This window comes from Trichomycterus rosablanca, chromosome 19 (genome assembly GCF_030014385.1).
Source record: "Trichomycterus rosablanca isolate fTriRos1 chromosome 19, fTriRos1.hap1, whole genome shotgun sequence".
Lineage (NCBI taxonomy): Eukaryota > Metazoa > Chordata > Actinopteri > Siluriformes > Trichomycteridae > Trichomycterus > Trichomycterus rosablanca.
The window spans coordinates 5,215,137-6,323,524 of NC_086006.1; the positions used below are offsets into that span (position 1 = coordinate 5,215,137).

At 38.9% G+C, this 1,108,388-nt stretch overlaps 38 protein-coding genes across 62 annotated transcripts; 21 read left to right on the forward strand and 17 right to left on the reverse strand.

Annotated features, from left to right (window-relative positions):
- Window positions 1-6,506: 6,506 nt before the first annotated feature.
- Window positions 6,507-40,012, reverse strand: clstn1 (calsyntenin 1). 5 transcript variants are annotated; one of them, XM_063015682.1, is made up of 19 exons: window positions 39,788-40,012; window positions 21,665-21,787; window positions 19,686-19,715; window positions 18,085-18,280; window positions 17,258-17,466; window positions 16,486-16,635; window positions 16,010-16,195; window positions 15,573-15,821; window positions 15,246-15,367; window positions 14,095-14,257; window positions 13,307-13,357; window positions 11,813-11,970; window positions 11,468-11,616; window positions 10,835-11,079; window positions 10,287-10,457; window positions 9,281-9,426; window positions 8,469-8,604; window positions 7,552-7,736; window positions 6,507-7,168 (listed from the first exon to the last, which is right to left on the reverse strand). In XM_063015682.1, the coding sequence occupies exons 1-19, from the start codon at window positions 39,876-39,878 to the stop codon at window positions 6,974-6,976; spliced, it is 2,955 nt and encodes a 984-aa protein (XP_062871752.1). In that variant the 5' UTR covers window positions 39,879-40,012; the 3' UTR covers window positions 6,507-6,973. The 5 variants fall into 5 exon arrangements, with proteins under 5 accessions (XP_062871752.1, XP_062871753.1, XP_062871755.1 ...); XM_063015683.1 differs by lacking the exon at window positions 39,788-40,012 and adding an exon at window positions 27,101-27,176; XM_063015685.1 differs by lacking the exon at window positions 13,307-13,357.
- Window positions 40,013-57,586: 17,574 nt separating this feature from the next.
- ctnnbip1 (catenin, beta interacting protein 1) lies at window positions 57,587-77,159 on the reverse strand. The gene is made up of 4 exons (XM_063015930.1): window positions 77,062-77,159; window positions 69,453-69,567; window positions 69,212-69,302; window positions 57,587-57,854 (listed from the first exon to the last, which is right to left on the reverse strand). The coding sequence occupies exons 2-4, from the start codon at window positions 69,543-69,545 to the stop codon at window positions 57,796-57,798; spliced, it is 243 nt and encodes an 80-aa protein (XP_062872000.1). The 5' UTR covers window positions 69,546-69,567; window positions 77,062-77,159; the 3' UTR covers window positions 57,587-57,795.
- A 1,146-nt stretch (window positions 77,160-78,305) lies between these two features.
- Window positions 78,306-103,242, reverse strand: pik3cd (phosphatidylinositol-4,5-bisphosphate 3-kinase, catalytic subunit delta). The gene is made up of 22 exons (XM_063016017.1): window positions 103,099-103,242; window positions 102,299-102,527; window positions 101,221-101,447; window positions 97,312-97,491; window positions 95,712-95,867; window positions 92,439-92,528; window positions 89,769-89,990; window positions 89,046-89,142; window positions 88,195-88,325; window positions 88,055-88,099; window positions 87,262-87,429; window positions 86,764-86,885; window positions 85,737-85,880; window positions 85,560-85,659; window positions 85,204-85,385; window positions 84,986-85,095; window positions 84,810-84,888; window positions 84,347-84,514; window positions 81,986-82,109; window positions 81,461-81,606; window positions 81,215-81,347; window positions 78,306-80,854 (listed from the first exon to the last, which is right to left on the reverse strand). The coding sequence occupies exons 1-22, from the start codon at window positions 103,240-103,242 to the stop codon at window positions 80,720-80,722; spliced, it is 3,132 nt and encodes a 1,043-aa protein (XP_062872087.1). The 3' UTR covers window positions 78,306-80,719.
- A 12,106-nt stretch (window positions 103,243-115,348) lies between these two features.
- foxl2l (forkhead box L2-like) lies at window positions 115,349-116,146 on the reverse strand. The gene has a single exon (XM_063016018.1). It carries the CDS (start codon window positions 116,144-116,146, stop codon window positions 115,349-115,351), a length of 798 nt encoding a protein of 265 aa, XP_062872088.1.
- Window positions 116,147-118,014: 1,868 nt separating this feature from the next.
- Window positions 118,015-134,034, reverse strand: tmem201 (transmembrane protein 201). Its single transcript, XM_063015239.1, has 11 exons — window positions 133,918-134,034; window positions 130,595-130,715; window positions 130,289-130,483; window positions 129,959-130,138; window positions 128,339-128,703; window positions 127,986-128,189; window positions 123,730-123,944; window positions 121,473-121,535; window positions 120,462-120,740; window positions 119,556-119,690; window positions 118,015-119,057 (listed from the first exon to the last, which is right to left on the reverse strand). Exons 1-11 carry the CDS (start codon window positions 134,028-134,030, stop codon window positions 118,960-118,962), a joined length of 1,968 nt encoding a protein of 655 aa, XP_062871309.1. The 5' UTR covers window positions 134,031-134,034; the 3' UTR covers window positions 118,015-118,959.
- Window positions 134,035-137,938: 3,904 nt separating this feature from the next.
- On the reverse strand, window positions 137,939-149,623 carry slc25a33 (solute carrier family 25 member 33). The gene is made up of 7 exons (XM_063015573.1): window positions 149,464-149,623; window positions 143,887-144,060; window positions 142,556-142,633; window positions 141,176-141,276; window positions 140,458-140,524; window positions 139,645-139,925; window positions 137,939-138,797 (listed from the first exon to the last, which is right to left on the reverse strand). The coding sequence occupies exons 1-7, from the start codon at window positions 149,502-149,504 to the stop codon at window positions 138,595-138,597; spliced, it is 945 nt and encodes a 314-aa protein (XP_062871643.1). The 5' UTR covers window positions 149,505-149,623; the 3' UTR covers window positions 137,939-138,594.
- Window positions 149,624-154,028: 4,405 nt separating this feature from the next.
- Window positions 154,029-157,283, forward strand: aurkaip1 (aurora kinase A interacting protein 1). Of its 2 annotated transcripts, none has more exons than XM_063015688.1 (4): window positions 154,029-154,110; window positions 155,876-155,973; window positions 156,053-156,519; window positions 157,028-157,283. In XM_063015688.1, the coding sequence occupies exons 2-4, from the start codon at window positions 155,925-155,927 to the stop codon at window positions 157,139-157,141; spliced, it is 630 nt and encodes a 209-aa protein (XP_062871758.1). In that variant the 5' UTR covers window positions 154,029-154,110; window positions 155,876-155,924; the 3' UTR covers window positions 157,142-157,283. The 2 variants fall into 2 exon arrangements, with proteins under 2 accessions (XP_062871758.1, XP_062871759.1); XM_063015689.1 differs by having other exon boundaries at window positions 156,056-156,519.
- A 2,025-nt stretch (window positions 157,284-159,308) lies between these two features.
- On the forward strand, window positions 159,309-168,880 carry mxra8b (matrix-remodelling associated 8b). Its single transcript, XM_063015532.1, has 10 exons — window positions 159,309-159,380; window positions 161,268-161,294; window positions 161,376-161,678; window positions 162,009-162,110; window positions 162,715-163,215; window positions 164,985-165,143; window positions 166,262-166,292; window positions 166,435-166,505; window positions 166,599-166,667; window positions 167,323-168,880. The coding sequence occupies exons 1-10, from the start codon at window positions 159,362-159,364 to the stop codon at window positions 167,346-167,348; spliced, it is 1,308 nt and encodes a 435-aa protein (XP_062871602.1). The 5' UTR covers window positions 159,309-159,361; the 3' UTR covers window positions 167,349-168,880.
- A 6,106-nt stretch (window positions 168,881-174,986) lies between these two features.
- dvl1a (dishevelled segment polarity protein 1a) lies at window positions 174,987-213,916 on the forward strand. Its single transcript, XM_063014974.1, has 15 exons — window positions 174,987-175,262; window positions 183,317-183,386; window positions 185,333-185,454; window positions 191,907-192,016; window positions 199,362-199,500; window positions 199,621-199,714; window positions 199,974-200,043; window positions 200,189-200,328; window positions 201,877-201,953; window positions 202,034-202,101; window positions 202,290-202,367; window positions 202,452-202,586; window positions 203,997-204,164; window positions 204,404-204,625; window positions 210,378-213,916. Exons 1-15 carry the CDS (start codon window positions 175,093-175,095, stop codon window positions 210,902-210,904), a joined length of 2,190 nt encoding a protein of 729 aa, XP_062871044.1. The 5' UTR covers window positions 174,987-175,092; the 3' UTR covers window positions 210,905-213,916.
- Window positions 213,917-218,756: 4,840 nt separating this feature from the next.
- Window positions 218,757-225,872, forward strand: tnfrsf9a (tumor necrosis factor receptor superfamily, member 9a). Its single transcript, XM_063016019.1, has 8 exons — window positions 218,757-218,895; window positions 220,905-221,024; window positions 221,293-221,430; window positions 221,522-221,594; window positions 221,674-221,762; window positions 222,431-222,475; window positions 222,560-222,691; window positions 223,833-225,872. Exons 1-8 carry the CDS (start codon window positions 218,757-218,759, stop codon window positions 223,952-223,954), a joined length of 858 nt encoding a protein of 285 aa, XP_062872089.1. The 3' UTR covers window positions 223,955-225,872.
- Window positions 225,873-227,001: 1,129 nt separating this feature from the next.
- On the reverse strand, window positions 227,002-251,584 carry ccdc187 (coiled-coil domain containing 187). 2 transcript variants are annotated; one of them, XM_063015453.1, is made up of 12 exons: window positions 251,382-251,584; window positions 249,928-250,042; window positions 243,487-243,549; window positions 242,587-242,713; window positions 241,625-241,715; window positions 234,070-234,148; window positions 229,742-229,851; window positions 229,072-229,149; window positions 228,861-228,995; window positions 227,682-227,776; window positions 227,498-227,589; window positions 227,002-227,401 (listed from the first exon to the last, which is right to left on the reverse strand). In XM_063015453.1, the coding sequence occupies exons 2-12, from the start codon at window positions 249,974-249,976 to the stop codon at window positions 227,247-227,249; spliced, it is 1,074 nt and encodes a 357-aa protein (XP_062871523.1). In that variant the 5' UTR covers window positions 249,977-250,042; window positions 251,382-251,584; the 3' UTR covers window positions 227,002-227,246. The 2 variants fall into 2 exon arrangements, with proteins under 2 accessions (XP_062871523.1, XP_062871522.1); XM_063015452.1 differs by lacking the exons at window positions 234,070-234,148; window positions 241,625-241,715; window positions 242,587-242,713; ... (1 more) ...; window positions 249,928-250,042; window positions 251,382-251,584 and adding an exon at window positions 230,348-231,624.
- On the forward strand, window positions 250,986-254,219 carry uts2a (urotensin 2, alpha). Of its 2 annotated transcripts, XM_063015455.1 has the most exons (5): window positions 250,986-251,092; window positions 253,376-253,402; window positions 253,581-253,685; window positions 253,777-253,820; window positions 253,907-254,219. In XM_063015455.1, exons 1-5 carry the CDS (start codon window positions 251,023-251,025, stop codon window positions 254,018-254,020), a joined length of 360 nt encoding a protein of 119 aa, XP_062871525.1. In that variant the 5' UTR covers window positions 250,986-251,022; the 3' UTR covers window positions 254,021-254,219. The 2 variants fall into 2 exon arrangements, with proteins under 2 accessions (XP_062871525.1, XP_062871524.1); XM_063015454.1 differs by lacking the exon at window positions 250,986-251,092 and having other exon boundaries at window positions 253,300-253,402.
- Window positions 254,220-254,844: 625 nt separating this feature from the next.
- camta1a (calmodulin binding transcription activator 1a) lies at window positions 254,845-718,737 on the reverse strand. Of its 11 annotated transcripts, none has more exons than XM_063015717.1 (24): window positions 718,707-718,737; window positions 704,772-704,873; window positions 678,717-678,820; window positions 510,642-510,709; window positions 449,604-449,739; window positions 349,425-349,496; window positions 306,360-306,513; window positions 299,205-299,345; window positions 293,872-296,108; window positions 291,076-291,202; window positions 290,224-290,358; window positions 269,079-269,248; window positions 268,593-268,789; window positions 267,680-267,758; window positions 267,209-267,551; window positions 266,284-266,789; window positions 264,131-264,309; window positions 263,752-263,989; window positions 263,198-263,269; window positions 262,486-262,506; window positions 262,181-262,380; window positions 261,772-261,846; window positions 261,377-261,407; window positions 254,845-259,655 (listed from the first exon to the last, which is right to left on the reverse strand). In XM_063015717.1, exons 2-24 carry the CDS (start codon window positions 704,842-704,844, stop codon window positions 259,623-259,625), a joined length of 5,391 nt encoding a protein of 1,796 aa, XP_062871787.1. In that variant the 5' UTR covers window positions 704,845-704,873; window positions 718,707-718,737; the 3' UTR covers window positions 254,845-259,622. The 11 variants fall into 11 exon arrangements, with proteins under 11 accessions (XP_062871787.1, XP_062871781.1, XP_062871780.1 ...); XM_063015711.1 differs by lacking the exon at window positions 718,707-718,737 and adding an exon at window positions 709,389-709,432 and having other exon boundaries at window positions 261,772-261,843; XM_063015710.1 differs by lacking the exon at window positions 718,707-718,737 and adding an exon at window positions 709,389-709,432.
- dnajc11a (DnaJ (Hsp40) homolog, subfamily C, member 11a) lies at window positions 716,781-729,367 on the forward strand. The gene is made up of 16 exons (XM_063015722.1): window positions 716,781-716,861; window positions 719,908-720,037; window positions 720,177-720,250; window positions 720,353-720,454; window positions 720,533-720,661; window positions 720,761-720,883; window positions 720,964-721,037; window positions 721,844-722,033; window positions 722,421-722,506; window positions 722,599-722,715; window positions 722,817-722,972; window positions 725,516-725,585; window positions 725,705-725,762; window positions 726,387-726,529; window positions 727,971-728,100; window positions 728,227-729,367. Exons 1-16 carry the CDS (start codon window positions 716,790-716,792, stop codon window positions 728,250-728,252), a joined length of 1,680 nt encoding a protein of 559 aa, XP_062871792.1. The 5' UTR covers window positions 716,781-716,789; the 3' UTR covers window positions 728,253-729,367.
- Window positions 729,368-730,209: 842 nt separating this feature from the next.
- Window positions 730,210-731,550, reverse strand: thap3 (THAP domain containing, apoptosis associated protein 3). The gene is made up of 3 exons (XM_063015723.1): window positions 731,311-731,550; window positions 730,997-731,210; window positions 730,210-730,920 (listed from the first exon to the last, which is right to left on the reverse strand). Exons 1-3 carry the CDS (start codon window positions 731,382-731,384, stop codon window positions 730,510-730,512), a joined length of 699 nt encoding a protein of 232 aa, XP_062871793.1. The 5' UTR covers window positions 731,385-731,550; the 3' UTR covers window positions 730,210-730,509.
- A 1,842-nt stretch (window positions 731,551-733,392) lies between these two features.
- asxl1 (ASXL transcriptional regulator 1) lies at window positions 733,393-753,640 on the forward strand. Its single transcript, XM_063015310.1, has 12 exons — window positions 733,393-733,919; window positions 741,238-741,707; window positions 741,829-741,946; window positions 742,076-742,220; window positions 744,479-744,552; window positions 745,815-745,899; window positions 746,452-746,571; window positions 747,699-747,865; window positions 747,995-748,091; window positions 748,656-748,761; window positions 748,864-749,794; window positions 749,921-753,640. Exons 3-12 carry the CDS (start codon window positions 741,860-741,862, stop codon window positions 752,981-752,983), a joined length of 4,875 nt encoding a protein of 1,624 aa, XP_062871380.1. The 5' UTR covers window positions 733,393-733,919; window positions 741,238-741,707; window positions 741,829-741,859; the 3' UTR covers window positions 752,984-753,640.
- A 464-nt stretch (window positions 753,641-754,104) lies between these two features.
- On the reverse strand, window positions 754,105-761,599 carry pcmtd2a (protein-L-isoaspartate (D-aspartate) O-methyltransferase domain containing 2a). The gene is made up of 6 exons (XM_063015793.1): window positions 761,405-761,599; window positions 758,683-759,002; window positions 758,008-758,110; window positions 757,691-757,862; window positions 757,301-757,424; window positions 754,105-757,137 (listed from the first exon to the last, which is right to left on the reverse strand). The coding sequence occupies exons 2-6, from the start codon at window positions 758,987-758,989 to the stop codon at window positions 756,707-756,709; spliced, it is 1,137 nt and encodes a 378-aa protein (XP_062871863.1). The 5' UTR covers window positions 758,990-759,002; window positions 761,405-761,599; the 3' UTR covers window positions 754,105-756,706.
- A 1,126-nt stretch (window positions 761,600-762,725) lies between these two features.
- myt1a (myelin transcription factor 1a) lies at window positions 762,726-778,000 on the reverse strand. 2 transcript variants are annotated; one of them, XM_063014874.1, is made up of 22 exons: window positions 777,944-778,000; window positions 772,648-772,739; window positions 772,106-772,160; window positions 771,851-771,881; window positions 771,680-771,742; window positions 771,355-771,590; window positions 769,925-770,896; window positions 769,599-769,733; window positions 769,389-769,479; window positions 769,131-769,253; window positions 768,836-769,050; window positions 768,456-768,664; window positions 768,069-768,293; window positions 767,681-767,835; window positions 767,525-767,587; window positions 765,979-766,041; window positions 765,770-765,853; window positions 765,359-765,580; window positions 765,064-765,155; window positions 764,871-764,974; window positions 764,524-764,667; window positions 762,726-764,086 (listed from the first exon to the last, which is right to left on the reverse strand). In XM_063014874.1, exons 1-22 carry the CDS (start codon window positions 777,966-777,968, stop codon window positions 763,946-763,948), a joined length of 3,540 nt encoding a protein of 1,179 aa, XP_062870944.1. In that variant the 5' UTR covers window positions 777,969-778,000; the 3' UTR covers window positions 762,726-763,945. The 2 variants fall into 2 exon arrangements, with proteins under 2 accessions (XP_062870944.1, XP_062870946.1); XM_063014876.1 differs by lacking the exon at window positions 777,944-778,000 and adding an exon at window positions 775,141-775,209.
- Window positions 778,001-795,722: 17,722 nt separating this feature from the next.
- Window positions 795,723-805,912, forward strand: xkr7a (XK related 7a). Its single transcript, XM_063015690.1, has 3 exons — window positions 795,723-796,180; window positions 802,678-802,877; window positions 804,921-805,912. Exons 1-3 carry the CDS (start codon window positions 795,723-795,725, stop codon window positions 805,883-805,885), a joined length of 1,623 nt encoding a protein of 540 aa, XP_062871760.1. The 3' UTR covers window positions 805,886-805,912.
- A 6,610-nt stretch (window positions 805,913-812,522) lies between these two features.
- Window positions 812,523-822,737, forward strand: cables2a (Cdk5 and Abl enzyme substrate 2a). 2 transcript variants are annotated; one of them, XM_063015830.1, is made up of 9 exons: window positions 812,523-813,022; window positions 814,633-814,725; window positions 816,284-816,361; window positions 817,168-817,267; window positions 817,859-818,021; window positions 818,122-818,219; window positions 818,993-819,099; window positions 819,591-819,795; window positions 820,609-822,737. In XM_063015830.1, the coding sequence occupies exons 1-9, from the start codon at window positions 812,523-812,525 to the stop codon at window positions 820,747-820,749; spliced, it is 1,485 nt and encodes a 494-aa protein (XP_062871900.1). In that variant the 3' UTR covers window positions 820,750-822,737. The 2 variants fall into 2 exon arrangements, with proteins under 2 accessions (XP_062871900.1, XP_062871901.1); XM_063015831.1 differs by lacking the exon at window positions 816,284-816,361.
- Window positions 822,738-822,783: 46 nt separating this feature from the next.
- On the reverse strand, window positions 822,784-827,126 carry LOC134333257 (proteasomal ubiquitin receptor ADRM1-like). The gene is made up of 10 exons (XM_063015144.1): window positions 827,079-827,126; window positions 825,869-826,078; window positions 825,514-825,630; window positions 825,294-825,417; window positions 825,069-825,155; window positions 824,834-824,915; window positions 824,429-824,676; window positions 823,749-823,906; window positions 823,559-823,661; window positions 822,784-823,047 (listed from the first exon to the last, which is right to left on the reverse strand). The coding sequence occupies exons 2-10, from the start codon at window positions 826,076-826,078 to the stop codon at window positions 822,944-822,946; spliced, it is 1,233 nt and encodes a 410-aa protein (XP_062871214.1). The 5' UTR covers window positions 827,079-827,126; the 3' UTR covers window positions 822,784-822,943.
- A 1,722-nt stretch (window positions 827,127-828,848) lies between these two features.
- On the reverse strand, window positions 828,849-837,601 carry osbpl2a (oxysterol binding protein-like 2a). 3 transcript variants are annotated; one of them, XM_063015221.1, is made up of 14 exons: window positions 837,517-837,601; window positions 836,066-836,172; window positions 835,870-835,981; window positions 835,711-835,786; window positions 835,383-835,517; window positions 834,888-834,985; window positions 834,576-834,758; window positions 834,345-834,452; window positions 833,992-834,081; window positions 833,706-833,829; window positions 833,404-833,529; window positions 831,963-832,086; window positions 831,789-831,879; window positions 828,849-830,962 (listed from the first exon to the last, which is right to left on the reverse strand). In XM_063015221.1, the coding sequence occupies exons 2-14, from the start codon at window positions 836,100-836,102 to the stop codon at window positions 830,860-830,862; spliced, it is 1,407 nt and encodes a 468-aa protein (XP_062871291.1). In that variant the 5' UTR covers window positions 836,103-836,172; window positions 837,517-837,601; the 3' UTR covers window positions 828,849-830,859. The 3 variants fall into 3 exon arrangements, with proteins under 3 accessions (XP_062871291.1, XP_062871293.1, XP_062871290.1); XM_063015223.1 differs by having other exon boundaries at window positions 837,501-837,518; XM_063015220.1 differs by lacking the exon at window positions 837,517-837,601 and adding an exon at window positions 837,291-837,463.
- Window positions 837,602-839,926: 2,325 nt separating this feature from the next.
- Window positions 839,927-850,480, forward strand: si:ch211-197l9.2 (microtubule cross-linking factor 2). Its single transcript, XM_063016020.1, has 8 exons — window positions 839,927-840,505; window positions 842,066-842,290; window positions 844,120-844,278; window positions 845,671-845,748; window positions 845,852-846,961; window positions 847,607-847,650; window positions 847,758-849,144; window positions 850,104-850,480. The coding sequence occupies exons 1-8, from the start codon at window positions 839,927-839,929 to the stop codon at window positions 850,242-850,244; spliced, it is 3,723 nt and encodes a 1,240-aa protein (XP_062872090.1). The 3' UTR covers window positions 850,245-850,480.
- Window positions 850,481-854,040: 3,560 nt separating this feature from the next.
- On the forward strand, window positions 854,041-857,875 carry sike1 (suppressor of IKBKE 1). The gene is made up of 5 exons (XM_063015704.1): window positions 854,041-854,492; window positions 855,457-855,562; window positions 855,651-855,793; window positions 856,255-856,368; window positions 856,698-857,875. The coding sequence occupies exons 1-5, from the start codon at window positions 854,334-854,336 to the stop codon at window positions 856,815-856,817; spliced, it is 642 nt and encodes a 213-aa protein (XP_062871774.1). The 5' UTR covers window positions 854,041-854,333; the 3' UTR covers window positions 856,818-857,875.
- Window positions 857,876-858,521: 646 nt separating this feature from the next.
- Window positions 858,522-861,356, forward strand: micos10 (mitochondrial contact site and cristae organizing system subunit 10). 2 transcript variants are annotated; one of them, XM_063015705.1, is made up of 4 exons: window positions 858,522-858,676; window positions 860,447-860,494; window positions 860,573-860,682; window positions 861,126-861,356. In XM_063015705.1, exons 1-4 carry the CDS (start codon window positions 858,613-858,615, stop codon window positions 861,132-861,134), a joined length of 231 nt encoding a protein of 76 aa, XP_062871775.1. In that variant the 5' UTR covers window positions 858,522-858,612; the 3' UTR covers window positions 861,135-861,356. The 2 variants fall into 2 exon arrangements, with proteins under 2 accessions (XP_062871775.1, XP_062871776.1); XM_063015706.1 differs by having other exon boundaries at window positions 861,179-861,356.
- Window positions 861,357-863,505: 2,149 nt separating this feature from the next.
- On the forward strand, window positions 863,506-866,498 carry htr6 (5-hydroxytryptamine (serotonin) receptor 6). Its single transcript, XM_063016022.1, has 3 exons — window positions 863,506-864,417; window positions 864,942-865,076; window positions 866,100-866,498. Exons 1-3 carry the CDS (start codon window positions 863,506-863,508, stop codon window positions 866,496-866,498), a joined length of 1,446 nt encoding a protein of 481 aa, XP_062872092.1.
- A 383-nt stretch (window positions 866,499-866,881) lies between these two features.
- Window positions 866,882-875,913, reverse strand: tmco4 (transmembrane and coiled-coil domains 4). Its single transcript, XM_063015911.1, has 14 exons — window positions 875,789-875,913; window positions 874,626-874,776; window positions 874,256-874,430; window positions 873,959-873,986; window positions 873,716-873,845; window positions 872,960-873,057; window positions 872,496-872,639; window positions 872,150-872,269; window positions 871,822-871,986; window positions 871,223-871,359; window positions 871,011-871,095; window positions 870,772-870,889; window positions 869,722-869,839; window positions 866,882-868,668 (listed from the first exon to the last, which is right to left on the reverse strand). Exons 1-14 carry the CDS (start codon window positions 875,823-875,825, stop codon window positions 868,057-868,059), a joined length of 2,118 nt encoding a protein of 705 aa, XP_062871981.1. The 5' UTR covers window positions 875,826-875,913; the 3' UTR covers window positions 866,882-868,056.
- Window positions 875,914-888,321: 12,408 nt separating this feature from the next.
- Window positions 888,322-901,337, forward strand: vwa1 (von Willebrand factor A domain containing 1). The gene is made up of 6 exons (XM_063015792.1): window positions 888,322-888,598; window positions 891,991-892,548; window positions 894,941-895,267; window positions 896,158-896,445; window positions 896,602-896,877; window positions 897,923-901,337. The coding sequence occupies exons 1-6, from the start codon at window positions 888,535-888,537 to the stop codon at window positions 897,949-897,951; spliced, it is 1,542 nt and encodes a 513-aa protein (XP_062871862.1). The 5' UTR covers window positions 888,322-888,534; the 3' UTR covers window positions 897,952-901,337.
- A 56-nt stretch (window positions 901,338-901,393) lies between these two features.
- On the reverse strand, window positions 901,394-912,015 carry otud3 (OTU deubiquitinase 3). The gene is made up of 8 exons (XM_063015592.1): window positions 911,931-912,015; window positions 905,353-905,630; window positions 905,021-905,169; window positions 904,451-904,563; window positions 904,232-904,354; window positions 903,951-904,068; window positions 903,060-903,241; window positions 901,394-902,315 (listed from the first exon to the last, which is right to left on the reverse strand). Exons 2-8 carry the CDS (start codon window positions 905,556-905,558, stop codon window positions 902,151-902,153), a joined length of 1,056 nt encoding a protein of 351 aa, XP_062871662.1. The 5' UTR covers window positions 905,559-905,630; window positions 911,931-912,015; the 3' UTR covers window positions 901,394-902,150.
- Window positions 908,704-910,950, forward strand: LOC134333854 (zinc finger BED domain-containing protein 4-like). The gene is made up of 5 exons (XM_063016023.1): window positions 908,704-908,836; window positions 908,938-909,061; window positions 909,147-909,286; window positions 909,377-910,442; window positions 910,628-910,950. Exons 1-5 carry the CDS (start codon window positions 908,768-908,770, stop codon window positions 910,948-910,950), a joined length of 1,722 nt encoding a protein of 573 aa, XP_062872093.1. The 5' UTR covers window positions 908,704-908,767.
- A 2,351-nt stretch (window positions 912,016-914,366) lies between the features above and the next one.
- Window positions 914,367-925,115, forward strand: tmem240a (transmembrane protein 240a). The gene is made up of 4 exons (XM_063015692.1): window positions 914,367-914,423; window positions 914,724-914,830; window positions 917,373-917,581; window positions 924,008-925,115. Exons 1-4 carry the CDS (start codon window positions 914,367-914,369, stop codon window positions 924,160-924,162), a joined length of 528 nt encoding a protein of 175 aa, XP_062871762.1. The 3' UTR covers window positions 924,163-925,115.
- Window positions 925,116-927,590: 2,475 nt separating this feature from the next.
- atp13a2 (ATPase cation transporting 13A2) lies at window positions 927,591-948,934 on the forward strand. Of its 2 annotated transcripts, XM_063014952.1 has the most exons (29): window positions 927,591-927,673; window positions 932,898-932,986; window positions 933,757-933,924; window positions 934,130-934,188; window positions 935,372-935,441; window positions 935,996-936,075; window positions 936,504-936,581; window positions 936,669-936,738; window positions 937,265-937,399; window positions 937,476-937,542; window positions 938,002-938,133; window positions 938,691-938,834; window positions 939,502-939,612; window positions 939,708-939,754; window positions 940,172-940,360; window positions 940,958-941,170; window positions 942,371-942,478; window positions 942,829-942,985; window positions 943,160-943,271; window positions 943,808-943,932; window positions 944,177-944,361; window positions 944,582-944,674; window positions 945,068-945,147; window positions 945,487-945,639; window positions 945,916-946,012; window positions 946,223-946,446; window positions 946,532-946,683; window positions 946,818-946,990; window positions 948,283-948,934. In XM_063014952.1, the coding sequence occupies exons 2-29, from the start codon at window positions 932,942-932,944 to the stop codon at window positions 948,448-948,450; spliced, it is 3,435 nt and encodes a 1,144-aa protein (XP_062871022.1). In that variant the 5' UTR covers window positions 927,591-927,673; window positions 932,898-932,941; the 3' UTR covers window positions 948,451-948,934. The 2 variants fall into 2 exon arrangements, 1 of the variants encoding a protein (XP_062871022.1); XR_010015342.1 differs by lacking the exon at window positions 946,532-946,683 and having other exon boundaries at window positions 948,283-948,370.
- On the reverse strand, window positions 945,062-955,969 carry szrd1 (SUZ RNA binding domain containing 1). Of its 2 annotated transcripts, XM_063014954.1 has the most exons (5): window positions 955,878-955,969; window positions 953,817-953,866; window positions 953,470-953,733; window positions 952,818-952,900; window positions 945,062-945,142 (listed from the first exon to the last, which is right to left on the reverse strand). In XM_063014954.1, the coding sequence occupies exons 1-5, from the start codon at window positions 955,926-955,928 to the stop codon at window positions 945,126-945,128; spliced, it is 465 nt and encodes a 154-aa protein (XP_062871024.1). In that variant the 5' UTR covers window positions 955,929-955,969; the 3' UTR covers window positions 945,062-945,125. The 2 variants fall into 2 exon arrangements, with proteins under 2 accessions (XP_062871024.1, XP_062871023.1); XM_063014953.1 differs by lacking the exon at window positions 945,062-945,142 and having other exon boundaries at window positions 949,559-952,900.
- Window positions 955,970-957,388: 1,419 nt separating this feature from the next.
- On the forward strand, window positions 957,389-960,367 carry tmem82 (transmembrane protein 82). Its single transcript, XM_063015894.1, has 7 exons — window positions 957,389-957,492; window positions 957,592-957,691; window positions 957,833-957,905; window positions 958,328-958,505; window positions 958,609-959,026; window positions 959,669-959,853; window positions 960,003-960,367. Exons 2-7 carry the CDS (start codon window positions 957,607-957,609, stop codon window positions 960,078-960,080), a joined length of 1,017 nt encoding a protein of 338 aa, XP_062871964.1. The 5' UTR covers window positions 957,389-957,492; window positions 957,592-957,606; the 3' UTR covers window positions 960,081-960,367.
- Window positions 960,368-965,502: 5,135 nt separating this feature from the next.
- spen (spen family transcriptional repressor) lies at window positions 965,503-991,688 on the forward strand. Its single transcript, XM_063015519.1, has 15 exons — window positions 965,503-965,599; window positions 968,582-968,902; window positions 972,790-973,419; window positions 978,623-978,780; window positions 978,887-979,087; window positions 979,385-979,536; window positions 979,626-979,751; window positions 979,849-979,962; window positions 980,058-980,171; window positions 980,280-980,380; window positions 980,474-987,797; window positions 988,165-988,473; window positions 988,590-988,784; window positions 989,595-989,753; window positions 989,989-991,688. The coding sequence occupies exons 1-15, from the start codon at window positions 965,517-965,519 to the stop codon at window positions 990,118-990,120; spliced, it is 10,119 nt and encodes a 3,372-aa protein (XP_062871589.1). The 5' UTR covers window positions 965,503-965,516; the 3' UTR covers window positions 990,121-991,688.
- Window positions 991,689-1,024,342: 32,654 nt separating this feature from the next.
- Window positions 1,024,343-1,051,933, forward strand: epha2b (eph receptor A2 b). The gene is made up of 17 exons (XM_063015984.1): window positions 1,024,343-1,024,424; window positions 1,025,429-1,025,496; window positions 1,026,381-1,027,029; window positions 1,041,332-1,041,487; window positions 1,042,503-1,042,838; window positions 1,042,929-1,043,053; window positions 1,043,520-1,043,706; window positions 1,043,925-1,044,024; window positions 1,044,518-1,044,573; window positions 1,044,684-1,044,809; window positions 1,045,906-1,046,091; window positions 1,046,217-1,046,278; window positions 1,046,370-1,046,579; window positions 1,046,752-1,046,901; window positions 1,047,024-1,047,217; window positions 1,048,334-1,048,489; window positions 1,051,754-1,051,933. The coding sequence occupies exons 1-17, from the start codon at window positions 1,024,343-1,024,345 to the stop codon at window positions 1,051,860-1,051,862; spliced, it is 2,952 nt and encodes a 983-aa protein (XP_062872054.1). The 3' UTR covers window positions 1,051,863-1,051,933.
- An 18,481-nt stretch (window positions 1,051,934-1,070,414) lies between these two features.
- Window positions 1,070,415-1,080,333, forward strand: fam131c (family with sequence similarity 131 member C). The gene is made up of 6 exons (XM_063015955.1): window positions 1,070,415-1,070,489; window positions 1,074,083-1,074,153; window positions 1,075,757-1,075,847; window positions 1,076,946-1,077,176; window positions 1,077,955-1,078,050; window positions 1,079,851-1,080,333. Exons 1-6 carry the CDS (start codon window positions 1,070,450-1,070,452, stop codon window positions 1,080,108-1,080,110), a joined length of 789 nt encoding a protein of 262 aa, XP_062872025.1. The 5' UTR covers window positions 1,070,415-1,070,449; the 3' UTR covers window positions 1,080,111-1,080,333.
- An 8,650-nt stretch (window positions 1,080,334-1,088,983) lies between these two features.
- clcnk (chloride channel K) lies at window positions 1,088,984-1,102,968 on the reverse strand. The gene is made up of 19 exons (XM_063016024.1): window positions 1,102,866-1,102,968; window positions 1,102,571-1,102,702; window positions 1,101,272-1,101,400; window positions 1,100,990-1,101,129; window positions 1,100,813-1,100,890; window positions 1,099,272-1,099,347; window positions 1,099,018-1,099,143; window positions 1,098,693-1,098,777; window positions 1,096,521-1,096,622; window positions 1,096,176-1,096,260; window positions 1,094,805-1,094,960; window positions 1,092,639-1,092,708; window positions 1,092,383-1,092,487; window positions 1,092,038-1,092,254; window positions 1,091,531-1,091,664; window positions 1,091,188-1,091,258; window positions 1,089,541-1,089,621; window positions 1,089,268-1,089,354; window positions 1,088,984-1,089,117 (listed from the first exon to the last, which is right to left on the reverse strand). Exons 1-19 carry the CDS (start codon window positions 1,102,966-1,102,968, stop codon window positions 1,089,079-1,089,081), a joined length of 2,016 nt encoding a protein of 671 aa, XP_062872094.1. The 3' UTR covers window positions 1,088,984-1,089,078.
- Window positions 1,102,969-1,108,388: the final 5,420 nt, after the last annotated feature.

The window sequence follows — 1,108,388 nt, forward strand, 5'->3', positions numbered from 1 at the left end:
TGGAAATAAGAAGAAGATATACTTTATTTGTCATATATACATGATACACCTTGTACTGTTTATACAGATGTACAGTACAATGAAATTCTTTCTTCGCATATTCCAGCTTGTTTTGGGAGCTAGGGTCAGAGCACAGGGTCAGCCATCGTACGGCGCCCCGGAGCAGACAGGGTTAAGGGTCTTGCTCAAGGGCCCAACAGTGGCTGCATAGCAGAGCCTGGGTTTGAACCGCCAATCTTCCAGTTGATAGCCCAAAGCCCTACCCACTAGGCTACCACTGTCCCCTTAACAAACAGCAAATCTGAAATTATTCAGGGGTCGCAGTCTTTAAAAATAAATAAAAATGCTTCCTAAATAAAAACAAAACAAAACAAAACATTGGCTTGCTGTGGCACCGCGACCCTAACCAGGATAGATCGGTCGATGAAAGTAAATGCTCACATTTAATTTTATGATTTTTTATTCACTGTCACATCACACAGGGTATTTATTGATGTGTTTTTAAGTTTATTTCAGTCCCTGTTATATTTGTGTTCTATATGAATAAAATATATACAAATGTATAATAATAAAAAAGAACTTAATAAATAAAAGCAAAAATGCTTACCGTTAGTACTATCAGACCCGTGAGTACAGATATCAGGACATTGTCTCGCACTCGTTACCCAGGACACCACCGCTAAACGGTAGTGGGCGCTCGTGAGTTTCGAACCCACGCCATGCCGGTCCTTGTCGTCGACAATGTCCTGACACTTAACCCACTGTACTAAACGGTGAGCCTAACTGTAATGCATTCTAACTGCCTTATAAGCTTGTAACTACGGCGACTGCGTTGTCATGACTGCGATCATCATAGCCTTATATAAAGCAGTGACAGTGATTGTGGGCGGGGCTTCCCGTTAGCTCAGTGGTCAGGTGCTGCACTGTTAGTAAAGACTGAAGGACGTGAACTAACACGTTGCCAAGTGAAGCGATTAAACACTTAATGTACTCAATTTTAAAACTACAAACATTTCAAACATTAGAAAATATCCTTTAAAAGCTGCTCGTTTTCCCCTGAATTTCATATAAAGTTGCACAAGTTTCCTGAACCCAAAGATATCAATTCAAAACCAAACCAATATTTTCCCCAACACTGTCATTACAGACCAGGCAATGATCCAATAAAATGTGATTAGGCCACATAAACTTAGGCTTAGTTACTTAATTGTAAAGTCTGTTTGGCGTGGTGGCTCGGTGGGTAGCACTGTCGCCTCACAGCAAGAACGTCCTGGGTTCGATCCCCAGGCGAGGTGCTCCGGGTCCTTTCTGTGTGGAGTTTGCATGTTCTCCCCGTGTCTGTGTGGGTTTCCTCTGGAAGCTCCAGTTTCATCCCACAGTCCAAAGACATGCAGTTAGGTTAACTGGAGATACAAAATTGTCCATGACTGTTGGACATTGAACTTGTGAACTGATGAATCTTGTGTAACGAGTAACTACCATTTCTGTCATGAATGTAACCAAAGTGTGTAAAACATGACGTTAAAACCCTAATAAATAATAAATAAATAATTGTCTAGTCTTAGATGTTTTCAGTACAAAAAATTTGACTTACATGTAGAGGAGCGAAATTGCCCCTTGGGGTGTGTAACATGAGTTCTGTACCCCTGTGACAACCAGCTTGCCCCCCCCCCTACGGCCCCCCTAGGAATACAGTATATGTAACTCAAACTGAATATGAAAGAGAAAAGGACTGAAAAAATGACATTTAAGCAGAGCAAATGCCTTAAATTATGATTCTTTGTTTATCTGTTTACATCCAACTCAAGAAAATGTAGACTGAAAACTGCATAAATAAAATGTTGAATTCTATTGAATATCGACTGTTTCCTCTTAATGCCCACAATGCACATTTGGGCAGAAAGTAATTGGCCCCTCTAACATAGCCTCTGGCCCCTGCCTCCCCCCCACCTCACATGGTCTATTGATGAGCTATGAATATGAATTGCAAGTAAATTGCTGTCTTGTATTGTGTCAGGGTTCTAGTCCATACTAAACTTCTACTCTACAGAGACTAGGATAAAATGCTGGTATTACATATTAAATGTATTTATTTGTGTCAGGTAAAGCCACAGTAACTCCAAAAATGACCTTAATATAGCATAACTGGAAAATTAGGAGGAAAAATCACTAGGAGTCTGAAACTTAATTCCATCATCCTTTATTTTGTTTATGAGCAAGCATCAACTTCACCAAACTTCACCTTTTATTGTAGAAAAGTGAATGAGCATTAGGACAGCATCCAACATTTTCAACTCTTACATTTTTAGTTTTAAGAGCAAAAATAAAAGGAATCTGAAAGCAAGCAATGAGATTTAAAAATGTGTGAATGTGTGAAACACTGGCCATCAGATCAGATTCAGTAGTATAGGCTGTATTACTCCCATACTAAGTATCTGTGTGTAAATATGCTTCCTAAATAAAAACACTGGCTTGCTGTGGCACCGCGACCCTAACCAGGATAGATCGGTCAATGAAAGTAAATGCTCACATTTACTTTTAGTATTTTTTTTTTTACTTACTGTTATATAACTGTGTATTTATTCATCGTTTAGGTTTCTATTTATTTCAGTCCCTATTTCTTTCCACACGAACTAAAATGAATTATTTAAAACTAAATAATAATAATAATAATTAAACTATGTCAATAATTAAAAATGCTTACCGTTAGTACTATCAGACCCGTGAGTAAAGAGATCAGGACATTACAGCCACCCTTCTTGCCTGTGGACACCACCGGTAGTCGGTAGTTGGCGCTCGTGAGTTTCGAACCCACGCCATGCCGGTCCGCCCCGTCTGTAATGTCCTGACACTTAACCCACTGTACCAAACGGTGAGCCTAACTATAATGCATTCTAACTGCCTTATAAGCTTATAACTACGGTGACAGCGGTGGCAGGCGTCATGACGACGCCTGCTAATCATCATAGCCTTATATAAAGCAGTGACAGTGACTGTGGGCGGGGCTTCTCGTGGTGCTGGAATTACAAGACTTGGAGTGAATTTACACGATATTGTATTACGAATAAAAGTCTTTTTTAAGATTATACATAAGATTTATCCTGCTAAGGTTACTTTTGAAAGATTCAGACTGGATATACAGTAGATTATAGCTGTTCTTTCTGTAATGGAGGCAGAGAAACTATTGAGCATCTTTTTTTTGCATGTCCCATTGTATCTACTGTATGTTTTGGCATGAGATGGTTCAGTTTTTGAATGAAAAACTTAAAATGAATTTGTCTTTGGATATGCAAGTTGTGTTATTACATTTCTACAGAGATGGTACCCCTACAAATAGAAAACGTGATTGATTTATTGTTGATACCTGGTAAATATCATCTACATTAATTAATTTAATGAATAAGTTTTTTTTTCTTTTTTAAATATTTGTTGGGTTGTCATAGCCATCTTTGTTTTAGTGATTTTATTTGATTTATATGTTGGTGTGTATGTATGTTATTTTGTATGTATGTTAATGATTGTTAAATGTTGCGTAGTAGAGTAGTACTTGATTTTAATGTACAGCACTTTGGTTGACACACGTTGTCTTTTAAATAAGAAATAAAGGTGACTTGACTTGACATCAAGCTAAATGATGTAGTTTTAATCCCTGTTTCAGTGTATTTAATATAGCCCTTCTTAACTACATTGACTGTATCAAATTTTCCAAGAACAAGAAAGCTAGAAAAACTTTGGTATTACTGGAAGAGCTTGGAATTATTTCTGTGCAATGCCCACTGTGTAATGTAATGTATGTAATGTATGTTTATGTTTAATGATGTAAAAAAAAAAATTACAAGACCCGTGACCAAAACCTGAAGCCCACAGGCACCCGGTGCTGATAAATCTGGAAAATTAACAATAAAAATCACTGAGAGTCTGAAACTTAATTCCATCATCCTTTATTTTGTTCATTAGCAAGCGTCAACTTCACCAAAATTAGCCTTTCATTGTAGAAAAGTGAATGAGCATAAGGGCAGCATCCAACATTTTCAACTCTTTCATTTTCAGATTTCAAAGCAAAAATAAAACGAAACTAAAAGTAAACAATGCGATTTAAAACAATGAGATTTAAAATGTGTGAATGTGTGAAACACAATCAGATTCAGTAGTATACGCTGTATTACTCCCAAACACTGCAAAATGCCACAATCCCCTGTAATACAGAATAAATCCAGCTGAATGGCCCATGACATTCCCACCTACTCACAATCAAGCTTACAACCTATCAGGCTTTCTCTGTACACATCAGTATAACTGGTGATGAATAGAAACACCTGTTCATTAAATAAACATAGCCGTAAATAGATGCTTCTGCTAAAAATGAACCATTATTTTATTATTTTTATTCATTCAAATATGGAATGGTATGCATTGTTGACGTTATTTAAACAAAGTTTCAAGTTCTTGACGTTGCAGAAAAGTATTGAATAAAAAACATGAATAAAAGTTTATGTAACAAATCGTACAATTTGTGCAAAATGATGTGAAGGGGAAAATGATATTGGTTGTTTAAAAATAATGTGCTGCCGTCTAGATTTTGTTCAGACAATCAATCAATACACTTCAATATTCACAGATGATTAAATTTGCACCCACATATGCTGCCCAAACAATTTGAATAGTAATATACATCTCGAGGTGGATTTCCTCACACATGATTTAGAACGATTTTTAGTGATGATACAATATGGATCTACTTGCTCTACACATCAACATGAACACAAGACACATACATAGGACAATTAAAACAATCACTTCTGAGAAAACTAGCTATCTGCCCCTACAACAAAAAATCTATTCTCTACAGCTGTACAAACCCTAGTATTGAGGAATTACAAAAGAGAATGGTCATAGCCAAAATGACAGAAATGGTAGATGGGGATTGTGTTAGTTGTGTTAATGCTCAATGACAGGCAAAAGGCACTCCCCACTCCATTAGATCAGTTATTTCAGACCTAAGCTGTTCACATAGGAATCATCTACCTGAACATACTAAGAACAATAAAATAAAACAATTTTTGGTGACACTTTGGAGCTGTTTACACTTTCTAAGTGCCCTTAAAGTAGGTTTTCATATTCTACGATACCAGACAAATTCTGACCTTAAACAGCACTCAAAGAAAGCTTTAACATTTTAGCACTTAACTGAAAGTACTTACACAAAGACACCAGAATTTTAATCAAGTCCAGTATTTGTCTATCCCATTCTAATATACAAGTTAAACATTCTTTTTCTAACTTTACTAACTGGCTGTAAGTATAACAAGTGAAATTTAGTCAGGACTTCTTTTTTACAGAAAAGTTTAATAACAAAACACATGAAATGTTTTAAAGTGATTTAGGAGCTGTGTCGCTTTAGCTAGCTGTTTTGAAATTCAAAATCCAAACAAACAGAATTGTTCTTTAGTGTTTAAAGTTTATGATTGGTCAGTTCTTTGTGATCCACTACAGTTTTTTAACTCTGAAACTTTGTGATTATTGTGAATTTTTTATGTTCACAACTGCTAGATATTATAAGAAAATTATGGAACATCACAAAAACTGTTCTAAATAAAAAATCACTCACCCTAGCTTTAAATAATTGCGACCTGAATAAAGAGTGTACCATACAGTAATTATTGTTAAACAGGTCTATAATACAGTTTCATGTATGACAGATCCAAGCAGTACCATCAAACTACACTTACTTCTGAATGCCTGAATCACATAAAGTTTGTTTGTATTACTGTAATAATGAAACGTTATTAGACACCAAAGAATAAATACCCTATAAATATATCTGCAGCATAATCGATCGATTATTATTTACTATTTTTTAAAACAGTGACCATCTTATAAAGCTCACGCTACCACCAAATTTTAAACTGGCCTGTTTAGAATATTTCTAACAGATTAGACACAGTTACAGGAAAAATACCACTACCACTTGAAGATGGCTTAAAAGCCTGCAGTGTGCCTAAAGTATATGACATACAGTACCAACCACATATCATCACCTGAATGTAGTTATTTAGAGTGTCCAAAATATATTCCGTTTAATAAGATTTCACAGAAATGAAAACTACAATGCCATTGCACCTGTGCAAGCCTCAAGTTAGCAGACTTCATGCCCATACACTCCATTAAATAATAACCATAACAATTAAAAGCTTCTAAAAGTAAAAAAAATGCAAAACAGAAACCCTCAGCCTTTGTTAGAGTTTCTCTCTAAAGCAGACATCTCACAGAGGCATGATGAAAGCATTTTGCCTAATTGTATTAAACTAAAACATGCTAGAGCTTCTGAGACAAAAATATTCTACAGCAGGTACTGAGATTACTGGACACCATGGTTTAACGTATTTACAAAACATTAAAAAAGCAACTTTCATTTTCTACGCATCCTGCATGACTACAATTTTTCATGCATTATCAAGAGGAAATGTGGACCAAGAAGCAAAGAAGCAAAACTTTAAATTTTGTAGCAAACATTTTTCAAATTCATGTGCAATATACATAAAATCATTCCCAATCTGAACGCCATAACACAAGGTTGTGAATAAAAAAGTAGGCCAGGAATATCCCTTGAATAAAAAAAAAAATACAGAAGAGAAATAAATACAAAAACTCGCATTCAGCTAATATGTGATAGTTTTACTACACTGAACATCACCACTAAGCTGACAACCAGGGAGCCTTGGCCAGTGGATAATAAGCTGATCCCGCAACATCTGTCACCACAGACACTATATACATATATATATATATATTTGTAGTTATTCATATATGCATTTAGCTTCAAGAACTTTTGATTTTATTCATGGCTCTGTAAGGAAATTTGGGGAGGGTAAGTGGGACTCCCCACTGGTGTGTGAGTGAAACAGTGAGTGTGTGTATGTGCATTTGTTGGTGTGCATGTGTATGAGAAGTGTGTGTTATCCGATAGGGTAAGTCAGTAGGTAAGAGTAGAGTCGTCCCACTCGAGCTGCTGCTGTCGGTTACCGGCCTGCTGGTCCTCCTGCTCGGCTCCATCCTCGTCCTCGCTGCTCTCAGACTCTGCACTGGTGATATCGTCTTCCTCCTCACCTTCCTCACTCTCCTCCTCCTCTTCCTCCTCCTCCTCACTGCTGTGCTGGTCCTCATAAGTCTGCTCATGGGAGGCAGAAAGACAATAAAAGAATAAGATTTTGGGAATATAGGGACTTAAGGACTTAGAAATCAACATCAACTACAAATAAAAAAAATCATATTTGTTTGAAGAGTCAAATTAAAGCAAAAAGCTACACAATTTAATTAATAAAGTTTTCAACCCCCTTGATTTCTTGTACTCTTTTTGCACACTTTATTGTATTGTGGATCTGATTTTTAATTGGCATAATGTGCAAAATTGGAATTTGATTAATTTCTTATACATTCATCTATTTAGACATTTTGCTGTGGCACTTTAAATGGTGATGAGATGCATCCTGTCTGCACAGATCTGACCAAAGATAACGTAACTACAAGCTATAAGCATTTACTGGTCTGTACCTCCATTGGGTTGACGGTGATGGTGAGGGCAGAGTCATCCCAGTCCATTTCATTCTCTTTTCCATTCTCCTGGTCTTTCATGGTGTGCTGATGAGCGGCACGAATACGGAAAACTCCCAGAACAATCATAAACACCAGGAAGCTTACACACACCACTATGACAATGGTGGCGGCACTGGGTACAACTGTGAGCAAACAGACAGACACTATTAAAAAGGGCACAGAAGAACATGTTTAAACACATTTCACATATCAGCACCATTATTGCCAGCTGAGGTCGGTATTTGTACATTAAATCCTAGCTGGCCATTCAAATGTTGCTGCAACACAAAAGCATATTTCATAAAGTTACACCATTAAATAAAGTATAATCTATCCCAATTTTTGTTGGTTTTGAGCGCAACAGCGGTAAAAGAGCTGACATCTCAAACCTACGAGTTAAAATCTCAGCTCTGCAACCGGCAGGCTGGGTGCCTACACAGACAATAATTGGCTTATCTGACGGGTTGGAAGCCGGAGAGGATCTCTCATAACTGATGCAATTACGGTCTCTGCTCGCTGATTGATGGTGCCTGCACAGAGGCAGGGGATAATGGATACTGGTGTGCGAGTCTGCAGTCGATGCAGTTGACTACTGCACACGTGTCAGAATAAAAGTCAGCAACAGTAGAGACGAAGAAAAATGCAATAGGGTATTTGGATACGACTAGATTGGAAGGCAAATTGGGGAAAATGCAACAAAAGCCTAAAAGAAAGACGTTTTCAAGATTATTTTACTAATCTCAATAATGTTACTCCAATTACTTGTAATTAGTGACTGACATTATGAGTAAAGGTGATATTCATAGGCATTTTGAATACCTACAGTAAACAGAATAGAGGACAAAGAACAGAATGCAGGAATAATAGAGCCCTACCTGAAGCCTGATGTGTGTTGGCCAGGTTGTGACCAGACAGATCCACTGAGGCATGCTTGACTTGGTTGATGAACTGAGGCTGATACATGGCATTATTAGCATGTTCAACTGGGTTAGCTGTGTGGATGACGTTGACCTGGGAAAACACACAGAAAAACACAAATGCATTAGAAACTACTGAACTTTATTCTGGTTTAGAAGCTATTTTTTTATAGACATGAAATTGTGTACCATGGACATTCTGTTAGAAATACTGTGCGTTGTAAGTATTTATCTCCACCCACCTCTTACATAAGTAAAAGTTACAATGTGGGACTTTTAATTAAACCTGGATTCTACTGAATTATGCCTTCCTATTTTGGCAGGTAATACAGCCAAGGTCTGTCAGGTTAATGAGAGGTGGTGTAGCAGTTTTGAGGTTTGACCACTTATGTTTGCTATGGTTAAAAGAATAATTTTGACAGGGCCTCAAAAGAACATCCTAATTTAAAACACTCTAGTTTTAAATCTGGCATTGCACACTGGGTTCTTGTGGAAAGCTTTTTAGTACAGAGAAACAGGCTTTTATCTAAAACCTCACCAAATTATTTATTGTCCTAAAAATTCTGCTCTTAAAAGACTGGGGGGGAAGAATAGGGGAGGTTTAGGTGGGTGAGCGAAAGGAAAGCTTAATTTTAAGCTAAACTTCAGTACAGTGCTACACAGCGGTATTTATTTGCTCAGCCATGCGTCTAACACATAAAATAAAATAAACTTAATTGCATTCTTTACTGTATAAGTTAATGTGACCAATACTGAGTAGTCGGTCATACCTCAACCTTGAAGTCGTTGCTGATGTAGCGACCGTTAAGTTCGGAGCAGACCAGCTTGAATTTCCTGTCAAATAAAGCCTCGGTGTGCCAGTTTCTGTAGCGGATAAGATGCAGCACCTGCTCATAGTTGGTCATGGTGTTCACACCTGTGTGTTGACAAAGACAATTTATTACGTTCTCTCTACATACACTGTGCTAAATGTTACACTCAAAACACATTAGATTTTATGCCTTTTTCAATGTAAATAATCATGATTATTTGATGGTCTGAAGTTAATCGTTGGCTTTCACAATCTGACATTTTCATGTAATAATAAACACAAGGCATATTATTATTTACATAACTGATAGCAAATCATTGTAATGTGTGTGTGTGTGTGTGTGTGTGTGTGTGTGTGTTTATACCGTGGATTCCTAGACTCCTATGTGTTCCTGGATACACTCACTAGCCATTTCATTAAAAGTACCTGTATCTATTTCTATTTTTCACAATCACACTTACAGTCAGATCATAGATAGATGCAGAACAGTGACGTTAGTTTACTACAATGTCTCTAGGTGGAGCTAGTAAACCAACTTCAGCACAATCTTAAGATTTCTGTTTATTCAGGCATTATGCATTTTGTATTGTGGTAAGTGAAAGCAATTGTGCAAAAGTAATCCAAAAAAAGGTTTAACAGACAAGCAAAAAGGCTTTTACTTTCTCAGGAAGAAAACCAAGGTTTACAATAGATGAGCATAATAACAGCACTAATAAAAGCACTAATAATATTTAATGTTTTATGTTTATTAATGCTTTATGTTTATGAGAATATATTATTATTATTAGTGTAGGCTAGGATTAACTAGGAAAACATACATTTTCTCATAGCAAATAATGGGAACTAGGCTGTTGATTACCTCTAAAAATCTTTATATATACAGAAAGGGTTGTAAGGATTGTATCTAAAAGGCGCATGTTTAGATATTTTTTAAACACACTACAACAGACTTTATAGATACTCACCAGTGACAACCATGCCGACATTAGATGAGCTGATATCCAGGCCTCTCTGCTGAACCTGAGCCAAATCAACCTCCAGACTCTCATGATCTCCATTCAGTTCATCCCCCACTACAGTCACTTCACATGTGTCTAGGTTGTGCATGATCTCTTCAGAAACCACAGACTCTTGCACTGCACAAAAAACAAGGCACAACAGATGTTGGTCAATGTCAATTAGCTGTTTGTGATTCACTTTTATTTTTACTTAACTGATTTATTCTGGTCATGGTCGCAGTAAACAAGAAACTCAGTAAACAAAGCAGGTATATAATCATATAAATGAATATAAATAATCATATTCATTCCTTCATTTGTTTATTTTTATTTATTTATGTTCTTTGGAAATGTGTGTTAAATCTTCTTCTGTTTTTTGTAGAAGCCTTAGTAGAACTTTTGCCAGTAGCACTGTTTATGATAATACACTAAAAGGTCAAGGCTGACAACATAACTTAACGTTTGACATTTGACTGCCATACTACCATACTCAGTTGTCACTTAAAGCATTTTACCTGTTGGCTCATCCTCTCCCTCAGTTTCAGACTCAGGCTCAGTCTCAGTCTCCACCTCACGTGTGATGGTGCTCACAACACGCAGCTCTGGGAACAGAGTCACACCCTCAACGCTCTCAAAGTCAGCTGCTCCACGTGCAAAGTGGTCTATACCGCTCAGGCTGATTTTGGGCTCCTCTGGCTGAAGTACCATGACGTAGCCTTCAGCGTCAGGCACCGAGATGCATGTCTCCTCATTGAAGCACCTTAGCATCACAGAACGACAAAGCAAAACATAAACATCGTCGGCTTGCAAGAGTGATAGCCTACTGCAAACCGTCAAGTACTTTGTCACCATTATCAACTGACAGCATGTTTAGTTAGTTATGTTATGATAGTTCTGATTAAACCAGGGTCATTATCTGTAGTTCTTGGTTGAAAGTAGCAGTAATAAAGTATTGCTCTTATATTTCTGAAGAAGTCATTCGGATTGAGTGACGAAACGTATCTCTACAACAAACTTGTGTCCAGATGAACTGATTCAACTTTGTGGATTTGTGTACCTGGATTATTGAGCATGCATCAACAGATTGCTCTTATATTGTTAACACTGATCACTAGAAGACAGGAGGAGAATAGCTGTTGTATACTGACTTGACTGTGGTGGTGATGCGTAAGTGCCTTATTCCCGGTGTGGGAAATTGCCTGGAGTTCAAGTAAGAGATGTGCTGCATGACCTTTTCAAAGCTCTCAATATCATCTCCTTCCAGAGTCAGAGAAGACTGATTGGGGTTAAAGTCCACCTGCACCACACGTAATAATTCAGAGTAAAAAACAACTCTGCCATTTCAGTGACATTTTTACACTCATAACTGTTCAGCTGTAAAATATCTAATGTTTAACATTTTAAAAAGCCCTATTAGAGCACTACAAACATTCTGCAAAACCAATAACAGTAAATGTAAAAATCTGCAATGTAAGTTAAAAGCTGGCTCACACCTTTACAGAAGAAGCAACCTCCTCTGGAAGCTGCACATCCAGTCCCTCCTTACATGTGTACAGACAGTCAATCACTTTCTTGTTCTCCAGTTTTCCTGTGCGAATCATCAGACCTGCCAAATTACCCCGGAAGTACTGAGTCATGCGGCCGACGCCTCCTGGACAAACCCAGAAAGATAAAGTGAGCGAGGCAGGAAAAACACTGCATTCCGTGTTGTTCCTAATGACCAGCATGCGCTGTAACTTTGTGCATACAACAAATATGATTCATGCAAGTTAGTATGGTCACTCTGCTCTGCTGGCCAGGAGCAGCTTTAGCTACGGCTCCAGAATGAGTGATGAATGGACAGATATGCAACTCCACCTTTGCTTCTGGTGAATTACGGTGATTTGTGGATATGAAGTAATGGAAAATGACAAAAAATGAATATTAGATGGAATAGACAAATAATGGAATAAAAAACACTTATTTTTTAGCTTATGTCACTGAAATTAAACAGCTGTGTATACATTTCCAAAACAGAATACTACTAATCACATTGAGTATAGATTTTAAATGTGAAATTATAGTAGAAAAATAACCAACAATCTTTTTTGCTAAATGTAAAACTAATTATTCATCACAGTTTCGCCTAATATCCATTTATTCTAAACCATAATTAGAATAAATGAGTAAATACAGAATTAATGCCACTACAGAAAGCAATTAACACTGACTTACCAAATTCTGCAAATATATAAAAGATTCTTTTAAAATTACAAATAAAACAACAGCATATCATATAGCCATATGCCAAAATTCACCCTACAAATATGAGCCTCCACAAGTACAATAATATATTAAAACACACATTTACTAGTCACAATTATTTCAGCCAATTACAATTTATTAAGGAGGTCAGCAATTATAATCATGAATAAAATATAATTGTCTTGTTAAAACTATCCAGTAACTTCACTAAAGCATAATTAGTATTATAATTCATAGCAAAACCGAAGCATTTGATGCTTGTGATCTTGTATCCAGTTCAGGTACACATAAAGACTGCTGATGCAAGAACCAAGCTCTGTAATTGTAGATGTTGCAATGTACCAACGACCTGTTTAAATAAAGCCATTCTATAGGCCACAAAGCATATAGAGCAACATAGCCCAAAACTGTAGGTAATATAAAATACAGCAGACTTTACATGCAAGATAAATTAATTTTAAACACTTGAGCAGCCAGAAAAACGTAAAAAGAAAATGGATGGTGGATAAAGGTAGAAAAGAAAATGAATAGTAAATGAAAGCAGGCAGGATGTGTGCGGCTGCATCTGGTCTGGTCAGGATTGACTCATGCTGTAAATGTTATGCAAATAGAAGCAGAGTGCACATCCAATCCACTCACAGCTGAAGTCATGCTATTTTCAGATGTGTATGGATTGCATGTACGATGTGTTAATTCATGAACAAACTGTCATATTCAAGTGATTAGTGAAAGACTACGGCAACCTGTCACAGGCTCTGAGACTGTCTCAGTGTCATTGTCATGTCCTGTGAGGTCTGTGGAGGCAAGACAGAAAAGTGGGAAAAGACGAGGTCTTGATTTGGTTAGGAAAAGGTCAACTTGATAATAAAATACCATGCATTAGTATACATTTCAATACATAATTGCATATTATATTATAAATACAACTACTACAATATATTACCTAATTTACAGATGGTCATTTCATGCATTTTGAACATCAGGATTATTATAAATAATGATGGATAATGATAATCTCCGGATCTTACTATACTGAGTTTTTATTTATATCAAGCTTATTTATCTGATCTTACAATGAACATGACTTATTTTTATTCTAGTCAATTATAATTGAAAATAAGTGATATAACATTTATTTATTTGATAAGATCACTCTAAATTATTAGAAAATGGCCAAAAATAGGTCAAACAATAATAATGTAATTATAGACAAATCTTAGACTATAGTAGAAAAATGTCTTAAGATTCGAATCTTTTGCATAGAACATAAACATAGTGGCTGTTATTACAAGCCTGTTAGCCAATTAAGCATTTGTCTTTAATGATATAATCAAAATACTAGACACATGAAACAAACAGGTATACACATCTATCTGACAAACACAAAGCCAACAGGAGAACATTTACGTGTTAAAGTTGTAAGTTATGCCTTTAAGATTCATACGTTTGCAACTTAAGAGACAGAAGTGTTGCACTTTAAAAAGTACGGTTGCATCATGTTGAGAGAGAAGAGATATTAAAACCAGCATACCTTGCCAGCAAGCACCAATAGTGAGCTGGGTTTCAATCTTAGAGGCATGGAGTGGGTAATCCTCTGTGACTAGGAAAGGCTCAAAGGAGGCTCCATCCACAAACAGAGTCACTGCCGGGAACTCGATGTTTAGCACATAGTGGTGCCACTCTTTATCACAGATCTAACGAGAGACACCACAAATTTCTTACAAATAGAACATGTAATTGTTACTAATATGAAGAGGATTAGTTGGGATTGTCATTATTTATTTGTAGTTACTTACATTTTAAATTACTATTTTTATTAATTATAAATCATTTTGCCTTCTTGCCAGTGGTAGCTTAGTGGTTAGGGTACTGGATTAGTGATTACAGATCACTGGTTCAAGCCCACCACCATCAGGTTGCCACTGTTGGTCGTCCAAGCAAGGCCCTTAACCCTTAATTGCTTGCATTGTATTCAGTCACAATTGTAAGTCGCTTTGGAGAAAAGGTTCTACTAAATGCCCGCTAAAATTTCGCTGAATTAATCAGACCCACCATCCGACCAGCATATAGTCATAGTAAAACATATTGAATGAATAAATGCCGTAAAAGCAACTGTAAAAAAATTATATTTTTACATATATAATTTATTCATTTTATTGGTTTATCCTGGTCAGGGTTGCAGTGGGTCTAATTTATCCAGAATCACTGGGGAACAGGATGCTATTCTATCACGGGGCCTCGGCCCAACATACCAAACAGCAAAGTTAATCAAGTCTGTATGTAGACATCATTACATGAACAACTTTTCAACTCTGTCAGTGTCTACAGATTACTAAAATTAAATTACTATTTTAATCCCACCTTCAATAACTCTTGACGTGTTTTTAATAACCAGTAAGCCACAACATTCTAAATCATTTACTAATTAAACACTGAAAAAAATTATTAAAGTTCATGTGGCCTGCAGAGCAAATAACCTGTTTGTTTTGACTGGCATATGTAATTTAAGGGTGGGGTGGAGGCCCTACAAGCACAGCTTCTATATTTGGTCTAAGTGTATATCTACATTCTGCACAAAACATCCATTTATTATTAGCACTGAGAATTTTATATGCATCTGTATGTAGGCAGGCAAACTTCTTGCAAAATGAACAGCTTGTAAAAGCATCTTTGTTGACTCACTTGGTCAAGTTTCCAGTGGAACTCAGCTGGTTTATAGTTCTCTGCCTCACTCGGGTCCTGACGCAGGAGCAACACCAGGCGACAATTATGTACATACAGGGAGTAATGATGTCTGTTCATCTCTGCAATAAAACAGCAGAAGAGGAAACATGTTCTTAGCACTTATTTGCACACTTAGCAATTAGGTTTTACATTTGAACAACTGTTGGATTAACACTGTCCTTATTAACAACTCTGTGGTCAGCAGGGTGTAAAACTATTCAGCACTGTGGCCTTTTTTATCTAATACCATACCATAAACTGTATATAATTATAATTAACACTTACCTGTCTTATCAGAGTTGCAGAGAATGGTTTCTTTCTCGCGGCTACCAGGCCCATGTCTCATCCACACCGAGATGGTAAAGGGTTCCTTCAGGTTGGTACTGATCACACCATCAGGCACTTTTACAGCTTGAGTGCCATTAAACTCAAAAACTTGGTCACTGTCATGCCCATTATCAGTGGGGAGTCCTGCAGTCCAGTTGGTGGCACTGCTGGGAGCAGGAAGCAGCTCCATTGTGCCTGCACTGGCACCTGAACACAAAATCATACTAAGATAAGTTTTTCAGTACAGGCAGATACAGTGCATGAATAGGTACAAAGATAGTATCACAAAGTGTTTAAAAGTAAGCAGTTAAAGTTGCAACAACCCTACAAATTCAGGTCCAGTTTGAATACTGCACTGTTAGAGTCCCATTGCTGTTGTGTCTACCATGACTTACCACACAGGCGGTGCAGGGATTTTTCGGAGTATGTGTCTCTGTCACAGCCTTTGCCAATGTGGTTGGTCTCCAGCTCAATGCTGGCCCGGATGGAGGTAATCGGCTCCTCGCAGGTCTCTAGATGAATGCTAGGGAACAGGGCTAGACTTCCTGTGCCGGGCTCATACTCAGTTCTCTTATTAAAGCCTTAGGAAACAAGATACACACCAGAGAGTTGAGCTCCTCAGACAAAAAGTCCAATATATTAAATGTGTGGTGCATTAAGACATCAATTAAGGTAGATCTATTATAACATGGCACCATTGTGCAACAGACCAAACAGACACAGAAGTGGCACTCACTTTTAAAGCAACACAAATCTACCAGAGACAATTAATTGTTGACTAAATTTAAACACTCACTGAATAAGTGTGTATTTAACAAAGTGTCACTAAAGTCTCAGATTAGTTCATGCATGACACAGCAGCCTTTCATACCTTGCCAGCTTGGTTTGCAGGTTGGTTTGACGTTGATTCTGACGAGGACATCCTCAGAGGCTCGGTTCTTTCCACAGTCAAATGCAGTCACCGTTAGCTTGTAAACACGCTCCTTACTGTAGTTCAGCTTTTCCGTGTTCTTGATGTTGCCTGTGCAAGAGAGGAAGATAACAGCTTTAACCTAAAGCACAATTAAACAAGCGTATTTAAGTTTAAGAAAACATGAAATACAATTAAATATGTGTTTAAAAAGTCATAGAAAGATGTCTATTCTGTTATGTGCTGACACAATCACTATTGTATTCTTTAAATAACTAGATAAAAATCCCCTTTTTGGCTCTCCCTGCTAAACATGTTCTGTTACTTGATATGTTCTTAGACCTGCTATACTAATGAGGTAATAGCACAAATATACATTCAGGATGAATTACAATAACTGTTTTTGTTTTTTGTTATTTGTTTTTGTTCCATGCAACCAAAACATAGAACCAGGTAATAAACACTCCTAATCTTAAAAATAAATGTTTTACTGTTGGCTGAAATGCAAAATGTAAAATCACAAACAGTCATGGCCATCACAGTTATTTTTAATGTTAATTCAATAAATCAAAAGTCTGACCTAAAGCAGAGAGCATCTAATAATTCAGCCCAAATGCAAAATTGATGCAGAAATGAATGACCTTGTGCTTTAAGCTCTGTGTTCTGCAAATAGCCTGGTTTGAAACTGGATATTTATTTCAGCCAACCGGATCCCACACCCCACTCATCTTACCGTCCTTGTCAATAGTGAAGGGCACATCAGGGGTGACGATATCATAGCTGCAAATCTGACTGTACTGGAAAGAGCAGTCAGCATCCACTGCCTCAACCTTTAGGATGCTGTCATATGATTTGCCCTCGATGACCGTGGCTTTGTATGATTTCTCCTTGAACACGGGTGAATACTCATTCACATCGTTCACTTGAATATGGACTGTCGCCCTGGAAAAAAACAAAGAGTCAGTGCCAAGCTGCCAATAGAGAACAGGACCAGTAATGACACACGTTTAATTTATCAGTATATAAGTAAGTGTTGGTTGAAAGCTGAATGGCTCTAAGCAAGATGTAGGCAATACCTGGATTTTGTATGTCGCATTAAATAAATTAATTTGAGGGCATGTTTAAAACTCTTTTATAGCACACCCCCTTCGGGTAGCTGCTGGCTTTTAGCATACCCTTCTTTTCTTTAGTTTGATAGCATGTTTAAACTTTGGGGTGCATCAGTGCGAGGGTGTTTTGTGGTTGTGCCGACAGGGATGTCATATAATTTTTTTATTTTTCATTGTGAGGTTTAAAAATGTCACCTTCACAAATTCTTATTTTTATTTGCCTAATTACAGAAAAGGAAAGGGTGCTGGGAAAATATAGCGATCAATTTACAGAATCAGTAGCACAATGTTAAATAACAGTCTACGAGCTCAGCCAAAATTTCTCATAGAAATCAAAACTTTAGAAAAGCAATTAAGATAAATTTCTTATTATATGTAAATCAACAGTAAATAACTATAATTTAGATAAGTGTAGGTCAGTGTAGTGTTGGCTACATTTACAGATACACACTTGTGAGATTTCTTCATGTTGTCCCCATCAGGACCCTCTCCACAGTCATAGGCCTGGATGGTGAAGGTGTGCTCTTTTCTAAGCTCACAGTCCAGTTTCTCCTTTGCCCGGATCACTGCTTCACCTGAAGACTTATCCAGCATCACAGCCTCGAATGGCACATCTTGTCCATGAATGCGGAAGCCACAAATCTCCCCTGAACACGATGAAAAAGGGCACAAACCAGTGTCTCAGTCAAGACTGTAATCCAGACAAACAAGGACTGATGCTCATTGCATAAAAGAAACCAAATGACAAAAACAAATAGCACGCCACACTAAAATAGGAACAGCCAAAATCATTTTGGCAGCCAAAGGGGTTGGTACTTTGGGGTCTGTGGAAGAAGCCAAAAGCGCTGTAGAATGGGTGAGTAGTTTGAAGGAATAAGGGGGTTGAGGTGGGTTAAAGGGAAGGGCTGAGTATCTCGTCCAAGCCACTCGGTCACATTGCATCCAGTCATGCACAGTAAGAAACCCAGAGTGTTGACAGGCATTTCACAGGAACACTTGTTATAAAAGAACTAAGGACAGAAAGGAAATGAAATGAAACAGTGAAATAATAATTGTGTCTCTACACTTAAAATCACATTGATATGATTAATCTGCTAGCTGGTAAAGTAAAAAAAAATTACATAACGTTAAACAGTTACAACACTGGATATAATAAAGAGTTGACGACTTAAAGGTCCAGCACAATTCTGTTAAAACCAGTCGCAGATCTTCAAACAAACATAAAAAACATATTTTAATTAGTTATTTTACTACATCTGCATTTCAGTACATTTAATGTAAAAGAAGTCTTCCTGTGCAATGTTGTCTCTCTCGTAGCCTTATGAAAAAAAAACTAAAAATAAATAAATAAATAAAAGAAAACACAAGTGTTGAAACTACTGGATGAGAGCTGGGTTAAAAAATATCAACTTGCATGACATCCACAAACAACAGCTGATGCCATGCTGTAATTCAGTCTAAAAGTGTGGAGAAGAAATGAGAAAATCTTGCCATCATTGAGTTTGCAACATTTAACAATTTTAGCGATGCAACTTTCATCTGGCATCAAGAACAGAATTGTTTTTGTGTAACACACCCTAGTTAATGTAGTTTGTTTAGGGTTTTATCTAATATCATTTTCCAAGAGATGAATAGCCTATGCATATACAGTACTATACTTAAGAAAGTACATTTACTTGTTAATTACATGTTAATTACATCACTGATCATCAAAAGCATCAATAACGATCTTCAAAAGGTATCAGGTTACCTGTCATATGTGCCAATTGCTTAAATATTCACTCCAAGCACTTTTAGGATCTGCAATGGATGTCTCATGCACAGATATTTCGTGATTCATTTAACCCCACAATAAGCCTTTCATCCAGGTATTATACTTGTATTATCAAATAACTCAGGGGTGAGAAAAAGTAAACCAAACCATAAAGAAGAGTGAAAGATTACAGAGCATGACATTGTCTGTATAAACTGCCAGTGCTTTTGCGTTAGTGGGTTAATAAAATGCAAAATAAAACAAAATAATTTGATGCATTACAAGGAGCCTGTCGTCACCTTCTTTTGTAAGGGTCACCTCAAAACTCTCTACAGAAAGGAAGAAGAGATAAAGCTCAGAGTCATAGTAAGTCAGAGAGTAGGAAATGTAATGGGAAAAAGAGAGAGGTAGAAGATTATCACATTTCTATACACAGGGCTACAAGCATTAAAAACTCCACCAGGTATCTGCTGTAGGAGAAAGCTCCTGACTCTGGAGGTATCTGTATGTGTAGGGTATTTACATATGTCATAAGGCACCACCAACCATGTTTTATTCGATAATTCTGTTTCCCTTGTGAAAAGAAAGGTTTAAAAGGCACGAAAAAAACTTTGTACCAACAGTGAAACAGTGTTAGGTAGTATGATGGTGTGGGGGTGCTTTGGTGCTGTGGGGTTTGAGTAACTTGCCATAATTGAGACATTGTGATGCTGTGACAGTACGTTCAGTTAGACAGTTCATGCTTGAATGCCCGCAATTAAATCAATTCTGGGACACAGAACCATTCCTCTATATCAATGTAAAAGACTTCTCTCCAGTTAAGGCAAGCATATGGGTACAGCTAAAAGTGGCACAACCAGATATTTGGGGACAATTGGGGTGATATTGATGTCACATGAGTGGTAAGCGTTGTGCCATTTAAAAAAACAAACTACTGAATTACATAAAATTATTTAGATATGGGTTATTCTATGAGTCCATTTAGTGAATACAGTGGTAACAACAATTCAAAAGGCTCTATGAGGTCTAGAATTTTTTACTTATTATTATTATCTTGCTGTTTATTCTGTGTCTGTTTATTGATTCTGACAGGCAAAGGTCAGAATGTGAGACTTCTGCCTACGCAAATGAAAACTTTTAATAAAAAGATTTCTTTCTTTTAGCTGCTCCTGTATTTTTTACGGGTCGCCACAGTAGAGCGTTCTGGTCCGCATACCTGATTTGGCACAGTTTTTTTTAAGCAGAAAGGTCCTTACTAATGTAACCTTCCCTATTTTTAATCAGGCTTAGGAAATTAAAACACTGATTAAAAGTGCAAGCTGGTTTTAAAAATAAATGCACTATTTAGGTGTTATGCATTAAATATTGAACCCAGAACTACAACTGTTGGTCTTCCACAATAAATAGCTACTAGTTATTATTATAGTTACAGCAGCTAGACGTTTAGATTACACCAGGAGAACTGCTACTGTTACCTGGGAGAGCTATGAGCCTGGCACTGGTTCTGACAAAGCCTCCAGTGCATGAAGAGCTTTGAAATGAGGCCAAATTAAACCTCTCCATGATTAGAAGAGGCCCAGCTAAAGCCAGTAAAGTAAGTTTTCTTTCACTGTGCCTCACACATACATGAATTGAAAAACTGCTTTCACAAACTATATTGAGCTTACACCTTCTGTACAACATTATTAAACCCCAACATAATATTGCTGATCCTATCTGTATGACTTAAAGTCGGGTTAAAACATGATTATGAACTCATGAACTCAATAATGATCCTTATGTTGCTTTATCTATGATGTGTTATATAAGCACCACCCAGAGATGTGTTCACGGTTTGGAAGGAGGGGTACCAGAGTAAAGCACAGGGAAACTGGATAAGCCTGCAAAGCTCTGAAACGCATAAAGTGACGAATCAGAACTGTAAAAGTTTTCTGTTAATTTTGGAACTGCACTTTTCCAAGTCAACCAGAGCTTGGTTAAGGAATTACTCCTGGAATATCCTAAAGTGGCCTTTTTAGTCTGCAGATTTAAATCCCAGAGAAAATCTTTGATGGAATTTAAAGAAAGCAGTTTCCTCACAAAAGCCATCAAATCTCAATGAGCTGGAAGCCTTTGCACAAAAAGAACTGGCGAGGATACATAAGGGAGGTGTCAGAGACTTATTAGAGGTAATCAACATTTGTCTAGACTACTAGATATTTATTAACACTTACAATTATGTCAAATTGTGTTAGGAGGTTCAGAAATGATCATTACACAAGAAAGAACTTCCTCTTACCAGCGTAACGTAGCGGAGCATCTTTATCCAGGGCTATTAGTGGAGGGTCCAAAAGAACTTTGTCATCATTTTCTGTCACAATTCCATGAAATGTGGTCTCAATCCATGGCTTGTGCTTGTTAACTGTAATAACAACAGGGAGAAGGTCAGAGCCAGCAACACACAGCAAGGCTTAACATAAAATATTATAAAGACAATAGAGATGGAAGATCATTAAAATCTTTACGAAATAATTACATTTCATGCATTTTACACATACATTACTTTTGCAAATTAAATAGAGTTTTAGTGTTGAGTAGAGTATGGCTGAGGGTCAAGAAACTATTGTGCTTTTTTATGTAAGCAAACTAAACGCTCACACTTGTGATTGGTTAACCAAGGTCACCAGTGAACCTTGTTAAAATGGCCCCAATATCAATAATTGAATTACATGCTTTGGCCTCTAATCCCAGTCAGCAGATTCATTTCCAATCACGAGGTTGTGTGAATTCAGTCTAATCGCTTGTTAAGGTTGACTGAAGGTATTGTGCTGAAATTCAGACAGGTCTATGCTTTAACTGTACAGTTCTGGCAAAACACTGTCAGGACCCACAGAGCACTGAGGGGGAGGTGATGGGCAGGCCGGTCGCATACACAGCTAATGGGCATTCATGCCTAAATGTGAATGCCTCAACAGCTCCTGGGAGGAATGCAAAACCCTCACAGTGCTGAGCCAATTGTGCACAGGCAGCCCTGACAGCAGGACAGTGGCAGGAAACAGGAGGCTGCTGGGTAACAAGTGGAGCTGTCCACACAACATACTAACATATTACTGAATACAGCTCAATTAGGAACAGGGGCATCGCCAGAACTGTAGAAAAAATAATTTTCAACCACTTAAAATAACATATCAAGGTGTTTACAGATATAATCATTTAAATCATTTAAAGACTAGTTCCCATTTGCCAAATCTAAAAAAAACATTTTCTTATCTCCTACAATAATTCATATTACAACACCAAAAACCATCTCAACAGCTTTTTTACACTGTAGTGTTTATGATAAAAACACAGCTTTTCAAAAACACAGACACACATGCTTACATTTCCATAACATATTAAGTATTTGGTCAATATACTGTTGAGCTAGGTTCCTTTGGTTCAGCTTTAGGTTAAGCTTAGACCCTAACAATTATAAATATGCACTTATTATAATGTCAATAAACAATTAGAGAAAAATAAAGAATCTAACTTCATGGGCAATCAGTAGTGATAATGAGATCTACATGGTAATAATACCCTAAACCATTGCAATTGTTGATTGATTACTATTGTTTTTATCTGATTAAGTGCATATTTTTAGATTAAATGCATATTTGGAAAGTGGTAGCTCTGTGGGTACAGCTCTGTGTTATCAATCGCAACGTTATGGGTTTAAATTTTGGAACTGAAGTTTGCAATAAAGCCTAAGGCCTTAAGGACAAAAACTGATATTTTGAGTCTCTCTATGATTGTTGGTTCATAGTTTACAATCCAGTAATGATGGTCAGTTATATGCTTTATCCCAGTCAGGCTTGCGTAAGGTCCATTCTGATGGAAAACACAGGGCACAAGGCAGAAATATCCTGGACAGAACACCAATCCTCTGCAGGGCTCTGGCCATCCTGTCCGCAGTCACAGCCAATCATGCCTGTAGATGCCCTGCCATTAAACCCCTATCTCAGTGGTAGAGGGCTAGTGCAACTGGAAAATATCTTTATTTTGAACCCACATGAGCCAGCATTTTAGGCCAGTATCAGCCATGATCAGGGCCGGCGCTAGGGGGGGGCTGAGGGGGGCATTGCCCCCCCAAATTGTGTCTTTGCCCCCCCAAGCACAATGCAAGCAACGGCTATTTTTAAAATTATCTCTGAACCAATCACAAAAATGCATTTTGTTTTACAGTGTGAAGATATTTCCTTGCTTATTCCTGATTGGCTCTTTGAGTCATATAAAAATCGGCAGACTGCCCCAAACAGTTCAGTTCGGCAGTATATGTTCTGTTAGTGTGAGCGAGAGGCAGGTATACTGGTAAACACTTTTTTTTTACAGAATTAGTATTCTTTTGTTTTCTTTATATTTTAATTTCCCAATAATATAAATATTCTCACTCATTCCTATTTCCACGTTTGAATATTCTCAGTCTGTGTGTAGGTACATTTGTCAGCTTTGACTTAAATTTGTATTAAAGCCTTTCAAGAAATAGAGTTGTTCTATTAGTAATGGCAATTTAATTAAGAAATGATGTTATTTTCATTTTATTAAAATGAAATACAATTAGATAATCTTTTTTCTCCATTTACATAATCAACATGTATTTTTTAATCATTGGGTTTTAAGTTTAAGTTCGAAAACATGCATTTTTATACATCACTTTAAGCCAGTATCAATAGCTTGGCTGTCATCATTCATGCACAAATCAAGCCTTGAATATATTTCTGGCTTCAAAAACATGACTATCAACATGCCCCCTCATTAGGTTTTACTGCCCCCCCAAGCAAAGCAGTCCAGAACCGGGGCTGGCCATGATACAGACACAGAGTATCAGATAATTGCATGTCTCACACATTATAATCTCTGTAATGCTTGTCAGCTACACTTCTACACTTATTCTTAGTAAAATATGCCTGGTACATTAATAAACTGACTTTAACAATTCTAGATCTAAAATCTACAAGTTCACAAAAAAAACCCAACACAGACCAGTAATGGCCCAATAACTTCAAGACATATCCGCTTGATATACACCTACTGTATATTTCTGCACACATGGGATGCAGACAATGTCAGAAGAAGATATCTATTTCTTCTGCAGCAGCTGCAGTCAGCATGTATAAACAGATTTAGGAGCCTGGTGATTTATGAGCAAAGCTCTTCTCCAGGGAGTTTTGATTAAACCTCAGTAGAAACTGTCAAGGCTACAGTCTTATCAATCATTAATAATGTGGAATACACTATTTTTGAATTATAATACAGGAATAACAAGCATTGTGTAAACTGCAGTTTTGATGTAACAAACACTTTTAAAATAAATTTGTTGAGCTTTAATACACCTCATATTAATGCAAATCTACACACACAATTATATATGCAAGTATACTCAGTGAAATTACCATACAGGAAATTCTGAGCTGCACAGTATGTTAATTGTAGTGGTTTGGCAAAGGCTTGTTTATAAGTCAGTCATGATCTGTCAAATCAATAGTATTAACAATAAAGCCTACATGAGCTTAGTACCGCTACAGTCAGTTGCTGTTGAACAGACGGACAGACCAAATTGCCCAGACAATCCTTTTAAGATCTCCAGGTGCCAACATACAGTAAACACCTCTTCTAATTTTCCCAAATGATAGAACAGTACTGTCAGGAACGTAACTGTCTTAACACTGTGGTAATACTATGTATTAACATAAAATGGATGCATACACTGATCAGCCACAACATTAAAACCACCTCCTTGTTTCTACACTCACTGTCCGTTTTATCAGCTTCACTTACCATATAGGAGCACTTTGTAGTTCTACAATTACTGACTGTAGTCCATCTATCTGCATGCTTTGTTAGCCCCCTTTAATGCTGTTCTTCAATGGTCAGGACCCCCACAGGACCACCACAGAGCAGGTATTATTTGGGTGGTGGATCATTCTCAGCACTGCAGTGACACTGACATGGTGGTGGTGTGTTAGTGTGTGTTGTGCTGGTATGAGTGGATCAGACACAGCAATGCTGATGGAGTTTTTAAACACCTCACTGTCACTGCTGGACTGAGAATAGTCCACTACCCAAAAATATCCAGCCAACAGCGTCCCATGGGCAGCATCCTGTGACCGCTGATGACGGTCTAGAACAGGGGTGCACAACATACGGCCAGCGGGCAAGACACGGCCCGGCAAAACTCTCGATCCGGCCCGCCAAATGAAGTGCTGATGCATTTTTAAATGCTGTCACTTTAAATTCACCGGGTAATTCCATGAACTTGTGAATGAAAAGTAAATTATGTAAATACAAGTTACTTCAGCGGTACCATGTGTTTGTCCAAACCAAGTACGAGTAAAAAAAGAAAAGTGGATCTCGAGCATATGAAATTTAACCCTGAATGGACATACAAGTATTTTTTTTATTAAACGGGCCATGGCGTTTTCTCATGTCTGGTGTGCTTGCGACCACATTAATCAGTTGGTGTCAGAAAGACGCTGCAATATCTTCCACTGACCAAGACATTTCTTGTAACTACCTGATTTTATGTAACTGTATTTAGGACTGGGCGATTTTCACGATTAATTCGGTTAATTCGCATGAACGTTTTCACCCGATGTTAGAAATGTGACAATCGCAATTTTTTAATTAAAATACCAACATGTCACGAGGCAGAAACTGACCAGACGCTCGCGGAATATAAATCAAGGAAAGTTTAATATTAAAAGGGCAAAAACAGTAAACGGAAGACAACAAGGATCATACACGGTAATGGTTAGATTCAGAAATAAGGAGCGCAAACACGATCGGCAAAACTTCACAACGAGACTCACAAACAGAAGAGTTTAAATAAGATGCGCATGGAACTGAACACAGCTGGACTGAATCAGAACTCCGGAGACGGTGAGCGCGATCAGGATTGGCTGACCGGGGATATGTGATAGTCACGTGAGAGTCCGTGGGAGCATGGGAATCGTAGTCCATATTGTTAGACGCAGAATGTGCCCCCTTCATCCACCCCCAAGTCACAAGAGGCCAAAATCAAAGCTGACCAGACTGCTTACTCAATGTCCCCCAGTGTGGATACTGATACAGACTCATTTATATGGTGGAAACAGTAAACAGGCTTGTGTTCCTTTTAAAAAACCTGTAAAGAACTATTTGTGGTTTTGCACTTTTCTTATGCTGCACATTATTTAAAGTGAGTTGTTTGTGAGCTATTTATATAAAGAATATAGCTAATTAAGATGTCTATTTTGTTTAAATTATTGTTAATTATTGTTATATTGTTATTGTCATAAAGTTTGAGTTCCTTGAAAGGATAATTATAGGTGGTGTTGTTACTATTTTTGCACTTCTGCAGTCTTTTAAATTAAAAATGTTCAATTGCATTATACAAAAACAAAAAAAATTGCAATTGTAATCGAGAATCGATAATACATTTGAAAATAATCGAGATTTTTTTTTTTTTTTGCAATATCACCCTGTGCTCTGTGGTGGTCCTGTGGGGGTCCTGACCATTGAAGAACAGGGTGAAAGCAGGTTAAAAAGTATGTAGAGAAACAGATGGACTACAGTCAGTAATTGTAGAACTACAAAGTGCTTCTATATGGTGAGTGGAGCTGATAAAATGGACAGTGAGTGTAAAAACAAGGAGGTGGTTTTAATGTTATGGCTGATGTGTGTATATATGCTCACAAGTCCTATAACTATATATACACACCTTTATTTATGTATATATTCACCCAATGCCAATGCTGGCTGGAGTTCTCCAACCAAGAATACATTACCAGAAACTGCCCACTGAGAAAAGTACAGGAAAGGACATTTATGTCACATGGTTATGAATCACCCATCATTAACCACTGCCAATTATTATACTGACAGACATTTAGTGTTGCACTTGTACGCAAAGTACCAATAAACTTTCTTAATAAGAACAAAACACTAAAAATATATCAATTTATGTTTCAGCAAATAGACAAAGTAACATACCGATGAAGGAAAGTGGAAACTCACCTCAACTAAAGCAGGTATTTACACTGTAAATGACATTTTGATGCATGAAGTGTTTAAAAGCAACACAAATGCCTTCAGTGGGCGACTAAATAAGCTCTAATGTGGTCTAAAAAATTTTGCAGGCTTCTGTTGCCCATGCAGTGGGTTGATATGGCTCCCCACCAGCATCTCCCACTCCGTCATGCATACAGACTCATTTGAGAATGTTATTACCATGACCACAAAGCACATTTATCTGAAGCCACATAAGCCACATAAGGAGCGTGCACACACCAGGCACATGGATGTCTCATAAACAGACCACAACAGAAGAGTTAATAAAACATTTAAGAGGCATGATTCCCTGCTCATTAGGTGAGTCAATGCACATAAAGAACATCTGACAATGATAACATTTGATCCATGTACCTCTATGTATAATTATTCATAAAAAAAACAGCCATGTGTACCACTATGAAGGATAAGGGAGGAAAAATCACAGTTAGGTTTTCATTATTATTGCTCTTACTATCACAACGCCATAAATGAATTAAACTTAATAAGGGATCAAAGCTTTTACATAGGATTGGCTCTTGTTGACCTATCAAAAAGAAAACATCCGTCTAAGGAACCATTTCTTTTGAGATTTTGGTCGATGCTGACATGATTGCATCACATAATTGTAGCAGATTTGTCAGCCTGCACATTAATGCTCCAAATCTCCTGTTCTACCACATCCCAAAGGTGCTCTATTGGATTCAGATCTGGTGACAAAGAGGCCATTAAGGTATACTAGTCTGAACTGAACTATATGAGATTACTTGTGCTCTGTGACACTGTAAATAATCATGCTGGAAACACCATTATATTAAGGGTAAATTATGGCCATAAAGGGATTAAAATGGTCAGCCACAATCCTTAGACATGCTATGGCAATAGAAAACAGTCAGCCTGAACTGTTCTCACGAATGCTGACCCTACCATTTGCATTGTGCTATGTCCAGTTTTTGTAATCCTGTGCCCATTTTACCCTCAAATTTCTGTTTTGGCTTTTATATCATTGTGTAAGAACTTAACTTGTTATGATCACTTGCTGACTAGAGCAACAAGAACCTGTGGCTGCTGAGATTGCTTATCCAACCTGAAAAAGCAACACACTGCAGTTCCCAAATGCCTGTATGTTATTAGGATTTTTTCTAGGATTTTTATTAGGCCAAGCCATTAAAAAGTAAATATGTTTTGTAATGTAATAAGCCAATGAATGTCACAATCATCCTGTGGTACAGATTGCAGCTGTTTAAACATTTGAATTTTATTTTTTACATTTAAATGCATTGTTTTATAGTATTAGCAACAAGTATTATTATTAGCAAAAAGGGTGTTTCAAAATTAGGTTCAATCCGACAAGAATAAACAAAATCATTTCCTTCAAGAACTTCTGGAAATGTTCCTGCAGTGTGATTAGAGTGTAAAATTGTTTAATTTAATTTCCAGATTGCCCTAATACATCTTAAATGTACAAAATTGCACCATTTATTCCTCATCAAATCTTAATGAAGGCCTGCAGACTGAAATTAACAGCTAATGATGGAGCACAAATAACAGAGACATGCATGGCTGGGAGCGATGTACGATTGTAAAGCGGAAATTGGAAACAAAATCACAGACAGACCCTCGTGGGCTCCCGGATATCCCGAACAAGCCATTGTGTGTGTACGTGTATTTGTGTATTGGCATGTGGGTGTGCATTTGATAGCAGCAGAAAAATAAACCCCGTTCTTCAATTAGGAAGTGAAGGCATCCGGAACAAACCTGCGCTACAGCAGCCGCTAACTGCTAAGCTCAGCGTTCAAGGCTTCGAATGGGTGCTAGTGGGAGAGAAATGTCCCGACACAGTCTGTTCCACACATTATCCAGCTCAGACAGACTCAGCCCACCGCATTCTGTCAGATCTGAGCTCCTACTGTGAGCAGATACTGCAGTGTTATACAATCAATGAGCAGCATTAATCCAAAGCTTGCAGCCAGCGTCTGATTTGGGGTGAGAGGGTGTCTAGTTTGTGGATCAGGGGTGTTATGCAAATTAGTTTCACGACCATGTAAACCCCAAAACATCTAGTTCTATAATGGGAGGCTCCTGTTTCGTTCACCAACAAGGTCCTGCCTCAAGTACTGTATTAATTAACTAAAGTACAGTGTCAGACATGGGCAGAGCCTAGGGCATGGACCCCGGCACTGCTGTACAAACACAATACCAAGCATTAATCAAAACTATACAGGTGCAGCTTGTCCAGGAAAAAGTATCAAATCTACTGGACTTATGTAGGTTAAAATTCAGCTTAGCATTTCCCGGATAACAGAACTTACCCAGACATAAAATAAACGTACCCTGCATGTTTGTAAAACTGACTACAAGCTGTAACATTTTCAGACAGAATTCAAATTAGAACCTATAATAATTTACAATAATCATTAATATGTACCAACCGCATTTGCGTATTGGTCTCATGGACATGGTCAGTTGTTTAACAACAATTTCACACGTACAGCCACTTAGAGCAGAGCATAAAATAACCCTGAATGAAACAGTAGGGCAACCAAATTATTGTTTAAATTGCAATACTAGTGGTTAAAAGCAATGACATTTAGAAAAGTCTATCATTAAGTTAATACAACATGCTATCAAAATCACATCTTTATATCAACTGGTCTTAATCAGTCCTACCCTCCTATAATTAGGGGTGAAACAGCTAAAGCGGAGCTATCTACAATCGCCCACAATAGGAAATGTCCACAATTACTGCACTTCTAGAGACGTCTGAGCATCTTCAACCAAGCATGAAACAATTTAGCATGTTGTATAAATGAACCAATCGTCTGCAAGTAACTACTCTCATGCCGTCTTTTATGTCTCAGGGTGTGTGTGTGGTGTGTGTGTGTGTGTGTGTGTCTAGCACGTATGTATTAACAATGACTTTGACTAATGAAGTAAGAGGCAAAGGTTACAATGTCAGGTCTACTCTACTGCCTAATCTTAAAAGCCACATCATGAAAGAACTACGCCACGGTGCATCTGTGTGGTTGGCCTGAAACATACTAATAAAATACTTCGTTCTATAAAACTGAAAATCAGTACGCCATTGAAACTATGTTTACCCACATGATCTAGCACTATTAGGGTTCGTTCTGTAATTTCTTTACATTTTGTTTCAGAAGACTCTGTATAACATTAGCATATTTAATGACAATGAGTTTGAAATGGAATTCTTTTAACTGATAACTGATAATGTAGAACAATAATATAAACATGCATGCTATGACCACTAGTTTAGCATTCAGAATGTAAAAAGAACCTAGTAGTTCTTTATAACTAAAACTAAACAAACAACAGAGATGCAATCAGTCTCTCAAAGCATTGCTAACAAAATTAGTTAATATAAGATGTTTAGCTGTGTCCTACCTTTATGTTGAGGTATGAAGTTATATATTGTTTTTGTTTAGTAACAACAACACTTACACTGTGTTGAGTTTAATAAACTATATGACACCTGTTTATCATTATGCATCAAATGCATAATAGATTTCATGTTTTTAAATCAAATTTGTACTAGTGTACCTGTTTGACTTATAATCTTTGCTGCTCCTTAAAGATGGGACGCATCGGACAGGCAGGGGTGCATTTTTGCATAACACTGTTTTGGGTAAGGCGTGCTGTGGTGGACTGACACATATGCGTGGGGGGTCAAAGTTCAGCCCAACACCAGATTTCTCTCTGTGGTGCTGCTTTGTGTAAAATCCACAGCTTTAGCCTTAATTCAAACATTAAGTGGTGCTACTCCGTTGTACCTAGTGAATGTAGTCAAACTATTAACTTCATTACATGTGGAGTTCCTATCTACAGAAATGTAACTGCTGATTTAATGTTGTTCACCATATTACTGATAGCATTTAATAGTGCAGTGTAGTGACCCTTCAGCTGTTATCATTCAAATGTACTAAATAGTTTTAGCCCCATCCCCCATGTGAATGCCCTTTGTTATAGGACAACTCCTAAAGCACATCAGCGTCACATTTCCTTTTAGTGTGGAAGCTTTGCATTCAGAAAAGTCTGTATAATGCAGATTTCACTTGTCCAGTTCAGATCAGCGTAACACGGGCACAGAGCCACAGCAATTATCTCATAGTATAACCTCCAGAAGTCACTGCCAATTAACATGATCAACACCTTCTCGTTTACACCTCCAGTGCAAGCGAGCTGTGAGATCTCGCCGAGCATAGAGTGCAATCACAACTCCATTTCAGTCTACAGTAGGACAAAAAACACCTGCTTATCTACACCTATGCATACTTGGCAAACAACCTATATTTGCAAGGGCAAAGGGTTTGACTAGGAAACCTGCTATTCAAGGCATCATATAAAATTTGTAAGTGAGGTCCAATGACTTTACTGGGGAGAAATCCTTCACCGTGAGAATAAGCCAAGAACAATAAAACACTGTGATCCAGTATTACAATAGGCTACTCACAAACAAAGCACCTGAGGAGACCCGATGACAACTCATCTTCACAAGTACACTGTGAGTCAAAAAAGGACCTCTGTACCTCTGCCTATAATTTTGGCAAATGCTGATCATTTTTCTAAATTCTTTTACAAGATATTGTAGCTACGCGTTTAAGGTGTGACAGGCAATGTAATAGTTTTTTGTTGCAAATTTAATTCTTTTTTTAAGCATTTTCTCCCCATTTTCCTCCCGATTTAGCACACTCAATTTTGTCTTCCGCTGCTGAGAGATACCAGATTGCATCCAAGGAGAGCACGTCGCTGTACACGCCTCTTCCGACACGAGTACAGCCCTCCTCTTCTCGCCTCTGCTTTGTGCACAGGCGTCTCTTCCGCCTTACACAGCGTATGGAGACCCACCCACCCACACACAGTCCGGCCCCCACCCTGCAGATACGGTGGCCAATTATTATCTGCTGCAGGCACTACCAATTATGCCCGCCAGATGGCACCCAGCCAACCGGTGGCAACACCGAGTTTCGAACTGAGGAGTTTACATTTACATTTTCAGCATTTAGCAGACGCTTTTATCCAAAGCGACTTACACAATGAGCAATTGAGGGTTAAGGGCCTTGCTCAGGGACCCAACAGTGGCAACTTGGTGGTGGCGGGGCTTGAACCTTCTGTTTACTAGTCCAGTACCTTAACCACTGAGCTATCACTGGTTTAGAAACTCGGTGCTGGTGTGCTAGCAGAATATCCCGCTGCGCCACCTCGGCACCAGCAAATTTAATTCTGAATGCAACAGTGAAAGTATAAAATTTGAATCATGAACATTGATCAACATTTGCCAAAGTTATGGGCAAAGGTAAAGAGGTCCCTTTTTGACTCACATTGTAGACCTCTTAATTATCCAAAAAAAACCATGAGAGCACAAAATCCAGCAATTACTACAGACGACAAACATCAACCCTATTCATTACAAAATCACACATGCAGAATTGGACAAAAACACATTATCAAATGAGCTACTTGTTTTACACGGTTTAACACCCACACAAAAGCATCTGCTTTGTAATTTCAAGACTACATCTGCAACATGGTGTAATGGTCAGGCACAGCGGTTTTTGGGAAAGAAGGCATTGTTAGTGTATTTGTATAGTTTTAAAAAAGCAGGCTGATTTAATATAAATCACACTGTAGAGACCAGACAGTAGGAGTGGTTGTTGGAGCAACAACAATGTGATATCCAATTGGGGTATTTAAGACACATGCAGCGGAATGTTACAATATTAAATTCCTAAATTCTCATATAGAAATCTCATACCACTAGTTCACATATTGACTAGTATTTTTCCCCAAATACTTGTAATTATCAAACGTGATTTAATTATTATATATGTACTACAGCCTTCCAGGGCGGCACGGTGCCTCTGTGGGTAGCACTGACGCCTCACAACAAGACGGTCCTGGGTTTGATCCCCAGGCAGGGCGGTCAGGGTCCTTTCTGTGCGGAGTTTGCATGTTCTCCCTGTGTCTGCGTGGGTTTCCTCCGGGAGCTCCGGTTTCCTCCCACAGTCCAAAAATATGCAGTCAGGTTAACTGGAGACACTGAATTGCCCAATAGGAGAATGAATGTGTGTATGTGTGTGTGTGTTTGTGTGTGTGTGTGTGTGTGTATCTGCCTTGTGATGGACTGGCGCCCCGTCCAGGGTGTTACTGTGTGCCTTGCGCCCATTGAAAAGCTGGGATAGGCTTCAGCACCCCCCCGTGACCCTGATTGGATAAGCGGTAAAGAAAGTGAGTGAGTGAGTACAACCTTCCAATGTATGTTACAATTTTATAAGCAATACAAATGTTCCGATTTATAAAATAGTAATGGGCCTATTGTGCATCATGCCAGGATCCATAATGCCCGGATACAACAGTCTACTGTCTACATAGCGCTGACTTTTTAGAGGTTTTATACCCTACAGGCAAACCCAAACCTAGAGTCTTTTGCCACAACTCTCTACTTAACACAGCAGGAGCTGTTGGGCTCAAACAGCCAGACAGTGTCTCCCTATGTACTCAAGAAAACGTCTGTTTGTCCACTACGGCAATCAAAACATAGACAACTAGGAAAGGATGCTTTCTTAAGGCGAGCAGTGGGAGGAGGTGGGTTAAGGCGGCAGTGAATGGGGCTCAATCTGGGCTCCTCAAGAGTCAAACAAAGAGCCAGTGAGAGAGAAGTGCAAGAGAGGAGACCACACAGCACAATGCTGACTTTGAGCCCACCTGTGACTGAAACACACAGTTCCTAGCTGCACTTAATGGCCTCTCTGGTTACCTGTTCCCATGGAGTCAGTGCATTTGACGCACTCAGAGGTACACTGGGAAGGGACAGTTTTCCTTAATCAAAGATACAACTCTGCTACAACACACTGGTCAGAACATACACAGTGAAAAGTCTTCATACTTAAAGAGGAATGCATAGTATTGTATTTTTGAATATGTCACTGATATCAGAACACTGGCTGTTACTGATCTGATACTGACATACATGCTGGAGATGTTAATGATTACCCAATAACCAACACATAAGCCACTGTTTATTTAATACAGCTTAAAAGGTCATTAAAATCCATTTCCAACAACCGATGGTCCATCAAGTGACAAATCTCACACACACAATGAGTGCTGAAGCTGTTCTGACTCACCATCCCTCAATCCCAATACGACAGCTGTTTCATTGTTCATCTATTTCACTTCTTTTTTGCATTTGTAATCCACTCAATAAATAAAAAATATAAAATAATTTGAACAAAGCCTGGCATTTTATTTATATAAGACTTGATAAGCTGAACCGAGTTTGTCAAAAAAAGCATATGAGCCCTGTCACAGAAATATGGTTAAATTTCAAGATCTTACACTGAGAAGAAAACATTAGTCACTATATAGTGATGAGATTATCATTCGAAGTCTCTAACTACAAACAGCACATTGTGCATTATGATCAGCATTGTAGAAGTAAAAAGCTGTTCGCAGCCGAGGGTCAGCACTGCATGTCAAGGGTACGGTGGATATTCTATTGTAAAGAGAAAAATCATTTTGTAAACTGCCTTTAAATGTGTATTTAACAGACTTGTTTTTTCTTTAAACACAGACTTTGTGTAGCCTAAGAAATAGGTTTCTGTGACAAGAAATCATTACTGTGTTTAAGGAAAAAAGAACAAAACAAAGTTGATACTGAAACTGTATTGCCACCTTGACAATAACACCTAACGTAACACATAAATCCTACTTAAATTTATAGTGTTGTCAGCACGTAAAAACAGCAAACAAATATGCTAGAAAAACATAAAAAGGCATTATATTCTGTAGATTTATTGTCTCAAAGATAGCACAACCAGATGACCTTCAAGTGGTTGGACTATTGAACACAACTCAAAGCGAAAATAAAACTGGGCCAAAAGACCAAAGTCGATTGTCTCAAGGACATTTATACACAGTTCAAGCTCAGCACAGAAAAGATAAAGAAAATTGTTAATAAAACAGCTGATTAGTGTTGCATACTTTACTGGCCAGTACTGTGGAATTTAGGACTTGATTAAGAAGGCAGACAAAATACTTGAATAACATGCCATGTACAGTGGGCGAATAATGACATATTCATTTCGGCACGCTGCCCTGAAGTGTAGGCCGAGAAAGCTTTTGTTCCAAAGATTTTCAGTGCAGTGAACAAATGGCAAAATAACAAGTATTTGTAATAAACAATATATTATTCACCAGTTGAATGTTTGTAGAGGAAAAGAAGTATAATCAACAGTATAATACGTATCTAGATGAAAACATTTTAGAGTTATCTGGGACAGTTAAATACTTATATTTAAAGACATTTTATACATCTGTAAAACAAATCCTATAAAATCCTATAAAATCGCATGCCTAGACAGTGCCAGTCTATTTCAGGACACCACATTTACTCAATTACAACTGACCAATTGAGTGTAACAGCATTTTACATTTGAAAGGCAGAGAGTAAACAGAGTACCTGAAGGAAACCCATGCTGACATGGGGGAACATGCCCAACTTTACACAGAAACAGGCCACAATCTATGATGCTGTGCCCCACCAATAAGACACCCAGAGAAACTGTATGACCTTCCCCATCAGGTTAAAAAAATATTCTTGCCTTTAAAGCATTTTCAAACAGTAGAGATTTTGCCTATAGAACATTATATTTTTCCTGAGAACAAGCCAGCTATTTACACCTGGCACCAAATCAGAATTTATTCTCCTGGCATTGTTCAATGAGCCCTAATGAAGCCCTTTAGCTTACATTCAAAGAATGATCAACCACAGTAAGGTGTTATAATTAAAGATAGTCTCAGAAACACATAACCTAATTATAAATACTTGATTGGCACTCGAGCTGTTGATTTCATTGAGTGAATGTTTTAAGATTATTTATCATGCTGTGTAAAAGTGAAGCCACATCAATTCAGGAATCCCACTGAGTCGTTGCTGCTGAGACAGGCAAAGCGTCTGTCCTGGGGGCTCAAACACCGAGCATGCAGCTGTTTAAACTAAATTTGTTCTGATCTGAAATGTTCTGCAAAGCTTTAGGGTTGTGAAAGCAGTCAAGAAAAATGGTAGCTGCAGACTACCAAGATATTTCTATGAGTGGTCAAGCAGTGCATCATCAGCTGACATTTTCTGACCACCTCACAATTAAAACACATATTTTACACAAGGGAACCCTTTACATAGTATGTGTTTTTTTTAAATACTTAATAGTATGTGATTTGCATATTATAACAAGTATGATGAAGTTATGAAGCTAAATATATAAAGCATGAAGCAGGATGTATCTTTCAAAATAAAGTTAATAAACCTAAATTAATTGTCATTGCTACTTTAGATAATAACATTGTTTTAGTTATCTAATAAAACAAAGAACATCTGCAATGCTTTCTTTTTTTAAGAAAAACACATGTATTTCTCTATCTATCTATCTATCTATCTATCTATCTATCTATCTGTCTGTCTGTCTGTCTGTCTGTCTGTCTGTCTGTCTGTCTGTCTGTCTGTCTATCTAAAACCCCTTTCAGCCAATCATCTGTATTTCTACGCCTAATGTTTGTGACACTGACCTGTTTATTAGCCCAGTGTAAAGGAGAATGAGCCCATAAAAGCTTTAATTCAACTAGCATCTGCCACAGCATGGTAACCATACTGGAGAAACAACTCATTGTCATACCCACTACTAAGAGGGGATTTTCAGTTGACAGTAGGGTAAAATTGAGTTTTTCTCCAGAAACCACCTAACAATTTACCCCTTATTACTTTATAAAATAACTAACACTAGCTGAAAACAGGATGCTGGATTTAACAAGCAAATAAACACACATATTTTTTATCAGCATGTTGTTTACTTTGTTACTCCTCAGTAGCTGATGATCCTGGGCATGAACAATAGTCTTTTGAGATTCTCCTTCTATGAGCTGAGAGGTGTATGAATAATGCAGTAAAGCGCTCTTTTGTGCCCAGTCAAAATGTTTTATTTGTATCTACACAGAAAGGCGAAGAATAAAATACAAAAGCATAACCCAGGCACAGGCCTGGTTTAGAATTCACATGTTCCTCTACAGTTGATAACAGTTGGTGTTACAGGTGCAGTAAACACACTAGGTCAAACACCAGTCTGTTAAAACCATTAGAGAAAGTAAAACCAAGTTAGGTTTCAAAGGCTGAACTTAGAAAGATGATGACTAATTATTGTATAAAAACATTACAAGGTGGGAGTTACTTTTGCTTTAATATCATGACGCAAACCATCATTGTTGATCCATGTTCTCAGTTCTTGTTGTACGATTATGACTCTTAAAGAGTCGTGATATTAAAGTAGAAAGATCTCTCATCTTGTCAGGAACAAATTCCACACACTTTAATGCAATATTGTTTAGGTTTTTTTTCAAAATAAAACAAATACAAATGAAAACATCTAAATATCATTAATCAATGACCTGTTTTGAAACCTACAAATCACTCATACCAGAACAACGCTACCGTTATTTAATTATCTAATATGCTGACTGTTGGCGTTTGGTTGTGCATTCCCAGCTGTCTCACATAGCAACTATATTACATTTGACAATTATTGCAGACCTTCAGCCCAAGCTCACTCAGGCCATGTCAAAAGGTCCTGTCCAGGATCTCATGCTCAGTTTTTTTGCATGGCTAATGTGAAACATTGCACATGTAGCCTATATATCAAACTAATCTGACTTGCAGAACCCATACATAAACTTAACCTGACAAGCATAACATTTCCAGTTAAACATTTAATGTACTGCACACATTCTTACCATTATTCTAAAACAGTACTTTCTCTACCTAAAGCTTTATTTCAATACTTGCTTCTAAGGAACATATTTTCATATTATTATTAAGTTTAAATCTTTGTTTTACCTGTGGAGGGCTCGCGTGATAGACTGCTGTGTCACCTAATTGAAGTATCTATTACCATTTACTACCATGTACTTCTTACTTCTTATTTTGCTCTGTTTGTTTGTATATCGCCTGCCTTAAATATGGGGAGCACAACAACATAATGGATAATCCATTATGTACCCAATGTCTATGCATCAGTATTGTTTGGAGATTATCATAGTCAATAATTTCAAATTTATTGAGAAAAAAAACAACATATTTACTTAATCTTGGTGCAGTCCTCACAATATTTTTTTTCAATTTTGTCTGATTGAAAGTCTGTGACCAACCAAGCTGACCCCTTGCAATCAATGAATGTGAAATGTCAATCCTATCTGATACCAGGAGCATTTTAAGTGAGTCTAATGAAAATGTTTAACGTTAATAAATATTTATAAGGATATGATGTATTTCAAAAATGTTTATATGAATAAATATTTACAATTATTTGTAAAACTGGTATGGATTTCTATTATAAGCGGAAAATGCCTATCTTCCTTTACACGTTTAATAGTGGCCACCAAAGAGTGTTTAATTTCTTGCATATTATATATGTCTTATATATATATATATATATATATATATATATATATATATATATAGAGAGAGAGAGAGAGAGAGAGAGAGAGAGAGAGAGAGAAATAGATATAGATATATAGATAGATATGAACTTATTGCTTAAGACTTCCAGTTTCATATAAGCACCCCTGCTTTGACATTGCTGTAATCTTGTTGCCTGTTAGTGCACCTGCAGCAATAATCTCCTGCACATGAAATTACCACTGTGCCCACCTTCACAATCAATATCATCTCTACCATCACCAGCAAAATCATCATCACAATCATCATGATCACATTTGGAGAATTTCCTTTTATAATGAGGCTCTCTAAGGGACCTGCAATGCGCACATATCACAGGGTGCACAATGTAATTTGCTTATTTAAATCATTGCGGCCCCACCACTGTTGATAAGAGAAAAAAAATAACTCCAATCAGATATTTACAAATAATAAATAATAATAATGGGGGGGTCGCTTTTGGGTATATAAAGAGCTAAAGGCTCGAAAATCCCGGCTGCAGGGTGTTGGCACACTGGTGTCACACTCATTATACATAAATAGGCTGTGGCTGTCCGGGAAACGGGAAAAGAGGGATAAAAACAGGCAAACATTTACAAAAAGAAAGCAGAATAAAATATATTGCATTGTATTCTATATTACTGATTATAAATAGGCCGGTATATACAAAAGCGTAAACCATTCAAAGGGCAAATCGTGATGCACCATCAATGCGTGCTGCTGTCGGCTTTACTGGAATAACCAAAACTCAGCGGAGTGATGGTGCATCACGCTGAAACATAACGACACCAGGAACATCTCACTGAAACCCTTAAATAAAGCGCAGAACTAAAGATAAACAGATAAATCTCGGCTCACCTTTAGCTGCCTCCACTGCGCACAGCAATCCGAGCAGCAACAGCGGCAGACCGCCTGCTCTACACACAGGTCCGGACCTGCCGTTCCGCATCCCGACTGTATTCAAAACCACAACAAAATGGTTCAGAATAAACGCGTTTAAAACCCCGTCTGATATTCTTCAGTATGGGAAGAAATATCCAGAAGATGTTTATCGACTGAGGAGGATGGTAATAAGATGGCTGCCGCTCAGCCCGTCTCTTCTCTCCCCCTCTCGCTCTCCTGCGCTCGAGCGCTCTCTCTCTTCCACTCGCCCACTCTCTCGTGCGCCAATGACGTCAGAGCTGTTATTAGCAAAGCTCGAGCTCAGAAACCGATTTTTATTTGGTTACATAAAAATAACTTATAAAGATGAGTTATATTAATAGTTCATCTAATAATTAAAATAGGTAAATAAATCTTTAAGCTTTTTAATTAGACAACTGAGGCCTAAGGGCCTTGCTCATAAGCCCAATAATGGCAGTAGTGGAACCACTTTGATTAACAGTCCAAACCTTACTAAACAAAAACCTTATAAATTATATATATATATATATATATATATATATACATATATATATATATACAGTGTATCACAAAAGTGAGTACACCCCTCACATTTCTGCAGATATTTAAGTATATCTTTTCATGGGACAACACTGACAAAATGACACTTTGACACAATGAAAAGTAGTCTGTGTGCAGCTTATATAACAGTGTAAATTTATTCTTCCCTCAAAATAACTCAATATACAGCCGTTAATGTCTAAACCACCGGCAACAAAAGTGAGTACACCCCTTAGTGAAAGTTCTTGAAGTGTCAATATTTTGTGTGGCCATCATTATTTCCCAGAACTGCCTTAACTCTCCTGGGCATGGAGTTTACCAGAGCTTCACAGGTTGCCACTGGAATGCTTTTCCACTCCTCCATGACGACATCACGGAGCTGGCGGATATTCGAGACTTTGCGCTCCTCCACCTTCCGCTTGAGGATGCCCCAAAGATGTTCTATTGGGTTTAGGTCTGGAGACATGCTTGGCCAGTCCATCACCTTTACCCTCAGCCTCTTCAATAAAGCAGTGGTCGTCTTAGAGGTGTGTTTGGGGTCATTATCATGCTGGAACACTGCCCTGCGACCCAGTTTCCGGAGGGAGGGGATCATGCTCTGCTTCAGTATTTCACAGTACATATTGGAGTTCATGTGTCCCTCAATGAAATGTAACTCCCCAACACCTGCTGCACTCATGCAGCCCCAGACCATGGCATTCCCACCACCATGCTTGACTGTAGGCATGACACACTTATCTTTGTACTCCTCACCTGATTGCCGCCACACATGCTTGAGACCATCTGAACCAAACAAATGAATCTTGGTCTCATCAGACCATAGGACATGGTTCCAGTAATCCATGTCCTTTGTTGACATGTCTTCAGCAAACTGTTTGCGGGCTTTCTTGTGTAGAGACTTCAGAAGAGGCTTCCTTCTGGGGTGACAGCCATGAAGACCAATTTGATGTAGTGTGCGGCGTATGGTCTGAGCACTGACAGGCTGACCCCCCACCTTTTCAATCTCTGCAGCAATGCTGACAGCACTCCTGCGCCCATCTTTTAAAGACAGCAGTTGGATGTGACGCTGAGCACGTGCACTCAGCTTCTTTGGACGACCAACACGAGGTCTGTTCTGAGTGGACCCTGCTCTTTTAAAACGCTGGATGATCTTGGCCACTGTGCTGCAGCCCAGTTTCAGGGTGTTGGCAATCTTCTTGTAGCCTTGGCCATCTTCATGTAGCGCAACAATTCGTCTTTTAGGATCCTCAGAGAGTTCTTTGCCATGAGGTGCCATGTTGGAACTTTCAGTGACCAGTATGAGAGAGTGTGAGAGCTGTACTACTAAATTGAACACACCTGCTCCCTATGCACACCTGAGACCTAGTAACACTAACAAATCACATGACATTTTGGAGGGAAAATGACAAGCAGTGCTCAATTTGGACATTTAGGGGTGTAGTCTCTTAGGGGTGTACTCACTTTTGTTGCCGGTGGTTTAGACATTAATGGCTGTATATTGAGTTATTTTGAGGGAAGAATAAATTTACACTGTTATATAAGCTGCACACAGACTACTTTTCATTGTGTCAAAGTGTCATTTTGTCAGTGTTGTCCCATGAAAAGATATACTTAAATATCTGCAGAAATGTGAGGGGTGTACTCACTTTTGTGATACACTGTATATACAGTGTATCACAAAAGTGAGTACACCCCTCACATTTCTGCAAATATTTCATTATATCTTTTCATGGGACAACACTATAGACATGAAACTTGGATATAACTTAGAGTAGTCAGTGTACAGCTTGTATAGCAGTGTAGATTTACTGTCTTCTGAAAATAACTCAACACACAGCCATTAATGTCTAAATAGCTGGCAACATAAGTGAGTACACCCCACAGTGAACATGTCCAAATTGTGCCCAAATGTGTCGTTGTCCCTCCCTGGTGTCATGTGTCAAGGTCCCAGGTGTAAATGGGGAGCAGGGCTGTTAAATTTGGTGTTTTGGGTACAATTCTCTCATACTGGCCACTGGATATTCAACATGGCACCTCATGGCAAAGAACTCTCTGAGGATGTGAGAAATAGAATTGTTGCTCTCCACAAAGATGGCCTGGGCTATAAGAAGATTGCTAGCACCCTGAAACTGAGCTACAGCATGGTGGCCAAGGTCATACAGCGGTTTTCCAGGACAGGTTCCACTCGGAACAGGCTTCGCCAGGGTCGACCAAAGAAGTTGAGTCCACGTGTTCGGCGTCATATCCAGAGGTTGGCTTTAAAAAATAGACACATGAGTGCTGCCAGCATTGCTGCAGAGGTTGAAGACGTGGGAGGTCAGCCTGTCAGTGCTCAGACCATACGCCACACACTGCATCAACTCGGTCTGCATGGTCGTCATCCCAGAAGGAAGCTGACGCACAAGAAAGCCAGCAAACAGTTTGCTGAAGACAAGCAGTCCAAGAACATGGATTACTGGAATGCCCTGTGGTCTGACGAGACCAAGATAAACTTGTTTGGCTCAGATGGTGTCCAGCATGTGTGGCGGCGCCCTGGTGAGAAGTACCAAGACAACTGTATCTTGCCTACAGTCAAGCATGGTGGTGGTAGCATCATGGTCTTGGGCTGCATGAGTGTTGCTGGCACTGGGGAGCTGCAGTTCATTGAGGGAAACATGAATTCCAACATGTACTGTGACATTCTGAAACAGAGCATGATCCCCTCCCTTCGAAAACTGGGCCTCATGGCAGTTTTCCAACAGGATAACGACCCCAAACACAACCTCCAAGATGACAACTGCCTTGCTGAGGAAGCTGAAGGTAAAGGTGATGGACTAAACCCAATTGAGCACCTGTGGCGCATCCTCAAGTGGAAGGTGGAGGAGTTCAAGGTGTCTAACATCCACCAGCTCCGTGATGTCATCATGGAGGAGTGGAAGAGGATTCCAGTAGCAACCTGTGCAGCTCTGGTGAATTCCATGCCCAGGAGGGTTAAGGCAGTGCTGGATAATAATGGTGGTCACACAAAATATTGACACTTTGGGCACAATTTGGACATGTTCACTGTGGGGTGTACTCACTTATGTTGCCAGCCATTTAGACATTAATGGCTGTGTGTTGAGTTATTTTCAGAAGACAGTAAATCTACACTGCTATACAAGTTGTACACTGACTACTCTAAGTTATATCCAAGTTTCATGTCTATAGTGTTGTCCCATGAAAAGATATAATGAAATATTTGCAGAAATGTGAGGGGTGTACTCACTTTTGTGATACACTGTATATATATATCAGTGGCGATTTCTCTAAGACTGCAAGCTTCCCCTAAAATGTCCAAATTTAATGGTCAAATATGTACAGTTGTGTTAACATCATTGTGTGTTCCGATCCAACAGACGAGCTACTGTAGCTCAAATTATGAAGAAGTTAATGCTGGTTCTGACAGAAAGGGGTCAGACTCCATGCCTCGATGGGTCAGGGCTGTTTTGGCAGCAAAAGGGGGACCAACACAATAGTAGGAAGGTGGTCATAATGTTATGCCTTATCGGTGTATATTATATTAATAATATTAAGTTTCAAGTTGATATAACATCTTTGCTTACCAGAGTTTTTAGAATACTTTTTAAGAGCCCATCCAATTTTTAGTTTCTTAAAATACCCTGATACTTCATGGCAGGTGTCAAAAATCTATGATTATTATTATTATTATTATTATATTACAAGTCATAAGATGCATTATGTTGGTCATCAAGCCTATTAAGTACAAATCAAGTAAACATTTGTGTTGTGTTTCTTGAATCAGATAAATACTTGTATTAAAACAAGTATTTGTTGTGGAGGCATGCATATTAGTGCAGTGTATGCTGCAAGTTTACCACATCTTTCATGAATCTGTAAAAAATTACAAAGATGTCCTTGCTTAGTAGAGCCATTGATAAAAGATATAACTTCAGTCTGTGCAAATATTATTTTTGCTGTTTCTATAATAGCATATAAGCAATTCTCAGTTAATGGTGTAGATTTAGCGAAGGGTCTTACTGCTTTTTTAGACAAAATATTTATGTAGAAGACAAAAATGTCCTGTTTATTAATGTGGTTTTGTCATTTTGTAATTAATGAAGTACATGCAAAATGCAAAATAATACGAGCAGCAAATGGCAGTGATATTGATAACACCTAAACATCTATTTTTAAAATTGCTATGAGATATTGCCTCAGGTGTGACTGAATGAGTGATAACCTGTAATAGATTGCTGTCATGGTAAAGATGTATTTTAAGGTGACCTTGATCAGAATTAAGGTGCTGAAGGTACTAAAGATGACTAGGTAAATATAGGTCTATAATTACACCATTTTAAACACAACAGAGAGTATAAAGCTCATCAATAATTAAAAAAACTGACTTAGTGAGAAAGAAGCTATTCTTCCAGAGGAAAAAGCTATTGGTCCAGAGGTGTTGTTCGAACACGACCAGACATGGTGGCTAGTTTAGAATTTCTCTATTCACTCATTTTCAATAACATTGTCTGTGTCAGGGTGGATCCTTAACCTATCCAGGAAATACTTTGTGTTTAGCGTACACAAAGCACATGGCTTATGGGTTTAATCCTTGTCTACATTTACTGTCTGTGTGCTTTCATCTGCCTTATAATGGACTGGTGCCCATTTGCACCCTGTACCCAGTGTACCATAAATATTAATACTTTCGCAAAGAAATAGGCTTGACTGTAATTAGTCACGCAAGTCAGTGTCACACATGTTTTAGCAGCTTCTAATTAATGGCAAAAATAACTTAATCCCATGAAAAAAAAAATGTAAGTAAGTGTGCCACTGAAACAGTTGCATAAATAATTCAAACTTTAAGACTAACAGATCCTTAAACTGAATGAATGCAACACTGTTAGGACCAATTAGTAGGGGCAGATGCATGGCATGTTTCCATTGTAATAATTCAAAAGTAAAAGTAAGGGAATTCAATAAAAACTGATAGAAATATAACTGTTATAAATGTGAGGCGGAACTTATTTGTCAAAGTGATGCACAATAAGTGGATGGCTTGATGAACTAGGACTGTCTTTGGTTAGAGCCGGGACTTAACACAAAGGACATTTGTTTCCCTCTGGCAATACATGAACTGGCTCAGAGTGAGTGCAACATACCCAATCCCCCCACCCCACACACACACATGCCTTTTCAGATACCCAGTCAGAATAGTAAACTCATTGTGAATACTTCATATAAGACGAATAGACAATATTAGCGGCAACCGCACATATTAAATAGAAGATTTCCCAAACATTGTCTACCTTTTTAGGCTTGTTGCTACATGATCTACAGGTCCTAACGGACAATGTTCATGCCATTTTCTTTTAAAACTAAATTTCATATGATTTTAAGACTCCAAAACTATCTTTTTAAGCACATTTTCACACTTTATGTAAGTCCTTGAAATCATTGGTTATTTTGCTATGGTCCTCATCTGTATCATTATCTTCACTAGGGGTGTGGAGTTTAGTGCCTCTTGGAAACACTGGACAAAAGGCATGAATACACTCAGAGCTTAAATCTTTCATACTTTTCAGATTATTTTAAGTCCTCTGTATAGACATTTAGACGGTCAGTTGAGGATTTGGTTACAGGATGATCTCTCCCTGTCTTTAACATTTATTTTCTTTCTTCTGTAGTAAGTCTTGTTCAGGATAAACGTTTTTCTGCACACGACCTAAAATAGTGGGCATACCACTGGCTTCACCTTGTGTATCAAAACAGCAGACTTTAAAGAGATGCTTTTAGTGTTAAAATCACTCACCACTCTGAGTGTGTAAGAACCAAAACTCTTATGTGAAAAGTGGCTTCTAAAAAAAGCAACAGGAATTACAAATTGGGTTTATCATGTTTTTTATCATGTTAGTGGATGAGCAGGGCAAGCTAGAGTTTTACTTCTGCTTCTCTGAGGCCACTGTGCTTCACCTTCATTCTGTGAATACAGGATTTTTTTGACTGGCTTTGCTCGCAGCAACAGACTTCAAAATAGTCTGGTTATTTTGGTCCTGGTGCATGTGTTTGTGTTTATGTGTAAAAGGTTGACACTGAAAGAGAGTAAAGAAAAACAATTAAAGAAATCATTAAAATCCTTATATATTAAGTATGTTTTACCCAAGTAAAACGTATAAAATACAGAAGTGTATAAATGTGTGTAATTTACCCAAAGTAGAAAAAGTTAATGTATTTATCTACATTTGTTTTTATGTTTTAACATGGTTATAAAACACAAGTTACAGTTAAGGTTACTCAAGGTTACTTATTAAAGCATTCATTACCATGCATTCATCCCTAAGTACAGCTACATATTTGTAGGGTTAAGTGTGTGTTCTGAAAACCTGAAGATTAGATTATGCACTTTTTACTTAACTCAATTTGCTTGAACATCCTGCACCTGTAGAATACAAGGCAAAGCACATCTAGCCCACCACTTTAATTATTCCACTTCTGATATATAAATAATGTTAAAAATAGTGTTTAGTGCTTGTCAGTGAAACAGCTTGAAGCTGACTGAGGTTCTGTAAAGCAAAACAGTGAAAAATGAGCATGCCAAAAATGCAGCAATTACTGAGCTGTTCTCTTGTGTGCTGTTGTTACTCTGCCGTGGAGAATGTCTTCATGCTGCTTGGCAAAGAGTCTAGAGAGACAGCCAGGTTTAACTATGTTTTGAAAGCACCTGAAACACCTAAATCAGTTCAGCACAAAAATTATGGTAATACAACCCCCCAGACCCCCCCCCCCCCCCCCATATTTTATTGGCAGCTCCAATAATGTGACCATATACTTATAAGAAAAAAAGTGACTCCCCTTTTAAGTCATAATGTTTCATATTTATTGAACTGATCTACCAATAAAATGATAAAAAATTGTATATGGCTAAATCTGAGACTGCTTAAACAATGAATTTGCTGGATAATTAAGTATTCTCCTTTTAACAGAAACAAACAAATGACCTTTTTGTTTTAGATGCTGAGTTTCTAGTTTTATTAAGCTGAAGTGTTTTATTTAATTCTACAGGATTACTATATTTTAGCTTTCAAAAAATGTATTTTTCTGTTTTCTTCTGTTTAATTTTACTATAATGACCCTCTAGGAATTTCTCTGTAAGAGCAGTGTGCTAAAGAGGAGTTTTAAATTTAAAAGGCATTGATCCTTGACCTCCTTAAAAGCCACTTCTGTCATTCCAGCTCACACATTTGCAGTGGAGCTTCCTCTCACATCTTTCTTCTCTGTCACAGCACTGAGAAGTCAGGAACAAGTCTTCCACTATCGATACCTTATACACAACAAAACACACTTCTGCAAGCAGCAATCCCATGAGACATTTCTCTCTTGATCCTTACCTCCCTCCCCCATCTGGCCCATAGAGATTAAGGCACTTAAGGTTAGACCTCTTTTTGGCTCTGTATAGGCAGCACAGTTGCATGGGTCATTGCTACTCTGGCATGTGACTAAAGTGAAATGCACACAATGAGAGCAAAGTATACACCCTCAGCCTCTTCACCACAAACTGGCAAATATAAAGACACAAAGAAATGTGTATGCTAGCCAAATGGTCACATAAAGAAACAGAGAATGTAGGAGCGGAAGTAGGAAAATCTGCTATCCAGACACAGGAAAAAATGGATCATTTACCAGATAATCAAATAATCCAGTCATATGGTGAGTGGGTGAACTTAACAAGAGGAAGTCAAGCAAAACCTCCTCCAGCATTCATCTACACCTGTGTAAAAGTTGCACAAAGTACAGTAGTGTTTAATATTTCCCACCTGAAATGGCATAAACATTCATCTTAATTTTTTTTTTTCACTCTGACAGGAACTAAAATAGCAGCAATTTCAAGGTAAAACCTTCTAAAAAATAAAGACAATTAATTAAGAGATGAGAAAAGTAACAGCCACCTAACAGCATATTCCCCTGCCTCTCCCTCACAAAACAACCTGTAAACAAAAGCTTTCCAAAATACAGTAAAATCTGCATTATATATCAGCATCATACAGTGGGTTCGGAAATTATCCAGACACCTTGACTTTTTGCACACTTTATTATATAGTGGATTTGATTTTGAATAGATAGAATTGCTATTTTCTGCCCACCAATATATGCTTAATCACACATAATGATGCAGTAAAAACATGTTACAGATAAGTGGAAGAGATGTCAATGGATGCTGGAGCCAAGACAAGTGGAGGAGATCATTAAAAAGGTAAATGAAGGAGTAAGAGTCTGTTATGATGATAATGATGACGTTCTATGTCTATCTATTTCTGGTAAAGAGGGCTACACTATACGTTGTATTCTCTGTGCCAATATCTCTGCAGCCTGTCCTGTCCACTGCAAATGACCTTTTTATTATTGATTCTCTCTTCCAGCAACAGCTCTTCTCTTTCAGATCCTTCATATTGAATTCCAACAATGTGGTACCTGCGGCGTCAGCGCTATAACCCGGGTGGTAATTTATACAAGACTGTCAGTACAGAGCAAAGTGAATAAAAATTTCCCAGCTTCTGGTAGACAAAAAACATTAGTCTATGCTGAAGTGGGACAGGGATAGTCTAATAGATCTTCATCCATCTCCACCTGCCAAATACACAACTGCCATTTTGCTCAGCTCCTTAAATCTCTTTATCGCTTATACAGTGTCTTTCAACATTTTGAGCCCCTTAAATATTTTATATTTCACTATTTGATGCAAATTTAAAATGGTACTTTTTCTAGTTAAACTATAACATTTTGTCAACAAGCAAACTTGCCACTTGCTTAAGGACTTTATGGCATAAAATAAAGAAATAATTCTACTGTGCTGACAAACGCTTCTTCATTCTGTTGCGCTTCTGATGTCACTTCTACACCCACAGAAAACTGTCAGTGAATCACACACAGTACTCAAAATAGTCAGCTTTCGAAAAGATGTCGTCTGTCTTAGCCCACTCGCATTTCTCCATGTCAGTGGAACCACTCTCAAGATGAGCCGTTGGTGTCACTTCTCTGCCCAGCATTGGGGTATTTTAAGAGTGAGTCTCGGAATAAAGACAGCTGCTCTCTTATTTTAAGTTCAGGGTACAAAGATATGGACACTATGAAAAACTACCCAACAGCCAGAGAAGTTATAGCATAACATAACATGAAAGCTTGTACATAAAACTACACAGAGGACTGGTCTGAGTATTTCCAGTGTTGCTAGTCCTTTGTAATAAAAAAACAGAGAAGTGTCAGTTTAAGTTGGTTTTAAATGTAACTTAATTTGGTACCTTCAGTTTATGTTTGATTATGATTTTAATATTTCAAAGTTCATGATAACTACAGTCAGGGGTGCTGTAGGAGATTTTGTCAGACACAAATTGTCTTAACTTCCCCCCATACTGCGCACACCTCCAAACAAGCATCCCATTTTAATATCCGGACTTGTGTGTTATTGTTGATGATGCTTTTGTAGCCTTTTCTTCTTTTAGTTTCAACTGTATCTACAATTCCCTTTCTCTTCTGATTGTACAATGGACCATACTATGTCCTTGACTATCCTTGTTGCTGTCTCAAAAAGACATGGAGCAGGAGGAAAACCCCTATTCACTCACTCAAACACAGCAGGGCTTGTTTTGAGTTATCCAAGCTATAAATGCTAATCAAACTAAATGCTAATGTAATGTCTTGTTATCCAAAGTTTGAAAGTTGTTCTAATCTTTCACCTGTAGACCAATGCTTGGCTGAAAAATCACACTCTCCTAATCCTAATAAATGATGTGAAAGAAGAAATCACTAATTACTCACACAAGGACTGTGTTTAGGCAAAAACTCAATAATTGGAAGGACTTGTGTTGTCATTGGCTTTCCATTGTCTTCAAACTACATCAGTGATGCTGCAGTATTGCAAAGCTGTCAAATTTAATTCAGCTGCTCTCTCTGCTCTCTTTGCACAGTGGGGGATCATCAGCCAGAAGTCAAGAGAACAGCAGGATTTTGTGCACTAGCTGCCAGGAGTGTGATGGATGCTCTGCCATGCCATGCGGATTCTGCTGAGTCTGGCTCAATGTCACAAAAGGGACAGAGATTTACTCAGCCACTTGTTAGAGCTCTAGAATAAAATATATCTGGTCATGAATAATTCTGTGAATTCAGATTTAATTTATTAAATCTAATAATATTTATAGCCATATTTTACCATGAGTACTCACGGCATGTCTAAACATTCATTTTAATAAATTATCTATGTGAGAGACCATGCATATTTGAAACCAGTGCATAATCAGAGTACAGTTATGATGTAGCTTAGTAATGACAAAAAGAACAGTGAAGTCATGGGTATTTTAACATTCCTCCTCCATGTTTGTTTTGTGTTCACATGTTTTCTCTTTTAATTGAACAAGTTAAACTGTTATGACCAAAGACCTGACAAAAAGTCAGTGTTCCCTTTCTCAGGTGGGTCAAAGAACAAGCAACGTGATCCATACACCTTGCAAAAGGAATCAGCAAAGGAGAAAGGGCTTAATATTTATGGTTTTGGAATGGGGCAACAAGCTCATTGGAGATACCCACATAAGTTTGAATCATTTTGTCTTTATTTTTGGATTTAATATTACCACTACATTTACATTTTATTTACAATTATTTTATTCATTTAATGTAGGTTTTGGATATTCTATCAACGTTCTGGCAATCTCATTAATTTATATTCATTTTACATTTTAAAAGCCATTTAATATTTGGATTACTTTGACCTAAAAAAAACCTAATTATTTAGTTTTCAATTCTTAAGAATTCAGTACATTAAGAGACATTAAGTCATGTGTCATAAGTTTCAGTATCTGACTTTTTCTGGACTGGTTTTCTAGACTTGCCAAGTCATTTCTTCTTATTGCTTCAGAGTAAAATGCCCCAGAGTTGTCCTTGAGCTGAGGTTACAGCCAAGCACAAATGTCCAATGAGAATATCTCAAATTCTCATGCAGTTCTCGTCTGTCCTCTGACTTCACCTTTGTTTCTTCCATATACTGATCTCTCTTGGGAAGTTTTAATAACAGAGCTTATTTTAGAGTCAATTTTATATATTAACTTCTGTGACAACTGCATACTATCAGTCATTTTTCCTAAGGTGAAATAAGTATTTACGATTTTCTTATTTAAATAGTAACTACAGATAGATAAAACCTTAGTGCACAAAAAGAGATGTTTACTTAATGTGGATATAAGAAAGATGAGAAAAAGTTTTGTAATAACTGATTTGGTAAGGGTGTAACAATACATACAGTGGGGTCAAAAGTCTAAGATCACTAATGAACGTGCTTCTATTTTGCATTTTTATTCTGAAACAATGTTATTCGGTTCGCACAAGATTTTAAGTACAAGAGTGTCTGGCGGAATTTGTGTCTATTAAGGTAATATAGCTTTTATGAGTGAGACAAACCTGTTCCTAGGAATGTTTATTCACATTCAAATAGCAAATGGTTAAAATATTTTATACCAGTCTGTCATCTTGACAAATGATGCAGCTATCCAAACATAAACTACAGTTGTCTCCTGTGTCCACTGGTAGTTACGCATCAGGCTTTAAAAGTTCAAGGCTGTAAATGATAGTCTAGAAACACATGCTTATGTATAGCAGTAACTGCATTTATACGCAGTAAATGGAAACAAGTAACCAATGAGAAAAGTTCTTGAGCAGATTGCACCTGGTTTTATAACAAAAATGCCATTAGTTAAGAAGTTTTAATTAAGCAATTAAGTTGAAAAAAATAGAAGAAGCTAGAAGATTTTATTGATATTAATATAAAAAACCCCAACAAACCAGAACCAAAAAAATAATGTTGTTAAATTAGATCTGAGAATCAGACCTGGTCTAGTGCTTAACCACAAGCTGAGGGATCCAGAATGATCATTTAACGGATGTTGTAGGCAGTATAGACTATATAAACAGAAGGACTTTTAAGAGAGGAAATAGTATCTCCTCCCCCACATTAGCCATCAAAACCAGTCAGTCATGTGGTTTAATCATAAAGTTAATACTGATCTAGGCCGAGACAGGAAGGTAGAATACACTTTTACCACAAAGAGAAAACATGCTTAACACATTAGACAAAAAATAAGCCAAAGTTTTCATACCCTCCCAAAATATGAACACTGGTGATGCAGTAGTAAACATGCCTCTTTTTTAAGTGTGATGAAGGCATCAAGTTATAAATGTTTTCATATTTACAAAATACAATAAAGTTTGGTGTGTGAAAATGTAAAAAAAAAATCTTGAAAATTAAAAACCACAGACTCTTGTTTTTATTCTGGAAATGAGGTTTGTACATCAAAACAGCAACATCAATAAAGTCTTACGGTTGTACTCATTATTGGCCAGCACACTTTGTAAGTGCTTGCCTGATTACAGCCGGCTAAACAGGCAGTTATTGGGATATAAGAGGTCTGTGATCATTTTAATCAAGGACACCATCCATCTCAGTAACTGCCTATTTAGCTGCATTGTTGAATGAAGTGCAGTTATCACGGTCAGAAGATGACAAAACCACTGATACAACATATCAGCACTTTATACACAGTCCCTTAGACTCCTGCTCAACATGTGGCCACACACAAATTAGTATAATTAGCATAATTAGCATAATTATAAAATGATTCATGTATTAACCTGGGAGTTCTAGTTTTATTATTTTAATTTAAAACGTACCCTGGACTCAAAGAAATTAGTGTTTTACAAATTAGTGTAAAAGATTTTGTACAGATTAAACTCCATTGCATGGTACACTATAGCATAATTAATTTATAATTAATTAAACACATTTTTGAATTAATGCATTTCAGCCACATCTATTGCTAACAGGTGTAATAAATAAACTATATAAAGAACATTATATGCTTCTAACTTTGCAGCAACAGTTTGGGGACAGCACTTTCCTGTTCCAGCATGACTGTATCCCTGTGCACAAAGCAAGCTCTATAAAGACATGAAGAAAAGCATGGTTTAAAGAAACTTCATTGACCTGCACAGAGCCCTAATCTCAGCCCCAGTGAACAGCTTTGGAATGAACTGACACATTAACTGAGGCTTTCTTGACCAACATCAGTGCCCATCATATGTTCCTTTGAGTGCATTGACACAAATTCCCACAGAAACACTTCAAAATCTTGTAAAAAGCCTTCTCAAAAGAGTGGATGTTGTTACTGCTGGCATCCTTTAAACAGATTTTCAACAATCTCATGGTCAAGGGTCCAAATACTTTTGGCCATACAATGTATGTCCAGTTTATTATGGGGCAAAATGGTGATACATTTTCTTTTTATCATGACTCATTCTGGGTGTATCGTATTGATTGGTGTTGGATGACCTTCTGCAAGTCTTTAACAGAAAAGAAAGAAATGCAGCAACATGCCTGTACTTGCAAAGTGGCTTTCGGCAGTTCTGGAACTGTTATATAACGTGAAGTGCTAAGGTGGCACAGAAGAACATCACAATCTTCTGCCTTTCTGCAGCTCGAGGTACCTGCTGTTTGAAGCTTGTGCTACATAGAGACAAAAGAGTACTTCATGCTTCCTGCCTTTGATCCAGCCGAAACACAGTTATGGGCTACCGAAAGTGCAGTGGATAGGAGTTATTAATGCCAGTGTAATAGTCTCAGGATCAGATGCAGCTGTAGCGATGGCTGCAGAAGTGGAAAACACATGTTGGTCATTATAAGAGGAAATAAGCTCTTTTGGGTGCAATTAAGATAAGGCCAACATAGATGGTGGATGTAATTGCAAGATTACATAATAACCACATATGAAAAAGTGGTTTAATCACTGGGTTTAACTTAGAGCTCCTGGAGGTGGTGTAAAAAAAAGCGTGAGGTTCTGATTTAGGACCAGCATGGATCAATGATAGTCCAGTGGCTTCTGCCCCCATAATTATAACCCAGCCACAACCTTTAGAGAGGTAGGATATCAGTCCTCCTGTTTATAGCTGCTCCAGTGTCTGGACTTGACAATATTGAGTTTGCAGATTAAACCCCAAAAGCATCTGTCTAAAAAATTGCCAATTAACAGCACATATGCTAATACTTACAACTTTTATATGTTCCAAAGGAGGCAAAATTGTTTTTAGGCTCAGTGATGTAATTTAAGCACCTTTCTGGTCTCCTAATCAGCAAATAGAAGACACCTTCATTAAAAATTTAAGTTTTGTAAGACTTGCATGATTGCACTCCAAGAGTAAAGCACAGTGTGAGAAATAATAATGACTAAGCCAGAAATCCTGTCTTAAAAACCTTATTACAGGTTTAGCACAGTTGTAAACCTTTGTGAAACTCAGGCAGCATCTGCAGATCCGTCAGAAGAGACTGACTAGTCTCAGATTTGAGATAAAAATAAATGTGAAACAACACAATCAGTAGCCTCAACTCCTTTAATGGGTCAGGTTTGGGAAGCATTAAATTGAAGGACAATAAAGCAGCCATTAAAAAAAATAAAGTAACAGTTCATCACAATGTGGCTTAATTGGGACATTTATAAATTAAAACAATAGATATAAAGGCAAACGTTATACTGACATGACTGCAGTAAGACATTTATAAGAAATTTGTTAGCATTTAGTGGAGAAATTCCATTTAGTGATCAATTCAACATGTGTAAGAATGATCACACAAACTAAATTAAGTGATTAAGTATTTAAATAGTGCGGGATCTACGTGTTTGAACAAAACTGCATAGACGAATGATTGTAAAAACAACAGTAAACACAGATGTAGATCAGTGATACAAAGCAGTGTAAACATGTAGATATGAGTGCTGAGGACATTCGGTTAAGAAATTATTGCCAAAAGGATACAGAAGACATAATTTTTGCAGAACAATTAATAGGACTAGCTTGCACAGACACCAAAAATAATAAATGATAGCAAAACTTTAAAGAATCCACTTGAATGTACATACACCATAAACTGCAAAGCAGGCATGCGCCAATTGAAAACATCAAGTTACACAAATGAATGCACATAAATATTAAAGCACAAATTTATACCACTAAATGTCCGTCAGTAATGAAAATCTATTTAATTCAGCATTCCAGCAATCCAAAGTACAAAAAGATCGGGTTCGAATGTAGAAAGACTCATTTTTCCTAATAAAAACATTAAAAACCCTATGAACAAATGGGAAAGTATTTTATGAAGCTGTTAACAATAATTTAAGGAATAAATCTACCCTGAACGACTTGCACAATATTTTCTAAATAATCTGTAGCGTTTAAACAGACAAAAAAAAAGCTGACCTGGACTTATTTAACTATCTTTTATCAAAATTATTGTAATTAAAGGGCATTGTGGGTAAAGTAGAAAACCATTCACTGACATCAGTTACCAGCTCGCTATACCCATTTATTCCAAAAAGGATCCTTAGAGACAAGCTTCATAGCTATTCATTGAAAAGTATGCCAGTTCCAGCCTGTGTAAAAGGGAAACAAATCCCCCACTCACATTCGCCTAAAGCTTGACACCTCACACTGGCAGTTCTCGCTAGGCTTTAAATTGTAGCAGCTTGATCAAAGTTGTGTTTTTAAAAATTGCCAGTTATCGCACATGGATCACGTTTGTGGTCTTCTGTGAAATCTGGTGATCTTATAACTGGAATGACTAAAACTTGAGATCACACAGGTCTGCATTAACCATTCATGATGTGCAAGCAGAAACTGAATTGATTCTGCTGGTTTGATCTTATTCTAAATCAGCCTCTCTGAAACAGCTGTTGTGTTATGGCTGCATCACACTCTCGGACTGGTTTTATTCATCCCCCATCCTTCTACACTGGATTTCCTGTGGTTATAATGTTGCACTTTGCTAAGAAAGTAAAGCCCTGCATTTTTTAGGAGCTAGGAGTAAACATGACCTGTCTGAGATCTCCTTTAAAACAGCACTGAACTGCATCCTAAATTTCTAACTAAAGCCATATATTAACATGAATAAGTTTTGGGGTGAATACTTCCTTTAATACTGATCTAATGTTCTGTTTTTAGTTTAGGTTTGGTATTTTCTAATTAAATTCTTATTGGAGGAGCTGTAAAATACTCTAGCCCATTACAGCTAGAGATCCAGGGTTTGAATCTGCTACTGGCAGGCCCGATGTCCACACAGAGCCGATAGGCTATGTCTTTGTGCTCTCAGTCCCGGGTCCAAACCTGAATAAAATATGGAGGGATGAATCAGGACAGGCATCAGGAATAAAACTGCCAAATCAGGTATGTGGACCAAAATGATCAGCTACCCTTAATAACAGGGGAGTGTTTGTTTGTTTATTAGGATTTTAACGTCATGTTTTACACTTTGGTTACATTCATGACAGGATCGGTAGTTACTCATTACACAAGGTTCATCAGTTCACAAGGTTATATCAAACACAGTCATGGACAATTTAGTATCTCCAATTCTATTCACTTACACGTCTTTGGACTGTGGGAGGAAACCGGAGCACCCGGAGGAAACCCACACGGACACGGGGAGAACATGCAAACTCCACACAGAAAGGACCCGTACCGCCCCACCTGGGGATCGAACCCAGGACCTTCTTGCTGTGAGGCGACAGTGCTACCCACTTAGCCACCCAACAGGGGAGTAAAGGAAAAAGAATAAAAATTGTTTAAATGCCTGTTTTTTAAAATTCTGGTGAATATTTTAGTATTTTAACAGAAAAATAAATTAAGACTCAAGACAATCATTAGAATCTTTAAAACTTTACAATAAAAATGTTGGCACGACTGTTCACTAGTATTTTTGTACTGTTGTTAAAATGAAGAATTCTGAAATACCATTACTCTGAACGTAAATGATAAATGTCATTGTTGTACACACATTCACACACCGTGTAGTCTTTGATGTAGTGCAGTGGCATCCTCAACATCTTGCACATTAATGAAAAGGTGATGATGAGAGGACATTCCAACATGAATCAAACACATTTGTCATCACTTTTCAACACCTCATACATGAATGCAACAACACACACAAAATCAGATGCATCCCAAAAAATAACCCTGAAGTCCTTTTTATCTCCGCTTATCAAGCTTTGCTGTTGGTTTGACCAGACAAATGAAGCTCTTGGTCCATTCAGCCTCTTACTGATACATTCAGCACGCGCACACGCACACACACACAAAAACACTGGGGAGTGAAGTACAATGCTTAAAAAAAAAAAAAAAAAAAAAAAAAAAAAAAAAAAAAAAGGCTAAACAAACCAGTCACTCTTTAGGATGTTTTTTACAACCTGATCTGACAGCCAGGCACCACTAGCTGTGTGACGATTAGTGTGAGGAAGAAAAGGGAATGAGGAAGATTTCAGGGGATTAGGACAGGCGACTTGATAAAGACCTGCTCCTCTCCCATCTGTCTCACTCTCAGTCATTCAGCAGTGTTGGGTTTAGATAAAGCATGGTTTAGGTCACTGCCTTCTGTCCTCCGTCTCTGATCTGGAGAAGGCCATCACCACATCCTCAGCACCTGACCGGGGCAGACACATGGTGGTAAGTTAGGAGATTGGCATTCTAAAAATCACTGTGATTGAGAAAAATTTTTTTAAATTAGGCATACATGATCTAATAAACAGTCGAACGGTGATTAGAAATAATGACTGGTAGTAGAATAGTCATATTTAAAAGCTCAATGACTTTCTTGTGGCATTGTCTGAGAATCTCACATCTACAACATTTCCAATAATCATATATGTAACTCAGTACTGTTTCTGCAAAGTGTAAATAACTAGGAGCATCATTACTACGTCAACCACTAAGCAGTAGCCAACTGCCTCGGCAAGTCTAAAATCAACATGTGCAAGGGCAAGCATTGACTGAAGAGGAGTAAAGCAGTGGAAATGTATTCTGGAATCATGCTTGATCATCCGGCAGACAGAAAGAGGTGTCCATGATTTCCATATTAGTTTCAGAAAAGGAAAATGTAATGCTACAGCTTAAAAACTACTTTTAGAGAATTGTTCAGGCTTTTTATTGACCTCATTTTGTGTTACAATTAGGCCCTTCTGCACCAGAGCAGAATAGGATAAAAAACTTTAGGAGTAACCCAGGTATAAATTACCCATCATCAGTGTGCACCATCACTCATGTTCTATGGTTGGATGGAAAAAAAAGGATAGTTCTAAAGTAAAAATCATGTTTTTATTGTCCTATATTATATTTGTATGATGATATCAAACCATTTAGTGTAAGTGCAAAACCAGGGGACCACAAGAGGGGGAAATACTTTGTCATGGCACTGTAACTCACAAACAAGGGTTAAGACTAGGATCTATGTATCTAGGCTGTTTATACAAGCTATGTATGCTGTACTAGATCAGAAAGAGTCACCTTAATAATGTACTAGAATAGCTTGCAATTGCTTTTGACTTGTATGATGTCTTGCTGTACAGCACTCTGGAAGGATCCATTTATAAGCAAGTATATATAAAGAGTTCACACAAAGCACTGAGCAGCCAGCCTGATACGTCTGCAGCACAAAAAAAAACAGAGGTAACAAAGAATCACTTTAAATAATGATTAAAAAGCCCAGCTGTAAAATTCATTTCTTGAGGAGAGTATAATTAAATCATTTCTGCTTGTTCTTATGAAGTCAGGAAAAAAGTTGAAAGATATCACTTATGATTTCAGTCAGGTATCAGCCTAGACATACAGATGGGACTGCTAATCAATTTCAATCCAACATTTTGGATTTAGTCAGAAAACAAACTCAGATGCGCAGATAAACAGGATTTGAAGATCCAGCTGTTGTAAGATACACACGGATTATTACACAGTTTCATCACAACAGTAAATAATCAGTACAAACTCTCAAGACCACTTGAGCCGCCGAACATTATTCAAGACCAGGCTGATGTCTGAAGTTTACGAAAGATGTTTATTTTGAAGGGCTCCCATGTAATTGCTTGTAATCTTAACGGACCTGATTGAAGCTGCCTTGTGTTTCTAAGCAGCTTGTAAAGTGACTGCACTCTTAACTATAGACCAGGCAAAAAAACTGATCCCTCTGATGCAAGTGATGCTGCCCCCGAGACACAGCTGTTAGTAATTTTTAATTAACATGTCTGCCTTGCATTTGCCAATTCAATTTATCCGCAAGGTGTTAGATAAGGTTAAGGTCAGAACTTTGTGCCACCATGTTGTTCCACGCCATTTTTTTTTTTTTACATTAAGATAAATAATGCAGCTGTTTTGTGTCAACATTATTGGAACATTTTTAAGTTTTTCTTTAGAGAAACAAAGGGTCCTTGCACAACATATTAAAAACAACCCTATCATTCATCCTTTATCATTCTGTACAGTTGGAACTGTGTACATAACCCTTCTCTTTTTCTCCACAATATGAACAGCAATAATAGTAAAGCACTAACCAGAGAAGTACTTATCAAATGAACTATTTTCCAAGTCCAATGGTGGCGTCCTAAACACTAAATCAGCCGATTTTTTGCATTTTTCAGCTTGTCAGAGGCTGTTCAGTTAAGGACTTACTTTTTCTATCTTTTAGCGCCGTGTTTACTCTTGTAAGTTATATTCACGGCAGAAAAGGTTTATGTGGGTGCTTGTATCCGTTACGTAGTAATTGATATACTGATATTATATGTATATTCCTAATTTAGTCATTGAAATGAAATTCTAAAGTTTTTCTGTTTTTCCAAGGTTAAAAATGTAAGAGGTCGTGTGCTTCGCACTTCACAGCTGATCTGTTGTTGCTCCGTTACACAGTAACAGCACTTAAGATTGAGTTTTAACCAAGCAGAAATTTTACACACTGACTTGTTAGGTTGCTCTTCAGCATGACCAATTCAATCACCAGAGTTTATCTATGTAGATTTTTTGCACCAGTTAGCGATGGTTAAATTGAGCAATCAAGTTTGAAGACACAATGGGACAAACATTTTAGCTATTTTGTACCAAATAAAAGATCATGTCAGAACAGAATTAGTCAAAACCTTCGTAAACTCACTCAGAATTTAAAAAGAAGCCTTAGATTTGGAAGCCCACCTTTGTTTCTCTGCACCTCAGCTATAAAAAGCTCTTGTTGCTTCCCATACCACTGTCTCATTTGAAAAATTAGATAAAAGTAGGGCAAACTGTTCAAACCACAAGCATTCGCCTGCCTGCATTTGTGTGCATGTTTAAAACTATTTCCTTTCAAGGTCATGATGGCACACTCTGTGCCTGTTAGAGCAAGTTAGGATTGGTTGTTTCCACAGTCCACATCAGAACCAGTCATTAGGACGTCTCTATATTGGGTTCTGCTTGACCTAAGCCTAATAAGCAGGGAGACTGGCAGAAAGAAGATCCTTTCATGTACGCTCATGCTTTGCTTTCATGCCTCTGATCCATTCAGATCACACAGACCTACCTTATGAGGTAAGACAGGCCTTGGTTCATTGCCCAGAAGCCTTTGTTTAAACTCCTTTAGCTCTGAGCTGATATGAAATGGGGCAGAGACACAACCACGAGGATGCTTTTTAGAGCACAGTTGAGCAGTGTGTTTTAATCATGTCAAAATTATTATTTATTTAAATTTAAATGATATGCTTGAATTAACTCAAAGTATGGCCTGACAAAATATTAATGTTCTCATTCAGAGAGATACAGCTTGTCTCTTTTGAAATTAGAGATACCAGGCTGAGGGTTGAAGCTCAATTTACAAATCTCAAATGTGAACCTTTTGCTTCAACATTCACCCTGGTAAAATACATGTTGCTTAAACGTGTCGTTTTAATAAATGTAATTTGTTTTGCAAAGACAAAACTTTATTTTGGATTTAGCTCACAGGATATAAATTGAAGCAGATGTGGAAACACACTTTTCGACAACTATTTAACTATGACTAAGAGTGGCCAAACCAGTCTACTCTGGTCACAGCTCTGTACACTCAAGATGATGTCATGCAATCAAACATCGCCTGTCACATCAAGGTTGACCATGACTGAGACCAGCCCCGGTTCTGGACTGCTTTGCTTGGGGGGGGGGCAGTAAAACCTAATGAGGGGGCATGTTGATAGTCATGTTTTTGAAGCCAGAAATATATTCAAGGCTTGATTTGTGCATGAATGATGACAGCCAAGCTATTGATACTGGCTTAAAGTGATGTATGAGGTAAAGAAATAAAAATGCATGTTTTCGAACTTAAACTTAAAACCCAATAATTAAAAAATACATGTTGATTATGTAAATGGAGAAAAAAGATTATCTAATTGTATTTCATTTTAATAAAATGAAAATAACATCATTTCTTAATTAAATTGCCATTACTAATAGAACAACTCTATTTCTTGAAAGGCTTTAATACAAATTTAAGTCAAAGCTGACAAATGTACCTACACACAGACTGAGAATATTCAAACGTGGAAATAGGAATGAGTGAGAATATTTATATTATTGGGAAACTAAAATATAAAGAAAACAAAAGAATACTAATTCTGTAAAAAAAAAGTGTTTACCAGTATACCTGCCTCTCGCTCACACGAACAGAACATATACTGCCGAACTGAACTGTTTGGGGCAGTCTGCCGATTTTTATATGACTCAAAGAGCCAATCAGGAATAAGCAAGGAAATATCTTCACACTGTAAAACAAAATGCATTTTTGTGATTGGTTCAGAGATCATTTTAAAAATAGCCGTTGCTTGCATTGTGCTTGGGGGGGCAAAGACACAATTTGGGGGGGCAATGCCCCCCTCAGCCCCCCCCTAGCGCCGGCCCTGACTGAGACTGATGAATCTATAAATAAAGCAGTGATTCAGTGATGGTAAGTTATCCATGTGCCCATAGTAAAAAGTGATATTAATTGCTGCCTTATATTCTGAAACATGCAAATGTTAGTTTAGTGTGTATGTGATAAAGGCACCTTTCTACAAATAAACCATAAAAGCAGTATTCCATTCAGCATTCTAGATTATGGTCTATCCCCTTTAAATGCTCCATCCTTTTTAGTCTTAAAAGTAAGAGCTATGTGAAATTCTTTACAATGAAGTGCCAGTTGAAGTGTGCTAGCGTACTTAACCGCTGTGCCACCCGAATGCCCAGATCTAATTAAATAATATGGCAACATATGGTGCGGTGAAAAAAACATCCCCCCTCCTGATTGTACTTATTTCTGCATGTGCCACACTAAATGCTTTCACATCCACACAGATGTAATAAATGTAATATATGACCTGAAAAACAAGTGTTTTTTTAATAAATGATGACTTCATTTATTAAAGAATAGGGGTTTTGTATAGTCTTGTGAACACCCATTTTCGTGTGTTTAAGCCACACTTACCGCTACGTAAACAGGTGTATAAAATCATTTACATGAAGTACATCATATCCCGACACTTTGTGCAAGGTCCTGTCCTGTTCCCGCATGATTGTGCCCATGCACAAAAGCAAAGACATGGTCTGATGAGCTTAACGTGGAGGAACTCCAGTGGCCTGCAGAGCTCTGACCTCAACCTTACTGAGCACCTTACCAAGCTTCCCAAAGAAGTGAAAGCTCTTTTGGTGCAACAAGGGTACCTGGTAAAACCCACACTGACACAGGGAAACATGCAAAACTCCTTGCAAACAATGCAGACCAAAGACAAAGATCACACCCAAGCCAACCGAAGTTAAAACAGAGTAGCATTAGGTATAAAATCCTTCTTACATTAGTATATTAATAACAAACCTTTTTGTCCCAAATGAGATCAATTTTATTTACTGCGGCTTACTGCCATTAACCCTGTCTAATTATAGGTTGTGTAAGACCTAATGCTTACATAAGGGCTTGTTGGAGGGCATTAAAAGGTCAGACAAGAGTGTGCACACATTACATTCTGCCATTGACGCTGATGGGTGTGAAGGGCATATGAATAAAATCGAGTGTGGTCTTGGCTAAGCCTACGGGTGCCCCTCCCTGTAAAATATGGCAAGTCACACATAGCAGCCAGCGCAATGTGGATGCGAGGGCCCTGCAGAGTTGTTGCCTAGCAACAACACAGGATCTGACTGCATCATCACCCGGCAGGTTGCAAGCTCCTATGAACAAACAGCATCTATCTGCTCCTTGTCTTATTCACTATCCATTTATTTATCTGCTACCTCTGTCCATATTAGCCCTTTCTCATTCTCATTTATCTGCCGCCTCTCTGGCTGTATCTGACCTCTCTTATTATATCTTATCTACAGGTCCTTTCTCTCCACCAGCTTTATTTCTATTCACGGTCTGCCTTGTTCTGTATTTAGCTATCTATTTTCCAATAATATAGCCTCTATCTCTTTAGTTCTCCCCCATCGTTGTCGAATTGCTTGCCTATTTCTCCCTTCTCATTTCCCATTTCAACAAGATGCTTAACCATCACCCTCTCCATTCATTCACAGCACCACAGTTGATTACATTCAATTATAAAAGCATATGTTACAAGCTATTAGACATTGTAGCTATTTATGCAGCACAAATGTTACTAGCATTACTGTTGCATTACTGTGTAAAGAAAAACAGCTTCCGTCTCTCATGGCTGATAAAAAAAATGTATAGTACACACTGTTGCTCTTGTCTAATCACTTAAGCACAGAATGTTCCTTAAAGGCATGCATGGAAGGTACAGTACAGCAATGATAACTAAAGTGTAATAAAAGACCAGTGCATTGTTATGGTACAAGATAGAAACAGGGTGGGAAATGGCTGTGAGTAAATGTAGCAGAGTCAGAATTAGACAGCCATTTCGAGAAGGGTAGTGGAGTGATGCAAGGAGTAATAAATCATGGTAAGGAGTGTGCTGAGTGGAGAAGACAATCACGCACACACACACACACACACCAGTGCATTAATACTTATAAGTGATCGCAGCTGCCAGACGTGGCTCATGATTAAGGGTGGTCAGAAGCACACAGATGTAAATCATGATAAAAGCCACAATAATAAATATACCAGATTTCCAAAATATCACAAAGAGAATGCTGACATTTAGCACGCAAGTTGTTTATGGTCTACTTCAAGTCACATACAGAATTATGAGGTATTATGTTTTTTGTAAAACACAACGATCTTAAGGGTTTGTATTACTATTGAACAAATTTAGCATTAGCATGTCCATTCCTAATGTATTACAATGGAACCACAACTAGCTAACCAGTAAGTGCAAGTATAATAAACAGGGTGTTAATTACATATTGGATTCTTTGTGCAGAGAAGGATAAGGCTGTCTGCAAGCATTCTACAGATCAGCAAAATAACAAAGGAGTGTTTTGCTTACCATTGTGTCGGATGGTCATTATACACTTTTTAAAAAATAATATTTATTTTAAATGTGGCTCTTTAAAAAGCATAAAAACAAAATAGTTTCACGGTAAAGCTTAAACAGCTTTGGTAAAAGTAAAAATCATTTATCATATTCTGTACTGGATAGACACAGAATGTATGAAGTATGTGTACAACAGCTGCTATTCGCCATTATATTAGGTATACAAATCTTGTACATACATACTAGTTTCACCTATCCATACATATGCACTTTGTGGGCATACAGTTACTGACTTAAAATATATAAAGCAATCAGCCTGTATTGCTAAAGGTCTGGAGACGGATTAACACACACTGTGCATAAAATATTTTAAGGCTTAAACTGCATTTAATACCCCCAGTTATGCAGCTGCACCTAATATAACATTACAAGTAAAAACTACCAAATCACTACCATGTTAGTGTCATTGCAAGGCACAAAAAAAAAAAAAAAAACATCGGGTCAATGGTGGTCCTATGGAGTTAATTTTGATTAATGGATAGAGTAAATAGGTAGTACAATATGTATGAAGTGATGAACACACATATACACGACTAAAAGTAAGTGGACACTTGATCAAAAACTTGTTGGATATTCCATTCCAAAACTACAGGCAGGCATTAATATGGAGTCGCCCGTCTTTAGTGGCTATTACCGCCTTCATACTTCTGGGGAGTATAAAAAGGCCCAAGTCTGAGGAAACTGTGCCCATTCAAGCAGAAGAGCATTTGTGAGCTTGTGCACTGAAGTTGGATGAGAAGATCTGACCTTTAATGAACATTTCAGTAGCTCTAAAATGTGTTTAGTCAGGTTGAGGTCAGCTATGAGGTCAAACTAAGTCTTTATGGACCTCCCAATTCACGTTACACAGTTATTTGTAAACCCCTCTTAGCAGTATGTATAACTAAAACACATGAACGCATGGGTGTCAACATACTTTTGGCCTAATATCGAAAATTTCTAGCATGGGTACAGTACACGGGTTTGGTATTTGTGTAAAATACATTCAAATACTGCATTGCTAAAGGGCACTGAACTGACAAGCAGTCAATGTTGAAAAGTGTCTATTGTTTTTAGGCTGGATAAACCACTTTATGCCATCACACGCTACGAAAGCCTGTGCGCGGGTGGTCATTCAGAGTTTTTTTTTGCAGAGGGTGGAGTGTTTTAGGTCTGATGAATCAGCATGATGTGATTCACACCATGTGCCCATAATTAATGCCTCAGCTTGCCCTCGGCCCTAACAAGACCCGCTCCTCTCCTCCAGTCACACGGCTCCATGGTAGCCGGTCCTGCGGGAGCCCCGCCTCCTGTGCAGTAGTCATGGAAACCCCACTCCGCTCTCCGTTGTTCTGTTACTGGGCCCCAGAAGCCACAGAGCTCACAAACCTAACACTCGTTTCAAAAGCTTTGTGCTGTTCTCAGAGTGCTGCAGAGCCATTCTAGGACAGCGCCACACCCTCAGCTCATTCTTAGCAGCCTGAAATTTTATATGTGTTTGTTCCGGTATACCTAAAAAAAAAAAAACAGTAACTGTTTTTATTTTGCAAAACAACGATGTGTGCATTAATCTTTTATGGAACATTACAAAAGCTGACCAGCTAGTATAATCAAAAGCTTGTTAATGAGCCTTTTCCACACAGATCTCCACCCACAGTCGTCCTGTCTAAATCTCTAGACTGGTTTAATCCCAAAGACAAAAGAGCAAGCACAAATTAAAAATGCATTCCAAAAATACATAATTCACATGTATGCTAATTAGCCAATTAAATGCCCTAGAAAGCAGTAACCCATTTAATTGTAAACAAGCCAAATTGGCAGCTTTTGGAATGGTTCAAGCCAGTAGAAATCTTATCCAGATAATATTTTCCAAATTTCACACTTGTCAACATGTGAATATAAAAAGTGACCACTACAAAAGCAAGAGCAGGGGAAGGATGGAAACCTAATTTCCGATTCACATAATAAAGTATGTCACAACTGTTGTTCACATGAGAGAACAATAGCTGAACAGAGGCTGAATGAGGTGGCCCCAGAGGCCTGTCCCTAGTGTCCTGGCTTGTTACACACACACACACACACACACACACACACACACACACACACACACACACACACACACACACACAGCAAGTACATCTCCTTAGTTTTTTCTCTTAACATTTTTTTCTTCCAGTTCCCAAATGCATCTCCTCTGCCACTGGCCTCACCCTGTCCTGACCTGACCTGATCTGACCAAGGAGAGCTGCAGACTAGCACACAACCCTTCTGACAAGCATGTAGTCGCCTGCAACTTGTTTTCACCTGGCATAGGTGGAGTCCCACAAAGAACTGTGTCGCTTATAGAGATTTACACTAGTACAGGTGCATGTAGGAACCCTGTTAACCTCCCTCACTCAGGCAAAGCCAACTGTTAGGCGTTATCCAATCTGCCCTTCCTGTTAGACCTCCCAGGTTCTGAGATTTGAACTCAAGAGCTCAACACCTCAGTGGTGGTGGGCTAGTGCACAAGACTGCTGTGCCAGGTTTTAGTTTTTGTAGGGGTCTCATCAACCTGAGACATTTGTGATATAAAACAGTGATTAAATTATTCAAGTCTCAAGAGATGATTTATACTGCACAATAAAAATAATAACGGTCGGTAAACTTATGTCTACCACGTGTATTCAAGTGAACTAAAACATTATAAACAGACAACCTGTATCAAATTATTCTACAATACCTTCTGTGTGTGCATATTTAATGCATCAAAACAAAAATCCATTTGGATCTTTCTCACTTATTATTAGTTTTATAAAGATCATGTATGCATGCAGTTTTTCTTTTTGTTTTCTTTTGTAGAACTGTCAAATGGAAACCAAAGAAACCTCAAACACCTTTGTTGTTACATAGCGGAGTAAAGCAAAGCGCATTTTACACCAGCTTATTCATAACACTGCATTATTTATGAAGATGTTTCTATAGTAAGCACAGCAGTGATACATTCTTTACAAACAGCTAAGATACAAGTATGCTTTACTGACAAAACACTTTGGAAAAAAATTTGAGAATTGTATGAGATCTACCATAGATACAGGACTTTCTGCAGACGGGAGGAATCTTGTCATGTTATATTCAGTTTGATCATCGATGCTACTGTTTTATTCATTATATAATGAAGAAACCACCAGCACTGCTGATCCCTGCAGTAAGCCGCATTTTTGCAGCCACCCTTCATACTGAAAGCTACATGCAAATCCTATTGTATGGTGCCCTCTGGTGGAGAATAAGAACCACGACTGTTGGTAAAAACAGGCACACTAATCACACGTTCATTTACAGATTTTGGCAGAAATCTTATAACCAACTAGTCATTGTGTCATTTGGTGCATACAGCACAAATGGTTAATTATTTGGCTTGAAAGCCTGTGCATATGCAGAAACACAGTGGGGAGAAAACGTATCGCTGTCAGTGAGGGTTTTACTGCATTTACTAACAATCCTGTTGGGACAGTAGATAAATGCTCCTAAAATTTTACACCTAACTTTTACAGGTATTTTTCACAGCACTAAAAGATACTTAATGTTTTACTAAATTAAATGTATTTTTTAATACACACCAGTCCCTAATGTGATGCTTTTTTTAAGTTGGGACAGGGGAAAATTCAGGACTAGGAATTTTGTAAAATTATCAAGTTAATTGTTATCAAGTTAATTTTAGTAATTTTACCAGCTACAATTTATGAAATGAATAAAAACAAAATTAGAGAATGCCAATGCCAAGATAAATTCTGCTTGTGTTACAACAGCAGGGCTGCTTGATGTGTTTCATTGTACAAATCTGCCAAATCATTTATTCTTTTAATTTTATTTATGCATTTTTCCCCTTTTTTCTCCCGACTTTTAGCGCGTTCAATTGCTTCCTCTCCACTAATGCCGGCCCCGGCTCCGATTGAGGAGAACAAAGCTAACCCACGTCCCCTCCGACACGTGGGCAGCAGTCGTATGCATCTTGTCACCTACACCAGACAAGATCAGCCGAGGACCAGCCATGCACACGGAGAGACACACCCTGATCCGCACTCTCTCCCAGTCTCTGTGCAAGCACCATCAATAAGCCAGCAGAGGTCGTAGTTGCATCAGTCATGAGAGAGTCCCTATCCGGCTCAATATCCCACCCCCATATGAACAACAGGCCAATCGTTGTTCATGTGGTTGCTCAGCCCAGCCGGCAGGCAGAGCTGAGACTCAATACGATGTATTCGAGATCCCAGCTCTGGTTCCGGCGTGTGTTTTTACCGCTGCGCCACCTGAGCGGCAATCTGCCACATTATTAAGCAACATAATAAAGCAAACTTTGTGGCTGTATAAGTGAATGAGTGGGGGGGAAGGGGGGGTTAATGCAGCATTGCCAAAGACCTGTGATGGATTGGCACGGTACCATATTCAGGCTGTTCCTGGCTTAGCTTATGACCCATAACTAAGTTAACATAATAAACATTTGTGCTCTAAATGCTGAGTCTGTCGAATAAGGATAGCTGGTGTGCAACTGTGGCATAAGCAGCTGGTCTCTGAATGCTACCATGCTTACCCTGGTCTATGTTGTGCTGTGGGAGTTGGCTCAACTGACTGTGCACCACGCCTGCATAGTTTCGCAGGAACGCTTCCTCACTGGGCGTCAGCTGCAAGAGTGAGAGGAAAATCACACAAACCAAATTAATAACCAACCACAGAGTGGCATAAGATTCTTAGAAAACACAAGAAAAATAAGTAAAGTCAAGTGAATGTGCAGATTACATATGATATTTGCTGTATGTGTTAATAGGACTTACATTTGATCCCATCTTCTTCAACATAAGAAGCACCCGCACCTTCTGCTGAACGTACATCTCCTCAGGAGACTTGCCAGGGGCCTCACGGTTCATCCCCCCTGCTCCTGAAGCACCACTGACAGAAATATACAGACAAGCAAATCATATTTACAACAGAGAATAAACAATAGTCAACCTGGAGGTATTTTTTAATAATTCAACCATAATTCATTTTACCAAAAATTTGTTCCCTAACACTGTTCACAATTTCAGATTCATTAGTGAAGAAGCCATTTCGTTGAAAGTCCTATATGCTTGAAGTCAGGTGCAGGCTGGCAGTCTAAATAGTGCTCATCCATATTTTATGGAAGGTTTTCTTTGTACTGTCACTCGTGGCCTAGTTCGGCAGTCAGGTTCACTGTGCAGTGCTATAAATGCCAAATACAGCAAAAAGTAGAGGAACAAATGCAAACTATAAAATGAGTTGTTTCTGACACTGATAAGTCCTTGTCAGCTTTTAATCTCAAGATTTACCAAACAAAACAACCTTGGGTTAATGCAGTAACACACCACACTCAAAACCAAGAATATTAATAGAGTTTGTTCATTATTGCTGCTATACCAGCCTCCATATATCTGGTAAAGCTTTTCACTACATGAAACAGGACTGCTGGAATTTGCCTCCACAACATTGACAAACCTTTTGATTAACCTTGCAAATATCTTTACTTTCATTTTACAGTAGCAGTAGCATAAATTTAGCCTAATTTACTTGGTAATAAAAAGATGATAATCATCATAATCAAAAACAAGCTTATGTAATCTTAAGACATTTTTTCATACATGAAGTCGGTCTATACCACTAGGTGGCGATATGCACCTCAACAGAAGCCATGTACTACATGTACACAGAGAACTTAAGTCATCCTCAGCAGGGTAGAAATGCCTTGGTTTTCAATAGTTGGATGTCTTTAAAAGAACATTGTTTGCTGACGGTGTGTGCCAACCAAAACATGTAACACACCAAATGTTCCTTAATAATTATCTAAAGAACAATCACACACTTTCAGGATGTATTAACAGAAATTTATACCTGCTAATGGGGATTGTGCAGCTTGATTTTATAATAATAATAATAATAATATATTTTTATAATAATATATTTTATTTATATAGCGCTTTCCAAGATACTTAAAGACGCTTTACATTTTACATAAAAAGCAAATAATCATAAAAACAACACAAACCGTACAAATTGTAGTACAAAATTCACACAACACATTAATCAGCATCAAGATAATAATTAAAACATACCAGGAGGAAGAAGAGAAAACAGCATTAAGACATTTCATTAAAACATAAGCAAGAATATGAGAGGTATAGACAGAAGTGGGGGAGAGCAGGAAAAACAAACAGCACTAAAACATATCAAAAAGAACAAAAAAATGTATAAATAAAAACAATAAAAACTATAATAAAAACAATAAAAAGAAGGGTAAATGAACTAGTTAGTCCACGTTGTGCTCCAGCCTTTAGTCACGCTTCTGTCAACTCTGATGTATAAGTGCAAGCAATAATCTGATGAGTTATTGGAGGAGGGGTGTAACAAAGAAATAAATAAATAAAAACTCAGTGAACGGCAACCAGTCCATACTGTCTGTTCAAACACACTATAATGCATACTGACAGCCTGTTTATTGGGGGTTATGTTTAACTGAGAAAAAGACAAACACACTTCTTCAAAATTCATGACACAAAGCACAGACACAAACACATAATGTCTTAACTGAGCGACTTGTTTCTTCTAAACAAAAGGTGCTGTAACCATAAAAGAATTAGATAGCATCAATTTTGGAACTTCCACATATTTGACAGCTTTTTCGGATCAACCTACTTGTGTGAATCAACCTTTTCCCACATGAAAATAATGAATGTGATAAGACCTGAACTCTCACAAATCATGTTTTTGGCACAGATTCAACTCTATCTTTTTTGCAAAGTGTTTGCAAAATGTATTTGATTTTTTTATATTTGAAATAGCAGACTGATTGAAGGAGCAGATTAGTGATATGTCAAAAAGTGGTTTGATAAAGTACAACCGAAATGACTGGAATAAAGGTGAAAGGAACATTCATGATCTTTGAAGTTATTTCAACAAAGTTAAACGTAACCTATTTTGTTGGCATTTTGTTGGGGGGGGCATGAAAATTTTTCATCTTCCAAAGGGGGGCGTGACAGAAAAAGTTTGAGAACCACCGATCTAATCTGTGGGCTCTGCATCCAGAAGTCACCAAAGGGCACAATGTCAAAGGGTTTCATCACATTAAAATTCTCTGGCATTTGATAGGCAGGAGTGGGGGGGATGATGAATGCTGGTGAGGAGAGCAAGTGCAGAAGAGAGAGAGAGAAAGATGAAAGGAGGAGAGGGACTGAAGTGTCAGCTCTGCAGCACTGTGACACTGGGCACACCTTCAGGCAGAGGCAGCTCTTCAGAGACTTTCTCCCTCCACTCCTTTAGCTCATTTGATTATGTCTGGGCTCAGTGTGAATAACACGACAACCCCCGAGACAGACTGTGTGCTGAAAACCAAATGAGGATGTATCACTGTTTCACAGTGTGTTAATTTGGAGCCAGTCATCTAAAAACAAAAATGATGTACGATACTAACACACTAACGCAATGTGCAAAGTTAGGCAGGAAATACGAAATTCTCTATCTATCTATCTATCTATCTATCTATCTATCTATCTATCTATCTATCTATCTATCTATCTATCTATCTATCTATCTATCTATCTATCTATCTATCTATCTATCTATCTATCTCCGCCCGTCCGTCCGTCCGCCCATCCATCTATCTATCAACGCCATGTTTACTCTTGTAAGTTCACGGCAGGAAAGGTTTATGTGGGTGCTTTGTATCCATTACCTAGTCTCTGATATTATATGTGTATTCCTAATTTAGTAATTGTAATGAAGTTCAAAAGTATTTCTGTTTTTCCAAGGTTTAAAATGTCTTTCATTGTTCCAGCTATTGAGATTTTTTGTCTTTCCCTTAGGTATTTAGGGCACTCAATTAGTATGTGTTTAATAGTGATGGGTAATTGGCAGGATTCGCATTGCAGGGCAATATGAAATTCACCAAGTAGGTCTTCAAGTTTATACATCTATTTATAGGCAAGAGTGTTTATGTAACACTTGTCTAGGAATGAAGCTACAGACTTCATAAAAACGTTCTTTTTTAAGTTCTTTATTGCAAAAGCAACGGATGCAATGGATGAATGTAATCATCTTATCAAGCTCTCTTAGAACAAATCCCATGGCCTTGGGGTGTGACACCCTTCAAAATGTTTGGTCTTCAGCCAGTGGAAAATGTCTCTGCAAAAACATGTTTATGTCAAAAGCAGCAATAAAAAAAACTTCAATGTGCATCTTAGGAAAGCCCCTTCATATGGCATCAGTAGAAAGTCTGATTAAATCCCAGCCTACCTTAGGCTCCTTGGTTTCTAATCTCAGGGATGAAACATCCATTAGACAAGCCAGGATGAAGTCGATATCTATCAGCACCAACCTTAGAGCCAGTGGAGTTTAATCTCTGTTTGTCCTCCCGGTGTTAATCTAAATCCCTGTTTACAAGAACTGCTGGACTTAAATTAAGAAATAGAGGAATTGAGGGTGCAGAAGCTTTCCACCCTTTTACAATTTTGCATTCTTTTCAGTTAACCTCTGCAAGCTACACAACATCATTAAAGGCTGAAAAGGCCACAGGGTAGCACACAACTCAGTGGACAAGTGTGAAGCTACAGTCCTCATCTTTACACTGGCTAGAAGGTAATTATCACACAGAGCTTCAGCACATAAAGAGGATCACTCTACCCTCTCTGTATACCTTCCTTAAGAATTGAGGGATTTATGAACACAATCAAAAATAAAAACATCCCTAACAATCTAATTCAGGTGAGAGTTGACTTTTAAAAATGAGAATGATCTAAAGAATACAGCCAAAATAACTATGGATTGACATCTGGGCAAGTCTTTAAATGTCCTTGAGTGGCAACCCACACAACTTACAGGTTGTTGGGCGGCCAAGACTCTTAAAGCCAATAGAAGAGTTACTGTGGTTAAACAGCATATCATTTTAATACTGATAATGAGGTGAATGTGCCACAACACAGGGCATCGAACCTTTCTGAATCAGAAAGGAAGAGGGTCGACTCGTTGAAACATGAACTGTTTCCACTTGAAGTAGGCTGGTGATGAACACTCAGCTATTTATATTATATATTTTGACACAAAACATTTATTATAATTTTTAATGGATGTTCTCCTAGCAAGGTAAAATATTAAATTGCAAATTAATTTATAGCTCTACAATTTGCAATTATTGTTTTAGGTGTAATAATCAACATTTTTAATATACAGCATTAAACTTAAAAAAAACTAATGATAATATGGGATTCAGTGACACAAAATCAACATCAAAAATGCATTTCTGCTACAAAGAGTCTTGGTAAAAAGAGAAGTGCCCTAACATACTGAACTGAACCATTGGGAATACAGTGCAATGTGATAGCACCTGGCATGTGGCAGGGTCACAGAGGCCACACATCAGTCCTACAGCCCAGTAACACCATCAGTCCTACAGCCCAATAACCCAATCATTTCTGCAAATGACAAAAAAACCCAAACTGATTCTTAAAGTCCCTTAAAACGTGTTTTCTTATTTTAAATAACTTATGGCATGACAACAAAAAGCCAGTTAATTCTACCAGTACTGATCACACAAAACACATTCTTTGAATTTGTCCCAGACACGTCCCTCTTTAAATGGATGAAATTATTTGTAGGAACCAAAACAAACCAACAGGTTAGCATACATACCTACGCTACCATCTTCTTGATTAGAAATGTTAGAAAGTCATTAATAGCAATAGTACAGACCCTAGGAAATTTTTTAGTTGTGACCCCACTCTGTAGTGGGTAATATTCACATCAGGTATACGTAACAGACACATGAAAAGAAAGATGCATACAAATTGTATTGTAAAAATTATGAGGCAAAAAAAACAACACAAATTTCAATTGTGTTCATAAGGAATGGCTAAGTACTAATGACAGCTACATAAAGCAAGCAGTAGCAAGTGAAAGCTGACTTGGTATTTTTGTTACTGGATTTTAATGCATTTACAACTATATATGTGCAGTATGGAAACAATGGTTTCTGTATCTGGAAACAATAGTGATGAAGTCCATGGTGAAGGTTTGGCTGTGAATTAGGTCATGGCTTGACAGCAGTGAGTGAAACCCTACCCACTAGAGAAACATTTCGAAATGCCAAATGTCAAGCCTGGCACTGCTTAAAAATTCCTACTGTCTTTTGTTTAATGGTATAATTACTACCACATTATATAAAACATGTTAGATGTACATGATGAGACAATCATTTTCTATTAAAAGCTTTTTACTGCAAAACTGCTAAATAGACAAAGCAGTGCAAGTCCTGACATAGTAAAGTGCATAATTTGGTTTTTTAAACCCATATTTAATATTTATTAATGCTATCTGATATAACTGTGTCTGGCACTTGTGTGCACACCATGAATTACAATAGAAAAGCTACTGCACTGCATTGGTTCCACTGGGAATTCACTGCCAGAACTGAGGAAGCTACAGTTGCACCCCATGAAAAGGCTGTGCTGTGCAGGGTTCTTGCAAAGACCGACTAAACGCAAATGCTTTTTTTCTACTTACCAGGAGCCCACGCTAACAAACTAGAAACAGAAAGACGTACAAATATAAACCATGCTAAAATCCTTATGGTAAGTGATAGTTAGCTTCTGATCATCAGTGCTCATCCTTACAAATACTTTTTGAGTGGATGGATACTGATACCCACAGACACTGCACAAAATTTAATGGAAAGACTCTACAGAAAAGTAAAGGCTATTGGGGGCACAACAGGATCTCTAACAGGCTAATGTTTAGGCATCAACAGGCTTTTGGCCATACAGTGTTTTTGGCACTCAAGTCTGTAAAACGGTTTATTTCTTTAAAAGTACAAAATGTTCCATTATTGCACAGAAAACTGGATCTTCCAATACAACTTGACAATCATGGCCTTATTTCAGACCCCAGTTGGGATTTACTCATTACAGTAGCAGGTGGTGGCATACCACTGACATTCTGCATATGCTGTTTTAGATCTAGCCTCTTTCTGAATTATGTAATTAATGCCATACTGAAGGCAATCCAAGTGCACAAATGGATCACTTGACCTCGTCAGCCCTGCGCCTGTCAACACCTTAAGCATCCCTAATAGGCAAGCTGCTTGCTAGTATCAACTTCATATCAGAATCTGAGCTTTGCAGTTCAGCTGACAGCTGGAGATCTAAATCATGGTGTATATACAATGGGTTTAAGGGTGTGGGGACACAAAAATAGACCCTCAATAACACTGTGTTGAGATACTAGAAGTGTTGCACTATGCCAATACATTCCTGTTACTTACAGATCGGCCTGATGAGTAATCACAATATAATCACAGTGGCATTACCCAACCTGTGTGAGGCAGGGAATATGACTAACCCAACCTGCAGAAATAACAATACTGCGAGGTTTAGTCAAATGAAAACAAAAACTACATTCAGGAGTCGGTAACACATCTGTGTTAAGACTGTTGAAACTGCTGTGTTCACAGACAACTGATTACCATCAAACTCTGAAATATTATTCATTGTTTACTTGTAAAAACACTGTAAATCAACAGGACTATGTCTTGAACCTCACACTACAAAAACTAAGTGTGTGTCTAATTAGTACACTAGCAGTGCTGTCAAATCTAGTAAATAGCAGGGATTCTCAATTTTTTTCCATAAAGGCCCACTTTTCCATTACTATCATGCATAAGGGCCCACAAATAAATATAAATCAATCAACAAATAGTAATATGATTGATTTAAAACAGTTCAATTAAAATACTGTACTGTAATATTGAAAAAAAAGTCAACTAATTATTACATTTTAGGGGCTTGGGGGACAAAGTGGTAAGTAAATATATCCATCTATCCATCTATCTATAAAATGAGAGAGTATATTTTTATATTTTGAACAACCCTGTTGCCACACATATGGTGGCACTCCAATGTTACTCACAGAAACAGGTTATGAAGAAGACATAAAAACATAATTTACCGCTTTTTAAATCTATTTATATGTTAGGGCAGGTTCTGCAATACAAAATATCGCGATACTCATCATTCACAGTGAAACTGCCTGTAAGTATCGCGGTATGATATTCTTGCAATATTGCTCAGCTCTAGTCCTGATAAAAGCTTTGTTAAAATAAAACATACGAACTATGACAGTTATTAAACTTGATTTATTACAACAGACACTTGTTTTAGGAGGAATAATATATAAGCACGTTGTTTAAGAACTGTAGTTTATAGAACTGTATGAATCTATGGAGATCACTCTGCTGTGGTTCCTAACAAAGCCCTGAATGAAGTTCCCATACACTCCACTAAGCTAAGCTAAGCTAACCAGCTAACAAGAGCCTGAATGCTAACAAACCGCTGAAATGTAACATTTTAATACACTTGCACAAATATGTAAGCTGCTATCGCTCACCTCTCCTGGTCCAGGGTTTTTCTTAGTATGTTATTAAAGTTGTTAATGAGAAAGGTTTCCGTTGCTGGCTCACATCCCCGACAGTCGATAGAAGCTAAGTGGAGCCAAAGAAGGAGCGGAGACGGTTTGTTTTCTCACCCGTTTTTCGAAAAGACACGCCCACTGCGCGAGGATTGGCCACGCAAAGTCAGCCGTTGATTGGACGCTGTGAGACACGATTTTAAGCTTCTGGCCAATCATAACAAAAGGCGGGTTTATATAAATATGGGTGGGATAAAAATTTACCTCTGAAGGCAAAGCGTCTGCGGCATTTCTAAAGGCTAATAAAGGCTCTTACCGGCAGAGGGCGCTAATACTCCACACATTCAAGAAGAACCACTACTGTACATGTGATAAAACTACTGTATAATTGTTGTTTTACTTATTTTTATTTTACTTTATTTTTATCATATTTCCTAAATACGTTACTAAGCTTTGACAATACGAACGTCCATATTATGTCATGCCAATAAAGCTTAGTTTGAGTGAAATATAGTTTACAGTGTACGTTACAAAGTACAGATCAAGGGTTGACCCTCACCTCTGGTCAGGGTTTGTGAGCTATTTAACATGTTCTTCCGTGTCCCTGTGGGTTTTCTCCAGGTACCAAAAAGATAGCTTGCAGAAGGTGTATTGGTTACTACAAATTGCCTATGCTAATTGTAAAGATTGTTTGTTTGTTCGGATTTTAACGTAATGTTTTACACTTTTGATTACATTCATGACAGGAACAGTAGTCACTCATTACACAAGGTTCATCACTTCTCAAGGTTATATCGAACACAGTCATGGACAATTCAGTGTCTCCAATTCACCTCACTTGCATGTCTTTGGACAGTGAAAGGAAACCGGAGCTCCCGGAGGAAACCCACGCGGACACGGGGAGAACATGCAAACTCCACACAGAAAGGACCCGAACCGCCCCACCTGGGGATCGAACCCAAGACCTTGCTACCCACTTAGCCACCGTGCCGCCCACTAATTGTAAGGTGAGGGGATGAATGTGTGAGATGCCCTGTCAAGTAGGTTTTTTCTTTAGTTTCTCTGTTCCTGGCAACCCTGAAATACTTTAATGTTTATAAAATAAATGAAAGAATAAATTAATGAATTAATATCAATATTAAACAAACACCACACACACTCACTGGACCATTTAAATGAGTCATTTATGACATTCGAAGCATTTGTGTAACAAACTATGCAATGTACAATTAGCAAAAAGAAAAAGAAAAAAGAAACAAGGACTGCAGAGAATGTTTACATTTTAATGCCAAATAACATTGGACACATAAAGAAGAGGTGACAGCAGACCCCATTTACTATTACTATTATTGTTGTTATTATTAATAATCAATGTTCCTGGGCTGAAAAAGGTTCACATTGGTCATGGTTAAGAAGTTGCTTTAATTCTGACAACAATAGATCTTAAATCCAAACTGTCTGAATTCCAGTACTGTCTGTAACATACTCTTTTTGCCTTCTACTGTTTCCAAACTCATAAATTCAACCATTAAAAAGAAATTCCCAATACTATATAGTAGAGTAAATATTCTGTAGCAGTGGGTCATTTAAAATTTAAAACATTTAGTAAAAGAGAGCTTAACAATGATCAGTGTAATAAAATCACAAGCTATAAAAAACATATCACACTTGTTTCACACTGTATTGACCGAAATTAATGTGTAATTATAATGCTTTGGTGTATACAGCAGTATTCAGCTCTGATTCTAATGGGTCTAAAATGGGTGAAAACTTTGACATAAGTTCTTCTTACAATAGTTCTAATGAATGGTTCAGTGTGTAAAAAATGTATTTAAGTCACATGAAGCTGTTTCAGGCTTTTGGAGCCTGTTTGCACTTAAAGAAAGTCGGCCTCTGACCAGAAATACACAACATTGTTAACAACAAGTATAGCCATCTATACTAACCAAGCACTGCATGCTATTGGTGAGGATTTCATTCACTTTTAGTAAGAAGACTTATCACAGTTGCATTGTGGGCCTGTGTGAATGTCATTAAGAAGCATTAAGTCAACAAGGGTGTGTTAAAATGGTACTGGAATGCAATTCTGCTTCAGGAACCTTTTTTCTACATGTCCAATTGAATAAACACTAAAAATAATTAAATGGCATCCAAATTTGTATGTAGCAAACATATCTACTTCAATGCTAGAGAAAAGGCCAGATTTATTTGAAAAATAATCAAACAATACAAATATAGTACACATAGCTGCAATTAAATTAGAAAATGACTGATGTCCAACAATATAAAATGAGTAGAAAGTGTATGAGTGCAGCAATCTTCAACATAGGCACAAAAAGTTTCCAGGTGCATTCCGTTATAAAAAAAAAAATATCACAGGACAAAACACTTTTCACTAGCATTCACCTGAAGATTACCAAAGAGGTAGATCAATTAAACTGATCTGTCTTTGTGAAGTGCACACATTGCTAGTAATTCATGAAAAAGTATGGGCCAACTTAAGCCTGCACAATGTACCCAAAAGTGTTTAAATCTTAATAAATACCCCATTATACAGCACAGGCAAGGAAATTCAACACACACACATTTCAGCCTTGACTAAAACACTGCCATTTATCCAAAAACCATCTCTCATTTCATGATTATCTTTTGTCCACAACTACAGATAGTCCAAAATACTGCTCAAAACTTTAAATACAAAATACAATTCACAAAAAGGAATATTTACAACCAAAACATTCAAGTACAAACAGATAGAAATGTAAACTCTAAGAAACACTAAATGTGTTCCTTCTCCTGGCAAGTAGTCAATCTGTTCTGTACAATTACAAATCAGAAATACATACACTTTCAGATCAGACACGTTCAGAGCATTTCCAATGCCTTACACAGTAATACAGCATCAGGTCAGTGATTGTGGAGAAATAAGCTGCACCAATGATTGAGCTTGTTTCTAAATTAAATTAAAATGTAAGCAACTAATGTATCAGTATATTTCAATACAGCATTTGGTTTTCTGCAAAAATGACAAAACTTTCCATGGTATTAAGATTTCATTACAGAATCAGGTGTACAGAGCTGTGAAGTTAATACAGATTTGTAATAGGGAGTGCAATTTCACCACTTCACCACCAGATGTCAGTAATCACATTGCATAGTACTTCATCGGTCTGTCCTAGAATTTAGCATATGAGAATATCATAGCATGCCACAATATTGTTCCAATTGTTCATTCACATTAGAAAAACAGTTGCAGAAATTGTATTTAAATAAAAAGAATGCCATGACATGCCTCTCTTTCAAGTGTACGTAAATGTTTTACCTCCACTGTATGTACTACATTTTGTCAATTTTTTATGTCAACTGTTTGTTTGCTTTGCAAAGGCAACATCAGGTGTTTTCTGCGAAAATAAAGGAACTTTGTCCACATAACTCCATATGCTCTTATGCATATCTTATTTAGTAGTTATGCACAATCACTAAACTGGTAGTGAAAACATTGATCAAACAAAGCAAAATACAGAGACGACAGATGAATTTCCAGTCTTTAGGAAATTGCAGGAGTTTAAGCTCTGACTTTAAAATGATTTAGGCTTTTTCGATTAGCATGCAAAGCATCTGCTGAACATGCCACTATTTATCTGTTATCTTTGGCAAAAGTGTGCACCATCCAGTTCACCTTGGTCTTCCAGCTCTCACGCAGAGCTTCATTGAACTTCACTTTAAAATTCTTCAGAGCTTCATCCTCAGATTTGCCCAGTGCTAAAGTGTCCTTTAAAAATAATAAGAAAAAAGTTATAGTTACATTGATACCAGTTCATTTGTAAACACAACTGGTTATTCAGTAAATAGTTATTTGGATGTTAATTTATTATTGTTAATTTATTTATTAATTTAGAAATGTTAAAGTTCTGGTTAGTATCCAGTAATCTTTAATGCAGAGTCTTTGATGCAGAGTCATTTATGAGTGAACTAGCAGAGAGAAGTACAATTAGTGAACAATTCAATATTTTTAATTTAAATTCCACTAGATGTGTAAATACATCTGGGATTGTTCTCTGTCACAGTCTGTGTACATATTTAACTCCCCTTTCTTCTGAATACACATTTACAGGCCATTAACAGGTCTTACTTTCAGATATTGGATATCTTTTGAGGAACTCAGCTCAGGAAGTCCTGCAGCTCTCATCAAGGCAAACAGGTTCACGAACAGAGTTCCATTTCGACACAGGATCTTATAGGCCTGTTCACAGCACTCACGAAACCTGTAAAACATACACACGCGTTTAAACATGCAAGTGTGTCAGTAGCAGTGTGTACTGTATTGTTGTTGTTTTTATTATTGTTATTAATATTATAAGTATGTTCATGTACTGACCGTTCAAACTTCTCACTGTTGTTGGTCCGGCCCTGCTGAATGACGTGGACAAAGTCATAGGTGAGAATAAAAGGCACACGTTCTCGGTTGATCCCAAACTTTGCCTTAAAGTTCCCCAAGAAATGCCCGAAATCTATGTGAAAAAGCTGAAAATGACAAAACATTCAAAGGTATAAATTTACCAGGAATTTACCATGGCCATGTATACAAACAGATGTAAACAAATCAATAGTCTAGACACCATGGACAAGCAGATTAGACAATGCCATAATAAGGTTATTATCTTCTTTATGCTATGACTATTAAACAAAAAGAACTTGTGATTGGCTTGAAATTTCATTAAGTATCTTGTTTAAACACCAACATTTCTGTATTATTAGAATTAACCAGCCCAAAGGTTTTAGCCCACTGATCTCTTCATAGAATATTGCACTATAGTGTCTTCTTGTGTTGTGTTAAAGAAAACCATTACCACTTAAATATGTCTCATGTCAGGAACAGAGGAGGTGTTTACTTTTGTCCTACCTGGCCATTTTCACGGATCATGATGTTGTCACTGTGACGATCTCCTATTCCCAGAACATATGTAGCTACACAGTAACCTGCACAGGACAGAGTAAACTCCTCGATAGCCAGGTCCAGTTTATCCCTGAAAACACAAAGATTACTTCAGTTCAAAGGCATACTGATAAAAATATGATCCAGCATGCACTCATGCTGAGTCACAGGAAGTATGTCATCTCTTATCAGAAACGCATTTCACACAAAGCTGAGGTGGAGCTGCTCACTTAAGTAAAGACACTCGACGGTTCACCTGAGAAACATGTTTTATAAAGCTGCTGTATAAAATATTTCTTTATATTACTTTAAATTTAATGAATCTGCTCAATGTTCCCAAGCCCATCTCATTCCAGATTCGTTTAGAGATGTTTTCCACAAAATATGGAAAAATGTTATGTCTGGGAATTTGTGTTTATTTAGAAAAAAAGAGCATTTGTGAAGTCTGGTACTGAAGTTAGATAAGACAATCTGGCTCCAATTCAAGCACAGACAGACAGTCATACAGGAACTGAAAAGATTCTTCTACAAAGCGCTGACACGAAGTTTAAAGCATATCATTTATTTTATATACCATAGTTGTTTTTATATAGCAATGTCCACATTTTTTGCCAAATAGTGTAGTTTAGTTAATCATTAGCTTGTTTATTTAAAGAAAAGTGATTATATATCCTTCCTTTAAAAAAAAAAAAAAAGAAATGAAACATCTTCACTAATACAGTTGTAGTTAATTGGTCATTCTGCATCAATTCATTTTAATGCATTTATTGACTCACATGCCAGAAGAAGCAAAGCATTTACAACAGTGGTGATGCATCATAGCTAGGATGACATCATTTAACTATTTAATGTGCCCCATGTGCCACATTTATTTCTTAGACTATCGACAAATGCACATTAAATAAGACACTTAGGACCAACATTTAAGGGCAGCAGAGAGAGCAATTTAGAGCTACAGATTGCTGCATACAGTTTACAGAAAGCTGTCAAACGTTCACCCCATCAGCCCAGGCTCTGGGGAGCAGATTGGATACTTCTATAATGGGAAGTCATCTCGTGTTTCACAGAATCAAATCAATGGACTTCCCGTTTAACATCCACTAGCAACAGGAAAAAACACTGAAATAAGATATACTTAAGCAAAATTTTAAAAAAGATAAGCACAGTGTGCTAAGTCAACAGGGAACTGACACTAAAAAAGCACGGCTATATAATAACATTTAAATGAAGAAAGCATCACATCCAATAACATGGTCATTGATTTGGATGTGGTCCCCTGCTGTTGCTATAACATCCTCCTCTCTAATGGGAAGTCTTTCCACTAGAATATGAAATAGGACAACAGGAATTTTACCACAAGAGCAGCAGTATGTACTAATGTTGAGTGGTAGGGCTTGAATTCCAATTTTAATTCATTAAGTGTTATACAGGGTTCATTTATTTCTTTATTGGCCTTACTTATGGGGCATTATTGCTACAATACTTGAAATTTGCCATTCTCTAGAGTATCATTTTATGTAGATTATACCTAATTTTTCCTTTACTGAAGCTTGGGGACCAGCCCAGACCAATTTAAAAAAGCCCCCAGACCATCATTCTTTAAATCTGGCAATTTGGTAGTCAAGCACTCTCCAGGCAATGTTCGAACCCAGATTTGTCCATCAAACCAACATACTGAAAAAGGTTTTTTTTATCACTCCAGAGAACATGTTTCCAATTCTCCATGATCTAATGGTGTGTAAAAGTGTGTTTAATTATTCTTCGAATAACCAACAGATAGCAAGGCACAGAACTTGCAAGCATGTAACAGCTCGTCAGCACATGTAACCAAGCTGGTTTTATCACCATGTGAGGTGTCAGTAGTAGCAGTATGGGTAAAGGTAAAAAGGGCTCTGGGTGGCAGCCTCAGAGACCTTTGATTTGCTTTAAATGGTTTGCATTTTAATGATAAATTGCCTGACTTTAATAGGCAATTTGTTTGTTTACATTTAAGCATTTAGTAGTTGGTTTTATCACAAGTGACATAAAACTCAAAGATTATACAATCCAAGAAACCGATGGTTAAGGGCATTGACAGTGAACGTGGTGGGGCTTAAACCCCCTAATCAATTGTCCAATACCTAATACCAACACCCAAGCCCACATTAAATACCCTGTTACAGACATGATGCATATTCCCAGTTATTTATATCAGCTGCAACATAAATAATTTTTATTAGGCCAAATTAACTTTTTAAATGACATAAAAACAAACAAACAGCTAAATCACAAAGTGGTACAGAGTGGTATATGCCATAAACTGAAATAGGTGGATTGTGATGTGCTCACCCTGGGTTCTTGGACTTGAGCCAGTCGAGAAGAGCATCTTTATTAAAGGCAGCAGTGGCTGCACTGTTGCTCTTGTTCCTCTGGATGTTGGCGATGGTATCAGAGTTTTTCACCACCTCAATGAGACCAGTCTTATTCCCAGTGGACAAACAGCCATATGGAATCATTCTATCCACACAAAAAAATGTACAAAAAGAGAAAGAGATAAGAAGCACGTTTAAACTCCCTCAAAACTCTATTTTGTACATGCTTTAAAATATTAGAACTATGGTACCTTTATTTCTAAAACTAATTTTTTAATTAACAACAATTTCAACAATTAAAAAATATCCCAATAAATACAGCCTATCCCATTTTGTTTGACCTGATTAGGACCTGATTTGTTTGGCATGGTTATGATTCCTTAAAGTGTTCTGCAGTGACTACAGGTCATTAAAAAGAAAGAAATTCTGCTTATACAAACCTAAGATCCAGCCCTTCCATCTTCCACAGGACATCCATAAGCTGGATCATTTGAAGAGTTAACATATCCTGTCTTAGATCTGAAAGAAGAAACAAAAAAAGATCATTCTAGTATTTAAGTAAATGGCATGTGTACAAGATGGTTGGTTAATTGGGTAACAAGTTGGCCCTTCGTACCATCTCCATTTTTGAAGATAATGCCCGCAGTGTCCATCTGTACACACTTGTTCTTGTACATCAGCCAGAGTGGCTTCATTTTGGAGTCCATGAATTTACACTTGTCTGTGCTGAAGAAAAATACAAATATTTTTAATGGCTTGATTAGGCTTAATGAGGATTTGTTTTACCATAGTGCTTTTTTTTATCAGTAATTAAGGGTATAATATAAGCTGTACCAGATTTCGGAGAGAATGATGCTGGGGTTGAGGGGGGACACAATACCAGACAGTGCCTCCATGTATGTGTCCTGTTTAATGCACAGTTGCATATCTTCTGTAATCTGTAATCTGGATGCAGACTTCTGAGAGCCTGACTTCACGAAATCATTCAGAGCCTTCATCTTATTCAGAGCTTCAGTCTGTAGAGAGAACATACACACTATTAATAACAAGCTAACATAAATTACTTAACTCACAACTGACTAATATCTTTTGTTTCATTATTAGAGAACCCATCAATGGTCAGACCTTTGTACTCTGATCTTAGTGTTAGTCTTACTATCAAATAAAGATAATAAATGAAATGTACTGACCTGTTTCATGAGGCTCTTCATGTGGTAGATGCTCCCTCTGCAGTATGCCTCCAGGATCAGGCCAAATTTCAGGCTGACAGAGGACACATGCATTTCTGACCTTCATTAAAAAAATTATGTTATTCACATGAATTGCCTGATGAAAGAAACGTGATGAATTCTGAAGCAAGAACTTACCTGAGATGCCAAAACAAGAAGTGACCTATCCTTTTGTTGGACAGAGCTCGCTCCAAGAGAAAGCTGGTTAAATCACAGTCCAGGTATGGTTCATATTTTAGAACCTGGGCCAACTGTAAAAGGTACTGAGAGAGTTCCTCATCACTGTTGGCAAAGATAAACAGTATATGTCAGAATATTAACAATATAATCAACACTTTATTAATAAAACCCATTATTTAATACTGTGGCATCTTACTATACTAAAACCAATAGATCAACCAAACAATTACATGTGTGTGACATGTAACACATAAACATTACTGTCATTTCTCTTATTAGTACCATCCAATCTTTGGGTCATTCACATTTGCTGCATTCACTCTGATGTACATAGACTGTTTAAGTAATGTTTATGTGATTTCTCACAGTACGCCACAAATCGACAAAAAAAATACCATTTCGTTACCAATGATAAACATGCAAATTACCAAATCCACAAATGTGGAATCCAAGAATATTGAATGATGGCTGTGTAAGTCTTACATTTCTTTATTACTCCAGTTTGCAGCCATTCAAGTAATCTAAAAGTAAAGTTTTAAATCAGCTTCCCTCATAAGTGTCAGAACATCTTACTTAGTAAAATATCAAATTTTTTTCAAATGACCCTTTCTACTACCTGCCTAAAATTAGATCATGGCCAGACGAATTTCTGTGGCTTGCAGTGGTGTGTATACACATATAAACCCTACCTGCTAACAAAAAAAGTAAGCACTGACGATGGACTGACTAGAAATGGCTTGGGTATGAAAAGCAGTTAGCATTTCTATCAGTATTACCAGTGACTGCATATTAGTGCAAATATAAAGCTGCAGTTCAGCGAAGCCACACATGATAAAGTTATTTAAAAACTTTATTTAGTGTATACATTAACAAATAATATTACAGCTTATAAACTTTGTATTTCAATACTTCTAAAAGCTCTGTGAGACCATAGCTGAATGTACACCTAAGATACACCTAAGCCATATGGTTTTAGGGCACCTACCTCAACTTCCTGAGGCAGCGAATGGTAAAAGAGCGGACGTGAGGGTCAGGAAAACTGTAGTCAAGCAGCTCCAGAGCATGCAGGGCTGGCAGTTCTGGCCATTTTCGTAATAAAGCCACTACCTGAAACACACATCAAGTCAGCGGCTGAGAGACTGCTTAAAAAAAACTATTAGGAATTTCAATTAGCTGATACCGCTTGCCTGTGTTGTTAATTTACAGAGAAAATCAAGTCAAATAATTTGCAGCTTTTGTGCAGGATCATGCAGTGGAATATTTGGGGTAGGCTGTTTTGATTGATTGATTTTCAATTAAAGAGTACAAACACATTTATGCCCTGCACCCAGTGTTTCAGGGGAAACTGGGCCCACCACAACACTGACCAGGATAAAGCAGTGTTAAAATGAAATGAAAAAAAAAATAAAACAACAGGATATTAATACACAAGGATATCATAAATAATGGATCACTTATGCTTGCTATTATGTATTTGTAGTACCTGTGCTACATCTTCATGTTTATTCCACTTGGTGATGAGAAGCAGTTTGGCGAGGCTCTCCGGGTAAAGTGTTCTCACGTCCCCATGCAACTTCCAAAGAAGCTCTTTTTCATCCTCAAAGAACTCTGTGTGGTTTTTATTGTCCACTATCTCTTTGAGTTTCAGGTGCTGGGACAAACAACAGATTTTTTAGAATATAAAACACCAAATGTTGTATGCTTTTATGTATCATTAAATCAAAATAGTCTGAAAGAAATTAGATTTTGCCAGTAATTAAATTTTCAGGATTTCATGCACTTCAGTAATCTGATGATAAGAATCCTTTGAGTCTACTTGAGTTTCTCAATAATCCAATTTCTTTTGGTGATGTCTCTACAAGTAAAGCATAGTTTAAATACATTTCCCAGTACTTTTAAAATTAACTGGTAATAACTAAATTGTAAAGTCACGCATATAAGTTCTACAATATTTATTTTCCTCACATACTGAATGACCACAAGTATGTGAACACCTGACTATAAGTTTGACATTCTATTTTAAAACAAATAAAATGAATTAATAAAAAGTTAGCCACACTTTGTTCATATTACAGCCACAACTCTTCCAGAAAGACCTTCCAGAATGACCCATTGTTCGAAATAAAGCTAGTAAAAAAAGAAATACATGAATGATATTGCCCCTATTCTAATTTAAATGCTGTTTACATGTACTTGACTAATCAGATGAGTGCTGAAATCCAGTAATAATTATTGTGCATATAATCTCACATGTATTTAGATAATTTGCTTCATACCTCCTCTTTCGTAGCAACAATCTTCTCTCCATTTATTTCAAACAACTGAAAAATTAAATGAAAAAAAGCTGAAATAACACGCACAAAAATACTAAATGTCATGTAATCACAGAGGTGCTTTAAAACCCTAAAGGATTTACTTTATCAAGGGGCGGATAGTAGAGCGGATGAGGTCTAAAACTGGGAAAGTGAATGTTGAGACCAGCAGAGCCGTCAGTGTTGGGGTTCCTTTCAACTGTCCCCATCGGATTCAGCAGATCCCCTTTGTCATCTACAAAAAACAAAATGATCACAGAAACCTGGTTATTTACAATTCATGATCTAAAAGCTACCTCACTGTCGGCTTTTCCCAATTACTAAAAAGTGCATTTCAGTCTGTAACTGTGGATTGATTTGTTTTCTAGGTTCCTTAAACCAAAAACAATTATAAACAAAAGTAGGTGGACACCAATACTAAAATAATGACTTTACTAGTGTAAGCAACACCAAATGCATACAGGTGTATAAAATCAATTATATAACATAAATTATATGCCTTTATCTTTTATTCACGCTGCTGGTAACAGCAATAGTTTGGTGGGTTCAATTCCAAGGCTGGGCTCACAAATACAGAAGGTGCATGCTGTTACATAAACATAGACATTGGGGGACACATGCATGCATGATTGGTCTCAAGCCAGATAAATAGGAGGGTTGCTGGCCAAACCTTTAAACCTCAGTTTATTTATTGCCATCTTCCATACACAACCTCAAATATGCCTAATAATACAGATGAATGGATGGAACAATATCCCTGCCTTCAACATCAATCAAGAGAGCAGAACCAACGCTGCTTTCTTTGGCTCCTGGCCACAGTGGCTATGGCTTTTTAGGGAATTAAAACTCGAGCCACAAATACATGGTTTCAGGTTGTGTGACAAAAGCTTAGGCAGCTGATAAATACTTGAGCCATTTACTAATCTAAGCATTGTAGAAACAAAGCAGATCAGACCTGGAGCTGAAGGCCATGTAGATAGAAAGCACTCTCCAGTCTTCAACTGGTCCTTGTAATCAAAGACCATGGTGTTCACCCAGGCCAAAGGGCAGTCCTGAAAGACAAAATTACATTAGCAGCATTTGCATATACATTACTTATGAGAACTTTAACTGTAGATGCTCACTGTACTCCCCTACAGTAAAATAAAATGTATTTATGGATAATATGTATTTATGGACCTAACTTTACACTTTTGACCATGTGGTGATTTAAAAAACAGGAGCGGCAGATTTACATTCTGTGGCCAGTTACGATGCACTAAGATATCGGATCACAATGCATTAACCCAGTCCAACACATTGTAGCCGTGTCAGACCCTGTCAAGCTTAAAATAAACATATAGTGAGGGCCAGACAGAGAGGCAATTCTCGTTTCCTCTCTCACCCCTGTAGACTTCTCTACCAGTTCTATGAAAGGGAAGTGGCAGATAAAGCAGAAGTAAAGGTGGTTGGTTTGAGCCCTGATAAACAAATGCACACAGGCACCTGGAGACTAACCAAATGACTGTGTGTCTGTGTAGTGAGGAGTAAAGAGGTTTTGATTTGACTCTTGTAACATATTATATGCAAACTTGGCTAATAAAGTTAAAAACAGCTGCAACATTTTGTAGTGACTAAATTCACTTTTTAGCTGTTTTAATCAAATGCACATGTTTTTTTCCTCCTATGTGAGACTTACAGCTTTTTTGTTTTTCTTCTTGGTGGAGCGCTGCTTCTTAGTCTTCTCAAGGACACCGTAAAGGGCAAAGCAGAGGCGAGTCATGCGAGGAAGGTCACACAGGTTGATGTCGAACAAGAGCTTTTGGTCCCACACTGGATCTGAACACACATTGACTTCAGTGCTGGTTATCACCTTGCAGAGAAGCTCGCTGCCATGGAAAAGACCTGCCTTAACCACTAGCTGAGAGGAAAAACAAAAGCACTTTCTTTACAATGTCACTGCTACTAAAAGTGGTGCAAACAGTTATTAGTTTAACCAGCAATTTAACAATCGAGGCTAATGTGGGTGTTAAATTAATGACCAATAATTGTCCCTCAGGTTTAGTTTATCTTTGTTTGTTTCATTGTGAATAACATGCCATAAGAGACACAATCAGAAAGAGTACAATTACTTTCTTTATAGCACATTCATTATTTTCCAATTCTTAAAAACATTTTAAATCAAAATAAATTGCATTTGAGAAATTCCACTTCCCCATGGAATTCCAAATTACGTCAGTTAAACTATCCAACCATGTAGGCATGCATATATTTATTTATTTATTTTTTAATTAAGACTCTGATCTGGGTCAAGGTCTCTTTAATTCCCGTAAATACTGATGGCAAGGCAAGAAAACAACCTAAACAGGGCGCCAGTTGATAACAGGGACACCCACATTCACACATCACCCACATACTTACACTCACACTCGCGTACAAACCCACACACATTCACTTACTTACTTACTTACACACACACACACACATACATACATACATACATTTACGCACCCCCAAATTCAATTAAAATAAAACTGTTTGGGACACTAGGAAAGTGTAAATTATTATAGCATGTAGCAAACAGACAACCTTTACTTTGGTATGCTGAAATGACTGAAATCCCAAAACTACTATGTTATAATGACTGACGTGTTGATTTTGACAAATAAAAACATGAACATGGGGATGGGGATGAAGCCCAGAACAAAACTTGGCAAACCTTTGGCCACATGCCACCGTTTTATCATTAACCCAGCAAGAAAATCTGCCACAATGAAAAAGAGGAAATATTTGAAGTGTGTGAATGCTTTCCTTTAGGCTATTATGAAGAAGACAGCAGCAGCTACAGACAAGACTTGTAATTGTTTGACAGGACAAATCACAGGGGTGTAAACAAACAAGCATTCGACGTTTAATAAGGCCAAATTACTCTTGTCCTCCTAGCACAATCTTTATCCCTTTCTCATCAGGTTTTATTAGATGTATTTGCACAATCTGCACATATAAAATAACGCTAGCTTTTATACTGTGATCTGTTTCAACACATTTCATTACAATAAAATTTGATATAGACTATACTATAGTATTTTTTACAGTTTATAGATAAAGACCTACACTTTGACGAGTGCAATGCGGCTCAGCACTGTGTACGGAGAGACACACCCTGACAGCACTCTTTTCCCGTCTCTGTGCAGGCGCCATCAATCAGCCAGCAGAGGTCGTAATTGCATCAGTTACGAGGAGTCCCTATCCGGCTTTTAATATCCCACCCCTATCTGAACAACAGGCCAATCGCTGTTCATGTGGCCACTCAGCCCAGCCGGCCAGCAGAGCTGAGACTCAATACGTGTATTCGAGATCCCAGCTCGGGTTCCAGCGTGTGTTTTTACCGCTGCACCACCTGAGGGGCTTTTAGAGAATTTTAAAGGGTGTTATAGCAAGCAAAAATGGTTAAAACAAAAAAGATTATAAACCAACTGTTTTCTAAATGTATCTAAATGTATGGACATCTCATTCCAAAACAATGGGCTTTCATATGGGCCCAATTTTTCTGGAACGGCTTTCCAAAAGGCGTCGGAGTGGGAATTTGAGCCTATTCAGCCCAATGAACATTTGCAAGGCTAAGCACTAATGTTGGATGAGAAAGCCTGGCTCGCAATCGACTTTGCAACTAATCCCAAATGATTAGTGGAATTAATGTCAAGGCTTTGTGCAAGACAGTGGAGTTCCTCCATGTGAGAGTTGACCAACCCTCACTTCGTGCACAAGGGCACAGTCCAGTTTGAACAAAAAGGGTTTTCGCCCAAACTTTAGCCACAAATAAAAAAAATTAAATGTATATCAGTAGTTTCACACACCTCTTAGCAATGGCTGTGGCTAAAACACCTGAACTAAATAATTGTGAGGGCTGTCCGAATACTTTTGTCCATAAAGCGTATATCTAGTTTTGAATTCTGAACGGATATTCCTTATATTTGCTTTCCACTTCTGTCCGATACTCTAGATAAAATAGCTGAATAACACTGACAGCTTTTTTACAATTGAGTCAAATAACCTCACATGGCTTTTCACTTCTGTGACATGTTAAAAAAAAAAAGTGCGATGCAAGTGGCGATTGCAAACAACACTGCTGTCCTTTTCTAAGAATCTAGGCCCAAGAGAGCGCTGAAAGCCAGATAGTCACTCCCCACTTCCTGTTTTGATGTTTTACTCAACCGCTTCTGATGAATTATGGGAAATATGTGGTCAGGGTCACATGACCACACTTCATGATTTCACCCCTAGCTGTTTGCTGCAGTTAAAAGAACGGTAAACAACCACAACAGAATCCTATTAACAACAAATAAACAAGAAGAACCGAGAGGCCTACCTTCATGCTCTCATCAGCGTTGACCCGCATGCCCTGCAGCAGGTGGATATGAAACGGCTCACGAATGGACCACAGTGATGATGTGTTTTGCTGGTGAACATACAGAGAAAAAAACCCCAAAAAAACCTAGGGTTAAAACATCAGAGCTTGTTTAACATAGAAAAAAATTCTGAAATTGGAACGTTTTGGTTTACAAGAGTCTTTTAATCAACTCGAGTAAGTTAGCTATGAAGCTGACAGCAGTATGTGTTTGAGTTAGCATGGTATTTATGGACTACTGTCCATAACATCTAGTATGTTCTCATATACTGAGGTTATATTTGTTATAAATGTTGGTGAAATATGCTGAGTCATTTTCAAATAAATGTTTGCTTGTCAGATAAAAGTCTAAACTAAGTGTACACACACTTCAGCTTGTAGCTAAAAAGCTTGTTTAATTCATATGCATTTACCAAAATATTGTTGACTGGGTGCTTGTTAGCATAACACACTGGTTACAGGTAGAAATTAGCCTATTCAAATTAATACAGTATAATTATTAGAAGCAAAAATATTTCCAAATATAGAATTTAAGTATGCAACATGAGCAAAAACCAAGCCGGCTGACTAGCGAGCCAGTTTTAGAATTTGCAGGGAGTTCTATAGACTGTGCAGTATCATTAATGAACTCACATTTGTAATATGTATAAAAAAACTAATTTAATTTGCATAACTGTCATTGATTATTTAGTAAACGCATGTAAAAATATAATGTAATAGTGATTTTAGGTGAAAGACATTAAAACATGGATAACGAGCTGGTTAATTGGTCAAAAGTTTTATTTAAAAAGGCTGAAAAGCTTCACAGTTTTGGGGGATTTTTGTCATACTCTAAGATTCATTTCAATACTGAATGTAAATTAGTTATGGGGCTTATTTAGTGATGCAGATGTTACAGCACACTAATTTAGTTTAGTCAGTACATCCCAGTTTTAAGCACATAAGCGTTTTTTATGAGAACCAGTAGAGAACAAAACACTAACGTAAAAAAAGTGCTGTTTTTCTTTAGAGACAAAAAAAAAAAAACAGAACTAAAAAGGCACAAATAGGAACTAACACATGATGAAACCAGCACTGATAACCAAACTTACAAAGTAAAAATGCTCACAGTTTTACCAAAAAACAGTTTAGGTGCAATAAAAAATTTAAATGACTAATGCAGGTAACCAGCAACAATAACGAACATTCACAGCAACTGGAAGCACGCATTGATTTTTATAATGACTAACAAAGGTATGATATGATGTCACTATATTAATGTACTGGGGGCGTGCAGAGTGATTTTTAGTCAGAAAGGTTTTTTCCTCCTCACAACAGTCTCTCTACATCTACATGGCTTTTCAGGGTACTCTGCTTTTGTACCACCTCATAAAACAATAACAATACAAAAAAAACAAAAAATATGCATAACCAGTGGCACTGTAAAAATGAGAATAAAACACACAAACAATAATGGGAAGCAACATTCAGCCTTATCAACATGAGGAAGTGTTTAACTTGCTTGTCAGTTACGCTTAAATGTGTATGAACTACGAGTGTGTTTGGCGTGTGGCTTTAGAGGGACACACCAAAAAAGGAGATGAATTTGATTCATAGGTCTTACATCCGTTAGATCCAACTTAAAACCGTTCCTCAAAATCATTAATCATTCATTTAAGCATGATTTCAGTTATCTAACATTGAACAGGTAGTTAAAAATAAATAACAATTATTATTTGATCAGATGTGATTTGATAACGGCCTAATTTCATATTCATAGCGATGTTATCATTTTTCAAGTAAATTCACTATTATGATACCCTATTATCAAAAATGACTTAAATAAAATCAACATGACACTTATTTATCTCACATTAACATGGATATCGCAGTCAGACCTAACAACTTTGTACCTTCTGTTAAGCATGATGAATGTTAGGTCAGTATTGTAAATCAGTATTTAAAGTATGTAAAGCACTCAGAGATTCTGCCCTTGAAATGAAAAATCTGTTATTTCTACTTTAATCAAACACATTAAAAGTTAGATTTAATACTTCCAGCAACCTTAGAATTGCATAAACTGACAGCTTTCATCAAGAACCAAATCTCAAGCACCAGGTTCCTAGCAAAGTTAAGGCTGCGTTCACAACCACTTTTTGGCACTCATAAGAAAACACATTAATGTACTCTGCTGGTTTATAGTAACCATGTTTTTGTGGGTAGAGATCATTTTCTTTCAAGACTGGGAAATTCACATTGTAAACCACAAACTACAGTTTCTGCTTCCTTGGTTAAATTACAAGTTCTATACATTTTACAATTTTAGCAAACTAAAATGATATATCTTTACATTTTAAGCATGAAATTAAGCTTATATTCTGTAAGGTGTACTTGACAAAATTATTTGGAGTTAACACAGTGAACCTAAGAAAAACTATTGTTAATTGGTCACATAAACCAAATTCATTTTGCTTTTACAATGTAGCAACATAAGCAATAATTGTTGTGCTATATTCTAAATGCTTTTTTAAAAAAATGAAAGTTTAACATGGTATAATGTACTGCAAAAAGGCACTAAAATAGCTATTTGGTTTATACTTTAATATACCGTCTACTATTAACAAAATTTTAATTTGTAAATTCAGTACTGTCCATTCTGTTGTCTTAATGTTGCAAAATAGGGTAGTTGTAGCCTAGCGGTTAAGGTACTGGACTAGTAAGCAGAAGCTTGCTGGTTCAAACCCCACCACTGCCAGGTTGCCCTTGAGCAAGGCCCTTAACCCTCAGTTGCTTAGACTGTATACTGTAAGTCGCTTTGGATAAAGGCGTCTGCTAAATGCAGAAAATGTAAAAAAAAAAAAGACACTTCACACAACTCCAGCCTAGTGACAGAGCTACAATGCAATCTGAGGTGCAGAAGAATAAGTACTTGCTTAAAATCTAATCAAGAAAGCCCCCTGCTAAATAAAATGTGTATACTTTTTCATTACCTTAAAAGCATGCACTTTTAAACTTAAAAAAGAAAAGTCAGATTTTTTAAAGAATATGTACATTTCTGCCACCTCTACTGACTAAACCTTACAATTATTAAAATAAAAGCACAAAATCTAAGTAAGATATTGTTCTGGGTATAATTCTGGGTATTAGGTACGGTGAAGTGACTTCCTGCGATGTGAAGTGTTTTTTAAACAGTTCTATGAGGAATATGAAGTACAGATATCATTAATAACAGCAGATGGGATAATCCTGTCTTACCTTTTTTAAAGGCAACGGAGGAGGTTTTGACACTGAGCGGCTTTTGCAGACCTGGTTGCTCAAACAACCCTGTTCCTCCTGGTACTTAGAGATAGTGGAGTAATGCACCATGGTTAAGTGGGGAGCCAGGCCTCCATGGAAGCATGAGAAAATGTACTGCAAAAGACAAACAAGAAGAGAACAAGTGAAACTGAGCAGCACTACAAGTGAGATGTATGTGAAATCCATACATTACTTATTACAAACATGCACCTAGATAGACTGTGTGATGAGTAATTGAAATAACTGCACAAAGACCACTGGAGTTATTAGGTGTCATAGTAAATCAGATCCTTAGACTAAGAAAAATACTTCTGATTAATCATTTTCATTTCAGTGAGCTGTATGACGTTAGAAAGGGGTTCTGTGAGAGCAACGACAGAGGGGACTACATAAATCCTTTCTCATACACAGATAGTGAGCAGGGCCAGGACCATGGTCATTAGCATTATATCCTGAAGCTTGGTCATTTATGTAGTCTAATGCAGCTTAAATTGCATTAGACTCTTTGTAGTTGACTTTTAAAAGCCTACTAGAGGTGGATGACTCATCTCTGCAGGTACTGGCAGTTTCAGAATCAACACTACCAGATTAGGGAACACAAGCATAAGCTTAAAGAACTGCACTGTTGTATCATTTTAATTAGAGTGAGTTTTTTTGTGACATTGCAGAAAACACAGACACAGGGAACGGTGCAAATTTGCAGAACCTGAACCACTAACTCAAACATCAGGTGAATGGGGCTAGGTCTAAAAGGACAGGCATTTAAATAAAAATATAATTTAGTACATATGTATACTTTACAATCAAATTTAGTATTTTGTTAAATAAGTACATTTAATTAAAATGAAGATCAAGGTTCTCTTAGTACAAAAAAAAAAGATTGAATGCAACCAAGTTCTATTAGTAATAATGCTGTCATAGTTTTATGATGCAAGCCAGTAGGGCACTAAATGACTAAGTGCACTATCAATTTGTAAGTTCTCACAGTAGACACAAAAATAAAAGACAGAAATAAAATCTGTGCATTTTCATTATGCTCTTTTCTATCATTTTCAGGTTTTAGGATGAACTCGAAATGTTTGGAGGAAAACAACAACACAAAAAAGTGTGTAAAACATTAATTATTGAAGAATGTGATTAATTACCACAAACTAAATGTGTTTTACTTGTTTCACCAATGTAATAAAGTAAACAACAAAACTGAATCAAACTGTAAAAATCTTACTGCTTACCACATTACAATATGATAAAATCCATATTATACAACATTTTACCAGCTTTCCCGTTCATTCCAGGTTTATGTTGTTAAGCTAAAAATTCATTTGACAAATGCAATGCTTAAATCTAAAAGCATTATTACTCAGTAATGAATAAATCAGGAACATTAAACTCTGCACTTCCAATTCCAAGTAGTAAAAACTTTTTTAAAACTCGTCTATGGTTTAACAGCTCTGCAACAGAGCTTCCCTTTTTTCATGCACCGTCGTTTCTCCACAACAATCTCACCCAAGATCCCCATTCTGTAAAGCTTTGAACTGAAAGTGGCATGTGTACTTACTTTAAAGCGACACAGTGGGTATTTCCCATAGATGAACTCACTCCTCCCGTTGACCTGAAGGGTGTAGTCCTCTGTCCTCTCCTGTTTTGATGACCGAAAGACTGTAGCTTTTTTCTTAAGTGCACTGCGCATCAGAACCACTGGCAAGTCCTGCAGGTCCAACTGCAGCATGAAGCTCTCCTAACAGAGCAATAGTAACCAGATGCATTAGTGAACACTGATTCTATAAGAACAGAGAAAGATTGCTGCATGATAAATCATAATATGAGCAAAATCCTCATGTTTATCAACATGTATTAACAAAAAACAGCTTTTTGATTCCAGAGATGGCTTACAATCAGTGCATCAAAGCATGTTGCCAGCATTGAATTTAAAATTTGTTTATATTTTCAAATCAAATCAACTTGGTCAGTCAAAACATTGAAGTAATTTATTTGTATTTTTCTCAGTTAAATTAAGGTTTAAGCAAATTAACAGATCACAGATTCTTGTTTTACTGCGTTTTACGAAATGTCCAAACTTTTGGAAAGAGAGTTTGTAATGGCCCAATCTTTCATGCAAAACCAACCCCAGAAAGTGAATAATAAAATTGCATTATGAATATGATGATTTATTAGTGTATCACATATTTTTTGTTCGGCAGTTTTTGTTAACCATGTTAAGCTCTTACATAAGAGAAAGTAAACATAATAAACTAGTAAAAGGGAGCTACCAGTAAAATCAGGGTCGGTCAAAGTCACAAAGAAACACATTTCAGAAGATAATTTTATGGGAACTCATTTGCAAAGCACGTACACTGTTTTTTTGCAAAATTTTTACACAAAGAGAAGTGAAATACTCTGCTATTGTTATTAGTTGGCATGTAAAGCAGCAGGAACGTGTTTTGTAATTTTCCTTTGACAAACACACTCACTCAATCTCTCAGTCTTATTGTACAGAAAGGCTACAAAGTTTGGGGTGCATGTAGTGTAGGTGGGGGATTCACAGAAAACGTGCTGTTGTATAAATATACTACCTTACACAATCCTTTACTCAGGAAATTTGGGTCACCGAATGTTAGTGCAGATGTTGCAACACCTCACGTCTTTTAAGTTCAAAATATTGTATGCCGTTCCAAAAATAGATATGATAATCACTTAAAGAATCTTCATACACGTGCTACAAGCTACAGGTAGACAGAAGTTAGATGTAACAATGCATAAGTACTTTGTTACTGTAGTTACAGTCAAAGTTTACATACACTTGTTAAGGTTGTGTATAGCATGGCAGTCTTTGGATGTCATTGGTTTTAGTAGCTGTTCTTTTTCTGTGGTCAAATTACTGTAGCACATAATTCTTGAGAAACACAATTTTAATTACTTTCATTTTGGCAAGATATACAGGGTGGGCCATTTATATGGATACACCTAAATAAAATGGGAATGGTTGGTGATATTAACTTCCTGTTTGTGGCACATTAGTATATGGGAGGGGGAAAACTTTTCAAGATGGGTGGGGACCATGTCGGCCATTTTGAAGTCGGCCATTTTGGATCCAACTTTAGTTTTTTTCAATGGGAAGAGGGTCATGTGACACATCAAACTTATTGAGAATTTCACAAGAAAAACAATGGTGTGCTTGGTTTTAACGTAACTTTATTCTTTCATGAGTTATTTACAAGCTTCTCTTTGTTTACAGCCATTGACATGTCGCAGAGGTTAACACGTGAGGAGCGGATAGAAATTGTGTTGATGTCTGGTGAACGCAGTACCCGAGTCATTGCAGCAGATTTCAATGCAAGACACCCTACGAGACCACCCATCTCCCATGCTACAGTTAGCAAACTGCTTGCCAAGTTTCGTGAAACTGGTTCAGTGTTGGATTTGCCAAAATGTGGACGCATGAAAACTGTCACTAATGAAGAAACATCAGTGGCTGTCCTAGCTTCATTCAGCAAGAGCCCACAGCGTAGCACTCGCCGCATGTCACTGGAGAGTGGCATCAGTCGAACATCCCTTCGGCGGATATTAGCTACTCACAAATGGCACCCTTACAAACTCCAGCTGCTGCAGCATCTCAACGAGGATGACCCAGATCGGCGCACTGAATTTGCAGAATGGGCAAAACAAAAATTGGAACAGGACCCTCAGTTTACACAGAACATTTTGTTCAGTGATGAGGCAAACTTTTATGTGAATGGTGAAGTTAACAAACAAAACCACCGCTATTGGTCTGACACTAACCCACATTGGATAGATCCCTCCAAGACTGTTGGAACACAAAAATTGATGGTATGGTGTGGTATATGGGGTACAAAGATAGTGGGGCCATTCTTCATCAATGGAAACCTCAAGGCCACTGGATATTTGAAATTGCTACATGATGATGTGTTTCCCTCTTTATGCACTGAAGCTGGCACGTTCCCTGAGTTTTTCCAGCAAGATGGTGCACCACCACATTATGGGTGTCAGGTCCGCGCATTCCTAGATGAACAGTTTCCTGGAAAGTGGATTGGTCGTCGTGGGCCAGTTGAACGGCCCCCAAGGTCTCCCGATCTGACCCCCTTAGACTTTTATCTTTGGGGTCATCTGAAGGCAATTGTCTATGCTGTGAAGATACGAGATGTGCAGCACCTGAAACTACGGATACTGGAAGCCTGTGCTAGCATTTCTTCTGCGGTGTTGCTATCAGTGTGTGAAGAGTGGGAGAAGAGGGTTGCATTGACAATCCAACACAATGGGCAGCACTTTGAACAAATTTTATAAGTGGTCAGAAACTTGTAAATAACTCATGAAAGAATAAAGTTACGTTAAAACCAAGCACACCAGCCGCTCAGGTGGCGCAGCGGTAAAAAGAAACGCGCTGCAACCAGGGCTGGATTCTGAGAAGCGTGGTATCGAATCCAGCCTTGCTTTACCGGTTCGAAGCTGAGTGGCTATATGAGCAACGATTGGCCGGTTGCTCATGTGGGGGGTGGGACAAAGAACCGGATGTGGGTCTCTCTCTGTCAGAATGCGATTGCGTTCTCTGCCGGCTGATTGGAGGCGCTTACACAGAGATGGGAGGGGGTGCCCTTAGGGTGTGTCTCTCCGCATGCAATGCTAGGTGGCGCCAAACTCGTCAATGTGTGGGTGGCAAAGATGCATCTGGCTGCTGCTCGTGTTTCGGAGGGGATACGGGTTAGCTTCAATCACCTCCGTCAGGGCAGGGTTCGGCATAGACAGAGAGGAAGCACGATGCTAATTGAACAATTGGATGTGCTAAAAGGGGAGAAAAATGGGTGTAAAAAAAAAAACAAATAAAAATAAATAAAAATAAATAAAATAAAAAAAACAAGCACACCATTGTTTTTCTTGTGAAATTCTCAATAAGTTTGATGTGTCACATGACCCTCTTCCCATTGAAAAAACTAAAGTTGGATCCAAAATGGCCGACTTCAAAATGGCCGCCATGGTCACCACCCATCTTGAAAAGTTTTCCCCCTCCCATATACTAATGTGCCACAAACAGGAAGTTAATATCACCAACCATTCCCATTTTATTTAGGTGTATCCATATAAATGGCCCACCCTGTAGAATAAAACTGTCATGTTATGTTTAGAGCAAATTTGCCAAAATAGTCAGTAATCCATGAGCAATCATGTACAGGATGCAAGAACAAAAAATTTAATGACAAAGGAATTAAATGACATGACTATCCCATAATGATGCACAACTTTATGTAAAATAATTTAAACCAAATTTTCTAATAGAAACTAAATTGTACTGAGCTTATGATTTGAGATGCAGAATCATGTGATTATTTTCCCTTATCTGATTAACTCTAAACAAAAACAACAACAAAAATAAATAAAAGAAATACAGAAGAAAAGTTTTCTACTTCATGTGAATCTATACAGGTAACGGTTTTATGGGTGACCACAAACTTACCTCGCTGGCCTCAAATTTGACGTTGATAAAAATCTTTTTAGCACTGCGACTCTTCGTACACTGAGCCACCACAGAAATTGGCTCCAAGTCACAGGGGAAGTTGTACTCCATCCACTGGTACCATGGTAACCGCTGCCGCTCTTGAGCTTTCTCCTCACAAAAGGCACACATTTTTGTCCGAAACTCGTTCACTTCATGGTTCTTCTGAGCATCAAACTCATGGAGACCTACAGGACATAATGCAAACAGCAGAAATAAGTTTTCTGAAAGCAGCAGGACAGCTTTATTACCATATTTATTCTACATCCTTCAGAGAAAATCATCTTTTACTTTTGGTCCTTGTGTTGGGTGCATAAGCTGTAATGATTATATTTGTTATATATTAAGGACCTTACATAAATGTCTTGCTTTGACATATTAATTAATTAATCAAATGAAATAGTTATAATTCGGAATAATATTGCACATAATAAGTCATGTGATGGATTGGCACTCTGTTCCTGGTATTCCTGCCAAGTGTTCGTGAAACGTCAGACACATTAATTTACTCACCTTTTTAAGCAGCCAATTCATTCTTTGCATGTGTTCAGAAGGTGAAATCAATCTGCAGTACTTTCTGCAGTACCTGGAGCTCAAACTTCTTACAGACAGGAGGTTAGGACTAAAATGATGAAGCTGTGTGGCACCCACATTATAAGCTGCAGCACCAAGCTACCCTAAAGCCAGGAAGCACAACGGCTTTCAACCTGGGAGGGTGAGTATTAATACCCACTGCCTCCTTTTAAATCATAAGACTCTTTTAAGCACGTTGATCTGTCCAAAGACATTAAGCCACAATATTAACTCTTTCTTATGTGTGGTTGGCTTAAAAATTCTTACTTGTTTCCTCTTAATGCTTCTAAAACACCTTAAAGAGTTTTCTTTCTGCCACTATTGGCTCAGACTTTCTTGGGCTCTAATTTGTTCTCTGGAAAGCTGCTTTGTTAGAATGTGTACTGTTAACAGTGCTACAAAATTTTAGAAAAGTTAAAGAAAACAGCAGGTATTATAAGCAGGTGCCTATAAATGGAGAACAAACCTTTTCCTATGAGCAGGCTAATCTGGGTGTTGATGAGCTTCTCAACGCGGTTTCCCTCACGTGCTATCAGCCTCAGGACAAGCATGAAAGGTTGCACATCACACAGACGTCGCTGCTCATCCTCCACGTCCTCCCGCTCGGCCGTCCGATTGATGCAGGTAAACACATATGCGTCTGGATCACCCAGGACGTTAAAGAGAGGCTCGCTGCAGGCGTTCTTCCACACATTCTAAAACACACGTAGCCATTTAGGTTTAATTAGATTGTATTCAGCTTGCTAAATAAGTAAAACTGCCACATATTTTTGAAACTATCTTAAAATTACAAATTAAAGAAATTTCTTGTGGTTTGTGGTTACATACACAACAGCTACCAGGCTAGAACTATACACCTGTAAGCAACATGTACAGCATTCCTTAAAAGAAATACCATCACAACAGCAAAACATGCTGGTGCTATTGGCGCTATTGGTTGCTTTGTTTAGCCCACCAATGCCAAGCTGCCACTGTTGGACCCTTGAGCAAAGCCCTAATTCTTTAATTGACTGGATAATATTCTTTTCCAAATGAGTCACTTTGGATAAACTCATCGGCCCAGTAAGTGAATGTAATGGTAGTGCATGTTTTTTTTTTTATTATTTACTTATTAGAATCCCCTGTTTTGGATGTAGACAACTCAAAAAGTGATATAAAATATTTACATTTTCACATAAACATTTTCACATAAAACACATTTTACATCAGCACATCTAAATGCACAACTTAAATCAGCATGACACAGTAGCATAACACCTTTCATACCTTTTTAATATTGGCAATGGTGTCACTGAGCAGTACGGGAAAGCTGAGGTAGATGCCTGTTGGCAGGAGAAACTCCATGGTGACCTCTTCCCGACCCTCCCTCTCCCAGACATCCTGCAATTCGTAGCAAAGCCCCGGCGGCATGGCACAGGTCGCTCATCTACAGGCTGCCCCACTGTTTGACACAAACAAGCACAACACACGGTTCAGTGATGGCAGCATGCACAAAATGAAAGAAACATCTGTCAACCTGCTACAAACCAGTGAACCAAAAATCCACATTTCATGAGGAGCGATTCAAAAGACGATTCACAAGTTTGAATAATTCTTTTTACATAGAGTAAGCAGACCAAGACCTATGCGTAGCAGGAAAAGTGATGTGCAGGTTATATCTTAATCCTTTATTAATCACCTGGGAGAATGAACACAGTGCAGCTTTACACTCATTTAATGTACAGTTGAAGTCATTAAGGTTATTTACACCTGTGAAGGACATGTATTTCAGTATTACATGATTTTAATAATCTTTGTCAAATATTGTACCTTTGTGTACAGTCACATTAGTCTTGGGACATTCTAACAGTATTCAAACCCTTTTAGTAACCACTTCTCTTTAACAGGGCACGAAACTGAAACCTGCCCTGAACAGGTGACAATCTACTATAGGGCATCACACACTTGACCACTTGCCTCTTTACCTACACCTGGGACAATTTAAAGTTACAGCTGATGTTCTGCCAGTTTTTGGAAGGTGGAAGAAAACCAGAGTAGCTGGACAGTGAAATAAGGACCCTGGTGCTTGGTTATGTACAAATAAGTAACTGTTTAAAGAGCAGTTACAAAGTGGATTTTGGATGCAGTGGATTGCATACACAGTGGATTGCATCTAGTGGATTTTTGGATGCAGTCCCTATCAAACACACCTATTGATGTGCACCAGGCTCTTTAAAAATATTTAATAATTATGTGATTAAAGTCCAGTTTACTTCAATTAGGTGTATTGTGCAGAATTTGTTCTCAAATAAACTGTAGAACTAAAAAAATTATTTCCTTGAAGGTACCAAAATCTTCCGGTAAATCTGAAACCATAAAACTTTAAAATAAAAGTCTAAAAATAAACCGAAGCCAAAGCATATGAAAGTTTTATAAGTAATGATATGATATTTCATTTAATAGTTTTTAAGTAAAAATGTGTGAGCTAAGTTCTAGTTTAGCACAGCTGTAAGAGGAAAGTAAAAGTAATTCCAGGGCTGTTACGTTCTGCGTGTCTTCATACATTCCTATCAAAAGATCAGATTAAAAACTGTAGACCCATGACTTGTAGGCCCAGATGTACTAGAAGTTAAGAGTGTGAAAACATGCAACATGATAACACCTGAAAAAATTTGCTGATTTACAAACAGCGGTGGAAATAGAAAATAGCACATTTAATCTGTTTTGTAGATTTGCATTAAAGTTTAAAAGAGTAATGCTAAGAGTGGACAACAGAACATAGCTTAATGTATCTAACTGTAAAATATTGTAAACTACTACGACTATTTTAAGTGCTTAATCTTATCTTCAGTAAAAAAAAAAAAAAAAAAAAAAAAAAAATTAAAGTTGCACAACTCTTATGATCTTATATTTTCAGAGCAATCTGTTAGAACAATATTTAAGAGTATGTCTGTAGGAATTTATGCAAATTAAAATATGTTGATGAATTAGATATCACCAGATCGAATCAAGATGAATATAGATCAGTGACACCAATCAGCAAAAAGTTTATGACATGTTTTAGGTTTAACAGTATAAAATAATCGGCAATGTGGTGTGATGGTTAACAGCCACGCTGCTGGTAACAGCAATGCTTGACTTCCAGGCTTTGAATCCCAAGCTGGGCTCACAAACACAGAAGGTGCAAGGCGTTGTGTAAACATAGCCTTTGATGTGCTGACATATATCAGGGCACCGTTGGTGCTGGTCCCATGACCAGATAAATAGAGGGGCTGTGTCAAGAAAAGCATCTGGCTTAAAAATAAATAAATAAACAAATAAAATGTTCAGATCAAATATGTGGATTAGTAATTATGATAATCCTAAAAGTTGATAGATGATCACAGGTCCTGCACATGAATGAAATTGTTAAACATCAAACATCAACTATTGCTACTATAGTAACATTAAAACTTTTGAACACTGCCTGAACTTTACCTTACACTAGAATTGCAGAATTTTGTATTGGATTCCAAAACCAGGCAAAACAAAAGTATTGCTTAAAGTTGTGCTTAAGTATTTTATATGGAAATGATGTGCACATAAGAAGTAGGTAACTAACTAAACAAATGCCTCATTTAGTGTAAGAGAAGCTGCATAAACAGTACACTGCCTGCCAAGCACTCATTTCTCTGTGTAATTCCAAACTTCCTCTTACATTTTGTGCCCTGAAAAAGTATTTAGTCTATAAACTATTTTAATCAGTATCCTACTACATAATTCAAATACAGTCCTTTAAAGGAGTTTGTATTATACATTAAAACGTAAATGAAATTCTGATATTTGCATTTAAAAGCTATTAAAAGCCCTTGTAATTGTAAGATTACACCTTGTGCAACAAAACACCTTGCCAACGAACTAAATGTATTGAGTCAACACCTATGAAGGAAATGTGTAGATCAAGTGTTTTCAGTTAATTTACGTAAATAAACATTATATCTATTTTAGGACTGTCAGTATTGCAGAGACTGTCCACAAAATGAAACAATATAAAGTCAAATAAGCATTTAAAAAACAAGTAGTATGGATCTGGAAAAAATACAAGTGACACTAAAGAAAGCTTGGAGCTTGGATCAATCCCTCAAAGACGTAAAGAATGAAAATTTTACTCTTGCAGAAATGCCCAAATCAAGACAGCCATCTCAAGTGACATTAACTGTCACTCAAACTAAGATGAAGCCAGTGGATGTGATGGCAAGTGATGTTTATAGATTAGCTGTATGAAAGGTGCTTAACCAATGGGATGAATATAAAAGAGTTACAATGAAGAAGCCAAACATCATCAGAATAATGTAAAACCTAACAAGTCATACAATTAGGTAACACCATCCACAAAGTTACATACATTGGTAGCATCATGCTATATGTACAGTTTAGTAAGAATTTGAATAAAAAACTTCACTCAGCCAGAAAGCTCAAACGGATACTCTCAATATATCAGCATGGGTTTCTTCCCAACTCCCAAAAACATGGAGGAAAACTGGCTGGACTAAACTGATCTTAGGTGTAAGTGTAGGGGTTACTGTGTGTCAGTCTGAAATAAGCTTGTCCAGAGCATGTGGCTGCTTTGCTCTGTGTATGGGTGATATCAGGCCCACTGCAACCCTGACCAGAATAAAGCGTTTATGAAAATAAATGTTGGCATTTTATATAATGTTTGTATCTGAAGGCCACTACACACACATTCCCCAGTGTCATTCAGTGCTGCAATTTGATAAACAATTGACATACAACCTTAGAGCCATCATGCACATGTTCCCTGTGTGGGTCTGTGCTGGACGTTTCTACTGGCTGAAGATCACAGCCAGCATACACAAATTAATTAAAGTAATTATTTGCTGTTTTTTGGTCATACTGATTGTATACATTGTATATATTTAGCCACCATTCACACTTTGCCATGTGCATCTGACTGCTGTAATGTTTGTAATGTTTGTGTATCATGATGCACACTTCTCCCTGAGACTTACTGCTGGACTTTTTTTAACTTGGATTTGCTTGTATAAAAGGTTACAGCCATGATACACACTTTTACCTGTGAGACCTACGGCTGGACATTCGTTCATAACGTTACACCCATCAAACAAACATTTCAAGTGCGACTGACTGCTGGATGTTTTGTAATGTTTGTGTATCACGATGTAGCCATTATACAAACATTTCCTATGCTCCTGTGCGACTGACTGCTTGACTTTTTTGTACCGTTTGTGTTTGTTACAATAATAGCACTAAGCTGCTCAGGTATCACTCACATGTGGCGCATTTTGTGCATCACAACAGAAGATCAATAGAAGAGCATCATCATGGTGCATATATATATATATACCATGATGATGCTCTACTATTGATCTTCTGTATATGATCTTCTATATATATATATATATATATATATATATATATATATATTAGTTTGTCTGCAGATAAAATCGATTTTCTAAATCCCATTCATCGTGCTACAGGGACAAGGACAAAATCCGGCCTGGTTCTGTCACAGTGATCAGAAAAAGCAGGACACAGAAATGAGAATGAAAAGCGGGTTAACTTGCCTGTACGAGCCTCGCCGCTTGTTTAATCAGTCCATAGTGTAGATGTTTCCGCAATCAGACTAAAAACGGAAAATTTAGCCCCTCGATTGCCTTACTGTCTGACTGGCCGAAGTTAATCCACCCTAGTTGTACAGATTCCTTCGATTTTTACTCCTGCGTGTGTCTGACACGCGTCTTTCTGTGCTGTAGTTAATCTTTCTGATTTAAAAGTGGGGAAGTGACAGCCTGCCTGCGCAGTGCCCGAGGAACCCGGTACATGCGTGCTTCACATGTTAGGGATCATCTAAAAATGTACGAAATAAACCAGAAAACACTCACGCTTTAACTTTCTTTTCTCTTTCTTGAGCCCTTTGACACACTTTATTAACAAATTTCAATTGATTAAAATGTAACTAAAGAGAATTACGCTTTAATAAGACCTTAAAATAAACAAACAACTTTAATGTAAAGTGTTTACGTTTTTTCTTAGATCAGCTCAATGATGACAGTTCCTAAACTCTCCTGGCTAGTGACTGCAAACGTACAGCTTGAAGTGAAGTTGAGCCTGGTGAAATATTTCAAGTATCATTTTAGAAAGTCTGATTTGCATTTGTTTAGTAACGACTGAAATAAAAAGTTATTTATTAATTAATATGTATCAAAGACAAAATGCTTAACTTGGATCATTCCAAATGAACAATATTTTTCCAATAAAAACATTCATATTTTAAAATTTGTTCATTTTGTTAATTATTATTTTGCCCATTATACTTTAAATATAAATAAGTCTTAAAGTATATAAATAAGTAAACTTTACATAAGTTATATCTGGAAGACAAAAAAATGGCCAGAATACACAATGACATAAGTATATCTGTATCATGCAGATGCAGAACTCCAGTATATTTGGTTGTTATTCTTGCTATGTTTTGTTTTCCAAATAAGTGTGTTTAGAAAAGCTATGATATTACCCACCTCTTCATAATATTAGCAATAGCCAAACTCAAACTCAATACCTAACTTATACTCACGTCTAGCAGGTGAAAGTTTTGACTGTTTACATATACATTAAAAAAATGCATAAAAAAGACAGGATCATATCCAGATCAAGTGTCACAATCATTATAAAAAAAGGTTTATTTAGTAATATAAAATTCTAAATAAATAAATGACAATTTTATGTCTGATTTCCAAGGTAAATGTGACAGCTTACAGAGTATCTTAACTGACAAACGTTTGTGCACAGATACAGCACAACCACAAAACAAAACCAAAGGAAACTTTTATTTTGTGTGATATAAATAAAAATGAGGGCAAGGTATTCTATCCTTACAAAGACCAACAGTAACTTCTGCAATAGTGTCAATGTCGGTAGTCCTTCCACAAATATGAAGAGAAGATTTTGAAAATTAAGTGGAGTACCTGGAAAAAACCCATGTGGACACTGTAAAACATTTCAGTAACAGGTACATGTATACTTATAAAACAATGTACACATGCAGGACTTGTGGAAAGGTTTGCTAATAACCCAGCAGTGTCATGCTATCACACATTTCCTCTATCTGACAAATTAGACAAAAAGTGTGTTTCTGTGGGAGTAGAAAGGAAGTTCTATTTCTGGATATCTCAGGCTGCAGTTTTATGATTATTAGCACATAAGGAGGTCAGACTAGTTCAACTTGCCATTCAGAAAAAACAAACAAACAGACAGACGTTTGCTGCTGTGGTTGGATTTCAGTAGAGTAACTGCTGATGCAAGCTATGATTTTCTAAGTTTGCATGAACATGTGATGCAGAAGTTGGCAACCCAGGCGAGGGTTAAATAATGTGACTACATAATGATAATATATTTGGCTATCATCAGATGTAAGTGTTTTATAAGCTTACTCGTTTCTCATATCTGATTTTGTACCTTTGTTCATTTCTGAGAACTTTATTACACTGACACAACCAATCTTTGCCTGCTAAGACTGAGCAAGTGGTGAATCCTTCTTTTATATATGCCCCTTCCTTTATTATGTGAAGATGTGGTACATTCTCCACATCTTCTTTCCTCCAGATGATAGTTTTCTCTCACCTCCCAAAATATGTGAAACCCTGAATTTTACTGATCCCCTGTCCGTGATTGTTGCATTATGTCAGGCATTTGTGAGAGGTGCTGTGGAATTACTGTGAAATTTTAGGCTAAACAGCTTGCCATAGCGTTGCATTTTTTAAATTTACTCTATGTTCTGCGATCAAACCCATCCTTCCCTTAGTTGTCACATAATAGCTATGCATATAAAGACATCTCTGATACAGTGCAAGAGGAAGACCCTACTGATCACTGTTGAGCAAGCATCAAATCGCAGATGGTAAAAACAGGAAGTGTGTGTGCAGAACAGAAACTCCAAGTCAAATAAAGCTCCCTCATTCCCGTCCCCCACCCCCTCACCCTCGGTCATGTCCCACCCCCTCATCTCATCCGCCACTGCAGGCCATAGAGACAAATGAACAAAGAGCACGACACAGCCGAGAAAAGTCAATGACAACAGGAAACACAAAATGCACCGTAATGCTTTCTGCTGATGCTCATTTACATAAAATAACTTTTCCAAAACTATTGTATCTGCAATTAATCTATTTGACATATACACAATATTACCAAGTAATGTGGGCATTCCTCCTAATTACTGAGCTGTTTTAAAAACTCTAATTTCTAACACGTGTTTAAAATAACAAAGTCAGGTCCATAAACATAGTTTGACAGATTTGGTGTGCCTGAACTCCAGGGCCTGCACAGAGCTCTGACCTTAACCCTGTTGAACATCTTCTTTATCTTGTTTACAGCCATCTGAAAAAACTGAGTACCAACCTTTTTTTCCCCAACATCAGTGTCTGACTTTACCAAAGCTCTTCTGTCTGCTTAGGCACAAATTTCCATAGAAATACTCAAAAATCTTATGGAGAACCTTTGAAGAAGAGTGGAGGCCGGTATAGACACACAGAGGGCACACTTCATTGTAAAGCTCATGTAAGTTTGGACACTTGTGGAAAGTATTTATTGACAATTAAAGGCTGTTCTGGCCACAGGTAAACGGGGAGTGTTAATTGCATAAAAATGCAGTGTGTAATAAGCTATATAAATTAAGGTAGGTTGACATTTGATGACTGCAAAAAAATATATATAAGCGTTATTCCGAAGTTTCAGCAACCCCTTGTGCTGCCCTTGGATGGGAGCACTGGTATACTGGTATACCTAAAAAACAAACCCATCAGGATCGAAATATTAGAAATATATCAGCTGAACAACATGATGGAAAATTTCTATGGCGTACAGCTGTCTGCTGTCAGAAATCATAGTTGTGTTTGTTTACTTTGGGATTAATGTAGGATGTTTAATTTAGGATACAACTTATGCTGACCCACACTTTTAAAAGAATAATACCACTAAATAAGAATAATAAAGAATAATGTTTGTAAGATGTAATCATTTTATTTCAATCCTGGTTTTCAGCACATTCATGCATGTTGTTCTTCTAATCCATATCCAGCCTCCACTCACCATGGCAACAATTTCAGCGCCTTGTCTGTCCTTGTCTGTCTGAGTAACACATCATCTCTGATCTGTTTTTGTCACCAGGCTGGCTGTTGTAAACCTATTTTATGTCCAAGCCTGAAATAAATTTAAAAAATCATATAGTAAAAATTTATTTTAAGGCACTTTAGTTTATTTTTATAAGCTGTATTCTGAGAGCATCTAACTTATTTATTTACACTAAAAAAGGGGAAAAATTAAAAACTTTACAGTATAGTGAAAATGTTTTCCCGGAAATCTCCACTTATTGAGAAGTTAGGGTCAGAAGACAGGCACCACTGTACTACACCCCTGGGGCAGATAAAGTTATGGGCCTTGCTTAAGACTCGACAATGGCTAGAGCCCTGACCACTTAGAAAGAAAGAAAGATAGAAAAGAAAGATATCCTTTATTTGTCATATATACATATACAGGTGTACAGTACAATGAAATTCTTTCTTCGCATATCCCAGCTGGTGTTGGAAGCTGGGGTCAGAGCGCAGGGTCAGCCAACTTACGGCGCCCCTGGAGCAGACAGGGTTAAGGGCCTTGCTCAAGGACCCAGCAGTGGCTACATAGCAGAGCCTGGATTTGAACCGCCAATCTTCCGGTTGATAGCCCAAAGCTCTACCCACTAGGCTACCCCATAGCTACACTATGTAGGCAAAAGTATGTCAATATTCTGCCTAATAGTTGAGTTTAGGTATTGGTGTATAAAATCAATGATATGGTTCATTAATTATATGGTGACAACTTTCTGGGGTAGAACTTTTCCTCTTTCTTCATGACTATAGCGTTGGGCACTCCAGTCGACTCCTGGCCTTAAGTCTAATGCTTTGAGGATGAACTGGAATGTCAATTGTGAGCCAGTTCTAGTCATCCATCATTAAAAACTGACCTTAACAATACCCTTTGACTGAACGGGAAAAAAACCTTACACTTACCTTCTGGTCACTATCATGTAATCCTAGACACAAAACTACTACTCTTGGATTTCAGTGTACAAATTCCATTATGTTCTGTTATATAGTGGATCTTAACCATTGGTCTGGTGACCACACACCTCTTCTCAGGTGAAGAGAAGAGGCCACATATTAAACTACTATGTGATTACAGGTTTATTATAAAGTAGAAGTCTAAGACTGGCTGGGCGTCTACACAGAAATGATTGGCTTTGTCTACAAGGTGCATTTTTGAAGCCCTGATGGATTAGCTCTCTGTCCAGTGTAGTCATTTCCTGGCAAAACTCAACCTGCTGCGACCCTGACCAGGATGAAAATTAAAGACATAAAGAAAATGTTGAACATGTAAAATAGTACAGAAAATACAGTTGAAGCTGGCAGGTTTTTCTACTGTCAACAGTTCTGCACACATACAATGTTGAAGTGGAGAATGTCTTCCTCTAGTGGTAAGAAATTATATATTCATTAAAGTTCAGTATTTAAACATGGTTCAAACTCGAACTTCAGTTTAAGAAACAGATTTAAGCTACAACCTTGCAGAAAAAACCTCGTGAAAGGCAAAGATAAAATACAAATCTGGTACACAAAACAGTGAAGACATTAAATAAATATATTACCCTTTATCAATCAAAGACTTATCCTGTACCCATATAAAAAGAGCTAGTTTGACAGAAGGGTGTATGCCAAGGTTGGACAGTACACCCAAACTGGCACCTCATAAGTACTGATGATTTGTCTGGATGGCCAGATAAAATTAAATAATTTCTTTAAAATCCCATATGAATTAAAAGCTGCTGGAAAATGAGTGACTCTGTCCAGGGTCAAGTGAGTTTCACATTAACACTGGCTTAAAGTCTGTCATGCAAAAAAAGAAGACCCTGATGCTGCTGTTTTTCCACAGCAGTTTCTGTAGAGCTTATAGTGAAATAAAGCTTGCTTGACTGTCTTACTTATTTTCCAGCTCCTATCAGACATAGGGTTAACCTTTGGGTTAACTTCACAAATTTGGCAAGAGAACACTGTCTTATGTACTTTTAATAGGTTTAGTCAAACTAACTTAAAATCAAACTACTGTACTTCAAAGGTCGGGTGTGTTGCCCTCTAGTTGTCAGACCCAAAAAGTAGGTTTACTATTAAAATGGGTCTGATTTATCGGTACTTATTGAGTATGACGACTAGAGGGCAACATCCCCCACTTTTAAAAATATTTAGCTCTTTAAGTGCTGCTTGAGGTTAAAGAGGAACAATTAATTTTGGCTATACATGTTCATGAATTATAGTAAAAATGATAGTCTATGCAATAGATGAGTTTTTTCCTTGCTCATATCTGATATAAATAACAGTTCTGATAGTAATAAACGATTTGAAAGTGCTGAATTTAAACAGACTTTTTTTTGCTATGCTATGTAAAAACATCTGTTCCCCTGTAATAACAGTCATTTAAGTTACCAAGACTTTTCATTTAAATCTTTTGGTAAATTAATGTATTACAGAGGAAAAAACCTTTTGTATTTATTTATTCTTAATGCATTAAACCCGTTTTCCTAATCAGCAGACTAAGCACCGACAACACAGTTTAATCCAACTCTTTATTACAAACCTTTACAAACAACTTGTAATGTTTGAACAATTAAATACAAATCAAATACGTGTAAGAACAAGGTCTTTTCTCCAACTAAAAACAGTTTAAAAGTCCAAAGCCAGAAAAACTACATTTTTCAAATATTTCTACAAACCTCATGTAAAGATGAACAAACAAAAACTTCAAATAAATTATAATAGGAAAAATAAGAGCAAGTTAAACCAGCAAGGCAACAAACCTAAAAAAAAAAAAGTATGCTGAAAGACAGCTATGCCAACCACTAATATAGTATTAATCATTGTTAAAGTCCACTGGATACTTTAATGTAACAGTTAAAAAAGGGATACCTTAAATGTATTTAAATGTATAATTAAAATGTGTAAACACACACAGTATGGTTACAGCAGCACAGTTGTAGGGTTTTAGTTTATTTTTCTTTTCATTATAACTTCATTTAATAAAATAATAAAATAAAATACACTTAATAAATTTAGCCTAATTTATTTCATTTGAATGTGTACATCACAACATGGCATAACATTTTATATTATCAAAATGCTTTCCTGCAGATCACTTTTTACAAATGTGTCCAGCTGAAAAAATAAAATAAAATAAATAATAATAAGGCCTCATTTAAAGTGGTATGCAACTGCCGCATAAATAAATATATATTTCACATCAACAGTTCTTTTTCATTTTACCTATTTTTTGTACCAATTGTGTTTTTGTTATATATTTTGTTAAGGATATAGATATTAAAATAAAATGAATTTAAAATAACACTTCTGTTCATTGTTAAGTAAACAATATTATTTAGGGTAATACTTTATTTGAAGGAGATCCACACTGGGACTTCTTAACACATGATGATCACTGCATGATCACTAAGCACTTCTACAGTCATTTTGAAACTGGAGGTTTTGTTGCAGTATGAGACAAAAATGTACAAGAAAAGCCACTTTTCTAATGAGTAAAATAGCTAAAAGGATCTTAAACACTGACCATCATTTTTGAAAGATACAAAACTTATGAACCACCATTCGTACGTTATACATGTTTTCAACAAACTAACTAAATGAATGATTTTATCATCCTGAAATTTACAAAAGGCTCAATTTTCTATTCACTGTAGTGTTTTAGGTTATGACATTATTATTAGTGGTAGTAGTAGTATATTTGTGTTAAAATAATGTACATTTAGTATTTTTCCACTGCAGGTGGGTGGCATGTAATGTTATAAAAATCATATTTACTTCAATTAAGAGAAAATCAGGGAAAATCTGACAACTGTTTACAGCCATAATTACAAAGAAAAACAAGACCTCTGTACTTTTGCCCAAAACCTTGGCAAAAATTGATCAACTTTCAAAATATGTCCACTGTTGGACACAACAACGAGGTCATTTTACTTATTTAAAATATTGGTTACTATGACAACCCTTTGTATTACATCAGCAGGTGATAATATTGTAGTACAAAATGTGGACACAATTTTAATTAAGAACTTGTATCTGTCTAAAGGTTATAAAGTGTATAAAATTACTGGCTAATTTTCCAGAGAAATGGGAAAGATCTGAGAAACTGGTACATACGAAAGACGAAACCGAAGCGGCCGACTGAAAGCGCGCAAACCTCTGACTGCAGAGTGCAAGTTCAAGAACTGGTGCTTAACCAAGAGGACAAAGCTCAGACCCACCGGTCAACACATGTAAACACAATTTTACTTGAACTCGAAATGTTACTCTTGTGAACAGAATAATAAAGAACCCGAGTCACATTCCACTTTCATTCAAGTATAAGTGCGTAAAACAAACGCAAACCAACTTAAAAAAAAAACTATGCAGACATGAAGATCCAAATTTCTTATTTCCAGTTAAACTTGATTTGTATCAAAGCCATGGTCCAGATCTGACTGATTGAACAGAAGATGCGGTGCGTAATTACCGACAGGAGGCGTGCTGCCACCAGGACTCTCCGGAGCGCTCATGCCGCCCAGTGGGTGCCACCTGTGGGGAGCCATAGCATGCTGGGACCGCTGGTATGATCCGTACGATGAATTGGCATTGGGGTAATAAGTAACAGGAGAACTGGCATAGCTGTTAGGGGATGTCGGACGCACGTTCCCGCTTCCCTGTGCGTGCTGGTAGCCGTAAACCACGCTCCATGCACCCAGAGGACTTTGCCAGTACACCGGCTCCGGGAAATAAAACTGATCGGGGAGGTTCATGTGAGATGGTAGGTAGGTCGCCTGTGATCTGTAGGGTCTCCTCACTCGCCTCCTGCGCCGGTAGTTTCCCTTATCAAACATGTTATCAAAAGCTGGGTCGAGGGTCCAGAAGTTGCCCTTCTTCTCCCCGCTGTTCTCTGCGCGGTCCCGGGGCACTTTAATAAAGCACTCGTTTAGGCTGAGGTTGTGCCGTATGCTGTTCTGCCATCCTTTTTTATTCTTTTCGTAGTAGGGAAACTTGGACATGATAAACTGGTAGATTCCGTTCAGAGTGAGTTTTTTCTCCTCGCTTTCTCGGATGGCCATTGCGATCAGAGCCACGTAGGAATACGGAGGTTTCTCAGCGGCTTTCTGCTCCATGTCGCCGCTATCCAAACTGCGGTTTTCGTCCCATCCAGTGGTGGACACCGCATCCAGAGAGATGTGAACAGCTCCGTCCTCCATCACTGCAGTGTGTTAATCAGATCGGGGTGCAGCGTGGAACTAGGAGGGTTAGGAGCAGACGGAGCAGGTGTGTTAAGTCCCTCCTCCAAAAAAACGCGCACAATTCACCTTTAGACGCGATCGTGGGAATTTTGCGCGTTATTTGAAGAAGAGACTTCAGACACCTGCGCGGCTCGCTCAGAGTTGATACCGAGGTCAGAGGCGTATTTTGTCTATGTAACAGATATTTAACAAAACACATTTGATAAACCCGCCGTTTGCATGGATACATGCAGTTAGAATTTATCTTTTATCAAACCGCTTCTCTATTTGATGTTTTCTTTGAAGATTTACTCTTTGATCTAATTAGTATACGCGCCACTTGACATCTGTGATTTTAAAATATTTATTTTTTAAACGGCTTACTTATTTATTGATTAGCAATACACTTTAGTTGTGGATGAATCTTGCCTTAGTGTCGTATAAATATTAAAGCAAGTAAATAATATTTTATAAAATGGTTAAATTAATACTTCCAATATTTTCATTATTATTACTTATACTTATATTGCCATTAATAATATTTAATATCAATAAAAACTAATTATAATTTATAAGAATGGTTATTTTATTGCTATTGACATTAATCATACATTATTTTAATTTATATATAAATAATTTAAAATGAATTACAAAATTATAACTACTATTTATAACAGCAGAAATAAAAAAACATGAAAACTAATCTGCTTATATATACACTTATGCATTGTTTTCACCACATTGATGTGGCCTTGAAATGTATGTACTATCTACTTGTAATATAATTCATGCAACATGTTTTCAATTACCAGTAGGTAAACCAGTAGGTAGCAGGAATATTAGATAAGCAACGTTCTGCTTTACTTTCTTATTAAATAACATTGCAAAGTTTCATATGCAGAAAACATTTTCAGCTTTCTGGCATCTTTATCTCATTTGTCCATATCAATTTTTATACATAGTTTAAAGACAAGGCTGAAAGGTTAAACGTTTATTCAGAACTGGGGCAACATTTGCTTATTTTTGAGACACTGGCCTGTGCATGCAAATCTGACAGCAGTAAAATGTTTATCTGACAGGTGAAACACTGCTGATTGAATGATATCCAGGCTGATCATACTTTCCACAGTTTACCTGTCAGCACTCACTGTTCTTCCTTTTCAACACAACAAACAATGAAACAATGAAAAAGCGAGGCTTCTCATCTTACTATTTTTAAATAACTACCTTTTTTTGGAGAGCAGCCAACATCCTACTTTTAATGTCTTTAAATGTTGGGTGACAGGTGATGTTTTGAATCGGATCACAGGTTAACTAGATGTTTGCAGGGTTTGTCTTATGTCAAACTGATCAAACTGATCTAAACCCCAGCTTAATTGGACACCCTCTGGGATAGCATGCTTGATGCAAATGGATAAATGAATTTATTGGGGCAGTAAAGAGGCAGTGCATCAAGTAACGTGTAAATATGCTTGGTCACAAGTTTGAAATATAACCAATCCAGTTTTTTTCTTTATTGCCCCAATAACAGTACAATAATTATTCACAAAGTTGCATACTGTAGGTTTAAAAAAAGAAAATTTAAGTGAATGCACAAAGTGGCCTTCCAAAGGTCATCTAAAAATTTTAAATAGTTAAAGAAGTAATTACTCAATACAGCAGATCATTGCAAAGTTTTTATTTATTATATACAAACAGCAAATATGCAATCAGTTCAATAAGCTACTGTAAGTCTACTGTAATAATATAATAATACTGTTTTATTAACACAAGTGCAATTTTTAAACCCCTGAAAAGTCATTTGTCTTTTTGTTATCATTTGTAATAAATACACAGACATATTTAAATTCTTGCCATAAGTTTTTATTGAACATATTGAACATGAAAGAAAATGCTAGATTTAAACAAGCACGCATTTCTTTTATGAAAGCGTCTCTGCAGTGAATTCTCTGAGTTTGACCCTTAAATGTTAATGTGTCCAAAAATAAAATGTTCAAGTTCTGTTTTTAAAAGATAAGTTAAAACCTGATTTTTTCAGGGATGTTTTATTTGGATGTTTAGTTGCATAATTGTTTAACAAAGTTTTCTGTTCAAAATATTATTCTTGCACTGAGAAACTACATGCAAAAATCAAACCACTTATGATCTATACACTACTTATATAAACCAAAACATTTAAGCATGTGTTTCATAGAAACAATAGGGACTGAACTTACAGAAGGCCACTAACACAGTGTCTGGTTAATGACGAATACTGTAGCCTTTTACAGTTAGTTCTTCTGTAAACCAGGCCATTAGTGTAAATTTATTCTAGTGTATAAATTGTACAGGTACAACAAGATGTGAAATAATCTAAATGATAAGACTTAAAGCACAGTTACACTGGATGTTGATGAAAATCTATTAAGAACATTACAGGCCACAGCACCATGACATTCACATTATAGCACTACTCTAATTTACAAACTAGCACCTCATGAAGAAAGAAATTAGATGGGCTAATTCTCTTCAATAAATCACAACACACTCCTTTATTTTAGAGACAGCTCAACAAACAGCAACACTTCCAAAATCTTGGTTGAGCTCGACTGGATGCTCTCCTGTTTGCAAGCAGACCGAAAGTGGTACTGGACATCAAAAAGTGACCCAAAACAACCTTTTGGACCACAAAAACAGCCGACAGTAGCACACCATATGTCTTTTAAACCTAAGGAGGGTCAAAAGTATGTAATACCAGTGTACATCCCATTAGGGAACATTAAATAACTTACTGACCGTTGGATACTATATTCTCATGTCCAACTGTAATATACGTACAAAGAAATAAAGGTTAGGTTGGCAGTCAAGCTGGCAACCAGAAGACCAGGCCAAACGGAACGGCCAATGCAACCTGCAAAACAGAAAAAACAGTTGGTAGTTAAATTCACATTTAAAGTGTTATTCACCCTTGGCTCTAGGGTTGGGCATAAATACTTAGGTAACCAAATATAAGTAGATGTTATAATATATGTTAGACATTTTGAGCTGTACACCTACTAGTATTCAAGTGTTCCTTGCCATAATATATAATATTTATATTTAGGATTTGAAAATACCACCCTAACCCTCAGACATTTTGTGAAATGTGCACACCAAACTGAAAGCAACTGTAACATGCAGATGACTGTACTAACAACCACATTGAATATTTACACACACAATTGTGTGCTACTTTTGATAACTGGATAAACAGAGATTTTGATGTGCCTCCTTCATACAAGCACTCTATATTCTACATATAATTTTAATCATTTTATAGCCACTTCACTGCAGTGGTAAAAACATAAAATAAAACAAACTACCAGAAACAACTACATCACCAGCACTGTTTACAGTAATTGGTTCCTACCTTTCCATTTAAATTTGCTGTCAGTTTCATTTCCTGTGGTCGTGTCCACATTGCAGTTTGAGGACCCTGAAGAGCCGTCCATTTTCCTTTCCACATGATCAAACACACTGCAGTTATCAAACAGCGATCCCAAGTCTGACAAGACAAAATGACAAATACGAGTCAGCACTTAACCAGTTATATACAAGCATCCTGTCACAGATTAAAAGAACAGGGCTGTAGTTTAAAAAATATTTAAAAGTTTAAATATGAAGGCATTGATTACTGTAAAGTTATTTATAATACAAGTACTGTTTTTCTATGCGTTCTGAATAAATGACAATTTATTTATATGTAAATTAGGCCTGTGGAATCTGATAAATAATTACAATAGTTTAAAATCAAGACAATTAGCAATAATAATTAATAATCAAGACAATAAGTACAAATATGGCCAAAAGACCACATGCTTGTTGGACAGCCCACATTCTAAAACCATGGGCATTAACATCAATTTGACAGGTATTCACACTGAATGGGTCTAAAACACCTGAATCAGTAATGAAGAGGACTGTTAGGAGGGAGAAGGAACTGTAGTAGCATAGTTAATGTTGATTTGCTAGTGGAGATGGTAATAGAGAAGGATCCATCTGTGTGATGTGTTGCAACAGTGCACAACAAAATTAACATACAGCCAACGTAGGTGAAAGACAGTTAAAAAAAAAAGTAAGTGGACTAGAAAACATAAATAAGTTAGTCTGTGTGACTTTTTTTTTGAATAATTACCTTTCCCCATTATTTTTGTAAGACAGAATCTTAGTCACTATCATCAAAATGGGTGTGTGTATTACGTCTAATATAATGTAAAATTACAGAATGTTCTATAACCTTTAAAATGATAACGTTTCTGAAGAGAATACTACCTACCATTATTGTGTGAAGAGAAGTGAGGCACATTAAGTGAAAAAGCTCTGCTGTGGAAGTGAGTTGGTTCAGATAAACATGATGAGGGAGGACAAAAGTTTGTAGTGTCTAAAGGAGAGGAGAAAAGCAGCTTCTGGCCACTAATGTTGAGCCGCGCAGGACTGATCAGCGGCCGACGCTGCCTGGCTGAGCTGGAGGAGGATGTGACCGAACCTGCCACCGACGGTGTTGGGGAGGGAGCCGGGGATGAGGGCCGACTTCCCGACTTCAGAGAGAAATAGTCTAAGTGAATCAAAATAACAAATCAGATCACGCACCAAGAAATATTTAGGTACAAATTGAATGAATACATTGTGATACTGTCCCCAGTTCCAAGGTAAAGTAGAAGTAAAAAATTTGATGCATCCTTATTATCTTGCAACAAAAAATTGAGGGTTTTAAATAAAATGTTTCTCACATTAACATGATACTGAGCGAAAGCACTTTTTAAAATTCTGTATGCACCCAAAATCATTGAGAATAAAATGGGTATCAATATACTATATTGTCAACCTGCATCAAGAAAACCCAACACTAGGGTAAATCCAGTAGAGTAAATTACCTTTGCTTTATCTTATTGGGGTACATTTTAAAAGATTGGTGGCTAATAGGACCTATTTATTACTGTGGCACACTATAAAATTAGTTAAAGCAGGACATTTTCGGGGTAAAGAACTTGAACTGATTTGAAGGTAGCTTATTGGGAACACTGCCCATCAAAGATCTAAATATTATCATCTTAATATTAAACGTTTTCAATGTGATAGCAAGTGTAACCATTGCAAACTAAATTTCATTCTACACTAAAAAGGTATCACTTTTTTATTAGCGTCTTTTTTGTGTGTGTTAAACGTCTAATGTCCTGACACTTTTCATTTGCTATTAAAACATAAGAGTACGTTCAGCAGTGTACAGCATTAGCATTTTAGTGACAAAATGTAAATAGATGTTGTATTGTCCAACACTGCTGCTTACCTGAAGGTGGCGAGTCTTTGCATTGTGAAGACGGCCGACTCCCGCTGAATAGAAACCCAGAATCTAAGTATCGAAGTAAACAAACGATAAACCTTAAAAAATGTGATTTTCCATAGATATTGATCATGATATGCTTTGAGAATTTCATTTGGTTATTGAGAAAGAATAGGAGCATGACTGGTATGTTCACGGCATGAATGAATGAATGTGTATTATTGTTTCACTGGAGCTTGACTGTAAAGGCCTGAGACAAGACATGAGACAGATCATAGTGCTGATAAGAATTGTCGGGTGCTAATGGCACAGAAATTAATCTACTTCAACACCTGGACAGCTGCAAATCACTACCAGAACAATAGCACTAGAAGGTGAGTAGTGGAACAGAGCAGTGTTCCTAATGTTTGCATAGAAAATAATAGGAAAAAAGATAATACTTTTAAAATACTTAGAATTACAAGGGCTAAATAACTGTGGAATATGGGATATATTAAATGTTGGGCTCATAGTAGCTTTATGTAGTACAAATGTTAAATGTATCATATAAAGGCAGGCATAAATACCTGAGGGACAGATAATAATGGTCAGATGACTTGCTTGAAATATCATCAAAACAGCAAGGGATGCTCAGGCAACTATGGCGAATACCCAGGTCCAAGGAGGGACAGGCCATGAACCACCAAACAAATAGCTGGGTGGCCAAGACTCATTGATGCCAAAGTCCATAAATGCTATCAGTCAAAATTTGAATGCAACAGCTTCATAAAGCAGATTTTACCGGTGATCTGATCTTTTATACGTCCTAACTGCAAAAATAAATATAAACATAATGGATTTAAAATCAGATATTGTACATTAAGAAATGTACAATACCTAATTCAACACCTAATAAGCAAACGTGCTTCCTGTTGTCTTAAATTTTTCTTAGAAATATACATTTAATTTTTAAACATATTTATTAAACTAATTATTAACCTGGATAAGAATAATATAGAACGAAAAGAATATTTTACAGATTAAACAAGCCAACTCAAATACTGCCAAGAAAATGCTACCACTGTCAATTAAGGACTTCAACTATATCCTGTCTGATTGTTAATTAAAAGCTCCGAGAGCCTAAGCTTGGAACGTTTGCTGCTCCTTCAAAACACCTGCCCTGCCTGTATCTGATTACAGGAGACTGAAGTGCAGCACACTCTCATCTGAGGATTCCAACATGAAACAAACCCTTCTCTATCAGCTAAGGCACAACAGCTATTTCAATACCACTTCTTAAGATCAGTCATATCCCAAGGATTATATGACTTAAAATGGCTTTAAACTGCCAGAGTGGAAAGATTTTCTGCTCATGAGAAGCAAAGCCACTTGCAATTGGGCAGAAAATTGCAAACAAAGGTCAAACAAAAGTAGTCGAGCAAGGCAAGACAAGAAAACCACATTATCTTCTGTAAAACTCAACAAAAGAAAGTGACTTCCTCTAACCTTAAGCCCTTACTAGCAGGAAAATCCTATTGTGATACAGGTAACAGAAAAAAGTTCAGGTTCTTTTTAGCAGACGGCAGAATTCCTCAGTAAGGTGCGGCCACATCTGCAGTGATGAGTGAGCCGTGTACCCTGTTCCGTTTAAACAGACATTTACCCATAACCTTCTCATCATCCCTTTACAGGTTCTGCATGACAGCACGTTCACACTTTGGCCCAAAGCCTGAAGCCTACATATAAAACACAGTGCAAAATCCCCTTGATAGACTACTAATGTCGTATGCTGCCTGTAAGTCAGTCAAAATTCAGTCTCTAATTTACTGTTTGTGTGTCTCAAGCAACAAATTACCATTATGCACTATCAAAACTCCTGTTCATTATTCACAGACAGGATTCTGTCAGCTGAAGTCACATGTATGGCTTTCAGTAAATGGGCACACCAGATAGGTGTACCTAATAAACCCATGACGAAAGGTTCAGGTCGATTTAGATGTTTGTTGAAGCTCAATATTGGCTGATGTTTTACTTAGTAACTTGTTTTACTTACTCAGCACAGGAAGAATTGATTTTAAGAAAATTAGGCTGAGATTATTTAATACTACAACTATAAACATTAAGTGTTTAATTAAATGCCCAAACTTGTCTTAGTAAAGAAAATCACTTTTTTAAATTAAATACTTACGTGCAAACTAATATTACAGCCTTTAAAAAGAATTTAAAAAAAAGAAATGAAAAAGAAGAAATGAAAAAGAAGAAATGAAAAAGAAGGCACTCTGACCTGTTTGGGTAAAAGAAGGTATGGTGCCCAGCGAAAGAGCTCTGTTGAGCCGACCTGGCAGCGAGGAGGGTGAGGCTTTGCGGGATTTCCGGCTTTGCTGGTGGGCAAGGAGCTGTGCCAGGTTGGGTGGGGGAGTGGGAATAAAAGAAGATGATCCAGACACCAACAAGGACTGATCACCGCAGTACATCCCAAACGAACTGCCCGATAGATACCTGAAACAGACGGGCAGGTAAGTGGTGGCCACTCTACCTCCATGACTTCATCTCTGCATCTTTTGTCTAATGCTTAAGACTGAAGGGATTCCATACAGTTGTGTGTACAGCAGTCCAAACTATTTCTTTTGCACCAACATTGCTCAATCCCTAGCTGTTTGCCAAAAAAATGATTAAAAAAAGTAGGCAGAAGACAACCCTCTAACCACAAATTATTTACAGGGACTATCTAAAAATCAAAGCTTCTTCATGCTTTACACTTTGAAATCTTTTACAACAAATGTAAAAATGTCTAGGCTGTCCAACTTGCACAGTACAGTATATACAAAATATCAAGGATAAAGCTTAAATTATAAATAAAATACACAGCTTACATTTTATAGTGCTTTATTTTAAACATCAGTAAATGTTACAAGAGCATTAGTTAAACAATTAGTATAAATACTTAATTCCAACATGCTTATAACTCACAAAACTTAAACTTAACCATATAAAATAATAATACAAATAAAAACATAATTTAATAATTATTTATCTTGGTATGCTGTTTTTTTTTTCATGATTCTTCACAATCATTTCTTCACATTACACAAAACTGGTTAGACATTTAAGTCTCAGTGTCAACCTGTATCTCACATTCTTCTTTAGCTTATGTGCACTGACTTTTTTTTTTTTTTTTTTTTTTTAAATCAATACCAGCTTATTGGGTTAACAGTGAAGTCAAAGTTAAATAACTGTATGTTTGTAGAATATGTATTATATGTTGTTTTTCTTATCTCTATAATAAATACACAAACACGATCAAATGTAAGAACCATAAAAACACAGTTGGCTTGCACATAACTACAAAGTTATTGAAACAATAATAGATAATATGAACCTAAACCAAAGAACTTGGAAGAAAAAGGGTGGAACAAGTAGGGCTGTGAGAAAAATACTGCAGTATCACAGCCACAAGCGATTTTAATTTAACTGTTTTAATACTGTATTTAATCAGTTGTACTAACTGATCATATTATATTGTACGTACAGTTTGACCTGTCTAAAGAAATCTAGTTATTATGGTTACCATGAAAGCCCTAGAAACTACACAATTATTTTAATAATATGCTAGTAAAAGCATTTAGAAAATGCAGTTGCTGTCTTTCAAGTTACCTAGCAAGAGCTTTAAAAGATACACACTTGATTTCACTCCCAAGGTGTTACATTAACAATAAAAATGATAGTCAACTATATATAGCAGTTGTATACTGAATGTGTATAGGAATATTGAGAACAATACTTTTACAGAGCTTTTTCTCACAAGGACCATCTAAAGCAGAGCTGGGCGATATGACAAAAATCCATATCTCAATTTTTTAAACACTTTTGTGCACATTTGGATGTGTTCATCATTTAACAGGGTGGTAAGCAGCTGAGGCCAAATTATTGTAGAATCTGCTGCCATTCTAAGTTTTTTTCATCACAGAATAGACTGCATGTGATCATGAGTGCAACTCAGAACACAGAATGCAGCAGGATATGCTAGCCTGTTTAATTAAGGAGAAAAAAAAGTTTCTCCTTCTTCTAATGCTGCATTCCACTAAAGCTCATAACTAATTTCAAAACTTCCACAAAAAATCCTCCTTTTATCAGTTTGTGCTCTTCAGTTCCAAGGTTAAGTCAAAACAGCACATTCTCAGCAAACTGTAAAAGCAGTCCCATGAATTTAGTTTAATCTCTCTCCACATGCATTTTAAGGCAAATAAAAAGCCACTAGTTACTATACATCGCCCAGCCCTAGTATAAAGTGACAGATTCTACAACATCTGCACATAATGTTTAGAAAATGGAGGGGAAGGGGGTGTTTGCAATTTTTACTTACTTAAAAAATACTCCCCAAAACAGGACATCACAGCTTAAACAACAAAAGGCCCAATTAATAACACATTGTAACATCTATAAGGACCAGTGCTGAATTATTACCACATAATGTATGTGTCTAGCTAAAAAGGTAGTAACTAAAAGTTTAAGTTACTAAATGGACCATCAGTAAAGTTCACATTCTCAACTCTTTTTCTTTTTTTTTTCATCTTATTGAACCTTAACCTTCACAGCAACACTACAAACACAGCAATATAAAGACTTCACAAACCTACAGCACACATACTGTTTTCAAACACAGATTCAAGTCTAAAGTCAGGAAATAAAATCATTAATACAATTAAAATAAAGGGTACATAGGTTCGATTTATCTTAAAATCTTCAAGCAAATAAATCAAGTTGTCATTTTAAACTAAATAAAAAATACTGATTGGGTTTTATAAAAGAAATGTAATGGCTTTCTATAATCCTGGTACATTTTAATGATGTTGGTGTAAAAGAATTAACTTGGACAACTGGGGAATATTACAAAGGTTTACAGTATTATAAAGGCTGAAAAGCACCCCATAGCATTATGCTGCCACCACCAGGTAAAGCAAATTAGCCAGGTGAAGTGCAGTGTCGATCTGGCAACAGACATAGTGCTTGGAGTTCAATTTTTGTCTTAACAGACCAAAGTATCTTTTTCTACTTGTTGTCAGTGCTTTACATGGTGTTTTGAACTTCACATGAATGGAAGCCAGTCGCCTTTTACTCAACAGTGGCTTCCGTCTTGTCTCTCTGCCATTAAGGCCTAATTTAAGGAGAGATTCGGAGATGTTTTTTCTTTCCAACAGCTTCCCATCTCTGGTCAAATAATTTGGAGTTCAGCACAATCAGCCAACACAGAGTATTTATTATTTGATTAGAGCAATCTAACCATTCTACAATGCTTTGTATAATTTTAAAGTTGTAAAGGCTTTCATTTATTCACTTTATCCAGCTTCACATTATAAGGACTGGTGTACTTCCGAAATCATTCAGAAAATTGCTTAGGTTGCCTTATCGCAAGTATTTTAAACACACTTCAATACTAAAGTTAACTAGTGTTTTGAAGTAGTGTTTAAGGAATATTTGCTACATTTTTTTCCTACTAGCAAGACATTAAAATGCTTAATAAATATATGTGATATAGTATATGCGAGTTACATACTAGTTAAGTGCAAGTTATCTATTAAATGGTTTATTAATTTTATTCATTAATACTGCATTAGTAATGTCCTAATACTTTAGGCCATATAGTGTATCTATGATAAAACATTTTAGAAAGTGGCACCGTACTTTCAATTTACCATTTAAATGATCATTTCAGGTTATTAATATTGGCAAATGATTCATTAGGAAATAAAACAAAACATGATTGATGCACTTTTAGTTGTGATGTTTGTTGATGAATGTATTAAATATGAATGAACTACTCTATTTACTGAAATAAAAGCACCTATTATCCGTGAGGCTAAAGCCAAATTTGTTTATTTATACAATTTATTTTTACTGGAGATCAAAAAAATCTTATGGATTTGTATTTTTAAAATACACATTAAATAAAATAAATAAGTGTTGGTTAACTACTGATAATAATATTATTATAAAAGCTTGATATACTTTTATACTTAAAACCAAAGTGCTGCTATCGTGGAAATTAGCATCATCATAGTTGTAGTGACTGATAAAAGAAAAGCAATTTATAAATGCAGGATTAAATGCAGTAACATTAAATGGACAGATTTTTTTTCTACACTTTGTCATTGATCTTAATGTCTGAAAAACATGATTCTTACTTTTACACTGTATTTTAGCTACACTGCAGTTGAAGGACCAACCTTGTCATACCATTAATGTATTATTAAACAAAGTTAAGCAGATTCTCTAAAATTTCCTCTGTACTTCAGTCACACTCACCCAAATGTCAGGTATCTTATAGTAAAAAAAAATTTCTGTCAAAGATGTCAAATGATGACGAACACAAGAAAGGTGGAAATAGTAATGGTAACAGACATATGCAAAAAGGACAAAAAGTAGGTGAATGCAAATGCAGTAATCCAAATACATGTCACTCATAAATAAGGTCCTAAACTGCAACCTGCTTAATTATTGCTTTAAAATGGCTTAGTAAAGTGTCACTGTTCGAATTCTGACCTGCGGCCTCTGGTTCTTCTCTGACTTGAAGGCTTGTGTGTTGCCACTGCTGCAGCAAATCCAACCAAGCAACACAGGGAGGTGGAGGCGAGCTTGATTGTGTCTAGCCAATCAGGGGTGTCCGTCTTAAGGTAAAATTCAACCACATGCAGGCACAACACCAGGACCCAGAGGCAAGAAGCAACAGCATCAATTCTTCTCAACCTGTAACAATGAAAACATAGTTAAAAAAAAAAAAAAAGACACGGTCATTGTAGTATATCTAAAACAAATGCTATTTATGTGGCTGCCTTCAAAATGGAATACAATTGCATTACAGCATGAGAAACTGTACTGAGAACTGTGTGTTTCACCTGACAGGTCCAGCCATTAAGACACCAGTAATGCAGGTCAAAAGGCCAACAGAAGCCACAGCAATCTGGTGGTTACTTCCAGACTCCCAAAGCAGCTTGGCATTCTCCACAGCCTTCGCGGGAAAAAGGTCTATCAGATCGCTCCACATTTGGCCAGCTTTGGTGCCATTCCACTTGGCTTCAGTGTCATTTTGAACAGGACGTTTGGGTGGTGTGACCCCTCCACTGAGCGTCTGGGAGCCACTGGAGGAAGAAGAGAAGTCTCCAGGTCCATAAATGGTCAGTGCGACCAGGAAAGCACAGATGAGAAATGCCAGGGCACGTAGTGTTATCAGCCAGACAGGAGTGGAAGAAGAGTAGGTGCTCTGTACCAAAAAGAAAGTGCATTAGTTGGTATGCAAGAGACTGGAATATTTACAAGAGGCACAACAAAGAGACAAACAGCAAGGAGGAATCTTGGATATCATAATCACTCATATACACTTAAAAATTAGATAAAACAAGGATTGGTAACTAGAGAAAACAGCAGAATTACATGAATGGGTTAAATAAGACAATTACCAGGGCAAGTTTAAACAAATACGATGTGCTTAATAGTGAGTCAGTGATGTCTGCTAGCCTTTTATTAGCTTTTATACACCTAAGGGGTTTTGAGTATTGCTACATTGCGAGACGGGGTTTTTTAAATCCCAGAACAAAACAGCTGTAGATCGCATGGGCACAGCTGACTGTAATATTCCATACCTACTACCACTGTTTTGTTTTGGGTTTAAAGCCTCTTATCTCACAAAGCAGCAATACTTTTGCTGCTGGCACTGTTTAATTAGCATTAGAATCTTGTGTGATTTTTCTTTGCAAAAGCAGAAATGTTACAACAATATTTGTAGCACTAAATAAGCAAAAATAAGCTTACATAAGTATGTTGTGCTTATTAGGGCCTGACCAATGAACGAATGATCTCGGCTGCTCCCGTTAAGGGTTACCACAGTGATTCATTCATATGCATATTTGATTTAGCACAGTTTTTACAAAATATGCCCCTACTGGTGCAACCCTCCTGTTTATCCTGGCTTAGGACTGGCACTAAGAGTACACTGACGTGTCTATCCAGTGGCTGGGTAATGCCATGCACCTTCTGTATATTTAAACCCCAGAACTCATTCTCTTACTATTTCACCACACAAGCTCACTAGGGCCTGACCAATATATTGATTTGATAAGTAACTTCAGATGATATAAGAGTTTAACCAGAGTTAAACCAGTCTGATAGATTTCTAGTATACCTTAAGTTTAATCCAGTCAGGACTGAAATATCCATTAAAAGTAGGAGGAAAATGATCACAGCTATGACTCATATCCTCCAGAGGCAAAAAATTGTTTGGTTTAATGCAGTTATGTTAACCTTGGCCTTCTACAGTTTCACACAATTAACTAAGTGACAACATGAAGGATGTACAATGCAAACTGTTGTTGAGGGGGGAAAACTAATTATTTGAGTAGGCATTGTCTGAGTTATCAGATTAGAACAAACTTTATTTTGCAGATCTACACTTCACCATACTGCATATTATTTAATTAAAATTAAGCTGCAATGTTGCAAATCCATTAAACAACACTTACCTTAATAAGGGCTTTGTCTTCATCCCGGGTGCGTCTTAATTGATGATTAAGAAGCAAAGCTCTCAGCTGGCGGTTCTGGTGTTTAATGTAGTACTCTACTGCAGTCTGACACGGCCTGCACAACTTGTAGGTTTGCTCAAGGTGATGCTTGTACACCTCAATCTCATCATCATATTTACCCTGTAATGAAGCAATGAAAAAAGTTGTTATATATTAAGATGCTAAAACACATGCTGCAGCAAACAATTTAATTAGAACTAGAGTATTGTAGAAGAAAAAATTAAAAATTATACCTTACTAGCTACAACTAAAAGATGAAAGTAAACCTACTTCTTCTCTGGGAGTGAACGAAGCCAGCTGTTTAATCTTCACCGTCTGGTTGGTGTTGCACTTCTTGCACAGCAGCATCTGACAGTTCACCCACTGCAGAGTCTTAGACTTTTCAGACACAGGGACGTCAGCCGACACTCCGTGGTTGAGGTGTTCCATGTATTGTGCAGGAATCGGCTTGTTATAGTCGCCATTCTGCAATTTTTTTTAAATAATAATAATTAAAAACAATACATGTCAGGGCTGATTTAGAAACAGTTCATGTATTTTTAATTATTAACATAGTTTCTAAAATAATAACATTACCTCTTGGAAGCCATTGTACTGGTCGCAATTCGGACAATCCCAGCAGTTTCTGTTTCCATAGGGAACATCGGTGTCTTGATTACAGAACCAGCAGTTTACCTTGACATATGATGGTTTCTTTCTAAAACGAAAAAGCATTTCCAAATATTCTAAATTCAATGCCTTTTAATGTTATATAATCGACATTACCACATATTATTACTAGCCAGAAAAGACTGACATTAGTGAGAAGGCATAAACCACATGATTGGAAGAATGATGCCTTACGGCAAAAACATACATACAAAGCTTTAAAATCAGAGTTACGGTACAACAAGTTCACCACATTTTGCCTAAGATGTTTTGTAAATTAGCACAAAAAGATGTTTTTAAAACATCTGTGATTTTTCCTTAAAAATCTAAATGAAAGTCTGAAGTGAGGAAGGAGGAAGGAAAATAACATTCTAAAAGATTAGTAGTGGAGTTAAGTGTAACGTTCTAAGCTGAGGCCTTGTTTTTATCTTCCTTTATAAATATTATCTTTGTACCTTGTGCCAGGCAAGAATTCCTAAAATTCAGAGACTTTTTTTTTTTTTTAATTATCTATTTTTTCCCCACTTTTTCCCCCCCAATTTTTATCCCCATTCTAGTCATATCCAATTACCCTGATTATGTCCTCTATACTGGTTCAACCCCTTGCCACTGACTGAGGACGCCACTCAACCGAATTGCGCCCCCTCCGGCACGCAATCGGTACAGACTTGCATTTTACACCCGCACGAGGCGAGTTCATACACCGAGAGACACTGCGCACGGAGGGTCACACTCCCCTCAATGTTATTCCTCAGCCCTGTGCAGGCGCCATCAGTCAACCAGCAGGGGCCGCAGTTGCACCAGTTATGAGAACCAATGCTCCGACTCTACCCGCTAAACCCATGAACAACAGCCAAACGTTGTTCATGCTGCCGCCCAACCCAGCCGGAAAGGCAGAGCCGAGTTTCAATACGATGTGTCTAGAAACCCAACTCTGGTGCACTAGCGTACTTTACCGCTGCGCCACCTGAGCGGCTAAAAAATTCAGAGACTTTTAACAATTTTTCAAATGTGTGCAGCATGAATTTATATATATTTATATTTTAGTCTGCAGTGATTCTACATTTCTTGTATTCACTTGTAATCAGTGTTGTTTGTAACGAAGGCCGATTCATGAATGCCTAAAAACCATGAATGCCTAAACCCTTGAGAACTGCTCTAACTCGATTTGAATGTGGCTGTTGTAAGAGTGTACTTAGGCTGACGCGGCTTATGATGAAATCACGTGCATATTTTTTAACAAAAATATATTAGTTCACTGATCAGATAGTATCCGAAATGACATTCCAGTTGATTTTCATTTTTTTAACCATAATATTAATGTAAAAGTCGGTGGCATCTGCTTACAAATTAATTTACATACAAATATGATAAGATTATGACCTTGGATATCATGGTAAGCCAATCTGTCTATTCTACACAGACACATGACTTGATGTGTCTGCAGGGGAGAAAGAAATGGGTCAAACAGGGATTCCTTATTGCCGCTTATGGTTCCGTTGGCCAGTCAAGGCGCCTGCACAAGGGGTGGCTGATGACAGATAGCAGTGCGTGACTGGCAGTTTGTGATACTGTGGTCTGAGAGGCCCTACCTCTAGCAGAAGTCAGTGGTTGTGTGCATGTCGGTGTGTGACAGTTCATGGCCCTCCTTGGTTGGAGGTGGGGATAAATATAAAATAAAGTAATATTTAAATATTTAAATTATTTACCTTTAAGTCATAGTGGCCATAAATATAACAATATCTGTTTGACTGGTCACATGAATTAAAGAAATCGTTGATGTTAAATACACATTGCTCACATCTCCCTTTCACCTGCTAAACATGAGTAAGTAACTGGATTACAAGTTGGAGGTGATACCATGTGGTGATACACATAAAATGTTTTGATTAAAAGCATAAAAAATAAATGAATAAAAGGTTCAAACAAATTATTTTAAACATATCTCTGGTAATGTATTAGGAGTGGATTTTTGCCCCTCACACACTGCCCTGGTGTCAGAACTTCTCTTGCCCGAACAAGTCGCTTTTGGATTTGCTTCCTCACACTGTTTCTTCTTGATCATATTTTCAGTTTCCCTCACCACTGTCCTTATTGGTTTGCTCATTAGAGGTTTTTAGGCCACTGTTTATTTTAATATCAGGCGCTGTTTCATTTTGAAAAGCAAAATCGTCTAAACACTTGTTTTCCTGCTGGACATTTAGATCAATAAAGCAAATGATTTGTAAATAAAACAGTTTTTTCCCCAAAAGAAAACTGTTGCTACTGTGTGTACTGTTCTATTTATTTATTTATTAGGATTTTAATGTCATGTTGTACACTTTGGTTACATTCATGACAGGACAGGTAGTTACTCATTACACAAGATTCATCAGTTCACAAGGTTATATCAAACACAGTCATGGACAATTTAGTATCTCTGTAGCCACAATAGTAAACAATTAACCTCTTTTGTCTGATTTAGATTTAAACTGAACCTCATGTTTTTTTTAAAAGCACAGGAGAAAAAGCTTCAATGTAACATGTTTTTTATTGACCTGGATATAAATAATAACAATATTATTTTACTGACCTAGATATAAATAATAACGTTACAATCTGTATTCCTCAAGATGATCTTGATTAACTGTCAAAGGTGCATCAAACCACAACTAACAATAATTTGTAAATAGGTCAGACAAGCAGACTTTACCACAAATTATCTGAATATCACTATTTGGCCAAAGTTAATAAACTATGTATAGTGCACAGTCATGGACAATTCTGTATCTCCAATTCACCTCACTTGCACGTCTTTGGACTGTGGGAGGAAACCGGAGCCCCCGGAGGAAACTCCTCACAGAAAGGACCTGAAGTGTGTACGGTTCCGTTTCGTAATTTATATTGTTTTTTACTATTTGCACTTTATTTGATTAAACCTAAAATTTCGTTATACATACAGAATATCGTGGAAATGACATTATCTGGAACTTAACAGCAGTGTGGATTTGTGTACGCTAGCGGTTCTGATTAGTATAAACCAAACAATACGGTTCAGTTGGCTAAGCTAGCTATTTGAATACAACGTTAGCTCGATTCAAATACACCAACTAAACAAAAACACGCTTTTAATACGATGTATATAACTTATTGAAATGGAAGACATAGATACAGTAATGTCAGATATGGTAAATAATGAAATATACAGTAATGCAGAGCTAAATTGACCATGTATGTGTGAGTTAGCATTAGCAGGCGGGTTGTAACGGTACCTGAGAGCAGTTAGTTTATAAATGAGAGCACCGCCCGTGAGAAGCGCTGTAGTTCCGACCCCACCGTACAGCAGCGCCTGGTTCTGCAACAACATCTCGCTTATAAACTCCATCACGGTCTCATTCACTGCACTTACATTTACTAACCTGCTGTTTAACAGCACATCTGATCATACACGCGGTACCAGGAGCGCGCGTCAATCAATAAGATTAGAAAGAACCACTCCCTTCATCTGAGCCAGCTGTCATAATAAAAGTCTACCTTACTCTACCATTCACTCAGCATTTAATACTGCAAATACAGTAGACTGACACTTAGGTTTTATACTAGTCAGGGTTCTGTCCACCAGGGCAATTAGCAAATGCATCCAAGCATCTGGGGGTTAAGGGCCCAATACTACCAGTTCCTGTGTGGCACGGTGGCTAAGTGGGTAGCACTGTCGCCTCACAGCAAGAGGGTCCTGGGTTTGATCCCCAGGTGGGGAGGTCCAGGTCCTTTCTGTGTGGAGTTTGCATGTTCTCCCCATGTCCGCGTGGGTTTTCTCCCACAGTCCAAAGACATGCAAGTGAGGTGAATTGGAGACACTAAATTGTCCATGGCTGTGTTCAATATAACCTTGGGAAGTGATGAATCTTCTGTAACTACCGGTCCTGTCATGAATGTAACCAGTGTGTATAAAACATGAAAAATCCAAACAAACAAACCAGTTCTTTAACTAGTAAGCCACCACTGGCCTGTCTACATCTTATTATACCTAGGGACCATTTATAGCCAAATTATCTTGCTTTTGGGTGTGTATGTGTGTGTGTGTGTGTGTGTATGTGTGTATGTGTGTGTGTGTGTGTGTGTGTGTGTGTGTGTGTGTGTGTGTGTGTGTTGGAACCATCAAAACAAGAGTGACCCCCAATCATATCATTATAAAGCCATGAAACACCAATAGCTGAGCAAAGACCCCAGTCCCCTCATCCAGCTGGTCCTGAGTCACTGCACCGATACACCACTAACACACACTAACACAATAAAAACTCAGGAACAGGAGAAATCTACAAACCCAATTAGAATGAACCAAATTACACAAAAACTCAGAACTAAATATCTGTATTATTGGGAAACTGAAACTAAAGTCCAGAGTAAAATGCAGTGTTATTTGACCCTAAACAGACACTATCGTGCAGCATATTTTATATTTTTGTTTATATTTTAAAGTTTTGTATATATTTGTTCTTATTGTTATTTTTATTATTTCTCTGTAACTGAGCTTTGGCAATACTAATGTCCTTATTTGTCATGCCAGTAAAGCTTCTTTTGAGTTTGAGTTTGAGTGTATATGTGTGTTGGGAGGGGGGGCTTTAGAATGGAAGGAAAACCAATCTTCCTTGGTAAGAACATGCAAAATCCTTGTATACGTGACCAGAAGCAAGTGTTAAATTCAGGACCTATGTGCCACACCAACTCTACTTAATTAAATTGAACCCACAGGAAGTCTGCACCAAAAAGTGCTGTTGTATTAGTACTGTAGAGCTCAGTGGTTAAAGTAATTGACTGTTGACTGGAAAATTAAGTGTTTAAGTGCCACTGTTGGACACTTGGGTAAGGCCCTTTGATTAGAGAGTTGAGGGTCTAAGCCCCCACCACCATGCACAATTGTTGGGCCCTTGAACAAGGCCCTGTAGTTGTTTGGATGACTTCATCAAGTCAGCATCCTCTTAACCCAGATTTATCCTTTAGGCTCCAGATGCTCCAGATGATGTAGCATGATTACTATTACATCAGAAAATGCTCCAGAGGCTGGGGACAATGTACTTTACACCACTCCAATTAATGTTTGCAACTGTACAAAACAGCTTAGGTTCATTAACTCTGTTTACTCAAGAATACTCTGGCAACAGCTGAAAACATTGCATGAATCGTATCTATCGCAGGGCACCATGCATGCACCCATTTGCTCCTACATAAAATTCATTAATTAATTTGAAGGTGAAAGGAAACCAAAGTACTCCCAGAACACCCAGAGTGGACATGGCTAGAACATGCCAAACTCCTCAGGGTATTTCTTAAAATCACATGAATAAAGAAAGAAAAAAGGAACTATGAACTTGAACAGTCCAATCTTGAGGAATATAAATTTCAAAATCTCTGTCCTGCAAGGGTTTAAAATGTGTCCACTTCTTCAGTTTATTTTAGAAACTGGGCAACCAAGCATAACCGCTCCAGTAGAGTAAAAATTGTTTGTAGCCTAGTGGTTAAGGTACTGGACCAGTGAACAGAGGGTTCCTGGTTCAAGCCCCACCACTGCCAGGTTGCTGCTGTTGGGCCCTTGAGCAAGGCCCTTAACCCTCACTTGCTCAAACTGTATACTGTAACTGCAATGTAAGTCGCTTTGGATAAAGGAGTCTGCTAAATGCTGAAAATGTAATGTAATGTAAAAATATTGAGTTGTGCCATCTTGTGGCGATAACGGGAAACACAGTACACTGATCAGTATGTAATGACCTTCCTTATTCACCGCCAGTAAGGAGTACTGTATGTTCTGAATGTACATGGGTTTCTTCCCACCTCCCAAAATAAGACTGAAGATAGATTAACTACTTTGAATTGCCCCTAGGCGCACGAGTGGCACAGCAGTTCCATATGCTAGCCCAACACGACAGAGATCCAGGTTTGAATTGCAGGATAGCTATTGGCTGGCTAGAGAGGCATGACTGGCTTTGTCAAAAGCTGAAGAGACTTCAGTATTAAGCACCCCCTTCAACAAGCGAGTAGTCACCAACCACTTTTTTTCATCTGCCAAAGGTGGAGTCTAACAGAGAGCTACAAAGAGACACACTAGGCCTTTCTGGCAGATGCCTCAACCAGCCAGCAGAGTTTGCATTTGCGCCAGCAATACAAAATAATATTAGCCAGTTTTGTCTGACCTGGCTAGGTCGATAGCACAACTATGCTTCAGGTATGTAGCTTGGGTGTAATAGGAAGCCTGGCAAAATACAGTAAGCAAGAATAGTAAACAATTAACCTCTTTTGTCTGAATTAGATTTAAACTGAACTTCATGTTTTTTTTAAAAGCACAAATAGGAGACAAAGCTTCAATGTAACATGTTTTTTTTTATTGACCTGGATATAAATAATAACAATATTATTTTACTGACCTAGATATAAATAATAACGTTACAATCTGTATTCCTCAAGATGATCTTGCAGGGCAAAATGCATTCAATATTACTGATTAAGGATACTTTGTGTTTAAAATTAACTGTCAAAGGTGCATCAAACCACAAGTGACAATGATTTGTAAATAGGTCAGACAAGCAGACTTGATCACAAATTATCTGAATATCACTACTTGGCCAAAGTTAATAAACTATGTATAGTGCAAAATATTATATTTGGGCCACATTCTGTTTAATAGTGCAATAATCAATAATCCACTGGAAGGGGGGCAGGGGACAAAACAAACTAATCAAGATCCTCATAATGTTCAGACCTGGTTCAAAAAAAGTATTTTGAAGGATTATGAAATATCAATAATAACCATATTAAAATAATTGCTTCTTATAAATTAAAACAAAAAATGCATTCAAGTAAGAGAGATGAGTTAATGTTTGCATTCACATTCAAATGTTGTGGGTGGCACAGTAGTGCAGCTGGAAAAGTGGTTTTAGCACAGTGACGAGGGTAATAGTGGCTTGTTCTCGATCCTTTTTTCTAATAACTGTGTGTTACATTTATAGCATTTAGCAAATGCTTTTATGCAATGCAGTTGTGACCAATACTATGCAATTGAGGGGTAAGGACATTGCTCAGGAGCCCAACGATCACAACTTGAAGCCTGGTATCATCTCTACACACATCTTCTCTCAAACCATACAAACCATACAAACCATACAAAAAGCATCACAGCGAGTGCTGCTTTGTTCAGAGTAAATTCCTGTTTTGTGTTTTCAGGTAGCATTGGACCCATTAGTACTCTGAAAAGATTACCTTCACAGAAAAGGGCAATCCTTGTTAAAGTACAACAGCAAGTTATTTCACTATTTATTCGATTGATCCATTGCTTGCGAATGTATTCAACTTTCATTTTCTGTAAAACATGACAAACATACCAGAACAGAACATACAATAAACAGACATGAGTAGTAACCGAGCACATAGACCTGATCAGATCCTCAATCACTGCATAACAAACAGAAAATCCTGTGGTAGAACAGTGAGTGAGTACACATTAGGCACCAGTGAGCAATCCTTCATCTTTATGACAGAATTCACTGGAAAGACAGCTTCTTCATCTTCAGGTGGCTACAGTATTGCAGAGTGGACATATGCCTGACAAAGTAAAAACAAAACTACAATAAAAATAATAATTTAGTTAACTTAACAGCACTATGAACTTGATGACCTCTTTCTGTACAGCAATGCATTATTACCACCTCGATTTAACCTCAGTTTTGTACCACATCTTTACATATTTAATATGAAACAGTGACAGTTAGGAGGCAGTATAAACTTAAATTGAATTCTTACATCTGATGGTGGACATTCACCTAAATAAAAAAATAAGCCTTATTAAAGTCTTTGGAAACTACTGCGTACCAGTGTCCTATTCCTCAAGCACAGTCTGCATTGGGTTTTTTAAACTGTAACCGCAGTTCTGCAAGTCCATTGTGCACATTATAGTGGGTTTATTTGGAGGGCTGACCCAGCAGATAGACGATGAGCTCGTACGTGGAGAGCACGATTGCTGTGTTAGGAATTTGCCTAATGAGCTGTGGAATTAGTCCTCTATAAAAAGCAGCGTAACCCTCCTCCACTGCTATGAGCCGTGCCGTCTGAAAGAAGTACTTGTATTTGCTGCCCACTTCTCTCAGCCTGGTCCGAATGACCTCTACAGAAAGACAATAAGAGAAAGATTAGACAGAATAGTTGGGGGTGTTCAGAAAAACATGACAGTTACATAAGCACCGTTTATAAGCTGGAATACAGCTTAACACATTAACTGTGGTGAGGCAGACGACTCATTACATGTATGTATAAATGTTATATATTATATATATTATATATATATTTATTTATTTATTTATTTTTAAACAAAGATCGCACATTCATGAACCATACTTTATAAGTTACACTGCACTTTTTATAATGCCCATGAAAATAATTAAAACAGGGTCTAAAGCTAAACTATTAAATCCAGCTTTTTAAAGCCTTGTAACTTGATATGCTTTTTAAAGAAAGAGTAGGGCATTGCATCATGAAGGTGACTCAAAGGAACCTTTGTGACCCTGGGACAATGTCGTTAGCCCTATATAATTTCCAACAGTATTGAATTAATGTTAAAGGTTTAAAAGTTAATATCTTATGAATAACTGATGATGCCATATACAATATAGATTCCACAAAGATTGCTAAAACATGGTTTATTATGGTAAAAATGTAAAGATTATTATACTCTTAATTACTGTGTGGCAGCTGAGCCTGAATTTGTTCTGGGTGGTAAGACTAATGCTATCTTGCTCCTAAAACTAGTGCTATTTTGATCCTAAATAAACATTGATGCATCAGATTACAATAAAGTAATTAGATTTAAAATGTTTTAGTATATATTATTATTTTAAAACTCTTAAGACATTGATCTAAGTATAAGATAAATGCAGACTACAAATGCTCTGTCAAATAAAAAGGTTTTAGGCACACAGACTACCTATACTCTAGACTAAATTAAAGGCTCGTACCATGTGGATATGCTATGCAGGAGGCACAGCCTTTGGCAAAGGCTGCTGCTACCATTAGGCTCAGGAAGTCAGAGGCTCCTTTTTCACCATCACTGTTGGCTGAGGTGAGTCTGCTTTCAGCTATGTGCTTCTTCAGAGTCTCATAGATGACGAAGCAGATCATGGTCTCCGAGATTCCAGCGTATGATGCAGTGAGGCCCCGGTAAAAGCCTCGTACCCCTTCTGTCCTGTACACGTACCGGGCACATTGTAACGCATTCATTTTCTTTTCTCCTCGAGCCCTGCAAGAGAAGCAATAAAGTCAATGAATTACTGAGCTTACAAGAGATGAATTTTCACTTAATTGTAAAAATTGAAAATTGGCCATTTTGTCTTGTTACACATTAGTTACTATTGTGTAATGTCCCTGAGGTACTAAGTGGGAACAGGTTTTTATTGCTGGACTAAATTCAGAACATAACTGCCAGCATAGTCTGATCGAGACTGGTCTGCACTGGCCCTGAGACTGATCTACGCTGGTCTGTGCCAGGATAAATATAGAGCCAGCCTTTTAAGTCATTGGTGGCACATTGAGATGGATATTAATACTGCAGACTCTCGGGTCACATGCTTCTTACTGTGACCGTTACGACCACATATTACTAGCGATAGGTTTAAAATGCCCCTCACATAGGACACATTTATGGAAAGAGTCCACACGCACACATACAGTGAAAGAGTCAACTGAGTTTTGACAAGTAATTACTGTAGCTTGTTTGGTTTTGCCTGCATAGATAAATGTGTTTAAATGTTTCTGTAGCAATATCAACATACTTCTTTTCAAGCTGCATTCTTGTTTTGACCAGCCATATGGGGTTCATCAAGGAGTTTGTGACAAAAGCTGAAAAAAGTAATACATAAGGGTTTAAACATATTAAAAGGTCAAGCAAACCAGATAAACGCACTGTACTAATGGCATGCACAAGGGTGTCCAAATTGATTAATAGGCAGACACTGCATGTATGGGTTCTAGTTATATTCCCTTATTACAACTGATGTTTCACAATATTCTACATGTTATGTTGGGTGGTGTTTAACCAGCCCACTACTGCTACCAGGGTGTGAATTCCCGATCAGTCTGTCTATGTCTATGAAGAGAGGGGGGTCTTGGGGGCGGTCTTGGGGGCAGTCTAGGCTGCATTGCATTACTGCATTGCACCCAGTGATTCTGGGGAAACCAGACCCACCATGTTCCTGACTGGGATAAAGCAGCAGTAAAACATGAAAATTAATAAACATTAAATATAGCAAGTATTCCAATAATCTGCAGATGCTGTGCATTGTTTAGTGTTTTGTTTACTCCTAAACACTCTCATGTCAGGCCTATTCAGCTGACAGAAAAAGTGGGAAGATTCTTGCTAGCTGCTGAATCCTGTTTTAACACAGAGGCTTCAATCTTAGTTCAAGTTAACGTCACTAAAATGGTGGCAGGCTACAAATAACCCAAAAGCTATAGTTTAATGACCATCTTTTCAGCAACTATGATTCTCACCTGCAAACCCTGCTGAAGACATGTGTACTGCTCCACTGTTGGGCACAAAAATGCCATTTAAAGTTGCTTTTGCCTTGGAGTATGCTGCAAAATATATGGCCCTATAACAAGAAAAAAAAAGCACATTCAGGATACGGAAAACAGTGTATTGTAGATCACTTTGTCAGCGCAGTGTGAACAACACAGGATGGTTGAAACGCTGCCATGCTTAGACACAAAGCCTTTGCTACAGGTTTCCAACAGTCTTTGTACGTTCTGTTCCTTACTGGTTGTTGTTTGTTACATTTGGGGAACAGGCTAAGCTAAATTCCCTAGGCAGAATAAATAAGCAGTTGATGCTTAAGGCACCCATTTAAAATAACCGAGCCATGAAAACACTGGACTGACAAACAAAATTCCAGAATAAACTCTACATAGGGCAGATTGTTATCTAAGTACAGATAGATTTAATGCATGATTGTATTCAGCACTAAAAGCTAAAAGCTGAAAAACTGGTTTTATTACACACTGTAATAACTGTTGACATAAATGTTTTGGTTTTGTTTTATATAATGAAATGTAACCACACAGGAATACTTTTCTATAAGCAACACAAAGGTTTTTTCCAAGGCACATGTATGTCATTTATGTTGAGAATCACAATTTAGGGTAGGGGCTGAGCATGTAATAGTGATAATCCTGATGTGCTTTGTGTGGTATAAAATCAGAAAAAGCTGTATTTACAAGAAAGTATTAGTGTGCAGATCATGTTCAGTTGGCGTGACTAACAACTTTACCAAATTAATTTAATAATTAATTAATTCTTATATTTTTATTAAAAATTTCATTCTGCTCAGAGTCACATTCAAGTTCAAAAGACTTGCAATAAACACAAGGGAATTTCTTTGGACCTAAACAGTAAAGGGACAGGACCAAAGAAACCCAATCACTGTGCAAAACATCTCACAAAAACATGCACAAGGTGAACCGGCTACTCTATATTACCCCTAGGTGTGAGTAAGAGGAACCCCACAGAGACAAGAAGAACATGCAAAAACAACAAAAGACAGGTCCTCAGCAGCCATTGTACTTCACTTTCTTTTAAACATATTTCAGTTTGATTGTAAATTGAGTGTGAACGACAATCAAATCAGGAATATAATGTAACAGGAATATAATGAGAAAGAAAATTTGTGTCATTTTCTTGTTTGGTCCGGTCCAATGGAACTACATAATTAAGTCACACAGCTGCTGAAGAGAATTCTAAAGAACCAGTGGATTTGGACTAAATGGTTTTGGTGAGACATTGTCAGCCTATTTGCACATTAATGGGGATTTAACAATAGTATTTTAATATAAAAGCCATGCACCAGATGTGGGTAGGCCTGAATTATTTATTACCTTGAAGGTGCAACGCCAACCAGATTTGGACCCAACCCTCGAAAGAGCGAACTTGGTCCCTCTTTTTCCAGAATTGACCTGGTCAAGGAAAAAGAAATGTTTAGAGAGGAAAAGAAACTTCCATTGTTCAGCAGACAAACAAGCAATTGATTCAAATTAAATTACATATTATTAAAAAAATATTTTCAGGTCGACTGTCAAGATGGTCAGTGTGCTCTGGTTCCAGAGTACACAGTTTAGATTCATGAACTCAAATTGCCTTAAATGCTCATCCTTCCTTTAATGAATCATTGTGTATTTGAAGGTGATCTTTACCCTAGGGGCTAAACAGTGTTTTTGTTCCTGAGTTTTACGCCAAGTCTCATTGACTAATAAACATGCAGTAGCCTTTTAGTTCTAGTTTTGTAGTAACAGTCTAATATTTACTGCAAAACAGAGTTTATAGCTGGAATTGCTAAGGTCAATGGCAAGAGACTTTTTAAATAGTACTTCCAGGAGAAATCTGCATTTGCAAAAGTGCCTTGTTAAGGTAATGGCTAGATTAATTTAATTACAGAACATTCAATTGGCTAAACAGTGACTAACAACAACAAAGTCCCTAACAGTTGTCCCACACACAAGGTTTAAATGAACCAGGTTTACCCAGAATTTGTTAATATTTTACCATATATTACATAAGACATTATCTTATATGTTCTGACCATAAACATGTTGTTCAACCTCTAGATTTTACTTTAAACAGGACAAGATAAAGAAAAGTGCACTAAACAAAATACACCACTCCCACCTAGTTTCATAAAGTACAGTCTGTGCAGGCAGTGTGTAATATGAGCTAGTGAGGAGACATCATGTGACAGAACTTTTTTCAATACGTTTGCCAGGCCACCTCAGGCGCAATGGCTGCCCTCCCAGAAAAGGGCACAGACACTCAGCGGTTTTGCCTTTCATAAGCTGTTCTATAACAGTACAAAAATTGGCAGCAATGCATTAAAAACGAGCCAGTACTGACATTCAACCAGCAAAACTAAACTTAAATAAATTACAGGTCAACAGTAAATCAAAGATTAGAGTCTAGGCGGCTTATTGAAGTCCTGAGATCCAGGACTGTCTGGGTACCACTTTTCCTTCTTTAGTTCTTATCCTTGTTTAAATTGTATTTTGTTCACTTGCAATTTATGATACATCAACATTAATTATAAAATCAACACTTAATGAACACATGTAATATGCCTCACTGGCCAAAGCACATTAGCATACTGACCACACAGTGTTATAAATTAAAGACACATTTTTTAAAATTATTCTACAAAGGTTTTAAACCTCTAGCTTACCGTAGTATCTGCAATAGGCTTGGTGTAACCGTTCCTGGTCTAATAACACTAGCTCCATTAACTGTGCCCAGCTGCACTTGAAACACCGGTCTGAGGGTGAGACCTGATGACTGTAGCCTTGTTTTTAACACCTCCAAGGGACAGGTCATGATGGCACCAACTGTACCACCACATCTGAAAAAAGGCAAAATCAGAAATCATTAGAGAATTTTCTATTAGAGCTTTTACATCGAAATGCATTTTTGAACTTTAAGAACTTAGAAGTACAAATATTTCAATAATAATCAACATACATCTGTAATGTCCACACACTTGGCAGGAGCATCAGTGTACATTTTGGCACATACTATCAAATGCTGATTTGAGTCATAGAGGCAAGGCAAGTTTATTTGTATAGCACCTTTCATACACAGTTGCAATTCAAAGTGCTTTACATAAGGAGTTAAAAGTTAATCAAAAGCATTAAAACATTCCTGAGATCTAGAACCTCAGAAAGACTTCTTGCAAACATTTAGTTACAATTAAGAGAGCATGAAATTCAAAGAGAGATAAAAAAATTAAAAGAAAATATTGTAAAATATACCCTACAATTTGGGAAATACAGAATTAAAACAAGATAGATAAGCAATTAAAACATGAAAACTAAAAGAAAATATAGTAAAATATACCCTACAATTTAGAATGTACACTACTCTATAAAAGGAATTATTAAGAGCATGAAAAACTAAAAGAAATATGGTAAAGGTCACGGAGAGCAAACTGAACCCTTGCAAAAGCATAAGATGACGTTGGTAGTATCGATCACAAACAAACCTAAACACTACAGCAGAACTTGGGACAAAAAAAAAAAAATTGATTTTATATACAACAAAATATCCTCATTAAAACAAAGGCAAACGGCACAGAGGGGTAATCAGTTTTAAATGAAATTTGCATAAAATTAAGAAAACTGAGGCTTTATCTTTCAAAGTACATAATCTTACCTAAGTTTGCATCACCTCTTTGCACTACAGATAAAAGGGCATAGGTTACACTACTGACGTAACAGAGGTTAGATGAATTGATGAACTGACTCGTGCAATGCAACGTAATGAGCTCAACCTACTTTGTCTATTAACACAACAAGCACCATAGTTTTAAACAACTCAAATGAAAGATATACAACCATTTCTAGGTTCACACATTAAATGCATTTAACCTTAAGAGGAAAACAGATTCAACATGTGTACACAATTCTTTTGGACAGACTCTGATTTTATAATTGTTTGTTTGTTTTCCTAATGCTATGTTGTCATATCTATGACATTCACGGCAGGGATCTGTGTTTGTTAGTTTTATTCGTTTTGCATTATACAGTATATATTTTTTCCTCTAATTTTATTAATGTATTCATATTTTAAATTAAGAAGCATTGCTCAAAAGCATAGTTTTCAATGCTCAAAAAGTATCCCTGATAAAAATATGAGTCAGTGATGCACCGAATTATCAATACCATTACATAATGACACACCCACACCTGGATTTACAAAACAATGATAGCCATGACATAATAATGCTCACATTTCCTTTGGAATGTTAAACAAAGCCAATAACAGGTTCGTTTGTTTGGATTTTAACGCCATGTTTAACACATTTGTGTCATTTAATGGCAAACAATAGGTATTATGTATTTGTCTTTATATTTTGGTCCATTTTATATTTTCATCTTTATTTTTATGGCTGCAAGGTAAGTTAAGTTCTTGTCACAGGTTTCAGGTGAAAGACAAACACAAACCAGTCTAAGGGAAACAAATATTACTGAATCACCCACCTTAGATCAAAGGACTATTACATTAACATTAGTAATGATATTGCTGCATGCCTATTATATTTAACCCTAAAAAATAGGATCACACTTAGTAGCAGGAAAATATTAGGTTTACATGGACTATAAATTAAAGAGATTTAAAATGCGTTTTGCCAATGAAATTATGCATGCCAGCACAACCACTATGAGTCTAATTATGAGTGTAATTTATAGTGTACACATCTTTGAACCATTTACATACATGAAAACATTAGGAAACGTAACATAAAACGAATGTGTAAATCGGGGTGTGGCCTTGCAGGAGAGTGTATCTACACACACCAGATCAGGATGTCAGCAATGACATTTAAATCTAGGTCACATTTATAAAATTAACAAGTCAGCTTTAGTCTAATGCTAAATTGGCTGCTTTTTGCTTTATTAGACTTTTTTTACAAACAGATCCATCCTAGCTCTTTTTTTAGATAGATAGATACTTTATTAATCCCAAAGAAAATTAAAACCTCAGTAGCTAGTAGTTAGTGTTAAGCTTAAACAGTCGTGACATTTTAGATTTAAATGTCTAAACCACGTCTGTACAGAATATGCACTAAAACTTGCAACGGCCTAATTTCATTTCACTTAAAAACAATATAATGGATGCCAAACAAATGTGTCATCTCATGGCTAGCTAGCTAGCTCAGAAAATGTCACAATAGGATACGAATTAATTCTGCCTTTATGTTTTATATTTAGATTGGACTTGAAAGCCTGTTTATCAAGCATCAGATGAAAGGTGGACTGAACACTTAATCTCTCTGGAAAAAAAATATTACAGCATGAGACACCTTTGCAAAAGATTAAGGCCAAGCTTATAGAGCAAGTGCAACAGAAACAGTTTAAGTAGCTAAAGCTTTTTTTAAGCAAGCATGGTGCATATTCAAATGGGCCACCATGTAAAAAAACAATAGTAAAACATGATGTAAAACTTGGTAGCTTATGGTTACAGCTCATGTTTTTGTCAGGCCGCTCTATTGGGATTGAACTTGAAGGAGCCTATAGCAACATCACTATGTGACCCAACATGCTAATGGATTTCTGGGTTGCTAGTAAATATTGATTAAAGACCAACAACAGCTTTGTGCAAGGAAAAACTAAGATGTATGTGTAAATTTGTCAAGCACTAGCTCCCACTTAAACAAACACAGATTGTTTAGTAGAAGTTATATAATAAAGACAACATATAATTCTGCTCAAGAGAAAAACTGATAAAAGAAATAAAATTGTAATTTTTGTGTGTAATTTAAAGAAAACACATTATAGTCCTGTTAACGTCAAAGGCAAACACAAACCAATACAGGTTACATTTGTATTAAATGTTGACATTTTTTTTATTCATATATGTATTGCACACCATTTATCCTCACATGACACAGGCAGTAACATATGTGGTCTCAGGTTAAATTAGTTCTCTAAATCAGTTTTAATAACAAAATTTGCACAAATAGCCGAGTTAGCTAGGCAACTGCTTTTGCAACTTTAATTCTGGGACTCCCTTCAAATATTTTATTTTTAAAATGAAATCTACAGTCGATAAGGAATAAAGTCTACCCATGTTCGTGTGAGATTTCCCTAGGCACTCTAATTTTCACCCACCTCCAAAACATGCAGATGGTAAACTGACCATGTATTGTCCCATGTGAGAAAGATAATGTGTTCTAGGTGTCACAAAACCCATTGTAAACCTGGTCAGGATTACGTTCTTTTCCTTCTATATAAATAGATAACCATTAAACACCCTTTTAACATCCTGAGTCCAACCACCTGACATTGTAAACTGATCCATCCTATCCATGACTCAATGGGTGTTGGACTACTGACCTTGTTACTGCACTACAAAGGTCAAAAAAAATTCACAAATGCAGTTAAGTGGGTTGTTCTACTTTAAATTCAATTTTTCATAATTGAAATACATCCAAAAGCCATCTTTGTTTAAGTTTTAAACAAAGAAACAATTTAATTCACAATTTTATACCAGCATATATCATGCACTACCTTTTAGAAAATACTCCAAATCAACTTTATTATTTGAGAACCATGTGAGATGTAATAATCTAGCACAATGTGTGTTAGACATGTTCACTACTCATGACGTACTGATAGTTTTGCTTTCTTTAAAACAATGAAAAAGCTGCAGTATGCAATTTATCTTAAATAAACGTAGCATTATTTGCTCAACTGAAAAAATAATATTAAACAGAGTTTAAGCTGCTGTGGATTTGCCAGGAAAACAGAGGTGGGTAACATAGCCAAAACCCTCCACCAGTTACACATCATAAAAACTAAACCATACTAACAGAAGTGATTTGAAGTCCTGTATGAAAAAATGAAATTTGTTTCATGTCATGTTTCATCAGTTCTGTAAAATGGAAAGCGTTACAGAATAGTGGATTGCACATGTAAATCTGTTCTAGTCGACATATTAAGCAGTAGAGTTTTTAGACTTAAACATCAGGTTTATCATTAACTGACATAATATTATACACAAATAAAAAGGTAGAGATGCATATCAAAATTCGTTTGTAAAGTTCATGGCCAAAGTATGAGTACATGCTTTGTTATGGGCAGGTGTTTTTACCCACACCCGTTGCTAAAAGGTGTATGGAATCTATTAAATAAAATTAATGATATACTTCCACACAAGTTAGGGAAGAAACTTTCATCTCCAGCATAACTGTACCATTGTGCACAACGTAAGGTCCATAAAGACATCATGGTTTGGCCTAAATAGACCCCTGACCTATATAAATACCTTTGGGATTAATTAAATGTGTGATGTGAGCCAGGTCCCCCATCCAACATCGGTGCCTGACCTCACAAACCTTCCGTCACTCTGCAAAAGCCTTCTTTAAGCCTTCTTAAAAGAGGGGAGACTGTTACAGACGGACAGTCAAGCAAAGCCATATTAGTCCTATAAAAACTCATGGGCAGGTATCCACAGTTTTGTCCACATAGAACATTTCTAGCAAAGTAGTCTATACATGAGCAAAAGTTTCATATGGTTGCTTAGAATACGTTCTAGTCTTCATACAAGTACAGAAGTTTAGTTTAAATGTGGAAAACGTGGCTCTGAGTTTCATCAGCTGTTGGGTGGCACAGGAGCCAAGAACTGAGCATGAGACAGAAGGTCGTGCTAGGACAGCGCTAACTAGCTTAGCAACTCAATTATGTAATTACAGCAAACAAACAGACTAAAACAATTATTAGGTATATAAATAATATCAAGCATTATGTATGTTTAGAATCGTTTTAACATTCGCTTGTCTTATGAACATCGACGAAAAGGTTTATTTACAAGCGCAATAGCTAAAGGACATGGTCGTGTCCTAAATCTTGAGCACTGGCACTAACTTGTATGCGAGAATTGTGCCGCACTGACGGCAGCGCTAATTTGTTTGAACCTACTACTTAGCAAGCTAGGTAGAACGGCAGACGCGAATTGAGACGCAGCCCAGAAGAGGTTACTGTACTTTTACATTTTGTTCCGCAAACTAGCAGGATAAACGCCGAGTTACCACAATGTCATTGCTTAAAACAGTTTTTTAAAAGTCAAATAATATTCAATTTGATAAAAAAACCGAAGAACATACTAAAATAACCCATTTAAATATCAGAAATCACATGACCCGATACTTAACCACAGCATTACAAAACGTACAATCAGCCATTTCACACGTAGGATTGATACGCAACACAAAGTCAAAACAAAACAAATAAATAAACACACGTACCCCCCGGCGAAGAGATGCACCAGCGTGTCTTTCTGTGCCATTCTAAATTATCATCATACAATTCAGTTCCAAGATGGTAATACAGGATTAAAAACCCACTCCGTAACCGCACTGAACCAGCCGGCTTCTTCTTTATAGCTCAGTGAAACGTGCGCAGAATCCTAAACGGTAACGTGGTTGGTTTGGTTCTAAATAATCGCTTTGTGACTACAGAGTGCACTATATAGGGCGTACAGAGTATTTTGTCACGCCCTACGTAGGGTTTAAAGGAAGCTTATTGAAACGTACAGCTGACGTCAGGGAGAGGGTGGGTCTCTGACGAGCAGCACACACGCACAGAGGCGCTAGGATTTCTCTGGGCCGGACAGAGGTGTTGTCCATGACGTCAAAAAGGACACCCAATCCTCCAGAAGCACAGGGGCCCAATCCCCCTCTTTCACCTGACATTTATCATAAACTCAGAACATTAACGGGTACAATCACGCGCTACACGTGGTTGATTTTAGTGTCTATTTATGGATCGGTAAATGACCAACCTGGTTGCATCAGTGTAATAATATAACGCTGCCTATACAGGATGGAGGGCAAAATTACACTGGGACCTGTAGAATATGGATGTGATAAGATGATCAGATAAGATAAGATAAGACTTTATTGATCCCCTTCGGGAAATTAACTTGTTACAGCAGTATGAAGACAGGAAAAACAGAAAGAAATACAACTAGGTTAAAATATTGAACACATAGGGTTGGTTTCCCAGACAGGGATTAAGGCTAGTCCAGGACTACATTTTGCTTTAAATGGAGAATCTCCATTCAAAATGCTGTGTAGTCTAGGACTAGACTTAATCCCTGTCTGTGAAACCAACCCATAGTGTGTAGTTATTTAGATATTTAAAAAATATCTAAAAAATAATATACACATTCAGATATGCAAAATACAGTATATTACGTATTGCACTTATTGTAAATGAACATGAACATGTAAGATTAGGTATGAGTGACATTATTACACATTATTACTGTTGTAAGCCCTGATGGCTGCTGGAATGAAGGACCTGCGGTAGCGCTATAATATGGATGTGAATATGAATGTGATTGGGGCAGTTGTAGCCTAGTGGCTAGGGTACTGGACTAGTAATCAAAAAGTAACTGGTTCAAGTCTCATTACTGCCAGGTTGCCACTGTTGGGCCCTTGAGCAAGGTCCCTAACCTTCAATTGCTTAGACAGTATACTGTCAAAGTATTGTAAGTCGCTCTGGATAAAAATGTAAAAAATGTAAATGTAGAATAAGGTGACCCCTGGCTATCTGGACCACTAACATGTACATTATTTCCCTCATATAGACAGGCACTTATTTCAATTTGAATCCATAGATTCTGCTTTGTTTTACAATATGTGACTGCTGTTGCTGTGATTTATCCACTAATGATATTGATTTTTCAAATTATATCTTTTGTTCAAATGATAGGGACAGTGGTAGCCTAATGGGTATGGCTCTGAGCTATCAACTGAAAGGTTGAGAGTTCGAATCCCAGTTCTGCCATGCAGCCACAGTTCTGCCATGCAGCCATGAGCAAGGCCCTTAACCGTCTCTACTCCAGGGGTGCTATACAATGACTTTCAAACAAGCTGGGATATACGAAGAAAGAATTTCGTTGTACTGTACACCTGTATATGTATAAATGACAAATAAAGGCATTCTATTCTCTATATTCAAAGTATGTCTTATTAGCAAAGCGATGCTGTAATGGGGTGACAGTAATAACACTTGATGACAGTAACAAGTTTAACGATGCAAACATTTACAATATATTATGTTACTCATTTGTATTTAACTGTACATCACACCACCATTTATTTATTTAATTATTCATTCATTTGTTTTCATTAAACACTCTACTAGATTTATTTACATTGTAGGCTAATTATAAAATAGCTTAAGAGGGCATATTTTACAAGTGTGTTTACAAACGTACAACCATGTTGTCTATAATTGTACACTAAGTGATCAGACCACATCTTTTGAGCACCTTAAAGGAACATCAGTATTTTTTTTTTTTAAACGCTAACTGTTTTTACCCTAAATCAAATTAAGCAATTTCTTTTGTCATTCTCTGCAATGCCATGCTTAAAATAGTAATGCACATGAGCTGCTTTTGCATGTTTGCTGTGATCTGTTTAAAAAAAAAAATCTATTTTATTATTATTTTTATAACTCCAGGTTCCCAGTTAATCTGTAAAACAATTGTCTAAAAGTTTAAAATTGCTGTCTAATTACTATTTACATGTTCCTTACAACTGTGTGTAAACTTAGTCATCTCCCAATATGTAGGGAGAACATTCAGGTTTGTTAGCTCATCTTATATTTATATTTTAAACGTAATGCAGAAAAAAACATTACCAAGCAGGTGTGTGCTGATAAACATGAGATGCACGTAATACTATTGGCAGTAATTCAGGAATGCAAACATACAACTGACAATAAGGTATGAAGAAAGCAGCCTATAGGGAGAGGGGTGTGTGTAGAGGGAAGGATGAAAGGTGATATACAGGCCACATTAACCATTAAGTGTCCAGTCATATATTTGAATATGGTTTGTTTTTATAAATGTCAGTTGTTCTGGCTTAAAAAGAAAGACGTAAAAATCAAGATAAAATCTGAATAAGAGATATAGGTGTTGAATAATTAATCCTACAGAAGTGGTGGTGGGTTGAGGTCAAGGCTGTGTACAAAACTTAAGTCTTTAACTCAGAAAGCAATTATTTTCTTAAACTCTGCTTTAGGAATATTCAGTGTCATGCTGCCAAACAACTTACTGTTGGCACTTTGGTAGCCTGTAGTGCTCCCTTGGCATGCATCAAACTCAAATTCCTCAAATGGCCAATGGGTAGATCTGGATTCAGACAGTTTGAGGGGTACATTAAAACAATGGTTTTTAAACTGTGGTACAAGGACTACTGGTAGTATGCACACTTATTACGCTAGATGACTTTCGAAAACTGCACTTAAATAAAAAAATAAAAATAAAAAAAAACCTACAAAAGATTTACATGACATAATGGCTAAAGGAAACAAACACCAGGAAGAATAATTCAGCGGCTGGTTCAGACGCATCTGTTAAAAAAAGGAGTTTTATACATCATCTGAAATTATTTTGTCATAACACTGCAACTGTTAAAAAGTGCAAAAAGTGTACATGGTGGCACAGTTTGATTTATCCAGTTTGGGGATTTACTTTTTCAAGGATGAGGATAGAACCAAGATTACAATGCACCTACTTTTTTGGTGATAAAAAGTCCACACTGTGCACTGTACAGCATATTTTTCCTTTCATTATGGTTGAGTGCAGTAGCATATTCTTGCAGGGATCATGTTTTATACAACACACCAAACTAGAACATCCAAACTGCTCCAGTAAACAAGTACATAATAAAGCAATGACAAAATACATTCATTTTCAATAATCTTGAGATTATAAAATGTTCCTGAATTTCTATGAGGTGTGAATGAAATCTTGACAGGGTATAATCAGACAGTCCTACTTGTTATATAACAGCAGTTGGTTCAGATAAATAGGCATTGAACACAACAAATAAACTCCCTGCAAGACTTGGCAAGCATGGTGAACTGCAGAGCAATTGTGCAGTGCCACTTGCACGCTAACATGAATGCTGTGCAATGTTTGGTAATGCTGGGTGCATTTATGGGATCTGGCTAGGTAATAATAAGTGTCTTGTATGTCTCCAAGTGTGGGAACCATTTCAAGTTTCACAACTGGTCAAATAAAAAAAGAGGTATACATACCTTTGTATAAAAATAAAAAAATCAAGTATTTCATAAGTTCAGAATTCTTTGGAAGAGGAAACAACTAACTGCCATTTAAAACACAGATGCTATGATGCTATGAAAATACAGTAAGAGGAAACACATATACAACCATAAGTATATATATATATTTCTACTGTATACAGTATATATACCCAGTTCAAATGTGCACACAATGTCTTTTGATATTGATCTTTTTTACATGTAAACAACAACTTTGATGGTGACTAAACAATAAACCTTACAAACATGAGTTTAATTACTTACTAGTTTTATTTTTATTTGATTAAAAAGTGGTTGAATTCGTGTTTTTCCTTTTGTATAGTATATATCATAAAACAAGCAGCGACGAACATAATGTTCAGTTTGTACATAATGTTCACTCAACAGACTGTTGTAAGAAATCTGTAAGAAAATGTAAGTTTTTAATGCTGTATTTATTAACTTTAAGCTAATAATTTAATTAATTTGTGGCATTTTTGTAGTGCTCTACATAATACACACATATTTATGTGTTTAGTGTAAAAAAAGTTTATTATGTTTAATAAGTTATTCATACCTATTATAACAGCAATTGCATTAAAATACATTAATAATGCCCTGCATTCACTTCGATGATCAACACTCGAATAAATCAATTTCAAAGCCGGAGATCAATATTAATTTATGAATTCAATGCATTTACAGGGTGTGATTGTAGTTTGCATAACGGAACCAGCGACAGGCAGATTACAAACAAGAAGGAAGAATGTAGACGGCGGACCGGTAGTGTGTGGAGTCACATTGGAGTATTTAGGATTCGCCGGTTCTCTATTTTGGTAATAAATTTGTATTTTAAACATTTTATATTTATCAAATTTATCGCACGTACAGTGTTGCACTATTTTAATTATTATATGGTAGAGTGTTTGACAGTTAAGGCTTGTTAGCATTTAAGGTAAGCTAGCGAATAGCTCTCGGTACTGTGCACTGTGCGTAAGGTCACCATGTTCCGTACATTTGTGGTTTGTTTAATAAAATCTTCTCGCTTAATTTTTGCAAAAGGAGACATCAGCTAGGATAATAAGTTTTAAAGACCTGATTAGCAAGGACGGATTAAGGATAGTCTGGGCCCCTGGGCAAAGAGTTGTTCAAACTGCTTGAAATTGCTTGTCTTTAAATTTAAATAATTGCAAAATTGCAAAATTAATTTGTGTCTCTGCGCTTAAGAGAAATTGAACATAATAATTTTGAAACAATACAAATTCAGAAACATTAAGTAAGGGCCTGAATCGCATATTTGCAACAAAACGTCTGTTATGAAATATGGTAGCTTGCCTGGCAATTTGTAGGTCCCTAGAAAGTCAAGGAGCCATGGTAAACGACTTCTATGGAAGTCAAGGGCCCCATAGCAGGGGCCCTCGTGATCAAGGGCCCTCTAATGGTATGCCCTGCTCTTCTCTAGGGCCCCCTGGTAGGGGCTCTCATAACCAGGGCCCTCTAAAAATATGCCCCCCTCTTTCCTAGGACCCCTAATAGCCAGAAGTCGAAGTCAGAGCAGTGCCACAACGCCTCATCCATTTTCATAAGGGGCCCAAAAGCATGGCTAGGGCCCCCAAGAGGCCCTGGGGTCAAAGTCCCTAATAGTCAGAGGATCCTTAAAATGGAGGGCCCTCGGAAATAAAAATATATTGTATCATAAATGTTGATGGGCATCGCAAAATGTTTTGGGCCAGGGCCCCCCCCGGGGCCCCCTGACCTCAAGGGCCCCTGGGCACTGGCCCCACTGGCCCGGTCAGTAATCCAGCCATGCTGATTAGTTAGATTTTAAACGGTGAAATAAGTTAAAAGCCCAATATTAACTGACTGACTCTGTACGTAACACTGTTAGTGCTAACAGTGCTGATGAAGGGTTAATAGGATATAATTTTGGCCCCACTGGTTACGAGGTGAACGGCAGACTCTGCTCCAGCCTAACACGCACTACTACAATATGATAACATGCTTGCGATTTAGCAAGGGAGTCATGTTTCCATTTGTGAGCTGCACAGATGTGGTGAAATGAAGGCTATAACAAGTCAGCCTGGCTTTGTGTTTTTCATGTGTTTCACGTGCGGCTCGGTGGGTAGCACTGTTGCCTCATAGCAAGGAGGTCCTGGGTTCGATCCCCAGGTGGGGTTACGTACAGGGTCCGGGTCCTTGCTGTGTGCATGTTCTCCGGGAGCTCGAGTTTCATCCCACAGTCTAAAGACGTGCAAGTGAGGTGAACTAGAAATACTAAAATTGACATTAAACTTGTGAACTGATGAATCTTGTGTAACCAGTAACTACCAGTCCTGTAATAAGTGTAAGCAAAGTGTGTACAACATGATGTTAAAATCCTAATAAATAATAATATAATATAAGATAATACATAATAATAATATAACTAACACTGACTTATGATGATTAATATTATAATGTACTACATGGCCAAATTTGTCTGGTCAGTCACATTGAACTGATTGTGCAACTGCCAGACAATAAACTCTTCACTACACTTTATTTACTAATTTAAAAGTGTATATCACTTTGTATTTTGCTTAATATGTATGTATATTTTAGGAGAACGTCCACAATTCACATGAGAGTACACCAGCAATAGGACCTAGTCATGATTGTCTCCAGGGTGATTCCACGTCTAAATGTGCTCTTCAGATCTGGTAAGTATAATAACTGCTATTTGTTCCCCTATTCAGTTAATGTCATGTTTTACTTTTAAATAATGAATACTTTTTCTAGCAGGTTCACAACAGTACCAGTGTAAGGGTGTGTGCAGTGCTGTACAGCTGTGCCATTCATCCAGATTTCCAACTATTAAAACACAACAATACTCCACGTCAGCTGCTGACAACATGCAGCCCCCTAAACTATGGACAGTGTTAGAGCCAGAACTAGAGGAGGTCCTCATTCCACGAAAACTCGCAGTTTCTCCTCTGGAAAGCTGGCTCTCGCTGCGGTATTCTTTACCTCCTCTTCTTGAGGCTCCTATGCCTCTGGAGGAAGGCGAACTGATAGAAAAGGCAGTGGTGTTGCCCCCTTCGGCCATGCCCATATTGGAAGATGGTGAAAGCTCCACACCGCTGAGTTGTAAAAATGTACTTGAGATCAGACGAAGAAAGATGAACAGACACAAATACAAGAAGCTGATGAAACGAACCAAGTTTCTGAGGAGAAGGATCATGGAACGCAGACAAAAGAGAAAGCAGGTCAGTCGTTGAATGGAATATTTGCAAAAACTAGATTAGGGGTAAAAGAATGTACATACATTAGGAGAAGAAATGTCTTCGTTCATAGGCTGTTCTAAAGCACACTCTGCACTTTAAGTAAACAAGTAATGTAAATGTAAAACAGGTTTTACAGGGCTAATACTAGTTTGCATGTACACCATCCTTGTGGCTTGATTGTAAAATGTGTCAGTCAATAAAGATTTGGCTTTACTATTAGTATAGCTACATTATTTTATGAATTATTTACATTTATTTTTCAGTTATTTACATTAATTTCATTTACAGCACACTGAAGGCAGTTGCCCACTTTACTTGTGCCAAGCTCTGGCAAAAGTGGCAGTGCATGATTAAGTACAGCTTTGACTGTCTTTTTTTGCAAAACAGAACTGATTTAGCATCTGTTTATTTTATCTGTTTGATTTAGCATCTGACACACTTGATTATTCTTTTCTATAGATAAAAAAGCTTCTTGACTTATTACTTTCAGGCAAAGTTTGAGAAGGATCTAAAGAGAATCTGGAGACGAGCAGGACTGAGAAGTGCTCCAGAGGGATGGACCACACCTAAAATCTATGTCAGACATCAAGTAAAGCGACGTTAGTCACCGGCACCATGGAACTTGACTCTAAAAATAATATATTTGTTCATGCTTGTACATCTTTCAGAAAGCCTGTAACTGGATTCATTATCAGTTTTACTGACTTCATAAAATGTTGTACCAGAAGTAAACAGGTCTTTTACCACTTTGTTTTGTTCGCATGCTTGACCTATTTAATGACTTTTCCTTGCTATGTGAGTACATACATTTGACTCTTTGAACAGCCCCAAGACAGACCAGAAGCCGTTACATTTCTTTTAAAATATTACCAAAATAATAATTGTACTGTGGTCACAACTGTGGAAAACTAAACAGTCAAACATTGCATTAGATGATAGTCTTTTAATTAATCGACTTAATATACCATAGAAAACACCTAGTACCACTAATATCTTAGCAGCCACATGGGGTACCATGGCATACACTTTTACAATTTACCAAACACCACAGATACTGTAGCAAACACATAGTAGCAATGTTACACCCATTTGAAACACCCCAGCAAAACCCTTTAAAATACATTAATAACCACACATAATTACTGCTCAATAAACTACCTGGAATACCATAGCAACAAAGACAGGGGATTGTTTAACCTTTACAACATTTTTTATAGAGAAAGCACTTTAGTCGTTTTTGTTAATAATGTCCATCGATGGGATTGACTTGTTTATTAAAAGACTAACTCTACACCCTCTACCACCACTAGAGAGCGCCAGACAACCATTTTTATTCATCAGCTAACCCCTTTGTTTTAATACTGTATTACTAAAAGGGTTAGGTCTAAGTCTTGTGATATTCTGTTAGATTTGTATTATTTAGGAGTTTACTGAAAAGTAGTGGTAAATGTTTAGTCTCATGAGAAAAAGTAGCTAAGGTAAACAGACCAGAAAATTTACAACGTGGTTGTCGAACGATTTATACAATATACCTTCAAACACATGATGTAGTGCACTAGGTAGGCTGTAAGAGATAGTATCTATTATAGCAATGTTGTGCACTGATAAAGTGAATACGGAACAATTTGGAACGGAGTTGGTGTCTCGATCTGGGGGCGGGGCTTCGTTGGTCCAGTCACTCAAACGCAGGAATTTAACAAAAAGGTTTGTTGTCGTAAGTGAGGTATGAGTCGATTCTGAATCAATTTTATGGTACTGAGTTGATTACAAGAGTCGACTCACCAGGGTGATTTCGGGACTTGCAAGCAACATACATATGTATTATCAAAAGTGCCACATTAGTTTAGGAGAATATTATAGTTGTAATATAATCTCGGCTCCACAGGCTCTGATCCCAGCTTCCAAGGAAGAAATACTTCATCATTCATGTTCATTTAATTAATGAAGACTTTATTTTAAACAAAATGTAGTTCTGAAGAAAGCTTTAGAGTTCTATAATGATGCACAGCAACATTAAAACTGATGATTCCCCATATGCACAAAGTGCTCAATTTTGTGGGAATTAATAACTATCATATCCATTGCTCCTGTCAGTTAGTCTTCAGTAATGATCACTGTTTTTCTTTGCTGAGGGCGGCAAGGTGGCTCTGTGGGTAACACTGTCGCCTTACAGCAAGAAGGTCTTGGGTTTGATCCCCTGGGTCTTTTCTGTGTCGAGTTTGCATGTTCTCCCCGTGTCTGCGTGGGTTTCCTCTGGGAGCTCCGGTTTCCTCCCTCTATCCAAAGACATGCAAGTGAGGTGAACTGGAGCTACAAAAATTGTCCATGATTGTGTTTGACATTAAACTTGTGAACTGATGAATCCTGTGTAACGAGTAACCACCGTTTTTGTCATTAATGTAACCAAAGTCTGTAAAACATGACGTTAAAATCCTAATAAATAAATAAAGTCCTCTTTGCTGATGTCTTCTGTCCATGACTGACTTACCATGACTTTAAAGTTCTTGAAACAATAAATCCTTTTCTAATTTTTTGTGGCTGGTGCATCTGTCTGTGTGAATGATATTTAGTCAACATTTTTATCTGTCTCTTTGTTACTTTCTTCACCATTAGTATTTGTCATTGCAAACCAAATAAGTAAAGTTGTACGGACATTCGACTCACAATTCTTAAAGCCTGGAATCGTGGAATCGACTCTTGGGATCGACTCCCAGTCCGAGTTGTAGTTTGTCGACAAAGTTTCCAGGTGATGCTGTCCGTCCAGCAGTCTACTTGAACTCCACCGCCTGGATGAACACGAAGGATTCAGAAGCTTTTGTCCGAAATGTTCCTGGGATTATACAGTAAGTCGCTGATTCAACTTCTTTTATCTTTTGTAACTTTTTGTCAGGCAGTGTTACTTTCAATACTAACGCAGATTGTGAGACCTAAAACTTTTTGTTTTTCTTCAGTTTAGTGTGCATCTGTTTTTTGTTTTTATTTTTTCTTAGAAAGTTTGTTGTTTCAAATCTGTCCTCTTATTGCAATAGTATTAGTATCACTTAAAAGACTACAAATAAGTCATTATATGTTATATTTTCAGGTCACAGTTTCTTTGTTGTTGTCTAAATGTTAGTAATAGAATCATGCACAAGAAAATATGACTAAACCAGCTGGGTCAAGAACTACACACATTAACTTATTTTATTATTATTTTTTCTACTCTGCATAATACTGGTAACTTAGCTTTTAATAACATTACAAGTGAGTTTGTAAAAAAAGTATTGCAACTTTACACTGTTCCTTGCCTTGGCAGAAATGTAGTTTTGTTTATGGGTCAGCCACACATGGCATGCATTTGAGTGTCCAGTGTTATTGTTGTTCTTTAAGATGAAAAATATATCTTTAAAAACAGATTAGGTCCCTAAAATGTGAAGGAATCCCTACCCAAAGTAAAAAAAAATCTAAAGAATCTAATATGTACTCTTCATGAAATTGATTTGCTTATTACAGTAATTCATTTACATTTTCAGCATTTAGCAGACCCTTTTATCCAAAGCGACTTACATTATACAGTCTAAGCAATTGAGGGTTAAGGGCCTTGCTCAAGGGCCCAACAGTGGCAACTTGGCGGTGGTGGGTTTGAACCAGCAATCTTCTGCTTACTAGTCCAGTACTTTAACCACTAGGCTACAACTGCCCTTAGTAATTCACTGCAAAAAGTAATTAGCAGAAAAACACAGCTTAAGGCACTTTGGTAAGAAGAAGCTACATTAGCTTGTTTAATTAATATTCCTATCTTGTGTTTGTCTTTGACCTCTGAATGTTATTATAAACTGAAAAATAATAAATACGATACTGACTTATTATACTTGGGGAAAGATGGTGGTTATAACTGAAGCCTGTTATTATATCTGTGCATGAGTCTGCTGCTGGATCTCATATCAATCATTTAGATAGTCGACAGTCTGCAGAATACCAGGCTGTGTTTGGGAAGTTGTATATATTAGTTTATCATTGTTGGTGAAAAGTTCATGCAACTGTTTTGTTAGAAAAGGTGCATGTGGTTCAGCTGGTTACAAGGAATAAAATACAAAGATCTTTTTTTAGTCTCATCACACTACAAGAAGTCTTCTTTTAAAAATGGGGTTAGTTGTTAAACCCTATCAGAAAAAAGCTGTGGATAATGTTGACTTAACGCATTGGTTTAAGTAGTGCTTGTTAAAAAATTGTTCACAATGGCAAAATGCTGTTGTTTAACAGTAATTTTGAATAGCAGCATTTAACCTCCAGTTTTCTGACTCACCAGAGTTAATTCCATGCTTCTACGTGACAATTTTCAGACACATTGTTTAGTGATTAATGTCAAGCCAGGCTCCGTTACAAGCCATAGTTTTAGTGTGGCACACTAATTACAGAGAGAAAATTACAGAGTTTGGTGGTGTATTTTCCTTTCTTCAGTGGCCACACTGTACATTTAAATCCAAACCTCAGGGTCAGTGTGACCTAGATTCTCAATTTTTTCATACTTTTATTCTCCTAAAATGCAGCATGGCACAGTTTAGTGGGAGATTTTTCGTCCAGAATTACTGTCCTTATTTCTGAGTATGTATGTGGTTTACTCTTTGTATGGAAAATCTTAATGTGAGACAGATTGTTCATCAAAGAAATATTTTAAGTATAAATTACATCAGGTAACTGAAACATAAATTGCTATAAAATGCTAATAATCCGTTTTTATTGACTTTTAGTTGCTGCAGCACTTCTTACACCACATGGTAAGTAAATCAAATCATGAATTTGTGTATTAGTTGACATAATACACGTATGCTGACTGTGAGTGTGTGTGTGTTTTGTAGTGTGGGCGCAGGGCAGCATGCCAGGCCTAGTGGTGGAGGCACGGAACATCACAGTTGCAGCAGGGTCAAAAGTTGTCCTGCCTTGCCATAACCAGAAAATAGTCTGGAGGCAGGACAATCTTCGGGACCGGCAGCGTGTGGTGCACTGGGACCTGAACCGAAACCGACCTGATTATACAGTAGAGCGAGTTCTTGACATGTTCTCAGCAGGAAGGGAGCGTGTCTACAATGCGTACAACAAGGGCCGGGTCACCATCTCCAAAGATGCCTTCAGCGACGGCAACTTCTCTCTTACCATCCACAGTAAGATTTTTCTAATTCTGCACTGTGTTTAACCGATACTTTATAAGATGCCTTTTCGTCCAAGAGCGCTTGGGTAGTGCAGCAGTCTTATGCACTAGCCCACCCCAATGAGATCATGAGCTTTCAATTTCAAGTTGTAAGTCGAGGCATCTGCATGAGAGATGGTAGTCCGAGACACTCATTGGCCAGGCAAGGTTGCTTTAGTGGTGGAGGAAGTTAACATCGGGGAATTGGATGTGACTAGATTATGAGGAAAAAAGAGAAAATGCTAAATAGAATTAAAAACAACCCTTTTCTCCCAATTGATTTGCTGCTGTTTTGTTTGTGTAGATGTGGACATGAATGATAAAGGCATCTACTCCTGCAACCTTCATCACCATTACTGCAAGATTGACCAGTCTATTCAAATCCAGCTTAACGTCACTAAGTCACGTAAGAAAACACCTGTTATCCTCTCACTATGTTTTGCAGTGCTAAATGTGTACATTTAACTTTTAATGTATTTTGAACACTCATGCCATAACCAGTGGTTTTAGGGGATCAACAGATCTATTAAGATTTACTGGGTTTTTTTTATATATAATTTTTAACATTACACATTGACTGTCTTTGTAATAATAATGCAGCTTATAGAAACTTTATAAATAATCATACATAAAAAGGAAGTGATAATATTTTGTGCATTTCTGTAGGGAACTGTTGTTAATCAGTTACTACTACCTATAGATTTGACTGCATCTGAACACTTTTTTTTACCAAATTTGTATCACTTCACTGCCAACTAGTTTCTAAATAACAATATGTAATTATCATTATCATTTTAACAGTTATCTTAAAGTTAAATAATGAAATAATTGTTTGAACAGTAAAACTCAACTGATTTGCTGCACATACCTTGAACAGCAGCTGGATGTGGACTAGGCAATAGTTGCAAATCATACTATATAAAATAGTTTATGTAAACAATGCTATAATGATGATATAATATTAAAATAGCAGTATGTGCTTAAATAAACTCATTTATTCTTTGCTGCAGAGCGAAAGGAGAGGCGTGTATGGGATGGAGAGAAGTCTGTGTTTGTGGTGCTGGAAGGCAGCAGCATTGTCTTGCCCTGCATAAACCGTCGCCCTCTATGGAGAGAAGGTGCTATAGAGGAGGGTCAGCAGCAGGTAGTGCACTGGGACTTTCAGGCTCCCGGGGTGAGACGTGATCAAGCAGAACGTCTCATTGATTTTTATGCTTCTGGAGAAAAACGGAATAATGGACCTCACTCCCTCCTTAGCAAGATACACATGTCAAACAATGCATTTAGCATGGGTGATTTCTCCCTAACCATAAGTGACATCCAGCCATCTGATAAAGGCCTGTACTCCTGCCATCTGCACCACCACTACTGTGGCCTGCAGGAGAGACGCATCTACCGGGTGATTGTCGAGCCTCCTGTGTCTCCTGCAGCCTTACCTCCTGAGTTACTGACTACTCAGCCATTTAATTTTGAAACCACACAACATCCAGGACCTGTCATCAATAACCCTGGTAATGTATTAGTTCTTTTTTTCTTGTCTCACTATAGGTCTAGATAATATTTGCAAAAAATACTGACGTACAAGTACAATCTGAAGTAGGAGGAAGATAAAGGGACAGCTACAATGTTTATTTATTTAAATAAATAAATAATTTCTCATTACAGAGATTTAGAGGGTTTCCTGTCACTGTTTCTGCTTAATTATTTACTGTTTTTATGTCTTAGTACCCCTGACCCTGCAGGAGTATTGTTGCATGTTTAATTGCAACAGTCCTCACTGTTTTACTGCCCTAATTAATTAATTAAGGACTTTTAATGTTTAATTTTAAATATTAATTTCTCATTTATGAAGTGTGTTAGGAGGCTCCACAACAAAGGTTTGTATGGTAAATAAATTAAGTGACGTTTTAGTTAAATAAGCTGGACTGAGCTGACTAACTGACTCAACTAAGGGGGGGGCATAAACTTTCAACTAAGTGAGTAATGCAAGTTTAGCCTATGACTGCATTGCTGACTCGTGTGTTAGTTAGTATGAACTGTTTTTTAATGCTTACAAGGAAGTTTGCTACATCTGTAAAACATCTGGCTAGTGGTGCCATCAAAGCAGGCTGGTTGTTTCTCTGAGATTTCACATCTCTTCATGTCTGTTAAACATTTTCCTGCATTCCTCTTTAAGTAAAACAAGCTGAACAGTTTAGTTTTTCAACCATTTGGAATTACTTTTAACTTCGCATTAGGTATTCATAAAAAATAAATCTTTATCCAATTAAAGATAGGATCAAGCTGAAAAAGGCTACAAAAACATTTACTAAGACACAAATAAATTTGGCTACAAAGATAATAGTGCTGTACCTAGGAGTGGGTGCCCTGAGATCACACCAAGAATACAACAATTTAATGCAATAAAAAACTCAAAATTATGGACTCACTAGTTGGTTTATTTATTTAATATTTGAAAAACAAGATTTTTTACTTGAACTGTAAATACTTAGTTTAGAGGGCTGAATATGTTTTAAGGCACTGTGTAAAAAGTCTGATATGTTGAAGGTAAAAGTGTGTTTCATCAGTAAAGAATTACACATAATGATGGAGGTAAATCCTTCCAAAAGCTGACTTTTTGTGACTCACCGATGAACACAATTTACCGCTTAAGAATACTCGCTGACATGGCACCATGACCCTTTTAGAGTGGATTTGCTTATTTGTGTGTTGCAATTGTATCTGTATGGCTGCATTAGCTCAGGAAATTGCAATACATCTAAAAAAATCAGTATATAATCAACTGGATGTCTCAAAATGTACTAGATTTATTTGAGTGGCAAGTTTGTGGAAAAGAAATGGCATCATGATCATGACAAAATATTTGACTCTTCTATTTTTTGTGTGGCACTAAATAAATAGAGAGCAGACATACAGACAAGCTAACCACAAACAACACAATCCTCCTCCTCATCCTGTCTTTCCTCTCTGCTGCTCTGAGTGTTTTTTTCATTGCAGCTGCATGAGATCAGGTCTGGAACTCATTACATTCGAGTCGTTTTGACATTGAGCCCAGCTCCTCCTGCTCTCTTCTCACTCATACAAATGTGGAGGAAGAAAAATAAACTGCCTGAGCTTTGTAGTTGTTAAAGTAACAAGATAATTTTATGTTATTTGTGAGAATGTACTGTACCATGGCCAAATTTGTACTTAAGATCAAAGGTTTTCTGAGGTTACTTGGCTTGGTAACTTTTTTTTTTCATGGTAAAAGTGATAAATGTTGTATTTCTTCTTGTTGCAGATAAAAATTTGGTGGAGGCTTCACGTGTATTAAATGTTATTGTGCCTGAGAGCCAAACTCACCTACTGCACCAAGCAGGCTACATCCTGGCTTTCTTTCTGCTGCTACTGCTCATTCTAATAGGAATCATAATGACCACAAGACACTGCAAAAATAAAGGTAAAATGTGATGTGATTTTGTTTGATTTGCGCTGTTTTACCACTCCTTTTCATATATCAAAATTTTGCCATGATATACAGCGCTTGTGCAATGAATTAATAATTATTAATGAATAAATGAATATTAATAAATAAATGGTGATTAATCAATCACCTGAACAATAATAAAACACTGATGTGGGCATCACTATCCTCTTGTAATACAATCAGCTGAAAGTGCAAAAATAGGCCGAATAGATTGAGACTAGAATAAAGTCATTTTCTAGTTTTCAGCTTGACCCAACACTTGATCATCTAAAAAAGACCTGGAAAACACAATCACAGTGTCTCACACCCACAGTGAAATTTGTGGAGGATTGGTGATTATCTGAGGATGCTTTAGTAAGGCTGGAATTGGGCAGCCCAACTCTGAGGATTAGTTTTTTCCATTTGGACAGCTCTTCCTGTCACATAGCCAGGTCAACCAAGGTGTGGATGGAGGACCACCAGATCAAGACACTGTCATGGCCAGCCCAATCTCCCTAAATGAACCTTATTAAATAACCTCTGAAATGTGATTAAGATGGATGGTCACAAGCCATCAAACAAAGCCGTGCTGCTTAATTTTTTGTGCCAGGAATGACATAAAGTCACCCAACATTAATGTGAAAGACCAGTGGAGGGCAAACAAAGTATTAAATGAAAGTCACAAAAACATCCACAGCTTGCAATGGAAAAAGCAGATAAGGGATAGGGCAGAACTGAGAACTGGTTGTCACAATCTCACAGGCTGTGTCTGCCATCTATCTGTGACTCAGTTCTCTGGGAAAAAAGGAAAAATAAGGAACCCTCAGAACCAGCTGCAATTGGCAATGCATGAGTGGCACCTCAATCCCACCAACTGGCGCTGCTGGCATATAACATGGATTTCGAAACTGTTTGGAGTAGATTACATGCAGTCTTGGAAAAGTAGAGTTGTTTATCTCCACAAGTAAGGCATATATTTGTCCTTCATAGAGAGAGGTATATAAGAAGATGCATCATGGTGAGACACATTGATTTTAATACTAACATGTCTTTACATGTCTTAAATGTCATGACAAGATAAATTTTTTACGAGATGTTAATGTGTGTTGCAGGGTTGGAGTATGATACACGCAGGAGTGTTCGGTAAGGATTGAAAGGCTAAATTATTTTACTAAATTCTACTTAATTTTGGGAGAAGCTCTCATAACACACCAACTGCATCATTAATTATGTTTTATATATAATGTAACATGCACACCTCTGATGCTCTTTCTGTGCTAAACAGAAGTCAAATGACAGAAATTGAATTGCAACCCACTGAACTGAGACACTATAATCAGGAAGATCTCCGACTTGGTAAAAAGAACATCTTCACGTTTCCAGAATGTCTCAGATGTGGGAACTTAGTGCTTACTTTGACATTTTGCTTATCCTTCTATTTTTTCTCAGACTACAAGAACAACATAATGAAAGAGATGAACAACTACCATGCTCCAAAAGAGATTGATCTTAACAGAGGTGATTATGTGGTCTATTAAAGTGCATGTAGGATACCCGCTAAAACTGTGAATTGAATACTGTGAAGATTTATATATATATATATAGGACTTTGATTGGCGGACAGAGGCGCCTGTGCAGAGTTCATGGGTGGAGGCTGCGTGTGGGTTGGAGGAGGCGTGAGCAGCAATATACCCTCCTCAACTGCAAAAAATTGGGGATCCCCAGCAGTGGAAGACAAATTGTATACACTAAATTGGGAGAAAATGGGAGAAAAAATGCATAAAATATAATAAAAAAAGAAGACATTAAACACTGTATGGAAGCTTAAACTGTTGCATTACAGACAAAGAAAATAATTGAAAATACTTACACATTGAGCCAGTGCCATAACCACCACTCGTTCTTTCGACTGAGTTCTCCTACAGCACCACAGTAGCCATTTCACACAGTTGTTACACTCTCTTACAGTAATATGAATTTTGTTTGTAGTAGTTAATGATAATAGTAAAATGATTTTTACTAATTGCAACCTGGCTATTTATGAAAAATGCAAAAACTTTAATGTTGTGCTCTTTACAGCATTTGTATATGTAACCACCGCTTTTTTGTTAGTATTTTTACTTTACAACTGTCTCTTTATGCCTGTACCATGTTTTGTCTCTTTTATTGACAGAAATGGAGAAATACTTGCAGAAGTGAGGGATGGTGGGCTGCTGGCTGGTCCAGGGCTTGCTCCATGGGATTAAGGAAGACTGTGGACATCATCTACAAAAGTTTTTACTGTACTCTCAATAAGACAAAAAGTGCTTGTTGTGGACTTTTATTGGTGTAAAGAAATGCAATAACTGGTGCAAAACCTTTTTAGTCTGTTGTCCTTGAAGTAAATGTGTTGTTGTTGTCATTTGGTGGTCAGTATAAATGTTGTTTGCTGTAAATCTAATCTGTTCGTACAAGTACGTTGAAATTGTAACAAACAAGGCAAAACAAGACGTATGTCAAATTAATTTTAAAAAAATATATAATGAAGCTATGTTAGTGTAACAAAGTATTATAAGTTTTAGAATGCAGTTTTGTTGAATCAGGTCCTGCTAACCTGAGCTTACCAGACAGTGCTTTCTACTAGAAATGTGTCGACTACATTTACTGAAACACAATGCATTCAAGCATTCAGGACGTTTAGAAGATATTCATGGTTCCAGGACAGTCAGCCTCAGCAGCCTATTATTAATATGGTATTACGAAAATGGTATGGACAACTTATGTTTCATAATATACGGTGGTTTTCAGACCTTCTTGCCTGGATGTCCAACTGGCCATATGGCCAACTTTGAAAAAGTTCATGATTTTGCCAAGTTTCTTTTAGTTTAAAACTTTATGGCCACTGTTACCATGGGAACACTAATAGTCTTAGATATTGTTTTATTTTCTTGCCTTGATATATGCCTTGCCACAATTTGATAGCAGACAAATCTAAAGACAGTTACTTATGTTTAATTGCTTGGTTTTCATCCTGGCAGTGCAGTGTAAATGTAAGGGCCTTTAAAGACCCAGGTACGTGCCATTGCAAACTATAATTCCAGTAATTTCAATTCCAATAAGTTCTAGACACATTTCAATCAGAAAGTAAATAGTATGCACCTGACCACAATTTGGAGTACTACAGCAAAGTTTTTATTTTAGTTTTTGAACTGTAGATTGAGGGGTAAAATGAACAAATATGTGCATCCACAATAAAGTGCACAAAAATCAAGGGGTCTGAATACTTTCCACTGTACACAAAATGGTATTTCTAAAAGATTTTTTGGAATTCTGTCTTTATTTAGTCTGTTTTTATACTCTTTGCTCACAGCAACCAGCAGTTTATTTATCTTTTTCCATATAAGCTAGATGCACAGAAATAATTTGCGCTGCCTAATGTATATTCTGTCTAAAAGGCCTAGCAATGTGCTTTGCATTGGCTGGGAAAAAAGTTATGCGTATCTTTTATTGCATACATTTATCTTGCCTATTATGATTCACTTTTGCAAAAACAACGATTTCCTGTGATTACAGGACAGTGCCTGATAAACATGATGGTGACTGACAATGACTGTTAGTGACAATGCAGTTTTAAGTATTGCTTTTAGAGAATGTTTGGCTGTGTAGAAGCAGAGCATATTCTACTGGTATGAATAATTTCCTTTTTGTTTTCAAAAAGCGGCATATAGTCAAATAAAGTATATTTTAAAATATTAAGTTATTGTGTGTAATTGTGTCATTCACCTAATATGGCCTTTCTAATCAGTTTATTTCCTGGTATTCCTTGTGTGTCTCATTCATTGGTACTTAACCTCACAAATATTTCAAACTCAATGGGCACAACATGCCACAGATCATTAAAAAATTTGTTGAAAGCCTTGCCTGAAGATTGGAGGCTGTTATGGTTGTAAATTGGGGCCAAATCCTTATTAATGCCCATGGTTTTGCACTAGGATATCCAACAAGCATATGACCATGTATGTAGAATGTGATATTAGTATTTATGTGACAGTATTTGTGTGCAATAAATACAATTAAAAGATGGAGTTTTAACTTACAAGCTAAGGTCTCAGCAGAGGTACTAGTCCTTAAATTCAATTGCTGTCAGAGGAGGTGGGTGCTAGTTTGCGGCCCTCCTCAGCCAGCGAGGGACTGGTGTAAATAACAGAGTAACAGGGAACGGAAAATTTCTAAATTGGGAGAAAAGTGGGAAATGGAAAGAGAAAATGAAAACAAATGACACATGGATTTAGGCTTAAGTAGAATACTTGATTTAATCTTTGTTTTGATTGCAATTAAGTCTCAATATACACTCATTCGGTTCATGGAACCTCAGCAGCCTACGACAAATAATGTCAAATCTAGCTCAGATTGTTGGATTACCAAATCAAGTATTTTAGTAGTGCTTGTTATATGATTTTTGAAGTAACATTTATACAAAGTGATTTGTTTAGGCTCCTATTACTGGAGCTTGTCACACACCACCATCATTTCAAGATGAATAACCAATCTACAACTGTTGACTTTTTTGTGCCTATACAGATAGTGGATTTGGTGTGGGAAAAATGCCACGATTGGACAAAATATTGCGAGGATTAGTAAAATATGCAAATTCCAGAAGAGACTGTCCCAGAACTAAATAATGAATGTGTGATAAATGTGTAAAAAAGCCTATAATGTAAAAGAGTCGCCACCTGCTGTTTAAACCTGACTATAGCTGCCCAAACACCAGTAGAAAAAACTAAATTATTAGCACCCTTTGTAAAGTTAGATAAGAGTTAGTGTATGTACAGTGTATCACAAAAGTGAGTACACCCCTCACATTTCTGCAGATATTTAAGTATATCTTTTCATGGGACAACACTGACAAAATGACACTTTGACACAATGAAAAGTAGTCTGTGTGCAGCTTATATAACAGTGTAAATTTATTCTTCCCTCAAAATAACTCAATATACAGCCATTAATGTCTAAACCACCGGCAACAAAAGTGAGTACACCCCTTAGTGAAAGTTCCTGAAGTGTCAATATTTTGTGTGGCCACCATTATTTCCCAGAACTGCCTTAACTCTCCTGGGCATGGAGTTTACCAGAGCTTCACAGGTTGCCACTGGAATGCTTTTCCACTCCTCCATGACGACATCACGGAGCTGGCGGATATTCGAGACTTTGCGCTCCTCCACCTTCCGCTTGAGGATGCCCCAAAGATGTTCTGTTGGGTTTAGGTCTGGAGACATGCTTGGCCAGTCCATCACCTTTACCCTCAGCCTCTTCAATAAAGCAGTGGTCGTCTTAGAGGTGTGTTTGGGGTCATTATCATGCTGGAACACTGCCCTGCGACCCAGTTTCCGGAGGGAGGGGATCATGCTCTGCTTCAGTATTTCACAGTACATATTGGAGTTCATGTGTCCCTCAATGAAATGTAACTCCCCAACACCTGCTGCACTCATGCAGCCCCAGACCATGGCATTCCCACCACCATGCTTGACTGTAGGCATGACACACTTATCTTTGTACTCCTCACCTGATTGCCGCCACACATGCTTGAGACCATCTGAACCAAACAAATTAATCTTGGTCTCATCAGACCATAGGACATGGTTCCAGTAATCCATGTCCTTTGTTGACATGTCTTCAGCAAACTGTTTGCGGGCTTTCTTGTGTAGAGACTTCAGAAGAGGCTTCCTTCTGGGGTGACAGCCATGCAGACCAATTTGATGTAGTGTGCGGCGTATGGTCTGAGCACTGACAGGCTGACCCCCCACCTTTTCAATCTCTGCAGCAATGCTGACAGCACTCCTGTGCCTATCTTTCAAAGACAGCAGTTGGATGTGACGCTGAGCACGTGCACTCAGCTTCTTTGGACGACCAACGCGAGGTCTGTTCTGAGTGGACCCTGCTCTTTTAAAACACTGGATGATCTTGGCCACTGTGCTGCAGCTCAGTTTCAGGGTGTTGGCAATCTTCTTGTAGCCTTGGCCATCTTCATGTAGCGCAACAATTTGTCTTTTAAGATCCTCAGAGAGTTCTTTGCCATGAGGTGCCATGTTGGAACTTTCAGTGACCAGTATGAGAGAGTGTGAGAGCTGTACTACTAAATTGAACACACCTGCTCCCTATGCACACCTGAGACCTAGTAACACTAACAAATCACATGACATTTTGGAGGGAAAATGACAAGCAGTGCTCAATTTGGACATTTAGGGGTGTAGTCTCTTAGGGGTGTACTCACTTTTGTTGCCGGTGGTTTAGACATTAATGGCTGTATATTGAGTTATTTTGAGGGAAGAATAAATTTACACTGTTATATAAGCTGCACACAGACTACTTTTCATTGTGTCAAAGTGTCATTTTGTCAGTGTTGTCCCATGAAAAGATATACTTAAATATCTGCAGAAATGTGAGGGGTGTACTCACTTTTGTGATACACTGTATGTATGTGTGATTAATCAGCTCAGTTTTACAAATTTTGTTTTACAGTTAAACTTATAAGATTATAAATTCAAATATTCTCTAATGATAATGCTTGATGTATTGGATCAATACAAAGCAATGAATCTAAAAGCATTCCTTAATACAAATCTCTCCAGATCCTCCAGGATCCATTATATCTACTTCTGGTAACTCCTCGTGTTACCCCAAAGCTTTTTCATTGGGATTTAGGTCAGGTTTTTGGAAGCGTAATGACAAAAGCAGCCTGATTTTCCAGAAAGCTATTTTTGCTCGTTTGACCATATAACCTGGCTGCACTCAAAGTTCCAATAATGCCAACATTACATCTGTGGCTTTCTGCTAGCATGACTTAAAATAGTTTGTTTGAAATTATATCTGTATATGAACCTAAAGAAAGCCTCAAAGACATTAGTATCCCCAAATGCAACAGTATCCTCCTGCTATAGGCCCTGGCCTGGTTTTCCTCTACACATATATACACAGTCTTAGTAGTTACACCACTGAATTATACTACTAAAATTAATGTGACTGGTTTGGAAAGAATGCTGATGAATTTCTGCTTCTTATCCTCTGAAATTGCAGAGATCAGACGGGGAAAACGTTTTTAGGTATGCAGTAATGGAAAATCTCTGATTGCAATTGTGGGTTTAATTCTCTATTGAAAAAACGTTATAAAGATTACTATAGCAAGTGAACACTAGAGGGCAGCACGATCCCTTTCAAAAATATGTGAGTGTAACCAATCAATGAGGATTGAATGAATAAGCAAAATTACTACCTTAAAGCTTAAATGAAGTTTTTTGCTAACTAAATAAAGAAAGAAAAACAGTAGCAGGGGTCTATCTTGCACAGTAGCCTCTTAGCTCATGCCAGACCTGTATTGGTGGTTCTTGAATTACATCTGACCATCTAGACAATTTTTTTCTCTCAGCACAAGGTGACAGTGTGGGCTTCCCTTTCAACCCTGGCAAAGAGAACACTGTTTGGAGTATTTTTACATCATAGATCAGCAATAGCACTCTAATCTATAAAACAAGACTCTATGAGACCATGTCGAAATGACATTTCATCCACGTAATTTATTCACATTAAACAACTTTTTAATTTTTTAAAAAACTGTTTAGAAGTATGTGGACACCTGATTGTGAGTTTGCTGGACATCCCATTCCCAACTCTGCATACACTAAGAAATAGGCATATTGTTCCCTAGAATTGAGGCTAAAGGGACTTATTCATAAAACATATTAATGAATGTATACGTTTTTATTAGCTGTTTTTTGGTTTAATATAAGGGTCATGGGTGGGTCAACCGCTTATAAAAACTATTTTTGTATGGGGCCAGTAGTGGTGCAGCTGAAAGAGTGTGTGAAAGAAAGGTGGCACCAGACCTAACACAACACTGACCAAAATGAAGGCATTAGTGACAATAAATAAATGAATATAACCTCCTGTATATTTTTTCATGCTTTGCTGGTAGAAAAGGTGCCGCACAGCAGCATGGGTTCTTAAGACCTTGGTGTAAAAGAGTAACTATGTGTCTGAGATGTATAGACAGTCTGTCTAGGGTGTATTTTTGCCTTGCGCCAAGAGTAGCCTTGACCCAAATTGACCCTGAACAGGATTAAGTAGTTGGTAAATTCAAATCAATATACTTATTATTACTTGCTTTATTAATTTATTTTTAAAAATGCCACTCCGTATAGATAATTACCTCTTTATTAACATTTCATAAGCCAGTATGCATGTGTTATGGTTTGTGTTGGAGATCATCTAAAAAGAGACAATTTGCTGAAAATAATGAGTCATTAAATAATTAATAATAATTAAAAAATATTAATTTAATATAAACAATATGTAATTCCTTATGTTGCTTTTTAAGCTAGGGGCGGCACGGTGGCTCAGTGGGTAGCACTGTTTCCTCACAGCAAGAAGGTCCTGGGTTCGATCCCCAGGTGGAGCGGTCCGGGCCCTTTCTGTGTGGAGTTTGCATGTTCTCTGGTTTCCTCCGGGCGCTCCGGTTTCCTCCCACAGTCCAGAGACATGCAAGTGAGGTGAATTGGAGATACTAAATTGTCCATGACTGTGTTTGACATTAAACTTGTGAACGGGGCGGCACGGTGGCTAAGTGGGTAGCACTGTCGCCTCACAGCAAGCAGGTCCTGGGTTCGATCCCCAGGTGGGGAGGTCCGGGTCCTTTCTGTGTGGAGTTTGCATGTTCTCCCCGTGTCTGCGTGGGTTTACTCCGGGTGCTCCGGTTTCCTCCCACAGTCCAAAGACATGCAAGTGAGATGAATTGGAGATACTAAATTGTCCATGACTGTGTTCGATATAACCTTGTGTGAACTAATGAACCTTGTGTAATGAGTAACTACCGTTCCTGTCAAGTCTGTAACCAAAAAGTGTAAAACATGATGTTAAAATCCTAATAAACAAACAAACAAACTAAACTTGTGAACTGATGAATCTTGTGTAACGAGCACACTACCTGTCCTGTCATGAATGTAACCAAAGTGTGTAAAACATGATGTTACAATCCTAATAAAATAAAAAAAATGCCACACTGTATAGATAATCACCCATTTATTAACATTATTTATTAATATTATTCATTATTAACATTAGTTTGTTATTCATGTGTTACATTTACATTTTCGGCATTTAGCAGACGCCTTCATCCAAAGCGACTTACAGTAGTGACAGTATACAGTCTGAGCAACTGAGGGTTAAGGGCCTTGCTCAAGGGCCCAACAGCAGCAACCTAGCAGTGGTGTGGCTTGAACCAGCAACCTTTGGATTACTAGTCCTGTGCCTTAACCACTAGGCTACGGCTTGTTACTGTTTTATGCTGGAGATCATTTAAAAAGAGACACAGCTTGCTAATAATAATGAGTAAATAATGAATAATAATAAAAATATTATAATTTAATATAAACAATATGTAATTCCTTACGTTGCTTTTTAATCTAGTAAATCTATTAGACATGGCTGTGGTGGGGAAGTCCCTAATTGAGGTTTTAATTCGCTATTATAAGTCAGATGTGATTAGATAAATTTACCACTAGATGACAGCAAGGTCCCTGTATCAGCAGCTCTGTCCTAGATTCAGGTCGTGTCCAAAACCGCATACTACGCTACTAAATAGTATATCAAACACGCCGCCTATGGTAACTATGGTAACCTGTGGCTATTTTCTATATGGACACAGTGCTTAGTGAGCGAGTGTGCGGTTTGGGACGCGGCCCTTCCTGTTCCACTGAGTCGCACTGACGCCGCAGTAACGGACGCGCAGGGTTCGAGCATGTCTGTGAGCGTCCAGTCCGATCCTGGCAAGCTTATTAGCTTTCCTACATGAATTAGCCGTCGTGCCATGTCGCCATTGTAGCAGCGCACTTGTTTATCGCTCGTTTCTACACCTTCCTGACGGTTATTTTCCAGCTGCAGGACTGTCAATGATTGTCGTAGACGGGCGCTCATGGCGGAGACCAAGATCATCTATCACATCGATGAGGAAGAAACTCCTTATTTAGTGAAGCTCGCCGTTTCTCCCGATAAAGTCACACTAGCCGATTTCAAAAATGTCCTCAGCAATCGACCTGTCAATAGCTACAAGTTCTTCTTCAAGTCTATGGATCAGGATTTCGGGTAAGATCTGGATTATTCAGTTTCTCTCTCTCTGTGTGTGTGTATGTTGTTAGAGATATCACACCCAGCTCAGCATACGCTGCTAAATTCACTCAAACACTGACAATGTCTGCACATTAAACGCTTTGGTTAACAATAGCTGACAGCTGCTTTAAAGCCTGTAAAATCTATGTTTAAGCTTCGTGGGTTTTATTGTGCACTTGGGGAAACAACACACACTGTTCATTTTGGCATTCAGGTCACACTACAAGTTGACACAAATATGGTGGCTGTGTCCTATCCTATACCTGATCAAATCAAATCAAATCTGCTTTTCGCAGTATAGTCCTCCTGTTTGGATAGAGTCTTGTGAAACAGAAGTACACGATTCACATAGATTTATGCTGATTTTACAAGTGCAACAGCATTATTTCATGTACCACCACAGAAACACTCACCGAGCACTTTATTAGGTACACCTTGCTGCTTTGACATTCAGTCCAGGTAGGGCTGGGCGGTATGACGGTACATTCGGTATACCGTCTTTGATTCCTCATACCATATGGATTTTTCAAATACCGCCATACCGTAGCATAGTTAATACAACAGCTGTAGGCTTTAGTAGGCAGCAAATCATTTAATATTCCTCTATAGACAGTTGAGAAAGAAGCTTTAATTAAGCAATAATTAAAACAGTGGATTCCAGGTATGTCTTACGGAGCGAAATTACTTCAGGTCAGTTGCTAAACCAACGTTATAATCGAACCTTAAGCTGAGATATTTAAAGTCGTCCACTTTTCTACAACAGACCAGTGGTCTAGTTGTACAGTGGAGTTTGCAAACTTTGTTTTATTTGTTGAAGGCAGAGCTAAGGGTAATTGTACAATACAATAAAAATTGTATTTATTGCACCAGTTTCACGTGTAGTGATTCCATCATATATTGTGTCATTCTGTGGGGCCAAGCAAACTTTCAGAATCTTAAAACATACCATGATACAAATTTTTGGTCATACCGCCCAGCCCTAAGTCCAGGTATTCTTTATCCTCCCGTATCTTTGAGATTCTGGCATTCCAAACAGCTGGCAGACACTAAAGCAATGGTGGGGACATGATAATAAAAATAGCTTGTTATATAAAATTATTTACCCACTACTTTGAGTTCTATGGCACTAACATGGTAATAACATGTTAATGTGTGTTGTTCTGGTATGAGTGTGTGACAGTGTCCTGGTATGGTAGGTTTAGTTTACAGGGTAATCAATAAATGGATGATGAATGTAACAGATAAATGTAGTTAATAACAACCACAATAATAATAATAATAATAATAATAATACACTCAGACACAATCATTCATTTATTCATTAATTTTCATATTTTACCACTGCTTTATCCTGGTCCAGTTTAAGGTGGGTATGGTTTCCCCCGAATCACTGGATGCAGTGGAAGAGGTCCCATCACTTAATCCTCAGTTGCTTGAAATGTATATATTATAGTTTTAAGTTGCTTTGAGGAACAAAGTGTCTGTTAAATGATATTAAATGATATTATATATTCTGTGTGTGTGTGTGTGTGTGTGTGTGTGTGTGTTTGTGTGTGTGTGTGTGTGTGTAATGAGGCGGATTGCACCTCGGCACTAGGTATAGCCCTGCACCTGCAGGAATTAAAAATAAACCCAGTTCGCAGGATGCCTAACCAAGGTAGAACTATACTGTGGCTAATAATGATACTAATAATAGTAGTAATAATAAAATAAAAATAATAATCTCAGTTTTAAATAACACTTTAGTATTATCTGTAAAACTGCATGTTTCCATCTTCAGAAAATCTTAAAGGTTTGGGGCATTCTCACCCCTGCTGATAGCAAAAACTTACATATGTCTTTGTCACATTGAGACTTATCGAATGCTCTGTTGTCTATTGTAAAGCACTCTGAACTACTGCTGTATAAAATGTATTATTTAAAGATTATTATAAAGATTATTGTTATCATTAAAGCTACAAACAAAAGATAAAAGGAAAATAAAAACAGTGGCCAAAATGCGGAAACAAATTAACAAATGAAAAACATGAAACATTTCCCGCCTGCAATAAAGAATGTGAATAGAAAAGGGATGGAGCAGAGATGAAAACAAGTTGTCACAATATGACAAGCTGCTTAGAGCACCCTCAACAACCAAAGTCTCTGAGAAAGAGAAAAGAAAGGAAACCCAGAACAAGCTGGGGACAGTAATGCATCAGCAGCACCCTACCAAACCAATGAGTGCAGCCTGTGCCCGGGGTCTGCACCCAGCCCACATGGGTCTCACTCTGGAAAAGGGCTTTCATGCTGCCTTTATGGCAGCTCACTCTTCCAGCGCAATTCTCTCATGATGCCCGAAAAAGAAAGAGATGCTAATGGTTTCCTAACAGTGGAACTGGAACTGTGAGGAAGAAACCATGATTAATAAAAACATTTTTACCTAAAGTAAATTAATGCCACTGACTGGAAAAAGTCATTCAAAGTCATTCAAGTTGGTATAGAAACCCTAATTATAAGAAAATTATTGAACAAACTTAAGTTACTGACCAATTTAAATAGAATTGCCGATTCTTTTATTTATTAAGTAGATCAAAATCTCTGATCAGATCTTTTTTATCATCAGACGTGGAAACCTTGTTAAAGTGATGAAATTGTTATGACAGAAGCTGTGGGAGAAAATACACATGACACCACAATGAATTGAAGCTTTCCAGACATTGATTTTTGGCTCTGATTACATCATGGTAATAAATAGATCTAATAACAGACATCAGTCTCCTACAAATATAGTAAAACAAAAGTGTTATTTCTGTTATTTATTGTTTGTTATTTGCTGTAGTATAAATAACAAATAGCCTGAAATGTATTAATTTCAGTGGCTAAAATAAGCAATGTTTCGGTTTTACTTTCTCTCTGGTGGTGCTATTACGCTAGTCCATTACCGCTGAGATCTGGTGTTCGAATCTTAGTGGTGTTATCAGGTGATCGGGCATCTACACAAACATAATTTGCTATAGCCGAAGCCCTGAGATGGATTGACGCTCTGTCCATTGGTATTTCTACCTTGTGCCCAGTGTTTTCTGGTAGAACCGGACCGTCACGTCCTGACCAGGATAAAGCAGTTGAAATAACAGTAGCTAAACCTGTCAAAGTATTACAATCACCTAATCACATGCATGTGTGTATGTTACTAGATTACTATATTCATTTATTTTTATTTAGTTTTAATCACAGCTTCATTCTGATCAAGGTCACAGTGGGTCTGGAGCCCACTTATTAATGACTCTCATTTATTTAATCACTCAGTCACTCATGTGTAGGGAAAATTTAGCGCAGCCAATCTGCACTGTGTGTTTTAGGCAGGTGGGAAAAACTGGGATACTCCGAGAAAACCTGATAAAGGCAAGGTTCATACCCAGTGTGCAGTACCCATTCTATCTACTATTCACCTGTGCTGCACCGTAATTTATAATATATTACAGAGATTAATCATTGCCTCTCTGCAAAGGACATTTATTTATCTCCCTTGTACCTGCTGCATTAATTTTTTGCACCTGCAACCTTATTTTGTTGTAATTACGCACAGCTCATGCCCAGAGCCAAAAACAGGAACAAACTGCCCACAGAACTGTTGCTGCTAATACAAGGTCCTGAGGCTTTTTCACACCAGGAAAGATTTTGGTCGTAATAAGGGGAGAGTCCGAACCCCCAGTTCCAATTTTAATTTTTTAATATTGTGTTTAATGTGCATAGAAAATAAAAAATAAAAAGGTTTACTTATTACTAATTAGTTACATTTAGCTAAAATGTCAGAATTATGGCAGGCTTAATTCAAAACAAATGTTAGTATTGTTGGTGTTATTTTTACGCTCAGAGCGGTCAGAAAAGAACAGATGTGCAGTGGAGGTGTGAAAAATTTAAGTGTCACATGTATTAGCATCAGTAATAGAGCTGTCTGTGTTTATATGCTCGGAAATTCATCAGACGTGATTTGTGTTTAGAGAGCTCTTATTCAAGATCACCAGTGTTTACGCTCTGCGGTTTTCGGGACATGCTTGTGATCTACGACTTTCATCAGAACCTTTTTAACATCAGAGACACAACATGCGCTTACACGTCATACTGCTATTCCAGCATTAGCTTGCTGAGGGAAACAGTACTGTTGACTCTCAACGTTCATTACTGTGTCCCTTCCAGTACTGGCTGCACATTAAGACCTGAGAGCAAAAACATGATTGCATAAACAAACACTGTGTTTGTCCTTCAAAGTTTAACTGTCTGGGTTCTATTGGGTGGCTAAGCTAGTGTTGCTGGATTGCTTTAGATTTAAATAAAATTGTGCTATTGAAGTCAAAGTTTACATACACTTGTTGGAGGAAATAAGGGTATGCCATGGCTAAATGATTGTAACTTTAATGTCTCATTTTTTCTTTTCAAAATATGCATACAGCAATACCACAAAATGTTAATCTAGTGGTATAGAAAGTTTTAGAATGAACATGGTCTCCTAATTTCTGGTTAGGATTGACTATAGCTGGTGACTTGACTATTCGGATATTTTGGCTTTTTTGGCTGCTGGATATTGGACTAGTTTGACTGCACAAATGATCTAACAACAAGCAATACAGCAAGAAAGGCTAAGGATCTCTGCTACAATGTAGACTATATAGCTCTGAACAGATCTCAAAAAGCAAATCATTGTTTTTAAACAGCTATGTGCCAAGATCATCAAAGCAAACATACCTGGGGTTTCAGCAGAACAAAAACCCAAATACACAATGAAAAGCGGTTTGGTTAAAATGGTTAAATCGGGCTTAAAGTAAGCTTTTGAAATAGCTTTTCCAAAGTTTTTTGTTTAACTGTGTAAAGAGCACAGTGTTCAAAGATGGAATCAGTGTAGTATCAGAAGCTACTCGATGGCATTTAACTAGGGATGTAACGATACACTCTACCCACGATACGATGCGATTTTTGATACTGGGTTCACGATACAATTTTTCCCCGATTTTTTTTTTTATTGAAGACAAATTATGACAAAGTTTCCTTTTATTATTTCTCCTAAAAAAAAAAAAATACTGTATTTGTGATTATCTTTTATTTATCTAAATAATGAATGCCCTTTTATTTCTGAGGTAGGTACAAACTATGCAAAACAATATTGAATTAAGCCCAATTTGGCTGAAAAACCCCGAATTTGGCAACCAGGCGTATGGCGCCAGTGTCGTCATCAAGGCGAGGTGTGTAGCGCCAGCGCCCCCTGCTGTTTAAAGTGAATATCGATTCACTTTACATGTGAAATCGATTTGAATCGTGAAGTTTTTGAATCGGTTATTAACTGTATTGTGGTGAATCGTTACATCCCTACATTTAACAGATGCTTTTATCCGAAGTGATTTACAATTGTGACTAAATACAATGCAAGCAACTTTGCAGAGGTGGGGGCTTGAACCAGTAACCTTCTTATCTCTAGTCTAGTACTGCTGAGATTCAGGGATTGAATCACCAGCAGTGCTATCGGCCGGTTGGGCGTCTACGTACAGACATAAGTGGCTATGTTTGAGGGTGGAATGGCTGAGGCTTACCCACCGCTACCCTTGCCAGCATAAAGCAGTGGTTCTCCAGTCTCATGTCGAGATGTCATCTAGACTGCATGGTGTGTATGTTGTAAATTGTGACAGGATCTCGTGTGGCTTGTTCAGCATCTGGTTTAGATCTGGAGATTTCCTATCACAGAAAAGTCCTGAAAACAGATAAGCAAGCACGTCATCTAAAAGCAGCAATACCTCTGATTAACATCCTAACGTGGGTTAATTCCATGTTTTTGTCATAATTTGGCTAGTGGTTAGGGCTTTAAACAAATTTTTTTTGCAAACAGGCCATGGAGTTGTTTTTGGATTGAACTTACAAATCATTTTCTCAGTTCATGACATGGGTTACTTATTATGTAAGTCTTTATTCCTCTTTATAAAATGTTCGGCCGAGAGTCCCGCTGGTTAATCTGGGAGCCTGGATTAAAGATGGAATAAAGCTGCTCTATGCACTGAAAAGTTCATGTGTATGAAATTGGTGCGTCAGCCTACTTACATTGTTTACTCCTTTGTCCTTTTCTCATGCATGCAATAGATTTAAAAAGTATTCAGACCCCTTAAGTTTTTGCCCACTTTGTGTCGTTGATTTAATTTGAATGTACTGTATATAGTTGCCATTTTTACCCCATAATTTTGTATCACTTTATTTTTTTACCACTTTATCCTAGTCAGGGTTTGTGGCTGGTCTAGTATCATTCTGTCCCCCAATTCTTACCAGTCTGCCTGTCCCTGCTGCTGAAAAGCACCCCATAACATGATGTCCCTGCCATCATGTTTCAACATAGTGATGGTATTAGCCAGTCGATGCACAGTGTCTGTTTCTCAGCAGACATAATGTTCTGAACTAAGAGATAAACGTTGTCATAACCAACAGCATTTTTGAACTCTATACGCATTTACACTTCTTTGTTGTTTATTTGATCACTTAATTTTTGACATACCCAGTAAATACATTTATTAAGGAATGTATTACGATACTATGGTGGTGTAAATTTTACAAAAGAACCCGCAATACAAATGATTTATTCTGCATTTAATTAATCCTTTAAACAATTAATTGTTCTTTGGTCTGTTCTGACCAAGTCAGGACATGAACAGAAACATGGCAATAATACGACTTGCATCAACAGTGTGACATTAATTATGTGCATATGTACATTAGCCTTTTCCTTTGCCAATAAACTATGGCAGCCACACCAAATTCATGTTGTTTTGAGGTACACTCAATGACCCAAAGTGTCTACTTAAATGTTTTTGTTTGTCTTTGTATACATGTTTGCTTAGACAGCATTTTCTTAAGCTTCCCGACTAGCAGCTGGATATTATGAAGCTCTCTTGAGAGGAGCAGAACATTTCCTATGCATGACTAGAGTTCCTGGCCGGCTTCCTCTGTTGGGCTTGGACAGAAACAGGCCACAGACCACCGTTTTTTTTTTGCCAACACTTCCTACAAGCCATGTTCATCATCTTTAGTTATAATGTCACATGACTCTGAGTCTAGAGGAAGGAAAGAGCTGGAATTTCAGCAGACATTTCTCATGGCGTGGTGCTTTACGTTACATGCTTTCTTACATGCTTACAAATGTGCTTTTTACTCCCAGGTAGTTCAGCAGTCCTGGTGTGTCTGATCATAAAGTATAATTAAAATACAATCTAATGCACACAGAGTAGATCAGTACGTTTTAACACTGGTTAAGCTCAGGATCTCACAAGGTTATCACAGGTCTCAGAGGAAGAATATTAGCAGTAATGCTAGTAAGACTGGTTGTTGTGACAAAAATCAGTTTGTGAGTGTGATATGGCAACGAGTGATTAAGAAAAAAAATCACAACTTGTGTATGTCATAATTTTGTGTTAATGCACCTACATTAAAGTTGATGCACCCACAGTATGACCCGAATGGTGTGACAGGAGGCTAGCAGGTGTGTGATCACTGAACCATGTAACACAGGGTTAAAGGCTAACAGTGTGGTATTTCTGTGGAGAATTTACAGCCTGGCATGAGCACCAAGTACCCATGCTTATTCTTTTGATCATCCTATTAATAACCCATCCTGTGCCCTGACACCCTTGCTGCAACTTTACACACACACACACACACACACACACACACACACACAAACACACACAGCACATTCTCAAAACTACAGGGCTGCATTTTTTACTCTTGTACGACATGTGTAGCTCTCAACAGCTGGAGTTTAAGCGGATAAACTGGACTGAGCATTAAGTAATCCTCAAGACAGACTGTAAAATAAAGAAGATTTTAAACTCCTGCTCAACAGGGCCGTTCGACAAACCCATCGTGAGCTGCTAGCATTTATGGAAAATTCCAGCGTTTGAGCATGACATGCTTGTAGTATGCATCAGCTTTTGCAAATAGATGGGAATATGGGCTGAGTCCAGGTGCATAATTCTCACAACAGTCCCTAACTGTGATTCTGTTTATTGTCCTCCATACAGGGTGGTCAAAGAGGAGATATCAGACGATAACGCCAAGCTGCCTTGCTTCAACGGAAGAGTGGTTTCATGGGTAAGTGACATGGATGGTTTCCTGACCCCTTGTGACAGATGTGGAAATTGATATAATGCAGTGTACGGTTATACTACCAATCTCTGTTTCCTGTATCCCAGGCTGGCACACCAGGGATGCCGTGTTCCATTTTTTACAAATAAACAACAAATAAACAACCCAAAAAAATCTAACAAATGTAGATGTGAATACCAGCTCTAATAAGGGTGGTGGTGCTGGTGGGGATGGTTGCACAGAGGACAGAATCGTTCATGACACTAAATTTGTCTTCCCAAGGCTGATGTCAAATCTGCAAAAGCATATTTGAAATCTCAAGACTGTTTTGACACGCATGACCGTTTCAAGTGTCTGTAAACTTAAGCTGTAGATACAATTGACAGTGAAGATGTATAAACATTCATATAATTGTTTGTCATTTGTGTAAATAAATTAAAAAATAATGAGTTATTACACCATAATCATACACCAGCTCCAAAACTATGGGCATTAATATGGACCCCACTTCTCTGGCAAGGTTTTCTACAATATTGTGGAGTGAGTCTGTGGAAATAGCATTCAATCAACATCCCAGTGTTTAGTGGCTAGGGCTTTGTGCAGGCCACTAGATATTTTCCACACCAAACTCATCAACCCATGCCTTTACATTATTGCCATGAAGTTATAAGCATACAATTTCATCATCATCATTTTTATGTTTCACCATCTCTTCATCCTGACCAGAGTTGTGGCGGGTCTATTTTCCCGAATCACTGGGCTCATTCCAGTAACACACTTCAAACAGTGTTCTATCCATTCTGACATAGCCAATATTAAGACACATTGCTTAAAATTCGAACCATTAGCAATGTGTGTGTCTGAATAATTAACTGATAGCGTCCACATACTTACTGTCATATAGTGAATGTTATTCCAGTGGCGTAAAACTGCCAGCTTAAATTTAATTATTGGAATTTATTAAACGGCTGTTTGCTGGTTAATAAGTAATCCATAGTAATTTATGTCTCTACAACACAAACACATGGGCACTTTGCTGCACGTGAAAAACACATGTACTGGAGAGAGCTGCACTGACATGCTGGCCTGCATTACACTGTCATGTTGGCTTACACTGGAATGCAGCTTAAATACTGTTACACCCCAGTCTAGGTCAGCTTTTAACATTCAAAAATAGGTTTATTTGGTCACTGTTATGTTATTAGTAACATTTATAAAGATTGAAACCAGGAGCAGTGTTTATATACAATATAGTCAAAGACATTATGTTTAAATTTGATGTAAATAAATGAACTGAAATTATATTTAATAACTGAAACAAAAGTGGTGGAATACCTCCTGCCATGCTGGTCTTCCACACACCCCCACTGCATGTACATATAGTTTTAAGTTAAATACTTGTACCAGCAACTAAGATTGAAGGTTGCGGTGTGTCCAGTTCCACTGGAAACACTGGGTGCAAGGCAGGAACACATCTGTACTGGGCTTCAATCCAATCAATATGTTAAAACATCAAGTATCAGTTTTTAATTAAGCACTGTTTGAAAAAGAGTTGCAAATCATTGCTGTCTGTTTTTCTTCCATTTCCTTCCCTTTTGTCCTCATTTTTTTAAATTAGGTTTGTAGCAAGTTACTTTCCACCTCTGTAAGCTACCAAGTAAAATTTAAGAATTTTGGCAAAAAGAAATAATAGTTCATCGTTAGCGTTTACAATATTTGTAAATTGTTTTCTCTGGATCTAGCCAGCCCACTTAACTCTCATTAAATGGCTCATTATGAAGCACATAACAGCTCCTATGTGTAGGTGATTTTGTATGAGCCTTTAGGGTCCATGCTGTTCCCAGTTCAGTAAATGCATTCTGTTGTATTCGCTCTTCCTGCATTACTTATTTATACACGGCCACTAGTCACTGTGGAGCTTTGTTTTTACATGTGTGTGTTTTTGGCTGTAGTTGGTGCTGACTGAAGGCTCACACTCAGATGGCGGATCTCATTGCCCGGAGAGCCACAGTGAGCTGCCACCCCCGCTGGAGCGAACAGGAGGCATCGGAGACTCCAGACCTCCCTCCTTTCAGTAAGTGCTCTGTAAAAGTACAGCAAATTCAGCCTCAGTTGGTGAAGTTTTATTGTGGTCTTAATTCGTGTATAGTGCAGATATTGTTTCGTGCCAATAAACTTGTGTTATGCTGTAAACACAGCAGGAGATAAATGCACACTAGCGCTCTAATTAAATCCACAACCCTCAAGACCCAGACCATAACAGGAAGTAATGGCTCCACAGCAGATTGGGTTAATGGTGCTGGAGTTCAGAGTAATGAAAACTGACTGGGAATTTTAACATTTCTTGTTTCCTTTAACAAGAAATAAAAACCATGAATATGAAATAAGATTTCTCTTTGCTGCAATAACAGTCAGTGGGGATTTACTTCTATTCAGTCCTAAAAGCTATAGTGAGGACAGACTTAGATGTTGGGTGATAAGACGTGGGCTAGTGGTAGCTGAGTGGATAAGATACTGGACTAGTCATCAGAAGGTCTTTGGTTAAAGCTCCACCACCACCACCAAGACCACTAAATTGCCACTGTTGTGCTCCTCATGCCTTAATTGCTCTGTAAGTCACTTAATTAAATAAAAAGCATCTGCTAAACACCATAAATGTAACTGAAAAAGTTAGACCTGGCTTTAAGTGGCACTTCATTTTTATTCAAAGGATGGTCATGTGGTCAGGGTTCTGTGCAGACTAGTCAAGTTCTTTCACAGCAAAATCAGCTAAGCATTTTTTCATCCTCTTGCTTTGTGGACTTGGGAACTGGCACGATGAAATGGAAAATAGCCTTCTTCAAACTGTTGCCACAGTGTTAGAAGAACACAGTACTCTAGAAGGTCAGTGTTTGCTGTTACATTTCAAAGGAGGTTCAGCTCAAACCATCAAAAACTGCCCTAAGACATTATTTCACCTCGACCAGACTTTACAGTTGGCACAGACAGCCGACTTATTTATGCACTTTTCAATTTCTGATTTATCCATGAGGATGTTTGAAGGATTTTCACATGACGATACTAGGCTTAGGCACCTCGGTGGCAATGCGGACTGTTATGCTAGCTCACCACATTATTTGCCAGCAGTTTCTAAAGGGAGAAGCTGTCGTCTGCAGTCGTGTTGTGGCATTAGCTGTCGTTTTGAGTGCGCAGTTCCCCCAGCACTCTTGCCTCCGTAACTGAAGTTAGGGTTTTTGTTCATGAACCAGTCGGCCTTATCGAAGAGCAAATCTTTTTTTGCTGCCCCTCCGGTTAGCTCACCCTGTGGAGCATTTGCCTCTGACACTCTACATTCCATCATCAAATCCTGCCTTGGGTGATTGGATTTCTTTTCCATTTTTTTTCCTAGTCAGTTACATTCTTTTGTGTCATTTACAGTGCTGTAAAAAAGCAATTCTCAATTTCCTCTATTTTTGCATGTTTGTCACACATATGTTTCAGATACTTTTAATACTAGACATAGATAACCCATGCAAACACAAAATGCTGGGGAAAAAGACAAAGAAAAATTCTATTCAGCCCTTACTGACCCTATGTGGAAAAAAGTAACGACCTCTTTAGCTACTTAATCAACCAGTTACCCATATTCATGTAACAGTTGGGTTCATTTTCACAAGCCACACCCAGGTATGATTACTGCCAGACCCGTTAAATCTAAACATAACTGAAATAAACCTGTTTGGCAATGTGATGCAGGCTAGAATGTCTCAAAAAAGCAGCCAGTGATAAGATAAGATAAGATAAGATAATCCTTTATTAGTCCCACAATGGGGATGCCAATGGGGATGCCATGGGGATGCCATAAAACGAAGTCACTGAAATCTACGTCTGGAAAGGGTTGCAAAGCCATTGCTACGACATGGGTCCCGTTATGTCTAGCAGAAAGCTAACAGCACATTGCACTATAAGAACAGCATACCAACAGTTAAACATGGTGTTTATAGCGTGATGGTCTGGGGCTGCCTTGCTCTTGCAGCACCCAGACAACTTGTCATAAGTGATGAATTCATGAATTCTGCTCTCTATCAATAAATCCTCAAGGGGAATGTCAACCCGTCAGTTTATGCTACAGGACAATAATCTGAAGCACTCAAGCAAGTCCTCTTCTGGATGGCTCAAAAGAAAAAAAAGAAAACCTAAACACACAAGCAAGTCCATTCATTTCTGTGTGGCTCAAAAGAAAAAAAAAGACCTGACATGAATCCCATTGAGATGCTGTGGCAAGACCTTAAACTGGCAGTTCATGCTCGAAAGCTCTTCAGTGTAGCTGAATGAAACCAGTTCTGCATAGAAGAGTGGGCTAAAGTTTCTTCACAGCGATGTAAAAGACTCATTGCAAGTTATCACAAATGTTTGCAGTTGTTACTGCCAAGGGTGGCACAACCAGTTATCAGGTATAGGGGCAGTTACATTTCCACATGGGTGGTATATATTTTGAATAAATCTTTATTGTCAATAAATGGAACAATCATTTTGTGTTTACTTTTGTTGTTTTCATGTTCAATTTATTTGGAAGATCTGAAACATTTAAATGTGAGAAATGAGTAAAAACAGAGAAAATCAGCTGAGAGATAAATACTCTTTCACAGCATTGTATTCCTTTTTTGTTTCTGATTCTGTTCAGCCACTGCACTTGGGTCCAGAATCAGTTAGTTAGTGTTGTTGCACCCCTCCTCATTATCTCCTTCCAAGTATTAACACTTACATACCACTTTATTAGATTTTTTCTATTTTGGGCATACATTTATTGTCCATTTTATGAGCTACACCTACCATATACACTACCATTCACATTCACATTGGCTGCTGGAAACTAAGTTTGATTTGCATTTTCCTTTGCCAGCATTTCACAAATTCACTTAAAATTTGTATCTAATTTGGATAAAAGCTAGTGAAGCATTACAAAACAGCTGAGTTAACTCATCTCTTAAATCCTGACACTGTAACAGATGTCTATTGGCCAGCTGGAGGGGAGATCTGTTTATCGTCCAGCTGAAAGCCATATTCATAAATCAGAGCCAAAACCCTTTGCTCATCTCCAGGGTTTTCATTCATAGAGTTGGGCAGTGCTTGCCTTTTCGGAACGTGAATGCATTCATGAAAAATTAGGTCGGTTACAAGCCACAAGAGGTAAATAAAGTAGGGGGACCAGGTGCTATTCTTTGGCTGGTCAGGTGTACTGGACTAGCCCAAGTGGGCTAAAGTTTGGCATTAACCAAACAGTTGACTATTACTTGGTTAATGGCTGAAAGGTTAATCATTACCATTCTGAGCAAAGATCAAAAACTTTTATTTTTTATTGTCGTCATTAAGAACACAGTGATTGACTGGTTTGGTTTCATACTTGGAGAGATGATACAAAGTGTGTGTGTTAACATTTACCATAAGGACATCTAGTAATATATTAAATAGTTAGTTATATTAGTTAAAATAATCTAAAAGCACAATCTTCCAGACAAACATAATATTGTACTTGGTGGAATTTCAAACTGTAGAGCTTATCTGTTACTAAATACCTATCTCACACATCATGTAAAACTAATCTGGAACTAGAGAACAGTCTGCAAATTGCAGTTTTGTTTAAAAATGGTAAATGAACATAAATTACAATAAATTATTTTTTATTTATCATCCAGTGGCGGGTTCTCTCTCAGAGTTTTATTTCTTACAGAGAGCCTCACTATGCTCCAGATTTCTATGATGCCCAGCCAGGTCAGTCACATTGCTGAATTCAAACTCAAAAATTCGAACACACAGCGGTGAGCTTGTGTATTAGACCACTGCGCCACCATGGCCCCCTAGCTGGGTATTTTAATGTGATGGAGCTTGTTTTACTCTTGACATGCACCAACCACAGAAATACAGTTGAATTATTTATTTCAAGTTTTACTACTTAAAAGTGTTCAGCTGAGTCAGATAAAGAAGCTTTTTACTCCAGGGTCTAAACTGAATCCATGCAGTCTGTTCTGTCTTGCTGTCTCCTTTAGCCAAGTTTAACGGCCTTCTTTGTGTTCCCTGCTGGTCAGCAGTGTGGCTACTGGGCTCATTCTCATGCTGAAAGTGTTCTAAACATCTTCCGTGGTATACACTGCCATCTGGAGGACAGTCTGCATGTGTCTGTGCTCACTTCTCCTCCCTTTTGTCATCTCTCTTTGCTCTCGTCACCTTTCCAACAGGCCAATTTTCCTGCTGATTAATTCAGCAGATTCCCAGTTGTGTGCTCCTCTCACTGCAGATCTCCCTTATTTCCATTACAAAGCTACACTGTAACCACAGTAAATAACCAAGTGTTATCTCTGGCCTATTCCTTTGTGTTGTATTATTCAGCAGGACTGGTGAATATATTTGCAGTGATGAGGAGAATAGGTGTTTTCCAGTCCCTGTGCAGCTAAACCGGATTAGTAGACATTTAAAGCGCCCAGTTCCATTACCCTAAGGACTTGGTAGGGTGCTACATCTGCCTTAATCTTTAATTCCAAGCTTGCTGTTCTCCCCAGCCTTCCTGCTGCTGCCCCCTTCCTTTTTCGGGATCAGCAGCTTTAGAAGCACAATAACATGAATAGAGGGTATACACAGTATGACCAATGAGCCTTAAAGCAGGGAGGATTATGTCACAGGCTTTTATGTATGGAAGGCCTTGTGTTGCTCATTCTGCTTCGGTGATGAGGATGGTATATTTTCTGTTAGGGATGCGAAATAGTCACAATACTTATATTTAAGTAGGTTTAAATATTAGTAAAATTTGACAATTATCAGTACCAAATTGCAGGTGTGCATTTATGTATTTTTGCGGTGGGATTGTGGTAAAAATTAATGTTAATATTACTACTTTACAGAAAACTGGGCACAAGGCAGGAGTACCCTAGACTGGGCGCCAAACCATTGCATGCACATAGCCGAACATGTCTGTGTATACACCTGGCTGGAATCTCAAACTGGGTTTGATTCTTCATGGTACCACAACCTGACCAGGATAAAGCAGCTGATGTAAATGAAATGGAAAAAAGATAAATGCATGGATAACTGAATATATAAATGAATATAAGTTGATTGACCTTGACCAGGATAAATCTGTGGTAAAACATGACAATGAAATGAATCATGATTAAATGAGTAAGAGTTTAGTCATAGCACTTTATCTGGCAGGTGAAATTACAGCTTTTATCCACCAGGGAGAGACATCAACACTGTTTACTTTAGTAAGGTAAATTAGTCAGATTAAGGGAGGAGAAGACAAATTAGGTTGTTTAAACACTTTTGTTTTGTTGTTATTATTTAGTTCTGAGCATTAGTGAAATGTACAATATGAATTTTAACTATCTGTTTAGTCAGAGTCATAATGACTGACATACAAAGTCACATCTGTAAGAAGTTACCACTCCATTAAATTTTCCAATTCATTTTTATTTTTATTTAGCATTTTCTGCACTGTTGTTTGCACCACACCCACGCTGAGTGAGAAGAGCTGCAGAAAAATTCCTTTATAAAATAAAAAGACTGTTTTTGTTTGTAACCCTGATGACATTTGACTGCTTGATACTGTATCAGAAGCTTTTCTGATTTATTTAGACTTGGGCGCAGTTCTCACCAGCTTCAGGTTTCTGTCCTGCCCAAGCAACAGCATTCCATACGCTCTGATAGAATAACCAGCCCCACGGCACATCCTCACACATCCTCACACACACACACACACACACACACACACACACAGCCACACACACACACACAGCTCTCTCAGCTTGGTGCTGGAGGGCTCAAGGCTGATTTACTGTTCAAGAGCAGTGATTCACACACACACACACCAGGTAGAGAAATGCTCTACACAAATGCTATATGATGGAATACATCAGGGTTTTTTTTTCCAGACTTATTTCTTTGTGCCACATCTGCACATTAAAGGAATTTCAAATTATGACTATCTGATTAATCAATTACAATCAAATAAAGTAATGTATTGATTTATGTTGTAGGTTTGCCCCTTTTTTGCCTAATCCAGTCATAGCCAACAGAAACTTATCTCTCTCTCATCAAGGCAGCAGAAGTTGTATTTGCCCAATAACACTGAACCCTGATTCAGCTATTGACCCTTCCCCAGCAGACAAACAACAAACTGTGTGTCTGTGTAGGCGCCTGGTCAACTGATAGCAGAGAAATTTTACATATTTACAGTACATTTGACAGAGAATAGACCAGAAAGCTTGTAGACTGAACATATAAGTAGAATTGTTGTATAGGGTCAGGTTTAAATTTTTACATTTTCCATTTGGGCATATGGCAGATGCGTTTTAATTCAAGTGGAATTTAAGAAGGTTATACAGGTAAACTTGCTTTTATTAATGTCCATAACAGTTTTACATCAGATGTAGTATATAGAGATTAAATCTATATCTATTTTGACCATAGCTGTGGGAATCTAACAAATATTTGAACTGCTACATAACTAAGATCCATGCCATTGTGTGTGTGTGTGTGTGTGTGTGTGTTTAGTGCCAATGCCGTGAGCAGTCGGGATGGACTGGACACAGAAACAGGAACAGAGTCCCTTGTGAGCCAGCGCAGGGAGCGGGAGCGAAGCCGCAGGGCACGAGACAACAAATGTAAGTATAATACGCTGTTATTAATAATCTGTGCAAATTATCTATTTACCTGTCAGGATTTGTGCTTACCACAAACCTAATAAACATTTAGGCAGGGACATGGACAGGTATATTTTAAAAACAGGACAAAAACCAAAGGTTTGACTAGACTTAAGGTGGTAGTGTCTGATGGTACTTACACAGTGTTTTTTTTTGCATCATTCCTTCGTTAAGCAGTGTTTGGTGCAAGGAAGGAAGAAAAACTTATAATTTCAGTCTTGTTTTTTGTGTTTAGTAAAGTATACACGTGTTGTTAAGTGTAGCGTTTTTGCTGGTATTAGACAAACCTTAAGCAACATCAGATACCTGCTTGTGTAAATGCTGGATAAGATTGCCAACCATCCATCTGTTTTGCTAACTGGGTTTCTAAATTCCCCAAATTTCTATTTGTCTGGCTAAAACGTTAAGATGTTTTTATTTATTTGTTTAATAAATGTTTGTTTTGTTTTTTAACCCTAAATGTTGCTGCGCCACCCGAGCTCCCACAGCAAAATATTACTTCAAAATACTTAAAATACCAAGACACTTTTTACAATATTAAGGATTGCTCACATAATGTAAAACTGTCATATGCAAAAAATAAATAAAGAAAGAATAAAGAAAGATTATGATTTCAATCATCTACTTGTTCTGGTACTGCAGACAAAATTCCAATATTTTTTAAATTAAATTGATATAGATGTTGTTGTTTTACCCAGACATAATTATAGTTTATGTGAGCACTAAAACCAGTACAAGTTCAGGTAATTTTCCAGTCAGGCTTCAGGACATTTAGTGCTCAGTACTGAATTTGTTTGTGTGTTTTAACTGCACACTTTCGAAAGGTCAAATGAAAATATATTGTTCCCTAGTGAGGGAAACGTTTTCTCATTAGTAAAGTATGTCTGGCTTCTCTCTTCTCATGTGAACACATGGTAGAAAGATTTGTTTTGCTTGCAAAACAGAATATCTAAATCTTTTTTATCGGATTCATTAACTACCAGTTTATGTTTTTTGTTTCACACACAGCTCCTTTAATCACCTTTACACGTTGCTCTTTTTTTCCTGGGCTCTTAGGTGGTACAGCAGTAAATTACGCCAACCCACTATATATTATATTATATTATATTTCATAATGTAACAGTATGTGCATGTGTGTGTGACTGTATTAGTGTATATGCTTATACAGATTTCTGTGTATGTGTTAATGTGTGTGTATTAGTGTATATGCCTGTATGTCTGTGTGTGTGTGTGTGTGTGTGTGTGTGTGTGTTGGTGTGGCTGGTTGTGTGTGTGTGTGCATGTGTGTTCAAGTGTATATGCCTGTGTGTGTCTGTGTTTGTATGTGTTAATGTGTGTGTGTGAGAGAGAAAGAAACAAGAGTGAGAGATATGTCACTGTTACATTTTTGCACTGTTTTTCTTACATTTCTTACATTTTAAATGTATATCTGTAACTTATATATATATATATATATATATATATATATATATATATATATATATATATATATATATATATATATATATATAGTATATTTTGTATTACTATTATTATTGTTGTTGTTTTTTTTATCTAATTTTTGTTTTACTTTTTTATTATATTTGTAATATACAGTGTATCACAAAAGTGAGTACACCCCTCACATTTCTGCAAATATTTCATTATATCTTTTCATGAGACAACACTATAGACATGAAACTTGGATATAACTTAGAGTAGTCAGTGTACAGCTTGTATAGCAGTGTAGATTTACTGTCTTCTGAAAATAACTCAACACACAGCCATTAATGTCTAAATAGCTGGCAACATAAGTGAGTACACCCCACAGTGAACATGTCCAAATTGTGCCCAAATGTGTCGTTGTCCCTCCCTGGTGTCATGTGTCAAGGTCCCAGGTATAAATGAGGAGCAGGGCTGTTAAATTTGGTGTTTTGGGTACAATTCTCTCATACTGGCCACTGGATATTCAACATGGCACCTCATGGCAAAGAACTCTCTGAGGATGTGAGAAATAGAATTGTTGCTCTCCACAAAGATGGCCTGGGCTATAAGAAGATTTCTAACACCCTGAAACTGAGCTACAGCATGGTGGCCAAGGTCATACAGCGGTTTTCCAGGACAGGTTCCACTCGGAACAGGCTTCGCCAGGGTCGACCAAAGAAGTCGAGTCCACGTGTTCGGCGTCATATCCAGAGGTTGGCTTTAAAAAATAGACACATGAGTGCTGCCAGCATTGCTGCAGAGGTTGAAGACGTGGGAGGTCAGCCTGTCAGTGCTCAGACCATACGCCGCACACTGCATCAACTCGGTCTGCTTGGTCGTCATCCCAGAAGGAAGCTGACGCACGAGAAAGTTCACTAACAGTTTGCTGAAAACAAGCAGTCCAAGAACATGGATTACTGGAATGCCCTGTGGTCTGACGAGACCAAGATAAACTTGTTTGGCTCAGATGGTGTCCAGCATGTGTGGCGGCGCCCTGGTGAGAAGTACCAAGACAACTGTATCTTGCCTACAGTCAAGCATGGTGGTGGTAGCATCATGGTCTTGGGCTGCATGAGTGTTGCTGGCACTGGGGAGCTGCAGTTCATTGAGGGAAACATGAATTCCAACATGTACTGTGACATTCTGAAACAGAGCATGATCCCCTCCCTTCGAAAACTGGGCCTCATGGCAGTTTTCCAACAGGATAACGACCCCAAACACAACCTCCAAGATGACAACTGCCTTGCTGAGGAAGCTGAAGGTAAAGGTGATGGACTAAACCCAATTGAGCACCTGTGGCGCATCCTCATGTGGAAGGTGGAGGAGTTCAAGGTGTCTAACATCCACCAGCTCCGTGATGTCATCATGGAGGAGTGGAAGAGGATTCCAGTAGCAACCTGTGCAGCTCTGGTGAATTCCATGCCCAGGAGGGTTAAGGCAGTGCTGGATAATAATGGTGGTCACACAAAATATTGACACTTTTGGCACAATTTGGACATGTTCACTGTGGGGTATACTCACTTATGTTGCCAGCCATTTAGACATTAATGGCTGTGTGTTGAGTTATTTTCAGAAGACAGTAAATCTACACTGCTATACAAGTTGTACACTGACTACTCTAAGTTATATCCAAGTTTTATTTCTATAGTGTTGTCCCATGAAAAGATATAATAAAATATTTGCAGAAATGTGAGGGGTGTACTCACTTTTGTGATACACTGTATGTTACCAAGCTTTGGCAATACGAATGTCCATGTTTTGTCATGCCAGTAAAGTTACATTAGAGTTAGAGTTAGCGAGAGAAAGAGACAGTGAGATGGTAGGAGACAGAATAAGAGAGATAGTGAGAGTGAGACTCAGTGAGAGATACAGTGAGAGAAAGAGACAGATCGAGAGAGTAAATTGATAAAACAAAGTGAGATGATGTGAGAGTTCATGGTGTGCACATGGACAGGTGTGAAGCTCAGGGGCAGCAGGATTGTGTGTGTGTGTGTGTGTGTGTGTGTGTGTGTGTGTGTGTGTGTGTGTGTATCTGTTTCATGCCTCAGGCACTCATATATTACGTGCTGAACCATGGTGGATGTTTGGGAACCAGTAAAAAAGACGAGTGAACATTTCAATTGTGTTACAGACGACTGACAGTTTTATTGCTTTGACTTCAAGGATGATTAGTAGAAAACCATTTTTTGCTTTTTTCCCTAACATTTGTGATCACATTGACTCCAGGATTAGCAAGTAATGAGAAATTCATGTTATATAAATCTTTACTCTTGGCTTTATTTTATTAATGGAATTTATTCTAAATAAACCAGTATGTTTTGGACTGTAAAATGTGTTTTTGCCCACTTACAAGAATCAGTCTTGGGGGTGTGAAGTTTAATGTTTCAGCTTATTAATAATTAAAGGTTAGCAAGGTTCTAGCTAACATTCTAGCTACATTTGTAAGGACAGGCACTAATGTTGGGCAAGAGGAACTGGCTCGCAATCACAATCCACATTTAATTCATACCAAAAGTGTTTGATAGGTTTGATGTCATGGCTCTGTGTTTGTGTATTCTGTATAGACCACGCTTTGTGCATAAAATCAGTCATGCTGAAACAGGAAAGGGCCTTTCCCAACTTTTGAAAGCATTATTTAGCAAGTGGTGTGTCTAAACACCTCAAATCAGTAATCAGAAGCATGTTTAACATTTTGCAGTTTTGAATCACTGATCACAATGCAATAACACACCCCAGACAGGACACCAGTCCACCGTGGGGCACTGGCCACCCTTCTCAGACATATCTAATCATGTCTGTATTTAGATGCCTGACTGGCTAATAGCACTGCAGGGGATTCAAACCCTGTGTCAACCATATCTTAATTGCCACTGTTGGGCCCCTGAGCAAGGCCCTTAACACTCAATTTCTCTAGTTGTATTCAGTCACTTGAAGCTGAAATGGAATGTATTAATCTGCTGCATTTTGTCATGTCTTTGTGTCAGAAATGTGTATATAGAGATTTAAACTCAATTGTACAAGTCAGCATAATTGTTACAGTTACTGAGTACTAAACGGAAGGCCTGGGCTTGTCTTTTAGCTTCTGAGATAATGTTAGCAAGGGGGCTATCACAACATCATCAGCCTAAGAGCCACAAAAGCACTTCAGAGAGTGAATAACTAGCAATCAACGCAAGCCATTATTTGTGTTTTAGCTTGCTGGCCTGTTAGCTGTTTTCTTTATTTAATACATCACTGGCTGGCTTTCATCTCTGACTTAAGGCATGTTATCCTGCTAGCAGTAGCTTACTGTCTAAAACATGCAAATTGTCTCTTCGTCTGCTCTGATTTTAGCATATGCTTTGGTGAATTTCTTAAATTTAAGTTGACTTGATCCTGCAGTACTATGTGCCACGCTAAGGGCAATGAATGTGCTCTAGCAACCTGACTAACATTAGCTTGTCAGCTATTTAATCCGACCTATTGTGAAGAAAAAGTTGTTCTATTTTTAGAAACCGGAAATCATCTTTATATTAATGCCAGTGGTTAATGGGATGTCCAACAAGCTCATGGTCAGGATTCCATATACTTTTGGCTAAACAGTATATATTGTTTCAATAATGTCATACTTTACTTTTCTATGGAGTGGAAGTGGAGGTGTAATCAGGATATGTAGGTTATATGAAAAGACATTAATTTCTCATGTTCTTGTGAAGTGCTTCACCGCAGGCGAACCTCACTTCATAAATCACCTGTCTTGCAGCACACCTGGCTCAGAGGGTCAGATTGAGTAGCATGTCATTGCATCTCTAGTCTGGGCGGGGTACATCCTTACAGAGCTATTTATTTGGTCTGTTTCTGCTTGGGTTTGGAGCACATGTGTAATGTGAGCATACAGAGTAGAGATCTAGATTCTGCTCACTCTGGCTTACATTTCAAAGTACTTTGTATTTGTTACACGTGGGCAGATCAGTGCCAGACTTGCAGCTGTAGAGGTAAGATATCTTGCCTTTAATTTATATAGCTTTGTGAAAAACTAAATGTTAAATTAATACCAGACTGAACAGCAGTCATAGATTGTGGCAAACAGACCTTTGTCCGGACTCACCAGGGTGGGAGATGCAGCACAGCGCAAATTCAGAAATGTTTCTCTACATGTCGCTTGCAGTAATTTCTAAGAGAATTGTCTCTAAGCACGTCTTTGTGCTGTATGATTATGGAGCTATGTGCATTATAGCCAAATTGTTTTAAAAAGATTTATCTTGTAGCAAAAGTTACTGAAGTCAGTTAATCACCTTCATTTCCTGCGATTTTTGGAGATGTGCCACCTTATTTTTTGTAGATACATTTGAGACATTTGCTACATTATTTGATAATACATATAATTGTTCTTTGAAATTCTTTAAAGGCTTCTAGCTGATCATTTTAATGAAACCCCTGTCCCACTGTTTTGCTGTTGCATATATAATTGTTGACATAGTCATCCAAGGCCAGTAGTCGAGAGGAATTCTATTTCTTGCTTTCATATTTTAATTGAAATCATGGCCACCTGGGAGCTTTTCATTATCTCACAGTTTCACTCAGTTATGATTTTGTGTGCCATAATGCTATATGAAAATTATTTTTCTATAAGATGCTTTATTACTCTTTGAACACTTTGATAATTAATCAGTTCTGTATACTGTATTTAGTGTGTGGATGCAGATTGATGTGTAGCTATTTCTTTTAACTAGAAAAAGAAAAAAGAAAATGATGCTCCTGAGAATTTTTTGTAGAATTGAAGGGTCCTCGACCAAGTGCATTAATTTACTCGATGGCGTTGCATTAACCTGTGACCCAGAAAGACGTTTTGTCTGGCAGAAGGCAGGTGTTAGCCTGCACCCTCCCAGGCTAGACGCTGTAGTCACACCTTCTCGTCTGCACAGTTGTATGGGGGTTTAATTACATCTGCTTTCTTTGCATCTGTTTCTCCCTTGTTTCAGCATCTCCTCTGCAGATAAGAAGTGGATCGAACTGCTTGGTGCTGCTCAGTTAAAATCAGTTGCTGAAGAAGCAAGGACGATGACAATGAATGGATTTTATAGAAGCTGCATTTAACCGAAATATTAGTGCAGGGCCTTGATTTGAAGAGTGTCCTTTTGAAATCCATTACAGGTGTTTGTGAAGAGTACCTTCTAGACTTGGATGGTTGCCTGGGCAGTACAGTCTAGAATGAAATGGTTTTTATAAAAAAGGTGGAGTGTAAATGATTGAAATGAGTAGAGCTGCAGCACTTTTGTGCATTTTAGCGGGGGTTTGTGTTGGTGTGTGTTAGCACACTAGAGAGACCCTGATGAACATGACTACACTACAGTGTTTTGGTCGAATTCAGTGTTGTCTAAGACCCTTCCAGAGCATACGATGCCATCCTGAGCCACAACCACAAGCCTGTGTGTGTATGTATGCTTAACCTTTAATAATCTCATTGTAACTCATTATTGAAGAATTGCCTTTGGTGTTGTAGTGAGGTAGATAGCACAGGCAGTATTGACTCAGCAATAATAATATATTTTTACATATACTGCTTGGTGTGTTTAACTTTAAACTTTCCCTATTGCTCCTTTAAATAGTGAGCTCTTTTACAAAAAGTCACAAAGCTTTGTTCTTTTTTCAATATACCTGTCCTTGCCTCTTATAACATTTAAAATCATTAAATAATCAAAATTATTGTAATTGTTTTTAATTACAGTTGTTCAATTTAAGTTATTTGTGTTTCATTTGCTGGGTATTTACTGGTATTGGTTCTACAGCTCATATCTTGTATGTGATTGTGTCTCAGCCTCATTTGCGTTGTATGTGAATAAATATTTGTCTCTGTCTCAAGTCGCTCGGGTGAACGGACATACGAAAGCCGAGCGTGCCAATCGGGACTCGGCAATGGGTTACGACAGCACCTCCATGATGAGCAGCGAGCTGGAGTCCAGCTCCTTTATCGACAGTGAGGATGATGAGGATGCCAGCAGGTGAGGTCCTTCTCATATCTCAGAAAGCCTTATATATATGATATAATTAGGTAAATTATCCCTCTTATGCAAAGTAATGATCATGTTTTGAATAAAACTCATTTTATTGTTGTTGTGCAGACTCAGCAGTTCTACTGAACAGAGCACTTCATCCCACCTCATGCGCAGACACAAGCGCCGACGAAGGAGACAGAAAGTGGCTAAAATGGACAGGGTGAGTTTATTAACTGAGTTTGCTGATATCCAAACAATGCTAGCTTGGAATTATACATGTTAAGTGGATGTTCACAATTTGGGATGTTGCTTGTACACTGACACTGCTGTACATGCAATACATGCAAGCCACTATAAAGTCCTCTTTTAATTTTTGTTAGGCAATACAGAGGTAGACTCTGCATGAACATACACTGATGCAGCAAGTATAAACAATACAGACATTATGCCAATTTAATGTTTTTGTTTTCTCTCAATAGTCTTCGTCTTTCAGCAGCATCACAGACTCCACCATGAGCCTGAACATTATCACGGTCACACTTAACATGGGTAAGAACTTGTTACCTCTTGTTTACACCTTTCCACTCACCTCAGGTATAACCTGATGCAGCTATTACTCTCAAAAAAGCAGATCTTTCTGGTCTTTTACAATATTGTGTTTAGACCAAAGTTTTTCTATTCCACTTTTGTACAGAGAAGTATAACTTCCTCGGCATCAGCATAGTGGGACAGAGTAATGACCGGGGAGATGGAGGCATCTATATCGGCTCTATAATGAAAGGTGGTGCCGTAGCAGCTGATGGACGGATTGAACCGGGAGACATGCTGTTACAGGTATTAGATTACCTATAGTGCACGGAAGTCTTGAATTCAAATAATCTACCATGTCAAATTATTTAAGTTATTAAGTTAAGTAGTTGAAACCTAAAACACACTGAGTGCTTTTGTCTTTTTAAATGCTTTCAAATCTGTACAAGCATTTATGAATGGTAAAAACTATTAACAAAAAATGAGTCAGTCCACAGTCCAAAGACGTGCAAGTGAGGTGAACTGAAGATACCAAATTGTCCATGACTGTGTTCGATATAAACTTGTGAAATGAGTAACTACCGTTTCTGTCGTGGATGTAATCGAAGGGTGTAAAACATGATGTTAAAAATCCAAATAAACAAACAAACTCTCTTCCCCCAAACCTTACATCATTCACTGTACCAAAAATCTTTAATTCTATTTAAAGTTCTTTATTATACCCAAAAGTGTAATTGAAAGCTTGTGTAAACATACCTTCAACTGCTGGATCAGCTTGTTTGTTTACATTTTTGGTAAATAAAAGAAACAGGAAGCATTATTAAGGTTTTATAGAAGGGGTGAGTGAAATCACTGGAAAAAAATAATGTCATTTGAAGGAAAGACCATTAAAGTAAAAAATATAGATAGTAAGTACCTCATTCTCTAAAAGTTTTGGTAAAGTACTCACTCTAGCTCAGATACATAGACTTTTTTCATCCCTGTTTTGCTTTTCGTTTGTGTTCACCCAAACCCCCCCCCCCCCATCCCCCATGCTGTGTGTTATTTTCTGCCTCTCCTTTTCCTTCCTGCCACAGGACCTCGTAACTTGGTTTTGTAGCGTAGACGTATAAATCACGTTATTTTAAAGTGTTTGAGTTTTTTTTTGCTTCACTATATGTTGTATTAAAGCAAAGATTCAGTTTATGGTATCAGCTCATTCTTCTAAGAAAAAGACTTGGAAACAACCACATGATTATGACACATAAACCACAACCTTATGATTGATAAACCACAACCTTATGATTGATAAACCACAACCTTATGATTGTGGAAGCGTCACAGTGGCACTACAGTACATCTCTTTTTATGTCTTTTAGAGGAAAGAGATGGAATTCTTGTATGCTCTGAAGGAACGCTAGCCAATTTATAAATGTGTGAGGTTGTGTTTTTTAAAAATAGAATTTGCTGCCCCATGACAATTCAGGATTTGCAGTTTAAAAATTCGTAGTGGCTGGTTCTAAGGTTTTCTTTTTTTTTTTTAATGAAAGCATGTGCCTGGCACTCCAAATAAACAGCTGTGTAGATAATAAACCAAACAGCATTTGTACTGTATTGCTTGTATTTTGATTATTTGATTTTTAAGCGATTATGACCATACTGCCAATGTATACTGTACTGATATGACTGTATCAAGGGCAGCAGTGTTGTTGGGATTTTTAAACATTTATTGTCAATGCTGGGAAGGGAACAGCAGTGTGTGTAGAGTTGGTTCAACCAGTTACTTGTAGGGAACAATAAATAAAAGCATCGATAACTGAGGTAACAGGATGTTCTTTTATTGAACTCACTGAATCTGCGGTGTCATCTCCGCAGGTGAACGATGTGAATTTTGAGAACATGAGCAACGATGATGCAGTGAGGATTCTGCGGGAAATTGTATCTAAACCAGGGTAAGAAAGCACAGCATTAAACCCTGAAATGAGCTTGATTTAATAATGACACAGAGTGACTGATTATTCCTGCTTCATAGACCTATAAGTCTGACTGTGGCTAAGTGCTGGGACCCGTCTCCTCGGAGCTACTTCACGATTCCCAGAGGTACAACATTTCACATTACCATCATTTCATAGCTACTGAACAGCAATAATACCAGCAGTTATTCTCTTTTCAAAAGGTCTTCTGGGTCCTCTTTGTTGCTAATGCAAAATCTTTAGCATTTAATGTATGGGCTAAGAGATTTCAAACCAAAAGTACCAAGACTTTTTTACTGTCTTTTCATTTCCCAGCTGAACCTGTCAGACCCATTGATCCAGCTGCCTGGATTTCTCACACTACAGCGATGACTGGGACATTTCCACACTACGGTACACTGGAATCGTTTTTTGTGTTTTTAACCATCTCATGTTTTTGCCCCAACCCTTGCTAATTGTCTTCTTATTATTCATTAGAGCTGGACGACTTGCCTTTATCCGTCAGTAAGACAGAAATGTCCACCGTCGTGAAGGTGATGCAGTTGCCTGATTCAGGGCTTGAGATTAGAGACAGAATGTGGCTGAAGATCACCATAGCAAATGCTGTCATTGGTGAGTGATGTAATAACTTGGAATGCTTAGTTCACAACTTGCAACTTTTGGCACATACCCATGACAAGACCTTATATAGTGTGTAGCTGATTAGCTCTAGAGCCAGCATAAAATGATCAGCAAACAGAAAACGTCACAATGTATTTAGTCTCATATTATGATCAAAAGTTACCAAATTCAGCACTCGTGAATGGAATAGGCCACTGCTAATTTGGATTTCAGACAAAATCCAGTAGGGGGGCTGTGAAAGTAAATAAATGGGGTTGTAATGGGCATTAGGCTTAAGGAGAAATAAAAATATGTTCTTTTTAATGCATTTGGGCTTTTGGCTCGTTGGGACAGTAATCAGAATGACCCTGTAATATGTGCACTAAACGTTACTAACACTAGAGAGAGTAGTTTGGTCGTTTGTTTTTTTCAATACAATGGGTTTAAACCTGGTCCACTAGAGGGGTTTAGTGAGTCTCCAAGTGACTTCAAAGATGATGCCAAACAAATGAAAAAAAAGAAACTGATTAAATAACCAAATTAAACACAGTTACATTTACAAATGCAAATGTAATAATAACCTCCATCACAATTCTTAATGTAGCCTACTTTTAAAAAGTATTAGCTTCTCTTGACACAAATCCTTTAATTAATTGTACTAGTTATTATATATTAACAAATTCTTTAATTTATTCATCCATTTATTTATTCACCCATTCATGCTCTTTAATAACCACAATATTCTGGCCATAGTCATGGTTGCTCTGGAATCCAGCAACACACATATGGGTCAAACCCCACACTGATCAAACTTTGGGCTCAGTTAACATTTTAGCCATGACTAAACATTCTAACAATGTCTAACATGTAATTTGCAATTTTATTTTGCTGTGCAAACTTTACACATTTGTTCATTCAGTCAGGGTTGTGGTGGTTCTGGTTTTCCTGGAAACATCACTAATAATAGAGGTCTATGTTTTAGGCCATTTGAAATGTATTTTATAAGAGAAGCTGCTGTGCAGATAAAATCCACATTTGCCCCCAGGCCCCCGTTGGACATGCCTGCTGTACAGGATCAATATAAAGAACCGTCCCCTAGAAATGGGAAAGCACTTCTATTCATACAAACTTGTGGTTTTGTTTGATTAATCATCATTCATAAGTTGGGTGATCCCTAGTAATGATTGTGTAACCACTTTTTTCGTGATCCCTAGTAATGATTGTGTAAACACTTTTTTCGTGATCCCTAGTAATGATTGTGTAAACACTTTTTTTCAGCTGACACATGTAATTCCTTCTTTGTGATCTTTTAATACCTTAAAAGTTTTCTATCAAAGCAATGTAACCAAAGCTTAAGGATTTAAACTGTAATAAATACAGTATCTCTATTAGCCTAAATGTCATGATGTGTGTTTTTGTTAGGTGCTGATGTGGTGGACTGGCTGTATTCACGGGTGGAGGGCTTTAAGGACCGGCGCGATGCTCGGAAATACGCCAGCAATTTGCTAAAACACGGCTACCTAAGACACACCGTCAATAAAATAACCTTCTCTGAACAGTGCTACTACACTTTTGGAGATCTGTGCCAAAGTAAGTCCGTGTTTAGTTCTGTTTAATTTATCTTGTTTACTCTGTGAGCTACAGACGGGTGACAAGGTATAACCAACATAATGTTGATGCAGTGTAGACAGTGTAGATGCGTAACACAGCCAAGATTCGAACTCTCGGCAGTGGTGGGCTTGTGTAATAAACCACTTCACCACCCATATCACACTTTAAATCAGCTAGTTATAACAATTTTAAAACAGTATAAAATGTTTCTCCTGCAGACATGGCCTCTCTGAACCTCAATGAGGGTGGATCTAGTGGTGGTGGTTCGGAGCAGGACGCTCTCGCCCCTCTGCCTCCAGCGGGCACCAACCCATGGCCCACCGGTGGACAGCCGTACCCGTATCCAGGCTACCCAAACCCACCGCCAGGCTTTCCTCCAGGATACTCAGAGCCCTGCCACAGTTTTCACAGTGGCAGTGCCGGCAGCCAGCAAAGTGAAGGTAGGATTTAATGTGTGTGCATGTGTGTGAGTGTGCGTCTGTATGTGTGTTAGGGAAAAAGAAAGTGAAAGAAAGAAGCTGAACTTTCCTGAATTGGGAAGTTGTATGAAGCAACTGTGTTGAATAAAATATGTCAGTAGTGAAGCAGGGGGAGCCCCTTTGTCCCACATTTCACAGACATGCTGTTTTACTTTTGGTTTTGGCTTGCTAATGCAAAAGGATAATACTTTATTGAAAGGAAGTGAATAATCAGTTTGAAAGGTTTCCTCATAGATCATTACCAGTACATGGCGTATTTATTCTTTAGGAAGCACAAAGGAAATGAATAACACAGGAAATTTTCTGGTTATGGTAACTGAGTACTGCATAAAATATTGAACAGCGCTTATAAAAAATAATTATCATTTAGTTGTCCTTTAAGGAGTGTATTGTAGCAATCTTTTTATTTATATTTTGTGAATAACATAGTTGAAAATGTTCTCTACATGCCAAACGTTGGTGCGCACTTCTCCTAATTATTATTATATTTTTATGTAATTATTATATTATGAATTTGTGTATTTCAGCCACATTCATTGGAAAGATGTATAAAATCAGTTATATAAAATAAATTGTTTCCAATATTGTGGCAACAGTTTGGGAAGTTCTTTCCTTTTCTGACATGACTCTGACATGCTTGTGAACGAAGGAAGGTCCATACAGACTTCAACCCAATTAAACATTTTAGGGATTAATATGAATGTTAATTGTGAGTCAAAATCAGTTGACACGAATTTTCACAGCTCTGATAAAAGCTCTTGATAAAAGGCTTGCCAGAAGAGTGGGGGCTGTTATATCTGTAAAGCAAAGAAGGGTTTTTATTAATGCCGCTGGTTTTAAAGCAGAATGTCCTAAAACTGTGTGATTCTTGCAACTGTTTTTTTCTGTGACTGAATGTTTGGAACACATACTTCTTTACTTCGTCAAAAATCCCCACGTTTAACAAGTTGATCATGGGTTTTCTGAAAAAGATTTAGCAAGCTACACAAAGCAACTCTGTGTCCTGGCCTCCTGCTTCATCAGTGGTGATGATGACTGACTACATCTGGTGATGCATTTGTGCTATAAATAGGACTTGTTTGACAGCAGACATTACAAAGTACAAAGAACACGTTTTGTCCAGACAGGAGAAGAAACCCCCAAAATTAAGATTAAATTGTCTGGATGTACAGATGTAATCCAGTATGACTACCAAAAAACACATGATACACTGGTGACACAGCCCACTGTCATGTGAGCTTGACATTGTCATGGGTTTAAAAGTCCCTGTCTCACCTTGTATTTTATTTGTGATCAGCAACCAACCTTAGTTAAGTTTTAAAAGGTCGACTGTGGAACCAGAGTTTCTTTTGTGCACAGCAACATAAAATGTTACTGGGGTATGTTGTACATTGGACTCTGCAGACTTTACCAGGTTAAAGTGGTGGTAAAACATAAAAATAAATGAATGAATATAAAGTAACTGTATAGCAAAAAAAACAATAGTGGTTGAATACTTGTTCCCCCTCAGTGTAATAGTGCTTATATTCCACAGCACAAATGTAGTTAAAAAAATGATGGCTACTTTATTTTTTATTAGAAACCTGATTAAAACTATATTTGAGTTCTTATTTTAAAGGAATGATTAGGAATGGTCCGGTGGTTCTGAAACTGTCTTACTGCTGGGGCTGTTTGTGTTTAATAAAAATACTGCGTAGGCTACACAGACGCTACAACCATATGTCTCACACACTGTTTACAATCTCAAGTTTTGTAAGTGACTCTAAATTCTAAATATTTGCTGATATAGGAATAAACAGATAGCATGGTGGTGATGCAAATGTACTGGTACTGATAGATACAGAGACCCAGGATTAATTTGTTTCTCTAGTTTGCATGAGGATTTGGTTTAGATTATGTAGTTATCTTTTAACTTTAACACCAAATGGCATTGTATAGGAAAGTGATTGTTCACTTAAATATTCAATCAACCTATTAACTATAAGCACTGTACTCTATTTTAGGTTTTATATAATGTTTATTCCCCATATTTTACAAGTTAGTATGTAATAAAGTAAATCATTGCTGCAAAACGTGTTTAATAGTAACCAATTGTTTCCTTTACCTTTGTCCCAGTTTGTGTGTATATTCCCTGTGTGGTAGGACCAGTTTTACATACTTGCTGATTATCTTCCACTACCACTGGGAACTTCCATTGGAATTTCACATAAGGGTTCTGAATGGCTGCCTCGAGCTGCCCCACTGGCAGGAACATGATTCTCTGATTCTGTTTCTTGTGGGGTTTACACTGCATTAAAGAGTAGCTCCCAATGATTTTGACATACAGATGTTTGTTTGTGAAATTCTATGAACAGCCCATTGATGACAGAATTGAATGGCTGGCAAAATGAACATGATAAACATACTCAGATCCACTGTAGTTTCTATATACAGTGGATTTAGAAAGTATTTAGACCCCTTGACTTTACTGTGTTGTGGATTTGTCACTGAATGGATTCAGCTGCCATCAACTGCTACTATTGAATGCTTAAGCTCGGGGTCAGGGTCCAGGGAACCGCCTCCAGCAGTAGCTTCACAAGCGACTTCCGTAGTATGACTGTATTTATTTACTTATTTATTTTGGGGTTAAGTCTAAGACATGAGATTTTTCATTCCTCTCATTGTGCTTAGGTTTAGTCGTCTGATTATTTTTGCACACAGAAGCTCCTGTGCGCTGTGTTCCTGCTTCGTCCGTCTGGCTACTGCTGTGGTGCTGAGGAGAATAACTAAGAATTGGCTTAGTGGTTGCATGTTGGGTGTGTCCACAATTGACCAGTCATGAAGTGTGAAATGATGGGACCTACAGAGGAGGGCTAAAGCAATACAAATATGCATACACAGTGTATTATGACTGTAGAAAGCAAATTAAAAAGAGGACATGTCTGGAGGAAAAGAGGACCTGTAGTCACCCTTGTATTAAAGGACCACATCTAAGGCAGTCACTCTGTAATGTCACTTAGACCATGTACTACAATACAAACCCACAAGACAAATTTGGGGACAAGAAACATGACGATAATAATAATGCACCATTGTAATAAAAATACATGATAAAATGTATTGAAATTGTCCTAATAACTGTAAGGAGAACAGTTAAAAAACCTTTTTTTCTGCTTGTGCACTTTGTTTTGTGCACTATGTGGCGAGATACATAGGGAACATGAAGGTGTATCAGATTTGACCATTGTGGTTGCACACAAGAAGTGATACCCTGATCTGTGCTAATTCAACTTTAACTCAAAATGTGTATGTGTGTGTGTCTGTGTGTGTGTTAGCATTTGAGGATTCACAGTACAGAAGTTTTGCCACTGGATGTGTAGGGTGAGTGAGAGGTGTTTGTATAAAGTGGGCTGGGCTCATGGCTTGGCTGCTTTGCAGGCTTGTGTATGGTAACTCTGTTGTTCCCTTTGTTTCTGCTGGGCAATGATAGACTGAAGGAGGAATGCTAACAGGACTGGGGGATCTGGTAAGCTTGCCATCCACCCATCACCCCTGCTTCCTGTCTTCTTTTTCTTTGTTTCAAACCCTTCTTCTTTCTGCCCATCCTTTTCTCAGTTCCATTGATTCATCAGCCCATGTGACTGGGATTTCAGCTAGTCTGTGTTTTACTGTGCAGTGTGGGCATGTGTTGCGTTGCTGTATTTTATAATGGTATTATTTGTGCATGCCAGTTGCACAGTGGAAGGTGTTTTTTATTTAAAATGTCAACAGTCACATGAGTGCAAGCTTTGCCAAAGAGGAAGCTTAAGTGCATCAGGAAATTAAGGAAACAAAAAAGCATTGTGTCTGTCATGTGTTAATGTGCAAAAAGAGTACAGAGGGGCTTGGGCCAGAGCTATTAAAAAGCAGACTTAACAAATCTGTAGTAATAAATGTTTTAACCCTTTTGTTCTGTTTACCTTATGATCTTGGTCATTTCTAAGGATTGTGTTTTAGTGATTAGTGTTAATGTCATAAAAATTATTGTTAAGTGTGCTTGTTGACAAATAGTTTTTAATTATATTAGTGATAAAGCTGATGAGACAAAAACAAATCCAAACTGACATAAATGATCTTAAAATGATTGTTTGTACGTCTTTTTTATCACAAGTGCATCAAAAACCTTTCAGAAATTTGTGCTATGTTAGATAGTTTAATTGAATAAAATTATTTATTATGACCTAACTATTAATAAATGTAAAGTTAAATTTCAACCAAAAAATGTGATTCTTAAAATAAAGAGTTGTACAGTCATTCATTCATTGTGTGTTTTACCACCAGGATTCTTTGGGCGAAAGGTAGGAAACACTCTAGACAGGTCGCCGCTCGCCAGTCCTTTAAAGGGCAGACACACACACAACACACATTTACACTTAGGGCAATTTAAGTAGCTCTAATTGGTCTGACTGCATGTATTTGGACTTGTGGGAGGAAAACAGAGCACACAATGAAAAACCACAAAGAACGGACCCCACCCACCTGACTGGGGAATCAAACCCAGGATGTTCTTGCTGTGAGGTGACGACCAATATGGCCCTTTTGTGGCTAAGCGGGTTTGAATCTCAGCCGAGCCACCAACTTGGCTGGACAGTGTGTTTAAAGGAGAAAAGTGTGTTAGTTATATGTTGAGGGGGGGGCGAGAAGCGGCCGCAGATTGGACACATGTCGTTGGGTTAATCCGACTCTCCTTGATCAGATCAAGGAGATTGATTGAGTAACATTGAGTGACTAGACTGGTACTAAAGGCTGGTACACTAGTTCCACACTGTGTAGTACATGGGGGCGTTTTAAGGCATTTCTAGTAAAATACCTTTATTTACATTTACTGTTGATCACTACTGAGAGTGCACAGTCTGAGTAAATAAGGAAATTATAACCATAGTCCTGAAGCAAGAGGGGGTTGTATTAGATCTTAGTGATATGTTGTTATAAATAGTTTTGTTTTCGGTCGGCATAGTCTGCACAAGTTTCCAGAACCCCTTATATCTAATTTTTTCCCTTGTGATGTACCCCCCTTTTTTACTTGCAACCTCCGCTGCATGTATAACACCCACACTAGATAAAAAGAGGTCGACTAGGCAGAACACTTTGCTGTTGCAGCCTTTCCTTTCTCAAAGATGACTTATAGTGTCCGTTACTCAAACCGGGGTCTCTGCAGTGGTGGGCCTGACATGCTCACACTTCCTTGTATCAAACTGAAACACTGGTACACTACCTTGTATCAACCCGGAAGTAGGTACAGTCATATGCGAAACAGAAAGTCACATGCTAATCACATTTGGGAATTACCTTGCTGGCAGCTGTTAATAATGTGCATGACTGTAAATAAGTGGCAGCTGATCATTTAGGTACAAGACTGTATATAAGAAATGGAAGAAATTGGAGACATTGCCACAGTTTTGCATGTTCTTCTTGTGTCCACATGGTTTTCCTCCATATTCTGCCTGAGTGAACGTGTGATTGTGCTGCCCTGCAATGACACCTTGTGCAGGATGTTTGCATTTTTAGCAGTTCCACCATATGTATTGTTTTATTTTTATTTTTTATTTAAATTAGAATAGAACACAAGGGTTAAATCTTAAAACTGGCATAACAAAATTCTATGCTGGTATGTGGCTGTGTTGGTTTCTCCTGCTTTATTGATCATTTAAACTTTTCGTAACCTTTACCATTGTTTCTTCTCTTCTTTCATCAGGCAGTAAAAGTAGTGGCTCAAACCCCAGTGCGGGTAAAGGACGAAGGGCTTCCCCTAGAGAGAAGGACCCTAGGTCGACATGCTGCGCGGTCACAGAGTCAGAACAAGGCACATGGCCTGGCATTTCAGGCCAGAGAGCAGCCAGTCAGTTGAGTCATCACAGCCACAACCATTCTTGTGTCAGTCACACTTGCTCCGGGCACAGCAGAGCTACATCCCACAGGAGTCACAGTGTATCCCAAAAGAGCCATGCCTCTTTCTCCTACACCCATGCCCCCTTCACTCAGCCTGGTCATGCATCCTGTGCTCACAGCGAGAGGAGCCACGCATCCTCGTACGGCCCCCCAGGCCTTCCCCCTCCCTACTGCCTGGCACGGTTAGCACCAAGAACCACTGTAAGCAGCGGCCCTCCCGGAGCTCCACCAGTGCGCGAGTTAGCAAATGTTCCTCCAGAGCTCACAGCTAGTCGGCAATCCTTTCAGCACGCTATGGGCAATCCATGTGAGTTTTTTGTTGATATTATGTGACAGGACAGTGCCTTCCAGTTTCAGAGCACAAAACCCTAAACTCCCCCTGCTCCTTTAAAATTCTTGCTACTGACTATCCCAGCACTGAGAATGTAAGTAAATGTATCCACCATCATCCCTCCAACATGGTAAAGATCAATAAAAGACACTAAAAACAGCACAGCACTCTCCACTGGCACTACAAATGCTTAGATATAAGTAATTGTGGAGGTTCAGCCTACAGGTGGGCGATATGACAATATATCATTATTAAAGCAAATTAAATCAGCTGTATTAGAGCAATTATATACTTTAAATATGCATTTTCATTCATCGTTCCCACTTAACTTCCTTATTGTTAAATCTTCAGATGTATTTTGTTGGGTTTATACCAGGAGCCACAAAAAAAGTATAGTTTGTCTGTTGTGAGAAACAAAATATAACCTGAACTAAAACCTCTTCAAGAAAAAATAAATTATTTGTTTGTGGCTTTACAAAGTGCTGTATTATGTATAATATTTAGTAGTACAAACAAAATCCCTTTTTTAACTTTCAAAGGATGACAACAGTTATCCAAAGATAACATAAATATACAAGATCCATGTATTATTTTCTAAAAAATGAACATGTAGACACAACATGTAGAATATGCAGACACAACAAAGTAGAATGCAACATAACAAATGCTTTATGAGTAAACGAGAATAATTAAAAATATATATAGTTTTATTGCCCTTTGAGTGCATTGTTATGTGAATGTTTTTGCCATATCGCCCACCTCTGCTACAGCCTGGTGTGTAGCTCCATTAATGTATACTGAGTATAGATAATCATTAGGGCTAAAAGCCCAGGTTCAAACTCACAGCTGGACATTGGTGACTAATCTGCTTAGAAATAACATGAGAAAGATTAAAAAAAGATACAAGCCAATTTTACTAAAAATAATTGCCAAACTATGGGGCACATTGTGTCTCTGTTTTTTAACCTGCCTCTCTGTGTTATATTGGCACTTAATGTAAGAGCTAAAACTGCATGACTAGAAAGTTTCCTTTTAAAAGTCTTTGTAAATGTCTGACAGTAATGATCCATGAGTGAGAAATTAGATTTTTGTTAATTGAATTTGAAATGTTCATTGCGTATTTTCCACTGACAATCAGTCTGACTGTTGTAATTAATGCCGAATGTAGAGGTGATGTGAGTCAGTGAATGCAAAGTGAGAAGAGAAGGCTGATCACAACTCAGTTCTGTCAAATCCCTTAGTACACCCCTAACACTAATGACTGGGCCTGTGTGAATTTCTTTTCAGTTTTGGGTGGTTTACTGATTTCATTTGGGTTCCCTGCACAGCTCTGGACGTGTGTCCAAAATATACCTTTGGGTGGCGAGCAGATATGCTTGACGTATAAAGTGCAACCTTTTCATCTATCCACTACAGTTCAAGGCACATGTATGAAGGACATGTTTGCATAACAATGCTGCTGAGCAATTATTCATATTAGGATCATTATGTAAGAAAGTAAACTTTAAAATGAGTGTTCATATTTCTACCATTAGGGTAGTACTAACCGAATGATTTATAGTATTATGTCTTTTCTGTTTCACCTTAAGAGTGTTCAGAATGAAAATGAAATGAAACATGTTGGGGAGGGTCCTGCTCCATCAAGCTTAAAGTTAACACTGTATTTCACCAAAAGAACATCAAAGCGAAGTCAAGCATTTTGGTATTTTATTAATGGTGTGTGAATGCTTTGCTGCTTTAATGCCTGGGCAACTTGGCAAAATTAATGGAACCGTCATCAATTGCTGATCCAAATATCAGGCACAATTTTGTTATGCAACAACACAATTATCCAAATCACCAGAGAAAGAAAAATCACTTCTAATTGGTTCAAAAGAAACATAAGTGAGGTTTGAAGAAACAAGTATGCATAATTTTGTTATTAATAAGTCTAGTTTAAAACATTTTAGGGAGATAATTAGAAATATTTGCATGTATTATTTTATATGGGATTCATTGTAATTTTTTATACATAAGACCCCAGCACTAAAAGTGAAATCCTAACAGGGTAAAAACGAAGTAGGAGCAAGGCGAAAACAAGAACCAAATCAAAAAAGATTTACACTTTTATTTTATTTTATTTTATTTTATTCATCCACTTTACATGTCACCAGTATTTCAGTTATTACCATTAAGTTTTTTTTTTTATCGAATAATACATTCATGCATAATTATGCTTTTATCTGCTTTTGTTTTATAAATGGCTTTGGAGATAAATCTGTTTTTGTTACATTTAGTAACATAAAAAAGCAGGTACTGGTCAGTGCTGAAATCTCACTGGCTCAAAGTAAACTACATGAAGATTTGCTTCTGAAATTTACACTGAAAATTTGCAATACTATTCATTTGATTTTACATGCGATGTTTTGCTTATTAAAACCTGGTGTGACTGAGGCTTGAGACTCGACAGGGAGCATAAATGTAAAATGACTGATGACATTTTCTCTTTTGTACTATCAACCAGTCTTTAATTTCATAAAATGCATGAACAATAATGCATTACTTAAATGACTAGTAATGAAACTGGAAACACTGACTCCTGTATTATAACTAACTACTGTTTTATGTAATTACACCCATTTAAATTAAATAAATAAAACAAATCAGTTGTACAGAATGAGAAGGACTTTGGCAGACATTGAGCTGTGTTGAGCTTTTTTAGGAGATTGTTTTAACATGGAGGAAAGGACTTTTGTTATTGTGGTGATGTTTTCTGGTAAAGTGGTGAAATGTTAAACAGGCGTTGTGTTTGTTATAAGTGTTGTCCCCACTGCAGCAGTAAACCGGCTCAGCATTTTTATTTCAAATCTTAAAGCACTTTTGAAGTAATTTCTGGCCCTTTAGTATCAAACACTGTTTATGATGGAAGCTGTTGGCTTTATTTCTTCGAAGAGAGAGGAAGAACAAATTGTACATATGAAAAATTATATATTATATAACATTGAAAAAAATAAATAAAAAATATATGACTCAAAGTTGTGGTCTGTGATTCATTATAATGCATATTTGTGTTTATTTGGAAAAGGGTTTTATTCACTTATCTTCTGTAACAGCTTCATCCTGATACGCTTTTATTGCAGGGCATGTCCCAATAACCAAATTCAACTAATTACACTTAAGGTCAGTTTAGAATAGCCAATCATTATTTTGCATGCTCGTTGTGAAGCTAGAAAAACAGACTACTTAGTAATTCATAACTCCCATTGTCCTCCAGTGACAGAATTAATTAAAAGTTAATAAATATTAACATTTTCATTAATATAGTTCATAAATAGGATTGTACTTAATGGCATTTCTGCATTTGTTGCCATGAGAGTTCATATTGTTAATTGTGACATTTACTTCTTTTGTAGTAAAATAATCTGTCTACTTTTGACAAATGACAAAGATTATTTTACATGTAGACAAGTTTTTATTAAAAAAAAAATGAATTACTTGCACCGTACAGCTTATTTGATGTATCAGTGTTTACTTCTACTGAGAGTAATATTTTTATTAGTCTTTAGTCAGTGTAAACAGTTGCATTACTTCTTGCTCAAAATATCTTTTGACTTTGTAGTTATAAATAAGAAAAAAGGATGATCAGACACTTCATATAAATAACATTGGTACTTTGTTGCACAGTACTTTGTTTTGGCGTTGTGTTTGTGGTTGTTGTTTTGTTTGATTTACAAATCCCATAAAATCTGTTTATTTGTTGATTCTCTTGAACCTTTATTTAACTAACAACAGTACAAAGTAAAGATTTTCTCTGTTTTCTTATCTTAGTTAATGTATGTAAATTAAATATGTCAAAGCATTGAATATTAGATATACTTACTATATTAAATAATAAAAAACAGAAGTGGTTGAATATTTGTTTCCCCCACTATATTATACAGTAATACTGTGTGAATCAGCAGTTGTATTTTTATTTGATTTAAATAGTGAATGTGCTTTCTGGTAAGTCAAACCCACTGTCTTTTACTAGCAAACAGTGTTTGTCCAGTTCATGTGTAGGGTGTGATGCTGTTTTAGATGACTTCTGCTACCACTAACAAGAGAGTGAGCTTTCACAAGCACAACACTGGGGTTCAGCTTGTAAAAATAAGACCACCAGAATGAAATAGGGAAATACAGTAAGTTTGAAGTTCACAGAAAGATGTAGATTAAATATGTCTAATATCATGTATGTTCTAAAAATGAGCTGCTCAATGAGGTGATTTTAACAGCAACTATCTTTTTGACACTCACACTGCTCACTGACGTCAGCCGTGGGTAGATGAGCTCATTTCACCTTGCTGTATAAATGTCAGTATAAGGGTTGCTCTGTGGGAGTATTTGGCACATAGCACGGGGTGATAACCACAACATGAGCAAGTATTTTCTAACATGACAGTTAAAAACTACTGAGCACAGAAGAGTCTACAATAAAAAGAAAATCCACACTAACATTAATACGTTTTATTTTTCAAGTTTCCCATCCACATTAAAAAAAATAATAAAAAATAAAAAAATCAATTTTAGAGTGGAGAAGTTTATGTCTGTGTTGTGTATATAATACAAAATGACATGCTGGGCAAGTACAGATGTCGCAAATCATGTTAATTGTGGATGAAAAAAACATTTATCTTGCCCATTATCTTGCCCATTAACATGTCAGGAGTACATTTGTAATGACAATTTCACTATTTTTGTTTTAATGTTAGTTAGAAGATAACTAGTGTGATAGTGTGTCCAGACTTGCAATTAATGAAAATAAAAAAATAATATGAAAAAGGGGAAAAATAGTATGCAGATATTCCAGCAGCAAAATGACTGTCTGCTGTTTTCAAATCTTTCCTAATTTACAAGCTCACTGTTGCAAGTTTGATCCACATTATATGTTAAACAAAGCAATTAAAGAATTTGCTTTGTTTTACTTAAACAAGATGGACAAGAAATGATTAAATAAATGTTCAATTTGTTAGACAAGGGTCCAACAGTGGCTCTTAAATACAGAGATTTACAGAGTTTTTCCTGTGGACCTGGCCTTGTTACCAGAGAGTCAGGAAGGTACCAGCTACACTTCCATAATATTGGCTTTTCATTTCTGTAGATTCATGCATGTGTTTAGCATGTGAGAGTTGCTTTTGGCAACTGTTTTGGGCAATTGTAGTAGCTGATAAAATAATTTCGAAATGCTGCTTTAAGACCATAAAGCTTATTGCTTATTGCAGACCTGTTTAGGCTTACTGTTTACTCACTTTCATGTGATCTCAGTAAGTGGAAAGTCTGGTTATTACCAATATGTCTGGTGATTACCAAATACATTTTTGCCTTTAAAAAAAACACAAATAGGAGGAAGGATGACAAAGCATGACACAACTGGATTATAATTTCTACACAATACACACTTAGTGAATGTTGAAAAGTCCCTGCATGAGGCATGGCATATAAACATCATAAGAATGTTGTTTTTAAAAGTGTGCCACAGGACATGTTTATCATTAAGAATATAAACATTCGGATCATTCATTTAAATTTGAATTTGAAGTTTAATACTAAAAAAAATACTAAAAGGATATAAGTGATAAAGATATAAAAACAAAGAAGACATAAGCTATTTACCACAGTGAGTCATGTGAGCATTCAAATGCAACTGGAGTTCACCACTTAACTGGGAAAGGAGTCGGTTCTGGGAAGCAACAAGCTATGTGCTAAATGTATGCATAGTGAAGAACAGTGTTAATGTTCCCCACATTGTAGTTTTACAATTATTGTTTAACAATTTCAACATTTTTCAGCTGTGCTAAATTTTATAGTTTTACAGTTTACTTTAACAGTTGAATGATTGCCAAAGAAAATGAAAGATTGTATGATGTATTTTTGTGGAATAGCAGAATATGTTAATACTGCCATGTCACAATCATCCAACCCTTACATAATGTTGCTGATTTTAAAAACCTACTGCCAGTTACTATGAACTAAAGTTTGGCTACAACATGATTAAACCATTGGAAACCTTATTAATACCCTTATTTTGCTTCTGCTGTTATGTGTTATATAAAGAGAGAGACTGAAGTGTTCATTGTCTGTTGCAGACATGATGAAAAGAGACAGCAAACTCCAAAAGAAAAGCCTAAGTGTAAATTATGTGTTTAAAATGGATTTTGCTTAGGAATTTGTGTTGTATTATTATAATGCTGTGATTATTATTCTTTAGATTATAATGCTGTGAGGTAAAGAATTGTTCTTCTTTGAATTACACAAATTGAAAGTGAGCCACACACACGTGACTAATACTATAAAGGGTTTATTTGACTAAAATCGTGATTCTGACTTTCGATTAAATGTTTTTGTTATTGTTTTTATAGCCTTACATGATTAATTAGTTTAGTTCTAATCCCCTTTTTTTATTGTGTAGATAAAAAAAAAATTTTTAATGAAAAAAACCATTCAAATAAATACAATAACAGCATAATGCTATTGTACATATTGCCTATAACAACCTATACATCAAATAATTGATACTAGATATTTAATAACTGTATTGCACTGTGGCTAAGTGGGTAGCAATGTCACCTCACAGCAAGAAGGTCCTGGGTTCGATCCCCAGGTGGGACGGTCCGGGTCCTTTCTGTGTGGAGTTTGCATGTTCTCCCTGTGTCCGCGTGGGTTTCCTCTGGGTGCTCCGGTTTCCTCCCACAGTCCAAAGACATGCAAGTGAGGTGAATTGAAGATTGTCCATGACTGTGTTCAATATAACCCTGTGAACTGATGAACCTTGTGTAATGAGTAACTACCGTTCCTGTCTTGAATGTAACCAAAGTGTAAAACATGACGTTAAAAATCCTAATAAACAAACAAACAATAATAACTGTATTTTGTTAATTTAATAAATACAGTAAGTAAGAAAGTAAGTAAGTAATATGTTTATAAACAATTGTAGATAATGAGTAATGGGATTTCCATGTTTCTACAACTGTTCTTTTTTAAACATGGAATGATTGGAACACATACATACTTTTTTTGTGATATCTTTTAACTAAGTGGGATTAACTTCTAACTCCACACTAGTTTTATTAATTTTTTTAAAATATTTTTTTGTAAGTAACTACAGCCAATGACTATTCTAAAGCCATAAAGTGCCTTCCACAAATCATGGAACCCCCATAATGGAACAGTAATTGTGGTACCTTCAGATTTAACATTTTTTATTGTTCATTTAATGCTTGCACTTCTATGTTTTTTTGGTAATAGCTTTTTGAATGAAAGATCTAAAGGATAAGCACTAAAGTTCCATATCTTTTAGAGGTGCTAATGTTGTAAGTACACTTTTAACATGTATTTAAAGTGTAAAAATAAAGTGGGTGTTTGCAATTGCAGTAATGTAATGGTAGGGCATATTTTCAAGAAAACTTTAAAAAATGTTAAGCTACTAAGAGATCATTAAAGTACAGAATTTAATAGTCAGATTTGCTGATAATTAAATAAAGCTGAATAAGTGTACTAGCCTACTACTGTAGAGCTACAGAGCTAGGTAAGTTTTTACTGTGTTTTACAGTCAGTTAAGGTAAAGTACAATTAATGTGAAGCTGTGATGTTTTTGTTAAATATTTGGTTTTATTGTCATTTCTCATGACACCATGATACATTTTTAGCTGTGACTGAGGTTGATTGATTGGCGTCATTTTTCTTAGCTCAGCAGTACCAGAGAGGAACTATGCTCTATCTGGCAACCCACTGGAACACGCCCCTCCTTGATTTAAGCTGAAGTCACTTCACACGTTTCACTCTAGTTCCACTGATCAGTCACTGCAGATCCAGCTCACAGACCGACGGTTTAAAGCAGCTATGCAGCCCGTGGTGGTGGGACTGTATCTTGCTCTGTTTACCAGCAGTTTGTTACTCAGCGCTGAGGAAATAAGCGCAGGCTGCCAGGACTGGATTCTGGGACAAAACCGTTCAGTCTGCTGTCGACGGTGCAAGCCAGGTAAGTCCAGCACTACTGTATTATCTGCACTACAGGGTCAATCAGGGGTCTGCAGAGACTTTAGGTGCACTGAACACAGTGGCTGGAAATTCTTCATGATAAACGTTAGTCTGTCATCAGCTGAACATGTTTAATATAAAATATTATATATATGTTGCTTTAACATACAGGTTTGCATGAAATGCATTTGTATGTTTGGTTTTGCTGTTGTTTTGTCTTTGTCACAAGCAACAGAAATGCTTAAACAATGTATAGTAGAAAACTAAGGGAATAAAATTACTCATTTGAATGTAAAGCCATTGAAAATACATTATAGTGTACGATATGTACGATAGCCCTGCGATGGTTTATCGCCCTGTCCGGACTAGTTCTGCCTCGCATCCAGTGTTCCCAGTGGAACCGGACCCGCCGCGACCCCGACTAGGACCAAGCGGTTTATGAAAATTGAATCTAGATCTTCTGTTATAATGTATCCACTATTTTACAGCACTGTGTATGCTCTGAACAGCTTTATGGATCCTCTGCACCAAATTTCATGTATCTGTTCTCTACCTGCCAGCTGCAGGATGTTACTTTCGGGTATTTAAGGATTTAAAGATCTATTTTTAGTACATTAATTGTCACTTGCCGCTTTATCCTGGACAGAGATGCGGTGAGTCCAGTGCCTTTTCTTAAAAAAAACAAAAAAAACACTGGACAGATTTTGGGATTCATTTCCCAGGTTAACTGCCTTTTGTCCCCTATTTAAAACATATACAACAAACTGTTGAAGAGATGTTACTAGTATTGAGATGTGACTTTTGAAGACCATGTATTTGAAATGTTTTACTTTTTAAATATCTTTATATTCAATATCATGCAAAGTGTCATAGTGTCCCTTTGAATTCTTGGTCCAGTTACGTTGTCTTCCTGATCACATTTGGGAAACATTTTCCTGACAGTGTCTCTTGCCCATTAAAGGGTTTGGACATAGATCTTACTAGTATTTTGAGAAGCTGCACACAATTACTGATTATATTCCAAGAACATAATCAGCCGTCTTTGATTGAAGTAATTAAAATGTGTTGGAACTTGGATAATGAGATGATTGTCCATATTAAATGGGCTAGTCTTGCTGAGCCACGAACGTTACAGTGAAAGAGTCTGTATCACCACTGGCTTAGAGACTGTCAATCAAGAAAAAGCCCTTTCTTTAAAATTGGTCCCTCAAAACTTCACATTTACAAAGACAAGACCTTGTGAATGAAGTTTTGTGGTCAGATAAAACAAAAATGGAGGCATTAATTATACCACAATGATCAGAAGTATGCCCGGAGGAGAAAAGGTGAAGTATTAAAACCCAACAACACTTTACCTTTGCTACTTAACATGGTGCTGATGTTTCTATTTATTATCTGTTATCTAAGACATAATGCAGTGTGTCAGACCGCACACTCACATGTGTCTGTTTATTCATTCATTTACCCACCCATACACTAACTCACTCAGGTAGTTTTGGGAGGTGGGAGGAAACCAGACAGCCCAGGGAAAACCCATACTACACACAGACAGTAAATGAAGGCGGGGACCTAACCTTGGATGAGAGAACGCTATAGCTGTTCAGCAAAATACTTGTATAAAGTGAACCCTAATAATATGTATTGCCTGTTTTAAATAATATTAGCTCAATGCTTAAGCAACCAAGTTTCATTTGGTAAACCTCAGGTTACTGTCTGTAATGTTTGATTTGTCCTCATCCCAGCTGTGTGGTGTAATTCTATACTGTGCTCAGTGTTTGTAGGATAGGCTCCAGACCAGCAATGAAGACCCCAGGATGAAATGACTAATGAGATGATTGATTGAATTAACACAATGAGAAAATGTGTCATAAGATGTTTTTTAGAAAGACTTGTTTTTTTTAGACTGACTGTATTTTAAATATAAAGTACACCCTATAATGTAGGTTAGATAAAGATTTGTATGTGAGAATATATACATATATGTATATTTGTGTGTGTGTGTGTGTATAGGCAACCGTTTGGTGATGGAGTGTGGACCAGACCCTGAGAAGCTTTGTGCTCCGTGTCATCCTAATACTTACACAGTCAAGCCGATGAGCATGGCATGCTCCAGATGTACTCAGTGTTCAGGTATTCAGCTAATCTTAGCAATTAATTCAAAATTCTAGATTATTGCTTAGATATAGATTGGTGACAAAAAAGACATGAATAAGTTAGTAATGAAGCATAATGAGTTTACTATGTTGTTTTTTTTACTGTCACCTTTCTTTATAATGTTAAATGCAATAATGAACAGACTCTTGACAATGTAAAATGCAATAATTAACACAATCTAAAGAAACAGTAAGGCTAGTGTTTAGCGTATTTATGTTAATTGTAAACTTGTCCCTTTGAACAGATCCACAGTTTGAACTGAAGGCCTGCAATACCTCCACTGACACTGTATGTGGATGCAAGCCTGGCCTCCGATGTGGAGATAATCAGTGCAAATTCTGTGTTGATGAGTGTGGAAAGGGGGAAGAGCCAACACCAAAACGTAAGTATTTATTATTATAATAATTATTATTTGATTCTTTTATTATTGGTATGGAATGGATCATCATTTTTATTTTTGTGCATGTGTATAGGGTCTTGCAGAAAATGCCCAGAGGGAACGTTCAATGATAAAATCCACAGCTCATGTAAACCTTGGACAAAAAGGTACAGATTTATAAGAACATTCTGTTTTAAAACAATTAAAGGCAATTTAAATAACCATATTTTTATCGTCCTGTTTCAGTTGTCCCGAAGGACAGATCCTTATTGCCAAAGGTGATGCATTTAGTGACATAAAGTGCAGCCGTGAGGTAACAACCTACGCACCAAGTGGTAAGAAAAATAAGACACAAAGACATGAATGTTCATGAATTTTAGTTATTTCAATAGTTTATTATGTTTTTCTAAAAAAAGGTGACAAACATACATACAAAATATACATACAGCAACTTGGATGATTAATGTGGTATTGTAGAAATATATAACCAGTAACTTATCTTTGTCTATATTAAATGGGCTAGTCTTGCCGAGCCATGAACGTTCAGAGACTGTCAGTCAAGTAAAAGCCCTTTCTTTAAAATTGGTCCCTCAAAACTTATCGCTTATCACATTCACAAAGAAAAGACCTTGTGAATGAAAGTTTTTGGTCAGATAAAACAAAAATGGAGGTATTAACTATACCACAATGATCAGAAGTATGATCGGAACGGAAAGGTGAAGCAATAAAACCCAACAACACTTTACCTTTGCTACTTAACATGGTGCTAGTGTTTGTTTTTTTGCCAGTGGACCAAGCGCCTTGTTTAAAATTTAGCAAAACACACACCAAAGGAGGTTTTGCAATGGTTCAGTAAGGCCAAAGTCAAGCTTTATGAATGGCCTTTCTGAAGAACTTACCGTATTTAGAATATGAATGGTATTTACAAAGTCAAGCATGTGTCAATTTAAGAATTCAGCTTTGTAGGTAATCCAACTTGTGTATGTTTAACTGTGTGTTACAGAAGTCAACACAGTGGAGCTACTACCAGTAGGAAAAAAAACAAATGGTAAGAAACAGTAAATGATTGTGGATATCCGCTGAACATTGTCACATTAAAATACTAAAGAAAAAATTTTATGTTTCTTTCCAGATCAATCCATTTGGCCACTAGTTGGAATTTTTGGAGGTGCCTCCGCATTTATCGCTGTGATCATCTTATCTCTGTGGCTCATTTCACGAAGAACTGGAAAATCTGAAAACAAAACTCAAAGCAAGAACCAAGGTAAAATGTCCTATTCCAACATTCCTTAATACAGATTAAATAATCTAAAAAGTAAGCATATGCTTTGTTATTAGATTCTATAATTCAATAAGTTTTAATATCTCTATTAATATATGCACATGACTGTGCAGGGTATAGACAGAAAAATCTGTATCTATCAGTATACCAGCATAAAAGGAAAATAATGCATAGTACCAGTCTTTTCATCCAGAACACTTTTAATTCTTCTTGAAATGCTGTTCTGAATAGTTTGTGGTCAAATAGTGCACTGTTTTATGCAAAAAATTACAATAATCTTACAGTTTCCACTCCAAAACTTGCTTCAGTGAAAAACCTGGTGATTGGAGGGTGCTTGATTTTATCCTGGTGTTCATCAAACCAATTTAAATCAATTTAGGCAGTATGTAATATCACACTAAAATATTGTGACATCAGAAGAAGAATGTTTGCACCCTCGGATACTTTTAATTTAGTAAAATTGGCCCATTTTCTTTGGTTGTAGGACCAAGTAAGGAAGTTACCTTTAAACACTATCTGCTAGATACAGTAACTGGCCATTATGAACTTAACATTTTATAGCTCGTAACACACTTTATGGGCAGAAGGCATGCTTTGGATTTTTACAAACATAAATTCATTCATCTGTTGAAAATTTGGTCCCTATACAAAGTTATGTGTCTTCACCTATTGGCCTTTGATAAAAGAGGGTTTCGAATGGAAGTACAGCCTTGAACTAATTAATTTGCTTACTTAATTAGCTGGTTAATTTTTTGTCTGCACTCGGGTGGTTAACATTTATCCTGTAAAATAAGTTTCTACTTGCCACTGTTTCTCTTTATGATATTCATCTACACACTGCCACTATGTTTAACACGGTTTAAAACCTAAAATTTTAAACTTTTTGTGACATTTGTCAGTTAGCTAAAGTTAATGACATTGACACCAATCTTTTAGAACCTACTAGTGATGCTGTGTTGGTAATTTTGACATGGTTACTTCAGGTTTTACTTCAGTGTATTGCCACTATCTGTACTTCACATAACGTTTAACATTCAGCTTTTAGCAAATGAACATGACCTATTTTTTTGCTAGAAATGTAGAGATGTACATGCTGATGTCCCATCTGTTCTGTTCTCATTAGAGTTCACTGTTATGATGGTGGATCATGAGGAACCCTGCAGCTTTCACCAACCAGAACAGGAGAAAGGAGGCAGCTCAGAGTCCCTCAGCACACAGAATTCAGAGTCTAAACTCATTCTTTGAGACCTGCAGATACGTACTGCATTATTTCTACACACTGAATGGATGAAGAGCTTGATCCTAAGCTGAAGCTGTCTCATATTCAGAGACCAACTGTCTCTCTGTCCAGATTAAAGAAAGCTGAAGCCTTGGAAATGGTGTTTTCAGGCTCCTTTCATGGTTGTGCTGTTCATAAATACTTACATGAAGGGACGAAATGTGTTGACTTTGTAAGTGCTGTTTATTTGACTCCTGTCAATCATATGGATAGTGTTCCTCCAGAACATCCTGTTTTCTGCTCAAGTCTTTGGGTTTTTTTAAATGGCTTTTTCATTATTGCTCTAATTGTATCCATCCATTTTATTGCTGGCTGTCCTTTTCTTTTTGATTTGAATGAGGCTGTTTTTCTGCTTTTTACTATATTTGAAATCGGAAGCATGCTAATACAGTAGATTGCCATCAGACTCTGAATGTTTCAAACTGCCTATGGTTAATCATTGTTATTGTTGATCTCCGTTACTGCAATTCCAATTACGTCTAGTTGTGCAAAAAGTGAGCCAGCCTGCTGTTACATGATGACACATTAGTGGGACATTTTCTTGTCACATCTGGGAGTATAGGTGTAGAGATGATATTTTGCTGGCAATAGTAATTATATTTAAACAATACTGCATTAATTTTAAAATGAATAAAATTGTTTAAAAATGCTACTAAAATTACAGTCATAATATTCTGAGTTGAAACACAAACCTGACAACGTAGGAGTGCTGAATGTGAACCACTGACACTTCTTATAGACGTGGGCGTCTCCCACAGTCTACTGTGTCAGTCACAGGCTTGTTAAAATACCCTGGTGGGCTTTCCCTGGTTTTCTGTTTTATTAATCACTCTTTTAAATGTCTCGTTTTAGAGACATGGACCAGCTTAGGAAGTAATGATTAAACATGGCTTTCACAGTGTAAAATAGCTGGAACTACACTAGCAAGGAGTGCCAAGCCCTGTTATTTTATTAGGGGTCATTTTGCAGGCAATTAAAACCAACTTATTATGTGACTAATGATTTGTACAGTTGTAAATGTGATAGTATGTTCTAATATTTAGTAATTTTTTAATATTTCCAATAGTAAACTTTGTGTAAATAATCTCAGAGAACCTCAGGAAAGTGTACATATTGTAAACAGGATTTGCACTTCACTGCCTTTTAAATCTGACAGTTCATTCTGAAAGAATGAAACCAGATAAACTACCTCTGATCTTAAAAAGCTTGTACAGACAAGACTGGTTACCAAAAACAAATGCAGAAATTATCCCTGATAAACAGTTTGGGTTATGATATTTGGCAGTTTATTGACATTTAAACACCCCTATGACTCATGGGGTGCTCACAGATATCCCCACCTACTAAGTCATTAAACTTTTGAAGAATGAACGTGACTCATATACTATCAAAGGTTTTATCCAACATGTTTTTTTGCCTCATTTAACAGCAAAGGATTAAAGAATTAAAATTCCTTCTGCATTTACTGCACTGTGAATCACCGGACGTTACATTCTTTTATAATTTAGGTTTCATTTTCCCAATGCCTGATAATCTTCAGCTACAATCAATCTGTTAAAGGAATATTATGAAGGACTGTCTATGTATAAGTTGTATCACCTCACATCAGCAGTCTGGAAAAACCCTGTGAGAATAGTTTAGTGAGAATGTGGATTGTGTGGGCAGAAACATCTACAGGTCAATGTGATGGTCAGATTCAGGCATGCTGCCGGATTACGCTAACGCTGACCGTCACAGTAGTGTGGCATAAATGAGTCAAATGAATTATTTTCTTTTTTTTTTATCTTCCTTTTTATCCTATGCTATGACTATTGTGTATTTGTAAGAATTTGTACAGTTCATGCTTTTTTAACTTCTAAATAAAATGTTAAATTTTTCATTTTGGATTTTTGCTTGTTCTCACAATTTAGTACATTCCAATGTCTATCTACTAGCTGTGTCTCTTATTTCTAGAGGTTTCCAATTGAGATAGCTGGCATATGCTTCCCTAGAGACGTGAGTCAGCAGGAACTGTCTACAATCAAAACCATCAAAATGTTATGACCATAATTGTTTTTGTATAATAAATTTGTTTAATTATCACATTGGGGATAGCTGTTGTATTTTTGGGACCTAATGCAGTGCTTTACACCAATGACACTGTCTTTTTTAAAAATGGACAGCATTTGCACAAATTAAATAAAAGGGGTTTAATAATGCTTTTCAACTGATATACACTGAGCTGTATAAAATGTAAAAGCCACCAAAGAGCTCCATACACAACAATAATCTGTGTGTAAGCAACAGGAAGTAATAGAAGTGAACTGACAAAGCTCTGAGCTTTCTAATGAAGTTTAAAGGCAGACCTAACTATTTTTAAAGAGGGTGCAATTGTCTGCATTGGATAACCACAGCCGAAAGAAAGAAGAAACATTTATACACTATTTACTGTAAATAGCACTTGGTTCCATTTGATACTATTAACAAAGAACTAAATGAAATACAGCCTGTATATTTTACAAACCAAAAGTCAAAAGATAATTCATATTGTGTATACTAATGTGTATACACAGGACACAAATTGCTTTTAAAGACTTAAAACAGCATGATGTTTTTAGTTACAATATGAAGTATAAAAGAAAGCCAGTAGCTTATTACAAGTATCTCTGACTGTGTCCTAATCTACATCATATGACAAATTACTAAACCATCATAAGTGACATTACCATTTTCATACTATTAACACATTGTATGTGACTGAGGATGCAAGTTTCCAAGTGCTGTGTAATAAATTAAGTTCACAAACACACCAGCAACAACGACGAATGTCAAAAAATGTTAATGTGAATGCAGACTAATACATAATTTTCTGAAATTGTTATGTAGATTAAAAGTCATTTGTTTAGTACACATTTTAACATTAGTGTCAGTTCGACATCTCAAATGTAATGTAAAAAATAGCTAGCAGAAATAAATAGAACACTCCCAGAGGTGCCATGATCCCCCCCGTAACAAAAATGACTATTGCAAAAAGTACATTGGAGTCTTTTTATTTTCCCCTAAAAATAAAAGTTAAATAAACTGTAAAGAAACCCATTTGCATTATTATGGCCAGCGAAGCTTGAGGATGAACTGACCCCAACCTTCCAGAGAAATCAAAAGTAAAACCTGGGAAATCCCTTAAAGTTCTGGTAAATGCCCTGTTGTCTGTTGTTCAAGTGCCAGTGCTCATGATTAATAATACATCAGTACTGTAAAGGTACATGACCCTTGCCAACATCACTGCTGCTTACAGCTTCCTTTCCGTTTAGTGCTCTCTTTTTTCTCTTTGGACTTTATTCTTAAAGACTTTGGTAGGTGCCGTTTGGTAGGTGTCACAAACGCAGGTTCCAGGTTTGATGCTGTCTGTGAAGTGCTTTGCATTTGTAAGGTTCCTGGAAGAACAGAATAACCTGATTACTTCAGGTGGTATTTAAAAAAGTTTAACAAAAATATACAAGGAAGTGTAAAAAAAAAAAAACCCAACCTACCGCCAGTGTCCTGCTCTGCTGGCCCACTGTCATTCCTTGGAAAGGTTGGATCCAGATCTTCAACAACATTCCTGGTGTGCTGCTGCGGCTGCCTACATCATCATTAACAATTAGAGAACAACATTAACAAGTAGAATAAGCAGGTTTAGTTTAGTATGATCAGACAGGAGAGCAAGGGACTTACACTGCTATAGTGGTGTGACTGGAAGGTTGGCGCTCTGGAGAGCTCTCATAACCAGGAGAAACAAACCCCTCTGAGTCAAGTCTCTCCCTCTGCATCTGTTATTAGGATTAGGTAACAGGACACTTAGTTGTCATACTAAACAGATGTAAAATTTATAATACATTTACAATACAATAGATTGCTTACTCTCACACCACATACCACAGGATGAATTTACAGTCACACTCTTTGTTTCAGACCTGAGTTTATGTGGACTCTGATTTCGGCAGGTGTAAAAGCCGCTTTTAAGTGGTTGAGCTACCAGGTACTGATCAGAAAATGTAGGTCTGTAATTCACTTCTAGTGAACTTGAGTGAGGACTGCCCTGTGTCATGTGAATTATCTCATGAAGCTGGGCACAAAGTAATATGATGGGCAAAATATGTCATGTGACATCCTACTTCAAGTTTCACAATGATGTGAGACAAGATCTGTGATGTGCAGATTAATAGCAGTGAATGTATATACTTTATTTATGATCTTTCGAAGACTAGCCCACATAAATGTAATGATAAGAATGGGTGTGTTTTTATTGTGTTTTTGTTTTTTTTCAACCTGGTTTAAGCAAATCCCAAGTTTAAATCATTTTCTAACAGTAACAGTGTAGTTTATGGCAAAATTAATGTATAATCCAAATGTATAATATTTCTCATTGTCTTCTTGGATATGTCACCACAGGCTGTGTACCACTGGATTTTCATTGTAGTTACTAAACTATAAATACATTTCAGAATGAAGAATAAAAAGAGTTTTTATGGGGTTAGCAGGTCATTTCTGAGTCAGCATGTGAGGGTGTGATAGAGCACGGAAAGCACTTAGTGTGCAAGGCAGGGGTAGTTCAGAACAAGGGCAGGGACAAGTCTATTATGGGAAATATAAAACCTAAATGTCCCATATTATGTAATAAACCAATTTTTACTTCACTTTTTAAGTTTGTTATTCAAAACAATTATACGTTTTATAGTACAGTATAATAATAATGATAATAATAGACACAATGGGTTGGTCATAGAGATTGGTCATAATCCAAGACTAAACAGATCTTTCATGGTGAATCATCACTTATATTTCATTTTAGTCTATCACTATGCTTTATGCATGTATTTGAAAGATAAAGATGTAGAAAGAAATGCTCTTAACCTGTCGGTCATAGACCCCGTTGTGGTCATAAACATGACTCATTTCTCTGTACCCCCGCACTGGCCCACAGTGCTCCAGCTGTCCAGACCGCATCTGAGCCTCTAACTCCTCCTTCTGTATGAAGCGAGCAATCTCCTGCAAAAGACACCATGTTGAGTAACAAAATGTTAACTGTCAATATTTCTGTAGAAGAGATGCTAGATTTGCCTACCTCATCTTGAGCGACTTGTGCTACTCTGAAGTCACCTGCTGGGTACTGTGTCTGTGAAGGAGTGGCTAGTGAAGAATTCTGAGGATAAAACAAATAAAACAGCATAATGAAGCATATATAAGTATTGTGCAGTTAAAAAACAGCTAAATCAACTTAGTTAAATTATTTAGACAGCTTAGATAAATCAAAGAATTATCCACAGATTATTCATGTTAATCTCAACATAGACAGCACTGCTAATGTTGAAAAGTGTTTACAAAAGGTTAAAAGATGGTACAATGCAATTCATTAATGCAAGTCCAGATTTGCTTATTTCAGGAGGTAAACCACAATGCTAGTCAGGTTCACGCCTTTTAGTGAAATGGGAAGTGCTCATAAAAGTTATCATGCTGAAGTTTACATGTGGTGTGCATGTTCCTTTAAGAGGACCTATAGGTGGACCTTAAATACTTTGGAGAATCACTGTACTAGGGCAAGTCCACTAAAACACTGATTATCCCTTTAAAAACAAAAGGAGATCATTACTGTGACTAACTTCCGTAAATATTCAATAAATGCTGACATTTTGAATTACATTTATAGTGGGTGATGTCTGTAATACAATCAATAACTTGTTAGATAGATCCAGGTATATGAAGCTGATTATAGCAGTCATGTGGAGATCTCTTACCTGCCTGTGTATTTTCTCCTCTAATTCTTGGAGTCTGTGGGCGAGTTCTTCATCCCGCAGGACCTGCTCAAGTTCACCCAGGTCTAGACAAGTTCTGTCTCTTACTATCCCTATGTGGGAAGAGAACTGAGTCAGAGGGAGAATGAATGGTAGATGATAGGGGGAACTTTCACAACCAACAACTACCTGCAGCAAGTCTGCTGAAAACACACTCAAAGCTCAAAGCTTTCACTCTGCCCACATCATTCACAGTTCTAATTACAACTTTACAACTTAAATGTCATGCAAAAACCCCTCTAATAAATTAAAGAAATTTACTGGTCACCAAGACGTTGAATAAAATAAAAAGGGCACAGGATATAGAGAAGAACACCAACAAGCATTGGCATCCAGAAAAAAGACAGAATGAAGTAAAGAATTCAGCGATTGGAGCCTATTAGTCCCACTGCAAATCAAAGAAAGAATTAAGTTATAGTCAATGACCACCCCCAAAACACACAGAGGGGCTAAAGGAGTAGGTTGAGCTTGTTTATTGAATGATGATGATTTGGAAGCAAGAGCATTGCAGACTTCGGGTGCACATCAGTGGGGGCAGAACTCGGTTACCTGCTTTAGGTGAGTTTCCTTTGCCGGACACACTGAGGCTGCAATTGGAGGGTCTTGGATCTTGTCTCTCCTCCCTCCTCCATACCCTCTCCCTCTCCTCTTCTTCATCTTCAGAGCTCGACCTTTCCTCGGGATAACCCTGCCGTCGACCGTGCCTCCTGCCATGCTCTCCACGGTACTGTCTACTTTCTCTTCCCTCCCGCCTCCACTCATCTCTGCAGGAGTGTGCACTCTCCCGGGACTCTCTTTGAACCCTGCAGCTGTGTCCTTCCCAACCCCCACGCTCCCTGAACCTGCAGGGTCCTTGCTCTTTCTGCAAGGGGAAGCTCCTCACCCTGCTGGCTTGCTGAAAATCACCTGTGCTGTAAGTTCTGCTGACCTCATGCAGGGATCCTGGTCTGCCTATCTGGACATTTCTCCCTGCTTGGATACTTTCATGTCTGCCTTCAGATGTCCTTTGACGGTCACTGTTAACATTATTCCATTGATCATCATCCTGAAAGCGTACATGTCTTTGTCCATCACCTGATCTTGACTTGCTGCTGTTTAACCTTCTTACTAGCCTGCCGTCCGATCTTCTGCCCACACACTCTTCTTGCCATGCTCTACTATGTCCTACTCTCATGCTGCTGTGACGGGTCAGTATTTTCTCAGGCTGCTCTGTGGCCTGATGGCGCCTACTTAAGATTGTTTCAAGTTCATAGACAGGCTCAAACAGTTTATCATCACAGCTGTACCTGAGGTAGCCCTGCTCACTTAGGTCATTCTTTATCAGTTGGACAACATTGCTCCATCCATTTAGAACGGGTCTGGTCATGCCATTCTGGTTGGCAGAGGTCCTGTGGTTTTGTCCTGAATGGCTCCCGAGGGGTAGCTCATGGTCTGACCGGTTTCTCTGCTTGACTGTGTCTCTGCGGTCTTTAAAACCAGGTCTTACATCTGTCCAGTGGTCCTCCTCATAGTCAGAAGTGGATGGGGAGAAAGAGCGCACCCTATTATGCCTAGCATGGTCCTGACACTCTTCCTGAGCAGTAAAAAGGGGCCTACTAGGCCAAGGTGTGTGTGGCGAGTTGTGGACACTGCTGTTATCTTTTGGCAAATACAACATGCAAACACAAGGTGGGAAAGTGGGGAACAGAAGTGGGTTAGTAGTTAAGCAAGTGCTGTTAGTCACGCCAAGCAAAAACAGTTCAGTACATTAAAATGTTTGCATTTTAAGAGACATAAGGATCCATAAAAAAACAATTTACGAACAAATCAGAGTGTTAAGAAATAAATCTCGGCATTTTTAACCTCACTGAGGAAAAGTGGATAATTCTTGCTTGTTACAAAACACCTGTATATTATTTTAGGGATGCAGCAGATAAAAAATAAAACTGGAAGCTCCAACAATTCTAGCTCAACAATGAAAGGTCAGCTTCACATGTGAAACACAGTTCATTTGGGCTGGATTCAGGAACAAAGTAAAAGAAAAATGAGAACTGTGCAAATGTCAGCAGATAAAAAAGCAATAGAACAGCTTAAAGAAACTAAAAAATGTGCGTGCCAATAAAGCACTTTTCATTTTTTGGAAATTAGTACCGAATAAGCCACAATATTAGTGGTGGGGGGAAGTAAAGCAAATAGCATGCATAAATAAAATGCTTACATGGAAGAGTGAACTGAAAAAGTGGCTATTAAATTCACTAAACTATTTAAATTAAAGGATAGAGGAAATGGTAATAATATTGTGGGTATTTAAAGCTGCCAATGGTTTCATAACTTATATTGTTATGCACTTTAATACATAAATAAGATTGAAATGGTCATTAAACTATATTTATTTTAAATGTATAAGAAATGCTGTTTTTAGAGCTGCAGTAATCTATTCAATGTATTAATTTTAATTCAAATATTTTAAATATTCTTCTTTAAACATAAAATCCTTTACCACCCAAAAAAAGTCAGTCAACCTATCTTGTATATAAAAAATGTATATGTACAGGGGTTGGACAAAATAACTGAAACACCTGGTTTTAGACCACAATAATTTATTAGTATGGTGTAGGGCCTCCTTTTGCGGCCAATACAGCGTCAATTCGTCTTGGAAATGACATATACAAGTCCTGCACAGTGGTCAGAGGGATTTTAAGCCATTCTTCTTGCAGGATAGTGGCCAGGTCACTACGTGATGCTGGTGGAGGAAAACGTTTCCTGACTCGCTTCTCCAAAACACCCCAAAGTGGCTCAATAATATTTAGATCTGGTGACTGTGCAGGCCATGGGAGATGTTCAACTTCACTTTCATGTTCATCAAACTAATCTTTCACCAGTCTTGCTGTGTGTATTGGTGCATTGTCATCCTGATACACGGCACCGCCATTGGATGCACATGGTCCTCCAGAATGGTTCGGTAGTCCTTGGCAGTGACGCGCCCATTTAGCACAAGTATTGGGCCAAGGGAATGCCATGATATGGCAGCCCAAACCATCACTGATCCACCCCCATGCTTCACTCTGGGCATGCAACAGTCTGGGTGGTACGCTTCTTTGGGGCTTCTCCACACCGTAACTCTCCCGGATGTGGGGAAAACAGTAAAGGTGGACTCATCAGAGAACAATACATGTTTCACATTGTCCACAGCCCAAGATTTGCGCTCCTTGCACCATTGAAACCGACGTTTGGCATTGGCACGAGTGACCAAAGGTTTGGCTATAGCAGCCCGGCCGTGTATATTGACCCTGTGGAGCTCCCGACGGACAGTTCTGGTGGAAACAGGAGAGTTGAGGTGCACATTTAATTCTGCCGTGATTTGGGCAGCCGTGGTTTTATGTTTTTTGGATACAATCCGGGTTAGCACCCGAACATCCCTTTCAGACAGCTTCCTCTTGCGTCCACAGTTAATCCTGTTGGATGTGGTTTGTCCTTCTTGGTGGTATGCTGACATTACCCTGGATACCGTGGCTCTTGATACATCACAAAGACTTGCTGTCTTGGTCACAGATGCGCCAGCAAGACGTGCACCAACAATTTGTCCTCTTTTGAACTCTGGTATGTCACCCATAATGTTGTGTGCATTGCAATATTTTGAGCAAAACTGTGCTCTTACCCTGCTAATTGAACCTTCACACTCTGCTCTTACTGGTGCAATGTGCAATTAATGAAGATTGGCCACCAGACTGGTCCAATTTAGCCATGAAACCTCCCACACTAAAATGACAGGTGTTTCAGTTATTTTGCCCAACCCCTGTATATACATGCTTACTTTTTAACAAAAAAATAAAAAATGCAGAGCAAAAGTAATTTTTATTGCTTGTGCTATCCTAGTCCAGTCACATGGTAAATAATTCTGTAATTAATGAAAAGGTGATTCATTATTTGTTTCAAATCATAGTTTTGTCCTTTCACATGTAAACGTTTGGGGTTTTTTTTAAAGAAAGGGGCAGATGTAGGAGAGCATTGAAATTCCAGTGTTGTGTGGGTTTGGGCCATTTATTATGCAGGACAATGTAAGTGTATCTACACACATCTCATCCCACATCAGATCAGATAGTGAGTTGATGTAATTGCCACATCAAAGGGTTCCTGGCATATTGTGTAAGAGAGGGCAGGCTGCCATGTCTCACAAGCTGACTCAATGGGGTTAAAAAGTGACGGAATGACGGAATTTCATCAGACACGTATATGACAAATGACATTTAAACAGAAATAGATGAAATTACATTAAAGGTTAGAAGTTATACCTCTATCGTCTGTCCTTCGGCCGCTGTTGATCTGTCTGAGGCGCAACTCTTCCTCTTCCTGGATTCGTTTTGCTATTTCCTGTTAAAGGGGGAAAATAACAACTAAAATTAACTCTTGCCTCTTTAAGTGCATATTAATAACCAAACCAGTAAAAGTCTATAAAATATATGACATTATAAAAAAATATATAAAGTGTTACATAACTTTTAAAAATCTAATACAATTTTGTATGTTGTATTGCAATGTTGAAATGGTCAACCTCACTAATGGGGGAAACAAACAAACAATAAATTTACACAGAAAAACAAAAAGGGAGGAGGTGTATTTAATTTTATTTTATTAATCTTTATAGTGACATCACACAGACTTACAGTTTTAATCCAAATGAATGATGACTCCCTGAAAATGATGTTAGCATTGTTTTTCTGAACTAAAAAGTGCAACTTTTACTATACATCCATTTAGTTAACAGAGTGAAAGTTACTAAACATGCAGGTATGCTGTTAATCTTAAATCCCATTTAAGACACCTTGTGTCAAAGTAGTAATGACACCATTGCTAGTATACTGATTTTAAATATTATTTAGAACAGTTGTGTGGGATTTGAGACAGAGCCAAAACTTTGTCCAACCTCAGAGAGGTTGACGGTCCAAAAAGCTCTGCAGTAACTGCTCCTATTTTTAATTAATGGTCAGAATGAACACACTTTTTGAAGATGTAGAAGTGTACCAAAACTCTACATTCATATTAGTAATGGCATCTGTTCAGAAAGACTTTAGTGTAAAGAATTACCAAAGGTAACCTTTTCTGTAGAGGTATGAATAAAGTAAAGAAGACACATTGTAATTCACTAACCAAGCAAAATGCAAAATGTGACGTTGAAACGTTTATTTTTCCAGTGACGGTGAGTAGAGGTCAGGTCAAAACAGAACCATCTTAAAAGACCTAATGATAAGAACTGTGGTTTTGCTACTGTAAAAAGTGTCTACAGCTAACCCACGCACCCTCTTACACACACACACACACACACACACACACACACACACACACACCACATCTCACAGCCTCCACAAGTACGCTACGCATGTCAGGCTGTTGACGTCAGCAGCGGAATTTCCATGCATAATCATGAAAGAGCTGAAGTCTTTGCTAGCCTTGCACTTCAAGCCCACCATGCTGAACCATCTAAAACATTGTGTGGTACTGCAAAACAGGTTTTGTACCACTACAACGGGCAGCTTGCAGGCATGGGGGAGTTAAATGTACAACTGAACGGTTAGGAGTTCCCCTAGAGTTTCCATCAATGTTACATTTACAGTCAAATTTTGCAAAAATACAAAATAACCTACATTGGGAAATGCTGGTATGTAAATGACCCTAAATGCAAATTAAATTATGTAATAAGTTTTTGCAAATACAAGAAAAGCATATATGTGCCTGTACAAAACATCTATTTATAAAACTTCCATAATGTTAGTAAAGTCAGAGTACTTTAACATTACTTATTTATATTAATATTTATATTATAAATATTAATATTAATATTTATTTTATTCATCTTTACTAACTTGTCAGGGTTTGCTTAGTATCTACAGTCTATTCTGGCTGAAAAGCAGAAATACACCCTGGGAAAGGCACTGAATTATATTAGGACCTCACAATCACTCATTGATCCTTATGGCAACTCACGGGAGGAAATGTTGGGATATACAGGGGTTGGACAAAATAACTGAAATACCTGTCATTTTAGTGTGGGAGGTTTCATGGCTAAATTGGACCAGTCTGGTGGCCAATCTTCATTAATTGCACATTGCACCAGTAAGAGCAGAGTGTGAAGGTTCAATTAGCAGGGTAAGAGCACAGTTTTGCTCAAAATATTGCAATGCACACAACATTATGGGTGACATACCAGAGTTCAAAAGAGGACAAATTGTTGGTGCACGTCTTGCTGGCGCATCTGTGACCAAGACAGCAAGTCTTTGTGATGTATCAAGAGCCACGGTATCCAGGGTAATGTCAGCATACCACCAAGAAGGACAAACCACATCCAACAGGATTAACTGTGGACGCAAGAGGAAGCTGTCTGAAAGGGATGTTCGGGTGCTAACCCGGATTGTATCCAAAAAACATAAAACCACGGCTGCCCAAATCACGGCAGAATTAAATGTGCACCTCAACTCTCCTGTTTCCACCAGAACTGTCCGTCGGGAGCTCCACAGGGTCAATATACACGGCCGGGCTGCTATAGCCAAACCTTTGGTCACTCGTGCCAATGCCAAACATCGGTTTCAATGGTGCAAGGAGCGCAAATCTTGGGCTGTGGACAATGTGAAACATGTATTGTTCTCTGATGAGTCCACCTTTACTGTTTTCCCCACATCCGGGAGAGTTACGGTGTGGAGAAGCCCCAAAGAAGCGTACCACCCAGACTGTTGCATGCCCAGAGTGAAGCATGGGGGTGGATCAGTGATGGTTTGGGCTGCCATATCATGGCATTCCCTTGGCCCAATACTTGTGCTAGATGGGCGCGTCACTGCCAAGGACTACCGAACCATTCTGGAGGACCATGTGCATCCAATGGCGGTGCCGTGTATCAGGATGACAATGCACCAATACACACAGCAAGACTGGTGAAAGATTGGTTTGATGAACATGAAAGTGAAGTTGAACATCTCCCATGGCCTGCACAGTCACCAGATCTAAATATTATTGAGCCACTTTGGGGTGTTTTGGAGAAGCGAGTCAGGAAACGTTTTCCTCCACCAGCATCACGTAGTGACCTGGCCACTATCCTGCAAGAAGAATGGCTTAAAATCCCTCTGACCACTGTGCAGGACTTGTATATGTCATTTCCAAGACGAATTGACGCTGTATTGGCCGCAAAAGGAGGCCCTACACCATACTAATAAATTATTGTGGTCTAAAACCAGGTGTTTCAGTTATTTTGTCCAACCCCTGTAGATGGAAATCTGTTAGGATATAAATACAAAAAGAGTCAGTGTAGACATAAAAAACATTTGAATGACCTTCATATGAGGGATTCCGCAGGTAGGTACAAATGTATATGCTACACCATCCTTTTTCCAGCAGTCAGTGGATATTTCACGTAATATAAATAATCTATTATTGATAACACTGGATCATTTTGGGATTGTTTTTTGGCCAGCTTGATCACTTGTAAATTAAAAGACTATACAGCATGCCATCTAAACTGTTACTCTGAAATACTACACTGCCATCTTGTGGCCATGTATTGAGTATTACCACTAATGTCAAAAGGTTTAAACATTTAACTTGTGTGTATTTTGTGGTCTCGTTATTTGTTATTAACAGCCTGTAATCAGAACTGCTATGCATTTAAACGTGTGTGTATTGGGCCTCGACCTGACCACGCCCACTAAATACTTTCAAAACCAAGCAATATTTAGCAAATGCATATTAAACATTAGAGGTACTCTACTGTATCTTTAGAAACAGTAGAGGTAAATTAAGTAAAATGTCCACAAGATGGCAGTGTAGCATTGGAGAGTAACAGCTTAGAAGGCGCTCTGTAATGGATTTTTATGCGCCCTTTCCATTGCATGGTACAATACAGTGCAATACAATGTGCATTCAGATCCAGAATTATCCAGACCGTAACTACCGTGCTATTGTCTGTTTATGACTGCACAAGTCTACCAGTGAAAGTAGGAGTAGTTTTCTGTATTTCAGGCTGTAATGGCATTCTGAACTAGTTACTGAGAGAAAATCTGCAACAGTAACAGTAAACAATCAAAGTACCAACAGGACGATTTTCAGTTTGTGCTGCTGAGCTTATCATGGTCTTGAATTTTTTGTAGCGCTGTTTAAGTTGTGTTTTTATATTTTGAATGTTTTCCACAGTGGCACCACAATATACTCGAATGCAGTTGGATTTTGAATATGGTTATCGCATTCTCTCACTCCTGGACGACTACATTTGACCAATCTAGGGTGGCCATATTCATAGTCACAAAAAGGAGGACGTCATATTAGGAACAGGGGGACACGATACTACAACACACAGAATGAAACCATAACCCATATAACAGAGTTTTTGACCAATTTAAGCAATAATTCTACAACCCCTGGCAAAAATTATGGAATCACCACTCTTGGAAGATGTTCTTTCAAATGTTTAATTTTGTAGAAAAAAAATAAATCAGACATGCCACAAACCAATGAAATACAAAGCATTTGTTTTGATGTGTACCCGAGCCAATGACAGATAATATTGATCAAAAATGAAACCAGTTCACTCCAAAAGGAGGATTTTTAAGTGTCCGTCCAAGCGTTACGTGGATGGAGGACTGTCCGACCTAAAACCGGACGTCTGGCCACCCTAGACCAATCGGTGGTTTCTAGCTGCAGAAAGGTGACCAAATTCAGCATGTGTATCTGTTTGTTTGTTTATTAGGATTTTAACGTCATGTTTTGCACTCTGGTTACATTCATGACAGAAACAGTAGTTGCTCATTACACAAGGTTCATCATTTCACAAGGTTATATCGAACACAGTCATGGACAATGTTGTATCTCCAATTCACCTCACTTGTGCGTCTTTGGACTGTGGGAGGAAACTGGAGCACCCAGAGGAAACCCACAAGGACACGGGGAGAACATGCAAACTCCACACAGAAAGGATCCAGACAGCCCCACCTGGGGATCGAACCCAGGACCTTCTTGCTGTGAGGTGACAGTGCTACCCACTTAGCCACTGTGCCACCCAGCATGTGTATCTAGGTACTGTACGGGATACTTGGGAATGAAAACAACCGTTAAATTTGGGATCACAGATTTAAAAAAGTGTGTGACATAGCATACTGTGAAAAAAAATCATTACTTCACAACTGCTACCACATTTTTATCACACTGTTTACTATAAAGCTTATGCTTTACTAATCCAAATCCTAATTTACTCTATTCAAATTTGAGACGGTACAATAAAAATAGCTTTGATCATATTACTTTTTCAGGGCACAAAATAAGGTCAAGAATATAGATTATTTTAACTTGTAAACAACGTCTTAAGAAAAATCCAAAATCAGTGCATTTATGACAGTGCATAATTGTCCTTGCGCACTTACAAAAAAGGATTTTATTTAGTAAGACAGATTTAGCAGATTTGACAGCCCTGCTGTGCTTTGTGAACAAGGCTGTCTACTGCAGGGAGCCTGGTGAGCTGTTTATGATGTGGTCTATCTGGGCCGACACAATGGAAAAGTGAAGTAAAGAGCAGTGAGCCAGCCAAACCTTTATTATTTGGCATAAAAAATGCCCAGATTTATTGGAGTAGCTGACTTGCTTTCAGCAAAACACTGTAGAAATTCCAATTAAGACTGCTTCTTTAACCTGTTCTTTATTTACTCATTGTATTTGCAGCATATGTGTGATTACCACATTCAATAGTGTCAGTTTACATTTTTTGTCTGGATTTTTTGCATATTCAGGGTAAAGCTGGCATGTTGAAACAGCAACGTTTCTCTCTGCTCATGAAACATCACTGGATAACCATGGTGTTTAGGTAACACAATCAGTTCACACAGAAGCCTTAATTACCAAAACACAGCACGGGTGTAAATATCTATAATTATTGAATCATACAGAACAGAATTATAATCAGACATACCATATGCAATTACTTTCAATTATAAACATTCTCATTATGCATTCCAATGAAAATGCAGTAATAAAAAGCAGACAGAAAAAAACCTGACCATTTTATATATTAGAGAGATCAGTACCCGACAAAAAAAAAACACCGGAATGTGCAGAACAAATACAAATTCAAACCACATTATGAAACACAAAAACTTTGTTACTGAATGATAGGGTGGGTCGTAATAGTGGGCCACACCAATTATTCATCCGAAGGTGTGCTAACCACGCCAACTGCTGACAGCTATGACACTCTATGACATGTGAGGCATCTTCTAGATACTCCCAAATGACCAAACCCATTGACTTCACAAGCTGTTTTTCTAGGATGCTGTTGAAAGATGACTGTTTGATGAATAAATAGAATTTGCCTTCGCGGCCTGCTTCCAAGATTGAAATGTAGCTTATTCAGAAATATCCACTCACCTACACAATGGAAAAATAATCCTTCCTTTCATGGCAAAATATAAACAAACAAAAAATGCTGATCTTATACTAAACAGATGAAAAAATATATAATTTGCAATAGGATTGGAGAATAACTTATCAAGTGCAGATAAACGACAGCATTGGATGTTGTATAGATATTTTAAGGTTCTGTGATCAGTCATCATTAATTGGCAATACTGTAAGGCAAGGCAAGTTTATTTGTATAGCACCTTTCATACACAGTGGCAATTCAAAGTGCTTTACATAAAGAAAAAAATTAATTAAAAGCATTAAAACATTCCTGAGATCTAGAACCTCAGAAAGACTTCTTGCAAACATTTAGTTACAATTAAGAGAGCATGAAATTCAAACAAGAGAGATAAAAAATTAAGAACATGAAAAATTAAAAGAAAATATTGTAAAATATACCCTACAATTTGGGAAATACGAAATTAAAACAAGAGAGATAAGCAATTAAAACATGAAAACTAAAAGAAAATAGAGTAAAATATACCCTACAATTTAGAATATACACTACTCTATAAAAAGAATTATTAAGAGCATGAAAAACTAAAAGAAATATGGTAAAATGAGGGTAATAGCAAAAATTTTGAGCTCAATCATAGGCACAAGCTTCACTTCGGGCGGAACGGTGGCTTAGTGAGTTTGCATGTACTCCCCGTGTCCGCGTGGGTTTCCTCCGGGTGCTCCGGTTTCCTCCCACAGTCCAAAAACATGCCACCAGGCTAATTGGAAACACTGAATTGTCCTATAGATACCTAGCCGCTAGATGCACAAACCAGTGCATTGTAGTGCCGGTCCCAAGCCCGGATAAAATAGGGAGGGTTGTGTCAGGAAGGGCATCCGGCGTAAAAATTGTGCCAAATCGATGCGCGGATCATGATCCGCCGAGAGCCGACCCCGCAACCAAACGGGACAAAGGCCAAGGAAAAGAAGAAGACTGTAAGCTTCACTTCTTTTTGTTCTTTCAGCTACTCTCATATTTAAGTGCCACAGTAGATCATTCTGGTGTGTATAACTGACTTGGCACAGTTTTATGTTAGATGCTCTTCCTGACACAACCCTCCTTACTTTTATCTAGGTTTGGAATGGCACTGAGAGTGCACCAATCGTCTGATCTCTACGTAAAGCTACCAAACAGATCAACATGTACAATGTCTTGATTACAGTACAAAAGTACAAAGTCAATTTAACTGTTTAGTATAATGGCATGGCATCATTAATAAATGCAACACTTGGTGCTCTTCAGTCAAACAATAACTGGCTGTTAAAATCACTTTCAGTTAATTTGTCCCTGGAACTCTTAGTCCTGGTTTTTGCCTCTGAATAGTCAGATAGGTGCAATAACTTGTCAAAGTCTGCAAACTTGTTGCCGTCATTTGATATACTCATCCAGAAAAAAAACTTAAAGTGTAGACTTTGACATACCTTGTCCTCTTCCTCCGTCCTCCATGCCGCCTCAGCCGCTTGCTGGATCTCACCCTGAATCCTGCGGGCATACTCGGAGTCCTGCTCCTCCCTTTGCATACAAAATATATATAATTATTATTATATTTTGTGGGAAACATGCTTAATCTACCACCTGGATTAGATTAATATTTAATAATTTTCTTTAAAAATAACTTTAGAATGTAATATGCATGAGTCAGGATAACTATAAATAATTTTTACGTTAAATCACTGCAGCTCATAACCACAAAGTCGCACACTCTGGGGGCTCAACATTTCAAAACTGATGTCTAAAGCAATTCCTGAGCATTTCTACAAAAGACTAAACATGTGTGGCATTGTGGAATAACATACAGTAGGTACTGTCAATACTTTACATCTTCAAACCTGGGAATCTGTCTTTGGTTACTGTACGTGTGGTGTTTGGTTTTCTTCCACCTTCCAGAATCATGCCACTAGGTGGATACACCTTGGACAGGGCACCAATCTATTGGTCACCAATCAATTGCTGTAGATCACATCTTGTAGCAGCAAGTATGTTTTGGGAGATCGGCCATCTGACATGTTTTTGGAGCTGAAATCAAACTGGTATATTCAATGAAAACCCATACAAACTCCTCACAGACAGTGACCAGAGGTATAAGGCACTTACACTACTACTGCACTACCACACCCATTTTTAGGCAACAATGTGTGGAATTTAACAGAAACCTGAATGCAAAAATAAAAGTCACTGATGCATAACCATACATGACAGTTTCTATAAAAGAGACTATAATCTGTAAATGAACTATTACTACTTATTATATTATTTATTTGGCCTCCGTTTTAAATGCTGGGAAGTGGTCATCTCATAACAGCACCAGGGTTTTAAACAGGAATTGATGTAGTATAAATTATGTTCAGGGATTTTATTATGGAAATGGCATAAATATACTTACAGTTGGTGAGTTGCTTGACGAAGTGTGTGAGCTCTTTCTTTCTCTTCATTTTGAAGTCTTTTGGCTACTCTGATGTCTTTCTGAACCAGCTGATTTCTCTGTACATTGTTACTGTAGAATGATTCAACTATAACAGCACAGATTAATTTTCCATAATCAGCCACAATTTTATTATTTAACATGTTACACAAATAAGGATTTAAAATGCAAACTAAAAACTCTTGGCCTTGCTACACCTTAACTACATTAAGTATGCACTTCTAGGATGTAAGGTGCAATCTGTAACAGGGCCTTTGTATATGTGGGAAAATTACAATGTCTATGCAGTCATACAATTTGGCTGGACAGTGATTTTAAACAGTCTGTGTACACTGAAAGAGACAGGAAGTTAAATGTCTGGAAGCCTAACAAAGAACAGATTTAGCAACCTATGCCTAAAAGGACTGGTGACACCTATGACGCCAGTGCAGTTCATTTATCAAACACATTGAAATTCCTGTACAGATAAATGCAGTTTTCACTTTCTAGCTACAAAGGTCAACATGTGTGTGGATTAGTGTTGTTTTAGTGGAGATTAGTGGGGAACAGATGACAGTAATAGGAAAAGTTCTCAGCTTCTTTTCTAGTCAGATATTCACTTGATGTATTAGAATATATGTAATTTGTTATTTAAGTTATTTACTGGATGTGTGAACTGTGTTGTCAATAATAATGTGCCAATTATTAAAGGCTTCAAATAGTGAATCAGGTTTATTGTTAAAACAGGAAAGATGTTTTATTGGATTTGGATTTTAATAGTAATTAATTCATATTACAGATGAGCACATTGATTATTTTAGTAAGAAGTAGTTGAAGTAAACAGTGTAAATGTGTGAGGACAGGGTGGGTTATTACACTTACTTTCTTGCTCCTGTAGATTATAAGCTAGTGCTCCATCCTCCAGCAGTGAAAAGTACTGGGACACTGTGGCAACACAAACACACTTCTTAATACAACAGCACAAAGTGATAGAAAATCAATAAAAACAACTAGAAAGAGCTGCTCAAACAAAATGTTAAAGGGGTAAAAGGTTTAAGAGTGGAGTAAATTGAAACAGAGCAAGTTTATCTTATTACTTTTAAGAGCTTTTGCACTGACCTTCCACTACATGCTACGTGTTGTGTTTCTAAATCATGACAATATATGCTGGTTCACAAGTCTACATTCCCAAGAGTAGGTTTGGGGGTGTAGAAAGTTTAATTTCCTTCAGGATTGATAAAGTATCTATCTATCTATTTGTGTGGCATGGCCTTCTAATTCCTTATAAGAGATTATTACTGATTATACTTGAAGACTTTGATATGAATAGGTCTAGTTTGAATGCAACAATCAGAAAGTACATACAACAGCAGTGTTTTGCCAAGGTCAGAAAGTAAACAGTCATTACACTCTGAGATGAGATTTGTTGATCCTGACAGATGGTCGGCTGTAATCCAAGAAGGTGGTAGTAACTTTGCATCAGGGCTGCATCACATACCCCATCTATTATTACTTACTAATAAGAGTGTACTTTATTAAACAGAATGTATCTTTAATACACCCAATTAGCAAATTTACAGTACTAACAACACGCTGCAATTTTGAGTTTTCAAATAACTGACCCAGATCTAGAATTAGCTTGAACCTAGAATAAGTTTCCTCTACAACACCATCCAGTATCAGCGAGTTCAGACGTTTAGTCTCTCTGACAGTAAACACCTGGCAGTAACATTTATAAACATAAATGTTCTTAGATGTACACATACTACAGACAAAACACAACACAGCTGTATTCACCCTATTCTAAATTTAACAACCTAGAAGGCAAAGAACTAAACCTAACATAAACTAACAGTATCACATGACAACAACTGAGGTTTTAAATTTAAACATTGTGGAATTCACATCCTTCTGTGCTCTTAACCATAAGACAGACACTCAAACAACAGCGTTTACTTTGAAATTGTAAGACACACTTTAGTCAAACCTTTGCAATAAGAGAGAATATTTTAAGTAATCAGACATGCCCAATAAATCAAAATTACCTGAAGAATTGTTCGATACGGACTGCTTTTAAAATTACTGTTTTTTTAAAATGATTAAAACAGCACTGGGCCAGTGTTAGCAAGTCTCTGAGAGTAATGCTTAAAAACATTTGCCTCCTGCAAGTAAAAGCAAGTTATGAAGATACGTAACACACAACAGCGGGGCTGGGTGGTATTTAATGTGTGATGTAAGAAATGTCTTTAAATGTTAGAGATGTGGCTGTTTCTACTGCGATATCTATAAACCATTAGAGCTGTGCTCTAAACTTTCACCATCTCATTAGGCTCTGCTAACCTGAAACTGTCTGGGCAGATCTGCTTTCCAAATCCCCCACAGGAATATGCAATCTGATTCATTATAATTAACCATTTGCTGCACAACTTCTACACTAAACCTGCACTTTGGGCTCATTATCCTTTACACTTATTTTAGGCAGCAGTTAAGCAGTTGGTAAAGCAGAGAAAGGTTCATATTCACCTACACATTTTACAGATGAATTCATTTTGTTATAGTATTTTACTACAAACTGGCATAAATTGTTTTGTACACATTGTTGTGGACCACAAACAACAATTGAGTTCTGCTGTTCCACCACAAAACACATAATAAATGTGGTCATGATGAGAAAAATCAGTTTTGGGGTTTGGGTCTTGAGTTTATAATTGAACATTATAGAGAGTTTAGAACTGTGCAGATGGTTGGAATAAACAAAACTCATAAAAATGTTAATTTTACTTTCTTTTTCTCATAGAGTGTGAAGATAAAAAAAACTATCACTGAACACTGTTTAGATATGTGGTTTATGGTTGTGTATTCACAAGTATCATGTCCTTAATTTTTTTGTAAAATAAAATAGTAAAATGTTTAGTTCGTTTGTTCTTGTTTTAACTTCCCATTTGTTTCAACCATTATTTTTTATTTCACATAAAGTGAGATAGATACCAAACATTATTAATATTATTAATGTTGATTCTCTTCTGTGCGTTTGGTTGCATGGATACGGTTTCATCAGGTATGCTGCTCTACTAGAAATGATTGACACCTCTAAAATACGCATTATCCAAACTCCTAAAGAAAAGGACTGTCGTATTTATGAGGATATATTACCCTCATACCGAGCTTTTTCTCAGATTCAAAAGCATATAAACAGCTGTTTGACTGTCCCACATGCCTGCCACAAATCAACTTCCCCAACATCCAATTCTGCCCTTCTATATGCAGCAAGTTTCAACAGACTCAGTGATTTAGCACATGCTTGCTTATACAGGCACATACACACCCTGTAATCGAGACCGCAGCTACAGCCTGAGTCTTGAATAGCTGTGGGTGCTTCAGTGCTGGTCTTGTATTTAGGTCTCAGGATTGTGCCTCCATATGCAAACAATTCCTATCAATCTGTGTTTTTTACTCTGCACTTTGTAATTAGACAGTGACAATTTTTGAGTTTGTTGTTGTTTTGTTGCTGTTGCAACTCTCTGTACGAAGGATTGCTCTTTGTGAGACCCCATGTCTGGCAGTTGAAAAGAAGTGGTTGACATAAAATAAAGATGACCTCAAACAGCAAATTAAAAAAAGTTTTTAACAAATGAACACAGACCAGCTTTCAATCATTTAGATTTTTTTAATTACATGTCATCTACACTAAAACACGACAGTGAGAGAATTCACTCTTCATTAATGCTGTTGGTACCTCATGTATAATTTGTCCCTGGTTTATATCAGTCTAACATTTGGTCAGATATACCTGATCTAATGCTAAAGCCACCTTTTTATTCCAAATCGTTCTGCTGAGAAAACCTTGATTTTCTTTCTCAGTCTCCCAAACTCCCTGTTTTTATCTACGTTTTGTCTAGACTTTTGTTTTTCTGATGGAAGAACACTGTAATAAGTATTCATGGACACTATTTTCTAAAACATAGTGCAATGAATGTCAGTAAGACAAAACCTGATTAGACTGAGAGGCTTTAAATGACTGATATGGGAAATATGCAAAAAGAAAGATGTATTAGCACACTCCTGCTGTAAAGAAAACACTTTACTGAATACAATTAAATGTTTATTTTAGCATATACACCCATAAAATGCTAGAAAAGTATCTGTTGCAGGTGGGGTGTGGTTTCAGTGAAGGCTGCAATCAGAGGGGTTAAATAAAGAGTGATGGGTGCTCAGGTGTTGTGGCAGACCAATACTTTAGCCCACCCCTGCGCAGAGCTCAAGTTCAAATTCCTGCACTGCTATTAAATTAAATGCTGCATAAGTGGTGCAGCTCTCTGTGGGAATAAACCGCTGACAGGTGAAACAGGTAAGGGATGGTGCTAATCAGGTAATCAAGAAAACCGATCCAATAATTACCTTGCCCCAAACCAGGTCTTTGTGACGACCATATTTTGTAAGCAGATAATTTACACAACAAACATGACTCAAAGTACAGGAATCCTGTTTAGTTTGATCCAATAATGCGACATTACTTAGCTAACCGGACACACCACTTCTAAAGACAACAGATCTTGACACATTTTTACCTGATTAGATCAAGATGCACGCAGGATCAGCTCCTTTTCTAAAATGCTACGGCAGGTAGGAGGTAGACAGTCTAGATGGATTATAACCCAGGGTGTGCCTCACGAGTAGAAAAACTAGTTTTTACATGGTTCTTGCACAGTGACGCTTACATTTCACTGAAACGAGTCACCTATCTTACACATTCCTTCAGGCCAGGCCCAAAAAACATACACATGCTGCAAAAAGTGTCAACAAACAGGATAATACTGACTTCAAAAGCAACGAAAGAGCAAAGGACCAGCTGGTGCTGTTTGAAAGGAACATTTTAAAAACGTCTAAAATTTGTTTGAATTTGCATGGTAAAGAAATAAAATACTGAATAGCAAGTAGAGATGAATTCATGACTAAACCAGTAGAGCTTATTCGATTAGTCTATTCCCTTTTTCAATATGAATTAAATAAAAACACTAAGTATCAATCAATTCCTAAAACTGATCTGACTTGGATCTTCACAGTATGTGAAGATGTGAATGTATGTGACACTGCAACCAAGTTATGCAAAACGTCACCGGGATGATGGTGGCAGCTTCGAGCTAGTTTTTGTCCTTTGTTCACCTGCATAAATTAGCAAAGACCAATAAGCCATAATTAATACAAATGTTTGCTTGTATAAATGATTTAGGCAAATAACTGTGTGTTCCAGTCATTCAGTTAAAGAAAAAGAAAAGTTGTAGAAATCATTACAATCTCAGGACTGCCATGAGATAAGTCCAAGTGAATGTAAGCTTTTGTAAGATAACTACATGTCTTGTCTAGTTAAATTTTTAGCTTGAGATAAAAGTTCTGAAACGGTTCTCACGCAAACCTAACAATATACCAGCTTAAAACATTTGTCCTTTAGAAACTGTAGCAGTCATAATAAAACTGGAAAGTGAGAACACATAGATAGCAAAAGTAAAATAGTGTCTAATTAACATCAAATCTCTGCTTACATACGCACACTGCACTACTATTACACCACCTCACCACCATCTGTTGTTTAATGCTAAGAACCGTTAGGTTAGTTTCAGCAGACGGATATAAATAAATCAGACTAGATTTAGGAGTCTGGGCGGATAGAGGATGCGGGTAAGCGACAGGGGACGGGTCAGAGATCAGAAGGAAGAGAGCTGCTTTTCTTCTGAGATCCAAATTCCCCTCCCCAATGTCATTCTATATCAGGACAGCCGTCGGAAAGAAAAGCAACTGATAAGCTGGCAGTGAACTGTGCAAGAATGAAAACAAAGGAGACAGACACAGTAAAGATATAATGGGAAGGCCACACTTGAGGAAATCACACATGTAAATAAAAAGTGAAGGCCAAAAATTATCAGTGGTTGTTTTATAGAACTAACACTTTTATAATGCATTACGGCTAATCTTATACATGTGTTTTACTTATCACAATGGCGCATTGCAAACAAAAGCTTTTAGGTAATAAGTTTCACTGGCTATTATTTATACTACACTATACTACACTACATGTGGATAACTCTCTCACCTGACTGCTAGTGAGTGTTGTACTTACTTAAATATATAAATTGGTTGTAGGAAGTCATCTATGTTCATATATAATCAATCAAAAACATGCAATTATGTATTTATTATGTATTTCAATTATCTTATCTTTGATATGATTAAATATTTGCACTGTACCTTATCTTGAAATTGTTAAACAAACACTTACAGATAATGTCACTTATTTCAACATAATTGTGAGGTTAACAGATTTTCTATTTCAAAATGCCAAAACACAGTGCCCTCAAAAGCTATTCAACCTAGTAAATACATGCTGAGATGAATCTGCAGCAGTAAGTTAACCAGTTAACCGACAGACTATTAGTGTTGTTTAAAGACTGTTAGTAACAATAGTGACCTAGTTGCTGGTATATTATATAATTACAACCTGCAATGTGACAACTCTTTGCTAAAAGACAGATTAAAGACAGCAAATAGCTTTTCCACTTTTCCAGCTGGTCTGGGGCATTTGTCAGGCTATCCAAGCTCAAAATTACCAATATGTTAGCTATTAACCAAGTAGTTTAGCTGACTGGGTTCCTCTACCTTTTGTCGGTTTAAGATGGCTTTGTGGTAAACAATATTAAATTCTTTTTAAAACTCATTCATAATTTCCCACAATTAAAAACAGACAAACATAAAAATGTGTGTTAAGTGTGAAGGTCAATTGATGTAACTGATGTACCTAACAGTGGCCAAGTCAGTGTTTGTTTAACTGGGAAAAAAAAGTAAACCCCCTACAATGAGGTCATTGTATGAAGGAGGAGCGGAAAGGGAAGTCCTTTCCCATATGTCTTCTTAAAAAGTTATATTTAGGAACATCATTATTTAAAAGAAGACACAAATGTACAATTTTACAAACAATTTTTTTTTACAAACAATTTTACAAAACTATCTATTTTAGTCCAGCAAAACGCAGGCATGTGTAAGTGTTTACCAAAAACTATAAAAGATTTGGCAGGCTTTAGGGGAATCCTACATTTATACACTCCCACAATGGTAGTTTAACAGAAATGCACCTGGAATGTCCATAAGATTTAACACTTCAGGACTGCACCTCATGACATGATAGAAAACAGTTGACTACTCCACCTGACACAAAACTAATCTTAAATCCAGAGTTAAATAATGCATATGGTATAAAAGGAGAAGCAGTGAGTCTACCTGCTGAGTCTTATTTGTGGCAAAAGTGTCAGAAAAGCATTTTGTGAGTCTTACCTTCCTGAACTGGTGCTAAGTTAGATGAATCCACCTCCAGCTCCGCCATGACTACTCATGGCCATGGAAAAGCAACTTGCTTAAAGTATTTAGTGTGTTGGCCAACAGGGACGAGCTATGAGACAAAGGAAACATTAAGGAATTTATTAAATAGCATTTAGATTTGTCTAATATAAATGCTTAGTTGTAACATACACTCTGATTTCCTCTCCTCTGAAGAAATCCTCTAGAGTTCAAGGCAAGTGATACAAAGTATGACGAAACATGTTTTTTTAACCCTTAATAAACTTCAAACAAAACTGACAAACAAATTATCAACGTAAAATGTAATATATAATATTAACCATGCCAATGGCACACAATATGTTGGTGTAATGGTAAGCCAATAGTTCTTTGTCCTTTCAATAAACAAAAGTAGGTCATGACGCTATGTGCATTTTACTGATTCCACACACAGGTGGAACTGGAAACCTGAGTGATTGGGTGTGTAAATATGAATCTATACAATGCCATTAAAATGAAACCATACACAAACATTCCATCATTAAAATCAGCTCCCATTTTTACTGCTTCTTCAGTATCTACTAACCTTGCAATGCCAAAAAAGTATGAACAGTTGATTAAGTGGTACAAAGCAAAAAATATGACAGTCTGCATGCTTTTGTCATTTATTTAAAACTGCACTAAAACACAAAGAATAATAATAAACCGTATACTCGATCCGTGCTTTACTCTGGTGCCACTTGGAAAGACTAATCAGAAGGCAAAGACACAACCTGGGTACCACGAATGAATGTAATTTATTTGTTTTGTATTTATTTAATAGGATTTTAACGTCATGTTTTACACTTTGATTACATTCTTGACAGAACAGGCAGTTGCTCGTTACACAAGATTCATCAGTACACAAGTTTAAATCAACTCTACACGCAGAGTTAATGTGTGTGAGGATTAAAGTCCCCAGGAGCCTGGTGCTTCAGCCCTTGTCATAACAATAAACAAATTTCAGTTTTAAAGAGTTTGGATTATAAGATTTCGGTATATCGAAATTTCGGTTTTCGATATACAATATCGAATCGGTCGACACAATGGTAAATGTTGAATAGAACAGCAGCACTTGTGAGTTGGTTCTCTGAGGTGAATTTCGCGTGGAAACAAAACAAAGGTTTGACAAAATTAGCAAACTAACATAAAACAATAAAAGTGCTTAAAATCAAGTACAAAGTCAAAACTTTACGAGGGTCGGTCTGTCCAACACACACACACCTACACACACACACACACACACACACACACACACACACACACACACACACACAAAGGTAAATTCCACACCGACAAAAAGTGAAACGCATTAATTAAAGCTTCACTAACTATCTGTTTAGTTTAAGTTGAACACAGTTTAGTTGGTAACTGTTCTGAGGTGAAGATGGTTTTATTTAAGCGGATCTTACCTGACCGTTGTTGTTGTTGTATTGCTGCTACTTGTTGAATAAAGTGTCTTATGCTAAGCTAATACGCAGCTTGTAAGTGGACATTAGACTGTCCTGTGTTCATGTATGTATATAATCAGTAGTATAAATACAACACACACATTACAGCCCTGTGTGTATGTGTGTGTGTTACATCTGCTGCTGTGTGTAGGTGTGAGGAGAAACTCTTCCCTGTTTGTGAACCTGAGCTCACTGGGAAGCCAATGAGGACAAACTTCAGCAGTTGTGTTACTACAGCCGCCCTAGTGTATGAAAAACGAAAGCTCCTGAAATAAACTAGTCTTTATTCTTTCAGAAAACCCACAGTAAACTTATATATAAACTTTTTTTGTGTGTTTATATGTGTTTAAACCATTTAGTTTCTAAATAGATGAAACCATGTCTGTAGAACTAAAATAACTTAAAAACTGAAATGCACAACAATCTAACAAAAATAATTATAAAAGCTTGTAAAAACTTACAAATCACAGTCAAATTAATGAGATTATGTAATCTAAGCTGACAAGGCATCAAAGTCCAAACAAAAAACAATCAAACTTGTAGGTGCTTCATCAGTCCTGTTTCAAGCTTTAGCTTAATATAGTCCAAATACATCCCCAATAATATACCTTAAATCTTTTTATTGGTCAAAATCCTTTTGGGAATGTAAATTGTGGCTACATTTGGGTTTCTTTACGAGCATTTATGTTACATGTGTATGTGTAAACATTCTTTAAATGGTTAATGTATTTATTAAATCCTAAATTATTAAACACTCTCGTGCTTTACATTAAAGTAAATGATGTCAGGGCTAATAACACACTTTCTTTAAACAAAATCTACATCAGCATCTTGGCTCATAGATTCAGAAAGTCTGATGTGTAGTTCTGAGATGAAGTAGCTCTAGAGCTGCCATCTACTGGTGTTATGGAAAGCAGCTCTCAGGGTCAGACCCATATGCTTAATCACTCTTAAGAAAATGCATTCACAAAACTTTGGAGTGTGCCTATGGGAATTTGTGCCTGGTTAGTAAAAAATCATTTGTGAGGTCATACACTGATGTTAGACATGAATTAATGTTTCACATAAGCTCTAAGCGGTTCTCTCGGGTTGAGGTCAGGGCTCTGTGCAGGTCACTTTAGTTCACATTTATGCTGGGACACTGAGACAATGATTATAATGAAGCAGTTATTAAAGCTAAATGCATAAACAAATAATTAACTAAAACAAGACTGTTATCACAATATATATGTATATTGGAGGACACCTAAAATATTATTTTTTACAAAGCTCTTCTTAGAATATTCTACTAATTTTAAAAACAAATTATATGGCAACTTGGTTTTTGGTCTGATAATGAGTTAGCAGGGCACAACAGACTTAGCCCACGAGTAAGGACACTATTGTAATCACCAAATTAAATCATTTTTTAAATCCTTTCAAATGAATTATTTTACATGGTTTTGCTGACAAACCCAAAGTGTTCTATAAAATATAAATGTTTGCTTATATTAGTTTATAAGTACCTATCATAAAAGTCACCAAAGATAGGTGGGTCATTTTCTGACTAAGACAGACTTTTATGAGGGGGAATAGAGGGACATTTGGACACCTGTGTCCCCCAGTTTATGCATCTAGTAAAAAAAAAGTGGTAATAAACCATAGCGACAGACCTGATACACGGGGCACCTGGCCTGATACCTAGCCTGATTTTATAGCCCTGTTCTTTGACGCAAGTGTAGTTCAAAATGCAAAATGTTCAATAAAACAGCAGTCATGTACTCATTCAACCTGAGGCTTTTGGGGAACAGGGAAGTATAAAAGCTCAGAGTTCATCTGATTTGCCACACTTTCACTGACTTTGCTCGGTTCTGAGAAGCAGCAGTGCGTTTCTGTAGAGATGATCTTTAACTTTTTTCTCTCCTGGGCTCTTCTGCTGCTCTCCATCGGCTCTCTGCTGGCACATCCTGTCTCAGAAACAGCTGACATGTCTTACTTACCCGGTGAGTAAAATTCTGGTGTCTGGGACAACCACAATTAGTGGACTTGTGGCGACGACTGTGTATTTAAAGTAAAAATGGTTTGTCAGGATTTAACTGCAAAAAACAGAAATAATCAGGAATGTTAAAGATAAAAAATAGTGGACTTTATTTGTGTAAGTACTGTATGTTGTTGTTATAGATTTGACAGAGGAGGCTGAAGCAGTCAGTCCAGAAGAACTGTATCTTAATAGCCTCCTTCAAAGGACAGCAGGTCTCGATTACTCTCCACTGCTCTCCAGAGATGGTGAGACTCATTTTTGTAAAATATGTGCACCACCTTACCTCCAACTACATATATTTTTTGCTCCGGCATTAACAATAGCTATCTTTATTAGATCTAAAAGTGTCCGGACAGCTACCTAAAGCTGCTCTAAAAGAGGTGAGATAAACTTAAACTGTGCTGTTAAACATTTTACATTTATTTTATTGTTGGATTGAATGGATTAACTAATGTGTCGGTCACAGGTTTTGCTGGACAAACCAGGCCATGTAACATCACTCAGTCAGATACTTGGTATTAAAAGGCCTTACAGAAAGAGAGGCAGTGGAGCTGATTGCTTCTGGAAGTACTGTGTCTAACTGTGGCAGAGGAAAAAAACATCCAGCTCTAAGAACTATACATATAGTGTGCACATGTATTAAAATTCTTTCAGACACCAGTACTGTATGGATTAATGTCCAGTAATAATTAAACACTCAATATTCCTTTGTTCAAGTACTGTATTACTGTATTTACTTAAATGTTCTTTTGGAAAAATAAATATATTTGGACACTTTATCTCTAACATTGAATCATTTCTTCATTTAGGGAATGCTATATCATGTGAATGTAAAATTCACAAATAAATTGTAGCATTTTAAATAGCTACAGTAATTTGTGTATTTGTTCTTTTTCTGGCACAAATCAATAAGACTATACACATAAGGACAAAACACTGACCTTTGCAACAATATAACACAGAAGCATTGCGTTGAGGACAGTTAGTTTGCATTTAACTGTGTTTAACTGGATAGGTCTTAGATCAAATCCCTTTTAAAATAACGCATAAACACTACTTACTTCCTGACTCTAGTCTTAAATCATCTTGTCTACTAAATAAAAAAGAAATAAACTAAATATTATGGAAAGAAAAATCCTCCCAGCAACCACATTGATTGTTGGAAGGGGACATTAAATCGTTCTCAAACTTGTTCAGGTGACTTACTGGCCTTTTTTATGATAAACCCCGCTGACATGTGTTCAAGTACAAAATGACAAAGACTGCTGTCTGGGCCAGTATGAGGTACTGCACTGTTTAAATTGGCCAGCAGGTGGCGCAGTTGTTTATGTGCCAAACAATCACAAAAACCTTAAACACTCCTCGGAGTAAATAGTTCTACATGATGTCAATCACGAAAACCCATTGTTCATTCATTTTCTCCCGTTTTATTATTTTACAGCAGAATATAAAGCATTCAGAAAACATCTTTCATATTTTAGGGCAATTCAAAACATTTTGCATGGCTTCAGCAGCTGAGTTCTCTTTTTTAACATACCCATCAATTCAGTGATGGTTTTACATGCACAAATACAAAAACAAAACTTAAATACTTAAATAGGGAGGGAAGAAACAAAATGTAACAGCTTTATTACACAAATACTAAAATAAATATACAAGTAAACAGGTCTGGGAAAGGGAAGGACGAGGGCTACATAGCAGGGAAAGACAGCTAGAGAGGAAAAAAAAGCTCTAACACTAGTTGTACATGCAAAGTGTCAAGGGCCCCAGGGGCCTGGAATAAAAGCAGGGCTGCTGTTTTTCTATTTTTTTTAAATTGGGAGTGATGAAAACGTGCAGGTTGGTGAGGGGTATCCTATAAGTGCTGTCCTTATCTTGGCCTACTAAACACTGATCTCACACCAGCCTACTGGCGTTTGCATAAGCGTAAGTCAACTGCATGAGTCCAATTGTTTTGATCACCATTAGATCTGCATCTCGACTTCATAAAACACGTTTATTGCTCTGTGAGACGGGTTTTCAGGTCAGTGACCTCTATATACTCTCCTTTGAGTGCAGCTAACGGATGCGGAGGGAAGGTAGTCTCAGAAATGAATAGAATAAAAAGCTTATTTTGGCTGGATGTCCATGAGCTAAACTTTCATTCATTTTTTATGAAAAACTTTAAACAATCTTTTTTACATTTCAGATTGAACTGTTTGCCCTGTGTGCCCACGGTCATGCTAACATTTTCCAAGCACCCTTGCCCTACAAAGTAAATAAAAAGGTCAGAGAAAAGAAAACGCAGTACATAAAAATAAGGTCAATGCTGTTTTTTAAAAAATAATCTACATCTATCAATGGCAGTGTGTCAGTCTGAAATGTCAGCACATACAGGATTGTTGCTAATACAGAACTAATTAGCTTTCTTCTTAATCAGATTTCACCCCCTCTACTGTGGATTAGAGAACTGAATCGCCATTGTTTCTGGGTTTGAGGACAGAGGTAATTTCTGTGGTACAATAAATCAACTCATGGTAAATATGTTGAACAGCATGTAACAATCAAAATCACAGTAATTGATCAAGATCAAGCATGGACTCATTTTCCCAGCAGCTAATTTTCCAGTGACCTGCTCCACTTTCCACCTCCCAGTTTTTGCACCCTGAGTAAAAATACAAAAGCTCTTCACTCTGCAAGAAGATTTACTTAAGAGGTTGTGGGTTTTAACTGCCTGCAAGTACAACGGACACTCAAAATGTTTCATGTAGAAACATTACTGCTGTGCGTTGGGTGAATGTGTTGAGTTTGCCCATTTATGTCACGGAAAGTTACACAAAGTGAGACTGAACTGAACTTAACAAAAACTAAACCTCGTTTGAGAATGTGTGCCATCTTCCTTGTAGGTCTCTTATTTATCTGCCATTTATTTTAAGTTCTATGAGGTACTAAACCAACAATGCTTTACTTTATTACTTCTTCACCAAGTCAGCCAGACTGACAAATCTACAAAAATAAGCATGCTGTGGGCGCTTATGCACCCGGTTATCTATGTTTCCCATGCAGGCATTATAAGAAGCTTGAGTTGCTTAGTGCTGACAACCTAAACCACTTCCAGACTGAATAAGAATGTCAGAACAATAAACAATGTCAAAACAATATCCATGGGACCAAGTGTGCAATCCATACAGTTTCAACTGGCAGTTCTAAAAGACTTTAGATATACAAACTGTGAATTCTAAACTCCTTGGGTTTAACAAAGGCTAACAAATATCTGGAAAAAAAACAGTAGCACAAATGAACCCTAGTACAGTGGAGACAGAGTCAGCCTTACAGGACTTATCTGCTTTTACACTGCATGTGGTGCAAAATTTGATGATATTACAATATTAGGCACTTTCCACATAAACACTGAAACAAAATAAAAACACAAAATAAAAAATGCACATAAATCTGTAAAAAAAACCACATCCCAAATGTTATAACACTTAATGCATTTACAGAAAAAAATGCATAGCAATGCATTTAATAACATTAATTAAATATATTTGTGTGCCATTATTCTAGTATTGAATTCTACCTTTGGGTATGCACTGATCCAGTTCGTCCAACTTAGATCACATTACCAATATGAAAGCCCTCAGTACTGGTCAATAACTAACTGCAGTAGCTATCACAGTAGATGTTACACTAGGATGGTTTCATATTAGCCATTATAAATATTTTTACTATTAGTTAATTATGATATTTTGTCTAAAAAGAAAAACTGTCACACACCCACGAATGTAAAATACAGATCCAGGCTGTCAGGTGAGTTCGGCCCCCCGTGTTTAGTGTTCTGGCCATAAGGCATGTAATTACAACACTTGGCCACCAGATGGCAGCAGACCTACATACTGTACTTTATTGGGCCTATATTTATTATTGCGTGTCCATTATGAATTGAGCATGAGGCTCACTAATTTAATTCATTTAAACAACGTTTTAAAAGAATTACTTTAAAATTCAGAACTTTTAAAATTCATGTGCTTACATGAGGCAGTGTTGGTCAACTCAGACTAAACGCATTGTCCCAGTTTGTTGTATAGTAGCCAAAGTTTGAAACAGGAATTTTAAAATGCTTTATATTTATTTTTGTAATCTCAAGAATTAAGCTTTCTTACTTTTCTAAATACAGACTCAGCAGTGCGTACTGTGTAGTGGAAAGCCTAGATGTGCAAACAGCTGGTTTAGTCCCAAAGTACAAAATAGCTTTTACAATCTGGGTGTTTCTTAAGATCCTGTTACATTTGTTATAGCACCAAAATGACCATCATCATCATCAGAAAAAAACCTACTTCTCTTCAGTGTGCATTTTAGATTTAAAGAGGTCATAGTTAACATAATAATCAAACAGAAACACTGTAGTTTTACTATTCTGTGGAAGAATATGGTCTACTATTTTCATTTTGTCAAGATGAAAATCTAAAAGTAAAAAAAGCAATAAAGAGTAGACAGGAAATCTGAAAAACTACTTATTAGTTACTTCACTTTCTGTGGCACTATTTTGTATTTTCCAAGATGTGGGAATAAAATGTAATGAATTAATGTTATTCCGTTTTAATGTCCAGCTAAAATGAATAAAATGTTCATGGTTAGCAGTAGTATCATTCACATTACTTGGCACCAATGGCAAAAAACACTTGGTGGCCCGAAAAACAAAGAAATGTAAACAAAACCTTTCTGTCTCATGATAATGCTATTTTCTTCTACCTTAAACATACAGTATTTTTCATATTTGCAATAAGTTCATGCTTCAGCAAAACGTTCTTCTCGAGAACATTTAAAGTAAAATAAAATACTCGTATAGTGAAATTGTTTTACAGAGCATAGCCACTAATGCGTTTTTAAATCGTCTTTTTTGTTTCCTTGATTTTCATGCACATAGCTTATCCCAGGTATTTACAATATATACAAACAATACAACCATACTTGTTAGGCATTCAAACAAAACTATACAAATATTCAGATTTTAACTTCAACCTGTTTTGACCCATTAGAATGAATAAAATAATATATTTCTAAAATACAGTCCTGTTCAGATAAACGTTTTAACTCACATACTGTCCCATCAACCCTCTTTATGTACAGAAACCAATCAATCCTCAAAAATATGAATTTTTCTAACCCGTGCTACAGGGCTAGCTTAGCTTAGGGACCCTTTAGAGAGTCTCTAAGATATCAAGGCAATGTATGTGAGCTTTTTTCAGCTGGCTAATGAGCCAATGAACATTTATAAATTAAAATAAAATAATAGCATCAATGACTATCACGACACTAACCAAAATGTCCAGAACACATTTACACAACAAAAAACAACATGGCCAGTAAAAATGCATGGTAATCATGATCTGCGTTATGTTGAGGGGGTTAAAAACAAATTGCATAAACAGACATAAACAATGTTTTGCCCAGACATGATGGTTTCACACTTGCATTGATTTTGCTTATTAGAATTGAACTATTTAGACCAGTGTAACGTCCAGTCAGCCAGCAAATTAAGCATACAAAAGAAAAAAAGAAAAGGATGAACAACATTCATTTTAATGTTGAACATCCTTCTACTGGACTAACACCCCTTCCCGTACATTCATTGTCTGCTTCATATCCTCCTAATATGATGGGGTGCAGCTAAATGATGTGCAAAAATGGATCAATACATTATTAAAATAACAAAACATGGCTTACAAGGTTTCTACACACAAATTTGATACACAATGCAGATTTTTTCCTTCTCCATCCCTTCATTTATCCTTCAGTGGGTCTTCAGTGAATAATAGAACAATGTAAGTCTGTGTTCTAATTCATTTTTTAACCAGCAGCAAAGGTTTGATGCTCTCTCTCAAAAAAAACAAACAAACATTCATTAAAAAGTGCAAAGAAATGCCATAAAGCACGTTCTTTCTTCAATCATCCACTTCAGTTTTTAATCCATAAAAGTCAGTTCTTTCCCTCATAAAAGAAAGACAGAAGGAATAAAGAGATATGAAAAGTGGACTTGAATAGTAGCAGAGGTCAGTAGCACTGCAGAGTTAAGAGGTTTATGCTTTCCACTAAATTCTTCCTTCATCCTTGTAAAAAGTCTGGCAGAAAAAAAAAAAAAAAAACTGGAAAAATAATCCGGACTGGGGTGTCACATTGTGAGGGGGCTCTTCTAGATCCTCTCATGTTCCTTGGCCTTTCTCAATTCTCTCACTCTAAAAGAAAAAAAGCAAAGGGTTAATTGTTGTGTTAAAAAGTAGAAACCCAAACAGGTACAAGTGTCAGTGGGAGATTCTGCATCCAACACAACATTATTACTGATTTATTTCAGCTCACAATGCAAAGATGCAGCAGAACTCAAACTCCACATGCCTGGAAATCGGTTTTATATAGACTGGTGTACGTGTAAGGGGCTGGGGGAAATCTTTTTGGTTATTAGAGGCACAATCACATAAAACTTGTTAGAAATACTTCCAGGATTTTCACCTAATAAACTTGTTTTGAAGTCTGGGGTCAGAATGCAGGTCAGCCATTGTATGGCACTCCTGCGATCAAGATGGTTAAGGGCCTTGCTCAAGGGCCCAACAATGGCTGATTGGCAGAGCTGGGATTCAAACCCACAACCATTTGACTGACAGCCCAGAGTCACCACTGTCCCATGTACAAAATCTAATCAATGTGCTCCTGTATACAAAAATAAAAGCTGTTAACTAATATATATTTTGCATCTATTTACAAGGATATAATGGAGGTCTGATGGAAATCATTGGAGCAGTCAGTAATTGTTTATACAAAGTGTGTATTATTGTACAACATTATATGCTTCTAACTTTGCAGTAACAGTTTAGGGAAGGTCCTTTCCTGTTCCAGCCTGACTGTGCCCTTGTGCACAAAGCAAAGTCTATAAAGACATGAGGAAAAGTCAGTGTGCTCTCAATGGCGTAAAAGTTCTGCCAACCAGATCCACTATGATGACCCTTATGTACAGAGTAACATACAACTAGGCCCATTATTGGGGTAAAAAAGCTCTACCATTCCTCTGAATAACTGTCATATCCAGGATTTGAAATGTATTCTCTGATTTAAGTTTTGCATTCCACATGATATCTGAGAGTGTGTCCTGTTTCCTTACAGTGCCAACGCAAAGGTAAACTTGAACACGAGATAAACAGTAAACAACTTATATTAAATGTTCTGCGTATTTTCCTTGATTCAGATACATTTTGTAAAAGTGAAAGTCTTTTCCTCCTGTCATTCACACTATCTGCTTAGTCTGGAGTTTACAGTACTCTGTCGAAGCCAATTCCCCTCAGGTATTATGAACTCTTTAAATAAACTGCATCATTTACTCCGTCACTGAGGGCTTGGCACAGAGCAGCTCTTCTGATCTTGTTAATGGCCAGATGATTTTTCACAATCTATTGATCATAAGGGGAACGTCAGTTCCCACCGGCACTAACTGTAATAATGCCAGGATTTTATGAGTTACTCATTAGAAATACGCATGTTGGCAGAACAGCCAGCTACAGAGAGGAAGCTTTCCATGCCCCTCTTTAACAACACATCACTTTAAGCATGCCTGTAATTTAGAGAGCAAGGCCCATAGCCATCATCATCATGCAAAACAAGTAACTGTTCACGTTGTATTTATCTATTTGTCATTAGACAAAAAAGGCAGTCACATTTCTGAATTAGACACAGAGGTGCTTGTTAAGTAAAATGCTGTCACAGTGGTTTACGTATAGTTGAGATTTTTCCTTATTCTGAGCCTTTCAGGCCACAGCAGCTGTCATGCAAGCAGGCATCAGGCAACACCGATAAAGGGATAAATTACAAAGAAGGAACAAGCATGAGAGATGAAAGAGAGAGATATCAAGACATCAAGAAAGTGAGAATCCTAGAAAGGGACAAGCTAGGATGCTGAGGCTGCACTCACCCGTTGAAACAGTCTATGGTCCATCAAGGGGCTTCGCATTAACAGCAAAACAATACCACACAGCTATTAGCACACATTATGTAGCATGAGGGAGATGGAGAAAGAGAAGGAGCCAAATGGAGGGAGGGAATGGAGCCTTACTTACACCATCATGACAGAAAATCTAACACCATTAATAGCATTAAATGTGATCATGCGTTATTATTAATTATGCCTGTTCTCTTAAATTGATTAGTAAATGAATGCTTTAAGCAGCAGTGTTTGTAATTTTCCTGTTGTGCTGGTGATTAAAGTGATGTTACATTGAGAACAGCTAAGATAAGTGCCAGTGTGTGTTAATATGTGCACAGTTCAGGTTTTGGTTACTAGATGACAGAGTGACAGAGGCAGCTCACCTGTGGCGGCAGCGGCGGAGAAATCGCATGATTTTACGGGCAGCCTGGTCCTGCCGCTTGGTGAGAAAACTACTGCTGGAACAAAGAAACAGAAACATTAAGCACTATCTACTCAACTGGCTAAGGACCTGGACACACCAGAATCTTACAAATGTATTTATTTATTAGTTTCAGGCTAGATTAGTGCTGAAGGTTAGTTTGGAACAAAAAATTCTACAAGTCACGTGTTTTTATACTGTCAATACGTTAATACAATAACCAGGATTAGAATAGGAAACTGGAAGGACTTAAGATAATCCACATTACATATTATTATATATTAGTGGCAAATTCTTTGAAACAAATAAGGACTTGTAGTTTTGCTGCTTGGGAGTATGAATGCACGGCAAGCTTGAATTTGTGTGGCTACCTGAGCTTGTGCTGCACCAGGACCGAGGTGGCGGTGCGTCTGTAAGGCCGGAGCTGACGGAACTCTCTGTAGCTACGGTAGTATTGCTGGATCAGCACGGCCGCCCTCCGACTCTGCTGGAACTTCTTCTGCTCGTGGTAGCTCCGGAACTTACTCTGGATAAGGATGGCGGCCTGCGTCATCTTCTTATAAAGTGCATACTGTCACAGAGGAGAGAGACATACGTTCAGAGAGACACAGGAGAGAAATATTTTCAGAGAAACAGCAGTACGGTTGCCTAATGTTCTTCGGAATAGGTTAGTTACCTTTAAGGCTATCCATGTTAGCTTGAAAAAAGAGAAAATCAGTCTAACATTAGATATAGATGAACAGCTAATGGTTCAAGGTTAAGAATGGGTAGGAAAGTTCTTAAAAATGTCAACAAATAAGAGAATCAGAGAGACTGTAGATATTAAAACAAGCATAAAAAAATAAATGTTGGCTTATCTATTTTGTTAGTTCTGTCTGCCAGCCAGTTATTTCTATCAATAAATAACTGCACTAAGTTTAAAAGCAAACATTATATTAAAGCTTGCAAAGACCTTTAATAAATAGATGAATAATATGATCTACTAAGATAATAATATAACCTGTGTAATAACACTGAACCGTTAGTTGAATCAACTTATCTACATTGAAATAAGTTGACAAAGTATGGACATCCATAAAACCAGGATATACTGTATATATAACCATATAGTATGTGGGACTGGACATTTAAGGCTTTGCCTGGACCTTGCTGCTGTGCAAAAAATAAAATCTCCCCCAATCCTTATATGCCTTATACCCAATCAAATTAGATGCCATTACAACGTAGATGTGTCATCACCACTAATCTATGTTTGTATCTGCATAAAAATAAAGCCCATGGCCAACAGTTCATCAGATACTAATAATAATGAGTAATACTGTGCAGGACTCTTTATAAAAATCAGACCAGACAGGAATAATAAGCTGTCAATATTATGAACAGCCTACCTGCTTGTATTTCTTGTAACAGCGCTGAATGACAGCGGCTGCTACTTCCTGTTGTTCGCGCAGTGGGCGTTCCTGCAGGAAAGAAGAGCATTAGATTAGAACACAAACAGGTACAGACAGAGCCGGCTGCACCACCAACTGAGAAACAGGCAAGAGGAAAAAAAAGAGGGAGCAGCGGGAAGGAAGCAGGTGCACTGGACATGTTTGAGCTGAATTAGCCACGACCCTTATGCTACGTTTCAGCTGCCAAACTGTGGAGGCAGCATGTGCGTGCCAGGAACATATGTGTACAGTAGAATAGCGCACTGCATGGAAGTGGAAATAAAGAGCAGTGCATTTACTTTTCATTTTTCCATGATTAAGTCACAGGGTCTTTGCTAAGTGTGTTGGTTTTGTGTACATTTCTTTAGAAAAAAAAGAAAAGGAGGTAGAGGAGAGAGGAGATCCAGGGATTGGACTTTTAATTAATCAAGTCTTAGCACAGTCACACAATACGAGTAACAGCTATACTTGTTTTTATATTCCATCACAAGTTCCTGAATCCTAGCTTGTACCTTGTACTTTCGGAAGGCGCTCTGCACCAGCCGAGCAGCCTCATACAGCTCTCTCTGCTCCACGTCAGTGAGGGTTAGCTGGGAAAGTTCACGCTCCATCTTGCTGTTGGAGGCATTCAGGAACTCTGTCCAGTCAGCTGGAGAGGGCAGGGAGGCCTTTTCAAATGGACCATTACTCACGGGGGATCCATCTGGGCTCAGGCCAGGGTTATGGGTCAGGGGTTCACTATAAAGGGACCTACACACACAAACAGAAAAGCAGAGTATGTATGTGTTATATATATATATTTATATACTCTATCTGTCTATATATCTATCTGAGACAGAGAGAGCGAAACAGACTTGACAGAGGTTCACAGAGGTACACAAAGCTTCTCACCTTAGATGGATGATGCTGGGAAGCTGCTCAACATCTCCCAGGTAAGTAGCCAGCCAGCTCATAGTGCTGCTTAGCCCACTGCTATCCAGAGGCACAGACTCCACAGCTGCATAATTCTCCCTCTTAATGCGCTCTGGTGTCGCCTCTATGATGTGCTCCGCCAAAGTCATCATATTCGCCTGTTAGCAACAAACACCCAGTGAGATTCAGCCTAGGGTTTAAAAGTCTGTACCCATTTTCTTTTCAGAAATAATACAGGAAAAAATCTTTCTGCGAGTCTCACTGGACTGTATGAGCTGCTGTGGATATGTGACGAGCAAGCGTTATCGCATCATAACATTTAAGAGCTTCTAGTCTTGGAGTACACAGATGTAGGGCATGCAGCCGAAGGAAAATGTCATGGTTCTCAAAACAAGTTCTGGGTGTCTTCAATTATTGTAAAACCACATTAGTGTAAATTAAACTCCAGTATATACACAACGTTTTTATTCTAATCGTTTCTTTACATTAAGCACCTGGTACTTTTGTTTCTACCGTCCTTTATATTTATGTGCAGCAGTGTCACAGAAGTAAAGGACTCTATATTAGCCTACACTAAAATGTTTGCATTTTTAATCAGTGTCCCCACAGACGCTGCATTTGCACAAACCATACACACCATAAACCATACACAAATTATTCTTAATTCCACTGGCAGCCAGTGGTGGGCGTGTTATCTCAATGTGGCTGCCCTTTTCCCTCCTCCTCCTCTTTCCAGCTCACAGTGACAGAGATGAATGGAGTTGAAGGAGCTCTTGGCCCTGAGGGCAGATCAATCGCTAGAGTTTATTATGTGGTGATGCAGGCCTGAGCCAGTGTGCAGGGCCAGACTGACTACGCTCTAATGCCGCCTTACACACATTAAAACGACGGATGGCCACTCCATCTAGTTCCTTTTCGATGTGTGAAGCTTCATTTATAAAGACCGCTCGGGGGCCAGATACACTACTCTGAAGGTGTGAAAGGGACAGGAGGAAGGAGTGGCTGTACTCAGAGCACAAAACAGATAAAGGAAAAAGACTTAAAGGAGCATTCAGGCTCCAACAAGACTGCATGTTTACATACTGAACAGGTATCAACAGTAATTAAAAAAGACAAATTAAAACACTAAAACTGTGCATATGAACAACATTCATGCCTGTAACAAAAAGAGGAATGATCAACTCAAATGTTTTTGATGTTATTGCTATAAAATGACAATGACAGCATCTTCTACAAAGTAAGACAAAAACTAAATGTTTCATTTATCAATGTGGTTATTTTCAATAGTAAAATGCTTTAGTGACAATGTTAAAAGAGTTTTACTGGTTAGAATAAAATGGTTAATTAAGTTGAATAAGCAAAAAGTAATAATAATAATTAATGTTTACAGTGCTCTTCATAGAAACTCAAAAGATGCTTACAATACACTACTGGATTACTTAACCTAAATGATGCTAGATGTTTTAACTATAGCTGACAGGCTAGATTAGCCAAGCTTTTGAAATATGATGTTAATGTGAGCTTTCTACAGTACTTTAGTTTGTGTCTAAAAACTTGTGGTCCTTCATGTGAATAATTACGTGGTTAGGTACTAATACTGGATGACAAGCCCAGTTTACAATCAACATTAAACTTTGGATATGTTCATTAGGGTTAAGGGCTCTGTGGAGGCCACTGGATTTCATCCACACCAAACTGGTTGTTGTGGACCCTGTGCTACCCATCTGATATTTTTCACACAGTTTTTCATGGGTAGTCTCCCAATTTTTGCCATTATGCTTTGTCATGGAAGTGGCACATTACCACGACTGGGTATAGGTAAGTATATATTTCGCAAGCTCAAATATACAACAGCCCATGTGGTACTGTTTCGGTGCCTCTAAAAGTCAATTCAAACTTTTATTATGTGATTTGTAACCAAGCCAGCTTACATCCATGGTTATGCCAGGTTATGCCAAGCCGCATTGTGTTGTGCTACATTGTACGTAACTATGTTATTGTTATTCATTGCATTTTTTTCTGTTTCACCTTCATGAAGCATAAACTGACCTTTAGTCCCACCAAAGACTTCATTCTCATCCACTTTTAAGCCAAAATCTCTCATGTGCCATATAAAACAATGAACAGTTTACCTGAAGATCTTCCATGTGTGAGAGGCAGTCTTGGTTCTCCAAATCCTCCTTATATGACAGCAGCTCAGTGTCCACCATTTCTCTGTCTGTCATGGTCATCATGCTGAGGTTCTCGCCTCGTTGACGCAGCCTGCCTGCCAGTTTCTCCTTCCCCATGCTGCTTCCTCCACCTCCTCCTAATACCTTCCTGTACACCTCTCTGGAACCCCACTTATGCCCCCCTCCGCGAAAGGAGCCAAGCTTGGTCTGTGAGATGCTGCCGATTTTGGTGCCTTCAACACTGGCTTTGTTTTGCTCAGTGTAGGGTGTTTCTGTTGGGAGGGTGTTTGGGCTGGTGGAGATCTTGTGGAGCTGCTGGTGCTCCAGACTCAGAGGAACTGAGATGGCTTTATTTGGCCGTGTCTGAGCCGTCTCTGGATTGGGTTTGTGTTTTTTAGCGGCGGGGAGATCCTGTGAACACTCACTGCTGTAGTAATTGGAGGGCTCAGATCTGGGTCGTCTCAAATCTACACACAAAACATGAGTTCTGTTAGGAGTGGATCAACATCTGGCAGAGAACTGATATTAAATATTGGCTGTTCTTACAAAGTATTTAATTAGCAACAGAGGCATAAAGTGTAAAGTACTTACCATTCCAATGTGTATTTAAAGTCAGTATGTAAATTCAACAACAGCTAAGCTAGCGTTAATGTAACATTTGTATATAGTTTAACATAATGTAATTACAACCAATAGCTAAGACTTACTTTGCTATTAAGATAGCTTATGTTAAAAATGTTAAACATGTTAAAAAACATATTTGCTATAAACCTCGCTAGCCGTTTTGTGTAATTCCAACAAAGTTTAAGTAAAGAGATTGACATTAGGTTGACATAAAAATGCTTGCCACTCAGCATTATGTCAGCAGATCATTGTCCATTCTCACCAGAAGTGATGTTGCCTGAGGTGTTGGTTGTAGCAGTATTGGCTGTGCCACTCTTGTGCACATTGGGAGCCACTATGCTCTCACTGGTCCAGTTAACCATCCAGTTGTCAGAGCTGGGAGCGTCTGAGTTAGAGGTAAAGCCCATGCGTGAGGAAGGGGGCTGCTGCTGATGCTGCTCCTCTCTCTGGAGCTGCTCAAGACACTCCGCCAGTTTGGTGTGGCCTCGGGAGCGAGCGATGGACAAGGGCAGGCGGCCCAGAGAGTCTGGGATGGCCAGAGCTCTTCGGTCCCATTTGTACAGAACTACTGCTGCTTCGAGGTGACCCAGAGCACATGCCCACATCTACGGAAGCAGAGGAAATCACAGAGAGAGGGATAACATGGAAAACATGAAACAAGATACATGCTAATTTAATTGAGCGTTATATATATTATATAAGTATAAAAGTAAAAGCTAGATGATAAATTTACCAAGGGTGTACAGGAAAAGTGGTCGACATTAAGTGGATCCACCTCTAACTCCAGATCAATGCTGTCAGCATGCTTAGTGCTACAGAGGCCAGAAAGTCAGTAGTTTAACTCACAAATCGATGAATCATAATACAGCTTATATTGTGTAAACAAATGACAAGAAATAAAAAAAAACATGTTATTGCATGTTCTCTGTGTGTAAGAATGTGAAAATGATTTTGTATTTAAATGTTGCTCATGTAAAACACATTAACGTTTCACGATTTATGAACAAGAGATCTTGGACAACCCTCCTAATTACTGAGTTCAGATGTTTCAGCTATACCTGTTGCTAACATATAAAACCAATTATATAAAGTAAATAATATGCTACCAACTTTGTCGCAACAGTGTGGGGAAGGCCCATTCCTTTTCCAGCTTGATTGTGCACCTGTGCACAAAACAAGGTTAATAAAGACAAGGTTTGACAAGCTTGGTGTGGAGGAACATAAGTGGTCCGGCTAAAGCCCCAATATCAACTCCACTGAACACCAATGGAATAAATTTGATCGTCTACTGCTTACCACATGAGTGGGGCCTGCAGTAGCCACAAGGATGGGTGGGGGCAACTTTATATTAATGCACGAGGTTTTGGAATATGGTCAGATGTTTACATACATTTGGCCATACAGTGTACATACAGAGTAAGTGACCAACATACCAATTTTGCTTTACCAGTTATAGCTGGGGAATATAACAGATAAGTGTATCAACTAGGTACGTTTAGATTATTTTCCCACTGTATATAAATTAACTAAGTGCACTATATTTAGATTCTAATAAACTAGCAACTCTACAGTGCACATCAGACACACAGCACATCAAATCTCATTCTGACACCTGCTTTCCACCCTGAGGGGAAGATGTGACTCACCGCCATTTGATAAGCGTCTTGATGAGTGTGGCATAGCCTTGGCCGGCAGCGAGGTGGAGCAGGGTCATTCCCCGAAAAGTCTTGGAGTGGATCAGGTGTTTGGATTTTGCCCAGCAGGCACGGTTCATCATCTTCTCACACACAACCACCACACGGCTCTCAAAAGAGCTGCCCGCCTGGCTCTGGCCTGACAGACACTGCGCACACAAGACATCCATCCATTTGTAAGGCACATTTACGAATGTGTTCCAAACCACAACATATGTGCCAGAACACTAGTAATAGTGCACAAATTGTCAAATTGACTGTTGACCTCTTGTAGAAGGTATAGATTGTCTACTTTTGTACCTATTCAACAGTTTTCCCCTTATCAGAGATCACATCTGGCATGTGAGATTAGCTAAGATTAGCTTGACTCGAGTTATCCATAATATTACAATCTAGGATTGTGCTAAAGTATGTCTCTCAAATTAAAGTTGCACTTACTTGAGACTGGCTGCTACTACTGTTTGCTCCATTTCCACCTCCCCCTGTTCCTCCTCCCCCGGCTCCTGCACCTCCAGTTGCTCCATTGCCCTGCTGCTGGCCAGCCATCTCAGCCATCCTTCGCTCCATCTGCTCTAGTCGTTCCAGGATGGACATTCTGAACTGGTTATCTACAACACATCCAAGTTCACAATCAATTAGGTACATTTGTGCATACGACAGAGGTATATACCACAACATAAAATAACAGCATAGTCACACATGGTTTTTATTTGAGCATTTGAGCATTAGACGTAAGCAAAGCAACACAGGTTAAGATTAAAAGACGTGTTTCTATCAGTAAAAACAGTTGGGCAGTATAATTTCCTTTTTATTTGTGTTTGTCCAACTAGGTTTCTGTCAACTTACAAACTGCATAGTCTGCAGCAAAAGTAACATGTTTCTGGAACTACAGCTTTTGAACTAAAATTGGTCTCTCTGATGGAAACACATCTATTACTGCAGTGAAAATACCCTTAAACATCAGCACTTCAACAAATGGTTTAACCACAATGGAGACAGTGTACAACACAATAATAGTTTACCAGGAACTGACAACCACAAACTCACCCATTAAAGTACACCACAAAGGTTAAAAGCAGGAAAAACAGTTCAATTATTTGACACACAGCATTAAAATTAGCCAGAGATCTTGGTGCTAAATGGATTTAGCTTTCAGAAGACCTCACGTAAAAGCAGTCAGTCATAGTGCACATGCTCATAAAGTGAATTCGGCTAAAATTGTATCTTTAACCTTCATTTTACAGCAATTTAATAGTGACTGACAACTCTGAAGAGGTAACCAAAATGTCCTGTTCTTATCAAAAAGGACAACAAACCATCTGTCCAATGTTTAATTCAAAGCTAAGCTCTTGCTCATACTGCTTCTAAAAAACATCATTATACTTTGAAAATATCTGTCTTTACTCCAGTGATCTGATCTTTCATTTATTCCAAACTCTATTGATTTTATTTAGTTGTTACACTAATTGCAGGCTGTTGGGAAACGAGTACCAAGCTGACACTTTTTACCCAATCATACCTATTAGCAAGCTGAATAAAACATTTATGATGCATAATAAAGAACAACACATTTTTTATTATCACACCATCTGCAAATAAAAAATGCATATACAGCAGTGTACCACATATGGACGACATCATGATATATTTCATTGTTCTGTGGCAGAGCATTCATTGGCATGTATTGGTTACTTCTGGACCATTCTGTTTTTTGCTAATGGGTCACACACTTAAGCACATGAGCACCCCACAATCTGACTTATCTCTAGATATAAATCACACATAGATCCAGACTGGCTACTGTTTACAAATGTAAAGGTGCCAACACATCTGTCCACTTAGCCCTCCTGCACGGCTGCCAGGGCCAGTAAAGGGCAGAAGTGTGTGACCGTAACGTTTAACAGGCACAGACTGCAGCACCGCTGGCCAACGCCGCCTAATCTTTAGCATCTCTCACTGAGGTGCTACTGCCAGGATCCGTTTCTGTGGCAACCTGCTGCTGAGTGGTAACTAGGCGACAGGAGCATGCCTGTGCATGGCTCGTCGCAGTGTTAGCATCATTATGTCTGTAAATTGGCAGAGGAGAACGAACGCAGAACCCAACGAGAAATAACAGGAGAAAGGCCACAACATGTCGCACAGCGTGAGTCACTTCAGAAACTTTGAGTCCAGTTCAAAGGAAGGTTCCAGCATTTTTTAGTCCAGTTTAAAGATTTTTAATCATAAATGAGAGACTCCAAAACTCATTTATGATCAAAAATCTAAGGTCAGTTGTTGCAGTTAGAATGTAACATTCAAAAAATTATTTTTGTCAAATGATAAAGGTTTTATAAGAACCCCATGAAATCCATGATCAGAAAAAAAATGAAATCACAGATCTGACATTTTAAAATGTATTTCAGAAATAAGCATTGTTGTGTATGGAATGTCCTGATGAATGTTCTGAGTAATGTAAAATCATGTGTTACATTTTTTGTGAGCTTTTGAGAAATCCTGTCATACCTTTAAGTCCTCAGTATTCTAAACACAGGTGCACACTAGTTCATTCGCTCTCTTTGTGTTAGAAACAGTGCTCAAGGGGCTGTTTGGAACACAGGGGTCTCTGTATACACGTGAATCACAGTGTACAACACACACATGCACACAGGTTTTATTATACCAATTACATGATACTGTAGTAATTTATTTCGATAAACCCTAAATGCTTATGACATAAAACTAATAAAAATGGAAAATGAGAATTACAAATGAATAGAACAGATTTTACAGGGTTTTGTTTAATTACTTCTATGCAGCTACTAAAGTCTGTAATGACACACTAAAGACGACACTCATTAATGTTAGTTTTGTTGACCAAATTCTATGATTTCAATGCACCATTAGGTAAAAACACTTGATCACAAATTCTTCTTTCTAAAAAAGCAGTCACATTTCTTACAAAACAAAACCATGCTAATCTCACGTCTTTATAAACCTTACTATTTTCCCCCCTTTTTCTCCCACTTTAGCGCATCCAATTTCTGCCCGTCAATCATCCTCTCACTAATGCTGGTCCCTGCTCCTGATTGGGGAGGACGAGGCTGCTCCACGCAACCTCCGACACGTACACAGCAATCGAACATCTTATCACCTACACTTGACGAGTGCAGTGCAGTACAGCGCTGTGTACGGAGAGCCACACCCTCTACCGCACTCCTTTCCCATCCCCTTGCAGGCGCCACCAACCAGCCCACAGAGGTCGTATTCGCACTAGTCTGAGAGAGTCCCCATCCGGCTTAATCCCGCCCCTATCTGAACAACAGGCCAATCGTTGTTCACGTGGCCGCTCAGCCTCAGCCGGCAGGCAGAGCCAAGATTCGATACGATGTATTTGAGATCTCAGCTCTAGTGAACAGCGTGTGTTTTTACCGCTGTGCTACCTGAGCGGCAAACCTTACTTTTTTGTGCACATGTTGGAAAAGGAAAGAGCTTTTAAAACAGCTGCCACAAATTTGTTAGTGTATCCATTTTAGAACATTTTATATACCCCCTTAGCTACATGTGTGCCTAAAACACATAAACTTAATAATTAAAAGTGGTGTGCACATACTTTTGGCCCTACACATTTACCCTTTATATAAAATGTAAATAAAAAAATGTATCTTACCACCAGTGGCGTAGGAGCTCATGGGCCCCAGTGCAAAACATTTTTTGGGCCCCCCTCAACAAATTTCATATATATATATATATATATATATAGCACATATATAAACCGGGTGCTGCATTCTGATTGGCTGAGCTGAATGTCACTCACATATCGCCGCTACAATATTGTAATATAATAATAACAACCTGGCGAATGCAGCCAATGGGGAGGCAGTGCGGTGCGGGGTTGAGTTCATGTTGTGGAGGGCCCCCCCCAGCCATGGGCCCCAGTGCACCTGCCCCCCCTGTAGTTACGCCCTGCTTACCACTGGTTGTCCTTAGATGTTTATTATATATGATTTTATAGTAAAGATGTTTTTAGCACTAAGAGAAACAGCATTATTATTGTCTGTACTTATATTGCATGTGTGAAACTTAAGAACATGGAGTATTTCTTAGAACTAAACTAATACCAAAACTCCAAGCGGAGTGTTTAGTTAGCTGGTGATGGCGTGAGGAGTGGCTGTACAATTATTCACCACTTAGAGGTCGTGTAGGCTGTAACTGTTCAACAACACAGTAAAGTGCCTGACTGGGAAATTGCAGCAATCACTTAGGTTAAGCTCTGAATCACTCCACTGATATAAGATGGATTGCTATTCTGGGCACAGGCTTAACAAAGGTGAAGGGCATGGAGTCAACAAAGCCCTTTTTCCCCCAGAAAGTCTTATAGGTGTTGAGATGAGCCTCTGTCTGAGTGTGTTACATCATACTTACACTCCACTGACAGAAAACTGTGCACCACTAGGTAGGGGGAGGTTATAATTCGTGCAAAACTATAAAATCCATCATCAGCCTTCCAAAAAGGCCTGGGGGATGAAAGTGTGTGTGTGTGTGTGAGTGAGTGAGGCTAACAGTTGCAGCAAAAGCTGCAGTACTCCCAACAAGACAAGATAGGTTAGCAAGCCTAGCGTAGCAAGTTAGGGCTTCACCTCTAGAAGTGGGAGGTACGGAATCATAGAAAATAAAAAGTGAGCCACCAAAGGCTTAAGAGACCGCATGGTACAGAGAGACACCATGAAAGAGAGACATTGAGAAACGGAAAGTAGACATAGCACAGAAATGAAGAGACCGTCAGCATGGCAGCAGCACTCAGGAAGAGTTTGACATGTCTTTGTTCAGACCCAGTGCTGCAGTCTGCTGCAGTGCAGATGATGTCATCTCCACCTGCTGCTGCGAGCACGCTCAGAAAGCCCCGCACGTCTACTGCAGAGGGAGAGGGGTTAGTAGGCGGGGCTAAACGTATACGGGAAAGAGCATAGAGCAACCTTCCAATCGCAACACGGGCCACAGTGTCATGTCATCAGGACCCTCCCATGCCGGTCTAGTAGAGTAGTTCAGTTACAGCCTGTGATCATGCACTGTGTACACATTTAAAACAACAACAGGCAGATCTTTGTTTGTATTGACTGAAGCATGGCTGGAGATTTAATTCTAATAATTCTTTGACAGTTAGATCATTCTGCACTAAACCAGCAGCTTTGAAACTTTGCTTTCTTTCATGCAGCCGTAGCACTTTCATATTTTTACACATTTTTTAATAGTCCATACAACAGCACGAAAAAGCAAAGTTTAAATCTGCTGGTTTGGCGCAGAGTGTCAGTGTATCTGCCATTTAGATTCAGGCTTTAAGTGCTGCGGAATGCCCTGATTGTCAAAGAATTATTATAATTAAATCTTCAGCCGTGCTTCATTCAATACAAAATATGATCACATATGAATTTTGCACACAAAGCCAGGGCTATATTACAGTATATACTGTCTAAAAATAGATATGTGACTACTACTAAAGACTCTACTATTTACACTACAGCACAAACAAATCATTAGTTCTGTGCTATAAACTGTGCCAAATCAGTTCAGCTGACTTTAACTCAATAGAATAATTAAATAAGTCTTTGGTCAACACGGGTCTTATTTTGGGTGAAAAACAAACACAGCATGTTAGAGTTACAACATGACACCAACAGTAAACATGGTAGCAGTAGTGTAATAGTACAGTAGTGCTTTGCTGCATTACAACCTGTATTAATAACCTTTACTGAGAGAATAATTCAACAAAATCAGAAGATTACTGAGGAGAATGTAAGGTCATCTGTCTGTAAGGTGAAGCTGAGATGTAATTTAGGTACACATTGAGACAATAATTCAAAATATAATAGTGAGTTCACTTCTGATTGGTCTAGCAATTTATACTACGTGCATTAGCAGTGTGTCAGATTAAAAGCAATTTTTAATATTTCTTCACAGTGGTGATAAGGACTAATAACCCATTACAAAAGCTGCTAATAAAGGTGGTTTGTAATAGAAGAACGACATTTGTAATATGAATTGTTTAATGATCCAAAATGATAGTGTGACAATTGTGTAATAACAGAGTCAATCAAAAGAAGGATTATTTTTAGTAAAATTAATATTTTTTAACCTAATTAGTAGGTAGAGAACATGCTCGTGCATGCATTTTTCTTGTATGAAATTATTCTCCACACATCAAAAACTGTGAGCAGTGGAACTGAAAATCCCACTTTGTCTCTCTCTTCCAAACATCTTAACCGTGCGCTTTACTTTAAGTGTCATTCCCCGTCTATCTCCTGAGATTCAGCACTTGTCTGTGCTGATATGCGCTGGCACATCAACACTTTCTCCAAATCCCATTCCATTGCCTCCCACCATCTGCCGCAGCCACCGAGGTGCACATCAGATCCTATCGCTTCCTTCTATCGTTCCTGAAACCGACTCATAAGACTGACTCACTTCTGCAGGGCTGGAGTACAGGCACGTGAGGAGCTTAGGTCATGAAGAATAATGACCTCAACCCTGCAGATGCTCCCAGTGTGAGGTGTTTTATTAAGATCGGCTTTGATGTTTGGTCAGGTGTGAGGGCCGATGAGCCAGCATGCTGCAGCACATTCTTCAGGTTTCAGACAGTCTGTGTGTATAGTTTCAGTATTGAGAAGACAGAGGAGAAAATAAATCAGTGTGTAGAATAAAAGAAAATCTACATACGCTAGTGTAGGACACGTAGATTATGGTGATGATGAATGATTTGTGTAATGCTTTTTTCTGTTACTAAATGGTTGAATTACATTACAAAATAAACTGTGTGACATGGCCTTCTTGTTACTTTCTATAATTGACTACAGAAAGCAATGTCTCTTTGGCCACATAAATAAGGATTGTTTTAATGCAGTCAATAAAAATTACCTGATACATAAGGTTACATTGCCAAGGCTGGCATGTTAAAAAGCTCCTTTGTCCATGTAAACAGCAGTAACTGTTCATAAAACCCATTAGATGCTTACAACACAACAAAAACTATGAAATCACAGTGTTTTTTCGTTCCCCCCATTGGCTCACAATCTAGTCATCTTCATTTCCTTCCCTTTGGCATCATGCTGCTAGCACTGCCCCAGCACTGGATGAGGAGGGCACTGCATCCGGATAGACACTCTAAGCTCTCTGGATCATCCATTGCGAGTGCAGGCACCTCAACCACACAGAACAGGCCACGGCAGCAATTAGTTCACAACCTTTTCCTGCCCTTACAGGCACAACCTATGAAGCCTGTGTGACCCCAAGGGCAGTTGAAAATCAATGCTGCATGTAAATCAGCTGCAGATGCAATTGACATACCAAGACTGCCACAGTATACTGCAAAAGTATTTTGTTTTCAGATTTCTGTATTAATTAAATATACTGGACTCATTTAGGTATTTATGCTGCCCATATCTGCTGCATTTAACGTGCACTACGAATAACTACAATCAGCCCAACATTTATCATTACTGTAATCTATCACAAAGGAGAATACTACAAAGATGGTGCAAATCCATCTCAGCGCATCTCAAAAACTCCCTCACTTCACTATTCTCACTGACAGGGTGTGTTAACACTATCTACCGAGCCACCACAATAGAATAAGTTTTGTGTACATTGGTAGAAAAATACTAATAAAAAAATATAACTGCAATATTAGGCAACTCTGCAGGCTGCACTACAAGTACCTCATATTTTTTAATGCCAGTTCACTTGATGTTTGCCCTTTGTGTTTATTCTTGTGGCTTGACACAGGCTGGTATTTAGAGGAAGTGCATAGAAGTGGTTGTGTCCTCTTGGCAAAGCTTTTGACAGCTGAGTCGACCATCTGCATTTACCCTTTCATCTGCAGCACAGTGGCTGCAGCAGTGAGCACCAGTCATGAATTAATACCGCTTACACAACACAGAGTTCAATATCTAAGGAATATAAATCAATAAAATCATTTTTCCTACCTAAACTGGGTATATTAAGATGGAAGTGACTTAAAAAATGAGGTTAGCAGTTGTCAGTTCAGAAAACAAGTTCAGAGGATGAAGTGTGGCCAAAATCATGTTGACATACCTCCTAAATGATATTCTTCCAGCTTTGAGGCAACAGTTAACTGTGCCAATGTGCACAAAGCTAGGGCCATAAGGACAAGGTCTGACAAGTTTGAAATTTTATCCAAAAAAACCCCAGTAGGATAATAGGAATAGTTCTCGACCAATGTTTAATTAAAAACAGTACAAGTTTTTAAATGTTCACTTTACTACCTATTTTGCTTCAATTAATTAACTTTGTTTTCTTGAATACACTGTATGTTCATTTTTAAATGTGATGTTTGCAGTGGCATGTTTTCCCCTTTGTTACCACAGCGTTACCAACTAAACATAAAGAGACATTAATGTGCTTATAACTAAAGAGTTTCCGGGCATTCTAAACATTAAACTGGGCATTAACTTGCCTGGCTGAACATCTAATATATTTATGATCTGTTTACCCATATTGTTTTCTTCAGTGTCCCAACAGTTTTCTCAGTTTCCCTTTGCACCAGCTTTCATAGACCATCTTGCCCCAGGACAGACCTGATTAAACCTTCAAGTCTAGACATCAAATGCGCCCCCAAGCTAGGATTGTCAGCCAGTTCTGCAAAGAGAATTACACCAACACCAAGTAGACATGCACACACAAACACATGGCCCCGCTCTTATCATTAGCCCTTACAGCAACCCTGAAGCACTGAATCCACCAAGTCCTGATGCTTAGACTCCTACTCAGGTCTTAACCTAGATCACTGAAACCTTAAGCCACCTGACATGATGTGGGAAAAAGCCAACAGCTTCCCACGGCTGTATTTGGTGTGATATTAGTGCCAAGCTGATGTGGATATGTCCTCTGTAGGCTGGGTGAGAAGCAACAGAAACAAGTCAGTGCGCATGTAGCTTCTGATACAAAATCATAAACAGGAGTGTTCACAAATTCATGTTCCACAGGCCAAGCGTGTCAGAAGACAAAAAGCAGGGACAATGTGTAACAGGAGCTATCACAGCCAGACAGCAGCAGGCCACTTACACTCATTTATCTGATTGCAGGGCCACTTTAACTTCCAGGAAAGATGCAAAACCCTAGAGAGGAGCATCCTCATTAAGAAGAGCCAAACTCATCAGTTAAAAGTAATTAAGCACAATAAATCAGTAAAACCGCTCAGATAAGCATACAGTTCAGTTTGACTAATAGTTATCTAGTTGTACTTTTGAGTACACTACCTTGTGAGGTCATGTGGGGTAATCGTAGGAGCAGTGCCTGAGTTCCAGGGGGTTCAAATTTTGGTTGGCTCACAAATACAGAAGGTGCATGGCTTTACATAAACTGTACCCTTAGTGTCTGTCCTAAGTGCACCCTTAGTGTCTGTCCCAATAAATAGGAGGGTTACGTCAGGAAGGGCATATAGCGTCAAAACTGTGCCAAATCAAATACACGAAAAATAATGCATCTCCGGCAGCGTCTCAAACATACCACATATATAAAAGATGATACACCATCACTGACGTAATCCTAAATACTTTAACAAGCACTTTATCAACCAGAGGTGTACATTTACTGATTATCTTATAAGCTATTCCAACCACACAGATGAATGTTGTGGGTGTACGATTACTGACTCTGGCCCATCTGATGCACTGAACATTTTGTCAACTCTCTGTATTTTAGTTATCACTCGTGAGGAGTCCAATGAAGGTCCCTTTCAATTGAAAAATGGGGTACTGGGGGTGACAAAGTGCACAGAGCAACAGTCAGTAATTGTATACCCACTAAGTTCATCTGTATAGCAGATGCACTAAAAATTATCAAGAAATGCACAGATCAGATAGTATCACATGTACCTAATAAAGTGCTCGGTGAGTGTACTGTGTGCTTTGAGATGCACATTACTCAGTAATATGAGAAAAATGATCTTCCGCTACAATAATGCCTGCAAGAAATCAGATAAGCACATTGCTGCATTTTCTGATGATCAGGATGCCAAAAACCTGAGGACATTTTACACAATTAGACCTAAAATTGTTTCTGAGTTCAAAGAGTTGACATCTCTCTACCAATACTGGAAAACTTGATGTTTTAAAAAAACTTTATTCACTCACATTTACTGACACTGTTAGCAGCTACTGTACAACTGTGCTGTGCTGTCCTGCACTGCACATAACAATCAAATTTAGCTAGACAAGTCTAGAACTGCTAATGAAATCATACATGCATTTATCCCGGTGTTAATAACCAAACATGTCCAAATGTACCATAAAATCATGACTCCATGATTTCATGTCATGTCTAATTCATTATAGTAATATTACTGACATTACTAGTAGTAGATAAATTGTTCTAGTTACCTTAAAATCCTTTATTAAAGCTTATTTTATGAGATCACAAACCAGTTTTGGAGTAGTTAAACCTTGTGTTCACACTAGGAAAGAACATAGCAATAGGTAATTAATCATTTTCAGTGTTAGTAAATGACACCACACCAAAGTTATTATAATTTACAAGTTAATATTAAGTACAGCCTGTATTGAGTTAAGCTCAATCCAATAGAATAACAGTTGTTATAGAGAACATGATAAATGACATCGATTTCCTATTCTATAATCATTACAGTGTTTTTTAACTAATTACTTGTAATCTCTATAAATCTCAAGCTGGACCAGAAAAGCAGCTTTTCCCAAACTCTTGTTGGCAGCATTTAATTTATATCAAATAATTGCAATAAACTCTTAGCAATGGTTGTGACTGAAACACCAGAACTTAATTAGGAAGGGTGTCAAACAACTTTATGATAATTGCTGGGCTTTAATTGTGCAAAGAGAAGGACTGTTGAATAAAATTGCTTTTGTTAAAAAAAGAAACAAAGTTAAACAAAGCATTAAGAATTAGCCATGTGTTTTCCATATTAAGCTAGCAAATTGTTACATAGTACATTTTTGCAGCCAATCAGTCTGAAATATTACTACTACTACTACTACTAATGAAAAAGCCCTGTGTTGTATGGCTGTTCTGACCAGGGTATTCCTGTCTTGCGGCCAGTGCTTCCAGGTGGAAATTGACCCGCTGCGACCCCGATAAGGATAAAGCAGTTGATTAAAAAAAATTTATTACTGTACTGGGTCACGACCTCACAACTCCACTGCTGTCTTTTAATAAAATAAACAATAACCTTTCACTTTCACAATATATTTGATGACATTAGTTCTCATTAAAAGACTCATTTACATACTGAACTATAAACCTTAAAACAATTATTCTGTTTTATTTTACTACATTAGACTCTCTAGAAATGTAGAACAAAGACTGATGACAGTTTGTTGATGGTTTTGCTCTCCAGTGTACAATGAACCTCTGCTGAATTTAATGACCCTCGGCTTTCTGCTTGAGCGCATCCCTACAATTTAGCATCCACATAAACAAGAGCGAAACATTAACTCGATGCTGGGCACGTCTATGATAAACTGTTGTTCCTATCCTTTCCGACATGTCCTGATTAAATCTCTGGCTTAACGTCTCATAATATGACACACTTTACTGATGCACAAACTAATGCATTACTGAAAAGAACAACAGGCCAACCTGGTTTCAAAAGTAATTAGTAAAGTGGTCTGAATGTCTTGACAGATAAAGCAACACTGAAAACTATACATCTTGAAAGGAAGTACCATATATAGATAATCCCAAATTTCAATACAGATTGGTTTAATTACATCTTCGTTTCCACAGACATTTCTCATAACTTAAGTACCAAGATTCCTGTTTTTGATGGGGAATAAATGTGGCTCAATTTTAACTGATTTGTATAAACCTTCTTTAAATTCCATTCTGTCTTCCAAGGATCCTTGAAAACGTTTGGTCTAAAAGGAATGTACAGTTTAGAATTACACTAACTGAATATTTAATCAATCCCAGCATGTCACTTACATTAGAAATTCAGTTGACTTCCTTCATTACTCGCCCTATTTATAAAAATGAAATATTGGACTTCAGGCACTCAGTACCTGAAAGTAATTAATGTTCACTTACTCAACAGCGCTCAAAGGATTATGAGACAGATTTTATACATTAGGGGGAAATTTGTGACTGTGCCTATAAAACAATATTCCCAATTAATATTTAATTACACAAAGGATGAATGAGAGATTTTAATGACTTTAGCAACTGCAGCAATATGGCTATGATTAACAAAGTAAACGTTCTGATGCATTGATGGTGTTGGTCATGTTGGTGTTTAGTCTTCACAGTGCATAATAATATGCTGTTTTTAACAATCCATTCATAGGAATGCATTTCACTACACCACACATGCAGGTAAAAAGTCAGCATACACTTGTAAGAAATGTATGGAAATTGTGCAACTGTTTTTTTTTTTATCTAGATACATTATAATACAAAATGTGGGTTTTCTGCTAGCAAATACATATAGCAAATTAGAATATAAATTTATTTATGTGCAAAGTTCCATAATGTCATTTACCTTTGTGTCTTGGCCTGTTAATACCTTATCAGTAGCTATGACTGACCACTGCTAAGTTGAGCTAGTTTGAATGCATTAGACAGAATTACAGGCTTTACAGTGATGAAGCCTACTTCAAACTTGGCAACCTAAAGCCTGTGATGTGTTTTATATTTTTACAATCAGTAATATTTACATCCCAACATCCCTAACGCCTGCTGTCAACCATGGAGGTGGTGGTGTTATACTCTTAAACTAATTTGCTGTCACTGGAACAGGTGCACAGCAAAATGTAAACGTAAAATTACAGAAGTAAGTTTATCACAAAATTCTTATACTTGATTACAACTTTGTGTTCTAGCTTCACAATGACCCAAAACACATCTAAACTCGACTAAACTGAAGTTTTTATAATGGCCTTTTCAAAGTATTAATTTCAGCCTTATCTGACAAAATGGACTGTGGACTGTACTGAAAAGTGAAATATGTGCCAGAAAACCAACAAATCTGGTTAAACTCTCCTAATTCTGCCAAGATGATTGGTCAATAATTCAACCATAGTTGTGCCAGAGGCTTGCTGGTCAAATGAGGCTGATCAAGGTGAAAATAGCAAAGAGACTTATAACCAAGTTTATGTTCAACCCAACAGTGCCATATTTTATATAAAACCCACAATATTCTTAGGAAAGAATTTGTCACATAAATAAATGTAGAAAAAATAAGTGAAACCCCAAGACTGTTATTACAAACATGCCCCTCTTACAAGTAAAGGTAAACTTTTAACTTTAATTGCAACAGTGTAATAGACATAGTAGATTGCATGGTAAAACAATCCACTGTAGATAAACCACACTACCCCAGTGTACACAAGCTGAACATCTCTGAATGATCAACTGTTTGGTTGCAGAATCTCAGTGCTGTGAGCTACACCAGCATTCAATCACAAATAAACTAAGCAATAATTGTAGACAGATAAATAAAATTTTAGAGTCTGCCACAAACAGTGTAATGACTGGCAGTAAAAAAGCCTCTTCTCAAACAACCTCTCTTAAGCATTTTACTTTTACAGACACCAAGATCCAGCCAGACTACTGGGTAGCTCTCGGCTTTTCTTGAGAAATGGTCTCTATGGGAGGTGTATCTTAACAGTATTCCTTTTAGACTGTTAAGAAAAGACTCAAGTAAGCTTGAACTGAGCATGGGCAAAAAAACTGTTAAAAGCATAAAATAATATTAATGTAGGTATTAAATTGTCCTATTCATTTACTTACAATTTATTTGTTTTTATTTAAAAAGCATGCATTTGGCCTTAGTAATTCCTTTATTCTGAGGGTCAGAGTGGGTCGGGTACAATCCATAAACCCTGGGTGTAAGGCAGGACATCAGTTGATCACAGCGCAACACACACTCATTCAGTTAGAATGCATACTGGCAGGACCATTGGTGCTGTATGGCACCCATACTGGCTGCATGAAACCCTGAAGTTATAATTTTTGCAATACTATTGGGAAAAAAGACCAGTTTATGCAAGCCATAAGATTAAAATGGCTTTAGTGGGAGTAATAAAGTTTCTAAAAACGTTTAAATCTTCACATATTAGAATCCCACCCTAAACAAAGTGTTCAAAGGCTTAACAGCTTTGTAATCTAAATTCTTAGCATATCAACAAGTCGTTGGGTAACAATAGGCGGCGTGTGTCTTTATAAGAAACGTCATCTGCATAGTAGCTTCACTACAGCTCAGTTTCGTAAAACATAAAAGCTAAAAAGGTCTGGGCTGTCCACGTTGCTGAACTCATTCTGCACTGCTGCCTTCATACAGGCTCCATTCCAAACTACACTTCTGCACTACTGAGTAGGGCACAGCAGTATGTCACTAGAGTAACCATAGTTACTATATGCAGTGTGTCATTAGACTGTTTAGGCATCGGTTTGGGACACAGCCACAAACTCTGGTCGTGACCACTGATCATTGTGATTAAGCACTGCAGAAAAACTACACTGAACAAACCTTGTATGAGCACAGCAAACTGGTCAGTGTTAATCAACTTTAGATTTTCTAAGGAAAATGACAGTAAAATGTTACTGGTGGCCTTTAATACGGAAAAAAATAATTATAGAGTAACTCAGTTAATTAGAACTGCATAATCAGAATTAGCCAAGCTCAGAACTGGTAGATTTTTTTAAACACAGAACATGCAAACTGCATAAACTTCATTTATTATTTATATATCTTATTTTGGCTGATCTGTAATAAGTGATTTGACTATGTGGAAAAATGTGTATTGCATTGTCACTGAAGGGGAGGGGGGCTCAATACTCCTGATATTACAAAATGCCCCCCATCCAGCACAAGTTACTTATATTTAAGTTATAAATTCTTACAAGAAAGGGCTCCAAAACATTTATTTAGGGCTTTAACATTTATTTTTGTGAGCCATGTGCTGAAGCATACATGATTAATTGTGCTAACCTTAAGTGTTGTTCATAGTGGGGAGTAGTGGGGGGGATCAGCTTTATGCACTTAAATGTTTTCACGAGTTTTTTTTCCACCAAACAAACAACATATTTGTTTTTTGAACTGTTGTATAGATTTAAACCACGTGTTTGGTTTAAAGTTCAAGAGATTCTTCTAATCTTTAAAACTTTTCTACAATACATGCCAAAAAGCGCCCCCAAACCAACAGCACACAGAGTAGATACACAAGTCCTGGTTAATAACAAATGGACATCATCATCAACAATAATAAAATCATTCCACAGTGACACAAAACAGCTCTGATGCTGTGATCAGAACTTACTACAGTCAGGTACAGATCAGGTACTACAACAGAGTAACTGCGCGCAACTTCCACAGACTGAACAAACAATGCACACAAACACAACAGCAGCTTTACTCAAACGCATCCGACCTTCTGTTTTATTGGCCATGGAAGAGTCCCCTGAAATGAACACGGTTTCCTTAGGAGAAGCAGGTGTCAGTCATGTCAGTCACGGGCATCCTGACCAAATGTCCCCCAGGCCAGCGAACTGCGGTGTGCCAGTTTTTGGGAAATGTTGACGCGCAAAAGAAATCCTGTTCGGCAAGGAACGGTGGTGCATGTGCACATCAGAGTGAAAACAGAGCAGAAAGCCCGCTTAGTGCAAGCGATCCCATCACTCCTTTCTCATTTTCACCCCTCCCTAAATCCCTCCCCCTCCATCTCGCTTGCACTATGTGCCCCTGTTAGCCCGCAGTTACGCGCCCGCTCGCCCCGCCGTCTGTATTTCACTGCGGGCTAACAGGGGCACGTAGCACAGGAGAACCCCCCACCAACCCGTCCACCAACCTACCTACTCACACAAACACGCAAGTTTCGTTTGGGGTGGAGGTTTAAAATCTAAATCTTACTTAAATCCTATTTATTTGATCAACCAAAATATGCCTATAATTATGTCTAAATAGCCGAGTATTTTTTTCTATCATAACACCATATAGTGCACGCATGCGCTCTTACATGTGCTTGTCACAGCACGACATAAAGCACAATGTGTCTAAAACACGTGTTGTTCATTCAGTGTTGTAGACACACACCCACTATTACACAAAGCGCGCACCAGGAACCGCGCATTTCCGATGAGAAACGACTGAACTGCGAGTAATAAAGCGTGGATGACACCAGTGCAGACAATGAACAACACGTAATGCATTGTAATATTGTGCACATTTAAGCACAAGGTGGCAAAAACAACAAGGACCGACAGAAAGAACGTGCGCCGTGTTTCCGTTAGATCTCTGTGTGTGTTTGTCCTGCGCGCGTCTCTCTACTAGTGATGTACCGTTCGGTACGAGTCGGTTCTTTTAGATGCGAGTCGACTCACAATAAAGAGCCGTTTTTGTTTCAGACAACCCAAAAGTATATTTGGGTTAAAGACTGACCTACGTTACAGTTTAAAAAAGAGTATTTTAATGCTTAAAGTTAGTTTTATTAGTTTTTCTGCAAATGTAGAGCAATACTCACAAATTAAACATGACATATTAAATGTGCCATTATGCCCATAAATTCTCCCAGTGTTAAAATAAACAAATAAAGAGTTATTATTTATTTATTAGGATTTTAACGTTATGTGTTACACACTTTGGTTACATTCATGACAGAAACGGTAGTACCTCGTTACAAGATTTATCAGTTAACAAGTTTTTTATATCAAACACAGTCATGGACAATTTTGTATCTCCAATTCACCTCACTTGCACATCTTTGGACTGTGGGAGAAAACTGGAGCTTGTGGAGGAAACACGCACAGACATGGGGAGAACATGCAAACTCCACACAGAACGGACCCAGACAACTCCACCTGGGGATCAAACCCAGAACCTTCTTGCTGTGAGGCGATAGTGCTACCCACCAAGACACCGTGCCACCCCAAATAAAAATAACCTTTGCTTAAGACTGTTTTCACACCTAATAAGTGTATAATGCAAAATGATTTAATGATTAGGCACAGACAAATGTAGTTATTAAATTATTGAGATAGTTATCTATTTTGGTAGTAAAAATTTAAATATGTTTGTTCTGTTTATTTTAATCAGACAGTAGATACAGTGTCCCTGTATCTGGAAAAAGAGACCAAAAAAACCCCCCCAAAACCTGTTACTAATCGAATACAGGCCTAAAGAACCGACTCAATTTGGTGAGCCGAGTCAATATATATGGTTCACTAAAATGAGCCGGAATGTTTATCACTACTCCGTACCTGCAATACTGCAGAGGGAAAAAAGCCCCGCCCCCTTTCTGCATTATGACAAATCAAGGCATGCAGCTGTGTTTATCAGTGCTTCTCTCTCTCTCTCTCTCGCTCGCTCTCTCTCTCTCTCTCTCTCTCTCTCTCTCACACACACACACACACACACACTTGTTAAACGGACATGTAAGTCATTACAGTTTTGAAATCTTGATTTTTGCAACCCTTTTCTTTCAAGTTCAGCATGAGTCTTCTAAAATAATCTCAGAGTAATAGTTAAAAGCTATTATAAAAGCTATTTAATAACATTTACCTTTGTGGAGTTATACACTTCCTTGTTAGCGATCATGATTTAGAGTTTGCTGACCTTTCTTACATTGCTAATTTTGATGCACCTATTAAAAATACAAAAGTAAGTGGTCTTTTGCCAAGGACAGTAAGAAAACCCAATGTCACCTTATGCAGAGGGTAAAATGGTCTGGACGTTTAGGTGTAATTGAAAAACTACCTACAAGGTTATGTAAACCTAGCCATTGGTGGGACATAATTATCAGTGCACTCAATTGCAAAAGACTACATTAAAAGATCAGACGCTTGAGTCATGCAGTGAGCTGTTGCGTTAGCTTACCACCGCTGAGATTTGAATCCGGTTATCAGCTGGCTGGGCATCTACACAGACATGATGTATGAGGAGGGGTGGGATGGCCAAAGCCTTATGCTAGATTGGCGCCCTGTCCAGGGTATTCCTGCCTTGTTCCCCATGTCTGTTTGTGTTTCCTCTGGGGCTCCAGTTTCCTCTCACAGTCCAAAGACATGTAAATTAGGTAAACTGGAGATAAAAAAATGTCTCCTGAAAGTGTTTGACAAGAAACTTGAATTGATGAATCATGTGTTACCCGTCATGAATGGAATCAAAGTGTAAAACATGGCGTTAAAATTCTAATACACAAAGAAACAAACAATTCCTGCCTTGTGCTCAGTGTTTCCTGGTAAAATTGGACCGGAGTGGTGACCAGGATACAGCACTTTGTCTAGTGTTTTGTGAGTACTCTTTTCGACGATGTTTAATGTTGAAAAGCAAGTAATCATGTGTTACTGGTTATTAGCAACATAGGTAAACAACACAAACACAACACACTAAGACATCTACACTATTAGAAAAACACTAATAATGATATCACATGGCAGACACAGCTGACATTAACATAAATATATTGCAGAAAACAATTCAATCTACATTGTATAACATCTTTTGAACCTCATACTAAACTCCCCAGTTGCTATGGATGCCATACATTTTCTAACCGCCATAAATCTCTGAACTCGCTACAGTGTTGAGCGTGTGGTACATGCTCAGTACTTTGGCAGGTTTGGTATGTGTAAAGTAAATGGTGCCTGTCATACAGCTCTGTGAATGGAAAGGGGCTGTTGAGTGGAGGCGCCAGCTTGCTGTTACTCTTTTACCCTCAAGAGCTGTCTGCATTGCAGTTGTCCCTTTCCCCCACACTCATCCAGCCTGTGCCCTACTTTATTCCTTCAGAGCTCACTGCAGCACCAACCTTCAATCCAGCCTTGAACATAAACTGCACAGCACACCACACATAAACTGAGAATGTTCTTAACATTTAACCTTCCAATAGACAGAAGGACACACTGGTACTGCTCCATGCTGTCTACTTGCATATGCATGCTTGTGCATTCACATTTATATTCTGTTCTACTACTGTGCTGTTCAGCTACGTTGTTGAGCTGTCACTGCCAGCTTCTCAGAGCCGACTTTAAAGGAACATTCTAAAAAATACAGGGACCCAGCAGAACAACTAAGGCTTTACCTAATTCACGGCTGTGAAACAAGCTGTTTCCTGTGTAATATGCAATTTTCTGTGAAATTCAAACGCTAAGGTTTGTTTTTAGCGATTTAACATTTTTCATTCACGTAGCGTTCCAGTGCCTCACGTTTACTGAATAGTTTGTACTATAAGGCGGTCCTAGCAATTCTACGGCAATTCAGTTAGCAATCGCATAGTCAAAGTAAAGCAGCCAAAAACACGACTCTGGTTTGTAACTGAGTTTGGAAAACTCCCAACTAATTGTGTGGACGTTGGGTGTCAAAACTCAGACAAGGATTTTCCAAAATGAAGCCTCGCATTGTCGCTAGATGTTGTAGCTTTACATTTAACCATTAGTGGCAGTGCTGTGTATTGTAGCTTCCATTTATTCTAGCATTCAATTTATGAGTGTTATTTAATGACTGCCGTAAATTAAGCACATTTTCCTGTGAATTTAGTAGGGCTCTAAATATAACATAAGCAACCTATTCTAACACCTTATAATAAAACATGCTTGGCATTGGGGTGGGCCAGTATGGTGTAGGCCTGTGGGTCCATTTTATAAATCCAAATTTCCTATTAGAAATGTAAGATTTGGATTGAAAAGCTTTGTATTACATTTAGAAAAAATGCTAAACAGAAGCATTTTACTAGTGTTCTCAGACTGGGCCCCTTTGGTATGGTAGCCATTTGCTGCACTATTCAGACGGAATGAATGTATGTCTTCGGTTAAACCTTAATCAGCTGATCAGTGAGTGCCTAGGACGTCAGACTGGCGAACACAAGGTGTTGTCCATATGCTGAGATATTTTAAGGAGCTCTTTGATGTCACAGCTCTGATCTGATTCGGGATGACCAGTAGGAAGTATGTGTGCTGGAGCAGTTATTTAGCCCGGCTTTATGAGGGCTTGTGTCCCACAGTGATGGGATTATCTGGAGGTTATTTGACTGTGGAAACATACATCCTGTGCCGGGAGGACTTACTGAGCAACAGATGGGCTACAGTCAGTAGCTGTATACCCACAATCATCATCTGCATGATAGGTGTAACTTATAAAATAATCAGTGATAATCAGGTTGTACCAAATAGATGTACCTAATAAAATGCTCGAGAGTGTACATTCAGTTAACTCGAACAATTTGAACACTTAATCTAAGATATGATCTTTATGTTACAGATGAGTCATTAAGCTTTACTGACGACAAATTAAGCTTCTTAGCCTTGACCTTAATTCCTTTACCCTCTTAATACAAATCAGCCTATTGCACATAATCTCTGGCTCTCCGTCTCTGAAGCAGATTAACCAACTATCAGCCTTGTCTTAAGTGTTCTAAAGATTCATTATGTTTGACATTTATGTGACCCTGAGAGAACACAAAGTAACAATTATTTAAGTCATTTGGTTCTTTACAAGCATCTTGACACCTTTTGGCAATTAGTATGACTGCATTGTTGGAAACGTGCTCTTGCTCCCCTCTAGTGGTTCCAAACTCTTCTGGATGCCAGCTACATTTACATTAACAGCTAAATGACTCTAAATATAACAGAACAATCTGTTCTCAATCATACTCTATTTCTATTAGAAAATATAATCAGTCCGTGTAAATGCAGGGTAATTAGAAAAGCCCCAGGCTTAGAAACAATATTATACCAGGAACTCATTTTTCCAACTAGCCTGTCCAACTGAGCTATAAACCAACAAATGACCATACAAGCAGTCATTAAAGTTCATGTGAAGTACCATGCCACAATATTTTGAACGTAGTACTGGTCAGTTTTTCTAAATACAATGCACTGGGACTCTTCAGTAAACCAGGGTGGCCATACATCCCCTTTTCCTGGACATGTGCTCTTTTTTTGGGCCTAAAAATGCGTCCGGCTGGGATTTCTAAATCACCAAAACATTTTTTGTTATTATTGTTTAGGGCTGTATGCTGATTAGAAAGTAATAAGATAAAGATCCGACCATAAATGTATTTGTTGGTTGTCTTGTTAAAAAGCAGCTGTTTATGTATTAAAGTTAAATAACATAATTGCATGGTTATTGATGCATTTGTCAAATATTTAAACCCCTACTTTTTGCACATTGTCATGGTGCCACCAATTACATTACATTACTTTACCAATCCAACACCCCCCACCAAGTGTCCCTTTTTTTTAAGAACCACAATATGGTCACCCTAAGTAAACCTCACTGGCTGGTGTCATTCACAGAAGCATGGGTTCCCTTTCTAAATGTGCTTCCTTCATATTTCTGCTTTATGTGTTTCTTATGTTTGCATATTTGACATCTCTGTTTAATTGAGGACGTTGGTCAATGTAAACTGAATTATGCACACAAAGCATATTTTTTATTACCAGCACAAATTATTAGGTTTCAGTGTCAGTTTCTTAATCACGACCCAAACAATAAGCTCAGACTGTATAATTCTCTACTCCAGAGTAAAACTACAAACAACGTATTGCCATAATAAAAATCTCTGGACGGGAACAATTTCTGCAGCAGCAGTAAACCAAGAGCACAGCAGCATTTTAAAAGGGTAAGCCTTACCGTCCAGAGAGAGCCAGTCGTGCTGGGATGAAGGCAGCGAGGGCAGAGCACGGGCCTTGTACTCAAACACCACAGAGTTGGAGATGATCTGATTACTGACAACCACCTGCAGAGTCACCAGGCCTGTGTCATGAGCTGCAGAGTCACAGAGAGCAACACACTCGTTAGTCATTAGAGCTTCAGAGATAGAAAATCAAGTCAGTTCCCGGGAGAGTTCAGCCAGCACCTTTCATACTTGGCTTGACTGAAGGAGTCCCAAGAGGTTGCACCAACTCCGCTCAATTAAAATACAATCCAGTTGGGGAACACAACAGCTTTTTTTAAGTTTGCGCATCACTCTTTAGCAGCAGACACAAATTACTTTGACATGGTTGAAGTTAAAACATTCGTATTAGACTTGGCATCATAATGTCATATTGGTAACAGTAAAGCTTTGGACACTGTTAAAAATATAAAGGAGTGGTTTTTAAAGCACACAGAGTCCACACACAGAGTCACTTAGTGCCTTAGCACAGATTCGTTTAAAGACACAGTACTTTTTAGCAAGTTTTGATATGGTACTATATTTTGTAGTGCTTATATAGGTATAACTGTTATAACACAACTTTAACCTACATTGTAGATGTTGTGCATACCGTCCTCCTGTGTGCAATATATATATATATATATATATATATATATTAATCAAAAAACTCTATGAGATGTAAAATAAAGTCTATTCTCCTAAATAATTAGCTGATAAGTTGGATCAGTTGTGCTGGACGTAAGGAAACCCTGGGCTAAAAAAAACCCTGTGTCCCCATTACTGATAATCCATGTAAGTGTCTTTACTGTAAGTGGGCGAGATTTTACCTGGACAGTAACAGCGCAGGACTCCAGGCTGAATGAGGGAGGCAGGAACAGAGATCTGATCAAACAGACAGCTGTACTGGTTGCTGGCCTCCTGCCATGGTCCTGTAATCAAAACCTTCACCCCACCCTGCATCAGACACACACACAAAAGCAGTTAGCATACTTACATTGATTATTCATTTAAATCATTGCTCCTTGAGATGTAACATCTCATTTTGCACAAAATATCTTTCCCTTATCTATCAACCGCTCTAGCCTGGTCAGGTTCATGGTGGGTCTGGCTCCACTTAGAAACACTGAGTGAAGGGCATGATCAGGCGCCAATCTAATCTCCCTCTCCGTCAGACATAGCCAATCACATCTGTGTATAGACGCGCCCCTTCACAAAATACAAAGTATGGACAAAAATATTGATATACTCTTACATTTTTTTAATTAGAAGGAAACTATATGCTTTCTGCTTTGCAGCAACAGTTTCAGCATGACTGTAGCCCTGTGCACAAAGCAAGGTCCATAAAGATATTGTGGTGCCGGCAAGTATGGAGGAAGGGGCGTCGGGGCCGCAAGATGGTTATTTTAGACATTCATTCATACATACACATAGACATTCACACAACAGACAGACAGACAAATAGCTGCTTATCCAGCTCTCACCGTAGCCGTGTAGCCCAGTGTTGGGGATGGTGTGGCTACGGTGAGAGCTGGATAAGCAGCTATTTGTCTGTCTGTCTGTTGTGTGAATGTCTATGTGTATGTATGTAAGTCTGGACACCACGGCCGCGAGGCTTTCTGGGTAAAGCCCGTTCCGGCCCCCAGTGGCAGACGCTACACAATGAAGAACATCTTGAAGAAAGTCCAGTGGCCTTCACAGAGCCCTGACCTCAGCCACCACTGTACTTTGGAATTAACTGGAAAATCAACTGAGGCGTTCCTGACCAACATTGGTACCCAGCCATACAAATGCTCTTTTGACTGAATGGCTGGAATGGGCACAAATTCCCACAGACATACAGTACTTTACAGTCTTGTGAGAAGCATTCTCAGAGGAGTGGCTGTTGTTATAGCTGAAAAAAAATCACGTAGAGGTCACCGTTTTAATATTTAATACCATTTGTTTTTGAAATTGGATGTCCAACAAGCCCGTGGTCAGGTGTCCAAATACTTTTGGCCATATAGTAAATTTCCAAGTAAAAGGTTTCACTGCCATCATGTGGAAGAATTTGGTTCCAACACTGAAAGTGAATGTGGGTGTAATATATTGAGCTAGTGCCTCCATCTTGTGGACTTTCAGTGTAAAAACCGTTTAACAAACAAGACAATGTTGTGCTAGTCAGAGGAAACAACGGCTAAAAACCAAACACTGTAAACAAGCTCTGCTGGGATTTTTTTATGGTTCTGGATAAATGATATTTGAGAACTAAACAGTATAAAATATAAATACTAAGTTTTAGTTATATGGTCAAATCTATAAAGTGCTAAGAGCAAAAATATGACAAACATCTAGCTAGCATGTATTGTACCAAATAACGATTTACTTATTACATTAACATCAACTTAAAATACAATATAACTACTTATTTAGAAAGCTGGTCAATCACAGCAATCATGCATGATGAGTTTTGTTTCATACTGCAATTTTTTAACTTTTAGTTGGGAGTAAAGCACAAAAACTTTATTCCTTAATGTTAAGATGTTCATTTTAGAAATCTTCAATAGCTCAGACATGATCAGATGGGATGGGAGACAAGTACACCTGGGAAAGTAAGACTGGAATAAGCAGAAACAAATGCCATCATCACTGGCTTACGTTTCTCTGGGGATTTCTTTCTTTCTTTTTTCTCTTTTTCTCCAATTTTCCCCCCCTAATCTTTCCCCTGATCTAGTCGTATCCAATTACCCTGATTGCGTTACGCTTCACATCTACTGATATAACCCTCCACTGCTGACTGAGGAGCTTCGCAACTGACACACGCCCCCTTCAACACATGCACAGTACCGACTGCATCTTTTCACCTGCACGAGGCGAGTTCATATGCAGATCAGACTTGTGCACGGAGAGCCACACCCTGATCAGCATTATTCCCCAACTCTGTGCAGGCGCCATCAATCAGCCAGCAGAGGTCGTAATTGACCAGTTATGAGGAACCTGGTCCGGCTCATCTCACCCTGAACAACAGCCAATCGTTATTCATGTGGCCACCCAGCCCAGCCAGATGGCAGAGCTGAGATTTCGATACAATGTATTCGAAATCCCAGCTCTGGTGCGCACTTTCTTTTATTTTTAATTGATTTATTTTTAAATATCTTTGGTGATAATTAGTTCCTCTCAGGTTTCTTTGTGTCTCACTTTTTGTTTGTTTTTTAACAATTGTGTATGGCAGGAAGACAGTGGGTGTGCAGTATCAAACTTTATTTTAAACAACCGTGGATGGCAGGAAGACAGTGGGTGAGCTTTCGAAAACTTTACCCTAACTCTCTGTTAGGTAATGAGTGTCTGTTTTATGATGACATACAGTGCAATGCATAAAAAACTTTTCAACTGCACTGTACTCTTACTAAATATAAATTAAAATACACTTTAAATGAAATAAAATAAAATAATTTTAAAAGTAAAAACTAGAATAACTGGTATAATGAGTTCTTACTGAAACCCAGACTCAGGCAGGTAATATGAACTAGGAAGTTTGAAGGTTGGTTTGGGTTTCCTACTGTTTATATTCTACCTGTTATTGTAAGTTGAACTGAGAGTGAATATAATGCCAGTGAAAAGGTTCAAGCACAGTTAAATGAACTCACCTCTGGGTAGGACCACTCTGGGGAGTAGTCAGTCACCATGAAGAGCCTGCCCGTGGCCTGCAGCATATTTAGTGTGCCCTGGGCCACTGCTGCTGACACAACATCAGCTACATGCATGTAGGACAGTGAGCCTGTATCACCTGATGCTCCTGCACCAGCACTTCCTCCACCTAGACCCTGGGGACTGCAGCAGGGCTGGAGGCAGAGCTCAGAGCCACTATAGCCTGCAGCACTGTTGGTTCCGTCCTCCTGACCCTGCTGCTGGTTGCCTCCTGAGGCCACCTGCCCATCCGAGCCAGGTGGCGCCACCAGCTGGTGGGCATAAAGTGCCCCACCAGATCCCACAGCTGTGACTCCCCCATCGACTGAGATAAAGTCATTAATAAGGTCTGAGAATTGGTTGCCAAAGGATATGTCAAAGTGATCCAGACTGATTTCCATACTTGTGCCTCCAGTGCTAGTAGCTCCAGTTCCGCTCAAAGCCTGATGGTTGTAAAGGCCCTGTACCAGTCCAGCCCCCTGAAGAAGAGGCTGCAACTGTTGCTGACTATTTCCATTGGTGCCGTCATTTGTATTCCCATTTCTGAGAGCTTCACCCCCTGTTCTGTTCTCGGAGGATGGCTGCATATAGTGCTCTGAAGCTCCGCCCTGTACATTACCCCGTGCACAAGCCTGCAGGTGATCCCCGGCCTTGAGTAAACTCTCTGCCCTGGCCTCAGCAGTACCAGCCTGACTAGAACTTGTATTCCCATTTTGATTATGACCCACCATATCCTCATGGTCTTGGCCCAAGCTGGAGAAACCCCCTGAATACTGCAGCAGCTGGAGAGAGTTGTTTTGTCCTGGGTTCTCTGTGGTTGAGTTTCCATTGCAGTTGGGTCTGTGCTGGCTGTGCTGGTGGTTGTGGTGGTGGTGGTGTAGGTGGCCATTGGTGCCAGTTGAATCTGTTTTGACAACCTGTAAGCCCATATAGGCTCGGTCATGGGAGTTGTGCTCAAGCAGGTGGCTCTTCTGGCTTGAATTCTGCCTACCCTGCTGGTTCTGGCCTGTCTGTGGTGCCTCCTGGAGGAAGAACCTGGGGGAGTGGCTTTGGTGGGTCAGATGGGCATTGCTTATTGCCTGCTCATAACCCACTGACGTACTAGAGGAAAAGTTGGGCTTTGAGTCAATAGCACTAAAATCCATCTGCTCCAGGGTGGTGCTGGGACTTAGCCCCCCTCCAGAGGACAGCAGTGAGCCTGCGGGGGTCAGTGTGAGCGAGTTCTGAGTTCCTGAACCATTGGATACACTACAGCTTACTACTGCCCCAACCTGGTAGCCACTTTCATTAGCTAGCTGCTGTTCAAAGGAAGTGTCTTCAGTCTTGATGTTCTTGATGAGGTCAGAGCTAAAAGCAAAGCTTGAGTTGGACATGGGCGGAGAGTGCTGCAGGCCATTCGTGCTGGGCACAGAGGATGCACATGAGGTGCCATTCTCCTGCTTCAGCCCACTGCCCCCATATGTTTGGCCCTGCTTCGGGTTATTCAGGAAGCAGTCTGGGTCAAAGTTGATGGCTGTCTCTGGTAGCTTGATGCTGCTCGAGTCTAGACTGCTGGAGAGAACGAGTTCATCTGAAACTCCAGCTGCGGATAGCATGGCGAGTCCATCTGTGGCACCTGGCGTGCCCGCCTCTGGTCCTGCGCTGCCAGGGTAGGCAAACTTGTGGCTGTCAGAGTTCACAGCAAGCACCAGACCATGGGAGGTGGCATCGGGGCCCATAATATGAGCATTGGCTCCTCCAGTGGGAGACATGCTGTACACAGGATCTCCTGCTACCTCTGACATGAAGACACTCTGTGACAGGCTGCTCATAACAGATGCCATTTGACTCATGCCTGTTACAGCAGGGCTGTCGGCCATATCCGGGTCAGAATTCAGCCCGCTGCTGATGGACACAGGCGAGCTCTGTGTGGTGTCCGGGACTTCCACCTGGTTAGTAGAAGAGACCTCTGTGCTGTTCTGGTGTAGCAGTACCGGCTTGTGAACTTTTCCATTGCGCTTTTCCCGTCCTGTTCCCCCTCCTGTGGCCGACGTGCCCATTTTGGCCCCACCGTGGTTGTGTTCTGTTTTGCCCTCTGAAACATCATTATTCTGCAGCTCAGAATGGCCGCTGCTGTAGCCGGTGCGGGGGTCGACTTTAGGAGAGATGATACGATGTTTGGCACTGTTACACTTGTGGTGCACACTGCTCCCGGCGCCTGTAAAAGATTCAGACAGAACAAGAGTAAAACTGCTGTTAAAAAAGTTATTGTCATCTTAAACTCTTTATTTTACACTTTAACACTTTATTTTAATACTCACACTAAAACAGCAATGCTCGTTATGTTATGTTAGCAAAACTATGCTCAATAAAGGAACTCATACAAAACTGTTTAATTTAAAAGTGGACAATAAAGAATATGTAAATATGCTTATAAAAGAGTATAAATTTCATCTCTAAGGTTCAAATATTGCCTTCAAATCCTCATATAAAGCTCATATGAAGCTCCCACATGTGAGTTTAAAGTCCGAGATATGACCTTGAACCCTCCTCAGAAAGTACTTGACCTTGAGGACAGTGGTAGCCTAGTTGGTAGAGCTTTGGACATTTAACTGAAAGACTAAGAGTTCGAATCCCAGCCCTGCCATGCAGCCACTGTCGGGCCCCTGAGCAAGGCCTTTAACCCCCTCTGCTCCAGAGGCGCCATACGTAGAATTTCGTTGTACTGTACACCTAAACATATATATTTACATTTTCATTTACATTTTCGGCATTTAGCAGATGCTTTCATCCAAAGCGACTTACAGTTGTGACTATACAATCAAAGCAATTGAGGGTTAAGGGCCCAACAGCTGCAACCTGGCAGTGGTGAGGCTTGAACCGGCCAAAAATCTAACATAATGTCATGGCTGAAAGTATTAGATGCCAGGGAAAATTATGCCAGCTCCAATAAATCACACACCCGATGAGAATGAGAAGAACTGGCTGGCCATGCAACATCTGATGGTAATCTCAGCACCAACTGCACTGCTATTGATTGCAAGTTTTGAAAAATTGCTACGTCGCTACATGATGGCACAACACAATTTATACAAGTTTGGGATTTACTTATACTGGGACTGATGAAGAACCAAGACCAGGAAGAAAAAAGTAAAATGTGTGTGTAATAATATCCTAGCCCACCACTGCATAGACCCAGTTTATAGTCTCAGCTGTGCCAACAGCCTGGTCAGGTATGCAACAGACACAACTGGCCATGTCTGAAGGAGGGAAGGCCGGATGAGGAACCACTTGGTCAGGGGCATGCAATTGCTCCTTTACCACCCACTCTGCCCAGTCTTATCTTTAGTTATCCTGACTGTATTGGTACTGGAATCACATGAGGAAGAAAAGACGGGTCCACATGACTTTTTTTCTTATTTCCTATTGTCTTTTCTGTGATTTTTTGTGGATGTGAAAGCTGGACACTTAAAAAGCAGGAAAGAAGACTTTCAATGTCTTTGAACTTTGGTGCTGGTGAAGACTTTTAAAAGTATCTCAGACAGCAAAAAAGACAAACAAATACATTCTTGACCAAATCAAAGCTAACCTCTTAATCAAAGCCCAGATAACCAAACTGAAGCTCTCTTATTTTGGACACATTCTGAAAAGAACCAATTAATTGAAAAATACAATTATGCTTGGAAAAAATGAAGGTAAAAAGGTAAGGGATGGTCAGCAAGAACATGTAAGGATACAGTTAGAGGCACAATAAACAGCCATTAAGAATACTAAAAACCCAAACAGAAGAAAGGATGGATTAGAGAAACACTATCCATGGCTTCCAGGGGTTTGAAACAACTTAATGGCACAATAATAATAATAATAATAATAATAATAATAATAATAATAAATAATAAATAATAATAATAATAATAATAATAATAATAATAGTTAGTACTTACACGATTAGTAATTACAAATAACTAACACCTAAAGTCAATGTTCAAACTTGACTCTCCCTTATATACCTGTCAGATTTCCTGCCCTCCTACAGTCTCTCAGACACCCTAATAACCTCTGTTACTGAAACCTTACCACTCATTATGTTAAAAAGTAAACCTTTCATATGAAAAGGCAGAATGTTCAGTCAGTACTATGAAAACGTGCTGGACATTTTAATGGTTTTGCATGAAACACTGCAAATCATTCATATCAATTATATGCTAATGAGAAGTTCTGCTCATGTTGTCAGCATGGAGCATTTTAAGCTGTTCAAAACTATGTTTATAAATGATCATACACACAGCATTAATGTCTGGAATAATGCTGAATTTTGTGATGTTATTTGTAGACGTAATGAGATTTAGTAGAAACAAATACAATTAAAATCATGTCAAAATCATAAAAACAATGTAGCTATAGAAACACTTTTTATTCTAGACAGGTTTTCACCCTTCTAGTGGCATCATGAATACAGAGTGGGCTGTAAGTCAAACTACACAGTAAGTAAGCAAAAGTCAAAAGTGTCTCTGAACTGGTTATGTCAGATCATTAGAATAAAACATTCAAATAAAAAACAAAGTTTGTTAATAAACTGTTTATTTATTGTTTTATATTCAATTACTGCTTTGCCCTGGTCAGGGTTGAACTGGGTCTGGTGCCACGGGATGTGAGGGGTAAATACACAAATTACTCTAATCATAGAGGTAATCTGATCCACCCACCCACCCACCCAATCCATCCATCCAATTTATCCATCCATCCAATTTATCCATCCATCCATCCATCCATCCATCCACTCATCTATCATTCTTTCATCCATCCATCCATCCATCCATCCATCCACTCATCTATCAATCTTTCATCCATCCATCCAATTTATCCATCCAATTTATCCATCCATCCATCCATCCATCCATCCAATCCAATCCAATCAACCCACCCACCCACCCATCCATCCCTCCCTTTTTAAATGTCAAAACATTCCATAATGTGATTTTCTGAAAGCAAATCCAGTTTAGCCAAGCTTTTATTTGATTATGGGTGGAAGCATTTTCTGGGAACCTCATTATTCTCTAACAACAATTTAAGCATTGGTTGTGATTAATGTATGTTGTGGTGCATGTAGAATAATGCCACTGTTAGAATGATGTAACACCTCTTAGACATACTCAGTCTTGGTTTAAAGCAGAGAGATGTGATGATTATTTTGTCTTAAACACGGCTATCCATTAGGAATTACTTGTTACAAAGCGATGCTATATCATCACCTTCCTTTATTTATTAGTCATCCCTTTCTGGCCTGTCTCTGTTTCTGCATTCTGGCACTTACCCAGCGTGCCCGTGCAGAGGCAGTTGTGTGTCCGAGGAGGAGGCTTGGTCTGGTGGCTGTCCAATATCTGCTGCACAAGCTGCTCCACTGAGAAACCCGAGCTGCTGTTCCCATTGCTGCAGGTCCACTTGATGCCATGAACTGCCAAAGAAAAAACGTAAACATGTCAGAGGCCACAAACAATACTTGCTTGTTTAATTGACTATCGTTAAAGTTTAAGAACAGCCGTTGGGACCCTGAATAAACTTGCAGAGTGCTTTCATTAATTTTTTATTAATGGGTATTTTTAACTAAGTTGTAAGTCGGGGTGTTTTCTTTTTAGTACTGGAAGAAGGAAAATTATGGCTTAATTTTTACTGTTTTTTGGAAGATAGGTTGTAAATCTGAAACAAAACAAATATTTATGTAAATATAACTTGGGTCAAACTGAGTGGAAGAAAACATGCCAAGAGTAAGAAATGTTCGAGGAGAGAACATAATAAACGTCTACTAGTCTTTCTTTACCTCTGTCATTTATTCTCTATCACATATCTCTTTAGCTTGATCTGCTATAAACAGTTCACCTGGACGTCTAAATAATCCTGCTATCACTAAACCTGGGTTCAGTATTTCTGGATAAAAATGAATTTAGAATACGAAACATCAAACATCATTTAACATGAGCGGGGCTGCGTCTACACCTCTGCTAATAAAACAAGGTGAAGAGGCAGGGGGTCAAAGCAAACAGGGGCAGAGAGGAGAAAATGCACCAATAACAGATTCATACAGCAACCGAGAGAAAAAAATCATGCTGCTGACACTTATAGGCTGTATGAACAGCAATGAAGAGAAAGCACGGCGTCTGTTGTGCACAAATCAAGTGACTCTGCCCCAGCGAGCTGTAGTGCTGCCTGTAAGGCCACAAGAACCACAATGTGCCGTAACATATTTAACACGCTCTGCTTTAAATTCCTGAACAAATCAGCTGAACTCAGTGAGGGTTCAAATCCAAGCCGAAGCTAGGAGGCATTAGGAAGCAGCAACAGTTTAAGGAGGTCAGGAGTTTCTGCTAAAAATCATTTAGGATTTAGATGGCACTGCATAGACAGTGCAACCCGTCAGCTTATCAAACCCTGCCATGCTCAGTGGCTATAAAAGGCATTTTAACTCCAGCATGCCATTTTTTGCTCAATACTTCACGCATGTATGCTAAGCTCATCCTGACTGCTTTAATGGAGCAGCAGTAATGTATAATCCTAGCATTACTGCCGCTGTCATTCAGCATCATGTTGTCATTCAGCACCAGTGCCAGCCAATGTAAAAACAACACAAAACACAACAAAAGGCTTGTGGTTTTAAATGAATCCTGCCGCATATAAATTGTATGAGCAATTTCCTCCAACATGAATCTGAACATGAATGTTTTCCTGGGCTGGATAATTGAAAAGCAGGGGTTTAAAATAATTCAGTGATTATTTATAATGAGAGTGCAGGGCATTAACAAACATGAATAATTCTATGTGACTGTACACACATTTAAAAAAACAGTAAGTAAAAATACGTATGTGTCAGATTTAATAGTTTTATCCAGTTTAATACCGGTTGAATTCTTTATTTTGATGGACAAAATGTTTTAATGAATTGACTATAACAGGACGGCTGCATCCTAAATCAATCATTATTAAGTACACTTTTTCCATCCACCAATCAGCAGCATAGAAAAAAAACCAATTTTATATTCCCCAGTTTTATATTGGGTGTTGCTAGTCAGAATTCACATCTCGCTCTCAAACACTGAGTGATTTATTTAAGGAAACATTGCTCCAGACATCTAATACAGTTTTAGAGGCACTCAAATGAAATGTTAGGTTTTACAGTTGCACTTAAAACAGATCTGAGTTCAAGTCTTAGTGGTACTACTGGCCGGGCAGGCGCGTACGCAAACATAAATGGCCGGGTGGTTGAGCTGCGATTAGATTGGATTGGTATTTCTGCCTTGTGCCCAGTATTTCCAAATGAAACCAGACCCATTGAGACCCTGACCAGGATAGAGTGGTTGAGAAAAAATTAATATCAGACTGAAATAAGAGATTAAGATTTAGTCATTTATGTTAGTGAAGATGAGACAGAAAAAAGCCACCCAAAGACTCCCTAAAATACAAATTTTTCCTCTGTGCAACATCCATCCATGTCTAAAATGTATAACATATTATTTGTATATTTTTTGAGTATATTTAAAGATAATTACCATGCCTAAATAGCATGTTGTACTTAGTTCTTCCTTTAAGTATACTAAATAAATTTTAGATCATTTGCATTTGATTAAGCAATATTAACATGTAATTTAATTTGATTTTGATGCTTTATAAGTAGCTTTATTTAAATTAAGTATGTATATATTTTAACTGGAATGTGCAATTCATTTTTTAATGTTGGAGGAAACCAAAGCACATGAAGAAAGCCAGTGCAGACATGCAGCAAAAACACAGCTCACATAAACTTCACACATACTGTATCCAGAGACAAGGATCAAACCAGAGACCCCGGGGCTGTGTGGTACCAATACTACATGCCGTTTCACCCTGCCACCCTTGAAAGTTTCACACTGTTTTGTATTGTCAGTAACTCTCGTCTCATTGCTGTCTTCACAGTTCTCAGTTTTGTTCCACATCTGCCTACATGACATGAGTTTGGCCTTGTGGACCCACACCCTCCCCTAGAGGCGTGTCCAGATTAATCAAGTACTGGCATGCACTTCTGAGAGACAGGGCTGACAGTTAAGTCACAAATGGCCATAGTAGTAAATGTAAAAATAAATGATTGCTCGTTCAGGGACAGATAATTACAAATATAAATGCAAAGTAGGAAATAAATAACATCTATTGCTGAGATTGCAACTTCTTAATAACCTAATCCAACCACATCAGAATTTACTGGAACTGTTTTGGGATTGATCTACACTCCGGACACTATCGTAATGATAAAACCTCAATGTATCACGCAGTATCAAAGTAATGAGGCATTTTATCGGGCATGATGTGAAAGCATAAAATCATAGATTATGTGGGAAAACATTTGTAGGCTTCCTTAGAGAAATTAGAGATTCAAAGTCACAAAAACTAATAAAGTAAATAATTAAAATGAATAATTTTTAATGTATTTACATAAGAAAATGCAAATATATTTTATATCAGATCGATTTCATTTCCACCAAGCACGTTCATCCACCATGCTTTTACATAAATGTGCTTTATGGGTATACAATTACAGACTGTAGACTATCTTCTGGGTCAAAATGGACCCCCATTCAACCCCTAATTGTATTATATTTGGGTGATGGATTATTCTCAGTCATACTGCAATGACACTATCAAAACTAAATTCTGAGTGTTGTACTGGTATGAGGTGCAGCGGTCAGTTAAATACTGTTTTTACTTACTGGCCTGTTATTAGAAACACATAGTCCATTAGCATGCGCTGTATGTGTGCAATTAGAGACTAAAGCTATTATTTTGTCATCATTCACAATGTGTGTTGGTCTGTGTTGGGGGTAGAGGGGGATCCATAGAAGCTACATTTTGTGGCCAAAAGCATACTGACACTGACAGTTCATACATTGTAGGGAAGTTCCTTTCCTGTTTCAACATGACTGTGATCCTTATACACAAAAGAAAGGTCCATTAAGACATGGGGTCTGTCTGAAAACCTAGTGATGAAAACCTGCCTTATAAGTTTGATGTCTTATTAGAATCCTCTCTACTGCCTAGGTAGGCAGTGGACAGCAAGGCAGCTTACTAGGTTTTCGAACAGACCCATGGTTTGACAAATGGGTGTGACAGAACTCCAGTAGCCCTGACTTCTACTCCATTCAGCACCTTTGGGATGAGTTGGAATGTCGATTATAAATCAGACAAGCATTCAGCATCAGTACCAGACCTCACAAAAGCTTTTAGCATAATGGGCACAAATTCCCACACACAAACTGCACCTTCCAGAATAGCTGCTAAGAAGGGGATAGAGGTTTTGAATTATATATTCATTTATATGTCAAACAAGCACATGATCAGGTGTCAAAACACTTCAGTCTTATAATATATTTGTGTAACATATACGCCGCTTATAGGAAGATATTGTGATTGAAGATCTGATGTATAATGGACACATAAATTATACATGGTTAATGGTGTGTTCAATTTATCTCCTGGAATCATTTGAACCTGACAAGAAGCTGCACATTGAAAGAACCACCACTAGGTGGTAGTGTTGCTCTTTTGTGAACACACAGTGTCCTCTGGTCATCTGATGCTAGGAACAGAGAGGGGTTAGTAGGAATGTCATTGGACTCTCAGCGTAGCATGGCCGATAGAATATGTCTGACCCTTGTGCCAATGTCAGCACCATTCCCAAACTTAATGACTTTATGCATTGTTGCCCTTTGTTTAAATGCAGCTCAGACAGCAGGTGTAATAATCTTCTTTACACGTCTGTCCTGAAGTCAATGTGAGCAAGGGGCACTTAATTAATTACCACAGAAGGCAACAGCAACACACGCAGCCGATTAAGATGCTGTCTGCATTCGAGCGTCTGCCTTCGGCCTGCGGAAAGTGCTGACAGCAAAGAGGTGGATTCATATATTCGTTACATTGACAGACCCGTCCTGGAATAAACGATCTGTGCAGCTATGAAGACGTGCCTTTACAAGACGCCATTCGAACAGGATCATGTGCCTGCTGTTCGTGCTCGGGCCCCATCGCAGTCGCGCCCTCAGATAAAAACACTCTGTGAGCAGGACCACTTGCGTATGGGCACACACCCTGGGCCTTGTTCTATATAAAGTTTCAAGCATATGTGTGAAGGATTTCTGGTGAGTCAGACACTCTTCCTCCTACACACTCGCATCAATCAATACCAGCACTGCCCTCCTCCACCGAATGCCAGGAAGCCAGCACGCGCTCGCTCTGTTAGCTCAGGAAGAAAGGAGGCTCCGATGAGTGGCGCCCACAGATCCGGCAATAGTGGGACGTCTCAGAGAACGCACCCAGTGCAAAGCCTAGAGGGCTTTTTATTCGTTACATCTTTAAAATGATGCACATCTTTAAAGCTGAGTATTCTTTTGGCCGCCATCAACCTTTAGCTCCGTAATAAACACTACATGGGCAGAGCAGCAGCACGCCTGCAGGCGAGACTGTTTACTGTTGCAAAGGCCGCTTTTCATGCAAAAAGAGAGTCTGGATGCTTTTAGATCTGGATTATTTGGTGTGGACCAATTAAACTTTTCATTTACTTCAGTTTGTTTGAACACTCAACAACAATGGAACCACGTCCAGGCAAAAATCATGGGTCAGTGTTGTGTTCTAAATAAACTACAGTTCACTGCTGGTGAGTTTCATGGTGAACCACAATGGAATGGTTTCCAGACCAAGATCAGATTCTGGGTTATAAGTAAATCCTAGAGCGCACTACATACAACAGCCTGAAATTATTATTAATTATTATTATTTATCAGCAATAAGAGGTCACAAACTTCATGATTTATCAGTTGCCAAAATCAAAAATACATGTGAAAACTCTAGTATATGTATATGCTAAAATAATATATGTATATGTAACAAAACAGAAAAGAATTAATGCAGAGTGAAAGCATTTTGCACTGCATTTAATTAAGGCTGCAATGTGAAGGCTGAGTGAACAAAAGTTTGCATAATCAAAAACGTAAAGTATGAACTACTACAATAGAACCATAAAATATTGGGTAAGACCGTCAAAACTCTGTACCAGGCTGTACACGAACTTGCACAGATGTGGGGAGAACATGCAAACTCCACCCAGCAAGGACCCAGACTGCTCCACCTGGGAATCAAACCCTGGCCCTTCTTGCTGTGAAGCTGTGACTGTGAACAAAACTATTAAAATGTTTAATATGGAAATAAGTAGGGAGATTTCTGTGAGCTGCTAAACTAAACTGCAATCAGGCAAAAAAAGCTACATTAAAAGTATGTTAAAGTGTATAGAGCTCTCAGTAAAGTGGTATCTTTGGTGCCTTAAATGACCTCTGGTAATGATGACCAATCAATAATTTATTTAAAAATTTCTTTAGGGTTTTTTTTCTTAAATTAAAATCAATACTTATAAAATGGATAGTTCCGGTCCTAAAATCTGATTGGCTGAGCCGCGTTCGAAGCCGTTGTAAAATCCCCGATAAACGCACACTATGACCACCTCACATCATTCAATATTAATACGCCACTGAAAAGAAAAAGTGAATGTTATGTTCGCCCTCATGTTGCCTAGTAACCCTGTTAACGGACTATGTGATTTCGCGGAAGAATGCTTTTTGTAAGTGTTTTTGTAAATAAAAACATTTATTTATTGAACATTGTTGTATTTTATTATATTTTATGTTGACCGCCGTTTTATAAAAGCATTAAGCCACTCGAGACCATGCGTTACTGCTATGATTTTATCACGGGGAAAGACGTTTTAGGCACTTCGCTTCGCGTTGTGCCAAAACATCATTCCCCGTGATAAAATCGCAGTAACGCACGGTCTCGAGTGGCTTAATGCTTTATTTTATACTTGTGTTTTGTGTGATATCGTTTCACAGAGAACAAATTTTGGAGAACCAGAAAAACACACATTTCTTTCATTTGATTCTGTCAAGGTGTGTCAGTTTCCAGTTCTGATAAATAAAAGCATATAATATGTATGAATACATTTCTCATTTCTTTTTAGTGAGTGATTCATCCTGGGTCAGGGGTGTGTTTGGTCTTATCTGTGCTGTAGGATAAAGATTTATTAGCCTTCTACTGTAAAGAGTTGTAATTTTCTGTCAAATGTAGACCAAAAGAAATTAATTCCAAATTGATTTTGGAATGGGATGTCCAACAAGCTCAAGGTCAGGTGTCCACATACTTTAGGCCATATAGACTATACGTGCTGGCTGTAGAAAGACACATGAAATAAGGTCTTAATATAAATGACCAAGGTTGACTGTAGCCCCACATCAGTTGACATCCAATTAGTGTTAAATCATGTTCCAATTAAACTAGAAAAGAGTTCATTTAAAAGCAGACGGAGCCCCACCCAGGCAGAAAATGCCATAAGGTTTCCTTAATACAGCGCATGTGTAACAGCACTCGTTCTTTTAGTAAAGAAAAGGACTTAGGCAACACTTACACATGGGTTTGAGCTGTCCGACGAGTTCCTCCTTCGTCCACTTGGCCCACTCTTTTTTGTCTGTGTTGATGGAGCACAGGATGGGTCCGCATGGTTTCCCACAGTCCTCTATAGCCGGTACATTCAAGTAGTGCACTAACACAATGTCTGGGTTCTGGGGAAAGTCAAAACAGATCATATGAGAAAAGTTGAGGTAATTCATAAATCATTTTAGAAACATACTGATACTGAATCGATGCCAACCTGAAACTATTGTGCATTTAACATAACTATTATTATTATTTACATTTTTTAACTATTTATAACAGTGTTTGTCTGAAAATGACATTTATATTGCTATGCTTTTGAAGAGAGAGTAGAAAGACAAGGTCAGTAGCCTTCAGTAGGTCAGTAGACTTGTTCAATTAATTATATTGGTTGGTACAACCCAAAAAACATGAAAATATTAAAGAGAAATATACTGTATGTACAAAAAAGCAAGAAATATGATGTGAGAAAACTAAAGACAATTTTGCAAGAAATAATCAATTTGTTAGCAATTGCAACAAACCAAAGTAATAATTCATTTCTGAATCATTTTGAAAACACATTAAAATGAATCTGAGCTTTACGTAGGGTTGTCAGGTGCATACTATTGCTACACTTCCCACCTAGTTAATATTCTAAACATTAGGTATGAACTTTATTTAAGTGTGTTGGGGGTATTTTTTCTACTCACTTTTATAGCTAATTTGAGCGTACTTAAGAACCTTGGTAAAATAATAACTTGAATTAACTGCATAATTATTTAAAGCCTCTCCACTGGTTTCATTTATTTGACAACTGACCTGCATTTTGTGCTGGAAAATAACTATACGCACCATGTATTTTATTTTACTTTTTAAACAACCACAAGTATTTGTTTTTGTCTTATTTTTGGGTCTATGTAACATTAAATTAGCATCCCATGGTTCTATGTATGTGTATTAAATGTTGATTATATTACCTAATACATTGAGGACAGTGTATTTAGTATTCAGGGATAATACTTTATCTCCCCTTTTAGCGCATCCAATTGTTCAATTAGCATCGTGCTTCCTCTCTGTCTATGCCGAACCCTGCCCTGACGGAGGTGATTGAAGCTAACCCGTATCCCCTCCGAAACACGAGCAGCAGCCAGATGCATCTTTGCCACCCACACATTGACGAGTTTGGCGCCACCTAGCGTTGCATGCGGAGAGACACACCCTAAGGGCACCCTCTCCCATCTCTGTGTAAGCGCCTCCAATCAGCCGGCAGAGAACGCAATCGCATTCTGACAGAGAGAGACCCACATCCGGTTCTTTGTCCCACCCCCCACATGAGCAACCGGCCAATCGTTGCTCATATAGCCACTCAGCTTCGAACCGGTAAAGCAAGGCTGGATTCGATACCACGCTTCTCAGAATCCAGCCCTGGTTGCAGCGCGTTTCTTTTTACCGCTGCGCCACCTGAGCGGCCTAGATGATTTGTTTTTAATGCAAAAAGTACTGAAATCCTGAACTGAAAGGATGTTATTATTCTTACACTGTGCATGAAGCAGCAGCAGTGCTGTATCTGTAAAAAAGAAGTATTAGCAGATACGGTAGGTCAGCGCTGGCATCACAAATAGGACATCAGCGCTGTAAACTGGCGAGGCTTCTAGAGCCAGTCTTACAGACACACATACCACAGTGTTCAGCTACAGAGACAGACAGCAAACCTGATACAATGAGAAATCATTATTTGTATGTGGATATAGTTTTAACCAAACTGCACACAGCACCTCTGGCCTTCTCTAATGAGGTCATCTTCACCTTCACAAGGGGCGACACAGTTCAATGCATTCTCATATTAATGAAGTCTCAGCGTGGCCACGCTCAGACGGCAATGCTAGCTGGATAAATTTCTTAAATTGGCAGCTTATGACTAAGAGGTGCAGTTTGAAAGCACATCAAGCCCCTGTGAATAACATCAATTTCATTCCGTAATCATAGCTTTGCTATATGGCGGTGTAAACAACTGCGTTAAAAAAACAGTCCCACATTGGCAGCCTGATTCATTACACACATACACACACACTCTCTCTCTCTCTCTCTCTCTCTCTCTCTCTCTCTCTCTCTCTCTCTTTTTCTAACACACACATACACACATACACACACACCTACTCTTTCACACGCACACACACTTTCTCACACACTGTTGTCTGTGTTGTATATAATGTATACATTTAGTTTGATGTTTTATTTAAAATGTTTCATAATCAAGCATAAATATGTGCTCAACATCGCTGAGATCCTGAGTTCTTAACTGCCCAGGTGCCCACACAGACATGACTGTGTCTGAGGGGAGGATGGTCAAACAAGTTCCTCATTGCTGTAACTGTGGCCTCTGCTGGCTGGTCGAGGCATCTGCACAAGAGATGGTGGATCTACAGATTCACAGTAGTGATCAAGTCTCCAGACAAGATACTGCTCTCTGTGAGACCCTGTCTCTAGCAGTAGGTAAAAAAAGAGGTCTGAAGGGGGCGTTTGATAGTTTGAAGATTGAGTGGAAGTTAAAATTAGGGAACTGGATACGACTAGATTGTGAGGACAAAGGAAGAACGTAAAAACGTTTTTTTCCCCTGAATACATGACATGTGTCCACACGTTTAAAATGAAAGCCTTTTTTGGCCACTGTGTACACTTACACAGTTCTGGGTTTTCATAGCCATGTGATAAAGAAAAATGTGCTGCCAACATGGGAGTCTGTGCTGTTGGAAGCTTCATCAGTGTTAAGTGGTGAATAAATCAAGGTAGTGCTGGGCTGGACTGCCTCTCAGCTCAGACCATTAATCTAAGCAGAGGCCACTGACTGGACTGGACCATCACTACTGTACACACACTCATATATACCCATGTACCCACCCACCCACCCACCCACCCACACCTCACACATACAGATCACCCCTTATTTTAAACTTACCAACCCCCCAGTGAAACACCCATGGTCACATGTTAGAGATAATATATATTACATATAGGAATTGGGATGGATAATACGGCAAAATGAACTCATTGTAATTCCTGAACCAATCCTCTCTATGGAAGCCGCTCAGATTCTTGTAAAGTCACTTGTCATCTCGAGACTGGGCTACTTCAACTCCCTTCTGGCAGGTCTATCCATGTCCCCATCAGACCCCTGCAATTGACTCAAAACGCACCTCCATGGCTGGAATTTAATCTACCCAAGTGCTGCCATATTACCCACTGCTGTTCTCTTTTTACAGGGTTCCTAAACTCCCCCCTCCCCCATTCAATTTAAAACAGTCATTCTTGCCTGTGAGGCCAAAAATGGACTGTCCCTGGTTTACCTTAAAACGCTTATCAAACCTCGTTCTGTACCTTGCACTCATCAAACCACAAGTCTTGTCTTGATTCACCTTTCAGAACTCAAGGAACACAGGCATCAAGACTCTCAATACCTCACCCAGGTTAAAAAAAAAAGAAAAACCCGAACAGCTGACTCTTTTGATTTTTGCAAGTGACTGCCAAACACCCACCTTATCACTAAGTGCTAATAATAATCTTTCTCGAATAAAATAAAATAATAATAAATAAATCATATGCTTTCAACTCCAACATGACTGTTCCACAAAGCAAGTTCCATGAAAACATAGATTTCAAAGTTTGCTTTGAAGGACTTACAACCTTATTAAACATGTTTATACTAAATACAATGTCTTGTGCACGCCTGACCTCACAAGGGCTTGTTAAAAAAACAAAAAAGTGTGTGACTATAGTAAAGCTGCCGAGGTATAATCGGAATAATGCACTCTGGGAGGTGCAACTGTTGGAAAAGTTGTGTGTGGATTGGAGCACATCTCACCACACCATGGAAAATGTCTTTTAAATTACCTAAGGTACAGTAAACAGGGCACAGCATAAATGTGATTTAAATGTAAAACTGAGTAAAACTGATGATCACTGTATTTGAGCCAATCACACCTCTTAAAATATTGTACTATGCAGCTACATTTGAGTTACAGTAAGACATACAATGACAGAGCCATGGCAACCACACCTTCCTCTGTGTGCAGTTACTTACGTTAGATACAATAACCTTAACAACCTCGAGTTTGTTCATTAATCTAATCACAGAATCCTTTCCAGCATATAACTGTACTGTGACGTAGTGTCCATGTCTTTCCTACAGGTCTCATTTACTTTTTACATCTCAAAAAAACTTGTCAAAAGTCTAAAATGTCTAAAAGGACCCAGTGTGACCCTGAACTAAATGATGCAGTCAGGTTTGCAAACAGTTTTAAATCTATCTATCTATCTATCTATCTATCTATCTATCTATCTATCTATCTATCTATCTATCTATCTATCTATCTGTCTATCTGTCTGTCTGTCTGTCTGTCTGTCTGTCTGTCTGTCTGTCTGTCCGTCCGTCCGTCCGTCCGTCCATCCAATCCATCCATCCATCCATCCATCCATCTATCCATCCATCCATCCATCTATCTAATCCATCCATCCATCTTGTATTTCTGGTCTTTGTCCGATTATGAATGAATAAATAAAGCCAACATTAACCAAACACTTTGATTTTTATTGTTTTTTTGTGTTTTATTGTCTTTGTGTTTTAGGGTGGATAGGAATCTTTCTTTATTAAGAATATAAGTGCCATCTAAGAGTGTTATTGACGAGATGCCATATAGTCTGGACAGTGTCTTAGTGCATTTGAAACTGGCAGTGCAAAGAGAACTTTTAACTTGCACTGGATTTAACACATGTGGAGTCACCTCTGGGCTGATTTGGGCAACAGTGCAAGTTAAAAGCTGAACTTGCAGTTCTTAATATCAAGCATTCCTTTGATTTACCACATAGACTCATAAATAAGTGTTTCGACTTATATTCACAGAGAAAGTGTCAAGATGTTAGAGCAGCACCTACAATAGATTAAAGGGAAAAGATTTGATCTTAAATTTAAATCCGAAGGTAATCCGAAAAAGCCTTTTCTCTTCAAACGTAGCATTAATAGCAGACTTTAGTGAAGCCATGCTCTTTCATGTAGCCGGTGGGGAAGTCAGTCGAGGTTAGTCTGCTCTCAGTTTTTAGGCACCATGCATGAAGAAGCTTACCCCCATATGACATGACCAGCTGTGCAATCTTTAACCAGCATGAGAGGAGCGGCCAAAGCCCTCTGGGTCTATATGTAAGTGGGTACAAACATACACACCCAGATGGAGGCTGCCATGATACAAAGATCTTAATGCATGGCTGCTTACTTATGTGCATGAAAGCATAATATGCTCTCAGGAAAAATATCCAGAAGACCTGTAATTTATCCACGAACACTCACAAGTTACTCATGCGGGCAAAGCGGGAACAGATTGTCCTCTCTAAAAACAGGCAGACACACTCGGGTGCACACATACACCTAACCTCCCACACACCCTTGCATACCTGCATACTGATTCACCTTCTTCACCTAACACACACACACGCACAGATGTGCAAGCACACACACTCGCTCTCCAATTTATTCCCCTCCTGTGCATATTTGGCCCTGTTTTACAATGCATATATGGTAAAATTATAACCCATCTGAATACGAGTAATCGGTGGGAGCCACACATGAATGTATTAACTGTTATAAACCCGAGAGAGACAAAAGCACGCGGTGTCTAGTACTCCTGCCGCTGGCTTCTCGTTCTCTTTCTCAGAAGCACTTTCATACTCACACTTAACCTTTACTTTCCTCTCAGCTGAAGCAAAACAACACCCCAAACTGTAGAGCGTCATATAAATCAGACTGCTAATATAATTCAATTTCCTGTAAGCCACTATCTTTTACTCAGTGTGTATTATCCGGAGAGTTTTACCCAAAATAAAGCAACACACTCCAGGGGAAACAATTGACTGGGTATTATTTTGTGAGTAGAATAAGATCTAATTAAGGTATTGATTAATAGCTGAGTGCAGCCTTCGGCTCGGGTCGGTGGTGACTCCCCCGACGAGGGCCATTGCCCGCTTTCCGTTCTGGAGGGGGTTCGAGGTCGGGATAGAATTGCAGCGTGAGCAGGCTCCAGGTATTGTGCAAAAGACATTTTCCATTATTAAGGACATTCATTAGAAATCAGCACCTCGTGCTAAGTGCCTCATGGGAGGGTGAAAAAGCGCATGGCAGCCATTGCTCCCCTGGAGCTTCTGAATAACTGTAATGCAAATTAGATTAAAAACTGATGCAGCTAAAGTGAGACAAAGTTGCTGTATTTGTGTGACAAAAGCAGCTCAATTACCAATTTAAACCAGTTCAAAAACCACCTAAAATGACTAATACTTGACTAAAACATTTTTCACCTGAATGTTCGGATACTGAATGTGCACCAATATAAAAAGAAACTCCAGCTTGTCTTCACACTTAATGCTTATTCAATAAGTAAGAGCAATGAACGGTGCGCTCTCAGTGCTGGTCCAAAGCCCGGAACTGTGCCAAAACAGGCAAGCGGACCAGCAGCCGAAAGGAAAAAAGAAAAATTGAACAATATGGGTGTGTTCGAAAACCTAGGGAGCTCCCTTGCTGTCTTACTGTCTACATAGGCAGCTGCCTTAGTAGAGAGGATTCTAATAAGTCAGTGACTTATAAGGCAGGTTATTCGAACGCGCTACTTAGACAGCGATTCCATCGGGTTTCGCATTTCGCATTTAGCATATTTCCATTAAAACCAATAAACTGAGGTAGCACAGCACGCTAACGTCAATATAACATCTTCCTTCATGTACCGATAACGGTTAAATTTCCTGACAAGCCCGAACTTGCAAATAAAAACACTCAGTACAAGTTTATACAAGTTAAAAATCAGTAATATTTTATTTACGTTTAAAAAGAACTCGTCCATTCGTTTCTCCGCCCCGTCAGCCATGTTTATTTTTCTGTGAGAGAAGAGCACCCGACCCGCAATGAATTCTGGGATTGCCTTGATCACTAAGGCAGCGTCGGATGCTCACTCGTTCTTGAGCCAAAATAACATTGAAATGCTAAGATGCCTCAGAAGTGAGGATTTTAAGGCGTCTAGGATTTCGAACAGCCTCATTCTCGGGAGCGCGCACAGGATGACGTCAAATGCTGTCTACTGTATGTAGAGAGCGCACTAGCTTTTCGAACACACCCTAAATGTTCCTACAGTTGGGAAATGCTCATGGAGAACATCCGGTGACTTGGTAGTATCCTGGTAACAGCTCATTAATGTGTGCTCACAGTTAGCCCACTGTGCTAGCAAAAACCCTATTAATTAGATTTAGGTTATTTAGTTTAATCCAAAATGATCAGTGTTTGCTGTGATACTGAAATATTTCCAAGCAGTTTGCAACATCTGTATAATAATAATACAATAATGTTCTGAAACCTGCACTTCATTAAAATGTTTAGAACCACAATAGAAACTCAACTACTGCACACCTACACATCATACAGCAGAAAAATCTAATGATCTCAGGTCCATATCTGCTTCAACAACCCGAGCAGCTGAGCAGAGGTTGGATTTACCCAGCACACATTACCCGTCACAGATGACAAAAGCGCCGCTGTTAACAGTCTGTGCTCAGCACGCACAGGAATGATAAGAACATCATTACCCAGTGTGCATGGTCATATAGCCGGACCAGTGCACAGATGAGCAGAGAGGGAAGGAGGAGCACATCAGTGAGTAAAAGGCATGAAGGAAGCCATGCTTAGTTCAGATAACTGTCAGTCATGAGCTTTAAGCAGGGAAAAACACAGGACTGGAGCAACCAGAGAAATACTGGAAGCACCGAGACGTTTTTATGGCCAGTAGCTGCACACACCCGCCTGTCTTTCCACAGAATAGATGCCATTTGAGTGTAGTAACTCGATTAAATTAAACTTCACTTTTTATCTATTCAGTGTTTAACACTGAATCTAACACTGAACACACACCAAACTACTCAGAATGTGTTTTGGTTAATCTCAGGCAACTTTGTTTCATTTTTACAAGGTTGCCAAGTGGAAGACGGTTGTAAATGAGTAACAGGACTGAAAGTAACAGGACAGAGTTTTTAACATAGAATTAGTAAATACATGAAATAGAGCAGCATGGAGTTCATTTTAAGAGCACGAGAACACTGAGCACTGGCACCGATTCAGCGGAATGGCCCATATACACAGATAATTCAAAATATTAGGAACACCCCCTAAAATGCAATGTGCGTATCTAGAATGTTCAGCTGATGATTGTTACTTGTAGTAGATGTGTTAAATAGAGTAGATATAGGCAGCATAAAACCCAGAGTGACTTTGATTGGGGCCAAATTGTAGTAAGTAAGTAAGTAAGCAAGTAATTTATTTATAAAGCACATTTACACCCAAAGTGCTGTACATATTGAAACATAAAACACATGAAAAACACAACACAAAGTTTAAACAGTAAAACAACAAAACACAGACCATCACAATCATTCAGAGAAAGCTAACTGGTACAAATGTGTTTTTAATCCAGATTTAAAAACAGAAATGGAAGAAGCGGCCCTAATGTCCAGGGGTAGACTGTTTCACAACCTCAGCGCTGGAACTGCAAAGGCTCGATCACCTTTGAGCTTCAGCCGTGACCGTGGCACAGCCAAGAGCAATTGATCAGATGACCTCAAAGATCTGGAAGAAGGAAACGGGTGGAGCAAATCTCCTATGTAAGAAGGCGCCGATCCATAGGACTTAAAAACAAACAGAAGGACTTTAAACTGGATCCTGTAACTTACAGGAAGCCAGTGAAGAGATACCAAGACCGTATTATCGCAGACTTGTAGTATCTCTGAGGTATCTCTGGTTTGTGTTGTATTCTAAATAAATCAGTGTAAATTGGCACAGGCTTTATATAAATGAAGATACAGTGTGTATATGCATGTATGTTTGTATATGTGAGAATGTGTCTATACTGTATGTGTGTAGATGTGTGAGTGGTGATTAAGGCCCTGGCCTGGCATGTGCCCTGGCTGTGATGGATGATGGTTTGTATCTGTCATTAGGCAGCAACCTGGCCCCTGGCACTAGGGCATGGCTCTTAAATGTACTCATACAGAGCTGTCCCCCAATGCTGCTGTTCATTTCAAGGTCAATTGCCTCAGTGTTGCACAGGGCACAAAACTTTCGCCCAAAACCAAAAACCTCTCATTACAAGTTTGTGTGAGATGGGGCGTACGTGTGTTTGTAATTTTATGAGGTGGTGTTCGGCCCATTATTCAAACTTTACCTCTCATACCACACGACAAATACTCTCACGCCTACCACCGTGAGGGCATTTTTGTGTCTATGAGTGGTAAATAAAGTTTGAATAATGGCTAAACGGCACCTTATTCAGAAGCTAGAGGCTTCACACACATACACATACCCCCCACACACAAACCCACACACACATACATCACATCAGTATGGAGGAGAGAAGAAAACAGCCTGTGGCTCCTGTCTAAAATGCAGAAAGGCCTCAGTATGAACCTGCAGTAGAGTGGAATAGTAACCGAATGTCTTTGTGTGTGTCACTAAGAATGTGGATTCAGGTTTTGTGCATTCACTGTGCAAAGAGTAGTGAAGGGTTTGATGTCATGCCCCTAAATTTTTATTCCACTACTGTATTCTACCACTCTGTCAATCCCACAACACACACACAGACTCATTCGCGGAGCCCTGCTGTGAGATGCCCTGTTTAACCAACACATTAATAAACATGCAGACTTGCAGTCAGGTCCAGAAGTCAACTTTTAGAAATAGATATTGCACTCTGCTGATTTTTGATATTTAAACTGTGAGGAATATTTATTTTAAAAAATTTGAAAATTTATCTCAATATCCTGTTTGCACAAAAATAGTTTAGTTTTGTATGTAACAATGTAATTCTAATGAATATACATCATTCTAATGGTGTAATTTAGGCTGCTAACAAACACAGTTAGGGTCAGAAGTTTAGAAGTATCGGACACAACGGATGTAAGTCATGAAAGTCTTGGTATTTTTAATAATATCCAAAACTTATGTTCTTTTCATGTGACAATAAATTGTAAATTTTTTACATTTTATTCTCATCAGCTGCTCATCATCATATACTGTTCGGGGTCACAGCGGGTTGGTTCGGTTACACCAGAAAAAAATGAACAAGAGGTCAGAATAACTTAAAGAGGGCGCCAACCCATCGAAGGGTTTTGGCCACCCATCTCAGACATAATCTCTCATGTCTGTATAGACTGGCCGATAACAAGGCTAGGATTCAAACCCAGATCTCATGCCATCTCAAACAATTCTATAATAAAAAAATAAAAACAGATGCTAAAATTTCACTAAACAATGCAGTTTTTGCCAAAATAGGGGTTGACTGCGCGAACTAGCTGGATACGCCTGCTGAGCAAAATCCTTTTACCTTTTCCTTTGCGTTTACATAACATTTATAGTAAAAGAGTCCCTGCAAATAGATTCCACTCTATAGATGTAACTGTAGCTTTACTTGTGTTTCTTAACATTTCCAATAATGCTGTAGGCAACAGAAAAGCTCTGTACATGTGTGGTTTTATTCATTCAGGGACTCTCACTTGGAGGTGGGTATATCTCGCTGTATAGAACCTTTCTTTATGTTTTTGTGGACTAAACCAGCTTTGATTTGACCCATTTACCTTTCCACCTAAATGCTTTTTCAGCATTTTCCTTCCTTTCTTCCTTTAGAGTCCTTTGTTCCAAACCTTCTGCCCCCTCTTTCTTCAGATGAGTGAGCGGGATGTGGAGTGCAGCTTTGAGGAACGGGACAGGGAGTGAACACAGCAGTGCACTACTAAAATACTGAAGCCTGTGATGTTTAATTCAACGGCACATAATCGCTCAGATGAAATCCAAAGTTTAGTTTAAAATAACTCGGCTACCAGGGAGAGTTTTGTGCAAGGGACACAAAAGCAAGGGCCAAAGTTTAACTGTGACCAGCGCATGATGACTGATAAACATGGGGTAAAATGTTACTCTGATTGTTTTACTAAAGTGTTGGGAGTAAGAGTATTTCTGAAGATCACTAAAAAGTCGAGGGGGGGGGGGGGGGGTACCCGGCTTGCCCCACCTAGGGGTCAAACCCAGGACTTTCTTGCTGTGAGGCGACAGTGCTACCCACTTAGCCACCGTGCCGACCATCACTTCATTTAAAATTCAGAACCTCTGGTCACTTTACTAAAACATCAGGGGTAAATGATATTTTTCAACAGTTTCCAGAGTAAGAAAGAAAGAGTGAGGAGCAAAATTGACCTCTTCTGAGTACACTGCCATGACAGGGTGAGGTGTATTTTTGATCAGTTTACTGAAAAGTCAGGAGTAAAGGGCACAGGGCACCTGGGCACCAGATGCACCACTATTTACTTACGCCTAGAGGCAATGTAAAGCAGCCAAATTATTGTATGCAGGTTTTTTAGGGTGGCAAAAAATTAAGTACTTGGATGAACTCCACATAGGCAATAGGAGAACATGCCAAGCCCTCGTACAGACCATGACTGAAGGCAATGTTTGAATCAGGGTCCACAGGACTCTGCTGCGCAAAGTTCAATACCTGTTAATGCACTGATGCACTGCCTATTTAATTTTTCTGAATAAATTCTACCAGTCAGAAAAAACTTTTTTGCAGTGTCCATATATTTCTGGCAGCTGCAGTAATGTCAGATGAAATTCACCAAATGTTACAAAAAGTATTTAAATATAAATATGTAAATGTGACTAAAATGTAGAAAGTCATGAAAACATGCTGTGCTAACCCTATTTTACCAAAATCAAACCTAACAAAATGCTAAACAACCAATCAGAAAAAGACAAAAAACACACACACACCTAGCACCTCCATTAACTCGTATACTACCACCCATGGGAGACAGTAGAAGGCCGCAGTTGCCTAGCGACTAGCAGGGTGAGTTGGGTCTTAGAGTCAAAAGTAAAAGATGGGTAGAGCAATCAAGGTGCTGAGGGAAGTGTGATAAACCAGAAACAAACACAACAGAGCAAAGAGGGCTGGGAAAATTCTAGAATCTAAAACAACAAAACAAAATACCACACATGACACTAATCAGCAGCCCTGACATTTACCGCTAACAGCTAATGTCAATTAGAGGACACCTGTCAGAGGACAGTCATAAAGCCAATGTAAGGTCAGCAGCATAAAAGGGAAGCGAGATATAATTTCGTTGATATTAAGGCCAAGTGAACACTACATAATCACAGTTTCGATTTTCCTGTCACAGACAAATTCCGAACATCTGCAAGAAAAACCCCAGATCGAAGCCGAGTGAGTGTATGCGCTCGTTGGGCGAGAGTGCTTCAGAGACCTGTTCTGACCCACTTTTGGATTTGTCCCAGGCAAGCTGACATTTTGTAAGTGGGCTTCTAATGATTGTTGCACAATTTTGTAGTGCGAGAAATGAAGGGCAAATGGTGGGAGGGACAGTGAACAAGAGCATTAAAGAAAACTAGTATGAGGTGGGAGGAAGTAAGCACTTATGCCCCATTTCCACTGCACAGTACCCTACAGTACAATACAGAACGCATCCAGATACAGAACTATTTATACTGTACCTAGAGTCATACTGCCAAATTTAGCATGGGTACTTGGGCACAGAATGGGTATACTTTGCAAAGGTAACAACCACTAAATGTGAGATCATAGATTTAAAAATCTATTGTACCACAGGGTATCATGCAATCATGTCAGTGTAGACACCCGGTCGGTCTGATAGCACTGCCTGGATCTCAGTGGTGGTGGGCTAGTGTAACAGACCACTGCACCACCAGAAAGCCTTATACATGTACATGTGTACTGGTATAAATGGATCAGACACAGCAGCGCTGCTGGAGTTTTTAAATACCATGTCCACTCACTGTCCACTCTATTAGACACTCCTACCTAGTTGGTCCTCCTTGTAGATGTAAAGTCAGAAACGGTCGCTCATCTATTGCTGCTGTTTGAGTTGGTCATCTTCTAGACCTTCATCAGTGGTCACAGGACGCTGCCCACGGGGCGCTGTTGGCTGGATAATTTTGGTTGGTGGACTATTCTCAGTCCAGCAGTGACAGTGAGGTGTTTAAAAATTCCATCAGTGCTGCTGTGTCTGATCCACTCATACCAGCACAACACACACTAACACACCACCACCATGTCAGTGTTACTGCAGTGCTGAGAATGATCCACCACCCAAATAATACCTGCTCTGTAGTGGTCCTGGGAGAGGCCTGACCATTGAAGAACAGCATGAAAGAGAGCTACAAAGCATGCAGAGAAACAGATGGACTACAGTCAGTAATTGTAGAACTACAAAGCGCTTCTATATGATAAGTGAAGCCAATAAAATGGACAGTGAGTGTAGAAACAAGGAGGTGATTTTAATGTTATGGCTGATCGGTGTATATACATATGTATATACAGTATGTATTTTAACTTCTCTCCACTTCTCTGTTTTGGAACTGATATAATTTGTTATGGGTAAAAAAGTTGATACCAGACTTTGTTCAAATTTTTTCCACATTTGAGCATTTAAGACTTTACAAAAAAGGTTGAGCTTCTATGGATGTAATGGCTATTGATGTAGGCATTGCTCGTCTTTAATTCTCTGCATCTCCTGCATGAAGATAAGTGACAGTGAGCGTCTCTTTCATACCTCCATACGCTGTAAAGTTAGCTTGAAACCAAGCACATTAGCATGTCTGAGAAAACACGTTGCAGCGCGGCTCATATCTCCTTAAGCCAGGAAATCTCTCCCAGCCAAGAGCGCAGCTAGGACGGAAACTGAGACTGTTCAGGCCTTCTGCTGTGTAATAGCAAATTAATTGAGACCATCAATGAGGAATTAATCATTAAGGCACAGGTGCTGAGATGGCACTTTTGCCTGAGTGCACCCGTTAGCAATGTTTGCATTTAAAAAGTTTGACCCGATGCTGTAGAAGAGAGTGAATAAAAAAAAACTGAAAGTGGAAAAGAGAGAGAGAAATAAATATAAAGCCACAGTTTAAAGACAGACTCGATGTGATCATTGTCCAAGAGTGCTTAACCCTCTGGGCATTTGTATAGAATCAGTACCTGAGAATCAGCACAATAAAAACCTCAGTTCTGTCCACACTATAATGAGCCAAGGCTCAGAGGAGATGCACTCAGCATTAAACAGACAAACAGGACACAAATTGCAGGGAATACATTAAGCAGTTAGAAGTGCCACGTCTTCAAACAGTCCGAGGCGTCCAACTGGGCAGGCGCTCCACCAGATGAATTAAACATTGCGTGTCCTCACGACACACGCTGCCAAGTCACTGAAGAGCGAGGCGGCGAAACAGTGTGCAGAGCGGCACAGAGAGGACGTGTGGAGAGCTCTGGAATGGTACCGCGTGAGCTTCAGCACTGTATGTAGACATCACGGTATCAAACTGTGTACAAGGCACACGCAGGGGAGCCCTGAAGAGCAACATCACATGGCTGTCATGACTGATCTGATCAAATGTTTATGAATTCTGCTGAAAGAAAGATTGATCTGAAGTTAAGCTCAATTTTATGTCAGCAAACTGTCAAGTCAGCTGAAAGCAGAAAGTGAGAGAGAGTCAAAGCACTGAGTGAGTGAGAGGCAGAGTCAGCAGTAGAGACACAGAAAGATGGATGTGGCTTTTCTATCATAAAAGACTTATTTAACCTAATAAAGACTGTCCTCCCTCCGGGAAAATGCTACAAAGGCAGAGCTAGATGTACCAACCAAGAATGTACACAGAGAAACAGAGGGCTAGATGTACCTGTGCTGGAAGGTACACAGTGCAGAGTGCGCCCTAATGCGTCCAAAATGAACGTCCAGTTTACAAAGGCTTTACCATCTAAACTGCACCTGATTGCTGACAAATTTGCAGTAGAAGGTAAACACCAACAACACCATCTTTTTTTCTATTTTATTTATGCATTTTCTCCAATTTCTCCCAATTTAGTGTGGTCAATTTGTCTTCTGCTGCTGGGGGATCCCTGATTGCAGTCGAGGTGGGTATATTGCTGCTCACGCCTCCTCCGACCCACTCGCAGCCCGTAGTGGAACCCTTTTTTACCCATGCACTCTGCACGGGTGCCTCTCTATCTGCTAATCAGGGTCCTTACACAGCGTTTAAAGACACCCCCCCCCCATTCATTAGCATTCAATAGTTAGATAAATAAAAGATAAGCACAAATACAATATTTTATTTTATTTTTTAAGAGAAATAATAAAAGGAAACTTTGTTATAATTTGTCTTCAATTTCATTTTGTTTAAAAAATCAAGAAAAAATCGTATTGTGAACCCAGTATTGTAAATCCCACCGTGGGTAGAGTATATCGTTAAATCCCTACGAGATACTGTTGGCCCAAAACTACATGTTTTGTTGATATCTAAAGAAAAAATATATAGCCACTTTTGATTGCAGAATCAACAACCAGTTGATTGGTCCTGTTAAACCTGTAGAAGTTCCATTGGTATTGGAACTGGAATCGTTGGTACTGGATTAATGGCCAGGTTCTGGAAATTTAGAGGCAGGTTCTGGTATCCAGTATTTTCAGGAGTGCAAAAGTGACATTTATGTTTAAACATACATGCACACAGAAATGCAGTGTCACTCAAATATACAGACACACACATCTGTGGAATACACTGAGCTCATCTATAGTCCAGTGTGTTTTTATATTCTCTTTCGTATGTGACAGAACAGCAAGGGTGCAGGCTGTGCATACTCTTACTCACAGAAAACAAAAAACAAACAAAAACAGCCTGAGCCTGTGTGTGTTACTTTTCCATCTTTAATTCACACTGTCCACGACTGGGACATCAGGGGAGTGATGTCATCAAAAGCTGTGTACTTCGCCGCTCAGGTGGCGCAGCGGTAAAAAGAAACGCGCTGCAACCAGGGCTGGATTCTGAGAAGCGTGGTATCGAATCCAGCCTTGCTTTACCGGTTCGAAGCTGAGTGGCTATATGAGCAACGATTGGCCGGTTGCTCATGTGGGGGGTGGGACAAAGAACCGGATGTGGGTCTCTCTCTGTCAGAATGCGATTGCGTTCTCTGCCGGCTGATTGGAGGCGCTTACACAGAGATGGGAGGGGGTGCCCTTAGGGTGTGTCTCTCCGCATGCAACGCTAGGTGGCGCCAAACTCGTCAATGTGTGGGTGGCAAAGATGCATCTGGCTGCTGCTCGTGTTTCGGAGGGGATACGGGTTAGCTTCAATCACCTCCGTCAGGGCAGGGTTCGGCATAGACAGAGAGGAAGCACGATGCTAATTGAACAATTGGATGCGCTAAAAGGGGAGAAAAAGGGGTAAAAAAAAATAAATAAATAAATAAATAAGCTGTGTACTTCAAATCCTGGACTGGTAAAAAAAAGCTCAGTCTGGTAGAGAGGAACCCAGCCACTATCATTGGAGAGCTGGCCCGGAGTCCCTCATCTTCAACCCCCAACCTCCTTCCCCCAACATTCACACACAGTGATCAATACATGGTCTTAATCAATCAGTACAGAGCTATCTCTCCTCGTCTGCACACAGCTCCATATTCTAACCTCTCCCCAGCACACCGGCATGAGAGATAGAGATAAAAAAAAAAGCCTGAATTGAATTAAATCGGGGGAGAGAGAAAGCGAGAGGACGGGCCATATCTGTGGGACAGAAAAAAGGAAAGAAAATGTGGAAGAATGTGATAGCTATATGAGCTAATGAAATACAATAAAACATAACCCACACACAGATCACACACATTCCCCGCTGTAGCTTTTAATTGGGTGAGTGCTCTTTTTATGAATTGATGAGATGAGTAAGGGCTCAGTAGAGGGCATTAGAGAGGCTACATTAGGCTGTGTTATATTACCTGCATCACTAAAGTGTGAATCAGTTCCTGTTAAAATAATTAAGAAGCAGAAGAGCAGGCATCAATCTTAAAGTAGCCACTAAGCAAACGCAGGAAAAGGACCTCATATCCATTCCATATTGTCTGTGGTCTACAGGCTACAACGCTTGCATCAATAATGTATTTAAAGAATGGATCTTACTTGCAAATGAGCATTTATTTAATGGTTCAAGATGCATGGAGAAGGACAGGGTATAAAAGTTGAAGGGTGGAAAGTATGTAGGGGTGAGCAATAGAGCCGAAACTCTCTATTGAGTGTAACATTACAGAGGGGGAAGACAAGAATCCACCAGTGATTTTATTTAACACACTTCCTGTCCATTTATCCACTTATAATTTACACACATAATATTTTGACTTTGTTCTAATAAATGATCAGTGGTGGCTCAGTGATTAATATACTTGGCTACAGAGATGAAGATGGCTGGTTCAAGCCCCATCACTGCCAGGTTGCCTCTGTTGGGCCCATGAGCGAGGCTCTTAACCCTCAATTGCTTGGACTGTATTCTGTTACTCTGTACATCTGCCAAACGCCATAAAAGTATGCAAATAAAGCCCAAAAAGTATAGAGTACATGCATAAACAAAGCGCTTAAATTATTTTGATACAGATATAAATATGCAGACAATATATTATGAATGTATATACTGTATATAGTTAGACAGATGTAGCCTAGTGGTTAAGGTACTGGACTAGTAACTAAGAAATCACTGGTTTAAGCCCCACCACTGCCACGTTGTCACTGTTGGGTCCTTGAGCAAGGCCCCTCAGTTGCTTAGACAATATACTGTTACAGTACTGTAAGCTGCTTTGGATAACAGCGTCTGCTAAATGCAGAAAATGTAAATGTAAATTAAAAGATGCTGCCATTGCTGGAATAGATTCTAAGCAATGACTAGGAGCATCCGAAAATTCTCAGGAACAATAATATTATTCAATTCTTGCATGGAAAAAGCAACAGTGTGGATTACGGAAGAACATATCACCCCTTGGACATGTGAACCTAGCAAGATTTCACAACCTGCTTTCAGACTAACTATAAGGAATTTAAAGGCAAAAAAGCCTGCATTTACTTAAAAAAGTTGCAGGGTGATATAAAAACAGCAGGAAGAACAATTCCTCTGTGAGAAATGAGCAATATACTGCACTTCTGATGCAAAGCAAATCAGAACAACGGTCAGTTGAAACAAAAATGAAACATTTTGACCGATGACCAAAGCTGTGAGATGGGCTATCGTCCTGTCCAGGGTGTCCTGCCTTGCACCCAGCGTTTCCCAGTGAAACTGTGCTGCTGCAACCCTGACCAGGATAAAGCAGTTGATGAAAATGAGTAAATGAATGAATAATAACAAAAATGTTGGTTGAACATTTTGAATTCAATGAGAGAGAGAGCAAGCATGAGAGAGAGAGAGAGAGAGAGAGAGAGAGAGAGAGGAAGATCAATACTATTTCTGAGCACTAAGCACAAGCTTGGCTGAAGCAGCTGGAGTGTGCAGCTCGCTACATAAACCAGACAGCTTTATCAGGATTTTCCATCGCTGCAAACACACTCATAACACACATTTTAAACACACTTATGACACACACACACACTCATAATTTTCGTCTACATTTGCCAGTAAAGCAGTGTGTATATGCCTGCTGTGAATGAAGTTGTAGGCACTTGATAGGCTTAGAGAATGAGCTGTCTGTCCTAATGATGGGCCTACATCTCACATGCACTCACCTGTCTTTCTTACACAAACACACACACACACACGAACACACACACACACACACACACACACACACACACACACACAGCCCTGAAAAACTGCACTAAAAATAGCTGGTGGGAAGGCGGCAGCACGGCTATTATTAGTAGACACACGTCCTGCACATTCCCACCATGGAAAGCAAAGAGACTAATGATTTTGCCAGTGCAGGCAATTAAAAAACTATTTGTCACCCGACAGGCACCGCTGTTCAGGCCCAAGGCTCAGGAGAGAAGGCCGCCACCGGTCAGCCAGCAATCGGGCAGGGATGGACAGATGAAGGAGGCCCGGGAGCGCATCCTGATTTATAATAGCATATACTGATTAATACTGGAGCCACAGACGATCAATGTCATCAGGAAGCACCAATGACATCAATATTTAGGAATAGCTGAACTGAGAAGCTGCTGCTGGATCTGGATTGAAATTTGGTATGTATCTTTTTTTAATATATTTTGTTTATGCATTTTCTCCAAGTCCAATTACCCAATTGCATTATGCTTCCTCCCCACGGATGCCGATCCCCGCCCTGATTGAGGAGAACGAAACTGACACACGCCCCCTCCGACACATGTGCAGTAGCCGACTGCATCTTTTCACCTGCACGAGGAGAGGTCATGAAGTGGATAGCTTTGTGTATGGACAGTCACACCCTGATCAACACATTATCCATTGACTCTGTGCAGGCATCATCAATCAGCCAGCAGAGGTTGTAATTGCATCAGTTATGAGATCCCTATCCTACTCCCACCCTGTATGAACAACAGCCAGTCGTTGATCATGTAGCCACCCAGCCCAGCCGGATGGCAGAGCTGAGCCACCTAAGTGTCTGAAATTTGGTATGTATCTAACCCGCCAAAGAACCGTCTCTTCTGATTCTAATACATATACACATAACAGCCAACTGTGTGATCCAGCATAAAAGAAGAGTCTGACAGAGGAAAGAAACATGTATGCAGTCTGTGTGTGTACATGTGTGTACAGAAAACAAAGAAAAAGACTGCTGCCCACATTATTAAATGCTCTCACTCGTCACAAAAAGTTTTGAGTGGAAACACTGCAGCCCCAAAACAGAGTGACAGGTTTTTTCAAGGACTTTTTGCCAGGCAGAAGTTGGAAGCAGGACCCTGGCATTTTTCTTATTGATTTGCTTTCTATATAATTAGCATTGCACAGTGCCAGTGTTTTCCAAAATGCTTCTGCTAGAAAGGCAGCAGCCACTCCCCAAATCTCCCAAATCTATCACTGGATTTATCTGAAAATGAGTCACTGCGAGCAAACGAAGCCTCTGTCTTTTTTCATCTTAATGTAGACAGTAAAAATAAAGCAGTTTGGCAAAATTTCTCACAAATATTATTTACCTCAAATGTAATTGCTCAAGAAAACAACCTGTTTGTGTCAGATGTACGATGTAAGATGTAAGATGACATTTGAGGTACGCTTAAATAAGTTATTTATTTATTTATTAGGATTTTAACGTCAAGTTTTACACACTTTGGTTACATTCATGACAGGACAAGTAGTTACTGGTTACACAAGGTTCATTAGTTTACAAGTTCAATGTCAAACAGTCATGGACAATTTTGTATCTCCAATTCACCTTACCTGCATGACTTTGGACTGTGGGAGGAAACCGGAGCTCGCGGAGGAAACCCACGCAGACACGAGGAGAACATGCAAACTCCACACAGAAAAGACCAGGACCACTCCACCTGGGAATCGAACCCAGGAACTTCATGCTGTAAGGCGACAGTGCTACCCACTGAGCCACCGTACCCTTAAGTAAGTTAACTCATGTATTGTATTTTATTTATTACACTCAGCTCCATTTAATTTATATTTAATATTAATATTTTAATATTATTTATATAAAAACTTAATAATTTTTTATTCCATTGTGTAATTTTTTTTTTTTTACTTAACTCAACAATTATCCATTTTATTCTACTGAAATTCTTGTAATTATATTCTATTTTATTGAACTATATTGTAATAAATTCCACTTAACTAAACTCATTTCATTCAATTTATTTAAATCTACTTATTTAAATCCCTATTTAACTAATTCATTCATTCACTTAATATACTTCATATTTAATTTCATTTAAATCAACTAAACTTCCATTCAACTCTATTTTTAAATTCATTTTACTCAACTGTATTTAGTTTTTACACCTAACTATTTCAGTCCCCTTTTTTTTACATTTAGTTGAACTATATTCCACTATATTGTGATTCACTGGGTATAAAGCAACACACCTTGGACAGGATGCCAATCTATTGTGGGGTCTCACAAAGATAATACTGCAAATTTGTAAATCCATTTCTTTTGAATGGAACTATTTACTACATGTATTTACTACATAACTTCTAATTTGTTATATAATAAAGACATCAAGTGTAATTTAACTATTAAAAATTTTTCAACACTTTTTGCACCTGAAAGTGACTCATCACCTGATTTCAACAGTCTGAATATGTCTAAATTTACATCATGTACTAGTGAGTGTTAAACTGTACTAAAGCTTTTACAATCTCTGCAATAAGGTGCAATCTGTTATTCCAAAAAGTAAATGAGTGTAGTTTACCCTGCCCAGTGTTTACTGGTTGTACCATATCCACTGTGATCCTGACCAGGCTGAAGTGGTTAAGTAAAAGAATGAAATGTTGCTCTTTAGAGGTAATAAATGACAAGAGGAGCTAAAGCAGGTGAAAGTCTTTCGATCACTTCGGATCCATCATGAGGGGACAGATTTACAGTAAAATGAGCTAAAACTTCCCTCGGAGGGGTGGAACCATCACCCCATGAGTGAGTGCAGGCGGCAGGCCGGAGGAGATGGGGTGATGGTGGCAGTAAATCCCCCTGTAGAGCTTTATGTGTTGGCCCTCAGAGGCCTCAGAGTACCACGCCCCAAGTCCTCAGCCCCTCCGAGCAGACTCATTTATGTGGCAGCTCATTAACGGTGTGTGATTTGCAGTGCTCGCTTGCTCTCCCTGATCTCTGTGTGATGATATCATCTTCCCTTAGCGAGAGCACCACCCTGCTCGCATTCTAATGCTCTGCATGCTCTTCTTCTTCTTTCTAATTTCTAGTGGTGGCAACAAGCCAACTTCAGTAGAGTTTAATATATACAAACATATTCCTCACATATACACTTTATTTCAAAAGTATTTGGACACCTTACAATGAGCTTGTCGAACATCCCGTTTCAAGAACAAATGGTATTAAAATAGAGCGACTTCTATAAGATCTTTGAAGCTATAACCCACCAGAATTTGAAGTATGTTTGTGGGATTTTGTGCCCATTCAGTCAAAGGAGCATTTGCATGGCTGGGTGCTGATTTTGATCATGAAAGCCTCAATTGATGTTTCAGTTCATTTCAAAGCTGTTCATTGGGGCTGAGGTCAGGACTCTGTGCAGGCTCTTTTTGCATTTACCCTCAATTTTCCTCCCAATCTAGTCGTATCCAATTACCTGTTTGCATTACGCTTCCTCTCTACTGATGTTGATCCCCACTTTGACTGAGAAGAGCCCTGACTTACACACGCCCCCTCCGACACTTTCACCTGCATGAGGCGAGTTCATATACAGATCAGCTTTGTGTACAGAGAGACACACCCTGATCTCCATTATCCCTCGTCTCTATGCAGGTGCCATCAATCAGCCAGCAGAGGTCATAATTGCATCAGTTATGAGGAATCCCCCTCCGGCACCCGACGAGTTTGAGATGTCAGCTCTGGTGTGCTAGAGTGTGTTTCTTCAAACAAAGCTTTTCTTCATGTCTTGGCACAGTCATGCTGGAACATAAAAGGGCCTTAGCTAAAGTTAGAAGCATACAATTTCACTTATATCACTGATTTATATCAATTGTAGAGGTTGTCTCAGAAAGGGTGTCCTAATATCATATATTATACACCCATGTAGTGTATGGCATACAAAGTTATTGTCAGATATGCAGACCAGAATGATCAGCTGTAGCAACTCCTACAAAATATGGGAGCAGCCGAAAGAAAAAAAGAGTTAATTTAGTTATTAGATAAAGTTATTCAACATTAATATCAGTGTTATAGAAAAGTAATTTCTTACTTAATTTAATAATGTCTGCACCACCTTAATAGCAATGTCCGCTTAAAAGAATTTTAGTCCACTCTTTTTCTGATCTGAAATTATTCTGTGTGGCAAATATGATGTAACAAAGCCAACCTGAAAACAGACAAATACTGTATTTTTTATATCAAAATATATTTTGAACCAGCTAATATTGCTTTTAAACACAGTTGTACGAAACAAACCACTAATAAACCACTGCATCCCAAATCATATTAAACCAGGACCTTCCACAATTAGCTGTTATTTGCTTCATTTCAGCAAAGCAAATACCTGGTGTGCCCTCTCATGTATGTGCACCGGACCTATAAATAATTATAACTATTAAATATTACAAACTGTGTAAATGGAAGAAAAAGAGGGAGAAGAGAGAATAACGACAAAGGAAGGAGGAAAAGAAAAATGGAATTATGAGAGAGAAATGAGTCCGCTGAGGTTGGAGTGAGAGAGGCATTTGGAGGCATGCAGAACGAGGGAATTAGGAGCACGGGGCTGAAAACGGAGATTTAGGAACAACGTCATAAATCTAGAGGCTGACAGTCAGCATAAGGGACACCAGAATCCAGAATATACTGTAAGCTGGTATGGGGGAAGTCTCAAAAGCAGAACACAAGCCTGTACTTACAGGGATACCTCATTGTTTTACAACCTTGTTTATTTATTTATTTTTAATGCATTTTCTACCCATTTTCCTCCTGATTTAGTGCACAGAATTTGTCTTCCGCTGCTGAGGGATACCCAGTTGCATCTGAGGAGAGCACGTTGCTGTACACGCCTCTTCCGACATGTGCACAGCCCTCCTCTTCTCGCCCCTGCATTGCACAGGCGTCTCTTTCGCCAATCAGGGTCCTTACACAGCGTATGAAGATCCCACCCAACACACAGTCCGGCCCCCACCCTGCAAATACGTTGGCCAATTAGTATCTGCTGCAGGCACTGCCAATTGTGCCCACCAGATGGCGTCCAGCCGACCGGTGGCAACACCGAGTTTCAAACCGAGGAGTTTAGAATAGAATAGAATAGAATAGATTTTTACTGTCGTTGTTCAACACAACCAAAAACCATTTAGCAGCTCTAGATTGGCAGCAGGTGCATGTATACATTAAGTCACAAGGACACACATAGGGAAGGCAGTTAATAAATAAAGCCGACAATAAGTACACAAGTACATAAATAAATAAATAACCCCAGTCTCATGTGTGAGGTAGAGGGGCTATGCATTTGATTGCTTGTGGGTAAAAGCTATGTTTTAATCTTTTCGTTTCTCGGAATCTCTGTGTTGGTGTGCTAGGGGAATATCCCGCTGCGCCACCTGAGTGTTTTTCAACCTAATTTTAATCCACACATTAATGAGGTGGGATTATTGCAGAGAAAAAATAATTTAATTATTAATGAACAAAAAAATTAATGGAAGATTTGAACTGTGATCAGGAATGCTACAGTGTAAGGTAGGTTTAGCAGCAATCATTCATTTAAAGTCGATATAATATTCAATTTTCGTTCCACTTCAGATCACTTATTAAATTTATTAGGGTACGGCGCTGGATGATTCCTTTAAAGAGCTGCAGCTAATTCTTTAGCATTAGCATCAGTGTTGCTATCTCGCTGCAAACAAATCTCCCCCTCGCAGATGCAGGCAGGGGCGTTTACAATCCTATCAGTCTGGTTTTGCACACACACACACACACTCTGCCAATTGATGGAAGCGATTTCCATGATGAAATTGCCAATTATAGAAATTGGAATGTGAATATTGATTGGGAAGCTGATGAGCTCACATTGGTTGTGAGGAAATGGAGATCGATGGGACAGTGAATAAAGGAGGAGAGAAGAGATAAAACTCTCTCTCTCTCACACACACACACACTCTCTCTCTCTTTCACTTTCTTTCACTTCCGCTCCTGTCTGTGATTTCTTTCCATGACTCTCCCAGATGAGTGCATCAGAATGCCAGGACGCGCCAAAGCTAATTGGGCCTCTGATGTGCAATCAGTGCCAGACAAATGCGACAGTTCTGGTCATTAGCCGGGGTGGCATGCGGGAACAAGGCAAGCCACATCACGGCGCTCTACATTCCAGAGCAGCGCACACACATATAAGGATGAGTGACAAATTGAAGGAAAGAAAAAAACTGGATGAAGTATCCTGGTCTGGTCTTGGGCCACTTGAGCCACTAAAACAGCTTTAATGCATTTTTGGAATAGACTCTACAAGTCTATTCCAAAAAAAAAACCTGTACTAGAGGGGTGGTGGTGAAGAGCACTCTCAGACACATCATTACAATAATAGATGTTTGGTTGGGCTGAGATTTGATGATTATGAAGGTCAGAGGATTTGGTTTACATCATGTTTATACTCATAACATTCAGTGAGCATTCATGTGCTGTGTTTAGTCTGGATCTTTCAGTTTGATGGATCCAAGTTTGGGAAAAATATATCAAGCAAACAAAAATGTGATTAATATTGACCCTTGCATCTACGAGGACCAATACTATGCCAGCAAGATGACCTGCACAGCATCACAAAGCCAAAGGACTCCATCACATTAAGGGCTAACTTGAGTTGAGAAGTTGAGAAGTCTTTTTAAAGCTTCTGCCAATGGTGCCCCAATAATGAGACCTTTTAACGTCAGCTAGATCTTCCTACTTGCTCCAAGATTAAGATCAACAGAGCCTCCTCAGGATTTTTCTACATACAGTACCACAGAGCATGGTAGGATGTTGACTAATCCTACTCTTCCAATTCCTTACAATAACATTCAGTCCAACTAATATCTGCATCTCCTTATCTGAGGTTAGTGTAGAATCTAACTTCTGAGCCATACACAGCCAATTCTCACTGCTAGCTGACCTGCACAACAGCTGTCAACTTGGTAAAATGAAAGCAAAAATGCCAAAGTGAGCCGCTCAGGTGGCGCAGCGGTAAAAAACGCTAGCGCACCAGAGCTGGGATTTTGAATACATCGTATCAGGCTGGGCGGCTACATGAACAACGATTGGCTGTTGTTGATAGGGTGGGATGAGCCGGACCAGGGTTCCTCATAACTGGTACAATTACGACCTCTGCTGGCTGATTGATGGCACCTGCGCAGAGTTGGGGAATAATGCTGATCAGGGTGTGACTCTCTGTGCACAAGGCTGATCTGCATATGAACTCATGCAGTCGGTACTGCACACGTGTCGGAGGGGGCGTGTGTCAGTTGCGAAGCTCCTCAGTCAGCAGTGGAGGGTTGTATCAGTAGAGGTAAAGCGTAACACAATCAGGGTAATTGGATACGACTAGATTAGGGGAGAAAATTGGGGAAAAAATTTGAGAAAAAGAGAAAAAAAAAATGCCAAAGTGATATCAAGAACAAAACATGGACGTGTCATGTATCAGAGGAACAGAACAGACAACACTCCTTTGGTAGGTAATCAGGAGATCAGGACCAAATACTAACTCCTGCTAGCCAGCTAACTAAGACTAAGCCCGGACGTACTGGAGCCAAACGTGTAAATCAGTGTTTCTATTCTAGCTTACTGTTTCCAAACACTGTAAACTAAGCCTCACTTTTATGTCCTACAGCAGCATGTAGGAGAAGCGAGCGTTCTGCCCAGTGCCCTTAGCTGTGCTGGTTAATCTTATTCCGTCTCATTTACACAAGCAGTCATTTAAATTGTAATTTATTAGTTGCTCTGGGTGCTAGGTCGTAACACTTGCCAGTTCACCTTCATGTTTGTAAGTGATGCATATCTCTCATTAGTATGAACAGACCGCCGCTCTGAAACTACCCACACGGGCCTTTTTTAAATCAATAACATGCACGATCCACATGCATCATGAACAACAACATCACAGTCATATTTGTGAAACAATCGATCAGTAGCTCTAAAATGAATTAAGCCTTCATCTTATAGATCGTTTGTTTCGTTGCTTGTTCCTGGTTAGTTTTTTTTTTAGATTAGTTCGCTTTTATTTCAGCTATTATTAAAGTGCCTACCAATATCCGTGTACCCAAGAGCCAGCAGTTATGTGGTCATGTGCTGTAAATAAAAGTATATGAATTTATTCTGACTGTTTTCATTACATGGTAACATGGCCACTTTATCAAAGATGTAGTCCATGCAGGACCATCTATTCAAGATGCTTAAATCAAATCTGATTTGGATAAAAATGAGATGACCAATCCCAACTCCCGACACATCTAATAACTAGTACATAGCCCCTCTGTCACACTCTGTCCACTTTTGGTGAACTCCTAGATAGAGGCATGACATGCACAGAAGAACATGATCCACCTCACCCGCACAAAGACACTGGTAGCAACGCCGAGTTTTGAGCCAGGGAGTTCAGAATCTCGGCACTGGTGTGCTAGTGGAATATCCAGGGTCTGGGTTAAAATTGATTTTTAATATGCCACAGAGCATGGTAGGATTTTCACTAATTCTATTATGATGGAAACCTGCATCTGCACTTTTGGATAAAAATAAGATGACCAATCTCAACTCCCAACTCATCTAATGACTAGTACATACCCCCTCTGTTACACTCTGTCCACTTCTGGTGGACTCCTATATAGAGGCATGACATGCACAGAGGAACATGATCTACCTCACGTATTTGTTTGCTGCTGCAGTGTGAAATGATAACCAGCTAAAATTTCTATGACCTCTTAAATGAATTAATCCCATGGTTTCAACAAAAGTGCTGCCGCTGTGTGTAAAACTAAATCTAATTTATTGAATTCGAATTAGCAATGAGTAAAAATTGATCAAATTTTCACTTGTTCAACTGTAGTATTTAGCATTATATCAGAGGTATACTGATGAAGTATGTACTGCTCCAGTTCCTGTCCTCATGGGTTTCCATTGGGGTTTTTGCCTCTATCCCCTCTGAGACAGAACCTGGACAAGCACTGACCCGTTTCACTACAGCCTTCTAGAGCAAGACGTTGGGGAGTGTATCTTCCTCCCTCAGACCTTTTCTCAGGGCCGCTGCTTTCCTTACACCGCTCAACCGATTATCCCCAATCCCCGAGCACATCTCTTGTTATGGGAGATGTAAAATCATCTCCCATAACAAACTCGTTTGAAGTTCTTATCTCTGACATAACCAATAAATGTTCATCTGATAAAAATAGTATGTTTAAGCTGGTTACTGTTTATCGACCCCCTGGTCCTTACTCAGAATTTCTTAACGAATTTGCCGATTTTCTTTCTAAATTAGTTTTATCAACTAAGAAAGCTTTAATTGTTGGTGACTTTAATATTCATTATGAGGATAAGTGTAATCCACTCAAAATTGCGTTTGACTCTATTTTAGAATCCTTAGGCATCACCCAAAATGTAACAGGACCCACTCACCGCTGTAAACATACCTTAGATTTAATACTTACTTATGGTATAAACATAGACAACCTGGAAATTATACCACAGAATGACTTAATCTCTGATCACTCTCTACTAATTTATGAAGTGTCCCTGTCCAATAATATACAGCAACCAAATCGTTTTAAATGTAAGCGCACTATTACATCTGCAACTGCAGCAGCGTTCATAAACTGCCTACCAGAATTACCAAATATATCAGCATCAGAACCTAAAGAACTAGATCAGGCAACTCAAAACCTAGAGACCGTACTGCGCACAACCTTAGATAACGTAGCCCCACTCAAAACTAAACTGATTAGGGAGAAAAAACTTGCTCCTTGGTACAATGACCACACATGCGCACTTAAACAAGCAGCACGAAAATTAGAACGCAAGTGGCGTCACACTACACTAGAAGTGTATAAGATTGCTTGGAAAGATGCTCTAACTGAGTATAAACATGCACTTATAAAAGCTAAATCTTTATATTATTCATCCCTAATAGAGAAAAATAAAAACAATCCCAGATTCCTTTTTGAGACAGTGTCCAAATTAACTAAAAACGTTAATGAAACTGAATCTAATATACCGCCTGACTGTACCAGCGATGATTTTTTAAAATTCTTTAATGACAAGATAGAAAAAATACGACTTCAGAGTCAGATTGTGTCACTTGCCAATGTTAAGTATGGACTCACTCCGAGCAGCATTGGTGATAACAGTGGTGATAATAGTAACGAGTTAATCCAACTAAATTCCTTTAATCCAATCTCCCAAAATGAACTAACTGTGTTGATTAAATCATCGAAGTCATCATCGTGTATACTCGATCCTGTTCCAACTCGTTTACTTAAAGATTTACTCCCAGCTATTGTAGAGCCCCTGCTTACATTAATCAATGCATCCCTTAGCCTTGGGTACGTACCTAAATTGTTTAAAAGTGCTGTTATTAAACCCCTGATTAAAAAACCTAATCTTGATCCACATGTACTAGCTAATTATAGGCCAATTTCAAACCTTCCTTTTGTCTCAAAGATATTAGAAAAAGTCGTTTCCAAACAGTTATGTTCTTATTTGAATGAAAATTGTATTCATGAAAAATTTCAATCAGGATTTAGACCCAATCATAGTACCGAAACCGCATTAATTAGAGTAGTTAACGAGTTGTTAATGTCTTCTGATAATGGATGTGTCTCTTTTCTTGTTCTATTAGATCTTAGTGCAGCGTTTGATACGGTCGATCATAACATTTTACTGGAGAGGCTAGAAAATACAGTAGGTGTTAAAGGACTCGCACTCTCTTGGTTTAAATCATATCTGACTGACCGCTCTCAATTCGTTTATGTAAATAATAAATGCTCGGAAACTACAAAAGTAAAGTATGGTGTTCCACAGGGGTCGGTACTGGGACCGCTATTATTTACACTCTATATGCTTCCACTAGGTGAAATTATTCATAAACATGGCATAAACTTTCACTGCTATGCAGATGACACACAGCTGTATATATCAGCCAAACCAAATGATACTGACACAATCAGTAAGATAGAAGATTGTGTAAACGACATAAAAAACTGGATGTCGTGTAATTTTCTTTTACTTAATTCAGATAAAACAGAGGTTTTACTTGTTGGCTCTAAAGCTGCAAGAGACAAATTGTCTAACCTGGTGCTAAACTTAAACACGTTCTCTGTTACTCCCAGCCCAGATGTAAAAAACTTAGGTGTCACAATAGATTCAGATCTCTCATTTGATACACACGTTAATAATATTACTAGAGTTGCTTTCTATCATTTGCGTAACATTTCTAAAATAAGAAATATACTATCTGTTAATGACGCCGAAAAACTGATCCATGCGTTTATAACTTCTCGGTTAGATTATTGTAATGCTCTTCTAACTGGATGCTCTGGTAGATCCTTAAACAAACTCCAGTTAGTTCAAAATGCAGCAGCTCGAGTGCTAACTAGAACTAAAAAATTTGACCATATTACTCCTGTTCTATCATCTCTACACTGGCTGCCAGTTAAATTTCGCATTGATTACAAAATACTTTTACTAACTTATAAAGCGCTACATGGTCTGGCTCCACAGTATCTGAGTGAACTTATTAATCACTACAGCCCAGCGCGTCCACTTCGTTCACAAGATGCAGGGTTACTTATAGTTCCTAAAATTAAAAAGATCACGGCTGGTGGAAGAGCGTTTTCCTACAAAGCTCCACAACTCTGGAATAATCTTCCTGCCTCTATTCGGGATTCGGACACAGTCTCAATGTTTAAGTCTAGACTGAAAACATATTTATTTTCTCAGGCTTTTGATTAGTATAGACAAAGGCGCAGAGCTTGGGGGTTCTTGGTCATAGAAACTTGTGGTGATCAGGGATGTTGGGTTGCTGTCGTTCTGCCTCTCTTGTCCGATCACTCAGGTTTGGTGACGGTGGGGAGATGGGCGCTGATGTCCTGTGAAAGCCTTCATGACCTTGTTACCTGCTTGCTCTCCCTTTTAGTTATGCTGTAATAATTAGGGCTGCCGGAGTCTAAAACTCTCTGTAAAACTGTTTGTCAACTAGCATTGTACATTATTAACTACATTCTGTTGTTTTACCCCGAGGGCATTCTGATGGAAACCTGTTTACCCGCCGAGGTTAAGGATTGAAGTCGAGACTGCCGGGACAACGATGCTGCTCCTGTCAGATGTGACTGGTCTGGAGTAATTGCAACGACAAGAAATCACTACAGACTTTATTGAAGACTAGAGTGGATAACAACTCTATTATTATTTAATTGTTTATTTATCTATTTATTACCAGTTATGACTTTTAGATCATTTAATTCTGTGTTTGTATGATTTGTGTAAATCGTGTATTTATTTAAAGTATCCTCCAGGCCACCCATGAAGGATGGGCCCTGCTGAGTCTGGTTCCTCTCAAGGTTTCTTCCTGTAATTTTCAGGGAGTTTTTCCTTGCCACAGTTGCCCTCGGCTTGCTCAACAGGGGTTTTTGTATCTGTTGGTCCTGGATTTTGTAAAGTTGCTTTGAGACAATGTCTATTGTAAAAAGCGCTATATAAATAAAGTTGACTTGACTTGACTTGACATTCGCCATGCCATTTTCACTCCCACATTGGAATTGTGTGCAGGATACAAAGAAGAGAGAAGGAGACACATGCAACAAGATGGCTGCTTAATAATGCAAAGCTTAGCAAAAGGGCAGGACACTGCTGGCGAGCTACACTGACATTCAGACGATTATTGAGCGCTGGCCCATCGCATCCATGTGAGTCCAGCTGGATGACTCGGAGCAGTTGGGCTTTTTAGAGCTTTTTTAGGGCTTTTTTACCTGTAGAGTCAGCGGTCCAGAACTACACTGTCCAAGCTTTCCTCATGTGTGTGGAGACCAGTAGGAAGCTAAGTGCCCTATTAATAAGTACAATTTATGTTTACACAGTGAGCTTTAGAATGATTGCACCCCACACCTTAATAAAGAAGGAAAAATATAAAATCTATTAAGTCTAACATTAAATTCTGGTCAGGGGTGCAGTTGCTTCGGAGTCACCAAGAATCACAGGGTAGAAGGCAGGAACACGAGCATGTGAGCATGTCACGTTTACATCTTACACCTAGTGCAAATTAAGAGCAGCCAGACTACCTGCTAACCAGCCAGTATAATTTATTATTTACTATTTATGATAAATGTATTGCAATAGAAGGTTAAATTTTACTTATATATTTAGGGTGAAATCACGCCATTTATCTATAAAGACACTTTTACATCCTATTTACCAAAGGGTGCCAAGAATTCTGGAACTGGGACTGACAGTGTATCGATAATGAATTACTTTTTAAAAAAGCTTTACACACAAATAGTTTTTACCCATGCTGGTGACGTATAGAGGGATGATTTGGACATTTTTGACTCTGACATGTTTTATCAGCTCAGATATGACATCACAGTTAATGAAAGTGTCATAGTCTGTTAGGTTCTGAGATTTTTGACGTTGAACACACACATATACACACATATTTAAAAAATGTGGTTTTAAAATAGAATGACCTCTACATGATCTTTTTAGCAACAGCTACTCTTCTGGAGAAGGTTTTTTACAAGACGGTCTGTGAGAATTAGTGCACTAAGTCAAGAAAACCTTAATTGAAGTCCAGTTTATTCCAGAGCTGTTCAGTGGGGTTAAGATCTTTCTTTAAACCTGAGCTTTTCTCAATGTCTTCAGAGATCTTGCTTTGAGCACAGGGGAACAGTAATGCTGGAACAATACAGGAACTTCCCTAAACTGTTGCTGCAAAATTGGAAGCATATAATTCCCTTAATATAACTGACTTATTACATGTAATTGTCATGGCTGAAACACATTTTCAAAAATTACAATTACAGTCCATACAATGGAGGCGGCACGGTGGCTCAGTGGGTAGCACTGTTGCCTCACAGCAATAAGGTCCTAATTTTGATCCCCAGGTGGGGCGGTCTGGGTCCGTTCTGTGTGGAGTTTGCATGTTCTCCCCGTGTCTGTGTGGGTTTCCTCCGGGAGCTCCGGTTTCCTCCCACAGTCCAAAAACAAGCAGGTGAGGTGAACTGGAGATACAAAATTGTCCATGACAATGTGTTTGACATGAAAATCCTGATAATTAAAAACTATCTAACTAGTCCATATAGTGTGTGTGTGTGTGTGTGTGTGTGTGTAGACAATCAGTAGCACAAATATTTTATTGTATTCATAAATAAATGATCAGGTTTGCAGAGCTCATACTAAATCCATGCTAGTTTTAAAGCCAAATAAAAATCCAGATCATTACCAGAACTGCTGAATAGATTTCAGCTAATTTATCACACACTCTGAATGTTTAACACTGATTACTGACCTCCCTTTATTTATTATTATTCTTGGACACCTGCAGCGAGTTGCACTGAATGTAATATAGCAGACGAGACCCAAAAAGTTACAAAGTAATGCTGTAATCGTTACTGGGTGCAAAAAATGCTCTGTTAAAGTACTGGATCTGACAAAAAAAGATCTGGTTCTGCTTCAGGGCTTTTAATATCAACACTTCTCACATGCTAAAATCCAAGCATTTAGTTTTCACTGACAAAATGCCTTTGCTTGTTTATCTCAAATCCACCTCATTAACTTCAACACTTCTGTTGTTCCAGCTTTATATCAAACTCACTCGTACTTTTACTCAGCATAAAAAATATGGACGCTTACTCAAAATGTCTAACAGAAGCGCCACAATATTAGAACCATTTTTAAACCCATTTATGTCAAGGTTTATCTTTACTACATGTGAAGGCCAAAAAGAAGGGGGGGGGGGGGGGGGGGGGGTTTGGATTGATGGTCAAAATAGTCTGACTATCAATGACTCTTAGTGCTGCTCCCATGCCCGGATAAAAACACGAGGGTTGTGTTAGGAAGGGCATCTGGTGTAAAAACTATGGTAAGTCCGTAGACCAGATCCACTGTGGCAACCACTAAATACAGAAGACGCCAAAAGATATTAAATTTAGTTATTAGGTTAATAATTGTAACTTTTATTCTTTACATTAAATTATATTCAGTTTTATTAACTGTTATTAGCGTTTGTTCCTTTGTTGAGGTTCTGATATTATTTCTGATATGGTTACAGTCTATGTACAAAGTGGGCTTGGTAAGAAACAACGCCCCCTATTGGCTATTTATGCTACTTTCTCTTATAAACATGAGCAAAAACACTCACCTAACCCTAACCCTCACTTACTCTCTTAACCGCTGATACAATTAGTGTCGTTTGCTGGGGAGGTGCTGGAGCCTATCCCAGCTTTTCAATGGGCCAGTCCATTGCAGGGCAAACACACATACACACACGCATTCAGTTATAGGGCAATTCAGTGTCTTCAATTAACCTGACTGTTTTTGGACTGTGGGAGGAAACCAGAGCTCCCAAAGGAAACCCAAGCAGACACAGGGAGAACATGCAAACTCTGCACAGAAAGGACCAGGACCCGTTTTTTTATTCTTGCTGTGAGGCGACAGTGCTACCCACCGAGTCACTGTGCTGCTGAGCAAAAACAACATAAAATTAATCATCAGTTTAACCATTTAATTAACAAAAGTTTTTTTTTCACCTCCCAAAATTAAGCAAAATAATGAAGGTGGATTGGCTGCTCCTATTTGACTCTAGATGTGAGTAAGTGAGCAAATGTGTATGTTAGATTGACACCCCCTATAGGATGTATTTCTGTTTTCCACCAGAGTTTCTAGGTGGCATTTAATCTATTATGGATTACACATGGTAAGGATCAATAAAAATACAGAGTAGCGTGAACACATATAAGAGCGTGTCAGTCAGGACACGGCATTCCTGAGGTTTGTTTATTATTTATTTGGATTGCTCTTTTTGAGCTGGTTTAAGCACGTTTCAGGAATGTACCCACCTGAGTAGCACAGAGTCTGAAAACAGCTAAAGTTTTATGTAAGGCCAAAGACCTCTGATATCAGATCTGGGAACTCACAGATGCACATGGACATTCACACCATCACACACGGACCAGTGGACAGACGGATGAGGAGGGCTCCCATCTCACACATCAAACATCTGCTCATCTGTACTGCCAACATCACTGACAATCCCAGCTTCCCACAAACACACACACACACACACACACACACACTGGTCCTCTGAACCCTTCCCTCTCTAATATGAGGATTATGAGTGTACTCTCAATGCACTGGCTCTTTACTCATTCAGTCAGTGTGTATCCAGGCTGCATCCAACCGTTCTTATTTTAGTCCACAGATACCTTTTGATTGATACCCAGAATCCAAAGAACTGAAATGTCAGCCAGTCAAAACAGAATTTAAAATTTAGCAGCTTGGAAAAAATACAACAACAAACAATCAATCACTGACCGGTCAGAATCCATTTCACATCTGCAAAAAACATCAACATTTCAAAACTCACAGATTGAAATCCAGAGATGCCCAGTCAGTTAGAAACAGCTCTACGAACGGTGCTGCTCCAGCTACTTTAAAATGTAATTAACTATAATATGTAATAAATAATGTAATATTATATTATAATGCACTATGTAATAAATAATAATACAGTAATTTATAGTAATACAGTCAAATATAATACAGGGACAGTGGTAGCCTGTTGGGTAGAGCTTTGGGATATCAGTCAAAAGGTTGAGAATCCCAGCTCTGCCGTGCTACCACTGTTGGGCCCTTGAGCAAGGCCCTTAACCCTCTTGCTACAAACAACCTGGGATATGCGAAGAAAGAATTTAATTTTACTGTAAATCTGTATATGTATATATGACAAATAAAGGCATTCTGTTCTATTCTATTCTGTTCTATAAAGCTTTACAGCCAGACATACTATATACAGACTCTGGACCCTGGAGCTGAGGTAATAACACTACCTACTGTCCCAACACTGGCTACTGAACATCATTTTTTACTAACTGCTTAATTACAGTCAAGGTCACAGTGGAAGCAAGGCAAGAAAACACCCTGGACAGAGTCCCAATCTATCACAAGACCAACACTTACACCTTCACTTACTCACACCTAGGGACAATTAAACAATTTTGCTCATCTACCTTCTGCATTGTGTTGGAAGGTGGATGAAAACCGGACTGTTCAAATGAAACCCATGTGGACACAAAACATGCAAAAGTCCATACAGATAGTAATTGAAGGCAAGGTGTTTAGGACCCTTGCTAGCAAAAAGCAATTTTTCAATCAAAAAACGTCTACACTATATGGCCAAAAGTACAGAGATGCCTGACCATAAGGTTGTTGGATGTCCCACTTCGAAACCATAAGCAATATTATGATGTTGCCCGCTCCTCTTGCAGCTATAACTGTTTCTATTTCTCTGGTAAGGCTTTCCACTAGACTTCAGTGTGTCTGCGGAGATTCAGGCAGTGATTGGACGAAAAGGCCTGGCTGGGAATCACAGTTGCTATTAACTTTAAAAGAGTTCAGTGGGGTTGACGTCAGGGCTCTGTACAGACCAGTGAGCTTACAGTATCAATTTTTTTTACATTTACAGCATTTAGCAGATGCTTTTATCCAATGCGACTTACAGTACTGTGTACAGTATCTAAGCAACTGAGGGTTAAGGGCCTTGCTCAAGGGCCCAACAGAACTCACTTAAGCACAATGCCACAGTTTAGGCTGGAACAATTCAGCCTGTTCCTACACTGTTGCCACAAAGTTAGAAGCATATCAGTTAGAACCTGATAATGAAGGGTTGTCCACATACTTTTCGTTAAATAGTGTACTTTAAAATGTACATCTGTTAATTGTCCTGTACAGTTACTATATAACTGAATTTACATCCTGCTGATACATTATACAGCTGATCCAGCTGTTCATTTGGCAACCTAATGTTGCAATCAAATGTAAAATTAGTACTCAAGCAGAACATTTGATGGACAGTAATTCTGTAGCTGGACACTGCTGTGCTAGAGAATGTCAAAAGACATTAAAAGTTAAACAGTTCACCGTTTTTCCATCTTCTCGCTTGCAGTCAGGACTCTTAATCAATACAATACACTCCAATCTGAGCTTAACATCAGCATCGCGAATCTTAAATCATCCTGCCATAACTGCTCCTTTGGAGTAACTTAAACCCAACCTGACGGGAAAAAGGAAGCCTGTTCGGCCACTTTACGCCTCCCATTCCAGCGGTCAAATCAGTGTAATGGAGGTTAAGCTCATACATGATTCAGTGGTGCAACGTAAGCGCTGTTAAATATACATCACCTTCCTCCTACAGGGGCTAGAAATTCTGCACAGGCTCTGCTTTGGGTGGTCAGTGGCAGGCCTGGATAAACAAAATATGCCAATGAATAAATAAAAGAAATAGAAGAACCAGCAATACAAAGAAAGAAGAAGTTTTAGCATCGGGCTATTTCTGGACAGCGCAGCAGCTATGAGGTGCTAACCAAGTACCAACTCCTTCTCATCGATTAGCCTGGAAATGGCAATCTCACATTCGTTGGAGGTTCATTCTGTAAAACTGATCTTCAGAGAACACTGAAGGAGTCGTAATGAGGGGTAGGTAGGTGTAGCGAGACTTAAAACGCACAGCGATACTAATATAAGCTGTAAAATGTGCTTTTATGCGAGTATGAAATTGCGCTAATAGTTTAACAAGTTTTTAGCCCCAAGTTTTTAGCCTTCTCACTGTCAAACTCCATCATGTCTAATTGTCAAAGTGGGAGCAAGAGGGAGCGTGGGTGTGAGAGAGAGGAAAAGAGAGAGTTCATTTCTCTGGATTAGCATGCATGTATGTGCTAATGAGCTTAAAGAAATACTTCTGTTTTTATGGTATCTATAAGCAATTAGCATAGACGAGACTCCTAACACAATTCTCTTTACTGAGGAAGGAAACTAAGCTGTTTATGCAAAACCTAATTAAAGGGAACTTAAAAACATGACTTTATATATGTGACTTTAACTACAACGATGCAGTAACATCACATAATCTGTACTAAAACTAAGACTAAAAATATGATATAATATTACTGGCAGATAATTGTACTTATTTCAAGCATCTAATTCTAGAAGTGTGTTCTAGAAAGAATGTTTATTATTTATTAGGATTTTAATGTCATGTTTTACACTTTGGTTACATTCATGACAGGACAGGTGTCAGACACAGTCCTGGACAATTTTATCTCTTTAATTCACCTCACTTGCATGTCTTTGGACTGTGGGAAGAAACCGGAGCTCCCGGAGGAAACCCAGACACAGGGAGAACATGCAAACTCCACACAGAAAGGTCCCAGATTGCTCCACCTGGGAATCAAACCCAGGACCTTCTTGCTGTGAGACAACAGTGCTACCCACCGAGCCACCAAGTCACCAATTTCTAGCACAGGTTTGATCCTCCCCTCCTTTCACTGTCTGTCTGTGTTGGACATGATTCCTATGGGTTTTCTATGTATACAGTTTTTGCCTACATGCCAAGACATGAAGATTTGTTTATATTTATTTATTAGGATTTTAACGTCATGTTTTACACTCTTTGGTTACATTCATGACAGAACAGGTAGTTACTGGTTACACATGATCCATCAGTTCAAGTTTAAAGTCAAACACTGTCATGGACAATTTAGTATCTCCAGTTCACCCCACTTGCACGTCTTTGGACTGTGGGAGGAAACCCATACAGAACATGCAAACTCCACACAGAAAGGACCCATACCACTCCACCTGGGAAACAAACCCAAGACCTTCTTGCTGTGAGGCGACAGTGCTACCCACCGAGCCACCGTGCCGCCCCAAAGACATAAAGAAGAAGAATATAGGTGTGGGTGAGTGGGTAAATGTGTAAGTAGGTAATTTACTGGAATGGACTGAGACCCTCTGCCTACCTCACATACCAGAATAAACAATAAAGCAGTTAGTGAGAATAAATAAGTAAATGAAAGAGAGAGAGAGAGAGAGAGAGAGAGAGAGAGAGAGAGAGAGAGAGAGAGAGAGAGAGAGTTAGGGAACTTCTGTAACAGCGTGATTAATGAAAAGACTCTCTGGACTTGAGTCATTTCATTATCTGATACAGTGTGACACACACACACACACACACAAGCAAAGTTCCAGTGCAGACTATTGACCCTGAGCAGGGCTCTGCCAGACGGTAGGACAAATGAGCTGGGATTTCAGGCCCTGATAAATTAAAATCATAATTATCTGTAACTTTCTGGCCTCCGCCGCTACACCTCAGTTCTTTAATGTGGGATCTGATGAGGAAGGAGAACCAACGAATTACTTTTAATAAGTGTTAAAACAGGAGACGTGGACTGATCGAATCAGTTAACAGAGCTGTGGAGTGTGTGTGTGTGTGTGGGGGAGTCGGTGTACTCTACCTGTTGAACATAAAACGAGGACTGTTGATGTAAACTAATAATAGGCCTTTAATATCTCCCCTCCCTGGACGGTCATCCCCACATCCACACCGTCTATTCTCTCTGAGTGAGAATATTAGTGGTGGGCCTGTTAGCTGCTGAGCATGCTGGGTAATAGTGCTAATGCTTCCCCTAAGCCCTCACCAGGCCTGTGTAGAATGAGGCTCTGCTGAGAGCGTGGACATGCCGCAGAGACCCGTGGTGAGGAATGAGACGCTATCTAACGGACTAGCGAGAAGAAGTGGGAAGATTCCTCACAGGCCTCCTGTTTTATTACCGTGTCCCCTCCTTCCTGCTCTTATTACATTCAAGCTTCTCATCAAAGCACATCTAGTCGGGTTATAAAGGCGGCCGAGCTCTCACACTGATCTTCTCAAGTCTGATAGCCCTTATCTTTCTGCCACTTGAACTGTTTCAAGCGAACGAAAATTGAAGTTATGTCATTTTTTTCGTTCTGAATGTGCAATAAAGCTGCCGATTTGCTCAGCTACGCACCCATATACACAGCCGGCCAGTCATCCTTTTAATGATCTTATCTGGAGCAGATGAAATTGATGCTAATTTTAAATGTTTCGCTGCTATTTATGAGCATTAAAACATCTCGATATGAATAAAATGAGCCGCTGGTATAAAAAAAAAGATGAAATGGGAAACACAAAAATAATAAAAAGAAAAGCCTTATTAACATTACGAAACGGCTTCTGTGTGGCAGTAAAGCGTCGCTCTATTGTCAGATAATTGTAAGTTCAAACCCAGATAATGCCACTGTCCAAGAGAACTTTACTGGCTCTGCTTCCTGACTGGGATGGATGCCATTTCTTTCCATCAATGCAAAAAGAGCCAATTTTCGGGTGTCAGTAATTTGTCTCCAGGTGTCTTTTACCATCCTATACTGCATGAGCAGCAGTTTAAAATGAGCGTGTTAGTCCTGAAACTAAAAAAAACACAACTGGGGGAAAAATGTAGAGGTGAAATATTTAAATATGCAGTATAAAGCCAACTATTATCAGACCATCATTAATTAAATATTATTAATGCCGTGGACCTTTCTCAACACAATAGTGCCATAGACCATTATCGGACCACCACTTATCACATATTATTAATGTTGTGGACCATCCTTATCACAAAAGATATTATTAATATTGTGGACCATCTTCATCACAATAGTGCCATGAACCATCATTAGCTCACAACTAATCAGATATTATTAATGCTGTAGACCATTCTTATCACAATAGTGCCATGGACCATCATCTGACCACCATTAATCAGATAGTATTAATGTTGTAGACCATTCTCATCACAATAAAATCATTAACCATCATCAGACCACCATTAATTAAATATTATTACTGTCAAGGACTATCCTCATCACAATAATGCCATGGATCATTATTGGACCACCACTATTCACATACTATTAATGTGGTGGACAATCCTCATCCCCATAGTGCCATGAACCATCAACAGACCACCACTGATCACATATGATTAATGTTGTAGACCATTCTTATCACAATAGTGCCACTAGGGACAGTGGTAGCCTAGTGGGTAGAGCTTTGGGCTATCAATTGAAAGATTGTCGGTTCAAATCTAGCCTCTGCTATGCAGCCACTGTTGGGCCCTTGAGCCAGGCTCTTTACCCTGTCTGCTCCATGGGCACTGTACTACGGCTGACCCTGCGCTCTGACCCCAGCTTCCAAACATGCTAGAATATGCAGAAAAAGAATATTATTGTACTGTACACATCTATATGTATTTCGGACAAATAAAGGCGTTCTTCTTCTTCTTCTAAAATAGTAGTGATATGGTAGCGTGCCTTGCAATGGCATGACTGTATTAAGTGCATCAGTGTTTCTATTCTTTATAAGGTCTGAAAACATCTGGTTTTAGCCTTTTGGTATGAATGATTTCTGACCACAGGGCTCTATAGGGTGGGTATTTTTGCTTAGCGTAGCAATAACTTCCCAGCAATGAGCAAAAACTTCAGCTAAGCTGTCGTACATGATACACTCGTACCCTACCACCGTCATGTCAGACAATCCCAATGGTGCATGTGGTACATCAGATGGATCCAGTTAGTCCCTGTATTGTTGGTAAGACAGAAGGTACCTAAAAGAAGTGTAAACCATTGATGTAACATTATAATTATGATAAATAAACATATTTGTTCTGATCACATCACATCACTTCGTTTCCAAAGGCGTCATCTTAGAAAATGTGTTTTGGTCACTTTTTTGCTTGGACACGCTTGGTGGACTTTAAGTATCGGATGCACAGTGAATGTGGACTCTGTATTAAAGGAAAAACTGCAGTACTGCCTGCACAAAGCGGGAAGCTTTGATTTCAGTGTGAAAGCTGATGTCTTTTTAATTTATTCCTGGATTACTTGGCTTCCTTGTTCGTTTTTCTTTTTCTCATTATATTTCACTTTAATTTAATCATGGTTTATGCAAAACTGTACCGGTGATAACTGGCCCAGCAGAACAATGGCATATAAAGCTGGCCTTGATGTTCGTTCTGTTATCAGTAAGTATTAAACCTACATTTGAAATAAAATGTGAGCCTCCCAGTGCTGATGGGAAGAGTATGCAAAACATTAAATAGAACTAAGTTATGAACAAATTCAGGCTTACGAACCCTTCATTCATTCATACATTCATCTGCAGTTACACTTTATCCAGGGTCGCTGTGGATTCTGAGCCTGGATTCACAAGAACACTCAGCAGAAGGTGAGAGCACAACCTCACAAGGGCACCGATCCAAGGCTGGGCATCAGACAGTCATTCAATTATTTACACCCACACCTCCAGGCAGGTTTCAAAAGGTGGGAAACAGTGGAGTACATGGAGGAACCCCTTGATAACGCCCAAAAAACATTCCACACTCCACACAGTCAGGTAAACTACACATATAAGAAGCCAGGCACCAACAGCTTAATGTCACATTGATGTGTTCTGTTTTTGTAAGACAACAGGATTATTTTGATTACGCTCTTGCTGAACAATTACATGATATGTGGATACTTAGATAATACCACATTCTTGGTACACTACATAGTATTGGGACACCCCTTCTAATTACTAAATGTACAGTATGTATTTTAGCTGCAACAACATGTGTAAAATATCAATTATATTTAGGAAATTATATGCTTCCAACTTTGCAGCAACTGCAGTCTATCCCAGCTTTTCAATGGCCGCAAGGCACACAGTAACACCCTGGACAGGGCGCCAGTCCATCGCAGGACAGACACACACACACACACATAGGGCAATTCCGTGTCTCCAGTTACCCTGACTGCATGTTTTTGCAGCTCCCGGAGGAAACCCACGCAGTCACGGGGAGATATGCAATCTCCGCACAGAAAGGACCCGGACAAAAATTGGAGGTGAGGTTTAAACCCAGGTCTCCAGAAACCTTCTGCTTTGTGGTACCCTAAATCCAAATGGCCCCACTGTGCTGCCCTAAAATGTCCAATAAAGGCAATTGATTGGCATTTTCTCAAATGCCAGAGGTGTTAGTGTTTAACTATAGGTAAAGGCATGTGATTCCTCTAAGATCAGGAAAGCCCATACATTTATAATTAATTCAGATGAACCCACATAGAACACAAATAACATGTGAACAGACTGAAGGACATAAACTGGAGCATCACCTCTACCTTCAAGGAGACTTCTCACCCACTTAATAAAACCTGTAATTTCTAGAAAAGATGCCATGCTTAAAAAATAGGCATGTATACCCGACATCTTATTCTTGACTATATATGAGACTAGAGAGAACTGGGGCGGCTGTCTATATGTGGCTCAGTCCTGATAGTTACGTAAAAAACATTCACGCTGCTGCAGCAGGTGTGTGAAGTAGGATGGATGTGCAAAAATACACAGCAGGAAGCTCACAGAGGGTTCAAAAAGTTGAGCAAAATGTTACAGAATAGAAAACTGTCTCTGACACATACGAGTCAGAACAGATACACAGATCCAGCACACACACACACGCATCCAGAAATACATGCAAACACAGCAAAGCCTTTACCTGCAGCAGCCAGTAGCACCTGCGGTGGAAGGTGGGGATGATGGAGGAGTGAACGTAACAGCCATATAGACACTGTGGAACACAAAGAGGAACACATCGTTAGTTCAGTGCTCAGAATATGACCCATCAACCTATCCCACACAATCTTCAGCAGAGGTGTAGTGAGGAATTCAGTGCACCCCCCTCAGGAACACTGCTCATGTCCACCCACCTATATAAACGATACATTTAAATACATTACACATTATACAACCATAAATCACCTCATTCTGTGTACCTAGGAAACTTATATAAACTTTACAGTCAACACAGAAAGACCATTTCAAGATGTGCACATGTGTATTTTATTTACTGAGATCTTATAGAACAAAAGTATGTGGACACCTGGCCATGAACAGCACTCGTCTGTAAAGGCTTTTAATATTATTTTGGAGCTCGTGTGGGAAAAATTTCTGCCCAGTTTGCTTAATGGGTTGTTTGGATAAGAAGTGCTTGCAATCAGTGATCCAATTCATCCTAAAGTTGCTGGGGCTGAAGTCCCACTGGAGTTCCTATACCAACCTTTAAGAATGGTGCTTTGTGCAATGGGCACTAGTGTTGTAAGCTGTGTTGTGTTGCAATGTGGGGTATATTTACTTACTTTTGGCTATATAGTGACTCTCCAGCGTGGTTGTATCTAATGGATGTATATATTGTTGATTTGTGTAGTTACAGTGGTATGGTGCTTTGAGTTGTGTGCTCAAAAAGCCACTGTTCTCGAATAAACTGACATTATACCCTGATATATAAAGTGTTCAGGAGAGTAAATATTATGTAGGGTGGAGAAACTAATGGTGCCAGTGCTCGTCGCCAAATTTCACCCCATTAGCAAAGGCCTGGATATCTATCCTGCAAATCTATTAGATGTCTGGCAAACACACCACAGCCCACAAAAGAGACAAATGAAGTCATTGGGTCTAATTAAAGAAACTAGAGGTGATTTTCTCACTTCTGTTTGCAACCAGTTAAGTTTTAACTCCTGCCCCGGCCCAGTGAGTGTGAATTAGTATTTTAAACACTGTCATCAAGTGATTATGCAATAGCAGATTATGCAGCCCCTCACCAGCACACAGTACAGCTCTATAAATGTGCCACTCACACAAACAGATGCTATTTACCCCAGTGCCCTTGGAAACAAGAGCACTTTTCTGGGCTGTGGAGAAGCTGCAGGAGCAGCAGACTGATACAGAATACATGTGCATAATTCAGGCTTGTTATTAGGATTGGTGGTTTTCTCTTCAACTCATACGCAGTTTGGAAGCACTTAAGCTGGGGAGCTTTGGCCTTTCAGGAATAAATCAAATCTCCAATTCTGTGGTTGCAGCACCTGCACAATGCACCCTGGGAATAACTATTTATCTGAGGAGAATAGCAAAACAAATCTGTTTGAATACGAGCCCTTACGAGTACACACGCACACACACACGAACACACGCACACACACACACATACTGACAAAAGGGGTATGTTCCAAAAAAGGAGAGAGGTTGGGAGAACCTTTATGTTGCTTCATACAATTGAAAGCATCATGCTAACCCTTCTAGCCAAACAGAAGTGTGAAACCATTACACACTGGGAGGGTGAAAGCTGCTTCTCTGTTGCCTATTAATCATAACAACGCTAGCCAGACATGAGCATCTGCTAGCACATGTGCAAAGAATATGACATTACTGGGTGTTCCTCTATATTTCCTAAAAGCAAGAAACCCAAGATGACACCAAACTTAAAAATGTAAGCCTCTAAATGCAAAAAATCAGCTTATTAAACATTATTTAAGGTTTAAAACAGCGTCTTGGGACAGCCAACTTTGGACAACACTTTCACTAACTCTCTCTGCACAGCTCAGCTAACATTTGTTGATGTCATTAATGTCCGGTGAATGTATTGACTAGTTCAACTTAACAAACCATTTACACAGATCTGACCTTGTTTAACAACTTATATAAAAACTTAACAAAATCTGGATGAAACAGTTTGTGTGGATTTTGCATAATTATAGTAGAGCCAAGTCCAGTACCACTCTACACACTACCCCTAGGGGGACTACTAAGATAAAATATGGGACCTGGCAATAACCAGTAAGTTTGGACTGCACTTAGTTCAACAGGTCTTTGTAAATTTGGATGTGACCCATTGCTTATAGACCTGTTAACCTATCTGTTGCAACAAACCAGCTAATCCAGAGATCATGCAAAGTCCTTTTTCAGCCTATTTTACACAACACTAACTGTGTTTATATGGCTCTTATTAGTTTTGCCCAAAACCTGACCATTTAACACCTGACAATAATGATCCATGTGGGTAACTTGATAATATTGAGTAATAAAGTGCTTCTAATGATAGATTTGACAAAAGGCTTCTAATGGAGGGATCACCTAAGTTGGAATACTACAGCCAAAATGGTGTTGCTGACTGGGGTAAAAAAAAAAAAGCTTTTGGGAATTTCTGTTACCAATGTGATTAAAGCAACAATAGATTGTTTTTTCACCAAGTCGTAATTTATTTGTCATTAGTGCTTGATGTTCTGGGTTATTAAGTTTAGAGTTTTATAGAATGTCAAATATTACTCATGTGATTATAATAATTAAAGAAGGTCCTTTTCCTACGCTTGTCAAACTTAAAATACTCCATGACATTTCTTACAATTCAACAGATCATTAGAAAAAACATGAGTATGGATAGAAGCACTAAAACAAATTTATATCAGAATCTGAAGTATAACAGAATGCCACTGTCCTGACATGTGGCAGAAATACCAGCTCAAAATTGTGATAACTGGTTATAAGCATGACAGAGGAATGGCTTTTGCCCTCCTAAATCGGTAGCTGCCACGCCACATAAAGACCTAACAGACGATGGAACTGAGTACTTTTAAACGATGGAAGTGCAGTAGGAATGTTTAAATAATCAGGGATTTGCCAACATTAAGCAGCCCTGATTAATTATACCAAGCACAGCAAGTCAGCCAGAGCCAGCAAGACACGGCCAGTGCAGATTAAGTCTGCAGGCACACACACACACACACACACACACACACACACACACTGGCTCTTTCTTTTACACACTCTCTCTTTTTTATCCTTATACAAACAAGTTTGTTTGCTGGTGGCACAGAGGTTAAAGATGCAGAGTCTCAGCAGAAACAAAGCTATAGCAAAAATGGCTAAAAAAGCCAACACTGGCTATGGTGAACAGACTTAAAGACTCTACTGATTGTCTTAAGGGATGCAAATATGCATCAGTGTATCAAAACAATCTGCAAATGTCCAGTCAGCTGCCGGTAAGGAGTCCTTGATTTATAATAACTATTTGAATGTATAATCAAGGTGCATGACATGCACGCTCTGCATTTATTTGCACATCACATTTGGCTCATCGTGTTTAGTCACTGTAGGTGTTGGTGGCTAGCCTATCACCACTGAGACAAATTAATGAGCTTTAGACATATAGTCACGATTGGCTTTGTATGGGGAGGGGGGGGGGGGGGGGGGGTTATTGAAGCCCTGTGATGGACTGGCACTGGTATTGCTGTTTGCATCCGGAATTTCGTGGTGGCACCAGATGAACAAAACAGAATGAAAATGAAAGTGACAGCATGTTGAGATGATGGTGTGATCTTATTGTAGACTTCACTGTGGGGTTAAATATTTAGGCCCGTACCCTTTTTTTGGTGTATGCCACGCATCCAATCACTGATGTGAATCTTCAGGAACATAAAATACTATTGAAACACCAGCAATCTGGATCATCTGGACTTGGTCAGCATTTTATACCAGGCACAGATTATAGCAGGATGTAATCAGGTAATATGAAAGATGAAAACATCCACATTCATTAGGTTTCTTTAATTATTTATTTTTACCAAAAGAGTTCATCTATCAGACAGCAGAGACTGGTCTGCATAAATACTCCTGGTGCACTTGCCCAGTATGTCTGGTGCATTTCAGGAACGGCATGATGTCCTTTCTCCTCAGATTGACAGGTGTGGATGGATTCATGCCGCTTCGCCCACTGTGAGGACTGGAGAGTGAATAAATTAGCCCCAGGCAGCTTGTGTTTACCCAATTTATGAAATACACAAAGTGTTCTCACAAAGTCCAGGCACTCCGCTGCACCTGTCAGAGCCGATACAGAAATATCAGCAAGTCCTGTGCAGGTCCAAACTCTGCCAACAAATACAAACTCAGGCAATGCGCCACAAGGAAAGGTTTCATGTTAAATATAGTATTAGTCAAATTGTGTCTGGATTTTAAGCTGGTTGGTGGGTTCAAAGTAGGGGCAGGGGATATACGGGAGCACAGATTTAAATCCATGTGAAATATAGCTAGCTAGTCTGCTGAGCTAACAGGCTGATTAATGTGACATTATAGCTAAATATGTAAAAATCCAAAGAGAAAATAAAAAAATACTGATATGACAGTATGGCGTGTAACTCCAATGACTCAGGTTTGATCTTTGCCTTCCGTGACTGGCGTCTTTCATTGGAATAGACCAACCCAGAGAGAACCTCATTTACATTTTTGGCATTTAGCTGACACTTTTATCCAAAGTCCTGTGACAGTATGCTGTCTAAGCAATTAAGGGTTAAGGGCCTTGCTCAAGGGCCCAACAGTGGCAACCTGGCAGTGGTGGGGCTTGAACCAGCAACCTTTCCATTACTAGTCCAGTACCTTAACCGCTAGGCTACAACTGCCATTGACTCAGACAAGGGTGCGGTCACTGAAAATAAATAAATAATTCAGTAAATTAATTAGTGACACCCATGAGACATTGTACACAGGGTTTCCAGATTTTGCCTTTTTTAAAAGCTTGGAAAGCGGCATTCCATTTCAGTTTGGGCTCTGATGTACACCTCTCCATTTCTGTGGAAACCCTGGGCAGACGCAGGTACAAATCCACAGGCACGCAACTTTGTACTGGCACAAAGGACATGCAAATGAGAGACCAGACAAAGGCAGTGCAAAGCTAATCAGTAATTCAATATGCATATCATTCAGCTGGTTTCTGATGCTCTCTCATGACTGCATGGAAATGTGACAAAGTGACAGAGACAGAAGCCATTATTTGCTGTCTGTGGGCTGTGACAAATGACAGCACATCAAATGGCGAGCAATTAAAGTGTAATTATATTCACACTATAACGCGGGCCTTCTCTCCATTACTCAGTCTGCACTCGCCGTCCCATCACGGGGTTTCACGCAACAGGAGAATAGAAACTACAGTCCCATAAAGAGTCATGTCCTACTGCTATCACAGGGGACAGAGGAGACAGTGGCTAAGATGGCCCAGCACAGGAGACACAACTCAAGCATGCAACAGGCTGGCATGACTCACTGCCCATAGTTTCAGGGTTCAGTAGAGAAGCAAGGGCTATAAATGGCCACAGAAAAGTCACACGGTTCAGGCTTGACACCAGCTGACGGAGACTGCCAATCGCAGACATCTCAACGGGACGCATCCCGTCGTGCCATCCATCAGAGCAGACAGGCAGTGACAGCAAGGCGACCAACCTGCCCGGGATGGGACATTCTCTCATTAGTTCATAATGATGTGTGAAGGCACTCTTAATCAGATGCTCGCACATTATTTATGTTGCCAATTTGTCGTTTTGTGCCCCAACAATGCTGTCTCACTGTCAGAGCTGACTTGTGTTAGGAGGTTGGATATGTGTGTTTGGAAGAGCATTAGGTATGACAAAGTAACAGGACTATTACAGGTTAGATGGCACAGTAATGCTGCAAGTAGTCAAGGGTATCAAGGGTGTAAAGCTTTAGAGAACCAAGTTCTTTTAGGTATGCAAATTTCTTCCAATCTCCCCAAAATACCAGTGGGTAAATTGTTTTTTCCCCCCCTTAAATTGCCCCTAGGTGTTATTGCTGTTGAGAGTGGCTTAACCTAAGCTGAGATGTTTGCATCATGACGAGTAGGGTTAGCTGTAAGGACTGTTTGGGGCTTTTTTGGACTATCAATTGAAAGGTTGAGAGTTTGAATCCCAGCTCTGCCTTGCAGCCACTGTTTGGCCCTTGAGCAAGGCCCTTAACCCTGTTGGCTCCAGAGGTGCTGTACAATGGCTCCCATGCTCTGACCCCAGCTTCCAAACAAGCTAGGATATGTGAAGAAAGAATTCTCTAGTACTGTACACCGGCATATGTACACTAACTAGGCATAACATTATGACCACTGACAGGGGAAGTGAATAACACTGTTTATCTCTTCATCACGGCACCTGTTAGTGGGTGGGATATATTAGGCAGCAGGTGAACGTTTTATCCTCAGAGTTGATGTTAGAAGCAGGAAAAATGGGCGAGCGTGAGGATCTGAGCGAGTTTGACAAGGGCCAAATTGTGATGGCTAGACGACTGGGTCAGAGCATCTCCAAAACTGCAGCTCTTGTGGGGTGTTCCCGGGCTGCAGTGGTCAGTATCTATCAAACGTGGTCCAAGGAAGGAACAGTGGTAAACTGGCGACAGAGTCATGGGCGGCCAAGGCTCACTGATGCACGTGGGGAGCGAAGGCTGGCCTGTGTGGTCCGATCCAACAGACGAGCTACTGTAGCTCAAACTGCTGAAGAGGTTAATGCTGGTTCTGATAGAAAGGTGTCAGAATACACAGTGCATCACAGTTGCAGGTTTGGCAGCAAAAGGGGACCAACACAATATTAGGAAGGTGGTCATAATTTTATGCCTGATTGATGTATGTATGACAAATAAAGCCATTCTATTAATAGATACTGACTGTTTAAAATTACATTATAAATGAGCTGAACTAGCTCTGATCTACTATATATACTGTATATACTGTATATATACAGTGTATCACAAAAGTGAGTACACCCCTCACATTTCTGCAGATATTTAAGTATATCTTTTCATGGGACAACACTGACAAAATGACACTTTGACACAATGAAAAGTAGTCTGTGTGCAGCTTATATAACAGTGTAAATTTATTCTTCCCTCAAAATAACTCAATATACAGCCATTAATGTCTAAACCACCGGCAACAAAAGTGAGTACACCCCTAAGAGACTACACCCCTAAATGTCCAAATTGAGCACTGCTTGTCATTTTCCCTCCAAAATGTCATGTGACTCGTTAGTGTTACTAGGTCTCAGGTGTGCATAGGGAGCAGGTGTGTTCAATTTAGTAGTACAGCTCTCACACTCTCTCATACTGGTCACTGAAAGTTCCAACATGGCACCTCATGGCAAAGAACTCTCTGAGGATCTTAAAAGACGAATTGTTGCGCTACATGAAGATGGCCAAGGCTACAAGAAGATTGCCAACACCCTGAAACTGAGCTGCAGCACAGTGGCCAAGATCATCCAGCGTTTTAAAAGAGCAGGGTGCACTCAGAACAGACTCAGTTGGTCGTCCAAAGAAGCTGAGCGCACGTGCTCAGCGTCACATCCAACTGCTGTCTTTGAAAGATAGGCGCAGGAGTGCTGTCAGCATTGCTGCAGAGATTGAAAAGGTGGGGGGTCAGCCTGTCAGTGCTCAGACCATACGCCGCACACTACATCAAATTGGTCTGCATGGCTGTCACCCCAGAAGGAAGCCTCTTCTGAAGTCTCTACACAAGAAAGCCCGCAAACAGTTTGCTGAAGACATGTCAACAAAGGACATGGATTACTGGAACCATGTCCTATGGTCTGATGAGACCAAGATTAATTTGTTTGGTTCGGATGGTCTCAAGCATGTGTGGCGGCAATCAGGTGAGGAGTACAAAGATAAGTGTGTCATGCCTACAGTCAAGCATGGTGGTGGGAATGCCATGGTCTGGGGCTGCATGAGTGCAGCAGGTGTTGGGGAGTTACATTTCATTGAGGGACACATGAACTCCAATATGTACTGTGAAATACTGAAGCAGAGCATGATCCCCTCCCTCCGGAAACTAGGTCGCAGGGCAGTGTTCCAGCATGATAATGACCCCAAACACACCTCTAAGACGACCACTGCTTTATTGAAGAGGCTGAGGGTAAAGGTGATGGACTGGCCAAGCATGTCTCCAGACCTAAACCCAATAGAACATCTTTGGGGCATCCTCAAGCGGAAGGTGGAGGAGCGCAAAGTCTCGAATATCCGCCAGCTCCGTGATGTCGTCATGGAGGAGTGGAAAAGCATTCCAGTGGCAACCTGTGAAGCTCTGGTAAACTCCATGCCCAGGAGAGTTAAGGCAGTTCTGGGAAATAATGGTGGCCACACAAAATATTGACACTTCAGGAACTTTCACTAAGGGGTGTACTCACTTTTGTTGCCGGTGGTTTAGACATTAATGGCTGTATATTGAGTTATTTTGAGGGAAGAATAAATTTACACTGTTATATAAGCTGCACACAGACTACTTTTCATTGTGTCAAAGTGTCATTTTGTCAGTGTTGTCCCATGAAAAGATATACTTAAATATCTGCAGAAATGTGAGTGGTGTACTCACTTTTGTGATACACTGTATATATATATATAAATGTTACTGTTTCACATTAATGCTAACATTAGTCTGTTTCTGGTTACATGAAAATCAGGAACGTGTTTAATATTTTAATGCTATTGAGTTGCTATTAGCTTGAATCCCAGAATAAACAAATAGAAGGAAAGTGACAGAGCCACCAAATCTTACTAAATTTTCATTTATTTAAATGAATAAAGTAAAAAAATAAAACTGTGGTAGGAAGAAATGTCACACTGTGATGAATCTCTTCTTTAGCTACACAGACTCACGTTAACCTTGGTACCTGGAATAATGCATTAGACAATGAATCCTTTAGGGAACACTCCATCACACAATTTGAAAAATCCTCTGTGGCAAATTGATGAATCACCTCAGCGACTGATAAAGTGAGTCGAGAACTTGTAGATAATCAAGACAAATCTATTACCAATCAGTTAGATGAGCACATTTTTCATGTCTTCCTCATGTTCCTCCAGCATGGTGAACTCTTACCTGTGTGTGAACGAAGCCCCTGTCATTAACTGCTCATATCCTGGCTGTAATCTCATCTGGGCAGTAACGTTTCCTGACTTTGTTAGCATGCTGCTTTGATGTCACGGCTTCATTAACAGTGGACTCAGAACTGCAGTTCTAGTATCAGTGAAGCATCGATATGCAGACCTGCCTGAGGGGTTGCTCATTCGGCCCCAGGCGAAGCCTGACTAATATAGTGCCAGCCTCACAGCCAGCCGGTGCTCAAAGCCGGCGCTCCCTCGCTGGGTGAGCCGATCTATAACTCCCGTACACTCTCCAGGTCTGCCTGGACTCACTCTGTTAGCTTTAGCTTGTTGGTGCTCTTTACTATCGACCCGCTCTAGCAATGCTATAGACTGTGAAAGGAACAGAGGTTTCCGAATGAGAATCCATGATCCTTCTCTTCAGTAATGACACATTTTGCAGATAATAACCTTTATTTTATATGTTATTTTAATTATTCCGGAGTTTGACCAGGGTTACAAACTTCATAAAGCAGTTCTATAGAGCAAAACAACATGAAATATCCATGCATTATTAATGTGCAAGTGTAGTTTAGTGTAGTTTACTGGTTTTACATTGGTTTACTGCTAATTCAGTTGGTTGATTTTTTACATTCTTAATGTTTTAACTACTTTATGCTAGCAAAGAAAAGAACAGTGGCATTCCCACTTCAACCAAGTTTAACCTTTGTAGAGTTTGTAGTGTCTTGGTAAAGCAGTACTGCAAATGCAAGACCAAAAGTCTGTTTTCTGATTTCAAGCAGAGCATTAAAAGTGGTGTTGCATGACTTACAACACCATTTTGAGAATGTACATTATTTACACTATGTGGCCAATAGTATGTGGTCACCCCTCTTAGTTACTGTGTTCAAGTGTTACAGCCATTAGCATTGCTAACAGGTGTATAATATATGCATCCAATGTTGAGGCAATAGCTGGCTAGCCATGTTGACCTGCCAGTGCACACACAAGAAATAAATAAAGCTGATTTAAATTATCATGGCAGCAACACACCTAAGCACACATTTTACAAATGCATACCAGGTTACTGCTGAAATTAATTTATTCATTTTAGTACCTGCTTTATTATAATCATGTACATTGTGGGTCTGAAACCTACGTTGGACATACAGGGCACAAGGCCAAAATACAACTTTAACATGATCCCAATTTATTACAGTGCATCTACCATACACCCACAGCAAAATACAATTTTACACAGCCATTTAACATCCTGGCATGTGTTTTGGTTGAAAAAAGATCAAAGTACCTGGAGAAAACCCAAACACAGGACTATACAAACATACAAATACAAAACCATGTCATAAATGGGATCTTGAGGATATTATGGTCCTAAAGTTTGGATGATTGGGGTTATGGTGAGGAGAAGTAAGTTTGGGTTTGAAAATCAGGACTGTTACAACAAAACTTTTGCAGTACCCAGTTAAGCATGTTTAGCCCAGGAAATGAGGTATGGAAATGAGTGGAGGGTAAACAAACTTCAATCAAATCTATCAAACGCACAAAACCATCTAAACAAAACAGAAACAAATGAAGCGCTATGAAATGGTAATTTTTCTTATGCAAAAAAATAAAAATCCCCCACACAATGAAACAATCAAAAACAGGCCCTGAAGACGTGAATTAATTACTTGAAGTGGACCAGTAAACATAGCCATACATCACACTCACAGTAACAGAAATCTGGCACTCAGAGGGAGCACTGGTGCTTTTCTATGCTCATACCTTGCCTATGATGATACTGCAAGTTTGTGGTGGGTGTGTAGGTGGGCGTGGTGCTCTAGTAACGGGCCTGTATGCGCCATGTCACCCAGCAGAGACAAATAATCTGTTGATTATAATGCCTGGCCACTTGGTTCTGTGCCAAAGGCATTAAGCGGAATTGAGTTCCACAAAACTAGCTTTTATCAGCAGGTTTTTAAGGTTAGAATTACTCACTCTCCTTCAGCCCGCTGGCCAAGGTCAAAGGCTCACACAGGCAGCCTGAGGGGAGAGGATGGGAGGGTAAAAGAGGGCAGTTTTCCTCCAAATTTAGCCATCGAGCTCCTCTATGCACCTGATAACACGGTGGCTCAGACTATAGATTACTCCCAAAGTGCTCTCGCCAGCCTGGTGTCTATGTGTGGGTGATATACTAAGAAAGAGCAAGAAGAGAGCGATGTGAGCGTGCCTGTACCTCTATTGATTCCTGCTAAGTATGACATCATTTTTAGAGTACAGAGTATAAAAAGGCTGGCCTGCAGACAGTGACTTCAGATGCTGTTTTAAACACAATTTTGGGTCGCAAAACACACAAACACTTAAAACCATGTATATATACACTGATCAGGCATAACATTATGACCACTTTCCTAATATTGTGTTGGTTTGTGTATTCTGACACCTTTCTATCAGAACCAGCAATAAGTTCTTCAGCAGTTTGAGCTACAGTAGTTCGTCTGTTGGATCGGACCACATGGGCCAGCCTTCGCTCCCCACGTGCATCATCGAGCCTTGGCCGCATATGACCCTGTCGCCGGTTTACCACTGTTCCTTCCTTGGACCACGTTTGATAGATACTGACCACTGCAGACCAGTGATAGCTCAGTGGTTAAGGTACTAGACTAGTAAACAGAAGGTTGCCGGTTCAAGCCCCGCCACCACCAAGTTGCCACTGTTGGGTCCCTGAGCAAGGCCCTTAACCCTCAATTGCTCATTGTGTAAGTCGCTTTGGATAAAAGCATCTACTAAATGCTGAAAATGTAAAATGCAGACCGGAAACACCCCACATGAGCTGCAGTTTTGGAGATGCTAAACTAGATGGTAAACTAGTCCTTTACAGGGAATCAAACACACACAAACATTCAAACGTATTTCACATTTGGTAAAAATGTAGACAAAACAATTCACTTATAGGCAAATCTACATCCAGTGGTAATTCAGTCCAAATAGCTAATGTGTATTTTGTCATAGTGCAATCTGTTCATCCTGCACATCTACCACATAGATTTAAAACATTACTAACACTCGAATCATTTGTACCAGAGAGCTACAAAATGTCCCAGGAATGTACTCAACACTGACCGGTACCCTTCTGTTCCCTGGCAAGCAGTAGACCAGGAGCTCATGGCAATTTAACCAGCACCCCTATTTGTTATTCTGATTCAGCATGCTTAGAGAAGCCACTCGATATGGCTGCCTGACAAAGCGACTCCAGGGCTAAGCCTAGCTGATCTAAAGCCTGAGGAGAAGAGCTTAGTACTGAGATATTAATACTCAAAGCTTCTGATCTCTGCACGGCCTGGTGCAATTACAGCACCGTCAGATAAAAAAGTGAGAAAGGGTGTAGTGGTGCAGGTGACGCTACGTGTCCCGTCCTTTGCTCCCGTCTCCTTCTCTGTGCTTTCCACTATTAGACTGCTATAAAAATAAGTGGCATATTTCTGTCTGTCAGAGCACTGGTGATATATGGGTTCCTAACACAAAGGGCAAGCTCCTCTGGGATTGCTCTGTCCACTGACTGAATTATTAACATCTGAGAAGGCCAGTGCATTTTTCTATTGTAAAACAAGGGGAGACAGAGAGGGGCAAAAGTGGCCGAGGAGGAACAAACATGTAGGTATATAGGACAAAAAGTGGAAAATCAAAATTATAACCTGTTCAAATGTTGAACTTTTATTAAATACAAATAATATCTAGGATTTCTTTAGATAAACTTTGAGAAACTGCTGAACAACAAACTGGTGACTTTCATTCAGCGAAGACATACATAATAAATACATACATAAATACATAAATTATATGTAAATACGTGGGATTTTTTCTACCCAACTTTTCAAGTTCCACTGTGTTAATCATTATATATGATGTACTGTGGCCCTTTAGGCCCTCAGAGAGGTAGCATGAATAAAATAAGCTAAAATTATTTACATTGCTGAAAAGTAGTCTCAGGTGAGTGGGGGTGGGTGATCTCGGGTGGGTGTCCGGGGTGTTTTCTGCCTTTCGTGCAATTAATCGGACCTACCGTGACACCGACCAGGATAAAGCAGTGGCAAAGTAGACAATAGATAAATGAATTAATTAACAATTTAAATGGCAATTAAAAAAGGAAAGACTGGACAACCAAAGTTTTAAATGCGTCCTTAATACCAGTTTATATAATCAGAATCGGCCATCCAAAATGAGTTAAGCACTAAAAAATCTTTAGGATAAAGTATTCCAATAAAAAACAAGGACCTTTTAAACAGCCTCACCTTCGTCAGCGAATTCTGGCAAGTTGAATAATGTACATATATCTTCATGAGAAAACCATTACTGATATATTTCTTCATTCCATTACAATCATTAACGGCAAGTTAATAAAAAGCCTACGTTTGAGACAGAGCCACTCACGGTTGTGGTGCTTCGGTCACTTCCTGTGGAACAGCTGAGTCATGTTTAAAAGCTCAAGCACTCGATGAGGATTAAAAATGCTCAGTCAGAGCTGCAGGAGGTTGATATTAAGGGGCAATTAAGATATAAGTGTGAGCAGAGAGATCTGTTATCATGAAATAAACGCGGCTGATGTCGCCGGCGGGAAACAAAAAAACAGCTCGGCTGTGTAAAAGCCCTCTCAGGATATTTAGTTTGTGTGTGTGTGTGTGTGTGTGTGTGTGCAATTTCTTTCATCATGCTAACTGCTATTTCATGCATTTTGCAATGCCTGAAACATTGGGGAAAATATCAAGCATAGAAGCATGACCTGTAAAACACAAACACAGGCAGAGCAGAGCAGACCTGAACGTCCCTTAACCAAACCGCCTCAGTATGAAAGCCAGGGGAAATTACAGCATGCCACAGTTGTGGAGGGTTACAGAAATATCATGATTCATATGTACTCTACTGTAGACTGGGAGACTGTATATACTGTATACTGTATATGTTTTTATAGAAAAACACACAATAAATGTCGTTTAAATGAATGAGTGGGGAAAACATAGAAATTATAGATTACAAGTAAAGAAATAAAGAAAATTCACCAGGTCAGAGGAATAAAAATACACAGAGCTTGTTCTGTACACAGGCGCAGGACGAATTCTTTAAATTGTTAATTTCTGCTTTATCTTTTATGAAATAAGGTCTAATCTAAGGTCTCTCCAAGTCATACAAATATACAAACACATTCTGTATGAACTATTACCATGACTAAATATAACATGGTAATTACTTATTCATACACCAGCATGTACAAGAACAATGTAAATGAACCTCTGTGATCCAGTTAACAAATTGTAGGAATGACCTGTTTCAGAGTAAAAAAATCTGTCATATTTTCTGCTTCAAATTGGGTGTCACCCACAGATACCAAAGTATCTCAAACATAGCAACACTGTGTTTGGCAGAGAGTCAGTTTGGTTACATTAAGGATGTCAGTTTCATATACTCAGTGTTCTGATATTAGAAATAGTTCAGATGAAATGAAAGAAATCAGATCAGGACACTAATTATGAGAATTAAAAAGAATTAAAAATGTAAGTTTGCTAAAAAAAAAAATTAACATTGCTGGCAAAGTGTACAAGAGGAAAAGGGAACTGTACACATACAAAACATTATCCCTGCTGTGAAGCATAGTGGAGGGAGCATTATGATTTGGGTGTTGCTTCGCTGTCTCAGGACCTAAACAAGTTGCCATAAATGAATTCCAAATTGTATAAAGTATTATACAGTAAAAAGTCAATGGTTTATTCCTTTTAAGATAAGATTCCTTTATTGATCCCCATTGAGGTAATTTGAGTGTTAGAGCAGCTCCAGCACAGTGTAAGTACAGTAAATAGAGTAAATAAAAATTGACTATGTAATGCAATTACTATTATACAGCAGTATGACAGTTACAACTGTACAGGAATCTTACTGATTGCTATATATGTTAATTTTTATCACTTTAATGTAATGAAAGAAGCCAAATAGCATGATGTAGCATAACCTTAAGATCCTAGATAAGTCCTAGAATGACCGAACATTTTGGCAGAACATGTTTACCTGTTCTTATGACTGGGATAAAAATCAGACCACATTCTATAAACACTAAATGGAGTCCAAATGCTTCTAAAGGATTTTAAAAATCAAAAATGATTTTCATAACTGCATGTGTGAGAGAGCTACCGATGCAACAGTAGAGATTAATAGAAAAGAAACGAGAAGTAAGGAGAATAAACATTAGACCTTTCCAGAGCAATATGTGCACACTGTCCTCACACCCATTCACACGGTGTAGCACATTCCTCCCACTCACTGCTGCCTCTGCCTCTGTAGCTCAAGGGCAGCATGAGACTAATATGAGGAGTGGCACATGGCTGTACAGGCTGTACACATGCTTCAGGACAAAAGAGACTCGGGCTGGAAGGTTGTCTACAGCAATAAGGCAATAAGCTACCTCACTGTGTGCCTACTGTAAAAACGTGCTGTACAGCCAGCATGAGTGTGAATAGCTGAAAATGTAATTGTTAAATACGAGTGCTGCTTGTATGAATGAATACAGACAGAGGTTTCTTTTTCCCTATGGCCAATATATCACTGTGGGATGACAACAACATACTTATATGAGTAGGACTGGCAGGAATCAGATAAATAAAACAACACAGACCAATATTAAAAAATATATAGCCACCCAATGCAAGGAACTAGATCAGATCAGATCCAACATTCTTCTATACTGAATGACATTTCCTTAGGTGTCTTCTAAATATACTCATGTATTTATGTATTCATTCATTCATTCATTTATTTTGAGTAATTATTCATCCTGATTTGGATGACAGGACAGAATGCTGAATACATACAGTACTACCAACCAATCAGAGGGCATTACCAACCATACCTAGTAGTAGCCAAGCTGGTGCATACATTAACAAAAAATAATGCTAATATAGTCGCCTTAATCTGACTAATAGAAAACAACAATGAAGGAACAACATGGATCAGTTTGAGCCTCAAATAAATTCCCACATATATAATCAGTTGTGCTTTTGAGAGAAGCGCAGTGGACTATTACACTATTCCAACACCGCTGACATCCAGGTTTGAATAGTGGTGTTATCAGTCGGCTGAGCGTCTACACAAACATAACTGGCTATGTCTGATGAAGGGGCTGATTGAGGGATGCCCTGTCTAGGGAATTCCTGCCTTGTGCCCAGTGTTTCCCAGTGGAACCAGACCCTTGTTTTCAGGTTTCTTTGAACCAGGCTCTCTGTATTTATCCGACACTAGTCCTTACACTTTGACCAGACAGTAGACACTGCTGTTAAAGCAGCACGATTGTGACTCCCGATTCCGACATCCCCTCCCTCAGACACAATTTGTTGCCTCTGTAAAGAAATTGACCAAGCTGATTGCACCACAGAGACCTGAACTGTCTTCAGCATTTTTCTCACAATAATGATAATAAAATATAGTTTATTGAGTAATCAGCATAGCACGTGGGGGCTTAAACTGCAGTGAGCACTAACGCCTGATTCATTGACTGCACTAATTTACACAGCTTGTCTATTTTCGAGTGCATTACACATCACTGATCTCAGACATAGCTGTAGGCGTTAACACCACTGACTGCACTGTCTGTTTGCAAAACAATCAAATCAATGTCAGGGATCAGCGCCACACTGGCTTCCAGACAGCGCTGCCATATATTTTAGGTTCGTTTATAAAAAGGATTCTATCATAACCACGTTTGTATTGTGCTAGTGTCGTATACAAAAACGGCACAACATCAGAAATGACATGGAAAATATTTGGGCTTTCATATAGTTTTGCTTTCTTTGAGAAACTGAGCATCACAGACAAGCCACGGCTCTTTCTGCTGTGCTGCTTTCGGGGAAGAGGGGGCGGAGGGCAGGCGGTTGACAGAAGGGAGGGAGAATGAGAAGTGACACTTTAATTCTGGGCCCTCATCTGCCTGACTTATTATGAGATGTTTGTAAGCTGGCTTGTTGGAGCATCTGCTCTGGCCTCAGGCCTGATCCTATCTGATGGACGCTGGTGGCACCAACGTGCCCTTATCTGCAATGAGCAGTAGGTAAAACATTAACGTCGGCGGCTCTGACTCACCACTTACCCCTCACTTGTTAGTTTACATGGTTGGAAAATGATTCAGATATGTAGCCGTGTTTAGTGGCAATCACTCGATCCTATATTACATTTGTAATAAAGTGGTGTGTATTATATCATTCCAAACACCTGAGCTTAGTGTCAGATAATGGTTATTCAGTAAAGCACTTTTAAATCCAGCAGCTCTAGATTAAACTATCCAGTAACACCTGTTATGCTTTAGTCCTGAAAATAATGATTATATAAAATATGACAGAAAAGCTTCAATCAGTTTGAAATGCTCATCTGCCCGTAACTGGTCTGATTATAAAACGGCTTTGGCCAGCTAGCAGAAGTAAGCCATTAGCTGCTCCTAACAAATGTTGGCACTGTACAGACGTGCCCGCTTAATAATTTATATAAATTTACTTCACTTACAAATAAGAGTCGAGAGTTTTCAACTACCAAATGCCTTTGAGTTTTTCCAGATGTAGCCAAACTACAGTGCAGGAAATAAATCTACATCACATTCTTGACAATAAGTCACATTAAGCTTTAAGCTTTCCAGCACACTCCATAGGAAATAACAGCTGGGTTTTTCTGAGCTCGCTGAGGAATATGGTATTCCAAGATCAAGCAGCTCCACGATTAAGAAGCAAAAGGAAACAATAAAGAAGGAAAGTGCAGGTTTTATTGTATTTTTATATTGATTTTTCAGTTGTACTTCAGTGTTTTTTATATTACACTTGTATTATAAGTATTATAAGTATTAGTAGTATTAGTAATATTAGTATAAGTAGTAGTATAAGTATTATTATATTATACTATTATTTATTTATAGTGTATAAGTGTCAAAAACAACCCCATTATTTCACATTAGCCTAAAATTTGAATTTAAAAGGACCATGGAACGCATTAACAGGTTTCCCATTCATCCTTATGGGAAAAAATACCTTGAAACTCAACGCCTTTTAAACTCAATGCCACTCCCAGAACCAATTGATGTCGAGTTTCAAGGTACCACTGTATATATATATATTAATCTGTCCTAGAGTGTAAAAAGAGCGAGAAAGAAAGACAGTCATAAAGAACAAAACGGCAGAGAGTGAGGTAAAGTGAACGATGTTCAGTCCCATCACTGTAATGCTCTTTGCAATATCAGTCCCACAGGAGTGAAGCAGTAAGCCTTTAGCGGTTCGCAACAATTGCTGATGCCGTACAGACCAGATTCGACCGGCCCAGGTGTCAGTTTTAGTCTTAGTTTTTTGTTTTTACAAAAAGGTAAAAAGTCAGAGGTACAAATAACTTTTAGTGACAAACTCCACCATATCACCTCTACCAGGATTTACAGCTGAGACGAGGGTTATGAAGTTCATTGGTTTGATGTGCAGTGCCTTTATATCGTGTATTTTTGTCATCTGCCAAAAACATTTTCTGGGTGGGTGTTTGGTTTGGGTTGAGGTATCCATACAGTCCTATAAACATTTTTACCTTGTTTTTATTTTCCCTATCTGTCCAAAGGCATCTATTTTTTCTAGTCTATGATACGTGGTGTAGGAGTGTTAGGGATGAAAGTAAAAGAGTTATATATTGAACTCTGGAGATGCAACCAGCATTTCCAGACGTAAACACACTTCATAGTTTCCTTTCCTAAATTACAGATATTGTCTTTCATCTTTATGCCCTTGTTCAAGACCGATACGGCTCCTCTGTCCTACAGTCTATATGTGATATAGTAATATGACATACGATATGACAGAATCGCAGTGTTAGTTATCAGCCTCCCTCTCTCTGAAGATCAAGAATTGTATTTGTAGCTCTGAATGTATGTAACATCCCTGGCTGCCCAACCATCTCAAGGTTAAGAATGGTGCTTTGGAGAAAAGAAATGCTTGTTTTAATGCTTTTTCCTGCATGTATTTTCTCTCTCCTGTATTGGTTCAGCACTGTTGCCTGATTTATGTGCCACAAGCGTCATTAATTCACCAACCATGCATGGCTCCATTGAATAATTGATTTCGATGCTACTGTAACTAAATCCGTCAAAACACTGACGTCGACCCACCCACCCAAACCAATCACCCGCCGGTGATTTCTACAGGTTTAGAGATGTCAACCCAGAAATGGAGAATGTGTGATGATGAGGTGTGTGTAGGTGGGTGGATGGGTTGTGATAGACTCTTTTAAAGCACAAGAGAGATATTCTGATGTGAAGAATTGACACAGACAAACCCTCAGCTTAGGAAAATGAAAAACTGGCCACTTTTCACTTCGCAGGCATCGACGCTGCAAAACGAGCACAGTCAAGTGGATTGAATGGCTTTGGCTTAGTGGTTTTGAGAAAAATAGTGTCACGATGCCCACTACTGTGCGATGAAAGAGATGTCATCTTCACAAACACTGCACGCTGCCAACTATCATTAAAAACAAGAGCTCCTGCATTCAGAATACCAATAAGCTACAACCAGAGACTGAGATGCATCAGCTCCTCATAAATTATGTGCAGAATATCTCTGCATCATTTGTCAGTACAGAGGATTGTCCATAGGAGACGCTTGCACCAGGTCCAGCCGCACATAATCACGATTATCTATCTAGCAGCACAAGCATTGCCCAACCCAAGACAAATAGAGTCAGTGAAAATAAATGCCCCTGTCCCCAAATACTGTTCCCTAGTCTGAGGTTCAGGCAGTCACATGGAAATCCCAAAGCATCCTGCACCATTTCTGCACCACTTTATTGGCCTTGGGCCTCCCAAAGCTCAGCAGTTAAGGCTGTCGCACATCTGTATGCATGACCACCATGCCTATTTACATTCAGGCTTCTATGGGGAGAAATAAAGTATTTCTGCACCCTCTTTCTCATTCCTGCTTTCTCGGTGCTGCCAGGACAGTGAGGTTGGAGGCAGGCAGTGGGTGGTGAGATGACCTTAGTGGCGTTTGGTTTGGTTCTCTGGGGCAAGGTTCTGTGCTAATAACCACCGAGGAGGTCTACAGGGTCCACAGACTCAGGCAATGCAGTCTGAGAAGGCAAGTGCTGAACCAATTCTCACAGAATTACACACAATCCAGTGCATGAAAGTAAAAAAGATTGATGGAATGAATTGTAGACTTTGCTAAGTTGAGAGTTCTGCATTTGGTAAGCTGGCTTCATTAGATAATATAATAATATATGATATGATAAATTAAACCATGCTAATTAATAAATGTTTAAGTAATGTCCACAGCCCCTTTCAACAGAACTGCATGAGAGTTGTCTATTTTAACAATGTATTTCATACACAAACTAGTCTTACACTCTATAAAGCCAAGACCAAGCAAAACACGGGGGGGGTTGGTCACATGCTGGAGCCTATCCCACGTGCTGGAGCCTATCCCAGCTTTTCAATGGGCGCAAAGCACACAGTAACACCCTGGATGGGGCGCCAGACCATCGCAGGGCAGACACATACACACACACGTATACACAGCCATTCACCTATAGGGCAATTCAGTGTCTCCAATTAACCTGACTGCATATTTTTGGACTGTGGGAGGAAACCGGAGCTCCTGGAAGAAACCCACGCAGACACAGGGAGAACATGCAAACTCCACACAGAAAGGACCCAGACTGGCCCGCCTGGGGATCAAGCACAGGACCTTCTTGCTGTGAGGCGACAGTGCTACCCACTGAGCCACCCATACATAAAACAATACAAATCAAATAGTAACAATCCAATTATCAGGCTTGAAAGATAGAAAACCACCTAGCGGTTAAGGTACTGGACTAGTGAGCAGAAGGTTCCTGGTTCAAACACCACCACTGCCAGGTTGCCACTGTTGGGCCCTTGAGCAAGGCCCTTAACCCTCAATTGCTTAGACTGTAAGTCGCTTTGGATAAAAGCGTCTACTAAATGCTGAAAATGTAAATGTATCTCAGTGGTGCTGTCGGACAGCCGGGTGTCTACACAGACATGATTATGTCTGGCGGAGGTGGTCAAAGCCCTGTGGTGGATTGGGGTTTTGTCCAAGGTATTCCTGCCTTGTGCTAAGATTATATTTAAAACTATTTTAATAAGCAGGTTTAACAATAAAGCAAAGTTCCTGCATCAAGCTGCTTAAATATGTACTATTCAGACAAAGTTTGTTTGATTCCAGTCTGGCACAAATGGCACTTTCATTAGTGAAGAGCGTGCTGGCTCTTATTTATATGACTCTTATAAATTAATTAAACGAGTAGTATAAATTAATTGCCCTTACAAATAAGAGCAGTCTTTTCATCTACCAAAAGCCTTTGTGTTTAGTAGCATTTCCAGATGTAGCCAAACTTCAGTGCCTTTTTATGGCTACATTACTTTCTTAATGTATCTTAAGGCATCAGGATCTATCTGATTATCTTAAAGAAACAGCTCTTCACCGCTAGTTGAGTCTGAAAGTTTACTTAAAGCAGTCGGCCTCAAGAGCCAGAAACAATTATCATGTCATATACCTGTGAGTCTTTGATAAAACTAAAACTCGTTATTTATTAACAAGGTCAGACGGCCATTACTATGCATTACTATGTAGAATTTTTAATATGTCCCAGAGTGCAAAAAGGGACAAAAAGACATGTTGGAGAAAACGGCAGAAAGCGAGGCAGAAAGCGAGGCAAAGGGAATGATGTTCCTTCCCATCAGTGTAATGCTCTTTTCTATATCTGTCCCACAGGCGTGGAGCCTTCCAGCATCATTAACATCCACCCACCAGTGACTCTAACTAGCTGTCCTTTCACTGACACACACACGCGTCTAAACATATAGGAACACACACACACACACACACACACACACACACACACACAGTTCGTGGACAGCGGTGAATGCTGTATTCCTATCAGTGTCAGTAGAGCGTAAGACAGGCAGTGTGTCACAGACGCTATGTTCCAGCCCCCTCCGTTTCTGTCACCCGGTGACCTGGCGTGTCCCTACAGGCCTGGCCCTTATTATTGGGGTGTTTCTGTTTGGGCTACATGGTCCTACAACACTGACAGGCAGTAAAATGCCTCAGTGTGGTGTTCTTTTTGTGCCTGTTTGTGTAGGTGTGTGGCTTTATCACTCAGTGTGTACGTCTGCCACAGGTTCCCATACACAGCGGGTGAACCTTTACTCACCGCCAATAGCGAGCAGGGGGCCTATTTATGCACAGGAGGCAGGCCACGCTAATGCCCACTTGAAATGTCACTCATGGCAAAATACCCATTGCCAGCCCACCATTTGTGCAGCTTTAGTGGTTCTATTTATGCCACTCGGTCAGATGTGTCTGCCACAGCTTTACTGGAGCTAGTGTGGATCAGAGGGACAGATGAGACAGATAATACTGAAAGAACAAATGTAAAAGAACAGATGATTAAAAAAAACGGATAAAAAAGAAACAAGGCCAAAGAAAGCAGCTTTTAATACATTTATTAGCCTTTCTGCCTAAATATAAACAGAATTTGACACGAGGGAAGCTGGGAACAGTGAATACAATATCGGTGACTGCTCTAACGGTCATGAGCAATGACGGCTCTCTCCAGATTGAAGTAGCAGATTGAATTTCATGTTCTTGGAAATGGAGTTTGAGGCGTGAGCTATTTATTCGTACAAAGCCTTATTTTCTTCCCGCACCAATCAAGGGCGGACGTGAAGTGTGAACTGCGCCGTTCCGTCTCTTGATGAAAGGTCGGACCACTGCTGGGAAGCAAAGTGGGATCCTTTCATGTGTTTGATTCTAAAAATGAATCAAACACACGAGTCGTGTCTTCAGATTGATATTGATTGATCACCAATATGAGGCGTGTATGGTTCCTTTTTTTTTTAATCGGCTCTATTACAGGAGCAAGGAGAACAAAATGTAGAATAAATAAAAACTCTTTTACTGTTAGGTCAAACTGAGGTCAAAGGCAGATAGAGCGTTTGTTGTGGCACCCGAGGTAACAGCGATGCTTACGTTGTTGAACAGCGTCTGTAGGAACAGATGTTGAACCCAAACAAAGGCTGTGAAAAGACAAACCAGTGACACAAAAGGACACGCAGAATGAAGCAAACAGCCCGTGATTAAAAGTGTGTGTGCAGCTCCACGAGCGATCAACGCTCTCATAAAGCACAGCAAAATTAGCCTTTGTTGTGAAACACAACGCCATAGCAGATCTCGACAACCGCAGGTGGGTGATAAAGACTAATTGTGTAATTACACCAAATGTGTTCATAAACAGAACAGAGGGAATCAAACTCGGCGGCATCGGCACGCTCGGTTACTATCGACACGTCACAAACCGCTACGCCGAAGCCTTCAGCTGTCGGCCCAGCCCAGACTGCACCAGCTCTCCATAATGGCCGATAAAATCAGTGCTAACTCGCAGCAAAACGCTGACAAAGAAAGATAGGGTCCCTAAAACGGCACATAAGCCACTAATGCCCTAATGCCCACGAGCAAAGCTTCTCCTTTAAAGTTACTCTTATTCATCAGACTTGTGTGTAAGTTTGTGTAATGTGTGCACACACAGAGTGATGTGTGTGTGTGTTCTTTTGAGAGACCAGTCCAGTCATCAGCACGTTATGTGATTTAAATATTAACAGCATGTACTGTCTGTGAGGAGTTTTGGCATGTTCCTTCCAGCTTGCAGACATGCAGATGGTGGATTAAGTGCAGCTGAATCTACACAACTGCGCATCTCTCATTTACTGGCCATATTTTGTTGTCTGAAAACTTTAATGATACATTTATTTCTGCACAGCAATGCACAAATAATACCTTGTAGCAACATTCATTCATTCATTATCTGTTTTACCACTGCTTCATCCTTTTCAGGGTCGCAGTGGGTACAATTCACTGGGCGAAAGGTAGGAAACACCCCACACAGGTCCAGTCCATCACAGAACACACACACACAGATTCACACCTAGGGGCAAGTTTTGTATCTCCAATTAACCCCCCTGCACGTCTTTAGACAGTCGAGGTAAGCAGATAAGAAACAACAGTCAGCACAGAATGGAGGTTCCAAAGTCCAACACACAATGTGATGTTACTAAAGCAGTATAAAGAGAGGCCCACAGTTCTGTTCCTTGTTCTTCAGTTTATACACTCCTGTAAGACTCCATGATCGTGCCAATAAATTCTCCAATCCAGTCAACTGTAATCTTGTTTTCTTTTATCATCTGACCTTATTTTTCCACAACACAGTACAAACTGTAACTGAAAACTTCTGTGTTTATAAATAACTTCAATAGATTCATTCAGAACCGCATAAAAATGTCCATATATTTTCAATAGCCTAAACACTACCACCCTTACTGAAATGTATACATATGTGTGTAAGACCATAGCGTGGGTGGGCTGAAGAAGGAAAGCAGGAAAGCGTGTGAGAAGTCGTGCAGAAGGCAGTCGTAAATGCTGAGTGAGCATCACAGCAGGACAGAAGTCAAAAAAGAGAAAGCGATGAAAAGAATGAAAAAGTGGAGAAAAGTGAAGGAGATGCCAGGGATGACATGGGGCGAGAGCCGACGATAATTACCGCTAATAAAAGCTAATGGAATTTAGTCCGCTTGTCAGGTGTTAGATGACGTGATTATGGGCCGGCGGGCCGAGGGGAAATTGGGTACTGATCCGTTAATCCTTCCATCCTCCTGATCTGTGGACGAGTGCAAGACACCAGGCTGCGATTCAAGTGAAAAGTTAAGAATGAGATCGGATGTGTGAGCAGAGGGAATGAGACGACTGAATTAAGCAAAGTCTCTCAGCTAGCGGGCTGTATGAAGAAGGGTCAGCCTGTCCACTGAGTTACCACCAATTCCAGCTTTGCACACTGTCACATGACATGATTTTTCTTAAAACCCGAATAAGATTGTAAAACTTATTCAGTTACTTTGAGTGAAGGAGATTCACTCAGCCAATCCACCATCCAGTGTTTTTCCTCAGTGTTTTCGTTTACTGCAGCTGTTTACTTCATTTCCTGCTTTGACAGGCTGTAATTTCTGTAATCAGACGTCGGCTCAGATGTGATCTGACCCTGACAGCTTTTTGCTGTCTCAATTCTTTTGCAGCACCTTTGAAATGTTATATTTTCTTTATTTAACACAGCTTTCTGGTGTTTTGTGTTCTACAGGCACATTACGGGCATATCGGTGACTTAAATGTAATATGGGACCTGGTAGTGTGGGTGCCAAACAGCAACAGTGGACCTGGTACATAGATTTGATTCTCACCTCCAGAGTTTCTCATGTTCTCCCAGTGCCTGTTTTGGTTTTATTTGGGTGCTTTGGTTTGCTCCTGCCTTTGTAATTACAGAAGCTGGACTGGCTGCTTTAAATTACCCCTTGGTGTGAGTGAATAACTACGTATATGTAAGTACATATGAGTGTGAGTTGCCCTGTGATGATTTGGCACCCTGTCCAAAAATAAAAGACAGGGCAGTATCTCACTGGTTAAGTTACTCTGCCAGGTTGCCACTGTTGCCACTGAGCAAGGACTTTACCCTTAGTTGCGTGGCTTGCTTTTGGACACAATTGTAAGTCACTTTGGATAAGCATCTGATAAATGAATGAATCATAAATAAATAAAGAAGTGAAAAAGGTTGTAAGACAAACAATCTGCTGTCTTTAGAACTTGCAATGTTATACAAAAGGGGTTTAATACAAGACTTACGTTTCACATTTAAAAATGTACGCTGCAATAACCCATCAAAATCTAGGGGTTATTTTTAAATAATTATCTTTGTTTGTTAATGGTCACATTGATGCAGTTTGAGTTTCTTTAAAAAAAAGAAAAGCCCAACAAATGTTGATTTTTTTCGGCTGCTCCAGTTAAGGGTCACCACAGTGGATCACTTGTCCACATTTTTATTTGGATTTTACATGCCAGATGGCCTTTCTGACACAACCCTCTTGTTTACCGGGCCTGGGACCTGCACTGAACTGATTTGTGTCCCCCCAATGGTTAGGTTCATGTACACCATGGGCCAAGAGAAGCCCAACAAGTAAATTGCTTAAATTCTTCCTGACTGCTGGGTAAAAATTGTAGGGTTTCTTATGAAGCTGACTGAGAGAATGCCAAGTGTGTGCACAGCTGTCATCAAGCCTACTGTGAAGAAGCTAAAACACAAGACAAGTCTGTCTTACTTAACACGTTTATATCATACAGCAGGCCATTAAGAGAAGATACTGACAAATATTTGAGCAAAGTAATTAGATTATCAAAGGTAATGCTGCCTTGTGATCACCTACATATTACATATCATCACATACAGCTGGATTAAATAGTTGCAGGCAAATGTACACTATTAGCAGTCTAGAAAAGACAGTGTGCATTTAACCCCCTAAAATTCTGCCTAAAATGACATTAACAAAAATCACTACTGCCTAAACAAACATAAAATAAACTAGAAAACAACAAGTCACGTGGTAGCGAATACATAATATATATAAGATGGATTTCGGACTGATTTTAAATGTTCTTGTTCTCTAAACGGCAAATAGTGAGTAATCCTGGAGGCTCTTTTACCTGAAGCTGTGCTCACTCAATCTTTACCCAACCGCCCCCTATCGGCCCCTCAGCACCTAATGTATCTCACCGCCTCATCGAGCTTCAGTATCACAGCTCAGCAGGTTAAAACGACCGAGTGGGCGTGTTGGGCTTCCTTTTCTTTGCACTTTTAGTGTAACAGAATGAACGAGCACTATTAAGCATATCAACCACACTATTTTTGTGTGTGTGTGTGTGTGTGTGTATAGTTATATGTAGACATAAGAAGATGATGAGGAGATCAGCAAAGTTTGGGTTATTAGCCAGAAATGTTGGCTTTCTCTCTCTCTCTTCTCTCTGTATCTCTGTGAAGCACCTGCTCGAGCTGCTGATGAGATCAGTTCATGGGCTAAAGGTGAGCGAGAAGGAGACGAGGGAGAGAGGAGCAGAGGCGGCTGATAAGAAAAGAGTGCTGAGCATTCCATGCACAGGTAAATGCAAAATAAATAACAATAAACTTTCTATGAAAGCTCTAATATCAGCGAGTTTCGGTGAACTCGGGTTTGATTTTGTATAACAATGCTCGCCTGTACACATACAAAAAAACACGTCTATGGAGTCTCTATGATGGAATTTGAAAAAAATCCTGGAAAGGGCGAAAAAAGGGCATCACACGCTTACTAATTTATTCACACTTAAGCACAATCAGGAGTAATAAAAATACTCAGATGTTCACATCACCTATTTATGTTTTAAGTTGTGAAAGGAAAACCAGAGAATCTAAAAGAACCCTAAGAGAAAACATGCTAAACACTCTAGACACTAATAAAGCTGTTCAGAAACATGCCCTTCCTAATGGTTCACTGTGGGTCTGTCTGAAAACCTAGTGATCTCTCTACATAGATGCATTTTACATCATCCTAAGCGCTCCTGAGAAGAAGGCATGTCTAAATTCTTAGATTCCTTAAAATGCTCCTACTAAGGTGCCTTAATTAAAAGCAATAATCTGACTGAATAACGAGGGCGCCTACATGAACAACGATTGGCTGTTGTTTATACAGGGTGGGAGCCAAACGGGGATTTCAAATGCAAATACGACCTCTGCTGGCTGACTGATGGTGCCTGCACAAATTCGAGGGATAATGCGTTGATCAGGGTGTGTCTCTCCGTACACAAAGCTGAACCGCATATGAACTCACCTCGTACGGATGAAAAGATGCAGTCGGCTACTGCACACTTGTCGGAGGGGGCGTGTGTCGGTCTCGCTCTCCTCAACCAGGGCGGAGATCAACATCAGTAGAGAGGAAGAGTAATGTAATTGGGTAATTGGATATGCTAAAAAAACAAATATGGCGGACAAATGTGAACAGCTTCTCAAAGACAGTGACAGGAAGCAAGTATGAAGTACAAAGTAAAATTAATAAATTTTATTTATGTGCACATCGTCATAAAATCCACGGAAAGTCTTATCTCATTGTTTACAGATGTTAGCACACACCCCAGAGTGTGTTGGTCAATAAGACCTGTTTACTGTCATGTAACACACACTTAGCTGTGGAGGAGGACTAAATACTACGGATGCTGGGTAAATTTGAGCAGGATGTGTACGGGTGTTTACAGAGTACAGGGGTCTGTTTGTGTGTACTTTACAAGACCCCGAGACTAGCATGTGACTGTTAGGTGTCGGCAAGCTGTGGATTTACGGGCACGGTGGTCAATGCTCTGGGCTTTACACTGCAATATTTATGTGAACACACACACACACACACACACACACAGTAGTAGTAGAGGCACTTTTATTTAAAGCATCTACTTACTGGAAGAGGATACGATGCAGGCAGCTGAGATTAGCGCTGTTTAAAACCTCAACCTTCCTATCAACAGTCCAGTACTGGAATGTTTTTGGATTTGATCATTTTTTTGCATTGTCCCAGTCTGAATATATTTAACTACCCTGTTTACTATGGTAAACGATGCCTGAGGAGAGCCACAGACTACCAAACACCTCATCTGACATGTGTGAATCTGCTGGCTGCATGTTTATCCAGTGCTGAATTCGTACAGAGATCCTCTCTCTGTATTCTTCAGCTGTTCATACCGGACCTTCGACCAGTCAGACCAGGGAACAGGAATCCCTGTTTTAGTGGCAAGATGATTCCCTATCCGGCCTTTACTCCCTCAGGTGGTGTAGGATTGATGCACTTCTCTTGTTTCCCTTTTTTATTTACTTAGAGCCATTAACTCGAGTTTGTAATGCGACTGTGGATGCACTGGGAATGTTTTTAGATCATACTATGGGTTTTAGCCTTCTTACTACCAAACCAATACATTATTAAACATGCTAATAACACTGTTAGCTGTTAAAGCTAATGTTGATCTGAAGGCAAGCTAATAGTGTTCAGGTTAGCACTGTATTCAGCATGTTTACCTCAAACCAACATATATTTGTGTATTTAAGGGCACATAGATTTGTATTTCTTTATTTTCATCAAACACACACACATACACACTGCCTGTACTGCTTCACCACCAAACCCTACCCCCCACCCCCACCCCCCAGCCAGCTCAAGTTCAAAGCTCTTGCTGATCTTATTTTTGGCCTCTCTTGAATATTTCAGTGCCAGAACACATTCCTGAAGCACTTTTGCCTCTCTAAGCCGGCGATGAGATGAGAGGTGGCCTCTGCCTGGCCAGCATTACCAAGCCGGGCAGGTAAGCTCAGTGAGGGCTGCCATACACTGACCTTCATAAATACCTTCTATTTCATTTCATTTTGTTTCATAAAAAGTTTTTATCCCTTGAGGGAAATTGTCCAGTGAAATAGTAGCACAAGGCTGGATTCACACAATACACGCAAAACCGCTTTCCTGCGTAGTGAGACGGTGCCGCAAAGAGTCGAGCATCACATGGATTCACCGTTTTGCTGCTGGGTTTTTATAGCCTGCCACTGTGCTTCAAGTTCGATCTTTAACCAAGCTGATTTCTTTAAAGCACCACCAATGAGACAATGTGCTGATTTCACAAAACCCTAAACTGTTTAGTTTAACTTTAAAATAGCAGCATGATAAGCTATATAAACTGTCAAACAGCCCAAAGTATCTATAGAATAACTCAATGAGGCTTCAAAGCTCATTAGTAATACTAAACTCATAACAATAAAGTTACAGCAACTCACTTTCTTCTACACCATCCCTCATCTCACTTCTCCAGATAACCATAAGCAAAGCTTTAATTATATTTTTTAAACTGAAATACATTTTATACAAAAATACATGGGAATAAACGGTCAATTGTTTAAGCTTACCACCTATCGAGCTGCGTTAAGTAGCAATATGTGCCTAGCCTCGTGGTAAATGAAGCACAAAATGCTAATCATATGAATGCAGCCTAAGGCATGAAATTATTACAGAAACACACAGGGGCATTAAATACACTGCAGATTAATCAACAATTTAACTCCAACATCTGCCATTTCTTTCTTTAGTTTTGCACTGGAGCTACACGGCTTCTGAGAAGGCAAAAACTTTTATAAATTGTTAGCATAACCCTTTCTAACATAGCTCCATGTTACAACATGGGAATATTGTTTTTTTCCATTTACAAGTTGCATTTATTATGTCTACTTGAACCCAATTCCAGATCTAGCGGTGATCAATGGGGTATCAATGGGCTTTATAGGTACAGGGTAAAAATTTAGAGTCAATGAAGAACTCAGAATGCAGAAAGTTTTACATGAATAATTCAGAATAATTTTAAATCTTTTTATTTCCCTTTTTTTATTTAATGTCAATTTATTGATTAAGCTAGTCAATTTGTCTTCCTCTGCTGGGGATCCCTGATCGCATTCGAGGAGGGCATATTTTCTGCTCTTGCGCCCTCTCAACACGTGCGCAGTCCTTAACGGACCCCTTCTTTTCGCCCTTGCATTCTGCACAGGCGCTTCTATCTGCTAATCATGGTCCTTGCACAGCGTTTGTCCGGTTATCACGCCCTAGCAGAAATGGTGGCCAATTAGTGTCTGCTGCAGGCACTGCTAATTATGCCCACTAGATGGTGCCCAGCAGAGGAGTTCAAAATCTCTGCGCTGGTGTGCTAGTGGAATAGCCACCTGGGTACCCAATCACAGCATTTTAACAAACTAAGGACTATTTAAGCACATGCAGTAGTCCAATTTAGGAGTAAAAATGTACTAGTAAACTGTAAGAATAGCATCTGTCTTACCTTTGTTAAGATTTGGAAACGTTACTTTTATGGACATATAATGATAACTATAGCTTTCGATTTCACAGAACAATCAACAAACATTATAAACTCAGCTTGCCTTGTGTTGGGCAGACAAAATGTCATTTTTGGACAAACATTTCTTCTACATTTTTAAAAATCCCCTCCAGAACAATAAAAGTAAACAAGGCCCCTGTAGAGCACTTTTATATTCTTGGAGCAAGAAATATGAACAAACAAATGTCAATAAAATAATGATACAGGTTTGGATGATAGGATTTCTGACAGTGAATGAATTCAGCACTTTTAGAAAATATTGCTGCTGGTGTGCTTTTTAAATAACTGTTTCTATGTTTAACTTAAATTCTGATGTATCATCAAAATTGTTCTGAGAAATATGAGCTGGCATAGAGTCTCCATCTCCTCACAATGAATAATGACTGTTTCTATCATACCAGTCTATAAATTCATAAGAACCTATAATCGTTCCAAGAACAGGAGGAATAAAAACAGTGGCTACAGTTCTTCAGACTCGGGTATGAGGCTCTGATCTACAAAACAGGTACAAAACAAGTAGGTTTCACCCGATGCCATCAGATCCAGGAGTGTTATTTAGCAGTGTCAGACAGTGCTAATCATCCTATAAACAGCACACTGTCTGGTAGAACACTATTCTTCTTCAAACAACTAAAAACTTATTCAGTTACATAAGCCAAAGAGGGATTGCATATCGCTTTCACCATTACACGTCCTCTCCCAGTGTTTATGGTTACTGCAGCCCCTTTTTCTCATTTTTAATTCCTTGCTTGCTGCTTTCACCGCTGGATTTATTCTTCCTGCTATTTTTGGAAGCCGTATTTGCTTCCTTAATGGCTCTCTTTACTTTATTGTTCACTCATATTTCCTCTGCAGCCACTGTAGAAATCTACTTTTAGCTTTGTACAGCCCCTGCTTTATTACTGGTGAGAATGAGTATTTGTTATTTTCCAGTTTAAGTGGGAATGATTTGAAAACACAACACAACCAGATTTAAGTGTCTGCACTTGAATTAAATACATTTCTTTTCTTTGTATCCACTTTAGTAATGAGGTTCATACTGACGCCAGCAAAACAATATCAACATCGTCTGGTTCTACAAACAGCAGACAAATGGCATATAAGCAATAAATCAAAACATCTATTTTTAGCAGTTTTACTGACTGATCAGCCTCTGTAATTTAATAAACATAGACCACAGATAAATAAATGCATAGGCAAATATGATGGCCTTATACACTTAATCTGCATGGTTTGTCTCCTCTGCTTTTCTGGTTCTTAGGACTTTTACCAGTGTATTTAACAGACATTAAAAACATATCACTGGACCAAAAAACCCTTTTCTACAATGCTCATAGATTTTGTGCTCTGACAAACAAGAATTTACAGCAAGATTTCCAAGATTCCTTAGTTGCTTATGATCTGTCTCCACTCCACATTATTGCTCATGGTTTCATGGGATGTCCTCATACTTTTGGACATACTTTAGTGTACACTTTTCCAACACCTGTAAAATAAATTAGTGTTATTATTTTGTTAGGAATGTGTTAATTGGTTTGTTTTTGGTTTTTGGTTTTAGCAAAAAGAATGTGTTTAAAGCAGATCAGCTTAAGAAAGCTGCAGGTATCAGAGGGACATAAATCATAAAAGAACCAGAGATACTGTAAAGCCACAATTTCTTATATATATTTTATTTTACACAAAACATAACAGGACAATAAGGTGTGTTCAAAAACCTAGTTCGCTCTCTACATAGACAGCTTTTTACGTCATCCTGTGCGGGCTCCCGAGAAGGACGCTGTTCGAAATCCTAGATGCCTTAATATGCTCAGTAAGGCGTCTTAAAATGTCCATGCTATTTTGACTTAAGAATGAGTGAGCATCCGATGCTGCCTTAGTGGTGAAGGCAAACCCAGCATTCAGTGCGGCACAACTTTTCTCACAGAAAAATAAAAAACATGACGGACGGTGCGGAGAAACAAATAAATTATTATTGATTTTTAATTTGTATAAACTTGCAGAAGTGTTTTTATTTGCAAATTCGGGCTTGTCAGCAAATTTAACCATTTTCGGCGATGGAGGGAGATGTTAACGCTTGCTAGCGCGTTGTGCCACCCCATCCCATTGCTTTAAATGGCATGAGGCTAACTGTGTTAACTTAGTAAGCGAAAACTGATGGAATCGCTGTCTAAGCAGTGCGTTCGAATAAACCTGCCTTATAGGTCGATGACTTATTAGAATCCTCTCTACTGAGGCAGCTGCCCATGTAGGTAGTAAGACAGCAAGGCAGCTCACTAGGTTTTCGAACACACTCATAATTGCTTAGTTGTAGGATGTCCGGATGTCTCCACTTAGATTGTTCTTGTTTTTCCCCTAGCTGCGTTTCTAACCTGTGTCATCATGCAGAATATCCCACCATCAAAGGTTTGGTTTAACCAGACTGCGAACACTGAGCTACATGGGTTAAAGGATCACAAGTTTAAACGTCTCGGTTTAAACTGAAAGCCTGATGCTCAGTTTTGATTTAATGCACAGAATTGAGAATCAGGCTTCTTTAGAGGGTCCCGCTTCAGTGCGCAAATTCAATCAATGGTTGTTCACATCAATGTGTCCAGGAAACGACAGTGGCTTTAACAGGTTAGACCTGACTCATAAGCACACAAGAAAACACCCGCAGTTTAAATATGATGAATATGGAACTTGATTTATATTAAATCTTCATATTGATTTTTGTATTTGGAACTAATGAGCACAAAGACTTTGGAGTTAATGTTAAGGGGTTGCTGCTAACTGATGATCTTAGGTTCTGGAGTGATGATGTACAGTGTTGACACTGTCAGTACCTGTATTGTTAAAGCATTTCATCCATGTGTTGTGATTGCATGTCCTCCACCTTATCAGCAAACTAAAAACCGATATCAGGACCAAATAACAGGATGGTCACAAAGCTTCATATAATCTACATGAGTGTTAATGTAATCTTTTTAACATGGACTAGATTCAACTATTTGTAAATCGACTCACAACCAAACCTGCAGATTTTACCTGCTGTATGTAGGTAGAGCTTGTAGATTGTGTGCTATATATTAATGTATTGAACAAACACTACCAGACTGCCAGTTTTTTTATTAGCACTGCTCTGTGTGGGGCAGAATCTGCCAGACCTTCATTATTTATCTTACTACTCAGCCACGTCTTCATAAACACTAAAATGGATGCAATTCATCAGCCGGGTGTTGTGAAGATTAATCTGCGGGCAGTGGAGGATATTTCCCATTTAACACCGCGACATGAAGTTCGTAAAAAGGGCAACTTTCCTCATTCGGTGCTTATTAAGACTATGCCAGCCAGGGTGGCTGGGCTTCAAATCAGGTTTGAAGGTGGCTGGGGCGCAGTTCTGCGAGATGGCGAAAAGCAGAGGGGCTTTATTGGTCTTTAATCAGGTTGGCAGTGCTTGGGGATGATCAATGCCCCCCATACACAGAGCACTGAGTGGGTCCTGCAGGGCTTGTCAGCAGCCCCTCTTCCACCTAATGTTACATTTAATGAGCCAATTAGCTGACCACGGTGTGGTGAGCATCTTAAATGGTTGTTTACTGGCAATTAATTATTAATTTTGTATGTAAAAGTATGAATGGAATTAAAAGAGCTTGGGGAAACCATTAGCCCCCCATAGTGGATGCTTATTAGTAGCTAGCATTTCTCTATCTGATAGTGGGAGGGGGGTAATTGCTGGAGGAAGATGAGATATTATTGTTCGGTTATGCAGAATTTGCAATTTAAATAGCCAGTAACGAGAAGTGCTTTTGAAGCGAGGACACATTAGCGACGATGCCCAGTAAGCAGACAGCCCGGACAAAACAATGCATTCTCGCTCTCTCACATCACAGTATGCAAATTGCTTCTCCAGCCAGCTTGTTCGTTTTAATGCCCTTTTGAATAATTTACTTCAGGTTGTTTTCACTGGCTTGGCTCTTAAGGAAATAAAAAAAAGCAAAACTACACAGAACAAAAGGACAGGAGAGGAATAAGTGCTTGATCAGTGGATATTATACATGTTTTAAGTCTTCAGCTGAATACACCCGGCCTGTAATACCTTTCCAAAACAACCAGGTTCAGTTTTAGTTTAGCACTCGCACTTTCCAGACTAAACCAGCAAATCTAAAACTGAAGGAATCTCATCATTTAAATTCAGCTGTGTAGTTTGGAGGAACGAATGTGGCTGCCAGCTCCTGCACTATTGCACTACAGCCCAGTCGTAGCTGTAAATGAAGCCAAATAAGTGAGAATGTTTCTGAAAGTGAGTATGTGGCATAAAAAAAGAAACGTCAGTGAAAGCTCGCGGCCTTAGTAATGCAATGTGACAAAATATACGACAGTGCTGGAAGGACGGCATGAGTTCTTTGGAGAGCATTATGCTGGAGCTGCTGAGCTGGGCGAGATGGAGAAGTGGCCTGTGTGATGTAAACAGAGACCTGTGAAGCCTGTCAATCTGCTGGCCATGTACGCAACAGGCTGCAGCCTTCCTGTTCCAGCCAGCAGGTGCAGGATAATTCGTACATACACTGATGTGTTAAACTTTCTAGTTTCTTGTTCGATCTGTGGAGGTTCTTACATAGACAATAGACTCACCCACAAACCTAAAAGTCCTGAAGATGTTTCCACTTGAACCTTACAGTTTCTAAGTACAGTGGAACCTCAATGTAATGGACTAAAAGGGGGGTTCACTGGTACAGACACATATGAAAAACAGTGAAGTAACCAACGTAAATAGATACATTTGGTATACTGTACTACTGGGGAGAAATGTCATTGACCTTGTGTGGTAAAGTAGATGTTTTTTTTTACATGATCCTATAGTGGAGACTATAGTGGGGAGTATCTATTATTCTGTCTGAAGCACTGCTGGTGGCTACTGGAGCAGCGCTGGTGCATAACTAAGGACTAGAACTTGCAAAAGTTGAGCATAAAACAGCAAGAAAAAGGTGAGAACAAAGCGAGCCTCCCTACAAAATAAAGCCAATTACTCATGTAAACAGAAAGACGTGCGCCGGCTAGTGGACAGTTACTGAACTTCTGTTCGTGATACGCTTCACTCTGGAATTTCACTCAGACGTTCACTTTTCCAGATTTTGTCTGTTAAATCCAAAATCTGTTAAATCGAGGTGCCACCTTGTTGAAATGAGTTCAGCCACACCAATTTCAAAAAGGTGTATAAAACCAATGACACAAAGTGAGTCCCATAAAACATGGCTTGACAAGTTTGAGCTCAACCTTAACTAAAAACCCTTGGGATAAAAATGAAACATCAATTGCCCATCATCAGTGCTTGACCTCAAGAATCTTATAGTTAATAGGTGCAGATTTCCACAGACACACCCACAGTCTGATCATGCAACAAGCTCATGGTCAGGTCTCCACCCATTTCTGATCATATAGTGTAAACTGATGTTTGAGATCACTGAGGACCGCTGCTTATGCTTTAAAAGCAGCCCTGGAGGTGACGTAAGGTCTCTATGTCACCTGTATTTTCAGGATTAAACCACTTCTTTCACATCAGTGTTTGTAGTAACTGTGTTTTACCTCATAAAAAACTGAACTGATATTAAGACAAAGACATAAGCTGGAGAAAATCTTTAGGAGTTATTAGGGTGTCGTTTCAGTGTAGCAGAGCTAAATACTTTACTTATCACAGCTAGATAGCTGACACGAATGTGCATCTCTTTAGATTAGAAGTAATCTAAGTATTCTAGAAACTTGATGTAGGCCACAATTTTATGTTTCTTGCAAGTAGCATTTTTGCTAGGTGGCATTAGCTGTAATTCAGTTTATCCTGGTATCCCCAAGACTAAAGTACAATTAATATTACAGTGTAGTAAAAGCCAGGGTGGCTGCCTAGTAAGATAAACACAAACAGTAAAAGAGCTGCTTACAGACAGCCACACAATCTTCACATAAACACTGGCAGTAAAATTATTTTTAAAGAATAAACAGTAAGAGGAAACAGCAAGATACTGGACTCGTGTGCTGAAGTCATTTAAATGTCTAGTAGTAAGTCAATGTATTTGAGCTTATGTTTTAAATTTCCCATTTTTTTAAACATCAGCTGGTTTTTAGAATTGATGAGCTTTGATGAGCAGTAGAGCCACCTTAATCAATCTTGAAGGTGATACTACCAGTTAATCGGCTCAATTACCTTGACATGTGTCTCTCTTCTTTAAAGATACAAGATGTATGTAAATTATACATACAGCCAATCAATCCATACGATGCATTACACAACAGGCAGTTCTGATAACACAATCTGATTGGTTGAAAAACGGAGACACAGCCGAGACTAGCAGGCACCTTGCCCAGAGCTTTTGGACTGAGATGGACAGACAGTGAGGCTACATCTTCTATAAATATTCTGAATGGCACAAAGACCACAGCTTCTTTACTGGGGCTAATAGACTCAAAGGATATACCTCTTTCACTGGGACTGACAAGGCCATGCCTCATTTATTGGCACTGACGGGCGCAGTTGCCATGCCCGCTTCACTGGGTCTAACAAGCATTAGAACAACACTTTCCTCAGTGAAAAGACATAGAAGCCACATTTTTTGGAACTAAAAAGCACAAAAGCCAAAGCTTCTCTGTGAGACTGTCAGGCACAGAGATGCACCTCCTAGGCTGTGACTGACAGGCATAATGGTGATATTCTCTTTATGTACTGGGACTAACAAGCAATGGGATCAAACCATCTGCAGCTGACAGGCACAGAGACTTACCTCCTGGAATGGGACTGACAGGCATAAAGGCAATATCTCCTTTATTTAGACTGCCTAGCCTCTTTCATTGGGACTGACACGTACCTATTCCACAGGTACCTGTACCAGACACACTGGTCACTTGGATTTGGGACTTTAACTAATTGCTGCTGTTGCCATAGGGCAGTTTTAGCCTAGCGAGTAAAGCACTGGACTAGTATTCGAAAGGTCTCTGGGTCAAGCCCCACCACATCCTGGTTGCCACTGTTGGGGCCTTGGGCAAGGCCCTTAACCCTCAATTGCTTAGACAATATATTGTCACAGTACTGTAAGTCACTTTGGATAAAAGCGTCTGCTAAATGCTTAAAATGTAAATGTTTTTAGAGTCAGGTTTCCATTCTACAACTTACATGATGATCATTTATCCCTAGTCTAGTCTAGTGTATATATGATTTTTAAACACTTTCTCATCACTGATGATCCCTGAATCCTGTTAGTATTCTCAGCCACTGTACTCTTCACCCAGCCTCCTGTGCCAGAATAGTGTTTTTGAGTCATTAGGCTACTTCTGCTGCTAACAGGAGCAGGTCTCTCTCTGAAATATTTCATCTCAGAGTTTTCCTCATAGTCTCTGGTCGGTCCATCGGACTGGAGAAGGAACCGCAGTGATCAACTCCCTGCAGACTTGCCAACAAGATTAGCCTGTCTAAAACACTGAGCATGCTCAGCCAAGATCGTGTTCGTCCTCGGCTTCAGTCTGTCGGCCGGTTCCATCTTCCATCTTTTTCTCTGTGCGCTCAGTCTCCTTCCCTCTCGTGCCTTCTCCCTGTACCTGGGGCTCTTGTTCTTTTATAGCAAATTGAACCTTTCACTCTGAAAAAAATAATTACTCTCCAGAGGGAAGGGGACTGCCATGGAATGCTGATATGACATACAATGTCACCTTGCCACTCAAGAGCAGAGAAGAGAGTCCAGTAAAGAGAGAGAGAAGAGAAAGAGAGAGAGAGAAGAGATGACAAAATAGAAAAAAAAAGTGTATAGCTTTGATAAGTGGATAGAGAATATATTAAGATCATACAGGAGAAGTGATGAGAGGGAAGGTTGTGTGTCTGTGTGTGTAGTCAAAAGTTTACATACACTTGTAAGGGACATGTATGTAATAGGAATCTTCAGATTTTTAATGATGCAAATGTTCTTTTTCTGTGAATAAATCATTGAAACATATTTTTGCATACAACTTAGTTTGATTGTGTAAAAGTTTCAAAGTTTGTTGCAAAGTCTGTGATTACAGCTGGTACCATCTCTGTGCCCATAGTAAAACTGCTAGTTCGACTGCAACCATTACAAAGTACATGGAACAGTGGTCTCTTTGTCAAGGTTTGAAAAAGGAACACCAACTGTCACCTTACTGAGTACTGAAAGAGAAAAAATGGTCTGTCTGGTCACAAGTAATACAAAAGCCACCAAAATGAAGCTTTGTGGTTTAGTGGTAGCTGTGGAAGAGAGATGCAACTCAACCAAAAATGATGCCTCAAAGTTTGACTAAAGTATCTACAAAAAGCAGAAACATCTTGCACTGTAGCCTTAGGCAGCCTTCGCCAATGGCAATGTAAGGCATGCTTGACTGTGGACAAGGTTAATTACAAGGCTTTATCTAAAATGTCGATTAGTGTCAGCAGTGTCCATGTGACAACATTCAGACTTCCACTATTACTAATAAACTGATTCCTTTTGTACTGGTACTGGTCACACATATACTGTTAATACAGGGGTGTTACAAACAGAGAATAATACTCTCACATACAAGCTTGTGTGAACACTCTGTCCTGATCATCTGATGTGGGGATTGTCTGTTCTGCAGAGAGAGTTGGAGGTAAATAAGTATTTTTTGCAATACAACGTTGGCATTATGATTTGGCGTGAATGATAAGGTCACAAATACTGTAAAGCTTGTGTGTGTGCCGATGTATTATGATAGATCCATATCATGCCCCATGCGCCACACATTTACAAGTCCTCCCCCGGATTTCCCCTCACTCCGTATCTTGCGTTCTCACTGGCTGTAGCTCGACTCTGCACTCACGGGCAGACACAACCTAAAAGCAACACCTTTCAAACTACAGGATTTTGAGTCGCTGACAGGTCTGCGACAGAGTCTGTGAACGCTTGAGTTTTTGAACAGCTTACACTTAGTGACCGAGAACCGACTTTCAAGCCCCGAGCGAACGCCGATTTGCCTCTGAGCTGGCAAATCTAGTGGCGACCTGTCTGCGAGCGAAAATCAGGGCAAAAATCCTGTAGTGTGAACTAGGAATAAGATAAGGACTATTTTAATGTGTTTGTTGGTAGAACATTGAATTAATTTATTTAAGGTCTTACAAAGCTGTGTATGTGCTTTGAAATACAAAAAAAAAATCCACTACTGCTAATAACACTGTTATAACAGCACAGAATGAGCATGTCATACAACACAGGGACCATAGTGCAGTTTTATGTGTGTATTTACATATCCAAATGTAATGGATTATGTATAATTCTATTATATTACACACTGGTATGTAAAGATAAAGTCAAAGGTTTACATACATGTATAAGTAACATATACACACACACAATATACATATATACATACATACACACGTTTGTATAATTTAGAGTGATGAACTGTTTTTTGTGGGTTAAGTAGAAACTATATAAAGGTTATATGGTATTTTGGCATCAATCATTTTAGCGCCATCCAGGATACATTTCCTCCCTGACAGGCAGACTGATGATTTATAAACCCAGCCAGCATGAACAGAACTGGCATATTGTGTTACCAGATATCAACTGGCAAGTTTCAAATTTATGCTGAAAACAAGTCCAGCCAGCAGCATAACACAGATCCATTCCATCTGTGAGTGGTTCACTCCCACAAACACATTTCAGTTTATCGTTCCCCAGCCTAGACCTTCATCTTCCTCTACAGTCAACACATGACATCTTCAAGAGGCGTTCACATTTCTCGCCCTGTGCCTTTGTGCTTTATGAGGATGTGCGAGGTAGAGAAATGAAAACTGACCTTACACAACCACACTATCAAAAGGAATTTTGATGTTGATGACATATGATGTTTATCATTTTCATCTTCTACCAATGCTTCAGCCTAGTCAGGGTCACAGTGGGTCCAGTCCCACTGTAACCATTAGGTACAATGCAGCAACACTCCCCAGACAAGATGTCAATCCATCTTGGGGCATCAGCCACCCACCAGACATAACCAGTCATGTTTTGATGTAGATGCCCAATCAGCCAGTAGCACTGCTGAGGATTTGAACCCTGGATCCCAAATTAGTGGCCTTTTATAATTTATCTCTGTGCCACCCGAGCACCCGATGATATGATTTAAATGTTTAAGGTCACAGGTTTTAGTTTTACCATTGTCTATAAAACACATGTTTCATAAACTTAATCTGGTCTGAAAAAATAACCCAAGATTAAGAAGAGACAGATCAAGAAACAAACAAACAAAAAAAACAATAAACATTCAATTAGGCCTTCAAGATACAACAGTTTTAAGTCGCACCATTTGCTGGTGTCTAAATAAAAATGGGCTTCAGCCGCTCAGGTGGCACAGCGGTAAAAAGTACGCTAGCACACCAGAGTTGGGGTTTCGAATACATCGTATCAAATCTCAGCTCTGCCTTTCCGACTGGGCTGGGCGGCTGCATGAACAAAGATTGGCTGTTGTTCACAGGGGTAAAAAAGTCGGACCATAGGTCCTTATAACTGGTGCAACTGCGGCCCCTGCTGGCTGACTGATGGCGCCTGCACAGGGCTGAGGAATAATGCTGATGGGAGTGTGGCCCTCCGTACATAGTGCCCGTCAGTGTATGACCTCGACTCTTGCAGGTGAAAAACGCAGTCTGTACTGACTGTACGTGCCGGAGAGGCGTCCTCAGTCAGGGGTGAAGGGCCGAATCAGTATAGAGGACATAATCAGGGTAATTGGACACGACTAGATTAGGGGAGAAAAATGGGCGGGGGAAAAAGGGTTTCAACGTAGAAGACCCAGAAGCAAGCAAAACATAAACCCGGGCGAGATTGGACTATGCTGAAATGCATGTTGTCAAAGCAGACACCTTCCAGAGGAATGTGTTTTGCACAGATGAAGCTACACACACCTAAATGTCTACCTTGAAACATAGAACGCTCAGTAATGTTTTGGGGTTGCTTTGCTGCCTCAAGCACTGGGTGCTTGGAATCTGTGCAGAGCACAATGAAGTCAAAATGCTATCAAGGCATTTTGAATCAGAATGTTTAGCCCAGTGTCCAAAAGCTGTTCCTAAGTCACAAGTCAAGGCTCTTCCAGCAGATTAATGACCCAAAACATGATTTGACAAAAATCACTGGACCATTCTGAGGGCCCTGCTAATGCCTCCTCGACTGCTGTTCGAGGTATAGAGCAGTCAGATGCAGGCAGAAGCATATGGAAGCTGGTGAATAACATACAGAGATGTGAGTGTGGCTGATGGAGGGTGTGTAAACATTAGCAGGCTTGATGGCAGTGACGGAGGTGCGAGGTACACACCAGCTGGCCTGCAGACAGGAGATAAACAACACCATTACGCGAGGACAGACCCAGCCTTTATTTATGCAGGAGTGGGCTGGCCATAAGCTCTAATTAATTAATTAGTCTGTTCATTAAAAACGACGCTCCCACACGCTCGCTGCTTCTTTGTGCTTTTATGGCTGATGATCGGGTCTCAAAAACTGGCCTGTTTACACTGATGAGCCAAAATATTAGGACCACCGGTCTAATATGCTGTTAAAAGAGCTCTGACCCACTGACACGTGGACTTTACAAGACTAAAATCTAAAGGAATCCTGCGCTATCTAGTACCAGGACATAACAATTTGGCCTTAATGAATGATCGCATTAGCCCAGCATTTAAAATATCTCTGACTGTGACATGCACACTTGTTAAAAACTGGCATTTTGACCATGTGAATTTTTGGCGATGGTCGTAATGTTTTGGCTCATCGGTGTATATCAGCACTTAAAAAAACAAGTGATGGACAAGGGCAAGGGTAGAGCGAGATTTATCCCTCTCCTGAAGCTCGACTAAGAGGTTTTTTGTGAAGTGGATTGTAAATTAAGGCAGAGACTGGACCTGAGAATAAGCCATTTGGCTTTAAAGGCATAGGAGGCTTAAGTAGGCTTACCCAAAATTCATACTGTACGTGACATGTAAGCAACTTTTATACAGACTCAGCAGACTTTCATCCAGCCCCGGGGTTTTTACCTGCCACTGTGGATTTAGGGTGGGCCACCAAAGTGTTTTAGGTGGGTGTAAAATGTAATAACAAGGTACTTTTTTCTCTGCACTAACCTTAACACAGTTAGGGCACTTTTGCCAAAGGAAGCTAGCTAGCAACAGCCAACTACATTGTCAAAAGTCTGCATACTCCTCACCAAAAGCTCGGACATATCGCTCCAAACCACAGGTATTAATATGGTGTCATTTACTCTTTTAGAAAGGCTTTTCAACAGTTTTTTTATATGTGTCTGTGGAAAACGTTCACCCATTTAGACAAACAAGCATTTGTGAGCTTAAGCAATGATGCTGGACAAGAAAGCCTGGCTCAAATTCCAACTAAAGCTTCAATGGGGTTATGGTTAGGCCTTGTGCCGGCCATTTAAGTTTCTACGCTCAAACTCATCAAACCATCGACCCCGCGTTGACCTTACTTTGTGCACACTGGCACAGTCATGCTGTAACAAGAAATGACATTCTTCCCAAACTGTTGTCACAAAGTTAGCAGCATATGATTTTTTCTAGCTAATGCATTACATTTATACACCTGTTAGCAATAATTAGGGCAAACACACCCTAACTAACCATTAAACAGATGTCCAGATACCACGGAATGTAGTTTATAATCCATATAAGCATAGTTTCTTTATTGACACTGACGGACAAGTTCAGAGCTTTAAGGTCTCTATATTCCCAACATATTTAGGAACATGTTTTATATTTTTCCGAGCTGCTCCGTAGATGCCTGTTTAAGGTGAGTTCTGACTCATTCTGTTCAGTAAGCAATGCCAGATTTAATATTTTTCCAATATGTCCATTTACACTCGAATGAGGTGACCAATCATCAAGAAGAAAAACCAAGGGCAGAGGAAACAAAGGACCGACAGACCAAAAACTCCTGATGAGCAAGCCGAGGGTGACAATGGCAAGAAAAAACTCCCTTAAAATTACAGGAAGAAACCTTGGGAGGATCCAGACTCAGCAGGGAACCATCCTTCTTGAGTGGCCTGGAGAATAATTTAAAAGAATAGGATTTACTGAAAGAATAACCACAGGATCAAACCAACAACCCTGGAGCAGCCTTATGCACTCGCCCACTACTTCTGAAATCTTGAGCTCATGAGTTTGAATCCCAGGCGGTGCTATTAACCTGGCCAGGTGTCCAAACAAGCACAACTGGCTGTGCCCGAGGAAGGGGTATCAACTGGTTTTCATAGCAACTGTACAGTTGGGAGCTTTGCTTTCTGTTTGAGGTACCTGGACTAGTGGTGAAGCTCTTTTAGTGAGACTGAGTAATTGACAAAGCAATCTGGATGGATCAGTGGAGAAGAGGCAGCTGAAATTCTAACACAAACTGAATAACGGTTTAGAAATACTTTCGGGGTGAATTGGCTCTTACATTTGCATAAACAAGCGCAGACACGCACATATGTTCATTCACATATAAAAGTAAACAGCGCCGAGTCGGAGCTACACCTTGAGCCAAATACACACGGACAGAGCCAAGATGCTCACGCAGATGCACGATCAGATTGCACCACACAAAAAAAGCTTTATTGCAAACACCCACGCTCACACATACACACCCACATGACATCCCAGAAGGCCCTCTATTGTTTTAGCAAGAGCCCATGAGACCTGGAGGACAGTACTGCTCGTAGCTGTAACAAACACAAATCCCCTGGTAGATGAAGTGCCAGTGGAGGAGGGGTACGAGTCAGAGTGGTAAGAACTATCAAACCCAGGTAATGTAGAACCAGGCACTGTGTGATACATTACAGTGCGATCCGACGCCCGTTGACCACTGCTTAGCTGAACTTCAAAAGATATTGCTTCTAAAAGAGATGACTTCTGGCGACGACGGGGTCCTGTAGTTTTATTACACCTCGGGGCTACAACGGCCTGTCTTCCGAGAGATAAGGTTGTACCCTTTTCATTTCCTATCCCCGGGCCGATATTTTAAGCCGGCTTGTTAAGGAGTGGGCGAAGCGGGCGGCGGGAAGAGTTTGATGCATGGCTTTACAACGGGAGCCGGGCCCATAACGCTCAAAGGACGATCATTACTGACCTTAATAGCCCAGTCTGCATCTGGGCTTGATTGATCGTGCCTAGCAGGTTGTGAAATGCACCATCTGGAAGGAGGGAAGGTAAGCAAGAGAGAGCGAGAGAAAGAGAGGGTATGAAAGAAAAAAAAAAACGTCAGGCAGCACGAGCTGAGCGCTGAAGAAGGAAGAAAAAACTAATAAAAACAGTGAGAAAGAGGGAGAGAGAGATTTAAGATTGATGGTCAGGGTGGGGAGGGGGTCGATGGCAAACTTAACTGCACTAAGAGGCCTAGCAAGCGCCATAAACACTGTGTCTGACATAAACAACAACACTTAGCCCAAATGTGTGTTATACAATATTCATTTCACGTGGCGGCTTGCTAACTCTTGTTTACTCGCTGGCGCGCTTTATGTGAGCGGAGAGCAGCCGGTCGGGGTTAAGTGCCTCTATCAGGCTCATCTGGGCTGCTGAGCATGGAGATGGTGTTAGTGTTTATATTTATAGGATAAATCAGAGGACAGGACATGATTGCCTGGACTGGGCTGATCTGAGACAAAGGAAGAAGAGGAATCGTTCACTTTGTGGTTGTAATTATTCACACCCACTGAATCACTTCACACAGGCAGCGCACTCATTAAAGCGATTACTTGGGAACAATCCTCCTTTTCATGCTGATCATCACACCATGATCTGATTCGTTTCCTTCTCACCACTTTCCTCACAAATCTAACCGTGTTTCCTTTCTTGTGAGAAAGAAGAACCTACACAATCATGGGAAGACCACATTGATCACCACAGACAGTGACCAGCAGATCGAATCAACAATCTTGGAGCTGTGTAGCACTAACAGCACCTGCTTAACCACTGTACTGTTCCTGTATTGTCAACACTGATTCATATTTGGCCCTTGAAGTCTTGTGGACAACATTAGACACTGGACAACACTGAACCTGAACTCCTTCTCTGACATAACATTGAGCCTGCTGCCTCACTTTAATTAGAATATATTTTATTTAACGTTTTGTGAGATTAAGAACAGCTTTTCTGCATTTGAATATCTGCATTTGAATGAGGTGACCAATCACCAAGAAGAAAAACCAAGAGCAGAGGAAACGTACACAAATGATAAACATTACAGTCAATAACCACAGGATCAAACCAACAACCCTGGAGCAGCCTTATGCAATCGCCCACCACTGCTGAAATCTTGAGCTCATAAGTTTGAATCCCTTTGGTGCTATCAACCTGGCCAGGGGTCCAAACAAGCACAATCGGCTGTGCCCGAGGAAGGGATACCTTCTTTTAGTGCTCTTTTAGAAGCTCTTTTAGTGAGACTCAGCAACTGGTAGCTTTAAATACACACGTGTGATCATCTCAGCCTTCATCAGCCAGTGATACAAGTGGCAAGAGAATTGAAACAATTATACTAGGAGTAATATGGGGAAAATGAAATCCTTAAAAAAACATAAAAGAATTTAAAATGATCCCCAAGTGCTAGAGCAGAACATTAAGAGCAGCTCTTCTTTATAAAAAAATGATCTAAAACAAAAGACAAAAGTTTTGTGCTGAGTGGACTGGACCACAAATGAGGTTAAGATAAAAATAACCACCATATTCACCCCATTATGTCCCAGCAAACAGCCAACCGGACACATGAAACATCTGCTACATGTATGAGTGGGCAGCAGGGGAAGATATATGGGTCAAAAGAATTCTTGCTGACTCAACAAACTCAATCCTGAACTTGTTTTATTAGCAGATCAGACACAAGTTACATTTAAAAAGCTCATGTAACTGAGTCATTCTTAATTTTATGGAACATCTTCGGGATGAATTGGAATATGAATCATAAGCCAGTCCTCTTTCCTGACCACACAAATACTTGTTCGTACTAAATGAGCACAAATTCACAGAGACACACTCCGAAATCTTGTTACAAAGCCCTTTCAGATGAGAGGAAGCTGTAACGGTTGCAAACGAGGTCCCGCTATACTACTGCCTATAGTTTTGAAATGCCATGTTCAACAGGCTCACCAGAAGTGCTTGAAATAGCGGTTTTACTATTTTGGCTGTATCCCAAACCACATCCTTTTATACTAATTACTATTTCAAGGTGCCCTGCCTATGATGTTATTAGTCATCTGATACTAATTCTTACACAATTCAAAATAGAGTGCTGTGACGCAACATATAGATCCTGGGAACAAAAGTGCTAGCTTCCTAGCCTCTGCTCTGTGTCAATGAGAAAACTGGCATGTTCTCTATATGCATGTGTGTTATCTCTAGGTAAGTCTCTGGGTAAGTTTTCCTTTTACCTCCCAAAAACATGCAGACAGTAGACTGAATACTGTACTTTAAATTGTCCCGAGTATGTAAGTAATTGAGTGAATAGGTGTGTGATGCCCACCTTGTGTGGAATCCCACCATGTGCCCAGTGTTTCCTGGTGGCACCCGACCCATCGCAACCTGACAGTTATAAGAGGCTAGTGGAAATTTTATTTCATTTCTATTAAAAAAAAGCTTAAATATAGAGTGTAATCTGATATTAAGTGTGTTTCTGCCCAAGGACGGCACAGAGGCTCGATGGGTTGCAATGTCTCCTCACAACAGGGTTCAAATCTCAGTCCAGGTCCTTTCTGTGTGGAGTTTGCATGTTCTCCCCATGCTCTGGTTTCCTCCCACAGTACAAAGTGAGGTGAATTAGAGATACAAAATTGTCCATGACTGTGTTTGATATTAAGCCTTGAACTGATGAATCTTGTGTAACCAGTAATTACCTGTCCTGTCATGAATGTAACCAAAGTGTAAAACATGACAATAAAATCCTAATAAATAAATAATAAATACATATGTTTCTGCCCATGAGGAGAGGATTGAGTGGGACTAATAGTAGAAAGTGGAATAGAGTTTATTCAGGAGTTAGCAGTCAGTTGGAAACATAGCTAGCCACTAGCACCGCAAACAAACATCAGCGCCAACAGGGAGCTACCCAGTGGTGTAACATTTACATTCCAACACCACCATGGTGAGTGAACTGGAACCACAAGCTCATCACAGACCGAGAAACACTCTATTGGTCTTTTTTAGTGTGATGTGTTAGTGGCTGGCATTGATTCGCTGTCCTTTGTGTATTTATTTGCTCATTGTGATGAAGAGAAAACCCTGAGCTGATGAACCTTCAAAGAGTTACTAGACAAGGACTCTGTGTCTCATACACATCAAACACAGCAAGGACGGTTGAGTCTTCAGCCTCTGCTCTTTCCCACTAATGAGCACTCGCCTCCCTGGCAAGACCAGAGGGTTTGAACCGAATCCATCGGACGTGCTGACGTTCCCGGATAAGCTTAAACACACACATGGGCGAGCATAAACATCAGATTCAGAGGAAGAAAAACTCCTCATCAAAGCAAATCACACCGAGCAGCAAGCTGCACTCCATGTCAGGCAGGGACAGGAAGTATGAACTGATGAAAATTTCCCTCTGCCACGGCTGCTCTGGCTCGCCCGTCCGATCGGCCACGCGTGTAGCATCGCGCCCGTGTCAGGGTAACAAGGATGCATGGTGTGACCTTACTTGTAATGCCAGCCTTAATCTGCGTGAGTGGAATAAATGAAGTGGGCTAGTGGCAGATGTGTCAAAGCTCTTATATAAAGACAAATCCGTCGGGGGCCTCGGCTGGGTCCGGATATTCATAAAAGTCACCGAGACACGGTGACCGCGAAGCGTGCTGCGCATCCCACACACGACGCTTTTGTTATGGTGCTACAGAGCTGTCATTAGCACAAGAGCGTGAGAAGTGAAAGAGATACGAATAAGTGAGTGAACGATATAAAGAGTGGGTGGTGGAAGTGGATGGAAAGCCGATCCAGCCCCTCAGACGCCCCTCTTTTCCCCAGAGTTACTGTAAGCCATTAACGGGCAAATGCAAATTGCTATGAGGCAATCCTGGATGAATAAGTATGTAAGCGAGTCTTATTAGGAGGGTGTTAACGGCATGGGGCGTTTTGATTTGGCCGTATGTCAAAATATTTTTCCAGTAAGTGCTAATGTATGCACAGTGTTGAACTAAACACAGGCCTATGTTTCATAAAGCCACTTCACAGCGGAACTATAAATGGGTATTTTTTTCTTGGCTATAAACTTATAACCAGTTGTTTTGGGCCCTCAAGCCATCGAGGGTGGGTCACTGTGGTCTGTAACATGCGAGCTACTAAAGATGACAGTGATTCATGAATTTGTTCAGTTCAAATTTTGAAAGGTTCTCCTTTATACTAGATACTAGTGGAGCCTTTTTGTTTCTGTCATATCCAGTTGACCTTTTTTCTATTTATTTATAAATTTTCTGTTGTTTTCTTTTGTTCGCAGTCTTCCGCTGCTGGGGATCCCGATTGCGTTTGAGGAGGGTATATTTACCTGCTCCATGCCCCCTCTGACATGTGTGCAGTCCCTGGATCCGCTGCTAACCAGGGTCCTTGCACAGCGTTTGAAGACCCCACCCTCTTAGTCCAGTCTTTTCCCACCCAAAAGACCAATTTTGTCTGCTGCAGCCACTGCCAATTGTATCCGCTAGTTGTCGCCCAGCCGAAAGGTAACAGAGCCGAGATTTCAATCGGGGTGTTCACTACTCCCAAAACCAATTGATGTCGAGTCTTAAGGTACCACTGTACAAAATTTTGGAGTGTGCTTGTGGCCCTAAAAAGTTTAGAACCAGCCCTGATTGAACCGTAAGCCTGACACACATCAAATCAAATAACAAAACCTGTCAGGAACTTGCGCTCCTAATCCCCCGAACCAGCCAACCTGAGCCGAGACTGTCATGTTTATGCTCCTGCTAAGCATGATGATAATAATGATAATAATGAATCAGTGGTTCTTCCTGCACCTCCACGAGCCGTCAAGTGACCTGAAAACGACACGCGGCCCGCTTCGCCCTCCATCTCCCTGCCAGTCGGGAACGGCGGCTTGCGAAAAGCACCATGCATTATCCTGCCATCACTGCCGCTATTTATATCCCGCCGTCCATCACTGACACTTACTATTCTCCGCCCGCCGTTCAGCGGCTGCCGCGCAATTTCCTTAAAGCTGCCCCATATATCCTCATCCGCCAGCAGAACCAATGCAAATGCAAAGCAGCAAGGCAGTGGAGGGAAACCAACATCATCATTTCTCAGACAGAAAGCAAGTAGCGAGCCTCGGGAGACGAGGGTCCCAAACGGAGGGGAGAGTTCCTCCATGCCTCCGCTACAGGTTTGAAAATATATCATAGAAAAAACACAGAGAGACGATGGACAAACACAGACTAAAGGGGGAATTAACGAGAGTTTAAACCTCAGCATGGCTGCAGGAACAGTAGGTTCAACTGATGAAGAGGTTTTTTGTTCTCATCTGCTTAGTATTTGCACGAAACTAGACGTAACAAGCACAGCCTTTTATAAAGAGTGAAAAACTTAAACTAACCCTGCCTGCCTTCCAATACAAACACTAGTGAATACCCTGCATTCAGCATTTAATTCTGTTGAGGACAGAATTTGTCTTAGAACCTTTTAGAATTTTAACCTTTCTTTTGAAGAAATGACTATTCTTTTATAAAACATTTAGACAGAAAAACAACAGAGATCTAAAGGTTGTACAAACATGGCATTGGTGAAAAAAAAAAAACGGGTCAAAGTTTATGGCCAAGAATAGATGGACACTTTTCAGGACAGTTGCTAAACCAACAGTAGAGCCATTCAGTTAACCTTTATATTATTAAGCTGTCATGAATAGTTCTGAAGTGCAGACTATTTATCCCTCAAAGAAGATTTTTATCTTGAAGAATGCTTTGAAATTTCATCACAAACCATTTAGGAATTGTACGACAGCAAAAAGGATTGAAGCTGTTCTAGAAGCACAGGACGGTCTGTCTCCCTGTTAGCTTATTTACATCAATATGCTGTCTTGTGTTAAAATAAGTTCTGAGTTGTAGAGCCAGAGGTTCAATGATTTTATTAATTAATGATATTTTAAATAACATTATAACTGCTAATTCTGCTAGAGCACTGCGACTGGGATCCAGCATTTGATCGACTAGTCAGCTATCCACCGACAGATATGATTGGTTATGCCTGAGTGGATGGTCCAGGTCCTGTGATGGATTGAGTGGTCCAGGGTTACTGCATTGTGCCCAGTGATTTCAGTGAAGGCAGACTCAGTGAAGCAACCCTGTCCAGGATAAAGCAGTGGTAAAACATGAAAATGAAATTAATTACAATTATGACTTTAAAGATCCCCACATTTTACTGTTGGGAAAGTTGTCATTGGTATTATTTAGCTATTTGAGGTCTAGTCTTTTAAAGTTAAATATAGTCTCAATGAGAATACACATCTGGAGAAATTTATTTAACAAAAACTGAATAGAAATAGGAAATAGAAATCATTTCCTAATCTAAAGCTCATTAACCTAAACTTACACATAATGCTAATGCAAACTCGAACCCATTTAAAAAAAAACTAGTGACCGGTTTTTATAATAAAAGAATAAAGAATGTTTTAAATCTGCTATAGGGTGAAAAGTTCAGAAATGTAAAGCTCATATGAGCTAAAATGAATTTGCCTAATGTGCTCAATAATGAAATGGTTGGATTATACTTATTAAACCCGCCTGGGCTGTGATCATAGGTGGTCTGTGTCATTTATTTAAAAAGTACTGATGAAATCTTCAGGCTAAAAAAAAGGTTAACAAGTTCTTATCAAGTAGTTTAAGTTTAGTTCAGTAAATGTGATGGAAAATGTACAGCACTCATTTAAACTGTAGATTTTCTATACATTTTACAGTATATAGCATGGTGGCTAATTTAAACCATTTTCCAATTTTCAGTCATTTTAAATTTATACAATCTGTTCCTAATGTTAAACCTCGGGACTTCTGAGAAACCAAGTGCAGGACTAATTTTGTGTGATTTAGTGCAACAGGAGGTCAAACGAAAGCAGAATAAAAAAATGTATCTATATATAGGTTGGAAAAAGTCTGATTAAAAGACCAAAAATGTTTTTAAAAAGCAGAATTGCATAAAATAAATAATAAATGCACATGTGCAAGTGAAAAAATAAATACTTTTGGTATTATGGTGGAACAACCTCGGTGCAAGCTGAAAAAAGTTAAACTGCAGGTGGCTTGGTATAGTTCTGAGGTAAAGAAGTGCTGGTCTGAACTGAAAACCAGAACACTAGTCTGATGTTGTCTGATAAATCTAAAACTCTTGACCGGACTGTTTTTATAATGAAAGAATAAAGAACATTTTAAATCTGCTATAGGGTGAAAAGTTCAGAAATGTAAAGCTCATCAGCAGGTAAAAAAGTGCTGGTCTGAATTTAAAACCAGAACGCCAGTCTGATGTTTTCTGATGAGTCTTAAAAACTCTTGTACCACTTCTGAGATCAGTTTATAATGAATAACATAGAGCAATTATGTTCTTGCTAGTTGAAATGACATTTTTATAGTCAGTGTAAAATGCATGCTCCTCCATCATGTTATTGTTGTTACTCAGTGTCTACATCATTAACACAGATTTATTTCTGCTTGTCGTTGCACTTGATGCCCAAAGTCCAGACCAGCCTGAACATAACACAGGTCCTGCTGGTCTTACACTTCTGATAAATGGCACCGAGCCGTTTTGATAATTTGCTTTTGTATGAATTGTATGTGTTATCGATTCCCCTGCCTCATATCTCACCCTGGCATGCTTGGCTTTCATTTCATCAGTGGTTGACAGTGTGACGTCAGGGAATTATGGCCTCCCGCGGCGCTTGCAAGTGTCATAATGTTTTACGACGTGCAATCTGTTTATACATCCACAACATTAAATTAAACAATGGCGAGACATCATTAAGCCTAATGCTGCTCACGTAGACCTAACCCTGATTTACGTAGGATTTGGCAACCCGCTGCAGCAGATGTCGGGCCACGTCGTGAGGGCAGAGCAGTGGCACCGATGACATGGCTTGGTATCGTCTCCATAAGCAACGGGCCGAAGCTCAGTTCTAGCGAGACTTGCATATTGTTACGGAGTAATTGATGCTCCGTGTTTACAGCCTGGCATCTGCCTGAGTGTGAGTGAGTGAGAACGCTTGTTTATGGGCTGTCATTGCATGCTGGTTTTGTTGGCGAGGGCAGAGGGTTAGCATGCTGCTCGCTGTGGCTATTTCGCTTCCAGCAGGAGAGCTGGGAGAATGGGAGACTGAGTGAAAGTGTGGAGGGCTGAGAGAGGATCAGACCAGAGCGACAGAGCAAGTGAGATGGAAAAATGTACCAAAATAGCGAGATTGAGACTGAGTCAGAGTACAAAGAAAGAAAAGGAATAAGAGATAATAAAAGTCAGAGACAAACGCTAAGAGCTAAGAGCTACCACACTTACTTAGAAAATTTTTGTCTCCAGTGACATTTAAATGGAAAGAAAAACATCAGCTCAGCATGCAAATGCTACGTCAGCTCGAACGTTTCTTCTGTTTCTGCCAAGCGGATTAATTCGGTTCATGCTAATTTGGCTATGCTAAGTGACAACACTAGGGTGACCGTAAGTCCTCTTTTCCCCAGACATGTCCTCTTTTTTGGACCTTAAAAATGCATCCGGCTGGGATTTCTAAATCACCAAAAATGTCAGGGATTCGGCTTTTGTAGCATGCGCCATTCTTTGTGTGTTTTTGTTTAGAGAAAAAGATCAGTGTTTTTGTCTGGGTCGGGATCCTTGAGAAGCACTAAGATAGAGGTTATTGTAACGCTGTGATGTAGCCACATTCTGTCAAAATAGATCTATTGATCAACTACAGTGGTACCTTGTAACTCAACGTCCCCTAAACTTAAAATCTTTGAAACTCAACACTTTTCGACGAGAAATTTGTACCCTTAAACTCAACATTTCCCTTAAACTCAACGTGTTCAGTTTGTTTAAAAAAAAATTATTTATTTAATTTCAAATTAACAGTGAACAGTCGCTTTGTTCAACATCGGCTTGAGCGGTGCAGTAAAACGTCATCAAAGTGTGCATATGAGACGAATCTGCATTTGTGTGCAATAACCGTCAGATTCACTCTGAAAGCTCCACATGTATCTGTGTTTATCTGGATTTTCCTCACTGTTTCACTTTTAAACTTGTGTTATAGTTCGGGGTGCTGAAAAACTGTAAGAATCAGCTTTTAATTTCAGTGTTTTTATATTATGTGTGTTATTTTCAGTGTATAAGTGTCAAAAACAACCCCATTATTTTATATAAGCCTAAAATATATGCAGTTCCACGGGACCATGGAACGCATTAACAGGTTTCCCAAACATCCTTATGGGAAAAAATACCTTGAAACGTAACGCCTTTTAAACTTAACACCAGTCCCAATTGATGTTGAGTTTCAATGTACCACTGTATTTTATTTGCTATTATTATTGTTTAGGGCTATACACTGAACTGAAAGTAATAAGATGATCTGACCATAAATACATTTGTTAGTGGTCTTGTAGCTGTTTATGTATTAAAGTTCAGTAATATAGCTGCATGGTTATTGATGCATTTGTAAAAATTTTAAACCCCTTCTTTATACACATCGCCATAGTGCCACCAATTACATGAAATTACTTTGCCTTCCAAGTCTCTGGAAGCAAGTATTAAACCAAGGTCCCCAGAACCCTGGTGTTGTGCCACACCCCTTTTCCTGCCAATACACTTTGCTGTTTTCAAACTGTGTGAATGTTTCTTTGGTTTTAATTTTCTGACATTTCCAATGTCAACTGATAAAAGTCAGATTTGAGAAATAATAAAGAATAATTGACATGAATTCATTTTGATCAGTTTCTTAATATATTTGTCTTAGCTCATTTCCACTGTTAGCAATATTTAAAAATAACGAGGCAGAAAGTAAGTAATTAATCACACCAAATTCAAGTAAATGTTCTTTTAATGTGCTCATTTTAATCTTAGTTTCTCATCAATTATACATTTTGATGATATAGTCTACTGGCCGATTGACTGACTGATTGACCAATGGCACTGAAAACTCAACACAATGGTAATGATAATGATTAATTTACAATAAAAAAAACTGATCTATGCACCCACGCCAGGTTAATTATTGGCAGATTGCAACAGTTGGGCCAAGAACCAACAATTAAAGTAGTAAAGTCAATAAAGTATAAGCACCCTTACTGGCAACAGTTTACGACACAGTCAAGCAAGGTCTATAAAGACACAGTCAGGCAAGGTCTATAAAGACACAGTCAAACAAGGTCTATAAAGACACAGTCAGGCAAGGTCTATAAAGACACAGTCAGGCAAGGTCTATAAAGACACAGTCAAACAAGGTCTATAAAGACACAGTCAAACAAGGTCTATAAAGACACAGTCAAGCAAGGTCTATAAAGACACAGTCAGGCAAGGTCTATAAAGACACAGTCAGGCAAGGTCTATAAAGACACAGTCAAACAAGGTCTATAAAGACACAGGCAAGGTCTATAAAGACACAGTCAAGCAAGGTCTATAAAGACACAGGCAAGGTCTATAAAGACACAGGCAAGGTCTATAAAGACACAGGCAAGGTCTATAAAGACACAGTCAAACAAGGTCTATAAAGACACAGTCAAGCAAGGTCTATAAAGACACAGTCAAGCAAGGTCTATAAAGACACAGTCAGGCAAGATCTATAAAGACACAGTCAAGCAAGATAGATCTATAAAGACACAGTCAAGCAAGGTCTATAAAGACACGGTTAAGCAAGATCTATAAAGACACAGTCAAGCAAGGTCTATAAAGACACAGTCAAGCAAGATCTATAAAGACACAGTCAAGCAAGATCTATAAAGACACAGTCAAGCAAGATCTATAAAGACACAGTCAAGCAAGATCTATAAAGACACAGTCAAGCAAGGTCTATAAAGACACAGTCAAGCAAGGTCTATAAAGACACAGTCAAGCAAGGTCTATAAAGACACAGTCAAGCAAGATCTATAAAGACACAGTCAAGCAAGATCTATAAAGACACAGTCAAGCAAGGTCTATAAAGACACAGTCAAGCAAGATCTATAAAGACACAGTCAAGCAAGATCTATAAAGACACAGTCAAGCAAGGTCTATAAAGACACAGTCAAGCAAGGTCTATAAAGACACAGTCAAGCAAGGTCTATAAAGACACAGTCAAGCAAGTTTGGTTTGGAGAAACTATAGTGGGCTGCAAAGAGCTATTAAATTAAACCTACTGAACACCTCTGGGAAAGACTGAAACCTCAAGTCCAACATCAGTACCTGTCTCTAGAATTGGTCTCTTGACTAAATGGCCAAAATTTTCACAGACAATTTAAAATCATGCAAAACGTCTACTCAGAATGATAGAGGGTGTTTAAGAGCAAGGGGGCTCCCTATTGATGCCCACGGTTTTGGAATGGGATGTCCAACATCATTTTAAGGTTTCTAAATTAGCCATCTTTTCCACAGGCTAACTGGGCATGACACAGAACCTAGTCAACATTTTCACTAGTGTTGGCCTAATACCAATTTTCATTTGCTTATGATTTAATTCTAGAAAGAATCAGGATACACCTCCATATATGGTGCTTCCAGTAGGTGGACTGGCAGCTCTAATTTGCCCCTAGGTGGAAAAAAGTGAATGTTTGATCAAAATAAAGCTTTAGCCAAAATAAATGATGAATAATTATGAACTACCAACAGTACATGTCACCAGATATTTCTAAGACATCACTGATGATTACCATTATAAACACTGGCAATAAAAAACATTGGCAGGTGATAACACATGAACTTTTTTGGATGGAAACTGACCTAGAGGGAGACTTATTTAAAAAAAAAAAAAAAAGAAGAAATTGAGCTGCCGAGGTCTCAGTGCCAGAGGAGGGGTAGCTGGTCAGGCAGAACGAGGAGACTCGCCTTCTGTGCCCTGTGTCAGGGCCAAAGCCTGAAGATTTCAGAGACTTTTTACTAACACTGGGAGAAAAATCACCCTCTACTATCTATCCAAACCTAAAAAAAAAAACCTCATTTCACATTCATAACCTCTGAGACTGCATATAATGATCTGCTTAGGTAGCACAGAGCCAACAGTCATCTTTTGAGCTTCATGACTTTTGAAGCTGCGGTGCTGACGGCCCGGCACAAAAGAGCAACCTTCGAGCAGGTGAACAGCGTTGGCATTTGCACCAACAGGCAGCTCATAAATGTTCTGTAAAGCTGCCAGAGTCTTTTACCTGTACATCCATCCACCAGTCCAAATCATGAAGAAGCTTTTACTATGCAAATAAAAGCTGCCAGAAAAGTGAAAATCCTGATGAGAGGTGAGGGGGGTGGGTTTGCTGATTAGGCAGATGAGAGGTGATGCATCAGGTTTGGCTGATTTATATTTTATTGGATTTTGAAATACACAGGTGACTTTTTTTTAAGATTGCTAGGCCGCTCAGGTGGCATAGTGGTAAAATACGCTAGCACACTAGAGCTGGGATTTCGAATACATTAGCTGCGTCCGGAATCGCATACTTACAGAGTACGTACTAGATTGGAGGAAGTATGCACTACTCGGCCGGTAAAAAAGTACATACTTTCAGTACAGAAGTGTGCAGTATGCACACAACACCGCTACGTACTACATGCGCCATCTTGCCAACGTCAAGTGATGACGTAATATCACCATAGTTACAGACTCATTACAAACCCCACTTGCCAAAATTTTGGATATTTATCGTGTTTTTGTTATTTATTCGTCTTTAAAATGTTTTATTTTATTTATCTTACTTACACTTGTGAACAGAGGACTCCGTTTTCCGCTATCTTTCTTGTTTCTCATTCCGCTTTGAATGCCTACGCAGCTCCAGTTGCATTATGGGATACATTAGCGGACCGCAAGTGTGCATCGCTTACATACTCAAACATGGCTGCCCAATAAGTAGGTCATCTGGGTACTTCTCGCGTACCTCTTTATTTATACTATGTATTCGGACATACTAACCGCTCTCGCGTACTCATTTCACGTACTATTGAGTATGGAAGTATGCGATTCCGGACGCAGCTACTGTATCGAATCTCAGCTCCGCCATCCGGCTGGGCGGCTGTATAAACAATGTTTGGCTGTTGTTCATACAGGGTTAGGGAGCTGGATAGGGATCTCATAACTGATGCAATTACGACCTGCTGGCTCTGCTGGCTGGTTGATGGCGTCTGCACAGAGGAATAATGCTGATCAGGGTGTGGCTCTCCGTGCACAGGGCTGATTTGCATATGAACTCGAAAAATGCAGTCGGCTACTGCTCATGTATCGGAGGGGACATGTGTCAGTTTGCTCACCTCAATCAGGGGTGGGGGTCAGCACCAGTAGAGAGGAAGCATAACGCAATTGGGTAAAAATTGGACGCGCTAAAAATCAGGAGAAAAAGAGAGAAAATGCATTAAAAAAAAGATTGCTTGAATATATTTGTAATGACAAAAATATAAAAACACCTCATTGCATTTGGCCATGTTGTGCACGCCCCATTTAAAAAACAACCCTGAATTCAAAACTGACTTTAAGAACTAAATGGCTTTAAATACTATCTGAGTTTTCACTACGTCATTAAGCACTAAGCAGAATGAAAAATAAGAACAATAAAGTCACAATACCATGCCACATTTACCCCCTCTCCTCACACAGCTATTATCCAGAGAACACAGCTAAAATGGCAAGTCAATATAAACTTAAGAAAATGAAAGGCTATGTCCCAGACCGCATACTTCAAGTTTTCGGTCACGTAAACAGTGTTTAAGTAGTTAACAAGTATTTCAAATATCAAAGCATTTCCTGTCATGGCTTGTAAACAGTTTTCAAGATCACTTGATTTTTATTGGTAATTTGAGTTACTCCTGCCAGCATGGGACCATTGGGAGTTATGAACTACTAAGTAGCATAAAAAAGTAGAAGAGCTCCATTATACACTAGCACGACAAAGTATATTGTAACATAGCACACCAGCCATAAAACATTTACATTTTCAGCATTTAGCAGACGCTTTTATCCAAAGCGACTTACAATACTGGGACAGTATACAGTTTGAGCAATTGATGGTTAAAAGCCCTGCTCAAGGGCCCAACAGCAGCAACCTGGCAGTGGTGGGGCTTGAACCAGTGACCTTCTGATTACTAGCCAAGTACCTTGACCTCTAGGCTACAACTGCCACTGCAATAAAACAATGTGGCTATTGTCTGTTTACATCAGATATTTTATTAAGAAAACTAGCTACTTTTCATTAAATCTCATTAAATCATGATTATTAAATTCAAGTCATGTCTAACATTACTCAAGCTCCAAAACTCTAAAGTGTCATGTTGTGGAAAAAAAAAAATGCATTTGTGTTTGAAGTTTTGCATTAAATTGTATAATTGTTTCTCTTGTTTGGTTTACTAGAGACTCTTCGTTTACTCAGTACTTTGTAGCCTGTCACGTTCTCTTTTGAGGGACGCTACAATAAGGGTAAGCTTTACAGGTCTTTATTGGAAATGACAAATTAGGTTATGATGCCTCTATAGACTGTCCAATTTGAAGGCTATTTCATAGAGTTCCCATATGTAGCTTAAAAATGGGCACATTTATGCTTACACAAGTATAAAATTATATTATATTAATGTATTTTAAAAGGCTAGGCTAATTATCTTGTATTATATGATGACTGTATTGGTACATGAGACTGCCAAGTTGCCATTGTTGGGCCCTTGAGCAAGGCCCTTAACCCTTAATGGCTTGGATTGCAATCGTTCACAGTTGTAATACACTTTAGATATAAATGGGTCTGCTAAATGCCGTGAACGCAAATAAATTTCATCTCTTTCACTTACTCAAGTGATGTATTTATTTAAAAGGCCCACATCTGCATCTTACATCTGCATCTTTCTGATACAGAGGCTGAGTAAAATATATTACAATATTATTCAAGATATGAATACCCAGAATGCAAATCTGGCTTCCTTTTACTCCACAATAATAGATAATATTTTTTATACTGTATACTTTTCTGCTTTATTTTATTTTATTATAAATACTTCATCCATTATTACTACCCAATTTTTTCAATACACAAACACACAGATACAGTCAGACCAGCTGACACATGTAGTTTGAAGAGTGTAAGTGATTTGTGCAGAACATTTAAGTCATTAGTACTCTATAGGCCAGAACATTAAGAGATGTTTCTCAGAAAAAGAGACTATATGTCTGTCTGCTGATTTGTTCTATTCCTTTTAAAGTCCATAATCACTGGCGAGTCAAAAAAGTCCAGTAATTCTCAGGAGAATCACAATGTAATAATAAGCAAGTGAATTTGAAATCTGTTTCATATCCCTATTACATCACTATCATCATCAAGAGCTGAGGAGTTCAGGGGGACTCAAAGCGGCAGGCAGAAATCAAATAGCGAGGAAATGAGCTACATGACATTCAGAACGTAAATCGATAAGGGCTCAAACACAACACGGTGTTATCAGCAGAGGTGCAGGGAGAAAGCATGAGGAGAAAAAAACACTAACTGACATGGAAAATACACAGATGTGTTTATTTCTATTTGAAAATGAGATTGTGTAATTGAAAAATCGCATTTTCAATCAATTTGTGGGAGAAAACCCATGAGGACAGACTAAACCCCTCACAGACTGTGACAAGAGATGAGGATCCAACCCAGGAGCCTGGTGTCTTTCAGCACCCACTGAACCCTCTGATATCTGTATCAGCTAGGAGTAAGTGGTAAAACATGGTGCATTATTGGTCAAAAAGAATCACCCAAATAATTACTTTTTACTAACTATCAATCTGGTCAAGGTCACTATGGGTGCACCACTGTAACTGGAGTGCAGGAAAAAAGTGCACAATCAATTGCAGGACAACACACACTTATGTACCCACACAATGTGGTACCAAGCCACCTTTATTTTTGCTCTCAAAAGTTGGAATGAAACCATAGTCTTAAAAACATATATAAATAAAAAAGAACATGTGAAACTCTTCACAGTTAATAACTGGAAGCAGGAATCAAACCCAGGTTCTCTGGAGACATGTTGTAGTGTGACACTGAGCTGCTACACTCATTTAATAAAAAAATAAATAATGATGCAACAATCTTGCTACTGGGAAACATAGTTAAATGAATAAACCTTCCTATTTGTAGCAGTGCTACTGTGCTACTGTCTAACAATATGTTTTAGACCTCTCTGTGAAAATGCATGATGGGTGATTTTTTTCAACATGATCTTAAGTCAATAGGACCTCCTCAAAGGACATTTCGAATGTAGGAGCTCTTATTGTGGTAAAAGTTGTGTGTTTCCTATATATATATTTTTTTAAATTAATTTATTTAACCTTTATTTAACCAGGCAAGTCATTAAGAACTGCTTCTTATTTACAATGGCGGCCTGGCAAAAGGCAAAGCCTCTTGAGGAACAATCATACAAACACATTTACATAAGACATTGAAAACAAACAACAATGATCACAATACAATAACACATACCCAAATCACCCAGCAACAGTACAAAAGAACAATCAATTTGTCATACAGCTACATGTGTCTCTTAAGATATCTTTAATTTGTTTTTTAAAAGATGTCTTAGAAATAAATGTATCCAGCATTAGAGTTTCTTGCAGTTTGTTCCAGTCTATGGCTGCAGCCACTTGAAATGATGACTAGCTATATGAGCTTAGCACCATATAGAGTTATAATTATGTTACAGCTATACCGGAAATTACACACTTGCCCCAGTAATGCTTGTAATTTATCTGCAGGGTGAGCACTCATTTTATCTTATAGCCACAATCTTAATGACATACTTATCTTTAGGAATCTCTTCATTATGTTCAAGGTTGTGTTGAAACTGGAGCCAGCCAGAAACACTCAGTAAGGAGCAGAAATATAGCCAGAAATACGGCCAACCCATGGCAGAGCACCACACACTCAGCCATTTACATCACAGAGCAATTTAGAGAGGACAGTTTGTTTCTGGTAGTGCTTTACAGAGATGCAACTATGCCACCCCCTAAAATGTTTATGTATTTTTAAATATGAGGGTTCTTCAAAAAGTTTCCACAATTTTTAAACTGTATTTATTAAGAATTTTAAAAACAAATGACATCACTTTTCTACATAGTCATTCACATCAACATCATCACATGAAAATCTTCTTCCTCTTAAAGCTTCTTTGAGCACCCAAAAAGGTGGAAATTAGATGATGCTAAATCCGGACTATAAGCTCTCTCTCAGTCTCTTAGACATAATCAATTACTGCTCCTCCCACCCTCACCGGTTTCAACCAAAATATAAAAGTGCGGAAACTTTTTGAAGGTCCCTTGTATTATAATGCATCTTTAAATCATTTCTATATATTTCTTAAATAGTTGTACGTTTTTGTATAGTTAGCTTTTATAGCTTAAATATAATTAGTTGTATTTACTGTATATACTACGGTTTTTGGCATTATGGGTTGTACTTTAAAAAGACGTTTTTAATGGTTTAAAAGTCTTTGTTGTGATTTTACTAACAATTAGCTTCTAACTTCAAAGAAAACATGAACCAGCCATGGAAAGGTCACTTTAAAATATAGATGGAGCTGGTTAAAGTGGGCATAGTCCTACTTCTGATTTATACATAAAATAACTTCGTCATATGCATCCAAAAAAGCCTCACCTAACCTAACCCAGCAGGAAAACTAACTACCACAGAAGCTTTAAGTAAAAAGCTAATCATGTAAAGACAGAGACAGGGGCTTTAATGGAGTCTTTTCAGTAGTTGATATAACACCTTTACTTCTCTACTGTAATGTATAGACTGTGATTAGGCTGATGCTGTTTTTCTATCACACTCGTATAGTCGCCCTCTGTCTTTGCCTTTATCCTTCACGTTGGCATTGTCATGATTCCACAGAGAGCCCGTCCAACTACCCGAGGACAAAAAGAAATCCAATACTCCAGCCCCCATATCCTATTTATAGCAGTGCTGCAGATTCTCATGGAAATGAGTCACTTAACCAGGGGCTCCTCTACCGCCTCTTATTGCACACTCGCCTAAGCCAGAAATGATTTCCAAACACAGCGAATCAGAGGCCACTGGAGTTCCTCTCCCCTTGTTGACACTAATCAGGTTGCAAATACAGGAAAATGAGATGTACATATATTTGATTTCTGGGTTATTGCATTTATAAGGAAGATGCTTTTGAAACCTTCGTGTCCTTTATTGGATTTGCCTCCACTTGAATCTATTTACTCACTCCTTCTACCTCACACGGAGAGTTTCCGGAAAAACGCAGCAGAGTTTTGTTTTACAAGCATGAAAATGTGTTAACAGTGCGCCGTGCCAGCGGGGGTTTATTTTCTTTAAAGGTTCATAGCCTCTTTTTGGTAAGGTCCAGAGAAAAAATATCGGTCTGGATAAACAACTATTTATGACTGATCACTTCAAATGTTCTGCACTTTTGCAACATTAATGACAACAAAAAGAGTAAAACACAAGAGAACAGCCAAAATACAGGGAGCAGACAAAATAACAATAAAATAAACAAACAGTTCTATCAGAATGGCTGCCAATTAACAGCAGGTTTAAGCTATAAAAGGACTCGGCTATGAAATGTTAACTTTGCTATGTAAAGTTTCAAAGCAACCAAAATATATATGTATATATATATATACAGGGGTTGGACAATGAAACTGAAACACCTGTCATTTTAGTGTGGGAGGTTTCATGGCTAAATTGGACCAGTCTGGTGGCCAATCTTCATTAATTGCACATTGCACCAGTAAGAGCAGAGTGTGAAGGTTCAATTAGCAGGGTAAGAGCACAGTTTTGCTCAAAATATTGCAATGCACACAACATTATGGGTGACATACCAGAGTTCAAAAGAGGACAAATTGTTGGTGCATGTCTTGCTGGCGCATCTGTGACCAAGACAGCAAGTCTTTGTGATGTATCAAGAGCCACGGTATCCAGGGTAATGTCAGCATACCACCAAGAAAGACAAACCACATCCAACAGGATTAACTGTGGACGCAAGAGGAAGCTGTCTGAAAGGGATGTACATGTATTGTTCTCTGATGAGTCCACCTTTACTGTTTTCCCCACATCCGGGAGAGTAACGGTGTGGAGAAGCCCCAAAGAAGCGTACCACCCAGACTGTTGCATGCCCAGAGTGAAGCATGGGGGTGGATCAGTGATGGTTTGGGCTGCCATATATGGGCTGCAAGGGCATTCCCTTGGCCCAATACTTGTGCTAGATGGGCGCGTCACTGCCAAGGACTACCGAACCATTCTGGAGGACCATGTGCATCCAATGGTTCAAACATTGTATCCTGAAGGCGGTGCCGTGTATGAGGATGACAATGCACCAATACACACAGCAAGACTGGTGAAAGATTGGTTTGATGAACATGAAAGTGAAGTTGAACATCTCCCATGGCCTGCACAGTCACCAGATCTAAATATTATTGAGCCACTTTGGCGTGTTTTGGAGAAGCGAGTCAGGAAACGTTTTCCCCCACCAGCATCACGTAGTGACCTGGCCACTATCCTGCAAGAAGAATGGCTTAAAATCCCTCTGACCACTGTGCAGGACTTGTATATGTCATTTCCAAGATGAATTGACGCTGTATTGGCCGCAAAAGGAGGCCCTACACCATACTAATAAATTATTGTGGTCTAAAACCAGGTGTTTCAGTTTCATTGTCCAACCCCTGTATATATACCGATCAGCCATAACATTATAACCACCTCTTTGTTTCTACACACACTGTTCATTTCACTATCAGCTCCACTTACCATATAGGAGCACTTTGTAGTTCTATAATTACTGACTGAAGTCCATCTGTTTATCTAAATTCTTTTCATACTTTTTTTAACCTCCCTTCAGCCTGTTCTTTAATGGTCAGGACCCCCACAGGAAATAGATGGACTACAGTCAGTAATTGTAGAACTACAAAGTGCTTCTATATGGTAAGTGGAGCTGATAAAATGGACAGTGAGTATAGAAACAAGGAGGTGGTTTTAATGTTAAGGCTGATCGGTGTATGCACTTTACAATTAAAAGTCATGGCCATGTGAGGCAGAGACAGACAAAACAACATTAGCAAAGGAGTAGAGCTACAAAATAAACACACAACTAAAGAACTCAACCAAATCTGATTGTCAGCTTCACAAAGCTGGAATGCAATTTACACAAACAGACATCTTTAACCAACAATGTTTGATGCAGACTGTAAAGAACAGTGAAGTAACCATAAGGGTATGATCAGTCATCTCATTCTAATAATTTAAACTTTAGAGCTATAAAGCAGTTGTATAGTAACAGTTGTATCTTTTGATTACAAACTCTACCATCAACTATTTAGACCTGATAGAATTGATAACAGAATTCCAAGAAGAATTAAAGCTTTGACTAAAGGGTAAACATCCCTTATGTATTTACATTGACCAAACACACAGCACATCAAGTCCTGAAATTGTACAAGCCAAACTCAGAATTCCTGTTCGATTCTTATCTGATCTGGCTCCTAGTGATCAGGCTCAGCTCTTGTTCTTCTGTATGAATACAGAGCAAATGAAAACATCCCACTTGTTCCTCACACGAGTGCAATTTATCCACTGCTGCAATAGCAATTAAATGCATGATTAAAAGCGACAAAGTGTATCACAAATGAAGAGAGATCCAGTGGAGACCAGAGTCACAAACACTTGTCAATTACACAGAGAGCAAGCAAAGAGAGAGTTCCATTTGTGGTAACAAACAGTGACATCATATTTGCCCGGGCGGAAAAAAATCAAGACAAAGCAAATAAATGAATAAGAGATGAAGCTCCGGGAAGAATGTAGAAATGAAATATAATGGGAGAGGGAATAAAATCAACATAAGTCTGCCCATAGTGTGTTCTCTGGAAAGCACAATATAAAAACAGATCATAATGAGATTGGTTCAGGGACCAGCAGTCTGTGTTTCCCAAACAGGCTTTGGACTTACCACACCCCTTACTAGAATAAAGCAGTTGCAAAAGATAAATGTATTATTAAATTTTACCAGCATTATAATTACTAAGATTTAATTTCACCACTTTATTTTGGTCAGGGTTGTGCCAGGTCCGGTTTCATTGAGAAATACTGGGCACAAGGCAAAAATACCTTGGACAGGGCACCAATTCATCGCAGGACTCAACCCTCTCAGACATAGCCAGTTATACCTGTGTACATGCCTGGCCAGCTGATAGCACCGCTGAGATTTGAACCTGTATCTTAGTTGTGGGCGAACATAACAGACCGCTAAACCACCCAATCACAGTTACTAAGATATTAGAAATAAAACCAAATTGTTTTTCTTTGCAAACCAATCTTTAAAAAGTGAGGCTGGCTTATATTCAGAATAAGTTTATATTCGAGCAAATAGTCATACATGAATAACCAACAAATACAAATCAATCAGTGCCTCAGTCCTCAATCAATTATTCAGCCAATCGTTAAATTGTTAGGAAACGTCACTGGAAAATCCAGAGAAAAAGGGAAAGAAAGTAAGAAAGAAAAGCATGGCTGAAAGGAAATGGGAGCCCGGTCAGGAGGTGTAGTGTTGATGCCAGCTGAGGCTATTAGAGCCCTTGTCTGTGACCTCCTGCTTCTTGTCAGTAAGTCACAAAAGGCCTCAAGTGATGGGCTCAACAGCAAAGCCCTCAATCCCACATAAACCACCCACAGTGCACATCAGCGGCTAAAATATGATAGGCTTCAGGAGCTCATAAATCTTCTCTTACAGTACCAGCCTCTCCTGCATCATTACTGCATCCCACCGGCCCATTTGGGCTCCATTTCACTTAAATGTCAACTTTTCAACCTTACATCGAGGCTCCACCACCGCCATTTGTTTTAAAGCCAATGGGGAAAAAGCAGGGAAATAAGAGTAGATGGCTTTCCCTAAAAAATATGTGTGTGTGTTTTTTGTGTGTGTGTGTGTGTATATGTGTGTCTGAATCTTTTTATGCAAAGTGAGAAAAAAATAGGAATTGAAATCAGCAATCCGGTAGCTAAAACGAATTGCTGTTCTGATGGGCTAACAGTGGGAACAGAGCAGGCAGCGATGATAAACTCTGACTTTTGTAAAGCTGTACCTGGAAGGACAATTTTACATTCAGCAGCCGGGCTCTAATTGTGCAAAGTTACACAAATGCTACTATTATTTATCCATTAATCATCATTAAGGAGTTAATGACGTCCTTTTAGATTTAATTAAATCAAAATGGTTTTTCTGGGCTGTGAAATAGAAATAGAAGTGGAGGCAATTTGGTAAGGTGCTCAATCAATTAAAGGCAGGACAGAAAGAAACAGTGGAGACTGATTCAGCATTCAGAAGACCTTCTGCAAAAGGGTCTCTGTTGTCTTGTAGTAAAGATGCTTTCAGTTAGACCCAATTTAACACAGACTACGACAAGAAACAGACTTTTAATGTTCACGACTAATACAAGACCAAGATTAAAGAGAAAAACTGCCGGAAGTTTGCAATGATCTTGATAATGTGTAGCTTTGTTAGAAGTTGGCTGATTTGTAGCAGGTTTGTTTCACTGAAATCTTTATGGTTAATAAATCCAGATTGTATCATAAACGAGATTGCTGACATTGTAAGAAAAGCAGAACTGCTAATGTTTATACACATATTACACTTTTGTAATGATAAATGATTGCAATATAAATACATTTATTGATTTTAGGGATAATTTAAAGAAATGATTACTTTGCAATTTGGTGAAGGACAAAAGAATACTAAGACAAAATGGGCAAGTCCACTGTGCAAAGAAATATGATAAAACATTTATAGTATGAGTGTAATTCCTATTCCTAAGCAAAAAAAGCCACCACTTGTTTACCTCTTCTATAAAACCAAGCCCCAGTTCAGACTGCATTCACTTTATTTATTCCTGCTTTTCATGTCTTTGGTAGTAGCAGAACCCACTCTTCTCAGGACTGGTTTTTAGTGTGATGATAGAATTTACTGGATGAAAAGATGAAAAAATAGGGAGGGGAATAAGCTTCTGGATACAAATGTAGTGGCACAGATCTCATAAAAGTGTGCCAGTGCCGTGGGTAGACTATTTCCTCAGTGCTGATTGTGTAGAAGACAAATAGTACAAAGAAAAACAGGCTGAAAGTGCTGAAGCTAACGCTCCGGCCATCTGGACAAAGTGAAAATACATGTTCCTCCCATCACGGCTCTTCCTTTCTCTGTATATACATCCTTCTACTGTGCATGTGGGCAGTTTCTCTGTTCCGCTTTATGACCGTATGCAAACGGGGGACATAACCATAAAGCTTCTTTCCATAAATGGATTTCTTTTGGGGCGATGCACTGTGCATTAAAAAAACTGCATAAACACAGACTTTATTGGTGGAAACAGCAGAACCGACTTATTTGCTGAGTAAACTTTTTACCCTCAAGTTTTTACATGACAACAAAAGAACAACAAAAATTTAAATCCTGTTTTTTATTGCCTCTATCTTGGAATTTAGTATTTAAGTGCTACAGTTAACTAAACCACTACTTTATGTAGTTAAAAGTATTTCAGTAGGTGTGGCATGTAAACAATGTGTATGAGTTAAACCTACTTCTGGCAGGACTATTGAGAGCCCATTAAACATATCACTAGAAGTCAATTTTACAGTATTTCTCTAGTAAATGAAACTGTTGTAACAATTTAATCAGCACTATTGAAAGTATTGTTCAAAAGTATTTGAACACCCCTCCCTTTTATTGAGTTTAGATGTTTTAGCCACATCCATGATAACAGGTGTATAAAATCAATTCTATGACATATGTTTCTGTAAAATGTGTAATGTGACTCAGATGGCCTGCACAAAGCTCTGACCTCAATCCTATTAAACAGCTTTGGGATGAATTAGAATGCTGGTTGTGAATCAGGCCTACATATTCAGCATCAGTGCCTGAGCACTTCCCACAGACACTTTTCAAAATCTTGTGGAAAGCCTTTTTCCAGAAGAGTGGAGGGTTTTATAGCTACAGGAGATAAGTGGGACTCCATACTGACAAGAGCATGATTTTGGAATGGGTCAAACTAGCTCATGGTCAGGTGTCATTTTGGCCAGATAGTGTAATTATTACATTTTGAAATTGCCACTCAATCTTTACCCTCCTGTAAGAATTGTAAGCGCTCTTTGACAGCGAGCGTCTATAAACAGGACGAGAGCATTCACGGAGGGACCAGCACATGCCGACAGAACTTCCTGAACTTAACGCTACACTTGCTTTTTATTTACTCCAGTCTGCACACACCTGTCATTTCCAGCTTGTGATGAGGGACGTACAGAAGCCCCCCGATTTATCAAAGCCCGGACTACAATGAGCTGCTGCCCAGCTCGGCACTGCATAAAATGACATTAGCCTAATGCAGCTTAAATTTCATTCTCCCACTGCATGCTTTATGATCTGCCATCCAAACACCTTTCGCATTATTAAATTAGATACAGCGCCAGTGTGCACTGAGACAAACGGGTGGGGAAGTAAAACTTCGTAGCCTCTCAGGGCAAAAAAAAAAAAGGGAACTGAGATGAGCCGTTTAAAGCCTTAGAGTATAGCTGTACCCCAGCAACATTCACTACTGAAATACACTTGTACATTTGTATTTTCTTTATTTTTTTAATGTAGTGCTGTAAGATTTTATAAAGTTTTATACATTATAAGTAAAGAAAAAAGGGAAAATGTATCTGTTTTCAAGATTTACTAATATTAAAGATTTTATAGCACTAGTAGGGAAAAAAGACCACAACACTCAAATGCATGGTTGTTAATGGTTCATAAATGATTTTGCCCCCCTATTTTATTCTGTGTGCAATAAACACATTCTTATTTTTTATTTAACATTTCATTTTTGAAGACCAACATATATTTGTAATATGTATTTTCTATCACAGTTTTAATGAATATACATTCTGGATTAAAATAAGTGGGTGTAAAACCCTTATTCATTTCTAATACTCAACTAAACCTTGAGTCAGTGTGTCAGGTATTTTGTAAAGTTGTTTAAATTGTAATCCTAAACTATAAAAACGAGCTCGTGACATTATGGCACTGGTAACTCATCGGATCAGAGCCGAGTCACAGTGAGAAGCCAGTAAACATTCAGGCACAGTTCTACTACATCTCTTCTCAACATTTTCATGATCTTCTTAACAGTATCTACTTATAATAAACGCAAACCTATTGAATCTTGGGTGCTCAGCTGGCACAGCAGTCTGATGTGCTAACACCCCCACAGAGTCCTAAGTTTTAGTACCAGTTGCTTTGCTGGGCTAATCAAGAGACACAGTTGAAGGAGGGACATGTTCGAAGGAGGGACTGTAAGAGTGACTTCTACTGTCTGCCACGGCTGCCAGAAGTAGTGGCTTGAAGAGTGCCAAAGGGGGTGTGTACTAGCCTGCAAAACCTCTCAGAAAGCATGGACGGGACTGCAGTAGAAAACTGGAAATCACTGGGGGGCAAAATGCAACAAAGGAAGCCTGTTTAATTGTAATTTCACTGTCCTTTATGGCATCTTTATAAAAAGTGTAACCTTTGGTCGTTTGGGAGTCGTTTGGTGAGAGTCTGGTCACTTCCCACTCAACCGTCTGCACCACACTTTCCGCAGTAGTAAATCATGACTCTGAATCAAAAAATTATTCAAAGAGCCTCTGTGACCAATTGTCAGCTTTATCCTCAAAGCACCAGGTGTAAAACATTTATTTCTTCCCACCGCTGCTAAAATCTCCACTTAAAAAGTGCAATGTGAGGCAGAGACACGCAGAGAGAGTCATGCCCCATAGAGGCACCAGTTGCAGATATGAGCACTGCTGACTGTGGGGCGAGAGGAACGAGAGCAGGGTTCGGAGGTGGAGGGTTGCGGGAGGATTTCTCTGCTTCAGCACTTCTGTACTTACTTCTACACTGATGACGGGTTCCCGGAGGAAGAACCTCGTCCCCTGGGCTTCTCTGCCTGAAGTGACACTCACCTTCTGTTCTCTCTTCAAGCTGTTGGAGAAAATGGGCCATGGGCTGACCCACTTAGGCACAGCCAACAATAACACCCCTTCCTCCATTTGACCTGAACTTTGCAAAGCATGCAGATAGGAAAGGGTTAATGTCTCTTGGGTCTAGGGTTTCATGTAACTTGTTATCGGGGTCAACAAACCTGGAGAACTCTTCTTAGCTGAACATCCTGCACCTCATCACTTCACCTAGTAACTCAAAGACAGCGGTCAATGATAGAGAAATATTTCACTCAGTTACAGTGAAACACACTCTGTACAGATCGGCCCAGGAATCGCAGTGACATGATGTGACAGATGTACAGGAGAAAGTAGAATATAAGCCACAGTTTCAAGGGTGAGTGATTGCTTTTCAAATTCATCCCTGCTGACACAAAGTAAATAAAGGGAGAATGGCTCCATCGTAATTCTTCTGTGGTTCCATTCTCTGTGTCAGCTCACTGGTCCCCATCTAATCTGGGCTGAAAACCTTTACCAGCAAGCTAAATAAAATTACCAAGATATCATCCTAGACATGAGAGCAACATCGGTAGTGCAAGAAATCCTCCAGCAAAGATTAAGCAAAGTTTTAGTGCCCACATTTTTCAACTTGAGATGGAACCCAGATGTGGGAGGTCACAGTACAGTACAGTTCACTTAACAATGTACAATGAGACAATGAAATGGTGAAGCTGCATATGGTTTATTCAGGTCCTTATATTAGTCATAGCTGATGTAAAATTTGCTCTTCAACCTCAAGCTGCACGATCATAACAATGCAAAACAAGACTTATTTTTCTACTGTTTCCTAAAGCACAACCGACTCCCAACTGAATGTATCACATCGGGCAACATTCTCAGCCTCTATTTACACCAACCAGGCATAACATTATTAGGTGAAGTGAATAACACTGATTATCTCTTCATCACCGCACCTGTTAGTGGGTGGGATATATTAGGCAGCAGGTGAACGTTTTATCCACAAAGTTGATGTAAAGAGGAAAAATGGGTGAGCATAAGGATTTGACAAGGGCCAAATTGTGATGGCTAGTCAACTGGGTCAGAGCATCTCCAAAACTGCAACTCTTGTGGGGTGTTCCCAGTCTGCAGTGGTCAGTATTTATCAAAAGTGGTCCAAGGAAGGAACAGTGGTAAACCGGCGACAGGGTCATGGGTGGCCAAGGCTCACTGATGTGGGGAGCGATGGCTGGCCCGTGTGGTCCTATCCAACAGACGAGCTTCTGTAGCTCAAATTGCTGAAGAGGTTAATGCTGGTTCTGATAGAAAGGTGTCAGGATACACAGTGCATCACAGTTGCAGGGCTGGTTTGGCAGCAAAAGGGGGACCAACACAATATTAGGAAGGTGGTCATAATGTTATGCCTGATCGGTGTATATAACCGCAGCACATGCAACATCATATGGTTAATAAATAATCGAGCGCTAAGTTTTCTTTATACAGAAGCTTATGAATACTCAAAATTCGCTTGTTTCAGATTTGATTAATATTAATATTAAAATTTCCCCCCAAACAATTAAGATCTCCCAACCACCAGGTAAATGTTTTACTTTTGTGCCACTTGAAAGTCCAAATTATAATTATATATAATCACAAATGAAGCAAATGTTCATGCTAATTGAAAAAATAAAGGATTTTTGCTTTTTTTTTTTTGACCACTGGTCATTTACTACCAGGCTGCACAGAAAGAATAATTAATTAATTTTTTTTGCTGTTTTACTGACAATCACACTCTGAAAGATGTTGTATTTTGAAAAACTGGATTCTCTTTTAATAACATTTATCCGTTCCTCTTTGACACGGGATTTTCTGCAGTACTGGCAAGCAAATCAAAGTTACAGAGTAGACTGGACATACTTTAGGTGTTATTGTCTCCTACCATCATTGAAGTGAAAAAAGCTCAGGGTTCCCACTGATTTTCCATCATTGGTGAGTAGTATTGTTCTGCACTGTGTTTTTTATTATGCTCGTTATATACTTGTATCTTAAATCCTCCCGCCCCTGCTGGTCCGTGAAATTATATCTTATATGAAGCCGGTCGGTGGTGCAAAAAAAGTTTGGGGATCGCTGACTTAAATGTGAACAGCTTTTTTCCATCTAAACATAAGTTTAGTCTCTGAAAGTCTATAAAATTTAGCAACTCTACCCAGGCTTAAAATCTGCACATAACTGTTCTGAACTGGAAACTGAGGAATGAGAGAATAAAGTAGAAGGTTTTTGTCTGGGAGTGAGAAGTAAGGGAGTAACATCCCTGCTCAAGTCAGTAAGCTACACTATTAGGAGCTGAATATAAAATGTTTTGAATATAGGAGGTAGTTGGACTGAACACTCCAGCACACACTGCTCTCTTTTCACCTCATTTCTAGCACCTTCATGAGAGCAGAGTGGGTGAGTTCGGTCTTCTGGATCCAGACACATCCAGACAAGAAAAGCCAAGATCTCTGGATATTCTCTGACTGTCCTATTCTATACATGATGTATAATTATAAACAACGACACGTTTATGTGAGAAAATGCAGCAACAGCAGATGTACACAATTCTGCATAACGCCTCTCATCTCAAATGATTCGTTTCTCATTCAGAAAGAATCAATAGTAAATAAAAGAAGATAAATTCAGTCCTTTAGGCCAATCATTTTCAATTAAGACACATTAGAGGCAATTAACGGGATGTCATAACTCTCAGTTAGTATCGTCTACAGTCAGAAAAACAGAAGAGCAAAGCAATGCATTTCAACAAACACAAAGAGCAAACAAAAAAGCAGGATTGTTCCTGTAAAAGGTCAGTCTGATTTTCTTCGACCAAATATGCTGCCCTTTACAAATTAACTCGGCAGAGGCGATATTTCCACAAACCCTCGGATCATGAATCAAAGCGAAGCCTGCAGTTCACTGACGTTTCAAACCCCCACGTTCAGCACCTCCTCCTCTTTTTACAGCCGATTGAGCCTGCGTTTTCTGTAATTGTGTAATTAATGCTATGACAGGCCTAATTTCAGAGATGTCGCGCTCTAATTACAGTCAAGCGTTGATTAGGCCAGCCCGGCGCTCGTTGGCTGCGCGGCAGGTGGGGCCAGCCGGCCGAAGGCCACTTGTTGTTGGGACCCGATTGTTGTGTCGATGGCTTGATTAGTGTGAGTGTGAATGTGCTGACAGGACAGTACTCTGTATTCAGCAGATAATTACACCTTTTCTTTGTCTGGATTTAACTCGCTCCATCACACTTTCTTTCACTCGCTTCTTCTGAACTTATGATATCCTCCCTCCTTCCTGTTTTGTTTTCTAGGTGCGTATGTTTGCTTATGGATGCAGGTCCTCAGGTCATTCTGAGTGGGCACATTCAGTGAGCAGACACTGTTTCAGGGCTTTATTAGCTAGGCAGGTTCATCACTGTGACACTAGGGGTGGGAGAAATGGAAAGACATCTATAAAGACATCTATAAGGAATTTAAATGCAACATATATACAGTATATATATATATATATACATACAATCTACTATGCATATTTACATTATTTCTAACAATTACCGCAAACATATGCATGTATGTACAGGTATGTATGTATGCATTCTCACAACACTTTAATTCACCAAATTAATACTAAGCACAACAGATAGTGTTGGTGCTACAGATATTGTTTGTGTAAATAATTCGAGATTCTGTCCCCGAGTCTGTGTGGATTTCCTCAGAGTACTCTAGTTTTCTTTCAGCTCCCAAAAACAAGTCAGCTGGTGGCCTGGATGCTTAATTTCCCCCCTTGTTTTAAGTGCACATGAATAAGTACGTGTGCCACACTGACCAGAGTGTATCCTGCCATACAAAGAATTTCAGTTATAAGCTCATGACCCACCATGAACCCAGAATAAAGGTGTTAAAAACAATTAATGAATACAAAAACCCTGATGTTGGACAAAAATGTCACGTTGTAAATATTTCATAATACTGACATTAGGGGCGCTCTGGTGTTACAGTGGTGTATTATGCTTGGCCACTACCGCTGGGATCCAGGTTTGAATCCCCAGGGGTGCTAGAGACCGGTTGAACATTTACATACAGACTAGATCCTGAACCCGTGTAATCCTGAGCAGGATAAAGCAGTGGATGGCAAGAAAAAGAAATCAAAATGATATTAGGCACAGCAAAAAGCATCAGTGCTGCACAATTTCATTGTAATGAATTTAATTTTACATCTCAAGAAAAGTGGCAACTGATCAACTAAATGCTCTAATTGCTCCTTGTTGTAAGTGTAACTGAAGGAATCAGTAATTGTGACCCCCTGTCAAGCATTTTTATGCCTTGTTGTTAGTGTTATTGTTGGGATGCACCATGATACCAGACTGAAGTGGTTACTGAAGATGAATGGAAAATGAATGAATGAAATTAGCACTAATACTTGGCAGGTGTAGCACCCAGTCCAGGGTATTCCTGTCCTGTGCTTAGTGCAGTGGTTCTCAACCTGAATCATTTTATTAGCTGGGCCACAACAGCCCCCAGCTGTGGCCAAAAAGAAGTCATGCAGGCCCCACACAGGCAGTAATACATAGAAATATTAGGCCTGGAGCACAGAAGTCTCGTCCACAGACCACAGGATGAGAACCACTAGCTCGGTATTAGGCCCTGGACTCACCATGACCCCAGAATAAAGTGGTTACTAAAAAGATTATGTATAAATAAATGCATGAATGAATAAATGTCATCATACCATCAAATAGTAGAGACCCCCAGCCAGCTCTGCAACATCTGTCCTAACTTTCTGCCAAAAAAACATCAGTTCAGTTCTTCTTGCCCCTCTAGTCCTTTACAAGTTTCAGACTCCTTCACGACACCCGTTGCTCTAAAATTAAATCGTGCAATTTAATTTAGTCTGAAAATCAATTTGGGACTGAGATTTTTACTCATTATGCTCCCTGGCAGAGCTGAACGTCATCGTGTCAAAGGAAAGGCAGGTGTAAGGGGCTGTGACAGGTTCGGCTGGGGTGTTTGAAAGACACAAGAGGGCGGCTTGTGTATTATCATCCTACACTTTTACCTTCTTGCTGAATGAGTAAGTGTTGGGTTTACTGTGCCTGCACTGGCCAGCAGGTGCTGCTGTGAAATAAGAAGAGAGTCTGGAACAGGAGGAAGGATCAGGGAGTGCTCCGCACGTTCTGCCCCTCTCCCTACGGCCAGAATGAAGGAGTGAGTGAGTGTGCATGTGAGTGAATGTGTGTTTGAGTAAGTGTGTGTAGGAATGAATATGTTTGTGTGTGCTTGTTTGTGACTGTCCCGCTCGAGTGCACATTCGGACAAGGTGCGCCGTGACCTTGCGCTACAGGAGACTAACAGAAGCCTAAGGCACGAGTCAGTCACTGACATTTCAAACTCAGGTGTGAAGGACCTGCACAAACAAACAAGGCCCATGTCAACCCCAATCACTTTATATAGCTTCCTTATTTAATATTAAATGTTTCTGAAGGAGCATTTTTGTATGTGGAGGTGGAAAAACTGGGGAAAGTCCATTTTAAATATTTAGAACTGAATCATTTCAGCTATAAATAATAAAATATGCAAGATTTGCACAATGCACAATATTAATAATAATAATTTAACAACTTCATCCTGGATGGACCGTGTCACAGTGGGTCTGGCACCACCTGAAATCAATCACACACCTCTTGCTGTCATATTGTGAATATCTAACATGTTGAATAAAAAAAAAAAAAAGTGGATGCTGGGGTAGCACACAGCTCACTACCGGTGAGATCTCTGCAGTGCTAACAGCTGATTGGCTCTGAGATGAATTGGCACACTGTCCAGGGTTTTTCTGCCATGTGCCTGGTGGAACCAGACCCGTCGTTGTGTTTTCTGGTGGAACTAAACCTACCGCAACCCTGACCAGGATAAAGTGGTTGATGAAAATGAAATGTAATAAAATAAAATAAAAAATAAATAAATAAAAAAGATTGATTTTATGCACCACTTACTTTTTCCTTATAAGTAATACAGTTCTAAAAGCAATGACTTGATGGAAATTGTATCAAGTGTTATTATATTCTAATAAGACGTGTTATTATATTGCTCAGTTTTGAGTTTAAACTACATAGGTGTGTAGTACAGCTAGCTTGGGCTTATGTGACTGCCAAGAATGTGACTTCACAGCACTTGAATATTTATAAAACATTTCTAGTTTATAATCACTGCAAATCAATACGATCATCTTACATTCACGTCTCAAATCAGTATAGAAAGTACAAAGGTCAAGATCAGTACAGTGTTACAATACCTTACAATCCCAATATTTTACTTCACATAAATATATACGATATTTAAGCAACTGTCTCTTGTTCAATGTTATGTCTGAAACAAATATGAAATATGAAAAAAATAATAATAATAATCATGCTTTTTAAAATCCATGTGTTGTTATTAAGAGCTTCTGACCTCTGTTAGACCAACACACTGCATCCCAAACTGTCAGTTTATTTGTGTGCATTAGATGCACAATGTTAAATATTAAAAATGACTGAATATGGAAAACTGATGGTTCGAGTGGCCTTAGGGGGAAAAAAATGAATACGCTGTGTATTAGACACCTCTAATTTATCAGAATCAGTCCATTAGCTGGTTACTGAGCTACATACATTCACACACACACACACACACACACACACACACACACACACACACACGCACACACACACACACACACACACCCTGCACACACACCACTTATTCTCTGTAGTTAAATACCAGGTTGGTAAAGTATTTCACAGCCACATGTCGTCATCCGCGGACTGTTAGTCTCATTTACAAGATAATGTGGAAATTAAAATGCTTTGTTTTTGCATTGTTCTTACTTGATGGTAGCTGGAAGGTAAAATAACTTATTACTTATTTTTTCAATTAGTGAATAAGTGTTACATAAGAAAAAGTTATAAGAAGTTATAATGTACTGATAGTTTTGATAATAATAATGTTATTAATAATGATTAAATAGTAATAATGATAATAATCTTGCTGTTTTGGTCCATGTTGGGTGCAAGGTGGCACAGCAGACAGTGTGAGTGCCATACAGCACCAGACTGTCTGTAAGAAGTTTAGCATTTTACCTTACAGATATTCTGGTTTCCGTGGCGGTACGGTGACTAGCACTGTCGCTTCACAGTAAGGAGGTCCTGGGTTCAAGTCTCAGGTGGAGCGGAAAGTGAGGTGAACTGGAGATACAAAATTGTCCATGACTGTGTTTAACATTAAACTTAAACTGATAAATCTTGTGTAACCAGTAACTACCTGTCCTGTCATGAATGTAACCAAAGTGCGTAAAAACATGATGTTAAAATCTTAATAATATCAATAAATAAATACTCTGGTTACCTTCCACACACAGAGGTGATTGAATATTCGAAATTGCCGCTACGCATGAGTGCCTATATAGATTAGTGTTTGATGCTCTTCAATGTACTGTGGCCTGACCAGGGTGAATTCCTGATTAACTCCAAATGTTTCTGACAGGCACTGAACTCACCGCAACCTTGATCACGATTAACTTGTTGGTTGAAGATGAATAAATAAATGAATGATTTGGCCAATTATTATATGCAACTCAAGTCTATTTGGACTGGCTATTAATATTCAGTCTAATCAAGTGCTGTAGGAAAAATGAGCTCCTCAAATATCCTGAACTCTTGGCCTTCATTTAATAATTCATTCATTAACTAATCACTTATAATGATTAAAAACTAGTTATTCTTCTTGGATAGGTTCCAAAAATAAATTACATATATTGAACTAAATGCAAACTAAAAATTTTTTAATCTGAAATAGCAACAGAAGGTGAGGTTTACTTAATATGTTCGATTTCATGCTAATGAGAGACTATCATCATTTCAAAAACATCCCCAGATTGGAGATACAACATGAGCTAATGCATTTTACAATAATAACAGAGGCAAATGAGTTGCACATGAATGTCACAAATAATCATTAGCATCGATTTCAGATCTCCGTTAGGACGACAGCTCTCCTTCAAAACCCTCCACCACCTCCTGAGCCTGAAGTAAACATTAGAAATACATGAAGCATGCAGGAGATTAAAGGTTACTTTATGTAAATGGAACGTGTTCACCAGTATTTCTAATCCTGCAGAAAGCACAGCATTCGTTCCACAAACCCTAAAAGTAATTATGCTGCCTGGTCTTGTCTCAAAAGGAAGAAAGGAAATGGAGGTAAGAGGACGAGCGGGGCTGTAAACATTTATGATGGACAGCTTTGACATGAATCTACCTAGGCCAGATACTGGAGACAGAATGATAAGGTTGGGGATGGCGAGCCGGCCGGCGGGGTGACACCCCCAATCGTCTGTTGGCACATCAATCACGGCTTCCTCTCGCCTCGCACCCTCAGAGGCCACCACACCCAAAATCAAATTATTTCCTTTAATTGAAAAAAGCCAGGCCCGGGACCGAGACCCGGAGAGCGCCGATCGGTAGCGGAGGCTCAGGTGATGTCAGAGCGCTAGATGGGTGTCAATTCATTAGTGCTGCTTAATGTCATTAGCTCACCCGCTCTTACTCTCTTTTCCTCATCAGCTCTCTTTCTCCATCCGTCTTCCTCTCTCATTATGTCTCTCCACTGATTTTTTTTGCCTGACTAACAAAAGGCAGGAACCTGAAAACGCTGCTCATCTGACTAAAGGACGTTTGAGTCTGTCAATATTAGCTTAGGTTTTTTGAACCTTGGTTTTTTGCCACACTTTGCATCTCTTTCATTTCATCTGGAGTTCACTTCTCAACATGTGGCTGGATTTCCAGCTGCTCTTCTAGTGCATGCTATATGGTTTTAGTCATGGACTGATTTTACAAAGGTTTGCCTTGATCGGGGCTCCAATTTTAAAAGTCACTGATCAGTCATTGAGACTAATGTTTTGCAGCTCTTTATAAAAAACATACAAGGAAACAAAGACTGAAGAATAATGGTTTTTTTTGTATCTAGGCCCACCTGAAAAAGGCCTTTAGTCTGTTTCTTAACCACGGAGACAAAACTACTGAGGCTAATCAATGGCCTACTAGTCTCACCTGACTCCAGTGCCCTCAATATTCTTATCCTACTAAATCTTAGCTCAATGTCTGACACTGTCTGCCATGACATAGTCCCTTCCAACCTTCCTTCTATTGGTATTACTGGCACAGCTCTCTTCTGTTTTACGTTTTACCTCACTGACAGACAGTACTTCTCCATGCCAAGAAAGACCAATCCTTCCCAGCTCCCCTTATACAAGATATTCCCCAGGATGCATCTGTATTTAGGCCTCTTGATAATCTATATTATTTTTCTTGGTCTTATTCTCACAATAGAACTTAATTTATACTTTAATACGGTGCATAGATTTCTATAGTGCAATAAAGTAGCTGTATCAGTAATATAAAGCAGGGTTTTGTCCACATTTTGTCCATGATTTTTACCGTGACCCAGGCAACACAAACAGTGCATCAAAACAAAACACAAAACAAAATATACCTAATTAACAAAACTGGTAATCTGGTCCCACTGTGGTTTACAAGATGTAATGTGAGACCTCCACATGGGGGTGTTTGTGTATTCATTTCGAGTTCATTTTGTGTTTATGTGCCTGTTAAAATTAGCCTATTTTTAATTATATTTTTTCTGCGACCCTTTTCTTTTGGCTTATGACCCACCTAAGGGTCACGACCCAGAGTTTGAAAAATTAAAGAATTAAAAAATTTAAGAATGGTGTACACTTAAATAAAGCAAGACATATAGATTGGGTCCACAAAGTTGAATCAGTTCATCTGGACACAAGTAGAGATACGTTTCGTCACTCATCCAAGTTCCCATTTCTTCCAGTGGGTTCCAGTTTTCACGTATTTAGCTCATGTCGTTGTACCGGTCAAGACTAAATACATCACCTTTTAATTCTTTGCACAGCATAAACATTATGCAGCCTGATATGCTTTTATAACCTCACATCTGAATTACTTTAACATTTCTATACTTGCCTTTTCTTTAAAACCACTACCAGATTACAGTGTAATCAATATACAGCGTTCTTCCCAACCAGCACTGGTTACTAAGTACAGCCTGTGTTCACCACAAAATACTTTTCTAACTTTTACAGCTTTGCATGATCCAGACCCCATTATTTAACAGAATTATTATGTCCTCATGCTCACGGTCTCTTGGTAGTTCCAAAATTTCGCCTTCAGGCAGGTCATTCAGTGATATGGCACCTAAACTCTAAAACTCGTTACCATAGCAGCTCCTTTCTTCCATCTTTTAAATTATAGCTAAACCCAGTGCTGCTGTGTTGTCTAATCATGCTTATTTTATTTGTTCAGAGTGGCCTGTAGAACTAATAAGTATGCACCTGTAAGCCTAAAGTGCCCTCAAAGTAAAAAAAGAAATGATTTTAAGTTGTTAAGACATCTTGAATGGCTGATTTTGATTATCAAGAGCAGAATAACCTCTTTAGCAGCTGGGCTGTACAGACGTTTTATAGTACAGAAGTTTAAGACACCTGGTCAGACTGAGGTCAAACTAGTCATAAAGGTGTGAAAGTTTTTTTTATTCTTCACCAATGTGTACAAATAACTTCAGTGAAAAACAAATTATTTACCAATCAAATACACATTCATAGTGCAAATCACACAGCTCTCAGCTTCTCTGCTAGCATTCTCTATATGAATGTAGTTTTTATGGTATTTAAAAAAAATGTTAACAGGAATTTAGTAATATAACTTTGATGATGAATTTCTGTTAATGGGCTTAAGCAAACTGGCATGTTAAGCAGTGCTGTTCACTAACAGTTGTTTTGAAAGGACATACAATGTACTACATAGGTAAAATTCTAATAGAAATTTTTTTATTGTGTCTGTGGCAGGATAAACTTACAGGCTTAGTATTTAAATGCATTTAAATTCTAAAATTATTAAGCTACTGGCCTGGTACTTAACTGAACATAGTTTGTGCCAGAGAATGTAAACATATCTCACATGTATCACTGTTTAAGCCTCCAATAATCAACTACTAGTATTTAAAATAGTTTGAGTACTAAATTAAAACAAGACTCAAAATACCAATCACCAATCAATATGTAGCCATAGAAAACAGTGTACAGTAAAAGACAGTCATGGTTATTAGCTATCAGTGTGTGTGTGAGAGAGAGAAAAGGCACAATTGCAGACTCTACTACTGAGAATAAATGTGACACCACACCTGTCAACCACACAGTCGAACTGTGGAGCTGGAAACTACCCAGCTAGTAAAGTCCTCTGCCTGGCCCGGCCTGCTGACTCTCCACACACTTCTCTTTATTTCTCTGACTGTTTTGTGCTTTCACATTCACACACATGTGGCAGGCCTGTTAAACTCTAGTCAATTACTGCAAAAATGTTTAGCCTGGGGCGGTCAGAGGAGACACATTAGTGCTGGTCAGTATCCCAGCATGCTCAGCTCACCTGGGTACTGCCCCATGGGGTCAGACTGCTGACGCTCCATCTCGTAGGTTTGCAATGGAGTCAGCAGCTCAGTCACAAAGTCACTTTAAACTCTGAATAAAAAGATCTGTCTACTTTGCCAGAAAACTTAACAATGTTCTACTGTGTGAAAAGCACATGCCAGGACTGGAGAAACGGCTCTGTGGTAAGCAGTTAGCTCTGCCACAGGACTGTGTGGGCAAGCAGATATGTCACTCAATGCTGAACTCTCTTCCTGTGTTAATCAACTGAAACATACGTTATAGGGCCAGAAAAATATGTGGACAACGTTTCACCTACACCAATTCCTATGAGTGGTATAAAATCAATTGTATTAAATAATTTATATGTTTCAATTTTGTGCCAACTGCCTAGTTTTAGCATGACTGTGTCCTGTGCATGGACATAGTTTGATGTCTTTGGTGTGGAAGAACTCCAATGGCCTGCACAGGACCCTGATCTCTACTCTTAACTCCATTAAACACCTTCAGGATAAACTGGAAAATTTCTTAACAACAGTGTTTAACCTAACAAGTTCTCATTTAACTAAAAAGGACAATGATTCTCACAGACACACTCCAAATTCTTACGGAAAAGCCTTCTCAAACGAGATCAACACCATAATAAAGCTAACGGATTTGTAATATACATAGTTTTTGGGTTTATAAGGAAACTTTGGTAACAGAAAAAAGAAAAACAATCATTTACTCGTTCATGGGTCTGGTAGTGGTAGGTTAGTGGTTAAGGTACTGGACTAGTGATCAGAAGGTTGTTGGTTTGCAGAAGTGGTTAATACTGTATTTAGTGTTGACAATAACCGCTTATTAAATTAATTAAATTGTGCTCACAAGCCAATCTCTACTGTTATAGATCCACACAGTCCTCAGTAGTTCTACTGGATTATAATGTTTACTGTATTCAGTTAAATTGATTCTACTGAATCGCAGTGATTACACTGTGTAGTTGCTAGACAAAATTCAGTTTAGCAAAGAATGAGTCCATTGTGAAAAGAGTAACTAACACTCTCCATCTACAGGGCAAAATCACTAGCATATGTAGGTATTAGACGGGTCCATTCAATAACGACTTAGCTAAAGTGTTGCTTTTTATTGAAACCATTCTTATAACACGATGCCTTTTGGGCAAATAAACCATCCCTGTTCTTTATTTTTGTTTTTATTTATTTTTTTTAAATTTCCTTTCTTTAATGTTCTAATAGTGTGAGAACAGTCAGTGAGAGCAACACTGGGTATTATTATATGATTTAACAGTATAAATATTATCTATCACTGTGACAGGAAAGCAAATGTCACATGCCTATTATAACATGCCTATTATAATCATTTAATCAAATATCAGCAGCATCAAACAGTACATGGTCATGCCATGGTCAGGGTAAATAAATGTTGGGCTGATCATCGTACACATACAGCCCATATTTCCATAACAGAAGAAAGGTACACACAGGAAGCCACATTGAGTACTCAATAACAGTGATCCAAGGAGAAACAGGCCAGATGAATGTGTCATAACCCTGCAGTAATTGGGAGATGACATTAGGTCTGCCTTCTTAATCTCAGTGACATTAGCAATCTTGGCTAATTTGTATTGAAGAAGGTAGTATTTGCCTTTAAGCATGGACTGGCATTCTGTCTGGTGTGTATTTCTGCACTCTGTCCAGACACATCGCAACCCTGACCAGGTTAAAGTAACAGTAAAAAATAAAAATGAATGAAAATGAGTAACAGGATGTGTTATTCATGAGTCTTTCACTGGCAGTCAGGTGTCAGGATATTACAAACAAGTAATGATGGTCATCAGTGCTACAGTCACTGAATGACTGCTGAGAAGTCCTCTCTATATATCACTATTTACCTGAAGTAGCCTTTCTTTGTTTATTATTCATCTATGCTTCATTTTTTACCTCAACCAGGCATACAAACATGTTTGAAGCATTTCCCTAATCAAATAAAAAATAAACAGAACTGAATGAAAAGAAGGGTAAAAAAACCCATACCTGGGGCACTCATGGCAGAGAGTTCAAGCTCTCATGTTCAGTCCTCAGCACTGCTACCAGCCTGGCTGGGCAGTCAAGAGACATGATTGGCCGTGTCTGAGGAAGAAAAAGCCAGATGAGTTTTCTCATCATTGCCACTGCAAGAGCAACTCCCAACTTCCAATCTAGGCACCAACACGAGTAGTGGAGGTACCACATAAGAGCACAGTACACTCTCTGTATGGCAGTTGTGGGTGTTCGTCTAAAGTCCTCGACAACCCGTGTGGCATTTATGATTGGCAGATAAAAAGAAAAAGAACACAATATTGTTCAGTTGACCGACAAGCACATGGTGCATTCGTCTTCTTATTTTGCAAGCATAAATGTACGAGTTCTTTATAAAAGCAGCAATAATCAGTATGCTGTACATCTGTTACTGGTTCCAGAATGCTGACTTAACGACATGAGTGAAAGCCCAATTTGTAAAGAAAATCCAACAAGTAAAATATGCATGAAAGTCAACTTTAATTAAAACAGCGGGCTGGAAGCAATCAATGGCCGGGAATTTTGAGTACCCTTAAGCAGCACTTCTGACAGCGATTTAGCTCTCGTCCTTAATTCAGTTAAGAAACCTGATGCAGATCACAGGATGATAAATATTTACCACAGGGGATCTCAGTATGATGAGGATAGGATGCTGAGATGTGCATGATGTATGTGTGTGTGTGTGTGTGTGTGAGGTCCCTTTGGTCTGAGAGGATTTGCAGAGCTGTGGAGCATTACTACAGCCCCGTGGATGTCAAACCTGGAGATTAAGCTCCATTAAACACAGTCCTACCAAGCTTTATTGCAGGATTTTAAAGAGAATACACACACACACACACACACACACACACACACACACACAGAGAACTGCTGTGAAATGTCCTTCACCCTTATCAAGCAATTTTATAAAAGAAAAAGACAGAATAACGCCTCTCCATCAGAGGACATTCAGCTTATTAAGTTGCCCAGCACGTGTCTTTTAAAGACCCCGGTGTCCACTTTAACACTAGCTGTGTGCAGTGCTGCTGGCCACAGATCACAGATGCTTTCCCCGGCGTGTGTCTCTCTTAATGGGAACTGACCAGCAGTGTGTAGCAGAAGTGGCAGTCTCCTGTGCCTCTGTAAGTCACTGGCTCTCTTCCAAAACCCACTCTGTCTGAGATGGACATGGTAGTGAGACAGGACAAGGACTAGAGACAGCCGGAGCGCCCAGAATCCTTTTCTTTGCCAGCGCAGCACTTCATAGGAAATTCCATACAGTTTTAATACAGACTCAAACTGGTACAAGTCTACCAATTTACCGGCAAAACTCAATATATCGAGCCAACAAACAGCATTAAGGCATGAACTTTTGATGAGTCAGCACGGATACCTGCCTCACACTGAAAGAGCCTTTCATCAAACATTGATGGACAGCTGAGGTGTGCAGCGGCAAGGCCGAGTCAGCCTCTCTCTCTCACACACACACACAGGCTAACATGCCTCACACACATGGACAGTGTGTGCAGGAGTGTGTCCTCGCTCCGCCGCTATATCGATTGGCAATAGACTTTTTATTGAAGCCATGTTTCATTCTGCCGCTGTCTCTCTTTCATTGCTTACAGTTACTCATTCCGCCGAGCATCACTGTTACACTCAGTCTAACGGCATAGTTGTATAGCTGCTGAGAGAAGCTGAGTGCAGCACAGCATGGGACGGATGATGAAAGTGCAAACATCATTGGGTCTGTAGATCACTAGAAACAAGCTCCTCACGATCCCTCTACCTTCACATGTTTTAATTTGAGAGTATTTTTTAAACTAGATGAACGTTACGTCCTATGATCCTACAATCACTCAGGAAGACTTGAAGGTTGCTAAAACATGGATGTGTTATAAAAAACTAAGGCGTCCAGGTAGCGCATTGGGATATTCCGCTAGCACAGCAGTGCTGGGATTCTGAACTCCCCGAGTTCAAATCTCAACTCTGCTACCGGTCGGCTGAGCGCCCCCTAGCAGGCACAATTGCCAATGTATGCAGCAAATAAAAATTGGCCACTGATCTGCTAGGTGAAAAAAGTGAAGTACAGGTGAATAAGGAGGGGTTGATGGACTGTGCAGACATCAAAAGGAGGGTGTGTCAAGGAGATATACCCTCCTTTAATGTGATAGGGGTTCCCAGCAGTAGATGACTAATTGGCTATGCTTAATTGGGAGAATAAGGAAGAAAATGCATTCAAAAAATCATAATAAAAAATAATACAATTTATTAATCAATCAATTTATTTCAATAGGGTTTTCTCAGTGGCACAACCAGGCACAGGAAGTATAGTTTAGATTCTTAGGTTCTTTCTGCCTCAAGTAACCAGAGGAAAGGATCAAACCAAGCTTCCCAGAACCAAAGTTTGCTGTGCTGCTCCCACTCAATCTAGTCTCATCTAATCTAGTGTAGACACGCAGAAAATGACAATATAGAAAATATCAGCAGTGTTAAGTCAATAGAATAAAAACCTATACAACTGTTAATCACATATTCTCACCATGACTAAAGTTATTGCTACACTAGATTTTATTATACTTGGCTATAGGATTATTTGACTAGATTAGATTAAACAAAGCTTGCCCCATCAAAACAAACAGACATGTATATACAAAATATCCCCTTTACTGAAAGAACAGACCTTATCCTTTTTAATTGATTCAACAGAAGTCCATTATGTTTTTGTAATTTGACATTAGGAATAAAAATCACTGTTGTTTGCCATATTTAGTGACCTACTAAAGTACACACTAAATGCTTTATAAATTTCCCAACTTTTTAAATGATTGGTTTAGGTCATATAACTTTGTCTCCATGCTGTACACTGGGGGCCTATTAAAGAACAAAAAAGGGAATTAGCACAATGAGATGAGCACAGGTGATTCCTCAAATTGATCAATATAGTCATTATTTTGACAGTTTTAAGTATTAAGCCCTTGTTTATAATCACATGTGCCAGAGTATCATGTAGCTTTTAGGTTTTTTTTTAATTAATGAATGAGCTTGTATATAACAAATAGAGCTACCAAATGAGCTAATGTAAGTACAACAATCCAATATGGTTCCTTATTTTCAAACCACCAACTAATATTATATAAGTTGCATGACCATACAAACATACAGTGTATCACAAAAGTGAGTACACCCCTCACATTTCTGCAGATATTTAAGTATATCTTTTCATGGGACAACACTGACAAAATGACACTTTGACACAATGAAAAGTAGTCTGTGTGCAGCTTATATAACAGTGTAAATTTATTCTTCCCTCAAAATAACTCAATATACAGCCATTAATGTCTAAACCACCGGCAACAAAAGTGAGTACACCCCTAAGAGACTACACCCCTAAATGTCCAAATTGAGCACTGCTTGTCATTTTCCCTCCAAAATGTCATGTGATTTGTTAGTGTTACTAGGTCTGAGGTGTGCATAGGGAGCAGGTGTGTTCAATTTAGTAGTACAGCTCTCACACTCTCTCATACTGGTCACTGAAAGTTCCAACATGGCACCTCATGGCAAAGAACTCTCTGAGGATCTTAAAAGACGAATTGTTGCGCTACATGAAGATGGCCAAGGCTACAAGAAGATTGCCAACACCCTGAAACAGAGCTGCAGCACAGTGGCCAAGATCATCCAGCGTTTTAAAAGAGCAGGGTCCACTCAGAACAGACCTCGCGTTGGTCATCCAAAGAAGCTGAGTGCACGTGCTCAGCGTCACATCCAACTGCTGTCTTTGAAAGATAGGCACAGGAGTGCTGTCAGCATTGCTGCAGAGATTGAAAAGGTGGGGGGTCAGCCTGTCAGTGCCTAGACCATACGCCGCACACTACATCAAATTGGTCTGCATGGCTGTCACCCCAGAAGGAAGCCTCTTCTGAAGTCTCTACACAAGAAAGCCCACAAACAGTTTGCTGAAGACATGTCAACAAAGGACATGGATTACTGGAACCATGTCCTATGGTCTGATGAGACCAAGATTAATTTGTTTGGTTCAGATGGTCTCAAGCATGTGTGGTGGCAATCAGGTGAGGAGTACAAAGATAAGTGTGTCATGCCTGCAGTCAAGCATGGTGGTGGGAATGCCATGGTCTGGGGCTGCATGAGTGCAGCAGGTGTTGGGGAGTTACATTTCATTGAGGGACACATGAACTCCAATATGTACTGTGAAATACTGAAGCAGAGCATGATCCCCTCCCTCCGGAAACTGGGTCGCAGGGCAGTGTTCCAGCATGATAATGACTCCAAACACACCTCTAAGACGACCACTGCTTTATTGAAGAGGCTGAGGGTAAAGGTGATGGACTGGCCAAGCATGTCTCCAGACCTAAACCCAATAGAACATCTTTGGGGCATCCTCAAGCGGAAGGTGGAGGAGCGCAAAGTCTCGAATATCCGCCAGCTCCGTGATGTCGTCATGGAGGAGTGGAAAAGCATTCCAGTGGCAACCTGTGAAGCTCTGGTAAACTCCATGCCCAGGAGAGTTAAGGCAGTTCTGGGAAATAATGGTGGCCACACAAAATATTGACACTTCAGGAACTTTCACTAAGGGGTGTATTCACTTTTGTTGCCGGTGGTTTAGACATTAATGGCTGTATATTGAGTTATTTTGAGGGAAGAATAAATTTACACTGTTATATAAGCTGCACACAGACTACTTTTCATTGTGTCAAAGTGTCATTTTGTCAGTGTTGTCCCATGAAAAGATATACTTAAATATCTGCAGAAATGTGAGGGGTGTACTCACTTTTGTGATACACTGTACATGACTTACAACATGCTTATATGGGGGAAAAAAAGCAACAAAACTGAATTATTACTGCTCTCTAAATGATCATTTTATTACAGAAGAGATGTGCAAAATGTTATTGCTGACACTCTAAAACACTTCATTCAAATATGGATATTGACACAATAACATCAGCTGAAAACAAACTCTATGATTATAATCGACCATTTAAAAACCTTTACACTGTTATTTTCTTGTGTGTCCAGTTTATAGCGAGCATTCATGAATAGACTTGCTAGAAATGCAGATTTTATGCTTTATTCAATATGAAAGTGAAAGTGGATTGTGGCCCATAAAATCACAGTCTTATTAGTATTAACAATAAAAAATCCACCAATAAAACACTTGTGATTTCTTTTTTTTTTCAGTCTCACTAACCACTTCATCCTGTTTAAAGATCACAGTGGGTCCGGAATTACCTGGAAACACCGGGCCTGTCTGTAACAGAGCTGAGATTCAAACCGACGAGTTTGAGATGTAGAGGAGGGTTTCTAACTGCCCTCTTTTGTTTAAAGGCATGAAATCTATCTATTGTCACTAAGGAGTGCCATACCTGCTGCACAAAAAGCAGAAGCCAGCTATGTTTAGCTATGGCTTTGCCCAGTCTCCAACCTGTACTCTATGAGTACTGCATGAATTTTTGTCAGTAATATATTAGTTATCCAGGAATCACGATTCTTTGGTTAGAAGGATGTATGTGGCGTGATGGTGCTATAATACTGATGTTGCTGTGTGTTGGGGTAATTTAAATGATGTGACGTCATGCTACCATATGCCAGGTTCTTGTGAAAGACCGCCACTAGGTCTATATAGGAATGAGCCGGTAAAACAGATGTGAGAAATCTCAGAGACAGTCATTTTATTTCTTTAACTTGTTGAGTAATAACAACTAAATTTTTTAGGGCACCTGAGAGGCATGAAAAAACATTTACTTTAATGTTTGCAATTAAGCTTTTTTCTCATCCTTATCCATGGCTGCAGGTCCAAGAGAGCTTTGGTTCTGATTGATGGGTGTCATGGATCCCATGGTTTTGTTTAATCTCTTTACCAGTCATCTGTGAGTTCATTGGCTTTAAGTCTGTTCAACTGTCCAATAATGTTGCACGAGTTGCAAGAGCAAGCAGCTGACTTTACATGTCTTGGAGGAAGCATGTGCTAGCCCATACACTGGCGTCGGTAGTAATTATGTGACAGATGAGCCTCAGAAGTAAAAGTGGAAGATTACACTGGGGAAATTGAGAAAAAATGGACACAGCGCGATCAAGCAAAACTTCACCTAAATGCTTAGCTCATGTTAATTTTTAGGTCCTTCATCAGCACTGGCAGATGAAGGAGTTTCTCTCTCTCTCTCTCTCTCTCTCTCTCTCTCTCACACACGCACACACACACACACACACACACACATTATAAATCCACACGCTTCAGCATTCGCTTTGAACTCGTCTTTACTCTTGCTCATTACTGAACCTTTAAAGACTAGATGTTAGAACATTGCTATGCTTGATTTTACACTTACGAAACATAATTCAGAAGTAACCTAGCTTCCACAGGCTTCCTCATCATGTGTCAATAATGCATGGTCCAGCCACGTCAGCTCACTGGTGTACACCAGTTCAAATTCAGAAGGGATCTCAGCTGAGATCAGTGTGTGTACGAAGTGTAAGAATCGATTCGAGGAAACTATTTTACCGGCTCTGCAAATGACTGCCCTCTGAGTTTTACTGGATAAAACGTACACACCGAGCATTGAAAAGGAATGACGTCGAAGTAGAACGTCACTAAGTGGCTCTAGCTTTGTCAGCTGGGGCGGATTAACTGCTCAGTATCTACGCTTCAAAGAAGTGAAACAGAGTGAAAGAATGAAAGGCCAACATCATCGGCCTGAGTGAGTAAAATCATGTGCAAACAACTGCACGCTGATTTACTAACAGTCTATAATAAAGAACTACAGCAAAATCTGTTTACTTCTAAATAGCAGAAAAGTCCACCCAAAACACTTATATTGTTGTACTGTATTGAGGTGAGGGTGGGGATTAACTTTAATGTGGTGGCATAAACTAGGGTGCACATAATTATTGGTGAAACTGCATTTTGGATGATGTATTGAGTTCCTTCCTTTCTTGGACACAATATGGACACAATTACACTGCTAGTCCAGTTTTAGCTTTTCATGTCCAGCTTTGACCTCAGCACTTAAATATTTCTTTAAATTGGCCTAATCAAGTCGGTTCGAAATCTCAGCTCTGCTACCGGCAGTCTGGGCGCCTACACAAACAATGATTGGCTTGTTCTCAGAAAGGGTTCTGAAGGGGATTCCTCATAACTGATACAGTTACGACCTCTACTGGTTGATTGATGGCGCCTGCACAGAGATGAGGGATAACGGGATCAGGGTGTGACTCTTCGTACACAAAAACTGATCCACGTATAAACTCTGGCCTTGCACTGGTGAAAAGATGCAGTCGGCTACTGCACATGTGTCTGAGGGGGCGTGTGTTAGTCACGGTTCTCCTCAGGCAGAGTAGAGTTCAACATCACTAGAGGGGAAGCGCAATGCAATAGGGTACTTGGATATGACTGGATTGAGAGGGAAATTGGGGAAAAAAGGCCTAATCAATAAAAAAGGATAAAAGAAAATAATCTTTCCCTAATTGTTACCACAACATATTTTCTACTATTGATTTCAAACACTGTTAGCAATGGGTGCGGCTCACCTGAACGCAGTATTAAATAGTGGTGTCCAAAGAGGTTTGACCATATAGCAGAGACATGCACAGAGATTTTAGACGGCTATTAAAAAATCATACAGGATTTATTTATGCAGATGTTTAATACTCAACAGACTCTAATTTAAAAATGCAATACAAAATAAAAAATGCCTTGAGAAAGGGCACTTATCTAGTCTGAGGCAAAAGGGCAGGTGCTTGAGCACCACCTGGGGTTTATCCGTGCACGTGCCTGCCATATAGTGTATTAGACTGATGAAGCAGTTAGAGCTCTAATCGTCTGGCACCTATAATCTTTCTTACACTCCCACAGTTTTACACTATTTGTATCACATACAAAATGAGGCTTGCTGAAACATTCCCACACTCAAAAATGCAACGCAGCCATGCTAGAGCTCGGATATGGACAACTAAAAAGGAATTTTGAATGATTTAAGAAGCAGAAATATATGTAAGAAAGTTCACTCTAGCCGGTTTGAAGCTGCCTGCTTAGGGTTTTTGCTTTGAACTCAGTCTTATGAGATTTGTGTGGTTTTCATCATTAAACCAGCTGTCGAACAAACTCAAAACCAGGAGAAGATCATACATCAAAACTGAGAGGTTTCCACACAATTACATCCTGCATGTGATCAATATTAAATCTGCACTGTTACGCGTGTATGAGTAACACCAAAGCTGTTTAAAACACCCATGTATAATTATTGTCACCTGGACCAGACTGGGCAGAGAGAAAGGAATCATTTATGCCCGGTGCAGTGAGGTGAATGAGAGGATATGAAGGGGAGCGAACAGTATTCTCTACCTGCCTGTAGGTTATGTAAGTGCTTGTCTGTCTGTCTGCAGCTCGCTATCCTTCTCTGGCTGTCCTGAGGCTGGACTATTAAACGCAGCCTCTGCTCAAATTGCTTTTGTGCGGCTCCACTGAACAGGTGGATGATGACGGGGGAACGACGGCGCGCTCCGATTGCATTTTAAAAGCCCTGCCCACATCTGCTGGGAATCAGTGGCATTCATACGGCCACCCAATTTTACAAGTCATCTACTCCTCGCCACATTAGCACTTTATGTTCAACTTCTAAATTCATTTACATCCCCTCCGTCGGGGAGGGGTGGGAGGAGGGGGACACGAGGAGCAGTGCTACATCTCATCCGGTCTCAAAATCCATTTCCTTCTTCATGCATGGGCTTTTGTGGGTAGGTTAAGAAAAACATATCATCGCTGCTCATCTGCTGCCGCCTGTGTGGACTGTGTGGACTAAAAGGGCGAAGGAGCTGGCTGTGCTACGTATATTTACATGCAATTTAGATAAATTAACCTTGGCTGGCCACACAGATGGCTGGCCTGGGCAAGAACCAATAACGTTCCAGAGCTGGTTCATGTGCTGGCACCTAGTACCTTGAACCAGGTTTGTTTCCAGCAACAAATTGCTGCTTGTCTGGAACCAAGAATGGCTGTTGTCTCAGGGACAGGATCAATCCTTTGCTATATTGACTCAAGGTACTTACATTGTTTAAAAAAAATAGTGTGGAGTGTTTTAAAAATAACTGTTGAATAAAGTAGCACAATTAAAAACTGCATCCATGTATAAGTGATTTAAAATCTAATTTACCGGGTACTTTCCTGAAAGGCTCAGCTTGCACTGGATGATTGAAGGATTTTTGAGACGTAAAGGTAAAAAAATAAATAAATAAAGATTTCTAAATCAGAAACCCCCACGAGTTTGTGATTCATTTTGCACCAAGTTCTTAGAGTTATTTTGCTAACACAAGCCTGTTAATTAGTCAGGATTAATGGCTGAGCAGGACTCGGTCCTTCTTGAGATATAAAAATGTATCAAAACTTTAAAACAGACACAGAGAGAAATTAACGATGAAAACAGGCCCTCGACGGGATTTCTAATGATCACAGTGCGCTGGAAAGAAAAGCTTTTTTGTGAAAAGTAAAAAGTTCCAGGCATCACAAGGACAAACTTTTCCTAGGACATAAACGTGATCTGACAGGTCCTTTCATTGTGCATCTTTCTGTCGGCAACAGCTCTCAACAGAGTCTGGGTCATGAATGGACAATGGCTCAACCCTGCCAAGTGTGACCCAGCTGAATGGAATTTTAATTGTTCTGTTCAAATTAGGGATGAATAACACTGTGGTTTTGATCTGTTAAAAATGCCATTTATTATCACACATGTGTTTCCTCAGCGAGAGCTTAATTTTGTTATGTCCAAGCAAGTTCACAGCAGGGGTCAATACATAGGGACAATCCACATCAAAGTCTCGATACCAGACTCGGGTCAGACACAACAAAACATCAAACAAGGAACAAGAAAAGGGATACAGGAACACGTCCCGGTAATGCCCCCTCAAAACCATACTGCAAAGAAGGACACAGATACTATGAATAAGGATGCTAATCAAAGGCTGATGGGGAACAGCTGATAACAATGGAGAGGTGGGTGCTCAGGTGGCGCAGTGATAAAACAAGCTAGCACACCAGAGCTGACTTATTGAACTCGTCGGTTCGAATCTCAATTCTGCTACCGGCAGGCTGAGCACCTACACGAACAATGATTGGCTCATTTGTAGGTAGGGTGCCGAAGGGGATTTCGCATAACTGATGCAATTACGACCTCTGCTGGCTGATTGATGGCGCCTGCACAAAGACGGGGGACAATGTGATCAGGGTTTGGCTCTCCGTACACAAAGCTGATCCTCGATCCTCGCCTCGTGGAGGTAAAAAGCATAATAATGCAGTCGGCTACTGCACACGTGTCGGAGGAGGCATCTATTTCACTTAGAAGTTCTACTAAGCCCCAAAAAGGTGACCCTAAAAACCTAAAGTAATTAAACAACACAAATAAATGACGAATAAAGGTCAAAAGCACAAAAGTAAATAAATAGATAAATAAAAAGCTTGAGAAATGTTTACTTTCTCGTCTATCAGAAAGAAGTTTCACAGTAGAGTAGGAAGCGATGTGTAGGAGAGAAAGTCTGTTAAGTTCACTTCCCCCAGCTCACATCTGGCTGTGCAAGCTGTTGCTTCCGGCTACTGCATCTGCAACCGTGCACTCTACGTGGATGCACTGAGCTTCAGCGGCATGTGGGATATCGCAGAATAATAGCCATCTTCTAAACATTAACAGACGAAATGTCTTCCCAGAAGCAGAATGTGCTGATAATTAGAAAAGAAACGAAGTTTTTTCTGACGTGACGTGGATAACCGCTGGTGTTTTGCGCTGTGCATCTCGGCAGCCTGTTTGCTGCTTCCATCCACAATATCCAGAATACACAGCAAACCCTCACAGCTCTAATTGCTCGCTGGAATAGTGTCCACTCGATTACAGCATTAGCAACAAGCGTTTTGACATCTGTCTTCATTATTATCAATAAGGAGAAGCGACTGAGCCGCAGGTCTGCTCCATTAGCTTGACTGGTCGTGCAGTTGTACGGCTGATATGGTGCATTAGATGGATCCAACACAAGCTAATATGTTAGGACTGAAAAAGACAGGGTGATTGCTCTGAGGGAGGAGCGGCGGCCGAGGAGCAGGGCCGTACGGCTCGGAGGCTGGTATTGGCCGAGAAGGCAACTGCATCTAAATAAGAAAGCTTATTGCAATCTGTATAATTACCACAGGGTAATGAAATAACTCACCAGCCGTGCCGCCTTCACTTAAGAGAAATCGATGTGTTTGGGAGTTTATTAGAGCACTGAAGTACTGTGGCTGGGGGGAGGGAAAGGGGTCCAATAGCACAGCCTGCATTAGCAGCTAATCAAGGTAGGGTGAGGGTTAAACCATCAGCTCCAATTTCTGTTTCTCACAGAAATCGTGTCCAGCAAAGACGTGAGAATATTGCTGATTGTGTGCACAGGACAAGTTCCTGGCACAAGAAACAGTAAATGTTAGTCCTGGACTTGGTTTTGATTCGTCATCACTTTTTGTTTCGTCAAGACTGAAAGAGTCCCAATGATGGTCACCAAAGTCAGTCAATTTCTAAGGTAGGCACCATGCTGGCAAGGCAACCCTTTTAACTTTTCTGCTTTTCAGCACTTTTGGCTGAAACGCTCTCTGAATCCACAGATTAAATCGATGGCTTAAATACTAAATGATGTAAAAGCAAACTGGCTATTCCAGTCCATCCAGGAATCATTAAGCCTCGAAATAAGACCACTGGGTAAGGAGGAATCTGTCTCACGGGTGGCTGGTCCTATACAGGTTGAGTCAGAGCAAGACGAGCTCACACAACCACGGCGACAAAAAAATCTGGAGTGATGGACATGTCTCCTTGTCTTTTTCAGGTGTCCCTTTCGCACTGTAGGAAGCAGGAAGACGGAGCAAAAAAGGAGGGCACTCATTCATTTACCCGTCTGCCTGGTTCACCTGGAGTGATGGGGAGCCGTCAGCTGGTAGGCTGCTATTTCACGGCCTGTTAAACGCTAATGCTGTTACACACACCCCTTCCAATTTTGGTGAACAGGGCGCATTAAAGATGGGCTCAGGGTTCAGCCAGGCCATCGCAAAAGGGAGGAGATATGGGCATGTCCCAGAGCTGTAGCTTACAAGGACTGCTGAGCTAGCAACAGCCGTGGCTTCCTCCTCTCATGGGCTGCACCATCACGGACATCCATGCTGAGCGAGGATGACTGCCTCACAACACACAAACTAAAGCCCTTCGTTCCCTCTCTGATTGTAGACTCTGAAGCTGCTGCCCTGCTGTGCCCACAATTCTGGTGTGACCAGCACAGTAAGTCCAGCAGAGGAAAAAGTGCTCAGCGAAAACGGGTGCTCAAGGTCAAGGTCAAAACATTAATTTGCGTTTCCACAGTAAACAGGCCTGAGAAAGACTGATTAGAGCCTCAGAGTTATTATCCCTCAATGTGGCTCTGATTGATCGGCAGTCACGCGTTCCGAGAGCAGCGAGGACACCCTGAGTGGGCACTGCCACGATTGCAGGCGTGTTTACAGAACCTCCGGCATGCTGGCAGAAACTCCCACAGTAGGGGACTTCATTCATCAACGTGCCCGTCTGACCCGGGTGCTTGTAATGCACTCTCAGCTGTTTGGCGGTGGGCTTTTACAGAGGGCACATGCTGAACCGGACGAGCCACAAGCGTGCTGGACTACCTCGTCATCTAGCTACTGCTTTTAGCTCTCACTTTAAACACAATGAGGTAAAACGAAATGATAACATGGCATTAGCCCTGCCAAAATCAGAATCCATTTTTGACCTTGATTTTTTGAGCACCTACCTCTACCTCTCTGACAGGCAGTGATTTGTGACTCTTCTCTTATTCACCCCTTGCTTTACTGCTGTTCCACTGACACAAAGGGTTCCTCAAGGATCTTTCCTGAGACCCCTACTTTTTTCCATATGTTTTCCTTTAGTAAAACCTTCTTTGGTAAAGTATGTCTTGGTGATACCCAGATCTAAGTTTATTCTAGGACCAATTCTCAGCTTTTGACTTCAGCTGATTGGGAAATAATTACATTTTCTTAAGCTAAACAGCAATAGTTTATTAGAGTTGTGACTGGAAAAAGCAAATCCTTTCAGCATGCATCTTCATGGATCTACTTTACACACTGGAACCGTTTTCAGAAATCTTGGGGCTTTGTTTGACCCTTCGCTGTCTTTACGACTTAATATTCATGGTTCATAATTTCACCAAAATAGAATTTGCTCATAAAGGAACTATTGCACGTCTTCATCCCAGACTAATCACTTCTGCAGCTGAAATGCTAATACATGCTTCTGTTTTTTTTTACTCAATTAGATTACTGCAGCACTCTTTTGTTTGGCCTTCCAGACAAATCTATTGTTAGAGTAAATTATGTACAAATTCAGTAGCAAGGGTTGCAAGAGTTAAACCATGGAACCACATTAAATCCTGAAACTAGTTTCATTCTCACTGGCCACCAATTTAAAACGTTATATATTATAAAATTACCTACAAGGACTTGGGCTAGCATCTACTTATCTCTCCAATCTGCTACAGCTTTTTGGATACTAGTGTCCTTGCCAGGTCTCTAAACTGCCCTCATTTGATGAGAAAGCATTCAGCATTGCTGCTTCCAGCTAATGGAATATTCTTCCTCAAAATATCAGCAACTCTATTAAGTTATTCTTAAGCGTGAAAATCTTTGTAAGGTTAAGCAGCATCCAACCTTTAAAGCTGCTTTGCAATAAGTGGCAAAACTGGTGTGCCCTGGCAATGCTTTTATATTTCTATGGACAGAGTAATAATGGGTTGTCTTTATGCCACATTACCTTCAGTGTCTTACACCTCCCAGATTTGCTCTGTTTTGATGTTTTGCTGCTGTGCTCAATGTTCATGTTGATCTTTGAGCCAGTCTGCCACTGACCTTTAAAAGTGCATCACATGACACAAATGTTCCATGTTAAATATGGTGAATATAAACACTTACAATGAGAAGAAACTGATTCTTATTGTTATGCAGTCTGAAGCTAATTAATACAATTTACACGTCCTGTGGGTACTAAAACACCCTCATACAATGACAAGGTCCTGACTTTTGTACCGTATACTGGCAACAATCTACATCAGGGTTTTTTTTCAAGCAACCCATGATTTTTTATGCGACCCAGGCAACACAATGCATCTTATGCTCTCCATACAAGATGTAACATAAAGCCTCCACAAGAGGGTGTTCGTGTACAAGTTTATTTTATTATTATCACTTTTCTCTGCGACCCTGATCTACATGGTCTGTATGTTTATGGCTTGTAGAGCAGGTTCATTTATTCCATCTAAACAGTCAACTTATTAGACCGTAACAAAACATTCTGCCATGCATCAGCCTTTTCAGATGAGATCAAGCCCAGGAAAGTGGCTGCATTTCTGGATGTTGTTGACACATGGCTTCCATTGTGCATTCGACTGGCCCAGTTGAGCAATTGAGCAAGACATTTAACCCCAAGCTGCATAAACTGTATGTTTTCTCAACTGTAAGTACCTCTGAGTAAAGCCTCTTGCTATGCAGCTGTTTACATGAGCACAAGCTTTGCTGGATTATTATGGCACATGGACAGGGACAGTGGTAGCCTAGTGGGTAGAGCTTTGGACGATTGATTGAAAGGTTGAGAGTTCGAATCCAGGCTCTGCCATGCAGCCACTGTTGGGCCCTTGAGCAAGACCCTTAAGCCTCTCGGCTCCAGGGGTGCCGAACGATGACTGACCCTGTGCTCTGACCCTAGCTTCCAAACAAGCTGGAATATGTGTTGAAATAATTTTGTTGTACTGTACATGTATATAATTATGTATGATGAATAAAGGCATCTTCTATTCCATGTAAATATGCCCATTACTGTTATTGAGTTGAATGTTCAGGGGTTGACAGAAGAGCTAATGCTGGAAGTGCCGTCTGTTGGATGAAAGTTTATTTACGACATACATAAATCATCCACACGTTACATCAGTGTTAACTGTGGTTCACATTCTCATGACTGCAGCAGACGATACAATCCCTATACAAAAAGTCACTTTGAGTGAAAGAAAAGCCTGGCGGGCACTTGAGTGTGTGTAATGTATAGTGTGTCTCCTTCTGTCTGTGCTACATCTCACAGTGTGAATGCATCAAAAAAAGTTGGACTTCCGAAAGGAACACTCTTGCTGCCATCTGCCTGCACTCTTAATAAAGAACACTAAATGATCAACACCATCCATGGAAAGAAAAAAGCAGAGTAGAGCGCTGACCCTGAAAACAATCCTACTATTGTGATGTGTGTAGTGTGCATTGTGTCATTTGCAGGTTTGTGTATCTGTGTGTGTGTGTGCGTTGTGTGTGTGTGAGATAGGGAGCAAAGGTGCAGAGATAAATCAAAGGCGGCACACACGCACGGCTGGGCTGGGCTGAGCTGGGGCGCGCCCGAGCTGCAGAGGGGCCGACGGTCTACCTGTGGTGGCGGTGGCTCTCAGCATGGGGAAAGATTAATGCTGCCTCTCCGGAGCAAAGGTAACATCCAGAGCTTAATAAGGTACAAACAATTGCTTCCATTTTCTTTGCTACCAAGGGAAAACTAAAATTGTGCTACTGAGGTGTATTTTTTACTTTCAGTGCACTCTGGCACACAAATGGGGTTTGAGACTGCTGTGTGCAAAAGACAGTGTTTGTGTGTGTGTGATGTAAAACGGTCTTATTAAACCAGGCTGATTGAGGTAGGAGTAATAAACAGAAGACTGACGATGCTTTTATGATAACCGCATGGTCACCAGGACCCTTACCTCAACACCCTGAACTTTCAGCTTCATGTGATCCTCCCGCGTCGTCTTGCCATCTTTCCTCTTCTTCCAGCAGTAGCCGTCCTTTCTGTACTTCACCTTTTTCCGGTTGTACAGTATCATCGACCCATTCTGTGGCCTAGATCCCAGGAAGATGGGTACAAGAAAAGAGAAGAGAAATATTTCAGCCTAAGCTCATGCTGTGGGACTCATTTTGGAGAAATACACGGATGCTAATAGAGTCAGTAATGCACCGGTGACTGAGATGACGCTGCCCCTTTATGGCCTTTTTTTGCACTCATATGCGCAGTCTGACAATGAACAAAGCAACCTTCGGCATAAATTTGCAACATTTTGCCGAGAGAAGAAGCAGAGAAGTAGCATTTCAGCTCGGAGTAAATCACGTATCGGCTGGACTCACGGTTGCTTCAAACTCTCAGATGAGCAGTGAAGAAGGTCCCCTGAGGGGTAAAAAACAGATATCCCTCAACATTTCATTCATTATTCATTAGAACTGAACCGGTCGTCGCCTGCTGGCCCAGTCTGTCTGCTTTATGTTGGAAGGAGTTGGGAATCTATAAGTACTAGGTGATAATTACATAAGGCAAAGACATTACAGCTGTATATGACACACATTTATACAGCTGTTAGACAGAAAGCTATAAAAGAAAAACAGAGTTAGACCCTTTATACAGTATTTAATTGATGAACTGTGCTGTGATGGCTCCTCAAAGAACGCAGATCCCCATCAGATCTTTTCATCAGATCACAAGTGTTGCTGTCACACAACCAAACAAATAACCAAACAAATTTAGAGGTTAAGGGCCTTGCTCTAGTGCCCAACAGTGACAACCTGCCGTGGGTGGGGCTTGAACCAGCACCTTCTAATTACTGGTCCAGTAGTTTGTGTGGTGGATTTAATATATATATATATATATATATATATATATATATATATATATATATATATATATGCGCATTTTCTCCCCTTTGCCTCCCTTTTAGCGCGTCCAATTGCCCGACTGTGTCATGCTTCCTCTCTACCAATGCCGATCCCCGCTCTGATTGAGGAGAAGCTAACCCACACCCCCTCCGACACGTGGGCAGCATGCCGTATGCATCTTGTCACCTACACTTTGACGAGTACAGTGCAGCTCAGCACAGTGTACGGTCAGACACACCCTGACAGCACTCTTTTCCTGTCTCAGCCAGTCTAGTTATGAGAGAGTCCCTATCCGGCTTAACCCTTACCCCTATCTGAACAACAGGCCAATGGTTGTTCACGTGGCCGCTCAGCCTAGCCGGCAGGCAGAGCTGAGACTCTGGTTCCAGAATGTGTTTTTAGCGCTGCGCCACCTGAGCGGCCGTGGATTTAATTTTAAATGAATATAATTGACATACCCATGTCTACACTTTTTTCCCCAAAAATAAATTAAATGTCAATCTTATTTTAAAAATGATATAAACCCTTGGTTGTGGATTTGCCACCTGTTGCCATTTGCATTAACTGGACAAAATCTGGAAAGGCACAAACCTAGATCTGTAACAGTCCACAGTTTACACTGCATTATTAGGATCAAAACAAAACCATGAAGTCCAAAAGCTGGACCATAAAGCTGTCCAAACTGTCTGTGGATCTCAGCCATGAAACTGTGGCAAGCCATAAAAAGAGCAATACTATAAAACTAAGTATAGGTGTTTAAGTGTTCCCACATTCCCACCCTGTGTTTCCACAGTGGTCTAAAATCATTTTGAGCACCCCCAAGGCTTGGCTGCCTGGCCAAAATGGGCATGGATATATAAAAAGAAACCAACAGTCACTTTAAATAAGCTGCAAAACTGATATGAGAATTATGTTGGACATATAACCATCTCCGCAGTACTCTATAAATTAGGTATTTATGGCAGAATGGAGAAACAGAAGCCACAAGATTTTTAAGGAATGGGATAAATTGGCCATATCCATGTGGGCAAAGCTTGGAGGGACGTATCCAAGAAGACTTACAGCTGTAATTGTTGCCATAGTGGCTTGTACAAAGTATTACATAAAGGGTCTGAATACTTTTGTGAATAACAGATTTAAATTTTTAATACTCTAATAAAAAAAACCTCACTTTCTCATGATGGGTTATTAGTTGTAGATTGGTGGGTAAAATGGCAGCTATATCCATTCAAAATCAAATTTAAAACACAAAAAAGTGTGCAAAACGTCAAGGGTTCTAAATACTTTCTGATTCCACTGTATCGTGTTGAATAACGTCCTTCCTTTACCTTTATTACAGCATGATTTATTATTGTTTACTGAAGTGAAACTATACAGTGTCAAATTTGCAGTAGCAGAGAGGGCAGTTACTTTTATTACAGCACTGTACATCTTGTTATAAGCTTTATCTGGAAGGAAAACAGAATAAAATGTAATTTGTTAACTGGAGTCAGCTTTATTTTTTGTGATTTACAAATAAAAGGAGAAACTTCTCATGTTAAGTCATGTTTAGTCAGTAATGCTATAGCTGGCAGGATCTGGAGGAGTCCCAGGAGAAGCCGGTGTGGTTGCACAGTGACAGGCATCCTGTGGTGAGGAAGAGCTGTTGGCACAGCCAGGTATTCAGTGCCGTTAGCTGCCTGTGAGCTGCCAGGCTCAGCATGGCCTCCAGGTACACTGGCAGCGATCAAACCGTGCCTAAACATCGTGTGTCTGGCATTGTATCCGTGTTTATTTCATATTTCCTTGCTCAGTTTTATCCATTAAGCCGCATGCATCAATTTCTAGCGCAGCTCAAGGGGGCCAGTCGTTGGCTTATTTTTGCGATTGCTCATCAATCATTTCAGGGGACGAGTGTCTGGGGCTGATACGGAATAGGAGAAGGACTCCCACCAGCCCGACTCTGTGGCTGCTTTTTAATTAGAGTTGCCACTCAAACCCTACCATACTTCATTTACTTTTCCTGTTTCCTATACTGTCTTCATGCCAGGCACCAGAACATCTCTTTATTCACCTGCGCTCCTCTCTACCACCAACTCCCTCTGTACCACCAATTCCCTTCTCTTGTTTCTTCCTTACAACCCACTAGTGAGATCTCCGCCCAACCCCAACCTTTCTCATTTTATTTTCAACTACTGCTAACTTCTGTGCCCTCCAGACTCAAATCCTCCAGCTTCCCGATTCTTTTACTTATGCTGTGTTCCATCAGTGGAAATAAAACATTTCCTAGCTGGTTTGTTTAAATGCATTTATTACTACAGCACCATCATTAATATTTAACAATATTTTATTTATATTAAAACCTTGGCATACTCACCTTGATGAATCAAGTATGTGAAAAGTATAGACATCGATGTGAAATGTAATGTAAATGTGAAAATGTATTCATGTTTTAAATTCCACAATACAGTGTACCTACTGTTGCTTGTGAATATGCCAGGGTTGAACTGAAGGTGGGTGACACCTGAGGTCTGGTTGTGGGCTTCATTCTCATTTTCTGTGTCTGTATACACAGGCGATTCAATTAAACTTATCAGAAGGATGCATATTTATACACGGAGTGAAATATTAACTGTTCTGTTATCTATGAGCCATGACAGAAGCACTGTGGTCTCCCAGGCCCGACGTGACAGATTAATATGGAAATCAAGTGATGCTTAAAAAATATTCAGGAAAAAAAGATTCAAAAGCTCTGTGCAGTTCGACATCAGCGGTGATGACTATCGGCTTTGGCCTTCATTCTGCGCTGGAGCTCATCCAGGAGCCGAGAAATCCTTTATTCACTGAAGGTAACGGCATTCACTCCTTCAGCTCATTCATTTCAGATGAGTTGGAGAGAAGAGAAACGAGGCCATGCTGGCACATTATTGAGAAAGAAACGGCAGTAAAGCAGCCATGACAACCAACGGCTCTGCTTTAAAGGCTCACATTATATGCCGGGTTATAAAGGCATATATTCTGAGTCGCTTTGTAGGAACACTTTCAGAGGAGACCAGTATTAAAATTATTTTCATTTTTTAAACGGCATCTATTCTGAACAATAAAAACTAAGGGGCGGTAAAATAAATAAACCCCAAATAAGCATCAGCTGAACAGAGGCATTAGATTACACGACCAAAGCTTTTCTATATTGCATAACATGCAAACAATCAAGCATAAAGCTATAACATTTCATTGTTAGGTGTAAGTGCTGTTATTGTGGGAAAAAAGAAACATCCAGAAGCAACATAGCTCAGACACAAAGCAAACGGCCACACTAGGTCACTAAAGCGCACAGTCCAGCATTTAAATCATCACTACTGAGTCAGAAACTGCTTAAAGGCTGGAACTGTCCATCAGAAGCTTTGAGCATTGGGTTTCCATGACTGAGCAGCTAAATGCCACCATCACCATGTGCAATTCCAAAACTAATCTGGAGTAGTATAAAGCCACTAAAACTTGATTAGACTCCTGAGTACTGCAAGAGCCTTCTCTGAAATTATCTCTGGTGGTCTAACAGACAAATCTTGGGTGCCAGGAAAACATTGCAACTGTAACAAATGTGACTAGTGACATTCAAATGTAAACATCTAAATGTTTTTTCTCAGTGTAACAGGCTTGGGTGGCAAAGCGGTAAAGTATGCCAGCTCACTACTCCTGAGAACAAATCTTAGCGGCGCTGCACAGACACGATTGGGTAATGTCCAAGAGGGGTATGATGGTCGAATGGCCTTGCCACTGGGAGGTGCACAGTGTTGTCAAGGTTCTCTTAGTGCCAGTCCCAAGCACGGATAAAAAAAGAGAGTTGAGTCAGGAAGGACATCCATCTGGTATAAAGACCAGATCCACATTTCATGCCTTATAGATAAAATTTACTTCTTTACGTTCACATTAAAAACCTTCACACTAAACGTTTTATATACGTCTCGCACATCCATCTGTTCAGAGCTTTAAAATGTCTTTATGCTCAGTGGGAAAACCAAACATTCTACAATATTTATCTTTAGCTGTAATCCTAATAAAATATTAAAATTTGCTTTCTGGGGTTTTGTAATATGTGTTGTTAGATACGGCTATTATAAAAGATGCGTTCCCAAAACACGCTCTCTGTAGTTTCAGAGGAAGGATGTACTTGGCAAAGTGCAGCTTTCTCAGAAAGTGTAAGTCCAGTGATTAATGTCACACTTACTGTTTTTCTCTGCCTGAGAGAGAGAGAGAGAGAGAGAGAGAGAGAGAGAGAGAGAGAGAGAGAGAGAGAGAGAGAGAGAGAGCGAGAGAAACAGATAGCAAAAGGGTCAGAAGGCAAAGGGGGAGAACCAGCAAGGCTTTTGTAGATTAAGGAGATGGCGGCAGCAAAAGATCAAGAGAAAGCTGAACATGTGCTATTATCAATGACCTAACATCATGTTAGTCACCACATCAGACGAGCATCAACCCCATGTACACAGAGGTGAGGAGTAACGCTCTGTGTTAAGTGCTATTTTTAAAAAATGAATTTTCATGTTTTTAGGGACTTTAAACATGTTTTGTTATACGCTATGCCAATAACTTGCTATATTAGCTGAAACGAGCTGAAACTGTTCTAACAGGGTGGCAGGGTGGCTCAGTGGGTAGCACTGTTGCCTCAAAGCTAAAAGGTCCTGGATTCAAATCCCAGGTGAGCAGTCTGGGTCTTTTCTGTATCGAGTTTGCATGGGACAGTGGTAGCCCGATGGTTAAAGTACTAGACTAGTAATTAGAAGGTTGTTGGTCCAAGCCCCACCACTGCCAAGTTGCCACTGTTGGGCCCCTGAGCAAGACCCTTACCCCTCAATTGCTCAAACTGTATATAGTCATAATACTAATTCGCTTTGGATAAAAGCGTCTGCTAAATGCCAGCGTCTGTGAGGGTTTCCTCTGGGAACTCCGGTGTCCTCCAAAGTTAACTGGGGCTACTAAAATTGTCCTAGATGTGTGTGTGTGTGTGTGTGTGTGTTTGCCCTGTCCAGGGTGTTTCCTACCTTTCGCCTAGTGAAATGGACCCACTGTGACCATGAATAGGATAAAGCGGTGGTATGACAGACAATGAAAGAATTAATGAACTGTTATAACAGCCCATGTGAGCATATGACACAGGACAGGACGGGTTGGTAACATGCTAATGTCAGTGTCATGACAGAAGCTTCAAGTAAATCTTCAAGTAACTTTTGCACATGTAATGGCCCTCTCCAAACTATTGCCACAAAGTTGGATGCATTTAAATGATTTCATACAGCTTTTAGTATAAACTAGGCGTGTCTGTAAACCACCAAAACTCATTAACTGGGACTCAATAAGTCCACATACTTCTGAGCCCAATATTAATTGTTGTGACGAGCAGACATTGTTTACACAGCACACATGATTAATTCCACAGTTGCATCAGCCGCCAAACAGAACCCTGTGAGCTACACGTAAGTCACGAGTCATCGTTCTTTAAGGAACAGTACTTTACCCTGAGTCAGATTTCCATCTTCTTTACCCACCTCTGCACACACATACACAAAACTGATGTGTTTCCTAACTAAATCAATTGCTTTACATCCCAGCAACCTACACACCACGCAGTAGCATTTTCCCCCCAGCACAGCGACAGTCTGACTCAGTTTCCGCCCATCAGTAGCTCATGTGTGCTTGCTCACACACTCAGAGTTATATACAACCACTCCAAAGCACCTCCCTCCCTCACCCCGGGGAACAGAGAGCTTTTACATGTGATATAATTACACCCGAGTTCCAGCATGCTGTAAAAGCCGTGACCATTCGTCCACGCTGTCTGATGCATCGTGCATATAAACTTTTTTTACGATTTGAAAGTGCAAATGAGAACTTAGCAAGAGGTGAAACATAAAAACTATTTTAAATGTACATTTGTCACTGTATCCTGTGTGGACCGACATAAGCTGGACACACACATGCCCACCTGCAACTAACTACACACCGATCAGCCATAACATTAAAACCACCTCATTGTTTCTACACTCACTGTCCATTTTATCGGCTTCACTTACCACATAAAAGCATTTTGTAGTTCTACAATTACTGACTGTAGTCCATCTGTTTCTCTACATACTTTTTTTAGCCTGCTTTCATGCTGTTCTTCAATGGTCAGGACCCCCACAGGACCACCACAGAGCAGGTATTATTTAGGTGGTGGATCATTCTCAGCACTGCAGTGACACTGTGGTCACAGGACGCTGCCCACGGGGCGCTGTTGGCTGGAAATTTTTGGTTGGTGGACTATTCTCAGTCTAGCAGTGACAGTGAAGTGTTTAAAAACTCCAGCAGCGTTGCTGTGTCTGATCCGCTCATCCCAGCACAACACACACTAACACACCACCACCATGTCAGTGTCACTGCAGTGCTGAGAATGATCCACCACCTAAATAATACCTGCTCTGTGGTGGTCCTGTGGGGGTATGTAGAGAAACAGATGGACTACAGTCAGTAACTGTAGAACTACAAAGTGCTTCTATATGGTAAGTGGAGCTGATAAAATGGACAGTGAGTGTAGAAACAAGAAGGTGGTCATAATGTTATGCCTCATCGGTTTATACCACACTGTCGACATTGGCGTGTCAGAGAACAAAGAACACAGATAGCAATATAGCAGATAGCAATATTATTATTATTTTTTAATACACTGCATGGCCAAAAGTACATGGACACCCCGCTCTTAAGTTTGGTTTGGTGAAACCAGTAGCCTGAACAAAGCCCTGAGTTCAACTCCATTGAACACCTTTGGGATAAAGTGAAATGTCACCTGCTTTCTCTTTCACAAATGCTCTTTTGACTGAACTGGCATCAATTTCCTGTGAAACAGAGGGCCACACAACCTCAGGAAACTAGTCCACCAAGTGCAGAAGCACATAATGCTTTACAAAACTATTTGTTTTATGGAACAGGTTTCCATGGCTGAACACGGCTATTAGATTCTGAACCACAGACCATCCAGCAGCCTGGTGAACTAAAGGTTTTAAGATATATTTTTTAAATAATAGTTTATGGTGTTTTGAGCTCAGCCCCTTAGATCCAGTAAAATGAATTGCTCTGGAAATCTGAGGAAACAGTTTGGGGATTCCCTTTCCTTTTTGCCATTACAATGCGCCTGAGCACAAGCAATTTGATGTACTTGATGTACAAGAACTTAAGCGGCCCTAAGAAAGCCCTCAGCTAAACCATATTCAACACTTTGGGATGAACTGGAACACTCCTTTCTGTGCATTATTAGTTGGCTCGGTGGGTAGCACTGTTGCCTCCCAGCAAGAAAGTCCTGGGTTCGATTCCTAGGTGGGGCGGTCTGGGTCCCTTCTGTGTGGAGTTTGCATGTTCAATCTGTGTCTGTGTGGGTTTCTTCCAGGAGCTCCGGTTTCTTCCCACAGTCCAAAGACGTGCAAGTGAGGTGAATTAGAGATACAGAATTGTCCATGACTGTGTTTGATGAAATAAAAATGAAACATTAATGCAGCATGTCTAATGCTCTTAAGGTGGTATTGAAATCCTTGCAGTCATGTTCCAAAACCCATTAAAGCCAAAGTGGAGGCTGTTATAGAAGGCTTAAATAGCCACATTATTACCCATAAAACGAAATGCTTGACTTAATGTTCAGGTGTCCACATATCACGTAGTACATAATGCACAGGACGATACTAGATTGAGTGCTGACCTCTCAATCTGGTCAGTTAAAACAGTCTCTGTATCTTTCTCTGACTCTTGCTGTCTCGCTCTGTCTCCCTATCTCTCTCTGTAGTGATTGCCTGTGCACTGACGCCCGTCCTGCCTGAAACAGATGTTCCCCGTGCGGTTATCTTGATGAGAAAAAAGCAGAGACAATTTAAAAAGAATATAAATAATGCTGATACACACGGAGTCAGCTGCTCCTGGACAGAGAATCTGGGCGTCGGGAGGGGCCGCTGCCCGTCTTATCTCGGCCGTGCCAGCCTGCTCGGCCTGACAAGTGCCAGCGATGGGACGGCTGATAGCCACGCCTATGCTCAGTGCTCGCGTAAATGCGTCCGCACAGAGGAAGGGAAGAAAAGATGGAGACGGAGAAGAATAATGGACAGAATCGACTGAGAGGAGTGCCGGGACTTCACTGAAACAAACACAATCTAGATTAGCTTGCTATCTGGGCAGGCACCGGTCCGGCTGATCTGGGTCCATTTCTCATGTACGGAGAGGCAGCATGTGTTCCTAAACAGCTACAGCGAGTGAACATCTCCAGTCTGCCTGCGGAGACGAGAAGGAACACTGTTGTAGCCGACTTTAATTAAAGCTTTTGAAGAGCAGGCAAGCGTATATGAATAAATCAGTGAACGAGTTGCACTGGGAGTGTTTGTCAAAAGTGTGTGTGTGTGTGTGTGTGTGTTGTGAGTATTCTGGGTGCTAGACTGGCCTCATTCTCCAATCTTGCCTCTGTCACCCAATCTACGACCTCCCAGTGGGAGCCAAATTCAATTCTTCGAGAAACACGTCTCAGACAGCTGGCAGCATAAAAGCAGTGTGTGTGTGTGTGTGTGTGTGTGTGTGTGTGTGTGTGTGGGCACAAGGCTGAGAGCATGATACAGACACAAACCCTGATTTTCCAGTCGCAACAAGACCTCCACACTAATCATATGTTAGCGTGTTAGCATTTCCCCTCACGTCTTTAAAATGCGTGGCGTGTGCTCCCCGCTTCCTGTAATATTTTCTAATTTTAACGAGCAGTGACAGAGAGCGTTCCTCCAGCCGGCGAGCTTCAAATTGCTGCTGGGATTATTGTAAATGAGCTCAATCTCCTCCGCTTTGCCCCGCCGTTCCTGTGCCTCGTCTTCTGTGTTTGCCGTCTGCTTTTTTTTCCTCACTTCTTGCTTATTACGACATTTGGCGAGGAGAATACTTTGTACTCTTAATAAAACCAAAGGTAGAGGGAATTGCTTCCCGACTCATTTCATGTATCAGCTTAGAAATATCAGAGCTTTACCTCACAAAGCAACACTGGATTATATAATTAACTCTAGAGCTGCCCCAACACTGGAGCAGGTTAGATTTTAGTTGATTTGCAGCACCATGTTAAGGGTCTAAATCAGATCACAATTAAATAATGGAGGCCAGTTTAAATAAGTGCATAATAGGTGATGTGCTACGTTTTAAGTGTTAATCATTCTCACTCTCTCATGAGAAATCTGACTCCATGTACCACATCAGCACAACATGGAACGTGAATGGAATGCTTATAAGCACAGCCAGCAATACATATTGTAGCTTTTTTAAAGAAAATAATTGAATACACACAATCTCAGCACGTATAAACCTGAAGAAATGAGACAAGGTAGTTGGCTCCCTTAAATGGTCTACTGAATGATTTGGTATAGCTCACTTGGTAGCACTTTAAACGCTCTGTCATAACAACAGTTTTACAAAATGTGATGTCATTACAGCTTATGGCACATGCTTAACAACTGCCTTGACATTATGTGCTAGGACAAAACATGTATATGATGTCATAACAGCTTATTTCACATGCCTAATATCTGATGGGTTATTACACATAGATGATGTCATAACAGCTTATGTACCATGCTAATTATCTGTAAGGACAATACATGTATATGATGTCATAACAGCTTACATGCCATGATAAAAAGCTATAAGAATATTACATGTATATAGTGTCATAACAGCTTATTTCACATGCCTAATACCTGATAGGTTATTACATGTATGTGATGTCATAACAGCAACAGCTTCTTTCACATGCCTAATACCTGATGGGTAATTACATGTATATGATGTCATAACAGCTTACATACCATGCTAAATATCTGTTAGGACTTTACATTAATGTGATGCCATAACAGCTTATTTTACATGCTTAACACCTGGTGGGTTATTACATGTCTATGATGTCATAACAGCTTATTTTACACACTTAATACCTGGTGGGTTATTACATGTCTATGATGTCATAACAGCTTATTTTACACACTTAATACCTGGTGGGTTATTACATGTCTATGATGTCATAACAGCTTATTTTACACACTTAATACCTGGTGGGTTATTACATGTATATGATGTCATAACAGCTTATTTCACACACTTAATAACTGGTGGGTTATTACAGGTCTATGATGTCATAACAGCTTATTTCACATGATTACTAATAGAAATGTCTTTTATATTTATTATAAAGATACAGGTCACTGTAGGCTGTTAGGAATATGATTGAACCATTAAGAGATTTTACTGTTTTGGCAGAGGCTCATTGTCTGTTTGTTAAATGAAACGAACCCATTATAAGCTTCTTCTGAAGAGCACAGTTCTCAGAGTTCGGCGTAATAAGTGAATAAGAGACTGAGAAGGAGGTAAAACAAAGACAGGGATGGAGACAGAGCAAGAACGCTGACATTTACTACTGTCTAACAGAGAGAGAGCAGCTCGACAGAGGCCTGTAAAAAATCCCATCATTCCCTTAAACCAGATTACAGGCCTGGCTTACACCACCACCGTCCTGCTCATCCCTTTCCAACAGCTTCTACTCAGCAGTAAAACAGCGGGCAGCCCGGATACGGGCAAAGCTCCTCATTTACAGGCCATAATTCGTGAAAATACAAACCAGCCAGACAAGAAAAGACAATGATGAGACTATATGATGAGGCAGCAGCTCCCCGAGAGGGGTGAAGTGTCCAGACCTCCCATCAAAGCAGGTGCCAACCTGGGCATTATGGATCACCCAGGCATGGCCTTCGCTAGCTCATCCCGAGCTGTCATGCACCCTCCACCCCTTCGTCGCTCTCCCCACTGTCCCCGACCCACCTATCGATCCCTCTCGGCACACAGCCACGTGGCCAGCTATTGACCGCCTTATGATTCATCTACGACGCATTCCTGCAAGCTAAGAAAGATGATGCAAAGTAAAAAGAGAAAAAGACTGTAGGATAGGGAAAAGTGCAAACTAATGAAGTGAACATGGTTAGGATTAGGGTGGATTTGGGTGGACAGAATTAAATTTGGCCCTGCACCACTGCATCATTATGGTAAACCTGCCAATTTGCAAAACCTTTCCTATTCCTAGCTTTCTTATTAGCACATTTCTAACTGCTAGCAACTTCTTACAACAGATGAACATGCTGGAATAACAAGAGCTTCACAATTCTGACATATACTGGACCAAACCTCCCCTCAAGAATTACCAAAATTTAAAGACCAAGACAGGACCAAGTCTTGTCGTATGATTAAGATTGATGCAGCTCATACACTGCAGTTAAACTATACAGCAAATAAAGTTTAGTATTTGGTGTCCTTGATTGTGGAGACCTGAGCATCAGTTGCTATAACATCCAATTTTAAAATCTGCATTAATCTGAAGTTGGTCTTAGATATAACAGCTGCCCGTTTTCTACAAAAGCTTTCCACAATTTCCACAGATTGATTAATTACAAAGATGATTAGTGAAGACTTTTCAAACTGGTGCTACAAAGTTGGCAGAGTAAGTAGTGGGTGTGGCTTGTGCTCAATGTGCTCAATAATGAAATCAATTGTGAGGATGCCCACATACTTGTATTCATATAGTGTATATCTAAATGAGTGTTCCTCTATAAAAGAGCAATCTTATGTAGGATGTGGTTGATTAACAATTCAGGTACTGAAGTAGTAAACAGAAAGTCGCTGGTTCAAGCCCCATTACTACCGGGCCCTTGCACGAGGCCCTTAGCCCTCAATTGCTTGGCTTGCATCTTGTCACAGTTGTAGGTCGATTTGGATAAAAGTGTCTGTAATAAAAATTTTAAATAGATCTCAAACAGATCTAGAGGCTGTTGTGCAAGAAATCCCAGTTTGGTTTTCAACCCTGGCAAAAGACTACTGTTCCATGTACTTTAAAGTTATACAATGTTTATAAAGTTATAATCATTAGAAAGAAACAGCTAATTAGGCAACCTGAAGCAAAATGAAGTGACATTATAGAATTTATACACCACCAAATGAACAATTTAAGTTGCTGTATCTATATTTTTGACGTCATCGATCCAAGTTCCATTACACATCTTACCATGAACCCATGACAACTTTAGTCAGTAATGGGGAAAATATAACATTAGCTGCTTATTTTACTAAAATGTCCTTTGTATGGAAATATTTTAGTCTGGAAACGCAGAAAAGCAAAACAGCTACTTGCAATGTGTGCAAATCTAGCGTGTCAAGGGGTGAAAGTAAGGTTTCGTCATATAACACGACTAATTTAATCAAGCACCTGCAGGAGTTTCACATTAAAGAGTACCAGGAGTTCATGCTAGCGGGACAGGAAAACGCCACGAGGCAGCAGACTCTCGCTGATGCTTTCGAAAAACTGTGCTAAACTTCCAGCAGCAATAATAATATTAAAGTATCGGTATCAGTATTGGTATCGGCAGTTGTGTATCGGAATCGGATCGGAACTGAAACTGAACTGTGAATTGGCCCATCACTAGTCCAAAGCCTAATCCAGAGCCATTTCCTACCTTGTTGAGTCCTCCGTATCACACACCTGCTACCAATCTGAGGTGAGAAACAACTTTTGCTGCGAACAGGAAGATAACCATGAAGAAAACACTGAAACACAGAGAAGGACTAGAGAGAGATGAGTGGTTGATCATATGTTGGAACTGTGTTTAAAGCTCCATCTCTCGCTCTGGGAGGTAAAGTGCATCAAACACTCTTTTACACCTTTCACTCACCAATCACAGCCCCAATTCCCAGCACCCCATGGGAGCAACATGCAGCTAATTGGTGCTGTGGGAGTAGTGCTTCTCCAGCAGTGTTTCACACTTCGCTCGTGTACACAAACACATCCTAAGTCAAGGCACGGTGTTACCTAGCATCCAGACACCAGATTACACAGAGCGGGAGTGAAAAAGAGCCGAGTGCCCTCTGAGACCCCACAGGGACCAGGCACGGCGGATTCCTGCCTCGGCCCATTTCTGTTTCTGCGCCGTGTTTGTGGTGTGATCCGCTGAGACAGGCCTGAGACCGCAGAGGTTAGAAACGTAGTGTTATGAGTTCGGAGACGCTCTCTGCACTCGCTCCATTCACACAACCAAACAAATCTGTTTCAAGGGAGACTGTGCATCCAGTGGAAAGTTGCTTGAGGAAACCGAACTTCATTAAAAATACATGCATAGCAAACAACTGGCACTTCATCAGACACAACAAACTTGTGCTGACACGTATTGGCCATTTTATCATACAGCCTAGCTTATAGATGCATTACGCCAGTATCAACTGCTAATTGTAGCCCATCTGTTATGCTATGCTGTTATTTTTTAATGTAGCACATTTAAAGGGGCAGTTGTAGCCTAGTGGTTAAGGTACTGGACTTCAAGTTCCATCACTGCCAGGTTGCCACTGTTGGGCCCTTGAGCAAGGCCCGTACACAACTGTCACAACTGCAAATCGCTTTGGATAAAAAGCATCTGCTAAATGCCAAAAGTGTAAATGTAAGGGAAAAAAACGAACAGGCCAAAATACATCCATACTGCTCATAATGTGAGTTGATTTTTACCAGCCTGACACTGGACAGCTAATGTTAATTATTAAAGACAGTAAGAGTGATTGCATCACCATTACAGCCTGCAAGAAAGCTCTTACTAGGTCAACGTGTTGGCAAGTCCAGCAACATTGGCTGAATATAACTGACTGTAACTGGCTAATACTGGCTTTAACAAACATCATTCTGATTTTTGCAAGATCTTCGTAACATTAAGCACAGTCATAAAGTTGGTGCATTTGGAATTTTGTTCCTATTCTAAAACCATAAGCATTAACATGAGTTCACTTTTCCATCACTTTTCTGGGAAGGCTGTCCACAAGATTATGTAGTGTGCCTATAACCACTTGTACCTATTCAGTCAGGAGTTTGTAAGGTCAGGTAGACAAGGCCTGGCTTAAAATTAAGCCTTTAATTCATCCCAAAGTTTTTAACAGGGGTTGAGATCAAGGGTTAAAATCACGTCTTAATGAACCTCATTTGATACACAGAGCCACAGTAATGCTGGTCAGCAGGGCAGTTGTAGCCTAGTGGTTAAGGTACTGGATTAGTAATTAAAAGGTCGCTGGTTCAAGCCCCACCACTGCCAGGTTGTCACTGTTGGGCCCTTGAGCAAGGTGCTTAACCCTCAATTGCTTAGACAACATACTGTCACAGTACTGTAAGTCGCTTTGGATAAAGGTGTCTGCTAAATGCTTAAAATGTAAATGGAAAATGGTACAGAAACAAGCCTTCCCCAAACTGTTGCCAAACTGACAGAGGCCAAAACAGATTCTTCCAAACTTTTGGCCATAAAGTGTAATAGAGTGTAATCAAACATCAATAGAAAGAGTGACATATTATACACAGAAACCTAATAGGCTACATGGTACCTACACAGTGTACCTATACATCTGGCATTATTTCAAACAGTTGCCAATAAGGAACAACCTAGGTGTAGCAAAGAAAGTAAAAATTCGGTGCACATATAAGTTATTTTAGGATGACTGTATTATTAAACTATCTGCTGACAGAGAAAGTGGAAGAACACTACGTGCAGGGAGGGCTGAATAGTTCCAGCATATTTCCAAAGTATTGCAGTCAGTAAATCTCTTCACAAGTTGTTGTTTTGGTCCTAACTTTCAGGTACAGGAAAGTAATGCTGTACAGTCACGCTGAGAGCTTTGCACCGGAGGAGAATACCCTAGTGGAGGGTGCATGAGAGGACGTGAGTAAACAGAGAGGTAAGACAGGTTGAAATTTACAATAAAGAAGTAGTATCCATGGTTATTAATAGAATAGAAAGCCTTTTTGTGTCATATATACATATACACATGTACAGTACAACGAAATTCTTTTTTCCATATCCCAGCTTGTTTTGGAAGCTGGGATCAAAGCGAAGGGTCAGCCATTGTACAGGGCCCCTAGAGCCGAGAGGGTTAAGGGCCTTGTTCAAAAACCCAACAGTGGCAGGATGGCAGAGCTGGAATTCAATCTCTCAACCTTTCAATTGTAGCCCAAAGCTCTACATGTAATGTAAATGTACTCACTAGGCTACCAGCATGGTATTATGGTTACACTCCTTTTGATGACTGATATTTCAGCATCACCACCAGTCCGTATGCCCAAACTTCCACCACTATACCTAATGGTGGCTATGATTACAAAACACATCAGTGACAGTGGAAGAACCAAAGCACAGCCAAAACCCCTTGACTCAAAGCCAGTACAACTTGGTTAGCAGTTAATGCCCCCTTAGTGGGGCATTGGGCTGAAAATGCCAAACCATTTTCTCAAGAATTATACACATTTCAACAAGTTTCAAGTTTTCTTTGTCCCACATAAGAAGAATTCTTTTATCAGACCTTGGACTGGGTGAGTGTGGCTTTCATCTTGTCTTTCTGTATGTCTGTCTGTCTGCTCGGAAATGTAAGTCACTAAAGAACGCTAATTGAGTGCTTTAGGATAAAACATGGCCTGTGGAATAAAAAATCTGTCTGACATTTAGGCCTGAACTTCAGCCACCAAAGACTAAAGAGGCACTAAAGTGAATGCCAATCCACACTACTGCGTCCTACATCCTCCAAGTGCCAGTGTGAGAGAGTGTGTAGCACAAAGTACAGTTTAAAGAGAAAAACTGTCTCTTATCTGCCTCTAAACAACAACAACAAAAGGAAGACGTAGGGTAAAAATGCAAAACAGACAGCCAGAACGTATGAATAACAGAAAGAGGACGCTGACTAGGTGGAGAAGAGAATTCAGCCCCCCACTGTGACGGCGAGGCACCATAAAGATGAGGTAGTGGCCTCGAAACTTTAAGACTGTCATTAAACTTTCCCTTCGCCGCGTTTATGAGAGCCTTTGTGTGTCGGCGGGGAAGAGGGTCATAAAGCCGAGCTTTGTCTTGTTGTGATTGATTCATTTCCTTCGTTAGCGGGACAATTCGGCTGCTTATGATGTCCTCACATGCCAGTCGTAATTACAGGACGGGCGCTCTTTTATTGACACAACTTTGCTGTTTTAATTAGCCGTTATACTGGTTTGGAGAGAGCCACAATGTCACAGAAAAAAGAGTCGATGGAACATCTATTTTAGGATGTCCAGCTTTATGTACAGATCTATTTTATGGTTATCTATCCAAAGAGGGCCTGGCTGTGTGTTAAAGCTGAAATGAGGCAGAAAGACGACGGCGGCTGTGCTGTAGGTCTGGACTGTTTTAAAATTTGCATGGAGGAAGAAACAAAAGCGAACAGCAGCGATGATTTGTGTATGAATATAAGTATGTATTTAAATCAGCATCGAGCACTTAGAAAGAGGTTTATAGATGTGATTTGGACGCTTTTATTTGTCTTTAGGCTGATCAGTGATGAGACAGAAATTGGCAGGAGCTTCGTTCTGCTTTTTATATGACAGTGTGGAATATTCTAGATTTACTGTTAGAGATGTATGATTTATAGTCTGCTTTCTTATGCACATTTGCATCTTGGGGTTGAAGAGTGATTAGAGAAAAAGTCAGCACAAGGTTTTAAAGCACTTCTGGTGGTGTGTGGGTGTGTGAAGGTGACCTCCGTACGGGAGGAAGCCGCCTGCTTGCTGGCTTGGGGGTGACAGCATCCCACCTGTCGGTTTGAGAGCCACACGGCCTCCATCTGCCCCCGCAGGACATCCTCTCCCCCAGGGCAACTCGAGCGCCGCTGTCAGCGCCCACAGGAGTCTGCCACCCTCAAACCTTGCCATGCCAGTGGGACCAGAAGCAGAGCGCCACCTTCCAGCCTTTTAAAAATGTTAAAACATTTTCAGAATATAAACCTTGAGGAACCTTTGCAGGAAGCTAAACTAAAGTTCTATTTTATTTCAATTTTTCAGAGATTTTTTGAGTTTTTTAATACAGTCCACATATTTTTAATTGGGTTAAGGTCAGGCTTAATTTGAGTCAAAATCCTAATTGAAACTGAATCCCAAAATCAGTTCTGGTGTGTTTTAGGTCACTGTCCTGTTGGACCAGCCAACTGCTTCTAAGATTTAACCTCCAACCTGACAATTTAAAATTCTGGGGACGAGTTCTGTTATGTTTTTGGCTCAGCAAAAGTTGCCATATTTTCTGACAATACACAATAAACTCCCATGTTTTTAGATTAAAAAAAATAAATAAAAAATTGTACTAAAAGCAGACCTTTAAAAAACCCTTAGTGTATAGTTGATGTCTAACTAATCACAGTTTCTGAGAACACAATACATTTTGGAATTTTCTTAATAATCATTCATTCCTTTTCACACTTCCCTCTTCCTTCCTTTGCCTCCTCAACCCTGTGAAAGAAAGCACACACCCAAAGAGACATAAAACCCGGCACATAAAAACCTGATCGGGTGCTTGATCTGACTCTGATTCTTCCCTTCACTTCCCTGATGTATACCACCATCATTTCATCACTCCTCTCTGCCTCTCCTGCTCCCATTCCTTCCCCTCAATTTGTCTTTAGCATATCGCCTCTTTGCCTTTTTTTGCCTGTGGGCCTCAAGGCTACACCTGGAGCTGTGCTTTGACCATCCAGCAGTGTGGAAAAGAGGGCACGCAAGCTCTCAGATCTCTCAGGGTGTTCCGGTTCAAACCTGGCATGTTTACCAGTCTGACTCTGACACCCATCTCTTGTAGCAGGGGAAAGAGATCAAAGCTGGATGGGTTAGAGACAGAGACGTGAGAACGGATGAGAGGTTGTTGATTTTTTATTATTTATTTTATTTATTTCACTTTTTTCAGATAGAAAGCCTGTCACTCACTCACTCACTCACTCACTCTTACACGTAAGGGGCTTAGTTAATATAACTGAAATTACTGATTTTTCAAATGTTTATAAACTAGCTGTTCTTTGGTATCAGCAAGGCAAGCCTTACAGCACATTCTAAACACTAAAGGTAAATGCTAAGCAAAATAATAGGTAAGCAAAATAAAAAGAAACAGAAAGTGAGCGCTTCAAACAGACGTGAGAGAAAATGTTTTTCCATCTGAAGGTGCTAAATCATTTTCCCTAAACAAACCCTGTGCACCCCGTCATCGCCCCGTACTAATTTCTGCTTGGAACTGCTGCGTGCCGATTCGCAGGTTGGTAATTAATCAGACACACTGCTCATTCCTCGGTTGAAACATTCTCTCTGGCTTGGCTAGCAGCTCTCCTCACAGTGCTTTGCATGATCGCTTGTTGATTCTGGATGTATTAGAGTTAGTCTGACTGACTCCTTCCAAAAGACAAGTTGATATCTCTAGCTATTCTGCAGGGATGACACATGGAGAAGCTGATTACCTGCTCCAGTGCTCCCTGAGGGCCTGGCTCACACGGAGCTCCTGAAAAGCACTCAGATTTAACCGTTCGGAGTGCAGATACAGTACAGTACGCTGTGTCGTAACCAAATCCTTCGTCAAGCTGAGGAGAGGAGTTTTGGTTTTGCCTTTACACCAGAGTAAAAAACACCCTAAGTGCAGGGGCGGCGATTTACTTTGGTACTTTTTTAAAATAACTGTATTTAGCAGGTATTTTAGAGGGACTTTTATTTTACGGGGCGGCCTAGGCCCCAATGATGGACTGGTGTCCTGTCTGGGGTGTATTACTGCACTGTGCCCATTAAATCCAGGGAATCCAGACACGCCCCTGATTAAAATAAAGTGGTGGTAAAACATTCACAGTAAAATTAAGAAATTAATTTTGTTTTGTTATTAAACTCCAGCAGTGCTGCTGTGTCTGATCCACTCATACCAGCACAACACACACTAACACACCACCACCATGTCATTGTCACTGCAGTGCTGAGAATGGTCCACTACCCAAATAATACCTGCTCGTGGTGGTCCTGTGGGGGTCCTGACCATTGAAGAACAGGGTGAAAGCAGTATAAAAACGCATGTAGAGAAACAGATGGACTACAGTCAGTAATTGTAGAATTGTAATTGTAGCTTCTATCTGGCAAGTGGAGCTGATAATAGACAATGAGTGTAGAAACAAGGAGGTGGTTTTAATGTTATGGCTGATCGGTGTAGCTCCCTGTGGAAAAAAAAAGTGGAAAAAAGGGGTTAAGTGGTAAACACAATCATTCCTTAGTTTTTAGGTTTTTGATGAATCTGTTTTACTGACTGCTGTCGTTAACTTTATCTGAAAGTTAAAGTAACATTCAGAAAGGTAAAAGTCTTCCACTTCTAACGATGATGATTTATGTGTGAAAGTTACAGCAGTCATGAGTCATTAAACTGAGAAGTGTGGACATGGAAATGAACACAAAATGCATTTGCCAGCCCCTTGGGGTACATCTTTTTAGTACCTATATATACTTATAAATCAAATTGTTTTGATTTCATCACCACCATCACTGTTCGTTCTAAAATGTAAATGGAATCCTGTGTAGGAGGTAACAAACTAACTTTTAAATGCACATTCCAAACCAATTTACTCTTCTGTCAAAAAATGAGAAAAATATAATATGTTGCTTACTCTGTCGTACTTTTATCTTTGGTCACCACTTTATTCTAATCAAAAGGGCAGTGGGTAGCACCGATTCCCATGCTGAGGGGTCTGGTTTCTTTTTGTGCAGAGTTTGCATGTTCCCCCCCGTATCTGCATGGGTTTCCTTTGGGAGCTCCGGTTTCCTCCCACAGTAATGAAAGTTACTCCCAAGACATGAAAGTTACAAAATTGCCTGTGATGGTGTTTGACATTGAACTTGAACTGATGAATCATGTGTATCCTGTAACTAGTGCTCGGTGGGTAGCACTGTCACCTCACATGGGTTTGGTTGGGGTTCTTTATATGTAGGGTTTGCATGTTCTCCCTTTGTCTGCATGGGTTTCCATTGGGAGCTCCAGTTTACAAAACTGCCCATGATGGTGTCTGACATTGACCTACCTGTAACTATCTGTCCCGTTATGAATGGAAGCAAAGTTATAAGTAATAAATACTAATCAAAGATGTTTTTATTCAAATAACTATTGAAGTGACTGCTTTAACCTCTACTTCAGCCTTTTATATGAACAGTACTTTTACTTCAGTACGGGTTTGGAATACTGTACCCACCCGTTTCTAGATAAAACAGTATGTGAATTAATTCCTTAACATTTCAACCTATTTCCTAACAGGTGGCTCAAGCAAAAGCAAGAATGCAGGAGTAAGGAGAAGACGGTCTGAAACAGCGACTGAAAGAAAGAGAAATAGCAAGCACGGGGCCCATGGGAGGCAGCTGTCCCCCCTGGGCTGTTTGCAGAGCACAATGTGCTACATGGATCACTCTTAGGCGTGCTGCTCCATTAGTCTGATTATCAATCTGCCTCCTGTGTCCCCAGAGAGCACACCCTGTTACTGTTAGCATAGCACAGTCGCCGCTAATGACCACCGCGAGCAACGCTGCCTTTTTCAGATGACAGTCAGCAACTTTCCGTCCATGCTATCCTTTAGCGGCCCGACTGGTGGTCCCGCTACTATCTGTATTATTGATGAGACATTTGCATACGTTTATGTGAATTCTTCATCAGGACGTGTTTAGTACCAAGCTATTGTTCCATTAGTGAGGATTAGATCCCTAAAGATGATCTGCAACACGGATACGCAGACACTGGGAGAACATGCAAAGTCCACACAGAAAGGACCCAAACCACTTAACCTGGGAATCGAACCCAGGACCTTCTAGCTGTGAGACAGCAGTGTTACCAGTGCTACCCACAGCTACTGTTACCGCTACTGTTTTTTCCTCTTCTGACACAAGCCTCCTTATTTTATTCAGGCTTGGAACCAGCACTTAGACAAGTGCACCTTACAATAGCTAAACTGTTCGTTTCCAGTAGAAAAACATTCCCAGAAGAAGTATCAGCTTTATAATAATAACCACGGTGTTGGATGTCCTCAAGCGTTTGAACATTTTGTGTCTATGTTCTGTGATGTTTTGTAAAATATGTAATACGTTTGTTTTTTTAATGCAGTTTTTGTGTCCTTACTTTATTCCTGCCAGCACAAGGCTATTTGCTAAATGCCAGATATATTCTGTAGGCAGTGCTATAAATCTCAAGCACCTTATGTGTATATTAAAATCAAGATGTTTATCAGTAACACCTTCATTATATGTACACTTATTGACTATTTTATTATATACACCTACTATTTAGGTTCACAGTTTGTCAGATCCTTTCTATCTGTTTATTCTAGGACCACCATTGACCAGGTATTACTAAAGTGGTGGATGCTTCTCAACCCCTTAATGGTCTGGCTCAACCATTTGGAGTCTAAATACATGGGTAAAAAACTTGTTTGGGTCGTATCTACTCCTTGGTTGACGTGTTAAACTAAAAAAATATTGGTAGATGATAGGGGTGGGTTTATAAAATCGATTTTTCGATTCGAATCGATCTTTATTTGAACGATCCGATATCGATTCATATAAACGCGAGATCGATCTTTTAAATACGTCCCTTTTTACGGTGCACACGGAAATCTGTTACCCCCTTTAATTTCGCGTGACCAGCCAGTGTTTTTTCATGCAACGAGATCTGACGTGCACATCAGTTTAGCATGGCAGAAGCTCAAGTTATGACCACTACACAACTTTTTGCACTGAATTTCGCTCGGCGACGGGTCAGCGCTAGGTTCGGGAGGAACTCGGTGTTCGCTCTGCGATCAAAACTCGGCTCTCAATCAATGTGAGAAACAGCGAGGGGAAACACAGGGGCGAGGTTGTAAACAGGTGGTGGAGCACAATATAGTTTCTATCAGAATACATCAGCACACGCGAGTTTTACAGTATTTCTGACCTGATCGTTCTCTACAAAACAAAATATTTATTAACCTCCAACTCACTATAGAACAAGCCATGCTGCTCGTGTTGCCAAATCCACTCAGATTCATTTATTTCATCAGCGCACAAACTTTGATCTCTCGCTACTTGTTGATGTGCATGTTTGGACGTGGTATCATTAAACCTTTCATCACTTCTCACGTGTGTTTTCGTGACAAAACGTAGTTTTGGAGAGCAGAGAAGCTCGCCTGTGATTCCCCCTGGTGATAGATGGTGTAGTGTAAAACCCCCCATCGCCGATCAGTCGTGTAGTGTGAACATTACAGCGACCAGGTGTTAATCAGAGTGTCGTGTAGTGTAAACTTGGCATAAGCTGTTCAACGGCCAGGTGTATGTTTACATTACATTTACAATGTTGTAGCGTGTCAGACATATAAAATAACAATAAAAAATGAATGTTACTGTTTTCTGTTTTGGATTAATTATTTATGTAAACAAAATACACAAATATTTTTAATAATGAGTGTTCTTTGTACAATTATCACATTCGTTCTCTGAACATCTGTACATATTTAAACAAAACCTGTTAATGTAACTCAAATATGCCTAAACGTGTCGAATCGAATCTTATCGGAAATTGAATCGAATCGAGACCTTGTGAATCGAATCGAATCGATCCAGGAAATTAGCGGCGATACCCAGCCCTAGTAGATGACACTGTGGTTTCAAGAAAACAGCGTTTCTAATTTAGATGTCAATTTAGAGCCAGCAGCTGAAAAAATCTGTTTGGTAGAAGCTCATTAAATAAATAAATAAAGTGTGCACTAGTAATTGTAGTAATATAGTGTTTGTTGTAAATCATTTTTACACATTATTTTCTTGGTGGGGCCATGAAAGAGTTAATCCTTGTTGACTGAATCAGAATGTTTACACTTAAAACAAGAGCCATAAGAAGCAACAGTATTGTTAAGAGTGGATTTGGTGTGTCTGACAGGTGAGCCAGACACTGAGACTCTCTAAGAGCCCTTTTGAAGTGCTTTGTTTCTCCTGTCGTCCAGACCTGAAGTGGCGAGAAGATCTGCAAGGAAGTGGAGGCCGAGCTTCACAAATAAACATTTGGAGGGACTAAATCAAACAAAAAATCAGGTAGTATTGATACGTGGGAATAAGTGCTGTGTTGTGCAGTAAGTTAATGCATGATAAGAGGACTGTAGAGAGCAGTAACATGTACAGCGAGACTGTTCTTCCACTGATCCAGAGCGAGAGACAAAGAGTGAGACGGTGGGCGGCGTGGTCAGAAAGTCACTGATCTTTCCATGTTGAGCCAAAAAGGCGAGTAAAAACAAAACTGCATAAAAAATAGAAAGTAAAAAAAAGAGAGATGGAGAGAGAGAGAGAGAGAGAGAGAGAGAGAGGGAGGGAGAGAGGTGATCAGAAGATAAAAAATGTTGGCTACTTTCATTAGTATCAGACACCTTCTCTACCTTTAGGCCACAGATGACCGTGCCACTGAGCCCGGACCACGTTCACACCGGCCTAATCATTTAATTTTAATAAGCAGGATCTTCTCCTCAGCCTCTCCCTCTTTGTCTCTCTCCTTTATTCTCTCTCTTTCTCTCATCTTGCCGGCCTGAATGCCTGCCCTAGCCTTTGCCAAGGTCCAGCTAATTTTATTCTAATTGCCTGTGCCCTCAGCCGAGACTGATCTGCCTCATTGTCCCCATCCCCCGTCCATAATTCATTTGCCCTTCCCATCCCTCCAAATCCTCCATCTTTCTCCTTCTCCTCCCTCGCTCCTTCACTCATCTGTCAAACTCCTACGTCTTGTAAACTTCCACTATCTGATCTGTGTTCCACTGGCCTTCACGTCTCTGCTTTAATAAGTAAATGTGTCGTAACATAGAAGTTGGACTTAAAAATCCTTTTAATCTGTAGTCGGTTAGTTGTAGTTAGTAATTAATTTACAAAAAATGTAATTAAATAAATAAACTGGATATAATGCAAAGGATATAAATACTAATTCAACCTTTTACACCAATCACTGGGGGGCAACTGTTCATTTTTAGTATTTTTTTAAAAATAGAAACAAATTTTATGATGCCAACATTTTACAAAAAAAAGGCATTCGAGTAAAAGAGATCAGCAGGGAGCATAGGTTACAGAATCATGCCCACCCATCATGCCATTATGGCATGTTTTTCTGACACCTGTATGCTCTGAGAGGCCGGTCTTGTTTCTATTAGAACACACTGGTGGACTGAGTAGCTTTGCTGACAAATGGAATCTGATGTAAAATGATCCTGTTGTAGTCCATCTGCCTCTGGACTCAATACTCTAGATGCTAGGAAGCTTTTCCACAGATTTAAAGTGTGGCCATTACTGCAGTCTTTCTGTCAGCTCAAACAAGTCTGGCTGGTGTATCTACTCTCAGAACTTCCTTTTACTAGATGTTTTCTGCTTTTTGCATAATTGCAAACATTTTTCTCTTTTTTCCCAAACTAGTCGTATCCAATTAGCCTATTATACCTCCACTGCTGCTGACTCCCACCCTGGTCGAGGAGAGCCGTACCTAACACCGACATGTACAGTCGTCAACCATTTCTTTTCACCTGCACGAGACGAGTTCACACAGGGGTCGTATTTCTTAAAAGAGTCAAGGTGTATCTACCCTCAGAACTGCTATTTACTGGATGTTTTCTGCTTTTTTGCATCATTCTGTGTAAACTTCAGCAATTTGAACCAGCATCTCTGGGGTGTGTTAGTGCATTGTGCCCAGTGATTAGGGGGAAACTGGACCCACCACGACCTTGACCTGGATAAAGCGATGGTAAAACATGAAAATGAAATTAATACTAAATCACTGTCTTTCACACTGTGTTGAAACAAGAGAAAACCAGCTCCAGCGCCCTCTAGTGCACAGACGTGAACATTAGTCATATCTAATATGATCCTTCAATTCATCTTTCCAACCCCTCCAAGTTTGAACCCCCCAACCATCAGAGAATTTCAACAATATGGGGGCATACGACGAATTGTTATTCGTCTTTTTTTTATAAGAATAAAAGTGAGAAAGGATGAAGCAGGGAATCCTGTCCACAGAAGTCCCATCTATTATAGCAATGTGCTGGGATTATCAGCTCACACCTGCCTCCTCTTTCAACAATCACAAAAGTATTAGAGCACAAAAGCTCCGGGCTCAGGCGAGCACAAAGACGGCCGCGATTAGGCTGGCCGCTGACCAACACCTGTCTGACGGGTGAATTCATGCGTCTCTCTGGCGCGGCTCATAAACACGCGCTTAGCGATCAGATATTCAGCAGCGTAAATACACCCCGTCTGGGGGAAGTGAGCTCGGCGATCCGTTTGATTAAAACTGATTGTAGGTTTGAGTGTGACTGAGAGTTTCATATTTCAAACAGAAAATCCGGAGCGCGGCTCTCGTAAATGTTGGTTCTCTGTCTGCTCCCGGCGCTCACTCAGAGCTTGGCTGGATCGGGGTTTGTTAAAAATAGCTGCTTGTACTCAGCGGCGAGTCATTAGGCGCAGATAAAAATTAAAGCATCAATTTTGACTAAGCTTTAAATAAGCAAGCGGGCCGAATATAGCGAAGCTCTGAATAGTGCTCCGGCTTTTCTAATCAGGGTTTGGTGACAGGATACTTTTTTTATAATTCTGTTAATGCATTTTTCTCTTTGTTTTCATCCAAACTAGTCGTGTCCAATTAGGCTCATTATATCTCCTCCACTGCTGTCGACTTCCACCCTGGCTGAGGAGGGCTGTACCTAACACACGCCCTCTTTGACACGTGCTGTTGCCAACCGCTTCTTTTCACCTGCACGAGGAGGGTTCACACAGGGGTCGTATTGTGTATGAAGAGTCTGACCAGCCAGCAGACGCTATTATTGCAGCAGAGATGAGGAATCTCAGAGGCCCTCCCACCCAGCAGCGTTAGCCAATCCCATGTGTGTACAGGCGACATGATACTGGCAGAGCTGAGATTTAAACTTGAGAGCTCGTGGTCTCAGCACTGGTGGGCTAGCCAATTTTATGCTCCACCTTAGGCTTCATGTTGGATAACAGCTTTTTTCGGTCATCAACGATGCACCATCTACAAGCCACAACTGATTAATTAGCCTGATTATATCTCCTCCACTGCTGCCGACTCCCACCCTGGCCGAGGAGGGCCGTACCTAACACACGCTCTCGGACATGTGTGCAGTTGCCAACTGCTTCTTTTCACCTGCACGTGGCGGATTCACATAGGGATCTGTATTATGTACGAAAGGTCAAGCACTGCTCTCCATTATCCCCCACTGACCAGCCAGCAGATGCCATAATTGCAGCAGAGGAATCTCTCCAGCCCTCCCACCCAGCAGCTTTAGCCAATTGTGTGTGACAGACATTAGCCAATCATGTCTGTATACAGGCGACATGATACTGGTAGGAAGCAGAGCTAAAATTTAAACTTGCGATCTCAAGGTCTCAGCACTGGTGGGCAGCATCTTTTACCGCTCCGCCTCATCGCAGGCTTTTTTTGGTCGTCAACAATTGAACAATTGAACCACCCAAGGAAATTCGACATTGTAATGCCACTCCAAAAATCCTCTTCTCTGAACTCTGTTCTGGAACAACAGCCCCAATAAATTTTCATTACACCTGAGAAAAGCCCTTCAAACAGAACCACAGAGGCAGAAACTAATTAGATTTTAATTTATTGACTAATGGCTGCGGCCTTTCCAGACAGCTGCAATTGTTCCAGCAGTCATCACGCAAGTGCTATAAAGTATCATTGTCTATTCAGAGACATTAATGCTCTCAATTTGTACCATTTTGGTTTCATTTTTCTGCACTAATGCAGTTCAACACTTTTAATCTTACACACATTTATAGAAAATGTTACGTTTTTGGCAGCTGAGAGGCAGTTGGTGAAGCTGTGTGAGCAGAACTGAATGGATGGGTGTTTGGATGGCACAACGATCTACTACTCTTGTGCTCGAGTCTCGGCAGCACCAACAGATAGCTCAGTGGGATAATTAGACACCATTTGTTGTGTCTTCAAGTTGGTGCAACAACAATCACTATTCCTACAATAATGACTACAATTGCTGACATATGTGAAGGAAGAATACAGAGAAAGAAGTGTGGTCCTTCATGGGGTCTGTCTGGAAATCTAGTGAGCTGCCTTGCTGCCTACTGCCTACCTAGGCAGCTGCCTAAGTAGAGAGGAATCCAATAAGACATCAAACTCATAAGGCAGGTTATTCAGACACACTACTTAAACAGCGATTACTGCAATCACGTCACAGCAGTTTTTGCTTACTAAGCTAACACAGCTTCAGGCCATTCAACCCAATGGTGCTGAGTCGGCACAAACAGTTAGCATGCCAGCTAACAGTTTTTTGTAATAAAAGTTGTGCCGCACTGAATGCTGGGATTGCCTTCACCTCTACGGAAGCATCGGATGCTCCCTCATTATTCAGTCAGATTATCGCTTCGAATTAGGGCACCTCAGTAGGCAGCATTTTAAGGCATCTAAGAATTTGAACAGACTTCTTCTCTGGAGCGTGTAGGATGACGTAAAATGCTTCTATGTAGAGAGATCACTAGGTTTTCAGACAGACCCCATATGTGCTAAGAAGCTCTGTATAAATCCACTGTCGGCTGATGTAAAGCTGCTTCCGGTGGCTACGCTAGTCTGCTGCCCTCTCAGCTGGAACATCGTGCGACGGATAGAGATCGCCAGAGTGCACAGGATAATGAAGCATATATAAATTGGGTGCAAAGAGAGGGGAAATGGCTGAAGTGGTATTACCATTCACCCTCGGTTCACACTGGCGGCGATTTTTTGATTTACGTCAGCACAACTGCAGTTCATTTTCCAGCATGACTGTGTCCTGGCACAAAGCGAGGTCCATAAAGACATAAAGCCTTCTTGTATAGAGTCAGTGCTCGTCCTTACAAATGTGGACACTATCCAAAATATTGTGGATACCCTTCTGTGAAAAGTGGAGGCTCCTTAAAGAGGGGAGCATTAATAAAGCAACCCAGTATTAATGCTTGTGCTTTTGGAATGGGATGTTCAACAATGCTCTAGTGTCCATACACTGTTTTATTTATGCATTTTCTTCCCTTTTCTCCCATTTTAGCGCATTCAATTTGTCTTTTGCTGCTGGGGGCGGCACAGTGGCTCGGTGGGTAGCTGTCACCTCACAGCAAGAAGGTCCTAAGTTTGATTCCCAGGTGGAGCGGTCCAGGTCCTTTCTGTGTGGACTTTGCATGTTCTCCCCGTGTCTGTGTGGGTTTCCTCTGGGAGCTCCAGTTTCCTCTCAAAGTCCAAAGACACACAAGTGAGATGAGGTGCCCACACATTCGATAAATTTGTTCCTGAGGCCAGTGTTCGTGTGCCGAGAGCCACGCCCTGATCTATGCGGTCGTCCACTTTCTGCACAGGCGCCTCGGGCTAATAACCAGGGTCCTTGCGCAGCGTCAAAGACCCCACCCACTTTCAGTCCAACCTTTTCCCACCCGGCAGACTTTAATGGCCAATTTTTTTCTGCGGCAGGCATTGCCAATTGTGCCCACTAGCAGAGCAGAGGTTCGAACTCTGGTAATTCAGAATCCCAGCGCTGGTGTGCTAGCGGATCATCCCACTGTGCCACCTGGGTGCGCCTGTGTCCATACACTTTCCAGTATTGGCTCCCATGACCCACCATAATTCCCCCAACAAAATGCAGTTACCAGACTCCCAAAAATAACCACACAGCCACAGCAATCGCTCCGAATTCCTCTGTGTGTAATTTCACAGCCGGGTGAGAACCCTCTGCTCTTGACAGTCTCGGACTCGAGGTGAAGACCCCTCGCTCTGGGATTACATCTGTCTGTTCTACATTCACCATAATTATCTGGTCAGTGTGGATTTCTTATACTAGCTCTATGTGGTCTGTGGTGTAGTACGAATGCTGAAGAGGTCCTCGAATAAGCCACGGACACTGCCTGGCTCTCCCGCAGGGACTCGCTGCTTTTCATGCCATTGTGTGTGGCAGCACTGAGACCTCCTGCCTGACACATTTTTAATTCACTACCGTCCACCAGCACATGTTCTTTCTGTTAGCCTTAGAGAACATGAGTATCATGGACCATAGAAACCCCCCGGGATGAAGTGCATTTGATGCTGAGTGGTATTACACTGCTGCTGGAAAGTGCTGGAATGGGAAGAGGTTAATTAAAACCATCAATGGATGTGTGGGTAGCTTTAAATTCGAGCAGTCAATGCTTTGCTGTGTCCATGTGGAAAAGAGAAACCAAACCAGCATTCCAATACTGATCTTAAACAAACACTGAGCGTAGCCACTACTGACAAGCCTGTAGGTACCACTTGTAACTTACGAGTGCCCACTTGCAGCGGAAAAGAGGCACGTCTATGGGAAGCAGATTTTTTTAGCACGGCCGCAAGGATGTGTCTTTGAGGATGAGGGTTGAGTTATTTATTTATTAGGATTGTAACATCATGTTTTACACACTTTGGTTACATTCATGACAGGACAGGTTACTGGTTACACAAGATTCATCAGTTGCATTTTCTCCCCATTTTCCTCCCGATTTAGCACACTCAATTTTTGTCTTCCGCTGCTGAGAGATACCAGATTGCATCCGAGGAGAGCACGTCGCTGTACACGCCTCTTCCGACACGAGTACAGCCCTCCTCTTCTCGCCCCTGCATTCTGCACAGGCGTCTTTTCCGCCAATCAGGCTCCTTACACAGCATATGAAGACCCACCCACACATAGTCCGGTCCCCACCCTGCAGATAAGGTGGCCAAATAATATCTGCTGCAGGCACTGCCAGTTATGCCCGCCAGATGGTGCCCAGCCGACCGGTGGCAACACCGAGTTTCGAACCGAGGAGTTCAGAAACTCGGTGCTGGTGTGCAAGCAGAATATCCCGCTGCACCACCTGGGTGCTCATCAGTTCAAGTTTAATGTCACAAACAATTTTGTATTTCCAATTCACCTCACTTGCATGTCTTGGGAGGAAACCGGAGCTCCACCTGGGAATCAAACCCAGGACCTTCTTGCTGTGAGGCAACAGTGCTACCCACCGAGCGACTGTGCTGCATGATGATGCTAAGTGCCTTATTCTGTATTTGTTAGAAAGAGATAGAAATGAAAATATGCTAACCCAAATTGCATCATCAGAAATTAATCTGCCGATGAGCGGAAAAGTTTCAGCACCTCAGGCAAACCAGATTTTTTGTTAATTTCTGAAGTAAAAAGAAGGAAAACTCTACACCAAACTGATACATTAAAATATGTTTTTGTACACAATCATGCACAGACCCAGAACATTTTGATGAATAAATATGAATATAATAAATAAATGAATAAACTAGTCCTTGTGGCATGTGCAAAAGTTCAGTTGGTATGTCTTAAAACCTATTTTCATTCTGAAACACAGACTCCCCCCTTCCTGCAAAAGCAGGGTATTTTTCAGGACTTCCATTTCAGACAGTGTGGACTCCTCTAAGCAGCTGACCGAGGATCCGGAAATAAAGCTAAAAGCAGGATAAGAGCTATTAAAATGATAATAAAGGACGTCTAGGTCACAATTCCCACCGTTAGGAAAGAAATCACAGTTAGGGCAAGATCTAAAAGACAGAGAACCAACCAACTTTCAGATAGAGCTGGTCACATGTCGGCCAGAAAGGCATAGCAAAACCCATATACGACAGTAAAGTACCTGCAAAGATCTGAAAGACCGTGAACCAATGACTTTCAGAGAGAGCTGGTCACATGTTGGACAGAAAGACGTAGCAAAACCCATATATGACAGTAAGTACCTGCAAAAAGGTCTAGCTGACACCCCATTTCGCCGAGGATCGTTGCTTGCACAAACATGATCTGTAGAAAGTAAGAATGAAACTCTTTGGTCACAATTACTAAATGTATATTGAGATGGAAAAAGAGAAGGATTTAATAAAATAACACCTTTGGAACTGTTTCACATTGGAGAAGATGTGCAGTGCTTGTGTGGCAACCGCTGGCACCAGAAACAAGAATAAATTAGACTAAATATCAACAAATTCTGAATGAAGATGAAAAGATGTCGGCTTCTACAAGAGAACAGACAGTAACCAGAGACCAGGATCAAACCAGAGTCGGTGAAGCAACAATACTTGCTGCACCACCATGCCATCCCCTGTTCTGATTTTAAAATATTAGTATTACTCACAATCTGGTTTATTTGCCATTTCTTCTCCCTGTTGAAAAGCAAACTGCTTTAGATAGCAATGCCTTTTAGGCAACCTCCGCCCCTCAAGTCTACAGTTACGTTGTCTCAAAGCTCCCCTGGGTCTCCAAAAGGTCACATAACAAACTTTCCTTCAGCTAATAAACTATTGGAATGGCCCTTAAACTCATTAGGGAATCCCTAAGGGGAAATGGCATGCGCAGGTCGACCAAGCAAGATGTGTTAAAAACAGTACAGGAATGCAAGCAGGATGAACAAACTCACCCATCACAGCTCTTTGCTTCTGGCAAGGCAGAAAAAAACAAGCCCGCTTTATTTCATTTTCTTGTTTTGTGTTTTTTCATGTTTTTTTTTTCTTGCTTCTTTTTCTGAAGGCAGGAGTCAGAGACGGATTAACAAACTCCAGCACGCCAGCGCTGGCTAAACCCGTCCTACTGGGATACACCAAAAATAAAGATGAGAGCAGACAGTGGCATTCATGCCTCTCTCTTCCACATCCCACAAGTCTGGTGACGTCAGTCGCTCTGTAAAGGCATTAGGGCTAATGGAGCGGCGCCAGGTACGCTGTGTACCTGAACTGGTAGAGGAAGCAAAGCTGGAATTATGAAAAAAAAAGTGAAACACAATTGCTTTGCGTCCTTCTAATCGACCACATGTGTTTCACAGAGAGACTATAGTCTTATAGGGTTTCATTGTTTCCTGTCATTTTCTCTTTTTGCCTATTTGGAAGTCAAAATTGATTTTATGTTTGAGTTTCAAGAAAGGTAAACAAAGGTTCAAAAACCTAATGAGCTGCCTTGCTGGCTACTGCCTAACTAGGCAGCTGCCTAAGTAGAGAGAATTCTAATAAGGCATTACACTTATAAGGCAGATTATTCAGACACACTACTCATGTCATCGCAGTTTTCGCTTACTAAGCTTTCCAAGCTTTCAAACCAATGGGCTGAGGCGGCACAACCCGCTAGCATGCCTGCTAACATCTTCCTCCGTGTACCGAAAAAAAAGCCAGCACTTAAGTACCGGAAGTGGTGAAAGGTAAATAAATGTTTAGACAGTATTTACCATAAACACAACAATCATATGGAAAAAAAACCTTTTCACCGCAAGTCGACAGCCATTAAAATCCAGCCCAAGGCCAAGGACAGGAAAAGGTCACAGCCCAGCTTTGTCTGTGGCACCATGTGAGATTTCCAGCTGTACAGACCACGCAAACTGCATCTTGGAAAAACATTGCGCCGATAATGGCACCATAAAACAGATCATTTTACAGGCAGACGATCCCAGTCTTGAATACGCTGGAAAACCATTTTCAAGCGACATAAAGTTTAACATAGCGCTACATCTGCCGAACCAATAGTTTCCACCCTACATGGAACTTAAAATTTAATTAAAGAAGGAAAAAATGGTTCTCAAAGACAGAAAATTCACTGAAAGGTACTGACCACTGAAGTACCAGACAATCTGGCATATTTTAATACATATTTTATGTCTCTTCTTCATCACAGCTATTATAATCTGAATTCGCTGGATTTAAAGATTATACAAACCTTCACTAGCCCTGTTCCTAGCAGGCTAGCATTCAATAAAGAGAAATTTTGCCTGGTCTGATAAATCTTTATTTTTGATATAGAGATGAGTTAGAATTTTGCTGTTGTATCCCTGTCCACCTCAAGGTTCACGGTGTTATACATTTGGAGGTACCCAACACTAAGTGTTATGTGTTAGTTACCATACTTTTCTGTAAGGACAAACCAGTTTGGCAATTCTCCTTTAATCTTCCACACCAACAATGCTTATTTTCCTACCGAACTGCTACTCACTGGATGTTTTTTGTATACCGTGAGAACTATATACATTTAGAGCATAGAGCTCTAAAGCTCATAGAGCTTTGCTTTCATTTGGCCTACTTAGACATTTAGGGCACCCTGTGATGTATTGGCACCCTGTCCAGGGTGTTTCTTGGTGGAACCGGGCCTGCTGCAACCTTGACCAGGATAAAGTGGTTGAATAAACTGGAATAAAAAGAAAATTGTACAGAATTTAGCAGGTGTGAAATTAAATTGTTACCAAATACAATGCAAACAATCTAGAGCTAAAGGCCCAACATCCACAAGTACATTTTCAGCACTTAGCTGAGACGTTTTTATCCAAAGTGAGTTACAGTACTGTGACAGTATTTTGTCTAAGCAATTGAGGGTTAAGGGCCTTGCTCAAGGGCCCAACAGTGGCAACCTGGAAATGGTAGGGCTTGAACCAGTGACCTTTTGATTACTCCAACTGCTACAACTTCCTCATGTGTCCAGTACATCAACCACTGAACAATCACTTTACTGGATATATACAGTGGTCCAGTATGTAGCTCTATTTGACATCTCGGCTAAAAACGACCAAATCCATGCTATTAAGTTAATGGAAGCGGTTCTCCAAACTTGGGAAAAGTGATTTTCAGGAAACCCGAGTCCTGAAATGGCCATGTTGCCATCACCTGCAAACTAAACACTATGCTAATGCCTAGTCATTTAGTGCATATAGATTATTGATCCTCAGGTCTTTCTGAGCAGCTTGATTTCCATTCTGGCCATTTGAAAGCATGCAACATACATTTAAAGGATCAATGGTGATAGAGAGCTGAAAATTGTAGGGTAACCAGCTACATTTCTGCTTCCAAATTACCTTGTTCACCTAGGGACATTTTGGCCCCTGGGATTGTACAAAATGAAGTAGGAGTTGAGAACCCTTGAGCAGAATGGTAAATTCCCTGCAGCAACACACATACACACACACACACACACACACACACACACACACACTTTCTCGTATGTACACACAAAAACACATTAGGCCAATGTCTCACACCATTAACATGGACGAAGGACATTTTCAACATTCAAATGCCAGGGTGATGAATAAATGTCAAGCCACGCTTTGTTATGCTAAATCAATTACTCACTGGAGAGTGGACGCCAGTCGCTAGCCTACAGTTAACGTACTCAGAAACTCTCGCTGTGCTTTACCAGACTGTGCCTGGGTTTTTTAAATCCACCGCACGAAATGTTCCCACAGCCGGAACACTTCCATAATTAGCTTGCTAATTACTTTAAGTAACGCTTTGCTGAGGCTAAAACATTCAGTGCCAACAAGTCTGTGTCTAAGTGAAAAGGTGTAAACAAACAAAAATCAAATAGTAACACATGCGGAAAGCTGGGTAGAAAAGTCCTCTTTCTTCCCTCCTTTCATCACTCTTTTCATCCTCCACTACGTTCTCCGCAACACTGGTCTGTGTGTGTGTGTGTGTGTGTGTGTGTGTGTGTGTGTGTGTGTGTGCTTTTTTTCCCCTCCAGAACTAGTGCATGGTGTTAGGCGAGGCCCCTGCATGGTGTTCAGACTGAGCACCGCCTGGCAGTCTGCTGACACTCTGATAGATAGGAGCTGCAGGAAGCATATGGGCTGGGAAGCAAGCTTTCCACCTCCCTCTAAAGCTCCTCATCCAGCTGCTTAATAGCACACACTGATCTGTAATTCAAGAACCCATTTTTTTCACTTCTGATACCCAACCCCTATCCTCCACCCTTCTAAAACCCCTGGAAATGATGGGAAGCATGCACCCTGCATGTTTCCCCCAGCTGGAATCTGCCTGGCACCAGATGTTGGGGCTTAAACAAGGCCTGGGTTGTGGTGTGATGCCCATTGGATGATGCTAGACGGAATTTAGTTTTTTTTTTTTTTCAGTTTTTACCACCTCTTGTACAGATGCCAGGCCTTTTCATCCAGCATCAGTGCTTGACTTTACAAATACTCTTCTCCTTTTCAGAAGAGCACAAATGTTATTGATGCAAATGATGGGTCAATGCCCTATTAATGCCACATTTCTGGAATGAGATGCACAATGCATTTAAATGTCATAATAATCTCATTTTAGGGGCAGCTGAAATTCTAGCGCTTCTTATGTTTATAGAAGTGATAGCAATAAATCTACAACAGCAAAACACATAAAATCTATAAACTTTTTACAGCTGAATATAATACATCAATTAAATAATTGATAAGGTTTTTGAGCCTTAATATGTGCTCCAATCTGTCTATTTGAATAAAACATTATTTACTGCACATTGTCCCACGTTTAGTCTGTTGCAATAAAGTAAAATGAAATTTTTCTGTTGGGTAAACTGACAGAAAAATAAAACTGTGCAGGTTTATGCAATGGTTTGGACACAAATATTACGCCTTGTTAAGTGCCGGCTTATTGCGGGTGGCAGTGTGTGGCTCTTCGTACATGATACTGACTCTGTAGGATGAAAAGTAAAATGAAAAGGGGATGTGTGACTGTCTGCGGCCCTCCTTGATCGGGAAGGACTGGGTGGATGAGGTTGATGAGGAAAGAAGGACCATAATTTAATAAATAATAAAAACCAGGAGTGTCCAAATGTGTGCCTGAAGCTGTGTATGAAGTGGATAGGGGGTCCAACATCCATCCATGTAAGCAACAGTTGCATAACACATTCAATAGCTCAGGGCGGCACAGTGGCTCGGTGGGTCGCCTCACAGCAAGAAGGTCCTGGGTTCGTTCCCCAGGTGGGGCGATCCAGGTCCCTTCTGTGTGGAGTTTTCATGTTTTCCCCGTGTCTGTGTGGGTTTCCTCCAGGAGTTCCGGTTTCCTCCCACAGTCCAAAGATGTGCAAATTGGAGATACTAAATTGTCCATGACTGTGTTTGACATTGAACTTGTGAATTGATGAATCTTGTGTAACCAGTATCTACCTGTTCTGTCATAAACGTAACCACAGTGTGTAAAACATTGACGTAAAAAAGCCACAGCGCCAACCCAAGCGCCTCAAATGAAAGGATTCAAACTTGCCAGTCAGACAGTGCGAGAAAATTTAAGGCCAAGCTTCTCAGATGTTCATACGTCAGGTAGGTGGCGTCAACCTGGACTTTCCTCTTGTTCCACGACTGCACCTGAAGGTAGTGCTTTTCCCTTCATGCTCTTCCTCTAATCATAAAGTGTCCATGCTGAGATGACAGCTTATTGGTTACTCGACTGTCACGCCTAATAAACTGCATACTCAGTGAATTTTGATGGCAACAATGATACAAATAAAATGGCTGGATGGCGTGATAAAAACGTAGTATCTCAATGTAGCACAAAATGACCTACTGACGGACCTGAGAGAGAGAAGATAAGAGCTGGGTGGAACAGTGTGCCAGAATGAACGGTGCGATAATACTTGTACACTTGTAGAAAACGCTTATGATTCTCAAATAAAAAACTATACAAGGGAAGTAAAACTATCAGCAATTGTTTTTCAAAGGTTCCCGTGAATACCTCAGAATCACTTTTGGGGGAGGAAGGCGTGTCCTTCAGGCATTTTGTTTGGATTTGTGCTGCTTGTAGATTTACAGTACGGTTGAAAGGGACAATAGGAGACAACTCAGTCAGCTGAAGAAAGGAAGGAAACACTGCTAATCCACTGCTGCCTGTCAGCTGTCAGTCCTGACGTGTCCCATGTGTGAGCAGGACACTGGAGCACGCTCTCTAAGTGAGCACAGGCTGCCAAAGATAACCTGCCCACAGCCCATCACCGCCCAGTCCAGACTCCCCAGACGCATCGCTTCAGTTCCCTTACAGTCCAGCTCTCCAGCTGCACGCAATCCATTTACCACGCGACCATAAACACAGGTACAGACTCCACACACGTTCATGCTTCTGAAGAAGAGGATGGGCATCTAAGTGAAGGTACAGACGAGGACTGACGGTTGTCTCTTGTCATTGAACATGAACTTGAATTGCAGTAGCGGAACATAGCGCATGATGTAACTTAACCATGGGTTCCTGTAAACACACAAGCATCTAAAACCAAGTGGTCCTAAAGCTTAAATTAAAATCAAATTAAATATAAATGTAATATGTGTGTATAATTTCTATTTTAAAATGTTATTTACATTTCATTTTTTTTATTTAATAATTTATATGACTCTAATGTAAAAATTGTAATTTATTATTAATTACATTTATTAACATTATTAAGAAAAATATTTATATAAAATATTTAAAATATTTATTATAATATTTTATTTATTAATATGTAATTAATTTGATGTAATGTATTATGTTTATGTATATATGTATAGTTTTATGTATTATAATTCATATAATTTTAATGTATTACTTTTAATTTATTATTAATTACATTTATTTGCATTATTAAAAATATTTTATTATAATATTTTATTAGTATATGTATTTAATTTAACGTATTTACGTTATATATATATATATATATATAATATAACATTATTAATAGAAAATATTGTATGTCTTTATCTTTATTGCAATATATATTTAATTTATTTTGATGTATTTACATTATATAGATGTTAAAATTAAGGAACTAGGGTGGTGGTGCAGCAGTCTAAAATGCTATTGAGTCTTGGCTGTGCCACCAGTCTGGCCAACCACTCAACTGACTAATGCTTACAAGAGCACACAGAGGAACTAAGTCCATTTCCAAAACATAAATAAATAAAATATCATGGCTAATTTAATTTCTGCAAAGGATTATTTTTTTTCATATCAGAAGAATGCACTTCCAGAGTCACACCAACCCTGAAAAAAAAAAAAAAACTAAACTATAGTGTTTATGTTTTGGACACAGTCGCAATTTTAGCTACTGTTATCTAAAGCATTATTGTTTTAAATTTATTGCACCAGTGATGGTTGACCTGAGCTCTGAATGACCTTCAAAGCAATATGCAGGGTGGGTCATATCACAAATGGTTTCATACTCTCAACATGCACTACATAATGTATAATGATGACTTACATTATGCAGCCAATATGAAGTCATTAAGGATTGAATCCATTGAAGCCATTTAGAAAGGCTACATGTAATGGACTATTTTAAGATTCACCATGTTTGGGAGCTTGTGTGTCACGTTTTCTGGTCAAAATGTAGTTTCTGTGTAATCAGGAAAGCAAAACAAATAAAAGAAAAAAAGAAATAAACTAATAATAAAAACATGCAGCATTAAGATATTGCTGATGTTAGTGCACTCTAGGGCCCCTGAATGTGAAGGTCCACGGGCTGAATTCTCTCAGAGCTTTTACTGCAATCTGGTTTCCATCCATCTGTTCTTATACGGACCGGGAATATGCAAAAAGAAATCAATAAATGAATCAATTAATGAATAAACCTGTTTTCTTCTGGTTAACTGAGATTTAAAAAATGAATGTTTTGTTCAAATTGGTGGACCACTATGGCTGGTAGCCAGTGTTAGAATCCCCAGCGGTGCTATCAGTTGGTCGGGCATCTACATACTGACATTATTGGCATTCCTGGAAGGGGGGGGTGTTATGGCCAAGCCCCCGTGATGGATAGGCATCCTGTCTAGGTTGTGTTACTGCATAGGGCCCAGTGATTCCAGATAAACCGGACCCACCACAGCCCTGACCAGGAAAAATCAGTGGTAAGACATGACAATGAAATTAAATGCTTATGATAAATTATGATAAAGCAGTGATGTGTTCTTATTCTGCAAAGATGTTTTGCACTCTTGTGCTCTGAGAGATATTAAAACAGTATTTCGTTCATTAATTTATTTATTGACCATCGCTATATCCTCCTGGTTAGGGTCACGGTGGGACTGATTCATTGGGCAAAAGTTCGGAAACACCCCAAACAGCTCGCCACTTCATCACAGGGCAGTAATGGTTTATTTTTCAATAAATTTCTAAGAAAAAGCTTCCTGTATCTCCATTCTTCCACTTACTTAACCTCAGTTTTTTCTCCGCTCTAAATGAGACCTCCTCGTTACTGCAAACATTCCCAGCATATGTGCAAACGTAACCCCAAAACAGCCTTTGCCTTTCATGCCATCCCTGATTCAATTAGACTGATTGAATCACAGATCCTTAATTAAGCCCTTTAACGGCATCATGTGGCTTTTGGAGAGCTTAAGGGGAACCAGATTAGATGAAGAACAGCGAGAACATACGAGACAGAATTGGTTTAGTGCCACGGCGGCGGCACCCCCGCGATGAGACGCGAGAGATATTCGGAGTGGGTCGGCATCCTCGCCAGAGAGCGTCCTCCGCTCCATCTGGGATCAGCGCGGTGGGCAGGAAGCCGAACAGCTGATGAGAGCAAACCTGCAGATCAAACAAACTTTGGGGCCAGGATGTGAAAAAGACGATTTTGAAAGGCGGAGCAAAGTCACGGTATCGATCGTGTTCGTGACGAGCTTCACACTGACGGGGCGGGATGAGTGAGTTGTGTCTGAAGTCAGTTTCTCCTTCAACATGTCTAGACGAAGCTGTGGCCTGGAAATCAATGTTAATGTGCTCATTACAGGGAAAACTGATGTTCTTCATTATGGACTTCCAAAGTCTTTCAATTATATCGCTTGTAATAAATTACACAAAAAATGACATGGAAATCATACAGAAACATACAGAAAGTTAGAAGGACACCTGATGATGACATGTGGACAAGACAGGGGTCAAAGAAACCTGTGTCCGTTAAAAGAGCTGCACAGAAATGTTGTGTATTACCATAAAATATAAGTAAATCAAAAACAGCAAATTACAATATGATTATTACATTGTATAAATAATCTGTAAATAAATTATATGGGCAAAAGTATTGGGACACCCCTTCTAATTGTATAATTTGTGAATTTTAGCCACAACAACTGCTAACAGCTTTAATAAATCAAATACAGAAAGGAAATTATATGCTTCTAACTTTGCAATAACAGTTTAGGGAAGGCCATTTCTGTTCCAGCATAAACAGGGGGCACAAAGCAAAGACTATAAAGACATGAAGAAACATCTGGTTCACAAAAACTCCAGTGATCTGCACAGAGCCCTGACCTCAGCACCTCTGAACAGATTTGGGATGAATTGGAACATCACTTGAGGCTTTTTTGACCAACATTAGTGCCCAAATCCTCTTTTGACTGAATGGGCATAAATTCTCACAGACATGAACAGTCTATAAAGACATGAAGAAACTCTGGTGACCTGCTCAGATCCCTGACCTGAACTGAACACTGAACAGCTTTGGAATAAACTGGAACATCAATTGAGACATTCTTGACCAACAGCGGTTCCCAGTCATACAAATCCTTATTTGATTAATGGGTACAAGTTCTCACAGACATGCACAGTCTATAAAGGCATGAAAAAACTCCAGTGGCCTGCACAGAGCCCTGACCTCAGCCCCATTAAAAAGAGTTAATACTAACACAAACCAGAGACTAAACGATTGCTTCAAAAATATTTGGCACCATGAAGATGGCCAAAATCTAAACCTCCACACCAGTGCTTTACATGCACTCCTAAAACAATCAAATCATGAATCATTATTAGGAACAAACCCACAGAAGACAAAGTGTTAAAAATGCAGAACACAGGGAGTAAAAATCTTGCTTTTGGCAACACAATAAAGGTACATCTGACCAGCCAAATGCAGTCGCACGTTTTATTCTCCCCCTGAGGAATTATGCTGTAGTGCCTCTCAATCTCCTTTTTCCTTTTTTTAACTCTTCCTCCAAACAGCTTCAGGTACGACAGACTTCTTATGTGACTGAGCGTACTCAAGAGAACATTATGAATACGACAGAAGTCAAACGTGATCCCTCCATCACGTCTCCTAAACTTCCTCTTCATGTTTTCTTCCAGTTCGTGACAAACTAAAGAGATGTGTTGTACCTTTTTTACTGTTCTCAGTGATAATCTTTTACTTAAAGTGTTTAACTTTTGTTTTCTATCAAAATAAAATGTGTGCACATATTCACAGAGAGCTGAGTACGAAGCTTTTACAGTGCTTGTATGAGTCCAGGTAAATACGAGGTCAGTTGGAGTAGGTAAAATAAGAGCAGATTTTCTTTTATAAGTGACTTAGTTTCAAAGCAATTTTCCTTCCTACAGATTCTACAATCGCTGCTCTACAAAATCATAAAGAGCCACGTGGCCATGAGAACCGAGTTCAAGCTCTATTATTACTGCGAGAAACTACATACACACTCATACACACTCAATCACTCACACACACACTCACAAAAACACACACAAACAGACACTAACACATAAACACGCACACAAAAACATTCACAAAAAACACAGACACTAACACACACACAAACACAAGCACATACAAAAACACAGACACTAACACACACAAACACAAGCACACATACACAAACACAGATACTAACACAGACACAAACACAAGCACACATACACAAACACTAACACACACACAAACACAAGCACACATACACAAACACAGATACTAACACACACACAAACACAAGCACACATACACAAACACAGACACTAACACACACACAAACACAAGCACACATACACAAACACAGATACTAACACACACACAAACACAAGCACACATACACAAACACAGATACTAACACACACACAAACACAAGCACACATACACAAACACAGATACTAACACACACACAAACACAAGCACACATACACAAACACAGATACTAACACAAACACAAGCACACATACACAAACACAGATACTAACACACACACAAACACAAGCACACATACACAAACATAGACACTAACACACACACAAACACAAGCACACATACACAAACACAGATACTAACACACACACATATACACAAAAAACACTCGCACGAGAACACGTACACAAACTGTCAAAGAGAACTGGTCATGTCAGGTTTAAACCTGAGTGGAACTAGAACTGTTCTCAGGTTTAAACCTAAGTGGATCTGGAACTGTTCTGAGGTTTAAACCTGAGTGGATCTAGAACTGCTCTGAGGTTTAAACCTGAGTGAATCTAGATTTAGATAGTTTTAAGTTTAGGACACTTAGGAGCGAGGTAATCCTGATCTTAGTCTAAGACTTTCCAACAAAGCCGTATAGAAGCTGGCAGACTGGTGAACACCAAACTACGACAAGAACGAGGTAAAAGATTAAATGTAGAAGCTGCATCTTTGTGTTCTGCACTTTTTAAACAGTTTTAACACATGACGTCGTGCCTTTCAGTCCGAGGTTTCAGGAAACTTCCATTCTGCTGAGTAATTTCAAGCTTTTTCCCACCTCAGTGTAATTTAAAGTGCATCCCGGTCACATGAGCAACGTGGAGCAGAAGTTCTCTCTGCTCGACCCACCGTTATTTCATTATTTCCTGATTACAGGGGGAAGGTTATTTATGAGGCACTTCATTGACAATTCAACGCGCACATCACCTGTAAATAATTGAAATTCTCGATGTCCATTTCAACCTCATCATCTCGCTATCACATTAATACATCCCTGAGAGTGGTGGGACGACACACAGGCTGCTCTAAAGCTGCACATCATCACATCAGAGGTCTCTCCCCTGCAACTTCATTTAAACTCGTTCATTCAGAACCAGGACATTTCCTCTATACTGTACACACGATCGTCCACGGACAGTTTGATAAGTGAATATTTTACAGTGAGACATTTTACATATAGCTTTCATTATTACAATCAATCAAATCAGAGCCCAGGTAGTGGAGCACAAGCATACGCCATTTAAATTTACACCTACACTGATGTATGAATCTGATATTTCTTTATTAACCAAAAACTGAAATCGTTTTTTGGTTTTGCTTTCAGTTGATGGAAAATTTAAGCAGAATGTTACAACATACCAATGCTTTTAAATCAACATTATTATTAGTATCTAATTACAACATGTACAACATACCTAAACTTTTAAATCAACATTATTGTTAGTATTTAAGTATTATTAGTACATCCTACATTATTATTGCTCACTTATCCAATCAGAGTCGCCGGGGGGGGCCCGGACCACCCCACCTGGGAATCGAACCCAGGACCTTCTTGCTGTGGGGTGACAGTGCTACCCACTTAGCTACTGTGCCACCCTACATTATTATTAGTATTTAATTATTATTAGTTCAACATACCAAAACCTTTAAATCAACATTATTATTAGTATTTATTTAATATAAGTACAACATACCAAAATTAAATCTACATTAGTAGTATTTAATTATTATTTATTTAATTAATAATAATAATTATTATTATATTTAATTAATAATCATTATTAATTATTATTATACACTTTCAAATCAACCATTGAAATCACCATTAAGAAACCATTTATTTTCCTATAATCCTTTCTTCCTCTAATGAACTGTCCACAGGTTTACAAATTTGACCTTAAGTGGACCGTTAAGCCTTGATTTTTCTAACTTAATTAAAAGAGCATAAATATTAATTCTTTCAATCTGAAAAGTCGTTCACCTTTCTTCCCCCATCTTCCCTAGAAAATTCTGCACACCAAACTGGATTAATAATTGATCGATTTATGTCTTAGTTATACTTAGGATAATTTAATTCAGTGATGTAAAATTAATAATGGGTGACCTCTTTTCTACCTAATCCACCAATGTACCAGAGAATGAAGGTTTAACAGCCTGCAGTTTAAACAGCAGGCGTGGACTATAGGTATGGATTAGATGAGCTTTTTAAATCATAATCAGAGCCATGAAATCTTTTTCCTCCACTGTTAAGCTTTGAATTAAGCAAATTGTTTTTTTGCAAGGTGAGCTGTTTTAGAAGTATGGGTCCACTCCTCCTCACCTTGCACAGAGATCAGAGAGCAAATTAAAAGCAATCATTGTGAACCTCATCGTTCTTAACATGCTACAGAGGGATCCAAAAAAAATCCTCTGTGCAGAAACCACTTCTACAATTCCTAAGTCATTTAAAATACACAATATTGTTTTATTATTTGTTTTTGACGGTCTAGCACATCCCACTAATGATGGGATCCAAGGTTCAAATCCCCATCAGTGCTCTCAGCAGGTCAGGCATCTACATACAGATGTGAATCTTTGAGAGGGAATAGGGTGGAGCTTGTTGAGAATGGCCAAAACCCTGTGATGGATTGGCACCATGTCCAGGGTGTTCCTGCCATGTGCCCTGTGTTTTCCCACGACCCTGATTAGGATAAAGTTGTTGATGAGGATGAATCGAGATCTGACTGCACGTTATAATTGCAACATGTTTGGCTCATTCGTCCAATTTTATAGATCCAGATTGTATTCTGAAAACTCTGGACGCAAAGCAAAAAATAATCTGGACTGAATTACACACACACACACAGCTATGAGATAACAGCATTACCTGCTGTGGCACAATAGCTTTATATAGACCCTGTACCAAAAATATCCTGTAAAGCCAAAATTATAGACACCTGACCATTCCACTCTTTTACTTTAAGGCTATAACAATCTCCACTCTATTGAGAATGTCTTCCACAAGATTTTAGAGTGTAACTTTGGGAATTTGTGCCAATTCAGTCAAAATGTTCTGCAGATTGTGTTAGTGTTTTTATATTTACTTTATATTTACTTTAGTGATATAAATTTCTGACATTTTTAAGTCATCCATCCTAAGTATTTTGTCCAACCCTGTGTGTGCACCACTACCCTCATCTCCTTCTCCATGCTAAAACACAGGCACACCGTGTTCTTCCTGTGTCTCTCTGCTCAGCCGGAGGTCCACATACGGTGTACAGGAACAGAGAGCATACGAGCACGTAAGTGTGTGTGTGTGTATATATATATATGGATATGTGTGTACAGAGCTGCCAGCAACTCCCGAAGCTCTCTGGAATGAATCCAGGCCCTATTTTCTCTCCTTTTCTTTACATAACACGCACCACACGCCCCATGCTCTGGCTGTGTGTCCTCTCCTCTCTGGCAGAGCGGGAAACCATGCCAAGATTCTTACAGCCAGGAGAGAAAAAGCAGGCACCATGGGTCTTGCCTCCTCGCCAAGCAGAAGGCCTCTTCCTCTGCCTCTCCTTTAACATGAGCACAGCTAGCCAGTCTGAATCTCTCCCAACCGTGCTGCATTTACATAGAACAACCTGGGCATCTCACCATATGCCAACAGAACGGCCGCCTGCAGCTCTGCAGGTCACAGTTGCTGAAAATAGTTACATTCAATAGATAACAGAGGTAAAGGAGGATCGGACAAGGTTAGTGAGCGAGAGGAAGCAGGAAGGAAGAGTTGCTGAGAAGCCATAAGAAAGATAAAACAGTTGTTGCCAACTTAACCTGGTTCCAGGCAATAAGCCTAGTCATCGAGGACTGCTGCTAATAAATGGAATGCCGTCATATTTATGCAGTAATTGTTTTTCTTTAACTTTTCTTGGCTGAAAAACAATTCATAAAGTCACTAAAATAATCAGGAAAATTTTTAACCACTAGCTCCAAATTTAAAGATACATTTAAGATAAAGAGAAACAGATCCAACAGGCTGCCAGTCAACGTTTGGGCAAATTGATGAAATATGTTTGGTTAACAGCCACTCAAGTAGCCCAGTGGTCTATTATGCTAGCCCACTGCTGAGATACAAGCCTGGATCTCAGTGATGATATTGGCCGACCGGGCATCTACACAGACATTGATTGGCTATCTCTGAGGCCTGGTGGACGTGCTGCGATAAGTTGGCGCTCTGTCCAGGGTGTTCCTAACTCACGCCCAGTATTTTCCAGTGGAGCTGGGGCTGCTGCTATCCAGCCCAGGATAAATCTCTCAAAGAAAATGAAATCATTAATAACAAGTTTATTACTTACAGTGTAGACAAAATAAAATATTTGGTTCCAGCTTTAGGGCTTTTTTCCTGACGTCCATAAACACATGACACAGTGTGAAAAGTTTTGTGTTAAGAACTGCAGGGAGTCAGCACAGTTAACACCGAGCCCTAAGCTCAACCCTAATTAGATGAATTAGAATGACTATTGGAGGCCAGGTCTGTTCATCCAAAATAAGTGCCTGCTTTTGACTAAATAGGTACAAATTCCTACAGACAAACCCAGAAATCTTGAGGCAAACCTTCCCAAAAGAAGGTCCTGTATTTGTCTTAATGCCCATGGATTTGGAACGGGATGTCCAACAAGCACCTGGTCAGTGGTCTACATATTTTTGACCATAGTGAGCTGCCTTGCTGCCTACTGCCTACCTGGGCAGCTGCCAAAGTAGAGAGGATTCTAAGAAGACATTGAACTCATAAGGCAGGTTATTCAGACACACTACTTAGACAGAGATTAGAGCGATTACGTCACTGCAGTTTTCGCTTACTAAACTAACACAGTTAGCCTCGGGCCATTCAAACCAAAGGGCTGAGGTGGCACAATCCGCTAGCATGCCAGCTAACATCTCCCTTTGTGTACATAAAATCAACAAGAATTTATTTACATTTGAAAAGAACTCGTTTTCATTGCTTTACATTTATCTGTCATATTTGTCATTTTTGTGTGAAAATTTGTGCTGCACTGAATGCTGGGATTACCTTCATCACTAAAGGAAGCATCGGACGCTACCTCGTTATTCAGTCAGTTTATCGCTTAGAATTAAGGCACCTCAGTAGGCAGCATTTTAAGGCACCTAAGAATTTAGACTGCTTTTTTTCTCCGGAGCGCTTAGGGTGATGTAAATGCGTCTATGTAGAGAAATCACTAGTTTTTCGGACAGACCCATAATGTATGTTGATTACACAGCGCTTGTTCAGTAGGTCCATGTTTCCTGACTGTGTCACACCTTGAACTTTGCAACACTGACGCTTTAGAATTAAAAGCAGTGATCCAGAAGCGAGTGTGTATGGGCGAGAGCTCTATACAGTTCCATTCCCTCCATACCTGGCTCTGTGCAGCTCCTGGGCCGAGCTGAAAAGCAGCCAGTGCCGTGTGCAGCGGTGCAGAAGGCCTAATTGAATTAAGTCTTTATTATCACACTGCAGTGGCAGCACTTCTCCCCATTTCAGCCCGCTTGGCTAACACTTTCTCCTTGAACACCTGCTTGACATCAGCTCCCCTTCGCCGCCGATTTATTCATCCGTCCCCTCAGGCGGGCAGCCTCGGCCGCTTCCAGCCTCCCCCTTTTAGCATACGAACCGCCTCGTGCTCTTTTAATTGTGCCTGCAACTCTTTGCATTAACCTTAGAGCTCAAGGTCCAGCGGTAAACAAGCCAGCAGCTAGCTAAGCTCTTCCCTGCGTGGACAAGTTACAAACTGCAAACTGCTAACGACGGTTGAAAATGTTTACCTCCCTACAGTGTTAGCCTGGCAAAACAAACTCCACAAAACACAGCAGCATGTTGTTAAGTGATGGGCTGGTTGGAAATGAAGTTTGAAATGTTGCCGAAGTTCTGCGCCAAGCTCTTTCAGCTAATCTACAGATTGAACGGTTTTTTTTTACCTTTCTTTGAAAAAGAAGTTCCAGATTTTGTTTTTCCCTTTTAATCTGTCAGTCGTCTTCATCGCTCCCGAAAGCTTTGTGTCCATCCACTTCTGCCATTTTTCATTTTTCTCAAATCACTCTCCCTGCATCTCTCGTCTCCCTTTCCTTCAGTATCAGAAGCCCCTTCTTTTCTTAAGCACATCTATCATAACTCGCTGCATCTCCATTTCATTCGCTCGCCTTTTTTTTTTCTTTCTTATCGACATGTTTCCATTTTCCAGCTCACTCTCACTCGATCACCTTCACTTTTTCCCCCTGAGCCATTTTTCATCCGCTCAATTTCTCCTGCACTGTCTTTCCTCTGGTCCTCCTCATGCTCTTTGCCAGCTGGGGGCATGCTTGCCCTTGGTCAGGTCCCAGGCTTGGCAGCTCCTGTTTGGGCCGCTGTGTCCTTTGAGCCCAGGTGTATCGATAGAGGTGAGTGATGACGTCAGTTATGCAAAATCTCTGTTGTTACATCTGTGTAGGTTTTAGAGACCCCCGATCACCTGCCAGAATGTGGGTGAGATTTGCGGCTGTTATGATTTTAACATTTGCTGTGTTGAACTGCACTGACTTTTCTGATCAGACAGAGACAAAAAAAAATCTAGTGTTTGAAAAATGACATTCCAAAATTGTTGGCAAATTATTCAGTAATTGCTACCACTCTCCATGCCACCGTTGTGAATCCGGTTTTATAAGAGCTCTATCTTAATTCCTTACACAGCATTACACAGCACATGACAGCACAATGCCCCTGTGTCACATTGTTCCTCCAACCAGCTACATGCAATCACACAGGGTCAGATGCACAATGCTGTTTGCATCCAGTTTTAGGGACAGTTTCAATTCTTTCTGCTTAGAAAAACATGAGCAGTGTACAGAATATACACAAAAACATGCAGTGTGTTTCTCTTCGTCACGAATATGCACACATGTGAACATCAGGACTGCTTATAATCAGTGCTCCTGGTTTCTTTCTTTCATTACGTGAAGTTTTGTCGACTGGAGGTGATAAAATCAGCATGTAATTTAGTTTGCTCTTTTAAAACGGGTGTAAATCAACAATCGTGTTGTTGAAAGGCTTCTTTGATTGAGCACAGGTTTCTGAGACGTTCTATACATTTCTTTTACCATTCTCTGAGAAAAAAAGCATTGACTAAGCGTTTTTTTTAATTAGATTTACACTCACTGAAAAGCTTTATGAAACTAAAAATCTCATCTATTCAGAGGTTACATAACTAAAACTAAAACACACCTTTAAAACTCCCAAACAGTCTCGTCTTTTATACACAGTACATACCGACCAGCACTGACAGGTGAAGTGAATAACACTGATTATCTCTTCATCACGGCACCTGTTAGTGGGGGGGGGGGTATATTAGGCAGCAAGTGAACATTTTATCCTCAAAGTTGATGTTAGAAGCAGGACAAATAAGCAAGCGTAAGAATTTGAGTGAGTTTGACAAGGGTCGAAAGCACCAACAATGGGCACGTGAGCATCTGAACTGGATCACGGAGCAATGGGAGACGGTGGCCTGGTCTGATTGACAACGTTTTCTTTTACATCACGTGGATGGCCGGGTGCGTGTGAGTTGCTTACCTGGGGAACACACGGCACCAGGATGCACTATGGGAAGAAGGCGAGCCGGCGGAGGCAGTGTGATGCTTTGGGTGACGTTCCGCTGGGAAACCTTGGGTCCTGCTACCCATGTGGATGTTACTTTGATACGTACCACCTACCTAAGCATTGTTGCAGACCTTGTACACCCTTTCATGGAAACGGTATTCCCTGATGGGTGTGGCCTCTTTCAGCAGGATGATGCGCCCTGCCACAAAGCATAAATGCTTCAGGAACGGTTTGAGGAGCACAACAACGAATTTGAAGTGTTGACTTGGACTCCAAATTCCCCAGATCTCAATATAATCGAGCATCTGTGGGATGTGCTGGACAAACAAGTCAGATCCATGGAGGCCCCACTTCACAACTTACAGTCAGGGTCAGGGCTGTTTTGGCAGCAAAAGGGGGACCAACACAATTTTAGGAAGGTGGTCATAATGTTGATAATGTTAACGCCTGATCGGTGTATGTGGTTAGCTACAGCTTCTGTAAACCCCACTGTTCATTTCTGATGCATAGTGAGCACACATAGGTCACAGAGGTCACATTTTGCACTGCGCCTTCTCAAATACAGACAGGAGACACATTAAAACAAAAGCAATATAAAATGTCCAAAATCACTGAGGTGTTAGATCTAGTCAAGATCTGGCGACTGCAAAGGTTTTTAACAAAGTATATGTTTTTATACTCGTCAGAGTACTGTGTGACCCCTTTTGACATTGTTATTCTAAAATTATTTGGTTTCAGTAAGTTAGAAAAAGAATTATTTAATAATACTGATTATTCCCTTAAAGGGATCAGGTAAAACAAAATGATGTTTTTTAATGTAAACGTATCTTCACTGGTTATGTTTCTTCACACTTTCAGTCCATGTGTACATACTTCTGTGCCACAGTTTAATTAAAGTGTAGAAACTCATACAGAAACATAATTAAGTAATTCCCACAGCAGCTTTTCTAACACGTATGTACAACTGTACACACAGGCACGTTATTTATTTAGTAGCTTTATAGGTTTTATGTGTGTGTTTGTGCCTGTGTGTGTGTGTGTGTGTGTGTTGTCATTGTCATGGCACTGCCTGTGGAACAGTGGTGCAGCAGTAGGTTTTAATAAATCCTATGTCTTTGGGAATGCTCTGCTGGGAGAAGGGCTGTGTGAGAATGCTCTGATGGTGGTGGGAATAGAAACACAAAGGAAAAGAGAGAGAGAGCGAGAGAAGGAGTGAGAAAGAGAGAGAGAGAGAGAGAGAGAGAGAGAGAGAGAGAGAGAGAGAGAGAGAGAGAGAGAGAGAGAGAGAGGGAGGATTGCACTGGGACATGGGGGTTGCTGACTCCAGTGACACTGCCGGTCCTCAGAGGAGAAGCACTTATTGTTTGATAGTTTCAATATACGGCAGCAGCCGCCAGCTCGACAGGGAGCTCAACCTCCTCCCCTTTCCTCCATTCTCTCTCTTTCTTTCTTCTGCATGTTCTCTTTTCACCCTCCACCCCTGTCTCTCAAGCTCCGATCCTCCAGCACAGGCAACCAATTGTGGATTTCCCAAACATGCAGATTTAAAGGTGTGGTCAACAATTCTTAGTGACTTTCCCAAGCCGTTTCCCAAAACTACAGCTCTAATTAGGATGGTGGTCTATATTGTTTGTTTTGTTCAGCATTTACTTGGTCTTCTGCAGTTAGAACATAACTTTGGTTATTACACACCTGACTGCAAGAATTTCATCTGAGCACATTCAATTCAAATGAGTTTAGGTGAGACTGGAATAGAAATGATTGTAGCTGGTCATGCCTGTATGTTATGAGATTTGGATTATATTTTTACATAGCAGAACATTTTCTGAAAACACATGCTGCCATATAGGCGAGGTCTCTGCCCATGAAGCCAGTGGTTATTTTAGAAAGACAGTACCAGGCTTCATTCTGCATGCTTTGTAGATTGTGTATGATAAACGTGGAAACAAATGGTACTCCACTTCATACCAGAATATTCTTAAGACAAATGTCCATCGGCTTAAGCTCGGCCATTATGAATCTCCAGCTCACCAGCCAATCAACATCTAATGGTTAAAGAAGAAAGAAATCAGTGTGTTGGAACAGCCAGGACAACCCTACCCAGACCTCAACCCTTCAGAGATAAGTTATGGGATCTTAAAGAGAGATGGGCATACATGCCATCAATCCTCAATGTAATGTCACTAGGCCGTTATTGTTTTGTGATGGTTGGCTGCACAGACAGGTCAGCTTTCTCCAGTGCCCTCTGCCTGGTGTGGCTTGTAGCGAACCAGCCCGTGATAATGCAATCCAAGTTGTGATGTTGTCAAACCAGCTTATTCTTGGTCCTTTTCCCAAAACTGTATATATTTGATGGTATGTTGGCTTGCCAAAGTGACCCAAAAAAGATGCCGGGTGGCACAGCAATAAAACAGGCTAGCCCACAGATTGCAGAGATCCAGGGTTCGAACCTCGATTGGCTATGTCTGAAGGGGGATGGCTGGACAGCCGAGCCACTGGGCCGGTATCAAGCCTGGATAAAATAAGAAGGGCTGTGTCAGGAAGGGCACCCTCCATAAAAACGATCAAATAAGGTATGTTGCCCCGAAATTATCCTCTGAGGTGACCCCTAAATATCCAAGCATCAGAAAGGAAAAATAAATAAATAAATAATACAATTGTTTACACAGCACGCTTAGCGCAATCATTTAATAGCCTTAAAGTTTTGGCAGGCAATAAAGCAGTGAGCCCGTTCTCATTGGATTTAGCTCGGTTTAATTATCCTCTCCAGAACAAAAGGGTAGTTTGTTCATCTCTGTCCTGCACTGTATCTATCAGCTAAGATGTGGATGGAGGGCGTTTTAATGCTCCGTGTTTTATTTAGGGAAAACATTCCCTCAATTAACATAATTAAATAAAGATAATGAACAGATGAATTCATCGAGAAAGGCCAACAGATTTCGTCTACACTCAGCCTATCGTCCCGTAGATGTATACAGTCCGCCCTTGCCAATTAATTGCAGAAGCAAATACCATCCAGATGGGCCCATTAAAAATGGATTAAATGTGGTGTCAATGACTTTTAAGTCAGATCACTGTTTATTTGGCAAAGTTATGCTTACATTCTAGCTTATAGAAATAAAATACATGCTTAGAGGAAGCTGTAGGAACGGGCATGAAAAATCGACTGGTTTAGTGGTCGAAATGGACACAAACTGACCCGAATGTGGCTCTGAAATGAACAGAGGTTGTTTCTGTTCAGGACAAACTTTATTTTATATTATTTTACAATTGCAGTCATTTTGAAGAGAGAGGAAAGCCACTCCATAGTGATTTCTATTACAAAAGAGCTGCTGTTTAAGGAACTGAGAACCCCTAGTAAGCTGCGCCTGGTGATTTCTGAGTTTGGCAGTTGGCACTGTTTACGCCAAGCACCCAAGCTCGGTAAAATGAATGTTTTTCTTTACAAGAATCTGTAAAACAGACTGTGTGGCAGAACTGTTCATCTGTCACTGTTCACTGTGTTACTTTTTTAAAGTTATTTAATACACTATATGGACAAAACTATCGGGACACCCTTTCTAATTTTTGATTTCACTTGTTTCACCTATAACAGTTGCTAACAGGTGTAATAAATTAATTGGGTTAAGAAAATTATATGCTTCCAACTTATAGGGAAGACCATTTCCTATTCCAGCATTAATATCCCCCTGTGCATAATACAAGGTCAATATAGACATAAAAAAGCTTGATTTAAGGAAACTCCAGTGAGCCCTGACTGAACAGGTTTGGAATTAACTGGAACATCAGTTGAGGTTTTCTAGACCATTATAAACCTCCAGATATACAAACCCTCTTTTGACTAAATGGGCACAAACATACTTCAAAGCCTTCTCAGAAGACTGACCGTTATTATAGCTGAGAAGGTCACATAGAGGTCACTTTATTTTAATGCCATTTGTTTATCAAAACTCATGGTCAGGTGTCCAAATACTTTTGGCCATATAGTGCATGTTTTAGCTTTAGTTGTAGTCTAATAGCATTAATTGTAGTTTCTTACTAGTAACTGTGATGGAAAAAATGACTAGGATTCATGGTTGGTGCTCTAAAAATAAACATATTTAAAGTCTTATGAGCAACTTTTATTTCTGAAAACAGTACAAAGAAATAATGTAGGCCATCAGTATTTAATATTTAAGACAAAAATGCCATAACCATGCTTATTAATTTCATTTTCTGTCTAATCAAACCCCCAACCAACCCACCTTTTATTTAGGAGTGGTGCAGATGTTACCCAAAGGTCACTGGTTCAAGCCCCACCACTGCCAGGATGCCACCGTTGGGCTCTTAAGCAAGGCCCTTAACTTTCAATTGCTTAGACAATATACTGTCACAGTACTGTAAATCGCTTTAGATAAAAGTGTCTGCTTAATACTGAAAATGTAAATGTTAGTTTAGTTTGGTTTTTGGATTTAAAATCTGATCTGAAAACAGAAAGTTTGAGCTACTTATTATTAAGAAAACTCTGAAACATTCATTTCACGAAGGCAATGACAAGCATAAGAAGATAAGAAGAACAGCACAATGATGTGTGTTCCTAAATCCAGGATGTTCAGCATGTTCCGGAAGCCGGCGGGTTATTAATTGTGCCTTTGTGGTAGACACTATCCCAGAAATGCAAGTATTGACATCCCCAGCCGCTGAAGATCCGAAGTTTAATCATCATAATGTTCTAGACGGGCCCGAACAAACAAGTACATCAGCAAACAGTGTATTATGGGCAGTGCTGACATGCATGTGGACGAGAGCCCGGCTCGGAGAGAATGGCTGCTCTTTTTACACGACTTCATACTGGCCGTTTTATCTACGTCTCTAAATCAGGCAGCGGCCCTGGCTTTTATTAAACACCTAATGCAGAGCTCCCCTTCTAATGATAATGGAACGGTGGAGGCTGCCAGCGTAAATTAGAGTGTGTGGCCCGAGTCGGGAGAGATTTTTCTGGCCTTTGGCAGGTACGGCCTGAATTAGCTGTAGCACGCTGTTCCAGCAGTCAGTGTGAGAGCGCTCGTATTGATTTTAAACACTGTTGCACTTCCTATCTGGGAGAGAATGTGTATTGCAGGAACTGAGCACATCATTCAGAGAGCTCTTTTTTTTCCTCTGTACAGTTCTGATTGATTTATTTACAGGGCAGTATAGTGAGGTAACTCTTACATCAGAAGTTTATTTTAAGTTTTTTTTTTCTCTGCCTGAACCCATGTGGAGATTTTTTGAGGAGCACTGTAGAACAAATACTATTAACATTGAAAAATCTATTGCTTGAGTAGGTGTAGATATTACCAACAAGTGTAAAAACATGGATTTGATCTGTTTTCAATAATACACTGCATAGCATGAACATGAATTATGTAATCAGCCAACAGAAAAAGGGACAGATGTACCATATTACCATGTGACTTTACATCCAAAACTATGTGCAGTAAAGTAATTACCCCCCCTCCTTTATTATAACGTGCACTTAGTTAGTTAGTTAATTAATGTAATGCTTCCTTTTGATGTTCCACTTCATCTCAAATGTGTTTGACTGGGTTGGGTCAAGAATCTGTTTATGAACTTTGCTTTGGACAAATGGACACAGTCAAGCTAAAACAAACTGATTCCCTCCCTAAACTGTTGCCAAAAGGTTTAAGGCATATCATCTACTTTCTACTACTTATTTTATACACCTGTGTATATTTTGGCCAGAGAGTGTGCTGAGTAGGCTCAAGAGTCCAAGTTCTACGAGTTTGAGTGTGTTAATAGCAAACATATTGTGGTGATGGTATATAGTCAGTATATATGTTTTACCACGGCTTTATCCTTGTCAGGTTCACAATGGGTTCAGTTTCCACAGAATCACTGGACGCAGTGCAGTTATGCACCCCAAACAGGACCCCAATCTCTCACAAGGCCACATAACCACAATCATGTCTGTATTTAAATGCCCAGTCGGCCGATTCAAACCCTGGATGTATCATATACCTGTAAGTTCAGGTTGGCTTTAATACCTCGTATACCATTCTAACTTTGGGTCAGGGTTCATTTTTTAATGTGTTTTTTTCTAAAAGTGTTGTCTCTGTGATTTTTCTTGTGTTTAATAATTTTATACACTATATACATCATATAATACCACTCCTTTAAAGCTATTTTCTCTTGGTCATACACATTTTTAATTCCCTTTGCCTCTTACTAGGCCTGGAGCTGTTGGATGTTTTTTCTATTTCCAGGTGAGTGTATGTGCTGGTGTGTGTGTGTGTGTGTTTTTTTGTGGGCCCACAGGCTGTGTCTTCATGTGCGACTGGCTGAATATCTATTACAGCCTCCACGGTTTACTGAGCCCTCTGTTCTCGGGCTGCAGGTGGAGGCAGGTTTTCTTTAGCCTGTGGCGCTGAAGCAACTGGCCTGTATGAATATCAGATTGAAGGACAAAGCGTGAGGGATCATTTAGCCTTGATTCCCCATCCATTGACCTTACAACCATGACCTTATACAAAGAGCTATAGGTATGGAGCTCCATGGCTCAGCGACTGTCAAGTCACCGCGGACCACAGGCCGATTGGCTTTTGCTGGGCCACAGCAACAATGTTTAGTTTTGATCAGTTTCTCCATCTACCAGCCATTTATTCATTCACTGCTTATAACTACTACACTGTAGAGACTTATAGATGTTCTGTCTATCCATCTATATATCTATCCATCTATCCTCTATCCATCCATCCATCCATCCATCCATCCATGCATCCATCCATCCATCCATCCATATATCCATCCATCTATCTCACCCGACTCATCCGCATGATGCTTAATTTATCCTCCGGTGCACTGTAGTACCACTTTACCATAAAAAGTACACAAATGTATTTATTTGGATGGTTGCTCAATGTTAAAATTAAGCTTTGGATATGATTGTGGTTGTAGTATTTCTAATAACCCTGACAATGTCTTAAGAAAATGACCTTAATCTAAAAACCACCAACACATTTGCTTTTAATTGTTAGAGGTCCTACACATTCAGTAAGCCATAATGCTGCCCCGGAGCTTTGGCAGCACTGCTGGATGGCATTCTCCAGTCTCCAGCCTCCCCGTAGCTTCCTACCACTACCGTTAAAAGGTAAACGTCCACATGGCTTAATCATGCAGCACGAATGCAGGAGCGAACTTCCGTCCATTAGCCTCGCGAATGCTTTTAAAACTCCCTACAGCCAGGAATAATGTCCGACATCAAGACCTGTGTCGGTAACAAATGAGTGAAGAGAAACAGACTTGATTTCCCTTTTTGTAGCCATGCTATAAAAGCCAAGAGGGTGCTCTCTATCTAATTTTACACAATTATACAAGAAAATGTCATATAATTGGCACCTTTTTTATGCCTGCCTATTATCAGTGTCCCTTACGGGCATGGAGGCACAGAGAAAATTGGCTGGATGTTGCCGGACCTGCGGCTCATTTGCAAATTCATGAGCTAAGAACGTGGCTTCGATAAAGAAAAAGTGGAAGTGTAAAGGAAAAGCAGGGACCACCGGGATGCTGGTCAGTTTGTATTTATCTGTAGTAGCTAGCTCTGTGCGTGTTCACTGAAAAGAGGAAGATGCTAGCGAATAAGCGTGCGGTGCCCAGGGTCTGGCACAGAGGCGGCGAGGCCCAGAGCTGTCTAATAGAAAAGGAGCAGCTGCTGCTAATTAGGAATGGAGCAGGGATTCCTCCCGGAAGAAGAAAAAAACGACAGACTATGTGTTTATGTGTGTTTATCTGTCTGTATCCTACAATCTAAACTTGTAGGATGGGAGTCAGGAGGTCCAGAGGTAATGCTAATAAACCATCAGACATGCAGTACACGCAAAGCTTTAGCATATTTACTGTACATAACGGAGCAGTAACTGAGACATAAATTACACTGTCATTATCATAGTGACCTGCCAGTGACCTCCTTCTCGCTCTCTTCTGTAAAAAAACGTTGTACATTTCCCTGCTCTTGATACTGTGACCCTGGTGTGGTCGCATCTCATTATGTAAAACCAGTAACGAGCATTAAACACAGTTTGCTGAATTAAAGAGTCAGAGGAGAAAAGGCAGCATGTAATCAGTGATACTGACCAAAGAAAATCAACCTGGAGAAACAGCCATGATTTGTAGGCTGATGTTAAACTGTTCCAAGCTGCCATCGTTTAAAATAGAACAGAATCTTTATTGTCACTATACACAGGTACAGTGAAATTTAGTTTTCCCGTGGGTACAGATATCAGGACATCTTTGCAGTCGAACCCACGTCATGTCGGTCTGTTTTTTTGCACAGATGATAATGTCCTGACACTTAACCCACTGTACTAAATGGTAAGCTCCTTTTCAGTGCTGAACTGTTTCTGAATCGTTACCCTAGGCTTGTTTTAGAAGTGGACAGGGGAACAGGTTATAGCTAAGGCCCTACCTAATTCATGGCTGGGAAATTGTACTACAGACAGTGAAATGAGTCTTTTCCCAAGAATTATGCAATTAAAAATTGCTGTGAAATTCAAAATTTAAGGTTTGTGTTTAGTGATTTAATGTTTTTCATTCGTGTAGCGTTTAAGTACCTTATGTTACTGGTTAATTTGCACTATGAGGTGGTCGTAGCAATCCTACAGCAATTCAAATAGCAATCGCATAGTCAAAGTCATAGGAGGACGTACACCAGTTTGCATATAGGCAGAACCGGTCCACAGCTGACGCCATCGCTACCCTGACCCACCAGGCCCTCACCCACCTGGAAAACAAGGACTCCTACGTGAGGCTGTTGTTTCTGGACTTCAGTTCTGCATTTAATACCATCATCCCGCAGAAACTGATGTCCAAGCTGGAATCACTGGGAACCTCCTCTTCCCTGTGTAACTGGGTCCTGGATTTCCTGACCTGCAGGCCTCAAAATGTCAGGATAAACAACATCACATCCTCCACCATCATCCTGAACACCGGCTCCCCTCAGGGCTGTGTGCTCAGCCCACTACTGTACACACTCATGACCTACGACTGCAGAGCACACCACAAGAACAACCTCGTGGTCAAGTTCGCGGACGATACAGTGGTGGTCGGACTCATCACCCACGGAGACGAGTCGCCGTACAGGAAGGAGGTGGAGGACCTAACATGGTGGTGCAGAGACAACAACCTCATCCTCAATGTTCAGAAAACCAAGGAGATGGTTGTGGATTTCCGCAGGACTGGTACATCCCCTCCTCCTCTACTCATTGATGGATTAGCTGTGGAGATGGTCCCCTCCGTCAAGTACCTTGGGGTTCACCTGACGGACACACTCACCTGGCATACCAACACCATGGCTGTCATAAAGAAGGCCAACCAACGCCTGTATTTCCTGAGGAAGCTGAGGAGGGCAGGTCTTCACACAGACATCCTCAGGTCCTTCTACAGCTGTGTGGTGGAGAGCACCCTGACCACCTGCCTCACTGTGTGGTATGCTGGCTGCACTGTGGCAGAGAAGGAGGCGCTGCAGAGAGTGGTAAAGTCTGCACAGAGGACCATCGGATGCAGCTTACCACCCATCGGGGACATATACACAACCAGGTGTAAGGAAAGAGCCGCCTGCATCTTCCGTGACCCCACCCACCCTGCACATGGACTTTTCACCCCCCTTCCCTCTGGTAGGAGGCTGCGCTGCATCCGAGCAAAAACAACAAGACTGAAAAACAGCTTCTTTCCGGATGCAGTCAGACTGCTAAATTGCTCCACCCCTCATGTACTGTCTATGCACCAGTTACTTTAAACACCTGTGACCTGGTGCTGCCTTTTATCTGCTGCTATACTGAATCGTGCACTTTAGATCCGCATAAAGCCAATACTTGAATGTAAATGTAAATATTTAAAATTCATATCTTAGTTATTTCTTCTAGTTTTTAAGTCTTAAGTTTTATTTTTACTAAACATAGTTTCTCTTGCTATTTATATTTTATATTTTATTATGTTTACACACACCGAGACCTGAGTAACTGCATTTCGTTTTAATCATGTACATGGTTTTGAATGACAATAAAGCTGAGTCTGAGTCTGAGTCTGAGTCTGAGTCTGAGTCTGAAAATGTCCAAGCAGCTAAAAGCACGACTCGGGTAACTGAGTTTGGAAAACTCGCAATTCAATTCTGTGGATGCAGAGGGGGGTGTCAAAAGACAGAGAATTTCCGCATTTGATGTTTTAGGTTTACATTCAACCATTAAGGTAGCTGTGCTGTGTATTGTAGCTTCTGTTTATTCTATCATTTAAATAATGAGTGTAATTGTAAAACAATGTCCATGAAATTAAGCTCATATTCCTGTGAATTTAGTTATAGCACAACACTAGGGCTTTTTTTTCGAATGAATCACACTTTGTATATTTGTAAGTGATGAAATTAAGAAACTGGGGGAAAACCAAACCAACAAAACATGGAAACACTTGGAGAATATGCTAAACTCTTTACAGACTGTGATCCGACATAAGAGTCTATTCTGGCTCATTAGGACATGTTGCTGAGTGCCACCCACACCACCTGCTTGCTGTGCTCACAGCCGAGAATTAAAATCTCGTCAGTTCTATCAACATGACAAAATACCTTTCAGACTAAACATTCACACACTCAGATTCTCAAAACTCTTTCTAGCCACATTGTGTCTAAAGACGATCTCACATTCACATCATCAGTATTATCAGTGGAAAATCCTCCCTGATTAACACCACTAACTAAATCAGTGTTTCCTCAATTTAGAAAACCTGGACAGCTCATGTCTCGCGCTTCTATCTGTTAACAAGCAGTTAATTAGCAGCCAGATATGAACACATTAGCATGGTGTTAACAGAAAAGATGAGAGGGAAGCTGTGTGCTAAGAGCTCCGCTAATAGGCTATTTAGAGATATTAGTTCACATTAATATTCCATTACCTGTCAGCGCTCACTCAAATAAACCAGAAAAGCTTTTGAAAGTGCCGTGAATGGCCACCAATATCAAACACCCAACTTTTAACATGAGGGAGATTCTCAAGTGGGTGATTAGGAGAAAGACCGGGGTAATAGCATAATTTGATCCATAAGATGGGATGAAGGAAAACTAAATCCCGGTGGTCTGGGACAAAAATGCTCGCCGCTATAGAGAGAGGAACAGTTCGCTTACCTTGTTTTAGGGGACGTTGTTAACCATTCGTCATGCTTTTCGAATGTTATCAGGTAGGCTGCAATTTCCTGCAAAATAGAGAGGTAAAATGTAAACAGACGTTGTGGACACAGAATAACAAGCAATGCTTTTTGTTGCGTGTATTAAATGAGGTGGAGCGTCTGGATTTTAAATGGAAATAAGGAGATCTTTATGGATTACCATTCTGAGAATCAAGTCAAGTGAAAGAATCAAATAACGTCCAACAAAGACTGAATTCATATTCAGTACTGTTACAGTGAAACTAAGACTGATACAGTCTGAGCAATTAAGGGGATAAGGGCCTTGCTTAAAAGCCAAACAGTGGCAGCTTGGCAGTGATGTGGCTTGAACCAGCAACCTTCTGATTACTAGTCCCGCACATTAACCGCTGAGCTACTACTGCCATATCATTTTTTTTTTTCATTTGGAGTTTAGGTCGAAACCCTGTCCCCACCTCCTCTCTTTTTTTAGTCCGGTCTTCTCCCACTTACTGTAGCAGAGTTTAGTAGCCAATGTTGTCTGCAGCAGGCACTGCCAATCGTGCCCGCTAGGGGTGCCCAACCGACAGGTAGCAGAGCTGAGATTCATTTACATTTACATTTACATTTTCAGCATTTAGCAGACGCTTTTATCCAAAGCGACTTACACAGTGAGCTGAACACGATGAGCAATTGAGGGTTAAGGGCCTTGCTCAGGAACCCAACAGTGGCAACTTAGTGGTGGCGGGGGTTGAACCGGAAACCTTCTGTTTACTAGTCCAGTACCTTAACCACTGAGCTATCACTGGCTATCACTTGGGAAGTTCATAATCCCAGCGCTGGTGTGCTAGTGAAATATCCCATTGTTTTGTATTTAATGAGTTAAGAGTATACATCCATGGAGCACTAAAAGATGTTTTGTGGCTCACTTGTGGTTCTCGGCTTGGTGGTTAAAAAGCCATGACCTGTACTACGCAGAGGAAAATACACACACTCACCATCCTGTTTCATGTTAATAAAGTTTAATCTTTTCAGAAGGTGCTGCTCAGAATCATTTACACAACAAACATGACCCAAGCGAGTGCCACTCCATGTAAAACTGACAACCAACAAATAGAACATGAGAGGAGCAGTGAAGTACGTCCTATTATTCCACCACAAAGCAAATACTGGCAAATAATAGTAAACCGTAGCTTGAAAGACAATATCATGATTACCTGTGACAGCAAACCATTCGTTTTACACCCTGGGCATTTGTCATTTGCTTAAACCAAGAGAGCAGAGAAAGCAACAAGGATGACTGATGCTATCAACATGAATCAGATTATTCACCACTCAAGCTCATTATAGCGAGGAATTAATTATAATCCTGAATAGAATAAAGCAAAGAAAAACACGATTCTGCTGATTTAAACCGGCTCTCTTCCATTCCCAATGTCTGACAGCAGTCACATTGTTTCTGACAAACTGAATAGGAGTGAAACCAAGCGCGTTTGCACCACTGTGACAGCTTACTACAGAAAAAAAATTGTGTTGTCAGGACGAGGGAAAAAGTTCATTCTGTTCTGATCTTTTCATGCAGACGAGTTTCTGGGATTCTGTCAGTCAAATGCAAAACAGATAGAACTTAAAAGATCTGGCATATATCTAAATCTAGAGTCTTTGCAGGCTGCATAATATCATACCTCACCTATTTTCCAAAATCTTCTGACTCACTTAAAATAATGTACTTAAAAAAATAGGCATTTAAGATGTATTTCATTTGAAATATAAACAGTCCAGGCACTTGTTCTCACATATTCGACTAGACGTTCGCTCAAGTAATCTAAATCTAAATTAATTGTTACAGTCAATACGCCTGGTGTGTCAAAGACGGCCAAGATCTCAGCGTATTGATTTCATTTAATAATGAAAAATCATTAATAATAATAACCAAACCACAACATGTCAGGCAGGACCACTCAGAGGATATAAACGAATAGGAAGCCACACCCCGCTGCTTTACTTCAAACTCGCAAACAAGCACTGGAGCACCCTATAGCAGAGCTTTCAGATGAGGTGGGGTGGAGAGGGGGTATTATAGGGGGCAAGCTGGCAGTCTGTCCTGAAAGTGCTGCCTGAGACATTGTTACTTCCCTCATGACTGAAGGAAGGAATTACACTGTGAAATGAAGAAATCCTGGTGTGAAGAATTAAAGGGCTGGCTTGTTTTTCCCATCAGCAGAGACACATGCGCTCTGTCCTGGCCGAGCAGACAAATTGGGTATTCTATATGAGGGGTAATTGAGCAAAAGTGGTGCACAATGTTTTGACAAAATGCACAAATTATAGATCATGACAAACTAAAGGAAAAAAAAAACATGATAAGCATGAAAAGCCTAAATATTAGGGCCAATCGCCTAATATGCTGTCAAAGATTTGATCATCTAAGACATGGACTCCACAACGCCTCTGAAAACATTGTGTGGTATCTGGTATAGGGATTTTACCAGCAGGTCTATTGACCTCTGTACGTTACAAGGTGGATAATCCTACAGTGCATCCATCAATCCATGTGTACCTATTTTAAGTGCTTTTGACATTGGAAGGTAAAAAGCATGGACACTTGGACTGGTCAAGACTATGCAGCCCCATAAAAAGAATCTCATGCAATGTGTGTGCAGTATTAAAAGACCTGTTGGTTTGTACCAAAACCTATATCCATCGTTGAATGGCATCAAAGAGTCTTGGCTGTCCAGCATCCTCTCTGTGCTTTGTGGTTTGTTTCCTCTCAGACCACTGAACCATGGCTGCAAGAGAGTGCCCCTTGCTGTTTTGGAGATTGTTTGACCCAATCATCTGGTCATAATAATTTGGCTCTTATCAAAGGTCACACAGGTCTTTATGCCTGATCCTGTCTGCTGTATTCAACAAACACACTATGAGTAACTACCATCAGCCCTACAGTTAATACCATAACATGCATGATTGCATGAAATATGTATAACCATGTGCATTTTTTGGGATTGAATTTAATGTTTTAATGTCTCAACAGTGAAAGTGCAAATGCTTCCAGACAGGAACTGAATAATGTACTGAATATTTTGGGTCCACGTGTCCCCTTAAAAGAAAGCGTCACAGCAAATCAAAACAAAGTTCTACTGACTGAGTACTTGATTAACATGATGTAACATTTTCATATCGCCTTTACATACACCAGATCGTAATTAAAACGAAATGTTCTGGAAGAATAAGTCTTGTAAAACTATTCTGGTATCCCGCTAAAGCACTTTATGTTGCTTTTCCTTTCTCACTAATACATACTGAAAGTCCAAAACTAAATCTGATGGTACAAGACAGAGAACAACAAAGAAGGATGATACGTCCATGCAGTTCACATTGGTGAGCCCAAGTGCCTTGGAAGAAGAATAGTTCATCATTCATTCCACTTCAGTAGCTGCTTCATACGGATCAGGGTGGCTGTAGGTCAGGAGCTCATTCTGAATCCGCTAACCACAAGCAGGAGAACACCCTGTGGGGATGTGGGAGAAGAAAAAAATGGGAAAAACTCCATGCAGACATGAGAAGACCTTGACAAAGTCAACATACTGACTGAGGGTAGGGTTTGAAACAGGGCTGCTGGAGCTGTGTAGAACCAGAACTACCTGCTGCAGGACCAAGATGCTTTTCCTGAAGTTATGTAATATGTGTTCAGATATGGTGCAAATGTGGCAGACAGAGGTTAAAAACACACTGGAATACTTTAAACAAAGCAAGATTTAAATAAGTAGGAACCTAACTGACAAAAACTTTATTAACTGAACTCAGTTATTTAATAGTGCTTATTAAACTATTAAGAATACAGAATTGGGATTAGTCACTTGAGCAACACTAATGGTATAAAAGAGCTTCTCCTTACATAGTAAGTGAGGGAAAGATCTAAGGCGAAGCTCCTTCTGTGACCTTGAAGCCCATTATAAACCTCCCTCCCTTTACCATGCTCCCACATTGAAAATCAGCATGTCCGCCCGAGTGCTGAGAGATGAGAGAGGAAAGCTCGGTCCAGGAAATAAAAGCCGAACCTCAGCCCTGCTGCTCCCCATCTTACAAACCCCCTCTCCGAACAGATGTCGAGGATTATTCCGAGCCCCCGACCAACCATAAAGGTGCAATAACCTTAAAGCGAGAAAACAAACAAAAACAGACGCGGCTCCATTAAACAGCTGCAAGAGACAAACTTAGTTTGGTGTTGTAAAAAGGGCTGGAGGGGGGTAGCACACTCGGGTCGATCGGACGTAGTTATCAGAATCGTACAGCTGTTTATTGATGGGCTTCAATGTGCTCGTGTTGTGGCCAGATCTGGTCTTCGACCGGGCCACTCAAGTCAAACTTATACAGCAATACCTTGTAACTCAACGTCCCCTAAATTCAAAATCTGTGAAACTCCACGTCCTTCATGGAGAAATTCGTACCCTTAAACTCGACGTTTACCTTACCTCAGCTTCTTTTTTTTTAATTAAATTTCTGTCTAAAATACTTAAATAAGTTAAAAAAAAACATTTTGTTATTTTCAGTGTATAAGTGTCAAAAACAACGTCATTATTTTACATTAGCCGAAAATATATGCAGTTCCACGGGACCATGGAATGCATTAACAGGTTTCCCAAACATCCTTATGGGAAAAAATACCTTGAAACTCAACGTTACTCTAGTAATTAAGTGAAATAAAGTATTCTTAAATATCTCTTGGCTCAACTTTCTGAAAAATCAGCTGAAGTAAAAGTGACTGAATCTGCATTTTAACAGTTGATACCTACTGTTGAGCCTCCTGACTACAACACTCAGCGGTCATGGCTGGTAATAAGAAAACAGCCATTGCATTACATGAGCTTGGTAGGTGGTCATTACAGAGCAATCACATGGGCACAGGCTATAACTGACACTGTAAACTGGCAACATATAATAACAGGAGGCTAATGTGAAAATAGTGAAGCCACTAATTTAAAATCACTGGGAAAAGTTCTTGCAAATCACTAAGCAATACGGTGAGCAGCAGGCTACATCTTATATTATCTTTATTTGTTCCTAGTCAAGATGACGGCAAGAAAAATATTAGACATAAAATAATAGTGTGGATACCAGGTGTGTTTGATTTGAGCATGAACAGCAGAAGCAGAGTGTATGATTATGGAACGGACATTACAGCAGTACAATCACGATACAATCCTAACACTGCATAGTACAGTAGCTAGTTTAAAACACAGCCCACAGGCCAGGATCTTTTTAATTACTATTACACGTTTCATTTGCTACAGTAGAGTTTCATTTGTGTAATATTGCTAAGTAACACACTTTCTGTTAATGATTCTGGTGTTCTGCCTCTTACATAAGATCACTCAGGTTTGTTGAGTTTGTTAATAGTATGAGAGGTGGATGCTGATGTAGCTGTAGTACATTCTGGTTCTCTTCTTTAGTTCTAATGTAATAATTAGAGGTTTGGGGTTATATGGGGTTACAAACTACACTTAGAATCAACAGATCAAAACTGCACTTTACATCATACAGAGAATAAAAGCTGTAAAGCCGTGTGGGATGGCATAAAATACAAATCTGGTAAATAAATCCTGCAGAACAAACTATCACCAATAACTAAATAAAGTATATACCCTTGTTTTGCAACTAAATATTTATTTTGTAATGGCTGATGACATGTTGGCATGCTACAAGTCATTGTTAAGCTCATGTGTATTTAAAAGTGGTGTCCACATACTTCTGGCCATCTAGTGTATTCATTTTTATGTTTCATTTTATTCCCTTTTTGCATAAAAGAGGTGGAAACTGTTCACTGACCTCTCCGTTCTGCAGACATTTAAGTCAGCTGAACAATAGCTGCCCTGATTATTACGCACATAATAATAGCCGTTGTAAGTGCTATGTATTAATGCATAAAGTATATGCACAAGGAACTATACATCAAATGATTTATATCAGCTCTTTTAAAACAGTAATGACCTCCCCCGAGCTCTCTGTGTGTTGTTATCTGAAATCTCTATTTTAGAGACTTGGTTAAGGAATGTAGAGTTTGACATTGTCGTGTCAGAGCGTAAAATCCATGCATTAAGAGAATTTAAAATGTAATGCTGATTACTGAGCAATCTGCACCTGTTTAAAATGCTCTTAATGTGCTAAACGGTGTCACCTTTACACGAAGGCTTCCTTTTCTCCTCCACCCTTCACCACGGTCTGACGTGTCATTTTGACATGTTATTTTCCAAATGCTAAAATGAGAGCCTGTGAGAGACACGCCTTCATTACACCCTTCAGAGACGCGTTCTTGATAGGATGCTAGCCAACAACATTACCGTCTCACTTTTCACTTAAACTGTCAGCGCTGGCAGCTGAAAAGTGGCTGGTTTTGTTGGATGCATGTTCGACACACATGGCATTTTCAAGTGAAAGGACACGCCGACACGTTTGACGGAAATGGGCGCAGACAGGAGCGTCTGCTTTTCAATCAAGCGGATAGGGGATCGGGCGGGACGTCGGCACTTCACGCAGCGCGTGACTCACAGACTGGATACGCAGACATTAAGTTGACGCGGCGTGCCCCGGCGTCTGTGTTTCACGTTGACCCACGGCGTTTGTTTCTTGTAGCTTTTCTGTGCAAGAACGCGGCGTCTGGAGCCGGACGGTCGGATTAACCGCGGCTTCTCCATTAAAAAGATGGCTTTTTGGCATTATCTCAGCATGTATCGGGACCATTGTCTGTAAACACGTCCACGGTGACTCGCCATACCAATAACCATTCTGTGCAGCGCACGCAGAAAAGCTGGATGAAAGCCGCAAGAGAAATGAAGCTCTGCATTTGAATACTAATGTAGGGAGATATCTGATGCAGCACTTTTGGATTACTTGATTTAAAAAACCAAATACCTTGGGAACGAAGGCAGGAAATTGACACATAAAAATGATCAAATGGGTTCATTATTTACAAGATGCAGATTCATGCGTCAGCTTCACTGTTTTTAACCCTCAATGTACTTCACATTTGTCTCTTAGGAGTCACTCAGACCTGTTGCTTTATAAATCTGACTTACTATATCAAAGAGACACTATATACCAACAGTAGCTGTAGCCTAGTAGTTAAGATACTGGATTAGTAATCATAAGGTTACTGGTTCAAACCCCACCACTGCCAGGTTGCCACTGTTGGGCCCTTGAGCAAGGTCCTTAACCCTCAATTGCTTAAAACGCTTGCTTTACTGGATAAAGCATCTGCAAAATGCTGAAAATATAATGAAATGACAGTAGACGGACACCTAACCATGTCCTTGTAGGACGTTCCCTTCCAAAACCAATGGAACTGATATGGAGTTGAGTATTTGAGGCTTCCCACAAAATGTTGACGTGTTTCTTTAAGATTAGGGATTTGTGCCCATTCAGTCAAAAGGGAATTTGTGAGGTAAGGTTCTGATGTTAGACAGGAAGGCTATAAGATAAGGGTTATGGCTCTTTGCAGGCCACTATAGTTCCTCTACACAAAATGCATCAAACCACGTCTTTACAGACCTCGATTTGTGCACATGCTGAAAGAGAAAGGCGTCTGGCAACGTTGATTTATCTCATAGTAGCGTGTTAATCCACATACATGATACATGCTTTCTGTGAGCCCTGTCTCTGTCAGGTAAAAAGAAGCGGTCAGAAATTGCACACATCAGAGGGGGAAAGCAATAGTCAGTTCCTCAGATACGTGGGGGTCTGCAGTGGCGAGGAAAGTTACAATCAGGGCGCATTCACATGAGAAGCGGCAAACCCATTTTTGCACCGGCTGTGCCGTGGTTTCCTATGGAGTGAGGCAGTGCTGCTTAGGTTGCCGCTGCGCTTACCTGATTAAACTTTGACCCAGTTTGCAACTGACCTTTTTTTTATTGTATTAAAACAATGACTGAGGAATTCGATTAGTAAAGAGAACTTATGAGCAGTAGTAATTAAGAGAAGTTTAGTGTTTGTGTTGTTTTTTTAGTACATTAAACCATGTTAAGCTTTTTTAACGATAAGCGTTTTAGACTCTGGGAGAAGCTGATTCTGATTCTCACAATTTCTCAGCACCCTGAGCTGTAACACAAGTTTAAAAGTGAAACAGTAAGAAAAACACAGCTAAACATAGATGTGTGTGGACACTTTCAGGGTGGATTTGACGGTTATTCCACACAAATGCAGATTCATGTCGTGGTGCACTTTTGACGTTTTACTGCATCCCTTAATCCGAGTGCTGAGCAAAGCAGGGATTTGCGCTGAGGCTTGCGGTTTTGCCGCTTCTCATGTGAATGCGCCCTGAGGGAATTGGAAACAACTACATTGGGAGGAAAAGGGGAAAAAGGGTTAGAAAAATGCTAACACAGATTGTATTTTTACAGGACAAGGCACCTCTATAACCTCTACGCTGTCAATGCTCTTCACTGGAACAGCTCAGCTTTAGTAAGTCACTCTTGGTGCAGCATGGCTGTGAACAATGCATCATCATGTTTGATGTTTAATAAAGACTCAGTTAAGGCAGACTGACTTGTCATTATGACGTCATTTAAGATCAATGAGCAATGTTGAGCAAACTTGTTTTTCCTCACACTCCATGAAACTGCTATTATCACTCCATGCTGTACACGCTGGTGACCTTGTTCTGTACTTGAAAGCAGGAAGTCTGGGCAGGAGGGGCAGATGAATATGAGGAGAGAGAGAAGAAGAGCCTCCCGTCCGACTGAGCTCCCCAGGATCCCTCGCTTGTGCTGGAAAACACGGTCATCTGATATTTCCTCCAGGGCTGGCCATGAAAGCGACCTGGTTGGCAGAGGGTGCAAATGGATTTAAGAGGGGACAGGGGAGAGGATTGCACTACCGAGGCATCCCTCAGGGCAAATAGGAATGCAATTAGGCATAAGAGGGCGAGAATCTCAGGGAGGGACTGTGGGGATGTGTGTGGGAGGACGGAGAGGTGAGAGGATAAATGAGAGTTAGAGCGAGAGAACGAGATGTGCCAGGGCTCTGAGACGAGGCAGGAGGATCGCTAAAGGTCAAGGGCTTCAGAATAAGCTACGGAGCATCATACCCGCTGCATGCCTCATTAAAAACCAGCAGATTTATTTGCTTCGCGAGACGTGGAAATGAATTGTACACAGTACATAAAGAGGTTACCCGGCCCATATTAAAAATAATACTTCTTTCTTATTTTGTATTCCTTTTTTTGTTTAATATTTCTTTAAACTGTATTTTGCACCTCAATAATCACTTAGCCCATTATGGAATCACCAGCGCAGGATAGGAACAAGACACCAATCTATCACAGGGCATCATGTAGCCATTCTCTCACTCCCAGGAGTAATCTATAACAGTCAGTCTACCTACAGACATATTTCTAAAGCTATGCATGGAAATGTTTCATATTTTACTAATCTCTTAATGCACTGTAGTCCAAATTCAGCAGTTCAGTGGTAGCCTAGTGGGTAGGGCTTTGGGCTATCAACTGAAAGGTTGGGTCCTTGAGCAAGGCCCTTAACCCTGTCTGCTCCAGGGGTGCTGTACAATGGCTGACACTGCGCTCTAACCTCAGCTTTTAAACAAGCTGGGATACATGACAAATAAAAGCATTCTATTCTATTCATTTAGATGAGGGAGACCTTTTGTTTATTTCTGTGATGATTTTCTCACATTGTCCCTAAATTGAATAAAATAAAAACATATTTATTTAATCTGGCATGCCGTAAACAGCTTTCAATAATGTACATGATTTTTTATTCAGTGCACATGGTTTCAATAGCAGAATTGAATTGTTTTATGTTTCATTCACTTTATTTTCATCAACTGTTTTATTCTGGTCAGCAATAACAGTAGAAAACTCTGGCCGTAAGGCAAGAATACCCAGGACAGGACGCCAATCCATGCAGAGCTTCAGCCACAACCCAGACATAGTCAATCATGTATGTCTAGACTCCTGGCCAGGCCGATAGCACCACTATTGCACCGAGATTTGAACCCACTGATTGCACAACTGACATTTGAACCTGCTGCACCACCCACCACCCAAATGCCTCATAATCTTTACATAAAAAATTATAAATAAAAAAACTACGTCTACGATTGTGACAAACCAATTTGTTACCCTTCCAACTTTAATAAAAAAATTACTCAATTATTTTACTTTCTTTTAATAAATTACATTGAAACTTTATTTTGGCGGCACGGTGGCTCGATGGGTAGCATTGTCGCCTCACAGCAAGAAGGTCCTGGGTTCGATCCCCAGGCGAAGCGATCCGGGCCCTTTCTGTGCGGAGTTTGCATGTTCTCCACATGTCTGTGTGGGCTTCCTCTGGCAGCTCCGGTTTCCTCCCACAGTCCAAAAACATGCAGTCAAGTTAATTGGAGGCACTAAATTGCCCTATAGGTGAATGGTTGTGTATGTGTGTGTGTGTGTGTGTGTATATGTGTCTGCCCTGCGATAGACTGGCACCCCGTCCAGGGTGTTACTATGTGCCTTGTGCCCATTGAAAAGCTGGGATAGGCTCCAGCACCAACCAATGCACCCCCCCCCCCCCCCCCCCAAGACCCTGATTGGATAAGCAGTTAAGAAAGTGAGTGAGTGAAACTTTGTTTTTGGTTACAAAATATTGGTACCTTACCTTAATATTAACCAGCTGTTGGAGATAATGACTACAATCAAGCCTTTTCTGTAATTCTAAAGATTTCTACACTTCTCTGCTGGTAGTTTGATCCACTCTTCCACAGCAAAGCATTTCAGCTCTCTCAAGTTTGAGACGTTTCATCTTCCAACTACAAGTTTCAGCTCTTTCCACAAATGCTCAATAAGAATAAAATCAGGACTCATAGCAGTCAATTTCTTGACTTTTTTGATGGTTTCAGGTCATTATCCTGCTGGAAGACCCCTGACCTGCAGCTAAGGCACAGCTTTTCATACACTGGGCTATACATTCCATTCAAGAAAGTTCAAGAACTTTAGCACTTGCTGTTCTTCCTTCTGTTTGCCATATTCAGTGTGGTATTCACAGTGGCATAAAACAGCAGGATGAGGAATTTCCTGTGTTCACCCTGGCTGCATGAGTGATTCTGAGGTTAAAAATACTTGTAAGACAAATCAATTATTTACACAACTTTTAAAGAGTAACAATAATTTTAAATAAGTTGTTTCCATTTGAACATGGATGGGGGTATGTGTTTATTTTAATATAGTGCAAGGGTACCAATATTTCTGGCCACATCTGTACACATTATTATTATTATTATTATTATTATTATTAATTATTATTATTATTATTTTTATTATTATTATTATTATTATTATCTCTATTTTATTGTTATTATTATTATTATTTATTATTACTATCACTATTGTATTATTATTATTGTTTATTATTATTGTTATTATTATTATATTATTATTATTATTTTATTTATAATAATAATAATAATAATTATTATTATATCACTATTTTATTATTATTATTATTATTATTAATTATTATTATTATCACTATTGTATTATTATTATTATTATTATTATCACTATTTTATTTTATTATTATTATTATTATTATTATTATTATCACTATTTTATTATTATTATTATCACTATTTTATTATTATTATTATTATTATTATTATTAATTATTATTATTATCACTATTGTATTATTATTATTATTATTATTATCACTATTTTATTTTATTATTATTATTATTATTATTATTATCACTATTTTATTATTATTATTATTATTATTTTAATTTTTATTATTATTACTATTTCATTATTTTTTTTGTTTATTTATTTTTTGTTGTTGTCGAAGGCAGCTAGCCCTTTCAGTCAATAAAAAATCCAACAGACAGAAGGTAAAAGCCAAACTCTGGTTCCTGAGGTTGTGCAGCACCAGAATTACAAACTCTGCAAAACATCATAAACAAGACAACAGCAATCTGCTATTGCTATTGGTAGGAAACCCATCACACTGTATTGGCATCATATCAGATTTGCCCACTTGTTTAATCTAATCAGTTTATGACTTTTATCCTGTGCAGTATATCGGGGGTTGTGTGATATTACATGATTCATGCAGGTAAACATATCTTAAATGCTAGATGTGATGGTTTGTACAACCTGACAGCATTTGTCTGGTTACCAAGAGGATGTCAGTATCGGCTTGGCATTGGTATCAGCCAATAATTAATGATCTGATATTAATAACTTATTGAGAACAATACATTTTATATGCATGTAACAAAAATGCAAAGGAGTCTTTTTGTTTATTCATTTTTTTATTCATACATTTACTGTATGAATGTGGACAATAAAACCTCTTTGCCTACTGACAGATGTAGTTGGCATCTGCCGGAATGACATGTGGCTGCTCAACGAGTCCCAAAACAGGGTTAAAATGCCATCCTTTCCAGCACCTTGCCCATTAATTCTTGGACTAAGTGTGAAGGGGCAGACTTGATGATGAGCAGGGGCCACACTTGCTCCAGGTTTTCGTTTACAGCCCCACTGTTTTTGCCCTTAACCAAATCTTAATTCCCATGGTGCTACTTGCCTCACCTCTTGCCAAAATCCTTTGGCCATCACCCTGCCAACGAAACAGAAAGCACCAGGATATGTTGCACTCAGCGTGCCAATTTACAGGGCAGAAGGAACCTTTCAGGTAAATAAAATCCATCTCTGGGGCGTAGCTTTGTTTTGCTTTGCTTTAAAGTCCTGGCAGTTTGCTGCATTTAAAGTCTACGCAGCTCGTACGCATTACCCAGAATCAAACAGTGGGCCAGACGGACCTGCCCCGAATGCCTTCATTATACATACGGTAGGGTAAAGCTGGGATCGATTCCAAATCGATCTGGGATAGCTTAGATGATTTTCCAGCTGGTGGTCAGTTCTTGGCTTGGCACGCAGCATCTCCCAAAGTCCCACAGCGTTCTGTAAGATCACGCTCGTGCTTTCGGCTTTGGGTTGCCCATCGGATCTTTTGTGTAAAGAAGTGAGTGCTGGGATTTTGCTGTTTATGCCAGACTTGTTCTGTGAGAATCAAATAAAACTGACAAAATAAGGCAGCTTAGAAGGCACAGCGGTAAAACACGCTAGCACACCAGAGCTGACATCTCAAACTTATCGTTTTGAATCTCAGCTCTGCTACTGGCAGGCTGGGCGCCTAAGCGAACAAAGATTGGCTTGATCGCAGGCAGAGTGCCGGATGGGATTCCCTGTAACTGGTGCAATTACGATCTCTGCTGTTTGATTAATGGCATCTGCTCAGAGACGAGGGATAATGGGATCAAGGTGTGGCTCTCCGTACACAAAGCTGATCCACATATAAACTCACCTCGTGCAGGTGAAAATATGCAGTCGGTACTGAACATGTGTCGGAGGGGGCGTGTGTTAGTTGCCGCTCTCCTTAGGAGTGGAGGTCAACTTCAGTACAGGGGAAGCGTAATGCAGTCAGGGTAAGTGGACACAACTAGAAAGCTTTTGTGCTCTGAAATGCAAGACATGACATCTTCTTCTTGCCTCTTCTTAAATAAGTGAAAGTAAAGTACATTTTCCAGAGGTCCGCCATAATTGTAAAACAATAAAACCACCAAACGAAAACTCAGTTATAATACTGCTGGTCCTCTTCCTCTGATTGGACTCAAGTGATGCTTGTTGTCATGGTAACATGTACACTAAGTGGTACTCTACACATGCACATCATCCGGGATCGGATTACTTGTAGGATGCATGTAAACAGATTTTTATCAAAAATGTTGAGTCAGTTGAATTGGAAAAAAAATCTTTGCATGTAAGCGTAGACAATAAAGCTTGACAAACTGCTGTTTCTTACAGCTGGATGTTCTTAAGCTCCTAAAATATTTCATGGGTAAAAATAATCTAACTAATCTAACTTTTTACCAGTATGGAAACAGAGGTTAAGAGGTTTTACGCTGAAAACAGGACAGGAAACCCTGGGCCCTTAAGTTTACAGCAAACTGAAGAAACATAATATGAAATAATTTATATTTGTGTTGGCAAAATCTAGGTTAAGAAGTAACTTAAGAAATATGTAAACCAATGTGCATACAATCTGCATAATGATCCCTGATCCCGAAACACAAAATGCCCATGTTCTAGAGAAGAGAAAAACATGAAGACAGATATATATCATACTCCATCCACTCAGGAGGATAGAATGGACTGTTCTTTGGTAGGGACACAATAAGAACCTCTATTCCCACATGCAGCGATGGAGTGGCTCATTTGTTATCGTCCGCTATACGCTCCCTCGTTCTACTGCTCCACAGGGAGCAGTCAGGTTCACTTCCTAGTGTCCTGCAGCACTCTCTTCCAACCTGCCCTCACATCCACAGTTGGCGTCTCCTTCATCATCCCTACAGCGGGAAATCTTCCCTTTCTGACGTGTCCTCCGTCACCATCTAGCTCATCCACCAATCCCATTTGTTACCGAATCCGTTCCACAGTGCCTGAATTCTTGGGTGAGGATGTTGTTTCTGTAAAAGCTGGTGCTGTAGAACTGTTATAACCGCACAGACATGGTAATCTGATTTCCCAATGAGCATAACTAGCACCCTCTGATTTATTCCTATATGAAATGAGACTTTAAGGAGAGAACAAGCAGTGCTTGGATTTTTGAAATTACAACTGTTCTCGTTATATTAACTACATGAGAGGCAAATCTGTCTTCATTCAGACGGAATAATAAAAATTCTCTTTTTTAACCTCCATTCCCTCTTGGAACTGGAACTGCCAATTACTTAAAAACTAGAGCTAATTCAGCCATGAGAGCGGCCTGGAGCCCGAGTCTGGCTCTAATCCCTGCGAGACAGGCTCGTTTTGGGGGATCATGAGTCGGAGTGAGATGTGAATCTCTGTGTCATTGAGTCTCATTGAAGGGAGTCCCTATGGGCTGATGGGTGATAGATCGAGAGAGAGACAAAAGCACTTCCAAAGCCCTGTGCACCCTATCGCAGACACAGCTGAATCTCCTCCATCAAAAGAGGCCTGTCTCGCCAACCGCTCCTCTCTCCCTCGGCCTGTCCGCTGAGCCCTGTCTGGCGGTTTGTTTATTTCGGGGACCAGAATCAATTAATGCTGGAATTATCCTGTAAATTCGACCAATCGTTGGAGCAAATCACTTCCCTTTTATGAAACCAAAATAACCAGCCTTGTGTAAAACTGATTTTAAATTTGCAGTCCGAAGCATGCTCAGAAGCACCTACTGGGTCTGGGGTGGCACTCGGTGGGTAGCACTCTTGCCTCACAACAAAAAGGACATGGGTTAGATTTCTGTGTGGAGTTTGCATGTTCTCCCCATGTCTGTGACACGACCAATTACTACTCCTCCCACCCTCACCGCTTCCAACCGAAATATAAAAGTGCACAAACTTTTTGAAGATCCCGTGTAAAATAAATAATATGCTTTCAACTATGTGACATGTTTAAAGTAAAGGGACTCGATTGCTTTGTACAAAGCCCCGACCTCAAGCACATTGAACTCTTTTAAGATGAATTAGAATGTCAACTGTGAGACAGGCGTTTTAGTCCATCATCTGTGTCTGTCTTTACAAAAGCTCTTAGAACTAAATCGGCACAAATATCAACAGAATGCTTTCTAAGAGAAGTAGCTGCAATTTGGGGAGCAACTTTATTTAACTGCTCATCGTCAGGTGTCCAAATACTTTTGGCCATAAGTATGTTATTAAGAATTCTTACAAGATGCAAAAGGTAAACAATGGTACCAATGAGACATTCAAACCCACACATGCTTCTCATTTCAATATCACTTTTTTTTTTGCTTTCCTGCCAAAGTGCTGCCCGCTTTGATTTGTCTTTGAGGACGTCAGGCTTTAATTGAAGTGTGTTTGTGCTATCAGGCTCGAGCATCAACCGTCCTGCCTTTGTTTAGCTTTCAGTCAGCCTGCCAGGCAGCCCGCTCCTACCGCTCGCCGCTTCCTCTTTGTGCTGAGATTACAATAAAGAGAAAGTGTTGCTGTGAAGGTCACACTAAGATTGAGTCGAATCCAGCAAAAACTCTCCTTGACGGCGTTTACCTTTTGAATGGTGGCCAGGCTATTGTCTCAGAGTTTAACCCTCGAGGGGCCGTGATGCTGCGGTGTCATCTCTCCTCGGCTCTCGGCTTTCGGAGACACGCAGCATTACTCATATCTGATAATATCGCTTGTTTCAAATTTGATCTGCGCCATGCCTGAACCTCTGAATGATCTGAAATCTAGCTGTGCGCTGTTCCTCAGATGCAGACTGCCTCTCTTCCTCTCCTCTCCAGACACACACAACCAGACGGAGTGATGACCTTCGGCTTTGTGAGCTTAGATTTCCTTTTGATGAGCCGCCTCTGTGGTTAGCTTGCTTCAGACTCTGTAGTCACTTCATTAAACAAGATATGAAGGTATTGTAATCTCGTTTCGTTGGCTTTTTTAGATGACTTGCATAGGGCTCATCACACACGAAGAAAGACGCACGAGTGCTAATGAAACGTCTACGTTAGACAAAGCTGTCCTAATCTCATGATCACCTTAAAGTTTTACAATGAGAATAATCATATCCATCTCATACATACAGTCAGACACATTCTGCTTCATCTAATAACCACAAAATAATTATAATTCCATGCTTAATTAAATGAATGCAATAATTCAAAGTACTGACTGGATTGTCCCAATAAATGTGGTAAGTCCTCATCCTACAGTCCAGATCCTGCCAGTCCAATTCCAGAGCTCTACAAGCCATTTCCTGGCGAGAAGCTAAAAGCTAACTGGTACTGCTCTTTGGGTGGGATAAACATTACTACTGTTTCTCCTAATTTAGCTGCTTGTAGTAATGCCAGACCTTTAAATACCTCACTAAGAGCACGAACTGCTATGTTAAAGAAGGTGAAAAAAAGAACCCAAAGTGTAACAGCGAAACAACAGCACAGATAGTCAGAAAAAAAGAAAAGAGGTCTTTAGTTTATGTGATAAACAGGAACAGTGCTGCACATTTGCAAACAATGAATGCTTGCTTGAAAAACGCAAACGTTTATCTGGATGCTTCACAGCACTTTGAGGCCTCTATTCTGTGCATCAACAAAAGTTTAAATATATACGAGATCTTCAAAAGGTTTCCGCACTTTTATATTTTGGTTGGAAACAGTGAGGGCGGGAGGAGCAGTAATCGGTCGTGTCTGAGAGACTGAGAGGCGCTTATAGTCCGGATTTAGCTTCCTCTGATATCCACCTTTAGGACGCTCAAAGAAGCTTTAAGGGGAAAAAGATTTTCATGTGATGATGATGATGTGAAAGTAGTGGTGCATTAGTGGCTACAAGCTTAACCAAACACATTTTTTTGCTGATGGCATTAAAAAGTTGTTACGATGCTGGTAAATATGTATCAGAATGTGACTATGTAGAAAAGTTATGTCATTTGTTTGTCAGAGTTTAAAAAAGTGCGCAAACTTTTTGAAGAACCCTCGTATGTTTAAAAAGAATAATGCAATGTATTCTAAAACCTATCCAAACTGTAAAGCATGGAGAAGAGAGCAGCATGTTTTGGGATTGCTTTGCTAACTTAAAAACACTACGATCTCAAAAACTGGGCACAAAGCAGGGCGCTTATCTTTGTGGGGTTTCTGCCACCTCTTCCTCCCTCCCTCAGACACAGCCAATAGTATCTGCTGAGAATTGAATCTGGATGTCAGCAGTACTGGACTAGTCATTCCAATGGATTCATAAACTTTTTAATATATTTTTTTTCCTTGAAACTGTGGTTTTTAATAAAAAAGGAGTAAAGATGTTACTCAGCCTAGACACGGGTCATGTTTTAGCCAGACATGACCCGTGTTAATGCTACATGCACCTGCTCAGCTCCCTAATGGCATGCATGTGGCAAATCCCCATCATTTTCAATTTCTCCCCCAATTTCATTCATTTTACCCAGTAAAACAGAACATTTGTCAAATGGTTTAAATATATAAATAAATAAACCACTGAGTGTAAAGAATTTGGGAGTGAGCAGCTGTCATAGTGTAATACAATTCATGGCCGTGCATCAGCGTTACTGGAGGAGGCTCTGGAACTCAGACGAAAACTCAAGAGTGCCAGCTGTCAGCACATCAATCCCCCTCATCAAACTAAAGCACAAACAGACACGACATCAGCATTAAAAAATCAAACACTAATCAAAGTATCCAGTCGGAGCATGTCCTTAAACAGCAGTACCAGCTACATAATGTCCATTAAAGCTACTGAACCACTCATTCATGACGTCACTCAAAGATCTGGTGCTTAGGGTTATTTAAAGGCAATAAAGTTTATTCCATGCACGCATATACACACTACAAGCACAATTTAGATATTTGGCTGCCAACCTTTGTCAGCATTTTTCTCCAATTTATCTCAAAGCTGTCAGAAGGGGTTAAGGTCAGAGTCCTGTGTAGGCCAGTCAAGTTCTTCAACACAGAAACTTCTCGGGTTCCATAAAAGCGTCACCTCAAGAGTTGCATTTTTATTTATTTTGACAGATTAAGTATTTGGCATAAAAGATGAGTGTATACTCAGTTTTAGTTGAGGTGTGGGGTGAGGGGTGGTTGAGCCAGCTGCTGTGTAATTGGTGTGGTCGTTAATAGGCGAGTATTTACCACAATTATTCAGAAAACAATTGCAGTTTGTGCAACCAATATCAGACTGAAAACAGTAAACTGTCATAATAGAGCGTAATCATGTGAAAGAGTTTTAAAAATGCACATTTTAATACATAAACGGTCATAGAAATGCAGCCGCACAAGCGAATGCACCATCTGCAATGACATGAGTGCACAGATGAGTTATGATGTGCAGGTGTGAATAATAGTGCGGAAGGTGGTAGGGTTTAAATCTTGTTCGTATAATTTGGTTCAGACGGGTATCGGGAAGCCTGATTCTCTGGGGGAACAGGTTGAAAAGGTGTGGCCCAGATGCTTCCGTTAATAATGTAACATATGGTCTTAGCCTATATTTCTTAGGCCTATATAGGCTATTTTACACGGCCTGTATATATGAGATGTGACACCTGCTGTTTTTTGGGTTTTTTAAGAAAGTGCTTGTGACAATTTTCACCCGGGACAGGGCCTCAGAGTAACTCCACTACTTACTTAATATACTTAATATAACATTTTGCAGGGGAGAGCCTGTTGAAATTCACTTCTATTCACACCCCAAAGTGTTTGCAGTATATTAAAACTGTAGGATGTTTTCAGCTGTACATTAGACATAGAGGTGAGAAGTAAACAGTAGGCAGTAATGGGTAAGAGCACATTCTGATTTGTCGGTTCAAACAAAACGCATACACAAAAACATGAAAGAGAATCACACCATCTTGGCAGTGATGGGCACGGCATTTGGAAACATGAATCGATTGAAATGTGTGTGTGAGCTGAGAGAGATTAATCTAGGATACACCTACTGCTAATTAATTAAAAAAAAACTTTTAGTTTCATATGTTTAACACTCAATGCTGGATGTTCTAAGCTGTTTTGTGCTGGTTTTAAGTGCAATTTAGCCAAATTTGTGCTCAATATTTTGCATATTATATGTAATCAGGAGCTTAAGTCCATGGCAGGATGTATGGTGCACCTTTGTTCCTTATGCTTAGGCAAAGGAAGAGCCATGCTGGCTACGGAAAACTGCAGATTATCAATTGACCAACACCAGTACCCAGCCATACAAACGCTCCTTTTCCTGAATGGGCACTAATGTTCACGGCTATACTTTAAAGTCTTGTGGGAAGCCTTTTTAGAACATGGGCTATTGTTATAGATAAAAAGATCCCACAAAGGTCACTATTTTAATACCATTTGTTTTTTAAATGGGATGTCCAGCAAGCATGAGAGAGGAAGCTCCCCTCACCCTTGTTCATGCATCTTCAGTTTACATTTATTGTACTTTACAAAGAGTAATTCTTTGGGACGCCACCCACATCCACTCAGCAATCCTAAAATTTCTGTGGCTTTGGAAATGATGAGTTGGTTTGTACTGCAGCTACATGTTCATCCATCCAGAGCCAGGACTCCACAAATGACCATGTTCTCACTGAGTGGGAAGGACACGTTCAGTTGTGTCTAATCATCCCATTTTGTGAACTTAAAAACAGGAAGATGATGAATCCCATTAACCTTCATCACTGCTGACTGGTAATGATCATACAACACCTGAAGTGGGGAGACTAAGTGTCATGATTCATTGGAGAGGAAATTAGGAGAACGTGTAAGAAAAATGCATGAAGAAAAGCATCTCAATGGTCCTCTATCTTCATTAAGAGTAACAATGCCGAATAAGCCTCTGAAAATGTGAAGACAATCATTTCTATTTACAAATTTCTCAGTCAGTAATAGTCCAATTATTTTTTTCAATAGGTTGATTACAGTACATTTTTTCGACTGCTGGAACAGTGCCTTCAGAGAATAAATTCTTCTTTTTTTGTTTTAAAAATATAGCAAAGTGTAAATATAAACAAACTCATGCATGTGTGCTATCTCCATTCAGACGAAATTGAAAACAGAGGTGGAAAGTGTTGCGGTAGCTGTTTTTTTTCCTTCTATGTTTCTGTTCCTGCCTTTTCAGCAATCCCAATGTTTTGCTGCTGGCGAACTCACTGAGCAGTTGGGAATTACTTATTTAACAGATAACGTTTCTTCTGTTGTCAGCAAAATAGGTTCTTGTCCCTAACAGGCTAAAGCCAATGCGGTGTGAAATCAAAGGTCATTCTGAGACAAATAGCACGACTGGAAGAGAACGGAGGTGAAAAGATGCGTAGATCTTCTGTGTTTGTCTAATTAATTATTTTATTCATTTATCCTTCAAAGAGGGTCTAGAGCCTATCCTGATAATACTGGGTGCAAACAGGAAAGCAAACTGGACAGTCAGAATGAGACAGTCACTCATTTGCACCACACTCACACAAGAGGGGATTCGGAGTAGCCAAATAATCAAAACACGACATGAACCACATGGCGCACAAACAGTGACCAGAAGTAAGATTCAAACTCGGGTTCCCAGGACCCTAAAACCATGCGGCAATGACACTACCTGTTGCACGAGCATGTCGGTCGCATCTAATAAATCATATCCGAGATCCATCATGACTGAGATCCATCATGACTGATAAAAAGGCTCGAATGCTAAAATGTTTTGTCTGAGATCAAAGACAGAAACACATATTCCTTATGCTTTGATTTAATCCTTAACAGAGGCATCAAAAGTCATTGATCTTAATCAGAAAGGTGATGCTGCTTTGATGCCTGTGTGACATCTGTTCTGAGCTTTGCACTAAATGTAGAGCCCCAGGCAGCGTGATAATCCGCAGATTTTCAAGGTGTCACTGTCTGGCTATGACCAGAAGATAAGCTGACCAAACCTAAGAAGAGCAGATAAGATACAAGGGGAAAGATTCTCCATATTCGTTTAGTGGTTTTCTATTTTAGGAATCTAGACACACACAGGCCAGATAATGACCGATGGTAAAGAAATGTGTAAAATGCTTTTTGGGTTTGGTCTTATCGCTGCTCACGCCTGTTTAAACGATCACCTGTAATGGTGCACATTTTTATCCAGCTCAAAGCAGTGGAAATACTGGATACTAAAGGATCCAAAGGAAAATGACACAGATTAGAACAGACATTATTGTTGTAACTGCAACCACACACTCTGTTAATCATCTTTATTAAACACTTGATAAATTATGTTGGTTTTATTTCAGGTAAAACTCAAAGCAAAAGTGGATTCGAAGAAAATAAGCAAATTGAAAAAAACAGCATTTTGTCTAATGACCATTAATGTTTTGGTAGTTTTTAATCATCACGACTTTTACAGAATCGGCAGGGTAGCGCAGCTGATAAAATAAGTCTGCATAAAATGAGTCTCTAGTCTTGCACCGAGATTGACCGCAGACTATCAAGCACCCTGTGACACGACGAGAGCCGTAGCGCATATAGAGAGACACCCTATGCTGCTCTGTGATTTCCCCACTCGTCCAGCAGACGCCTAGATCGGCAAATATCCCATTTATAGCATCACTGAACAACCCAGTCAACCTTGGCACCAACTGTGCCTGCTGGATGCCAGGCCAGGTTGATAGCACAGCTGAGATTCAAAGCTCGAGATCTCAGTTTTGGTGGGCTAGTGCAAGGTTTTTCAAATCCTTGGTTTGCGACCCACACACAAAAAAAATGGGTTGCAGAGAAAACTAAAAATTAATAAATAAACAAATTTTAACAGGCACATAAACACAAAATAAACTTGTACATGAACGCCACCATGTGGAGGTTTTTTGTTACATTTTGTAAACCACAGTGGGACCAGATTGTCACCATTTTCATTGATTCTATTTAGTTTTGTGTTTTGTTTTGATGCATTGGCCTGATGTGACACTCGTACAGTGAGCTCTATGTGCCTGGGCACTTTATTAGGAACACAGTACACAGTTATGTGGCAGTGATCAGAATGGGAAAACTGTGGAAAACTGTGATTTGAAGGATTGTGGCATGGTTGTTGGTGCCAGGCAGGCTACTCTGAAAAAGTGCTGATGATCTTTTTGGAATTTTATGTACAACGATTACTAGAGATTGCACAAAGTGGTGCAAACCACTAAAAAGCAAAAAGTGTGCTGCACATAAAATGTGAATAAAAATTCCAAGAGATCAGCAGTCCGAAAATACCCAAACCAGCTTGTTTAGCACCAGCTATCATGCCACGGTCAAAGTCACTCAAGTCACATTTTCTCCTCGTTGTCTGATTTAAACATGATCTAAAGCTTTTAGTGACGTCTACAGCATCCACATTACTACTGAAGCTATGTTAATAACAACAAAACTGTGGGATCACAGGTTTAAACCTGTACCAAAACACACTGCTGCAACCTCAGCCTCGGTCAGCAGGGCGACGTGCCTTTCAAAGCCCCCCAGCCGCTCGCCCCTAACCGTCCCAGCGCTTGTCTAATTAAAGATAGTTAACATTCATGCCAAGGTCTTATGCAGATGAGCACGGAGGGAATCGGGGTGTGTGGCACATTAAAAGAAACAACACAAGAGGTGGGGGTAAATTGAGACGTGCTAAAATCACTTGGACTTGACCTCCATTTCTCAATTAATTACAGCCATAACAAGGCAGTGGTGTGGAACCGGGCGGGAGGCGCCGCGGTGTCACTTGTCACTCCCTTAAAGAGCCAAATCTGATTTTCGTTCTCCTCTCGTACCTCCTCGTCCGCGCATCAATCAGGCTGTCGTATCATCAACACGCGCGCTAGCAGTCTGCTTTCATAATATTAATCCACATGTCTATAAACAGGCAGGGCATGTATTAACCATAAAAACAACAAATCATTTTATTGGATGGTTCAGCAGATTTCAGCTGGGTCAGGAACCACTGAACAGAACTGTTCTGGATTAACGGGGTGAACCGTGTGTGCAACATGAGTGAGAGAACTTAAAAGCTACACGTTTATCTGTACTAATTAGCCAAGGAGCATGTGGCCATCATGACTGGACCAGTGTAGCACATCACTGATCCTAATCTGTATCATTCAAACACATGGAACAGAGCCATAATAGTAATGAAAGCGTACTGACAAACCCAACATCCAATAAAAAAGGAATCGTCTTGACCCTTGATTCAATGGTCAACTACAAAAAAGAATTTTTACTAGGGCTGTCGAAGTTAACGCGATAATAACGCATTAACGCAATCTCAATTTAACGCGATTAAAAAAAATAGTGCCATTAACGCAAATTCTAGTTCATGTTGAGACTTGACTGGTAGAACAAACGTTTTAATGTCGGACTTGCCACCGTTTTTCATTTGCGGTTTGTTAACAAAATGTAAAAGAGCGTCGTAGCATCTGCACTTGCATTATAAAGAAATAAATACACGCTATATTCACAAGTTGTCGGGAGCAGAACACTTTAATAAACTTATTCTGTTACGCTAAAGAATACCGGACAGCTGAGTCAAGCACGTTGTCCATGAACTATGGAAGCCCCAAAGGGTCAAAACACACTCACTTCGTGTAGAAACGTCCATCAAACCATTGGATAGTATTACTGCCTAGTATGTGAGTGAATAAAACTCCCTTACAGTTTTCTCTTGTCCCAGCAGTTTTTAACATCAGTACATTTAGCATAAAATGTGTTCACCATTTTAATTGTAACATTTCACTTAAAAATCCTTGTTTTCTATAACATTTACACAGATTTTTTTAAATGCGATTAATCGCGATTAACTATATGAAATTCTGAGATTAATCGCGATAAAATTTTTTAATCGTTTGACAGCCCTAATTTTTACTGTTTACATTTTCTACATTTAGCAGACGCATTTATACAAAGCAACTTACAATTATCATTGAATGCAATCTAAGCAACTGACGTTAAAAGCCTTGCTTAGGGGCCCCAACAGTGTCAACTTGGCAGTGGTGGGGCTTGAACCAGCAACCTTCGAATGAGTAGGCAAGTACCTTAATCGCTGAGCTACATCTGCCCTAGGATCACTCTGTTGATCCAGAACAGTTCTGCCCTGTCTGACTGATCAGGTTTATTGTATTTTGTAAACATAATAAATGTAGAATTTGAAGCAACACACTCTAAAAGTTGGGACAGAGGCGTTAACTTTTTTGTCTATTCTTGCTTAGTACGAGATGTCTAGCAGCTCAACAGTCTGTGGTCACTAATGTCTAATTCTCATTCATATCTGATGTGCCCTTTCATATTCAGTGAGAAACAGATCTGGACTTCAGGCAGGCCAGCCAAGCACACACACTCAGTCATGCTGTTGCATAATTCACAAGTAAAATTGTGTCACGGATCGTGAAACGGTCCAGGTCCTTTCTGTGTGGAGTTTGCATGTTCTCCCCGTGTCCGCGTGGGTTTGCTCTGGGAGCTCTGGTTTCCTCCCACAGTCCAAACACATGCAGTCAGGTTAATTGGAGACTCTGAATTGCCCAGTAGGTGAATGAGTGGGTATGTGTATGGCGCCCCGTCCAGGGTGTTACTGTGTGCCTTGCGCCCATCGAAAAGCTGGGATAGGCTCCAGCACCACCCACCCCCCCAACCCCCACGACCCACGACCCTAATTGGATAAGCGGTTAAGAAAGTGAGTGAGAGTGAGTGAGTTAAGGTAGGCTATGTTGTGTATTGTAGCTTCTATTTATTCCATCATTCAATTGATTGAGTGTAATTTAATGACTGCTGTGAAATGTAGCTCTTTACTTTTAAAAATCTGTGAAATCTGTGATTTTGGAAAAACAAGGTCCATAGAATTAGGCAAATTTTCCCATGATTTAGTAGGGTCCTAATTATTAGGCATTCTGGCTGCATGACAGATTTAATAATGTGAGATCCAAACTCTCCATTGTTCCAAAGACAAATCACACACACAGAAAGCTTAATCACCTATTGTGTTTTCATGTCCTGTACACAGGTAGTCATTTGTGCAATTATTTACTATTACCCTGTTAGACCACATTCAGAAATGAGCTCTTGTTTTGGGATCTTTGTAAATCAGCGCCTCACTCGGTTGCAGCCACGAGCAATGAGTCTTTGTTAAAGCACCTAAAGCACAAGCAATCAGTCGTTGGTATGAGTGTAATGGAAAGAGGAGGCCAGGCTAGCATGAAGGTGTGGTACGTGGCTGAATTATAACCACGCTGGCTGAACCATATCATATTTCTTGAGGCTGTCTCCACGGCCACCCATGCACGGCAGCATCACGCTCTGTGGGATCCTGTTTGTAACTGACTGAGGAACGAGAGCTCCGGGGAACACGTGCTTACTTCACCTGCGCCCACAGGTCCCATTCCCATCACAGACAGGTGGAGCATGGTCTGAGTTCAAATACCATCTGGCTAGAGAGGAAACAGACATGGAAGGGGTATATCCTTCATTTAAGTGACCTATACCTAACCTGAAACTAAACTTCCTGTGAGCCTGACTGTCTTCTAAAGCCTGGATAATGCTTCATCAGGAGTGCTTAGAATGAAGCCTGGAACGTCCCTGGTTTTAAAATATTATCTGAAGCCCCATGACCCAGTGGCCCAAAGTGCTTTATCAGGAAGTCTGTTTAAAAGAATGTAGAAGCTGCCATATTGGACTGCTGTGAATAGATCCTGGTTAAAGTGTTTGGGCTAGAAGCCGACCACTATTTTTGGGCTGTAGCCTCTGCGTTGTTCCGAGAACAGCTAGAGCCGGGCGGCTGTTCGCCACAGAAATGGTCCAGCGGCACCGGGCACAGAGGTAGCAAAAAAAAAATGATGATGAAGTGCAACATTAGCACAGTGATTAACTTCTCAAACGCTTCTCCGTTCAGTCCCATTTCCTCCAGCATGTCAAGCTGGTGCAACCGTTCCACGCGAGATTCCCCCGGCTCGCTACCCGTCTGTGTGATCAAGAGCGGAGCCAGCATTCAATCTCTCAATCTCGCCATTATAGCCCCATTTCAGAAGCACGAAAAAAAAGCTCAAAATTTTCATGAGATGCAGGCCCATCTGGCAAGATGAGTTTTAATAATAGCAACAATGCCATTTATAGGAGCAAATACAAACGGGCAGAGACGCTGTGATGTAACAAAAACATTCAGGTCTAGTGGTGGGCTTTCCCAAATCCAGACACGCATATAAACACAATTCTGACCTCTTTACTACTTGGCATGCTGTGAAAAAAATAACAGAGATAGTAGATAATCTTCACTTCAAACACAATAAAGGCAGCGTGCCAGTTGGTGTGGGATAAAAAAAAAGCATATAAGTGCCAAGCAATAGCATGACTCACACAATGAGCAATTGTCCTTCATCAGATCATTCAATCCGCATCCTATTCATCACCAGCTGTTTAAAGAGTCTAGGCCTGTTTTATTCAGCAGTGAAATAAAGATCCAAATCATCTACCGACTGAAGCAGAAATAAAAACTCTTTGACAATCTCAGACACGATACCGCTGGGAGTTTGGGATACAAACATGTCTGGCTCATGCTGCAGCCGGAGAACATCGCACGCTGCAGCATCTCACAGGGACCTGAAGAGGTGGGAGCCGTGTTCAACACTTTCCTCACATGCTGGTTTTGGAGAGACCTCTTTGATATGCAGATTCATGGGCCCTACGGACTGCTCGTCACCGGCCCGGCTCATTAGCATTCCCCACAACCGGAGCAGAAAAAAAAATGCAGAAACAAAACCAAACGGTCTGCCTTGTTCATGATGACAGCAGAAAAATTGCATCGTTATGAGGGCAACTATTGTTTACAGTAGGATAAAAGAAAAGCAGGAGGAGCATGGGCTGTTAGTGCTGTAGAATCTGGATAAAAAACTCACCGTTAATAAGCCTGTGATATACGATAACACACCTGTAGCATCTCAAACAACTCTCCTAAAATAGAAGGACTACAATGGAATTTAAAAACATAGACAGACAGACAGACAGTTAGATAGATAGATAGATAGATAGATAGATAGATAGATAGATAGACAGACAGACAGACAGACAGACAGACAGACAGACAGACAGGCAGGCAGGCAGGCAGGCAGGCAGGCAGATAGATAGAGATAGATAGGTAGACCAACAGGCAGATAGACAGATAGAAGGACAGACAGATAGATAGATATATACAGACAGACAGATAGATAGATAGACCAACAGACAGATAGACAGAAAGACATACTGATAGATAGATAGACAGACAGGCAGACAGATAGATAGACCAACAGACAGATAGACAGAGAGACAGACAGATAGACCAACAGACAGACAGACAGAGAGACAGACAGATAGATAGATATACAGACAGGCAGACAGATAGATAGAACAACAGACAGAGAGACAGACAGATAGATAGATATACAGACAGGCAGACAGATAGATAGACCAACAGACAGGTAGACGACAGGAAGACAGACAGATAGATGGATAGATAGATAGAATATTTATAGATAGACAGACAGACAGTTAGATAGAAAGACAAACAGTTAGATAGACAGACAGACATACAGACAGACATATAAATAGACATACAGATAGACAGAAAGATAGTTAGATAGACAGACAGATAAACAGATAGACATAGACAGACAGAGACAGACAGAGACAGATAGATAGGTAGATAGTTAGACAGATGTACCTTTATCTAACTATAAATGTGTACCTTTCAGGGTATCACTCCAGCCCCAGGCTTGGATAAGGATGCCAATACACCTACCAGCACTTTTCTGGGAGTTGGGCAAACATAAATACCCATAAACAACCCTTACAGCTGTGGAGTGATAGCACAGCTGGGTGTTCAAACCCTGGATCCCAGTAGTAGTAGGTTAGCATGGATTTACTGCTGCACCACCTGAGCTCCTTTGCTGACATTTAAATGTTATAAATATTTTTATAAATGAGCATTTTTGTATTTTTGATATTTACCAAGAAAATAAATGACTGGTTTAAAAATAAGACAAACTGATACACATCTCAGATTGTAACAAACATTTATTCATGTACAGAAAATGAAAGCTGAATAATTGTTCCTGCCTCTATAAACATTGAACTGCCTTTTCAGAAATAATAGCAGTAGTTTTGCATTAGACTCCTTCAATATATACAAATAACTTATGATTTGCTGTACGTCAGACCACATGACGTTTATATGCTAAGCTCTGTTAAATCCTACTTACAAAGTCACAGCCCCATTAGCAGCTACATTACAAGGTATGCTAGGCTTTTCATTGGCAAATAATTACAGTACTTATCTCTCTTTGATTGCACCCCAGCATCTCTCATTTATTATTTAGTTTTTAATTTAGCTATCCGAGATTTGCTCTCATTTTGAGGCAAATAAGCCAACTGCTTCACGCTTTCTCCATCCATTAGGCTAAATCCTGCACAAGTCAACTGACACCCCTGCTGAGCTTGACCATAAAAAGAGCTATCAATATAACATGCCAGTGTGGTTACCATTCCCTAATTCATTACTTCTGTTTGAAACTGAATCTGTGAACACACGTGCCTTGTTGAGCGATATCCATTATGTTCGCACCACTCCTAAAGCATACACTCATGTCTTCTTTACTGCTCTGGTGATAGATTCTATCAAAATCTTTCTGGCCAAGAAGATAAAAAAGTTGCTTTAACCGTATTACAAATGATCAGCAGTGCCTACGTTTGCTTTACACAGTCTCTGATTACTACAGCGGAGCAGGCAGGCAATCCGTTAAACCCGTAATGATATTCAATTGCTGTAAAGCAAAGAAAGAGGCATGTTTTTGCTCATTGTATATAATGTATTATGCAAGGCAGCAATCAATGCCATCAATAATCTATTAAAAGACCAGTCGCGGCTTAGTTTAGTTCCAAAGGCGGGAATGTCAGCAAGAAGTTGCAATGAAACTGATACCTCTCTCTGTTAACACAGATAGCCTCTTAATCATCTTCCTTTCCTATTGACTGGCTTTTTCATGTGATTTTGTAATGGGCCCTCTCAGAGCATGTTGTTATCCAATCTGACAAGCCCAAATAGAGAAATGGATTTGCTGGATCCACTGTAAAAGGTTCTTTTAGGCTGGAGGGTATCAAATATTCTTAGATACTGGAACAAAATTAAATCAGTAACTGTAACATCTGGCAATTACAAGCATTATTCAAATTCATAAAATGTAATGTATCAGTAATAATCCCAACTCAGCTTTACAATGTCACGACTGAGAAAGCAAAAGGCAACTGGGTCAGATGAGATGATCGTTTGACACCTTTCTGTACAGTGAGCATCTTCAAGCTACATAGTGAAAAGCCTGACTGGAAACCAGTACATGTTAGATTCAGTTGCACTCCAGCCCAACAGATTAGGGGAAACTCTTTACCTGATACCTGTATTTTTTTACCTGCATTTTTCCAAATTTTTTTCCCAATTAAGCTGAATCCAATTACCCAATTGCATTACAATTCCTTTCTACTGATGCCGACTTCCATTCCTGACCGAGGAGAGCCGTGACTAACACAAGCCCCATTTTCACCTGCATGAGGCGATGCATATGTGGATCAGACTCGCGCACAGAGAGACACACCCTGATCCCATTATCCCTCGTCTCTGTACAGACGCCATCAATCAGCCAGCAGTTATGAGGAATCCCCTCCAGCACCCTCCCTACAAACGAGCCAATCATCGTTTGTGTAGGCGCCCAGATTGCCGGTAGCAGAGCTGAGATTCGAACCGACAACTTTGAAATGTCGGCTCTGGTGCACCACCCGAGCGCCTTGCCTGTATTTTTTTTTTCTCCAAGCTTCTAACCAGTCCAGAATTTCATCCAATCCATAAAGGACAAATCCGCTAACCTGATTGTTATCCAGAGCCCAACTGCTATGTTCTCCCTCCCCATAGATATAAGGCAGCCAATAGGGACATAATGCACAGAATGTCCAGCATTCCAACATACACGCCTCACTTTTCCACCACTTCCTTCAGTCATCCAGGTGGGGTTCAGATTGAGGAAAACGGTCATGTGATCCTCTCTCAGCCCATTCAGTGGAGACCGGGTGCCTCCGGTAGCACTAGGCCTTCACATTCGTCTCTGTCAGAATGCAGTGTGCCAGCCATTCATCAGGCCTGCCAGCCACTGCCGCCCCTCCAGCCCGACACAGAGCACACGCAGGCCTGACTGCATTACAGCTATCCACTGGAGCTGCCCACAGTCACACTGATGTTTTTATTTATTAGCCCCTCCATTAGCTTGGAGCGATAAATCCAAATGCACCGCTACAACACAGACATCCTGCTAGCAATCCTCCTAAGAAGGAATTCGGGTTCAAGTGCGGTTCTGTGCAGACCCGCGCCCAGGCCTTTGTTTTTTATTCATGCCCCGTATAAAGGTCTAAGCCCAATTCCCATGCATAATACTTTTTTTGTGATTCAGAAATGCGGTCCTTCGCCCCGAGTGAAGACCCTATTCAATCTTAATACAAACACGCAGCCGAAAAAATCTCCCACCACTTATTGTTTTTTTATGGTCTTATTTTAAACATTGACTGAAAACCTTCATCTGGGTGTGACTGCCTGCAGATTCCAAACAGGCAATTCTACTGAGCAGAGACGCGTGAACCCCCAAGTTCAATACTTTCCCCAAACTTAGTATTATTGATCCTTGGATGGTAAATTCAATACAGTCTAAAGAAGTTAGAAATGCGCATCTACAAGCTGAGCAATTCAATAGTTTTCAATTGGAGCAGTAGTGGGGATCCGGGCACTGTCTGATTCAATACAACACAGAGAAGCTAGCAGTTGGGGGCGGTCAACAAATGCAGCGCTGAGCCGCCTCAAAGAGGATCTTCAAGTCAACAAATTTAATACAGCCACTTTATCCCTTCATATGTTCTGGCAACTAGGTTTAGTGTGAGAGGGTCTCGCAAGCCTCATGGGCACAAGAGTTTATCCTAAATAAACTGGCGTCTTTATTGCATCTCTCTCTGATGCCAAGCCAAGCCCTGCTTTAATTATGACAAATCCGGGCCATGTGCTTCTCATTCCTGCCAGTAATAAGAGATGCTTAGGACTAAATGGTGCAAAATAACCTCTGTCATCAACAAAGTGACGAGCAAAATAACGACAAAAGAAGAAAATCAGAAAGAAGATATTTAACAGTCTAATCTGTGAGGTTTTTATTCAGTTCTGTGCTTCTAATTGTTTGTTCAACTTTAATTTACTGACACAATGTAACAGCGAAGCCTCAGCCTGATTAAAGCAGGGTTTTCCAATACTGATCACAAAAGGCAACCGCGTTAAACAGTCTTTACTAGTCAAAAAAGGCCCGGGAGAGCGTGTGGAAAGCACCGTTGTGCATCGCAGGAAGTAGATGAGTTGCTCTTATCTAGCTTGAGACATTCATCACGGTAGCTAAATTAATTAATGCATAAATTAGGGAACGATAACAGACACTGGTGTACAGTAGGAACAAGATGAATGTGATATACGCTGCTCAAGAGCACACAATTAATTTTTCGAGTGGCATCAAGGCGCGGCGTCACTATCACCAATAACAAAGTAACTCATTTGAATATCCGCCGCGCTCTTCCCAGACGTTAGGATGAGGAAACGTTCGCTTAACACGGGAAGAAACGAACGCCCGTGATAAGCATTTTAATTAGAAGTTTTTGTTTCTTCGGTTCGGCCCCGATGACTTGATGATCGCCCATTAGAGTGAAATGTGTGAACACACGGCACGGCTGTAAATGTGACAACAGAAGTTCTGCTTTAAAAAAGGAAAATAATGATCCGAAATTGATACTTTGCTTGTAATTGTACACTAATTGCTCTGTCAGCAGCTAATAGGAATAAGCTGTAGGCAAATCAAGCACAAATAATGCAAGGCTTTTCTAAACGAATCCCTAAATTAGGTAAAAAAAAATGTTCCTTCCTTGGCGTTTTCTTTCTCTTCCGATCTTCCTCCCACCCCCTTACACCCTCTTACTCTCTTTTGCTAAACCTATTTGGAAACACTTCTGGGAGCAGTTGAGTTGAAATAGCTGTGTGAACATCTTGAAAACAGTGTCTGTCATGAAAATATGAGAGCTGTGTAGAGCGAGAATGGTTAAATAGTAATGTCTGTATAGTTTAGTAGCTCAGCAGGTAAATGTAAGAGGAGTACACTCCAAATGAGGATTTTTCAATATTGATGAAGCTACAGCTCAGCAAAAAAGGCTTTACTGCAGGTTACAACCTTCAGTTCACCCTGACTGACTTGGATATGTATCATTTCTTTCTTTGGTCATTTGCTTTAGTCACACTAAGCACAAGGCAGATATACCCTGGACATGGCGCCAATCAAATCGACCGTGTCCGAGGAAGGGAATTCTGTGTGGTTGAGGTCTTAGGATGAGCAGCAGAGGAATACAGGGTGACCAAAAACCAAATGTCCGGTCAGATTGTTTAAAATTCCTGCGAGAAGCGTACCAAAGCCAGTAGTTCAGTAACTGTCCACTAGCCGGCGCACGTCTCTCTGTATACATGAATGACAGGCTTTATTTTGTCGGGAGGCTCGCTTTGTTCTCACCTTTTTTTAGTGTTTTATGCTTAATTTTTGTTGTAAAGCTTAGTTATGCACCAGCAGTGCGTCAGACTCAGAATAATAGATACTCTGAGTCCCCAATATACGATCACGGCAAAAAAAATCATCTCCACCACCACACAGGGTAAATGAAATTACTCCCCAGTAGTACAATACACCAGTTTTAATATTTATTTACAGGTTTTACATTACATATTTACATATCTATTCACGTTGTTTATTTTACTGTTGATCATATGTGCATGTTTAGCACTTTTGTGGACCTTAGTGCTGTGTTTATGTATATTTTCGCAACCCCTGGAAAAAAAAAACCCTTGCTGTTTCAGACAATCACATTTTATGGACCAGTGATCCTCCCTTTTAGTCCGTTAAATCAAGCTTCCAGTGTATTTAAAAACACAAGTTTAATGTGTTTATTTACTTTATTATTAGGATTTTAACGTCATGTTTTGGTTACATTCATGACAGGACAGGTAGTTACTGGTTACACAAGATTCATCAGTTCACAAGTTTAACGTCAAACACAGTCATGGTAAATTTTGTATATCCAATTCACCTCACTTGCATGTCTTTGGACTGTGGGAGGAAACCCACGCAGACACGGGGAGAACATGCAAACTCCACACAGATCGCCCCACCTGGGGATCAAACCCAGGACCTTCTTGATGTAAGGTGACAGTGCTACCCACCGAGCCAACCCAAATGTGTTTCAGTGCGGGGACTTTAAGAAAGGATTGCACTATGTAGTGTTTCAGTCCCTTGACATTAATATGACAGGCATGTGGCACTGCTCAACTTATGTGTTGCTTGTAGTGAAGGGTTGATCATTTGCGCTCAGTATTAGCCCTCAGAACCTCAAAGAGCTTGTTCATTTCTGACTTCGACTTTATTATGCATCAAAGATAACTTTCTTCCCTGAGCCTGGAACTCTATTTGTCAATGTCAGTGAACAAAGGAAAAAGGGGCGACTTATTCATGCCAAACATGCCTCTGGTTTTAACTTCTGCTTGGCCCTCTGAACGCTTGATTTTAATTAAAGAAGCATGCTTTCTTGTCTTCTAGTGAAAGAGCGGCTGTGATACCGCTTTCCCTTTCTGTGCAGCGCGACCCTGAGTGGTGTCAGTCACGATAGCATATCTTTCAATTACTTTTATTGCGAATACAGTTCCGACGTCATTCGCTCCCCTTAGCTTCTCACCAGCGTACCTGCGGATTCTTAATTCGGCAGCGTGGAAGCTGCTCGCCTTTCAGCGCTCGCGACGTCTGAAAGTTTGCCATGATACCGGCTGAGCGGCTGGGTAAGAAAAAAGGATTTGTTTTGACGAGCAGGACAGATCTGTCTCTCCTTCCCCGTTTCCACGCTCGGGCTCTCTTCAACCCCCCATCCAGAAAGACAGGGAGGCAGATTGAGGGCCGAGATTAGCCGGCATGTGCTCACAGAAGGCCACAGAGATACAGTACTGAGAATGAATGGCCGTGTCATGTTGTCAATGTAGTAACCTTGGCAACAGACAAAATCCTATTTTAGTCCCGTGCGCGGCTACCGCGGTGGCAATGTGGGGAAAGTGACGAGGGCACTTTTGCTTTCCCACAGAGCAGAGGTCACCATAAGCTGAGCACATTCCAGACAGCTTAAATACAACTTTTATTACTTGGGAAATGATTGTTTTTTTCTTTATATAACAGCAATGGAAGTACAGTACTACTTTGTAGGTGTTACTGATCAAGGGTTTTGGGTTTAATTAAGCTTCTAATGAGGTCTTACTGCTTTTATATATGCATTTCTGTGCCAAAAGTCTGACACCACTTTACATATTTGCTTCTATTTTACTTTTTTTCCCCAAAATAATTTGTATTCGAATTTTTGAAATTGATTTCTATTACAATTCATATAATAACTTCAGTAAAGTATGTAGATTCATTTCAGAATGCCTTAGTGTTTGGTATGGCCATATTTATGACATATAAACAATGGCTGCAAATGTATTAACTTGGTCAGATCTACTTCTAATGAGTAGATCCATCTGCTCAAAGTCATCTGAGCATGTGCTTCAAAGGTAAGGAGAAGACCTTACATCAGACCTTCTTAAACGTGCCTTTTGCTTTTAGTAGTGCCTATTTTATCCAAGACAAATGCCAAATACAAGCATATTTATTAGCGATCTCAGAATTTTGGCCCATGTGGTCACTGTGTGTATATGCTGTATACAGCCTGGTCACTTTTAACAAGACACTGTCAAAAATGCTTCCTTTCCAGCAAATTAGATTTATTTCATTTAATTTTTGATTAACCATTTTATTCTAGTCAGAATCACGGCAGGTACGGTTCCACAGGGAAACAATGGACGTGAAGAAGAAATAACCTGGACCTGGTGCCAACCCCCCCTGGTTCCAGTATATAAAAATTCTAAAGCTCTATATAATGCTAAAAATTCCAATGCTTAATTGTGTTCTGTCACCTCTATAGAAAAAGTTTGGGGAATTACTGTTCTGTTTCAGTATGATAATGCCCTATGCACAAAGTCCATGAAGACTAGTTTGCAGAGTTTGTAGTAAATATAGAATATAGAAATATAGAAGAATATAACAGGCGTGTGTAGATCATGACCTCTATCTTACAACTCAGGAATAAAGTGGAATGCTGACTGTAAGCCAGACATTAGCGTTCAACATTAGAGCCCAACCTTAATAATGCTTGTGTGGTGGAATAGAAGAAGAAATGCAGGGCAGTGGTAGCTCTGTGGTTAAGGTACTAAACTAGTAATCAAAAGGTTGCTCATCAAAGCCCCACCATCACTAAGTTGCCATTGTTGGGCCCCTGAGCAAAACCCTTAACCCTCACTTGCTTGAATTGCAAGTCCTTCTGGATAAAAGCATCTGCTAAATGCCACAGATGTAAATGTATTTGTTCTGAAATGCTGTTACTGCAGCAAAAGCGGACCTACTTGAAATGAATGTGCATAGTTGTGGTGTAAGAGGTTTATTCACCTAGCACATGAATATGTAATGATTGGAAATCCACATACTTTTGGAATTGTAGTAAATGTTCAAGATGGTCAAGATGTAGGTAAATATACAGTACAAATTATTATTACCTGGATAATACAGTGTGGTATGGGTATTTGTGCAATGCATTATTAATACAGTATGTATATTAGAACTAAATGCATATATATTATACATTGTATCTAAAAGTGCTACTCGGTGCAAGCAGCAAAAAAATAACCTCCAAGAATAAAATCCTGCTTTGCTGATGCATGACTTCAGCTGCCCCGCTCGTTTCTGTAGTAAAAGGTTGCACTGATTAACATAGAAGTGAATTGCAAATAGTGCAGCAGTGGTAGTAAAGGCCCATGTTTACCTCATCTAGTGTGAAGCCAGCTTGACACTGCTCATTTCAGCTAGTGCGAAGTTGGATTCAGGCATTTTGCCATGATTTTGTAAATAAACTCGGTGCTTTAAATCTGTGTGACTCGAAACCCCCTTCAGGCAAAAGCAAATGCAGAAAGATACTTTAAAAACCGTGAATCTATCACGACACTTTAAGCCTCTGGCTGACTTTGACTGGGTGCTTTAAGTGTAAGGACAGCATTACCAATAACCCTGTATCACCAAACTTTTTATTTATGTTCGGCAGATGCTTCAGAATAAAACAAAAACAAGTCTGCACTTTTAATAAAGCACGTCAGTCTTGCTTAGATTTGTATTGAGTCTTTTTTCATATACAATTTATGGTCAAAATTACATGGAGACATCTTCAATTTACTAAGTTTTAGTTGATGGCACACCAAAAAAACAAAGAAACAAATGTATAAAATAAATGTAGTGCATCCAATGCATGTGTTCTAGCATCACTGTGCCTCTATGCACTATACAAGGTTGTTAAGACGTGGTTTAAAAAAATTTATGTTTTTTGGAATGGTTCATCTCACTAACGTTCTTTTGACCAAAATGGCACAAATTCCCACTAACTTTATATTAATGCCCATGATCAGCACTGCCTGAGTTCCCGGGGTTTAATCCCAGGCTGGGCTCACAAATAGAATAGGTGCATGGAGTTACATGAACCTAGTCCTTAGTGACGATCCCAAGCCCATATAAATAAGAGGGCATGCTTTGCCTGTCCATACTCAACGTTCACACATTCACACTATGACCTAACAACTTTAAGTAAGTAAGTAAGTAATTTATTTATAAAGCACATTTACAACCAAAGTGCTGTACATGTTGAAACATAAAACACACATATAAAACACAAAGTATAAAACAGAAGAATACTTTAATGCATTAATTTATTAATTAAAAGATTCACTTTTACTAAAATCTTTATTCTGGGAGGGGTTGCGAAGAGTCCAGCGCCCCTTGAAAACACAGACCGCAAGGGGATTTTTCACCTGAAACAGGGCAACAATCCGTCCAAAGACACGCAAACTTTAACTCACTCACAAGCAGAGGAAATTAAGAACATCCAATTCTGTTCTGTAGATTTTTAAGTGGGGCGGCACGGTGGCTGAGTGGGTAGCACTGTCGCCTCACAGCAAGAAGGTCCTGGGTTCGATCCCCAGGCGGGGAGGTCCGGGTCCTTTCTGTGTGGAGTTGCATGTTCTCCCCATGTCTGTGTGGGTTTACTCCAGGAGTTCTGGTTTCCTCCCACAGTCCAAAAACATGCAGCCAGGTCAATTGGAGACACTGAATTGCCCTATCGATGAATGGGTGTGTGTACGTGTGTGTGTGTGTGTGTGTGTGTGTGTGTATGTGTGCTTGCCCTGCGATGGACTGGCGCCCCGTCCAGGGTGTTACTGTGTGCCTTGTGCCCATTGAAAAACTGGGATAGGCTCCAGCAAGCACCCCCCGCGACCTGGATTGGATAAGCGGTTAGGACAGTGAGAGAGTAAGATTTTTAGGAGGTTGCAGAAATCCAGGGAACCCACTGAAAAACCAAACTTACTCAGAGAGAACATGCCAAAACTCCTGACAGACAGAAACCAGTGGCAAGGTTGCCTTCTGAACACCCACTCCACTGTGCTGCCTGTTATCTCACAGGAAGAAGGGCCAGGGTTTGATTCCTTGTGGAGTTTCTGTGTGGAGTTTGAATGTTCTCCCTGTGTCTGCATGGGTTTACTCCGGGTGCTCCGGTTTCCTCCCACAGTCCAAAGACATACAATCAGTCGAACTGGAGCTACTAAATTGCCCTTGGTGTGAACGTTTGTGAATGTTTGTGTGTCTGCCCTGTAATTGACTGGCGATGTGTCTGGGTGTTTTCTGTCTTTCGCTCAATGAATCAGACCTACTGCAACCCTGACCAGGATGAAGCAATGGTGAAACAGACAATAAGGGAATGAATGCAGAGCAGAGACATGATGAAATATGTGTATACTGTAGGTGCAGTATTATAAATAGTGCAGTAGAGTTTAAAGTAGACGTCTGTGCAATAATTCAGCAATAATATAGGGGATAAATAATAATATATAGTATATATCATTAATATTGCATTTTGTAGCACTTCTGGCATGAAAATGTGTGCTGTTTACAGCAACCTGCAAAAAAAAGACTCCAGGCATAAAAATATGCTCTGTGGATGCATGACTGCAGCCGCCCTGCTCAGAGCTGGTGTAAAAGGTTACATCAGATTAACACAGGAATGAATTGCAAACAGTGTAGCGGCCGTGGTAACGTGGCATGGGCTTCACCCTGCTCACTTCTCCTACTGTAAAGTTGGATTCTGGACACGTGCTTTTGTAAATAAAGTCTGCACGTACACTTTTGGAGTATCTGTAAATCAACAATCACTTCAGACAGATAAAAAGAGAGAGATGCTGTAACAACACTGAATCTATCATGACACTTCAAGCCTCTGGCTGACTCGGGGTGGTAAAACTGTAAAGCCAGCATTAAAAAAAAGCCTTAATCACCAAAAGCAGGACTACAGGCATGCCAAATTATTCATTTCTATTGATCGACTGCTTTAGGATCAAGACAAGCTGATCTTTTAAGGGAGTATACCAGGCTCGCTTAAAACTGTCAAGGGTGAAGCCTCCCAAAACTGGGTATTTTGAGGTATAAACACATTTATACCAAACTTTGAGAATTGTATTGCTTAGATTAACCAAAAATATCTATTTGTAGTAGTATGTACACAACAGGTCGATTTTTTTTCAGATGCAGCGGTAGCCTCAACACAACCTAATTTTATCTATTTATATATATCTAAACATGTATGTATATATAGTGGGTGGGTCCAGCACCACCTGGAAACACTGGATGTAGGACAGGAACACACCCTCGATAGCACAAGTCCAACATAGGGAATCCTTAATATAATGGTAGCGTAGGTGCCTGGTGGTGAAGTGGTCTATTATGCTAACCTACTACCACCAGCCTGCTATGGATTGGTGCCCTGTCCAGGACACTCCTGCCTTGTGCCCTGTGTTTCTTGGTGGAACAGGACCCACTGCCACCATGGTCAGGATAAGTGGAAATAAAATAAAAAAGAATGAACAATAGTAACCTGTAAAAAAAAAAGACCAGGAAGTAAGGACATTTATGTATAGGGTTGCCAGGTGTCTGAGATTAAACCACCAATCCAATACAAGCTTTGCTTTAAAAGCTGAATCTGGACTCATTTGTAGGTGCAAAATTTTAAAAATGAGAATTGTAAAAAATTTTAGATTTAATGAGCCTCTTCTGAACTATTTTGTCTGAAAACATCATCTGTTTTCAACCAAGGGGGTTCTGACTGGTTCCCATCCACCCATCTGAGGCTGAAGCTCAGATTTAAGGTTGCCAAGCTAACAATGCCATTCCTGCTGGACCTCTGGATGTCGTTGGAATGTCCAGAGCTCACTAATAAACTTTTTTCTTTCACAATGAACTGAAGTATCATTAACTCATTACTTTCATGTCTTTTATTTATGTTTTTAGCTATTTAGTATATTTTTATCCAATTTTAATTGTATCCAATCACCTTTTGGCCAACCAAGGAGGATCAGGGTCCCTACTGAGTCTGGGTCCTTTCGAGGTTTCTTCCATGTAATATTTAGGGAGTGGGTTTTTTGGACCTGGAATCTTTAAAGTTGTAAAAAGTGCTACACAAATAAATTTGATTCGACTGGACTTGACTAGACCAATACGTAAAGCAAACAAAAACCTTTTTGGCATCGGATTGCCACAGCCGAGATCTAACAACACTACTAATGATGCCAGAGATCAGAAACGACCAATAGTAATGATTACTCAGTTATCTGCAATGACTAGCACTGACTGTATAATCTTCCAAAACTAGTCTGGGGAACGTACTGGAATATTTAATATACAAAAATTAATGTACTTTTTGATTTAACTGAGCAGTTTATAAACCAGCCTAAATAACTGAGACCCTAAATTGTTAAGTGACTCGCTCATATTTTGTTCTTGCTTTAGTTCCTACTCTCTCTTTTAATATACTCCAATGTAATATTCATCATTTTTGAGGACTTGTGTTCAAGGACAAACTCTCATAATCACTTCATTTTTGAGTGAAACGATACTCGGTTTGGTTGTTGGTGATTATTTGGAGGTGGTACAGAGTCAAAGAGCTGTATTAAAATCTAATCTCCGCAAACCAACCTGGCTCACTCTGATGAGCCACGGGCCATTCATCATTGCCAGTACCTCACCTCCTACTGTTATCCTCCGCCTCCTCCTCCGTCTGCACTGCTAGCGCTGCTGCTGCTGCTGCTGCTGATCGGCTTTCTCCACTTTCTCTAGGTGGCTAGCTCTTCCCACCCATTTCTCTTTGCTCTGTTGTCGTCTCATGTTCTTTCCCTCAGCCCATCAGTTTATTTGACTTCTTTCGAGCTCTCAGTCTCTTCTGCCACTCTTTCTATAATCTGTTTCTCTGTGTGGATCTTGTCTCTGCCTTCATGCTACTGCTATCTGCTTCCTCCACACGCCGTTAATCTTAGTCTCCCGCGTCTCGTCTTCCAGGCGTTGCGTTTACGTTTAAAACTTCGCTCAGTCACAGAGGTCGGGTTCACAATCATGTTTTCTGCCTAGCATCGTTTTAAAACAAAGAGAACAAAGCCGATAGCGGACAACAGAAGAAATTATTAGGCTAACATATCCCACATAATTCATTACTGGCTTTCATTAGTGCACTGGCTGCCTGGGCTGTAAAATTGTCGGAGCTGTAGGATTTATAGGAGAACGTGTGAAGCGAGGTGCTGCAAGCACAATGAGCTATTTGCATTTGCTTATGTTCACAGCAAAACAATTAAGTCCAGCCTCTGTGTAGTATTTACTGCCCTCGTGCTGTATTGTACCGATGAGCAATCAATGCCGTGCCAAATGTAAACAAACCTATTTATACTTAAATGAGCCATGAAACGCACGTACGCCCTAGCACGTGTACGCGAGGGACAGATGGATACAAAAGTCACAGCTTATCAGCCGACAGCGAAACACCACACAAACAGCATGAACCAATAAAACTTAAAATGCACCATACAGACACGTACGACGATCCGAATACGCTCTGTAGTGAAGCTGTCGCCTCTTGGTTGGAATCTGATCCTAGATGGAGTAGAGGTACATAATACAAATACACTACTCAGTCAAAAGTATGTGTAAACCTGACCATGACCTTACTGGACATCCTATTCCAAATCCATTGCAGTAATACCAATGTCTCACCCTCCGCTTTGGCTACAACAGCATTTCCTCTCATTGAAAGCTTTTCACAAAACTTTGGTGTGGAATTGTGCCTGTTTAGTCAAAAGAACCTTTTGGAGGTCAGTTTGCTGGATGAGATGACCTGGTTTCAATTCATCCCACAAATTTGCACCATCATATCCAAGTATTCCTCTTAGATATTTTCATTCTTATATTTATACCTATATAATGGTTCTAATCTATATTATTATTATTGTTATTATTATCTGTATATTACAAATATTATACTCATTCATGCCTATATCTGATATATATTTTTATATTTAATATTCATGCTATGCATATTCATATGTATATTATTGCTCCTTTTGTATATATTTATATCTATAACCAATATATTGTATATATTTGTATATATTTATTTACACAGGGAGGATCCATAGAGTGAACACGACGATCGAGGTGGTCCCAGTGTTGGACATTTCTAGCCATGTGACATGTCACATTGTCTTGCTGGAAGATCTCATCCACCCCAGGGAAGGCAATCAGCATCCATGGGTGTACGTGATCTGCCGAATAGGTTAAGAGTGTCTACCACGAAAACATTCCCCAGACCATAACGCTGCCACAGCCATCGAAAGTAGGAAGTGGTCATAATAATGTGACTCGACAGTGGATATCTGTATATATCATTTATAAGAATAGATACACTACAGTTCTTACTATTATTACTATTATAGATAAGTAAAGTATCTATCTATCTATCTATCTATCTATCTATCTATCTATCTATCTATCTATCTATCTGTATGTATGTCTGTATGTCTGTCTATCCATCCATCCATCCATCCATCCAACTATCTAAGCTGTTCAAAGGAGTTAAAGCCAGGGCCCTTGTCAAGTGCATTTCCCAAACTGTTGCTACAATACTGGAAGCATTATTATCTGTTAGCAATGGGTTTGGCTGGAACAGCTAAACCATAAATAGGAGGGATGTCCAAATACTTTTGGGCATATAGTGTACGTATGCATAATGCATCCTACATTGATCTGAGTCCTCGGACACGAATCCCCTCTTGCCAACAATCTTACCCAGGCAATTTAAAAAGGCTCTTTTTTATGGAACTGATTCTTTTCATCCAGGCACACACACACACAAACACACACACTCATTCCTGAGCCCTTTGTTCCTTTAATTTCACCAAATTATCATGCACGCACTCAACAGGGGGGCTCAGACTTTTTGCTGGCATCAAAAGTAAGAATAAGAGCAGCACTTTAGGTGAGTTTAGCAGTGAGCGCTCGGGGGCGTGTCTGCGCCAGTCTGGTTGCTGAATGGGGAGGATTAAAGCAGGAGGCTCTTTGATCACCGGTGCGTTCCCGCGCTCTGGACCAGACGGGCTGTTCGTGTCCCTGCTGCTTGATGACCCTGGGTACCCAGACAGGAGATGGCAGTGTAACACAGACAAACATGGACTTTCTGGGACAGACACCAAAGTCAATAGTTCTTCAGCCAAAACAGATGGATTACAAGCAGGCTAACTGTCAAACAGATCAGATAATGGGTCATCTAAACATCTGTATTGCTAGTGTAGCCAGCTAGTGAGGAAACTAGAAGCAGGCTGGTAAGGACACTAGGTCTGGACAGTAACTGCATATGGATGGAGGGTGTGAGGACAGCCGTGAACACCTACAAACCGGTGATGAAGGAATTGTATTGCTTACTTTCAGACATGTTACCATGATGTCATGAACTGCAGCATGTTTTAAATGCTTATCAGCTCTGGTTGACCGTAACCTCAGATTCGAGTGTCCAAATGTTGGCACTACTGGCAGATCTTTATGACTTCAGTCATACAGACTGCTCAGCTGGCTAATGTCTGATTTGTTGTATGTCATGAACCACACAGGCCTGAATTCTGTGCTCCAAGAGTGAAAAGTTCTAGCGGCTCTGTCATGCTGGTGGCATTTCGCTGGCATGGTTTGATGGTTTGTTTCAACTGATCCCTGCTGCAAATCGATACCAAGTTATACCATCTGATCACTTATGCAATTTATACAGTTATATCCTAATTAGAGTAGTCTCTTCCAGGATGATAATTCCTCTTTTCACAGGGATCAAATGATCACTGAGTTAATTGATGTTGCAGTCACTAAATCTTGGCCTGACATCGCAGTTAGAAAGCAAAATTTCCTGTTGTGTGGGGGGTGCTCCTCCAGGTGGCACAGCGGGATAATCCGCTAACATCATTGCTGAGATTCTGAGCTCCCGGGTTCTACCGTTCGGCTGGGCGCCATCTAGCAGGAACAATTGGCTAATGCCTGCAGCAGACAAAATTGGCCTCTAGTCTGCTGTGTGAGAAAGACCAGACTAAGGGGTGGGGTTATAAACGCTGTGTAAGGACCTTGGTTGCCCAGGGTGCCTGTACAGAAAGTGGAGGAGCGCAGAGATCGGGGCGTGGCTTCCCGGACGCAAAGCCAACCTTAGGCGCTAATCCATCAAAGTATGGGTGAATAAGAAGTGATTGGGGGACATCGGAGGGAGTGTGTGTCAGGCAAATATACACCATCCTTGGATGCCGTCGGGGTCCCCAGCAGCAGATTGGCTACAGTAAATTGGGAGAAAAAGATTGGGAAAAAATTCCCATAGTGAGCCACCCATCTGTATACCTTCTACACACAGGTGTCGAATTGTAAAACCTGGCTGTAAAGGTGCCGGTCTGCAGACAAAGAGAGCGGCGAGGGATTCACGGGGCTCTAATAGAGCAAGGCTGAGGAGCCAGGAGCAGTTATATAGACAGCAGCACATGTGTGCCGATGAAATATTCAAGAGCGCTCCTGCTTAACGGAGGAAGGCCCAGTCCGACTGCGCACACCTTCTGCACCGTTAATCATTTATCAATAACGCTCGCGCTGACTGGCCGGGGAGCCAGGCTCGTTAAAAGTAAACGCATGACATAGGGAAGAGGCAATCATAAAAAAAACATTCATCCGCGGAGCTGGAGGTTCTCGCGGCACAGGGTTGGCGGCGCGCTCGCTTCATCAGAACACCTTTAGCCCTGCGGGGCTGTGGAGGAATCAAAGAGCGGCTGAAGTATGAGCAGCACATCCCAAACCACCGCACGGCCAAAACACAGAAGAGAAAAGAGGATTAAAAAAAAGTAGGGCCGGAGTAAACAATTCTCCGAACAGGCAAGACAAAGCAATCAAACCACAAGTCACAATCAGGGATGAGCAGCAACAGAACACCAGCGTTCAGAATACAAAAACTACGTTTCCCTTTTTCATTTTTCAGTTCTAAATCCATCTTGAAAAGGTTGAGCGGTTTGGATAGGTGGGTGGCACACTGGCACAGCAGGTGGGTCCCGCACAGGAACAGGATCCTAAAGACTTGGGTATGCTCCTTCTGTGCCCACATGGGTCTCCATTAGGTATTTTTGTTCCCCACGACATCCCGAAAACACAGCATTTGACGGATCAGTGGCTTTTAAATGCTTGTAGGTGAGTGAGCACATGTGTGGGTGTGTAATGAACTGTGATTGGCACAGAGTCCAGAGTGTGTTTCTGCACTAAGTTCAGTGTTTCCTGTTGGTGATGGTAAAATGGTTACGTAGATGAATGAATAAATAAAGAAGCATACTGAGTGCAGTTTCATTCTCTCACAGAGTAGCTCTTTTCCTTACAGCACTTGTACAGGTGCACAATGTACCTGTGGAATTGGGCTACTTTTTTTTTAGCTGTGAGTTAAAAGTTGACCATATATTGCATGTGTTATGTGTATTTACATTTACATTTGTGGCATTTAGCAGACGCTTTTATCCAAAGTGACTTACAATTATGACTGAAGACAGTTCGAGCAGTTGAGGGTGCCTTGTTCAGGGGACCAACAGTGCAGTCCAGTACCTTAACCACTGAGCTACCACTGTCCTATTTAAATACATAGAAATAATACCCCAGGGTTCACTTATTTTTTGTTATCCTATTATTTCTCAGTCCAGGTTTGTTTGTTCTGTGGTGGGTTCAGTGGGTCACTAGGACACTAACTTGGTCACTTAGAGCTAGGAGCATTTTAAAGGAGTCAGTTCACCTTCTTCATGTTTTAGGAGGTGAAAGGAAACAAGTACCCTGATCAAACCCACATGGTAAGTGCAGCATTGCAGCACAGCTGTCCAGTTGTGCTACTGTGACACCCACACACTATTTATTTATGTATTTATTTTATTAGGATTTTAACAGCGTGTTTTAAACACTTTGGTTCCATTTATGACAGGACAGGTTCAAGTCATGGACCCATGACAGTCATGGACCCAGAAAGGACACGGACCGCTCCGCCTGGGAATCAAACCCAGGACCTCCTTGCTGTGACGCGACTATGCTACCCACCGAGCCACCTTGCCGCCCCACTCACACACTAAGATACAGTGTGGCCTAAAAGTATTCTGTATTCAGTTTTAGTACAGTATAATAAATGTTACAGTTTTCTGTCCAACCTTAGTGAAATGTCATAATCACTGTTCTCGTGTCCACGACTGCTCGCCTGCATGCTAATCGCAATCAAAGAAATAAGATTACACAGATTAGCAGAGCACAACAGAACAGCCATCAGAACCATTTCGGGGGTCAGTACAGCAAAAGTTCCGCCTGACAAACACTCCTCACGGCACACGTTTGCCCTTAAAGACGTGAAGCCCTTAAAATGACTTTCTTTGAAGCATGACGTTACAATAAAGCTGCTGGTGTGTTCAGAGCAAAGAAGCGGTATAAAGTTCATAAATGGGAGGAGGACCTATTAACCTTGGACAGTGTTTTAAATGTCATTATTTTTAGCTGACACCACAGAAGAACCTGGGTTGGCTCCTCTCCGGGCGGCGCTGCATGTAAATCACTTTCTCCAAAGGAAATTACTTCCCGGGGCTGAGCGTTATTAATCTAAATTCTCTGTTAGTCAAATTGTAGCACATAATAAATATGGAGCAGCTTGTGATGCTTATCTACTGTGACATTCCATTCTCGCAAAACATTTTCTTCTCCTTCTTCTTGCTCTGTCCCAGTCTGGCTGGACCTGCTGAAGAAGACAGCTTTACTAAGCGGTCGGGCACTGGCGGCTGGAGGAGGCGAGCGGGGGCATTTAAAGATGAGGCCGCCCCCCCGGGGGTCGTGCTCGGCCACAGGTGGCAGCCATGCGAGCACTGGAGAGTGTGGAGCTTTCGCCCTGATTTCTTTCTTTTTTATCTTGAACAGAGCTTCGTGGTGCCATCAGCAGAGCTGTCACGCACTGCCAGCCGGGCACACATACTGTACTGGGGATTATCCTAAAAATGTGGGATATAATAACATGATGTTCATTCATTCATTCATTCATTCATCCATCCATCCATGTATCTGCAGCCTGTTCATCCTGATGAACTGAATTGTACTGGCTACAGAGCCGGTCCGGGGAACAGTGGGCAGTGAAGCCAGGAACACACCCGACACAGAACGCCAGTCTCTCTCACACTCACTCACTTGTTCATAATCACAACTAAAGGTAAATTAGAGTCTGTAATCCCATGTGGGGCGGCACATCGGTATAGCAGGTAGTGTTGGTGTCACTCCTCTGGGTACTGTTATGTGTTTCATTTGCTCAAGTTCTCAAACATGGGTTCCCACATGAGAGTCCTGTGTGTACTTCTTTTTCTTATCACCATTCAAAAAGATGTTTATTTATTTATTAGGATTTTAACGCCATGTTTTACACACTTTGGTTACATTCATGACAGAAACGGTAATTACTCATTACACAAGATTCATCAGTTCACAAGTTTAATGTTGAACACAGTCATGGTAAATTTTGCACGTCTTTGGACTGTGGGAGGAAACCCACACAGACATGGGGAGAACATGCAAACTCCACACAGAAAGGACCCAGACCGCTCCACCTGGGGATCGAACCCAGGACCTTGTTGCTGTGAGGTGACAGTGCTACCCACCAAGCCACTGTGCCGCCCAGTGCAGACAAACAGTGTAACAAGTAATAACCTTGTTAGTAGCAAGTAACATCTGGTCACCCTTTCTATTGATGGACGGTGTAAAGAAAGTGTGCAGAGCAACAGATAGGTTGCAGCACATCTATAGAGCAACTCTATAAGTTAGGTGTGGCTTAAAAAATGGCCATTAAATGTATGTTTATGACTGGCGCTCATAATAAAGCACTCAGTAAGTGTATAGATCTGCACATCCTGCATGGCAAAAAAAGCAGCACACACACACACACACACACACACACACATACACACAGATGTGCGCAGACAGATAAAAAACAAGCTCTTCAGCCTGTAGTCCTGGCAACTCGGCGGCTCTTCCTGAAGCCAATAGAGGAGCTAATAAATCCCCGCTCTGGCACAGTAAAGTAAGCTGCTTTGATAAAGAGATCATTTGCATGCGCCCCGACACCAAACAGAGACGATCCTCCCACTAGGTGCAGGGACAGCCGGTTTTTGTAGTCCGCCACTAAAGAGCAATATAATTGTCGTGCAGGGAAGATTTGCTCCTTTATAACAGCGCGCTGTAGTGGCCATGTGATGCATTGTATGATAGGGAGGGTGGATAGTGACCGTGTGGTATCGCAGACGTAGCAGGAGTGAGTGCAAGCAGAAAGAAGAAGGAAGATGAGGAGGCGGCGGTTGCCGCTGTTCGCAGCGCTGATTATGCAGGTGTAATTGCACACGCACAGGGGGAGTGCAGCCTCAAGGTCAGAGTGGTGTGGCTCATCAGCTTCAGCCTGTTTCAGTTTAATTAACTCCGCTGAGGGGTCCGCCAAAAAATCCCCTCATTAAGCATGCAACCCCCAGAATAGCCGCACGTATAAAGGGAAGCCTCGCTCAGGTGGCACACACACCCCGGACACTCCTGAGCTTGCTGTTTTCTCAGCGAAATGACCGCATCAGCTCAGATGACATCAGCGCTTCCTGTTTTAATGCACGCAACTCGGTCTATTAGGGAAATATTGCGCCGATGCATCACTTGCGTGCCATTTTGTCACACGTATCAATAAATAGAGATAAAATGTCAAAACGCAGTCTTGCGCAAGGACAGAGGGCGAAGCTCTGAAATTATTAACGCCCCTCCGCACATGCCTCAAATTTGTCAATATTAATCCACTCGAGGACTGTAATGGTGCGTGGACTAACAGAGACGGAGGAAGTGGGCCGTGTGATCAGAAAAGATCTGCTCATGTTCCTGTTTGCTAATTTTTTGGAAATCTGACAAGTTGCAATGAATTGACTATGAGTTCAAGTCAAACGCTTTTATGCCTTTTATGGGCGATGAATGGGTATGAATTATGGGTGATTAGTGTAGACTTCGCATCAAATGCATCAGTTCAAACACAAATCCAAGGCACAAAAGTGTGCAAAAAGTCAAGGGGTCTGAATACTTTCTGAATCTAGTGTATGCAAAGAAGTCTGAGTCTAATTTGCATTTAGTTTCAACTAAAGTCAAGTCAGTTTCAACAGTAAGTCATATCCTTTTTTCAGGCAAGCCGCATTTTGTCCACATTTTACCGCGACCCGGGCTACACATCAAGTGGTGGCAATCTGGTCCCACTGTGGTTAAAGAGGTGCATTGTAAAGCCTCCACAAGGGGGCATCTGTGTATAAGTTAACCATGTGTTTATGTGCCTGTTAAATTTGTTTATTTATTTATTATTATTTATTATTAATTTTCTTTGTGAACCCTGCTGTCAGGTTTGATTGACTTGTGAGTCACAATAATCAGAGTCGAGTTGTGAGTCACAATAGTCAGAGTCGAGTTGAGTCACAATAATCAGAGTCGAGTTGAGTCACAATAGTCAGAGTCGAGTTGAGTCACAATAATCAGAGTCGAGTTGTGAGTCACAATAGATAGTCGAGTTGAGTCACAATAGTCAGAGTCGAGTTGTGAGTCACAATAGTCAGAGTCGAGTTGTGAGTCACAATAGTCAGAGTCGAGTTGTGAGTCACAATAATCAGAGTCGAGTTGTGAGTCACAATAATCAGAGTCGAGTTGTGAGTCACAATAGTCAGAGTCGAGTTGTGAGTCACAATAGATAGTCGAGTTGAGTCACAATAGTCAGAGTCGAGTTGTGAGTCACAATAATCAGAGTCGAGTTGTGAGTCACAATAATCAGAGTCGAGTTGTGAGTCACAATAGATAGTCGAGTTGAGTCACAATAGTCAGAGTCGAGTTGTGAGTCACAATAGATAGTCGAGTTGAGTCACAATAGTCAGAGTCGAGTTGTGAGTCACAATAATCAGAGTCGAGTTGTGAGTCACAATAGATAGTCGAGTTGAGTCACAATAGTCAGAGTCGAGTTGTGAGTCACAATAGTCAGAGTCGAGTTGTGAGTCACAATAATCAGAGTCGAGTTGTGAGTCACAATAGTCAGAGTCGAGTTGTGAGTCACAATAGTCAGAGTCGAGTTGTGAGTCACAATAATCAGAGTTGAGTTGTGAGTCACAATAGATAGTCGAGTTGAGTCACAATAGTCAGAGTCGAGTTGTGAGTCACAACAGATAGTCGAGTTGAGTCACAATAGTCAGAGTCGAGTTGTGAGTCACAACAGATAGTCGAGTTGAGTCACAATAGTCAGAGTCGAGTTGTGAGTCACAATAGTCAGAGTCGAGTTGTGAGTCACAATAATCAGAGTCGAGTTGTGAGTCACAATAGTCAGAGTCGAGTTGTGAGTTACAATAGTCAGAGTCGAGTTGTGAGTCACAATAATCAAAGTCGAGTTGTGAGTCACAATAATCAGAGTCGAGTTGAGTCACAATAGTCAGAGTCGAGTTGTGAGTCACAATAATCAGAGTCGAGTTGTGAGTCACAATAGTCAGAGTCGAGTTGTGAGTCACAATAGATAGTCGAGTTGAGTCACAATAGTCAGAGTCGAGTTGTGTCACAATAATCAGAGTCGAGTTGTGAGTCACAATAGATAGTCGAGTTGAGTCACAATAGTCAGAGTCGAGTTGTGAGTCACAATAGATAGTCGAGTTGAGTCACAATAGTCAGAGTCGAGTTGTGTCACAATAATCAGAGTCGAGTTGTGAGTCACAATAGATAGTCCATTTGAGTCACAATAGTCAGAGTCGAGTTTTGAGTCACAATAGATAGTCCATTTGAGTCACAATAGTCAGAGTCGAGTTGTGAGTCACAATAGATAGTCGAGTTGAGTCACAATAGTCAGAGTCGAGTTGTGAGTCACAATAATCAGAGTCGAGTTGTGAGTCACAATAGTCAGAGTCGAGTTGTGAGTCACAATAGTCAGAGTCGAGTTGTGAGTCACAATAATCAGAGTCGAGTTGTGAGTCACAATAATCAGAGTCGAGTTGTGAGTCACAATAGTCAGAGTCTAGTTGTGAGTCGTTTGTTCAGAAGGTTGGGTTGAGACCCCAGTAAAAGTGTTACTTAAGCTGTGTCCTAAAATCAGTCCCCATCTCTAGTGCTGGCCTAGCAGGTCCAACTCAAAGTCAAGCTACAAGTATAGAGGTAGCACCAACGCACACATCAGGACAGTCATAAGTAAGTCAATGATTGCACATAGACAGTTCTGAGAGTTAAGTGAACGGCCAACTGTAGCCAATCAAAACAAGCTGACCTGGTGCAGTTTGTCTCAACCTATCAGCTCATCACCTGGGTCAGAACAGGCACTGCAGTCATACCTAAGTGCCTGGTCAAACGTGGCCGAGCCTAAAAAGTGTCATTAGCTGTTAACTTATAAAGCTATTATCAAGATGTTGGCAGAAGACGATGTTGTTGGTGGGGGTCGTTAGGGACAGATTGCTATCGCTCTGTTTGTAGATCAATCGAGAACTTTAATTAGCAAAGGGGTCAGGTTAGGCTGACGCAAGGCGGCAGGTAGAGCCCATCAGAACAGGGCTTACAGGTACTCGCGGCTCTAATCTCCCCGCCCATCGCCGCCAAATTAAAGCCGTAAATGGGAAATTGATTTCTGGCGCCCTGTCCGCTGCAGTATCTCTCTTTGTCTTAAGGACGTTAGGCAGTTTCACTCCGTGCTAAGCTGGTATTTTAAACTTAGACTATTGATACTAAAAAGAGAATGGCATCGAACCAAACTGAGCACTTCATTGGCTCCCTGTTCTTGGTTCCATGACTGAGAAGACAGGTCCTTCACACCCGACTGCAAGTGATTTGTGGGTTGTGTGTATGTGTGTGTGTGTGTGTGTGTGTGTGTGTGTGTGTGTGTGTGTGTGTAAGGGTAAAAATCCAACAACATTAGCAAACAGAAAAGAGAGGAGCCTTGTACCATGAGCACCCGACAATTTGCATGGCCCACTTTTGCCTCCAAACTCCATCTACAGGTCTATTTCTACCCCTTAAAAGAAGAGTAAGGTTCCTATGGGCGAGTCAGCAAAACCGCGAGGTCTGACACTGGAGTGAATTCTCTCGCTCCCTCAGAAATCATATACAGGAGAGAAAAAATAGATTCGAATCTGTTTCCCACCCACTACGTCAACTCTTCTGGACCTCTCTTCAGCCGCTGCACTGTTGATGCCTTCACTTACAGCAACACGCCATTTGTCATTCTAATGAAGTTCTCAGAGGGTAAAAAATTTTGCCTGGAAACATTTCTCAACAAGTCAGCAGGTGGGAACGGAAAGTGAGCAGCAGCATTTAAGAGCACAGGGCTTTCCAGCAAATTCAATTCAAGCTTAAAGTGAAGCATGCTGGGATCTTCAGACCAGTCTGGAGCCTGGCACACGCGGGCACAGAGAGCTGCTTCAGGTAAAGATCCTCTAAAGAGAAATCCACTTTCAGGCCACAATAGTCAGAGTCGAGTTGTGAGTCACAAAAGTCAGAGTCGAGTTGTGAGTCACAATAATCAGAGTCGAGTTGCGAGTCACAATAGTCAGAGTCGAGTTGTGAGTCACAATAAGAGTCGAGTTGTGAGTCACAATAGTCAGAGTCGAGTTGTGAGTCACGATAATCAGAGTCGAGTTGTGAGTCACAATAGTCAGAGTCGAGTTGTGAGTCACAATAGTCAGAGTCGAGTTGTGAGTCACAATAGTCAGAGTCGAGTTGTGAGTCACAATAGTCAGAGTCGAGTTGTGAGTCACAATAAGAGTCGAGTTGTGAGTCACAATAAGAATCGAGTTGTGAGTCACAATAAGAGTCGTGTTGTGAGTCACAAAAGTCAGAGTCGAGTTGTGAGTCACAATAATCAGAGTCGAGTTGTGAGTCACAATAATCAGAGTCGAGTTGTGAGTCACAATAGTCAGAGTCGAGTTGTGAGTCACAATAATCAGAGTCGAGTTGTGAGTCACAAAAGTCAGAGTCGTGTTGTGAGTCACAATAGTAAGAGTCGAATTGCGAGTCACAATAGTCAGAGTCGAGTTGTGAGTCACAGTAATCAGAGTCGAGTTGTGAGTCACAATAATCAGAGTCGAGTTGCGAGTCACAATAATCAGAGTCGAGTTGCGAGTCACAATAGTCAGAGTCGAGTTGTGAGTCACAATAAGAGTCGAGTTGTGAGTCACAATAGTCAGGGTCGAGTTGTGAGTCACGATAATCAGAGTCGAGTTGTGAGTCACCATAGTCAGAGCCGAGTTGTGAGTCACGATAATCAGAGTTAAGTTGTGAGTCACAATAGTCAGAGTCGAGTTGTGAGTCACGATAATCAGAGTTGAGTTGTGAGTCACAATAGTCAGAGTCGAGTTGTGAGTCACGATAATCAGAGTCGAGTTGTGAGGCACAATAGTCAGAGTCGAGTTGTGAGTCACAATAAGAGTCGAGTTGTGAGTCACAATAAGAATCGAGTTGTGAGTCACAATAAGAATCGAGTTGTGAGTCACAATAAGAGTCGTGTTGTGAGTCACAATAGTCAGAGTCGAGTTGTGAGTCACAATAGTCAGAGTCGAGTTGTGAGTCACAATAAGAGTCGAGTTGTGAGTCACAATAAGAATCGAGTTGTGAGTCACAATAAGAATCGAGTTGTGAGTCACAATAAGAGTCGTGTTGTGAGTCACAATAGTCAGAGTCGAGTTGTGAGTCACAATAGTCAGAGTCGAGTTGTGAGTCACAATAAGAGTCGAGTTGTGAGTCACAATAAGAATCGAGTTGTGAGTCACAATAAGAGTCGTGTTGTGAGTCACAAAAGTCAGAGTCGAGTTGTGAGTCACAATAATCAGAGTCGAGTTGTGAGTCACAATAGTCAGAGTCGAGTTGTGAGTCACAATAATCAGAGTCGAGTTGTGAGTCACAATAGTAAGAGTCGAATTGCGAGTCACAATAGTCAGAGTCGAGTTGTGAGTCACAGTAATCAGAGTCGAGTTAAGACACAATAGTTAGAGACGTGAGTCACAATAGTTGAGTTGTGAGTCATTTGCTTGGAAGGTTTGGTTAAGACCCCTGTCAAAGTGTTCAATTCAAGCTCAAAGTAAAGCCTGTGCAGAATCTTCATCCCAGTCTGGAGCCTGGCACACGCGGGTACAGGGAGCTGCTTCAGGTAAGGATCCTCTAAAAAGAAATCCCAGTTTCAGCTCCAGGATGAGTCTGTATCCCTCTACTGTGCTGTGTGTCTCATCTCCGGGCAGAAGGGAGCCACAGCCCAGGCAGGAAGGAGCCAGGCAGAGAGAGTGATAAATCTGCCAGTACAGCACAGCTCTTTTCTCATTTGTTAGGCAGCCATGTGTGAAAATGTTAATGAAGGCCTCCATAATGCCGGAGATTCTCACTATTAAAAATTTCTGCACGTTCCCGGCTTTCTGCTTACACACCGACTATTGTGCGCATCAATCCTTATACTGTCGAACTAATAATAGGTCTAACTGCCTCCATCAGTCGGGAGATCTGTTTCTCTTCTCTCTCCATCTCTCTCAGAAAGCTGATGCTGAAGGATCTTCGGTTCTGGCTGATACCTGCGTCCATTACCTAGCTCGTCCTCATTTGCTATGCGATATTAAGAGCCCATATGCCATAACGTTTACCAGGCCAGAGCCAGGCACCGTGGTGCTCTCTGACTTATCCATAATGTATGAAGGAGAAACAAAAACAGCCCATGTTCCATGATGTTTGCCATTTACTCTGAAGACTTTTGCTTTCTGGATGCTTCCATCATGTGCGATTGTTCTAGCAGAGCCACAGAGATAATCTAATGCCTCTTGGATTAGCATTTATTCCAGGCACTCAGGTTTGTGTAACTACTATAATTGGAGATGGAGACAGAATGGGTGGCAACTTAATCTCTCAAAGTAGCTCCACTGTCAAGTCAAGTCAAGTCACATTTATTTGTATAGCACTTTTTACAATAGACATGGGGTCTGTCTGAAAACCCGTCACATCTAGCAGGAGCAGCACTGTCACGAGCCGTGGGCCAAATCTCCATCTCCACATAAATTCACTAAGCCAATGTAGCATGTCATACTTCTTCAGAGAAAAAAAGCAAAACATGCCTCACCAAGCCAAATTCCAAAGCAAACAAGTACCCTACAAGACCCTGACTGAATATAATTGTCAGACCACCTTTTTTTATCACATGGTCTTGACCACCCGGTCTCATTCTGTCTCTTCCTCTCCGGCCCCTTTTTTTGGCTTTTTTTTTGGCTCCCGCTCTCTCAGTGAAGCCAGCGAATGAGGAGCAGGTGGGCAAGCCCCAGGGTCCGGAGCTCCGCCAATTAAGACACATAGAGCTTTTTCTACACACCAGGCACACCTCAAAAACAGACACCGCACACATACTATCACACATTCTCCCCCATGCAATCAGACAGAAACTCGGCCTGTGTGGGCCCCCGTGCCAAAAAAAGAGCAGCTCTTATTTTTAGCTCTGACGTTCACTGGCCGTCACTCACACCCACCTGATGGCTCGTATCCTGATGTAGTCTAGGCTGGTTGGTCTTACGGATTCATGATGCGCCAGTCTTATTCAGACAGCCGGCTCAGACGCTGATCAAGACGGAGAGCAGCGAGAGAGCTCTCCAACCTGAACCTCATCAAGAAACAAGCAAAGTAAACGAGGAGGACTGCACAAACAAATCTAAATATTTGTTTCAGTATGCCCTCCGGGACTGACTAGGCTGATTTGTTTCAAGTTTGGGTCTGTAAAAACATGCCCTCTAAAACATCTAATGAAAGCTAAAGACTTTGAAAAGATGCTTGCCGAGCCAGTGATTTTTTACAAGCTGCATTCTTCATACCTCAGCGTATTTTGTTGCAGTACAAGATTAAAATAAATGACGGTCTTCAAAAATCATAGAAGACGTGGCTTTAAGAGATTTATGTGTACAGGTGTAAGACGTGAATGCGCAAGTGCTGAAAATATTAGTTTGCTAAAAATAACCACATACATATTCACACATACAGAACACTCTGCAAACATTTGCAGTTTTATTCCATTTAATAAAAACGTTTTTATTTATTAGGATTTTATCGTCATGTTTTACACATATTGGTTACATTTATGACAGGAACGGTAGTTACTGGTTACATAAGATTCATCAGCTCAGGTTTAATGATATACACAGTCATGGACAATTTGTACCTCCAATTCATCTCACTCGCATGGACTGGTGGTCTTTGGACTGTGGAGGAAACCCACACAGACACGAGGAGAACATGCAAACACAGAAAGGACCCGGACTGCTGCACCTGGGAATCAAACCCAAGACCTTCTTGCTGTGAGGTGACAGTGCTACCCACCGAACCACTACGCTGTATGAACAAAAATATTGGGACAACACTTCTTACTGTTGAATGTATGTGTTTTAGCTACAACAATTGCTAACAGGTGTAATAAATCAATTATATAAACTAAATTATATGCTTCCAACTTTGCACCAACAGTATAAGGAAGACACCTTTGCTGTTCCAGCATGGCTGTGCCTCTGTCAATGACATGAAGAAAACTTTGGTTCAAAGAAACTTCAGTGTCCTGCACAGTACTGACCTCAACCTCAGCTTTGGAGTAATCTGGAACATCAATCGAGTCTTTCTTGACCAACATCAGTGCCCAGCCTCACACATGCTCTTTTAAGTGAATGGGCATAAGTTTTCACAGACATACTTCAAAGTCTTGTAGGAAGACTTCTCAGACGTGTGGCTGTTGTTATAGCTAAAAAACATCACATAGGGGCCACTCTATTTTTAATACAATTAGTTGTACGGGATGTCCAACAAGCTCATGGTCAGGTGTCCAAATACTTTTGGCCATATAGTGTATCTAGACTTTCTGCATCCACTTTCTGAAAGGCTTTCCACCAGATGTTGAGTTTGTCTGTTTTCAAACACTTCACTAAGCCCTTTGTCACCAACCAAAAATATCCAGCCAACAGCGCCCCGTGGGCAGCGTCCTGTGACCACTGATGAAGGTCTAAAAGATGACCAACTCAAACAGCAGCAATAGATGAGCGATCGTCTCTGACTTTACATCTACACGGTGGACCAACTAGGTGTCTAATAGAGTGGACAGTGAGTGTACACAGTATTTAAAAACTCCAGCAGCACTGCTGTGTCTGATCCGCTCATACCAGCACAACACACACTAACACACCACCACCATGTCACTGTCACTGCAGTGCTGAGAATGATCCACCACCTAAATAATACCTGCTCTGTGGTGGTCCTGTGGGGGTCCTGACCATTGAAGAACAGCATGAAAGCTAAAAAAAAGAATGTAGAGAAACAGATGGACTACAGTCAGTAATTGTAGAACTACAAAGTGCTTCTATATGGTAAGTTGAGCTGTTAAAATGGACAGTGATTGTAGAAACAAGGAGGTGGTTTTAATGTTATGGCTGATTGGCGTAGGTGTCGGGTAAGGTAAGTTTAGGATAAGGTTACAAGTTTGTTTTAAAAAAAAATGGGTCGCAGACAGAAAAATAATACTAATAATGAATGTCCAAATTTTAACAGGTTTAAAAACGTTACACACTGTAAACCACAGAGGGACCAGATTGCCACCATTTTCATCATTTTGTGTTCTGATGTGTTGCCTGAATTAAAAACTCTGGTCTGAAAACCCTGGTCTAAGGTTCGCTATGGGAAAGGTAAGCATAGCTCCGGGAAGCACAGCCCCCTCCGTGACACTTTGTTCATCTCTAAAAAAGGCTTGTAGGGTTGGACATTTTTAGGCAATAACTAACATTGCCCCATGGCTCACATTAAACACACTCACATCAGGGCAACATCTTATCTCGGGCTAAAAATCAATGATGAAACAACTACTAAACTGCAATCCATTATAAAGTACAATAAAGTGAGGAATCTATTACAACCTAAGGTGTAAATAATGTGAAAATGGAGGAGGAAAGTATTGCACTGTACAATTATTTCATGTCAAGATCCTCAGTGCTGTGTTTAAAGATCTTTATTGAGTGAACAACAGCCACAGGGACCATTTTCTAAATTCAGCACAACATTGCAAAATTGATACTTTATGGATTTGATACAAAAAAAAACCAAAGTCTTTAAGTAAGGGCTTTTGTAGCTTACTGTTTAAGATATACTAGGGACCAGAAGGTTGCTGGTTCAAGCCTCGTGTAAAATGGCTCATCTGTTAAATAAATCAGTGGCTCATCGGAAGTGAGTCACGTTAAGAGTCCTGTCCTTCTGCGTTGCCACTTTCGCTTGCAGGGGGGCATGGAGGCACAGACGATTGATGTTTCGGTTCTTTTTAATTGACAATCACCTGCACCTTATGAGCATTGATTCGCTCCAGGTGGAAGTTCTTCTATATATCACGGTTTCTCCCTTTCAGATTCACCAACTACTCTGTCTAGCTAACCGGCTTTTCTTAGTGAAACCATGATGCCAGACTAGATCCAGTCTGATTTTCTGATGGCATGTGATGCCAGCATCCTTTATTTATTTTCAGTGAACTTACTGCTCATGTTTTGATGCCCTTGATTTAAGTTTAGGCTTCCCTATCTTTTCCTTTTTTTGAGTTGTCGCAGACGGCCCGAGCAGCCTGTCATCTTGTGACAACCGATTTTCTGTTGAGCTATCCCTGTTGTATCCACTTTCTCCATTGTGGGCTGCATTTTGAATGTTATTTTGGACACATTATTCATTTGTGAATAGACCCTTTTATTGGTGGCTTTTAGCCACAGTATTGCTATAGCTTGGTTAAAGTATTTTCACTTAAGTTCTTTTTTATTCATGTTGGTGCTGGGCTTTGCCTTGCAATACAATAGCATCACCCCTGACCCGCCCTGTTCACCACCTATGCCAAGTTGCCAATGTTGGGTCCCTGAATTTGCAAAAGGGGTTATTTAAGTGCTTGCTCTGTAATTGGCTAAAACTATTAGATTTTTTTTAATTAAAGCATCTGCTAAATGGCACAAATGTAAATGTGAAAGCCACAACTACTATTCTCTGTCTATTAACAGTAGAGGAAAAACAACATATGTAACCTTGAATGCTCAGACAGAAAGCGCCCAAGTCCTTGTGTAGGCTGCCACTTTATTCTTATTAGCCAGAAAGGCAGAGGCTTCTACAAAACCTGCACCTTAATAAGTGTGTATATGTATGTGTGCATCAAAGCAACATTACAATTCCTGCTTCAATTTAGTGGAAATTGAAAGGGATGTCTATTTGTATGTTGTTATAAATATGGTGCTGAGGTTTATCTCTCCTGCAGACTGCTGTGCGGGTAACTGAGATGAGAGATGCTCACATTTTCTATTATAATTACAGAACAGTGCAAGAGAAGCATACGAAAGCAAACTCAAAACATAAACACAGAACAGACTCTAAAGGCGTATGGCAAGTAAGCTCTGAAAACCTTGTAGGTTCAATATTAAATGTTTACTCCACTCTGATTACAAGCCCATAGAGCAGCTTCTGTAAAAACAGATAGAGTAGAATCTGTACACAAACACCGGGCAGACTGTGTGAAAACAGAGCGGAATCTGTACAAACACTGAGCAGACTCTGTCTATAAAATGAGTAGATTCAAAACACAAACACTGAGCAGATTCTCTAAATACACACTGAACAAAATATATACAAACAGAGCAGACCACCTACACATAAAGCAGATTCTCTACACAAACACAGAGCAGATTCTCTACACAAACAGAGCAGATTCTCTACACAAACACAGAGCAGATTCTCTACACAAACAGAGAGCAGATTCTCTACACAAACACAGCAGATTCTATACACAAACACAGAGCAGATTCTCTACACAAACACAGAGCAGATTCTCTACACAAACACAGAGCAGATTCTCTACACAAACACAGAGTAGATTCTCTACACAAACACAGAGTAGATTCTCTACACAAACACAGAGCAGATTCTCTACACAAACACAGAGCAGATTCTCTACACAAACACAGAGCAGATTCTCTACACAAACACTGAGCAGATTCTCTACACAAACACAGAGTAGATTCTCTACACAAACACAGAGTAGATTCTCTACACAAACACAGAGCAGATTCTCTACACAAACACAGAGCAGATTCTCTACACAAACACAGAGCAGATTCTCTACACAAACACAGAGTAGATTCTCTACACAAACACAGAGTAGATTCTCTACACAAACACAGAGCAGATTCTCTACACAAACACAGAGCAGATTCTCTACACAAACACAGAGCAGATTCTATACACAAACACAGAGCAGATTCTATACACAAACACAGAGCAGATTCTCTACACAAACACAGAGCAGATTCTCTACACAAACAGAGCAGATTCTCTACACAAACACAGAGCAGATTCTCTACACAAACACAGAGCAGATTCTCTACACAAACACTGAGCAGATTCTCTACACAAACACAAAGCAGATTCTCTACACAAACACAGAGCAGATTCTCTACACAAACAGAGCAGATTCTCTACACAAACACAGAGCAGATTCTCTACACAAACACAGAGCAGATTCTCTACACAAACACAAAGCAGATTCTCTACACAAACACAGAGCAGATTCTCTACACAAACACAGAGCAGATTCTCTACACAAACACAGAGCAGATTCTCTACACAAACAGAGCAGATTCTCTACACAAACAGAGCAGATTCTCTACACAAACACAGAGCAGATTCTCTACACAAACACAGAGCAGATTCTCTACACAAACACAGAGCAGATTCTCTACACAAACACAGAGCAGATTCTCTACACAAACACAAAGCAGATTCTCTACACAAACACAGAGCAGATTCTCTACACAAACAGAGCAGATTCTCTACACAAACACTGAGCAGATTCTCTACACAAACAGAGCAGATTCTCTACACAAACACTGAGCAGATTCTCTACACAAACACAGAGCAGATTCTCTACACAAACACAGAGCAGATTCTCTACACAAACACTGAGCAGATTCTCTACACAAACACAGAGCAGATTCTCTACACAAACACTGAGCAGATTCTCTACACAAACAGAGCAGATTCTCTACACAAACACTGAGCAGATTCTCTACACAAACAGAGCAGATTCTCTACACAAACACTGAGCAGATTCTCTACACAAACACAGAGCAGATTCTCTACACAAACACTGAGCAGATTCTCTACACAAACACAGAGCAGATTCTCTACACAAACACAGAGCAGATTCTATACACAAACACAGAGCAGATTCTCTACACAAACACAGAGCAGATTCTCTACACAAACACAGAGCAGATTCTCTACACAAACACAGAGCAGATTCTCTACACAAACACTGAGCAGATTCTCTACACAAACACTGAGCAGATTCTCTACACAAACACAGAGCAGATTCTCTACACAAACACAGCAGATTCTATACACAAACACTGAGCAGATTCTCTACACAAACACAAAGCAGATTCTCTACACAAACACAGAGCAGATTCTCTACACAAACACAGAGCAGATTCTCTACACAAACACAAAGCAGATTCTCTACACAAACACAGAGCAGATTCTCTACACAAACACAGAGCAGATTCTCTACACAAACACAGAGCAGATTCTCTACACAAACACAGAGCAGATTCTCTACACAAACACAGAGCAGATTCTATACACAAACACAGAGCAGATTCTCTACACAAACACAGAGCAGATTCTCTACACAAACACAGCAGATTCTATACACAAACACTGAGCAGATTCTCTACACAAACACAAAGCAGATTCTCTACACAAACACAGAGCAGATTCTCTACACAAACACAGAGCAGATTCTCTACACAAACACAGAGCAGATTCTCTACACAAACAGAGCAGATTCTCTACACAAACACAGAGCAGATTCTCTACACAAACACAGAGCAGATTCTCTACACAAACACAAAGCAGATTCTCTACACAAACACAGAGCAGATTCTCTACACAAACACAAAGCAGATTCTCTACACAAACACAGAGCAGATTCTCTACACAAACAGAGCAGATTCTCTACACAAACACAGAGCAGATTCTCTACACAAACAGAGCAGATTCTCTACACAAACACTGAGCAGATTCTCTACACAAACAGAGCAGATTCTCTACACAAACACTGAGCAGATTCTCTACACAAACACAGAGCAGATTCTCTACACAAACACTGAGCAGATTCTCTACACAAACACAGAGCAGATTCTCTACACAAACACAGAGCAGATTCTCTACACAAACACTGAGCAGATTCTCTACACAAACACAGAGCAGATTCTCTACACAAACACAGAGCAGATTTTCTACACAAACACAGAGCAGATTCTCTACACAAACACAGAGCAGATTCTCTACACAAACACTGAGCAGATTCTCTACACAAACACTGAGCAGATTCTCTACACAAACACAGAGCAGATTCTCTACACAAACACTGAGCAGATTCTCTACACAAACACAGAGCAGATTCTATACACAAACAGAGCAGATTCTCTACACAAACACTGAGCAGATTCTCTACACAAACACAGAGCAGATTCTCTACACAAACACAGAGCAGATTCTCTACACAAACACTGAGCAGATTCTCTACACAAACACTGAGCAGATTCTCTACACAAACACAGAGCAGATTCTCTACACAAACACAGAGCAGATTCTCTACACAAACACTGAGCAGATTCTCTACACAAACACTGAGCAGATTCTCTACACAAACACTGAGCAGATTCTCTACACAAACAGCAGATTCTCTACACAAACACAGAGCAGATTCTCTACACAAACAGAGCAGATTCTCTACACAAACACAGAGCAGATTCTCTACACAAACTGAGCAGATTCTCTACACAAACACTGAGCAGATTCTCTACACAAACACAGAGCAGATTCTCTACACAAACAGAGCAGATTCTCTACACAAACACAGAGCAGATTCTATACACAAACAGAGCAGATTCTCTACACAAACACTGAGCAGATTCTCTACACAAACAGCAGATTCTCTACACAAACACAGAGCAGATTCTCTACACAAACAGAGCAGAATCTCTACACAAACACAGAGCAGATTCTCTACACAAACTGAGCAGATTCTCTACACAAACACTGAGCAGATTCTCTACACAAACACAGAGCAGATTCTCTACACAAACAGAGCAGATTCTCTACACAAACACAGAGCAGATTCTCTACACAAACACAAAGCAGATTCTCTACACAAACACAGAGCAGATTCTCTACACAAACACTGAGCAGATTCTCTACACAAACACAGAGCAGATTCTCTACACAAACACTGAGCAGATTCTCTACACAAACACTGAGCAGATTCTCTACACAAACACAGAGCAGATTCTCTACACAAACACTGAGCAGAACACACTGAACAAAATATATACAAACAGAGCAGACCACATAAACATAAAGCAGACTTTGTACACAAATACAGAGCAGATTCTCCTAATACACACAGAACAAACTATAGACAGAGCAATCCATATAAACATAAAGCAGACTCTGTAGACAAAATAAGTAGATTTATACACAAACACAGAGCAGACTCTTAACACATGCATAGAGCAGATTCTACAGACTAACACAGAGCAGATTATATAAACAAACACAAAGCAAGTTTCATACCCACACACAGAGCAGACTTTATGGAGATTTTTTAAACATTACTACCTTAAACACAACATTTATTAACAGATTATTAGAATCTGTAGTTACATTAAATTAACATTAAAACAATGCCTGGCTATAAAGCCAAAAATAGACTCATCCTGGTCCTCCTTTCAGCATTTATTAAACCCTGCTCTGTACCTTCTACAGCTCAAGCCACTAGTCTAGCTTGTTTTGATTTACCCCTCAGAACTCAAGGCCTCTAAATATAATAGCTGGTAAAAGTACAACCAAATGTTTTAATGAATGGAGATCAGATGATATTGTTGTGGAGAACTGTGGGCCGACTCTTCTTCGCATTGCATGTTTAAGGTCTTGCCTCAGCCTCGGACGGAGGGACGGAATGTGTATGTGTGTCAGATTCCCTGTCCAGAGTGTAACCCTGCCTGCCTGGCACTAGAGTTTTGGCGTAAGGGACCCAGTGGCTGTTCAAAATACATACAAAAAGGTAGAAAGCATGGGGGTTGTCCTGACACCAAACACAATAAATGCTTTTTTTAAAGTGTGTTGTAAGAGTATGCGAAACTCTGCACTCAAATGAACCTGAGCAGTGACTTAAGGTTACTGACTAATACCAAGAAAAGAAACCATATTACACCAGTCCTTGCCTCACTACATTGGCTGCCTGTTCAGCACAGGATTCATTTTAAAGTGCTTTTATTTGTTTTTAAAGCGCTTAATGGTCAAGCCCCGGCTTATCTCAGTGGTATGCTTTCTCCCGCAACCGCACAGCGATCTTTAAGATCAGCCACTCAGAATTTGTTGACTGTTCCTAGGGCTCGTTTGAAGCTAAAAGGTGATCGTGCATTTGCAGTTTATGCTCCGAGGCTATGGAACACTCTACCTCCTAATATTCGACAAGCACCTTCGGCCGCTGTTTTTAAATCACTCCTAAAAACATACCTTTATAAGCTGGCATTTGAACAGTGAGGAGCTGTGTTAATTTTAATTGTTTAGTCTATTTGTATTTGTTTTATTTTGTCTCTTACTCTGTATTTTTATTTGGTTCTTACTTTTTTAATATAATGTTGTGTTATGTATGCTTATTCGATGTACAGCACTTTGGTCAACGTAAGTTGTTTTAAGAGTGCTTTATAAATAAAATTTACTTACTTACTTACTTACTTACTTACTTTTGCATTAATGTGCATTAAGTGGCCCAGTGGTTTGGAGAGCCTTGGAAATGTTTGCCACCACTGAAGGTCATGCTTTCCCCCCACCAGCTAGGTGTGTGTATTTGTCCGTGAGCAGCTGGAGGAGTATACACGGGGCAGACCATTGTTGACCACCTTGCCTCCCTGCCTAATTACCTCTTTGCCCCAGCACTGTGTGTGCCTGTAAATAAAGCTTGGCTATTGACATGGACTCACGTCTGTGATGTAGCCCTCATTAGACCCAAGCACAGCCCTCTGACCAGGCTCCATTAGGCTCTTGCACAAGACAACACAGGAAAACATAGAGAGAGAGAGAGAACGAGAGAGAGTGCGAGAGAGGAAAGAGAATTGAGCGAGAGAAAGAATTATGAGAGTAAGAGCATGATCAAATGTACAGAGGAGCTGAAACGGGTTCCAAGCCCTCTATCAGAGCCTCGGTTCCTGAGGGATTGCTCCGGTGGGAGCCAAATATCCAGCAGGAATTTTTGAGAATAAGACTTTTCTAGGCTGCAATCAGAAATCGTTCTATTCTACACAGTAATACATTGTGTGAAAACGCTGCCAGAATGAGTCAAATGCTTCTCTTTAAATAGATCAGCTTAAGCACCGTATAATAATTACATAGAATAATATTTTGGGTACAGAGCCATCATTTCTCCTCCAGCTCAAGTGTGAAAAAGAACACGGTGTTAAAAAATGCAGGGAATAATATCTGAAAGCATTTTTTAGGTCAGTTCTTTACTCGCGATGGCTAACCGAGCTTTACCTGCTAGTCTTCCTGCCACTGCACAGATGGAAAACGCTATTTTACTAGGGACATTTGTTTGCTTGTTTGTTTTTTCCTCCTCTCTTTCATCTTTGTCTTTCAAGTCTGCCCCTTCACTCCCTGAAGAAAAAGAGAGGGAGAGTGGGACGGCGAGAGCCTCGCGCGCCCCTTTGAAGGGGAGAGGAGTATTGAAATGGGCGGTCGCTGAAACGCGAAGGAGGAAAAGATGAAGAAAGTCAAGCCGCCTGTGAGGACACACAGGATGGAGGGAAATGAAAAACACAGTGGGATGAAAAGGAGGTATGATAGACGGGAATAAAGAGAAAGGACGCGGAAAGGACTCGCGAAAGAAAGACAAAGCCATCCGGTTTGAAATTCTGCTGAAGATAGGAGCCTACAGCAGAGCTACGGGACAGAAAAGCAAATAAGCCGGGTCAGATCCAGCATGAAGTCGGCCTTCTTGGTTAATACTTCATTCACACATCGTTACTGATTCTAAGTGTAAATAATATAGCTTTATATACATGAAGAACCATAGAGAAACTAAAGCTGCAGCTGCTGCGCCCTAAAACACTTCAGTGGATGTTAGAAACATTTACATTTAGATTTTTGGCATTTCGCAGTTGTGACAGTATACAGTCTAAGCAATTGAGGGTTAAGAGCCTTGCTCAAAGACCCAACAGTGGCAACCTGGCAGTGGTGGGGCTTGAACCCAGTGGTGGGGCTGGTCCAGTACCTTAATCACTAAGCTACAACAAAAAATGGACAAATTAACCAAAACTTATAGCCACACATTAATGTAAAGAAGCTAATAAAATAAAAAAAGCAGCACCAGAAAAGCTTGCAGTGCCGTCATACAGGTCCTGAAGAGTGAATGTGATGGGATCATTGAGGATTTCTTTCTAAGAAAAAAAAACTGCAGTTATTTAATAGCGGAATAATAAAAATACTTAACAGTCTACATTTCATACAAACTTTTAATGATCATTAAATCTAGTGATGGGTGGGCGGGGTACAAATGCTGCTTGACAAGCCTGGTGCTTATAAAACCATTATCATTATTGGGAAAGACCGATTGTACCATAGGGAGGGAATGGTCCGGTTAAATAACCTCTTTTTGAAGCAAATCAATCATTGGACTAAATGATTTCCATCAGATGACTGTATGTATTGAAAGGCAGCCAACACTGAGAGTTGAAGGCATCCTTTGGCTTCCAAAAGAGGAAGGTAATATGTTGGAGATTTGCTGAAAGTTGACTCCCAGTCCTGTATTACTTTTCGAAGCTCAAAAGTCATGGCTTTGCATCATATGCATCATAGTTAAGGCCCTACCTAATTCACGGCCATGAAAACCGCATCACAGACCGTGAAGTGGTCCTAGCAATCCTACGGCAATTTAGTTAGCAATCGCTTAGTCAAAATGTCCAAGATGTCAAACTGTAAAGCAGCTAAAAACACGACTCAGGTAGCTGAGTTTGAAAAACTCACCAATTCTGTGGACACAGAGGAGGGCAGGTCAAAACACGGACAAGTATTTTAGTTTTTGAGACGCTGGATGTTCTAGGTTTTCATTCAACTGTTAAGGTAGCTGTGCTGTGTATTGCAGCTTCAATTTATTCTACCATTGAATTTATAGTGTTATATAACGACCGCCGTGAGATGTGGCACTTTTGTTTAAAAATCTGGGAAATCTGTGATTTCTGAGTTTTGACCCAGACAAGAATGTTTATTTGTTGGCACCCCGGCCATAAATTCCAGGTTTGTAAAGCTCCTGTCACTGCTTATTTTGGGATGAAAACAGTTGCACTGAATTAAGTGGTTATTTAGAAACTATTCTGTAATGTGCTGTGTGTGCCTGTGAGTGAGCTTCAACTTGCATTCTCTGTATTTTTATTTATTTATTTTTTGTTCTGTCCTTGTTGACTGATACGACTGTAGGACTTTTTTTAATTTGGCTGTTCCTGTGTGTGTGGGTTGCCACAGCAGAACTGGTCCGCATACCAGACTTGGCACAGCTTTTCCGCCAGATGCCCTTCCTGATGCAACCCTCCTATTTCTATCAGGGCTTGGGACCAGCACTGCGCCTCCCAACAGTTAGGCTGTTTCAGTGATTTAGTCAATTGAAAGGAAAAGACAGGCTCAGTTTGTGGTGTTGTTCGTTCACCACAAGTCAAAATTCCACGACAAACAGAAGTAATGAAACACGATTCCGTTCTTTTTTCCCCTTGCTCTCATTCACCAAACAACAAACCCAGACAAAGAAACATTCAGACACACCAGGCCTGGTTTATCACCGCGTTTGAGAACCAACAATGATTTCTGGGTTGTCTCAGGTGGATTTGTAATTATGCGCTTCTTTCTTTTTCTGTCTCACATTGTTTTTTCACAACTCAGAAAAGTGTAGCTATGGTGCTCCAGACTGTGATAATGTCATAATTAAGAAGAGGTGTTGTGATGGATCCAGTCATGCAGCGAGACACAATAGTTTGTATTTCGGTTCATGCCAGAAAAAAAACCCTCCACTCTCTGTCCCACATCTCCTGTGACGAGCCTGTCTATTATTTGTTTGGAGGTCGATGCACAATGGTGCGTCTGCTCTGGGGCACCTAAAAAAATAACAGTTCGTTATCTTCAGCCCTGCCCCACTGTCCTTCTCCAGCAGCTTGTTCTCGGAGCTGCCTGTCTCTAGTGGAAAGTGCATATGGAAAGGGGACAGGAAATATTAATCATGTTGTTGACAACGGGGCCATCCTACACATAGCTGGGCAGAAGAGCTCGAGGGGCACGAATGCACAGAGCAGACTGCACCAACGCACCTCTATCACCAGCTTTCCTGGACTGTCCAGAGTCCATTGGTATACATAATAAATCTGCCAGAACAGGTTTGAGGTCAAGTTTAAGATGACAATTAACTTCAAAAGTTAATCTTTTAGACCTTAAGTTTTTTCAGATAAAAAAATGACTACAATATGACCACTTTTAGTTTGTTTTCAAACCTGCACTTTTCAGCTTGGTTTAATCAGTCTCAGGTTCATTGGTTTGATTAGGTTGGTTAGTTTGGGAAGGTGTAAACACAGTAACCACACTTGGGCGTGAGCCGAAACAACTGCACCTCGGCCCATGAAAGGAGGTGGCCATCCGATGGCTAGGTTGTTCCACCGTCCCCTCTTCTTAGACATACACAATCATGGCTGTGTACACATATAAATAGTTGATATGGCTGTGTACCAGTCAATAGTTCCGTTGAAGGGCAGCACGGGGGCTTGGTGGGTAGCACTGTCACCTCACAGCAATAAGGTCCCAGGTTTGATTCCCAGGTGGAGGGGTCCTTTCTGTGTGGAGTTTGCATGTTCTCCCTGTGTGTGTGGGGGTTTCCTCCGGGAGCTCCGGTTTCCTCCCACAGTACAAAGACGTGCAAGTGAGGTGAACTGGAGATACAAAATTGTCCATGACTGTTTGACATTAAACTTGAACTGATAAATCTTGTGTAATGAGTAACTACCTGTCCTGTCATGAATGTAACCAAAGTGTGTAAAACATGATGTTAAAATCCTAATAAATAAATAAATAAATAAGTAATAGTTCAGTTCAGATTTGAACCTAAGATCTAGTGGGCTGGTGGGATTTATGGCTGCGCCACCTGAGCGCCCCTTGGACCCACACATCTATACTGGGTCCTATAAAAAACAACTGTGGTTATACAAAGAATAACAGAGATTTAAATCACTCACTAAAGTCTGCATTAACATTTTCTTAGACTTCAATTAAAAGTGCATCACTTAATTCCCCCCATCATTCCTTGCTTTCTCACTCACAGCCTTGGTTACATTATCCAATCTATTACCTGGTATAAACTTGGTTAAACATGCCAAACTCTACACAGACAGTAACCAGATGTGAGGATTGAGTTTATGTCCCTGAAGCTGTGTAGCACCAACACTAATTAAAACCGCTGAAGAAATATTTCATAATTTCCATGCAATCAGAATTGTAATAAATTAAAGTTCATTTACATTTCTGCATTTAGCAGACGATTTTATCTGAAGCGACTAGTGACAGTAAACAATCTGAGCAAGGGCCCAACAATGACAACCTGGCAGATGTGGGGCTTGAACCAGTAACCTTCCGATTACTGGTACCTTAACCACAGAGAAACGCTGCCCTATAATAGGCTCTGTAGTGTTGAGCAGATGAAGAAAAAGATTCCTCTGTGTTAGATTTGATTCCTGTTGGGGATTGTGTTCCTGCTGCTTTGTGGCTAGTCAATGAAGGTAAAGGGCCAATGAGCACCTCTCCCTGGAGGGGCCCCAAGCCCTCGCCTTCTCACATTCTTTTTATAGGTGATAAAAGGCTCTGTTTATGCACCCACCGCCGGGGAATTGCCTGCTGTCTTGCCCTCTCCCTTCGCTTCCTCTCAAAGGCTGGAAACTCATTTCATCCCTTCATCTCCTTATACTTGCTCCTCTTTCATGGGGACCCCCTTCTCCCCTTCTCCTTCTCTCTGACTCCCTTAGCCCTTTGGAAGCATCTTTTTTCTCTCTCTCCCTTGTGTCCTTTCTCTTGCTTTCACTCAGAAACTGTGTGCTGCTGGTTTCTTCTTCTCTATGCTGCTCGACAGGTTTCCCCTAACCTTTCTGTGGCTTTTGTGACTCCGGCTCCGTCCTGTTGGCACTCCGTGGGGAGAGGCAGAAGAAGTGGTTCTGCTGAGAAATGCAGCATGCCCAGATCCAACCCAGGCCAAGATCGCCTGGAGGACCAAAACTTGGGTGTCTAACCTTTTAGCCCCTCCATAAAGTGGAAATCTTAAAGGTGCAACAAGAGGGGCTGGATGAAAAAATACATAAACATTCACAATCTGATTGACACGGGTTAGAAAAAAGGAGGAAAAAGGGACGCTGGCAGTTAGATGTATAGAGAGTCTTTGCTTAGTGCTCACAGACCCCCAAAAAATCAATTCCAGCCAAACAACTCAATAACCCACGTACATTCTACCCAATGGATAAAACATGAAAGGTATTATTTGCTAAGAAAAAAATAAAAGGTTTGGTCCACTAACCAGAACTGTGATTGTCTGTGTATAAGCCACTGATAAAAGGAACTATTTGCAAACCAGGATAATCTGTCATCCAGAAACCTCACTGCAGAAAAGAAGTCAAGTGCAAAAAAGTGACATTTTTAAAAAAGTGTGTTATTAGGAAGTAGAAAAAATAGTTCCTAGAACAAAAAGATTTAGCATCCAGCCTATTTACATAAATCACTGTTATAACCTAGCAGGTATATTAATTTCACTAGAAACATTATTTATTAATTATGTTTAATTAGACATAGAGCTTGTACATGGCACAGCATTTTATTATGCTAGCCCACCAACACTGAGATATGGGTTCAAATCCCAGCTGTGCTATCGGCCTGCCGGACCTCAGACATGATTGGCTATGTCTGAGATGGAGATTGCCATTTTGCCAATGGATTGGCACACAGCCCAAAAAATGTTTGCCTTGTGCTTAGTGTTTCCTGTGGAACCAGGTTTACCACGACCCTGGTAATCAAATCAAAATTTGACTTATTTTCTCAGTAAAGTCCCTTGTTTAGTGCTTGATTGAGATAACTTTGGCAGCCAATACAGCAAGTATTTTTTGGTTAGTGTAGTTATTTTTTTTTCGATGTCTCTAATAATTAACTTAATTACTGCCAAGATAACAGTACCCAATGTTATACAGTCATTTTCAGGTCTTTTTCAGATTATTAAACTTGAGCATATACACAAACAGGGCGGCACGGTGGCTCGGTGGGTAGCACTGTTGCCTCACTGCAAGAAGGTCCTGGGTTCCATCCCCAGGCGGGGCGGTCCGAGTCCTTTCTGTGCGGAGTTTGCATGTTCTCCCCGTGTCTGCGTGGGTTTCCTCCGGGTGCTCCGGTTTCCTCCAACAGTGCAAAAACATGCAGTCAGGTTAATTGGAGACACTGAATTGCCCTATAAGTGAATGGGTGTGTGTATGTGTGTGTGTGTCTGCCCTGCGATGGACTGGCGTCCCATCCAGGGTGTTACTGTGTACCCCCCCCCCCCCCCCCCCCCCGCAACCCTAATTGGATAAGCGGATGAGAAAATAAATGAATGAATGAATGAATATACACAAACAGTGACCACTACACATTCTTTACATAATACGCTGGATGCTAAATCTTTTTTTTCCAGTCATCCACATTGTAGTCAATACACCTCAATTTTGCTTCTACATACATTTAGACAGCCACAAATGAGGTGAGAAATAAATAAACGAGTAAATACAATAAAGCAAGTACAGATAAACCCCCCACTTAGCTTTTGTAAAATAGACTTGGCAGCAAAAGAACAGAAATGTTGATATAACACAACCACCACATTGTCCTGTGGGAACAGTGTAACCCGGCTGATTGGCTTGCTGGGTTCATTGTGTATTTTTTAAGCTTTTTCATAAATACTCTTTTGGCTTTGAATATGGCTGAATCAAACAGAGACAGTGACAAAATTTAACCAGTTTGTTGATTAATTTTAGAGGGAGTCCTGACTTAAGCAGCATGGCTGTAGTTTAACATTGTCTCTATATTTAGAATAAAACTGAGCTCCAAGGCAAGTTAACTGTTCTAAGTAATTTCCTATGATGAGATCCTTGACTTGTTTTTAATGCACTTTTAAATGACTTTGTTTTGCTCTATGGACCGTTTCTAACAACCTGATAAAGTTTGTGAGGTCGTTTTGAACAGCTGATCCGTTTTACACAGATGTAAAGTGTAAAAATGTGGGGCTTAGGTTTAGAAGCATACTGTATTATACATTGTCCTATATTAGAAAGATAAATGCTGTCTATCTAGGGTCTCTTTGTTAAATTAAAAAAAGTAAATTGTTTAAAGGCTTTGACCTTTTTGTTCATGTGTTCTTGTGCATATTTTTTGTGCAAACTGATAATAAAATATAAAATTGAAAAGTTTAGGAACTGAATAGAATAAGGCACTGTATCTCATACTTTACTCATTTTTAAATTACATTTCAGAACTTTTTGGGAAAGTGCAGTCCTGACAATGTTGCTCTAACCTTTTTGTGTGTGCTAAAACGATGTTTCGAGCAGGCTCTCTTTAGGTTATCTCAGTAAGCCCGAGGCTATAGAGAACACGGATGTGCAAACACGGTAGTTTTTTCTTATTTTCTTTTACTTTTTTAACTAAAACTAAGCTAAATGAGATTACCTTTAGGTTGTTTATTTTCAGTAAAAAAGAAATAAATGGATCTACTTTGCTTGGGGTTGCATTGACGATCTGTTATTATTTTAGGTTGGCTTATGATTTTTTATTCTGCAGAAAAGTCTGTGCTTCTATGTAAAACCTAATGTAGTTTGTAATTACATCATCGCCAGCTATTGTACATTCGCTGCCAAATTAAGCAGACTTTGTTTCAGAAAGGTGAGAGCATTATGTCAAATTAAAGAAGTAGGAGGGCCAGTCGGGGGTTATTAGAGTGAAGAAAATACTCTTAAGCTCAGCAGATGCCAATCAGGACATATGAGCCAGCGAGGGGTCCGCAGGGAGATAAATTAGAGTTCAATGTGACGGCAAGGGCGCACAACTTCCTAATGCTTGAACAGCAACACACACAAAGCGGTGCTGCATAAAAAAAAAAAAAAAAAAGGACAAGTAATTCAAAGAGCAAGACTGTGCATTGGGACGCAGTAAACTCACAAGCTCCTCGGCTTACCCTCGGTCTGACTCTCTGACTCTTCCGCTCTCTATCATCTAAAGAGTTGCTCTCAGTTCATCTTCATCATAAATCTGTACACACACCAACAACTGAAGAGCATTCGTCATCTGTCCTCCTAACCCGTCTGATGTGAAAAACACAACCCTGCATCTTGGCTAACTGGTCTTCCTGCCATGCCATCCTGCTGAGCATCGTTTAGGTCATTTTTCAAAACCTGTTTTTTCTAAGACACATTACCACATCAGTAACAAAGTTGTAACATCTGAAGGGCCTGATGTCTTCAGAGGTGATAGTGAGGACAGCTCACGATTCAACATGACTATGACACAACAGGATTACTGATTGTTAGTGAAATACATGTACAAAACTAGTACGTGGACATGGAAAAACATGCCAAACTACTTTCAGACAGTGGCCTGAGATGAGGTTTGACCCCAGGACCACAAGCCCCTGGAGCTGTGTGGAACTACATACCCCCTGTGCAAAACCTATACAAGCCTTATAGAGCAGAAAGCAAGGTAGAACTACCCGGTCTAAACCCATTAGGATTCCTGATACCTTATCTAGTGAGTCCGGCTGCTGTGTCATGCCCTCAACACCTACTTAGCAAAACAATTCCTAATTATACCGTTCACCTCACACCTAATGCTGTAGATCTTTCTACCAAACTGACCTGCAGGAGGACAAGTGCACACGACCTGGAAATAGTTATTACTGAAACAAGACCATGCAGCCGGACAGCGCTGTACATCACAAAGAATGCTGGGTGAATTCTCATTTCCTGTTGTAAACAGATAGCTTGGTGGTTAGCTATACATATACATCAATGCCTAGTTTTAATGAGTTTGAAATTGCATGTCTAACAAGCTCATGGTCAGATGTCTACATACTTTTGGCCATACTGTGTTCCCTACAACAAAACAAGATGGATTTATTGAACAGCAGTGCTGATATGTGGTCATTGTGTCCTGTATGACCTTTCCAGCCCCAGCAACCAAACAGTAATTCTGAGATTGTCAGTACTCAACACGGCATGATCTAGGTCTTAGAAACTTTCATCCCTGTCAGGGACTGTTCTTGGCCGTCCCACTCGATTGTCCTGCACTTATTGATCCCCCTGTAAGGGATGCTTGATATGCTGTTATGTCTAAATGACACTGACGGAATGATACCTCTGCAAAAACGGACAGTGACTGGTAAAAGAATCAATCATTTTGAATGGAAGCAAATTGCTTGATGATGATTTGCTCAGCACATTTTGCATCGACAGGGTCGCTGCTCGTTGGTTGTGATGGAGTGAAAGTCCTGCCGTGGCTGAAGTCTACGAAGAGCAGACGTCCAAGTACTGTACAGAATTGCTCTACAACCCAGGTGGTTGTGGAGGGGGTGTGGGGGAGTCAGTGTACCTGCTCTTACCCATGCTTTTAATAAACAACAGCAGCTTCTAGGTAAAAAAGTGACTGGAGGTGCAGGGTCATGCTGAGACCCCTGGGTTAGGCTTAAGTTCACCCATATAACAACACCTCTGCTGCACAGTGTTATCACACGTGATTAACGTTTAACACAACGAGACGAATGCACAAATCAGCACAACAACCAAGAGGTCTGCTGAGTGACATCACAACACCCAGGTCAGTGTTATATTCTTCCACTGCAGCTCACACCCTCATCAGCCTCTCATCAGCATACACACTGATCCTGTCACCATTCAGTCTCAACACCATCAGCAATAAACTAGAAGCTAATGTGTCTTACCTGTTAAAAGGTGAACGATCAGTGGATTTTCAGGGGAGGCCGACGTCCAAGCAAACATGGAATAAAAAAGAAAGTCATTAAGTTAGTGAGGGTCCTACAGTTTGCTAGATTCTTGCTAGTTTCTTATGCAAAGCATTTTAAAAGACATAGGTTTATTTATGTGGCCCTTTTTGAAACCAACTGTAATAGTGATAAATGAGAACAATATAAACAATGATAAATTGCTATTGTATTTCTAGCTGTAATACAAAATTTATTCAAAATAATGCATGAATAAAATGCTTTGAGTGTTCATATGATTTGTTCTACATAAATATATAACCATAATGTAATTTCATCTCATTTTATTTTTATCAAACGTTTTATCCTGGTCAGGGTTCCACCGGAAAACACTGAGAGTAAGACAGGAACTTCCTAGACAGGGTGGAAGTCAATCACAGGGCTCCAGGCAGCCGCACTATTCCCCCTTAACACGCCCCACATACTCGCCACGACCCTGACCAGGATAAAGCAGTAGTATAAAAAAAGTAAAATGAAATCATGTACTTCCACCCTCTTTTCAGTGCAGTAAATGACCGCTCACATTAGGGGTCAGCACAGCAGATCATTCGTCCACATATTCGATTTGACACAGTTTTTATACTTGACGCCCTTCCTGACCCAACATTCCTATTTATCTGATCTCGGGACAGACACTAAGGATGCACTGATATGTGGTGTCCAATCCCAATCCCCCCTGCCATGCACCTTTAGTCGAAGCAACTTAACAGAATCCAGGACCGACAGACCAAAAAAACCCTGTGCGACAGTGGCAAGGTAAAACTCTCTTAAAATTACAGGTAAAAACCCTGAAAGGCACCAGAATCAGCAGGGACCTCCATCCTCCATGGTTGGTCCTACACAAACCATACATACACAAAAATAATTTCAACTAAAAGTTATAATTAGTGAAAAGGATAAAGTCCGTAGTGAGTTCTGGATATTTTCAGTGCAACACGCCAGGTAACCGTCACATCTAGCAGGAGCAGCATTGTTGGCACAGCAGTCTCAACTGGCAGGCTTTTACCTCATGTAGTATTTGTGAACCCAGCCCAGGAATTAAACTCCAGGAACTCAGGTATGGCTTCTACCAGTACACCATATGAGCTTACTTATGAGCACTACAGCAAACATTATATATCCATTTTTTTTTAAAAACTTCTTTCATTGTCATTCAGAATAAAAGTCACAATTTATGTTACAATTTGAATACAAGTACAAAACGACCCCTGTGGCGTATCACAAGTTTTGTCTTTGACCCAAATGCATGCATTATAACACAGTCTTCTGCAAGGACAGCAGGTGTGTATTCACCTGAAAGCCACACTGACACCTCGCATCCTGGAAGAGAGACGTCCTAACTGTTCCCTGACACAGCCTGAATACATTCTGTACCAAACCAGCTAGAAAACATAACATGCTCAAATTTGACATGGTGGCTTGCAAATGCATCACCCTGTCCAATAGCGATTATGACTAACAAGAGACTGTGTGAGTGTTTCCTCGCAGCGACTTCCTCCTTTACAAAGTGAATGCCTGCTAGGAAAGGGGAAATCACGCGCGGTACGAATGAACTGCATAATGCACTCACGGACAGCCCCAGGGTCTGCTGTCAGTCAACCCAGTTTGAAGCAATTACCATAACCTGCGATGCAGGCCACCAAAATTCACCAAAGTTTTCTGAAACCTCATTCCCATGCGAAGAGTGGCTGTGCACTAAATGCTGCTTCATGGCATCCATGTCACTGGCCTGTTTGATTTATTCATGCGGCTGTTATATTCCTGGGCGTGTGGAACGAGGGAGCGTTAGACAGCGCCTGGGTATCCGGAGCTGGCTGTCAGCTCTACGGGCTCTGCTATCTCTCCAAGCATACACAAATAGATAGAAGTAGAGAAAAAAAGAGAAGTTCAATTACTGCCAGACGTACAGACAGGTGAAAAGTAAAGCTAAACCAACATAACGTGTCTGGGTAAGGTGCTAGGTTTCATCAAACAGCCAAAAGAGCATCAGTGCATCTTGGCATCGATTCCACAAGTCTTGGGAACTGTAATGGAAGGATGTAACTAGAACCTGGATGATATTTACATTTACGTTTTCAGCATTTAGACGCTTTTATCCAAAGTGACTTACAGTACTGCGGCAGTATATTGTCTAAGCAATTGAGGGTTAAGGACCTTGCTGAAGGGCCCAACAGTGGCAACCTGGCAGTGGTGGGGCTTGAACCAGCAACCTGCCCGATATATTGGTTGGTCAAAATCAGCTCATACTGGGGTTCCACAAGTCATGCTTGCCTATCCAGGGTTCAAACTTCAGCAGGTCAGTTGCCCAGTTGGGCATCCACACAGACATGACTAGCTGTGTTTGGGTGGGGGTGACTGAACAGCTTAGTCATGAGGAGGTGAACATGTTATCTGCTTATTTCATGGAAACACCAACCATTATTTACGTTGGTAGCTCTTTTTGTTTGTAACCAGTCTTTTATATTCAAAACAATGTATGTACATACGCTAACCTGCTTTGTTTCTGTTGTTCCTCACTCAGACGACAGCTTATCGCATCTTTAAAACTAACGCAGTTGTAATTAAACAAAGAAATGTTTTCAAATGGACTGAATTTCATGAATAAACAAATAAATGAAATGTATCTAATCACACTCAGGATCCACACGCTTCCCCCTCCATCAACTTTGTCCATAGGCATCCAGTAAACGATGCGCATAATCTCAGATGCACTTGATGGGCGCTCTCTATAGCAACGCTGCGTTTTAGAGTCGGCATGTTGCCTTTGGCGCATGCTTCACTCCGAATCAGTGACAACAATTATCTGTTTTCATCTGGCAACTGTGCATTATTGTTACCTCAGCCACAGAAGAATTGTAATTGGCTGATTGATTTTCTTTATTGATCCCCAAAGGGAAAAGCAGACAAATTGTACATCGCAGAGGACTAAACTAAGGTGCATTCTAAAGCAACACAATCAACACTTCACATAAAAGTCTGAGGGTTTTTTTACACGAGCGTTTTCTCTTTCGGGAAAGTGCAGTTACAAAGGAATCAACGTGAACAAAAAACAGCAGTTGGTCCCAGAATGGAAGGCAGAATTCAGATGTCTCGCTTTAATGGGTGGACAAACTGTCATTAACCTCAGTATCACCCCATTAATCATTATCACATCGTCGTAACTGCCATGTACACTTAATCAGCATGCCTCTGTAAACATTGCTCTTCCACAGAGCCGAGGAAAGGCGCGGTAGAGGACCAACTGCGACGCTTACTCATATAATTCCAGCCGCCCTCTCCGACACACGGACAAGCTGTTTTACAATGAGGCTGGAGACTGCAACGTGCTCTAATTGATGTGACCTTTAATGGTGCAACAGGCAGAGGGAGAAAAAGGCATCAGGTACCGTCCACTGTGGATTAAGAACAGGAGCGACGGGTGAATGCCGGGCCTACACATTTTAGGCCCCCTGGACATAATTAAACCTGCGTAGTACTCACACTGCTTCACGTCTTCCGGATGGAGTCAAATACAGAAAAAGCTCAGGCGTACAATCTGTCTGAGGGTAATGCTTTAAAAACCAATTCTGTAAAATCAAGTACCCGGCCATGCAGTGGGCCTTTACAAACATCTGTGAAAGAATGGGTCGCTCACAGAATTCCAGCGTGGTACTGTAATAAGACGCCACTGTTACAACAAGTCCACTTGTGAAATTTCCGTCCTCTTAGATATTCCACAATCGGTCCACGGCGGTCAAAGTTTACCAGATTGAACATTGGCCTAGTTTGTCGCTGACCTTTTCAAAGCGCCTCCAATGAGACGAACTGTTTGATATGACGTAGTAAAAACGACTCAGGCCGTATGAACAATGCTTAATGTGAACATTGACTTACCATATTAAAACAACGAGCAAGGAATTTCATTAGTGGAGGGAACTTGTGAGTTTTCCTATGTCGTTCTTTTAATACATTAAGTCATTATTAGGCTTTTTCTTTTAATGATAAGCATTTTAGACTTTCTCAGAAAAGCTGATTCTCACAATTTCTTAGCACATTGAGCTATAACACAAGTTTAAAAGTGGAACAGGAGGAAATTCCAGCTAAACATAGATGTATGTGGACGCTTCCTGAGTGAAATTGACGGTTATTCCACACATGCAGATTTATCTCATATTCACACTTTGATGACGTTTTACCACACTGTTTAAGCCAAGCGTGTAAATGCGCCCTCATGTGAACGCGCCCTTCGCCTGCCACTAGTGGTCCAAATGCAGGTGTGAACAGTCTAGACTTGAAACTCATTTTCTTTTCCACCTCTTGCCAGGCGCTGATTGCCGGAGCTTGAGCTGGGGCTGACGAAGCTAAGCTGTAGGGAGAGGATGCGTCCTGATTGAGAGTGTAGCCTGGGAACAAGTACGTACAGCCCTCCACCTGCACGCCAGGAAGGTATTCGCAGAGCCGAGTATGCAGCTGGGAGCTGCAGGACTCCATGAACACAGAGCAGATTTATTCTAATGAGACCGTTTGGACTGTTTACGTTTACATGGTGTTTTAAACAAATCTTTGAATTAAGCTCAATTTGATTTTTAGCACCAAAAGCACAAACTCAAAGTCAAACTCGAACAAAGTCAGTTCAGTTCATGAAGCGGTCTCATGCTGGATGGGAGTGAAGTTTGGCAAGCGATGGTGGAACGTGTGGAAAGGTTCAGCTTTCTCTGCCAAAATATATCCTGGCAAATATTCTCATACCAGAGAACAGAGAAATGCAAGGTCTTTAACAGAGCTTTTTCCTCATTGCCAAATCAATTCCCAACACTGAATTAAAAAAACCTAGTGTAACTGGTCCAATTAGTGTCGAACCAGTCCGACCACTTTGAATCAGTAGCAGCTACAGGTACAGAAAAGTCAAATGTGGTGTAGAAATCAAACTGAAATTCTCACAGGGCTTGCCGGCGGTCATTATAGGACAATTAAGTCAATTCTATACTATGCTTATACTGAGTTCCATTTAATGTGCTTAATTAAAAATTACAATTAAGTTTGTGTAAATCAGGGTTGTTTTTTTTGTCAAGTGACCCACATTTTGTCCATGATTTTTACTGCGACCCAGGCAACACAAACAATGCACAAAATGTAATATATTTCATTAATAAAAAAATGGTGGCAATCTGGTCACACTGTGGTTTACATGATGTAACGTAAAGCCTCCACAAGGGGGCCTTCATGTTATTATTAGTTTTCTTCACGACCCACTTTTTTGGCTCATGACAATGGCATGGTGGCTCAGTGGGTAGCACTGTCGCCTTACAGCAAGAAGGTCCTGGGTTCGATTCCCAGGTGGAGAGGTCTGGGTCCTTTCTGTGTGCAGTTTGCATGTTCTCCCCGTGTCTGCGTGAGTTTCCTCCAGGAGCTCCGGTTTCCTCCCACAGTACAAAGACGTGCAAGTGAGGTGAACTGGAGATACAAAATTGTCCCTGGTTGTTTGAAATTAAAGTTAAACTGATGTGTAATGAGTAACTACCTGTCCTGTCATGAATGTAACCAAAGTGTGTAAAACATGACGTTCAAATCCTAATAAATAAAGAAATAAAGAAATATATAAACAACACAGTGAGAAATGCACAAAACTAACTATGTATAAATATGTATCTATACAAGACGCTGAGGTTGTGCAGCGGTAAACTAAGCCCCTCCCTTTAGACAGGCTGGCCGACTGTGACTACTGCACAAAAACAAGGGTCACAGGGACCTCGCCTCCAGTCACTCTGTGTTTTCCAGTGTCCATGTAGATTTCCTCTGTTCTGCCACTTTGTTCCCGCCACACCTTCCCTAAAATATACAGAAATTGGGAGCAGACTGGCTGCTCTAAATCGTGCATAGTGTGAGCTGAAGGAATTAATGCAACATCCTATTCATGGTGTGTTCCTTCCTTACAGCCAATGGTTCCCCGGAGTGTCCCCGGAGTTATTAAGACCCTGACCACGTTTTAATGCATTTCATCACTAATTATTCCGTTTTTAATACAAACTCTGTTTTAATTCTATTTCAAAGCAAGCCTGCATGCAGTTTTAATGACGTGGGACTATTCCCCTCTCTGAACAGCTAGCGAGGCTTTAGCTGGTTTTAAAGAGTCATGCCACCCCACAAGACCCCCTGTAATTCAAACGCTCATGACGCAGCTGCTGCCTCTTCCTCACCTCTGACAACCAGATAAAAGTTCTTTTCCTTAACTCAGCATTTTCCTCTCTTCTCTGCGCTCTTTGTTGTTCCCAATGGACACGAGATTGGAATATTCAGCACAGTTCGATTCCTCGGATTGGTTTCTCCCTTTTCACATTCGTAAGCCTCATTAGAAAAGGTTAAGCTCCCTCTAAAGGCACATCAGTAAGGAGGTGCAATCCAGACGTGATGGCTTCCTTAGAAATGGCTTTTTCTCCAGAGTTTTTGTGGGGGGAAATTTGTATAAGAAAAGTTACAAAAATTAAGTTGATCATGAGGCTGAATCAGATTAAAGGTATTAACGTCTCCTGTGTTTGGGTGTTTACTATTTATGGGAGCCGAAATGGCTTAGAATGCTAATAACTTCCAAAGCACAAAACTTCGTGTACATGAAGGACTCATTTGTATTTGAAAAGCTTTAAGAATAATTTCTATAACTGCATATCAGCCCTAACTAAAACTAAAGTCACGAGTAATGATGACATGACCTGGTGAAACCATGGGTACCTCAAAGATGAGACAGTATGGGAGATTTGACATTTGACCCAAAAGAACCCCGGCTAACTATCAGAGAGACAAAAATTGTTTGCCGACGGGCCCAAAATGTGTTTTGGCGACACAGGGTGTGAGAATAGCTTTAAGATGATGTACTGTATGTCCCAAAGTCCTGCTGTGTCTCAGCCTCCATGTACGAGCATCCCAGACAGAAAAGAAGAAAAAGGTCTCAGAACACTGGGTGTGAAAAACAGGGTTGAAAAGCCTTTTTGCATAATGATGATGGCTTGTGGGCCAAATGATTCATCTGAAAGCTGTCTTCTGTTCAGCAACTTAAAATAGCATCCTCTAATTGTAACAAAATTGGCCTAGCTTGCACTGTGCAGCTGTGAGCCTCTCTGTCATTTAACTGATTACCGCACACGTGCCAACCCATCAGGTGTCTCATCATGTCGGCTTTGCGGTACAGAACTGAGCGGCGCGACAAAGCGATCGTCCCAGAGAACATTCTGCGGCCCAGATCGGTCAATCAAACGAAACTTGATCTTTAAGTCGTTACGTAAAGGAAGCAATACTGACGGGGTTCAATTAAAAATGATTGTGAAATGGATGCTAATCCTTATTATGTACTTAATTCAGTGTAATTGAAGAATGGGGCCTTGCATTTAATCTAGGAGACAATTAAAAGCCACAGCGACGAGCAACGAGCAATCAAATATGTAAGCAAGGGAGTAGGTGAGTTAAATAGAAAAGAACAGAAAGAGAGATTTGGGAACTGGATGACTCTGTATACAAAACGAGTTTCACCTCCTATGAGTCTAAAGATCGTTAGGAGGGACAGGGCCACGCTGAGCTCCTCTATTCACACAGCTGCTTCCGCTATCATATCAGTGATGGAGGCTTATTGACACGCATGCTGTTGACTCGAGGGCTAAGGTCTTGATTACACTGAGCCTGATGGAACATGGTTGAATTCCTAATTCTGGTAATGCAAGGCTATTTACCACATGAGTGAAAGCGAGCCTTTGGGCTGGAATTTTTAATGCTTATTTAGACAGATGGAATGTTAGTTGCAGGATCTCTGAGCTCAGGGTAGCTACAGTGCAAAGCATAGAGAAGACATCCAGGAGAGTTATGCCTTAAAATAGCATGTTTTAGGGTAAGTAGTAGTGTTTAGACAGGGCTAGTGGTAGCTTAATGGTTAGGGTCTAGTGATTAGAAGGTTGCTGGTTTAAGCCCCACCAGTGACCACCTGAGCAATCCCATCAACCCTCAATTGCTTTCAAGGAAAGCCACATGAACTAATGAAAAAAGACAAAAGCAAGGTCCTAAGAACCCATGTTGCTTTGCAGCACCCACTTTTCCAGCTAGGCTACTATGCCCCAGCGCAAAATACTGTACCCTGATTTGGAAATGTGCTGAAGCTCTTGGTAAAAATCTGGTAAAAAGATGCAGCTGGTGGTTTGACTGCACTAAGGAAGCATCCCTTTCAGCTGAAGGTTTTGAGCAACTGGCACTTTATTGCACAGACAAATTAGGGATAAAAAGCAGGGTTGCACAGCTGGTAAAGTGGGTTCTGCACAGCAGTATGATTCCTAAAATCCGAGGTTTAATTATCATACTGATCACTGCCTCATGGGTTTCCTCTAACAACTATGTGTAAGGTAAAGTGGATGTGCTTGGGGGTGGTGCCACACACATTGTAATCCTGACCAGAACAAACCAGTTAGTGACAATAACTGAATGAATGAATTCTAAAACCCAGCTGACAGCCGCAGTACATGCAAAAATACAGTGGTTTGTACTTCTTTTGTTAACTAAGCCACAAGAGGCTACAACACTGGATTACTGCTGATCCTGCAGGCCGCACCAATGCATTAATTCTGTACATTATAATAATACATCTATAGTCGATGTATAAAAGTGCCGGCCTTGCTTTCACGTGTTGTGCAATATCAGTCTCAGGGTTGAACGTACATCTCTAGCCCATTAGACCCAAACGTTAAGTGTATTGCTTTGTCTTGAAATGCAACTTTGAGTCGACTTTTACATTTTCACGAGCAGCAGCAAACATTTCTGCAGAGCCGATGTAATGGTAATAGAACTTACAGTGATTTATAGTCACAGTCTGGCACATCCTTAACTAAGAAGTGCTTTAAAGGAAAACTGAATTATAAGATGTTGGGCCCTGACCTCTGTGCCCCACCACTGATTGAAGACCTTGTAGTTCTTACAAGAGGGCACTAGCGTGCACTGCTAAATTTAATGGAATTTCTGTGATGGGATTTGATTATTCGGAATGAAGTGAGAAGTTGCTGAAAGTCGATGGTAATGTAGATGTAAATGTATGTGTACGATAAGCATTTCGGGCTACAAATCACCCCAGTATACAGTATAATGTATGTACTGTATAACGCATGGCTTCACTCGAGTAAGAGGGCAAAGGTGAGAAAGAGAGAGAGAGAAAGCAAAAGTGAGAGAGCTTGATTTGTAGTCTTTCTAACCACCGAGCACAATCTGTGATAAAACCTGGATCCTTCTCATCTTAAGGCATTGTTTCATCCTGTTACCTTCATCCTAGGTTTCTGAAACTCATTACAATATGTAAAGACGTGGTATTGCCATCTAACACCGTCCTCACGTACTTATGGCTCTTATTTAAAAACAATAAAGCTCGGACCTCTAATAAGGCACAATTATTTATGAGGACCTTAACACGGCAACAAAAAAGAAGTAGAACATTCATGTTCTGATTATATACAGTATTATTCAGCATTTTTAACAGCAATTTAGAAGTCTCGACATGGCACTGATGCTATCAGTTCTTGCTCGCTGAAGTGATTCGTATTAAAAGCCGTCGCTTGTAGATCACCTGACGCGTGAAGCTAATCGAATCCTTCTTGATTTAATAAGCAAGGCCACTTGTTTCATTTTCATAATATATACTACAAGCAATAATGACTACTTAAAGTGCCAGCTTAAATCAACTGTACCAGTCATATTGTTTTTGTATAGATTACAAATCAAATTTTATTCTTTATATGAAGCGACTCTATCTGGACAATATTGATCAGCCGCCACTGAACAATCTTATTATTCAGTTTAGAAGCCAGAATAAAAAGCAGCGTTTTAAAAATGAGTGATGCATCAATTTCCTGTCAATACTAATACAAAACAGACAAATAAACAACCAAATTTGATGCTGCAATATCAGATTTAGACACAATAAATCATTTCTGCACTGTTCCTTATGTTTTCAAGGCCAGCATGGACAAAATGTGAGCAAGGCTTTACAGAATTCCCAGACAGCTTGAGCCTGATGATGAAAACACAGGAAGCAAGAGACGAGGCCTTACCTCGGCTCTACAGTCAAAGCAAAGCGTTCAAGGTCACGGACAGAGACGAGGAAGAAAGAAAGCACAGGGGAGGCTGGAGAGAGAACGCAGCCAAAGATTTAGGAGGAAAGCATCAAAAACTCAAAAGCAGAGGACGAGAAAGTGCACGGATGTTGAAAATGAAAGCGGAGGTAAGCGGGAGGTATCGAGGGAGAAAGTGGACTCGGGAGCGGAGACAAAATGAGCCTCTTTTTAAAGATAGGATGAGTAAAAGGAGTTAAGATAACTGAACGCTGTGGATACGACTGACTGAAGTGCATAGCGCAGACAGGCGTAATGGGAAAAGTACAATAAAAAGGCTGTCATAAAAATGTCAAGCACTGCATTGTTTTAGAAATTGCCCTATGTGGACATACATTGAGGCGTGAAGCTACAGCAAACCTATTATCTGCTTTTCTGTCACTTTGGATTCTTGCTCGCAAACCTGGGACCAGATTCAATTTCAACACCAGATATGCCTGCTTTCCAGATCATTGCTACACTCAAATTCAGTTCTCAGGCGTGGAAGTCATTGTGCACGTTCGGGTATGTATGTCTATGAATGGATGCTTTAAAGACAGAATGGCTCTTACGTTTCACACGTTTCTGTCTGTCCTGAAAAACACTTAGCAACAGATTCTCAGTAGTGTTTTCAGATGTTAAAGGCACTACAGCAACTGCAATAAACTTTAAACACCATCCAACTGTCAGTGAAATTATCTATCCTGTGACATATTTGCAAGATAACATCAACTTAGTCTCCCAAGGGTATCATTCAGTAGGAGTAAAGCAAAAGAACATTAGCTTTAAAAAACTGAAAAGAGGGGTTTCCTTGGGCAACTATTTAATTCAGCAGGGACTGCTCGGTGCTGCATTGTTCACCAAGAAATATCAGTTCTGGACATCGACGAATTAGGTTCAATGGATACGTTATAATTATCATTACAGGCTAATGATGATCTGATGATGATCTGACCTGAATTAGAAATGTTGTAAACCATCTTGTATCATCTAAAGCAATGTTTTTTTAAACCCTGGGTCGTGACCCTTAGGTGGATCGCCAGCCAAAAAAATGGGTTGCAGAGAAAAATAATAATAATAAAAAATACCTGTGTGTGAGGGAGCCCAGGTGGCGCAGCGGGATATGCCACTTGCACACCAGCACCGAGTTTCTGAACTCAGTGTTGCCTCCAGTCGGCTGGGCGCCATCTAGCGGGCATGATTGGCAGTGCCTGCAGGAGATACTAATTGGCCACCGTATCTGCAGGGTGGGGGCCGGACTATGTGTGGGTGGGTCTTCATACGCTGTGTAAGGACCCTGATTGGCAGAAGAGAAGCCTGTGAAGAAAGCAGGGGCGAGAAGAGGAGAACTGTGCACGTGCCGGAAGAGGCGTGTACAGCGACGTGCTCTCCTCAGATGCAATCTGGTATCTCTCAGCAGCGGAAGACAAAAAGAGTGCGCTAAATCGGGAGGAAAATGGGAAGAAAACGCATTTAGAGAAATAAAAAATACCTGTACGTGAACGCTCCCTTGTGGAGGCTTTATGTTACATGTTGTAAACTACAGTGAGACCAGACTGTACAGAGCAGAGCAGAGAGAATAAGATGCATTGTTTGTGTTGCCTGGGTTGCGTAAAAAAATCATGGACAAAATGTGGGTCGCTGGAAAAATATTTTGAAAAACCCTGATCAAAAGGAGGTCAATTACACACGGGGTCCTTACTAGTGCCATCAATCAGTCATTAAAAATCCATATTGACAGCACAAGGGGAGGAAAACAGAATATCTAGCCAACATCTGTGACATGCATCTTATTATGGCCCGTGAAGCAGCAGGCTCCTGCTTTGATCTTCTCATTTACCGGTGGCGGTCAACAAACACACCTGAAATTTCAGCGCTGTGAAATAAACTTTGTTCTGTCATTCTGAATCTGCAGCCAGCATCCCTTTCTTCCAATCTGTCACTCTCTAACCAGGCCAGCCGGCCACGTTCATAGCCTAGAGGGCGGATGGAACACGCACCCGATAATGACCCTTTACCCTCACACAGGTATTGTACATGGCAAAGAGCCAGGGTGATGCTCATACTCGTGGCTGTACATTTGGATCTGTTGGATTCCTTTATATACTACAAGGGTTATAATTGAGATATTAAATATTTAAAGGAAAGAATGCATTGTCCTCATTTTGTGATTTCGGTAGGTTGTTTGCATGTTGATGGATACAAATTCTAGTGCTAATGTTACCTGTTTTACACTACCTAGCTTGTGTTTACTCTCAATAACATATACACCGATTAGGCATAACATTATGACCACCTTCCTAATATTGTGTTGGTCCCCTTTTGCTACCAAAACAGCCCTGCAACTGTGCTGCACTGTGTATCCTGACACCTTTCTATCAGAACCAGCATTAACCTCTTCAGCAGTTTGAGCTACAGTAGCTCGTCTGTTGGATCGGACCACACGGGCCAGCCTTCGCTCCCCATGTGCATCAATGAGCCTTGGCCGCCCATGACCCTGTCGCCGGTTTACCACTGTTCCTTCCTTGGACCAACTTTTGTTATATACTGACCACTGCAGACCGGGAACACCCCACAAGAGCTGCAGTTTTGGAGATGCTCTGACCCAGTCGTCTAGCCATCACAATTTGGCCCTTGTCAAACTCACGCTCGTCCATTTTTCCTGCTTCTAACACATCAACTTTGAGGATAAAATGTTCACCTGCTGTTCACTAACAGGTGCCGTGATGAAGAGATAATCAGTGTTATTCACTTCACCTGTCACTGGTCATAATGTTATGCCTGGTCGATGTAATCGTCTTAGACTTTTAGAAGTGAATTATGTGAGGCAGGAAGTGCTCGCTGGCTGAAGCAGTAGTGAGCATTGCGACAAGGTACTGTTATACAGTACAATCACAGAAAATGTAGAATCCTTAGTATTAGTTGTCCCACTGTATAGTTTCACTTAGAATCATAAGCTTGGCTACATTTTAGCTAATGGCTACATCAAGATTTTCGTAAGTAAGGAGCCTAGAGTGGCAGGAATGCGTTGTGGACAAGGCGTCTGTCCATTACAATTGCCTCCACTGCATGAGATCACACCTACTAGTCAATCTACCTAATAGCATTCTGTTTGGGTAAAAACTAGCAAAACCAACAAACTCTACCCAAAGAGTGTAAAAAAAAACTGAGGATTAAACCCAGGACCTTGGATGACCAGATGACTACATGCTGTACCATTGGGTCACCCCTTCCGCTAAGTGCTAAATTCCTTTTTTGTCATAACTAAAAACAATAACTATTAAAAAGCACTGAGCTGTACTCAGAATTTTTGATTTGCACACAGTCTAGGCAAATTCAAACACACCATATATACAGTATGTATGTGTGTGTGTGTGTGTGTGGCCATAAGCAAACACTTTGATGACAGCATTGTGGCAAGCTAGCTTAATTAAAGTTGTCTCTCTGTAACATAAATAACATAAGAAGCAGCCTTGATTTATGTACTGTAAAATAAATCCTCAGCACAGAACAACTGCACTGGGACCTTCTCCCTGTCGTTTTCCTTTCCCTAAAATAATGCCAGGACGCAATAAGGAACCGAGACACTAAAGCTTGAGCCAATCAACTGCCAAAAGAAGCAGTGCAGCCATGAAAGTCGCTAATGAAGCGCTCTCCTGCTGGAAGAGTCACCTCAGCACGGCAACCCACAGGAATCTGGCTTCCTCATCATGTCATCCAGCATGCCTCCCACATCCAAGAGCTCAGCTACAAATGACAGATAATTAAGACACACAACAGCAGTTGTGTTGTGAGCAGGAAATGCGTTTCTGTGTTTTGATGGGCCAACGAAAGATTAGCCAGAATGAGCTCATTCTAGTTTATTAAGGCAGCTGTGAGCAAACAAGCCATCAACAGGTTATAATAATCATTACTGTCATACTTGAGTGACACCCACCTTGACCCAGCAAGAGAATGTTTTCTTTCTCTGCCAACATGGTGGCTACATTATTGATTTTATAGTCCGCTGGGTGAAGAGGCAGCCTACAGGCAGAATTCAGGAGCAATGTCGTTTGAAGTGCAACAGTGCGAGTTGTCTGCCATGAGTTTATTTTCAGGTTGTTGGTTTTGATAATACCATATTGTAAATTAAAAAAAAGCTTGGCCTGACACACAGAAGAGTGTGTGTATGTACATGAGAAAGCATTGTGCAAAGTGCAACTCACAACGGATCTGACATTACCGTTCAATTTACTAAGGCTGTAGCTAGGGATTACTAGGGACTGCTTAGTAATTGCACTTTCCTAACAGCGCCAGGGTTAAAATCCACTTAGAATTAATTATGGTGAACCACAGATTTGTCAAAACACTATGGATTGAACACAAACACATATCAATTTGCTTATAAATAAAGTCTTTTAAATAAAGACGTTCTTAGAATGTCGCATAGTAAAAATTGATGTGACATCAAATTACCTGGGTTATTCATTTTACTTAACTTAAGCTGTTGTTGTAGTTAGTAATTGTTGACTTTGGCCTCTATTACATCTAGAAAATTACAAATGATTTTTAGCGTACGTTTAAACCCAGTGTATTCACTTATAATTATGGTTGCCAGATCTGCATGAAAAAATAAGATCCAAACATGCGGTTGATAGCAGGGTATTTGCTTAGAATTATGGTTGCCAGATCTGCATGAAAATATAAAGTCCAAACATGCAGTTGATAGCAGTGTATTTGCTTGTGATTTAGGTTGCCAGATCTGCATGAAAAAAAATAAGATCCAAACATGCAGTTGATAGCAGTGTATTTGCTTGTGATTTAGGTTGCCAGATCTGCATGAAAAAAATAAGATCCAAACATGCAGTTGATAGCAGTGTATTTGCTTATGATTTAAGTTGCCAGATCTGCATGAAAAAATAAGATCCAAACATGCAGTTGATAGCAGTGTATTTGCTTATGATTTAGGTTGCCAGATCTGCATGAAAAAATAAGATCCAAACATCTAGTTGATAGCAGTGTTAAAACCCCATGTTTTTTTTTTTTTATTGTACAGTTCCAAAATGATCTTGCAATAAGATATAAACTATGTGGCATTTTGGGGTCAATATAAATTGCCTCTTTTACCATTACCACATTCAAATAATTGCCTTTTTTATTTTATTTGCCATTTATGGTCTGTATGTGTATATCCCATATTTAACATCCAGGGTAAAGACAACATTATGCCAGTAGGCGTTAAAGTGAAATGGATCCAAACAGCAGTGATCCTGTCCTTCTGGTAGTTATTGGTCATTTATCATGCCTCCACTATGTTTCATGCCAAAAAAGACTTATGCTTTTGTACTGTATTGTTTTAAATCAACTACTTGTTAATGAGGATTTGTTCAAGTCAATTTCTATGTTTTTGGAAGCCAATACAGAGACCACATGAGAAACTTAGACAGTACAGACAGTGACCAGAGATTCCCAGGACCTTTACTGCTGTGTAAAAGAGGCAGTTTTAGCTTAGTGCTTAATGGACTAGGTTAAAGCCTAGCCTATGGTCCCTGGTTAAAGCCCCACTGCCTAGCTGTCACTGCCTAGCTGCCACTGAGCAAGACCCTTAACCCTCACTTGCTCAGACCATATTTAGTCACAACTGCAAGTTGCTCTGAATAAAAGTTTCTGTGAAATGTAATGTAAATGTAAAACATACAAACATTATAATACAGAAAGACACCAGTGGCTGCTGAAAAAATGAGATTCAATTTTAGAAAATTAAAAATAGAACCTGGACCTGCAACTTTTGGTGTGATTCTTGTTTATTTGAATATGTATGAGGGAGAGAAGCTCATTTTGCATGTTGCCATGTATGTGCCACATAAACTGCACATGTAGGAGGCAAATAAACAACAGCAAAAATAAAAATACCCAGCTGAAGTGAAAAAGGTGAATTATATAATGGTAGACAACAACAATGCATGAAACTCTACCAAACTGAGCTGGAAGGCTTTTTTTACCAGACCCCCACCAGCATATAAACTCTCCTTTTTCATCTTTTCAACTCTACAAATAAACCCTGTCTGGCTACTGTGCTAAAAATTCCAGTCCGGTTTTCCACAAACCCCTTTTTTTTTACAGTGCAACATTGTTTCATCTGTCAACGTGCATCACAAAGAAACCAGAGATTTTTTTCTACCTTCGGTTAATGGGATGGTTGGCCATGGAAGCTGCACATTACTCTAGCTGTGCACTTTCCCAATGGCAGCACAGGGATTGCCTCAGTTACCAGCATGGTTGCTTTTTTCGCTCCATTTATTTACTACCTTCTCACGGTATTGATCCACTCGGCTAAGCTCCTTGAGGAACAAGCATTCTCGCGTACTCTCACGAAGGGCTGCTTGACCTAAACCAATTAGCAGGACTTGTCAAATAAGAAGAGAGGAGTCAAAAACTCCCAGAATGCTCCACCATTCAAGTAGCGGAAAAAAAATCTCAATCCTATGACCTTCCAGTGCTCCTCTTTTGTCCTCTAGTGTCTTTTTATGTTCATGCTTCAGTTCCACTTGTTAGACGGTGTCAGAATTATCCACTCTGTGTTTCATGATGCTTAAAGTCAGACGCCAGTTGCAAGAATGAGCTCAGACAGACCGTCAAAACTTATTTTAAAACTGAACGGACCTTCTTGATCCAGTTCTGATCCCCTGTATTATAAAAATGTAAGCTTTTTAAAATTCCAAATACTTCCAAAATGCTGCCAAGAAAACTGTTTGTATTTTTTGAAAATAGGAAAATAATGTCCAAACTGTTGATGGGTTCAGACTGACATCCACAGTATCAAATATTTACAGTATTTGTTTATAAAAAGTCTACCTGACAAAATCACAGTGATATCAAACTAGTGTGAGAAACCCAGTGTGAGCTTTTTAAGTTCAAATACACTATATGGACAAAAGTATTGGGAAAAGTATTTGAGTTCATGAGTTTCAGCCACAGCAATTGCTAACAAGTGTAATAAACCAGTTATACAAAGAAAGTTATAGGTTTTCAAATTTGCAGCAACAGGTTATGGCATGACTGTTCCCCTGTGCAAGGCCCACTAAGCAAGGTCTACACAAAAGTGGTCTGGACAGAGTCCATACTTCAGCCCCACTGAACAGCTTTGAAATGAACTGGAACATTAGTTGACCAGAATCCGTACCCAGCAATACAAATGCTCTTTAGACTAAATCTGCACTTACTTCAACTTCAAAGTCTTGTGAGAAGCCTTCTCAGAAGAGTGGCTGTTCTCTATGGCTGGTCACAGAAAGGTCAGTGTATTTTAATACCATTTGTTTTCAAAATAGGATGTCCAGCAGGCTCATTGTCAGGTCATATAGTGTAGCAACATTAGGTCTAAACACACTGAAACATTTAAAAATCTAAAAATGGGTTTTAATGTCATATTAAATTGGAGTCGTCTGCTCTATGCTGTTTGTATTCATGCCTTGAGCCCAGTGTTTCAGAGACGGGCTGTGAACACAATGCAACCCTAAACAGAATAAAACGATTTCTGAAGATAGATGAATATTGCCTTTGAACTGTCAAAGCATTTGTAATAATGTGGTAAAATGTTAGTAACACAATAGTATTTTATCATAATTCAGACCATCATTTATCACCATTACTCAGAATGTTTCTCAAAGGGCCACCAAGAAATGCTCTACATAAACATACATAATACATTAAACCACTTTTAGAAACGTTATCTAAATGCACAGAAAACGCCTAAACAGAAACTCAAGATTTCAGGGATAGAAAAGAAAAAAAAAACTTATGCTTGCCGATGTGGATTACTATTACATGCAAAAGCAATAATGAAAACATATACAGTATTTTACAATAATGATATGAAAACATGTTTTACCCACACATGCCAACTCAAGTCATCAACTTTGGTTATTGTAGTGTTTTCAATCTAGTCATGTTACTTTCAGGATTTTTTGGATATTGGTAATAAGCTGTGTTTTATAAAAAAACAGCTGGTGCCACTGTAAGAATGTACTGATAAGTAAATAGTTTGAACTAGTGGACAGAAATCAGAAAAAAAAATCTTCTCTAACAATGTCATCCTGGTCTAATACTATTCATTCTTCTCATATTTTTACTCACAGCTACAGTAAAAGGAAATAAAAACGGTCAGTCCATTTTTTTGGTGTGTTTTTGCGAGGTTGAGAAACACTAGAGTACAAACAGAAAACCAACGGAAACGAAAGAAGAAAATCGAACACAAGGTAAGTCACTGAGGCCTATGGCTACATTCTTACATTTAAAGCGTACGGCAAAACACTTTTATCCAAAAGCAACATAAAACTGTGACAAAACACAATGCAAGCGGTTGAGGGTTCATAAGGGTCTTGCTCAAAGGGCCAACATGACAGCGATTGGGCTTGAACCAGCAACTTTCTGCTGAACCACTATGTTAACAGCATCTGTTTTTGACAGTTAAGTTAAGTTAAGATTAAAAAAAAAAAAACTTTCAGCTTTAATGTGTCACTGCATCCCTAAAATTGTACACAATATGACCAAAAGTATGAGGACACCTGATAAGCTTGTTAGACATTACATTGTTAGACAACCACAGACATTAATATAAAGTTGGTGCACCATAACAGCCATCGCAGCCATAACAGCCTACAATCTTCTGGGAAGGAGTTCCACAAGATTTTAACAGTTGGTCTGTGTGAGTTCAGTCGAAAGAGTTTTGGTACAATCAGGCACTTATGGTAAATCAGCTTGCAATCAAATACATTAAATGGTGTTCAGGTCAGAGCTCCGTGCAGGCCAGTGGAGTTCCTCCAAACCAAACCTCAAAACCATCAAAACATCTTTATGAACTTTGCTTTGTGCAAAGCGGTGCTTGAACAGGAATGAGTCTTGGACAAAGTGTTGCCACAAACATGAAAGCATATAATATATTTGATATCTTAGGCCTGTATGTCATGGTTGTGGCTGCAACAACGGAACTCAGTATTGAGGTGTCCTCATACTTTTGGCCGTATATTATTATTTGTCTGTATAAAATAATCATCTCAACTACTGTATGCAAATTGTTGAGTTTATATGTGCATTAATGACATTTCTAAATGAGAAAATAATGTCCAAGCTGTTGATGAATTGTGCACAAATCTGTACTGAGTTCTAGTGGAAGACTTTTGGAAATAAAAAAATATTGTTTTCCCCATGGTGTGAGACATTTCGGTGAAAGTCAAATGCTACATAAGCCTCTCTAATTAGGTTCCTTTTATTATTAGACACAAATGTAATACATTTGCTTGTAGAAGATTTAAAAATCCCAAACACTAGAAAATGAACAGATTAAAAATGCTAAACAGACGCTAATTCCTAAAACAGCCAATGTTTGCACAGATTTATCATGTTTCCTATTTTTTAATAATTCTGCTCCTATTCCCCTGTCTTCACAGCACAGAAACAAACTCGTCAGCGTGTTTTCACAGGGTCATTGTCACCTTTCCTATGAGGCACAGCTCACACCATTAACACCGTGATGGGTTCCAGTGCGGATGAGTGACTGGCTGAGCCTCTACATCTCTTCCTCTTATCCAGCAAAAAGCTTTATCTTGTCCCACTGTCCATCTTAAAACACATCCAAAACTCAAATTCAATTACAGACACCTCCTAACCAGGTCTTAATCTTAGCATGGACGGACAGTCTAGGACCATACCATAGCTGTTAAAAAACCCAAAACAAATCTTGGACCTCTATGAAGTATCTTGGTCAGCCTCCACAGTAGAAGCTGAGGTTTTGAGAGCTAGCAACTCATCAGAACTTGGTATGAGGTCTTTAGCAGCTAGCTCGAGCCATAATGAGGCAGCTGGATGGAAGGATTATGGAGAAACATTATCTGGCATGTCAGCCTTGGAATTTGAGGCTGTTTAGTCAGAAGAACATTTGAGGTTAGGCACTGATGTTAAACAATCAACGTTCCTACTCAAACCAAAAGTGTTCAGTGGGGTTTAGGTCAGGACTCTGTGTAGTACGGTTTAGCTGTACTGTTTTTATGGGCCTCACTTTGTGCACACGGGTACCCAACTACGCCATTTAGCAAAAATCTGTGTTATTAAGGACATGCTATTCAACTTCTATACCAGCAGATATCACTGTACTATCATAAAAGCTAATTACTTGAAGTATGTTTCAAATGAATAGTTTTGATTAAATATCACAAAATTTGTCCCAGTACAACCAGTGATGAACAATGGGTGAGCTTCCACACAGCTAGTACCAGCAGGGTACTTTGAATCCTGGGCTGGGCTCACAAATGCAGAAGGTATATGGTGTTACGTAAACCTAGTCATTGGGAGGACATATTAGTGCACCCTTAGTGACCCAAGCCCTGAGATGTGTCAGGATGTGGGATCTGGTGTAAAAACTGCCCAATCAAATATGCAAACATATGATCCGCTGGGGCAACCACTAGTGAGATCAATTGGAAGGACATTCATTCATGTTAGAAGGCTATTTATATCTATATTTACACAGTCATATATTTTTATGTATATAAACATAGTCATATGTTTACCGTGTTTCCCCTGAAAATAAGACCTAGTAGAGGTTTTGCTGAATTGCTAAATATAAGGCCTCCCCCGAAAGTAAGACCTAGCAAAGTTTTTGTTTGGACCGTACGCTGTCCCTGCTGTGCTGTACGAGTGTGCTGTGGTGAGCTCCCCCTGGTGGCCGGAAGCTGCAATACCGTCCCTGCTGTACAAGTGGCTCAGTATATACGTATATACAGTATATACAGTATATAATAAATGTTCATTTTTTTTGTTCAACAATAAATGTGAATTCTTCTTCATGGAAAAATAAGACATCCCCTGAAAATAAGACCTAGCGCATCTTTGGGAGCAAAAATTAATATAAGGCAACTGTCTTATTTTCGGGGAAACAGGGTATATTTAAATTTACATAGTCATATATTTAAATCTATATTTCTATCTGTTACATAGTCAATACAATACACACGACTGTGTGTTATATTTACTTACTCAAAAAAATCCAATCATATTTGTTATGACCACTTATTAATTACACTAATGTGTACTTAGTTATTTGTGCCAATCACTGGTGTAAGCATGGCTCAGTGATCATGCTAAAATCTGCTATGAGATTAAGAAATCTGGTTCAAGCTGGCTCCAGTATTGATTTAGGGAATAACTTGTTCTATGATTGGCACTTCCCTAGCATGAGTTTACTCTGGTGAGAACCACACTGCCTGGAATAAAGTACGAACGGCAAATGACCTCTCCAGAGCTCTGTACACCCAGGTGGTTAATGGTAAAATCTGGACATGTGCTCAGCACAGCTTGCTAGCTAGAGCTATTGTTTTCAACGTTGTGCCTTTGGGGCGATGTTGCACAAAGTCTCTGGGTCACTGTGGATTCTCAAGAGCAGTGGGCTGCATGTAATTACCTGGTGTTTATTCATCATTCGCGCACATCAATCTTGGTTCTGAAATTCTGACGGAGTCGTCAGACGCAGCGCTGTGCCCCCATGCTATTAACGCGAGTCAATAGAGCGGTGATCTGGGCTCAGCGTTCCTGGCTTCTGATAGGTGTGGATGTGTTCCCCCCTGCCCGCCTTTCCTGCCGGAGTTAATTTATCTGCGAGATAAGCAGGTGGGCGAGGGACGGTAGACGGCATCAGTGTAAGAGCCAGGCCTGACAGGTGACAGAAAATGAGTGACACTGCTAATAGTGCACTCCCATTACCTCGCCGCATGCTTCTCGCTTTTATCTCCCACCAAAGGATTGTTTGTTTGCTTGTAGGATGATAATATTTGCTGGGCTTCAGCACCTCAGACATAACAAATATTTCTGGGAATTTCCGAGTGGATCCTAGAAGACGTGTGGAATGAGGTTCATCCAAGGTTGGATTTGAAACTAAATCTGCATGGATTACACAGAAAACTTCAGCTTGTCTTTCAAGGTTTAGTCTAGTGTTTAGTACGTCTGCCACGGTAACTGTATAAACCGACAGTAATCAGTACAAATGTTTAATAATAATTCCAGCACTTTTTAAGATGAGCTGAAGCAGCGCACTTACAAATAAACATGGTTACAAGAAACATTTGCTCAATTTACAATGAGTGTATAAGTAAGTTAAGACCAAATCAGATCAGATGTGTTTTAAAATCCTGTCTCTGAATGTCACATCTAGCAACTACACTTTAAATTTAAAGAAATCCCAAATTGTAGCCACTTGGCTCTTAATGCTCATTACAAATAGCACTTGGGTGGTGCAGTGCTCTATTACGCTAGCCCATCACCACTTAGATCAGGGTTCAAATTTGAGCTGTGCTTTCGTCCAGCCAAGAGTCTACACAGACATGATTGGCTATGTCTAAGTAAGGTGGTCGAATTGCTGTGATGATTTGGCTCTCTGTCCAAGGTATTACAGCCTTGCTCCCAAGAGTGTTTTTAAGAGCGAGGCTGGACCCACCCTAACCCTGACCAGGATAAAGCGTCTAATAAAATAAAATAAAATAATTAAAATGAACAATTTAACTTTCTATACACTTTAACACTTTCAAAGAGGAAACAACAATATGATCAAGCAGTCCAAATACAGTATTTGCTCTTCTTATTTTGCTCATTTTGTACATTTTAATGTTTCAGAGTCTCCAAATGCTTCTAATATAACATAAAAACAACACAAATAAACATAAAGCTTTTAAATTATTGTTCCATTTAATTTGAAAATAAACATTTATTTAAAACCTACATCACCCATGTATAAAAGTAATTGCCCTCTAAACCTAATAACTGGTTGTAAAACCCTTGGCAGTAACAACTGCAATCAAACGTTTGAAATAGATAGTGATGAGTCTTTTACATCGCTGTGGAGGAATTCTGGCCCACTGTCCTAACTGCACTGTTTTAATGTAGCTACACTACTGCTTGAGTGCTTGGTTCATTGTCCTGCTGCTTAACCCAACTCTTCAACAGCTTCAGGACACAAACTGATGGGCAGACATTCTCCTTCAGAATTTTCTTATAGAGAGCAGATTTCAAAGTTCCACCGATTATGAGAAGACGTCCAGGTCCTGCAAAAGCAAAGCAGCCCCAGATCATCACACTACAACCTCTATGTTTGACTGCGTGTTAGCTTAACGCCAGATTGTAACAAGAACCATGTCCTCTAGAAAGTTCCACCTTTGAGTAATCAGTACACAGTATATTATACCAAAAGTCCTGTGGTTATCTGGATGTTTTTAGCAAATGCAAGACAAGACTTTGTGTTCTTTTTGGTCAGCAATGGTTTGTGCCTTGCAACCCTTCCATGGATGCTGTTTTTGGTGCAGCTGTCAGTCTTTAAAAGTTCATTAAATGTTGGTGAAAAACTACTAAGCATCACTTAGATTAACCATCAGTTAGATTACTTAAACAGGTCTGGGAATAATCATGTCTGGGTGTGGCTAGTGAAACTGAACCCAACTGTTTGATTTAGCAGCTAATAATTTTTTCACACAGGGTCAGGTAGTGCTGATCCTAAAATGTGTAAGTGTGAAAAATATGCAAAAAAAATGAACACAGCTGAAAATCAACTGCCATAATAAAATATAAATAAATGATTACCATGATACTACAGTAATGTTAAATGTGGTGATTATAATTACAAAAAAATCATTTATACTGTAAAAGCCCTGTTATAAAAGTGCTATATTGTCCAACTTAACTAAGCCATGGAGTAAAACTATTCTAAGAATGAGACCCAATTTCCACAGAAAATTGCACTTAATATTCACTCCGAGTTTAAAATGAAGTATTCTGTATAGTCATTACAGGATTGACCTTCTGAACTAAAATACGGAGTTAAGATTAGTGCGAGCCCTCCACTCACCCCCTTTTGTCCTCTATCTCAGAGTAAAAGTCATTCTGAGGGATCCAGGTGCTGAGCCATGTAGACAGAGGGATATTACTTTAATTGGAGAGTTACTGATCTTGCAAGAGTTTTCAGCGCCAGGCATTAGTGTCAATGTTTCTGGCGCTTTTCTGCTGCGCAATCACAAAAATGATATTGGGGACAGCAGGTGATCCATAAAAGCTGCTTTAAAGCCTTGTTAATTATTCCTTTAGAAGGCTAATGAACACAGGAGATAACGCAGAGGTAAGGTGAATCTGTGCATGAGAAAAAAGAAGGGAGGAGCGTCCGTGGAGTAATTTCAACAACTTCTTGGCCTTCTTCACCAGTGACATTTTCTCAGGTCCTCCTCATTCACCGTTAAGTCAGCTGGTTGTTAGCAAGCGAGTTCTGTACGGCGGTTATTACTCAAACGTAATTTTTAAATTGAATTTCGCTCTCTCTAATAATCTGGCTGGCATTTGCAGCTATATAATAGGGGGCGGTGGAATTACATTTGGATGAAAAAAACTTTGGGCAAAAACTTGAAAAATGTAAACGCCTCCAAGATATCTATTTAGTCAGCCTCTATAACCTCATATACAGTCTAATAACTGTAAATCAGTCCGAATCTGCCACAATGCAATATCACTTAGATGGATATATTTGAGTTCTTCACAAGTGTTCCTTAACCAGTTTAAAAGTGGGCATCTAGCCCAGTCACCTACGCAAACACAAATTAAGAATGAATTACAGAAAGTAAAACTTGCTGACATAACTAAAATGCATGTTTAAGTAGCAGATTCTCAAGAACGTTGCAGTTTTTATTTATTCTATAGCCCATATACATATACAGTCCTGTAGAAAAGTTACTGCCTTGTTTTCTGATGACCTATTTTATGGCAGATTTGTCACACTGAAATATTTCAGATCATAAAATGCCACATAGATTTACATTATTTAAAATGAACACACACATATTTAAGAAACAAAGTTTTCAAGGAATTAATGTAAAAAATGTATTCTCTGTATTATATGCAATAGCTATGACAATGAATAAAGGTCACACCACTGTATATACATGATGATTGGCCAAAATATTAGAACCACCAAATGTGAATGAAAATGCCTATTTAATAATTAAAAAAAACCTTTGCGTAGTTACCTAGTACACATGTTTAATGCAGCAGATATGGGCAGCATTAAAACTTAGTGACTTTGATAAGAACCAAACCGTGGGTTGGGTTGAAGTATCTCCATAACAGTGAGGAATGCTGATATGTACACACCAACCGTGATCCTAAAGCGGGACAAGACACAAACCACTGGCAGGTTTTTGGACAACCAAGACTAGTGATGCCAGAGTACATAAAGGCTTCTAACTCCTGTCCATTGTCAAAGCACCTACATTGGGCACGCAGGCACAACATACACATGTTGAACGACCTACTGGTAATGCCGTGGTACCAGATACCACTAAACTCCTTTGGTTTTGACAGTATATTAGGAGGGTGGACCTAAAGTTTTGGCTTATTGATATCTGAAGCCCAGACCATTCAAATTACGAGTACATTTCTCCATGTGCTTTGATTTAGGTCAGGCAACATTACGTCCAATAATAGTATTGTAAAAACCATGCCAAACACCCCTCACTTTGTCAAGATAATTTTAACAGCTTCTATTCTTCTGTTGCATTAAGCTGAGCTAAGCAAGACTGGTCTGGCAGGCCAGAGGCAAGATGATGCTCAGCCATTGGTCCAGTGTCATCATTTAATGCCTAATTAACAGCTTTGCAGCCTTTTAGACCTTACAGACCACTATTCTTATCCTAGATCTACCGTATATTCATGGCAGAAGGACATTACTGGTGTTTGATTAAAATAACAATACGGAGCGCTGAAGTGGCAGTGTATTGCTTTGCTGCAATTCACAGATGAGATTAAAACAAGACTAGATCTACAGCATGCAACATAGTTGAACAGGAGTCTGATGTGAGTTTGAAAACCCATATGAAGCCAAAGTTACATCCTTCCAGCTTGATCTGATTCAATATGATGCATCTTTATATTTTTGAAACAGTTTTCACTGTTATTCACGTGGCTTCAAAGAAAACCACGGCCTAGACTCGTAAATGAAGAGCAAATTGCCCATCAGACTGCAAAATCAAGTACCTTAATTTAAGGAATGGGATAAAGAGAGAAGAACAGACAAAGTCTGCCTGAGGTCCAAGAAAATAAGGAGGGGGAGAAAGAGAGAGAGACAGACAGACCTAGGGTGAGAACAGTGCAGAACACAACTCAGACGGCAGTATCTGATCTCGGTGGATCTCAGATTAGGAGCAAAAATATGATTATTCACTTATTCGTTTTCACTAACCGCTTTATCTTGGTCAGAGCCTGGCGCCACTCAGGAACACTGGACAGAGAGGAGAGGCACACACATGGTGTCAATCCATCGTTGTGCAACACACACTAATACATTCACCTACACACTTACTCATAAAATAGAGAGAAGTCAGTGCAGCCCATTCATCTTTTGCTTTTTAAAAGATGGAAGGAAACCAGGGCACCTGAAGAAAAGTCACATGACTACGGGGAAAAATATGCAATTAATGGAGTCAAAGATCGAACCTAGGCTGCAGCACTCCCAATCCCTGTGCCACTGAGCTACCCAGCACTAACAGTATAAAGAAAAAACACCGTTAGTAAATGGTAGTATTAAGCTAAAGTTATCAACAGTCGTTTTAAGTAGAGAACACATGTGTTTACACAGGCTAATTCCTAAGCACTCTGTCTGATGTGGAGGGCTGAGGGGGGTGGCCAAATATTGTGCAATGCTTCTTAGAAGAGTGGAGGCTGCACTGCTGCAAAAAGTGCTCATGGTCAGGTTTTCACACACATCATGAAGTAGAAATAATCAGTAATATATGCCTTTAGAAAAATATAAATAATTTATTAATAAATTAATGAAATAAAATTGCAATCTGGTCAGGCATCTACATACAGACATGATTGGTCGGCGGAGGGTGGCCAAGGCACCACAATGGATTGGCGTCCTGTCCAGGGTGTGTCACTGCATTGTCTAGTAATTTCAGGGGAATTTAAACAATAAGAAGTAGTGTAAATAAGTTGTTGAATCTTTTGTATTAAATAACTTTTTGGTGTAACTAACCCAACTTTTGTGGCTACAGACAACTGGCTACTGTTGGCTACTTGCTGTGCTGACCTGTTACAGTTATGTCAGATAAACATATGTGTTTAACGTGCTTTTAAACCCAGTTTGTTCTTTGCAATACAGTTTTAAGAACAAATTAGTTGCATATGGTGTTCTTTGATATGTAATGTGATGGATGATTAAGTTTGATTTGTTACATTAACAAACTCCAATTGGACATCAGAAAGACTGGTTCTGTTTTACAGTACGAGCTGTATTATGAAATAAAATAAAACATTGTGCAATTATGGAACCCAGATTTGATCCTTGCCTTTAGTTACTCTTGAACTGTTGTGTAGAACTCCATGTTCCCACAGGTTTTGTATAGATACTACAGTTTCCTCTTATACCTCACTCACACCAGTAGCTGTACTGGCTATTCGGAATTGCCCCTAGGTGTGAATGAGTAAATGAATATGTAATACCTGCCAAAAGACAAGTAAAGGAAAGTATCTCAAAACTATGATGTAGATATTACATTAAGTCTGGGTTTTCTGGACTTTGCACGCTTGGGGGGTGTTAAGGAGAAGACATAGTCTTTGATGTATATGCTCTGATGGCCCTTATTACAGCTCATTCTAGAAGCTATGTTTTCCTAAGCCTTGTTTGTGTGTGTGTGTGTGTGTGTGTGTGTTTACTAGTTTGCTCTGGTTGCTGTGGTTTTATTGATTTGTTTTCAGTTTTTACCTTTGTGTGTTGCTCTGGAGTCTGTACTGATTGTAAATTACCATGCCTAAGTGCAGTGACTATGATTACTGGAACAGCCATATTAAACATCTGTGTTACACTTATGCCACAACTACTAAAACTAGTGCCGGGTACAAATCTTATATAGATCACTCAGAGTGAAAGCAGATGTGAATATTTGCTGTCACGAGGCAGATTGCATCCCACCACTGAAATGCCAGATGTATCACCGCACCTGCAACAATTAAAATTAAACCCTGTTCGAATGGTTCCGAACGTTGGCCCCACTTAGGAAAAGGGCTGTCGTGCCACCTCTGTGGCATCTCGCTTGTTCATGGTGGTTTGCTCGTGATGTCTGAAAAGCACAGAGATACCGGCTAGGTTCCCAAAAAAAGATAAGTGTGCTGGCCTCATACGCCAGCAGAAATCTTGACCAGACTGATAGAAAGCAGGTTACCAACGGAGGAGCTGGCAAATGTAAATATAATCACTTCCACCTGGAGCAAATCAACATCAATGAAGCGGTCACTGCCAGTTAAGAGGAACTGACATATCAATCATCTGCACCTCCACGCCCCATCTGCCAGCCAAATCTGGGAAGCAGAAGGACATGATTCCGTATCTGTGACGGGTGGGTTTGTTACAATTTACCTTGGCAACTGGCATTAGCTTCTTTAATAACAGATTGTATGCATACTGCCTTGAAAAATAGAATGATTCATTTTAAGTAGTTCCAGGTACTTGTAGTGCTATAGAGCATGTAATGTATTATATTATACACCTTGCTTATACAATAACTGACTATAAGATCAGTCACATTAAATGCCGTTGTTTCGAGCAGCATATGTTTTCTTAAAGGCCACATTCCTGCTTTCTGGTAAATGTGTTTTGCAGAAGTAGCTGTCCTTATGATTACTTTTAATGGCTTATGACGCTCATTATAAGGCAATATGCATGACATACTGCACACCATAAACATGTTTGTAATGAATCTGGTAAACAGAATTTGCAGACACTGTTACCCAACCAAACAGGGAACAGGAAGAAGTAGAGTGGGATAAATGATTTCTCTGTAATATTGCTCTGAGACACTGCTGCAGGAAATTGTTGCTCCCAAATTAGGGCTCCAATCACACAGTGCTTGCTCCTCACTCCTCCAGCGTGTCATTATGCAGCAGTGGCAGCAGCCGACCCCCACCCCATCCTATTTTTTATGGAATATCACTCGCATGCACCCTTGCTTCTCTGTCTGGATTGTCACATGCTATGCTAACAAGCGCACGGACCAGTGGGATGCTGCGCCCCTCCTCGGTTCACCTCGCCTGACACTTATGCCAGCAACCCATCAAAACCAAGCTGGCTGGAACAGCATAACACAGACCAACAAAATTTTTTGCTTTTCACTATAGTGCAGGAACAAGGATTAAACAGAATCATCAATCAGCAGCAATTAGTCTGAACCTGAAATAAACCTTCAGACCAGAGCTCATTAAAAACATAAAAAAAAACCTGGAATGTAATGGTGTGAAAGATAAAGCTGTTAGGGTGGAGGAGGTCGCAGGAGAAATGCTGCCACCTTACTAGACAAATGTGTCATCGACAAATTCCTCCAGAGCCAAAAAATATATCAGCTTTTAGGGGAGTTTTTTGTCCATTTATTTGAATAACATTGATAAGCATAAATAAGGGCCAATTCCAGAGCCGCATTAGACTGAAACGGGCGGAGAGACATCGGTGGAGCTTCCACAGCTTTACAATAAGGAATCTCTAAAGACCACAGTAATTGAATTTTCACAAGTTTCTTGTTTAATGCCATAACAAAGAAAATTATAAAAGAAACTGCAGTGGGATAGCTGAAATGAATCTGTCACAAACAGACAGGGTGCGTCCGCCAAAAAGTAAATAAATATATCTGAAAAGTCTTTCACACACTTACTCAGGGACAAATCATGAACGCAAATAAATTAAGCAACTCCAGAGCGTCCGTTCCCTGATGTCCTGGCTCTTAAATGAACAATGTCTTTCTCATCTTGTTCATTGAATTTTTTGAGTTTTGCTGATGAGGGGCAAATAACTGATCAGCATTACCTATTCAACAATGAGGAATGAGGCACAAGAGACTGATCTAAAGCCACTACGTCTTCCCAGTCTTTTTTAGTTACAATGTCAATGGGGGCACACTGGACTGATTAACATGCTATAAAATCTTAAAACCTAATTTTATGTGTTTAAACAGAGCAAATAAAAAACTAGATTCCCCTATGGTCAGGTAAGTAGCCTTACAATTTGCTGTCCCATTAAATAGAACACAAAGAGACCAAGACACAATCAATAAGCGCTACTGTTGTAAGTAAGTAAGTAAGTAAGTAAATTTTATTTATAAAGCACTCTTAAAACAACTTACGTTGACCAAAGTGCTGTACATCGAATAAGCATACATAACACAACATTATATTAAAAAAGTAAGAACCAAATAAAAATACAGAGTAAGAGACAAAATAAAACAAATACAAATAGACTAAACAATTAAAATTAACACAGCTCCTCACTGTTCAAATGCCAGCTTATAAAGGTATGTTTTTAGGAGTGATTTAAAAACAGCGGCCGAAGGTGCTTGTCGAATATTAGGAGGTAGAGTGTTCCATAGCCTCGGAGCATAAACTGCAAATGCACGATCACCTTTTAGCTTCAAACGAGCCCTAGGAACAGTCAACAAATTCTGAGTGGCTGATCTTAAAGATCGCTGTGCGGTTGCGGGAGAAAGCATACCACTGAGATAAGCCGGGGCTTGACCATTAAGCGCTTTAAAAACAAATAAAAGCACTTTAAAATGAATCCTGTGCTGAACAGGCAGCCAATGTAGTGAGGCAAGGACTGGTGTAATATGGTTTCTTTTCTTGGTATTAGTCAGTAACCTTGCTGCTGCATTCTGGACTACCTGCAAGCGCCGCAACAGAGACTGACTAATCCCAATATACAGAGAATTACAGTAGTCAATTCTTGCAGAAATGAATGCATGAATAACTTTTTCCAGGTCAGAATAGCAGAGAAAAGGCTTAATCTTCGCAATATTTCTGAGCTGGAAGAAGCTATTCCTTACCACAGAGTTGATTTGTTTATCAAATCGGAGGTCAGAGTCAAAGATAACACCAAGATTTCTCACAGATGTTTTGACACATGTAGACAAGTGACCAAGGTTATTGGAGACACTATTGATGTGATGAGGACCCCCAAAAACGATAACCTCTGACTTGCTTTCATTCAGCTGAAGAAAATTGTCAGCCATCCACCTCTTTATGTCCTCAAGACAACTGCTAAGAGATGTTAACGAGCCATTGTCATTCGGTCTAATGGGAAGATAAAGCTGTATGTCATCAGCATACAGGTGAAAGCTGACATTGTGCTTCCTAATTATTTGACCCAATGGCAGCATATAGATGGAAAAAAGGAGGGGCCCTAGTATGGACCCTTGTGGAACACCACAAGAGACATCAGCAGAAGAAGAGAAATAGCTGCTAATATTCACTGAAAAGGTTCTATTCTTAAAATAAGATATGAACCAATTCAGGGCCTCTCCCTGTAACCCCACCCACTTTTCCAGGCGACCAACAAGTATGTCATGGTCAACAGTATCAAAAGCAGAACTAAGGTCCAATAAAATGAGGATGGCACAATTTCCCTCATCAACAGTTGTGATTAGTCTATCTTGATGTATTAATGGCATACGTCTATAAAACATATGAAAACCAGAATCCCATTAGATTTAAATAAATGCCACCTTTTGCAGCTGTATTTTACTAACTTAATTCTAAAAATATGTGAGAAAAGAGTGCAGCCCCTTAGAGAAACCTTTATAAACTTGCTTAGGTACAACCAACCACTTTCCACATCACACGCCAGACTGACATCAATTAGATTGTTTTCCATTACTTCAGAATAAAACAGGCTCTTAAGGAATCCATCTTTTTAAAGTGTTTTTAAAAATGCTTCATGGTAAAGCTTTTGAAGTACAAAAAGATTTTAAAGGTTAATAAAGGTTAAAGGTTAATAATGCTTTGAGTACCACAAGAAGTGGTACCAGCAACACCTTGCCTTGAATCATGTCAAGTATCTCTACAAACCGGATGACAGAGCTAAGATAATATTGCTCAGAAAAGCCACCAAGAAGCAGAATAGAACAATATTTATGTCTCACTTTCCACATTGCTGGCTGCAACCTCAAACTCTATGAAATTCAGATTTGCCACGGTTATCAAGAACTCACTGTACATACAAGACCTCATTTACATGTTGTTTTGCATGTTTGTGCAATTATGCTTGGTTAATCACCTGCATCGCCTGGTAAATCAGAACCTGAGCAATAATCTCACATACACTATCAAAACAGAGTGAGAAGTAAGTGGAAACCATTTCTGTGGGAAGAAAATGCATGTTTGTACACAGAGGGGTCTACTGCTGTAGGGTAAAGTGTTATCAGGTCCAAACCACAGACGCATGTCTAATGTCCAAACATTACTCCACTTACCACCTCTGTCATGGTCTCTGTTCTATACTCTGGGGGTGACTGCTAGGATTTATAGCTGATCTCTTACTAAAGAGCGAAACCTTAATATCTTAGCCCTGTTCAGCAAGCAATACACAAATTCATCACAATGGTTTTTAAAGCCAACTAATGTTTTAAATGATCAATCCATGACTTAAACCAGGGTTTTGAACTCTAAAGAGGCAAAGACCAGGTCTCCTACCTCCAAAAACACTTTTCTGGAAAGAGGTCTGTGGGAAGTCTATGGGAATGTGTACCCATCCAGTCAAAAGAGCAGTTGTAAAGTCAGGAAATTGACAAAAAGGCTTAGATAATAATCAACATTCCAATTCATTCATTCAGTTGTTCAGTGAGATTGAGGTCAGTGTGGTCAGTGTGCAGGCCACTGGAATTCCTCCACATCAGACTTGTCAGATTATGTCTTCATAGGCACAGTCCTGCTGGAACAGAAAAAAGCCTTCTCTAAACTAATGCCACCAAGTTCTTTGTGAGGCAGGATTTTCTGCAGTGATGGCAACCAAGTTACAGAGTAGACTGGACATAAGGAACACGCTTTGGGTGTTATTGTCTCCTATCACCTCTAGGTGGGAGCGTCTCGTTGCAGTGAAAAAAGCTCAGGGTTGCCACTGCACTTTGTGTTTTTGTATTATGCTCTTCACTTTGTGCACTTTGTGTTTTTGTATTATGCTCTTCACTTTGTGCACTTTGTGTTTTTGTATTATGCTCTTCACTTTGTGCACTTTGTGTTTTTGTATTATGCTCTTCACTTTGTGCACTTTGTGTTTTTGTATTATGCTCTTCACTTTGTGCACTTTGTGTTTTTGTATTATGCTCTTCACTTTGTGTTGTTTTTGTATTATGCTCTTCACTTTGTGCACTTTGTATTTTTGTATTATGCTCTTCACTTTGTGCACTTTGTGTTTTTGTATTATGCTCTTCACTTTGTGTTGTTTTTGTATTATGCTCTTCACTTTGTGTTTTTGTATTATGCTCTTCACTTTGTGCACTTTGTGTTTTTGTATTATGCTCTTCACTTTGTGTTGTTTTTGTATTATGCTCTTCACTTTGTGCACTTTGTGTTTTTGTATTATGCTCTTCACTTTGTGCACTTTGTGTTTTTGTATTATGCTCTTCACTTTGTGTTGTTTTTGTATTATGCTCTTCACTTTGTGCACTTTGTGTTTTTGTATTATGCTCTTCACTTTGTGTTGTTTTTGTATTATGCTCTTCACTTTGTGCACTTTGTGTTTTTGTATTATGCTCTTCACTTTGTGTTGTTTTTGTATTATGCTCTTCACTTTGTGTTGTTTTTGTATTATGCTCTTCACTTTGTGCACTTTGTGTTTTTGTATTATGCTCTTCACTTTGTGTTGTTTTTGTATTATGCTCTTCACTTTGTGCACTTTGTGTTTTTGTATTATGCTCTTCACTTTGTGTTGTTTTTGTATTATGCTCTTCACTTTGTGTTTTTGTATTATGCTCTTCACTTTGTGCACTTTGTGTTTTTGTATTATGCTCTTCACTTTGTGTTGTTTTTGTATTATGCTCTTCACTTTGTGTTTTTGTATTATGCTCTTCACTTTGTGCACTTTGTGTTTTTGTATTATGCTCTTCACTTTGTGTTTTTGTATCATGCTCTTCACTTTGTGTTGTTTTTGTATTATGCTCTTCACTTTGTGTTTTTGTATTATGCTCTTCACTTTGTGTTGTTTTTGTATTATGCTCTTCACTTTGTGTTGTTTTTGTATTATGCTCTTCACTTTGTGCACTTTGTGTTTTTGTATTATGCTCTTCACTTTGTGTTGTTTTTGTATTATGCTCTTCACTTTGTGCACTTTGTGTTTTTGTATTATGCTCTTCACTTTGTGTTTTTGTATTATGCTCTTCACTTTGTGTTGTATTATGCTCTTCACTTTGTGTTGTTTTTGTATTATGCTCTTCACTTTGTGCACTTTGTGTTTTTGTATTATGCTCTTCACTTTGTGCACTTTGTGTTTTTGTATTATGCTCTTCACTTTGTGCACTTTGTGTTTTTGTATTATGCTCTTCACTTTGTGTTTTTGTATTATGCTCGTTATATAATTTCTGCACTTTGTGTTTTTGTATTATGCTCGTTATATAATTTTATTTTAAATCCTCCTGCCCCCGCCGGTCCGTGAAATTATATCTTATATGAAACCGGTGTGTGGTGCAAAGAAGGCTGGGGATCGCTGTATTAAGATATGTGGTTTAAATCTCACAATTAGCTTCAAACTTTACAAAGCCATTCCTAGATCATCTTCCTGGAGATAACTGAGGAGGTTGAGGACTTAATTGGGAACCTGAGCCTGCTCTTTCTCTATGAGTGGTTGGAGAGCCTGCTGTTGATGCTTTCACCAGCTTAATCATTCATCCTGCCAAAATAGGGAAGCAATTAGCAATGTGAATGCATGCCACATAAGCATCTGCTCCGCAAATATCCCAATCACACGCTGATCCTGCTGTATCTCACCTACCGAAACCATCACCGCCATCCTTGTCCATGTGGTACAGCATGTGGGTGTCATGCACTACAGGCTATGGAAAAAGAGACTGTATAGAGAACAATATAGAATTTCAAGACCTGCTGGGCTGTCTATACACATGAGTCGAGAAGGTCATGCTTAACAAATAATAAATGCTGACTTATTTTTAGAATCACGAGTACACAGAAAGCATCCGGAACATTTTTACCAAACTACCTCTTCTATACTTCTGCTTTTAAGATGGATATTGCCTCTCAAAAACTCACTGTCCCTGCAGAGCAAGAGGTTCAAGTCCAGCCTTTGATGCGGTACAGTGAGCATTCAGAGCAAGCACTTCTAGCACAGAATTGCAGTGTCATCAGAAGTCAGGTGTTTGAGAGAAGCAGAAGAGATTCAAATAATGCTGATAATAATAATGTCATTCACAGAGCCGGTACAAAGTATAAAACCTAATCTGCACATTTTAACACTGAAAATGTATATAAAACAGTGGCTCTCTATTGGCGCAACAGTAAAACATTCTCCATAATGTCCATTAAATTAAGTTTGATATATTTATTTATGAGAATTTTAACATCATGTTTTACACTCTTTGGTTACATTCATGACAGGACAGGTAATTACTGGTTACACAAGATTCATCAGTTTAAGTTTTTAAATGTCGAACACAGTCATGGACAATTTTGTATCTCCAATGCACCTCACTTGCACGTCTATGGACTGGGGGAAGGAAGTGGAGCTCCCGGAGGAAACCCAAGCAGACACAGGAAACATGGAGAACATGCAAACTCCACACAGAAAGGACCTGGACTGTTCCACCTGGGAATCAGGACCTTCTTGCTGTGAGGCGACAGTGCTACCCCCACAAGTTTGATAAATGCCACAGCCATGCAAGATGTGGAGTTGAAGAGGGAATCATCTGGCATTTTTGTGTCCTTTATTGATTACAATCACAATATTCAGTCACAAAATAAGCACCTTGTTTAGGCTCTTTATGTTGCTCGGTGACTTTACCTTACATTGTAATAGGAAAGATTAAGCTAGTGGGTAAAAACTGGCAGCATAATTGGACTACTACAATTTGCCTCCAAATATGAATAATTGAGTGAAGTTTGTGATGTCCTGTGATGGACTTGAGCTCTGCCTGGAGTTCCAGGCCTTTGTCCCTGTTTTTGGGACAAATTCTGACCAAAATAGATGGATGGATGGATGGACGGACGGACGGACAGACAGACAGACAGACAGACAGACAGACAGACAGACAGACAGACAGACAGACAGACAGACAGAAAGTAACAGCTGTAAAATATAAATTATTTTGGATAATAGTCAGATAATGAGACGTTTCCTTTTTAAAATTACTTTAAGTTCTGTCCTGTTCGCAAATTCACTGTATGTCCAAATGTACTGTATGTTGACACCAGTCCTAATTACTGAGTTCAGGTGTTTCAGCCATGCCCACTAACAGGTGTATACAATATATAAAAGGATATAAAATAAAAGTTACGGCTTTTGACTTTGTGGCAATGGTTCAGATGCGGTCCTTTCCTGTTCCAGCATGTCTATGTCCTTGTTTGGCTTGATAGAACTTCTTTAAAGTGTTATGTAATAGAACAAAACATTTGTAAGTGTCTGATGAATGAAGTCTAACAAGAGCTTGGAAACACACAGAGCCCACTGCTCTCCAGACAAAAGCATTAATGTGTGTTAATGACTTGTGTGACTGCTGGCCAATGTTTTCCTTTTTGCACCTCTATGCCTTTCCTAGCAGAAGTGGGACAGTCCTTGCAAGAAGCATTCTGTCCACTGGTAACAAGCATAAATATAAGAATAAAATTTATCACGCATAGTAAACTGCATGGCCCGGCATGGAAAATGCAAAGCGCATTAAAAAATGCAGGACGTGTGGGGAAAACAAAAGTGAAGAAAGAGGCCGTAAAGCAAGGAAAGCCCAAGCTGGTGCCAGCCTTACCCATCTGGGAGATAAAAATGACTTATTTCTGCTCTGCATTTACATCCAACTGCATCTCTTTAGCACTCCAAGGAGGAGGGAGTGGGAGTTAAGGGCAAAGAAGGGAACATGATATGAAAAAAAAAACTGTGCTTCTCGACTGAGCTTATGTCAGCTGAATTCTGAATTCAGTCTGGAGGTACTTGATAGTTTCTTGTCTGCTGTTGTTGCTTGGAAAGGTTTGACACTCCTGGTCCCTGGGCTATCAGAATTCCCAAGGATCTTTGTGTGAATTTCAAAAACTGTGAATAATAAGGAGGGTGATCATGCTAAGATTGGGGTTGCTTCTACCCCAAGTGGGTCGTCCCCATGGCCCTTGTCTCCATAATCTCCATAATTAACTCACAGAAAAACAAACAGTTAGAAAAGAGTCAACAATATGCGCATGCACGCAGAACCTGTCAACACACCGTTAACTACGATGGTGCTGGAGGCCTGCTGACGGCTGTTATTCAGAAGCCTTCATATAGTATCAAGACGAGACGGGTGATTTATAGCTGTGCGACTACATCAACGTCAGCATGAACTTTCAGATTTCAGTAAGTTTGCACACAGTTTAACTTCACAAGTTTTAATAGTGAGAAGTCATTAGACGGAGCCGGCTGGCAGGTGCAGTCATGGCGGTTTTGTCCTCGTTTTGCACTCGTAGAGTAAGGTGTGAAGACGGCTTTTTACCCCCTATGCTGAGCAGACACTTTCAGCTTCTCCAAGCAACTTGGCTTTTGTGGAGAGATGTTGTGGGACAACAAACACAGCAGGCCAAGCTGTGCACTGTGATCTTGGTCTAACTGCACAGACGCCACACTTCATAACTGCTTCCTGTTTCCAACATTACTTTAGCACTATCGTCAGAATTTAATGTGATGCATGCAAGTGCAAAACGTGCGTTTTTCACAATAGCCTTATGACAAGGGTTCACAGGGACATCAGCACAAAACCTAAAATGCTTTCTTAATAGTGTCAATATTGATTAGAATTCATTTAAGCCCTTCCCTTTTTCTGCTTGCAAAGTCCTTGCACAAAATTTTGTGAAGTGTCTGAAGGAATTTGTGCCCATTCAATGGAAAGAGCAATTTAGTGGTTGATTAGCCATGCTGGACAAGAGGATCTGGCTCGCAATTTACTAACAATTTATTCCACAGTTGTTTAATGGGTTGATGTCTGGGCTTTGTGGAAGCTACCCCACACACCAAACTATGTTTTGTGGACCAGGCTTTATGCACTTCATGCCTTCCCCAAACTGCTTCCACAAACTAGGAACCATATAATTTTTTATTTATTGTTAGTTGTGGGTGTGTTTAAAACACCTGAAATCAATAAATAGGAAAGGGGGCCCAGATACTGTTAGTTATTTAGTGCAGATACTGTTAGTTATTTAGTGCAGGGTTTTTCAAAAAAAATTTTGCGACCCACATTTTGTCCATGATTTTTAATGTGACCCAGGCAAAACAAGCAATGCATCTTTCTTTCTGTACAATCTGGTCCGACTGTGGTTTACAACATGTAACATAAAGCCTCCACAAGGGGGGCGTTCGCGTACAAGTTCATTTCTTAATTATTATTTTTCTCTGAAACCCATTTTTTTGAAAAACCCTGATTTAGTATGTATACTAGAAAGCTAGAAGCTAGTCAGTATTGCGCTTCAAGTGTCAAGTATGTCGACAATGTTGTGTATGATCATGGGAAGACTAAGATTGCTGAACAATCTTTTTTGAGTACCCCAGAAAAAAGAAAGAGAGACCGAGCAGGGATCTTTGCGTTCCCACCTGTGCTCAGTCAATAGAAACCTCCTAAACAGCCGGAATCCCATCTTTCCTCAGTGACCTTAAATAAGATGACAGCAACCCTCTGGGCTTCATCTTTGGCCATGGGAAAATGGCTCAGTTTTTCAGCTCTTTCTACCCCACTGCTAGAGAAAATGAGATTTATCTGTGGGGAGCTTCAGGCCACATTAATAATACCCCCCAGCCCCCAACACGCAGGCTTGTACGCAAAAGCCATCAATTTTTAATTGCCAGTTTGTGGAATGGAGGTGTTTGGGTTGAGAAACGCTGAGGTTAGCTGAAGGAAAATTTCCCTGGATCCCAGAACTTGTTCAGGCGCTTTTCTCCGAGTCAGAGAAACGCTTCCAACTCTCCAAGGTGATACGGACGGACCTTCCAGAGAGACGACTGGTAATGACTGCTACAGACAACATTAATAAAAATATGCACACCCCTCTGATTAAGGTGGGACTCTGACAGTGAGCAGTAGACCTGTAGAAGACAGTTTGGTGCTCAATAATCCTGCATGAACATTCATAACCAGCAGACAAATTAAAAGAAAAACCTGACGTGCTGGCATGGTTTGGGTTCATGGGTCGTCTTAAGGAGAACGGTCACTGTTAGAATTGTCAACACTGAAGTAAATTACAGTGAATATCAAGAAGTAACCATTACAAACTTATGTGCATAACACTAATGCACAGAGACCTAAAGGGAACCTAGAAGCTTGAAACTACATGTCTGGCATTTTCAGCAATTTGTGGTACCAGGAACAAAAATTTGGCACAGTTTCTATTGGGCCATCTGAGCCACATTTGCCATTCCTAGTTAACGCAGTCAATTTAAAGTTATTCTCACTGATCACATGGTAAACCTAATATTTTAAATATTAGTGAGTTCTTTTCCAGATAATAATTTCCCCATATTCACAAGGGATCAATAAATAAAAGCATGAATGTTATGCAAATCATATGCTGTGGTTTTCACAGTCACCAGATCTCAATCCAGTTGAACACCCATAGGATCAAGATCATTTTTTTTACCATTATCATAATCAGAAATACACCAACAGAGATGGTATTTTTGAAAGAATTGTGTTCTATTCATTCAATACTGTTCCTGAGACTTAATCTAAAATCTAGCTGAATTTATGCCAAGGCAAAACGAAACTATTTTGGCCCAACATGGTGTCTTTTATTTAAATTGTCACAGTCTGTATTCTGTATGTGACTCTGACTTCACAATGCTCTTTGCTGGGGAAGGTAGAGATTGGAAGATAAGAGACTCTTTATTAGACTTAGGGAAAGTGGATGGCTCTCTGAACAATAAAGCTTTATTTTGCAGACTTGTCTTGCCCACTACAGATTTTACTGAGAAGAACAATGAACCTTCAGCAAAACTGAAAGAGACCTTTGAATTCGCTACTACAGGTGGATTAATAGCTGTGTCAAGGAAGATTTATCAGCCTTAAGATGCAATTTGAAAACCACGCATAGGGTTTAGTGCTTTCTAAGAACATCTATTATTTGCAATAGATGAGAATTAGAATAGTTGTTCAAAGGAAACAAAACAATGTTTAAAAAAACACACACAAAAATCCGATGTCACATAAAAGCAAAATACAGTTGCCATAAACAAAAAAGCCAGAAGTAAAACTCCAGTCCAGATTTATTATGCATTTAATGGTCGGATGAAAAGTAGCCAAATGCAGTTTAAAATAAACCTTTGGGTGTTCTCCTCTCCTGCTCTAACAGATGGATGGGGATGTTTTAATATACCAAATGTAACAACTGTTTTTGCACTAGCATTTTTTTTCTAGGATGTAAAAAAAAACCTGGTTCCTATTCAAGGGCACCTTTTTTAAGCCTGTTAAATGGGCGAGTTACTGGTGTCTTGAAGAGCCCACTACACGTCCTGGCGGAGCCAAAAATGAATCAGTAAGTCTAATTAAAGTTGAATTAATCACAGAGAGCTGGAAAGGACCACAATCGAGGCATATGTTAAGAATAAATTACTAATTAGTGCTGGTGAGTAGCAAAACAAGCCCCAGTCTGTTTAAGAAGTCTCAGCACGTTACTAATATATGAAAAAGGTATAAACAAACAGCAATCTGGTTGTTTAGCTTCTCCAACCCACTTACAAGGATCCAATTATGGCAGATCCCTGGAGCCAGCAATACAATCAGCACAAAGAGTGCAGACGTTATGATTAACTGTGAAGGCCACGTTCACGACGGCCGGTCTGGACTGCCAGCGGGGTTGGCTTTTAGGCTGCATTTCACCTCAGGACACTAAGTAGGTAAGGGCAAAGCAAACTAAATACATAGATAAATAAATAAACTAACACTGACCTCTACCTGTCATCACAAATTGAGATTCTTTACCATGAATGGTGATTGTACTAGGTTTCACTCAAAGCATGGCCTGGCTTTATGTACTGGACCATTGATCATAATATTAGGAAACATTAGTACAGAGAATATACACTGAGAATAAACAGTGAACTGTTTGGTTTACTCCTGGTTACGCCTCAACTTTTGGGTCTGTACATTTACACAAAAATAAAGCAAGGTCTTGGGGAGGTCCATGGAAATTTTGGACTTGAGCGAGGTTGGCTGCAGGAAACAGCACCTCTGTCAGTCTATTTAGAGTCGATATACTGAGTACTTACTTGCTGCAAACATTATTGTGTTAATAGTTATAACTGGCATTTTAACCCATCAATCGACACTTAATCACCCATCATGACAAAATGAAAAATTATTGAAGTCCAAATAGTGGTCAGATGCTTCCTGTTTGCTTTAATCATCCTTGAGATGCATCTAGAACTTCCCAATAGTCCACCTGATGCAATTTGACTGTATATAGTTTGGAAAGTCACACACCTGGGTCTATAAATGTGATGTACAGCACTTTGGTCAACGTAAGTTGTTTTAAGAGTGCTTTATAAATAAAATTTACTTACTTACTTACTTACTATAAAGGCCCACAATTACCACTGCACTGTCAAGACATTAAAAACAAGCCATGAAGCCCAATCAAATTATAGCAAGGCAAGGGCATCAGGGCAAGGATAAAAAACAATATTTAAGGATTTAAGTCTCTTATCTAGATAATTGATGCATGCATGAGCAGATAAAATGATCACTTGACCCCAGACACTTGTAGACTGCTTGGGCCTGTATCTGCGCTTTTCCCAGCATTTCACACCGACAGAGAGCGGGCGCTCAAGAGGGTGAGCCAACGATGAATGAGAAGGCCTTCTTTTGCCATTCATCATTCAATGCTGGAGGTCATGTGCAGTTAGTCGGAGAGCTCCCTGGGATCTGTAAAACACTCTCTCTGATGGCTGCCTGTCAAGTGCACTGAAGCCAAAGGAGGAAGAAAACACACTGCGTAGTATATATGATTCCTTCAGAGCAACAGCAAATCAATCGTCCGCTACGGCTTAACCACACCAAAGCTCGGCCCCGCACGTGAGCCGACTTCATTATCAAGCGATGCAGGTCGGTCCGAGCACTGTAAGGAACAATGGGTGTGCACCAAGCTCTCATCAGTGTCATGTTTAGTGAGTGTACCGATCACAGATTTCATCCTGGCTCAGACATGATTCCCTCCCAGCTTATCAGTTCCGCTCAGAAGAGCTGCAAGTGTGGATCTGGGATTACACACAAGTGCACAGGCTTGCATTAAAAAGCCATTCAAACCGAGACACCAAGCTGGAGGTAAACTGCATGATCTAAACTACTGACTGACTTGAGGGGTTTGACTATAAAAAGGCATTTCATTAAAAGAGCTGATTGCTACTGTCTCTTTTCAGCAGGGAGCCACTCAGTGTCCATCACGCATCATCTGCCTCCATTCTTTTTTTCTTTTTCTTTATTCAATATATGCTTCTTCTTAATTTAGGCACCATGGAATTATATACAAAATGAGAAGAGAGTTATTAATTATACATACATCATGATAGTTATATGTCAGGGTACATACACAATTCATTTTCTTATCTAATAATTTGAAACCCAGCCCACATCTGGGCATTAGACGGCCCCTGGGCCTCATCCGACTGTCCCTGACCAGCCCACATGCGGTCAGTGGGTCAAATCAGAAACTTTGCTAACTAAACTATACAATTTACTGCTTGTTAAAAAAATAAAATTCATATTGAGCAGAATTAAAAGACCAGTCTATTGGTCCGGCCCTCCACAACAGTCCCAGTTTCTCATGTGGCCCCCTGGAAAATTTAACTGCCCACCCCTGCCCTAGCCTGTCCATGTAACAGACTCTGATTTTCCATACAGAATGGATGCCAATATGTCAGTGTTCATAAACAATCCGGTTTTCCTGGTATTTATTCCATTGTGATTTTGCAATCTAAAACCTAAGGTTCGTTTCTCTATACCCTTGAATCTCTGACCATCTTGATCTCTGATAGTCTTCCTGGGTGGGTCTGCAAACATCCGAATGCTATGAAGTATTTTGTTGTTGTTGCAGCTGATATTTGTCTCTCATTTAAAGATGACTGAAAATATTACCAACGTAGGCTCTTACGTCAGATCTCATTAACTGCTGCCCCCACTTCTTCCCAAAAGAGCTTCCCGCCAGGACGAGACCAAAAAGTATGTTAACAGCACTATTTCCAAGCCTCAGCTTTACGCTTGTGCCAGAAGTGTGTTGTTGTAGGGCACTGAAGGTCCCCAGACAAGCACAGAAAAAGAATGGCTTTTTCCAAACACTCTCCCTGGTGATTTATATGCAGGCCAGTTGTAGAGCTTTTGAACAGAGAGAGAAATTTGTCTGTGGTTTAATTAGGGAGGTGCTGGCCAATTTTCACTCAGTAATTATGGCGGCGTATCATAGTGACCTTTCCAGCATTTTCTGCACATTTGGCTTTTATCAGATCATGTATTATTCAAAGCACTTTGTTGTCTGCAGTCTGCAAACTACTGTCTTCACTGCACACTCGTAAGAAGTTCTAATGTGGCACCTATAGAGACATTAGGTTCCAAAAGTAAAACTGGTATTTATTTATAACAGAGCTCATTATTGTGTTGTCGTGATAGACCTGTAAATCTGACAAAATGGACCTTTGGTGAGCTATATGGTAAAGGGTAACAATGCTATAAGCTTCTGTAGAAACTATAAGTCAGTTTTAAAGTTTTTTTAATCCAGAACCATAGAGCATAGAAAGTGCAAGATTCGAAACTGGTGGTTCATGCCTGAGAACCTAGCATATGTCTGCTTGAAGCAGTTCAACAAAAAAAGTGGGATAAATATCCTTACCTGAGGAATTTTCATAAGTTAAATAAAAATGACTGAAATTACTAATTACCGGTTATGCAAATGGCCCCTAAAAAATTCATTCTATTAAAGCGTGTGTACATGGGTTTCCGCCGGGTGCTCCAGTTTTTCCCCACAAGTCCAAAGACATGCAATCAGGCCAACTGGATCTACCAGAATTAGCCCTGAGTGGTAAAACAGACAATGAGTAAACAACTGAATGAATGAATTTGCCTCAAAGGTCTTGCATTACACAAACAGTTTCTAATTTCAAATAAACATCCAAACTTGCATTACCACTAGTAAATGTCAAATTAAAACTATTTACCTGTTTATCTTAAAATTTGCAATGAAACAAAACATACTAAAAGCAATTTTGGAACAATTTGTTGCTATCGCATGAAAGAGCAAGAACAAAATAAACCATCTCTAATGTGATCTGATCTCGGCCTTCATGCAGAACGCATCTTCCACTTTAACTGCTGTCATTATCGTGACCTGAATTGTTTTGTCACGCATGCTAATGTTCGCTCTCTCACTGTGATCGAGTCAGCCGCTGTTCAAACTGACTAGTATATCTATTTTAGCGCAGTTATTAAGGAGCTCTTGGAAAAAGATGGACGCCTGTCTTTTTTTAGTACAAATGTAGTAAGAGCAACAAAATTAAATTCAACTCAGTAAGATCATTTTCGATTAAGCACAGAAATGTCAACGAGCTCCTCTTTCCACAGCACAAACTTGAATGCTTGGAATATAAATAGAAGCTATTTAAACACAGTAGGGGATTCAGGTTTTTTTGTTTTGTCTTTTAATTTCATAAACAGACTGACCCACACCCTACCCACCCCACCAAAAAAGAAACTGTTTAAAATTCTTATCCAAAGTTTATTTATTTTATTTAATTAATTATTAAGATTTTAACGTCATGTTTTACACACTTTGGTTACATTCATGGCAGGACAGGTCTTTCGACTTCAAGCCACAGTCGTGGACCATTTGTATTTTGAATGAACCTGACTGCATGTCTTTGGACTGTGGGGGGAAACCGGAGCGCCTGGAGAAAACCCATGCAGAAACGTGGAGAACATGCAAACTCCACACTGAAAGGACCCGGTACGCTCAACCTGGGAATCGAACCCAGGACCTTCTTGGTGTGAGGCAACAGTGATACCCACAGAGCCACCGTGCGGCCCTCTTATCCAAAGTTTAAATGTAAAATGCAAATCACATGAGTGATGAGTGAGTTTTATATTTCCTATTTTTACTTTTTTGTTTTTAAACAACTTAAATAGCATGATACAGAGAAACCTCATAGTCATGTTCAGTACTTTACTAGACCTACCCTAAGTCCCTTACTGTTTATTGTCATGTTAGCTCTTGTGTTTTATGTCCTTACTGTTTATATACTGTTCTTAATTTTGAACACCTGTTAGCATATGGTTTACATGACATTTAACGACATCTAAAAGACACCAGTCGTAACAGTCACAGTGAATATATAAATAATTATCATACATCATTTCTCCACCCAAGCTGGAGGTCATCCCGCAATCACAACACGTTATGCAATTAGCAAAAAGTTACATATGGCACAGGCTGATGTGTCAAAGATGTTGTTGGTTGTGAATTTGAATGTGATGCTGTCGTTTCTTGAGAAAAAACAAATCCTAACATGAGTAATAAGTCACCAATTAGCATTTGATGACCAAAAATGACAGCTGTCATCAGTGCTACGCTGTATGGCCAAAAGTATTTGGACACCTGAACATGAGCTTGTTGGAAATCCTATTCCCATTTCGAAAACAAGTAGTATTAAAATAGACTATATTAAATTAGCTATAACAACAACCACTCTTCTGAGGAGGCTTCTCACAAGATCTGGCAACTGTTAATGTATGCAAATTCTGCGGGACTCCTGGCCAAGGATGGCTGTAGTATTGTCAGAAACCAATATATTTTCCAACAAACTCACGCTTGTAGAATCATGTATTACAGGAGAGAAATTAAAAGAAATAAAGTGTACAGTACATTAGAGGAAGAGATGTGTGTGTGTGTGTGTGTGTGTGTGTGTGGAGAGAGCAGTAATAAACCTGACATATACAAAGAGGCTTGCGCAGCAGCATACTAACTAGGTCATTAGGGGATTAATTATGGGGTTAACAGTGGGTGTCAAAGCCCGGCCTGTAAAAAAAAAACCCTGGTCTCTCCAAAAGACACATTCGCCAGAACTCTCTCTGTGACACACACATGCAGGACCAGGCAGAACCTGATTCAGAATTGCTGGAAGGATTTTCCCCACGCCAGGGCCTGAAGCCTGAAAGTGATGGGTTCCTGTTAGTGAGCTTTTCTTTAAGGAAATGCGTAAAACCGGCAAATGAGAGTGGTGCTTATCCAGCAAAATTGCTGCTAGATGGAGCAGAAAGTGCACAAATTTTCTATGACACTCTCGTAATGAGGTTTTATATTGACCCAACAGCAGCGAGTTGGAATTGCTCGCTGCTCCTCTGCCTTGTGTTTTAAACCGCACCGCGCGCTCTGCGTTTTGCCTGAACTACACAGCGCGCTGGCGGGTGGCAAAGCCGTGCACGTCTCTCAAACATCAGATATTCAGAATCTCTATTATTTATCTGGTTTGAAGAAGACTGGGGAGACAGACAGAGCAAAGACAGAAGAAAGAAAAAAAATCATGTTAGAAATTCATGCTGGGAGATCAGTCTTCACATACAGTGTGTAATGCAAGGATATATTATGGAAATGTGACTTTCTACAAGATCCACATTTCAGCCACTAACTGACATTTGAAATTACTTTAAAATGCAATGATACCTGTCTGTTTTACATAAAATATGCCTGCCAGGTATAGCCCGTGCCATAACTAAAACAAACCCCTAAAATATCCTGAACCACAGCCAGCATATTATCATAAAATTATATTATAAAATCAATTATAGAAAATAATTCCCAACTTTGTTTGGGAACGGTCCATAACTGTGCACCTAAGCACAAAGCAAGGCCAATAAATGCACAACTTGAGGAGCTTGGTGTGGAGAATCTCCAGCGGCCTGTACTGACCCCTGACCTCAACCTCTTTAAGGATCTTCTCCGCTAAAATGCCTGAACTCTGCCAAACAAATGGAGTGTGGAGTGTGGAAAGAAAAAGGCAGCTCCATATTAATGCCCATGGTTTTAGAATGGGATGTCCAACATGCTTGCTGAAGTGCCAATAGTTTTCACTGGATACCCTTCCTGACGCAACCCTCCTAATTTTACCCATACTTGGGGCCAGCACTAACAAGTGCATCAACAAGTGCAAGTCTGCCAGCTGCAGCTTGATCACGTGGCAGAATTTTGGAAATATTGGACAATGTTGGACTACCAGGATCAATCAGATTTAATACTTCAACATTTGAGAGCTGATGCCTGTGTAGAAATCCTCCCCAACGTCAAAATGTTCAAACATTTGTCCAATCGCAGGACAGAAAAATTGGATAATTGCTCAATCTCAGCTTTGCCAGTCACAATGCAGAAAGTATGACCAATTAGGGTGCAAAATATGACCAGTCATGGTGCAGCTTCTTTTCATGGTGGAGCCACATTTAACCAATCACTGATTAGAATCAGGCTATGTGTTCTAAGTCCGTTAACGCCTGTAATTTGTATGTAAAAACAGCATATTTTGTCCACAAACTGAGACTTTATCTAAGCAGGAGTGATTGGAAGAAATGAGGAAATTTTTTAAATAGTGTACATTATTGTGAGTTACTGTTGTAAAGAGATGTGTTCATTGTATTAAGTTAAATATTGTGTTTTCATGATTATGTTTTTATGTTCCCCAGCTTCCTCCCAAAAACTAGACTGTTCAGCCATCCACCGGGAATCAGACAGTACAGCTGAGATTCAAACTCTGGATGTCAGAGTGATCTAGATATATAATATAGCACTCTATAGACAATATAAAGCCATTTCAGGATTTGAGCTCTCAGCTAGGTTTTAAGTTGATATAGCACAAAGAATTTTAGGTAATTTAGCCATAAAAGCCAGAATTACCATTATTGTGATATCAAACCTTAAGCGTGAGCTATAAAATAGGCCATGCTCATTAGGGTTACATATAATTTGCTGTTTTCATTACAGGTGTGGACTTTGACACAACTATTATGTTTAGCATTCCTTACCATTTCAATATTTGGAGCTCTAATATTTGTTTCAAGAACTATGCATGAATCAAAACAGAGACTCCCGAATCATTTAAAATGACTGGATTTTGTTTTTACAGTCATATAAAAAAACACCAAACTGTTTAAAATTCCAGTCACAATAAAGGTCATGCTTGGATGTTTGGAAGCAGCCAGAAAACAGATCTATCCTTTATCTCTGAACATCTGTTGTATTCTTTGTCCTATATGGTTTCTTTAAAAATACCTGACATTCAATTCTCTAGGATCAAGGCCCGTATCCATTTTCTAGTCAGTGTGTACACCACCTTAGTGCAAGTCTACATCTGAGCATCCAAACGTACTCACTGCCACCTAGTTTCTATGATGGGAAGGATTGTTTTTAGATATATTGTTTTTACTTAAAAGGAAATAGGACTTCTTCAAAAATAGGCTCACATACCTGCTGTTTTTTTTATTTGTAAATGGGTTATCTATATTTAAACTCAAATCTTGTCTCACACTGTCATTTTTATTACATGATTTGTGCAATGCCAGTACAGTACGGTGCTTACAAAAGAAAACCTTAGATATTTGCACTGCTATGTATATTTTCTCTTATTTTAACAATATTGAAACAGTGATAATTCAGCTTTCCTTGCTCTTCAAGAAACCAAAGCAGAGGAAAAATCAATAGGGCACCGCAGGAGAAACGAGGCTTAGCACTGGTCAGGCTGATTATTCCATTTCATTTTCATCCTCGTCGGAGTTGCAGCGTAGTGTTCATGCAGATGAGCTCCAACCACTTTATAACTCCAGCTGAATACTTATTTTACACTCCCGGTACATTCATTTACGCCATGAAATCCTAAATCAGCCACAGTCCTGATTAGACACAGCAAGTAATGACCACGTGCCAGAGAGAGTCTGGGGCCTGGGAGTGATCTGTTTTAGCAGGGCAAATACAACCCTCCAGTATTCCCCTGTTTTCTGCCACATGCACTAACGTACAAGCTTAGGCGGCCACACACTGCCTGGTCATTTATCATCTCCATATTATTCAAGTGTGCAAGCACTGTGAATGTGACACTCAAAAGTGGCGTGGAACAGGAGACTGACGTGTTCACAGCCTTATTTCCAATGATGAAGCATTCTCATATACGTGACCTGAAAAGCCCCTTCCTGCTCTGCTGCGATCCGCCTCTCGTGCTACAGGAGATCCCAAACCATCCATCAATCCCTAGGTCACTGTGACAACAGTGTGCCATTTAGCAAGAAGCACAGGCTAAAAAAAAATACAAAAACAGCAGGAGAGGGAGGAGAATTTCTCACCTGCTATCACATGGGACAGACATATAAAGGCCAGTAAAAATATGGGTTGATTAAATGACCAGGTAGTTCAAGTAGAGTGGTTTAGCCCAGTTTAGCATTCATCAATGTAAACCACCTTCTGTCTGCAACTGGCCTACCACAGCGTGTTTCATGCATTTCTGACCAATATGAACCACTCAAACATAATTACTTATTATTATTTTTTTGTTGTTTTTCCCATCTGTATCTGCCAATTATGTCATTTCCAAATTCACACTGTGAATCTGTTGCCTCTAGCACAACCCCTGGTCTGATCAAGGAGAATCACCACATGTCAATCTAATAAACTGGTAACTGTGTGTATATGAAATACAAAAGCACATAAGAAAAAGCATCTCTAGGTTTCTTAAACCAATGCCAGCCTAAGAAAATGGAAGCTTAAATAATAAGCACAAAGATTGGCACGTGCATTAGTGGTCTCCGCCTGATATGTGACTTCAAGGGTGCAAAAACCTAGCGTATATTCGGGGAACTGGATTAATCCTGTCCTGTCTGAGAGCTTGCACCAAAACACAAGCAGTCCTCTGTGACACCAGTCCCTCCCCGCTTAACACACATGCTTTTTAATTAATTTCATCTGAGAGAGGAGTTTGTGGCTGTCACTAATTTGGTGTGAAACTTTCCTGGAGCTTCTGCTCTCCCTACGATGGGTTTTCATTAGGGCATTGCGGCCTGGCAGCACAGGGCTTCTGCAAAGCAACCATAGCAACGTTTTTATTCTGGCCATAATGTTCTTTTAATTGAGTGGCATGTAATAAAACCTTGAAATTTAACACTGGTGGCAACAAAACAGGACAGGGTAAGAAATAGGTCCATGATAAGCCACAAAGAATTTAGGAGGCTGTTGAGGCTGTTAGCAGAAGGGATAAAGAGCCTCTGCCATTAACTGAAGAAAAAAAAGAAACAGATTGGAGTTTGTTTTGATAAAAAAAGAGCTCAAATGGTTGAGAACTTTTGTGACATGCTTATGTGAATTAATTGATTAAATTCATTGACCAACCCATCAGATGAGTTCACATCCATAGACTTAGATTTAACCAAAAGATTTAACTTCACATTAACTTCACATTAATTATCCGATTAATGGCTTCACACAGTGCTGGTTCTATTAAATGTAGCTAGATCCGTCAATCGACAGTGTTCCAAAGGAGCTGGTTCAACCAATATAAAGATTCTTCACCAGCAAACACCATGCATCATTGCTTAAGGCAGAAAAAAACATCATGTAAGAAATGAGTTTCACTGTGTTCGGCTTATTTGGCCCTGAGGCAGGATGGCACAGCAGCGTGCCCAGCCAGCGCCACGAACCTCTGAACCAAAATCCCATCCTGCGGCATTCATTTGTATTCCGAGCCTCTGTGGGCCTTCACATAATCTTTACTTCCGTCTCCCTGTTCGCTCCTCCCCGTACACGTTCTACTATCCACATATTGTGTCAGAGCTCTTCTCCAAATCAATTCAGTGAACGTTCCCCCTCCAAGCGCAAAAAAATAAAGCTGACGACCTTTGTGTCAGTTGCACAGCAGAAATAAATGAGATTTTAAAAGGGGCGCCTCATGACGCACAGATAAATGGCGAAAGGCAGATTGGATCTTCATATATAGCATATTATATTTTATGTACCTGTTTGAATGCAGCTCGTGTCCTACCCATGCACTCTTCAGCAGTCACTAATTAGACTGTCCGGCTAGACTGTGTCTCAAGCACAGAGGCAAAAAACAGATTGATTCCTTTGATTCACTTTTCGGATGCTTATTATTATAAAGTCTTTTTGTTTGGTATTTCACTTTTAACAAGCTCCATCTGAATGAAGCTGGATTGAGAGCACTACATTAATCAAAAGGCCAAGTTGTTTTAAATTATCTCAGTAAAGGGCAGAGGGTGGCAGATGCCACCCTTGGAATAATCCAACTCAAGAGTAACCATGATTAAAATTTATAATAAATCTTACAAATAGCTATTGCACAAACTCAAGCATGTCAAAGATTTCAGTAAAGAACAAAACTACGTCAGGCTTAATCTAGTTTGCTAACTTTTTTACTCTAACTTTGTGTTCATCGGCTCTGTTCCTTGTATTTATTACACTCTTCCTGTCTGCACCATGTATATATTGTATCTGTGTTGCACCATGCTCCTGAAGAAAGACTGATTTGTTTCAATAATATACTTGTATACAGCTGAAATGACAATAAAGCCTCTTAAACTTTTTATCAGAAAAATAATAAATACAATCATGTCATCACACTGACTTTATTAAAATCTATTCATCGTTTATATCCACCTTGCAGTATTTTGACCTGACGTGTCAGATTACAGACTGTACTGTGTAATAATAAATTATAATAAGTGAGAAAATAAAACTTACACAAAGGCTTTACCATAAAATGTAGTGCCACCACCTATAAAGTAAAATGCAAAACACATCTGCATTTCGGTTAAATCAGCACTTTTGGAGAATATGATTACATTCTGTCCACAGGGGGCTGTTCATTTTACAGAACAGGTAGGGCAGACGAATGAGAAAGTTACTCTGTACAGAATTATGTAATCGGCTGCTTAAACAGTGGATTTGAAAGTTTTCAGACCTGTTTTGTGATGTGGAGTTTTTACCCATCAATCTACACTTAATCACTCATAATGCTGAAGTTAAAAACTTGTTTTCCGAGCTTATTCACAAAAGTGGTCCAACTTTTTGCTGTGGCACTTCTCAGGTGCAAACTGTTAGCTTTAATAATTCTTCACCTGCTGCAATTTGAACTGATTGGACATGATTCGGAAAGGTTCACACCTGGGTCTATAAGGGACCACAATGTATACTGCATTATCAGGACTAAAACCAGGCCATGAAGTCAAAAAACTTTGTGTGGATCTCTGTAATCAAATTGTGGCATAGATCAGGCTATATATATAAAAATAAGCATTAAAATGTTCATAAGACAACCGTGGCCTCAACTGTGGCATCAAAGAACCTTTGTAATGTTGGCTTTCCGAGAGGTCATGTTTCACGTCCAATGTAAGCACTCACATTGCATGTCAGTAGGAGAGCACAGTGTGAGTGTCCATTTGTTGGCCAAACCAAATGGGTGCTGGTAAATGAGCAGCGTTGGTTTTTTGCAGTGGACAACATTTCTAAAGCAGAGTCCAAGGCAGCCTGTGTGTCTGTCATAAGTAAAATATATACAACGCCTTTTTTTTTCTGTAGCCATGGTAACTGAGATAATGTCAGACAGGGCGTCCACCCTGCTTTGCTGATTAATCCTTGTCATTTGTTATTTTTTCATCCTCATGGGGCATTTCCTTCTACATATTCACCATTTTTATTTATGCCTACACATGCCTAAGGATCCTGGGTTCAAAACTTGTGTCCGGTCACTATATGTATGTCCTTCCTGTATTCATGTGTGGTTTCTGTGAATACTTCTCCCACCTCCCAGAAGCATGCGGCTCTAAACTGGTGTGTTATAAACTGGATTCTTGTGTAGTGTGTCGGGGTGGTGCTGGACCTTTACCAGAATAAAGTGCTCCCAAAGGAATGAATGAACCAAACACTGCTATTATAATTAAAGATGCCATACCAGGGCTAGGCTTCAGGCTAAATCTAAATCTTTTTTTCCCCTGACTATTGGAATTATCTCTCTGCATGTGTGCAGCAATTGTTTTCATAGAAGTGGCTGTAAAAATGACATGGCCATGCTTCTGTGAAGGTCATATCCATTAATAAACAACTACGCGTGCAGGTAATAAAAAATTACCTGCTGATTACCTGCTGAGTCCTTCATGGTTTTAGGGGGTGTAGTGAACTTTCCACCCTCTCCAAATCCACCACGGTGGAGAAAAAAACGCATGCCATTATAGCAGGGGCTACCCGCCAAGTCAGCTTAATAAAAGAAATATAAAAAGATACAATTTTCTTCACTTATAATAATTTACTGTAAAAAAAAAAAAAACGCAGTTTAATAATCCACAAGCTACCTAACAAGTAAAAATCGAACATTATACAGTTTAAACACTTTTTACTGTACCCATTGAAACATCAAGTAGATCAGGTTAACAAAAATGACATATAAAAAAAACAGTTCATATTTTCCATAGTTTTACTTACCAGAAATGTAAACATTCGGCCAGTTTACCTTGGTATCTGGTGTTTACTAGTTCAGTTTTGCAAACACATCTTGGATGTTTGGATGATGCAACTGATTTTTAATTTATCTTTTTAAATAGTTTAATATTTGATCCCAGAAAGTATCATACGGAATATTCTACTTCAAGCAAAGCTGAATGTTACATTTGTAAGTGGACGTCATGTACACCCATACACACAGACACTTTCATGTTTTTAGTTGTTCTGGTTGTTTCAGTGCTATGAAAACTCAAAACGCTTAGAAGATAAAATAAGGTACAAACCCATTCCAAAACATGAATCATTTCTTTGTACACCTGATAGTTGAAAAAAGGTTCAAGAGAATAAACAAATACTGCATTTTACAAAATGTCCCAACTTCTCCGGAAATGGGATTTGAAGTAAGAAAGAATGTTGAACAAACAAAAATGCATAAAACAAATAAGAAAACAAGATTGCAAAACAAACAGTGATAAATTATTGAAAAAAGGAATAGAGAATTTAAAATGAATATATATGCAAATGAGAAATAAATGGTGATAGGAATGTCCTGATTTTTGGAGGCCCAATCCTGATCCGAGGACTTTACTGATACTAATACATTCACATTACTTTAGATAATAAGTGCAACTATATATATAGTTCACACTTGTAGAATATTACAGTTAAACACATAACCCAAGATTACTGTTACATGTTGGCGGGTCAATTCGTTTTTCATTACAAGCTATTTTAGCAGTTTGATTTTTTTATTAATGATCAGACTAGCTCTTACAAATTTTAGAAACACCAACAATCTAAAACTGAAATTCTATCATAAACAAAAAATATAATAAATAAAACTGGATTTAGTATCGTACTAATATTGCAAAATTTATACTTCCGAACATTTTGTGTTTAGGTACTTTGTTTTATTATTTATTAACATTGTCATTATTGTTATTAATAAGTTGCTATTATTATAACTATATACACTATATGACCAAACGTATTGAGACATCCGCTAATTACTGAGTCCAGATATTTCAGCCACACCCACTTATATCAACGATATAAAATAAATCGTTTTGGTTTGGCCAGTACAAACACCTGACTTCAACTCCACTGATCATTACTGGGATGAAATGGTTTCAAGTCAGGCCTTCTCGTCCAACATCAGTGCCAAACCTTAAAAATGCTGTTTTGACTTAATAGGTACAGACTCTAAGAGACACACTTCAAAATCCTCTGGAAAGCTTTTCCAGTAAAGTAGAGGCTTTTATAGCCACAAACGGGGCACCAGCTCCATAATACTGTCCATTGTTTTGAAATGGGGTGTCCAAAAAGCTCATGGTCAGGAGTCATATTTGGCCATATAGTGTTCACAGCTGAATGAGTTTTAGCACATATATGGTAAGACATGCTTTACTAGAGCAAATCAAGTAAATCTGTTCTATGGTGTCTTTGCAACTGGGCTAAACAGGGTTCAACAGCATAACGTGTCGTCAACAACTTAACCCTGGATCAGACCCAGGAAAGAGCTTTCGGATCAGGTTAGGACATCCCTATGTGATAAAGTAAACCAAAAATATCAAATAAAAATGACATGGTTACCAAGAGTATGCAGGTGGTCAGGGTCAGAAGGTCAATATAAACAGCTGTACAGATGTCTGTGGAAAAAAATAGAGCAATGAATAAGATCAATAAAGCTCATATTCCTATTCCACACTATCTATAGATGCCATGCTGGCAGAAACTGTTTTGTATCAAATTTCACATATTTTTAACACTGTCATATTTGTGTTTATGTCAGTAATATAGTGCACAGAAACCCTGTCACACCTGGAATGGTTTGCATCAAGACAGTGATTTAGTGGTTTTATAATTCCACAGTGTACTGGACAGAATGAAAACATAAAAAATCTGTGCTAAATTCTATGGCTGATTCTGCAAAAGCTGAATTGTTTAAAGAAAAATAAAATAATCTATATAACACTCTTAAGAGTGAGGATGCCAGTTCTGGATTTAAAACAGGGATATCAGTGAATGTGTAAAGTGCATCCCTAAAAATCTAAATCCTTTCAGCTCCCCAAAATGCAACAAAATCCAAGGTGTGCTATGGTTCATGTTTACAGTAACAGCCAGGCCATTGTTGCTCCTAAAGTGCACCGTGTTCTCACTTTATCCCTCTAGGGGCTTCAGGAGAAGTTCACGTAAAATGGCAAACACCTTGTCGTGTCCTCTCTCACTCGACTCTGCTTTTAATAAATTTATGCTCCAGGAGGAGATAGTGACTATGTGAGTGAAGTGTTCACAAAATTAGACAGCATCTTTTTATCATTCCTCACCAGAGGCTAGGGCCATAAATTACAGGTCTGCACATTTGAAACCTCTCAAGAAGATTAGGTGAATTAAACAGCGTGCTAGGCCAATGCTGTTACACAAATCCTCACATGCGTTCACAAACTCACACCCACACGGTCCTACACAAACTTGGCTGCACACGCATACAAGCACACCTACTTTACATGCAATATTTAGTGCTTTAAAACAAACAAACGAGGCAGTGAAAAAATCTTAGATCTGTTTCATGGTGTCACTAATTAACATGGGACAGACTGTGAATGGCTGAGAGTTGTACCTGTTGATAAGAACAGGATGCTCTGGCTGCTCCCTCCAGGAAGGTTGACTTTTAAAGAACAGACAAAATGAAAGGAGCACACAGCGCACCCTAGAGTTTTTTTTAGCTTACTCATGACAGTTATTACAACACAGTATTTTCTAGTAATACAGACAGATGGTAGACCAAATAAAGGAACCACCAAAAACAACTAAGTTAGCCAACAAATGTGAATTTTACGGGACGGAATGCATGTTATGGCGCAAACCGTCTTCCCCTATAATCTGAAAAGATTTAGGAAATCTCAGAGCAAGACTGAAAAGTACTAATAAATGTGCATGACATTCTGACTCTGTAGTGCTTTTGAGTGTGTGTGTGTGTGTGTGTGTGTGTGTGTGCCTGGCAGACCTGCCTGCAGTTTAGATCTGTCTCCTATTGAATATAAATGGCACATCATGAAGAATAGAATCAAACATTGGCGACCACAGACTGCTGAGCTCCTTAAGTCTCATATCAAGCAAGAATGGGAAACAATTCCACTTGCAAAACTGTAACAATTAGTATCCTCAGTTCCCCAACAATTAAAAAGTGGAAATAATAAAAAGGTATTGGAACTCAGTGGTAAACATGCATCTGTCTTAATTTTTTAAGTGTGTACTGTACAGTGTTTTACAGGTATCAAATTTAAATGTGTTTATATTTACAAAATGCACTGACGTTGGCCAGTAAAACCACTGGTAATATTACGGCATTGTACAAAATGTCCCAACTATTTTAGAAACGGAGTTTGCAGGTCATATTCAACCAATAACTTTGTACTGTTAAACCTAAACTGTGCTCAGCTTTTTCTCCACACAGTAATGCACAATATGTATCATACTATATATGATTTATAAAGGCTCTGTCATTTGAAGCTGTTTTTTGCTGGTAACTTCAGGTTGTTGATGTCATTCTGTCTATATTACATAAAGTGTGTCTGTGTGACAGAATTCACTTTAGTCATTTTAGCAACTTATTTTGCCACCAATGTCACTTTTGTACTTTCTAGTTTGAGAGTTTAAGCTGTTTTGAAAGGGTTGTTGCTGCATGAAGCTTTACCGTAAGAGCTACAATAAGTTATTTGAGTGTGCCTGAAATGTCTCCATCACTGCGAGTCACATCACTAGGGAGTACACTACGTATATTTTAAATCCTGCCTCAATGCACTGTATAGTAAAATATAATAACTCAATATTGAACCATTTCTTGCCTTTAGGATTGATTGATTTTTGGATTAATGGTACTGTATGGGCTACTGCACGACCAGGCAGTGTTATAAATAGTCGTCATAATTCAGAGAATTATTGTTAATACACATTTTATTCACATTTCCGTAGACTCTGCGGAAATATATTTAATGTTGTGCCCATACCTGAGGATAACTCACAAAAACATTCCTCTTTTCCCATGCAGCTCTCCACTTTGTACAGTAATGGAGTTTTTTTTTTTTTTTACTGATGTCCTTTCAAACGAACTACAATACAATACATACAATAAAACAACATGTGGTTCTTCTGCCTCTGATTTTTGCTTTCATGGCGACAGCACCTGCAAGTCTCATTAGAATCACCAAGCAGGTGTTAGAGAATAAAATGTTTAGACAGCCTCCATATCATTAAACACGAGCCAATCACTGAAGACAAATCACTTATGCAAATTTCGAATGAAATGCAAGTCATCAGAAGTTTAACTAGTATGCGCAATTGTATTTGATATTCTCGAGAGTAAAGGCTGCTTTTGAAACAGCATTTCAACAATGTCATAAGCCGCTATTATGGTATTAATGGGCTCTCGGCACATTGGCCCTGACACACACATTTATCTGAAATCTGTCAGCTCTCCCATGCGCTGTTTTACCCTTCAGACAAAATGCAGTTTGTTTAAACAAGAGAATACCCGACACAATTACCCGTTCTGTAGGGATTCGCTAAGGAGCTAATCAATATGTGCTAAAAAACATTTGTCACTTCAATTCTTTTTATTTCTTTGCCCAAATTTTTCTTTTTAGACAGTGACAGATGAGTCCCAACCATCGTACTAACTCAAAATCAAAAGACTACAGTATTTTGTATTATTCACGGATCCAGTGCCAAAAACCTCATGCTACACAGCTTGGCATACTGGGAGTAAACCAAGCCTTAGGCAAGAAAAGTTCTTTGATTTTTTTCTGAAATATTTCACTTGTTTTTTGAGCAGGCAACCACTAAAGTAAACCGTCCATCTGTATTGTGTTAGTGTCCTATTAAGATTATTTAGAAGAGGCACACAAGTCGTTTTATGAGAAAGCATATTCTTAGCCCCGCAATTACATCTTTACACGATATTTGTTTATTTACCTTCATATTTCAACCAGGTCAGGGTCATGCTGGGCCCAGTTTCCTTAATATCACTATGCTCAACAAAGTCGGACAGGATGCCAATCCATCATGGGACCCAGCCTCAAACGCCCAACTGGCCAATGAGATTCAAACCCTGGATCCCAGGGTTAGTGGGCTAGCACTATTTACCATAGTGTCCCCTAAGCTCTCACACTGCAATCAACAAAGTTAATATTTATATGACAGCTGACCACTGTTAGAATAAGAACCTTATTGATCTAATTATTGATGTATGTTAAAGTTTTATGAAGCCTAATGTGGGTGTGATGTAGCCTCAGAAAAAACTTTAAAGGTAAGAATTAAGGGTGCACCCAAAACTGCATAAATTACACACCTGTATTATTTTCTAACTTCTAATCAAATATCTAACTGTTGTACTAGTAACATGATACTTAACAATTTTTCGTAATTCGCATGCTCACTTTCAATCAGTGAGAGGAAAATAAGCAGCGAAGATAAGCACAGAGGAAGTGCTCACAGCACAACATTGTAAGTGGTGTAATAGGAGCTGCAAATTGGGAAGAATGAGAGTTTAGTGAAGGTCAAAGCTTAAGAGGCAGAAACGTTAGAGTCCTATCTTCTGAGATACTGATGGCATGCCTTCCACTCAATGACATAAGAACCATTATGTTATTGTTCTTAAAAGCCCCATTTAGCTCACGCTATCAGCCAGAGGCCATCCATAGGACAGGTTTTCTACTCGATATTTAGACCAAATGGAACGGTTATTATGCACCATTAAGGTCAAGATGTTAGATTTAAGGTTCCTTAGAAGAAGAACATCTCACCTGAAGCTATTTGATGGCTTCGACCCATTCCCACACATAATGGGGCTTATCGTAGTGGAGCAGCATGCAGATACTGTGAGGTCTGCTTTTACATATTGCTGATTAAAAAAAAAACATTTTTACATTGTTTGGGCTTTTAATTTTCTATATTTGTAAATGAGAAGATGTGTACACTGCACCTTTAAGCTCATGTTCTTATACAACTTTTTTTACTTAAAATATAAATATATATCAATTTATTTAAAATATAAATATATTCTTCAGGTTCTTTATCCTCAATGATCAGCTTTGCGGTTTTGTTACTGTATTCTGAAAGACCAGATGCACTCTGGCTGAGCATAGCCTGGTATATCATTTCTGATCTTTTTCATTAAGTCACAAGCTAATTCTGGCAGTGCATGCATACTAGTAGCTTTATAGTCGCGTCGACTTGCATAACAATTATGAAGAATCATCAAAAATAAATTCAAAATAAAACAGTGTAATGGGTTTGGGTGGTTTTTTTTATGTATTTCAGACTAATCAGGGATGAAATAAGTAAATGTTTTTACTAAAGGTGGTAACATCACCTCAAACATTTGCTAATAAAGACTAATCTTTTTTAACTCTGAATTTAAATTAGGGATAGCTTTTAACAAATGAACACAATTTATTTTTAAAAAGCTTGAACACTGACATCATTGAAATGAAATAACTCAATGCACGTGGCAGAGTCCTTTTTTAATCCTCCATCCTCGATGATCTTACTTACGCCATTGCTTTTTTCCAGCCAACATGATTTTTTCTTTTCATTAATGGTTGCTTATTTGATAAGTAAAGGTAAATTCTTTAAACATAAATATGCAGACATATTTTCTGTTTCATGCTTTTAAATGCACTGCTTTGAACACTAACAAACAGATACATCATATTTATAGTTCTAATAAAGTTGTTGCTTTTGATAAGGGATAACAATTTAGCCTGCAGCTCTAAAGTGACAATATATGTTTAAATTCTAATAAGTCTAATAATAAGTCTATTTCATGTTGCTAAACCTTCTGATTGCTTTATTGACATGTTGTTGTTTATTTTGGCTACATAATGTGCAAAGCAAGTGAAGTCATGATCAATTGGTGCTAGGTTTGTCACATCTGTTCACAAGGGATTTCACAAAACCCCAAGTCCCATAAGCTAAAGGTGTGTGCATCTTGGTGTGAAAAGTGTTATTGGTTACTGAAGAATCCAACACAAAAATCAATGAAACATTCCTTTATACTTTGTGGGATTTTTCCCAATGCAAAAATGAGTCTGAATAAAGTGCACCAGGCATTAATCAGTCATCAAGCCATCATTTTTGGAAAGGTCACATTATATGGTTCAAATGAATTGAAGCAGCTTATTGGAAAATTGGGATTAAAAGTCCTCCATCAAAATGAATGCTGTATTTTCAACAGGTCAACAAAACCAAGACAGCTTGTCCTGCATATGTTTATTCTCAAGCAATTTCTAGAAGCCATATTGGAAATTCTTCTGCCTAACAAACTCACACAGCAACATAGACTTTTTAAGGTCAAATAAGTGCATGCATTTAACCGAAAGGAATTCCCACAGTTAATCAAGCCAGCAAGTCAGCCCTTGGTAAAAATCTGAGCAGTGGGAGCTTTCTGAATTACTAATTTCACGCTTATATAAACATAACCACAACTGTAGAACTAATTGGACATAAATAGTGACATAAAAATTGTGACATAAAAGTCCAAGCTTTAACCAAAAACACTAAGGATGTGTTAAATAAATGTAATTTTAATAAATAATGCATTAATCAGTTGGTTGTGTGAGAATTTAGTCATTGCACATATGGATTTCAAATGCAAGCTAAAAACCTTTTAAAATACCTGTAGTCTTTTTCAGTCAAAAAGCTCATTTAAACTGAAAGTAAATGTACAGATCGCTACACTAACAAGCGCTCAGACTGCTGATTTGAGACTCATTATCACCCACCTTTTGCGCAACGTGGCAGCTGTTTTAATAACAAAGCACAATGCAGTTCTAATCCAAGAAGAAAAAATCTTTCCATGCACTAAATATGACTTAAATCATAAACAATGGAGCTATTAGGACTTAAAATGACAAACAGTGAAGCTGTTTTGTGTCAGTGTGGAATCTGACAATCTGTATGTTAACCTCGGCATATGTGTGGATCTGTGTGTAACAATTTTTTTACACAAAACTAATGTGAATATTTTGCATCATGTAAGGAAAAGCTTTAATATGCTGAATGTATTTTTATTATTTATATTTAGCATGTTTAGTTATTGCTTGTAAGGAACTGTTTGCTACCAGTTACTGTTTAAAATCTATATTCTGAAAGCTGAACTGTTTGCCCATGTTTACTGTTACACTGTTTTTCACTGAATGAAGTATTAAGATGTTGTCATAAATCTCAGTGACGTGTTTTATGTTTTATAAAGACGCTATAAACTTGCTGATCATCGGTTAACCACTGACTAATGACGATCAGTTGTGACAAAATGTGCTTCTCCAGTAACAAGTTAAAGTACTGCAATAACGCATTACCAAAGTTTAACAATTTTCAGATTAATACCTGCCATATAGCATCAGACAAGAGAGTTGCAAGGCTTTGCTTTACCACTTAAAATCTAAAAAAATATTTCCCTTCAGCCTTTTATTACCAATAATAACTCTTTTCCAACAGCTTCCCAGATTGCTATGCATAAACCATTCATGTCACCAGAGCTGGAAGCAATGTTTTTCTCCTAGGTTTTGGGTGATTTTTTGTTTGTTTGTTTCTCTCTGTGTTGAGTCTCTGTGGTCTCACTTGCCGTTCACAGCCACACAGAGGCATGGCATTGTAGGGGATGAGCCCAGGCGTACGGCATGGTTCTTAGACTATATTGAAGCTGTCACATGTGTATTTGGAGCTGGGAGGCAGACAGGCAATTTTAGCATTGTAGTAAGAATCAATACCCCATCACAGTGTAGTCATGGAGTGCACCATCCTTCACAGGCCTCATCATTTATAGTGTTTTTGCCCTGACGCGAAGAATGTTGAAAGGGAATATAAGCAGATGAGCATCATGGAAGACCTCATAACAGGCCAGAGATGAGTTTATATGTGCTGCCTCGAATAGACAGGGTCTTAAATACTCAGCACTTCGTCCACAGCTAAATTCACCATTTGGGAACAATGCTCTGCAGAACAGATGCACAGAATCTCACATAAAATACAGACGCTTGGCACGGCCTGGTTCATGGTTTTTGTTATCTTTTATTAAAGTATATTTACTAAAGCAATCTTGCCAGGGCTTGGCCTTCTGGTAGTTATTAGAACATTTTTGCTGTATTATGTTTATGAAGTACTTTTGTAATCACTCAAATTTGCATAACAATTATATGGGAACAGTGAAGAGTGAAACACTGCTGCAAGTTGAACTTGCTTTAGTGGGCAATAGCATATATTAAATTAATGGATATTTTCCCTTAAGCCTTCTGTTCAAAGATGTTTAAAGCTACAGCATCTCTCTTAGTAATCTGTTAGAGAAAAAGTAGTGGACAGTAAAACCCTTTTAATTGTTGCTGTATACATAACAAAGCACTGATTTTGACCTGATATTTGCTTTCTTATACAAATATTTTGGATTATTATTCTAAATCGTGGGATGTTTATTTCATTTAATTTCATTTAAGTCTTACCACCGCTTTAGTCAGGGTTGCAGTAGGTCCAGTTTGCCCACAATTACTGGGCACAATGCAGTAACACACCCCCAGACAAGTCTCGGGCCATTCCACCTTAGTTGCAGCCAGTCGTGTCTTTTGGAGATGCCCGAATTTACACCCTGGATCCTATTGACACTGGGGTAGAAAAAATTTTACGCTGTGCCATTCGAACGCCCTAGAGATGCTCATGATTAGAAAAAGTTGTTTGATATTTTGCTATAGGTTAGCTGTACACTAAAGGGTTCGTTGTCAGTTAAAAAGTGACAGTTAAAAGAGTTGCTTTAGGCAACAGAAAAAAACAGAAAAAAATGTACATGAGACCAGACTCAAGTTATCCCGCTTTTATATAAACCTAAATAAAAATAAACAAACCTAATGAATTCATTAAAAATACTCTTAAACAATGCTGCAGGCAGATCTTTATAGTTAGGGTGTGAATGCCACTAATGGTACAATGAAAAGGGCAGAGTGAGCTGGCGTGGTACTAGTTGACCCAGACAGACAGGTGTCTCGGCAGCAGTGATGGAGAGAGAAGAGCTTCTCACCGAGGCATTAAAGCCAGCATCATAATAGAGGTGATAATGACTGAGCCATGCCAGCCTCAGTCACAAGGTCTCCACATCTTTGTGCCTTTCTTACCACTTATCGATCATCTCAGACACTGAGCAAAAAAGAGCGCTAATGCTGCCTTAAAGTCAGCAGCTTTCAGCAGTTTGAGGGGAACTTTCGAAGCCTTGGGGCACTCGGGCCAGCAGAAGAAAAGCACTCCAGATGGCACAGAGTCTAAGGTACAGGGATGAAAAGCTAAAATGCCAGCTTAATGCTTACTGAGCCAGATAACTGAAATAAAAGGATGCCCGTTTTTAGCCTTTCACAACGTTGCATACATAGTTCAGAAACACACCATGTGTTCACAGATGTAACCTAGTGACCAAAAAGAATCTTTTATTATTTACTAAGGCAATTATCAGCTTCCTCTTGGGTTTGTAAATACATCATTTTAACTCATTTTTTCTTCTAGATTGACTTTGTCCCCCTGATACCATTATAAAAATGACCTGATGTGTCCCTGCCACTTCCTAGTGAACACTGCCATGCTGGGCACATTATACATGTACATAATTTAGACATTATGCTAAACTGACTCTGCATGCTTTAGCTGAGATGCACTCCCTCCGAGGACAGGAACACACGTTTACATTTCCTGCATATGCTTCCAGGGGCTTCCATTTGTGCCTGTCTTAAAATTCAAACCCAAAAATCCCAAACAGAATGCTCTAGACAAATAGAAAATACACAAATGAGTCATCAGCATACAATATGAGAAAACAGCTTGGGTTGAATCCATTTGGATTTAAACCCTTGTGTTCTGGACTAACTATGGAAAGCTTTAAGGCAAATAATAAAGATTTAGGCCTGTAGTCTGTAACTGATATCAGGCTGGTTGCAGTGTTTTTTCAGTGATAGAAAGATAGATATTCCAGCGTAGTTTTTAGCAACCAAAATAGTATTAACTTCATGCAATCTTTCTAATACAGCTTTGTCCTTTTCAGGGTCTCAATAGGCAATCAGATGAATACCATAATACTAAAAAATGCATTTTTTATTACTGCTAGTGTACTGTTTAAACAAAAATAATGTTAATGTTAAACATATTTGTCCTTGTCCATGTTTGTCCTTGATGCCAGTATAAAGAATATATTCAACATATTTTAATGGCTCTGTATGAGTCCTGCCAATAGTGGAAGAAGGACATGAATGTATGGATGTGTCAAGTGTACACCGGTGCAGTCAAGTTCTGCTTTTCACATGAAGTAATTCAATCTCTTCTCTCTTTGTGCTTACAAAACTACACAACGTGTGAACATGAACCAAGGAACCAAAAACCCACACAGACATGAGAAGAACATGCAAACTCTTCACAGAAAGGACCTGGACCTCTCCATCTGAGAATCGAACCCAGGACCTTCTTGCTGTGAGGATACAGTGCTACCCACAGAGCCACTGTGCTGACCAGGCTGCCTGAAAAAGCATCACTGTTTCTGCAGGCAACTTGTTGTCTATTGTTTTCTTCATGAAGATCATGCCAGGTGCAGAGATGGTAAGCAACCCTTGTGCATGTGTGTGTGTGTGTGTTAGTGTGGATGTGCTGTATGGACAGATGGAGCAGGGCATCGCAGCGCAGTGTGAGCGCCCGCTGAGTCGAACTGTCATAAATGCCGTATGCACCTGGCTCAGCACACATCAGCCATTCCTGGCCTGACGTCTCTCCCATTACGACCCCGCCCCATGCTTTTCAGCTCTGGAGTGGAGCTCTACAGCGTCAGCTTAACCATCAACATGTAATTATAGAATCATTATAAAATACACACACAAGAAATACAGCTGTGCAGCCTGGTGCAGCACTTGCATTTAGCACTCCGCTGGGTTCCACAACTCTACGTCTATCCAGTTGTAGCCTGGTGGTTAAGGTACTGGACTAGTAATCCAAAGGTTGCTGGTTCAAGCCCCACCACTGCCAGGTTGCCACCGTTGGGCCCTTGAGCAAGGTTCTTAACCCTCAATTGCTTAGACAATATACTGTCACAGTACTGTAAGTCGCTTTGGATAAAAGCCTCTGCTAAATGCCGACAATGTAAATGTATCCACTACTTTATTGACACGATGTGAGGATTGTAGGCTGACTCTTTCTTGCTATTAGAACAATTTGCAATAAGTTAAGGCATCCAAACAACATCTGCAAAAAACTATTTTTTATAATAGTAAAAAAGAATAAGAACAATAAAAAATAAATACTACTAATTATAATGCATAGACATTATTGTATCTTTCTTTTGCATTTTACTTTTATGGCATTTAGTGGACATGTCTATCCAAAGCAGCTTACAATTGTGATCGAAAACAACTGATGGTTAAGGGCCATGCTCAGAGGCCCTAACGTGGCAGCTTGGCAGTGGTTGGACTTGATCCATCAACCCTTTCAGTACCGGTTCAGTAACTTAACCGCTGAGCTACTACTGCCTTATATTATGTATATTGTTAACTTGGGCTTGGGAAGCTTGGTAGCTTGAGCTTAGACTTAATGTTAACTTGGAAACATTAAGAGATGCTGAAAACTGCTTTCCGAAAAGCTTAGCTATTGGGAGGTGCACTTGCCAGTGGGCTCTCAGTGCCGGCCCAAAGCCCCATGCAGAATGATCTGCTGTGGTGACCCCTAAGGTTGTGTCTTTCTACACTGCTATTTTAATTTCACACTGAGGGTGAGACATTGCTGGGGCTGGTTTACAAGTAACACTAAAAAATGTACAGTAAGAGATTGCTGGTTTAATCTGCAGCAGTGCCTTAGACATCCATGACCAGACGTTCAGACAGCATAGTTTGCCTTGCTGGCTGGATGGGTTGATATTTCCATTTGTTTAGCAGATAGACATGAAAACACAAAGAACATTCCAGGCCCAGTTATGCCGACTCAAAATCTTTTTGCCTTTTTTAATCTTGTTTCAAGTCTTTAGCACCAATATTACAGATATAGTTGCTCCAGATCTAAAAGGTAAAAGTATATATTGTATATTCTGTTTAATTAGCAGATGCTAAAATGTGAGCAATGTCCACATTTGACGTGCTAGTTCTAGACAAAAACAAAGTTTTAAAACAGCAATTTTAATCTAAGAACCCAATTAATTGCAGGGTGGAGGTCTACTGAACTTTTCTGTTCAATCACTAATTCCATCCAGAAGACATTAGAGAAAACAGAGCTATTATGGGTCAAAACAAACAACATTTCTTCATGATTGATGGGCCTATTCACCACAGAGATAAGTCTCTAGTTCACGCTTCAAAATTATACTTGGCACAAATCTTCTCAACAGCATTGTGGACAGTGGACAGGAATAAAGGTCATGTACCACCAGGTGTTAAAAGTACATGAGGGAGTAAATTAAAAAGATGTAAGTTGTTGCCTCTTGTTGCTGTAATACTGCAACATGCTTTTGACTTCTCAGATAGATATGACAGCGCTTGATGGAGCTATGGTTTTATCTTTGTCACACAGGAATGTGAGAATGGAATGAAATAATAATGCTGGTATTAATTCAAGTGTAATTTATTATCAAAATAGCAGAGGAAGGAGCCATTCCAAATCCTATCTTAGAAGATGATCCCCTGCTGTGAGCACACCACTGTTCATTTGTGTGGTGGGAGTTCTATCAGGGCGGCTATCATTAGCAAAAGCTCTGTGTGATATCCAATACTCAGCACTCCTGTGAGAGACAAAAAAAAAAACTGCTCAAAAAGCCAGATTCTTACAAGTCAAAGGCAATTTGTGCACCAGAAAGCTTACATATGCAGCCCTTTAAGGTAAGTAAAAAATGAACCTATAGAGGTTATTCAATCATTTTTTTGTCTACGAGATACACTTTGTCAGTGTAACTGTCTTTATATTACTACCTGATTTTTTCCTATTAACATTGCCAATCTGGACATATTTCATTTTTCTTTGCACTCGTGACCTTGTCCATTGCATGGCATTCAAAGCTGCCGAAGGAGGCAAGATAACAGCCACTGAGAGCTTTTAATGCGAACAGAAGAATGCTATACGCACACTAAATGACTTCACTTTGACCAGCCAGTAATAGTCACTGTTACATTGTTTAAGCAGCAACTAGGCAACTTCCCATTCAGCCTTAGCTCCTTCTGACACGGCCAGGTTTGTCTGAAGAGCAGCTGCCCAGACTGCCGGCAATGCAAAGACTTAAAACCGGGTCTCTGCAGTGGTGGGCCAGCATATTTGACAGCTGCGCCACCCAGCACCCATCCTTGTGAGTCGATGATAGAATCAATGAGCTTTTTATATCACTTGTTTTTAGGAGTAAAGGAGGTAGCTGGCCACTATAACCATGAATAAATGTTTTACAACCTGATCGCAAAACATTCACAACCAATAGCTACCTGCGTTCCACAGAGATTACAAAACATGTAGTGTCCTTCTCGGTGATCAGCTGAGAAGCCTGTAATGCACCCGTTATACGTTATTGCTTGTTTGTATTGCTTTTGCCTTTTATTTTGTTGTTTTGGACTGAAATGCATTCTCAGTGGGGTTCAGTATAGGGGTTTGACTGTGAAACTTAATAGTTGCCTGAGCTGTACATTTCAGGTCACTGTCCTGCTGTGTGAAGTGCCATCTACTGAATTTCTGGTCATTTGTTTGGATTTGAGCAGTAATTATGCTTTTTGCTTTCAAAATTAACTACAGTGTTTTTGGTAGTCACATCATCAATGAAGGCAAGTGATCCAGTTTCTTTTTTGCTCTACACTCTGCTTTTACTTTCAGTCCGGTCCAGGTTAATCTTCATCGAATCTGTCCAGAAGCTGTTGTACTAGCAGTGTAAAAGCTTCTTATGTACACTGAGGCAACTAAACCTGGTCTTTCTGTTGGTGAGTTTTAGGTCATGCTGAGGCCAAGTTAATGTTTTCTTCTTGTGATGGTATGGTCTTTGACACATCTTTCTGACATCTTTCTGCCAAACTGATTTAATATTGACCAACAGCTTACAAATACCCCCCCCCCCCCCCCCCCCCCCCAACACACACATAAACAGAGTTCTTACTAAACTAACAAAGCGGGTCTTTAGAAATGCCAATCCTACATTTGACATTGTCTTCTTTTCACACCAACTGCAGACTCAACAAATGACTGATTTTTTATTAAGAGTAAATGGTGGAATCTCAGCTCTGCTATCAACCAGCCAGGCACTTACACAGACACATGATTAGCTGTGTGTCTGTAAGGGGGCAGCACAGTGGCTGAACAAAATCTCCTCATAATTGCTGCTTTGCTGGCTGTAACCTGTAAATATCTGTCCTGTCACGAATGAAACCAAAGTGTAGGACATGGTTTCAAATCTTAATGTTAAAAATGGACTGTTTCATACCTGGCCTAAAAGTAACATTAATCCTGCACTTCAACCTTTGCCTCACACTGCCTTCAGGCCAGATGACCTCAAGTGTTGATGCTCTGTGAGAACCATGGGACACCAGGCTGCACATCCACCTTCTCTCCAGGCTTCAATTATCTCAGGTCGCCCCTTTAGCCCACCTTCCTCTGCGGCTAATTACACTTCCTTTAATAAAGCTGCCTGCAGACCCTGGATTAGCCTCTCTGCCTAGTCAGGGAACCACCTGCCGGTTCAACGTCCTTCTGTGCACCAAGGCGCTGTGAGCAGAAAAATCCAGAGAAGCACCACAAACTCTGATGCTCTCCTGGTCTTTTGCTCTCTCTTTTATTAGAGAAAACTGCCAATAAGTGGCTGCAAAGCCTGACTATATTAACGCAATAAAATAAATAAATTAGCTGCGAGTTTCAAACACACAAGACCAATTGCTTTGATAAATGGGGGTCACAGAGTTACTGCTCTCGTACTAATTACTTTGTTTTATGAGTTATTACTCTCTAATTTCTCTTCCAAAGTCACGTTAATGCCGCCCTGTGTACATCTCAAATATGGCTGAATAATGAGCACAGGAAATTTTATTCTCATCAAAATCATTTGTCTCCTAAAATCGCTTTCCCGTAGCTTCCAAATTGGTCATTTTATTTGCTGGCTTGCTTAATGGCAAATTTCTCTAAAGGTTTGAGTCTTAGTAAACAGCTCTGCAGACACAGCCAGGCTCAAACACTAATCTTAAATATCAATTCATTTAAAACACTCTCCATTATACAAAATATTTATTTTAATCAAGAATAGTGATGACAAGTTAGCTAACTGATTTTCTTAAAATGTCTTAGCGAGTCGAAAGGTTTTATTGTAAGTAATTTCTCAACATAATCTCTACAATGTAATCGAAATCTAATAAACCAGTAGAAGTTGCTGTTGCAGCTGCAAGAAGACAAATTCCCATTGAGCCTTACAGCCATCGGACAGCTTGTGTCAGCTGTATGTGTTAAGTGCCCAGTCAGGTTGGTGGCACCATTGATGGGCTTAGCACATATGGGCTTTTTTTGTAACCACTCTACAATGCCAATTTATTTTTGCTTGATTTTTACAAGAATACATTGTGAATTGTTATTTCAAGTAGTAGTAAAATTCCCAACACTAAAAGTAATATAAATATACTATTATTATGTTGTACCAGCCCAATATAGTATATATTTATCAAAATTAAAATAATTAAAAGAATTAATTTATTCCTCACAAATATAGAATTTAATTCCTTTTTTTATAGTTATTCAAATATGGTCAGTCTAAATTGCTGAAGTGGGTTAACTAGCACCCTGTAATTAAGCATGGTGTAATTTCTCAAAACAGAGAGCTGTAACGTTCTTGTCGAAAGCTGCTTTCTCATGCTTTCTCATTCCTACAGCAGGCACAACTCTAACAGAAAGATGAAGACTCCTGGTTGAGAGGCGCAGCATGAAGCCAGTCTACTGACAGGGCCTAAGCAGCAGGATGGAAATGACATTCATTTTGGGTGCACTTTGCTGAATGGACAGATGGTATAAGTGAAAAATTGTTCTGTTCACTATGTGTTACCTCACTTATGGATACTGCCATATGCTAGACTTCTACAAAGCATGGCGCATTATCAGGAAGGAAAACAGGAAGACATAATTGAAGCTGGATCATTAAAAATAAACTGTTTGGAAAGACAAATTTTGCAAGTTGATCAGATGGAAGGATCCTTCATGGTGATTTCCATATGAAATGATTTCTTATTGTACAGTAGTTAATAACCTAAACTACTGCACAGAGAATCTCATTTAGAATGGAAACCTAATAAACAAGGTTTTGCCATATCGTGTAGAAATCAGGACAAAATAAGATTCCCAAAATTCCTGTTACTCAACAATATTCCTGGTTTTATGATTCTTGTGATGATTTATTTCATGTCCACAGATACAGTATATTAAGCAGTTTTAATTAAGCATGTATAAAACGTATTAAGACTAAAGTCAATATAAGTAAACACTGAGCAGGTGTTACAAGCACAACAAGGTTTTGAGCATGTGTCTATGTGAGTCTATAACTTTTGTAACTGCTAATTCAAACTACAAGTAAACATTTTAATATTCAACCCAAGTGGATCGGTGTGTGTGTGTGTGTGTGTACACAGGATACTCTTTAGTCCTAGCAGACATTTTGATCAGAAAATCAGTGCCTGAAAAAAACACTGCAATTACGCTGATGCCTCAGAGTGGTGAGCCTATTTGATATAAGTGTGACAGCGGTATTTATAGAGGTACAGAGTGGCGCCTCCTTTGTGAGCATGTTCCAATCCAGACACTATTGGCAAGCCAGCTCACTGACTGGAAAAGCCAATGTGTCAGCAAACAGGCAGCTGGAAAACAGGATGTGTTAACAGGTTGCAAGGAAACTGGAACAGAGCATTTCTTATGGGTCAGTTCATCCTCATCTCTAGGTTTTACATTATATTCATGAATGTAATGGTCCGTGTAGTAGTACTCAGGAAATAAATACTAGAAAGAAACCCTTCTGATGTTATAATAACGATGTTCTTTTGTTCTTTCTACAACGTTATCACTATTTATAAATCACTTTATAAAGATTAAATATTTAGAGAAAGCAAACACAACTTAGCAATTTTAAATGCATGTTACTACATTTGGACTGTGTTACCTCGGTCATTTCATTTGCATTTCTGTTTACAATTTATTTTTAACAATGCTAGAAATACGCTGACTGTGCATATTATTACAATGCATCATTTATAAGAACTTATTATTTATGCATTAAAATTTAATATGTATAATGTATAGAATAAAATATGTATAATGTAAATATGTATAGTAATTAGTAGTCCAAAATCCCTATAGAACAATACTCTGTGCTATATATATATATATATACGTATATATATATATATATATATATATATATAGAGAGAGAGAGAGAGAGAGAGAGAGAGATACACCCTTTATCTCTAAACTATTTGTAATACAAATGCATGTTATAAAACATGATTGTTTATTAAGATTTATAAATTGTGAAAATGATCTGCTGCATCACAGTAATAACCCAATTATAATAAAAATAAAAACCTTTGAGTCGTTGTTGTTGGTGCAGGTTTGGTTATGCATGTCAGGTGGCATGATTTCAGAATAATATAATGGTTTTAAATTCATCCATGTTTATGTACCACTTTCACAATGTCATAACAACGAACTAAGGACCACAAACATTGGTAAAAAAAAAACAACAGTGGTAAAAAATGGGAAATATTTGTTTTTTTTTTAAATGGTTGCATCATCTGGTTGGTAACATTAAACATAAACTCATGGATTTAATAAAAAAAAATTTTTAACTCTTATTTATAAATGCCCCACTTTTAAAATCAAGCTAAAAAAAAGACTAGTTCTGCAAAAGTTCTGCAATGTAGCACGTGATCAAGTGAGCAAATGTGCTCGTCAGTACTTCAATTTGATTTTAAACAGCTTTATTCAATTACAATCTACAAATCAACAACACACGGAGGAGGGCAAAGATGAATCAATCAAATAAATAAACAAATGATAAACACTCCAAGCAGATGTTTACATGATTATTATTTATGATTGACTATGCTTGCAATGCTCTGTTGCTCCTGCCGAATCCTCTATTAGAATTCCAGGTGTTTCTTTGGTGTTGTAAGATATGCAGCTTTAATCAGAATATCAAAAATCAAACAATTCTGGTTTTTATCTCTAAGAGAAGCATGTTGTTGTTACAGGGGGAAATTTGGATCAAGACTTAACCAAAGCGTTTGCACGGCCGCCTCATATGCATTTCTTCTTCAATCAGTCTTGTATGCAGGTTAAGTGATACGTTCTGCATCAATCTCCTATTAATTCCCCACCAAATTCTCTGCTTAAGTAATTATCTGCTTGACTACAAATAACGTCTTATTATTGTTTTGCTAATTATTATTAAAAGAACTTAAAAAGTAAAGAATGTAAAAATGCACAATTATCAAGACTGAACTAAAGAACATCTCAACATTCTGGGCTTCTGCATGTTCAGATTTTTGGTCAAGAACTGATCTTTCAGTAGACAGTGGATAATAAGTAGGAGGTTTGGTTAGTTAGTATGTATGGCATGTCTTATGAGCCCATATAAAAAACATATGACCTGTGGGGGTTTAAAGGGCTCGACATTAATCATTACAAATGTCTTTAAAGGAAAATGTCAAATTCCCTTCTAATAAAACAGGAAAATATCAAATATATGCTCTGGATTTGTTTTATATGCAATTATGTTCATTTAAAAAGCAAAAAGGCTTCAGGTACTAAGTACACTAAGGAGAGCTAAAGCAATATATTTATGTAATATATATAATTGCCTCTAGTAAATGAAAGCCATTTCTTAAGCAAACTTTACACACAGTAAGCTCCAGTGTCAGTTCATGAGGTTTTGCCTGCAGGCTCCGTGTCCACAGACAACAGCCCACAGAGGACGAGTGGAGTTAAATACTTGCTAGCAGGCCCTACCTTTTCCCTGACCTATCTCAGCCTTAAGAGAGGGACCCCTGCTATTCATATTCTGCCTCTACACCTAGCATTCATCAAGCTTAGCTGTAGCCAGTAGCTCACAATAGAGAAAGAAGGAAAGTAAGCTTTTCCAAACTGAAAAGCTGAATAATTTAACCACAGAGACAACCTGAATAATTGTGGGGGGACAGTTCAATAGAAAACCAGGACTTCCTGACCAGTCGACATTACAGATTTATTAAGCTTTAGGTAAGATAAAGGCCAGTGGTTGGATCTTACAATGTCTCTCTCACATGCACACAGTATTTATCTCCTAGTGTCTCTCAAACCGAAGCAGATTTGTGAAACTCTACAAATGGCTGCAATCTTTCATGTGGAGGAATGTTTTTACTACACTTTACTACACTTAGAGGATTTTTCCATTTGCCACTGTTGTTAAAAAGCCTAAAGTATTAAACAGCACTGTTACATCTACAGCTGGTATTGTTAAGCTATTTTTTATCCTATTTTCTATAATAGCACAGCTCTGATGTGTACATAAAGTCTAAATTCAAGAGGACTAATTCAAAAAGACATTTTGTCACACACTTTATATAATTATTGTAACCTGACAGATTATCATAAGAGTTCATTAAAATGCTGTGATTGTTTTAAAGCTACTGTATGCTCACAGCCTAAGCAGTAACCCTTTGAGTTGCTTCTCATGGTTCTGTAGTAGGTTCACAGCTCAGCTTGTGCCGTGTTGCTTGTTTAGTTAGCACTGCATATCATCAACTAAAACTACTAACTCTTAAAACTCTTATACAGTATATTGTGTTGTTTAAAACTGGTGGGTAGCATGGTGGCTTTCTGTGTGGATTTAGCATGTTCTTCCTATGTCTGCTTGGTTTTCCTCTGTGTGCTCCGATTTTCTTTTCACAAGTCCAAACACATGCAGTCAGGTCAAATGGAGCTGTTAAAATTGTCCTAAATGTGAGCGTGTGAATGCGTGTGTGTCTGCCCTGTGATTGACTGGCGACCTGTCCAGAGTGCCTTTTCATATATTTTGCATATTCAGCAAGAATCAGACTACTATCAGGCTCAGTCTCTTGATTCTAATTTGAACGTTTCCAAGAGACTTACGGTGTTTTAACCGAATTAACTAAATTCAGATATCTTGGGAATGAAGGTACTGAATTTTTTAACAGGTTCAATCAAAGTTCATCAGTGCTACAGTGCCAGAGGTGACCTCAGAAAAGTTCGAGTGACTGTTATTGCTTGACTAATCGCATAGCATATACTTTAACCCTGCGCTCTTTTGACAACATTTAAATCTTTCATTTTTAGGCCATTCCTCATAAACCTCGTAAGCAACTAAAGTACTATGGGAGCTTATTTTTACCTATGTCTTATTCACATCACAGAGCTGACTGTAGATATGTAATCAGCATTCTGCAGATTAGCACTCGTTACTATGCCGCTGGGCGTGGATGGACAAAATAAAATGCATGCAGATGAAAAGAGTAAGAGAATAGATTAATGGATTATTAAGTCACATCTAATGAAGATTTGTGTCTGGATGTGTTCTTGCCTTTGCTGATTCATCTCTCAAGACAACAGCATAGCAGAGAGGAAAAGATTTACAACCCGGCTCATACCTGTAATTAAAGTGTCTTTTTCCTCTGCAATGGGAAAGCTCCAGTAACACTCTGAAATACTAACTAGCAAATGCACCATTTATGATGCCTTAATTAAATCTATTGTCCTAAAAATAACTCCGCCGGGCAAAAACTGTAATACAAAGAAAGTCCAAAGCAAATATATTATAGAAGCATTTATAGCAGATAAACAAATCCCTATTGTCAACATTTTAGTGAAACAACAGTTATATACAGCACAGCAGATTTATGCTGCAGTGAATCAGGAATGAAACACTAGGCCTAATTGGAGAGCAAGAAGCCGTACTGTAACATCTATGATTAGAAATTCTGCTCAAAATCATGAAACTTATTTAAAATACAGTGCTACAATAAAACTAATTATGGCCCTGGGGTGGCACAGCAAAAAACACGCTAGCCCCCCAGTTCTGAGATCCTAAGCTCTTGAGTTCGAATATTAGCCCTGCTATAAGCCGGCCGGGTGCCTACATGGACACGTGATTATCTGTGTCTGTAGGGGAGGGACATTTTCTGGATTAAACTGGACCCACCACGACCCTGACCAGGATAAAGCGATTGATGAAATCATTTGGACCCTTAAATAAATGAAATCTCTTTTAACAAGCATTCTTTGTGTAATAACAATGATAATGATTAAGACACACATCCATAAACAGTGAAAGGGGCAATTACTTTTTCACATGTGCATCTGGCAGAACCTTGCTGATCCAGTTTTACCAAGTGATTATTTTTCATTTTCAATTAAAAACACTTATTAACTGTAATTATGCCAATAAATAATTTTGGAGGCTGATAAGGGGAGCCAGAATTGCTGGAAAGGCATGATAAGTGGAAATCTATTTACAAGGATTAATAAATAACAAAAACTTTGTGATTATTTATTGTCACATAGGCAAAAGAAAATTTATCAGGGCACAGAAGGCTTTCTGTATTTAGAAGGGATTGTTCTTATTCAGGGTGCACGTGCCATCCAAACATGTGCAGTGTCAAGCATGCCATAATTCAGAATACAGAACTACTCAGCCACTTTCATTTTACAGACCTAAGTGTGTCTACTTCACTCCATAGGAAAACAATGAGCATTTGTACATCCATCTACCCTCAGGCCCTGTTGTTATAGTGTGTTGTGATTATGCTGCTGTTGAGGCCTATCTATTAATCTATCTATGAATGCAGCGTAATAAGTAATTAACAATATAAGGTGCTCTCGGTATCCACTGCAATACCCACCTATACTTATCACTGTTCTATGTGGTAAAAACAGGACACAAACCAGAAAAGCATAAAGCTTTAAAGTCACAACTCAGCATTTACAAATAAGAGCTATTTGCTGGTCAAATAGATGACTTCAGAATTCATTTAACAAGAAGAGTGTCCTCTGCTCAGAGCTATTACACAGAAGAAAACATTGCCTCCTTGTAACAACTGCGCATCACTGGATAACATGATAGCATTAGCAAGGTAGTGGAACAGCAGAGTAGACAAAGATTTCTGTTTCTAATTGCATCTCAGCAGACTATGCACATTAAGGACGTGTCGAAATGCGCTCACCTGAATGGCAGCGTTTTTCGTCACGCACTACTACTTGCAGTTATTAAATGTGCTCGAATGAGGTGTTTGGGCGGAATAGCAGTCTAATGCACAAGCCCACTACAGCGGAGACCCGGCTTAGAGTAGCAGAGGTGCCACCGGCCTGGTCGGCAGCCCTACAGTCAGAGTCGTCTGAGAGAGGGAAAGCTGGATTGGGAGTCAACCCCCTTTGTCACTGCAGCATTGAAGCTAAGTGCCATGAGTGGCGTAGTAACACAATGTCTGTTCATTTCAGTTAGGTTGGCGGCTAACATGCTGTACATATAAACTGTCTAGTATTAATAATAAATAAATAGCTGATATTTTAATAATATACAACAAGAAATCGATATTGAACGACTATTATTTTTAGCAAACTGGCAATATTGGCATTTTACTAATATTGTGTAAATACAATGAATTTTAACAAGCAATCACACACTAAAAACTGACCTGAAGCATAACAAACAACACCAAAAGCTAAAGGTATGTGTTATTGTGCCTCTGTGCCATTGCTACAAAAGGTTATTTGGAGCAGCATGTGACCATGTGTGTTGTCTCCTACTAGAAACATGCTTACTCTTGTGTAGATTATCTCCAATCATTATGCAATAAGAGGATGGAATCGAACCTCTTGCTGAGTGTAAGTAGTTTTCCTTCATGCCATCTCATACTGATAGTCATAGTGGGAAGCGTGAGCCGAGACCAGCAGGATAAAAGATTATGGCCCTGTCAGCCTTTTTAGCCCAGCAGGCTCATTGATGTGTACACATCTCTAGGGGTCATATGGAATATCTAAACAGCTCATCAAGGACATCTCAACAAGAACCCTGCCCATGAATTTAAACATACAGACTAAATGCATTTCACAGGCAAAAAAGTGATATTATTCATTTTCTTTCCTGAGTGCTGAAAACCTATAAAGGTCAATCACTGAACTCCATTGACAATGCTTTAAGTACACTGAATTCTTATGATAAATGAGACCACTGATTGTCTTTTATAGGTTAAAGGACTGACCTTCCAAGATAATGCTATAATCTTTTTAGCAGACCACGTATGTCCTGTTAAAGAGCAATAATAGAAAGGTTTTCACAGAAAGGTAAACAATACAATAGTAAAACAGTATAAAGATTGTACTATAACTGGTCAATCTGGTGGCTTAGAAAAGAAAAATATCGTAATATTGCTCCATGACCACATCTATTCAAAACATGTGACAAAATATTTTTTTTTAGCAGAGGTTAGTCTTCATGCTTTTTGACAGCAGCACCAAGTTTAACCTGGACTGTAATGACAACCTAGTTAACTCAGTCCATGGAGCCTCGTCATGTCACCAAAGCCTAGGTTCTTGGTCCAAAAGTCTCATAACTGCGTAAAGCCAGAAATTATTACCCATAACTCCCGCTGTAAAACCCCAAAAGATTGTATGTGAAAATGTTTACCAGCCCCTAAATACAATGAAAAGAATAAAAAATGAAAGATAAATGTCAATACAAAGACTTCAAAACAAATCTAAAGCACTGGTAAAATCAGTACAGTATCAGTTTGTTGTAAAAAGAGGATGTTATCAGACAGTGCTAGAGAAGCATGAGAGTCCTTGAGGTAAAAAGAAAACAAGAAAGCAGAGAAAGGAAGTTAGTTTTGTCTGGGGCTTTCCATCATATAGGCCAGGATCCAAACACAGGGTCAGAATCGCAGTATGCTAGCTTCTCATTCTCAAGGACCTTTAAAGATCAAAGCTGTGCACATAACAAGAAAGAGGGGAGAGGAGCAGCGCTGTAAAGCACAAGAGCCTGGGTGCCCTTGCACTGATTAAGCGAGAACATCCCACCCACTGATCCAAAGGCAAAGCATCAGAACAGGGTTTTCAGAAGAAGCCTCTGTGAATCAAGACTACCCCCCACCCCAAAGTCCCCAGTTTGATGGTGTTTATTACCAACCAGACACACAACTTTTCATGCTACAGCTTGTAGTGTGTGTGTGTAGGAGTAGGTGGTTAAAGATACATAATGATTGTAGTGGGATGAACTGTATAAACATGGTCTGGTCAACAGGATGTAGAATATGGCCAGCAAAAAACTAGCAATTGTTTAACTGAAAAGTGTATTATGACATGGAATTGTTGTTAATCACAATACTGAACTAGACAGAGTTAGGGAACTGGGCTACTAATTGCGAAAGTCTATGGTTAAATCTTCTCCACTACCAAGTTGCCACTGTTAGACCCTTGAGGAAGGAGTTGCTTGGATTCTATTTGTTCTTGATTGTAAATAACTTTATCCATGGCAGTAGGATAAGTTCTAGTGAGGTTGTGAGGTGATCACAATAAAGTGCATAAGTACTAATTCACTACATTTCATTTTAAAAATAGTACTAGAAATTCACTTAACTCAGTTTAGTATTCTGGCCTTATAAAAGTGCTATATAAATAAATATTATTTTATTATTAGTAGTAGTAGTCATAATAGTAGAAGAAAAAATATAAAAAGCACAATGTCTGAATGGCCAGAGTAAATTGTTTTAAAAGAAGGCTATCACATGACAAAAAGGGGAAGAACAGAGCAGACTTGTTTTACTTGTACTAAATAATAGTTTGTACTATAATGTGCAAAGTACAGCAAATCTAACATTAATGAGCAAAATCTTTGGGTTCTACATGTACAGGCAATTGTACACATATACAATAAGTCAATTTATTAGCAAGACTTCATCTTCCAGGCAAGCCTTAGCTGAGATGTGTAGTCTCCTTTGGTGAGGCAAAACCACTAGCTTCAATAATTAATCTTGCCCAAGACGCGTCAATCACTTCATCTCAGAGATTCAGCAAGACAGATACCAATCCTATTTATTGCAAGACGAGGCAGAGGAAGAGGCGTGTGGATTACACAGAACAGCGCTGGCACACCAGGCTGCCAAGCTATATGAAATAGAATAATACATAAGAATTCAGCATGTGTGGCTCGGCTCCCCTGCCATTTGATCCAAAGAGCTGAGAACACAATGGCATTTACTAGCACAATCATGTAAATATTAGGGGCAAAACAATTCACTGAAACCGGCATGTGTATACGCTGCTAAAATGTGCAATCAGGACCTTCTGGTTCTTTTTTTATCAGATAAATAAACTAAAAGTCTTTTACAATACAACAGCGCAAACACCTGACCCAGCAGTTCAATACCAAAGGTAGAAATCTATTTCTCCATTCCCTGAATAACTTTTCACCTGGGTGAACACAAGGGAGAGTGAAGAAGAGAGGCAGAAGATAAGAGGACAGGGAGAGATACAGGGGAGTGAAAAAAAGAATAAAAAAGAAATCAAGCTGAGTTCAATTTAGAACTTCCCATGGGAGGTGGAATGACCTGTATATGCTACAATAGAGGGCAGGCAAGTTTGAGCAGCCACACCTGTCAACAGAGCAGACGGGGCAACCCTGCCTTCCAGACGGACATCAGGAGAAAACTCAAAAGGTCTTTGTACCGTTCATGGCCCCAGACTGACCCTCAGGTAAGTTCTCATTACAAACAATAGCAATTGGACCAGGGCTTTCTGCCCTGGAGGATTTATTAATCTGCTACAATTCTCAGTGTTTTAAACAAGACAAACTTTGGTGTGCTTATTTATTTGATCTTTGCAGATAATAAGTACTTAGTTAACACTCTTAAGAGCCAGTGCTAACATTAGCTAGCTAGCGCAGTTCTGTCAGACAGTAGCTAAATAAAAAGAAAAGCTAATCTGTCTTTCTAAACTGCAGCACTACGAGTCGTGCAGAGCCTCACTTTCAACGCTCTCTACGGTGCACTATGTGGCTCAATACTGGATAAAAATGCATCAATAAAACTTAAATATTTCATGTATTGCCTAGCCCTCATTTCTAGAGAAACAAATGGCACATTGGCAAATGCTTTGGGATATAAATAAAAGCAAAATTATTTATCTACACTAACTAGATTTCCCAGAGAAGATCATTTTTAAAGACTAATCTCACACATGACATTTGAGAAGAATTTAACGGCTCAACCTGAGACCTCTGCTCAGCGCATTACTCATTCCAGGCATGCTCTGGACAGCTGCTTGTAAAAACATTAAGGCATTTCCTGGTAGAAAACAAACAAGCAAACATGACCTTTAATTTCCACTGATTGCCCCAGAGAAGCTAATGAACGTCTCGACAAACACTTGCAATCCAGGCGAGGTAATTTTCATTGTGCACAGTCGAGAGGAAAAGAGGTTTCATGTACATGTTGAAAAGAAGATATCATTTAATCACAAGAGTTTGATTAGCTAAGACAGTGTGGAATGTGATAGTAAAAAAATGCGGCTGCTGAAATTTGTTCGTCATTGGGAAAATAGATTAAAATGGGTGATTAAACTTATAAGTCCTCTCTTTGAGATGAAATAATTAAAACACCTCATTAATAATTGTTGTAATCCATACAAGCAAGCCTTAATCCAGACAAATCTTCTAATGAGGTCAGGTCATTCTGGTGGGAATTGAGCCGAGGCCTTGGCAGCTGAAAGAAAAAAAAAGAAACAAAACAAAAAAACAAAAAACTGAAAAGCTTGAGGAAGCAGAGGGAGGTGGGAGAGGGGACCTCCCCACAGGATAACGAAGTTTGGCTCAAAAAAGCATGGAGAGAACAATATATCTGCACTTGGGACAGGCAAATCTCTGCCAAGCTAAATTTTAGTCAGAGACCATATACTCCCACTTCCATGATTCGATGACAAGTGCAATATAAAGCTGCCTTTGCTGACATCATGAAAAAACAAAGAATGAATGAAGAATTATGTCTTGTTTTTATCTGAAGCCACACTATAATAAGTAAATATAATGGGCAAATCCTGCACTGTGGTGCAGCATTTGCAATAAAGTCACTTACACTTTGTGTTAGATTTATGTGGCTCTTTTGTATTCTGATTCTAACCAGTACACTCAGTTACCTAAGAAATAGAACATTTACATTTACATTTTCGGCATTTAGCAGACGCTTTTATCCAAAGCGACTTACAGTATTCTGACAGTATACAGTCTGAGCAAATGAGGGTTAAGGGTCTTGCTCAAGGGTCCAACAGTAGCAACCTGGCAGTGGTGGGGCTTGAACCGGCAACCTTTCGGTTACTAGTCCAGTACCTAAACCGCTAGGCTACAACTGCCCTAGACAGTTTAATTAGAACCCTAGACAGTTTAATTAGAACACATGTGAGAGAGTGTTTTCATTAATAAAATAACGTTTATTAAATGAACAATTTATTTCACCAGAACAAAGTTGCTTGTTGTTATACAATAAAATATAAATGATTGTAGGATTTGATCAGCATGTATGTAAGTTGACAGGGTGCTGATCAGGTTGTTTTAATAAAGTTGTTTTAATTATTACAGTTTTACCATATTATTCATTTACATTACATTAAATTGTTTGTATCAGGTTGCCTACTGGATCAAGTATAATCAAAGTCAGGAATTTGGCCTAATAACTTCACATTCTTCGTTAGAGTCTGACCAAAGTACAAACTGAATGAGAAATAACTTATACTGTCCAATACTCTACTCATGCTATTAAATTAAGAGGTTTATTACCAATAATTAGCAACCATGAGATGAGCGGAGTAATACAGATATGGTTTAAAAATTTAATCAGATACACTTTTATTCAAAATATTTTAACCACTCAAATTACATGGTGTAAAATACCAGTTGTGTAATTATATATTAAGTAGAAAAGGACTGTTCATTTGCCATGTGTTTAATAGAATTGTCAAGTCCTATCTGGGGACAAACTCAAACAAGTAAGTTGTAACAGAAAGCATAAAATAATAGAACCTGTTATTTTGATGCCATCTTTTAAACGCCTCAGGACACTTTTTTATTTAAGATCAGGTTCCTATCTGTGTCAATAGATATCAACCATAAGCCAAAGACATTTTAATAAGAGATGTAATATTACTGTTAAACGCTGATAACAAAATGATCAATATTATGCCCTTTTCTCTTTACAGTTGTTTTCATGGAAGCAACTTCCAAAAAAGCTTAACCCTCTACTGTATACCACTGTGCACTATACTGGGTACAGCAAAATAGCTTTCATTCCAAGCAATAGAAAAGGTGATGAAACACAGTGGTAAACATGCCTGTTTGTTATTTTTATGTATACAAAATACAATTATCGAATCACAGATTCTAGTTTTTTTAATGCATTCTACAAAATGTCCCAAGTTTTTTTCTGAAAATGAGGTTTGTAATACCTTGTCACTATTGACAAACTAAACTGATCCATAAAGCACTTGAAGAGATACTGCTAACGATAGCTAAAAGACTTGAAGCTGTACATCTTCTGATTATTCAGACAATTGTTACAGATTGATTTATTGGAGTTAAGTTGTTACACTGTTAGCCCGGACTTTATATTTAATCAAACATTTTTAGTACAACATACATAAATTATTTAAGTTTTTTTGCTCTACTATAAAATGCGGAGTACATTGTACTAATTTGAGTACACATTTAAATGTGCTAAAAGATTTAAGTTTACTAAACAAAAAAAATTACTTTTCTATCAGATTAACTTAAAAAAGTTAAGTTAAGGTAATAAAACAGAAAAACGCCACCATTTACATGTAAGTCCGCCTTTTTTCAGCTTGCTGTTGGTGAATCAGGCAGCCATTTGTTTTAACTTTTGAAACCTGTTGTTGCAAATTACTTTTTACTTTTCATTTAAGGCTTTTTGCACAAGTAAACTTGTCTTCCTGAAATGTCTTTTGTGAAGTGGAACTTTTGTTAAACTAAGTGGACAAACATTTTCTTCCTCATTATGCTATTTTTGAGTAGCATGTACACCAGTCAGATGGGGCTTTTTCATCTTCCGTCTAATTTTGGTAAGTGTTGTACTTTACATAACAATTTTGTTTAAAATAAATGATCTTAATGTTGACACTAAATAAATAATCAAACCGCGCTGCTTTATTTGCCGTATTTAGGCTACATGCTAGCATGTTAGCATGCTAGCCTTCATACGAAGCAAATAGTGTGCTGGCTTGCTTTATTTTAATCCTTAAATTAATGCTGTTAACTTCTGTTGTTTCTTTTTGTTGTTTTAAAGGTTCATGGTTACTGTGAGGAGCTGTTTGTGTTTCATCAGAACTTTATATACAGTTTGTACAGTTTTAAAGATGTTTTCTTGACATGTTGTATTTTAAGTAAATACTTCTGAAGTGAAATAAAGAAAAATAATTTTATAATTGTGTCTGTTTCTCTATAAACATTTGTAATTCATATTTAAAATGTAATTAACATGAAAACTAAGAAGAAATCAATAGTTTTTTTCATTGAGCTCAAGATATTAAGTAGAATTATTGGGAAAAGCAGTTGGTATAACAAAAAAAAGAAAGTTTAATCAACTTGCCTTTTAGGTGTAATAACTTAATGTTTTAAGTTATGCTAACTCAAGTTTTCATTATACATTACTTAACTTTTTTAAGGCAACCGGTTTCCTCAAATTTTTTAAGTAGATTGAACTTATCCGGGCTTACAGTGTATTATAAGGATTATCCAACAGTAGGTCACATAGTTTAAATTTCTCTGCATAGGAATCCACAATCCATGATTATACCCATAAATAAACAATACATAAATGACACCTGGGCATAGCTGTTACGCTGCTTTCCAGCCCTCCCTCTGACCCAGGCTATCAGCATTTAGAATCGGTGTCCTACTAGCCCCCGGCACCTGCATCTCATAAGATTATTCATCTGGGACTCATTCTGTGGATTTATTTATACTCTGTAGCTTCCACATACTGTTTGGAAAGTTTTTCTCAGCATCAAGCTGTAAGTTGTAATGGTATTTCAGGCCTATGAGCTTTAAAGATCTCACAGAACAGAGGAAACCACCAAAGGCTATCAAAGCTATCTCCACTATCAGCAGGGTTGGGGCAAAGAGTAGCTTATCAAGCATATGGCTATGAAAAGATGGCTAAAGAATGTGTATATTCTTACAGATCCTTTGTGGGGTACACATATTTGGGTGCTGCATGGCGATTACTGGCAACTAGTGGAAAGAAAAGGTTATACAGAAATGGTTTTACGTTAAATTTAATAACAGTAATGTTATTACAGTGTATTACAGTGAATTGTTTTATTATAGGTTTGTACATATCTATGAACTGGGTTAATATGGCCATGTTTCAACCTATAAATAGAAGAGTGGAAACCTTCACGTCCCCACTGCAACAAATCCAGGAATGTAACCACCACACTGTGATTTATACTGACAAACTGAAGGCTTATGTTCACAACATAAGCATGTGTATAAACAAAATCAGAAAAAAAACCTGACTTCCTCTCATTCCTCTCATAAGTATGGCCCCTGGAGTTTTCCATATTAGCATTAATCAATAACTGCAGAAGACTAAAAGGGCAGTCCATCTCCTTAAGGTTTTGTTTAAAATAATATTGGAGAGTTACTAGTTCTACCGATGGTGTGCAGACTGCATAAATGTCATTATTGAAACAGGTTATGTGGTTATTATATTTTCTTTTTATGAATCCCAGAAGGAAAACAACTGAAGTGTCAGGATAGAATGTATCAGAGTATCAGAATTACTGAGGAATGCTCTAATATCCCACTCTAGGCATGTATGTCTAAGAAGAAATTATGGTGTGACATTCTTTAAGATTCTATTCGGGAAAACTTGATTTAGGTGCAAAAGCCAACTGAAGATTTAACCCCTGGAGCATGAAACACACTATTGCCCTTGACTACAACAACTGAGCAAGGAGATTGGTTTCCTCACAAACAATGAAATATTACATTATGCTCATTGCAGATGTAATAAATCATTGGAGTTAAAATAAATACATGTTCTACGCTTCCTTAACTCTCCACTTCACATTTAGAATTTAAGTAGTTTTTTTTGGGGGGGGGGGGGGGGGGGGGGGGGGGGAAATAGCCACAATGTAAATCAATACGTAACACAAGGGCTCCCAAGTGGCGTAACAACTTAAATGATCTTTGGCCAGGAGTCCAAGAAAGCACAACAGGCCCTGGTCTTTGGGAGGGAGAGATTTCCTATCAATCAGCAGAAAATGAGCTTACCTAATATACCAAAGCGTGCAGTTATTGTATTTTTTCAAAAGCCCTAATCTACCCAATGACATGTGATCTGCCTGAGATCACAGCCAGAAGGCTGATAAGAAGAATGTACATTAATAAGTGATGAAAGAGTTCCTAACTGGCACAGTGAAAAATATTTTGCCCAATCCTCCAGAAATATCAGGTTTAGGTCCTGGCAGTGACATTGATTAATCCCTGGCATTTGTGAGCTTGTAAAGAAAAAGTTAGTCTGCTCCCTTATTTAAGAGGTAGAGGTTGGAATCTGAAGTGGACTGTGATATCGGCCAGTCGGACGTCAACCTACGGACAAGATTTGCAATATCTGGGTTTGTCCAAGGCCCCCTGATGAGTCATGCCCAAGGTGTATTACTGCAATGTGCCCAGTGATTCCAGTGAAATGATTAAAGATATTTAGGTAACTAAGGGGAAAATTAGTTGTTAAAACTATGATGTGGTTAATGTCTGCCTACAGTTGACTTTTAACTAACTCCCTCAAAGCACTGCTCATGATGCATCCCTCCATATAATACAGATAGAAGAATGTTCTCTCAGTTATTCAAGTAAACGGGCTTCACTGGCAGGAACATCCCCTCTCACGAGAGGGATCATATTTGGAAAAGAAAACGTAGTAGTTTCTGGCCTGGTGCACCAATCCTCTCTCTTTTCCCCCTCGTCTGCCTCTTCTGTAACCAGAAGCCTCTCAATGGATGGTCCAACCGGACAAGTATGTAACCAGAAGATTGATTTTTTTTGTGCCCACATCTCTCTGAGGGCAGCTCCAGTGCCAGGTGGATTCACTATGGCATCCGCAAATAGAGTAATGGCATATTGGAAGTGGGCACAATGTTAAGTGCAGCGTTGGAAGAATAGTTCCTGGTGACAGAGCATTAACTGTGCAGGAGGTCATTGTATACCTTTGCATTGACACTTTCTAACATACACAATACGTCAAAAGTAAGTGGACTTCTAACCACAAGCTCGTTGGACAGCCCAATCCAAAACCATGGCCATTTATACAGAATAATTCCATAATTGATTTTATACACCTGTTACCAGTTGGTGTAGCTAAAACAATATAAAAATAATTGTTATTAATAGTTATTGCAGGACAAGTTCCTTCTGGTTGCTGTCTGTAAGGAGTTTTACATGTTCTCTATATGTCAGGCCTTTAGTTTTCTCACACATATTATGAAGTGACTGTACTAGATGTGTGTGTATGTATTCCTGCTGAGGACTGGCGACCTGTCCAGGGTGTTCTTACCTTGTTTCTTGGTGGAAAAGGACAAATGAATGAATGAATCCATTAACTTGTCAAAAACCTGTCAGTTTTACTCTGACTAAAAGATACATTGTTTTAGTTAGGATAATAATAAAGGATAATAGAGAACAGAAATTTTGACTTCTTACATTGCTTTTATAATTAAGTCTGATGATTGTACTGTTAGAGAACACATTTGTTATAAAAGCATACAGTTGTTCCAGCTAAATAAATTGTCGAGCTCAGGCATAGATTTTCTCCTAATCTTCCACTAATAATTAAAATCAGATTACATAACTGCCTTCTCCGCTAACCTGATTCCTTTATTCTACTTCGTCTTGTGCTTTGATAATATAGGTTTATTTAATTTTCAGGAATATGCCTGAAATGTATTTTTGCATATCGTATTTTACACTTTCTTCCTGTACTGAGGGTTGAGAAAATAGGAGAAAAAAAAGATAAATTAAGGCCATGAGTCATCTAAATTATAGCAGTAGTAAAAGCTAAGGAGTTCTATTGTATACAGTGTCTGCTACAGAATGGATTCACCGCTCTGTTTACACCATGTGAAGAGTAACAATCTGACCTTTTTTAGATTCCGTATGAACACAGACATGCAATCATATAGATCAACAAATTGCTTGACTGCAAGCATCAGATATTGTCAGAGGGGAAATTGTTGGTTCATTGACTGAAGTACTGGCCTATTGATCAGAAGATTGAAGATTGCGCACCAAGTTGGGCCTTTGAACAAAGCCAATTACTTTTAGCTTCTTTGATTGTATGCTGTATCAGACACTTTGGATAAAAGCGTCTACCGTAAATGTAGAGATCAGCTCCCCACGAAACACCCCAGTACCAAAACCACTTGGTGGACCAGCAGAAACCTGGTAATGTGCACCTATTTATATACATAACTTCACTAAAATTATAATTATTTGCTGCCACTGAAGACCAACTAATAAAAGGTGCCAGAGAAGCATTAATGGGAGTGGAAGTGGGAGGAAGGGTTGACAGAATTCATAAAGAGTAGCACTGAGTGAGATGTCATATGTCATATCTCATTAAAGCAGGAGATACAGACCCACAAACATGTTGAGGGAGGGGGTTATTAAGTTGGGGTATATAAGTTGAGTGTGTCCAGTGGTGGGACAGTAGTCTGAATAGATATTTTTGATTCCTGAAAAAAATTATCACTATGGATTTAGACAGTGAGTTCTGTTTTGAGTTTGGTATTAGCTAGATAAACATATTGTGGTATCATATGTAAAATAATTATGTTACCTCATCATGGTTTGAAATATTGATTAAAAAATGTGGACTAGTCACAGATAAACTTGACTAAACAATTAAGAACATGCTGCATTGTTTTCACAACAGTAACACAAACTGTTGATGTTCATTTCCTGACTTCTACCAAAAAGTTACATTGTGATATGAAATGCAGTGTGCAAAGATTGCCATTAAAACAGCTATATGATTTTTTATAGTATCATGAATATTTTATTTGTACAGAACAAAATCATTCTAACCCATTAAAACTAGGCAGCATGCCTATATCACAGCAAAAGCAAGTAAGGCATCGGTTGCCCAAAACAAGATAAAACAAAGCATTTAAGCAGCATTGTTTGTTTAAAATAAAACAATGGCACCCTCTTGCATGCTAAAACATGTTAAATTTTAGGCAAGGAGAAAAAAGGAGACATTAGCAATGCAGGACAGGCAGAAGGAATATGCAGAGAATAAATGAGGTGTCACTTTCAGTAAGAGTCACACAATCAGCAGCAACAAGAGACTCCTTAATCCTTCTCAGCCTGCCATCAGTGAGTCACTCCAGCCCTGGTGTGTGCCTGGCACACATGAAAGAGAAATGCCCTTGGTTGTGGGGAAGGTTGACTCCTTGCTTTCCCATGCAACCATCAATGCTGATGTGCACCACATAAGAATAAGGCAAAACTTTTGTGGCTGCCTCGTACCGCGCTCTAAGCATATACCACTGATGAGTTGACATTAATCCAAGGGGCGCTTGACAACACATTAAATGTTCTTTAAAGTGGTGCTGAAAATACTACCACTTCTTTCCTTCTTTATGAGGCATCTGTTGTAATTTAATTTCTGTAATAAATGGCTTGACGGACTGTTCAAAGATGCATCCGCCGGCAATTTGCTCCTATGAGCGCAGAGTGCCAATCAATTTAAAAAAATGATAAATAAATGATTTCAACCGAGAGCACAACACTCTGGGTCAAACAAATTACCTCATCATCCCTAATTAAGTTCGTGCCAAACTGATTGCTGGAAACAGATTTGCTTTTTGGTTTACCGTATCATCACTGTCAATCCTATACAAGCCCACTGTATAAAGTGAATATAAAAAGTCTACACAGCCCTGTAAAAGGGCCAGTTTTTTTGTAAAAAAAATCTAACCAAAATAAATCACTTATTTAATTCAATTTATTTACATCTTCAATGTGACCTAAATTGGGAATGTGGTTGTGTTCAGAATAAACCAATCACATTCAAAATGTTAAGTAGTAGTCAGTGACACCTGAAATCAATTAAAGTGACTCTAATTAACCCCATATAAAGTTCAGCACTTCTAGTAGGATTTTCCTGACATTTACTAAGCTGCATCTCATAACAAAAGCCATGGTTTGCAAAAAAGCTTACAAAATATCAAAAGGATTTAATTGTTGAATCAGTCAGGACAAGTGTACCAAAGATTTTCAAGGCATTACATATACCACAGAACATAGTGAAGACAGTCATCAGTGACATTACCAAGAACTAGACATCCCTCCAAAACTGATGAATAGACAAAAAGGAAACTGGCAAACTGGCATGCTTTTTTGCACCAAGGAAATAAGAATTAAGCCATTATCTGTATTTCTGAAGCAAAATTGCTTCTGTGATTTTCCTTTTCACAGTCCAAAACCAAACAGCATGCGCTTTCACTTTTACTGCAAAAATCCCAAGAATTTAATCTTTTCTTGTTTGTTTAATACATTGTACAGGAAATAGGTTCTGACTTTGATAAAGCACGCTTAAAGACACTCAAGTGCATTTTTTGTATGCAGATTATAGGGTGCATGCCCTTTTAAGATAGCCCAGCTGCTCCGCAGGGGCACAGATTTCTAAAATGGCATGCTGACTACAACATTAAGGAGATAAACCAAAGACTGCACTTTATGTCTAATTCCACCACTAGGCATATTTCTTACTAGCAAATCACCTTTACATTTTTCATGTTCAGACCTAAACTACCCTTATCTTGCCATTTCAGTATTAAATCTTAAGGTTTGAGGGTAATTTCTAGAACAGTCTTCAAAGATACGTGTTTTCGATCCTGTCACTAGCCCACAAAGAAATTAAAAAGCATTTAGCTAATTGTGTGAGCTTTGTAATGTCCAATGCCGGGCATTAATCTTTGAGTTAAGACTAGGCTACCTCACAGAATACAGTGTACAACATGCAAGTTAGTAATAAGGTAAAAAAAATCTAATAAACGGCACTATGAAAGGCAAACAACAACACTGACTTCAGTATGGCCAATTTTGGTGCAAATGCTAAATACTTAATGTATTTGTCTTCATTTGACTTCTGTATTTGCTTGTTTGGTTCTGTAGCACTCTGAGGTATGGTAGTAAATTGGTAAGAGTGACTTCCTGGGCTTGTGAGGGCAAACAAGTATTTTGAATAAGTAATAAAATATTTACTTGAACACATTCAAGTCTTGGTAGTGCTATTTTGGGTAAAACTTTCCACCACAACAGATACTGAATTTAAATCCCTCACACGCATGGCTAAGCACTGGTTTAGCACTTTAGCTCCTAAAACTTGGATAGGGAATGACACAACACGCTGAATCCAATTGCTGTTGTGACATTATAGATATCTGTTTATCTTGATTAGCCATGAATATTTCCTTTCATTCATCACTGAAATAAATGTTCTAATTTATATGAATGCTTTGCTTTGGCCTTTGATATTTGGATAGTAGTTAGCTAGCTGTGAGCTAATTGTGAGCTAATTGTGAGCTAATTAAATAAACCAATATTTGAACCATTTCAGAGTTCATTTAAATATCAAAGTCCAAGTAAATATGACTGCTCTACAACTACAGAAGAATTCAACACATTACAGGGACTCTGTTTTGATGAAAAGACAAGCAATTTGGAAAGACAGCTCTAAGGTAAGTATACCAGGCCAAATAAGATTCGTAAAGACACCAAGAAAACATCTGACAGTGTACAAGTGCAACAAAAAACCATATGCTATTGCATCCTATAAATAATATGCAATCTATTTATAGCCGTAATCTAGAGTCAAAATGACTGAACAGATGGTGAAGAAAGTTCTATGGTGTGTTTCTAACTTGAAGTTGCTGTGCAGAAACATGGAAAACTGCAGATAACTAGGCAAAAATATGAAAACGACATACTTAAACACAAATGTATCATCTACCAACTATAGTGTTCCCAGTGTGTACATTACCCACGTTATTTCAGGCAATTAATGACTTTCTAGTCTACATATGCTTAGTGAAGTACTGAATTGAGCTTCACAGTGCTGGAAAGCTAATGATATCTATGTTCATGTACTTAGATAATGAATGCAGTTGTGCTCAATTAAGCATATGCCAATAATCATTTGTAAGATGTATTACAATATTCAACACAATTTATTGTCGTTACCGTGCATGATTCCAAGTATTGTCAGTGTTACAATGATTTATTCAGGAGCAGACTGCTCAGTAAAGCAGCATTTTGGGCAGAAGTTGTACTGCAGCAAAAAGGGTGTCTGTCATCTAACATTCAGATTTATCTAAAAAAATTAATCATCAGACGAGCAGTGAATCATCAGACCGCTCCAATACAACCTGAAATACTGGATCAATAATATTGAATCTGATTTGACATTTATTCCAATCCGATCCACTGGTGTATTTTTTACTACAGTATTAATGTTTGTGGTGTTGAGTGACAATACAAAGTCAATCACACAATTCTGCCCACTGGACGAACACCACATTTCCATTCAGACACGGTCAAAATGGTATTTAACAAGACAAACACAGTTAAATTTAGAATTTTTAAAAATTGAGTGGCCGAACAGCCTAGCCTTTGGAAGGTGCACTTGTCCGTGCACCGTCAGTGCTGGTCTCAAGCCCAGATAGAACAAGTTGTGTTGGAAAGAGCATCTGACGTAAAAACTGTGCCGAATCAGATCTACAGACTGGAATGATCTGCTCTAGTGACCCCCTAAATACAGGAGCAGCCAAAGGTAGAATAAAAGCTGCTGGTTCTACATTGTAAATGTTAAATTGTTAAATGAATTCTGGTCTTGGTATTTATATGCATGTTATTGTTTTATATTTCTTAAAGACTAAAGCCACATTGATTTGAAAGACAGTGATGATTTTTTTTATTTTAATATAACAGATTGCTATAAAGTTGGTCAAATATGGGGCCAAAGAATTTTTGCTTAATTCGGGTCTATGATATAAGCAATCGCACATGCTCGTAATGGGTCTGTAGAGCCACTGGAACACTTTGTATTAAACCCTGGTGTCCGATGCATTGCTTAAAATAAAATGGTGAGATCTCTATAAGGTCAGTAGCAGTTAAAAAAAGACAACAGCAGATGGCAGGGAGAGGTGACCTTACCTCATTCGTGTTCCACCGGTGTCTCTCCTTTGGCAACGACGAGCATTTTGGTAGACATTCAAGCAGCTTTTTGGGTAGGTATATTTTCAAATGTCCATGTTCATCTGAGAACACAAAGAGGAACATATTTAGTCGGTCAGTGATGTAAAAAAATTGAAGAATACAAGTTATATAATAAAAACAATGGTCAGACAAATACAAGAACAGCCATATAGATTATAATGACTCTAATCTCTCTCAAATTCAGCCAGGCCTGGTATGACCCCTGCTGTGGGCCCAGATGCATGTAAATCTAAAAGCCCAACATTCATATTAAATTTGCTTTTAAGCTTTTTGGTGAGTTTTCTTATTGTTAAGTTTAAATCCATCACTGATGGGCCACTGATCCACCCCAGCCCTAATTTCTAGATGTACATGATGTACAGGAACTCCTGTCTAGTAGATTATGTTTATATATTTATTTATCTATTTTTACTCATTACTTCATGGCCAGGGTTGTGTTGAGTAGGGTACCCGGACAACTGACCAGGGCAGGGTCAACATTTTTAGCTGTGCCACAGTGACACCCTGGGAAAGTATGACAGATCACTTCTGAAACAATCCTACGTTTACCAAATTAACAAAAGAAATTCACTAGTCAAATCTACTGTACATAATGTCCCACAAGCATTTGGCTCTTGTCTTTTTAACTGCTTATCCTTTAATCTTAAAATAAAAAAGTACGAAAAACGATAGCATCCAATCTGGAGAAGATTTAGATTAGCAGGATCAGAAAAGATCATCATAAATCATTAAAAGCTCAACAAGACCAGAGGCCTTAACAGAGCAAGAAATGATTTCAGTGGTAAAATGAATTTTGGTTTAGTAAGTTTAACCCCTCACAATGTAAAGAGAAATTGATCAATCAGAATCAATTGAATGGTAATTTATTTTACAATCCTGCAAGAGCTCAAATGTACATGAGTCCATCTTCTATTCCAGCAAAATAATTACTTGAGTGGGCTGGAATCCAATGATCTAATATTAGTTACAACAATGTGGGCACATGACAAGATTTTAGAATGAGTCTAAGGTCTTAAAGACAATGACAACACACATACCAACGATGACTTAACTGTCTTGTCAAAGTCATAACAGACACGCAAGAAAATCCCAGCACAAATCTGATGCATCTTTAACTGTATGCTAATCGTTTCCATGCATCTTAATTTATGTCAAAACCTGTGAATGTGAAATTGCAGCTTTCTTTTAGCTAATGGGTTTACTTTCCACAGAATGCTATAACGCCACTTTCATCACTGATGACATATAAATATACACCTACTGAAGCCAATTACATGAGTCCCAGCTCGAGCTGCATGTTTGACGCAGTGGGCAATTTGAGCGAAATTGAAATTACCATAGCATGAGGGGCCCCTTCTTTAAATCAATTTCCCTTCAATCCAATTCACACAATGAAAAATAACACAATAAGAGGGAGATGACAAGTACAATAAAGTAATATCAGTTCTTCGGAGAAATCCCAAGAGGCTGTGTTTGCTTTGTGAAATGACAGAAGTGCCATGTAAACTATGGAACTGACGTTGCCGTTGCATATCCCTCATTCTCCCTCTAGTTGTCAGGCAATCGACTCTTGATATTGCAGACATTTGTCAAAGAGCATGTTGTCATCTGTTTACACTGTGACAAATATAGGTTTAAATGAATTATTTTTATTATTCTTTTCCTGTCATCTTTTCTGTCCCATCCCAACCCGAAACACAGCTTTATCCCAAGCTCGAATATGAGTGTACGATTTGTTTTAATGACACTGGGCTAATTCAAGTCATAATCCCAATGCCTTATGCGATACCGAGCTGTTTCATCTGCCTCAGCATTTATTAAACCTCATCATCTTTTTAATGCATAATTTTAAATACATAATTAATGTATGTAATCCACTAGCATGACATCTTCCCTGTGGTTTTAGAACAATACTTTCCAGCTAGGAAGCTTTGACTTTCACTCATCCCCCTGTCCCTTCACATCACCACTGCAAAATGAGATTACCAGTGGAGCTTGTACAAAGTAAAATGATAGTGTTTCCTTAACATGGACGTCTTGAACTGATACAGAGTATTGGTATCAGAGGTGCTACCGGCCTAAATGGCAAGTCAGGAATCGTATCGAATTTAACATTTTACACTCTGGTCCACACACATATTTTATGATGTATAATGTTGACTGATATCATACAGATCATCTACATAAATAAATATACACAATCTAATTCACACAATAATCACTCCTTTGAGACATAACATGCCCATATTGAACCTACTCAGTTTCTCTAAATATGTACATTACAAATTCAAAATTACATGAACACACTTCCAAGTTATTTACTTCAGGCATTTCAGCCATATCCACTGCTAACAGGTGTAAAAATTATACTATTAAAATAAAAACCCATGCTTCCAATAAAAAATAACATTTTGGACAAGACTTTTTCCTGTTCCAACACAAATTATTTACAATTGTTTAACAAGTTTAGTGAACAAAAAGTTCAGTGGCCTGCCCAGGGCTCTGACCTTAACCCCACTGAGCACAATTGGGACAAATTGAAATGTCGATTGCAAGCCTGGCCTACTCATCCAACATTAAATGAAGACAATAACAATAAATCAATGACTAGAAGATTGGTAAAAACACAGTATGAAACCCAGACATAGACAAACAATAAAACAAACAACAATGCCATGAGAATGCTATGAGAATATGTGGCACAAACCAGTAATAAGGGGAGTTCTGCACTATCCTTTCCTGCTAGTTAACAAAGCAGAGTGTGTGATCTCTTCTATTCACAATTAAGTTTTCTCTGGCATTTTAAATTTAAAGTGGATTTCATTATTGTCATTTTCTCGACCACCTTGATGTATGTTTATTTATCTCTTAAAAAACTTTCAAGCCTGTTAGTGGATTTGCAACAGTGAATTGATTTGAAGTAGGTTTATTTAATGTAGTCTGAAAGGTTAGAGAATTCAGAGACAACACCAGCAGACTTTCATCTCTGTCTGATTTTGGGCTGTTTTAAATGTATTATGAAATATTTCTCCAAACTTTAAGCAGACAGGTTATACAAAGTCTTCTATAATTTTGCTACATTTGAACAGACTGTCCCCCCCAGACATATATTTATGTCCTGCACGACTTGTAAGAAAATGGTCTTAAAGTATGATAACTACTATTACAAGTATAACTTGAATGGTGATGAAACTAAGTAAGAAGCATAATCCAAATACTAAAAAGAAGCTCAAATCTTCCACATCAGGATGTAAAACAACAGCAGGACACTCGCTGCTTTTTTTCCTTTTCCGCTGAGGTGACTCAACCCTGGCATTTGGTGCATGCTGGGTGCTGAAAATGGGCTGTGCTAGGTTAAATTACTCTTACAGTAGGGAGCAGATACTGTATCTGAAATGATTTGCCTCGCTCAATTAACGTTGCAACAGAGCAACTGCTCGCAGATAACAACAAGGTGCTTCAGCATCTCTCCAGGCAGAAAGAATAAAGCAAGATAAATAAACAACTTGCACTTCACAGCCCGAGTCTCCAAGTTGGGAAAAGACCTTCCGTTTTAGGCTCTTAGCCTGACAGTTTAGATTATGATTCAGCAAATGCTGGTAAAAGCACTCAGGTGGCGCAACGTTAAATTACGTTAGACCACTACCTCTGGGATCCAAAATTAAAATACCCAAAGGTCCTATCGGCCTGAGAATGGTGGCTGAGGCCCTGCAATAGATTGGTGATATGTCTGTAGTGTATTGCTGATTTATGCCAAGGGATTCCAAGAAAACTGGAGCCACCACCGTGACCAGGATAAAGCTGTGGTAAAACATGTAAATTAAATTAAATGCCAGTATAAGAAAAATATAAAACTTTAACAATGACATTCTAATAAGAGCTTAACCTGAGCTCAACATGTATTTAGTTTTTTACTTATTTTACTGGAAACACTATTCAAATTTATTTAAATTCAGATGCACATTTAAATATCTGACAGGTGCACTCAGGTGATGCAGAGGTCATTTACACTGGCCCACCATCGTTAAGAGCTGGATTCGAATCTCAGCTGTGCTATCAGCCATTCGGGCACCTACACAGACACGACTGGCTAGGTCTGAGAGGGGTTTCGAAGCTGTGGATTGGAGCCAAATATCGATTGAAGGCAAACATGACTCCTGACCAGGATAAAGCGGTTGATGAAAATGAAATCCAAAATATGTGACAAGCAGATAAATCCCAAACAGATTAAAATTTTTTTGCTAAAGGGTTTAACACAAATTCCACAGATTTCAGGGCAATCCATACATTTAAACTTACAATTCGTCAACATAGTCTAGCAAACAGCCTGTTGTCCTGAGCGACAGCCCTCTAGATCAATATCACCATACTGTGCTGTTGACATTTTCCAATACTACAAAATAAATTAACAATAAACATTCTTGCTCTGTTTACTGAGACTCGTTTTTATTCAATTCTATACACATCACCAAAATACCTTCTAAGTTGAGAGTGGTTAAATATTTCTGATTGTAACTGTAGTATGTGCTTTGGGATGATGATCCACCCACTCCTGCACTATACAGGCTTTATTCATCCTGTACGTTATTCACTGATTCCTTCATCAACTCCTTCCATACTTCTACCAAAGTTTACTCTGCTTTTAATGTTCTCTTATTATAACAGCAGGGCCATGGTCCAGTGATGACTGCGAGAGAGAAGACTTGAGATCCAGCAGATAAAAGAGTTAAATGAAAGGAAAATATTCGGAATATTATATAAGTTTAAGAGCAAATACAATCAAGCAAACACAATAAAGTAGATCAAAGAGTTCTGCATTTGTCACAAGTCTAAATCACTTTTACGGTATAGTTGGCCTCGTAATTGATGAAATGCTATAAAAAAAAGTGGGCTGCACGGTGGCGCATTGGGTAGCGCTGTTGGGCCTGGGTTTGATTCCCTGTGTATGTGTGTTTCCTCTTTCGGGTGCTCTTATTGTGTTCCACAAGTTCGAAGACATCCAGTCTAGGGCTGAAACGATTCCTCGAGTAACTCGAGTAATTCGATTACAAAAAATGATCGATTCAAATTTTTCGCATCGAGGAATCGTTTATTCCATACACCGATACCTAGCTCACGGTGTTCCGCACGGGACACGCGTTTACGCTGTGTTCAGGTGACGCGAGGAAGCCCCAGGGCTGCGTCCCAAATCTCTCAATTAAACAGTACCTAACAGGACTTAATCCGGGTACTTTTCACCTGTTTGTACACACTGTTCAGTATGTAGTAGCGATTTGAAACGGAGCCGAGATTTGAAAGCGCGGACTGTAAAATGGAGAGAGAGAGAGAGTATAGCGGGATGAGCAGAGAGGTACAGAGAAAACGACTGAAAGTTTGAGATCAGTTGCACAAATTAGAGGCAATGTTTATGTATTATTGTTTATTATATATATATATATATATATATATATATATATATATATATATATATATATATATATATATACTGTATGTGTGTGTGTGTGTGTGTGTATATATATATATATATACTGTATATATATATATATACAGTCCCCTCCAAAAGTATTGGAACAGTGAGGCCAATCCCTTTATTTTTGCTGTAGACTGAAAACATTTGGGTTTGACATTAAAAGATGAATATGAGACAAAAGATCAACATTTCAGCTTTTATTTCCAGGTATTTACATCTGGATCTGATACACAGTTCAGAAGATAGCACCTTTTGTCTGAACCCACCCATTTTTCTTGTGAGCAAAAGTATTGGAACAGGTGACTGTCAGGTGTGTTTTGTTGTCCAGGTGTGTCCTGTTACACTGATTATTTAAACAATAAATAGCGCTGATTGTCTATGCTCACAAGAAAAATGGGTGGGTTTAGACAAAAGGTGCTATCTTCTGAACTGTGTATCAGATCCAGATGTAAATACCTATATACAGTGTATCACGAAAGTGAGTACACCCCTCACATTTCTGCAAATATTTCATTATATCTTTTCATGGGGCAACACTATAGACATGAAACTTGGATATAACTTAGAGTAGTCAGTGTACAACTTGTATAGCAGTGTAGATTTACTGTCTTCTGAAAATAACTCAACACACAGCCATTAATGTCTAAATGGCTGGCAACATAAGTGAGTACACCCCACAGTGAACATGTCCAAATTGTGCCCAAAGTGTCAATATTTTGTGTGACCACCATTATTATCACTGCCTTAACCCTCCTGGGCATGGAATTCACCAGAGCTGCACAGGTTGCTACTGGAATCCTCTTCCACTCCTCCGTGATGACATCACGGAGCTAGTGGATGTTAGACACCTTAAACTCCTCCACCTTATACTTGAGGATGCGCCACAGGTGCTCAATTGGGTTTAGTCCATCACCTTTACCTTCAGCTTCCTCAGCAAGGCAGTTGTCATCTTGGAGGTTGTGTTTGGGGTCGTTATCCTGTTGGAAAACTGCCATGAGGCCCTGTTTTTGAAGGAAGGGGATCATGCTCTGTTTCAGAATGTCACAGTACATGTTGGAATTCATGTTTCCCTCAATGAACTGCAGCTCCCCAGTGCCAGCAACACTCATGCAGCCCAAGACCATGATGCTACCACCACCATGCTAGACTGTAGGTAAGATACAGTTGTCTTGGTACTTCTCACCAGGGCGCCGCCACACATGCTGGACACCATCTGAGCCAAACAAGTTTATCTTGGTCTCGTCAGACCACAGGGCATTCCAGTAATCCATGTTCTTGGACTGCTTGTCTTCAGCAAACTGTTTGCTGGCTTTCTTGTGCGTCAGCTTCCTTCTGGGATGACGACCATGCAGACCGAGTTGATGCAGTGTGCGGCGTATGGTCTGAGCACTGACAGGTTGACCTCCCACGTCTTCAACCTCTGCAGCAATGCTGGCAGCACTCATGTGTCTATTTTTTAAAGCCAACCTCTGGATATGACGCCGAACACGTGGACTCAACTTCTTTGGTCGACCCTGGCGAAGCCTGTTCCGAGTGGAACCTGTCCTGGAAAACCGCTGTATGACCTTGGCCACCATGCTGTAGCTCAGTTTCAGGGTGTTAGCAATCTTCTTATAGCCCAGGCCATCTTTGTGGAGAGCAACAATTCTATTTCTCACATCCTCAGAGAGTTCTTTGCCATGAGGTGCCATGTTGAATATCCAGTGGCCAGTATGAGAGAATTGTACCCAAAACACCAAATTTAACAGCCCTGCTCCCCATTTACACCTGGGACCTTGACACATGACACCAGGGAGGGACAACGACACATTTGGGCACAATTTGGACATGTTCACTGTGGGGTGTACTCACTTATGTTGCCAGCTATTTAGACATTAATGGCTGTGTGTTGAGTTATTTTCAGAAGACAGTAAATCTACACTGCTATACAAGCTGTACACTGACTACTCCAAGTTATATCCAAGTTTCATGTCTATAGTGTTGTCCCATGAAAAGATATAATGAAATATTTGCAGAAATGTGAGGGGTGTACTCACTTTCGTGATACACTGTATACCTACAGTGTATCACAAAAGTGAGTACACCCCTCACATTTCTGCAGATATTTAAGTATATCTTTTCATGGGACAACACTGACAAAATGACACTTTGACACAATGAAAAGTAGTCTGTGTGCAGCTTATATAACAGTGTAAATTTATTCTTCCCTCAAAATAACTCAATATACAGCCATTAATGTCTAAACCACCGGCAACAAAAGTGAGTACACCCCTAAGAGACTACACCCCTAAATGTCCAAATTGAGCACTGCTTGTCATTTTCCCTCCAAAATGTCATGTGATTTGTTAATGTTACTAGGTCTCAGGTGTGCATAGGGAGCAGGTGTGTTCAATTTAGTAGTACAGCTCTCACACTCTCTCATACTGGTCACTGAAAGTTCCAACATGGCACCTCATGGCAAAGAACTCTCTGAGGATCTTAAAAGACGAATTGTTGCGCTACATGAAGATGGCCAAGGCTACAAGAAGATTGCCAACACCCTGAAACTGAGCTGCAGCACAGTGGCCAAGATCATCCAGCGTTTTAAAAGAGCAGGGTCCACTCAGAACAGACCTCGCGTTGGTCGTCCAAAGAAGCTGAGTGCACGTGCTCAGCGTTACATCCAACTGCTGTCTTTGAAAGATAGGCGCAGGAGTGCTGTCAGCATTGCTGCAGAGATTGAAAAGGTGGGGGGTCAGCCTGTCAGTGCTCAGACCATACGCCGCACACTACATCAAATTGGTCTGCATGGCTGTCACCCCAGAAGGAAGCCTCTTCTGAAGTCTCTACACAAGAAAGCCCGCAAACAGTTTGCTGAAAACATGTCAACAAAGGACATGGATTACTGGAACCATGTCCTATGGTCTGATGAGACCAAGATTAATTTGTTTGGTTCAGATGGTCTCAAGCATGTGTGGCGGCAATCAGGTGAGGAGTACAAAGATAAGTGTGTCATGCCTACAGTCAAGCATGGTGGTGGGAATGCCATGGTCCGGGGCTGCATGAGTGCAGCAGGTGTTGGGGAGTTACATTTCATTGAGGGACACATGAACTCCAATATGTACTGTGAAATACTGAAGCAGAGCATGATCCCCTCCCTCTGGAAACTGGGTCGCAGGGCAGTGTTCCAGCATGATAATGACCCCAAACACACCTCTAAGACGACCACTGCTTTATTGAAGAGGCTGAGGGTAAAGGTGATGGACTGGCCAAGCATGTCTCCAGACCTAAACCCAATAGAACATCTTTGGGGCATCCTCAAGCGGAAGGTGGAGGAGCGCAAAGTCTCGAATATCCGCCAGCTCCGTGATGTCGTCATGGAGGAGTGGAAAAGCATTCCAGTGGCAACCTGTGAAGCTCTGGTAAACTCCATGCCCAGGAGAGTTAAGGCAGTTCTGGGAAATAATGGTGGCCACACAAAATATTGACACTTTAGGAACTTTCACTAAGGGGTGTACTCACTTTTGTTGCCGGTGGTTTAGACATTAATGGCTGTATATTGAGTTATTTTGAGGGAAGAATAAATTTACACTGTTATATAAGCTGCACACAGACTACTTTATATATATATATATATACAGTGTATCACAAAAGTAAGTACACCCCTCACATTTCTGCAGATATTTAAGTATATCTTTTCATGGGACAACACTGACAAAATGACACTTTGACACAATGAAAAGTAGTCTGTGTGCAGCTTATATAACAGTGTAAATTTATTCTTCCCTCAAAATAACTCAATATACAGCCATTAATGTCTAAACCACCGGCAACAAAAGTGAGTACACCCCTAAGAGACTACACCCCTAAATGTCCAAATTGAGCACTGCTTGTCATTTTCCCTCCAAAATGTCATGTGATTTGTTAATGTTACTAGGTCTCAGGTGTGCATAGGGAGCAGGTGTGTTCAATTTAGTAGTACAGCTCTCACACTCTCTCATACTGGTCACTGAAAGTTCCAACATGGCACCTCATGGCAAAGAACTCTCTGAGGATCTTAAAAGACGAATTGTTGCGCTACATGAAGATGGCCAAGGCTACAAGAAGATTGCCAACACCCTGAAACTGAGCTGCAGCACAGTGGCCAAGATCATCCAGCGTTTTAAAAGAGCAGGGTCCACTCAGAACAGACCTCGCGTTGGTCGTCCAAAGAAGCTGAGTGCACGTGCTCAGCGTTACATCCAACTGCTGTCTTTGAAAGATAGGCGCAGGAGTGCTGTCAGCATTGCTGCAGAGATTGAAAAGGTGGGGGGTCAGCCTGTCAGTGCTCAGACCATACGCCGCACACTACATCAAATTGGTCTGCATGGCTGTCACCCCAGAAGGAAGCCTCTTCTGAAGTCTCTACACAAGAAAGCCCGCAAACAGTTTGCTGAAAACATGTCAACAAAGGACATGGATTACTGGAACCATGTCCTATGGTCTGATGAGACCAAGATTAATTTGTTTGGTTCAGATGGTCTCAAGCATGTGTGGCGGCAATCAGGTGAGGAGTACAAAGATAAGTGTGTCATGCCTACAGTCAAGCATGGTGGTGGGAATGCCATGGTCCGGGGCTGCATGAGTGCAGCAGGTGTTGGGGAGTTACATTTCATTGAGGGACACATGAACTCCAATATGTACTGTGAAATACTGAAGCAGAGCATGATCCCCTCCCTCTGGAAACTGGGTCGCAGGGCAGTGTTCCAGCATGATAATGACCCCAAACACACCTCTAAGACGACCACTGCTTTATTGAAGAGGCTGAGGGTAAAGGTGATGGACTGGCCAAGCATGTCTCCAGACCTAAACCCAATAGAACATCTTTGGGGCATCCTCAAGCGGAAGGTGGAGGAGCGCAAAGTCTCGAATATCCGCCAGCTCCGTGATGTCGTCATGGAGGAGTGGAAAAGCATTCCAGTGGCAACCTGTGAAGCTCTGGTAAACTCCATGCCCAGGAGAGTTAAGGCAGTTCTGGGAAATAATGGTGGCCACACAAAATATTGACACTTTAGGAACTTTCACTAAGGGGTGTACTCACTTTTGTTGCCGGTGGTTTAGACATTAATGGCTGTATATTGAGTTATTTTGAGGGAAGAATAAATTTACACTGTTATATAAGCTGCACACAGACTACTTTATATATATATATATATACAGTGTATCACAAAAGTAAGTACACCCCTCACATTTCTGCAGATATTTAAGTATATCTTTTCATGGGACAACACTGACAAAATGACACTTTGACACAATGAAAAGTAGTCTGTGTGCAGCTTATATAACAGTGTAAATTTATTCTTCCCTCAAAATAACTCAATATACAGCCATTAATGTTTAAACCACCGGCAACAAAAGTGAGTACACCCCTTAGTGAAAGTTCCTGAAGTGTCAATATTTTGTGTGGCCACCATTATTTCCCAGAACTGCCTTAACTCTCCTGGGCATGGAGTTTACCAGAGCTTCACAGGTTGCCATGCTTTTCCACTCCTCCATGACGACATCACGGATATTCGAGACTTTGCGCTCCTCCACCTTCCGCTTGAGGATGCCCCAAAGATGTTCTATTGGGTTTAGGTCTGGAGACATGCTTGGCCAGTCCATCACCTTTACCCTCAGCCTCTTCAATAAAGCAGTGGTCGTCTTAGAGGTGTGTTTGGGGTCATTATCATGCTGGAACACTGCCCTGCGACCCAGTTTCCGGAGGGAGGGGATCATGCTCTGCTTCAGTATTTCACAGTACATATTGGAGTTCATGTGTCCCTCAATGAAATGTAACTCCCCAACACCTGCTGCACATGCAGCCCCAGACCATGGCATTCCCACCACCATGCTTGACTGTAGGCATGACACACTTATCTTTGTACTCCTCACCTGATTGCCGCCACACATGCTTGAGACCATCTGAACCAAACAAATTAATCTTGGTCTCATCAGACCATAGGACATGGTTCCAGTAATCCATCTCCTTTGTTGACATGTCTTCAGCAAACTGTTTGCGGGCTTTCTTTTGTAGAGACTTCAGAAGAGGCTTCCTTCTGGGGTGACAGCCATGCAGACCAATTTGATGTAGTGTGCGGCGTATGGTCTGAGCACTGACAGGCTGACCCCCCACCTTTTCAATCTCTGCAGCAATGCTGACAGCACTCCTGCGCCTATCTTTCAAAGACAGCAGTTGGATGTGACGCTGAGCACGTGCACTCAGCTTCTTTGGACGACCAACGCGAGGTCTGTTCTGAGTGGACCCTGCCCTTTTAAAACGCTGGATGATCTTGGCCACTGTGCTGCAGCTCAGTTTCAGGGTGTTGGCAATCTTCTTGTAGCCTTGGCCATCTTCATGTAGCGCAACAATTCGTCTTTTAAGATCCTCAGAGAGTTCTTTGCCATGAGGTGCCATGTTGGAACTTTCAGTGACCAGTATGAGAGAGTGTGAGAGCTGTACTACTAAACTGAACACACCTGCTCCCTATGCACACCTGAGACCTAGTAACACTAACAAATCACATGACATTTTGGAGGGAAAATGACAAGCAGTGCTCAATTTGGACATTTAGGGGTGTAGTCTCTTAGGGGTGTACTCACTTTTGTTGCCGGTGGTTTAGACATTAATGGCTGTATATTGAGTTATTTTGAGGGAAGAATAAATTTACACTGTTATATAAGCTGCACACAGACTACTTTTCATTGTGTCAAAGTGTCATTTTGTCAGTGTTGTCCCATGAAAAGATATACTTAAATATCTGCAGAAATGTGAGGGGTGTACTCACTTTTGTGATACACTGTATATATACAGGGGTTGGACAAAATAACTGAAACACCTGTCATTTTAGTGTGGGAGGTTTCATGGCTAAATTGGACCAGTCTGGTGGCCAATCTTCATTAATTGCACATTGCACCAGTAAGAGCAGAGTGTGAAGGTTCAATTAGCAGGGTAAGAGCACAGTTTTGCTCAAAATATTGCAATGCACACAACATTATGGGTGACATACCAGAGTTCAAAAGAGGACAAATTGTTGGTGCACGTCTTGCTGGCGCATCTGTGACCAAGACAGCAAGTCTTTGTGATGTATCAAGAGCCACGGTATCCAGGGTAATGTCAGCATACCACCAAGAAGGACAAACCACATCCAACAGGATTAACTGTGGACGCAAGAGGAAGCTGTCTGAAAGGGATGTTCGGGTGCTAACCCGGATTGTATCCAAAAAACATAAAACCACGGCTGCCCAAATCACGGCAGAATTAAATGTGCACCTCAACTCTCCTGTTTCCACCAGAACTGTCCGTCGGGAGCTCCACAGGGTCAATATACACGGCCGGGCTGCTATAGCCAAACCTTTGGTCACTCGTGCCAATGCCAAACGTCGGTTTCAATGGTGCAAGGAGCGCAAATCTTGGGCTGTGGACAATGTGAAACATGTATTGTTCTCTGATGAGTCCACCTTTACTGTTTTCCCCACATCCGGGAGAGTTACGGTGTGGAGAAGCCCCAAAGAAGCGTACCACCCAGACTGTTGCATGCCCAGAGTGAAGCATGGGGGTGGATCAGTGATGGTTTGGGCTGCCATATCATGGCATTCCCTTGGCCCAATACTTGTGCTAGATGGGCGCGTCACTGCCAAGGACTACCGAACCATTCTGGAGGACCATGTGCATCCAATGGCGGTGCCGTGTATCAGGATGACAATGCACCAATACACACAGCAAGACTGGTGAAAGATTGGTTTGATGAACATGAAAGTGAAGTTGAACATCTCCCATGACCTGCACAGTCACCAGATCTAAATATTATTGAGCCACTTTGGGGTGTTTTGGAGAAGCGAGTCAGGAAACGTTTTCCTCCACCAGCATCACGTAGTGACCTGGCCACTATCCTGCAAGAAGAATGGCTTAAAATCCCTCTGATTACTGTGCAGGACTTGTATATGTCATTTCCAAGACGAATTGACGCTGTATTGGCCGCAAAAGGAGGCCCTACACCATACTAATAAATTATTGTGGTCTAAAACCAGGTGTTTCAGTTATTTTGTCCAACCCCTGTATATACAGTATAATAAACTCTTCAAACTGTCCTGTATGCAAGTAATAAAAACATATAATATATAGTTTGTTTCAAGAGACATGTCGTATTTAATCTTACGTATTATGTATTTATTTTTGCTCTTTATTAAAGCAAAAGTATTTCTTATCCGATTACTCGATTAATCGCTGGAATAATCGATAGAATACTCGATTACAAAAATAATCGATAGTTGCAGCCCTAATCCAGTCTAAAAATTGCTCTAGGTGTTAATGTGTGTGTGTCTGCCCTGTGAAAGACTGGCGACCGATGCATGGTGCTTCCTACTTTTCAGCCAAAGAATCAGACCCACCGTGAACCTGACTAGAATAAAGCTTTGGTAAAACAGAGAATGAACAAATGCATGAATAAGATTCTGCCCCCTGAGTTATTGTGAACCATGTCAATACTTTTTTGTAGTTTGCTTGGGTAACATTGTGTTACATCTTTGGTGTTTTATCCACAATGAATTAAAAATGGCCTTAGTGCTCTCTATAGCAGTGTATCAGCAGTCTGGCAACACAAAACTAGAGTTCAACAAACCTTAAAATATATTTCACTCTGTTTCACCCCGCACATTTTTTATCAACCTAAACCCTATTAAAATATATGAACTTTCACACATAAATTTCACATAAAAAAGCTGCTCTGAGTAGGCCCTAAAAACCATTTCAAAATCATTCTCATGGAATATATAACTGACAAATTAATAACTCATTAACAAGACACCAGAACTTTAAACAAGCCTCTACAGCCATACTGACACCACACTTACGTATGAAATTTCTGGTAGTAGTAGTAATCATGGAGGTGTTCTTTGGTTATCTGAAGCAGTTCTTGAAGTCAGTTCAGTGACAGAGATTCTCTATTGCGTGCTCTATGTGCTCATTCCTGTCGGACTCAACCTATAATTAAGCACTCTTCGCTTATCATCAAACAAGCTAAAATGTCTCCTCAAAACCTACAGATAACATCTTTCATATACAGTGGGGTCAAAAAGTATTTAGTCAGCCACTGATTGTGCAGGTTCTCCTACTTAGAAAGATGAGAGAGGTCTGTAATTTTCATCATAGCTACACTTCAACTATGAGAGACAAAATGAGAAAAAAAAATCCAGGAAATCACATTGTAGGATTTTTAAAGAATTTATTTGTAAATTATGGTGGAAAATAAGTATTTGGTCAATAACAAAAGTTCAACTCAATACTTTGTAACATAACCTTTGTTGGCAATGACAGAGGTCAAACGTTTCCTGTAAGTCTTCACCAGGTTTGCACACACTGTAGCTGCTATTTTGGCCCATTCCTCCATGCAGATCTCCTCTAGAGCAGTGATGTTTTGGGGCTGTCGCTGGGCAACACGGACTCCACAAATTTTCTATGGGGTTGAGGTCTGGAGACTGGCTAGGCCACTCCAGGACCTTGAAATGCTTTTTACGGAGCCACTCCTTCGTTGCCCGAGCGGTGTGTTTAGGATCATTGTCATGCTGGAAGACCCAGCCACGTTCTATCTTCAATGCTCTCACTGATAGAAGGAGGTTTTGGCTTAAAATCTCACGATACACGGCCCCGTTCATTCTTCCCTTAACACGGATCAGTCGTCCTGTCCCCTTTGCAGAAAAACAGCCCCAAAGCATGATGTTTCCACCCCCATGCTTCACAGTAGGTATGGTGTTCTTGGGTTCTTCTTCTTCCTCCAAACACGACGAGTTGAGTTTTTACCAAAAAGTTCCATTTTGGTTTCATCTGACCACATGATATTCTCCCAATCCTCTTCTGGATCATCCATATGCTCTCTGGCAAACTTCAGACGGGCCTGGACATGTACTGGCTTAAGCAGGGGGACACGCCTGGCACTGCAGGATTTGAGTCCCTCTTGGCGTAGTGTGTTACTGATGGTAGCCTTGGTACTTTGGTCCCAGCTTTCTGAAGGTCATTCATCAGGTCCCTCCGTGTAGGTCTGGGATTTTTGCTCACCGTTCTCATGATCATTTTGCCCCCACGTAATGAGATCTTGACCCCAAGGGAGATTATCAATGGTCTTGTATGTCTTCCATTTTCTTACAATTGCTCCCACAGTTGATTTATTCACACCAACCTGCTTGCCTATTGTACATTCACTCTTCCCAGCCTGGTGCAGGTCTACAATTTTCTTCCTGGTGTCCTTCGACAGCTCTTTAGTCTTGGCCATGGTTGAGTTTGGAGTCTGACTGTTTGAGGCTGTGGACAGGTGTCTTTTATACAGATAACAAGGTCAAACAGGTGCCATTAATACAGGTAAGGAGTGGAGGACAGAAGAGCTTCTTAAAGAAGAAGTTACAGGTCTGTGAGATACAGAAATCTTGCTTGTTTGTTATTGACCAAATACTTATTTTCCACCATAATTTACAAATAAATTCTTTAAAAATCCTACAATGTGATTTCCTGGATTTTTTTTTCTCATTTTGTCTCTCATAGTTGAAGTGTACCTATGATGAAAATTACAGACCTCTCTCATCTTTCTAAGTAGGAGAACTTGCACAATCAGTGGCTGACTAAATACTTTTTGACCCCACTGTACATTTAAACATGTTCCTCCACAGCTGGTGAGCGGAACCTGGACCATAATTCTTTACTTATGAGCATGTCAAGGTGAAAAAGTTGAAGCTTTAGATTAGGGTTGGGCGGTATGACGGTATTACGGTATACCGCGGTATTTAAAAATGTTGACGGTATTTAAAAATGGTGACGGTATTTAAAAAATGTAAAGCGCCAAATTTCTGCTTAAAACGGAGACTTTAAGACCTGCGCGCATCCACAATAAGGGAGGGGCGGGAGTTGTAGGTGGTTGGAGCTCACTGATTGGTTGTGGGGGTGCTCACTTTTTGAGGCGATAACACAAAAGCTAGGGAGCTCTCTACATAGGGTGTGTTCAAACACCTAGTGAGCTGTCTTGCTGTCTTACTGCCTACATAGGCAGCTGCCTCAGTAGAGAGGATTCTAATAAGTCAATGACTTATTATAAGGCAGGTTATTTGAACGCGCTACTTAGACAGCGATTCCATCGGGTTTTGCTTGCTAAGGTTTTGCATTCAAAACCATGGGATGGGGTGGCACAACGCGCTGGCATGTCAATATAACATTTGTGTACCAAATACGGTATTTTATGAAGACGGTATGACGGTATGATAATCGGCAATATCGCCCAACCCTACTTTAGATTGAGCCTGTAATTCTGCTATATCTGTACATGGGAGTAAAGGAATGAAAAAGTTAGCTAATAAAGAAACGGGAAAAGCCTCTTCAGACCAGTGTGAAAGTACAAAGTTACAAACTGATTTGTTCTGAATTTGAGCATACATCCTGAGGAAAAAGACAAAACGTCTCTATTCAGATTAGATGACTGTTAATTAAAAACTCATCAGACTGGTAATATACTCTGTAACCTTTCTCGAATGCAATTTGGGAGACATGTATGGAAGTCCATGATTTGCTCCCTTTTCAACAAATTAAACAAATGTGACTGAACGAAAATCTCATTGCTTGGCAGTTAAGAGTATAAGAAACTGAGCTGAATGTTAATTTACCACAGTAATTCAGCCCGCTTTAATAACTAGCCACAATTACTGTCATATATTAAGAAGTACAGCCTTTATACTGTACATACCCTCTACCAGAATACTGTTGGAGCTTTGAGAGCTAAAATGAGCTTACTTACACCAAAAAACAAATTTACAGCACACACCAAAAGAAAGAATAAAAAATAAGCAGAGCAACATTGGTGGCAAGTGTTTCCTTATCTTGTTTTCATGGATGTTGGTTACATACACCATCATGTTCATGCCAACCTTCTTTGCTGACTTACATCCTGTTCTATATTAATTCAATTTACCATATGACAAATCTGGAAAGTGATGAAAAGTGCTGGAGGTCAAATGATATGGATTTTTTTACAGCTAATACAATACTAATTGTGAGTAGTCAACAGGAGTGCTAATTGAAATTTTTGGCTGATATTAACCTTCCAGGAATTGAAAATCTATACAAATGACTGGCTGTGTCAGGGGAGATGGCTGAAGCCCTGCAATGGATTGGGGCCCTCTCTATTATTGCATTGCAGGCAGTGTTTCCTGGTGGATTTGGACCCTGACCAGGATAAAGCAGTTGATGAAAATGAAATGAATGGAAACCTACTAACTGGTTACTTTAGTTGGAACACATACTAATCTTGTGTAGGACCCAGTCTATGTGGTAAAGTAATGAAAACATTGCTCTGCGTTTTTGGTTCATGTTGACCTGATTGCCTCACATAACTACTGCAGATTTGTCAGCTGCATATTCATGCTGGAAATGCGCTGTTCCCTGTAGCATGGATACAGATTTACCGATCTGCTAATTGAGATGCCACTAAAGTACACTAACGGTACTGTCACGTTGATGGAAAGAGTTTGAGATGACATGCTTTGTAACACTGTGTATTATAATGCTGGATGTAGCCATTAAATCGTGGTCAGTTGTGATTATAAAAATATGCACATAGAAAGGAATGATGCTCAGATAGGCTGTGACATTCAAATCAAGATTGAGTGATATTAGAGGGTCACTTGTAAGGTCAGGCACTGCTTTCTGACAACAGGAAATTGCTCGCATTTGTCGTGCCAGTTTATCCAAAAGGTGATCAGTGGGGTTACGGTTTGGGATCCGTGCAGGTCACTGGAGCTGCTTCACATCAAACTTAGACAATGTCTTTGTGGACCTCTCTTTGCTTTGTACACAGAAACACAGTCATGCTGGAGGACAGCAGAAAATGGCCTCTAGTGTAAACATTAGCTAACCTGTTGTTGTCATTGACTAGAAAAAATGTAAAAGTTATCCTTTCCATGAAAAAAACAGGAAGATTGATGCTGTCTTGGACTTCCAGTCATGGATGTCTGTGACACTGTTGGAAAGGCTTGGACATTTGTGCTCAAAGCCCACACTTTGTTTTCCACAGACATTGGCATAGATCGCTATTCCTAGCAGGTGTCGTAAAAAAAATTAGGTCAGATGATAAAAGAAAACAAAGATTACAGTTGACTGGATTGGAGAATTTATTGGCATGATCGTGGGCTCTTACAGCAGTATATGAACTGAAAAACAAGGAACAGAACTGTGGGCCTCTCTTTATACTGCTCTAGTCACATCACATTGGGTGTTGGACTTTGGAACCTCCATTTTATGCTAACGGTTGTTTTTACAACCGCTTAACAACAGACATGTTGCTCATCTCTGTACTTTAGACTCCCAGCCACACCTCAAGCACCAACATAAGGATTTAACTTTAAGAATTTAATGCACAAGCAGCATAATACTAATACTCAGGTTATATTTAATTTTTCCATAACACAGGGAAAAACTCAAGTTGTTTAGTTCTGAATTAAAGGCAGGCTAAAGAAAAAATCATGCAATAATACAAACAAGAAAGTCGCTCCACAAGCTGTTCCACCAGCTCCACAGTGTTGAGCCGAGCTGGTGGGGCAGCTAATTACAGGCCTATGGATGCTTTAATGGAAAGACGAATTGAAAAGATAGAAAGTATCAGACAGGTAAGGGCAGGAAAAGTATAAAGGAGAAGAAAAAGACCAGCCAACATACTGGGTTTGGTAGCTACAGGAGGCAAGGAAACATAAGGGAAGTGTATGTAAAGAGAAGAAAAATGAAAGGACACAGAGATGGAGATTTTTTTGCTTATGCTTGCTACCCACTCAGAGAGGCATTCTTTCTTGAGCAGGACCAGGTAGGAAATGTATACCACGAAGAGATCTGAGATCTGCCAAGTCTACAGACATGGCAGAAAAGCATATTCAATTCAGTGACTTTCCTTAAATTTAGACCCTGTCTGCATGTATTCAGCAGCAGAAAATGTTCCACAGTTCTACACTGGCATTTAACTGTACTGCTGTGTCCTTTTCAGTCACAGTGAGCTCACAGACCCAATCCAACTCTTCACACTTTCACTGGTCTTGTCGATTTGAGAGCTTAACATGCACACTGTAGCTATTTTGTGTCAGTATGGATTTGGATATTTTGCCTCGTGTTTCAGTATAAAAGCAGCTTATCATCTTATAACTTCATTTCATTTCAATTTCATCAATCGTTTTATCCTGTTCATGGTCATGGCGGGTCAGTTTTTACTGGGAAACAATGGGCACAAGGCAGGAATACCCTGGGCAGAGTGATAATCTACTGCAGGGCTTTGACAGTCTCCCCCTTCACCCCCCACCCAGAAATAGCCAATCATGTCAGTGTATGTGACCAGCCAGCCAGGAGCACTGCTGAGATTTGAACCTGCAATCTCAGAACCTGCCTTCATCTTATAATAACTACACTAATGTTTAAATAAAAAGATTTAATATACTGACTGTTATCTTCATTAATTATAATTAGCTTTCTTCCCTTTTCCTTCCAAGTTAGTAATTAACAATTCTCACTACAATTCCTCCCAGTCCTTCCTTCACTTGTGCAGTCATTGGATGCTTCTTTGCACCAGCCAGTACTTTTCTACACCAGTTATGCTACGCCCTACAAGTACCTGTGGTATTTTTGCCTGGGACTTGAGCAGAGCTTGCTATTCCAGCATCAGTGAGGAGACCCCATTCAACATGACCTGCCTTAAGCACCCCAGGCAATGACAATAATTAATTAATTAATTGATAAAAAAAAATTACAAGGAACAAAAATGTGAAAAGCATTAAATGTTCCATGATGTTTCACACTGATCTATAGACTGTTTCTTTTAAGTTCTGGATTACTGATGCAGATTGCACACATCCAGACTTGATCTGAGAGTAGAGACCTGGCAGCCCTACCCACTGCCCCACCGTGTCACCCCTTTTATCTAGCATTACACGATTAATAGAAGATGCAGGTATTCTGTTACCTTCACCCAGCAAACAAGACCAATATGCTCCTGGACAATAGGACAATAATTTTTTCGCTGCTTCATTTGAAATCAAGTGGATGATAATGGTAAAGATGAAATACGAGCAACTACAATTTCCATTCATTAGCACTTATACACTTTATACACTTGCAGCCCTGTAAACTCCAAAATTTTAGATGATATTTAGCATCTTAGTGAGTCTGTTTGCAAAGCTGATGTCTTATTGTACCTTTAAGGCCCTCTCTCTAGATGTTTGTGTCAGACACAAATCATTGCCATTTTCTCAGTTTTTTATTAGGATAGATCCTAACAGATGTCCATAATATTAAGGAGGAAAAACTTTTTACAAACAAGGCACTACTCATCCTCATATTATCACTGATACTGCTCCTGAAGGAGTCTGTTTAGGAGGTTTAACAATATCAGTCATGCAAGCCTGCGCCAGTGTCACCCTGGAGACTTGAGCAGGTCATGAAACTAGAGAGGGCTGACAAAAACAAATCTCAAATCAATATCATCTGCGACACAACTCTCTCTCTCTTTCCTTCTCTCCCTCGTTGCTGCCTGTGTGCTTGCTCAGTGAGTGACACTCTTCACTTATAATTGTTGCCTCCCTCAGTGAGGTGGAGCTGTTATACTAGAGCACCAGTACATTCATCAAAAAGTCTATTTAATCTCAGAAGCCTTTCTGTTCTTTTTTCTGCAAGCAGGATCACTGTTATGGATGCTGTAAAATATAAAAAGCATGTTTATATCATTTCAGAAGTGTTAAATGGTGGCAAAATAATATTTCCTATATTCAGAGAGTAAACTCTAATCTAGATATGGAACTGGTATGTCAATTTTGGAAATTACACTAAGACATAAGACTGTAAAGTACTTCCCTATTGTCCACAAGTCATCAGACATTACAATAGATGGCTGTTATAAAATTCACTCTCAACTGTGGTATTGATCCATTCAATACTAATCTAATAAAGCATGCCTCCTGTGACCAAAGGGTTAGAAAATTGAATTGAAATAATAATCAGAGCACTGTGCTAGGGAAAGTCTTTTTTAAATCAATCCATCAAAGATTCAAGACCATGAATGTAATGGAATGTGCTGGAATAACTTAGCTCCACCTTTCAATATTTTGGTAAAACCTGGATCGTTTTCGACAGTAAAATTCTCAACACCCCCCCTCCCCCCAGTCTTGATGGAGAGCCATAGTCACTGGGCTGTTTGTTAGGTCTCAGTCATTCCACTGAGCTACTGAAACCCGCTATCAAAGCTCGACTGATGAACTCAATTTAAACAAAGCCCTGGCAGGCCAGTTGCTTCTCGCTTAAGCTTGTGCCTTTCTGAGATTGGCACGTCATCTAAATTTAGCTTTACTCCATGCTACATTCTGAGAATATCACACAGAGATGCTATATTCTCATGCACGCCAACACAGCTCCCTTTGCCGCAGGTGTACTTGTCAGATTTCACCATATAGGGAAGACAAATAATTTACGAGAATTGTTGCTGAGCAAGGAAACAAATAATACAGAATGTCACAATGAATTTAAATACAGATGCTATACAAACAGCAAAAGACAATGATCTCGCACAGCCCCGTAGGGCACATTCAGTCATTTCAATGAGATTAGTTTTCATAGTAACAGGTTTTCTGCATGACCTGCATTTATTAATGCACGTAAAGCAGGTAAAAAAAGCAAACATGCCAAAAACAAAAATAACACATGCAGGCATTCGCTTTAAAATGTAGCAGATAAAGGTCACAAGCAAAGGGTGGCAAAATTTATAGGCAAAATATTCAGTCAATATTAGAATTTATTACCACTAAACTAAACAATAAATAGTTTTTTGTGTTAAATCTCTGACAGTAAACAAAAAGCCAGATGTGAAATAAATGAAAGTTTTAGCAATTAACATATTTATATGAGCTATAAAATACTTCTACTTAATACTTTCCATTTTTCATTTCATAAGCATGACAGAAGGATTAAGATAAAGCAAAGTACCAACGTTTTCAGCTCAAGAAACAAAACAATGATAAACTAACATGCCAAAAACTGCCAAAATTTTTATTTGAATTCATGTGTTTCAGTCACAACAATTGCTAATAGGTGTAAGGGAAGGCCTTTTCCTGTTTCAGCATAACTGTGACTCTGTGCACAAAGCAAGGTCTCTAAAGACATGAAGAGAAGCTTGGTTTAAAGAAACTCCAGTAACATGCACAGAGCCCTAATCTAGCCCTAATCAACCACTTTGGAATGAACTGGAACATCAGCCGAGGCTTTCCTAATCAACATCAGTGCCCAGCGATACAAATGTTCTTTTGACTAAACCGGCACAAATTCCACCATAAATCACTCTATTTTTATTCCATTTGTTTTTGAAATGGGATATTTGATAAGCTCATAATCAGATGTCCAAATACTTTGGCCATATAGTGTATTATTTAATATGAATATAAATGGCAGAGAAATTCAGTTATTCAATATTCAGTGCAGACAACATGGTGTCTGAATAACACTCCAATGTTAAGATGTCAGACAAACTCCAGTGTGCATTCCCACTTCTGCCACGTAATTACAACAATGGCTAAGGCAGTGTTTTTTTCTAGCAGCTTGTAACAATATTATCCAACAATGGTCTGAAGAAAGTTAATTTCAATCCTATACCACTATTATTCCACTCAGACAGCGAATCGTTTCAGATTGTGATCAGCCCTGCTAATGAAGAGGCAAAAAGCTTAGCTGAACAGCAATAACAGAACAATCTTCTTTAGCAAGTTGCAATGGCTGCTTAAATCACATGCAGGCAATCAGGAACAATCAGTTCGGGGAGATAGCCAGGGATTCACCAGCATTACACAGCCCTGAGTTCTACGTGCACTAATAAATCACAGAGAACCAAATTGCAGTGTATTTTGTGGGTTACACTGTCATGTCTGTCCAAATGGAATCAACGAGACTCCTTGATAGATGCAACTGCTTAAAAAGATGACTTTGATTGTGCTGGACGGCACTCTTAATTAGCACCATCTTTTTAGATCTAGATCACAGGCTCGTATATATCAGGCAGCTGCTTTCAGGAAAATGAACACTGAACACATGGCTAGATTTAATGACAAAGTCATGCTTTTAGCTTAACTACAAACGCCAGAACTATCATATTGTTACTGAAAGCCAAGTATCAAAGCAAACTGGGTAAAGAATGACTTTTAAAAGATGACATCAATCAAACGCTATTACTGGATTATTTCTGCTTTTATACAGTTTTTACACTGCGGTTACCAATGATGTGTTTTTGTTTTTTGTTTTGAGGATTGCTAACAGGATATGTGAGAGGCATTAATCTCAAGGCCATGACAGAAACTGATATTGTCTTGTAAAAGGGTAAGTTCTCCTCAGCTCTGAAAGCATTGCTGAAACTGTGTATGCAATATGATCAAAATTGTTGTGGGACACACTGGGTGAGGTTTCAAGGTCAATATTTTAAGGTCTGATGACTAGGCTAATATAGCAAAAGAATGTATTTAAATAAAGGCTTTCCTTGCAAAGTTTGTACTGAGTCTTGAGTGCACTGTTAATGCTGGTCCGCTCTTACAGTATGACAGTGAGAAAATCGTTTGACCTTTCTTTGGTTAATTATTAAAACAATGTTCTCTTCATTTTAACCTTGGTTATTTAATATGCTTAAAAGGTCAACTAGCTGTATTAGACTAAACAAGGCACTGGATTTAGAAGAATCTGAAATTAAGGATTAAAGTATATTAAAGTATGACGCATCAAATACATGTTATTCCCCTGAAAGGAGATCTTGCTATGCAAGATCATCGTTATTTTGCTAGGGGACATATTTTTTCTTTCCAGCTTATGCTTTCTGTTTTGGTAGTTTCGTAGTACTATGCATCTTACTATTTCCTGTAAAGTAACACCATCATATTACACAGTGGGATGATGTTACCTGGCTGTTACCTGCTTTGTAGGATCTATGTTAGACAACAATACTTTTTGATGATTGGCATATTCTTTGCTGAAGGTTGTTTTTTTTTAAAGTAAGGGATTATTTGGTGTTAGAAAAATGCAATTGACACCACATTTATGGCTGATACAGAAACATTTTGTCAAAAAAAAATCTTGGTGTGCTAACTGAGTTTTGATAGGTGGTCTGACCTAGGGAGTGTGGCTGTAGTTTTACATATTTCTAAACTTTTTTACTTATTTCAATAAATTTAAATAAGGACTTTGTCTTTTTCCTTTTAAACTGATATAATGCAACTGGGAAGAAAATATTTTAATGTGCAGTCTAGGACAATTGAGTATAAATATAAAATAGACAAGGGGCTCAGAACCTATTCAATGCACTGTATCTGCATTAAATAAAGAGAAAACGGGAACTCCTTATGCGTTTTCAGCCCTGGCCAAATGCACCCATCCATGAAAATTCCATCTCAAGGCAAGAGGAGATGAGGACCTGAGAGCACACACCCATACACACACACTAAACAATAAAATGACACTCTGCCAGATGCCCACTAAAGCCCTTTCTCCTTATCATAACCACTTCCACAATTACTCACATGACTGGTTTACCTGCTCTGGACAGGACAGGCTGCATTTTTTTTTTTACTGTCCTAGTGATATGAAAACCTTTAGGCAGCACATGTTAACTGGGCCACCAGATACAGTTACCTCATGCTGCATGCAAGAAAGTATGAGATTATGAGATGGAGCAAAGGAAAATGTCATATAGTCCCAGATACGTACGGTGCATACAGACAGGAATTTGCTTTTTTCATTTCCACGAGTGTTCATTAAAACACTGTGTTTTGAAGCCCCAAGGACTTAACTAAAGGAAAGAGTGTATGTAATCAGTGAATAGCACAACAAGAAGATGAGACTGATCTGGCTACGTTTTTCAAATTACGACAAACATAAACGCACTTAATTACACAGATCAACAAATTCTCCTGGGATGCTGGGAGCGCAGCTCAATGCGTATTAAGCATGGAGACTTCTCGGGTACTAATGGAATAATCAACGTTTCATGCATCAACATACATTAATACACATAATTTAACTAAACGCAAATATGTTTTCCTTTCTGAGGAAAGAAAACAGTTATTTCACAGTCTAAATAAGATTAACTAGCAGTTTTCACTAATCATTTCAGCAAACTCCAGCTTTGCTTAGACTGCAAGTACAGCATGATAAATCCTGTGCTTTTAGACAGATAGTAGTGGCAACTTTTGGAAGGTCGGTGTTAAAGTTAATGGCACCATTTAGTATGAGGGTCTGGTGGAATGCAGCCTGTATGGGTGGGTCTGGCTCTTAGTAAATGGCAACAATTGTGATATTGTGACAGCATGCTCCTGTCAAGAAGACACTTCAAGGTTCAGAAAAGGCTCTGGGAGGAGATCCCAGTGGAGAAGAAGGAAGATATAATAAAATCAAGAAGTAAATAAATGAATCGATGAATAAATAATAGATCAGCCAGCAAGTGGCCCCTTCGAGCAATGCCACAGATGCAATATTAATAACCAGCTCTTACTGTTCATCTCGGTGTCATCACTGACACCCTTAGGAGGAGCATGGCCGGAATAACACACAGCTGATCTGTACATTCGATCCGGATTACGAATTTTCTTCAGTCCTTCAGGAGGCAAAAAGAGAGTAGACAAAGAGAAGAGACTAGGAAACTGCACATTTTAAGCTGCACAACTGGTTTACATTAAGACTTTGTACATTCTCTCCATGCACACAGACAGTGTTTTAGCATTATCAGTAACAGGATAAACCTGATCCTTTCTCAGACACATCCATCACAGTTTAGAAAAAGGGTATGCCACCAAGCAGCATATGTGGGTTAGCAAGCTAAGTTCAGGATTTACTGATGTTTACCAGTATCCTAATGGTTATTTAGCATCTAACCAGCTTAAAAACATGGAAAATTACTCTCTGTGGCTGACCTACCCCAGAACAGGTTAACACAAGGTCTAAACGATACAAAATATAAAAATATCAGATAAAAGCAATGCCACTTGATTATTTATTTTAGACTTGTAGGACTTTAGCTGTTGAAGTGTTTTATTGTTATATACAGTACAATAAAAGAACTTTGCCCTGAATAATGAGATTCTTACAAAAAGAAAAAACTAGGTAAATATTGCATACACAATACGTGTATGCTACACTGTATTGTCAACAGTACTCGTCCTCACTCTCCATAAATTTGCAAAAGTGTTACAAATCATAATTATAGCATAATTAATCATTAACCCTTAAAAAGAACATTAAGTTTTTATTACGTCATTAGAGTGAATTATCATTTATAAGTTTATAAACTCATTTTATTACAATTAATTAACCTAAATATCTTTTAAAAAGCTGGGGATGTTGAGCTCACTTTGTAGTTTACCTCTGCTCAATTCAGCCTTTAGGTTCAGTGTGTCAGATTCACTTCTGTCCATAAAGTCTGCACCCTCTTTCATCGTCCACAATCAGAGAGATCGAAAGAATTGCTCTGACTTAAGTTGCTCCCTAGTGGTAGGAACATGTGGACTTTCATTTGGCAAGCGGGGTTCAGAATTGGGCTTTGAGGCCGTACAAAAGCAATCTCTTTGATCTTTTATCAGCAGCTTGTATCATTTTATTAACTAAGAAGTGTTTGACGGATAAATAGTTAAGGCAAATAGTATCTAAACATGGACCAGAGATAATAGTTAGGGAAGGTCTGATCTTTTAACAATGACAACCCACACTTACTTATTCAGTCACTCACATCTTGGAGTAGTTTAGAGCAGCCAATCTTCTGTGTGTTTTAAACATGTTAGAAAAAATACACACTGAGAAAACCCACACAAATTGGGCAAGCATGTGAAACTTCTCACAGATAGTAAGGATCAAACCCAGGTCTTCGGGTTTTTTCTGCCTTTCGCCCAATGAATCAGACCCACTGCAACCCTGACCAGACAATGAATGAATGAATAAATCAATAAATAATTAACAGACAAAACTGAAATGTCTACTTTCTCATCAAAATAATCTGTTCTGTCCCAACAGTGGCTAATCTTGAGTGGCTATTTTAGTAAGCATCTGGTGGACAGTATTACAATAGATTCCACAGAAACTGTATAATGCCTTTATTGGTAATGCTTTAATTGGTCTGGAAAAACAAATGTTAAATATTATAAAAATATATTATATTTAATAACATTTAATGTGATATTTTATTTCCACCCTCTTAAAAAGTACTCATTAAAAGTACAGCTGGATTCTGCTCTAACTGAGGACATACTGTAGGTCGATCCACTGTACTGCTCAGGTGGTTTTTATTTATATATTTATATCTAGTTTCCTAAATCACTATACATAGTTTTACACAACAATTTAAAGCAAGTTCACAGAATAAAGTGTAATTATTAAGGTCTCCTCTGATCTTCTGAAAGTGAGAAGGGTCAAACCAGGGGACACAAGCATCCGAGGGATATAAGCACTCAGTGGGGCACAAGAGACATTACCCATGTTTTCATATCAGCCTCTAGCAAAGAACAGCCCGTCCTTATGTGCAAAAAATCTACAAAGCACTGAAGCCCTGGAGAGCACTGCTCAACACAAACACTGCGGCATCAAGGACAAAAGGTTATAGGACAGATAGTAATTTGAAAAGGAAACAGAATTGCATAAAACTTCAAAACTCTACACGACACAATGTTATATGTTGCTAAGTATGTCTGGAGTATTAATTTGGGACAGTACGGTAATATATGTATATAAATATATAAATACATATATTTAACACCAAAGCCCTTACAACGCAGAACCTATGTTAATGTTCAAATGTGTGACACATACTCCTCCTCTGCACACTGACCTCACAGGATCTGCAAAAATAACTCAACCTGCTCAGCTAAGGGAGTCTCAACTCAGTCATTCCAAAAAGCACTTGGCATCTATAACTCTATATATGAGGAAGTACATGAATGCAGCAAACATTACAAGCCTGGATGTGTTTGCATCTGTAGCAAAACCAGAACAAGCATGGGTAGCCCCGAGCCATGTGATGCTTTCAACACAAGGTAGATATCTCTTTATTTTAATACTCTTGGTCTCAGCTGACATGCTGCGCATAGTAAAACAGATAAGCACTGTGGCTACTAACAAAGCTCAATACCACCCCCCTGTGGGCCAGCACTTGTTTAAACACGCCACACTTTTATCATGTTATACATTACTTTTAAAATGTTGATTTTATAGCCAAAGGAAGTAAATTAAACATGCATCGAATTGATCTTATTGTTTCTAGTATAGGGTGACTGGGAATCGTCCGACTGACATTATTTGTGAACTCTTGAAGTTCACCAGAGCCATTATGTTCATCATCAAATATCACAGCAGTAATTTCTAATTTTATGTGCTATAAAATTATATGGCTTTTGCCACTTTCTTGGTAGGATTATTTGAAGACAAGGTCTCCACCATGTGGCTGAACAAAGATCAGATTTCCTTTAAACTATTTTCTTTTTAAATTGTTACAGAACAACCTCTGAATAAGGTCAAACTTTAGACAAACACCTTCATGCCATGTAGTTGTTCTAGATCAACAGATTCATAGAAATTTGACAAAATTAGTAAAAGCCAGACACTGGACCTGAGAAAAATAAACAATAGTTTAGGCCTGATAATAACCAGAACTGACTAAGCAGAATCACTCAGCACAATTATCTTGACTGGTTTTAGTTAATTAAACAACCTGCTAAGCATGTGCTTAAGTAGGCTTACAGTAAAATAAAACGCTTTGCATTTAGATGTTTCCCAATTCAGTTCAACTAACCAGAGCTGCTCTTTTTGACAATATTCTAAAGTTTCACCTACACCTAAAATAAGTTTGTACCACCAGAACAAATCGACTTAGTTTGTTTGACATTTCAACTCAACAAAGAACTAAAATTGAACTAAAATTACAATGTTTTAAGCACTGATTTAAAGTGAATGTAGGACATACAATCTTGCTTAGGAGAGCTTAAGCTGGATTTAGTGGATAGACGCAACTGGAATTAAAATTCTATTTTGAAAACAATTGATTTTTAAAAAGTAATCGAAAAACGGCAGCAATGCAAATCAAAAGAGCAACCTGAGCAAAGGTAAGAACATTGCAAACTTACTTTCAGAGACAACAAGAATCCAGTTATTGAATTAATGACTATGTGGATAAAGGCATTGCAAACTACACCTCACCTACTCCTTCTTCCGAACAATTGTGAAACCAGAAAGTGCCAGCCATGTGCTGCGATCACAAATTTACTGTGATCACAAATGGGCTTGGAGAAAACTGACTCACTCACAGACAACCTGGCGTTCATTCGAGCAGTGGGAACTACACTTCCAAACTGGAACAATATGGAATAAATCTAAAAAGTGTCGGTCCAGTATGAGATCACAGACTTAAAGTGATCGCAAGTGTAATCTGTAAAAAACTGATTTTAAATAAAGCTGGAAATAAAGTGGTGAACTGACAAAAGAACTCGCCAAGTTGAACAATTTTAAAACAAATCTAAAAACTGGCAGTCCGGTGTCCTGGTTACAATCAAATGTGCTGAGACTCTAAAATCAAGCTGCTTGTAAAACATCCAAGAGTCAAGACAGAGCCTGCCAAATTAGAAACAATTTTAAAACAAATCTAAAAGTAACACCAGTGGTTAATCCAAAATGCAAACTGGAAACTGACTTACTGACCAACCGACTTTGCATATCTAAGTACCAGACTTGGAGGATGAATGCAACGAGAACGAAACTCTACACCTGCCAACTTAGGAACATTTTTGTGCACCAAGGGAAGCTGGATAAATAAAGAAGTTCGTGCACAGCAGCGTGCAGCCAGTAAGTTTGCTCTCAGCGCTGTACTAAATAGTTCTTCTCATCGTTTGACGTTCTTTTGTTATTAATCTCCACAATTTTAAAACTACACATTGCTGGCTAGTAGCTGCTATAGCAGGCTGGGTGATGATACCTCGGTGTTGAAATAACGAGTGTGTCAGGATAAAGGCGCACATCCCGGAATCCCGTAAGGTCCTGTCGGCGTGAGTCGCGGCTCTGCTCGTACTGTTTCCACTCAATTCGCACTGTTGTCATGAGCAGTAAGAAAATACATCCAAGCTTTGCCTCTTACCTTCCGGCTTGTTTTCGGCAGCCATTTCCCCTCCGCGCGCCACATCCTCCTCCTCCTCCTCTGCGCGAGCGTTGGGTACCACAGGCGCGTGCACGGTGAGGACAGCGCGAGGAGGGAGCGGAGGAGTAGGAGGCAGATCCAATACCGGGATGCCATTGGCTGTGAGACTGTGAATGACCACATGATGCTTTAATGGTGGAGGAGCTCAATTCCAAATTACCACCCTTTGCAAGTAGCCGCTCATGATCATTGGATCATTGGACTGATGTTTAGTCGAAACGTCACGCCCTTGCAGCCGAACAGACCAACCACAGGATGAGCAAACGGCTGAAATGTGCGCTGTCAGACAAGTGCGTAAGACCGAATGGATTCAGACGGCGTCTTTTGAAAATAAAGGAGCCAGAAAAGATTCATTAGTGAGTGATGCATCAGTGCAAGAAGTTTGGACTTCTCCTACTGGCAACAACCTGCCTGCTGGATCATCAATAACTCTTTGACATCTGGTATTGTCCCTACAGCTTTTAAGTATCCCACTTCTTAAGAAACCCCCACTGAACACCACAGACATCTACAACTACAGACCCATATCACTCCTCTCTTTCTGTCCAAAATTCTTTAATGGGCTGGCTACAATTAGTAATCTTTTTTGTTTTACTCACCCTGAATGACATTCATGATCACTATCAGTCTGACTTCAAGACAGCACATGCCCACAGAAACAGCCCTTCTGGGTGTCACTGAAAAGCTTCATGCTGCCAGAACAAAACTGTCTTCAGTCATGTTCCTCCTTAACCTATCTGCAGCCTTTGAGGTAAATCACAGCATTCTTCTGTTCACCCTATTTAAACGTGGAACTTATTCAAAGGGACTCATGAAGGTAATCTAAATTCCCCTCCGTCCAATCTTTCAACTAGTGTTTCACAGGTTTTCAAACTTCTACCATTTCTGTTTTCCATATACACTTATTCTCTTGGTAAAGTAATATCCTCCCATGGCTTCTCTTACCATTTATATGCTGATGATACTCAGCACTTACTGTCTTTCCCTTCTTTAGACACCCAAGTATCTTGGCATGTCTGGTAGATATCTCACAATGGATGCCAGCTTAACATCTGAAACATAACCCAAGTAAGACTGAGCTGATAAATATTCCTGGAGATCTGTGTCCATGACCTAGTCGTATCTCTCAATGTCTCTCAAACCAAATCATGTGATAATGTACAGTGGTGTTCTGGATAGCCATCTTTCTTGGCTCACATTGCTACCCTAACAAGATCATGCCAAGTTTCCTCTACAACATCAGAAAGATTTGACCATTACTTTTTATGGAAGCCACTCGTTTTCTTGTCCAATCTTTTGTCAGTTTGAGGCTGGACAATTCCAGCTCCCGCTTGGCAGGCTGCCCCTTGGTTTTCAATTAATCCAAATGCTGCCAAATTACCCCAATGCTGCACTCTTTTCACTGGTTACATGTATCTGCCCTGTTCTGTATAATATACCCTTCAAGACACAAGTCTGGCTCGTCTTGGTCCACCAATTCAAATTTGAGGAAGATAGAATCAAGGCTCTTCTCTGTACTAGCATCCAGGTGGTAAAACTGACTGCCCTGTTTGCTTAAACAGCCGACTTTCTTGCCATCTTGAAAAGATGACTGAAAACCCACCTTTTCACTAAATACTTAAACAGCCCTGCATTTACTAATCTATCTATCTTTCTTCTACCTGAATACTTTTGTTCTAACAGGGTTTCAGCAGATTTGTGTTGTTAGATTGTTGTCTATTACAGACAGTGATTAAACACAGGTCTTTAAGTCTTTATTATTCTGTGCAGCACACACTACACCTACTTATCCAAGTAATATACTGACATGTAAAATTAGGTGTGTTTGCGAAGGGAAATAACTAAAATCTAAGCAGTGGTGGGTGAGAGTAATAGACTGCTTCACCACCCAAGTACCTACTAATACAAATTATACAGGATGTATTCCCATCTTGCACCCAGTGTTGCCCTGATCAGGATAAAGTGGATACATATAAATGAATTAATGAATGAATGGTAATTTTGCAAGCAAAAAATATTTTAAGTTTTAAATCTGAATGTTATCCCATCACAGATGTGACTATTAGAAAGGAAGAACTTGTGTAAATGTGTTACCAATATGGACACCACAACTAGGATTACATTTTACTCTACAGAGTGTTTCACAGTGGTGCAGCTGGTAAAGTGGATGTAAAGGTTAAAATCCTGTCTTCTATGAGTGTCAGTGAGAAGAAGGGCATGTTCTTCCATGTCCACTTCAATTTATTTTACACATCTCAAACACATGCAGCTGGATTGGCTTCTCTGCCCCTGGATTTGAGTGAATGAGTAAATGTATGGTGCCTTACACACAGTGATTACAGGTGGCTCTGCCCTTACCCTGAACCTAATTAGAATTAAGCAGTTTCTAAAAATGAATGAGTAAAACAAGTTGGATAAAACAGTTAGAAAAGCTTTAATGGTGATAAGGCAGTCGACATGTCTCAGTAAGACATTTGCTGAATTTGCATTATATTTTGGTGTAACAAACATTTATTCAAAGATTTTAACAACTCCCATTAGATTTCCAATATAAATGGGTTTCAGGTAAACAGGTTATTTTAGGTATTTTCTTTCTAGGTCAATTGCAGTGCTTAAGATGCGGTATATATAGTTTCGGTAAGATATCTTTAAAATAGATTTTATGAAGTATCTAAAAGTTTTATGTTTACAGATAAGTTTATTTGTGCATATACATTTTATAAGTAAGTTGTTATCAGTAGTAACAAAGTAAAAAAGTAAAATGCATAGTCCAAATACAAGTATTGAAAGTGAGGGATAGAATATGCTATCACATAATTGGTGCTGAAAGAACAGCTCCATTGTGTGTGAAGCTCCACTTGACCAGACCTCCTATGCTAAAGCCTGTTATTTCTATTTGTTAATGCATTTGTGTGGCCTGCAAGACTGCCTTCTGGCCACAGTTGTGGCTTACTGTGGCCCAGCTGATAAAAAGGTTAAGAACCACGATGTAAAGAGAGAGACAATGACATTGAACATTAAAGCTCATCAAAACTAGTCTGTATCACAACACCCTTTAATTCCCGATAAAATGTAAATAAGATCTGCCCACAAATATTCCAGATAACATAAATATATTATTTTTTGCCTGGTCAATAGGTTTACATGGATGTTCTAGCTTAATTATCTTTGGCAACCTTGGCAATGTTGCAATCATGAATATGGAACTGGCCTGATACATGGAGAGATTAATGAACTTTAATTGCAGTGAGCTCAGAGATAATGAATTAAATGTTTCTTTGCCTGCAGCAAAAACAGACTGTGAAATGCCATCATTAAAATATTATCCTTATTGCTTGCATTCGATTGATAACGTGGATGCATTCTCCAAATCCTGACCTTTTCATTGCAAAGAGAAGTCATGAAGTGGTAAAGTAGCTTAATTAAAAAGTGCAAAGGCACTTGCTATGTCAGAAAATAAACTCCTGTATAATAAAGTCATCTTCAGTTAATTTATTTTTGGATGGTATTCTTGGCACAAACTAGGCATAGTCCTTAGTTTACCTTTTAAATTACATGACCAGGAGGGATTCTTATTTTCATTCATGAAAATGAATTAGAGTTAAAATTTAGTGTACTTAGTCCTGCTGCTGCAGAGATTAATTTAGCTAATTCTGTTTACTTTCTATAAGAATGAATTGTGCACTGGTAATTAACTACGCTTATGTGTTAATTCATTTGCATTTCGTTTATTCTAGCAGCAATAGCCTGTTTATGAAGCTAATAAATCTTGTCCATGGGCATGTCGTTTTAGCAAATGTATAATTTCAAATCAAGGAGTGCCTAAGCCTAAGCAATAATGATGCATCTAAATATGCAGACGTGTGGGTGCTGATAATAGGCTTTTAGTCATTGTAGTTCTCTAGTGAGTTAAGAATTGCTACATAGGAAATTCAAAACTTACCATTAAGCTAATAATAAATCCTTGCCATTAAGAAATTATTAGGGCATAGAGAATATAAAGATCAGATTTAGCTGATTTACAAAAAAACAAAACATATGAAATGTGTTTAGATTTACAAAATATAATTAGTTTTTACTTGGAATTTAGAGCAAAAGAGTAGTGCAGCAGATGAAGTATGTTTCGCACAGCAACATTGTCCCTGAGGTCTTAGGTTTGATCCTCAGCTCCGGTCACCGTCTGTAATAGAATTTTACATGTCCTCCCTGTGTCTGTGTGGGTTTTCCCCAGTTCTCTGGTTTCCTCCCACCTTACAAAAACACGAAAAAGGTAAATAAATTGCACTAAATATCCCCTCAGTTTAGGGGAGTGAGGCAATGCATGAGCTTGGTGGTTGCATTCTTGTTAGTGAAAAAACACTTATAATAATCTGCTTCTTTATTTTAGAGTTGATTTGTCTAACTTCAGTTGTTATTTTACTTTTAGTATATCTTATTGTACAATTTCTTAATAAGATCTATTGTAGTTGGACTTCAAATAGGGTGCTTGTATTGTCACCTGACAATAGAAACGACCACTAAATGTGGAATCACAAACTTGTACTATACCATAGGGTACAGTCAGTGGAAAGGGGACATTAAATGTACCTGATAAAATGCTTAAAGAGAGAAAAAGTCAAAGCAGTTTAAAAGGCTTTATTCAAATAATGTGATGTTAAGGTAGCACTAACAAAGTGTACATAGTAAAAAGTGCATATGGTCTGTAAGTGTAGACAGTTTACAAGAGTAGATTGTGCTCAAAAGGCTGCTGCTGCCAAAAAAACTTACAGCAGTGCAGAACCTAATAAATATATTACTACTTCATTAGTCACTGATAAGCTGAGAGTAGTACAGCACTTCAGAAATATCTGGTCATTGATGTCCTATAGTGGCCCCTATCCACTTATGATGTTATACAGCCAGCAACCGTCTACTGTACCTTCAACGTGCATCTATATAGTAGGTATACCTATATCTACAAAATGTAAATGGCTAGTAAAACAAAGTACAGTGGCTGGGGAGTTAAAGAAAAGCTTAAGCAGATTCAAATATCACACTGAGCTTTTAAGAGAATAATGAACCTCCAATCCTGAGGGTGCTATTAACAAGGCTGATGGGCCAAATAACATGGTCTATAGATCAACACTTTATGTTTCAGCTGTGCTATAGACCGGTTGGGCACCTACACAGACATGATTGACAGTATCTGTAGGGAGGAAAATGTTCAAGCAGGGGTTTCCCATTGCTGCTGCAATTATGGCCTCTTCTAACTGTTTGAGAAAAAAATTCAAATATGGACTAGTTCTGTAGCACAGCAATGGCCTATTATTTATATCATCTCTGTTCAATGGTGGTCCTATGGTTGTCCTTTTTATTTATTAAATTGTGGCTGACTAGATGTGCTTCGTTATGGTGGGTATACCTTATAATCTGGTAATTAAATGTATAGAGGTAGAGTAAATGCAATTAAAGAAACTTAATTTATCTTTTTGTCATTCTTCATTTCCTGCATTGTCTCAGTATGGATATACTCATTATCCCCATGCACTCTAGTGACCTCTTCTGGCTGCACAACACCCATGCTGGGCCAGGAGGGCTGCATGCTGGCACACTCTCTGGCATGAATAAAGCCACTGGTGGCATTTTTACACTGGCTAGTATAAGCTTCTTGCAAAGAGCCATAGCATGTACAAAGGACCATGTAATTTGCTGGATATTCTTCTGTTGTCATGTCAGAAGCCTGGCCAAGACAGTAGGAGTCTCTGTTGCAGCAACAAGAAGTTTACAGACCATCTCTTACACATGAAAAATTGTGTCTGTTGAGCACCTGACGAGGCAGGTGGCATAGTCGAGACTCAAACCCCGCATTTAAGACTCGCCAGTGATGGGCAAACAACACTATTCTAAAAGAATATGCTGTGAGTCAATACTGTGCCAGTGGCGGTTCGGGGAAGGGGGGGGGGGGGGGTGTTCAGCGGGGGCCAGTGCCCCTGTGACAACCAGCTTGGCCCCCCCTACAGCCCCCCTAGGAATACGGTATATGTAACTCAAATGAAAATGAACTCATATGAAAAAGAAAAGGACTGAATAAATGACATTTAAGCAGAGCAAAAGCCTTAAATGGTGATTCTTGGTTGATTTGTTTACATTTACATTTACATTTTCAGCATTTAGCAGACGCCTTTATCCAAAGCGACTTACATTACTGTTACAGTATACAGTCTAAGCAATTAAGGGTTAAGGGCCTTGCTCAAGGGCCCAACAGTGGCAACCTGGCAGTGGTGGGGCTTGAACCAGCGACCCTCTGATCACTGGTCCAGTACCTTAACCAGTACCTTAACCACTAGGCTACAGCCTGAGTTACATCAAACTCAAGAAAATGTAGACTGAAAACTGCATAAATAAAATGTTGAATTCTATTGAATATCGACTGTTTCCTCTTAATGCCCACAATGCACATTTGGGCAGAAAGTAATTGGCCCCTCTAACATAGCCTCTGGCCCCTGCCTGACCCTGCCCGCACCCCACATGGGGTGTGTTCGAAAAGCTAGTGTGCTGTCTACATAGACAGCATTTTACGTCATCCTGTGCGCGCTCCCGAGAATGAGGCTGTTCGAAATCCTAGATGCCTTAAAATCCTCACTTCTGAGGTATCTTCATATTTCAATGTTATTTTGGCTCAAGAACGAGTGAGCATCCGACGCTGCCTTAGTGATCGAGGCAATCCCAGAATTCATTGCGGGTCGGGTGCTCTTCTCTCTTCTCTCTGATGGGGCGGAGAAACGAATGGAGTTATTTTCAAACGTAAATAAAATATTACTGATTTTTAACTTTAAGTGTTTTTATTTGCACGTTCGGGCTTGTCAGGAAATTTAACCGTTATCGGTACATGAAGGAAGATGTTATATTGACGTTAGCGTGCTGTGCTACCTCAATCCATTGGTTTTAATGGCAAGATGCTAAACGCGAAATGCTAAACCCGATGGAATCGCTGTCTAAGTAGTGCGTTCGAATAACCTGCCTTATAAGACACTGACTTATTAGAATCCTCTCTACTGAGGCAGCTGCCTATGTAGACAGTAAGACAGCAAGGCAGCTCCCTAGGTTTTCGAACACACCCATGGTCTAGAACCGCCACTGTACTGTGCTCAGAAAGGTTGAAATCTGAGTCGGTGTTGCCCTGCGATGGATTGGCGTCCTGCCCGGAGAGTCCCGTCCTGAAGGCAACGAGGAATTGAAAGTGAATTGAAAGAGAATGTAGTGTAGTGATCCTCCCATGCTGAGGGTGGCACTACTCTGCCGGGTCCTTGTGAAAGCTCTGCTTAGGGTGGGTGACGTTGGGCGGGATGAAAGGTTGTAGACATGGCGGCGGCCTTGGAGGAGGATGAAATCGACAACGATGATTATTACTCGCTGTTAAACGTGCGAAGAGAGGTAAGCAGTCGACATGGCTGATTAATACATGCACAACATCGGAGCTGGCAGTACATGTTAATGCTGTATATTTGCACGTCGACTAGGAAATTGGGCATTAGAGTAACTGTGGCGAGAGTTAGCAGTGTGACCCTTGCTTATCATTGCATGTAGTTCTTTAATATTAACTTAATGTAACCTTTAAATGTGAATTGTGATTAATGAGCTTACATTAGAATTGGTTGCACTTTCAGCTTTCCATGAACTTGCTCCAGTTAACCAAACCTACTGAACTAGTTTGGTTTAACGTCAAGCATCCAGCTGAAAGAAAACACAAAGTCAAGGCTGCGTCCCAATCCTGATACCACAGTACTTAACACCTTGTCTAATTAGTAGACAGTCATCGGTGCTGTCAAACACTATTTAGTATTTGGGGTGCGGTTTGGGACGCAGCCCGAGTGTAGCTCGTTTGCTATGTAGCTTTATAAACCGAAAGATAGTCTGCGCTGCATAACTAGTCCATGTTTGAGAAAATTCTGCTGAAAAGTAGTAGAAATGGGCCAGTGATAGCTCAGTGGTTAAGGTACTGGACTAGTAAACAGAAGGTTGCCGGTTCAAGCCCCGCCACCACCAAGTTGCCACTGTTGGGTCCCTGAGCAAGGCCCTTAACCCTCAATTGCTCATTGTGTAAGTCGCTTTGGATAAAAGCGTCTGCTAAATGCTGAAAATGTAAATGTAAATGAAATAATAATATGACCGTACTGAATTATTTACTAACATTACGTTTACAGAGTTTGACTTAAAAAGCGGCTTATGTTAGGTTAGCCGTGCTATTAAAAAAATGTGAGGTAAAAAGTGTTAGTTTTTAGTCGTAGAATTAATAATATGGATGTACTGAATTATTTACCAACATTACTTTTACAGAGGGGCAGCACGGTGGCTAAGTGGGTAGCACTGCCGCCTCACAGCAAGAAGGTCCTGGGTTCGATCCCCAGGTGGGGCGGTCCGGGTCCTTTCTGTGTGGAGTTTGCATGTTCTCCCCGTGTCTGCGTGGGTTTACTCCGGGAGCTCCGGTTTCCTCCCACAGTCCAAAAACATGCAAGTGAGGTGAATTGAAGATACTAAATTGTCCATGACTGTGTTCAATATGATCTTGTGAACTGATGAATCTTGTGTAATGAATAGCTACCGTTCCTGTCATGAATGTAACCAAAGTGTAAAACATGACGTTAAAATCCTAATAAACAAACAAATAAACTTTTACAGAGTTTGACTTGAACAAGCGGCTTATTTCAGCTGGGTCAGTAAACAAATTTGTGAGGTAAAAAGTGCTAGTCTGAGGTAATTGAACGTTAGCTAATTCTATACACGGTATAAACATATGGAAGAAAAAAAGTCACTGCAGCTGAACTTCTTCCTTTCAACTTCAATAGCTTTAGACTATAAGTTTAACGTCTATCCTGAATATAATTTATACTAATATCATTATTCCAAATAACTTGTACTCGAGTAAACAGTGTTTATAGCTGTACTCAAATATAATACGAATCCCAACTGGCTTCCAGAAACTTCCAGTGAATTCTTCAGACTTGATGCTTGTTACCACAGTAAAAAAAATGCACACTCGGTTCTTTTTGCACTGCAAAACTAGTCCATGATTGAGAATATTCTTCTATAAAGTCGTAGAAATCATAAAATGTCTGTACTGAGTTATTTACTAACATTACTTTTACAATTTGAGTTAAACAAACGACTTAATACAGTGGTGTCACTAATCAAATTTGGGAGGTAAAAAGTGCTAGTGTGAGGTAATTGAACGTTAGCTAATTCTATAACGGCATAAACATTTGGAAGAAAAAAACTTACCGCAGCTGAACTTCGTTAACGTGTATCCTGAATATAATTATAATTTATATAATATAATTCATACTAATATCATTATTCCAAATAACTTGTACTCGAATAAACAGTGTTTATAGCTGTACTCAAATATAATACGAATCCAACTGGCTTCTAGAATCTTCCAGTGAATTCTTCAGACTTGATGCTTGTTACCATAGTAACAAATGCACAGGTTGGTCACGTAGTTTGTTTAATATGTCAATCCAGCATGGACAGTTTCATGTAGAACTCATTCTTACAACAGAAAAATCCCTTAAATGATCTCCTCAAGTGTGTATATTTAACTTTTCTAATTGATACTCTATTCTTAGTTCATATGTCAATTGTTGGAATTTAAAGATCTGATGATACAAATGTTTAACCTTTGGTATAGTCAAAATATTAAAGCTAAAAAAAAAATTATTTATTTTTTCTATAGTGATTAAATATGTGCCCAATTTCCCAAGACCAGTGTCCCAACTACCCACCTAACAGGCTTAAATGTTCAGTTTGTCACTAATGGGACAGAGGTAGCCTAGTGGGTAGGGCTTTGGGCTATCAACCGGAAGGTTGAGAGTTCGAATCCCAGCCATTGTTGGACTCTTGAGCAAGGCTTTTAACCCTCTCTCGCTTCCAAACTGGCTGGGATATGCGAAGAAAGAATTTCGTTGTACTGTACTTCTGTATATGTATATATGACAATAAAGGCATTCTCTCTCTCTAGTAAAATGAACGTTTGGAAAATGCTAGTTGTTTGCTTAAATACTACGTCTGTACATATAAATGTAGTGAAACATAAACAGTGAACCAAGTGTGTATGGATCTAGAAATGCAAGTCTGGACCAGCTCTATATCTGTCAGTTAATATAACGTATTTAAATCTAGATACTGTTGTTTCGGCATAATGTTTTATATACAATGTTGTGATGCAGAGCATCAAGGTTTTAACTTCACCTCTGGTCACTATCTGTAAAAAGTTTGTAATTCTGGGCAAGCTTTCCATGAAACTTTGCAAGATTTCACACTTCTGTATTTTTATTTACAATTATGAACACTTCAGTGTGCTCTGCATTAGGACAAGAACAAAGCAATGTTTTCATTTGTGTTAGTTGTTGGCTGGTTGATTTTAAATAATATTGTGTAGCCCTGTGTATACATGAAACACAAATGTGCTCATAATTTTCAGGCCACACAAGAAGAGCTCAAAGCATCGTATCGCCGTCTTTGCATGCTCTACCACCCTGATAAACACAGAGACCCTGAGCTCAAAACACAGGCAGAACAGCTTTTTAACCTTGTACACCAGGCATATGAAGGTAAGCGGCAAGTCATTGACATCAGTGATGTCAGTGTCAGACTTTATGGAGTTTGAAACATGATCATTTTTCAATTCTATTGGTTCTTTACCAAAATATGATAACAATTGTGGTGTTTAAAAAAATTCTCTTTCTGCAGTTCTAAGTGATCCACAATCCAGAGCTATCTATGATATTTATGGAAAAAGAGGGCTCAGCGTGGAAGGATGGGAGGTAAGACGTGGTTATTATTATTATATTATTTATAATTGCTTCAGCTTTTGCCATTTATGATATATTTGAGTTGTTTTTACATATTGATATTGTTATTTTCAGGTAGTGGAGAGGAGAAGAACGCCGGCGGAGATCCGGGATGAGTTTGAGCGCCTCCAGAGAGAGAGGGAGGAAAGGAGACTGCAGCAGAGGACCAACCCTAAGGTTTAACTTGTGTTTTGTATGACATTCCATTTGTTGTTATAAGGCTGTCTTTGTACTAACTGTTAATCTCTTAAACAGGGGACAATTAGTGTGGGTGTGGATGCCACAGACCTTTTTGATCGTTATGAGGAAGATTACGAGGAACTCCCTGGTGGGGGCTTTCCCAGCGTTGAGATTAACAAGATGCATATATCTCAATCCATAGAGGTATGTGCAGCAGATTTGAATTGAGTTGAATTATGGGTCTTACTGTTAAATGAATTGATTAATGGGGGCATTCTGCTTTTTGAAAATTCTATGGTTTAGGCACCTCTGACAACGTCAGACACGGCTATACTTTCGGGCTCTCTCTCTACACACAATGGCAACGGTGGTGGAAATATTAGCCTGGCTCTACGACGGGTGACATCAGCCAAAGGCTGGGGAGAGGTAAGAACTCTCGCCACACAAGCAGTGGTTAATTAACTTCGGTATAGCCGACCCTTCTCATCAAGTAGTTCTGTCTTTAGGTTGAATTGGGAGCAGGAGACACACACGGACCTCTTTTTGGGTTGAAGATATTTCGCAACCTGACACCTCGCTGGTAAGTAGTTGTAAAAGTGTTTGTCTAACCTTTTTAACTACAAATGTCTAACCTTGCGTACATTTGTTTGGAGTGGTTCATTTAATTAACAAAATTATTACTTTCTCTTAATGAATTCTGTGGTAGCCCCCCAAAGTTCCTCTTGATGATCAGTGAAGCTATATTTGTTAAAGCAATAAGCCACGAGAGGCCGTATGTTACTGTGATTTTAGCACGGGGATGACGTAAAACTTCTTTCCCCGTGCTAAAATCGTAACAGTAACGTACGGTCTCGAGTGGCTTATTGCTTTTATAAAACGGCGGTCAACATAAAATATAATAAATACAACAATGTTTAATCATAAAAGTATTTATTGTGTATAAACTTACAATAAAGCGTTCTTCCGCGACGCAAGGTAATCCGATTAACAGTGTTGCTAGGCAACATGAGGGCGAAAATAACATTAACTTTCTCTATTCAGTGGCGTATTAATATGGAATGATGTGAGGTGGTCCTAGGTGTGCCTTTTTTTCGGGGATTTTACAACGGCTTCGAACGCGGCTCAGCCAATCAGATTTTAGGACCGGAACTATCCGTTTTATAAAGAGCTATCTATCATGATAAAGGCTAGGACAAGCATATGCAGCCTTTAGTGTGGAGTCAGCCTGCTACTGCAATATTTAGGGACATGACACAATAATAGCTAAATAACATCAGGTGAATTTAATGATTTTGAGTAGACTGTTATTACACACCAAAACCTCATAGGTTGTGGCTTTAAAATTTGACACAAGATATGAGCCTGTTTGTGTGTTTTTGTTTTTAGCTTCATGACCGCTCAGTGTGCACTACAGTTTTCATCACGTGGAGTGAGGCCGGGCGTAACCACCATGCTTGCGCGCCACCTTGACAAGAACACAATGGGCTACCTACAGTGGCGCTGGGGGGTTCAGTCCTCCATGAACACCAGCATTGTCAGAGATACAAAGAGTAGCCACTTCACATTTGCTGTACAGGTTAGTATCAGTGTCATATCACCTATATCGGATTAGTGGCCCCACAATGTGGCTGTAGGTATTAATAAACTGGCACACTGTGGTAACACTCGGCACAATCTGAGATGCTAAGAGTTTATCTTTTTTTTTTTTTAGTTTGTGATCAGTAAAAAAAGGGAGGAATTACTTCCAAAGTGTGAAGTATATAATGTGATTTACTGAAGAAATGTAACCAAGCCTAGCCAGATTCTCAGGCACTTTTTAGCACGTGCTTGCTTTGATCATGTTAGTTTTTTTCAACAATTGTGTAGCCTTGTGTTTTCCATATATCTAAAATATAGAAATATAATAGCTGTTGTATTACTCACGTTTTCTCTGGGTAATTATATCCTCTATTACTTGTCTTAGCTGGGAATCCCACACACTTTCATTATGATGAGCTACCAGTACAAATTTCAAAATGATGACCAGACGAAAATCAAGGGTTCTGTCAAGTATGTGGAGAAGCATGTTATTTTTATACTATTCATTCTTTAAAATTCTTTTGGATCACTATTCTAAAATCATTTTTGTTATTTCTCAACAGATCAGGCTTTTTTGGAACAGTGGTTGAGTATGGTGCTGAGACTAAGATCAGTCGACATAGTGTTCTTGGTGCTACTGTCAGTGTTGGAGTTCCACAAGGTGTCACGCTTAAAATAAAGTACGACAAATGTTCTGCTAATTGTCAAGTATATGTTAAGAAAGGATGAAAATGTTAAGAACTGTAAAATATAAAACATTTACTACTTTTTATGTTTTTAGGTTAAACAGAGCAAGCCAGACATACTTTTTCCCGATTCACCTGACAGACCAGCTCCTTCCCAGTGCAGTATTCTATGCCACAGTCGGACCTCTGGTATTTTACCTGGCTGTTCATCGGCTTGTTATTAAGCCATACCTACGAGCCCAGAAGGAACAGTAAGCATCCCTTATCTCTACACTGCTGGATTGCTGTAAAATATATTGACTGTAACTGTATAATCACTGCAATATACAGTGCCTGTGAAAAAATATTCGGTTTTCTAAAAGCCATTCAAACAGGAGCTCTTCTAGTTTGTTGACTCTGGTTTGAAGGTTGCCCAGTTTAGTATGGCTGAGGTGTCATGTCTGAACTGACCTCTAAGGGATGTTTCATGTATTTAAGTTGGCATCCTTTTCTAGGTCTGGTGATCTAAGAATTGCCCGACTTTTGTTTTGACATGTTGATTTATTTTGTGGACAGTCTTTGCCATAGTAATTAACCTTACAGAGAAACTGGCTGCTTATCCTTGAAAGTAGGTGATCCATGATTTTCTTGTTGACTTAACAAATTGAGTAAGTTGGCCATTGATTATGTTACATAAGATTAATGGTTTTAGTTAGAAGTGGTATAAAACTTCTTACAGACATGCATTTTATATATCAATAACTATACACTGATGAGAGACTTGATGTAATTACAGTGCTGGCCAAAAGTATTGGCACCCCTGCAATTCTGTCAGATAATACTCAATTTCTTCCAGAAAATGATTGCAATTACAAATGCTTTGATATTAAAATGTTCATTTAATTTGTCTTCAATGGAAAACCACAAAAAGAATTGTCAAAAAGCCAAATTGGATATAATTCCACACCAAACATAAAAAAGGGGGTGGACAAAAGTATTGGCACCCTTTGAAAAATCATGTGATGCTTCTCTAATTTGTGTAATTAACAGCACCTGTTACTTACCTGTGGCACATAACAGGTGGTGGCAATAACTAAATCACACTTGCAGCCAGTTAAAATGGATTAAAGTTGACTCAACCTCTGTCCTGTGTCCTTGTGTGTACCACATTGAGCATGGAGAAAAGGAAGAAGACCAAAGAACTGTCTGAGGACTTGAGAAGCAAAATTGTGAGGAAGCATGGGCAATCTCAAGGCTACAAGTCCATCTCCAAAGACCTGAATGTTCCTGTGTCTACCGTGCGCAGTGTCATCAAGAAGTTTAAAGCCCATGGCACTGTGGCTAACCTCCCTAGATGTGGACGGAAAAGAAAAATTGACGAGAGATTTCAACGAAAGATTGTGCGGATGGTGGATAAAGAACCTCGACTAACATCCAAACAAGTTCAAGCTGCCCTGCAGTCCGAGGGTACAACAGTGTCAACCCGTACTATCCGTCGGCGTCTGAATGAAAAGGGACTCTATGGTAGGATACCCAGGAAGACCCCACTTCTGACCCAGAGACATAAAAAAGCCAGGCTGGAGTTTGCCAAAACTTACCTGAGAAAGCCAAAAACGTTTTGGAAGAATGTTCTCTGGTCAGATGAGACAAAAGTAGAGCTTTTTGGGAAAAGGCATCAACATAGAGTTTACAGGAAAAAAAACGAGGCCTTCAAAGAAAAGAACACGGTCCCTACAGTCAAACATGGCGGAGGTTCCCTGATGTTTTTGGGTTGCTTTGCTGCCTCTGGCACTGGACTGCTTGACCGTGTGCATGGCATTATGAAGTCTGAAGACTACCAACAAATTTTGCAGCATAATGTAGGGCCCAGTGTGAGAAAGCTGGGTCTCCCTCAGAGGTCATGGGTCTTCCAGCAGGACAATGACCCAAAACACACTTCAAAAAGCACTAGAAAATGGTTTGAGAGAAAGCACTGGAGACTTCTAAAGTGGCCAGCAATGAGTCCAGACCTGAATCCCATAGAACACCTGTGGAGAGATCTCAAAATGGCAGTTTGGAGAAGGCACCCTTCAAATCTCAGGGACCTGGAGCAGTTTGCCAAAGAAGAATGGTCTAAAATTCCAGCAGGGCATTGTAAGACACTCATTGATGGTTACCGGAAGCGGTTGTTCGCAGTTATTTTGTCTAAAGGTTGTGCTACCAAGTATTAGGCTGAGGGTGCCAATACTTTTGTCCGGCCTATTTTTGGAGTTTTGTGTAAAATGATAATTGATTTGACTTTTTTTTCATTCTCTTTTGTGTTTTTTCATTGCAAGCAAAATAAATGAAGATATTAATACCAAAGCATTTGTGATTGCAATCATTTTCTGGAAGAAATTGAGTATTATCTGACAGAATTGCAGGGGTGCCAATACTTTTGGCCAGCACTGTACATATATTAACAGAATAAAAAATACTTTTATTTAAAATGTCCAATCTGTAATATTATAATAGTTTAAGGGACTAAATTTAATATTAACTACACTGTAGGATTGAAGTACCTTTACATTTTCAAAACGATGAGAACCACAAGGTCTTAGCAAATGTATTGAATGTCAACGCTGGAGTGTTTTATTGACTTAACTACATAATCACTTCTCTTCAGTCTGGCTGCAAATCAAATGTTGGCTCTTAAATCTCTTTAACGCTTATACTAATACTGATTGGGTGCATTCTGTTTGTTAAAATTCCATTGGTGCTTGTTCAGATATAGATGCAGAGGCAGAATGTTAGCTGTTTTATTGAATTCCATTTATTTGCTGCTGTCTCTCTTTAGGGAACTGGAAAAACATCGTGAGAGTGCTGCATCTGACATTGCCAAGAAGAAACAGGAGGCAGAGTCTGCTGTGAGTCTGTGCTATTCTACTGTACTGCTTCTAGTTCATATGTGTAGCATGAAATTAAGCAGAACATAGTAATCGTGTTGTTTTGTTTGTTGATTGTGTATGTTTGTGTTTTTCTGTAGGTTCTGCTGATGCAGGAGTCTGTGCGCAGAATAATTGAAGCAGAGGAGTCTAAAATGGGTAAGAGAGTCTGTGTGTATCTTGGCAATAGATCAATCAAAATAAAAGGCACTGAATCCTACACCTAATTGTGCTACCATAATGTAATGTTATCATGCATTCACTACATATTCAAACATGTAGAACCCTCTTGTATTTATTGGGTTAAGTGTAAAAAGTACAGTATACAGTCTAAACTTTTAGTATTTATTAAATAAAAAATCTGCTTATACTCATGTTTTTGAATACTTACAGCACATACTTATCTTCATATACAATTACATCCCTACTTTCTCAGACATCCTCATTTCTTTACCCTCCTTTTCCTCTTTCTCTCCTTTATACATAGGGCTGTTTGGTTGTTTTTCATTGGAAAGTTGTCTGAGATATTTTCAGGAAAAAAAAAAAAGGGAAAGGGGTGGGGCATTTTCTTTGTTCTTAATACAATTTATTTAGAAATATGAGGCCTAAGAGGGTGGTCTTTCCTACCTGAATGAAGTGGAGGGGGTAGGGTTAACCTTAATCTCAACTCGTTTGAAATGAGTTGAAACCAAAATTTCCAACTGGGAAAAGCCATTTCCTGGCAACTGCTTTTTTTTTTTTTTTACTTGTAACTGTTTTTAACTAAACAACTTTTATCATCAGGACTGATCATCCTCAATGCCTGGTATGGAAAGTTTGTGACAGACAACAGCAGGAAGCATGAAAGGGCACGGGTCATTGATGTGACTGTACCTCTTCAGTGCCTGGTGAAGGACTCCAAACTCATTCTCACAGAGGCCTCAAAGGTAAACACTTAATGGCTGTGTACTTTTCAACTTGTTTCTAAACCAGATCAAATTACACAGAAAATGTTCATCTTGCTGTCTAAAAATTTTTTTGTTCAAGCCCCAACAATGATGTAGTCATATAGTTCTGGAGGTCCAAGAGAATAATGAGCGAATCCTGGGCATCTGCAAGCTTGTGTATGGTATGCTATGGTAGGGCTGGGCGATATGGATCAAAAATAATATCTCAATATTTTTTCACTGAATGGCGATATACGATGTATATCTCGATATTTTTTTTATCCGATAAGGTAATAACAAAAAGACACTTCTGAGACAAAGCTACATGTTCCAAATTTTTTACAGGCACTTTTATTAAAATTCATGCTGGGGAAGCTTCACACAAGAACTATTTTTACTTAAAAAAAAAAAAAGAGAGCTATTCTAAGAAAAAGAAAGTTGTTTCTAAGGTATCTCCTGTCGTGTAATGTAAACGTTTTCACAAAAATCCACCCAAACGTTTTCTCAACAGTTGAGGGAATTTTTGGCTAGATTGTTGGGAATGGTTGGGTGAATTGTTAAGGGAATGTTTGGGTGAATTGTTGAGGGAACGTTTGGGTGAATTGTTAAGGGAACGTTTGGGTGAATTGTTGAGGGAACGTTTGGGTGAATTGTTGAGGAACATTTGGGTGGATTGTTAAGGGAATGGTTGGGTGAATTGTTGAAAACTTAAACGTTTTCTCAACGATCCACACAACCATTACCTCAACAATTCACCCAACCATTCCCAACAATCTACCCAAACGTTCCCTCAGCGTTCCCCCCTCACGTTCCTTCAACGTTCCCCCCGAACGTTCCCTCAACGTTCCCCACGAATGTTCCCCCAACGTTTCCCCACGAACGTTCCCTCAACGTTCCTTCACGAACGTTCCCCCAACGTTCCTTCACGAACGTTCCCCCAACGTTTCCCCACGAACGTTCCCTCAACGTTCCCCCACGAACGTTCCCTCAACATTCCCCCAACGGTTCCCCCACGAACGTTCCCCCAACGCTTCCCCACGAACGTTCCCCCAACGTTTCCCCACGAACGTTCCCTCAATGTTCCTTCACGAACGTCCCCCCCAACGTTCCTTCACGAACGTTCCCCCAACGTTTCCCCACGAACGTTCCCCCAACGTTTCCCCACGACCGGTCCCCCAACGTTTCCCCACAAACGTTCCCTCAACGTTCCTTCACGAACGTTCCCCCAACGTTCCCCCACGAACACGTGCTGCACTGTGAACAGATGCAGTGGCTGATTTTGTGTGTTAAAGCATTTTCTAGTCTTTACACTTCAAGGTTGGTAACTGTTGTGTGACAGAGCAGATGCGGTGTGTGGCAGCAAGAAGTTATACATGTGTATAATGAATAATTAGATCATTTTTACACCAATATTTGAACTAAAAATTCTGTTTGTGTGCAGGCCGGATTACCGGGCTTTTATGACCCATGTGTGGGTGAGGACAAGAGTCTGAAGGTGTTGTATCAGTTCAGAGGAGTCATGCACCAAGTTCTGTCTGGTGACACAGAAGCACTCAGGATACCTAAACAATGTATGACTCACAGGCTTTCTGTCGTTATTATGTGATTTTTGTATATACTTTTGATTTTCATCAATTAATGTTGAGCTCATTGTACCGAAATTTAACTTTTCTATTTTTATTTTGTTTGTTTTCTAGCTCACAGGATTGATAATGACACTTAGGAGCCGTTATTTACAGGACAGCATGGACTTACCTAAAGGAGCAATGGATGTTATAGTGACTGATATTCCCTGTGGCCTAAACGGCAATCAAATGCATCTATAGCCTTCAGTTTGTGCAGTTTTAATTGTTATGGAAAAAGGGAATGTTTAAGAAAAACTGATTTCACTGGAACAATGCATGAGTTTGTTTAATGTCTCTTGGAAAACCTTATATCTTAAATCAATGCGAAGGATTTGTTTCTTGATATGTAATTGGGCCTTACTGTTAGAATAAATACCACTTTTCATGTATACAATTATGGGCACTATACTAACACGTAAATTAACTGTACTGGAGAATCTCCAGGATCCCAGTGTCTCTATTTAGGCCTTACTTAAAAGATAATTACACCTGCTGTATAGATAAGACAGCACTCCCTAAAAGTACTTACAGAATCACACTTTTAGTTCAGCATTGGCTCTTGAATTGGAAACATGCATACAAGATAATCGAATCTTCACTAAACAGGTGTATTCTAGAACAGGTGAATACTTGGAACTGGTAATAGATAAGTAATATTTGGGCAGGCCTTAATAAATAGTTGCCATTCTATAAATCATTATTTTGCAACTTTGTGTTAATAAACTGTTACATGAAAATATAGCACGGGGTTAATCCACATGACCCATTACCTTCAAATTAAAGTACACTATATCAATTGTTTTAAACTTTAAACTATGAAAATCACAGTTTAATATTCTCTACAGGTAGTTTCCACCTTCAACTTTATCCCAGAAAACCTAAATAATGCTGGCATTGATGATGATAAGAAATGTAAGCTTTCAACATCTTTCCTTTAATTTAGTAGAGAATCTATATCTTGATTCCTAAAATATCTTCGTCAGTGTTTCTCCCATCATGGTTATTTATTCCTTTACATTAATTTATTCATACGTTTTGCAATTGAAAGCAGCTGGGACGGAGAACATAGATAAACTTAAATCAAAGTGAATTTAATTAAAAGGACTTGATGAGCAACATCTCTTTTCTAAAAGTGTTGACATTAAAGGTGACCATGTACACACTCTACATGTGCCATTGTGGTGATAAAGGTACATTAAAACCCAAATCAAAATTGTTGTTTTACTTCTGTTCTTTTTAGACAACTCTTGGATTCACAACCAACCAGTTGTACATTACATTATATGTACATGTTCAAAAATATGGGGACACAAGGTTCCTCTACCCTTGCTTTGTGCAGTCATGCTGGAACAGGAAAGAGCCTCCCCTGAACTGCTGCCACAAATTTGAAAGCATATAATTTATATAATGTATTTTATACACCTGTCAGTAATGGGTGGGGCCGAAAAAACTTAGTATGGGTGTCCACGTACCACTGGCCGTATGGAATATGTAAAGTCCCACTTTCAACCTTGAATATTAAAATCCACAATACTTTTTGTAAACTTAAGTATGGAATGCAGCAAGTCTAAAATTCTTAACAAGCATGTACTGACAACCCAGGTTAGCAACTTCATCATACTTAATTTTTAGGAACATTACAAAAACACTTTTATTATTAATGAAATCAGTTTGCATTGAGTGGGTCAAAATTATGTACCTTTTATCTGGACACTGATACTATAACTTACTTCAAATGTATACTATACACCTTTTCTTTCAGAGGGTGACTTTTTAAAATTCCCAAAACTAAACAGGCCAGCTAGCTTTCGACAGGTCATTGTATACATCACCACAACTTTTCACCTCTTTTAGACAACACTGTAAGTTAAAGATGTTGCATAAAGATGTCACAAGTGAAGTGTCATCCAGTAAAGTGCAAAATGACTGAGGTCTGTTTAATGTGCAATCTGTCATCACAAAGTATTTTGCATGGTAATTCCTCACAGTAGCAACATCTTATTAACCTTTAATGTGTCAGACACACTGAGAGAAATAAATGAAGCTGCATGTCTGTAACAAAAATATAATATTTATTCCTGTTCATTGTTCTGATTTGCAGTAGCAGAATGGAGCCCTGGCAATTGCCTGTTTATGCATCTTTATAATTCTTTAGAATAGTTTGCAAATAATTGTATACAGTAGTTGCGCTACCCTTTTTGTACTGAAAGATTAACCAAAAGCAATTAACAAGGGTCACATACACAAATTGGCTATTGATTTGTTTCATTAAAAGGCCTATAGTACAGAAGTGCAGGTTGCTGGTTGAGAACACCTGGTCTATCCAGTGATACAAAGATTCCTTTAAGAACTTGACTACACATTGACTCTCAGTTGGTGCTGGCTTATGAAGCATGTTTTTCTTTGTGCATTTTTAACTGGGGGCCATAAATATTTTTGCCGCTGTGTAAGCCTAAAATCATGCCAACAGCGGATGGCCATCAGTTTTCTTTCAGCAGCTTGCAGACTCTGTTTGATCTTTTTCAATTCTTTACATTTTGTTTTGAATCTTTTTTGCAACCTTGAGTTCATTTCAAAGGCCTCAAACAGGCGTGTTTTTGCTGAGCAAGGATCCAGCAGGGCATAACTGTGGTCAGGAGTTTTAGATGAGGTCTGTATGCAGTGTTCCTGGACCTTTTCAGTTTGATTAGGAATACTGAAACTGTACTCAGGTGCAAAAGAGTCCCAGCTATGAGGAGCAGGTTCCTTTGTCTTCAGACTTCTTTGCTGTATGATAGAAAAGAAAAATGATTGAGTTACAGGCAACACACAACAGGGTGTTCTTGTATAATTTAACTCTTACCTCTCGACCAGCTGACACCATGGCATCCTGAGGTGGAATTGAAAAAAGTGTTGGGACAGAGTTCCACAGCAGATTTTTACGATTTCCTGCGCCACTAAAACAGTCTGGGGTAAAATGTAGAGAACATATAACCATATGCTTTCTTGGCTGAAAGTTTTCTCGTCCAATGTTGTGCAACCACTGCTTTAACACCGATGGCTTACTCAAAGGAAATCTGATGGAACATAAAATATAGACTTGATTGTGATTAATAAAAAAACATCCAACTACATTATTTGGTTTAGTTTAACACGGTGATGTATATGAATACTTACCTATGGAAGGTGATCTCTGGATTCTTACTACTGTATCTACTGGTGCATTTATAAGCAGAGCAACTTTTAGGCATGTTTGCCCCGCACAAAGATGGCAAATGTGACGTACTTTCGCAAACATTCACTTTGTTTTAAACCATAAGTTTGCTTATTTCAGTTAGTGTTTATGAAATCAATAAGTAAAAAGTAAATATCTAAGTCTAATTCATCTTCATGTATCAGAGAAATGTACATTTCACGTACGTCATTGCATTTCAAAATAAAAGCTCTATAGCGGTCGAGCTAAATAAATTAATTTTTAATAAAGCAGAAAAAGTTGTTATACTTCAGTTGTAAAGGAAAAAGTATGTGTGTAGTGTATTATATCAATGTTGAGTTGATTAAAAAATACAATTATTCGTTTTTAATCAAGAAGATAAAAACCTTATAATCTCTACAAGTGTTATTGCGTGATAATGACTTCAATCACTAAAACATAATAAAATATATGCATTTATGGTCAGTTAGGGCTTCGGTACGACAAAGAAACTGTAATGTTGCTTGTAATTTAACTGGTGTTTCGTATGGTCTCTGAATTTGCAAGCATAATGACTTTTTACCTCAGTGGACCGCTAGGAGTCCACTCCACCAGTCAAAATCTGTAGTCTTGAAAAAGAAGGTGGAAGTGGGTGTGAAGCTTTTATTTTGAAAGAAAATCAAGAAAAATTACGTTTGTGCTACAGATCTTGTTTTTAAAAATACCATTGTTGTTACCTGTACAATGTAACGTCCTCCGATCATAAATATGACTTTTTTTATATATATTTTTGATGTATATGCGGCAGTATAGATGCATGATGAATGAATAAGTGGGGTGCGTTAGTGTTGGTAAATATGGGCGGTAGTGAGGGGCATTCCGGCTCTTTTCAGTGAATCATACATCAATTGACTACTAGTAAGAGTCGACTCTCAAACGGATCTTTAGTGTCGCTGGCAGTTTGTTATTTCAACTCAGCTAATCTGATTACATGTAGTACTTTACATACAAAGTATACATTAAACTGCGTTGCATTTGCAAGTTTATACAAAACCCCACATTAACGTCATTAATATTTATCATTGTCTCAGTTATTGCTGCAAACAAAAGAAATAAATATCAGTATAAAGGAATGAGAAAAATTCAGACTGAATAAAAGCAATGAGAAACACTGCTGATTCAAATCAACCATTCTTGCACCTTAATTTTCCAGTTAAAATAAACAAATTTCATAATGTTATTATTTAAAAGCACAATGTTGCCTTTTAAATGGATTTATAGTTTGTTTTTTTTTAACAATTTTAACCAGTTGTTACAATCTTATACTAGAATGCCTTCATTTGTCATATATACATATGTACAGTACAACTAAATGTTTTCTTTGCATACCCCAGCTTGATTGGAAGCTGGGGTCAGAGTGCAGGGTCAGCTATTGTACAGCGCCCCTGGAGTTAAAGGCCTTGCTCAAGGGCCCAACAGTGGCTGCATGGCACAGCTGGGATTCGAACTCTCAACCTTTCAGTTGATAGCTCAAAGCTCTACTCACTAGGCTACCACGGTCACTGTTATCTTTATTATCAAATAAATGTCACCCATTTGTTGCAGTGGGCAGAATAAAGATTCTTCCACTGATAATATAAACAACACCAACAATGACTTAAATACAGTCTTTGCATCTTAATCATACATCAAGCCGTATTTACAACTTAATAAAGCTTGCGTGTCTGAGAAGGAAGCATGTGTTCCCTCCAGTGCCACACCCAAAATTCATATGCTTTACACATTCTAAGCATGATTGGCAGGCAAGTAAATGCCTTCTTGTGTTGGTGAGTTGAATGTGAAGATAACTTCACCAAACGTACAAAAAGAACAGATTGCTAAACCCATCATTTTTAAACGACACCTCACAGCGAGTCGGCTCCTGATGATCATCTTAAATAAAAGACTCGAAGAACCGACTCGTTTGTGAACGATTCATCCTTGATGGGCGGATTCGCAGCATTGTGTTATACGTCAGAGAAACAGTACAGACTGCTGTGTATAGATAGTAGTGCTGGGTTGGCTGGGGAAATACGAGTCTAAAAGAGGGGGATGGGGAGAGTTGTTTTGTGTTGCATTCCTGCAGTGTGCTTGACCTTTGACTTCGTAGTCGGGCTTTTCTCTGTGCATACCAATTCGAGGGGTTTTCCTGCAGTATGTCAGAGGTGCTAGTTGGCTCAGTCTGCGTCCTGCATCCGTTTATTCCTGCCTACTAGATAACGCTGCAACCTACAAAGCACCGCGCTGGTTATTTATCTACCGCAGATTTTCACGATTTTGGACGTCTGTTACACCAGGCTAGGCAGGAACGTACAGCGTGTGTGTGTGTGTGTGTGTGTGTGTGTGTGAGAGAGAGAAAGCAGAAACCAGGAGGAGGATCTGCAGATCTGGGATCTTGCAGCGAGCCGAGCTCAGTCAGGTCACACGTTTCATATCCGCCGTCAGCCAAACACTATTCGGCTCAACCCGCCGCAGAAAGACGGACAAGAGCGAGGAAATGAAGGACAAACAGAAGAGAAAGAAGGAGCGCACATGGGCCGAAGCCGCTCGCATGGTAAACTCATCTCAATTCCGCTCATTTTCTTCCATCACTGTGTTAATTTTAGGGGTTTATGCGTCACACATGAGTGGCGAGACAATGCTGTGTGGCGGACAGGCTGGGCTGAACATACAAAAACGTGGTTTAAATCTAGACTCTCCAACCCAACCATCTAACAATTTCTACTGTCAAAGGAAGATATCAAACATACAGCATAATGTTAACCAGATTCATTTATTTTATTTAGAAACCAACAGCAGGAACATGCCAAAATGCATCAACTATCGTTGTAGCACCTATTATATTCTCTCAAATGAATGAATGCACTCATAACCTAACTATGAACCCATATAAAAGACACAATGCAGGGTTTAAATGAAATCACTGTACATTTAACGTTGGGAATTAACTTAGCTTTATGCCCCAAGCAGTTATCCAGGAATACCATATATTAGTGTTTGCGTACAATGACTGACATAATCAAAGAACATTAGGTGTGAACCAGATTTTAGGACATTTGTGCTTCATTGATCATAACTACATTTCATTTTTAATAATTGATTTAACCTACAATCAAAACAGCAACCGTTGTGATGTTTCTCATTATAATTTATCAGGTAAACATTGCCTAATGCTCCCAAATAGTGACCTGGAAACACTACATTTCTTTTTCTTTTTTCTATCAAAGTGTTGCACAACAGGCTTTTATATAATTTGTAAGGAAGCATCCAAATGTTACTTAAACAATAAGATTTATGACACTTTTTTTATTAGACTTTTGTATCCAGAGTGACACAACATCCAAGCAATTCAGGGTTAAGGGCCTTGCTTAAAGCCCCAACAGTGGGAATCTGGCAGTAGAAAGGCTTGAACCATTGATTACTAGTAAAGTATCTTAACCACTGAGTTCCTACTGCCCATGTCCTAGAAATGTAAGATTTATTTTACCTTGATCATAACCTCATTTTACTTTATGAAATAAGTTAACTCAGAACCAGTATAATTGTATTGGCTAATATTATCAGCTTTCTATCACTATACAACAAAGAATACATGCATTTTAATAGTGACCAAGTTTAACCATTACATTTATTTAATTTTCTTTTACATTTTGATGATCATTATTTATTTTTCCTGCCAAATAAATAGGTGCACTCGTAAATAACCCCTGAATTAATATCTAAAAAGACAAAATAGTATCAATAGGATAAAAAAGCATCATATACGTTTAACAAGACTTTATAATCAAACCCATGACCTAGTAATACTATTTCTTTACAATGTTTTGATCATAACTACTTTACATTTATTACACAAATAATTTTTGTGACACCAAACCCTGGTGTCATATACAGAGGGAGAAACAGTCAATTTAGTGAAGGGTATTAATATTGACAAATATAGCAATATCAAATTCATCCCAAACTTAATTGTACTTATTTCTACCACAATTCTATTCCCCCTTTAAACCAAAGTATTGATTGCTGTAAAAATAAAATAAAACCGTTATTACAATACAATAATTTTGACAAAAATAACAGTTAAACATTGATTATTGTGCTAAACATCAGCAGGGTTAATGTTGAATTATTTTGATAGCTATTATTTATTAAATGTTTATTAAACACGAGTTTTATATAAGTATGTAAGGAATTCATGTCTGCTTTATTGTTTCTGCTACATTAAGCCACAGCTTTGTGATGTCTGTGTAAATAAAGCTGCAGTGGCTGCATAGTGAAGCTCAGCAAATGTTTATCATCCGCCTGTGTTTAATAATTTCTTTTTAAATTTAGTCAGACAACCTCGTAAATAAATTGCGCTAAAATATTAATATTAAAATTAGATATGTTGTGACTTGCACGTAAACGAAGTAACACAGCTTGTAGCTTAGCAATGTTAGCACTGCTACCAGTTTGACCCTTTGTTTGCGTGTCTCGTCACAGCTATCGTTAGCATGCTAGCTAAATATGTTAACAGCACACACCTAGTTGTTTCGAATAGGTTAAATAAAAACATATATATTTTTAAAACAAATATCCTGTCCTAAATCTGCTTTGTGTGACGTTTGAATATTTTATCTGGCCAAAAACAGTACAGCAGTTAAATTATTTCTACACGTTTGCACAATCTGTGCTTCCTGTCTACCAACTGGCTAGCCTGAAAGTGCTGTAAACAATACACTACCCAGTTCATGTTAGTGTAATATATATATATAGTAGTATAGTCCGTATTTAACAGTGTTTTACTGACAGAACTACTAACAATAACGTTAAACAACATTTGAATAGCAGTACATTTGATGTTGGAAAGCATTTCCTATTTCCATTCCTTTCAGCAGCTTTGTTTTTAAGCAAATTAAGTCAAAGTGATTTTCCTTCACTGTAATATATTAACATGTGACATTATGGGTTCTGTTCTTAGATCCTGTACACCTCCACGCTTAAATTATACATAATTCACAGTTTATCTAATAACTCTAAAATGGAAGAATTCAAGCAAAACTAAAGATGAATTTTACTGAAACAGCAAGTCTGGCTTTCTCTGCCTCTATTCCAGTTAACATAATCATTTAATAATTTTTTCTTTAATACATAGTTGCATCAAAAATGTGAATAGTAGCAGGATGAAATCAAAGATAGCTGTTAAACATTCTCTATTCTTTCCATGATTTATCACTTAGAACAGTTGCATTCACGCAAAACGACTTGTGCAAATGTTCATTGTTTATTGATGTCTATTACCAAGTAGTAGTGAAGTTCTGAGTAACAGCATGACAGTGATTTAACATTTAGGTTGAATTGTCAGGTTTCAGACCTGGTGTTAAATCTGGGCTTGTTTGGTGAGCATCACCACAGTATGTCTGCTTTTTTACAGACCAATATTTTGCAGACCATGCTCTTATCGTGTATCATTGTTGTCAGTGTCGCCACCCTTTGTTGTTTTTAAGGCCTGCTTTCTTCTCTGCAGATTTCAACACCTTACCCACGTTGGGACGGTCTTCAGGCCAGTTTCTTAGTATCTTGTCATGTTGGTCATAATAAAATCAAACAACTCCGGCTTTACAACTCTTCCTGTTGTTTTTCTGTAGCACTGTTACAAACTTATGGAATTTGGGTGACATATGGCCATAAGCTACCCGCACCAAATATGTTTATAATATAAGAGAGACCCCTTCTTTGGTTTATTGTTCTGAGACGTTTGTAAGCTGTGGTGTTTGAGAAAGTTACTTTTTAATAGTTATTTAAATTCATGAGTAAAATAACTGTGACAGCATAACGAGTTTAGTCATTTGTCAACAAAGCTATGTTTTTGATGCTTACCAAGCCTGGGAGATACATTCAACAACCTCTGTTTCTGTTACAGACTAAAAGATGTCAGACCCAGAGGTAGAAATGCATTGAGTTTAATGTTCTAAATCTTGAAGATCTGCCAGAAGTTTAGGGTGAAGATATTCAGCAGTCATACTGCTTAAAATCTCTAGTTTGTAAGAATAAGACCCTGGATTTGTATCCATGGATATTGTATCTCCAGTGCTAGCTTTGATGAATTTTTAGTTAAAGCTGATGTAATGGTCTTTACTAGAGATGGGACGATCGATCGGCTATGAATCGGTATCGGCCGATTTTTAATCAAAATATGCTATCGGCGATCGGCGATATTTCCTAAAAGTAGCCGATCCGATCGTGTGATATATAAAGATCACGTTAAGTTAACAGCTTAGTGGATTGATCCAGACTTTGAGCTACGAAGCACCAACCATCACATCACCATTCATCAACCATCGTACAGAAACCACGGTGAAAGCTCTTCATGACCTAAAATAACATCATTAACGTTGTGCATCATACAAACGATGTAATTTTGCTGATTGTAATATTTACTTTAAAAAGATAATTCAACCCGGTCACATCTGAGTCGATTCTATCAGCACGTTATATAAACTCCTGGTTCACTTTGGTAAATCGTAAGCGGTTCTTACTTGTGATGTAGATGAGAACAGAAAACGTTACAGAGCCAATCCGAGGCAAAAGTTTCTTCATTACCAAATTCGTTAGTTCAGGATCATCTGCTGAACTTTTAGCTCCTTAGACGGAACGAGTCTGACGGTCGGTTACAGATCTGTGGTAATAACAGTTTAATGAAGCTTTTTAATGAAGCTTTTTAATGTAAGAGAGTCACACAAAATGTTCTGTAGTAGTTGGTGTTTATTTAAAACCACGACATTTAATTAATAACAGTAAACACGGAGAGATAACTGAGAAGAGAAACTTACGCTTCGCGAAAAATGACTCGTGAATCAATGAATCACTTATAGCGATACTGTGAACAAAGCAGTCCACCCCCCCCCCCCCGACCGCTATCGGCTATCGGCAGATGTCCCTGAAAGGAGATCGGAGATCGGAATTGGTGCCAAAAACCCTGATCGTCCCATCTCTAGTCTTTACTGGAAGTTATTCATTCAAGCTTATTCACCTTATTTATACAAGTTCAGGCTGGTATCTCTTCACTATCCTACGTCATTGGTCTTCTTCTCAACATCAGCTGATTGAAAAGCTATATATCATGTCCAAACGGAGCATTGAGTCTATGATAACCCAATTTATGGCATGAATTGGTTGTGTATGAGATGTCATAAGATGAAGCCGCTTCATGTGGGCACAACTGCTGTTTAGTGGCATTTGCTTCTGCGGTTCTAGGGTTACTCTTTAGGGTGGGGTACAGCCCTGGTGTTACACTGCTTTACATATTCTGTTGTTTGTGGTGAGAATGTGTTACATAGATATACTTGCTGCATTTGGTTCTGAAACAAAACAAAGCCGATGATGGCTATAAGAAGTATGTTTGGTCATCCAAACAGCTGAGTTCACTTTTCACATTTTCTAGTAGGACTTTGTGTATGATTCAACATGTATAGAGCAGTACATTTAGTCAAGATATGCACTCTGGAATGTTGGGGTGTTTCTGTAAGTTGGTGCCCATTCAGTCACACACTGATAAAGACAAGAAGGCCTGCTTTGAAGTAAACATTCCAATATATACTAAAAGTGCCCAGTAGCCTCCACAGAGCCCTGACCTCACCCACACTGGAGTTATTTAATACCACACTTGTCAAGCCATGTCTTCATGGACCTAACTTTGTTCATAGTGGCACAGTCATGCTGGAACATGAAAGGGTGGCATATAATTGTCTAAAAGTCTTTGTATTCTGTAGCATTAACATTACATTAGGAATTGAGGGCGATTAGCCCAATGACTAAAAACATCTTTCACTTTTCTTCCCTCATACACCATTCTATACTGTTGGCACTATGCATTCTGGTAGCTAGCACTGTCCTGAACACACTAGTCAGCGCCTGACATTGCACATAGTTTTTCTGCTTGTGTGGAGCTGCTCGGGCATGGAAACCCCTTTGCTAATTATTTTTTCAGAGGCCGTTTGAAACTCTGTAGTGAGTGTTTCAACAGAGTGTGGTCTGCTATTTTGTGGCTGAACTGTTGCATGTTGCATTTCACACTAATAGCTAATACATTTGACTAGGGCAGAAATTTCACAAATCATAAACTGACTTGTGGCATCACATGATGTTTAAAGGTACCAGTCTATTTAGCTCAACCCATTCTTCTAATGTTTCTAATGTCAACTGAGGTTGCATGTCTGTGTGTTCTGATTTTTGATCATGGGTGTGGTTAAAACCCCTGAACTTAATACTTGGCCAGTAGTAGGTTGACAGTGGTTTTGGTCAGGTGACTGGGGAAGGAAGTTCATGACGGTCAGCACTCCTTGATCTTCTTTGGGCTTCAAGTAGTTGTTGCGAAGCTTTGATGTGCATTTCACTCCATCATCCTCCTGCAGGAGGTTAGGTTTCCTGCTTTTTGAAGCCTTTACTTTAGCCACGATCTGACACTAAGAAAGTCCATTTCTAATTTCTAATTCTAACATCTTTGTGAATCCTCCAAGCAACTTTTGGATATTGTCAGTTGTAATATTTGCCCCACCCAACCACCACAGTTTTTAACCACCATCTGTTTATAATGTTTGGCTCCTAAAGGATTAAAGCAATAAGCCACGAGAGGCCGTACGTTACTGTGATTTTAGCACGGGGATGACGTTTTTGGCACGACGCGAAGCGGAGCGCCTAAAACTTCTTTCCCCGTGCTAAAATCGTAACAGTAACGTACGGTCTCGAGTGGCTTATTGCTTTTATAAAACGGCGGTCAACATGAAATATAATAAATACAACAATGTTTAGTTCATAAATGTATTTATTGTGTATAAACTTACAATAAAGCGTTGTTCCGCGACGCAAAATAGTTCGATTAACAGTGTTGCTAGGCAACATGAGGGCGAAAATAACATTAACTTTTGTATTCAGTGGCGTATTAATATGGAATGATGTGAGGTGGTCCTAGGTGTGCGTTTATCGGGGATTTTACAACGGCTTCGAACACGGCTCAGCCAATCAGATTTTAGGACCGGAACTATCCGTTTTATAATTATGCATTTTTTAATTGTTTCAATTGTTACGAATCAACAACTTTTCAATTTCAGTTCTTTTAGACAAATGTGTTTTGTATTTCATTCTCAGCATCACACAGATGCAGACTTTTGTACTCGGCTGTAATAATTAAATGTGGATATTATATGGTCTTAGGTTTTTTTTTTAATGACAGGTTGTGTTTTGTTGACATTCTTATATGCTGCACATCATTACTTTCTGCTCTTTTTACTGCCTCTGTATTCTTGTTTTTATGTTCAGTGCAGCATCAGGGACAGTTTTTAAAGCATTTTTCTTTGTAACTGCTATGCAGACATCCGTATTTTTACCAGCAGGCATTTGCAAGAGGGAAATACTGCCAGTAGTCTTTGATGGGGTTGCATTTGCATACTGAAAGTGTAGCTGCTTTGCAAATAACTTCCCAGCTGATAGATGCAGTTAGCCTTGTGATGAGACTAAAGATGAGTCATTTGTTCAGGGCGCACACAGTTTAGTTTCATATGACGTCATTGTGGTAAGTAAAGTTAAACTGCTATGATTGTAGCACGCTTGTCACATTTGCTGTGTGTTGGTTATTGAGTTTAACGTAATTTCCAAGATAACATGGGTGTTAATAAGGCAGATACTGATCATTTAAAAACCTAGTGGATATAGATAGATTATACAGAGGTTAATGGGTAACAGCTATTACAGGAAGAACATGCTGCCAGTTGCTTCTTGCCAACAAGGAACTAGATTTAGATTTGACATATGTGGTTAGGGTATGTGTTCTGCCATGTGTGCCTGCATGTCTTGCTAGTAAAATGTTCATCTGTATTTCCCCCCCCCCCCCACAGGTTCTTGAGAACTTCTCTGATGCTCCAATGACACCCAAACAGATCCTTCATGTCATCCAGACAAAAGGACTTAAAGAAATGAGGTCTGTAAATGCACAATCAAGTGTCCATAGTAAAACTGGCAATTTTAATACTGCAAAGAAAGAACACCAGGAAAGCAAGCATGGCTTGTACCATGTGAATCTAGTGCATACATTAAGCATTTACTATGCATTTACACTTGCCCAGATTATAAGTATTTAATTGATCTGCAATATCACTCACAGCAGCACTTCTCTTGATCTGTTTCCACCATCCTGTTTGTGCTTTCTCAATACCACCAGACAAGACTAGGTATCATGGTTTGCAAAGATTAACAAATGTAGAATATTCTGGCTCTGTTCTGCTTTCAGTAATTGCATACTAAATTATTTTCTTTTTTCCCCCCTTCTATTCCAATAACTATTATCACCATTCACTGCCAGCAGAAGGTAAGCTATTGTGATTATTAAATTGTTTATGTCTATTTGGTCAGTTTATTTAATTTCTGTATGTAAATAATTCTTCCACCTGAACAACATGTTGCTTCTGTATTTACTCACACGTATACAGTGGCACTGCCCCGCTTGCATGCCTGGTCACAATGCTCCACTCCCAAGTGCGGGGCGACAGAGTAAAAAACAGTATTTTCTTCAAGCTTCCCGGAAGAATGAGCCTTTTCACACTAAAGGTAAAAATAATACACACACTTGATTATTATTTTTTGGTTTGTTTTAATCAGGTTCCAGTAGTGTTGAGCTGTTATTGCATTTACTGCATGCTATCTCAAGTCTTGCATGCACTGATTCCTTGTACTCAGAAAAACGCCTTGCAGTGGACAAAGAACCCAGCAGGGTCTGACGATCAGAGCAACACACCAGCAGCTTCATCCACAGCTTCAGTCGGAGCAGAGGGAGCTGAGCAGGAAAGCGGCGACTCCACAGAGGCAACTGGTGAGAATGATGGTGAGTAAACCACAGTTTTGATCATTTCTTTTAACTGATACGATTGTCATTGGTTGCTGCTGAACCGATAAATGACTAGCTTATGACATCCCTGTAATTCACTGTTTCTCCAATCAAGTCACACATGTGTTATTAATTACATACACACAGTATTAATTACATACACACAGTTTACTGTTGTTCTAGAAAAAAAACTATTGGCTAGGTAGCATTCATATCTATCACTAAAAGAAAGGAAAATAACATGGTCATGAATACCACCAGTATAACTTTTCAAAGCTTACTGTGAAGCATGTACATAGTATTTTGTGTACACTCTTTCATTACACTTGGTGTGTGTGTGGCTTTCCGTCAATGAGTGTGTTTACATTTTACTGTCAGACTAGCACATTTGTACTCAAACTAGTGGCGTTGATGTACAGTGATGTAAAAACTTTCTGATGGCCTCTTTGCTTGCTTCTTAGTCACACCAACTGATTTCAGATCATTAAACCAAATGTATTACACATTGTGAGCTTGTGTAAAAGCATATTTTGTAAGTCATTAATTCATTTATTCAAGGAATAAATGGGAAAATGTTATTACGTGCATTGCTTGCTTAATCAACCAGTTAATTAAATTTAATTGGTAAGCAAATGTATCTAATTGAACACATTCAGGCTTGTCACAGTCAATCACTGTGATAGACATTACCAGAAACAATCAGAAATAGTACAAATACTTTTTTACACCACTGTAGGTCTCTTTTGTGGACATATTAGGATGAGAAATGAAGCAGCTTTTATGGTTTAGCTTAAAGTATGGGGTGACATGACTAATTAATCAGGTAGCTGTAATAACAGATCTGATTGTTAATGTGCAACTGCTTCATACACCCTTGTTTGGTCCTCAGTTTCTGTTACAGTTGGTCTGGAGTTTGGCTTGTTGTCTTGAAATAGTCGCACTTCCCACAAACCCATCAGATGGATTTGTTTCTCTGAATTACCCCTAATGCTGAAGCATGCTTCCTCAGGAAGTGTGTCTAAAAGCAGCCTGAAACAAATGTTGAAAAGCCTTGAGCTTTCATGATTTATCAGAGGAGCTGTGCAGCAGTGTCAAAGCTCCTCACACGTCATCGCTTAGCAGTCACTGCAAATGTGTGCAGAGATTTTGGAAACGCTTGTTTAGAAGGTGACTGCTCTTCTTCTTTAAAGATAGAGACTTTTTAGACTGCTAGGAGGCATCACATCTGTATGAACAGTAAAACAAATCAGGTACGAATAACCGTATGATAGACTAGCCTCATACCAACCATGCATTCCCACTGTGCACCAAGTAAATATGGGATAGGCTGCAAACCAGGTGCAAACTTTACTGGAAAGAAATCGGTGAATTATTAGTCTGCATATTTACAGTGATACTAAAATGTGTATTTCTTTATTTACTTTCACCAGTAAAGCAAGCTGAGTAATATTTTGCATTTATTAAAATCAGGTTGTGTATGATTTGTATTGCATTTGTTTTTCCTTTTTGATTTTTGTGACTCAGTTCAGTTGTACATGAGGTTTTAAATTTAGTCTGTCCTCCAGGGTTTCAATAAATTGATATCTAAATAGACATTTGATGTCTGATGCTTCAAGAACTGAGGATGCAAGAGAAACATTGATTTTTTTCTGAGAATGTGTGTGTTGCCATGGATACTACAGCAGCACATGACATCCTGCAATGACCTAGATGAGAGTGGTTTGAAACATGTGCATTTGATTGTGTGAGGGAAGAAGACGCCTCTCTAATGGTGACAATTAGAGAGAAATAATTTTTATATGTATTTGTGTGTGTGTGTGTGGAAGCTGTTGTAGCTTTTTGTAAATTTAAGAGCAATTGCATGTAGTCCAGTGTATTTATTCCTGGTGTTTATCTTGCTTGATTGTTTGGTGGGTCAGCTATTGTGCTGTTTGTGTGCTGGACATTAATATGATCCTTGCATGTTTGGTCTGTTGTCTATATGGGTTTCCTCCAGATACTCTAGTTTCATTTCACCTTGCAAAACATAGAGGATGTGTACTGGTTACTCCTGATTGCCCACTAGTCATATTGTGTTTGTGCGCTGCTCTGTCCATGTGGTATTCATGCCCTCTACCCAGTGTTTCTGGTAGTGCAAGACTCACTTAGACCTTGACCAAGAGTAAGTGTTCAATAAAGGGGAAAGACTAGCTAAAATTATAAGCTATTGTTTGCTGGTGTAGTGTCTTGATTTTTCTTTTGGTTTTCTTTTGCAGCATCAGTGGATGAAACATCTTCGAGTGCCTCCTGTTCCACAGAACCACAGACCCGACTGAGTCGTTCCTCACAGGTATTTTCACAGAGCCTTTGTTCTTAAATATTTTGTTATTAGTTATGTCTGGTTTACAGAAAATTCATCCACATACATTTTCTTTATCCTTTGTTCCCAGTTTTAATGCACATATGGGTGAACTGAATGGAATTTTTGGTTTTAATTTAAGCTATAAAACGTGGGGGGATACAAGGGATGTTAATTAATCTTTGATTAACTGACAAAGAATTTATTGATTAATGCTGCCATTTGACAAGGTCATTAAAATTCATTTTTAACACCTAACCATTTATTTAAATTGAGAGCGGAGCTACAGATCCCTCACATGAGTTCATTTAAGTTCAGATTGCTGTATTAAGACTCGCCCTATCCCACCCTCAGTACACATGCGCCAGTTAACAGATGAACAAAAAACCTTATTCTGCATGCATAGTATTTAAATCATGAGCGACGGAACTCTTGCATATTAAAGCCTCAATCAGAAGCATTTTGATTCGCTAAGTCTTTGTAGGAATCTGGTTGTGAAAAGAAACAGTCAGCGAAGGCACACGAGGGGGGGGTGTACGCTAGTTTTAAGAATCTGTATCAGGTGGTATTGATGCATGTTTTAACCAATGCGTTTTCAAGAGCTGTTAAGGTGTCTTCAGGAACACATACCATCAGGTTATTGATGTTATTTTTCATGCAACCACAAGTGTTTTCACGTATGATATGATATTGATCTCTCTGAACATTCATTGCTATTATCATCTAATTCCAATATTCGATTCCAAAGTGTTTCACTTTATTGGTTTATTAAAGCCTGTAATGCTGTAATCTGCTTTTTCTTCTATATTTTAATGCATTTTCCCTACAAGTTTCCTCCCAATCTAGTTCATATCCAATTACCTAATCGCATTTTGCTTCCACTCCTGACTGAGGAGGGTCGTAACTAACACACACCGTCTCAACGTGTGCAGTAGCTGACTGCATTTTTTGAGGCAAGCTCATAAGAGACCATTAAGGATAGGGGGAATGAAAACCAGTCCTCAGAATAAGATATTAGAACCAGTTGATTTTTTTTTTTTCTCAGACGCTCGTTTTTAATTTTCTTTAATATTTAATATTTATATTTAATATTTATTATTTTAAAAGTTTACTTTTTATTTTAGTCATGACAATTTACTCCCCCAACTGAAGCTTCCTTATCCCACACCAGTGTGAGAACTGGAAACATGTAAATTTGGAAGAAAATTTGTAAAAACTGTCTTGTCTTGTTTTTTTTTCTCCACCTCTTGCAGTCAGGGAGGCAGAGGAAGAAATCTGTGATGATGCCTCGTGTGGTTCTTACTCCACTCAAGGTCAACGGTGAACACGTACCATCAGGTTACTGCTCTTTATATTTTCCTTTTCATCTTTTCTTTGCCTGTTCCTTCTTTTTCTTCTTTCCCCTTTCATCTTTTATTCTCTGCAATGCTTTCTTTACTTATTCACTCTGTTGATGCTCAGTGTCTAAGTGATCTGACATTTTGTATTAGTTTTAATCACTGACAGACTTCCATTTTAGCATGTTCTTAAGGGTGGCACCCTCCTCAGTGTCTGTTAATACTTATAGATACAAAAGGCACGGACGTGTTTTGTAACTAGTCCTTAGTACCTACCTTGCTTTAGTGCAGAAACTAGTGTTTCTGGCTTCTGAATAGCTGACCCGCCTGCTTTCCGTTTTCACACTCATTTAAGATACCCACTCACCTTTCCTGCTTTTTATCTTCATGCCTGGGACATCTGTCCTTGTGGCTTTGTGTTAGTTCAATAGCCGGCACTTTTTTCCACCTGCTGTTCCAGTTTTTCCAATGTCACTGGCCTCTCTGGCTGTGCTGCCCCTTCCAAACTTGCTCATTCTCACCAGCCTCCCTCCTCCCCCACCTGTCCCCTCAGGAGCTGCGGGGAGGCGCAGGGATGGGTCTAGGGGGGGTCCCGGCCCAACACTTCGAGCCCGTACCGAGCTGGGTTGGAAACGCCCCCAGCACTTCAAGAGCATGCGTGGCCTTCATTCAGGTACAGAGGATGAGACCCTGGGACCCATTTATTTATAATGACTATTTATCACTTATTTATTTATCAGTTACTCACCACTTAATAATTTACTTGACTGTTTTGTTCAGTTGTTACTATTTAACTCCATTTTAGGTGTTTCTTATGATTGAATAGGTTGCTAAAGATAAACGGTAAAAAATTTTAATGGTTTATTGCATCTAAAATGATCATTTTGCTTTTGTTCATCATTTGTTTATGGTACCATTTACTTGGGCCGACTGTATGAAAGTATATCTCATGTGATGGTTGAAATTAGGTCTGCATGATTTAAATCAAGGATGCACAACTCAAGTCCTGAGATCCAGCCCAATTTGGTGATTTTTCTGCTTAGAAATCTGATTCAACTAATTACTTTATTTCCAGGTTTATCACATATTACCAAGCATGAAAATCTAGGGTTAGGGTTAGGACAGTCACTGGTCCTCCAGGACTTGTGAGCTCTTATAACTGATTCCTTTCAGCTGCTTCCTTTAGGGGTGCCACAGCACATCATTTGTCCGAATATTTTGTTAACCTTTTTAACGACGTAGTATTTGTGAACCCAGAATGTGATTTGAAACCCTAGTATTTAAGAGTGAGACTTACTATTATGCCACACTCGATCTAAGCACTGGTGGGCTAGTGTGTTTTACCATTGTGCCACCCGTGCACCCAATACTGGCCCAATAGAGGTGAAAACAGCAAAGCAGTTTGGCCATTGGTCAATGAAACAACCTTCAACCATGCATAAAAGATGGATAATTGGGTCTGTGCTGTAAACTGCCCCAGAATAGCACTGTTTCTTTTAGGTAAATCAGAGTGAGCAGTTTTACACTTTCTAAGCGAGAGCAGTATTTTAGTAAATGTAATATATACACACACATTCAGATAGTATGATCTCTAAAAATTTTGTTTAGTGTTAGCAACACGAGTACATGAGGAGATGTTTCTTTACCATGATGGAATGTATAATTTAGCAGATTATTTTAATCATTTAAATTGAAAAGTGTACCAGTTTTGTAGTGTACAATGAAACTGTAGTAGAACCATAGCTTTTAAATGCTTAAAGGCTAAAGGCGGCAATGTTGAGTTTATGTTTAAATTTTCAGGACCCATGAAGAGGAATCGGGGCGGTGTTGAGGTGGATTTTGAGACACCTGGCTCAATCTTGGTTAATACCAACATTCGCGCTTTGATTAACACGCGCACCTTTGCGGCGTTCCCTTCTCACTCTCAGCAACAGCTTCTTCAGCTTCTGCCTGAGGTTGACAGACAGGTACATGGTTTAAGTCCTATTTCCTTTTTTGTGACGTTTAATTATTTGCCTTGCATTTTAAGTTGCAAATTCTATTAATGTACATTTTTAATAATATACTTCTTATACAATATATATCTTGATATGCAGATTGGTCCTGATGGTCTTGCTCGACTTAGTAGTTCAGCGCTGAACAATGAGTTCTTCACTCACGCCTCTCAGAGCTGGAAAGAGAGGCTTGCAGAAGGTGAGTGTCACCTTGTTACAGAAACGTAGTTCATGCATGCCTCCGGAAGTATTTCTAAAAATAGTCGTGTTATGAATGTGCAGCTCCTATTAAATGCTTTTCATTCTATGACATTAACTGAACGAATGAAAAAATACGTTTTGAAATACAATGTAAGAATCAGTATTAAACTAAAACTATGTATCAATTTAGTTAATCTAATGACTGGGTTTAGCTCATGAAAAAAGTTACATTCCAAAAGCTGACTAATTGAATCTCACTGGGGTGGAGTTTTATGTGCGGTTTCCCAGTGTAGTTAGTTGGCAGCATTTATTAATGTGGATCTGAGCCTTCAGCAGTTGGCATTTCCTTCTTTCAATGTCATTTCCTGTCAGCTTATAGAAGATCAGCAGGCAATGTCCCCTTAGGGGTCCCAAGCAATAAGAAACTTCACCGGCATATCATATTGAACAAATCAGAAGCAATCTAAGCCAAATAACTTTAAAAATCATATTACATTATAGCCATTTTGAGCAATGTTATTCACAGTTAGTGTAATAAATTAAGGATTGTTTTCTCTTTAAGGTGAATTCACACACGAGATGCAGGTTCGTTTTAGACAAGAGATGGAAAAGGAAAAGAAAGTGGAGGCATGGAAAGAGAAATTCTTTGAAGAATACCATGGTCAAAAGTAAGTATTCATTAGATTTTAATGATTGACTTTCACAATGTTTTCTTATCGAAGTTCATAAATATTGATCAAATATAAATCCCTCTCCACGCTTCTCTTCAGGTCTGGCTTGACCTGTGAGGAGGCAATGAAGCTTACAATGAGTGATGCAGGAGAAGCATCAGAGGCAGTTCTGGACTCTGACGCTCCTCCTGTGGCCACGCCTAAGAGAAGAGCTGTCGGAAGACGACGAAGAGAGGGTCGCATTAGGAGACGGTCACGTGCTGATCTCAGGCGCAGGGCACGCCGTCCACTCAGCAAGACAGCTCCTGCGGCAGCGGCTCCTACAGAAGAGGAAGACAGTCAACCTGCTTCGGAGGTCGTGGCCACACCTACGTCACCGGCCCCAGAGACTGCTGTAGTGCAAACAGAGGTTGAACTTCAGGCCGAATCAGAACTGGAAGCCCCAGCAGAAACTCTGTGTCCAGAGGAAGCACCTTCTCCTGTCCCAGTATCCACACCTGCTCCGGCGTCTACAAGCTCTACCTGTGATGAACCAGAAGTTTCTGCCACCCTCCTGCCTGAAGTTGTTGAGCCAGCTGTTGCCTCCACCTCCTCTCCTTCTTCATCCTCTTCCTCAGCATCATCATCATCCTCTCCCTCCTCATCTCCCTCTTCTACCTCTGACCAGCAAGGAGCCTTTGCAGCAAGTTCGGACTCATCATCTTCCTCCTCATCCTCAACTGCTGCTGTTGCCACTGACCCCTTGGACGATGGTGCCTCGGTTATCACTACTGGCACAGCAGGAACTGGTGCCAGCAGCAGGGAAAGCAGCCCAGCAGCAAGTCCAGCAACATCCAGCCCAGCAACATCCAGCCCTGCCATCCAGCTCAAAGAGCAGAAAAGGAGACCCGAGGAGTCCCAGGCCTTCACCAGCTTTCCCGAGAAAAGGGCGCGGCTGGATGAACGTCAGTCCTTTCGTAACACAGTTGACTGTGTGTACTCGGAAAAGCCGCAACCTACAACAGAAGAACCCAAGGTCCCGCCAATCCGGGTATGAGACTTTTAATGTGTCTGTTTGCCTAAGATGATTAATTCTGTGTGATATTTTAATACCAATGCTGCTGTCTTTATGTAACTGTATGTCTTTTCTTTTTTTTTTTTGTTCCCTTTTTGCTAGATTCAGCTCTCCCGGATCAAACCTCCTTGGGTCAAAGGGGCGCCAACATACCAAATCTGTCCTCGCATCGTGCCCCCGAACGAGGGGTCGCGGCGCTGTGGGACGGGGGCGCGCACTTTGGCAGACATCAAGGCCCGTGCACAGCAAGCCCGTGCACAACGCGAAGCCGCTGCTGCTGTTGCAGCCACTGGAGACGGGACAGGGTCTGGGGGGAGCGGCACGGGGAATGGTACTGGGATACCGAATTGCCCCAGCGGGAAGCGTTCGAGAGAGCACCCGGGTCCCGTTGAACCTGGAGGAGGAGGAGGGGGAGGAGGAGGAGGAGGAGGAGGAAGACGAGGAGGAGGAGTCATCGGAGGAGGAGGAGGAAGAGTTGATGTGGAGGAACAGGACTCGCCTGCAAGCTCTCATTCGCCTGGAACACAATTACAGCTTTCCAATGTAGAAAAGCCTCAAGCCTCTACCCCACAAACAGTATCGTCTCCATCCTCTGTATGCTCTAACCCTTCAGGGTTGCCATCTGAGTCACCTAAAACCCCCACTTCATCACCTCAGGAGACAGACAGCCCAGCCTCCCAGGATCAGCTGGACGAGATCTGCGAAGTGGAGGAGGTGGCTGCCAGCAGTAGTGATAAAACCTCTGAGCAGACCTCAGACACACCAGTACCCACCCCTAGTGAATCAGAGTCTTTAGGCAGTCACCAGGAGGTTAGGGTTGAAGAAGCAGATTCAAATGACAGCAGAACACTGACTCCCAATAATTCACCGGTGCTCAGTGAATCAGTTCATCTAGTTCCTACATCCATACCTGACTCTTTGCCTAGGTTTGGTGCACAGGGTGTAGATGTAATAAGAACCTTAGCAGCATCAGCTCAGTCTTGGGAAGGTGAACAGAATCTAAATGAACATCGTTCTGGCACTACTGGGGTCATTCAACATGGCTCAGATGTCAAAGCCCCCAAAGAGACATGTGTTGCCGCCCAGAATGGCTTTATAGGGGGTTCAGAGAAGACTGGAGTCTTGCAAGAGCATAAGACTGAAAAGGTGGACTCTGATAGTAAATATGTAAGTTCTCTCCCATGTCTGCCAGATAACAGGAGAGAAGAGGATAATGGGATGCACAGTGACTCGACAGAGACGGCGTCAGACTTTGAGAATGATACCCAAGAGGATGACGCCGCAGACTGGACCGGAGCAATAAACCATAATGGAGTACCGGCACATAATACAAAGTCCCAGAATCAGCCTGTCATTCAGACGCCAAATCGTCTTACCTCATGCACTTTGAGCTTGCCTCAGCACCAACAGCCAGTCATCCAGGCCCATGTTTCTAACCCTGCCCATAACCAAACTGTCATTCAGGCACATTTTTCCAATGGTGTACAGAGCCAGACGGTAATTTCACCCCAAAAGCAACATTCAGTCCTTAGCCATAGCATAAACCTTACCCAGGAGCAGAACTTAAATTCTTTGACCCATACACAGCCATACCTTACACATGGAGAGAAAGACCAAAGCAAGGCGCATAGTCTACATGAGAACAGCAATGGTGGAAAGCCACTTACCTTAACAGAGAATGATTCAAAACTATTTAGCAAAGGGCCTGCAGATGATCCTGGATTTAAAAACTCTGCAGGTGTTCCTTTTGTTCGGAGAATTCAAGGCCCAGCCCGATTTGTTTCCTCCGTAGAGGCCAACAATCCTCTGGTTACTCAGCTACTTCAAGGCAGCCTGCTTTTGGAGAAAGTCTTGCCCCAGACAGCAGGTAAGCTGGAGATCAATCGACCTCCCGGAGCACCGCCGAACTTTCTGTCAAATTGCCAGCCTGGTGGACCTCCTAGGAATATGGTTCCCCGCTTCAGAGGTCCAGCCACAACTTGCGGTGCTACAGAACTTGCTGAGTTACAGCACAAAGCCCTTTCTGCTCATGTGTCCCCTCTGCCTGGTCGTAATTATGGTCCCTTACCTCTTAGCAATTCCCAGACTCGAATGCCATGCTTTTTTGATGAGTCCGGTTCTCGTGGTTCAGTTGTCCAGCAGTTTGGTTCTCAGCAGTCAGGGAGCATCATCCCTCCTGGTGCAGTACCGGTCATCACTCCTCTTCCTTCCTCCTCTTCCTCCACACAGCAATCAGTGGACATGAACTCTCAGAATGCTCAGACTTTAGAGCATCACACCTCTCAGCCTTCACAAACTCCAGAAAGACAAGCAGCTGATATTCAGCATCACTCCACTAACCTCTCCCAGTCTATGTGCAGAACCACACCAGATGCCCCCTCCCCTACACAAGGTGACCTTTGCCCGACTGAAGTTGTACCTACTGTTAAGATCAGCTGGCGGCCATCAAAACCACAGCCACCTCAATCTCAGTCTTATCAGCAGCAGCTCTCAAATGCATCTACTGTTAAGCATGAGGTCTCTGCACGGCCCTCATGCCAGCAAGCTCTTACCAAAAATTCACAGACTCCAACTGGTGGCAATGGTTCTGTTGTAGTTGTAACCAAAAAAGAGCCAGCAAGCTCTATGGATGGGTATGCCAGTGGCAGGGGAGCAATGGAAGGGCTGCTTAACATGGAAATGTCTCTTGCGAGAATGGCCAAAAAAGAGCAAGCTAAAAATCATTATTCCCGTCATACAGACTCTTCAGCCTCTCCGTTTTCCTCCTCACCTTCCTTTACCTCGGCCTCAACTTTCTCCTACCATCTGTATGGAAAACTGCCCAAGTTGCAGCAGAGTGGAGGTGCACTAAGTGGAGACACCGGCGGGTCCTCATCTGGGTTCAGCTATACAGCTAACGTTTCTGTAGTGGATGGTAGTAGCTTCTCGCGCAGCATAGCGGATGGTGTGCTGCAACTGCGGCCGCGTGTTAGCGTCGGGAATGCTGGGAGTCCGAGCACTACACTCAGTATCCAGGCATTTGCTGATAGTGCTGCAGAGGAAGTGGCTCTTAAGTGCTCCTGTCGTCTCAAGGCCATGATCATGTGCCAGGGGTGTGGTGCCTTCTGCCATGACGATTGCATTGGCCCTTCCAAACTTTGTGTTTCGTGTCTGGTGGTCAGATAGTGTGTTACAGTACCGCCAAACTGAAGGTTAAGGTTAAAGCTAATGGCTTGGCCTACACAGACCTTCTCTCTAATCACCTGCGATTAGAAATCAGAGGAACTTTTGGACTCATCCGAGCAAAGAACTTATTACTCATGGTGTGTACAGATTCAGGCCAGAATTTTGGTGTTTGGCAAAACAATAGGGCTGGATTATGCCCTGCAAGATCAAATTTAGTCTGTATTTTTGCTTCATATTTTTTCTATTGCTGTTATGATGGTGTTATGATGTATTATTATTAATATTATTATTATTATTGTTGGTATTAAGTGAATTTACATGGCACGGTTGATTGTAGATTGTGCCTTTTCTTTATTTTTTCACACAAAACATTTACCTCATCAACTTGACACCAGTCATCAGTTCAGTGTGAAATGGTGGTGTTCATGTTTGCGTTTTCTCTCACTTGCTTTTCTAAAAAGAGAGTGGAGATAGTTGTTTTGTGCATCTTGTCTTGCAAAGAAATATTTTTTTAAATCATTAAACAAGCCAATTACTTTTTGTTATTTTGTAAGTGCTTCCTTTCTTTTTTTTTATTTTCTTATCCAAAGTGAAGTCCAGTCTGTACATGGCGGTTAAGCACAGTATTCTAATCTAATAAAGCTGACAATGAACAGATTGAGTCTTAAATGTACTACTCTTGTATACTTTTGTTTTAAACAACGGGCGTGCTGCATAGTGCAATTATAAATACGAAAGTTAAGAATACCAATAACTGATATACATAATTTAGATCGGTGCTGTGATTTGATTACAACTGATCAAGATCAGAGCTGATACTGCTGGTTTGGATATTACACATCAGTGCCTAAATGACCAAGTCAATATTTCTGAACAATGTCCCCACTGATTATATTCTATTAGTGAATGTGCCAGAAATAATGTTAGTCTACATTAGATTAGCCTATCAAGTTACTTCCATAGCAAAAACAGCCTAAAAAGACCAACAACCAACATTGCTTGTTTAAAATGTGACTTCTAAAGGTCGGACTAGTTTAGATATACATATTATAATTTGAATTCGGAGAAATAAATGCAACATTAGCCTCATCCAACATCCTGCTGACATGATTTGTCATTTGCTTGTTTTTATTTTATATATACAGGCTGTTTCTTTTCTACAGACACATGAAGGCTGGTTATTGCTAAGTAATTAGGCATCAAGTCAACCACTTGGTCCAGTCCCCCTTATCTCATGTATATATAATGGTATTTTGGTGTGGGGTTGGGGAGTCACATGGAGGGTGCTCCTCAAAACATTCCATGTATTTTATAATAAAGACCACATAGATTTTTTTTTAGTACTGAACATTTATTTACTAGTGGCAGGTATTATAAAACCCTGTTCATGCATGAAACAGTTTTGCACATTTAATTATGACACGTATGCAATTCATGAAAAGAATGAGCAGTGTTACGACCAGTCACGTGACAAAACATGACATATTAAGAGAAACATTAAGAACACATTTTAAATACAGTTACAAAATGCTTGAAAACATATCAAAATCCTGATTGGGGGAGGAGAAAGGGTGAAGAGAATGAAAAGGGCAAAATGTTTGTAACTACTCACACAATGCACACACCTTTTCATTTTTTGCCATTTTATTTGTCATGAATTGTATTAGACTAAAAGTTTAGAGAAAGAAATGAAACACAGTACTTTACAAAGTTAAAATAAGAGTAAATTTTTTTGTGATTCAGCAGCTGATTATAGAGTAATAGTATGTTTTCAATTAAACAACATGTGTAACGTTGCCTGGCTAATTACTTTACAAAACAGACAATGTTGATAAAGATCAGACCGTATTTAAGAAAGATGCCAGTTAGGACAACCAGGTTGGGGCATCCTTCCTTTGCTTTAAGGAGATTTAGCAGATGTTTCTTTTCAGTATTTATTTTATATACATTAATACAAGATTGATATTTAATGGCAGGATACAAAGTGCTTTATATTATGGAGTTTTGTTGGATTGTCTGCACTGTTTTACTAGTACCAGATAAATGCATGTAAATAAAAAACTCCAGTAGGAAACACTGCTACAGACACTACTGTCTAGCACCATGTTTCTTACAAGAACACATAGCTAAATTATTTCTTTATCTTTACTAACCACATCATCAAAATCAGGCAGGACACCTTTTGTTTATTACAAGATAATTTACAAAAGCTCCTGTCCTTTTTCAAATAATGGTCACCAACAACTCCATGATAGCTGGCTATATCCTTACAGCTTTCAAGACCGCAAGAGTCATTCCTCTCCACAGAAAACCCAAATTCTGTAGCAATCCTCTCTGTTCTCTTCAATATTTTTTAGTGTTAGGTTTACAATTAGCTGTCCCTTTTCTCACTTAAAATGCCAACCAAGATCCTAACAGTAGGGTTTTACTGCACCTGCACATGTGCTTCCAAATTAACCAAATCCTCATCATCATAAAGTTTGATGCAGTTAACCATAAGTTTATCCAGTCCATTCTTTTCAGCCTTAGAATTACAGCTTATCTCTTATCTGTAAGAATGGTCATAACGTGCCATGGCAGAATTTGCATTTTAGTAATAAAAACTCAATTGTAGTCCAACTAGGTTCAGTACTGGGCCATTCTCTTTGCCCCTACAACTGATCTCTTGATATCCTCACATCTCCTCATATGCTTTTCATACCTCTGCTATGCTGATGATACACACGACTTGTCTAGTCTTTTCCTTCATCAGGATACAGCTTGCATGTCTGGTGGACACCTCGTTATTAATTAAAACTCGGGACAAACACCAGCAGGACTGATATATCATCTCAGTCCTGCTTATCTTAGCCTCAAGCACATGCTAAGATTGTTAACGTAACTCATTCTCTTATGTTGGTAATCTAACATGGTCATGTGGGCTCCCCTTTTAGAACTTTAGGATTACCCTAATGCAATGCTCAAGTCTTCATGTTTTGAGCTTGAATTCTCTTACCAACCCCCTTAGGACTTGTGAGCATCAAGGCTCTGAAACCAGGTGGTGGAATAAACTACCTCTGTCTTTCCAAACAGCTGAGTTTCTTCATGTCTGAGGACAAAAAAAACCCACCGCTTCATTCAGTAGTTTAAGCGCTAACCTTTAAGCACTAGTGTTTAAGTGCTAACCTTGTACTTGGTGCATGGATACATTTTCCTGCTTCCGATTCTACTTTTTAACAAGGTTTTATCTGAATTGGTTCTTAGAAAGAAGCCAGTTTTTACTAGATTGAGAATCTGTTTACTCTGGACAAAACAAAACACTTGTCCCTGTGAACAAGACTGTATGCTCAATGCTGTTAATGTAAATTATACAAAAAGTGCTGGATGGGGCTGTGACCAATCCAAACATCTATTAACAAATGCTTATGCTGACTACTTCCAGAAGCAGTTTAAAACTCTGTAGTGAGGCCTACTGATTTGTAGCTAAACCGTTTATTGACATTACCATTTCACAATAACAATGGCAACCAACAATGGCTGAAATTGCCAACCTTACTAATAAGATGATGATTCTACATACATGTAGTATATATTACAATGTGTCATGGGTCTCGTCAACACATACCAAATTGACTCATGCACATCTTTTTGACAATACAAGAGTTGTGTGCAATAAAGGACTGGTGGAGCTATAAGGACTTGTAGGTAGTCTGCGACTGAATTACTGGGCCAGACATTTCTGGCTTATTTTTCTCTGTAATAAAGAAGGTAGGTCTTGAGTGGCTCTGGAAGAGGCAGAGTAAGGATTTTCTCTCTCAAGTGGTTAACAGGAGCCTCAGTAACTTTTCCCTCCCGCCTTCTTCTATTCTGACCTTCTTCGACCTCATCTTCGAATTGTTCGCAGACTCCTCTACAGTCCTCTTCATCATCGTCATCATCTGACCCTGACTGATTGTTGTTGTCATCCATAGATCTGGGGATCAAGCGACTCATGAACATGTAGTGGTTGGTTAGTATGGTAGAGTCACGCTGTTCACGTCTGTGTTTGAACCGAGACCTGCCTCTGGCTCCTGCTCGCCGGGGCAGAGGCCACAACTCGGACACAGACTTTTTCAGGGTCTGCCGGATGGAAATACGAGCCAAGTCCTGAAGGCTTCGCACTTCAAACATAGTAGCTACACAACACAAAACACTGTATTCAGCAAAAACATCCTGAGGTCAGTCAGTGGTGAGAATATATAAAAGTGTATGTTCAGTTTTAATTAAATTAATTATGAAAGCTAGTGCTTCTTACACTATCTGTAAATGAATATGAATCTACTGTTATAGATAACTTACGTAGTGGTACTGCTCGGGGTTTGCCATTTTCTCTGTGTTTTGGAAGCACAAGAGGTGCAAATGACACAGCAATGATCTTTTTTGTTTCCCATGTGTTGTACCCCGTCCGAGTAATTTTGGTAAGCTAAAAGGGAAGAAAATCATTTTTTGTAAGTACATGATTACACATAAGTACTTATTGAATAATTAATAATGGAAAGAGTCAGAGGTTTTCATTGTCTCAAAAAACTTAATACTTATAACATCATAGGACAAGAGGTCTTACATTAATTAATAATTACCAAAATGAATAAATGTACTAAAATAAAACAAATAAAATGTGTTATAAATATCAACAGGTCAGGTTAAAAATGTTTGAGACAAACACTGAGAGATGATACGTGTGCTCACCTTTTCTTCCAAGGGGAGCACCAAGATACCCCCGACTTTGAGCAGGTTTTTCATGTAGTCTTCATGATCTCTTTGAACCCCTGCTCCACAATAAACCCTATCATACTGCCTGCTCTCTGGGGCAATCTCCAAACAGTTCCCCATCACAAACAATGGCTCACAGAAATCAAACCTGTTGTGGATAAAAATGATGTAGTATTAATTAAAATGATGTAGTATTACCTTTGATTTTAAGATTGAACCAAAACTCCATCACAATGCCAAGTGTTACCATAATAGCAATGCTAGACATTGACAAAAACACATGGCTACAAGACCTGTCAAAGCTGTCACTGGTTTTAATGAAGCAATCCAACTTCTCATATGCATAATCGATTACATCAGCGTGGAGTTCAACACCATGGTTTACGCCAAACGGACCTGCAAACAAGACAGAAGGTTTAAGACTGTTAATGAAGAGAATACATCATGTCAATGTTGTGGTTTTATAAATATAGCATTTTATACATTGTATGGACAAAAGTATTTGGACCTTGAGCTTATTGGACATTCTATTTCAAAAACAAATGGCATTAAAATAAAGTGACCTGATTTTTTTTAGCCATAACATCAGCCACTCTTCTGAGAAGGCTTCTCACAAGTATGTTTGTGGGAATTTGTGCTCATAGAGTCAAAGAGCATTTGTATGACTGGGCACTGATGTAGGTCAAAAATAGCCCTGATTGATGTTACAGTTCATTCCAAAGCTGTTTATTGGGGCAGAGGTCAGGGCTCTGTGCAGGTCACTGGAGTTTCTTCTTTACCACGCTTTTTTCATGTCTTTTGTATATTCCTAAGTTAAACCACATATATTCATTCATCTTTAGTAACTGTTTTTTTATTATTAGGGTAAACATTTACAAAAGTAAACTAAATAATATTTTATAACATCTCGGTCAATGTCATTCGTTAATAAAATTGTTTTAAAGCTTTTAAATGCAGGTTAAACGTACCCAGTATGAGGCCCACCATAGTGCTGAGGTAGCCTGTTCCACTTCCCAGGTTAAGAAAAGACAGGCCAGGCTGAAGGTCGAGGGCCTCCATCACCTCAGAGTAGATGCAGGGTGCAGACAGGTGAATGTTTCCATGTCTCCAGGCCAAGTCTTTATAAGCACTGTCTCGGAATTCCTCCAAGTAGTAGTCAGCTCGGTCTATGGCTCTAAAAGCACACTCTACAACCTCTGTGCGAATGTACTGGGCCTCCTTCAGGTTGTCAATCAGCTCATCATTGTCCTCTCCAGCGCTTACTGCACCACCCATTGTAGTTAATTTGCTGAGAAAGAATGTGGATGTTATTACTTGCAAGTGCAGCTAATTATATGATGCAAGTACTAAACACTGTCTGTGGACTCATGACCATGATCTTGTTGGACATCCTATTTCAAAAAGGGCAGCAATGTGAACTGCTGTAATAGAACCCATGATTCTAAAGAGTGCTTTCTACAAGATACTGGATTGCGTCTATGAAAATTTCTGCCCATTTAGTCAGAGCATCCGTGAGGCCAGGCACAGATGGCTTGGCTCTCAATCAATGTTTCCTTTTATCTCTAATAAATGTAATAGGGTTGAGGCCATTGGATTTTCTTCACACCAAACTTGTGTAAAAGGACCTTCCTAAAAGTAATGGGTATGGCTAAACACCTGAACATAATACTTAGTAAGGGTGTTTATATTCATTTAACCGTATTGCATTACCTTTACATTTCTTTAATCAAAGTTTCATATAATGCACTTCAATGTACAAAATGTAGAGGTTGCAATTTCACAGAGCTTTCAGATGGTGGTGCTAGGATGCAAAAAATCCTAAAGGTCCAGGCTGTGTTGCCAGATCAAGCGTTTTTCCACAAAATGGACTACTTTTACTCTGTGGCACTTGGCATCAGTACCACAAACACTAACCTGTCACCACCATCAAGGAGTCATTCATTTACATACTGAAATGGCCAACCATCAAAATAATACTTGGTCTGTGGTGGGCCTATGATGGTCTCTTTCAACTGATGGATGATGTATTGTTTGATACTTGATGTTGATCAGAGTACCTGAGCATACGGACACCTTGAAAACTTTTTTTAGGAGTGACGACATGCTTTAAGACCCTTTGATATTCGTAATCTGATCTGATACTATTTGATATTGATATTAAGAGCAGGTATTCAGTACTATGAATATATTACAAAGGATCTTTTGTCCAGCTGGGCCACATGAGACGGCAAATATATTACACAAATACATTGAGGTATATGAGTAAAAAGTCTGCAGTACAGAAATGTGGGCTATATCAGCAACCCTAAATTATAGACCTATAAACTGCTTGCAAAAGGTGCACATTATGGCCAAGACTGAGTGGACACCCGACCATGAGCTTAATGGACATCCTATTCCAGAACCACAGTCATTACTACAGTGTTGCTCATGGCCTTGTGGCTATAACAGTTTTTACTTATCTGTACTATTTTCCACCACATTTTAAGTGTGTATGTGAGAACTTGAGCCTAAAGGGAGTTTGTGATATCAGGCACTGATATTAGATAACTAGTGTTCAGGTTCAGTTGGTGCCTGTGATGGACTGATGCCCTGTACCGGGCGTATTCCTGCCTTCTACTCAGTGTTAAATGGTACTCCAGAGTTCCGAGTTTAAACCATTTTTAAAATTCAGTCCCCAATCTGTGATGATTGGCATGTGTTTTATGTAACCCTGTGCGTTTCTCTATGGACGTTGGTTTTCTTTTCCTTCCATAAACATGCCAGAAGGTCGACTGGCTACTGTAAATGATCTACAGTTCTACATTAATTGGCAGCAAAGATAAATAAATGACTGGTATTGGACGGGCGGCACGGTGGCTAAGGGGGTAGCACTGTCGCCTCACAGCAAGAAGGTCCTGGGTTCGATCCCCAGGTGGGGCTGTGTGGAGTTTGCATGTTCTCCCCATGTCTGTGTGGGTTTCCTCCGAGTGCTCCGGTTTCCTCCGAGTGCTCTGGTTTCCTCCGGGTGCTCCGGTTTCCTCCAACAGTCCAAAGACTTGCAAGTGAGGTGAATTGGAGATATTAAATTGTCCAAGACTGTGTTCGATATTAAACTTGTGAACAGATGAGTCTTGTGTAATGAGTGACTACCGTTTCCTGTCATGAATGTAACCAAAAGTGTAAAACATGACGTTAAAATCCTAATAAACAAACAAACAAACACACTGGTATTGGGCTGGTTGTAAATGTACACTGTGTGGTCATGTAGACCTGGCAACCTTGTTACCCAGCGACTGAACCAGTCAAAGTGTATCACTGAGGAAGATTTTCATCAGTCCTTTCACAAAATGCCCAAATTGCAGCTGCGCCATAAGACAACACACAATGTGCATCCATATAATAAATACAGCTCATCTCTCATCCTAGCGCACCTAACAGTGTGTTAGAACAGTACGCCATCTATGGTAACTATGGTAACTCGCGATGTGGATTTAATACTGATTATGTGGTAGTACGCAAGCTGGAACGCAGTCAAAAAATCAAAACAAACAAAACCCCCAAAATATGCACATTTAAAACCCGTGTTCCATGAGATAAAATTAGTAGCTGTGATGCTAATAGTGAAACCCGGATCATTACAGGATAGACTCGTTATATCTGATGATAAAAATGATGAATTGTGGTTTATACGGTGTAATTTAGGCTCACCTCCAGCTGTTAGCACTCGGTCTGTATGAAATGAAGCCTGTTTCTCAGGAGATGCGCTCTGTGGAAATAACAAATACCAGCAACACACCGCACTGTAACGTTTTACTGATTATATTAATGCTCGTTCTGTGTTGTGCTAATGCTGTTCATGTTCTAATCCAGCCGTCTTTCTTTCTGCATAAACATTCAGCTCAGTCGGCCACAGTTCTGGATGTAAACACTGAGCAGCTGACTACCTGACGTCACACAAACATAAAATGTAGTTATATAGACTATTTTTTAATTTAATTTTTTGTTTTGGACAAGTACAGTAAATACATTAATATAAACGGTAAATGTAGCTGAGTGTACTAAAGCTAAATATTGCAAAACTAAAGCTAGTTCCTGGAGCGCTTCACAAAAGAATCTGTTCATAAGAGTCGGCTCAAAACAGTCGACTCATTAAAGACTTGCGTTGTTTAGAAAATCAGTTTATAAATGACTCGGTTCATAGAGTTGTCGGTTCATAGAACTCCAAGTACATTTCTGATCAAATCATACATTGCTGCAGCCTAACACAGAGATGTGTGACATACAAAAGGAAGAACTCAGATGTTTGGAGACAGGCATAATTTTTCACTTTCCTTTTTTCATTTTTTATCCAGGCTAAGGTTGCTGCAGGAACACACAATGGCCAGTGCGCCAGTCCAGTGTAAGGTAACACTTACTAAAACATTTACCCATCACCCATTCACCTATAAATGTCACCTATGGGCAAAATTCTAGCCAATTCACATGATTTTGTCTGATTTTATGTTAAAAAAAAAATTGTCAAAATTATATTGTAAAATAAGTCAGCTTTAAATGGCTTCAATTATGCAAAAACCTTCTTAGATTTTGATGCCCTGCAGTGAAACTCTTGTATTAGTCTTTTATTTTAGTAGGATTTTTAGAAAAGAAAAGGCAATGTAGAATGATAAAAAGACACCAAATAATATTTGTACTGAAGAGACAATGTCAAAAGTTCTGTTGTAAAAATGGACATGACATAAAGACATAGCTTTTCAGTTTATCCAGCAAAGAACCTAAGTGAATGTGGAGCTTATCCAAACCCTGTACATGGGGCCAGTACACAGTAAGGCATGACAAACTCACCCATTCATTCACTCACACCCAGGTGCAGTTTTGAGCTTTTAACCAGCAGCGTATGAGCAGGAGGAAACTCAACTGAGAGATTTTCTCACACACAGTAAATTGGACTTAATCCAGGTTCCCAGACCACAGTGTTGGGCATGAACTATCTACTGTCCATAAGCAATAAAGGATAAATTATGAGGCAGTGTAGGTAATAGAATTCCCTTTTATTTTATCACCAACAGATGGGTAAAAGTCTATCCATATGCAGCAATCACTAACACAGATACATTTACAAAATAAATATTGCAACAAGATCTCCATTCAATTTGTACTTAAATATTACATAAATAATAATAAATACATCATACTGTATCTGTTTAAGCCACTTCACTGTGGACGGTGTCAAAATACTTTTATGGAAAACAAAATCATTAAATAAAAAGAATATTAGAAAATAATATAAAAGTTGATAAAAAATATTTGCACTTAAAAAAGAGATTAAAAATCTCTGTCTTTAAAATAAATAGGAAGGTTTATAAAACACTTGCTGTGGATATTTTTTTAAAATATTGCCTCTATTTCAATAAAGAGGGCAAATATTCTCCTTATATCAACTGTTAAAAAGCTGCTTATAGAATTTTGTGGTGTAAAATAAATAAGCTCTTAAATAGACACTGATAAATAAATAAACAAAATAATCAGCCAAACATGAATAAATAATAAATTAACCTTACATATTAATGAATTACAAATTTAAATAGTAATAATTATAATAATAGCATTATGATCATGAAACTACAAACTATTATGGAAGTGCAATATCTATGGTTTCAAATACTAAAGACCATTTCTAAATGGGACTGGAACAAATTACCACCAAATCTGAGACAACATCATACAAACAACAGCAGTGTTGCAATCTAATCGTGATTCATAACAGGACTCCAGTAATTCTCAAAGTACCCTCAGACATTAAATGTCCACCTTACACACACACACACATGCACGCACGCACGCACACACACACACACACACACACACACACACATACACACACACCATCTCACAGCTTGTTCATGACAACCTCCATTCACTGAGAAGATTAAGAAAGGCAGAACGGGACAGGTGTGATCTGATCACTAATCAGAAAAAGTCCAAAATACCCTATAAGGAGAACAACTCTGCCACACTGGCATAGAAACCTTTTGGGTCATATAATTGTAGACAAAACTTTTAAGCAGCAAGACTGGATTGTAGAATTTGGTCCTTAACTCGGAACCCCCCAGGGCATAACCAGGCTCATAATCAGTCACATACAAAACCTGAAAATCCTTTAACAGTGCACAAGTATTGTTGGTTTGTTTCTGAAGCCACAGTGTCTCATGGTGATGCTCTTTTCCTCGGTGTGGTTAATTCCAAATGTGCTTACACCTCAATGCCTTTGACAGCTTGGTTGATGGATTCAAGTAGGGCCCGGTTTGCAGGATTCTGATAGCACTCTTTGTTGCTGAACATGTGAGTCAGAGTGTCCACATATGAATCAAAGTTCTGTTCACTGATGGGCTCCTGCAGTGGAAAGATGGAAACATTGTAAATAGTTACTTATTTTCATATATTTAAATTTTTTGGTATATTTTGATTCTGAGTTTGCAGGACAATTGAGTAAGCTATGTAAGTAAACGTATGCTAATCCATTATAGAGTCTTAATTGTTTATATGCTTTTCTATTTACATCATTTAGCAGATGCTTTTGTCCAAATTAGAATATAGTTGGTAAAGGGCTATGTTCAGGTTACTACCAGTAAAACGTTGGCAGTGGTGAGGCTTAAACCAGCAACTTTACGGTCAGTCCAGTACCTTAACCAGTGAGCTATGACTGCCCAGACTGCCATTTATAGTGCAAGGTGAGAATACACCTTTATATATAAGGATGCTGTTTGAACACAATATCTCAATAGTTCATAAGGAGTGTATTGTGGATTGCTCACTACTAGTTTACTCACCATTTGTGGTAGACGAATGTTGGCTAAGCCACGGATAAGGGCCTGGCTCAGGCCAGACAATTCCACGAACAGAGCTTCATTTTTCTCTTCGATTAGTTTATTTTCCTCCTCCATGTTCTTTAAATTCTTCTCCATTGATGAAATCTGCAGGGGAAAGTCACATGATGATATATAACCAATTAGTAAAACAATACCTTCCTTCAGTTAAATATACATTTTACACATAGATTTTCTGAAGATGTAATTATTTACACTTTGTGACAAAGCCTTTTAAAAATAATTGTTATTTTGAATCCACTATTCACTAATGAAAAACCAATTAGACAGATTGCTCTGATGGAACTGACCTGTGTGTGGATGTTGGCCATGTCTGTCTCCATCTCTGAGTTAGACTCGTTAAGCTCACAGATCTCTTTGTTTAACTGCTTTATGTCTTCATCGTTATCAAGAACTGAGAAAAAAACAGCACATTATAAAATTTGTAAAAATGAACACAAGTTAGAAAATTCTAGCTTTTCTGGTGTTGATGGTTCTCCTTACCATCGCTTGCCTTGAATTTCTTGCTGATGTAGTCATCCTCAGGAAACCTAGCTCTTTTCTTGTTAGCAGAAGCTCTTGGACAACCTGATAGACTGTAAGAATAATGGACAAAGCAAAAATTACACAACATTATTTTTCTTAAGCACATAAAGTTTGCTGTTTAATTGCTGTCTCAGTTCTATTTGACATACAGTGCTAATGTGACTAAAAAGTCTTGCATATCTTGTCTTGTTATTAAAACTGGTAATGGTATTATTGACCCAGTGCCTTAATTATTTATTAAACTGTGTAGTACCTGCGATGTGTGAGGAAGCTTCCGTTGGCATGGCCGGAGCCATCACACCCTAGAGTGGGGCAAGTGGGACCCTCTGTCTTAAAAGACTTCCATGAGAATGGTGAACCGTTCAGCAAACCCTCCTTCTGTCTGCGTGCTGCCAAAGGACACCCATAGGCACTGCGATGAGTGGCATATTTTCCACTGATGTGGCCTAGGCTGTCACAGCCAGGCACTGGGCACCTGAATATAGACATTTAAAGTTAAGAATATTATAACAATAGAACAAAAAATATTAAAATGCTACAATTTGTCTTTATAGCTAAGTACAGTCTTTGCTAAACTGGTTTTGCACTGGAGCTGGGACAGCTAGCACTTTAGTATTAGTTATGGCTAAATGGTTTAGGTTGAAGTAGTATTCAAAGCATTTACCTTATCAACTCTGAATCTTCCTTGTCGTCCTTGGTGGGGGTTATTTTCACTCCACCTTTTTTGGCACGTGGACATCCAGACAAACTGTTAACAGTAGGCTGAGTATTAATGCATAAAATTGGCTGTTCCTTTCAACTTTAATTGACCACATGGAAGCGGAAAGCTTTTAACAGTGGTGGATTGCAGATAGATAAATAAGAGTGATGTACCTTCTGTGTGAGGCGTAGTTTCCTGTGATATGTCCAGATCCATCACAGCCTGGTGTAGGACATCTGGAGGGCAGAGAGTTATAGGTACTGGATGAGTATCACTTAACTCAGTCACGGCACTGAGTTTATTTAGCTTTATTATTTATTAATTAAACTTTAATTAATTAAACTTTACAATACTATATATACATATAGAATGCAAACTGCATCTAAAGGTGCACTGATAAGTAGTAGCTGTAACTATTAATGCTAATAACTAAGAATATTTAAGGTTGCTCTTATTTCTCATTAAAGAACCACCATGTGTTGAAGTATAACAAGCAACGTTGAGTAGAAACAGAAGTATAAAGTACAGATAAGCAGTAACTGCAACATAGCAAGAACTCATTAGAGGGAAGATTAGTGCAGACATACTTGAGTTCACCAGTGTGGGCAGCCATTAGGGTCCGAAGACTTTTATCAGCAAGAGGACACCCAGAGAGACTGGAAGAACAAAGCAGGATAGAGAAAGGAAGAAGAGACAGGAGAAACATAAGTGCAAGATAGAGGAAGTCGTTCAGTATTGCCTAGACCTGTTCAAAATGATTATGTGTGTGTGTGTATAGGTTTGATTCTGTTTTTGCCTCGAATAAACACTGAAGTATCACCAGGACCAACTTAAAGTCAAGTGAAATTTATTAAAACAATTTTTGTAACATACTTTAATGACTGTGTAGTCTTGGAAGGAATTAGATTAGGTAAACACCTCATTGTAATAATGCATTCATTCACAGTAGTCTGACGCAACACTGGGTGCAGGGCAGGATTACACCCTGAACAGGGCGCCAATTCATCACAGAGAAACATACCCAGGAAATTTAAGCCAAATTTAAGCCACTTAATCCACCTTCTGTATGTTTCTGGGAGGTGAAAGGACTGTGGAGTATACTAAGAAAAACTTACAAACACTAACTAGAGGCAAAGATGAAACTGGATCCACTGCTGCCCTTATTGGAATTATTTTATCCTTTATCATTTTTCAATATGCAAATTTAGTTTGGACAAAATCTTGCTTGTCTTCATGTTACATAAGAATAAGTGTGTTTCCAGTTTGCATTAATGAAATCTGGATTTCTTGATAAGGTCTTAATTACTTTTTTATTTTGATTAACATTCTCTAGTGGGCCGAAGCAAACACTTCATTATTTGAAATAGAAAATGTGATGTTTTTTTAAACATGTAGTGTGACTTGGATGTCTGTTTAAAGGTCAGTAATGAATATGTGCGTGGATGTGTATGTAATGGTGTTGTGCTGGTAAGGTAGTAAACAACAGGAAGCTGAATAATAAAAGAGTACACTGAAAATGCATGCAGCTCAGAAACATCCATTCATGTGCGACTGTTCACATGAATTACAGATAAATGTGAAGCAGAGATGGCTGAGATTAAGTGCAGTATAAGTCTGAGAGAAACACATGCTAGCATTAGATTGACCAACAAGCTCATTGTCAGGTGTCCACATACACATAGCCATTTAGTGTATAAGCAGCCATAAATTATGTTATACCTGCGGTGAGATGCATAGTTTCCGGTTATGTGACCACTGCCGTCACATCCAGGGGTAGGACATCTGGACAGATTGTAAAATAATGTTATGTATTAGTAATTTAAACATGTTTACTATTTCAGACCTGTCATGTTCTATCATGTTTTTGATACTTACAGCAGGAGGTCTTTCTTGCTGTCCTTGGAAGGAAGTTTGAGCTTGAAGCTGGAAGTGGTGACCTCACCAGGGTACTTTCTATCCTCCACATCCTCTTGTGTAATATCATCATCCTCAGCTTCAGAAGAGGCGTAGGATTGTGTCGTGTAATCCATCTGTAAATCACAAAATAGATCAAGCTCAAAAACTTTAGAGTTCCTACACCATTGCTCATTACACACAGTTAAATGTAGAGTAGTCTTAGGAAGAAATTATTATCCATTTTATTATTGAAGAGCAGATTACTGGATGACATCTCTTTGCTTTTACACACTGCAAACTAATATGTACAGTATACAGCATGTGATTTATTTACTGGTAATATAAAATAAATCCCAAGTATAATAACCTCCTCAGGCTCCTCTTCCTTCTGCTGGCTGGTCTTGGTGTAGTCAATAGGCCCCTCCCACTCATCTATCTTGTAGGCATGACCAGAGGAAGGTGAAGTGACTCCGTGATGTTGTGAGGAAGATGAAGATGAGGAAGAGGGATCAGGTGACGTCATGCCTTCTCTCTTGGGTTTCTTCATGCTGAGGTCCAGGGTGCCATTCTCGTCAACCTCAATATCCATATCCTGCAGAAGATGGATAACTTCTTTTATCAAGAATCCTCCCAGTTTCATTGTAGCTACTCTTCACCCACTAGCAAATGTAATAGTCTTAGAAGGCTTCCACAAAGTCTGTATCACCTCTCTGGTTGATACAGAATGTAGTGAAGCCCTTGTTACGATACATACCTTACTGGTCTGTTCCTGAAGCTTGGTGCTAAGGTTCTCTGGTCTCTCCCAGCAGCGTGTGGACAGGTTCAGGATGGCAGTGGCGGCCATGTGAGCAGCCTCGGCATCATGTGTGTAATCATATCCACTGGAGGTGGAAGAGGAGCTGCTTTTGGTGTAGCCTCCAGATACACTCTGGTTCGGGGAGGAAGCTTGAGGAAATGGTTTTGCTGTTAACCGAGAGAACGGATACATATAAAATCTACTACAGAAAATGTATTAACATCTGCACTGCAGAAACACATAAAAGGTTTTTAATCTACATTTGTAACACTGGTTATGATGCCATGCTGTGGTAACTACGTTATTTTAATAGGACAGAGGGTAAAAAGTAAACTTACATTTGAAGGCTTTAGGTGAGGTTTCACTGGTAGGCATCTTTGGGGCGAGAACGCGATTGCCAAACACCTGCACGTCAAAGCTTGCATAGTCAAAGGACACCTTGGAGTATTTCTCCAGCTCCTTCGCCAGGTTGGCTCGTGGGGTGGCTGGACCCGCATTAGGCCTGTAGCTACCATATTGAGGAATCTCCAGCTGCTTCACAAAACACATAGGCCTAAAGCAGAGATGACAGGTTAGCTTCTTAATAAATTAAAAACATTTTCAAATCACTCTTTACATTTTTTATGTTTTTACCTGAGTACTCTGTCTGAATTAGAGCCTATGACAACTTGTTCACTGACTGAAGCTTGAGCCTGAGGTGGCTTTTCATAAGTCTTTGAGTGTTTCCCTGCAGCAGCGATTGGGCAGCCTGATAAACTGGGAAAAGATATTTATAATATATATTTATTAAACCCATGTTTAAACTCATGATTAATCCAAAAGCCTCTAAAAATGTCCTTATTGATTGAACTATTATTTTTTGCATGAGTTTACAAACAGACTAATCAGTACCTGCGATGTGTGTTGCGGTTGCTGTTGACATGGCCTTGGCCGTTACATCCGGGCGTTGGACACTTCAGCACATTCTCATGCATGGCCAAGACTAATCAGAAAGTAAAAGCAGAGTGTTACATAAGTATATTAAATAGTGCATGTAATAGATAATAAATATTTGATATTTTTTATATATTTTATGCAAACAGTTTTGGGGGTAGGACTTACTTTCAGGTGGAACCCTGTCCTTATGTGGGCACCCAGAAAGGCTGCGATGGTGAGGATACAGTCCGGTCACATGACCTGTCCCATCGCACCCTGGTGTGGGACACTTCACTTCCTTCTTATCTGATCTAGAGCCGTCTATAATCAAAAAGAAAAAAAGGAAGGGAGAAAGACTTTCGTGTAAGAAAAAGACCATTGTGTAAATTGTGCAAAGCTACAATTTGTCTTAAATGTCATTTTCCAGGTCAAGTATGCAACTCCACAAACTGTAATAAAAATGAAGTATTAAAGTGAGTCAACAACTTGATGTGTGCTCACTGTACCTTTACCATAATATCCTCTGTGTGGGTTGTCTGACATATTTTCATCTGCACTGTGGTAGCTCTGCTGCTCTGGAGAGCGACTCTCCTCTGAACTACGTGCTGTCTGCTCTGCCTTAAGTGCAATGGCCTGCTCAAGCAATCCCAGGTTTCCTCGTGTCATGTCATACGTCTCTGACTCGTCTGTCACCTCTGATCTGTGAGACACACTGTCAGCCTCCTCATCTTCTGCATCTTCCTCCTCTTCATCCTCTATCTCGTCTTCTTCCTCTTCAATCTCATCATCGTCATCTGATTGCAGCTCTATCACCATTGTGGGTGAGACTTTGTTGGGCTCCTCCTCTTCTAATTCCTCTTCTTCTTCCTCCTCGCTTAAGGGGGTGTCTGTTTTCCCACTAGATGTCACAAATGCATCTGGTTGGGATACCTGAGCTGGAAAGCTGGTGGCCACAGTGCTGGGAAAGTGTGTGGGCTCTGCTTGGGCCTGCTGTTCTTCTTCTTCTTCGTCCTCCTCCTCCTCATCATCCACCTCCTCCACTTCTTCATCAATGTCATTGTCCTGATTGTTAGTCTTTTCCTCATTTTCTTTGGCCTTAACTTTGTTGAAGTCTCCGCTGAAGTACTGGTGGTCTGAATTGTTCTTTTGACTTGAGCACTGGCTCTCATGCTCCTCACCCTGTTCTTCGTCTTCCTCACCTTCTTCTTCAGATATCTGCACTGGCTCCTCAATGGCTTTTAGCTGCTGAGTCATTTGCTCTTCTTCTGTCATCTCTTCTCCTTCGTCCCCCTCTTCATCCTCTCCGGCCTGGATCTCTGCTGCGACCTGAAGACCTTCGTCACTTTCAGTCTCCACTGTATCTTGTTGGATGGGTGTTACTTCAGGCTCATCCTGCTCTGTTTTAGACTCCTTTTCATGCGCTGGAGAAGAAACGTCTTTGTCTGTTGTGTTTTTATCTTTAGATTCCATTTGTGAACTTTCCTCTAAGGAAACATCAAATGGAAAATATATTAAGATTTGAGGCACAAAGTGGTTGTGTTTATTGTATTTATTTGATAGAAATAGCCAAGTTGCTGCCTTTACACTGTCTGAATGAAAGACTTAATAGGTTTCTGCTATCTAGCTACCTTAAGTAGACAGACAGCAAGCAATTAGCACCCAATTTGCCTAGTTACTTTGCAGTTGTGTTCTCAGAATAGTGCACTGTGCTGGACTGATTTTCAATTACCATAGTGATTTTGTTTGTTCTGCATCCCACCTGCACTCCAGATTGTCCACCAATGGTGGAACTCATATTTTGCCATCTCATCAATTAGGCAACCCATATGAGGCTCATCCTATTTTATGCAGACAGTAATTGTCTTCTACTTTGCTCAGTCCTTAATCCATTATAATGCAGCATTGCTGTCACAATATGCTAAATTGCATATCTAATACACACCTGCCAGTAACTCTGGTGTTTGTTCCTTCTTCTGAGGCTCTTCTTCCTTCTCGGTTGTTTCATCATCAGAATCCACTGCTTCATCCTTTGGTTCAGTTTCACTATTCGTGTCACTGTCTGCATTAAACCCATCATCCATTGCTAGCTTTAAGGGATTGGGCTTCTTTTTAGCGGCTGGCTGGGTCTCTTCCGCCTCCTGGAGTTTCCTTTTCTTGGCTAATGGGCAGCCAAGTGCACTGTAGAAGAGAGAAAAAATGACATCATGATTGGTATTGGTATACAAGTTGTATGGATCTGTGTTACTCGATATTGCACTTAATGGTACCTTCTGTGTCGAGCATATTTTCCACTGACATGACCCAAACCATCGCAGCCTGGGGTGGGACAGCTAAAAGTACAGAAAACAGACATTTCTTCATTAGTCTGATTATTATCATAGTATTTATTTAGTATCTTTATTCTGTGTAAAATAAGTGTAGATTCTTATCAATTTTACCTGTATTCCTGTCCAACAAGCTCAAGAGGAACTGAATTACAGAGGAAAAAAAGAAACTTAATTTGAACTTTTACTAATAACATTACCACATGCATTATAACTTCTTTGGAGCAATGAATTCTTGGTATAGGGCATTAATTTGAGGTTTTTGCTACAAAAATTAGCATCAGGAAGGTCTCCTATAAATAAGCCAGACAGATTAGAGACTCTCTTTGATGTGGCCATATCAAATTGCACAAAGCGAACAAAACTCACCTCTGATGCCTTTTGAGCGGGTCCGCGTCCGCTTGTCATCTGTGTCGAGGCTCATCTGGAACACATTCAATATAACAATTAGTATATATAAAGTTTACACGCCTTTACACTTCTTTTTCCTTTTGTTCATACCAAACAGACACATCTTGCCTTATTTTAACTATAAAATTATGAAAAGTTTTTGGTTTCATCCAAACATGGTACCTCTATGCCAATGCTGTAAAGATTATATGGCACCATTTTTGTAAAAGTGATATGTCTAATGGTCACCTTGAGCAGAGTCTGATGTTACCGATAATCGAGTAACTTTCTGTATTAATTAAACTTTTGAAAAACACTCCCAATGTGGACTGTGGACTGAACTACTAAAAGTAATATTAGTATAATAAATGTAAACATTTTAGGGAAAATAATGCTGCAGCACTTCAATCAATGTTATTCAGTGCATGATAGCTCTGAAGTATAGCAGATACTGAAGTGTAAAGAGTGAACTGGAAACACACACACAAACACAAACAATGAAAAAATAATCTATATCTGACTTTGATTCGTTTGCTCCTCTTGCTCTCCCAGCTGCTGATTCTGTCTTCTTTTGTCCACCTCTGACTCAGCAGCTGCCCGTGGAACTCATTTTCTATAAAAGCAGAGAAAACCCATAAAGGTACATTATGATACACTAGAGCATATTTTATATTATGCAACAAATGTTAATATAAAGGCATCCTTTTCTGTAATTGTATGTGCATTAGTGTACTATATGTATATGTATGTATAATATATAGTTAACTATAAATTTAATTTTTTTAAAAATTGGTGCTTGGAAACGTTATTCTATGTCTTTGTCATTTCCATTTAACTTTAAATATTCATGTTTGATTTGAGACAGCCCTAGCATACGTAGAATAGAATAGCACAGAATAAGCTCAAGGACATAGTTTACAGTATATGGACATAGTACATAGTACTTCATTTGAAACTTCATTTGAACAGCTTTTGTGACCCCCTCTGAACTTGTGGATGGCTTGGCCTTTGTGGCACTAGGACATAGGCACGATCACTTCTGAATGGATCACGGTCTACGGGTTGTGAATGAAGAGAGCTGTGAACGCGAGCCAGCTGTTCCACTGGGCCATTATGACGTAGGCCTCCTATTTTGTTTCTTCTGGCACCTGGTGCTCTCATGACAAAGTGGAGGGAGGGGAAAGAGGGGAGCTCCCCAGAGAAATTTACTGCTATTACAGCGCAACTCTCTCTCTCTCTCTCTCTCTCTCTCTCACACACACACACACACACATACACACACAATGCCTCAAAAAAGCCTCACTCTGAAAGTAAACTTAAAACAATACAGTAATGTCCAACACTTCCATTAGCCAGGAAGCAAAAAAACAGCCCATTACCCCGATGGATTCTAATGGATACACGACTTTAATCACAACCACTTCCCTACCACAAAGTTAAATACCAGTTTTAGTAGGATCATTTGACACAGCATCCATGTCCATAATGCATTTTTACTGTTTTTTTAATTGCCAATAACCCCCCCCCCCCCCCTACAAAACAACACATTTGGTTGTTACAATTAAAGTCAATTTAACATTGTGACATATTTTCATGTTTTAAAAATTCTATCATGTTTTTGCCACATTAACTAATAAATTATAATAAAAAAAATAATTTAAATAATTAAATGCAGCTATGTATATTTGTATATAAATATGTGAACACATTAAGACAAATGCCATCAAATATGGCAAGCAAAATACATATGAGGAAATAACCTTTCATGTCCAACAACCAAAATTAAACAACCAAGTGCATTTCTTTTGTAGGAACAAATAATAAACATATAAGCAAACGGTCAATCAGTTTGCTTTTTTACAAATGCAAAACATTTGTGATGTATATGATCATTTGTATAGTACAGTGTATGATTCACACTGTGCATAGTTCTTTCTATTATGCTGAACAAATGACTATAATGTATTTTATGTTATTTCCGTTGAATTTAACTACAATTGTTAAAATAGCTCACAATTCATTTCTACAAGGAAAAGCCCATTCCTGTTTTTCAAAACACAGCGCACAAGAAAGCACATCGGTCTTCAGGCACATTAAACACATTTCCATACTTCTAACAACTATAGCACATCACATAACAGAAGTGCTTGCAGCTTACATAAAGCTGATATGCTACTACCATAAAATAACAATCGTTTTTACCCCACATAACATATCATGGTATCCTCTATAAAACACTTAGCTTAATGAAATATAAAATATTAAACTAAAAAGGTGGTTAAATGAAACCCAGGTTAAAACTTTGCTTTTTAAAATATGATTGGAGATTGAATGGCTAACATTACAAAACAAGCCTTGGAATAAAATGAGATAATACATATAAACAATAATATCATGTCATACTGCTGGTCAAGCCAATTCAAAGCATTCTAAAATGGTTTAAATGTATTCAATTTAGGTGTGTGTCCTACATCATTCCATGCAACAAATTACAGCAAAAAGCTGTAAAGTAAGAACAGTGTTGGTATGAAAATTGAGGTTGCAAAGTTGCACTTTTTACCATTATGTAGCACTTCTTATTTCTAATCTGCTCTATATGTTACAGTGTATGCACAATACTGTTATAAGTAAATCAGCCAAGCCAAAAAAACATCCCACGTAATGTAGGTCTGTTTTCCACATCTGACTTTACCAGCACAGCCATAAACACCAAAAACCATGAATCTACCACAGAGGTGTATTGAAGCTATACAAAGTGTATATTTTTTATATTTCTGCAGTCACTGGCTTGTTCTTTATTTACAATTAGAAGTAAATTACTGCGCTTCTGAACAAACAGAAACTCTAAAGATAAGACCGATTGAAACCAGGTCGGAACATGGCTCTTTAACTAACCCGGCGTCCATTAGCGACAACAACCAAACGTCGCATTCGTACACGATTAATCCAGAGGAAAATGTAAATATTCCACCATTCGTATCGCAATATAGAATGTATACACGTATAAAAAATACCGTTATCCTCAGATCCCCTGTGTTGATGTATTCCTCGTAAAATGCAAGCGGCCTGTTCCTCTTTGTAGCTGTAACTTCACCGGTTTTCCTCCTCCTCTCTCATAAAGCGCTTAGCTGAACGTTATAACCCGTAAATAACCCGAGCATCACTCGTTTAAAACGTCTTCACATAACTATTCTGGTCCTGTAGATCCATCTGACGTTTTAATGTTCCCAGACACGCGTTAAAACATTTTCCAGATACGGTTTGTCGGAGAATAATATGAACTTACCTTGGCTCACAGGCCCATTGTTCACCCCTCCTCTACCCAATGCTGTGACATCATCATAGTAAATTGTACAATACAGGATGGGGTGGGCATCTAGTACCCCATCTCCCACCCACACATACCTCTCACACACACCTCACACCTAATCACTGCATATCTACACACATCGAGGACTGTAGATCACATTAAGTAAAGAGAAATACCATTTTAAAACGCAGCATTGTAACCTAGACGTTCTACTATCGAATAAACGAAACGTGATACAAATAATCATACTCCACTTTCTGTAGGCCCTGCAGTGTCTAAAAAGCCCAAACCATTAAACACCATCCACTTTTCTGTGTTCAGCAGTGGACGTGTTTAAAGTTCAGCACTGAAGACAGCTCTGATCTATTTCAGCACCATGGACAGGATCCCAGTCATTTCATCCAGTATCAAAGCACTAAACGTTTCCACACTGCAACCGAGTCCCGACTGTTTCCCACTACTACTGCCAATAAATAACTTTCAAATAGACGAGTGTGTGTTACACTACAGATTAACTATGTTGTTTTGTAGTCTATCCGCGACCATTGTAAAATGTATCTATTTTGAAGAAAATGATTATGAAACGCTACCCTTAAATATTATCCTTATTTTATCTTGTATATGGTATGTTATCCGAGACCATGGACAACTCCATCCACTTTTATATAACATAATACTATTCTTGTATATCAACTCGTACATTAGTCGATCTATTGCATTCATTCGTGTTTATGGCAAATAATAATCAGAGACGTTAGCTGGAACTGCTTTTTGTGCGTAACGATACATTTGATGTAGAGTAGTGCTTGTAGTGTGTAATCACTACATTTGCCAAATTTAGATATTCTAGATAAATGTTAATAAAAAATAGCTTGTTAAAAAGATGCAAGTCATTTACTTTTATATGTATTATATTATTCTCCACAAAAAGGTTCATTTAATGAACCTACATTTTGTTTATCATCAATGATACACAATTCTATTATATAAATGCAAAAACGGTTGCTTAAAATTTGTTTGAGCTAAAAGTGTACATCAGTTACACATGACTAAATATATTGTATACATGTGTAACATACACACAATCACTACCAATAGTAAATGCATGAATATACACCATGGCGTTGCTGTAAAATATTTAATTCATGTGGAAATAATGTAAACAATTGAATGAACTAAATTCACACCAACTCATGTTAACGTGTATATTATTTAAAACGACGTAAACAATATATAAAATATTTTAAAGGTGATTTTATATTTAAAACGCATACCAAGTTTTGATTCTTTATAACGTTCTAAGGTTCTAAGGTCATAACAGCCTAACATTTAAAAAATATATATTCACGACGTTTTTAAAGCAAACTAAAAAAAAGTTTCTAAATGTTTGTTGTGCTGCTTGACATTTAAAGAAAATTAGAATTCATGAACAAAAGGTTTTCTGAAATTATTGTAAGTATTGTTATGAGCTGTCAAATTTCATTTGTATATGTACTATTACACAATATAGATTATGTAATATAATTATATATATATATAATATATATAATTAAATATTATATAATATATATTTAAAATAACTATAGAATTTTGCTTTGAGGAACTTGAGAACACTACAAAAAGTTGTGGGAAAGTGTGACTGTGGTGAATAGAGAAACTCTTTCCTTTGTTCCTGAATATTTAATTAGGCTGAACTTCTTCGGTCACCAGCTGGAACTTTAGTTTAACCCAGGCTCATCCTAAACCTCAGTACAGATGGACAGCCTTGTTCACTCCAGCATACAATTAACTTTCCAAGGGTTTTGTGGAGCCCGCACTGTGTATATAAATATTACATAGGTGCCAGCTGAGAGAACAGCCCAGCGACCCCCTCCCTGTCTCTACAGACAGATGGACTGGTTTAAGTCCCTCCCTCATGCAAACTTTTTAAACGGCTTTTACCGCACAAGCCTGAAGTCCCCACAGAGTTCACACAAAATCCCAATGGGAACAAAAGTTTCCTTTGTCTCTGGACTGTCTGCACTAGGATTTGGGTTTCAAAAGTTTGAAGACGCCATATGCACACAGCTCATAAGTTACATGGCAAAGTTAAAAACAGCATATTAGTATTAAAATAGTACAACTCGATGAAACTTTATAACACTGTGGAGTTTGTAACATCTGTTTACTAAAAACAATTACACACATAACTGCCTGAAAAAAAAATCAACATTCAACAACTTTGAATAAATTCACTTATATAAGTGAGTTTAGTAGGTCACAGTGTTTCGTACATTTAAAATGTAAAAAAATGTACTATAGTAAAACTGCGTTTTCTAAACTTAGTAAGCAGGTGATCTTTGAAAATAACTAAATGATCACAAAGCTCGATTTTAAACGTCAACATGCACGGAACACTGTGACCTGTCGTTATCAACCTGTTTACTAGTGTCAACAGTGTCAACACACGAATCAGGAAGCTCAAATAAACTTTGACTAAAAACTTTAAGACGTGATATTTTACTCACCCAGGAAAGTTCTACACAGCTTCATGATGGCTGTGTTTGTGTTGCTCCTCTCACTCACAGCTTTCAAACTCAACTCAACTCCAACTTTGCTTCAGAACACAAGTGCAACTTAAAGAAAAACTTGGCGGTGGGCGGTTCACTATTGTTCCACCAATCAGATCCTGTCTGCCCTGTTGTTGCTCCGGAGGGAGCCAATCAGAGACGCGCTTAACACGAGCGCTGCTTTAACTATCAAACAATAGCCATTGAGAGTGAAAACAAAGAGCGCAGCCTGCGCTGTTCAATACAGACACACTGCAAAGCTGCTCTATTCATTCATTCACTTACCCATTCATTCATTCTACCCGCACCGAGCGCCTGTAGCCAAAACTTTCCTCTAAACTTTATTCAGTGTAATCATTCCTCTGTTCAAACTACAGAAGAGTCAGGAAATATGCAAATAATACTTTAAGGGATATATAGTGCTGCGTAGCACTTACAGTTTTACATTTGCATAATATATACTTGTAAGGTAGAAAAAAGTAATATGTGGAAAGTCTACAATAGACTATATATGAAAATTAAACTGTTAATCTAACAAATGGTGTTGTTTACTAAAAGAACTAAAAGTTTACACACACACATACATACATACATACATACATACATACACACACACACATACATACATACACACACAAACACACATACATACACACACAAACACATACATACACACACAAACACACATACATACACACACACACATACATACATACACACACAAACACACATACATACACACACAAACACATACATACATACACACACATACATACATACATAAATACACACACATACATACTGTACATACATACATACATACATACATACATACATACATACATACATACATACATACACACATACATACATACATACATACATACATACACACATACATACACACACACACACACATACATACATACATACATACATACACACACACATACATACATACATACATACATACATACAGTGTATCACAAAAGTGAGTACACCCCTCACATTTCTGCAAATATTTTATTATATCTTTTCATGGGACAACACTATAGACATGAAACTTGGATATAACTTAGAGTAGTCAGTGTACAACTTGTATAGCAGTGTAGATTTACTGTCTTCTGAAAATAACTCAACACACAGCCATTAATGTCTAAATAGCTGGCAACATAAGTGAGTACACCCCACAGTGAACATGTCCAAATTGTGCCCAAAGTGTCAATATTTTGTGTGACCACCATTATTATCCAGCACTGCCTTAACCCTCCTGGGCATGGAATTCACCAGAGCTGCACAGGTTGCTACTGGAATCCTCTTCCACTCCTCCATGATGACATCACGGAGCTGGTGGATGTTAGACACCTTGAACTCCTCCACCTTCCACCTGAGGATGCGCCACAGGTGCTCAATTGGGTTTAGTCCATCACCTTTACCTTCAGCTTCCTCAGCAAGGCAATTGTCATCTTGGAGGTTGTGTTTGGGGTCGTTATCCTGTTGGAAAACTGCCATGAGGCCCATCATGCTCTGTTTCAGAATGTCACAGTACATGTTGGAATTCATGTTTCCCTCAATGAACTGCAGCTCCCCAGTGCCAGCAACACTCATGCAGCCCAAGACCATGATGCTACCACCACCATGCTTGACTGTAGGCAAGATACAGTTGTCTTGGTACTTCTCACCAGGGCCCCGCCACACATGCTGGACACCATCTGAGCCAAACAAGTTTATCTTGGTCTCGTCAGACCACAGGGCATTCCAGTAATCCATGTTCTTGGACTGCTTGTCTTCAGCAAACTGTTTGCGGGCTTTCTTGTGCGTCAGCTTTCTTCTGGGATGACGACCATGCAGACCGAGTTGATGCAGTGTGCAGCGTATGGTCTGAGCACTGACAGGCTGACCTCCCACGTCTTCAACCTCTGCAGCAATGCTGGCAACACTCATGTGTCTATTTTTTAAAGCCAACCTCTGGATATGACGCCGAACACATGGACTCAACTTCTTTGGTCGACCCTGGCGAAGCCTGTTCCGAGTGGAACCTGTCCTGGAAAACCGCTGTATGACCTTGGCCACCATGCTGTAGCTCAGTTTCAGGGTGTTAGCAATCTTCTTATAGCCCAGGCCATCTTTGTGGAGAGCAACAATTATATTTCTCACATCCTCAGAGAGTTCTTTGCCATGAGGTGCCATGTTGAATATCCAGTGGCCAGTATAAGAGAATTGTACCCAAAACACCAAATCTAACAGCCCTGCTCCCCATTTACACCTGGGACCTTGACACATGACACCAGGGAGGGACAACGACACATTTGGGCACAATTTGGACATGTTCACTGTGGGGTGTACTCACTTATGTTGCCAGCTATTTAGACATTAATGGCTGTGTGTTGAGTTATTTTCAGAAGACAGTAAATCTACACTGCTATACAAGTTGTACACTGACTACTCAAAGTTATATCCAAGTTTCATGTCTATAGTGTTGTCCCATGAAAAGATATAATTAAATATTTGCAGAAATGTGAGGGGTGTACTCACTTTTGTGATACACTGTACATACATACATACAGTGTATCACAAAAGTGAGTACACCCCTCACATTTCTGCAAATATTTTATTATATCTTTTCATGGGACAACACTATAGAAATGAAACTTGGATATAACTTAGAGTAGTCAGTGTACAACTTGTATAGCAGTATAGATTTACTGTCTTCTGAAAATAACTCAACACACAGCCATTAATGTCTAAATGGCTGGCAACATAAGTGAGTACACCCCACAGTGAACATGTCCAAATTGTGCCCAAAGTGTCAATATTTTGTGTGACCACCATTATTATCCAGCACTGCCTTAACCCTCCTGGGCATGGAATTCACCAGAGCTGCACAGGTTGCTACTGGAATCCTCTTCCACTCCTCCATGATGACATCACGGAGCTGGTGGATGTTAGACACCTTGAACTCCTCCACCTTCCACTTGAGGATGCGCCACAGGTGCTCAATTGGGTTTAGTCCATCACCTTTACCTTCAGCTTCCTCAGCAAGGCAGTTGTCATCTTGGAGGTTATGTTTGGGGTCGTTATCCTGTTGGAAAACTGCCATGAGGCCCAGTTTTCGAAGGGAGGGGATCATGCTCTGTTTCAGAATGTCACAGTACATGTTGGAATTCATGTTTCCCTCAATGAACCGCAGCTCCCCAGTGCCAGCAACACTCATGCAGCCCAAGACCATGATGCTGCCACCACCATGCTTGACTGTAGGCAAGATACAGTTGTCTTGGTACTTCTCACCAGGGCGCCGCCACACATGCTGGACACCATCTGAGCCAAACAAGTTTATCTTGGTCTCGTCAGACCACAGGGCATTCCAGTAATCCATGTTCTTGGACTGCTTGTTTTCAGCAAACTGTTTGTGGGCTTTCTTGTGCATCAGCTTCCTTCCGGGATGACGACCATGCAGACCGAGTTGATGCAGTGTGCGGCGTATGGTCTGAGCACTGACAGGCTGACCTCCCACGTCTTCAACCTCTGCAGCAATGCTGGCAGCACTCATGTGTCTATTTTTTAAAGCCAACCTCTGGATATGACGCCGAACACGTGGACTCAACTTCTTTGGTCGACCCTGGCGAAGCCTGTTCCGAGTGGAACCTGTCCTGGAAAACCGCTGTATGACCTTGGCCACCATGCTGTAGCTCAGTTTCAGGGTGTTAGCAATCTTCTTATAGCCCAGGCCATCTTTGTGGAGAGCAACAATTCTATTTCTTACATCCTCAGAGAGTTCTTTGCCATGAGGTGCCATGTTGAATATCCAGTGGCCAGTATGAGAGAATTGTACCCAAAACACCAAATTTAACAGCCCTGCTCCCCATTTACACCTGGGACCTTGACACATGACACCAGGGAGGGACAACGACACATTTGGGCACAATTTGGACATGTTCACTGTGGGGTGTACTCACTTATGTTGCCAGCTATTTAGACATTAATGGCTGTGTGTTGAGTTATTTTCAGAAGACAGTAAATCTACACTGCTATACAAGCTGTACACTGACTACTCTAAGTTATATCCAAGTTTCATGTCTATAGTGTTGTCCCATGAAAAGATATAATGAAATATTTGCAAAAATGTGAGGGGTGTACTCACTTTTGTGATACACTGTACATACACACACATAGATTCATACATACATATACATACACACACACATACATACATACATACATACATACATACACACACACACATACATACATACATACATACACACACACATACATACACACATACATACAAGCCAACCACCCTATTTTTACAAAAAAACAACCAAACATACAAAAAATGCTTGTTTTTTGGTGTTTCCTCAGCAGATTTCTTATATAAGGTATGAAAGCAAAAGTTTATAATGATCATACATTTTAACTTATAATTTGCAATACACTCCAAATTTAATTCCAATTTTTATTATATAAATAAGTCCAAATGGGTGAATATAAATACTGTAAGTAGATATTACTTTAATAATGAAATCTAAATAAAAATATTATTCATTGTTTGTTTAACCAGCATTTTGTCCTGGTCAGGGTCACTGTGGGTCCAGTTCACTGGGCGAAAGGCAAGAGATACCCCGGACAGGTTGCCAGTCCATCACAGGGCACACACACACATAGGGCAATTTTTAATAGCTTCAATTGACCTGACTGTATGTAATTGGACTTGTGGGAGGAAACCGGAGCACCCGAAGGAAACCACCCGGAGGAAACTACTTCTTGCTGTGAGGTGACAGTGCTACTCACTGCGCCATCATGCCCCCCGAAATTTTTCTGTAGTTTTCAATAGCCTTCATTTTGGTGTGCTGTTATGAAAATAGTGGGGACTTAATTGTGTCATAAAAGACCCCAAGTTACCTTTGTGGTGCATGGACAAGGTCAGTTCGCTTCCCACAAATATAGAAAAAGTTTGTGGTTAAGTTTAAGTCATATTTGGTGGTCTCTGAAAGGTATTGTTAATAAAATATTATAAATCTTTGTAACTTTTAGTACTATCAATGTGTTAAATTTTTGGGTGGTGATTTTTAGTAACCTGTTTATAAAATAGTTTCTTTAATATTAAAAACTTTGAAACACAATAATATGTTGAATACATTATTACACATACAAAATACATGTACATACAAATGTACGTACATTTTAACAACTGTTTTTTCAATGAACTATTTTGGAACCTTTAAAACCTTAAAACTCTTGTTTGTTGTAGAACCACATATTAGTTTAAGACTGAATACCAAAAAAGTCTTTATCAACTAGTTAATCAACCAATCAAGTTCTAAAGCTTTCTCTGAGAGTTTCATTGTAAGCAATAGCACTTGATCAGTCACCCTGTCTTTTTATTAGTCTAAAGCTGTGCACTCTCTCTTTCTGTTGCTTTCTCACTCTCTCCCTTCCTCCATAAGCCCTGCACAGATGCATATGTGCTGAAGTACTGTGGTATCCCCGACCCATGAGCTAAAGTCTCAGCTCCCCATGACAGATGGCCCTGCTAATAATGATGCCAGCAAACCCCTTTACCCAACCACCCCCTGCTTGTTGTTGCTAGAGTTTGTTGCTATAGTGAGAAGGAGGGGTTAGTAAAGGATGGGAAGAGCCAAGGGGCGCTTATTAAGGCATCCACACTTAATGGACACCAGGTCTACTGCAAGTCTGCAGATTGGATTTAAAAGAGTTTGAGAAGTGAAGGTGTGAGGGTGTATCTCTGTATACAGCTGCCCTTTACTGATGTCTTTGTTTCCACACATGTACGATATGAAGTATTAAGTTTGTGCAGCAAAAATCACCAAAAGTGTAATATTTGTATGCACATGTATTGCCTTATATCCTAGAACGTATACAAACTATTACAGTAAATAAATGCCAGTAGTCTTAGTTGCTCTGGTTAAAAGCATATACAAATGATGATGTAAATTAATGTGCACATATAAATTCACAACCACAGTTATTAAAGTTTAATTAGCACCACTACATATAAACAATGTTTAATAATTAACATGATTACCATTGACAGGATCTCATTATTAGAAGATGTGCAAATGCAATGTATGTACTCAGTATCCTTTTTATATCTATTAAAGTAAACAGTACTTTTAAAACTTAAATGACTTTTATATTTGTATGCCTTTAAGGGATAAGTGATTAGGCTAATGTATCACAAAGTGGACCCCATGTGACCTATGTGATACAGTGACAAGAAAAATTATGAGGCTTTAGTATTATCAACTGAGTTTTATGACTTTACAACTGAAAGGTTAACCTAAGTTTTGCATGTCACAATCACTTTTTGTTTCTACTTTTTAAGTCATTTGCATATCTGTGTGTTACTGTAGGCAGAAATTATATTTTTTAAGAACGGTTTGCTTTAAAGTTTGTTTTTTGCGTCTTCTATTTCAAAAATCAACAAAATCTATTATTTTACCAGGCTGCTTAAACTTTTGCTTTGGACTGTATACTGCATATTGCAATTTTTTATGCTTTTTAAACATTCTACATGATATATTTCTAACATTGCTTCAGGGGTGTTAGACAAGTTTGGCAGCTGAGTCCTGAAAAATGTCAATGACTTTTGCCACTAAGCCCAGTGACACCCATCCAGACACACAGACATGCTGCCACTATTACAATAACAAAGGCTGCCCACACTTAAGGGTGGAGCTAAGAGGCCCGATTTCCAGGCCACTGAGCCAGGGGCTCCCTTAATAAGCTTTGTGTGTGTGTGTGTGTGTGTGTGTGTGTGTGTGTGTGTGTGAGTGTGTGTGTGTGTGTGTGAAAATGCTCTTCTTGGCACAGCTGTCACCCTGGAGGTTGATATTAGGCAAGTTGTTTCTTTACAAGATTACTGTGAGAAAATTGGAGAGGAGGAGCGCAGGCAAAGTTAAAGTTTTGAAGTGATGACGTTGCCAGATTGTGAATTATGCATGAACTGAATAGCACACAGTTAATAAAGAACTTTTTAAAACTCATTTTTAAAAAGTCATTACTGTTACACGTTTTGTATCTGGTATTGGATTGAAAGCTCTTTAAGGCAACATATGCAAAAAGATTCTATGGACTGATGAGACAAAAACTGAACTATTTGCATTATTTTTGGTCAATAAAACGGCCACTTCACATCATCTAGATAATATCATCCTCATAATGTGGTTACTTCTCAGTGGACAGGGAAAGGTAGACTGGTAAGAATTGAGGTACAACTGCAAAATTAGCAGACAATTTTATCAAAGGAACTTACAGTTGTGACCATATACAAGGGTTAAGTGTCTTGCCCAGCAGTAGCAACCTGGCAGTTGTGTTGGTGAATCAGCAATATTTTGATTACTACTAGTCTAGTAACTTAACCGATGAGCTATCAGTGCTCAGCTTCCACAGGTAACAGATAGTTGACATTCAATCTGAAGCAAAATGAGAGGATCAGCCATGAAGAATAAGATAAACTGCCCAAACACTTAGGAAGACTCAAGCTGCTGCCAACGGGGCTTCTACATGTGATTTTTAAACAAACTCTAAAACATGTTTTGACATCATTAAGGGTAATTAAGTGTAAATTGATGAGTCAAAATGGCAATTCTATTTATTCAAAATAAAATCCACAACGCAAGTGTGGGAACAGTGAAGGGATCTGAATACCTTCTAAACACACAGTGACTATTTACAGGAAATAAATAACAATATAGTTGATGTTAAAAGTTTGGACAGCACACTTGGAAGGGACATATAGATCACAACAATCTATGGATGTTAATAACTGCTCCAAATTTTGGCTACCCTCACCCACCCCCTTCTTTAAAAAGTTTATGGTGTTTTTTTATATAAATATACAGAGTCAGTAATATACAAACACAGCAACCTCTCATGTTGTAGCATTTAAATTTATTGTTTGTGATAATGACTTCTCCATGCCCATATAAGTAGGGCTGTTTTGACTGTCCTTATTAAATAGCTCAGGGAACAGTTGACTCCTGTCAGATTTAAAAAGAAAACCCTAACTGCCAACTAACATAATTTAAGAAGATCCAAGATCCACCAAAATTGATTTGATATTATTTAAAAGCTGCATTAACATTAAAACACACTGAAAACTGTCAGTTGGGCCATTGGAAATTAGTAGATTTGTTGCAGTTTGTTGATAATCAAAAAATCAGAATAAGAGGGTGGCATCAACATGTATGTCATCAACACACATCAAAAATACTGCAGTAAATAACCTACATATGCACAGTGCAAAAGTAACACACCACTTACTAACAGTTTCCCTTCAAATACACTGATATTCAGTTCTTCTAGGCAAAATAAATCTGCAAAACCTCATTAAGAAATTTTAGAGACAAAAAAACTTTCTAAGCTACAACCATGCCAAGAAAATTGCTATAATTTTGTGCTTAGCCCTTTGAGCTGCTAAGCTCAGACAGAATCAGCTTAGCAGATGTCGTAAAGTATAGGTTTTCTTGTCTCAGGCAGAGAATAACACAAAAGTGTCTGAAGAAGCAGGGAACAAATTCCTTTCAGACATCCTGCCCCTCCTGCTTGCTCTCTTTGCACAAGACAATCTCCCCTCATCTTGTGCCTTTCCTCCACCTGCTCCTGTGGCCCCAGCCTTCTCCACTAATTAAACACACTCACTTTCTGGACACAAGTCAAGGCTTGATTAGTCAATTTACCCCCCAGTATGATGAATATCTTCACCCCCACATTGCACATTTCTTTTCCCATCTGCGGTGAGTTTCAGCTACACAGTTACATAATATTGCATCACTGGTCCTGTTAAACTTAATGATCCCACAAGTGCTAATGGTATTTTAAGAAGAACAGTACAATCAATAAAACTATCCAAAGCTCCTCCCCATCTCTCTTCGAAATATCCATGGTAATCAAGATGGCACATGTGCCTTCCAGTAATGAAAATAAGGCCACCATGATGCCAAGAACTACAAATTATAGGCCAGTCAGCAAATCCTGCCTTTGCTTCATCTGAAGGGCTCACAACTCCCCACCCCCACACATCCCTTTTAAGCCTGCAGTAGACTGACCAGGCATCTGTATGCTAATAGTCCTGATGGTATAAAAAGTATATACATCAGAATGTGTTGGGACTTCACTAACATCTGCTACGAAGAGTTAATTTATTGTAAGCATCAACAGCTGACTGAGGAAATTCCTATTCACGCTCAGATACCATCTGCAAGTTTTATACCATGAGTGTTGTGAAAATGCTATACATTTTATTAGTACATTCAGCACAAAGTCAGACATAACATTGACTTTTTGGCATGTCAGCAAATTGTCAGAAACACAGAAGTGCCTTAAGAAATTTACATTTAAAAATTGCCCCTCGACTATAAAAATTGATTTTTGAAGGAAAGTTCTTTTAAAATACTGTTTCTGATTGGAATGTTAAATATATCACAGTTCAAAAGTACTGTGTAATTTTCACAGTACACAATTATTACAGCATATTTTCACGTATGTGTTTATTTAAATATAAACAGCAGGGTATAGTTGTGTTAACTTTGGTCAATTTGTACAATTTATACAATTTTGTTAATTGTTTAAAGTGTGTTAAAACTAACATAACATGCAATGTAATGTTGCTATATGCCATTTGAGCGGAGACACAAGGACAGAACATGTAAGATTTAATAATAATCAGTTTAATAATAACTGGGAAAAGTTCTTTCAAGAAATAAATTAAACACAACTGACTAATATAAAAATGCATCAAGTCATTTATTTTTACCCTGTTACACCAAGGGACATTATAGAGCAGCTAATCCAACATAAACCCAGGTCCCAATTGCACCCTGATTATTAATGAGTAATTATTCACACCAACATGAACATCACTGAAACCAAGGGTCAGACAGAAGCCTGATTCCCCCTGTCAGCATGTTATCATCTTCTAGGTCCTGTCACACAGAGGCAAGGAAGCCAGAGCCACTCAGGTCACAGCTTGATCGTCCTGGTCACTGCTTAACCCCTGACCTAAGGAGGTGTGTGGTACACACAGGGCATGACCCCTTTGACCTATTGTTTACTGCTTCTTTAAGAGCAGGTGCTGAAAAAGAGATGACCCCTGTGGGAGATTGAAATGTTTGGTGTTATTTAACGTCATATACACACGTGCACACGTGCCATTTCCCCTAGAGATTAATATATCACTGACATTAGAAAAATGATGCAAGCAGTATTGATTTTATAAATAAAAACCTATTCATTAAAAGCTGCTAATTTTATAGAAAAGTTGCTTTTGGCTAAGATTTGCAATCACAGCATCAAAATCTCAGTTTAATTAGATCCAATATATAAAATCGTTGTTAATTAAGTATTTTGTCAGGTTTGTTTACTTTTAAATATGTCATAAACATAATGTAGTATATTGTTACCTACATATTTTAATGTTTGGGAACTATTAAATAAATTGTTTGCATTGTTTACAGCAGTGGTCCCCAACCACCAGGCCGCGGACTGGTACTGGTCCATGGGTCATTTATTACCGGGCTGCACAGAACGAATAAATAATTAGAGATCGCTACATCAGCAATGACAACACTACTTTTTATGGGTGTTATGGTTTCTAATCACCCCTAGTAGGGAGCAGCGTCTAGTTGTAGCGGAAAAAGCTCATTTGTGAGTAGTACAGTTACTATACCTTATATGAAACCGGTCCATGGGCCAAAAAAGGTTGGGGACCACTGGTTTACAGAACTATTAAATAAGTCTCTTAGTAAAACCAGATGGTTTTCAAGTGTGTTCCTCTGCTGCTAGTTCCAGAGCCTTGACTAGACAGTAGGAGTCGTTGCAGCAGCAAGGAGGTGATTACCCACGCAGGCTTCTCTCCCTTTTACACGGCTCACTGTGTCTGTTAAATGCCCAGCCCATGTTGAGACTAAATCTCAGGTCTCAGAATCTGTGAGCTAGTGTATTACACTGCTGTTCCACCAGACTGCAAGCAATTACATTGCTAATGTGATCATGGGGCTGCATCCCACATGTTGTAGATACTATGGGGTGTTTTAGTATTATAATGTCACTATAGTGGGAATACTAACAGAAAAACTGATAAAAGCAGGATGTACTACTGTGACAAGCTTTTATGATTTTTATTAGAGCTTTAATGTAGTATTTCAGCTCTATTCACTAATAAACAAACACCAGTGAGAAATCCTTTTGACCATTACCCCTGACAGACATAGCCAATCATGTCTGTGTAGCTGCCTGGCCAGTTGACAGCGTGGCTGAGATTCAAACTCAGATCTCAGCATCGGTGGGCTATCACATTACACAACTGTGCCACTCAATAAACTCCTTTGATTGGTAAAGCTGTTCTGTCTATGTATATTTGTCCTTTTCATCTGTGCTGTAGGTTCAGATTGGGCTGAAAATGGTGCAGTATTCCTCAAAAAAAGATATCTGACCAAAAACACATTTTCATTTTTGTTTGCTAAGTTGTGAGTGTTCTCGTACATACAGATTTGCATAGATTTACTTAGTCATGTTTGCTGTGTGACAGAGATAAGCACTCAGCAGCTGAAATTTGGCTGTGCACAGAGATGGCAGGACAGAGATCAGAGGTGGTGATCTGGAGGAGAGACCACCCGAGGTAAAACTCATTAAGGACCCAATAAAAACCTTCTGTTAGGATGGCAGGACTCTTAGAGATACTCCACCAACAATGCAGTCAACAACCAGAGCTACACATAAAGATACGGACAAACAAAGAGCCCTCTAATTAGCAGAGCCCTCCCCTGTCACATATGCTCCTGGAACAGTGAATGAGGAACTGTGGAGAAAGAGAAAAACTAAGATGAGGAGAGAAAATGCCTTGGGCATATAGACAGCAGGAGTAATGAATGACTCCTATACCATACAGAGAACACAAAGGAACTAGGAAGCATATCAGTGCAACCACTGCTCTTAGATAAGGACATCAATAGTGAGGGGGGCTTTCAGTTCCATTTTTTTTTTTTGGAGAGCAGAACAGAAAATAATAGAAAAGGTGGAGGGGTAAAACAGACCCCATTTAAATGTACATGCCTGATTACAATGGAAAATACTACTAATGAACACATCAGAATGCAGAGTCATGGATTGCATGGTAGCAATATAGAACTACAGCTGGTGTTCTTTTTGTAAGTACGTTCCAACCAACACTTTTTTTCCAAAAGAAAAACCCTAAATCTGGTGACTCCAGTTCCATACTATTCACTTTGTGTATACTTCTTGCAGCTACAGATAACATTGATTTTTATTGGTTTGTTAGTTTTTTGTAGCTTATATATCTCTTTCAATAAAAAGATATTTTACTCCTTCCTGTGCATTGGGCTAGTGGTATTCCAGACACAGTGGGACATGTCTTTTTAAGGACAAAAAAGACTTTTACTCAGTTTTTTAACTTAATTAACAATAATATCACATTGTTAATCACAAAATTATTATTTTTATTATGTTTTTGAATAGTTACTATATAACATTGCAAAACAATATTGTTACAGCCCCTAAAAGTGTTTCAATATGACATTCCAAAATAGTGTTTTCAACAATGTAATGACCACGGAGTTGTGATTGTTGTATGTAAGACTATACAACTATGACATAACATATGGCAATACATATTTAAAAAGGTAAAAAGGTTTAATGTAATACATCCACAAGTTTTCATTGAGTTAACAGCCGCCTTGGATAAAACACTGTTTCTATAAATGTGCATTAAAAATTCTGATTGCGCCCTAGGTCTAAAATGTAACTGGGGAAAAATCATCAGAAAAGATACAATTATTTGATGTAAGTTTATGTTTGCTTTTCGGCATTAGAATAAAGATTCACACCGTTTGATTGCCAGGATTTACCAGGTACAGGTACACCAGACCAGCTCAAATCTCGAAAATTCGAGCATAAACGTGAAGTTCTTAAATAACATACAGTGCATTTGCATTTTAACAGGCAGAAAATGTCTAGCTAGCACAGATACAAGGTTTTGACTTCTTAAACAACACTGAACCCTGCTAAGATATGAGGGGTCAAACTGTAGGAGCATGGCGACAATAAACACCATATGGACAATAATAGCATGTGGACTCCTGACCATAAACTTACCGGACAGTTCATTCCAAAACCATGGGCAGAACTATGGAGTGGGCTTTACCATTGCAGCTTAAACAGCTTACACTATAGCCTTCTTTTACCAGGATGAACCAGGATCTTTCATTTTGTTCAGAAATGTCCTTATAATAAGTTCTTTATCCAGCATTAAATTAATTTTTAAACATTTTTTCTAGAGAACACACATCTTAACCCAGCAGCAGCAGAGGGCAGCAACACTCTGAACACTGAACCACTAGCTGCATGTTGCCGTTAGTGGTAAACTCACCAATTACATTGCAGGAAAGAAGGCAAATAGTCAAAACTGCATCTGTTTCCCTGGGCAACAACATTTAATAGAACATAACCATTTACTTTTGTTCTTTAAGGCGTTTTATTTCAGAAATGTTTCCCATTAGTAGTATCTTTAAAGTAATTTTCACTTTTAGCTTAGTATGAGCCAGAGATAGGTGCAAATAAATTCACACATAATATATTTTGACTTTGTATCTGAACAAGTATGAACTGATACGTTTAAACAAATGTATTAAGTCATTTTTTTATCATTTTATCACTTTATCATATTCTGATAGATATCTCATAGAAAATGAGAAAATGTTTAGAAAGCTCCTTAACTTTCAAAGTGATTAGGTTTTGGGTTGAGTTACTTAATTAATTTAGTTAATTAATTTTGTAGCAAGGCCTCCTAATTTAGTAATTTGCTCATAGTGTGACTGCCCTCTTTTACATGGATCACTGATCCTTTGGTCAAGATAAAGAAGAAAACCCAGCTGTCCCTGATGTAAACACCAAAACAGGTCTGCCATGAATCAGAAGGTGCTGGAACACATGCAACACAGTACACAGTTTAGCGGGTTCTTCGGCTTCTTCATACATATCATGATTTTACCTGGAGATCCTGGACATTAAGTGCAAGAGTCCAACATGCTTGTGTTTGTGAGCAGCAAATATAGAAGTGAAGTAAAGGAGCATATATATTGCATGACTGACAGGCAGTACCTGACACTGATTATTGCATTTACACAGTACATTAGCTTTGATCAAATTTTTGAGTTGGTGAATGCAGTGAAGTGAGAGCTGGTTTGAATTTGCCTGCACTGCTAAGTTTTAAATAAAAATACCCCTGGCATGGACTGAAGTGTTTCTGCTTGAATTTTAAATTCCCTTACTGCTTCAGGGACTGCTGCAAGAGCCACCAGGAGCACAGTGTACCCTATTACTCAGGTGTTTATATGGAAGTAAACACATTGGTGTACACAACCACATGTCCTTTGGTATTGCCGAAGCACAGTTTAACAATGACACCTAATCATGCTTCACTTTTTTGCAGTGTGTCAGGTGAATCTGTGTGTGGCCGAGATAAATAAAATACCTATCTGAAAAAATAGTGCCATCAGTAAAGTTTGTGAAGAAACAACAATAATCTTTGGATTTTTTTGGTGGTTTGACATTGGTATTTCTGCATGCAATGCAATTCTAGTTAATTGTGTGATTTAAATTTTGTGGCAACAGTTTGTTAAAGATTTTATTTTGTTTCTGCATGACACAGCTCCCATATGATTGAACAGAAAATACACTTGAAATAAATTTACAGTAGTTCTGGGTTTTTAAGGATTCCCATGATTTTTTTATGGTAATCAAAACACAATGCTTTTTTTCAGGAAGTTTTCTGGAAATGGGATTGGTCAAAAAATTATAGTACTGTCATCCATGCTTGTTCTCAAGCATGGTGAGTACAACTAGAGAAGCACAGCTCCAGGGTTTGCCCTTCAATTAGTGCCTTCTGTTTTCCCTGTGTGGAGGGTTAGAAGTATTGAAGTGTTTTTTATTTTATTTTATCAAAACTGAACCACAACGTGTCTTGGTTATATTTTGATTATTAGTGCATTACGTAATTTTCAAGTTTAGGTTTGTCTGCAATGTCTTCTCCAGTCATGGACCTGCCTGACGTTGTTAAAAGGCAGCCTGCACAAGGCAAAACACAACCTATAAAAGCAGATGTGGAGGAGTAGGTAGCAATGGTCCCCCAATGGCCTTCGTCATACTGAGCAATGTAAGGAACTTTGCATTAATGTAATAGAATGCTGTGAGTACTGTAAATCAAGTATGATGGTAGTTTAAGTCAGGCTATTAGGCTGAAGAAATTGCACAGCTAATATATCCCCACCCCCTGCCACACAAAAAATATTTTACATCCCCATAAGGGAACATTTTCTTCTTCATGGTCTTTTAAAATTAGCAGTCATTTCTTAAAATTCTATTGTTTTTGTTTCACCCTTTCACATTTTCTAGTGCTCGCATACTGGCTTAATTTTTCTGGCTTTACACCAAGACACTGATGTGTTTTGGCTGCAGGAGTAGATTAATTGTTTCCCATTCTACTGAGTTTTGTCAACCAGGATGAAAAAAAATCTCTTCTAATTTATCTTTCCACCAAGCTGCAGTCACAAAGAAGTGTGTGCTGCATTATAAACACCTGATGGCCTGTGCAACATAGTACATCTATAAATATCCCCATCTTCTTCCCCTCCTTGGTCTCTTTTTTATTGCTGGGAGGCAAACTGTAGTTGTGTGTGGACATTTGAAAATATGAGACACAGGGAAATATAATAGTAAGTCCAATTTTCTTCCAGGTTCAATTTAAACTTTATTGTCTTACATCTCAATGGACTCTAAGATGAATTTGTTTGACTGAGAAACATTATGTCTTGTATTGTTAATCCTTTACACAGAACCTACCTGCTTTATGTGCTCAATACAAGTAGCAGTTGCCAGTGTCTTCCATTAGATCAAAATTAGCCCTAGGTTTAAGGATGATCAAAATCTTGTTTTTTATTTTATTTTACTATTATTTAAAAGTGCGACAATTAAATCTGACACAGTAAAAATATAGTTTGTTTGGGTGCTGAATGAGTTTACCTGGCGCTGTTCCTGCCCATATAAACGCAGAGAGAGACATCTTGTGGATGGTGTTTGGTACTTTACAAACGCAGAAAGCACTGAATGGTTAAGTGGTTGTGATGTCCAGAGAGGCACTGATGTTAAAAAAATATTAGAACATCTGAACATGAGCTTGTTGGACACCCAATTTAAAAACAATTGGTATCAAAATATGTGATCTCTATGTGATCTTTAGGCACTGATGTGAGCACTGATGTTGGTCATTAAATCCTCGAATAATGTTCCAGTTTATTCCGAATCTGTTCAGTCAGGGCTGTTAATGTCAATGCAAATGGTTAATTTATGATCATTTGCAGATGAAAATCAGCTTTGAATATACATCAGATTATTGATTACTCTTAGATCGATGGTGCATACAGATCAACTCTGTAAAATGTGCTATATTCTTGCATTTAACCAACAGATGTCAGCACTCTTCCACTGGTTAGAATTTCTGGGTCAGTGTTTGAGTTTTGCTGCCAGATTTCTCTTGGTTTCTCCAGCCTAACTCAGCATAAACCTCGACAGTGGTTAGATAAGGAAGCAACACTGCACACACAGCAAGCTGCTAATGATTACATCTTTATTGCTCGATCTGTTATGGCAGCTGTTTTCCATTTAATAAACCGAGGAAAATAGCTTGCTCAGTATGAAAACTAAAAAAACATTAACATTAATAAAACCTTAATGACACCCTTTCCATTTTTTTTGTTAACATTTAATATACCATGCAAACATTTTAATAACAATAACTTGTTATCCCCATGCTGGATTACATTCACATTCATGGAATATGGATTTTGGTCAAATGTTCATTATTAAGGGTACACACTATATTGACAAAAGTATTAGGACATCACTTTTAATTTTTTTCATGTGTTCCAGCCATAACAACTGCTAAGCGGTGCAATAAATCAATTAATAGCAATGTTCTGTATTGTTTACGTGGTCAGTATAAATAACTTTGTAATGTTTTGCAGACACTCTTACTGGCACAACTGCACTCCATAGCATGGCAGACCCAACAGACCACCTTAACCCTAGGAAATATCTTTAGGAAAAAGAGGAAAGTAGCTTTTTATGTCACACTCACTTAATTTCACTATTTCTTTTGGTGGGCATGGTGCAAGCCAAAAATACTTGGTGCAAGAAGAAAACACCATGAGCAGGGTGTAAATGAATGACAAGGAAACACACACATCGATTTATGAGACAGTTTATAGCAGCCAATGTTTTGGAAAATGTTCCTCCCAATGTTTTGAAAATAGGAGAAAACCGGAGTACCCAAATGAAACCCCACAAGGACACTTGAGGTGTATGTAAACTCCTCGCACATTGATCGAAGGCGAGGATTGAATTCACATTTAAGACCTGTGTTGCTGTGCGGCATCCACCCTACAGGCTGCACCACATGCCGCCCCCAGAGACAGGGTTTTAATCCATAATCTGTTCAGACCATGCTGGTGATGGATCGATCTGTAAAACAAGTGACCAGAGTCAGATGCTGGGAAAGGCGCAAACGCGTTTTCTCCTCCCCCGTCCCTCCCACGCATGTACACACCGACATGCTACCCCCATCCTCTCCTCCCTTCCTCCCTCCCTCTCTTCCTGCCTGGTTCCCACCTTACTCTTTGCTACACTCTTTCCTACAACAAACATGGCCGCGAAGTCGGATGGGGCGGCAGTGTCGTTACACAACGACAGCCAGGCTGTGAGTGCTCGCAGTCCGGGGGTGAACTCGCCGCGGGACCGCTACTCGCTCCTGGACTGCTGCTGGACTCTCGGTGCGCTGTTTGTCTTCTTCTCAGACGGAGCATCCGACCTGTGGCTGGCCGCCGACTACTACCTGCGGCGGAATTACCTCTGGTTCGCGCTGACTCTCGCCTTCGTGGTGGTGCCGTCCATAGTGGTGCAGGTGCTGAGCTTCCGCTGGTTCGCCTACGACTACTCGGAGTCGGGCAGCGCCGGTTCAGCCGCGGCTGCAGTGGTGGCAGCGTCCGGGGCTCAGAGGCGCTTCAGCACCGCGGACAGCAGCGTGAAGAACTGCTGCTGCAGAGCCTGCGCCTGGCTCTTCCACAGCATCGTTCACATCCTTCAGCTGGCTCAGGTCTGGAGGTAAGATCTCCCTAAGTGACCGAAATAAGAAAGGGCGGGATTTTTGAAAAATTTGCTAAAATGTGTGTAAATATGGACTGACTTTCAGATCATCAAATGTAAAAGGCAGTTTACTCTAACCTTCACTACATTGTATTTTCTTCAATTTCTAGTTGCTCCTCAGACACATTTCCTCTCTTAAAACATGAAGTGCCCCAGCTTAAAATCAGAAACCATCTTTCACAGATAGGCAACATTAAAGGAAAAGGCGGCTCCAGGGTTTTTAACCTAATCCTGATCTGACATATGTTTTTCAGCTCTGTTCCCAGTACTAAAAATGCATTGGAATGATTAATATCATAAATATCCAAACATCCTGGGGCAAATTTACCATCTGGGTAAAGTCTTTTCAAAATCTATAAGCAGTGCTGAAAATGAGTACAGGCTACACCCACAGATTTTTCAAAACCTGCCTCTGTTGAACACATAAGCAGCTTCATCCATAACACAAGCAAAACAACATCAACTTTAGATTAGTGCTTATAACAGCAGGCGCAGCTGTTCAAGTAGTTTTATTGCATTCTGTGCCACATAGCATGTAACAATACCATTGGTAGAGCTATAACAAGAAATTCCCGCCATGTAATAGTCTATATCCAATCTATGCAAAGGGCCCAACAGAGGTAACCTGGATGTGGTGGGGCTTGAACCATTAACCTTTTGATTACAAGCCCAGTATTTTAGTCCCACCTTAGAAGCGTTTGTTCCCATACAGCTCAACTGCCACACAAGTTCTCTTTAGAGATAATTTGAGTAAAAGAGCAGACAAGAATTTTACTACTGGTCGCTTGGCTCTGTGAGTAGGGTTGCCATATTACACCATAGCAAAGTTAACATGACACTGCATGACGCTGCCCTTTTTACTCTGAAACATGATATAGTGCAGCTTTATTATAGTTGTGCAGTTTAATACACCGCATCTACACATGTTGGAAACCTGTCAACTACGCTGAATAACCCTCTTTGTCATTAAAACCTATAGTCTTATACTGTTTTGCTGAGTCACTATTTCAGCCTTGTCAAAATGGTTCTTGTGGTTACTGCATTTACGCTATGAATGCAAGAGAGCCAGTCTGAAACATGATTTACTATTCTTTTTGACTGAATGACAGTGCCACTAGCATACTTTAAGCTTTTCATTATTTGGCAAAGAAAGTGCTTGTGTGTCCAAAAGGGTTTGTGTTTATCTCGACTTTGATTAATCCCAGTGTTAATTTAACCCTACATACAAACATCTTTTGTATGTGATGTAATATTTAATACTTATTTCTACAGGACCCACACCCACAGTCACTGGGCTATCCCAAGCTGGGATTGAGTTATGGAGATTGTTGTGAAGAGACTTTCCCTACATTATCTCTGTCCAGCATTTCCTGTTGTCTTGTGCCAGGTCATTATCTTCTAGCCATGGAGGTTCCGGGCCCCTCCTCCTCTCATAGCTTCTGGGTCAATAATCTCCCAGAGAGAATTGTCTACTCATCTGCTCATTCAGGCTGTCAGGCAGAAATCGCCTTAAGCATACTCTAAAATCCCTTTGTCTTTTAAACCAGGGAAGAGACGTGCTTAAAAAGATGTTTGAGTTTGTTTCCTTACTTTTAAAATAACTGCTCAACTTAGTACCATATACGCTAATCACACATTTTTTTTATTTGGCATGATGCTAGAAACTTTTTTTTTTTTTTATATTCATTAATAATTTTTTTCACATGTATGTCATCCAGTAAGAGTGACTGATAGTGATGGAGCCATGTTGCTATGTGATCGGTTAATCTGCAGTGTCGAGAAAGGTTATTGATGTTTGCTGTTGCTGCTGCTGTGGGCCTGTCAGGCATGTCTGACCAGTTTAGCTGCTTTTTGGTCACAATGCTTATTGTCTTCACTATTGTTGTTTATGTCATTCTCATTTACTTTGTGGTGCATTCATTATTTGTATTGGGTTTCTTTTGGGGTTTTTCTCACTCACTCACACCACACACACATGTACACAAACACAGGTGCACACACACAGGACAAGAAAAATAGCCCTTTAACATTTGTGGTCAAAACTGTTTTGACAGTTTGTATTGCCCATACTGTACACAGTTTACAATTTATTTATTTATATTTTGATATATTTTATACTTTTTTTTCCTACTTTTGACATTTCTTTTGTAATTTTGTTTTCCAATTTCAACTCATTACTGGGTTAGTTTATTGCCTGTCTATGTCAGATCCTTGTCTAAGAGTGAAAAAAAAATTATACAATGTACTGTATAAACACTTGCAATTGGACATTTTTAAACCCACTTCCCCACCGAAAATATTATTTGATACATATCAGCAATTTTGATAACATAAGTTTACACAATTTTAAATTAAAAATTTAAAACCTACATCTCTTTTCCTCTCGTTCTCTCTCTTGCCCTCTTTTTGTTTCACCACAGATACACAGATGGCTCAAACTTTACACCCTGTTCCTCTAGTGAGACTATTGCTTTCTTTTTGTGCTAATTTAAACCTGAATTGTCTGGTTCTGAGTTCAGCTCTGGCTCTTAGAATCAAACTTTTTGATAAAGCTGGCACACCACGTTCTTTCAACAGACAGCTTTGTTTGACTGGAATTACAGCTAATGCCATTAAAGCTGACAGTGGCACTGGGCTCATCGCAGGACGGCATTAAAGCGATTACTGCTGTACACTTTATCTGAAACAGTTTGCCCTAAAGTCAGAAAGCTAACAACTGCTACTTACATGAGCAAGAATAGGTGTCCTGCTGTTCCAATTCCAATCCCTTCATATCACACTTAGCAAAACATTTCTTTATGGGTCTTGCTTTGTGCACAGGGTTTGAACCTCATCTCTGGTCATTGTTTAAACATTTTGGCATGTTTCTTTCATATCTGTTAGGGTTTCTTTTGGATAATTGGTTTCCCCCAGGTTATCAAACAAGAAGATTGATTCATAGGTTTGAGTAATTGAGTGAATGGGTGAGTATGTGTCATCCTGCTATGAACTGGCATCCTGTCAAGAGTATTTTTGCTTTGCAACCAGTTCTTTGGATGGCAAACAATAAAAAATAAACACATTATTATAATCTACATTTCTTAATATATTACTTAATAGTTACTTAAATATCCTTTTATTGGATGACACGGTGGTACAGCTGGTAGTGTGGGTGCCACATATGCTCAGGGTCATTTTCATTTGTTTGGACCTTTGTTGCATTTAATATGTGCACTATGAGTAACTACCATCAGCCCTGATTGAAACATTCACATTTTTATAAAATAAGCATTGTCATGCACATTTTTTGGGTGGTGGTCCTAATGTTTTGGCTCATTTCTTAGGGGAAAAAGCTGTTTAATTAAATAAATATATGGCTTAGCTGTAGTAAATAAAACCAGCTCTTAAAGACATTTTATAGTTTGTGTAACTGACATTACACCAACATGTTGTATTTTAAACATTTTCAGCAATAGTACTATAAATAATACCACAGACCATGCTCATTTTCAGTTGAACTGTGATTTAAACAAACAGAGAGTGCGTGTCAAATATTTGTGTGGGAGTATGAGTGGGAGGACGATACACACAAAAACTGTCTCATCTGTAATAGTGCGATAATTTTCAGTGACTGAAGGTTCAGAGTTAAATTCTCCCATTGGCAATGTATAGAAGCGATGCTCAGCATGTCTGCACCAGGATCTTAAATTCTATTTAAAAATAATTCCAGGGAGAGGATGTGGGCAAAATAAAAGTCATTAATTCAGAAGCCCAAGGATTAGCTGTCACATGAAATTGAATCTAATAAGGTGGTTAATGGATGTGAGACAGAGTAAGGCTACTGGCTATGTGCAAGATGCTGCGCATGTATTTAGCCTGTGAGTGTTTTGGAAAGATAAATGAGGGTATGGCTTTAATGATTATTATGAATGGTTGTTGAAGTAATATAACATGTAGTGTATTAAGCAGTTAATCATGTAGCATTCTCCTCAAGGGTTAAAATATCATTCGAGAAATTATATGCAGGCCACAAGCTATTAATGACCTCAACGAAATATCATTTTTTCATTTTCATCAACTGCTTTATCCTGGTCAGGGTTGTGGCTGGTTTTTGCTTTTTGTCTTCACCCACTAGCCTTTTTACTGGTGTATTTTGTTCTGGTTTCCAAGGACCTGGCCAGGGTTCTGAGGCGCTATTCTTGTATTGTATCTGCTGAAGGTGTCCTCCTTCTGTTTTCAAGATTTTGTCCATGGCTGGCATGGCAGCTTTCTGTGTTTTTGCAACTACTGGTTTGCTTAGTTCCCCCATCTGCTTCTTTGTTGAACATTTTGGTTGTGACTGGCTGGTGGACTGGGTAGCTGGTGGTGTTGTACCTAAGTGCTCTTTTTTATTGAGTCTGTCTTTGTGTTTTCATTGTTTCCTGGCATGCTTTTCTTTTCCGAAGTGGGACTCTTGTGGCTAATGGTTTGGTTTTGCTTTTGAATTTGATAACTTTTTTATTTAATTATTCAGTTTTTTATATTTTGTTTTTGTTTTTTATATCTCTTGGTTAAGCTTCCTGCAATCAGGCTCATTCTGCATCCAGCCTCACAATAGGTGTCTGTACCTATAATACAGGAAATGAACCCAGTTAAATGACTTTTAACCATGGCAGTTAGGTTATAGCACACAGAGTTAGTACTGGTACTAACAGGTATTAGTAACAGAAAGGAAAAAGGTATTTTTTGTATCCCCGTATTTCAAGTTTACTCATATTTGTATGAATGAAGCCTTGGTGAAAAGAAAAATGGTTGGAAAATGCTGGAGTGTCAACTATTTGTTCCACTTCCTGTGTGGCTTTATTGATCATGCTAAAAGAGCAGTTATGGAGGGCTAGCTGAGTGATCATTTAAATGGCAAAAGAACCAGATTACGTATTGACAGAAGAAATAGAGCCAGATATCAAAGGCCCAATTGGACTGCTGTGTTATACAAGTTAAAGAGCTCTCTTTACAGGTTAATTGGTCTCTCTGATGACTGGCGAAGGGAGATGATGTTCAGTGGCAGCTGTAAGCCAGAGATGAACTGGAGTGCAATCGGGTTAGTGAACCTGCTTGGACTGCTAAACAACACAACAGACAGAAATCAATAATGCCTGCCAAACCTTGAAACTGCTTATTTACAGCGGCAGTGTGGAAAGATCCTCTCAGTGGAAGCCATGTACTAATCGAGGGCTTTCACATTATTGCCTTTAAATGGCTTGTGTTAAGTAAATAAATAATGGGCAGGGCACGTCGTCTGCAATGCTTGTCGATTGTTGCCATGTGTTTTTTCTGCAGTAATGATGGTTTGAATACACAATATGCAAAAGCTGTTCATTTCCTTTCTGGATTTTAATGTACCAGCTAAAACATTTTAAAGTAACAAAACATTGAAATTTGTAATGTTTTAATCCAATAATGCTCTTGCTTCCAGAGTAATCGAAAAATCCTTATAGGGAGGAGGCTTCACCATTTCTCAGACTCAAACAAAAACAGAAAATTAGTGTCACTTGTCAAATGTGAAGTATTCATTCTGTCAGCACTGGAAGCATGGCTGTGTGCTGCTTCATTGTCTTTTTAGCTGCTGTCTCTTCACTAATGTTCATTTAATAGGGTGCCAAAAGGAGGTGGACAGTTATTTTATAAAAAAAATAATAACCAGAATTGAATCATCATGCCAATCTCCTGTTTACAGCTTCCTCTCATAATGCAGTTGTTACTATTTTCCACTTGTTCACAAATAATGGCACTTGTCATGGTCCTGTCAACAGAGACAAATTTATTGTATATAAATGAAGGCTAAAAAATTAACAGAGACAGTAACACAGATCTCAGAGTTTAATCTGGAACCTTGTACGAAAATAACTTTACTAATTCATCCACCATGCCAGAACTAACGAAGTACGTTATGCTGAATTAGAAACTCAGTTTGCTGCAATGGTAGCATTTCTTTAATTTAGTCATCTTCATTAACTAGTTTAGGGTCCTTCTCCCACATTTTGGTCCCTATTGGAACAGAGCCCATTCAAGAACAATGAACACAAGGCAGGAATACACCCTGGGCAAACAAGACGGATTTAAAAAGAAGGATTTAATAAAAGGCCTCAGCATTGAAGAAACTCTGGTGAAATTTGCCTTTACATCCTCACCTCCTCCTACTCTCACAGGTACCCATGTGCTATTGGAAACGGACAAATAGTTTGGATTAAACGCATACCATATTGTCCTGCAACGTACCGTGCAATGGAAAAGAAACTTTAAACACGATGCCAGTACTTATTAAAGAGGCCACATTTGATATTAAGATATGAATATTGCCAGTTCAAATGATGAAAACTTGATTTACTAATACCTGATTTACCTAAACCTGGTACATCCTAATCTGTCTCCTCTAATTCTTTTTATGCCATTCTAAATCTTGCTTTTATAGCTCTGCTTTTTTGTTTGGTATTCAGGTATGTCCATGCGCTGTATCTGGGGGTCCAAAGCAAATGGCGAGGGGATCACGGCCGCAAACACTTCTACTGGCGCTTGATGTTTGAAAGCGCAGATATCAGCATGCTGCGGCTGTTGGAGACATTCATAAAAAGCGCTCCTCAACTTGTCCTGCAGCTCAGCATCATGGTCCAGGCCAGCCAGGTCCTTCCTTTACAAGGTGGGTTATCCTACAGTTTCCTTTGTTTACAAGGTAAGCTGTGTTACACAGGTCTGTCTAAAAACCTATGCCATGATGGTAAAATAAAAAGACATCAAAAGGCTGAAGGCATTTTAAAGAATATAGTAACATTTTAAAAAGCATTTACACTCATATTTACCTTGACTGCTCATCTAATTTGTTTTTTGTTGATTGTCAAATGTGTAAGATGTGTATGAATCAGCTGCTATCTGCTATGTTTATGGATAAATAATTCATTTATTTGTGAGGTGCTAGTATGATAGAGAATGACCACAAAACAAAGTGATTCATTTAAACCAGGTTACACCCACTATAAAATATGGTAGTGGCAGCCTCATGTTGTAAGAATGCTTTTCAGAAGCTGGCACACAATAAAGAGAGATTTTGAGTAAAAACCTGCCCACTCCTTCCTGCAACTTAACTTTGCAGATTTGTAAAGATAAATTAGCCAATACTGCTTCATTAGAATTAAGACTGAAGTGTTTGTTGTAATACTAAAAAGTAAATAATAAATTGTAGGTGGCACTGTAAGTTTTATTACTTATTGATTACACAATTACTAACTACAGTCAGGGTTGCAAATGACCTATATTTTAGTCTAACTATGATCTTTAAGATGATTGCTAGACTGTATTTGGTTAGTATTCACTGGCACAGTGGGACTCATTTAGAAACTTAGACACACTTAGCATTCATTAACGAACATTCATTAAAGTTACACAGTGCTGGCTTTATGCTGCAACTGATTTTTAGTTGATTTGTAAATCAGCTGAAGTAAGAAATCTTTGGTGTACTGAGCACCAATTGGATTAATTAATTATACAGCTTTGGATATGGGTAGCATACGTAACTCACAGTTTAGAAAAATATTTGTGTGAGTGTTTGTTCAATATCTCTATAAGTAAGAAGTAAGATAAAAAAACATAAAAAGAAAGACTTTGCCAGTTCAATTAAAGGCTAAGGTTACTATTGGAGTTTGCCATGTTTTCCTAATGTATTTGTTGGTTTTTTCAGCTACTTCAAGTTTTCTTTTTTTCTATTGAAAAATGTTAATAAGTAGATTAACTACACTTACGTAGCTGCAATGAGTAAATGTGTAATGCTCTGAATTAGAGTAGTGCCAATATTCCCGACTTGTGTTTAATGTTCTGTTGAATAGGAAAAGTTTTACTGCACCAAATACAAATTACACGGAACAGTGGTCTCGTTTTCAAGGCCATAAAACTGTTTACCTTGTGCTAGAAGGAAAATGTGTCCAGATGGTCAGATGCAATCCAAGAACCATCAAAACCAGCTCCGCCTGTGCAAGAAGGAAGCCTCTGTTCCTGTTTTTTCTTTGTCCATGTTAGCAGCAACAAACTATAGTTTCAAGCCTTGATTTAAGCATATCTAATAAATTATTTAAGGTATAGTTAACAGATTATTTACAGATTGTTTGCATCTGACACACCTTAATTTTCCACATCTTTGCTTGCAGCCCTAGCAAGCAGCGCATTTGTATTTACATTTTGTTTTCTGTTAAGACCATAATGTTCCCACCTTTTCTCATTTACACACAATGAAATAATATTTCACTCTTGGCTAATTCAGAAATGTAAAGGATTAGAGGGTAGTGGATTTGACAGAACTTCTGTCTGGGGCATCAATGGGGCAAAACTCATTCAGCTCTGCTTCCTCTTTTCCAAATGGCTAAGCTGATGAACCACCAGAGAATGATTAAACATTTATGACAGCTCTCCACAGCACTCAAACAGAGCCTTCTATACTATTTTATGGGTGTATGTGTTTCATACTTAATATTGATTTTTTGCTCTCATTCGATTAAGAGCAGATCATTACTGACACTAACCAGTAGTGACAAAAGCATTCCATATAGCCTTGGCCATTTACGCACATTTTCATCCCTGGCACTTATGAGCATTCATTTTCGGTTATTACTGATTGCACAACCACAAACTACAGTACCTCATTATAGGCCATATAAAAACATTTAACCGCTACTTCCTGTTCTCTTTCTTTCAGGCCTATCTACATCTGCCTCACTGGTGTCTCTTGCCTGGATGATGGCGTCCTATCAGAAAACTCTGCGGGACTCCCGAGATGACAAGATGCCCATGTCTTACAAAGCAGTGGTGGTGCAAATACTCTGGCATTTGTTTACAGTCGGGGCACGTGCTATAGCTTTTGCTCTATTCGCATCTATTTTCCAGCTCTACTTTGGAATCTTCATTGTTGCCCACTGGTGTGCAATGACCTTCTGGATCATCCAAGGCGAGACCGACTTCTGCATGTCCAAGTGGGAAGAGATCATCTATAACATGATGGTGGGCATCATTTATGTGTTCTGCTGGTTCAGCGTGCGCGAGGGACCCACACGGTGCCGTCTGCTTTTCTACACCCTTATAGTGCTGGCTGAGAATGTGGCCCTCACTACGGCATGGTATTTGTACCGCGGCTCACACACCTCTGATTTTTATGCAGTGGTGATTGTCTGTATTGTGGCCTGTAGCTATGCCCTGGGTACCTTCTTTATGTTTGTCTACTACTGCCTGTTGCACCCAGATGGCCCTGTGACAGCTGCCCATCTAGGATGTGGTACGATGGAAGGGGGCGCTGTGTCAGAGGCTTGTCTCTCAACAGCAACTTCCGCTCCAGCTCCAGATGTTGTAAGCAGCCCACCCAGGACATTGCAGAGGACTAAAGGTGGAGAGCAGGAACTAGGAGGAGAGGGGGTTGATGTGTTTCAGGTGCGCCCTTCTGCTGGTTTAAGAACTCCTGCACCCCGCCTTACTCCAAAGACAGAGGGGCCGGTTATTCGCATTGACCTGCCAAGAAAGAAATACCCAGCCTGGGACGCCCATTTTATTGACCGCAGGCTGCGCAAGACCATCTTAGTTTTAGAAGGTGCAGCACCGGGGACTCCAAGAATCCAGTACCGCTGCCTGGGCACACCAAAAGAGGTGATGGAATATGAGACGACGGTGTGAACACCACCACCACTTCAACATGAGTGGCCACTTGCTGTCCTACTCCAAAATGCAGGGTGCAGATGCATCAACCTGCAGAGTCAGGCCCTCCTGGCATAATTGGAGGTGTAGCAAGCATGTGGCAAGGCAAAAAAGAGAAGAGAGCTAGAAAGAGGAAATAGGGAACAAGCAGTGCTAGTCAGGTCTTAACAACACCTGACCTTTTTCTTTAATCTTTGCCATCAGTGGAGGAACAGTATGTCTTATAGGCAGTGGTAGCTAAGTGGTTAAGCTAAGGTTTTGAGTTGGTTTAAAGCCTCTAAGAACAAGGTTTTTGACTGCCTAGTTATATGCCAGGATTGTATTCTTGTATTCTTATTGGTGAGTTGCTTTGTATAAAAGCAGATGCCAAATGGATAAATGTAAATGTCTTGTAGTGTGCTACTCTGGGCCAGCTGGTGGTAATGGCTGGCATTATGCTGGCTGTGAGAAAAAACAACTTTATGGTGTGCACTGTGTGAAGGCTCCCAAACAGTGTCTTTTTCATTTTTAAAAAACATATGCAGTAGGATCAGTTTCAAAATGATTCTAGTTGGCGCTTGGGGGGTGCATTGGTCTATTTTGCTAGCCTACCATTGTTGAGATCCAGGTTTGAATCTCAGTGGTGCTATTGACCAGGCGTCTGCACAGACATGATTGGCTATATCTGAAAGGGGGTGCTCAAAGCCATGTGATGGATTGGTGCCCTGTTTAAGGTATTTCTGCCCTGCACCCCGTGTTTCCCAGTGGAACCAGACCCATGGCGACCCTGAACAGAATAATGCATTTTTTTATTAAATGAAATGAAAATAATAATTTTACATTTTTGCTCCCATATGATTTTGTGGCATGCTCACCAATCCTGCACAATACTTGCTTTGTTTATTCTGTGTCCTGAATGCATCATTTAGCTTTGTTCCTGTGTTTGCCCACCGAGCCCTGGAGAAACAAGCTCTATATATTTTTCTATGACAGATCTGATTTTTGTTAGACCTCTGCAGGCTGTTTGGTCACTCCCTCCCACCAGCAACACATCATGCAGTTCCCCTACCGCAGGCTACCACATACAAATGCATTTCTGATATCTGTTTTTTCTAGTGGAGCTCTGCATTTCTGGTGGGGTCTCGACACAGCAGGGGGTTCAAAGTGTTGTTGGTGACAAGATTTTTGGGTGAGCCAAGGGCTGAATAAAGCTGGCATAGTGCAGAAATGTGCAGGGCAAGACGATTCATCCCATATAGAGCTCTGGTTTTAAGTTTAATGGGTCATTACGCAGGTAATCTGAACATAAATGCTGAGGAGAACCTTAAATCAGACAGGCTGTGTTCACATGGACATCTGCATCTATTTGAAAATCTATTTGTTTTAGCATCACTGAGAAACTCGTGCCTCAAACCAAAGACTGCACTGTCACAAAAACACCTTTATCTTTGTCCATAACCTTGGGAAATGTTGATTTTTAATTTTCAAAATTCTTTTACTGTAGCAGCGCCAGATCACGAATAAATTAGACTAATGATTGGCTGATGAAGTCCAGTTTCTTTAGAAATGTGACTGATGGAACTTATGTTTGTTCTCTTGGCTGAGCACCAGTTCTTGAACTTGCACAATGCTGTCACTGACGTTTTTCAGTCAGCCCTTTCGCTTTCGCCCTTTAAAGCTGCCAATATTACAGATTTAATGCAGCAATTGTAAGCCTCTTTTTTTCAAATTTTCTCTGGAAATTTTGCAAGTAATCTTATACAGTTTAAGCTGGTAAAACATAACCATATGCAAAAATAAAATACAGCTTTGTACTCTACCCAGCTAGCTCACTTAGTCTTGATGATTTTGCAAAGAGAAAGTGTTTAGTGCTGGATTGTGCAGTTTTAAAAGACTGCTGACTTCCACAATTTGATTCTTCTTAATATTCTTCAGAGACATGAATCTCAATAACTGATTTCATGATGCATGATAAGGTAAATTCAGTTAAGAGATCATACCTGCTGATTTTTCTATTTATTTTAGCATTTTCTCCCATTTTTCTCCCGATTTAGCGTAATCTTCCACTGCTGGGGATCCCTGACTGCATTCGAGGAAGGTATATTTCCTGCTCACGCCTCCTTCGGCCCATGCGCAGTCCCTAGCGGACACTTTCTTTTTCATCCGTGCTTCTGCACAGGTGCCTCTGTCTGCTAATCAGGGTCCTTGCACAGCGTTTGAAGACCCCACCTACACATAGTCTGGTCATCACGCCCCGTAGGAGACACGGTAGCCAATTAGTATCTGCTTCAGGCACTGCCAATTATGCCCGCTGGATGGCGCCCAGAGTTTCGAACCAAGGAGTTTAGAATCTCTGCGCTGGTGTGCTAGTGGCTTATCCTGCTGCGCCACCTGGGTGCCAACAGTTTATTTTTGAGAGATGCTGAAAATATCATTGTGAACACAGCCATGGAAAATATACAAATAAAAAAAAGATCATGGAAACTTTGAAACATGGATAGAGGAAGGCAGTGTATTATGGTGCATTACGTTTTAATAGTGGTGCTTTTAAGTTTTATGGTAAGGAAAACAATGTAAAACTTCAATTGTATATTCCGAAGGAGCTGTTACAAACTGCAACTTGACCACATGGCCAAAAGTATGTGGAAACTGCTTTTAATTATTAAAAAAATTGGACACTTGTAACTTTGTGACAAAAGTTTAGGGAAGGCACTATTCTACCATGGCTGTGACCTAGGCAAAAAGTGAGGTCCATAACGACATGGTTTGCCGAGTTTGGAGCAGAGGACCTCTGACCTTACCCGCACTAATTAACTTTGACATTTGATGAAAAGCAAACCTGGCCTTCTCGTCCAGCGTCAAGGTCTGATCTCATTTAGCACTGTTCTCTAGGTGTGATCTTTTCAAGGCATTTACTAATGAGGAGAACAGTAACGATACTAAAGTTCTTTTTTGTATGATGAATTATGAATTTAGGTTATTGCTGCAAAGAGGTTATAATTAATGTCCATGGTGTTAAAATTGAATGTCCAACAATCTCAAGGTCAAGTGTCCACATGCTTTTGGCCGCATGATGTATTTGCTTGATTTTTATAAGGTAGTTATGAGACCAAAATGTTACAGCTTTTTAGTAGATTAACGTGGATAAATATTCATTAGCCCATTCTGGAGAGTTATGCAACATTTTAAAAATGTCCAGGCTAAAAAGTGCAAAAGTAGAATTTTATTTCAAGGTTAAATTCTACATTATTGATGATGCTACTTCTGCAGTATTTAACATGATGTCTAAAATCTAACAGGGCTCAGATGTTTCAGGTTCCCACTGATCTATTATACATCTGCGATGAATTAAACTTAACGTATGTTTACATGTTCTGAGCCATTCTTTTTCATTACAATGAACAAAAATAAGCATTATGGTTGCATGAAGATTAAAACTAGACCAACATGAGCAATAAAACACAAATGTTCTTTCATCGTGCATCTGTAATATAATTTTTTGCTAACATACAGCTACAGGAATAGATGAGCAAATCCTTAAAATTACCTGTTTTTGTATCATTGACCAAAAGGTTTTTTCAGATATTCATGCAGGTAATAATAACAAAAACATTCTGCTTACATTTCATGTCTTTATTACACTTATAAAACGTTCACTGTTCAGGCTGGAAACCTGTAAACCATTTTTCATCATCTTGGGTTATGCAATCTTACAACTGAGATTCTGATGTAAAACTTCTACGTACTGTTAGGAATTCATTGTTCCCTTATTGTTTGAAAGCTGTCTTAGCTGGGAGGTAGGACGCATGCCATGGTTTATGAAATTTTAAAACAGATCATTATGATTCATAAATTGATTGTTTTTTCTTATTTTGACCTTAAGCCATTCTAATTTTTAACCATTTTATTGTTATATTGTATTTAATTGTATGGTACTATATACTAGTGTAAACATATATAACCAAAAGTATGTGGACACCCCTCCTAATTATTGAGTTTAGGTGTGTAACATCCAATCATTAAATAAAATCAATAATATGCTTTTCACTTTGTGGCAGCAGTTTGTAGTGTGGAGATTTATTGTGGACTGAGGTTTTTAGATTTAATTTTGTAGCCTTATTCAGCATAATGCATCTCTACAATTATTTTTTACGATCATATGAAATCTGTTTTGATGGGATCATAGTTTACATGAACAGATCTATCATTCTTACTGTGCCTTTTTAGAGCTAGGCACCACTACAGCCCACATTTTATAAATTGAATTTTAATGGTTTACATATTTTTAACCTGTTTGTTCAGTAAAGACATGAAAAGTACAACTGTGTGTTGTTAGTGTAGACAGAATGTGTTTGTCTTTGTTATATTAAATGTATATGTATATTATTTTGACACGGCTGAAAATTAAACCATATTTTATGAATGATAGATGCAAGTTATTCTAAAGATTTAGAATTTGTATGCAACTGAATATGTGAATTGTTGGGTATCATGTCTTTCATTTTATAATCTTTGTTTTCTTAGTGGATCTGGTGTCCATATATGGTATGTAGCAAAACGTTTACATCCAGTTTCTAAACCAATTTTCTCATGTGTCTGTGAAATAAAATACATACCAAAATGCACCAAATAAAAACTTATTTATATTTTAGAAGGTAAGGTATGTAAGCACATTTTTGTAAAGATGTTGCCGAATCAAAGATTCAGCTATAAAAATAAAAACGAACCTAAATTTCTGTTCAGTGAAGTTAATGGAACTATTGAATGTCATGATAAATAAGAAGAAATGATGGTGTTGGTATGTTCTAATAATATGGTGTTTGTGGCATCCATAAGCAAATCAGTGCATCCAAAGAAAGACACATACTGTTTTACATGCAGAATCCGAAACATAGGAATTGTATTAAGTTATAGATACATTTTGAAAAGGCAGCATTTGGCAGTTACTTTATATTTTAAAAATGCCTTATGTATTTTAACTGACTATGTTACTTGATGCATTTAGGATAGTGTATTTAGTTTTCAGTCATGAATACTTTTAAAACTCTTTCACCCAACTAAGTTCGAATCTTAATCTTTATGCACTCAAAACTGTCTTAATACTGTGTTTTAATGTTGGTGCTAGCTGTACCACCTCAGCAAAGCCTACTTATATTGCAGAACTCATTGTAGATCTCTACATACCTAACTGGTACACTGGTTTATGCTGCAGTAAATGTTTGGGGACATTTAATGTATGTAAGCCTTACACTGCTCATGTAAATCTGTGATTACTTAAGAAGGATATTGGACTTAAGCCATGTGTGTGCGTGTGTGTGTGCGTGCATGTGTGTGTTATTAAAAAAATAAAAAAATACAAATGTGTTTACTGGCAGACCAAAGCACTACTTTGGTGTATGTCTGATTCTGATAATGACCATTGCACTACAAAATTATTTTTAAACACATCATGTGAAATTAAACTGAATAGCTGATTGTTAAATCAAGACAAGATGCCAGTCTATTGTGGGGCCTTAAATAGATTGAATTTAATATGATTAAATAGCTATTATAGCAAAGGCCTTAGCCATGAATTAAACATTGTGAGTGACCAAATCTACCAGGAATCTGATGGGAATACTGACAGATCCTAACAATACACAAACCTATTAAGTGGAGTAAGTTTATTAATAATTTTACATCAGTACATCACTCCCTATATCTCTTATTTGTCTTAATCACACACAGCCTTTTATTTAAATAGTACAATATGTGGTGGCCTAAGATAAATTGTTGTATTTGTGCCTTAAGACCAATGATAGATAAAATAACACACACACACACACACACCCACACACACCCACACACACACACACACACACACACACACACACACACACACACACACACACACACACACACACACACAAGGACCCAGGGAAGAGGGAGGGGATAAAATAAATAGGCCAAACAAGCAACAATTGCTTGGCAGTAATGTTACCAACAAAACTATGAACTGATTATTGTATCTGGATAATCAAACACTCACTGCTCGGCAGTTTTATCACCACGTGACAGCATAATTTGGATCAAAGTGCTTTTAATTCGTTATGTGGCTTGTCAATACAAACTGTCAGAAATCTGACAACCTTTGGGTAAAATAGAAAATGCTAATCATTTTCCCATAAATTTGCTGTATCAGGCTACACATGGCGCAGAAGACTGATGAAACAATTTAAAAAGAAGTTTATATTTATCAATAGTTTTGAAAGAAATTAAATACAAAATGTTGCATGTGCAAAGGTTTGATGTGTTCTCTGTAGCAGATAGGTCCATGTATGTTCACTTAAAATGTAGCTTACCTACTGTTGTTAATCCATATTTAATTTTATTTTAAAGTTGACATAAAAATTCATAGAAGCTATGTAATTTACTTGTTTGTTTATTATTGTTTTATCAAGTGAGAATAGTAAAACTAGTGCAGTTTATTATTTAATATTTATATTCTCTTCAGGATCTGTTTGACTTGTGTTAAAATGGCTCTTCATAGCGAATCGGCTCTCTTACCTAAAAGAGTCAGTTTAAAGAATCGACTCGTTGAAGACCGACACGTCACGGGAGTGTAAGTGCGCGTGCGCACCAGGGAGTGCTCAGTAGAATGGCGGCCGCTGCTTGCGGTGCTCACAGCGGAATTTTACCGAACACAAACAAACCTGTTAAAGAACATTTACGAAAAAGTAAAGACACCCGGCGGAGACAAGCGGCTCTGTTTTTCCTAAATAACATTTCTTTAGATGGACGGCCTGTGTACGCTCTCAGTAATGGATTTAAAGAGACCTGGAACCAAAGCACTGAAGTGGGACCAGCGGCGGTTTCACTGCCGACCAACAGCAGCGGTAGCAGCGTTAGCCAACTGTCATCTTACAGCGGGGCTCCGAGGACTAACACCTGTCCCCCGCCTCCTGTACCCACCACACATGTAGCAGAGTCCAGTCAGGGGGGAAACAACAATGAGCTGTCCTCGGAAAGTGGGAGAAGAGAGTCTTTGTTACAGGGATTCCCAATTTCTTCGAGCCCTGGACCTCCGCAGATTAGCATTGTTAAATCTCTGGGCTCGACGTCTAGCTGCCCCTCGGTCCTGCCTGATCAACGACAGCGGTGAGTTTAAACCGTCAGTTACTGATAAAAATCAGATCTACAGTAGTAAATGTATACTGTCAGATGTAAGTAGAACAACTGTGCTTTTAAATAGTCAGATATAAAATATAAAACATTAAGAAGTAAGTTTAATTCTTCATCTGTGAGTTTAAACCAGCAGTAAGTCTAGCCATCAGAAACTCCCACTAATGAATTTAACTTTCAACAACAGGTCTGTCAGTGGTAAATCTTACGAAGTTAATTCAGCACATAGATATTTGTTTTATTTATTTATTTATTAGGATTTTAACGTCATGTTTTACACGCTTTGGTTACATTTATGACAGAAACGCTAGTTACTCGTCCTCAGTTCACAAGTTTAACGTCAAACACAGTCATGGACAATTTTGTACCTTCAGTTCACCTCACTTGCACGTCTTTGGACTGTGGGAGGAAACCGGAGCTCCCGGAGGAAACCCACACAGACACGGGGAGAACATGCAAACTCCACACAGAAAGGACCCAGACCAACCCACCTGTGGATCGAACCCAGAACCTTCTTGCTGTAAGGCGACAGTGCTACCCACCGAGCCACTGTGCTTCCCGATATTTGTTTTAACAGCCAGAGTCTAAATGCCTAAAGTTAAAGGTAAACATCTGTATTGCGACTTAATGTCAGTGAGGTGTTTACCTGTCAGCACAGCCGGGCATGTCTGTATATGTATCAGTATGCAGCTTTTTGTCTTTCTACCCCCTCAAATGTCACACAGGTAGATTGAAACCAGCACTGCCGGATTGTATTAAACAAAGCATACACCGTTTATAGCAGACTATATAAACCACTCCACACATCAAATGGGATTCATTTAGGCTTTTATTTAAACCATTGTGTTGTAAAATAACATTTTATTTCATGTTACGAAAATAACTAGTTTAAAAAGTATTAGTTGGCTCGGTGGGTAGCACTGTCGCCTCACAGCAAGAAGGTCCTGGGTTCAATTCCCAGGTGGACTGGTCTGGGTCCTTTCTGTGTGGAGACGTCCAAGTAAGTTGAACTGGAGATACAAAATTGTCCATGACTGTGTTTAACATTAAAAAGAACTTGAACTGATGAATCTTGTGTAACCAGTAACTACCTGTCCTGTTATAAATATAATCAAAGTGTGTAAAACATGATGTTAAAATTCAAATAAAATATATAAAAAAGACTGGAAAATAGCATCTATTCACTTTAAATGTGTTTGCTTACTGGTGTATTGTTTCCCAGGAGGCACCATTTATGGTTAAAGAGTTGTCTGTGTAAGTCAGTTTGTATTTACAACATATCTCAGTGTATGTGTGGCTCTTGGATCAGGGTCCTTCTCTGTTCATGGGTATGCTATCCACACCATGGCTGTTCCTTGCTTAGCACGCATACACCTAGATAATCTGTGAACACCGTCAATGGTTATATTCCAACATTATATAAATGATCTTATTATGATCTTATTAGTAGTAGCAGCACAAGAAACAAATGAGCATTAAATGTTTGCTTGTTTGCTTATGTCTACCTTTCCATTATAGTTATTATTAATTTCAGTCATGCATTATTTGACAGACTAATATTTGCTGTATTTTTTTTTTTTTCGAAGAATACGAAATCAATCTGGATCTCCAGGCCCGAGAGTGAGCAAAAAGGTGCACTTCATCAAGAACATGCGGCAGTATGACACTCGAGGCAGCAGGTGAGTCTGTGTAAGACGGCTCAAAGTAGTCAAGGCTTAAAGGCTTGCATGAGTGCACAATGGCTTGTGAGCTCTCATTTAAATACTTTGTTTGTTTGAATACATTCTCTTTCAGACACACTTACTCTGTTTGATTTATGCTCTGAGTCATTAGGTTTGACTATTCAAAACTAATCCTGTAATGTCATGAGAAGTAAACACATGACAATGCCCTATTGCGGCTCTTTGTTATTTGTCTCATATGCATTTAGTATCTATTGTTGCTTTAAATCTACTGTTATTGTATGAAGGATAAACATCTACGTATGTTCCCAAGGTACAAAAAACATCATGCTTAACAGTGTTATATGTATAACCATCCATCTTTTTACAACAAACTTAATCATTGTTTGTTGCCTAAAAAAGTAGGTTTGTAGGTTTGGACAATTGGTGATGCCCAAAAAGCTACCAAATATCCAACTGTATTCCTTGGTGAAACATTTGGCTTCCTTACCATCCTCCTTACTGTACATGGCAGCAGTGTTTCAGAGCCATTGTGTGATTAGTGAATGGTATTAATTAAACAAACTTTTGTGTCCTTTTTTGAATCACTTTAAGAATTTATGACTAAGTGAATTTGATCTCAGTTAATAAACATTTTGATTGGAATTTTGATAATCATAACTAATGTTTGTTTGCTGTTTAGATTTCTACAGTATGTTTTCTGTATGAGATTTAGCTAATTAAACTCAATTTTTTAATAACTTTTTTCAAGGAAAATCAGTATCACATAGTGATGCCATGTCAATGATGCATATGTGGCTGTTTTTGACTGAATACTTGTACATATTGTTTCTTGTAAAATCATTAAGAAATGATGGGTGGACACAGAGTGGGTAAATATCTAGACAGATTTGCATTAATACTGTAAAGTGACATGCAGAAACTGTTTCACTCTGTGGGGAACTCATACAGTGAATTAAGGTTTGTTGTCAAAATAAAATCACAAACCGGCTTACAACATTACTGCCTTTATGCTAACAGAATGATTCTCATGTAATTGCTAACCCTGTATTTGTTTTTATGCTAACATTTGCCATGCCAGATCACTAACCACTATTTCATTTACTTTCCAGAATTACCAACAATTCTTTTCAGCTTTCTTCCTTCTCCCATGACTTATATGTTAAATGCCAATAATGGCCTTTTTTCTTTCAGTGCTTTCAGTTCTCTCCTTTCTCACTTATCTATTTTTACCCTACTATCCCTTCAGATATTATTATATAAATCTTTATTCACTTTATTCAAAGTGAGCCGATACTTTATTTATGTTGGGTGATAATGTCCACCCCCACATTTTAATGATGCTGTAAATAACCAAATTTGGCGGCTTTAAACAAACTGGCCTGGTCATACACAAATACACTAATATGGAACTAATATTACATGTAAACCTATGCAGTGACAAGTTCCAGCAAGTTAACAGACATACAACAACACAAGTTTGGTAGCTGCTGCTTATTAAAAGACTGACACTCTTTGTTTGTGTGTACCTGCTCTGTGTGTTTGTGCCCTACAGGATTTTTGTGATCTGTGCCAAGCGGTCTCTGTGTGCTGCTTTCTCTATATTGCCTTATGGAGAGAGCTTTCACATCAGGTACTGCGCTTCTGCACACAACCACAGAACATCTTTCATTACAGGGATGGACAAATCAATAAACTATTATACTACTGTCATTCTAACAGCAATGTTAACATATTGTAATCTGTGTAAAACTGGATCACCAACTGGGCAAAGTGAGTCTGTTATCTATAGATTTGTCATAAAGATCTCAACGAGGGTACTTGGGTGGCACTGCAATCTGTTACACTAACCCACCACCACTATGATCCAATCTCAGGTGCTATTGGCCAACCGGGTGTCTACACAGACATTACTGGCTATGACTGGGAAAGGGGAGTATTGCTGGAGCCCTGTGGTGGATTAATGACCTGTGACTTTATGCACCAAAATTATGCAGTGTAACAGCAGTTAAAAGGGCTTTTTTCCATTGTAGGCCACTCTCAGAATGCATTTCTGAGTAAGCATATCACAAACATACATGCACCAGTTTGCATTAATTAGCAACAAGTAAATTGGGAAAACTTGGAGTAAAAATACTGCATTTTTTATGATTTGTCCACACTTAATTCATTCTCCATTGTCATCATTAAAAGTGCCTTATTACATCTTTAACAGTGACATTTCCTCCCAAAATACAGATGAACTATTTTATTTAGTCTGAGCAGCTTATCTTCAAGAGGACTGTCTGAACAGCTGCTGCACCATCGAGCTATAAGAGTGCCTTTTTTAAACACCAACTGTGCCTTACTTACCCAGTCAGATCTGTACAGAAATTAATGTTAGTCTTATCACATTACATGTTATGTATACTGAACTGATCAGATATCAATCTAACACAGTGACACAAAACTGGAACCCCAGAGGCAGAGGCACCCATCAGGTGGATCAGCTGATCCAGTTCCTGTGCTAGAAGGCGTGGAACTGGGGGATTTGGGAAAGGTAAGAGGGGATTGTTTGTAGATCTACAGTAGTTCATCAGCATCTTTCTGGTTTCTGTTTTGTTGTGGTTTTGGCCATGCTTGTACTGTCGTTTTTGTTCAAGTCATGATAATTATGGGCAGTCTTATTTAAGGCATGTTTTTAGGTTTGATAAAAATAAAATGTACTTTATTTTCCCAAATGGCTTGATTATTACACACCTAAATTAAATTCTCAGCAGAGCTAGATTTTACTTTGTAGCTAATTCTATTGTTTACAACTTTTTGAAGTCTATTGAAATATCTTCTGTTCAGTAGTTCAGGCTTTAAAGTCATGTGAAAACAGATAAACAATACTGTTTAGAGTTTTATATGGCAGGGCAGATCAAAGCAGGACTTAAACTGATTTCCACTCAACATGAACCACACATATAGTTCAAATCATTATCCTAAAAACTGCTGCTTTTTTCATAACCTTTCATTTAAATTGTTTGTATTGACAGTGTACACTGCATTATACAGTGTGTGTTTCAGGTCACATGAAGTCATTCATGCAGAAATGAGCTAGTTGGAAAGGGCTTCCTTACAGCTGTGTGTGTCTATTTTACTGCAGACAGTATCATATGCCCAGTTTCTTCTTCCTACCAATGCCCTGGTCAGACAGAAAGGCAGCGTGCCCTCGGACACGTGCACGGCTCAGACTCCCCGAAACTGGATGAACAACCAGAAGAATTTCACACACCCCCGTTTAAACACCACCATTGGACAAGAGGCTGGTGTGTTAAGCACAAAATCTGAAACATTACAGAATTTATATAAACATGGTGCAGGGGGTTTCATTTTACTCACTGTGTGCATTATGCCCTGCTTTCCAAGGTGTGGATGAGTTAGCAGATTATGACCCAAACTTGCTAAGTGATCCTCAGTGGCCATGTGGAAAGCACAAGCGAGTCCTGATCTTCGGTTCTTATGTGGTAAGTGGTTGCATACTACAGATACACTACGTATATACACACCACATGGCCAAAAAGATTTGGACACCTGACCATGAGCTTGGTGGACAAACAAATGGTATTTAAATAGTGACCTGTATTTGATATTTTCTGCTATAATGGCCACTCTTTTGAGAAAGCGTCTCACAGTACTTTAAAGTATGTCTGCGTGAATTTGGGCCCGTTTAGTAAATAGAGCGTTAGCATGGCTGGGCACTGGTGTTCAGCCTCAGTTGATGTTTCAGTTCATTCCAAAGCTGTTTAGTGGGGCTGAGGTTAGTAAAAGTTTTATTTTAACCAAGCTTACTCCATGCCTTTATAAAAAGGGGTGCCCCTTTTTATAAAGGCATGGAGTAAGCTTGGTTAAATAAAACTTCTACTAACCTCAGCCCCACTAAACATGCTGGACCAAACTTTTGCACCAAATAAGCACCTACTCTAAACATCTATAATGAGCATTGATGGTACTCATTATAGATGGTACTTTATAATGCTTTCTGCAAGCTTTTATCTGAATGTTAGTTACACTCATGATCTCATGAGCAGTAGATCATATGATGAAAAAAGTACCTAAAAGGCTGAACTGAAAGCATAAACCATACTGAAGTGACTCACACACTTGATACCCTGCAGTAATGATCTTTGTACACATTGTAAACCAGGCACTGCTTGTTTGAAGTTCTCAGATGATCATAAAGACACATCATGTGATCTTAAATGTAAAGATAAACTAATCACTTGTTTTTCTCTTTTAGACAACAATCATTGAGTACGTGAAACCCTCTGACCTGAAGAAGGACATGAATGAGACATTTAAGGAAAAGTTTCCCCATATTAAGCTGACATTGAGCAAGATCAGAAGGTATGATTGTGATCAAATATGCAATATGTACACAACATATTTGTGCTGTGATGTGAAGTGAAAACATCCAGGAACGACAGTCATTCAATAACTTTTTTTTTCTAAGCAGAAGAAAAAACAAACCATGTGCCTCACAATCAGCAGATCATTCGTTTTTATGCCAGTTCCCCTTCCTGACGCAACCCTCAGATTTATCCGGGCTTTGGACTGGCACCAGTGTTGCACTGATATGCGTCTCTATAATGGCCAGGCCTATGTAATGCCATGCACCTTTTGTATTTGTGAGCCCAGCCTAAGATTCAAACACCCGGAACTCAGACATCTCTGTTACCAGCGGCATGACTCTATTACTATTACACCACATGAGCTCACAAGAGGCACTGTACATTTATGTTCAATCTAAACATAATTTACGCACCTTAATTTCAACAAAACATTTTGTGAAATATTATTTGTTTCTCCTGTTTATTTCCTGTCTGTCTTTTACTCAGTTTGAAAAGGGAGATGCTTGCCATGAGCGAGGAGTGTGGGCTACAGCCGGTTACCATAGCGATGGCCTATGTGTACTTTGAGAAGCTGGTTCTGCAGGGTCGACTGAACAAGCCCAACAGAAAACTTGTATCTGCGGTGTGTGTGCTGCTGGCGGCCAAGATCAGTAGTGATCTCAAGAAGCTGGAGGTCAAACTTCTGATAGATGTAAGTATTTTTTTAAAAATGTATTAATACAATTTACACCTGGTTGCTTCCTGCAGCTTGTATATGAAGATATTATACAACACGCATTTACTTATGAATGTGCCAAATCACAGGTAAATCACAGGCAATATATAAATCAGGACAAATCACAGCATAACACTAAACTCACCTTCTGCAGTTTGTCTTATTTCAAGTTTAATGCAAAAAATAATTTCTTCAAAGGACCACAACTAGTTTTGCATATTTGTACCATGTACAGTACGTGGGTGGGTCCGGCCTCCCAGGAATCATTGGCACAATGCAGTAACGCACCCCAGACAGGACACCAATCCTTCACGTTGCCTTTGCCAAGACACAACCAATCATGTTCGTATGTAGAACCCTGACTGGTCGGTAACACCAGTGGGGATTTGAAACACTGGATGCCTGCGGTAGTGGGCTAGATTAATTTACCGCTGCACCACCCGAGTGCTCATGCTACATAGGATTAGATTTTCCGAATTAATTGTACGAAGTTAGCACTAGCTTTAACATTTTTTAATCATTTTTGTGCTAACTGCACCACCCATTTTGTACGTTTGTGAAACATGACCCTTCAGCACTCACATTTTGTTAAATGTTTTACTATAAGTGCTGGTTTTTTGTCAAATGTAAAGGCTAAAGCACATACTGACTTGGTGTACATGATATAACAACACTTAATTTTAAACATAAGAATATAACAATATTGTACCTTAAGATACAGATCACTGGTGTAAGATGATTGGTTGATCATTCTGACCCATTCTTATTTTTTTGTGTGTGTGAGAGCAGAAGCTGGAGGAGCGTTTCAGAATAAGTCGGCTGGAGCTAATCCCTCTGGAGTTTCCTGTCTTGGTTGCTTTGGAAATGGCTCTTTACCTCCCCGAAAGCAAAGTCATGCCACATTATCGCAGATTGGTGCAGCAGGTATAGATTCCTGTTCCTGAACCTAAAGAAATGTGGAATACTGACCTGTGGGCTTTGAGTTTCATTTTCTGTCTTCCATATTTTTTCACTTGTTCATTATGACTGACAAATTGTTTGTTGTGTGGGATTAGTGGTGGTGGTGGTAGACATATTGTGGTTATGATATACTGTACATTATTACATTTATTAAGCATATTTTTTAAACTTAATTTTTTTTACTTAGTTGAACTTATGCCTTTTTTTTTTTTTAATTTAGGTTTTTATACCATTTTTATTTATTACCACTGTTTTTTCTGCATATTCTGTCTGCAGGCAATATATACATGAAAGACTGACTGTAAATGTTTTATCTTAAGATAAAGATATTTATCTTAAGATATTTAAGTGTATTTAAATGGAGCACTGTATGTTGAAGATTACTGTTTTAGGTACGTTCTTTGGGCCTCATTGAGTGTCCATCTGTTCCCTAGTATAGTGATTTCACTGTCTTGCTTTACTTCTACTTGTTTGTATTTGTGCTGTGAATTTTTGTGCGAGGAGCCAGTACTGTGTATGTCTATTTTTGTTTTGTAGCTTAGCAGTGCCAAATTAACCAGACCAGCTAGCAGCTATTTGGTTGAACTTAGGACACACAATCTCTTCATTTATGTGATCTTAATGTGTCTTGCACAAGGTCTCTTAAAAGTATTTTGATTACTTACTTAAAAATAGTTTGGAACTTGCATAATATAGTCTTTAAAATAAGAACTGCACTATGAAATGTTTGCTATGTGGGTGCTAAATTGTCCCATGTTTATACAATCCATGGTTATAGGGGTTGGGTGGTTAGTCCAGACACTGGATGACAGAAAACAGATCCACATGTATGATATCTGAGTCTGTAAATGATCTCATTGAGCCATCAGTGATGTACTGTAATGCGTTGCATATGATGCAGTGTGTGTATCCGGCTTGATAACTGCACTGTACATCATTCTTAGGCTTACTCGTTTTATTTAGATACTTAACAATGTTTACAGCCAGAGGCTGAAGCTCAACAGTGCACACACGTGATTTAATGGATTGCTGCTTTTTGTGCAAGGTAGGGAGGAGGTAATATTCGTGGAGCTTCAGCCACACAACGTTGCCTAATTAAAATAAAAATGTAACCAGAAACATTGGAAGTTTTCTGTGTTAAACAATGTAGGTGGTGCAGCAGTAGAATATGCTTGCTCACAGCCGTGGAGACCCGGGACTTAACTGTGTCACTGGCCTTGTGGGGCATTTTACAGACACAACCAGCTGTGTCTGAGGGAGGAAAGGCCGAAAGGGAATCACTCTCTTGCTTTGTGCTGGTTTTCAATGGTTTCCGCATTCACTGGCCGGGCCAGAGCAGCATATGCTGAGCCCAGGCAGAACAACAAGCACACAATTGGTAATTTTGCAGCAACACTTTAAATGTCTGGTGTAATTTATTTTCATGTATGAGCTCTATGAGAGAACAGAAATAATATATACTTGTATAAAACGTATCGGTATTTTTAAGGTACGCATGCGTGATGTATTTTTCTATACACTCTTTTACTCAGGGAGAGGGTACTGACTTGTTTGGTACCCTCTGTAAACTGTATGTCTTTTTTAAACATCCCTGTAAATAGTCATTTAGAAATAGCTAATTATTTTTAGTATAAATCATTTCACTTTACACACTGTGACTATTGGTGGAAGAAGTGCCTTAATTCAAACATCGTTTATTCCTTTGATGTGCCATAAGTCTTTTGTGTATTCTGATCATTTGTCACCAGCTTTGTAATTAGGGCATGTAGAACAGTGTCACATGGCAAGCTGGAACACTACATATACTGTGATAAGTTTTTTTTGTGAGAATAACACTTTTCTTGCAAGCACATACCTGTATCTTTTGTATTTAAATGTTCTGACTTGTGTTGGTACTGTTTTGTGCTGTATGGATGTGACTTGCTGTTTTCTTGTGATTAAAGTATTCTTATAAATAATTTGCAGTTGGTGATATTTATACACGTTTAAAAATGATCTCTGACACCCCTTTGCAAGCTTATTTATTTTAACCAAGCACTTATTATGTAGTAGGTAAATTACAGATAACAGGGCTATTAGGGAAACCCACTGTTGACAAGCTATACCAACTAAAAGACAAATTCAGGCTGAAAGTCTGTTTAACCTACATAAAGAATTGACTGATCTAATCGAGGCTCATGTCTTCCTCATCATCTTTCTTGTCTTTAGGTTCTCCCCCTTGCTCCGATTTAGCTTCGCCCTCCATAGCCTTGGCAAACGCTTCTACATCTGCAAAACAAAGTCACAATATAAAACCATTACATGGACACCTACAATCACAATAAAGCACAGAGCCATGCAATATTCATAAAGAAACACTGGCTTAGTGACTTTCCCACTGTCCATATCATAATGGACCCTTTATGACCCTAAGTCAGTTAATCACATTTTTACCCTGGGTGGTTGGCCACACAACACTCAGCAGTCCCCTGCAAACCTAAGTAAACCACAAATCGTCATTTGTGAAATCAGTGTTTTAAATTAAAGTAAAGTAGTCTCCACAAAACATATTTAAAAATCTTTGAAATATTCGGTGTGCCAACCATGAGCCAGGTTTTATTGCCTGGTATAACATCACTGATGCTTTTGTGGCCAAATACTGCTGTCAATCTCAACCTGAGGCTGTATTGGACCAACTCCATAATAATGTCTATTGTTCTAGGGAAAAATCAACAAGCACATACAAGCATAATGACAGTTTGACCTTTTGGCCATGTAGTGCATTGAGTTGTGTACTTGCCTCCTTTATTGGCTGCCTCTACAGCTTCTGGGGGTAAACCAAACTGATTCATCAGGGGTCCCAATTGCCCGGATGCTAGAGCACTGCTGAACAAACTCATAGCCTAGATTAAAAATGAAAAAGCAGAATAAATATGTACTAATACTCACTACTACATACATAAAAATGGATTTCTACAGAATGTACAAACCTGCTGAAATTGCGGAGAGGTGAGCGTGTGATGGAGCTCATCTGTGCTCTGAGGTAGAGACTCTCCAGATGGGAGGAAAGGAAGCAACCTCTGCTGGACCTCAGCATTGGCCAGGATTGGTGCCATGATCTCTGGTGTTAAAACACTGGCAAGATCAACTGTTTAAAAGAAAGTGTAAATAAAGCTTTAAGGTGTCTTTTGAAAAAATTATGATGTTTTCAGATCCAATTGAAGGTACAACGGTCAATATTTTACTGTTTTACTATTTTAAATAAGGTGGAGAAATGTCTGAAAAACCCCACAATGAAACACATTTGCTAAAACAACCAAAGCAAATGTATCATAAATAATAAATGAGTCTTTTAATACTACAAATAAAGAGAAATCTGTCACTGTACATTTACATTTTCGGCATTTAGCAGACACTTTTATCCAAAGCGACTTACAGTATACAGTGTTTAAGCAATTGAGGGTTAAGGGCCTTGCTCAAGGGCCCAACAGTGGCAACCTAGTAGTGGTGGGGTTTGAACCGGCAACCTTCTGCTTACTAGTCCAGTACCTTAACCACTAGGCTACAACTGCCCTATAGGCTACACTGTAGTTCACCTTGTAACCAGTAGAGCACCTTTAAAATGCCAGACCCAACAAAAGTAATATTATACAATTCTTTAAACATTAACCTGCTTGACCAGCTGCAGGAACATTCATGGTTGCCAGGATATTCTGCAGGTCACTGAGCTGAATGGGCTGGGTAGGGCTGGTAACGGCAGCAGGGGTAGCGGGGGCAGCTGGGGTTGTTGGTGTGGTTATAGGAGAGGCTCCAGTGGCAGCAGAAGGGGTGGTAGGAGTTGTCGGGACCTGAGAGGAGCTGATCCGCGTAGCTGCTGAAGTTGAGGAAGGAGTGGCAGCAGTAGACTGACTGCGAGAGCTTGAAGAAAGAAAAAACAGCATTTGAATGTTTAGATCGTTCACAACAAGGACCCCTGACCAAGTTAAGCCCCTGGCACAGGTATTTTATGACCATCAGAAAAGCACAGTTTAGAACAGCATGTTTGGATTGTTTGGATGACATGATAAACAATTACCTTGAGGATGAACTGCTGGTTGCTGGAACACTACCTCCAAGCAGGCTGGCAAGTCCTGGTCCAGCTAAAGCCCCCAGACCACCTGCACAAGGTACAAAAAGAGATACAAACTGTTAGGAAGTTGTCTTACTGTTACTACCTTGTTGGACATTGCACCATGGATATATTTCACTGGTATTTCAGTACATCATAATGTATATATCTGCCATTATTTAAAAGTAATTCATTCACTCACCAAGACCTCCAAGTCCAGTTGGCCCAATAAGCTGCATCAATTGGTTATGACTCATATTACCCAGAAGACTCTGCAGGCCACCTTCACCTGTTTGAACAGAAGCAACGTTTGATTTACACAAGGCTTATAGCTTGGCTAACAATAATTTTAATAGCGCATGCCCCACACTAAGCACAGGTAGATGCAGCACTGAGATATTGAATGTGTGAGTAAACACTGATTCACCTCCAAGAGCAGAAAGTTCATGACTGCTGCCACTTCCACCACCTAGGGCACCAGGCATGGGTGGATTGTTCAGATACTCATTTACTTTCCTGCAGTACTCCTCATCTTTATCGGTTTTGGGTTCCTACAGAAATGGACAGTAAACATTAAAGCCTTTGTTTAGCTTTTTTAATGTCTTTAAGCAAGGGATAAACATACACTACAGTCACTGATCACACACCTGCATCCAAAAGAAGAGCCTCTTGGAACCTGCTTTAAACTTGAGCACATATACACGACCTGTTGTGCACTGATTGACCCTCTTAAACTCACAATCATCCGGAAAAATAATCAAGTCCTGTTAGAAATTAAGAAACAATAATTCAGATCAATACATTCACAAAGATAAACATTGTGCACTATAAAGTAAGCTAATGTGATTATAAAAGACACCTTGATCAATAAATGCACAAATTCACAAGGAGCATAGTTCAATACAATTACAAAAATAATACATGAGCTAAATATTCATTAGCGCTTAATGTAACTAGTGTTGTCTAGTGCCACATTACTGTACTACAGAGCTCAGTACTGACATCTTCGACGTTCCCAGATGTCCTGTCCTTCCAGCAGAAGTGAATAAGAGAGTCATCAGTCTGCTGAATGTAAACTTGACCTTTGCGTTTGTCGGGGGTCACAGTGCTACCTTTTAGGGACATTTTCCCAGCACGGAATTCCACAAGGTATTTGCTGGATGAGCCACGTGACCCAGACACCAAGCTCGGAAATAAGGCCCCAGAGGACATCTGCAGAGAGGTGACAGAAAGATTGCACATCAGTGTATGAGAACAATGCTTTTTTATTTTATCCTCATATTTCACTTAATTTATTCATTGTTAATTTTTACTTATTGCTGCAGGTACCACCTCTGCACAGGATGAGGAGGGCTGAGACTATTATGCCCTTTTCGATATGCGCAGTAAAGGCCACATCTTTTTACCTGCTAGTGGCTACAAGTCACAATTCCTCTATTCTTGAAAAGTTTTCCTCAACATTTTAGAGCAAATTTGTGAGAATTCGTGCCCACTGAGTCAAAAGAACATTTGAGGGGTCAGGCACTGATGTTAAACAAGAAGACCTGTGCAGGTCAGAGTTCCCCAATGCCAAACTCGTTTAATCATGTCATTATGGACATTCTTACAGTAACTAAGCTGCTTTTAAAAAGTTTTCTGTTAATTGCTAAACATCAGAACGTCAGAAACTGAACTGGCTAATTTGATGATCCCAAATAACTGAGTATCAAAAGCCCTGCAATAGAATGAAGCCATTGTGACCCTGACCAGAAAATGATTGAAAACTATAATATTTACTCACTGGAACTGTAGTTTGGTTACAAAAACTAGCAGTAATTTGCAATAGTGTAATATTTTGGGTTTAATTGTGCTATAGAAATGTGTTTATTGTTCAGTGCCTTTTATTACAGATGGTAAGGAGTATTTTTTATATTATATAAACTCATTATTACATATCCCTTAAGCAATCATCCAATAAAAAGTTTAAACAGTACGTGAATTCAGTGTAACACCAGTAATGTTAGTAATGCTACTAATTTAACATTTGGTTCGGTCTTATGCTAATGCTGCTAAACTGCTAGCCAGTCATGCTAGCTTAATGATATATGACCACATGTTTATTTAAATGAGTATACATTTTCAGATACTTTTATTTTACGCACTAAACAATAAACTACCATATAATACTGCTGGAGTTACAAAATGTGAACTTATATCAAATAAAATGACTTACTTTTCTTTCTTCTCAATGCTACCGTGACACAGGAAAAACGATAAACCCTAAAACCCTAAAGAGGCGGGGCTAAATTCTGATTGGACAGTTTGGTTACTCTAGCCGTATTGATTGGTTAGATAATATGTCAATTAATCTCCACACAAGGGTGGTTGGCCAAACGTGTAAAGTCACTGTGTCCGAGTAAACAAGACAAGTCAGTGGCTGTTAGTGCCGCATTTCTAGTTAGGCAACTTGCAGAATACTAAATGTACCTGTCTACATGTGTTTAGTAACATATTCAGTTACAATACATAAAACAGTAACGTCTTCAGAATATATTTGGCATGCAAATAAATGCTGAGTGTACCTGAAGCTCTTCAAGATGGTACATGATATGACTGGAATATTTTCTGAACTAAAAACTAATACTTTAAAAGATGTATTTTTTTGAAATGAGATTTCTATTTGAGTAAAAGCATGTTTAGGTGTTTCATAAAAAAGGTAGTCAATGCAAACACTCACAAAAACCCTGAAATTTTTATGCCATGGAGTACCATAGGCCAGAATGCTGATTATTTCACTAAGCAAAGCTAGTGTTAGGAAATGTTTAAAAACATTTATACATAACATATAGGAGGTAATAATAAGTTTTGATTCAATCAAGGCTGGTAGAAAGTGAAAAACCTGCTAGGTCAAGTCATACCAATTATGTGTTGTGGTAGAGGCAGTATGTGGTTAATTACACCACAGACTTGCAACTTCAGTGAAATAAAAATCCTAAATAATTAAACAAAACATATTACACAAAATAAATTGGGTGAAATACCACACATTTGCACATTTTAGACATTTGTAGCTTTTTGGAGGATGTTTTAAGACATGGATGAGATGCTGCTAGACTTTCAATGAAAATTCAGGAGGCTGACCACTTCTTCACATAATCACCACTGAGCCCTACATTTAAAGATGATACTTTGGTTTAATGAAAGTCTAATCTATTACTGACAAACTTCTTTCGTTTTAGTTAATGTTTCTTTTTATTTTTGTCAAAAATGACAATAACAACTTAGCAGTTATTCTAAACTACCAACAAAATGTGCATTAAAAAGAGCTATTCAACTACAAACAGTATAAAGAAGGTAAGTTTGTCTAATTATGTGGCCATAAGTGTTGAGTTAAAAGCGCCAACAAAACTGCTAAGTCTAATAAAAACTAATAGGCCATTACTGCATCAGTGGCACTGCTGTGTTAAGAATGGTCCATCTCCATAATGATGCATAATTACGGCTTTAAGAGGCCTATAGTGGCCCCATTTCAGTTATAAGCAGGCTTGAGTCAGTAAGCATATACATTCAGTAAGCACCTCCATGAAAGCATATAGTCAAAAGTATGTGAACACCTCTCACAATTCTTGAATTACACAAAAATAATTTGTTTAAAATAATGAATAGGTGACTGCCTGACCTAATGAATGTTCTTTAGAGTAAATGGACTCAAATTCCTACAAGCAGAAATTTTGTGGAAAACCTTCATGAAATGATTAGTGGAGTTTGTTATATTTCACTACATACTAATGCCAATATCTTTTGAACTGGATGCTCAACATGGTCATTCTCAGGTGTCTACATACTTTTGACCATGTTGTGTACTCAATGAAATGGCCAATAAGTACATTATAGTACCTATAGTATATGTACCTATTACAATAGCAATTGAGGGTTTGGCCACTGTACTAGTAAGTGTTTGTAGAGTATATTTAGCAAAAACAAAAAGTGTATTCAAGAAATGTGTCAATTAAATTGTTTAATCATGGTTAGCTATTTAACAATTAATATTGCTTGTTTATACATGAAGAGGTTTACATCAGACTAGACAGCCTATGTGAATAGTGACAATTAATGTGCTCTATACAATAGTAAGCGCTACTACCATAGGCTAATGTAATATGGCATGTCCATGATCAGTGACACACAAGTTTTGATGCTAAACATTCATATCACAGTTAATATTTTCCTTTTAAAATACCACAGTTGTATAATATTGTTAATAAATTTATGTCAATTAGGTCTGATTTGGTAGATTTGGGATGTGGGATCTGACAAAGGTTTCCCTCATATATCACATTAACAGTAATAACATACAGAAGAACATCCTCAACATTATTTCAGAGGGCTTTGTTACTCAGCAACTTTTTGTTGAAGTAAATATAGAACTTTATTAAAAAAAACAACACTTTAATTTAATGGAATAAAACTAAGTAATAATTAAACTGAGGCGTATAACCAAAATATACTGACTAAACTGATGTTCTGTACTTCTCTCATGTTAAGGCAAACATGCACCGCATTCAAAGAGCTTTCCTTTTATTTGTCATAGCCACACACTAGCATCTTCATATACACTATATATAGTGTATATGAAGATGATCAAAACCAACGCAAAAAGCTAATGACAAAGTCTTACAAATAATTTCTTTGACATTTCTTCTAAAATGTGTAGCTTAAAGACATTCTGATACACGTTTGCATAGTTTATTTATGTGTGAGGGGGAAACACACAGCATCTTGTTTATTATAACATGAACTCATTACCTTTTAAAATCCACTGAGTTTATTTGGTAGTGCTCTATTTCTGTTTGTCTTGACTACATGTATTTTAGGCTTACAAACTTTATAATAAACGTTAGTCACAGAAATTAAAATGTTCTGTTCAGACTATGGCAAGCAGCACTAAAGCACTTGTACTTATAGACTGTCCAGTAAACACACATTTAAAACATCTTTAATAGAATATTACATTTGTATGCAAGTTGAGGTGAAGCATTCATTAGCCACTAGTGCTAAAAACAAATATATTAGCACCCATCTTCATAAAAGCCTGTGCATTCGTGTGTTCTACTATAAACACACATGCAGTCCTGATGAGTTCTATGGCTTTAGTTTCCACGCAAAAGTGTCACTTTGGCAACCATAACTCAAAATGTAAATGTAATGCTGCAATAGGCTTCTCTGTTGTTAATGTGTTAATTAACTACTATACTATTAAAACTCCTAATTTACAAAGTAAACATTGTTATTAGCAGCTTTCATATTTGCTTAGTCAAAAAATAATCAACCAGATTTTATTCATTGTTGAACATGCATGTGAGGAATGAGCATGCAACCTTTAGTACAATGTTTAGTATCAACATAGATTAATGAAAACCTACACTGAAAAGCCCTCTCAGACGTGATACATCTGAAAATAATAAACGTATTATCTACTAATAAGAATAATTTACTGGATATCTGAATGTTTAAAAAAAAAAAGTCACATTTCTAGGTAAGGTTTTTAATATATTGATAAAATATTTGCCTAAAAAGCCTCTCATATATGACATGCCTCCCATAAGTTATATAAAATATTTCTTCTGTTAGAGCAGCCCAGCCATCACATACACACTGTAACCATAAAACACCTGAGTATAATTAGCATGATAGATTATCTGGATTACACTTTGTGCATAAACATTTATAATTATTAGACATGAACTGAGGCCTACACAGTATCTTCCACAAGAGATCTTACATGAAAAAGATGTGCATTTCCTACCTTAAAAAATAAATACATTCGGTCATACTGAGAGCCGAATTACAGATTTAATTGTAAATATATCGGTTATAATGGGGGCTTTGTTACTCAGTCCAGTAAACAATTTACCTGTACCTCACAGGTACAATAAAAAGCTTATTGTGACACAGATACAAATTGTTGATGCAGAGACCAGAGGTATAGCAAATCCTTCTCATTTTCCAGGCAATCAGTAGATGTTGTGGAGGTCCGAGTAATTTCTGTCAAAGTAACCACCTGTAAAGATCCAGTCTGATGTTCCTGTATAAGGATTGGTGCCTTGATTGAACCATCTGTAAAAATAGGATGCCAAATTGTTTAAAAAAAAGCATACAATTCTGCTACATGGCCAGAAAAATCTAGGAACTCAAACATCACAATAATATTTGCTAATTAAACATTATATTTCAAATCATGGCCATTAATATGGAGTTCATACTGCTCTAATAGTGATGTGGGAACCGGGTATTAACCACTCATCTGAATTACCTAAAAAACGTCAAGTGGCCAAACTTGTTAATTTTTTTTGTTTAATAGGTTAACAACTCAATATCAGCATAATTTACTCCTAATTTACTTGCAACATTTTACACAATACAGACTTTTTTCACACAATAGTCATTTCCACTGATAGATGTGCGAGGCTTGATAAAGTAAACAGAGCAATAGCTAGTCTACAATGATTGTAACAACAGAGTCTATCCATATGGTAAGTGCAGCTCATGAAATGGCCAATTAATGTACGTACAAGACAGGTGATCGTTTAGTGCAAGTTAATGGCATATCATACATTTGGATTGAATTCTGTTTGTTTTTAAACCTAGTTAATTATGCTTTTAAGCAACTAAAAGATGGGTCTAGACAAGCCCCTTCAGAATTCATTTGCCCAGTGAGGTCATTTTTAAGCTTATGGTTTGTTCACCCCTAAACAGGACAAAAAATATGGACTGATCTATAATAGGTGCTCCCAAATTGGAAGTTAATGAGATTTTTAGTAAAAACCCATTACACTGCATGGCTATACGCTTAATTCTGTGCACGTCAGCTACAGGAGTGGCGGAACAAGCCAAACCTCATATACTTTTAGCAATGTAGTGTATAATGGGGGTGAGACTTCACCTGGTAGACCATTCTTCTTCATCTTTGGCACGTTCCTTCCGTGCAGCTCTTTGCTTCTCCTCCAGCCGTTCCTTCTCTTGACTTGCAGTTTCTTGAAAGTAAACAATACAGCTATGAAGCACATTCCTATGCAAATTGTATAAATTAAACAGAGAATAACAAAAAATTCTTTACCTATGTCTCCATTTTCCATTGCTCTGATGTCTGGTCGCAGGCGACAATCTGTAGGGGCTATGACTCCCTCCATACCTGGTTCCAGCTCATTAAGAGTCATGGTAAAGCTGGTGAAATTATACATCTGTAAGAACAAGGAGTACATTAATGTTCAATTCTGACAAGCAGCAAAAGATTAAAATCTCTCAACAGACCTTCTGTGCATCATTTATGCAACCATGCAAAAACACACTAAACCCACGAAACATTTATAAACCAGTGAGAACATTTTTCTCTTTTATAGAACTGGGAAACACTTTCCACATAATGAGGTTTTCTCTTACTTTGCATTTTGCCATCAAGAGATTGAACTCTTCTCCAATTTGGCAACTCTCATAGACCATTATTAGTTAGACCATCATTGGTCTTGGCACTGTGTAAGTAGATAAACAATCCAAAGTAAAGGCCAAGCACGAAATGCCTAAATATCTTAAGTGAAAAGCTGACAGGTCACGTAGATCTTTTAATATTATTGATAAGAAATCATCAGAGACCTCATTTCTCAGAGTCATCATTTTTATGTTTTAAGGTCAGGGTTGCAGTATGTCCAGCTTCCCCAAAATCATGTGAAGCAACGCAGTAATACACTCCAGACAGAATGACAATCCATCGCAGGGCCTCGGCCACCCCTCCACTACCCCATTTGAACCATAGATCACAGCAGTAGTGGGTTCATGCAATGCACAGCTGTGCCACCTGAGCGACTCAGAAACCTTGTTGTTTGATCTATCTTACATGGATACTGTGGTTAGCTAAAGGTCTATAAGCAAAATTATCTATTGACATCTTATGTTGTGTTTAGTTATACAACCTAATTCTGTGTTAAACAATCACCACACTATTTACAATCATTACAAAATATTCTCTTTATCTTTGAAAATTTCGGTCTACAAATCTTCTTTCTTTAAAATTATACCACCTATTTTTGAGCAAGATTTTGAAAACTGTGGACTAAAAAACCCAGATGAAATCTTGTTAATAATTAGACTGCTAGTTTAAAGTTTAGCTTAATCAGTGCCCCCAACAACGACCAAAACCTAAAGCATGTGTTGTGAGAAGACTAGAAAGCTCACTAGAAGAACACACCTGAAAAAAATAAATTGTACTTTTTGTACTAATCATCCCTAAATTCTGCCCAATTTCCTTTATATGAACATTTTTTTTATTTTAAAAGTCTGTGTTCTGTTCATCAATGATATTATACGTAGGTCCCAACCCTTGATAAAAAAAAACAGAGATTCAGTCTAACAGACTAGGGTCTTTAGGCCAAATATAAAAATTACATTTTGGTGTGTGAAGCACTACATCCATGTAAATTTACAGGCCTAATTATAAGTATTACGACTCTTTATATCAAAACTGGTCATTTGTGCAGAGGCACAAACAAAGAAGCTGAAGTTACCTGTGATGAGTGTGCTGGTCGTGGAGTTATCCTCCACAGTAATGTACTGCCTGGGATCATGGTGACTGTCTCCTGAATATCTGGCATAACATCAGCATCATCAGCACCACCACCGGTATTCAGTTCCTTAAATAATAAAAAACTTAATGTTTGCATTTGTCAGAATTTAAATTCATACAACGGCAATTCATAATTCTCCTTATTACAGACAAAAACATTTAAGACACTTTAGACTGATAAATTTTATACTCCTAATTTTTTTTAGAATATTTAAAAATTCTAGTCAGGATTATCTTCTGTACCTGCTTGTGTTCTTTGGAGTCCCCACTCTTCTTTTCTGCCTTCTTGTTTGCTTCGTAAACCTTTGGCTCTATAGTGTACAAGCACTCAGTCCACTTGCCATAGATAATGTGGTGCTTCTTCTTACTGCATTTTGACAAATGGAAATAAACCTCTAACAACCACAGAGGCATCGGACACAATGTATTAAATCAAATAATACACAGTTGACTGATCTGTAACAGTCACAGTCAATGCAACAGTACTATTAAACCTGATCCACAGTTTGACATTTGATAGTGACCTCACCTTTTATCCTGGATATGACCTTCTACCCGGTGCAGTTCTTTGCCAAACATGCCACATGGCTTAAAATTCAGCACACACTTGTCCCCAGTGCTGATGAGCAGCAAAAACAGTTAGTCAGAAACAGTGAGCCAATATTTATCCACAGAAGTCAAAATGATGCATGCAAACATATTGTTTAATCTACAGCATTATTACATTTTAACAGTGATGATGACATTTGGCGTTTTTTAATGAATTAACTAAAACCTCTGCAATACTAATGAGCCCATTTAAAACATCTGCCTGTTTGAAGCAAGTAAATATGACGGTATGCTCATTAACCATTCACTTGTAAGAAAAACAATGTGCATTACCTGTGGTTCACTATCTCCACTGTTCCATACTGCTCAATCCACAGCTGGCCCAGGATAACATTGTGCACACAGCACATGGGGTTCATCCAAGTGTAAGCCTCATTGTGCCTGAATTTAAAATTAAGTTATATTTTGTTACATTGCATTTACCTATTATAATACGATGTCTTTAAAAGACATGTGTACAGTCAACTATTCAGTTATGTATAAGTACTGTAATAAAACACTTACTTAGACAGTTCTAGTGTCATAGTTCCTTTGGGTTCTGCCTCAACACTCTTGCCCCAGAACTTCAGTTTAGGATAAATCGAGCCATGAAAGGAAAAGTCTTGGTTTAGAGACTCAGCATGAAAAGCACTGATCGGTGGATGGTGGCTAACCTGCTCTGAGATTAGCCGGTAACCCTCATCCTCCCTAGATACAACATTTACAGGAAGTAATGACAGTATTTATAATTAAAACTTTGGAAAAGATGATAGCTTTTGCAATAATTCATTGATTGTATGACATCTTGACGTCTTAAATACCATGTGTATTATTTACCTTATGAGTTCATAGGTCTCTCCTAGCAAGGGGTTAAAAGGTTTTCCAGTTCTGTCCCATTGTGAGGCAACAGCAGACACAGCAAATGCAGCAACAAGCTGACAAAGAAAACCCACAAGTTTAACAATAATTATAATGAGGCATTTTAAAGTAATTTAATAGCTATTAAACAGTTTCTTAGTCCAAACTGTTATAGAATGAATAATTGTGTTTTTACTTTTACTACTACTACAAATGCGTTAGAACACCAGTTTTCAGAGTTTACTGATATTTAATTTTTTAATATTTAAGTCCAGTGAATAAATGAAAATGTATACAAGTAACTAGTAAAATGACACAGAATAGGCACAAATGTTTACAAAAAAAATTTGGTAAGCTCTGATAAAAACATGTTTGGAAATAAAATATCTCACAATTTTATTGTCAGGTGTTCACATATTTTTGGCCATGTAGTGTATGGAGAAGTACCTCAAATAATAGAAAGAAAATGTTTACCTGCATTCGCTCTATTGAATCAGATACTGTGCAGGCTTTATGGATGAGGTATGCATGTTCCATATATTCTGTAAGTCTCTGGAGAAAGCTCAGTGGCTCGTTAAAAACAACTGGCATGGTTATCTTGGACAGCTCCTGTTCAGGCATTGGTGCATTCATGAATGAAAAAAAAACAATGAGTTGGCAGAAGTAATACAATACCATCATATCACCATAGTCATAACTAATTTATGTCATTAGGTTAAACTGGTTAATTCCACACAGCTAATATTAATTAAAACTACAATATCCTTTTACTACTCTTAACTTAGCAAGTATATTCCCCTACCATGCCAATGCATTTCTTCAGAAAGCCCCAAATACTGAATTCATGTCTGGAAAACATCGGAGCAGGTAGTGTTGTTCTGTACAGGAAGAAACAAAATGCCACACTGCATCAATTTCATCAGCTCATTTTCTGACAGTGTTACATAACCCTGCAACATACCTTCGCTTTGACACCCCATTCTCTGTAGCTACATGTCCATTTGATGTCCGTTTGGCATCAGACACAAGGGCATCTTTAAAGCTGACCTCACAGGAGTCATCAGATTCTAAACCTATGACAAAAAAAGGAAAAAAAAATTACAAGAAAAAAAAAACGCAAACGATACATTAAAGAGTTGTTAAACCAACACTCTCACCTGTCTCCGCATCATAAAACTCCTCCTCGCTGTTCATGATGTACAGTTACTAATGATGATGTCAGTAAAAAAACATTGTTCCTCTGCAGCAGGAGTCTGAAAGAATCCTGTAAAAACAGAGCAAAGACAAACGATGAGCTGCTTATAGGAGTTGAATGAATAATTGCTGTACACCATAATGAATATTTACAAGTATTTTATAAGTAAAGCATTTTGGCCAGAAATAGCAGATCAGATCTTGTCTAAAAGAAAACAAACACAATGTCAGGATTTTGTAATTTGGTGTAACTTTTTGGCAGGGAGTCAACTCATTGTGAATGAAAGATACTGAGAGGGAAATTTAAACATTTAAAACCTGAAAGCACATCACCTTTATTTAGTCCATAAATAGCTGAACCTAGCAGAAAAAGGATAAAAAGCTGAGTCCATAAACAAACCAGTTAACCAATAACCAGCCATCATTAGTAAACAGTTAACTGACAAGTTTATATTGTCCAGTCAAAATCTGAAGCGCATCAGAGTTTTATAAAAACAAGTATTTCTACCTTAATGGAAAATGGTGAGGCTGTGAGGTGCAACTCTATATTAATAACCATTGTTTTGGAATGTCCAACAAGGCCATGGCCAGGTGTCCACATACTTCAGGCAACATAGTGTACCTCAAGGCACCGGCTCATCAGTTTTTAAACTAATTTGTAATAAGTTTTACACAGATGTCAACATTTGATCAGCAGAAATGTCAGGCTTTGACAATAATAATGTGATTTCCCTATTGCAAAGATCAATATTGGGAGAGCAAGTAATTACATTGTGCATCCCTTAAGCACACAGATCACAGCATCGATCCCTTAAGTCAGCAAGATGTACTTTGGCACCTCAGATTACATAATGCCTTCTGTCTGTTTTCTGCCCTTATTACACAACTGATCTTTGAAATGACACCTCATCTTACCTTGCACAGTCAGTACTTTTTTTGGGGACTAACTGGGAACAACTGGTCTCCTTATTTTAACAGATATACTTCGTATTGTTTTATTATCTTCTTGTTTGTGTGTATATATAAATATATATATATCTGTAGGGAACACTGTGACCATACGCTGCACATAGACTAGACAGAAACAGTCAATAACACTGCAGCAAGTTAAGTTAGTAGTGATAACGCAGAACTTAACACGTCTGTCATACTTTTCGCAATTAATTTAATCACGTTAAAATAACTGACCTGAATTTCGCTGGTTAGCCCAACTGTGGCAGCAGAGACAGATCAGTTTAAGCGGTTAGAAGGCTAATCTTGCTAGCCAAATAACTGTTTTCGACGTGAGCTAGCTAGCAGTGCTAACCAGCTTGATGCACAGAGTCCTTACTTCAGAGCACTGGACGTCTTTGGATTTTTAGAAAGAAATCAATTTCTTAAGAATAAATAAATACATACACACATATTACATCACCTGGTTTCTTCGCTGTTATTATCTTTGTGGTAAACGCATAACAACGTCCAACTTTGAAGACAGACACAAGGGGAGGTGTTATTGCGCAAGGACAGGATGATTGACAGCTGTATGAGCCTATAGACTGTTTTCTTTGGGCGGGCTGATCAATGATTGACAGCTGAACGCGTGTCACAGTGAAGTAGGCGGGTCTTAACGCTACATGCACGGGAGCTACTAAAATGGTATGGATGTGTTATTTATAAGCCCTGTAATAAATACCCATCCTGTCAGCTGCTCTGTGCAGCTCGGCACTCCTACAGGCTGACGGCCACAATATGAAATTAATAAGAATGAATAAAATCCCGATATGAATGAATAAAATCCCGATATGAATGAATAAAAAAGGATGTAGGGACAGTGGGTAGAGCTTTGAGCAATCAACTGAAAGGTTGAGAGTTCAAATCCAAGCTCTACTATGCAGCCACTGTTGGGCCCTTGAGCAAGACCCTTAACCCTCTCTTTCATTGTACTGTACATCTGTATATGTATATATAACAAATAAAGGCGTTCTATTCTATCTATGTAAAACTGGATGAAGTTTTACTTCACTTGTAAAACAAATCCATAAGTTGGTGCCTTTAACTGATAGTTATTTAAGAGAAAACTAAGATATCAGGCAGAGCAAAAAAAAAAAAAAAAAACACGCACCGCGACCCTAACCAGGATAGATCCGTCTGTGAAAGTAAATGTTTATTTAATAATATATACTTTTTATTTGATGTCACATTACATAATTTATGTTTAGTTTTATATTTATTTTAGTCCCTATTTTCACATTAACAGAAATACATTGTTTATAAATTAATATTAATATTAATAATAACAATAATAATGATAAAAGAAAGCAAAAATGCTTACCGTTAGTACTACTAGACCCGTGGGTTTACATATCAGGACATTTTACAGTCTCTCGTCGCTCTTATTAACATTTGCTAGGACACCACCGCTAAACGGTAGTTGGCGCTCGTGAGTTTCGAACCCACGCCATGCCGGTCCGTCTCGTCTAGTCGATAATGTCCTGACACTTAACCCACTGTACTAAACGGTAAGCCCACCTGTAATACATTCTAATTGCTTTATAAGCTTGTAACTACGGGGACAGCGTTGTCATGACGATGCCTGCCAATCATCATGTCCTTATAAGGTAATGAGAGTGGCTGCAGGTGAAGCTTTCCGTTAGCTCAGTGGTTTAAGACGCTAGAATTAAAGGTTTTGTGATTAAGCTTTATAAGTTTATAAGGTGAAATGGTTTTCATGCTGTGGTCTATATGTAAATGTCTGCTTTATTATAAACTAATACAGAATACAATCAAGCAGGGCTGTTTAAGGATTAAGAAAACAGCAGCTGAAAACTACCTGCTTGTTTACATTTCTTCTCACCGAGTGATTACATTCAGAGCAAAACCCAATACAAAATCTTAACAGGCTTTAGAATATACTTATGTGGTCTCTTCATATGGCATAACAGCCTTTAATGGGGTTGAATTAATAATAATAATAACGATATTTTGTTTTATTAGAATTTTTAACGTCATGTTTTACACTTTTGGTTACATTCATGGCAGGAACAGTAGTCACTCATTACACAAGGTTCATCAGTTTACAAGGTTATATCAACCACAGTCATGGACAATTTAGTATCTCCAGTTTACCTCACTTGCATGTTTTTGGACTGTGGGAGGAAACCCGGAGTGAACCCACGCATGCCCACGGGGAGAACATGCAAACTCCACACAGAAAGGACCCAGACCGCCCCACCTGGGGATCGAACCCATGACCTTCTTGCTGTGAGGCGAGGCTACCCACTTAGCCACCGTCCCGCCAGTAGTAGTAGTAGTAGTAGTAGTAGTAGTAGTAGTAGTAGTAGTAGTAGTAGTAGTAGTAGTAGTAGTAGTAGTAGTAGTAGTAGTAGTAGTAGTAGTAGTAGTAGTAGTAGTAGTAGTAGTTATATGTGTATATGGGTGCTATAGAACCCACAACAATCCTGAACAGGATGTAACAGTTATTAAGGATAAATTAAACAATTTCATAAATAAATAAATCAAAGGAGTGCCAAACTACTTAGAGTGCCAACCAGTTCCATTATCCCCTACATCAAATCACTTTACACCAGTAAGAGAGATTGTAAGGGGCGGGTACATCTGTCAAAAGTAGGTTCAGCTACACTACAGAAGGGCTGAACCTTCTTAAGTTCCTCTGCTAAACACTAAACCAGTGCGAAAACGGATTAACAGCACAGACAGCGCCAGTGCGTAAAATAAGCGTTGTACGGACTTTATATGGATACATGATCACTTGGTTATTTTTGTTTGTTTGTGTGTACTGTTTAATTTTTTAATCAGTATTTTTTTTCTTTAATTTGCTTCATATGACGAAAGCTAAAGTCAAGATCAACCCTCTAGTTTGCGCAGACGTTATGAACCAAGCGCAATCCAAAACTAAAGATGCTGATAACAAATCAGTCGGTAAGCGCTGTTCAAGCGGCATTTCTGAACCCACAGTCAATGGAAAAGAACCCAAACGCAATGAGAAAGCCCGACAAACAGCTCCGGGATCTCTGAAGACTCGCAATAAAACGTCCGGCCGGAGAAAAGGACCTGATGGCTCGAGTAAAGACTGTAATACATCTACAACCATGGATAGTGGTTCAGAAAAATCACTCTCCGCATCTGATGAGAATAAGGCATCTAATAACCATGCGCAAAGTTTTAGGAGTCAAGCAGCAATGGAAGAAGAAAAAGTAATTGATTGCTACGACCTCAGTTCATCACGGAATAACAGAATCCCGATCCCAGCACTTGGTATTGGAGAGAGAAGTAGTTCTCCCTTCCCTTCCACTGACCGCCAATGGAACCTGAGCGCTCTGTGGGAGCTCGATGGAAACGGAGCGCACGAAGACCTGCAGAAGGAAATCGATGAGTTAAGATCAGAAAACGAATATTTAAAGGTACAACACCATGCAGTGGGGTATATACTGTATATTCTTACGATACAGTCCGTTGTTCAATACCGATTTTTAAGAAAAAAGTTTGTGAACACCTGAATGAGAGATTTCTTTACTTACCAAACGTGACCTAATCTTCTAATCTCCTAATCAACATAATCATCTTAAAACTCAAACTACTGAATTTTGCACATCTTTGTTGAATATATTGATTATGCATAATCTGTGCTGAAAAAAGTTTGTGAACTCTTTAACCTATTTAATTAGGCTAGTGATAGGAACTCCCTTAGCTTGAATAATGGAAAGGGAGAACTGTAGACCATTATGATATTTCTTGCATGAACAGTTCTCATATTAGACTTCAGCTTGACCATTTTTTCCAAACCAGGCTGTTAATGTTTTAGTGTGTTTTGGTTTATTGATTTGTTTCATTGTTGCCGCAGTTGCCCTAATATTATTTATTTTCATTTCTCGAAACAATTTAAATTGACTGTTTATTGCAAGATGCCCAGGCCCTAAATTAGCAAACAGTTCCATATTATGATACCCCATTGACCATACCTTAGAAGATAAAGCATAAGTATACAGTTTGGCTCAGCACATCTAAGTGGACTTGTTTGAGACATATGGGAAATTAAGACATTTAGAATTTTTGAAATACTATAAGGTATAATTTCAGTGTTGTCCTATTGTATACACATAGCAAAATGCATAATGCAAGTTCTAAAGGTCATGTGCTGTTACCCATTGATTCTTTTTTCACCACTTGTCCATTACAAAGCATCGTTTTATCCATTTACTTTATTCTTTTAAGTCTTTTATTATAAATTGTTTGCATATATATATATATATATATATATATATATATATATATATATATATATATATATATATATAACAGGGTTCTGCTACAACCCACACCTCCAATCTCATTAACACCTTAGCTCTTTCACTTACTGTCTTGTCTTGGAAATAGCATTTAAATCATCTACACTTTTCTGGAATTTATAGCTCTGTATAACTCAGCCCTGGGTTGTAAAGCTACCAATGATTGTCAATGCACAGACATCATTAACCTGTTTTTTTGTTGTTTACCTTTTTTTCCCCTCAAAATCAGACATCTCCAATTCCCACCATCTGGACCTAAACTTTTACACAAATGTCACCAATCTGGGAGGAGGAGGGCTAGCACAAGCTTTATCTGAGACACGTGCAGCACACAGCCTCTTAAGCAACCTTAATGAGATGTGGCTTATGCAATGTCATTAAGCAGATTAACGTATTTGTGGACTTATACTTAGTTAACATAGTGGGACAACTTAACAAGGCCTGACTAAAGATATTCTTGGATGTTCAGCCATTAAAAAAATTTCTCTATTTAAAAAATGTTTGGCTGGAATGATGCCACAAACATTTGTTGATTCTGATGATGAGTTTCAGAGAATATTTTCATCACCTTTTGAAGGCACTGTGTTGTTGTTTAAAGTAGTAATTTGTCTGTGATGCAAATTGTGTAATGATTTGGCCATGGTGAATATGCTTTTTGATTTGCTATACCTTAAGGATGAGATGGAGGAACTGCGCTCAGAGATGCTGGAGATGAGAGACCTTTACATGGAGGAGGACATGTACCAGCTACAGGACCTCAAGCAGCAGCTGGACCAGGCCAACAAAACATGTCGCATCCTGCAGTACCGGCTCCGCAAGGCTGAGAGACGTAGCCTACGTGTTGCCCAGACGGGCCAGGTGGATGGCGAGCTTATCCGTACCCTGGAGCATGATGTTCGGGTTAGTATTTAAAACATGATGGAAATATGGTTTAATATAAAAGTGATCGTTTATATACAAAATGTTCATCCTAATAAATCAAATGTGTCACCAATTAGTGAACTATATTGTGGAAGTTTTTTACATAAATACCATAGAATCTAACCTTTATTTGTTTTTAATTAATTGCACATATGTTAATTAAAAATGTTATTATATAAGATACATGAGATGAGGTTGATGGATAATCCTTTTCAAAACCATGAATATTAATATGAGCCCCACCAAGATGGTTTTTTAGCTATAACAGTTTCCACTCCTCTGAGATAGGTTTCCATGAGATTGTGGAGTGTGTTCAAGCCACACTGGAACATCATAGGGTCCTGCCCAAATTGTTATCACAAAGGTATTTTTTAATAATATAGATTTTAATTATACTGTTAATAATGGTTGTGGCTGAAACACTTGAGCTCAATAATTATGATGGATGTCCACATACCTTTTACCCTATAATGTAAATTAATTAATAACAGAGCTGAATGTGGTTTTTCTTCTTCTTGGAAGTATCAAACATTCCTTTTCATTGTATCATTTAACCGCTTAACTACGTCAGTCCACCAATTTTACTCACATTTACTTGATTTAATGTTCCTTTTACATAAAACATCTCTGTAAAGGATGCCAATCCACATCACTCATCCAGTAAATAGGTTGCTCTGTAAGCCCTAGTAAATGAATCAACTGTGATTCAGCATGCTTTCACTTTAAGTGGCTTATTTTTTACTGTTTTCATTTATTCTTATTGACAAACCACAGTATCAAAACACAAATGTGGGGTTGTAATAAAATTTCACTGTAAGGCCATTTGAGTTTAAATAGACCATTTAAAAACTATTATAGTGTATGTACATGTATAATGATAGCTTTCTCCGCTAAAGGAGGTTCAGTTTTGTTTTACGATATAAGGGGGAGGATATCCTGTGTTCTGTGTTCTGCCTGCCAGCTGGTGTTTTGTGGCAATCTGCTCACATTACAAGCATTTTTTGGTTTAAACTCATCAGCCAGTCAGTGGAAGAAAGTAGCGCTGGAACATTATAGTCATTAACCACCCATCAGCACAGCAGGGATAGTTCTTATTGTGTCTTTGAAGATCGTCCCATGCTATGGGACAATTATTTTTCACAGAACTGTTTCTTCCTTGTAAGCAAAATATTTACAAGAGTATTTTCTCTTAAAAATATATGCATTACATTAAAGTTGGTTATTATATACAGTATTTAACATTTGGGTTAATGGCACTAAAGTCTGTGTTAAAATGTGATTTTTTGAATGAGAGGAAAAGGGAAAGGGGGATACATGTGTCAAGGCCAGCAGCATCAGTGGGGTTCGATCTCTTGGCAGCTGTCTGTGTTTTTTGTAAGGTCGCCCATGACGAGTCTATTTTAAAGGCATGTGAGAGAAGCAGATACCCTTAGTCTGTTCTGTACGAACAACTGTGTTCCAGTATACAGCTTTTGCAATAGAGCTCTTTTGGTTTATTGTCACCTTAACTGCTTCCAATGTGATATTTTTGGAACATTTGTGAAATGCAATAAAAAATGTTGGATTTTGGCTGTGTTCCCATTCTTAATGGCAGATCTTCTTAATCTTTATAAGATGTTTAGGCTTAATTCTAGGCATAGTCTGGGCCACTTCAGGACATTCAAGCTATTTATATAAGCTGTTTTGGCTGTATGTGTTAATTTATTTGCCATGTATTGCCACTTTCAACAGTCTTATTTTTTCCACTGTAAGGTTTTAATGGGTGATTTTTCTATATATTGCTCTAAATCAAAACTGTCCTAATTCAGGTAGCAAAAAGTGTGTCCCTTCGCCTGCATAGAGAGCTAGAAGCAGTGCAGAAGAAGAGCTCTCAGCTGGAGTGGGAGAATGAGGAGCTGCGAGAACAACTCCAAAACCTAGAGGTGGCCAAGCAGGTCCTGGAGGCTGAAATGGACAAAACCAAAGCGGTATAAATGGTGCTTCATAACAGCCTCTACACAGAAATTCTAAAGTTTATATTTGTGCTTCTTTCTTGTATGATAGCCTCTAAGCCCATGACAATCCAGTTGGCAATTTGCAGAGTGGATTTTACACAAGTCTAGTCGGATACATTCAACATCCCAGTGCTGCCTCCTGGTTTACACGATATGTAGCTATTTAACAATTTTAATATAAAATGCATGGGCAAACCCCAACTTAATGCACAACCTCCACATCTACCTCCCTCAGTGTTCTTAATAGCATCAGGTTTGCTCTGGATGAGGTGTACTCATGATAGCTCTATGGTTATAGTCCATGAATCGTAAAAGTTATTTTTATATTAGCAAATCTATAATTAAAAAGTGACTGAAATTTGTTTATGCTCCCAACAGTGATTCATCCTTATCCTTACCTAGAAAGTTAGGGTGTCAGCCTGGCCTTGACCCTGACTATGTTTTTGATGGGTGTGACCAACAGCTGACTCTCTGGGCAAGGCAAAGTAGTATGCAATCTGAGGGGTGGGATTAAAGAGACAGCTGTCATTCCTACTTTGGTGGTAAAAGAAAAAGAGATAGATGAGACAGGGAAAAAGGAGGAAAAGTGAGCCAGTGAGAAGGTGATACAGGGTTACAGAGGGCATGCAATGACCTATAAATACATCTACAAAGAAAGCTCTGTCTGTTTCATCACTTAAAGCTAGCATGTGACTAAAAGTGAGTCATTCATTAGTTACCTATTTCAGGACTGTACTTTTGCCATTTCTCTCTGGTTTGTGGATCCTTAGCCACATTATTGTTCTACCTTGGATAAGCATCCTGCATATTGGGTTCATATAATAATTTAATTGTAGGTACAGGGTTTCACCTGGCGCCGCCATAATTTTGGAATTTGTATATAAATATTTGTTTGTTAATATTTCACTACGATCTGGATGCCTAAAACACTTTCTTAAAAAGGGATTCTAGCAGCTCAGCTCAGGCCACTCATGTCAAATAACTGCTGGCCCACTCTAATCGTAATGAGCAGGGTAAATCACACACATCCAGATTATCCAGCTCTGCAGTAAAGTCTGTGACAATCAATAAACCCACATAATAAAGACATCGTAGTCTAAGAGCTTTGTGTTAAATTTGACCTTTACCAGCAAATGGACACTGATTTGTTTTGTGATTAACTGTTTCTGCTGCCACAACCGTAATTATTCCAGCATTAAACTGATAATGAATGGTGCTCTTTCCGAAAATGTTTCAATGGAATTATAAGTGACCCTGAAAATGTAAACCTATATATATTACATATACAATTTATAAATAAATATTTGGTCTGTCTGTTCTTGAAATAAGCACGTAAATAAATAAAGTATTTTCACTCCACTATAGGTGTTTTCCCAGAATTCCCTTAAGAGAAGAAGTTTAAAATCAACAAACAGCAGGAGTGAAAAGAAGCTCACTGCACAGGTAAGTACAAATAGCTTTGCAATATTGAATTGTTCTGTTTTTAATTCAATATTTAATTCAGTTTTTATAAAAGCAAAGAACCTTCATTTTCTGTGTTTATTAGGATGATAGTGCAGATCTAAAATGCCAGCTTCATTTTGCCAAAGAAGAGTCAGCCCTCATGTGCAAAAAATTAACTATGATGGCTGTTGACTGTGAAAGCCTAAGAGGGGAGCTGTCCAAATACAGACTGCATTATGGTGACTTAGATGTGACGCAGGCTACTTCAAGTATCACTAACGCTTCCCACATGCATGAAGCAGAGGTAAAAAATCATCTTCGTCTCGTGGAAGAAGAAGCCACACTGCTAAGCCGTCGAATTGTGGAGCTGGAAGTGGAGAACCGAGGCCTAAAAGCAGAGATGAATGACATGCAAGACAAAATTGGATTAAGCCAAGAAGTGAAAGATGAAGTAACCATACCTGTCTCTGTGGAACAATATGAGGAAACTAAAAAAGACCTGGATCATGAACATTCAAAATCTAAAGAGGGAACTGGTGGAAATGTTCACTTAGATGATGTAACGCAGATCCTCAGAGAGGAACTAATAAGTGTGGAGAGGAACCATTTTGAAGACCAGGATAATTCTGGTGACAATGAAGAGTTTAATACAAAGGTCCCATGTGAGCAGGGCAGCGTTCTCAGCCAGAAAGACCTAGATGATTTCATTGCAGTTCGTGACCAGGCTATGCTAGTTAGATCAATCATCCATTTTCTAATACCTCCAGCAAACAATGGTTTCTTACCAATATTAAACCATGATCTTCTCCCTAGCGTTCCTGTTCTCAACAATCTGGAAGTTGATTCCCAGTGCTCATCTAATCCATGCGGTGTGAACCCCATGTTAAGTCCCCTTACCAATGGACTAGACGTGCTGCAAGCCCAGCTAAAGACCATTGTCACAAAGGTAGAAGTTCTTGTGAATTCAGTGCCCACTAACCATGAAACACACCTGATATCAGGAAAAGACAAAGAAGCAAATACAGAAAAAATACTGGAAACAAATATGCAGGATGTGAAGCAATGTCCTGATGAGGAAATTATTTGCCATCCCAAAGACAGTAATGGACAGAGCTGTAACTTGGACAGTCTTGAGCTACTTACATCACAACTGCACTGGATTCTCCAGCAGTGGCGTCAAGGAAAAAGATCTGCTGAAGAGTGCTTGTCTGAGGTAAAGTTATAGTCAGTTGATTCTTATTTTTCCTTGTTAAACAGGGAACTGTAAATACATTTATATTTATATAGTTTATATGAAATATTTTAGATGGGCTTCCTGAGAAAATGTATTCCATAATGGAAGCTAAGGTATTGACATTCAAGGAAACTTGTCACTAATCCACAAAGAACAAACATCATGATTGACAAAATGCCAGAGGCAGGTAGACTTTATATCCAAGACTATGTGGACACCTGACCATGAGCTTATTGTACAAAATATTCCAAAACAATTGGCATTAATATGATAGATTTTCTGTAGCGTGTTTGTAGAAATGTTTGCCTATTCAGTCAAAAGAACACTGAGTCGCAGTTGTTGCTGCTAAAGGTGGTCCAGTTATTCAGGTTAGTGGGAATTACATAAATAATATAGCTGTTGTATAACATTTAAAAACTGTGGTTAGCATTTTCCCATGTTCTTCTTGTCTTATATTACACTTTGTATGAGGATCTGAGATTATTTTCTATGTCAAATATGCAAAAACAGAGGAAATCAGGAGGAACAATAACTTTTCTACTGCACTTTATACATACTTAATACATACTTGATTAAACAATAACGTCTTATTCATTTCTAACATATTTCACTGATTTTTTTCAGTCAAATGGATTCAAGACGCTTCTAAAAGAATGTGAAACATATAGGTGGGATTTATCTTAATATTAAAAAAAAAAACACATCATAAATTATAAAAAATTATGTTACATTACTCACGTGTGTTATTGACTAAAATTAGTACATTTATCCACAGTGTGAATCTCAAAGAGAGCCAATCAACACAGACACTTAAGAAGAACTGGTTATACCTGAGCCGAGAGGCAGCTTTGATGGACAGAGAAAATCCTCACAAGACCTGGGACTGTCCCATCATGCCACCCAGTTGTTCTGAGCTAAATCTAAAGAAGACAACTACTCAGAAAAGCCACACAGCTCCAGAGAGAACCACTCTTCGTATTTACTATAGTCCCCCATCAGCACGCAGAATTTACCTGAGCGCTATGACAACAGGAAATGAAGAATCTTTAAAGCAACAGGAGAGACAAGAAAAAAGTATTCACCATTCCCCATCTAATGATACAAATGAAGCTAATGTCTATGACAACTGGCAAGATACTCTACCATTTCAGTGGCGAAGCTTAATAGAAGAGGGTCAGTTTGCTACAACTAGTTCAAATTCATCCTCTGGTTTCCAATCCCCTGGTGTTTCATCTCCATCTTGCTTGCCCCTGAGTGGATGGGAGGTCTCATCAAACCTAAGTGATGACATGAAAGAAATGACAGCCAGTGTGCTAGAAAGACAGAAAGGAAAGGACTCAATTATTCATGCTGTTGGAGTGGTTAGTACAGGAACCCAGACTCAGGCCCAATCAGGACTGAATAGTGATCAACTTCAGACTGAAAGCTCTAAAAGTTCATATTCACGTAAACATCGGCCATCAAAAGTCACTTCATTTGTGTTTCCTCGTCCCCAAAGCATCTCTGCTTCCTTAGAGAAAATGTCTGGGGCCTTGGAAAAGCTTCCCTTTAGCTCTACATCACCCAAACCTCGTCAAAGGCATTCAAGCTCTTCTACTTTTTACTCTAGCTCTTCTTCCTCCAACTTTTCAAACTCGTCCTCTTCTTTAACCTCATCTTCATTGTCCACCTCCTCATCTTTGACCACTTCCACCAGGCTGGAGACTTCCAGGGAACGAAGTGTATGGGGTGTTCCTCAGTCCACTTCTAGTTCATCAGCCCGGGCCCGCTTAAGTGCTACACTGCCTGGCTCAACATTGGACAGAAGCAGTGATATATCAGCTAGCCAGAAGACTGCAGAGACAAACAAGTATGGCCTGGTTCAAGTCTTTTTCCACAATGTGTGTGGCCGTGGAGAGAAACCAAATCCAACAGGGAACAAAGTACCAGTGGTACGCAGGGATTATTCTGGATTGAAAAAAGCAGAAGGGCCTGTCTCACCGAATTCTAGGGTGCCACTGGTGAGGAATGACAGTGTCACCAGAATAGTTAATCGCAGGTTTATAAAGCAGAATAGGAAGGATGCACCAGGACCTGGCCAAACAGAAACACAAGGGCAATGCCGAAACCAAACCAAGACACCCAAAAGTAAGGACAAGGGTTTTGGCACTGTTACTCTGGAGGTAGGTGAATACAATACCATTAGCTTTTTTGACATCCCAATCTAAAACCAAAGGCATATATACAAGTCAAGGCTTTCCACAATTTTTTGAAGCATTTTTGAAGTAATTTGGGACCATTTAGTCAAAAAAGCATTTGTGAGGTCAGTTACTACTCAATGACAAAAAAGATTATTTTCATTTACATCAGAGCATTACTAAGGTTTGGTCACTAATGATAACTTAAGAACTGGCTCACAGTTGACAATCCAATTAATTTTTAAGGTGTTGGATGGGTTTAAGTTCAGGGTACTTTGTAGGTTAGTTAAATGCTTACATACCAAACTCTCACAAAAATAAAAGGAAAAAAATGTTGAATGTCGATGTGTGATATACTTTTAGGTTTTCCCGTCACTGAAGCAGCCCAGATGACCAAAAACAGCCCAGGCTGTTATTTATACGATGTCAGCCAATAGCTGTTATATTAATACTATGATAGCTAACAGACCCACAGTGTTATATTTATACTATGGTAGCCAGCATTCTTCAGGCATCCACCAAACCCATATCTGTCCAACACAAGAGGACTGCTAAAAAATAAAGCACCCACACCACAAGATTGCAACTCTGTTGCTTTGAAGTTTAATGGTAGTGTGCTTTTCCTTACACCGTACAGTACTTGCCATTGTGCATGTTGATGATAGGCTGTGTGTGTCAGTCAGAAAGCTCTGTGGCCTTTGTCGAGCGTCAGAAAAACTAGCTTAATGGAAAGTTGCCATCATGTGTTAAAGGTCACTAAACTTTTCAGTTACATACTACAGCATGTGTTTGTCTGTAAAGATTACAAAGCCTTGTGCTAGATTTAATTCACCTTTTGACAACGAACAGAGTCTGAAATAGCCAAACCACTGAGTGGCATCAGTAAGTTAATAACTTTGACATTTGTATTTTGTTTATTTCTGACACTATCCTTCACACCTTAGGATGGCTCCTGTGGCTGCAGCTCTCGAACCTTGGCCTCCTGCTTTGCTCGGGTGTCTCGCACCAACCATCGGCACACCCAGAGTCATTGTAAGCCCTGCCTCTCAGCAGCTGGTGGGAATGGGAATGTGCTTTCCCGGTAAGGGCTGCTGTCCCCATGCATGCTGATGCCAGTGCACAGCTGACAGAATTCTTCACAAGATGCAGCAGATCATCTACTTTGAAAATGTATAATTGACATGTATACTGTATATAGTATACATGTCAAATAGTTTCTCACTATTTTTTTGTCTTATCACTACTAAAAATGTATGCTGATTGTAATGGAAAGTAAATGTTAGCAAGTTTTAATTAAATCAGTTAAAGTAAATAGCTTGGAATGCCAGATTGTTCAAAAACTATGTTACATTTTATACTACTTATGTATAAATACATAGAAGTTTTAAATTAATGTTTACATATTTTTTCTGAAGCCCTATTATTGCCCCTGTATAAAAAAAATAATGCATATGTATTTTAATATGTTCAGCTGCAGTGCAAGTGCATTGAATACTTGTTACTTGGGAGCAGAAATATATTTAACTGGGGTTACTGCAAGGAAGAGAAGATGGTAAATGATACATTGCCAACTGAATCGCTTTTCGTCTTCTTTTTTTCTGCTTCCAAAAACCAGTTTAGGGTAGTTTATTAACTGATGGTTTAATCTGTTGTTTTGGAAGTAAAGAAAAAATGTGCCGCTTCTGGTGATTCCAGGGGCAACACTAAGAAGCAGTTTTATTCAACACATTACACTTATTTGTTAGAAATGTTCAGAATCAGAATTTCACTTATTTTCAACTACTTGTTTACTATTTCAAGTGTTTTATGGAAATGACAATAACCTATTTAATAACAGTTATTTCTATGTGAGTTACAATTTGATTAAATATAACTGTGATGTAGATGAAGTTAGCCTAAGTTAATAGTTTATACAGTGTTATGGGAATTCAAAATAACCCTTAAAGATTGACACAGACAACCGGGGTAATAGTGAACGCAAAATAATCAATTTATTACTTAGCTGAGGACCAATATCATAATGCAAACACACACATGCCTTTACAGGAGAGAAAGGTGAATACCGTCCGCCCTATCGCAGTATTTATACCCCACTTTACTGCCCCTTCAGGCTAACTCTTCGCAGCGACCCAGTTCCAGGCCGACTTTCCACACCAAACTTGTTTATCATTCTACAAGAACAGTCAGCTTGTTAGGAACATGGCATACTTCCATAAGAATGCATAAGTATCAAAACTGTGTGTGCGGGGGTGCCCATGCCAAGGTGAACATATCTCTGGACCTCAGAAACCTTCCAGAAGTCTCTTCTACCTCTGCTAATTGAACTAAGAAAGCAGAAACTTATGAGTTTAATGCAAATAACTAATAAAATATAAAATTTTCAGTCACAAAAGAAATAGGGGTAATTTTATGGAAATTACAGTGTAAATTATACATATGTAAAGTATGAACGCATCTTACGCACTTTGCGCACCCTACGCAAATTCACGAACGTCGCTAGTTACGTAGGTCAGTTTCGTGAATCGGAGCATGCGCAGTGAGGCTCTCATTCTGCGTGTTTGTTTTTTGATGAGTAAGTGCTCTTTTCTTTTGACTTTGTGCTATAAATGTAAACAGATTTGTATCTGTTTTATATTTTAAATGAACAAGAACACATATATTCGGTCACTATTTAAAATGTACATGTTTATTCAGAAAATCTTAGGTGCATAGTCCCTCACAGTTGCAATACATATTAATTACAAAAAATATACACATTAACTTACATAAAACTTACATGAATCTAGCACCATTTGTTCAGTCAGACTGAGAAATGAAAAAGTGGGTAGTTGCAGGGAAAATGTTGCCAAGAAGTGTATTCGTCCGTTTTATTATTTGATTATGTAAAGGGTATTACTAGAAAAGGGCATACCAATCGGGCAGAAATCACACACTCACAGCTCTTTACGCTGGCATTTAAGCCTATAAATACATACAATATGTAGTTCTTATTTTTGTCAGAAAAAGAAATAACGCAAACCACATTTAATGTTAGTCTATGGTTTTTTGTCTCTTCCTGATAAGTTTGTGAATACTTAGCTTTGCACACACAGGAATGGGGGCAAATGTATGGAGATGATAGTTTAAATTATACCTAAGCATTTGGCTTCCGCTGCCGTTGCTGTATTTTGTCATGTTTTGCCGTGTTTTGTTGTATTTTTGTCATGTTTTTCTTTTGTTTTCGTCTTTTTGTGGTCTCTGCTGCTCCTGTTTCTCTGTTTCTTTTTTCATCGGATGGTCTCGGCGTCTGTTGGGTACTGGATGGTGAACGCTGGCGCATTTGGCTGCCGCTACCGTTACCGTATTTTTATTATTTTTTAAAATTTTGATTAGTAAATGATCTTATTGGTGGATTATCGCCACTCCTTCAGGAACGGGAGGACAACATTCAGTCTAGACTCATCCTTAAATTGGATTTTATTACATCCGGAGTTTTCTGGACTTGATCTGTACTATCGCCTGCCTAACACGAGCTGTTGCTGCCCTGCTCCAACTCTGAATTTGCTGTGGCAATTTTGTACCTGTTTGGATTCATTCATGGACTTTACCCTGCCTCGGGTAATAATTCAAAGTCTGCCGTATACTTTCACATATACAGTAATAATATGCCTTATAACTCAAGACCGGAGCTGCTGCGCTTAAATTCAAACACTCGCCTGCCTACTGATGTTTACGCACGCTGTGTTGCTATGGGAACAGCACAACGCCCATGTTACATCCATCGGGATCCCGCCGCAGCATTTGCATGTCTGGAAGCTTTACACGGCTTGGCTCCGAGCTATATCGCACACCTTCTCTGTGTTCACTCCACGAGCTCTACGATCTTCTAACCAGCTGCCCTTAGCTATTCCACGTTATCAGATGAGGTTCAAGGGTGACAGGGCCTTTTCTGTAGCTGCCCCAAGACTCTTCCACTTTTCATAAAGGAGTCCCACACAATAGATGCATTTAAGTTAAATTTAAAAAGTAATTCGTTTTCTTTGACATTTGAGTCAATTTGTGGTTTTATTTGATTTACATGTTTATATGTTTGTGCGTATGTATATTATTTTGTATGTATGTTTATGATTTGTTAAATGTTGCATAGTTGAGTGATATTTATACCTGATTTTAATGTACAGCACTTTGGTTGACACACGTCTTTTAAATGTGCTATAGAAATAAAGGTGACTTGACTTGACTAAGTAGAGTCCGAGCACACTTTGCGCACTCTACGCTAGGTACGTAGGTCAGTTGCGTAAATCGGAGCATGCGCAGTGAGGCTCATTCTGTGTTTTTGTGTTTTGAAGACTAAGTGCTCTTTTTTTACTTTGTGCTTATAAATGTTAACAGAATAGCATCTATTTTTAAATTTAAATGAACAAGGACACACATATCCGGTCTCTATTAAAAATTTACACGTTTATTCACCCAGCAAGCACAACTATGAGGTATGAGTTAGCCACTTGGTGGTGATACATGATGGTAACGTTGTGAGAAAGTAAAGCACCACAAACAAGAAATCTGACCGCTTTAAACATCAGAATGTATCTACAACCCTACTGAGAGCAGCTACTTACAAAAACATATGAATTACAATATCGATATGATGAAGAGTTATAAATACAGAGTGCTTATAGAAACAGAAATTACTGCAGTTAGCTTAGCAGCTAACACTAGCGACTAAGCTAAGAAGTACCGGTGCTGTTGAGCTTGGATATTAACTCACAGCTGTAATGTCTTTCGTATAGTTAGTGTGGTGCACAAGTCTTTATTGTATATCTTTCATAGTGATAATAGTTATGAGTTATTTGGCTCAGTGTATCAGGACTTTTACGTTGCCGATAGACGAAGCGGAAATACGTCAGAAGAGTCCGCTGTTTTTCTTGTTTAGTTTAGGAAAAATACTCTCCCTCTCGCCTGTTTGGTTATTTTTACGTTATTATATTATTAATCACTCGTTTATAGAAAATTATGTAAACATGTAATTAACATTACGGTGCAGACTTCCAATCTTGTATTGTCTCTTGCTAACCACATTAGCAGGCTAATCTGTGTTTACAGTCGATGCGTTTACCAGCCGGGTCAGATCAACCCGATACTGAATATTTCATTGTATTTTAGCCGACTCTGTATTAAACATCATATTTATAGACATGTCGTGCACATTAGAGAAGGTGCTGAGCGATGCTCGGACTTTACTGGAAAGATTAAAGGAACATGATGTTGCAGCAGAAAGTCTGATAGAACAGTCCAGTGCTCTCAGTCACAGAGTTCACAGCATGAAGGAGGTCGGGAATGCTCTGCCTGATAAGGTAAGTCTTCATATACACTGTTATCTTATTAAATACTAATAAAACCCAGACAAGTGGCACTGTTTATTCAAACCAGGGAAATGATGTTCTGTGGTAATACAGCCACGTCCTGATCGTTTATTTATTAGGATTACATTTAACCTTTATTAGGTTACATTCATGCCAGAACCGGTAACTGCTGGTTACACAAGATTCATCAGTTCACAAGTTTAATGTCAAACACAGTCATGGACAATTTTGTATCTCAAATACACATCACTTGCATGTTTTTGGACTGTGGGAGGAAACCGGAGCTTCCGAAGGAAACCCACGCAGACTCCACACAGAAAGCACCCAGACCCAGAGCTCCACCTGGGAATCGAACGCAGGACCTTCTTGCTGTGCCGCCCGTCCTAATCGAACCGTACCAATCAGACGCCATGAGCAACAGTATCTTAGTACTTTTTTCCCTGAGATGAAACATTTGGCTTTCCTGAGTTAGTGAGCACACACTGCTGCATCCCAGATATCACATTGTTTGCTAAATTATTTTCTTACCAGTGCTGAGGTTACTGTTCTGAGAACATGAATATAAAACTAACAAGGAGCATTAATTACACATAATATAGCATGAAACTTTAGGCATTGGGCTACACACGGAGCAGAGAGGAGCTGCTGTGTCCCGAATATTATTCTATACCTAAATAGTGTGACAAATTAGATTTCGAGGCGAGACCTATGGTGAGGCTACTATTTCAAGCCCTCTGTGTAGAATATTGTGTGCGAATTGAGACACAGCCCTGATGCAGAATTGAATATTATACCAAAATGTTCCTTGTATTTACTACATGCACCCTGTGGAATAGTTCATTATAGTCAGGGTTTAAGGTGAGCTAGTGTGTGTGCAATTTGTGACTGACATTAGGGTGAGTGCATTCAACGTCAACCCAAAATACTTTGACTAGCAAACTGTTCTTTTTTTTAGTATATAGAGGCAAGTTTGGAAAATCAGGAGCTGTCCAAATCCAAACCTCACATTCTGCTGACCCAGGAGAACACCCAGATCAAGGAACTTCAGAAAGAAAACAAGGGTATGTGTTTTTAATATAATATCTATGATTACAAGACATTTCTGCCCAGAGCTTTTGTTTATTGCCTTTTGCTCACTTTGTTCCACAGAACTTTGGCTTTCTTTGGAAGAGCACCAGTATGCTCTGGAGTTGATCATGGGTCGATACCGCAAACAAATGCTTCAGCTGATGATGGGAAAGAAGGAGCTGGACACCAAGCCTATGCTTAATCTTCATGAGGACCATGCAAAGGTACATTATGTCCAGTGCACCAATTGTCTTAACAGTCAAATTGGCATGTGGCATTTTTTTATTTATTTTATTTTTCTGCTTCACTGGACATATAGCCTTTTTATTTTATATGTAAAGCAGCTTACTTATTTAAATAATGCCACTAACAAATAAAGTAACATTAAAAGGCATCTATCAGTCCTGCAGAATGCATCATTAAGCCTCATTATGTTAGAACAGTTATTTGCAGCTTAAAATATTTCCAAATAACTGACATTTTTGGTACATGTTCATTCTACAACAACTAGTTCATTCATCTACCAAAACAAGCTCATTCTGATTTGGTTCACATTTAGTCCCGCTCCACCCAGAAACACTTGATTCAAGGCATGAATACAGCCTGTACATCTCTTGTAGCATACTGTATCAGCAAATAAAATGTGTTCCCATTGTTAAATGTCTTTTGCCTGTCATTTGCAAAGGAGGTGCAAAGCCAGCTAGAGCGGATTTGTGAGATGGGCCAGGTGATGCGAAGAGCAGTACAGGTGGATGACCAGCACTACTGCTCTGTAAAAGAGCGTCTGGCACAACTAGAGGTAAAGCATGCAATCAGCAGTAGTGTTTTGTACTATGTTCAGGTTATTCCGTGACTTGTTGGTGGGCTGAGGTGGTTGAGGGTTTTATGAATGGCAAGAAAAAGTGTGTGAGGAACAAAAGTTGCAAGATGATCAGCATATAAACTGTTGAGCCAAAACATTAGGACCACCCTCCAAAAATGTGCATGGCAATGTCTAGTTAATAACAATTGTGCATATAAGTCACAAATATATTTCATGTGAGGCATTACATGTGGCTGTAGTTATGTGTAGTTACTTGTGTAATTCATGCTTATAAAACGTACTGAATTTGCTTTTTTTCCATTCAGACTGAAAACAAGGAGCTGCGAGACCTCTTGGCCATCAGCAAGAACATGTTGAAACCACAGCGAGAAGAACCCACTCAACCAGACACAGAGTCTCAACCTAAACTTATTGACAAGAACTGATACATGAAACATTGTTTTGATTTATAGCTATGGTTCAAACAAGGTTTTCATTGAGACATCTCAGGTCACTGCTAGCTTATCTCTGTGTTATTGCTTGTGTATGGTGTGTATTCGGGCTCAGTGTAAGCTTCTCCTTGTTTACCTTGCAGTACTCACCTGGATTACAACCATAAAGATAGTTTTTTTCCCACTGTTTTCAGGAAAGTCATACAAACATATTAGATGCCAAATATATTATTTTAATCTATTAATAAAATATCTTGAAATATTAAAAATACATTTGCAGTTTATTTTCATACAGAACCTTGCAGACATTTTACAGACACTGATACAAATTATATACTTATTTGACAGTTTATTAGGTACACCTACCATGTAATGTTCCCTCCTGGCTCTTTCATCAGGCATGTACACCCACACATGGCAAACAAATGTCATTTACTTTGCATTTAAAGACTGTACATTTTACATGTGTAGTTTCTGTTAATTATCTTCAAGATTATGTTAGTGCTGCATTACTAACCATGGGATTCTGTTGGCTGTATATATTTATATTTTAATATAAATGTATGTGTTTAAAAATCTCAACAACACTTGTACATAGCACACAAAAACATCTCACTATTGTTCTGGAAAAAGTCCATCAATCATTTAGTCATTGGTGGTGGTCCCTTTCTATTATTTCATGACATAGGAGGGGGCTGAGAACTTGTATATTGCTGATGGGCTACAGTCAGTAACTGTATTTTCTACAAATTGCACCTGTAAATGTGTATGTGTATTTTAATGGAAACTGAGGTGGCCATCCTAAGTTAAAAAAAATAGTAATAATATTTTAAAGATGTAGAATTCATGTCAGAATTTAATTTGGCATCTGTGTCAGTATGTGGATTGGCTTAGTGAAAGATGCGAGTGAATATGTGAGTGTGATTTCCTGTGTGAGGTCCTGTCCAAGATTGTGTTTTGCTTTGCACCCAGTGTTCCAGTGTTCAAGTCTCTGATTAGAAAGAAATGTTTGCTAAAAATAAATAAAAACATTATGAAGTTGTTTTCAAATACAGACGTGTTTTACTCCATTAATCTGCCAATGCTGTGTAAGTAATCAGGGGCCACTGAGTGTGAAAATACTTCTGAAGGTGGAATCCACATCAAGTGTTTTATAAATGACATTAATGAAATGACTGCACAAGTTCACTTACCTTTATTCTCTGTTCTTGTACTCAGTCTTGTCTTTGCATTTAATCTACTATTTATATTGTGTTATTATATGTGTACAGTACATTGACATTTATTTATACTGACACATGTTCTCTTTGGTGATAAGTAATGCTCTAGTACTGTTGACAGTACTAGAAACAGCTCCATATCATTCTGCCAAGCCCCCACTGGGCAAATAGAATATATATATATATACATGACAAGCTGTAGTATTGCACTTTCACCGTTATTCTCATTTTAATAAATATATGTTCAGATATCAGACATCTTAACTTAAGGGGATGGTCGAAGCCTTGTCCAGGGTATTCCTGCATTGCGCCCAGTGTTTCCCGGTTAAACAGGACCCACTGCGACCCTGACATGAACGCAGACGCAGCAGATGGAAAATGAAAAAATAAAGCAATTCTTCTTAAAAATAATGTACGACCAGAAAGAAATACTTTTGTAAGCTGTGTCCACCGGATGGCAGTAGTGCTGTTACTGTAGGTGACCTTTACAGCGCTCAGGAAATTATGGCAGTTTAGTCACTAGCTTCAAAGTCAGTTCTGTCCTATCTGATAATAAAATCTGATTAAACATGTCTGAGAAAGAGCTGGGACAGAAATGGGACCGCTGCCTGGCAGACTGTGCTGTTAAAGTCGGTAAGGTGTATGTTGTGTATATCAGCAGGAACAGAGAACAGCATGTTATGCTAAAATTACCTTCAAACTGGGCTGTGCTAACTTAGCTTAGCAATCAAGCTTTAAGGTACTAGAGTAGACGCAAGGAATATGCTATGCTAAAGCTAACTGCACTCACTTAAGGCCAGTGGTTATTAAAGTGGATGCAGTGTTAAACCTTGTCTAAATAGCGATGACTAAAGCGTTTTTACTAAAAGTAAAACTCGTAATTCTGCTTTACTTTACATGTACTGCTACACGAGTAAACTAAATGTCTTGTCATGTTCCCTAGAATGCATCAATTTACTTGTAATTTTCCAGTATCTACAAAAACCTACTACAAGTTAGCAGCTTACTGTTTAAAAGTGGTATATAAACACTTAAAGAACTTAAAAGTAAATAATTGTATTGTCATTTTTTTCACTGTTTTAATACATGAAATTTTATTTTAATATTACGAGGAAAAGCTTAACATAAAACTTGATGTGTTTTACTAACTTCTGTTAATAGTATAGTTATAATTAATATTGTGTAAAAGGAGAAATGTTAGAAAAACTAACTGTATAGGTGGTTGGAGGAGGTTTGTTCATTGTTTTGGCACATTAAGCCATTGTAAGCTTTTTCATGTTGTTATTTTAGCAAGTATTTATTCATTCATTAGGATTTTTAACTTCATGTTTTACACTTTGGTTACATTATGACAGAAACTGTAATTATTTGTTACACAAGACTCATCAGTTCACAAGTTTAATATCAAACACAGTCATGGACAATTTTGTATCTCCAATTCACCTCACTTGCACGTCTTTGGACTGTGGGAGGAAACCGGAGCTCCCGGAGGAAACCTACACATACACGGGGAGAACATGCAAACTCCACACAGAAAGGACCCAGACCGTCCCACCTGGGGATCGAACCCAGGACCTTCTTGCTGTGAGGTGACAGTGCTTCCCCCATGAGCCACCATGCCCATTACACAAGTAATGTTTTGTTCTCAACTGGGTGGTACATAATAAATAAGAAGATGTATTTGTTTGCAGTAATGTTGGGATGTTTTGTAAAATGCAGTGCAAATTTTAATCTGTGATTTGTCCATTCTCATGAACGTTTTTGTAAATGACAGAAGTATGAATGAATGAATGTAATGACTTAATACTTGATTGTATTTTATTAATGTAAAAAAAAGGTTAAATTTGATCCTTGCAACAGTTGTGACGGCAAAATAAGAGTGAAAAGTTTTCAGAATATTTTAGAATAAGTTTCACAGTTTTGAATCATTTTAAAATAAGCTGATTAATTAGTAATAGGTGAGGGTATCATGATTGGGTATGGAAGGCTCCACTAAAGGCTAAGCCTGTGCAAGGAAAGGTGGGTCATGGCTTACCCAACACTGCTGCAACTGATATGCTCTTACCAGAACAACATACAATTTAAAGTAATGTCATTACCATGTGTCATTTTAGTGCTGAGAATGGTCCACAACCCAATAATCATCTGCCTGTTAGCGATCTGTTTCAATTAATAAATAGGGTGATGGGGTGTGTGGTAAGGTGTGTGGGAAGGGGGATGACAGAGCAGCAGATGGGCTACAGTCAGTAATTGTATGGTAGGTCTAGAGTAAAATAATCAATAAAGTGTTCAGTGAGTGTATGTTGCATGGAACATGCACTAAGTAATTAACACTAAGTTAGCGAGCTACACAATGTTTCTTGTTATATATTTTTAAACTAAAGAATGTTTATTTACCTGCAGGTGCTGGTCTTGGTTTAGGAATTGTCCTTTCTGTTGTGTTCTTTAAACGTGAGTATTTTATCCATGCCATATGCACTGTAATACACTATAGAATTTGACCACACTAACGATGAACTGTGATTACAGGAAGGACGTTTCCAATTTCATTCGGCACAGGAGCAGGACTTGGCATGGCTTACTCCAACTGCCAGAATGACCTGAGGGCACCATATCTACTAAACAGTACAGTTAATAAGGTATATCTAATGTAATGCTGGGGTGCTGGCTTAAGCTGCACACAGATAGAATACATAAAGGAATACATGGAGAGAATCAAAGTATATCCAGATCAAGACAGTGGAAAAAAAGTGGGAATGTGACCAGTGACCAGTCCATCCCTAATATTCATTTTTGTTTTGGGGTGACTTGGAAATATACCTGAAGTGTGTGGCACTCAGACCAAAATAAAAAACTTTGAATACAACTGTACACACAGCTGTTGGAAAGGGTTTTGCATGTGCTGATGACACTTTTTGCTTAGATACCAAATTCCATTTTGCAGCACACACAAAAGAGGTCTTCGAAATGGTTCATATTTTTAGTTGCCTTTATGATTCATGTGCAGTTTAGAAAGCCGAGTTGAGTCTGTATGATTCATTGTATAAATATAAAAAACAGTTATTCCTTTGTTTTGTTGCAGGAGCTCTGAACCAGCAAAGAATTGCATCTCTTTTTTTGTCTTGCTAATTTTAGAGCTGATTGACAACAGCCTCTGTGGACCTGTCCTCACCATCCGATGTTCTGTTTGTGTTCAAACCAGATCGTCTGTCCTTATTTAATCACATTGTTCAAAATTGTTGATGTTGGATAATGTGGATCTGAGAATATCACAGAACAAATGCACTAATAAATGGTTAAATTCAGTCAATAATCAGAGTCTGTTTTTGTGTCTGTATAATTTTTAATGTTATTAAATTAGTCCATGAATAAAAGTGAGAGATACAAAAATGAGATTAATATTCAACAACTACTCAAATCATGTTAAACCTGTGGGTCATAATGTTTTTGGTCTGAATTGTGACTCTTGCCAGTTTTCAAACCTGAAGCACCTCTTCATTATACAAGCTGATGCTGTTATGAATAATTGCATGTGAAAGTCAACATGAAGCAGAACTGTATGATTAAATAACCAAACTATAATCTGGTGGAAATATGCATTAAAAGGCAATTGACTACCTGTTGAAGCTTTTATTTTTAATTTGTGAACATTATTATGGAGTTGTTCTCCATATTAAAGTTTAAGCACCTATTTTGGGCTGTCCTTTTTGTCTGGTTTTTAATTAATGCTAAAGGTGTTGGGTAGGGTTGTAGTTAAGGGTTTTGCAGTATAGTTTTTTTGGGGGTTTTTTTACACGAAAAAATTCTTATTGAACCTCATCTTGTCCTTGGAAGCATTGCCAGGTTAAAGCAGAAAGAGACAAATTTATTTAAATGTTGACACAAAGAAATTCTTTAGCTTGTTTGCTGTAACACTAGGATTTTTCCTTAGTTGAACTAAAGGATTCCAGCCCAAACCAAAAAATACAATATTTTATTTAAATTTTAAAATTCAACAATTAAAACATTTATTACATTATTATTAAATGTTGAAAATGATTAGTATTAGTAGTATTAGTATTATTATTTCTTGTCCATCGAACAGTCGACACTATGCATTCTGTGTTCTCAGATAGATAGTGAAATGTGATTTATCATGTCAGAGAATACTTTTCTACTGCTAGGAACTCCAATAGCAATGTGCTTTATACCACTGCTGTTCGCAGCTTGGTGTGCATGGTAATCTTTGGCTTGTGTTAAATCTAATAGTAATGTTAGAAAACATTTAAAACACTTGAAAAAATAAACGGAAAGGTGTATACTTTTGGCCATGTAGTGTTGATAGAGATGTTGCATTACAATTTTTTTCTATGTAATTTGATATTTTTAGGTGTTTTTCCCATGCCAATATTTTATTTTACTGTTGATATTGATTTGTTATTAGTAATTAAAAAAGGGTGCTCTGTAGCACCCTGTCCAGGGTATTCCTGCCTTGCACCCAGTGTTTCCTGGTGAAACTGCACCCACTGCGACCTTTACCATGATAAAGTGGTTGATAAAATGAAGTGAAATAACAAAATGAGCAGCCTTTGCATGAAAGGTCCATAAAAATACCAAATGTTACACTAGAAAAAGAATCCTGGCTACACTGAGTTAATTATAGTCACATGAAAAAGATCTGCTGAAATGACTTTTGTGTGAAAAAATATATTCATGCTCCCTCTTCATTAATTCCACATTAACATTGGCTGTGAATGTGCATAAGCATGCATTAAAAGTACGATGCTCAGACACGTTCTGTCCTCAGCATCAGCAGGCTGAGTTTGGAGGCATACTGAAGTGGAAGATACAGGGATTAGAAGGATTTAAGATGAAAAAAGCACACCAATACTCCTACACGTAGTGCTCTTGTAGACACTCTTAAGATTACAGATTACAATAACAGAGACTTATAATGTGAAAAGCAACAGCCAAATCTGGTGGCAATGTTTTAAATTAGCCACCAGGTGCGAAAACCAAAAAGATCGGACTCTTTAGCGCAGTCTCTCTCGCTCATACTGGAGCCCACCTCTCGACGCCCTCCCCAGTGTGTGTCATCATGACATGCTGCTTTGAAACACATTTGTAAGGCACGGGATTACTCACACTGGCAAAAAGCTTAGAGGAAGCTAGATGTCGACAAAATGTGCAGTTTTAGAATGGATTCCTATGTCTTCAGATTTGAAGGAGTTGCATAAACTGGTCTGATACCAAGGGAAGCAATCATTGAAGTGGATTACTACCTTCGGGGGATGTCATTACCACTTACCTGAGGTTTTTGCAAGACCTGCCATGAGACCTGAAGAATCTTGGGTTTACTTTTCGACTTACATGACCTGGATATCATCATTCTCTCATCTTTTACCATTTTCTCTCATATGGATGAAAAACTGTGGATGTCTAACAAGAAAACAAAAGCAAACAGATAATCGACAGCTCCTATAATGAGTGACACAACCTTTTATTTGTCTGAAGCAACTTCAAGTCTAAACCACAACAGAAGTGCCATCACTTATGCCAGTGATGTGTGGAGCTTTAGTGGAAGTGGTCCGTGGCTGCTTGCAGTCATGCTATCCCTCATCATTTTGATTACAGCTTGTGGAAACATCCTGTTGATAGCTTTGGTGTTTGCCCACCGCTCACTGCGCTGCACTTCTAACTGCTTCCTTGTGTCCCTATTTTTGTCTGACTTAATGGTAGCTTTGGTGGTGATGCCTCCAGCAATGCTGAATGCGCTCTGTGGAAACTGGGTGCTGTCTCCAGGGTTTTGCCCAGTCTGGCTCTGCTTTGATGTAATGTGCTGCAGCGCCTCTATCCTCAACTTGTGCGTGATCAGCTTGGACCGCTACCTTCTAATAATTTCTCCACTGCGGTACAAACAACGCATGACCCCTCCCCGTGCTTTGCTGCTTGTGGGTGGAACTTGGGGTCTGGCAGCTCTGACTTCATTTTTGCCCATTGAAATGGACTGGCACAGCTTGGGCCGAATGCAGGACCCAGGGCATGGCATGGTCAATGAAACAGTCCAAGGATTTAGCGCCTTTCACCCAGCTTCATACTTTCAAATCTCCAACTCTGAAATGCCGTCGTTACAGTGCCGCCTGAGGGTCACTTTGCCCTTTGCCTTAGTTGCAACTTTTCTAACCTTCTTCCTGCCCTCGACAGCCATCTGTTTCACATACTGTCGCATCCTGCTGGCAGCCAGGAGGCAGGCACGTCAGGTAGAAGCTCTCTCTAATCCTCCGTATCCACATCCTTCACCTGGAGAACCGTCCCATCCTCCTTCATTTAGACAGGTTGTTCAAGATGGAGACGAGTACAGCCACCAGGATCCTCAAATGATGCGCCATGCACAGGTGAGAACATATAATAAAGAAGTCTAGCTGGCAGTGGACAGCAATGGTTGAGGCAAATTAAGTTCACTGAAAAGAAAAAAGTGTATGACAAAGTCTGGCTGTACATCAGCATTTTGCACTCAGATCTTAACGCTGTAGTTAGCTTTGTCTTACTACGTCCATCTACTGAATTCTTTAGCAAATAAAAAACCAGCTTCACAGCTCATGACACTATGTCTTTTGTAAGACCGAACAATAAGACAGGAGAAAGTGGTGAATGGGTCTTAAAAAAAGCAGGAAAAACGAGCATTTCATATTGCTGTTGAGAATGTGACAAAACAGGTGGAAGGCACCGGAAGCTGTGAAGTCTGTAGGAAAAGGCCAAAGCTTTTAAACAGAAATTACTTTATTGCATATTGGCACCTTTAGGGACCATTGCCTTATAGTGGCGGAAATAAATGTCTACTGCAAAGCATAAGAACATGTTTTTTACAACAAAGGACACATTAGTCATGTCTCTCTATATGTGGCCTTCCTTCTGGCAGATGTCAGTAAACAGTGAACGTCGTCTGGCGCACAGGCAGGGGAAAAGGGCACTGAAGGCTAGTCTGACACTCGGAGTGCTGCTGGGACTGTTTTTCAGTGCCTGGCTGCCTTTCTTCATCATTAATATGGCACAGGTAAGTGAACTCTTAGCCCATCTGAAAATGTTTAGAACACATTTGCTTTTAGAATGAATTCTTTCTTGTTCTTTCTTGGTGTCGGTTGGTGAATTGGCTATCTAACTTTTTTTAGGTGTGAATAAGTATGACTGTTTTCTTTCTCCCAATTTCACACAATTTACTCATTGCTTATTTCCACCCACTCAGTGTAACAACTACTAACTAGAAAGGTCAGGATTAACATGTGCTTTCGCAGAGACATGGGAAGCCAGTGACTGCTTATTTTAAAAATGCTTGGGTAGTTTACTAGGATGCTAACAGCTTCTTTTATAGACAAGCTCGCAAATGCACAAGATTGGAATAATTATGGATCACACTAGTGGTCTCTGGAAATAGGTTTCCTGAGTGCTATAAGGTTTTTGGTTCTGCCACTTGCCACAACAGAATCTGACTTGCCTGTCAGTCTTACATACAGACAGCCTGGAAAAGCAACTGGCAATTAAAACATATACGTATTTTGTGTCACGGCTGGGTTGTGTTTTTTTTTTTTTTACTTTATTCAAAATCTGTCATAATACCTTTCATTACCAATTTCCTTTAAAAAGACCAGTTAATAGATTTAGAGTGTGATCATATTCAGTAGCACATTAGCTACTGCATCATTATCTGTGCAGGACACCTTTAAAATTTGAAACATCTGAAAGGTTGACAAATGGTAATCCACTTTTTAAATCTTTAATTATACCCATTTTGCGTTCGGTTATCCAGTCATCTCACCCCCATCTGCGTCCACACTCCTCGCCCACAGTAAACAACAGAGGCACGAAGTGCTTTTGGGCACGTCTGTCTGTGTCCCTACTTCACACTCAATATGGTGTGTGAATAGCTTTCCTTGTCCTACCATTTACTCTCAAGCTTCCACTTCACTCTGCCTCTACTTATAATAGACATAATAGACGTGTGATCTTTTCCACCTTTGACCAGCTTTGCATGTTGACCCCAATAAAAGCCTTGAGTGACCTTTCTGTTTTGTTTGTCTAGGCAGTGTGCGAGTGCGTCCCTCCCACTCTGTTTGATGCCATTACTTGGCTTGGCTACTGTAACAGCACCATGAACCCCATTATCTACCCGCTCTTCATGCGCGACTTTAAGAGGGCTTTGGGCCGACTGTTGCCCTGCTGCTGCTTCTCTCGCATCCCTAGACGACCATCCCCTCCACTTTCGCTGTCTCTGCGCAACTCAGGAGAGCCACAGTTAAACATAGAGCCGCCATCAACCCCATCTGACCCGCCACAGCCTCCAGCCACGGCCACCGACGCTGTAAACCTGCTCGACGCAGAGCACGCCGCTATCCACCTGCCGTTACTCCTACCCAACCAGGTAGATACGCTGGACTGTGAGTGTGTGTGTAGTCGGAGGGACAAAAACAACCAGGACTAAGAATACAGATGATATAGATACACAGAAAATGCATTAACAGGGACACACTTGATGCTAAGATTAAAAAAATGTAACAAAGGCTGCACGCTCAAATCTGTGCCAAAACCATGTGTGGGTGGCATTAAGAAAACCAGGACAGCATCAAACAGCGAGAATGAGCATAAAGGTTGAATGAAAAACATTTAAAACAGAATTACTGTGCCTGCAACTCATCTATGGCTTCTTGCATCGCCATAACAACCACCACAGCAGATGAAGGAGAAGTGGGAAAAAAATCTCGCTAATAACACCACAATGTCAAGCAGCTGTCGATTAAATCCATAACAAGTTCTAATTAAAACAAAAAACAAAAAGAAAACCTAAGAACAATTTTCACTATGGAGTAAAAGAGGTTCTTTTAATATCACAACGTCCGCTCTTAGAATTAACACAAATACTTAAGATCAGGCAAGTGTTTAAACACATTCGAAACAGGGTTCCAGTTTTTGTCCTTGTATGTTCTGAGTAAATTGGAGCAGTCACTGCATACAGATTATAAAATACTCTAACATTGTTATTCATTTAATCTAATTATGTATTTAATTTCTAGTCCTTGCATATGGCCATATAGCCAAATTTTTTTTTACTGTACTAAAAAGAACAATTAACTTATCGACTTTATAGTTAAAATACAAGTCGAAAGGCAGTTGTTAAAAATATGAGTGTTACATACATACTGCATACACATTATTCCATGTCAACCCTGGCTTCAAGCGTGACATAAATACTGGTTAAGAAGGACCACAGATTAGCAAATGCCCCTTTCAACACCTCCCAAGCAATTTCTTTCATCAATTATTTTCATCTAAAACTTATAAGGGCTGCAAAAAGCACAATAGTGCATTAAAAAACCCTCCCAAACAACTGAACCCAACGACAGGCTAATTTCTATATACAGTAATAGCAACATGTGGATTCCAGTTGAGCTCTAGATAATTAAAGCAAACAGGATGCACCAGAACACAATTTGTGTCACAGCAAACGGTCTGCATACCTTTGTGAGGACAAGTTTTTTATTCATAATTCCTAATTATCTTTCAAAACACTCTAAAAACATATTTTCACTTTGTCACTGGGTGAAGTACAGAATGATGGTAAAAATAGCAATTCTAATGATTACTTGGATAGAAATTAAAATATCCTACACAATAATGTGTGCAAAACATCAAGGGGTCTGAATAGTCTCTGAATCCACTGCAGATGCACATTACTTATTACCTATAAATTCACATTATGTGGATTACAAGTTAAGATTTGTTTGCCCTATGAAACTTCATATGCCCTAATAAATAAATGGAATAAACCCCCAATGTGCAAATGTGGTGGCTAGAGACTAGATTGAAAATGTTGAAGCATTTATTGAACGTTTTCTCTGATGAAACACACCTGATTCTACTCATGAAGGGTTTTATAATTAGCAAACAAGATGAATCAGGTGTTACACAGCAGGATTACTAAACTGCACTGAATGAGTACTTCAGTACAAGATCAGAATGCAAAGCACTGCTCTGGCCTATAATTACATCTGAATCCATGTGTGGTCTGTCACTGGACTATGAAGCGTGTGTGCAGATGGTTTTTCATTGGTGACTCGGTCCTGAGTGGCACACTGAGTTCTTTTTAAATTGTGTGTGATTGTGTGTTCATTATTCCAGTGTGTGGTATCCCATTCCCAGGAATTATGTTCAGTTTCTGTGTCACTTTGATCCACTTCCTCTCGTTCGCATTGACATTCTGGTGATCTGTTGCCCTCTGTGTCATTAAAACTGTCATTAACTCTTTCTTTTTGGTCAGATTCAGAGTCACAGATGGAGTCTAGTAAGTCAGATATATCTGGAATATCCCAGCCATTTTCTTGCACTGTCCCAGAATGATGTTCCTCTTCTTCACACACTGTAAATTCCTCCTTTTTAACATTTTCTTCATTTTGGGTTGAAGCCTCTGTAAGTCTTTCCTCTTCTGGTAGAATTGCTTTAATTGACAGAGCTTCTGGAGTGTCCAGTTTTTCATGAGTTAGAGTCACAAGATCATGTGAATTTCCAGATAGAGTTCCAGCTCCCTCTTTCGTTGGAACGCCAACTGCTACAAGGATCGTGTCCATTTCGTTCATGTAGTCCAAGTGACCTTTTACCTGGGGAGAAAATCAGTGGTTTACTAGGACTAGATTTCTTATAAAGACCACATTTGATTAAGTTTATTATATAGCTTTTTATTATGTCTACCATCACTATTAATGTTTATAAATAATGATAAAAAGTCTAGAATTAGAGACACCAGCAACCCTCTGGCAAGCAAGCCATGATTAAACAGATGTTCCTCCACCTGAAGTAAATAAATGCTTAATATAATGCAGAGATAGCCAGTAAAAGGAATTGACACTGTCAGTCATCTGCACATTCATGGCCAAGGATTCCATCTCCCTGCCAATGGCAAGGCAGGTAGGCATGATACTGCTGTCCGTGCTCCCTGCCCTTTATAATCTGACAGCCTTAATGTCTAAGCACGAATATCACTAATAACATCAACAGATGTTTTAAAATGTTCAAGCAAACCTTGCTGCTTGGTTTCTGTTGCCCTCGTTCTTCAGCTTTTGTGTCCTGTCTGTATTTTAATAAGTTTTAATAAAGATTAGTTTGTGCTACAGAGATCGGCATCTTGCTATTGAGTCCAGTTGTTTTGTTGTTGATTAAAGTTATTGTTCAGTATCTTGTAAATCCAGTCAATGTTCTTTATTAGCACAGAATCCTTTATTTACTCTCAGTCACACACACTGGTCAATAAGTTGGGCAGGGTGACCTCTCACTCACTGCTGTGCTGGTACAACCGAGTCAATTCCATTTAATTTCATTTTAAGGTACCACTAAACATTAAGTTATTATAACTAAATAAATTGATTAATTGAAAAAGGCATTGGAACATTCTTGCAAACTTAGAGAACTCCTTGAAATAAACAAGAAGATCTATTTTGGCTGCATCCCAAACCACTTACTTACCACACAAACACAAACCACTTAAAACGCAAACACAATCTGCTGCTGTTGTTTACTTTATAACCAGTAAAGAAACACTTCTAACCTATGCACATTTATTCATAAAGGTGAGAACCATTTATTAGAAATAATGTGCTTTCATCCCAAAGGCGAGTGGTGAGTGGTGTGTGTGTGTGTGTGAGGTATTTACGCACCACAGATGACAGATCCACATTAAATATGCGATGTGTTTTTGAGCCGATTGGCTGTAGTCCTGCCACAGACAACTGAACAGATGAACTTCTGTATACATATCCCAGTAGCCAATCTCCTCTAATAAAGAAACAAATATATTAATACATTATTAAAAATGATTAATGTATGTTCAGCATATACAAATCAAGAACCAAAACGTTTGGACAGTTGGAAAAAATTTGACTGAAAACAGACTGGAATTATTTACAAAACAATGGAAATCAGGCCTAGACTGCAGGCAGGCCAGTCTAGCACCTGCACACGGATTTTATGATGTTGTCTAGATGCCAGCATATGTTGCTCCAGAATGCATATGTACCCCTCAGCTTTAATGATGCCTTTACACATATGCCACTGAATGTGCCACATTGCTAACTTCTGAGATGGTCAACGACAATTTGAAATGTGGACTCATCAGATCACAGCACATGTTTCCCATTTGCTTTAATCCTTGTCAGATGCACTTGAGCCCAAAGGAGACAGCTGCATTTCTGGATGTTGATATGGCTTCTGCTGTGCATAGTAGTGTCTTAATTTGCAATTGTAGATTCAGCAAGCAAACTATGTTTACTGAAGGTTTTTCAAACTATTTCCAAAGCCATGGGGCTACAAAGGTCACAGTCACTCAATGCTGTTTATTAGCCTTGTACACTATTCCTCCAGATTTTATAAATATCTTAAAAATGTCATGGTAAGCTATTTGCTTATGCATTTTTTTTTATAAGCGACCTTGACCCATCCTCGGCAGAGCCTTTTCTTACTGTTGCTTTTATACCCAATCATGAAAGCAACACCTGTAATCTTTTCACCTCTGATAGTTCTAAAATCCAGCTATTTAAAATGTGTTGCAGGCATCATAGGTAAAACATCATATATTAAATACAAGTTTTGAGCTGTTTTTAATTCAGAACCAGTTTACAAATTCCTGCTTTAGTTTTAATTTGCATTTTACCTACTGTCCCACCATTTTCGGAATTAGTTTTGTTTATGCAAACTGTCTTTTTCCAAACCTGCAATATCCATTCACAATCTTCCCAGCAACAACCCTTGACAGCCGCTCCCACGTTTTCTCCGATCCATCTACCGGTGCTCCCAGCAGAACGACATCCTCTATAACACCTTCACTACCTGGCCAGTAATGAGATATGACACGTCTTTCACTTTGCAGAAGAAGATAAGGCTTAAAGCCCACATGGTGCAAATTGATAATTTTACCATTCCCTCATTTACTAGAGACTAAAAAAACTACCTTGATCATTGGCAAGTTCCTCCAGACAGAAATAGATGACTCGAGCTCCAAGGCTAAATCCAATCAGACTGACAGGTCGCTTTCCCTTCATTAGTCAGAAAATAGAAACAATTTAGGACTCCCTTCTAATTAGCCATTCTATACAATTCATTAAAGCTAACAGAAACTGGAGGTAAAGCCAAGAAACCTTCCTACATCTAACACCTCAGTACCTGCTGACTGCTTCGAAGAACTTGAGCCAGGTGCTTTCCCACCTCAGCCGAGCGACTCAGACACACTCCCCACGGGTTATCAATCACACTCGCCACCGCCAGCAGTGACGCTGGCCAGCTCAACGCAGCAACGATACCTGGACATGTGACAAATTAGAATTGAAAAGCTAGGTAGAAAAAGTTGACCTCAAATAGCTGAATCAACAATTTACTTTAGCTATTTTAATACGTGTCCTCCAAGAAAAAAACAAATACTAGTAAGCAAGCAGCAGCTGGAGGTGGAATTAAAACAGCAGAAGCAAGCCACAAACAAAGCAAATCATAAGTTCAGTATTAAATTCACTTATAAATACAAAAGAAAATTAAGCCTTATTTTACCAAAAACACCACCTTTATGAACATGGTCAACAATTAGGGATGTAAAAAAAATCTACTGAGTCTGGGCAGAGAATGTCCAAAAAGTCTAGGAGAACCCATTCACTGACATCCTTAGTTTAAACAGGAATAGTATAATTAGTCTTTTATCAATAAGGCTCATTTTAGTGCAGCCAGCCATACAATACTATTAAAACAATGTAAAGTTTATGTACGATACCCACCTGAGAGCACTGTGTATTTAAGGGCCTCCTGGGCCACCAAGCTGACCAGTCCGTCCCACAACGTGTTCAGAACAGAGCCTAAATCCATTAGGTAGCGGGACTCCCACTTCAGGCAATACTGCTCTCCACAGGCACCCAGACTGCGCCACGGAGCCTGAAAGCAACCTAAAATAAAGACAAAAGGAGAATCAAGAAATTTCTTTACACTGAACATGTCTTGTACAAATAACAGAGAGCCAAGTGTCCTCGAAAAGGTCTCGGCTCTGTAAATGATGGAACTACTGCTACGTTGTGGTGGTTAATTATGAATGCTGTATTTAACACTCACTGTATTTGCCACTGCAGAGCCATCCTGTTACAGCCACAGTGACATGAAGATGCTTCACAGAGTTCAGAGGAAGAAACTCAAACTCCTCAATGGCACCAACTCGTTTGTTCATCTTATAACCTGACAATGAGAAACAACAAACATGACAAATAAACAAGTCAGTGTTTATGGAGAGAACAAAAACAAAAGGCAGGAAAATTGTAAATGAATTTTTACACCTAGCTTTCCACACTGTTGTTGTATCTCAATCACATATCAGTATCTACTCTACTACTACATATATACTACATATACATAAAGGCAATACAGAAGAGGTATTGTACATAACTTTAATTAGCCTACCTACCAGTTAAACCAGCCCCTGCAGCGCCAAACAGAGATGCCATGATTGCAATGCCAGCGGCTGAGCCAAGAACCGCAGCCCCTCCTGCACCCAACACTGCACCAGCACCAGCTGCCACTAAGGGTGCAGCCAGACCTCCTGTCACACCTAGCACAAATCAGAGCAGAAATGTATTCACAAATACTCCCAGTCAGCTAAAAGGCACTGAAGGATCATTTAAATATGACAAACACGTTAAAGCTACTAGACTTTTTAGTTTTTATAAAACTGTATCTCAAGTACATCAATGCCTGATCCGATCCCACTGTCTAGGTCCCATGTAGTTGCTTATCAGTGTCGCAGAACATGTACAACCAGTCCCTGTTTTAATTTCAGTAGCCTCTCATTGCTGCTTTGAGTCAGTTTGTCTATGTGCATGGACCTATTACTGGAATGCAGCAGACCGCATTGTTGGTACAGAAACAAACCTAGCACTGTTCCTCCACCAACAGTGGCAAGACCGATCAGCAAGTAACGCCGAAGTGCGCGCCCTCTTTCTTTCTTCCGTCTCTTTGATGACTCTTCTCTGTGCACGAAAACAAAAACATAAATTGGTAGGAGGTTTATGGGCATGAAAATACTAAAAGAAATTATTGAAATAATACTGATACATGTCAAGATTTCACATCCGTATGATCTGAAACTAGACCTCCAGTTGCAATAAATATATATATATATAAATATTCAACCCCCCTTAGCTTCCAGGGCTGATTCCTTAACCAAGATCTGGTGGATTTGTTAGCATGTTTGGAATTATTGTCCTGATGGAAAGTCCAATTCACCAAGGTTCAGTTTCACTACATTTTACTACATTTCTCCTCAAAATAGAGTAATGTAGCGCTACTGTTATCAATGTATAATACATAATATCAGGCAAAGCAGTTTAATTAAAAATGACAATGTACTTACTGCTGTTTTAATCCAAATGAAGAGCAATGTGACAAAAACATAAAACACTAACATTAGTTTTAATAATTAAGACAACAGGGTTTTGACTACTTTTCAGATATCCATTTCACACAAGATTTATGTACTATATACAACCACTAGTGCTTTTCAATACAGTGTTCTTCAACATACAATACACAGGACAATAACTAAAACTGTACAACACATATGTGCTTTATGATTTATTTTACCAACATCATAAAACAAAGCATAAGAAAAGTATATTCATCTCTTACTCGCTCTCCTCTCCACCTTGTCTTAACCGTTCTCCGAGTGTCTCCTCAAAGTCTTCCAGCTGCTGAGGACACACTCTCAGTAGGCAGCTGACATGCCGGATCAGTACACGAGCTCTGGCATCATACTGACCTACAGCAGGAGAACAGTGGGAAATAAGAGCACCATACACAGAGGACTTCACAAACACCATGCACTACACAACATTAGGGAGGATCTTAGGAAGTAAAGATAAAGGCCCTCACCATCTTTGACAGAGAATAAAACAAGATCCTAAGAAAGAGAGGAACAGAAAGTGAAATTGAGCAGGTGGTCACAATGCAAGCAGCATCAGGTTTACACATTAAAGGCTGTTTCACATTTACTTGAAATATGAACATTCAATAGGTTCAATAGTTTGTGAAGACATCTCTGCTGATATAACATGTTTTGCTCATATTAAAATAATGTAGATGAATCATTTGAATCGATTAAATTCAAAGCAACCCTTTTTTAGTGTAAAAGTGCTGTTGTGTGCTGAGAAATCATGCTCAATTACATACCTGGGTAATTGGCTGAGATCCTGTGCTAAGTAGCGGCTCTGCCTGCAGGATGGACAGGAAGGTGTCACTGCCCTCACACCCAAGTCCAGCCAGGAAAGCCTGCATCACTGGCATGACAGACTCATCAAGACCAAGCCAATTCACTAAGCCTTCCAGGTACAGCTCCCGGAACTTCCTGCAAGGAAAATTATGCACATTGGAAGTGTTTTCTACTTTTATTTTGCATATATAAAAAAGAAAGAAATGTATTTAACTTTATTTAACATCTATGTTCATGATTATATATATTCACTGAAAAGTCTGTGTGAAGTTAAAGTAAATATTTACATTGCTGAATACTCCTTTTTTGCTCTCTATGTTTGCCAAATACCTTTGATCTGGTCCTGGAAATAAATGTCCCAGAGACACCCCACACAAAGCAGCATATGCAAAACGACCTGGTTCACTGAGATGTCTTCCAGTAGGTGTTTCTCCTGCTGACTGATCCACACCATTCAGTTTGGGCTCCTTACCCCCTGGATCTGTAAGGAAATTATAAACAAAACAATACAGGATAAGGTAGGATGTTTAGGGCACTCTACCATAATCATTTCCATTTTTCTCAACAATTATCATTCTCTATGGTCTAGGGCTGGATAGTATTAGGCTTGTTAATTGTATTTGCAACATTGGGATTCGTGAATTATGAAAATTAGAACATTCACACATTACTGTAAGCATGTTTGTTTTATATGATTGGCAGTATTTAATTCACATTAATTTAGAGTTTGTACCACCTGACCCATAAACAGCAATTTCTTTGTAGATCTTGTAAAGAGGTTGTTGATCTGGTTATTTGAGCACAAATGTGGCTTGATGTGTTTTCATAATTTAATACCATGACCACTCTTTTCTTTTAAAGATACCAAAATAAAAGTCTCTTCTTGTTGTCCCATGTGTTGTTTGAAAAGATCTAACATATGGTCAAAACAGTTTGAAGTGAACAGATTTAAAGCTGACATATTTGGCAACATTCATTATGAATAACTGAACTACTTTATTTAAAAAGTATATAGTATATGAATTATTTTGATTCAGTAATGTTCACATAAAAAGTAAACAGTAAAATATTCCAACATATGGCATGCATTTCATTATTTTAAACACAACCAATAGACTTGGGCACAACATGCATGTCTTGTGATTGACTTTAAAATATTTAAAAGATTTTATTTTATATACTTTTTTAAACATTTGTTAGTGTTTGTTATGCACATTGAACATTATTTACTGTCAAACCGGCGTTCTAGGTCTCAGCCCACATATTCAATCAGTGCATTGTTTGCGTTTTGGACATGAATCTGCAGTTTGTAAATGATACAGAAGCTAAATAAAATGTAAATACTGTTATTAACATGTAGTTACTGGTTTACAACATTACACAGTATACACTGAGGGCCGTGATAGTGCTGTTAGCGAAGGTTCTTTAATAAATTGCATTAAAAAAGTCTCAGAACACAACAGCTTCTAAACTATAAAAATGACACAAACTACCTTTAAGTAAATCCAGGCCTAAAGTTGGCGACTCCATTCTCCCAGACTGAGTCTCTTCAGCTCCCAGCTTTCATTCCACAACATTCATGTCTGCAGTGAAGTGAGTCTGATCAAAGTTCTCTGTGTAGCTCATACGCGGTGTGTCCGGCCTCCTGGACCTGTCCAATCCCAAACATACCGGGTTATTTAACCTTTAACAGACTACACAAGCACACGTTTATTTACTTTAAACTATTTTAAAACTAAAATGAGTTTATACTTCTACTTACGCAGTAGTAAATGAAGAATGCGGAAACCACGTAAAAGAACGACCGGTGTAATAGCAGGAATAGAACAGCAGGGTGCAGCACTGACTCATGTCGAGCTGATCCTGCACCTCTGAGCTATGTTAAGCTACATTAGTTCATGTTTTATAGAAATACAATTGTGTATATATACAGTATATACTGTATATATATATATATATATATAAACACTTTAGGTATTTAGGTGACCTTTTAGGTCTTTTTTGAGTTGATGTGATGTTGGCCTTAATTGCCGTATTTAGATTCATTTTTAAATTCTTTCATTAATTTCCCCATGTTATAAAGCTCTTATTTATTTATTAGGATTTTAATGTCATGTTTTACACACTATGGTTACATTCATGACAGGACACGTAATTATTCATTACACAAGATCCATCAGTTCACAAATTTAATGTCAAACAGTCATGGACAATTTTTGTATCTCCAATTCACCTCCCTTGCATGTCTTTGGACTGTGGAAGAAAACCGAAGCTCCCGTAGGAAACCCACACAGACACGGGGAGAACATGCAAACTCCACACAGAAAGGATTGCTCCACCTGGGGATCGAACCCAGGACCTTCTTGCTGTGAGGAAACAGTGCTACTCACCGAGCCTGTAATACTGTATTACAAATCACACACTTATTAATTATCAGGGCCCACTTTTAACCAACCCCAATCCCATAACAATACTCTTATTTCTTAACAATAACAAAAAGACTTGGCATTACATATAACAAAGGCCTTTTTACCAAACAGAAGTGCCAGTGATATAGGGACTAAAATTATAAGGAATAAAAAATTATTTAGGGATAAAAAAAAAAAAAAAAAAGTCAAAACAATAACAGAAAAACTCTTTTTTTCTTTTGGCTGCTTTCATTTTTAAGGGCTGCAACAGAAGTTCACTCTGATCCACATGCCTGATTTGTCAAATTTTTTATGCCGGATGATCTTCTGACACAACCCTTCTTGTTTTTATCTAGGCTTGGGACCAGCACTGAGAGCAACAAGTGCACCTTCCTGTGGCTAGGCTGTTTGGACATCCCCCAAATGGCCATCCAAAATCAAACCTGCAACACAGTAAAGTGTGCAAAAAGTCTGTATCTGATTGCCAGACCATAGTCACACTTTTTTTACATTGATGCTGAGTGATAAAATCAAAATTCTGCATTTTCATAAAATACGTTTAGCTGCTACTAAGCCATTTTGGCCCCAGTTTTAAATGCTGTAAAAACCATTGGAGTTATGCCACATTTTGCCCACAATACAATACAAGCACATGCACATGCACTGTATAAGCCAGAGTATCCGGATTAGACAAAACAAAGCTGTGATTTCAGGCCAAAAAGAGAGCTAATTAGCATCCCCTTTGTAGATGTGACTGTAGATGTGATGAAGATGGAACATCTATTCAAGGATATAATGAGTCATCATGCTGCACCCTGGTTGTGTTTGGATGAAAATGTATCCTTATAAGCACACTACTTCAAGTAGAAGGAAATAACTGTGTGATGAAAGACCCAGAAGAGTGTGAGGTTGGATTAGAAACACAACTGCTAAGTGTTAATACAACATAATAGCTTGTTGAAATGATCTTGTCAGTTTATTTATACTCTAAATCTTTTATCATATATTTCATCCCACATCTTTATTTTTTAATAGTAGCTTCATCCTGGTCCAGAGCCACAAGGAAACACTGGTTGCAGGGCAGGACTACATCCTGGACAATGCAGAGTAGCACACACTGACACATTTATTTACTCATTTACTCCAAGGAGCAGTTTATAGAAGCTATTTAAGCTTCTGAATAGTAGGGCATCTGAGTACACAGGGCAAACTCACACATAAAAGAAGAGAATATACAAAACACATCACAAACAGTGACCAGGATCACACCCAAGTCCTCAAAACTCATGCTGTTGTGCAGCACTTATACTCTACACCTCACCACCACTTTCGTTGCCATTTTAGTTTTTTTTTTTTTTTAGCTGATGTCATGTTGCCTTAATTACCACATTTAAATGCATTTCTATTTTCATCCATCTTGGGAAACATGCCAAATATCACACAGGTGGTGACAGGAAGCAAGATCAGAGACAGACCCCTAATGTTAGCATGAACAATATCCTTAGACAGTGAGCTAAAAATCATTTATTACTCAGTTTGTAAAGCAATGCCCATTATTTTTATTAAGCTATTAATAAAAATGGTCTCAGACACAAAACAGAACATAAGGATGTAAAACAAAAGGTTTATAAAACCAAATGAAAGGAAAAGGAGATACTCACTAGTTGTGTAATAACCACTTACACAGCTATTGTTCTGATATTTATTGTACGCCAAGCAAAACTAAGGTGTGTTTTTATAGGTACATCCGCTTTAGACTCTGTCAAGACAGGTTCATGTTACACGGGGCATTCTCAGACAGTCTGGCATTCAATCAAAGGCAGAATATAATAAACATGACTTTGTTATGTTCGCCTTTTCATTTAAAATAAACATGCAAAGATGATAACTCACAGCAAGCGCAAACACACTCTTGTACTAATCTAGACCTCAGCCCAGCCCAGACTGCCAAAAGAGTGAGGGTAGTTTTTCCTTGTCCACATGCTCTCACACAAGCAAGGGCGTAGGTTTAGTTTAACACTGGTGGGGACAAGTACCTTTGAAAGTGTAAAAAACAAGGACCACAACAATCAGGTCTACCATTAATGCTGCTGAAACGAGGGTGATGACACTAGCCATAATCGTGGAAGGTTTAAACTGACATGGGCTTAGTAGGTTGGAAAAAACCCTGGTCCAAAATTTGGAAGCAAAATTATTCTTTGTAGCACCAACCATCTATTAAAAGATTTTTAATGGCATCACTTGGCAGCATATTACAGTACCATGAGTACGTGAGGCAGCAGTATGTTTGAGGTAACGGGAGGGTCGGACGCCATGAGAATATGTCATAAATCAACTTAAGGAGAAACTAAAAGAGTGCAGCTGTATAAGATCCAAGATGCAAAGACAACAATACAAGGAAACACAAGAAATAGTTATGTTGACAGACACATAAATCTAAACATGTTTATGTCTATGTTCATTTAAAATGAAGATATGAAATAATAATTGCTTAGTATAAAATATTCACTCCATGGATAAATGTAAGTATCCAAACATCCAAATATCACAACCATTTTTTTGTTTTCTTGAACAAAATCTTATTTTAAAATCTTATTTTAAAATTCATGGTTAATATGAACCATAATATGAAGTCCCCCTTTCATTTGCACCTATAACAGCCTTCACTTTTCTAAGATGAATTTCAGAAGGACATTGGTAAGCTGATTAAAAGACTGGCAATGCAGAACAGAGAGAAAAAATGACTACAAGAGAAGAAGTGTGTATATCAGCAGAATTAGCAGAGGATATCTGATCAGCCTTTCGCTTGATACCACACAATGGATAGTAATCCATAGGACAATGACGTCATTGACTCCACCTAGTAACAATTAAAACACTTACTCACAAGCTAAACAGTTTCTGACATGAACACACCACTCCCTCTTGGTCATAGAGAGAAGCAATCAAACTACAGTACAGTGATTTTTGCAGTTTACTGTAAATGACTTTTTGTTCACTAATTAATATGTAAATGTACAGAAGTGATCAAAAACAGAAATATTTAGAAACATTTAGAGTCAGACCACCCTTTGCCTCTAGAACAGGGTTTTTCAAACTTTTTTAAGCAACCCACATTTTGTCCATGATTGTCCATGATCCATCAAAACGAAATATACTGTTATTATTTCTTTATTATTTTTCTCTGCGACCCTTTTTCACGACCCACAAACCCTGCTCTAGAGGAGCTTTAATCCTTAGTTTAATAGAGTTCTTAATAGAGGAATGTTGGACCATCCTTCAAAAGAAAATCTTGCATTACTTTAAGTGATAACAGAGGAGGATTTCTTGTTTGCAGTTTGCAATCCTGAACTATTCATGAAGATTCAATTATGTTTAAATCAGGTGAGAAGGTCATTGAAGACACTTGACTTCCTCCTGATGTTCATGAAACTTTTTTAGCAGTGTGCATGGGAGCATTTTCATCCTGGTATATGTTTTATCTTCATTAAGACTTTTGTGCTTACATGACAAGATCCTGTGCCTGATTGGTCCTATCAAAGTGCCTCATTGTATTGTCTGCCATACAACCATGCAAAGCAAAACAGAACAAACTGTAAGTAGACATTTAAGACAATGTGCATTTGATGACATTTTCACTTATGATATATACAGTCTATACATAGCTACAGTCTATATAGTAAGTATATAGCAGTTTTATGAGCTTTGCAGATAATTCATGATCATATACAACATCAATAAAACTTGCAATAATAACGTTCATCCAGACACAGAAATTCTATCAGATTTTCTCAGGCATTTTAGGACATGAAATGCTTCCCCTGTCTCTCAACTGCCATGAAACATCAGCTGTTCAATCATAAAAAGAAATATGAGCCACGGTAGAAAATGGGATATTTTCAAGTTGGCTTTTGGGAAAAAAAACTGCTTGATAAAAGCTTTTTACATTTTTACTCCATGTGAAACTGGTAAAAAAAGGAAACAACTATGGAAAGCACTAATACACAATGTTCTAATTCTGTAGCCAAGATGAGCGGAGCTAATGATCAGGAAGAAGTGTGTAAGAAACTTTGTGAAAACACTCAGGAGATGTGTAGCAGCAGACAACTTAATCTAATCTACCTAATTATATAATAAAATATTAAAGATTTTTTTTACTTTTGGATTGCATGATATATGAAACATACTAACCTCCTTTTTAGTCAACAGGCTGCATGTCTGAATCTGATTTAATAAATTCCAAGTACTGGCAACTCCTGTACAGCTGTTACCATAAATCTTTACAATTCTGACAAAAAGAGTAACATAATGCAAATACAGTTCTGTGGTAATGCATGTAGATTTATTTAGCACATGCATTGGGAATTATATTGATATTTGAAGAACATCAATTGCGTGTATAAATTTGGCTAAATAGTGGGTACTAATGTAATTTCTTTTAGCATCAGTCAAATCTGATTTTGCCTGAAAATGCCTGCTTTTTAGCAATTGATTCATTAATTATTTTAACAACAATATCAATTGCTCATCTATTATTTAAACAATTGTTGAAAATTTAAATGGCATAATTGTAAAAGAGAAAGTAGTTCATGCTTTCATTATTAGGAACTGCTTGATCTCGATAGGGGTGGTGGGTCCCAATCACTGGATAGATCGCCAATCCCCTCAGTCCACCCAATACACACACATACTCGGACATACTAATTTTCATTTCCAGTCAGTCCACATTTGGCATGTTGATAAGGTGGTAGGGAACTGATGTACCTGGAAGTCGCCTACACTAGAATAAACAGACATGGGAAAACATACCATGTTCCTTACAGTCAGTGACGATAAGATAGGAATCCTAATTCACACCTGGCAGAACAATTTAACCTTGAGTCCAGGCAGTGGAGAAAATCAGTGCCAAGAAGGAAATTATGGTGACGCAGGTATTAATAAGTCATTCTGTGGACCAGGGAGACATGTACCATCTTAAAACAAACACAGGATGAACCATTTGATTTAGCTCATGGTATTTTAAGTAATAGGAGGATGTTTTTTATATATCCAGCCTACTCATTAACACCAAGGTCATAAAACTCAAGGTACTTTACTGGAAAATTTTCCAAACCAGTCTTGAAATTTCCTGTGCTGCAATTAACTGCTTTAACAAATTTCATCTGGCCCTCGGTGCTCTATTGTTAGCATTAAAGCAATGAAAATAAATACAGAAAAGTTACATTATCTTGTAGTCTTTGGAAAATATTTGCTGCCATGAACATTAAGTTAAAACTTTTACTAGAACTGACTGATATAGTAACATAGTATTTCAAAACATTATATGATTGTTCAGAAATGGATTATGTTTATTTAGCTTTATATTTTGTCACTTATTTGACTGAGCTTGCAGCTACCATGTCCATCATCCTTAATGCCAAAACTTTGCCCATGTTTTCATAGTCTACTTAATGACCTAAACCATATATTTAACATAGTTTATTTGATCTTACGAAAAACACTATACAGTGGTGCTTGAAAGTTTGTGAACCCTTTAGAATGTTCTTTATTTCTGCATAAATATGACCTAAAACATCGTCAGATTTTCACACAAGTCCTAAAAGTAGATAAAGAGAACCCAGTTAAACAAATGAGACAAAAATATTATACTTGGTCATTTATTTATTGAGGAAAATAATCCAATATTACATATTTGTGAGTGGCAAAAGTATGTGAACCTCTAGGATTCGCAGTTAATTTGAAGGTGAAATTAGAGTCAGGTGTTTTCAATCAATGGAATGACAATCAGGTGTGAGTGGGCACCCTGTTTTATTTAAAGAACAGGAATCTATCAAAGTCTGCTCTTCACAACACATGTTTGTGGTAGTGTATCATGGCACGAACAAAGGAGATTTCTGAGGACCTCAGAAAAAGAATTGTTGATGCTCATCAGGCTGGAAAAGGTTACAAAACCATCTCTGAGGAGTTTGGACTCCACCAATCCACAGTCAGACAGATTGTGTACAAATGGAGGAAATTCAAGACCATTGTTACCCTCCCCAGGAGTGGTCGACCAACAAAGATCACTCCAAGAGCAAGGCGTGTAATAGTCGGCGAGGTCACAAAGGACCCCAGGGTAACTTCTAAGCAACTGAAGGCCTCTCTCACATTGGCTAATGTTAATGTTCATGAGTCCACCATCAGGAGAACACGGAACAACAATGGTTTGCATGGATCACGTGGACAAGCCAGAAGGCTATTGGAAGAATGTTTTGTGGATGGATGAGACCAAAATAGAACTTTTTGGTTTAAATAAAAAGCGTTATGTTTGGAGAAAGAAAAACACTGCATTCCAGCATAAGAACCTTATCCCATCTGTGTAACATGGTGGTGGTAGTATCATGGTTTGGGCCTGTTTTGCTGCATCTGGGCCAGGACGGCTTGCCATCATTGATGAAACAATGAATTCTGAATTATATCAGTGAATTCTTAAGGAAAATGGCAGGACATCTGTCCATGAACTGAATCTCAAGAGAAGGTGGGTCATGCAGCAAGACAACGACCCTAAGCACACAAGTCGTTCTACAAAGAATGGTTAAAGAAGAATAAAGTTAATGTTTTGGAATGGCCAAGTCAAAGTCCTGACCTTAATCCAATCGAAATGTTGTGGAAGGACCTGAAGCGAGCAGTTAATGTGAGGAAACCCACCAACATCCCAGAGTTAAAGCTGTTCTGTACGGAGGAATGGGCTAAAATTCCTCCAAGCCGGTGTGCACGACTGATCAACAGTTACCGGAAACGTTTAGTTGCAGTTATTGCTGCAAAGGGGGGTCACACCAGATACTGAAAGCAAAGGTTCACATACTTTTGCCACTCACAAATATGTAATATTGGATCATTTTCCTCAATAAATAAATGACCAAGTACAATATTTTTGTATCATTTGTTTAACTGGGTTCTCTTTATTTACTTTTAGGACTTGTGTGAAAATCAGATGAAGTTTTAGGTCATATTTATGCAGAAATATAGAAAATTCTAAAGGGTTCACAAACTTTTAAGCACCACTGTATAGCCAAAATTATGTGGAAATCATCCTAATAATCAAGTTTATGTGTTTCAGCCACACCAGTTGCTGTAAAAAATAAAAAAAGTGTATAAATCAAACCCTTCATATTTTCAATATTTTTACTATGGCACTCTTGTTCCACTCTTGTTCTTGTGCCATTTTCCTCACACCCCACCATCGAACATGAATACAAATAATTTGATGCAAATATACCATAAATTCTTATCATATGGTGGATAACAAATCAAAATAAATTTTACACTGTCAAAAGAAATGTTGTTGTTTTATAATAATTATATATATATATATATATAAAAAAAAAAAAAAAAAAAATATATATATATATATATACCATTTTGTACTTTACTATTCTCCATTTAGTAAATCTTCAACTATGCTACTACTGCCTTTCAATAGTGGAAACGTCTTGAAAAAAATATGCTGTTCCACAACCTGAAAACGGATTTCAGTCAGGAATTTTTTCCATTTTGTCATCAAAAAACACAAGGCAGGAAAACACTCACAGTTCTTTTTAATGTGTGAGGTACCACACAGAGTATCCAATCAGTTTTCTGTAGGTGGGAGAAAATTACAGAGCCCAAAGGAAACCTATATTCATGGGTGCCATAACGGTAAATCATTTGCCCTATTGTCTGGAAATCAGGAGTACAAACCTTAAATGTTCCAAATGTATCCAGTCGAAAGTCAGAGAGTGTAATTGGGTCAGAGTGACACTAGCTGTTCACAGCTCAGGAAAACTGTGAGCTTGTCTGTATGGAGAGGAGTAGTTTGAGAGGGTAATCATTCAGGTGTTTTGAGCTTTCACATGGATATAAATAACCCTAACAAACATTAACTACAGGAGAATCAAACCTTCATTACCTGCTGCTCTATCACGCTGCCCCCATTAACTGTATTATTTCATATAATTTCCTTCCTACAATTTTATTTTCCATTATCACTCATGGCATGTGAATAAATCACATGATAACATTTCATTACATCATAGACAGTTCATAAAGTTTTCACATATTTCTATTTTCAAAGTATGAATGACATTCTTATGTACACTCATCAAGTGCTATTTACTTAGGGATTTATATTTTACCTCTGAAGCAGGTTTATACCTGCTGCTACAGGATACACCAACCCCTTTAATGACTGTTCTGGGACTGGCCTCATTCCAGTGTAGAAAGACACTTGATAACCTACAGATTTCTGATCTAGAAAAGCTTGTGATGTAAAACATTGTAATTCAGAAAAAGAGACAATGTGCCACTAATACACCTTGTAAAATATACATGGAAATAACAATAAGACTTTTAAGACTACAATCTCATACGGCAACTTTTTCATATCCTTCAGACATGCAGGATACATTCCAGGACAAAGTTTCAGCAGCTGTACAGTGTTGATTTATTGCTTTATATAACAATTCTACTGGACTCACTTCACACAGGATGCAGGTCAGTGGAAACTGCAAGCCTGTGCTGGTTTTAGAGAACATTAGAGTATTTTGTCTTCTTTTGGCTGCTCCTGTATTAGGGGTCGCCACAGCGGATCATTCTGTTCTGCATACCTGACTTGGCACAATTTTAAGCCGGATGCCCTTTCTGATGAAACCCTTTTTTTATTTTATGCTGGCTTGGGACCGGCACTAAGAAAGAGTGCACTGACAAGTGCACCTCTCAATGGCTGGACTGTTTGGCCATTTTCCCTCAGACATAGTCAATCATGTCTGTATAGATGCTCACCGGTCAACTGATCTCAGTGGTAGTGGGCTACAGTATTTTACTTCTGCTTCACCCAAGCTGCATTAAAGATGAATCCCTACTCAATGACCATGAATGGCTAAGTAAGATATTTAGTATTCTTTACATCAGGACTCTACATCCTCAAATATTTACAAGTCATCCAGCAAGATTTGATTGTTCCCAGAAGAATATGGGATTTCTTACCTTTGAATTGTTGTTTATCAGGATAGCAACCGTTTAAACTATATGTTAGCCTGTTTTTGCACTAGACAATGTAAAACCAAAAGAGAATTGGAGACAGTTGTTGGATTGCCCCTATTCATTGTAATAAAGTTTACACACTATAACACATTGTTTGCTAAGTATGAGATCTGGGTGCTGTCATCTTTGGTTTATAGTAGCTATTCCTCTGCTATGTGACAGCAAGCTGGAAATCATGACTTAATGGTACACCAATGCAGGGATTACCTAAACATGTCATACACTGAGCCATTTGCCTCAACACAATACGTTACAGTAAGATAACTATAATACTACTACTGTTTAAAGTAGAGTGATACACTGTTGTATTGTTTGTAAATAATAAAAAGGTAACATTCATTAACCCGCTTTATCATGATAAGAGTCGCTGCGGGTCTGGTTCCACTAGGAAACACTGGGCGCAAGGCCGGCCCTTTCAAAATAAAATGCTATATTCTAATTATTCATAGTTGTTTTTCAAAAAACCTGAAAAAGAAATGAAGTGACCACTGTTCCACCTGCCATCTCTTATCTTAACCTTCCTTTGCCATATTAGCTAACTTGCACTCTTTGTCCACATTAACCTATGCTACACTTAACATTGCTATCAACATGCAAATCTTTGAGCAACAATGGCAGTAAAGATAAAACAAGATCAACAAGATAAAAGGACCCCTTTACCACACCGGAGACCTGGTGAGTCACCTCTATAGCCTGAGGAATATATTCTAACCAGACTGGCATTTTGCAATGACAGTCTATGTTTGTTCACTAGGTGTGTTGTGACACGTGACCCCTCTTTTCAACATTTTACCATTTATTATTCATTCATTCATCCAAGCCTTAGAATGAATGAATAAATAAAAATACTTTTCTTTCTGCCCACAAAACTGTTTCTTTGCATGATCCCTAACAGACACGCAATTCTGGAGACTTGCAGCTCTGCAGAGGCATCAGACTGTCTGGAAACAATATAAACAAAGCAAATTGCCTGTAAATACATTTAACTATGTGGTCTGCTATTCACGGACCTCCTGCAGAACGTTTAAAATCTGTTTCATATTTCTCTTTAAGTGGTCCATATAAGCTGGTAAAACATGTGGACATGTCATGATAGCTGTCTTTAACTCTATGCAATGAGATTTATTCCTGGGTTAGTACACAAGGAAATTCCACTTTCCTGTTGTTATGACTTATCTGAGTAAGACAGACTTTTAGATAGCAGACTTTTGGCCAAAAGTATGTGAACAACTCTTCTAATTATTGCTCTAAGCTCTATCTTATCATTGCTTTCAAGTGTTTCAGCCACACTAATTCCTAAGAGGTATATAAAAGTAATATTATAAATCAAATTTATGCTTCCAAATTTGTGGCAACAGTTCAGGGTATTATCCATGATTCGGTAATGGTATGTAACAAGCACCTAACAGAGGTACATCTCCTATGTTAGAAGGGTGAACCCAATTGCAGAAAAGCCATAAAACAAAAGACAAGAAAACAATAACAAATTAATGAATGATTAGTAGTCAAAGTAATACAACTTGAAAGATGTAGTTAAGGTTTCGGACTAGTAATTAGAAGGTTGCTTGTTCAAACCCCAATTACAAATCAGGGACTCGGAGAAGAAACCAAAGACCACTAGGGTGAAATTCCACCAGCTACTCAGTCCACCAGTGAGTTTTAAACCAAATATCTAGCAAAGAATCAGACAAAAACAATAGCATTAAACAACACAATATAGCGGCCTCAGAACCCATAGACAAAACTTGAGTAGGGGGGAGTTAACCTTGACAACTAGAACACAGGAATGCAGCTGAGCCCTTGGAAACCAGAACAAAAGTCTGCCAGCAAAAAGGCCAGTGCATAAGCCAGACAGGTAATCAGGTCTACCCATTAGCCAGGCATGTCATACAGACAAACAAATAAAGGAGTAACAAACAGGACTAACAAACAAGCAAACAAACAGAGGACTCAGCCCCAAGATGAGCCCCAGGTACACTTCTAAAGAGTTTCTACCAGGTGCAGCGAGTTACGTTTGATAAGGCACAAAAAATACTTTTAAGTGCAGTTTAAAGAGAACTCTCTGGTGGCAAGTGTGGGCATGGCAGGTGGACATAGTACCGTTTTATAATTAATTCCTAATTTGTTAATTAAATTCCTTTTTGTTAATCTGATAAAAAATCTTTTTAAAAGGTTTTTAAAAAAATGTATGAAATCTTTCATACATTAAAAAGGAGGAAAACATTTTTTTTTTCAAAATTTAAAATCAAAGAAAGCAAAATATATATATTTTTTAAGATTGTATAGCCTAGATACTTAAACAACAGGCCCATTCAAACAAAAAATTGGGATGAGATCCAGGTTAGTGAAGCATGGTCAGTTGGCTGAAGTGAGATTGAAAGCAAGGAGGGAATGAGAGAAAAGAGGGGAGGGGAAAAGGGAGGGTGAAAGAGAGAGTAAAAGAAGAGAGGGAGGGTGCAGGGCAAATCAAGTAGCTCTAGCTCTCACAGTCTCAACCTGTTTTTGGCTTAGCCCACAGGACAGGAAAGAGATCAGGAGCTCTTTGAGCAACAAGTAAACTGAAATTCTAGGATACAGGTGTAATCTTCTGGAATTCCTTCAGGTACAACAAATAAGTGAACCGGAGAAGCTGTCTACAGAAGTCTGCAACATTCAAGGTTGACTGTGAGAGAAAAGCTTGTGGGTGAAAATGGTTATTCGCTGACACGGATGGGACGTCTTTAACAGACCAGTTTAACATTTACAGCTTAAGGCAAGGCATAAAGTGCACTATGGGGTTTCAACTCGTACTCACTTGCATGCTTTTGAACCTTTGCCTGCACATGGGAAGCTCAGGTGAGTCTCTGTCTTTCACACACACACACAGAAACAGGATCCAGACCTGCTATGACCTGTTACTGTTAGTCACATCAATCTACAAACCACATTTCCAGAAAAACCCATATTTCTCACAAAGTGGTGAGACATGGCCCTTCATTACTTGCACAGAGCCTTTGGTGGATCATTTAAATACACATATACATATATATATATATATATTCCTTATGCCTGCATTATTTTTATAGCAACACTCTTGCACCCTTCCATCCACATGTAAAAGAAAACAAGACTCAATAGACCAACACACCTTCCTCCATTGTTACATGGTACTGTTTCAACACTCACACGACCGTTGTAGGTGCTGTTAGCAGCTGACAGGGTTTAGCATGGGCACTCTGACCGGTCAGTAACTGTATTGCCTCATACAGAGCAATCTGTGATGCACTGTTCTGAACCTTTAAATCATATCCAGCATGAGGTTTTTCAGCAATCTGCTACAGTTGCTCTTTTTTGGAATAGGACCAAACAGCTAGGATTCACTCCCTCTGAGTATCAATGAGTCTGCCCATCTGTGGACCAGTTTTGGTAGTACTATTCAATGCATGCCAGGAAAACCTCACAGGAACTGCTGTTTTGGAAGCACAATTTAATCCTTGCCAAAGTTGGTTAGAATCACTGGGCACAATGCAGTAACTCACCAGGACAGGACACCAATCTATTGCAGGGCATTGACCAAACGCCTCTCTTCCCCTTCCCTGACATAGCCACTGATGTCTTTATGTAGAAGCCTGACTGGCTGATAGCATCACTACGGATTTAAACCCTGGATCCCAGTGGTAGTGGGCTAGCGTAATTTAACACTGTGTCACCCAAGCGCCCTAGGATATGCTTTTATTACCTTATTATCTGTGAAGTTTACCTGCTAGAACTTGAAGCTCACCATTTTTATTAGTCAATAAACATGATTGAGGGTAAATATAAAGTATTTTTAAACTTGTGAAATCTGCTGGCTGTCTGTAGTGTATAGTAGTTTTGTATGAATAAACTGGGGTTAAATTATTAACTCTTGTTCATACAGTAACTGTTTTTCAAAGAAAAAGTCCTCACTGTGTTTGCCCATTCTTACACACACCAGTTTCATCTCAGCTCAAGTCTCAATCTTACACAGTTATGGGTGCAGAATACATTTACTTCATGGCCTAAGATAAGAAACTCTATTTGTAGGAGTATTTATAATAAGGTAGTTTTTAATCTTATTGAAGGAGTTGGAATAGACATATATGGGTTTTTACTTTATTACATTTATTTTGTTTGCAGTGAACTACCTAGTTTAATGCAGTTTTAGAAACAACACTGCCACTTTATTCACAGCTTTAAGTTAAGCACAGTTTTAGGTTGTTTTGACTTCCCTTTAGTATTCCTAATTCATGTAGCCACTTCTGCATTGGACTGTGTGCAGGATTATTTTGTGTTTTATCTGGGCTGTGATCCAGCCAGTAGGCCATATATTTCAAAGCTGTAGCAGTAAGAACTACATACTAATTTATGATCAGACAGGCAAACAAACAGCCTGAGCAGAAGAAAAAAATCAGACTAAAGTATGTGGGGGTATTTGTTGTATGTCTTGTAGCCAGTTTCTTATCTTCAGATAATTGTATTATTCACAATAAGTGAGATTGAGCAATAGTCACTACAGCTGGGGGTGTCAGGGCATTCATAGCCTGTGTCTCATCTTGCGACGTCTCCAAGTCTGAATTCTTCAAGAGTCAGTGGTCAGTTTGTACATAGGCACATAGGCAATCAAGGGTTTGGCAAACAATTGAGTGGATGTATTATGCTTTGTTGTAAATATTGGGAACAGTGTAGGCATCAGAAAGTGCCTATTTGTTTTTGGCTTGCATAACTTGCCTCCGAATGCCCACATTTGTTCTGAGCACTTGGTCCTTGTGTGGATTGTGGCATACTGGATATTCTGAGTGGTCAAGCAATCAAATCACTGAAGACTTGTTTTCTCTTACCTCTCTCTCTCTCGCTCTCTTTCTCTCACACACACACACACACCCCAACACACACATTTTTCTTGCTACTGTGGTCTCTGGAATAGACTTTGCATTCCTTTCTTTTATACGCCTGCACCTTCCCCTTTATTTTTCCTTTACTTTGGTGCTTCTCGCTCACCCGTCCCATCGGTTTTCAGTAGTCCTGCTGCTACCGCTCACCATCTGTTTATGTTTACTCTCTAGCTCTAATTTAGGAGCTTGTCCTGCCAGGAAATCCATAACCCTGACAGACCACTGCTCCTTTGCTCTAAATATTAAAATAATTCACACTTTCTTCTGTTTATGCTATGAATCTGACATTTCTCACTTTTAAAAAGTTAATAAATTACTGTGTAGATGATTTATTTCTTTTTCATTCCTCAATATTGGCCTTTCTTCAATGTGACCTTCTCTTTAAGCTCTTGGGCTCTACCGGTTGTATTACCCTCAGTGTAAATGTTAGTACTTTTAGTTAGTAACATTTTTGTTCAGATGAGGTAGAAAGCAAGTGAAACCAAGTGAATCCAAGTTTTTGGATTTTGTGCAGTAGTGTATGGTTCCATGTGGGTGGGGAGGTTGGCGTGCTTGCATGGGAGCCGGGATGAAAACCATGGAAAATGTAGTGAAAAGGAAAGGTACAGCCAGTGAGAATTAATAATGTTTTCCAAGAGGTTTTATGTATGTTTCCTTGAACTCTGGGTATATTTTCTCCAGTGATTAAAAAAATCAATGCCTCTTTGTAATCTTTTTAAATTTTTTATTGACATTGATGCTCCAATTCAATTAATTATGTGATCTCTTGGTAATATACACTTACTGAGCAACGTTTTATTACCAATTATTCATTATTTTAATAAAAAATGAAAAAATATATACTCTACTCAATGCCTAGTTAACATGACGAAATGTACTCTTACTTGTGTCTGGATAAGTTTTGTTGATCAGGATGAAACAATTACTGAAGATTTATTTATTATTTTTTACTAATCAATGTAGCCTGGTAGGATACAGTGCCACCTAGAAACACAGGCGATGAGGCAGGAATACAACCTTGACAGAGTGCCAATCCATTGCAGGGCAGCAGACATTTAGAAATTCACTCAAGCCCAGGTCTCTTGAACTCATAATACTAAGCAGCACACCCTCCACCAACTGAGCCACACTACTGCCGGTATCTAAAGATGAAAAATGTAAACATTTCTGTCAGTCTGTTGCATATTAGAAATAAAAAAAAGACTTACCACTGGTACTATTTTGCTTCCAGTTTTCTCTAAACCTTATCTTCTGACTCCATTCTTAAAAATAATATTTATTTATGCGATTTTAGTGGTTAATTCCTAAACAGCTGGTCTTTTTCTACATTTACAGATCTGAACGGCTGCAAGGGGGACATCTTGTTACTGCTGGATTCTTCGGGCAGTGTGTCAAATTTTGAGTTTTTCCACATGCTAAACTTCATAAAGGAGTTTGTGCAGCCCTTCTCTTTGGGTCCTGATCAGGTAAGGATAGCACTACTGCAGGTTGGCACTGAACCTCACCTGGACTTTAACTTTGAGGCCTATGAAAGCCAGCAGGACCTACAGAATGCACTGCAGAGAATTCAGAAACTCGGAGGAGAGACCAATACAGTGGGGGCTTTAGTGTTAGCCAAAGAGTGGACTTTTAAGCATGGTATCCCTGGGGGAGCCAGAGAAGGAGTGCCAAGAGTGCTGATATGGATTACTGATGGCGTGGAGCCTGGTGATGTACAAAAAACCATGGCTGAATTACGGGAAGATGGGGTCTATGTGCTGGTGGTGTCCACTGGACAAGGGAACTATCAGCTGCTGCGGGATGTAGTAAGCCCACCTGCTGCAGTTCATCTGTACTTCGTGGACGTTGAAGACATGAGCATCATCACTGATGATTTACAGAATGCCCTCTCTGGTAAGAGAATGTGATTTTCTTCAGATCAACCAGTATTAAAAACCTTTTAAATTGCCCATTTAGGGTTCTGCCTCAGCATTTCAGTCAGAACTATACACAGATCACTCCAAAATGCTCCCAAATTTAGTTTCTTTTTAGATGTTCAAAGGTAGATTCCTGCACTTAAAATCGTTGTACTGTAGCATAGCTGCTAAATTAGAGACTGATGAAGTTCCACAGAACATTATTCCAAATGTTTGGGGTTCTACCAAAGTTATACTTAGATTCAACATGAATGGCATAAATCAAGCCTAAAATGTTTGGTCCAATTAATTTTCATTTAATTGGATATTTGGATACTTTTTCCATGCTGTGCTAGCTGGTGCTGAATAACTTTTACTCTTCAATTAATGGAATAATATTTGAAAACTATTCTGTATATAAAAGCGGAACAGTGACATGTTCTCACTGCAAGAAGGCCCTGGGTTTGATTTCCAGGTGGGGCAGTTCGGGTCTTTTCTGTGTGGAGTTTGCATGTTCTCCTTGTGTCTAAAAGGGTTTCCTCCCATAGTTCAAAACTGTGCAGTCAGATTAACTGGAGATACAAAAATTAAAAAACACGGTTTAAAAATGACAACATTAAAAAAATGAATTGATCATCACAAGCTTTTATTAGCCGATGCACTTTTACAACAAATTATTGTCACAGTTGTTGATCGGATAGTCATGATCTCAATGTACTGGTTTGATTGATTTAATTGATTGAGCAGAAAACAATTCCATTAAATCAGAGTGAGTTAGCTTATGTAAATCAACTTGTTATTGATTTTCTTTATATACATTTTTATTCTTAAAAAGACCCAATTAAAGCAAACCAACCAGTTATACATATTACAATAAATATTTCATTTAAAAGTAGGTAAAAACCAGAGTATTCAGGGTAAAAACACACAAACCCATGGAAAACATGCCATACTCCATAACAGACAGTGACCAACAGCCAGAATACAACCCAGGTCCCCAGGATCTTGGTGCAGTGCAGCCTTCACACAACGTGCTGTGCCACCATGCCTTCCAAGGTCCCGTTATGTCAGGTTTTCACCTTTTCTTATCTTACGACCAACCCTGCTGGCCTGGACTGAAATGTCATTGCTAAACGTTGATTAATAATTGCTAAAGAAAGACCATTAAACCTAAAAAAGTTAAACCACGATGAATTAATATTGAGTTAAGCACATATTAATTCTAATTATGGGTGTTGTTATATTGTTACATTGAAAATAGAATCACATATTTTGTATATTTTGTAAGACATAATATGTCTTAAAAACTAGGATATATCGAGAGAAGACAGACTGTATGGGTGTGAATGTATCTGGTCCTTTAGCTTTATTACCTCTATGCTGCAGAAATCTAACCTTCTGTGCCAGATGACACAGATACAAATAGCATGAGACAGCAACACTAGACTAGACAGCAATAATAAATGGGAACGGAGCAAAAGACACTGTAATGAGAGAGTGGGGCTAATTATGCTGCACTTATTTTTCCTTCTGAGCCCCCATCAGACCCCCAGAGTCTAAGGTATTAATAGTAAGTTTCCTTTTTGCTGATTGAGCGTCACGTAAGCGTCTACTTATAGAGACCTTGCATAAGTCATGTGTGGATGATTATCACAGTTTACAAAGTTAGAAATATACATATCAAATATGGCACACTCTTCCTAAAGCTTGCCAGGAAACCTATTTACTCATACCCGTACACTCATGGCATTGCTATTTGTCATAGCATCCTTTTACTGAGCTTCTATTTTGAGCGACATTCTAACACAATGATTAAATGCCATTGTTGCCCTGCCTGCCTCAAGCAGTGGTTAGACCAACCAAAAAAATTAAATAGGGCATACTGATGCAAGAAAGTGTGAAAACTCTTTAAAATTAACTGGGTACTCATAGAAAAGTATTAAATGTAGTTTGACCAGTATTCAAACCATAATAAGCACTATCATTTGCATAAACCAACAAATTATGGCACTTTTTATGTCTTTATTGAACATATGGACTAATCTTTCATACTGTAAAGATGTGTGAGAACTCTGGTAGTTAAAGGGCAGTAAATCATAAAGAAAAATAGCACTGATAAAATAAAAACACAAAAAAACTCTGCTAAAAAGTCCTGCAAGTCCATCTGGATGTTTTCAATGTTTCAAGTACAACATGATCTGAACAGATGGATCAATAACTTTCAGATAGAAATGTACAATGTGTGTGTACTGCACACCATAAGAGACCTTGTTCTCATTCAAAAAGCACTGTTTAGTATGCATCATAATTTTTGGCTGCATAGAGGGCTACTTTTCTTGCAAATAACCTTCATTTTATCATTCTTTTTCCAATTTCCCCTGATTACCCAGAAATCATTTGTGCCGGGAGGCTCCTGGTCCGAGACATCACCTCTACCACTGCAGAGTTACACTGGACCCCAGTTCTCGGTGGTAGTGGTTACTATGACATCCGGTTTGGACCTTTCCAGTCAGGACATACAGGGGGTGAAGGGGGAGGAACTGGAATCAGCCCCGGCACTGCTGGAGGACAGTATCAGAGGATCATCCAACCTGGTGACTCCACCACACTCAAGCTGACCAACCTGCGACCAGATACGACGTACAACGTCACTCTCATCCCACAGTCTGACCAAGATGACTTTAACAAGCTGCACACCATCTTTACTACACGGCCAGGTGAGAGCAGCAGGCACATGAATGATATGAACTAATAATCAGTTAATGATTGCTATGTGTATTTTTATGAATGGTTTTCACTACCTAATAATAGGTGTAACTTGACCAGAATATACTCCGTTCTGCTGTGAACTCTTCAGACACGTTTAAAGCTGCTTTGCAAAGCAAATCTGAATTTAAAACGCAGTATATTAAATTATGGACAACATTAATTAAACTGGTGAGAGAATACTTTGTGTTTACATCAGTAAGTTCCAGTACATTATCAATTAAAAAGTAAATTTAATCATTACAGATGTTCCCTAGTAGCAATACTACACAGATACATGGTCTAAAATCTTATTCAACAAACAGCTAAATTAAAAAACATTTTAAAAAGAACTATCTCAGTATTTGCAATTGTATTGGGTTTAGATCTGCATAAATTTTGATATGGAGTGCACAACCTGTAAATGGGCAGTTAATAGCTGGATAATCGTGCATATGGGAAAGGGGTTTATATAATGGGTTTTGGTTGTTGAATATGGCCTGCCAGGACAAGTTAGACAATGTGGATCTATTTTAAATGCATAAGGTGAATCTACACCTGGAGATTTACAAGGATAATCATTATCTGTATATTATCCTGAGTATAAAATGATAACAGGTTGTGTCAACTGGGTCAAAAAGATTTAAATAAAAGCACATTAAAATCACAAGGCATGTATGTTTCTGTTGGCCAAAAACCCTTTTAAATACTAAATAAAACAAGGATTTCTGTTTTGACAAACAGAACTCGAGGGTTTAAGAGACTGCTTATGGTGATAAATGGTTGTTTGAAAACTGTTTACATTCCATACTTATCCATTCTAAACATTTTTCTTTTGCATGCATCTCAACTTTTCTCCCAGCCTCCCTTCCAGAGATGCACAGCCCTGAGCGAGTGATGGTATCTGAATCGACAGTGAACACCGTGAGGGTGAGCTGGGGCCCGCTGCAACCTGAATTAGTCCAGATGTACCAGGTTGAGTACTCCACCCTACCTACTGGCAAACTCCATGTGCTCACGCTTAATAATAGGCAGAATTCCACGTTACTGGCTAACCTGCAGCCTGGCACGCAATACCTGGTCACTGTCAGTGCCAGCTACTTGTCTGGCAGAGAGAAAGCCCTATCTGTCAAAGTCTGCACGCAGGAAGGCAAGTATTAACGTGACCAAGTTTTTAATCTCCATTAAATTTATTGCATTTGTTAAATCTGTTCTTCTCACAAACTGTTGCTGCCAAAAAAATTCGTAATTATGGCATAATTGGAGACAAATCTTTCTTCCTTATTTCTTTTTCTTCCTTTCTCAGTGTTGCCAGCTCTATCAGATCTGCATCTTACTCCGGTGGACAGTGACTCTGTGCTGGTCAAGTGGAAAGGAGGAGCTGAGGGTTTACGTGGTTACTGGGTGACATGGGAAGCTGAATCTAGAGACTTCTCCAGACCACGTTCCACTTTGTATCTCCCGCCCCATCTACTATCCACAACACTTAAACATGTATCCCACAACGCCCGCATCTGCGTCTCCCCTGTTTACAAGTCAGCTCGAGGAGAGGGCCTATGTTGTACCGCTCACCACAATTCAGGTTGGTGCACCTGAATGGAAAACTTGATTTTAAGTGGTTTAACCTTCATGGGTTGCTTATTCTGTCTGCTGCATAGTTGGTCTGCTAATGATGTGCCAACTTAACCCATATAAAATAGACATAATATAAAATCTTTTGGCAAATTAGGTCCGAAACTGAAATCCCACTTGTTTTTACTTTGGCTGTTGTGAGTTTATCAGTATTCAGCCTGCCAGTTGTTTGCTAACTGTGTCTTTGCATCCTGACTGCTGCACACCAGATGAAGAGATTCACATAAACAAGCTAGTTGGGCTGCTATACAATTATTGTGGAAATTTTTCTAATCAACAGACAAAGCAAATGAAATCAGATAAATGTTTTGCCTACAAATTCTCCCTATTTTTATAATTTACTGAATGGATCATCATACAAGTCAAGTCAAGTCAACTTTATTTATATAGCGCTTTTTACAATAGACATTGTCTCAAAGCAACTTTACAAAATCCAGGACCAACAGATACAAAAACCCCATGATACAGTGCATCATGGTGCCATCTAATCCCCAGGTAAACAATCCACACATTATCTAGGGGAGAACATGATTAAATTGAATCAAGCAATCTTCTTTCAGTGCTCAATTTTGACTCATGAGTGGCTATCGCAGGTGTTTTTGTAGGTGGACAGGAGATAGCATTAGCATTTTGATTGGCCTGTGATTTAACAGCCCTATTTACAGAATTCTTTGATGCAGTGTAGTTTTACTTTTTACCCCAATACCAGTACTTAAATTATTAACAATCTGAGCCACAGTAGCCCTCCTGTTGGATCTGCTGTGTTCAGCATGTGCAGGAAGAGTAACTACCACCAACACTACATTTAGCAGAACTCGACTGTGACATATAGAAGTTGCCATTCACATTCAAAGACCAATTCCGAAGGGCTTAAACATTTTACATTGTGTGTTTTTTAAAAAGTCATATTTAAAATACAGAATTTAATTAAGCATACATTTTGCATTATATTGCCTTTAGCGCTTCATGTTTTTTCAAACTTTCTTTTCCTACAGCTGCACTGACTTGGAGCCAAAGCCTGTAGTGCTGCCAAACAGATGAATATTTGACCACAGATGGAAAAAAGAGGGAACGGAAAAGAGGTGTAACTCCTCGAGCACTGGTGATCCACAGAGAAGTGTTCTGAGGAAACAGATTGACGCAGAATACACTGAACTTACTCAGAACTGCAAACTGCTTCTGAAACGTAATGCATGCATGGCCAGCACAGACAAGACTGAAAAACTGTTTGGATAAAGTCCAGATGACATTGAGATGTCATATGTTGTTATAAGCTAGCTTGTCACTTAAACAAGTGCTAGATATCCAGAGGTGTATGCAGTAGGTGTAAGAAAAAGCTTTTAAAACTTTTGGAAGTTCTGCATGACTTACTTTTAAAATGTCAGGTTTTTATGGTTTCTGGGGTGTGGTGATACAGTCCTTGGAGGAATCACAGTATTTAATAGATCACATCCTGCTAACACACAAACACTTGTGCTTTTACACTTTTCATGTCTTAATTGAACACATTGGTTATTTCCGAGTCTAAACACTTTACTGTTGGTTGACTCGTGATATTGTTACTGTCTTGTTGCATCGTGCAATTTCCATAAAGCTGCAGGTGACCTTGACATCCTGCTGTACATTCTGCTATTTTGTATACACTATACCTTCATTTATGGAATGGGGGCAAAGCCGGTAGAGTGCTGCACAGTGACATTGGTCCTGGGTTTGATCCTCACCTTTGTAAAGAGTTTCAAGTTCTTTCATTGTTCAAGTGTTCAAAGGTTTTCTCCCACCTCACAGATGATAAAATGACTTTCAATTCTCAGTAATTTTAAATAAGTAAGTAAAAGGGTGACTAAGACTAAGAACCTTTACAGGATAAAGTGGTTACTAAAAGAAAATGAATTAAGGTTGCATCAGCAGTTACAAAGGGTAACTTTGTATGCTCCCTCCATCATGACTCAAAGTTGAGATGAGGTTTTGGTGTATGTGCATGTAGTTTTTACTTAATTTATATATATATTTTAATGATAGTGTTGTACATTTCTGCCAAAAAGCATCTTTTGACCAATCTATCCACAGAACATTGTCCTAAAAGAAATATGGATCTTTCATGTATATTTTTGATAAATGTAGGATGCACAGCAATGTTTTAAGGCAGTTTAAGCAGAGTTTTTCTCTTTATAAATTTTTCCACAAAGATTAGTTTTTTCTTTCGATATAAAGAATTTAGAACTAAAGATTACTAGAGATTTTTGCATGTCACTTGCTGTTATTCTTCTTCAGAACTGCATATTTTTTACCTTGCAGGATATCCTCATATAGGCATGACAGTACTGTCAATGTACCTCAATGTGTTGACAATTCCTTGTTATCAATGAACAGAACAAACTAAACAGGGTGCTTATCCAACAAAAGCAATACACATTTACCTGAGTTGCCAGTCCACAGTCGGCATGTTTTCAGGAGGTCGGTAAAAATCCTGACAAAATCCACACACCTGAACTGTGAGACTAATTAATGTGTTCAATGAATACATGAAATGTACAATTATAGAGTACTTCTGTTAGCAATATCTGTTTGCCTATTATTATGATGTAGCTCAGACCTAATTTGTTGATAATTTATGCAGAAAGCCAGGTCATTCCAAAGGTTATTAACTTTTTCTTGCAAGTGTTTTACTATGTAAATAAATTATTAATTAAATATACACGTTTACATGTTCAAGGGGAACAATAAAATCCTTTAAAGCATAGATATCTTACAAAACACATTTACCTAAGAGATATACAGTAATACAGTATACAGTAATGTGTTAATTTGCACAGTTTAGGATTTATAACAGTTTCTGGATTAACCCTTCCTGCAGATATTCTGTTTTTTGTCTATCACATGAATAAGCTAAACAACAGATCCTTATAAAGTTACTGAGCGAGTCAAAGCAGGAAAAACAAAGAAGCACTGGAGATAAGTAGGATTGGGAATTAATGGTTTAGTCCACTATATTTAACATGTGATGAGATTATATTAGGAACATGTTTTGAGTTTAAGACCGGATGTAACCAATGTTTTGTGGTCATGAATGGCTTTTATCACTTTCCAGAAACTGATTGGGGCAAAATCCACTTCCCACACACATCCCGCGGGGATGTACATATGGTTTGCTTTGTGTACCCAGCTCCCACGCCCTGTGATTGAGAATGAGTGTCCTTTACACAGTTCCAGAATGAGACACTTTAAACTCTACTGCCTCCTTGTGGGTTATTACAGTCATTTAATGCATTTTTGTGATTTTAAACAAAAACCAGTTGTCAGAAATAATACAGGCCATAAACCAAACTGTACTAATTGATTCATTTAACAAATATTACTAGTGGAATTTCTAATCACTCTCTGTGACATTTACCTCCTATTGTACCTTTGACCAGTCATACACTATATGGCCAAAAGTATTTGGACACCTGACCATGAGCTAGTCGGACATCCCATTTCAAAAACAAATGGTATAAAAATAGAGTGACGTTTATGTGATATTGTCAGCTATAACAACAGTCACTTTTCTGAAAAGGCTTCTCACAAGAAGGGGGAATTTGTGGGAATTTGTGCTGATTCAGAATATTGTATGCCAAGGAACACATGAAACACATGAATTAAAAGATTAGAAGGAGGGTCCTAATACTTTTGAACACAGTCTATATTATCAATGATGTATATGAAATATCTAAAATGCATGTTTTACTAGCCACTTATTTATTTATCTTGAAGAATCACTTTTATTCTAATCAGGTCACAGTAGGTCTTGAGTCTTCCACAAAACACTGAGCAGAAGGCAGAATTAAACTCGGTAACAGAGCACCAATCCATCACAGAGAATCACTTACTTGCCCACTACTCATTTGGGGGCAGTTAAGGGCAGTCAGCCACAAACTGGCTTGTTTATCATTAAACGGTAGGTAACCAGAGTATGTATAAAAGTCATATGAAAAAGAGATGGTATTACTAGTTAAATACAGTGGTAAAATAATTAAATACAGTGGCTCTCATATTGAGTTTATACTTTGAGAACAAGAGGGTCACAGTCACCAACTGTATTATAACTAAAATATAACTGCACCCCAGGTAGTAAACAATTCCACACCCATTCATTGATTAGTTATAGCGAAAAACAAAATGTATAGCAAATACATGATGCTCTACTAATGACATTTTATAAAACAAAAATAATTTCATGACTAAAATTAGCTTCCCCCCACCCCCAGTTTAAATGTGCTGTTTAAAAACATCTTACTATAATGCTAATACTGCTGTCAGAACTGTATATGAACCATTATGTCAAAGTATGCTTGTTCATAATTGTTTCATTACTGTACAACAGCCCCCAAACTTTATTTTTGTTTCAAAATAAAAGTCTGCTTGATACCCCTGGTCAATTTCCATGTGTTTTTGATTAAATATAAGTCAGTAATAATCTTGGAGCAGAATTTCTTTTTATTTGCTGAATTTTAGAAGTCTTATAAGTGTTGGGAAAAATAACAACAAAAGTTTAATCGTTTCATAACTTTGGCACATACAAAATTTCATGTTTTATTATTTGCCAATATTTAAATTGTATTAACAAAACAGTAGCTATGAATTAACTGCAAAAGTCAAAGAACATCAATAAAATATGGAATTGCACCAAGGGAGTCCAAACTTTTGCCTAAGACGTATAGAACAATTTCTCAAACCATTCAGCATTAAATAAACAATTATTTATCAGAAATTACCAAAGCAAACCAAGCTAGTTAAGATACAAATATAAGATTGCACTTTGCAAAAATATAATGATAGTAAACCATCTCTTGGTAGATTTAAAAAATTAAACCAAAGACAATACATTTCAATCATGATTAACAGCTTTTATGAGAAGCAAAAATGAATTCCTTACAAATCATTAATCAAAACCTTTTTATATGAAACCAGCATCAACCTTAACATAATAATATTCCCCATTTGTGACAATTGGTTGTCAATAAGAGAGCGAACTGCAAAAAAATTTACTATGGAATTTGCACCAGTAGCAAATACCAGTAAAGGCTAAAGTTTACCCTAAATAGAGAATACCATGTTATTTAATAGGCAGCATTTAGGAAGGAACACATATTCCCATGCACTTTACCAGTATCACCTCAGAATACAGTCTAGAACTGTTCCACTAGTTGGGTGATTAAAAGCAGCAGATTTCACCATTGCAGTGTTTTAGATACTTAGAGTGTTGAGAGCTGGCACAAGGGTGACGGGGTCAGGAAGATTCTGATTCTGGTCGTTTGAACCCTTGCTTTGTAGAACTTTCTGTCTGTGTCTTTCTTCCTGCCTCTTCTTCTTTTCTAGACGCTGTTGCTCTTTCCGTTGTTTATTTGAAAGCTAGAATTTAGAAAGAAGTTTGCAGTTAATAGAAATACTTACTTAATAATTTAAAATACTTGAATATCAACACTCTTGAAACTTGAACACTTGAACTTTTAGACAAACCTTGCTCTCTATAAATGCAATTGTTGTCATATGCAACTTTGTGAAATATTTTTTGAGGACATACTTTGATGCTTAATTTAGTATACATAAAGTATACATAAAATGTACTATTTTTATTTACATTTAAAGCATTTACCAGACATTTTATCCAAAGCGACTTACAATTGAGATAAATACAATCTAAGCAATGGCAAGTTAAGGGCCTTGCTTAAGAGCCCAAAAGTGGCTTGAACCAGCAACCTTGATAATGAAAATGAAAGGCCACCACCACTATAGTAGTTGTGTTTTTCCAACAATGTATAAGGTAGTAGCTCAAGAACTTTGAGATGCAATGTTAGCATGAAATTTGCTTTAAGACTGGATTATCAATGAATAGCACATACAGTCAAAGAGCTGGCTCTCCAGAGATAGAAACCAGAATGTTTATAAATATTATGTATTGGCCAAACTTCTTCAAAAATCTTATCTTAACTTGCATTATTCTTTAATTAGTGAGTTATTCCAAAATGCAATCAAATCTTTTATTAATAATATCAGTAAAATGTCAAGTATAAGTAAAAACTTGATTAGCTTTTATAATACATATAGTAATTTAAATTTAAAAATGCTTATAACCATACATATAATCACACCAACCTTGGGTTTGGCAGGATTGCTGCTCTCTGTAGGTGGTATGTTATCCTTACATTCCGCTTGGGTGCTTTGAGGCTGAGTATGTTTTTCTTTATCGGACTCATGTTGTGATTGATTTCTCAGCTCGGACTCCAACCAGTCTGAATGCCACTTTTCTGAAGCGGCACTTGATTGACACACATTCACTGTTTGACCGGAAAAAGGGGTAAAGCGCATGACGAGTATATTTTATATCCATCGGCATTGGAAATTACAAGCGCTATTTTCCAGAAACATACAGAACATGCAATATGTATCTTGAATCTGTGACTTTTGAATTATTTTTTTTAAAACACACATGAATTTGATGCCTGCAACGTACTCAGAAAAGTTTGGATGAGGCAAAATGTGAGTGAAACATTTATAGACTAATCAGGTTACAACAGTTTCGGAGGAACCGTGTGACAGCCTCAGCCTCCTTAATTTGAGGTGGGGGTGGAGGCAGCAACGGGTGAGAGAGATAAAGTTCCAATTGGCCTTGACTAGATTAGGGTGTATTGCAATCTGAAACTCTAATATGCATAGAGAAAATCAATTCAATGCAGAACTATCAAAGATCAATTCAGATGGACCGAAAGAAACAGAAAACGTGCTGACGTCCAATATGTGTGAAGGTGGCATTGATACAAAGGGGTATATTGGGATTTTAGAAAGACTGACATTTTACAGTTAGATTCTATATATATTTTGTCACTGTACACAAACAATAAGGCTGATTATTCAGCTAAATATTATTACTATGATTAAAAAATTATTAAACTAATTTCAACTAACCAACTAAATTATTGCTATTGATTATTGAAAGGAAAATGCATACTAGGCTTTGGCCAAGGACAAAAAAAGTGACTGACTTACTGTTGGTCTTAAGGGAATTCAGGATCACGTCCTCCTCATCAGAGGGAGAAAGGCAGGGGGAGGGGGCTCTCTGCTTGTCCTTCTGACCGTCACCAAACCGTCCTGAATTATTTAGATTCTATTATAAAGAAAAGTGAACACTAAGATCCACTGTTTGAAATAAACCCCAATTTCTTAAATATCTTACTTTGTGAACATATTCATCAGATATTGCTTTGTTTTCATATGAACTTACAAAAAGTTTTGGGCAAAAATAAAAGCTAATACAAAGATTTACGAACAGAAATCCGGAGACTGGCAGGGCTTTCAGAGTTGTCTGCAATATGTCGAACACTGTCGTAGTGGTCCCCATAGCGGTATGCTATATGAAGCTCCTGACATGAAGGCTTCTCAGACCCATTTATCTACAAGACAGCACAAGTTAAACCCAATCACAATAGTTTAAAATTACACAGATGATCAGAATCTAGAATTTTTGATAATCGAAAACCCCTCCTTACCTCCCACAGAGGTGCATTCAGCTGATGGATGACCACTTTCACTTGTTGGCTGCGAGCAAAGGCCACTATTGCATCATTGCCTGCAAACGTGCCTGGCTGTGTAAGGTCTGACACTGAGGGATGGGAACAGAATGAATGCTCTTGGACAGATGATTCTGGGTATGGTTATAGTATTTTGAGTAAACCCTATTTTATTTGTACAGTAGTCACATTTTCCTATTAAAAACTAAGACTAAGTAGCTATTGGTGGTGGGGGTTTAATAAGGGGTTAAACTAAAATTTGAGACCACATTCAATATTTAGCATAAGCTTAGCAACTCATGCAGAAGGTTTGTCTAATCATATCCCCAACAGATCATGTTGATATGCTAAATATATGCTAAATATCTCTCCATTGTCCAGAAATGTACTGTCATAATTTTACAGTCAGAATCCATCCATTTCTAATCACCTCAAATCAAGTGATGTACAGAATTTCAGTTTTTCATCTGAAAGCAAACTGATTTTAACTGCTGCACTAGGCTGATTTCAGTGTGCTTGAGGCATAAGTCAAAAATAACACTCTCTTACCGTGCTTAGTGAATGGCACATCATCCTCCACAAATGGCTCAAAGTCCTGCTGGTGGGACAGCATATACTGAACAGTTTCCTGGCGTAGGTGGAGATGACCTCGCGAGTGTCCTTCCAGCTGGTCCCCAAGAGCTCGGAACAAACAGTTTCTATAGAGCAGACAGCAAGATGCCAAATCTTGTCTATCAGAAATTATCAACTATAAAAATCGGTAAAGTGTCACCAGTTTTTTATTTTTATTTTACATTAATATTTTTCTCTGGCATGATCACACATATGCTACAGAAGTGGTGGATATAGAATAAATAAAAAAATAACCAAATTAAACATACCCATCTCCAGGAACCTCCCTCAGTTTGAGGCCGAGGGCTTTGAGCTGGTTGGAGAAGCTGAAGAATTCCTCTCCTTCATCTTCTCCTGGTGGCCTATTTTTCCGATCTTTCGCCAAAGCCCTGCGTGCGGCCCGTTCATCCCTCTTTCTCTCCAGGTCGCATTTCTTATTCCCACGTACAGGCTTCCCTGACTGCTTCCTTGACATGGTAATGCGTTGTGAACTTTCACTTTACTACAGCCTGATTTCGTCTACCTGACATCCACGTACAACTGTAACCTAGACACAAATTGTTTTGACAAAGAAAAACATATTATAAGGACAATTTGGAATTCATCCGGTCATTAGATGATTATCAGATTAAACAACTAACCACAGTCATAAACATCACACTGTCACAATTTATATATATATAGATGAAATAGGAACTGGCATATAAATTTAACCAGGGAACAATCATAGCAGTTCAGTGTGTAAAGCAGTGGTTCTCAGTCTGCTGCCATTTTTAGTACAGAGTACAGCGTTAACTTTATATATGTTATTATACAGAGGAAAGCACATGGTGGTGGCTCTAAAACATTTGAGTGGTAATCTATAAAGTACCCAGAATGTTTCCTAGATTCATAGCAGGAAGAGTACAGTGAGACACAGACACTGGTAGTAAATATATCTGACAAATCAAAACTGAACCACTTAGAACTTAAAATACAACATAGAATCTAATCAGTGTTTGAGAAGGGTGGCACGTTGGCTAAGTGGGTAGCACTGTCGCCTCACAGCAAGAATGTCCTGGGTTCGATCCCCAGGTGGGGCAGTCCGGGTCCTTTCTGTGTGGAGTTTGCATGTTCTCCCCATGTCTGCGTGGGTTTCTTCCGGGTGCTCCGGTTTCCTCCCACAGTCCAAAGACATGCAAGTGAGGTGAATTGGAGATTCAAAATGGTCCATCACTGTGTTTGACATGAAAACTTGTAAACTGATGAAACTTGTGTAATGAGTAACTACCGTTCCTGTCATGAATGTAACCAAAGTGTAAAACATGACCTTAAAATCCTAATAAATAAACAGTGTTTGAGATCAGTGATCTTGCTGCTGTGTCGTTACGCGGCCGCATGGTTGTAATAAAGTGTAGAGAAACACTCTGACGGTATGTTAATGTGTGACACAGTAGCTGGATGGGCCTAACATTAGTAGTGATGTGACATTTGAAGCGAGGCTTCGGAGCCTGTGTCGAGCAAAAAGGGGTGTGTCAAATGAAGCCCCGGTTCGAGGCGTGTATTGTGACGTAAAAAATCACGTGACTGATGACAAACGAGGCCTCGGATTTAGTGGGACACGTCATCGATTCATTTTGCGTGCCGCTACCGCATAAAGAGGGTTTGAACCGCAAGGCACTTTGTGGGTTTTGAGTTGGCGTTGTTTGGTGTGGTTGCGAGGCGATTGGAGTGTGCGTTACAGTTAGTTTGAAAAGTTTAGTAATAACATTATAGATTATATCAGTTATAATTATTATAGTAATATTATCAGTTATTAATATAATTATATCTAATATTTATATTATTAGGTTAGGGTTTAGTAGACTAGTTAGTTGAGTAGTTTAGTGTTATATATATATACAGTATATATATATATATATATATATATATATATATATATATATACAGTGTATCACAAAAGTGAGTACACCCCTCACATTTCTGCAAATATTTTATTATATCTTTTCATGGGACAACACTATAGACATGAAACTTGGATATAACTTAAAGTACTCAGTGTACAACTTGTATAGCAGTGTAGATTTACTGTCTTCTGAAAATAACTCAACACACAGCCATTAATGTCTAAATAGCTGGCAACATAAGTGAGTACACCCCACAGTGAACATGTCCAAATTGTGCCCAAAGTGTCAATATTTTGTGTGACCACCATTATTATCCAGCACTGCCTTAACCCTCCTGGGCATGGAATTCACCAGAGCTGCACAGGTTGCTACTGGAACCTCTTCCACTCCTCCATGATGACATCACATCATGATGACATCACAGGATGTTAGACACCTTGAACTCCTCCACCTTCCACTTGAGGATGCGCCACAGGTGCTCAATTGGGTTTAGTCCATCACCTTTACCTTCAGCTTCCTCAGCAAGGCAGTTGTCATCTTGGAGGTTGTGTTTGGGGTCGTTATTCTGTTTAAAAACTGCCATGAGGCCCAGTTTTCGAAGGGAGGGGATCATGCTCTGTTTCAGAATGTCACAGTACATGATGGAATTCATGCTTCCCTCAATGAACTGCAGCTCCCCAGTGCCAGCAACACTCATGCAGCCCAAGACCATGATGCTACCACCACCATGCTTGACTGTAGGCAAGATACAGTTGTCTTGGTACTTCTCAACAGGGCGCCGCTACACATGCTGGACACCATCTGAGCCAAACAAGTTTATCTTGATGTCGTCAGACCACAGGGCATTCCAGTAATCCATGTTCTTGGACTGCTTGTCTTCAGCAAACTGTTTGCGGGCTTTCTTGTGCGTCAGCTTCCTTCTGGGATGACGACCATGCAGACCGAGTTGATGCAGTGTGCGGCGTATGGTCTGAGCACTGACAGGCTGACCTCCCACGTCTTCAACCTCTGCAGCAATGCTGGCAGCACTCATGTGTCTATTTTTTAAAGCCAACCTCTGGATATGACGCCGAACACGTGGACTCAACTTCTTTGGTCGACCCTGGCGAAGCCTGTTCCGAGTGGAACCTGTCCTGGAAAACCGCTGTATGACCTTGGCCACCATGCTGTAGCTCAGTTTCAGGGTGTTAGCAATCTTCTTATAGCCCAGGCCATCTTTGTGGAGAGCAACAATTCTATTTCTCACATCCTCAGAGAGTTCTTTGCCATGAGGTGCCATGTTGAATATCCAGTGGCCAGTATGAGAGAATTGTACCCAAAACACCAAATTTAACAGCCCTGCTCCCCATTTACACCTGGGACCTTGACACATGACACCAGGGAGGGACAACGACACATTTGGGCACAATTTGGACATGTTCACTGTGGGGTGTACTCACTTATGTTGCCAGCTATTTAGACATTAATGGCTGTGTGTTGAGTTATTTTCAGAAGACAGTAAATCTACACTGCTATACAAGCTGTACACTGACTACTCTAAGTTATATCCAAGTTTCATGTCTATAGTGTTGTCCCATGAAAAGATATAATGAAATAATTGCAGAAATGTGAGGGGTGTACTCACTTTTGTGATACACTGTATATAGTATTATATATCTTAATTACCTATATTATTATTAATATACATCTGTATTATCATTTATATACATCTATATTATCTACATACATCTATATTATCTACATACATCTATATTATTTTAATATAGAGTGTAGGTTAGTTGTAGGCTAGATAGACACCATGGAGCCACCCAGAAAGAGGAGGACTTCTCCTGTCTGGGAACATTTTGAATTGTTTGCTCAAAACAAGGTATGTCATAATTGTATTGTCAGAAAATTGTATATTCAGAAAGTAATCATTACAATATCCTCCATAACCTATACATAATGTGTTTTACTGTCATGATGCAGGTAAGGTGCTTGCTGTGTCATAAGGAGCTCACTTACAGCAACAACACATCCTCCATGATAAGGCATTACAGAGCAATACATGATCATGCACAGTCTGCTGCCAGTGGTCCAGACACCAGTCAAAGTAAATAATAAATAAATAATCTTTATTTAATTATCTACATCATGTGTTTGGCCCTTGTAATAACTTCAATTACATATTGTTTCAGATTCCAGAAAGAAAATAGTGGATGATGCCCTGGTCAATATGGTCATCAAAGACTCACAACCCTTTTCCATTGTGGAAGATGTGGGCTTTAAGGAATTAATTCATGTACTGGAACCGACATATGTTCTACCAACCAGACAGGTGTGTATGGTAGGGATGTGTTTTATGATTTTCTTTGCTACTTAAACATGAAATTAATAGTAGGTCAACTCTTCATATTTGATTTTAAAGGCTCTAAAGGCAATGGTGGACAAGCAGTATGAGGAGGCTAAGGAGAAGGCCAAGAAGACACTGCAAAAAGTCATGTCTGTCAGCCTTACATCTGACATGTGGACTTCAATCAATATGGAAGCATACCTTGCAGTCACTTGTCATTTCATTGATGAAGAGGACCAGCTAGGGACAATTTTGCTTGGGGTAGAGCATTTTCCAAGTACCCATACTGCAGAGAACCTAGCAATGGCTCATTCAAGATTCATGGAGGAGTGGGGCATAAAGGACAAAACTAAATGTATAGTGACAGATGCTGCAGCCAACATGATTGCTTGTGTTAACAATTTAAATGTTAGACATGCTCTATGTGTCGCTCACAATCTAAATCTTATAGTAAAAAAGTCCTTTGAAGAAGTACCAGGCCTGTCTGAGTTGAGGGCAAAATGTCGCAAAATGGTTACTTATTTTAGAACCAGCACGACTGCCAAGGAAACATTGACGCAGGTACAAAAGCAGATGGGCCTCCCATCTCTTAAAATGATATTAGAAGTGGACACCAGGTGGAACAGCACATATCTCATGCTGGAGCGCCTGTATAACCTTAGAGAGCCAGTTGGAGCAGCTCTGGCCTCTCTAAGGACTGAAATAACCCCTCCAACATCTCTGGAATATGAAATAATTAAAGAGACAATTCAGGTTCTTGGTGCATTTCAGCAGGCTACCATAGAGCTGTCAGGGGAGAAATGGGTAAGTGCATCCAAGGTAATACCAATGCTCAAGATGCTAAGCCACACTACCCAGAACAAGACTAAGAGCTTGACCTCGAGCATGGCAAGGCAACTTGGAGCGAATCTGGTACGCCGGGTAATAGACCGCTCTTTAAAGGCAGAGGCAATAACTGTCAGGACCATGCCAACTCTGCTGGATCCGAGGTTTAAAAAGCTGGGATTCTTGAGCTCCACTAAATTGGAAGAAGCTATAACAAGGTTAAAAGGGAATTGTGCTGAAATCATCAGAAACACTCCCTCATCAACCCCCCTTCAGCTACAAGAGGCCATACAAACAGACCAATCATCTGACAGTGGTCAGTTTTTCTTCGGTTTAGTAATATGTGATATATATATATATATATATATATATATATATATATATATATATATATATATATATATATATATATATATGTATATGCATATGTGTGTGTGTATGTGTGTGTATAATGTAATATCAATCACTGATTGCTGTTTTTGTACCCTTGTACACTTATAGGTGACCTTTGGCATTTGCTAGACTCCAATGTGGGACAGAGCAGGCAGAATTCGAGTGCAATAGTTGATGCAACCATTGAAGTTGACAGATACTTATCTGAAGTAAACCTGCCCAGACAAGAATATCCACTCATGTACTGGAGCAAACATAAATATATATATCCACATTTATATAAGTTGGCACAAATGTTTTTATGCATTCCAGCCTCCTCAGTGCCATGTGAAAGGGTATTCTCTAAGGCTGGGGAGATTGTATCCAAAAAAAGGAATCGCCTAAACCCCAACACTGTTAAAAAGCTTATATTTTTAAATAAAAATCAATAAGTTGAATTTGTCCCTTCTCCATACTTCTTTGTCGTAGTTTACTGTCCTTCACTCAAAGTTCAATAAACACATCATTCATAAAGCACTCTTGCACTCCCAGTTTAATAAGCACATTTACATTCAGTGTCATCATTGTTGTATTTATTTTAAGTGTTTATCATCACTTAATACCTAATAATATTTCCTAGCAAACAACCTTTTATATTCATTGATACAGAGTGGCAAAGATGGTTGATTTCCTATATAGACATTCAAAGATACTCTGGCTCAGATTACTGTAGATTGTCATATTTCTCTTTTAACAGCAGGTGTCACTAGTGAGAACAGTTCATGAGGCTTCGAGTAATGAACCTTTTGGCGAATCTTTGGACTGGAAAGCCTCATTGGTTCATGAGGCTTCATTTTGCCATCACTAAACATTAGTAATGTCGTCGGCAAAATGTGGATTATTAATAACATAATATGACTTCATTGCATTTTGAAGATTTAAACACTAAGTCATGTGTGAACATTAGACAATGACCTGCTTAAAGTAACGTGAATCTGACAAGCATGAGCTAAAAAGCTTTGGCTCAGTTATGGTAATGTCTAACAAACGCTGTCACCATGGAGATTATTAAACGTAGTTTGGATTTGTAAAAACTACCTAAACATTTATCCTTAAATCAAAAGAAATGCACTCTCACTTGTGTGCACTGTCAAAAAGATGATGGAAGATCATTTTAACGGCGTTAAAAAAAAATCGTGGCTGTGTCCTAAATAGCACACTTCAATACTAAACAGTTGTCAGTGATTTGTACAAATTGTCATTAAGTTTGGTTTACTATTTAGTGCCCTAGTACGCAGTTTGAGACGCAGCCATAGCTTCTGCTAATGCTACCAATTAGCAGTTTAACGAACTAACTACATATAAACTACCGTTGTGGTATAAACCGGGCTCAAAATTGTCTTTACAAAGAAAAGACAAAAATTGTACTTACATTGTCTGTTGAGGTGTTAATGTATTAAATATCGCATAGAGTCCAGGTTTATTAGAAACAGTGCTAGCTAGCTGATCGGTTTGTTTACCTCACTATCATATCCTGTTACTTAAAGTACGGTGGCCGGGATGCAGTCTTTACAGAGAGCAAATTCCTTTCGTTTTGGTGTAAATGCAACAAAATATTAATGAACAAATTACTGTATTTAGTTTCTTTAAAAACGATCAAAATTGAGGTATTTTTCACAGGTTGAGACGTTTTTCTTTACTGAGAAGAGAATGAGAAATTAGTTTATTTATGGCTCACGCACTGGGTTTGACAGTGTGACGTCACTCAAAGTTTAGATGCCATATGCCAGGATCACTGTCACAAAAAGTCCTTAAATGACAAAAATCCTCACGTTCGTCCATTATAAAATTGATGTTTGTTAATAAATATTCTTGCCCTTAACGTAACTGCCGTACATATCAATGTCATAATAAAAAAGACTGGGACTAGCAACAGCAGCACAAATCATAGTGAACTGTACTACATTTAAATGATTGTAATTTAAACTACTTAAACTAATTATTTATACAATTACAACAAGATCCACTCTTTCTTCAGTAAAGGTGTATTTATTATTACAGTAGTAATATGCCAATTCATTGCAATGTGCTGCAAGCTTACCCATACAATCAGTCAGTTAAACCTAAGGGCAATGTAAATTAGACTGTCCACTTTCTGTGGACCTGTTGTACCAAGAGCTTATAACTGTTGTAGAACATTAAGCATTTTTTTTTTTAATGTAAGAAATGCAGATTTTCTATGGTGATCATTGATTTACATGTTTCTTGATAACTGTAATTCTTACTATAAACACTTGGACAGAAACGTTGGCAAACCTAGAGATTTGTGTTTTTGTTGTTGTACCTTCTCTTTTTTATATCCTTAAGCATAGCACATTGTGCTGATGGATTGTTGCAGGACATCCAGACCTCTGAAGAATTACAAATGCACTTAACTTCCAAGAAACAATTTGACTGTTGAACTGCCCTGTCCCCTTATTGGAACCTGGTACAGGTATCAATAGAAGTTATCGATACAGGGTTTTATGTATTTACAAAAATAATTAATATAATTATTTAAAACTTTAGTCTTATCTTCAGAGCTAGATTTTTATATACAATAATTCCAACTGTAAATTCAGCTTACTGTTTTCAGTTGCATTTTACATAATGTCCTACTTATAGAAACTTGAACAAATTTGACATCTCAAATCTTATCCAGTTAATTGTAACAATTTGGAGAAGCTCTGTGGTTCACATCTAGACTCTAGACTGAGCTGTGAATGCTGTGAATGACTCACCAAGTTGCTCAATAAAGATAAGAACAACTATAAATATGACTTAGATAAAGCATTTAATGCAGACATCCCCAGGTGCAGAAGTACTGTAAAATGTTTGAGCAGTTTGGATCTAATATGGGAAGCTTTATTGGTTAGTCAGTGACTCACTAAGCTCCTATGCAGCGGTGTTGCTGAATACCAGAACAGAGAAGGTGAGGCTACACTACACCGTGTCCACGGTCTCCACACGCTCCATAGGCTACAGACCGAAATGGCGCAATATGAACTGCAGCATGAGCCAGTGGGCGGGTTCAACTGCGCATTTTTGCTGTAGCTGTAACACGTCTTAGGCTCAACTAATAAAACGAATATTTCTTAAATGAATCAAAAGAGTTGCATTATCCGAAGTGACATAAATGTCAAATTTGAACCCCGTAATCAGGTCTGTGGGCTTCTCACACACCCCCCGCCCTCCCTCTCATACACGCACACACACACGCAGGCTCACACTGTCAGATCAGAGATGCTGCTGGCTATGGAGGCTGAAATAGGACGGTATAGCGTGTGTGTTCCTCTGGTACTGATGCAGATGCGATGGATGTGATGGAATCAGGACACGTTTTGTCTTAGTTAGGCTACTTGTCAAGACCAAGATCAGAATGAAGATCGGGATCAATGCTCGGATGAAGTAACAGCAAAACACAGGCATCTACAGCGTTTCTTGCATAGAGAAATGCGGATTTGGATTAGTACTGAAGGAATCGACGATGCGCTTTCTTAACAAGCAGCGCCCCAAACCTGATCCATTATGGGAAAAGCTCTATAACTGATTGCTGGAACTGTTTAGTGCTGGAACGCCTGAACATCTAGACACTCTTTGTAATCGGCAACCAGAACATAACGGATTCATTTGGATGTATTGCTTAATGGGGAGGACAATACAACTTGGTTGATATCGGGGCGGACGGTGAGACCGGGCCACCCTAAACCGAATGCGCCAGGATCGAGTGGTGTAAAGGCGCATCCATGAACGGACTTACGTTGGACGAAGTGTTTTAGCACTGTTTGAACACTGTTTATTCGTTCAAAGATAGGGTTCGGGAGTTTGAATGCATATGATCACAACCACCATGATTTTTATGATCCTTGGTGCTTCTATTGTAATGGTAAGATTTATCATTTAAGATTTACGCACCATCATCCATTTTTTCTAGCCTGAACAATTTTCCCATTTCATATCCAAAACAATTCTATAGACAGATCCAGCATAGATATGTAAGTCAATTCACCCTAGCTACAGCAAGCTTCATAAATGCCATGCCAGTGTATGTTTAATATCAAGGATCTCTTCCCATTCCGACCTATGGGCATTGATATTTACATCCATTTTTATATTTCCCTGCAGCATTTCTCTCATGATAGCTTTAATCTGGCTTTGTTTTTATGATTTCCATGCTTCTCTACAGGCGATAGCGTGTCTAATGGACATGAACGCACTGCTGGACCGCTTTCACAACTACATCTTACCGCATTTACGAGGCGAGGACCGCGTCTGCCATTGCAACTGTGGAAGGTGAGGGGGGACTATTTAATTATTCATTTTATTACCCAAACAAGGGTTAATACGACTTTAAATGGTTTCCATCTGCAAAACAGTTCTAGGCCTGGTTAAATTTCTTACACTGCCTACCAGGGGCGGATCTAGAAAAATATTTATGGGGTGGCGAGAGGGGGGCAGGAATTTTTGAGGGGTGGCAAAATATGGCAGACGTATTTATACTGAATTTAATCACAGTTATCACAGTTTGATGAGAAATAGTATGTACACACTACAAAAGGGCACGGGCTGCCATTTACAAACTCATACAGACAAACTTAATCTCATGCAATCAATGTCTTGCATTTAAGGTTTCATGTGAAACAGTTCATATTAGGAATAAGTGACCATACAATGTAATCTCATTAATAGGAGATAGCAGTATGGTAACAATACTGTAGGTGGGGCATTATCAAAGGAAAGGCATTAAGGTAAGACACAGGTGATGAGTGGCAGATGTATGAGAGGGAAAGCAAACAGTTTTTGACTGTGGCAGCATTGCAAATTGGCCATAACTTTTCTTTTAATTTGTTGCTGCCAACTGGGGTGGCAGCAGGGGTGGCAAGGTTTTCTTTTAGGGTGGCATTTGCCACCCTATGCCACCCCGGTAGATCCGCCCATGCTGCCTACTAATGGACTCACTAAAACATCTTAATTTATTTATTTATAGGCAGAATATTATATATATATATATATATATATATATATATATATATATATATATATATATATATAGCTTTGATGCAGGTATTTTTGTAGGGTTTCCTAAAACACAGCCATATAATAGATTAGTAGTTTATTTAATGATCTGATGTGCAAATTGGAAGGTTCATGTATGCTTATATGTTGGAAGTGAAATCTGACAAAATGTTGAACTTTGGCTGACTGTGATCTGCCTTTTAATTTAGTTAAAAGTTTATTTAATCAGATTTTTTATGTTACATATTTACATATTTTTTACATCTAAAGTTATAGAGTGGGGCACTTTTGCTTATGTTTATTACTGTACCTTTGCTGCATATGTCTACTTCAGATTTACCTAATGCCATTTGACTTTGTACCTACCAATATATAGAAAAAAAAAGCATTGCATGAAACTTTTTGTTTCTTGTGCTTGTGCTTGTTTTTGCATGGTGTGTATTGAAGATAATGATAATACAGTTAATTTCTCTCAGCTCTTTATGAATGATAACTGGCTTTTCTTTTATGTTCCTCAGTATTGGTTTAAAACATGTTGTTGAAATCTGTCTAAATAGTGATTTCTTGTAATTCCTGTAAATTTTAGAAAGCTTCTTCACCTTTACCATTACAGCATATTAAAATGATTTTTGTAAAGTCGGTTACGGATCAGCATTCTAGAAGAATCAGTGATACAACTTTATTTGTTTTTATTATGCTTGATACCTTGATACTGCCTACCAATGGACAGCTAGACAGTTCAGACAGCTAGATAGTTTAGACAGCTAGATAGTTTAGACTATCTAGCTGCCCATTGGTAGACAGTATGAAGGTATCAAGCGAAGACTATAATAAACCATGGGAATATAGTATATAGTTTTGCCCCCTTGCAGCTAGAACAGCCTGTACTCATCTAGGAAGCCTTTTCACAAGATCTAGATCCTTGCATTTTCCTGGATCTGGGAATTTGTGCCTATTCAGTTAAAGAGAAGCAGTCATTCTAAAACAAGAAAGAGCCATTCCAAAACTGTTGGATTATATAAATACTGGATTACATACATACTGGATTATATTATATACATACTTTTATGTGATATATTTAACTGGATAGTCCGAGCTTAAGAACCCCTGCTTCATATTCAGTTTTCAATATCAAAATCATCCCCAACCATGTTGTCTATGATTCAGTCTTAAGTGCCCTGTATTCTCCTACCCAAGGGTTTTGAATCAGGTCATCCCCAGATTACTCTCAATGTTGCCCAGCTAATTGTTCTTGCTACACAACAGCACACTTAAGCTGTTGTCTGAAATAATGCCATAGATTTTACATACATAAACTGTTAGATTAATTGCGGGTGATTCAGTCACTTTTTAGTCAGACTTTTTCATATTTTATGCATGGCATGAATGCCAGTGTTTAAATCAATATTAAAAAAGGTAAGTAAATTAGTGATGGAATGTCAGTGTCATAATCAATACTAAAAAAGTTAAGTAAATTAGTGATGGAAAGCCAGCCAGCGACAAAATAGATGAATATGTTCAGAATTAATGGTGAAAAGACCCTTTCCTCCTCCTGTATGAGGAGTTATACTCTCCAAGGTCACATAAAGTCATGATTTTACAAATGTTTGTGTAGAAACTCCTACTTTGCCAACATAACAGCATTGCTTTTAAGCTAAATAACCAAAAAACATTTTTGACGCCCTTTACCCATTATATAGGGTGAAAAAAGTTCTAGACAGTATAGGTTTAACATGATTTGTAAGCACTTTACCATTTTTTTCTATTTAAGTTGATCTTTACCGCAGGTATTAAGACACATGTTTTGTTTCTTTCTCAGACACCATGTGCATTATGTAATTCCCTATGATGGGGACCATTCATTGGTGGACTCATCTGAGAACTACTTTGTGAGTGACAGTGTGACCAAGCAGGAAATGGACCTCATGCTGGGGCTGCTGTTGGGCTTCTGTATCAGCTGGTTGTTGCTGTGGCTGGATGGAGCGTTACACTGTGCTGTAAGGGCCTGGAGAGCCAGTCGCTACTACGGTGAGTGAGATAAACCATTTATATTGCCCGTTTATGTACAATTAAAAGAATGACTAAGAATGCATACTGCTGGTCATAAATGGTGCATGATGTTGTAACTATGAGTAACAGTATGAGATAAATTATTCACTTTAACACCTCCGTTATTAAGGGAATAAATTAGTCACTCAGAATTAACACCGTTTATGTCCGGTGTTGTAATTGATGAAATCTTTAAAGCATCAGTATCCTGGGTATTCCAGTTTTCTACCACCTCCCAAAATATGCATAAAGTGTAAGTAAATAAGTTAGTGTGCGTTGCCCTGCGATTATTTCTGTTATATATCAATTTATAGGAATAGGGTGTTTAAAAATTACCCTGCTAAGAAATATAAATCAATTTAACAAATCATCCTGCCTTTAAACTAATTATAAATACTTTTTGCATTCTGTTATAGCCAATAATTCTGTGTAGTGAACAAGTTCAGCCTGACACAAGATCTGTTCTCATGCCCATGTGACATTTAGACTGTCGCTGGCTGTATGAGTTAAGACAGATTTACAGGGCACAGATATACTCTTTTTGAACACTACACAGGAATAATAAATGGCCATAGTATATGAACACCTGTTTATAAGCTTGTTGGACATCCTCTTTTAAAACCATTGGCATTAATATAGATTCCCATCAGTTCACCCCCTTTGGCTACAACAGCCTCCAGTCTTTCAGTGTTTCAGTGAGAATTTTGTACCCATTCATTTAAAAATAAAACATTTGGCACCACTGTTGGACAGGAAGTCCAGGCGTTCCAATGCAACATTGTTCAGTAAGTTGTGGTCAGGGATTTGTGCTGGCCTCTGGAATTCCTCCACATCAAATCGGTCAAACAATGTCCTTATGGACCTTATCTTGCTCATCAGTGCACTATTCCTCAGGAAATACAGGTTCATAAAACATGCAAAATAATAAAGATGTAGCTTTCAGGGTACCACTCCATTGTCAAGCGTAGTACCTATAAGGGTGCTTAATTTTTAGAGTGTATACAGTCACTGGAAACATAAATGGTTCCTCTAAAAGTAAAATAAATATTTATATGTAAGTATGAATTGCCACAAACCACGTCATGTATAAATCTTGGATAAGATAAACAATAGCCTGTGTTTTCTGTTTTGTTTGATATCTTGATACCTATAGTCATTTGCCTTCATGAGTGGTCATGACAGTTTAATGTCAGGAATTATATCAACAATTACCAGTGCCATCATGTTGATTCTGACTTCTTACAACCTTCTGGCTCCTGGATAGTGTTTCTCTAGATTATCTTATTTTTGTTTGTGTCCTCAAGCTTCTTCATGGCTTGTTCATTGTTCCTCTAATTGTATCCATCTATCTTGCTGTTGTCTATTTCCTTTTTGACGATTCATGTCTTCCAAGCATACTTGTCTTGTCCAGTGAATTGGTTCTTCTCATAATGTGTCCAAAACATGAGAGCTATAGTTTGGTTATCTGGGCTTCAAATGAGAGGTTAGGTTTGATTTGGTCAAGGATTCATTTGTTTGTCAGAGGTAGCACAGTGGTTAAGGTACTGGACTAGTAATCAGAAGCTTGCTGATTCAAGTCACCAACACCAAGTTGCCACTGTTGGACCCCTTAGAAAGGCCCTTAACCCTCAGTTGCTTGAAGTGCATTCAGTCACAACTGTAAGTTGCTTTGGATAAAAGTATCTGCTAAATGCCACACATATAAATGTCTTCCAAGTACTCCTAACACTTGTCACCAGCACCAAATTTTAAGGGCATCAGTGTTCTTCTTGTCACTCTTTTTTATTGTCCAGCTTTCACTTTCATAAAAAATTCTATGAAGACCTTAGTCCCACTCTTACAATATGCAAATGTCATAATAGCTTGTTAGAATGTGACATAAGCTGCTTTTACATCACATATTATGAAAGCTGTCATGACACTTATGGCTACTGATTAATTATAATACCTGACATTAACAGTTATGTCCTTTAATGATAGCCTATATGATCGCTGGCATGACAGATTAATAACATTTTTATATCAGTGTTATGGCAGAGGCTTTGTAAAGTGTTACACATTTAATAACTGATGTGCAATGAAAGAGAAAGGTTTTATTTTTTAAAAGAACTATTTAGTTTTTCAGGTAAAAGATATTACACAGCCACAGTTTTGTGAACATCTGAACATCAGCTTGTTGGACATCCCGTTTCAAAACCATGGCTTTAATATAGGGTTAGTTCTTTGTTTGTGGTAATACAAGTCTCCACGTTGTTGTGTCTGTGGAGCGTGTGTGTGCCTATTCAGTCAAAAGAGCATTTGTGAGGTCATGCACTGATTTTAAACAAGAAGGTCTGGTCACTGTTCCAATTCCACTGAACCTTGTTTAGTACACAGAGGATGCTTAAATAACCTTCAAAGATCTTTAAAGATGTACCAAATGCAGTGTTCTCTAAAACACTTTTTCTTATAGTGAATGTAGAGATGGAAAATGTAGATGGTTAATTTAAAAGTGAGTGATTATAGCACGCACAAACTGTGCCTTAAAGTATGCAAAAATAAATACATAAATAAACGAAGCAAGTTAAGTGTCTATGTCCTTACACCTGTATGTATTTGGCTAGTAGGATTAAAAAAAACCTCTAGGAGTTTTAAGTAAATCTTTGTAGACACAGGAAAATGACAACGGTGAGTTGATGGATGAGCATATGATCCCCTTCAACTGGATTGAGGATCTGTCCAGGATGTACTCCTGCCTCGCGCCCACTGTCTCTGGGCAATGTCGTATGCAGTGATCAGTATACAGTAACTATCTTGTAGTTTGTGGCACAGATTAAATCACATTAAGATGTCTGAGAACACATGTATTGCTGATCATACATTCATTTTGATTTTCTTTCTCAGGGTACAAACATTTACTCATTTCATGTACAACTTCTACTCATTTGTTAAATGCAACATTCAAAATTAAAAAGACATGGCAATTTTGTAGATTTTATTTGTTCTAATATGTTCAATTCTGATAAAACAGGAATTGTGCATTAAAATTTACCCCCAGATTACCATATTAATTCTTTAAATGTTTGAACATTAACAAAAATAAAGAAAACCTTGTGGGGATGCCCCCATAGTGAATCTCTGCGTGGCTGTGACGTCAACAGCAGATCAGCCTCATTTGGCCTCTCAGATGAGGAGTAAAGGTGAGACTGACAAATAGAATACTGATAGTGTCATGTTGCACTTTGCCTTGTGAGAAACACACACACACACACACACAGTTTTCGTCCCTCCTGCACCCTCATGCTTTGTGAGTGCTATAAATAGAAATGGAGCAGCTGGAAAGCAACAGGGAGACATGGGCATGACCACACACACACACACACACACACACACATTTTCCCATTTTCTAATTCCATCTCACCCCACCCATTCCTCCACAGACCTTTAAAAGAATCCATTGTCCTGCTTCCTCACACTGACCCTTTCAACTCCATCCAAGCTCTTTCTCTAAATGTTCTTTTCTAATAACGGGGGACCAGTATGGTCGGTGCTGCAGTTCCATACTGTGGCTATCTTCGTAATTAAAAAATGCAAATCTAAAAGGGCAGAAGCCAATGTCTTGGCAGAGTCGTTTTCTATTCTAATTAGAAAAGAGCCTCTATTGTGTTACCTCTATACCTCTATACAATATTAAATTTATCTTTGCTTTGAGTGGCATATACGACTCCTGGTTTATTCAAATTACAGATAAAAAACTGCTTTTATTTATTAACTTCCTTCTGGATACCCTTCACAACAGTCCTTGTCGATGGCATAGCCAGAATGCTATAAATAACTGTCCCCTCCTTTCAGGTAGGACAGTCTCTCTCTCTCTCTCTCTCTCTCTCTCTCTCTCTCTCTCTCTCACTCTCTCTCTCTCTCTCTCTCACTTTCTCTTTCTCTCTCAATCTCTCTCTCTTAAATTGCTGAGGTTGCTCCTGGTTTGGTTGCATATACAGGTCCTTCTCAAAAAATTAGCATTTTGTGATAAAGTTCATTATTTTCCATAATGTAATGATAAAAATTTAACTTTCATATATTTTAGATTCATTGCACACCAACTGAAATATTTCAGGTCTTTTATTGTTTTAATACTGATGATTTTGGCATACAGCTCATGAAAACCCAAAATTCCTATCTAAAAAAATTAGCATATCATGAAAAGGTTCTCTAAATGAGCTATTAACCTAATCATCTGAATCAACGAATTAACTCTAAACACCTGCAAAAGATTCCTGAGGCTTTTAAAAACTCCCAGCCTGGTTCATTACTCAAAACTGCAATCATGGGTAAGACTGCCGACCTGACTGCTGTCCAGAAGGCCATCATTGACACCCTCAAGCAAGAGGGTAAGACACAGAAAGAAATTTCTGAACGAATAGGCTGTTCCCAGAGTGCTGTATCAAGGCACCTCAGTGGGAAGTCTGTGGGAAGGAAAAAGTGTGGCAGAAAACGCTGCACAACGAGAAGAGGTGACCGGACCCTGAGGAAGATTGTGGAGAAGGGCCGATTCCAGACCTTGGGGGACCTGCGGAAGCAATGGACTGCGTCTGGAGTAGAAACATCCAGAGCCACCGTGCACAGGCGTGTGCAGGAAATGGGCTACAGGTGCCGCATTCCCCAGGTCAAGCCACTTTTGAACCAGAAACAGCGGCAGAAGCGCCTGACCTGGGCTACAGAGAAGCAGCACTGGACTGTTGCTCAGTGGTCCAAAGTACTGTTTTCGGAAATCAAGGTGCCAGAGTCTGGAGGAAGACTGGGGAGAAGGAAATGCCAAAATGCCTGAAGTCCAGTGTCAAGTACCCACAGTCAGTGATGGTCTGGGGTGCCATGTCAGCTGCTGGTGTTGGTCCACTGTGTTTTATCAAGGGCAGGGTCAATGCAGCTAGCTATCAGGAGATTTTGGAGCACTTCATGCTTCCATCTGCTGAAAAGCTTTATGGAGATGAAGATTTCATTTTTCAGCACGACCTGGCACCTGCTCACAGTGCCAAAACCACTGGTGAATGGTTTACTGACCATGGTATTACTGTGCTCAATTGGCCTGCCAACTCTCCTGACCTGAACCCCATAGAGAATCTGTGGGATATTGTGAAGAGAAAGTTGAGAGACACAAGACCCAACACTCTGGATGAGCTTAAGGTCGCTATCGAAGCATCCTGGGCCTCCATAACACCTCAGCAGTGCCACAGGCTGATTGCCTCCATGCCACGCCGCATTGAAGCAGTCATTTCTGCAAAAGGATTCCCGACCAAATATTGAGTGCATAACTGAACATAATTATTTGAAGGTTGACTTTTTTTGTATTAAAAACACTTTTCTTTTATTGGTCGGATGAAATATGCTAATTTTTTGAGATAGGAATTTTGGGTTTTCATGAGCTGTATGCCAAAATCATCAGTATTAAAACAATAAAAGACCTGAAATATTTCAGTTGGTGCATGTGCAATGAATCTAAAATATATGAAAGTTTAATTTTTATCATTACATTATGGAAAATAATGAACTTTATCACAATATGCTAATTTTTTGAGAAGGACCTGTAGAGTCACTGATGTTGACCGTAGCCAGTCCGTAAACGTAACCAGGAAATTCTCATTGTCAAAGTGTTTTGGGAAAGCGACATCTGTGATTTCATTCACACCACCATGTTGTAATTTAACCCTGTAAAAGATTTAAGACAGTGGTATTAATGTTTTATTTGTATGCACCTAGCACTGCTAAGCAGTAGGTAAAAAAGACAAAAGTTAAACACTCGCCTGCACCACACAGTTGGTCTATTGGATCTGCCTGAGCCACTCAGTGAGATTTGTTGATGTGACATGTAAAATGCCAATTAAATTAAAAATCACAATTAAAATGTCATTCGTTGCTCTAACTCTGTGTGTAGTTTGGCTCTGCCACTAGAATTGTGGCTTAATGTGGTGCTTGTACATACAGTAGGAAGTAAAAAGTTACCTTAGATGTGACATTTAGGACTGTAGCAGAATGTTTCCTTTCAGTAAACCTTCATGTGTTCCATTTGTTAAAAATTTTTTTGTGCTTTTCCCCTAAACTTCTGCTCTTCTATAATATTTCTTTATTTGTAAAGCATTGTTGCTCTTCTTTTCTTACACCACTATTACACCATTATTAGTCAATCAGCAATCATCTTTAATATTTTTTATACAGCTTTTAGGGAAGATTAACAAACTCATCCAAATTTGTTGATCTGCCCAGTAACAGAGCATGAGCTGCAGTTAATAAAAAGAGTTTGTGTTTGGCTTTATGTGTTCCAGAGGAAACACATACTAGCCCTTACTTTCCTAGGTAGGGAACTGTTGTGTAGTAGGGCACAATACTGGGGTAAATCTTATTAATCCTTTTTTTTTATATCTCTCCTCACAGACACACCATCCTGGTCCTGGCTCCCACAGTTCTGCAACTTGCGGGATCTCCGTAGACGTACACAGTTACGACAGTTGGAGGACTCCAGTGGAAACATGGTGCATATCAAGCAGAAGCTCTATCATAATGGTCATCCAAGCCCCCGTCACCTATGACTCTGAACGGTATCTCTAAAATGCCCCGTTACCAAATGCTGCCTCAGAGACCCTCTTCAACACTCCCACTATGAGTGAAACCACATTTTTGACTTTTTACAGCCACTCGATGCAATTCATGTATTTGGGATATGAGGAAATAAATCACTACTTTTGTCCGTGCACCGTAGGGTGGTGGGGGTGCAAGTAAGATTATGAGGGTCTTTTTTCTGTACAGGCACTGTCATTTTTTTTAAATCTAGGCATGCACTTTTAAATGGGTGGGGAAAAGAAATCTGAGGAGTGTGTAAATGGGCATTGAAATTGGGTTGTCACTCGGCTTTTCTTCTTTTTTTTTTTTTTTAATTAATTTATTCATTTTTGATTGGAATCTGTTGATTTCTTGTGTGTAAGGGGCTGATAAAAGGGTTGGGGAGTGCGCCAAGGTTTTGTGACAGCATAGTTTACGGTTATTGTTGATGTACATAGTTATACATACTGTTTTATTTGACTTAAGTCCATACAGGGTTAGGGGTTGTTAGAAATGAGCTATAAATCATGTGCCAAGAACATAGAGTAACTGAGAGTAAAAAATAAAAAGTCTAAAAGCAGAAGTGTGATGAGTTATTTGACTGGAGTAAAACAGATCTCTGTAAAATAATGACTGACCAGCTTTGTTACTTAGTGAAACAAATGAATGTATTTCATTTTATCTGTAAATAAAGGAGAGGAAGGGAAATAATGGGAGCTCTTTGTGTATGTCCACTGACCATGACTGGTTAAATAACAGAGGGACTTTAGCAGGTACACATCTTCGTTTTAAATTACTCTTACTGTCAAACAAGAACACCAAGACTGACAACACAGAGAGCTCTGACCCACTTTCCCTTACTCTCCATGTTCAGACATTGCTGTTGTGAAGATGAAATGTCTGTTTTATTAAAAGTGCCACAGAAGCACAAGTGGGTCCTGTTGTACAGTATTCTTTCTCATCATTTGAAGCGACAAAATCTCTTGTATCTATATTATAAGCCTAGTTTTTATGCACCCAGAGGTTTCCTGTTAAGTAAAAAATGACAGATGTGTATTTTTTTTATGCTTGCAACAGTAAGGTACTGAAACCCCCTTTTATTCGTGCACAAATACCCAGAATTGAATACAGTTATATACCAAGTAGATACTAAAAACAAATCTAGCTAGCTAATTACACCCCTACTGCCCAGACATCAAGACCAATTAGCTTATGACATTAATGAAACCCAAACATGCAATTCTGGATGGCAGACGATTGGAGGCACAATTACATTTTTTTTATTGTATTAGTTCTCTACCCCTAAAAGGCAAAAGAGAACAAAATCAAGGATTTTATTCCACAAAAAAGATGCAGGATCTTTTTGTACCTAGAATTATTTTAACTGTTACTTGTTTACATCTAAACCAGACCATTATTACTTTCCTTCAAATGTATTTTATTTGTAAAGAATCTAGTAGCTGTGTCCTGTGTTTTGTTGCTGAAAGATGACCTTGCTGAGGAACATTTGTAACCACAGCATCTGTCTCAAGTATAACCTGTTAACCTTGCTCTCACTTACAGGGTTATCCGGTGCTCCTGCACAAAAGCGAATTTTACATTCAGTGCTTCAGAGAAAGAGAACAAATTATAAAACATTTTAATAAATAACAGACTTTCAAATGCTTTAAGTGTAAAAAAAGTGTAACCTGCTTTATCCCAATCCAGATATTCTGGAAGCAATAAATGTAACATTGTAATTCACATGGGACTGGCTGCCAGGCATCACACGTGGACACCTTTGGACAGTTTAGATGAGTGCCATTAGTGACAATAACTGAAGCTGAGAATGTAACCTATATTTCTATATATAAATCATATTCACTTAATCAGTCTTTTACTGTCTGTTTTACCACTGCTTTATCCTTGTCAGGGTACCATTGAGTCTGATTCATTAGGCGAAAGGGAGGAAACACCCTGGACAGGTTGTCAGGGCAAACACACACACACACACACACACACACATGTACACACACACACACACACACGTACACACACACACACACAGACACACACACTTTGGGCAACTTTTAGTAGCTTCATTTGCCTGACTGCATGTATTTGGACTTGTGGAAGGAAACAGAAATGACCCTGGCTGCCCAGCTGTTTATTCAAACCCATGCTTATCTTGCTGTGAGGCGACTTTCTATCTAAATTTTGACCTTCACTATTCATTTAATATTTTAACACTGAAAATGTTACCTTTTCATTCAAAATGTTAACTTAAAATCTTACAATTTATAAGTTGTAATTAACATACTGCTTTCTTTTTGTGCTACCATAAACATCAGGTTGTGTTTACAACTACTTGTAATCAGTGTTTCAGAATCTTTATTGGCCAAGTATGCTCACACATACAAGGATTTTTGGATTTTTAGTAATAATAGCTCACAGTCCACATAAACAGACAACATATAACATTTTATAATAGTAAAAAAACACAAATGTTTAAGAGTTCAAGAGAGGCTTTATTGTCATTTCAGCTATATACAAGTACATATTGAAAGAAACAACGTTCCTCCAGGACCAGGGTGCAACACAGAACAAAAATGCAAGACAATACAATAAACACAGTGCAAATAAAACACAATATGTTAAATACAAAAAAGGCCTACAATAAATACAAAATACATAGTAATTAAAAGAGACAAGACTAGAGACAAGTGTAGTGTTGGCCAGTACATGGTACTGAATATATGATAAGTAAGGTAAATATGAACATATTCTAATATACAGTTAGCAGTGTAGGGTTTTTACCACACACACACACACACACACACACAGACACACACACACACACACACACACACACACACACACACACATGTTGTTGTTGTTGTTGTTTATTAGGATTTTAACATCATGTTTTACACACTTTGGTTACATTCATGACAAAACAGGTATTTTACTCAATTCATCAATTCACAAGGTTATATTGAACAAACTGTCATGGACAATTTTGTATCTCCAATTCACCTCACTTGCACGTCTTTGGACTGTGGGGGGGAAACCGGAGCACCCGGAGGAAACCCACACAGACACGGGGAGAACGTGCAAACTCCACTCCACCTGGTGATCGAACCCAGGACCTTCTTGCTGCGAGGCGACAGTGCCATACACACACACACACACACATAAACGCAAACAATGAACTATCCAAGTATCAGAGGAGCACTTGAAGGTAGCACATAATGTGCAGCGTTTTATATCAGACTGTGTCGGTTCATTGCATGGAAATCAGGTGAACACCAGGTGGCGCGCTTTACCCACACCTTTAACATCAAACGTGACCACACTAGAGAGGAAGAAGATGATGGGCGGTGTGTTGTATTTAGATAAGCTCAGCAGATGTTGCCACTTCTACAACACAGTTCAGATCATTCACACTAAGTGCTGCTTCACTGAGGAACTGAACACTATGGACTTACCGTGATCGCTTCTCTGCTGGACTGGACACGCAGGGTGAGTACACACACTGCTCTGGTAACATGTACTGATTTCACACATCATCACTGGTTGTGGTCAGTGCACTGGTTTGGGTCACTGAACTGGAACTAACAGCTTCACACATTTCTGCTTCACTGATTAGGTGATTCTGCAGTGGGAAAACATGCAGCTGTAACAGATGTGTTGGGTTGGGTGTGATAGGTTTGTCCATCATCACGGTCCTGCACAGTAAACTGGGCAAAATGTACTAAAAATACTCAATGCAGAAGTTAAGGTGTCTGTTTGTGGGAATCAGTCTAAATATTCCAAATATATTTAGCCTAGGACCTAATCAGACACGGTTGTTATTCGTTACACAAGATTAATCAGTTCACAAGTCTTGGAAAATTTAGTGTCTCCAATTCACCTCACTTGCACGTCTTTGGACTGTGGGAAGAAACCGGAGCTCCCGGAGGAAACACACTCAGACATGGGGAGAACATGCAAACTCCACACAGAAAGGACCCGGACCGCCCCGGGTGCTACTCACCGAGCCACCCCGTATATTTAAATGATTTCTTTAATGAACAGTTTTTGTGACATGATTGAAATAGACATAATTCTTTGCCATGACAAAAGCAAACTTGTTTTTTATTTGTAAAGGCTGGTTTGACACTGCCCAATAAAAAGTGCATGGAACAGATGTGTTTTTCCCATTTTGGAAAGGAAAACCAAACTGTAACTTTATGCTGAAACAAAATTTAATGTTGGCCAAATGTAGTTTCAAAAATATGCTGGATGTTACACTGTCTACAGTCAAGCAAGCTCTATATTGCCATGAGCTTTGGGACTGCTGACCAAAAAAACCCTTGCTTCTTATTTTTCTTTGCAAAGAAAATACAACACATTTTACAACATCATTTACTTAGCAGAATCTCTTATTGCTGTGCCCTAAAACATTCTATAAAGCATAAAAATTATGTTTTTCTCTGTGTGCTTCAATGTCCACTGATTTTAAAAAACTATGCCAGCAGGTATATTGGCTGGTTTAAATGACCTTTAGGTAGAAGTAAGTAAACAAATGTGTAAGTGTGTGTTGCAGTAGGTGTGTTCATATTTTTTTCAGGACCTTCTACTTCCTATTTCAGATATTTTCAGAACATTAACTCAAGCTATTGACCTGAATCTGTATCTCCTCAGAGACGTGTCAGTCAGGTGTGTGTACTGTATATGTCCAGCCATTAAAGTGTTGGGTTGTTTATACATTGACAGAATGCTAAGATATAAAGTTCTGTAGAAGTTCGGAGACCTTCAGTAATTTTGCTGAAAAGCACTTCTTATCTTCCACTGACTCCACATTGAAGCAAGGGGCCTACATTTTTTTTTACTTTGGACACATACTGGACAACAGCCAACTTTCTGGAATCATATCTATGCAGGGCTGTAGCTAGATGGATGAAAAGTGGTTTTAATTTCAGGCTACTACGTTAAAGGGTAACGCCTAGAACAATATCCATAATTTTTGGCTTTACCCCAACAGATGTAATAACCTAGAGTACAGTGGGTCCCAAATGTCAGGGGTCACTAGTAAACATTCTTCTATTTTGCCTTTTTCTTAAACTTAATACAGTTTTTGGATTACAGTAGTATTTGGTACTGGCCAAGATTTGCTTGAGAAAAACAATTTCAGGCATGTGGATTTATACTAATCAGAGCCTTGTTTAAGTGAATACATTTGCAGCTGTTGTTTACCTATTATAAATAAAACAAATTATTATGCTAATTATAAATTATTTGTAATGAAAAACATTGTATTAATGTTTTAATTGTATTAAGTTAAATGCAAGTAAAAATGCAAAAGAGGCATTTTCAGTGGTGGTTGTATATTTTTTGTCATTACTGTATGCTTTGTGTATTTATTATAACATACAGGGCCATTATGGTTAAAATTCTTTCAATTTCATTTTTCTGTTCCCTATTTGTCTCCCAATGCAGTCACATATCACATAGTGAATTTATGTGAAATAGGATGTAGATGAAGTAGATTAACTGTAGTAAAGGATGTAGTTGTAGATCAGGATGTAGTTGTAGATCAGGGTGGAGTTGAACAGGAAGGTAAATAAAGGTGAGAGAGTAAATCTTACACACGGATCTCTGCACGCTGTCATGTCTCAGGCTTCAGCACTTTATTACAGGAGCTTATTTAAATCAGAACTGTTCTAGTGGGAAGAACCGAGAGCGACAGGGTAAAAGAAACTATTTCTATTGTAGTTCTCATGTCGTGAGTATGTTTGCTCTTAACCTAGAAGACAAAAACACAATAATCTGGTTTTAGGTATACCAGTGAGGGTGAGGCGTTACAAGTGAACACACGCTGTGTTTGTTCACTCTTTGTGTATGTAGTTTTTGAGTCATTACTGACCCATATGTTAATCTTAATCTTGTCAAAAGGCTTGTTGGATTTTTGAGAAAAAAAGTAAGTAGTAAATTAAGAATGCAGGTAACATGGGGAACTTTCTGAGCTTTGTAACCTAAACTGCTTGCTATGAGACTCTAAACTTATACACCTTTGTTTTGTTTTGCAAAATATTTTAACACTATTTATTAAAATGTCTTACATTTTGCATAAGTAAATGCTCCTGTTGTAGCTTGCATTAAAATGAAAGCCATAAGAAGCAGTGTTACTGGAAATACAGGTTCTGGTAATAGCTTTACACTACCTGTTGTGCTTCTTTTCAATACAGATTTTGATTTGAAAAATTGGACGCTGAAGAATTGTGCTTTCTTTAATATGTTTAAAATGTTTTGTTTATTTTAGCCTTTAAACATGGCAACATACATACAATTATAAAATAATTTCATGTTTTCTTACTTCATTAGGCTCTGAATTGAAGTCTGCAGTTTAAACACACTTGTAAAGAAGGTGTACAGTAAACTGAATCAGTTTATTACCTGTAATGTTTTTGCTTTTTGTACAATGAACTAGGGCTGGGCGATTTTCACGATTAATTCGGTTAATTCGAGTGACTTTATATTTTAATTAAAATACCAACATGTCACGAGGACATGTGATAGTCACGTGACAGTCCGTGGGAACATGGGAATTGTAGTCCATATTGTTAGAAGCAGCTCTTAAGACCTCCATCCACCCCCCAATCACAAGAGGACAAAATCAAAGCTGAGCTGAGTGATTACTTGATGCCCCCCCCCCCCCACTTGATATAGCTAATTAAGATTTCTATTTTGTTTTAATTATTGTTAATTATTGTTATATCGTTATTGTTATAAAATTTGAGTTCCTTGAAAGGATAATTATAGGTGGTGCTGTTACTATTTTTGCACTTCTGCAGTCTTTTAAATTAAAATGTAAAAAAAAAACTTTTTCAATTTCATTATACGTACAACAACAAAAAAAATCGTAATCGAGAATCAGTAATAATTTTAAAATAATCGAGATTTTTTTTTTTTTTTTGCAAAATCGCCCAGCCCTACAATGAACAAAAGCCAATTTTTCAGGTACTTCTGTATTTAGAAGTCACCTAATAAATAGACAGAATGTTTAGTCAGTATATTGAAAGATCTATAAATGCATAAAAATAAATCTAACATGATGGGTGTTGCCATAGGGTAAAAAGATGTAGGCAGCAGTATGGGATTCAGTTGAGGTCAGTGTAAAACACTTTACTCTGGGGTGAGTAAAGGTTGGGGTGGTGAAGTGGTCAAATGTGCTATTCCACCAACGCTGAAATAGTAATCGACTGGCTAGGCGTCTGCACAGACACAATTGGTAGTGTCTGTCAGAAGGGATGGTCGAAGGAATTCCACCCCTCCAGACATAGCCAGTGTCTGTGTAGACACCCGGCCAGCATAACAGACCGTTTTGCTACTCGAGCACCAATAAAACAACAACTAATAAAACAATAGTGGGCATTAATTACAGCAGGTTCATTAGGTGGCAGAGCAGTTAATTGCTTTGCCCACTACTGTTGCGATCCAGTGATCAAATCCCCCGCTGTGTGTTTTGCCACACTGCGCCCAGTGTTTACAGGGAAACCGGACTCATTGCAACCCGGACTGGGGAAAAAAAGCGGTGGTAAAACGTAAAAATGAAATTAAATGAAAATGTTTTGGTAACACTTGTAATTAACTATAAATTATGACTGTGTAAAATGTACATAAAGCTCAGTGAAGTTTTATATTTTGATAGGGCACTGCATGCTTGTTGCTTATCAGTTAACAGTCGACTAATGAGAGACAGTTATCAGTTAAAAGAATTAATGAATTGATGCTTGGTATAGAGGAATATTAAAATAAACAAAGCTTTGTAGTTATGTTTAGCTATTTCTAATAGTTTTATTTATGTTGTACCTTTTTACATCCAAGATTGCTAATGGTAACAGTGAGCCCGGCAAAACACAGACAGACACACATCTGAGTTTTATAAGAGAAAGAAACATTTATTTGCCTCATCTGACCCAAGTTGCCTTTAGGTGAATCAAACATGTTTCAATAATAAATGTTATTTTTCCTTCAGTCTTGTGATTCATTTATCAGCCAGTTTCTTTCTTGCTTATGCTGTTTTTTTCTTTTGGTGTTGAAACTCAGCATGTGATCTGAGCAAAGGAAAACCAGAAGCATGTTATGCACATTCCTTCTTCTTTCAAAAATTGTGAAGACAATAGGAAAGCAAAAATGGCAAATAAGGCTCAGTTAACATGGTTAACTCTTTAATCACCTGCTTTAAAGCAACGTTTAGATTTATTCTTAATTATTTCTGCTCATTTATGCCAGGCATATTGACAGAAATGGAAAGTCACATGGCATGTTTTTCACTACACATTTATTTTATTAAGATCTAGTCTGGGAAGAAGCCAATGAAACTTGTTCCTTTTTACCAGCTTCAGAGACACTTGGCAGAAAAAAGTAACCACATTATGGTACAATGTGAACTGAGATTGATATTTTATCCTGCATTACGTAACTTCTAGAGAATTCACAAATACACAGAGCTCTCCCATACAAGACCATTGTTGTGAATTGTGAGTGAAAACTGTGGAAAAAACCCCACACAGCTCCAGTTTCCTTGTGCCTAATTGTTTAGTATTTGTAGTAATCTAGTCACACGAATGACGTAAAGTAGTTTAGCACTGCTAATCCTGCTGGATGAAACAGGCTTGCTGTATTGTTTACAGACTGAGTGTGAGTATGTTCTTCACTGCTGATATTTAACAGGAGTAAAGGCTGAAATTTCTTCCAGCAGGAAACTGTTATCAGAAGGTGAGTGGAGAGACCCCTGCAAATCCAATGTCCACCGAACAGGATTCTGGACCTGCTGCCGTCTCACACATGGTACGTAACACATCAGATCTCAGCACTAATAGCTTTTATTATCCACTGTGCATTTACATACAGAAGAATTAGTACAACATTAAATAAACTTCATAAGTGTAGATGCTTTTAGACAGGGGTAAAAATCTTTGAAGAAAGCACTGTTTACTTGGACCATGATGGGAGGAGAAAAATATCCCAACTGTGCTAGTGGTGGTCTACAGTAAAAAGGTATATGTGGAAAAAGGGGATATGCTCAGATAAGTCATCCTTCACCAGATATTTCACAGTTGATGATTACTTGTGTGGCCTTTCCCCAAGAGAACAAGGGTATAAAGGCTTGACCCGTACAGTATAAGGGTTCAGGAATATATATGGAAAACTGTGTTCTTTCCCTCCAGGTCCAGAGAGTAAAATGAACAGTTCAAGTCAGAGACATATATGTCATACTAAACTGCAGCTGTTCTTTTCTGTGACTGTGTGGAAGGTCGTAACATTAATGAATTTGAGCTGTTTTGTGCAATTATTGATTTTCTATAAATATGCTGGGTCAAAATGTTATAAGTTTAGTGGTGTAGATATTTCTAATGTATTTGAATGCCACACATTGGCAAAAACACCACCAAATTAAAAATCTAAGATTAGCAGTCAATGTAACTGAATAGCCGAGCTACAGATTGGAATGGGTGTTCTTATTTATTTAGCTGAATAGTGTTACAGTATTTATTTGTATCATCATGTCAAGATGCAACATGCAATTTTTTTGTAAATTTGTATTATTTGCGTGGCAGGATGTGCAGGGGTACAGACGAGTGTGCTGGAAGGTGTGGCTCGGTCATTTCGGAGCGCTGTGTACCTTGGGATTGCTGCTGGTTTTATTCAAGTGGCGACCACGGCTTGGAGTTCTGGCTCGCTGTTCCTCCTGCCCCATTCCTCTGGCAGATACCCTATTAATAAGGGTAGGTTTCCTAATGCTTTCTAAGTGCTGTCAGTTAATAACTCATTTAAATAAAATTAAAAGATCAGTTTCTGGGAAGTTTCCGGGTCGGCTTTTAACCCCCTCTGACACTGATCAGGATAAAGTGGCAACTAAAGAAAACGGAAGTGAATGAATGGAGACCAAATTGTAACTTGCTGTAATACTTTCTTTAATATATCTGATAGGATAGCCATGGACAGCAGCATGTCATAGATGTACATATAGAAGAGATTGAGGAGGGCAGGTAAGCAGTTCACACAAATCGTTTTTCTTTTATCAGTTAAATGTGATCCCCACTGGATCCCAGTTGACCAGATAATGACCAGAGATCTTGTAATTGCTATGTTGCTAATATGGCAGTGACACGGCAGTGTGTGTTGTTCTGGTATGAGTGTGCCAGGTGCTGCAGTGTTATGTACGGCCTCTTTATTAGGAACACATGCCCAGTAAGCTTTATGGCTTTGGCTTCATTCCTTTGGTAGGAGTGCTATCCTTGTTCAAAAATCCCAACAACACTGCTATACCCGATGCCATCATACCTGTACAAGACTGTTAAACATTACTACCATGATGGGTCATTGCAGTGTTCAGAGTTTTAAACTGGTAATGGGTTTACATATCTGTAATGTATTAGCTCTACTGAAAGCATGAAACAATGAAGTATAAACAGGAAATGTAAAAGGAACTGTCTAAAAGTGTCTGTGCTAAAGTTTTTCAAGAAGTGAGAGACTAACAATTCACAATCCTGTGTGCTCATTGCCAGTGGTGCTTTAATGACAATGCTGGGACATGCTGAGTGTGAATAGACATTTTTTTCTACATAACACCTGACGTGATACAGACAAAACTCTTCCTAACTATTATATTAAATCAGTTTAAATAGTTATGTGAATAATTCTTATATAATAAGAATAATAACACTTCATACACCATCCAGCTACAAATGTTCAACATGTTTTTAGTTATCAGGGTGCGTTAAGATCAGTGCTAGCTGTAGTAAGTAGGAAAGTGTTTAGATTAGTAATAAAAGTCAGTTGTACATGTGGCAATATGCATAGCATAATTCCATGAATATGAACCATTTGTAATATGTGTTTGGTATGTAGTCCCTGTGTCCACATAGGTTTTCTTTTAGCTCTCCAGTTTTATCCCACGACTTGCCTCAACACAAGTGACTGTAATACTTAGGAATAGTATGAGTAAACTTAATTGCCTTTCAAAGTAAGCGACTGAGTCATTTACTAAGTCTCCTACTTATGTGACTTACCTACTAAGTGAACTGGTGATGGACGGCCTGTCCACAGTGTATTCTGACTTGCACCCACATGGACAAAGTGCACAATAAAAATGTATGAATGATTGTTATGGTAGTCTGCATAGCCATTACTAGAGAACATGAATGCTAACTATGATTTTAACCTCTGTAGTTTAGACTGTATAGAGGGAGAGTTGGATGAAAGTGAGTCCCGTGATGATGTCCAACTACATCAAGACAAAGTAAGATGTAAACAAAGTTTAATTATATTTTATTATTATGTTTATAATTAAATGCTTGTTTAGGTAACAGTTTAAGAAGCGAAACACATTATCAATTCATGGCTTGTAATTGGTGAATAAAGCAACTATTGGCAACATTAGCGACTCTTTAGAGTTCTCTTTTTTTTAACCTCATGATGTAAATGTTATGAAGATGATCATGAGGTGCTGAGGTAAAATTTACTAGCTTACTATGTATAATTTAGCAATATTTGATAAGATGGACATTAAACAGTATTCTGCTGCTGTGTTTAACCAACATTTATTAGTCTACTCATTTAGTTTATTAAAATGATCATGAGTAATAAAATGTCATGTATTTTGACAGTTAAACTTAGTCTTGATGAACTTTTATGCTAAATCCATAAGGAAGGCAATTTTTATTAGTTTTTTTTTTTTTTTTTTTACACATTTTGGTGTGATTTGTTTTCTCCCCTGAACACGTTAAATTATAAATTAAATTGTACAAGTAAATCTGTTCTTACCTATTTTCACCAAGTCTGTCTTTTTCTCAGAAAACCTTTCTGCGATACTATGTGTTTGAAGGCCTGCGATATGTGTGGATGTCCAAAAAAGGGGCTTTTTGCAGAGTTAGGTAAGACCTGCCTGAAATGATTTGTTTGCTTTTTGTGGTGTGTATGAACACTATACGGTCAAAAGTATGATACTGCCCAAAAATCAAATACAAACCTCAGACACTGTTAAGGCTTTCCACTGGATCATGATTTCTACTACAGCAACTTTGTGGCTGCTGCTGTACATTTAAGCGAGTAGTGTTCTAAAGGTGAGAGTTTTAGAGTTCAATGTTACTGTGTTTTACATTATTTCAGCCAAAGCATGGCATGTAGCCTTTAGCTGGGATTCTTGTCCCAATGTATTACCGTATTACTGAATTGTTCAGTTTTTTAACCTTGACAAGTTGGTATTTCTTGCATTCCTTTGTGTTACTATGTGTCCACATACTCTTGGACTCTTGGATGCTCTGAGCATATAAAGATTGTGTGAATTGTTGTTTCTTTTCAGTATCCTCAATGAGGGTTGGACTTGTGCTGATTTACATCGTCAGAAGCAAGGCCTGAGTCAAATGGAACAAAGCTCAAGGTCTTAAATCACACAGCACTTACTAAATTGCTGTCTCACATTGGTACATCTTTTTCATATTGGTCTGACTTGCATTTAATCCCTCAGGAGACAGATCTTCGGAGACAATATCATTGATGTGCCTGTAAAGTCTTACTTGGCGCTGCTAATTGAAGAGGTATTTTTGTTGTTGTTCTTTTTTTTATACTAAAAACCTATGCCAACATACTTGAATATTTGGCTATATGATTTAAAATATATATAAATATTAAATTAGTTATTATTTTATAAACAGTATTTTGTATACTGTTGTTATTTAACACCAATATATTTGTACTGTAAATAAAACAAAAGCTCAGGTGACAATCAATTAAATGGTACCCAATTACCAAGGTAATTTTGGACCTGCTGGCTGATCTGTGGATCTTAAGAGACTCTAACTAGTTTGTGTGAAGTTAAACTATTAGACTAAATTAGAAGCAGAGCATCCTTAAGAAGTGCTACATCATTTTCTAACACAATTGCAATTAATCTAAGACAATGTCTAAAATTGCATTTTATTCTTTACTGTTTATTGACTGACTATAAATGTCTTAGGCTTTTAGAAATAGAGCTATTTGAAGCCCTATTTACGAAGCATAAACCAAATGCACATTTATTTTAATAGTTTTTTATTCTGATCCTGTTTGATTTTGATGTTGCAGGTCCTGAACCCCTTCTACATGTTTCAAGTGTTTAGTGTCATCCTATGGATGTGTGATAACTATTACTATTATGCTATGTGCATACTTCTTATATCCTTCATCTCCATCTTTGTGTCCCTGTATGAGATCAGGAAGGTAGGTGAACACACTCATATTTATAAATTAATAAATATAAATTATTAAATGATTTAATCTATTTGTGAATCTACAGCAAAGCAAAACTCTTCGCAGAATGGCTCAGCTGATAGTAAACGTCACAGTACGCAGATCCACTGGAGGTAAGGTTTGCTGCAGGATGCTGAGGATGTTACAGGTTTTATAGCCAGATTTCATCAGTAGTTGGAACAGATCCTGTTCGGACTAAAACTGTGAGCATGCTGGGGCTAGTTAGGTTTGCCCAGCTAAGCCTTATAGCTGAAGTGTTGACCAAAAACATGTTTAACCATTGACTTGTATTAAAAATCAGAAGCATTTTCAGAGGCAACAAATTTTATTTTTTGTTGACTTTTTTTTCCATTGAATAGCGCCGTACTGAACACTATGCTAAGTGGATATTAGTTACATTCAAAATTGGATTCCCAGTACCATTTATGCATGTTGTACATAATATCATTATCAGAATACTTATGCAAAAACCTGTTGAGTTTTGGCAATTTCTGATTTTACACGGATTTTTAGATTTAAACATGCTTGGTCAGTGTATATTTCTATCTGTGCATGTGTTCCGTGTTCTTTAGAGGAAGAGAGTATAAGTTCAGTGGAGCTGGTGCCTGGAGACTGTGTGGTGATTCCATCTGAAGGTTTGCTCATGCCGTGTGATGCTGCCCTGCTGGCCGGGGAGTGCATGGTCAACGAGAGCATGCTTACTGGTGAGAACACTGCATGTCCTGATTTCGAGATGTTCCTGGGTCATTAAAGCTGGGGCTTACGTAAACCCTGTTAAGTGCACTTTAATATGTGATTGTGTAGGGAACTCCATAAAAGTGCAAGAAAATCATATAATCTTGAAAGTAAGTGACAAGGTTTGAAAATGGAATGGATTGGGGTGCTTTTCACAACTATTAAATAGTTGTCTTTAACTAAAAGAGTAGCATATATGTTTACTTTCTTTTATTGTTAACAGTGAAACCAATAGCCAGTTTTACTAGCAAGCTAACTAATGCTTGGTTAACTATTGAGATGTCACCATGTCATGTAGCTTTTTCTGACTGGCTAATTTAATTTAGTTTGAGCCCTTCTGGGGTGAAACTTAAAATACTGTTGTATTATAATCTTAAACAAGTCATAATTGGTATCACTTGCATTTTTAGCAGGTTTTTGATTTGTGTGTATGACATCCAGTTGTCTATTAGCACACTGATGTGTAGTTGTCGTGTCACATTTTTCTGTGCCCCCTCACACCTTCACTTTCACTCTTGACTGTCAGGTGAAAGTGTACCTGTGATGAAGATGCCATTGCCTGTCAGTGATGTGAAGTTTAGCTTCGATTCTCAGCGCAGACACACACTGTTCTGTGGTACTCAGATCATCCAGTCGAAAGGGGGGGTGATAGCTGTTGTCACAAGCACAGGTAATGCAGAAAATCTCTGGGCATCGTTACTGCTTGTGATTATTATTTTGAGATAACTGTTTTCATACTGCATGTACCCTGTAAATACTAATATCCATAACTCGCTGTATGATGCTGTACACAGAGTGAAGGACACTCAGACACTGCTTTAACCAGGAGGCTAAAGCGAACATGTTTTAGCACACCATTTAGTAAATGTGCAGCCCTGATACAGCAAGCATTATTAAGGGCAGAGTGTTTCAAGCTTTAAAATGGCATTCACTATGATATATGCTTATACTTATGTTATTTTTTTAATGTTTTTCTTTTTCTTTTTTTTTTACCTGCCGGGCTTGCACCTAGTCACTGGGCAGTGCACAGTACATGATTGTTCACAGAGAATTTCAAACATCCTGGAAAAATCCTGGAGGCTCAGTGACTATCAGGTTCCTAAGCGGTGTACATTACATAAACGCTCGTCACAGACACATGCCAAGTCTAGTCTCAGATCATGTAAAAACACTGGTACCCACAAAGGCTGAAAATTCTGTATTGTATATCAGATATTACTCTTAACTGGAAACAAATGATGACTTTTAAAAAATTAATTAATTAATCGTTCAGTAGGTTTATTTATGTGGCAAATTCATTCTTAGTTTTTCAAATCTAAACTGGATTTATTTTTTAGGGTTTTTCACTGCTAAAGGTGATCTCGTCAGTTCCATTCTCTACCCACAACCAATCAACTTTCGTTTCTATAAGGATGCTATGAAATTCCTACTTGTCTTAGGAGTCCTGGGTAAAGTCATAACTATTACTTTGTGTCTGTCATGTGTACACATCTTAATCTTGCTGCACATTCACTAATACTCATTAAATTTTGTTATATTGCAGCATCAATTGGGACAATTTACAGCGCAGTGGTGCTTTTAAGGAGCAATGTAAGTAAAAGTAAATTTGAAAACTAAACTTACCTGCACTGAAGGTTCACACTTAAAAATGCTTTATTCTTTGGTTCTTACATAACATAATAAGGCATATGCTATCCCCATCAATGCATGATGTTTAGATATGAATTTAATATCTCATATATATCTCAAACATATAATTAATATATGCTTTTATAATCAGCAGCTTGAACTGGTGTAACTTGGTGGTTTTGCAAACCTAAGCTAGTTTGTAGCTTTTTCTTAACAAAACTGACCTACATATAATTATAATAGTTATTGATAATATTGTTTTTGTTGTGATACTATATTATATTTATTATTAGTCATTTATTTTTATATTTTAGTTTAATAAATGTAGTTTATTACAGTAGATGTTAATAGACCTTATTTATTATACTGTGTCATCAGAGTACCTTGGTAGAGGTAATTATACGGGCTCTAGATATTGTGACCATTGTGGTGCCACCTGCTCTGCCCGCTGCACTGACAACGGGCACTCTTTATGCCCAACGACGCCTTAAGAACCATGGAGTGTTTTGTATAAGCCCGCCTCGCATCAATGTCTGTGGAAAGATCTCTCTCTTCTGCTTTGACAAGGTAACAGACTGGGGTTGTATAAATAGGTAAAATGTTTATGAACACAGCATTACATTTTAGATCTGATTTAAGGGTGTAGACGCAACCATGAGTTTTTAGGATAGGCTCTGGATTAACATTAAACCTGACTAGGATTAAGTGGCTTATAAAAACAAAAGTATAAATTAAATGTGTTGGCTTTTGGCTCTGCTCTCAGCACTTTGTATCAATATTGCACTGCAAGCTGTTTGGTCGAGGCCAAGTGTTCTGCAGAAATACAGCTCTCTACATTGCTGTCATGGCACCCAGTCAGGGCACAAGCAGACCAAAACTGATGTACATTCTACTTTCCTAAACTGGTATGGGTTTCTGAACAATTAGATTGCATACAAATGGTTTTATGTAAGGAACTGACCTGGCTGTAGTTAATCTGCTGAAAGTGTTTTTGGGTAGATCAGATTTTCTTCAGGTCTTTAATATTGAACCACTAAAATTCAGTGTGAAAAGATATTCCTCATGTTCCCTGTACATCTCTGTATAAATTCTGCACTGCTGACTAAAAATGTTGCCTAAAAATTATACTTCATTGGTCAGGTTTTTGTTCTGTTTCTCTCTCAGACAGGCACCCTGACTGAAGAGGGTTTGGATGTGTGGGGGGTGAAAGAGGTCAGCACAGATAGGGAAGGATTTGATGAGTTGGTACCAGACCCACATCTTCTGCCGCCTGGTCCTATGCTGTATGCTCTGGCGTCCTGCCACTCTGTTGGTTTGCTGGGAGGGCAGCTCATTGGAGACCCACTGGAACTGAAGATGATAGAGTCCACTGGCTGGGTGGGTGACTGTTTCTGTTTCAGTTCCTATTTTGCCCTCAAGCTTCTTTATATATCACTTGTGCAAATATTAATCTGTATTGCACCTTTTCCTAAGCATATAGATTCAGTCTACTTTTTTTTTAATAGGATTAAGCAGTATTTACATTAGAAGGTAACTGAGAGGCGACTAGTTATATTATTTTTGCTAAGCCCAACTTCATTCTCTTTTTCTGATATCATAAAGTATTTCATGACAATGTGACAAGAAATTAAATTGCAAATAAACCAAAAGTTTCTAAACTACATGCAAATTGGTTGTGACAGAATAAAGTGACAGCCAGAATGTTTGTGTCTAGATCCTTGGACCAGTAGTATGATTTTTATTTTATTTGGATTGTCATATTTTATTAGTCTTACAGCAAAACCTTTTTTAGCATTGGTGAATGTAAACACCAAATTATTACTGTTTTTTAGCCAAAGGCAACGTTTATGATATGTGCAGTTTACTTACAATTGTTAGCATCACGCATAGGTCTCGTATGATTTATAAGCTGCTGAGATATAGGTGACGCTGTATAGTCAACAACGCTCTGCCTTGCTTTGAGTGAAATACTTTTTTGTTGCTTGACTGAGTCTCCCATGTTCCAGCAAGTTTCTGATTCATGGCAGGCATCTGACCATCTAAACTAATTTATTTTGACCATAAGGGAACTGTTTCTCCTGACTTCTTGGCAAAAAGGTCACTTTCACATCCTTTTTAATAGGTATTGCCAAACTAGCCCCATTTATTTGGGAACAGAAAAGTCACCAATTGTGGGTAAAGCTGTAGGTCAAATTTCTGCACCATCCAGTGAATCATTTAAGTAGCTGTGTTTATTATAGACCACAGATTTTTTAGCAGAAGTTTATTGGACTACCAGTCATCTGGTTTACCAGTAATTCAGTCACAAAAAAAAAACTGTTGCAGAAATTATTTCAATCACATGACTGCCATTATCAGTGACAAATCAAAACGCTTACAAGTGTGAAGTATCACTAATATTTTGGCTACTACAGTTTCTTGAAAATAAGATTAAAAAATTCCTCATTGGCTGTACTGGTTTACATAACCATTTTCTAACCTCTCTAACTACAAGTGAAGTCTTATTATTTTATTCTTTCAGTAAAAGCAGCCTTTTAGAAGAGAATGTGTGTTGATGAGTATTATTGATGATGGTAGGAACTGAAAGAACCCACTGATGAAACAGACAGGAGTGCTGAGTTTGGAAATCATCGGATCCTTGCAGTGATGAGGCCACCTGGGGCTGAGGACCAACCAGAAGGCGTGGTGAGTACCACAATCAAGATCGCACTGACAGCTAAGAAGTGGCCCTAAGTAATGAATCAACAGTTTCAAATTAGCCTGACGGTCAATTTTGTTCTTGAAGCTGGATGACTAATATGATTTTTTTAAAGACTATTTAAAATGTTACTTGTGTATGTTAGTTTTTTATTCTTATTTCTATATATAGCCATATAGATGCTATAGCTGTTCACATCCACATGCACCAACAGGAAGGCTACTATGGGTTCTGTGTACCGTGTGCAAATAATTTTTATTCTAGTAACGTTTTACAACACACAACAAAAATGTAAACATGACATGATTTCTATTCAACCTATTTTTTCTGTTCCTAGTGCATCAGTCAGTCAGTGGCAATTGTTCGGCGTTTCCCATTCTCTTCGTCTCTACAGAGGATGAGTGTGGTGGTGGTGGACTCAGGAGGGAACTCCACATACTGCTTCCTCAAAGGGGCACCAGAGATGGTGGCCAGCCACTGTGTGACAGAAAGCGGTAAGAACTTTAATGCCTGACAATGCTCACACACACACATACACACACACACACACACACACACACATTTCCTGGCTTTTAACTTCTCAGTTCTGTAAGAAGTGCAAAAAGGCTTTGATAATTGTTTATTAGTAAGTAAATATTTGTTTCTTGTTTCTGTTTTGTACTTGGCAGTTCCTGCTCAGTTTTCCACTACGCTTCGAGAGTTTGCTAGTGAAGGCTTCAGGGTCATAGCACTTGCATACAAGAAGCTGGATGCACCAACAGACCTAAACACTATTGAAAGGTCAGTTTGCTGCTTTATTTGATGCCTTTTTGTTACTTTTGTTTATTCAGAAGATTTGCTTTTAGTTCTAACAGCTTTAATTCTGAGCTGTTGTTGCTTCTAGATTATCCCTCTTTCCTTGCCTGATCTTGCAAATTAAAACCCAGCATTAATGGTGTTTGCCTTTATTAATTGTCAAAACAACTTCAATCAGTCTCAAAAACTGTACAATGGTGTTGATGAATGCATCACGATCATTGTTGGCTTCTAATAGTTTTTCATTTCAAAACTCCTGGTACTTCATAGAGTCTGTGACACTATAGTGTGTTCTGAAACCTATGAACTTTTGAACTGTAGGGATCAAATATTTTTTTTATTTTCCCTCTACTAATATTTTCTGCAATTGTTAAACCTGATCCTTTAACTAAACTGTTGTCTTAACTTGTGCTCCTCTCCCGGAGAGTTCATTACAGTTTCTGTTTTAAACTTGTAAGTTATTTTTATAGCAGTTGCCTAATTTTTGACGGTACGCACACTTTTTTACCTCATGTTTGTAGGGTAGAAGTGGAGAAGGGCTTGCAGTTCCTGGGCCTGTTGGTGATGAAGAACCAGGTGAAGCCTGAGAGTGCAGGAGTAATCAGTACTCTCAGACAAGCTCAAATCCGACCTGTTATGGTCACTGGTACGAAAAAACCCCACAATCTTAGTTTAAGTTTAGTCTTACTTACTATTTACAGTCTGTTCTTATTATTAAATTAATGTTGTATTTGTTGGTATGTAATAGTTTTAGTTTTTAAACAAATCTATTTTGTGTGTCATCAGCATTTTGAAAGTAGTTTTCCCACACAAAGCATGATGTGTCCTCTGACCTTCTGCTTACACTGTATCTTTTTTGTTTTGTTTTGTTTCACTTCCCTTTCCATTAGGTGATAATATTCTTACAGCTCTGAATGTAGCGCGGACATGTGGGATGGTATCATCACATGAGCAAGTGATTTTCGTTCACGCATCGCCCCCCTTTGCCAACTCGATGGCATCATTGCGGTTTCACCTAGGTGATGGTGGCACTGCTGTCGTCAGCACACTAGTGACCATGCCTATGCTGGAACAGGTTCATACATTTTATTCTTTTTTATACATACTGAATGCATTCAGGCAACTTTTTACAGTCACATACCCTGTTAGGAATAAATATACCCTTATTTGGGCTGTGTGGTTAAAATTTAATTCAGATTGTTACATTTTCAAAGCATACTAAACCACCAAATGCCTTTTGATTTTAAGTCGCTGGCTCTTCTATTCTTCTATTCAAATTTTTTAATGTCTTTTAGGGCCTTTACCAGAACAGTCTCAAGTATCATTTGGCTATAAATGGAAAGTCATTTGCAGCACTGTGTGATTATTTTCCAGAGCATCTACCTAAGGTAAACTACTAGATTACATGTGCATTTGTTATATTGATTCTTTTATTCTTATATCTGTAAACCTTTCTGTGTTTGACTGCAGGGACTATGTTTTTGTTACTAGTGCCAGGGCATGGGTATATGCTGCCCTCAAATTAAAGTATTTTTTATGGATGTCCATGATTTTACTTGACTACACTAAACCAAATTCTGCAGGTGTTTCAGCAGTATGGCTGTGTAATCTAAGAGTGTGAGTGCTAGACTGGCCTACCTGCAGTCCACATCTGTTTCAATGCAAACAAGTGATGCAGTATGAAGTGCAAACTACGACCATGTATGGTTGTTTGTAATACAGTTTAAGATGTAGTATAATTTTCTGTTCCTACTGTTTGTGTGTGTGTGTACATGCTTTAGATTTTGATGAGAGGCACAGTTTATGCCCGGATGTCTCCTGATCAGAAAACTCAGCTGGTCAAAGCACTACAGAATCTAAAGTAAGAAAAACAAAGAAAAAAAATTAACACCACTGTTTCTATAAGTATTGACTCTCTGGATGAGTTATTGCTGAATGTCGACTTAGTCAATTTAGATTGATTTAGATTGCTTTAGTACATTAACCAAGCAATATTAAAACTGCTAAATTTCAAGTGGCCCTGAACAGAGGGATCTTATTCAGGGGTTCCATGACCATGAAAGTGTGTGAACCACTGCTGTACACATTTAACATCAGAAACCTTCATTGTTTCATATTTCTCATTATTTAGAACACAAACCAGTACAGTAGTAAAATGTTAATTGCTGAACACATTCTCTTTGCTTCCTTTTCTCTGTAGTTACCGAGTAGGGATGTGTGGGGACGGAGCGAACGACTGTGGAGCTCTGAGAGCTGCTGATGTTGGGGTGTCTCTGTCTGAGGCTGAAGCTTCTGTTGCCTCTCCTTTTACCTCCAAATCTGACAACATCAGCTGTGTGCCTTTGCTTATCAGGTAAACCAGAGGGGGTTTCTCCTGCCAAATTATGCAAAAATATTTCTAATATTTTTAGATGCTTTATCCAAAGCAAATAAGCCTTGCTTATGGGCCAAACACTGGCAACTAGATGGTGGTGAGGCTTGAACCAGCAAACTTGTGATCAACAGTAACCACCTTAACCACAGAACTACCACTGCCTATTTTTATTTTCGTTTTATTATCGGTCATTTGATGTCTTATGTCTTATGATTGGTCATATGATAAATGTCTGACCTGTCTTATGTCCATCAGAGAGGGAAGATGTTCACTGGTGACGTCCTTCAGTCTTTTCAAGTATATGGCGTTATATAGTCTGATCCAGTTTGCCACTGTACTCATCCTCTACACGGTAAGTATTTACAGTCAAAGGACAGTATTAAGCCAATGTTTTTATTTAATTTACCTCCACATATAATGTGTATTGTGTCAGCATTTATAAAAATTGGTTGGTTGGAAATGAAAAATATATATATAAAAAAAACCTAAAAATACATTTTGAATGTCCTCAAATGTGGTAACTTTGTTCACATGCAGCTTTTACATTTATCTTTTGTTTTAGATAAAAACAAACTTGGGTGATTGGCAGTTCCTCTTCTTTGACTTGGTCCTGGTTACACTGTTAGCTATAGTGATGGGTCGAGGCGGCCCCAGTGAAGATCTTTACCCCCAGCGCCCCCCTGCCAGCCTTCTCACTGTGCCCGTTTTCTCGGCTTTACTCACTCACACACTGATGCTGATCCTCGGCCAGGTTGCTGCTTTGCTCATCACCGTTTCACAAGACTGGTGAGTCTGAGAAAGCACCTGTTAATTAAACTTCAAGATTTGGTTAGTAATGCATTATTTTTGATCTTGTGTTGGTCTTGTTTAGGTACATCCCTCTCAATTCCACTTATTCTGGGTCAGCAAATCTGCCTAACATGGAGGACACGAGTGTGTTTCTCCTGTCAGGGTTCCAGTACATTATTATGTCTATAATAGTGACGAAAGGTTATCCCTACAAGAAACCTCTCTACCATAATGGTGAGATTTATATCCAGCATTATGGAATCTGACTGCATGTTAAACTGTGGATTTGTGTGAAAAGTGATATACACACTTGTACACAATTTCTAGCTACTTATTTGTTTCTTTATTTTTTTATTTCCCCCTTATAGTTTTGTTTCTGTTGGCGATCCTGGTCCTGATATCATTAATGCTTTGGCTGGTTTTGGTTCCCAAGACTATCCTACACAGACTGCTGCAGATTTATGACATCACTGACATGAACTACAACCTGCTGATTGTAGCTCTTGCTGCTCTCAATTTTTTTGTCTGCTACTTACTGGAGGTAAATATGACACTCAACCAGTCAGATACCAGAGATTGTGTTTACATGTCCAGAGAGATATTCCTGATGAACGCAGGAAGTCAAGTTTGACAATAATCCAGTTATCAGGTTTGGATACACTACAACAGAAACTGGGAAACTTCTGGGTGTTTTAAGCCAGTCAGTAATCTGATTTCTTAGATTGGTAGGATGACAACCTGTGGTGAAATTGTTGGTTTACTTTCCAGTAGTAAAGTTTTATTTAAATGACATTTGGATTACCAACTTGATTGTGTTTGGAAAATACCTGCAACACAGGTGAGAGGCAAAACAGTTAAGTTGCAGGTGAATTGGTAACAGCTGAGGGTATCATGATTGGGTATAAAAGGAGGATCTACCATTGGCTCTGACTTTGTGCCAAACTTGAGAGAATAATCAAAAAGAATGGTTCAACTTAAGATTGCAGTAGTTTAGGCGTTCATGAAACGTTATTGTTTCATAAATCTAAGGACAGATTGAATCATATTGAGGCGCTACAAAGCCACGACAAGCTTGCTAGTCGCCATGCCTTATTTTTCTCACATCATCATGTAAGATTTAAGGTTAAATTGTACAGTTGCTATTCTTTGCTGAATACGTCGTCTAAACATCTCTCACTGGCAAAGCTTTGAAGAAAATCAGTGAAAGTTCAATCAGATTGAACAGTTAAGTTGCAGGTGAACTGGTAACAGGCGAGGGTATCAAGATTGGGTATAAAAGAAGGATCCACCAAAGGCTCTGTCTTTGTGCCATTTAAAAAGAATGGTTCAACTTAAGATTGTAACAGTTTAGGTGTTCCTCCACCTACCCTACATAATACTGTAAAAATATTCAGTAAATCTGGAAAAAAAACTCCTTGTAGGTCCAAACTTTCAAAATCACAGATTATTGTTAATGTTCCAACTTTTTATACAGAAATGGGTTGTATTGTTATTTTTTTTAACTAAACAAGTAACAAATTGGTGTTGAGTGACTAATCTGGAATGGTGTTGAGGACTGCATGAACCCAAACATGTCTGTCTTGAAACAGCTAATGACTAAAAAAGTGCAGGCCTTTAAATAACTCACTAAGTGTTTTTTCATTGTTATATATATACTGTGTATATATATATATATATATATAAATATATACTGTATATATACTGTATATATACTGTAAATATTCTGTTTAAATGTTAGCATGCATGTAAACACACTTGTTGAACTAATTACTTACTCTGTAGTATAATTTTGGTGATCGAGTTGACCCTAATGTGATGTTTTTGGTTTTATAGGTTGTTATTGACAGATTCGCCTTGAGCTGTCTTCATGCCCTTCGTGGTAATCGGGAGTCAAAAAAGCAGTACAAGCGCTTAGATGCACAACTGGCAGAGACCACCTCCTGGCCGCCCCTCGATCAGCAGCTCTACCCACCACAGTGTTCTGTTATCGGAGTTAGCTAGCATTGGCCTCCTCTAAACACCTTTATTTTTAACGGCTAAGAGGGCCACTAATGTTCCTCCTAATGCTCAATACGGTGAGGGTCAGGTTCACCCGGACCAGTGTCCCACAGATATTTATTTAACGTGTATTTATTTAACGTGAATCAAGTGGGTTACAAAAGGAGGTAGTTGTAGTTTATGGCTGACATGATGAACCCTATGCAGAGGGCTGTGGGGTTGTTTCATACTGACTTATGAAGAGGGTTTTACTATGAAGGGCCATGACAACCCATGAAAACCCAAACCCAGTTCAGTTTCAGGGAAATGATCATTATAAAGGAAAATAATGAGAACAGACCAATGGACCAAATGTTTTTGAAATGCTGTCCTCAGCTGTCAAAATCTATGTTACATATGCAGTATGTAGGTGTTTATTCTAAATATATACCTCATTGAAAAAATAGCTTTACTTTTTTTTTATTAATATTAAAAAATATTTACAATTTGCCTTTTTATTTGCATTTTCTCAACACTGCTTACAACACATCAATGTGCAAACTGTATAAAAATCAATAAGGCTACATCCTGTCAGTCTCCTGTAGCTGTACAGAACTGAGTGTGTAAACTAAAGTGTAATCATTCCATTTATTAGAATCTGTTTTAAGGTGGAAGTAGACCCATATGTACATGGGAAAAACGTCACATGGACAGTAACCAGAGCTCAGGATTGAATGTAAGACCCTGGGGCTGTGTACCACCAACAGCAACAAAGAATAGTTACAAAGAATAGTTTAAAAATATTTCAAATTGTAAGAGCCTTGGGTCAAGTATTAATATGTTTAATAGATTATAAAGGTATATATACTGTATATATATAGTACATTTTAATAATAAGGTATTTGTTTTAGACGTTGTCAGACCAAATTTAGTCCTAAACACTTCAGAATGGTCAGCAGCCTATAATAATGTGCAGGTTAATAATAATAATATAATGTACCAATATGAACCACTGCTTTTAATATGAGAACTCAGTACTACATAAAAACATGCACTACCTATTATATCTGGTAAAACACGATGTGTGAATTCATGACTCTCATAAGGAACAAAAGTGGTTTTAATTAAATCATTTTAATGTGATTAAAGCACTTTATTCGTAATCATTTCTGCAAAAGTCATAGCTTTAACATTTCTAAACATATAAAAGTAAAGCTTTAAAGTTGTATTACTTTCAAAAAGTCTTTATTAAATGGGCATTTTGTAAAGTATTTACACAGTTTGTCAAAAATCTTTTTTTAAACTTAACAATATAAACAGAGCTTTGTGAAGATTAAAGGGTATATTCCCATGGCATCTGGGAATTTATGAACATTTTATGTACTACACAGCGACCTGTTTCACATCAGATGCAGGTGAGGATTGATTTTGCCCAGTGCAACATTCAAGCGGTACATTTTAAAATGAAAGACTACTAGAAAACTTTTTCTATAGAATGTGATAACCTGTTCAGACACTACATGGACATGCTAGCTTTGGCTTGGTTAGTGTAAATTGTGGCTGGTCTCTGACCACATTTAATGAGTAAGTGTTGGACATATTGGTGGCTTAAATGCTGAGGACAATGAGATTTTGCATAACATCTGATTTTTATCACCTGTCAAGCAGATTCCACTAACAGTTGACATGATGACATGAAAAAAACCTTTTGCTGCATTTAACACATTGCAAAAGATAAAAATTAAATGTACCTTTAATTTAGGCAAATAACACGGTCGCCGAGCCATCCTGAACATCCTCCAGTCACACCAACCACTTGCATAAATAACCTCACCACATCCATAAATCTCACTGTCGATTATTTTTATTTTAAAACTTAACATATGATGGAATTAGACCAAACGTATGCACACTGGCTAATTGACATTTTTACAGCACTTGAGTTAAGTTGTTAAACAGCAACTGTTCACCATTAGTGCTGCTGTGAGTAGATTACTGTGTACTACCTCTCAAGCTGATCCTGGTATCACACCCTTAAAGCTAACAGCAATACTAGTCCAGGACAGACATCCTGACATGAATGTCAGTCTAAATAAACAGCAAATTTAATAGTGGGAAACATTAAAACAATTTGTATTCCATGTTCAATGTTTCGAATAACAATGTGCTATGGTTTTATAACTTAAATAAACAAAAATCCTAAAAGCTAAACATTCATCCTGGTCAAGGTTGTTGTGGGGTCTGTATTAACTGGAATCGATGGGCACACAGCAGGAATGTCGCGTGACCCTACTCTACCGCTACTCTACCACAGGGCATGACCTACCAACACAAAATTGAGTTCCTCAAGAAAACTCGGTGCATACAGTAATCCATCCCATGTTGCAATGTGGGGATGTTAGTAGCTACACCATTTTGGCACCAATAAATCAGTTTGAATCAGTTGGAACTATTTTAAGGTGTAAATCACTGCGGTAACATAATTATATATAATATATAAAAAGCCAGTTCCATCTTTAAATTTAGCACTTAGATTATGTGGTCACTGTTTTTTTTTTCTCAATTTAAAAAAGAGTACCATTTTGCCTGTTCAATAACAATACTGTTGCAACCAATAAGCAGTATGAACAAGCTTGTGTATTTCACGTGTTGCTTTATTCTACAAAAATATAATATACTAAAAAAACGTATAAAAATCTAGCCTTTGGTCAGTCTGGCTGTAAATAAAATTAATGACCAGTGCAAACTGTAGTGTTAATGTGAAAAATCAGTACTGCCAGCCAAATTAGATTCCATACAGGTCCAGCAAGTTAAACAAGTATTGACCCCAATATTGATACATGATATCAGACCAGAGCGTCCTTTTAAAAGATTTCTATTTTGTGTTTGATAATTATAAAATTTCAGTTTACTGTGTTCACTGAAGTATTCATTTTATTCATTCTAGTACTTATATCTGGTTAGATTTCTACATTAACTAATAGCACTTCAGGCACTGGGTTCAACTACACTACCTTTGTTTACTTAAACCTAATTAATTACATTTTCCAAGCAACTAAACCAAGCAAAAACATTGAAGGCTGTCAGACTGTTAATAATAGTAATACTAAATAGGAGAACTGGTTGCACACTGGATGAGAGATCACATCTATAGCTTTTATAAAGACACACATTGACTTTTAAAGGCTGAATTGAAGCAGCACAATTGCAGCATTCAATGTGAAACAGGTAAGAAAGCAAAGACATGCAGTCTGGCATTGTGGATTTCTGTCAACATTGTGAAGCAAGAGCCAGAGACGCAACACTTATGCCTCCAGTTTAAGGTGACAACTCACAGATGATCTTATCTGCATTCGCCAAAAGCTATTGCACCACCACTTAATTAAAAACAAATGGATATTTTATTGTCTTATGATTTCCTCAGCAACCTGAGTTCCTACTTCAGCCATGAAAAATGTCAACAGCAGATAAAAAGAGATAAGAGATTCCAGAGGACCCAGTGATATTCTCTTTCTCTTGCATGTCTCCTTTACTTTCCAGCACCACAAGCATTTAAAGGAGTCATACATGTGATTTTAAATGACACAGAAGTTATATTCCCACTCTTACAGTTCAAATAAAACAACTTGATTGAGTGTGTACTAAATCATGATTCCCTCTGTAAAAACCAGGACAGTCAAAGGAAGACCCACGATTAAAAAAATAACTGTAAACAACAAAACTTAAAAGGCTTGTTTAAACAGAACCCTCACCATTCACTTCCCAATTAAAAATGGATGGCATTTAGCAGACTGGGCCATAAATAGCCAAAGTTAAAATAAAATAAACCAAAAAGACAAATACAAAAGCTTGGGAAGAGCAGTATGCAAAAAAAAGATAAAAAAAACAAGAAACAAAAATATCCTCAATATTATTGCTAAAAGCTGGTGACCTTTGCCATTTTCTTTACATTTCTATCACTGACTCTCATTTCATCGTAACTAGCATCGTTCTCTGCTCCAGTCGTCTTCAAGTCACGAGAGGGTCACAACTGCTCTTCAGATATCTTGAAACCATGAGCTGTCTATTGGCAGACAGGTCACCAGTCACAGTAAGGAGTAATAAGGGAAACCGTTTGCAGTTTGTTTAGGGGAGCACAGTGAGCAGTGTCTTCAAGTCCTCATCACAGTGTAAAGGGGCAAAAAAAAGCCCCCTCTGCTCATCCCCTTTTAAACTCTGCAGTGATTCAGGAGCCCTGATGAGCAAACAAGGTTTTCATTTCATAAATATCCCTTATTTTAAATATTGATTAAAAAATAGCAATTTGAACTTTATATTGGGAGCTGGACAAAAAGGCGCACTCTTCCCAGGCCTTCATTATTACTATCTGCGCTGGCGAAAGCCTTGTGTACCATCAGGACCTGCTGGCTGCCGAACAACATGGTCGTTAGATCTCATATCTTCTGACGGAGTATGGCTACCTGCACGTGGTGACCTGAATATAAAAAAATGAATGTGAGAATTAAATATTTACACTTTAAACTGTATTTACAATTGGCAAATTTAACATTCTTTTAATGATATTTACTCAAGCCCTGATTTACTGAGAACTTGCATGTGTAGAAAGTGATAACCAAAAGAAAAACGTGTTTAAGCTGATTTAATATTTATTTAATAGGATTGTAACATCATGTTTTACACACTTTGTTTACATTTATGACATGACAGGTAGTTACTGGTAATACAAGATTCATCAGTTTAAGTCTTTAATGTCAAAAAGTCATGGACAATTTTGTATCTCAAATTCACCTCGCTTGCATTTCTGTGGGAGGAAAGCGAAGCTCCCGGAGGAAACCTACACAGACACGGGGAAAACATGCAAACTTCACACAGAAAGGACCCGGACCACTCCACCTAGGAATCGAACCCAGGACCTTCTTGCTGTGAGGAGACAGTGCTACCCACTTAGCCACCAACATGTACACTATATAACAGCAGGTAAGTGAAGATAAAGAGGCTAACCCAACAAGATAATGTATAGAAACACATCCAAATTTGCAATACCTGTCTGAGGTGGGTCTCTCCTGAGGTGTGTCATCCGCGCTGCCAAGGATCCTTTTTCTGGCTTCTGCATATTCAGCTTCTCTCTGAGCTAAGGACTTCACTTGCGGTGAGGGCCGGTTCTGCGCTTTAGATGGCCCCAAGGAACCATTGCTGGTGGGTCGCTTTAAAATGCGGATTTGTGGAGGGGGCGCTGCTGGAAGTGAGTCATCCTGAATCACGATAGCTGTCTTTAATGGTAATCTACCTGAACTCCCACTCGAAAGTCTAAAAAAAAAAATGCAACACTTGTTTAGGATTGGAGGGAGCAAGATGAGCAGAGATTAGACTGAAAGTCTCATAACACTAACCTCTTTTTTTGACTGATCTGTAGCTTCTCCTCTAACCGTCTCTCCATTTCCTGTAATAAGAAATCCAAGCTTGAAAAAAAATGCCTTCTTGCTGCTTTTAGCATTTACTAAATTTAGGAATCAGAGTACTCTTTCAAAACATTAAGGATAGTATTCCCCTGCACAAGGAGTCTCTGTGCACCAGTGTCAAGTGTCTCGGTTTCACAAAGTTATTTATACATGCTTGGTGCAGCAGCTAAATTAAAAGCAGGAATGAATTGCAGTTCAGAGGTTTAGCTGCTTAACAAGTAGCCACCAGCCAGCAACTTTATGCTCAACAACTAAAATGTTAGGATAGTACAGTGAATATATTTTAGCATCATTGTATTAAAGTTATGAAATAAAGTAGTATGACATTTACATTTGTGCATTTAAATGATGCTTATTTATCCTAGTCAACTTACAGTTAATAGAACACAAATAATAAAGGGTTGTATTAAGAGAGCCTTGCTCAAGGATCCACCAGTGACAACTGGATGGTGGAGGGGCAACCAGCAACCTTTCCGTTACTAGCCCAGTACAAAAATCCACTGTGTTCGTATTTTAATAGCATATTTCGTTTAGCATTATTTTAATAATGTGCACAATCCATCTCAAATTACCTTTACTTATTTATTAGGATATTTAATGTCATGTTTCATGTTGACGACAGAAACGGCAGTTACTCATTACACAAGATTCATCAATTAACAAGTTTAACGTCAAACACAGTCATGGACATTTCTGTATGTCCAATTCACCTCACTTACATGTCTTTGGACTGTGGGAGGATGCAAACTCCACACAGAAAGGACCCGGACCACCCCATCTGGGGATCGAACCCAGGACTTTCTTGCTGTGAGGCGACAGTGCTATCAGTTCTTTCATGTTGCTTGTTGTATTCCATTTTGTACAGTATTTAGTCGCATTACACATCCAAACAAATGCAGATTCTGGTTTGATTAATGAAGATTAAGAAGACTTGACAGTTTGCAGTTGCAAATCTGAAATTGTACTGAACACAGTGACAATACATTATAAATAGTATGATAAAAAAAACCTAAATGATTACAAGGAAATATAATAATTGTGACAGATTTAACCACCTCGTCTTGCCACATTAGATTACCAAAAACGTGGTTTGGATACTAAGACAAAGTCAGTAAGTGATTAATTATTAGAATCGGCTGGTGATCAAAACTTCAAAACTTTAAAACTTTAAAATCTGAATAATTTGTAGACGATGGAAATAATGGGACTGAGATGTGTAAACCTATTATTCATTATTAAGGAGGTTTGTAGCTGCTGACTGATCCATCAGATCAACAATGAAGAACTTTTCATTCAAAACAACTAAGTAATAATTCAAAAATATCCGCGATATACTCTCCAATTCATTTAAATTACAAGTACTTCTTTCTAGACAACATACTGCGTACACTACAGCAAAAAAGTAACTACAAATCTAGTAATAAATTAATTTGGCATAGTATTTAGTACGGTAGAAGATGGTTTATATCACTGGCTGTATAAACAAGTCGCTAAGCGAACTAGCATCAGTAATGGCCACACTGACACCAGGTCTGCCACTCAGCTAAACTTGGTTCAGGAATAAACTCAAATAAAAACTCGATATTTGTTAAGTAAAACAAAGTTACACTCAACAATTCGATATAAGACACTATTAATAATTTCGTGCTAACTAGCTACCCAAGTAGCAAGTATTTTCTTAGTCAAATCACCACACTGTTTCGAGCTAACTAGCTAGCACGTCTAAACGCAGCTACAATAATTAAAGCCTTTGTTTACACTGTACGAACAACTAATCCTTCTAACTAAATATCATCCACATTCACACTGTTCACCTACACACCGGTTTAAACAGCAACCAGCACCACACATGATATTATTTTTACCGCGGCCTACTTCACTCCTCTCCCCAACTTCACACTGCGCTGCTAAGTGGAAGAAGTGCCGCTAATCCACGCTCAGCTGTGGGAGTCTCATACACAAACAGCGCTGCTACCATTCACACGTATTTACCCCACTGTCCGCGGCTTCCTCCCAGCTCTCGGCGACCTCCTCATCCTCCATATTCCACTCTGTTAGCTGCTCACTATCTTTAGGGGGTTCCCTCTGCCGTCCTACATGCGCATGTCTGGCTCTTGTTCTAGCTTCAGTAGACGGGTTTAGTCCCGGGTGAATATCAGCGTGCTGTGTGGTATCAGCACCTACCGACCTGGAGCCATAAAGCGCTGGTTTAGTTCTAGGTTTAGTCCTTATTCGACTGTATTTCCACATTACAGCGACTTACATTACAGTAACAGTACAGTCTGAGCAATCGAGGGTTAAGGGCTTTGCTCATGGGCCCAACAGGAGCAACCTGGCAGTGGTGGGGCTTGAACCAACGACCTTCAGAATACTAGTCCAGGACTTTAACCACTAGGCTACAGCTTGCCCCTGCTCTGGAGCTTAGCCTGGTTACAACTAATGTGGAATTAACATGTTTCTTCCCTTTAGGTGAATCTTAAGCCCCTTTCACGTTTTTACGCTGACTGGAGTAATGACCAGTAATTTAGTAATAAACTGTATTCTTTGGAATTGAGAAGTGGGAACTCATGATTTACATAATTTACGAGCTTCACCATGCCTAGTAAAATGCCTTTGTTTGTCATATATACATATACAGTTGTACAGTCCAACAAAATATTTTTTTTGCATATTCCAGCTTGTTTGGAAGCTGGGGTCAGAGCGCGGGGTCAGCCATTGTACAGCACCCCTGGAGCATAGATGGTTAAGGGTCTTGCTCAAGGGCTCAACAGTGGCTGCATGGCAGAGCTGGGATTTGAACTCTCAACCTTTCTGTTGATAGCCCCAAGCCCTACCCACTAGGCTACCACTGTCTATGCCTTCACTGAAACTTGTCATACATTTGGTCTGTCCAGGCACCTTGGATGTATTTATTGCCCACATGTAACCAATTTCTGAGAATGTATGTTGCAAGGCCATAATTGCAATCTACGTATAATGGGACACACACCACTCCCCCCATTCAAATTCGCTTAAAATTCCCCCCCAATATATTGATGTAAAAATTATGAATAAACATATTTCACTCACTAGCTTCGTGCAATGTTAATATGTAAATAATCAGTTGTTCTGGAATGGCAGGACCCCCCCAATTCAGGTAGATTTGGTTGATAACAATGTTCAGTTTATGGCTAAAAAACATGTTGTTTGTAAATTTAAAGTGGATCCATTTACTGAAAGTAAATGAAAAAAAACCCCAACAAACTAGTTTAGTGTTTTGGTAAATGATATTTAATATATAACTGTAGGTCTGTGTACATTACAATTATTTTAAAAATGCCATAAAAGGAGGTCCCAGGAAGTACAATTATCATCCTGAAAGACAATTTATCATATAACCAGTGTTATTTAGCTGCTTTAAGTGTTGATTTACTCCTAACACAGACAAACTTTTGATCTTGTCAAACAATATCTCACTGGAAGAGTTGATTGATTACGTAAGCTTTGGTAAAGTAAGAATGACCTTTGAGACAGCACTATCTACACTACTGCTAGCACACCAGCTACTAATAATGGTTACTTTATACACAGGAGAGGTTTTCTAACAGCACTGTGACATAACAGCAAGGTCAGTAAAATGTTCATTTCTTAAAAATCTGGATTTAATAGCAGAATTGTAATTGTAAAGGTAATAATAAGCATCTTAATCTGAACGTATTTTGTACAGTTGGGGTGAAGTAAGATGTTGTCCTTCATTTCCTGGTTTGTACCAAGTTTACCTACTTGGCTAACACCGGACATCAGTCCTTTGGAATGTATTTTACAAGGTGAGTGGTCATTAATTACATTCACATTTATTATTATAAAGTCAGGGATTTACAGTGTGTATTTTGTCTTCAGTACTATATCTATAATTGATCATGTGTTGCTGTGTCACTGACTTTGATGTTTGATGGCTTTAATGACAGGAATTGTAGGTGCTTGTGGGATTTATGTGCTTTGTAACCTTTTAAGAGTTCACTTATTCATCGAAACACAAAGGTAAGGATCTTTACCTTACTATGATGTATGTTGTGCAGCAAACAAAATCTAAGCTGTGTTTTTTCTTGAATATAACCACCAGTTTTGGCATACGATTTGGCCATGACTATGTTGACACCTGTCTATAAGCTTGTTGGACACCCCGGTCCATAGACGGTCAGTTTATATATCCCAAAATAATAGTGGTTTTGTCCATTGTGTCCTTTTGTAAATACGTTTTGTCGACTTCAGCACTTATTTAAGAACACATAATACTAGGGACAACAGCAGTTTGTGTTACTGATGAATGATGAATACTCAAATACCCATCTTTCAAGGTCTGGAGGAGAGCATGGTCTAATATGTCTTTCTAATGAAGAGTTTTAAAAATGCATATGCTGGTTTCCCAGTCTTAACACTTCTCCTCTTGTTTTTTTTTTAAGTACTGCAGACAGCAAAGATGAACCTAAGAATAAGACTGGTCGTATTGGTGGTCTCACAGAAAGACTTCAGTTCTGGATCCTGACAGCTACCTTTGGCTTTGTGGGTTCTCGAGTTGCATCACTAGTGGTGCTTGAGTTTATTCTTAGAGCAATTTCATCACGGTTTCAATCACCATCAGTAAGATCAAGTGAATTCATTATTTTCTATATATACTGATCTGCTGCAAATCCCAGTACCTCATTATTTACTCTGGCCTTTGGTTATCTTTGGTTTGTTTCAGGACCAGCAGAGTGATTCTTTACTACAGCTGTTAGTCCAGTGCCAGTTTTCTTTGGGCTGTGCATTCAACTGTGGTCTTCATTTTCTCCATGAGGGGGCGCCACAGGCCTGGCTAAGTCTCCTCCTGGCTGCAGCATTGAGCTGGTTCTTGGCCAGCCAGTGTTCCAGATTGTGGAATCACGTAATGGTGATGTACCCAATACACAGCACCCAGCGCTACTGTGGTGTCTGTATTAGCCTTCTGACCCATGGCACCTCCATTGTACCCTTTCTTTGCAGCGCCTTAATTCTAACATTTAGTGTGGCTGGCTTTGCTGCCATATCAAGCATCAATCAGCATTTCCTTTCAACTTCTGAGGCCTTAAGGTTCTGGACACCACTCACAATCTGCTACACTCTTCTGATTGTCTACATGCATGGTGAGCATTTATGGAATGGCATTTACTTATTATTTATACATGTATTACTTATACCAGGGCAGTTGTAGCCTAGCGGTTAAGGTACTGGACTAGTAATCAAAAGGTCACTGGTTCAAACCCCACCACTGTCAGGCTGTCACTGTTGGGCCCTTGAACAAAACTCTTAACTCTCAATGCTTAGACTGTATACTGTCACTATACTGTAAGTTGCTTTGGATAAAAGTGTCTGCTAAATGCCGAAAATGTAAATTCTCAACTTCCCTTGCTACACAGATGCAAACAAATCTAGTCACTATTTTCTGTCCATCCCCAAATCAAAAACAAAAATTTATGAAATGTATTACATATGCCAGAGATAGACTTATGTCACTGATTTTTAGGGAATACAGAATGCCACTCATCCCTCAAACCGAACAGCACTAATTCTGCTCTGTTGGGACTTCCTGCCATAGATGGTCATGGTATTTTCAGGTTCTAGGCTTGTAATTTCTGGACCATAGGTTAAATGTTTTTCTGCCCAACTTTACTCCTGATGAAGCTGTTGTGTGCTGGAATGTCTCCTGAATTACGGAAAAGATTAACAGCATGTATCATAACCTGTGGTTTTTGAAAGAATATTAAACACAAATTACTCTGTTTTAGAGGAGCAGAACCGACAGTCCAGTGGCCAGGCTCTTCTGAACGCAGTGATAGTGCGCCTGGGTGGCCTACTAGTGTTAATGCTCACTGTGGGTAGATGGGCAGATGTGCTTCACATTCTGGTGTGCTTTATTGGAGAAGCGACATGTCTATTGCCAGCTTATGACCTACTGAGTGGCATATCAAAGGTAAGCAGAAATAACCTCACTCTTGATCATTCTAGTTTTATACATAACATTTTATTTACATATTGTATTTACACAGCCTCTATATGTATCTGAATAAAGTTATATTAATTCATAAATATTTCTGTCCCCTTTCATATGTATCCGTGCAGGATGTTGCAGACGTTTCCAGGGATTATGTGACAAATAGAAACCAGAGAAGACAACAAAAAACAGACAAAAATGATTGAGCCTGGAAAAGCCACCCATTTGTATAACTGAATAAGTTATGCTAATAGATTCTATGGTTAAAATGGCCTCTCTGTTTACCCTGATAGCACACTGATTAGGACATCTGTATTGTCTAAATCATTCATATTAACAATATTCAAACTGTGGGGCAGGCCCCCATTGGGGAACTTGTACTTTTGCAATGATTTTTAACTAAAATGTATAGGCATTGTATTATTCAAGTATCATTGTATTATTTATATATAAAAAATACATTAAAAGGCTGATTTTTACATTTAACAGAAAACAGTAGGGTTTTGCATGGATCTTTATTGACTAAATATATACATATAACTATATAAAACTGATTAAACTCAAGCTGAAATATATCCCCTTTCAATTCATACAAACTTTTTACTTCCTTGCATGACAGCCTCCAAGCACATGGCAATGTACTGCACGCTTGACTGTGGACAGGGTCATCCCAGTTTTGGCTTCTAAATGGCAAACCTGTTTTTGGTAGTTCTTGGATTACATTTGACTACACAGACTAGTATCATCATACAGTTTGTGTTGTCTTCCTGACCTTGGCAGGGAAAGAAAATAAGCTCTGACAAATACGCATGCATTCCAATTTTTCACTCACAGAAGAACAGTTGTTTAACCCCATGAACTCTGTAAACAGTTGGTTTATGAAATAATCTTTGTCTTATCATGCAGGGAAATAAAGTGATGTTGCAGTTCGTCATGAGCAGCAAGACAAAGAGTGGATTCAGACCCCTTGACTTTTTGCACACGTGTTGAGGACTGAAATTAGAATGTATTTATCTGCCATTTTCTGAATCCTGTGTTTATGCAAACTAGAATCGGCGAGTCTCGTCAATTCCCCTTGAAAGAGGAACATTTTAATATATTTTTATTTCCCCTCTGAAATACTGTATTTTATAAATACTTATACATAATGTTGGATGTAAATTATATTGCCAATGTATACTGACATTATTTTTAGTTACTGATACTTGCAAGAAGCACAACCATGTAGCTTAAATCATCATTAGAATTGGTAAGCAGTTAGAGGAGATTGTAATATTTAAAATAAAGATTGTTTACTCCAGGGCTTCAGTGTATAATATGAATAAAAAAGATGTATTAAACACAAGCTCAGATCCTGTATTAATATGCTTTAAGGGGTAATTAAAAAATAAAACACTTAGTGTAGAGCACTATTAGCTCGTCTTTTTTTGTAAACACAAAATGGCCGCTGTTGTGTGGATTAATTGTTTTCTTGTGGGTTCAAGTTCAAAATGGCGTCATTTCAGAGAACACATTACACTAGCTATTTGGATTTGTGCCTGTTTAGATTTTTTATTAAGAGACTGTCATTAAACAAATAAGTGTTAGTTATTAAGATATACAGGAGTCCTTGTAAGAATTTGTACGTTATTCTTGTTCTTACGACCTCCTATTTTCAGCAGTTATAGTATATGTAAACGTTAAAAAATTTAATGCTCTTAATATTTTATAATTCAATATGTGCCATTTCGTCTAGAATGCGTTAATAGAGAATAAATGATAATAGATATATGTATAATAAATGATAGAAGAGACAATGTAATAAAGAGTCCAATAATCCAGGCACACATTTGACTGGAGTTGAGTTAACAAAAAAAACAGCTGCATTTCCGTGTATTTCCGTCCCCAAAACTGTTTTAAAAGAGTATTGCTTTATTTTTATTCCTTCACGGTGGTTTGTAGATCCATATAATCCTCAGTAAAATCCTGTAATGGCGTTGTTTGCCAAATGTGTAGTTGTGCATATTTCACATCCAGTCACCCTCTCCTCTCTAAACTCGGTCTCTAAACTGCACTGCAGAACAGTAATCGCTCTTTGTCAAACCCCACAGTGGGCGTGATCTACGCATGCGCCATTCATTCACTGCGGTCCTGGATTTGCCGCATGTTGACGCATGCGTGATTCAAATCTCAGCATTTAAGTCGTTAACAGAGATTCGTGTAGTCTGTTCACAATTATATTAAGTACTGTACCTTTCAGTATTTGTGTGACTTATTTTATTAATTTGCCGGCAAAACATCCAGATAAACAAAAACAAAAATATTCTGAAAACATAATAATAACTACTGGGTTCTACTTTCTTTCAGTCAACACAAATTATTTACCTCACTCACGGTTTGCCTTTCTTGTTTATAGGCTTATCTTAATGTGTGGAAGCTATTTTACAATCAAAAAACCTTTTATTAATTAATTTATTTATTTATTTTGCTCCTCTGTTTTCTCCTATTATTTAATTAAGTTTCTACTGTTTCATTTGTTGACCTAGTAGCATGTTGCATGTCACTCTATTATTGTTGTTGTTATTGTTGTTAATATATATTTTCAATGCTTGATTACTTTATATTTTAGCACAGGTTGACCAACATGATTACAGTGTAAAACCAACAGCAGAAAAAAATATTGCAAAAAAATATATTTTTTATTATTAAACCTTATAATTTACAGTAACACAATGTTTTAGATTGCTGTCCATGTTAAAACAATTGTGTTCTATCTGCAAAAATGTGTTCTGTCCTCACAGTGTAGAAAGAATTTTCATCATTATTTGCTTTGCTTGCTGGAATGTGATAAATCTCTGCAGCTATTTTTTCATGTCAAAGCATACTCTTTAAATGCATGTTAAAGTCTGTACTGGATTGGCTTTCCAGTCTTCCTGTAGGTGTTTAAAATGCAATCACTCTGGATGGACAACCTTGTCAAAACCTTGTTTTTCCACTGGTTATAGCAAAGTAAACTACAGTACAAAGATTACTATTATTTGTTTACATGTACTAACATTTAGAGTAGTTAGTCTTCCAGATACCGAAGCTCATACTAAACATCTACTAGGCATCTACCAGAGTTTTATTATTATTTTAGTATTGTTATCCCACAATGACTATGTAATCAGTTCAGCTTAAAGCCTGTATTTATTTTTATAATAAGAACAGTCTTTGTTAGCAAACATGGTTACTATTGTACAACAAATCATTTTATTCAGTGAAAACCATGGTAATGTCATAGTCAACTTTGACAGTTGTCACAATTAACAATGGCATTACCATGGTTTTACTGAAACTGGTTACTGGTTAAACTGTAGTGTACAATTATTGTTACCACGAAGTGTCATATTCCCTGTTCATAATAATTTATTTATATGGCATATTACTTAGGTGGCTGTTGTTACATTATGTTATACAGCCAATGACATTATATACAAGGAGCAAATGAGGCAATGCTGGTTGCAGTATAGAGTTGTTTTGTGGCTAAAACTTCAACGAAAAGTGGTTCTTGTTGGATGCAAGTACCTGCTTTGTTTCTACTATCTACACTTGTCCAAAGAGGGTTCCATCATTGTCCTTTAAATGATAAACAGTTTTATCTTTTAGAGATTTCTATTAAAATGTTTTCATAAAGAATTGTTTGCAGAAAAATAGACAAATTTGATTTTGGTTAAAACAAACTGCTTGTTTTTACAGCCTATTCTTAGAAGAAAAGCGTCCTAAAGGTTTGTTTGGCTGGTAAACAGTTCTGTTTATTTATTTTCAGCTACTGCTTTAGCCTGATCAGGGGTTCCAATTGATCTGGATCCTTTGCTGTGAACATGCAGGGTTGAAATATGCCCTTTACACTCAGATACACCTGGGAGTAACTAAACTGTCTGCTTAAATACGCTGTGAGGACATAGAGCAAAACAAAACAAACAACAACCTGAATTTTCCACACTTTAAAAATACATGATATAAGTTTAGAATGAAGAAAAATCCACTGCACAGCAACACTGGGTTCTTATCACGGCTGTGAAGCATGGTAAATGGAATATTGTGATTTGGGACACTTTGCTGCCTAAAGTGCTTAAAACAGATAAAGCAAAACATTTTAAATTAGGGATTGTTACATGAGTGTCAGTGTAGCAATCTGTCACTTACAGTTTAATTAGAACTAAATAATGCAACTAGACAATATTGCACACAAGTAAAGTAAGAACAAAATGGTTTTAAAACAATAAAAAAATGTGGTATTGAGTCCAGACCTGTGGTATACAAAAATACAATAGAAGTATAAAATTATTCTTTTTGTGCAAGTCTGATCAGCAGCTATTTAAAACATGCTGCTCAAAAACACTCAAAATATGAAGTAAAACTAGTAAAATGAATTAGTACCTATTTTAAGCCTGAAGTGTAGTAACATTACAATTGGTGTTCAGAGCGTAAATTCATTTTCAGGGTTGCAAGGGGTCCGACACCATCCATAAATACACATCTGACAAGGTGCCAATCTATTGCACGTTCTTACTTACAGTCAGGGACATTTATTTATTTATTTATTAGGATTTTAACATCATGTTTTACACACTTTGGTTACATTCATGACAGGACAGGTAGTTACTCATCAGTTCACAAGTTTAATGTCAAACACAATCAGGGCGGCACGGTGGCTAAGTGGGTAGCACTGTCGCCTCACAGCAAGAAGGTCCTGGGTTCGAGCCCCAGGTTGGGTGGTCCGGGTCCTTTCTGTGTGGTGTTTGCATGTTCTCCCCGTGTCTGCGTGGGGGTGCTCCGGTTTCCTCCCACAGTCCAAAAACATGCAAGTGAGGTGAATTGGAGACACTAAATTGTCCAAGACTGTGTTCGAAATAACTTGAGAGGTGATGAACCTTGTGTAACTACCGTTCCTGTCAAGAATGTAACCAAAGTGTAAAACATGATGTTAAAATCCTAATAAACAAACAAACCTGACTGCATGTCTTTGGACTGTGGGAGGAAACCTGGGTTTCCCGGAGGAAACCCACACAGACATGGGGAGAACATGCAAACTCCACACAGAAAGGACCTGGACCGCTCCACCTGGGGATCGAACCCAGGTCCTTCTTTCTGTGAGGCGACTTTCTGTGCCTCCAGCACCCCAGTCAGGGACAATTTAGAGCAATCATTCCTACTTTTGGATGTTTTGGCGAGGTAGGAGACAGTCCAATCACCCAGAGGAAACCCACACAGACACGGGAGGAACCCTCTGCTGCACCTGCTCTACCAACTGAACCAAATTACATATGTTTGTCTATTATTTAGTCACTTTATACGACATTGACGAGAAAATAGTGTTAAGAAAGGGTTCACACACTTTTTTTGCAGCAATCTGGTCAGCAATCTGCAAGCATTTTTTATCTCGAGCTAACAGCAAAGCAACACACACACACACACACGCACGCACACACACACACACACACACACACACACGCTTGCTCGGCTCTTCAGTAGTAGTATAGAAGCGCAGAGGGAAACGCTTGCAGACAGTCAGATCCTTCCAGCATCTCCTGCGAACCCAAACACACTCAGTCTGATCGGACTTATGATTAATAATACAATAAAATCAGCTGCATGATCGGGGTGCACAGGGACACAGCATGGTCCGGGAAACCAGACACTTATGGGTGGGGAATTTACCTGAAAATGTGCGAGAGGAGAAAATTATTGAGCACTTCAAACGGTGAGTTGGATTTCTGATGTTTTATTTTATTGGTGCTTTTAATGCCCAATTTTATACAGTAGGTGCACATATTTCCTCCTATTCTACTATTGCATTTAGTCTAGCGAGTAGGAGTTTATTTCCAAGCAAGGAGTGTTTTCTTTTGGTTTTGTGTGTTTCTCTGGTGAAACTGGCTGAATGTTTTCAGTGTGCAGAAATGTCAGCAGCAAATCGCCATGTCTAATAACTGTAGTATAGAAACCAATAACACTGGAGGTGCAAACACGCTTAGTTAGCCAAGAAGCTAACCCGCCAGCTGCTCTATTTCATAAACTGCAACAAACAATTGCACACAAGCTACCATAACACCATGTCGCTATTTATTTATACTGTTTGCTTGCCGGTTAAAACCTGATAGGTGAGCAGTCAGTGCTGTGAAGGCAATGTTAGCATGTCATGCTAATTCAATTCGGCTGTGGCAGCATGGAGACAGTTTACGTATCCACTAATATCTGAGGTGCATTACTATTATTATCGGGTTTAACAGTGACTTATAGGCTTATTATGTCATGTGTGTTTATTACAAGCTTCTAAATAAAGTAACCACGGATCTATTAATGAAGGTTACAAAGCATTTATTAGTGTCCAGAACTACATTAACTAGGAAAATATATTTGGCTATTCAAATCAGCACTCTGTCATTGGTTGGACTGACTGCACAGAATCCACCTCACTACAAAGCACAACCAAATTCATGTTGACATTTTACAGAAAAGCTCAGTAATGTGTAGATTTTGCACCATGGAGACCCCATGTCCTCTGTGCCAGCTAATATTTTATCATGTTTTATATTAATACCTAATGGACGTAAGCAGATTGACCTGAACAATGAGATTCTTTAAGTAAAATCTTATTTTTACCTTATAGAATTACTGGTAAAGACAAAGCTTTCCACATATAGAAGTCGTAAGATATCAATAGTTGTGTCAACTGTTTTCTCTGTGACTAAACAATTAGAACATACTTCTTTGCCATTTTTTAAATATAAAAATGGATGGGTTTATATTTGAAGAAAGCCAAAAGATGCCTACAAATCACGATGTATGTTGCTGATTGAAGTACAGTTGGTATACATGATGGTATGACCTTTTGTGGAAATCATTGGATCCAGTATCACTTTTTATATGGTATAGCAGTCAGCAAATAAGATGGTGATCCCATATTTTTGACTGCACAGAATCCACCTTACTACAAAGTGCAACCGAATTCATGTTGACATTTTACAGAAAAGTTAAGTGATGTGTAGCTCAATCATTTTTCTTTGCATCATCGAGACCCCAGTCTTCATTTCTGCCAACATTCAATAATAGTTTATATTAATACTTGATGGATGTAAGCATATTGACCTGAACAGCAAGATTCTGAAAGTAAAACTATTTTTTCTCTATTTTTACCATAGAGAATTACTGGTAAAATCAAAGCTTTCCACATATAGAAGTCTTAAGATATCGATAGTTGTGGCAACTGTTTTCTCTGTGACTAAACAACTAGAACATTGCCATTTTTTAAATAATTTGTTTTTTTTTTTATATGTTTGTTGTGGATTTTCTGAGAATCTTTAAGGTTAACAATATAATAAACAAACCCCATTTCTGAAAAAGGTGAAAAACTCTGTCTATTTTTCCTAAAATCAAACTTAAATATGGACTCATTCCACCACAGCACAAGTTTCCACTGTTTTTAAGTAAAAATCTGATTAAATGGGGCCCAAGAGAACTTGTTTGTGTTTCTGCATAGAATTGATGGCTTTCTCTTTACGTAATACAGTTTCAGATTGCATATCTTGATGCAGTGGTCAACATTTTTAAGTGACAACTAAAACATACACAGCGAGAAGTTATAAGCAATCACTACAATCAACGAACAACAGAACATGACGGCTGTCCTGTCCTGATCTGATTCTCATCTAATCTAATTCTTAAGTCAATAAATCAGCTCAAACAGTATGTAAATTCTGATTACATTTTGAGTCAGATCTAGTAATCCATTGTGATCTGTTTATGAGACATTTGATAAGCCTTTTCTGAAGTTAACTTGGCCAGAATGCCTTCATATACTTCCTGATCATAGCAGTATACACACTATGGCTAGACGTATGTAATGAACATTGAACATGATATTTTTTGGGGGTTGCTGGGAGAATCTTGAATCTTAGTTCTGCATTGTTTTTACATTGTAATGGTTTTACTTGTGATATTTGCTTTTATGTCCAGTTCACACAAGTCCAGTTTTACTTATTTATCTTATTGATAAGAACTCACCCTACGAAAACAAATCAGTCTCTAGCTTTTCTTTTTTTTAACTTTTCAGGTGGTGTCTTTAAACATCTAGACCTGTTCACACCGCTGAAAGTAATTAAACTTCAGAGTACTTGAAGCCACTGATCCTTATCCAGGTGTCCCTTGGTCCTGTTGTTATGGTGCAAGAAATTTAAATTAAGCAAAAAGGGATAGGGTTATATTTGAAGAAAGCCAAAGGATGCCTTTAAATCACAATGTATGTTGCTGATTGATACAATGGGTTTACATGATGGTATGACTTTTTGTGGAAGTCATTGGATCAGTATCACTTTTGGATAGTATAGCAGTCAGCGAGTATGATGATTTTAATACTCAATAAATGTAGTTTGATGAAAACCAGTAAAGAAATTAAGCTCTCTCTAGTCAAATGATCAAAAATCAATACGTTCTTATGGAAAGTTTTGGACTGCCAACTTAATCTCTAAAAGGACATAATAACCCAGCATCCGACCAAAAAGCATAAAAAAAATAAAAGCTGTTTTAAAAAGTGGACCTCCTTTTTAATTATTAAAAATGTGGGCTTATGATGTACACTGTAAAAGAAAAGGCTTTTATCTGTCCATAAGCACAATGCTTAGGCTGTGATAGAACTAAAATAGAACAGGAACAGACCGCTGATGTGTTTTTGTTTTACCTTTACTAGATATGGCCGAGTGGAAAGCGTCAAAGTCCTTCCGAAACGTGGATCCGAGGGCGGGGTGGCTGCCTTTGTGGACTTCGTGGACATTAAGAGTGCACAAAAGGCTCACCATTCTATTAACAAGATGGGAGACAGGGACCTGCGGACGGATTACAATGAACCAGGGACTATCCCGAGCGCTGTTCGAGGCCTGGAGGATAGCCTTTCTATAGCGACGCGCGGGCGTGATGTTTCGGGGTTCACGAGGGGGGCGGGGGCCTCAGTGTATGGGCCTTCTGCATCACTTCACAGCAGAGAGGGACGCTATGAACGCAGACCAGACGGGTAAGTGGATATAGTTTCTCTGAAGCCTAGAGAGCCATTTGTTTCACATAGCACGTTGTAAGGGCAATCGATTGTAGAGCTCTATTACACTTACATGTGTGTTAATTAAAGCGTGTTGAACATGCTTACTAATTCACATGAAGTAGGTGTGGTACTCCAAAAGGATTCTCTGTGAATCCTAAGGCCTGATTAGGATATCGTAGTGAAGAGATGAAGGGCATGAGTTGGATATCGTGATATCCTGGGATTTCTGCAAGCAAAAGCTCGAATACCTGGGATTGCCTTTATCTGGAGTACAGTGCTGCCCAATGTGGATTAATATCTAATTATTTTTGTTTTTATTATAAAAGAAGTGTATTGTATTCGGCCATGACGTATAAATTAATTGGGATACAGAAACGTGAAAGTGAGTGGCTCATAACTTATTCTGATTTACTGGACCCACTGGATTGTATTCACCGGATGGTTATTCGCAATGGACTAACTAATGGATGTTCGGTCACGACAGAGGTATTGTTTTCACTTTTCTCTTTGGAATTGTGTGACGTCTGCCATTGACTGTCATGGCGGACACTGACAAACAGTGAGCAAATATCTTTATTTACTTTTAGATCATTTTTATTAGATTTTTCGTTTGTTATTTTTGCTTGTAATCACCAAAGAATGAAAAGACTTTTCAATGGATTTAAAGAAGACCAGTTAACTATGGAAAATAATGAGTTTTTGAATTGTTACATGAAAATGATGGAGGTATTGTTTTGCATTAAGGGTGAAAATCATTCTCACCATGGACATTTACAGCGGATTATCAATTCCATATGGGACTTAAAGCTACAAATCACTTTGGATACAAGGCTCACAGAACCAAAAATCAACCAAACCATTGGATACAGTGCTGACAAGACTTAAACTCAACCCAAAGGATATTTTTTGTGTCACCATGTGAACTGTTTTTGGATTATTGTTACATATACAAGACTTTTTAAATAATTTTTTTTGGATTCGTTGGATTACAGATTTTTTTAAACAATTTTTAAACCTATCAGCTATCAGTGGATTTATCAGAAGTGGACTGTAGTTTCTGGCTTGATGATGTATTACCTGTACTTCTGTATATTTCTCATTACTTTTATTTTTAATACTTAATGGTATTTTTAGACTGAGATGAGATGCACATGTGACTAGAATGAGCATAAAAAACTGAACATTTTAAAAGACTATTTATTTTAGAGTTCAAGAACAAGAGTCAAAGTGGATGTATTGTTGTTTTTCTACAGAAATCACTATTTTTTGATAACCAAGTGGATTAATTATTTTTTGGGCTTTACATGATTATGCATTTTGCCTCCAAAGACATTTTCTGTTATTTTTTTTTTTGGCATTTTTGAGTATTTTTGGATCAACTCAACTGGATTACCGTTCACATTTTTGATTATCCCTAATTTTTAACTTTTTTGGTTTTGCTCACAAAGTTCTGTCTCCCTAAATTGTATTTGGAAGTGTAGGTCGAGTTGCCACTGTCTCAAAAGGTTGGTATGTTCTGCCCTCTGTTTATACGATGTTCTGTAACACCTAGTTGATCCTTGTCTTTTTCCCTTTTCCCACTAACAGGCTGTTTTTATAGATACTTGCATCTCACTTTGCTGTCCACTTCCCTCCACGCTTCCTCGCTCTTTGCCTTTCTGCAAATAGAAAAAAATAGAAATATGTGTTAAATATTATTATTATTATTATTATGATTATTATATTATTATTAATATTACTAGTTTAAAAAGCTAGTCTTACACTGATGTTGGTGTGAATGGAGAAAGGGCAGATGAGCTGAGGAGTGTTAATTGATGCAATGCGTCACTTATGTTTGTTCTTTTTTAATGTGAGTGGACTTTGTGCTTTACAGGCTTGAGAAACACAGCATGTTTAATCAAATTGACAAATACAAATGTTAACATGCAAATCAAATAAAATCTGAGGTGAGCAGGTTTAAGATTGCATTTGCATTTAGTGCTTTTCAGGATTTGTGCACTTAAAAAGGTGTTAAAAACCTTTTATTTAAACATGCAGCTCTGAGGTGCAGTGATAGATCGTTATGTGCAAAATGGTTTCTTTATGAGTATTAAGATTTTTTGGCTCTGACTATCAATAACAGATTTTAAATTAAGTATTAATGTTGAAAATGCGTTTAATATTTTTAGAGAATAATTTATTTATGACATTCACAGTAAATAAAAGAAAGTACAAATGAGTTAATATCACACACAATGGAAATTCAAATACTGAAATATTTAAATACATTTAATTATTGAAACAATGTTTAGAATAAAAATGTAATGCAATGTTTATTACATTGTAATCATTTACAAAGGTCATTTCATCATTACAGTGACAAAGCTTGATATACCACAGGATTTATGAGCAAAGTCCAGGGGTCGTAATTTACTAACACATTTTATTCAAGCAGTTAGTACAAATAAATCAATGTGCTTTTTGAATAGGTGTTTCTTTTCTTGTTCCAATAACAAAACAAAAGTTAAATGATCTTTCAAATAAATTTTTACAAAATTAAACGATATAACAGACTTGACATGTAATAATGTAACTAAATCATGCTTATTACATTCTAATACAGTTAACCTATGCAAAGGTTCAAAACCAAATACATTAAATAATTAAATATTGATACACAAATACTAATAAAAAGCAATGGTAAAGTGTAGGACTTCACAATACAAAACTTGAATAAGGCAATTTTTCTCCCCTCTTTAGTTAGTAAGACCAGAGTGACAAATACAAATGCAATCATTAAAACTTGAATTGTCTTTAAAAAAGGAAAAGGAATTACTAATGCAATTTATAGTAGCATATTTACATACAAACCTCATATCAGGAAAAGTTGAGGCATTTTGTAAAATGCAATAAGAACAAGAATCTGTATTTTTGTTTGTTCTCTTACACATTATTTATCTGACAAAATTACAAATAAATTATTTTTAATGTTCTGGCTGACCAATTTGTATTTTGAAAATGTAAACATTTTTTTAAAACACTCAAAAATGTTGGGACAGGGCAAAACAAGAGCAAAAAAATATAGAAAGAATATTCACGTTCATGATAGTCATGATTGAGTATACAAGGAGGATCCACCTCAGACTTTGTGAGAGAATTGTTGTTTCAAAAACAACATTTCTCAATGCAGTTTGAGTCTTTCACCATCTACCCTACATAATATTGTAAAAAGATTCAGGGAATCCAAAAAATCTCAGTCCTTGTAGGGCAAAACCGGAAACCACTGTTGAGTGTGTGTGACCTTTGAGCCCACAGACAAAACAGCATGAGAAACCATCATACTACTGTGATGGAGTTAAATACATAGATAAACCAGTGTGCAGATGAGTTCATGTTTTAGCTTGTTCTTAGGAAAATAGACTGTGATGTAACACAGTGGTAAACATGTCTGTCCCAACTTTGTTTTGAGTGTGTTACAGGCATCAAATTCTAAATTAGTTTATATTCACAAAATACAATTAAATTGGTAATTGAAAACAAAATTTAAATTACTGACAACAATCATTTGGTGTTCCCAGCCTTACAGCCTACAATGAATGAAAATAGTAAAGTATTCCAGTTAATGCAGAATAGAGGCCTATGTTATGTTGTCATGTAATGTACATTTTCTAATAGGGTTAAATAAGCAACAAGCCAAAAACAGGATCCCTAGTAATGAGTTCCCAATGACAGAGTCAGATTTGTGACCTAGCAGCCTATACAGCCTATATTTTGATGAATATATCTGCAAGATGCATGCTACCTGGCCAAAGTACAAAGCATTGCAAAATAACATCCCTCTTATTTCCATTTTCTTATCCATCCTTCATCCTCATGTTTCGTAGGGCCCCAGAAAGCCGGGAACGCACTTACGATCACAGTGCCTATGGACACCATGAACGTGGCAGCAGCAGCAGCAGTAGTTTTGATCGGCAGCGCCACTATGATTCGGATTATTACCGGGATCCTCGGGACCGAACCCTCAGCGGAGGTGCTAGTGGAAGTGCTAGCTCGTCTAGTGCGAGTACAGTAGGAACCTCTCTAGGGGTCACTGGAGGATCTGGAGGTATAGGTTCGACTGGCAGTGCCGCAGGAGGAAGCAACGTTAGCACCGCTAGCTTGGGAGGTGGAGGATCTGCGTCAAGTGGAAGTAGCTATTTCCGATCACAAAGTCAAAGCCCCAGTCGCTTTGAGACTGCAGAGACTCGTTATGAGGCCCGTACACGTGAGCCTTATACACTGGCCAGCATGGTGCACCGGGATCTGTACCGGGAGGACAGGGGCAGGCGAGGAGATAGGACTTATCGACACAGTCGAAGTCGCTCTCCACACACTTCGCAGTCACACAACGTTTCACCTCAGAGGTCGACGAGCAAGGCAGCAAGGAAAACGCGTTCCCCGAACGGCTCCGGCACCCACAGCCGCTCTTCCAGCTCTGACTCTGTCAGCAGCACCAGCAGCAGTGGCAGCAGCAGGTCAGTAGCAGCTTGCTTAGAACTTTTATTGATGAAGATGATTCTCTGGTTTATATTTTATATATTCAAAGAACATGCATACTTGATAATTTGGTTTCAACCAGACTAAAGACTTAAGCTTTTTTGGATTTGGCTAAAACACATAAGGTGTTATCAGACCCAAACAGCCGAGCCTATTTTCTCCACATATGAATTGTTCAAATGTGTCTAAATCCACTGTCAGCTCTGTGTGACAAGCGTTGAGCCAAGTAGCCAATTTTTAAAGAGGTCTGTTGCACATGTCGACTGAAAGTGATTTGTGTAAATAAGTTGAATGTGGCTTTAAGTAGTTTTCCAGCTAATCAGTAAATGCAGCTTTGTGGATATACAGGTATTCCCAATGCTGTTCATGCCATCATGCAAACACACTATTGCCCCTATTGGGAGTACTGAGGGTGTAGAAATGTAGAGGTATTGGTACACTGTGGAAAGTTTTATTCACATTTGTGTCATTTAGCAGACGCTTTTATCCAAAGCGACTTACAAATATTACTGAATACAATTTAAACAACTGAGGGTTAAGGGCTTTGCTCAGGGGCTCAACATTGGTAACTTGGTGAGGATGCTGGGACTTCAACCAGCATCTTTATGATTACTGGTCCAGTACCTTAACCACTGAGCTACCACTGCTGTTTCAAAGAGAAACAAGCATTGCAGGATTGTCTATCAGAATATTAGATATAATATTCACGAGTATGTTTGACCAGCTGTATTTTGTAACCATTATTGGAACTGACCGTACCAAATTATTGGAATTTTTCAGCTCAGATAGCATTGGGTACCTATAAGTAACCTCAACAAATCATCACCCACTTTACTGTTTACCTGAGTTTACAGCTATGTCTTTGGCCTCCTGAGTGAAGCCCAGCTAGTGGTGCCTAGTGTCTTGCATGACCCTTTTATTTTGATCATATTGCCTGCAGGCCAATACCAATAATTGTAGAATTGACTGCATGTAAACAAATATATATATAGGTGCTATGTTAATAATTGGATGAATACACATCTGTTTTTGTAGTAAAAAAGCAAGCTTTTAGGAAATGACATTATGTTGAAATCTGTAATTATTTTCTCCATCGCCATTAGACATACCCCTCTTTATACCCTTTAAGGGTTAAAACCTCACTGTGCAAAGATAGAATCATGAATGTATTCTTAGCTAAAGCCTAAACCCCTAAAAGATATATTTGCTTATGCATGCATTAAGTGTAAAATCTTTAGCTGAGCAAGTTACAGATACACCACAGAACCACACATGCTGTCTAAAAAGCTAGAGGCACATCCCTGTGTCACGTCATATTGAAATTCTTTCTTTTGCTGTAACAGACTATTCACTAGACCTTGGTGTACATTGTTGGGATATTTTTTTCTGGATTTGGACAGGCATTAGTGAAGTCAGGCTCTGATGCTGGGTTATAAAGCTGTTAGGTGGAGTTAAGGTTATTACTAGAGATGGACCGATCGGGGTTTTTGGCACCGATTCCGATCTCCGATCTCCTTTCAGGGACATCGGCCGATAGCCGATTCCGATCGGGGGGGGGGGGGATTAGCAGTAAATAAACTTAAAAAGAGCCTCACAGTAAAGATAAACCGGAGCAGCGCGCGCGCGTGTGTGTGTGTGTGTGTTTGTGCCTTTAGAAGAGACGCTTTGTTCACAGTATCGCTATAAGTGATTCATTGATTCATGAGTTGATTCGTTTTTATGTGAAGCGTAAGTTTCTCTTCTCAGTTATCTCTCCGTGTTTACTGTTATTAATTAAATGTCGTGGTTTTAAATCAGCACCATCTACTACTGAACATTTTGTGTGACTCTCTTACATTAAAAAGCTTAATTAAAAAGCTTAATTAAACTGCTATTACCACAGATCTGTAACCGACCATCAGACTCGTTCCGTCTAAGGAGCTAAAAGTTTTCTAAAAGTTCAGCAGATGATCCTGAACTAACGAATTTGCTAATGAATAAACTTTTGCCTCTGATTGGCTCTGTAACGTCTTCTGTTCTCATCTACATCACAAGTAAGAACCGCTTACGATTTACCAAAGTGAACCAGGAGTTTATATAACGTGCTGATAGAATCGACTCAGATGTGACCGGGTTCAATTATCTTTTTAAAGTAAATATTACAATCAGCAAAATTACATCGTAAGAGCTTTCACGATGGTTTCTGTATGATGGTTGATGAATGGTGATGTGATGGTTGGTGCTTCGTAGCTCAAAGTCTGGATCAATCCACTGAGCTGTTAACTTAACGTGGTCTTTATATATCACACGATCGGATCGGCTACTTTTAGGAAATATCGCCGATAGCATATTTTGATTAAAAATCGTCCGATACCGATTCGTAGCCGATTGATCGTCCCATCTCTAGTTATTACTCAAAAAGTCATTGTTATGACACTGTTATAATAAAACGTTGCCACAACAGAATGTCATTGTCTGTTTCTCTCAGTGTAACTAAGAGATCCAGCCCTAAGTTATTTTTTTTTAAATAATAATGCTATTACCAGGTTATAGTTATTTAACAATCTTTTTTCAGGCTAGACGCACCCTATGGTGCAAACACCTCTTCTGGATACGCTTTCCATATTCCAGGATGATAAAACCCAGTCCATAATGCTAAATGTAATCATACATGTTATTTGTTTTTATTATATTCTCCTTCACCTGTATGTGCCACATCCACATATCACTAAGAAATGAAATAGTATGAACATGGCTAATTGTAATAAAGCTTCAGATTTCAGTTTATTGTACTGAATCGTTTTCCTGTATGAGTCTCAGCTCCTGCTTGTCTCCAAGAGGAAATGTTGGCAGGTGGCAGGGAATAGTAAGATGCTAGTGATTGGTGAATTTTCTCACTGCCCACTTGTGCTGTGTGGGTGTGAAGTGCCCCCACCCCTGTGAGATCCAGCTGAAACTAGAAATTTCTAGCCACTGCTGGATCGCTGCCCGCTCCCACAGCCCAGCCTGCATCAGCAGCGCTTCCGGAAGAGAGAGAAAGTGAAGGAGAGGGTGAGAGTGCAGGAGAGAGTAGAAACGGAGTGTGAAACAGAATTGGCAGGCAGTGCAGAGATGTGAAAGACAAAAACAAGCAGTGTGGAGAGCTGAAAATACTGCAAAGTCTGTTCACAGGTAATAATTAATGCTCTGGCGGAGCAATACACAGGGTTCAGCTCTTAAACATGGAAAGATAAGGAAATGCATTAAGGTTTTGCATAGGTTGCATTAGAATGAATGGTTTTCACTTAGCTAATGTGTTTTTGTCCTTATCGGTAATAACACAAACACAAATACTGATTGCAACTGCTTGTGAAACCCACCATAAAACTGCATTGTGCACATACATTTACATTTAAGACATTTAATTAGCTATACCTATCTGGTACATGCATTCACTGAATATTTTAGAAGCTACATCTACCATACAGAATAATTTTGTTGGTATACCATTACTGACTAGCAATCCCTATTTATCAATAAAAATGGACTCCATAGTACCCTCAATGACAATATAATGTTTGGTTGTTAGACCATTCTTACCACTGCAAAACACTTTGTGGTAAAGACATAGTAGTGTGTGTTGATTCGATATGATTGTGTTAAAAGCAGCAGTGCTGTTACAGTTTAAAAAAATGCTGTTTAACCTTATTGGCCTCTTTATAAGAAACACATAGCACTTGTTGTAGGTGTATAGTGCTCCAATCAGAAGTTTCAAGCCAACAGCATCACCTAATTCGAGACATAATCATAATTCATAATCATGTTCATAATCTCTAATGGTGTACATACAATGAGAACTAACATTTTGTAACTCAACTGTGAACTGTTGGGAGACACCTTTAATTGCCTCTACAAATATCTGCAATGTGAGCCACATAAGCCTTTCTGTTGGTCAATACCAGACACCATAGCCATTATATCTTCTGGCATCAATGTCTTCTGTCTTGTCTGCCGAACAACCTGATTGGTTCATGGCTTTTTCCTCCTTGAGTCACTGTTGGTCTGTACTGACCAGGACTGCCTGTGAACACCCCTTGCTGTTTCAGAGGTACTTCAACCCAGTTGTTTAGCCATATTAAAGTAACACTGGTCATTATGCTGCCCATATCTGGAACTATCAGCCAGACTTGATGATACTGTATATCTTTGATTGTGACATGCACAATTCTTACAAAATAATCAGTGCCATGCATTTCTCTCATCTGTGTGTAACACAGTGACTGCTTTGATGTTTGATTTTGCTGTTATTAAAGAAATCACTGCTGTTCGTGCTCTTTTACTTGCTTATTTGTCTTTTACCATTCGCTAAACAGCAGCTTTTTCTGTGCTGATTGCTTACTGTCTCTGACAAGGTACAAAACATAATGTAAATGAACCTGTCTGTGGGTTTGTAGATAGTTTCTATATTATAATATATTTGATAATAGCTCCACCCTGAGGTGATGAATTGCATTGCATGTGAATACATTGTTAGTTGTTTCACTTTGTTCAATCTGCACCGAGCCTAACAATGCATACAATTCAAAATACAAGATTGTGTCGGGTCAGTTTGAATATTATTATATTGAGATATAAATATCAAGCAATGTTAATATTTACTTGACAAATGTTCTTTAAATTGAGTAAGGTTTATAGTTGTATTGATCTTGGATATGATTATTTTCATCAGATAAATTTTTAATGGAAAGCAAGTGCATTCAACAAAATAGCAAGTTTGTCAAGTATTAACAAAGAAAATTGTAGCTAAAATGTATCTTGTTGTTTGTCCAGTAAAAGCACAGATAAAAAAAAAATTGCTTTTAATGTGTTGTGCCATTAAGCAGCTCTTCAATGTGTAGATTGTTTCAGACCTTTAGACTTCTATGTTTATGCCAAATGCACTTTTCATAATGTTAAAAGACCAAACTCTGGGTTCTACTTAAGTATAGAGTGACTTTATGATGGATTTTTGGTGGGTTAATCATGTCCTTACATATGCATTTGGTTCAACATATGTTCATACTTAAAAGCACTGTAGTTTTATGGTACAGATTTTTTTCTTGTCATTATTGTTAAACAAATGTTACAAACATTCGATTAGCAATGCCTTTTACCAATTATAGGATGTAGGTTGTGGGTTAAAAAAAAATTGTATTTATGACTTGTTTTCTGCTTAATCTCCAGTGATTCCAGCAGCAGCTCCAGCGACGAGTCCCCAGCTCGAGCAGTTCAGTCAGCTGCTGTACCAGCTCCTTCCTCTCAACCACTGCCTCCACTGGATAAAGACGAGCCTCGAAAGAGCTTCGGTATCAAGGTTCAAAACCTTCCCGTACGCTCCACAGGTAAATCTCCGAGATTATTTTATAACTGTGAATACTGATGTTAAATAGTTTTGTTTTGGGTAAATAAAACAAACTGCATTTTGTCATTTTTTTGTTTACATTTCAGATACAAGCCTGAAAGATGGTCTGTTCCATGAGTTTAAGAAGCATGGCAAAGTGACATCTGTTCAGATTCATGGTACCTCTGAGGAAAGATTTGGACTCGTTTTCTTTCGTCAACAAGAGGACCAAGAGAAAGCTCTTAGTGCATCGAATGGCAAACACTTTTTTGGGATGCAAATTGATGTTACTGCTTGGACTGGCCCTGGTTAGTTATTTTTTTTTAATTCTGTAAGATAATAATAATAAAAAAAAAATATAAACCAATTGTATTTTATTGCAAGAAAAATACATCTGACTTGAACCCCATTCAGCAGAGAGAATGCTCAACTCCACATTACTGTCCATAGTTTTGGATGTATTGTTTGGGTGCCTGATATGGACATGCTGTGTATTTACACATTTTAATTTTTACAGATATTCTACAGGTGTTATGTAGTATATACATGATTTATACATGATTTCAGTTAATTACATGTCTACTGTATGTATTTTGCCAATATAGAGACAGAAACAGAGAATGAGTTCCGGCCACTGGATGATCGGATAGATGAATTTCATCCGAAAGCTACACGGACATTGTTCATTGGAAATTTAGAAAAGACCACAACGTACCATGACCTGCTTAACCTCTTCCAGCGCTTTGGAGAGATTGTCGTAAGTTCAAATATCAAAACAGCTTTTGCCAAACAATGTATTTAGATATGTTAAAATGCTAATACTATGTTTACTTTTATTTTTTAAAGGACATTGATATTAAGAAGGTAAACGGTGTCCCACAGTATGCATTTCTGCAGTACTGTGATATTGCTAGTGTCTGCAAAGCAATAAAGAAAATGGATGGCGAGTACCTTGGAAGTAATAGGTTAAAGGTGAGGATTAAAACTCATTATCACTTTGTGTAAACAGAAACAGTGTTAAATAATTCTAATACATTTTTGTTACTTGTTTTTTCTGCATTTTTATTAGCTGGGGTTTGGAAAAAGTATGCCCACCACGTGTGTATGGTTGGATGGCCTGGCTGCCAACATTACAGAGCAATATCTTACAAGACACTTTTGCCGCTACGGCCATGTAGTTAAGGTAAGCATTCATGCTAGAGTAATTATACTGTAGATAAACTTCTGAACAATCATTTCTCTAATGTGAGTTTTTTTATTACTTCCTGTTTTTACCAGGTTGTGTTTGACAGATTAAAGGGAATGGCTCTAGTCCTATATAATAATATAGAATGTGCTCAAGCTGCAGTAAAGGAAACCAAGGGTTGGAAGATTGGAGGGAACAAAATTAAGGTAACAAAATTAGTCTTTACTTTCATATAATTTAAGACTTCAGTGCTTTTGACTGGTGGATTTCTTTCTATTTGTGCATTTTCACTAATTATTGATATTATTTTCCAGGTCGACTTTGCCAATCATGAAAGCCAGATGGCATTTTACCGTTCAATGCAGACATCTGGACAGGATATCAGAGAGTGTTATGATGTTCTGTCTGACCGTCGGTAAGTGATACTATATTTTTTTAGCTTCTAAAATCTTTTTATATTACAATCATTACCAGTTATTACCAATGTCCTTTTCTCCCTTATTTGCAGGGATGAACGTAGAGCACTTTATCTTGAATTCTCCACTGACCGGGCATGTTATGAAAACGTGAGAACTCAAACAGAAGATCTGCGTCGCAAGTATCTTGTGAGAAGTCGAGAGTTCTACACAGAATGGGATCCATACACCACAGAATACTATGATCTGCGATATTATGATGAGTCTTGTGAATACAGGGATCACAGAGACGCTTATGAGCAAGATATCAGGAAATACAGCTACATGCAGCGTGAACGCAATAGAGACAGAGAACGAGATCATGGTCGACGGACAGTTGAACACAATCAGAGTCCACCCCATCCCCGGCGTCATTCTAGCCCAACTGCTTCCCCTTCCCTCTCAGAACGGCTGACTAGTGTCCCCGAACATCTCATTTATAGTCGCTCTTCAGACCGAAGTGGCAGTTGTAGCTCAGTTTCACCAACACATTTTGAGAAACCAGACAAAAATTCAGAACTGTACAATAAAGGTAACAAACTTGATAAAGAAAGGCAATTATTTGAACCAGATACTGGAAATGGAGGAGAGAAAGAAATGCGAGTTGGTCGTAGGGATAAAGGAGAAAAAGATAGAACCGAGAAGCAAAACATAAGGAAGTTAAAACATTTATCACCTAGTGTTCCATCATCTGAGACAGATGTTGAACCAGACAGGGACGCGAGTCCTGATTCAGCTCAGTGTAATTTCAGTAAGACACTAGCCAAAGAAAAAGATTTGGGAAAAGGAAAGCTAGATCTTCCACCTTGTGTTGTTCATCTAACACGTGTCAAAGAAAAGGAAGATACATTATTAGACCAGGCCATCACTGAGAAGCAAAAAGCTAAGACATGCAGCGATCCTGACAGTTCTTTAATCTCACCACTCACAGCTGATCACAAGACTACGCATCATACAGAAATTGAAAATAAAGATGTCTTTAGACATGTAAAAGTACCCAAGGACAAATGTCTAGCAAGCCAGGTTGAGATTGTGGACAAAGAAGGTACAAACAAAGGCAGAAGATACAGTAGAGCAGACACTGCATTTGAAAAAGGCAACTCTGATGCAGATCGTTTAGCTGCTCGAAAAAGACGTTTTGAAGAAGATACTGTCCATTGCTTGAGAAAAACTACCAAGGCAGAGGAAGAAGGGAGATCTGGACTGAGGCGTGTAGGGAGTTTTCCAAAGGAGCTTGAAGATGATAGGGAATTTCCTCAAATGAAGCCATCCAGGGGAGAGAATAAACATGATAGAATAGAGTATGTGGATACTCCAAGTACTACAGATGAACCAGACTCTGTTCAAAACAAAAATCGTAGACACAGTGATCCTATAAGTTGTCTTGATCAGAGAATGCTGGATGTTGAAGTGAAGAGCCAGCATCACTTTAAACTTAAAATATCCAGTGATGGAGACTCAGAAATTGTTTGCACAAGAGAACCACACCTTGAAGGGCACTTGGCCTTGCATTATAAAGATGCAATGGATGATAAAGAAAGGTTACTTCTTGACATGAACCACTCCCAGAGCTGTAGAAAACGAATGGATCAAAGTTGTCATCTGCAGCAGCAGCAACAAGTGTGTGACACATTTAATCCAAATGAAAGCAAAGATAACTCTGATATAAAAGACTTGGAGCATCAAACTCTTATACATGAAACTGGTATTGTCCCTTTAAATGTTATTGATGTTTTACCTCTGATAAAGCAAAAGAAGTCAGAAGCATCTGATTTTGAACTTGGCTCTAATAAAGAGTGGAACTCTTGGGGTTTGAAGCAACTAAATAGTGAGTCTGAAAGGAAATTTACCCCTGCTTTGGTTAAACAAGAGTGGCCCGCAAGAGAGATAACTAAAACGGAAATGAACTCCCATTTTGATGAATTAAACTGCAACTATGAAGATACTGTTACAGATACAGGGGTACTGAAGACTAAGAATTCACCTTCAAGTGATGAGGATCTGGCTTGGCAGAGTAATATAAAACATGACACACTCAAAGTAGAAATAAGTGTTCCAAGCAGCATTGTAAAATGTGAGAGCATTAGAAAGAGCCGTGTACATGACCTGGAGCCGGGAGAGGTTCGATCAGACTCTGATGATGATGACGTAGGTGACATTACAGATTTTTCATTAAAGCAAGACACCGTTTATAAAAGGGGATGTGAGGAAAGGCTTTTAGACCTCAAGCTCTCAGGGTCCCTAGAAAAGAACAAGTTCTATGAATTTTCACTGGACAAGACAATAACACCAGACACAAAAGCCTTGCTTGAGCGTGCTAAGTCTCTGTCTTCATCGAGGGAGGATAACTGGTCTTTCCTTGACTATGAATCAAGGTTTACATGTTTTCGGAATAGCACAGATAAAGACAAAGTTGACTCTGCACCAAGACCGATGCCCTCTTGGTATATGAAAAAAAGGAAAATCCGATCTGACTCTGAAGGGAAGCTTGACTTCAAAAAAGAAAACCCAAAGCCAGAAGAACAAGAAATCCATGATCTTTTTGCCTCTCGTTTTCTACACAGCTCTATCTTTGAGCAGGACTCAAAACGCCTTCGACATCTTGAATGTAAAGACAGTGATCCTGAAGTTCAAATGGAGATAGATAAGTCTAGTATCACTGATAAAAAGGCTGAATTAGATGAAGCAGAAAATTGGCATGAGCCTATAGTGCTGTTCCATAACAGATTTTTGGAGTTACAGCAATCAAAAGACAAACACCAAGAGCAACACACTTTGGAAAAAGCCAGTACAGCTGAGACCACTGACAGAAAATCTGTGTCAGATCATGAGCAAATTCAGTGTCCCAAAGAATCTAAAAGTATGCCTACATTAAAATCAACGAGTCCTACTCCATCTACATCTGTTCTTGCAACCACAAAGACAGATGTGCAAGAGGTTATACAAGCCTCACCAACTACAGAGTTATCTGTGTTACCAGTCAAAAAGGAGACATTAGATGATACTCAAATTGACTCTCCTCCACCATCCAGTCCATCAAGCATTAAAGCAGCTGCTGTAGTAGACACACCACCTTTGACAAAGAACGAAAACTCTAAAGAAGAGCCTAATCAAGAAATTAGTAACATCAAAGAAACTGCAAATACATTACACGAGATGCAGAACATTGATGTAAAACCTCCAACTCCTAGTACATCTTTAAGCAATTTGGAGCCAGAGTCTGATCCTGCAGAGTGTCCACCTCACCTTTCACCTATGCTTGAAGATGCTCAAACGGCTCCTGTGGTAGAGCAGATAAAAACTAAAACAGAACATCCTGAGTCCATTTGCCAGAGTGTTGAGTCAACCTTCCAGATGCACTTGGCAGTATCTGAACCTGAGGTTGAGCCAACACAGCTATCACGAAAACAACCTAAAAATAAAAAGACTAAAGCAAATAAATCAGCATTAAGACCTATTGATCAACCTCAACCAGCAGACACTAAAAAGCCTGTCCTTAGAAAAAGTGAACGCATCGACAGAGAAAAACTGAAAAGGACATCATCAAGACAAGGGGCAATAAAACGAAGAGCCGATTCCAAAAGCCAATCCAAATCTCCTTGTTATTTAACAGATATGGAGATTAATGATTTAAGCTCGTCTCAAAACAGAACACGTCAACGCCGGAATGTCCGTTCTGTCTATGCTACACCACATGAGGAGGATGCAGCCCCTCAACAACAAGGCAAAGATTCTATTGAATCCTCTCGTTCCTTGAGAAAGCGTGGTGTTGATAAAGACTCTGTACAGCAGGAGACATTGACATCCAACACAAGAAGAGGTCGCCCAACCAAATCTCATAAAACAGTGGATGATCTGCCTTTAGTTGAGGACCAGGCAAACACTTTTGAAGGGGACATCACTGATAATCCGGAGTCTGAAAGCAGTGCTGAAATTACCAAGGTTGCAGTAGGATGGCATTCTCCTCGCTCTCAAAAGGTTCAATCAGTAGTTAGAGCTGGACAGAACCAAATAGCAGCTAAAACAGACAAAACATTAGAAGCTGAGGTTTCTGAAACCTTAAATTCTCATGTTGTAGCAATTGATAAGACTACATCTCAGGAGGAATTGGAGAAAAATACAGAAAAAGATTCCATGGGCAAACATGATAAGAGTGCAAATCTTAAAGTGCCAAGACTGACTCAGTCAGTCAACCTTAAACACCTTTTCATTGATCTAAGTGGGGATACAGTTAAAGGTGCATTATATTCTGAACATTGTCAAAACTCTGTAAAGAAGACTAAAACAGAAATATCTGATGAAGGGGATTTCCAAATTCCAAAATCTATACGAAAAGTAGAGGATCTTAGTCCAGATGGGAGGGAAGAACCTTCAGATTCAGAACCTCTTGTTAAGCCAGAGGAAGCATTGCTTGCCCGTCAAGTGGAATTAGAAAGGGCAGTGGAAAATATTTCTAAACTTGATATTGTGCAACCACCATCCTACAAAGAACCACCTTCTCAACCCCCTACTGTACTACAACCTGTTTCAGAAGGGACTGACGAAACTGAGGTGGAAAAGCCTGCCAACCCTGCAAGTGAAACAGAGCTTGCTGCTGCAATTGATTCAATTACTGCTGAAGATATTTTAGTGGATACAGATGGTTTTCACACTCCTACATTTACATCACTTCTTCGAGCATCAGAGACAGTAGTTTCGCCCACGGCCAGTGAGGTTATGGAAACAGAGACAGGCTTGATAAAAGATTCTGAGGCAAGTTTGACTACACATTCAAAGTCATCTGAACCAGACAATCGTACTGAATGTCCACTACCAGAAACGCAGAAAAAGGGAGCAAGAGCAAGGCCTAAAACACCAAAGAAATGTAAGGGCCGAAAGGGTTATGCCAACAAAAAAACAAATATGGTACCTCATACCATGTTGGAAGCTAAATCTGCAGTAAAACTACCAGAGTCCATTCCTGAAGATATGCAAACTGTTAATCCAAAAGCAGCCACCTCATCAGCAATAGCTACTGTAGTCACTGTTGCTGCTGCATGTAAACATGATGTTACATCTGTGGTGACTATTAACACTCCAAAAGAGGCAGAGCAGCCTGTTATAGACCAGCCTGAACCTCAAGAATCAGCCTTTCATTCTGGAAGTTCTAGTCCTTCGTTTTTTAGGTCACCAGAGATAACCTCAAAATCAGTTTCCCCCACTCTTACAACACCTTCAGCCCATCTAAGTCCAACGTTAGCTTGTTCAGCTAAGATCCCTTTCACAATTCCTGACTGGAGAAACAGAACTGAAGAGAAAGGAGTACTTTCTATATCTCATGTTACTGTGGTTGCGTCAGCACCAGGTGTGGTAATAGGAAGCCATTTAACAAACCCTGCAATACCTCCTGACACAAAGGCCTCCGATATTGATCCAAAATCTAGCACTTTAAGAAAGATTCTAATGGAGCCAAAATATGTATCTGCTTCAGACAACTCTGCTGTCACAAGCACATTACTCACAAACACATTAACAAGCCCTAGAATGTCTCAAAATGAGAATGTACCTGTTGTAAAATCAGTGCCTGATGACAGACCCAGTCCTGTAACACCAGTTACACCTCAAATGGTTTTTCCAGAACAACCCACTCCTCAACCTAGTGAGTCTTTTAAAGAGAACATGGGGAATTCTGTTATCTCGTCCACTGCTACCTCTGTCATTAGTCGAATTCCTTTGCCTCTTGATTTTGACAAAACTCCTTATATCTCATTGGGCAACCGCAGCTCAGGACTATCTCCACCCAAGCAGAAGTATCACACGAATGAAAATAGCTGGCAACATGAACTTTCACTGTCTGATGATCCACAACCTACATCAGATAAAACAGATAAAACATCTTATAACCCAGGCTCAGGTCCTGGTTTAAGAGTAAATACCTCAGAGGGTGTGGTGGTACTGAGTTATTCAGGACAAAAGACAGAAGGGCCGCAGCGTATTATAGCCAAAATTAGCCAAATTCCACCACCCAATGCAGTTGACATTGAATTTCAGCAGTCTGTTTCAAGATCTCAATTTAAACAAGATCCAATTCAACCTCAACCCTCTACACCTAAAGGATCCCAGACACCCACAGGGCAAGGATACCCAGGTGCAATATTAAGCACCCAGAGGTTCAATGCTCAGCCTGTTATTTCATCCATTACAAAGGATGGTACTGTTTCTGGAAAATCAGAATCAATATTTTATATGGTTCCCCAGTGTGCTTCTGCAAAGAAATTCCAACCCTCAAGTCCAAGTTCCCAGATCTTAAGATATAATCAGTCTACATTACAGCAACATATCACAAAAACATCGAATGTGGAATGTATTTCAATAAAAGCTGAAGTAAAACAATCCCAACCTTTTTGTCAAAGTCCAGTTTCAAGTCCACACCCCTACTCTTTGGCAGGAAATCACATTTCAAGTCCGACTACTCCTAATGATAGATTGGTCTGTCATCCAAAACATGAGATACAATCTGCAAGGACATCAGGTAATTCAGTCTCCTCATTCTCTACAGTTTGCCCACCTAAAACATCAATAGGCTTGGGCTCTAGTAGACCTGGTACTCAGTATGTGAAAAATCATCCAGAGCAGTCAGTCATCATGCCCCCACATAATGCTACACAAGTCTCTATTGGTCATTTGTCCCAAGGAAGTGTAAGAATGAATACTCCACCACTAGTTGGAATTAACTATAACATACATACAGATTCTGTCTCCTCCTCACCACCTGGTCCTCAACAGTGCTCCATTTCATCCCAAACAGCAGTATTAAGAGATATTCTGGTAAAGACACATCCAAGTGCTGGGCAGATAAGTAGGCAAAGTGAAGTCAATGTGCGACACTTCCATCAAGCTGCACGTCAGACATCTGTGCCCCAGTTACACACAGATGGCATGGTAGTGCCAGAGTACAACGGGATAAAGCATGGAGGATTGAAACTTGATCAATACAACAGAGACTTACGTATACTGATGCAACAAAAGTTACCAGATCACCTGGGAGTTGTTAAAAGATACCAAGCTCAAACATCAGAGCCCTCCTCATTATCGTCTTCCACACATATCTCCTCAACTTCCTCCAAAACAGCCACAATTAAGAACCTATCACCAAGAGATGCACCAAGAGCACTGGCTGTGAAAATGTCACATTCTTCTTACTCTCCACATTTAGAAAGAACATTAATTACTCATTCTCCTGGATCAGTGATGTCTCAACAGGTGCAGCTAATACATCCTGGCAATGCTGGCTCCATGCCTGAATTGTACAGAGAAATGCATGGCTTCCGTTCCCAGTTAGCTGGTCCCTCTGTAATTGGAAGCAGTATGGCTAACTGTGGCATCGCTTCAAATCAGGTAAGCAGTAATATTTTACGATATCTAAATAGGGCTGTTACGATTAAAACATTTAAGAATTATGTTTTCATATGTGCATGTTGTCATTTTAACAGTGTGGCTGCATTAAACTTATTTGTCTGAACTGGTCTAAACATGGTAATATCAGGCAACAGCCAGTTTAGCAGTATCACAATTACTGTTAGAGTCCGATGTGCAATATGGTTTTGTTTTGTTGTGCTAGCAAATTGCAGATTTAAGTTTTGGTTAACTTTTGCACTTTTATTCGTACATTTTAGTAGGCAAATTTATTAACTGCTTCTTTAAATGTGTTTCTATATATATTTTATATCTTTTATATCTTTTTTTTTATCATTTATTAAATCAGGAGTCTCTGGAAGTTGAAAACAGACCTAAGACTAGCCATTGCTTTACTGGCGGACCTCATGGGGAGACCAAACTTACCATGTCTGATGTTAGGCATGCAGGCTCAATAGAAATGTCTCACGTATATCAGCTCCAGAGGGACAATTCTTCTCCTTGTTACATTTCTCCAACTGCTAAAACTCCCAAATCTGAGCCTTATTCCTCACTGCAGAAGGGACCTCAGAGTCTTCCTTCTGGGCTATCCTCATTACCACCAACCAATATCAGGCCAGATATAAATCCTTCCGTTGACATGGTGCAACTGTTGAAGGTGAGTTAAAAAGTAAATTATTGTTGTAATTTAATCTTATGATTGTTGATTATGCATCTTTTCAGCAAGTATTAATGTGAATTATTAATTAGTTTTTTCTTTCTCTCTTCGAGCAGAAGTATCCTATTGTATGGCAAGGTCACTTGGCACTCAAAAATGAGAGTGCAGCTGTCCAGTTACATTTTGTTTCTGGTAACAAGGTTCTAGCTCAGCATTCACTGCCACCACCAGAGGGAGGTCCTCCTCTTCGTATTGCACAGAGAATGCGGCTGGAGGCTTCCCAGCTGGAGGGAGTAGCAAGGAGGATGACAGTGAGCAGCTTTATATTTTTTGCATCAAAGTTTGAAACTGTACATAATATGCATGGGCAGTTTGCTTTCTAAAACACTTTACAAAAATAACTGAAAACCATAAAAATCTATTAATATATATATTTTTTGTAATAGTAAATATTGATGGGTAGTTTCTGGGGCTGTGATCTTTAAAAAGAATGTACTTTTCCTGTGTAAAAGAATTGGTCTTAAAGGTGGATGGAAACAAATTATCGAAATATACAAAACAATACAACCAAAATATATTACTAAAATATACAAAACAATACAATGCCTCTTAAAGACAGAGGTCAAACCAACAACAGTGTATGAGATGGGCTGCATTCCAAACTGCTCACTTCTTTACTAAACAGTATGCACTTTCAATGTCATTTACATACATTGTGTGAAGTGTCTGCTAGCATGTCTAAAAAACTTACCAAAAGCATGTCTCACGTGTAATAAAAACATGCTGTAAAAATACATATTTGAATAAATGAAATGAATATTATCTAGCTAGGCTTAAGTTAAAGTACACTGCGTTGTGGAGATGGTAAAAGTGAATAATGGTACTTTGTCTATGATTTTCACCAGTGAGATTTTCACCAGCGCAAATATACACTAAAGGAATTGGTCATAAAACTTTAAAGTAATATAAAGTCATAAAACTTTAGACTTTCTCTAGATGTGTAATCTTGAAAAATCAGTCAAAGTAAACATAATTCATCTATGAGTGTGTTTGTAGCAAAAATGTAAAAATGTTTGATGGTTAATATGTGTAGTTTTTAACTCTTATTTTTTTATTTATAGACTGAGAGTGATTACTGCCTCTTGCTGGCGCTCCCTTGTGGTCTAGATCAGAAAGACGTCCTTATCCAGACCCATGCTCTCAAAACCTGCTTTATCACATACCTGCAGGCAAAACAAGCTGCTGGCATTATCAATGTTGCCAATCCAGGATCCAATCAGGTAAAGTGACTGTACCACAGCTAAAAAGCAGCCTTTCTTTTATTTCCTATGTTGAAAGACTGTGATGTTATATGGTTTTTCCTTTTCTCTGTGTACTTTATATTAATACCCATTGTTTTGGAATGATAAATCTCATGGTCAGACACCCTCATACTTTTGCTATGAAATGTATTCAATTTTTCCATTTCTAATGCATTATTTTACTGTTGTTATTTCTTTTTCTTCTTTTCTGTAGCCAGTGTATGTGGTCCAGATTTTCCCTCCGTGTGAATTTTCTGAAATTCACTTATCTCACCTTGCTCCGGACCTTCTCAAAAGCATTTCCAGCATCTCTCCACATCTCATGATTGTTATTGCATCTGTATAAAACTTCTCAAGGAAAAAACTAAACGTTTTACTAAAAGTAACACCAGCTAAACAACATTCTGGAAAATGCCTCAATGTGTTTACTCCTCTTTGGTCTTTGATCATGCACTCATTGTCTCTTTGTTCTTTTATCGGAACCTTAATCCATGATGTGATCTCTAATTCCATTTACCCATTAAACTCTCAGTGGAGAGCACACATTAGTAAACAGAGCTAGATTTGAAATGATCAATTTTCTGATCATTTATTTTACTGTTTTTCATTGCTAAACTTTTGAAAGTTTGTATCTATGATTTTTAAGATTGCACCTAAAAAAAGACAGAGTTTTTTTATTTCCTTAAAATGATGATTGTGATTTTTTATTTTTTCAGTACTCTTTAGAAGATGGGTCAGATCAGCCATTGCACTATGATAAGAAAATCATGAAGTTAAAAATGACATATGTAGACTTTGTACAGATTGAAATATTGTAGTGGTGTATATAACTATGATGTGTTTCAGCCACCAGCTGTCTGGTTTTTTTTTTTGTGGGAATTTATTGTGTGGGATTAATCAGTTTATAATGAAACTACTGTTCTTTCAGCCATCTGCTATTCCTTTTTATTTTTTAGAAACAACTCAGTTATTCCTAAAGGGAATAAACAAGCGGTATTGTGAGTTGCAGAGTTTACATTTTGATGGCCCAATAGGTGATTGTATGTACATATGTTTTCTTTTTATTCAACACTTGGGGTGATTCAGGTAATATGGGACTGTGTAAATATTATAAATACTGTATGTAGGTACTTTGTAAGCCGTCATGAGATGCTAGGGATGATCTGTTAAAAGACCAGCAGATGCAATCATAACTGTAAATTTAATCACTACCACGCATTGCCATTTAAAAAAAAAAAAAAAAAAAAAAAAAAAAAAAAAAAAGGCTTTTTTATGACTTGACTTTGTACTTGTCACTGGATCTAAAGCTCTGATTTTGTTTTAAATGATTATACTTGTTTGTGTCTCTCTACCTCCATTATGTTTTAATTTTATTTTTACTTTAGTCAATATTTTTATGTTTGCAATAAATCCATTGTATTATTTTTGTATTGGCCTTTTATCATATTTGCCTCTGAATGTTAAGATGGTTAAAATGGCTGGTTAAGAAGTAAGAAAACAAATCTGTAAAATAGCTGTACAAATGTTTTTTTTTTTTTTATTCCTTTCTTTTAATGTTTACCTCCCTGAGCCAAGTTGTAAATAATCATTTCATGTATGTCCTAATTTTATTTCTACTTTTCTTTTCTTTGGTTTGTCAGACAAAACAAAGCAGTGTAAAGAAACAGAACTTCAGTAAAGCGATGCAGAAATGAAACTGTGTCTCACTGTTGCAGTTTCATTATAATGACTGCAAATAATGGCACATGAATAAATTAAAGGCACTTATCGTTTTGTAGACAAATGAAAAATACAAAATACCAAAATTAGAAAGGAGCAGCTTTTCAATATTTGTCTGTATAATTTTGTTTTATTCATGTGTATTTTTCTGTTCCTCTATGAGGACATTTTTAAATGTAAAAAAAATAAATTGTGGAAAACACATCTACAGATCATTAAATGGTCATTCATTATCTACCTCTGAGTCTTTGCATTTTTTATGAACAGTAAAAATATTTGATCTGTTAGACCACACTAAATGGGAAAATTACTGCATCAGGTCTTTTTGTCCAATACTAATGCATGACCGCACATAGGCTAAATGAAAGTGAATCTGCAGCGTATTGAAAAAGTAATAAAATTAGAATAGCCATGTGAAGGTGTAAATGCCTAGCCTAGCCAACTAGTTCACAGCTGAGATGCTAAAACCCAAATAACTCATACACCATAACTATTATTATTATGAAAGATATACAATAATTTATTAGGATTTTAACGTCATGTTTTACACATTTCAGTTACATTCATGACAGAAACAGTAAACAGACAGAAACAGTAAACAGTTACTCTATACACAAGATTCATCAATTTACAAGTTTTAACGTCACAGACAATTTTGTACCTCCAATTTACCTGACTGTTTGCATGCAAACTCCACACAGAAAGGACCCGGACTGCCCCACCTGGGGATCGAACCCAGGACCTTCTTGCTGTAAGGCGACACTGTGAGCCACCGAGCCGCCCCAATATACAATAAAAACTTGTGCACCATGTGCAGTACACTAACTATACGAAAGACGTTACAGCTGTGAGTTAATACCCAAGCTCAACAACAGCCGTGTACTTCTTAGCTTAGTCGCTAGTGTTAGCTGCTAAGCTAATTGTAGTGATTTCTGTTTTTATAAGCACTCTGTATTTATAACTCTTCATCATATTAATATTGTAATACATACATTTTTGTAAGTAACTATTATTATTATGACAGATATACACTAAAGACTTATGCACTGTGTGCAGTACACCAACTATACAAAAGACATTACAGCTGTGAGTTAATATCCAAGGTCAAAAACAACACTGGTTGCAAGTGCTAAGCTAATTGCAGTGATTTATGTTTCTATAAGGACTCTGTATTAATAATTCTTCATCATATTAATATTGTTATACATAACTTTTGTAAGTAGCTGCTCTCAGTAGGATTGTAAATAAATCCAGTTGTTTAAAGTGGTCAGATTTCTTGTTTCTGGTGCTTTACTTTCCTACAATGTTACCATCATGGCGTAGCACCACCAAGCAGCTAATTCATACCACGTATTTGTGTTTGCTGGGTGAATAAACATGTAAAATTTTAATAGTGACCGAATATATGTGTCCTTGTTAAATAAAAATAAAAATAGATGCTATTCTGTTTACATTTAAAAGCACAAAGTCAAAAGAAAAGAGCTCTCATTCACCAAAACACAAACACACCTACGCATGCTCCGATTTATTTGCGTTGGATGCGTAAAGTGCGTAAGGTGCGTCCGTACTTTACGTACATATAGTTTACGCTATCATTTACATAAAATTACCCCTATTTCTGTATGTGCAAAGCAAAGTATTCAAAAACTTACAATCTTCCAGTGCCTACCAATGTACTGGTGTCTTTTAGGATTTTACCAACATGAGGCTACCACAACAAAACACAGGAGAGCAGGAGGAGAGGAGAAGCGAGGTGAGCATGTAAGATGTGAGAGGAGCTGGTCTGTACAGACATGATCTTTACGCTCTGATGAAACGGGAGAAACGTGCTGAATGTGGTGGAGAAAAAGTAAAACTAAAAAATCGATCCCATTACACTAGTATCAATCCAGTTACAATAACAATGATGGTATTAACAATATCAATGTTGTTAATTAGTGGATGTTATAGAAATGGACATATTTACAACTAAAATACAATCTTTGCTTGTCAGGTAATTTTGTACTGATGGGATGGGCTGCTTTTGCTTATCCTGCTTTTGTATCCTTTTACCCCAGACTTCCAAGTACCTCTACCCCAACAAATAAGACAGGGTTTATCTCAGTCAGTGTGGGGGATTTCTGCTACAACCTCCCTCTATTTAACTTATCGCAGGGGGTATCCACTGGATGGCATTAAGGACTTTATAATATCCTGATTCCCTTGTAAAACATGTGATTAAGTTAATCCACTTTTAGTCCTATTGTAATTCCAAAGTCAAATCCCACCTATCTAAATTAGGAGACCTCCGGGGTGTTTTAGCTCTTCCTGCTTCTCCCAGTCCTAAATCCTTTTATTCTCCCAACTGTGGCTCTGGCTGTCACGTTATGTGTCTTGTACACCAGTTGAATACAACATTTTGTGCCAGGGCCCAACATAATTCTGGTGTTGATTTTCACTTACCTGTTTATATTTACAACTAATACTAAAACCTTCTAATTCAGAATAAGTAAATACAAGTAATGAATTTGATATTTTTGCTGGAAATCCATTGTGACTGCCCCCCTACAGTTTACTTGAGCTGTCTGGGGGGTGCTCACACCAGAATTTAAATACTTTTGTCTTAATCTTAACCAGACTTTCATTTCAGAGCACTGACATGCACATTAACTAAAAAATCATATCGAAAAACTATAGTTTTTACAGTGCAATGTACATGGAGTTTTAAAAAGAGCCATAGTTTTTGTTTGTTTCCCCTCCTCCAAATGAATGAAGGCTGTTATAGCTGCAAAAGTAGAGATTCGTAGCTTATATTAATGCCCAAGGAATTGTTGTCCACATACTTTTCCCCATACAATGTACTTATTTACACACGTTAACATATGTGGCTTAATAAAACTTTTTTTAATTATTACATTTAGAAAATAATAATGATAAAATGCTAGTGAAGTACTACTAGTGGATCTAGTGAATTCATTTTCTTATTGTAATGCTGCCAACAACCTCTTGATGGCAGTAAAATTATATCCAAATTATGTTGTGCAACTTCTCACTCGGTCAACTAACAGTGCAGTTTCTCAGATTTTACCTATATTTCAATTTTTAGCCTTGCTACTTCTCTGCAGGGATCTATTTACCATATTTACCCAAACTGTACAGTTACCACAGAGGTAGCCAGCTTGTGTTCTTCTGTCATCTGTCAAAACCCAAATTCAAGTCAGACTGCCACATGGTGAGGTGTCATTGATCACTTCAGACAGAGAACCAATAGAATAGCTTTACACCACACCAGTTTATGCTTGGTATTGTGCATGGTGACCTGTGCGTGACTGCTTGGCTATGGAAAATAAAATACTGTAAGCTTGTCACCTGAGCTGTTTCTGTTCCTGTATGGTTCCTATATCATGATGTCTAACAAACAATTAGACATAACAGACGATTCAACAACACCAAAATAATAATCTAAGTTGCTGTATTTATATTTTTATCTGCACCTACTACAAATTTATGATTCAACAGGAATAGTTGAAGTTGCAGAAATCATTGAAATCCATGACTGCCATAGCATACAAGCCCTTAAGTGCAGTACATTATAGACTCTTATTATAGATCTTTAAAGTATCTTTAAACAATGGAATTAATTGCTGAATTAAATGTGTATTTAAAATTGTAGATAAATGACACATATCCGATACCATCCAGTACAACTGTTTCATAAACATTATGTGTATGTAGCAGCTGTTAATAAATATCCAAACACCAGTTGTAAGTCAGAGTTTCATAGTCAGAAATTAGGCATGTCTACCAGTCAGTCTTATCATGCTGTTGGGAGTGGGCTATGCCACTTGTGCCACTTGTGCCACTGGCAACTGGTTTGACAGTTGAGAATTCTTTAATGTGACTGACATTTAGTCTGCTACCTAGTTTGTGATTTGGGAGACATGCCAACACGTTTATTCTAAAGTGTTTTATGGTTAATTTTAAATAGGAAATAGGAAACATTTTTCCTCATGTTGCCAGAGCCTCGTACATTTAGCAAAAAAGGTTATATGCCTTTTACTCAGTGGAGCTTCTGTCTTGTCACTGTCATAACAACTGGATTTATGTTACAAAGATCTCCACTTAGGCATTCCACTTCAACATTATTAAGGCTGACATGGTCTTGGGAAGAACCAAAGCTTTAGATAATGCCTTAAATCTTTGCCCTGGTGTTTGCCTTACCAAAATCTGATTACATAGATCCACAAGAGATCACAGAGAGATCCACATGACTTAGTTTTTGTTCTGAAAATGTAGTGTCCAGTCAATTTAAACTGCAACATGAAGATTCCGGTTGAGTTCTAAGCACAAACTTAAAATACTATCCCTGCAGTCAAACATTGTCAGCAATGATGCAGAAATGTTCTTCTGCTTCAGGAACTGGCAGTCTTGACAGTGTGACCGACATCGTGGATTCACAAAAATACCAAGGCATTTTAAAGAGGAATGTTCTGTCTTCTGTGGTGAAACTGAACCTTGGTGATAATTAGACTTTCCAGCCAAACAATGATCCTAAGCACTTCTAAGTCAACCAGTGCTGGAGTAAGATATCATTCCTGAAATATCATAGTGTGAACTCATTCTTTAGATTTAAATACGTACCATAGAAAGCTTCTTGTTGTATGTTTTCAGTTTATTGTACATCAAAATCATAATACCACCTAATATGAGAGTGGTAGAATATTTCGGCTTGCAACTGTATATGTTCTAGAACTGGCACCCACAGTGTATTTTTAACAACTAAATGTTTAATGGTTCCAAAATGTCCTCAACTGTTTTCTTTTAAGTAAGTTTTTTCATACTTGCAGTGCGTTGTGTTTGATTCTTACATCAGTTCTTGGTTTTATTCTCTTAATGAGGCCTGACATAAATTCATTAGCCACCCCAAATATTCCACAGAAAATGCGCAGAATTTTTGTGGGCTGTGTTTTCGGTAAAGACAGCAATAAATTCCCGTCTCAGTAGATTTGTGGATGTGGTACACTGGAAGATGCGTGATAAAGAAAAGGGCCTCTTCTTGCAGATCATTAAGTTTTATTCCCAATCCCACAGCAGTGCACGTCTGTTAGGAACAGACTCTCTGTCCAAAACTGTGGCTTTCTGCTCAGCTTACTTTATTTTAGACTCTAAATACAGAACATATACACTGATCAGCCATAACATTAAAACCACCTCCTTGTTTCTGCACTCACTGTCCATTTTATCAGCTCCACTTACCACATAGAAGCACTTTGTTCTACAATTACTGACTGTAGTCCGTCTATTTCTCTACATACTTTTTAGCCTGCTTTCACCCTGTTCTTCAATGGTAAGAACCCCACAGGACCACTACAGAGCAGGTATTATTTAGTTGGTGGATCATTCTCAGCACTGCAGTGACAATGACATGGTGGTGGTGTGTTAGTGTGTGTTGTGCTGGTACAAGTGGATCAGACACAGCAGCGCTGCTGGAGTTTTTAATTACCGTGTCCACTCACTGTCCACTCTATTAGACACTCCTACCTAGTTGGTTTACCTTGTAGATGTAAAGTCAGAGACGATCGCTCATCGTCTGCTGTTTGAGTTGGTCATCTTTGAGATCTTCATCAGTGGTCACAGGGTACTGCCCACGGGGTGCTGTTGGCTGGATATTTTTGGTTGGTGGACTATTCTCAGTCAAGCAGTGATGGTGAGGTGTTTAAAAACTCCAGCAGCGCTGCTGTGTCTAATCCACTCATACCAGCACAACACACACTAACACACCACCACCATGTCAGTGTCACTGCAGTGCTGAGAATGATCCACCACCCAAATAATACCTGCTCTGTAGTGGTCCTGGGAGAGTCCTGACCATTGAAGAACAGCAGGAAAGGGGGCTAACAAAGAATGCAGAATAACAGATGGACTACAGTCAGTAATTGTAGAACTACAAAGTGCTTCTATATGGTAAGTGGAGCTGATAAAATGGACAGTGAGTGTAGAAACAAGGAGGTGGTTTTAATGTTATGGCTGATCAGTGTATACAGATATACAAACTCAATTCCAAAAAAGTTGGGACTGTAGGAAACATGTTAATAAAAATAACAGTAGTGATTTAAAATTTTTTTGACTTGTATTTAAATATAACCAGTCTTATTATTATTATTAATATTATTTTATTAGTATTATTATAATTGTTGTTAATAATTAAAAAAAATTTTATATCAATGTCTTTAGGGTGCTCGGGTGGATCTATTATGCTGAACCATCACCACTGAGATCAAAGTTTGAATTTCATCTCATCTTTTTAATTTATGTAAAAAGTACTTACGTTTTGACACGTTCTACTTAAGGACTTTGCCAGTTGTATGCTGGTGCAATAAGGGCTTAAGGAACACATTCCTTCTCTTCCTTATGTCTCCTGAGATCAAAGTACAGAAGAGATCAGTTTGTTATGCTCACGCTTGTGAATCTGACAGACAAATGAATGCCAGTTCAAAGGGAAAGCCTTTCCTAACATACCCCTTTGCCCACCTCATTTTTTTATCACACCAGGTAAAGGTCTGTTTCAGCAGAGAAAAGAGGTGAAGCAAAGTTGATTTACACTGTCATGACAGGCCAGGACTAGGAATTTTAATTGACTGTCCACTCCCAGAGAGGCAGCACATACTGGCAGGAAGCAAACATGGAAGATTGGCGAGCTGTACTGTCCTCCCGCTCTTTGATATTTAGCTGGTGGGTAGAAAAGAAACAGACGTGTGAGTACATGGCTCATTTATTAAAACTGCTGAAAATGCACTCAGCAAGCACTCAGCATTCCAATTGATAGGGTTGAGATCAGGGAAACAGGCCACTTGATTTCCTTCACACCAAACTTGTCAAACCATGAATATCATAATCAGAATATCTAAATCCTACTCATATATTACTGTAATTAGTAACTTAAAAAACGGAAATAGTAAACTCATGGATATTGATAGATTATGTTACTTTACCAAGGGTTTTATGAGCATTAAGAACATTAAAATACTTTAGTTTGTTTACATAGAACATTTAAATGGTGTAATATTTGGAGCATACGTTGTCGTGTGTTGTTGTGTGTAAATGCTGGTGGGTGTTACTGTTTACAAAGAATGTGGGTTAAGAACTGAGATGCAGACGGCTCCCTCAAAAGCTTTGTGTTTGTGCTGACCTTCATCTTGCTAGCTCTCTGTAATTGCATAGGCCTGAACCACAATGCTTACGTTCCAAAAGGCCAAATTAAAAAGAGAAGAAAATGGAAAGAATTCTAAAAATACAGGGTTGGCTCTTCTTTTTTCTGATAAGGCTGCTGTATCTCTCTCTGCCAGTAGTTTTGGCATGGCCAACACCCCAGCAATGCAAATGATTTCATAAGCTGCTGAGCTGATGAATTCCTTATCAAAAATAGCCTGACATTCAGAACGTTTGCTATGCTTTTTCTGTCGATTATGTACAAAAGAATGAAAGGAATGTGTCTTGTTCAGTAGAAAACACACATGGCAATCACATCCAAGATGATACAGGGAATGATGATGATAAACTAATCTTTTGTAGTGGTTTAGAAAAACTCTAGGCTGCAAGAAAGGTCTATTTAGTGAGGAAGGAGAAAGCATGGACATTTTTCCAATCAATTATATTGTGGGTGGAATCAGTCTGAGCAAAATAATCAGTTATTAACTCTATTTGCTGATGGAGAAGATACACAGAAACCATGTTGCATCACATCGAGTAGACAGCATTCTCTAAGTCTGCACAATAGACACGAGCAAGTATGGATCCTACCAGGATCTTACCAGCCTTGTTCTACAGAAGCTGGAGATAAAAAGGCCTTTCTGGTCAGTCTCATAGTTAACCTCATTAAAGGTAAAAAGAGGGTCATGGGGGAAAAGACCCCACACTCTAATCTTAAGTGACAGAAGATGTGTGGCTGATAAAGCCCCATCTCACGGTCTCTAAATCACACTAACATGATTACAGGGTAATAACTTCATTACCTTTATATTACACAGTTGTTGTAGATGCACACAGATAAAGGGAGATTATCTGAAATTTAAAATCTGATGGTATAAATTAACATCCCAGACTCACAAATTTAGGTGCGTAACTGGTAGTGCAGGGAACAATGACACTGGGTTCTGTAACATAAATGGGGCTGTTATATTTAGTAAAAAAGTACAAACACGTTCAGTAGAAAACATAACTTTTTGGTGTGGTGTGGAATATGTTTGGTGCTGGGGTGGAACCTTGGGGTTACATATTTTGTTACCTTAGTACATTTTTTTTTACATGAAATCTACAAATAATCTACAGTACAACAGTTTGGGGTACACAATGTGAACAAATGTAAACAAATGTAAACAAAGTTAAGGGTACACAATGGGACAGTGGTGGCCTAGTTGGTAGAGCTTTGGCCTGTCAGTCGAAAGGCTGAAACTTCAAATCCTAGCTCTGACATTCAGCCACTGTTGGGCCCTTGAGCAAGGCCCTTAATCCTTTCTGCTCCAGGGGCGCTGTACAATGGCTGACCCTGCGCTCTGACCCCAAATTCCAAATAAGCTGGGATACGTGAAAAAAGAATTTTGCTGTACTATACTCGTGTATATGTATATATGACAAATTAACACATTCTATATTCTAATATCCATCTTTTCCTGTACAAATACTCAAAACAAAGGTACAAAAGACATTCTCTTGAGGGTACCACCCCAGACATCATATAGGATCGCTGTGTTAACCCAGAAGCAGTCCATTTTATATGAACTTAGCAGCAAAGTTCTGGAACTGACAGTTTAGCTTTAATGACACAGTAAGCTATATCAGCATATTATGCAGTCCCAGGAACATCATCTATGTGGTCCCAGGAACATCATCTATGTGATCCCAGGAACATCATCTATGTGGTCTCATCTATGTGGTCCCAGAAATATCATTTATGTGGTCCCAGGAACATCATCTATGTGGTCTCATCTATGTGGTCCCAGAAATATCATCTATGTGGTCCCAGGAACATTATCTATGTGGTCTCATCTATGTGGTCCCAGGAACATCATCTATGTGGTTCCAGGAACATCATCTATGTGGTCCCAGAACCATCATGTATGTAGTCCCAGGAACATCATCTATGTGGTTCCAGGAACATCATCTATGTGGTCCCAGGAACATCATCTATGTGGTCCCAGGAACATCAGCTAGTCTTCACCTGGGGACATCATACAGTTGCGTTGACCCAAGGATGTGATTATTTTATGTTAACCCAGGAATTGTACATTTAATAATAACAGTAGCAGCAAAGTTCTGGAACTTATATTTTAGCCTTGATGACACAGTAAGTTAGTTAGCATATTATGTGGTCCCAGGAACTTAAACCAGTCTTTAAAAATATATTTCATCACTTTAAACTACTGTATATAACTTTCTGGTGGGGTAAATCAAATATCCTTATGGGCCAACTTTGGGCAGCCCTGTTGTAGACAGTATAGTGCATTCGGTGTTATTTACACTGTTTTAAAACTTACCACCATCTTAAAAACACCTTCCACTTTGTAATTTGTACCTAACACTAATCTGGTTAAGGCACAGACTTAAGGGACTGTAAGTTCTAGTACTTTATAGCAATTTTTTAAATCATTTTGCTTTTGTCCAAAGGTTCGGAAAGAAGATCTCCCTGAGGAGCTTAGAGAGCAAAGACCACAAAAAGCCAAGACTAAAATGAGCATCTTCACTGCCCTCAGTGAAGGGGAGGCTACTGATTTGGCCCTAGGATTGGGAGCTATGCTTGGGCGCCATGTGGACCTGGACTTGAGTGCCGGACAGAGTATTTCCAAAGACGAGGCAGAGGCTACAAAGTAAGTTGTTAGTATGGATTGATCCTGCCTGTAAGTATTAAAAATATTGCTGCTACTGCTGTCTACAAATCTACCCTTAATAAAAATGATATAACTGTTGATTAGTAATGTTCTATCACTTCTTTGTATTCAAAATATGTTTCTCTCTGTTCTTTCTCAGGAATACACTCTGCACAATTCAGCAAACACTGAGGGAAAAACTGGGAGATTAATCACCTTTTACTCTTCTCACACATACATTTGTACCACAGGCAGTTGACACTGTCATTTTATTTTTAATCAGCCTTCTTAGGTAATCAGAAAACAATCCAAATACATTTCTGTTCAGAACAATATTTCATGGAAAACAACAGATACAAACACATTAAAATCTTTGCCATACAGAGGACACTTAGAGACTCTATAGTTTGAAATAACTACACAGAAGGGCATAACAAAAATGGGGTCAAGTGATGCTACACGAAAATTAAAGTTCATATGTTAAATTCAACACTACTTAGCTGATTTTCTTCGGTGATGTTCTTATCTACTTGCATTGTTGTTCAGTTTTTTAATCAGTTTTCTTCTGAACATGCTTTCTATAGTTCCGTTTCATATTTTTTTGCCCTGTGTGAAAACAATGGCCTAATCTTTCTGGTCAAATTATCAGTTACTGCTGGAAACACACCTGTAGCCTTGCTGGCATTTGTGACTGTGTCATGTAGTATTTCAATTTGATGTCTAATGTGCTGAGGAACAGTTTGCCACTCTTGCACAGTATCTCATTTAATTTCTGCATTACTGTTGTAGTGCTATGTGCTGCTGTTTCACTGGATTGGAATAAAATGCTGTTTTGAGAGAGAGTATGTATTTGTTGTTATTGTGACACCAAATCTGGACATACTGTTTGGAAGTGACCCTCTTTTTCAGAATCTAAATCATGCCCATTGTGCTCATTGTAAATGCGCTGCACAATTACTTTGTGGCTCAACCAATCATTTTTTTATCTTAAATGACGTGTAAGCCTTAAATCCTGAAATCTTATAGCTTTTATCACAGGTGTTTCCTGACCGGATACAATAGAAAATGTAGTATCCCTTGTCCTTGTGACATGCTTGACATGCTGAATCTGTTTTTCTGAAGGTTGTCAAAGTTTCAAGTGTTGCTTCTATGAACATCCCATGATCCTCTTCTTTCTTTAAGAGATGTACACCAGTTGTGATATGCTTGTTTCCTTTTCTTTTCTCCTCACGCAGCACTGTTTTCTTAATACAGTCCTCCATTATTCACCATTTCCTGAGTGGATAGATTAATTAATTAATTAATTAATTAGTTCACTAAATCTTTCATGCATGGATATAGTTATCATTTTGGGGGAGTGGTGCATTAAATAAACAGATTTTTCATACATTTTCAAATCCATATGGGACTAAATAAGATGCTAGGTTTCTTACTGTAGTGAAAAATCTAAAATATCAGTTCCAGAACTGCAGTTAATATAAAATGTACTGCTTCTGCATTAACATAAAATAATGAAATACCTGGGTATGATGTCTCCAGGTCAAAAGTGGATGATGTTCCTAAGACTACAAAATATGCTTACTAGCTTACTGTGATGCAAAAGCTATCAGTTCCAGCACTTTGCTAGTAATGTTAATATTAAAAGTACTGCTCCTGGATTAACATAAGGTTAAGACTGGATGATGTTCCTGGGACTGCAAATTTGATAGCTAGCTTACATTGTCATTAAAGCTAAAATATCACTTCCAGAATTTTGCAACTGTTAATATCAAATTTACTCCTCCTGGGTAAACATAAAATAATGAAATGACCAGGTCAATACAACTGTGTGATGTTCCCAGGTCAAGACTGGTTTAAGTTCCTGGGCCCACATAATATGCTAACTAGCTTACTGTGTCATTAAAGCTAAAATATAAAATAATGAAATGCCCAGGTCCGTACAACTGTGTGATGTTCCCAGGTGAAGACTAGATGATGTTCCTGGGACCACATAGATGATGTTCCTGGAACCACATAGATGATGTTCCTGGGACCACATAGATGATGTTCCTAGAACCACATAGATGATGTTCCTGGGACCACATAGATGAGACCACATAGATGATGTTCCTAGAACCACATAGATGATGTTCCTGGGACCACATAGATTATGTTCCTGGGACCACATAGATGATGTTCCTGGGACCACATAGATGATGTTCCTGGGACCACATAGATGATGTTCCTGGGACCACATAGATGAGACCACATAGATGATGTTCCTGGGACCACATAGATGATGTTCCTGGAACCACATAGATGATGTTTCTGGGACCACATATATGAGACCACATAGATGATGTTCCTAGAACCACATAGATGATGTTCCTGGGACCACATAGATGAGACCACATAGATGATGTTCCTGGGACCACATAGATGAGACCACATAGATGATGTTCCTGGGACCACATAGATGATGTTCCTGGGACCACATAGATGATGTTCCTAGAACCACATAGATGATGTTCCTGGGACCACATAGATGATGTTCCTGGGACCACATAGATGATGTTCCTGGGACCACATAGATGATGTTCCTGGGACCACATAGATGAGACCACATAGATGATGTTCCTGGGACTACATAGATGATGGTCCTGGGACCACATAGATGATGTTTCTGGAACCACATAGATGAGACCACATAGATGATGTTCCTGGGACCACATAGATGATGTTCCTGGGACCACATAGATGATGTTCCTGGAACCACATAGATGATGTTCCTGGGACCACATAGATGATGTTCCTGGGACCACATAGATGATGTTCCTGGGACCACATAGATGATGTTCCTGGGACCACATAGATGAGACCACATAGATGATGTTCCTGGGACCACATAGATGATGTTCCTGGGACCACATAGATGAGACCACATAGATGATGTTCCTGGGACCACATAGATGATGTTCCTGGGACCACATAGATGATGTTCCTGGGACCACATAGATGAGACCACATAGATGATGTTCCTGGGACCACATAGATGATGTTCCTGGGACCACATAGATGATGTTCCTGGGACTGCATAATATGCTGATATAGCTTACTGTGTCATTAAAGCTAAACTGTCAGTTCCAGAACTTTGCTGCTAAGTGAATATAAAATGGACTGCTTCTGGGTTAACACAGCGATCCTATATGATGTCTTTAAGTAAATTGTAGGCATGATTTTCCTAAAACTGCATAGGTCGGCTATCTATGCTAGCTATCTAGCTAGGTAATGGGTATGCAAGCTAAAAGATCCAGCAACTGTGTTACTTTCAGTATTTGAAAGACTGTTGGAAATCATTGTTCCAAGCAAAATTTTAACAGTGTGAAAGCATTAAATAGATTTATCAGATTTACCATTAGGTTAGCCAGCTATGGATGGATGGATGGATGGACGGACGTACGGACAGATAGATAGATAGATAAATAGACAGATAGATAGGTAGATGCTTTATTGATCCCGAAGGAAATTAAAGTTCTTTACTTTCATGTTTTTCAGTGATTTACAATATTTTAGTATCAGTTCCATTTTTGCCATGCAATAAGAGTGGTGGCTTCCAACAGTTTTTGTCAGCTTGGCTGTAAGAAGCCATAGAAGTGGACTAAGACACACAAGCAGTATTAAATAATGCATTATTGAACAATAGGCTTTGTGTATAGAATGTTACACCTTCATGTGTCAAAAGTGGAAAATAGCCAATGGGACCCTGTGAGAACCCCTGCCTTAGAGTCATAGGCCACAGTTATATGATAGTGAAGAGCCTAAGTGTAGCCGTGAAAAATAATAACTGACTTCATAGGCTTATAGCATTCATTGTCTATTAAGCCATGCTGCTTTGCTTTTTAAACTACAAACAAATACTGCAGCGGATGATTTACAATGTAGTTTTGTGCTCTGCATCCTGAGTGAGTTTAGTGATTAACATGCACTTTATACAATATTTATAATATATATTCATAATACGCTTTATACAATAAAGGAGTGGAAAACTACAACCCTCACTACTGTATATGTACGGTGTTTTCTGGATTAGCTTTGCCAGAACAAGCCCAAATTGGCAGCAATGTGGTTTGACTTTCAGATTAGGTTGGACATCTGAGTAGACTGGTTGCTTGACTTTATAGAGGAACTAAAAATGGTTTTGCTTTGTGGTTTAAGAAAAACAGCAATTCCTTGTGATCTGGCTTCAGATTCCACGGTTGAAACTCGATCATTCTGTGATTTGTAAGTGGAAACAGCATTTAAAACATTCGTTGGCAAAAAGTCAGCTTTTTCCAGTGATATTTAGTGGCTGTTTGTTTGGTTTACAACAGCATTTATTCCAATTTTCTTTTTTACCCTTTTTCTTTAAGCTTACTTGTTACCAATCCTTACCCACAAACTGGGTTTATCCTGTAGTATGGTAGTTATCAATCTTCAGATGGGTAAAATGAAGCCAAGATTTACATAAAGTGTCTTGGAAAGGTGTTGGGTCGCCAGTGGGTCATTGTGGCTTGGCATAAATTCTGTTCTCTGAAACTCCACTGGAAAGATGGAAGACTTTCAACCACTGTTATTTTGATGATGGTGATGGAGAGTGCTGTATACCACACACTTGCACTCCTATTTAAATCCTGTCTGTTTCAGGTAGATCAACATCTACCTTTAATACACTTGAGTTTACAATTGCTCATATTTGCTTAGTGTTGTTTAGTTGCTCATCCCACCCAGAGCTGATTATGGCCTGTCAGTATCTTAGCCACAGATAACAATAGGGAAATGCTGACATGCAGTTAGTGTTGGTTATACACAACTCCAAGGATCAAACATTGATTCAACCCTTTCTTGCATTGATAGTGCTTTTGAGGGCATGCCACAGCAACTCAATTAGACTGAGATTTGGAAACAAATGTCCTTAATAAACCATTCCGCTCTTAATCCTGTTGTGTATTTGGATCATTTGTTTTGTTGCATCATCAAACTTTTATTATGAATCAGTGATAGACCACAACTGACATTATGATATGTCTTGATGCAGTTTCCGATAAATTCTTTATTTGGTCTTGAGGCTGTTCAGTTTAGTTTAGATGAGGTTTAGTTACTCTGATTTGACCCTAGATGCAAATAAGAGTGTTATGCTTTGCAAACATTATGCTTTGCAGTTTGTTTTCCCTTTTGCATTCTGTGCTTCTGATATAGGCTTTAAAACACTGTCACCCTGATTAGATGCCTACTGAAGATAAATGATTGATGGAGGAAAGAATCAAAAACTAAAACATTTAAGTGTAATATTCAGTCAGACAGGTATACATCACAGAAACACTGCACTGCATGTTGTTATTATGACACAAAACATTTTGGGAGTGTCAGCATTTCCAATCCTTCTGAACTCTCATTTTTGAAAAGAATACCTTCATAAATACAAGGCTACATTCATTCCACTAATTCCTAGTATATGGAAAAAAGTGAAACAGAAAATATTTTCGATTAAGCCAGATCAAAAGAGATTAAGCCAGTTATCTGTTTCAGCATGTTGAAGAACTCATAAAGGAATTCTTTACAGATGAACTAGAATGAATGTCAGTTATATATTCACCAAACTGGAAATTCATAGTCATTCCCACAGTGACTGATATGCTGGTGTAACTGAGCATGGTTGATGTCACATCCAATAGTTTTTAACAATACTTTTGGTTGTAACTGTTGATGATAATAAATGATTGGCTACTTAATTGCTATTATAATACATTAGCATTCATTTGTGCTTATTTGGCTGATGGTAGTTATTCATAGTATCATAGTACCTGTTGAATGCAGCAGATATGATCAGTTTAAAGGCCTGAGTGACCTAGATATTGACTTAATCATTATGGCAGATGACTGTTTTAGTGCATTTCTAAAACAACATCAAGAAGTGTTTGTGTGCAGCCTTGGTGAGGACCCACTAACAGTGGTCTGAGAAAAGACAAATCTTGAAACACAGAGTGGGTGTTGGACAGCCGAGACTCATTGATACCAGAAAACAAGAAGGCTATAGCGTCTTGTATGGATCAACAGAAGGGCTACTGTGGCTTAAATAGCAGATCATTTGATACTGGTGATGAGGTGAATGTGCCATAACACACATAGTAGAGAAGTGGGTTTCAATCATTAAGTCACAAAGAAAAACAGTTGTAAAGGTCCCAAGAGTATTAAAGGTCCTATTAATTCTAGGAACTTTGTGGGTTTCATGTAGGTATTTCCCACCTCCAAAAACATACTAGTAGTTAGATTGGCTATTCTAAATTATCCCTATATGTGGCTGAGTGACTGAATAAATAAGTAGAATGTGTCATGTCCTGCCATGAAGTGGGACTTTGTCTAGGGTGTATTCCGGCTTGCAGTGATGATTCTTGGGGTGTATTTATTTTAAATGCTAAATGGTTTTTAAGAGTGCTATAAATCATAATCAGGATAGAAACGTGGATAATGCAGATTTGTTACAGAAATGTCTTTAGCTTAAATGACTAATTCTCAGAGCTCATAAATCTTTTTAAAGAATTTCTGCTTTTTGTTGTTGTTGCCAATAACATACATTTGTTGTTACGCTGGTTTTATGGATGACTTAATTTTTCAAACAGCACCAAAGAAATAAAGCAACATGTCCTGATTAGTCAGGAATTCAGGACCCAAATAGTGTGCTTGTGTGGCGTTATGGACATGTGTGGTCATGAAGGGATGAAATACCCACAACAACAAAGGAAAATGTTGCATTGCATAAGTCATTCTAGTTTGTTCCAAATTTCCCACACCCTTCTAAAGCACTGATTTAAGTGTGGTTAACTTAGAATCTGCCGTGGTGGGGCATGTCAGGGCAAAGACACGAGGAACAGAGCTTCCTTAGCCTTTCCAAAGTGAGGTGAGGATCCTTCCAGACACAGCTGTCACTGCTGTACTGCTTTGTTGCACAATCACTACAGGTTTAACCCGTAACACCCGGTTCAGAGTGGGACATTTGTTTGGTGTTTTATTATTTGGCTCCCGCAGTCTGTTACCACAAAGCCTTTGCAGCTGCAGGAGACTTTTTACCTTTCTTAAGTTTCTTTCTTAAGTTAATAAAGGTAGTGCCTGGGATTGGGTATCTGGATAGGGGTAGTGGTCCTTAGGTGTTTTAATAGACCTGATTAAATACCTATGAAATAGCACAGACATTATTTATATATATATATTGGTAACTCAAAACTTAAGCTAAAGTGATAATGACTATGCTTAGACCCAGCTGTTCTCAACGTTGGGGTTTGGACCTTATCTGAGGTTGCCTGACATTAATATAGGCTTGCAAGAAATTTATTGCAGACAACTTATGAAAAAACTTAACAATAAAAGTTAGCATGGCATGTTTTATTAACTCAAACTATTTATTTATAGTCACCAAACTTACATTCAGTAACATAAATACTGTGGCCCAATGGTGAGCACTGGAATTGAGTTGGGATTGTATGTTGAGTCCTTAAAACAGGATCACTGGCCAAAAAAGGTTAAAATCACCTGCTCATGCTGAGGGACACGTACTCTGTAGTGGGAACTCTCTAGATCCGTTTTCACACAAATAAATTAACCTAAGTAATACCTGGTCATTTACAGAGTAGGTGTTATATGTGAAGGCATTACTTTCCTTACCAGCCTATTAACTTGTGCTGTAGCCACAATAGTTGCAACACAGTGTGTAACGACACTAATGATCCCACTGGAAAGACTGGTTTTAAATATATTTTTTAGTACACCGGTTTATGGTTTGTAGTGCAGCTAATGTCAATGCGATTTGGCATTCTACATAATAGCATACATGCATTTGTATATTAACTGATTTAACTGATATTTAATACACTTGGATCTACCTGTATAAATGGTAACAAAGTCAAGGTAGCTAATATAGCTTATGTAGTGGATATTTGCAGTCAGCAGTATATCTTTAGGTATATCATGGCTGAAGAATTGTATGTCCACAGATTCTGGTGTTTTTAAGAAATGTCTGTTAAAAAAATTGTGAACAATCTATCATACTCCCATACTTGTTGTAAATGCTGTGAAGCACTTTAGATTAGTTATTCTCCATCTCCAGTGTTCAGGCTTTAATAAGACAGATGATGACTGAAGTGTCACCACATTGTGTTTTACGTCTTCCTGAGTTTACACAGATTTCCATTTTACGTGTAACGTAAATTACATGAAATCTTAAAAGCAGTGTGTATGACAGCAGTGTCTGGGTGTCTGGCAGGCCAGTAGCATTTATTCTGGTGGGGATATTATATTCCTATGTTGGCTTCTAATTACAGAAAGTATTTGAAACCCTTTTTCATCTTTATAAATGTTTAAGAAACTCAGCCTCTGTATTTTTACCTCATAAGACCTCACCCCAGATGCACAGGCGTACACCACATTTAAGATCATTTGGTTTATTCACTGTTCTGTGATCAAAATTAAAATGAGCTGTCTGGTTTATTACGACATCAGTTATGGAATATGGTTTTAGCATCTTTTAAATCTGTGTAATTTACTGATGTTTCTAAGACAGTTCTGGATTCTGAATTCATTTCTTTTGTACAGTGCTTATCATTATGTCCTGTCTACTACATTTACATGTATGGTATTATTCAGACACATTTTCACATGTTTTACAACTGTCTGCATGAACTGTCTTGAAATACTCCAGCTTTCCTATCTCCTAAACCATGCAGAAGTTGCATTGGCTACTTTATATTGCCCCTAGGTGTGAGTGAACAAGCAACTCACTCAGACAAAGCAGCAATTTTAAGTAGCAAGTCCACCAACTGGCATGTTTTTGAGAGGTGGGAAAGTCCATTACCTTTCATTTCATTTAATTTGTCGCCTGGCCAGCCAATAGAACTGGTAAGATTCGAACCCGCAATTGTAATAGACTGCTGTGCTGCCCGAATGCTCCATTCTTTTTCTTTTTCCTCTTCTTCTTCTTATTATCAGGAATGAAATTACAGTTAGTCCACCATTTGAATATGTATAAAAAAATTGGGTTTAGGATAATGTAATATACACATAATAAATACTTTAATGCCATTTGAATGCTATTATTCCAAAACCCTGAGCATTAATATGGACTTCAATCCCCCCAACAAACATTTGTGGCTATAACAGAGCTCGTCTGTAGGAATTTGTGCTAATTCTGGTAAACATGCATTTTGTTTGGTCAGGCACTGATGTTAGACGAGAAGCCCTGGTTCACAAATGACATTCCAATTCATCCTAATGGATTTTAAGAGGACTGAGGTTCTTTCACACCAAACTAATCAAACTGTGTATTTCTAGACTAGTCATGCTGGAACAGTAAAAAGCTGTCTATTTCATATGATTGATTTTATACATCTGGGTGTGGTTGAAACACTAAATTTAATAATTAGTAGAGGTATCCACATACTTTCAGCCCTGGGTTTATAATGTGGTTTACTTTAAAGGCACTTAATTGTCATATTACATTTTTTATTTGTTGTACTTTTGATATCTCTGCCTTGCATAAATCGTCTATTAATGTAAAATAAAATTGGAATCTTGTTTTGTTGTATTTAGACACGCCTATTATTTAACTATACACCTCAGTGTGGCTAGTAGTTTCTGTATAAGTGAACAGTATGTGTGTTTGTTAGATCATCTTTCTAAACAGCTGACCCCACAGCTGTAGAATGTTAATGAACTGGGCTATTGTCACCTGGGGAATCATTTTCGAGTGGTGCTAGGCCATGACTCTATGACTATAGAAACAGAGCTGTTCTCGCACCCCTCTCCCAGGCCCCTTGAGAAGACGGTGGGGTGCAGATTCACAGCTCTGTGTAACATGCTGGATCTGTCAGCAAACAAGAACTGTGATTTGCAACCTCCACTTCCAGCCATAATTTACCTTTCAAATTACACAGGAAGATTTATCATAAACACTTCCACCATTTTCTGTGAAGCATGTCTAGAATACTTTGTAAACAGATCTTGAGATATTTAAACATTCATTCTGTTGTAATGTTAATTTTGTTTTACATACAACCCCTGGCAAAAATTATGGAATCACCACTCTTGGAAGATGTTCTTTCAATTGTTTAATTTTGTAGAAAAAAAATAAATCACAGACATGCCACAAAACTATCATTTCTCAAACTGTCAACCCTCTGGCATTAAGAAACAATAAAAAAAGAAACAAATATAATAGTTGTGGTCAGTCACAATTGCTTTTTTTTAGATCAAGTAGAGGAAAAAAATATGGAATCACTCAAATCTGAGGAAAAAATTATGGAATCATTAGAAAACACTGCACCATTATTACTTTGTTGCACCACCTCTGGCTTTTATAAAGGTTTAAACTCTCTGAGGCATGGAGTTAACTAATGACAAACAGTATTCTTCATCAATCTGCCTTCAACTGTCTCTTGCTGTTGCCAGATCAGCTTTGCAGGTTGGAACCTTGTCATTGACCATTTTCTTCAATTTCCACCAGAGATTTTCAAATGGATTGAGATCCGGACTATTTGCAGGCCATGCCATTGACATTATATGTTTTCTTGAAGGAAAGTTTTCACGTCCTTTGCCCTATGGCAAGATGCATTATCATCTTGAAAAATGAAGTCATCATCACCAAACATCCTTTCAACTGATGGAATAAGAAAAGCGTCCAAAATTTCAATGTGGACTTTGGCATTTATTGAAGACCATCTCCCCTGTGCCTTTACCCGACATGCAGGCCCATATCATCAACAACTGTGGAAATTAACATGTTTTCTTTAGGCAGTTATCTTCATAAATTTCATTGGACAGACACCAAACAAAAGTTCCAGCATCATCACCTTGCCCAATGCAGATTCGCGATTCATCACTGAAGATCACTTTTATCCAGTCACCCACAGTCCACGATTGCTTTTCTTTAGCCTACTTTAACCTTGTTCTTTTCTTTTTAGGTGTTAATGATGGCTTTTGTTTGGCTTTTCTGTATGTAAATCCCATTTCTTTTAGGTGATTTCTTACAGTTCAGTCACAGACATTGACTCCACTTTCCGGCCACTTGTTTCTCATTTGTTTTGTTGTGCATTTTCTGTTTTCAAGACATATTGCTTTAAGTTTTCTATCTTGATGCTTTGATGTCTTACTTGGTCTACCAGTATGCTTCCCTTTTACAACCTTCCCATTTTGTTTGTACTTGGTCCAGATTTTAAACACAGCTTACTGGGAACAACCAACATCTTTTGCGACATTCCACAATGATTTATCTTCTTGAAGGAGTTTTATAATCCTCTCATTTGTTTCAACTGACATATCTTGTGTTGGAACCATGATTCATGACAATCTGCTTTGTGCAACAGCTCTCCGAGGTGTAAGCACTCTTTTTAAACTGAAGAATAATTAGCAAATCTAATCTGCTGCAGATGTTTTGTTTTTAAACTGCAAATTACAGAGTGATTCCATAATTTTTTCCTCAGATTTGAGTGATTCCATATTTTTTCCCTCTACTTGATCTAAAAAAAAGCAATTGTGACTGACCACAACTATTATATTTGTTTCTTTTTTTTATTGTTTCTTAATGCCAGAAGGTTGACATTTTGAAAAATGATAGTTTTGTGGCATGTCTGTGATTTATTTTTTTTCTACAAAATTAAACAATTGACAGAACATCTTCCAAGAGTGGTGATTCCATAATTTTTGCCAGGGGTTGTAGTAATGCAATAGTAATTGCATTAGTTATGAGAGAGTCCCTATCCCGCTTTTTTTATATCCCACCCCTATCTGAACAACAGGCCAATCGTTGTTCATGTGGCTGCTCAGCCCAGCCAGCAGGCAGACCTGAGACTCGATAACAAGGTATTCGAGATCCCAGCTCTGGTTCCAGCATGTGTTATTACTGCTGCGCCACCTGAGCGACAAGTGTGGTGCCTTTTAATTACCTAAAATTCAATTCCATAATTTAATTTCAGGCATTTCATGCTGGTATTTTGATATAGTAATATTGTTAAATACAGTTCAAAATTAAATAGTTTATCCAAAAATTGTTTGTCCTTGTTTGTCCTTTGTTACTACAGTCACTACTGAGTTCCAAACTGATTGTAAAATCAACATTAGCACAAAAAATGTTAGTCAACATCTTTATGTCATTGTATGCTTTGATTGTCTAGAGTTCATGACCAGCTGAGTTTGTTGAATCCCAGCAGAATGGGATGAACGTTGACCTACCAAGTGCTAAATGTGAAGTTTGTGGAAGCTGGAATGCTCTGAACCACTTAATAATTGTTATTCAATAGCGCACGTGACATTCTAGAAAATGATGTTCCAGCTTCTCAGAGATGGATTTTTCTTTTGAAGTAGAAACAAAGAAATGGTTGGGGAGTTTGTTGTAAAACTAATTGACTGGTACATACAGAGCCCTAACAACAACCACATACATGTTTGGGAGGAAACTGTAACTGTGACTGTGGGGCAGGTGTTATCAATGTCATAACCTCAAAGAAGGTTTAGCTAAATGGAAGGGAATACCAAGAGTCCAAAATGTTTCGAAATAATTTAAACAGTGGAGGCCTTATAGCAATAAACTAGGGACCAACTCAGTAATAAATTACATGGGTTTGGATGTGTTTTGAATGTGTGAATGTACAACCTTGTACTAACTGTTTGCTTTTACTCAAGATTCTTTGACCCCATGACCAACAACCTATCTGAAAGCTTTTCAACTGAAGGTCAGGACCAATTTTCTTATCTTATGGATAACAGATTTACAAATCTCTTCTCCTCCCTGTTCTTTACTTTTAGCTAATATCTGCCTCTCCCCTTCCTCCTGACCTTAAGCAACAAGAGGAGATTGTGTGCTTTGCCCGACCTCATGCACTTTACACAGCTGTCCTCCACTTTCCCCGGCCCCTAACTGGCAGGCCGAAGGAGAAAGGAAGGACCAGTCAGCTGTGAGAGGGGGGTTGCCATGCCTTACATACCTGTCGTCTGGCTCAGCAAGCCGCAGCTACTTTTTTGAGTTTGTTCTACACAGACAGGTGCTCCCGAACTATTTACTCACCTAATGACAAACACAGTCCGGTCACTAAGTACTACTGCTGTGTGTGTACATGCGCACAGATCACAGTGGTTTGCACTTATGATAAGGTAGGTTGCATTGAAATGCACACCAGGAATCACAAATATGCACACCCACACACAACTTTTTTTCTCCCTTCCTGCCACAGTGCTCATCTGATGCAGTGCATGACCAAACAGAGTCAGTGTTGGGTGGGTCATGTGCCCTGAATCAACAGGTGCCATTCATCAAGGCACAACACTAGCAATGCCAGCAGTGATATATATCAAGATAATAACTAAGTCAAACACTGAAAGGCATTCAGTTTGCTCAAATCATGTACTCTGACATTTTTCACTTTCTAAGTTTCAGATGTAAAACTCTTTTCCAGTGAAGTCTCTTTGTTAAAGAAAAATGCTTCAAGAATGAGGTCGTTATCTTCACACGAACATCTAGAGCATTATTATTCAAACTTTTCTGGCTCTACCTGTGATGACTTGGATTTATGCACTGAGAGAGAAAGGGGCCCAGTGATTTTCAATTCATTTTTTACTCTCACATTCAAGAAGCATCATTGTGTTTAAATCCTTTTTTAAACTTTGTTTTACCTGAACCAAAAAAGTTTCTTTTTGTTCATTTGAACAAACTTTAACCTTATAAAAAGACTATGTGGTGACAATGAATAACATAAAGGCAGGTTTGTTTTTGGTGGTTTAAAACCATTTAAAAACCCTACAGTTAATTTTGACAAAGTATGTGCTGCAATCATTCAGTAACAGTAAAAGAACAATTGCAGGATTATTGAAATCTTAAGACAGTGGTAGCCTAGTGGGTAGAGCTTTGGGCTATCAACTGAAAGGTTGAGAGTTTGAATCCCAGCTCTGCCATGCAGCCACTGTTGGGCCCTCAACCCTCTCTGCTCCAGGGGTGCTGTACGATGGCTGACCCTGCGCTCTGACCCCAGCTTCCATACAAGCTGGGATGCACGATTGTTTGTTTTGTTTGTTTATTAGGATTTTAACGTCATGTTTTACACTTTGGTTACATTCATGACAGGAACGGTAGTTACTCATTACACAAGGTTATATTGAACACAGTCATGGACAATTTTGTGTCTCCAATTTACCTCACTTGCATGTCTTTGGACTGTGGGAGGAAACCGGAGCACCTGGAGGAAACCCACGTGGACACGGGGAGAACATGCAAACTCCACACAGAAAGGACCCGGACTGCCCCACCTGGGGATCGAACCCAGGACCTTCTTGCTGTGAGGCGACAGTGCTACCCACTTAGCCACCGTGCCGCCCCGGATGCACGAAGAAACAATTTCTTTGTACTGTACGTCTGTATATGTATATATGACAAATAAATGCATTCTGTGACATACACAGCCTGTGTGGTTTTATATTAACTTTTGACTTCAGCTGTGCATTCATGAAATAAAAACTGATTTGACAGTTTTTCACTGTGTTGCAGGCATCAAATTGTAAAATTATTTATATTTACATACAATTTTGGAAAAATGGGTGGTCAGTGAAACAATGGAATCTTGTCCTTGTACTTTTGTCAGTTAAATAAAAATTTTAAAGTAATCAACAAATCACAAGTTCTTTTTAATGCATTTTATAAAATTTATCAGAAATGGGATTTGTATTATTGATAATTATTAATAACATATTTAGTGCGTTCAAGTAATACTATAATGATTATAACATTATTAACAGTTATAAAAAATAAGTGTTAGATGAAATGCAACTATTACAAAAACAGTAGAGTTAAAAACAATCTTACTGTGACGGGCTGTGGTAAAGCAAAGAGCTTTAATTTATGTAATTTTAGGTCCAAAATTCCCAGTGGCGCCTTGTTTCTTCATTCAAGTAGATAGCGACTTGGACTTTAATAAGTGGAAATAACTGTGAAGGGAAATTGCAACAACAATCCTTTAATAAGAAGATTGAACTCATCCATGTTTCAGTAATTTAATGTGAACGTGACTATGTAATACAACTACGACCGTAACATTCAAATTGATGATAGAAAATGTGTTTCAGAAAACGCCTCCTCAGACTTGTGTACCCAAATTACCACTTGGATTCAGACCCCATTATTTTAAATGCTGAAATGAAGGAAAAATTGTATGTGGATGCAAAAGGCCAAAAGAATGTGTTTTAAAGTATCTTACTACAAACCACAATGTTACTCTGTAATTTTAGAGTACAGGAGATGGTGGCTACACCCCCCCTACCACCCCAAACCCCCCGGCTACATTCAAGCGCTACCAGACTTTGTAGAATTTGTAGTGCAGCTCGCCCCAGCTGGAACAGCTCAACCTCACATCAGCGTAAAAGGCCAAGGTCCTGTATGCATTACTGACAACTTACTCTCAGTACATGAAGGATTGCCATGCACAGAAAGGCACTGACCAACCAACCAAACAAACAATAATAGAAACCTCAAACAACTTCTGCACCTCACTCTGTAATTTATAGTGTTAAAGTTCAGTACAGCGGCAGGCACGGCTATTGTTCTGTGTTTTTTTAGCCTGCTCGTTTGCAGTAACTGCTTTTCCTCTGTGTGGATTGATTTTGATGGTGGTTGTTCATTAAAGTCTCTCTTGAGACTGTATGCTTGACCATGCTTTTATCGTTCTGGGTGGTCTTTACTCTAAGTGTCTCTCCTAATTGTGTTTATACTTAGGATCTAAGTATGGCGCACTGATAACTATAGAAACAGATATTTGCTTGGAAACATTACAAATTACAGGAAACTAAATGTGTAATGGTTAACTGATATATTTATATAAATAGGAGGACTGTTTCTACAGTGGTCACCTTTTGGACCTATAAACATTTCCTGAAACTCTAAGAGAAAACATAAAATGAATGAATGTAATTAGGTTTTTTTTTCTATTTTATTTTATGCATTTTCTCCCATTTTCTCCCAATTTAGTGTAGTCAGTTTGTCTTCCGCTGCTAGGGGGTCCCTGATTGCAGTTGAGGTGGGTATATTGCTGCTCATACCTCCACCGACACGCGTGCAGCCCTTTGCAGAACCTTTTTCACCTATGCACTCTGCACAGATGCTTCTCTATCTGCCAATCAGGGTCCTTACGCAGCGTTTGAAGACCCCACCCACATAGCCCGGTCGTCCCGCCCTAGCAGAACCGTGTCTGCTGCAGTCACTGCCAATTATGCCCGCTAGATGGCACCCAGCCGACCGGTGGCAACGGTGAGTTTCGGACCGAGGAGTTCAGAATCTCTGCGCTGGTGTACTAGCAGAAAATCCCGCTGCGCCACCTGGGCACCTGTAAATAGGAATTTTTATGCTTTATAACTTACTTCATACTGTATGAGTTTAATTTGTGTTTTTGGGTTTGTGATGAAATGAAAAGTTCCAATACATTGGAATCAGAAGACTTTAATTGTATAGTTTAACAAAACAGTTCTATTTGCAGAAGATGCCATGTACCGGTACCAATCAATCGCATGCCTTCGCCCCCTTTCCACCCCAGACAAAACGAATCATGAACGTGTAAATGCACGACCGGTCGATACCCAGTGGTGGTTGTTTTGCGTAATAAGCTGCTGTGCCACTGTTTACAAATGTGAAGAAACTTAATTTTCTTAACTTTACACATCATTAGCTTATGTGTGAACTAGAAATGATACCACTTTGCTCCAATAAACATGCATTAACACAGTTCCCACCCTAAATGTTTACAACCTTCACTATATGAATAAAACTATGTGAAAATCTGACAATAAGCTTAATGGGCATTTTAAAACCATGGCCTTTTAATACTAATTACCCCTTCCTCCGTTCCAGCTAAAACAACCACCACTCTTCTGTTAAGGCTGCCGACTTTGGAGATTTTGGAGTGTGTTTGTGGGAACTGTGCCCATTCAGCCGAATTGCCATTAATGAGGCATGATATTGTCATTCCAGTTCATCCCACATGTATTTTGTGGGGTTGAGGTCAGGACCTTGTTAGCACACAAGAGCACAGTTGTGCTGGAATGCAAGAATGCCTTTTCCAAGCTGTAGTCACAAGATTGTCGTCCTATTAAATATTTTTTTAAATGTGATGAAAATATATAAAATTAATTAAAATAAAGATTCATTTAAAAAAATGGGACAGTATTTGAATTTCTTTATCTCTCATTTAGGATGTTTTTCAAACATTTTACAAAATTTTTCTTGAGTCTTCAGTTTTGTCTGTCCTAACTTATTGGACTATGTGGCTCCAGTGTGTGAGAAATAAATAGAGCTACAGGTATGTTAACACAGCTTTGGTACTATACAGTCACTAATGTCCATCATCGCACATTATTAACAGTTTGAACATTATTAACAGAATTGTACAATTGCTTTTATAATTTACTTTGTGAGTTGTAACGCAGTAAGATTCCTATATTTTATATACATTGGAGTTCTTGTTTCTAATCGTTACCAAAAGAGATTAGTGTAAAAATGCTGGAGGATTCCATGAATACAGTGCAGGCTATTCTTTCAGTGTCTGTTCCCTTTTTACCCAGTTCTATCTTGCTTGTGTTGCTTCGTGTCTTTCAGAGCAGGAAGCTATGGCATTCCTGGAGTCTATCCCCTGCGATATACATTAGCTCACACTTGCCTCTATGAGCCACACGTGCTGCTATATGTTGATGGGTTGGCAACAATGGGCCTGCTGTTTGCCACACTGCTGTTGAGCCGTCTCGCACCTGTGCTTGGCAGCCCTCTTACCGAACCCCACAAATTCCCCCACTTATTGCTTCCCCTATCAGTTTCACTGACATTTTTCTGTTATGAGAGGATAAGTATGGGAATAAAAGTTGATTTATGTGGACATTAAAAAGTATTTATTAAAGGACTATTTTAGTCTTTTAACCATTTTCCTAATCTGTATACATTTACCAAATAAGCTCTTAAACTTTTTATCACCTGATCACATTTATTCTGATAGCTTTTGAAATAAACACTTTATGTATTTGTGTTATTACAAAGCTATTACAAAGCAACACCAAGCTTGTTTCATGAGCCCTTTACAGATGTTGTTAAGGTTTTGCTTTAAAAGTTAGTTAAGTTCTTAAATCTGAATAATTCTTGCTATAATTCTTGTGTATTTTTGATGTATTTTAAGGATTAAAAACTGTATTCACTGCAATGCAACATCCCTGCCTGGCATGAGTTCATACTGTTCGGCTGTATCCCAAACCACATACCGCTATACAAAATAATATGTGAATTTACCAAACCATTACTGAAACAAGTTCACAGTGGAAGCGGGAAGAACACAGACAACTCAGGGCGAGTTTGCCTTTTTTCCTGACAGGCTTATTTAAACAATTTAGCCTGCCACGGGTTTAGCGAAACACTTAATATTAACTATAAACACAACCCATTCCAACTTCTGTGTATTTTTAGGCGGTTCAAGGCTTTTGATTGATTTATTAGGACACACGGGGGAAAAAGCTGTGACTATATAGGCACAGTTTATGAACAACAGATGTACCAGTCTGCTAATTAACCCTTTCATTCATTGCCCATTCTCTTCCTCCTGCTACATTACATGCTTAACCACACCCCATGAGTTTCACGCATTAATTTAGTACCTATTTAGTAGGAGTTTTTGGGACTCAGCATGTATTCACAGTATTTTAAGATTAACATTTTGTCTTTTTACTGTGGCATGATATACTTAAGGATTGTTTATCCATAAATTTTTACAAATATCTAGACTGCAACTGCCATTTTTGTAAAATGCTATTTACTGCAGATAATGTGGAAAAATTATTTAAAACAACAGTTTTTAACTGAAATCCCCTTATTCATATGACTGGCCTTCCTGTCCTAGTCAGGAAGGGGTACACAATAAAAAAAATACATTCTTTACTTATTTATTTGTTTAGTACTCAAGTAAACCACCCATTTCTCTCTCCTTCTCTCTCTCTCTCTCTCTCTCTCTCTCTCTCTCTCTCTCTCTCTCTCTCTCACTCTTTCTCTGTATTTATATGCATGTGTGAACGAGAAGTGTGAAATGAGGTGAGAGGGGTGGGGAAGTTCTCGGAATGGTATTGTTGGCTGAAAAGAGCTCTGACACATCTGAAGTGCTCGGTGCGAGGGGTTTTGTATAGACGTATTCCTGGGGGTGGGAATGTGAAGAGTGAGCATGTCGACGACACCAGCGCTCCTGTGACAGAATCAATAATTTTCAATCTGTGTCTCAATTGGGACCCAGAAATGAATAGAGGCACGCAAGAGCAGTTAATGCTCCCCTGGCAAGATCTAACGTTGAGATTTCTGTAGCTGAATGTGGTTTGGCCTGTATACATTTTGTATGCTCTTGATTTCATGTGGGAATGTACCCATAATGCGACGTATTCAATTATACTGAAGACAAAAATGTAGGCTCAACATTTGGTGCTGCTTAACAGTAAGATCCTCCGTAAATTGTGCTTGTTTTCAATGTATTTGACATGTTATGCCCAACTGTATTATTATGTATATTTGTTTCTCCAGATCTGTACCATGCAAACTACGTATGTGCACTGTATCCTGTGTAAAAATAACACAAAATAAATCAAAGGGTTGTTGTAAGTTCCTGTCATCTTTAAAGAAGCTGACCTCCTGCCATCATGTCTATTGTGCCAAAGCCATTCAGTGTGTACGAGGCTCTTGTGGAGTCAGCAAAGTGGGGGTCTCAAAATATACGGAGCTTGACTCCTAAATTCCCGGGAGTTGCTAGGAGAAGCTTTTGTTAAGACTTCAGCTGAATTTAAGCTCCCACCAGCACACTGTTGTTCTGTGACTCCTGTCAGGCAGCATACATTACTGGTGCAGTTTAGTAATTGTATAATAAAAGTAGAAGTTTGTATTAAAGAGTATGGAGCAGACAGTGAAACTACCTACTATGTATAAAACTTTGTGAAACTTTTGGAAGTTACCGAATTTCTGCAATAATTGCATATAAAATGTGGTCTAAACTTAATTTATAGTAACTTAAAGTAATAGACATATACAGGGGTTGGACAAAATAACTGAAACACCTGTCATTTTAGTGTGGGAGGTTTCATGGCTAAATTGGACCAGTCTGGTGGCCAATCTTCATTAATTGCACATTGCACCAGTAAGAGCAGAGTGTGAAGGTTCAATTAGCAGGGTAAGAGCACAGTTTTGCTCAAAATATTGCAATGCACACAACATTATGGGTGACATACCAGAGTTCAAAAGAGGACAAATTGTTGGTGCACGTCTTGCTGGCGCATCTGTGACCAAGACAGCAAGTCTTTGTGATGTATCAAGAGCCACGGTATCCAGGGTAATGTCAGCATACCACCAAGAAGGACAAACCACATCCAACAGGATTAACTGTGGACGCAAGAGGAAGCTGTCTGAAAGGGATGTTCGGGTGCTAACCCGGATTGTATCCAAAAAACATAAAACCACGGCTGCCCAAATCACGGCAGAATTAAATGTGCACCTCAACTCTCCTGTTTCCACCAGAACTGTCCGTCGGGAGCTCCACAGGGTCAATATACACGGCCGGGCTGCTATAGCCAAACCTTTGGTCACTCGTGCCAATGCCAAACGTCGGTTTCAATGGTGCAAGGAGCGCAAATCTTGGGCTGTGGACAATGTGAAACATGTATTGTTCTCTGATGAGTCCACCTTTACTGTTTTCCCCACATCCGGGAGAGTTACGGTGTGGAGAAGCCCCAAAGAAGCGTACCACCCAGACTGTTGCATGCCCAGAGTGAAGCATGGAGGTGGATCAGTGATGGTTTGGGCTGCCATATCATGGCATTCCCTTGGCCCAATACTTGTGCTAGATGGGCGCGTCACTGCCAAGGACTACCGAACCATTCTGGAGGACCATGTGCATCCAATGGCGGTGCCGTGTATCAGGATGACAATGCACCAATACACACAGCAAGACTGGTGAAAGATTGGTTTGATGAACATGAAAGTGAAGTTGAACATCTCCCATGGCCTGCACAGTCACCAGATCTAAATATTATTGAGCCACTTTGGGGTGTTTTGGAGAAGCGAGTCAGGAAACGTTTTCCTCCACCAGCATCACGTAGTGACCTGGCCACTATCCTGCAAGAAGAATGGCTTAAAATCCCTCTGACCACTGTGCAGGACTTGTATATGTCATTTCCAAGACGAATTGACGCTGTATTGGCCGCAAAAGGAGGCCCTACACCATACTAATAAATTATTGTGGTCTAAAACCAGGTGTTTCAGTTATTTTGTCCAACCCCTGTACTTTCTGCCTTAACCAAACAACTGACAGAACAACAGATGAAAAGATAGCATAAACAGACAGCATTGATTTGCAAATCCATTTTATTTACATTTAAATGAAAACACTACGAAGACAAGATACTTAATGCTTTAACAAATCAACTTGATTGTTTTTGTACATTTAACCCTGATTTTAAATTAGCTGGATACAATACATTCCAAAAACCTGGGATAGGGGTATGTTTACCGTTTTGTTTGATCAACTTTAGCATTAAGGAGCTAAGAACACTCATTGTTTCTTCTCATTGTTGCTTGATATAACACTTAATTTCAGTGGACATGTACTGGCTTTGTGATCCACCACTCATTTTATATGGGAGACATATCTGAACTGCAGGCGGTTCAGTCCAGCACCTGCACTCCCTTACTAAAAAAACATGCTTTTGTGACATGTGCAGAATGTGCCTCACTGAAGCAAGCAGAAATGCCCTTGACAAAAAAAGATCTGTTAAAAAAATATGTACCCCTTAGCATTACTGCTCCCTTTACAGATGTGCAAGTTGTCCATGACAGATGTCCATGACATTGGCTCTAACACAGTCCTATACCTGACAGAGCCAGGGTTTTAAACTTTGTATTGGTTATAAACAGGGTGGTCTTTTTCTTGTTTGGCCTGAAGAACACGACATTCATTATTTCCAGAAACAATTTAAAATTTGTACTGGTCAGATTACTGGGCACGTTTCCTATTCCAAAATGAGTGTTTTTACTAATTTCCCAAACGCTCTAGCCTTACATTTCCTTTGTTCCAACTTTTTGGTATGTGTTGCAAGTATTGAAATGAAACTAATGTATATATGGAAAAATCTTTAAAATAGCTATAAAAGTTGCTAGGTTAGCAAGTTGCTCCCAGGTGGAGCAGCGAGATATTCCGCTAGCACACCAGCGCTGAGATCCTGAACACCCTGATTCGAATCTCGGCTCTGCTACCGGTCGGCTGGTCGCCATCTAGCGGGCACAATTGGCAGTGCCTGCAGCAGACACAAATTGGCCACAATGTCTGCTGAGTGGGGAAATGACCGGACTAAGTGGGTGGGGTCTTCAAACCCTGGTTAGCGGATGGAGGCGCCTGCGCTGAAGCACGGGGTCAGCTAGGACTGCACACGCGTCGGAGGGCACATGAGCAGCGAATATACCCTCCTAGAACGCAATCAGGGATCCACAGCAGCGGAGGACAAGTTGACTACATTAAATCAGGAGAAAAAGCGAGAAAATGCATATATAAATATAAAAAGTTGCTTGGTTAAAACATGAAATATCTCTTCTTTGTGCTGCCTGCAAAGACAGTTTACAATCACTGCATTTAGTCTTTATTTGTATTTCTTTCACTGATCCAACCTTTTTTGAGCTGGGACTGTAGCTTTAAATACTAATAACTAGTTCTTGTACAGTCATGAGCTGGATGAACCAGGTCAGAAGCTGTAGGTGTCAATAATTATTGGTTACAGGTGGGTGAAGGTTGACAGATTGTGGGCGGGGCGTGCTCAGATATCCACACCCCCTTCTGGTAGAACCTCACGGCACATTCCAGTGGGCGGGGCTTGGGATGCTGTGGGTTTCTCAATGAGCGTCCTCGAGCGCAACTGGTGGAGCTAGTTTGAGCGTTTAGTTCCTCAGCGAACTGTTCTCACTCCCGTCACAAAATGGATTACCGACGGATAAAACGAATTCTGTTTGTTTACGTGCTTATGAACTGTATTTTTATTTCTCTTCAGAATAAAGAAGGTAAGTCATGTTTAACTGTGTTTGGAACTGTTTTAGGTGAGTTAGGTGCATGTGAAATTGCAGGTTCCCTCACACGCTGGGCAGGCTGAATCAGGGCAGGTTCAGTAGAGGAGAATAACTCACTGCACTCCATGTGCTGGAACTGCACAGCTACATAGTTTCACCTGTTAGAGCATTTAAACCTCCACGTTTTAAAATGTCCTTCAGATAAAATTACTTTTAAACACAACTTAAAGCAGTGAGCAACTGGTAATGACACTAAAACAAACAGTAAAATGTTTAGAATTTGAATTCATCAGTGGCTGTTTGAACAGTACTGTATAGAAAAGTAAATATTCATATTTATTTAATACATTATTTAATATTTCAACAGGAGTAAGCACATGACTATGCCTATAGACTTTTGGCTTTTGGTCACACAGCAAATTTGAATACATTTTACATGGCTCACAGGCTGACATACCTAAAACAGGTCTGTCATGAATTAGAAGCTGCTGGAGCATGGGGAGCACTGTCCACATTCAAACGAGCTTTTTTTTCCTGAAGCCCCTGGTACAAAATCAACACCTTAAAGTTGCTGTTGCTGATCACATGGAGAAAAACAAACAAACCTGGAAACAGGATGTCCTCTAAGCTCACTTGACTGTGGTCAATGTCACTTGTGTTCCAGGAGCTTTTTTATTCATTTATGGGAGATCAAAGCACCACTGTTCCATTTTTAAGGCATGTATTTAAACAAGGCTTGTTTACATTGGCACAGAGAAGTCAGCAGCTATAGTCAATTATATAACCAACAAGTAATTAGAAGGGAGCACGGTTTCAATGTTGCAGTGCTACATATATCATTTAAGCTTTGTAAAGTTACTGTATGTATGTTTTTAAATGTAGAGTAAACTTTTTTTGGACAAAAATGCATTTCAAACAATTGCAAAAATTGTGAAATTTAAGTTTAAGTCAACTATACACATCATAAATATACATAATTGTTTTTTTCATTATCACAGAGGTGCTTTTGGACATGATGGCATCCGGAGGAGAGCTGGGCTGGCTGACATGGCCTGATCAGAATGGGGTATGTAACTCAGCTTTTATTTAACACAACTTCTGTCGCAATGGATGCTGTAATACTTTGCAAAGTTCAGTTTTAATTCTCAAGGGTTTTTCCAGGTTTGCATTAATCATCTATTGGTTTGAGCTGTAGCTCCTCTCCCTCTCAGACATGTCTGTACTTCTCCTGAGAGCAGAGAGATCATGCCTGCAGCTCTTTTACTGCAGCTTTACACTGGCTGTTGTTTTAAAGCCCTGTGTTCAGCAGTGCAAAGCTATAAGGGCGACATTAACATTTAAAGCAGGGCACATGTGGCACCTTGGGAAACGTGGTGTTTAGCGTTTTTTGTTAGTTCCCTTTTAACCAAAGTAAAGTTCTCATGGAAAACTGACCAAATATAAGATGTTAATGTGAAATTCAAAAGAAATGCGCACATTGTTGCAGTCAGTGGGGAAAAAACTCGTACATGCAAACCACCAACCATGCCAACCAGTCGTCAGTCAGCATGTTTGGACCGTATGCTGGCTTAATTACACTTTTAATGAGCTGCCTGGCATTTAAAGACAGTATACGGGACCTTTAAAATGTTGAAATATGTTAAGTGTAGGAGTCAGCTTTTATAAAAGCATTTGCTGCGTATGTGAATGGTGTAGACTGTTTTATTGTAATGCCACACACTGGGAGGAAAACCCTCCTCTTCTTTAATTAATGGCATGGTGGTGACATGCAAAGAAAATTAATTACAAACTCTGTTTCTGAGTTGAAATGTTACACCAAGTTACATTTACTAGCGTGGCTATTTTGTGACCATCCAGAGGATGTTTAATAGTCCTCAGGATAACTTTAAATTCTGTATATGACATTTTTTATTGATTTGGTTGTAAAAGTTCTGTCTTTTTTGCTTTCAGTGGGAGATAGGCCAGCAGGCTGTTAATGGCACCTTGCTCTATAACTACTTTATTTGCAATGTGGAGGCACGAGAGCAGGACAACTGGTTGCGCACCACCTTCATCCAGCGACACCCGTCCGCCACCAGAGTCTTTGTGGAGATACGCTTTCTAGTTCGTGACTGCAACTCTTTCAATGCGGACTCGCTCACCTGCAAAGAGACTTTCAACTTGTACACCTCTGAAGCCGATGCTGATATTGGTACCAGCTTCCGCAAAGGCCAGTTTCGCAAAGTGACCACTATAGCACCTGATGAAATCTCTGGCCTTGGAGATATGAGAATCAACACAGAGACGCGGATAGTGGATAATCTCTCCCGTAAAGGGTTTTACTTGGCCTTTCAGGACATCGGGGCCTGCGTGGCTATCTATTCTGTTAGGGTTTACTACAAAATGTGCCCAGCAACTGTAAAGAGCTTGGCAGCATTCCCCGAGACAGTGGCTGGGGGCGAGAACCAGGCCCTACGGGAGGTAGCTGGGGCATGTGTGGAAAATGCTGAAAGTGAAGACCAACCGCGCATTTACTGCACTGTGGATGGAGAATGGGTGGTTCCTGTGGGCCAGTGCCAGTGCCGCCCTGGATATGAAGCCGTGGACGATGCATGTCAGGGTAAGGCACAAGCCTATTTTGTCTAGCACAGATAGTTTCTATTCTGAGTGCCAGCTGCTGCTGCTGCTGTGAAGTCTGATTTTCATTTAGGCAGTGGTTTTGGTCACAGATTTAAATTCAGGAAAAGATAATATGATCTTTTTCCATTTGCATTTCTGGCGCAGGGATGGGCATTTGTTCCACAGTAGTTAAATACGTACTGTGTTGGTTATACTTGGGTAAAAAAAATGATAGGAATCCCTTCTCATGCATTCCAGAAACATTCAGCAAAAGTGTGAAAACTAGCAGTTTGGTCTGGTTGATACATTTTTTGTTCAGGTTTAAACTAAGCCAAGTTAAAATCACAAAAATTAACAAAATATACATGATGCAACCTTGTTTATAATTTCTTTTTTATTTATTTGAATTGGTGCTCAGGTGGCACAGGGGTAAATTACTCTAGCCCATTACCAGTGGTATCCAGGATTTGAATCCCCAGCAGGGTTATTGGCCAGTCTACATACAGACTTGATTGGTTATCTCTGAGGAGGGCTGTCCTGTCAGGTGTGTTACTGCATTGCGCCCAGTGATTCAGGGAAACCCGGACCCACTGTGACCTGGACCAGGATAAAGTGGTGTTAAAAATCAAGTAATAGACTCTATTTCTTTAACATTGGTGACACTTGCAAACACTTGTACTTTAGGGTCTTAAAACCTGCTTATGTATATTATTCTTTGCTTCTGTTTTTTATATCTTTTATCTTCTTGCATGTTTGATTTGTTTTCTATGTTTCTTTTCTTGCCACATTAGTGAGTGCTTAGTTATTTAACGTTCTATGACTAAAGAAATGTCTTGGCATGTTAGGACCTGTTTACTATGATTCCATTACAAATGCCTAAAAACCCTAGCACTTTAACAAAGCTTTTCCTGTAGCTGTGACTCTTGTTTAGGCAAGTACACGACTGAGACAACACGCCAACGTTTTGTTTAATGAAGCTTTCAGGACTTAGGATATGTGTAGCGTCTAAGATAAATCGTTAAAGCATATGGAAAATATTTCTGATTGGCTCTTGGACATGTAAAGTGGATTATACTTTTAGTATAGTGAAGTCAGAATTCACATAATTGTAAGGCACAACTGAAAATATGACTGAAATATAACAATCCGCTGGGTTGAACATACACACAGCAATGCAGACTAATAACCAGTTGGTGCTGATCATTTTCATTTGCTCTAGCTGATTACTTCTCTGTGCTTATATGAAAAGGCTGGTTTGACTACACCCTTTAAATCCACTAGTTTGCACAAATCGCACACAGTTTAATGTCACTTAATTTTAATAGGTAGAAAACCTGTTAAAACTGTCACCTTATTCTAAGAAAGAATTTGTTGCTGATCACATGGGCAAAAGCAGCAGCAGCAGCATGGTGATGTTAAGCCCGTGGTGACGAGACAGTGTCAACTGTGTTTCAGCACCTTCTCATTTACTGTTTTTTTAACCACTTTTTGGATGACATATGACCACTGGAGGGAAAAAAATCTAAAGCAAAGCCTTGCCAAAAAGACAGCTATTCAATGTATTTTGTACTTAAGGGCAGTTATTTATACAAATGATCTTTCCTAATATTGAATTCTTGTTCAGAGTCACACAAATCCTTTCCTATAGCCATCCTGTTTTAAATCGTTCTTGGGCCTGCTCTTTTATTGCTTAGGTAAAGGAAAACAATGAGTGCTGGACGAGCTGGTGTTCATCTGGTTTATTGGGTCGGAGGTAGAGATATGGAGGTTGTCACAGACTGAAAGGGAGGGAACGGTGGAAAGGTTGGAGAATGGAATGTTAAGGTTGCAGAACAATGCACTTCAGTGTTTAGCTGGAGCTATTGGTCCCACTTGCCCCCACCTCTTTTGATGAATTCCTGTTAAGGTTTACCAAGAACCCTCCCTGATTACCACAGGCCTAAGGAATTCCCCACAGAGAGCTTCAGGCCAGATCAGCCTCTTGCTGAAGGATCTGTGCTTGAGGAAGGGCAAGCAATGGAGGGCACTAAAATTGGCAGGGACAAATCAGTGCCACAGTCTTAAGCTTAAAGGGTGGCAGCTAGAGAAAAGTAGCGGCGAGTCCTTTCAGTGTTAACACTAACAGTTTTCTATCAATACACTCCCTTCCACACTTCTAATCTTGTTACACATAAAGACACACATACCTCCGCTGACCACACAAAGCCTTGCTGCCCAACCTACTGGTTAGATTGCGCAAGAGGAGTGTGCCAACGCCCTGTCACAGGCCATAAAGCTTTCCGATGCTCAGTTGGACAAATAACTGGGCTATAGTTTCTGTAAAAAGGATGCCTGTAGGTGCATGAGGAGGAATAAAAAGGCTGGTTGGGCATAATGACATGGAATACTTCAGGCTGTTATTTGTATTTCCAGTTCTTTCAGTGTAATTGTTTTTTCCCTCTTATTTTACTGGGAATAAATCTTGTTTGTGACCGAGTTTGAACTCTAATGTGTAGTTAGTGAATGATTGGGATGTAATTGAGTTGGATGCGGATATGTGATGGAGATGTAAGTGCATGTTGTGCACACTGCTCTTCTCTGGCCTATAACTTAAATTTTATTTGCTTGCTCCTTCCAGGAGTATTTTAGAAACATAGTGGACCAAACATAGTTTGGTAATGAATATTGAGATAATATTTTACTGCAAAAAATAGGAAAACCTCACAATACATTACTTAAGTGCTAAAATATAAAAGGAACTAATGGTTTGTAGTGGTTTTAGAGATTATCACAGAAGATATGACCTGGCACCAGTAGTACACAGATTTTTTTTTCTAAATTATAAGTGCATTAATGACCGTCAACAAAAAGCTTAGAATTAAAGTAAGTAATAAATAAACATTAGTATTTCATCAATTAATATTGATGAAATGTGCTCATGCTTATGCATTGTAAAGAAGAAGGCCTGTGCTTAGAAGTAGATTAACATAATGAAACAAATTGTGTGTTGTTTATTGTTCATTATAGCAAAAAACCAAGGCAGAAATACCCTGAACAGGGTGCTAATCCATTACAGGGTTTCAGCTGTTCCCCTAAGACATAGCCAAGCATGTTTGTATAGACAGCTACTGATAGCTCCACTGAGATTCAAACCTGGGTCTCGTCGCGGAGGTGGGCTTGCTTAATACACCGCTGCATCACCCAACATGTTACCCAGTAATGAGTTATCTAATTGCTAATAGAAAGTAGTACAAGATGAAACAGTAATATGAACGCAATGCATAAAATAGTCAGATTTATAAAACATAAGCTATTCAGTTCTTGTTTTCTCTTTTTATTCTCTGTTTTGAAACTGCTGGATGTCACTGTTATTATGGGTAATGTGGTACAAAGTCCAAAACCCCAAATGCCAGCCCTACAGAAATACAATTGAAGTCAGTACAAAGCTGACCCGACTGATGTACCCAGAATTACGTGGACAGTCTAAAAAAAAAAACCTAGAGTAAATACAAATACTGTCACTCAGAAACTCCATTATACTCCATGTTCAGTATGGAGTGCCCAAGAAAATCAACTAACACCAAAGCAAATGTTTAGTCTCCCTTAGAAAACCGGCCATCTCCTTTCTATACCTTTTTGTCACCATAAACAATGCTGTAGTGTTTCCAATGACTGATTGTCAAGGTACCATTTACATTGTTGTTGGCAGGTTTAATTTCAGTGTTGTTTCTAGCATAAAGGACAGGTCTTAGAGGAGACTTTTACTAAAGGTTTAAACATCCATTTTCACATGGCGCTGTTTAAACAGTTTAAGAGGGCCTGCCGTGGAAATGTCAGATAGCATACCATAAATAAACAGCTTTGCTTATTCCCCGTCTGCTCCTCAGACGCAGATACTCGCAATTACGCAGGTTAAGATAAATATGAGATAAAGTATGATTTGAGACTTTTATAATCAAATCATCTTGGTAGTACGCACCAGCCAAACTAAAGCATGTGTGTTTATATAGAGTCTGAGGTGCAGCCTGTCATGTTGAATACTTTAGAGAGGACTTTAAAACGGTCGTGCTTTCATAGTGATTGAGTTCCTCCACTAAATACGACTTGGACGCGTCTCTGAAGTCCTTAGGCTGTGTTTGGTGTGGAGCCCTGTGGCGAGAGCAATAGATCTGGAGAATAATAGGAGGATAAAGAAATCAACCCTGAGCCAGGTCTAAGTTCAGCCCTCATGCTGGGCTGTTTGCAGAGTTTACCGGCCCACGGAGCACATTGTTTCACAGAACTGTGGAGGTGAAAGGTGAGGGAATTGCACAGACGATGGAGAGCTGAGTCTGAATGCTATTTTGTTCTCCTGAAATCTGAGGATTTGCGTGTGCTTCTTTTAGCATATAAATCGTAGCCACTTCTCACGGTGTGCACTGATGAGTGAGAGCTTTGGAAATATGTTGAGCACAATAGTGATCTGTAATGCTTTAGGTTTTTCCTCTGGCTGACCTATAATTACTCACACCTCTCCTTCAGGCTAATGTTCCCTTTTCCACATCTGAAACCCGTGAAAATCGTCACTCTGTTATACATAAGTAAGATTTCTTTTTCATGACGCATCCACTAATTCAGTTTGGTTTGTTGACTTCTCTTGACGGGCTAAGTTAAGAATGGAAGCTCTAATGGAAATGCACACTTTGGTCCCTGGCAAGCTTAACGATAAATTGTCTTATCAAAATATACAGCATGAAAAGGAGGACTGTTCTGAACATATAAGCCTCCTACAATAATGTCTTTAAGCAAAGCAGTTAATAAAAATAGATGTTAAAAGTAATCTGCAATGTTTAAGAAAAATAAAATAAAATAAAAAAGGACGCACTGTGACCCTGACCAAAATAAAGAAAAAAAGCGTAGGGGAAGAAATGGATGCATTTTATTGGGTTTTTTTGTCGTAGGAAAGCCTATATGTAGGATCAGCACTGAATAGCAACATTATATAATGTATAGACCACTGTATACATTATATAATGTATGAACCATCGTATACATAATATAAGGTATGAACCATCGTATACACTATATAAGGTATGGACCATTGTATACATTGTATAATGTATTGACCATTGTATACATTATATAAGGTATGGATCATCGTATACAATATATAAGGTATGTACCATCGTATACATAATATAAGGTATGGATCATCGTATACACTATATAAGGTATGGACCATCGTATACATAATATAAGGTATGGATCATCGTATACACTATATAAGGTATGGACCATTGTATACATTATATAATGTATGAACCATCGTATACATAATATAAGGTATGGATCACCGTATACACTATATAAGGTATGGACCATTGTATACATTATATAATGTATTGACCATTGTATACATTGTATAATGTATGGACCATTGTATACATTATATAAGGTATGGATCATCGTATACACTATATAAGGTATGGACCATCGTATACATAATATAAGGTATGGATCATCGTATACACTATATAAGGTATGGACCATCGTATACATAATATAAGGTATGGATCATCGTATACACTATATAAGGTATGGACCATTGTATACATTATATAATGTATTGACCATTGTATACATTATATAAGGTATGGATCATCGTATACACTATATAAGGTATGGACCATTGTATACATTATATAAGGTATGGACCATCGTATACACTATATAAGGTATGGATCATCGTATACACTATAAGGTATGGACCATTGTATACATTATATAAGGTATGGACCATCGTATACACTATATAAGGTATGGACCATCGTATACACTATATAAGGTATGGACCATCGTATACACTATATAAGGTATGGACCATTGTATACATTATATAATGTATTGACCATTGTATACATTATATAATGTATGAACCATCGTATACATAATATAAGGTATGGACCATCGTATACACTATATAATGTATGGACCATTGTATACAATATATAATGTATTGACCATTGTATACATTATATAATGTATGAACCATCGTATACATAATATAAGGTATGGACCATCGTATACACTATATAAGGTATGGACCATTGCATACATTATATAATGTATTGACCATTGTATACATTATATAAGGTATGGACCATCGTATACACTATATAAGGTATGGACCATTGTATACATTATATAATGTATTGACCATTGCATACATTATATAAGGTATGGATCATCGTATACACTATATAATGTATGGACCATTGTATACATTATATAATGTATTGACCATTGTATACATTATATAAGGTATGGATCATCGTATACACTATATAAGGTATGGACCATTGTATACATTATATAAGGTATGAACCATCGTATACACTATATAAGGTATGGACCATCGTATACATTATATAAGGTATGGACCATTGTATACATTATATAAGGTATGGATCATCGTATACACTATATAAGGTATGGACCATTGTATACATTATATAAGGTATGAACCATCGTATACACTATATAAGGTATGGACCATCGTATACACTATATAAGGTATGGACCATTGTATACATTATATAATGTATTGACCATTGTATACATTATATAAGGTATGGATCATCGTATACACTATATAAGGTATGGACCATTGTATACATTATATAAGGTATGGATCATCGTATACACTATATAAGGCATGGACCATTGTATACATTATATAATGTATGAACCATCGTATACATAATATAAGGTATGGACCATCGTATACACTATATAAGGTATGGACCATTGTATACATTATATAAGGTATGGACCATCGTATACACTATATAAGGTATGGACCATTGTATACATTATATAATGTATGAACCATCGTATACATAATATAAGGTATGGATCATCGTATACACTATATAAGGTATGGACCATTGTATACATTATATAATGTATTGACCATTGTATACATTATATAAGGTATGGACCATCGTATACACTATATAAGGTATGGACCATTGTATACATTATATAATGTATTGACCATTGTATACATTATATAAGGTATGGATCATCGTATACACTATATAAGGTATGGACCATTGTATACATTATATAAGGTATGGACCATCGTATACACTATATAAGGTATGGACCATCGTATACATTATATAAGGTATGGATTATTGTTTACATTATATATGGTATGTACCATTGTATACATTATATAATGTATGGACAAAAAGTGCTAAAGATTGTAAACAAACAAGCTTCTCCAGCATTTAAAGAGTCCAAAGCACTTTTTGAAACACACTTTGGACTCCATGTCTTTAAATGCTGGATCTGCTTGTTTTTTTGTGTTTAATGTCACTGGATCCAATTTGGTCCAAAGGCTTGGACATTATTAAAAATAGGGATATCAATAATAAAAAAAAAAAAACACATTTATTGCCAAAACTCAGTAAAAATGCATCAAATTGTTGTTAGGTTTAACATTTATACATGTGGTTGATTCAGTGCAGTGAATCTCTCTGTAGTTTTAAACCTTAAACTAGTATTATTATAAAACCTGTTTGTGACACATGTCTGTTTGTGACACATTTTCTATATAAAATTCATATAACAGAGACTGTGGGTAGAAAGTTTATGCACTTGGTGCATAACGCAGTTGAGCTAGAAGGTCAGCACTTTCCTGCCCCCACACCAGCGCCTCGTGGCCCCAACAGGACAAGCTCTAGCGGAAACCGGAGGCCTGCTAATCCTCCCTGACCCACCAACCCGTCGGCTCAGGGATTTCTATTGTTGAATTCAGTGCTTTCATTCACTCATTTACTTTCCAGCTTTCCAAAAAGGGATTTTTTTTGTTTGGTTGGTTTTTTTTCACCTGAACTGCACTGGTATTTAGGGCTGCCATCTGAATTTAAGGAAATCTGTATGCAAGCCAAACATTTTTGGATGTTGACTGTATGTTTTTTTTTTGTGAAAACTTGGCTACTATGTTTAAACCACAGACTTTGCTGTAAATCTGTCATCTTCCAAGGTTGTGTGTAGTTATTTAGTTAATTATGGAATCCTCTCATTCTTACACAAAAATGTGAGAAAGCTGGTATGTGCCAAACGTTATAATAACTATAATACATTTTAATTTGCATAAACCTTCCAAACCAGAATCATTTCTGGTAATGTATCATTTCAGGATTTGGGAACAAATTAGCAAAACCTGAAAATCTCTTAAGTTCTACACTTCTTATTACCTGAGCCTTTTGCTCCTCTCATCCTTTGCCTCCTGCTCTCCTTGTCCTCTTTGTGAAGGACTATAACGTGTGAAAAGAAAGGGATTAGAACATTTATTGTGTCGGTTAACGACCAGATGAAAGACTGAGTGGAATTGTAAAGCGTAGATGTAATGCTCTTACAGCTGGTCCATTGGGCCCATAATCCTTTGGACTAATGCTCTCACCACCATACCTTGCACCTTTCTCAAACTACTCAAACCTCCCCCAGGCTTAATGTTACCACTGACCCCCCGCTCGAAAGCCAGGCTTTGTCTGCACTGACCGGATGACCACGCTAACATGCCATGCTGACAGATGAAGATGAAAAAACAAGGTTACTGATATGATTGTGAGCTTCAAGGGTATCAAAATCAGGGACCAAACATATCTGAAAATCTATGGGCAGTTAAGGAGGAAAGAAATGCCAAACTGAATAGTCTCAGGCTTTGTGATCTATGTATTTTTTATGAACATAGAAGTAGCAGTGCACAACCTGATATGATTTAAATACAGTAAGTGCAGTTTTGTGATTGCTGTGATCTGAGAAAGCAGACTGAATAGTAAATTTGAGAGAGATTTCTGATCTAAACACTGACATGGACATAATAAGAAGTTTGATTGACCTTGTTTAAATTCTTTTCATTGGTAGATGCTTGTTTCATTAGAAATGGGACGTCATTAAGCAGTGCATCAATCCTACCCGTGTGCATACCTGCATCCTCATCTATAACCAGAGTGCACTTTTTAGGGCACAGTGTGATATTTGAAACACAGCTTTTTTGTATTGTATTAAGTATAAGGCCAGTAACTGGGTGTCTGTAAGGCTTCATTGTTTTGCAGGGAATGATTAACACCAGGTGTCTTTATTATCTCAATTTGTTTGGTTATCACCACTTATGTTTTAGGTTACATGGGGTTTGTTTCATTTCTAAAATATTTCTTAAAAACAAAGCATTTCCAAGAAGAGAAGCAACTCTAAGTTTATCTGTAAAAATGTGGCCCACTTAAAGTGGTTTTCCTCTGAGCGACAAAGATAAAATCATAAAAAGTGAGTAGAGAAGTGTAACGATTGCAGATGTTTTTATCCAGACCATGTCTGTTAGGTATAAAAATGCTAAGCAGGCACAGTTGACCGAGTTAGCTTTGGATAAAGATGCCAAACAATTGAAACAAGTTGCAACATCACTGGAAGAGTTGTGTACCAGTTAGGGTTTCAAATTTTGCCAGTTTCTTTTAAGCGATAACTGAACATCATTAGATGACAGTTTAACAATAATCAACAAGCTTATAGCATCTAATAAAAATGTAAAACACAAGTTTTATATCCAAAATTCTTCATGCTTTATTGATTAAAACATTGTCACAGGCATTAATGTAAAACATTAGGATGAACTTAAACAAGTTGGTAGCAAACTGTTCATTACAAGCACTAACTAAACATGCTGATACTGATAAATAAGGCATTTTAATGCTTTTCTGTAGGTTTTACATGATGATATACAGAGTTGTACATCTACTGGAAAATGATGCAAAATATCCACATTTTTGTAAAATAAATTACATTACACATTACACACAGATCCACATGCGCAGAGATTACCATGCAGTAAGACTCCATGCTGATACAAAGCAGCTTCTATTTGTATTTTAATGTGAAATAGTTTAGTCATTTATGAGTTCAATTATAGAAATGCATAAAATTGTAAACATCAAATGCAGCTGCACACAGAGTTGACATCTGCACATAGGTGTGTCGGGGTTTGTTTTAAACTGGTGCTTTTTCTCTGTACAAACTGTAGCTGCGCTCTCAGTCGGAGTAAAGCAGGTGCCATTGGAAGTAAATACGCAAAAAAAGACATTTTTAACCAACAGCATTAATCGAACAGTGACTTGTATGTAGGGTAACCACTTAATCATTGGCATCACTAGTTCTAGTCTTCAGTACCGTTCTAGTTCTAGTTTTGGTATCTATGCCAAGGTGCGTAAAAGCTGTTGTGGTAGCTCACAGTGACACGCACATTTATAAATATGACCATTTATGTTTTTTTTAACTAATATAATGATACATTGTCTATACAGGTGTATTATTCTACCCCTAGCTGTTGTGTGTATGTTTTTCTTCCCCCACTGGTCATACTTCTGAATGTAACCTCTTCCTGCTGAGTAACAGGCCCCTGGCCACTCCACTCACTCACTCCAGGTCTGTTTGTTTTACTTGGCCATCAGCTCCAAGTAGAGCAAGACACTTTAACTCATTGCTGCCTGGGGCATCATGTAAGTCCTCCCTGAGCTCAGAACGAATGACTGGCCCTTTTGTTTCCCTGTCTTTTTTCTTATGCGAAACACTCCCATCCAACTCCTGTCCTGGAGGGATTCCTGTTGTCCAGTGGCATGTATACACTTATTCATTCAGACCTTCCCACCCACCATCCATCCGTTAATGTCACCGGCTCATCCGTCTTCACCCTGACCGCTCCAATCAACCTGCACAACTCCCAGAGCTCGCCAGGCCACTGGAGAACAGGATTCAGCTACTCTCACAATAAACAAACAGTCACTCAGGGCCTCTTAAGACCTAATCCCCTGGTGCCAAACAGAGAACGGTGTGCCCCTGAGTGTCTGCAGGCCTGCCTTCCCTTCCCCTGGCCTGCCAGGAAGTCATAATGTCTTTAGTGCAAAATCGAAGTTGTTCCTAAAAAGTCATACATCCTTACTTTCTCTGACCTATCCTTGTATTTTTGCTATCGAAACCAGTACTCTTCCTCTCTCAGGAGTTTGTGTATAGTTCCTCGCTGACCCTGCGCGTGCTTTGATTGGCTGCTTTCGGAAGGAAACAAAGCGTCAGCCTCGTTCTTCCTGCTTCCTGTTGTGTCCAGTGCACAAAGACAAAGCCTTCTCTGGCTTTTCTTTTAAATGTAAAAAATAAAAATGTCCACAGGCAAGGTAAGCTTTATGTTGGCTTGAGAGTCTGAGCTGCAGTTCTCTTCCCTCTCGGTATAAATTGGTACTTTGGTGAACTTCACTACTAGGTTAAGTCTTAAATGTAAAGCCTTCATATACTTTTCACAAACACTTAGGGAGGTTTTTTTTATTTTTTATTTTGCTTTGTAAGAAAGGCAGCCTGTGAATTCATAAGGCATGTGGCATCTCTAATATTTGCAACAAGTGTTTTCACTGGCTGAATGCAACGACGTTCTGGGCTTGTTGTCTGGTATGAAAGACCCGATGAATGGCCATGCTGGACCCTGGCAAGTGGGCCAGGGAGACCCAGGAATTCAGGGGATTATGGCCAGGAGGCTGTGGCCATTTGATTTAAGGTTCACAACAGCAGCTGTTTGGCCCCCTTAGTAGTAAATAGCAAGATTTCTTTTCTTCTCACACCCACCCACACCCCCCTCATTTTTCCAACCTCAGCAGGAGTCGTTATCCCTCTCTCCATCACCGACAACCCCTCAGTCTCTCCGCATCCCACCTCTGAGCAGGGTCGCCTTAACGAGTTGCAGTAAAATCCTGGCAACAGCTGGCACAGAGGCAAGATGAGTAGCGGACTTGAAAGGAGGAATTGCTAAAGCGTCGACTGAGTTTTAGTTGCCACACTAAATTAGTTTCACGCTCGGTATTTTCTTTTGAAATCTGAGAATTCGAGCCCATATATTTAAGTTATGTAGATGTTGGGTAAACCCCTCCTGTTTCTCCAGGCAGCCCAACACAAAACAAACTGCAAGTGATACAAAGAGGAAGAAGTGGCATGGGTTGTTATTAATACTGTTTACACAATACACATGTCTACAACAAAAAACAAACAAACCAACAATACTGGAAGTGGAAGGAGTGATTTTTGCTTTGGTATGTATGTATATGAGCTTGTTTCATTGCTGAAACTATGGACATTAATATGGAATTGGCCCTTTTCTTTGCAACTATAACAGCATCACCACACGATTTTAGTGTCTATCGTGGCTATACAGTATAATTGTTTTTTATATGTTGGGTGTTTGCTTCTTTCCACAGCATGGTACATTAAGGTCTGGTACCTGTGTAAACATGTGACCCACATTAAGTGGTTGTTTCTGTTGCCAACTTTGACCCATAGTGCAACTAAGTACCAGTACTAAATTTGGTTACCCTTCTTGACCAGGGACCAGGCAGACTGAAGTAGGCTGTATATGGGTAGGTCGAAAAACAGTGCAGACCTTGATTGGTCAAACAGTTGCCACTGGAGTGAGAGAGAGAATAAATCTTATAATGTATCATGTATCTAAAGTTGATAAAACAAATCTTTTATAGCTTTTACTTCTTCACATGATTAATGTACTTAAATTGCCCCAACACTGAAACCAAGATTTACCTTTTTTTTTCTTTTCGCCTGCTGCACTGTTGGCTGTGTTCCAATACCACACACACACACACACACACACACACACACACACACACACGTGTACATGCAAATTATCTAACCATGCATTCCTGTTGTTGTGCAATGATATTGGTTGGTAACTTTAGGATTACTGTGTGCTAACTTGACTTTTTTTTGTCAAACTGTGAGTCAAAGAAGTGAATGTTTGCCTTACATTACATAATAACTGGCTAAGCCAAATTAATTTTGATGTGTATTTCAGGTTGGTTTTAAATGATTATCAGATTATCCTGTCTGGGCCACTGATAAAAAAAAAAAATCTAATTTTTTAAAACCCTGCACAGATATCGCAACTCAGCATCCTGTGGTGTGGGTGCCAGTCTTGTTGGCATTATGTGGGTAATATAAAAACATTAAACTCTGAGCCCTAAGGTGAAGTGAGTATATTGTAATAGCACAGCAGTAAAGTACGCTAGCTCACTACCGCAAGGATCCAGGGTTGAATCCCCAGTAATGATATTTGCTGGTTACTCATCTTCATTAAGATATGATTGACTGTGTCTGGGGGAAAGGGGATGTTTGAGGCCCTGCAGTGGTTTGGCGGCTTGTCCAGGGTGTGTTGGTGCATTGTGCTTTGTGATTCTGATTCTGGCTGTGACCCTAACCATAAAATGAAATGAAGTTTGTTAATAACAGCGACATAACTAGTATCAAATGGGCCCCAATTTAATTAGTAATGGTATGATTAATGTAATATACCTGTGTAGATGCAAGTTTAAAGCATGGTGGAGGGTGGTAAGGCATGTTTTCAACCTGTCAGATGAACTTATTAGGCATAGGTGGGAATTTGCTATTAGTATTTGTTATGTAATTATATTATAAGCAACCCATTTAAAAGATAGGACCTGTTCCTTTTTCTGTACTGCCAGCTCTCCACTAATGCCCTGGCAGCCATGGGACCCTACACAGATGCCCTTGTGGCTTATTAGATAAAGTCGGCTCTGCTTTCACATTTTCAGTGTTGATTACAATTGTAGGATAAAATGTACAGTAGGAGGAAAGCGTGTGCGCTGGGTGGGGGTGGGGGTGGGGTTGGGGGGGGGGGGGGGTGTTAGTAAACAGAGGAAGGACATAAGCTGCACATGCTGGAATGTTTCGAGAGCAAAACAAAGGAGACCTTCTCTGTCTTCTTGTTTGTACAGTGTATGTACGGTTGCATGACAAAATTTGTCTGCAAATCTACCCACTGCTGTCTTTGTCAATCATGTCATACTGTATTTAATTTCATAGAGTTTACTCTGAGTGCACTGGAAATATGAATAGGACGTCTGTGCAGGAGCGTCGTTTGCTCCATTTCTCAAAAGACCTGTTTAATCTGTGCTGATAGATTCATGTCTGTTGGCTTAATTCAGTTTGTTCTGTCACCCGCTTTTCTAATATCGATGTCAAAGTCTGGAATGTGGGACGACTGGTCCTGTGTGCTCGGAGAACGGGGGGTGGACGGTTTAAGTTTGCTTTAGTATTACTCAGTCTGTATGCTCTTCTCTTTTCCCTTTCCATCTTGATGTGCTTTAAACAAAAACAGCACATCAAAAGAAGCTAAATTAGAGAAGTCTGACGTTATCAGGTTCTGAAGAAGTACTATTGCAGATTATTTTCTCTGTTCCTCATCCAAGTTGTTTGATTTGCTGTGTTCACAGAATGTAAGCCAGGCTTCTTTAAAGCCTCGGTCTCCAATGAGGCCTGCGAGCCCTGTCCAAAGAACACTCGGCCTTCAAGTCCTGGTGCTGCAACTTGCTCCTGCCTGGACGGGTTTTACCGAGCCCCAGATGACCCCCTGACGGCACCCTGCTCAGGTGAGGATTACAAACAAGTCTCCCTACAGGTTGTCTTAATACTTAAAACTGACTCTGTTTTTCTTACATATTACACAAATAGCTATAATTTTTTGCATGATTAGAAATTTTGACAGGAATTTTCAACAATGCTTGTTAGGATTTGGGTTGTGTTACAGAGTGTGGTGTGCTCAGTCTAGCATGGGGTGGTAATGGCTGAGAGTTTGCTTTCCACCATATGTAATGTGATATTCCCCTTTTACCACACTCTACCCTATGGTATGGCACTTTGCAAAATTCCCAAATGTACTGGGGTTTACATTGACAAGTGGCCCATAGTGTACCCACATACCTGCTCTAAATTTGATTTCCTCACCCGACCAGGACCAAGCTTACTGAAACGGGTCGTATGGGTGGGAAAAGAAAGAAAATGGCAAACCGAAAATCACCCTGTTGTTGCTTCCCACTACTGTTTACGTTGTTTTGAGACATATTTGCTCTTAGCATCTGGTAGAGAATGACCTAACAGCCTCACCTTCAGCAAACTCTCACTTATGAGTATCCTGGTGCAAGGAAACGTGTCTGTTATGGATAGGGGGTATAAAGGCTAAATTCCCTCTATTGTGTCAACTGAGGAGGATTTCAGAATGAAGAAGGAACACTAACCAGGCTTTGACCAATAAAAATGTATTTGAGTAATAAAGGTAGATTAATAGAATCATTATCTTTATATATGGATGTATTTACACCTAAAAAATGAATGGCCAAAAGTATGTGGACATCTGACTGAGCTCTATAGGAACAGACCTTTACTGGAATTAAATGATTACTGACAATTAATGAATGAAAACTGCACCAGTCTAGAGCAGAATTAACAGCAACAGATCATCATTATGCTTTTCTTTTGCATAGAGTTGAACTCTACTTACTTAACCTTGTTGTTAATGACCCACCGACCAAACAAAGATGTAAAATAGCAGTTCATTTAAGCAATTCTTTTAAGATCTTGCCTGTTTTATTTTCCTATACACTTCAGCCTTGCCTTCACCTCCCCGAAATCTGGTTGCCACCACTGCGCAAATGGCTGTAGGCAAATTGCTGTTGTCCTGGACCCCCCCGGAAAATACAGGAGGGCGCTCTGACATTTCCTACAGTGTGGTGTGTGAGCGCTGTGATGCTAGAGTGTGTCAGCCCTGTGGAGAAAAGGTGCGTTTCGAGCCCAGCAGTACGGACCTGAAGGAGACCACCGTGACCATGAGCGAGCTGGAGCCACATCTGAACTACACATTCACAGTGGAGGCTCGGAGTGGCGTTTCCCAACTCAGCCCTCGGAGAGCAACCAGCACCATTAACACAGCCCTGCACTACACAGGTCTGTAATTAACCATTTGTTTCAGGACATTAATTTAAGTGTCTTTGCTTGTAAAACACCTTTTACACCCATTATTGTCTTTCATCACAGATCCTCCAAATGTGACTGGAATGACACTGGTGGAGAGCAGCCCCACAAGCTTGTCGCTGTCCTGGTCCGTGTCTCGCAGAGCCAAGCCCAACACCATCCGCTACGAGCTTATGTACCGGAAAAAGGTGATTAATACTGCTAATAAATGCCTGTTTTACTGTCATCTACGTACAGTTTAAAGAATTTGAATGATTGTTTGATTCTTTGGCTTAATATAATAATATTAAAAGCTTGATTATTTCTGAACCAGTCAAATTTGTAGACTTTTCTTCTGTTTTTCTTTTTAGATTACTTTAAAATTCTACTTCTTAGTACGTTCCTGTGCTAATGTTTCAAATCACCTGCCTTAGTATGTGTTGGTTCCTTCTATGCTGAAAAAAATAGACTCTCATTAATTCATCATGTTATTTTGATCATTTCCATGTAATAATACTGTATATAATCTATATAGTCTGAAACTCTTAATACCTTACAATCCCTTACCTGTAAAATCCAGTGAAAATGTGTGTGTGTGATAGTAGGTGATCAGTAAGATGAAGAATCACTTTGTCATTTTACAATTTTGGAAATAAGAGGATTATGTCTCTAAAGGATGATGATGAGGCAAAGATCAACAAGAAGGTCACGACATACACAGTGCTGGTGCTGGAGAAGACCTCGGTCCAGATCAGTGATCTTTCTCCCTCCACTGCATATTTGTTTAAAGTCCAAGCTCTCAGTGCTGAGGGAAATCCCAGCAGCACTGGTGTGGAACAGGAGTTCTCTACACCGCCAGAAGGTAACTGCAACAGAGTGCTGAAACCATTAATGTATTACACTTTTTCTTTAAATTTAAGGTCCTTTTAAATTTAATGTGACTCTTTTATTGTATAAGGGATAATTTTCCTAGTTATGTATATTTATGTATATTACATAAAGGCAGTGATGTGACTGTAGTGTAGATCCCATGTTTTATTTAGAACCAGTGTGTTTGATTTTGTTCTGTTCTTGTCTTAGTTCCTCCAAACCAGGGAAACACGGCTGTGATTCTTGGAGCTGTGATGGGAGGAGGTGCCATACTCTTTATTGTAGTGGTGGTCCTGCTTCTAAACAAACGGTCAGAAACTATTTCTTTTTTTTTCATTATGTTCGTCCACTTCATTTTTGTCTGTTTCCAACGCTTGCCTCTATTTTTCCCAGTAAATGACCCAAACCTATTCAGTATCACCCTTTTCAGAGCTGTTTCTTTATCTATATCTGTTCCTCACCACTTGGAGGGAAGAATCTGTGTTGAATGCAACTCAATAAGTGTTCTTTAACAAGAGCCATGTTTGAAAGGAAATGAACCGGGGCAGTACATTGTTTGATAGGAGGCGGTTGGTTCTTTTCTTTTTGGTGTGAGACTGTAGCGGCTCTGTGAAGGTGACCTGAACCTCGGTAGTGGTCTCTGATAACCTAGACCTGTCACCACTTGGCAAACACAGATTGCTTTTTTTATCAAAGTACTCCTCGACTGAGTGGAGCCAGCTCCGGCACCGGCCCCTCTTTTACTTTAAGTATGTGAAGGAATGCCTAAAAATCCAACACTTTGTTTTATTTTATCTCCATAGCCGAAAAAGCTCTCACGCGAGGCAAGATCCAGAGGATGCCTACTTCTCCAGCCCAGGTTAATATAAGAGGGATCCCCCCTCCTCCAATTGTCTTTTTCAATTGTTTTGCCTTCAAGAGTTACTGCTTACTAATCTTACTAATCTGAGTAAATCCTCTCTTCTTTAGAGCAACTAAAGCCTCTGAAGACTTATGTTGATCCACATACATATGAAGACCCCAACACGGCTGTGCTCAAATTTGCCAGCGAGATTCATCCGAACCACATCACCAAGCAGAAAGTCATCGGAGCAGGTTCTTATCTGTCCTGTCTTTTTGTCAGTGTTTATAATTGTTAATGAGTGAACCGACAACCCTTTATTTTTATTTTATTTATTTATTCTTTTTTTATATGTTTGCTGTCTGGACATTGCTCTTTTGCCACAAAATAGTGTATGGTTTTGCATTTCTGTTCCATGTCTGCAACACAAGTTGTTTCTTACTAATTTTGTCTCTTTGGCTGCACTTTAAAAAAGTCAACGGCCTGTGGTCAGTATGGTTACTTATGTCCAGTCAGCTTGTCAGTTATAACTACTAGCCAGATGGGCTCAGAAGGAAGGATTTGTTGGAAAAAATAACACAATTTTAGCCATAGAAGACACAAATTTTGGGATAATGTGTTTATTTTAGAAATTGTCATGGCTTGAATCTCTCAGTTTCCTAGAAAAAAGGCTCATTTTAGTCATTTTAGTATTTATATTGAGATATTAGATAGCTATAACACTCTGCCTGGAGCTGGAGCTTTTTATCTGATTTTTGCTCTGTATGTTTCTATAAATATTGGACAAGGAAAACGTACTCCTCTCTCAATAGCATCTGCTGTTATTTTCTTAACCACTATATGGCCCTCTTTTAGAGAGCAAATGGTAGAATGAAGATAACAGGCCAATTAATGTAGAGTTTATTTATGCATGAGCTTTGGCATAAACAGCTATTTTAAACCAACTCCTGCATTTTTATTTGCTATACCTCAATGCTCACGCCACTCTAACCCTGCGATGAGAAGATTAAGGCAGCGTGGTCACCTTTCCCCTATGAACTCCCCCGCAGGCCTTCCCACGGCCCTTTTTCCCATTTCCTCTAAGCATGACAGCTGATTCCCAGGCCCCTATATTGCACGCATTCACCCACCCCTCCCCCACAGCACCACTGACCACTCGAGTTTCGGTGTATCCCCAGATCCAGGTGCTCACCCACTCGTGCCTTGTTTACCGTTTCCTCTTTATGCCATCTGAGATGGCTTCAAAGATTCCTTTTAAAGTGTCACTTAATTACCCTTATGATTGTCAAAGATCAGAGTGTGGCTTATCTAACGCCCGGTTGTGTTCTGTATGGGGGTTCTGTACTGTAGGTGAGTTTGGAGAAGTGTACCGAGGCATCCTGAAGGTACAGGGACGAAAAGAGTTAGCGGTGGCCATAAAGACCCTGAAGCCTGGTTACAGTGAGAAGCAGAGGCAAGACTTCTTAAGTGAGGCCAGCATCATGGGACAGTTCTCCCACCAAAATATCATCCGCCTGGAGGGAGTGGTCACCAAATGTAATCATTCTAATTTTATTCTTACATTTATTTCTGTTGGTTCTGTACAATTCATTCAGTTTTAGTGTGTGGGTTTCATAATGAATGAACATATTTTTAAATCGTGTCTGTTCTGTTTGTTTTAGTCAAGCATGCCATGATTATAACTGAATACATGGAGAACGGAGCACTGGACAAATATCTCAGGGTACGGCCATTAAACACAAGAGATGCACAAAAACGTTTAAACTTTGAGGTTTTATGGAACAAATGTTCCTAACATTTTACCTTATTTTTAGGATCACGATGGAGAAATGTCATCATTCCAGTTGGTCGGAATGCTCAGAGGCATTGCAGCCGGGATGAAGTATCTCTCAGACATGAGCTATGTACACAGAGACCTGGCTGCCCGCAACATCCTGGTCAACTCCAACCTCGAGTGCAAAGTGTCTGACTTCGGCCTGTCCCGAGTTCTTGAGGATGACCCTGAGGGCACTTACACCACTAGTGTACGTTCACCTAACAATTTAATGAAATATTTTTAGTAGAATGTTTATACAGGAAGACCTTCTGTTTGCTTGTCTCTATTTTAATAGCTACAATTTATTATTATTACTTCTTGGACGCTGTTTGAAAACAAAAAACAGACGCTCTGAACCGAGTTTGTGGTTTCTTTCACAGGGAGGAAAAATTCCTATCCGCTGGACCGCTCCAGAGGCCATCGCTTATAGAAAGTTCACTTCGGCCAGTGACGTCTGGAGCTTCGGGATAGTCATGTGGGAGGTGATGGCCTTTGGAGAGAGGCCCTACTGGGACATGAGCAACCACGAGGTACTGCACAGTCACATCTCAATAAATCTAAACAAAAGCTAAGTGTTTCTGCTCTTATGCAAGACTGTTTTTGTTTAAGAACTTGTTTAAACTTTTTTTTTTTTCATTCTGTCTGGCTGTAGGTGATGAAAGCCATTAATGAAGCTTTCCGTCTACCTGCTCCGATGGATTGCCCGTCTGCAGTGTACCAGCTCATGCTGCAGTGCTGGCAGCAGGATCGTTCTAAAAGACCACGCTTTGGAGACATTGTCAGCCTGATAGATAAACTCCTCAAGAGTCCTGACTCCCTTAAGACTATTGCAGACTTTGACCCTAGGTAAGAATTTAGTATTTATACTGTATGTAGTCCAGTGACATTTCAGAGCTTTAAAACAGACACATCCTGCTTTTGAAATCCCAAATGTCCCAAGAAATGTCTAAAAATTGGAGTGATTCAGTAGTCAGTCATGCCAAGGACAGAATTTTTTGTTTGTTGCATCTCAGGACAAATTTGTCTTATAGTGTTTGAAAAATGCTTCAAATAAATAACTAAATAAAGCTACCTTTTGAACTGATATGTTTTCACTGAATCCAGTGTGACTTGTTAGGTTACAGTGTGTAGTTAGACTTCTTTGGAAATGGGCGGTGCAGCAGTAAATTGCTCTTGCATTATTACTGCTGAAATCCATGGTTTTAATCCCAGCACTACTATCAGCTGGTCGGGTGTCTACATACAGACTTCACTGAGAGGGAAATGGCCATGTGATGGATTGGCTTCCTGTCTGCACGGACGGTGGCTAAGTAGGTACCACTGTCGCCTCACAGCAAGAAGGTCCTGGGTTCGATCCCCAGGTGGGGCAGCCCGATTCCTTTCTGTGTGGAGTTTGCATGTTCTCCCCGTGTCCGTGTGGGTTTACTCCGGATGCTCCGGTTTCCTCCCACAGTCCAAAGACATGCAGGTGAGGTGAATTGGAGACACTAAATTGTCCATGACTGTGTTTGATATAACCTTGTGAACTGATGAACAAACAAACTACACTGCGCCACAGCGACCCCAACCAGGATAAAGTGGTGGTAAAGCATGAAATTGAAATTAATTGGTGCATCATGGTAAATTACAGTAAAAAGCATGTTTCCTTTACTGGTACCTACAAGTTTGAAAAAGACTATCAGCTGTACCTGCCTCTTCCAGGGAAGAGTAAATAAATGAAATTCAGTTTCATGACTTTAAAGCAAAGCAAAACTTAGTAGTGATGAAGTTGATGAAATGGAATTTCTTGATATTGTTTGGGATTATTTAAACTGTATCTCCTAAACAGTAGGAACACATTGTGACTGTTTTGACAAGTGCCTCTTGTCTTAGTGTTCTCAGTGCCTCTCATTAACTGTTTTTTTAACAATAAGAAGTTCAGACAAGAAAACAAATCATGACTTTCTTTTTAATCCCTTCCAGAGTTTCTATCCGGCTTCCGAGCACCAGCGGCTCTGATGGCTCTCCGTTTAGATCGGTGTCTGAATGGCTAGAATCTATCAAAATGAGCCAGTACAGTGAAAACTTCAACATGGCAGGCGTCGTCAGCATGGAGCAGGTTCTACAGATGAAAAGCGAGTGAGTATTACTAAAAGTAAATCACACTTGGGCATTGAAGAGGCAAATTTGCGTGGATCAAAGTGACTGGCCAAATTCCACATAAGTACAGATATCCTGTCTTTTTATTATGGCACCACATGGCTACAGAGAGCACACTGCTGACCTACTCCACCCACAAGTTTCTCATTATCAGTTTACGCTTATTAAAGGTTACACAAGCATAAGAAGTGCAAATGACAGTGCTGCCAAATATTATTTCTCCTGCTCTCTGGTGCTATTCAAAATATGTAGCAAACGGTCAATATGCAAAACCTAGATTTGAATATTGTAGCTTCAGGCATATAGAGTCTGTCATTGTGGAATGGTGTGAATGATCTGAATGAGATCAGCAAAGTGATTATTGCTGCTGTCTGATTATTGTGTTCATGTGAACATACTTTCACTAACATGTCTACATGTGGATCATTGGTAGCTCAGAGGTTAAGTTCTGGATTAGTGATCAGAAGGTTCCTCAGGTGTGGCTCAGGTGTGGCTTTTTCCCTAAACACTTAAGGTTACTAATCTTTAGCCATTTTACTGCTAATTATAAGGATTCTATATTACTGTAGTTCTTCCAATGGTGTGCTTACTGTTTTTTGTATAGTATTTAGTATAGTATTCACACAGTTTACTCTTTAAATACATTAAAGAGAAATAAAACTGTTCCATATTCGACATTTAAATAGCTTTACATGAAATGTCTTTACAGATTTCCTTTATACTCAATTCTTCGAACATATATTCCCCTTAGTATTTTAATAAAAAGTTTACATTTGTTTAAAAACTTAGCACAGTTGTTCTACCTCAGATGTTGAGACCTGCTCTACTTAGTGCTTTGCTGCACGTTCATACTAGGTCATCAGCTTAAATGGAGCAGAACTAAGTGAGTGGTGTAAAGTATCATGATTTGCTTAAAACAACACAGCCTTGTCCACTAAAATATGCCTGTATTAGCCCTAATGCAAACCCTGTAAGGACATCCCTACCCTACTTTTTTTAAAACATAGTATGTGATTTTGGATGCTTCTAAACCTCCCCCCCAAAACACAGCTTTAAAATATGAAGGACATTCTGTTAAAGGTCTACTTGCACAGATTAACCATACAGCTATGCTTAAATAAGGATCCTACTAAGTATCAAGATATGATGTAGTGATCAGTATTTGAGGGTTTTTTTATAACCTGCTAACATTGTTCATGAATTTGTAGAAATTCACAGTAAAAAATTTACCAGTGTATCATTGCTCGGCCCTGCCTACTTGTGTTTGCTTGTTTAAGCGTGCAGCCCATTATTCAGTATGAGTACTGGCTGATACACAGAAATCTAATATATGTATCTTATGTAAAAATAATTACAGTCATCCTAATTTAATTAACATAGTTTGTGATGGCATACATAATTATGTGTCTGCTGAACTCTAATGATGGGAATATTGGTCTTCATGTAAACACATTGACTAGCATCAGCAGTCTTATAATTGATAAAAAGTTGTTTCTCGGAGATTCAGTAATTAGAAGAACGCATCAACATGAGTTTTTGAGGATTTCTTATTGACCGCGACAGCAGTTTATGTGCAGTTTACAAGTATACGCTTGTACAGCCACAGCCGATTTATGCTATTTGGCCAGCATGCAAACCACATTGTGTAATTACGATTTAACTGCCCCACAAGACATTTATCATAGCTTCTGGATTAGTTTCTCTGTGTAAAAGAAAACTTCAGAGCTTGTTTAGAGAAGGGCCTGAGAGTCTGTAGAAAGACCGAATGGAAAATATAGTTGCAGGACGGGAACAAAAACGTTTGTTTTCTTCATATTTTGGTGGCCGGGATGTTTTAACTTGTGGCCTGCTGCTCTGCCTTAATTCCATCCTCCTCCCTTCCTCCATCTCTCCTGATGCCTTCCGTCGTTCCTCCCTTTACCCGCAGCACCAGTCATGGGCTGTGCTCACTAAAAGCCAGGAACCACGGCTTCTCCCTGCTGAGGCTGTGAAGCTGTGTGGCTTGCTATTAAAACAACTAACTGAAATGAAGGGGCATATGTGCATAAAGGCATCATTACGGGTGGAAAATAGAGCTCATAGAGGTGTGGATTGGGATAACAAAGAAAGAGATGTGGCAGACCTTTAAGAGACCCACAGCATGGACTACTATACTCTATTATTCTAGTTTGGAAGAGATTTGTTTCATTCCCATGGGTGTATTTAACCTGGGCATTAAATGAACTATGTGCAGAGAAGCAGAAATGCCCTGTGTGTGGGTGTGTTTTTGCCATTTTTGGGCTTTTCTTTATTTTATGGTCGGCTGTTCCGTCTGTTATGCCATGGTGGCACTCCTAACAGGCCCAGAAACTATTTGAGTGGCTGGTGTTGCTAGGAATAGTGACTCATGGCACGGAATGGAAAACCTTGTTAACTCGGGCTGTTAATTACAAATGTACTTAGGACTTGGCGGCAGTTTGAGTGTTGTTTGGTTTTATTGCCTTTTAAATCAATACTGTGCAAATAAGCTGTGAAACAGTGGCTCTCAACTGGCGGGTTCTGACCATAAAGTCTGCCGGTGTCTGGAAGTACCAGAGAGTGTAATTCGTCCTGCAGTCTATCAGTGAAGCTCTGATCTGTAGGAAGCCCATCAGTGGTGTATAGAAGGGGGGTAGCACTGTCAACTCACAGCAGAAAGGTTCTGGGTCTGATACCCAGATAGAGCGGTCCGGGTCCTTTCTGTGTGAAGTTTGCATTTTCTCCCCTGATGAATCTTGTGTAACGAGTAACTACCTGTTTTGTCATAAATGTAACCAAAGTGTTTAAAACATGACCTTAAAATCCTAATAAATAAATAAATGTGTATGGAAGAGGGCAGCTAGTGCCTGCAAACTGTATTAATTTGCAGGTCATAGAATGATAGAAAGCCTTTATTTGTCATATAAACATATACAGAAGTAGAGTACAACAGAATTCTTTCTTGATGTATCCCAGCTTGTTTGGAAGCTGGGGTCAGAGCGCAGGGTCAGCCATTGTACAGCGCCCCTGGAGCAGACAGGGTTAAGGGCCTTCTCAAGGGCCCAACAGTGGCTACATGGCAGAGCTGAGATTCGACCTCTCAACCTTTCAGTTGATAGCACAAAGCCTTACACACTAGGCTACCACTGTCCCCAAGTGTATTAAGTGTGTTGGCTTTACAAACAGACACTGCAGTTTGCTTTATTTGTACTCTTTCTCAAACTCTCTCTATTTTCTCTTTTCTAGAGACATCCGTAACATTGGCGTCCGTCTGCCAGGACACCTGAAAAGAATCGCCTACAGCATCTTAGGACTTAAAGACCAGACCAGCACTCTGAGTGTATTTGCTGTGTGAAGCACTCCTACAAGTTCTGGAGTTTGCTAAAGGGGCCACAAACTATCTCTGACTGACTGGCTAAACGCAGAGCAATAATATACGGTGGCTCGGGCTGCAGGGATGGCCGTCGACCTGCCCACCAGCACCCTCCTGCTTCACAAGATGGACTTCTGTAACAAAGGAGCCTTGGAGCAGATTTGATAAACAGGAGCGATGAGTAAAATCTGTCAAATTGTGTATATTTGAATATATTTTGGAACACTTTATTTTTATAGAGAATTACACTTACATTTCTTAGTTTTTTAGTTTCACGCATGCTTACTTTGCAAAAATGATGAAAGAGGATCAGCAGTCACTGTCATCTGCTGATCATGTTGAAAAAAGGGCAAGTTCTTTCAAAGGTGTAGTAATAGGGGCATTGCGATGTTTGAATTACACTGGCATTGACCTTAAACGTTTATATTACTTGCTGAAACAAAGAATACGTGAAGCTGGAGTTCTGACAAACTGAAATGTACTGCAGATTTAAAGGTTTTACAGCATTTTGGATCCTGTGTAGCTTGAGCTAGCCGTGAATTGACTGCAAGCTTGGCATTGCCAGCAAGATCATAGTGGTGCAACATCAGTTTAAATGTCTTTGGTTAAAAAGGGCAAGTTTAACAAATACATACATGCAGTTCAATTTTACAGCATCTAAGTTAGACTGGCATAAACAAAAGACAACAGCGTTTTAAAGACAACCTATACAAGTGTACTAGATTGCAGTGTAATGGTTTTAATACCCTTCCAATCATGTGTAGCTTGAGCTGACCATGTGTCGAATGTTATGAGCAATCTTTGCTTTGTCATTCAAATTTAGTTTACATTTTTTACTGTTTAAAGAAATGTCGAGTATATATGTGTAGTTAAAATGAACGCGCTGAAGCAAGCCTGAGAGGGACACACCACAAAAAAGCACTTAAATAAGAAATTTCAGTGGTTAAATTGATTCACTCTAAACGCCTGGCTTTTTTATGTCCCGTTTCATATTATATGATTATGGACCATTATAGGGATGTGGCATTCAGAAAAAAATGTGCTAGGTTATAATTTGATGTACAGAAATGTCACATCATGTCAGGGAGAATCTTTTCTGTGTGATGCCAAAATATGTTTAGTATGTGTGTGGGCAATCCTAATCCTCAGTACAGTCCCAGTACAGTCCCAAAATAAACACCAAGACCAAGCTGTAATTAGTTTTACCAGCACATGTTTACTTACATGGTAATGATAATGCAAATAAGAGATATTTGTTAAGGAATGAAATGCTTTAAAAGGCATTAATCTTCTGTCTGTACTGTCAATGTTTTAAGACTTTGAAATCTGTCAAAATGTAAAAAAAGTTTAATGAATAATGCAGAATATATGACCTTTATTGTGCCTTATTATGGATTCTTTTTTTGATAGAGCTAGAAATTGAATTCAAATGATTTACTATTGAACATCTAGTTTTCCTTGGTTTTCTGTCTGTGATTCTGAAAGTGTGGTATCTGGATACTTACACCACAAAATGACAGTTTTCTTTTTTCAAATTATCTCAAATTGAACTATTCATTTTTATTTGTTTTTTTATTTTGCTGTCTTTTCTTTACCCTTTCTTTATTCATGTTTCAGGAAAAACTAAAACAGATAAATATACACATCAAACATTGGCATGTTCTAAAGTCAGATTTGCCCAAACAACCCTTTTGTACCTTATTTAAAGATTATTTATTTTTTTATTTATTGTGTTAAAATCTTTCGCTGGGATTTCATTGTCATTGATCTTTTCAGTCACAATAAAATCTGTCTTTCACCACAGAATGGTTGTTTTTTATTTTACTAAAGCTTACATACTATTTTAGTAGTGATATTTCATTATATTGCTTCTCTTCCTAAATACATTTATAGGTTTTATAAATGGGTTGCCACAGCGGATCTGGTCTGCATACCAGACATGGGACAGTTTTATGCTGGATGCTATCAACCCTCCTATTTTCCCATGCTTTAGACTGGCACAAAGTGTACACTGACAAGTGTGCCACAGTCAATGGCTATACTCTTTTGGCCATCACCCATTTACCTGTTAATGTCTGCATAATATACTTATGTAAATGTACAACATGCTTTGTCAAGTTTATTGTTGAAACTCCAGTGGCCTTCACAGAGCCCCAATCTTAATACCATAAACCCTTAAATAAGCATTGGAATATCCATTGTGAGCCAGTGCCCGACCTCACAAATTCCCACAGACACTCAAAAATGTTGTGGAAAGCCTTCTCAGAAAAGTAAAGACTGTTATAGTTGCAAAGTTTTTGCCCATTAATGTTCATGATTTTAAAATGGGATTTTCAACAAGCTAACAGTCAGGTGTGCACATACTTTTGATCGTATAGTGTATGTCCTTGTACTTGACTTCTTATGTTTCCAGTCCTGTTATCAGAAAAGCAGCCCAATATCATGATGCTCCCATCTCCATGCTTTTCTGTGGGTATGTTGTTATACACAACCTTATTTTTATTTAATCTGACATTTGTTCTTCTACTTTTTAAATTCCATGCGAGGTAATTGCAACAAAATTTCGATCTGCGTACACTTGTGTATAATGAATAACAGTAAAGTTTGTCTAAGTCTAAATGCTCATATAGTATATCAGCAGTGTATATCTGTCTGCTGTGTAGAAACAGAAATGGTTTCAGTGCACTTTATTACTCATTATTTACTGGTACTTACTGTTATTACTCAATTTCCAAGTTGCAACTCTTTTTAATTAACTTACGGCTTTTATCTGGCCTATCATTATTTCATCAGTTGTGAAATCCTGGGTGGTGGACCTGTCCAGAAATGCTTAAATAAAGCCACTCGTGAATTAATAATGCTTTAGTTGTTAGCTAGTCCTGTCTAGATTTTTCATCAAGTGTTGTTTGATAACCTTTCCTAGAAGATTTTAGGAAGCTCATTTACCTTTATCATATTTGCTACTTTATTTGAGAAATCTTTCCAACCAATATACTGTATATATAATCATGAAACCAGATGCACAAGAACATTTATATTAATATTTATTTGCAGCATTGATATACAGAACTCTGCATTTAGGTGTAATTAGTGCTGCTTTGTGATGAAGGGTGCTTATTCCAGGGTGTGTTCATGTCTTGTGCTTAGTGTTTGCATGTGGCTCTGTACCCATCGTGAGCCTTATCAGGATTTTTTTTAAAGACTATAAAATGAAAAAAACAATGTTAGCCACTAGAGCAAATTTGCATGTCTTGCTTTGCAGCAGAAAGCTTTCATAGACCGTCACCCTCTATTAATAATATCTAGACAATGATGTCACTGTCAAAGTGATAAGTTACCCCCCCCAAACACTTGTGTTGGAAGTACTTGGTCTTTGTCAAACATGGAAAATGTTTCTTTTGCACTGCAGTTATTTTTTGTTTCAGTAAACCTTGGTGTACTGACACTGTTAATATTCATATCTAAGATTGAATTATTATTGGTTAATGTAGTTAGATTCAATGTACCACATACTGTACTTCTTTAGCATAATTTACTTTCCTCAATCTTAACCCTCTTGTTCATAACTTTATTTTGCTTAACATGGATAGAAAGGGACTTTCCTAGCACCCACGGTACTGACTTTATCAGCTACTCTCAATGTAGATTACAATGTCACGTCTTTAGATAAGATAGAAAGGCCACAAATGAAATGCAAATATTTACTTTTGTGAATAAGAAGTAATGTCAAGGAAGTGTAACAGGTAGGCAGAGCCTGGGAACAAAAAGCTTTCCGTCCTTTTTCTCTTTCACTTATTCCTATAAGGCGTGTCTGTGGCTTTGTGACTGCTTTATCCCTCTGCCCGAGCCCAGGTCCTTAAAATGGCATGTCCTTTGAGGGGGAGACCCGAAACCAGGGCTATGTTGAGATATTCCCTCATCTGTTTTTCCGTACTGGGCGTCTCATGTGGTTAGATGTGTTTCTGTTCGCCTTTGGTTAGGAGAGACAGAAAAGGGAATTTGGAAAAGCAGACAGAAGTCTGATTTCGTATTAACCAATAAAAAACAATCAATGCATGTGTAAGTACAAGTAAACAGAACCCTGTGCGTCTGGCTGCCGTTGTAAAGGCTGTGGCTTGTGTGCTGCGTACTTGTCTCTGAACGGCTGTGTGGGTGTGTGCCTGCGACTCCTCCAGGCTCAGACTGCTAGCCGCAATAGCATGTGTGTGGACTGTGTCGAAGGCCAGGCATGGGTGCCTTAAGCGTCGGACATATGGTTGTGCTTTTACTGTGGACTGGCCTGTGTGGGGCCTGCGGCTTTCATTTTTTGGCTTTCTGTTCTTTTTAGTAGTTTACAAAATGTTTCGGTTTTTAAACCTCTTTACACTGTACATGTGTTGACACTACTGTTCATGTATGAATCTGTCTGTGTGTAAATTTGCCCATGTTGCTAATTTCCTAAGCTTTTAAGTGTACAACACTTTTCATATTCGATTCCAAGCTAGTGGCATTGTGGAATTTACATCCCAGCTAATTTTAGAGACGGCTTTCTGACCAAAACACACATCCTCCAATTTGGGTCTATATTGGTCTTTCTTCTGCAAACTGTTTTCCCTCAGTTCTTACTCTTATTCTTTAAATTTTTCCCTGCATTTGTTACCCATTATCTTTAAATAATTGTTTTAAATCTTTAATTCTTTAAAATGGCTTTAAGCAGTTACCTGTTTGTTGATGGCTAATTTTACTTATACATTTTTTTGTGTAAATTTGTCACTACAATGCAGACAATCAATAGTTTAATTATAAAACAAAAAGTACTCATAAAACTAAATATTTGAGGCATGTGCTGCTTTAGCGTCCAATAGTTTGGAAAAGTCATTGCCTTTTCTTATTGTCTTTGCTATTACATATTTGCTACTAAAGATGTAGCCATGGATTGAACATGAATTGAACATAGACCAAATCTACCGGGATTGGGGAGGGGGGCATCCTTCTAACTGGAACACTGGTAGATCCTAACATAACATCAAGCTAATAAGCTTGATGTTGGGGGGGGGGTTTGTTCGGTTATTAAAATATAGATTACTATTAATTGGGGCAGCGCCCCCCCCCCCCCCCCCCCCCCCCCCCCCCATCCTGAATATTGTGATTACAGCCTTGTAATACCAACAAACATCTGGTTGGTGTGAGTGCTATGGCCCCCCTTTGATTGATAAATGGGGTACAGGGAGTGATAAAGTGCACCAAGCAACATTTAAATAAACAAGCCAGTTTAGTTTATTTTAAAAGAGTTGTTAACAGCAGTGGATTTAACATCTGTGAACAATAATTCAGCTTCACAGCATCTACATTGTGTTAAAGTTAGGACGCCCACTTTTTAACCTAACTTTAAGGTGGGCCATTTAAAAACTTCTAACAGTCAGAAAATGTTTCTTTATAGACATGTAGATCCCACATTTTTGTCCTGCTGTGTAACTCACTATGCCTCAGCTTTAGCTCACAGACAGATGACCTTACATTCTCCTCATGAGTTTCTGATTGAGAGTGAAATTTATTTCTCCTTCAGTGAAGACATTTAGGTCCTGATGCAGCAAAGAACACTCTGTTCTACTGTCCCACTACCACGCTTGACTTATGGTGTAATGTTCTTAGTATAAAATAATGTATTTGCTTTTTATCAGACAGACATTTGTGTTATTATTTTCCTTTGCCCATCTGAAATTTTCCCTCAGATCTTGACTTACAAACCATAGTTAGAAAACGTAGTGTTGTATAATTATGGACTGGCACAGCTGCGCAGCTGGTACAGAGGGGGTGACAAGCACCAGGGTACTGGGTACCTAGGATTGATCTTCGTCTCCAGTCACTGTGAGGAGCTTCACATTTATTTCTCTGTAGATTGGCTGGTCTATATTACACCTAGGTCTAAGCGCATAAATATGTGTGTATGTTGTTATTTTTACAGCAGTAGTACACTAAATGAAGTTTTTAGTAAAAAATGAATTAATGTTTATTAGGGACTTTTAAAGTAAATGATTAACTTTTTACAGCGAAAAACAGGTAGAACAGAATACACAGTGAAATAGACCATTTTACATCCACAACAAAAATAAACAAAAGCACTTATACTTGTTAAGCAAAATCACTTATACTTATGTTATTCAACAAAATCAGATAACTTTATTATATTACCATGCTTTACTTATTTGATCTATGTAATTCCTGTTCATAAAACCATTATTTAGGAAGGAGGGGAGACAATTGTGTATCAGGTTGCCTAGTAAAGTTAAACACAAATCTTGATTACACTACATGTCAGCTGGGTTTCTTTTATGTCTGCGTCGCTGTTGTAGTTGTTTCTATAGAAATGCCACTTGTTATTTTATTACACTGCTATTCTCATGTTAATGTTTCCTAACTGCCCTGTGCTGAATGTGCCCTTTATAAGCTTATCTATCACCATGCCATATATTATATCTTATCTGTTTTTCATGCCACAGGAAATGTTTGATTTTATTCACTTTACATACTAAACCAACAGTGAGAAGGTTTTCAAAAACTCCAGCAATTAAAACCCTTTAATGGTCTGCTCAACCATTTGGTTAAGCTTACTTTGGTAATACTTGGGTAAAAATAAGCTGTACACATCTTGTACATGTGTTAAACTCAAAAATATTGGTAGATGACACTGTTATTTTAAGGAAAAGTCTTTCTAACCTATATGTCAACTTAAAGCAAGCAGCTGAAAATCATCCATGAAAAGTTGCATTGTTTTTGTAATCATCTCAACTGTTTGGTCGAGACTCATTAGAAACACTGTGTGCACTAGTAAAAACATTGTTTGTTGTTGGTATAGTCCCAAGAACCTAAGAAATGCAAAGAAATATTTTTTTAAACATTATTTTCTTGGTGAGACCATTAAAGGGTTAAAAAAAATCAAGTCACTTGAACACCAGCAGTAAAGGTATGATCAGTTATTAAAGTTGTATTTTTATGGTAAGCAATGTGAATTGTAAATTGGGTCTAGAATGTAAATTGGGCTATGTCATTCACATCACAGTCAGGAAGTGGAGATCACGACCCTCTCATGTTCAGATTAATGAAATTCTGTCTACTGCACGTTTCCTCAAGCCAAGAAAGTCTTTTCATCAAGATATTCGATACGTGGGTCTATTTTAAATTATACAGAAACATTAAAGGGATATGTATGTCATGGGATTTCAATGATTTCTGCAACTATTTATTTTCTGGGACTGGACATTAGGACAGACACTTATTTGTCCAGAAAATGTTTCAATTTTGAGTCGTTTTCTGTGTTTATGTTGTTTTCATATAATTTGATGGGACAAAATACAAAAAACAACACAATAATTTTTACTTTTGGTTTTTAGGTGGTGTGGTATATGGTATGTGGCAAGTTCTATATTGTTATATTGCATTGTGGCACGGCCCTCTTATTCCTCATTAGTGATTACAGCATCTCTGTGCCAATATTCATTCAGTTCATAATGTTTTGTTGTCACTATACATTAAGTGCATATTTCCTCTTAAAAAGGATTTTAACTATAAACTAAAATATAAACAAAATTGTATTTAAAAGCATAAACATGTATTTTAAAATTGATCATGTTAAGAGGCTTTCAGACCCCACTAACATTAGTACTTTGCTGCAAAGCTGTTTGTTGTTAATTAGAGCTTTAAGATTTCTGTGGTAAGATGAGGTTTTGCAGCATCATGTGTCAATATTGGCCCATTTTATTTTGGTAAACCAATACAATTTCCAAGGTTATTTGTAATTTTAAAATCCTCTATAAATATTTAATTGAAGTCAGAAGATTGGTTAGCCTATGCAACCATATTTACCTTCTTTTTTTTTTTGTCCTAATGAGCCTTGATTAGACCAATTGATTTTTTAATATGTACCAGTACATTCCTCTGTTTAAATTTTTTCAGTTATATGTCATGTTTCAGTACTTATTGCATAGAAGCAGCCCCATATAATGATGCTCTCAACTTCATACTTTACTGTGGATATGCTGTTCTTGGGATCCTAGGAGCAACCCTTAGTTTTCACCACAGACAAGCTGAATTATCGCCAAAGATTTCAATTTTGAGAGACCCCAATGGTCTGAAAGCAATTTTAGCTTCTTGAAAGCTTAAGCCATAATGTTTTATTAATCCACAGTATTTGGTCGACAGGAGTATTTGACAGTCTTTTTAAACTTTATCACTTCTCTACTAGCGTTCTGCAGCGTTTCCTCCTCCCTCCTTTCCTACTGTCGACATGTGTTTCTCAGGCCATTAATCGTTACTGCCTTCACAACGAGAACCCCAGCAGATAATTACAATAATTAAACCAATTAGACAGCATATGGAAAGAGGGTTTTGTCTGCCCCGAGGCTCATGAAGTCTGCTATTCATCCCATGTGCAAGTTGCAGCTGAGGTGGTCCCAGCTCTGGTTCTGCTTTAGAAACGGGTTGGGAAAATGGTCTCAGTCCTGTTTCGGATTAATGCAATTTCCTTTTAGTTGAGCCTTGAATAATTCTATGTGCTGCAGGCATTGAATACCAGTCCGAGTTGTCCGAATGATAACATGAGCTACTTGTGTCATTGTATGGTCCCGGTCTGCCCGAGGCTGCCCAACCTATTGGACAAATGAGTGAAAATAAATGGAAACAACATGAATGAGTGGGAAAGGGTGTAAAACAGATGCAAGAGGCCATGAACTGCTGCACAGACGCTTTACAACTTATAAATTTTCACTGACCATTTTAACAGTTCCCAGTGTGTTTGACATTTTTATTCCCCTCATTTAACTATTAGGGCTTTTAGGCTCTACTTAAAATACCTAATACATGTTCAAATGTATCAAAAACATTTTCAATACAGTTCAGCCGCAAAAATAAATACATAATGTTATTGATTTAAAAAACAGCTAGGCACCACACACTCACCTAGGAGCAATTAGGATTAGTCAATCTTACATGTTTTATGAGGTGTAATGAAACTAAAGTACCCAGGATATATGATATACCAGGATATACCAAACTAACATGGATATATAAAGAACAGTCCTCACTGAGAGTGACTGGATGTAAAGTTTGAACCCAGGTCTCCAGGACTTATGTTTCCTTGTGTCGCCTGTTCTGCCAGCTAGTGCTACCACATACAACCTCTAAATAAAAGAAAATAAACAAAACAACACATTCCCTACACATTTAAACTTTAGAATTATTGGCACCCTTGGTAAAAATGAGTATAAAGGTTATTTATCGTAATTTTATTCCAAGAGAATAAGCATATGCAACATAACAAGCAACAAAATACGCGAAATGTAACCAAAGCATGTCTACAGTTATATATACACGATCAGCCATAACATTAAAACCACCTCCTTGTTTCTACACTCACTGTCCATTTTATCAGCTCTCATTACCATATAGAAGCACTTTGTATTTTTACAATTACTTTTCACCGGTGACACAGGGGTCAAATAAAAACATGCAAATAAAATAAGATAAAAAGTGTTTAAAAACTTCACTAAAAATGACTTAAAAGGTTACCATATTAAAATACCCATCTTGGGGGCCACCAAATCTCTACACCTGCCAACAAACTAGGCAAGCCAGAATAAAATCTTTTTTTAATCTAAAATCTGTGTAAGTACCTGGATCTTGCTGGGTGCTACTGGAACTTTGACTGGACATAGGTGAGGTGATCAGATGAAGGAACCCTTAAGGTGCGAATACAACAAATAATTTTTATTACATAGAAAATAACCTTACAATCAAATCAATAACAAATAATAGGTTTGTATGTTCTTAAATGTTTTAGGTCTCTTTTAAGTCTTGCATGGGGTTTCAGTATGGAGTATATAATGGTATGACTACATATGCCCAGAAACAACACATCCTAACCTCACACAGTTTCCCAAATTTCTAAGGAATGTTTAGTTACGCCTTTTGAAAGAAAGACGGCATCTGTAGAGTACTTGGTGAAAGGAGGTATGTCTGAGAAGGTGTGAGAATAGTGAATAAACAATGCTGGGAAGCTGCTGAGCTTTAGACTAGTGAAGAACAACTATAGTATAGTGTACTATCTGCAAATGAATCATTGGGAGTAAACTTTTACAACAATTTACCTCTTCTAGATAAATCACTGACATATTTAGACTGTCCCTTGGAAATTAACATGGTGGGAAAGGGTACAGTCATGACAAAAAGTACAGCCTTATTAACTCTATATTTTTATTATTCGGAAATAATGTAAATATGAATTAATTATTTTTTAGGTGGAAAAAATAAGTACACTCAATTCATAACACTTTTAGCAACAATAATTTGAATTTTCTGTTGGACTCAAGTCCCTCACGTAATGTATTCTTACCCATTCTTCTGATTGATTCAGTATTTTGATATTTACAAGCTTTCATTTATTCACAGCTTTTTAAAATCATGCCACAGCATGTCACTGGTGTTCAGGTCTGGACTTTGTTTTGGCCATTCCAACACCTTGGGTTTTTCTCCTTTAGCCATTAAGATGTCAATTCAGTTTCCTGTTTCATGGCAGCGGTTTGGGAGGGGAAGGAGGGATTTACTGTTCCAGCAGGACTGGGGCCCCTGTGCACAAAGCAACGTCCATATAGACATGATTTGTCAAGTCCTGACCTGAAACCTGAATAAACACCTTTGGGTTCATTTCAGAAATCAGTTTCTGAGCCAGACCCCCGTCATGAGATATTAGTGACACACCTCAGAAATGCTTTTTTGACTGAATGGGTTTAAATTCTCCTAGACACATTACAGCATGGTTTTGGAATGGGATGTCTAACAAACTAATGGTCAGATGTCCACATATGTTTGTCTGTATAATGTAGGTAGGTCAAACATTTTGGTTGTACTAGGTTGTACTGCCAAGAAGTAAAAGTACCAGCAGGCTGATCTTATTTCTGGAAGTGTTTTTAGTTTACAGGTTGAAAATCTCCTGAAGTTTCTTTGCAGTGCTGGTAATCAACTCAGAGTGATGAAGGAGACTTGTAGGAATGTGTACATAGACTGAGGGAAATTGAGCCTCAATGCCTCGCTGACATAAAAGTGACTTTTTAAAACCGATTGATTGTGTCCATGAAATTCTTTGGCATGATACACAGACCACATTTTTCTTTAACTGATTTAAACAGAAGCATTTCAGCTAAACAAGTCATAATGTATAAAACCTGCAGTTATTAATACATCACCTGTTTCTCGTTCACTTATGGCTTTGGTTTTCTCTTTCCACCACTTCTAATTTGTCTCAGCTAGGTTAACTAATTTCTTTAGGCACTTTGAAGTTTGATCCTTTTTTCATGCATTCTTTTTAAATAACATACACTGGTCCATCACGTCTAATCTTCAGAGACAGCTCTGAAACAGCAAAGGTCTTTTCCAAAGCGTAATCACAAAGAATTATTTTGACAGGGAGCCATTTCTTGGAAAAAACAGTCCTCTGAATAGATTCCATTTTATTCTTTGACGGAGTTAACCTTCTGCCTTTCACATGGCTCTTGGCTGCCGTGTTGTGTTTATAACAGTCTCTCCAGGGTAATAACCACTGACATGCTCTTTAAAATGGATTATTGCTTCAGTTGTGTTATTTTTGGTGACAGAAGCATGTAAACCAAATGGAAACAGAAAAACAAAAGGAAGGGACTCTGCAAGCCAGAGATGTCCAGAGTGACTACGGAACAAGTCCTAAATATAACGTGGTTGGGTTTTTGTGTTTGTCTCGGCTGGAGATTGGACTGTATGGAAATGTTGATTAATTATTGTGGGTTTAAGAAATACTGGAAGTCCAGCTGTAAACGTGGAAAGCTTTGTGTTAAAGGAAAATTTGTTTTTATAGAGCTTTTTATATTACTGTTGTCCCACAAACCAGCCAAACAAAACAGAGCTTATGTGCTTCAGGGAAAGTGTCTTGGTACTTTATAGCTGCCTATAATAGCACTCATAACTGGCCTGATTTGTGTTCCATTTATGTCAAACACATTAACAATGACTGTTGTTTGGTACTTCAGTTTCCTTCCATCTACCAAAAACAGGTGGCAAATGAGCGACTACATTTGTGAGTACTGCCCAGAAATGAACTGGCACCCTGTCCCGGGTGTGTTCCTGCCTTGCACCCAATATTTATTTCTGGGTAGCAAAGGACCCACTGTGATAATAATCAAGAAAAAATGGTTTTAAACTAAACCAACATTTGTGCATATGAAGTTTGGTTAGAAGTTTATACCTTTATTTAGATTTTCTGTTCAGCTTTAGCCATAATTCCAATTTTATAAAATCTCACATGATTCTTTAATTTGTTTATTTTTACAAAATGATTTATCCTGTTCATGGTATTGATGCAGGAGTACATTTACACCATCAAAGACTTGCAAATGTCTTGCAAATGACATTCCAATTTATCTCAAAGGTGTTCATTTGGCTTGAGGTCTGGGCTCTGTGCAGCCTACTGGAGTTACTATATTACCAAATTACCATATTATTATTGTTTAAGTATTTTTAAAAGAGAAAAACAAGATAATATCACCATATCAAGTCACATTATGTAGTACAGAACTAACTGCCAGTTAACAGAGACAGAGATAATAGGTGGCCACCCTTCTGGACAGCCACATTTATAATTTGCAGTCTGCTGACGCACAAGATTGGAGTAAAAAGTATTTGCTAACAAACTAGTGATTAGGGACTCCTTTACATTTGACCATTATATGTGACTGGCAAATTACTGCCAAAATTCTACATTAGAATAGTTTATTTTTCTAAGAAGTACTTGGTAACTCTCAGGTTGGGCTGTATTGACAAACCTTTTGCAAACCTAATCTATATAATCAAAATCAACAAAATAAGGGAAAGGTAATAATAAAAAAATCAATCTTATGTTTCAAGATTGTTTAATGCCAGCGGCATCTCTTGTATCCTGTTACTTTACATAAAACTATCCAGAGAATGACTAAGAAATGTGGACAAGTATAGGAAATTCCTCATCTGCGGCACTGCTGGTGTGATGAACATGTTCAGACGCATGTCTGTGCAGAGTCTCAATTTAGGCGTTTAAGGCAATATTTACAATACCTTGCATCCTGCCGCGTATCCCCTCAATTATGGAAAGTCAGCGACAGGAAACAGAGGCTCTGCTTTATTCATTAAATAAATATAGTAGTGGCTTTTAAACAGCACTCATTTGTAAGGGGAACCCTCATGGTCTCGCACTAATTGTTCTAAACGACTCCCAAAAGAACAGAGAGAGTGTAGTTCTCATGGTATGATCTCTGGAACTGAATTAGCTGCTAAATGACCTATGAAAAGTAAACAATAAGAAAAGTCCTGCTTATTAATCATGTTATTTTTATTTCTTTCTTCATCTATCTTCAGTTATTGCTTAGTTCTTGTTAGGGTCACAGTGGGTGCACAGACTACCTCTGTGCCCCCCAGCACTAATCTCCCACATGTTTAAACCTTCTTGGTGCAAAACGGATGTATTTAAACCAAGGCTATTATTGTTGGGTAAAATAAATAACTGCTGAAAATAATGTAATAAATTTTAATGTAAAGAAGTTCCCAGGACACAAGCTGATGTGAAACAACATCTCTATCAGTTGTGCTGTTGTTGTGACAATTTGTATTATTTAATAAACTCATAATAGTTATGAGAATAATTGGACACGTTTACTTATATCACATATATGTATAATTTATACCAAATGTTAAAAAATGAAAACTGAAGGTTTTAGTGGGGATTCTACACTTACTGGCAACTTTATTATGAACACCTGTACACTTCATTATTATTCTAATTATCCAATCAGGCAGTCATAAGGCAGCAGTAATACAGACATGGGTCAAGAGCTTCAGTCTGAATTTACATCATACATTAGAATGCAGACCATTGTGATCTGAGTGACTTTGACAAGTGAACAGTTGAGTAAGACAGAAACGGCTGATCTGGGATTTTTCCAGAGGTCAGAGGAGAACGAGCAGACTGGTTTGAGCAGACAGGAAGGCTATGGTAACTCACAAAACAATTATTATTTATTTAATCATTATTTATAATTGTGTTTTACAAATAGTGTATTAGGCACTCTTCTTACAATGTCTTCTTACAGCCCAAAATCAGTTGGGACAGCATGAAAAATACAAATACAAGGAATGCAACACATTCCAAAAAAAGTAGGTACAAGAGCAATTTAGGGCAACTAAATAATAATGTCTATATACTAATATTTCAAATAGCTGACCAGACAAAACATGAAATATATTGGGTTCATACTGTCTGCAATGAAATAAAAGTCAGTGTAACACTGCTTTTGCTTTTAATGAGCATTTTCCATACAGTCCCCCTGTCTTTTTCTGATTTGGAGTTGTAAAGATACACTATTAGATTCATACTACATAGCAACAGCAACTTGAACAGCAAATGTATTGCTTTGGTTCATAATAAGTCAATTCTATACGTTCCCAGTAATCGAATGACTACTTTTAAAACTGAAATGAAAGCAAATAAATACACTAAAAATGAAATTAAAAAGACTGAATATGAAATGAAGTCAGATGAATTCTTATAAAAGATAAGTGCCTATGTTGTAATAATATAGCAAAAAAGGACATTTATAAAGAGATCCAACTGAAAAAAATATACATTAATAATGAGGGGTGTCGGCGCCCAGGTGGCGCAGCGGGATATTTGTCGGTTAGAAACTTGGCTTTGCCACCGGTCAGCTGGGCGCTATCTAGCGGGCATAATTGGCAGTGCCTGCAGCAGACATGGTTCTGCTAGGGTGGAATGACTGGACTATGTGGGTGGGGTCTTCAAATGCTGTGTAAGGACCCTGATTGGCAGATAGAGAGCGCATAGGTGAAAAAATTTTTCTGCTGAGGGCTGCGTGTGGTTTAGGGGAGGCGTGAGCACCAATATATCCACCTCGACTGCAATCAGGGATCCCCCAGCAGCGGAAGACAAATTGACTACGCTAAATTGGGGATAAAATGGGAGAAAATGCATAAATAAATAGAAAAAAATAATAATAATTAGGGGTGTCCATTTACAAAAAAGCCGATGTATTGTCTATGAATAGATTTACATTAACAGTGTTTAGCAGATGTTTTAATCCAAAGTGACTTGTAGCTGGGACTGATTACAAACCAAGCAACTGAGCGACAATATCCAGTCAAATGTCCTGTCTGTTTAAAGTGAGAGTTGTCTTTTTTCTAATCATTATTGTGCTTCTATGTTTTATAAGTGGTGTTTTTTTCTTCACTATTTGATTGACAGGGATATTTAATAAATCTGATGACTCATGTACATGTTCATGCAAACACTTCATTATAAAACTGTAGTCATATATTTGCTCTGTTCTTGTTACCTCTCATTAACCGCACTGCTACAACATGTTACAAACTGACTAGAATAAAGGGAGTAAATTCTCACAACCCAAACGCCTGCACAGTCACGCAAACACATTTAAGGACTATTTATATGTCATAAGATGCCATAAGGGGTAGTTCTGTAGTGGGGTGTTGGTTATTTTTTATGATAGCACTAATGTAATTTTTCGTGCCTGCTTGTGACTTCTTGGATTGCCCTGGGGATTTTTACTCAGGATGATTCAGTACTAAATTCCTGTGGTGTTACTCTATCTAGGTGGATTACTTTTAATTTCTGTTTGCCAGCTTTTTCAGTGTGGTCTTAGTCATGATGTGTGGAAATATCCCACATATCATCCTTACTGATACAGAGGCTTAAAGTACAAAGTTTATTATGGGTTTCAGATGTTACAGAAGCCTTCATGGTTATGCTCAGTAATCGCTTCATCCTTATCAGGAACACGGTGGGTCCGGAGAAGCTTTTGTTGAAACAATAGACGCAGGATGGGACTATATTCTGAACTATATAAAATCGGTTCCAGATGGGTTCAATCTATAATGACATTTTAGCCTCCCACGTGGTGAATAGCATGTGGGATAGAGAACTTAAACCTATTGGAAATCATTACTTTATAATATATTTCAGCCCTGATTTTAGTCTTTTTTTCAACACGCTGGACCCAGGAGGGCAATTTATAATTATTCCAATGAGTTAAGTTGTTAATTAATGTTAAATTACTATTCACAATGTGTAAGGATATATTTTAATTTGAGTTTTTCTTTAATTATCTTGGAGTTTTATTTAGATATTACACACAAGTAGGATGTTGCTGATGGCCTATTGGAAATGATAATGCATCTCCTTTTAACGTTGACAACAGAGTAGTGCAGTACAGTAATGTTGACTGAGGTTCTTTGTGTGTGTGTGTGTGTGTGTGTGTGTGTGTGTGTGTGTGTGTGTGTGTGTGTGTGCCTGATGCTCTATTATAAGTTGTTGCTCTGTTTAGGCTTTATTTCCATTTTGCTCCTTGTGTTTCTGGGATAGGCTCCAGACAAACCACAACACCTATCAGGATAAAGCCCTCACTGAAGATATATAAATAATGAATGAATGACCTCTTTGCAAAGCTTTTATATCCTGACATGGATTAAATGTGTGGGAATGGGCAAAATAAGCCATCAGATTGGCTTTATTAGTAGTAAAACACAGGATGAAATTTTACTATGTACCCACAAATAGGAACACACACGAAGAAAGAAAAAAAAACAGGAAGCGAGGGAAACCTGACCCCATCAAGACATAACCAAAATAAGGATATTAGGAACCCTTTTAGATTCTTGGAACATAAATGTGTTTGCCTACTTTAACCACACAGTGTCAGGCTTTTCCACAGAGATAAGTTTTACCCACCTGAAATTCCCAGAGTAGTCTAGCGACTTGAGTCAAATAGGGATTTGTAACTCTAATTTGTCATATTTAGGAATTCCCCAAACTGTCCTTTTGTGTTGAGTGAATTTAAATTGCCATCCTATTAAACTAATAGTGTGCTAAATTGCATTTTGACCAAAGATGATGCCACTATTGTGAGCGTATATGATGTATATGGATTGGGACACTGCCCTTCAACTTGCCACTGTGCAACCCATTACAGCAAGTTTTAGCAACAATGTAATGTTGAGTTATTGTATTTAAGAAAACATTTTATAATTAGTATTAGATTTAAAAAAATATATATTACTGCCTTAAAGTCCCCGTGCGCTTTCGTGCGTTCTGTGTGTCTTCGTGCGCCATCGGGCCCTGAGCGCCTCTGTTTACGCCTCCGTGCACCTCTTTGCGCCCCCAGCGCCTCTTTTGCCCCCAGTGCGCCTTCATTCGTCTCCATGTAACTGGTTTAAACTTGATTTTTTTCTACTGCGCGTTTTTATAATAAGGAGTCACATCCAAATAAGGAGTCACATTAAAGCAAAGACTGTGAATCTTCCAGCTATTTAAATGTAAATTCTTATTTTTCAATAAATGCTTTAACATGGTAAACACGTAGCAGAAGGGAGCTGATGTATCCCACATGCTATATGATATCAAGCCTGGCTGTGTCTAGTTAGTTAAACTGGCTTACTAATTAAATAGGTGAACTGGTTGGTTGAAAATCAAGGGGACTCTGTTTTTACATGGTTAAATGGATGTTGGATGTGGATGTAACCTTTTGCCCTCTGCATTTTACTAGTGGTCTCAGACATTTGGTCCACATTGTTTATTGGTCCACATTGTTACTTATTAAGAAAGAAAGAAAGAAAGAAAGAAAGAAAGAGAAAGAAAGAAAGAAAGAAAGAAAGAAAGAAAGAAAGAAAGAAAGAAAGAAAGAAAGAAAGAAAGAAAGAAAGAAAGAAAGAAAGAAAGAAAGAAAGAAAGAAAGAAAGAAAGAAAGAAAAATAAATTTTGGGGGTACTGAGGTTCAACTTGTTGACACTAGATGGCAGAAGAGAGCTTTGGATCAGATGACCGTGTTTCATTTGCTATTCTCCCAGGTTTTTTATGAACATGATTTCTCTGATGATCTCATTTAAATGATCTATTATCGTCATACAAAACTACACTGTTCATCTTCAAATCATAATTTCAATGGACCAAATCAGAATATCTTGTCAATACTGTGAAAAATATTACCTACCAACATAAACTGTATCCTACAAATACATGACATCCTTTTGCCCTCTGATTAGCTCCTAATTTGAATATGCCCAACACAGGCTTCTCTAAATATTGCCCTTTCCAAAAGAACTCGAACACCCATCATCTTCAGGGTTGAGTGAACAAGTGAAAAGGGTGTAATTATCAGCATGTAAAGGCTGAAGGTGAGAGGAAAACACAGGGGAGGAGGTAGGGTGGAAGAGGAGGGACACCGAACAGCAGGCAGTGTGCACTCGGGTTTTTCCTCCTTTTTACTCACTCTCTCACTCTTTCTCACTCTATCACCATCACACACTCTGACTCTTCCTCAGGCTCTGTCACCCCCTGCTCTTTCAGCTCCACAGATGGCAGGAAGTGCTTCACTCTGTCGGATAGACATCAAGTTTTGTTCTGTCCTTGTCAGATCTTCAGCTCAAAAGCTGCCCGTCTTGTCCCTAATCTGTCTCTGGTCGTCCCTAAATCATTCAGCATGGTGAACAGATAATTAATTACCTGGCTGATGGTCACCATGGGTGCCTGCCTCTGCAAAGGTCACCAAGGTCAGTTTATGTTTACTTGTCTTTCTGTGTGTCTGTCTGTGTTTCATATATTTTTCTGATCATTTTAAAGGTGGTATACATTTTCAGAATATACAGCATGTCCATTTGTGTAGATTGTACAGAATAAACAAGGGGTCTGTACATTTGAATACATTGTTCAGGTTCAAAACAGTTTGTATGTTTTAATGTTACAAATTATAGAAATAACATTGAGTCTGTCTGGTAATGTTTATGTAGACCATTTATTTGGTATAGATTGTATTTATTATATAAAAATTTTTGTCTGTGGGGTATAGATTGTATGGAGTGTGTTTATCCATTTGGTGTAAATAGTATAGACTGTAAAGACTGAATAGCATCTGTTTATTTGATATAGACTGTACTAATTACCAAAGTATGCATATTTATAAGAGACTGTACTTGAAGTTGTATAGACTGTTTGATATAGATAGTGCACATTATACGGAGTGTGTCTATTGATTTGGTACAGATTGTACAAATTAAATGGAGTCTGTCTACTCATTTGGCACACAGTGTACAACTTATATACTATAAATTATATTTGCCTATTTGGTATAGATTAAACTATGCTTTTATTTACACAGATTGTGTATATTATGTACAGTATGTCTGTTAATTTGAATGATTATATAAATTATGTCCATTTATTGCATATACACTGTCAATTTGATATACTCTGAACTGATTGTAAAGAGTATTTCTTTCCATATATTTCTTTCACAAATATGCCTTATAGATTATGTCTGTCCTGTTATAGATAATATGGATAATACTTGTCTATTTGTTATTGATTCTACAGATTATATATGTCAAGTTAAAATCAATAATACATAAACTGTAAATATAGACTGTATAGACTATAAAAATTATGTTAACTATATATATCATATAAACATTGGTCATATGGTATACGCTGCAAGTATATTCATTAGCGGTAATTGCATAGGTTGTTTAAATCATACACATTTTTGCGCTACAGATTATACAGAGTGTGTCTGTCAGTTTTACTCTGTCTATTTATTTGGTAATGATTATGGGTTAATTAGTAGCACAACAGTTAGTCTGGATGTCACACAGTACCAGGGTCCTGATTACCTGTGTTTGAACCTTGCTTCTAGCCCCTGTCTGTCATAGGTTGTGTTTACCTGTGCAGTTTTCATCCAAGTACTTTAGTTGTCTCCCACCTACCCAAAGAGGCTACTAGTTGAACTGGCAGCTCTAAATTGATATTATGTTTGTGTAGGTGAGTGGTGCCCTGAGATGGACTGGTGTCTTGCTAGGGTTCATTCCTCACTTTTGCCTAGTGTTTTTATGTGGACTTTGGATCTGACTTTAAGCCGGATAAGAATAAAGCAGCTACTGAAGATGCTAATACAACAAATAAAGCCACTAGTCATATGGTACATTAGTGGCATCCTGGCAGTAGTGGGTCTAGAACCAAAACTCTGCAACTTTTCTGTGACAACACTTTTGTGTGTGCTTATCTTTCCATTTGGTATAGATTATTCTTTCTTTCTTTCTGTCTGTTTTACCACCACTTTAACCTGGTCAGGGTTGCGGTGGGTCTAATTCATTGAGTCAAATGCAGGAAACACTCCAGACAGGTTGCCAGTCCATGACAGAGCAGACACACACACACAGACACACAATTTTTGTAGCCCCAACTGCCCTGCCTGCTTATCTTGTGGGAAAAAAACAGAGCATCTGAAGGAAACCCATGTGGACACAGGGAAAACATGCAAACTCCACACAGAGAGGACCCTGGCCAGACAGCTGGGGAATCAAACACAGGTCCTTCTTGTTGTAAGGCAACTGTGTGACCCATTGTGCCCACTGCACCATAATATAGAATTTTTCTGTCTATTGGGTATAGATCATATCTGTTTATGTTTATCAATTATATAGAGTATGTCTGTTTAGTTGGTTTAGGTTACACCAACTATACGGATGAATGGATGAAAGGCTCACAGAAAACAACATTAAGTGACTTCAACTCCATTTAAAACAATTACACAATTAGAATTAATCAGAACTATGTTTCCATCCAACATAAATGCCTGACCTGAAAATGCTTTTGACTTAATGTGCACAAATTCTTATAGACACACTCCAAAATGTTGAGTAAAGCCTTCCCAGAAGAGTAAGGACTTTTATAGCCACAAAGAGGGTTGGCAGTGGACTACTTAATATTAATGCTGTCCACATAATGTGTCTGTCTGTGGAAATTTGTGTTTATTCTCTTACAAGAGTGATGTCAGGCACCAACTTCAGACTCCCAATTGATGTTCCAATAAATCCCAATGGTTGTCAGTGGGGTTTAAATCAGGGCTCTGTGAACTCAGTCGAACTCTGAGTTTTTTCATGTCAAACTTTGTAATGAACCACACTTTGTGCACATGGATGCAGTCATGGAGAAAAAAGACTCAAAGACACCTGCCACAAGTTGGAGGCATAATTTATTTTATATCAATGATAGTATACACCTGTTAGCAATGGGTGTGATTGAAACACCTGAACTGAATAATTAGGAGAGGTGTCTACAGACACAGAATTGATAACTGGGTACTAACAACAACACAAATTCAGTTAATTTGGAATTTGATAAGTAAATCTTTGTGCCAATCACATACTGGATGTGCAATTTATTTCTGCTGATTTGATTTTCCTCACAAAATATTTGTTCTGTCTTGGTGAATGAAAAAAGCAGATAATAGGAGCGAGTCTGTCTCATAATAATGAGAAGCATTTGACCGGCTGGCACTGTTACTCCTGGGCAGAGCGTGTATGTCTGAGGAATGTTTATTGCTGGCAATTAAATAGCATTTTGAACCAAGCAAATTGTTTTGGATGTGCAACAGAAGTGGCGAATTTTGATCTCAGAGCCTCCAGTGCAGCTACTCAGGGTTGAGATAAAGGTAACGTTCTTTAGGATTCCAGACTATCTGAAAGATGAGAGGATGGAAAGGACAGCCCTGTGTTCTCGGCTTTCTTTGAACTAGGTGGAATTCCTCTGAGAGGGCAAGGACAAGGCATGTGATATTAGCGCTCACAGATATAACAGAATGGAGTCAAATGTTTCAACATGAGCAGCCTCAAAAATAAATGATCATTTTGCATTGTGGTTTCAGGTCTGCTTGGTGGGTGGTTGTGCATATGCCAGAGATTTGAAAGCGATTAAACATGCTTTGTGGTGAAAGCACAGCGCAGCATGCTAAATGTCAGGGTCAGCATTGACGCATCATTCATGAGATGGTGCGAGTGGACACAGCACCCCTCCTCCGTTAATGCACTCTAACCAATATGTGATAGGGTACCATCAAGGAGCCAAAGACTCTGAAACGAGGTCTTCTTTAAAGTACTCTCTTACCCAGAAGGGGACCGGTGATGAATATCATCCCCACACACCAGGGGATCCCCAGAGACCAGTTGTCAGGACTTGCCTGTTGCTATGGCAACATGGAGGCAACAGGACTGATACTGGTTCACCCATTCAGTTCAAACTCATACAGGTGAAGAGTTACTTGCAAACAGATCAGAGGTAAATAACAAAAAACATGTTTGCTCTTCTCCAGAGAGTCAGAATGGCCAGCAGTATCCCATGGGAGAACTTCCATCCTGGACAGAAGGACAGCCCATTGTACAAGTGAGTACATTTCAGTTCAGCTCAGAGAAAAAACATCACTGAGCAAAAGACTGAAATGTTATGCACAAAATGTGTTTGGTTTGGTTGAGCGTGTACCCACTGATGCACCGCTGTTTTTACATTATCATCACATGAAAATCTTCTTTCCCTTAAAGCTTCTTTGTGCATCCAAAATGGTGAAAATCAAATGGAGCTAAATCCGGACTATAAGCTCTCTCTCAGTCTCTCAGACATGACCAATTACTACTCCTCCCACCCTCATTAGTTCCAACAAAAATATAAAAGTGCTGAAACTTTTTGAAGATCCCTCGATCAAATAGTGTATAGACTATATGGCCAAACGAATGGCAATTAAACCACCTGCAGCACCACTATGTCTCCTTAAAACCTTTACAATATACCGCTCAGGTGGCGCAATGGTAAAAACACACGCTGGAACCAGAGCTGGGATCTCAAATACATCGTATCGAATCTCAGCTCTGCCTTGCCGGCTGAGGCTGAGCGGCCACATGAACAATGATTGGCCTGTTGTTCATATGGGCGGGACTAAGCCGGATGGGGTCTCTCTGTCATGACTGGTGCAATTACGACCTCTGCTGGCTGATTGATGGCGCCTGCACAGAGATGAGAAAAGAGTGCTCTTAGGGTGTGTCCCTCCATACACGCAGCTAAGCTAAGCTGCACTCATCAAAATGTAGATGATAAGATGCATACGGCTGCTGCCCACGTGTCGGAGGGGGTGTGGGTTAGCTTCGTTCTCCTCAATCAGAGCAGAGATCAGCATTGGTGGAGAGGAAGCATGATGCAATGGGGCAATTGGACATGCTATAAAGGGAGAAAAAGGGGAGAAAATACATAAAGAAAAATATATATAAAAATAAAAAACCTTTACAATATCGTATGCTGCTCTGATCAAGGTGTGTGAGCCCTGGTGTTTCCAAGTGGCACCAGGTCCAAAATGACCATGACCAGGATGAAGCAGTTAGTAAAATAAACAACTTCATTTCTTAATTTAAATGCTATAAATGAATCTTTTATGCAATATGGAACAACAGCTAAAATGTTGGTGATGTATATACACAGTGAGGTCCAAAGGTCTGAGACCAGTTATAACAATGATTTATTTAGCAATGCTTTTTTAACCTTAACAAATCATATAATCAGCTTAAGAATTTGGGTGAAAAGCTTATTATGTCCCCCATTTGCTGTAATAAAAACGTGTTTTAAGTGTACAAAATCTGATGGTCCATGTCATCCCAGCACAATTTTACAATATTCCAAAGAGCATCTTGTGATGTTATTGAATTTTTGGCTTGGTCTGTCTTCAACTGCCTTTAAATGGCTTTAAGTCAGGCTACTTTGAAGAAAAATCTATGACAGTCAGCACTCATTGATTTATTTTGGTCTTTGCAAAGCTTTTGAGGTCTGAGAATTGTAATGAAAAACACTTCTTGTATGAAGACTTATCACTGACATGCAAGCCAAGCATGATCTGTTTATGAACATCTTTTGGTTTAAATTAATGTCTAATTAATGTCTATAATATACTGTGATATGCTAGATACACAACTATCCTCTCCTTTGTTTTTTGTTATCAATTCAGGGCAATCATCAGCCGTACAATGGCTCTGTGACTGATAAGAAGAACGACAATGGCTATAGCATCGGAGAGCTGGCTACATCCTCCTTGATTGGTATGAAGCACATGATGCATGTAAATCAGACAAATTACACTGCTTGCAGATTGTATAAATCACTTTAGGTCTTTGAACTTGTTCCAGTAAATGCCTTTTTAATCCTATCTGTTTACAGTCAAAAACTGTTGTATTTGCTAGAATAAAAAGAAAAAAATGTAAATTGATGGATACATTTGCTTTGTGAAAAAATATTTTCAGGGCCAACTGTGTCTCTAATGCAAATCCTAATATTTATATTTTCATAACCACAGCTGCTAATTCCTTTAGCAGATTTTTACTCAGACTACATGGTCTCAATTATGAGCAACTAAGACACAAAGCATTTACCTTCTGTACAAAAATGTAATTTAATGCTGTAGTTAATAGAACAGTTTACGCCTTAATAATATGTGTATTCATTCACACTCATTCATGGCTTCACAATTAACTATCATGTTATCTGATGATTATTTTGGTCAAGAGCTAACATTTATGCTTATGAACACTGGTTACACAACACACAGTTACCTTGTGTGTGACTATACCATTGGTTGTTTAGTAATGTAGTACCGTAGGCTGCAGTTTAAAACACCAGTTCAGTCAGTGTATGTATTACAGTTTTACTGTGTACATGATAATTAAAAAAGTACTCTTTTACTTGTTGGCCTTTCGGTGTAATGAAATGATCTTGGTTTGACAGCTCCTCAGTTTTCACCACAGCTGTAACACACGTTAAACACATTACAGCTGAAGCTAATTAAGGGTTGTTATTAAGTTCCCAATGGATTAAGCATGTTGTAGCACATCTTAGGTAATACAGATTAGCAGTAGGTGTTACAATCAGCAATATTATGTAATAATTGAATAATTGTGACATTGACAAATTATTCTGCGACTCTTAAATATTACATTCAAATATTCATTTGTTCATGTGCTGTATCATTTAACCAATGCAAACTTCATTTAAAGCTAAGTTCAGAGTTACATTCTGGTTTTCTTTGGGATTTAATATTTCTGACTGCAAATGAAGCTAGCCAAAACACAGGCTTACCTCTCACAAGACAATCAGATCCTGCTATATATTATTGATGCTGTTATTTCATTTTCTCTGCTCAGGTCTGGTTGCTACCATTAAGGAGCACATAACCAAACCAACGGCAATGGCACAGGGACGGGTGGCGCACCTGATCGAGTGGAAAGGCTGGGGAGGGGAGGGGACCGCTGGTGGAGGTTGGTGTGGCTGGAACAGGGAAGGAGGTTGGGGAGGAGCAGGAGCTACCCTGCAGGAGGATGAGCAGCTTTACTCCCACCTGACTGATGAGATCAAGGAGGCACGATTTGCTGCAGGTTAACAAACCATTTCATTCACATCATAAATAAATGTTGTCTTTTGAGTATCATCATTAATTCATTTATTTAACTATTGATCTGTTTAAATTCCATCCATCCATTTAGATCCATCTATCAATTTAATCATTAATCTACCTCATTCACCCATCTCTATTTAAATATCTATAGTTATTCATCCAGCTAAATGTACATCCATTCATCCATGTGTTGTCTGCTATCTATATGTATATTTATTTATACATTCATCTAGCTATCTATCCATTCTTCTGTCTATTATTCTATTATTTATTAATCAATCCATCCATCCATCCATCCATCCATCCATCAGTATTTTAATGTAATTCTTTATCTAGCCAAACAATCCAACCCCTTGACATTTTTTGCGTTGTGTATTTGAATTTAAATGGTTTTAATTGTTATCGTTATTAATCAAAATCACCTTTATTTGATATTTCAATATTGTAAAACCCCTTCGGTAGCAACTGCAGGTGCACCCATCCTTGGATACATCTCTAAATGATTTACAGACTTAAATTTGGGCAGTTTATCCCATTCTTCATGAGTAATTGTCTCAAGATCTCTCTGATTGGATGGCAAATGTCTATAAATTGCCATCTTCAGGTAAATATTACTGAAACAGTAATTTTACTGTCCCTATGTATTATTACTATTATCTTTTTATATATGTATATTTTAAAGCCATGTAATTTGGGTAACCATGTTCTATTTCTGACTTGGTGTTAGCATCTGATTTTGCTCTATGTCTCTATGTTAGGGGTGGCTGAGCAGTTCGCCCTGGCTGAGGCATCATTAAGTGAATGGCCTTCACAAGATGTAAATCAAGCCACAACCAATGCAGCCACTTTACAGGGTAAGAACATTTTTCCGTCCTCGAGGCTGCTTCCTTAATGTCACATACAACAAAGTGAACAACATCAGCGCTTTTACTTTTAAAACATGTAAATGTACGACTGGCTGAAAAGTCAGACATCTGCTAGAGAGGAGATGACTCACACTTATAGCTTTCTAATGAGTGTGAGAGTAATTAGCTTCTTCATTCATACTTCCTCTTATCATCTATCATCCACAAAAAGTGCTTTTGATGTGTTTTTTGTCTATGTGCTCTTATAATCCTATTTGTAGAGTAGTACATCTCATCTCTCACACAGGAGAGCTATGTACAGGAAAAAAGCTTTTAAACCATGTTTATTCTTTATTTTGCATGTACTATGAAATGGCTCTTTTGAACAGTGTAAGACCATTAAAAGTTGGTCAGTGATTGTTAGTTTGAAATTTTGTTTTGTGTGGTTCATTTTCCTGTTCATTTTTAAATAATTGTATGTTATTTTTAAGAGTTTTTTTTAAGTAAATTAATGCAAAAGCCAACATTTTCTTTTAGTGTAGTTCTTTCCAATTTCATCCTACTAGCCAAGTCTACCCATCACACAACAACTAAGACACAGAGAGCCAAAGCAAGTTAAAACGTAGTCAATGCTAATGAACATACAAAACTAAGGCTAATATCAAGGCTAAAAGCTAAAGATGTGACTGCTCATTCATGTGTCCACTACAAGTGAAAACAAATGAAATATTGTTAATAAAAGCTTGGGGCAGCACGGTCGCTAAGTGCTGTGTGGAGTTTGCATGCTCTCCGTGTCTGTGTGGGTTTCCTCTGGGTGCTCCGGTTCCTCCCACAGTCTGAAGACATGCAAGTGAGGTCAATTGGAGATACAAAATTGTCCATGAGTGTGTTTGATATAAACTTGTGAACTGATGAATCTTGTGTAACGAGTAACTACCGTGTCTGTCATGAATGTAACCAAAGAATGTAAAATATGACGTTAAAATCCAAATAAACAAACAAACTTTGTGGGATGGTGCTAATGTTTCCTTCTGCCAAGAATGTAAATGTATTGGGGCAGGTCACGCTACTGACGCATGAGAGAACCCCACACCAGCAAGGAATCAAAATGAACCCAATTGCAGGATGTTTGACCAGAACAACACTGTGACTAAAAAGCCACTTACAAAAAGGAAATAAGAAAAAGTAAAGGACAAAAATAATAAAATAATAAAAACAAAGTAATAAATAAATAGCACAAATCATCTGCAGCCTACAACAGAGACAGTGAATAGAAAAGGGATATCCAAGAACAGACATCTGGTTGTCACTATATGACAGACTGCTCTGGTCATCTGCACCAACCCAGGTCTCAGAAAAGAGGAAAGATAGGGAACCCTAAAATGTACCAGGGACAGCAAAATACCAGCAGTGGTTCCATTGTGACAGCCAAAAAGTGCAGTGACGAATTTGAAAAAGCAGAAAGACATGATTCTGAGTTACACTGCTGATCTCAATGACAGGTGGGCCTGTCAATTTCAAATTATATGCATTAATATGCAAATAAAACAGCCCCTATTGTCCTGTAAAGGCTTTCATCAAGATTTTGGGGTTAATTAATAAATTGGAGTCTGTTTGGTAAAAATAGCGTTTGGGAGGTTAGGCACTGATGTTTGACGAAAAGTGGTGTCTTAAAATCGAAATTCCAATTAATCCCAAATGTTTTCAGTGAGTAAGGGACTTTCTTAATTGTATTAATTGTATTATTGTATTTGTCACCACTAAGGCTGACCTTTATTGATAAACCATGTTCTCCTGCTCTTTTTACAGCCCGTGAAGGCCTCTATCTTTCTCAGTTTCTCATGGATGGAGGAAGTTTAGGGGTTCCCCAGCACCTGTACAGCCTGCACGTGGAGGCCAATGCTGAACCTGGCTCTCAGCCTAATATTCAAGCTCCCCAACCCTTCTACTGCAGCCTGGTGTTACAGCCGGAATTACAGCAACCCCTACAGGAGCAGAGGACTTTACCAGCCAACGGTCCTGTCCGACACGCAGACAGCAGCTCCGAGGATGAAGTCTTCTATAACTGAACTTTTGATGTCAGAGAACGCAGGATGAGTAAAAATGAAAAAAGGTAGTTTGGAAGAAGAAAGAAGTGAATGTTAAGCTAATCTTATATGACAAGAGTAAAGGTTTACATATGACTTGAACTTGTGTACTATGAGGCCAAAAATATATAGATACAGCTTGTGATTAATGGGTTTGGTTATTACAACTCTACACATTGTTAACAAGTGTATTGCAATTGGTGTTAGAATGGTCATACTGAAGTGCATTCTTTACTACTGGCCAGTTGATAAATTAATGCTCTGCTAAAAATGACTTAGTCAACTAGTGCTGTCATTGTTAAATGGAAATGATTCAGAGCAACAACAGCTCAGAACTAGCCCACACAATCTCACAAACGAGGACCATTGATTGCTGAAGTGTGTAAAATTATCTCTAAGCCACAACACTATCAAATTCCATGCTGCATCTAAAACAATATCAGCACAAACACGGCTCACTGCAAGCTTTGTGGATTGTGATTCAATGGCCAAAGCAGGTGCACAAAAGCAAGCCGTGGCTTGTGTGGTGCAAAGCAAACAGCCATTGAAGTAGCAAAATACGTTCGGTTTAATGAATAACCCTCTGACAGAATATTCTGGATTTGGCAGATGGTAGAATTATAAAGCAGAATAAAGTCTAAAGTTTAATGGAGGAGGAATAATAGTCTGGGATTTTGGACTGTTTTTGATTATTTCTCCTGGGTCCCCTAGTTACTGAGAAAGAAAATCTTCATTTCAGAACACAATGCCACTCTGGAGAGTATTTAAGATTTACTGGCAATAGTAATAATAAGAAGATATTTTCTATTTAGCATAAATCCATGCAAAAACAGAGGTTATGTTGAGTGTGTTTTGTAAACATTTAATAACTTTCACATATCCTTGACCTCAACATAATACAGCATATTTAAGATAAATTGAAACACCAACTGTGAGCCATGCCTTATTGCCCAATATCTGTTTGCCAGACCCATGAAATCTTATTAGAGATTTAGTGTTAGTTTTTAATGTAACAATTGCGGATTAAGTGTCAAGCAAGCTTTTGTCTATTTTGTGTACATTGTGTGTGGCTTTATGGCTGGACCAGTATCTGATTTGCCTCTGAAAAAGTCATTGCCTTACTCAGTAGATTCATATAGATGGGATTAAGTGTCCTTGCTGTTGGTTTTAAGTGATATTTTTGATGACCGCAACAATTTAACACAGCAAAGACAGCACAGAGAGCACAGTTTTCTAGACCAAAAAATTTATTTTAAAAGGAACTGAATACCCATAATACCAGCACTGCCATAGGATTCAAACCCATCCTCAGAGAAATAACGCTAATGGATGTATAAGTGCACTTGAAGACATGAGGACATGTGACATTATTACTTGTAAAATATTCTCCTGTAAATACCTGCTTACGAAACATTTTCAGATGCTTTTCTTTCTCACCTGAAAGCATCATTGTTAGGCTTTGCAGCTGGAGATAATGGTCATAAATGGACTCTAAGCCGGGTGCCATTCAGAGCTGCCCGGTGAAACCTGCTGTATAAGACAGACACGAGCTGATTATGGAAATAAAATGTATTAACAGTAAATAAATACATATAGTTTATCTTTGGGTTTGTATCCAGGGGTCATATGTGTAAAGGTCGTGTACACACAAAAATTTCACTAAGCAACTGTGAAACGCAATATTTATAAAATTGGAGAGCTCAGTTAGCCCAGCAGTCTAATTCAGAGATCTAAGTTTGAAACTCAGCTGTGCTATTAACCAGCTGGGCACTTATACAGACAAGACTGGCTGACTGGCTGTGTCTGATGGTGGAAATGATCAAACAGGTTTCAAATAAATGGAATAAAATTCTAATTCTGAGTGAATCAACTATGAAATTGTGTATATTCCCCATCATGTGTTGGCAACATAATAGTGTGTAAATATTGTACATAATCATACACAATGGTTGCTTCGGCTTTGCTGTAGCATTTGTAAAACAGATGGCAGGTGTTGCAATGATCTTTATCTGCATTCTCTCCTCTAAAAAATAAAACTCTTTGGTCTTTGATACTAATCCCTTCACTATTCAGAGTACCTTTTTTTAGCTTCAGTCAGAGAATGTTAATTGCTTTTTGTTCCATCTTGTGTTAACATTAATGCTGGTACAGAGTATTTGCTATACATAAGTTTAATTATGGGGGTGTTCAAGCTTTTCATGGGGGGCCATGGGCACAATTGTACTGTTCCAAATCTAAATTGATTTTACCACCACATTCATAAAAAAAAAAAAAAAAAAAAAACAGGTATGCATAGTTTATATAAATGTGAAATCTGTATGAATGAAATCATAAATATGTGTACACATTATTTAACATATGACCCCGGGACACTTTCAATAACTGTCTTGGGATGTTAATGATTTTGCAATTATTTTCATGTCACAAAAAAGGTTTATTCTAAAAATGATCTGCAAAAATTGCAGGATCAAAAATATACCTAAAGCATCTTAGATTATTAATTTGGCATTTTTTAGAAATTAATTTTAGAATGTGACCTTCTAATTGTTTAGAAGTTAGTGATCGACTTTGGTGGTGACTCCTCTATTAATACACTCCTAATGTTAGTACACAAAAAACAACATCTTAATGCTCAACTGAAGTTTGTAGCTAATTACATGGACTAAAAAATAGCCAAACAATTATTTTTCTGAAAAAATTAATTAAAAATTCACAAACAAAGCTTTACCTTTTTTGCCAGCGATGCCCAGGAGTGATTGTTTTTTGGAATAGAAAAATTGATTAATTTAAATCCTACAACACTGTGAAGCAGGCTGGTGGTCGTGTTATCTGGGCTTGTTTTACTGCCAGTAAAACTGGGGCATTTTAAAACGGTGGAATAAATAATAAAGAAGGAAGATCTGCCTTTGAATTGGCTTAATCAGACTAAACTTTTGCTTTTTGAATGGCCTTATTAAAGTACTGACTCTGTAAAAAATATGTGGACTGTACTGAAAAATGACATGTTTTAGAAAACCATATATAAATCAACTACAAATAAAATTGTGTTGTATGTATATTTCTGACAGCAGATTTTGTTATTAAAGTATTAATTTATGAAGGCAGTAATGGATAATTAAGTAAATTGCAAAGACCATTAAAATCCCAGGACTGCTATAACATTAAACCACCTTTGACTTGTACATGTGCTTTTTATTGAAGATTCTTTGCAGAAAGGCTTGTATTGTTTTTATTTAAAATATTCATGATGAATTCTTTCCGCATTAATGTGCTGTTTGAAATTCATTTTTTCTGTGAACTCTGACCATTTTTAAGCTTTGAGAAAAGCAGTGTGTTTCATCTGATGCAGAAAGAAAACTTGAACAATAATCTGATCCACTGTTGGTTTTGTCTTTGTTCACACTTTATGAAAAAAGAGGGGGGGGGGGGGGGTGAGGAAGGAATGGAAGGGTGTAGTGCAACACTGAGAGAGGAGTGAAAGAGGGGAAACAGGTGGGAGTGAGAAAGGTGATGGGGAGGTGTGTGTTCATGTGAGAAAACAGATGGGCAGGGAAGAAAGAGAGAGCGTAAGAAAGACAGGCAGTGAAAGGTGATAGATCCAAGATTGAGAATTATTCTGCTTTGACATTTGCGTAGTATAAACAGAAGCATTGTGCGGCGTCTGATCCTTTTGTTTTGCAGGTGGGTTTCTGAAAAGGATTTCATCGAGCCGCAGACTGGAAGGTATAAAACCTAATTGAAATCATGATGCTGAGAGGATTTTCATTTCGGCCTCTAACAATTTCACAGAACAAAGCCTGAAGACATAATAGATCAATAATAAGATACAAGACAAATGAATCATGCACGAAAATGAAGGTGAAAGGTCAGAGAAAATACAATGTCATATCATTAAGCACAGCATGCATTGTTTTCTTTTAAACTAGATATACGTAGATCAGTTTGTCAGCCTCTGTTCTGCCATTGTGCACCTTTAAAAAGAGTAATTCCATATCACACCTTCTCAATAGGGCTGAAATCATGGTTCGAATTATGGGGGAGATTGGGTGGAGAGGGGGTGTCTGAGCCTCTTCATTAATACTTGGACCTTCCAAAAAGAGGTAAAAACAACAGTGGGGAGGGGGGGGGGGGGGTGTTAGTTAGCTAAACTGTAACTTCAGGCAAAACTTAGAAACTAGCTGATGTTATGATTAATCAATCTAAATCAGAAACTCAGTTGACTCCCCTACAATTGTCAATGTATAATTCACACTGGTTGAAATATTACAAAAACATTAATTTAATTTAATAAAAAAAAAAAAAAAAAAATTCATTTAGTTAAGTATGGCATAGCTGATTGAATGAGTGCAACACAGCAGCTCTTCTTCAAAACTTGGGTTTGATTTTCACCTCCGGGCTCTGTCTGAAAAAAGTCTGGAATGTTTTCCCAAAGTCACTGTGCCTCCTTCACACAGAAAGTCTATTTTGTAATTTAAAATGTCCCTTAGGTGTGAATGTGTGTTGCCTTTGATGAATGAGTGACCAATTTGTTTCTGAAAATGACAACATCTAGGAGGCAAGATATACAGTGCCTTGCAAAAGTATTCAGCCCCCTTGAACTTTTCAACCTTTTGCCACATTTCAGGCTTCAAACATAACGATATGAAATTGTAATTTTTTGTGAAGAATCAACAACAAGTGGGACACAATCGTGAAGTGGAACGAAATGTATTGGATATTTTACACTTTTTTTAGAAATAAAAAACTAAAAAGTGGGGCGTGCAATATTATTCAGCCCCCTTGCGTTAATACTTTGTAGCGCCACCTTTTGCTGCGATTACAGCTGCAAGTCGCTTGGGGTATGTCTCTATCAGTTTTGCACATCGAGAGACAGAAATTTTTGCCCATTCTTCCTTGCAAAACAGCTCGAGCTCAGTGAGGTTGGATGGAGAGCGTTTGTGAACAGCAGTTTTCAGCTCTTTCCACAGATTCTCGATGGGATTCAGGTCTGGACTTTGACTTGGCCATTCTAACACCTGGATACGTTTATTTGTGAACCATTCCATTGTAGATTTTGCTTTATGTTTTGGATCATTGTCTTGTTGGAAGATAAATCTCCGTCCCAGTCTCAGGTCTTTTGCAGACTGCAACAGGTTTTCTTCCAGAATGGTCCTGTATTTGGCTCCATCCATCTTCCCATCAATTTTAACCATCTTCCCTGTCCCTGCTGAAGAAAAGCCCAAACCATGATGCTGCCACCACCATGTTTGACAGTGGGGATGGTGTGTTCAGGGTGATGAGCTGTGTTGCTTTTACGCCAAACATAACGTTTTGCATTGTGGCCAAAAAGTTCGATTTTGGTTTCATCTGACCAGAGCACCTTCTTCCACATGTTTGGTGTGTCTCCCAGGTGACTTTTTATAGATATCTTTGAGAAATGACTTTCTTCTTGCCACTCTTCCATAAAGGCCAGATTTGTGCAGTGTACGACTGATTGTGTCCTATGGACAGAGTCTCCCACCTCAGCTGTAGATCTCTGCAGTTCATTCAGAGTGATCATGGGCCTCTTGGCTGCATCTCTGATCAGTCTTCTCCTTGTTTGAGCTGAAAGTTTAGAGGGACGGCCGGGTCTTGGTAGATTTGCAGTGGTCTGATACTCCTTCCATTTCAATATGATCGCTTGCACAGTGCTCCTTGAGATGTTTAAAGCTTGGGAAATCTTTTTGTATCCAAATCCGGCTTTAAACTTCTCCACAACAGTATCTCGGACCTGCCTGGTGTGTTCCTTGGTCTTCATGATGCTCTCTGCGCTTTAAACAGAACTCTGAGACTGTCACAGAGCAGGTGCATTTATACGGAGACTTGATTACACACAGGTGGATTCTATTTATCAACATCATTTAGGTCAACATTGGATCATTCAGAGATCCTCACTGAACTTCTGGAGTGAGTTTGCTGCACTGAAAGTAAAGGGGCTGAATAATATTGCACGCCCCACTTTTTAGTTTTTTATTTCTAAAAAAAGTTTAAAATATCCAATAAATTTCGTTCTACTTCACGATTGTGTCCCACTTGTTGTTGATTCTTCACAAAAAATTACAATTTCATATCGTTATGTTTGAAGCCTGAAATGTGGCAAAAGGTTGAAAAGTTCAAGGGGGCTGAATACTTTTGCAAGGCACTGTATATTGCTCTTGATGTGGTGGTTACCCATACCACAACCATACCATAAGCTTGACTTATCAGACCATATACCATGTTTCTATGTTATATTAGTCCATTTCAGATGAGCTTTTACTCATTTGACATTTGGCTTCTCCTGTGCATAGTACTGTCCTAATTTGTATTTGTGGATGCATCACCAAACGGTTAATTGGCAGTTTGTCACAGTATTGAGGGCAGTTGTAGCCTGGTGGTTAAGGTACTGGACTAGTAATCAGAAGGTTGCTGGTTCACTGCCAGGTTGCTGCTGTTGGGCCCTTGAGCAAGGCCCTTAACCCTCAATTGCTCAGACTGTATACTGTCAAAGTACTGTAGGTCGCCTTGGATAAAGGTGCCTGCTAAATGCTGAAAATGTAAATGTAAAAATATTGCCGAGCCCAACCTGTCACAGAAGCATTCTGGTTTTTAATGCTGGCTGTACTCACAGAGGGATTGAAGGTCACAAGCACTAGTGGTTTGTAGCCTTTACTTTTATGTCCAGAGATTTCTTAGCATTTCCTGAATCTTTAGATGGATAATGCCCTTTATTGCCCCTGTCCCAACTTCTTTGGAATGTGTTGCAGGCTAAAATTTGCTGCTCTAAAATGCTCCTAAATGTAAGTGAATGGACAATTAAATGATACCCAGCAAAAGTATGATAGTGATTAAATCGTTTTCTAAGCATTTATTTAAACACAGTAGATTCGATTGCTTATTCTAGGTTGCTTTTATTTCTGTCTTACACATGACCGTCCTTTTGAACGCTTTATATTTATACCTGCTATGATTATTTAAAAACCATCTAAATTTTAAACAGCTCTTAAATATACATAAACAGAACTGAAAAAAAAAAGCTTTGCACTGAAGGCTATAATAATTCACCAATAAAGCTGGAGTTTTACACAGACTTCAGTGTCTTAAGCAGCAAAACATTCATGACTAATCCAGAAATAGTCTTGTCCTTGACATGATTTGAACCACTGATGCCATTAATAATCAACAGTGACCCTACAGTGAAGTAAGTACAGATTTCCTCTGTAGGGGAAGGGCCACTGCTAGTCAGTACAAAGTTATTCTCAGAGATCACCTGAGCAGTCAGGAATTTAAATCCAATATGATCAATATGATGGAACATTTTTATCCTGATAGGAGTGGTCACTTCATGGATAACAATGTCTACATCCACAGGGAATAATAGTTGACTAAATAGTTTGGTAAGTATGAAAACAGTGTAAATAGTTTGCTGTGGACTGATCCAGTAAAATAAAGATTGCTCTTTACTACTATTATTAAAACACCAACCTAGAAAAATGTTTTTTTTAGTCATCCAATACTGTTTTAAAGGCCAAAGCACACTAAAGCTGTTCTAGTGAGACTTTCTGTTGTTTATTCTTTGACTTATCACCCATGTGTATACAGTATGATCTTTGCTTCATGCTTTCTGCTATTGGTACATTACTGTTACTGTGTGAATATGAAGGTCCATCATATTGCTCCTATTAATTGTACAGTATTTTGCAAAAAAGTAGATGGTAGTGGACTATTATTCAGAAGCTGGTTCAAGCATAAAAGATGTCTCAAAAGCAATGAAAGTGCTAGCCAGGTAATTTCCCTAAATCGATGGTGTTGTCTATAATTGTCTATGTATTAAATGCCTATTAAAATAAAGTGTGTAATGTTTTAGGCTATTTTTAACCTCTGTTTTTTTTTTTTTTTTTTTTTTTTTTTTTTTTTAAAGGCCTCTCCAAAGACTTTGAACTATGTATGTGGGAATTTGTATTTTTAACCAGTATATTTTGAAAACATATTGTTGTGTGTGTTTTGTGTGTTTACATTATTTAGTCACAGAAAAGACAGTCGCTCAAATTCTGTCAGTGATTTGCACCATTCTCAGCCATGTTTACTTCCCACCTGCTTTCAGTCACAGCAGTCTTTTTTTGCACCTGTTTCATGTTTGTAACTGCCTTGTTTCTCCCTAATTGAAACCTCGTGTTTGCAGACGTGCGAGTAATCAGAGCAGTACATGAGGCTGTTGCTGAACATTGGTCCATGGTGTTATGTTTTGTGTCTTGACCATAGTTTTGTGAACATTTTGCTTTGTCTATGATAACCTGTTATCAGATTGACCAACTATTTGTTTTTTACTTTATCCTAAAAAACACACCGGCACTTGCATCCTAACTCACCTTTCCGAGTCCTTGTTACAAATACTTAAAATCTTAAGGCTACCATGACACACAGCACATGTGAATTTTAACTTTAACTGTAGATACCTTATTTTGTAAATTTTTTGCATTTATTTTTAGCACTTTAATGTACACACAAACATCAACTAGTACATTGATTTGTTTGTTAGGTTAGCCAGAGTACTTGGAGCCTAACATGACTGGTGCTGAACGTCTGCTTCATTTAATTACACCTCCGTCATCTGCTCTATTAGGGTTGGGTACACATGGTTGATTTTAATAAATCTTTATCACTTGTCCTGCCCACAGGCCTATAAACAGAACACTGAATAGTCACAGCCCTTAGTCATGGAAGCAATAAAGAGCTCCTACTGTTTCAGTTCCAAGAAGCTGTGGCTAGCCATCCTCAATCTGGACAGATAAGCTAATTTACATGTGAGTAATTATAGTTGCTCATAATCACAACGATTACTGCAAATCAATGCTGGATAAACTCTTTCTGTACAAATTAGCACAAATTAGTCAGCTGGCTGGTAAACGTTAGCATATATAAAAACCAAATCGTGTTCATTAATCCAGCTGCATCAGATTTCTTTGGCCAGCTCCTCGATCATGTTCTTCATCTGGAAGGAATAAGGAACATGAATTACTCAGAGGCTAATTGTTTACATCTGTGATCCTTGTTTATGTCGGTGTTATTGGTGACTGTTTTTTTTTATCATGTACGAATGTGTATTTGTGTGTGATCTTGTTATGTTAGATAAACTCATCACCTCTCTCCAGGTGACGACACCACACAGCTTTCCGTTCTCTGTTACAAACAGTCGCTGCTCTCTCACAACACTCATGATGCTGTGAGCCTGGCAAAACACACACCATTACACATACTGTACATTTATTTATTGCTTTACAACCTATATATTTATTTTTTATTAATGTTTGTGTTAGGACTACGCAAAAGCACTAAGCACAAGACAGAAACTCACACATGTATCACACATGTAGAGACATTAATTAGTGTTAAACTGTCAGTACAGCCACTTTACCTGCTTTACTGTAGTTTCAGTAGAAATGTGTAGCCTTACAGGCTGAATAGTACAAACATCCTCAAGACTTTGGCAAAAACCCTTAAAAACAAGTAAAAAGATGATCAGTCCTACAATCAGTGGTCTTTTGATGCAAATCATCTTAAAGCATCAGATTGGACCTAAATATAAATACATAGGTACTCCAGAATCAAATATAATTTTATTTAAAAAGTCAAACACAAACAAATGTTATTTAGCATTTAGAAGTTATTTATATAGCAAATTAGCTTTAAAATTTATCTGGCATTTGTCAAGGTCCTGGTGTGACCAGCCTAGTTACTGATGTAAGGTTTTTGTTCTACTTTATTCTGTTGCTATTTTATTCTGAATATAACAAAACTATAAAATACTTAGAAGCTCATTTATCTGTCTCAAGTAGCAGTTTAATTGTGTTTTAACCAGTAACACACAGCTTTTAGGTTCACTTTCTGCATTTGTCAGGTCAAACCACTTTCTTACTGTAATTAAACAGGACTAGAGTTCACTCAGAGACCTCCACCTCAGCATAGTCCAAACCCAGTTGTAATGTCTGTGATGTCTTATCTGCATAAATGTGCCACATTAAGGAAGTCAAAGCATCCAGGTTCATTTAAAATGACCAAATTATGCAGGTATAAAAAGAGTCAGTAGGCAAAGAAGCAAAGTAGATTTACTACATTAATTTTAGACAGTTAAACTGCTTTTGTAAAGTCAGCAGGCCAAAGGTTTGCCACAGGTTAATGCTAATCAATGTCTAACTGCCAGTCCCTCTCTGTTATCACAATGCAATACCAGATGTAATGAAACATGCATTAAGGGTGTACTGCCAGGCTTTTGAAATGTGGAACAATATTATTGACAGGCAAGTAAAGATGCCTCCTTTTCCTAATTGCTTGAATGCTGGTGGTCAACGTCATTTTCCCCCCATTTACAGAGACTGGAGCTGTCCAGATGTTTTACTTTATGGCTTTATTGTTGAGTTCAGCTGAGGAGTTCATTAGGAATTGTGATGTGACTCATTTTCACATTTCAAATCTTAAAATACAGCCTCCTCTAAGCAGTCGAGGATCCAAAAATGAAGCTTATTTATGCAGTCAATACAAAAAAAACTATAAAAAGGTACCAAAGCACTTCCACTTTCACTGACCAAAATTTTAAAGGCAGTTTGATGTTAAACTGAACCTCATAAGTCAAGGCAAGACCTGGGAAGCCAAAAAAATCTTACATCTTAAAAAAGTGCTCTGCCAAAAACAGCAAATGTCTTAGCTGGCGACAAATAGCTTTGGCATTAGATTGCTACAAAGGTTGTGTGTACTTCTTTTGACTTTAAATTAAATGTTCATATGTTAAATGTACCTCAAGTTTCAAGAGCAGTGGTAACTCGGTGGTTAAGGTACTGGACTAGTAATCATACAGTTGCCAGTTTAAGCCCCCCGTTGCCAAGTTGTCACTGTTAGGCCCCTGAGCAGGGCCTTAACCGTCCATTGCATGAATTGAATATAGTGATAATTGTAAGTCGCTTTGGATAAAAACATCTGCTAAATCAGCAAATGTATTTAATTATTCCTAAATTCTGACCAAATTGTTGCATTCTCAGCATGATTATGTACAGATTTACATTGTTACCTTGTTTTGGCTTTTCAGAAGGAAATCCTGCAGTTGTGCTCTTGTGACAGTTCCTATCAGGATTGGAGAGTCTGAAAGACAGAACAAAAGGTGTTATGGTGTTATCCACAGATAAGCTATTATTTTAGCTCACCACTCCTTGAGGGAAACATAGCTTTAATTATGCTTTTAGTGTGACATTATCTTCACACTGTTGTCTTCACTGCTGCTGCTAGCTGTCACATCTGGTCTGTTGCCCATTTCCTGCCGCCATTCTTCTCCTGTGTTGTAAAACTGCATTGTGCTGTGACTGTCACTTCAAATATGTGATAATGTTGATGCATAGTTGATTTGTCAGACATACTATTGGAGTCCACAACAGGGAATTCAGTTTCTTTGCTGGAGTCCAGGACATGCTGCACTCCTGTCACTCCCTCACCTCGCTGTAACACGGCCCCTGCTGGCACCACAAATTGCCTGATCTGCACCAGGGACAGCCTGGTCACACATGAAATAGTCGGTTAATAGAGTGGCAAAGTCGTAAGATTTTATTTTTTACTTTTTTTTAGCACTGGCTTGCTATTAAGGAAATCTGGTGCTTAGACTTGGCCCTCACACCAGCTTTCAAACAAAGAAGTATTTGCTGTAATGTATTAGTTACAAGAACAGTCACAACATCATTCATGACAGTCAACAGGTCATTCATGACAAATGTGGAAATGAGTAAATCCTGGTTAATTACCGTTTCAAGGCATCTAATGTGAATGACGCTAAACAAAATCAATAGCAGTAATGATCTTTAAAGCATCTCTGTATAAAGAAAAACAAGCTAAAACAGGCTACTGTGCCCTTTAGGAGGTATGTGACTCACTTTGGACAGGCCCTGATTAGAGATGGCAGGTGTGGAAGTCTCTTAATGAGTGATATTCCATCGTAGAATGACGGCTGATGCCTTGCACGTGATATCGAATTGGATATCAACGTGGCCACCAGAATTGGCACAACATGAGTGGACTGACCGGTCAACTCCAGAGCACAGAGGGCAGGTGAGAGAGTATGTGTTACTGCACCTGCAAATGCTGCTGCCCCTGCACACACACACACACACACAGAGCAGAAACCTTCAGGAAATCCAGAACACCCCATCAATGACTCACAGCCATGAAATTTTGGCATTTAATCTCAGGAAAGTCAGCAGGACTAAATGTTGGTTTACCCACTAATGCGTAGCCTCCTGGGTTTATTACACTCTCCCCTGGTGAGATTCCATCTGGGAACAGAAAGGCCAATCCTTCACCTAGCAAACGCCCTAGAGCGGCACCTTTAAAGAGACGTTACTGTTTGCATCATGTCTCAGTGAGACTTTGATATATGTGTTGACACACAGCACTGGACACAAACTGCATCCTAATAAACCTGTTTTCATTCTGGATGAGAATAAGTGGAACACTTAAAACTCTTATCTGACTCACCGAAAATAAAGACAGGCATGAAATAGCCAGCAGGCAGGGGTAAGGTGCAGGCCAGGACCAGCAGCCAGAGCTGATAACAAAAAAAAAAGACTTAAATGGGTTTTGCTGCAATCATCTAAATATTATATTCTGTGCAGAATGATTAATAATTATCAGTGCTGAGGAGCATATGAGTGAAAAGAAATTATTAAATAAAACAAAGTCATTAATTAACCGAAGGACCCTTCATTTACAGAACGTCGTTGCATGATTGCTTATGTAAATGGAAGATTGTCCTTTGAACCTTTACAGCCCACTGACGGCATTATTAGCCATTATAAATGACATCTAGTTTAAATAAAGTGGAGAATAATAATCAAACCACTGCTAGAGAATGCATTTTAATCTACATTATTAAAAATACATGCACTTTAAGGTCAGTGACATTTGTGGTTTTGAATATAAATCAAAACAATTACAGCCTTGAACTGCAATGTTTCTTTTAAGGCCATGTCGGGCATATAGAGATACTATTTTTTTAAATTAATTTTAATAGAAATTAACAGCGGCTGTTCACAATATTATATCCCAGTCTTATCCAATCACCCTATTGCATTACACTTCCTTTTTACTGATGTTGATCTTTACCCTGGTTTAGGAGAGCCATGATTAACACATGCCCCCTCCGACACGTGCACAGTAGCCGACTGCATTTTTTCACCTGCATGAGGCGAGTTCATATGCGGATCAGCTTTGTGTACGGAGAGACACAACCAGCAGAGGTCGTAATTGCATCAGTTATGAGGTCCCGTCCGGCATCCGCCTTGAACAACAGCCAATCGTTGTTCGTGTAGGCGCCCAGCCTGCCGGAAGTTCCAGTGTCAGCTCTGGTGGGGTTTGGAATATTTTGAATGTAATTTTTTAAACACACATTTAAATGAGATGCTTATTTTACAAGAAAAAAGTACTGATCCCACAATGCACTGTTTTATTTGATATCAGTCTAATTTTCTTTTTTACTTTTATCATTCATCGTCTCATTTGCTAGCAAATTTACTCGCTAGCCACTTGAGTAAAGCTTCCAGAACAAAGGACATTCAAAAAGTGGGGATTGGTCTTGTGATCACATGGTTAAAGCAATGTCTCTGATTGGTTGTTTTACCTTTGTGATTTAGGGTATTGAAGAACATTTTAATAAAATGTTTAACAATTAAATTACAATCAGACCAGAAGCATATAGCATCAATTAAGTAATCAATCTCACGGTTCCTGGAGACTCAAGAGTTTTACTATTAAGAATAAAATATCCATTATGAAATTTCATTGATTTATTCATTTTAATAGTTGCTTTATCCTGATCAGGATCACAGTGGGTCTGGCACCACCTGACAACATGGGGTGCAAAACAAGAATACACCTGGGATATGGCATCACACCCTCACACAAGCCCTCACTCACTAACTTACACAAGGAGCGATTTAGACTAGCCAATCCATCTTCTGTTTGTTTTTATGATGTAAGAGTACCCACAGGAAACCCATGAAACAAACAGGACGGTCCTTTTCTATTTGGCCCGGAGAATGCGACATCCATTATTTCCAAAAACAAGTTAAGGTGGACTTGTCAGACCACAGCACGTTTCCACTTTGTGTCAGTTCATTTCAGATGAGCTTGAGCCCGGAGAAGAGGAAGAATTTTCTGGTTGCTGCTGATACATGGCTTCCACTTCTTATTAATTTTAAAATGATTTATTAAATTCTGTATCCACATCTGCTACAGATTGAAAAAAATTTTTTTTTGGTGCAATTGTGTGTGTAAAAAATTATTTTGAAAGAAATGCAGTTTTTTTTCCTCAATCTGGCAAAGTTCAAATAATCTTTGCTCATAAATGACAAAAAGGGGGCACGTTAATACCCTTTTATTGTTTTGTTTTGCCTCTCTTTTATCTTTTTAAGCATTAATTTAAGATTTTGCATATAATTACGAAAATAGTTTATAAGGTAAAATATTACATATCTCTTTTCTGTGCTGTTACAGGTAAAATATATTCTATTTACTTCTTCTATTTTATTAGCATGTCACTTATAGTCCCAGCTTTTCTGCAATATGGTTACTGTCCCAACATTTTTTGAAAACAGCAAGAATAAAAGTACTGAATGTCTGTAAAATATGTTAAATTAACTTCACCTTCAGGAAAATGAAGCATCCAAGAGTGTAAAAAATGCTAACTCCAGATGGACTCCATTCCTGTGCAAAAGATTCCTGCAGTACTGTGGCATTGTGGGAAATGGAGTTCCATTTAGTACTTTCTAGCAAGGAGGAGAGCAGCTGCCTCATTGAGAGCTGTAATAATGAAATCAAAGAACTTAATGAGACTTAAATAAGCAGTTAAACAGTTGCAAACAGGTATTAAAAAAATGAACATTTAAAGCTCAGCACTATTGTTGTTTCACTCCTGCATTAACACTTCCTCTAACCAGTTTTCTAATGATCTTGCCTTGGTACTATGGTGCCAACACCTCCACCCCCCTGTGGGGCCAACTAATAATATAGGGCAGATTACATTTACATTGTCGGCATTTAGCAGAGGCTTTTATCCAAAGTGACTTACAGTACTGTGACAGTATACTGTCTAAGCAATTAAAGGTTATGAGCCTTGCTCAGGGGCCCAACGGTGGCAACCTGGCAGTAGCGGGGCTTGAACCAGCAACCTTTGGATGACTAGTCCAGTACGTTAAACACTAGGCCACAACTGTCACCGTTAATTCTCATACAGTACAACAAAATGCTTTATTCCACATATCCCAGCTTCAGAGTGCAGCCATAGTACTGAGCCTCTGGAGACAAGAGGGATAAGGGCCAACAGTGGATGCATGGCAGAGACAGGATTTAAACCCACAACCTTCCAATTGGTAACCCACAGCTCTACCCACTGGGCTACAACTGTCCCCAACTCCATATTAATGCCCATGGTCTTTGAATTTGAGGTTTAACAATCTCATGAACAAGAGTCCACATACTTTTGGTCATATGGTGTATGTCATGGCAGATTTGTGCTTTTAGCGGTGCTACACTGGAACACATACTTTTTGTTTATGTTTATAGTAAGTGGGAAAAAACACAAAAATCCAAATGTTTACCAAGGAGAAGAGAATTCAGCTACTTTTAAACAAATAAATATTGATGTGTTTGCAGTATTGTGATTTAATTTTAAGAACATAGTGGCAAAACATCTTCAATTTTTGAAATCCTGTGACTGAAACATCCTTGAAGAATCACTACACTAATGGCCTTGTGTGTAGTTGATAAATGGTGTGCTCTTCCATCCATATCGTTTACTTCTTGCTGGTAAATCAATGTACAATTTTTGTGCTCCATAATTTCTTTCTGTATGGTCTTTGAAAATACTCTTTTGAAAGTGGTTAAATGAAACTCAGCCATTTAAGCATCTTGCCATGTGGATTAATGAAAATATAACTGAATATTCAGAATGAATAATGTCTTAATATGCTCCAAATTGGTATGTTGAATCCTTTTTAAAACCACTTAAATTCTCACCTGAGAAGCGATGAGAGCTCCTGCACTGTGAGGGAAGGTCACTGAGGCCAAGAGAAATGCTACGATTGCTGAATACAATGCTTTCCTGCATACAGATCCAAAAATTCAGCAGTTAATAATAGCATTCAATTAATGCTCATGTTTAATTACTACAGCTCACCAAATTTGTTCAAGGTACTGTTTGGAGCGATTCAATTATCAGCAATTATTCTGAAATTCAAAGGTATGTGTTATGACCTTGACAAGCCTGTGCTGCTTTATATTCTATTGAAATCCCAGTTAACTGTAGCTGTTTTTCAGACTTGGACAGAATTCTAAACTGAAACAGAGTCGTCGGCTGCTCACTCTGTCGCCAAAAAGCTGCTGATCGTCTTTTGTGTTCTGACGAAGCGTAGAATCCACCGATGACAGAATAAATAAACACAGCTCACAGCTCCACACAGCAGTCTGCAGAGATCAAAGAAAGAGACAGAGAGCAGGAGATTAGTTCACCCAAATGAATCATTATCAGCATTTATAATGAAAGCCAGAGGAAGGGGGTTATGAGTCACACAATCACCCAATTTCATGACAGGAAAAATAAATCACAATTATGAGCCAGCATGTTAATGATGACTTTTAAAGCAGTATTCGAGCATCCAGTCTAATCTCTGTTAGTACTGCCAGTAGATCTGACACATTTTACTGTACTAAGAAAAGAGTAAAATAGCCTGTGTACTTAAACTTATAATGGAAAGCCAAGTGTTGGAGCAGTCACCACTTAAGAAAAAAGAAAATCTTTTTAGATATGCATGGTAAGGTGACAGGCTGATATGTGGTCATGTAAATCCATTTCCTATCTTACTTATCTCTGAAATGTGTCTAGAATTCAAATGGAGTTCACCTGTAGCAATTTGATCTAACTGGATATGAATTAGAAAGACACAAATCTATATTGTGGGTCTATAAAGGCCCACAATTTACACTGCATCGTTAGGACAAAAACCAAACCACGAAGTCTAGGGAACTGCTCAGCCACAATTTGATTTCTGTGATCAAATACTAAAATCTGATCTAACAGATTGTTTAATTCCATTACATTCTTTTAGCCATTTACTTTCACAAACTACTTGATTGAACATGATCAGTGGGGTTCTGGAAGCATTGGATGCTTGACAGGAATATACCCTGAACACAACATAATTCCACATTTGCTTACTTACTCACACCTAGGAATTCAAAGTAGCCAATTCACCCTCTACATAGTTTTAAGAGGTAGGAGAAAATGTGGTACTTGAAGGAAACCTACATGCACATAGAGAAAACATGAAGTTAAACCTTAGTCTCCAAGACCCATGTCACTTTATCTGCTAAGCCACGGTGCCACCCCAATTCATTTGCTTCATAGATATATTACAAAGTTACATAAGTAAGAGAACATAATTGAAGCCTTTAGGGAACAAGTTCAACAGTTTTGTTTCTATTCAACCTTTAAATGTGGTTCTTCATTCACGCCAATATATGTCATGCTTAAAGAGTTTCAAAATTGTCTCAAAGAGTACTAAATATACCTCTGTGTGTTGCTTGGTTAGTATCCTAAACAGTATATTCTTATGTAAAAAGATACATGCTTTGCTTGCTAGCCAGCCAGTTAAGTAAAGCTTCCAGAACTGAGGACGCTGGAAAAGTGGCCATTTGGTTTGTAATCACATGGTTACAGCAATGTCTCTTATTGATTGTTTTACCTTTGTGATTTAGGGTATTTAATTTAATTTAATTTTAGGAGCATATAGCATCAATTATTTAATCTCATGGCTCATGTAAACTTAGATTTACCATTAAGAGTGAAAACATCCATTATGAAATTTCACTGATTTATTCATTTTCTATAGTTGCTTTATCCTGATCAGGATCACAGTGTGTCTGGCACCACCTGGCAACATTCTTCCTCAGTGTCTGACCAAAGTACACGCCAAACTACAGACAGGTATACTGTCAAATCCATTTGTTATACATGATTAAACTGTTTGTTGAAGCTTAAAGGTCCTTTAACGTTACTTAGCAACCAGGAGACAGAATAATACAATTGTGGTGAAACTACGCTCTTATATTAAATTACCGCATGATTATTTTACCAAAACTGAATTATAGAATAGGATCAATTCCTTACCGTCAGTGCCCTCCTAACAATAGATTTCATGGTCACTACTACCTGTTGTATTATATGCTAATAGTAGGCTGCAAATATTGCATTTACATTTTCGGCATTTAGCAGACACTTGTATTCAAAGCGACTTACAGTACCATGACAGTGTATTGTCTAAGCAATTGAGGATTAAGGGCCTTGCTCAAGGGCCCAACAGTAGCAACCTGGCAGTGGTGGGGCTTGACCCAGTGACTTTTCGATTACTAGTCCAGTACCTTAATCGCTAGGCTACAACTGCCCTATTATCAATTATAACTGTATTTATTATGAATATGCACTTCTTAGCTATATAGTCATCACTTACGTATATACAGTACAACCTAAAGACTTACCCTAAGAGAGCAAAAAATGATATTTCTGCTGGTTGATAAGGAATCTCACTGGGAAAACGGGTCTTGAATACAGCTTGGACTGTTTCTGAAAGGGCAGACCAGGTTATTTTTATTTATACATACACTTTATATGCAATTGCTCTGACTTTTAGAGAACCCAACAATTCCAACTGAAAAGCAATAAATTTCATCAGACCTTCAGTCATAGCATTCTATTAGGCCCAAGGGGAATAATAAATGTGCCATGCTTAAATTAGATTAGAGTAAAGGAGTTCTGCCATCCATCAGGAGCCAGTGTGAACACTATTCTGGTTTGTATTGTTACCTTGTTCTCCACTGCACACCGAGAGGAGACGGAAAGTGAACGCACCGCAGACTGCAGCGAAAAAGCATGGGCAGTAATCACGCACTGAATAGTGACTGCCCATTACTTCAATACTGAAAAGCACTCCTGAGTGAAATAGAAAAAGAGAGGGGGGAGAGAAATAGAATAAGGATCAATTTTAGGGCTGTCTGAAGTACCGATGGACTAGTGTGTTATGTATAAAAATGAGATAGCCATGGTGGGGATCAGCTCACCACTGATTGGAGCCCCAAAAACACTGGCTACACCCACTGCTGATGCCACAACCAGCATTTCTCCTTGAGGTCTCCTCTAATCAATGCACAGAAACACAGTCTCAGTGAATGTGCATGTATAGTCTGGTTTTCTTAATACATATTACAATAGCATAAATGACTTTAAATCAGTTGTACTCATAAAAACGAAATAACTGCATTTATTAATCATTTTGTTATCTCTGCATATGGATACCATACAGATGTACATTGTAGGTTACTGACCTAAGGTGTTTTCTCTTCATTGATGGATGGAATTAAGAGAGACTGATTTGTATAGAATCTAATGTCTGTAGGAACACTAGAAAAGGGAAATGTTTACTGTGGAAGCACTTCTGTAAGTCGCTCTGGATAAAAGCATCTGCTAAATGCTGAAATTGTAAATATAAGTTCTTTTTTTCTGTGACTCTGTGACTGAATGATTGTAACACATATTACCTTGTCTAAAGAACTCTCTTTTTCTTGCCAAAGTAAGGGACATATTTCTTATATTGGGTTGAAAATGTATCCAGATGGTCAGACATAAACCAAGTACCAGTAAAAACAGGTCTGGCGTAAATAAGAAGCTGCTAGAACATGTTGCCATGGGCTTAGAGGTTGCTGTGCAGGAAATAAGCCCCTGGCTCAAGTCTAGTGATTTCTTTGTCCATGTGATTGGCAACAAACTTTACTCAAGCTTTAAGATGATGACTTTGGATTAGGGTCTTTCCTGCACATGGGAGTTTAAAGCTCAACAGTGGACAGTGTCACTCATGTTCTAGCAGCTTCTAATTCAGATCAGTTTAATGATAATTACATCCGAACATCATGATGAATTTCCTCTCAGTATAATGCGACAGGTTGGGGTATCCACCACTGTTTCATGAACTTTGTAATAGTGACATGGGTCATGTAACGTCAGCAAGGACATCAAACACCATCAGCCATCAAAGGTCAGAGTCACCTGAGTTGTAAGGTTATTTTGCACTGGAAATATACCGTTGCTTTTCTATTAAACGCCTATGGCTGCAGGGCAGAGTCGCAAAGCCTTGCCGTTTACACAGCAATCCTGAGCGTTACCTTTACAATGGTTTAGCCTATTTGTGTATGACCTTGTCCTCCAAGTTTTGGAATTTGACCTTCATCTCTCTGTGGTGCAACACTCTGCATTGCAATCTAGACCTACTAGCTTCAAATGTTTTTGGTACTGTTGACTGGTAATAAACCTCAGCAAATGGAACCACTACCTCCTGTCCCATCTGGTACACCACAGGTCCAAGCCTAAACCCAATTAAGATGTTCCCAAAAAATATTGCTGCTAAAAGAGGTTCTACAACCAGAGCACACTGCATGATTGTTTATTGCAGAAGGTAATAACCCCAAAGGGTTCACAAACTTTTTCTTGCTTCTTTATTGTAGCTATATGTCAGGTGTACCTAAAATAAATCAGCCAGTGAGTGTAACTAGTGTGTATACTGTACATAATAAAAAATTAATTACATATTTGATTGCATGTGGCATACCTTCTTTTCATCGCAAACTGAGGCATACAGACGGTACAAGTACGCTCCCAACATATTTGAGAGATGGACAAATGGACCCTGTAAAGATTATTATCAGGAGACATTATAAAGAGGTTAAAATAAAATTGGACGGTCATGAACTTTACATGCTCACCTGTTTAATATTAATAGTCTTACCACTTTTCCAAGGAACACTGTGCTACCGGCAGATAGTAAACAGGTAAGGCCTACAAGTTTGGCAAATAGATTAGATACTGATAGGTAGTCTGGCAACTCCACACCTGAGAGGATGGTCCTAATCTCAGGGACACCTGAACCTGAGGCAGAAGTAAATAAAACAAGGACAGAAATCAAAGAGTTAGATCAGTTCAGGGCTTAAAGATGTACAGACATCAGTTTAGCTTTGGTCATGTGTTTAGACATCACTGATCGGTCTGATTAAAGATTATATTAGGATACCTGCAGACTGAGGACAGATGCTGTGAGAGAAACTAGTCGAGAGGGCACAGAGACAGGCTGGGTACAACGTCCAGCACAGGAACTGCAGCAGGAGGTTACCCTCCAAACGACTGTACAACCACTGGTGGGCTGAAAAATAATATGAACAAGTTACAAACCCCATCTCCAGAAGAGTTGGTAAATTTTTTTTTTTTTTAAGCCTTATTTAACTGGCAAAACAAACAAACAACTTCATGTATTTTGTAAATATACTCCAAAAAAGTTAAGACAGGGTTTTATCAACCCTGTGTTCCAACACTGTTCTTATAAATGAAACTTTTTAATCGTTGGAGAACCAAGGACACAAATTATTTTTTGCAAGTGGAATTTTTCTCCATTCTTGCTTGAAACAAGATTTCAGCTGCTCAACAGTCCGTGGTCGCCGTAATCTGAGTCTCCACTTCATGCTGCACCAACATTTTCAATAGGAGACACATCTGGAGGACTTGAAAGTCCAAAAGCATGATATTTGTGTGCATTATGCTCTGTATGCTCTCACATATATTTATATATATAACCTCTTTCTTCTACTTTGTGCTTAAAACCAGCACCACTGACTAAGTAAGAAGCCCTTCACTAATTCTTTTTCTTTCATGTTGTTTGTGATACTACTGCTCAGCCATTCAGACAGTGTTTGCTCTTGGCTTTTTATAATAGCAAAAAGGGCTGCGTAATTCAAAGGCTTTGAATTGTATTTTTTTTTTAAGCATTAATAAGAACATCATTGAGAACACTGAGCTAAACATATCACTGTGTCTTTATGAAGCAGAAAAATAATGTTATTCCTCAGACTGATCTTTCACTTATGAATCATGTACTCTGTAGTTTCTGCTGCTATAATAATTTGAAAGAGTTCTTCCTCTGTATGATATAGACACATTTACATCAGAGCTTTTATCTTCAGGTAATTGAGATTAATTTAAATATGATATTTTTTTTGCTTTGCTGTTTTTGCATCATTTTCTAATGTCTATTAATAAAACTACAACTGAACATTTATAGAATATTGAATCTCTGGGTTGGTAAGTGTTTATGGGTTAAAATAAACTTTATATACATGCTCATCCTCATCCAAATCAATCCCAGAAACATCCCTATGAACAAAACCAGAATTATGTATACGCATCATTTTTTGTGACAATTGTGCACACACTTTCATACACATCACATACACACATGCTTTTAACTCAGATTCAGGTTTAGCTATTATAAGTAACAGGACTGATCTTTAATGAAGTGTAGTTTTGTAAACCGGTTCACCTCGCAGAAGTTTGGCCACAGTCAGATCCATACAGAAGCTCATGAGAGCAGCAAGAACTCCCAGAGCGGCGTAGTAGTACCACTCAAGTCCAGCCAGAAATAGCAGTGCAGTTTGAACCCTCACCACACACCCTGTATAACACAAACACAATAACAACAACACTTTACACAAATATGAGTGTCAGTTATATATATTAATGTACAGGAGTAGGAATTAATCATGTATAAATAGGTAATAATGATGAAAAAAGAGAGGAAAACTATAAATAGAATTATTTTTTAAATCAATCTTTACCTCTAATCCATGATCGAGCAGGCTGCCAGGGTTTCCAAGGACGTTCATTAGAGATAATTAGCTTCTCCTGTGTGGATTCTGGCTTTTCTCTATCAGGGCTCATTTGGCATACATAAACATGTTCCATTGTCTAAAACAATTTAAATACCATAAAGCACATTAAATCTGTAATTTCATAATAAAGTTTACATAAACGTGTAAGAGACATGTAAAGTATGTCATGTCAGTCTTGGGTTTTTAATGATTTTTGTGACAGTGAAACAGATCTTTCTCTGTAACTGAATGATTGGAACACAGACTTTAAAAATCATTGAAAATGTAGCAAGAATCATTATTTGATGGTTTAGAAAGCTCTATAATGTTGTTTAACTTTAAATTAATTGCTATTGATTATAATTTACTGGAGCTGGGACTAGTTTCTCTACACCCATTACAAAGCACATGGAACAGTAGTTCCCTGCCAAGATCAAGGGCTCTCCTCAGTCAGGGCAGGGTTTGGGCAAAGAGGAAATATATTAAAATATGAAAATAACTAGACTGCAAGAAAAAGGGGGAAGAGTTATGATGAGAGGATTTTTAGTTAATATAAGCTAATAAGATATTTTTAAGCTCATGTGGTGACACATTAAAGAAGCCACTATTATAGTAGCGTCCCAGCTTTCAATGCATCTGACAGATTTAGGGTCACAGGCATAGAAACAGTAAGATCTGCCCAGATTCCATAAATTATATAATACTACTACTACTACTATTATTATTAATAATAATAATAATAATAATAATAATAATAAATCATTCTTAATAGTATTATGCACTGCAGTGCATAAATTTCTTGCAGTTGCTTATTGAGAAAAACATTAATTATACATTTTCTTTTAATTGTATTGTGAGCATCTAAATGAATGTATTAAGCAAAACATTAAATTATGTTTATCAGTTTAATGTGTGTTTTACACTGCATCCCAACCTGTTCAACAATTTGTTTTTTTTAATAAATTAATTTTTAGATCTTAAGAACTTAATTTTTTTAAATTATTGTTACCCTTATTGCGACTTGTTGCATGAAATTTTTCAAACCAATGACAGCATCTTTTGTAATGACATGTACATTAACTAAACAAATACCCTTATCAATTTTGTGTTTTATATCCTAATATACCTATAAATGCACACCTTTTATTTATATGCATAATAGCAGAAACTAAAGTGGTTGAGTACATATACAGTACATGTACCCTTTAAATCATGTGTTTTTTCTTAAATTCTGTGTCACTTATAGACAATAAAGTATTTGTATCAAAGTATTTAACTTACCACTGCATTCGCCTGTGCAGTCCTGTTTGCAGCTCTGTAACAGTCTGTCCACGTTCAAAAACTAAAACTTTTGTGCATTCCTATATCTGAAATTGTGGAAAACAGCAGAAAGCAAGTCCTGCACTTACTTACTTACTTAATGGTGCACTTGTCCTTTCTTGTTATTGCCCCAGGGTGTGCTCTGAACTGGAACAATGGGAGTCAACTTTCTTTATTTTTCTATTATTCTATTTTATTCTAATCCATGTGTCACACTAACACACACTATCAGGTGCTTTTTAAATGTTGAATGAGAAACAGTAAAGCGATGGTCTTTATCAGTTTATTAAATAGTGAGTGCATCTCACAGAATATCATGCAATCCAATTGACCTTCAGTACGATGTTGATGACTATATTATTGTGTTGATTATAAACCATATACATTTTGTACATTTTTTATGCAAGTATTTGGGTCACTGGCTTCCTCTGACATCTGATTCACAACCCTGGGTGTAATCTGAATTTATTTTAATGTTTAAAATCAGTCATGTAGGAAAGACTCATTCAGTAGTGTTTACTGTCAAACATGCATCTCAAACACCTGCAATATTTCGTCCAATTAATGCTTGCTGGAGAAGAGTAATCAGTCAGTGTTACAGGAGGTCAGTCAATGTCATGCCTCAGCAATCCCATCTCTTCTACAATTCGAGTCATGTTTTGCCTCTGAGTGCTTAAATACACTTGTTTACTTACATCCGCCCCTCTGCTAACATTCGTGTCTGTTATCCAGCAGTAATTGCAAACCACAGTGCAAAATGATTGAAAATCCAAACAGCTGATGAGTGAACAATAGAGCAAAGGTGGAATTGCAGCCGATTTAAAAAAAACAGTCCTTAAAAGCTTTTTCCCCGTGGCTGAATCAATCTGCATGTTGATTGGTGGACGGCGGGAACGGTTTGTGCACAAGGAATGCAATATTCTCTCTCCACTCTGTGACTGATGACCTGCTACCCACTGTCATTCTTCATTTTTTATCATTTAGCCCACTATGATTTGCCATCTATTATGTCGTAGTCTGGAGGCCAGGTTGACGTTTTAGGACAGAAATTATACAAACATGAATCAAAAGTTAACATTTAACAATACCTTGTTTCTTTATTTTATAAATGCAGCATAAAATTGTGCTCATTACAATGTGGATAATTGAGCATTAATATAGAGACCCCCCCTCTTCAACAATAACAGCCTGCGCTCTTCTGGAAGGGCTTTCCAAAACATTTTGTATTGTGTATATGGTTATGCATTCCCATTCAGTATACAGTCAAAATACAATTGTGAGGTCAGGAATTGATGTTGGATGTAAAAATCTCTGCTTACACTCTAATCTATGGCAAATGTTTTCAGTGAGGATCAGGTTTAGGTGCTGGGCAGGCCACTGGATTTTCTCCACACTGAACAGGTTTATGTGTATGAACTGTTTGTTGTAGAGTTTATTGAGCAACTTTGACTAGACTACATCACATTTTTTTTGCATCTAGTCATATCCAATTACCCGATTGCATTACGCTTCCTTTCTACCGATGTTGATCTCCACCTCTGATTGAGGAGAGCGAGACTGACACACTGGCCCCTCCGACACGTGTGCAGAAGCCGACTGCATCTTTTCACCTGCACGAGGCGAGTTCATATGTGGATCAGCTTTTTGTGTACAGACAGCCACACCCTGATCAACACATTATTCCTCGACTCTGTGCAGGCGCCATCAATCAACCAGCGAAGGTCATAATTGCATTCAGTTATGAGGTCCCTATCCGGCTCTTCACCCTGTATGAACAACAGCCAGTCGTTGTTCATGTAGCCACCCAGCCCAGCAGGATGTTTCAAACCGATGAGTTCGAAATGTCAGCTCTGGTGTGCTAGCGTGTTTTACCACTGCACCACCTGGGCGGTGACCACATCACATTGATTTTAGCTAAAGCTAAAGAACTCGTAACTTGTAACTGAATCCTTAAAGAAAATTTCAGCAGGCAGGCCACTGCTAATGTTTTTTAAAGATTTAAAGATAATACCTTTTACAGTAGTTTGGTCAACTCTATAGCCTTAGAAATTGCTTTCTAGCCACTTTTCAGACTAATATATTTCAACCAGTTTTTGTCTGTCATTATTTTACAAAACACTTAAATAATTCACTGACTTAATCTCCAAAATATCAGAATACCTGATACCTTATAGACCTAAAAATAATAAAAAATGTGATTACTCATACACTACAAATGTGATTCATACAGATCAGGCTGCAAAACTGCTGATGTTTTTCTGACATAATCAGCTTGAAGTCTGGTACTTTGTAGTAACACAGTGTTTTACTATAATTATAGCACACAGAGTTTGGTGTTACACTGCTGTTCTAGGACATCTCTCAAGAAGCCACTAATAGACTAGTGTATGGCAGCACAGGGCAAAGCTAATCATAGATTATCTCACATAAAGCAGCTGAGAAAAATACAAACACATACATAAGAACATCCTCTATCCCCTTTAGCTTAAGGTTGGGGTGTGTGCATCTGTTAGGTACATTTTGGTTTAAAACATGATGATGCACTGGTCTTACACTTCTGCGTCACTAGAAAATGACTGCCTGCCAAATAACTAAATGAAAGCAGCTTGTAAAGGTCATACAATGTCATTTCTGAAGAACAGGCATTATGGAGGTGGGGGTCAAGTGAGCTTGACTTGCTCCATGATCCAGCACAGCTCGTTCTGAGAGAGATTAAAATACAAACAGCTGAAAGCTTTCTCTCTCTCTCTCTCGCTCTCTCTCTCGCTCTCTCGTTCATTCTCTCACCAGAATAGAAACACTTCTGTGTACATAGTGCTGCTTTGGTGACGCACACTTTGCTGGAAAGTGGTGAGTTGCTGGCCTGAATTTAGGTGATTAGCAAAGAACTTCAAACATGGAGAGGAAACGGTACCAGGTTACGCATGAGAGGGCAGTAAATGTCCTTCAGGAATATAATCCAAGGACAAGGGTAAAATATTCATGGAGCATAATAAAACGTTTTTGTTAATTTGGAAATTAATTTGGACTTTCAATCCAATTTTTAATCACACATTTGATGCCCATCTTATTTTAAACATGCACTTTTGCCTTAATAATTATTGTTTTTGTAAATAAATAACAGCAACATTATATACCAATATGTATCAATTTGGTGAGAAATTTATATTTTGTTATTGTGTATTTCACATGCCTTGCAATTTAAGAAATTATAAGAAAATAAAAGCCACAATTTGCCTTAAAATAAGAAGAACACTAAGCTATGCTAATCTGTATTTTTTAAATAGTATTAATTTAAAGTAGCCACTGCACCTTATGCATGTTTTTGTAGGGGTTGCACAAAACCTAAGTACCCAGAGGTACCACAGTAAAAATAAGCAAAACCTTTCACAGACAGTGAATAAAGTTCTCTGAATCCATGATGCTGTGTAGCACCCACTTTCTACTTATTAGTCCATGTCTATTTGTTTTATTTCAGTCAATAATATCTCATTCACTGTTTATCCATGTATTTTCTCTCTTTGGTCACAAAGTGGTGTCAGCCAATCTGGGTTTCTAGCATAGTCACAATAAATGTGTGTTCATTGGCTGATAGAATAAAAATGCGTCCATTATTTGCAGTGGCAACATCCCCTGTCCGCTTGGGACAATGTGCCAATTACCAAGAGCTATTAAAATTAATTATGTATTATGCTAAACACTCTCTCCAAATGACCTTAATGGTGGAGTGACAAGGTCAGTAGCCCATTTACAATGATAAAGATTGTCATTTTTGGGTCCTGGTGTAGCTGATTTAGTTTACTATGTAAGGTGGTATGACCTCAGGGTGTTTAAAACCTATACAGTATTAACTCTTGCCCTCTGTTGTCACACTAAGTGATTTCACATTATAACATGAAATAACACAAAAGGAACTTTTGTCAAGTAAAACTTTGACTAGGCCACTCCAAAACTTTCATTCTACAGTATTTCTATTTAGCCGATTAAATAAGTACTTGCTTTTTTGGTTTAGATTTACTGTCTTGATGCATAAACCAGTTACAACTCTGCTTCAGCTCACAGGCAGATGACACTATCTGCAGTTCTGTAAATGTTTTTCTGTATTAGTTTGTTGTTGATCCATTTTTCTGGATTCAACTTACAAATTAAAAAATAAATACATTTTTTTAT

Bases quoted from the DNA above. Each gene is read 5' to 3' on its own strand.
- clcnk (XM_063016024.1), bottom strand. From the start codon at position 1,102,968: ATGAGCCCTGATAGAGAAAAGCCAGAATCCACACAGGAGAAGCTAATT. The intron at 1,098,778-1,099,017 runs GTAACAATACAA...CTGCCCTTTCAG, and splicing joins GGTGTGCAGTGGAGAACAAG to AAACAGTCCAAGCTGTATTC. The intron at 1,092,488-1,092,638 runs GTGAGTCAGATA...GTCTCTTTAAAG, and splicing joins CATGCCTGTCTTTATTTTCG to GTGCCGCTCTAGGGCGTTTG.
- tmem240a (XM_063015692.1), top strand. From the start codon at position 914,367: ATGCATATGATCACAACCACCATGATTTTTATGATCCTTGGTGCTTCT. The intron at 914,831-917,372 runs GTGAGGGGGGAC...TTTCTTTCTCAG, and splicing joins TGCCATTGCAACTGTGGAAG to ACACCATGTGCATTATGTAA. The intron at 917,582-924,007 runs GTGAGTGAGATA...CTCTCCTCACAG, and splicing joins GAGAGCCAGTCGCTACTACG to ACACACCATCCTGGTCCTGG.
- pcmtd2a (XM_063015793.1), bottom strand. From the start codon at position 758,989: ATGGGTGGTGCAGTAAGCGCTGGAGAGGACAATGATGAGCTGATTGAC. The intron at 757,863-758,007 runs GTCTTGTAGCCA...TATCCACAACAG, and splicing joins ACCAGTGACAGCTTTGACAG to GTTTGATTTCTGTGAGCCAT. The intron at 757,138-757,300 runs GTAAGTTATCTA...TGTGTTGTGTAG, and splicing joins ACCCCGAGCAGTACCACTAC to CTACTATGTTTGAAGTGCGA.
- aurkaip1 (XM_063015688.1), top strand. From the start codon at position 155,925: ATGATTGTCTCCAGGGTGATTCCACGTCTAAATGTGCTCTTCAGATCT. The intron at 155,974-156,052 runs GTAAGTATAATA...TACTTTTTCTAG, and splicing joins AAATGTGCTCTTCAGATCTG to CAGGTTCACAACAGTACCAG. The intron at 156,520-157,027 runs GTCAGTCGTTGA...TATTACTTTCAG, and splicing joins GCAGACAAAAGAGAAAGCAG to GCAAAGTTTGAGAAGGATCT.
- tmem201 (XM_063015239.1), bottom strand. From the start codon at position 134,030: ATGGAGTTTATAAGCGAGATGTTGTTGCAGAACCAGGCGCTGCTGTAC. The intron at 120,741-121,472 runs GTAAGCAGCAGT...TGATTCACTTAG, and splicing joins CAAAGACTCGCCACCTTCAG to ACTATTTCTCTCTGAAGTCG. The intron at 119,058-119,555 runs GTAGGAACCAAT...TCTGTTTTGCAG, and splicing joins CAGCAAATTTAAATGGAAAG to GTTGCATTGGCCGTTCCGTT.
- sike1 (XM_063015704.1), top strand. From the start codon at position 854,334: ATGTCGTGCACATTAGAGAAGGTGCTGAGCGATGCTCGGACTTTACTG. The intron at 854,493-855,456 runs GTAAGTCTTCAT...TCTTTTTTTTAG, and splicing joins GGAATGCTCTGCCTGATAAG to TATATAGAGGCAAGTTTGGA. The intron at 855,794-856,254 runs GTACATTATGTC...TCATTTGCAAAG, and splicing joins TTCATGAGGACCATGCAAAG to GAGGTGCAAAGCCAGCTAGA.
- clstn1 (XM_063015682.1), bottom strand. From the start codon at position 39,878: ATGCGGAACGGCAGGTCCGGACCTGTGTGTAGAGCAGGCGGTCTGCCG. The intron at 17,467-18,084 runs GTGTGTATCTGT...GTTTTTTTCCAG, and splicing joins AACATGAAGAAATCTCACAA to GGCGACAGTCCATATTCAAG. The intron at 16,196-16,485 runs GTATGAAAGGCT...TTGTTTCCTAAG, and splicing joins CTGCAAACCAAGCTGGCAAG to GCTTTAATAAGAGAACTGAG.
- asxl1 (XM_063015310.1), top strand. From the start codon at position 741,860: ATGCTCCACTCCCAAGTGCGGGGCGACAGAGTAAAAAACAGTATTTTC. The intron at 742,221-744,478 runs GTGAGTAAACCA...TTTCTTTTGCAG, and splicing joins GGCAACTGGTGAGAATGATG to CATCAGTGGATGAAACATCT. The intron at 745,900-746,451 runs GTTACTGCTCTT...CTGTCCCCTCAG, and splicing joins CGGTGAACACGTACCATCAG to GAGCTGCGGGGAGGCGCAGG.
- otud3 (XM_063015592.1), bottom strand. From the start codon at position 905,558: ATGTCAAGGAAGCAGTCAGGGAAGCCTGTACGTGGGAATAAGAAATGC. The intron at 904,069-904,231 runs GTTCGTAAATCT...TCTTTATAATAG, and splicing joins CTGCCAGTCTCCGGATTTCT to AATCTAAATAATTCAGGACG. The intron at 902,316-903,059 runs GTTGGTGTGATT...TCTAAATTCTAG, and splicing joins GCAATCCTGCCAAACCCAAG to CTTTCAAATAAACAACGGAA.
- slc25a33 (XM_063015573.1), bottom strand. From the start codon at position 149,504: ATGGCACAGAAAGACACGCTGGTGCATCTCTTCGCCGGGGG. The intron at 140,525-141,175 runs GTGAGAATCATA...TACTTTTTTCAG, and splicing joins GTCTTCAGCAGGGTTTGCAG to CTTTTGTCACAAACTCCTTG. The intron at 139,926-140,457 runs GTATGTTGATAT...CTTCTCTTGCAG, and splicing joins AGAATGCAGCTTGAAAAGAA to GGCTCGAGGAGAAAAGAAAA.
- uts2a (XM_063015454.1), top strand. From the start codon at position 253,300: ATGATCTTTAACTTTTTTCTCTCCTGGGCTCTTCTGCTGCTCTCCATC. The intron at 253,403-253,580 runs GTGAGTAAAATT...TTGTTGTTATAG, and splicing joins TGACATGTCTTACTTACCCG to ATTTGACAGAGGAGGCTGAA. The intron at 253,686-253,776 runs GTGAGACTCATT...TATCTTTATTAG, and splicing joins TCCACTGCTCTCCAGAGATG to ATCTAAAAGTGTCCGGACAG.
- dnajc11a (XM_063015722.1), top strand. From the start codon at position 716,790: ATGGCGGCGGCCTTGGAGGAGGATGAAATCGACAACGATGATTATTAC. The intron at 720,038-720,176 runs GTAAGCGGCAAG...CTCTTTCTGCAG, and splicing joins TGTACACCAGGCATATGAAG to TTCTAAGTGATCCACAATCC. The intron at 720,251-720,352 runs GTAAGACGTGGT...TGTTATTTTCAG, and splicing joins TCAGCGTGGAAGGATGGGAG to GTAGTGGAGAGGAGAAGAAC.
- dvl1a (XM_063014974.1), top strand. From the start codon at position 175,093: ATGGCGGAGACCAAGATCATCTATCACATCGATGAGGAAGAAACTCCT. The intron at 192,017-199,361 runs GTAAGTATAATA...CTCTGTCTCAAG, and splicing joins CAGGGCACGAGACAACAAAT to TCGCTCGGGTGAACGGACAT. The intron at 200,044-200,188 runs GTAAGAACTTGT...ACTTTTGTACAG, and splicing joins CACGGTCACACTTAACATGG to AGAAGTATAACTTCCTCGGC.
- spen (XM_063015519.1), top strand. From the start codon at position 965,517: ATGGTCCGGGAAACCAGACACTTATGGGTGGGGAATTTACCTGAAAAT. The intron at 979,752-979,848 runs GTGAGGATTAAA...CATTTTTATTAG, and splicing joins TTGGAAGTAATAGGTTAAAG to CTGGGGTTTGGAAAAAGTAT. The intron at 989,754-989,988 runs GTAAAGTGACTG...TCTTTTCTGTAG, and splicing joins CCAATCCAGGATCCAATCAG to CCAGTGTATGTGGTCCAGAT.
- pik3cd (XM_063016017.1), bottom strand. From the start codon at position 103,242: ATGCCGCCGGGGCTTTGCTACGAATTGCAGGATGTCTGGGAGAGGGAG. The intron at 102,528-103,098 runs GTATGAAAGGTG...CGTGTGTTTTAG, and splicing joins CCATTGCCAATATTAAAAAG to AATGTGTGGAAGAACGCCTG. The intron at 80,855-81,214 runs GTAAGACCTGTT...TTATTTTTAAAG, and splicing joins AAGATATCCAATATCTGAAA to GACACTTTAGCACTGGGCAA.
- micos10 (XM_063015705.1), top strand. From the start codon at position 858,613: ATGTCTGAGAAAGAGCTGGGACAGAAATGGGACCGCTGCCTGGCAGAC. The intron at 858,677-860,446 runs GTAAGGTGTATG...ATTTACCTGCAG, and splicing joins AGACTGTGCTGTTAAAGTCG to GTGCTGGTCTTGGTTTAGGA. The intron at 860,495-860,572 runs GTGAGTATTTTA...CTGTGATTACAG, and splicing joins TTCTGTTGTGTTCTTTAAAC to GAAGGACGTTTCCAATTTCA.
- atp13a2 (XM_063014952.1), top strand. From the start codon at position 932,942: ATGTCCACCGAACAGGATTCTGGACCTGCTGCCGTCTCACACATG. The intron at 937,543-938,001 runs GTAAGGTTTGCT...CGTGTTCTTTAG, and splicing joins AGTACGCAGATCCACTGGAG to AGGAAGAGAGTATAAGTTCA. The intron at 941,171-942,370 runs GTGGGTGACTGT...TGATGATGGTAG, and splicing joins TGATAGAGTCCACTGGCTGG to GAACTGAAAGAACCCACTGA.
- ccdc187 (XM_063015452.1), bottom strand. From the start codon at position 231,455: ATGTTGTATTTGCCAAAAGATAACAGCAGTGTCCACAACTCGCCACAC. The intron at 229,852-230,347 runs GTAACCGAGTTC...CTTCCCACATAG, and splicing joins AGGAAACTCACCTAAAGCAG to GGATAGTAAGAGACAGAACT. The intron at 227,777-228,860 runs GTTAAGAGCATT...TCCTAATAACAG, and splicing joins ACGGGGTCTATGACCGACAG to ATGCAGAGGGAGAGACTTGA.
- htr6 (XM_063016022.1), top strand. From the start codon at position 863,506: ATGAGTGACACAACCTTTTATTTGTCTGAAGCAACTTCAAGTCTAAAC. The intron at 864,418-864,941 runs GTGAGAACATAT...TCCTTCTGGCAG, and splicing joins AAATGATGCGCCATGCACAG to ATGTCAGTAAACAGTGAACG. The intron at 865,077-866,099 runs GTAAGTGAACTC...TTGTTTGTCTAG, and splicing joins TCATCATTAATATGGCACAG to GCAGTGTGCGAGTGCGTCCC.
- tmco4 (XM_063015911.1), bottom strand. From the start codon at position 875,825: ATGGAGTCGCCAACTTTAGGCCTGGATTTACTTAAAG. The intron at 873,987-874,255 runs GTATGTAATTGA...TCTCTTTCTTAG, and splicing joins GATCTCAGCCAATTACCCAG to GATCTTGTTTTATTCTCTGT. The intron at 868,669-869,721 runs GTGCGTAAATAC...TTTTCTCCCCAG, and splicing joins ATGTGGATCTGTCATCTGTG to GTAAAAGGTCACTTGGACTA.
- tnfrsf9a (XM_063016019.1), top strand. From the start codon at position 218,757: ATGCAGCCCGTGGTGGTGGGACTGTATCTTGCTCTGTTTACCAGCAGT. The intron at 221,431-221,521 runs GTAAGTATTTAT...GCATGTGTATAG, and splicing joins GGAAGAGCCAACACCAAAAC to GGTCTTGCAGAAAATGCCCA. The intron at 222,476-222,559 runs GTAAGAAACAGT...GTTTCTTTCCAG, and splicing joins AGTAGGAAAAAAAACAAATG to ATCAATCCATTTGGCCACTA.
- xkr7a (XM_063015690.1), top strand. From the start codon at position 795,723: ATGGCCGCGAAGTCGGATGGGGCGGCAGTGTCGTTACACAACGACAGC. The intron at 796,181-802,677 runs GTAAGATCTCCC...TTTGGTATTCAG, and splicing joins CAGCTGGCTCAGGTCTGGAG to GTATGTCCATGCGCTGTATC. The intron at 802,878-804,920 runs GTGGGTTATCCT...TCTTTCTTTCAG, and splicing joins CCAGGTCCTTCCTTTACAAG to GCCTATCTACATCTGCCTCA.
- epha2b (XM_063015984.1), top strand. From the start codon at position 1,024,343: ATGGATTACCGACGGATAAAACGAATTCTGTTTGTTTACGTGCTTATG. The intron at 1,043,707-1,043,924 runs GTAACTGCAACA...TTCTTGTCTTAG, and splicing joins GTTCTCTACACCGCCAGAAG to TTCCTCCAAACCAGGGAAAC. The intron at 1,046,279-1,046,369 runs GTACGGCCATTA...CCTTATTTTTAG, and splicing joins CACTGGACAAATATCTCAGG to GATCACGATGGAGAAATGTC.
- vwa1 (XM_063015792.1), top strand. From the start codon at position 888,535: ATGGGGTTTCAACTCGTACTCACTTGCATGCTTTTGAACCTTTGCCTG. The intron at 888,599-891,990 runs GTGAGTCTCTGT...CTACATTTACAG, and splicing joins CCTGCACATGGGAAGCTCAG to ATCTGAACGGCTGCAAGGGG. The intron at 892,549-894,940 runs GTAAGAGAATGT...CTGATTACCCAG, and splicing joins TTTACAGAATGCCCTCTCTG to AAATCATTTGTGCCGGGAGG.
- si:ch211-197l9.2 (XM_063016020.1), top strand. From the start codon at position 839,927: ATGACGAAAGCTAAAGTCAAGATCAACCCTCTAGTTTGCGCAGACGTT. The intron at 840,506-842,065 runs GTACAACACCAT...CTATACCTTAAG, and splicing joins CAGAAAACGAATATTTAAAG to GATGAGATGGAGGAACTGCG. The intron at 846,962-847,606 runs GTAAAGTTATAG...GATTTTTTTCAG, and splicing joins CTGAAGAGTGCTTGTCTGAG to TCAAATGGATTCAAGACGCT.
- LOC134333854 (XM_063016023.1), top strand. From the start codon at position 908,768: ATGGAGCCACCCAGAAAGAGGAGGACTTCTCCTGTCTGGGAACATTTT. The intron at 908,837-908,937 runs GTATGTCATAAT...GTCATGATGCAG, and splicing joins AATTGTTTGCTCAAAACAAG to GTAAGGTGCTTGCTGTGTCA. The intron at 909,287-909,376 runs GTGTGTATGGTA...TTGATTTTAAAG, and splicing joins ATGTTCTACCAACCAGACAG to GCTCTAAAGGCAATGGTGGA.
- thap3 (XM_063015723.1), bottom strand. From the start codon at position 731,384: ATGCCTAAAAGTTGCTCTGCTTATAAATGCACCAGTAGATACAGTAGT. The intron at 731,211-731,310 runs GTAAGTATTCAT...ATGTTCCATCAG, and splicing joins CCAGAGATCACCTTCCATAG to ATTTCCTTTGAGTAAGCCAT. The intron at 730,921-730,996 runs GTAAGAGTTAAA...TCTATCATACAG, and splicing joins TGGTGTCAGCTGGTCGAGAG to CAAAGAAGTCTGAAGACAAA.
- cables2a (XM_063015830.1), top strand. From the start codon at position 812,523: ATGGCGGCCGCTGCTTGCGGTGCTCACAGCGGAATTTTACCGAACACA. The intron at 817,268-817,858 runs GTAAGAGGGGAT...ATTTTACTGCAG, and splicing joins AACTGGGGGATTTGGGAAAG to ACAGTATCATATGCCCAGTT. The intron at 818,220-818,992 runs GTAAGTGGTTGC...TTTCTCTTTTAG, and splicing joins TGATCTTCGGTTCTTATGTG to ACAACAATCATTGAGTACGT.
- camta1a (XM_063015710.1), bottom strand. From the start codon at position 709,413: ATGGCTGCCGAAAACAAGCCGGAAG. The intron at 261,408-261,771 runs GTGAGCTGCCTC...GTTAATGCGAAG, and splicing joins CTCCGCCGCTGCCGCCACAG to CCCCTTGATGGACCATAGAC. The intron at 259,656-261,376 runs GTGAGTGCAGCC...TTTTTCTTTTAG, and splicing joins ACCATAGACTGTTTCAACGG to AGTGAGAGAATTGAGAAAGG.
- szrd1 (XM_063014953.1), bottom strand. From the start codon at position 955,928: ATGGAGGATGAGGAGGTCGCCGAGAGCTGGGAGGAAGCCGCGGACAGT. The intron at 953,867-955,877 runs GTAAATACGTGT...TTCTTATTACAG, and splicing joins AGGAAGCCGCGGACAGTGGG to GAAATGGAGAGACGGTTAGA. The intron at 952,901-953,469 runs GTATTGCAAATT...TTTTATATTCAG, and splicing joins GAGAGACCCACCTCAGACAG to GTCACCACGTGCAGGTAGCC.
- tmem82 (XM_063015894.1), top strand. From the start codon at position 957,607: ATGTTGTCCTTCATTTCCTGGTTTGTACCAAGTTTACCTACTTGGCTA. The intron at 958,506-958,608 runs GTAAGATCAAGT...GGTTTGTTTCAG, and splicing joins CACGGTTTCAATCACCATCA to GACCAGCAGAGTGATTCTTT. The intron at 959,854-960,002 runs GTAAGCAGAAAT...GTATCCGTGCAG, and splicing joins TACTGAGTGGCATATCAAAG to GATGTTGCAGACGTTTCCAG.
- fam131c (XM_063015955.1), top strand. From the start codon at position 1,070,450: ATGGTCACCATGGGTGCCTGCCTCTGCAAAGGTCACCAAG. The intron at 1,070,490-1,074,082 runs GTCAGTTTATGT...GCTCTTCTCCAG, and splicing joins CCTCTGCAAAGGTCACCAAG to AGAGTCAGAATGGCCAGCAG. The intron at 1,074,154-1,075,756 runs GTGAGTACATTT...TTATCAATTCAG, and splicing joins AAGGACAGCCCATTGTACAA to GGCAATCATCAGCCGTACAA.
- ctnnbip1 (XM_063015930.1), bottom strand. From the start codon at position 69,545: ATGAACCGTGAGGCCCCTGGCAAGTCTCCTGAGGAGATGTACGTTCAG. The intron at 69,303-69,452 runs GTAAGTCCTATT...TCACTCTTGCAG, and splicing joins TGAAGAAGATGGGATCAAAT to CTGACGCCCAGTGAGGAAGC. The intron at 57,855-69,211 runs GTAAGCATGGTA...TGCCCCGGTCAG, and splicing joins ACAGCACAACATAGACCAGG to GTGCTGAGGATGTGGTGATG.
- LOC134333257 (XM_063015144.1), bottom strand. From the start codon at position 826,078: ATGTCCTCTGGGGCCTTATTTCCGAGCTTGGTGTCTGGGTCACGTGGC. The intron at 825,631-825,868 runs GTCAGTACTGAG...AATTTCTAACAG, and splicing joins CATCTGGGAACGTCGAAGAT to GACTTGATTATTTTTCCGGA. The intron at 823,662-823,748 runs GTTTGTACATTC...TTTTTAATCTAG, and splicing joins CCTCTCCGCAATTTCAGCAG to GCTATGAGTTTGTTCAGCAG.
- myt1a (XM_063014874.1), bottom strand. From the start codon at position 777,968: ATGAAGCTGTGTAGAACTTTCCTGG. The intron at 772,740-777,943 runs GTGAGTAAAATA...CTGCTTTTATAG, and splicing joins GCTGTGTAGAACTTTCCTGG to AAAATGAGTTCCACGGGCAG. The intron at 771,882-772,105 runs GTGAGTTTTGTT...TCTGTAATTCAG, and splicing joins CCGCTCAAAAGGCATCAGAG to TTCCTCTTGAGCTTGTTGGA.
- foxl2l (XM_063016018.1), bottom strand. From the start codon at position 116,146: ATGGAGGACGGAGCTGTTCACATCTCTCTGGATGCGGTGTCCACCACT.
- osbpl2a (XM_063015221.1), bottom strand. From the start codon at position 836,102: ATGAACAGCGAGGAGGAGTTTTATGATGCGGAGACAG. The intron at 835,518-835,710 runs GTAGGGGAATAT...ATGCCTGAACAG, and splicing joins TGAAGAAATGCATTGGCATG to GAGCTGTCCAAGATAACCAT. The intron at 832,087-833,403 runs GTAACTTCAGCT...TTGTTCTTACAG, and splicing joins GACCAGCACACTCATCACAG to ATGTATAATTTCACCAGCTT.
- mxra8b (XM_063015532.1), top strand. The intron at 163,216-164,984 runs GTAATGTATTAG...TTCTTGTTGCAG, and splicing joins ACCTGTCATCAATAACCCTG to ATAAAAATTTGGTGGAGGCT. The intron at 165,144-166,261 runs GTAAAATGTGAT...TGTGTGTTGCAG, and splicing joins AAGACACTGCAAAAATAAAG to GGTTGGAGTATGATACACGC.